The sequence below is a fragment of the Spermophilus citellus genome (assembly GCF_964194105.1).
Source record: "Spermophilus citellus genome assembly, chromosome: 4".
Classification (NCBI taxonomy): domain Eukaryota; kingdom Metazoa; phylum Chordata; class Mammalia; order Rodentia; family Sciuridae; genus Spermophilus; species Spermophilus citellus.
Window position 1 is genome coordinate 221,257,628 of NC_138185.1, and position 1,068,208 is coordinate 222,325,835.

Consider the following 1,068,208-nt stretch of genomic DNA (forward strand, 5'->3'; position numbering starts at 1 on the left):
ACAAAACTGAAATGGAAAATAGATGCGAACACCAAATTTTTACATACTTTCATAATTGATAAAGCAAGTCAGCCAAAAACACTAGCAAGGATATAGGAGTTCTGATTAACATAATTAACCACGTTCACTTCATTGGCATTAATAGAACACTGCACCTAACCACTGCGGAGCATACCTTCTTTTCAAGTACACTTAAACATTTACCAAAATTGACCACATGCTGAGCCGTAAAGCAAGTTTCAACGAGTTTGAAAAGATTCAACCCCACAGAGTATATTCTCTGATCAGAGTGGAACTCAGCTAGGCTGCAATAACAAAGTGAGCAGAATGCTCTTAAAAAGCAAGAATTGGGGGAAGTTGAGAAATAAATACACTTCTGAGAATTAAGCTAATTCTAACAAAAAAAATCACGATGAAAATCAGAAAATATTTAACTAAGAAATGATGAAACTATGATCATTTGTGGAAAGCTCAAAGGCCAAATTTATGGAAAATTGGTATGAATATATATATATATATATATATATATATATATATATATATATATACACATACACCGAGAGAGAGAGAGAGAGAGAGAGAGAGAGAGAGAGAGAGAGATTAGAAAAGAACAGTTCAAAGACAATGCTCCAAACATCCATCTCAAGAACTGGGGGAAAAATGATAGCAAACCCCAACAGAGTGGCAGAAGAAGTAGCTGCTACAGGGTCTGGGATCTGTCTTCTCCTAGGTTTGGCAGAGGAACGCTGTTTTTAGAGGTTGTCATGGGCTACCTGGGGAGCAGGTAGCTCAGCTGGGGAGGTAACCCCCAAATGTCAGCCCCTTGTATCTGTCTCCTGTTCATTATCTTATTCTGCCAGATATTTCTGTGACTCCAGTACGTCGTACGCTGTTGATTTACATTTTCCTGATTGCTAAGATGGGGAATCTCTTCAGGTTTCTGGGAACTCATGTGTCTCCTAGTCCGAGTTTGGATATGGGATGTTCCTCAAAGCCTTGTGTTCAAGGCATAGTTCTGGTGCCCTGAGGCTCAGAGGTGGGACTTCAGGGCAGTCATTGGGTCAGGAGGGATCTAGCTCATCAGTGGAGTGACCCATGGAGGGATCATAGCTGAATGGACTGTTGAGAGGTGGTGGAACCTCAGGAGGTGGGACACAGCTGAAGAGGGTAGGTGCTTAGGCGTTTTGTCCCCAGCCCCTCCTTTCTCTCCTCTCTGTCTGCCTCTGCTTCCTGGCTTCTAGGACCTGGGCAACTTTGCTCTGACGTACCCTTCTGCCACCATGTTCTGCCTCACCACAGGCCCCAAACCAATGGCTCTAGGGGACCACAGAGGGAAATCAGGATCAAAATGAACCTTTTCTGCTTGAAGTTGTTTTCATCAGGCATTTTGCCCCAGCTTTGCAAAACTGACTAACACACTCCTCTTCTGTGAGTTATTCATGCGGATATTTTGCTTTTTAAATTCATCTGCTTTTATTTTCACGTTTTGATTTGTAGAAGTCTTTCTTCATTCTGCGTACACCATTCTTCATTTGTTTTGGGTATTGTAAATATCTTTTTCCAGTTTGCAGCCTGCCTTTGTGTTCCTTATAGAATAGATTTTTGTAAAACAGTTTACAGTAGATGAAATTTAGTTCAGACTGGTGAACACACTTTTCTGGCTGCATGTGGCAAAGCCAAGAGTCAGAGGCTGATCCGTCTGGCCCAAACCATGGGTCTCGCCTTGCACCCTATCTTCCCTCCCAGAAGCCTCCAGTTGGAGCTGCAACCACAAAGATCCACAGGACCAGGCCTTCCATGGAGGAGCTTGAAGTAGGACAGGGTGAGGACAGGTGCTCGGCCAGGGGACTGTAAATTCCTGGAGGCCAGAGTGGGGAAGCAAGCACAGGGCCACTGTGGGGCCGAGGCGGGGCTGGGGACACCCTGCCTGAAGCTAAGAGCACAAGGAAAGTGCTTATTTCCTTGTGTTCTCTACACACACACACACACACACACACACACACACACACGCATGCACACAAATTCTTTGGGGAGTTTTGTATGGTTTTTTGTGTGGTGCTGGGGACTGAGCCCAGGGCCCCACAGGGCAGGTGTGCTCTGCCATTGAGCTACAACTCCAGCTCCTATTTTCTAAAATAGCAAAACGACACTTGGGAATTTGAACTAACCAGCCCAAGATCACACATGGAAAAAAGCAATGAGTGAAATTGAAAGTCAGGCCTGCAAGACACAGGTCTGGTTTCTCCTGCTCCTTCAGCCTCTCTGCACAGACAGAAAGGAAGAGGAAGGTGGCTGGTGGGATGGGCAGCAGCTGCAGGCAGCCTGTCCACCCCAGTTGCCAGAGCCGGCTCCGGCACCTGGCCTCTGAGGCCAGACTTCCTGGTTGCACAGTGCCCACAGCCATGACCATCCTCATGTTTCCCAGGAACACCCAGCCCTGCCAGCTGCGACCAGGTGTTCCCAGCACTAACACACATGCCCACACACACACATGCATCGATGTGCATAGACACACATGTGTGCATGCACGCATAGACACACTTGCAAGCCTGCACACGCATCTACACAGAAACTCGTGTGTCATGACACCTTGGGCAGGGTCCACAGCCCTCTGGCAGGATCTCAGCTCTGGAGTCACAAACCAAGGTCAAATTCCTAAATCATCAGTCATCAGCCCACCTCTCCGTCCTGCTGTCTAAGCTGCACTGTGGCCGGCCCTGGGAGGCCTAACTGAGGGATGGGTCACAAGGCTAGGACTGCAGGGACGTGCACACACAAGTTCAGCACCAGAGGGCTCACCGGAATTTTGCAATCCGAAAGCCCAGCCGAACTCACTGTGAAGCTCACAGTGCACCAAGTCCTGTGTCCATGTAAAAAATAAAATGCAGATTTGAACTTGAACCATGTGGGGCTGTGGCCATCCCTGTCTCACCTCAGCGAAGGCCTTCCGAAGCACTGGCTTCTGCCCTGGGGTGGAAATGTCTTCCAACTTGACTCTGAGTTGCTCTCCTCGTCCTGGGTTTCCTCCCTTCCTGTCTCCTTGGCCCTCTCTCCCCGCACCCCTTCACTGTCCTACCCATAATCATTTCCAACCCTAAAGCACTTCACATTTGGTGAAAAGCACTTCAGTTTCAAAGTGATTAGAGGTTGAAGATCCGTCGTTTAAAATTTAAATTAAACCGATTAAAATTACAGGAGCACTTCACATGTTTTAAGCAAATAATTATTTTTTACAAACAGATGCAGGGCTGGGGCACGCTAGCTCCTGAGTGGGGATGAGAAACAGCCACAGTGTCCAAGTCCCAGGGAGGCCAGGCTGCGGCTTCCCAAATCCCGCGACAGGCCAGGCCTGTTGGAGCAGGCTCCTCTGTCCCCAGATAGGAGTTGTGACCCCGCCTTCCAAGGCTAACCATGAAACCAGACTCCAAGTGCCCACTTGGGCTTCCGGCACACAGGAGGTGGGTCTGCTCATGGGAGGAGGCAGAAGTTCTGTCCGAGTGCCTGTGGTCCCTGCCCAGGAACACACACCGTGTCCCCATAGGCCCAAACCATTCAGATATGGACCTTGTGTGACCATAGGCAAAGAGAACCTCATGCTTGTCCCCGCACGCTTTGTGTCCTGGACCCAGCATCAAACCAGCAATGGAGTGAACATTTAAATGACAGAAGAGACTAAAACAGAACAAAACCAGTACTGGGTACTGAAATAGATGAAATGACCAACTTCTGAGGTCCGGTGGGTTGGCTTCATGGAGGAGGGTCAGTAACGTGGGATTTGCAGGATGAATAGGAGTTTTCAGATGAGCAAAGACGGCAAAGATATTCAAACTACCAGCACTGCAAAGGCCCACGAGTCAGGTTCCTGCAGCAGAGAATAAAGAAATGAGTGGCCAGGTACTCCGGTTACCTTCCCTTGCCGAGTCAGAGACCGAGCCTGGAAGGTCTGAAGCCCCTGTCTGAGGTGACAGCTAGAAGACTGTAGATTCAAATCCAGGCTCCCAAGAGCTTTTCACACCCCTTTGATTGGGGGGCCAGAGATTGGTATTTTAAGTCTTCTTCTCATCTTTGTTTGGCTAAACTGCAGCCTAGGATTAAAACCAACCAACCCACCAGCCCCCAGCCCCTGGCCTCTCCGGCAGCCACCTGCCTCTGCCCAGCTGCCTTCAACCTGAGGGAGGGGACAGTTGTTGAGCCTCGGGGACAGCTGGAACAGACAGCAAAAGAAAATAGCTCATGGTCTGTGTGGCAAAGGAGACGGCAGCCGCGTCCAGGAGAGCCAGGAGGCCAAGCCCAGCTCAGACGTTGCACAAACAAACCTCCGTCCAGGTTTCCAGGTCCTGAGGCGGGCCCCGCCCTCAGGAGGAAGGTAGCTTCACACCACAAGGTTGCTTTATTCTGGAACCTTCTTTCCTGGTTTCCCCTTTTCCTTAATTAGGTTTCTGAGCCTGGGCTCATCCAGGCCACATCCTTGTGCTCAGAGCTTGGACAGTGTTCCCAAAGAGGGAGCCTGCCGGGGGGCTGGAGGGAGGCCTCTTCCAAATGAGGATTGGCCCCTGGGGAGGGGGAGGGTGCTATTACTAATGGGTGCAGTTCTGTCGGGGATGACGAAAGGGTTTGGGTGTAGACGGTGGTTGGAGATGGTTGCACAACCTTGGGAGTGGATTCAGTGCCACTGAGTTGTACACTTCGGAATGACCAAGATGACAAATGTTTTGTCACTGGACATTTTTGCCACCAAAAATAAATAAATAAATAAATAGTAACTGGCCCCTGTGGTGCCCTGTGAAGGGTGAGCAGCTGTCAGGGGTTGTCATTTCTGCAGTGGGACAGAGGGGGAATGTGCTCCCGCCTTCAGCAGATGATTGACTGGGTGGACCCCAGGGCATGGAAGAGGCAGCGCCCCTGGCCACCCGCAGGGCTGTACGCAGGGCTGTACGCAGGGCCCGACCCAGAGTGCCCTCTCTCTCCCGGGAGACGCCTCAGTCCACAGGTCAGTGAAGCCATTTCTTTTCTTTCAAGGAACAAATTAATTCCTGTATCCCCTGGGCCCGTCCTGAGAGCCATGTTCCTGCCCACAGAGGGAGGCGGAAAGCGGAGGAAGGTCTGCCTCATGGGGCACTGCAGGGGTACGGGAAGGGTGAGGGCGCAGCAGGCAGAAGGCCCTCCTCTTCCCAGCACCACCACGGAATGACCTTGCGGGGGTCCCCGGCCTCTGTGAACTGCAGCATCATCTTCAAAGTGGAACTAGGATCCTTGCACAGAATGTGCCAACTCTTCCTTCCGTGCTGAGCACATAGAAGCCAGGCGACAAAGCCTTCTTCTCTCTTGCGGTCACTCCCATGAGTGACACATTTTGTTCTTGAGGACCAAGAGTGAGCATTACCAAGGCCCTGGCTGGCGGGAGTCACAGGCAAGGTCAAAGGCTTGCTGCTCCTCCCAGTGGTCTGCACGATTCTGTCCCCTATGGGTGAGGTAGAGGTAGAGATGGGAGGAGAAGGGGACAGACATCAAGAGCAAAACCACAGCTGACCTGCCCCGTGCTCTGGCAGTGGGGAGCCGGCCCAGGGACAGGGGCCATGGAGGCCTTGGGAAGAGTAGGGGCATCCTCGGGAGGCCCCAGTAGCTCAGCTCCAGGCTCAGGGGGGAGGCTGACCTCCAGAAGTCCTGCTTGCCCCATCCCTCCACCCTTTCTCCCCTGTAGTCAGAAGGCTTCTCCCAGAAGACCCTGGCAGGGCTGTGTCTCCTGCAGGTCAGCGTGGGCTAGCGCGGGGTTTCTCATGGTCAAAAAACGTGCTCCTCCCATCCTAAAACAGCCTAGGTCTTTTTTGCCCAGAGCTACTTCCTATATTCTCAGGTGAGGGCGCAGGGTCTGTTTGGGAAGTGGCCCCAGGAGCCTTTGGGGACATCTTGACACCACTGCCTTCTGCATGGCAGTGTTCCTGGGAGGCTTTGAGGGAGACCCTCAAGGATGACCCCTGCAAAGTGTTCCTCCACCTCCCCCTGGTACTTAACAGGACTCAAGTTTAAAGACACATTTTGGGAAATGCCACCTTTGTGCTTCTTAACCACACCTAACTCCGCTGTGCATTTTCCAACGTTGTCCTGTAGATGTGTGCACCCTTGACAAATGAAGCTCTTGAGCCTTGGCTTTGACCTTGTAACATGGGTGTCATGAATCAGACCCACTGGACAGATGTTGCAGGAATAAAGAAAACCTTTCACCAGGCACCGTGATGTGCATCTGTAATCCCAGGGACTCAGGAAGCCAAGGCAGGAAGATCGCAGGTTCGAGGCCAGCCCAGGCAACGTAGAGAGACCCTGTCTCAAATTTTAAAAAATTAAATTAAAAGGACTGGGGATGTAGCTCAATGGAAGAGTCCATGGGTTCAATCCCCAATACTGAAAATAAATAAATAAATAAAATAAAATACTGGAACTTAAAAAAAGAAAATATTTCCTGCCTGTAGCTCCCTGGGGATGGCCTCATGCCACTTTCAGTCACCCCCTGCATGTGGCTCTGTATATTCAGGTATTATAGGGGCATTTAGTACTTGAGCTTTGGGTCGCTGCTGTTGGGTTCAGGGTGCAGACTCCGAGGAGGAGAGAGAGCTGAATGGCTGGTGTCCTGCTGCTGGTAAACTGCAGCAGCACCTCAGAAGCCTGGTGGGCCTGGGCCTGAACAGAGGCGCTCCCCGCACACAGCTGCAGGTACTGCAAGGGATGAGGCAGGCGAGGCTGGTGGGAGCGTTTCCCAAGTGCCCGGAGTGGGCCAGGCCAGGCGGGCAGTGGCATGGAAGGCCTGTCGTGGAGGAGGGCCGCTTCTAGGAGAGAGCCATTCGTGAAGAGGTCACTGGGAAGGAGGAGTGGCGGCGACAGAGGCTCTAGCTCCACTCATGCTGCTAAGGAACAGGGATGGGGCTTGATGCAGTGGGCACTGCGGACCTTGGTTGGGCTTCTGCTTGGGGATCGTTAGATGCTGTCCCGTGCAGAAGGACTTACCTGAGAGCTGTGTGGAGAACCCCGTGGAGCAGCCACTTGGGAAAACACCCCTCAGACAGTCCAACGGGGCATTTCCATCTGAGCCAGCAACCACCGTGCTCCCAGGAACATCCCGAGAACAAGGAAAAGGCGCTAAAGGCGCGTCTACGAGGGCACGCGCAAGCGTTCAGACCACACAGTTCCTAACAGAGGCGAGAACCACTGAGTGTCCACTGGCGCTGAGTGATAAATCAGCAGAGCTGTGCATGGACATCACGCTGAGTGCAGCAGGCAACATAATCCCCGCAGCATGTCCCCAAGTCACCTGGGAAGCCAGGACAGAGGAGTCCAAGACGAAAAACATAGACCAACAGCTGCCTCAGGCTGGAGGGGACAGGGGCGGTTACAGGGTCTCTTTTGGAGGTGATGAAAATGTTCTCCGTGCTGGTACGTTTGTGTGAATACACTAAAAGCCATGGGATTGTAAACCTGAAAGACTGAATTGCATGGTCCATGGGTTACAGCTCAATAAAGATGTTTTTTAAAACCGAAAGGAGCTTCCATTACTTTATATCCTAACTGAGTTAAACCTGACCTCTTCGTGGCAGGTTTATTGTGTTTCCTATTTTACCAATGGCAGAAAGAGAAGGTTGAGAGAGGGGAAGGGACCCACCCAGGATGAGAGCTAGGAATGTCACTGTGCGGGCACAGCTCTGCTTGGGGAGTCCAGACATTCCCAGGATGGCCATTTCAAAGTCTTTTCAACACCCATGGCTGACTGATCCAGCTCCTTCCCCTCTGTTGAAGGCCAAGGCTGGTGGGTTTCGGCAGCCCTCCACCCACTCAGGCCCCTGGCTGCCCCTCCCCGGCCCCCCAGGTCTGGCCGCCCGGCCCTCCTCCCCATCCCCTCCCAGCTCAGGCTTTGCCACCAGCCAGACCATTTATCTTCAAAGACAATTTCTGATCCAAATATTTATGGCAAAATAGCGCCTTCTTTCACCAGGGCCTGTGTGGGCAGTTTTCCCAGTCAAAGCCCCTGGGGTGCATGGGGAGCTCTTGGCTGGGGGCACTGGGCCCTGGCACCACCCTCCCACCCAAGTCGCTAAACCCCAGCCTCATCCATGATCTCCCAAGATGTCACACCTGGTACACTCTGCCTCTGCCTCTGTCCCCTGGGCCTAGTGGCACCAAGAAGGGTCCTAGGTAAGATGTCCTCTCCTGCAGTGACCACCTGTCATGCAGACTTGACCCTGCCCTCAAAACCCAGCCCTGGCCTCTACTAGCTGTGTGACCTACAGCCAATCACCTCACTCAGCCCATTCCTTTAGCCAGAAAGAAGGGACGATGACAGTCTTCAGAATTCTACAAGGTGTTTGGTGAAGGCTAACTGACAGCAGGTACACAGTGAGAACTCAAAAAAAATGATAGCTGCTATAATGTTCTCTTCTTCCTCCTCCTCTTCCTCCCCCTCTTTTTTTTTCTTCATCAAACACTGACTCTGCAAACAAAAGTAGCCATTCTTCACCCTCACGAGTGACTCCACAGCAACACTCTTCCACCTAAGGGTCTTCAGCCTTAGCCAATCCTGCAGCACGGGCCTTCGTAGAATCCTTGTCAGAGAGGAAGCCAGAGTTCAGAGAGGGACACCTATTGCCCAGAGTCTCACAGCTTCCCATGGCTTGCTGATTCAGAAGGCCAAGATGGGCCACTACAGCCCCTGCCAGCGCTCTCCTCCCCCAGATGCAAGTCAGACTCAGAAGTAGCCATGGCACATGAATCATCAATCTTTCTATCTGAGTCTTGGAACATTTTTAGATTTTGAATTGCCGATGAAGGTTAGGGGGACGCTAAAATCAGAACTGTCAGCACATTCCTGGGTGGGAGAAGTCAGCCCCCGCAGATGACACAGCCAGGCACAGCCCCACCCTGCACCCCACCCCACCTCCCCGAGGTGACCTGGCCAGGTCCAGGGATCCAGGCCACTCTCTCTGAAACCCCTGGCAGGGGCCTCAGACCTGAAGGATCCTGCAAGCAAGGTGGCCCTGCTCCAAGGAATTGACCAAGTGCCCCTCCCTAGCCTCCACTCCTCCAAGACTGCATTTTTGAGGACTGGTCAGGACAAGGTTAGGAGGAACGGTGCCAGTTCCCCCTTGGGCTTGAAGCTTGCAATGGAAAGAAAGTTCTCAGGCCCTGGAGGGCAAGGGTGGGAACCTCCCCTGTGTCGAGAAGATTCCCAGCATGAAGCCTGGCGGTGAGCTCTGCAGGTGTGCTGTGCAGGCAGAGAGCCAGCCCGGCCTTCCACAGGGCCACACCCTGAGGACAAGGGCTCCAAAGGGGACAGCGGAACTTCCCAGCACATAGGAGCAATCACACAACTCGATCAGAGAGACTGGGCTTTGCTCAAGTGACCTCTAAGACCCCTGAGCAGGAAGGGGCTGGTGAAGTCACCCCTGCCGTTGACCCCTCCACTTGTCATGGGGAAAGGAGACCATGGATGCATGTGCCATTTTGCTGCTGAGCTGTGAGCCCGTGGGGCTGGTCCCCTGTTCACTTGACCTTCAGAGCATGTTCGAAGTCCCCCTCCTCCACCCAGCCCACCTCTCCTCTCCTCGAGGTTTGTTCATTCTTTGGTTTCCAAGCCCAGCTTCCACCAGCACTGTGGGTGGCCCCTCCGTCATCCCTCACACATGTGTTCAGTTGGGCGTTTGGTCACAGAGGTTTTAGGCAGACCATCTCTTGGCCTGGATTTCCTAGCATGAATGAATTCTGAGCTAAAAGCAAATTAGGAGTTTTTTCTGTGTGTGTCAGTCGAAGAAACAGAAGGTCGCCAAGGTGGGTGGACAGCGAGCTCAGGTAACCCCAGCTGAGATGCACCTGTGACCATCATGCCCTGTGCACTGGGGACCCTAGATCACCACCCCCAGCCTCTCGTCCCCAGCAGGGACCACATAGGAAATTCTCCCGGGAACTGAACACCCACTGCAGAATCTGCCTTGCTCAGGCTCAGCCTTTCTGAGGGCACACACAGGAGGAGGTCACTCTCATGGAGAAAGAGAAGAGTTCCCTGCACATCTGAGTCGCTGCCATCCGGGGAACAAACAAGACATCGAAAAACAAAAACACAAGGCCATGCGCCACCTGTATCTGAGTCAGTGCCCAACATGAACGTCAGAGGGCCGTGGCCGCAGGCCCTAGCATCCCATCTCTAAATACAGACAAAGGCCAGCAAGCCCCATCCGTCGCCCTGTCTGTGCCGATAAATTATGTACACCCTCTGGATGGAGACGCCCAGGGGCATGGGGTTCTGTCTGAGCAATTCGGATCCGCTCTCACCAGTCACCCTGGGGTCCCCCTCTCCCTGCCATCCACCCACCCCTCCCCACCTGCTGTCTCCCTTGGGCAGACCAGGTGTGCTCATGATGGATTGCCCAACTGGCCCCTCCATCCTAGAGGCGCTGAGCCCCGGTGGCGGGAAGCATTCCCTGGGCCTTTGACAGACAGCAGGCACGTCAAAACTGGAAGCAGGGCAGGCTGTCTCCAGGGGACATGCCTTTTATTTGAGTTGCAGGGGCTCCCTCCTGGCTTCTGTCCTGGGAGGCTGATCCAGTCACGCCCTCCCATTCCTCCTGCCTGCCTTTAGTTCCAAGGGTGAGAACCAAGTTTGAGCCGAAGAGCAGCAGAGAGAAACCAAGTTTGCTCCCATTTGAGAACACTTCTCTCTGTGATCTTGAGATGAAACTAGAAGGCGCCACATCTCCAGCAAGCTCCTTATCATTCCCAGAGACTGCTGGTTGCGGCCATTTAAAAGGAGACACCGCATCTTTATTAAATTTAAGCCACGTCTGATTACAGAGAGGCAGCGCTTTCTCTCTCCCTCTCCCTCTCTTTTTCATCTTATGGGGCTGGAATATTGCAATAACTGTTCCATCTGATTTTTTAAAAACTAAGATTTGCTAAAGGTCAATGTATCTCCTGGCCACATATGCAGCAACATTCAAATTTTCCTAGCCCGGGAATAAAAAGATTCTATCATTAAAAATAAAAGCATCAGGACATCTCTGGGGCCCATGGGGGATTTTAGAAAGGGGAGACATTTCGTTATCAACGCGCAATCATGAGATTTTTGAGCAGAATCTCTAATCTGCTCCCCCCTCCCACACCCCCTTCAACCCATCCACCCCCGACTCCCCTCCCAACTCCCCTCGCGCCCCCCCTCCTTTCACATCAAGGTCTTTTTATCTTCCAATTTTGCATCTAAAGATGAGGTGAATACCATTAGCTCAATTCAACCTCAAGTGTAGTCAGATGGGCCCGTGCTTTCTGAAAAGCACTGTCTAAGGTCACATTAAAATGTATAAGAGCATTTCGATGCCTGAGAAGGGGGCTTATTATCCACCCACGGTGTGAAAGAGGAATGTCAGTGGCCACAGACTTGGGTGAAAACAAAAGAGATACCAGGATTTCAGGCTTTTGTCAGCAAGTGCCTCTGGTCCCTTTCAGGGCTCCGCCAGCCCCTGGATGGCTCTGCGGACTTGGGCCTCTTGCCGGGTGGGGGAAGAGGAAGAGGAGGAGGAAAACAGAGTTCAGAGCAAAAGAGAAAGAAGCAATGTGAACCAGCTTCCCTCACTCTTCCTAACCCTCTTGATGGTGACTTATTTATTTGGGGTTGGTTTAACCCTTCATCTGGCGTCGCTGTAGCACTTTCTAATTATAAATGGACATTTCCTTGAGACAGCCTCGGTTTGTGTGCTGTTCTTACTGCAAGAGTCGGGTTTGCTTTGCTTTTGTCTTGTCTTCTAGTAGATGGCAGGGGGCAGGCAACTAGAAAACCAGGGACTCCAGCACCAAGCCTGCTGGCGTAGGAAGCCCAGTTTTGCTACACGGAGGGATGAGACCCTGGGCACGCACCCTTCACTTGGTCCCCAAGTACGTGAGATCAAGGTCGGGGTCTTAGGAGTGAGCAGATGAACAAGCCGTTCTTGAGCGCCTCTGCCTTGCAGGGGAGAGGCTTGCTGCCGTCAATAGACAGCGAGCAGCAGACAGCTGGAGAGGTAATTATTTCTGGGGGGAGGGACCCAGAGTGCTGCGAAAGAGGGAACTTGAAGAAGGCCGGCTTTAGGTAGGGTAATTGAGAAAGGTCTTTCTGAGGAGATGGCATTTGAAAAGAGACCTGAAAGTTGAGACTAAGCCAGCAATTCAAAGAGCTCCGGAAGAGCAAGGCAGGTGGCACCTGCAGTAAGGGGAAGGGTCTGGTCTCAGGCATCTGCTGGGCTGCCCACCAGCCTTCCACTCCATAGCACAGCTTGGTGGGGCATTCACTCAGGGGGCCTGGCCCCATCCAGCAAAGCAAAGAGCCCCATCAATGACACAAGAGCGTTCAGTCAGACACTCACCTGAGGTCCACATGTCCAATAGGGAAAGAATAAGATGGGACAGTGGAGGAACCAGCTCTTCCCCTTGGTGACGTGCTAATGAAGGGTCTTTGAGTCTGGCCTCTTAGATCCCCCCAAATCTCTCGAGCTTCTTGTTGCTCCCAACTCTGATTCTTTGAATTTCCTTTAGATTCCGCAAGCCACCACTGAGCCTCCAATCAATGTCCTTTTTGCTCCTTAGTCTGAATCTGATATGTGATTTGAAAACAAAGAACCAACAGTGACAGAAATTAATGCAGAGAACGAGTTTTCAGATAAAAGAACCTCAGAAAAACGTGGTGTATATTGAAGTCGCTTCTGACCAAGAGGAAGAAAAGATAATAAGACTCTGATAATGGGGCTCTGATCTGTGCTCAGGGTGAGACTCTAACAACCAGAAGAGAAAGGGCTAATTAACTTGTCACCCGTGATAACCTCGGAGAAGTGCTTCAAGGGTGAAGGTCTGGCATGGAGCAGGCTGAACTGAAGTGGGAAGTGTTGGTGTGAGCTCTTGGGTTTTGATAGAGATAGACAGGTAGAACTATAGGTGTGAGCCTAGGTTTGTGTGTGTGATGTCCATACTTCTGTCTCCTTGCTCTGTCTGCCGAAAGGACTGTCGGCATGACACTCCAGTGACAGTGAGCACACTTAGCTTCAGATCTTGGTTTCAACAGACCATTCTCCACTCAAGGGAACATGGGATCCTCGGGGCAGCGTATGATTCCAGGTTTGGGACCGACAAAGAACAAGATGCACCAGGAACATTTTGTGGCAGAAGCTAAAGAAATGTTCAAGGAAAGATGGTAACCTCTAAAGATAGCCAACCTGAAGAGGCACACATGGGCCAAATTTGGGGATTAAAAAATCTACATTGTAACTGAGTTGATCTGATAAATTGATATACAATTAGAGGCACCTATTTCAATTACAGGTCAATGAATTTTGACAAATTTATATAACTATGTGACTATGGCTCTAATTAAGACACCAAATATTCCCATTATTCCCAAAATTCTGACAGAAAGGGTCCTAATGATTCACCCCTCCCAGAGACCTCCTCATCTCATTTATGTTGCTACAGATTATTTGACCTTTTCTAGGACTTCACATAAATGAAATCTTACCATTCGTGTGCTTTGTTGTCTGCCTTCTTTGGATAGTCGAGTTTTTGAGATTCATCCAGATGGACATACATACCAGTAATTCATTAATTTTTGGTGCTGAATAATTTTTGAATCTGTTAAAGATGCAGTGGGTATATCCATTCACCAATTGATGGAAATTTATGTATATTGTACTAGTTTGTGGATATTGTAAGTAATGCTGGCTTGAATGTTTACCTACAGGTCTGGATATTTGTATTCACTTCTCTAAGGTAATTCATAGAACTTCTGGGTTTTCTAATAAAGTTATTTATACTATAAGAAACTTTTGCTCCTTTTTCCAAAATGATCGTACATTTCGCATTCCCACCATGATGCTTCAGCACTCCAGTGCCCCACCTTCTCAGCAGTGCTTGTCTTGGTTACCTTTTCTAATTTTAGCAATTCTAGTGGATGTATCCTCTCGTCTCGTCTCATCTGAGCTTCCCTGGGGCTGGGGATGTCAAACAGCTTCTCCTGACCTTTCTGGCCATTCATAGGGCTGTTTTGCATGGTGCACATCTGAGCTTTTGCACGCCCTCATTGGGTCATCTCTCTTATTATTAAGTTGTTGGAATCTTTCTAAATATGTTATTTACTGTACTTACATATCAACAATATCTTCTCCAATCACAGCAGTCTTCTATGTTCTTAAAGCTGTCTTTTAAGGAGCAGAAGTTTTTAACTTTGTGGGAGCTCATTTTCTCAAATTTTCCTTTATGGTTAATGCTGGTGGTAGTCCACCCATTGCCTATTCCAAGGTCAGACATAGATTTTCCTACGATTTCTTCAGAAGATTCATAATTCAAGTTTCTATGCTGAAGTAAATGGTCTGGTTAGAGTTCACCTTGGTTGGTGAGGCCAAGAAGAGCCAGGCTTTACTTTCCCACGTGGATATTCAATCATCCCAGAATCATTTACTGAAAAGATCATCCTCCTGCTACGAAATTACCTTTGCTTCCTTGTTGAAATCAGTTGATCACATACGTTGTGTGGTTGTATTCCATTAATTTTCATGTCTAGTCCTATAGTGACTTGAATTTTGCAGTTTTATTATATTGCACTTGTTGAAATTAGGTAGTATAAGTCTCCCAAAAAGGTCTTCCCTTTTAAAAGTTATTTTAACTACACTAGGTCCTTTGCTTTACCATATAAATTTTACAATGTTTATCAATTTCTCCCCAAAATCTATTGGCATAGTCATTGGAGTTGAATTAAATCCACAAATAAATTCAAGTAGAATGATGTTATCATATAATAAGAAATATATTTGGTCTCATTCTGGTCCTGGCACAGAGCTCCTGAAACCCTTGGAATTTTGAGAAATAAGAGTGTTTTTTTGTTGTTGTTGTTCATATCAAGCCCTTCAATCTTACCTGGACTTAAGCTAATGAGGTGATTTAAGGTGGGACCTCTGCACAGCTTCAGGATGGGGCTGGTCAAAAAGAGACCAAGTGATTAGAGTTGGAACCCACAGCCCCACCCACTGACCTCCTGGGACAAGAATGGGGACTAGAGAGTGAGACCCAGGAAAGCTCTAGGACAAGAAGACTCAGAGAGTTTCCAGTGGTGAGAACATCAAGGTGCTGGGCAGGCAGTACTCCTGGGGAGGACCGGGGCTCTCCAGCATGGCTTCCTGTGTCCCTTGTGCTTGGCTTTATAACTGACCAGAAAACATGAGTTAAGGCTTCCTGAACTCTCTGAGCCATTCTAGCATATCATCAAACCTGAGGGGTGGCAAGTGGGAGTAACCTGGGCACCTCATCAGCCTCTGGCATCTCCCATCTCCCATAGCCTTGGAGGACTAAGTCTTGACCCCTGGGGTCTGTGCTGACTCCAGGAGTTGGTGTCAGACCTAAATGGAACTGTCAATATCCCGCTGATGGAGAACTGGTGAACTATATGGAAAACCCACACGTTTGGTGTTAAGAGTGTTCCCAAAAGAGGAAGAAACTTCTTGGATATCACAACAACTTTCAGTCCTGTGATGCATCTCCCCATCCATTTAGTGTACCTCTCCCTATGTATAGGTATTCTTTAACTTCCTTCAAAAGTATTTCATAGTTTCATAGTGTCATTTTATTCAATTTATTTATATATATTTTATGTTTCCAATTATTCTTACTCATATGGATTTCAGCTATGGATTCCACCAACCATGAATTATAATTTTAGGAAAAAAATTGCATCTGTACTGAACATACACACATTTTCCTTGTTTCTATTATTTAAGCAATATTTAATGGCAATTGTTTGTAGCATTTAATAAATGTTTGTAGCTTTTATATAGTATTTGGATTATAAGTGATCTAAAGTTGACTTAAAGTTGACTTAAAGATCCCACATCATGTTACATGAGACTCGAGTAACATAGATTTAGCATTCATAAGAGATCATGGAATCCATCCTCCATGGATATTGAAAGCCAGCTGTATTTAGAAATATAGTAGATTTGGGGGCTGGGGATGTGGCTCAAGCGGTAGCACACTCGCCTGGCATGCATGCGGCCTGGGTTCAATCCTCAGCACCACATGCAAACAAAGATGTTGTGTCCGCTGAAAACTAAAAAATAAATAAATAATTTTTTAAAAAAGAAATATAGTAGATTTTGTATATTGACTTTGTATCAAATAAACTTGCAAAATTATATACCTTGTAGCATTTTCAAAGATTCCTTAAGTTTTAATAACCACATAATTATATCATCTGCAAATAAAGATGATTTTATTTATTTCTTTCCCATCTTTGTGCTGTTTAATTTTTTTTTCTTTTCTTGCTTTATTACACTGGCTAGGATCTCTACCCCATGAAAAGAAGTGGTAAGAGAGATCATCCTTACTGTAACTGATCTTAAAGGAAACAGTATTTACTCTTTTACTATTAAGTATGGTATAGCTATATGTTTTTCATATATACTTTTTGTTGTGTTGAGAAAAGTTTCTTATATTCCCAGTTTTCTGAGTTTTTATAATCTATGAATGTTAAATATTGTCAGATGATTTTTATGCTTGTACCGAAATAATCATGATTTCCTTCTTTTTGCAATATTGCAAATTACATTAATTACTTCTTTTTTTTAATGTCAAATCAGCACTGAATCTTAGCAGTATATCATTAATACCTCTGAATTTGATTTGACAATATGTCACTAAGGATTTTCCTCTGTTTTCATGAAGGAAATGAGTCTGTACTTTTCCCATATTTTCTTCATATTTGTTTTTTTGTCATGCCATCACAACATCATCTGCAAAGTGGTCCCTTTTTCTATTTTCTGAAAAAGTTTACATAATATTGGTATTTTTTTCTTCCTTAGATATTTGATAGAATTTACTAGTTGATCATTTGGGCATGAAATTATAGGATTATTCACTTTTTAATTTTTTCTTGTGTCTGTTCTGGTAAATAGTATTTTTCAAATAATTTGTCCATTTTATCTAAGTTATTTATATTATTGGCACAAAGATCATCAAGATAGTTTCTTAGCATCCTTTTCATGTCTGTGGACTCTGCAGTGATATCCTCTCTTATTCCTCGTTTTGGAAAATAATCACAGATGCCCTTTTTTGATCAATCAATCCAAAGATATGAATTCATAAAGCTTTATGAAGAACAAACTTTTAGTTTCACAGATTCCTTCCTCTATTATTTTTACATTTGCTATTTCTTAACTACTGTTTTGATCCTTTTTCCTTCTTTCTTCTTATTTGGGATTTTATTGTTCTTCTCCTAGATTCTTAAAATGTAATCTTAGATCATTTATTTTAAACCTTTCCTCTTTTCTCACAAAATGATTTAAAAGTATTTCCCTCTAAAAAACATAAATACATTTTGCTTTCATTTTATTTCCATTCAAAACATTATCTAATTTTATTTATGATTCTTCTTTGACCCATGGATAATTTTAAAATATATTAAAAGTATGTTACATAATTTCCAAATAGTGGCAAATTTTCTAGATTTATTTTATAATTTTCTCACTTTATTTAATTATGGTCACTTTTTATTCGTATAAGTGCTACTACTACATCTTCTTGATGAATTGGCTGTTTATAACTTGCAAATATCCTCCTTACCCTTGGTAGTTCCCTTTACTTGAAGCCTGTATATCTGATATTAATACAGCCACTCTGGCCTCCTTGTGACTGGTCTTTGCCCTGTAACTCCTTTCGCATCCAGTGACTTTTTGCCTATCTCTTCATATTTGAAGTGTGTTTCTTGTACACAGCATATAGTTAGATACGACTTGGCTGCTTGTTAACTGATGCGCTTAGTCCATTTAGAATTAATGTAATTAAAGATAAAGGTGAATTTAAGTTCACTCTATTGCTATTCCTTTGATAGTTCTCCTATCTTCTCCTAATTCCCTTCCCCCTCTTCCACGTCTTCTTTTGAGTTAACTAAGTATTTTAAGTATAAGTATTATAGTATACATTGAATACCCTAATAACAAAAATTAAAAATCAAAAATGCTCAAAAGTTTGAAACATTTTTAGCACTGACAACATCTATAAAATCACCTTCAGGCTATGTGTATAAGACATGTATGTATGAAACAATTGAATTTTTATATTTAGGTCCCCTCCCCTAAGACAGACAGATAGACAGATAGTAGGTAGGTAGGTACATACATACATACATACATACATACATACATACATGCATAGTTATTCCAAACTCCAAAACACTCCTGGTCCAAGCTTTTCTGATACAAGACACTCATCTGTATTCAGTTTCATCAAGTGAATAGGCTTACTAGCTATGCTTCAATCCATTTTGTTTCCCTACAAATGTGATTCTTTAAACATCAAGTAATAGCATAAACTTTACATGCAATGTTAGAACCTTACAACAATATGTTTAGATTTTCCTTCTTCCATTTTCTGTGCTGTTGGGTGTCGCCCCAGCTCCAAAGACTAACTTCTCCATCCCCCAAGAAGAGCCATCCAATTGTGAGCCCTGCTGGCTCACATGATCCTTACCCACCAATCAAAAAGCACCCCATGCCAACTGTCAAACCCTTCAACCATTAAACTGTTATAACTGTCAAACCACCCCCCATCTCTATAAATATGCAGAGCTGTTCCTCAATAAATGGGCATTTTCTCTGAAGGCAAGCCTTGATGGTTCTTTCATGTGCTATTTTGCCCTCCATTTCATTCCTATGTGAAATATGGAATAAATTGTTATTTTTATTTACACAATTATTTTCCTAAAAATATTTAATGGGTACAAAGATCTTTTTTTATATCTACATATTTTAAGTTTCTGGTACCTTTCTTCTGTTTTGCACACTTGAGTTTCCACTTAGAATGATTTTCCTTCAGCCTGGAAAACTTGGTTGGACATTTATTGTAGTTAGTTCAGGTCTGCTGGTAACAATTTCCTTGGCTTTTGTCTGTCTAAAAATGTCTTTATTTCACCTTCAATTTTTTAAAGGTTTCTTACTGGATATAAAAAATTCTATGTAGCCAACACTGGGATTTTTTTCCTCTCCACACTTTAAAGATGTCATTATAATATCACCTGCTCATATTGTTTTGGAGAAGCCAGAAGACATTTTCATCTCTGTTGTCCTGTGTGTAATATGTCTTTTTCCTCAAAAGCTTTTAGAATTTTTCTCTTTGTCAATTGTCTTAAGGTTTTATAGTGTTCTTTGGTTTAATTTAATTGTGGCATGACTTGAAGTGGTTTTCTCTTTATTAATTTTGCTTGGGATTCATTAAAATTCAGAATATTTTTCACCACATTTGGGGAAATTTTGGCTATTTCCTCTAATACTCCCCCCAACACACACACCTGATTGTCTCTTCCTCCATCCCTGGGACACCAATCATACATGTTCTAAGTTGTGCACTGCTGTGCCAAGGAGCTCTGTGGCTCTGTTCATTTTTTAGACCTCTTTCTTTCTGTTCTTCAATTTGAATTGTTTTTATCACTATGTTCTCAAGTTCACTCACCTTTTCTTCTGAACTTACTAATATACTAATGAGCAGATCTGGTGTGTTTTTTTTTTTTTTTTTTTTTTTTTTGCTTCATAGATTATGTTTTTCAGCTCTAAAGTAGCCATTTGTTTATTTTTTGTGGTTTCTATTTCTCTTTTCACTATATTTTCCTTTAATATCTTAAACATATTTGTAGAAGCTGTTACGTAGCCTTTCCCTGGCAATTCCATTACCTTTGTCATTTTTTTAAATTTGACTCTATTTATTTTTTTTCCTCCAGGTTATTTGCCACATGTTCTCTGCTTTTTCGAATATCTAGTGATTGTTTATTGTGTGCTAGACATTGTGTGATGCTGTCAAGTGGCCACGTTTTGCTAGCTTTCTTCAAGAAGTAGAGTTCTATTCTGGCAGGCATTTAATTTACTCCCAGATTAGCATCATCCTTTTGGGCTTACTAGAGGAAGTGTAAAAGTTGGTTTTACCCTGTGGGTGGTTCCTTCCTACTCCTAAAAGATGCTGTTAGTCATCCTCCTCCTGAGACATACTCCTAAGACATGAGTCTCCACTGGATGAGTCTCCATTATTGAACAAGAGCTCTCCACTCTGGTTGGTTAGAACCTCAATAATTTACAACTCTGTGTGGGTCATGGTGGTTATTTGGCTTATCACTACACATTGATTCTTTGCCCTCTGTGGTGCTCTTTGTCCAGCCTCATAGAGTCTCCCCCTACCCATGTATAAGCCAATATTCATCCAAATACTCCTGGAAGCCCCTAAAGATTTCTGGAAGCCTTTCTCTTTGCAGCTACCTTATCTCCAGTACTCTGACAGATTTCAAATTCCCCCTTAAACTCTGATTCCTGTTGCCCTGCATCACAAAGCCTACTTTGCTTGCTGGAGTTCCTCCTCCCTACATCAGAGCCACAGAATTCTTCCAGGACAAAACCTGGAGTAATTGTTGTGCTTATTTGTTTGTTTCACTTCTAGTGATCACTACCTGATCTTCCTGTTGTCAAAAGTCTGAAAATATGTTTATATGTTTTATCTGGTGTTCTACTTGTCTATGGTGCAAAAGCTAATCTAATTCCTTTGTGGAAATGCCAAATAAAGGACAACTTAAAACCAATAGAAATATTGTTCCTAGTAAATTATAGCAATTGAATAAAATCTAATATATAGATCTATTCTGCTATAAATAAAAATAAATAAGTAAATAGGGAGAAAAATAAGTTTTCCCTTAAAATTCATACCAATTAATAAATGAAAAGGGAGCGGCGAGGTGCCGGAGCGGGAGTGCAGCGATGCGGATTCTGGGGGCTCCTGCCAGTGGTGCAATGGCCGTGCTTAGTGCTGAGTTCCAGCTTTGAGACAAAGGAGAGAAGCGGTCCACTTCGATTCTCGACACTGGTCGGACCACGGAGGAGGACAGCAGCCGCCATCTTGGAGAGCTGATGTAATCATCCCTGTTTTCTACTGATCTCAGCTCATTCAGCTACGGAACAGGTGATTTCAGGCTGGTATTTGCCTGCATCTCGCAGACAGATCACTCAGGCTCGGGGCTGGAGAACCTGTGGAGAATACTCCTTGGGGCTCGCTCCTGGCAAGGCGTGCGCCGGGCTCTGAGCGGCCGGATTCTGGTTCCCCGGGCTGCTTTGTCCCAGGGCTGGGGAACCCGCAGGGGTCGCTCCTTGGAGCCTGCTCCTAGAGGAGCGTGGCCAGGATCAGAGAGGCCGGGTTCTGGCTCCCGAAGCTGCTTTGGCCCAGGGCTGGGGAACCTGCGGTGTCTGCTTCTCGGTCCAGGTCCTGCTGGGTGCTGTGGGGGCCAGGGGGGCAGAGTGGAGCTGCCGCCTGCGCCCAGAGCAGGCCAAGTGACACGCCGGCGTGGTATCACGACACCCCAACTGCAGCTGGGGCCGAAGAGAGTAGCCGCCCATGCCTGGAACAGGACCAGCGACCCGACGGCGCGGTAGCCAAGTCACCCCATTTGGAGTAGGGGCTGTGCAGAGCCGCCGTCTGAGCCTGCAAGGTAGGCAGACCTGCAACCCACTGGCAGGACAGGCCCGGTAGCCTGCCAGCGTGGTGGACAAGTAGCACCGAGGCAGTCACATCACACTGGTTGGAGTGGGGGTGGAGAAGAGCCGCCGCCCGTGTCCAGAAAAGGCCCAGCGGCCCGTTGAAGAGGCAGTCAGGTACCCCCACTGGGAGTGGGAGCTGAGCAGAACTGCCGCCCAAGCTCGCAAGGTAGGCAGACCTGCAACCCACCGGCGGAACAGGCCTAGAGGCCTGCCAGCGTGGTAGACACGTCACACCAATTGGAGTAGGGGCCGAGCAGAGCCGCTGCCCACATCCGGATCAGAACCAACGACCCGAGGGCGTGGTGGTTACATCACCACAATTGGAGTAGGGGCAGAGCAGAGCCGCCACCCGCGCCCGCAGGGTGGGCAGACCTGCGACCGACCAGCATGGTAGACAGATCACCCTAATTAGAGGAGGAGCACAGCCACTACCCGCCCTGCAAGGGAGATTTCCCAACTATACAAGAGCAATATAAATAAATAGGGGGAAAATTTCAAAAACACAACAGTTTCACCAAGCAGAAAGAAACACGAGCAGTATGAAAAGACAAGGAAAGAAAGGACCACAAGCAATGCAGGTCAACTCAACTTTAGAAGAGGTAATAGCTGCAACAGATGGAATGTCAGATAAAGAGTTCAGGATATACATGCTTCAGATGATCTGGAGTCTCAAGGAAGACATGAGACAGCAAAATCAGACAATGAAAGATCACTTTGACAAGGAACTACATAAACAAATCCAGGAAGTAAAAGATCTATTTCACAGGGAGATAGAGGTAATAAAAAACAAACAAATAGAAATCCTAGAAATGCAGGAAGCAATAAACCAACTTAAAAACTCAATTGAGAATACTACCAGGAGAGTAGATCACTTAGAATATAGAAAATCAGACAATAAAGACAAAGTATTTCAACTTGAAAAGAACATAGACAGCTCAGCAAGTCTGCTAAGAAACCAGGAGCAGAACATCCAAGAAATATGGGATAACATTAAAAGACCAAACTTAAGAGTCATTGGGATACAGGAAGGCACAGAGCTCCAAACCAAAGGAATAAACAATCTATTCAATGAAATAATACGAGAAAACTTCCCAGACTTGAAGAATGAAACAGAATCCCAAATCCTAGAAGCCTACAGGACGCCGAATGTGCAAAATCATAAGAGATCCACACCTAGACACATTATAATGAAGATGTCCAACATACAGAATAAGGAGAGAATTTTAAAAGCTACAAGAGAAAGGAAGCAGATTACATTTAGGGGTAAACCAATCAGGATAACAGCTGATCTCTCAACACAGACTCTGAAAGCTAGAAGATCCTGGAATAACATATTTCAAACACTGAAAGAAAATGGGTTCCAACCAAGAATCGTGTATCCGGCGAAATTAAGCTTCAGGATGGAAGATGAAATTAAAACCTTCCACGATAAACAAAAGTTAAAAGAATTCGCAGCTAGAAAACCATCTCTTCAAAAAATCCTTGGCAAAACATTACAGGAAGAGGAAATGGAAAATAACATTGAAAACCAACAGTGGGAGGTAGGACAGTAAAGGGGGGAAAGCAATCAAAGAGGAAAACAAATCAGGTTTAGTAACATTAATAAACAAATATGGCTGGAGGAACAAACCATATCTCAATAATAAGCCTAAATGTTAATGGCTTAAACTCACCGATTAAGAGACACAGGCTAGTTGAATGGATCACAAAACAAGACCCAACAATATGCTGCCTACAGGAGACGCTTTGATAGGAAAATATATACATAGACTGAAGGTGAAAGGTTGGGAAAAATCATACCACTCATATGGACTGCGGAAACAAGCAGGAGTGTCCATACTCACATCTAATGAAATAGATTTCAAGCCAAAGTTAATCAAAAGGGATAAAGAGGGACACTACATACTGCTCAAGGGAACCATACACCAACAAGACATAACAATCATAAATATATATGCCCCAAACAATGGTGCAGCTATGTTCATCAAGCAAACTCTTCTCAAGTTCAAGAGTCTAATAGACCACCATACAATAATCATGGGAGACTTCAACACACCTCTCTCACCACTAGACAGATCTTCCAAACAAAAGTTAAATAAGGAAACTATAGAACTCAATAACACAATTAACAACCTAGACTTAATTGACATATATAGAATATACCACCCAACATCAAGTAGTTACACTTTTTTCTCAGCAGCACATGGATCCTTCTCAAAAATAGATCATATATTATGTCACAGGGCAACTCTTAGACAATATAAAGGAGTAGAGATAATACCATGCATCTTATCTGATCATAATGGAATGAAACTGAAAATCAACGATAAAAGAAGGAAGGAAAAATCATGCATCGCTTGGAGAATGAACAATAGGTTACTGAATGATCAATGGGTTTTAGAAGACATCAAGGAGGAAATTAAAAACTTCTTAGAGTTAAATGAAAACATAGACACAACATATCGGAATCTATGGGACACATTGAAAGCAGTTCTAAGAGGAAAATTCATTGCATGGAGTTCATTCCTTAAAAAAAGAAAAAACCAACAAATAAATGATCTCATACTTCACCTCAAAATCCTAGAAAAAGAAGAGCAAAACAACAGCAAAAGAAGTAGAAGGCAAGAAATAATTAAAATCAGAGCTGAAATTAATGAAATCGAAACAAAAGAAACAATTGAAAAAATTGACAAAACTAAAAGTTGGTTCTTTGAAAAAATAAATAAAATCGACAGACCCTTAGCCATGCTAACGAAGAGAAGAAGAGAGAGAACTCAAATTACTAGCATACGGGATGAAAAAGGCAATATCACAACAGACACTTCAGAAATACAGAAGATAATCAGAAATTATTTTGAATCCTTATACTCCAATAAAATAGAAGATAGTGAAGGCATAGATAAATTTCTTAAGTCATATGATCTGCCCAGATTGAGTCAGGAGGATATAGACAGCCTAAACAGACCAATAACAATAGAGGAAATAGAAGAAACCATCAAAAGACTACCAACTAAGAAAAGCCCAGGACCGGATGGGTATACAGCAGAGTTTTACAAAACCTTTAAAGAGAAACTAACACCAATACTTTTCAAGCTATTTCAGGAAATAGAAAAAGAGGGAGAACTTCCAAATACATTCTATGAGGCCAACATCACCCTGATGCCTAAACCAGACAAAGACACTTCAAAGAAAGAAAACTACAGACCAATATCTCTAATGAACCTAGATGCAAAAATCCTCAATAAAATTCTGGCGAATCGAATACAAAAACACATCAAAAAAATTGTGCACCATGATCAAGTAGGATTCATCCCTGGGATGCAAGGCTGGTTCAATATACGGAAATCAATAAATGTTATTCACCACATCAATAGACTTAAAAATAAGAACCATATGATCATCTCGATAGATGCAGAAAAAGTATTCGACAAAGTACAGCATCCCTTTATGTTCAAAACTCTAGAAAAATTAGGGATAACAGGATCATACCTCAACATTGTAAAAGCAATCTATGATAAGCCACAGGCCAGCATCATTCTGAATGGAGAAAAATTGAAGGCATTCCCTCTAAGATCTGGTACAAGACAGGGATGCCCTCTCTCACCACTTCTGTTCAACATAGTCCTCAAAACACTGGCCAGAGCAATTAGACAGACGAAAGAAATTAAAGGCATAAAAATAGGAAAAGAAGAACTTAAATTATCACTATTTGCAGATGACATGATTCTATACCTAGCAGACCCAAAAGGGTCTACAAAGAAACTATTAGAGCTAATAAATGAATTCAGCAAAGTGGCAGGATATAAAATCAACACGCATAAATCAAATGCATTCCTGTATATCAGCGACAAATCCTCTGAAACGGAAATGAGGACAACTACTCCATTCACAATATCCCCCCAAAAAATAAAATACTTGGGAATCAACCTAACAAAAGAGGTGAAAGACTTATACAATGAAAACTACAGAACCCTAAAGAGAGATATAGAAGAAGACCTCAGAAGATGGAAAAATATACACTGTTCATGGATAGGCAGAACTAACATCATCAAAATGGCGATATTACCAAAAGTTCTCTATAAGTTCAATGCAATGCCAATCAAAATCCCAACAGCATTTCTTGTAGAAATAGATAAAACAATCATGAAATTCATATGGAATAATAAAAGACCCAGAATAGCAAAAACAATGCTAAGCAGGAAGTGTGAATCAGGCGGTATAGTGATACCAGACTTCAAACTATACTACAGAGCAATAGTAACAAAAACAGCATGGTACTGGTACCAAAACAGGCGGGTGGACCAATGGTACAGAATAGAGGACACAGTAACCAATCCACAAAACTACAGCTATCTTATATTTGATAAAGGGGCTAAAAGCATGCAATGGAGGAAGGATAGCATCTTCAACAAATGGTGCTGGGAAAACTGGAAATCCATTTGCATCAAAATGAAACTGAATCCCTTTCTCTCGCCATGCACAAAAGTCAACTCAAAATGGATCAAGGAGCTTGATATTAAATCAGAGACACGGCGTCTGATAGAAGAAAAAGTTGGCTATGATCTACATACTGTGGGGTCGGGCTCCAAATTCCTCAATAGGACACCCATAGCGCAAGAGTTAACAACTAGAATCAACAAATGGGACTTACTCAAATTAAAAAGTTTTTTCTCAGCAAAAGAAACAATAAGAGAGATAAACAGGGAGCCTACATCCTGGGAACAAATCTTTACTCCACACACTTTAGATAGAGCCCTAATATCCAGAGTATACAAAGAACTCAGAAAATTAGACAATAAGATAACAAATAACCCAATCAACAAATGGGCCAAGGACCTGAACAGACACTTCTCAGAGGAGGACATACAATCAATCAATAAGTACATGAAAAAATGCTCACCATCGCTAGCAGTCAGAGAAATGCAAATCAAAACCACCCTAAGATACCATCTCACTCCAGTAAGATTGGCAGCCATTATGAAGTCCAACAACAACAAGTGCTGGAGAGGATGCGGGGAAAAGGGTACACTTGTTCATTGTTGGTGGGACTGCAAATTGGTGCAGCCAATTTGGAAAGCAGTATGGAGATTTCTTGGAAAGCTGGGAATGGAACCACCATTTGACCCAGCTATTCCCCTTCTCGGTCTATTCCCTAAAGACCTAATAAGAGCATGCTACAGGGACACTGCTACATCAATGTTCATAGCAGCACAATTCACGATAGCAAGATTGTGGAACCAACCTAGATGCCCTTCAATAGATGAATGGATAAAAAAGTGGCATTTATACACAATGGAGTATTACTCTGCATTAAAAAATGACAAAGTCATAGAATTTGGAGGGAAATGGATGGCATTAGAGCAGATTATGCTAAGTGAAGCTAGCCAATCCTTAAAAAACAAATGCCAAACGACTTCTTTAATATAAGGGGAGTAACCAAGGACAGGGTAGGGACGAAGAGCTTGAGAAGAAGATTAACATTAAACAGGGACGAGAGGTGGGAGGGAAAGGGAGTGAGAAGGGAAATCGCATGGAAATGGAAGGTGATCCTCAGGGTTATACAAAATTACATATAAGAGGAAAGGAGGGGTAAGAGAAGAATAATACAAGTGGAAGAAATGATTTACAGTAGAGGGGGTAGAGAGAGAAAAGGGGAGGGGAGGGGAGGGGAGGGGAGGGGGGATAGTAGAGAATAGGATAGACAGCAGAATACATCAGACACTAGAATGGCAATATGTAAATCAATGGAAGTGTAACTGATGTGATACAGCAATCTGTATACGGGGTAAAAATGGGAGTTCATAACCCACTTGAATCAAACTGTGAAATATGATATATTAAGAACTATGCAATGTTTTGAACGACCAACAATAAAAAATAAAATAAAAATAAAAATTAAAAAATTAAAAAAATTAAAAAATTTAAAAAAAATAAATGAAAAGGGATATGTAAATCAATGGAAGTGTAACTGATGTGATTCTACAATCTGTATATGGGGTAAAAATGGGAGTTCATAACCCACTTGAATCAAAGTGTGACATATGATATGTCAAGAACTATGTAATGTTTTGAACAACCAACAATAAAAAAAATAAAAAATTAAAAAATTAAATAAATAAATAAATAAAATGAAAAGGGATGCTAGTATTATAATATCACCATTTGGTATTCAGCATAGTAATAAGTAATTCAAACAAGAAGCATCAAAAATCAATACTTAGGATAAATATTTATGGGAATCATGATATTTACATAGTTTACAAGCATCTACCCACAAAACATAGTTGATTACAAAAGGAGAAAGAGGAACTTCATAGAGAAGAAACTTGACAGATGCCACCTAAGTAAAAACCAGTAATGGGGACAAATGGGTACAAACCAAAATTGTGTACTACCCAATAATGTGCACTAAAGGCTGAATGTCTGTATCCTCCCCAAATTCTCACTTTGAAGCCCTGATCCCTAATGTGGCTGCATTTCAGGTAGGGTCTTTGAGGAGATGGTAAAGGTTAAAATAGGTCATAAGGGTGAGGTCAAAACTCAAGATGGCTGATGTCCTGATAAGAGGAGACCCTGGAGTTCTATTTCCAAGATTGAATGAGAGAGAGAGAGAGAGAGAGAGAGAGAGAGAGAGAGAGAGAGAGAGAGAGAGAATATAACTAAATGTGGATGTAGTAAGAAGGTGACCATCTACAGGCCAAGAAGAGCACCCTTACCAGAAACTGAGTTGACTGGTGCCTTGGTCATCTGTTTTCAGCCTTTAATGTTTTTAATAAATGCATATGAGACTATTAATTTTCCTTTAAGTAAAAATTTACCTGAATATTCCAGGTATAGTGACACAGCCTATAATCTCAGCTACTTGGGAGGCTGTGGGAGGAGGATCACAAATTTAAGGCCAACCTAGGCAACTTAGTGAGACCTCATCTCAAAATAAAAAGGGCTAGGGTCTGGGGATGTGGCTCAAGCGGTAGCGCGCTCGCCTTGCATGCGTGCGGCCCAGGTTCGATCCTCAGCACCACATACCAACAAAGATGTTGTGTCCGCCGAGAACTAAAAAATAAATATTAAAAATTCTCTCTCTCTCTCTCCTTTCACTCTCTCTTAAAAAAAATAAACAAAAAAAAAATAAAAAGGGCTAGAGATTTGCCTCAATGGTAGAGTGGCTGACTGTGCAAACCCACATTTCCATCCCCAATACAAAACAAAAAAAAAAGAAAAGAAAAGAAAAGAAAGACCTTCCCCTCATCTCCCAAGTTTTTAAATGTAATGTATTCATTGTAATTCAGTTTCATGCACTTATCATTTTCCTTGTGATTTTCTCATTAACATAGATTATTTAATATTCCCAGATGCATGGGGAATACCTATCTTTTTATTGTTTATTTTCACTTTAATTCACTGTGGTAAGAAGAGGTGGATGGATCCTGTAAAGTCTATTATTTGGAATGCACTGGACTTCTTTAATGGTTCACTAAACTGACATCTTCTGTAAATATTCAATGTATGTTTGAAAAAAATATATGTTTTGTGAAGTGCAAATGTGTATATATCTTCTGCCAGATCAGACTTGTTTCTTGGATTCTTATTATTCTTCACTTGGGAGATGGATATTAAAATGTATCACTGTTGCATATTGATCAATCACATCCTGTCAGTGTGACAGTTGCTGATTTTTGTGTTTGGGGATTGGATAGTTATTTATATACAATTAATGTTTGTTATGTCAACTCAATGGATTGTGTTTTTTATCAACACCACAATTTACATCATCACCATTATCACATCACATCATCACCAAAATGTGATTCATATTAAGTTCTACTTTGTCCATTATAAAGAACACTACACAGTCAGGTGCAGTAGCACATACCTGTAATCCCAATGGTTCAGGAGGCTGAGGCAGGAGGATTGTGAATTCAAAGCAGCCTCAGCAACTCCGTGAGGCCCTAAGCAACTCAGCAAGACCCTGTATCTCAATAAAATATAAAAAGTTTTGAGGATGTGACACAGTGGTTAAGTGCCCATGGGTTCAATCTCTAATACCAGAAGAAAAAAAAAACTGACTTCCTTTGGTTAGTGAATGCCTAGTTTATCTTTGATCTAAACTTTACTTTTCAAAGGGCATCATATACTCATAAATTTTTGATGTAATATGAAGTTTGTGTCCTTTAATTGTGAGTTTAGCCTATTTACATTTATTGTGTTTAGCAATTCATGTGGTTCTATTTGTACTTCACATTTTCTTTTTGTTTCTCTTGGTTTTCCCATTTTACTCCATTTTTTGGACTGGCCAAGTTTTCTAGGCTCACTGATTTTCATGGCTGGTTCAGAAGTTACTTATTCCATTAGTCTGGTGTTGACTCTTACATTTTAATATCTTTGATCTTGTACCCTGCTCCTCCCTTCTATTGTATTTTTTTCTCGTTTTGGAAGTTAATTACATTAGGGACATCCACATGTGCCTATTCTAAGCTCTGGTTTACCTAAGACACCTTTACATCATCCTCACTCTTAAAGTTTAGTTTGGTGGATACGGAATTACAGATTCACAATTATTTTCTCCCAACTTCAAAGACGTCCTTCCACTTCTTTCTGGCTCATGCTGCTGTTTCTGAGAATTTGGCTGGCCAACATTTTGCTGTCCTGCATAGGGTGAGCTGTTTTATTATCTGGGGGCCTTACAATTTCCTCTTTATCCTCTAGGTTCTTGAGTTTCACTGAGAGTGTCTAGGTGCCGAGGGTAATGGGTCTCTTGCCATTTGGTAAGATTCCCAGCTATCATTACTTTAATATTGACTCTATCTCTTGCTCATCTCTTTCTCTGAAATATGGGAGCCTCATTTTCTGCTTCTGTCTCTCTCTGCCACAGTCTGGCTGGGCACAATTCATGAGCCACTTGTCAAGCAGAAACGAACTTTATTTTTAGAACACACGCCGCACCACATGTGCTCTTCAGGAATTTCCTCAGAGCCCAACTGCCATCACTGGCTTCTGGCGAGCCTCTCAACCCCCACCCCCCGCCACTCCTCCCGCTCTTGAGGCCAACTGGGGGGGTTGCATGGGCAGACCCAAAAGAGTCCCCCAATGAGCAGCTTCGTGGTCTGAAAGGGTGGGGAAACAGCCCAATGAGCATCACCACAGAGGAGCCAATCAGCTGGAAATTTGCTGGGGCCGCTTCGGCTGTGGCTCTCAACATCTCCCCCTCTCTGTTTAATTAAACAACAAGCATGTGGCTTAGGGACTATACTTAGGTTGTCCAATACTACATATGGTTCTTACCCATCATTGGATGATCTGACCTCAAGGTGTCAGCCTCCTGTCTTAAGTTGGTACCATTGCAATTGGATCTTACCTCTCATTGACTACTGGTCCAGCATACAGCCACACCTGTGGATAGGCCTTTGTACAAGTGTGTGGGGGGGTGAGGTTCTTTGCCTCACCTCTGTTGGCCCCCAAATTTTAGCTGAAAGACCATCACAAGCAGAAGGGAGGAGGATACACCAAGCCAATTGATGGCTCCTTTTGGAAAAATTGTACCACCAATGACATCATCACCAAAAATACCCCAACACTACCACAAGTCACTGCACCAACAGATAGTTCACAATGCATACAAGTGAGTTCACAATGCATACAAGTGATACATAGTCGAGGCAAATTCTACAAGCAGTTCAGTGATAGCTATTGCAGAAGCTGTAGTTTGGTTTTATCTTTGTCTTCACCAGCACTGGGATGAAGATAGGAATTCTGGCAATGATGGCTAAAGAAAAAATTATGTAACATTCCAGCAGGCACGAAAAGAAAGCAATTTTCTGAGCAATTTACATTATCCTGAATAGAATTATTAAATATAATGAAAAGGAAAGGTGAAAGTAAACAAACAGATCTGTTAACCTCCTTTTTTGTTCACATATTAAAACAATCCTCAACAGCTGTTTACCTAATTTAAATTAAACCATTTAAATCACGTGAATAAGAAAAAAAATATTTGGATCCATTTTTTCATGAGTGCTCGTCATATATGATATATGGACATATGCACATACAAACATACAACACAAAACACAAGTGTGTACACATAATATAATACATACAACACATAACATAATAGTAAAGGCCTTGTAACATTTTACAGGTGAAATCTCCATTGCAATGTTTAAAAACTCCATAGTCAAAAAATAGAACTGATCAGCAAAACATTAACCTAGGTCTGTATGAGCTCAAAAATCAAAATAGAACTTCATGATGTGGGAAAGGGCAATAATAAATAAATAAATAAATAAATAAATAAATAAATAATAAATAAATAAAGCATCCTAGTTTCATTAGCCTCCAGGTGTGGGAGAACCACTGTCGCAAATGTAAGGATAGCCAAACTGTAGTTCTGGATATCAGCTGTTATGGATTTGAGCCAAATCATCTTTTTTTTTTTTTTTTTTTTGGTCTGTAGAAATTACTTTAGTTAGTCTCTCTGGAATCCAAATTGGTTGCTATTCTCTCTGTGGAAACACACAAACAGACCCTCGACTCCAGACAATCACTGGGTCAGGACCTTAGTTAATCTCTCTGGAACCCAAATTGGCTGCTGTTCTCCCTGTGGAAATACACAAACAGAACCCTGACTCCAGACAATCACTGGGTCAGGACCTTTCCATTGTCCTGATAGAATATCCTTCCAAAGTACCTTGGACTTATGTACATTCTTTGGACACATATGCCTTTCCACAGCACTAAGCCCTGATGAATTCAAATTTTAAAAGTTTACAGTAAAAAGAGTTTTTTAAAGTTTATCTTTGGGGTATATATACCCCTTCCCAATTCCCTCTTTTTGCTTTAATAAGTACATTTTAATAGTTTGATGAGCTCTTTCAACTATGCCTTGTCCCTGTGGATTGTATGGGATTCCTATTATATGAGTAATGCCAAATGATGAGCAAAATTGTTTAAAAGAGGTAGAAGTATAACCAGGGCCATTATCTGTTTTTAACTGTTTTGGAACGCCCACAGTGGCAAAATTTTGTAAGCAATGAGCTAAAATATCTTTAGTTTTTTCTCCGGCATGAAGGGAGCCCATCAAAAATCTGGAAGAAGTATCAACTGTAACATGCAAATATTTTAATTTTCCGAATTCTGGCAAGTGTGTGACGTCCATCTGCCAAATATGGTTAGGTATCAATCCTCTAGGATTGACTCCAAGATTAACTTGTGGTAAAAAGGTCACACAATTTTGACATTGTTTTATTATTTGTCTAGCTTGTTCCTTAGTTATTTTAAAACGCTTTTGTAAAGTATTAGCATTGACATGGAACCTTTTATGAAAATTTGTAGCTTCTTCTAGTGTAGAGAAAATATGTATGTCATGTGTAGTTTCATCTGCTAAATCATTGCCCAAACTAAGGGCTTCAGGCAATCCTGTATGTTTCCTGATATGTCCTATAAAGAATGGATCTTTTCTGTCCCAGATTAGACTTTTTATAGTGGAAAACAAAGAGAAAACAGTAGAGGAAGGGGAAATCCTACCAGCATCTTCAAGGGAATTAATAGCATTAACTATATACTGACTATCGGAAAATAAACTAAATACAGAATCTTTAAACATCACAAAAGCTTGTAATACTGCATTAATCTCTACCTTTTGAGCTGATAGTTTGGGTACTAAAAATGTAAAAGTTTGATCAGGTGTAACTATTGCTGCCGTACCATTATTTGACCCATCAGTGAATATATTTGGAGCATTCATGATAGGTGTTTTTCTTGTCATTTTTGGAAAAACTACAGGATGTGAAGACCAAAAAGACAATAAAGGATTAGATGGTAAGTGGTTATCAAATGAAACATTAGATTTACACATGATTATTGCCCAAGTATTTAGCTCATTAGCTAACTCATCAATTTGATCCATAGTATATGGAGTAATAATTTTATTGGGAGAAATTCCAAACACTCCCTTTGCTGCTTTTATCCCTTTGAGTATTAATTGTCCTACAGCCTCAGGATATCTAGTAAGAATAGTGTTAGGAGAATAAGATAAATGTATCCACAATAATGGACCTTCTTGCCAAAATACTCCTGTAGGAATATTTTTTTGTTGGTAGTACAATAAGTAATAAAGGCAAACTTATATTAATTCTATCCAAATGCATATTTTCTATATATGTTTCAATGATTTTTAATGTCTTTCTTGTTTCAGGCATTAACATGCGGGGTGAATTTGGATCTGATGGGCCTTTTAGGATATCAAATAAAGGTCCCAACTCTCCTGTTGGTATGCCTAGATAAGGCCTTATCCAATTTATGTCTCCTAATAACTTTTGAAAGTCGTTAAGTGATTTGAGTTGATCTACTCGTATTTGAATTTTTGGTGGACGGACCATGGTTGAGGATAATAGAACTCCTAAATAATTAATTGGAAAATTTAATTGTACTTTATCTATTGCTATCTCTAGATTATAATTTTTTAATAAGTTTGTAAGTGTGGCATAACATTCTAGCAATGTGTTTTTAGCTTTGTGTGCTAATAATACATCATCCATATAGTGAAATATTTGTAGTTCAGGATTTTGATTTCTAAGTGGCTGGATTACTTTGTTAACATAAATTTGACACATAGTTGGGCTGTTAGCCATCCCCTGAGGGAGTACTTTCCATTCATACCTCTGATCAGGACCTTCATGATTCAGTGCAGGGATAGTAAATGCAAAACGTGGACTACCCTCAGGATGAATTGGAATTGAAAAAAAAGCAATCTTTAATATCTATAACTAGAACATAACAGGTTTTTGGCAAAGCAGACAATTGGGGAATCCCTGATTGAGCAGGTCCCATAATAATCATCTCATTATTAATGGCTACCCATCCTCTCGCCCTGCCCTCAGGAGCGAGCAGTTTACCTTATCCCTTACCCTCAGTCATTCCCCGTGCAGGCCACCAAATGCCGCAGCCTGGCTGGGCACAATTCACGAGCCACTTGTCAAGCAGAAATGAACTTTATTTTTAGAACACACGCTGCACCACATGAGCTCTTCAGGAATTCCCTCAGAGCCCAACTGCCGCCACCGGCTTCCTGCGAGCCTCTCAACCCCCTCTCCTCCCTTTCTTGAGGCTGACTGGCCGGGTTGCATGGGTGGAGCCAAAAGAGTCCACCAATGAGCAGCTTCGTGGTTTGAAAGGGTGGGGAAACAGCCCAATGAGCATCACCGCAGAGGAGCCAATCAGCTGGAAGTTTGCTGGGGCTGCTTCGGCTGTGGCTCTCAACATCTCTTCTTTCATATTTTCTCTCACCCTGTTCCATAGATGTGGAGGCTTCTCATCCTTCATTCTGAATCCCTCCGTGACTCTCGTAATTGCTGCTCTTTCTTATTTGCCTTGTATTCCCTGGTACCCTGTTATTCACATGCTGAAGCGCCTCTTCTGACTCCAGATTTTCTTAAGTTCTCTTTTATGTTTTCTGTGTCTTCAACAGTTTGTCTCTTCGTCTACTAGGTCTAGAAGACTTATTCTGTGGCATTTGTCTAATTATATGTCCTTTTCTCAACAGCATCTGGATGATCACTGTGTATCTATGAGAGGTTTGGGTTTTAAGCCCCAGTATCTATTTTTAGATACATTAATAATGATCCCCATTTAAAAGATTTTTGCTATCACGTATTTATACAGCATTATTTTTTATTTTGGGGTTTTCTTCCTCTGCATCCTGGGCCTCAACTGCCATTCCCTGTTCACCCTTTGAGAATCATCCCACAACACATAGGACACACACACATTGTGTAATCTGAGTGGGTCTTGACCGGGTGACTCTCATTAGCCTTATTTCTGCCGCCCGATGTTTCATTTCTGACCTTCTTTGCAGCTGGGTCAGGTCTTTTGACCACTTCTGGGCAGTGACCCTGGGGTGGAAGGGATTGTGGGTAACACTGCCCTGGGAGAGGACAAGTGGGGATGTTGGCTAACACGTGAGGATCGTAGGAACATCCACTTTTCTGCACACATGCGTGACTGGCATTGGGTCTCCCTTGCCAGGGTGGTCTCCAGTCCTGACTGACCCTGGTACGCATCGTGATAGGCTGTCAACCACAGCACCTTGCACTATTCTGGCCAAAGCAGAACGAGCATGTGCTTCATGGGGCCAAAAACAAGATGAAAGTGTGGGTCCCTTGTTCAACGTGATTAAGGGTTTTAAAGTGCCAACGGCAGAGCATTAAACCAAGGAGGCTGTGCAGGACTGTCCAGGGGAGACACCCAGGAAAATCACTCACCCGCCCAAAACACTGCGTCTTGTCCACAATGCCACAGGCTTGGGGACATCCCAGGGTGATGCCCCTGGGAGGCCCACTGGTTTCCGCTATGTCCCAAGAGTCCTGGATCCTATCGTGTCCAACCAAATCTGATCCATTTCTTCCCCTCTTCGATGCTGTCAGCCCCTGTTCCATTTCCGTCCAATTAAGCTGTTGACTTAATTTAATGAGAGGAGATTTCTAGTGGACTTACTCATGGTTTCTAGTATTGAGTCCTGTGAATCCCAGTATTTTCTCTGAAAAATAAAGTAGCATACGTCCAAGATCTCTACTTATAAAGAGATGCATGTGAAGTGCACAGCACAACCTCTTGCATATACTAGAAACTCATTAAAAACGAGTTTGTTTCCACCCCCACCCCTCCCACCAGACCAAAAGCAACACAATGCCGGGCTGTTAATCAGGCAGCAGATTTTCCACCTCAGAAATAGGTCTAGAAGTCAAATTGGTCACTCCATTTGGTGTTGTGAGAACTCCCCTGGGTGTACCAAGAGGCAGGCCAGCCAAGACCCCTGCCACAAAAATGGAAAGTGGGAAGAGCCCAGGGTGACTCGGTGCATATTGTGTTGGGAGCTTCCCCCAGTGGCTCCTGGGTTACTGAAGGAGTGTTCTGAGGTGAGATGGTGAGATTCCAGGAGCTGTAGCCTAATCAGTCCATCCTAGTTTGAATGGAATGACTGGGTGGTACCTACAGGCAAGAGGGACCTGGCTGGAGAGGGTAGGACAATGGGGATGTGTCCTGGGGGTGCCAGCCCTCCTGGGTCCTCTTTCCTTTCCTCTCTTGACTTCCTGGCTCCATGAACAGGGCAGTGCCCCCCACCATGTCCTTCCACCAGGAGGCTCCGCCTCATCTTGGGCCCAGAGCAATGGAGGGGGCTGAACCTCTAAAACTGTGAGCCAGAATCAGTGTTTCCTCTCTAAGTTGTTCTGGCCAGGTATTTTGGTCACAACTGAGACCTCCTAACTGACGCGGTGCCCCTTCATTCTCTGTCCCTCTCTGACAGCAGATCATTTAGAGCACTGGTTCCCCCCAAGAGGGTCTCTGACACAGCTTCCAGCACAGGCCTCCTACTTCCAGAGACCAGAGTCTCGGGGGAGGTGGGGACAGTCATCTAAACCCAGCCAGTTGGTGCCTGCCTTGCAAGACTTGGATCTTTTTTTTTTTTTTAAAGAGAGAGTGAGAGAGAGAGAGAGAGAGAGAGAATTTATTTATTTATTTATTTTAGTTCTCAGCGGACACAACATCTTTGTTGGTATGTGGTGCTGAGGATCGAACCCGGGCCGCACGCAGGCCAGGCGAGCACGCTACCACTTGAGCCATATCCCCAGCCCAAGACTTGGATCTTGAGACATCTCCTGCAGCGACAGAGGAGGAATTTCAGTGGGATGCCCAGCTGAGAAGTGGTGCCAGGGGTCTCGGGGCAGGTGCTGCCCCGGCCACCAGCACTCCCTGCTTCCTGAACCACAGCTGCAGTTCTCTCCATGTCTGCCCACCTCCAGTCTGGTCTCAGGGCTTTCCTTCCACTTCAGGGGGCAGCTGATCTCCAACACACAAACACCCCAGGCATCCCTTCCTCAAGCTTCATGTGCTCAGCTTATGTGGATCACACTGGATTTTTGAGCCAGGCAAGCAACCTCACGTTGTTATGAGGTGTGAGGGTCCACGCCCTGCAGAAGAGCCATCATCAGGAGCCAACGCTGGGTGGGTTCCAAAAGGAGAGAAGCCAGGAAGGGGACATGGAGCCTGAGTCAGCTGCTGAGTGGGACCAGATCTGCCCCTAGTACAAGGCACCCATGGCCCAACCAGTGGGCTCCCTGGGTCCTCAGGAATGGATTTGATGAGCTGCAGTTTTCAGAAAAGGAAACAAGACCCCATGGAGTCGTGTGATAGGCCACCAGGTGGGACAGCTGGGACTTGAACCAATACTTCATGAGCTATTATGTCATTTGTACAGCTGAAGGGCCAGTTCCCAGCCAAGAGCAGGTACTGCCCTCAGACTCCTATGTCCCTTGCCCAATCTCATTTAATCCAAGTAATTCAACCTCTGCTTTCTGTCATTCCAATCATTCCGCCATTGTTATTGTGTGGAATGGTCCTATCTACTACTAAGGTACAGGAATGCCCAGTAGCCCGGGCAGCCAGTGTCAGCCTGAGCCATTCCAGACTGTACATGCAGCAATCATTAAGAATGCAGAGCCGCACTGACCCTGTTTCCAGCTGCCAGGGCTTGGGTGTTCGAGCTCCTGTCCCTCAGGGAAGATGCATGAGCCTCTTTGGGTCCGTTACTCCATTCACAGAATGGAACTGGGCTTCGCCAGACTCAGGAAGTCAAGGGTCAAATGTTTTCTGTCCTATGTAGGAGTAGAGGGGTCTCAAGGAAAGGGAAGGGAGAACAGTGGAGGAAGGGGGGAGGAGGGATGGGAAAGGGGAAGCGGCAGTGAGCCAGGCGACAGCAGCTGTGCGCATGTTTGACTCTGTGGTCATGAAGTCCACTTTAATGTGAAACCATGATGCACCAAATTAACAGAAAATACATAAATAACCAGAAAGAAGACCAATAAAGTAGAAGAAGGGGCGGGAGGGAGGGGAGAGGGGAGGAAAGGGGGAAGTACCAGGATTGAAAGGAAGTTGTATTAGATGCATTTATGAAGATACCAAAATGAACCCTGGAATCCTGCATAACTGGAGCACACGAATGAAAGTATGAAAAGACAAAAGGAGATGAACTGAACTTTGGATTCGGCCACGTGGAGTCCCCAGTACTAGTGAGGACAGCACTCCAAGCCATTCTGGCCGTGCTGGTTCCTGGGCGCACTTTCAAGACTTCAGCCACAAGACCTGGCGACTGGCTTGTCCCCAGGTTGCCGCACCTGTTCCCCCACCCGGGGTTCTGCCTGCCGACACAGGGACACAGGACAGGTCTGCGGGGTAGCACCAGGAGCAGGGCCCCGCACCCGGACTTGAAGGACCCTGCCGCCGCTGGCGGGGCGCGCGACCAGGCAGTGCCAAGTGTCTGCGCGTCCTCATTTACACCAGGAGCCGCTATTTAGAAAACAGGGCTGGTCCCGAGCGCGCCATCTGTGGCCGGGCTTTCCAGGCCGCCGCACCAGATTGCGGAGGCGCGGAAGGGAAGGCGCCGCGCAGTGTTTGTTTGGTTTGGGGCTTTTGTTGTTTTTTTGTTATTTGTTTTTTTTAACAAATTCAAATGTAGCTTCCTCACTTCGCAAAACAGGCAGAGTGGCCCACAGAGTCGCTAGAGGGATGGATGCAGCGCGGAATTTGCACGCTGGCTCTGGGCGGGGAGGGGTGGTCCCACCGACTGGCGCTGAGGGTGCGCTCTCAGGCTCCAGGCTCAGCACCTCTGTGTACCATACATCAGATGTGTGAGTCTGCAGCCTGCACGACAATCTTATGTGGCAGATACTATCCTTGTCCTATAAACATGGAAACTGGAGCACAGAGAGGTTGAGCGACTTGCCCATGACCACACAGCAAGCAGTGGTAACCCTGGCAGGGAGCCAGGTGTGGTCTGCAACCTCCCAGGCTGGCTTCCCTGGCCTGCGGTTGATTTCAGATGGTCTGCTGCGTTTTTCTCTGTGTGCACCAACTGCATCTGAAATCATCTTCCTTATTAGTTCATTTGTTGTCTCTGTTCCCATCACCAAAAATGTCATTTCCCTTCAGGCAGGGCTCCTGGCTGCCTTGCTCAGGACTAGTTCCCTGTGGTCTGGCATGGAGCCCAGCAGTCAGTGGGCATTGACAAGGCATCTGTGGGAAGGAGGTGAGACCCACGTCCATCTCAGCCAGTGACACAAGACAGAGCTGAGCCTCACATCTGTGAAATGGAGACCCAAGCACCTGCCCCCACCCCAGGGTTGCGGGCCCTGCCTGTGGGCTCCTGAAACCCTGCCACAGTCCCAGCATTTACCCCTGTGCTCTAGATTGTGCTGTGCCCTTGCCTGAGTCCCACCCAGGGCTTGGGCAGAACCAAGGCTAACTTCTCTGCTGCCTGCACTAAATAGGCACTCGGGAAACCATGGCTGGGTAATTAGAGCTCCACACCCTCTCCCCTCTCCAGCCTCAGTCCCCGTCTGCCACAGGGCCCACTGTTGTCCAGCTCTGACACCCTCTCACTCGACTCCTCCAACAATGACAGAGCCCTGTGCCAACCTTGGTGTCCAGCCAGGGCAAAGGTGGCAAGAAAGCCCAAGGAGTCCAGGCCCCGGGCAGCCACTGGGGGAGGAGGGGCCATTAGGAGCCCCTTCCTCACACCTCCCAGGGCTGCAGGAGGAAGGGGCTCAGAGAGCGGCAGGCAGCCCTGCCTCAGGAGCACTCGGGACGCTCCAGTGCCACCAGTAGGAGGGACGCACATGGTCACCGTGCTGGTCACAGAGCTGCCCGGCTCTGCGTTCCTGTCCTGGGCTGCCTCTTCCTTTACTTTTCTGTAAAGAAGGGGGAAAATGCTCTTTGGGAACTGAAGCAAAATAAAAATGCCAAGAATTAAAAATGCAAATTCATCCAAGATGTTTTCTGCCCAAGACGGCAATGGCCACATGGCTCGATAACATTTTAAATGTTAAAAAAATGGGTAATTTTCAGTAAAAATCAAATTTGCCAGAGCCCGAGTTTAGATGAATCCCATCTAGCGCTCGGGCACCTGGCCAACAGCAATGAACAACAAGTCCCTTCAGAAGGCTCCCTGCTCTTCAAATGGGGAGGAAACACAAACTTCCCATCAGCACCGCTGGTCCTTGGGAGATGGTGACTACCTGTGGGTCCAGCTCGGCCACTACTCTGGGCAGGTCTGTTGCCCTCGCTGCACTTGGTGGCCCCATGTGTACTATGGCTACAAATAGAATCTGCCTTTGGGTTTTACTGAGATCAGCAATCATGTCATAAGACAGGGCCTAAGTCTGCTTCCCACTGCTGTAACAGAACACCCCAAGCTCAAATTAATAAAGAAAACAGGTTTAGGTTGTCTCAAGCTTCTGGAGGTCCAAGAGCAGGGTGCTGGTGCCTGTTCAGCTTCTGGTGAGGGCCTCATGCTGCTCAACTCACGGCAGGAAGTAGAAAAGCAAGTGGGTGCCTGCAGGAGACTGTAGGGGACAAAGTAGCTGACTGCTTTGTAACCACCGTGCTGCAGAGAGCTAGCCTGGCCTTGATCCCGCTAAGACGTTGCCCTCCTATCCCCCACCAGCCACACAGGCAACCATGCATCAACATGCGTCCTGACGGGGACAGACCACATCGAAGCCATCGCAAACAGCAATACGTTTTCTTAGGAAATGTGGAACAGACTTTGCCACCAAAACTAAATGGCTAAATGGAAACTTTCAGTGATAGGGACTAAAATGTCCTTCCCCAGTGATCAGGACCGCTGGGAAAGGCTCTGGCTGTCCCGCAGTGGACTCTCAGGAAGAATTCAGCAGTAACTGGGCTCAAGAGAGCTGGCCAGACTCCCCGAGCACCTTCATGGTTCAAGGATGAGCAGATGCCCCACCACCCCCAGGGACAGGTTCCAAGGACAAAACCAGCACCTCCTCTCATTCCTGCCGCTTGGTTAAGTCTCCTGGGCAGGAGTGCAGAAGCCCCAGTTCTGACCGCAGGCTCACCTGGGCTCAACCCCTCTGCCTTTTATGGGCCACAGGGCCTTGGGGATGGCGTGAAGCCACTCCATGCCTCGGTTTCCCCATCTGGAAGCTGGGAATGTGGGGCTGTGGTGAAGAGGACTCAGGGGACGCTCCGGCACCTGCCCAGCTCACACCAATGTCACTCTGCTGCCGCTCCGTCTCCATGCTGCCCAGACGCTGCTGCCCATGTCCTTGGTCCAGACGCACCCTCCGTCTGACCCAGGTGCCCCCCTGAGGCCGTGTGGCTGTGGGGAAAACAGGAGCCGGGGTGCTGCAGGGTCAGCGCCTGTGCGCTCCCCCTGGTCAGGCTCCGGCCAGAGACCCCACCTCCCACCCACAACCAGACCCGCCCTCTCCTGCACTGGGAGTCCCCCTCCCTCCACGTGACTCCCCCAGACCAAAACCTGCCCTCACATGGCCCCTCAAGGCCCCAGATGCTCTGGACCCCCGGGCTGCTGACCTCCCCTCCCGCAGCCTCCCGCTCTGCACCCTGTTCTCCTGCAGGAGACTCATGGCCGCCCACCTCGGCCTGGGCCAGGCCCCAGTGCCCCACTCTGTCCAGGTGAGAAGCAGGGCTCTCCAGCACCTCCCCAGAAGCCTCCGCGCCACGGTGAGACAGCAGCCACTGCTCACGGGCACGTCCAGCAGCCTGTTATCCTGGGCAGTGCCGCACCTATTTCACTGTGAGCTCTGTGAGGCCAGGACCTTGGGGACCCAGGTTTCTTTGAAGGCCGAGGGTCTTAGGAGGAAGGGAAAGCAGGCGGCTCAGGCACCTGACGTGAGGTGGGCCACGCCTCCGCCGGAGACAAGAGATCTGAGTTCAGGATGGCTGGGGCTTCCCAAGGCCACACGGGATCAGAGGCAGGATCTGTTTGTAGTTGGGGGAGGCTGAACTCATGGGCATATCCACAGGCCCCTTCATTTGGTTTCCCACGGCCCCCTTAAATGTACCCCCTGGGGAGGGCTCTGGGGGCCCAGGCTAGCTCAGGCCACCCCGAGGCCTGACACCTCTCAGCCACCCAGGACCAGAGTGTCATTTCATGTACAGGTGTGGCGGGCTTTTTGCTCTCAGCCTGGGACAGAGCAAAGCCCACTCTGGCCACTTCCTTGTGGAGGACACTCCCTGACATCCCCTCAGTGAGGTCAGTGCGTCCCTCTGACAGCAGGTCACTTCCCGCCCCAGGGACGGTGTTGCACCAGTTTCTCCCTGCCACTGTCTTGGGCAGGGCCCACGGCCCAGCAGTAGCCCCTCACTGTGCAGGGCCAGCCTGGGTCCCTCAGACACACACACGTCCTTGGCCGTGGCTCTGGGAGTGAGCACCAGCCCGGGTCAGCACAGGAGCTCCGCTCTGCCCCTCCAGAAGTCACTAGACGACGCCTACTTCTCTCAGACAGGGGCTGCACAGCAGGTCCCACCTGTCCACTCTGCAAGGGACCAACACAGTTCTTCTCCCTAAACTTGAGGTGGAGCTGGGCGTGGTGGCTCACACCTGTAATCCCAGTGGCTCAGGAGGCTGAGAGGAGGATCAGGAGTTCAAAGCCAGCCTCAGCAAAACCGAGGAACTAAGCAACTCAGTGAGACCCTGTGTCTAAATAAAATCCAGAATAGGGCTGGGATGTGGCTCAGTGGCCGAGTGCCCCTGAGTTCAGTCCCTAGTACCAATAAATAAACAAACCTGAAGTGAGGTCTCCTCAGGCCCCTCAGGCAGTGAGGAAAGGACTGCAGACAGCTCTTCCCAAGGAAGCTTCATCCCAAATCTCCCTTGATCCCCCAAACCCAGGATTTCATCCTTTCATTGTGAGTGACATTTTTAAAAGCCGGATCAATTTGGAAATGTGCATCTTATTCTGGGACTTCGCGGAGGAGAACGAGATCTATCAGACCCTGCATCTTCTGTTGAAGCTTCCGGTGCGACAACCAGTCCTGGGTTTTTTGATTTCTTTGGAAAAAAAGAAAAATAGTGGAAAGTAGCAAATAGGAAGTTTATGTCACCGAAAAGAAATCCTTTTTGCAAATTTTCTGAAGTTAAGTAAAACACGATAATTTGCAGACATGGACCATCAGAGAGCCCCTCAGCCCCCACTTGGAAACGCGTCTTCCCGTGCAAGGGCCAGAGCCTCTCCATCTGCAGAGCCCCGGGAATAGAGCTGCTGCTTCCTGAGGGCCACTGGGTGTGCTGACTTTTGTGGACTCGATCCCTTCCTTTATAAGTGACCACACTGTTCTCTTGTTACAGTCAAGGAATTCAGAATAGTCGGACTAACCCTCTGACGCAGCTCAGGGTGAACTTGAGCCTCAGGGAGGGCCTCCTACCTGTGCTTTCTCCTCTCCTCCTCCGGCACCTGCAATGAGGCTCCAGTTTTCTTGCAGGTGACTCCTCCTTGGGTGCCTCAGGAGAACTGCATTGAGGAGGGGCTGCTGAGTGTCCGCTTCTTCCCTGTGTCCGTCCCCTACACAAACCAACCAACCAACCAACACCTGTAATCCCAGCAGCTCGGGAGGCTGAGACAGGAGGATTGTGAGTTCAACGCCAGCCTCAGCAAAAGAGAGGTGCTAAACAACCCAGTGAGACCCTGGGCCAGGAAGGACCAGGTGGGGATTGCCAGGTGGAGGAGGGGAAGGGCCTCCATGCAAGAGCAGCTCTTCCTGAGCTTGCCCACAAGAGTCCCAGCCAACTGCAGAGGATGGCAGAGCCCCCAGGATCCACGGAGATGCCCAGAGTGGGCCCCCGCCCCCGCAAGGAGCAACTCCACCCTGCGCCTGAGGTTGCTTTGCCGTAGGAATGATGCTTTGAGTTCTGTCCAGTGAGGGCCAGGGGTGGTGTGCACGCCTCTTCACAACTAGTCGGAGGTTCACTGGAGCCCAAGAGTGTGAGGCCAGCCCGGGCAGAGTAGCAAGACCATCTCTAAAGAGAAAAGGAAGCACACCTGGACGGGGCCCCTGTGTCAAGGTCCCAGTGCTGGCTGGGCCCGACAGGGTCTTCCCCCCAGGCCAAGAACACAGAGCAGCCCACAAGGTCTCAGGCAGGAAAAATGTCACATTCTGGCCATTCAACACCATGGAGATGGAAACAAGGAGGTCACAGCAGAGGGCCCGGTGGAACCCCGGGAATGGGCCTGGGGCCCCTGACTTCAGGACTCTGTCCCTGGGCACCTCTTGTCCTCCACCAAGTCTCAGTTGGGTTTCGCCTCCAGAGCCTTCAGGACTCCTGGCCAGGTCAGCCCAGGAGGGGCGCCTATGGCGACACACCTCTCCATGCCCGCACTCACCAGAGGGGACTTTGTCCATTTGTGGTGTGCCTCAGTTTCCCCCAGAAAGGTAGAAAGCCCCACTGCTCGGTGTCTGGTAGGTCAGTTGGCATGTGGGCAGACAGGACGGTTGGTTTGCTGGCTAATTGGCAGGTTGGTTGATCATTGGTCAATGGATTATTGGTTGGATATTTGGTAAGTTGGCTATCATACTGATTAGTGGGTCGATTGGTTCATTGGTAAGTTACCTGATTCGTTGGTCAGTTTGTGAGTGGGGGAGGTTCATTGGGTGGTTATTATGTTGACTGGTTGGTAGGGAGGGACGTAGGCAGGCAGATAGGCAGGTAGGTAGGTAGGTAGGTTTGGTTGGTTGGTTGGTTAGGAGGTCTGTGTCCCTTCCTGAAAATGGAGCTGCAGTTTGTTGGTTGGTACGTTGGTTGGGTGGTTATTAGGCTGATTAGGCAGCAGGTAGCTTGATGGGTTGGTTGGTTGGTTGGTTGGTTGGTGGCCTGGCTGGTTGGCTGTTTGGCTCTGAATCACCGTCATTGAGCAGTGTCACATAATACCCTCTGGGTACTCTCCTCCATATTCTGTCACTTGATTCTTTCCACACTCGGTACCCCAGGCAGGGAGGCCAATGAAGCCTCTGCGGTCCAGATGAGGAGACCCTGGCTCAGAGGGGGCTGGCACCTTGCCCACGGCTCCACAGTCAGGCAGGGGCACAGCCCTCCTGGCCTCGGCCCTCTGAACCAACGGAGAGTTCTGTTACTCCTGTGCATCCAGCCCTGATGTCTCACACGACCCCGTAGCCTGTCCTCCAGAGAGAGGGCAGAGATTCACTGCAGGGACATGTGGCTGATGAGCAGCTCTGAATCCTGGGATCCAAGGTCCAAGCAGGCTGGGCTGCCTGTGAGCCAGTGTTCTGGGGCCAGGGTCCCCAAGACCCCTTTATCAGGGCTGCCTGGCAGCTGCACACACCATCAGCCTCCCCAGGCGGAGACAGCACACGGGACATGGAAAATCCAGGAAGGGCTGCCGGGCCTGCAGCCAAGCAGGCGGCACACATGGTCTGCCCAACACGCACAGCCTGCTGCCAGGGGCCAGGCGCAAGGTGGGCAGGAGGGAGGCAGATCTACCCATGGCCTCCACACAGCAGCTCTGTCCACGCTGACCCCTCACCCACTGAGTGGAAGAGCCCTGGCCCCTCCCAGAGCCCCTCAGCCAGAGCCAGAGCTACAGAGTACAGCCGGGTAGACCTACAGGCTGCGGATTCAGCCAGACCAGCCAGTCCAGACGCAGCCAGTCAGAGACAGAGCCCGCCTGGCACCCAGGAGCCCCCGGCCCTGCCCCTGCCCGCCCAGGCTGCCAGTCCAGAGCCCGAGGATGTCTGGCTGTCACAGAGCTCTTCCTCCTGATGAATGCAAGGAAACCCTTCATGGCAAAGTCAAGGAAAAAAATGAGGGAAAATAGCATGTTTGCTCCCTATTACTAATTGTGCGGCCTCTGGGTTTTCCTAGTCTATACTTTTGGTCCACGGGTTTGACATGAGCACATCACCCTCACACCACTCCACAGTTCAGCCGCCAGGGCCTCGTCCCAGGGCCCAGCCCTCTGCCGGCTGCGCAGCATGAATGATGCTGGGGGGCCACGCACGTGCTGATTGATGACCGCCAGCCCCAGGAGCGTCCTCCCACCACCAGCACCTGGAAGAGTGTCCCGGGCACCCGTCCCCCATTCCTGGGCAGTTGAGCAGGCCTCAAAGGCCAGCAGTCACTGTTGTCCCCTGGGCCCACCAATGCAGAGTTAGGGAACGTTCCCAGCTGAGGCCCCGTGGGAACGGGCGGGTCACCCTCTGTCCCTGTGGGAGAGCTCGCTGGCTTCAGGGAGTTTGCCTCTGCTCCTCCATCGACCAGTGGCAGCCTGGACCACGTCCTTCAGCGTGCACCGTTGTCGTGGAGACCATCACGGGTTGCCCTTTGCAGCTTCTGTGGAGAGAGTGTGTCTGGGAACGACTGGGCACACAACAGGGCAGGTGGCACCACTCACTGGGGCTCGCGGCAGCCAGACGCTCCTCGCTTTCCATTTCTTCTCTTGTGACCACGTCCTTGTGGCCATGTCCTCCTGCGGTTCCCTTGGTGTTACCACCGCTGCTTTGCAGAGAACTAAGGGCTCCACAGCTGGGGACAGAAAGATCGGGGCTGTTAGCCCAGGTGGCCTCGTGGGGAGACTCAGCCCTTGGCCAGAGAGGTGCCCCACGTGGTCGACTCATTACTGCTGCTAAGGCAGCTGGCTACAGGGTGGCTGTGGGTCCCACCTGGACAGTTCCTCTGATTCTGGTGGAGGAGCTCAGGGGGAAAGGAGACTTTCTCTCGGGCACACTGCTGGGCAGCACCATCACGCGTGAAAGGAAGTGAACCCTGAGCTTGCAAACCATCCGAGAGCAGTTGCCAGTGTGGAAACCATCAACAAAGACCTCCAATGGCGGAAGGCTCCTGCTGCCAGCACTGCCAAGCCCAGCCACCCAGCAAGCAGGGCGCACACGGGCACCGCGGCCGCCCTCCCTGCTGCAACTTGCCCTGGGGTTTCATTCCTGGGCACCCCATCAGAGGACAGGAGATTCACGTCTGCCCTGTCTTCCCGGCAGGCAGGCTAGGAATGCAGGGCTTCCCGGGGAGGGGGCAGGCGGACTCCAGCCGGCTCCAGGATAAACACAGCTCCCGCAGCTCTTGGAAACCTGACACATTCTCCCCTTCATACCCAGTGTGTCTTCGCCTGTGTGAGCACACGTGTGTGTGCACTGATGCGTGTGTGCGTGGAGGGCTTGCTGTGCACAAGGGCACATGGGGCGCGTTGGTGAGAGCCTGGGGAGGGAGGCCCTGTACAGGAATGTTCCACGTGGAATGTCTCTGCCAAGGCCTGAGCCCAGATTTAAACCCAGATGCCATGAAAAAGCACTTCCTCGAGGGAATTCCCAAGGAAGGCCTCTCCTCCCCTCCTCCTTCTCCCCATCCGGAGCCCTGAGTCCCTCCCAGATGTTTGTACAGAAGAGCAACATTTTGATGGGAACAGAGGCAGGAGACAAGGTTTTCTGTGTGATGCGGAAGACAGCACCGGCCCAGGGCCAGAATGGTCCCTTGAGCCCGTCGGCGTCCAGCAGATCACTGGACACCAGCACTAGAAGGAGCTGGAGCCTCGTCATGGATGAGGACACCTAGCAAAAGAGGGACAGCAAGCCTGACCTGTGTCCTGACAAGTGCCTTTCTGTGATGCCTCCCCAAACCAGCGACAGTCCTATGCCACCGTTATGGATGCCACCGTTATGGACACCAACATGCACTGGAGCACACACTCTCACACACAGTCCCCTGTGTACACACACCCGCGGGTGAACACACACATGGGTCCACACGAACTCATGTCTGGACTTCACAGGCCGTCAGAGACCAGCCAGCGGGAGCCTGGAACAGGCGGAGTCGGTGATTCTCCCGGGCGGTGGCCGTCCTGTGGCACTGTGAGGAGGGTCCACTGCTCCTCATGGCACCGGCAGCCGGGCAGGTGAAGGGAGGGCCCTGACCCAGGCCCACTCGTCCAGGGAGCCGCTGGGCTCTTGCTTGCTCAGGAGCCTGCGCTGGTTTGGTGGCTTTTGTCGTCTCCCTGTTGAGACTCAACCTGTGCATCAAAGCCTGCCTGAAAGGTGGCACCCTGGCTGGCTCTCCTGGTCGGTGTGAGGCCGGGTGGTCACAGCCCGGAGCCCCGGAGCCTGCTTGGGAGGCGGGTCTCTGTGCACAGCCTGGCGCTCCAGCCCCCTTGGGCTCCTCCAGTTCCTCAGCTCTGACTCCAGGACTCGCCCTCTCCAGCAGCCACCACACTTGGAGCTCAGGGTCCTTCAAGGAGGAGACAGAGACCCCGGGGAGGTCTTCCCAGGGTCTTCCCAGGCCTCCTCGGCCCGCCCCACCATCCTCCCTGGAGTTGCCTCTCCCTCTGGCTCCTCCAGGTGGCCCGCTCTTCCTTGGGTTCCCTCTGCCCCAGTCGCTGCCTCTGGCTTTCTGTCTCTCTCTCCAGCCTCACGACCCTGTGAGGATCTCTCCTTTGCTCTACCCTGGAGCATGTGAGAGTCACGGGTTCAAATCCAGCCCGAGTCCTTCCCAGGCACCTGGCTAAGGTGGACCCTTCCACTCCTCAGAGCCCCCTGGTGAGTAAAATGGGTGACCACCCCGTCTCACGGGATCCTCAGGGGCTTCAAAGAGTGGACATGTGACACATGGAAGGGACAGGATGGGCAACAGCAGCAGAGGGGACTGGGGACAGCCGGCCTGCCCTCAGCCACGCCCACGCTCCCCTCCTGTCCCACTCAGCCTCTGGGCTCCTCCTCGCTACTATCTCCCCAAGAAAGAGCGGTGCTAGAGCCAGGCAGGAAGAGAAGCCCATGGAGAGTTCTAGAAATAACAGCTTTGCCACGTGGAGGGAGAGGCCCCTTCTTGCCTACAAAATTGGCAAAGTTAAAGAAGCTCTTGTAGCACCAGCTTATGAGGGAGCCGGGGTGTGCGAGCTCGCGGGTGGTGGGTGGGAGGAGAGGGGAAGATGATGTCTTCGAGCACTCCATGTGCCCAGCGCCGGCAGACGAGCACGTGGGCAGGACAAGGACAGCAGAGGAGCGCCAGAGAAGCATTTTAACAAGTACCTCAAGAAGATATTTTGAAACGAATTAAAATGAATATTATGAAAAGATTTTTTTCATTTGTTATTAAAATAAATCTTATGTTATATTTCCTCTGTCAAACACTTCCCTAAGCACAGAAAAGTTAAGTCATTTGTCCAGAGACACACAGCTAACAAGGAGCCCAGCAGGGATGCTAGCAGATAAAGTGATTAAAAACATAAAATAGACATTATGTTAATATGTCATGATTATGAAACACATGTAAGAACATGCAACACACATAGCTAGTGTTAATAAGTTTTTATATAATGTATACGTAAATTTACATGTAAGAATATATAATTTATAAAATTGCATAACATCATTTATACATAAAATATTGAGATAAGCCAATGTGCAGATGAGAACATTGTAGCATGTTAACTGTTGCTGTCCTCTTGTGAAGTGGTGAGCTCCCCACCAAGGCCCATGTGCAGGCAGCGGCTACAGGGCTGCCCGTGGGGGATGCTGGGAAGGCAGTGTTCCCAGGAAAGGTTTCTACAGAAAACTGTGTTCTGGAGGGTGGTGGTTCTGGAGGCAGCTCAGGTGGCGGGTCTGGGCCAGGGAGGACAGAAGGCATCGGGCAGCGTCAGGAGCAGCCAGCCCCACCTCCCAGTCTTGAGTCTGGGCTTTTATGCGGCCTGGGAACCCCCGCCAGTGTGGAAGGCTGCGTGCGGCATCCGTGAGCAGTGTCTCTCGCTGCCTGGACATCCCCACCACAAAGTCCCTGCTCGGTGGGGTGGGCAGCAGAGAATGGGTTCATTCCTGGGAACCAGCAGAACATCAGAACAAACGAGGGAGGGACATACGTGATGGCAGAGCATGGGCAGCTCCGCTGGGTGCCAGCGCCAGTCAGGAACGATGCCTAGACTGCTGTTCCCTCCCTCCCTCTCTGCAGTCTGACCCGGGGAGTCGGGTCAGGAAGACAGGTTCTGAGCCCAGCTCCAAGCTTGCGGGCCTGTGTAAGTCACTTGTTCTTCTAGACCTTGCTTTTCTCCTCCAAGCCCTTTCTCACAGCGCTGTGGAGAAAAGCCATCTGTGGAGGACCCAGCTCAGGGCTGACCAGCACAAGGGCTCAGCGGACATGAGGCTCCTTGACCTTTGTCTAGACAAGTCCCTGGCGATGTATGAGATGTGTGAATAGCTATGGCCCTGAAGACGGACCAGAATCAGGCGACAGTCCTAATCCTGGACCCACCTCTGTCTGCCTCAGGGTCCCTCAGATTAAGTCCCTCTCTCTGGGCCTCGCTTCCCCTCTGAGAAATCAAGATGTACATGTCAAAGTCCACCCAGGCCCATCCACGTCTGGTCCAGCCACATCAGCATGATTCTGTGATTAAAAAAAAAAAAAATGTTTAAATGCCCTGGGCTTCAGAATCAGAGCCTTAAAAGCAGCACAGAGAACTCTGACTCTGACGGGGACCAATATTAGAGACCCACCGCCTGAGACAGTGGCTCCTGTTCCGATGTGTTTCTCTTTTATCCGGATAGCAAACCCGTGAGGCCCGGGGGCTCTGGGCGGGTTCCCATTAAAAATGGAGAAACAGAGGCAGGGGAGCATGCGCCCCCGGGGGGTAGGCCACCTCTTTTCCTCCAGTTCAAGGCATTCCCCACCCCTGCTTTTGTCTTTTCCCCAGAAAAATAAGATAAAATGATCATAATAAGGCTCTCTCCCGCCACGGGCAGGCTCCCAGCGCCTCTCCATGTGTCAGCTCTTTAACCTCCTCCCACGGGTCTCGTGGTCACGGCCCTCCCTCCACTCTGGGTGACAGAGGAAGACACAGCCACATCCCCACCCCAGCTTCCAAGTTCTCCTTCCTTGACAGTCAGTGATGACGGTCCTTAGTCACTTTGTAATCAAGAGCCAGAGCACGGGGCCTTGGTCTGGTGGGGTGAGGGACCGGGGACAGGGGCGTGCTTTTCGGGAAAGACCATCAGAGTGAATCCACGATGGGCACTGTGGCTGCCCCCTGTTGCCTCCCAAGGTGGTAACTTATTTGGGAGCATCTGACATGATCAGGGCTCCATTTGCATGAGGAGCTCTGGGGAGGGAGAAGGGACGTGTCACATTGCTGCCACAGAGTGTGTTCACACCAAGAACAAGGGAGATGGCCTTGGCCATCAGCAGAGGTGGCAGCTGAGTTGAATAATTCCTTCCCCTCGGCATATTTTCTCTGTCTCCGATGAACTGACTTCTCTCCAGGGAAAGCGGATCTCCCTGTCACCGGCGCCGCCTCCCGCCCGCCCTCTGCGCTCTGCACTCCAGTTAAAAACATGTCCTGTCTCTGCTGCAGGTTTATGAGGCCCTGTTTCAAGGATGACACTCTCCTCTCCAGGTGAGAACAGGAGAGCCAGGGCCAACTGTTACAAAACAGACTTCTTGGAAGGAAGCCGGCGGGCGTGGGGAGGGAGACCCACAGTCAAACCAGGACATCACTTCCGAGGAGGAGCCGGGCAAGACGCCACATGATCCCGTCAAGGAAGGACACCCGGCTGTCAGCCATACCACCTCCCACCCAGGGCCAGCACATCCACGCGTCTCTGGCATATCTGTCTCCCCAGGTGTCCTGCAGCTTCCCACCCAGAACCTTTACTTGCCCCAGGACACACCTAAGATGCACTCCAACCATGCCGTCTCCAAGACCAGTTATAATTGCTCAAATCACTCACACGTGGGCATAGTTGGCAGAGTATTTGGTAGTTCCCACAGAGTTGGACACAGGGCCGTGAAACAGCATAGGCCCTCAGCTACTCCTGGGGGACATTTTAGGATGTCACACAGCAAGTAGCATGTTTGTACTCACTGGGGGATGCATTTCCAACAGGAAGTCCCAGCAGAAAGTCAAATAGATGCCTATTCCCTTGGTCTAGGGAGGGTTCATATGCCACTGTCATGATCACATCAGAAAGGAGAGCTTCAGGTGAGAGAGGCAGAGAGCTGCAGCCACGCTCAGCACTGTGGCCTCCACCTGCAGTGCCCCTGTGCACAGGGCAGAAGCTGAGGGGACTCAGTGAGGGGCAAAATGCCAATATCCAAGTGCAGACCAGACCAGCAGCTGAAGCCAGAGCCACACAGGTCCACCCTGGTGGGCCTGGGGCCATTTGTGCAGGCTGTGCCAGCTCCCCAGCAGGCACAGACAGGAGTCCCTGCGGGGCATTCTGAGAGTGTAGGTCTGGGCACACTCCGCCCACCTTTGGGCCATTCTTGCTAAATTCCTAGATGAAGAGCCCACCCAATGCTACTGTCCACATGTACGTGGAGTTGGTGGGTCCCACCTGACTCAGTCACCATTCACACCACACTGGGGCAAAGCCAGGTGGGCCCACCCCTTAGAGAGCCCAGCTGAATGACCTCCAGGACACCAGCTCCATTCGAAAGCTGAATGCTCCTGCTCAGAGAACGTCCTCCCAGACACTGTCCACTCTGCACAGGTCCCATCCCATTTGTGGGCCACACTTCTGTGGCTACTCAAAAGCAGTGTGACCATGTGACATCAGAAACTCCACCACTCTGTAGAGACTGGAGACTCTGTCTTCTGAATTCAACCCCACAGAGGGGTCCTCACAAAAACTCAGACCCAGGGCAAATCCCAGGAATAAGCAAAGTCCAGGGTGGCAAGACACAGTCCTTTAGCCCCAGGCAAAGCCATGGCCCAAGTCTTCCTGGAAAGCCTCGGGGTGGCTCTCCCCTCGGCACGCTGAATGCAGCTTCTGTCCTGCGCTCTCTGGCCTCCCCTGCCCACGGCCTCGCCTCCTTGCTCTCACTTCTCGCCTTCTCCTGTCCAGCTGCTCTGCAGGGCGAAGCCGAGTTCCTGGCTGCTCGGAAGCTAACCAGGCCTTAAGGCCAGGAGGCTGTCGACCTGGGCCAAACAGAGCCGGTCATCTGGGACCCGTGGGGGCTTAAGAAGGGGCGAGGGGCCCTGTGTGTGATTATCCCCAGGCCCACTTCCATAGAGGGCCTTAGTCAAAGCCTCAAGAGCTCTGTCCCCAAAAGGCTCAAAACAGAAGCTGGATCTGAGTCCAAGGAAGAGGCCGAGGTGTGTGTGTGCTGGTTTGTCGCCCAGTCATCGTTGCTATTTAAGGCACCATGCCGAGTGCTGGGTATTCAGTGGTGATTAAAACTGTGCAGGCAGTGCTATCAGTCAGGGTGGGTGTCAAATGTTAATGGAAGCATAGAAATCAATGTTAGACCGCAGCTCTGTGAGGAGAGGCTCGGGGAGAAGCCCAGCCGTAGCCAGAGCCTGCTACAATGATGCAGATAGAGGAAAAAGGACCAGTCACCGTCACCTCCAAGAGCCTGGGGTGACAGCTCAGGGCATGAGCTCCAGAGGATGGTGTAAGGAGAGAGTGCAAGGGGAGGCCCTGGCTGGTAACCCGTGGAGCAGGGATGACGGCCTCCACTGACAGGTGAGAGCACATGGGCACATGGGCCTGCTGCGCCTCGGGGCTCCACCTCCAAGATCCCCCCAGCGGGCCTGTGCAGAACTCCTGCAGAAACTGCCTGGAACCTCTCTCCTCCAGCTGAATGTGGCCTGTGAGCTCCTAGGGTGGGGCTCCGTGAGTGGAGTGCCAGCCTGTGATGGATGACGGGTAGTTGCGGGACAAAGAAGCCCAGCATGGGGGTGGAGGCGAGGGCTGTGGCCCCACTGGTGACACCACAGGACCTCTTCTTATCTGGGAGCTGCAGGGTGACAGAGGGGTCAGGAGAGTGGTGAGAGAGTCAGAGAGCTGCAGCCACGCTCAGCCTCGACCTGCAGTGCCCCTGTGCCCAGGGCAGAAGCTGAGGGGACTCAGTGAGGGGCCCCAGTCCACAGGAGGCTCGGTCAACAGGCGCCAGGCAAGTCAACAGGCTGCAAAGCTGCAGACCCGGCTGCACTCAGGCAGCGTGTCCAGTGGGCCGAGGGCAGCAGAGCAGCTTTTTAGTTCAGAAAATACAGTCCCCGTCCGTCACGGGAGAGTAGTGACCATCAGAGCAACAAAACACCAGCGTGCTGCTCCGTCAGGTGAGGCACAGACTTGCATGATTCAGAGGGGAACAGATCGCTTTAAGTATGACAGCTACAGGGCTGCGCTCCACCGGGCACCCAGGAGCCCATCTGAACAAGCACCTGCAGCATATCCCGGTGGTCTCTGCAGAAAGGCCTCCTCCCAGGGGGGAAGCCCGGCGCCAGGGCTGGGTGAGCCCAGGGTGGAGCACAGGCTGAGCCTGGGGGACGCCCTGAGCACCACCCCCAGCACCAAAACTAACTCCGTGAATAAAAGCCAGAGGTCTGTGGGCACCAGGCCTCGCCCCAGGGGCCTTCCCACCCTCCCCCCACAGCAGAGCCGGGGCTCAGGGTGCCCCCTCCACATGCCCTCATCAACATCACCATCTCCCTCCCGTCTCAGCCCTCACTCAGCCTCCGGCTTCCAGAGGGAACTTGGCCACACGCAAGTACCATCACAGCACTCGCCCAGGCTCGACGCCCTCCAAGGCCTCCGCGACCCCTGAGACCGAGTCCACAGCAGTTCCTCTACCACTGTACTGAGACTTGGGCAAACACACCCACCCCCGCGCTCAGGTGTGACTCCTTGCACCCATGGGACAGTCTGAAGCGCCTTAGAGATTCATTGTGGCCAGGACAAAACTTGTCGCCTCAACGCCCAACCGCACTCACCCTGAATGGCCTTTCTCCTGTTTCAGTAGATGACCAGCCAGGAGCCACAACCCAGTGGCCTTGGGCTCACCCTGAACATGGCCCAGGCCACGCCCATCCCTCTCTCCTTCTGCTCGGGCCTGGGTCTCATTGTTCCTCCCTCCCAACAACCTCTTAAATGATTTTCCTGCCCCTGATTTACCTTCTCCTCCCCTGGGCAGTGCCAGCTGCCATTACAGATAAAACCACAGCTTCAGAGGCTGAGAGTGGCAGAACTTCCCCACCGAGGCCCGCACCGCTGCTGCACTTCCCCGCAGGTGCCGATGCCAGGATTCCACTTCCTTGTGGCTTGTGGCAGCGCCAGCCCCTGGGTCTCAGACTCTGCTTCAGAGAGTGGGCAAGAAAGGAGCTGTGGGACGTGGGCTCCGAGGAGCCCGAGCTTCCTCCATCATTGCCACCTCCATCAAGGCTCACACCACTGCACCTGGCTGCACCCTCTAGGAAATGCAGTTCTTCTGCAAATGACCTCCCGCAGTCCATCACCACCCAGTGGGAGAGGAGCATGAGCCCTGGGTGGACGGTCCCCTTCCATGATCAGGGAGGCCAGTCCGGCAACCTGGGGCAGGGCATGTGTGTGGCTCACCTGCCCAGCTTGTCCCCACCACACTCTTGGCATGTGCGCCCCACAGACCTGACAACAAGAAGCCTGAGCCCACCAGGCCTTCTCCCTGCACCTCTGCAGAGCTGCCCAGGACTGCCATCCTTTATCCACCCCAGGGACACCTCCTCGTCCTTCCAGAGATTCAGAGTGATGCCCCTCCAGGGACCTTCTCCTGACCTTCCCAAGACCCCACAGCCTGCTGCTCCAAACACACATCACTGGGACAATTTCCCAGATCTAGGGGCCCCTGGGTGGCAGGGTCTGGACTCAGGCGTCACTTGTATGGGGGTGCTAGTTAAGGTTGGGGTGGGGTGCCCAAGGCCCCAGGTGCTGAATGAGAAAGGCTGGGATGGACATAGCCCTGGGAGCCTTGGGGGAGCACAGAGGAGCCCCAGAAGAAACAGCTCCCGCTGAGGAGAAGAATGTCAAAACAGCCCAAAGCTCCATATCAAATAAAAGTGGCCCTGACGAACCCAGAAGGTCCACATGCAGAGGACAGGCTGACCTCAGGGATCCACTCAGAGCTGGTGGGTGTCCCATCAGTTGGGACCCGGGTCCTCACACCCCAGGCAGTCCTTGCTCCCCTGCCACAGGACCCCAGGCTGGAGAAAGGCCACCTTCATACTCTGACCATGTCCCCTGCCCACTCCCTGACATTCCGTAGACCTGGCCTGCAGCCTGGCCTTGGAGAGCAGAGGATGGATGGGGGAGCCTCAGGGGCAGCGCACAGAGGAGATGGGATGAGCAGGAATAAACCGAGAAGAGGAGGGTGTTCCACACACAGGTCAGGAGGAACGGAACCCAGGAAGGGACAGGACGTGGGGCACAGAGAACTGCTGGGGTCCAGCAAGGGCAGCTGGGGACAGGGAGGCGAGGGCGGGCAGAGTGGAGGCCTCCTCTGCCTCAGATCAGGAAGGGCCCTTCTCCAACCAGTGACAGGGCTCTGGCCAGAGCAGTGGCATGGTCATACCGAGTCTGTGAAAGAAAGCCAGGCAGGGTGAAGCTGGCCACAGGGCTCCCAGCCTGCCTGGCGCCAATCAATCCCCAAGCCCCTCCCCCTCAGGAAGTGAGCCTGGGCTTGCTTGGAACAATCCCAAATCAATAATACATCTTAATCAAATAGTAGCAAATCTTTAATTGAAACCAATCACGAAATTGCATTCTCCTCCCTTCCAAAGAGCTGTGCTTTTGATTAGGCAGAGAGAAAATGGCATAATTTCCCACCCAGGGACTCGGGGTCCTACCCAGGCCCCCTCTCTGCTCTGCAGCTGGGGAAGATAAGCCCTGCAGGGGAGACTGTGGGCTCCCACACTGGCCTGCAGCCCAGGGCTGGGCTGCGGGTGTGGATTCCCTGTGTGGTCCCTAGAGGGTGGGATGTACTTGGGGGCCACCCTCCTGAGAAGCAGGGGGCCTCTGATAAGCCTGGCTGGGTGGCTGCCTGCAGGGAGGGGTTGCCCTCACCTGGCCTCCTGGGGCCAAGGCTGAGCGTTGAGTCTCTGCCCTCTTGGTGGCCACCTTGAAGGATGCATGGAGGAATGGTTAATGCAGGGGCTGGCGGCGCCTGAGAGTGGCTGAGAAGTGAAGTCCAAGGACCTAGGCAGAGTGCCAGCAGTGGGACCCGGCCTCTGGATCTTGGGGCCACTGTCCAACTGCAGCCCTGACAAATCTGACTCCTGCTCAGCCACCGCATTCCAGCCCATGTGTCCAGGGGGGTTCCCCTGACATCTCTCCACCCGAGTGGGCAGGCTGAACCTGAGGCCCTGCTCTTCACCTGAGACCTCAGTGACCAACGTAACATGCCTCTGGCCCTGGCTGTGCCCCTAGAGACCGAAGCCCCTGCCCAGCTTCCCAATGGGCTGCACACAGCACCACACACAACACACCTCCCTGGGAAGCCTTCTGGAGTGTGACTGTGTGCACCCATATGTGCCACTTCATGGCAGAGGTCTCGCCAGGTGAGTGTGCACCCTGCCCAGCATCTCCCTCAGCTGAACGCACACTTGGCACCTCTGAATCTGACCTCCGACCACCGTGGGCTTCACACAAACCCTCCCAGTAAGCAGGGTTGGCTAGGGGCTGTCCACGTCACCCTCTTTCCCTGCCCATCCTTTGGGTGACTTGGAGGACACTCCAACTCCACACAGCACAGGCAGGATGGTCATGGAGCCTGTCCCCCAATCCCTGATGAGGCCAATCAGAATACTACCCCCTGGACATAGCAGCTTGATCAGAGATGGCCTATGAACCAGGTAAGGTCAATCAGAGGCTTCTACAAAGTCGGCTGAGCTTGAAGGACATTTCTGAGAAAGCCGACATCGTCTCACCTGCTAGATGAAGCCTCGAGGAGGCCGCAAGAACCACAAAATGCAACGGGTGGGGCGGCACTTCACAGCATTGCTTAAGCCCCTGGATCCAGCTATATCTCAAGGCGGCTAGAAACGATAAATTCCCCTTTAGTTCAAAACCATTTGAGTGGAGTTATGTCACTGTCATCAAGCAACTCCTAACTAATATGCCACAGAGGGTCTTGATGATGATGTCACAAAGATGTCTGAGCATCCTGGTGCCCAGCTGTTGGGCTAGGAATGGCCCCTCATCACTGCATTCACAGGGAACCTGGGGTCACTGGGTCTCAATCCCGCAGAGGATAAGGACCCCTTTATGATGTCAAAAATCTCACAAAGCCCCACCAAATAATGCCTCTACTTCAGGGATTAAGGAAGTACACAAAGGAGCAGACTTTTAAAATGATTTTGTTTTCTCTAGTCATCAGTTATCTGCATATATCTGGGGAAAGAGTCGTTCAAACACTCATGGCAATGCCCTGACCAGCCCTAGGAAATGCATGGGGACCTGAAAGGGACCTCCTGGCAGCTCCCTGCTGTCTCCAGCTCCTGGGGAGAGGCCACCATCCCCAAGCTTCAGGTCCCAGGAAACTCAAGGACACCCTCAGGCAGGTGGCCAGGTGATCACGGCTCTCTGATCCCACTTAGGCCTCTTTCCTGACCCTCTGTCCTTCGTCCTTGGGTCTGGCTGGCCCACATACCAGCAGTTCAGGGACATGATCTCTAACTATAGGATGGATGTTGGTTTGAGGCCACCTTCAGCTTCCTGACTTCAGTTGGTTTCTGGGGTGGTTTAACTCCCCACCCACCCACCCTGCCCCACAGGCTCCACACCCACTTTAGTATGTGCCAGACCTCCCAGAGAGGTCACTGAAATACAGATTCCTGGACATCAGCACAGACTATGAGGAGGTCAAGAATCTGCATTTCTAATAAGCTTCGAGCTGTGGCCTTGTTCTCAGGATCTGCAGTTTGCCCTCACTAACCTGAAGATTCCTGACACCTAAGTCTTATCTTCCTCTGTGCCCTTGGTGCCTTGCTGACCATAAGGATAGAAGAGACCCATCTAGGCTGTTGAGATAGGGAAATCACTTCCTGGTTGGAGTTCAAACAGGACCTCCATGACACAGCAGCTTCCTGTAGTACTTCCTGTGTAACATCATTAACCTTCCCTGGGGAAGAGTTGGACTGTTTTTCACCCAGTACCATGAAGGAGACCTGCAGGTTCCCCCTGGGTCTCCTCCACCCACCCCCAGCCCTCACCTCTAGTCTTCCGTTCCTACCACTTGTTCAACCAGGCCAAAGCATTCACCTCCTGATAACCAAGTCAGACACTGGCCTCCTCAGCTGGGGACTCACACTACAGTGTGAGGCCAGGGAAGACAGAGATGGCTCTTACCTACCTCCATTACCTACTATGGTGCTTGGCCTGTGGAAGGGAATCTATGACTGTTGATTTAGGGGAAGCTGAGTTCACAAAGTCCTAGGCCAGGCAACTTGACCTTGAAAAGAACAAAACCTAATACCTTCATCTTAAAGATGGAGGCACAGAGATTCAGAAAAGGGAGGGACCTGTTTACAGCTGCCCTCTGAGAAAGTGTCACCGCCGGGATTCGAACTCGATCTGAGTCCCAAGAGCTCAGGCTTTTTCTGAGGTAGCATTTTAGTGATGGGCTCTTGAGCAACATTTCTGAATTTAGATTTGGATCTTGAGGACCCTGGAAATGGGGGATGGGTTGGTTAGAAAACTTCGAGCTGAATTTCTAGAAAGTACAAAAGATCAGGCAGCATACTAACCTCGCCCCTGCCTTCATTCTCTTTCCTTACCTTCCCCTGCTTACCTCACTCACCATTATTCTTATCTTTTGTACTGTTTATTGCACTCCTTTAGATGCAAATTACAGCAAAAATAAAGTGATTGGCACACATGGGGCTGGGGTCAGAGGCTGCTCTCCCAACCCCACTCCCCTGCTTTCTCAGAGCTCCATGCACACCCCACCCTCAAGGTTGTGGCCATCTGGGGTCTCTTGCACCACGCCCTGGAGATCTTTCTAGATGGTCTCACCATGCTCCTTGCATTTTCCCCAAACTTTGGAAATTTCTCTGAAGACCTGATTAAACATTTTCCCAGCATACAAAAAGCAAAACCTCCCGCCCATCCATTTCACCAGTTATTCTTGGGCGGAGGAGAAGAGTTCAGGAAGAACAGAGCAGAAGTAAGCCTCATTACCATAAGAAGACACCAGGAGTGGAAGGAGGCTGCAGAGGTCACCGCGTTCTGACATGCACATTTTGCTAAACAATTACCTGTTTTGTGCATTGTCGTAAACCACGGCACCTTCCATAAAACGTCCAAATGTTACAGGGTAGAATTGGACCTCGGGGCCCTATTTTCTGCCACATTACAAGGCGGTGATTAACTCAGCGCAGAGGTCCTGTTCTTCCCTCCAGCGCTGCCTTGTGCCATCCTGCCTTCTCCAGCTCTCACGAGGTGGCAGACCCAGAGCCCCAGGACCTGCAAAACGCCCCCGCCTTCCCGAACATCACAGCACCCCGTGGAGAAAGGCTTAACAACCTGCGCCCAGTACCTGGCGCTGGAGTCCTTGAAGGGACCGTCTGGGAGCCCCATGGGGATTCCTGAGGAATTCCTGCTCACATGGTGATACAGCAACACAGACCCTGTTCCTGGAGCCTCTGAGCTCCACGCCATGGTGGCTCCCTAACAAGAGCTTTGGCAGGTCTCCCAGGAGGCTGCTGGCTCCTCCTTGATCCCAGGCCATCTCAGGGTCCAAGCTCCACCTCACACAAGTTCCGGAGGGTGTCTGAAGGAGCCAGGTCCTGAACTCTGCAAGCCACCTCCCCCTGCCCCACCTCCCCCTGCCCCACCTCCCCAGCCCATCTTCTCCTGATGTCACCCCACCCATCCTTCAAGAATTCTGCCATCATTAGCTTTGCCAAGAGCCCCACTTGAACATCCTCAGCAAAAAATTAGCCAGGTCCTTCTCATTTCCCCATTAGCTGCAGCCAGCCAAGTCCTTGCCCAAGGTGGCAAGGGCAGCTCCAGCCAGTCTCAAGCCTGCCAAGCAGGTAGTGGACACTGGCAGGGTCCCTTTCGCTCCCACTCACACTCATGCTGCGAGACCAACTTACAAAAGAATGTCTATGAGAAATCACACTTTCATCTATATTAGCTGTTTGGGTTCCATGTTGAATACAATTTTTTAGTGTGCTTTGTGATTTCAAATATAAATATGTGTGTAAATAGATGTATATTTAAATATAAATGTGTATATTTGTGTTTGAGATCACAAAGCGCATTTCAAAATATACATATACATACATATATGCATATGTATAAATAATTCAATGTGGGCTCCCGAGGGTGCAAGGCAGCAGTGTGCTCCTTGTGTGGGAGGGGCCCCCATGGAGGCTGAGGGCCCAGCAGCCTCCAGGGAGAGTGCTAGGTAGGGACTGGCAGAGGCGCAGAGCTGCATTCCAAGCAAAAGAAGAGCACATGTAAGAGCCTCCCCTGGCCCATATGTCCTTTGTGGATGGCCTCAGCTCCAGTCAGGCCCCCCTGCCCATCTGCCAGTCTCCCCCTATCCCAGGAGCCCCCAGCTTGGGATTCAGGCCTGGGAAGAAGACTGCTCAGCATGGATCGGCCCTGAGGCACCGCCCCAGCCCCTGCCCGTTTCATTCAGCTCTGGCCACAACTTCATAATGTCCTTCCCTGAGCTCTCTGCAGTCCCTCCTTTGACAGGTGTCATCTCTTCCTGGCCAGGACCCAGATCTGTAAGCTGCCACCTTGATCCGTCTCCTCAAAAAACAATATTGGGGTCTGCAGAGCGCCTCCCGTGGACCTGGCACTTTACCTGGGTCTCTGGGTGAAGGCCTGTGACATCCATCAAAACTTCTCACTGAGAGGAAACTGAGGGAAGTGGCTCACATGAGATAAGAAAGCTGGTGGAGGGCAGAGCCAGGATTCAGGCCGGGACTGGCTAACACCCAAACTCCGCGCTTTCTTTGCCGCTCTCAGCAAGAACTCCATGACAGGCACTGGGGAGGAGAGAGGCAGGAAGTCAAAGCTGGGGTCCTTCCTTTCCCTGAGCAAGAAGAGAAGCGGGTGCCCCCCGTCGTGCTACTGCAGTGTGAGGCAGGCAGCTCGGCAGTGACGTGCTCCAAGCAGCTAGAATGATGGCCAGACATCTGGGAGGTAGAGTTGGGAGGAAGCTACCAGAAGCCAAGGGAAGTGGCTTTCCAAGGGGGTGTGGCCCTACACCCCAAAGCTGCTGAGAGTTCATGACATATGGTCACAGAAAATGCCATTGGTCTTGGTGAGATGGGGGTCTCAGGGATTCTGAGACCTTCAGGGAAGGAGCAAAGCAGGGCAGGCAGTCAAGAAAGGGAAAAAGGGAGGGACTCCCAGGGATGCACATGGGCCATGAAGAAGGACAGTGTGGGACTGTGCCTCATGGGACGATGTGTTCCTGCAGAGCCGGCCTCCTCAACCAGAACTCCATGTCCCCGTCTCCCGGGCCTGTCTCCTTGCCTGTAACGTGGGAAGCAGGCCTAGAGGAGCCTCCAGGGCCCCCAGAGCCCCACAGGTCTTGCTTCGGCTGCCCCCTCTGTCTCTGATAGGCCCCTGCTTTCAGTTGTTCACCCCAGAGCCGTGTACCTTGACTTGTCCTGGGGTAACTAGTCATTAGACTTTGGTGCCTCGCCCCCACCCTTTGTTCTAAGTGTGTGTGAGTGTGCAAGTATGTGTGTGTGTGTGTGTGTGTGTGTGTGTGTGTGCGTTCGTTTAGTTTTGGTGACCCAGGGAAGGAGCTGGGTGCCCTTGACAGGGAAAGGCTAAAATCCAGAAGAGAGCCAAGGCCACTCACGACAGTCCAAAGTACTCAACAACAGCAACAGGGCCCCTACCCTGCCTCTCAGCTCTGTGTCCACCCATCCATTCCCAGTGGCCAGGAAAGAGCAACACAGCCCTCTATCTTCCCCAGGGATGCAGTCCTCATTTCTGAGCACTGAGCCTGTGCCAGACCCCATTGCTTGTTCTTGGAGATGCGAGTCAGCCCTGGCCTACACCCGACCCTTAAGGGTGGCCTGACTCAGGAGAAGGGGCCAACATGGGAAGCCACGCACACCACTAACTTGAGCTCACCCTTGCATCCCAGACAGCCTGGCATGACTCAGGACCCAGGGGGCAGGCTCTCCAGGGGTCAACTAAGTGTAGAATAGGTAGGATGGACTTCGGAGGAGTTGGAATGGGAGGAGGTACAAGAGGAAAACCTAGGGAAATCTCCTTGGATCTTTGAGGAAGTGAGCCAGGAAGGACCTCTTCCGGCCTCGGAACTCAGGTCTGAAACTCCTGAGAAGGGGGGCTGCTGCAGAACTGGGCCAGGTGGTCTGTGCTCAGCAAGAGCAGAGAAGGGGAGAAAGGAAGTGCTGGGGAGGTGGACAGAGACTATGTTATGCAGTGGACATGGGGCAGGGGGACAGTAAAAATGCTGGGAATTTCTCGTCTGGCTCAAAGTTCTCACATTCAACAACTTAATCAAAATATTTGGTATATTAATTCTAAGATGATTAAAATTTTCTGGAATATTGCAGAGTGACGTATTTCTCCCCAGCTCTCCACCTTTCCTTCTTTCTTGGGAACATAAGAAATCCAGTTTAGGCATTCTATTTTTTTTAATCATTCAACTTTAGAGAAATATCATTTATATGCAGTAAAATTCACCCATTTTAAGCATACAGTGTGGCTAGTTTTGAAAAGTGTGTACAGTCCTGTGACTACCACAAAATTCACGACCTATGGCACTTCCATCACCCCAAGAAGTTCTCTGGTGCCCTGTTGATATCAATCCACTCCTTCAACATCCAGCCCTCCTATCCACTAGTCTGCTTTCTATCACCACATGTTAGGGTCTGTAAACAAGTCAAGATGGCGCCTGGTATTTTGCAAGAGGGAGTGGTTTGTGAAGTAACGCCAGGAGCCATTAAGTGTGGAGATTCCTGATTGGTTGACTGCTGTATCTAGTTTATGTTAATTAAGATAAGCTGTGTGGAATGTATATATACCCCTCCTGTCCTACAATAAACGGCTCCCACTCCTGCTGTATCAATGTACACAAGTTGCTCATCATTTTGCTGCAGCCGGACTGCGGCAACCACAGCTTTGCCTTTTACAGAATTTTGCATAAACAGGATAATAAAGATAAAGTCCTTAGCTTCTTTTTTAGCTCCTTTTATTTAATATAATGCAATTGAGATTCACCCATGTTCCTGTATATGTAAGCCAGTCTGCTTATATATACAGTCTTGATCATTGTAACTTTACAGTGAGTCTAGAAATCACATTGAGTACTCCAATTGTTAAAAATTATTTAGACAATTTGAGGTCTGTAGTATTTCTAGATAAATTTTAGAATCAGATTGTCAAATGATATCATAAAAATCCTGCTGGGTTTCAATTAGTTTGCTTTAAATACATGGTGAAACACAGGGAGACACTATTGAGTATTGTAATCCATGAACATAGTATGTCTCTTTATTCATTCACATCTTTAATCTCTCTCAGCAATATTTTGCAGTATTCAGTATAGAAACTTGTACTTTTTGTTATATTGATCCCTTAAAATGTTTTTATATAATTATAAATGATACTGCTTTTTAAGATTCCATATGAGTTGGCATATGATTAATATTTTTTTTCTTAAATAGAGGATACAATTCACCATTGAAAGCAGATGAGCCAAGAGAATCTTCTGCTTTTGTTTGTGAATAAAGTTTTCTACAAATTCAATTGTTTAAATGCAATTAGAATTATTCTGGCTGTCTATTTCTCCTTGAGAGGGCTTTGTGTATTTCAAGCAACATGTCCTTCTAAGTTGTAGGATTTATTAGCATAAAAGCATTCATATCATTCTCTTATTATTGTTCAAATATCCGAAGAGTATGTGGTGATGTCCCCTCTTTCATTATTGATATTTTTAATTTGTTCTTTCTCTTTTCTCTATCAGTTCAGCTAAAGACCTTGAATTTTATCAATATTTTCAATGTACAAGGTTTTAGTTGTATTAATTTTCTAATAGAGAAAATTGGTTTACAAAATTATTTAGAAAGTAGAAAATAATTGTTTTTCTATTTTAATGCTTTCTGGGTTTGCTTTTTTTGTTCCTCCTATCCAATTATTTTTTGTTTCATTTTCTCTATTTTTTCTAGTTTTTTTGAAATTAAAGATAAGATCATTGACTTGAAAATCTCTTTTCTATATAAGGATTAAATGCTACAAATTTCTCTGTAAGCACTGTTTTATCTATGTCCCACAAATTTTGATATATTTAGTTGATAATCTCATTCACTTCAAATTATTTTTTTAATTTTCCTTATGATTTGGTCTTTGACCTATGAATTATCAAAAAGTATGATATTTACTTTTTAATTTTTTGAGAATATTTCGGATATCTTTTTACTGACTTCTAGTTCAGGTCAACTGTGACCCCCAAATATATATATATATACATACATATACACACACAGATACACACACAAAAAAAAACAAAAAACATATTCATTGATTTCCAGTTACTTAAATTTATTAAGACAATTTATAAACTCAAATATGGCCCATCTTGGTAAATGTTCCTTGTTTTCTTAAAAATAATGTTTATTTTGACTTCGTTGATTGAGTCCTATAAATAGCAATTCAGTCAAATGAATTTGCTAATGTTGGTTGATAATGATGTCTTCTACATCCTTACTTATTTTCTGTATTTGCTTCACCTAGTATCAAGAAAGGAATATTGAAATCTCCAACTGAAAGTGTGACTCTTTTTAATTTTATATGGTTTTTGTTGCATGGGGATTGAAGTTATTTTCAGATGCCTGTGCATTTAGGATTATTACATTCTTTTTGTGAGCGTGTTTTTGTAGGTAAACTACTGTGACTTTTTGTGGTTGCTCCTATAAATGATTCTCAACTCTTTTGTACGAGGTCCACTTAGGTGGAGCAAATGATCTTCATTTTCCAAAGCAAATTACTGAGAGAAAAAAAAAACAAGATTAACAAAATTAAAATCTACAAGCTCTTCTACCAATATATGTTCCAATGTAACATTAGAAACAATTTAATATCACATGCATTCAAGATCACATCGATAATGTAGTAAAAACAAAGTGTGATTACTGAAAATGAAGGACATTTCAATTCTTGGCCTACATACTTGGTGAAGAGTTCTTTTGCCAAGGAGGATCACCAGGAATTTAACAATATCACCAGGAATTCAGACTTCTCAATGGAATGCTAAAATAGGGTCCTTTGGTGTGACTCCACATCATGTACAGCCAACAAAAATGGGATCTTAATTGGAATGGGTTACACTCCACGTATGTATAATATGTCAAAATATACTCTACTGTCATATATAGCTAAAAAACAACAAATAATTTTTTTAAAAAAAATTGAAAATAAAATAAATAGAGTCCTTTACAAATTCTAGAGGTGCATTGGGCTTAATTCCTGAGGACTGGACTAGGTGATCTTTGTAACTGAGTCACTGCAAAGCAGACAGAAGTTATACATAGCAAAGATAAATAGGATTGTGGCCATTTGGTGCAGGAACTGGGCTCTCAGTGGGTACTGTGCCTCAGTCTGTGGCTCCGCAGGAGCTCCCACCAGTGAGCCCTAGACCACATTGAGGAGCACAATGCCAGCTGAGGACCCATCAGACAAACTGCTTTCAGACTCATATGCCAGGAACACGTGACATCTACTGAGGAGTAGATGCTGATGACCAGGATGATCCTGATGACCATCATCCTTTTATCCATTTTTCCATCAACAGCTAGGAAGCTCAGAGCCAAACCTGCCAATCAAGCTTTAGAATCCTATTCCTTGGGTGGTTTCATCTCTCTTCTTGTTTCAAACTGGTGTTTGCCTTAATCTTACTATTTGTATTGTTGTAATGTATTAAATATATTTTTATCAGCCATCTCCCGTGTGTATGCATGCACACACACACATGTGGAACAAATGACTGGCACAAATGAATAAATGTGTGATTTTGTCTGAGAGTCCCACAGATGCTTCTCCAATTCATGGAAGCTAAATCCCTGACCGTGACTTTGCCCTTTGTTAGACCCCTTCTAAGTGGCTGAAGATATCTCTGCATATTCACAAGCCTAACCCTTCCAAGGAAAGTTAGTGGCCACCAGCCTTCCAGACCTTGCAACACCTGGGGATCCCAGAGACAGCCAGGGTCTGGTGGGCATCAAGTGGCTGAGGACAAGAAGCCATCCTGAGCATACACATCAGAGGGACCTGGGATGCCAGGGGGTGTTTTGTGCATTCTGCTAGAGCGGTTACCAGGGTCTGGAGTCCCGGAGAACATGACATTGTAATCTTAGTTATGTTTTATTTATGGGGAGTGGTGCTGCAGCTAGGGTGTGTTAACAAACAAAGATGATTGCTTCTGAGCCACTCTCCCGTCCTGAGGTAATTAACACAAAGTAATGCACCAGTTGGGGGATTCAAAGAGTCGACAGCCTTTTCCGTAGGAAAATGATCTGCGGCACCCAGGCCAAAAGGGTGGGATCGAGGGAAGCAAGGACGCGTTTTATCTTTGGTTAAAGGTGCATCATTAAAAGGCATTGGCATAAATTATTCTTTCTTTTTAAAAAAATCCATACAACATTAAGAAAACTACAGAGTATAAAATGTCAGGGGCAGAGATGTGTGGATTTGCAGCTGTTGGCAAAGTGGGCCGGGGGCTCCCTGTGTATCTCCAACAGCATAAATTAAAAATATTGACTGTAACCAAAATAGCATTTGCAATCAGCTCAATGTTGCAATGTGTTATACAGACCATTTGCTTTTAAAAAAATTAAAATATGAATCAAACTTGGATGACAAAGAAGTTCAACTTCTCAGGAAAAATCAAATACATCATCAAAAGGTCACAATTCATAGACAAATTGCTGTTAAAATTTATTACTTGTTTGCAAAATGTACTGTTGATCATTGGTAACTGCTAAATGCTTGGGCGCCTCTGACAAAATAAATAAATAAAGCACTCTGCATTCATTAGGGAGGGAACGGGAAAGGTACCTGGACACTAAGACCCAGCTGGGGGAGGAGAGGAGAAGCCAGGGCGGCTAGCCAGGAAGCAGAGGAAGAGGGACCAGGGAGCTCAGGATGAAAAAGAAAAGAGAAATAGGCGTGGCAGAGCAGACTCCTTCTCGCTCTTGCGGATGCTGTCTGACATGACGGTAATCTAAAAAACACAAAAGTCTGAGCATATCAACATTAACCGGCAAGGGTCACATGGTTCTGTGCATGGCATGGTGCTGGCAGATTCTGCCCAGTTCAGAAAGCCACCCCAGGGCCTTGTGCTCAGACCTACCTATTTACAGGTAAGGATGCTCTGAAATCCCTGCAGGCAGAGACCACGCTAAGACCAGGCCCTGTCCTCCAGAGCCCTGCAGAGCACCAGGCACCAAGCAGGGCATCGTGCAGGGCTTCATGGTTTGCTCCCATCCTCTCTGACTCCTGCCCACCTCGGGCAGCAGCCATGGCCGGTTGGCACGTGGGGTTCTTCTGGGTAAGAATTAGTTCAGGAATAGTCACTGTTCAGGCCAATGAGATATGAGGGGAAATGAGCGAGAAATTCTGGAAAGTGGGTTTTGTGGTCTTCTGAGAGGACTCCAAGCATCCTCTGGTGCTCTCTCTCTCCTCCAGGACCACGTGGGGTGAGAAAGGGAGGATGGCCGGGGTCACAGATGGAATGGAAGGGACTGGACACATTGAATCCAGTGGTGAAGGACATGAATGTGTTGCTGAAGCACTCCACAGCCTCCTCTGGAGTCAGGACAGGGCTGTGTCACCGTCTCCTGGCCAGGGAGACAAGGACAGAAGTGACATTCACCACTCTCAAGCCTGACCCATGAGGACCCCTGCATGGGACCCTCCTTATCTTCAATCATAAACGGCTCCATTCAGAGGATCAAGCAAAGACCCTCGATCAGCACCATCCAATAGAACTTTCCGGATGACACGAATCTACTCGTCTATGCTGTACAGTATGACAGCCAGTGGCCACGTGTGGCTATGAGGCACTGGAAACTGGCAGGAGCAAGAGAGAGACCCAATTATTAATGTTGTTGAGTTTTAATTGATTTAAACGTAAATTATTGCTGCAGCTACCATGTTGGACCACAGGACTCTGGAAGATGCAACAAAACAAGAAGGAAGGAGCTGGAATCCCTGAGCAGCCACGTAGGAAGCTGCTCGCTCTTCTCCATATGGGACTGTAACATTAGCCAGAAACCAACCTTTATCAGGTCAAGTCATTGGGACCTGGAGATTGTTTGTTACAACAGCGAGTATGAAGTACCCTGACTAACACAGTGATGCTAATTGAGTGCTTGCTATGTGCACTATGCTCAGCACTTGACCTACCATATTGTATTTAATTATCTCAACAGTTAAAGTAGTAGGTACTATTATTATTCACATTTCACAGAAACTAAGACATGGAGTGGTCATGCAGATTTGGAGGATCCTGAATAGGATCCTACCCTGGGTCATCAAGGGTTCCACAAAAGAAGCTCTTGAAGGAACCCAGAATGGAGGAGGGGTTCTAGCATCTAAGGGGTCTCAGAGAGGGTGGGTTCTCAGCAGGAGGGGGCCAAGCCTCCTGCACAGTCCTGGGTCAGCCCTTGGGTGCTATTTCCTGGTGCCAACTCCCTTCCTGCCCTTCTGTGAGGAGAGAGCAGCTGATTCTCCAGGACTCTGCCACCCAGCGGGTAGTGTTCCTTCCACCAGGCACTACAGGACACCTCCTCCTTCATAAGTCCTCCAAGACCTTTGTGCTAAAAGGGGCAGGTGTCCCTGGGGCGAGAAGACCACCCATCCTAGGTGATGGGAAATCCAGGAGATGGGGTGGAGAGGAACAACCTTGAGCCAGGGGCCATGGGGCGTGAATGGAAGGGTCAGACATTCCCAGGGGATGGGGGCCAGCAAGGAAAGGAGCCTATAGGGCTCATTCAGGGGTGCCTCATGCCCCATGAGGTGGACTGGAAATTTCCATCATTTTGGGGTGTCTATTTAATATAGCCATCATTCTCTGATGTGTGTGCAGGAACATAAGCTCTTCACTGCCTCTCCATGTGCTTTAAGTCTCCATCAGTCCTGCTAACCATGCTGTGGAGATGGCTTGTCCACCCACCCAATTTACAGAGAAGAGGACAGAACTTCTCAGGTCCCCAGGGCATGGGCAGAGCTGGGACTCAGGAGGCTGAAGATCTAAGTTTCACTTACTACACCACAGCTGCCCCTCCTGCTGCCTGAGCGGCCAGTTCTTCTCCCCCCTCCGGAGAGCCAGGGCCAGACCAGGAAGATCAGCAGCCATCTCCGGAGCTGGCCGCCTTCCGCAGGCCACCCCTGCCCAGCTGCCAAGCTCTCAGAGCTGTGCCAAGTGGGCACCCCCATGACTGTGCCAGGCAGATCCCCCAGGCACACACGGGGTGGGGCAGGAGGAGTGAGCCCAACACCAGCAACCACTTGTGAAAGGGGAGAGGCGTTGGAGTGGGGTGCTCAGGAACTTTCTAGAAGCAATAGGAATCACAACCTGGAAAGAAAAGGGAGGGTAAATGGACCTTTGCCGGGCACCTTCCACCTGCCCGTTGCCTGCCCTCCAGTTGCTCTGTGGCAGAGATCCCCCTGCCCCAAATGCTGGTAGGAAAACTGAGCCTGAGGTGACAGACCCCAGGCATTCAGCCGGTGAGAGTTAGAGTGAGTGTCCTGCTCAGACTAAGCCTGTCCGGCTCTGAGTTCCATGATCCTCCTGCTCCACAAGAGTTTCTCAGTTCTTGAAAATACCAAGAACAACACACATGATTAAAAAAAAGAAAGAAAGAAAAGAAAACCATCCATTTAGCTATGCCCGAGTTATCACAAGGCAATGGTGAGAGGTCACAGCCAGAGGTTCACACAATACATGCAGCAGCAATCTGGAGGAGAACCGCGTGGGTAGTGCCCTGGGATCACTTTGAGAAATGCAGAGAATCATCACTTTGGTGATAGTTCTCTACACTAGTGTCTTCAGTCTTCAGAAAGTTGTAATAAAATTATGTATATAATAAGATCATCAAAACAGTTATAGCAGGAATCATTTTTAAAATATCTCAAGCCAATATTGCTGCTCTGATTGAACATTAAACTTAACACTGAGCTTCCTGGCAGTTGTGGCAAAAATGGAAATTGCAACAAGTTATATATATATATTTTTTTAAATGGAACATACTGGCTCACTAAGGGAGCTCTTTATTTCCCAATGTTAAGTCCTAGAAATCATTGAGGACATTCAGGTGGATGAAATGCCCCAAACATTTGTCATTTTATTTACATAAACATGTATGTATATGAGATACGAATATATTATATAATTAGATGTGTGTCTCTGTATGCACTCACACAAAAAAACACGTGTGGGTGTGTGCATAACAGTACACCTGTGTGTGCGCACCACACCCAAAAGGAGAAGCCCTGGGAGTGGTAAAAATGACGCCGGAGAGGTAAGAAGTGGCTCCCGCAGCTCACGTTTCAGATCCAGAAATGGAACTAGGAGGAGACTTCAGGGGGCGTCGGTCCATGTCTTCTTGGACACCAGATGGAACCGACCCCCTGCACAGAGCCTGGACTTCGAAGAGCTAGTCCGTCATCAAAACCAGGACAAGAAAATCTCCCAGGAAGCCGTTGGAGGCACCACCTCCCTGTCCCTGAGCAGGAACAAAAGCACAGGGGACCAGGAGCGTGGGGACCCCACAGAGGCTTCTTGCAGTCCAACCACAGGCCCCCGGCGCCCTCAGGCACGGGTGGGAGAGGGTCTGAAGCTCCAAAGGATGTTCCTGTAATCAGGACACGTCAGAGGAACCCGGGAGACACCCACCAAGATGAGCTCACAACCAGAAACCCCACACCAAGGAATCAAGAGTCCTCACAGGCAAAACGCAAGGGACGCGGATGACAGCCCGAGCAGCCTGAAATGACGGCTTCAGCACTATTCTTCTTTGTCCCCTTGTTGGAGACAACTGCTATGTGAGCATGACCCATTTGTAACCAGTGCTAGGAGTGACCGTCACTGGCAGGTGAAATGTGATGTCATAACTAATCTCATCCTGGATGCTCATGTGGGTGGAGCAGAGGTCAGGTGCCCCCCAGTGCAGCCGTCGGGTGTTCTGCCTGGAAATCAGAAGGAAACCTGAAGTTCAGACAGAACCAGATTCCCCAGGCTCTCTTGGCTGATAAACACAAGTCACACTCTGACCAGAGCCCTGACCTTGCTGGGAAAGGGGACAGACTCTAAACCCAGCCATAGATGTTCAGAGCTTTCCAGGTCTCTGCTTCACTGGATACAAAGTGCACTTGCAAGTCACAATTAACAGAATCCTCACCATGTGCCCATGAGGTGGGCACACTACTGGGCCCATTTTGACAGACCAGGAAATGGAGGGACTATCGGGTTGCATAACTGAATTGAGATCCCACAGTTTGTGACAGTCAGCATTCAACTGGTCGGCGGCACCTCTAGCTTCCTGGGCTGGAGAGAACCCTCCATCCCCTCCCCCGCTCTCCTCACCCTGCTCACTCTAGTCTTCCCAAGGTGGGGACCTGGCCGCTCCTCCCGTTGCTCATTGTGGTGGCCCTTGATGCCCTCTCCTTCATGCGATACCCTACGCAGGTCCCCAAGGAGATCCTGAATCACAGCCCTCTCACCACCTCCACCTCTTTATGGTTAAGTGCAGGCTGCTGTCCTCTCCTTGGAGGCCCAGCTTGACCTCCTATGTGGCCATCTGTCCTCCACATGCAGCCAGAGGGGTCCTGCTACAAGGTCATCCGGAGACGGCCACGGCTGCCTCCCTGTGCCTTTCCTCCCAGCTTGCTTCTCAGTTCAGGCATCGTCACCAGATCCCAAGCACAGGACAGACTGCCACGTGCTCCCTTTAACACCTAACACTCCATCAGGAACGTCTCCAATGCCATTTAAATTGTCCCAACAACATCATTTTTAATAACAGCCTAAGGTTCCATTGAATGGACAGCCCATCACCTGCTCATCCAATCCCTAACATGGGGCATTTTCTCTATTTCTCTATTTTGTTGTAAACATCTTTGTGGCTAAATCTTTGGCCAGATTTTAGCCTCCTCAGGATGATTTTCTAGAAGAGAAATTATTTCAAAGATTAAGCAAAAATGACACGCTTGCTTCTCCTGCCATGAGAGCCAGGTGATGGAAAGAGGAAGGCACTTCCACACTGTCTGGGGCGATTCTGCCCAGGGGCCTAAGGAATCCTGCAAAGTCATTTTAGGTGGAGCAATGGTTCTGAGAGATGGCAAAGACAGGCGAGACACGGAGAGCCAATTCACCACCCACTCGACCAGTCTCAGTTGCAAAGGCAGCAGGACTGACTTCCTGCAAATCTAGCATGGTGGGGTAACACCTCTGTGGCAAGTCTTTTCCCTGGCCACCTGCACCTGGTACACATCGGTATCCACACAGTGGCCTGGGTCACTGAGAATCACAGCAGACAACATTTTCTATCTTTCAAAAGGTTCACATTACCCCACATACAGTTTTCCTGTTGCTACCAGAGTCTCCAACCCCTTCCCCTAGACAGATGGAAATATTCCATGATAGACAAGTTCTTCTTCATGCATTCTTCTATGGCTGGACACGAGGCTGCTCCTAATGTACATCACCCATGTCATTCGCTGCCTGAGTAATATGCAGTGTATCTTTGTGTCTGTTTCCTTCTTTCTCTTTGGCTACCAGGAAGCCTAGATTCAGACACATGATTTGAGTCCAGAAACGCACAGCCTTCTTCTCTTGGCTCAGTTTTTACCTGGGTGTACACAGGTTACTTTATCTTTTAATCTTTCTGGTTCTGATGTTTTGCTGCTTATTTATATTTTATCATGCTTCCTCTTGGCCTGCTCAAAGCCTTGTAGAACAAGGAAGGACGCCCATAATTAATAAAGTCTGAAATGAAATGTGGAAGTGACCATCTACAGGTGCCCGGCTTTCCTCTCTCTAGGAATCGCTAATCAGTATCCCTAGTGTGACTTTCAAGAATGACATCACCAGATCAAACACTCAGAATATCATTTGGGCCCTGATACACACTACCCAGAGCTTTCCAAAGGGAAGAGGGAAATGTGGTTGAAACATGATACAGGTAAGAAAACTGATCCCTCAATATGTCTTCAAACCAAGGCAAAAGGGCTGGGGCAGGAGAGAGCTGGAGGTGGCCGGGAGTGTGGCTGTCACCTGCTGGCTCCCTTGACTTCCTCCTCCCACTCACCAAACCATCGGTGCTGCAGAGTTACCTGTGCTGCCCCACGGGAGATGGCAGGCGCTGAGTTCAGTTGGTGGAAAGGAGGAAGAAGGGCCGGGAAAAGAGCAGGGGAGGCACCCTGGCTCCTGCCCCAGTGCTTCTGGCTTTGCTGAGATGCCAGTCCTTGCGAGTGGCTCCTGAAGTGCACTTTAAGCCAAAAGAGGCTTGTATTGTCTGGCCTTTGAGTGAAAGTCAGCATCACTATCATACCTTTGGATCTGGACAGGTAAGTGACCACTCACATTCTCCAGACAGGACCTCTGGGCTCACATCCTGGGGTGTGACTGGACACTTTCTAGTTTTTAAGCATCCTATTATAAAAGATTGCAGAAGTGCAATTTCATTTTCATCATGGTCTTTGAGGAATAAACTATATTAGAGGGAGACAGGGTGGGCTGTGGCAGGGTGCAGAGGGATATTCCCCCCTCTGAAATGAAGGGCAGGGACATTTCCTCCAGCCCTCTGCCGCACCCCATGCTCCCCTGAAACAGACTGAGCCTAGATTGTCTCTCCCCAGCTAAGTGGGAGTTATTCCAGGGCAGGGGCTGCATTGCAGGTCTGGAAATTGGGGGACTCAGGATGAACTCCAGGAGAGTGAAGGAATCAGAGACGATCCCATCCTGCCACCTGAAAGGTCAACTCCTGGAAGGCAGGGTAGGAGGAGTCTTATTTGCCCCTAGCTTCCCATCAGGGTGTGCAACACAGCCTTCAATAAATGTTTATTAATGAATAAACTTGTGTGTGGGTGAAAGGATGAATAGGTGGATGGATGGATGGGTAGATGGATAGATTGATGGGTGGATGGATGGATGGATGGATGGATGGATGGATGGATGGATAGATGGGTGGATGGATAGATGGATGGATGGATGGATAGATGAATAGATGGGTGGGTGGATGGATGGATGGATAGATAGATAGATGGGTGGATGGATGGATAGATGGATGGATGGATGGATAGATGGATAGATGGATAGATGGATAGATGGATGGATGGACAGATGGATGAGTAGATGGATGGATGAGTGGATAGATGGATGGGTAGATGGATAGATGGATGGGTAGATGGAGGAATGAATGGATAGATGGATGGATGGATAAATGGATGAATGGATGGATGGATGGATGGATGGATGGATGGATGGATGGAAGGAAGGATGGAAGGATGGAAGGATGGATGGATGGATAAATAAGTGATCCAGTGGTAAAGTATAGGATATGCTGTACATAGGATTTGGGAGAGGATCCCACATTAGATGGGGTTTTACTAAAGATCCCAGCCAGTCTCCTCCAGGATGCTGCTTTCCTGGGCTTCCCCAACCTCCAAGCATTTTCCAGTGTCAAACACTCTGCAAGCCACACCATTTTCCCCTCATGTGTCTTCCTGGTGAATTCTTACTGGCCTTTCCAGGAACAGCACAATTTCCCTAATCCTTCTTTCTGACTGACTTGTTTCTCCCTCTTCCTAGCAGGTTTCCCTGCCCACCTTACCTTCTCATATAGTCCTGTTTCATAACACATTTCTCTCCTTATGGGCAAGACCAGGTCAGAGTCAGAGACCTCCTTGTGTGCCCAGTTCTGACATCCAGTAGTCTTTGCTTTGGGAATCAATTGACTTCCAAGTTCAGCTTTTTTTGATTTCTTCCAACCATCTTGGATGATCTATAATCAGAATCCTATAAAACTGAAGACTGTGCAGGGTGGGCAATTGGTGTGGGCTTCACCTGCACACAGAAAGAATTTTCATCCTCCCTGGCTGAAAAGTTACATGAGACCCATCACATATCACCATCATATTGACCTAAAGTTCTGCCCAGGGCTGGGGTGTAGCTCAGTGGTGGAGCACTTCCCTAGCTTGTGCAAGGCTCTGGGTTCCATCCCAGTACCAAAGCGAAAAAGAGAGACAGAGAGACAAAGTTCTACTCCCAGTGTTATCTCAAAAGCAGACAAAATCATTGTTTGGTTATAACTACTGGATCTAGAGCTCAATGTGAGCTTCCCAGCTGTCCACAGGGCTGACCCAAACCATGACTGAACAATGCAAAGATGACTGCAGTGTGGTAGAAGTCACAACTAACAACCACATGGAATTTGAGATGCACTCTCCTCTGATGGGTAACCTAGACTAGGAAGCTTCTGCCTTCCTGTTAGAGTCTATAAACAAGTCAGGATGGCGCCTGGCATTTTGCCAGAGGGAGTGGTTTGTGAAGTAACGCCATCGAGCCATTAAGTGTGGAGATTCCTGATTGGTTGACTGCTGTATCTAGGTTATGTTAATTAAGATAAGCTGGGGCTGGGGTTGTGGCTCAGTGGTGGAGCGCTTGCCTTGCACGTGTGAGGCCCTGGGTTCGATCCTCAGCACCACATAAAAATAAATAAATAAAAAGGTCAATTAAAAAAAAAAAAGATAAGCTGTGTGGAATGTATATATACCACTCCTGTCCTACAATAAACGGCTCCCACTCCTGCTGTATCAATGTACACAGGTTGTTCGTCACCCCGCGCCCCCCCCCCCCCCCGTTATTTTGCTGCAGCTGGACTGCGGCACCTTCCCATCAAATCTTGTTATTCTGTGTCAGACAATGTTATCAGGGTCCATCTGCCTGAAGGTAGAATGGCTCCTTCCTGCACCTTCACCCTTCATTTTACAGATGGGGAAACAGAGGCCCAGGCGATTAACCAGAGGTCACGAAGCTAGTTACCAATGAACCAGGTGAGAGCCAGATGGAGCCTTCTCTTTGCCCCAAATTTGGCCAGGCCAATAAGTGTGAATACCAGGTATTCACAAGTGCTCACCTACTCATTGAAGCAATGTCTGGGACTTAGAAAACAAAACCCTGCAGTGAAAAGTCTCCCCCCAAAGAGCAGATGTTACTGTGAATTTCCAATCAGAAATTAACTGAGCTATTTGCACAATTTTGGGGGTAGAAACCTAAAGGCTCAAATACCTGCATTTTTTAACCAACTGGGTAACAGGTGATTATTTCCCTCTGGGAAGTTTTATTCCTGCGTCCCTGGAAAGCAGGGAAGGCCCTATCTGAATCACTGTGAATTCTACTTCCAGGACAGGAATTCAAACCCCATTTCAGTGGCAGAATGAAAACTTGCTTGGGGTGAAGACAGGACAAGACCAGGTCAGAGTCAGAGACTCTTGTTCATATTGTCACCTCCAGAACCCACAAAGCACCTTAGCAAGCACAGCTTGCTGCCTGGTTTGCATCTGGTGCCCACTGAGAGGGAACTTGCAGAAGAGGAGTGAGTGGAAGGTTCTTCATCCCTTTAAGAGAAGGAAACAGGAAGAGAATGCTCCAGAAGTGGTGGGTCCTTAATCCCCTCACACTTGGGGGGCTCTGGCTCTCACTCACACGGGGAATACGGAAGGTCCCTTCCTGCTCACGGGACTGGAACCCTGCAGACCCCTCTTTCTTCCTCCCCATCTTGTTGGCTGCACTGGGAAGGCCAAGTTAAAACCACTCATTCTGCAACACCCACCTGGTTACTCCCAAAAGAGTTGCCACAACGGTATTAACAACCAGAACAGGGAAGGGAAGGGAGTCCTCCGTGTGGTTTTGTTAAAACTCACAGATGCTCAGAGACTTCATTTTATAAACAGGAAAACCAAGTGGCCCTGCCCAAGTGCACACAGCCATTGGTGCCCTTGGGGGCAGGCCTCCTCCTCTGGTTTCTGATTCCTGGGTGGCTCCCTAGGTGTTCAGGAAAGGTTGGCCCAATTAAGCTTGATCTGAATGGCAATTCCCAGCCAGGTTTTAAACCACTTTTTCCTTTAAACCACTTGTTCTCAAACTTGATTGTATCAGAGAGTTACCCAAAACTGTGGGTGCCGGGTCCCACCTCCAGCAATTCTGATGGAACTAGTTCCAGTGCTGCCCCAGCACGGAGATTTTTTTTTTTTTAAAGTTCTAGAAGATTCCTGCGTGCACTCAGGGCACACTGTTCTGAACCACACCGCTTCCCCAGGGCAGAGAATTGTTGGTCCCTCAGGGCCGTTTTTCCCTCCCCTCCAGGATATTGGCATAAGGGTTTGGGTCAGCAGGAAAATGGAGAAGGACCTTCGGTTCACCCTTGGAAATAAGCTGTCCACTCCCCACCTTTAAAAGACACAGAAAAGGACAAGGTTTGGAGATCAAGTTAAATGTCCAATTTATTTTTATAACTTGAAACCAGAACAAACTTGGTTTTGAACAAGCGTACAAATGAAATGGCAGACACATGCTGAACTCAACATTGTGACATTAAGGGAAAAAGAGGCCCAAAATCTTGTACAGAGAATAAAAGGAACAATAAATATTTTACTAAGCCATATTGAAATGACCTCCTGTCATCTCAACATTTTATCCATAATTAAAAAAAAAGAGTGCCCGTTTTTTAAACAGAGCACAAATACCAAGCAATAATAAATAGTTCCAAACTTGTAGTAAAAGACAAAACCTCCAAGTAAACACAAAAGCTCATACAATAAGTAATAGAAAAGGTAATAAAAATATTTCGCCTTGCCGGTACAAATGCAAACGACTGAAATCAATGTAACTTTGCTTTGCAGGGCTGAGGTACAAAGAGCACCAAAATCACGGATTTGCCTGTGTTCAACAAAACCTTCAGCTGACGGACCGGGATGAAGGGCTGATGTCCTTGCTTTTCACATTTTGCTTAGAGTAATTCAGTCTCCTCTCCCCATGAAAGACCCTCCAATGGCAAGTGGCAGGTTCCGATTGGGGGCAACTTTGGGCAAAGTTGTGGCAGTGTGGAACCCGGCCTGAGGTCGGCTGGGTCACCCAGGCTGGAGGCCTCTCACTGGGTCACCTGCTTAACCACCAAAGAGAAGCAAAGCTCTCTTATCTCTGCGTCGGCAGAGACACAACCCTTGTGCTTTAGGATGGCTTAGTCCTGGCATTCTGGTGACTTGGTTGAGCTGGTGAGCGCTGGCTAGCTTTGAGAGCCACAGGAGAACCACGGTGGAGCTCCCGGCAGCTAGGAGGGCGGTGGGAGGGAAGGGCAGCTCTGGGTTTTGGCTCAAGCAGGTAGGAAACTGAAATCTCAGCTTTATGGCCCTCTCCCTCCCCCTCTTTTAACCTTGCAAAGGTAAATGGCAGGTGGGGGTGGGGGGGACAGCGCAAACAGAAAGCTCCCAGAAGAAAGATTTCTGCATTTGGTAAAGATTTGCCCAGAAGGATGCTTGGTTATCTTTTTATAACCTGCAATAATGGTTTCTTACATTTCCTGAAATAAAAAATGGCTTCCTGATATAGGTATTTGTTAAAAATGTTTTATTCCCTCATCCAAAAAACCACCATTTTATTATTATCTTAAAGCTACTTGGCTTTACAAAAGAGAGAAAGAGAGAGAGAGAGAGAGAGAGAGAGAGAGAGAGAGAGAGAGAGAGGAAGAAGAAGAAGAAAAGAAAGAAAAAAGAAAAAGAGGAGTGGAAGGGACAGAGAGGGAGAAAGAAAAGAAATTCCATCAACAGGAAATAAACAGGTAAAGGACCAACAGAGGCTGGAGGGTGAGGAAACGCAGAGGGAGAGATACGAAAGGCACCGAATTCATTCATCCCAGGCCCTCGGCATCCGGAAACGGACAGATGTAGGTTGGAGACAGAAGCAGCGAAGCAGGGGAGAAAAACTGGCCACCACTCGGTGGAACGGAAGGTCCTGGTGCGAGGGTCCCCTTCCTCAGTCCCACCTGCGGGGCCCCTCCAGCGGGACCCCACGGACACAGCTCCTGCTGCTACACGTTCTGTCTGCCTCCTGTTTTCTCAAGGACTAAAGCAGCTCGGTCTGCGATTCTCTCTGCTCTCGAGAGCGGGCCAGGTGGTGGGGAGCGCCATGCAGCGACAGCAGAGAAGGAAGGCCACCCTGCTGCCTCCCCTCTGCAGCTGCCACCTTGCAAAACGGCCTCCTGGAGATGGGAGGACTGTGTGGAACGTCACCCACATCTTGACAAAACTGATTTTTCCACTCAACACAAATAAAGCATTTCCCATCCTGCCTGCCGTGGCCACACCAAGGCGCCTTGATGTCAGGGCGGGCGTCCACATGGAAGCCCGAAGCCAACAGTTCTTTGTGCAGGCCAGTTCTGACAAAAATATATACAACTAAAATGATCTGTGACCCAAAGCATTTAACTACTTCCTTTTGATTCTTTTTCTCAAAGGTTGTCAAACAACCCTTCTTCTCCTGTACAATAGGACTTAACATACAAATTTTTTTTTGCAATATTTTATCCTGCCAAATTAAAAAAATATATTATGGCAGCCTGTTTGTTTTTGTTTTTTTTTTCTTTTTATTTCCAAATTCACTAACAAAAAGGTACATTAAATCCCTTTAAAAGGACAAGCTTACAGTTAAAAAATTACAAGCTCCAGTAAAAATACAGCAAGTGCCTACATCATATGAACCAACCAATATATCCATTCCAGAGGGAGGTGGGGAGAGAAAAATAAGTACAGGTCAGAAATGTGATTTTTTTTTTCTGCAAAGCAATGACAATATTAAGCACTTTTTTTTCTACATACTTTTTCTACATGGTGTAGCAATCCCCTTTTAATCCCCAAATACAAGTTTCTATACATTTTTTTTGAAATAAAAATTCAACACCCAAGGCAGAAAAAAATTTACTAAAACTCCGACTTTACAGTTACTGTGACAAGAACAAATTTATAGACCCACCATTTAAATTTTACTGCAACATTTTCAAGGAAAAGAAAAAAGTTTTTTTTTTCTTGTTTTGTAAAATGCCCAGGCATTCTCGATTATTACAAATACTGGTCCACTTTTACAGTAATCAAGAAATTTTAATATATATAATATATACTAAAACCCCGTCACCAAAAGAAAACAATATACACGTAGCCATTGTGGCATTTTTGTATAGCCTATTAAGCAAACTCTGAAAAAAAATGATCGCTCCAACACACATACACACATTTTTTTTTACCCTTGTATGTATCCAATACTGTAAACGTATTTTTAAGACAGAGTGCACTAAATTTAACTTTAGAAAAAAATTAGCCATTGTTCCTGAATTGTTTTGTCGTTTTTTCATTCAACGATATCAACTTGTGTCACTTGAGTTTTAATTCAGCAGTAAGTCACCTCTACTCCACATCTAAGCAGCGTTGTCCCAAAAACAAAAGGGGCTGAGGATAACCGAGCTAATGGATGGCCAAGGTTGTGCTGGGGTTTTTTTCTCACTTCATTGGGTCTTATGGCATTTTCATGTCCTGTATCTTCAACCAGGATTTTATTTTTAATTTAAAGTAAATGTGGCTTTGTTTCTAAAGAATGTACTTTTCTTGTTTTACTTTTTTAAAAAGTCTTTTCATTTAAAAAAAAAAAAAGTTTTGCATTTGTCTCAAGAGACTCAAATAGGAAGATCAGTTTTCAAGGCACTCACATCAAATTGAATGGCAGTAGAAAAACTGTCCAATAAATTATTATTTTATTTTGTTCTTTATAGTGCCAGTATTGTGAATGCCACGCTTAGCAACACTGACACTCAATCTCAGCTGTCCCTTACAGTTTAACCCACCTCTGGGCCAAAGAAAATATGCTGCAATTTCTTGTTTAGAAGCCATTTAATTTTAAATGCAAACAAAAGCTTTAAAGTGCGGGTCAACAGAATTCAAATGTCTAATATCAACAGTCCAATGTTAGTACCTTCCAACCTAATCCGAGAAAAAAACAACTGGGAAGTAGCGCTGGGCACCTTCGCCGGATGGAGCTCTTCCTCTGCTTCTCCAGGGAGAGGGAACAGAAATCTGTAAGATGTTCCCCTGTCCCTACAATGTCATCAGAGTGCACTGAATAAGAGGGCACTAACTTCCTCAATTCACCATCAAGGCGTCTGTCTGCTTGAGAAATGATCAGTCATCACGGGTAGCAACATGCGCTTGGGATTTATAGAATGGGGAAAAAGAGAAGTCGTCAAGTCAGAAGAAGCCTGAAAGAACTCTGCTGGTTCCTTCCTTTCTGTGTCACTGTAGACCACCACCGTCTACCCCATAAAAAATAGCCTCAGCCCACTTTTTCCAGCCAAAACTACAGCAGAGGGCAGAGATGGCATCCCAGGGCACCCCCACACTCCAAGAAAAGGGTGCTGTCTGCTGGTAATGCACCACCTCAGAATGCTCGGGGCCTCTTCCCAGGGTAGCCCTCGAAATCGGTTTTTCTAGTGGTACTTTGTGGGTGTCTCCCCCACCACCCCACTAAAAGTTTTCCCGATACCAGGTGAAAACTGACATCAACACAGAAAAGGCCTCTGGGACTCAGGACATCATCAGGGCTCCATCTCCATTCCAATTCTGAAACAAAGTGCTACAATTTTAAAGATTGTTATCCGCTGTACATCCCTCCCCCCCCCAAAAAAAAAAATAAAATAAAATAAAAAGCCTAAAAATGCATGCCACTTTTTATTTCAGGACCAAAAAAAAAAAAAAAAAAAGAGGGGGGGGATAAAAAAGTAAACAACTTTAAAAGTCATTTAAGTGTTGGCTTCTTCACAAGAAATTACACATGCTTAGCTTAAATTTCAAAAAAGCAGCGCCCCCCCCAAATTATAATTTAAAAGATATGCTTCCCCTCTACATTGCTGACGAGTCATTGCTCAGACCACTATAGGGTTAAAAAAATGAAGAAGGGATGAATACCCAACAAAATCTTTTAAAGGAATTTAAACAGAAGGAATAATAATAAAAAGTACCTGCACATGCCAAAAAAATTACAAAACCCAATAAATACAGAAATTATTGCACAGTTAAAAGGCTCCACAATTTTTTACTTCCTTAATCAACCCTCGGGTTTCCATAGGACTTCTCAGACACAGGTTAGGTTGGGGTGCCGCCTCCCCGGGGACACACGGGGCACTAAGTGGCGGTGACGCGGAGGCAAGTCAGGTCGGCATTCTCGCGGTTGGCAAGGGTTCCACTGTACAGGTGAGGGGCGCCCGGCCCGAGCGCTTAGCTCCTCTCGGCCTGCTCGATTTTGACGTCGTTAGTCAGCAAGTGCTCGCCGTGCCACTTTTTCATGTGTTTCTCCAGGGTGCTGTAGACGCTGAAGGGCATCTGGCAGATGTCGCAGCGGTACACCTCCTTGCCGATCTGCCCGTGCGTCTTCATGTGGCGCGTGAGCTTGCTGCTCTGCGCGCACGCGTAGTTGCACAGCTCGCACTTGTAAGGCCGCTCGCCGGTGTGGCTCCGCCGGTGCACCGTCAGGTTGCTGCAGTTCTTGAACACCTTGCCGCAGTACTCGCACGTGTCGCTGCGGCGGCCCTCCTTGGAGCTGGGCCGCCCAGGGCCCGGGCCACCCAGATGCGGCGTGCTGCCCCCGCTGGCGGTGCCACTGCGGCCCGACAGGCCGCCGTCCAGCAGGTCCCCGGGGGGCGTGGAGAAGCGCAGGCTGCCGTTCTCGGACGAGTGCTCAGAGGACGTGGCGAAGGGCGACTGGCGCGCGTCCGTGAAGCCCAGGAATGGGTCCTTCATGAAGTGCCGCGACGCCGCATAGCCCACGAGCCACTGCGAGTACACGTTCTCCGACGGGATGAGCGCGGCGGGGGGCAGCTCCAGGTCCTTCTCCACCTTGATGCGCTTGGCCGCGCTGTTGAGCCCGGGGCTGGGCAGCGGTGCCGGCTTGCGGGGAAAGAGGCCGGGGAAAGGCTCAGTGCCGGGCGCGAAGCCACCGCCCCGCCCGTTCACCGCACCGCCCGCACCCGCATCACCGCAGCCTCCCGCATCGTCTTCGTCGCCCGTGTCACCAGCAGCCGTACGCTTCAGGAAGGAGCCACGCTTCTGCTTGTCGGCCAGCAGCTCGCTGTACTGGGGCAGCGCGCCCAGGCCCACGTTCTCCATGACCTTGCCCAGCACCAGCGCCTTCTCGTCGGCCAGAGCCTTGGCCGCGCCGCCCACGCCGCCCCCCGCGCCCGGCACCCCGGCCACACCGCCACCGTTCTCGCGGTTGCGGCTCAGCTCCGAGTCCATGCTGAAGCTCGACTCTGGTCGGCTCTCGTTCTCCAGCAGCAGCTCCTCCTCTTCCTCCTCCTCTTCCTCGTCCTCCTCCTCGGGCTCGTGGCCCAGTGACGGGTCGCTCTCGTGGTGGCGAAAGTCGCCGTCGGACGCCTTGAGGCCCTCGCCGGCCAGCTCGCTGGTGCCAGGCTCCGGGGAGCTGGCGGCCGAGAGTCCGTCGTCAGAGCGACCAGCCAGGGAGCCGGCCTTGTGCATGTGCGTCTTCATGTGGCGCTTGAGCTTGCTCGCCTGCGAGCACGCGTGGTCGCACAGCTGACACTTGTAGGGCTTCTCGCCCGTGTGGCTGCGCCGGTGCACGATGAGATTGCTCTGGAACTTGAAGGTCTTGCCGCAGAATTCGCACGACTTGCTCTTGGCCGGGGGCTGTGGCGGAGGGGTGCTGCCAGGGGGCATGGCGGGCAGCGGCGGCGTGCTCAGGAAAGGGGACTTGGGGCTGGGCTGGAAAGGGTTCAGGAGCCGGTGCATAGGGTTGCCGCGGCCTGGCGACACGGGTGGCGGCGTGGAACTGTTGCCTGCCAGCTCGCGAAGCCGCCGCGAGAAGTCCATGGCAGGTGAGTCGATGGCCATGGGGTTCAGGCGCATGACTCGGTCAAAGGCACTGGGGTGCTGGGCGACGAGCCCCATCTCCTCGGCACTGAGGCGGTGCGGGTCCAGGTGGTGGCGTGGCGGCGGGCTGAAGAGCGGCGGCGTACCGGGCAGGCGGCCCTCACCAAAGCCCGGGTGGTCCCGCAGGATGGGGCCCGTCATGCGCAGCAGGTTGAAGGGGCTGCTGTCGCCCAGGAAATTCATGAGTGGGGACTGTGCCACAGCCTCAGGCCCCAGCGGCGGCGGGATGGTGAGCCGGGGCGTGAGCGAGCTGCTGGCCGGCCCGGGCTCCAGGTAGATCCGGAAGCCATGCGTGTTCTGCGCGTGCTGCAGCAGGAACCACGCGCTGTTGAAGGGCTGCTTGCATGTTGTGCAAATGTAGCTGGAAGGCTCATCTTTACCTGGGGAGACACACGGACAGAAAGGCAGAGAGAGCATGAGAAGTGGCAGGGGGCATGGGCACCAAGGGGCCACTAACCTGGAGGCACTCAGCAGACCAAGAGCCCTGTGCTCCCACCGGAGGCTGCAGGGCCACTTCTGGGCAGGCCTGGCTTTGCTCTTCCCACCTGGCGGGGCACTGAAGAAGTCAGATCTGTGCACAGGGCGCCCTGGTAACTGGATCTCAACAAGTTCCTTCCACTCTGTAGGCCTGGCTTTTGCCTGTCCTCAAGGTGCTTTTCTCCTTATCTCAGAGACCAGATGAGTGTGCCCAGAAGAAAGCCTTATTTTAATGGAATCAGCAAAGAGTGGACTGGGAAAAACAGCCAGGCCAAAGCTCAACCATATAAGGCAATCTAGACTGGGGTTTCTTAACCCAAACCCTATTGACATTAGACCCCAATGATTCTTTGTTGGGGTGGGAGCAGGGCAGTCTTGGTATTGTGGGGTCTCTACCTACTAGATGTCAGGAGCACCCCTCCTTCTGAGTGGAGACCAAAAGTATCTCCAGACACACCATTTGTCCCCTGCAGAGCAAAATCACCTCTCCACCTCGCCATGGGAAACACTGATTCAGACAATATGTGATTCAAGGTAATTCTACAGAAAAAAAATTATTGCCTTGCAAAGAAAAATTTTTTTTTCTTGAGGAGAGATGGTTGTGATACCTTTGCAACGTTTTCCATTTAGCCATAGGAAATCCCTGTGTTTCCCACACCAGTGTCCCTGCAGAAAGCACTGTGCAGTTGAAACAGCCTATATAAACTGCTGCAGAGACCCAACAGCTGTCCCTGCCTAGTGTCCTCACGCACAGGCCAGGCCCCAGATGTGGGGTGGAATTCAGCTTCCATGGGCCCCTTCAGGACACCAGAATACTAAGGAATGAAAGGCCACGCCATGCCCGACAGGCCCTCGGGATGAACCGCAGTAAAGGTTGATTTGTCAGAACTGGTTCCAGTGATATGGGTAGCAAACTGTAAGTGGACTCTGGTGGCACTGAGCCAAAATGTCACTGTCTTTGTCCATCATTGAGGCGGTCACAAAATGGAGGCTGAACCTTTCATCTGGAACCTTCTCACAGCCGGCCTCCTCGACCTCTGCTGAATCTGGCTGCTCTGCCGACCCGAGCCCCTGTTAACGCTTTACACAAGTGAGACAGGTGCGGACGGGCCATCTTCCATCATCAGATGCACCAGCCGGGAAGGAAAAAAGAACAGGAATCCCATCCCAGACCAGGTACAAGACGTCGCCACTGCAGTCTTGAAAAGCTCCTTTTGTTTTATTCAAACTTTCCTGAACCTGGAAAATCTAACGCAGATTTTAAAGTCAGGCACGCTGGTGAGGCCAAACATGCTCGTTGTCATCGCGCCCACATCAGGAAGGCCACACGGGGGGGAGTAGACAAAGCAATCCCCATCTTGGCTGCTCTACCCCTCGACTTAAGGACTCTGAAATCCCGCGCAGAGCGTGTTTTTGTTTTACACCCACTAATTATGTTCCTGGAGGGAGCAGCCTTAGCAGAGCTTGTATCTGCCTTAACTATCCTTCAGAAACCATCTTTAAAAGGCACAAGGCACGTGGCCCTGAATTCCACCAGAGGGATTCGGTCTTGAGTGTGCCTCTCTCACAAATTAGCCTTGCCAGCATCCAAGGGTCGAGGACCTCCCGACACACCCCACATGGGCAGTGTTGCAGAAGCTGCCCAACGGGCTGGGCACAGACTCCCCAGACTGCAGAACCAACCCAATGGGACACCTGGCACTGGAAACTGGGACGTGCTTTTACGTGCCTGCTGTACTCGGGGATTATGCCACAGTGCACTCTCACTTTGTGTCTGTTTGGTGGAGAGAAGACCAGAGGCAGGGAGGGGCAGGACAGAATTCTGAGGCTCAGCCTCGCCTCGCCTTTAAAATAGCTCAGGGAGAACTTCCAAGGCTATTTTCTTCTCCAGGGTGTTGGGGCCTTTTCCCTCTCCCAGAGTGTCTGAGTGACTCTGTCCCTATCACACCCCCTAAGGGAATGTCCCCCACCTGGAAGAGGGCAGAGAGGCCCGAATGGCCATGATGCTCATTGTTGGGCCCCAGACACCCCCACCCTTTCTGCAGGCCACTAGCAGAGGGGGCACCGGCTTCTCTGGAGCACGTCTCCTGTCCTCAATTTCTTGGGAAGGGGAAACCATACCTCAGACAGCTCATGAGACAGAGAGCCAGAAACCATACTTAGGGGACTCTTCTAAGTAAGCAATAAATGAGAAGATAAATGAAAGTCCTTTTCAGACCCAGGAGCTAATAACACAAATGAAGTGCCACGTCCACCGAGGTCACAGATCTTCAAATTAAAAGGTGAGTCAGAACCCTTCCCCAGCTTCGTCCAATCTAACTCAAGGGTTGATGGCCCACGGCCACTGTGGTTCTGCCTGGTTTTCATCTGGACCTCCCTCCCCACATCTCTTCTCCATCATCTCCGCTTCCTTAGGGAGCTCCAAAGCACTTCCTGTTTCTTGATCTGGTGGCTACGCATTTCCTAGAAAGTTCTGTGGCTAGTGGGGAATTTCAGAGGAAAATGCAGAGGTCCTAGGCAGGGCGATGAAGACTGCCTAGAGGCCGAAATGGCCGATTACATATTTTTAAAACTCAAAATGGCAACTGCTGAGAAACATGTAGCTGCATGTTCTAAAAAGCTCAGATGTTTCCACTTCTTGTTTAAAAAAAAAAAATGGACACTTCTAAAACTCCAGCTTCAGGAGGAATTTACCTGTCCATAATTCACCGTGAGGTAGCAAAGAGCTCTGTTTACAAGTGGGATCTCGGGCCATCTGTCATGCCAGGGTAAGTGCTTTCTTACCAGAGCCCCCTGACCCACTCTGGTTGGAAGACCCCCTGTGTGAAGAGCAAGGCTGATCACAGGCAGTGGCCTCCCTGGGATCTGACAGCACCTGACCGTCTGAGGCTCTCCCAGCCCTTGAGGCCCTCCCTAGACAACTCCTTTGACACCCTCATTCTTTTTTTAATAAAATGACTTCCTGGTTATCTCCATCTCTCCGACCTTTCTAGTGCCCTCTGGCAGAAGCCCACACTGGATCTTCTTGGTTCTACTGACTCTAAAGTGATCCCCTTGGCATCTCTCTCAAATGCAAAACCCTCCCCGTGACCTCTTGGTTACCAGAGCCCTGGACAGCAGCGTTCGCTTAATACCTCTGCCCTCTTCCCAGACAGGTGCTGCCAAGCAAGTCCCCTAACCCCTCTGAGCCTTCATTTCTTCATCAGTGGAACACAAATCCCACACCTGCCTCACTAGAGGGCCAGGGCATGAATGAGATGCTGTCCCTGTCAATCACGCGTCTCCACGCGGCAGGAGCGGGGAGGGGTTCACTTGTTGGGGTTTTGTTTTCCATCCTGTGCCTGGTGGCGCGTGGTTCAGGGATGGCTTTCAGTGCGGCTCTGGCAGTAATAAAACCCTGGAGGAATTTTAACGCAGCCTGTCTCACGTAGTAGAGGTTCCCGGGAAGTAGAAACTTGCAAACGCTGAGGAAACATGATTTTTTATGGTGACGTTGGGAACCAACAGGCAACTGGACTCCTGCACTGGAATGCTGCTCTCCCTCGGCTCCCAGGCTCTGTTTTATGTACACTGAAATAATGGTTCCTCCTCATGATGCCAGCTACTCTAGTAAGACCAATAAAGTTATCAGGGTTTTCCATAAAAAGCATACCTTTAATTGAATTATTATTCAATGAATAGGCCATAATTGAGGGCGCTGGCCCTCAAAGTCAACTGATACCAAATGGAAGGGCATTTGCCCTGCGAGAGATTCAGTGGCCCAGGCTGCTGGAGAGGATCGGTTCTGGGCCTTGTGGCCCCTCTACAGGCTACAGAGCATTCTGCACCTGATTGGGCCTTTCCACTGCATTAGCTCATCACTGCTCACCACCATCTCAGAGGGAGGCCAGGCAAGGACCTGGCCCTGCTGGCATGAGGACACGGAAGCTAGCAAAGCAAGTTCATGCAGCCAGAATGCAGCCAGGCCACGGTCCCCTTCAGGGGCCCCCAGCAGGACCCCCTTGCCTCCAGCACACAGGACCTGCCACCGGAAGGATTCCCTGTCCTCTATCACAGTAGAGGTCAGGACAGGGGTCCACCACTGTACTGTGTGAAGGGCACTGATTACCCTTGGATGGACCCCAGTCAAGTCCACCACAGGCCTTGACCCCAGAGGGAAGAAGTGGAGTCACTTCTCAGAGCCAGAAAGCCCACTGGGTGTCACATGCCACTTGGGGGACAGACAGGGGAGAGGGTCATAAGATACTGAGGTGGCTGAGTCTAGGGCCAAGAAGCCAGGCCCCAGAAGGCCCAGAGGCAGCTCCCTTCCCTCTCTGGCTTTCAGGATGACCAGGATACAGGACCAAAGACAAGGCTGGTTTTGCAAGCTGAGTGTTTAATCTAGAATCTACAGCTGCTCATGAAAGGTGTGGCTCGGTGGGAGAGCACAGGCCGATGCAGGAGGCCCAGAGTTCAATCCCTAACTCTGCAAAAAACAAACAAAAAATGAAAACCATCTGTCAGAAAGAAAACATCGACTGAGCGCATTAGAGTCTACGAAGCTTCACATTTGCAGTATTCCTGGGCCTTGTCATCCATAGAATCGACAGGCACCGCTGCTCACCCTGAATGCGTCCCGTCCAATCTCAGCCCTCCTCAGCAGAAAGTGGAGCTGCAGTGCTGAGTACAATAAATCCACTCCCTAGCTGTCCCTGAGCTGAGCACACAGAGGACCTCACCCCAGTGGCCTCTGAAGCTGAGGGCTAGATGAGATGAGGGTCCAACCCAGGCCACACTCCTGGCCAGAGGAGCTTCTGCCGTTACACTGCTGAGATAAAAGGAGGGTCCAGAGTTCTCTCTGTGCAGACTCGGAGCCCCCAGAGCCAAGGGATCGGGGCAAGGGGCTGTATGCCTCGGTGTTTTACCTCTCATTCCGGCTCAGGTGCTAACCAAAGTGTCGTTTGGGAGTTAAAACTACAATAACTCATGAAATCATGCTGACTCATGGGAAAGTAATAGTGGCAGCTATTTTAGAAGAAAAAAAATCTTTCACAAGTGGTCCCAAGAGGGTGCTGGTGCTGTGGTGGCAGCAACTGTGGGACTAGGACTGAGGGTTCCTGCTCCCTGATGAGAGAACAGACCCACTCCTCAAAGCCAGTGCCTGTGGCAGACATCACCAATCCATCCCCGCACTCTCCTTCCAGGCCTGGAATCCTCTGGATCCCCACGCTCCAGACAGCCATCACCAAATCAAGTGCGCCTGAGCCCCTCTACTGTTCGTGGACACCAGCACACCTAATTCCACTGATCACACAGACAAGGCCAGTACACTCAGTAGCACTGTGTCCTGCTGAGTCAGTGACTACACCTGCCTGTCATTCTCTCATGGGACAAGCGGGAGCCGAGTCTGCTGTGTGTGTGAGGTGCCTGGCTGGGGTGCACTTTGTAGTTCAGGGCAGACAGGGAGTACCTAATAACTAGCTCAGTCATTTAATGGACATTTGGGGTGGTACTAGGGGAAGCTCAGTGTGCAGAGAGGAGAGATTCAAGGGCTCGGCTGGATTGGGGGCTTGGAGCCTGTACTACGCTGGGCTTCTGACTACACATACTGTCGCCATTTATAAAAGAAACAAAGGAAACGCAAGAAGACATTATTGGCCTTGGATTATTCATCTAGAATTCATCTTCTGGCTGGATTCCAAGCTCCTTGAGGACAGGACTGAGCTGGTTTTATCGACGGCTAGGACCCTCCCCAGTGTGGTGGGTGACTGAGGCCCAAGTGCTGCATAACTGGCCTATGGTAATGAGAGTCCTGCAGCTTGGTGTGCTCCTCGGATTTGCCTGCGGGACCCCACGTTCCCTCCAGATTCACTCTGAAGCCAGGACACTTTGGCCACATGGCTGGACGGAAGGAGCTCCAGGGTCCCCGTCTATACGGTGAAGGCAACACCGGGGCTTATTTGTTGTGGGATGCAGAATCATCCTGGTGAAGACCTTGAAATGGGGTCCCCAGGCAGTGGACCCTGGGTGTGCAGGAGGCCACACAGGGAGATGCAGGAAACACCTGCACTTTGTGTTCCGTGTGTTTTCCGTGGTCAGTGTCATTGAAGGCATCACCACCAGGACAAGGACACCCGCCCAGGCACAGTGAACCCCGAGTCCACAGTCAGCCCTGCCCTCCACACCAGGCCAGCCCCAGGCACGGCTCAGTTCAACCCTCTCAGCAAACGGCCCCTCTTCCTGGGCACCAAGGCACGGGACTTGCCTAGCACCACACAGCCTCTGGGCAGCTGCATTCCAACCACAGGAGCACACCAAGATCCCAAGTGACACTGACCAGAACAAGAAAAAATGCCCCCACCTCTGCCACTACCCCTGCAGAGGAGCCAGCTAGCTCCCCGAGCCCCAGAGCTGACGCAGCCCCGCTGCCCAGACGCCATCCTGTGGGCCTCCACCCACCACACCCTGGCCACGCCCTCTCCAAGGCCCCTCTCTTTGGGCTGTCCATTTTCATCCCTCCAAGCCCTTGCCAGTTCCTGCTGCCTGAAATACCTGTCTTCTACTCTCTACCTGCAAAACCTCCTTCCAGATCCAGCTCAAGCACACACCCCTGTCTATTCCCAGAGCGCTGTGTCCAGACCCCCTTCAGGCGGATCACAAGGCAGCACTGGGCTTTTTAAATGGCCTGAGCATCGGGTGGCACTCCAGGGAAAAGGAAATGAAGAAAAAGGAAAAGAAAAGGAAATGAAGTCTCATCAGAGACAAGGCGAGGGGCAAAGGGTGTCATGGCTTAAGTGGCAGAACAGCACTCATACCCAGCCAGACGGACCTGGGGCCAGTACTGCATCTGGACACACAGCTGGCTGCCCCCTTGCACAGGGACTGACAACTCTGCTGTCACTGGGCTTGAGAGGAGCCCAGCTCAGCAATGCCCAATCATTCCACCTGCACCCATGGACACCAGAGAGAGCAGGACAGGGAGGCCCAGCCCCAGGACCAAGACAGTGGGACAGGGGCCCAGCTAAGGATCTGGAGAACAGGACAGGGAGGCCCAGCCCCAGAGTCAGGAGAGCAGGACAGGAGGCCCAGCCGCAGGATCAAGGGCCAAGAAGGAAGAGGTCTGATGCACGAGGAACCGCGGTCAGCCCCACAGTGCTTCGCGATGCCCATTTGCCTGGACAGGACCTGCTTGGCAGGGCTGACCTGCGTGGCTTCACCTGCCTGGAGTTAACTGAGGCTGGAAGAAAAGCCCTCAACTAACAGCCTCCACAGCCTCCAACCAAGAGCCTGGCATCGCCAGGTATGCCCAGGTGTGCCTGAAGCAAGTCCTTCTCGCCTCCCCTCCAGGAGGCCACAGGTGGGGGTCAGGCTAAGCAGTGGGCGGGACACAGAACCCCAAGATAGAATCAGAGCTGCAGTAGGACTTCAGGGCACCCAGGGAGGAGGCAGCAGGCAACGGCACAGAGTTGATGTCCAAGCTGTGCACACCGAAGAGGAAGGAGAGGCCCCAAGGTGGAGGCTGCCTGAGCCCACAACTGCAGGACACCCTGCTGCACAAAGGTTGAGACAAAGACGGGGGACACAGCAGCTGCTCCATGCAGTTCTGAAGGGCTTCCCTCCAGTGCTGGCCAGGCCACCACAGGACCTCAGTGCAGGGCTGTCCTCGACCCCCAAGCTCACGGTCCTAATGTAGGCTACATGTGCAGGTGCATCCTGCTCCCGGGGTTCTTCCTTGGGGAGGAGTATGAGGACAGCTCAAGGCCACACTTCCTCTTGCGATCCAGGTACCACTATGGAAATAAATGGTGACAGCAAATTCTCAGCATCTTTTACTCACGTGCAGCTCTTTCCCTCCCTCCCTCTGCAGATGCTGGCACCCTCTGTGCAGCGGGCCCCAGAAACTCAGGGCTGCCCTCATGCAGCCTGAAGCCTAGTACAGAATCTCAGGATTTGGGGCACATGTATCTAGGAAGGGTTGAAGCCACTTGGTCACAAACCAGGGGTGCAATATGCAGTGGACCCAGGGAGGGAGAGACCAACATCCTGGAGGAACAGATGCCCCAAGGGGGGGACTCTAAGCCCAGCTCAGCAGGAAGGAGTCCATCGTGCAGGAAAGGAAGGGAAAGGGCATATGGGGCAGAGAAAAACACCACACTGAGGCCTGGAGGGAGGAGCCTAGATTCAAAGAGAGGCCCTGGAATCAGTCTCAGGGTCTGGAGATGGGTTAAGAAACTTGGCTGGATACGGAAAAAAAAAAAAAAATTCCAATAGCTGTAAATTCCATCCCAGTTTTCTCTCAACAAAAGAAACAATAAGAGAGATAAACAGGGAGCCTACATCCTGGGAACAAATCTTTACCCCACACACTTCAGATAGAGCCCTAATATCCAGAGTATACAAAGAACTCAAAAAATTAGACAATAAGATAACAAATAACCCAATCAACAAATGGGCCAAGGACCTGAACAGACACTTCTCAGAGGAGGATATACAATCAATCAACAAGTACATGAAAAAATGCTCACCATCTCTAGCAGTCAGAGAAATGCAAATCAAAACCACCCTAAGATACCATCTCACTCCAGTAAGATTGGCAGCCACTATGAAGTCAAACAACAACAAGTGCTGGCGAGGATGTGGAGAAAAGGGTACACTTGTACATTGCTGGTGGGACTGCAAACTGGTGCAGCCAATTTGGAAAGCAGTATGGAGATTTCTTGGAAAGCTGGGAATGGAACCACCATTTGACCCAGCTATTCCCCTCCTCGGTCTATTCCCTAAAGACCTAACAAGAGCATGCTACAGGGACACTGCTATATCGATGTTCATAGCAGCACAATTCACGATAGCAAGATTGTGGAACCAACCTAGAAGCCCTTCAATAGATGAATGGATTAAAAAAATGTGGCATTTATACACAATGGAGTATTACTCTGCAATAAGAAATGACAAAATCATAGAATTTGGAGGGAAATGGATAGCATTAGAGCAGATTATGCTAAGTGAAGCTAGCCAATCCTTAAAAAACAAATGTCAAATGTCTTCTTTGATATAAGGGGAGTAACCAAGGACAGGGTAGAGACGAAGAGCTGGAGAAGAAGAATAACATTAAACAGGGATGATAGGCGGGAGGGAAAGTGAGAGTTAAGGGAAATTGCATGGAACTGGAAGGTGAGCCTCAGGGTTATACACAATTACATATAAGAGGAAAGGAGGAGTAGGAGAAAAATTATATAAGTGGAAGAAACGATTTATAGTAGAGGGGATGGAGAGAGAGTAGGGGAGGGGAGGGGAGGGGAGGGGTGAGGGGACAGTGGAGAATGGGATAGACAGCAGAATACATCAGTCACTAGAAAGGCAATTTGTAAATCAATGGAAATGTAACTGATGTGACACAGCAATCTGTATACGGGGTAAAAATGGGAGTTCATAACCCACTTGAATCAATCTGTGAAATATGGTATAATAAGAACTATGTAATGTTTTGAACAACCAACAATAAAATAATTTTAAAAAAAATGAAAAAAAAAATAAAGATGTTCAAGCCCACCTTCAAGACCTCCCTGAGTCTCACAAAATCTCAGAACGACAGAAGAATGCTGGTGAAAACTTCAGAACTCTGCTTCCAACCAGACCCACTGTGCGCAAACAGTGAAGCCAAGCGACATAAACCAATGAAACTTAGAAGACAGTGTGAAGACCATGATCCTAGGCAGTGGCTTTTCTATCATCCTCTCAAACAGGAGTTCAACAATTCCAGCCAGCTTCTCATCTGAATACCAGAGGACTGTGAATCCACCTTCAGGAACAGTGCGGTCCAGGCTCTTCGTGGAACACAGAAGTATTCAAACTGAACCACAGCTGCAGTCCCCGTGCACCCCAGGTTTCCCAAAACAGTCTTTATTTCAACCGCTCAATTCTGTGGTCAGACCAGGTGTGCAGTTTCAGGCTCAGGAAATAGACACCCAACCCCAAAACAAAGCGAAATTGCTGACCGTGGGGCATCTCAGCATGGGGAGAAAAACGGCAGTGTTTGTCAGTGAGATGGAAGAGCAGTGGGCAGGTCCGGGTGCTCAGGGCGGCCTCACATGTGGTTACTCAACTGAAGCACTCAGAGAGAGCTCCAGCCCATCTCTCAAGTCTTCAGAGCACCTCCTCCCCCTGCACAAGGGGCTCAGATTCACCGGAAGAAGTATCCGAAAGAGATGGTATTCCCCTGAAATCTGCTTCCCTGCAAGGGCCGGCACTCTCCCAGGGGCTTGGGGGATTGGCAGATGAACTCATGGGGTGGTTTGGCTCCCCCACCCCACCCCGCCCTACATGGAATGTTCAGAGATGTTTCTAGAACTCTGGGGACAGGAATGGCCCCCAAATGCGACAGAGAAGCATGCAGCAAACCACCCTTATCACTGAATGGACAAAAAGGGAAGAATTAGGAGATTATGAGCAGAGGAGGGGGAGCAGACACCTCGAACGCGCGCACACACGTGTGTCTTGGCCTCACGTGGGAGCTCAGCCTCCTCCCTGGCCACACAGGAAGTCCCCCTTCTCCGTAATCTACCACTTCCTTCGAAGGCCGGCCTGCAGCCCTCCTTTCCTTAAATCCACAAAAATCTCCACTTTCCACCCCAAGAAGTACGGCCGGGGCAGTAAATCTCGTTTTAATGGAGTGTACGTTTAGCTGTGAGGAGATAATTGACGTTATGGAGAGCCTCGACGCCGAGTTATATAGGTTAGCGAATGCAGAGGGGACTCATTACCGACTCACTACAAACAAGTAGTAATATATGTATATTGTTCGGAGTGGTGTTATAGCAAAAGTGTTCCGGTCCGCAGGGATTGATAAAGCACAAGAAAACAGCAGATATGCACTTGTAAATTTGTCTCATTTGTCTCTGAAGTTAAAGGTTATTCCCTTGTTCTGAATTTGTAATAAAAACACGCTAGCCCAGGGTTTGTGCAGGATGTTTGAATATTTAAATTGTGTATAATGATAGGCAATTATAGGGTAAAAACTGGACCTCGAGAACGGGGGGAGCGCTGTTTGCTCCACCAGGTCTTTACACCCCACGGCTCGCTTCTCTAAAGCATCCTGCGAGCGCCTTCCCCCAGAGGGCTTCAGGGAGCATCACCAGGTCCACGGCCACCCTGCAGTGACCAGTCAAGCTTGGCTTTGCCTGGTGGCATCTCTCCCACCTACCTACCTACACACCTCTCTCTCTCTCTCTCTCTCTCTCTCCCCCACGTCTCTTTTTGTTTCCTTGAGCATGCACAGTGCATCTGTCCAGCCAGAGGTTGGGGCAATGGCCCTCTTTCCACAGCTGGCCCATGCTCCTGCCTTGCTGGGAGATGACGAAGCCGGACACGGGGAGGCGCCTGCAGGGTACAGCATGAATTTCCTTGCCCCCAAAGGGGCGCCCGCCCTCCACCCTCAAGTCCCTCCAGGAGAGCAGGGGGCTGGCAGGGAGCCCCAGCTGTGCCTGTGCCGGCCCTGGGAGGGGGCAGGGGGTGGCGCTGCAGCTTCGCCTGGAGCCCAGGTGCCTGCCCGGCCTCGGCAGCCCGTCTGCCCAGGTTAACCAACCGCAGTGTTAGAGTGACTCCGGCCAGCTTGTCACCAAGCACAAAAGTCATCAGCCAGTGAATGTTCTTTTCTGCACCACAATTAAGACGAATCAATACGATGTGCCACAAATGGTATTTTACTCTCAATAAGAACTCGAGCTGAGTTTATTCAGAATATTTTAGCGCTTCCCCGGGGGATTTGGGGCCGACGCAGATGGCAAATAAAGTACTCAGCCTAAGGCTACAGCACATTATGGTAATTCTAATGTCAGATGTACTTTAATATACAGCTCTATTTAATCACCCCATTATTTCACATTTCCATATGAAAAACCTGCGGCACTTCTGCGGCACTTTGCCTCTGCCACGGTGCCAAGCTTCCTCCAGCCCGCTGCCGGCAGCCGGGCCGTGGTCATCCTCGCCAGGCACAGCCTGCTGCTGTGCAAGTTTCCGGGTGCCCGGATGCACAGTTCCAGAATCAGGACTCGGAGATGTGCCAACAGCACCATGGAGGGTGCGGAGGAGGCTGAACACAGGTCCACGCAAAAATGCAGCGTGTGTGTGTGGCACCTCATGGTGGGGGGGGTGACACAGGGCAGCCGGTGATGGCAGCCAGGCCCGCTCACAGCGCCCCTGCAAGCACTACCAGCCGGCTCTGAGGCTGGGCAGTCCAGTGGTTAGACCCCACCATGGCCCCAGCTCTGGCTTGGGACCCACAGCAGCTGAGACAGCGGGTCCTCCAGGCACTGTCCACCACCCCACAGGGCCTCACGGGTGGCACTGGAGGGCAGGAGGGAATGAGCACTGGCCATGGGTGCCCAGCTGCTGACAAAGGAGGCGTGGCGTGGGGTGGGGAACTGCAGCCAGGAGGCTCCAGGCGGGCGCTGTCGGGGCTGCTCCAGAGAACCTGAAGCCCAGCAGCCCAGGGAGGGGGAGCCCCATGAATTCCAAACGTCTGCAGTGCCTGGAGCCTGGCGTGGCTGGCCAGCTGGCGGAGTGTGGCCAGCAGAGGCCTGGGTTTGGGCTGAGCCCGGGAATCACTCACATTCAGTCACGTGGTGTTCCAAGGAAGCAGGACACAACCTGCTGACCACCCTGTCGCAGGTCTCCAAGATGGGTCTACAGATGGGTGCAGTGACCTCTGGCACCCGTCCTTCCTAGGTGCCCCCGGAATGAGTCGACATCGAAACCACACAACTCGATGCCTGTAAATGGTCCCAGCACGTGTCACTGAAGAGGCGCTTGCCGGGGGGGACAGGCTGGGTCCAACACCCGACACTGAGCAATCAATCAATCAATCAGTCAATCAATCAGTCAGTCAGTCAGTCTCCAAGGAAGGAAGGAAGCAGGAGGAAGGAAGGAAAGAGGGGAGGGTGGCTATGACCCAGACAGTCTCCTGGCCAACTCCTCAGAAGTGTCCATCACCATAACCAGCCAAAACCAGCCTGGCAGAGCTGCCCCCGGAGCCCAGCATGGGGGACGTGTTAGAGGAAAAGTACTGGATTATCTGAAGGTACAGTCACCCGCCCCCCAGGGACAGCATGTCACACAGGTCACATGGAGGCCACCCTCACAACAGGGACATCCTGTAATGTCCTCTTAAAACATGCTTTGGAAGTAAAATTTGAGGGTGGACTTCATTCTCAAATCCCAGGTCTTGCTGTTATTGCTCTTTCCTACACATAACGATGGAACATCCCAGACCACAGGGTCTCGGTGGAACCCTCTAAGGGACTCTGATTGATGTCTGGAGACATTTTCGATTGTCACAAGTGGGGGGCTCCTAGCATGTACTGGGTAGAGGCCAGAGAGCTGCTTTACATTGCCCAATGAGCAGGACACCCCCCACAGCCCCAAGTGTCCCCAGCCCAGGGGGTGAGCTGCCCTGGGCTAGGAGTTCCCCTTCAATCCTGGTCTCCTTGTGGACACTGCCCTTGAGCCCGGCAAAAGAGACTGAAAGAGAAAGCAAGACTGGGGAGTGAGGGGAGTGGGAGGAGAGAGGAGGAGGAGAGGGGAGAGGGGGGCGAGCACTGAGGGGGCCAGCTGGGCCCACACCTCCACTTTGGCCAATGGAGGCACTGTGGCACCCAGGCATTCATGGGGCAGAGGTCCTCTGCATTCCAGAGTGGCCCAGGACTCTGGGCTCTGGGGCTCCCAGGGAGGGAGTGTTGCAAAGAAGGGGAGCCGAACAGGCGAAGGGAACAGACCAGTCCATCGGTGGGCACCCCTGCCCCTGCCCACCACCACCCAGATCCTCTGGGTGTGAAGGCCAGAGATGTCAGGGCTGCCCTAGATTCAGCTCGCAACGTGGCTGCAGGACACCAAACCCAAACACACTTCCTGAAGTCAAAGAGATAAACACCCCGTTTCTGCTGCGTGCACCACTCTCAGAGGCCACAGCCACACTGTGAGTGGGGTGGGGTGGGGCGCGGCGGGGATGACCATGCAGACTTAAGCGACTGGAAAAAACACAAAGCACACACCATCCAGGGAGATTACATAAAAAGCACAATTAAGGGTTGCTGAGCGTCCCGAGGCCTCGGAGAACGTGCTGCCTCTGGAATATTTTTAGAACAATCACTGGAGTGAGTCTTCCTAGTTGTAGAAACACTCCAAATCAGAAAGTCAATTTTTCCCCTATTTGCAGAAGGGAGCCGGCTGCTCTGGATGGAGCGCGTGTTTTGCTTGGCGGCTGCTCATGATACCGTCTTGGCAGCGTCTCCTTGGAGTGCGCGCGGTGAACCTGGCTCTCCACACAGTAGCACTTTCATTTTAAGCGCCCCAGCCACGCTTCCCTAATAACAGCCTGGGAACTGCAAAACCCCTGTAAGCCCAGCCCTTTAAATGGGGAACAGAGCAGGGCCCTGGGGCCGCTCACCACAATAGGGTCTGGAAACCAGGGCTGGGGCTCTAAGACAGAAACGTGGCTCTCGTTAAGTGCAGAAAATGAAACAAAGCCGGCATGTTCTGGGGACAGCAGCATGCCACCTTTCACCCACTCTGCTACACACACAGGCCCAGCCGGGCCGGCTCCTTCCCTACTCTTGTGGGCCTGACTGGTACCAGGTGTCTGGGATCCCTGTGAAAGTGAGATGGGAAGGGACACAGTGGCCTCAGAACCCCACTGGGCTGGGACTGGGGCTGGGGTAGATCCATTCAGCTCCCCAAACTTGGCTAAACTTGAATGCGTGAGTTCCACTCTGACCTCGTGTCTTTATCCACAAATGGGATAATACCTATCTGAGCATGGAGGGAAGACTCCAGACCAGGCATGGAGAGACTGGTCAGTGCTCGATAGAGGAAGTTATTTAACTGTCCAAGGACATGAGTGAGTGAGCGAGCGAATGAGTGGGTGGGACTGCAAGGGTCCCGTCTCAGGACCACTGGTGAGCAAACCCAGCTTCATTGCTGATCAGCAGGGCCACTCGGCCCTGCCCCGGGGAGTCATTATTCACCCAGGGGACTTCCAGGTACAGTTTCTGCCCCTCCCTGGAACGGAGCAATGTAGTTATTTCGGCCTCTGAGAGCTGGCTCCTCACCACTGTCTCTGTTTCACACATTCGCCTTTCTTTCCTCTCTCTGTGTTGTTTACAAAGGTTTCATTATGTTTTCAACTAATCAGAAAGGCCCCGCTAATACACAATTAACATGTGATTATAAAAAAAAAATTAAAATAGCTTCCAGAAGAAGGAAATGTAATTAAGTAGAGAATGCTTTTCAATAAGTGCTTGCTTTAACCCATTGTCAGGACGCAGACTCGCTAGTCCACAATGCCTGGAGCAGATGCCAAGGGCAGAATGTTAAAAGCAAGGAAGAAAAGGGACGTGCTTTTCTGGGGAACAATAACCATCGCAGGCGCCACGTGCTGGAGAACTCAGCTTCCGGCGGCAGAGCGCTGACCTCCCCACGCTCACCCCACTCTTTTCTAGAAAAATGTCTCCCTTCTAAAAGCCTAAAATAAACGACCCTAGCCAAGCTAAGATGAAACGTGGGGGGAAGGCACAGCAGTCAGGACCGAGTCCAGGCCACGAGGGGCATTCGACAGCACCACCGCTTCGTGGATGGTCATCATCGTCTTGTTTTAATCCATTTGGGGCCAAATTTCAGAAGAGATCTGCCTCTCCAACCTCCTGGGTCAAAATGGGTGTTTAATCTCCTGACCAAAAGCCAGCTGACACCTGGAGATGGTGTCCACCACTACTGCCTGAGTCGTCCCAAACCCTCCTTCCAGCCCATGAGATCCAGCTGTTTCCTTGGCCTCAATGCTGGTCAACTGGAATTCAGGCGCTGGGGTTTGGACGCTTCCTGCCATTCAACACCCCCCACCTCCACCCACTCCACCCCCCCACACACACCCCCCCCGCAGCAACCTGAAGTGCAGCCACTTCCCAGGGTGCACGTGCCACCAGGGAAGGACGGACCCTCGCCATGGTTCTCCCCGCAACAGGAGGGAGAAGTGGAATCCAGAAGCCCAGGGGTGGCAGGGCACAGTCCGGGACCATCTACCCTCTGCAGGGCTGAGCAGTACAGCAATCCTGACCCCAGACAGATCTGTTAGGACAGTCGGCCAAAGAACTGGGCTCCCAGACAAACATCCACAGGGTTGGCAGTGCCAGAAGGCCTGGTGGGCACGGCAAGCACCCTGCCCCTTCCCAGCTTCTGCCCCCTGGGTCATTCAGAGCCCCGTCCAGTGTTGCCCCATGTGCCCCAAAGGGTGTCTGCAGTTATTAGCTGGGTGACCCCAGGCAAGGTGCTCAGTGTCTCTGAACCCATCCCTCCATGTGAAATTCCTGTCATGCTGGGGAGAAAAGAGATTCCAAGGGTGCAGGTGGCTGGTCCTACAGACAGGGAGGAGCTAGGCCTCGGGCCTGGAGACAGGCTCAAGAGCCGCCTTCCTCACCAGGGCACAGACTGCCTGCCACAATGACAACCCCACCGGAGCTGGCAGCCCTGCAGACGGGCACCTGTCACATCCCCACAGCAAGTCCATCGACTGTGGCTCCCGTGGGCGGAGCCAGGGCCCAGGAGCATCATTGCCCGAAGTCACCCAAATCATGGGAAAAAAGGCCACCAGTAAGTCAGGCCCAGCAGGCCCAGGCTCTCCACCAAGGAGCCCTCGTGATCCAGAGCCCTCTCCCAAGAGCGTACGAAGGGGAAACAGAGGCCACCCAATGCAAGAAAGGTCACACAGGTCAAGGACTCGGGTCTTCAGACTCCAGCTGCACTCAGGTGACGGGAGGACGAAAAATCCCCTGAAGCAAAACCTAGCTGTGCTCCAGGAAAACCAGCTGAGCACCACTGTGGGCCACTCTGACCCCGGGATCCTCTAGAGGAAAGGAAGGACACCAGTGGCACCCCACTACTCCCCAGGCCTCCTCTCTGGGGCTCCCCAGGACTCCTGCCTCACAGAAACTAGACCTCAAGCCAAATGGCACTGCAGTGTCCTGCCCTTACCCTACTCCAACCCACACCCACAACCAGGACCCTTTATGCGTGTCACCCACAAAACAACAGCCCACCCTCAGTGCGCACCTGCCAAGTGTCTCAGTGTATCCCGTAACCCCTAAAAGCTTGTCCACCCTGGATCCAAGATACAGGGTCCAAGACTCAGAGAGGTAGAGCGATCTGCCTGAGGCCACAGAGCTCCCATGCAGCCCAAGGCCTGTATTACAGTAGCCCTCAAATTCACCATTCATCCCTGCATGCCGTCACCTCAAACCACCGTCTGACACTTAGTAGGTGCTCAACCAACGCCTGCCGGAGTCTCCTGAGACAGCCCTCCTGCCTGCTGCCCAGAAGAGCCGTTAAAATTCCGCACTCGGTGCCTGCCCCGCGCGTCTGTGGGGCGCAGCAAGAACTGACAATTCTTCCTAGATAAATATCTGGAAAGAAGTCGCGAAACAATTAAAACTAGAAGCTAATAAATGATGAAGAAGCCCAGGAGCCAAGTCCTGGCCCACTTCCCAGTCTTCATTCATGCATCAAAAAAGCCCCAGCAGTCCGAGGCTTCGAGGGCAGCTGGGCAGTGAGGCTGTCCGGTGCAATATAAATGGGGATTTGATAGGATCGAATGTACTCGCTGCTTTCCCCACAGCAGACACTATCTCCCGGCGCCCCCACCCGCGACTGCATCACCCCGGCCAAACCCCCTTCTCGGGGAACACGTGACGGATCATCTTGTAACCAGGCAACCCGGGAGGAAAGGCTCCAAAGTTCCTCTGCGGGAGCAGGCGAGATCCGTGGCATCCTGCGCCTGGGGGTCGCCGGCTGCCATACCCTCCTCTGCACCCTAAAAACTGGGGGGAGGGGAGGTGGCCTGATCCCCAGCACTGAGGCCTCGATGTCCTGCCTTCTCCCTTCCCACTGCACCAAGCGGGCCAGCCATTCTGCAGGGAGACCACTCCACGCCCTCTCAACAACCACCATGGCCAAGCGTGGCCCCCAATGAGCTTCCAAGGAAGAAGAGGTCCAGGCCCTGGCCTTCCCACAGGGGCTCTTGCCGGGCAGCAGTTCAGCTTCCCTGATGGTGCCCTGTCTGCCCTGTCCCCAGCTGGAAGGACAATTGCTCTCAAGCCCCAGGGAGGTCAGCTGCGCTCCAGGAGACGTGGGCCTGGTCAGAGGGCCTGCCTGCCGTCCAGGACAGGGAAATGAACAGGGGTCTCGCGTTGCCTGCAAATAAACAGGAGCCCCGTGGGGGGTGATGCTCTCTAAGGCCACAGGAGATGCCTCAAGAGCCAGACTTCCATTTGGTCATCTCCCAGCTGTCTCCCCATCCAAGGTTGCTTAGCTCCTCCCTAATGGGGAGGGTCTTACGGCCACCAAGAGAACCTTAGCAGAACCGAGGCTGGCTTGGACAGGGTAGCGGGAGGACTTTTCCTCCTGAGGGTCCAGGGCTTTGCCTGCAGAAGCTCAGGAATTTACAGGTGAATGAACCAAGACCTAAAACCAGAACCAGAAGCCAAAGGCTGGTCCTCCTGCGCCCTAGCCCGTGCCCTTCTCAGGAGTTTTTGCTGTTAAGCACCTGGTTTTAGGGCACAGTCATGGGATACAGCAGGTGGTGGCAGATCGGAAGCAAGGAAGTGGTCAGATGAGAGGTCCCTGGGGCAGAAGGACACCTGGACAGGGGCCCAGCTGCGCCAGGAACCACCCTGGAGCCCAAAGACCCCTGGTCGCCCCTCTCTTGCTCATCCGCTGAACTCACTATGCAAAGCAGGGTCCCACGCTCTGAATTCAGGGCAGAACTGTCGTTTTCTTTCTTTCTCTCCAATATCCACAGTGCACTTAATAAAGAAATGAGTGAAGTTGGAAAATTGAAAATTGGAAAGAGCAATTTTTTTTTCCCAGAAGGCAAGCCTCCAGCCCGTCTGGGTGTCAGAGGGTGGCGAGGGCCTCTCCAGGGAGGAAATGAAGACCTTGCTGGGGGGCAGGGGGGAGAATTATCTGCGTATCTAATGAGGTCCTTCTGACAACAACAAGATACACGCCCCACTCCCGCTCTCCCTAGCTGCATGAGTAGAATATGATTATTCCTAACGTCTCTATCTGAATGGAAATGACCAGAAGCAGAGACGGGCGGACAGTCAGAGTGGAGGAGGCTCAGAGACCAGGGCCGTCGGTTCAACAGTGGGCATGGGGGGCCCATCCTCAGCAAGTGTCCCCACCCCTGGCCATGCACCCCGGGCCCTGGAGAGGAGGCAGACTCCCCATTTGGAGCTCCCAGCAGGGTATGGAAATAATACCAATAAGCAGAAGATACCTCCCAATGCACAGAGGTGCTTAGCAGCGCTGAGAAGCCATCCATCACAGCCCGCTGACACGGGTGTCTTTAGAGCGTATCCCCCTGTTACCTCTAAGGCTGAAGGGTTTTCTGGGAAGAGGAAGAAGGAGCTGATGAAATGCAGGCTTGGCAGAGGCTGACGGTACAGTGCAGCGCACCCCTCTGGAAACCGCCCTCCCACTGGCAAAAGTCACCTCCAAAGGTCAATGTCACTGCACTTTCTGATTTTCAAGGATCACTGTTTCTTGCAGAAACAGATACAGATGAGGATTCAGAGGAAGAAGCAAATGACCAACGTAATGTCTGTTAAAGTGTTGAGGTTCCCTTTTGATCCCTCTCCTCTGGATTCAGACAGGTCCACTCAGATCTCACACACTTTGATTTGTTCTATTCTCTGCTGACACTTCCCCCATCTCTAGAAAAGCTGCTACATCATTCTTTTTCCCTGCTGTGTAATGTTCCCTCCCGTGACCTGCACATGGTCCACTCCACATTCTCTTCCTGCCAGAATCTACTAGCGTCCAGTTTTCCACTCTTAAAGACAATGTGGTGGGTGCATGTTTTACGCATCTCCCTGGTTAGTGTTCCTGGCATCCTGGGAGTAGAATTCCTGGGTCAAAGTATACAAAAGCTCTCGCTTCATGTTCCCAGCCATATCTCCAGCCCTCCCAACACTGCGTTGGTTCACAGTCACCTTGGGGCCAGTTTGGGGCTACCCCTAACATCCTGAGGACACCTCCTTCCCCCACCCATGGCCAGCACATCAGGAAATCTTTCCATGCACCCATCGTTTGGAGAAAACCTTGCCCGGCTGGGGCCGGCGGGTGCTGACTCTCCTCGTTCCTCCCAGGATGGCTGTGATGCCGTCTCCCTGGGCGCGCCCCAAAAGCACGCCGGCCCTGATGACATGCCAGCCTACCTCACTCTGCCCCCCAAGCCACCGAATGATGCTTCGCACGGGGCCACTGTCCACAAACCATCATCTTTTAAAAAACAAACAGAGCATCGCTGATACTTTTGCGATACTTGTCTGCTTCCTGAAAATGTGAGATAATGAATAAAAATGTTCATTACTGAATTATTCACTTTTCCTCCCCGATTCACGTCCTGGTAATTACCGTGACCAGCCTAATAAAAACTGCTACAAACCGAAGGTCAACTGGCAGTTAGAAGTGTTCATTTTCATTTCAATGTATTCATCTCTGACTCCTAATGGCCTCATTTTCTCCCATGCTCCTTAATAAATACCACTGAATTACAGGTTAAATAGCTAAATTAAATTATTGCAATTATAGCGTGCAGAGCCCTGAATCTAGGTTTACCTTTCCCAGTTCAATTAGAGGCGAAGTTTCAACAGCCGCGGAATATCTGATCGCTGTCAATATTCTCAGTGGCTGAGAGTCTTGCCCAGATATTTGGTGAGGGCCTTTCCCCCGTCTGGTCGCTCAGGGGCTGGCGGGAGCGCTCTCCAGTGAAACGAAATCACACCATCAAAAGTGGTTTTTGGAAATCGACCACAAGGCATAATTGATTCTCTTCCACTGGAAAGAGAGAGAGGACTTAAGCAGGGTTCTGGCTGGTGCTGTGTGTGTCTGGGTGTGTGTGTGTGTGTGTGTGTGTGTGTGTGTGTGTACACACAAAAGAAAACCCCATCTTCCGAAGGGGAAAAGTCCATTTCAATAAATACAGACCGTCTCTTTCTCGTGCCACCAGCCCACAATTATTTTACGGGTCCACATTAAAGAACTTCCTCATTATTTAAATATATTCGAACGCTTGTTGCTGCTGCCTTGCCACAGGATTAATTATCCAGCATCCCTTATAAGACAGAGTGTCTTAATAATACGGAGTGCCTGGGAAGGAAGGAAAAAACCCTGCCGGTTCTGTCTCCCCAAACCCCAGCCACTGAGCGCGGATTTCTGGTGGAAGAGCTCCCCCTGACTTCGCCAGCCCTCGGCTGGGAACGGCACCCAATGCCGTCAACGGGCATCTTGCCTTTTTTTTGGAAAAAAGACCAAAATAATAATCATCACAACACTGGTGACGGTGGCACCCTGAGGCCGCCACCCACGAGAGTCTGGAGGTCCAGGCTGCTGCAGGGTCCGCGGTGGGGCAGAGCCCACTGCCCTGCCTAGGTCAGCTCAGCCCTAAGGACAGCAGATGCCACCCGGAAGGCAGCAGGGGGACCCACCTGAAATCCCCTGCCCTGGTCACCTCCACTCACAAGGCCCACAGCTGAGTCACTGCCAGGACCAGGAAGCCAGGGCCAGGGATGTGGGCGGCCCTGACAGCCTTGTGGCAAGGGTCCTGCTGGCTGGGGACCGACATCCGAAGCCCTACATCCAGGACAGGACTTCTTCTCCGGGCCCAGGCATCTGTCCCCCAAAGGGGCAACCTCTGCCAGGCCCAGGGGCACCAAGCCATGAGGCAGGGTGTCTGCATTTGCGTGGCCCACCCTCAGGCCAGGCTCAGAGCCAGCCCTGCAGATGCCTGTCCTAATACCTGGCCCACAGCCCCCCACAGCCCTCCGCAGCCACATGGCCCTGGCCTGGGCGGGAGGTTGTCACGGCGCAGCTGCTGGGGCCAGCCCTGAACAGGTCAGAACCAACAGGTCGTGAACAAGGACTCGAAGAGGGCACAGCCGGCACGTGGCTCCCCTCCAGGACCCGGGGGCCTCCCCCTGGCCGGGCACACAGCAGTCCTCGGTCAATATTTGCTGACCGGAACTGAATGTGAAGCAGCCTTCAGGGGCCACTGGGCCAGAGAAGCCAGGCTCCCGTCCCTTCCTCTGGGACCAAACTCTGCCGCGCAGGGAAGGGAACCCGGCCAGACCAGCCCAGAGGGGAGCAGCCAACACTGGGGCAGGTCACAGTGGACACACACCATCCCAACCTTCCAGGCCTCCAGCACTGAACCAAGAGCGGCTTCGGGCCACGGGGAAGCCAGTTCCCAGGAAGGGGCAGCGGCCCACGCAAACAGTCTCCAGGTGCAAAGCAGCGGCAGCCAGGAGTTCTGCCCAGGGGCAAAGCCAAGGTCAAGAACCCCGGAGGAACACCCCTCTCTGCTCACTAGTGGTCCGTAGCTGATAAGCTGTCACACACAGGGAACAAACGCTGTGTGGAGGCAGGGAGGGACAGCAGCCCCCACATATAGGCATGCTCACATCTAGACTGAGGCCTGGCAGCCACCTGGGGCAGGCCATGGACGCCATCCTCATCCCTGTGGATGAGGAACCCAAGGCTCAGAGAGGTAAAGTGACGGATCCAGGGTCACACAGCTGGAGGCCCCCCTCCTCCAGAGCTCTCACTACCAAGTCGCTCCCTGGGGACAGCAGACCTCCTCTAGCCCCAGTCCTGGCCCTGTGTTCACCTTGATTGACTGCTAGCAGCCACCTCGGCCTCCCCACTCACACCCTCTGCTGGGGTGTCCCCTCTGTCTGTGGCCTCCCGTCCAGGGGCCTGCTGGTGCGTGTCCTGCCTCCCTCCGGGTGTTCCCTCACACCTCCTGTGACCGCCTGGGGTCAGCGCACAGCTCCCTGTCCTACCCTGTGTCCTCCAAGCTGCACCTATGGACTGTGTCCCCTGGGGCTTAGAGCAGCGTGGGCACAGGTCCTCAGACACAAGGTCCTCCAGGCAGGCAGGGGGACAGCCCAGTCCCACGTACTAGCCCCTTCATGGCCCTGTGGCTTGTGGAACTTCTGCATGAGGTGGGAGCTGGCCTCTGCCCAGGCATGTCCACCCAGGAGCAGTGGGCACCATCCCCTCAGCAGGCCGAGCCGCCGGCACCCATCCGAGAAGGTGGCGATGTGGCAACCCACTGACGGCCACAGCGCAGGCCTGGCTGAGCTCACAGGACAACTGTCCTTCTGAAGCCCAGGATGGGCACAGGGAGACGAGACTGGGGGAGAAAGGGACAGTCCCTTCCAGGCCCACACTACTCCAAAGCCCCGGGGAGGGACAGAGGTCACCTCTTGGCCATGAAAGCCCAAGTCCAACGGCACTCGTGGTGTGGACGGCCAGACCCTTGGCCTGGGCTGGTTTCAGGACTGGGATGTCCATCCCAAGGCCCAGCCACCTGGTGCAGCATTGAGGACAGGACCCGCACCGCAGCTGCCCGGGGACCTCGTGACCTTCCAGGGGTCTGGAGTGAAGGTGCCTCACTCCTGGGGTGAGAAGCTGAGGCAAAGGTTAGACAAAGCCAAGCTCCACACTCCCATTCTGTCCCTGGGGCTCTGAAGGCTGCTGGAATGGGCTCCTCTTATTCAGAAATGTTAAAAACCCCAAGAAACCTGCGAACTTGCCTACAAGCAGCCTCATGGACAAAGCAAAACAGCCACTTGGGCCCCGTGTCACCCATCATGAAGGGTTCTTGGACAGGACAGGCAGGTGAGGCCCTGTCACCTACCAGAAAGTCAGGGCGCACCCCCACGAAACTCCTTTTGTACGCAGGGTGAAAGGACAGTACTTAATGGCATGGGGTCTTTGACAGCAGGGTCAGGGTCAGGGTGTTGAAATGAAACAGGGCTTCCGAGGAGCTGTAGGACCCCTCCCAGGCGGGCGAGAGAGAATTTCAGAACTGGCAGCGACAGAACTTCTGTCCTTGGCCATTTCTTCATGATGGGGTGGAGGGTCTCAGACCCTAAAAATGAGCATGTGGGACACTAAGACAGCCCGGCCAGCAGGGCCCGTGGAGAGCTCACTCAGGGGCCCTCCATGTTCCAGGGCCTGGGGGCTCCAGGGCTCTCCCAGCTGCCTCCCACCTCTGACCAGGGAGAGGTGAGAGCAGGTGAGAGCAGGAGCTGGTCCTACAGCCAGGGCCTCGGGCAGTGCACCCAGAGCCCTCCAGGGGGTGCAGCCCCCCACCCCAAGGCACTAGAGGAACCCCAAGCAGACCTGGGCTGGGCTGAGAAGCAGCTGGACTTTGCCAAGGAGCTGCCTGGCACCCTCGCCCCCCACAGCCATCACTGCATGACGTCAGGAAGAAGGAAACACACTGTGAGTGGCAGGAGCAGAATTCCCTGTCCCCACGCGTGGCCTCCATTGTCACAAAGGAAACCCAAGACTGCAGCTCTCAACCACGGCAGAGCCACGTCCCAGCCAGTCCCCATGCCACCCCTAGGTCTCCCGACAAGTCTCTCCAAAGAAACAAGTGTTGACCCTGAAGGGCAGCCCTGCACCAGAGGTCCTGCAGAGGGAGCCAGGGCCCCCTCCATCCTCCAGGAAGGGAACACCTGAGCAGGCACAGCTCACCTGGTCCAGCCAGGGCCAGCAGCCCCCTTGACCCCCAGATCCTTCTCTCCAGGGACAGAGCAGAGTGAGGTCCAAGGAAGCAGAACAAGAGAGCCAGGCCCTGGGTTGACTCGGTTCCATCGGGGTCAGTATGAGAAGGCCTCTCAAGTGCTTGTCTGATAATGAGGTCATCCGTCACGTGCTGGTCACAGTCTCTATTGGGGAGGGTCACGTGTCAGGCTACTGTTCACTTTTCTTTACTGGGGCGGGGGCACAAACACCAGGCCATGGACTAGAGGGTTGTTTTGGCAAATACAGTCATACTGAAGCAGTGGCCAGATCCACTCTTTAACTGCCCATAAGAGGTGGCAAGAGAGAGCATTTAGTCCACACAGCCGGAGTATTTACTCTCTGCTCCTTTGCTTTAGATAATAGCACTTCCTTTTCTTTTAAAAAAGGTGTGTGTGTGTGTGTGTGTGTATGTGTGTGTGTGTGGTCTCCCAGGCTTGAGGTGGATCCAAAACTGAACCTGAACTGTCACTCTTACAAGACCCTCAGAACGCACATTGCTTCTCTTTTTGCCAAGGCTGCCAGGAAGCTCAGAACTAACTGCTATGCCCTGCTGCAGTACGGATCACTGGGACAACCTGTCCCACCCCTGGACTGGTGGCCTCTGTTCCTCCACCATTATTTGAAAGCTTCTCCTACTGTTTGACTTAATGCTTGGGATCCCTTTCATTATGGAGGCAGCTGTGGGACAAATAATCAAGAGACAAAGAGCGAGAGGGAGGGTGACAAGGGGACAGCTCACGGGGACAAGCCTTTGCAGACCCATTCTCAGCGCCTCCCTGGCTAAGGGCCCTCACGGCTTCCTTTCCTGTCTACACCACTCCCGCTGGGTCCCCCAACGGGGACCCCCACACTGGGCTGGGGGAGCTCCGCCCACTCAGGTCACTACTAACCCCTTCCTGCTTCTGGTGGGCAGGAGGGACCCACAGACAGATGAACAGGGGACAGTGTGCCCAGACCGAGATGACCCTCCCACTGGGTGACCTGGAAGCACGGCAGACCTGGCGGCTCTCCTGCAGGACGCGGCAGCCAGGGCTCCAGGCCCGCCCAGAGCAGGCGTTAGTGCGCGGCAGCATCCCCGCAGCCCGCTGGGCCAGCAGGACACCACCGGGCAGCACTGGCCTCTAGAAGGTCCAGAGGCTACGAAGGCCCAGGGAGGAGCTGACTTTCCCAGGACCCCGAGAGCCCCCCTTTGGGAGCAGGAGCAGACTAACCTAGTTCCTTGTCACCCTGTGGTACAGTCGGGACTGAGTCTCCCTTGGGCCTGGCATCCATCCCCCTGTGGAAAGCCTGGTGGTCAGCCAGGGCCACAATCACAGGGCCCCAGACTTCACTGGGCCCTCAATTTCAGAGGCCTGTCCTCAGGAAGCAGCCCTGAGCTGGAGTTTACCAGGCAGTCACGACCCAGGCCCTCAGCAGGCCCTCACATGGACACCCAGCTCTCTCGAAGTCCCCACAGCACCAGGGTAATAAAGAGCCATTTCTTCTTGCCACAGACAGGGACACCAACCCAAGCCAGACCAGAGCAGAGCCGAGTTTTGTTTTGTTTTGTTGGTACTGGGGATCGAACCCAGGGGCACTTTAACACTGAGCCTCATCCCCAGCCCGTTTTATTTTAAGACAGGATCAAAGTTGCTTGGGGCCTCATCAAGTTGCTATAGCTGGCCTCAGACTTTCGATCCTCCTGCCCCGGCCTCCTGAGCTGCCGGGATTACAGGTGTGCCTAGCCAGAGGCATGTTTAGTAAGAGGAGAGGGGTTCTGGGGATTCGTTCGGCTTAGGACTTCATGATTCTGGTTCAGAAGGCTCACCTGGGCGGCGACATCCCCAGCTGCCCCCACCCCATCCAGGGAGGCTGGGGGCAGGGCCTGTGCTTGAAGCATTGCTAGCCCAGGACCCCACAGAGTTCACACTGTGGTCAGCCACTCACCCACCAGCAGGCACTCTCAGGCTTCAGTGACCCAGGAACATGTGGTATCAGAGACACAGAGGTCGAGAGCCACACACCCTGCTCAGCGCATCAGGTCTAGAAGGGACCGTGCAGACAGCCACATCGCCTCCCCCACATGGGGCCAGGGCCACAGGGACATGGGAACCTGGAGCCCCAGGAGTGGGGGCAGCAGCTCCACCAGAGCCCGACATGCATGAGGAGGCAGAGCACGAAGGCAGAGCAGGTTCCAACCCCCACAGAGAAGCACCTGGCTGCAAAGCAGGCCCAGGAGAGGGAGGGCTGCAGTCTGGGAGCCAGTCACAGTCCCACTGTGCAGCCCATGGTCCTCTGGGAGGGCCTGGCCCTTCTCAGGCTCAGTTTCCTGATCAGTGACATGGGGGGCCATCCCACCTCAGAGATCCCAGACCCAGATTCAGGAGGTAAAAGGGGACCCCTCGGTGGCAGCACAGGGGACTCCCACCTGGCCCATGTCTGGCTCCTGCTGGGTCCCCAAACTCTGCTTCTTGTTGATCAAAACACACAGCCTCTGCTGACATCAGCAGGGAATTCTTGGGCGATCGGAGAGCAGGCCACGGCCCTGGGGTGGAAACCCATGGAGACCACGGAGGCCATGTGACAGAACAAGCCACGGCTGGGACCAGGTCAGTGCCAGGGCCAACCCCGCCGAGGGCTATGCATGCAACAGCATTGCAGGTGACACCTGAGGCCCCCAGAAGGGAAGCTGAGCCACTGTCTCAGCATCATGTCCAAAAGGACCAGGTCTTGGTCCCCAGGGAGCCTGGCCTTGGGCAGGGGGACCCTCAGCCTGGGTGGCCAGAGCCTACAACTCCAAGTAGCCAAGAACAACCTGGTGGGAGACAGGACAGAGAGTACCCCAAAGGGTACAGACAGGTGACAGGGAGAGCCCTGGAGGCAGATGGCCAGGTCCACTGTCCTCCCTGTATCTCTGAGACCTCAGACCAAGTCCTCTCCCCTCTGCACCCAGGATGCAGAGCTACAAAACTGCATGGCACCTGGGAGGCAGGCCGAGCCTGGCGCTCCATGCCCTCAACGAGGAAGCCACCATCTCTCCATCTGCAGCACCTAAGCAGAGGCCTCCGGCTACATGGCCAGCAAAGACCCTGGAATGCCCAGGGCTCTCCTTAAGGGCCAAGAAATGAAACCAGGTCGTGTCCCCTCCCATCAGCCCCTCACGGGAAAGTCCTGCCAGGACAGAAATGCAGTTTCAACTCCTGGGCGAGCATGATGCACTGGTAGGGCGCCTGCCTAGCACCCTGAAGCAACCAGGCAGGGCCCAGGAGGAGGAGATGTGTGACCATCAAGTGATGCCACCGCAGGCCGGGGGGAGTTGTGTGTGTGTGTGTGTGTGTGTGTGTGTGTGTGTGTGTGTGCTGTCCTGCCTGATCATACCCTCGCGCAGCCCCAGTCTAATCCTCCAGGAGAAACGAACAGAGTAGGAACAGGGCTGCAGAAGACAGCAAGGCTGGAGAGCTGTCCCAAAAGATGGCCAAACCCCAGGGAAGAGGAGGTGCCCGGTGCCCTGAATCCCTGGGCTCCACCAGCCCCAGCAGACAGGAGGCCGCAGCTTCCCAGCCACCCTGCACGCAGGCTGTTCACCCGCAGGCCCTCCCCAGGGAGAAAGCCCCGTGAGCGCTCTGGCTCCTCCGGGGGCCACCTCTGGCTCCAGCCCTTTGCTCTGGGCCTGAAGAGGCTCCCAAAAGAGCCCAAGCAACTCCAGCCGGTGGACTGAGGAACCAACGCCTGAGGCCTGGCCAAGCCAGGAGTCTCCCTGAGGGTACGGACAGCCACTGCGGAAAGAGAGCCTCACAAAACCAGGAAATCAACTTGGGGCTGGGGCTCCCCACTGGGGGACAGGGATGTCCCCAGGGCTGGTCCAGGCAAACACTGCAGCCCCACAGAGCAGCTGGCACTGTCCTAACGGGGAGGGCTTTGACGCTCCACCCCTCGGGAATCCAGGGCCTCTGTACCTGGGCATCAGACACAGGACACCAGGTGCTGCAGACCTGGGTCATGTGGATAAGACCCTTCCCCACCTGCAGTGGTCATCATCACAATAACAAGGGCCATAACAGCCCACCTTGCCGAGGCCCGCACTCACCTCTAGGAAACATCATATCTCCGTGGAGCAACTGAGGCTGGAAGATGGATGTCAAGTCAGTCTCCCAGCCAAGCAGGGAAGGGCTGGTCAAGCCCAGGCCTCTCCCACACCCCATCAGGCTCTCTGCCCCCAGCTCTGCCTCGGGAGGCTCTGAGGGCAGCAGAGGCCTGCTCCCACCCCAGGAACCGCACCAGCTGCAGCCAGCCCCACTGAGCCCAGGCCAGCCCCACCAGGGAGTTGCTCCTGCCCGGCTCCCTCACATGCCCTTTGCTGTTCTGTCCTCTTCTCAGAGTGTCACAGCAGCTGGTTGGAGTACCTGCCTAGGTGGGTGGGGGGAGCCCTTGATACACACATGTGCACCTACACACCTCACATGGATGGACATACATGTGAGCACAGTTTGCACACTCAGTACATGCAGCAGGCACACTCCTGTGTACACATGCATACTCACAGGCAGGCACAGATAAGTGCCTACATGCATATGCCTGTGACCACATTTCTGCACATGCTTACACACGCATGTGCACTCCACATGCTTGCATACGCATGCCCGCATGGGTGCACATGTATACACACACACCTCTCCTTTGGCCACCTAGGCCACCGACCCCTACTTCCTGGGGCTGTGCCTGTCCTCTCTGATACAAGTGCACAGCCTTGACCCACTGGCCCGATTCCCACCCCGAGGGAAACACCCCACTCTCCTCAGCCCCAACCGTGGGGTCCTTTCTAATTCTTTATTTATTTTATGGGAAATTTAATGAGTAAACAAATGGCTTTTCCAGCCTGTGTTTCTCATCATCTTCACGGGCTTTTTCTTCTTACTCATAAAAAGAGGAAACTTCAACTTAATACAAGTAAACGAACTTGAACTCCTGCCCATCCCCACTCCCCCACATATCCCAAAAGAGAAATGCTAGTTCCAAACTCAGAAACCACACTCGGGATCCCATTCCAAAGCGGAAGACTTCCCCCACCCCAGCAGCTGACTTCCACTCACCCTCATCCTCCCACGATCGTCTGTGTCCCCAGAGATGCCTCCGACCCCAGGACCCACCATCCCACCCAGGTTCACCTGAGCAGCAGGTGGGCTGCAGAGACCTGCTGAATGAAGAGAAGCAAAAGCACAAGGAGCCCCATATCTCCAAAGTCAAATCGGGTACCCAGGGCCAGAGAGATGCAATTCAGGGCTGGTCCAACAGCTGCCCCCTGCACAGCTCAAGACCTGTTTCTAGAATGTGCGAACCTGCAGTTTCCCCTGGGCCTGAGCAAGCAGGCAGCCAGCAGTGCAGGAAACAGGCCCCAGAGTGCATCTGCCCAGGTCTCTGCCACCCTGGGCTTCTGCTTTCACCCAGGCTCAGGCACAGCCTCCTGAGGGTCAGGCCTCATCCTGGACATATGGGAACAGATCAAGACCCAGACTAACCACTGCCTGCTGTCACGATGGAGAAGTGCAGAGACCCATGTGGGAGGGCAGAGGTGGTACTGACCTCAGCCCCAGGATCAGTGAAGACTTCCCAGAGGACATCTCCACCCCTGGGACCTGAATCTGGGGCAGAACGTGGACCAGATTTCCATGGACCAAGCCCTGTGGGGGCGAAGGTCAGAGACAAAGCTGAGGGAGGCAGATCCCAGGCCCATGTGGTTCCCCAACCTCCTCCACCTGCTTTTCCCCAAAGCAGGAAGTCTCTGAGTCCATCCCCAGACCCCAGGGACACCTCCCTGCTGAGGTCCCTTTGATCATTATAATGCCACCAAATCTGCAGACCAGTTCACTGGGGGAGCAGACATGAGCCTGTCTCCACCCCCACCTGCACAGGAAATGCACTAGGAGAGAAGGGACCCCAGATTCTGTAGCAAGGCCAAGCTCAGAGCAGGGGACCCTCATCTATCTGCTTAGAATTCACATGAGCAGCCAGACACCAAAGCTTTTCAACCAGACATTAATCATTTGCAGCAATTAGGTACCCGGGACCATGCAGAGGGAATCGGAGGAACCCCAAGCACAGTGCCTGAAGCACTAAACAGAAAGGCCGCCCGGGTGTGCATCGGCAGAGGAAAGGCAGCCCTAAACTTGCCCCTCATGGGTGCCATGCACAGAGCCCTGACTGCAGTCGATGGCAGAGGGCGGCGATACCGAGCGCCCTGCGGATTATTCAGAAAGGAGGTATAATTGAAAGGATTAACATGAATGTGATGTTTCCCTTCCAAAAATTCGAGGAACGCCAAAACAACTCTCATCTGGGCTGGTATGACTCACGTTTTTAATAGAAGAACTTAATTTTCACTTGTGAGGAATCTGGGCTCAGGGAAACATTGTCTAAGAAATGTTCATTTTACTCCACGGACAGCAGTAAGAGCCACCACCCCAAAAGTAAAAATAAAGGCTCCCCCAACCAGTGCCTGGTCTCCCAAGCTGGGCCATGAGCCACAGGGTGTGTCCACCATCAGCTGGGACAGACTGCAGGATTCCAGAGGGGAAGTATGGGCTCTGAAGTCAGCTGGAGAGGTCCTTGCTCAGCGTGCTGGCCTGACACAAGCCTCATGTCCTCTCTGGGGCACACTTGGGCTGCACCCCACCCATACTTTCTCCTGATCCCGGAAGGCCCCAGATGACGCAGCTCCTGGTGCCAGTTGAAGAGAGACCCTCCAGCGCTCCTCTCCCCAGCAGGGCTGGCTGGAGAGGGAACAGGGCCCAGGAGACTGAGCCCCAGGACGTCAGGTCCTCCCTCTTGCCAAGGCCTGTTCCCCAGACCCAGCAGAGGCAGGTGGAACCTGGGCTCAGGAGTCGCCACTTATCAGCTGCCTAATTGACGGAGATAACTTTACCTGCCTGGGTTACCTGCCGAGGAGATAAAATGTCACAGACCCTCCCCCATGTCCCACCCCACCCCCCGCCTGTTCCTAGCTCACCCTGCAGAGACTCTGCCTCCCAGGGCCTTCAGCCCCCCTCTTCCCACTCAGGGCTCCAATGAATGGGAGTTTCACATAAAAACTAAACCCTGGGACCAGGCTTCCTGCAAGCCCAGGACCTGGCAAGATGCTATTTTTCTGCCTCTTGCTCTTATTGACACAGGCCCCCAGCAGGTCCCAGGTGCTGAGCTTCCAGCCCCCCTAAAGCAGGGAGGGATCATGGGTGCCAAGCATCAAGTGCTGGCTGGAGCCTGCAGGACCCGGGGAACCCCATCACGTGCCTGAAGAGCTCTGTGAGGGAGTTTCCATGGGTCACCCAGGGATAGAGGATGCTCGAGATACCTGTTTCCTGGAGCCACAGAGGGAAATCTCTTCTGAGCACCGGGGACCATTCACCAAGGCCTCCGATCAGACCCTCTGTCCCCAGCACAGCCCCAACCACCCCCCAGCCCCCACCCTGCAATTAAGAACAAATATCCCAATTCCCCCTCCCTCATTCTCCCCCACCCCTGCCCCGGCCAAGGGAGAGGCACTAATTTATAAGTTGCAGATAATGTCACCCACCATTCATCCAAATGTGTCACTAACATCCCATTAGACTGTAATTATTTTTTAATTAAAACTAAGAAAACTGGCATGCCTGAGCCGACTTTATGCATCTGTTATGGGTTAAAATAGCTTTTAAAAAATGTTTCAGAGACCGCAGTCTATTGTGGCCGCGGCCTCTGCCAAAGGAAACGCAAGCTTGCTTATTTTCTCCGTGGGGCGCAACAGAGCCTGTGTGTGTCGGCACAGAATCGGCTGGCCGTGAAAAGAATTCTAAATAAAACACAAACATGGAATTTGGCAACGCCACAGAAGCAAGCTTAAGACTAATTCCAGCAAGCGGACGACTCTCACATAGTAAGTCTGGCTCCGGCGTAAATGAAACCAGGCACTGTAAAATACCAAGGCAAGTCGGAGTTTCAACTTAAAGAGACAGGACGCGGATTCCAGGTATCAAAGCTTATTAAGCCGGCTTGCCCGGCTCCATAAATCCATAGGTTATTAGCTGTTTGCTCTCAGCCAATCCCTTCGTAAAGAAATGTATGGTAAGAGAGAGGAGGCAGACAGGCAGAGAGGAACGACAAATGAAAACCACCACTTTGCACTTGACTTTTAGTGCAGCCGTCCTGGAAAAACTGTGTTCATTATCTCAATTACAGAAGAAAGACCCTCTGAGACCTCAGGATACAAGCCCCAAACAGGAGAGGAGGCGAGGGAGGTGAGAGCAGCACGGGAAGGACAGATAGGGCCCCCAGGAGCCAGGGCTGTCAGAGGCGGCAACAGAGGGCGGGGCCGCGGGCAGGCTGCAGTACCCCCCACCTGACGGCGAGGGCCAGAGGGGGAAGACGGCAACAACAACAAAAGCATAACAGTAAGGCTGCCACCGTCCAGAGACCAGCTGCTTCCCAGGATGGTCCGAGCTAACAGGGAGGGCTCTGGAACTCACCACCCCCATCCCCAGCACTGCCTTCCCCACAGAATGGAGGTGAGGACATCCAGATGAAGCCCACAGCAGAAGCCACGTGTCCCTTGGTCATTGCTAACCATCCCACTCGCTGGCACTGTCCTCACTTTACAGATGAGGAAACTGAGGCTCCTTAGCCCAGGCTACCTGCCTGAGGCCAGAGGGCACATCAGCATCACAGCAGGGAGGGGACCAGCCACCCACATCCATGGTCCTCACACACCCTCCTGGGATGGCCACATGCTGGACTGGCCACAATCTGCAAGACTGGGCTCCCTGAGACTGAGGTGCAGTGGGGGCTCAGTCTCCTCCAGAAGGGGATTCCTCTACAGAGACAGACCTGCCCCCAAAGGCTTCCACAGGCCTCATTGCAAAAATAAGGGCAGGCCACAATCCCAGAAAAGTCACCAGACTGGGGCGGGCTGATCAAAAGTGGACACCCTGCAGCAGGCAGTGATGGGAGGGACCCGCAAGGTGCTGAGGGTTCCCCTCAACACTCTTTGCAGGGTACACACACGAACACACACATACCCCAGCATCAGTACACACACATACACACCAACATAAATACACACACACCAGCATAAATATACACAGACATACACATACACACAAATACGCGTTCACATACATACATGCACAGACCCACACACGCACTCACACCAACATAAATACACACACACATCATAAATACATGTCCATGTACATACATGCACAGACTTGCACACACACCAGCATAAATATGCACATATGCATACACATTCATACCACCAGCATAAATACACACAGACATACACACACACACACACACACACACACACAAGCACCCACCTCCCCCCCACAAATGCACACATGCACAGATGAACACACAGGGCCTTTTATTTTGGGGTCTGTGCCAGGCCTGAGGACTCTGGCAGAGGCAATGGGAAAAGCCAGGGAGAAGATCACAGGAGGCAACGTTTCCCTGGACGAGCCTGGGACCTCCCCCCACCATCCTGGTTATTCCCTGCAGCTCTGCTCAGCCCCAGATCATCCTGAGGTAATCAGGTCAGACTCAGGAAACCCTTCACCCCCTGCCCAGAGATGAGCCTGCTGCCACTCTCCTGACATTACCAGCTACCTGCCCAGGCATGGCCAGGATATCCCAGGCCACCAGCATGCACAAAGGCCACAGTCAGGCCACTCATGAATGGTCTCATCACACAGACACTCAGCAAACTGGGACCAAAGACTGGGCTCCCTAACCTTGGGCCCTGCTACTAGCCACTCCTTCTCTGCAGGCCTCGGGCGAGCTCTGTCACCCAACATGGTGACATCACCACACACCGGTGGGCTCCAGGCTGCTCTTCCTGAGATGAGGCATAACGAACATCTTAGAAGATGCAGGCTATAAATACCCCCGGCTTCTCAGAACTGGTTTACAAAAATAATTGTGTTTTCTTAAAAAAAAATAGATTATAGGCAAGTATGGGTCTAGCTATTTTTAGCTTCTATTCAACTCTGTTAATTTTTCTCATAACAACCATTTTTTTAAACCATCCCCCTCTTGTTTGTAACTGCACTCCCACTTGGCACAGGGACAGGGCTGGGGGGCCAGATGTGACCACACAGCCTTCTGTGACTATGGTGCTTGAGGGCTGGCCAGAAGTGCCAGGTATCTGAGAATCACCACGTTCCTGAGCAAAAAGGCATATGTGGCCGCCTCATCGGAGACCAATTCTGGGTTCCATGCAGGAGACATCTGGGGGGTGCCTGAACCTGTCCCAGTCCTGAACCTGTCCCAGACTGCAGGAGTTCCAGGAGACCAAACTGGGGTTCCTGGCCTGCGGGGCCTATGAGCCAGCAAGGGCACGTACAGGGCTGATTGGTGGCCCCTGAAATGATATGTGTACACCTGATCAGGGGACCTGTGATGTGAGCTTGCTGGAAAAGGGGCCTTTGCAGCTCTAATTAGGCTAAAGATTAAATCCCCCTAGATGATCTAGGGGGATCCTCGTACACTTCTCATCCAGAAGAGAAGACAACCCTGCAGAGGGTGCCAGGTGACCACGGAGGCAGGGATGGGGCATTGTGGACACCAGCCAAGGACACCTGCAGCCACCAGATGCTGGACGCAGCCAGAAGGACCCTCTCAGGAGCTCTGAAGTGGGCCAACACTTTGATCTTGAACCTGTGGTTCCTCTACTGTGAGAGAACAGATTTTGTAGGTAAAAGCCACCTGGTTTGTGTTCATTTGCTACAGGCAGGCCACTGCCTGGGCCCCTCACAGAGGGCGACAGAAATCACAGCCCAAATCATCAGCCTCACAACTACCTTCTCCCATCTACGAAGGACCCAGGGCCACACCCGGGAACCCCACGCTCCAGTCCTCGCGCATAGCCAGGAAATCGAGGCCAGCAGGAGGATTCCACTGAGACAGGGACCCCCTCCCAGGAGGCTCAAAGAGGGGCAGAGCATGCCTTGGGACACCTGGAGAGTCTTCCCAGCCTCCAGGAGCACTGCTTGTAAATACAGGGCTCTCTCTCTGCTAAGCCACTCTGTCAGATCCTTGCCCTGAGGACCAGGCAGAAGGGAACTTGCCCATTTGCAGAATTTTCTTCCCCAAACTCTCAAGTTAGGTAAAGGTTTAGCTGACTGCTAAAACCTTGTCCTGGGAGACAAGGCTGTCCTGGGGAACAGTACGTGAAACTGGGGTGCTACACTCAAAACAGTGAAGGAGGCAGCCCAGGGCAGCAGCTGCAGGCGCCAAGTCCGGGCCAGAGGGGCCCGGGTGCCAGTCCACACTTTCAGGCTTATTACCACGAAGCTTGGTCCAGCTGTTGCCCACAACCTTGAAAGACAGTGTCCTCAGGGCTAAAGTCCAGCAACCAGAACCCTGTGCACCATGGGGTGGGGTGTAAAATGGCACAGCCATGTGGGAACAGTTTGACTAGTCCTCAGAAAGGAAAACCCATCCCCATATGATCCAGCAATCATAATGATGGAGATTAGCCCAAAAGATCCGAAAAGTGGGGCCTCAGAGAGACATTCGGACACCCAGAGGAGCATCAGACACCCAGAGGAGCATCGTCCACTGTACTCAAGATGCAGCGATGGCTCGAGCACTCCCTGATGGGCGAATAGAGGAGAAAACATGGTCCATCCGCCCAGGGACAGGATTCAGCCTTACATAGGAAGGAAATCCTGTCACCTGCTGCCACGCCGCTGACCCTTGAGGACATGATGGTGGGTGCAGTGAGCCATCCACATAAGGACAAAGGCCATGTGATTCCACTTTTGTGAGGTCCCTGGAGCAGTCACTCTCCTAGAAACAGGAAGTAACATGGAAGATGCAAGGGCAGAGCTGGAGCTTAAGGGGGGCAGAGTTCTGTTTGGGACAGACGGTAGTGACAGTTGGGTAACAACTGCAGTGTACCTAAGGCCACTCAACTGCACCCTGGAGATGGTTAGAACTGTAAGTCCTCTGTATATTTTAAAAAGCCCCAATCCCACCATGCCATGCTAGTATCAGACTCAAGGGAGATACCGCCCATCTAGCCTATGGCACATAGTGGGTCCTCCATCACTGGTTTCATTCATGGGTAAATCGAGAGTCAATGAACTGGTTAATGACACAGGAGAAGTTCAGAGCAAAACAACCTGAGTCAGAAAGAACTGCCTAAACACAGCACCCAGAGCAGAGAGGTACCCCGGGAGGTGGGGAGGGGCAGACCTCGCCTGCCAGTCATCATCTCTCACCTCTTATTAACAAAGGCAATAATTTAAAATGTCCAGTTTTATGGAAAGATTCCAACTGCCCTGTTCCTGCAGAGAGCGACTCCGTTTTTGCATTAACCTCTGGAGAAGTCCCGTGTCCTCTGACCCTCTGTTGAAACCATAAAAACGCAGGCGTTCGTACTACCCAGGGTGCGGCCGGCTGGCCCTTGGCAGCTCCATGACTCACTGGCTCAAACCTCTCCCTCGGCCGCCCCGACTCATACCTGCCAGGTGAAGTCCAGCGGGAGGGGCAGCAGGCCCCAGGCCCAAAGTGCCCCAGGCGGCAACCCCAGCTCTGCTGCCTACCAGCCGCACTTCACCAAGCAAGCAGGGACACCTGGGGACATCAGCCTCCTCACCTGTGGAGTACAGAAGAGGCTGCCCCCGAAAAGAGGACACCTAGGTTCAGAGCTCAGAAGGCTGCTGCCCAGGGCCTGACACAGAGTGGGCTTGTAGAAAAGGCCTGGCTACAACCTGGGAGCCCCATTGCCAAGTGCAAGAAGGACCTAGATGGGAAAGAAAATCAAGGCTGATGCTTCACCTGCCTCTGACCACACACTGAGGTCACCGCCACCCATTCTTAGCCATTATTAAATAAAGTAAACATAGGTGGCCACGGTGGGGGTCAGGCTATGATCCTCCTGAGGCCTAATGGGGTCTTCGGAGCCCCCTCACAGAGGGGCCCCTGCCCACCATGGTTTCTTCCTGCTGCTTTGTGGAGGACATTGGCCTACCTTGATTATGTTTGGATAAACCCTATTTCATGGTTAAAACTATCTGGATTGGATTGTGAAATGTGGACAGCACACAGCCCCTCCACCCCCACCCTGCCCTCGGGGTTTGCAAAGTCAAGGACATACTGTTCCCCTCACCAAGAGCACGCAAAGAACACCTCAAGCTTCTTCAGAACATAAACCTGGCTCCTCTCAGGTGCAGAGAAGTCGATTCTACTACGACAGGGAGGTGGGTCCTCTGTAGAGAATGGGGCTGAGGGCCTTTCTTTCTCTCACAGATGCAGACACACCCTTTGCAGGGTCTCCCTGGACACCCATCAGTACAGCACAGGCACCCACAGGCCCCAGTCCCAATGCACCCTGGAGGAAGGGTGCTGAGCCAGCCCATGCAGGCTGGTAGGACCCATGGCCGAGGCCCTGACTCCCACTCCAATCCCAGAAGCCCACTTTGAGGGCACTTTGATGTAGTCCCAGGCTTCACCTCTGAGTCCAAAGTTCCTCCTGGTGGTCTCAGGGTCCGTGACTCTGTTTCCCCATAAGTCCAGCCAGGCAGAGATGGAGGTGACTCGGGCCACAGGGAGCCTTCCAGTAAGACATCCTGGACCAGGACATCTGTCACTGACCACACTGAACCAGAAGACACTCCCCCTGCCCCAGCTCTCCTTCCAGACACAGCTGTCTCCTGGAACCTCCCCACTCCCTCCCATGAACTTGGTCCCTTTGTTTATTCTTTTTAGATAGAGAAAGGCACCAGGGAGCACGTGTCTCACATCACGGCACAACAAGGCTCCAGAGAGGCGCTCTCCCCACTGTGGGCCCCTCCAGGGCAAGGGCCTGGCAAAGACCCCCTCTCACTTCTGCATGCCCCACTGCTAGCCAGGGGTCAGGCACAGGCATGACCAGCGAAATGAAGGAACCTTGGATCCGCCCAGGATGTTCTCGTGTGATCCGGTTTCCCGCTGGCCAGTTCCATCTCTAATGTCCATGTCCAAGTGGCCCATGCAGCCCCCAGGAAGTGGGAAGGGACAGCCAGGAGCACACTGAGGCAAAGCTGACCTGAGTTGGCATCTCGGTTCTACCCTTCATGTGCTCTGTGACCTCAAGTAGGTTGTTTGGCCTCTCTGAGCTCAGTGTCCTCCTGGGCAAAGTAGGGGGCTCTCTCTTCTTAGGGGCAAGATGAGAACAGGATACGGTGTCCAGGGCAATAAGGACACATAGTAGGTTCCTTACGAAACAGCAGCAAGCCCTAGGAATACGGATAATAGTGGCCCTTCCTTCCCCACTAAGAAAGTGCAGGCAAGGGACTCAGTTGGCAGACTTGTCATCAGGGGCAGGTCCCCGAGGTCACAGTATGGCCCTGCTTCTCAACACTGCTTGCCCTCTCCCACTCCTTCACCCTGACAACAGCTGAGGCCACAACCACACGGTTTCTATTCAGGGGACCTCCTAACACAGGAATGACGAGCAGATACTTCGGATGTCCCCATTCTGCAGGTGAGAAAACTGGGGCTTAGAGACAGCAAGTGGCTGGCTCGCATCCCACACTCACCCCCATTCACTCTGAGAACCGAGACCAAGGACGGGCCCACCTCTAGAGCTTCCCACTCCCTGGAGCGCTCCCTCTAACACAGGTGCATGACCACCCTGGCATGACACTCAAGCCACAGAGCCCTGAGGACACGGCAGCCAGCAACCAAGGCACACACACCGGACGCAGAGAGGACCTTCCCACACCACACAGCAAAGCTGAGCCCCAGGGGCCACACATGGGGCTCCTCACTGTCACATGTCCACCTGCCACATCCAGTCGCAGGCTTCACAGGGAGCCTCGTGGTGAGAAGGTAGGAAGCAGTTTTTCCACAGCTTCCCCTAATGACAGATGTCCTTTGTGGTTTTCAATGTGAACTCAAAAGAGGCAGTGTGGCCTGGTGGGTGGCGCCTGAGGGACCTAGGCCTGAGCCAGCCTGACCACCCACATCTTGTGGCATGTGTCCCCCTGTGTGCCTCAGCTTCCCCCATCTATCCAATGACGGGCCTGCATGAGGCCACCTCGCCTGATGTGGGATGGTTGAAGACTGCAGCCTCGGGTCACCCAGGGCAAAGCCACTTCTGGCCAGTCAGCTACACATGGAGAGCAGCGCCCAGGCTCCTCCGCCACTTTCAAATCCCCTGCAAGGGAGCAGCGGCCGCCTTGCTCCGAGGTCTCTCGTGTCGGGCCAGTGCTGCTTCTTCACATCCACTAACTGCTTGAAAGCACTGCATCCAGCGCTGCATTAAAAATTAATTACACATGCTATTTTATTGCCAGTGCATAATGTAATGAGCACCAGCTGTGCTAAACAGCCAAACTCCTTTTTAAGACAGCTATAAAAAAAAAAAAAAAAGGAAGAAAGATAGAAAGAAACTGCACTTCCAAATGCCTCTCCCGTCAGAGCAGAAAAACAGCAACATCTTGTACGGATTTGAACAGAATTCTTTGATTTAGCTCTGCCTGCAGAACGTCGTAAGGGCCGGCGCAGGGACTGAGACCGTCTGTGTCAGGCTGCGACAGTGGGTCTCCTCCGGGCACGGCTAGGACCTTTTATCTAAGGATGGTCACACCTGTAGGAGTCCTTCAGCTGGCCCCACTCCTGGCCCCTTTGGCCCCTGGAGACGTGATTTTCCAGCTACACTGGATGGGGGACTTTTCAGGAGTCCACTAAAGCCCCTTGTCACCCTCGGCCACCTACAAGGCCCCGGAGAAAGGCCTTCCTGCAGCTCTCCGTGGCGCCCCAGGCACTTCCTCCAGTGGCCGAGGGTGGCGCCTGGTTGCCAGGCAGGCGGTGGAGGAAGACCTCTCAGCAGAGCATCCCAAGAGGACACACGCCAGCACGGAATCCAGGAACTGACAGGAAGGACTCTCCGGGGACACGGTGAATGCTGGGTCCTGAGTGCTGGGAGCAGCAGCCCCTTGGGCAACGTAGGCGTGCAGATGACTCTGAATCTGTAATAACTCCCGGAGAGCGCTTTATCTACCAGAAGCCAAGCCCACTGACCATGGGACCTGGACGACCCTAAAGTCGGCTACTGTGCAAGGGAGCCAGTCCCAGGGCACCAACCGGAAGGAGGTCCGTCCACAGCCTCCCTTCTCTTCTTCACCCCGTACTCACCCCTCCCTCCAGAGTCCCAAAGGAGGCCCTAGTGCCCACTGCAGCCCTGCTGAGCATCAGCGGGGGCTCGGGGAGGTGGCCGTCTGTCCGCAACGCTGCTGGGCTGCACATGGATCCTCCGCTGTTAATCAAACCCAGTTCAGAAAGCAACTCCAGCTTGCTTCTTGTTCTGGTATGAAATGTGCAAAGCGCAGACCATATCATTAACATAAAACTTCCAGAAATAAGGCCACTTTCCAGACAGACTGTATTAATTGCATCAGGCCTTTGCAGCGAGGGTGGTCTAATCCACGGCCTCCCATTGGACGGCTCCGGTTATAAAACCGACACAGAAGGAACGCTGGGATATAATTGAAGGAGGAGAAAACGATAGATTCTACTGTTCAACCCTACTATTTACTTACAGGTATTCTTTTATCTTTATTGTCCCTTTAACCCATGCCAAGAAACCCCAGACTAGTTAAATAACACAGCAAGCACAATTTCAGTAGAAAAGTAAATTGAATTTAACTTTACAAGATTGCCCTGTGATTTCAGCATATACTAATGACTGCAACTGACTCCCTCTATTAAATCCAAACACTTCCACTTCCCTGAGCCGGGATCCTGTGTGTTCTTGCATGAGACCTTGAACTTCTCCAAGCGCATGTATTAATCACTGTGGCTGATGACCATTTGCAGCCTTTAAATATGCAATGAAGTGTCTACCTTCCTTTTTCGCCTCCTAAGGCTGGTGCATGATCTGCGGCAGCCAAGGCGCTCAATACCTTTAAGTGTGATGCCAGGCACGCAGCTTGAGAGGACCTCCACACAGTGCCAGGCACCCAGCACAGCCAAGTAGGAAGCCCTTCTGCTCCTGTGGGTCCGCTCAGCACAAGGCACTGTTCTCACACTCAGCACCTGGCCTATGTGACCCCAGGCAATCCTAGGATCAACCCCAGGAGCTAATATTACCCCCAATTCACAGATGGGGAAATGGAGGAAAGGAGAAGGACCCTGGCCCATCTGAGGCCACCCAGTTCACACTGCAACCCCCAGAAATCTGATACGCTCTGATGACCACCTTCCAATCACAGAAACCTCAGAACAAGAAGTGCTGGGGGAAGGGGAAGCCCAGCAATCTTCAGGTGCCTCCTGAGTCCTGGGGAGGGGACTATAGTGGGCAGTCCCCCTGGACCTCTCCAGGAGCCACTTCTGAGGGGCTCGCTCTTACTTCCCACGCTCTGTCCCCATGTCCATCGTAGAACCCCCACCAAGCCCCATGCAGCCCCCAGTGATCTGCTTCAGAGAACAACATGAAAATGTCTATGTGAATGTGTATGTGTGTGTGTGTTGGGAGGGGGGGGGTGTTTTAAAAACCCAAGGCTCAAAGAGGAGCAATGACATCTTCAAGTCCACTGACCAGACAGGACCACAGACACCCCGCAGCCTTCACCTGGAATTTCTCAGGGAAGGTTTTTGAGCCCCAGCAGGGCCTCAGCTCAGAGCCCCACATTACAACAGCAGAGTCCACAGGAAACAGACCCAGAGTCCCTGCTTCCCGCCGTGACCACCGTAGGAGGTCCGGGGTGGGGGACTGAGCTTCTGGGACACTGGGATGGAGGTGAACCACACCTGTACGCTTCCCCCCACAGACTCACACCTTCTATAAATAACCAAGAGTGCATTTACGGCACACAGTTAACCTGTGTATGACACATTTGCACAGGGGCTTGCCCTATGAACTTCAAGAGATGGGTTCAATGCATCCTCATCCAAAAAGGGACAAAACAAAGTGAGAACGGCAGCCCCACTCCATTGGTACAGTGGACTGCTTCCTCCTAACCGTTACTGGGAATTGAATGACTCCATTCCAGCTACTAATTAAACAGGCACTAAAAACACTTAAGCAAACAGCTCAGTCACAGGGACAGAAACCACAAAGGGACAAGAACCACTGGAATGGGATATTTTCAGGTATTGAAATTGATCAGCAAATATGACAGTCCACTCTAGTGTAGGCTAATATGACAGTCCACTCTAGTGCAGGCTAATAAGCAGGGACCAAAGGAAGAACGAGAAAAGCATTGAGTGTGGAGCAGAGGGTGGGAAGCAAGAGCAGGCCCCTCAGGGGTGGCTCCCGAAAGGCCCAGGAGCTGACCACTGTGGTCCCAACCCCAGGAACAGTGCCTCACCCTTGCCCACTCTTCTCCCCAAGCATGGCATTGCTCGCAGGCCAGAGCCCTGGAACTTCTGAAGCCCTAAAATCCAGAGATGCGCCCAGGCCACTGACGAGGCGGGTGCTGCCTGCTCTCCCACCTTCCCACCACTCTTACTTCAGGTTCTCACCCCATACCTTCTTCCCCGCAGCAGAATGCAAGCTGCAGGCGGGCAGAAGCCCACACTCTGTTTGCAGGGTGCCTAAAAGCAGGTGCCCAAGAGATGGCTTTTGGCTGAAGAATGAGCGGGTGCATGTGAGCCATGAGACCACCACATCTCCAAGGCTCATCCATAAAGTGGGGGAGTAAAGTGTGAGCCTGCTGTGAGGACTGCGTTCAAGAACGCACGCAAATGTCTGGTGTCAGGCAGTGCCCACACTAGGCATGGCCCTTATCAGGAGCCCAGTAGAGTACGTGGGGACAGATGATGGCAGAGTTCACAGGGAGTCAGGCAGGGCAAACCTTGCTCATCCTCACTGCATCCTCAGAGGCAGTGTGGCTCCCTGGGAAGAGAGGTGGCCTGCTCAGGAGGCCTCCCAGAGACAAATCCCAGTCCTGCAGCCTTGGCCCAGCCACATGCCCTCCCAGACTTTGCCCCCACCTCCACCCCCATCTGCACAACTGGACTGCAGTGGCTCTTGCCTGGCACTCCACAAAGCTGCCAGGAGAGCCCACCCTGTCAGGGAGATGCCCCGTCCCATGGCTAACTCTCCTCCACTCTGGCAGCTTCTAAGGAGGGCCAGAGCCAACAGAGGGTTAAGCAAACTCGGGTGCGCCTCTAGAGAGGAGATCGTGTTTCTACATGCAGAACTTGACTGAGTCCGGTGGTAAACACTCAGGCTGATCTTTGATAGTGTGGCCCCCCCAGTGGCTGCAGGGCTGCAGGGCTGCTGCGCTAATTACAGGAAGCCATGAGAGTGGGGCAGCCACCCAGACGGAGCAGACAACCCTCGCTGGGCAAAAAGGTCCTCCCCAGCCTCACAGAGCAATCGACAACCAAGCCAGTACAGGAGCCCCAACCACCCTGGGGAGAAGGCAGCCCCAGACAGGCAGCCAGCTTCTTTACAAGTAGTTCCAACTCCTTCCCGGGTGATTCTGATCTTTGAGCATTTAAGGCACAAGCCCAGTAAAAAAAAACAGAACTTCCCCCTGGAAGCTAGATCCTATGATGTCATCACCTGTCATAGCAGGGTGGCACTGAAGGCTGCGGGCCACCCCACCAGCAGGAAGGCCAGGAGTTCCTGCCCTGGAGCAGAGGCTAGCAGGGGCCATTTGCAAAGCTCATGCTCCACCAAGGACTGTCCCTTGGGACAGCATCAATGAAAAGCAAAACCTGCTCAAATCAAAGTCTTCCTTTGACATCTTGAGTCAAGAGAAAGCCTGCAGTGTGCCTGGTGACGGGGCAGGAACAAATTGAATCTGCCCCAGCTCTGCAGCCACCCTCTCCTTTCCTAGCCCCTGCCACGGAAACCAGGCCACAGCCATGGCCACATGAGTCTGTGTCAGCATCCTGGCTCATGAAGCCACCGCGCACTGCACACCAGGCCTGCTAGAGCTGCAGTGAGCGCCCTCCACCCGCGAGCTCCTGGGGAACCCAGGCCACAGGACTTTGGGTTCTCTTTGGGGAGAGAGTGGGGAGGAGGCGGAGGCCGAGCGTCGCCTTGCTGCCCTGCCTGCCCGTCTGCGTTATGGGCAGCCACATGGCTTCCCAGGGGAGCAGGGGGAGCGGGGGCAAGCACAGATGTGAAGGTCTGAGGTCAGCCCAGAGCCAGGCCCCTGTCCCTGCCCCCCCCCCCCCAGAATGTTTCACTCCCTCCCGTGGCCACAGCTTTTTAAAAGGCTCCTTTTGAGCAACTTTTTTTTTTCCCTCTAAGTTAATGGGCAACACATTGTCCCAAAGAGAAACTCAGCATTTCGGATGGCTCCGGCGATGCACACAGACAACCAAGGAATCTCCCAGCCTCCTCGGGCGGCAGGGGGGCGGGGGAGCAGGGGCAGAAGAAAACCTCAGATGTTAAGCGTTATCCAATTAAGCTTTAGCTAAACAGCCCAAAGAGATGAAATTTGGAGGCTGGGCAATGCATTCTGGGAGTGGGGGGGTCAGGGGTGGAGGGACCTCCTGACCCATGGGGACCAGTCAGGGGCTTACAGTTCTGTGGACATCCTTCACCGCTTCCCAGAGCACCCCAAAAATGCCTTTTGGGTGAGGGTTGCTCTTCCTCCCTGGGTCCCACCTTAGGTCCCCTGCTCTGCCCGGGCACATCCCACCATCCCCGGGAGCCCACCCCCCCATCGCGGCGGCCTCGTTACCTGACAACTGACACTGGCATCCAAAGGGAGCCTCCGTCTGACCCTCACCCTGAGTCCCGTCGCCCGAGACCGGGCGTGCGCTGCAGCAGGGCAGCGGGAAGCAGGGCGGGAGAGCGCCCAGGGCGCGCAGAGGTGGAGTGATCACGGATGTGTGAGGGTGGGAGGAGGCAGCTATGGGGGCCATCGCTGGCAGCTGGGCAGGCCTGCACGGCCCTGGAGAAAAAACAATAGAAAAGACTGGTCAGTCGGGCCCTGGACTGCACAAGGGGCTTAGGGCATGGGAGGGGGCCCAGGGTGCAGGGCTGCAGCCAGCCTTCAAGGGCCGGAGGCCCCAGGGGTGCCAGGCCCTGCAGGGAGGGTGACCAGGGCACAGGCAGGGGAGAGGGGGTCAGGGAAGTGGGCAGGGGGCACTGGAGAGAGTCCTATATCCACAGCTGCCAGGTCTAGGGACTGATACCCCACTTCTGGGGGCCTTGTGTAGGGGGCTAAGGCACATAGGGACTGTCAGGGCCCCACTCCCAGGAAAGGCCCTTCCAGGAAGGGTCTTCTGTAGCAAACTGGAGCAGGCTCCAATTGGGGATTTCTTCCCCCAGATCTGGGCTACCCCGGGAAGTACTGGGAAGCTTGGAGCCGACACCGTCTGACACCGCGATGGGCTCTTGGGACAGGCCTGGGCTCCTCAAGTCCACCTCCAAGGGGCTGGGCACTGGGGAGCGAGCTGCCTAGCTAACTACTAGCTGAGGCCCCTCTCCAGTCCCCCGCAAGCAGCACCCAAGCCCGGGTTGCTTTCCCTCCTCCCTCCACCCCCAGGAAAACCTGGCACGGCCCAGACCCCTCTTCATGTCTCAGCCCTGGCTTGGGAGTCCCTGCTTCCCCCACTCGCCACCCCCAGTGTCTGACGGCAACTCGGAGGGCCAGGCCAGGGCCCGCCTCGCCTCCGCCCAGCCCTACAGCTCGCCTGGGCTGCCGGCAAGGCCTGCGTTTGATTTGGCCGTTTATCTTACATGGCTAAGAGACCACCAGGGCAAAACATTTGTGTGAAGCCTTTGCCAAAACCACAAGTGAAGAAGCCCAAATTCCCTGGGTAAATAATTGAGCAGGGAAGCATCAGAGAGACAAAAAGAAAACATCAACGAGATGATGGGCAGCTGAGCCCAGTCGGCTCGCCAGAGAGGCTACAGCACCTCACCTCCCAGCACTCCACAGCCACCATGTGTGACTCCCCCATCCCAGGAAGAGCCACTGGGCTCAGCAAACCCACTGCAAACCAGGAACCTGTCTGTCTTCATGTGACTGAGCTTCCTAATATGCCACGGTGGGCATGGACCTAGGACACCCATTGCACAGACCAGGAAACTGAGGCCATGATCCCAGCAACTGACACCATCAAACCCTGCTGCCTGGCTCTAAAACCAGAGCTCTTTTTTGACATGCTGTTTCTCTAAAATGTGAATCCAGGATAAGGGTCTTCGTGGCATGTGAGAAGAACCCCAGCTTGAAGCTTGGGAACTCTGAATATGTCCTGCCAAGAGGCCACAAACAAAGCTAGTGCCAACACTGCCCAGGCCCATGAAGACTTTGCACTAGGCTAGCCCAAGCACCCGGCTGTCTCAGAACTGGCCACAGCCCCAGAAGGGCGTGCGCAAGGAACCCCTGAGCAGTTCCAACCCCAGAGGCTGACAGGAAGGTCAAGCCCCAGATTTAGTGTAGGCACCGAAACAGGTCTGCATCTGAGGCCAGTGTCACCTGCCTCCTTCCGGAAGTCTGCCCTGGACAGCTCTTGCCTGAACCCCCAGCCTGGAACTGGACATTGTACATCTGACCCTGTCCACTACAGGCCTCAAAGACCTACATGGAACCTCCCTCAGACCATGGTGGGCCCTCTGTGGCCCTGACAGTGGCTTTGTGCTGAGTATACCCTAACCACCTGTTCAGCAAGTGGGAATAAGTGCGGCCTGAGGCTTGGGGAGCTCTGGACCATGAGTCCAGCTATATCTTCTGTTTCCTTCTACGGCTGCAGTTGGGGTGGAGGGACCAGGACACCTGGTATCCTGACAGCAAGGGAAGGGCAGGGAAGCCTAAGAGTCCTTGACCTCAATCCAGCCATCAATAGCTGTAAAGAGCCAAGTCCAGACTCTGGCTCCTGGGCTCTGGGCAAGATGGCAACACAGCCAGCAGCATTGACCCCAGCTGTGCAGCACCTCACAGCCTGGAGTCAGCTGTCCCAGATAACACCCACCTGACTCCATTCCCCTGATGAGCAGAAGAGCCAAGGAGCAGGAAGCAAAGAGCAGCAGTGGGCTAGACCAGAGTCTGTCAGCGCAGGTCATATACCATAACACAATGCTCTGCAAGGGGTTGGGGCTGCACCCCAGGGCCTCCTTAGGAATGCTGACCACACTGAAGTCCCCTGCTTCAGGAGTGGCTCAGAAGAAGCAAAAGAGTGGACTGCAGAGTGAGGGCCTCTGGGACTCTTAAGCTACCCTCTGCCATGCAGGAGGATGTCCCTGGGGGCGGCTTAGACTGCAGCTCTCCCAAAGGTGGGATTCAAGAAGCCCCCTCTGCAGCTACAGCACAAGTTAAGTGATGCAAGAAACCATCCATCATATGATTCCATGGATAGGAAACATCCAGAACAGGCAAATGAATGGAGATGGAAGGTCCAGGTTGCCAGGGGCTGGGAGCTAATGGGTGCAGGGTTTCTGTGTAGGAGTATAAATTAGATTATCTGCAATCAGACAGTGGTAACGGCTGCACACACTGTAAATATAATCAAAACCACTGACAGACGAAATGGTGAATTCTACATTTAGAGAATCTTAAAAAAAAATCAAAGGTGAGGACATTGTCTCTAGGCCTCAATACCTGTCCCAGGCCATCTCCCAGCCCTGCCCTTCCACAGGGAGGAGTGTTTGCCTTTAAAAGTGCAGCCAGGAAATCTGGAGTTGTGGGTAAAGAGCACCTGAGAGCAGTGAGCCAGGAAGCCCAGAGGCAGCGGCCTTGGGGGTGGGCCAGGAGAGAGCCTGGGTTCACATCCTTCCTCTGCCATCCCCTGGCCATGTGACCTAAGATGATCACTTTCTCAGAGCCTCAGCTTCCTCATTTTGAAAGGGTCAGGACAACATGAACCAAAGCTAGACATCTGGTAGACTTAGTCACTGTCTTAGCGACCACTAAATGATCAGATCCCTTTCTAGTTTTCCATTTTGGAACTTTCCCTACTCCCAAGGGTGCTTCTCACAGCACTGGAGCTGCCTGGTGGAGGGAGCCTACAAAGCCTGCAAGTCACTGTTTTAAAAAGAAAGCTTTCAGGGGCTAGAGGTGTGGCTCAGGGATAGTGGGCCTGCCCAGCAACCTAGAAGCCCTGGAGTCCAACCCCAGCATTACGAGAGTAAATAAAAATGTAAAATGATTTCTTTTGCAGTCCATGGGTTCCGTTTGGAATCTGAACAGACCCCCGTGCACCTAGGGATGCCAAGCCACCGTCTCAGTTTTAGGTTGGATCCAGGGGGCTTATAAATAAAATCGTGGCTGGCTTGATTTTTTTTTAATCATGGAAGTTCACTTTAATTAAGGAAAAATAAATAAACGTTTAATACCTGAGTTATCTCAAGCAAGCCCAGAGCCTTCCTATGGGGTAGCATATCCCACTCTCACAAAAGAGGAAACTGAGGCTGGGAAAGACTGAAGAAGGCGCCCAGACGCACTGGGCTTAGGAAGGCCAGAAACTGCCACCGGGCTCTCTGTATCTGGTACAAAAAGATACCCCAAAAAGTCTCCCTAAAATGCTTCCGAAGCTCCAGCATCATCGGGCGCGAGCTCATTTCAATGCCTTCCCGGCCCGAAGCATTCCAAGGGCTCTGCAGCCCTCCTCCCTCCCGGGGCCCTGCAGATGCTCCGCTCCAAGCCTCACACATGCGCACTAGCGGCGACACGCCCACCTTGAGCGTGCAGACACAAAACGCCTGGAAACGCCCCACCCCGGCGAGAGGGGAGCCAGCCCGGCCCAGCGCCGCGTCCCGTGGCAGCAGCCGCTCCAGGATGGCAGGACTGCAGATGCCGCGTCCCCAGCCAGAGAGGTGGCCCGGAATACACTGCGCGGGAGACGTCTATTTTTCTCCCTACTGGTGCCTTTCAACGGATACATTTTTTTAAGGCGAGAACTCCTACTGATAGTGCAGAAATGAGTCATAGATCAGCGAAGGAGACAGACAGGGAGCCAGGCATGTGAGCGAGGGACACTGGCAAGGGAACCTGACAGTCCCCGCGCCCCCTCCCCCCCATGCCAAGACATTAATTCTCACAAGTCGGAGAAAATTACTATGCATGAATGCAAAAAGCATGATCAGGAGTAATTAACATGGCTTCATATGCAAATTTTATTAATGCAGAAGTACAAAGTCATTATGCAAATGAAACTTACGTCAACTCTCTTGACAAATATTCATCTCTGAGGCTCAAGTTTCTCCCTTTTATTTATTTATTTAATTTTCTCTCTCTTCCCTCTCCCTTTTTTCCTAGGTTTTTTTTTTTTTTGGGGGGGGGGGGTAAGAGGGAAGGGTGGAGGCGCTGGTGGCCGATAAGGCGGCAGCAAGCCACAGGACTGTATGACAAGTTTGCAAAGTTGTTTTTCAACCAGAAAAATTTATTCTTGCATTGTTGATTTTTTTTTTTTTTTTTTTTTTTTTTTGGTGTGGTTGTTGGCAGGTACAAGACAGCTCATAGGAGAAGGAGAAAATTTAAAAAAAAAAAAAAAAAAAAAAAAAAGCTCTGGGCAGCAGGCAGCCAATCAAAACGCCAGAGCCTGTAATGAGGGCGATTGATGGCTGTTTGGCTTTTACTGCAGGGTAATGAACTAGAATCCAGTCTGAGGAGGGGGGAAAATATGAATATTCATGAGACTGTGCTCCTGCCTTTGATGATTAAAGAAATTTTTAATATTCAAATAAGCGCTTGCCAAGTGATTAACAAAGAACAAGCACGCAGAAATATGGAAATGGGAGCCGGGAAAGATTTGAGAGGCGAACATACTGTGCTGGAAAGGCAGCCCCAAATTTCATAAACAAGATAGGCAGATAACCCAATTCACACGCGGGCAAATAAAAACATTTCTTCCTGATCACTTAAATATTTTGCCAGCTACTTTGTCTTAAAGATGATAAAAATGCTGTGTATTAAGGGGGGAGGGAGAAATAACATGAAGTCAAATACACTGCTCATATTTAAGACATTATCCCAATCCTAGCCCGCCTCCTCCCACCCCGAAGGGAAATTAGGATTCTTTTTCCGGTTTGCTAGAGAGAAAAGATGGAGGTAAAACCAGCTCTGTTTGTGACCCATGTCGAGATGCAGGTCTGCCTACTTTGGTACTGTGTTCCGGGGACTCAGCCTAGATTGGCACAGCCATGACATAACCTGTGGTCATTTGTTGCCCCTAGCCAGGTCCAGAGGCCCAAAGACTGGGGGGCAGGGGGGAGGGCAGCTAAGTCTACAGAGCTGTGGGTGACCACTGGTGTCCACAATCTGGAATCTCAGGGCCTCCTCAGACTCAGGCCCTGCTCTAAGCACAGAAAGAAAGTGGACATCAGTAAAGCCTGGCTCATCTTGAGAGGTTAAAAGGACTCAGACCTTCAGCACAGGGCCTGACCCAGGCATCTTTAGGTCCAAAAATAGACTGTCACTAGCCATCACCAAGGGGAAGTGCCTCCACAGACCCTGCAGCCTCCATTAGCTGTCTGCTAAGGCCTCGTGCTCATATTGTAACAGCTCCACCATGGGTTCACACTGAAGCACATAATAACAGTATTAGCTGGTAAAATGATCCTGCAGTTAAAATACATCTAATTAGCAGCCGATGACATCCATTTTGGCAATTTCCTATTCGAAAGAAGTGGAGTGCCACCTTAAATGAGACAGGCACAGGGTCTCACCCGACAAGACCCGACCTTCCCATCTTTATGTCTTTCTCCCTTTCTTTGCAGGAGGAGTGGGGGGTGGATAAAGGATGGAAGAGGAGCCCAAACAGCAGGAATAGAGAATAATTCTAAGGAACTTTCTTTGTTGCTCAATTTCAGACCTACAGGAGTCTGGGGGTGGGGGCATACAACCAAGTAAATTTCTCTGCTCCTTAAGTGGGATTACCCCAAAGTGCAGGAACCAGCAAACACTGGAACTTGATTTCATTTCATTGTAAAAAATAATAACAACATCATCATCATCATCAAACATGAAAACCTCAACTCCAGGGCAGGTCTCCAAGACAGGAGCAGAGGGCAAGTGGGCATGTGCATGGCCCACTCACTGACCCACAGCAATTGGGAGACCTAGAAATTCTACCCACGAAGCCAGGGCTCCCCAAGTCCCACCTCTCCCCACTGGATTCTCATTCTAAGTCAAATATGACTGTTTTGCCCGAGTGCCCAGTGGCCAGCCCAGGTCTCCAGTCCCTGGCTGTCAGAGATTATGGTTTCAGGGGTGAATGTGGACGTGTCCTTTGGAAGGACAACAAAAAAGTGAGGTTTCACAAGGGTTTGCACAGCTGTGCTTACAGAGCTCCTCCCTCCAGGGTCATCACACAGGAGACACAAAAATCACAGTTCAAACCCACGATTGGCCTCTACAGGCTGAAGGACAGCAGCCCTTACAGGTGGCTGGGGAGGGTGGGAATTTGGATGCAGGTGAAAGAGCCCTATGAACTTCATCCACAGACAGCCCAGCTGGACTCAGAGAGGGCCACTGCCAGTGCAGGGCAGCAGGTCATGGCCTCCAGGAACACACATCTGTTCAACTCTGGACTTGAGGCCATCTCTCCCACCACTTCTCAAATGACCACTCTGAGACACCACCAACCATCCACAGCCCTGTGTGGACACCTGCCATGAGAAGATCTGGCCACCCAGAAGAGGCAAGAAGCAGGTCTCTTGGACAGGAAGCGAGGCTGCCTCCTCGTAGCTCCTCCCTCCTCCAGCACTGCTGAAATCTGAAGTGGTGAATCACCACTTCAACTATTTCCTCTCCCCAACATGCTGCCCATTTAGTCATCCAAGGAAGGAGACAGGAGAGGCAAAGGACCTATCATGCCCCCCAAAACACTACCAAAACCTGTTTTCTTCCTTCCACCAGGGTTTGGAAAAGGAACCATCAGCCAGGGCAGCTGCTTCTTGCAATTAGAATCAGCCACGCCCCTTTCCCGGGTCCAGAAGCACCTGCTTTAATGGCTGCCAACCCCAATTTCCTCAAGATGCAAGCTGCTGAAATCCTCTGGGGCAGCAGAGACCCTTTCTGCACCCTGAACCTAGAATTGGTAAAGCTGTATCGCCATGGCCCTTCCAAAAGAGCCCCCAAGGGAGAGAACAGAGGAAATTCCAGGGGTTGCTGGGTAGGAAAGGTGCCCCCAGACCATCTACGCAGAACCACCCACTCAGGGTGAGGCAGAGGAGGTGACCAGCTATTTGGGGCTCACCTTCCAACCCCTAAACCGGAATCTGCAGGGAGGAAATTTGCAGCTTGGACTCCTTTCCTTCACGTCTCTCCAGGGGGAAACCCCTGGAGCTCTCTGAGCAGCTGGAATGCAAATAAACTCCAACCATGCTGAGGCCTGTGTAGCACCGCTTTAGGATTCACATGGAAAAAAGAACAGGACCCCTCTGGGGTGACTGTGGCAGGCAGGGTCCACCAACCTGGGCCCAAGATCCTGGAATTGGTAGGCCCGGGGACAACAGAGGGTGAGGCCATGTGTTTGCCAAGTTAGAAAAATGTGTGCATGCGCATCTATAGTATACAGAGAGATTACACATATATGTGCACACAACAAACACATCTATATCAGCAACATGGACATGTGGAAGTGTCTGCAGGCATCACCTGGAGTCTGTAGGGGCCAAGGACAAAACTGGGGTGGATAGGTTCTCTGAATCTACCCAGTATCTAGCAGAGGAATTTCCCCTTCTTCCCCTGATTTAGGCCTTCTGGTCAGAAGCTGAGTAGCTGCTTCATTCGATCTTTAGCAGCTCCTACCCTCAATCCCTCAAATAAAACTCATCCAAAAGCCTTCGTGAATTTTACCTCCACATGTGTCCAGAGCAACCAACGGTGTACTACAAGTATCTGCAAGAAGCACGGCTGGATGAAGATGCAGTCTACACACTGAACTTAAATGCTGGCTGCATCTTTTGCATTCTAAGATGAAGAATTTGGGACTTGAGGTCAGGCCCCCACACCACTTTCTCAAACGGAGCTTAGAGACCAGACTCCAGTGACAAACTTGCCAGGCATCTCTCAGATGTTTCCCTTATTTAGAGCTAGAAGAAAAATCCACAGTGAAGACAGAAGTCACATGTCACACGAGGGAAATAAACCAGGAAATGAATCTTCAGATTTGATGCCAACCGTGAGTTTTCATCTGAGGACACCTTTTGCTTTCCCACCAGCAGCCACTGTGCCTGATGGGAATAATGTGGAAACACAAGCCCGACTCTGTTAAGAATCGGGTCCTTCATGAAACATGCCTTAGAACGGGTGTGCTCCGGAAGTCATTGTGGTTCCAAGGTCCCACAAACTCCAATACTGGCTTTAGCTCAAGCACCGCACGAAGGAGGCAAGAGAATAAATAGAAGGGGGAAGGAAGTCGGGTCTGTGAGAATCCCGGGGAATTAAGAATGAAAATATCACAGTACAGCCAATAAAAAGAACATAAAGGAAACAGAGTGCCCGGCAAGGAGGCTGCCGAGTGACCCGGGCAGCCAGGGCAGAGGGCTGCTGAGGGCGCAGGTGCAGAGCAGCCCTGGGCTTGAGGAATGCAAACGCCACTGGCCCTTTTAAAAAGAAGGGTCATAAAATCCTACCTGGGCAGGAAGAGGCCAGGGGGTTCTTGTTTTTAGACAGCATAGAAAGGAACTTGGTTAATAGAAAGTTGGGGGGAAAAAAGAAAAGAAGCCAAATTGTAAACATAGGGAGCTGCTAGGCTAAATGCACATGTTGTTCTTACTTGTATTTATTAGTCAGAAGCAACTGATCTCCACTACCACTTAAAAAAAAAAAATCTAGCTCTCCCTGGATTTTGTTGACGATTGAGTCTTTTTTTTCCCCCTTTCATTTCCTTTTACCTTTTCCTAATGGACACGTAGAATCCCGAGGCCCTGACGCCCTGCATCACGTAAGCACAAAATCTTTCTATGGTCTCTTTCTGTTTCTAAGCCAAGTCTGAAATGTCACTGACTGAAAAATTGTACAGGCCTGTAATTACTTTCATCCAAGTAGTTCCTTTAACTGAGTTTTCTGTATGTAGATGGCATTTAATATACATATTATGAGCCTTCTTTTCAGTACGGTAGCATTTGACGGCAAAAAAAAAAAAAAAAAATCACAAATTTCCTTCTAAGGGCGCAGCCTGACAGCCGCCCCTTCTTACTTATTTTTTGACGTGAAATCCATTTTCATCTCCTAACACACCAGAGGTGACGTGCGGTGTGTGCACAACAAAATTTGTAAAAATTAACACTTCGCGGGATTAATTTAATAAAGATTGTTAGCACATTAACACTGTAACATTGCTCCTTACGATTCAATCCACCCTCGCTCGCCACGCGGCTGTAACAGGGGTTTACGTTCTGCTGAGGTTTATACCGCTATTTAATGTAATTAAAGAAACCGGCAGCGCAGTCCTCAATGGAAATATCATTTCTATTGCAGAGTATTCCCATTAGAAATTGGGGAAATCATGGCCCGCCGACTTTGATTTTGTTGTATTTTTTTTTCCCTTGGCTGTCTTTGAAACCGAGCTGAGGGCTGGACCTGAGACAGAAGCCTGCACAGCTCACCTCCAGACAGGAGTCCCAGTGTTTATTTTTCACTTACTTGTTTTTGAAATTGTTTTTTTTTTTTTTAAAAATACATTTATTTTAATCTGCAAGTCTATATTTGGCTGTAATTACCCAGGAAGTCCTCTGCCCCGCCAACAGCATCCCATCACAAAAATGATTTCTAGATGCCCCCCTTAAAATGTCGTGGAAGGAGCTCAGAGGAAGGGGGGTCACCGTCATTGCTGATCTCAGGCATAAACAGTGACAGAACAGCCAGGATCTCTCCCCCCCACAAGCTCCCATTCCAGATCAGGGTGAAATTCCCAACTGTAACCTCAGAGGAAGAATGCAGCAAGTACTGCTCAGGGGCCTCAGAAACTAAACAGACACAAAACCAAACAGGAAAAAAAAAAAAAAAAAAGGATCCTTGCATAACATCACCAAAATGGCACAGAAAATGAAGTCTTGGGGCTGAAATAAAGGAACCCTGACTCAGCTCTCTGGGCCCAGAGCAGCCTCTCCGCCTCCAGCAGCCAAGTACACACAGAACGGAGACCTTTCTTCTCTATCCCTGCTCTCTACAAGCCCCTGAGCGGCAGGGGTGACTAGGTAGCTTTCCCCCCTCTTCCCTAAGTGCATTTTAATACCCTTATTCTACATCCTAATTTCTTTGGGGAAAAAAAAAAATCAGTGTCACTAAAAAAACGTCACTCTGTTTTGCAAAATCCAGCAGCTTCCTTGGCAGCAAGAAAGGCTGGCTGGCATTATCCCCTCATTTGACAAAACTACTATTTCTGGGCATGTGCTCAAAAACAGGTAGGAAGCAAATGCTGAGAAATAAGGAAGTAGAAACGGCCAACAGATTTTTCACTACCGAGAACGCCAAGCGTAAACATGATTTATTTAGCTGTGTTTAACGTGCCCGCCCCCCAGTCAGCTACAAGCCCACTTGGGTTTAAGGGAAGGGTGGGTAGGAGGGGACAGGAAGGGGGAGCAGGGAGGACAAGCGGGAGGGAAGAGGCGGCAGCACTGTAGGGAGACTTCCTGAAAGGTTCGGATCAGAGTTTTGGGAGACCAAGAATCTTCTACCCCAAAATATATGCATGTGTCAAAGGAAGGCGGGTGGCACGAGTCTGCTGGTTAATTAACGAGCTGTCACTAACAAAAGATGGAAGAACCCGTTCACACCAACAACGTCTACACGGGCATCCTGGAACTCCTCGGCAACCTCCCTACCTTTCTGCACAACGTGTGGGCCAGATGGAAGGCTGGGAGGCTCCTGGGATTGGGAGGTTATGAGCTGCTTCCACGTCCAGCCACAGGGAGACAGCAGCATCACTGCCTCCCTCGGCCACCCTTGCCTGCCCACGTGGAATTTACTCAAATCTGTATTCAATTAAGAAGCACCAGACACCCTCCTGGCCACAAGCCTGCAACAACAGACTCGGGTATCCACCCCACTCGGGCTCAGATGCCGGAACAAGGGCTCCATCAAGGACCCCACGGGGAAGGGAGAGGGCATGCTCACCCACCCACACCCCAAAACCCAAGCCCAGGGCCTGGGCCCTGTGGCGGGGGGCAAGTGTGCAAAGACAGCATCTGTATTCCTAAAGAGCAAGACTAACCCAGAGGTTTGGGTCCTTGCCAGAGGTTACCCTTGTTAAAAATCCAATTCAGGTCACCCAGGATTGCTGGAAAAAGAAACCAAGCCTCTTGGAAAGGAAAACAACAAAAAGTAAAATGGAACCCCAACAGGCCACTGGAGGCTTCCATTTCCCCAGTGAAGGTACCATTTCGCGACAGCCAGCTGTGTACTCCGTGGATGTAAATGCCAATTTCTGTTAGCTCAGAGAGGCGGCAGCAAAAAGAAAACAGGAATTTCCTCCCCAGTCTGCATGGCGTTCCTTCCTCACCTGCATGGAGCACGACTGTGCACTTAAAGGCTGCCTGCTGTATGCATACCTCCCCCACCCAAGTCTCTACTGCGCCTGTCCTGCTCTCCTCCTTCTGGGGCCCAAAACCCAAATATCAGCAAAAACACCTCTTCTGGGGTAATCTGGTCAAGGACAACAGCAGCACCCCTGTTATTAAGAGTCTGAATCACATGACAGTCCTCTGGAGGAATACGGAGCTGGGGAAAGAGGGAGTGGGAAGGTCCTCTAAAATGAATGGGGACAGAGAAGGAGTGTTTCCTATGCGTATTAGGTTACTAAATTGAACATCTAAGTCCTCCCTCCCAAACCCTTCTCCCAAGCCCCTAATTCTTCTTCCTTGCATTAAAAATGACACCCTGTACAAGCAGCTATGTGATTCTTTTCCCCTTTGCAAATTAGTCACCCCGCCCCCACAGACTGAACAATAACAGCCTCTGCTTTTATGATGTCTTCGAAATCAGCAACTGCTTTGCTCCACAGACTGGTTTGTGTTCATATCTGGACGGTGACAGGAAAGCAAACAACTGCACATCCCCATTTTATGGACAAGGACACTAACACAGGAACTGGTTTGCCTTGGGCTGTTTGAGAAGTAAATACCTGAGAGGCTGTGCAAGGTTCCATGCCAGAGTCTCCACTCTGGGGCTCTCACCTTAAGATGGGCCCTGACGTTCCAGCAAATATTTATCAAACGTCTCACTGGGACTCAGGTGCCACCGTGGGAAACCACAATTCGTAGGAAATCCTCTAAGAAAATCTAGGTTTCTCCAAGCAATAAAATTGAAGGTGCTCAAGAAAGAACGGCTACAAGGGCAGCCTCCTCCCAGCCCTGTGGCTCCCAGTTCCACCAGTGGAATTTCAACTGGATCCAGCTGACAAAATCCCCCATGGCCAAGCAAATCCCCTTGCCACACACTGTTCCTGAACAAAACAAGGCAAATCCACCTGTGCCTGCAGACCCAGCCTAGAGCGCAGAGAGACACACAGCAAGATGTGTGCCCCCAAGGAAGGTGAGCACCCTGGACTGTGAATGACAACCTTCTGCCACTGTGCACAAAGCCTTAACCCAAACCTAAAAAGAGAAATCACACCTAATTTTTTGTGAGTGTTGAGTCGTCAAAATAAGGAAAACAGATGATAAATTGGCCTCCTCCCCGGGTAATAGCCATTAAGTCGACCAACCACAGGATACCTGTCTTTCAAGCAAAACATGAACAATTACCCACACACACGCACCTGGTCTGCAAAAATCCAAAAATGTACATCTCTCTAAATGAACTGCAGAGACCTAGGATGAGGCCCCCTCAAACACACACACAATTAGTGTTTCATCTTTTCTTCTGTAAAGGAATCCGGTAACATAAATATTAATCAAACAGGAGAATCTGCCTTTTCGTCTTGGCCCATTATGAGCCTGGATTGTGATCTTTACCCGTATTTACAGATATTCAAAGGCAGATTCTATCTTGTTGGAACTGTTATAAATGGACGTCTGAGAAATCAACTAGCAAGTTCAGGCAGATATGAAAATCTTCCTGTCCAGGACTGGCAGCAGCTTTGGGTTGCCAAGTGTTGAATTGGTTCCCTTCTCCTCAGGCCTTTCAACAAATAAATTGACAAATACCTCTGACTCCTCCACCAGAGGAGCCTGCTGCTCAAACTTTGGATTAGCTAAATCGGGGATTTGAAGGGGGTTTTTTTGTACTCAAAATGCCAGGAAGACACTATTTACTCAGTACCTGGAGAGCTCAGAGGGTGCAATGAACGCTGTTCATGACCCAAATCCCAAATATTTATGTATATACCTATGCTTAAAACATTCTTGCCTTGTTATAGCAGATGTGTTCTGTCTGGTTCAGACTTATTTCTGAATAATGGAGAATAGAGATGTGGATCCAACCCTGGGCTGGAAAAGCTGTCACAGGGAAGGCAAACTTTCCATCTTCCATAGGCAAACAGCATACATTTTTATTTCCAGCATAACAGCTTTGGGAAAATGTTTGAGCATTTTCTTAAGAGCTTTTCCTAGAGAGATCCACTGGAGGCCCAACCCTTGCTGGTGGTGATCTTTAAGGGTCTGTAGGTGCTTCCAACAATCAGAGGCCAATTTTTAAGAAGCAAAAATAAAGACCTGCTCACCGGCTGCTAGGAAGGTGACCATTTGCATACAGATAAGAGAGTGATAAGAGAGTCAGGGCAGAGAAGGACTAACATTAATTCCCTGTAATTCCAGGAGGCTAATTCCAGGTGTCTCCTTCCAGAGAGGGTTCCATTCCTACACAATTGGGAAAACACTTTCTTCCCTCTGTGTTTTTAAGTCCCAGCCCTAGGATTTCCCTCTATGAAAACTGGCTCCCTCTTTTTCGGGGTAGGGGTGGGGGGAGTTTCCAAAGAAAGTCACTTTGAAAAGGCCTGTTTCCCCAGCGTGATCACAAACCGTGCTAGGGAACTCTGAGGCTCCTTCCTTCTGGGCCTCACCTGCATCAGGACCTGGCGGGCTGAAGGCCGCGCGACCCTTCCGGGCGATGGCGGCGGGCGGAGAGGGGGTCCCCGGGCGTCCCCGGGATCCTGGACAAATGTCACTGTGGAGAGGAAGCCCGCCCCTCGTGCCTGGTGGTTTCGGGGAGGGAGCCACTGGCAGTTTCCAGGGGTCCAGAAATGCAATTCGCCTTGCCCGACAAGGTCACCCTCCGGGGCGCACGCACGGGGGCCAAGCAGAGAGCGACCGGTGGAGGAGGGGCGGCCGGCGCGCACAAAGGGGCCCTGGGCCCCCGGACTCCCCGCCCTTGACCTTGGGTCTCCGCCTCCATCCATCTCCGCCGGCAGCCCGGGAAGGGGGCTGGCCCCGGGCCAGGGGCGTGCTCGCAGGGCTGCGGCTGGACGGGGGCCGCCAGGGGGAAGGGGCACGGAAAACAGACTCCAGGGCTGCAGAGTGCCGCGAGGAAACCTGCATTCCAGCTCCCACGGGAGCCGGCCCCGAGGCGGCTTCGATCGCTGCACACCCCAGCCCCCCAAACAAAAGTTACGCGGAAGCACTAAGGACGCCCCCTCCCTACGGTTAGCCCTTCGACTCGCCCACCCCGCGCCTTCCTCGGACCCGGGCCGAGAGGGGGAGGGGAGCTGTCATGGGAGGAAGAAAGGAGCGCGCCTTCCCGGCAGGGCCAGACGCGGGCAGGGTTCGCTGCGCCTCCGCCCGCCCCTCGCCGCCCCGCTTGGGCAGCTGGCCCATTAAGCCCCCGAATTATGCATGGGCCTGAAGCCCCCCAGCCCTCCCGCCCAGGAAGGCACAATCAACGTGCGCGGAGAGACCCAGGCGGGGAGAGCGGGAAGGGGATGGCCTATGGGCATAGAGCAGCGCGCCCTGGGCGCAGGCTGGAGAGGCCAGGGGCAGGGAGGGGACCGAGAGAGGACCAGGCGCGTCCCGAGGCACGGGAGCCCCCAGGTGAAACGCGGGCCAGGCGCAAGAGAAACACCGCCGCAGGGAAAGCCCCTGGCACAGTCTCGAAGTTGCCCGATTGTCCGCGTGGTGCGGTCCGTGAGGTGCGGGTCAGTCCCGCGCCCCCGCCAGGGCTCACCTATCCGCCTTTTGGAAGGCCATTATGTACTCTGCCTGGGTGTAAAAGGGGCGCGAACGGACCCCAACCTCGCAGCCCCGGGAGGGCGGGGCCTAACTCCCACGCCTGCAGGGCAGGAGCTGCCCGGGCCGCTCTCGCACGTGGCGGGTGTTGGCATGGGCATGGGGAGCGCTAGGGTCCGAGTGTAAGAAGTGGGTGCCGCAGGCGGGGGCGACCAGAGTCTTGCAAGTTGCGATCGTCGGGGAACTTGGGAAATTGCACTGGTGGCGCCTGGTTTCGTGGGAGCGGGAGCAAAGGTTCAGTCGCAGGGTCAGGAGGACTTTGATGCCCCCGCCCCACCGCCACCACTCCCCCACAGGCACCCTAAGGCAGAGCGCTCCGCGCTGACCCGCCTCCCCGCCGCTCGCCGCTTTCCGCGTTCCAGCCCGCCTCGCTGCGGTCCGCATGCCCCGACACCGGAGTGTGGACCTCGTTTGCGGCCTCGGGGCTTGTCTGTTTATGGAAATGACTTCTCTGTCTTTCCTCGTCTCCCCAAAGCAAAGGCCAGGTCAGGAAAATTACATACTTCTGTTTCCCAGCGAATAAAGTCGCCTCGTTTGCAGGGAAAGTTTTACAAGCCAATGATACAGGGCGAAGACCGCACTGTTTAGGTTTCTTAATTGGCTGGCTTTGAACTCGTAGTGGGAGGGGGAAAGAACCCGCTCAGACTCCAAGGGAGAACCCAAGTTGTGAGGGTCTACAACCCCAATGTTTTTAGGTTGCTGGAGGTGGGAAGGGGTCTTGGAAGGTTTGTTCTACTTCCTCCTTCAGGGAGAAGAATCCACACTGGGGTCACACTGAGTCCAAGACAGGCAGTCCCTGGCCCCTACCCCAAGAGAGGATCCCTGGGAGGCTGTACCCTTGGGAAGGCATGGTCTGTCCTGAGCAAGGACTTTCGAGGATGACTTTGGCTTCTGAAGTCATCAGGGGGTTAGGGTTCTTTGGCTGCCATGTGGGATTGGACAGATGTCTATCTGTGCTCCATCACTTGGGGCACAATCCAGGCCCTGGGGCTGTCAGCTTGCAGGTCTCTGTGCCTTTGGGGTCATCTTGGGTGGGTGCTGACCCATGCACCTGAATGCCTGCACCTTTGAGGCTGTGTTGTGGCTGACGGAGACTGACAGCCCAGAAGTCCTGGAAGCTACCTTTCCCCAAGGACAAGAGCTTGGAGGAGAGGGCTGTCCTGAGATGGTGCCTCTGAAGAGCTGCCTTCTCTCTACACCAGGAGTGCTGTTTTTCACCCAAAGGTGCCTAGGACCCAGCTTCCATGTTGCCCTTGTGGTCGGCAAAAGCTTTCCCAGATCTGTGGCTCCCCACGTGGTCCTACTCCCTGTTCCTCAGCCCCTCTCCACATCCTGCCACCCTCAGCATGGACTCCTTTCTGAGCACCCAGGGACCTCAGACCAGAACCAGCAGACCAGCAGGAAACCCACTTGAAAATATAAGAAGCCCCTGGCAGCTGGCCTTCTGCACCTGGCCTCTGCTCTGCCTCCGGAGCTCCGGCTCCCTGCCCTCCTGCAGGTCACCAGCCTCGGCCTAGCAGCGTCTGGGCCAGGGTGGGCCCAGGTTTTGCAGAGCCTGAGGTTTAAATGATTCTGGGGACCCTTTTACCAAAATGAAAACAAAACCAAACCACACAACTGCAGCACGGCCCAGGGGGGCCTTGAGCTAACTCCAACCTCCAGGGAGTACAGAAATCCTCCCAGGTGACCTGACCGCATGGGCAGAGGACGCTGTGGAGTCTTTCTTCTAACAGTTTTCACTGCCAGCCATGCTTCTTCAGAGAAAACGTACTTCCTGCACCCCACATGTGACAGCGGAGTCACGTCAGGGTTGCTGGATGGGAGGGGATTTAGGTGGGAAGCTGTGGTCTCCCACCCCCGCCCCCCAGCCTGGCTCTTGCAGCTGTTGGAAGCCACTGGTGGTTCCTTAGCACATTCTCAGCTCAGGAGCTCAGGCCCAGAAGGGGAGAGGGCCCACTCAAGGCCACACAGCTTGTCAGCCACAGGATGAGGCCTCAGGCCAGAGTCTACCATGCCTGCCCCTCCCCGAACGCAGTGCAGCAGACCACCTGCCGATTGCTACCCAGCTGGTCAGGGGCAGCTCTTCACAAGAGGCACAGTCCACAGTGGCACAGTCCACAGTCGGCGGTCCACACAGAGTCCACAGGCATGTAGAGGACAGGTTCTTTCACACCCTCTAGGGCCCAGCTACCATGATGGAGATCCATCCTTAGAAGACTGGCCGTCATTCCTCATCACCCAGCTAGGAGCAGAGGGGGCCTGCACCAGGAGCATTAAAAGACCACAGGATCCCCCGGGGCCTAGGCTGCTGGGAGACAGTGATGGCCCAGTGAAGACCCAGGGTGACCCTGGGGAGCCAGGAGCCTGGTTCTTGCCACCAGCGACTCCTGGGGTGGCTATGACAGCACTTAGCCACCCTTAGACTCAGCTGCCTCCTTTACAAAATGAAAGCAATTTCTGCTTCACCATCTTTGTAGAGTAGATGGGAACGCAGGACGAAATGTGACCACGGGCAGCCCTGGTTTCTATAGTGAAGAGCTGACTGCTGGAGTTGACACCTTGGGCCCTAACTCACCACTGTGTGACCTTGGGCAAATGACTTAACATCTCTGTGCGTCAGTTTCCTCTTCTGTGAAGTGGGGTTCACATTAGCACCTATGTCATGAGGTTGTAGGGAGGATGAAATCAGTTACTCTTTGCAAAGCCCTTCAAATAGCACATACTAAGCTCCAGAAATCCAAGATCTCTTTGTTTCCCCAGTGAAAAGGTGACCCCAAGGGCACAAAGGTGACAGCCAGGCTGCCTGTTTTTACAGATCACCAACATACAGCCCACTCCTAACAGATTCTAGAGCTAGTGGCCAGGCGTGAACATTAGCAACAAGGACAAAAACAGAACTGTCAAGTGCCTAATAAAAAATTTAAGTCAACTGCTAACTATTTATTGTCAAATAAAAACCCTAACAATAATAATAACTGAGGCTGAGTGTTGGTTAAGTTCTCCCCGAAGGAGCCCAGTTGTCCTTCTCTGCTCTCTTCCCTCTTTCCTGACCCGCTGCTGGGAGTGCGGAACCACCTGTATAAACCCCCAAAGGGGGGAAAGAAACCATCCTTCTAGTGACCCGTATTTTTATCCTTGTTTGTTGAAATAAAAAAAAAATTTTCACTACAACTCAGGGCTAAAGTCAAGGTGGCCCTGCTGATTGTCCTCTGCTCTGGTTTGTAGTTTGTGAGTAGCCTCTGTCCCCTGCCCCCACCTTGCAGGGCCAGCGGGACAGGCATTGCTTGCCGCATCTACAGGTGAAGACCCTGGAACTCCACCCGTCCCCCGTGGATGGCCTGCCTCAAGGCCCTGCACTCAGGGAAGGATGGGAGAGTGGCAGCAAGAAGCTCCCGGCTCAGATCAGGAGGCCAGAACCTTCCTTTGGATCCCACCAATGGCTCTTTATTATTAAAAATAGTTCAAAGCCCACAGGGACCTATTTTATGCCCATGTCATCTAAATCAGACCTTCTAGCAAGCCTGGAGATAAGAAAGAGAGCTCCAGCCTTCTAGGGGCTCCGCTTTGGGGAGGTGAATGAGTAACTGGAAGTCATACAAGCAAGCCTCCTGCAAACCCAAAATTCCACAAAATGAAGCAGTTTGTATTTATGGGGTGGGGGGTGCTGTGTGACAATGAATATAGCCTAAAACACATTTGCATGTATGAAAAAAAAACCCAGCCCAGGCCTGTGTGAATTAATATTTTATTGCTTTTTGTGCTGCCACCTGCCTCTCCAAAACCTTCACCAAACAGGAAAGGAGATGACGGTGCCTCAGACTCAGGCAAGGTTTCCAGGGACCTGCGGACTCTCGGCTGAATCCACCAAGGCCATGTCTGTGATGGGCTGCAAGGGCCACCCCACATGGGGTCCTGGAGTAGTGCCTGTCACCACTGGCTCTGCCAACGAGACAGGCAAAACTCCTCTCCCTAAAAGCCTCCTGTCTCCAGTCACCCAAGGAAGCCAGGCCAGCCCAGGTCTGACTCCCCTTTGCTCTGTGGCCTTGGGCAAGTCCCTTAACCTCTCAAAGCCCAAATTCCACGTAGGGCTAGAAATATCTATTTCAAGGTTAGAAAATTCAGTGAGATAACTCAGGAAACACACGTAGCACAGCGAGGAGTAACCAAGTAGAACTCCTGGCTCCTCCAATCACCCCTGCCTGCCAGCACCTGCACCCAGCCCCCAGCCTGCGCCCAGGGCCATGTCCCTCAACAGACAGCGCACTGTTCCTCGGTGCAGACAGAACTAATAATTAGCTGTCATGATTCAATAATAAAAAGAGATAATCCATGCCACAACGCACATGGATTTAACTAATCTTAATTTGGAAGGAAAATAACAACTCCAAATAGATCAAATGCAAGTTTCTCAAGACAACCTGTGAGGGGGGTTTATCTCCAGTTTCCAGCACAAGCAAGTTATTTAGTTTCTTCCACTGGCCAAGCTAATAATTTTTCGCATTTATTTTATTTATTTTTTTAAAGTCTGAAGCAAATATTCCCAGAGCAGCAATGTAAATCCTGAGACTCATCAGAAGCCCTTCTCTCCAATATGTCTTGGTCACTGGGCCCCAAACTGAAGTCCCTTCTGTACCTTGCCTGCTGTAACAACCCCCCAAGCTCCTCCCTGGCCACTCCCGGGTTCCAGAAGAAAACACACAAAGCTGGCAAGGACATCCCAGCAGGGAGTGCTGCCACCTCCCAGCCCAGGGGGATCTGCTACCTCCTGTCACTTGCTGCCTATCTTAGCACTTCTCCAGAAAACTTACGTTCTGGGTTTGTGGGGACGGAGGGAAAGCAAACTGATGAGTGACGGCCAGTACCCTCCCCGCTGCAGCTTCTTTGGGCTAAGGAAGGGGTGATACCCCGGAAACCTGAATGACCAGTGACCAGGCCCCTCGCTCCAGTGCTATTATTTTTTTTTAAGAGAGAGAGAGAAAGAGAGAGAGAGAGAGAGAATTTTAATATTTATTTTTTTTTAGTTTTCGGTGGACACAACATCTTTGTTTGTATGTGGTGCTGAGGATCGAACCCGGGCTGCATGCATGCCAGGTGAGCATGCTACCGCTTGAGCCACATCCCCAGCCCGCTCCAGTGCTATTAATGGTGATGCTAGGGAAGTGTCTGGAAGAAACCGCTTAGAAATCCCAGGTTGGTACGCAAACGTTTTGCCTGAGAAAAGCAAGCCCCCTGAATGCTGCCAAGCAGGGTCCACACTTTCCTCAGCTCGGCTTTCTAGAAGCAGCTTGGTAGCTGCCTGTGGCTCCCCTGCAGGCTGGTGGGGTGTTTCCCAGCTCCATCTCATCTCGCCCTCAGTTTACCACTGCAAAGTAGGTGTGGATGAGGAGACGGGCCAGAAAAGTGAGGCACCTCACCTGGACGGCCAGCAGGTAAGGACACTAGAGCTCAACCCAGGAGACGCCCAGGCCCCAGCCCCTCCCCAGGGTGAGTCCAGCATAGAGCTGTCACTATGTGACATAACATGACAAAAGACAGAGGGCAGACATGAACTGCAGTCGATTCGCTCTGACAGCGTTTGTGATGGTGAAATCCTCAGACCCAAAGGACTTTTTCCCCAACTCTCAATGGGGAGCCCCATTCCAAAGAGACCTCCGCAGGTTACTCCAACACCCCAAAGTGTGTCAGAGCTGGGAACAGCAAAGCACCAAGAAGCAGCTCATGTGTGCACATGGCTACGTCCACGTGTACCAGGCACAGACACGTCAGACATACCCAACCGTCGCCGGGTGTGGCGGCTCACAACTGTGACCCTAGCAACTTGACAGGCTGAGGCAGGAGAATGACAAATGCAAAGCCTGCCTGGGCAACTTAGGGAGACCCTGCCTCAAAATAATAATTTAAAAAATAGGTCTGGGAGTGTGGCTTATTGGTAGAGCACCCCTGGCTTCAACCCCCAGTAACCCCCAACATACACACCAAAAAAAAAAAAAAAAAAAACACCCAATCATCATTAAGTACCCTCACAGACAAGGAAACTGAGGCTAAGAGGTCGAGTCACATGCCGCAGACTGGCGGGAGCAGGGGAGGCTCCTGCTTGGGCTGCGTTCTTTCCCAAGCTGCACAAGGCCTTCAAACCCCAAATACCAGGTCCCCTCCTCCCCAGTCCTCCTCAGAGCACCTCCCAGATAACTGCTCAGTGATTTCTGCTCTTTGCCACACCTAGAACCTCTCTCGTCTCCCCTCCCAGGGTCCAGGGAGCTCTGCCCTCCACACATGGACCTGTGCTCCAGCAGAACCTCAACAGGGGCAGGGAGAGGCCATAGGAAGGGACCTCAGGACACCCACAACTCATATGTGGCAGCTGTTAGCACACCTCCAGGCCAAAGACAGAGCCACCCGCCCCCAGGTGGGCCTGGAGACACACAGCCAGGAAGCCCCTCTGCCCACAGCAGATGCTGGAGGTCTGGCCTTGGACCAACATCACACGAGTCAAGGACAGGACTGCGACCAGCTCACACTGGGCCACGGTCCCCACAGAGACATCCTCTCCCTCCCCCGGGGGCTCTCCTCTCAGCCTAGACGCCCAGGACAGGAAAGGGTCACAGGTGCTCAGAGAATGAATTGATGCATGTCCTGCGGAAGATGAAGCTCCAGAAAACGCCTCCCCTCACCTTCCTATTTATCACGAGAGAAGGAAGGAAGGAAAGGACAGAAGGTTGACAGGGGGCCCACACCCCCATGCAATGACCGACCCCGTTCCCACAGTAGTCCGCACTCTGGGGACTGAAGAACTTAGGCCAGCCCTCCCATCCATCTCTGGGGTCCCCGCTTCTAGAAGCACCTGCTAAGAGAAAAGCCTGGGTCCTGGCGGGGAAAGCAGAGGCATGAGATCAGCACAGGGGGACCCTCATGGCCACCTCGCCTTGGGCTCAGCCACACCAGCAGCCAAAGCCAGAGGTAGGGTCCCAACGTTTGCCAGTGACTGGCCAGGGCCAACGAGGCCACAGGGACAACAGCAGCCCATGAAGCAGCTGAAGGACCCTTGGAGACGTGGCCTGAAGGCAGGAGTCCAGGGGCCCAGCGAGGCCAGCCGTGCCAAGGGCCTGGGCAGCAGCTGTGCGGGTTTCCGGAAGCCCGGGCAGAGAAGCACCCATGATTCCTAGTTCCCCTCTTAAAATATAAAGACTCAATTATCTTTGAGCAGCTTGCTTTACACATGAATTGACACATTTATTTTACAATAAATAACTGAAAGTTATCTGTGTTTCCTTTACTGTTAATCTACACAGAGAAATAATAAACAGGGCTTGTCTTCAAAAACTGCAACGACTGCAGTCCTCAGAATTCAATTAAGCTAAAATAATTAATGCTCCCACCATATTAAATTACTTTATACATTTGAGCCACTGAAGTTTTATTCTTTAATCTTTCCTTTTTTATTAAATAAAAAAAAAAAGGAACGAAAAGAAAAGTTGGTACCAAAGTAGGGAGGGAAATGGGAAGAACGGGGACTAGAAAGGAGCCCGTGATAGGCTGTTAAAATGGAATGGTCGTCCGCCGCTGACACAGCGTGTAGACTGTGGTGTGTCTTTGATTAAAATAACATTTTAAATGCTTTGAACAAACATATCTCTTTAGACTTCTGAGGGATTATTTTACATATTTCTTCTAAAATGAAGAAATCCATTCGTCGTGTTGCCGAACAGAAAGGCCAAGAATATCTTTCGTCACACATAAAATAAAAATACTGGAGCCTGCTACAGTATTACTACCCAAAAAAGGGGAAAAGGAAAAAAAAAACAGGGTGTAAGAGGGACCGAGGGTAAGGACAAAGCAGCCTTGGAGATCAGCCTTTCCTGGTATAAAATCATGTTGAGTCACTTTCTTAAACTCGCCATGGGGACCCAAAGACTCTCCTTGGAAACACCTTCAATGTGACATGAGAATTCAGGTGTTTGGGGTAAAAGCTGTGGGTCTGTGCATTGAGAAATAAATGGGGACCTCACCAGAGGCCACCCCTGAAAAATCTGTGTACAGTGACAGCGGGTGTTCATCCACTGCTGGAAACTGTCCCTTGAGTGGTAGGCACACAGTCACAGGACCCAGCACCCCTCTCTCCTGATGGCTGGGTCCCAACCATGCAGCATCACCCCTTGCTTCTGGGAAGGAGGATATGATCTCAAGCTGGGCACCCACCAAAAAGCAAGGTGTGAGGGCCAGGCTGGTGCACCGGGTCTCCCACTGCCCAGCACGGGCCGCAGGAGCCTCCAACGACCTCATGAACACCATTGGACACCTCATCCCAGGTGGGCAGAGTGAGGCCCCAAGTCACAAAGCTGCCACGTGCTGGAGATGGGCTTGCTGAATTACCCCTCCTGGGTCACAGGTAGTCCCTGCCACACCCACCTCTATCACCTCCAGTCCCTCCAGTGCCCTGTTCGGCCTCCAGGACCCACACGGTGGGGTCCAGCCACACAGTTTCCCAGCAGGCCACCTACTGGCATGCTGCAGAGCCACAGGGGACCCCTGGGAGAACAGTTGCACTGGTAAAGGACTTGGGGACTCCCCCTGCATTAAACCCTCATCCCAGGCCTGCAGGGGACATGGTGCCTTGTTGACAAATGGGGAAACTTAGGCTCATGAGGTGACCAGCCCCAAGTCAACCAGCAGGATTCCAACTCCTCTCTGCCTGAGCTCTGATTCCTGTCGCACTCCAGGACAGGCTGCAGTTTCAGGGAACACGGCCAGGCCAGGGGCCCCTGTCTCCCACAGACCTCCCGGGCTCAGAAGTATAAACAGTCTGGTTTGCACGCAGAGCAGTGGCTCCCCGGGGGGACCAGCATGCCATGGTGTGGCCAGGAGGAAGGACTCACTGCAAAGGAACCTCGCTGGGGGATGCAGGCAAAGCCCCACACCTGTTCTGAAGGTGGTTAGACACGCTGTGCAGGTTAGCCAGGTGGCATGTCCAACCTCCTGAAGGGACACAGTGCTCCCTTCCCCCAGACCTACCCTTGGGATCAGGCAACGTGAGAAGCAGCCTCAGAGATAGAGGAGACAAGTGCCCCCACTCAGGGAGGTCTACCAGTCAGGGCCATGCTCACCGTCTCCTCAGTCCTCACAAGAGTCCTCAGAGACTAGGGTCCCCTAGCCCACTTCACGGCAAGGCAGACTGATGGATCCCAGTTGTAAAGAAAGAACAGACTCCAACCCCAGACTGTCAGGCTCCAAAGCCAGGGACTGAGCCAAGATCACCAGCAGAGAGTGCACCACGCAGACTTCCAGATCTCCACTCTGTGTTCCTGGCCACCTCTGGATTAGGCCCCACCATTGAGTCCCCTCGCCAAAAGCAAAGCGCCCAACCAGGCCAAAGGGCATCCCTGAGCCTCAGGCCTGTCTCCTCCAGAGGGTCACCCAGATGGTGGGCCCTCAGAAAGGGGGAGCCCCAGAGGCCATGCTAGAAGCCCCTAGACCTCCTGCAGCACCAGCACTCTCAGACCAAGGGCGTGGGACCCGGGAGGTGGCCTCAGCAGCGGCCAGGTGAACGCCACGTTCCATACCTGCAATGTTCTCCTGCTTGGGGCAGATGCCTTTCGTGGGCGAGAGCAAGTGGTCATCTTCATCGGGCGTGACCTGGATCCCGATCTCTACCGGCTCCGACACCTTCCTGAGCTCGGAGCGCGAGGGTGGCGGGCTGCCCTTGTCCAGGCCTTTGTCGTAGCAGGCACCCAGGCTGCCGCCACACTGCTTCTTCTTGTGCTCTATAAAAACCAGGATGTCCCCCAGGGGGAAGTTCATCTGACACTGGCCACAGGTGAGCAGGTCAGGGTCGGGGCCACCCACCATCAGCCCCAGGCCGCTCGGCTCCTCTATCTCCAGACCCTCATCTTCCTCGAGGATGGCGGCCTCCACGTGGTCAGCCTCTGCTGGAGACAGGGGAAGGGCAGAGAAGACAGAGATGGGCTTAGGCGATCACAGGCACCCGGCGCTCCTTCCCCACCTTCCCCTCCAAGAAGCAGACACCTTCTGCTGCTGGCTGCTGGGGCTCACGGTGCCCTCCCCAGGACCAGGGGTTGCCAGCCCCCCACCGGGCACTCTGAGGCCCCGGGAGAGACATCCGAACTCCCAGAGGGTACCACATGGGTGGTGCTGGTTTTACTGCTTCCTGGCGTGTTTTCTGCCAGTTTCTCCCCAACACAGCATCTGAACACACATGTACACACGCACGTCACACCCGTCCTGATGGTGAACAATACCAGCTGGAGACGTCTCTCTCAAGCCTCACTGTATCTGAGCATCACCTGGGGAGCTTCGAAATATCCTGATGCCCAGGCAGCCGCACCCCGGCTCCGTCACAGTGGGACTGAACATGAGCATTGTGCGAGGCTCCCCAGGTGACGGGGTGGGCAGCCAGGGCTGGGAAGCAGGGAGCCAGAGCCCAGCCCCCTGCTTGGGCAGACCTGCCAGCCCTCCCTTCCCTGGGACGCTTCCATTCATGTTCCTGTCCTCCCATTCATACCCATCCTCCTCGCATTCCTCTACCTGAGCCCTGGCCTCACACCAAACTAGGAAACAGAAACCCAGACGGGCATGGAGGGCCGGTCCTGGTGAGAGAAAGAAGCCCACACGCTCAGAAAGCGACAAGTGAGTGTCAGGTTCCAAAAACCACAGAAGGGAGACAGGATTGCTGCAGAAGGGCGCAGGGGCCAGGCGGTCGGCGCAGGGGAACAGGCTGGCCTGCTCCCTAGCACCCCTCAGCGCCCCTCAGCGCCCATCCGCTCCTCTCTGCCCCTTTTTGTTGGTTGGTTTTACTTTCATGCTCAGAAATAGAAAAGAAAAAGAAAAAAAAATTCTTCAGACTCCAAAAGCATTTCTTGGCAAATACCTAAGCACGTGTCCGATGGGCTGTATGTTTTCATATTTCTTTAGCCACCAGTATATTTCCTCTGGTGGTTGTTTTCGCAGAGACGATGCTGGGAAGGAGCACGGGACCTGGATATTCTGAAGCTAATGGATGCCTCAAAACTCAGCACCCTCTCAAGGGGAAACTGCAGAAGTCCACAGCCAAAAGTGTCCTCAATAAGGGGAAGTGGGTGACAGCAGGGTTCAGAGTCCCTGAGGCCTGAGCAGACTCAGCCTGGAATGTTCTGAGAGCAGACGTCAGTGGGGTTGTAGGCAGGGCAAGTGGCAGGACCTTCAGGAGCCCGGGGTCTAAGGCCAAGGAGGCAGGTAGATCTCCAGCTGAGTGGTATTTAGGGAAGGATCATGAGAACCACAGAAGGACGGGGAGAAGGACTGGGAGGGAGGGAAATGCATTCCGTGGCAGTGAAGTTACCAAAAGGACAAAGCCAAAGAACAGATAATTTAAGGAAAAAATTCTGTGGCATCTTCCATCCGACATAGAAATCACTGCTTTGTGCTTTCTGAAGGCAGACTTTTGCTCAGGGCCCCGGAGAGCCCGTGGGGAAAACTCAGCACAGAAACTGGGGCTGGTGACGTAGACCTTCACGTCCGAACTGTGCGTGGACAGGGAGAGGAACAGGTATCGCTGAGAAGGGAAATCTCGACTGGAGATCCTGCCTATGGTTACAGCAGGGCAGACAGGGCCCTTGATGAATTAAACGTAGAAATGCGTCAGAAAAGTGGCAGCACAAAAACACCCCGCAGATGAGGAAATCCTACATCTGCCGTCTGCAGACCTCGAACAAAAAGATCCGACAAGGTAAAGAAACAGTCCTCACAAAGCCGGTCCCACAGACCATTAATTACACTTTAAAAAGAAATCGGAGTTTACTTAAAAAGGAGTTTGGAGACAATGCTACATAATTAATTTACCAATTTATTTTATGAAAAGATGCTTTGCTATGGTTCAAATGTAATCACAAGCTTCCCGCTGAACAGTGGTTGGAGGGAGAGCCTAGAAGCCTGTGAACGGTTTGTCAGGACGTAAAAGGTAATTATTCGGTGCCTCTTTTCCCTTTAATGATCTAACATTGAGCAATACTGTTTATATTGAAAAGCTCGCACCTTTAATTACCAATTACATATACATAATTTCAGAGCCAAAGGAGAGGGCTGTGAAAACAGTTCTTTAGAAATATAAGGATGTATTGTGCGCCATTTCTAGAGAAGGAGCGCTAATAAATGGGAGGAGGATGTCAAAATATTGTTTTGTTAAAAAAAAGAGAGAGAGAGAGAGAAGCACAAAGGAAATGAGCTGAAAAGAGAAAAAAAGAAAAAAAAAAGGACAAAATGAAATTGAGAATTCAAACGGAACAGGGGCAAGGTAGGTACCTGGTTCCCTTCTAAACGCCACCCCTGAGCAGTCTGGCCCGCTGCCTCCCGCACAACACTGGTAAAAACAACGTGGCCTCCACATTCCCGACTTGGTGGCCCTTGCTAAGTGCCAGGAGCTCTTTCTGTCTTCTAATTGACTCTTCAGCTGACTTTTTTTATTGTGTTTTTTTTTTCTGAACATTTACAGCCACGCGCACCCTCCTGGGTAGACATTCTAGCCAGCCGAGAGACCTCCTCTCTGCTAGGAAGTGTTAAGCTACAGATGCGTTTCCTAATTCAAAAGAAACACAGATAGATTTTGAAATTAGCAAAGGTCACACAGGCCTGGCCACCAGCATCCCTCGGTCTCCAGGCCTCCTTGGCCAAGACTCTGTACCAGCCCTTCTCTCTCTCTCTCTCTCTCTCTCTCTGTAACATATGGTGCTCTCTCCGTGTTCTGGTGGTCCCTGTCTTTCACCGTCCTCGTGAAGCAAGCCCTGTGAGCCCCAGTAATTGAGGTTGAAGGTCCCCAGTGCCATTGACGGTGCCACAGACCTGATTTCAGTGTCAAGTCCCTTCACAGCCAACCAGCCTGGAGAGCCAGGCCCTGCCAGCCTCCCTCAGGCAGCCCAAGACTAGCCAGGGCTCCAGGCTCAGCTCTGAACTTGGGTCTCCAGGCCCAGACCTGGACCCAACTCACTGCCTCTGAGGGAGTTGGGAGGAAAAGAAATGAGGCCAAAAAAACAAACAAACAAAAAAAACCTCCCTCCTTCCCCTCCAACTTCCAGCCTTGAAAAATAAAACTCCCAAGAATTCAGCATGTCCACCCTGTCAACTCCACAGACTGGGGATTCCTCTCCCCACCCCCAGGCTGCAGAGCACTGAGCTCTGACCTGCTCCATGTGACACCTGGAGGGAAGGGTGCCCTCAGCGTCAGGCAGCAGAGTCCCCTGAACCCCAAACCACTCTACTTCTGGGTCAAAGCAGGTGGGCCAAGGCAGCTCAGGCCTGAAGCTCAGGGCCTGCAACGACACCCCAAAGACTGTGGTTTCATTTCCGCTGGCAGGCGGATACCGGGCTGGGCCTGTTGGGTGTGTGTCAGTGTGCGTGCATGTGTGTGTGTGTGTGTGTGTGTGTGTGTGTGTGTTTGGTGCAGGGTGCGTGTGTTCCTTCTTAGAACTGTACCAATAATGAAAGAAAGAAAAGGAGAAAGAACCACTCAGCCAAGTCCTGAGAAGAGGCAGGTGAGAAGGTGCCCCGTCCTCGGGAGTCCCCTCCTCTGCCCTGTGGACACCTGATTTATACGTAACCCCAACTCTGCACCGCCTCGGAGGTCCAAACTGCCACCAGAGAGGAGAAAGTCCCAGGAAAGAGAAGAGACGAATAAAAGCTGCCCTTCAAATCCCCAAGCCCCACAAACCAGTCCTCCTACAGCCACATCCAGCAAAGCTGGGCCTTAAATAATAGGGCAAAAGATATGGTGAGAGGTGCTTTTATGAAACTTCCCCAGTGTCAGGCGGCCCTGCAAAATATCTCTGCTCTCTGTATACTATCAGCGAGCGATGGCAACAATGTTTGACTCATTAAGAGGAAAAATGAATGGATACAGCAGGCAACTGGCTCAAATGTCAGAAATCAGAGGGCTGAGGAGGCTTCTGAAATGTTCAGCCCTAAAGTGTATGAACAAATATATATTTCCTCAGGCACATGCATGTGTGTGTGCACACACACACACATAGTTTTTTTTTACAACAAAACCACATTTTATTTACAAGGCTAGGCCTCCTCCCAGCTGGTAAACGCGTTTAGAAGCAATGAAATCAAGCTTCACAAATAATAATGGGCATCGTTGTTAAGTGGAGGGGGAGCACTTGATCCCAAAACAAACTTCCCCATGTCGAAGCTCTGCTGGGAAGGAATTTGGGGCAGAAGGCAGAAACGGAGAGACAAGGTTAACAGGGGCCCTGTGAGGGCTCAGCAAGGCCTCACCTGGCAAGTTCTTTCCCCACATGCTGGGCTCCTGGGGCCCCGCCCGACCGGGTCCATCTCTAACCACCACCCCTGTACCTGCCCTACGGGGAATTCCAGCCAAGAGGTCGGTCACCTGCTGTCCCCAGAGTACAGGGCATGTGCACCGCTCCATACATGTGGGCACACCACACACACACACACACACACACACACACACACAGGTGCCCTGCCACATATACAGCACATAGGCTCCTGTTCCCCTTCACTCTGTGTCAATTCAAATCCAAATCTCTATCTTTAATGGCTAACAGTACAGAAGAAATCCAGGCAGAATTATTGTTTTGGCGATGGGGGGTGGGAGGGAGGGGTGAGGAGAGATGCACCAGGCTCTTAAACCCGTGTGCCGCCAACGTCACAGCCGCCATCGTGATGTGTACGCATGTTTACAAGAGATGTTGAGCATCCGTCGCCCGAGCTCTGCACCGAGGAGACTTTGCACCTGCTTCCTACGAAGTCACAGCCTCTGCTCTCGAGCCCTTGCTTACCAGTAATCTGCAAAGGGATCTTTTTATTCTCTTCGCTGTGAACGTTCAGGGAGGGACTGAGACTCCAGGCGACACTGAAACGCCACCGAGGCACGCATGCGACAGAGCACAACACTTTCTGAGCTGCCATCAATTTTTAATTTATTGGATCCAAGGGAAAATAACAACCATGGGGAGGGGCAAGGAGTGGGTGGATGGGAGACAGCAGGAATCAATTCTTGGTGTAGAATATAATCTATGACCAGACGATGCTCAAGAGGCAGGACAAGAGATTTCATGAAGTTCTCCCAGCTGAGGGGATGCTGAAGCCTGGCAGAGGCTGAGACAGAGGCAGAGCGAGACGTGCTGGGAAGGATGTCCATGCAGGACCGCGCAGGGTTAGGACATGAGGAAGGGAGGAGGGGAGCAGCCAGGGGGCACGGCCAGGCAGGGTCTGAAGCAGGAAGCATTATGTGGAGGAGCCCTCTGCACCCTGACCATGCTCAGTGAACCGCAGAGTCCAACCTGTTCTGGGGGGTCAAAGCCCTGCGCCTTCCCAGACCCTCCAATGACCATATCCATGGAGGGACAGCTGCACACCAAGGCCACCACCCCATCCACTCTAAGCCAACCACAGCACAGGCCTTGAAGTAAAATTTTCACCATTATGACAGCAGGCAGCCAGTGCAAAACATGGTCACCAACTTGGGTCAGGTTCCCCCCTCTGGAAGGATGACCAGGCTCCTGCTCACATGGCCAGCGGGGAAAGGTGTGGGCCAAGCCCCCAGTCCAGGAAACAAGGAACTCCTGATCAGTGAAGAGGTTCTGGCTACAGGGAAAAAGAGCCTCACTCACATTGTCAATAAACTTGAGTGGAACATTGAGTGGTGCAAGGGAGAAGCCCGTGCACACAGATAGTCCTGGGAAACGCCAGCCTAGTTTTGGACAGATGAAGAACAGTTCCTTACAAAATACCCAGGGGTGTTCCACAGGCTTAGTCCAGCCTCCTCCCCTCCCCACTGCACTTACTTGTCCAGAACCCCAAAAACTGAGCTCAGGAATCTGGGTCTCATCAACCCTAAATCAGAAAAAAAGGAACAAACCAATAAGGAAGCCACATCCCGAATATGCACAGATCCTTACCAAAAGGCTACAAATGAAAGATTAAATCCTCAATACCAAAGAATGAAGTGTCCCATGTTTTGAGTAAAACACTTCCTTAAAGGAGGGTAGGAAAAAAAAAAAAAACAATTTCCCACTATAGAACACCTTCTTAACACATTCTTCTACAAAACTGCAAATTCCTTAAATCTCAGACAATGGGGCTCATAATGATGTGACACAAAAGCATTCTTTGTGGCCAAATGAAGAGATTTGTTTTATTTAACATCATGCTTTTTCAAAGGTGCCAGCAGTAAAAAGGACTTCCATAAGGGCCCCTGGACCACGAGGCTTGGACTGGAAGAATTCAGATTCTCAGAGGCCGACAGCAACATCACGAGGGCAAGAGCTGCTTCCAACATCTCGTTTCCAAGGTAGAAATTTCAACATGACCCCATTTCTAAAAAAATTCTAAACAGTGCATCCATTTGCGGCACATGTTAATCACAATAACATTGGCATTGGACTTTCTTGAGTCAGCCTTGCATGTTACAAGACTCATTAGAATGTTTCACAAATGGATTTGTATTTCAGCAGTTCAGTGGAAGGGGGTCATAAAAAAGTTATGGAAAAACAGAGGATTTTTTCCCCCTCTTTTTACTTTGAAGTTACTTAATTTTGTGTGGTCTGGGATTTCATTACAGTAAAATAGCTTGGGCTGGCTAATTCAACACCCAGGCAAATTATCAGCTGCCACAGAGAAAAAAAAAAAAAACAATGAATTTCTTGAATTTCAGCAACTAAACAGAACACTTGCATATGTCAAAATGCCGGGCCCAAGTCCCCATGAATCTAGCACTATTTATCAAACCCCGATCTAGTGTCACTTTTACCAGTAAGAGCGAGGCCACTCTGCTCACCCCCTCCACCAGCTCATGAAGAAGACCGACACAAGAAGTGTGTCCCTGTGCTTTCGCGCGTCTCCAAATAGCCTGCTCTCGGGCTTTGCATACACATCCTGGAAAAACCTACTGCTCAAGGGAGGCAGGCGGTGAACAAACGGTTGTTCCGAGGAGCAGGGAGAAAAAAAATGTGAACGCTATCACCAACGTTTGGCTCCCTGGGGCTGGAAGGCAGATTTGCAGGATCAGGGAGCAGGGAAAAGACAGAACACATAAGACCCCAGGTTGGATCATGTGAGTAAATAAACCGAACTGCAAAGTGACAAAGCCAGTTGGCAGCTGGAAGACACTGATGTTCATCCCTGGGTCAGTACCTCCCCATACATTCTTCCATACCTCTGTCCCATTAAAATCTACATGAGTGTGCCTACAACTAGCTCCGTCTTCAGAGAGGGTCCCTCGGCCAGTATCAGTAACTTGGCTGTGCCGTGCCATGCAGAGCATGGTCCCCTGAGAGCATTTATTTTCCCCTTGTCCTCCCCAGATGTGACACCAGAAGCCAAAGTCTTTAAAGAGTTTCAGCTTAAGGTGAGGCCCAATCAGGCAGCCAGAGGGTCCTCCTTTCAGCCCCTGGAGATGAGTGGAGAGAGTCCTCAAAGGACAAGACCCTGACCCATCCCTCCAGTCCTCCTTATTGTCTTATGTGCACTGTCATGCCTGTGGTCAGGGCTCAGCCACAGCCTGCAAGCTCCCCAGGTTCCAAGGCAAAGGACTGGGGATTTCTAAACTGAATTTTCTTAACAGTCTTCTGCAGGCCAGAGGCCACTGCTGGGCCGGAGCCTTCCGGAGGTGACGGTGGCTCTTCCTCCCTAAGTTGTCCAGAGAGCTTGCTGTCGCTATATGCTTACAACCGGCTCCATTCGAACATTAACTGAAGTAGAGAAATCATCAGATAAATGGCTGGCCCTCTTTCTCCAGCCGATGACAGCACTCGGCTTTTGTCTGACCTAATTTATCTCTCTTTCAGGTTAGAATAAAGCACTCTTTCCTGTCACAGGGCAACCTCTTCTGCTCACGTACTGAATTCGAGCATCAGATTCAGGCTGACTGTGTTGTCTGCAGATTTGTCCAGCTTGGTAAAGAAGACGGCATAGACCTAAAAATCCCGTGACCAAAGCATGCATCTTCCCCAGCACTAAATGACATATTGTAGGGGGGGACGGTCTCATTACATGCCATCCATGAAAGGCACTGCCTGGGGTGAAAGGTCTCCAACAGGGGCCCTGGCAAGCACATGCTCCTTCTAAACAAAGTTTAGCACATTATTTGAGTTGGCATCTGATATCTTTGGGGAATGGTGCTATTTCCTCCAGTACAGGGGGAGCATTACCTAATAAGTAGAATTGAGAACCCAAGTGTTATAAAATCTGAGCTGAAAGGATTTCCATTCATCAAACTGTTTTAGGTACAAAACTCCCCAATGCAGCGATTCTCTGTGTCCCCAGATCTGTAACATGCAACCCAGAAAGAGACGGTGCGCCTTACCCAAAATGATGAACCCTCTTCCCGACCCCCCAGCTGGATCACAAATGCCTTAACAACAGAGTGTCATTTTCAGAATGTCAAGACCACAGATAAATCAGGAAAGCACACTCATCCAAAACTAATAATTTTAATTGTTAAAAAAAAATGCAAGAAAGAAAGAAAAGAAGAAAAAGAAAATACCTCCATCTGCCAAGGAAAGGCTTATAAATCAATGGCGATGGCTTGAAAATAGATTTCTCAAACTTATATTCTCATTTTGTCCTGCACGAATCTCTACAGGAAAATCAATATTACAACTTCACACTTAAGACATTTTGCAGCAACGTAAACTGCCGGCTGCTGATGGAAGCCCATTCCTAGCCATTGTAGCAGGGGTGCCACCAGACATGACACGGGCACCGAGCTCCCCCTAGCTGCCGAGTGGCGCCAGGCGAAGCTCAGTAATTTCAGGCTTGCCATGAACCAAAAGCCAATTCCACTGAAAGTTTATTTTGGAAAGTATTTTATCACAACAAACAACAGAGAATGCAAAGCAATCGGGATAGGAGATGCACAGGGCGAAGGGAAGGCACGGTACAAGCCGTGTGGCCTGTAAGACAGAGCCAGGAGTGCCCTGCTGATAAGGCCCTGAAAACTGGTATGCTCACTCCTCAGTCGGAAACCGGGATCCGCAATCGGACTGTTTACATGCTTCATTTCCCCTGAGACATCATTCTAATTACTGTCAAATGCACCCAAAATTGGCCCCCTGTTCGATCAAGGAAAACCCCCTGGGTCTACACAGTGGTCACCAGTGCATCTCACCCAACCCTCTGATCCCAGCCCCCTTGGATGCTTCTAAGGTCCGCTTCTAGACACAACCGTGTTTGCCCTAGAACTGGAGAAATGGTTTCTTTTCGGGTATAAAATATTCTGAAGGCCAAGCAAAACCACCAACATCAAGGCTGAGGCAGATAACAACACTCCCCCCCCTCAAAAAAAAAAAAAAAGAAATATGCCTAAGTACAAAATCTTCAGGTAGGAAAAAAATACCCTTTAAAAATATTAGGAGTTGTTAAAATATGCTCACGACTGTTTTCTCTCAGGTGTGAATTACAAATGAATAAAACCAGCCTGGCATAACACCTTGCATGAGCACGTTCTTATTCTCCCGTGGAATCGAAGCAGCTGACATATCACACTTCTAATGATATGGGGTTCCCTTCTGTGCAGAAGGGAGACAAACTTCACTGTCCCCACCCAACTACCAAAAAAGAAAAAATAATAATAACAGAAGAAAAGGAGGGCGCATGTCTTATGAAATTTATCAGAGGCCCAGTTTTGAAAGATAAGTGGACCATTGTAGATACACCATCCTCTAGGGAGTTAGGGTAATTGTAAGCACAGCCACCTTCAAAACATACAGTTAGAGCAAAAGCTAATTTAAAAGGCAACCGTGGAATTAAAACAGTTAGCCTAACTTCCCTGTCAAATCTTGGGTCTTGTTTGTTTTGCAAAATCATGAATTCATACCGAAAATTATTGATCTTCCGAGGAAACCTGTTGGTGGGTTGCTGAAAATTCACCTTAATTGAGGTCACATAATTTATCATGGACATCTTGGTTTATTCAGTTTCTTCAGACAGCCTCCAGCCCCTCCAAGGATTTGAGTACATTTCCCTTCACCCTGGCCCTGTCTAGCACGGCTGGCTCTGGGTCCTTCTCGCTGCCTGGTCAGCCGCTCCCCCCTTGCGTCCTCTTTCACTATTGTTACTGTGTTGTTTTGTGTTTGTTTTTATTCATGGCTGTGACTGTCCTCCAGTTTTAAAAGCTATGTTCATCTAGGTCAAACATTTGAAACAAACCAGAAGCCCAGGTTTTCATTTCCAGCTGTCTCCCTCACTCTCTCCTACCTTGCTCTTCTCCCCACCAGCCCTGTCTGTAAATTGAACTAACTCATTATGGAGCCCCTCTCCTGACCCCTGACCAAGAACATGGATGCTATTTGTGTGCTCTTCTGGTTTCCCAGGACATCAGTTAGCCCAAGTTGCATCATCCCTAAAGAACCTAAGGCTGCTGCCCCACAGGCCCGCAGGCTGCCGCCCAACTGATCAGGCTACGTTTTAGGTGGTTTCTTTCATATTTAAAAATCTCAAATGTGAACACCAGGTGGGATTTTCTAGGGCACCTGCTTTGCTAGCCTGAGCTCCAGAGCACCCGAAGTCTAGGGCTCCTCTACAGTCTGGAGAAAGGCAAATCCCCAGGCCAGGCAGCCTCAACTGCCTCTGATTGTCGCCTTCCCCTGCTAGCTCCCACCTCCAGGGTGACACAGGACAGGCAGAAAAGCCAGCTGCTTTTGGATAATAAGTAGCCTTGTCTGAGAACTGGTTGGACCACTCTCCCTGCTTAAACCCCTGCTCAAACCAGGACTCCCTGTGCCCCTGGAAAGCAGGCAGATTGCTTCACGCCCTCATCTCCATCCCCTCTTTCTCCCCACCACCCTTCTTTGCTTCTCTTTCCCTCGCTGCCCCTGCTCCAGTATCATCAGTGGCTTTCCCCAGATGGAAGGATGTTGCACCAGGCACCCCTCGCCCCCATGCCCAGCTGCCACCAGTCCTCCTGCCCAGGGTTTTCTCCTGATGTCCCAGGAATGCCAGGAGAGTGGAGAGCAAAAGCAGGCAAACCTACCTGCCTCTTTCCCCTCACACACAACTGCAAAGGCTCCTGGTTCCTGTCTCGGCTGCCAGCTCGGCAATGCACCCCCAACATCTCCCCCTTCCCCACCCCCCCTACTCCCCCTCCTCAAAAACAACCCTTGCAATTATACAGAGGCTCCGTGGGGCAAATTGCCTCCTGGAGAAATTAGGCGTCTGCAAGTATAGACGTTTTAACAACCACCCCATCTAAAGGGGGGGGGGGAGTGTAGAATAAGCATAAGCAATTGCTGCTGCGGCTTGGTGAAGGAACGAAATGTCAACTGGCGAAAAGGACCTTGATCAAACCACGCTCAAATCTGGTTGCAAAACATTTTGTTTTAAATGCAACCAGCGACTCTTCTTTGATGTTACAATAGCGAAAAATAAAAGAGAAGTCCTCTTCCCTCCCTCCAAAAAGGCATTCCTCTCCCAAGAAGCTCACATTAATATCTATTCCTCCCCCCAAAAATAATAATAATAAATCCACAAATTCTTACTAATGTATCTGCTGTAACAAAGGAGAGATGGCAACAGCAATTGCTCCGAGCAGATGGCTCCTATGCTGGGTTTTCAGGGGAGGGGAGAACCCCTTTATATATTTATTTATTTATTTAAATTTTTTAAAATATAACATAAATATTCGGCTCTCGGCCGCCCGGCAGCCAGTCCTCGGCGGCGGCTGAGCGCGCAGCCCTCTCCAGCTCTGAGCCCGGCCCCAGCCTGGCGAGGTGAGCAGAGGACTGCAGGAATACAACTCGTCTCCGGTCTCGATGACACCCAGAGGATGTTTTATTTCCATTGCAATAAAAAATAAATAAAAAAAGCAACGGCGACCCAGGCACCGCGACAGAAAGGAACGGCGGGGAAATGTTCGCGCGCCGGGAGGAAGAGTCCCCGGCGGGCTGCGGCGGGCTGGGAGCGATGCGAGCGGACCTTCCCCGTGCAACAGAGCGGGAACCCGGGAGGGCTCCCCTTGAAACGACGTACCTGGGCCGCTCGCGCTCGCGATTTTTCTTTTATAAATAAACCCAGCTGGAGCGTTGGAAACTGCTGCGTGTCTGACCCGCTGCCTGACTCTGCACGCCCCGCCACTTGCTTGAAATCCACACGATTTCATTCGGTGGATTTCCGCTGCGACCTGCCTTGTTTATTTAGATAGGGAAGATGAAAGATACTGAGATAGATGGATAAGAGATTGATAGGCCTCTTTTTTTCCTTCTTTCTTTTTAATTTTTTTTTATTTTACTATTTTACAGGCGCATCCCTCTCTTCCCACTCCTGACAACCTTTTTTTTTTTCACCGTGGCGGGGATTTTTCACCAACCCCAATTCCCACCCCCACCACCATTTTTTTCCCCTTTTGGAGTGGGGGAAATCGGGCAAGATCATCCCTGGAGACGGAGGTGGGGAAATGGGGAGGGGGGCGCTGGTGCCAGGCAAACAGCCGCGCAGCTGGATTCTTTTGCAAATAGCCAGCGGATGGGGAGGGAAAGGCGACTACGGAATCCTAGGACCGGCGTGGCCGGCGCCCGGCCGGCCTGGGCTCAGCGACCGAGAACCGGGAGCTGGCGGCCACCCCTCGCTCAGCGGTTCCTCCAGGCCGGAGCGCACCCCAGTCTCCTCCGCCCGCGCCGTCAGCGCGGACCCACGCGCTCGCCAACTTTTCCCCACTTCCCGGCTCCCCCCTCCCCCTCCGCTCCCCCAGCCCCCTCCCCCTCTTCTCCAAACCCCGCCACCAGCGCCGCCGCCGCCACACACGCCGCTCGGAGGGGCTAGCGTCCAGCCGGGCTCGGCGAGCACACACACACCTCCTCCAGCCTGCGCTCCCCCTCCCCGGCCCGGAGCCGGCTCCGCAGGCCCCCGACCCCGAGGCGCGTGTGGCTGCGCAGCGCCCCGGCTTCCCCGGCTGCAAAGAAACTTTCCTTTGGCCCCCCGCCCCCCCACCAGGCTGCGGGAGGATACCACTGGCTCTGCCAGCCAGCGAGCGGCCCCGGCGCCCGGCCGGGCCTGGCTGCGCCGGGCTCGGTGTCCCCCGCTCCGGGCGCCCAGAGCCCCATTCTTCGGCCCCTCTCGCGCACGCCGCAGACACTTACGGGTGATGAGCTCCCTCTGGGACAAGTGCTGCGGGTTGCCCTGTTTGCGGCGGGACATTGCCCCGGCATCTATTCTGGCATCGCCCGGAGAGCTGCACTGATGGGGGCCGGGGAGGGGGTCTGAGCCGCCGCCGCCGCCGCCGCCGCCGCCGCTGCCGCCGCGCCGCCGCGCCTCCTCCTCTGCCCGGGTTGGTGTTTTTTTTCCCCCTTCCTCTCTTGCCCTCTCTTTCTCCTCTTCTTCTTTATTTTGCTCTTTCTTCTATGATGTTTTTTGTTTTGTTTGCAAAAAAAAAAAAAAAAGAAAAGAATAAAACAAGAAAGACCTCTCGATCTAAAATGAGAAAAAGAGGCAAAAAAAAAAAAAAAGAACTGTAGCTTGCCGCGGACCGGCTGGTCTCTGTAAAATATATATTCTTTCGAAGGAAAAAAGATCTGTTACACTTCTTCAAACTGCTTGGCCTCTTGGACTTCTAAATGTCTTCTTGAACTTAAACCGGATTTTGCACCGGCTCCTGACACTTTCTTTCAGGGTCTGGTAGGTGGAACGCGCACTTCCACCAGAAGGGGAGAAAGAAAAAAAAAATGCAAACAAATAAAAAAAAAAGGAAGAAGAAGAAGAAGAAAAAGAAAAAGCAAAGAAAACTTGGGGACTTGTCTCGTACCCCCTTACCCCGCCCCCTCAAAAAACCCAAAGCAATGTAAAACTGCCGCGGTTCGGTTGTTTCTGGGTTTTCTGCGGGCTGCCTGTTTTTTTCTCGGAGATTGACCCTTCCGAGGCTCTGGGGGGACTCCAAGAGCGGCTGCTTCCCAGTTCACCTGGCAGGCTGGCGCCGGCCGGAGGGGCTGCCGAGTCCCCGCGAGCGCTCCCCAGCGCTCCCCCGGCGCCGCGGGCCCAGGGGGAGCGGGGCTGAGGGGCGGCTCGCCCAGTGCGCCTGGGTCGGTGCGGGCGCGGACTGGGAGCTATAGATTGCAACGTGAAGATGGCGGAGTCCGGGTTCTCTGGGAGCTCTCGGTCTCTCTATGGCTGGGGCTGCCTCTGTACAATGGGATAAAATTCAAGTTCAAGTGCGGACGTGACGTTTAATCTGCACTAGAGACAAAAAGACCCAGAGAGTCGGAGCACTGGGGGCGACTAGCGGTGGCTTTTTAACATTGTACCCTGTAAGAGAACAAGAAAGCACACAGAGACACACGCGCGCACACACACATACACATATACACATACACACTCGCCCGTGCGCACACCCGCAGCCCAAGCCGGCCACACGTGCAAACCGCGTTTTTGTGCGCTGGTCTTATCCCGGAGCACCCGCTGCTCCAGAGCTGGGGGAAGGGGAGTTGCGTGGTGGGCAGCATATTTTTATATAAAAGAAAAATCTTCCTCAACCCACTTCCCCTCCCGGGAGCAGGACCCCCTGAGAAGGGGGGGGCGGGGTGCTGTGTGAGTTTAGTAAATTGAATCAATGAGAGTCCCCACCCACCCAAAACCTCTTTCGGACTTGGGGGAGGGGGACTGGGAAAAGGCTGGGGTCCACCTGAGAACTAGGAGATGTAATCAATCGCTTCGCTTCCCTGGAAAAGTAGCTTGGTTGCTTTTACTTTTGTTTTATTGGGGGATCAGGATAAACTTCCAAAAAGTCTCTCCATATAAATCCTGGTGTACAGACTGGCAAAATGAAGTGGTTGAAATAAAGAATACTAAGAGGCCATGGTCAAAAGCACGTGGGGTGTGTGGGTACAGGTATCTGAGACCTTTTTTTGAGTCCCATTGCAGAAGGGGTTTTCACCCAAATCTTTGCCCTCCCTAACCTCATTAACTCCTAGAGGTCAAACCGCCCCACCCCTAATGCCAGGGTCTGCAAGAAGCATGGGGGTAAGGGGGGGGGGGTGCTCCACGTGGGAGAGGTATCTGGACTTGCTGACCCTGGAATGGGTGTGGCCACATATCTGCAGACGGGTGATTCCACGAGGCCCCCCAGCTTCCTCCTTCCCCCCTCTGACAATCACTGCAACCTGGAAGTCATCTCCCCCCTGCTCCTTAGCCCAGGATAGGACTTGAAATTGCCTGTCAGAATGGGAAGGACACAGCTGCCTTGTCAGCCGTTTGATCTCCAGCCGGCGAGGACAAGAGGAGTTGTGGGGGCCTGTCCGTGGCCCTCAGACAAGGCCAGGCCGCAGTCCCCGCGGACACCGGCCCCTCCCTTCGCCCTTCCCCACGTCGCTGCCAACTTATCCTTTTGATGACCTGGCCTGAGGGGCTGGGTGTGCCAAAGGTCTGGACCCCTCTATCTTCTCAGGGTTTCTCTGGTCTCGCCAGTAGGCGGCCTGGGCGGGTTGGGGCCTGGCTCCAGCAGGGCTTCGCGGGTGAGCACCGCGGCACCCACCTCACCCGGTGCCTCAACCCAGCTGCGGCAAGGCCGTGATGCCTCCAGGCTCGCCGCCTCCCTCGGGGCCTTTTCCTCTGGGGGCACCTGGGCTTTTTGTTCTTCATTAAGGCTTTGGGTGGGGCGACCGCAACAACTTAGCGCACAGCACCGAGTGAGTCTGGACAGAAAAAGCTCTCTTCCCGTCCCACCTCCCCAAAAATAATAACAATAAAATGTGTCGTGGCTTGCAGTTCTGCGGACTGTGGGCTGCAGGGTCGGCGGACACGAGGCTGAGGCCGAGCGGGTGGTGACGCAGGGTAGGGGCGGGTTTGCCTCTCCTCCCCGGCCCAGCAGGATGCATGCAGCTGCCCAACTACACCAACAACAACAACCCCCCCCCCCCCCCGCCACCGCACACACCTCCACGTGGTCCAAAGTCTAGAAGTGCATCCCTCTCTTCCCATCCCGCCCCACCAAGAAAATCTTTTCAATGAAGTGGCCACATTTTTTTTAATGCCCACACCCACCTTTAATAAACTTCTTAAGACATTCATAAAGTGGTCATCTCGATTCGCCCAGGCTCTTGGATTTAAGAGATCAATTAGCCCTCTTTTTCTGAGAAGTGGAGATGTGAAGCCCAGAGAGGTTTAGCACTTTGCCCAAGACCCACACTGCAACCGGGACAGGTCTGGACTCCAAATGCCGCGGCGTGCCAGCTGCCCTGCGCCGCCTGCGGCTCCAGGCGCGAAATCCCAACACATGACCCTCACCCTCCGGCGGTTGATTACAAGGAAAGGGGACCCGGCCAGTAGCTGCGGGAAGCGGGAAGGCCCTCTCAGGAAAGAGGGCCCCTCACCCGGCTGCGCAAGGGAGCTCAGGGGTCCCCGCTGCAGCTGCCAACTCGCGCGCGGTCGCGCCACCGGGACTGGGGAGGGGGCACACCTGCCCCACCCCCGGCAGGAAGTGGCGGGCAGGGGGCGGCGCGGGCCGGGACTGACCCAAAGAGCACTTCCTCATTGGCCCCGCTCTGCCCCGACGGCGGGAAGAGGGACGCGCGGGCGGGCAGGCGCAGGGCCGGACACGCCGCCGCCCGCCGGCGCGCTCCACCTCGCGGCAGCCAGGGAGAGCCTGCCCTGCCCAGCCCTGCGCTGGCCCCTTCGCCCTCCGCCTTCACTTTCCCCTCCTCCTCCTCCTGCTCCTCTTCCTCCTGCTCCTCCTCTCCTGGGAGGCGGCCCGGCGCAGGCAGCCAGCGATCCCCGCCGCCACTCCAGTCTCCTCTTTTTCCCTCTGCCCGTCTGGCACGGGCATCATTAGCGCTGAAAGCTGTTAATGTCTGGTCTCACAGCTCCCCCTTTAGTCTTGTGGCGCTCCCTGTCTCGCGTTCCAAGCCGGATCAATAGCCGCCTCTCGGCCGACCTTGACCTCTCCCTCGACCCCGCCCGGCTCCGGCAGCTGGCCCACGCTAATGTTTCCCGCTCTTGATGCCCAGACAGCAGGCGGCGGGCGGGGAGGGAGGGGGTGGCCGCGCTGGGCCCCGCAGCGCAGGCCCCACCCCTTCCTCGAGACCCCAGGCCCGAGAGGGGGCACCCGGTACCCTTCTGAGGTCACTGCAGCCCCCACCCCTAATTTGCAAAGACTTTGTTAGAATAAGCCCCAACTAGACCCCGCAAAAGGGTGCAGGTCACTAACCTTAAAAAATTAAGGAAACAGGGTAAATACTAAGCTGGAGTTGTAGACTGACTCAGTGGAGAGCTGTTCCCTCACCCCAAGCCCAGCTCTGAACTAATAAGAAACTTCGGATTAATTCTACAGCACCTGCTGTAGGCCTACTGTGCTCTGCCCAAAGCTGGGACTTCTCATAGACGGGAATCAGATGGAAATAAATGCCACATTTTCTACACCATCTCTCTCTCTCACACACACACACACACACACACACACACACACACACACACCAGATGTCAGAAAGCTTTTTGAACTCACAAATATTTCCCTGCTTTTTCCCCACCCTAGCTTTCCAGTGCATTCCAGCAGATAATCCTCTGTGGTCTCAGCCCCTTCAAAAGGGATAAGGGAATAGTTTCTTTATAGAGGAATAGTTCAGAAATCGAAAATCATTTCACCAAATTATAGCGCAATTTTATTAACTTGTGTGACTGTTGCCATGCCCTGGGTGTGCTGCCTGTCACAAGTCATACAGCCAGGGCAGATTGAGAGGACCCATGATCCCCAAATCAAGCTTTTTGTTTAAATTCTTTGAATGGTTCTCAACACTTAGCGGCAGGTTGGGCCCTGTTAGAGTTTCTATAATGTTATCTTTGCCTTGGGAGCTGTTATATTTTATCTTATGTCTTTACAAAAATTTGGAAAGAATCAAGATAAGAAGTGTCAGTAGAAATGGAAACTCCTCCTGTCTCTGCAGAAAGAAAACTGACATTTCATTTGTTTTTGTTGTTTTCTTTTTAACAAAGATCCTCCCTCTTAAATGTAGTCAGAAAACTTTGTAGCAACATTAAGACCCAAGAAGGGCACCTCACCAAATTAATTTAGGCTTCATTTTGGTGCTTAAAAAATAAAAAATCTGTGCAAAGAGAAGACAAACCTTTTCATTTTCACAGGAATGTGACAAATTCAGAAGCAAACCATCTCTCCTGGTTTCTCTTCCTCTGGATCTCTAAACTCTTGACTGTGACGATGAGGATAAATGTGATGTGCTGATCTGATCAGTGGATCGACTTATTCTAACTTCCAAGCAAATGACAGTGGAGGTTCTAAGCAAATCAAATTTATCTGAATATCAATAAGGTCCCTAATATGGTCCTTATCTCTCTTCTTATGATTCTAGAATATTTAGGAGCTATCAAATCCAAAAGCATAAAGAGACAAGAGAGGCCTTTTGAGCTTTCTGGCATCTCTTCTAGAATTATTTTATGTCATTTCTGAAAATTACAGCAAATGTCTAGGTGCCACAAGCACTCACTTAAGGTTTTGCTGGATTGGGAGAGGGTTTTTTTATATTGTCACCTGATAGCAGGGGCAGGACCACAAAACTTACCGTTCAACCACTGTTTGGTTGATTCTTTCTATGTGCTGAATTGAAGAGCATCATTTAAGTTAAAACATGAGTGGTTTGCCTCTTATTTTTTTTTTCTACAAGTAATACCAGGTCTTGAAACACTAGCAGATTTCTGACTGTTGTTTAGCTCCCTGAAGGGTGAACAGGCTCTAGGAAACCAAGGAGCACCATTGCCTGCTGTCTCCATCTCTGCAGACTGCAAGGGGTTAAATCAAATTCACTGCTCCTGATTCATGTATTATTTTCCTTAAAAAATACTTACCCAGCTCCTCGTATATGAAAAAGATTCACACCCACATTGAATGTTCCTAGCTCTGTCCCTGTCATCAGAAATGATATTGAATGGCTCAGTACTAGGGGATCTGGAACTATTTCTACAGCTTTCTCACCTCATTTGGAATTTTCTTGCCTTGCTAATTTTAATTCTCTAGTTGAGTCATCAATTCAAATTTGGTAGGGACTGGCATCACCCAGTTGGTCGACTTGGGAGAAATATTGTTCATGTATATGATCAGACTCCACCAAATCCCACCCTTACCCCTCACATATACAGAGATCTGAGTGGCTGTGGTGTGCGTGTGTGGATGTGGCATGTAGTGTACAAAGGGTCTCTTTGCTGCATTCCCTCATGTCATTGTGTCTCCAGATTATCTCACTGAAAGTGCAAAGGGGACCATTTTGATGGATGGGGAAAGCTCTTTTTGGAACACACACACACACACACACACACACACACACACACACGAGTTTGAATTCAGTGGTCCGGTGACCGTCAACCTGCCTTATTTAGAGCATAGATGAGGAAGAGAAAGGGAGTTTAAAAGGTTCATCTGGGGAAAGCACTGGGATTCAGAAGGGAATTTTCAGTTCCAACTCTGGCTGTCAGCTGCTGTCGCTAGGAACTGGAACGACAATGAGGTGTCTGGTGATAGGAAATGGGGAGGGGCAATAATGATCACCTTCCTAACAAGGGTTTTATGAGGCTGCGAGGATTAATTAGTTTGTATCCTTAAGCAGTTTGAGAAAGAGGAAGTTTCAGTAAATGCTAAGCTGGAGTTGTAGACAAGTCTGACTCAGTGGAGAGCTCTTCCCCCACCCCAAGCCCAGCTCTGAAAACTCCTATCTGTGCTGTGATGCACTAGGAAGTGAGGGGGAAGCACTGGCTTCTGGAAGAACAGAGGAGAGAGAAGCATGAGTCAGGCTAGCATCTCTCGGAAAGGCGCAGCTAATGAGGGTGCTGCAAGGGGGCGCTTACCAAAAAATAAAAATAAAAACCAGCCAACACCTTGTTTCAGATATGTCTTCTAGAGCTAGAAAAGCAAAAGGGCTCTGGGAGTGCTCAGCTGTTGTTTTGTAGTTTTAGAAACAGCCACGTATGCTTTCGAGTGAATTCAACAAAGGTAGCTTGTCTCCTAGAAAACATGGAAGTGGCTTCCCTTCTGTTTAATAGAGAAGGGCCAAGGCTGCGAACCGATGACGCTCCACGCCACAGTTTTAACTGAGGACGCATTATTGAAGATGGAATAATATTTCTATAGAACGTGGAAGTTTAAAAGTTGTTCCATTATGTACATATTAAAACATGCATCGGCTTGAAGATGCTCTTTCGGCTCAATTTACAAGGCAGACAATTTGCTACAACAAAAGATAATTAATGCCACCCAGGGAAAACCGAGAGGCTGAATTGCTGTGCATTCTGATATTAGTTTAATCCGGGTCTTTTAAAAAAAAAATGATTTCACTGTGATTTTAAGCCTTTGGGATCTTTGAAACAACAATGGCTTCTAAAATATGGATGTGGCAATAACATTCACCATTTGAACTTGCCACAAAGCCCCTCTGCCTCCCTCTCTCTCGCTCTTTCCCGCAAGCATAATGAAATGGAGCCCTGAACAGGAGCAAAGAGCCTATCTCTGACCTGTGTCCAGACCACCCCAATGATCTGGATTCTAAGTAGGGCAGATTTATGGTCAATTGTTAAAAATCTGTATTTGGACCTCCAGATGCAAACGATGGATTCCTCAGCTGCTGGGATTTAGCACAGGCATCTGCAGTTTCATTATTTGTATCTGCTTAACAGGGACAATTAGAGAACTGAAGAGTGAGGACGCCTGTTTGGGGACCGGTTCGGTATTGTACCCAGACCACACATTCCGGCTGGGAAGGAACACAGTAATGTATAAAGCATTAGTGGATTGAACACTCTGCATTGTGCTTGGGGAATCGAATCGTTGATGTTTCTGGCAAGAACTCATACTCCAATTGAAATCTATCAAACACCTTAATTAGCTCCGGGTACCTAAATGCACCCAACCCAGAGGCAAGTTGGAAAGCAAGAGAAGAAGAAAAAGGCAGGAGCTGGTGCAGAAGCAGCACGGGCCTCCCCTGCGCCCCCAGAGTCCTGTGTCCCCAGTTTCCACATCAGAATGCATGGGCCACGGTGCAAAGGAGGACAAACGTGGCTGTCTCCGTGGCAGCCACGGGCCGTGATGGAAGGTGTTTGGATGGTTCTACCGGTGCTGGCTAAGGGGATGAGAAAAGGCCACAGTGACACACAACACTGTTCCGACAGGAACTGGAGCTTTTTTCTGAGCCAACCGTTCCACCTGGACCTCAGTACAAATTATTGTTTTCAATTACCACCTGTGTATTCCTTCCCATGCAACTTATTGATGTAAAATTACAGCTACACCGGTATAAATAAGTTATGCCGCAGTTGTAAAATGGAAGAAATTTTGTTGTAGCAATTATGTTCAGCAAGATGACAAAATAAATTTCCAGAGCTGTGCCTGTAGTAACCTGGGGAATTTAAACCTCATAATTTCCATTCATTTCAGATAATTTGGAGTAATTTCTATATGTAATAACTTTGTAATGAAAAACACAGCGGTACTGAAGTGATTTCACTCCGTTTTTTTCCTCCTATGGTATACATGGCACAAAATAAATGATAAAAATAATATTTCCTTTTTATATGTGTGTGTGTTGAGTAATTCCTTCAGTAAAAATCATAAACTAATACCCGGACTAAATCTCTGTCCACAAAATGAAAAATAAATTGAGTTAAAGAAAGTGAAAAAGTATGAAAGCCGTCGGATGTTTTATGTGGCTTTATTGAGTTGTCTGATTCTCGGGCTTCTCCTGATCTCTGAGGGTTACGGTTCCCAAGTCAGGGGCAAACACTGGCGAGCCCCTGGACTGCCAGGGGGCTGCAGAAGACCACCGAGCAGGCTGGAGCTCCTCTCCACATGGTGGTCTCACCCCAGAGGCCTCGGGAAGCACATTCTTTCTCCTCCTGAGATGAGGGGACTCTCCTGTGCTGTCGATTCCCATCAAAGCCTTTAACTGCAACTTTCACTGCCACTGTAAATGCTCTGTGGGCTGGACACTGGTCATGTAGCTTCTGACATATTTCCTCCTTTAATTAAGGACTTGGCAAGGCGGCACTGCATTCCCCCGCCGCACCAGGGCCCTGCCCGACCTCTGCCAGTGACACATGCGACTGATGTACACAGCCCCTGAACGCCGCGTGTTATTCATCGGAAGCTCCTACTGAGTGGTTAGAAGGTGACAGGAATTACAGCGGCTGCATTAGCTCCCGGCTCTGTGCAATTAGCCTCCGCCACCGACACTGCGTCCATCAAGTCTTTCCACTAAATGAAAAATGGGAGCCGGGCCTGGATGAGACGTCCACCCCCCAAACCTGTCTGCCAGGAGTGATGGTCAGGCCAGGGGTCAGCCCCCTCCCCACCACCCCTGAGGGCTGCCTGCTGCCTGGAGCTAGAGTTGCTCCCTGCCCTGTAAAACCTGGCCCCCTGCGTGCTTCGGGGGCACAGACCTGCAGGCTCCAGCTCTGGGGAAAGGGCTCAGGTGCCAAGCAGCATGGAGAAAGGACATCACATCTCTGGCCGGGTGGGCTCCCTCTTCCCTGGGGCTCAGCACACCTGCGGGGCTGACTTTGGAAAGCAGGGATAAGGGGGCCTTGGTAAACCACCTGGTCTCCGCCCCACAGTGCTCTCGTCGCTATAGGCATCGCTGTGATTTGTTCCTTGAACACATGTTGATGGGAAGCCTGCTTCATGCCAAGCACACCACAGGGTGCCAGGGCCCAGAGTGGCAATTTTGGGTAGTGGTTAGTATCCAGGTTTCTAGTTCAGACAAACCTGAACTTGACACATCACTCCAGCAAGGCAAAGCAAAAAGCCAGTGACATAGTTGTTTGTAGCAGTTGTAACTCAGCCCCCCAACGGTGCTCACTCATGGATAGACGTGTGTCCCAGATGCCATGGGAGGAAGGAGTGTGGGCAGGGGTCCTGATCACAGAGTTCAGAATTCTTCCAAGACCTCCAAGGCCTGCTAGGTCAATTCCATTGTTAGGGGCTGTTAGAGTGCTTGCTTTGCATGCACAAGGCCCTGGGTTCAATCCCCAGCACCAAAAATAATAACAACAACAATAATAGTTACATTGTTAGGCAGTTTATCTTACCTAATCCTGGGATGAGAAAGGCTTTCATTCCCCATTATTCAGGGAGCCCATGGCCCATGTCTTCGAGGCAGAGCAGAATCACCACCAGGTCTGACTTTGTGAATAACCGGCACACTGTTCACCAGGTCTGATTCCAGCTGTCCTGCCAGCCAGGAGCCAGCAGCTGGAGACTTGATGAGATGCAGAACTAGAAGGGCAAAGCCAAAGGTCAATTCTGTATCAGGACATGGAGGAAGGAAGAGAAAATGACAAAGAACAAGGTCTGGGTTGAGCAGAGAAAGCCAGCTCAGGAGAAGAGTTTTGGGGGGAAGCAGTAAAATGGGAGAAGACATGAACCATGGCTATGAAAGCAAATAACTGTGGCAGAGAGGAAAGGGGTGGAGAAGGACAGATAAAAAGACGTGCGGCAGAAGAAATGGGCTCAAGGTGCAGCAGGAGGGAGTAGGGTCAGACAGAAACTTCTGCTGGTCAAATTTTGAAACAGACACTATCAATAAAAAGTTTCAAAGCATACAAATGCCTTTGTCTCCTTATTTTGAGCTCGCTCTTCCTGCGACCTTGTGAGAGATGTGGGGCTGGGCACCAACAGCCTGATGTGCACCTCCTAGAGGCACTGGGTTCAAGTCCCTCTATGCCTGTGCTGGGCTGGGAGCCCTCAGGCAAACTTTGCCTTCTAGGCATCCTGGGTCCTCCTATCCCAGGTCCCAGGCCTCAGATAGTCCACCAGAAAGCCCCTGGCATAGAGCCTGGCACATGGGGGGCATTTAATAAGTTGTAGATATTATCATGGAGGCCCACACTTGGTTCAAAAGGAAATTCACATTCAGCCCATGACAGACCCTTTTTTCAGAAGGAGAAATTCACCTCCCCCATTCCTTGTGAACATACTCAACTAAAACTGCCCAAAACTAAGTAATTTATAAAGAAAAGAATGTAACTGGGAAGCCCAAGATCAAGGCTAGCAGGTTCAGCGTCTGCTGGCAAGATGGCGCCTTGTTGGTGAGTACTTCAGAGGCCACGGACACTGTCTTCCCATGGTGGAAGAAGGAGGGGCCAAAAGATCTCCAGCTCTTTTATAAGGCACTAATCCGTTCATGAGGATGGAGTCTCCATTATCAATCACCTCCCCAAAGGTGCCCTCTTAGGATCACCATAGTGGGAATTAAGTTTCAAGATGAATTTTGAAGGAGACCCATGCAAGTCAGAGCACAACTATGTGGTGCACGGGACCAGGGTGACCTTTGGGAATACCCAGAGGGCAACATCTTAGTTTGACAGAAGGAGGGGTATTTGTCACTGGGCTCTGAGCTTCTCAAAGCAGACTGCTCGGGCCCTGCCTTGTCTCCTCTGCTCAGGACGGGCACATAGTAGGACTGTGCCCTACTATGCGCTGATGGAGCCAGCTAGGTCTAATGCAAAGACCTGATATATCTGCAAACTAGAAATGCCATGCCCACGAGGGGAGGACTGGGAAGAAGGACCTCGCACACATCAGCAGGTGGGATCTCAGAGATGGGGAATAGGGGGAGTCCTCACTGTTCCTTTTCTTCTCTTGGTCCCCAAATTTCCTGTAGTCCACACATAGGGGTTTTATAATCTGCCCGAAAAATTAAAAATTAAAATTTGTAACAGATGAGCCATCTGGCTAATTACTGGGAGTTGGGGAACAGACTACCTATGAGGGGACAAAGGACTAGAAGGCCATTCAGAGATGAGGGCTGCTGTTGTGTTAGGGTTTTGAGATTAGAGGGTTTTTTTAAAAAGCATTTTATTTCCCAAACCTCCTAATGTGACATTACAGATTTGTCATACATTTTTATAAATAGTTTTGTTAAACTATTCTGTGTAGAGGAATCTGGGGAGCAACGAGCCCACTCTGAAGCCGAGTGTTTGGACTCTCCTCCTTGGGAGAGTCCTAGGAGGGCTGTGTCCTGACTGTAGGGTGGACAGTGGCTGGAGGGGACCCTGTTTAATCAACTGCCTCAGTGTTTCCTTCCTTCTCTATCTTTGGGGGTTTCCATCACCCAAGGCTGAAAAGTCTCCACAACTCTCTGAAAAAGTTCAGACCAGCTGGTTTTAAAAGCCGTCCCTCCTTGCCAGGCTGGGGACGCTAAACAGAACCTGATGGCCCCCAAGCTCTCCACCCTCAGAGAAAGCCGTCTCGGGCTCTCTGCTGGGTACGAGCTAAGTGTGGGGTACTTGCAGACACTCACAATGAAGAATGTCCTCTGGAAGCTGCCTCCTCCTTCCCACCTTCTGTCATCCGGGGAGATAATTCATTTATGCAGCTTTCGCAGAAGACTGACATTTTCGACTTTTTTAGCAGAATAAATTTATAAGGTAAATTAGGGGGTGGGAGCCCTAGTGTCCTAGGCAGATTCAAACTGGTAATTACAGAGGGCTTAATTATGTATTCACCACGGAGCCTTCTGGAACAAGGAAGGCTACAGGATGGCTTGCATTCTTCCTGCAGAGGATGTTCCCCTGGAACCTCCTGGAAACTTCACAGCCAGCCTTGAGACACCTCTGCTTCCACCCTGAGCTGTCGGGAGCACTCGTCTCCCAGAACATGGCCTGATAGTGCAAAGTCCTGCCCTGCTCAGATTCTCCCGGGAGCCATGAGACGAAGTAAGACACGGAGTCCAGACTTGGATAACATAAAAGCCAAAAATTCAAGGCAGGTTTTTAAAATCTGCTCTTTTGAGTTCTAGGTCTACATTCACTGCTCTGGAGTTTCAAAGTATCCCACCCGCAGCCTTCTCCTCTGAGGCCCGCGCTCCCTGGAGGCAGAGACTTCTTTACTTCTCTCTCTGATCCAGGCCTCTGGCCTCCAGGACTGTCAGACAATAAACATCTGTTGTCACCCAGGTGGCAGTAGTTTGTCATTGCAGCTCTGCAAGACTATTGCAGGCTCCCACTGCATGGTGGACATGGGGTGACACACAGCAAAGCTGAGCTGAAGGACAGACACTGCCCCTGCCCCAGGGGCTTAGAGGACACAGGACTTTCCTAGAAAGCCACCAAACACTGTGGAGAGTTTCTCCCACTTTTTGTATTTGCAAAGAGAACCTTGACAGGAACTGCTGGAGCTCTGTGTCAACTGAAAAAGAGCAATAATGGCTGCACTGAAGACTTCCTGGGGCGGGGCGGGGGCTGTGGCAGGTTCATCCTGATGTCCCACTCCTGCATCCCACGACAAGCAGCCTCTTGTCACTGCTCAGCCCTTTGCACCTAGTTCAAGCTCCAGCTATAATGGCAGGATTTGGTTTCAAGTAATACTTACGTGGAGGAAATATTTGGGGGCTGAAGGACATTCTTAGTGGCCTCAAATCACACCCTCTGGTAACCACAGATTCAGCATCTGCAGAAGGGGGCCCTAAAATAAGACTGTAACCTACAGAGAGGTGTTGGCATGTGGTTGGGCTTCATAAACAAAGACAAAAAGCAAGAGGCAGAGAGCAACTAGCTCCTCTTCACAGCAGTGGGAAAGGGCCAGGAGGGGCAAAGGAAAGTGGACTGGGGTAAAAGGTGCCTCTCTTTCGTTTTCACTGAGAAACACTTGGATGTATCAGGGTGAAGACTCCCTGTTCCCTCTCCCCCTCCACTCCAGAAGTCATTCAGGCAAACACGTGACCCCAATCCCACTCCTGCTTGTGGGACACCAGAAAGAAGCCTCTCGTCTCCGCCCCGTGCAAACTCTTCAGGAAGCCCGGGCGCAGGCGGCTGGCCGAGGCGGGCTGCACCTTGCTCCTGTGTGCAGCGAGGGGGAGGCCAGCGCAGGGTTCACACTCTGGAGCAGCTCTGGGTTCACGCCCAGGCCCAGCCTTCTGCAAGTCTGACCAGCACACACATGGCAGGCCTGTGTGACCTCGCCAACAGACTGTGAGCCAGGCCATGGTGCTGGGCTCACAGACAAGAGCTGACATGGACTGTGCCCCTGCGTGTGCTGGGCACAGACTGGACACCAGACATCTGCTCTTCCAGCACACCAGCCCTGTCACTTAGACATTGGCACCTATTAAACAGGAGGGAACCCAAGGCACGCCCCTGCATCTCCAGCAGAGGCAGGGCCTGAACTGGTCAGGTTCCTTCCTTAGGCTTATTGACAGTCCTTCTGCTCTGCTAGCCACCTCTGGTGGCCTCCAGGGCCACCACAGCAGGGGAAGGAGACAGGAGAGTCACACTGGCTCTTCACAGTCTCATCCCAGAAGTGATGCCCAGCTCTAGTACTGACAGTCTATTGGCTAGCACTAGTCACATGGCCCAACCAAACTGCAAGGGAAGCTGGGAAATGTAGCCATTCTCTGAGTGTTGGAGGGCTTGCTTGTCCACTGTCATGTACACGTGGTGTGCTCAGTTAACGGGCATTGATGGGATGGGCAAAGGAGCCTTCAGCTGGGGAGAGGACCATGGCTCAGTGCCAGACAACAGGACCCGATGTGTCACCTTACTCTGAGCTGACTGGGATTTTTTCTTTCCATCCTCCGATGTTTATCAAAGGTGCAACTTCTTTATCCACCAGCACTGCACTTGCCCCTTCCTGTGGAAGAGATCTGAAGCCTTCTGGGCCACAGAGAAGTCTTGACCTAGGAGAACACCGCCCTCTCGGGCCATCTGCTGTCAGGAGCAAATGAACTTGCAGGATTCAGAAGTGACCAGTTAGCCCCTTAGAGAGAGGCTCACAAGTAACACACCCTGCCAAGTCCAGAGCCGGGTCCATTTGACGTGCCTGTCAAAAGAGCCTTGAGAACTCTGGAAGGTGTGAGGTAGGTGTGTGAGAGAAAGTAAAAACACCCAGGTTTCTCTTCAAAGCCCTCAAAATAGTGTTTGATGGACGGATTTAGAACATAGAATTTTTAATCTGGAAAGAACCAAGAAATAATGCAGTCCACCTACCTCAGGAGGGAGCCTGGGCCAGGGGGAGGCTGGAGGGGTGCAGGCCCAGGGCCAGTGCCTGAGCTGTGGGGGACCTCGTGCCCCTGACCTCCAGGACCATGACAGTTGCCCACACCCTTCCCTGACCCCTTTGCTGACCCCTTCTCAACCTCCAATCAGCAAAAGAGAAACACGTGGCTGGGAAGCCACACAACTTAGTCTCCTGTCAGCCTGACGCAGGCTTGGAAAGGCTCATGAATCCCAGTCACCCGAATGCCACAGGGTGAGGGGGAAATGCAGGTAGAGGGCAGTTTGATCATCAGAGAAGGGAAGCAGAGCGTTCGGGGGCTTCCCTCCTTCGGTCTCAGTCCAAGCTGCTAACAGAATACCAAGAACTAGGAGGTTTAAAGGACAGATATCAATCAGCCATTTCTGTCCCAAGATCAAGGTGCGGGCAGATCCAGCAGCAGGTGCTCGCCTGCTTTCTGGCTGTGACCTCCATGGTGGAGGGGGATCATCTCTCTCATCTCTCTTCTTATAAAGGCACTAATCCATTCATGAGGGCTCCACCCCTAGCCTAATCCCGCCCTAATACCGTCATACTGGGGCTTGGGCTTCCGCATAGAATGTGCTGGGGAGGGGACACACACGCCCTCCATGCCCTCCACCCCCAGTCATCCCTCTTCATAGCCACTTAGGTTCCCAAGTGCCTGCTCCACACCTGAGAAGCCAGCCCCCACCCCTAAAGGGAGGCCACACATTCTTCAAGAACACAGAGACTTACCTGGGGAAGTGGGTGTCCAGGAAGTGAAGAGGACGTACAGTCCCACGTGGGCACCCACCGATGGGCGTGGGGATCCCAGTCAGGAGGCCTCTCCTGCCACGGCAAACACAGTGCCACGCTGATGAGTCTCAGCTGCCCTGCTGTGCCCTGTGCACCGCACGTTTCCACCTGATGCTGAGTGGGGGGAGCCCAGAACACTCCACACGGCCAGGGACTTGGGATCTGCTTCTAAAGATGCTCATGGTCAAGTGGGTGAGGACAGATGTTACTCCACAGGGCGCACAGAGTTGGAGGATCCGGGGATTGGCATTTCTTTAGGTTCTGGATGGGGAAAGAAGGCCTCCAGTGACAGGTCTCGAATGCAGCCCACTCTGGGGCCAGGGCAGACCAGCACATCACCCACTGGGTGGTAACTCCCTAGGGGTCCATCGCTGCCACTGAACTTGAGGTTGAGAGATGAAGAGGAACCATAAACATTGCTCATCTGTGAGATGGAAGAAAAAACCTGGGTCACGTTTATGTACACACGCGTCTATGTAAAATTTCATTTGTCTACTGAGAACCTGGTAGCAATGGGCTCATGTATAGAGAAGATCTTGGTTTATAATACCATTGTGCACTCAAAGGAATAAGGAGAAACGTGGCAGATGGCAACCTAACCAAGCAATCAAAGCTAGCATTAACCGGCCCGTGCCTCTGATACAGTACCCTGGTGTGGACACACTTCTGAAGTACTTTGCTAAGAGTGCCCAGCCTGAATATGAGGAGCTAGCAACAAATCCATTCTACACAATAACTGGACAGTGCTCTAAGCGTTGTTGGGGTCACGAGACAGAACCTGAAGAGGCAGGGCCAGTGGGCACAACAGATGACCTGGCCCTTCTTGGAGTACAAAGGACATTATAGGCCCAGTTGGTGAAATCTAAATAAGGATTATATTTTAAACAATAGTTTTGCACCAGTGTTAATTTCCTGATTTTTTCACCACTGTAGTGTGGTTACATAAAATAAATTAAGAAGTTATACACAGTGAAATATTTAAGGATGAAGAGGCATCTTTCTTTTAAATAGTTTGCACAGGAAAGAGAGAGAAGAAGAAAGTAAATGTAGTGCACTATTACTATTTGAGGTGTTCCTGAGAATTATTAACTATACCAAAGTGTCAGGAAAAAAATCAGCAGGTTTTATATACACCAATAATGAATCACCTAAAGAGAAATCAGGAAAACAGTTCCATTCACAATAGCCTAAAAAAAAAAAATTAAATACCTAGAAATAAACTGAACCGAAGAGGGCTTTCATCTCTTTGAAGTTATAATTACATAGTGAAAATTATACAACACTGAAGAAAGAAACTGAAGAAGATACTGGAAGATGGAAAGATCCCCCTCATTCCTGAACAGGCAGGATTAATGTCGTCAAAAGGGCGGTTTTGCCAAAAGCGATCTACAGATTCAATGCAATCTCCATCAAGATACCAATGACATTTTTCACGAACTAGAAAAAAAGTTCAGAATAATCAAAGCAATTTTGATCATTCTTGCAACTTTTCTGTAACTACTCTGAAATTATGTTCAAAAAGGAACCCCTCAAAGAGTAAAATGGCCACCCCTCCCTGGCTGCCCTCCTTTGCTCTATCTTTCTCTGTAGCAGTTACTGCCGTTATCAGTACAGCATATCGTAAGTATTTTGATAATTGTCTGTCTTCACCCATCAGAATGTAAGCTCCAAATTGGCAGAAGGTCATGTCTATGTTGTTCACTGCCATGTCCCCATCAATGGAACAGATATTGCCACAGGATTTTAACAATATTTGTTAAATTAATGATCTGCCCAGCGTTCTGCTCAATATTTATTTTTTGAATAAATGAGTGAATTAGTGGAGGAAAAATTGGACGTTGAGCTGAGGGCCTGATCTTTCAAGCCCTCTCCAGTCAAAGACATCTCCAAGGTGAAGGGCAGTGCCTGGAGCCTCACAGTCAATGTGTAAAGATAAACCTCAGTGAGGAGATCCCGTAGAGCTTCTTGCAGCCTGTCACTGGGAATTGCATGGTTGCGCTATTACCCCAATCCAATTCTGACTCTGATGAGTCTATTCACACCCCTCAAGAGGGGAGAGACTGATGTGAGAATGGCCCCGGGAGAATACCAGAGACACGGTTCTCCCCAATCCCCACCTCCAGGAGGAACCACCAGCAACCACCAGAACCCAGTCTGGTCAAAACCCCAGAACTGTGATCAAGCCTCCCATTATTATCCTACAAGACCTTCAGTGCTTCTCCTCCTAAACAAGACTGCAGGGCAAAGGAAAGTATAAGAATATCTGATTTATAACACAAGTATGGAAAGAACTTGGGAAGAGTCAAAGGGGTCCAAGTGAATTGAAGCATACAGAAAATGTCTGTTCCCCCAAATAGCCAAAGTGACTGACCAACAGCAGTGATGCTGGAGATGTCACAATACCTGACTTCAAAATATGCTATAGAGCCACAGTTAAGAAGACAAGGTGGGGGCTGGGGCTGGGGCTCAGTGGTGGAGCGCTTGCCTGGTACATGTGAGGCCCTGGGTTCAATCCTCAGCACCGCATAGAAATAGATAAAATAAAGGCCCATCTACAACTAAAAAAATATATTTAAAAAAAAGAAAGAAGAAGAAGACGACGATGTGGTATTGGAATAAAAGTGGACACCTGAACCAATGGAGCAGAATAGAAGATCCAGAAGTAAACCCACGCATCCACAGTCATCGAATTCTCAAAAAGATGCCAAAAACATGCACCAGAGACAAGACGGCCTCTTGAACAAACGATGCTGGGAAAACTGGAAAACCACTTGCAGAAGATTGAAACTAGACTGCTATCCCCACCCCACCCAGAAATCAACTCTAAGTGGATCTAAGACCTTCATGTAAGACCTGAAGATTTAAAACGACTAGAGGAAAATCTAGGGGAAGCACTTCAAGATATTGGCACAGGCAACCATTTCCTGAGTGGAACCCCAAGAGCTCAGGAAATAATAGCAAGAATTGACATATGGGATTGTATCATATTTAAAATCTTCTGCACAGCACAGGAAACCACCAACAGCATGAAGAGACAATCTGCAAAAGGGAGAAAATCTTTGTCAGCAATTCATCTGACAGATTAATATCCCAAATATATAAAGAACTCAAAAAAGTTCCAGTAACTCAAGAGAACACATAATTCAATCAATAAATAAGTAAATGGTCTGAACAGATACTTCTCAAAAGAAGTATAAATGGCCCAATAAATATATTTAAAAATGTTCAACATCTATAGTCATCAGGGAAGAAATGCAAATCAAAACTTCATTGAGATTCCATCTCACCTGAGTCAGAATAGTTACTATGAAAACAAACAAAAAAAATTTACAAATGCTGGTAAGGATGTGGAGAAAAAGGAATACAGTGTAAAATAGTGTATCCCTGATGGAAAACAGTAAGGAGATTCCTCAAAAACAACAACAAAAAAAAAAAACTAAAAAAAAAAAATCTACTGAATAATCCAACTATGCCATTCCTAAGTATATAACTGAAGGAAATGAGGTCAGCTTCCAAGAGACACCTACATAACCATGTTTCTTCATAGTCATGACGTGGAGTCAGCCTTAGTGCCTACTGACAGATGAACAGATAAAATAATATATCCATGATTTTATTCAGCCATGAAGAAGAATGAAATCATGTCATTTTCAGGAAAATGGATGGAACTTTAGGTTTTCATGTTACATAAAATTAGCCAAACACAGAAAGATGAGTATCACATTTTTCTCTCGTGTGTGAAAACTAAAAATGTTTTTTAAGAATTGAGATGGACTACTGGGCAAGGGGAAGGGAACAGGGTGGAAGGGAAACAGGAGGGGAAGGGAGAGAGGCAGGGAAGGAGGCCACAGTCAAAGCACAGGATGTCCCTGGATGGAAGAGTCACAGCCAGACCCATCCATCTGTACAATTACTACCGGTGGGATGGTCTAAGTGAACAAATTAATAAACCAAGGAAACAGGAAATGTCTGTTTCTTCCTCTTTCCTTCTCCACTCCCCCCAGAAAATCTGTATGCAGCTGCAAAGCTTTGGCAGCTCTTACCACTCCATCATGCTCACTCTATCCCTGTATGGGGGTGGTAGTCTTCCAACAGGTAGGATCACAGAACTTATCTGAGAAACAAGTTCAATAGACGTGGAAGGAAGTGCGGGTGTCCATATTCTTAGCAAGATAAAGGATCAGAATCTAAAGCCAGGAGTCCACCTGTAGCCCCAGCTACTTGGGAATGAGGCTGGAGGCTCCCCGGAGTCCAGCAGCCTGTGTCCAGCATAGGCAACATGCTCTCAACCATGCTTTTCTGATTCTCTAGCAGAATCATACATAATACTCAACTGCTAGTTACAAAGATGTCCACTGCAGCACTTTTCAATAAGACAAGACTGAAGATGAACTTAATATTTACCAGTAGAAGAATAATTAAATCAGGATGCTATGAAACTTGCTTTTAGCTATGATGGACTACCTTATAGACCAACATGCCTGTTAAGAACAACTAGAAAATCCAGATAAGTTAAAAAATATTTTTTTTAAAGAATCAAGGCTGGACCATAAATTGATTCCTAACAAATTTTGAAAGACTAAAATAATTCAGAGTCTGGTCTGGGACTATGGTGGAATTAAGTCAGAAATCAACAACCAAAAAGAAAACCAAACAAAGTCCCCCAAATGTTTGGAAATGAGCCAAAACACTTCTACATAACCAATTGGTCAGAGAGTAAGCAAAAGTAGAAATTAGAAAATACGTTGGATGACTTGACACCTAACCTACTACACATAAAGATATGATATAAAGCTAAAGTTATGATTAGAGGGAAATTCATAGCCTTAAAAGCAGATATTACAAAAGAAGAAAGACTGAAACTTGATGTCAAGTTGGTGGGGGGCGGGGACAAAGTGGACACAAAGACAAAAATAGGAAATACAGTATAGGACAAAAATAAGTGAAGTGAGCAGAAAACACAGAGTACAGAAAATTGGCACAGGTAAAAACTATTCCTTGGAAAAAAATGATCCAACTGATAAACTTCAGAAAAACCAATCGAGACCAAAAGACAGAGAGAAAAAGAAATGGCTAATGTCAGACATAAAATGTGGACATCACTACAGACCCTACAAGCACATAATGAACAATTATTTTCCAAAATACTCAAACATTTAGAAGCTACATTCAAGGTCCTAGAAATCTGCTTTCTAAAATGGACATAAGATGATATAGAAAATCCAACCAGCATATAATTAAAACAAATTTTTAATTATTTTGTAATTTTAAATCTTATTATAAAGAAATATCCAGGCACAGACAGTATCCCTGGGTGAATTTTTTCAAACACTTTAAAAAAGCAATGCCAATATTAAACAAACTTTGAGAGAATAAAAAAGAGGATGTACTTTTTTATTAATTTTAGAAAGCCAGCACAACCTTGATGGATGTCAAAACTATGATAAAGATATTACAAAAATATAAAATTGCAGGTCAATCTGCCTCACAAATACAGGTGCTAAAATCCTAAGCAAAATATCATCAAACTGAATCTAGTGATTATTAAAAGAAAGCGAGATCTCTGAACACATTTGGTTAATTTCATGAATACAAGTCTCTTTTAATATTTGAAAACAACCAATTTAATTCCCAACATTCTCAGAAAATGCAGAAAAAGCAAATTACTATCTCAACAGATACAGAAAAACATTTGATAAAATTCAACATTCTTCCTAATTAAAAAAAAATTTTTTTGAAGCAAACAGCATAGAAATGACTTTCCATACTCTTGTAAAGAGTATCTATTAAAAACCCTGCCGTGATGATCTCCCTTTTGCTCTGCCTGGGATATGGAAAAGAAGAGAAGCGTTCCCACTGCCACCATTTATATACACACATTGTTCTGGAAATACTAAACAGGGCAATAAAGAAAAATAAATAAATAAAGGGTATCAGGATTGGAAAAGACTGAATCTAGTGATTTCATCTAGCTGTCATGTTCTCAGACAACAGAATGGCAGGTGTAAAAAAAACTACAAAACAATCCTCAAAGTGTTAGAATTAGTAAGTGACGTTAACAAGATTACCAGAGAGTAAATCAATATAAAAATGTCATTTTATATTTTACAACAGAATACTGAAAATGGAGTTTTAGAAATGATGCCATTTCGATGTCTGTGGCTTGTCGTCATGGCAGAGTTGATCACGCAAATGCTCCCAAAGATGGCAATTATAAAATCTGGTCAAAATTTTTGAGAGGGAAAATTATTCAAAGGCATTGTCCAGCCATCAAAAGGAGACAGAAACCAAAGGAGTCTTTTTTCATGAGGTGACCGTTGCGATTAAAGACAATGGCAATTTTATGGTTTTTTTCTTGACAGAAGATGACCTCTCAGCCTCACAAGTTCCATGAAGGAAAACCTCATTCCCACAGACTTGAAGAGATAGCTCTAGGTTGGTAGAGTAGCTGGACATGAGGGAGCGTGTGTTCCTGGAAGCGAGGGGGCAACTCTGGGTAGAACTGAAGAAGTCCCACATGGAAGAAAAAAACCTGAGTGTAAACTCTTCATAAATTCCTGACCAGTTGCTGATTTGCACACACATAGGAAAGAATCCAGGAAGCCTGGTGGAAAAGCAGACAGAAACCAGAGGAAGTTCCACCTTTGAAAGATAGAATGTCATGGGAGGGAACTCTAAGTTTGCGGTATTTTTTTATTACGGGCATTCCCCAACTTGCACACCTCAGGCAGCTGAGAACTGGATCCTACTGGTGCCAGAGGTCAGAGCGTAAGATTGACAGAGCAGCTAGAAATTTAAGACAGAAACTATAGGAACAAAAAAGTCATAGCACATGTGGATTCCAAAAGGTGGGTACCAACTGTCCATATCCCTGCCTGTCCCCCAAACTCTGCAGAGGAGACCCAGAGAATCAAGCTAAAAATATAGCAGCTGGAAGCTGGAGATATTCAGCTTGGGAAAGATGGTATTTAAAGATTAAGACCTGGGAAATTAACTGTCTCCTAGATCTCCTCCCAACCTCCCAGAAAACTTAGGAAAACATAACGGAATCTAGGATCACTACAACACATTGTTCACACTGCCTAGTTTTCAAACAAATACTAGACATGTAAATAAATAGGAAAACTTAATACACAGTCAAGGTAAAGAGCAAAACAGAGCTCCTCACCAAGTGGCACAGATATTGGATTAGCAAAGACCTCAAAGCAGCTGCCATAAATATTGAAAAGAAATAAAAAGAAATGCAGTATTTTAAAAGATTAAATGAAAATGTAGTCCTAATGAGTGAACAAATAGGAAACCCCAACAGAGCAAATGAAATTTTTTCAAAAGCCAAAGGAATACCCGATTGCTGAAAAGTATATAACTTCTCATTTTTCATTTAAAATGGAAACTTTACTAGATGTGTTTAAAAACAATTTGGAGATGGCTGAAGGAAGTTGAAGATAAATAAATCTTCAGTGGCTTTGAAAATAAATGAATAGAAACTCTCCAATCCAAAGCAGAAAGAAAAAAGGCTGCAGGGAATTGAACATCAGAGACGTGTGGGAAAGTATCAAGGAGCCACACAGATGAACTGGAGTTCAAGAACAAGAGCAGACGGAAAAGGGCTGAAGAACATCGGGAGAAAAGTTTCCACCTTGATGAAAAAATTGAAGTTCCAGAGCAAGAAGCTGAAAACATCCAAGTGGGATAAACACAAAGAAAATGAGACACCGGCATCTGGTTGTCGAAAGGCTGAAAGCGAGATGGGGAGAGATCCTTGAAAGTGGAGAACAGAGTGGGACATGGAGTAAAAGGAACCAGCAACTTCTGGGCATAACAGTGAGGACCAGAATGTATTGAGCACATTCAAAAAAACAAACTGCCAACCAAGATTCCCATACCCAGCAAGAACAGTCCTCAACAATGAAAGCAAAATAGTGAGAAAAGAGAGAGAGAGATACTCAGTCCTACAGCGCAGGAAATTCTAAAGAGCTGGCTGAAGGGAATGACACCAGCTAGTAATTTGCATCTATAGGGAAAAAATAAAGTGCCCAAGAATCGGCAAATGTGTGGGTATTGTGGATACGTTTTTCTTAGTGTTTTGCAAAGGCATATGATTATTTAAAGCAAAACTAACCACACTGTACTATGGGCTTATAATCAATATGGAGGTTACATATAAATAAAAACATTGTTGCAAATTTCCTACTTTTTATCTGAAGTGTTTCAGTATAAACTCTAAGTAGACTGTGATGAAGATACATATTGTAATTTCTAGAACAACCATTAAAAACAGGGCTGATAAAGCGGTCAAGCCAATGGAGGAATTTACATAAAACAACAAAATGTGATTAAGAGGAAAACACAAGGGAAATAGAAAAATAATTTTGAAAAAATATTTTTAGTTGTAAATGGACATAATAACTTTATATTTTGTGTGGTGCTGAGGATCGAACCCAGTGCCTCACACGTGCTAGATGAGCGCTCTACCACTGAGCCACAACCCCAGCCCCCAGAAAAATAATTTTAAAAAGAGAAAATGTATAGAGAACAGCAAAAGGGTAGACCTAAATGATAACAAATCAATAATCAGGTTAAATATAGACTACACACTAAAATAAAAAACCAGATTATCAGACAAGATAAAAATGCAAAACCCAGCTAAGTGTTATCTGCAAGAAATACTCTTTGAATACAAAGTCATGGATAGTTTCAAAGCAAAACAAGGAAGAAAGGTGGACCATGTAAACGTGAGCCACGCAGGGGCAGTGTCGATGTTGGGGGGCAACTTGAGTGCATCCAGGGATGCCTACAAAACTGGTAAATGATGCATTCAGGTGCCAGGGAGGGTGTTCCCAGAAACTGCCATGTGGAGTGAGAGGGACCTGCCCTCCATGTGTCTGGGGACCTTGATGGAACAGAATGACCCTCCCCCTTCTTCTTCCTTGAGTCGGGTAAGTTACCTCTTGTCGTTTTACTTGAACACAGCATCCAGGTTCTCTGGCCTTGGGACTCTGGGACTGGTACCAGCAGCCCTCAGAGGTTCTTGGGACTGCAGCCTCCAGCTGAAGGCCATGCCACAGGTGTCCTTAGTGCTGAGCGTCCATCTCCTCTGGCTCTCCAGCTTGCAGAGTGCCATCCTGGTGCTTCTCAACTCCTGTGATCATGTGAGCCAATCTGAAAAGTAGTGCCACACCTGTAAGCCCAGCAACTCAGAGAGCTGGGGCAGGAGGATCGAAAGTTCCAGGCCAGCTTCAGCAACCTGGCGAAGCCCTGTGTCCAAATAAAAAATAAAAAGGGCTAGAATGTGGCTCAGTGTTTAAATATGGTGCAAATAAAAAATAGTAATGATGAATTTCACTGATATATAATAGAAATGTATCAACAAACAGTAAATATAAATATAGTCCATTGGTTCTGTTTCTTGGCAAACTGACTAATTCAAATGACTATATTAATACTAGACAAAGTAGATTCCACAGTAGGAAGTATTATCAGAAAGAACGGGACGTTTCATTTCATAATAATAAAAGAATCAACAGAGCAGAAATATATTCAGTAATAAATAAATGTACACCCCTCAAAAGAGACTCAAAATCCTCAAAACAGAAACTGGTAGAACTCAGGGGAAGAGGAGAAAACCAACACAGTTGGAGAACTGAAGGTGTATTTTAAATTGCTGATGTATAAGAACACCATCGAGCACACTACTGATGTCCGTAGTGTGATCCACCCAACGTCTGCAGGATACAAACACTTTTCAAGTACATGTAGAACGTTCTTCAAGATGGATCAGTGCTGGCCCTTAAAACAAGTTTCAATATACTTCAAAAGACTGACTCATACAGAGCCTATTCTGTGACTTAAGTGGAATTAAATTAGTCATCAATAACAGAGGAGTGGCTCGTAAAGCTCCAAGTCCTGGGAGATTAAACAAGACACTTCTAAATAACCCAGAGGTCTGACACAATCGCAATCAAAACTGCAAATATTCTTAATTGAATGACAGCAAAAATATGACAAAGAGTGAGATACAGATCGTCGTGGAAAAGGGAAAGTGACAGTTTTAAAAGACATAAGAGAAAAGAAGAAAGGCCTAAAATCTGTTATGTGCTATTATATCTTGAACGAAAATATATATTTTTAGCAAAACAAAAGAAAGCAGAAAAAAAGAAACAATAAACAGGAATCAGTGAAATAATACATAATAAAGAGAACGAGTAAAACTAAATGACCCTTTGGAAAAAATAAAATGATAAACCTCTTAGTAGAGTAATCAAGAAAAAAATAATCAATTTCGAGAATAAACAAGGGTCCCAACCAGATGTTGGTGCTGCAGACAGTGAAAGGAGAACAGGCCGTTGCATGCCGGCAGAGCAGGTCTTTGCAGCAAAGGTAGGAAAGGTCTGAGCTGCCCTCTTTGCCAGCAGGCGCTGGGAAGTTTCTTTTTGTTAATATAGATAGTGGCCACACAAGTGGCTGGCTTTTGAGAAGTTCACTAAGTTATATGATGTAAAGTGTGTGCATTTTTATATGTACGTTACGCTGCAATTTTTTAAATTACAGTCCCATGTTGCCTACCAACACTTGGGTCATCAATGGATCACATATAGAAACACAGTCGGAAACGATTATATCACCTAGTGACATTGCAGCTGTCTTACTTTGTGCAAGTTCTGTTTGCAGAATGAAATCGCCTAACCAGGGGTCTTGTAGAATATGTCCTAATTGTTGAGCAAGACTTGACTGGACCTCCAAAATTAATTGCCTCTCCTCTATAAAATGCCATGTTATTGTTGCTTTAACGTATACTCATTTGAAAATCTCTCAATGTCACTTTAAGGGAAAAATAAATGACATAAACATAATACTAAGTTTAAAACTGTATCTATTATAAATTTAAGATAGTATAATGTACATTTTAGATAGATAGAAAAAATGGATATTAAGTTGATAGTTTTAAGTGAAGCACCAAGATATTTTAAAAATTGATGTTCAAACATGAGAACTCTGGTTAGGAAGACAGTGTTCAACAAGGTGTCTAAGCCAGGAGCACCTCATGGTGCATCAGGGTGGGCTTGGGACACTGGACTACACCCTGTGTACAAGCAATCATCTATGGGTAACTTTTTTTTGTTTTTATTTATTTATCTATTTATTTATTTTTAATAGCTAAATATTTTTATTTTTATTTTTTATTTTATTTTTTTATTGGTTGTTCACAACATTACAAAGCTCTTGACAAATCATTTCATACATTAGAATCAAGTGGGTTATGAACTCCCATTTTTACCCCAAATACAGATTGCAGAATCACATCGGTTACACATCACATTTTTACATACTGCCCTATTAGTGACTGTTGTATTCTGCTACCTTTCCTATCCTCTACTATCCCCCCTCCCCTCCCCTCCCATCTTCTCTCTCTACCCCATCTACTGTAATTCATTTCCCTCCATGTTTGTTATCCCATTCCCCTCATAACCTCTTATATGTAATTTTGTATAACAATGAGGGTCTCCCTCCATTTCCATGTGATTTCCCTTTTTTTCTCCCTTTCCCTCCCACCTCATGTCTCTGTTTAATGTTAATCTTTTCTTCCTGCTCTTCCTCCCTGTTCTGTTCTTAGTTGCTCTCATTATATCAAAGAAGACATTTGGTATTTGTTTTTTAGGGATTGGCTAGCTTCACTAAGTATAATCTGCTCTAGTGCCATCCATTTCCCTGCAAATTCCCTGATTTTGTCATTTTTTAGTGCTACGTAATACTCCATGGTGTATAAATGCCACATTTTTTTTATCCATTCATCTATTGAAGGGCATCTGGGTTGATTCCACAGTCTAGCAATTGTGAATTGTGCTGCTATGAACATCGATGTGGCAGTATCCCTGTAGTGTGCTCTTTTAAGGTTTTCAGGAAATAGTCCGAGAAGGGCAATAGCTGGGTCAAATGGTGGTTCCATTCCCAGCTTTCCCAGGAATCTCCATACTGCTTTCCAAATTGGCCGCACCCGTTTACAGTCTATGGGTAACTTTAAAACAATAACCAGACCCACAAAAAGGTGATTTGTTCTTAACACCATGCACTGACAATCCTAAATAATACCAGTGACAAAATGCTTCTCCTGGAGAAACCTTTCATTGATCTCAGCTCTATATACTTGCTGCCATTATTAGTAATACGATTGTTAGCTTAGCAGCAGCACATTTTTATTACTTATTCCTTGTTAAATATTGTATCTGATGTGAAAGTTAATTCAGAGAACTTCCTGTTAAATGGTTTTCTGTCCACCACACTGAACTCTATTACATGGGCTCACTTGGAAAGTAAGCTCACCATGGTTAGAAACCGTTCAAGCTTGCAAACTGAGAGGTAGGGTGTTTGTGTTTAACAAGGGCAAATTTGAGTTTATATATAAAATATTTTACTGAATGTAAATATATTTAACATTAAAATTTCTTTTTGCAATTTACGATTTTAGAGACAACCAAGAAAATAATTATTATTGATTAGTACATAATTCTTCCTGAAAATGATTTTATCATATTGAAGAAGAAAAGTGTTTAAAAATCACCTTTTTGTGGGTCTGTTTATTGTTTAAAAATTACCCATAGATGATTGCTTGCATATTGGTGTAGTCCAGTGTCCCAAGCCCACCCTGATGCACCATGAGGTGCTCCTGGCTTAGACACCTTGTTGAACACTGTCTTCCTAAACCAGAGTTCTCATGTTTGAATGTCAATTTTTAAAATATCTTGGTGCTTCACTTAAAACTATCAACTTAATATCCATTTTTTCTATCTATCTAAAATGTACATTATACTATCTCAAATTTATAATAGATACAATTTTAAATACATGAGGCAAACAACTGCCTAATTCACAGTGATGCTGTAAAGATTAAATAAGAAAATGCATATGAATGTCCTGGTATGATGGCTCCCATATACTAATAGCACGTGATCACTTGTTGAATGTAGCCGTAAGTATGGATAGGTGGATAAACACGGACACTTGTCCCTCTATTTCCAGACCTTGTCTGACAAGTTGAGATTCACATGGAGATTCAAAGTGCCAACTATGCACCAAGCTTAGTGTTTCATGTGCATTATCTAATTTTTTTTCACAAAAACTCCATGAACATCATCTTTATCACCACTTACTCTATTACAAATCTACACTCAGAGTTGAAGCAATTTCCTCAAATTCATTCAGCTAATAACTGTAAGTTTTGTGATTGAGCCTGATTTTGTTTGATATTAATCCTGCACGTTTGGTGTTTAAGACACTATTCCACGGCTTCTGCCTTCTGTTGTTCCTGTGGAAAAGCCAATTCTCTGCCTGTTCCTACTTCCTAGGTCATCTCTCTTTTCCCTTCTGCTTTTTTATAAAAGCTTTTCTTTGTTTCTGTCGTCATGATAATTTCATTGTCTTATGTTTTTCTTTTAATTTAACATACTTGGAATTTATTAGCCTCTTAGGATTGTTCTTTCCCCAGTTCTTGAGTATTCTAACCATTATCTCTTTGGGACATGGGCTTTGCCCCATCACCTCCCCCACCCTTTCTCCCTTCCTTCTACCCCCTCTCTCTTGTTTTCTTTTTTAATTCTTCTTTTTTAATATACCTTTATTTTATCTATTTATTTTCACGCGGTGCTGAGGATCAAAACCAAGGCCCTGCATGTGCGTGGCGAGTGCTTGACTGCTACGCCACAACCCCAGCCCCTAATTCTCCTTTCTTTTTAGAGCTTTAATTTAAAAACATTTCAGCTGGGCATGGTGATCCACACCTGTAATTCCAGGAACTCAGGAGGCTGAGACAAGAGGATCAAAAGTTCAGAGCCAACCTCAGCAAATTAGTCAGGATGTAAGAAACTTAGTGGTACTCTGCCTCAATATTAAAAAATAAAAATTAAAGGGGCTGGGAATGTACTTAGTGGTAAAGTGCCCCTGGGTTCAATCTCTAATATCAAAAATAGATGAAAATAAATAGATAAATAATTTAGAATTTTAAAAATAAAAAAGAACATTTGAACTTCTCACTCTATGTTTTAGGTTTCTTAGACTCTTATTCTTATTGTCCATATCTATCTATTGCTGGGATTATATTTCAATAATTTCCTTATTTTATCTTCAATTTTATTAATTCTCTCTTCAGCTTTGTCTGAATTCTGTCCACTAAATTTTTAACTGCTCTTATCATATTTCTTTAATTTCTAGAGCTTCATTTTATAATCTGTTTGTTTCTTATCCATTTTAAATCTCCTCTTATTTCTTGAATATATTAAACATAATTTCCCATTAGTGGCACAATAATCCTAGTATCTGATGGTATAGTATCTCGTTCTGCTGTCTCCCATCCCCCGTTTCCTTGTGTATCCACTGATTTTTGCATAGGAATTGCTCACTTCCCACTGAATTTAAATAACTGTATAAGTTTTTAAAGGCTGGGATGAAAGTGCGTCCTCCAGAGAGAATTTGGGTTCAATTCTGTCAGTACCTGGGACAGCCACTAGTATGTGGCCACTTTCCTGGCCACTAGTATGTGGTCTTGGCTTGAAACTCCCTGGGCTCACAGGTGGTGTGATTCAGGTTCCAAGCTCCTTCGGTGCCTTTGTCTCCTTGCTGGACCCTGGCAGAAACACTTTGCTGGTCCAGAAGAGGGCCCAGTGGAGTCTGGCGTGGTCTGGTCTGTCCACACTTGGTGCAGATCACCCCACTAGCCTCGGGCTTCCTTAGCTTGGACACGAAGTGGGGCTCTTGGTCTCAGCTCCCCTCAGAGCATCGGCAAGAGCAGTGTCCTGGGCCTCAGCGTCTTGGGCCAGAGCTCCAGGGTCCTCACCCAACAGGTTGTAAGCAGTCAGCCAATGTTTCTGTCCTGAGAGGCAGGGTTGAAATGCTTTCAGGAGTCCACACCTCCACGGTGGGGCCTTAGTGGCGTCCTTGACTCTTGGCCTCTTGCTGTTGTGACGCCCCTCTCCCCCCGAGCAGCAAGCTGCAGGAGAACCCCTTCGGTTGTGTGTGGATGGGGCCTTGGGGGCCCAGTGGGGCTGGGGCAAGACAGGAAAGGAGTGAGCACGCCCGGCAGAGGGGACAGAGTGGACAAAAACAGAAGCCTGCAAAGGCAGGATGAGCTCAGGGAACAAAGGAGGACAGTGATGGCCCAGGAAGGAAGGCAGATGGTGGACGGTGGGGCCCAGATGCCAAGCTGAGAGTTCCCACCCTCCTCCAGCCCTGGGGACCCTGGGGTCTGTGAGCAGGGCAGTGTCACAATCAGGCCAGCCGAGGCGAAGCGATGTCCACGTGACTCGTTGCTTCATGTGCAGCACCCAGCCCACTGGGGACACTCAGCATCCATGTGACCTGGCCTCCTTAAACTGAGGAACCCAGAGATCTTGTCCCAGCCCGTTGACTGGTCCAGAAGAGGGCCCAATGGAGTCTAGATGTGTCCTGGTCTGTCCACACTTGATCCAGATCACTCCACCAGCCTCAGGCTTCCTTAGCTTGGACAGAAGAGTGGGATCCATTGTGCCATGTTGTACGTGCACATCCCATAATCGATCAGATCCTTAAGGGGCCTCCTGAGGTCTCCCATGCCCTCCCTGGACATCCGGCCCCCTCCCTAACAGTCTCACCTGGCTGCACCCAGCCCAGCCCAGCCCAGCTACGCCAACACCACTGTCTTAGAGGAACAAGTCCTACCCCCTGCCCATGGTGGCTAGTCCAGATGTGGCCCGGGGATGCCAGCTGGTTCAGTCCTCCCCGAGTCTTCTAGATGGAACTGGGCGAGTCCTTAGGATGGAAGGTCTGATTCCAGAACTGCCTCTGGCCACGTTTCTTCCCCAGCTTGCCCTACACATGGAGGCAGGCGCAGAGAGGAACAGAGAGAAAAAGAGCAGGGAGGTGGGGCTGGGGAGGGGGTGCAGAGTTGTCCAAGGTTCCATGGAACGGGCCCTGGAGGAACCAACAAACCACACTCTGTCCCCCTCTTCAGCCAATTAAGTCGAGATTCTGTTACTTGCAATCGAAATGATTCCAGTGAACTCAGAAAGCTCGGTTGTGTGTGCGGATCTGCGTTGGCTCCTTGTATGTCTTCAATCAATCGTAGTCTCCTGGGGGCACAGAATCTCTCCAGGTACCTTTCTACCTGGCCCTTCTTCCAGCCACCTGTGACTGCTGGGGCTCCTGGCCAGGTGCTCTCCGTGACACAAGTGACAATGAGAAAGTCAGGAGAATCCATCGGAGTGTGTGCGAGGAGCCGTGCGCTTTTCCAGGGTGCTGTGGCCCTGACATCCCACCCCAGCAGTGGCAGCCTTCCCCAGGAAACCGGGAGTCCACCACAGGTGTGAGGCAGGCCTCTCCCAGTTCACCATCTTTATCAAGTGGGCTCAGCTCTCCTTTGCCTCGTGGAAACCTTCATCTGACAGGTGACAACACCAAGCTCAGAGAGGTTCAGGATGTACCCCAAACCACACAGCTACTGGGTGATAGGACTGAAACTGAGCCGAGGTTTCCTGGTTCAAACCTGGGATGATGATGAGCTCATGGCTGAAGCTGAACAGAAAAGACCCAGATACAGGTGGCACCCACCCTGCTGGGTGACCTCGGGGAATCGGTCAACCTCTTCCCATCTGTTTTTGCCCCTTCACCACACGAGAAAGCACTTGCTCAGGTGTGGAGCATGGTAACTGTTATTATTTGAGGAGAATGGATCAGTGGGACGGGGGAGCTTCCGGAGAGTGAGCAGGCGACATACAGAGGGGCAGCACCAGGCAGCCCCTGGGCACCGAGAGGAGAGTTCTGTCTCTTTTCTATTTGTTGCAGAGCTGGGGATGGAACCCCAGGTGTCCCTAGGCCAGGGCTCTACCCCTGAGCTACACATCCAGCCTGAGCTTTGCGTCTGATTGTGGTGGGAGCTTATGAATCTGTGGCCACACGGCGTAGAGTTGTACGCAGACATACAGTAAGAAGTGCAGGCCAAAAGCGCAAAATCTGAGTCGGGGTCCTTCGTCCGGTTGGTGTGTTCCGCCAGTCAGGGCCCTGGTGTCCGCATTGCACCTGCCCGTGTGCCGTGTGAAAAAAAAAGTGATAACCAAAGAGTCCGACCTCTCTGCAAGTTTTGCAATTTTTTGTGAGTCTATAGTTATTTCAGATAAAAATTGTTTTAAAAAGAAATACAGGCAAAGGGGGAAAAAATAAAACTGAGTGGTAAAAAATAAAAATGAGCGGTCCCCGTGGCCTTGCTGCAGACACCTGCAGTGCTGGGTTCGTTCACTGCTGCTTTGAGATCGTGGGAGTCGATAGCCTTGTGGCTGGGACTTCTCATTTATTGGGTTCATAAAGAAGCACATGTATTATCTCCAATTTGTTTTTAAACACTTTGATAACTGCATTTCAATGTCACTAGTTTCCTTTGTGTCCAGTGGTTCTCTGAGGCACTTGGGAAAGGATTATTCCGAGAGAGCCTCCGGCTTGCTCAGGTCAGAGCTCAGAGAAGGTGAGGTCACCTGCCCTGGGGCCCAGGCGTAAGTGGGCCACCCTGCAGGATGGGGAACTGAGGTCCAGAGGGGGCTCCCCAGGCCACAGGGCCTCCCGTTCCCAGACCTTCTCATGAGAAGTGCGCCCCTTCCAGGAAGAAATGAAGGCCCCCGCCCCCGCCCCCGCCCTGCCCGCAGCCACCTCGGGGTGTGTGCTTGCTCCTCCAGGTAGAGTTTGTCCCCGGTCCACTCTGGGGCTGCACCGTGGCCTTTGAGGTGGAGAACAATGCCACATTGTGGCCCTGGCTGAGATAAAACAGAAACTTGGCCCGGCTGCCCAAGCAGGAGCCACTGTCCTCTTAATATTAATACCAGTGGCCGCGCCCACCCGCGCCCTGCCACTCGGGCCGTTGTGGCGGTTGCGAGCCCGCGATCCCCTGTCTCCGATGGGTGGTCAAAGGCCAGTGCGCCGGGCACTTTTATTGTCAGCTGCCTCAGTAATCTTTAACCTCCGCTGGCCAAAGGCTGAAACCCAGAAAGACAGAGCAAACATGGGCTGGGCCCCGAGGAGAGTGAGTCAGGAGGCGGGCTGGAGGGCCCCGGGCACCCCCAGGCACCCCCAGGCGCCCCCAGGCGCCCGGCCTCCCAGCACCAGGACGCCCACCAGGGGTCGGAACCCAGGAGGGCACCCAGCCCACCCCCTGGGATGCAGGACCATGGCCACAGCTGCTGGCCTGTCACCACAGGTCAGGGATGCCACTCCTGGCCAGTGGTGGGAACAGACACTTCGGTGGGGTCAGTCCAGGACAGAAGGGACGACCCAGCGGAGGACAGACCCGCCCACCATCCCTCTGTCCCTCTGGGTCCCAATGTCCTCACCTGTGACACAGGCACAGGGGCATCTCTCTCAGCATCGTTGCAGACACCGCCTCTTGTCACACATTTGCCACTAGCAAGGACAAGCCGTGCTTGGGTTCTCATCACCTCCTGGAGGGGGCTTCAAGCTCCTGTTTGGCAAACGGGAATTAGAGTGTGCGGAGGTGGACTTGTCCCACGGTGGCACTGAGACCTGGACCCAGGGCTCGGTGATTCCAAAGCTGTCCCCCTCCAGTCCCAGCATAAGAGCCCTCTCGGCAAAGATGCGCCGGCCCCCGTCATTGTAGGACCATGGCTCCCTGGGGCAGATGAGGATGCTTGCCCTCTCCGCCAGGGACCAGGGGTCACGACCCCTGAAGATTCCCGCCTGTCCTGCTTCCTCCCAAACTGAGGAGGGATGTCACATGTCACTGGGGACTACTCCTGTCACCATTAAGAGACACGTTAAACATGGTGCTAGACCCTGAATCTGTGTTAAGGTGCCCTAAGGGTCCCTGGGGACTCTGAAGTGCCTGTCCCCATCAGCTGCCTCAGTCTCTGCTCAGAGAAGGAAAAGATTAGGAGAAATGGGCTGAACCCCACCCCATCCGCTGCCCTGGGCACGGGCTTGTGGAGGAGGAAGACGCTGGAGGTGGACGAGGATGCCCCCAGCCTGGACGGCTCTTCTCCACCCAGCCCTGGTCACTGCCATGTGGCCACCCTGGTCTGGGCTGCTAAGCCTCCCGCCCGCTGATCCAGTTTCCTCCTGCACCGGGGGCAGAAGGTCAGGGAGCCAGCAGCGGTTGGAGAAGGTTATGGTCCTGGGGATCTACGTAGGGTGGGGCGTGGGAGGGAAGGAGATAAGAGTGGACAATAAAAGATAGGCAGAGAGACGAGGGGGGCTGGCATGGAGTGCGGCCCCCGCTGTGCCATCTCTTTATGACCCATAAAGGGCACAGCCAGGCCTTATCTCCCCCTCGGGACCTGTAAATGATCACCCAGAGCCCACCTCTGGCCTCTGAAATGACAGCTGGTGGCCACACATGGGAACAGCCACAGAGCACGGGAAGCCAGGGACAGAGGCAGGCAGTCAGGGTGCCCGGCCAGTTCCACTCAGCTCTCCCCTCAGCTGCAGGGCCCGCAGCCACTGGGCGACAGGGTCCTGGATGTGTCCTGTGAAGGGCACCCCCTGTCCCGAGGGAGGAGGTCACCCTGTAGGGAAGCCCTCAGGCTGCAGGGGAGTCTTTGCAGTGAGACGTCCCTGGACCACGAGCACCTCGCTGGAAAGGGCACTGATGCAGGCGAGGGACAGGTGCCCTGAGGCTCCGCGGCACCAAGGCCCAGCAGCTGTGTGCGGTGACTGTCCCTTGGCATCCTGCTGCAGGCCTGTGGGGCATGTCTCCGTGGGGAGGTGCCTGGAGGGCCTCCCACCTGGGAGACCCTGCAGGCCTCGTCCCGACCCCGGCTCTGAAACTCACACCCTCACTTTGACAGTCAGAGGCTGCTGGTGGCAGGGCCCCCCACCCCAGGTCCTTCTGATTTACGGGGACCTCTGATTTATGGTGTCTCTGGACACCCTGGAATCCACAGCCAGGGCCAGGGCCACCTGCAGTGTCTCCCACCTGCCCCGGGCCACACCCACAGCTCGCCTGCCCTTCCCTGCTGGGCCACCTCAGCTGCTTCACCCTGTGACCTCCTGCAGAGTCCAGCCATGGGGGCCGGAGGTGGACGGTGCAGCAGAGATCCTGTGTCTTCCCCGTTCCCACCTCTCTGCAGGGGCTTCCAGCCCGGGGCCCTCCCCGCCCCCGCTCTCACCCGGCTCTGGTGCTGGGCTGCGCCCCAGGCCGGGGGGATGCAAAGCTTCCTGCTCCTGCAGGCCCTCGGCTCAGGCGACTTTCCAAAGTCGGCTCCTGTAACTCTGTAAAAAGTCCCTGGGAGGACGCCCACACGCTGCTGACCGGAATGTAAATTAGCACAGCCATTATGGAAACAGTATGGGAGTTCCTCAGGAACCACAAATAGCACTGCCATCTGATCCAGCAACCCCACTCCCGGGGCTGTATCCAAGGGAAATGGAATCAGTATGTCAAAGAGACATGTCACACCCACGTTCATTGCAGCATTATCCACAGTGGCCCAGACATAAAATCAAACTAGGGGTCCATGGGTGGATTCATAGATAAAGAAAATGTGGTATGTGTGCACAGCGGAGTATTACTCAGCCATGAAAAAGGACAGGAGCAGGTCATTTGCATGAACTGGAGGACATAGCGTTAAGAGGAATGAGCCAGACACAGAAAGACAAATACCCAATGTTCTAAGTGAAAAATAGAAAGTTGATCTCATTGAATCGGACAGTAGATCACGCTTACCAAAGGCTGGACAGGGGAAGGATGAAGAGAGGGCCGTTAATGGACCCGGGGGACCAATAACTCCTAATATTCTCTAGCACAGTAGGATAACTATAGTGACAATAATTAATCATTCATTTCAAAATAGCTAGGAGAGAGGATTTTGAATGTTCACATCTCAAAGAAAGGACAAATGTTCAAGGTGATAGATATGCCGGTCACTCAGATGGGATCGTTATGCACTGTATACCTATATTGAAGTGTCACACTGTACCCCATAAGTACATAATTATCATGTGTCAATTGAAAATAATCTGTATTTTTGAGGGGCTGGGGATATAGCTCAGTTGGTAGAGTGCTCGCCTCGCATGCACACGGCCCTGGGTTCAATCCCCAGCACTAAAACACCCCAATAACAATTTGTATCTTTGAAAACTCCCTGCACTCCACCCTGGGCTGCTGTTTACTGTAGGTGGGTCCTGACTGATAGAGACGCCCTCCTGTGGACCAGGGCCCTCCCTCGGGGCACCAAGAGGCTGCAGCAGCTGGTGCCCTTGACCGTGTCCCCAGACCCCGGCCTCCCTCCCAGGCAAAGCAGAAGTTGCTGGGCCGTGGTGCTGGGAGAAGAGTGACAGCCCCAGGCCAGCTGGCAGGGTCAGGGGTGAGCTTCTTTCTCCCGGCTGGTCATCTCTTTGGAAAGTGCAGGTCTCTCTGGGGAGGGGGAAAGAGAACACCTGAGGGTACCAGGCAGTGGCAGAGAGGTCACAGGGCAAGGTGGCAGGGTCTGCCTCCCCACCCGAGGTGGCCTCCTGAGAAGAGAGAGGACACTGGTAGCATCCAGCCGGGGAGTGACCTGCTGCCAGGCCTGGGCCACTGGGCTGGGCAAGGCTGAGTGGAGCTGGCCGTCCCAAGCCAGGGAGCCTGCCATTGGTGGCTCTTGCACTCACACACACCCATGACACCTGAGCACCACGGATGGGCCACCGACCACCCAGAGGGACATCAAGTCTCAAGGCCCACACTGGAGGCAGCCGTGATCTGGGTGGAACTGGAGATTGCAGCCTCCTGGGTTTCCCCACGGGGCTGACAGAGCCACATTCAGAGGGAAGGGAGGAGGGAGAGCGTGTGGTGGGCCCGCCCAGCCGGCCAGCACAGCACAGAAGGGCCAGTCCCCAGGGCTGTAGAGCCAAGTTTGCAAAACAAGGAACATGACCAAGCCTTGGAGCTGGGAACAGGGCTGGCCCACAGACAGCCTGCCCGACTGTCCCTTCTGCTGCCCCCTCGGACATGTTTCGCCCACTCTGTCCCCCTTTGTCCCCCTCTGTCCCCCTCTGTCCCCCTCTGTCTTGTGCTAATTAATGCCATGGTTCTAGAATAATATGCTCTATCATCTGTGTGACCCGCAGGGAATCTGGGGGGCACTTCAGTAGAGGCACAGTAAGAGGGGCAGCCCGTCACCTTGAGAGCCTGGAGAGGGGAGAAGAGGAGCGTCCCCTGGCAGCACCTGGCTCACACCCGCCCTGCGCCAGCCCTGCACGTGCGCCAGCCCTGCACGTGCGCCAGCCCTGCACGTGCGCCAGCCCCAGGCCTCACAGTTGACCCGTCCCTATGAAACTCGGTGCCTCTCTGAACCTCAGTTTTCTCGTCTATAAAACCGGGACCATAATACCTCCAGCTGCCTCAGACTAGCACTGGGGAAATGAACACAGAATGCTTCAAAGAGGAGTGTCTGGCCACGGGCCTCTGAGGCCCCCAGCTCCATGGACAAAGCCTGGTGCAGGGGTGGACCCTGGAATGTATCCTCTGGGCAAATGCAGTCACTCCACTCTGTTTTTATAATTCGGAATCTTGTGGTTTTTTTTTTTTTTTTAAAGAAAAGGTCAAGGCCCATCCAGGGGCATCCCATTTTGTGGAATTGCAGATGACAGAGATTCTCTGTAGCAGTCGCAGGACATGAATGGTCCTTGTTGAAGACAATGAAGGCAAAGCTGCCTCCTGACCCACTTTTAAAGGGCATCAAGAACCACTTCATCTCCCTGTGGGTGGGGCAGAGGGCACGGGCAACTGCGCTCTGTGTTCCTGCCACCAGGGGGCGCCACTCTAGCTGGGAAACCCTGGTCTTAACCCGAGGTGCCTCTGCCATGGCTAGTGGGCTGTGCCCCTGGGTCACTCTGGGTCCACTCAGAGTGGACAGGCAGTAGGCGGGCACTAGAGTGGGCACAGAGATCCCCCAGGGAAGGGTCAAGGAGTGCAGGCCAGGTCAGCTGAGTTGAATGGACTAAGGGGGCAGATGGGTCTGGCTGTCCCCCAACCAAGGGCCCCATAAGTGGCTTCTTAGGGATACAGGGAGGCCAGGGAAGAGACCCTGGAACAGCTGTGCCGTGGCCTGTGGAACTGTGCTCACGGGCCCTGGGAAAGGAGCACTGCAGGTCTGAGCCTGGGCCAGCTGGCTGACCACACACCTGGCCAGAGCCAGGACGTTTGTGGAGGAGGTGAGGAAACTCCCCTGCTGAGCTGAGCATGGGCGGGGCTCTCACCTCCTCCCACCCCGTTTCCTCCCTAGACTACGCTTATCTGCCTAGGCCCTGACCAGTGCCCGGGGAAGGGCTCCAGGAGGGAGGACACAGTGGGCCCCTGACACAGCAGATGGCCAATGGGTGATTCTTTCCAGGGAAACACAGCACTTTACGGAGGTGCAACTTCCAGTGGGGCTGTCACATGGGCTCCACCCTGTGAGGCGGCCCAGGAGGCCATGGCCTGATCCCCCCCACGTACAAGGCTCAGAGCCCCAGCCAGCCCACAGTGACCCCTCCCCTGTGGTGGGGCCATGATTCGGAGCACCTGCTCAGGTGCACCTGACCTGCACCCCCCACCCTTCTCGGGCAAGTTGACAGAGGAGCCCCTGGCCAGCTGGTGGAGGAGCTGACCCTCTTAGGTGACATGGATGCTGCCCCCATGTGGCACTGTCACCAACACAATGGTGTTGGTTGCTAGGCTCAGGCCACCATCAAGACCTGGGCACACAGCTGTCTGCCTGGACAGCACCTGCGGACTCAGAGTCCTGCCAAACACAGCCTGGGCACGGCTGAGGTCAGTCTGCCGGACCTTGCCCTTCAGGCACCTTCACCCAGCGGTGGGTTATTGGGGGTGACGCACTGTCCCCTCCTCCCCCAGGCCCACCAAGCAGTTCAGGGAAGAAGAGTCTGCGGCTGCCCAGGTGTGTCTAGAACCCTCTGTGTCCCCCAGCCCTGGTCTCACCTGCCCACTGCCATGTGCTCCACCTCAGGCAGAGCTCAGCTGCCACTGCCCAGCTTCAGCTTCTCACCAGTGAGTGAGGACATACCTCTGTGGCCTCCTCCAGATGACCACAATGGCCCCTGCCCAGAGAGCCCTCCTGCGCCTCCCCGGGCAGTCAGGGTGCCCCGTGTCCACAGGGCGCCTGTCACCTCCCATTTCTACCTCCTCCTCTTCCCTGTGACTCCCTGAGGGCAGAGGCTGACGTGACCCCAGTGCCCATCACCGGAGCCCACCCAGAGCCGGGTGACAGAGTCCCGACGGAGCAGGAAGGAAAGCGGGCAGGGCCGGCTCCTGGGAGCATCTGCGTGGGAGCTCACCTCAGCGCACGGGGAGGGTGGAGGGTGCAGGGACCCATATGCTTGCTTCCCCGCCTCCCCAGCATTCACCTGGGAGCGAACTCGGTGCTTGGCAGCGACCCCAGGACTCGGTGGCTCTCTGTTCCGCCCAAGGCTCCAGGAAGCATCTTCTAGTTTGAAGAGGTTTAGATGCTGACGAGCTTCCTGGGGACACTGAAGGGGCACCCCTGCCCAAGGGGGGGTCTCCTCCCCAGCACCCCAACTCCTGCCTCCAGGCCTCTGGGGAAGGAGACGGCATTAGGAAGAAGTTCTGGGAAGGGCCAGACAGAGACCTGGCCCTGCCCTGGGAGTCAGCCATCTAGTGGCACAGCCACCCCAACTCTGTCCCGTGGGTGTCCCCAGCACACCGCTCTCCCTGACCTACGTCTGGCCAGTGGCTCCTGACCTCCCTCCTCTGCGGCTCCTGCTACGCCTGTGCCCTCAAAGCTCCTGACTGCTGGGGCTCCAAGCCTCAGCCTATTCCAGTCCTCCTCCCCCGGTCCTGTGTGCCTGGTCTCCTGCCTGGCTGTCCTGGCCCCCCACAGGGCAGCTGGACATGCTCCTCCCTGACGAGGTGGAAACATGTCATTAGGAAAACAATTTTGGCCAAGGCTGGTTTCTGGCCTGCTGCACACAGGTTGGGATGGTGAGGCCCGAGCACGGCCTCCCTGCTACATCCCTTGAGCCAGGGTTGGGTGCGCTCATCTGACAGCAGGGTCAGCAGCCCCGGCCCAGGGGGGCTGTGGAGCCTCAGAGAGCTTGTGCACCCATTCCTGTGCCTCCCCACAACACCATACCCTGCCCCGGGAGACGCTGGCCATGAATGGGGGTCCCAATTTGTCCCCCTCCCCAGGATTAACACATTTTCAGCTGTCGTGACTGAGAACACAGGCTTGACCAGAACTTAATTTGAGCCCAAGCTCCCCCCATATTAGCTGTGTGACGCAAGACAAATGACTTAAGTCCTCTGAGGCTCAGCACCATTATCTGTGAAACGGGGATAATAATAAGGGTTAATCAAAGTCACGTGTGTGGTGTGGTATGTCTGTCGGTACAGAGACTAAATGGTAGCTACTATTATTGCTATTACTATCTGTCTGGAAGGACCAAGGACCCAGGGCTGTATTTTTCTGAGGGACAGAGAACTTGCCCTAAGAAGCAGTGAGCAGGCGCGGCTGAGCCTGGGGACCGCAGGTGCTGGGGGGCATCTGGGATCAGGACACCACAGCTGCTCCCAAGAGCAAAGCCCAGCAGGCCTTCCCGACCTCTGTGGGCACCCAGGACAGCAGTGGACCTCTGGGGTCCATGGACGGCCCTGGCTCTGGCAGCCACAGGAAGCAGGGCTCCCTGCTGGGCACCAGATCCAGTTAGGAGGGGACGGGTACCAGGGACCACAGCAGCCCTCCAGGGTCAGGTAGAGCTGACCACAGGAATGTCACTTGTGGCCAGAATTGTCACTCTGTTTATGCCCCTGATTTTGTGGACTAGGAAACGTATTTGTCCCTTATTGAAAGAGAAAGTTAATTAGGAAATTGGACATCAGCCCTGGTGAGGACAGTCTGGTCACCTTGGGTCCTGCCGACGGTCCCTGAAGAGCCCTCTCACAGTAGACACAGGGAAGGAAGTTGGCCTCATGAACAAGCCTGATCACTTCTGTTTTTAATTGACACATGACCATTGTATACACTGACGGGGTGCAAGATGACGTTTTGAGACACGGATACACTGTGGGGTCATCTGACTCAACAGATCTCCCCTGGGTGATTTCCACGCCACAGACCCTGGAGATTCTGTGTTGAACAAGCAAGTCCAACCCTTCTGCTGCCGCTGACCCAGGCCAGCAGCCCAGGCTGAAGGGGCTTGGCCTCGGGCTGGTCCACGCACCACAGCAGCCTCTGCTCACCCGTCCGCAACCCGGAGACGCAACGTCTGACTCCGCACAGCTCAGGGAAGGCAAAGAGAGGTTAAGAAGAAACAATAAAACTAAACAAGATGCTTCTTCCAAAACTTACATGTGAAAATGATGTCATTTTATTTTTTATTCAAATATAAGATTCAGCAGCATGTCACCTGGATGAGGGACAGCAGAGGCCCCTGTTCAGGATCTGTGTCTGTCGGTGGTGGACGGTGGGGTTTATTGTATATTCCAGTAGACCCCCTTATCTGAGGTTTCAGTGTCTGCAGTGTCAGTTACCCGAGGTCAACCCTGGCCTGAAAATATGAAATGGAAATTTCCAGAAATATTCGTCTAATATTTTAAACAAGTATTTAAATATTTTAAATATTTGTCTAATATTTTAATATTAACAAGTCATGTTTTAAATAAATTTTATTACAGCATATTATTATAATCATTCGATTTTATAAGTCATTATTAATCTCTTACTGTGCCTGTTATGAATTAAACTTTAGCTCTTATAGGTCCATCCACACAGGATGTGTATATGTGTGTATGCCCACAGCCTGGGACCAGCTCGGTTTCAGGCACCAGGTACATCCTGTGCATGTCTTCAAGCACAAAGTGGGGCTGCCATGTATTAAGAGGAACACATCAGGCCAGTCAAGAGCATGGCCATCCACCAAGGACCGCTGGGATCAGATCCTGGGTGCCTGAGGTCCTCAAAAGAATTAAGGAATAAATAGGGGACTGGGACTCACACAGGCACTTAAATGCCCCTCCCCACCTCCCTTCCTGGAGTGTGACATTTCGCTTGCTTTTAAAAAAGCAGACTTCCGCCATCCCAGAGAATTTCAGAGGCAAACTCAGTCTGCTTCCTCCTTGACACGGCTCCAAGCCCCTCAGCCACCACACAGACATGCCATCGCTCCTGAGGGTGGACCTGTGCCCAGCACCCTGAGGTGGGGTGCAGGGGAGTGGGCAGGCTGGACACCCAGCAGCAGTCCAGGTCCCCATGCAGGTCTGAAGGCAGCAGGAAGCCAACGTCCAGTCCAAAGGCCACCAGGCAGGAGTAACTCCCGCCTTTTTGCTCTATTCAGGCCCTCGACTGACTGGGAGGCCAAGGGCAATCTGCTTCCCCTAGTCTGTCCAAACAATAACCTTGATCATATACGTGGGCACCCCGTGGCCCAGCCAAGTCGACATAAAATGAACCATCGCAGCCGAGAGCCCAGCCTCAGAGCCCCTGCAAGCCTGCGCCATGAACTGCAGGAAGGCTGTGCCTCCACCCAGGTCCAGGGCCGCGCACAAGGCTCCTGGAGGCCCCTGGTGTATCCGGTGAATCAAGGACGCTGACAGCAAGGCCCTGTCACCTTCAGCAAATGCAAGCATCGGGACACTCAGCTACACGTGAACTTCACTCAACCAACGGACTAGCTTTCAGCCTCTCAATGTTCCACACAAAGCCGCGCGTGATCCTCGCCCTGCACGTGCTCACAGCTCCTTCTTATCTTCCTGCCATGGGTTTTCTTTCTGATTCCCTCACTTTCTTCAGATTTGGAAGGATGGACAGACAGACAGACTGGGAATGCAGCCAGGCTTCCTGCCCAGCCCTCCCCTGGGCATGAGTCACCTCCGTGTCCACTGTGTACCAGGCCCCTGGTGGCTCCTGACCTTAATCTCCCCCAAGGCAGAGCCCTCTCTGTCCCCTCCGCCGACTGCTGTGCTTCCTTCCCTTGGTGTCCTGCACTGTGACCAAGCACCAGGACGCTATGGCCCCTGTTTTCTGACAAGCAGCCTGAGCAGTGCTGGTTGCCCATCCCAGGTGACTCTGTGGCCCCTGGGGCTCCCGAAGGCCAAACGTCCTGACCCTAGGGCACATAGAGCCTCCAGTGGATGTGCCAAAGTGATGGCCACCAAGCAGGCAAGATGCTCCTGACTGGGGTACCCTCGAGCCCCAGAGGATCTGCCTGCCTGGCCTGTAACTGGCCAGCCCTCAGCAGTGAGTGTCCAGGACTGAGAGTGGGATAAGGTGACTGCATGACCTCTGTCGCCCGAGTCCCAGCTGTCCATCTATCGTGTGGTCTCCTCCCAGAATTCAGTGAGCCCGGCGATGCTGCTGTGGACACGGCAGACAACCTGGCGAGTGTGGAGGTGAGCAGAGAGCGCGGCTGGGTGGATCCACCCTGCCCCGAAGAAACCATCCACCATTCCACAAGCAGCCAAGGTTTGCTCACGGAGCAGCGGAGAGCGAAATCACCCACACGCTTGAAATGCTCGCTGGCTTCCCGAGACGCCAGCTCAGGGTGGTGGCACTGGAAAACGTGGCTTGGTCTTCCAAGATTAGATGTCAGCTACGCCACTCTGGCTGATGCCAGAAAGAGCTGATCGAAGTTGACGTTGACTGGAGTCCAAACGTTGCCATTTGATTTGTGTCACGCGCAGAGGACGGGCAGAAACGAGGGGTGAAGATGGGAACCATCCCGCCTGCAGCGAGTAGGACAGATGTTGGAGTGTGACCAGCTGGGAGGCTCAGCATCGTCATCTCAGGCTCAGCTTCCCCCAGATGACACATTCCAACCATGTGTCCCTCGAGAACGGCTCCCAAGTCTTCAGGACCTTCACTTCAATGGGAGATGATTCTAACACGTCCCCTAAGCCCTCTGTCTGTTATGGCTTGGATGTGGGGTGTCCCCCAAAGACAGTGCAAGTAGGCTCAGAGGAGGTGACTGGGTTGTGAGAGTCTTGACCCAATCAGTGAATTAATCCCCTGATAAGGATTCATGGTAACTGAAGGGTGTGGCTGGAGGAGGTGGGCACTGGGCATGGCTATGGCTATACATTTGTATCTGGCCAGTGGAGTCTCTGTCTCTGCTTCCTGGTCACCATGTGAGCCAGTTCCCTCTGCCACTCTCTTCCGCCATCATGTCCTGCCTCACCTCGAGCCCTGAGGAATGGAGCCAGCCACTTATGGACTGAGACCTCTAAAACCTTGAGCCCCTAAGTACACTTGTCCTCCCCTTCAGTTGTTCTGGTCGGTCCTTTAGTCACAGCAGTGAAAAAGCTGATTAAACCCATCTCCATGTTTTAAAGATGGGGAAACTGAGGCCCAGCAAGTGACAATGACTTGTCAGGATGCGTTGATGGGCAGAGCTCCTTCTAGCCACTGAAGCAACTGAAGACAGAACCCCCGCCTGGAACAGACCCCCGCTACCCCGAGCGCCAGGCAGAGCAACTCAGTGGCTGGAAACTGCCAGCCAAGCTACCCCCACCCTGCTCTGGGGACTCCACACACCAGCAGTGAGTGACCCAATTTCAAAGGGGTTGACCTCCAGTTTTGAGACAGCACAGTTGGAGGATGAAGAGATCCTGCGCTGGGGCCCAACGTGCTTCCAGCTGGTTTGGCGGCAAATGGAATCCAGACTGCACTTGGGGCACCGCTGACCCCCTCTGCCAGGCCCTAACCCTTGGCCAGCCGCTCCCCGGGTCTCTGGGTTGGATAAAGGGCCAGCTCAAGTAGTCAGGGAGGTGAAGGGCGGTGATCCCAGGAGCCTGATCTTTCAGCGTGGCAGGGGCTGGAGCCTGGGGTGAGAAACCCCTTCCTGTCTTTTCAAGTGGCTTCAGTGCTTCTGGGCAGGACTCCGCAGACACCCCCATCACCAACAAGGAGGCTCTGAGCACCACTGTGGGTCAGGCCAGTGGCCACCGGAGCCCATAACTGGATGGACACAGCCACGCGGGCCCTCTCTCACGTGCTGGGGACCCTGCGCTCCTTGTCTCCTTGCACACTGGGTCATGCCATCCCAACCAGGTGCTCACAGGCCGTGATGAGCACAGAATGGGGTCCAGATTCAGATGCAGCCCTTAGCGGGGACCTCAGCCTAGCATAACAGTGTCCTTATGAAAGGGGACACTTGGACCCAGCACCAAGGGAGAATGGCACATGGAGAGGAAGGCAGAAATCAGAGTGGCACATCCAGGAGGCACGCCATGCCAGGGGTCACAGCCTCCCAGGAACCAGGAGCCAGGCCTGGGGCAGGTCCTCCCTCGGAGCCTCAGAGGAACCAGCCCTGCCCAAGCCTGACCTGACTCCCAGCCTCCAGGACTGCCACCATTCATGGCTGCTGTCCCAACTGCCCAGAGTGTGGGATCCTGTGGCGGCAGCCTAGCTAATGAAGATGTTCTGGGGGGAATCTGAGGAGCGGGTATTCGCTGGGTGCAGAACAGCAGGGTCAGCGGCACCTGCCTTGGAGGAAGAGGGCTGGGAGTGGACCCCGGTGGCCACAGCTGTGCTCTCTGAGCATGTGGGTGCCTCACACACCTCTGACCCTGTCCAGCTTTACTCCCCTGCCCCTTAGAGGTGGACACTAGCACTGTCCTCTGAGAGGAAGGGAGACAAGCATGGCTGGACCACGGCCCTCTGGGGTGGAGGTGGATGTGACCCTGGGTGTCCAGGCAGCTCTGCTCTGTCGGGCAGGTGGGTTGGCCCCTGCTCTGCCTCTTCCTGGCTGAGCTCTCTGGGCCTCAGGTTTCCCCATCTGCAAAACGGAGCCTCCAGGAACTTCCCCACAAAGTGGTGAGGGCAGGAGTCAGAAGACGAGGTGCCCAGGACTGAGCCTGCAGAGGTGACTTCCTTGGAGGGAGAGAAGGACCACGGCATGGGCGATGATAGTTCTCAGTCAAGGTCCAGGGTGCTCAGGGTCACCTGAGGGGGACAGTGAGGAAGCAGCAGCCACTGGTAGGAGGGACAGACTATCACCCGCACACTGACAGACAGCAGGATCATTCCAGAGCCATAGGAAAGGGCTGCTTACCCCGTGCCACCTTCAGGAGAATTGGGGTCTTCACCTCCACATCTGGTTGCTCCAGGTCCCCCACTTCTCCTTGTCTCACCCCAGGACTTTGCAGGGAGGAGTCCAAGCATCATCTCCAGCTGGTCATCTCTGGCCCTGGTGGCATGTCCAAAGACAGCTTGGGAGGGAGAGCTGAGGGGCAAGGTCACTAAAGGTCCACCAGCGCCCCCTCCCCACACCCTTGCTTGTCACATCAGGGTCTCACTGGCTCCTGCTGACCTGAGTGTCCATAGCCTGAACCCCACTGCGAAAGGGCCACCTGGGGAAATGGGGCTCCTCTGCTCCTTGCCCTGGGATCCCCCTCCCCCCAGGAGGCTGTCCCCCAGTTGCCAGCTGGGCACATGCTCCAGCCTGGACCCCCTGCAGCACCCAAGGCTTCCTCTCTCAGGCCGGCCTGGCTCCTCACAGCCGCCACATTGACAAGAACCCTCCGGTCACCTCGGAACACCCAGCGTCCCCACGCACAGCCGGGCCTCCCCTGGCTGCCCTCTGCCCACAGGCCCTTCCTTCCCCTCTCCTCCCTCCAAAGCCCAATCTCTGCCATGAATTCCTTAACACACCTGTCTGCCAGAAGCCTCCCAGGGGAGGCAGTCCCCAGCCTTTCTCCCGTCCCACCCCAGCCCTCTGCACCACGTGAGGCCAAACTCAGTTCCCTTCAACATGCCAAAGGGCATTTGCCTCTCCTGCTCCAAAACCATCCACAGCTCCCACAGGCCTTCCTGCCCCTGGCCTTCTGCCCTCCCCCCCCCCGGGGTCCGGCTGCCCCCAGCCCTCTGGGCCTCACAACTCCCCTGGATCCTCAGCTTCCTGCCCTTCTGGGGCTGGACACACCTGGATGTAAATTTCTGTGCCCATCTGATTCTGAATGTGTTTCCCCAACTGTTCACAGGAAGGGGAGTTCAGGGAACAGGGTTTGCAAAGGTTCCCTGCAGCTTGATTTTCCAATGCGGAGGAGACGCAGAGTTGGGAGCATCTCATCCCAGGGTCTCCAGACGGCTTCAAGAAGGACGCCCCCCCACCACGAAAAGCAGCCGACAGGAACATCTGTGGAGGGCTCGTGTGTGACCCTGTGGTTTGATCCACACAAATCACTAACCTTTGGAGTCTCGAGAGGATTAAAATAGGAAGCTGTCTCCGCCTCCCACGCAGGGTAGACGGTTCTCACAGTTCACATGCCGCTCTGGCTCCAAGAAGCAGGGCTGCCGCTGCAGCTTCCAGACACCATGATCCATACCTAAGTGGATAAGACAGGAAAGGTGGCTCTGCACCAGCTGGGCGTCTGGCTGGCGAGGCTTCACCTGCCCGCCAGGACAGCTCCTCCTGCCCCAAGCAGGGCCCAGCCGGGCTGTGCACACACACCCATGTGAACTCTACCGGCCAGTGGACTCACTGTGAGGCCAACGGAGCTCCAGCCTTGGGCCCCCCACCTGCGAGGCCCCTTCCAAGGTGTGGAAGAAGCAGAGGGTGGGTGGGCACCAGGGGGAACCAAAGTCAAGGCTGGGAAGTTAGCAGAAATCAACTCCAAGAGACCAGGGGAATTCATACCACGCCACGCCGAGCACAGAGCTGGCCTGAAAGGGTCCCTAGCGGTCATCTGTGCCCACCCTTCTGCAGCTGAGGCCCTGTGAGGCAGCTCAGCAGAGAAGCGTGTGGGAGGACCCCACTTGTCATGCCCCGGGTCCTTGCATCGGACACCTGGACACAGATGGCTGCCAGGACAGATGGGAAGGACATGAAGGCTTGACCCCAGCTCCATGCAGAACACAGAGCTCTGGGAGGTGTCATTGCTCCCTGGACAAGTACCCCCAGCAAGGTCCTGGGGCACAGAAATGCAAGTGACCTCCACACTTCAGGGGCTCGAGGTCTGCAGGAGGCAGGTCAGTGGAGGCAGCCAGGAGGTGCCTGAGGAAGGGCATGCTGGAGGTGGGGGCGAGGGCTCCCGAGAGCCACAAGTGGTTTGGCAGGGCTGGCGCCTGGGGAATGGAGCGAGCCACGTGGCACTTGTTGATGGCTTGCCTAGAGTCAGGGTGGGCTGCTGGCACCAAAACCCTTTCTTCTGGAGCTCCTGGCTCCGAGAACCCAGACGAGGAACCTCCCTCGGCTCCTCTCTCACAGTTTGCTTTCTGGGCAACCTTTACCAGCTCTGAGTTACATGCTCGGAGGAGACTTCAGGGTGTCGCGCTGACATTTCAACTTCTCCAAGCTGCTTGTCACCTCCATGTTTTATTTCTATGCAGCATGTATGAGTGGTATCTGGCCAGCTCGGAGCCCAAAGAACAGGTCTGGCCTTTTCTTGGGGAACATTTGAAAGGTTCTTGGCAGGACCCCAAATGCATACCAGAGGGGGCTGCTGAGCCCACAGGAAATACTCCAGGGGGGACGGGGGAGAGTTCCAGAAAGCAAGGGGACTTTCTGAGTCTCCAATCCAAGGAAAATACCTGCTGGCAGGCTTCACCCACCCCAGATCCAGGGAGCAGGGTCATAGCCCTGCAGAGGTGACCTCCCATCAAAGCAGGGCGCAGAGGAGGGGCTTCCAGTTTCACTCCACCTCATTCCAGCTCTGTGTGAGGCTTGTCTGATGCTGGGCACCTCTGAGTTTCCATCTTGTCCCCTGCAAAAGTGGGGGACACAGCTCACATGTGTCCTGTGCTTTGTAAAATGGAAAAGCACCATCTGGACAGCGGAGATTGTCGTTGTCAAAACAGGAGGAGGAAACTGAGTCCCTTGGTCACCACCCAGAGCAGAACTGCCACTAGCAGGAGGGCACACTCAGAGCAACACCAAGAGATGCAGCTTCCACTTTTGGGCACCCTTGTCAGTGCAGAAGAGGCCTTGAACCCAGACACAGGACACTGCCCACCTCCCAGGAGAGAGCATCAGTCCTGGAGAGTTTCGGTCCCCGTGTGATGCCACTGGTAACTGACAGGTGGCCATGCATCATGCAGATCAGCTGTGACTTCTGGAAGAACGCTTGGAAGGGGGTGAAGTCCAGTTCCAGTGTAAAGGGAGGGGGACTGTGAGGATTCACAGGAAGGCCATGGGGGACAAGGAAGAGGGTTTTTTTTTTTAAGTTTACTTAAATATTGATGGTAAGATTGCAAGTTCAAGGCCAGCCTTTGCCACTGAGCAAAACCCTGTCTCAAAATAAAATAAAGAACTAAGGAGGTAGCTCAGTGGTACAGCGCTTGCCTAGTGTGTGCTGGGCCCTGGGTTCAGTCTCAACAAGGGGAGGAGGGGTCGGCCATGTGGAGAAGACCCATCTCAAGTCATTGGGCTTTAATAACACAAACCCCACCAGGTACGTGGCACAGTGGTCCACACAGGACAAGACCATCTAGCGTCCAATGATAGCACCTAACTGAGGACGGGAATAACCATTTGCCACATCTAATGCTGGTAGGCATCTGGTGGGATAATCACGTGCTTTTTCTAATGGAACCTGTTGATGTGTTTCTTATTCTAATACATTTTCCTTAACATTAAATCGTTCTTACATTTCTCAGAATCTACTGGACTTTAATGAATCATTGAATCTGATTTGTGTTTTTTTAGAATTTTAACATTTGTGTTCATAGATGAGATGGGCCAATTATTTAAGTTTAGGGCTATATTATTTAAGTTTTGGGATACAATAATTTCTGGTGACAAATTATTTTAATTTTGTATGATGATTTGGAGGGATTTTGGTCTTTTCTAAGCCTTGGAAAAGTTGTTTATATATATATATATATATATATATATATATATATATATATAAAATCTGTTCCTTTAATGTTCTTAATAGTTTACCTTTAAGATTACCTGGTCTGCAATCTTTTCAAAATGTTTTTATGAAAATCTCAATGAGTTCTATAATTGTTGAAGTTTTTGAATCCTGTTAGGGATTTTGATAATCTATAATGTTTGGGATAATTGCCCATTTTCATTAAGATCATCAAAGCATTGGCATAAGTAAATACATATAAAATTCTTTTTGTACATCAGCTGTCAGCAATTATGTTCCCTTTGTAGTATTGTTGATAGTTTATAACTTTTTATTTAACTAGACTTACCAGATTATTGAAGTTACTTTATTTTTCAAATCAACTCCCATCCGTCAGCTGTTTGTGGCCACATTAAGTTTTGTTTTATCTTTTCTTATTTTATTAGGGTCATTCTCTCCCCTTTTCTAGTTCACTGACTTGAATGCTTAAATAACATGTTTTAGCTTTGTTTTTTGATAAACGGCATACTTGATACCATGAATCTGCGTTGGAGAATACCTTTATTCTTATAACTTATAGTAGTTTTATTTTCATTATTTTCCAAATTTTCTGTAAATTGCATTTCATTCCTCTGCATTCTAATAGTTACTAAGAATACTTTTTGAAAATTTAATTACTTATGGTTTAATCTTTTTGGTGGATATTGGGAATTGAACTCAAGAGTGCTTAACCACTGAACCACATCCCCAGCTCTTTTTTATATTTTATCTAGACACAGGGTCTTGCTGAGTTGCTTAGGTTCTCACTAAGTTGCTGAGGCTGGCTTTAAACTTGCAATCCTCCTGCCTCAGCCTCCTGAGCTGCTGGGATTACAGGCATGCACCACTGTGCCAGTTTATGGTTTAATTTTTTATCAGAGGTGTACTCTATGAAATTTATATTTTTTGGAGACCAATGGGATTAATATATTCTCAGCTCAGGTCAGTATCCTAAAGATATTTGAAAATAAGGCACATGTTTAACTTTCATGTACAAAGGAAGAAACTTTGTTGATTATAATAGTTGTCAATATATTCTTATAAATGTATTTCTTATTGCTTAAAAATGATGTGTTGAAGCTCTGCTCCTAAGGCATCGCTGTCACCCCAGTATCCCTGACAGTTCTGCCCATGACATGAGGCCACATATCACTCACCTGTGGCGTAGATCATGCTCCCTTTCCACTCAGATCATCCTGCGGCCTTGCCTTGGAGTCTATCTAATGATATTAGATTCTCATTTGCTTTGCTTTTAACTAGCGGATACACATCCAGGTGTGTCCACCAGGCACCCCCCTCAGGCACACCTGAGCCCAGTGCTTGCTCTCCTGCTCCTTTCTCCCAGGACGCTCCTGCCTTCCCCACGCCTCTCCGCCCTGCCCTCCTGTGATCACAAACTCTTTACCTTTAGGCACAGTAAGTGCCTGCACCAACGGTCCCCTCCTCCAGGGAGCCTTTCCCGCTCTCTCCTTCCCCCCCCCCCAGCACTTCCTCCATCCTTCTCTGAACCACTTGACAACTTTGGAAGATAACGATCTTCAAATCTGTTCTCCCAATGACCAATATGTTTTCCAAATTAAAACTCAGCATGAATGTGTGAGACCTGTCCACAGGGAGTGTGCTTTAGGAGGGGAAAAAAGCAACTTCATAAACTCAGAACTTCCCTGGGACATCTTGGGACCTGTGGTTGCTACATTGTTCATCCTCCAAAGTGGAGCTGGGCAGACCCATGACCCGCCTTCTGCCTGGGCAAGCCAAGTGGGTCTGAGCCTCACGTTACCCTCCGTAACCTGCAGGCAACAGTGTCGTTGTTGGGTGTATTCAGTCCGGGCAAGAGGAGCAGAGTGACGTGGTCATACTGAAGGAGAGCGGGCCCTGGAAATCGCAGACCGTCAGTGCTAGATCATAAGCCCCTGATAGGTAGGTTCCACAAGGGTCTTCTCTGCGTCCTCTCAGCCCCCAATGTCCTCCTTGTCTCAGGAGACTCTGGGACAATCTTCTCGATCTGGCCTAGAATTACAGTCACTACCATGTAACTATTTTCCCCTCTTATGGAAACAGATGGGACTAACAGATTGTAACTATTGTCTCTTGTTCTTAAACAAGGTACACAAGGATCTGAGTGTCCCCTTAACGAGACAGGCTCTCTAGCCACCACTGGGAAGGAAATGCATAAAGTCTACAGAGCCCCCAGAGCTCCTCTTTGTTTAGAAATCAACTTGCTTGGTGTTTCAAGAGGGTGTTCAACTGCATGTGACTGAACCCCTGCCCCAAAAATACCAGTGACTCAAACACATAAGAATGCCTTTCTCTTCCATGTCAAAGAAATCTGGAAGCAGGGAACAAAATACTGATGTGAAGGACACAGGGCTCAGGAACCTGGATTCTTTCTGACTTATTAGGCCATTGACAATTGAAGTATGGCACACATGACTGGAAATGGCAGCTAGACTTCCAGTCATCGCAATCTGTGCTCCAGGTAGCAGGAGAGAGGAAGAATGAAGCAGATGCTCCTACCTTTAATAGATGACTTCCTGAAAGTCCTGCAGGGCACTTCTGCTTATACTTTCTTGGCCAGAAATTATTCATTAGTTGATCATTTTGTGAGCTAAAAGTCAAGGTGCTGGGATAGCCCCATCAAAGGTTACCTGGCAGAAGATCCCCAGGACAGTTCAAAGGGTAAATTATGTTGAGAAACAAGAAATCTGGCCAGGTGGCCTTGAGTCTCTTGCTTACCGTGTTTGGCCATCCTGGTACAAAAACCAGAATCTAGACAGCTAAGCTGGGCGTCCCAGCCAATTCTGCTGAGGGACCCTCTTCTCTTAGCTTTATGAAGACCTCCAGCCTCAAGGGGGAGCTCCTGAGCCAGGCATAGCAGGGACGCTGGGGCAGGGGCCCTGCACACCTCAGACTGCAGGAGGAAAGAAGGACCCACCCGTGAGGGTCTTTGTGTCTAAGTGATGTAAATACTCTAAGTGCCGCGTGCCCCTGTGGTATCCTTGGCAGCGTGAGAAAGAGTCCGCTGCAGTTGGAAATGTCCAGCTCTGTCTAAATGTCGGTGGGACCTGAGCTCTTGTCTTGCTGAGGTCCTTGGGCGAAAGGCGAGGTGTGAGCACGTTGTACGTCTCCTGGATACAGAAAAAGGTGGTGCCTAAAGCATGGGACCTGGAGGGCACTCAGAGGTCAAGGTGTGTGATTGCCAAGCACACACAGGCACACCCAGCCTCCCTCCACAGAGGAGGGACGAGGCCAGAGAGAGGGACGTGGCTGAGGTGGCACAAGGATGGCATCCTCTCTGAGGAGCCAAGAGGCACCAGCTGGGAGAAACAGGCTAGAAATGGGGACGAGCTCCTGCTGCTGCTTCCCAAAGCCCGTCAAGCCAGGCCCCAAGGAAGAGCCAGGGAGGGGCTCCCTGGTGACCGTCACACTGTTAGGCTTGGCCAACCCTGGAGCCCACTCAACTCCTTACATCTGTCCAAGGGGGAAACAGGGCCAACCAGTTCCCAGGCACAGGGTCATGATGAAGCCAGCAGGTGTGGCTATGGGCAAATCCATTTGCTCTGGAAATAGTGCCCAGTGTTCCAAGTCCTCCAGATGTGTTCTGGGCACCGGAAAGATGAACCAATGAGAATCTGATGCCAGCACCCAAGGACCTGACCCTGACACCCAAGGAGTCTTGGGCAGGTCAGATAATGTGCCTGAGAGTCTGTGTCCCCATCAGCCTCTGGACCAGCTGATCTTACAGTGCCACCCAGCTGGGTGTCCTGCTGTCTGCAGAGAAGACAACACAGACAGGCCCAAGTCCAATGGGGGCTTCCTCTCCCCTGTGTGCCAGCTTCCTCATCAGCAAAACACAAACGAAGTCCCTGCCCTGACTTCCTCATGGAATTACTATGAGCATCCTCTACTGTCAGACACACATGTACAGGTGGGCATTGCTTAAAATTGAATTTTTAGTTAATTGGATGGAGAAACCGGAAACAGAGACTCCAGCATTGTGGTCTTGGGTGCCACTTCTCTGTGGTCTCAGGTTCTCACTGTTGCAAAGAGAGGTTGATCCATCACATGATCCCAAATGTCTCTTGGCATTTCTATGGGCCAAGTGTGATACCACCTGAGTCTCAAGGCTTAGGAGATAGGTGGTCAGGGCCATGAGCTCCTAAGCCCTCTGATTCCAAGCCTGCCCTGGGCATGCTCACATGCCGATGTCTCCATCCCTCCCTCCCAAACTCCACAGTGGTAGTGGGGGGAGGCAGGAGATGGTCTGTGTGTGCTATTGTATTTAGGATTGCCCCCAAAGTCATTGCGTTTCTGTTTTGATTGACTCTGAGTGCCATGCTGATGAATAAATGTCCCCAGAGGAGGCATCTGTCTTGTTTATCTTGGCTTTAGCTCGCTTAAGCGTCCATCTTGGCTTGAATTGCAAACTGCTTTAGGTAGCTGGACAAAGGTGTATCCGAAGCCATCTGTCCACTTTGCCTCCGTCACCCTGTTTAACCAGTGCAGTATTTTAATGCCAAGGAGTGTCCTCTGGGGACATAATGCAGAACAAGACTCCATAGAATGCTGAGGAGCTGTGCAGGTTTTTATAACATTTGGTGTTGTCACATGGTGTCTGACAGGGCTCTACATGACGTTCTGGGTAATGTCAGTGGGGCTCCCAGGAAGACTGCTGAACTTTTGGAAGGCCAGCCGGGAACTGCCAATGATTCACAAGTCGGGAGAGAGGTCCAGAGAGGTCTCATGTGGGAACTGGATGAGAATCCAGGGAAGACCAGGCTTGGAACACAGCGGGTACAAACACCCTCACACACCAAAGAGGGGGGGGCCTGCAGTGAAGGAGGGGCCCCTGCAGTGAAAGAAAGGGCTCGGACCTGCCAGGGAGGGGTAGAGTATTTATCCCCAAAGGAAATCAGAGTCCACAAAAATGAGTAACATTTAGAAGTGACTCAGATCTAGATATCTGACAGTATGAAGGTGAAGAGGCTTTGGGGTAACCCTGGCACCTCCACCTGCTGTACTCTTCCTTGCGGGTCAGTTTTAGTTGTGGCCTGAGCGCCCCTGGGCTCTGGGGTCAGGACAGCAGGGGCAGCCCTGCCTCCTCACTGCCTCAGGCGAGGACGCAAGCCCAGCAGTGACACTGCAGAAGAGCATATTGGTCTAAAGCGCTGGTCTGTAAAGTTTTTGCATCATCCGTGGAGAGTATTTTCCACCTTGCAGGTCCCATAGTCCCCCTCATAGCCACTCTTATCTCTGCCACTGCAGAGTGACAACAGCCACAGACAATGTGCAGATGCACAGACATATGTTCCAATAAAACCTGATCTATAAAAACAGCAGGGCCAGGCTTGGTCCATGGGCTGGAATGGACTGACCCTTGGTGGAGGGTACCATCAGCTGCTGCTGTAAACACAGCCACAGCCTACAGTGAGAAGTTGAGCTTTCACTTATGAAAATCCCCCAACAGGCATTTCTGGCCAGTGGATGGCTTTCCTCCAAATTTGGATTCAGATCCCCAGAATACTGCTCCTGGGGGGGCTCCAGCATCATGTAAGTCGGCACTGAGCCTATGAGCAGGCCAAAGGGGAGAGGAGATGGCCCCTCGCTCTGCCTGGAGGTGTTGCACATCGCTCCCCTCAGATCCCACTGGGGGAGCTGGTCACAGGCTCCCCTAGATGCAGAGGGGGCTGGAAAGGTCTCCACAAGGAAACCAGGGGATACAACCTCTGGTGAACACCGAGCTCACAGGTAGTAGGGAAATCGGTCTTCCCCACTTTTCTATGGGGGATACATTCTAAGACCACTAGTGAATGCCTGATCCTACAGATATACCAAACCCTATATAAACCAGGCTTATTCCTGCACATACGTCCTATGATAGAGCTAAAAATTATAAATTAGGCACAATAAGAGATTAACAAGAATGACTAATAATCAAATAATTATGACAATACTCCATAATAAAAGTGAATATTCTCTCTCTCTCAAAATGTCTGATTATACTGTGCTCACTACTTCTTCTTCCTTTAATTTTTTTTTTTTTTTGGTACTAGAGATTGAACTCAGGAGCACTCAGCTACTGAGCCACATCCCCAGCCCTGTTTTGGTATTTTATTTAGAGACAGGGTCTCGCTGCATTGCTTAGTGCCTCACCATTGCTGAAGCTGGCTTTGAACTCACAATCCTCCTGTCTCAACCTCTCGAGCTGCTGGGATTACAGGTGTGTGCCACCGTGCCCAGCTGAGCTCACTTCTTCTTGTGATGATGGGAGCTGACACAATACAGTGCCCATGTGATGAGATGAAGTGAGATGGACAGGGCCTGTGAAGTAGCATCAAGCTACTATTGATTTTCTGATGATACATCAGGAGGAGGATCATCTGCTTCAGTTGATCTAGATCCTCAAACCATGATGATGCCGGGTGGATAGCATATACAGTGAGGATACATTGGCCAATGGGATGGTTCACACCCCAGCAGGTTGGGACAGGACAATGTGAGATTTCATCATGCTACTCATAACAGTGCACTATCTAAATTGCTTGTTTCTGCAATTTTCCATTTCATACATTCAGAGCATGCTGGGGTAACAAAAACTTCAAAAAACAGAACTTCAAATTAGGGGGACCACTGTTCCAGATGCATTTATGAGGTATGGAAGAAATACTCAAGTCTGGAAAGGAGGTTCAGAAGGAGTCACTGAAGTGTCTCAGACACAAGAGGGCAGAAAGGGTCTTCCCAAGTGAGAGCTGAAGGGGAGAGCAGCTTGGCGGAGGGTGAGGAACCAAGCGGGAGGGAGGCAGGCAGAGCAGAAGGCTGGTCCAAGCTCGGAGTGCTCTGTGGGCTGCACGGAAGCAGGGCTTCATCTCTAAGATAGGAAAGCCAGAAGGAGAGCAAAATTATTAGGTTGGTGCCTCAGAGAGGACTCTTGTGACCGTCTGGAGAGGAAGGAGATAGGAGGCAGGGGAATCACAGGGTTCTTTCAACAGGAGCAGGGAGGGGGGATGAGAGGGAAGACTCTAGAAGGCTTCAGGAGGTAAGTGCATGCAGCCAATAGGAGTGGAGGTTCCTCAGCTGAGTGACTGGATGGGTGCTGGGGACCTTTGCAGGAAGCCAGGAGGAACAGGGCCCCTGGGGGCGCGGGATGAGTCTTCTGGACATGATGAATCGTAGCCACCTGTGAGGGTAAGTTTCCCAGACACCCGGGTGATGGGAGAATGTGAGTCCAGTGTGCAGCTGGCGGGGCTCCTGGAAATCATCGGGCAGCCCAAGCCAGCGGGTGTGCACCTGAGAGCCAGCCGAGGGTCGCACAGCAGAGCTGTCTGGAGAAAAGCTGGACCATGCGTGGCACCCTAAAGGACCTGTCCTAACTTTCCACTGGAGAATATTGATTTCAAACAGGTGGAAAATATGAGCGGAAGAGGTAGCCAGGAAGACCTCGACCCCATTCATCAGGGGCTGCAGGTCAGCGAGACCAGATGGTGCTGCACAAAAAAATGCAAAGAATTTGATAATTTATCCCGCAGACCAGAAGAGCCGGTGAAGGTCGGGGCAAGCAGGCTGGAGTTTCAGGTTGGACGGGAACTCCCAGGCAGGGGTGCCGAATGCGGCTGCCCGTTTCCAGCTGATGACAGGCAATGTCAGGCAGACGCCCCCCACGCTGCTTGGAGGCAGCCGGTCGGTCGCAGTGGGAAAGCCGGCCTGTGGGAGCGGCCTGGCCCCAGACGTCTCCGCATCCCCCCTGGGTTCCTGTGACCTGAGAACACACAGCTCCAGACAGGCCAGCACAAGTGCAAGAGCCAGCCCTCCAGGTGTCCCAGGGACAACGTGCCTGTCTGGCTTCGTCTGCACCACACCCGGGTTCGGGACAGCTCCTGCCACACCCAGGAAGCGAAGTGAAGAATGTGCCCGGCTCCCACGCTGGACACAGCAGGGCCTGTGTCAACCCAGGCATTGGTGCAGGATCCAGGAGGAACCGTGTCCTTACCTCTAGGAGCCGAAAGAACCAGGGTCTGAGGAAGCACAGCGCTGCTGGGACTCCTGCAGGCTGTTCCCAGGGTCCTCACCACAGATGGTGCGAGGGGCCTGGATGATTGGCACAAGAGCACTGCTCCTTATGTCCTCTGAATTGGGCAGAAACTAGTTTGCATTTGCTGTTGGTCACAGTGAAGTTTTCGGTCCTATAAAAGCCTTTTGCCTTGCTCTGCCTGGATTCAAACTGAGCCTAGGACACCTGAGGAGTGACCAGGGAGGATGGACTGAGAATCCTACTTGGCTCACATTGGTCCCTTGAAAGGACCTTATTCAAAATCACCAGCCCGTCACAGGCTCTCCCTCCCCCACCCCCACCCCCAGGGGACATTGTAACTACGACCTCTGCTCTAGGGCAGGTATCAGCCAATCAAGAGCTCCATGGGAACAGGACACACTGCTCACAACAGATGACCACAGGAGCAGGGTCTGCGTTTGAGTCCCCAAGAACAACAACAAGAAAGCCACAGGCCAGGGAGAGACACAGCTCCTACCATCACCTGCCAGAAACGACATCACTGCCGTGAGTGACAGCCCTGCAGGGAAGGGACTCTGCCACCCTGGGCCTGGCGGGTGGCAGATGTCCAAGAAGCCTCTGTGGAAGGGGATGGAGAAGGTGGGTGTGGGGATGTAAGAGAGGAAGAGGTCCAGGGAACCCTGAGGACCCAGCCCTCGGGGCAGTGAAGGTTTGGGGGTGGCCTGCCTCGATGGTCCTTAGAGAGGAGCCTGGTCCTGCTCCCCTCCCGATCTCCACCTGGGCATCCTCTCCCATAATCCTGACTCCACGTCCCACATTCTGGCAAGAATATGCCAGTTTGGGACCTCTGTGCGTGCAGGTGCTGGGCACCCAGGCTGCTCAGGACCCTTTGTCTAGAAGGAAGGGCCTGGCATTTCAGATCTGCACAGCTGGGTGGTGGGGGACAGGGAGGACAGGCTTCCCCCTCCTCTGCCCCCCACGGGTCCCTGTCCCGAGTGGCTGGGCCCCAGCGAGGGAGCCAGCAGACCAGCAGCGTCCTGCCTGCTGGGAGCAGTGACTCAGCCGCCATCTGTTATTTAATGAGAAGATGACAAGCCAATTGGCGTGTTCCCCCTTCTCTTTAATATGGCAAATCGAAAATGTGACTTTCTTGATCTATATTTTAATGATTCTGCCTTACTCTCTCTTACTTCTTCTAATTCCGCAATAAATGAAGCTGCGATTTGCCCAGGAATCCCTACTGGGGATTCTTTTGGTTTGGTTTTAAGGGTTTGGGTATTTTTTTTTCCATCAGAGAAAAGGGCTGTGCCAAGACCATGCCCCCCTAACTCTGCCATGGGCTTGAGCCTAGGGTTTGTTCCTTGAATCGCAAAGAAAGGGGGTCCCAGGAAAGCCCCCAAACCCCAGCCCCCTTGAGAAAGGACAGGCCACAGTGGAACTGCAGGGACAGGCTGGCCTTGTGGGCACATAAACCCTAAGGCTGCACCATCCAGGTGGCAGGACTGGGCTCCTGGTCCCGAGAAGGGCTGGCCTCTTCTCCAGCCTCTAGTTGTGAGTCTATGGGAGACCTGGCTGATCCCAAGGTCCTGAGGTCAAACATTGCAGATTAGGATTCTTCTGGAAACATTTTCTTGAGGCTTGGAGGAGCTCTGAGCTTCTCCAGGCAGAATGGGCATTGTTTAAGAGTGGACAGGGGCTGGGGATATAGCTCAGTTGGTAGCGTGCTTGCTTCGCATGCACAAGGCCCTGTGTTCAATCCCCAGCATAAAAAAAAAAAAAAAAAAAAGTGGATCTGGCCTCACCTCACATAGTCCTATGACCTGAGCAAATTCCAGGGAGCCTGGAGCAGGTCCACGCAGTGGGAAGGACCCTAGCGCGAGTGACTGGGGAGGTGCTTAGCCACAAGCAACCGCCACACAGTCCTTTGCAGGGGCCAGCAGGCCCAGGGGCAGAGCCGGCCTGGCTCCCCTTGACTGTGAGAGTTCCAGTGCCCAGAGATCCCCAGGCCCAAAGAATATTTTTTGTCGTTTTCTTGCTCGTTTTCAAGCTCAGGGGTCCACACAGCTGGTAAGAATGTGCGCTTGGCAGTGGGACCAACCAGGGCTGGAGACTTGGTTAGCTTCGGGAGGGACTCTCTGGGGCTCAGTTTCCCCATCTTAGTTTCAGAGGTGGAAGCAAGGGATCAAGAAGAGTTGGAGACATACGATGTCAAGGACTAAACGTTTTTCTCCTTAGTGACAAGTTCAGCAGCCGGGTGCCCCATGCTGTGCCCTCTGCTCCTGCACAGAGCCCCCACCCCGGACGCTGGTCACCAGCTCCCCGTTCCCTGCCTGGACAGAGGGCCTGGGGGGGGGGGGTGGCTGAGATCAGCCACGTGCTCTGCCTCAGTCCAAAAGCCACGCTCACGTGACCATCGACAGTGGATTGATGAAATTAAGCACAGATGGCTACTTTGTTGCTGTTCTTTGAACTGACAGATGCTGGTATAAAAATAAATTAAATTAAATTTCACATAAGTCAGACTTTTTTGTATTTTTTTTTTAAATGATCTAAGTTTCTCCGTGTTGTTGTCGTTAAATTGTTTTCTTTCTTTCTAACATACGGAGGCAGAGACAACTCCAGGGCAGTAGAAACAAGAATTATAAGACAACTGCTTGGTGTGACCCCCGGATTCGAAGCCGTCTCCTGACTCCCTCCAACGCCCCAGCGTTCTGAAAGGCCACAGCTGCAGGGCCATGACCCTGGCTGTTTTGTCTTCAGAGCTCAGGGACAGGAGGTCACACAGTCCTGTGTTGGCCACTGATGAGCCACGTGCCTTGGGCAGGTCATTTCGTTTCTCCGTGCCTCCCTCTCTTGGTCTTGGGACGCAGGGGGGTCTTGTGCAGGCTCCTAAGTGCCCTGCGGGTTTGGACTGGTCACTGTTTGCTGTGTGACCTTGAGAGTGGAGCACTTTCACTCACATGGAAGGTCAGCGTGAAGATTAAATGCAGAGTGTGTGGAAGGAGGCCTCCCCCGGCCCCTGCCGTGCTCTCAAAACTGGCTCCCCCATTGCCAGCCTCGCCCACTCACTCAACCCACCTTCCTCCCTTCCTGTCCCCACACCCCGGATGCCTGGTCAGGCTCTGGGCACAGCCATTTGCATACAGAGAAGGAGGAAGCTTGGCAGGTTGTTGGGTGTCCATCTGCCCTCCACCCCTACTCCAGGACCCCCTTCCCCGTGGCTGCTCCGGGAGTATATTGTTCTCAGACAGCCTGCCTCTGGCCACAGCTGCCTGTCCACTGGGAGTATCTAGCCCAGGTGGCCAATCAGAAGTGACCTATCCCCTGCCCTGTGGCAGAAGGTAGTGTGAAGAGAGAATGGGGCTGGCCAAAAAGAGGGGCAGACAGAGAAGGAGGGAAAGGCCCCGGGCCCTGCAGCCCCTATGGTCCTCGGCCTGCAGTCCTGCCACATCCTTCCCTCCCTGCAGCTCAGCTGCCCACCTGGGCCATGCACCTCCCTTTCTGCCTACGTAGGCTCCAGTTTGTGGCTGTCACTACAACCAATTTGCTCCATTAGTCCCTTGTTGGCCAGCAGAGGTGAGAATGTCCACTCCGGCCACCAAGCACACAGGGTGGGAAGGGACACCATGGAGGAGGCTGCAGACCACACTTGCTGGACTCCCCACGAATGGAAAAGCACTCTAACAAGGAGTGTCCAAGCTGTCTGGAGGACACAAAGGAAAGGCAGCTGCGGACATGTGAACAGGAGCAGGGGAGGAGGACGGCGAGTTGGGGAAGCCCTCGGCACGTGTGGGGTGAGCGGGTCAGTGGGGAGGACGGCTTGGGCAGGCAGACCAGAGCTGCAGTGCTGCGGTCAGGGCTGGCAAGACACACACACGTGCTGCTCTTCCTTCTAGAGCCAGGGCACCGCTTCTAACTGGTCCCGCCAGGGTGGGAGTCCCGCGCTTCAGAGTCTGTCTCAGGGATGGACACTCTGGGCTCCCTGCTCCAAGCAGCCAGGCCAACTGGTTGGAGTTGGCACTTGGGTAGAATCTATCTGGCAACCCTGTTGCCCGTGACAGGAAGGTCGTGCTTGGCAGGCACCACACTCCCACTCTCCCCAGGAAAGCCCTTTTGTGTTTTTTATTTAGAGACAGGGTCTCTGCACAGACTGCAGCAGGGGCACGCTGGCTTCTGGGAGGGAGCAGGGGAGGCAGCAGGGAGACCAGACAGGAGGCTCCTGCAGGGAGCCAAAGGGTGACGTAGGAGTGAAGAAGCAAAGACGGGGTGGTGGGGGGCAGTGTGAGGCTCAGAACCTGTGTGGGTGTGAGGAACAGGCAGGAGGTGCTGAGGGTGAGCCCAGGGCCACATGGAGAGCCTCGAGGCAGACTGGGTTTGGGCAGCCAACCTATGCCCCCTCCATGGATTTCCAAGCTGACCCCCGGGACACCTCCCAGGGAGGCAGTGTCTCACCCCTTCCCAGCTGGAAGACCCAGGCAGCTCAGCAGACAGGTGGAATTACAGAAGGCCTTGAGGTTGGGAAGGAAGATGAACTGCCCCCAAAGAGGAGCTCACCGCCCCCCGGGAAACACCTTTCTGAGAACCAAAGACAGGACCAGGGCTTTCACCTGGCCTTAGACAAGCCCCGCCCTTTATGTCCAGATGGCTCTGTCGTCCACTCGGGCTGCTGCAGCAGAATGCCTTAGACTGGTGGCTTATAAACAACAGGGATGTCTTGTCACCATTCTGGAGGTCCAGGAGACGGCAGACTCCGTGTCTAGTGAGGGCTGGTTCCAGAGTCTGGGTGGCCATCTTTCCACACGGCAGAAGGGGTGCTGGAGCTCCTGGGGTCTCTTTCATGAGGACTCTAATTCCACTCTTGGGAGCCCTGCTCTCATGACCCCTCTCCTCCCAAAATCTCTCCTCCCTATTACCATCACCGTGGGGGTGAGGTTTCAACATATAAGTTGGCAGGGGACATATTTGGTCCACAGCTGCATCCACAGAACAAGGCAGATGAAGAAGACCATGGCTGCAGGGGGCTTTTAACCCTCACTGCAATTCCACTGCTCCCCTCTGCTCCAGTGGGAGGGTGAGGCCCATTAGGAGGAGACAGAGTTCCATCTGAGCGTCCCCCAGCCAGCCCTGAGGGTGGGCCCAAGGGGTAAGCCAGGACTGCTGAGTCCAGAGAGTGGGAAACAGAGGGCCATTCAACAGAGGTGTCCCCCAAAGGGCACAGGGCCAGTCCATCCTACATGAGTCCCGGGGATGACTCCTTGAATGACGGCCACCGGGGGACTAAAGTGCTGAAGTCCAAACCTGTGGCCCAGGGCCAGAGGAAGTTGGCAGGCTCAGCCTGGAGAAGAGGGCACAGGCCTCCTCCCTGGGGGCTCTAGGGCCAGTCCAGGGCCTGAGCCACAAAGGCCCCACATCCTCCATCAGATGGACAGAGGTCAGGGAGCTGGGACCACTCCCAGGAGGAGCAGGACACGGGGTCCCCTGGCTTATGGCTGCATCTGAGCAGTATAGTGGCCCAGGAAGACTTCATAGGCAGGGTCTTTCCTGGCTCTGTGACATTAGCCCTCGCCCAGAGTCCCCAGACAGGGAGCTGCTGAGACCCGGCTTGGGGACCCCTCCTGCCGCCCTGCCTGTTTTTGATTTTTGGAACTGGGGATTGAGCCCAGGGGTGCTTAACCACTGGACTGCATCCTCCGTCCTTCGGTAGTTCTTATTTAGAGACAGGGTCTCGCTAAGTTGCTAAGTGCCTCGCTAAATTGCTGAGGCTGGCTTTGAACTCACGATCCTCCTGCCTCAGCCTCCTGAGTTGCTGGGATTACAGGTGTGTGTGCCACCGTGCCCAGCTGCCCTGCCTTTTGGTAACCGTGTGGGCCCCCCTGCTCCTCCTGCCTTGGTGACAGTTTCCAACTCAGCAGGAATTTACCCACGGAGCACCGACAGGCTTTTGTTTTTCCATGGTAGGGATAGGAGGGAGGAAGGTAAAACAGGAAGGTGCCCGAGGCCAGGACTGCCCTCAACTCTGTGAATTCTCCGTAGGTCCCAGGGCGAGCAAGCATCTCCTTCTCTTGACCTTGGTTTCCCAAATTGTAAAAAGCATTGCACCAGGTCAATTTTTGGATCTGGAACAGCTATAGCTTTCTCCAATTCTAAAACATGTGTGTCACAACCAGGACCATGACAAGAACGATGATAAACAGGAGTAGCACTTAGCACTGCCTCCATCACCAGACACTGGGCTCACAGCTCAACCCTACGTTTCAATCCCCATCACCGAAGGGGAGGTCTGACCTTCCTTCCACAGGAGCCGAGGCCGAGGCTCAGAGGGGAATTGCCACATCTACCAGCAACAGGGCCAGTGCGGCCACTACCCACTGCTCTCCTGCCCCGACTCCTGGGGCTGATTCCACCTGTAAGGCCACGTCGGAAGGCCCCATTCCCCTCCTCATGGGAGCTGGGAGCCTGTGGTGCTCTATGACTGGAATCCCAAAAATCAGACCACAGACACCATCTGGTCCATCCCCTCAGTCACATGGTGAGGGAAGGGGTCTATCAGAGGCCCATGGGGTAGTGATCTGTTCTCTGCTGTGTTAACACAATACCATGGGTGGGTCAGTTATAAAGAAAGGGGAGTTTATTTTGAGAGATGGCAGAGCATGTGCGTCTTGTTTCTCCCTCTTCTTAAAAAAGCCACTAGGACTCCATCATGGGGACCCCTCCCTGATGCCCTTATCTAACCTATTCACCTCTAAACATCACTGTCAGATTAGGTTTCTAGGCTCTGAATACCTCACAATAGGGATTAAACTCCACTGTGGATTTCAGGGGGGATAAGCCACAGGAGGTAACCAGTGAACAGAGGTACAGCTGATAGAAACCCCTGCTCAGAAAAGGTTCTGTCACTGGAGACAGGCTCCTCACTAGTCAGGACAGGTTACCGTAAGGAAGGAACCTATGGACAGAACGGACAGACAGGCCGGCTCTGCCCCTGCACCTCTGAGAGCAGCACTGGTCAAGGCACCTCAGTCCTCTGAGTCTGCTTCACCTCCTGAAAACAGGGGTGACAACGGCTCTCTCCCACCATGGGGTCAGCAGAGGCCCAGCTGGCACAGTGGAGCAGACCCAGGCACAGCTCTGGACACAAAATGGTGCCTCATCAGGGATTCCTCCAGTCACCAAGGCCTCAGGACCATGGCTCCTCTCAGCTTGCTGCTCCAAGGTGCCCTCAAGGCTCAGAAATCCTGACCAGGAGAGGGCCACCCTACTACCAAAACGTCAGGCCCTCAGGAAGGGCATGGAGTCATGGACCAGGACCAAGAACATCCCCAACAGGGCCAGTCCTCAGGGATGAGTTTCCCACCACGTGGCCAGAAGAGCCTGGCAGCTGCCCATCCCAAAAGCACCAAGAAAAGAGGATTTCAAGTAAATTAAAAACAAGCATGTGTGTTTCTCTTTTGCCCATCTGTGGCAGTTTCTCGAAGCACCAGCCCTTGGGGGGGTGGGGACAAGGCGGAAGTAGAATGGCTCTTGGAGAAGCTGGAAAAATTAGCAATTAGGAGGGAAAATTGTAATGAGAAAATGAGCCTTAATAAGGCAAACACAATACTGCTGTGGCTTTTTTCTTGCTCTCTTGCCGCAAACAAGTGGTGACTTCATGTCTGGGTTTCTCTGCTTTCCTGTGGCAGAGCCAACTGGGAAAGAGCTAGAGAAAAATGTCTTCATTGTCCCTAGACAGTATCCCTGGCATCTGGGAAAGAGAAGGCCTGTGTAACTGTGATGAGCAAGAGACCCTTACCAGCCACCATTTGTGGACCACCTACTCTGCTCTCAGCCCAGCACAAGCCACCCCCACACTTTATTAGTCAGGATGGGTTAGGTTGTGCTGCAATAACAGCCCAGAACTCTCAGAGGCTGAACACCACAACCAAATGCACTTGTCACTCACACTGTATATTTAGCTGGGGTTGGCAGGGGAGCTTGGCTCATCATAGTCCTTTAGGGACCTACAGAAGCCAGAGACAACATGTTGATTCATGCCTCCCCAGTTGTCATCATGGGGTTGGGGACAGTGACTCGCTCACTGCCTTTTAAAGCTCTTATCCAGAGGAAATACTCCTCACTTGCACATATTTCATTTACCAAAGAAGTCCCTTGGCCACATTTAACTTCGAGATGGCAGCGAACTGCATTCCAAAAGTGCACCCAAAAGGGCAGGTAGAAAATGTGTGACCAACCTTAATGACTTCCTCATGTGTGTCATCTAGCCCTCCCCACAGTAGACAGAATAGCAATGAATGGGACCAGCCTCACCTGAGCGATGGAAACCCTGACTCCAACCAGCTCATCCACTCATTCACATATTTATTCAGTCCCGATCACACACACATTCACTCACCAATTAAGCATGTCTTGACTTCTTGATCTCCTGTCATTCATTCAATGTTCAGCCAACATTCCTTGAGAGCTAGCATTGTGCTAGCCCTGGGGATGCTGAGGTGAATAAACACACTCAGCCCTGCTTCATAGAGCTCCTGTTCCAGAGGGAGACAGATGAATAAGAAAGCAAGTGAGTAAACAAGAAAAGTATGGAGATTATGAAGAAGCCTAAGAAGGAAATTATTAGAACACTGAGATAAGCTTGCTGCAAGGATGAACGGTACACACATGACCGAATGAGACCTTTCCAGCCTGATCCTTCAATAGCCAACTCAAGGGCCCCCCAGGAGCCTAAGAGTGGGCGCAAGGGCACTGGAATCAGAAGCTGACTTGTGGGGTCTGGCTGCTTCATCCCCTAGAGCTGTGGTATTGGGTAAGTTAGTTAATCTCCATCTTCATATAAAAGACGAGGAAGCTTACCATCAAGGGCTTTACCTACTTCAAGATAGTTTATGCAAAAGGAGCAGCATAAGCCAGGAAGCCAGTACACACTCAATAAACAACCCCTCAAGTGCTCTGATTACAACCAGCCACAAAAACATGGTTAGGTGAAAGGAAAATAAAGGGGCCTAGAGTTTACTCCCAAGCAAAGAAAACTGAGCACAAGACTGGATGGAGGCCAGGCTCCGCTTCCCTGGGCTGCCTTTCCAGGGTGGGAAGTTGGGAGTTGGGGTTTTCAGGACCCTCAGCTCCAAATTCCCAGGCCTTTAGGGACCAGCAGATAGACACCTTCAATATAGAAACAGGTGCCTCTTTTCTAAATACAAATGCTGATCAATATCTCTGAGACTTGCAATATATGACTTCAACAGTCTGTCTGGGAAAGCATGGAATTCACTAGGAGTGACATTGCTGAAAGTCTTGTACCTGGACGGCTGTTGCTTCACAGCTTCTAGTCACCTCCAGAGGCCTGATCTTGGTCCTGGTCCAGGGACATCCTGAGTTCTCATGTGGGGGCAGCGGCACGATTTGGAAATTCAGTCCCAGGGTGCTGGCTGGGTACCAGAAGCTGCTGGAGAAGGCAGGGGCTGTACCCTCGCATGGTGAGCGCACAGGGACCGACATCCGGGAGAAGTCTGGATCACCCCTAGAACCTTTCAGAGGGGCTCTGATTTGGCTCGGGTTGCTGCGCTCTGGTATGGGGCATTCCTATTGGCCGATCTCACACCCGCTATTGGCCGTCTTCAACTCCACCCACAAGCTTTGAACCAATCAGCAGGCAGTCCTCCAGTGGGAGTGGCTGCACCGGCCAAGAGTTGGTACAGAACAGTCCAAAGCAGAGGTGGCCCTGCTCCGAGGCCCAAGGGCCAGATACATGTCTGGGTGAGGAGGACTCAGAGTCTTGGCTGCCACCACAGCTAACTTCCCAGTGATCCTGGAAGTGTCGCTTCCTTTCTCATCTGCAAAATGGGACAAATAGTTGGGAAAATTGTTGCTGGCCTGCCAGGATCATCTTCCCACCTGCTCAGGGACTTCCTCCCGGCCAGTTCTGGAACATTCTATTCCTGGGACTTTGAGGAGTCCAGTGGAGGAGAATCAGAGTGGAATGCAAGGAAATCGCGGCGGGGGGCTAAAGCACCCAACCCTACATACACCAAGTGGGCTGGTGGACGTCAGCACCCTGTACCGTCAATTCCAAGCCCGATTCCTCTCCATCTGGATTTTCAAACTTTGGACCAGCTAGCGAGGCCCCAGCACAATACCTGCTGTGGACAGAAGGTTTCTCTGCCAAGGAGTGACAAGCGCTGTGCATTGAGGCCCAGGGAAGAGGAGTGTTTCCGGGCCTCCCACTGCCAAGCCAGTCCCTTCCATCAGGGACAGGCCAGAGCAGGAGAAACAGCTGGGCCGCCCGCGCAGTGCCAGTTAATGGGAGTTATAACTTCTGCAGGCCTCCATGTAGAAATGGGAGTGATGTACATAATTTATGGGGGTCTGGGTCTGCGCAGCCAGGCTGGGCACCCGCTCACTGTTGGACGGATATGAGAGGATGTAACATGCCCCAGGAGGCCTGCCCGGACCTGCATCCCTGTTCTTTGGGAAGCTGAGCATCCAGGAGCTAGAGAAAAATTCTAGAGCTAACATTTCTCTGGAGTCTACATCCCAGGGTGACAGGGTAAATGGAGATCCACTGGTTTTGTTATTTGATAGCTTTGACAGCTTTGATAGCTCTGAGTCACCAGTCCAGCTGAGGAGGGCCATTTGAGCTATGGGGTTCTCTCAGTGTCTTCAAACCCAACTCCTAGCAGAGTATTACACACACACACACACACACACACACACACACACCACTACTGTCCTCAGCCCTGTGAGGACAAAGATCCTTGTGGATTCTATTGACTGCTCCCCTCATTCTCTAGAATAGGGTCAAGTCCATAGTACTCAATAAATTCTGTTTGTTGATTGACTGAGAGGGCTCAGGACCTCAGCAAGAAAGAAGGAGATGGTGTGGTAAAGTTGAAAGAGATAGGACTTTGACTCAGTTCTACCACTGACTTGCAGTGTGGCCTTGAATGATTTAAACTTCTTTTTAACTCTGAACCTTTTTATTCCTTCTGTGAAATGGGAATAATTGGATCATCCTTTACAGATCCTAATGAAGGAAGGGAGGCACAGGAAGTTGGCAGGGTTGGTGGGGGCCAGGGGGCCCACCTCAGGAACCAACATGGGGCTAAGGAATTCAATGCATGCTCCAGTGTTCCCACCCTCAGGACACTCAGCAAGGTCTGGGGACCTTTTTGGTTGTTGCACTGTGTAGTCCAGGGATGCTACTAAACATCTTGCAGTGCACAGGACAGCCCCCCACGACAAAAGACTCCCCACTCAAAATGTGAATAAGGCTGAGGAGGAGAAATCCCAGTCTAGACCATAAAGGGTCTTCTGAGCCCCAGGTTCCCTATCTGTACAATGGGGACAAGATGAGGAAATCACATCTAGTAGAGCTGTACTCAAGCAGAGCCTTATAAGCCCCCAAGTCTCCCAGAGCCACGGGGCAGCTGGAGAAGAGGGTACATGAGCAGGTGTGCCCCCCTTCGAGGTTTTCTCCTGAGCTCTTGAGGGAACAGGTGAGTAAAATAGCTCATGGACTTCTTCCTGGCCAGTTCTGGAACATCCTATGCCTGAGACTTTGAGGAGTCCAGTGGAGGAGAGTCAGAGTGGAATGGAAGGAAACCGCGGAGTGGGGTAGGGGGGCTAAAGCACCCAACCCTACATACACCCGGTGGGCTGGTGGATGCCGGCACCCTGTACCCTCAATTCCAAGTCCAATTTCTGTCTGTCTTCCTTTGTAAAGCAACTCAGGAACAAGGGTGTGGGGGCAGTAGCAGCCCTAATCAGTGCCTGAGCAACTTAGCACAGCAGCCCACAGAGCAGCCCTCGGTCTCTTTAAGGACCAAGTACAGGCACCTACCTTCACTCCTGCCAGGTGCAAGCTCCATAAGCTGGGTTTTCTTAAATGGGCTGTGTCCCCAAAGGGCAAAGTGCAACACTGTCAGTTTCTGGCCTGGAATGGTACTAGGACCACCGACTCTGAGGTTCCAGAGCTACCCATCAAGGATTCTGGAGCCATGACTCTGGGACTCCAGAACTGTGACCCCAGGCATTGTGGCACTCGAGAACCAGACCCAGGGGTTGAAGAGGTCGAAGTTTCCAGGATGACAAGTCCCCTGCTTGTGGAAGCATGGGCTCTAGTGTGTCACACCTTGCTTAGGGGGTCCGTTTATGCAGATCATCAGAAAACCAGGGTCGCCAGCCCCACAGCCTCGAGTACTCGGAATCCCGTGGCTGACCACAGTGCTGAAAACCGACATGTTCCAAATGCCGGGCTTTCCACTGGAAGTCCACTTCCCAAGGATCCTCTTGCAGTCCCAAAGGTCCTCACGGGCCCTGTGTGCTGGGGGTGGAGTCTTTGTTGCTTGGGGCCCCCACCAGTGGGGACACAGCTGAGCCATTTTGTCCAGGAGTCTGCTTGGAAAGAGCCCTTGTGCTCAATAATGCATTCCCCCAAATGAGGACATCCATCAGGTGGCGGAGACAGCCCGCGCCCCCTCCTGGGTCAGGCCAGGACGACACATCTGTCCTAGCACGCCGAGGCACCGGCTGCCTCTCTGAGCCCTGCAGCTTCCCCAGCCCACAGGGGCCTTTTGTGAGAGAACAGCTCAGCCGCCTGACAGGCCCATTCCTCTGCCCAGCAGCTGAATATTCTATGGGCTTGAATAATGCAGGTCTCCCCCACCGAAGGGAACCAACTGGGGCTGCTGGAAAACGGCAGAGAGAAAGGGTGAGGGGTCCCAGTTGTTGTTGCAGTCCACGACTGCTTTGACCGAGAGGAGCAGATTCCAGCTAGACCCGGAAGGAGGCCTGATGGATGGGGCAGCAGGGCAGAGACACCATACCACCCCCACCTCCGTGGCGTTTGAAGTCCCTGTGATTGGAAGGAAAGGGGCTTGGAGGAGGGCTCATCTGGGTCCAGATCCTGGCCCCACAGGTGACCAGCTGTGGGTCCTTGTATGAGTCACTTAACCTGGCTTAGCCTTAGTTTCCAAATTCGTACATTGAGAATATTGTCCTGGAGCCTTAAATGAGGCCGGATGGGAATGATGCCAACTGGAGATCCGAACACGCATCAACCCCACCACTCCTCCTCTCCCTCCTCCTCTCCCTCCTCCTCTCCCTCCTCCTCCATGCCCTCCGTCACCTCCACACCCTCATCAGTCTCCAATCCCCAGGACGGAGGCCAAGGGCACCTCCCTGCCTTGTGACTGCTGCAGAGGACACAGCCAACATATATGAGGACTGGAAAGGATAGCAGAAGAAAGAAGAAAGCAAAAAGGACCCCAAACTGCATCCGGCTCTCTTTTTAAAATCTTTTTGTCTTTAAAGTGTAAGAAAATAGTACCCACTCATGCACTTGGAGCCATGGGGGCCTAACTGTGAAGCTAATGGTCTTCCCACGGTGTCCCTTAAGACCACAGCGTTAACACTGGGAGAAGGGGCTTTCCTCGAGCATGAACACACAGATTAACGTCCTTGTCCTCCGTCACTCAGGGTGTCATATGCTATGGCTGCCATAACAAAGTATCACCTACAGAGCGACTTAAATGATATTAAATCACTGTCTCACCATAGTCTGATGTCAGAAGTCTGAGATAAGGTGTGTGCAGGGCCACGAAGGCTCTGTCCCAGGCCACTCTCTGAGCTTCTGGTAACTCCTTGGCTCGTGGCTCACTCTGTGTGTCTGTCTGCATGTGCACATCTGCCTGTCTGTCTCCTCCAGTTCCAGCCCTCTCTTAACCAATCACATCTGCAACAACCCTATTGCCACGTAAGGTCACATTCTGCGGTACTGGGGTTTAGGCCTAAACATGTGAGTTTGGGGACATAAGATTCAACCCTTTAACACGTCACAACTTTCTTTTACACTTAACCATTTTTCATACAAATCCTTCTGAATCAATATTTTTTGGAAAAAAAATCTAAAAACAGCCTTAATGAGATAGAATTGACTCATTTAAAGGCTACAATTCAATAATTTTTAATAACTCACAGATAACTCAATTTCAGAACACTTACTATGCAGATACAGTTCACTCCCTTACCATTCAACAGCACCACCCTCCACCCCTCGCTAGCTACACATTGTGTCTTTATAGGTTTACCTGTTCTGGAGATTTCATATAACTGAAGTCATACAAAACTTAATCTTTTGTAGCTTCTTTACTCGATTAAGTGACTTATAGGGACCACAGTGGGGATTGAAGCATGTGTCCATATATCATTCCTTTTTAATGGTCAAATAATACTCCATTGTATGCGTAGACCACATTTTGTTTAATCATTCATCAGTTGAATATTTGGGTTGCTCCCACCTTTTGACTATTATGAATAATGTTGCAATAAAAATCCCTGCATTAGTTGTACGGGCATATGTTTTTACTCCATGGGTAGATACCTAGGTATAGAATTGCTGGATCACATAGTAACTCTGGTTTAATCACTAGAGGAAATGACAGTTTTTAAAAGTGGCTGCACCAACTAACCACCCTGCCAGCAATGCCTGGTGGCTCCAATTTCTCCGTACCCTAATTATCACTCGACTTTCCAATCTGTCCACCCTTTGGATGTCGGTAGTTAGTCTCACTAGGGTCTTGATTTGCACCACCCTGAAGAGTCTAAAGATGTTGAGCTTCTTTTCGTGTGTTTTGTTAGGTCATCTGTGTATCTTATATGAAGAAACGTTTACTTGATTCCTTTGCCTATTTTAATTGGGTTATTTGTCTTTTTAGTATGGAGTTCTATGAGTTCTCTATATGTTGTCGATATGAGTTCCTCATCAGAAAATGACTTGCAGATATTCTCTCCCATCTGTGAGTTGCCTTTTCACTTTATTGATAGGGTTCTTTGAACCTGAAATTTCTCAAAAGTCCGCTGAAGTTCAAGTATCTTGGTTTTCTTTTGTTGCTGCAGGTTTTTGATGTCGTGTCTATCAATCCAGAGCTGAACAGAAGTCAAGATTTACCCTCGGGCTTTCTTCTAAGAGTTTTGGAGTTTTCATTTAGTTTAGGTCTTTGATGTATGTTGAGTTGATTCTTGTACATGGTGTGAGGTAGGGGTCTAGCTTTCTCTTCTGCGTATCACCATGTAGTCATCCCGTCACCCTAACTGAGAAGGCTACTCTCCCCTCACTGTGTTACTGCTGTTGACCAGTGATGAGTCCTTGCTTCCCCAATGTTGAAGAATAACACCAGAGAGCAAGCCGAGGCAAGGTCAGAGTAGAAATTAGAAGTTTATTAAAGGACAGCAGAAAAGACTTCTCCCAGAGGAAGAAGGGGACCCAAGAAGTGGAATCCGTGGAAGTGCGGTTGTCTCCCCTTTTTGTAGTTTTGGTGATGGAATGTAGGTTGGAAGGCCCGAGGGGTGGGACACAGGTGGGCCAAACAAGTAATCTGGGCAGGAAGGACTTCATTATCACTTCTTTGGGATGGACTTTGGCCTAGGGCCTTTCCGGGACTTCATTAACATTCCATGAGTTGTCCTGTTCCCGGAATCAATCTGGATTGATAGACTCGACATCAATCAGCATGGCCTCCATTTTAGATCTTACTCGTATTAGACCCGATTTACCTAACTACACTGACTACCTAACTTTAAATCTGGCTTCAACTGCATGAATAGTCTGGGCACCTTTGTTGCACATCCATTGACCATAGACCTGGGTTTATTCCTAGGCTGTCAGTTCTGTTCTGCTGGCCTGCGTATCTGTCTTTATGTCGGTACCACACAGCCTTCGTTGTTGTAGTAAATTTTGATAGTGGGAGACCTGAGTCTTCCTACTTAATTCTCTTCTTAAAGGTTGTTTTGGGCACTCTGGGTTCCTTGAAATTACACATGAATTTCGGAATATTCTTAGCAATTTCTATAAAGAAATCAGTTGGGATTCTGATGGGGATGACATAGAACCTGTAGGTAATGCAGGCATTATTGACATTTTAACAATACCAAGTCCATGAACATGGGGCGTTTATTTAGGTCTTTAGTTTCTTTCAGTAATGTTTATAGTTTTCAGACTATAAGTCTTGTGTATAAGTATTTCCTTCTTTTTAGTACTATTACTTTCTGAATTTCATTTTCAGATTGTTCTGAATCTGTATGGTGTCATCTATTAATTTTATTGGAATTCCTTTAGAACTGATTCAATTTTTCTCTCAACTTTCCACATTTTCTCCTTGCGCGTGGCTCTCGGTAGTCTCACCATGGTGAGCCTGTTTGTGGATCTCTTTATATTTATCCTCATCGAGTTTGTTGAGCTTTCTGAATGCTTAATATTATTCCAAAAGTGGGTGAGTTATCAACGCTTGTTTTTTGAGTTTGCTTCTTGCCACTCCCCTCCCCCTGGACTCCCACGCCCTGAGGTCGGCCCCACATCTCTCCAAGCTCTGTTCCCTTTTCTTCTTCCTCTCTTTTCCTCGGGTTGCATAACCCCTATTATTAATCCATCTTTCTTCAAGTTTGCTGAGTCTTTTTTTCTGGAGCTCAAATCCATTGTTGAGGTTCTCTAGTGGATTTTAAACTTAGTCATGTTAACTTTAACGCTTACCACGACTCAATCCAGAATGGATGTTTGTACCTGGCACAGGGTTTGGTCCTGACTCCTTCCAGGTGACAGCCAGTTGTGTCAAACCACTTGTTAAATAATCTGTTTTCCCTCTGACTGAAGAAATGTTGTCCTAATACCAGCTACCTACATACATTTGCATCTCTTTTTTCCCTTCACTGATTCCTGGGCCAGTTCCCTATTTATTTGATCAGAAGAAATTTATGGGAAGTTTTATTATCTAGAAGGACAATGCTCTCCTAATTGTCCTTTAAAGTTTTGGGGGTTTTTTGTTTTGTTTTGTTTTGTTTTTCTGAGTCTCTGGTAGTACTTATTTGTCCATATAAACCTTGAAATTATTTTGTCTAATTCACTCTCAAAAAAAAAAATCTGTAGGAATTTTCACGGGAACTGCATCAAATGTACCCATTACTTTCAGGAGTGCTGTTTTTTCAGTGATACTTTCCTCTCCAACGGGAGCGCTATTTGGATGGGACCTGGGTGAGGGCTCTGTGTCCACACATCGTCCTGAGTCTTAGGGTACCCGTGGGCCTGTGGCTTGTTTCTCTTTATAGACTCTGCACTTCCACAAATCCTCTATTACATGGACTCAGCATTGACCCCTGCTTTGTATTCTATCACTTAAAATGTGGCTTTCTTCCCATCGTGAATGTGATGAGCTTTCCATTTCCATTGGTGTTTATTTATCTAGTATCCAGCCTCCTTGGCTTTTTGCCATGGTTAAATCCACTTGGATGCTGAGCTACACAATGAGATCATCTGTAAACAAAGACAGTTTCATCACTTTTTCAAATATCTAGAAATATATATATATATATATGCTCGTTTTCTTTTCCATTTGGATTATCTAGAACAGTGTTCAGTGACAGTGGTGGTCACAGGCATTCCCCTCTTGGTCCTAACTTTAATGGCAGTGGCTTTAGAGATTTTTTTTGTTGTTTGTTTCCATAAAAGGGCTTTCCATGTTTAAACAGTTTCCTGCTACTCCAATCTTATTTAAGATCTATAGTTCAAAGTGTGTATTTGGGGGTCAAACAGTATAGATATGGATCATAAGTTACTAGATTTTTAACCTTTAAGAATTTGCTCTAACTTCTCCAATTTCTATCTGTAAAGTGGGGGTGATAATAATATGGACCTTGCAGCATTATTTCAATGGTTACATTACTCCTCTGTCTTCTGACTTCCCGGGCAGCAAATGAGAAGTCTGATTTTAGCCTATAATCTCTTAGTAAGTGGACTTTTCCCCAGAATTTTGAAATATTTTAAAAGTTCCCCTTGGAATTTAGAAATGTCACTAGGGCTAATACTACCTGAGACTTGGTGTCTGTTTTGTTTCTGTAAACGTGGGTGACTCTGCTGAGTGGGAAGAAGCAATAAACCAAGAATCCCGTGCCAGGTCATGACATCATTCAAATAGAGTGCCCATCACATTTTAAAAACATTTTAGACAACCACATTATCAACTATTGATGACAACGTGGAAATATGGGAATTTCACACTGATGGGAGTCTAAATTGCCTAAAAAAGTCGAAATCACTTTTTATACGTAGTAAAACTAAAGAAATGAATCTCCTGGGACCCACGAGTTCCACCCCCAGGTTTGCATCATCAAGATGGTGGCCCAGAGCTTTGGACAAGTAGCACTGTTATGATGGGAAAATCAACCGAAACCATCAGAAGAGCCATCAACTGTGTTGTTTTCATAGGACAGAAATGGCACACCACGGTGAAAAGGAAAGAGTTATTATATACACAAAGGGATAATCCCAGGAACCTCATATGAAGCAAAAAAGAAAAATAAAGGCTGGGGAAAGAATATACACAAAATTATTCAAGTCTATTAGATTCAAAACCATGAAAAACTAAGTAATGTCGTATCGTTCAGGGCCTGTGGTAAGACAATCAAGAACATGGGAGAGAATGGCCGATCAGCAAAAATGGGGTGTATCATTGCCTTTTTTAAGAGGACAGGACTTGGGAGGGTCCTCAGAGGGCTTCAGAGTCAATGTGAAGTCCAGTCTCCCCTGATCACAGTTTCACTTTCTATAGTTCCAGCTACCCACAGTTAATCATGGTCCAAAATATTAAATGGAAGATTCCAGAAATAAATAATCCCAAAGTCTTCAACTGTATATCTCATATTATCCTGCTCTTCAACTGGACCATGGGCGCCTGAGGGTTTGTGGATTGGTGCTCTGTATCTACCTTACGCATTTCCACAAACACTCTCTAGTATAGTCTCACTACTGAAGCAAATATTCCATAAAGAATGGGCAGAGACAGAGTTGGAGGGTTTGCCGCGAAAGGGAGCAGAGAAAAGGCAGGGGTGGTGGGAGCCCAGCACATCAAGGTGCGGGCAGGGGCGTCCACCCAGGTGCGTTGTTTACAGAAAATTTCAGACATGATGAAACCCACCCAGAGTCAGCCTGCATTTCACATCACCACGTGCCCGCCGCGCTTTCCCTTCCCCCATCTCCACACTGCAGCTCTATACAGTGGCCTGCATCCTGTGCCCTGGACCAGACCTGTTGCTCTGCGTTCTGCTGAGTTCCAATCAGAGGATCATCACAGGACGTGCTTGGAGTTAGCGCGCTGTTACTTACCCTTTAATAAACAAGGACGTCCACTGCCCCCCGAAACACAGACTCGGCTACACCCCGGCCTGGTCCACACGTCTCCTCTCTGTGCCCACACTGGGGACACACCAGGCTTTCTGCATCTGGTCCCGAGCCTTCTACCTGACAACTGCCCTCAGACCCCCGCCCCCCCACGTGCGTGGCCTAGGGGCCATAGTCAGACAAGCCTGGAGCAAGACCCACAGGCCCAGCTGAGTTCCCCACGCTCAGGCCATCCCTGCCCCCAGCCTGGTCCTACTGCCCGTCACAGCCTCCTCCTGCCAGGCTGCCTTCCGGGGGAGCCTGGAAAACCTACCCATCCTGCAAAGGCCCGCCAGGCTGTGCCCTCCAGGACCAGGGAGTGGCTTTTTCCTTGGGTCTTTCCACTCTGCTCCTCACGTCCTGTGGAGACCCAGGGGAAGGTCCTACCCCAGGACTGCCACCCAGCTCGTGATGAGGGCAAACGAGGGGAAGGGGTTTTACTAGTGCAGGACTTTGTATCTCATGGAGGCCTCTACGGACACCCTGGAGGACGTCTGTGGCCTTGTAGGACTCAGGTGGGAGATGCAGCCCCATGGAGTACCAAGTACTAGGAACCCAGACTCGCCCAGAGACAGCCTCAGCCACAAGGTGAGCTCAGGAGGCCACCTCCTTGGACAGCCAGTTCATGACTCAGCAAATAATTCCCAGACACCTTCCAGTGCCAGGTCTCAATGCTCAGGGGAATGGTTTACTCCATTTTAATACTCCAATAAATCTATAAATGACACACAACCCCAATCAAAGTCTGATCAAGATTTTAATAGGACTTGACAAGTGGATTCTCATGTTCAAGAGGGAGAGTGAACGTTCAAGAATAGCCGAGACAGCTTGAAAAAAGAAAAAAACAAAGAGGGGAATTTTGCCCGACAAGATGTCAAAGCATATTATAAAGTAATTTTAATAAATATAATGTGATATTAGCACATGAATAGATAAATAGATCTTGGAACAAAATAGAAGATCGAAAAACAGACACATGTATGTACTGGAATTTAGTATATGAATAAAGTTGGCATTTCAAATCAGTGGGGAAAAAAGTGGATGATTCGATAAGTGTTGGAACAATTTACTACCTGGAAAAAAATTAAATTAAAATCCCCCCTCGCACCATTAACAAAAATTAATAGAATAAAGACACAAATATTTTCTTTAACTGCAAGAGCAATAGAAGAAATCAGAAAAATACATTTATGACCTCGAAGAGTTTTAACAAGATTCACTGAAAAGCAAAAAGTTAAATGAAACCACAGAATTTTAAAGCCTGTGGTTAAGAGAGAATTGTCAGATAAGAAGAAAATATTTACAATAAAAAACCTACATTTACATGGGCGTATAGAATGCACATTTACTACATATATAGCAAACGTATATATGCATGTATCCATATATATCCATACACATACACGTGTGATGTAAGGATTAGTATTCAAAATATATAAAGAATTCCTTCAACAAGAAAATAGGAAAAGGATATGAACAGACAAGATACAGAACACGAATTATAAAGGGTTACTACACATACTAAAAGATGCTCAATTTATTAGTAAAAATGGGAAATGCAAATTGATTTGACATTTTTTTCGATCAGATTGGCAAGAATTTAAATGTGCCAACATCAAGTATTGGAGAGCACGTGGGAAAGCTCTCTCCTGCATGGCTGGTAGATTATAAATGGGTGAAGTACTTTGGAGACCAATTTGGCAATGTCTACTAAATTTAATTTAAGATTTAATAAGCAGCCTGCCTGCCTGCCTTTTTTCTTAAATATCAGTCCAAAGGCTGGTGGATAAGACTGAGCAAGGTAGATGCCCTCCCCCCAGAGCAAGGAGGGTGGGGCTGCTGCACACGGGGTGCAGGAGCCAAATAGGATAAGAGGGGTCCACACCAGATGAGATTTCCCAGGTTGAGGACCAATGACAGGGAGCATCCAAGGCCCCAGTTGGGTGAGAGGGGGTGTGTGCTGCCCAAATTGGGCTGTCAGAGATGCAGCAGAGACAGGTGGGTGAGTAAAACCCCCACTCAAGGGGGTGACAATGGTGAGATGGTAGTGGCAATGGCAGACAGACCATGTACAGGGGATTGATGGATGAGGAAATCCGGGGATAATGGGGGATAATGGGAGGCTCAGTTCTCACTGCGGGAGGAGGGCGTTACAAATAAGCAAAAGAGGAACACTAGGTGGATGCTGTGGTGCCTGAATAGAATTGTCGGCCGGACTCAAGGCCACTGTAGGGACCTAAATGGACGTTATGGTTTGGATATGAGTTGGGCCTGCAAAAGCTCATGTGTTAGGCAATGCAGAGATGCTCAGAAGTGAGATGATTAGATCATGAGAGCTATAACCTAGACAGTGGATTCATCCATCCACTTGATGGATTAAGCATTTGAGTAGACTAGGCAGATGGGGTGTGGTTGGAGGAAGCAGGTCACTGAGGTTGTGACCTTGGGGATCATATTTTGTCCCTGGGCCTCACTCTCTTGCTCTGCTTCCCAGCTGCCATGAGCTGAGCAACTCCTCCTCCATGACTTTCTGCCATATGTTCTGCATCATCTCAGGACCAGAGAATGGAGTCGGCAGATCACGGATTGAACCTCTGAAACCATGAGCCCCAAATAAAATTTCCCTCCTCTAAGTTGTTCTTTTCGGGTATTTTGGTCACAGTATAACACAATGTAGAAATAAAAATGTAAATGGGTGTGTGTGGATGTGTGTGTGTTCAGTTCTGTGATTGAGAGGGTGGTGACACTGATGTGCCAATAGTAATAAGTACACCTAGCATCCAGACTTCAGTTACTAATACAGAAGTCTCCTCTTATCACAGTTTCACTTTCTACCATTTCAACTACCCACCGTTAACCATGGTCCAAAAAATTAATTGGAAGATTCCAGAAATAAGGAATTCATAAGTCTTAAATTGCATACTGTTCTAAAAAGCATGATAAAATCTCATATTACCCTGCTCTACCTCTCCCAAGACATAAATCTTTACTTTATCTAGGGTATCCATACTGTATATGCTACCTACCTGTTTGTCATTCAGTAGCTGTCAAAGTACACAGTGCTTATATTCAAATAACTCTTACTTTATTTAATAATGTCCCCAAAGTGCGAGAGTAGTGATGCTGGCAATTCAGATATGCCAAAGAGAAGCTGAAAAGTGCTCTCTCTAAATGAAAAAGTTGAAGTTCTCAACTTAATAAGTAAGGGACAAAAATCTACCAAGGCAAAAAGATATTTTGAAAGAGAGTAAGAGAGAGAACTTTCACTAGGTATATTGTTTGAAGTTTTCTATTTATTATTATTTGCTGTTAATCCCTTTTGGTGCCTAATTTATAAACTGAAATTTATCACAGGTAGGTATATATAGAAAAAGCATAGCATATACAGGGTTCAGGACTATCTGTGGTTTCAGGCATCCACTGGAAGTTCTTGGAACTGGTCCCCTGAGGATGAGGGGGAACCACTGTGCTTCAATAAAAGGACAGAGGCTCATCATGGCATCTGCAGGTAAATGGATGGAGTTGGAGAAGATAATGCTAAATGAAGTTAGCCAATCCCAAAAAACCAAATGCCGAATGTTTTCTTTGATATAAGGAGGTTGATTCATAGTAGGATAGGGAGCGGGAGCATGGGAGGATTAGAGGAACTGTAGATAGGGCAGAGGGGTGGGAGGGGAAGGGAGGGGGCAGGGGGTAATTAATGATGGTGGAATGTGATGATCATTACTCTCCAAAGCACAGGTATGAAGACACGAATTGGTGTGAATATACTATGTAGACAACCAGAGATATGAAAAATTTTGCTCTAGATGTGTAATAAGAATTGTAATGCATTCCGCTGTCATATATAAATTTTAAAAATTTACATAAAACAAAAACAACAGAGGCTCCTCAGAGAAGTGATTGATGCAGGGCAGGGAACAGCGAGCACAAGATAGACCTGGGCCATCTTCACGTGAGAGAGGGGGAGGCAGCTGTGGAGAGAAGAGGAGACAGGGCCAGCTTCGAAGGCTCCATGCCACCAAGCCAATACCCCTGCGAGTACCTAAATAATCAAGGGGAGCCCTAGACCAGGCATGGCTATTTACCTGTCCCCTCGCCACCACTACCGACACACACACACACACACACACACACACACGCAGACACACCCACACTCACTCACTAGAGGAAAAAGAGTAACTCTGCCTTTGGCAAACGTGGCAGTCAGCATCCCTGGCTATGGGACAGATCAAAGCCCTGTCCAGCTGATGGGGTGCAAGGAGCAGAGCTCAGCCTCTCTTCGAGGTGTCCTGACAGAGGCAGACCTGAACTGAACTGTGACACCAGGGCACACCCCTGTGTGTGTGTGTGTAGGGGAGTATTCTGCAAAATAACCGTCCTGCAGTCCTCAGGTGGTCAAGGCCGCCTGGGAGGACTTCGGCAGAGTGAGGCAGGTGAAGCCTGAAGCTCGACAGCCAGATGCCAGCCCTGACCCTGGGCCCCTTGCCTTAGAGGACATCAGGGACAAGTGAGGAAGCCCAGGTGAGGTCTGGTGATGGGATGGCAGTGGAGTGCCAGTCAGTGTTCTGATCCGGATGGTTGGGTGTGACCGAGGAAGTGTCCTCGTTGGCAGAAAGGAAAAAAAAGAGTGTGCTTATGGGGTGGGGTGATGGGCCATTGTATCAGCACCTTCAAATAAGGGGTTCAGGGAAAGGAAGTTCTCTGCTGATCTCCCTGGGCTTGTGGGTGCATCGAGTGGGCAGCCACCAGGAGGGACACCTGGAGTTGCCTTGCTCATCACTGATGGCACCACGGGCACTCATGGAAGGTCCTGACAAGGGGCTGTGGAGTCACAAGGTTACCAACGGCTTATCGGAGAAGGCTTCCTCCTGGAATGTGCGCATCTCCTGACCCCTCAGGGTCAGCTCAGTGACTGGGGCGAATCCCGGCTCCGCCTCCACTTCGCTTTTCATGTTTGAAAATGGAAACAGAAACGAAAGGATGGGGCTCAGTCCCCAGCTGTGGGGAGGGACCTGGAAGCCCAGAGGGGTCCCTGCATCCCGAAGCCCCTCCCTGGACTCCAGACCACGCCCCCCCCCCTGTCCTGCGCCCAGGGCTGGCTCCCGTTTCCCAGAGCCCTGTGGTAGAGGTGGCACGACCACCACCCAATGGGCACCTGCTTTGGGGATCCCAAGAGAAGAGGCGACAGCTGTCCCCAGGTTGAAGCTCGAAGCTACGGGACTGGACGTGGTGGGAGGCACATCTGTCCAGCTCAGCGTGGGTGCCCCTGGGTGCCTAGGGGATCGCGGCACAGGCACAGTGACAGAGCCCTCCACCACAGTCAGCTGAGCCTCTCAAGGAGAATTTGAAGTGACTCATGACACGAGCTGGTGAAGCAGGCGCTACTCCTGCCCCACTTTCTTCATGAAGAGGTTGAGGCAGAGGGAGGTAAGAGCGCTCGCTCTGTGACTTGGACACAGGCGATCCCCGGCTTCCATGCTGGGAAGGAAGCGGGCAGCCAGGGACGAGCTGGCACACAGGCTGGCAGCCCTTGCTCCAGTGTGTCCCGGACCCCTCCGTGCCCACCGCTGGCTGTGGCCAGCATGTCCGCTGCCAAGGCTCCCGCGCAACGGAGAAGACACTGAGGAGTGCCCGCAGCTCACACTCGCCCAGCGGGATTTACATTTTTTGTATTAAAAATGTCACGGGGAAGTCCACCTGAACATGTGAAGCCACTGCCAAGAGCATACACGTTTGATATTAATTAAAGCCAGAGATGACAGCCCCCAGGAAAGAAATAATTTAATAATTTTCTTCTCTTGGATAAATGACCTTTCAGGAGAGCTTGTTCTGCAGTTCTGCTTGGTCATTACCAGAAATTACGGAGGAGTCTCATCAAGCTGGGATCGCAGGCTCCGTTTGCAGCCTTCGGCCTCCGTGGGGACCGGGCCATCAGCAGCACCTAGCCAAATCCAGGATAGTGTCCTTGGTAAATGCAAGGAGTCCCGTTCAAAACGAATCAGACACGTGAAGCTTCGAAACTGCAGGACAAAACAAACAGGAAACACTTCAGGATGCCGTCACAGGCAAGGACTTCCTGGATGGGACTCCTGCAGCACAGGGAATAAAGGCGAGTCCACAGCTGGGAAGGCCTGGAATCCAGAAGCCGCTGCCGCACACCGGAGGGCAGAGGCAGCTACCGAGGCAGAAAGCCTTTGGCAGCTACTTCCACCAGGACTGACATCCAGACACCTAAAGAAATCAAAAACCACCTGAAAGAACAAACTATCAAAAATTCAGAAAACCCAGTCAATAGGTGGCAATGGCACTGGACAGACGAGTCTTAAGAGAAGCAGCACAAATGGCCAAAAATCACAGGAAGAAATGTTCAACCGCTTCAGCCAACAGGGAAACGCGAATCAGAACTACACGGAGATTCCACCTTCCCAGCGAGAATGGCAGTCATGGGGTCACAAATCACAATGAATGGTGGTGAGGATTCAGGGAAGGGGGAACCCTTGCCTCTGAGAATGTAAATTAGTACAGCGACTGTGGAAACCAGTATGGAGGCACCTCAAAAACTAAAAATAGCACTATCAATGATCTGGCTGTGCCCTTCCTCGGAATTTATCCTAAAGAATCAGTCATACCTCAGAGGTATCAGCACATCCGTGTTTATAGCAGCTTGATCACAACAGTCACATTATGGAATGAGCCCAGGTGCCGTCAACGAACACTGAATGGATAAAGATAATGTGGTTTATATGTACAATGGAGTATTATTTGGGCATAAAGAAGGATGACGCCATTTGTAGAAAAATGCATGGAGCTGGAGATCATCGTATTAAGCAGGATAAGACAGGCTCAGAAAGTCAGAGCCAAGTGCTCTCTCTCCCAGTGGAATCTAGAGGCAAAGAAGACAACGTGGAGAGGATCTACAATCAATCCACAAATCTATGAAAAAATGTTCATCCTCTCTAGCAATTAGAGAAATGCAAATCAGAACTACTCTAAGATATCATCTCCCCAGCTATCCCTCTCCTCAGACTATACCGAAAGTACTTATAAACAGCATACTACAGGGACACAGCTACATCAATGTTTATAGCAGCACAATTCACAGTAGCTAAACTGTGGAGCCAATCTAGATGCCCTACAGTGGATTAATGGATAAAAAATGTGGCATATATACACAGTGGAATATTACTCAGCAATAAATGAGAATAAAATCATGACATTTGCAGGTAAATGGACGGTGTTGGATGCTAAGTGAAGTTAGCTAATCCCAAAAAAACAAATGCCAAATGTTTTCTCTGATATAAGGAGGCTGACTCATAGTGGGGTGGGACGGGGATCCTGGGAGGAATAGATGAACTCTAGATAGGACAGAGGGGAGGGAGGGAAAGGGAGGAGGTAGAGGATTAGCAAGGATGGTGGAACGTGATGCACATCATTATCCAAAGTACTTGTATGAAGACACGAATTGGTGTCAATATACTTTATATACAGAGATACGAAAAATTGTGCTGTATATGTGTAATAAGAATTGTAATGTATTCTGCTGTCATTTAATTTTTTAAAAACTCAATTTTAAAAAAAGAAGACGACGTAGAAGTGGAAGGCGGAGGGGTGGAGAGAGCCAGTGACAGGTGGGAGTGTCCAATATGAGACCACACAGAAGCTGTTATTCTGTGTGATTATTGTGCACTAATTTTAAAGATTTAAAAAAAAAAAAACTTTCCAAAACAACTCTGCTAATGTGGCCCTCTTGCCACACCTAGGACAAGCTGTCACCCGCACGTGGCCTCCTCCCTGTGACCTTGCCTCATGGCCACATCCTGACTGTGTCCTTGTCCCTCCAAACAGCAACCAGCCGCCCTCCTTGACCATCTCCTCTGGCCTCTGGCGGTCTCCCAGAGCCGGGGCCTCCTGAAGACTCCGGTCCAGAGACCCTGACTCCCCACCCCCTCTCAAGGCCCCACCTGTCTCCTTTCCAGCCGAGAGCCAACCAGTGTCCCCGGCTCTTGGTGATCCCTTTTCTCTAAACCCCAGCCCAGAGCTGGGTTTGCCAAGTGACCAGATTCACCCTCTGCACCTCACACTCACAGTGGCTAGAGACTGGCAGGCCATCGGGTCCCTCTCAGCCCCTGGCCACACAGCAGCCCCTTCCTGGGTCCCCACTCCTCTTTCCCCAGACCTGGCTCCCGAGCCCACCTGTCCCCCACCTGGTTCCCTAATGAGGACTTGTCCCTGAGGAACTCGGGGCACCAGGAGGAAGCTTGGTCAGCTCCCCGGAGCCTCTGATCTACCAGCTCCCCGCTGCGCCCACGCTCTGCCCTCCCAGGCAGCTGAGCACCGGACCCTGCCGACAGAGAAGCCAGGTCTGGACCACAGCGTCCCTCATCTGCAGGCACACAGAGGCAGAGGCATCTCTGGGGTAGCGAGGGTCACATGGACACAGGAAGCCGGAAGCCCCCCTTCCTGCAAAGCCAGCGGAGGCCGAGCCCTCAGGCACCACAGGACTCAATTCTCCTGGGCTGTCACCTTCAGGGTGTGGGGCCACCCCTTCAAGGACCGGGCTCCTGCAGCCTGGTCCAGGGCCTGCACCAGACCTCATGCTGCAAAATTGGGACAGGGCACCCGCCCGGGGTCTGGGGAGTCCTGCCCTCAGTCCCGGGGGACCTACCCACGCCCTCAGGGCCAGACCTCAGCCCCAGGGAGTTCAGTGGCCTGCTCTGACCTGCCAGCCACATTCTGCTTGGTGACCAGCCTGGCAGGGACCTCGAATGGAACGTGGCCCAAGCCAAGCCCCAGTCTCCCCCTCCCTGCTCCTGTTCTTCAGTCCTCTGTCACCTTTAACCTACTCAGCAGCCGACCCTCCACCTGCCCAGCTCCAGCCAGGGCGAAATCTTGTGCCTCCACCCAGCACCCAGCTTTGCTCACCTGGGGACTTGCCTCAGCTCCTGTGTTCACCATCCCTTCAGAGAGGCCTCCCTGGGCCGCCACCTGCTGTGGTAAGGCCCACCATCCTGCTTCTTCCTCTCCTCTCCTTTCTTTCCTCTTTCCTTCTCTGGACTTTGCACCTCTGGAATCATCTCACACGGTCACTGGATGGGTCACCCCCTGGAACGGGAGCTCCTGTGGCTGGGACTGCAGAGTGCCCCCCAAGCAGGGTCCACTGAACGAGGAGCCAGGAGCACTGAGTTCCAGTCCCACCGCAGACCCTGCATATCTGGGCCAGGCTGCAGGCCAGGGGCTTGCTCCAGGCCTGTGGGTCCCATGGGGGCTGTGAGGTCGCTGTCCTGGAAGCTGAGAAGGGCCTGCTGCCTGTGGGTCTGCAGGTGCCCCCTCCCGGGCCTGTTCAGTTCCCCTGGTGTTTGAGGTTCCTTCTCTGGCCCTGAGCTTTCTGTGCCTCGTCACTTCCACCACATTGGCTCACCCAGACCCATGAGTCCAGAGCTCCTCTCTGTCCTGGAGAATAAGCCTCTTTAGAATGTCAGTTCTCTGTTTCAAGACAGGTCGGTGGTGGCCAAGTGAACTGTGCCTCAGAGCGACGAAGGCAGCGTTCGGACAGCCTGGCGGAGGGGCAGGCGGGGTGGAGGCCAGTGTGTTTTCAAGGAAGAGCAAAGGGGTGAGCAGCTTTGACCTGGGTGGAATTTCTGACGCGCGCACCAAGCGCACCCTGCAAGGAGCTCCCAGGGCACAAGTTCTCCGTGGGGAGTGGTGGGAGAGGGTGGGAAGAGCCACGAGGCTGGGCTAAGCCACAGCTCAAGCTGGTCCCAGCGGCGGACGGAGTGACATGACAGTTGTGCCTCGGTTTCCTCATCCCGGACATGGGCTGACCCTCTGGGTCCGGTCCAGCCCAGGCCTTCCTGGGAGTGCCATCCGGGGGTGGGAGGACCCCTTCAACCTATCAACGCCTGGCACAAAGGAGAGGAAGGAGCTTGGCCTCTGGGAGTCTCAGTCTTCCTCCCCCAGGAAGTGGGGGTGACAAAGTCCATGTTCCCCCTGGGCTTGGAGGTTCAGCATCATGCTTGAAGGGCCTGAGGCCGAGGGATCCTTGCCATCTGGGTGGAGAAGAAAGCCTCCCAGGACGCTGTGAGATGGCGTAGGACCCTGGCGCGTGCCCGGCCCCCGTTGTGCTGTGGTTTTCCTTGGGAGCGTCCCTCGGGGTGGGGACCTGGGCTCTGACTCAGGTTAGAAATACAAGTGTCTCGAAGCTGAACTGGACAAGGGTCTGACCTTGAGGTCGCCCATCAATGGTGGAGGCAGACACAGAGACAAATCGTTAAAGACTGGCCAGGAAGGCCTTGGGAGAGGCAGAGAAGGAGCGGCCATCTGGAGGAGGTGCCATCTGAGCCACACCCCACCAGAAAAGGACTTCAGCTCATGGGAAGATGCTTGATACCTGTAGTGAAAGGGGAAGGATGAGCCTGGTGGGCAGCAGCCACCCAGCGGGGGAAGCATGGCCTCTGGGGCAGTGTGCCCTTGGCAGGTGACAAGCCTTTCTGGGCCCAGTTCCTCCTCTGGAGAAAGGAGACAAGTGCGGCCTACGGAGGCAGCATGGAGCCAGTGGTGCGGGGCCGCGGGCAGCGCTCTGTGCCGACCTGCAGGGTCCCGTTGCTTCCACACGAGTGCACACGGTCTCACACACATTGTCACACCTGCACTCGCACATGTGTCCACACACCTGCACCCAGTCACATGCATGATGCGCTCACACACCTGCACATCCACATGCCAGCCTCCCAGCAGGGGCAGAACAGTGCTCTGAGGCGGCCCCGGTGCCAGCCCACGGGACAGCTCTTGGAAACTTGTCCCTTCGTTTCTGCCTCTGCCTGTGCCAGCCCCCAAGGGCAGCAGTTGTGCAGGACAAGGTTATGGTGGTGTGGGGGCCTGGTTGGCCCCCACGGGGAAGGTCTCCACTGCAGTGTTGGAAGGGTGTGGTGGAGGGGACGGTCACCTGGCAGGTGGCAGCTGCTGGATCAGAAAAAGGGAGGGAGGAGGCCAACTAGGTAGGCAGAGGCGGTGCAGGCATGCTGGCCAGGGGAGCCCAGGAGGGTCTGGAGTGGACAGTGACTCACACAGGACACAGCTGGGCACACGGTTCTCCCCTCCCCCAGGATGCGGCGCCGGCCAGCAGGGCCAGAGGCTGGGTTTGGCCCGCTGCCAGGACAGCGCCATCCTCTTTCTCTGTGTGGCCTGCTGGCCTCTCGGGATTTCATTTTAAAAACAAAAAAGCAACACTTGAACCTTTATGTGGTGCCACAGATTTGTCTGCAGTTCTTGCTGTACTTTTTTTAAAAAGAAATTAAAATACTCCCTGGGTCCCCCCAGGCTAGCATCTCATGTCACCCTGGGACCTTAGCAGCCAGGAGGCCAACGCCCTCCGACACAGTTAACTAACTGGAGACTTATTCCCACGACACCTGGGGACACCTCTTTCTGCCCCGGGGTCCTGTCCAGGATACGCGTTGCTTTGGCTGTAGATCCCTCTTGGTCCCCTCCAATCCACAGCAGCTCCTCAGTCTCCTCCTCCAGACACCGACACTTTGGAAGGTCTCTTCTCGGTTGTTCTGTTGAACGTCCCTCAGTTTGTGTGTCTGACGCTTCCTCAGGGTCTAGGTGAGGCTGTGCCTCTTTGGCCAGAGGTGACCCTGTGTCCCTGGTGTTTCCAGGCAGGGATCATGGTGTTGATGTCTCATCCTGGTGGTGTTAGCCTGGATCACTTGGTGGAGGGGGGTCTGCCAGCTTCTCCACTGTAGAGTGACCATCTTTCCTTTGCAAATAATAAATGTCTCAGGGAGGACACTTGGGACTGTGGGAATCCTGTTTCTTCTCAAACTTTGGCCCGCAAATATTTGCATCCACCCCTGGGTCTGATCTGCAAAGATCATCACTGTGTTGCTTCCCTAGTGGTGGATTTTCAACTTTGTTCTTTCCTTTTCCATTGACAGTAGACATTCCACTAAAGGGAGAACTGTCTCCTTCCCACTTATCAAGCTGATCGTTTACTTCTATCAATACCAATCCACGCATATTTATTTGATCCCAGGCATCTCGATCCCTACTAGAGCCACCTGTTTTGTTGTTGAGTTTATTATAATTTGGCCCTCAGGCATCTTTATTTACTCATCTATTTTTGGTACTGGGGATTGAACCCAGAGGTACTTAACCACAGAGCCACATCCCCAACACTTTTTTTTTTTTGTATTTGATTTTGAGACAGGGTCTCACTGAGTTTCTTAGGGCCTTGCTAAATTGCAGAGGCTGGTTTTGAACTTGCGATCCTCCTGCCTCAGCCTCCCGAGCCACTGGGATTACAGGCGTGGGCCACTGTGCAGGTCTTGGGAGCACCTAGATTCCAGCTCCTGTGTCCCTCCCACTTGTCTGTGCTTTCTGAGCACTTCCTCACTGTCTGACACCACAGGGTGTCACAGCTCCTCCCACAGAGTCACTTCTCCAGTCCTGAGACCACTTCTCCACGGAGCCTCTCTTAGACAGTGCTGCTTAGAAAGTAAGACTGTGTGCCCCTGTGCTCAGGGGCTCTGGGGCCTCCGTGCCTCCAGGCCTGCTCAGAAGATGGTGCTGAGAAGCACAGGGAGGGGACAGACGTGCTGAGGGGACAGACGTGCCACACACACACCTGTGACCCTGTGCACCTTGACCCTGTGTCCGCCTATCTCGTATTAAGAACCCAGAGTGCACACTGACCCTTGTGCTCCCCGTCCAACACCACCACCCCTTTGGCCACTTTTCCCTCCACTCTGCCTTCAATGCAAGGACTTATTTGTTCTGTCTTTGTGGCTGTAAGGTGGGTGTGGAATGACCAGCCCCACCTGCTGAGACGCACACTCCCTGGCCTCAGTAGACAGGCCTGCTCTGCAGCCTGGTGGGGCCTGGGCAGGATGCTGCTTCCCCAGGGTTCTTAGGCTAGCTCTTTCCTTCCCACCCGCTTCGGGGTGATGTATTATTTGCTTATAATACTGTTTGGTTCCATTTAGGGCTCCCCCCATATCCCAGTGTCTTGGTATTTGAGGGTACACGTGAAGGGCTCAGGAAGCAATGCAGCCATTTAGAGAGTCAGAGTTGTTCAAAATTATTTGCAGAGCCCCGGTCTCTCTCCTCCGCCCTCTTTCCACCCCTTTCCCACCTACTCTCTTTAGTGATTTTTATCCTTCCGGTATTTCTTGAGCAGAGATATATTTTCTCATATCTTCTTTCTTACCCAAAGAAAAGCCATTATACAAGTGCTAAATACTTTGATTTTTCCCCCTTTCTTTTCTTCTTTAACTTAACAGTGTCCTGGAAATCACACCCTTTCAGATCATGATGATCTCCCGTGTCCTTTTTCACAGCTGCATGCTACTCCACTGCACAGACGTACTGGAGTTTATTCAACACCCCCTCCCATTTGTGCACATTGGTTTCTTGTATCTTGCAGTTGCAAACGATGTTGAGATGAATAACCTGTGTCTGAATGTTTTTGTTGTGGAGTATTTTCAGTATAGATGCCCACATGTGAGACTGCCGCATTGAAAGCTAAGCGGACATGTTGTTTGGTTTGGAAATGGCCGGTTTCTGCAGTCTTGCAGAAACTGTGTGGTCACAATTTAATTTTTGCTAATCTGATAGGTAAAAACTGGTACCTGAGTGTTGTTTAAATTGCACTTCTCAATGATGGGTGAATTTAAATTTTTTTAAAAAAATTTTTAGTTGTAAATGGACACAAGGCCTTTATTTTATTTATTTATATTTTTTCGATGCTGAGGATCAAACCCAGTGTCTCACACATGCCAGGCAAGCTCTGAGCTACACCCCAGCCCTAGATTCTTTTTTAATGTTTGAGGACTTTGCGGGTAAATTGTCTGCTCATGTCTTCCACATTTGTCTTTCAAGTTTTGGGTCCTTTGTCTTTCAATCTTTAAGAGTTCCTTATGAAATACAGATATTAGTCATTTTCTGGGTTGATGTTATAAATATTTTCTCTTAGTTTATTCAAAAAAAGTCTTTGAACTTGTTTAAACAGAGTATTTGGTCAAGCAGTTTGCAAAGTTTTTATGTCACCAACTTTGTCCTCACATGGGCTCTGAGTGTGGCGGGAGGCTTGGGAAGGCTTTCCCTGCAAATGGGGGCAGCTCTCACACAGGGAGATGCAGGAGCAGACAGGGTGACCTAAAGGACCCTGCTGGGAACATAAGTCAGGGCAGGAGGATTCCGGAAGGACTGCGGCTTCCTGGACACTTAGCTGTGGGGGGATGTATCTCACCCACCAAACACCCTGCCTCCTGTGAGGCCCGGTTGGGCCCGCGTACCCGACGCCCACCGTGTGTGGGGCAGGAGTTGTGTCCCAGCGCTTCTCCCTGTGCCTTCTCTGGGCTCCCATTTCACAAACGGAGAAGCTGAAGTTCAGTGAGATAACCCTGCAAAGACCCAAGAGGCCACAGAAGGAGAGCTCTACTCACCTTCTCCAGGCTCCGAGTTGTCACCGCAGCTTGCTGCTTTGTGAGGTGACAGGGGTGGGGGCGCTCTCTCTTCCCCAGGAAACCTGATCCCTCCCTCAAGCCATTCAGAGTCATGGCATCCCAGTCCCCAGGCTGTGGCCTGGTGGCCCTGGGCCTTGAGGACTGTAGCCACCCCTGTTCAGGCTGCCCCTCCTCCTGGTGCTGGACCCTCCTCAGAGGGCTGAGCCCCCACCCTGGCAGGATTCACAGCTGCAGGGAGCCTAGTCTCCCACTCTAGCTTGGTCCCCCACTGTGTGGGGACCCATAGGGACTTCATGGAAATTCAGAGAGCCCCTCCCTGGAGGAGAAAGCTGCTTCTGTCTGCCGTGGGAGACTATCACCAGCCTCAGTCCCCTGCAAGGGTTCCTCCTGCACAGCAGCCCAGCCCCAGAGCATGTGGGACCCCGCCCGCCCCCCTGCCCACTGGGAAGACTGCAGTCTGCTGGGCCAGCTGCCACGCCTCCTCCTCCTCAGGGTGTCCCCTCGGATGTGCCCAGATGAGCCCCTAATTCTCTCCACTTTGGGGGAGTCTGGCCCCACATAGGGTCAGAGCAAATAGTAGTTGCAATATCATTTCAGAAGTAGTGTACCAAGGAAATGGGAGGCGGGATGGGGGCACTGAAGAGGCATCGGTGCAGAGGGCCAGGAGGAGGCCGGCGGGAGCTGCAGGAGACCGGGTGGGGGAAAGAGATGGGCACCAGGCAGAGGCTGGGAAGGTGGCCTCCCTCAGGCTGGGGTCAGACCCCAGGGGAACTATGGCAGGCAAAAGCACAGCCAGCCCGTTTCAACACCCGGCCTCACCAAAGGGCTCTAAGCAAGGGTGCCAGAGCATGGCCTGCAGCCCGCAGGTGTCTCTGTCCCGCTCTCCTGCTCTTCCTCCCTGAGACCCCCTCATACAGTGGCACTCACCACCCATGGCACATGTCCCCCCACCCCCGGGACTTGCTGCTGAATCACATTTGTGTCACCCAACCACATGTTTTCCACACTTACCTCAGGCACCATGATGGCGGATTGTTAGGAGTAAAGCATTATAAAGTCAACATCCGACGAATTTCTAAACAGCGTGTGTGAAGGCTACTTTGGAGGCTCAGCAGCCTTGAGCCCTCTGGGCTGAGCTTGGGCTCTTCCTGCAGCATGTTCTGGGCATCTGCTCTGCGTAAGGGACAGCAGGGATATAGAGATGTGCTGGACATGTCCTGGAGATAAGCCGGGCCTCAGAGGTCCGCTGCAAGTGAGAGGGGCACAGAGGGTGCAGGGCCCCAGGATGGGAGGATACTGGGGCCCAGGCGCAGGCGGGGCATGTGCTGCCAGGACAGCTTGGTATCTGCTGGGTGGGGAGAGGCCTGCGGACCTCTTCTCTAGGCTTTGGTCGGTCTGCACAAAGGATGTCAACCCTGAGACTTGATCGAACACCACAGCAGCAACAGAGTCTAAATGCCCCAGTGTGAACCAAAAGTCACCTCTTGTCACCGGTCTCCGGTTGGGTCTGGGAAGGTACCTGTTCTCAGGAAGTGCATGACTCTGCTTAGGTCTCCCTGGCTGCACCCTGGCAGGCCTTCCCTCCCAGCTGGCATTGCCACCAGGGGGCACAGTCAGAGCAGGGGAAGTGGGGCTTGCCCAGGTGGTGCTCACGGGGTGGGAGGCCATGTGGGTGGTTTTTGCAGTGCTGGGGCTGAACCCAGAGCCACCCAGGCAAGTGAGTGCTTGACTGCTGAGCCCCACCATAGCCAGCGTAGAGGGGGCTGGTTTGTCTTGCTCAGTGGCAGAGAGGGCTCTGTGGATGTTCTCTGCCATCTCCTGGACTGCCAAGGTCCAGCCCAGGGGCTGCTGCTGGTGGGTGTGTGGAGGAACAGCTGACAGCCAGGCGGGCTCCCTGCTACCCGGCCTTCACCCTCGGCCACTTGACCGCTCTAATCATTCTGCTGGCCTGTCAAGCCATGCATTCATCTGAGGGAGGCAGCCTGCTGGGAGACATTTTGGTTCTTAACCCAAGTTATACTTTGTTGCAAGTCTGCAGAAATTACTTATTTTAAATTGCGTAGATCCCATAGCTGAAGGCTGAAGTCTACATAATTGAATGACTAGAATCCTGAGATGATTTAACAAGAGCACATACTCACGTTATCCCGCTTGCAGCCACATTATTTGGGCTTAATTTTTCTATTTCGTCAGCTTGTAATCTACTTTCCCTCCCATCAGATACACAGCCACCCTATTCTTCCAGTATCAGCTGTTTCACAATCATCCCCCTGACAGCAGAACTACAGCCTTGTACTCATTTAATAACTATTTATCATCCACTATCTTCCCATTTTCAAAAAGGAATAAGTTAAATGCTCCAGAAATTGGAAAAAATTGAAATTTGACCTTTATTAACTGGGTTAATTGTCAAAATCTCTGCTTGTAAAAAAAATTAATGACCAAAAAGTGTAACTTTTAGAGTTTCAAAGATTAGGTTAATGTCCAAGGAAGTATAAACTTTGACCTTTTTGACACACGTCATAAGTAACATCTATCCTAATAAATTGCTACCTGTGAGCAATTATAAAATTTCCCCTCTATCCAATCATGCAATTTAATTGCCGCAGGAAATTCTGGCTTTCTTTGAGAGCCTGGCGATGACTGGATGCCTAAGGGCGTTTTGTATTTGTTTCAGGAGGTGGACTTGTGCGTTTGGGTTTCCAGCCAAGCGATGTTCATGGACAGAGATTCTCGCTGCTGGGGTACAGCAGCGGGGGCAGTAGATAACCACACTTGTCACAGGAACAGAACAAAGAGAGAGGCCAAGGCCTGTGCTTAGGCACAGTCCAGGCTGAGCATGGGCCTCCTAGCCCACCTGCTAGTTGTCCAGCTGAGATGTGTACCCCAGTGGGTAAGGCTGGGGTGGCCGTGACAGTCAACTGGGGCCCCGAATGGGATGAAGAGACGGCATTGGACGTGCCTCATTTGGGCAGTGGGTGTGAGTGGTGTTGGGAAGGGGCTGCTCCTGCACCAGCCTCACAACAGGTTTTGACTTCAGCAAAGGGAACAGGGACTTCACCGTGCTTTCCAGGTCACCCCTAAGCTCTGCTGTCCCGATGCCTCACTGTATTTGTACTACTCTTTAGCAAGATCCCAGACTGCTAGAAAATCTGGAAATGTGGTATCTAGATAATGCTAGCTTCCTGGGGCAGGCCTCTAAAGCAGTTACATTGTGGGGAAAAAAAGACACATGGAGTCTTTGGTAATAGAAATGAACCTCTGTGGAGGGAAAGGCAAAGGACGGAGAGAGAATATTCAGGTAATCTATAATTTTGTGGTCTGTAGAGATGCAAGCCCTGTCCAGCCTGTTTTCCATCAGGAACAGGAAAATGGAGCGTATGTTAAACCTCGGAGAGCAGAACTTCCCCCGCAAGGCCCCGCCAGCCTGCAGGATGGGGTGGGGTCCTCTTCCTCCAGGGTCTCCTGTCCATAAGCAGCCCGTGCCACTCCCTGGTTGTAGCCCCAACGCCACGCAGAGCCCAGCATGCACCAGGTCCTCCAATGACTGCGGGGTGACCCATGGATGTCACCGATACAAAGCATATTCAGGAAGAAAGATCTGGGTGAGACCAGGTAGACACTCGAAAGGTCATCATGGTGACTGCACTGGCACTTATCACCTGCTCTAGCATCTGGGGTGGACAGGTGGCCACAGCTTCCTGATGACCACTTGGATGCCCATGGGAAGAGTGCCTTCAATCTCTGGCACTCTGGCCTCAGAAAAGACTGACCTGGCATCTACCAGGTAGGGTGCGCACCTACCCTGAGGCAGGAGGCACTTCTTCAGTGGCTCCTTGCCACGCCTCCCTCCACCAGCCTGAGGTCAAAGGTGCTGAATACCAGGAGGAGACAGACTAGTCACTGCAAAGAAAACACAGGGGGCGAACGTCACTTGGCTTTTGGCATTTGGAGCACTCAATCTAGTTAACTTATGCAAAGTAGCCAGAATCCTTCAGTGAACATGCTGTTCCAAGTTGTAGCTTTTGCTAAAGCTGGTGGCGCATGAGTCACTGGCTCCCACAGCATCTCAACGTGTGGTGATGTGCGCAGGCCAGGCTGCACATCCAGCTGCAGAGCTCCCTCATGGGCACCAGCTGACGGCTATGGCAGTGCGGGGCTTCTGCTCACCTGCCCTCTAAGAGGAGGGGTGATAGAAAGGATGGAGCAACCAACATGACCATCTGACCCAGGCTGATGCTCAGAACAGAAGAGCAGAACACTCAGTAAAATCCCATTTTCCTTTCTTCCTGATATTTTTTTTTTCTCTCAAAACACCCATTCTAGTCCTTTGAAAATCCAAGGAGTGTTAGGACTGAATTTCCTGACAGTAATTATACTGCAGTCTTAAATGGTGTCAACACCGTTTGATAACATAAGCCCAAAGCTAGTTAGGCTGACAACTGCCAATGACCAAAATAAAACGAACTTTCTCTTACTGATTTCTGTATGAACTAGCAGTAACTGTGGCTCTCAATGTATCTTAGGATTCCCGTGACATGCTCTGGGGCCAGCTAGAGAATTACTTCCAAAATTAGGCTGGCTGGGGTGCCCGGCGCTCACTGCCACCTCTTGCTGCTGTCCTGCTGTCATTTGCATTGACGTGTAGGGGAAGGCTTGCTTTGAACTGCCTGTAAAATTTACCTGAAAACTTATGGCCAGGAAATCCAGGGTGCCTGTTGGATGTTCCTGCTGAAATACATGTGGTACACAGGATAGAATAAACATTTCCTGTTTGAGATACCTGCCAAGTCTGGATCGTGCCTGGTGGATATGACAGCAGCAAACGCGGCCCACACTGGGCCACAGGGCTGACGGTGAAGTGTCCCATCCACAGCACACCTAGCCCACTGCAGCACTGGATCAGTGCCTTTGATTGTCCCCCTGCTTTAGCTCTTTAGCTTCCTACTGTTATTCATTCAACAACCAGGGCAACCAGGTTGAATGAATGCCCACTGCCCACTCTGTTCCTGGTGCTCGCTAGGACACTTCGGGAGCCATCACAGCTGTCAATCTCATATGGCTGTTCCACTTCACAGACAAGAAACAAGGTGCTGTGCATCGAGAGACTAGCTGGGGCCACAGACGGTGGTGTCGGGGTGGGTCAGAGCTCTGCTATTGGTCTGCCTGACTTTGGAGCCCTGGCTTCTTGGTCTCCTCCGGGCCGTGGGCTTGCTTGCAGGCTAAATGCAGACACTTTGGAAGAGTCTGTGTCTCGGCGGTCATGTACACTGGAGAGAGCAGTGTTCATCAGCTCCTCCTTGGAGAGGTGGAGCGGGCACGAGGGCGGGAGAGATGCCAGTACCGCTGCAGAAAAGCAAGTGGGGCAGCAGGAAAGTGGCCACTCTGGACCTTCCAGGTGCTGCCAGGGATTTAAGCAGACCTGTTAGCCTAAACGTTGCTCCTCCAGAACCACAGGTTAAGACGGAAAAAGGTATTTGAGGTCCAGGCCATGAGTTGACCCCTGTCTACTAGAACACTCACAAGGGTGGGGTCCAACAAGGAGAAACAGGAAGCCTAGGAGTGAGATGGGGGAAGCGTGGGACCACGCCTGCGGGCTTTCTGCTGAGAGTCTCAGTTATGATCTGCACACAGGCCTCCACTTCACTGTGACGACTCAGCCAGTTGCAGCCAGTCAGAGCCAGCTGTGCTCCGGCTGCTGGACAGGGCACCAGGAATCCAACAGGAGCCCGACAGGACTGTGCAGTTGCACTGGCACCAGTGTTTACCGGCTCCTTTATTGCCAAGTCTGACCTAACGTCATGCCGAGGGGCTTCTCTGGTGCCTGAAGCAGAAGAATATGAGCTTTGGTAAAGTTTTATACACAAGTGTATGTACGGGTGCGTGTCTGTGCCCACACACATGCACACACACAACGTGTTCATATAACAAATGTGTTAGGGACACACCTGGCAAGTTTGCCTGCCTAAGAACAGTGGCCCCACATCAGTGAGAGGGTGTGAAGGTACTGCTACAGGCCAGGAGCTGGAGCTGGTCAAGCATGTCCCTGGAGCTGTTGCTCTCGACTCCATATGCCAGTGAGAGCATACCCACCAGCACTGGCTTCTCTCATTTTAGCCTGCTTCTAAGGGCCCTGCCAGGGGGCAACCGAGGCGAAGGGAGCTGGCCATCACTGCCTTTCCGCACCCAGAGAAGTTCATTTGCCACAGGACAGGATGATTCTGCATGAGTGCTTCAGAGGGACTGAGCTCGGGCCTGGCAATCGGTGTCCCCAGGCTTCCTCCTGGAGGCCTAAGCCCTTCCTTGGGCCCCTCCAGTGCACAGGGTCCTCCCCACTTTCTCCAGCCCTCTCTGGCGCCCAGCACTGCTGAGTTGTGGGATTTGTTGGAATGTCTGCCTAGCACCTCGAGGACTGGGCACCTCTCCGGAGTCCCTGGGTTGCCAAAGGAAACCAGCAGTGCTCCTGGAGCACATGAGAGTCCACGGGGGAGGACTCTGGCACCCCAAGTCCCACTAGCTCTTGAGTCCCAGGACAGCTCAGGCTGGGCAAACAGTAAGGAGGAACGTTCTCTGAATGCCTCCCAGACACAGGGCAGGAGGGAGCCTATGTGCCCTGCCTCCTTGGCTCTCAAGCACTCTCCAGAACTAGGCCAAGACACTCCAAGAAGGGTGGCCAGCAAAGCTCTGCCCCAGCCCACAGTGGGAACCAGGCCTGTGGGATGCAAGCCTCATGCTCTCCCTCCCGGGTCTTCTGAAGGCAGCCCATCCTGGCCACAGCAGCAGGTGCTCCAGCGCAGTGATCAGTGCCACCCTCCCTCCTTCACAAACAGCCCCTTAGAAATGGGGAGATGGGTCGCATGTCCCTGCTAAGGTCCCCTCCCAACTCAAGCACACCCAGGTCCAGCAGAGCAGCTGCGTTTAAACACAATGGTTACTCAAATTCAGTTTACACACAGAACTTCAGGAATACATTATATAAGGGGCTGGTGATTCAAATAGTAGGGTGATCCTTAACAAGGTCACTGGATTCCATACTTCACCCATCTAGACTAATGTTAAATAAAGCGAGGCAAACCTTCGAGACAGTGAGGCTCCATGACACACCCTGCTGGATCAAAGACAGCAGGAATACAGCACCATACCCACAGAAAGCTGTTCCCCATAGTTCCCATGACAGGCCACTCTGCACACCTGGGCCTTCTGAAACCCACCACCTGCCAGCAATGTCCTTCTTCACAGTTCTGACCTCACGTCACAGGCACTTCTTTTGGATCAGCTTTCTTATTCTCTTACTCTAACACGTACATATTAACCACCAAATAAACAAACAAATAAACAATTTGCAGAAAACCTAATCGCCTCATTTTTAAGTGAAGGTTTAATTTAGCATGACCCTGTACATGGGAACCTGGGAAGATTTAAAATGCATTATCCCACCTCTCAAAAAGAAGAAATTAAATGCATCTTTTAGTGCACCTGTTCTAGACACTACTGGGGAGAACCACCTCACCACTGCCAGTCTGCATGGAAAACCGATTGGTTTTGTAGGCCGATGAAACTTAATGCTATTTACACTGATAGCACGCAGCACCAGGAAACAGGCAGAGGTGGCACTTTCCCAGTGACTGGCCTCAACAGCCTCTTATCCAAAAGCATTAGGAAGAAAGTGAACTTTAGAATGATTTGAGAGAAAGGCCTATTTTCATGACAGATGGCAGCGAGGGTGCTTCAATACCAATTTAACCACTTTCCCTCCATTTCCAATGCTTAAGTGGCAGCCACAGTGTCTGCGAGCAGCACCGCGGCTGGCTGCCGGCCGGGAGGGGAAGGGGCAGAGCAGGCAGCTAGCAGCACTGGGGTTCCTCTGCCTCAGAGTCCTCATAGGGCAATTCGACCAATTCAGGACAGTAGCACTGCTCAATGATGCTCTGTCTCCCAACATCAACCAAGTTCTGTTCAATGAGAGCCAATTTCATGTCACAAATGCAGAGCTGTTCTCAACTGGAAGCATAACTTATACAGACACTTTTGGTCCAATGACTCACAAATAGACTTGCGGATGGAGAATTAACTGACAGGACAAACAGTCCCTGGGTTTTTAAGCAGGGACTTTTGATGACTTAGAGCCATCCTCTCATCTTACAAGGACATGAGGAAACTGAGGCTCCAGGGACAGTCACCATGACCCCAGCAAAGGAAGCAGCAGCACTGGGGCTCAGAATCCTGGCTCTCTTGGCTAAGTTTGAACTTGAACCCTTCCAGGGAATAGCCTGGAACTATCTGGTCTTATGATGCTCCATTGGAACTGTATATATGTTTTTAAAAGGCAGTTTTAAAATCTTGAAAACTTTTAATCCAATGAGAAAACATATTTATAGGCACGTTAGTGCTAAAAGCTCTAGTCTCTGGGGCCTCAATACCTGACTAAGAAAACCCCTCAAGGACCACGGTGCCTTTGCCTTTTGGAGATCAGCGTGCAAGCTTCACATACAACCTAATATCTTGGAGAAGTATCCCAGGTATCGGGCTGATTGAGAGCCGGCCATCACAGACCACAGTAAGTTCAAACTGCAAACACAGACACATGGGGAAACTGCAGGCTCCGACACCAGCGGATGTCCCTGACCCCAAGCAGAGATGAAGCTGCAGTACTGTCCAATGCAGCAGGCGAGCCTAGCTTTCCCAGTGACGGGCCGTGTGTTAGAGTTGCTCATCTAGACCCTCAGGAGAGAAGCCAGCAGTTTGTCTGCAGAGCTGAATCTCTCCAAGGAGGTACGTGGAAGGGTCTATAGGATTACCTACTGCAGCAGCTATTATCAAACTGATGAGTGAATAATTTACCCAGCATCTTTCAAACTAAACAATGTCCTTGATTGCCGCAGTCTTGGCTGGGCACAAGATCACGAGCCACTCACAGCTTTGTCGATTCAAACAGCAATTCTTTATTCCCGAACTCACACCGGCCTCTACACACACGTTCTGGGGAAATCCCAGTTCTGCTGCCGCCCAATTCACCTACTCCACGAGGCTTTTTTTTTTTTCCAATATACTTTCTGAATCTCACGAGAACTCAATGGGAGCTCAGGTAGCAGGAACGCCCTATTTCCAGCAGCCATAATCTTCAACCTCCAACTTCCCTAAAACCCATATTGTCTTAAACCGGGAACGCCCTAAACCCAAGGACGGGATACTTTCTCAAACCTGATCAGCTCTAAACCCGGATCCGCCCTGGTCCTTGAGCAAGGTCACCTTACATGCAATGTCAACAGCAAAATTCCAAGGCAAGTCCATTTAACATGGGGTACGCTGGCAAGGAAATTTCGATGCGTCATTCCTACTTGGCAATGGCCCTCAGCACTTGATAGTTAGGACATCAGAAACAACAGGAACCTTGGTGGTTCAGGAGTCGGCGATCATTGGCCTGAACGCTGGAGGCTTCCTGGGGACAGCTCCATTCAGGCCATGCAGGGCGCTGCCCCAGCCCTGCTTCCCCTAAAACCCGAGTGTTGCTTTCCATGTGGCCCTGCTGCCTGCCTATCTGGAGCCCATGCAACGAGCTGACTGCTGGCCCCACGGCCCTCGCGACACCTAGGACCGCACTCACAGCAGAAGGTTAACTTTCCAGAAATGCTTGGGGAATAAGAAGGTGGTCTGCAGGAAAGCTCTACCCAAATGGCCTGCCCCACTCCAAAGAAAAGGAATAGACAAAAATATTAACCATGTTGTCCTTTTAATAAGGGATTTTACTCAAAAGGGTAGCTTTGAAAATCTCTAGCTTGTGAAACCAGATAAGCCAGGGAGCCGCCTCACCTTGAACACAGCACACAAGGCTGCGGGCCCTGTGATTGCAGACTCTGTCACCAACACTGGGAATCAAGCGCACCACTTTGAGATCAGAGCCAACGTTTAAAATTAGGAGGAGGATGTATGTCCTACTTGGATTCAAGGAGAAGGGACAATTTCTCATTACAGTGAAACAAAACACAAAAAGTAAACAAATCTTTAGAAATCACTAGATATATATGTGTGTGTATATATATTTATATAATTAGGATTATCATCAACATTTAAAACTATTAAAAATAAGGTTGCCACCTTACCTTTGCTTTTGGTACTGGGTTATTATTTTTTAAGAAGAAAAAAAAAAAAGATTTTGCCCAGACTCTAAATTTAGTTTCCTACCCTCACTCTTGCTTTCTGCTGCGCTGTGTCCCCACCTTCCCGCTGAACACCCAGAGTCCCATCGACGCTTGTTGGCAGGAGGCAGAGCAAGCTTTAATTCCGGCCGTCAGGCTGACAGGCCCACAAAAGCACAGCTGAGCAAGGAGCCGAGTTCTTCCCCAGGAAGAAAACACAAGTGCCCATCACAGGCCTGCAGAATCTTCCAAAGGCGCCTCCTCCCTTGCTGCTGCTAACTTATTTGTTTTGCCTAGAAGCAAGATGGCAATCTTAATCAAAAGGGAAGCTAGATCTTTAAAATAACTTAAAAATCATTTTTATATAAAGCAGCAAAAACATATTTTCCTCTCTGCAGAAAGAAAAATGTTAACAGGGAACACGGCGATGTACATGGACTGTCCACACGCTTCCGCTGAACTGGGCTTGCCGGCCACGGTGCTGTGCCTCAGAGCTGCTCTCTTGCTTCCTCGGTGCTACCTGAAGAAGATTCTTTGGCTTCTTCATTTGCTCTTTTACTTCCTTCTGGATTTAGATTTTCGTTTTCGGACCTGGTCCCATTGGGGATAGAGTTTTCACCATTGACGAGCCCGTTTTCTGCAGCCTTGGCTTTGCTGACAGCCTCCTTGAGGCTCAAGGCCTCCTGCACCCCGGCCTCCTCCTCGAGGTTTCTCAAGACCAGGGGGAGACTCGAGTCCCCAACACTGCCCTCCAACAGCCCAAGGTCACTCTCCTCACATCTGGGAAGCGGCGCCCTCTCCTCCATGCGTTTCCGGTAGTATTCTCGGGTGACACCCGCACTCTTCACTGCTTTTTCCAAAATCTCCTTTTCACCTAAGCGCAATTTGATGGCCATTGTTGCACGAACAGAAAGGTCATGGGTTTTCAGTACGGCTTTATCTTCCTGGAAAAAAAAAGAGCAGAGTTAATGACAAGTCATCTAAATCAGCAAAGCTGCAGTGATAGGCAGGACACTGAAGGGGAAGGAGGGGACTTACTAGGGTGCTGGAAGGTTCTAGAACTTCACTGTGCAATGCTTGCATTTCTGGACACTTCCATCAAAACTACACCTCAGGCTTGTGACCCTTACTGTAGTGAGTTAGACCCTAAACTGTTGTAAAACAAAAAGAAAACCTACAGCAATTGCAGCCATCACAGACAGAGCAGCTCACCAACTCGGCCCCAGTGCAGCGCCTGGGTGGAGGCAGGTAGAGGGATGAACCTAAAGGAGACCTTGGAGCCTGTGGCCCAATGATGAGCCTGAAAGCACAAATACAAATGTCGAATCGTGTGAGTTAGAAACTAAAAAAGTAGGCCAGGCAGGCACACAGTGGCACAAGTGGCTTGGGAGGCCGAGGCAGAAGAATCGGGAGTTCAAAGCCAGCCTCAACAATTTAGCGAGGCCCTACTCAATGACAGGTTCTCAGTGAGAACCTGTCTCTAAATAAATAAAAAAGGTCTGGGGATGTGACTCAGTGGTAAAGCACCTCTGGGTTCAATCCCCAGTACCAAGAAAGAAAGAAAAGGAAGGAAGGAAGGAACTTCAAAATAAAGAGTATTAAATAATTTTATCTTCTAGTCAACAATGCCTCAATATAAATTTTTGGTAAGTGCATTAATAGAAAAAATATTAATATTGAATGAAAAATATCCAATACATAATTAATTGCTAAGGAATTTGAGAAATTTACATTTAGGAAGATACAGATTATTAAACATCTCTACACACATGACAAAATCAAATTGCCATTTATCAATCTAATTACCTCAATTGTTGTTTTATATGTTTTTAAAAGAAGTGAGGCTCTGTCTTCCAGAAATGTCCAAAGTTTGACCTCATTGTCCCAGCTCACAGGAAACTCCGAGTTCCCCAAGGTGAAGATTCTATCGATAGCATTATCTCCGAGCAAATGTTCTTTCAGTTCCTCTACAAGAAGTACAAACAGCAATCTGTTAGTGGGGACAGTGGCGCTACCTCTCACTTTTTTAAAGCAACCTGCCTTAGAAAGCGTACTCTCCAACAGTGTCATCTTACAGGAAGGTGGTTAAAAGCTCCCCCAGATTAACTGACCAGGCCAGATTTTCCAAAGTAGAGCTAGAGCCAAGTTTCAGATGAGGAAACCAGGGAGGCCTCTTTGCTGGGAGTCCAGATCCAGCAGTGTCGAAGCACTCCAGGGACCAGTCTTACAAGGGGCACTGAGACTTTAGATGGCTGCATAAGAAGCTGTTCAAGGACAAACAGCCTGTGGCCACACACCCCATGCTTTGATGATACCTTTCTCCTAACCATGGGCTCCATCCCTCCAACTGGGTCAAAAAGACACTTAGTTGAATAACGTAAACAGGGAACACAAGCAACAGCCGCAGCAACCCAGGGATCCCTCTGGATTTACAGCCGATTGGTAGTCATTCTTCTCATAACAAGCCACGGTCACAACAAACCAGAAAATGGACTATAAAAATCTTAGTTAATGAAAAATGGGCCTATATCTCTCACTTGTCAGGAATTTAAAATAGGAAGTATAAATAAACACGAGTGAACATCTCAATATATTTAAGTTAAGAAGAGGGAAGAATCCAGCAACTGCTCTGAGCATTTATCTCCTGGCACATTATCTCCAAAAGACCAAACATGCCCGTGCTATTCATGCTCAAGAAATACACCAGCTTCTTATGTAACTGTGAGACAGTATCTCTTTCAGAGCAAAATGCCCTACAGCTGTCACTATTTACAATTCAAATTGAGGAACTGCTGCTGCCAGCAAACCAAACTTTTATTAGTATTAGTTGGAGTAATTCAAAGAATACATCAATTGTCTTGGCATGACAAATTGTCTTCCCATGACTAAAGGAAACCAAAGAGAGGCAGCGAACCTAAAATGATTCAAATAGCTTTTTAAAAAGAAAATAGATGTTACCTAATGTTCAAAAGAGATTTATCGAATTGTATTTGTTAGCAAAAGAATGTGATAAAATTCAGGATTTTTAGACTCTTGATTCTTCAGTTTCGATTCTTTGCATAAAGCAATGGAGACTTCTTAAAAAATGTGCTTTCTTGGTGGCAGAATCTCTTTTCAGAAGCTCCTTGTACCAAGTTACTACTGTGCTCCCTCCTCAACACCCCCACCCCAGTTGTCTCTTCTTCCAGGGATGAGGGAGAGCCAGAGGATCAGGGTAGAGCTTTCTGTCCCCTTCCACCCAGCAGCAAGATTGACTCCCTTCACACTATGGGAGGGAAAAACCCAGAAGGAATTAAGACTACGATGCAGGGTGGCCTGCCTGGGTGGCTCTGTAGCAGGCTCCCGTCCAAGCTTTCTTCTAGCAAATGACTCCTTGACGGGATTCCCCAGGCTTATGTCAGCCCCCTCCTCAATGGTTCCTGAGCCTCATTCTGCCTGCTGGGCAGCCTGAGGTTGGGAGCTAAGTCAGGATCATCTCTTGCCTGCTCGGTGATCTTGGCCAAGCTTCTGTCTTCTGAATTGGAGTTTCTACATCAGTGAAATGGGAATACCTATCCCACAGGCTGACAGATTGAAAGTAACGTCTGTACCACACTGAGCACCGTGCCCAGCACACAGTGAGCATGCCACAAATTATAGGAATTACTATCACCCTTACCTCCCTTAATTATATATTCCCAGGAATATGAACTGTGACATTCAACTCTGTATCCTCGTGTGTATGCAAGAAAAGCCCACAAGGGTCCCTTAATCACCTTCCCTGAACTAGAAGGTTGAACCAAGTACAAGAGGCACCAAGAGCTCCCACTTGAATGACAGTGAATCTGCAGCAACGTGGCTGCTCTTGAGGAGCACTTTGTCTGGTTCTGTAGTTGGTGTTTACATAGGATCCCTGTATTTTGGGACCAAGTTTCTTCTACCTTCAGCCCACTATCAAAGCCTAGTCTGTGCAGAGCTTCTCTCTGGGCACAGATCTGAGACCCTGGCAGAAGACAGCAGGGTACACCTGTCTCTCGGCCATGACAGGCCACTCTGACCAGGACTGTACTGTCCCTGGTACCCCAGCAGCTCTTTCCAGAACACTTATGTCTGCTCAGCCAGTCATTCACTTACACCCATCCAATCTGTTCTGCACAGAATTTAAGGCAGTTTATAACAACAGCAACACACACACAAACATGATCAAAAGTGAAACATCAGGACAAGGGAATTGGGGGGAAATCATTCTAGGATAAAGAAGTACATTCTAGGATGAATTTAGATTTGACCACATGAGATCAGAACTCAGAATAAAAAAAAAAAGTGACTGTCTTAAGCAAACATAAAGGTGGATGCTTAACAGGTATATTTAACTCTTTCTGGAACTGACATAAGAGGCTGTAGCTGAGGATATTCTGTGTTCTTTGCAGAATGTTTGCATTGTCATTCACTCTAAGATGCCAGACATTGAAGATTTCTGGAATAAAACAAGTCAGTTCCTTCTTTCTCCAATACTGCAGTCTTCCCACTTCCCAAAAGCAGTTTATAGTTTTAAGCCATTTTATCTTCAAACTGAATACTTACATTTTACATTTTCATGAAATCTTTATATATCTTTTTTTTTTTTTTTCATAAAATGATTTACCTTCGGTCATGCAGAACACTCGGAGAAAAGCCAGAAGCTGTGCAGAGATGGGCGGCTCCGTAAAGTGCAGCGCAAAGACACTGGAACTGACAAGAGCGAGAAGCCAAGTCAGCCACCCTGACCTGCTCCAAGGGCATTGGCCGGCAGCACCTGGCCATCCTCAAAAGGGCAAGTGGGGTGCACTGCTCTGGCTGCTCACTGCAACTACCAAAGGGCAATTTTCAGGCCTTGCAGGAGGCAGGGTGCCGAGTTGATAGTCAGGGACAGGTGATATCTGGCACTAGCCACCTCTGCAGCTGCCCAGTGGCTACTGGCCTTCAAGTCAGGCCGTGTGCTCATGTTAAGAGCATTAAACACACCCACGGTTCTTAAAAATGTTAATAATAATTTATGTTGAGTTCACACTTTAATCATTAATCAAATATTGACAAGTTCAATAAGAAAAGGTCTGGATAATCCATTTTCATTAAGAATGGTTCCTCCATTCCCTGGAGGACTAATAAATCATAATTCTTGTCTTCTTTATCATTTCACTCCTCAAATGCAAGAAAATCTTAAGGAATTTAACCAGGAATTCTTGAAATCACTGAGGATCATGACTTCATTACAGAAACTAATGGTGGCAAAGAATTAAATGAAACAAATTGATCCAGGTCATTAACCTTTTCAAGGTGAAAGACATTAATGATACCAAAGTGCTTATTTAACTTAATGAGGATTGCAGGCCTCATCCCCTGGAACTGAGAGCTTTCCCAGCGACACCATTATGTCTACCTAGAACCGTGGTCAATCACTGTGCATCTCCACGGCCCAAATGCGCTGTGTAACAGGGATAAAGGGATTAAGACAAACTACTGGAGAGAAGTTTTATTAACACACCAATTAAACACCATGGAACTGGAAATACTGCAAGTGCCACAGGAAGGGGCCCACGTACGTACGTTGGGATGCCGGCACGCGCCAGCACCTCGGCCTTCATGGCGTACAGCCGGTCACTTTTACTCACTCCAAGCTTGATTTTCACTCTGTCGTGTGAATTATTGTCAAAGAAAAAACCACTGTGGATCACAAACTCTGCATTTGACCGAGTGCCATAAAAAATGTAAATCTGAGATGCAGTAAAGAGAAAATAAAGGGACATAAAACAAACTTAGCAAGCCTTCTTACCACAGAGCACAGGGCTAGCTCTCCCACATTTACTGCTGCTTTACATTAAGGAGACAGAACAGCTCTAAAGTAACCCTCCACCTGTTTGGTGCTGCAAGTGCAGCACGAGCAAAGCTTCCCAAAATCGCCTGCCATTGGTGGGGCCAAGCACCCACATCCACCACCACAGGGAGTGAGGTCCTGACTAGGCACAGAGGACCCTGAATCCCCGGGTCCCTTCTATGACCCCCGTCTCCCTCCAAGGCACAGCCTGACCATTCCCTTAGGACTACATTCTAGAATGCACCATGTCTTCCTCTCCTTTTCATACAGGAGAGTCCCTTCTGGAACATGAGTTTAGAGCAACGCCTGCCAGAAATCCATCTCTACACCCGGTGCAGTTCTGTATCTAGCAGGGGCTCATGCACTTTTCTGAAGAAAGAGCAGATCAGCACTTGGTTAGACTATGTTCTTCATTTTGTCTCAACTGGGATGTCAGTGGCCTACTTCAGTTCTCGTCATGTGTTATGTGCATGGTTGTGAAATTGGGAGGGCGAAGGTAAAATTCATAGATGTGTATTTCCAAACTTAATGAAAAACTTACCCCTACCCCCACCCAAATCATTAGATAAAAAAAAAAAATCACAGATTAAAGTGAAGCACACGATGACAGATGTTTCGGTCTTGATTCCCTTATGTTTTTGCCACTTAAATACCGCTTGTTAACTATTGCCTCTTATAAAGAATCAAGAGAGGAAGAAATAAAAGCAATGTAATTTATGAAATAATTTGTTTTAGTGTCATAAGACAAAGTTTATTTTCAGTTAAAAGTGTTCCAAATATTAGGTCAATTGGGCAAATAACTGCATTTAAATCTTTTTTTTCTTCATGGACCCAAAGCATAATATGTTTACTATAGAATAATCATGCTTATTCCAATATGCTTGTTCCCAAGTTTCCTTTCTGAGTTCAGTACCTTTTTAAATGGCCAACCTAACATTTCCCCAGTGCCCACTGGCTGGCCACATCTGAGACACTGTGGGGAACCTACCTGCTCTCCAGCCCGGAAGTCCTGCAGAGCCACACACTCACAGCGGTCATCCTCCAGGTTGTAACCAGTAGTGATCTAGCCAGGGAGAAGGGACAGAAAAACAGTGAGGCCCTTGCACCTGTTCTTCGCATCATGAAATTCTTGTTCGATAAAGGATAAAAGGTCTCCAGAGGCACTTAAAGGGTGCATCTGAAGGCCTCCCAACTGAGCTCAGGGCCACTTGAGCATTTCAGTCAATTCTACTTACACCAGTGATTCCTGAGATGAAGGAAGTACTCCTGGAAGAGACCCTACAGCTATCACCACTTGATAGTCTGAACCAAACACAATCCCTGAGCACAAAACTATTGCTATGGAGCATCCCCGAGAGCAACAAGCCAGCAGGTGACGTGGGCACACTCCACACAAAGCCTGTGCCTGTGCACTGGTGCTCTGAGGGAAGCAGGGTCTCTGCAGGACCCTTGCCGACTGGCAGTATCACCTTTGTCTAACATTGAGTCATTAGGGGACCAGAAGAGCTGCCTCTAAATCCTGTACATATTAGAGAAATTAAAACTTTAAAACTTTCAGGTATGCAAAAGTCTACAGCCCTGGGGTTCATCCACCTCCTCTTCACCCATGCAGCTGACTCCCTGCTGTAAAAAGTTACTGAGTGCCCATTCCATGCCAGGCCCTGAGCTAGGCCCTAGGAAAACAGAAAAAAAAAAAAAAAAAAAAGCCTCAATCCCCATCCATAGGGACAGTCTAATGGGACAGACACAGGTGGAAAATAAAATATATAAGCACAGGCCCAGGGGAGCCTCAAGTGCCCAATAGAGGGGTAGGGATGCAGTAGGTCAGAGTTGGCTGGTTAATTTTGGAGAAGGTGGCACAAAAAGGCAGGTGGCAGAGCATATCAGGGAGCGGGCAATGGCTGGCTGTGTGACTTGTGCTCTCAGCTGTAGGTGGCTTTAAACTGCACAGTAACCTCAGGAACCAGGCCCAAAGCTGAACTGCAGCTTAAGTTACCTTTTATACTGTGACACAGAGAAAGGGCATGATGATGCCCAGGTCCCCCAGGACCAAAACATAGTGGGGACTACAGACATTTTACTTTTCCTCTCTTCTGTATTTTTCAAATCTTCTCTAAGTATGTATCATATTACTGTCATTATTGTAGGAGAAAGGAATAGGGAAATACAAGCTCATCAAATAAAATTTGGAAAATACAAAAGCAAAACAGAAGGAAGAAAAAGATCATGATCACATTAACATTTTGGATTATTCTTTCCGGTCTTTTTTCCAAGCATGGGTGTATATGTTTTACATGCATTTATTCTCCACTCATGAATTCACTCAAAAAATACCAGGTGTTGGAATATACCAAGACACTGAGAATTGAATAAGACAAAAAAAAAAAAAAATCACCTGGCGTTCATGAACCTTCCATTCTAACGGGAGAATGTGAAACAACCCCGTAGAAATACAATAGATAGAAATACAACATATAGACAATGGTGGGAAGGACATGAAGGGAAGACTGATGGATAGGAGGTGTGGCAGGTTTGCCAAGGGTGTGCAAGAGCAGCACTGCTGGAGGTTCCTGTGAGTAAGTCTCAGAGACATCTGAGGAACAAGTGTCTCAGGTAGCAAATGCAAAGGCCCTGAGGTGGGTGTGTGCTGGCATCTACAGGACAGCTGAGAGCCAGAGGTGGGTCGTAGCTGTGGTATAGTGGTGACAGGTTCAGGGGCCTTGTCCACTACTGTAACAATGTGGGCCTTTAAGACTCAAATCTAAAAGTTTTAGATTTTTCAAAACACAAACAGAAAGACCTTGAAAAAGAGCCTCATTCCTTCTGCTAGGGTCTTCTGCCATGCTTCCACACTGGCTGGCAGGGTCACACACACCTTGCACACTGGAACTAAGTTACCAGCTCACAAACCTCCTAGAGGTGCCCTACTTGTACAAATCAAACAACCCCAAGAAAGGACATCTGGTGCTCCCATCAATTCTGATTCAAGCATGTGAAATGTACAGATCTGTTCTCTCTTGTGGCTCACTACTGTGCTAGATGCCTTTCCTAAACCTGCTTCTCCAGGTGGCTGGAGAATCCACTCCCACTGGCCCGGGTGGTGCTGGCCTCCCACTGTCTTCTGCATTTTCTGGCTGCCACACCTGCTGCTCTGGAATTAATGCCTGTGCTGATGACAGGTTCAGGGCCACTGTGGGAAGCAGAAGGTGACGCTGTGTTCAATCTACCTATCCCTTCATCACGGGCCAGGTTGGACCTACAACCAGAAAGCATCAGCACAGACGCACACAAAAAAGAAACCCTCCTGCCTGAAGAAGCCGGCCAAGTGCTTCTTTTTAAAAACAGATGAACTGTGAATGCAATGACATGCCACGTTACGGTGTTAGATACGGCACCGTGTCTCCCACCAAAACTCACGATGGCCACGGGTCTTGGTACAGCAAAGGTGCAGAGAGAGGCGTGTAGGAAAGGTACTACTTTTCAGACACACACCAGCTTCTTGAGTGACCCTTCAAAAGGCCAGAGATGTGCTGGCCAGGGCTGTGGCAGGCCACAGACCAAAGGAACTGCGTAAGGGAAAATATGGCAAGCGTCATCAGGATAAGCTCATTATTTAAATTTGAGATAAATTCAAAAAAGTGAATAGCTTTCACGGCATTTACATGGAAGCAATAAAAGCTAGTGTCTGATATATTAAAATTCTAAAAAAGAAAAAGAAAAAAAAGAAAGAAAATTAAGCTGGTAGTCTGAGTGCGGAAGGCACCGCACACAGTGACTGTGCGCACGCCGGGTGGGGGCATCCCATGGACAGGGACTGAGGCCGTGGAGGGTGAGAGATTCTCATCTCACTAGATGCTGCCGTGTGCTTTCTTTCTTTTTCACTTATAATAAAATAGGTATTCTCTTTCATTTTAGATATAAAATATATATTCTAATGATCAATGGAGTCTGGGAATCAAGGATCTAGGCCAAAAACAGGAGAAGAAAAATACTAGGGTCAGATAGTAAAAGCTATTGGAAAATTTTTAAAATTTCAAGCTTTTAATCAGTTAAAAACATCCCTTAAGGAAAAAAAGAACAAAGAAATGTAAAGTTACATTCATTAATGAAAACGTAAAGCATGCTACTATTTCTTGGTATTGCTAATTAAATTAAGTATATCAAAACTAAGGCAGAAATGTAATTATAAAAGTGGAACTACTCTTTCTTGCTACAGTTAAATACTTTCAAGGTTCAAGAGAGAGTACCTGTTGCCAGACCTTCTCAAATTAGCACAAGGATTTCTCAAGTGTCTGGCACATGGTACATGTGTTCTGGCCATTTTGTGGAGTTAGATGTGAAATAATTATTTATAGCATTTCTTTAATCTATTTATAATATTGTTAATAATAACAAAGAACGTGGATGCTGAAAAAGATGATCAAAAACCAAAACAAGCAGAATAATATATCTAAAAATTCAAAATTATTAGGAATTTATGTTTCTACATGGTATTACCACAAAATCCTTCTTAGAATATAGAACTTTAACCTAAGCTGTCACTTAGAACCCAAGAGAGCTGAGCACCCCCTTTCCCAGCTGAATTATCAATAATAATTAAATCTCCCTATTCCTTTGTTCCTCCATCGAGTGCAAGTGCATCGATGATGCCAAAGACTCCTGCACTCCAGGGCCCAGGGCATGACCCTCCCCACACCAGGGCAGTTTGTTCGGCACAGGCTGATGGGCAAAGCAGGAGGGTCGAGAAAGCCAAGGGCTGGGGTGGGGAGAAGCAGAGAAGAGAACTCACTGGAAACAGAGTCAGCAAAGAAAGAGAAAAGGATCACAAAAGGAAAACAAGAAAGAATAAAGATCTTCAATAAGTCAGTATTTTTAAAGGAAAAAGGAGAAAGAAACTTTGGTTTAGACTGTGGTAAGAAAGATAAGAAAATGATGCGTAGGCTGAAATGAGGCTTGGCGGATAAATGCACCCGGCTGCGGTTTCTGCAAGAGGCAGGAGACTCCAGCTCCCATTTCCAGTGTGACATTAACAGGTGAGAGAAAGCCAGCATCCGCTCAGCCAGGCTCAGCCGGGCGGGAGGGGAGGGCAGCGGCTGGAGGGAGGTGCAAAGGGGACACAGGATAGCGGGTGGAATGTCTGCTGGAGCTGGGCTCAGCCTCCCGCACCAGACCCCAGGGGGGAGATTGTTACCAGGCCACTGGTGTGATTGCACATGTCCCATAGAGGAATCAGGGCCAGGGTCACCCGGGAACCATCCTCCGTGGGAATTTGGTTTTGTCGTGTCATAACAGAAGAGACTGCCCACCTGTAATGATAAAAAAAAAGTGAATTAGGTTGGGACATTCAGAAGCCAACTCACTAAGAAATAACCAGAAATGCAGGGTCGCCTGACCTCTCACAAATTTCCAAAGCCTTTCCTTAGTACCAAAAGTAATGCCTGGCCTTCTTCAACCTCACTTAAAACTAAGACCAGGGCTGAGGGAAAGCCAGGGGAGTGGCAGGGAAAGGAGAGTCAGAGGGGACAGAGTAAGTGGCTCTGAAGGATGCTCCCGGAGGAAAGAGCCAGGAGTGAGGGCTGGGAACACTGGTCTCGGCCCTTCTAAGGGGTCCTGACAAGCAACGACCACCAGCTTCTACTCTTTCACCCAAATGCTGACTCTGCACCTATTTTCAGCCTTGTGAAAAGTAAACGGCAGGACTCTGATCAGAAACCCTGTGAGGACTGTACGAACTGTGGAATGCAATTTTTTTTTTTATTACATTGTCCCAGTGAGTCAACTATTCCAGTTCAAAAAGCAGTCTCCACTTTATACTAACACACTCTATTTAAAAGGGAAAAAAGCATCCTTTAGCACTGCCCAACACTAATATTAATTTCAAGTATCATTCTGCTACCTCAACCAATCCTCTACCACTATAGGTTAATGGCAATTTCTAGATGGCTATTAAAATGCCAATACTCATCCAAGCTGCTCACTGTAACTTCTGAGACCATCTCTGCTTGGATGCTTTAAATGGTCACAGCGGGTCACTTAGTGAAGCACTGCCCTCTCTTCTAGGACCCCACATTCTCCCCAACCCTCACCAACCTGTAGTCCTCGTAAGTGAAAGAATCCTTCAAGGGCAGTTTGCTGGCATGAGGATGGGTCTGGGAATGAGAAGTTTTAGAAAGCAGAGGTGAAAGAGAAAAAGGGAAAACAGAAATCAGTCAGCAGAATTTCATTATTTAGCTGCCTAACAGATCCTAACAAGAGCCAAATGAAGCAGGAGGCGTCCAGCCGCGCTACTGAGGGATCATCATGCTATCACGCTCTCATACATCACTGTCAACTTAATTTGTTGTGCCCAGCAGACGCCATAAATCTGCTCCTTCATATTTCGGTCCTAGAACTCAGAGACACTGTACGAAATACAATTTAAGGTGGACTGACTTCAGAAAGGCCAGTGCTCCTGAACAGACACAGGGAGCCTGTAAAGTTAGGTGGCTGACCTTAGCCTTTCCTTAGATCCCAGGCTGTGACTTCTGTATGGGCCTTAGGAACAGATTTCAAACCTCTTCTTTTATCAGTAAAAGGAACAATTAAAGGCACTATAATGAATTGAAAGTTCTTTCACTTTTCTCTGACTTAAATAATTTGATGGGGATCAATGTATGTGCAAATGAATCATATCTGTGGCAAACACCAATCAAGTACAGAAAGTCAAGAAAAACACAGTTTTATAAGATTAGAAAATAAATTTTACAAACAAATAAAATAATGATAAAACAGAAATCGGCATATTTTAAAATATACTCCTTTTTTTTTTTCTGGACAAAAGAACATTCGGTAAAAATATCCCAAACTTCACACTAAGAGGAGAAAATTTTCTACATTTTGTATTCTCTGTTCACAACGCCCCCTGCCCCAACTTAGACCTTTCAAGCACTTAAAAACTTTGTCTCAATTAAGAAATTAAAAGCTGTAAGAGTATAATCTTAATCTTCAGTTTCAATTGCAGTCTGATAGACAGATTGCAGCGAGTGATCAAATGAACAAACGGTTATTTCTGAGATGCAGAGGAAGCTCTGGGAGCCGTGTCTGCAGCACTGTCAATGCGGGAGCTCCAAGCGGCGAGTAGTTTTTGCTCTTGACGCATTGGTACTCCGAGTGCACTGTAATTTATCATCTCTCACTGTAATGTACTCGCTGGCACCGTACGCAGGACAGTAGGGGATGAGGTAAAAGTGGCTCAAACCGTAAATCAATTAGAAAACAAAAGCTTGTGCTCAGTGCGCAATTTTAGGCAAATTATATATTACAAAAGACTGCCAATTGGGTGTTAGCTCCCAGGTGCCTGCTTCTCCCCTCTTCCTAGCCTGGCTTTAACCCTTTGGAAGAAGAGTCATAGTGTAAAACTCATTCATCTAATCTTTAAAATGCATATTTGTAATAATAAAGGGAAATTAAAGGAGATACATTTTAAGTCAACATACAAAATAACACATCGCACAGAAGCATGTCCTAGTCAGTTCAGGAAGATCAGGAATCCTGTCTGGGAGGAGAAATCAATAATACCATCAGCTATAGTGAAGATTTGAGAGCCCGGAGGACTGATGCTTCTTGCTCCTTTCCTTTGTAACAAGTGAAGCGCAAGACTGTGCTCTAAGCCTCATGTTTTTCATTTAATTATTAAACTTAACCATGGCAGTGTTTAGGTTTCCATTCAAAAGTACAAGTTAGCAGATAACCAGCCCTATCTATCTATCTATCTATCTATCTATCTATCTATCTATTTATTTAGCAGTACTGGAGACTGAACTCAGGGCCTGTGTCTGCTAGGGAAGAAGAGCTCTACCACTGAGCTACGTACCCAGCCCAGTCTAAACCCAATCTGATCACAAGAAATACCACAGGGAAACTCTAAAACTGTAAAGAAAGGGATTCTATTGCTAAAATTTCCTTTCCCTTATATTAAAATGAAATTTCACATTATCTGAACTACTGAAACTTTGCACACCTGCCTCTTTTCAGTCTGGAAGGTGAGAAAAATGTTGGTTTGGTATTATTAAATATTTAAATTCACTTAAACTATGGAATTTCATGGAATCTTGAAACAGTAAATTTCAATGCTAAATCCCGTAAGTACTAAAAATTTAACACCTCCTCCAAAAGTCTTATTTACTAAATAGAAAACATGGTGACAATTTTCAGAACTGGAATGCAGGATCTCAGAGACACAAGGAAGACTCTCCCAACACTGGCATATCTTTAACAGCTTTGGACCCTACAAAACCACTCAACCTTGGGTGCCCTCCTTGGGGATCCAACAAATGGAAGATTAACTCTCCCAAATGTTTCCTCTCCTACTCTTTAGATACATTTCTTACCCAACTTACAAGTTCATGCTCATAATCCTGATTGGATCATTTTTTAAAAAATCAAGAAAGAAATGTATTTTTCAGATTGATTTTTGAGGATTATTTTGGCTGTTTCGTTATATAATATTTGCAGAATCTGTTAGAAATAGTTGTTCTTCTTTAAAAAAACAGGGTGTGCCTGCTGCATGCAATTCTGGTATAAAAGCTATTCTGCCACCGACACACGCACTTAACAGTTACACTGAAGCAAAATGTGACACAATGAGAAAGCAAGCAGCTTCCATTTCAGCAGGGCTCTCACCACATGACACCAGCGCCATCTACTGGCAGCACAGGGGAGAGGGCTCTATGAGCCAAGGCCTAAGTCATTGCCTAAGTCATTGCCTAGGAGCAGGCCTTCAACAGTGATTTGTGTAAACCAAAGTTGGGTTAAAAAGAATAGCCACGATTTCAACTTCACTTTGGTCAGACTTGGTTTCTAAAAAAATTCTATCCAAGTTGGGCTTGGTGGCACACACCTGTAATCCCAGCAACTTGAGAGGCTGAGGCAGGATTGCAAATTGCAGGCCAGTCTAGGCAACATAGGGAGACCCTGTCTCAACATTTAGAAAAAAGAGCTGGGGATGTAGCTCAGTGATTGAGAGCCCCTGAGCTTAGTCCTCAGTAACAGCAGCAATAGCTACAACAAAATCTCTATCCTATGTATAAAATTTATTATGTAATAATTTTAAGAGGATGTTGAAACATTCCAATATCGCAAATGATCTGTCTATGAAAGATATTTTAGGTTGAAAAATAAATGTCTTGCCTATTCTGAAAAAGAATGAATAAGGATAAGATAAATATCTATTTAAAACAAATTTCATTGAGGCTCTGGAAAGAATGATTAAATTAAAAAAAAAAAAAAAGTCTTTTCTCTGTTTGCAAGTTAAGGTTCAAAAGTCTCTTCCAGAAATTAGGTTAATCTGAAGTCACTGAAAAGCTCCTGGAACGCTCTTGGGCCCTGGAGAGGATGACTGATGTCCTGCTGCAGGAGCAGCTCCCGTGTGACTTCAGGCCACATCACAGCCTCTTCTAACACAAGACATTCCTAATCTGCACTCTAAAAATAAAAATGTGAAATTAAAACAGAAAACATATTCTTTGTGGCCAACTGATTTTAGCTGTGACTAGCTTCCAAGACAGACATACATGAGGAATGTCCCCAGATAGCCTGTCTGGCCACTGTCAGAAAGATGACAGTGCACGGGCCTCTCAGGCACACGGCCCAACAGAAGCATGAGAGGGCCAGTCTGCCAAGCCACCAACTATCCTGCTCCCCCCAATACCATGGAGAAACCAGCCTTGGATTTCTGGTGTATTTTTTAAGTGATTGATGTTTTTACCTTCTTGAACATAATAAATATTTGAAGTTGGGGAAATGAACAACTGCCACAGCTCATATTCAGACCTGAAGCACTAAAGAGCTTGCTTTATTAAAAAAGAGGATTCTGGAATATTCAAGTGAAACCAGGCAGTGGGTAAAGCATTCTTCCTGCTCCCTTTTCCATCACAAGGAGGCCTTCCTGGTGAGACAGTGATATTGGGCCTAGTACAAAATAATCACTGCGTTTGGGAAGATTAATATCTAAAATTGTTTGTTTGGCTTCAATAAAAAGGAGCAATATTGCTAAATATGTAAGTATGACATTTTGAAGAATTTACCATATTGCATGGGTCTGGTAGAGATGCTTAAGGAAATTAAAAACCACTACAGTCAGCATATTTGATCCTTATTAAAGTTCTGTCTTGAACTATCACTCACATAAAACAAAAATAAACCAAGAAGAAATTTAAATAAAACCTATGGATTATAAGTGTTTGAAGATGAAAAAAATGAACGATATTCTGGCTTTAAAAAATTGATTTAGCATGCAGCTTCTCTTTATAGTCCCTTGATAAAAATGAAATCTCCCTAACAAACACTTAATAAAACCTGTCAATATCTCTGGAAAGAAAAATGACACAAATGCATTAAGTATTAAATACCCTTGGAAAAAGTCACATATTCCATGAATTTTTGATGTACTATCTTGACATTAATGTAAAACCTTGATATTTATAATTGACAGATATTTAATAAAGTATAAAAGAAAATGGCTGCTGCGCAGCATGCAAATTTTTCAGGTTGATCAGAGACGAGAGATACAGACGTGCACTCACACTAAATAAACACTTAATATGTGTTACACAAATCAGCTGCAGTCTTATTTTAAGCTCATACAACAAACCTTTGTAGAGAACCAAAATAAGCAGAATTCGTTATTAGGTGAATTCCTAATTCAGAAACATCTAGCATGGGAAGCAGCTTTCAAACAGTAACAGTTCTGCACAGGAACAAAATACTTTTGAGTCAAGGATGGTTTTGTTTTCGACATTTAGCAAAAAGCATTTAAAAAATAAAGACAAGCACTTCCCTGAACACAGGGAGACGCATTCCTAAAACAATGCTCAAAGGCAACAAATTTGACCTAGAGAAAGATTCAAAATGCTCTGAGAAAGGATTAGAAAATGTGAAGGGCCCAGAAACCAAAGACATCTCTCAAAATCGGGTCTTCTCTTCCTAGACTGATTTCTGTAAGAAAATCAAATTGAATACAAGAAGAGTCACCCCCAATGAGGCATTCAAATGTACCAAAGAAAAGTGGCCTGGTTCATAAAAATGGCTCCTAAATACTGTGTTTTAAAGAACTTATATCCTGCTATTGTGCATCATCAGTTATTCATTTCCAAAAATATGCATGGTAATTCAGTGACTCTGCTCTGTCCAATAGCTACAGGAAGGACCAAATGTATTTTAGAAGTTATACCTAGCTTGTTCTGATGAAAAGCCATAACACCACGCAACTGAATTCTTTTGACTAAAATACATCTGGATGCATTTTGCTTTACTTCTTAAGCATATATTAAAAGGGAGTCAGGTTACACAGCAATGGACAGACACACCTAGCCAGTGGTGGCCCCATTTTGCTTCTTTCTACACAGATGAAATTGGTGCAGAACCTCGCATTTGACCCTCTGCGATGGATGCAGCCACATGCATTCAGAACTGTGACCCCTTCTCATGAGGCCAAGTGCCCTCCAGGTCTTTCAGTGCCATCCAAGAACTTCCTGGCAGGATGGCTTGTGGCGCCCTCCCTGAGCCCACTATAGGCCCCAGCAAAAGCTCTGACATTGCAAAGCCAGGAGAAAGAAGAAAAGCCACAGCCAGCCCATGGCAGAGGGAAAGGGACAGAGGGAGCAGAAGAGGCTTTCCTGAAGGAAGCAGAAGGAAGGAGAAATGAGGCGGAAACAACAGGCAGCAAACTGAGCCCTGAAAAGATGGCAGACAGGAGAGGAGTTCACATCAAATGTTTCGAGGTTTCTCCTCTCTCCCCAGATGAAGGCTAACGGAAAGCATCATGCAAGACAGTAAATTTTGGGGTCAATTAACCCTTCCACTTGTATTTTATTTTCTAAGTGGATATAGCACAGTTTAACAGACAAATTATAAAATATCTATTGAATCTAAAATTTAGTTTTGATGACCATAAATCAGAATCAAAGCACGGTTCATATATTCTGCCCTTGAGGGAAAAAATCAATTTTTAAGACTTTTATTTTTAAACATAGATTACATCCAACTCTTTGGGGAATTTTTCATCATACAGTTCTTTGAATTCACTCAATATGATCAAATAAAAATTTAACTGCATCGATACACATTTAGTTAAGACTTTCTGCTTTTCACTTATAAAATTTTTCTATAACAAATGTGTATTACCTTATAATAAAATTTTTAAAAAAATGACATTAGTGGAGAAATAACATTGTTCAATAAATTCATAAAATCACTTTTAAGGTGACTGAATCTATAATCTATAGGCAGTTTAAATCGAATGGTAATTTGATGAAAGGTTGCAAAAAAAAAAGTGATTCTGTTCTGTAACTTTTCTTTATTAGTTACCATTTGTATCCCCTGAAGGACAATCAACTATGAACCAAATTCAGTCATTTTTGTCAATCAATTATTCACTCAACAAGTATTAACTGGCTTAGAAAAAAAAGTTGAAGAGAGGTTAACAGAAGAAAATCATCCATCCACAACACTGTATCACTAACGCCTCTGCCTGGCACAGGAGGAGACATCATTAACACCCTGGGGCAGGGTCACTGTCCAGAGGCACAGTCAGAGCAGGGAAGTAAAAAGAGAAAGAAAAGATGGTGTGAGATGCACAGCTCAATCCCCCTAGGGCTGGTTTCTTCAACCTCCTGGGTGCCACTTCTCCGAGTCCCCACTTGTGATGTATGCCACGGACATCTGATGACACCCTGCCCACCAGGTAAGCTCAGTAAGGCAGGGACTCTGGCCACCAGTGAGTCACCAGCACCCTGCCCAGTGCCTCATTCAAAGACACCCTCTCTCTCCAAATGATGAGGAAAGACTCCTGCCCCTTCCTGGACACTAGAGGAGAGCTGTGACCCTGGACTTGGGAGACCACCCACAGGCCTGCCTGTCTGTAATGACCTGAATGCCAGTGCGAACAAAGGAGGTGACAGCATCTCAAACAAGGCTCCAGGGTGAGGAGAGGTAGCCTCGTCCCTGCTGAGACCCTACATGGGCGCCCTGCCACAAAGCACTTCCCATGGACTTCCAGAAACCCAGCAATCTCTATCTTTCTCTTCCATACTCCATCATGCCCATCTCTTGTGAACAGAAAGTGTTCCTGCCACCTAGGGGTCAGGGAACCTCTGTTGTTTTTTCAAACCTATCTTTAAACATGAAGAGCAAAACAGACCAACTCCCTCAGTCCTCTATGCCACATGGTCACAAATTTCCCTCCCTACCCAACTCACCCCCAAACATGCAGTGTGTGCTTGGAAAAACTAGTCCAGGAACCTGCTAGGCCATCTCAGTGCGTCACTGGTCCCCTTGTGAAAAGGCCGTCAGACAAGCTACTTCCTTTAGGGTCTCAAATCCTTCATTTCTTCACCTTTGGACACCCTCTTGCTCCAGAGAGCTCAACCTGCTGATTGACCAGAGACCTGAAGCCATGATCAAGCCTCATTCTCTGGTCTGCAAAAAGTCAGTTCCACCGAGGGACAGATGCTCATTCAGAAGGGACATACAAGTGCAACTTCTCAACCTTCTCAGTAAAGCAACCAGAAAAACAGAGTGGTAAGCAGGTACTGTTTTACAGGAACACATCTGCTATCGGAAAAGCAGGCTAGGAGGATTTGCTTCCCTTTCATCACACGGCACCCTACTCTTCCCCGCAGTTACTTTAGGTTTTGGTGAGGGATAAATACCCTGCACTCTGTCTAAATGACAGAGGCTGGCATGACCAGCATGGCCACCATCAGTGAGGAGTGCCCTGACGCCACCAGGAAGCCCCCTTCATTACAGGGTGGCTGACATCAGAGCCTGCACTCCAGCCTGTGCTGGAGAAGGAATGGCCACGGCTGTGTGTGGGAAGCCTTCCAACGTCTCCAGGAGACAGGGACACTGACAGTCACAGCTTGCTCATAGCTCAGGGCCAGGTGCTCTGGAGAACTTCATGTGTGTAGGATTCAATCATCAAAGCTGCTCTGAAAGAGGCACTGTCACTAGCCCTGTTCTACTGACAGGAAACTGAGCGGCAGAGAGGCTAATGGCATGCCCAAGGTTAACCAGGTAATAACCCAGAAGACTAGAAAAACAACCCAGAGAGCTGTTTTCTGAAGTTTACTTTAAGGCAAAGGCTACATAGTTGCCCTACTTTCATAAGTAACTCTTTTAACTTCTGACACGGTAAATACATTTTTGTTTGGTGAGATTCTGGAAGGTCTTGGTAAATACTGCTCTCATCTAAAACGCACCACAAGCTCTGTTATAAAAGATATGAAGTCTAGTTTCAGGCAATAAGAAAACTGAGACTACGAATCTTATTATTTTCCAAACCAACAGAAAGGATGCCATATTTAGTTATAAAACGTATCTTCAATCATGAAGTCTCAGACCTGGATGGTAATGCAGACATCACCTCACCCAAGACCCTTCACTGTGCCTATGGAATCCTGGGGCTGAGAGAGTAGCTCAGTGGTAGAGTGTGCTCAGCATGAATGGGACTCCAGGTTCCACTCCCAGCAATGAATAAAAACCCTTCCAGTCCAGAAAGCACATATGTACCAAACACAAGCACATACACCTACACATATACACGAATGCAACATACCTACGTATGCTCATTTCCTTGGTTACACTTTTAAAAAGGAAAATGAACTCTGGTCTCTTACATGTTCAGGCCACAGGCCTAAAGGAAATTGAAGAAGTCTACAAGTAGCCCATGAGAAATTTGGTACACCACAGGATCTGAGAACCTGCAGGCATCAGATTGTTAGGGTTCTGGAAAGGATGGACCATATCCCAATGTAAGAAATTGATCCTGATGACCCAGAAGGCCTGCCACAAGGGAAAGAACCTGAGACTTCACCATCTCAAGACCATGTGAATCCATGTACCACACGTATCACCTTGTCACAGCTGCCATGTATGCACTCAGGTAAATCCCACCGAAAACAAAAGCTAGGGCAAGGCCCCTACTGCACCAGGCCCAGAGGCCAGTCACATGGGTCTGCAGGAGGATGCACACAGCTCAAGCCTCTTCTACCAGAGGCTAGGTGTGCAGTTCCACCAGGCACCCACACACAGAGGCCTGTGCAAGTCGTACTGTCGGACAGGACATTCAGCAACCTGAGGAGCCCAGTTTCTGCTCAGCCACATTCCCTCTCTGTCTCTATTTCCTATGCCTAAAGAGTGTTCAAAAAGTAACAAGGAGGGGCCGGGGTTATCAGCAGCAGAACGCTCGCCTCGCACGTGCAAGGCCCTGGGTTCGATCCTCAGCACCACATGTAAATAAATAAAATAAAGTCAGGGGAAAAAAAAGTACCAAAGAGAAGATCCCAATACTATTCTCAAGATCATGTGGGGAGAGCTAAATGACAAATGTTCTCACTTGGACAGAGAGATGTGTATCTCTAGACAAGATGTCACAAAGTTACTTCTGGAACATCAAGTCATTCATGAGAGAGTCTGGATAATCTCCTTTATTAAGGGACCTTCCAAACACTGTACCCTGAGATTTGATAAATAACACGAAAATTTTAGCATTACTTCTAAAATGTTCCCAGATCAGATTATGACTTACTAAGAGTCAAAACAGAATGTTTTGAGTGAAGATGCTCATCTGAAAACCCGAATGTAATTTAAAATGTCCATGTCATTGGAGAGAGTGGCTGAGAGGGCTGTGTGTTGTTGAGTAAGCAAAATTTTTTTAAATCTGCCTCCAGTTGTGCTGTGTTTCAAGGAAAGTTCTCCACAGACCATGTGCTATAGACTCAGTCCTTGGGGGAACTTCAGGATGAGGGGCCTTGTGGGAGGCCCTTAGGTCACTGGAATGGGACTCTGGGCCCTTGCCCTTCCTCTTTGTCTTTCTTTTCTGGCCATGAGATGAGCAGTTGCTCTGCCACATACCTCCACCATGATGTGCTGCTTTGTTAGAAAACCCTTTAGAGGCCTGAAGCATGGGGCCCCTGACCTTGTCCTGGGACCTCCAAAACTGTGAACAGAATAAACTTTTTCTCCCTGTAAGTGAATTATCTCAGGTGTTCCTTTAGTGATGAAAAGCTAACACGATTTGATTAAAAAAAAAAAAAAAAAAAAAAGCTCCCCCTCTCACTTCAGTAAAGGTCCAAAATAGGCTTCAAAACTATCATGAACATCACTCTACAAAAAAAAGGAAAACATTTTTAAAAGCAGATATTAAGATATCATTAGGACTTGCTGGATATCTCCCTATTAGCATTGAAATTTCTTAGGAAACAAAGTCATAAAGAAAAATTCTCCTGTAAAATACTGTTCAACTCTGCCTTTAAACCAAACAGGGTATAAAGTCCAGAAAAAGAAAGGAGCAAGGCCACATGGTGCAGGGGTCCTGTGGAGCCTGACTTGGTTTCTATCCTGTGAGGACTGCCCAGGGGACAGATGGAGGAGTGCTAGTACAAGTGGGAAAAGACGAATCTGATCACTTCCTTTCCCATAAAAATTATACTTTGCTTTAGTTTCTTGATTAAAGGCTTTACTGATCGATAGCTATGGAATAGATTTCACCATTGTTTTTTCACAGTATTTCCTCTGAAAAAAACAATGGTGAAATTCTAAGAGTAGTACCACTTCATTGGAACAGTCGATCTCTGGAAACAAGTTTTCCATGAAGCAATAGTTTAATCAGTGCATGTCTTTTAAGCACTACCTAGAAAACAGATAATTGTTAATCTGTTCACTTGGAACAGAAAGCCAGAAGTCAATGTATTGACTCAAGCCATCTTTTGATGAAGATGATGTCTGACTATCATCAGATGAGAAAGGATTTTGGAACTGGGTTTTGAAAAGCAGGTCGGCTGGCTTCTAACCCAGAGCCTAGAAACTCTGGGAACAACTGTGTTCAGGGGAGAGCATGGCAGTGCCAGAGAAGCCTGGGAAGAGAGAGTCTGTAGGGAAGGAAGGATGTGCGTTTGAAGGAGGACGACGCTGGACAGTGGTGAGCTGGGGCTCCTGGAGACCCCCGGGTGCTTTGCCTGCAGGGCAGCAGGAAGGGCAGCGGGCAGAGCTCAGCTGCAGGGGCTAGAAGATGAATGTTGTGACTAAAGGCAGCAGATAGGAAAGTATCTCAAAGACACAGGCTCTGACTGTAGGCCAAGGGGACAAAGCCAGGACAGAAGAATGACAATGAAGGGAAGTGAAGGGACAGCGCATGCAGCAGTGCTGTTGAGGGCTGCCTCAGCTGTCAGGGGGATTCTTCCTCAGGGGGAAAGGAGGGGAAAGCACAACGGGCCAACTGGAGACAGGGTTCTCGTCACATGGTCTCAGTGGAACAGGAGTAAGTGGAGGTTGGAGTCACCATGGAGCTTGTGGTCACAGCACCTGGCCACTCTTCCCAATGCTCACAGCCAGGGAGCGGGGGATGGAGACGGGGTGCTGAGGAACTTGTGGGGTGTCGATGCTCACATGTGGGAGTGCTGGGTAACCCACAGAGGCAGGAGGGACAGGCCAGCAGGAGGGCACAGGGACACTGATCGCAATCATGGCAAGACCAACTTTATTTGAAACACTCTCTACTTCTTTCCAATTAAATGGCAACAGACAAAAAGAGACAGGACTGGAAATAATTTCCATGTGGATGGTTAATTGCTGCATTACCACAAGAAATAACACTCCACCAGGTTTGTGGAACTAACGAGTCCTACACTCTGCAAAAGGAAAGGTTAGCAGACTGTCTTCAAGACAACAGCCTCAAGCAGCCGCACACCTTGGGATTTAACTCTCTGGGGCAGGACAGCCAAGAGGGCTGGTGCATGCAAGGACAAGAAAGTCCTGCAAGGGGAAGAAAGGAGCTGCTCTCGGTCCCAGCAAAGCCTGGAACATGGAGTACCGGGCCCACCCCACCCATGTCCAGCCAACTTCAGTGCAAAGTGGGCCCCCTAGAACATCCGTGCTCAGTAATATTCTTAGCAAACACAGGCAGGCAGCAAGCCCCTGCTGTTGCTAGACTTCAGTCTTGGCCATGCTCATGTGGAGCAGGTCAGTGGTACAGGGACTGTCCACCCGTGAACAGGCATGGGGCAGGTGCCGCCTCAACACAGGGATGGGCCTCAGTCTCAGTACAAAGCAATCCAGCACAGACGACGGGCAGTTGAGATGCAGCCTCAAATTACTCAGGCTGTGGAAGATGGTACAGGAGAGAATCTCTTCCTAAACACTTAATGAATCTACTGCAAAAAGAAAAAAATCTGTTTTCCCATCTGCACTTCCAGACGCATGTAATAAAGTGACATTTTCTAACATAGGTTTTCTAGATCATTAGCTTTGTCAATTAAGATTTTCTGCTCAGCAAAATGACCATTATTCTTTCCACTCACCTTCTAGTTTCCAAAAAACAAAGTTGCAAAATCTGGAAGTGATCTTCAATTATTTATCCCTGAAAAAACCTGATGTGGCAAACACTTTCTCCCCATTTTCACAACTTCCCAGATTGGAATAATTTCCCCCTCTCCCACAGATTCACTCAGCCAAACCCTAAGACAAAGTTAAGATTCCTCTTCCTTTCAACTTTCATATGACCTCCAGTGACCTCTGAATTCCTAACCTCGCAGTCTACAGAACCCCTTGGAACTTTGGATTTTTACCATATTAAGTTGCTGTCCAGTTGCTTTGTGGCGTTCACTCGATGGCTCATTCATTCAGCAAACAGTCGTGGAGCGCCCACTCTGAGTGAAGCAGAAAATAAGGGCACAGGACAGATGCATTTCTACCCTCATGAAGCTTCTACCCTCACTGGCCAAAAGTCACACCAAAGATGAGTGTGACAGGGGTAATAGGGCATCCTGGATGTGAAGGACAGGCAGAGGCAGGCCAGTAAGGAAGCTGCAGAGAAGGGCCAGAAGAAGGCCCCACTGAGCCCTGAGCTCTCATAGTGAGAGTCACCAGCGTGTAGATTCCTTTTATTATTCTTTTTAAAGGCTTCATCCTTCCTCACACTTCAGATAGAGCCCTAATATCCAGAGTATACAAAGAACTCAAAAAATTAGACAATAAGATAACAAATAACCCAATCAACAAATGGGCCAAGGACCTGAACAGACACTTCTCAGAGGAGGATATACAATCAATCAACAAGTACATGAAAAAATGCTCACCATCTCTAGCAGTCAGAGAAATGCAAATCAAAACCACCCTAAGATACCATCTCACTCCAGTAAGATTGGCAGCCACTATGAAGTCAAACAACAACAAGTGGTGGCGAGGATGTGGAGAAAAGGGTACACTTGTACATTGCTGGTGGGACTGCAAATTGGTGCGGCCAATTTGGAAAGCAGTTTGGAGATTCCTGGGAAAGATGGGAATGGAACCACCATTTGACCCTGCTATTGCCCTTCTCGGACTATTCCCTGAAGACCTTAAAAGAGCATGCTACAGGGATACTGCCACATCGATGTTCATAGCAGCACAATTCACAATAGCTAGACTGTGGAACCAACCCAGATGCCCTTCAATAGATGAATGGATAAAAAAAAAATGTGGCATCTATACACAATGGAGTACTATGCAGCAATAAAAAATGACAAATCATAGAATTTGCAGGGAAATGGATGGCACTAGAGCAGATTATGCTTAGTGAAGCTAGCCAATCCCTAAAAAACAAATACCAAATGTCTTCTTTGATATAATGAGAGCAACTATGAACAGAGCAGGGAGGAAGAGTAGGAAGAAAAGAGTAACATTAAACAGAGACATGAGATGGGAGGGAAAGGGAGAGAAAAGGGAAAATGCATGGAAATGAAGGGAGACCCTCATTGCTATTCAAAATTACATATAAGAGGTTGTGAGGGGAATGGGAAAATAAACAAGGAGAGAAATGAATTACAGTAGATGGGGTAGAGAGAGAAGATGGGAGGGGAGGGGAGGGGGGATAGTAGGGGATAGGAAAGGTAGCAGAATACAACAATTACTAATAGGGCATTATGTAAAATTGTGGATGTGTAACCGACGTGATTCTGCAATCTGCATTTGGGGTAAAATTGGGAGTTCATAACCCACTTGAATCTAATGTATGAAATATGATATGTCAAGAGCTTTGTAATGTTGTGAACAACCAATAAAAGAAAATTAAAAAAAAAAAAAAAAGGCTTCATCCTTTATTTTTAAAGGTGGGGGCGGGCATCTCCAAGACAGAGCACATTTAAATAAACACCTGGAGAGGAAAGCAGCCCAGGCTCAGATCTCAGGTTCAGGACCACCTGGCCTCCTAGGTGCCCACTCAAAGTGGCTTTGCTGTAATGTCCACAGGCTCTGCCGCCCCCATCCTCACACAGGCTCACCCCAACATGCTGCCTGGCACCCACCAATGACTTACGTGGGTTCAGGCAGTGGAGCAGCTGCAACGTGCAGCTCTGGACTGTGTAGGGCTCTGAGTGATCACCTGGGTGCTACTGGGCGGCGCATGCATGCTTTCCTAGTTGCACTGCTATTATGATCTATGCCATTTCCCCAAGAAGGGTTGTTGGTCATTTGGCCAGTTAACCTTTTAGTTTGAAAAGTAAAGCCAAATGCTTCAAAATTATTCTTAGAAGCTGACAAGGAAAACCAACCTCTTGATTACAAAAAGATGGCTCCTCCATTTTATCTGAAAATGCCCCCAAACTTTTAGTAAATGAGGTACTTACTGGTCACAAGGACAACCAAATCTTTTAACCTCCTACCTGCTTAAGTATATATCCATTTAAAAAAGCAAGGGGTGTGAACCCAATATGATATTTTCTGTGAAACTCCAGTGAGCAGGTGAGTCTGGGACTACAGGATGAACTACACCTGCACAGAAATACAAACAGAGCAGGGGTAAGAAACTTCTAAGAAAGGCTTTGATCATCTCAGGAAAATTACCAAAGTGGCTATTATTTTATAGAAAAGAACAAGGGAAGTGAAGTCAGAGAGATGTGTGACTTAATCCCAAGGATAGAAAAAAGGCATGCTCAGTGCTGCTCCAAGCCCGTGGAAAGCTTTGGAGCAAAGCCTCCTCCATCAACAGTGCAGTGTCTACCATGGGCAAGCTGTGCTGTGTCTACCATGGGCAAGCTGTGCAGAGCGGATGAGTGACATGGACTCCCAGCCCTCACCAAGCCCATGATGTTGGCAAGGGGTCCAGGTGGCAAACACAGTAGGGTACACGGCACGCTCTAGGGTTACAAGGAAGAGGCAGCAGGTATTCTCAGGAAGAGCTGATCTGGCATTGAGTCTCGGAGGAGGTGGCTGAGAGTTGGGCCTCTGAAGGTGGACAGGTAGTCAGGCAGGGAGATGGAACACATCTCAGACAAAGCAACAGACACAGCAATGGCAGAGAAGGAAGAGCTTGTTCAGGGAAGCCAAATAACTAAGGTTTGTGTGCAAGAGAGTGGTAGGTGAGAGGGCACAAAGCCATTAGGGTCCAAGCACAGGAGGACATGCAGCGAGAGTACAGTGCCCACAGTAGGGGTGCTGGGGACAATCCCAGATGTGGAGCCCCAAGCAGCTGCCACCTGTCTGGTCTCAGATTCACTACATGTAAAATGAAGGCAATGCCTATCCATTTACTGTTGCTTACCCTCTCATGTTCATAGCCTCCCAGAAGAAAGGACTTAGAAAACACTGGTAAATCAGAGACAATGATGAAGAGGCTTCTTCAGGGAAAATAATCGACCAGAGGAGGAATCAAAGCAGGGAGAACAAGGGCAATGGGGCCAAGAAGGCTTCAGAATATGGTAAAAAACATAGGCGTCTGATGTTGCAAGGAACTGAGGCCTAGGAGAGATAATTCCTGCAGCTGCCCTGTGTACAAGTTTGGAGGCAGCATTTGTCCCAAGTAGTCTGCAGGGGAGAGCCCGCCTGGACTGTACCTCAAGCCCTGGCACAGGAACACAGTGGGGCCAGGCCTGGATCCCCAGCACAGAGAAACTATGGGATGATAAATGTGTGTCAATTTGTCTCCAAGAAAAAGACAAAATTTTTAAAATTATCAACTTCTCAGTCTCAAAAAAATTCACACAAGCACATCACACTTCATCAGCCAAGATGGCCTCGGCTCTGCCACAGCAGTGCGTTAAAGATCTCAGTGGCTTTACCAGCCGTGAGCCATTCCCCACTCACTGCTCTCAGCTCCACAGCATCCCTCCTCTAGCACTCAGGCACTCGGAGATTGTTGCTGCCTTCTGCCTCTTAGGAAAGAGGAACTAAACATATTTGCAGGGAAAATAAAAGAAGAAAAAGGGAAGAAAATGTGAAGAAGGGAGCATAAGGATAGAAAAAAGGCAGGCAAGCACCAGGAGCGCAGGTGGAGAAGAAAGGCAAGGGGCCCTTAAGTAGGCAGGCGGGCAAGGCGATGCACGCTTGCCATCCCAGCCACTCCAGAGAGTGAGGCAGGAGGATCTCAAGTTCAAGGCCACCCTATCTCAAAATAAGATTTTTTAAAGTATGTGTGTGGGGATGAGGATGTAGCAGGTAGAATACTTCCAGATTCGATCCCCCCCCCACACACACACACAAAAAGTAAATACTCCTATGAAGGAGGCTAAGCAGGGGGAAGATGCATCATAAAACAGACGATCACCTCTGACTTCTCTTCAAATTGAAGGCAGGTAACAAGGAATCCATGTCTAGTTCTTAATGATTAGACTGAAAGAGGAAAAATCTCTAGCTTCCACAAAAAACAGCCCATTTACCTTCATGTTTCAAAAACTGCTTTTTAAATTACCAAGTACCAAAACTTCAGTTTTATGTATTAATATGTCCCATAGAAAGCTCCTAGTAGTGAAGGTACTGAGTTTTGTTTTAAATAAAAGAAAAGAACACAGATGTGGACAAAATAAGAGCTATCCCCAATCCTTCTCATATCCATAAGGATGCAGGCAAGATGGCCCACAGACTGAAGGCAAGCCATGAGTGTCCTAAAGTCAGCGTGAGGACGTGCTCAGGCCTCCTGCGAAGCTACGTTCCCAGCTTAGCCTGTCTACCTCTGGGACCAGATGGTCCCTAGCCATGAGGCTGCCTGAACACTGCAGGATGTTTAGCACATACCTGGCCCAGCTGGGGCAGCCCAAAACATCTCCATCTTCCCAGGACCAACAGCTCAGTTCACAGTTGAGAACCACTGGGCTACACAGAGTTCTTTAAAAAGATACAAAAAGCACTCTCTTTAAAAAATGAAACTGATAAATTAGACTTTATTAAAATTAAGAGCTTCTACTCATCAAATAATAGTATTCAGAAATAGGCCAGGCAAGCCACAAACTAGGAGATGATAGTCACAAAACCAACGTCTTGTGAAGGACGAACAGGAAAGAAGAAAACACTGGAGGAGAGCAGTCAGCAGCGGGGAGGCCTGGAGTTGCTGCCTCCTGCTCACAGACTCTGTTGGGGTGCTGAAGAAGTACTGGGAATAACTAGTGGTGATGGTTACACAAGACAGTGACCATCAAAATTTATAGTTTTTGTTATGGATATTTCATCACCATTTAAAAAATCAATAATACTAAAAATACACACTGGATTTCAAAAATAAGAAAATAATGTAAAAATGTATCACTAGTAATTTTATATTTATTACGTGCTTTAAAATATTCCAGATATATTGAATTAAAGAAAATACAGCATTTTTTAAAAAATTTACTGAGCAAAAGGTTTGATAGCCACATCCCTAAACAGGAAATCTGGGAGGGGCTGAGGCTGTGGCTCAGTGGTAGAGCACTTGCCTAGCACTTGCGGGGCGCTGGGTTCAATCCTCAGCACCATATAAAAATAAATAAATACAATAAAAGGTATTGTGTCCAACTAAAAAATATTTTTAAAAAAGAGGAAATCTGACAATCAATGAGCAACAAAAGCATGCTGGGCACCACCAGGGAGCAAGGAGTGGAGACCAAACCATGAGGAGGGACTTCTCAAGGACCACGACAGGTGAGGAAGGAGCCATCTGAATGCACCGTGGCAGGAGGGCACACTGCTCCAACCACTCCAGATAAAGGTTTACCAGTGGCACGAGAACACCCTGAGGAAACTCAGGGTATATCCATAGAAGGCACAGCAAGATGACTCTGGCAGCTTCGTTTGTAATAGCCAAAACTAGAAATGACCAGAATGCCCACCAGAGGAAGACAGATGAAAAATCACGGCCCATTCGCACACTGAAAAACCATACAGCAGCCAAGAGGAGCTCCACCACTGCTCTACCTAACACAGACGCACCCCAAGATGTGACAGGGAGCAAGAACTCAGATGCAGGAGAGTCCATCCCGACACGTCTACTCAGAGGAGCTTCCCAAGCAAGCAAGGCTGAGCTCAGGGTGACAGAATCAGATATGGTCACCCTTGGGAAAGGGTAGGTGGGCCCAGACTGGGAACCAATGCTGGGGAACTCCCCAGGGTGCTAGAAATGTTATGCTACATCATGATCTCGGCTGGAGCCATCTGAGTATAAAACTAATCTATGTTTAATGCATGTGTACTATATATGGAGTATATATTAAATCTCAATTTTTTAAAACATTAAATAAACAGAAAAATTTCAAAACTATTTTAATCTTTGCTACAGGGTTACTATTCCCCATCTCATCTTAAATTATATATTAATTCAATTAAAATCAGGCATCTTAAGGAATCAGTGAAGTAGTCAAGTCTATCATTATTATTCATCAGTAGGTACATATTTGGGGCTGAGGTTGTAGTTCAGTGGTAGAGTGCGTACCTATCCTTTCGTATCACTTGCCATATATATTGTGTGCACCGACTATAGATGAATCCTTTAACAGTTCATATACTTTAATGTTTCAAAGTTGTTGATCTTTACTGCCTTTAAAGTATATTTTTTGTGTGCCAACCCCTTACATCATGTGACTCTTTCCTGTCTCTAGAATCCTCTTAGCAATTTTAGCATAAAGTTTAGTAACTGATCCTATACCAACTGGTGAGAGCCTCACTGGGAAAAGCTGTTATTATGTTTGTCACTTAGCTTTCCCCATTTGCCTTATTTCTGCAACTAGCCAGTGAGTCGGGCCTGAAGAGAGCAGAGCTGAAGCGCGTACTCTTACACACCACGTACCTTACACATCAAGTTGTGTAGTAACTGGGAGAACAGCCACAGGCCCTCGCCTCAGTCACACCTCACCCCAGAATCCCCGCCTCAGCACCTGCAGGGGCAGCAGCAGGCAGCTTTTGAAAAGGCATGAACTTGTAAAGCACTGGGTACCTAAAAGCATCTTTCCTTACATTTCTCACCTGGTCTCACACTGCTGTAGGGGAAATGGGGCAGTTTTTTTTTTTTTTTTTTTTTTAAAGAGAGAGTGAGAGAGAGGGGAGAGAGAGAGAGAGAGAGAGAGAGAGAGAGAGAGAGAGAGAGAGAATTTTTAATATTTACTTTTTAGTTCTCGGCGGACACAACATCTTTGTTGGTATGTGGTGCTGAGGATCGAACCCGGGCCACACGCATGCCAGGCGAGCGCACTACCACTTGAGCCACATCCTCAGCCCATGGGGCAGTTTTTTCTCCCCTTCTTTAAAAAAATAAGTGTGCAGACTTGAGGCATAAAGTTTGATGACTAGTCCACAGTCACAAACCAATCACTGAGTGTGAGAGAGGAAGGAGCAGGGCTGCCATGCAGAATGAAGTCTGCCCACCACTCCTACCATTCTCCACGCGGTTCTGGTCAAGTTCATCCTGCCAGTACCAAGTAGCTCTCACTATGGACCCTCCTCCTCAAGTTCACACTGCCTGGAAATTTGATATGCATGCCTTCCAGATCTCCATCAGAAAGGTGAGCAGGACAGGGTCTGGGCTACCAGAGGCCTCACACAGCCTCTGCCCATTCACTAACTCTACCCACATTCAAACAGCACTTCTCTATCAGCACTGGAAGCTCTTGCCAAGATTAAGTACCACTTACATCCAAAAGGGAAACGTTAGTGAGGCTGGCTTACAAAGACTTCTCTTTATGCCAATTGCTTCAGTCCATCCATCGTCTGTCATGTTCTTGTGGAGCAGCTCTGCAGGGAGGTGTGCCTGCCATCACCAGAAGGAAGGCCTAGCAGTGTGCTGGGTAAGTACTGAGAGTACTGGCCCAGCCAACCCAGCCACTACCCACCCTTGGCCCCCCATGGGAGCTGTGTTTCTTACTCAGTGTCTACTGAGTTCTTCCTGTATGCCAAACTATTCCAGCCCACAAAGGACCCAGGCAAGCCCTGCCTTTGGATACTTCGAGTCCTGGCGAGTCAACAGTCAGTAGAAACTAAAGTCCTGAAAAGACTAGGAAACAAACAGGCCTCAGGTTCCTCACCTGTCAAATGGGCAACAGTAGTAACTAGATTTCGCAGGACTAGGTGAGGACTCTGTGGAAATACGCTTAATGCAAATCCTAGCACAGAGAAAGGTTAAGTGCTACCTTGGTCACTCTGTTTCCTCCCTTCAGGATGTGCTGCAGCCACCAAGTGGCCAGGCTGTATCCTTTGCCTCCACCTGGAAAACTTCCAGAGCTGCTTCAGGCTCAGTGACCAGCCCCTCCCAACAATGCCTTTCCACTCTCCCCTCTCCCAACCTGTCCTGCTCTTTCCCTTGCCTCCAGGCTGGCTGCCCACTCCCATTACTCTATCACTGCACTGCACCTGACTCACACCAGATTGAAAGTTCCTAGCAACAGAAAGCACCGAGGACCTTTGCAGAGCCCAGCACCTGACAGTCAGTGGCACTCACCAAGAGGCTGGGGTAACAGCGTAAGATAAAGGGCCTGAGACACAGTATGATGTGGGGTGGGGGGTGAAAGAGAGGAGAAGGCAGGGAGAGAAGAGGGAGGGAGGGGAGCAGAGGAGAGACAGAGGGAGGAGACAAGATAGAGAGGGAGGGGTTCTTCCTGATGGGATTTTTTTTGTTTTTGGAACACTATTCCTAAAGACCTCAACATCACACTAACCCAATAAAACCTCAGTTCGTGACTACATTAATTGAAATTCCTTCCTTGTCACTAACCACTCACATCAAGTCAATGGTGTCCACACTTGGATGCCTGCAGCTGCACCCGTGCTACTCTGGTTAGACCACTTGACCTTCAACGGGAAACCAATGTCCTCCTAGTTCCAGAACCCACAGCCTCTAGTTCATTTTAAACCAATGAAAAGACCACATGAGAGCAGGCCTCCAAGGCTGATAGCGGCATTTCTCATGTAAACACTATCAAATAAAAACTGGCTTATTAATTTTAAATGACTTCACAGCATTTAAGGAAAAAACATGGACTGACACAAAGATTTTAGAACTCATTAGTGTCGGTCTTGAAATCACTGACGTATTTAAATTGAAATCTGCTGGCTCTGACAGCTTTGCCTTCTGACATGCCACCGTGTGTCACCATGGTGAAGGCTGGGTGAGCACTCCCATTAAAACCCTCACTTTCACAAAAAGCTTATAATTTAACAATAAAAATCTGCTCCAGGCTTGACTTCTGCATACAAAAGCTTTCTGCTTGAAACACAGATTCTGAAGTACAAAATAAACCTGCCTGGGCTGAAATTCCGGCAAAGCCTTGTAGATGACTTGTGGTGCATCTCAGGTGTAGACAAGCTGGAAATCTGGTACCAAAGATTTCCCTTCTACAGCATGAAGGTTTGGTACAGAGAAAGATCAAAGTCACTTAGAGCAAGAAAGCTGAAACCTGTATATTCCAGAAACCTCAAGATTATCCTTGATGATCTCCCAAGCTTTTCACATCAGTTAGTCAATTCTACCTGTGAATACCTGAATCGAGAATCACCAGGTTAACTGTTCCTCTGGCCTCCTAGCCACCTCTTGCTGACATGGCTATCTTTGAGCAAGCCAGCCAGCTCTGTCTAATGGCTGTGTGGTTCTTCATGGCTCCTGTCCCCTGCGGCTTCTTACACATGCTGAAGTCTCCTCAAGGCCAGAACCCACCCACTTTCCCCTCACTGCTGTCCTGCTCTGGTGGACAGGTTTTCTGTTGCCACCCCTTGTCTTTCACATCTGTACAGGCACCTTCCTGTCCCACATCACAGAAGACACTGTAATCCAGCTTCCAGCAGGTTACACTGATAGGCTGTTTTGTACTTTAGAAGCACATTTCTATTGATTATTACTCAGCTGCATCCCCAAGTCAATAAAGGAAACACACTTGGTAGGTTGTACCTGTGGAAACTGAGGCTCAGGTGTCACATAAACAGAGGTGTTAAAGCAACAGCCACTTGATCCATACTTCAGCCACAAGAGCCACTGGCATCTCGAGCCACCACCTCGGTTTTACCATTTGGCTCTTCAACATTTCCTGCTTGTTGTGTACCTCCCACCTGCACAATCAACTCCTACAGGGCACGGCCCTCAGGTAACTCTTATCTCTCCTTATAACACCTTCTGTTGAACAGGAGGAGAGACATGCAATAAAAGCCCAGGACTACAAGAAAATATTTTAAATAGATAGCTACTAACTTCTTTTCAAAGAATAAGAAATTAATATTATTTTTCCCCAAAGACACTGGACATAAATAAATATAAACATAATAGCCATACTATGTTTTGGAACTGATTTTCTTTCAAGCTGAAAGAATAAAATTAATCTGTGAAAGTACAAAGTAACCTAAATTATTACATGTAACTGAGTTCCAAGGTGAAGAATACAGGTGGGCCCAAAAGTAACAGCTCCCCCAAACTTTAACTCAAGTTTTGAACTGTTAACAACTGCAGGGTGCTGGCCAGAGTCATGTGTGGGGTGGAGACAGCCAGGAATTTCCAGGAGGAAACCACAGGAGAGAGGCCCTGGAGCCATCTACACAACAGCACAGAAGAGGGGCAACTCACTTGAGTAGGGAAATGCCTTGGTGTGGTCAGAAAGCCCAGGCTGCAGAGTCCCCACGGGGGACATGATAGAGGAGGCATGCACATTATTCAAAGACGACCAGGCAGGAGGCCAAGAAAAATAATACAGGGCACATCTGCAGAGAACTCTCGAATCTAAGGGTAAGAGGCCTAGAGAGAACACTGGGTGAGCAGAGAAAGAAAACCGGAGTTGGCAGTGTTACGGTAGTTTATTTCATATCACCTCATCCTGTGGAGAATAGAGAAGGTACTTTTGTAAGAAAGAGGAAAATACAATCACTCAAGAACATAGCCAGTTATTTGGGGAACGGCTAGAATAAATCTGCTGGAAGCCCAGGACCTGACCAATTCTTCCCTCACTGTGAATTGCATATTTTGGAAGACAGGCAAAAACCAGCACCTGTTGTAGGGCCACAGAAGTCTGCAAACAAAGGGACAGATGTTCTGCTGAGCCCCCAAAGGTCCTCAGGTATGCTGCTTCCATCAGGTTGAGCATTTGCCCCAGTGGGGACAAAAGTACCCATCTTGTAAACTAGGAAAGTGCCTGTCTGAGGCTGCTGCTCTGAAGCGGGGTGGCTGGACCGAGCCTGACACGCCTTCCCAACCAGGTGCTGGGATGTGTGTGGAGGCTCACCACCCACAGGCCCAGGCCACATGTGACTTAGATGTGGGGAACCCTAGAGGGCAATTCCTTCTCCCACTGACAAGTACTGCCTGAGCCACCGCATGTGACAGGTGCTATGTCAGGCAGCAGTGATACACTGGTCCAGAGAGGGCCCTGCCAATGACGTTCATGTCAGAGGAAGCAGTTTCAGCTACTGACTGGCTACTTTACTAGAAAGACAAAAGCAATCCCAGACAGCTGTGCATCTTTACGAGAAATGAATAGTACAGTGAAACAGAGGACAGGACATCTCCTCCACAGTTAGGCACAGATGCACTCAGCAAAAGTCACTAAGCTAAAACTAGAAGATGATGGAGTTGCGTTCATCTTGGAGAAGAAAGTGAGCAAGTGGCAATGAATGAGTCCAAAAGGCCTGGCAAGTCCAGGGAGCTGCCTGAGGCCAGCGGGAGGGCTATGGTGAGGGAACAGCGAGCTGGAGGTGCCACGCGAGCCTTGCCTCTGGGGGATACTCCAGGTGTAAGGGGAAGCCATGGCCCATAGTGATTTGTCACTCATATTCCAAAAAGACCCTTTTAGCTCTGCGGGTACAGCTAGACTGAAGGGGGCAAGACCAGCAAGACCCTCTGGAAGAAAGAACAATGGCCTGGATAGAAGAAAATTAATCCAAAGAAACAGAAAGCCCCCAGGCATTTTAAATAGTGTGAATCTCTCCAGACAAAAAAAAAAAAAACTGACCTTGCCCATATCATCAGGGAGTCACTACTGGAGATTTTCTACAAATCCAGAAACTTAGGAAGCAGTCTGAAAATGAGAATAGGCAAAAGTCCCCATGAAATACAGGATCAAGCTGAGGAATACAGACTTGGTCTGCTCCTGACCACTTGTAGGCTCTGGAGAGCCACTAGCAGACGCCTTCAACAGTGGACTTTGTGGCTCTCAAGTGGCCAGGGAGCACACAGCTGACATAGACCACTAGCTTTGGCCTCTCAAAGTGCCACCCAGCCTGACTCCTCCCTGGCTGGAGAAGGGGGTGTAGGGGGGTGGTCCTAAGTAACCAGACCCTCTCATCAGGCTGCTTGAAGAATGAAACCAAAGAATGCACAGTCTGCCCAGAGTTTTATTAAGCTTTACAGTTGGTTGCTGTTTCAGCTACTGACTGGCTACTTTACTTTATTGCAGAGCATGGTCTCTGTGTTAGGCACTGCCTCAGGGGTGCACTTTCAGGTTGGGGAAGACAGACAAATGAGGGAACACATAATGTGCTGTAATCTATTTTAGGAGAAATAACAAGGTAAGAGGGAATTGAACACTAGGGCACCTCTAGGACACTGCCACAGTGGCCCAAATTGCAATGCCCACCAATACTTCTTTCTGTGTGTGTGGTGCTGGGGATTAAACCCAGGACCTCAAGTATGCTAGGAGTGCTCTGTCAATGAGCCATACTCCAGCCCAAATTACAGGTCTTGGCCTCTGATGGTCATGGCATAGCCAAGCCATCCCTGGAATCTTGCTATATGATCTCCTAAAAGGGATGCGAGTGACATATCCATATTACACAGGGCCACTGTGAAGCTGAACGTGAAAACATTTCATAATGAGGCCCTAGGCCAGTGTAGGTTAACACGTCAAAACATGACAATGGTCTTCTGCAAATGCCACTTCTCCCACACAACAAAACTTTAAAAAAATCCTCCTCAAACTTCTCCACTGGGCTGGAGTGTGGCTCAATAGTAAAGCATGAGCATACCCAAGACCCTGGGCACAGAAACAAACAAAAATCTTCAACTGGAAGCGCCCTTCCTTTCTGAGTTGGCTCGTCTTTCACTTTGAATCCATGTCCTAATACACTGCTTTCCACAGGCCCAGAGTGTAAGCTTCTGAAGGCAGAATTTATTCTGGTTAACTTCATGGGTAGTTGACTCTAAGAAGTTGCAGCTGTGTAGGATGAAGACTGTCTGTGACAAAAGATGTCATCAACTCTTATTCTTCAAAAACATCAGATGAAGGTTATAGAGAGGCCTATTTTACATCTATGTAATAAGTGGCTTTCTAACTACTGTCCTCTAACACAGAAAGGGCTGTCCTGCAAACTCTTGACCTTGAGCAGGATTGTGGTCCACCAGAGACAGGCTTTGGTCCTGGAAGGATGTTGGGCCGACACCACCAAGAGTGTATAGCTCCCCACATGGGTGCAGGGGTCGGGGGCTGTGTGCCAGGCACTTCTATATATCCTGTCTTCCTGCACAGCCTTGCCACCAACCCACACAGCCCCTTTCTACAGTCGAGGGAGACTCAAGACTCCAGCTAACCTGACCAGACTTACCTAAGACTCTAAGGTCTTACTTTACCTTCCACAAGACAATGCATGCACAGTGCTCTGTGAGCTGGGTGTGGCATGGATGGCAGAGGAGAGCCAAAAGAATCTGCCATTAATAAGGCTATCTAAAAAACTACGGGGGCTTTTTTAAAAAGGGACAATCTGCCCAGAAACAACTTACCACTAAAATGAATTTCCACAAGAGCAAAAGAAATGACCCTCTTGGAACGAACTGTAAGTCCCCAAGTACTCAAAGCAATAGATATTCAAAACAGAATTTTAAGTCAGTCTCAACACTAGGTAGTGTCAACATAAAATGCAAATGCTGACAGCAATTCATCCTCCTTTGCAAACATTCCATGATGAACACTAATAACCAGGCTCCCCTCCAAAGGCAGCGCCGGTACTTGCACGTGACAAATGGCTCCCTAGGAACTAACGGCAGCAGAGGAAGCCATGCCCTTGCTCACTGTCCCCAAGACGCCGTCATCTCACCATTGCACTGTAACCTCACTCACATCTACTATTCCTCTTGGCACTAAAGTGCAGCGGTGGGAAGTCACAATGTGCTTCTCCACAGAGCTGCTGAGAGTCTCCGGGTCTGAAGAGATGAACAACCACTAGCCAGCAGCGTTTGCTGTGATGGAGGCAAATCTGCCCTCTCTCCTGCCTCCTCGTGCTTTCATCCTGGAGCAGAGGAAGGATGTGAAGGGGGGCCCCAGGATGGTCACAGCCCAAGCCACACAGCTCAGGAGAAGGGAGAGCCACAGTTCTGCAGGGAAGGGTGTGTGGATGATCACACACGACTCCACTCAGAAGCACCTTCTCACAGGACACTTACCCAGCCTCCTCAGAGATGTAGCAGATCCCCTCTTCTGCGGTACATACTGAAATTCAAATGAGCCTACAATTCCTGTTTGAGTGAATAGGAAACTTATTCATCAAATACAGACCTTTGGGGTTAAAAAGAAAGACCAGATTTCAAGAAAGATTTTCCTGAAGCTTCTTCTGTTTTTAAACTTGTGGAGAGTCACTGGCTCTCGTGCAGGCCCAGGACGAGTAAGGCTGGGCTGGGTGCATCCTGACTCCAGCCCCAGATGGGCTGCCCAGGAACCAGGGAGCTCTCCACCCCAGCCTGCTTCCTTGCTGTGAAACTGAGACAAAGCCCTGAGTGTAGTAACAGGCTCAGTGGTCTCGGGCCCACCATTGGCATATGCATGCACTGGCAGGTCTAGGGAGGGATGCCCTCATCTTTCTGACCTCCACTGGGACGTCTCAGACACAAACTAAACTATCAGCGGCCTGGAACTGGTACTAGAGGTTTCTTCCTATTTGGTTGATTCTAAGGCAGATTTTTCCAGGCAGGCAGGCATTTCTGACACCTGCATACCAAGATTAAAAAAAGCCACGAAAGGTCTTACAGTGGTTGGCACAGAGCAGGCATGTCTTTCCTTCTAGATAGGCCACCTTCCCCCAGTCTTAACAACAGGGACTCAGATGTGTCTGGTGATGTCTGCTTGCCACACCCACATGGGTACTATGCTAACCATCTGGACAACATGGAGAAACTGGGGTTGATTTATATCCACTGCTTTTTTGGATGTCAATTCCTAAGCAAACCTGCAAGTTTTTCTACAGGGGCCAAGAACAAGTCAGAAAACTGAGGAAGAGGAGGAAGGCATGGGACAAGGGGGCAGGAGGGCTACTAGTCAACAGGGCAGCTGCAGATTCTGGAATTAGACCTGAGAAATGTCCACAGGACACTGAGCATGGGCTGCTGACCCTCCTGCCTCACATGGACACACTACTCAGTATCCTCCAGCAGTAACCCCCTTCAGCCACCACTGAGAGGACACAAGATAGAACCACAGATACAGAGAGAAAGTGTTTCATTTCTCAAGTGCCTCAAAGACCACTGAAACTAAAATCAGAAAAAAAAAATAGAAAAAACAAAGAACACTAAATTCTCAGAAGGCAAAGACTCTACTTGAATTGTGATAACATACAGAGCACATAAATATAGTTAAAAACACAAATTAAGTTTTTTAAATGACATATCTACAGTCTTTATTTATGAAAATGATGAAAATCAGATACATGCTTAGAATGAATTTACAAAATTGGAAGCCTTACATAGGACACAAGACACTCTGATACATTTAACACAAATTAATAATGACTAAGGTCGGCTCTCAGGAACAAGGGAGGACAGAGGTCAGGGCATCTGAGCAAGACAGCCCATGGTCCAGCCAAGCTAATCAAGGCTCTGGCAACTCTCCAGAGAGTATGCCAGGCTGGGCTCAGTTCCCAGTCTCTAGCTTATTCACATTTTTCATACCACTAAAGGTTGAATCATTAAGTATCACAATAAAAAAACAGTACACCACCAGCTTCCGAGTAGCTTTTGGGAAGTGGGACTTGGTTGGTGCCTTAGGAATGCACGCCCTCTGTCGCTGGTTGGGAGGCCACAGAGCTGCAAGGGAAGTCCAGCAGACTCCCGGAATGGTCCTGAAGAACACCCCTATCCCACAGGCCACACCCAACTATATAAATCATAGCCCAAGAGAGGGATTCTTATATCAGATTTCTCTGTGCTTAAAATCAGAGTACTCTGTCCCAAAATTAAGACCAGGAACAAACCGGAAGACAGAGACAGCAGCCTGGTAAGCCCCACAGCGAGTCTAACACAGCTGCTCTGAATTCCAATACAGAACCAGGCCCGGAAACACCTGGCAGGCTGCTCAACATCTCCAAATCCCCAGGTGCAGAATGGGGACTCAACAGAAAGGATCAAAGTCCTCAGAAGAGAGCTACGGAGAGCTGTTCAGACTGAACTCAAGTTCCTCACTTTAGTGACAACAGTGGCATGAGCATGGTCTGCAGCCCTGAGCAGGCTCAGATCTGTCCCCACAGTGTCTTCTGTTTGCAACCCTATGCTCCCTAGCATGTGCATGGGTGATGCTCCACCTGGCTGTCAGCCCTGCATTTCCTCTTCAGGACAGTCCCTTGGGGATGCTGCAAAGATAGTTACTTACCTAGAGGGAAAAGGACCAACCAAGTCAGGTGAACAATCTAAAAACTGAAAACATTCTTGCCCTCCCAGTACCTGTAACTTCCCCTCTGGTTCCCATCACCAAAGATCCTCCAGTTGTCCTACTGGCTTCTCCCACTCTCACCCTTGCCTCGGCTCCCTCACTTCTATGAAGTAGAATAGTGTCATGTGGAACACCTTCTCCTCCAGAGACCTACATGGGAATGAGGCCAGGACAGCAGTGTCGAGAAAGCCACTTTATACTTCAGATAAAAAGCTGAATAAATAAATAAATGGGAAAGTAGGACAGCTATTCCTTAAAGTAAAAATTCCAATTAATATATACAGGGAAAAAAAAAACAGAAATAGAAAATTAGCACTTGGCACACACCACTGTGATGATTACTACGGACAAGAATCATGATGGATGCCAAATCTAGTGGATGAAAACAATATGAGAAACAGGACATTTGCATAGTCTCAACCCATCTTTCTACAAGGTACTCATTCACTACAAAGAAAAAAAAATAGTAACTTCTGGTGGAAAAACCAGAAATAAAGACATTGACTCACGTCCCCTGAGAAAGACACAATTTCATTTCCATGGTATTCCAGCCAAAAAAGCATAATTTTAGTCTAAATACAAGAAAATATCAGATAAATACAAATGGGAGACTTCTACAAAGTGGCTAGCCAGTAGTATCTTCAAAAATGCCATGGTCAGCGGGAGTGTGGTGGTTCACCCTGCGATCCCAGCCACTTGGGAGGCTAAGGCAGAAAGATTCCAAGTTCAAAACCACCTGTTCACCTTATTGAGGCCTTGTCTCAAAACACTAGAGTGTCCATGGGTTCCATCCAATTCCACCCCCACCCCCAGAAAAAAAAAAAGGCAGGGTCATGGAAGACAAGGAAGGGACACATGACAACTATATGCAATGTGGGATTCTGGAATGGAAAAAAGAGCACTAATGGGTCATCTGCAGACTAGTTAGTACCATACTCAAGTTAAACTTTCTGATCTACACTCTCTGCTATGGTTCTATAAGACATCAACTCTAGGCCAGGCTAGGTGAGGTGAGTGAGCACTCTGTACCCTTTTCCTAAATCTAAAATTCTTTCAAATTTAAAATTTAAACAAAAAGAACTCTGTAAGGGCTGGGGTTATGGCTCAGCAGTACAGCACTCGCCTAGCGCATGCAAAACACTGGGTTCAATCCTCAGCACCACATAAAAATAAATAAAATAAAGGTATTGGGTCCAACTACAACTAAAAAAAAAAAAAAAATTAAAAAAAAGAACTCTGTAGAGCTGGAGTGTGAGAAGCTCAACAATAGAGCACTTCCTAGAACCCATGAGGCCCTAGGTTCCATTCCAAGCATGGGGCAGGAATGATACCACAACTTTGTATCCCCAGAGATACAAGGCCCTATCTCTAAGTGTGACAGCTCATACTTATGAGACATTCAACAAATGCCAGTTGAATTAATTAAATCATTAAGAGGATATGATGGGTTAAAAAGAAAACAAAACAGATGGGGTAGCGACTGTAGGAAGAGCCAAGGCTAGGAGAAGCTGCCTGGGGTACAGGGAGGAGGCTTTGCCTAGGTCTCCAGGTGGAAGGAAGGGAACCAAGAGAGCAGAGAAGCCGAACAAGGAGAGGAGCCTCACATGAAGTGACAATGTGGAACACAACCTGTGCACACTCTGAAGCTCCTGGCAACATGCTCTGCTGCCAGAGGAGGAAAGTTCAATAAATGCAAGCATATTTTCCCTGAGCCCCGCTGAAATATACCTATCTATGCACATACTTATAGACAGCTTTAGACACTGAGTATATTTCTTCATGAGTTTCAGGGACTCTCTAAGGCACAATAAGACCCCTTACCCAAGAGGCCACAGCATAGGGTAGAGGCCACGAAGTTAACTTGAGTACAATGCTTTTCACTAGTTCAGTTACCTGCAGTCAACCAGAGTCCAAAATTATTAAACAGAAAATTCCAGAAGTAACTTAAAAAATTTAAATTGTGTGCTGTTCTGAGCACTGTAATGAAACCCACCCCACTCCATCCTGACAGGGACATGGATCATCCTGTTGTTTGGTGCATATGTTACACACTTGTTAGTCATTCAGCAACAACTAGATTACTAGATCAACTGTCCCAACACTGCAGAGCTCCTGTTCAAGTAACCCAGAATTTACTTAATAACAATCTTAAAGCCCAAGAGTAGTGATGTTGGCAATTTTATTACTATAACTGTTCTATTTTACTATTAGTTATCATTGTTAATCTCTCACTGTGCCTAATTTGTACATTACGCTTTATCATAGGAATGCATGTATAGGAAAAATATATACAGGCTTGGGTACTATCTGCAGTTTCAGGGACCAGTGTTAGACAATGCTCCGCAGGGATAAAGAGGAACTAACATAAGCTGATGCCCAGAGCTTTTTAATCCAACTGATGCACATTCCTAGAGGCCTTGTGTATCATCAGATTTCTGTGTGGAGGAAACAGCTTTATGCAAACGTGAGCTAAGCACATCTCTGGAAACTCACATCTTGTGCTACTCTTGTGTGGCTCTGTCAGGTAGATGGAATGCAATGGGAAATGGAGAAGCAACTATTTGTATTTAGCCACAAATGCCATGGGATGCCAAGAGCCAAAAGTGACACCGTGCTCTGCCTCCTGGCAAGCCCCATGTTCAGAGGCGAGCCACAGCAGTAGCAACAGCAGAATATGGTGTTCATCTCTCTGCCACTATAGTCCTGGTTAGGGGAGAAGCTGCCTATTCAAGGAAGACAGTCAACTCCAGATCGCCTTACTCCACCTTAAAGCATAGGGCAGGACAAGCAGATACTTGCCACAAAGGATGCCTGCCTTGAAATAAAATTCACAACTGTTAATGCATCAGTGAGTTTCTCCACTGCATACCTTATCCTGTGCCTTTCCAACTGTGTGATCAACACAAAGAGGAAATTCAAGCGAGGAGTACAAATCACTTAAATTATGAAACCAATGGAAAAACAGCAATTAATTTTATGGCTATGCCTCTTTTAAACACTATACTTTTGTATTTACATAAAAAGCATCATATTCAATCTCAACAACAAAGAAAAATGTGCATGTGCCTAAGATAATCTCAGGAAAAGCTGGCATGTCATGTCACAGGAGCACATGTTACAAAGGACTGATTATCAATTAAGTAACAGTCAATGCATAAGATATATTAATTTCTTTCTTATGATATGGGTAGAACATATCATTCAGGTATATTTAGTAAAATCTGATAGTATTTGCTTCATTTTTACATGAACTATTTCAAAGCTGGGTTTAAGCCAGTGATTTCTATCACAAAACTGGTCATATGCTACCATGCAACAAGTCCCCACATGGAGTTGCCCTTTGGTATGTTCTGATCTGCTTGGAGTATTTTCACAGGCTGGGGTCTCAGCAACCACTTTAAACACCAGGTTTTCCTTCCGCCATAGGTCCTCTTTTCCTCTCCAACCCCAGTTTTGCAAGTAGAAATTTTTCCCCACTTAGGGCTCTCCCATACAAGCCTCTTCTAGCATTTGGCTTAGCCAATTTCTAAACCGAGCTCCTGGGCTTGGGGTGCTCAGATTCCTCAGCTACTGAGTGCAATTCAGTGTTCCACCAGCAGGTGCTGCAGCTTAACCCAGGTATGCTCAGAATTCCTTGGGTCTGAAGCTCCAGTTACAAACTATCTCTAAAAGGATACAATGTATGCCAAGCATGTCAAGAAAAATACAATGTAAAACCTGGAAGGACCACTGACAATCCTAAAGCCCAAGCACCTGTTTGAAACTCTCAGATCACTAAAGACAGAAGGTAACCTGAACACAAGTGTCCACCTTGAAAGTCCCCCACCAAGGAAGTATGGGAAGAGGAGAGCACACAGGAAATTTGTTTCCCAGTTTTTGACAACAAAGAGAAAATGAGGATTAAAATAAGAATATAATACAGAGAAAACTACCTATGGAACTTATAATCACTAGAAGTCAGTAATTGTGCTGTAGGAATACAAATCCTGAAGATAGAGCACCACATAAGGCTCACGGGATATCAACACTTGTCCAGAGCCTCTCATGGACCAGGGTCACCGCCAGGACGCCCAGAAGGGAGTGGTGCTTGTACTGCCTCAATGAGCACTAACCATGGCAGCAGAATCTCAAATACAGTCAGAGAAGAAGAGTGAGAACAGGCACCAGCTCAGAGGAAGAGCCTGGCATGGCCCCAGGGTGAGACGCTAAGTGGAAACCACAACCGACAACTGCAGTCGGGGTTCTGTCACAACTGACAACTGAGGTGGGGTTCTGGAATTTGGATGGCCTCCACTACCAATGTTTCCTCATATCCTCAGAAAAAGTTAATAGCCACAATGCAAAAAGACACACACACAAATCCCACCTGATGGCAGACTGCTGTAATGAAAATGTTAAATATGAACTAATAATGTCCCCTCTCTCTCTGATAATGCACATGACCAACTAAAAAGGAGAAATCTAACATCCTGGAAAGCACAGGGAAGATAACTAGTTTGCTACTAAGGTGGGCAAACAACAGGTTTACAAGGTCTACATCGTATTCACGTGATTTACCATTGAAAGCTTTCAGAAGTGATGAGAACATTCTAAAACTAGAAAAAGGGTTGGACTGAAAAGACGGCTTTCAACAAGATCACTTTTCCTTTAATCTGTTCCATTTCCTGAATCCTAATGCAAAACCCTCCTTGCCCACAGCTCCCACCCTCACTGCCCAGCAGTAAACTCCATTCTAGGCTGCGTAATCGGAATTGCTGGCTAAGAAGCATCCTACAAAAGCTAGGTATTTCCAGTCTGTGTTGAACCCTTCTGCTGCTTATTTTTGCCAATGCTAGTAATGGTCACATTTTCTTCTGAAAAAGAACCACAGCTGACTGACCTCATTGACAGGTTAATACTGTGCTTCTCACACTACACAGCGACACACCCTAAATTCTTAGAGGTGGGGTTGTTTTCCTACAGTGCTGATCTGGCTTGATAGTCATTTAACACGATTTTAAAATGACAGCAAACGTTAACATCTGTATAAATTTTCAGCATTTAAAAACATGAGTCTAAAAACCAACAACAGCAACATGAGACTTACAGGCAACCCTGGGCTTGTGGTGAGTCATTGTGGGCTTAGTCCCTATTCTTGGTCTCAAAGGTTGAAACACAACCTGGTACCAGCACAGGTGGAGCATTCCTCTGCAGAGCCCTGCCTGCACGCACCATGCTGAGGGTTCCATACAGGTCTTTGCATTCCAGCTCAGCAACCTGAGAGTTGAGGCTGCAATTACCCTCCTTCACAGGAAGAGAAGGGAAGCACAAAGACCTGCCCTAAGTGGAACAGAGTTTACTGCTGGGCAGGCACTGGCAGGCCAGCTACAAAGCCCACCCTTCTCAGGCACTATACTGCCCTAGGGAGAGTGGCTCCATCCACTGAACACTCTGAGATTCTCAGAAAAAACTATTCCCACCACCCCAGGACTGAAGCCTGGTACTGTGCTGCGAGGTACTCTGATAAACAACCTAACTTGGGATGACAATTCAATAGGTCTTAATATTTTTATCTTACAGATCAGGAAACAAACTCAGAGAAGTAAAGCAACTAATATCAAATTGTATCTGAATAGCAACTAAGATGGAGACCAGGATTTCAGCACAAACTTGTCTTAATACAGAGCTTGTGTTCTCACCACACGGCTAACAGTCTCTTCCTGGGACAGGTCACCAACTAACTCTTTCAGCTCCTGGACCACACTCAGATGACACTGCCCCCCTTTGGGGACCACAGTTCTTTTCCTCCATCACTCAAATGCCCCTTCCTGGTGAGATACCAGATAACCTGAAGAAACCACACCATCCCACCACATACATTTCACTTTCACCAGGCAATGCCAAGGCTCATGGCTGGACTCCTTACTCCATCTGCATGGCTCTGTCGAGAGTAACTTAACCCTCACCTTTACTTTTCTCCAGTATTTTATTTCCCTGTGCTTATGTCCTCACTGTGCCAAACAACTCCAAACTCAGACTTATGTTTGTAGGCTTTTAAGAGGAAGGGTTGTTTGCTAAAGGGCAACAAGAAGAAAAAGAAAAAAGAGGGGGGAAAAAAAGAAAAAGCTCTAAAATACATTATTTTAACCACAGCAAGCAGCCAGAGCCAGGGAGGGGCTGTGATTAGCAAACAGGAAGACTCTCACTTAACAAGTAAAGTAACTCTCAATGATGGTTATTTCAGAATTCATATGGGTACAGGGGCACTTTGTCATATAAATACAAAGTGAGGCATCTCAACCATAGTACTGACTGATGACATTTTAGGCTAGAGACTCCCTGTTGAGGAGGTTACCCTTTATGTCACAGGAAGTTCAGCAGTGTTCCCAGAGTAGATGCCAGTAGCACCTCCAACTCCAGTATAATAACCAAAAATGTCTCCAAATATTGTCCAATGCCCAGAGAGCCAATAATGTGGAACAAAAGAACTAATTTATATGACTACAGACACATTTTGCTCTCTCCTTGGTTGGAGACTTTTGTCAGAAAAATATTCAGTCAGATTTCCAAATCATAATATTTTTTCCAAATCTTTATACTGGCTTAATTGTACAAAAAAAAAAAAAAAAAAAAGTCAACATTTGATTATCTGGTATTCTGCATTTGTATATATCTTGTTGCACATTTATTGATTAAATTTTTTAATAAAAAAGAATTACTGCTTTAAAAAGGGAGACTCACTAAGGCTTTAAGAATGTACTCATTTTTTATTTTTATTCTTTTTAAGTTATAAAAATCATTATATTATATTGTATTATATATTCACTACTATATAAGTTCTTACAAGGCATGTGAAAATGTCAACACTTTTGGAAATACTTCTGGAATGAGGTGTTTTTTTTTTAAATTCTCTAACTCCTGAGATGCTAACCATAACACATTTACTCTGTAGAAAGCAGAATGATTCAGTCTCCTTAGCATTACTAAGGAGGCAAGTTTCAAGGAGTTAAAGAGAACTAGCTCTTAAACAGATATGAAAGAGAACCTCTTCGTGACTCACAACTATATATTGAAGCGAAGTTACACTACACAGTTAACAGTGAAACAGACACATGAGTGCAATGAAACATCCAAACAACACCCATGCCCAGGCAGCACTCGGAAGAATTGTCATCGCAAAAGCACATGATCATCTCCAAGGCAGAAAAGACCTTTAACAAAACCCAGCACTGGTTCACGTGAAAAAGTCTGGAGAAAGTTATGATAGAAGGAACTTACTCAACATTGTAAAAGCTGTCTATAACAAACCCAAAGCCAACATCACACTGAGCAGAGAAAGATTAAAAGCATTTCCTCTAAAGATAGGAACAAGACAAGGATGTCTACTCTCACCCTTCCTATTCAGTATAGTACTTGAAACTCTAGCCAGAGCAATCAGGCAAGAAAAGGAAATTAAAGGGATACAAATAGGAAAAGAAATCAAATTATCTCTGTTTGCTGATGACAGATCCTATGTTTATAAGACCCCCCACCCCCCAAAAAAAACACCTCTATCAGAAGACTTCTATAGCTCATAAACAAATCCAGCAAAGTTGAAGGATGCAGATCAGCAAACAAAAATATCAATAGCTTTCCTATATACCAGTAATGAACCTGCTGAGAAAAAAGTACGTGGAATAAATATAAGCAATAAGGTTAAAGAACTCTACAATGAAAATTATGGGACATTAAGATAGAAATTGAAGACCTTAGAAGATCCATGTTCTTAGATTGGCAGAATTAATATTCTCAAAATGGCCATACTACCAAAGGCATCTACAGATTCATTGCAATTCTCATCAAATACTAATAACATTCCTCACAGAACTAGAAAAATGCCCTAAATCTGATAATGGAAAAATAAAAGACTGAGAACAGCCAAAGTAATTCTGAATAATAAAAGCAGGTGTTCGGTCGTCACGGAGCCCGAGGAGCGGGGCTGGACAGAGGGAACGCTATGTCCGCGGAAGTCCCGGAGGCGGCCTCAGTGGAGGAGCAGAAGGAAATGGAAGATAAAGTGACTAGTCCAGAGAAAGCTGAAGAAGCAAAATTAAAAGCAAGGTATCCTCACCTGGGACAGAAGCCTGGAGGTTCAGATTTTTTAAGGAAACGATTGCAGAAAGGGCAAAAATATTTTGATTCTGGGGATTACAACATGGCAAAAGCAAAGATGAAGAACAAGCAACTTCCTACTGCAGCCCCGGATAAGACAGAGGTCACTGGTGACCATATTCCCACTCCACAGGACCTTCCTCAACGGAAACCATCCCTTGTTGCTAGCAAGCTGGCTGGCTGATTAAAAGAGCTGACCTGCATGAATTTTCTAATTCCATTATTTCTCCTCATATGTTACTTATCCACTTTTTATTCCTTTCATTCACTAAGTTATTTAAATGAGACTGACGGCTTTGCAGGTAGCGATAGTGTGTGCTGCTATTGTAAGGGAATATACATGTGTAGAGGTTTTGATTAGTTTTAACAGTGCACTGATGAAAAGGACATGTTAGAGCAACATAAGTAATCTACTTGAAAATATTTGTATATATTACCTAACTCCTAATATAGGTTCCAAAAAGTAATAAGCAAATTTTACAATTTTAATGTTTTGCCTTCCTCGCTTATCTTAATTATAGCTGTGTATGTTACTCTTATTTAATGTAACCTCTGTATTGATTTCTTCTGTATTTTCCTTCTGGATTTTGTCAAACAGAAGTTTAAGCCACAAGTTTGAAGAAAGATCACAAATTCAAATGAAAATAGGAGGGGCTTTGAAAGATTTGTATAACTGTGCTTGAACTTGAATGGCCTTAAACCTGTTTCAGCTTTAACAATAGAATTTTGGGCAATATTTGCCCATTCTGGCGTAACTTACGTGACTTCAGTGCTTAACAGCTGCCATTGAAGCTAGTATTCTTATTTAGTTTTGTAGTGTTAAATACCTTTCATTGTTGAAGATGTGAATGAAGTATGCATGTGCATCAACTGTTGAATTCACTTTTGTGCCATTTTTGTAAATACAGTAGTTTTGCACACACAAAATAATAATAATAATAATAATAATAATAATAATAATAATAATAATAATAATAGCAATGTTGAAGGCATCACAATACTGATGTCAAATTATACTACAGAACTACAGTAACAGAAACAGCATAGTTCTGGCATTAAAACATCCAGACAACCAATGGAGGGGCTGGAGTGTGGCTCAGCGGCAGAGTGCTCGCCTGGCACGTGTGAGGCGCTGGGTTCGATCCTCAGCACCACATAAAAATAAACAAAATAAAGGTATTGTGTCCATCTACAACTAAAAAAAAAAAGACGACGACGACCAATGGAACAGAATGCAGAGACAAATCCACATGGACAAGGTTATCAAATCCTTGACAAATTGAATTTTTTAATTAAAAAAATTGACAAAGTTGACAAAAAAATGCTGGAGAAAAATCAATCTTTTAAACAAATGGTACTGGGAAAACTGGATATTCATATATAGTAGAAGGAAACTAGATCCCTATCTCTTACCTTGCACAAAAATCAACTCAGAGTAGATAAAAGACCTAGAAATTAGACCAGAAATACTGCAATTACTAGAAAAAAAACATAGGGTCCACATTTCAATACATTGACACAGGCACTGACTTCCTTAATAAGACTCTTAAAACTCAAGAAATAAAACCAAGAATTAATAAGTGAGATGGCATCAAATTAAAAAGCTTCTGCCCAGCAAAAGAAATAGGAGTGTGAAGAGCAAGTCTACAGAATGGGAGAAAATCTTTACCAGTTACTTTTCCAACAGGGGATTAATATCCAGATTATATAAAGAACTCAAAAAACTTAACACTAGAAATACAACCCAATCAATTAATGGGCAGATGATCTAAAAAGGCATTTCTCAAAAGAAATACAAATGGCCAACAAATGTATTTTTTAAAATGTTCAATATCCTTAGAATCAGGGAAATAAAAACCAAAACCACACTGAGATTTCATCTGATCCTAGTTAGAATGGCAATCATCAAAAGTACAATAGCTGGGGCTGGGGTTGGGGCTCAGTGGCAGATCACTTGCCTAGCATCTGTGAGGCACTGGGTTTGATCCTTAGCACCGCATACAAAAATAAATAAAATAAAGGCATGCTGTCCATCTACAACCACCAAAAAAAAAAAAAAACAAGTAACTGCCAGGCACAGTGGCGCACCCCTGTAATCCAAGCAGCTTGGGAGGCTAAGGCAGGATGATAATGAGGTCAAAGCAAAATCGAGGCACTAAGCAACTTGGTGAGATCCTTTCTCTAAATAAAATACAAAATAGGGCTGCAGATGTGGCTCAGTGGCCTAGCACCCCTGAGTTCAATCCCCAGTAAACACCCCCCCCACTCCCAGCAAAAAAAAATACAAGAGACTAATTGCTGGTGAAGATGAAGGGGAAAAGGTATATGTATATATTGTTGGTATGAATGCAAATTAGTTCAATCACTTTGGAAATCAGTATGAACATTTCTCAAAAGACTAGGAATGGAATCACCATATGACCTAGTTATCCCACTTGGTATTTATCCAGAAGAACTATACACAGCATACTATAGTAATAAATGCACACCAATGTTTATAGCAGTGCAATTCACAATAGCCAGTTATAGAACCAGTCCAGGTACCCACCAACAGACAAGCAAGTAACGAAAATATGGTACAAATACACAATGTAGTTTTAATCCACCTTAAGAAAGAATGAAATTATGTCATTTGCTTGGAAAAGGCTGGAACTGCAGAATAACATGCTAACTGACATAAATCAGACTCAGAAAGTCATTTTCTTTCATATGTGAAAGCTAGAGAGAGAAGGGGTGGGAGGTTAGAAACACATCTTAAGAAAACAGAAGGGAGACCAACAGAGTAAAAGAAGGGGATTCTAGAGGGAAAGAAGACAGGAGGGCCTGGGGAAGTACTGGGAAGTGAAATCTATCAAATTATGCTGAGTCCACATATGAAAACACCACAAGGAATCATATTATAATGTACATATTATAATGTACTAATTAAAATAATAAGAACAATAATAATAAAAGAGATATGTAGAGTAGAGCAAGTGAATGGGGAAAGAAGGAAAGGAGGGAAAGCGGAGGGAAAGGAGAATGAGATTAATCAAATTATGTCATGTGCACGTACAAACATGGCATAACAAATGCCACTATTATATATAAATAATTCTATTGCACCAGTCAGATAATGATGTCACCATCACTGACAACTTACCATCATTTCTGAATTTCAGCCTGACTACAGAGCCAACGCCTCTTGGGAGGTGAGGATCCCAGCAATTGTCAAGTAATAAAGGCCCAGATTTAAGAAAAATAGTTGTGAAGAGAGTTAATTTGCAAGTCGTCATCCAACAATAGGAAATGACGAAGATTAAAATCTGCTAACATCAGTTTTTCTTTTAGTTCTCAAAACTACAAAATTGAGAAATAAGAATGAAAGTACAACCCTTTCAGATCATAAAGAGCCATACCAAACTTTAGACTGCAGGATTATAGTGCATACTAAATGAAGAGGCCAAGGTTTGTTTGACCCCATCAATAGTTTTTAAATTAAGCACCCTTGGGGCTGGAGCTATAGTTCAGTGGTAGAGAACTTGCCAGCATGTGTGAGGCCCTGGCTTCCATCTCCAGAGCCACAAAAAAAGTGATTTAATTAATTAGTAAAGCAAACCTGAAATAAAAGCTATCTACATACTGTATGACCATTCTTGATACTTCTTAAAGTTTAAAGTTTAGAAAAGCAAAGTGATTTGTACTTGAGGACAAAAATCAACTTTAGACATATGTGAAATATTTGGTGGGAGGATACACAATGTACAGTAAACATGCTGTAAAGTTCAAACAGTGGAATGGAAAACAATACCACTGGAGCAATGAAATGAGAGTACCACTTCATGCACTAAAACACAGCAGGGACAGACCATCTAAAAAACAACCAAATCAGTCTGATGCAGCTTGTCAAACTCCAAGGGAACAGGGGCAAACAGTTCCCAGTCCCATGTGTCCTGGATCAGATACAGAAGCCCAGGAGCTGATCCCTGGGCACTAAGAAGGGGAAAATGGCAGGGACCCCCCTCCCCAAGCTCTGTGGGGGACACTAGGGCACAGGCCTGAACCTTCCTAGTGCCCTGAACCTGGAAATGCAAGATGAGGGTGGACAACCCAGCAAGACACAGAAAGGCATAATCAGATACAGCTCAAGTGTTTGCTGCCTCCTGCAGACCCTTCATGACACCTGAACTTAGAATCTATGATATTGTGATACACAGTACACTTTGAAAAAACAAGAAAATCATGTTATAATTTACTAAATTATCAATATTTTACTACTAACATATAGAGGAGAAACCCAAAAATGGATTCTTGTTTTCTTGGAAACTTTACACACAGAGCACCATTTTGTATCAGATATACTTTACAAGTCTTAAGATTTCATCATAATCTTTTGTTTTCAAAAAAGCTAAGTGATTTAGTAACTACTCAGGAACAACTGCTGCATAACCCTAGACAATGATGAAGTCAGATACATTCAAAACTGTACTGCAGTGACATTTCTATAAAAATGGAAACAGTGAAATATACTTGAATATTTTTTAATTTGAAAAGCAAAGTGTTTTAAGTATCCTTAACAAGATGTCAGTGGGACATACATGCAAGTATCAAGTCCCCTTTTCCAGGCCACCCTGCTCACCTGGATGACTTTATAGAAATAGGCATACTGTCGAGCTGTGTTTTTATACTGGCTGAAGACATCATGGATAGCTTGTGTCGACTGAAGACACCGAACTTCCTCTTCTTCGAAGTAGAGGGGAGTGTCATATTCACTGGGGAGGGTCTGAATGTAGGGCTGCCAGAAAGAGTTGGGGCTGGCTCGCTCACACAGGAGGTGGAAGGCCAGCGCTATGTTTCCCATGGCTTGAAGAATCCGGTCTTGAGAATACAAGGGCCCTGAGTTAATCCAGAAGTGAGCAGTGTAAGTTCCACAGACTCTTTAAAAAGAATCATTCAAAACATACATGGAAATGATAGACAAAACTAAAAGATCTCATTGCATTTAAAGTCATGTACATCACTCTTTGAATGTAGAATGGAAAACATTTCATGCGAATTTAAAAGACTATTTCTCCAGTTGAGAAAACAACCAAACATGGCTCTTCGTGTCAAAATAGAATTTCATATATTTTTGTCACTTGCACTTTGCCTTAAACAAACAGAAATTATTCTCACCCAATACCGAATTTTTAGCAGATTCAACAGTCATTAGTAATTTTCGGGGAACCCATAAAAATAACTCTTCTGCCTAAAAAAAAAAAAAAAGAACAAAAAATAAATAAAAATAGTAGACTCATCAAAACATGTTACAACCTTCAATCCAACTTTGTGATCAGAAATTGAATCACACTTGAACTACAACTTAAGGTTGTGTATCAGCACTTCTTTTCTCAATATCAGATATATTTTACAATGTAAGCATTTATATCACAGTTAAATGAGTGGAGGCACAGTTTAAAATTCTATTTCAAGTAGAAAAACTGAAAACTAAATATACTGTGTGACTATCTATACCAAGAAGGCAAATGATCAAAAAAGGAACTTTCAACTTTAATTTGAAGCAAATATAACATTTGAAGTAGGGCACAAAGAGTGTTTATTTTATTCTCTGTTGCATATATATATTTTAAGTTATAAAAACAAAACCAAACAATTACTGTCGCCAACAAAAACCATGTCTGCCACTATGAACTGCTCCCGCTGTAAAGGCATCCTCCTCTCCAGCTGTTCAGAGCAAAAGCACAAGCCCACCAGAAGACAGACTTTGCTTTACTAATATTTTCCCCAAAGGACTATCTTATTTTCTGGCAAAATGGAATTTTTTTGGCTTCTTTTTGGCATATTCTCTCTCTGTATCTATACTGCTTAAAACACGCACACAGGTCCCTGGGCCAAGCTGGCATCTGATTGTGTACCTTCCAGACTTCAGAACTGTGAGGAATAAGTGTCTGCCATTTAGCTTCCCATACCCCAAAAGGATACAGGTACAACAGACCACAGCTGAGACATTCTGGGCAGCAACTACAGTAATAAGGCTTCCCACCTGACACACAAGAAGAGCGTGTGACATCTGGCCTTAACTAATGTCTACTATCTGAATTATTTTATGTGTCTTGTCCCATACTATAGATGATAAGCACCATGAGGGAAGAAACTCTGGAATTTTTTTGGAAATCTGGTTTAACAACAAAGAAAATACCATTCACATAGGAGATATTAAACTTAGTGAGTACCTAATACATCAGTGTGAGGGTATGAGCATTTCAATGAAAGGTTAACTTCAGCTTGACCAAAACTCTTGCTGGAGGACTGAGAGGCCCAAACACATAACACCCATTTCCTCTAACCAAGTTTGGAACCAAGTGAGAGACAGAGAGAGAGAGACAGACAGACAGACAGACACAAGAATACAAGAGATGGTCACCCAAAGGTATCACCTGCTGAGCCCCAGAAATAGACTGCCCCCATCTAGTCACAAGCAGCACTGTTCCCATAGCCCCTCAGTGTGCCTGCCCCTATGAAGCTGGTGGGGTGGAAAGGGCAGAGCAGAACAATGGGCAAGCAGCTCCCACTGAGGAAAAGGCCGAGCCCTGTTCCATCTCCCAAACAGGTAAACAGGCTGAGTCGGCTTTCTCTTCAGGAAAGGCCTAAGTGGCAGGCAGGGGAGGCCAGAAGTGCCAAGTTACTGCTGCTCCCTTCACATGCAAGGAAGGACCCGGCATGGAGAAGAAGCACTTCCCCTCTACAGAAGCCGAGTTCTCATCTCCTCTCCCTGTTGCCTCCGCTACGGTGTCTGAATAGTGGTACTTTCATCCACGCAGTTACCCAGAACGCCGATCAGCACCCTCGGCACTGCCCATTCCACCAGCCCCACCTCTGATCTGTCACAAGTTCCTGTGTGCTCTTTTTTTCTTCACTTTTCTTCTTCAGTTAAATCTCAAATGCCATGGGGCATGCTCTATGGTCTAACAGAGGCTTGGCCGTGTGAACTAACTTGTGGCTCCGCAGGAGGAAGTACTGGCAGGGCTGAAGCTCTTCTAGGCCTGCCCACAAGAGGGGGCAGGCTGCCTGTCTGGCCACAAGGTCAAGGACAAGACCCAGGCATCTACACCACATCCTGTACCCTCAACACACCATGGTTCAAATGCTTTTGGACCCTCTAAGACCAATAGTTTATAAACTCACCTTGATGTCTCTTGTTGCTCTCAAACCAAAGCCCTCTTCTTTGAAGTTGACCATTTCAAAACCTTCGACAGAAGCCCCATTTTCAGAGGCCCATTTCATTAGATCAGGAAAGTAATCTTCTCTTTTTCCATCAAAAGTAACAGACAGACCTATATTGTCCATGTTTAGAAAACAAGAGATGCTTTTAAGACACAAATCACTCACATGGCTTTCAGAAAGTAGAAGTAGAGCACAATTCACACCAGATTCGGTCCTAACTTCAATCTGGAAACCAAAATGAATAATACCCACACAGTCCTAGAGCACACCTTAACAAGCTCCAGGAAAGGCAAATTAAAATCTCCATAGCCCATCAGTTGTGGAGGGACAAGTCCTGGTACTAGGAACACAAGGTACAATTAGGTAACGTGATGGAGGGGAGAAAAGCTTCGCTGCCACTACCGATGGCTTGGCACAATGCTTTCCCCTCACAAGCCTAGCAGGCCTTCACTCATATTCACACTGGCTATTTAAACAAAAACCAGCAGCTCACATGTGTGCCCTCGAGAAGGATGGGAATGCTCTACAGGCCTGAAGATCTAAGTTAGAGCACTACAGAAAAATCCAGATGAAGCAGACTCCAGGTATCAGTGTAAACAAAACTCAAAACATAATGTGTTTTTTAAAAAATCAAGGAAGTAGACACTATGTAGATAAATATTTTAAATACCAATTACAACCATGTATGGCTATATCTGAAGTTCCATGGGGTTATACGTGAGGAGGGAATATATACAATGGGATGGAATTGAGGGGCTCTAGCTGTAGCTATGTTTTATTACTTATAAAAAATACAAGGGGCTGGGGTTGTGGCTCAGCAGTACAGTGCCCGCCTAGCATGGGCAAGGCCCTGGGTTCGATCCTCAGCACCACATAAAAATAAATAAGTAAAATAAAGATACTGTGTCCAACTACAACTAAAAATAAATATAAAAAAAATTACAAAGGATGGAAGGGAAGTGGACGAGCAGGTGGAAAGAAGGAGGAAAAAAAACGGAGAACTTAGTCAAAGCAACTTTTTTTTAGCATGTGCTCAATCTGGGCAGTAGATTCTTAACGCATCTGCTATTCTCTGGATTTTTCAGCATGCTTGAAATATTCCAAAAGAGGAAAAGTTATGCACAGGAAAAACCACTGTGTCCTGATAAACATAGGGGGAAGAACAGGCACTTTATTAGTACTAGGAGCTGGGCGAAGAACAGGTGCCTGTGGCATCTCACCCCATGTAGGTGAGGTTGCCCAGCACACTGGTGTGCTGTGCCAGATGCACAGAAATACCACTAAGACTAATGACTTGAGGTGGGGATCGTCTAGACAGGATTTTCTCTTCCCTCACTGAGACTAATAAGTGATCTGTCTTTAGTGTCAGCCATAGGAAGCAATATTTTCTCAGAAGAGAAACTCAGGAAATACAAACATTATTTGGGTGCCTATTTGGTGAGAGAGGACTAGCACCATCCACTATTTAGTGCAAGTAAACACATTATAAAGGAACCTGTTCATCACTTCAGACCACTCCAGCTAAAGACTACATGTTTACAGATGTGTACAGCAGATCATTAGAACATCACTTAATACAGCACATATAAACAACCCTCTTCTGACTCCTTTCCGTGACAGTAAGAAATGGAATCTGAGAAGATCTGCCCAAGTCTTTTCCACTGCATGCTTACATTTTCTCTTTCTACTTTCTGCATGGTTCTGCATACCAATCTTCACTTTTTATGCTTTATAGAACAAAAACAATAGGTATAGTGAATAAGCTGACAACCTGACACTTGGCCCCACTACCCGCCTGGCTGAGAGTCAGTAAGATGGTTGCTAAAGCCCAACACAAGTGAAAGTGCAGCTCAACCACTACTTGACTAACTCTCTTTCAGTTAATCAAAATGTGTTGGAGTTGATCGTAAACACATGATAAGACATTAGCCAATCAGCGTATTCTCTGTGTGTTGTTATATACAATATTATGCATAGTCCTGAAATTCAAAAGGAAACAGCATGAAAACAAGATTTAAATACATATTTCATGTGATAAAAATATATAATATTTTTATATATAAAAGTAGAGTCATTTTAGCCCCCAATATAAAACATTACCCCCCAACCCCAAAGTTTCACATTTTCACCCTGTGCTCTCAGAAATGGGAACCATCTACCAGGGCCCTCTCCTTCTGGGTTTCAAGGAGCCTTTCTACAGATGGGCACAGATGTCATGAGACCTATATTACTCTCAAAACCTTCTGACCCATGCCAAGTTTCCACAGGACGTTATTAAAATATGATTATTGGAGCTAGGGTTGTGGCTCAGAGGTAGAGTGCTTGCCTCACATGTGTGAGGCACTGGGTTCAATTCTCAGCACCGCATATAAATAAATGAATAAAATATCCATCATTTAATATATATATATATATATATATACACACACACACACACACACACACACACACACACACATATGATTCTCAATCTAGCAATTTACCTTTCTGCTTTTTCCGTATTTTCTCAACCAGAGATCGGATTTGTACATACTCTTCCCATTCCTTTCCTGGGCCAGGTGTAGGACTGCTACATTCTGTAACACAAGAGTCACAGTGTAAAACATTCCTCTCCTTCAACTTAATCCACTAGACAGCAGAAGAAAAGAAAGAGGATTTGGATTTTGTCATTGTCTCGTGGTTAAAGGACAGAGTTACTACAGCCACAATAATAAATGTGTGCAATACAAAGCGGGAACACTTCTCAAAGCATGTAAACTCTCTGAATCCCCAAAGTGCCCCTCACTAAAATGTGCTCTGGTGCCCCCATGAAGGCCTAGCTCCCATCCAACCAGTTCTTGCTATTCTAATAACTTTCCTCAGAATATACTTGTAAACCAGTAAAATCTAAAAAAACTAAACAAAAATGCAAAATATTTCCCCAGAACCCCTCTAGATGGTAAACAGAAGGTAATATTAAAAGTCAACATGTCTTCTAGTTAAGCCCCATGATGATGGCTCTTTCAGGAAATCAGTCAATTGGACTTAAGGACACTACTAAACAAACACTGCACATGCCTGTGTATAGCACTATATTAAGCACTCTGGGGTAGTTACAAAAGAGGTGGCATAGTCCTTGCTCAACAAGCATCTCAGACTCTACTACAGAACCGAAAAAACAGTCAATCAGGGCTGGTCCTTTTGGAAGGCCACAAGCTGGCTTTTTGTTTCTTTAATATGGCACCAGGTTAGAGAGAACCCTCCCGTGTCCCTACCCGCCCATTTGCCCTGTGTGGACAAGAGCACATCTGGCAAATAATCAACATGAGCTGGTTAGACGCTGGATGCTAACTATTAAGGATGACCAGTCTGACTTCATTCTTCACTAGTCAGCACTGACTGGGGTCTGGAGTAAAGTGGTGAAAATGACAGGAGCCTGTCCAAAAGCAAGGCAGGCACAGCAGGGGGAGACAGATGATGGGTGGTAAGGACAGCTAAGCCCTGCAGCGGCCCACAGGAATCACAGAGCATTTGGGAAGGACCTGACCCCAATTTGGCTGCTGCCTGCTTTCCATCAGGGAGGAAAAGCTGAATTTTCATATGAAGTTTAGCTGTCACATGATCTGAACCTAAGGGGTAAAAATCAATGGAATGATCACAGTTCTGAGACATCTGCAGGACAACTTGAACTCACAATTTTTAAAACTTACCAAATTATAGCAGCTTACTAAAGTAAGCACAGGCACTAAAGATATTTCATTTCTTTGAACAAGGAACTCTCAGATTTCAGCATGTGAAAATCAGGAGCACTATCGTATAATCACTGAAAATAAAACGAGCCATTCTAGAAGGGCTACTCCCTGAGAAGCAGGATGGCTGGCCTGGGCTGTCGGCTGGCATATAGCCTGCATGCCAGATCTCACGAGGTATGCGTCACACTCTCAGAGACACCAACCCGTGTTTACTGAAGATCACTTGAGCCTCAAGGCTTCCGTGGCTGTCCGAGGCTACACTGCTAAAAAGCAGTGGAGCTTGTTTTTTCCATGGGTCCCCAGGGAGGTCCATGGTCTGATGTCTGGGCTGCAGAGGTTCTGCATTTAACAGTGACATGTCCCAACTGGTACAGTACCCCCCATATCTTTACAGAAGGGAAAGGCTGTAACTGCCTGGGTCACGTGGCTAACAAGCTGGGAGTGGAACCCGAGGGACACTCTCATCCTCAGGAGTCTGACACCCACACTGGACATGAGGAACAGAGAAAGGCACTACCATTGTGTCCCCAGGGATAGCCAAGGGGCACTTACTCTGCAACAGTTCACTGGTCAGGTTCAAGATTTCCTTCGGAGACACAGTGGCTGTAGCCCCAGTGCCTGATTTCTGAGTTTTTACTCGACTCTTCTTACCCATTTTCTGACTACAAAACAGAGAAGACAAAAAGAAAAAAGTCACATTACCAAAGAACAAAATCAAGTAATATAGCATGGCAGCGACTTCATCTTGAGATGCTAAAATCTTACCACTCACATGCCAGGTCCTGAGGTTTCCTTCTAGAAAAAGAAATGTGTAAATTAGTATCTGAAGGCTCTCAAATAGGAAAAAAAAATCTTCATGGCAGTCTCTGGAAGAAAAGTTTATTCCTTTTCACTTATAAGAACTAGAGTAGAAGCAAACTGTACTCTAAAATTTTTTAATTGTGCAGAGATTATCATGTAAAGTAAAATGTTCACACTTCAGGAACAACAGTGACAAACATGCACTGCACATGTGTGTACCAGAGACATACACACTACCATAAGGACACAAAGACCTAAATATTCTCTATCCACTTTCCTTTAAAAGCATCTATTCCTAGGAGCAGTAAGTATCATAAGTGACAGATCAGAATTTACACAGCTGAAAACCTTTTATACAGCTAGTCTAATTCCAATATGCCATTCCATGGAGAATCCTAAGTGCCTTGCCCATGGCATTCCAGGAAGTCCACATAGACCCTGGGCTTAGATGAGGTCTAGCAGGTCAACCACTCATGAGTCCTGTATCACTGGACACATGAGCAATGACTAGAATATGAGATAGTGTGACACAGAACTATCTCAGGGTAAACACATCTATGCGATGATGTTTGTCTGAAGACATTTTATAACATTGTCCTGAAGGAAATAAGGAGTTTGGATGTGAAAAGCATCCAAATTGGGCAATCCAAAGATGGGACAGGATTGAGCAAAGCATGAGGCCTCTGCAGGGAAGCCAGAAGCAATCCGGCCAGCTGAGAGGACTGGGGCTACTGCCTGGGAGTCTGAATGTGACTCTCAGGAGAGAAGAATATTAGTTAGGGTGGCGACCCAGGAAGATGAGACAGTCCAGCCAAGAGTCAGTGGAGCAGTGAAGAGCAAACCATCCCAGCAACCTCCTTGGCGCGGCCCCAGCCAGCACACCACATGTGCTCTCAAGGAAGCACCAACAAGTAATCTTTGGACCATTTATTTGTTAAAAAAAAAAAAAAAAAAAAAAACAAGGTAGGTGGGAGTATAGCTCAGTGGTAAAACACATGCTTAGTGTGCCCAGGGTCCTGAGTTCAATTCCCAGCACCAAAGGGGGAAAAAAAAAAAGAAAAAAAGAAATGACTATTACAGTGTGGAAAACTGTGACAACAGGTTTAGAATGCATATTGTCCAGCTAAATAGATCACTGATTCCATTGTAACTGAATCCATGGAAATAAGGCTATGTACTAAAATAACAGGAAAGAGCATTGTTTACTAAGACGTGTACCTTTTATAATGTGTAAAAAAATAACACATGACTCATGGATCTAATAAATCTTCTAAAAAACAGTGCAAAATATCTTGTTAGTCATCCTGCAATAAAGGGCACCAGTAAAGATGCGTAAAACTGTTGCAGAATTAAAAGGAATTGGACAAAAGCAGAAAAAGATGAGTGAGGGGAGGGCAGGAGGAGGAACAGCTTAACACAGTTCCCACACCAAAGGACTGTCTTCCAAAAAGGAAAATGCCCCTTCCCTGTCATTACTCACTCAAGGCCAAGAGCAAGGGCACAGCCTGGATAGAGTACCTCCACCCTGTAAACTTCAGACCCTGCCGTAGCCGTGGAAGGCATCTCTACAGAGGACCACTGAACTCAACCTGAAAACAACCCAAGCCTCCACAGAATCAGGTAACAAGGACTTTACTCACTGCTACATACAGTGGCTCTGCTGGCCTGGCAGGAAGAAATGCTGCTGGTGCTGGCTCAATGGCCTTTCCCTTCTGCCCTGCTGATACCCTTCTGTCGTGTGACAGCCTGTGAACTGCATAAGAAGGGCACTTCCATGAAGAGCTGCAAGATCCTCCCCCTTCCCTGAACAGCAAGGGCCTGTGGCGGCACGCTGCTCTGCCCCAGCCTGCGCAGCACACACCCAGGGCTACACAACAGGCTTTTTCACTGACCCACAGCCCCTCACCTCTCCACCAACCCTCAGCATGCGCCCGAGGCCAGTGGCTTGTAACAGCAGTGGCCACAGCTGCCCTGTATTCGGTGCCTGTCCGCTAGGCACAGGAACAGAAAGAGCTCCTCTTGTGACTTTCCCAGATGCTCTGGGCAGTTGACATCATCACCCTGACATTCTCAGGAAGGTCAATCTTTCCTCTTTCCAAGGTCACACATCAGGTGAGAGGCAGTACTAGAATTTGAACTTAGCAGCACTACTACCTGCCTCTGTCCACGTGCAGGGAGGAAGTGCATGGCATTCCAGAGTTCCAAAGGGCTAAAAGGTCCTGACCAACACTACTGGATTATGTCCCTGGCAGTGGTCACTCAGTGCATCTGAGCGGCTCCAGCCACCTTCTTCTAACCTCCTTCCACACCCTTCTGAGCTCATCCTCCTGCTTAGACCCTGACACTAGTCTCTTATGAATGGCCCTGGCCAAGCCCCCTCCTGCTGCTTGCATCTACCCTCATGCTGCCACCCACCTGCCAGCACCTTATGTTCCAGGAACACCAAGGACTCCCAGTCCCTCACACAGGCTCTGGCACATGCCTTGATGCACCTGTCCTCTTCTTCCCCACCCCCCTCACATGCAACACTTTAGTAACATGTCCACAAATTCTGCATCCCCTGAGAGCCTTGCTGGTCCTCCTGGTCATGACCTTCTCTCCTCTACACCTCTGGGAGTTCTTGAAGATCTTACAGTGGGTTGGAACCCACTGTGTCAAGACTGGCTCAAACACCAGACACCCACTCCAGACAAGAGAATCTCTGAGGGGTCTTCTCTGCTTTACTTACTTCCCTATCCCAACCTCCAACCCACAACTCCACACACAGGCGTTCTTAGGTCAGGTCAAAATCTTCATTTCTGAAGCTTCTACCCAGGTTTCTACTTCCTTGGAACTTACAGAAAATGTTGAATTCCTGCTCCAAGTGACAGACGATTAAACATATGACCACCATGATTTGAAAATAACAGATTCCTTTGACAGCAATTTTCTTACAGTAGAGAACTTACAACTCAAATTGTTCACATTTCTTTATTTTCTTCAGTCAGAAAACTGCTAGCTTCTAGAAATACCAGTAGATGTGGAAATGCAACAGAGGCAAAACTTCAAAACACATTAGTAAACTAGACCCTGAAGACGAGGTATGCTGGTTGCCATCTTCAGAAGTCCTGCGGGCTGTTTACAGTCACCTGCCCAGGCAAGACCCTGCTGGCCAGCTCTTTAAATCCCCACTCACTCCTCTGCCTCTGATCTCCTCCTGCACCACACTGCCCACGGTTAGCCCTAAAAAAAACTGAAGTATAAAACACGGCAGCAAAGTACAGATCCACGGCTCCTGCACTGGCCTGCACAGCTACCACCAGCAGAAAGGCAGGGAGCGCCCAGAGCAGGCCAGCCCTTCTTCCAGCCCCTCCTACTCTAGACCCACAACGAGAAGTAGCCACTGCTTTGGCTTATGTTACCATTGATCCGTCCTCCTGTTCTTGAACGTCATACAAATGGAATTACATACTACGTAGGTTTCTTGTGCTCAATTTAAAGTTTTTCCCCAGCTCAGAGGAAAACACCTGACCTCCCTAGCAAGGCCTTGGAAGAGTGACCTGCCTCAACCCCCTTTTCTGTCGGGCTTTCCTCTGCCCATCCTTTACACAACATGGCTCCAGAAGTTTGCTAGTGTTCATCCCTTTTTCTGGCATGAACTCACCCCTTGTCTATGCCCTTGTCTTCTCCTGACAAAATTTTCCACAAACTTAAGTCTCCATCAAAATGTCCCCAATGGCTTTAGAGGAAATTATAGGCTCTTCCTTGCAGTCCCTACTCCCATGAAAGTTCCTTAACCCAGGAAGAAAGGGTTAATCAAATTTGAGGTCATTAACAGATGCTAAAGGCTGGGCTTATCCTGGAGTTCAGTCTATTAGGCTTTTTGGACTCTTTCCCTCCCACAGGGATATAGCCCCTAAGGGAGAGAAAGCTCTGACCCTAGTTTAGGCAGGAAGAGACTTCATCTTAATTAAGGGGGAGGAGAGTTACCTATCCCTGTCCCCAGAGAATGCTACTCCCTAGGGCACAAGATCCTAGGTTCTGCTATCTCTTAATTTGTTCTACCCAGAGACAGGGTTCCAAGGCTCTGCAGTCCAGAGAGCTCCCAGAGTTCTCAGCACATTGAATCCAGACAGCCACAAACACATGGTCTAGCCTTTACCTTTAAGAACTTAGTCTCTGGAGAACAGGGACTACTAATTCAGGTGCTCCTCTAACCTTAGGGCCACCAATGTCTATAAGATTTATCAGCTTCTGGGTTGGTCTGGCACTGTATTCTAGTTATTTGTGGGACATTCCTAACTCAAAGCACCTGGAAGGCAGGAGCCGCAAATTTACCTGTTTTCACCTCCCAAAGCATGAGGCTCTCTGTTGCACTTTGCCAGCTCCCCACACTTTGCCTTCTCTTGGCCCCTGGTCTGGTTATCATTCCCAGTTCTACACACTTCTTACCCTGTTACTCTGGCCTGGATACCCTTAATCCTTGGCCTCACCACAGGGTCTCCCACCCCACACCTCCAAGCATAGCTCAGAGCCTTTGTCCTCACCCACTGCAATATAAATTACTTATATGCTCAATTAACCTGTTGTCTTGTGGCAGGAAGAAACTAAAGTGTCCAGCTCTATATTATCTGTAGGATCAAGTGCAGCAACATGGATACAGTAGATGGTCAAATGTCTGCTGAAAGAAGAAATCTTTGCATATCATATTTGGATATATTAGTGTTACTAATTATGCCCACCATGATTAGAATAGCAGTCAAATGAAACACTGGACTAAATATTTAACAGTTCCACTAAAGAACCAGCATAACTCTTAAAAGTAAAAATGAAAATGTGTGTATATAGAGATGAATAGATAGGTGGGCCATGCCATGGGGATTAAGGTTAAGGTACAGCTTATACAATATCACACTTAAAAATGGGTTTCTTTTGGAAAACCAAAGCTTAGGATATTAAATTCAACAATGAACTGAAAAAACAAACACAAATTTTGAAAGTGTTTTTGGTTTCTTCGAAGCCATCAAAATTCTTTGTTTGGAGGCAATAAAACAGACAGACAATAAGAACTAGTCAGTTTCTTTCTTTTTTCTTTTTCTTTTTTTGGTACTGGGTATTGAACCCAGGGTGCTTTTTTTTTAACCACTGACCTACATCCCCAGCCCCCTTTTTTATTTTTTATTTTGAGCCAGGGTCTCACCAAGTTGCTCAGGGTCTTATCAAATTACTGAGGTTGGTCTTGAACCTGCAATCCTCCTGCCTCAGCCCTCAAGTCACTGGAATTAGAGGCATGTGCCACTGTGCCCAGCAGCCAGTAACCAGTCCATTTCTGACAGAAAAGAGCGAGCTATGGCCAAGCTCCGCTTAAAGCTTAGAGAGGGCTGTAACTTAGCCAAGAGACCAGAGCCGCCAAACAGCACACCTACCACTTCAAACATGAAATCCTAGATTAGCATAGAGTTGGACTATAAATATAGGTGCGCTAATTAAACAAGTTCTCTGTGTCTTAGTGCCTAGGACAACGCCAGCTACTGCAAAAACAATGAATGATGGAGGCCAGACCTTTGGGCTGGTCACATCCAAAATAAAGCAGCAAAGGTAATTTCTAAAATATGTAAGAACTAAACACAGAAGGGCAAGGAATGAAGCACAGTTTAAGAAGGATGACTAAATTTTGAGTCAGTTTGAGAAGGTGTTAGTATCCCGTATGGGTGGTTTTCTAAATTAAATCCCACTTTACCTTTTTTAGCTAACAAAAAAGCTCTGTGCTACATAATTTTGCCAATCTTATGGATTTGAAATAACTACTGACCCTTTTTGCTTATGATTCAAAAATGTGCTACACAGAATGAATAATTTTCATTGTGATTTCAGCTGAAATCCAACTTTCAACAAATGAAATAGTCAAAGAGATATGATGTAAAATAGACATCCTTAAAATCAAATAGACATCCTTAATTCTCTACAGAGAGAGAGAGAGAGAGAGAGAGAGAGAGAGAGAACAAGCCTATTAGACATTTAGCAAGTTTCTATAAAAACCAATATTTATAGTCAATATTATTGGAAAAATGTAAACATACACTAACACATATTCTTCCCCCTCCCCATTAAATTACAAATATTAGCCAGAGGTACAAGGCTAAATGAAAGATATTTTCTTCCAAAGTTTATATTGAAATCAGGCATAATTTACAAATACTTATTGAATTATCTTTGGGAAACTCTAAGTATAGGGGGGAAAATGATTTAAATAATACTTAAGACCAAAGAAAACGTGAAGAGAAGTACTATAGGACTGACAGAGAACTGCACTGAAAAAACAAAATCAGAATCACAAGAAGGGTCACACCCAAAATAAAGAGGAGCAGCCAAGCTAAGGTTTGATTCATCCCTACTTCTTCACCATTAAGATATTTTTTAAAACCTATAGGATCTTAAAATTCTGGCCCTTTAAAACACTATAAATTATTAAGTCCATCAGCAATTTCCCCTTCTAACAGAACAGAGGAAAGTAAGTGGCACACTCAATCATCACTTACACTGCTGATACGCAGGGCCATCCGTAACCAACCACTTGTAACCAATGATTCTATTTCATATAAAGAGTAAAATAAATAGGTCCAGAAAAGTAAGATAAAGCACATTTGGGAAACATAGCTAATGAGGAGAGGTCACAGGGTGAAGGTGTGCTAAACATTGAGCTCATTTTTACAAAGTATACTTCACACATACTGAAAGGATACAATTCAGTACAGTTTTTTTTTAACTTCTAAATGAAAAGGATACATATTTATATTTTGTTTGAGTTCTTCCTGAAAAAAAAATGCTTTTAAATAAGTATAACAAAACAAACATTTCTGATTGCACTTATTTGGCAATTTATCCAGGAAACTCTAGCTCAAGCACAGCATCTGTTTTGGGGGGCAGCTTGCACTACCCCAACTTTTCAGCTGGACTGAGGAGGGAATGGCTTCCTCCTCCCTCAGGCCCCCAACTGAGAAGTGCCACTTGAGCAGGTAAGAGTGTGCTCAATCTGTGTGTGGAAGAACAGGAAATACGTTTCTCTCCATTTCACTAAAGTACTTTGCAGGTCATGTTATTACATTCCGAATTAAATACACAAATTGCAGGATGACAGATGAGGAAACTGAAAGGCATTTGGACAATGTTTTCTCTCCTGCAGACACTGATAAGGCATGTACATACCATCCTTGCTTCACATGTACCAGTAACTGAAGGTGGTTAGTATCAGAAATGTGTTCTGGCTTTACCCGGGCTCAGTAGCAAAATATACCATACTAACTTATACCAGTTTAAGAGGCTCACAGGCACCCATCATTCCACACTCTAACTAAAGGAGACACTAATGTGCCATGATTCAAAAGTATCAAGAAACCAAAGCAGCAGCTACTTAAGTCCCAGGATGAACATAGATATACAAGATGCATGTAAAATTTCAATTTTTGTACAGAACATTTTGGGTTGTCATATATGCATTACAAGTTGAGACTTTTAAAAAGTTGTCACTCTCCATTAATATACACAATAATATTAAAGATGTTAAAACCACTTCTGATACATAATAGTTTTGTTTTAATCTGTTGAATTGAGTTATAAACACACTTAAATTAACACGAGGCTCTTCAGGTTCCTGCTTCAACAGTGCTTGGATGGACAAGTACCCCACTCCAGACAGCCGAGAAGCCAGCAGCCCTCCCCCACCGACTCACAGTGCCCAGGGTCCACCACCTCCAGATCAGTCCCTCCCCAAGACACTGCAGCACAGCACAGCCACCTGCTGTGACAACCATGTCCTCATTGCAAGCAGGTGTGCAGGACTTAGAGGCCATTAACCACCAGATCAACAGGGAGCTCTATCCTCCTTCCTCTGCCTGTCGGCATCTTCTGACTTTGAAGAGCTTCACCAATCTCAGGAGGAGAGGGAGCATGCAGAGAACCTGATGAAGCTGCAGAACCAACAAGGTGGTCTGGTCTTCCTTTAAGATAGCAAGAAACAGACCCTGACAACTGGAGTCTGTGTTACACTTGGTGAAAAGCCAAAGCAGCCTCCCGAACTATAAAATTTTGCCATGAGCAAAAATGATCCCCATTTGTGTGACCACTAGGATTTGTTACCTGAACGAGCAGACAAAATCCATCAAGAATTGGGTGACTGTTAACTAACTCATCCAAGATGGGGGTCCCCACGTCTAGTATGGTAGGAATCTTTTGGAAAAGCACAGCCTGCAAGACAGTGACCAGAGCCGAGCCTTAGGCTGACTTCCCCACAGCCATAAGTGGCCTCCCCAGTCACAAGGCAGTGTGTGCATGTTGGGGTTCACCTTTACCTTGTCTCTCTGTTGTACCGAAACATCTACTAATGTTCTTTAGTTTGTGCCATCCCTTCAAATCAAGAAATGAGGCATCCTTTCTCCCCGCAAAAACTAAGGTCCCTACTTAAGAGAAATTGGAAAAAAAAAAAAAAAAAAACTTTGAAAAGGAATCAGTTGGTAGAAATAAACATTTCTATTAAATCTTTCTACCATAAAGAAGACACTGGGAGAGATTCCAACATGGCGGCAGGCGCAGAGAGATCAAGTCTCTGACCTCTTCACCTGTGCAGGCATAGGGAGTCATAAACGACCTAAATCTGTTTGCTCAGGATCACTAGGCAATGCTGAGCTGACGTGGATCTGGGGCAAATAGTCTGGGCCTCTCAGAACACACACTGAGCCTGGATCGGCTGAATTCAAGCTCCCGTTCGCCTGCTTCCCGCAGACAAACAGCTGTGACTCAGCACTAATCCATCCGGCTGAAACAACTGGTCAGCCCTTCTGATCCTACGGAGGTAAATGCCTACCGAGCCTTCATAGGTAGTGGCCACAGGTTTGAAACGGGGCTTGGGAGAGACAGTAAGGACCCACCCGTTGCATTGGTCGCCTGGCAAAGGGAAACGAACTGTCACCATTTGCAAGAGATGCCACCATGGCAGAGAACTGACGTCATCAGACTGCGGCGGAGGAGATAACTTCATTGAAACCTGCGGCTACAGGTGTGTAATCCCCTAGCCTTCCCTCTCCACACATCGGGGAAACCTTAAGGGCCCCTCCCAGCTCTCCCGTGAGCACGATAGCCAGACCTAGGGAATCAGAGGTGGCGCAGGACCCACGGCGCGGAACTACCGCTCCCACCAGTGCTGACAGCTGAGGTCTCTTGCACCAGCTACCGGGGGCGTGGCTACCGGAGGGCAAGTAAAATTCGCTGAGGATTCTCAGCCCCAAGCTCTACAAACTTAGGGTCTGAGGGAATGGCAAAGTGGGAGAGTGTGCCCAGTTGTTCATGAAAACAGGGCTCCCGGGAGCAACAGACCTGGCGTGTAGCCAGTATTGTGGTGAGCGGCACCCGTGAGAGGGGCCTGGCTAGAGGAAAAGTGGGAAGTGACTAGACACAAGAGGAGGCCCTAGGCACTCAGGATTGGAGACTCCCCCAGTCTGGGAGGAGCTGCTGCACAGTGATTGGTTCCCATGTATTGACAGGAGAAACTTGGCCTGGTGGGCACAGCGCCACCTACTGGAAGATAAGTTAATCAAACTCTAAGACTGCATTTATTAGTTTTTTTTTTCTTTTTTTCTTTTCTCTCTTTTTTTTTTTTTGATTTGGGTTTTTCTTTCATTTTTATTTTTCTTTCTTGTTGTTTATTTTTTTTACAATTTTTTTAAATTTTTTTTTCTAATTTTAATTTTAATTTTTTTGATTATTTTTTTTAATTTTTTTCTTTTTTTATTTCCTATTTTTTTCTTCTTTTGTCTTTTCATTTCTTTTCAATTATCTTATCCCCCCTTCCTTGAATTCTACCTGCTTACTCTCATTCTCTTTAGTGACTTCTTCCCTTCCCTTCTAATACCTTTCCTCCCAAGCACCTAATAAATTTATAGGAGTAAACAGTAACTCATCAGTCAAACAGAACAAGAAGTAACATGAGCAGCTTCAAAAAGCAAGGAAGAAAAGGAGTACAAACAATGCAGGACAGCCTAAATATTCAGGAGGACCTAGAGTCATCAGAAAAATGGTCATATAAAGAACTCAAGGAACACCTTAGACAGATGGAATGGAACCTTAAAGAGGATACAAGACAGCAAATTCAAGCAGCAAAGGAACACATTGAGAATGAATTACATAAACAGCTAAAAGAAGAAGTTAAGCATCTTTATCAGGAGATAGAGAATATAAAAAATAATCAAACAATAATTCTAGAAATGAAGGAAACGATAAACCAAATTAAAAACTCAATTGAGAGTATCACTAACAGAGTGGAGCAAGTAGAAGCCAGAACGTCAGAGAATGAAGACAAAATATATCATCTTGAAAAGAGTCTAGCCAACTCAGAAAGGCTGGTAAAAAATCACAAGAAAAACATCCAAGAGTTATGGGATAACATAAAAAAACCAAACTTACTAGTCATCGGGATAGAAGAAGGTACAGAGATTCAAACCAAGGGAATGAGTAACCTGCTGAATGAAATAATTACAGAAAACTTTCCAGAAATAAAAAAAGGAAACAGATATACAAATTGAAGATGCATACAGGACACCGAGCACACAAAATCACAGTAGACCAACACCAAGACACATTGTTATGAAGATATCCAATATACAGAACAAAGAGAAAATATTAAAAGCTACAAGAGAAAGGAGACAGATTACATTCAGGGGTAAACCAATAAGGTTAACAACGGATTTTTCATCACAGACACTGAAAGCAAGAAGGTCATGGAACAATGTATTTCAAACACTGAAAGACAATGGATGCCAACCAAGAATTCTGTATCCAGCAAAAATAAGCTTCAGGTATGACAACGAAATAAAAATCTTTCATGATAAACAAAAGTTAAAAGAATTTGCAGCCAGAAAACCAGCATTGCAAAGCATTTTGAGCAAAACACTACACGAGGAAGAAATGAAAAACAATAACCAAAACCATCAGTAGGAAGTGCCTCGGTAAAGACAGAGGGCGAGGGGAAAGATAATCATGGAGAAACAAACTAAATTTTTTTTAAAAAGGATAAATAATCAAACATGGATGGAAGTACAAACCATATATCAATAGTAACTCTGAATGTTAATGACTTAAACTCTCCAATAAAGCGACATAGGCTGGTATCATGGATTAAAAAAACAAATCCAACAATATGCTGCCTCCAGGAGACACATCTGATTGGAAAAGACATACACAGGCTGAAGGTGAAAGGATGGGAAAAAATATACCATGCACATGGTCCTCGTAAGCAAGCAGGGGTGGCCATCCTCATATAGAATAAAATCAACTTCAAGACTAAGTTAATCAAAAGGGATAAAGAAGGACATTATATACTGTTAAAAGGAACCATTCACCAACAAGACATAACAATTATCAATATTTATGCACCAAATAATGGTGCTGCGACATTCATAAAACAAATTCTCCTCAAGTTCAAGAATCAAATAGACCACAACACAATAATTATGGGTGACTTCAACACACCTCTCTCACCATTGGACAGATCCTCCAAACAAAAGTTGAATAAAAAAACTATAGAACTCAATATCACAATCAATAACCTAGACTTAACTGACATATATAGAATATATCAACCATCATCAAATGGATATACTTTTTTCTCAGCAGCACATGGATCCTTCTCAAAAATAGACCATATATTATGCCATAAGGCAACCCTCAGTAAATATAAAGGGGTGGAGATAATACCTTGCATTTTATCTGATCATGAATGAAACTGGAAATCAATGATAAAAGAAGGAAGGAAAAATCCTACATCACATGGAAAATGAACAATATGTTACTGAATGATCAATGGGTTACAGAAGACATAAAGGAGGAAATCAAAAAATTCTTAGAGATAAATGAAAATACAGACACAACATATCGGAATCTATGGGACACAATGAAAGCAGTTTTAAGAGGAAAATTCATCGCCTGGTGGTCATTCCTCAAAAAAAGAAAAAACCAACAAATAAATGAGCTCACACTTCATCTCAAAGCCCTAGAAAAGGAAGAGCAAAACAACAGCAAATGTAGCAGAAGGCAAGAAATAATTAAAATCAGAGCGGAAATCAATGAAATTGAAACAAAAGAAACTATTGAAAAAATTAACAAAACTAAAAGTTGGTTCTTCGAAAAAATAAATAAGAACGACAGACCTTTAGCCATGCTAACGAAGAGAAGAAGAGAGAGAACTCAAATTACTAACATACGGGATGAAAAAGGCAATATCACAACAGATGCTACAGAAATACAGAAGACAATTAGAAATTATTTTGAAAACCTATATGCCAATAAAATAGAAGATAGTGAAGACATCGATAAATTTCTTAAGTCATATGATTTACCCAGACTGAGTCAGGAGGATACACACAATTTGAACAGACCAATATCAATGGATGAAATTGAAGAAGCCATCAAAAGACTACCAACCAAGAAAAGCCCAGGACCGGATGGGTATACAGCGGAGTTTTACAAAACCTTTAAAGAAGAATTAATACCAATACTTTTCAAGTTATTTCAGGAAATAGAAAAAGAGGGAGCTCTTCCAAATTCATTCTATGAGGCCAACATCACCCTGATTCTGAAACCAGACAAAGACACCTCAAAGAAAGAAAACTACAGACCAATATCTCTAATGAACCTAGATGCAAAAATCCTCAATAAAATTCTGGCAAATCGAATACAAAAACACATCAAAAAAATTGTGCACCATGATCAAGTAGGATTCATCCCTGGGATGCAAGGATGGTTCAATATATGGAAATCAATAAATGTTATTCACCACATCAATAGACTTAAAGATAAGAACCATATGATCATCTCGATAGACGCAGAGAAAGCATTCGACAAAGTACAGCATCCCTTTATGTTCAAAACATTAGAAAAACTAGGGATAACAGGAACTTACCTTGACATTGTAAAAGCTATCTATGCTAAGCCTCAGGCTAGCATCATTCTGAATGGACAAAAATTAAAGGCATTCCCTCTAAAATCTGGAACAAGACAGGGATGCCCTCTATCACGACTTCTATTCAATATAGTTCTCGAAACACTGGGCAGAGCAATTAGACAGACGAAAGAAATTAAAGGCATAAAAATAGGAAAAGAAGAACTTAAATTATCACTATTTGCAGATGACACGATTCTATACCTAGAAGACCCAAAAGGGTCTACAAAGAAACTACTAGAACTAATAAATGAATTCAGCAAAGTGGCAGGATATAAAATCAACACGCATAAATCAAAGGCATTTCTGTATATCAGCGACAAAACTTCTGAAACGGAAATGAGGAAAAACACTCCATTCATAATATCCTCAAAAAAAATAAAATACTTGGGAATCAACCTAACAAAAGAGGTGAAAGATTTATACAATGAAAACTACAGAACCCTAAAGAGAGAAGTAGAAGAAGATCTTAGAAGATGGAAAAATGTACCCTGTTCATGGATAGGCAGAACTAACATCATCAAAATGGTGATATTACCAAAAGTTCTCTATAGGTTTAACGCAATGCCAATCAAAATCCCAACGGCATTTCTTGTAGAAATAGATAAAGCAATCATGAAATTCATATGGAAAAATAAAAGACCCAGAATAGCAAAAGCAATTCTAAACAGGAAGTGTGAATCAGGCGGTATAGCGATACCAGATTTCAAACTATATTACAGAGCAATAGTGACAAAAACAGCATGGTACTGGTACCAAAACAGGCGGGTGGACCAATGGTATAGAATAGAGGACACAGAGACTAATCCACAAAGTTACAACTATCTTATATTTGATAAAGGGGCTAAAAGCATGCAATGGAGGAAGGATAGCATCTTCAACAAATGGTGTTGGGAAAACTGGAAATCCATATGCAACAAAATGAAACTGAATCCCTTTCTCTCGCCATGCACAAAAGTTAACTCAAAATGGATCAAGGAGCTTGATATCAAATCAGAGACTCTGCGTCTGATAGAAGAAAAAGTTGGCTCCGATCTACATATTGTGGGGTCGGGCTCCAAATTCCTTAATAGGACACCCATAGCACAAGAGTTAATAACAAGAATCAACAAATGGGACTTACTTAAACTAAAAAGTTTTTTCTCAGCAAGAAAAACAATAAGAGAGGTAAATAGGGAGCCTACATCCTGGGAACAAATTTTTACTCCTCACACTTCAGATAGAGCTCTAATATCCAGAGTATATAAGAACTCAAAAAATTAGACAGTAAGATAACAAATAACCCAATCAACAAATGGGCCAAGGACCTGAACAGACACTTCTCAGAGGAGGATATACAATCAATCAACAAGTACATGAAAAAATGCTCACCATCTCTAGCAGTCAGAGAAATGCAAATCAAAACCACCCTAAGATACCATCTCACTCCAGTAAGATTGGCAGCCACTATGAAGTCAAACAACAACAAGTGGTGGCGAGGATGTGGAGAAAAGGGTACACTTGTACATTGCTGGTGGGACTGCAAATTGGTGCGGCCAATTTGGAAAGCAGTTTGGAGATTCCTGGGAAAGCTGGGAATGGAACCACCATTTGACCCAGCTATTGCCCTTCTCGGACTATTCCCTGAAGACCTTAAAAGAGCATGCTACAGGGATACTGCCACATCGATGTTCATAGCAGCACAATTCACAATAGCTAGACTGTGGAACCAACCCAGATGCCCTTCAATAGATGAATGGATAAAAAAAAAATGTGGCATCTATACACAATGGAGTACTATGCAGCAATAAAAAATGACAAAATCATAGAATTTGCAGGGAAATGGATGGCACTAGAGCAGATTATGCTTAGTGAAGCTAGCCAATCCCTAAAAAACAAATACCAAATGTCTTCTTTGATACAGTGAGAGCAACTATGAACAGAGCAGGGAGGAAGAGCAGGAAGAAAAGATTAACATTAAACAGAGACATGAGATGGGAGGGAAAGGGAGAGAAAAGGGAAATTGCATGGAAATGAAGGGAGACCCTCATTGCTATACAAAATTACATATAAGAGGTTGTGAGGGGAATGGGAAAATAAACAAGGAGAGAAATGAACTACAGTAGATGGGGCAGAGAGAGAAGTTGGGAGGGGAGGGGAGGGGGGATAGTAGGGGATAGGAAAGGTAGCAGAATACAACAATTACTAATAGGGCATTATGTAAAATTGTGGATGAGTAACCAATGTGATTCTGCAATCTGCATTTGGGGTAAAATTGGGGGTTCATAACCCACTTCAATCTAATGTATGAAATATGATATGTCAAGAGCTTTGTAATGTTGTGAACAACCAATAAAAAAATAAAATTAAAAAAAAAGAAGACACTGTAATTTCTGCTAAGAAATTACCTTCAAGGAACTCCTACTCCTACCCTAAGGATCCTAGATTCCAGAACTGTGGAGCATCGAAGAGACCTTTGGAAGACCATTGGAAGAGACCTTCAGGGTTATCTATGTTAACCCTCAAGCCCCCTCATGCTTTACATATGGCATCTAACATTACGCAGCAATTACGGTTGTTACCAACTGCCTGATTTAAGTCTGGAAACCCGTAAGACAGGCAGGACATGGCACATGTCCTCTCCGGCTGACAAGTGCACAGGCTGACTGCTAGGCCAATCCTGGCCACCTATGCTCAGTGAGAAGCAGTGCTGCTGCCCTTCCTGCAGCCTGTTCAATTCCACGGCAGCCTCCTCCAGGATACACTGCTCACAAGTGAGGCCTGCTCATCTTCTTGGACCTGCTCAAATTCTTTGAAGAAGCTTTCATGTCCTCCCCAAAGTCTTCTCTTCTCCAAGTTTAACATGCCCCTCAAGAAATACTTCTCAAGAGTGAACAAAACCACTTAGGTATATTGCACTTGGATGGCCAGTTCTTAAAAGGTCAACAAAACCCTTCAGATGTGCTCGGAGAAGAGTCCAGTTCAGTGGGACTCCTGCCTTCACAGACCTAAATAATATTCCTTAAACAGCTCCAGCTTTTCCCCGAGAATACATTCACTTACTTGGTGCATGTTTCTTGAGTATCCAATGTGAAATACAAAGACAACAGGGACATGGCCCCATAGCCTTCAGGAGAAGATAAACCAACTAAAGCTATTCATCACATAAACTAACTTTAGCAAAACAGATGTGCTATATTAAACAACTGAAATTTTGAAGTTAAGGTGATTATTCATGGTAACTATCATGCTGTTTCTTTCAGGATAACATTCCAGGCTGCCAAAAATGGTGTCATCCCTGTCATTTACAGTAGCAATTCCCCAACATGATCAACCTCTACATAATTGCCTCATTTGGTCATTTACTATGTATTGAAACTGAGGTGAGCATTTTACAAAATTTTTTATCATACCCCTCTATAGGTGAGAAAGCTGATCCTTAAAGAAAGTAGCTGATGTATCAAGATGACACTCAAGTTGGTAGCAGTCTGACAAGCACACTTGATGACAAACTTTACTGATACTCAATAATAGAACATCAAGGATTCAGCTCAAAACCAACATTTATGAAAGCCCAAAAGTTCACTGCTTATCCCTAATGTCAAAATAACAGTATTTTCCTGCAATAATAAAACATATAGGGGTAAAGGTTTTCCCTCTTTGGTCTTTGAAAAGTATAAAACTATTCTTTGCCTTGTCAGGAGTGGCCTGAGGTTTAATTTGAGACAAGAGTGAAACTTGCAAAGGAGCTTCCACCCAATCAGGCGCATTCCGCATTGAGTTCTGCAATTCCACACTTGCTGTTCATCAAAAACCTGCACAAACCAATTAGGTAACCATGACAATGCTAAATTATTACAATCAACAAATGAAAAATTTACTACTAAATTTAATTAAATTACAGGTAAATACTTTATGGCAAAAGCAACTCTTACTTTCTCTTGAATATGCTTAATAGAAAACTATGATATTGAAGAGTCATGTCTATTTTACAAAACTGAAACTTTAAAATTCACTGATCTTGGGCTGGGATTGTAGCTCAGCAGTAGAGCACTCGCCTAGCATGGGCGGGACCGGGGTTCGATCCTCAGCACAACATAAAAATAAAGGCATTGTGTTGTGTCCATCTACACCTAAAAAAATAAATAAATATAAAAAATAAAATTAATAAAATAAAATCCACGGATCTTGTTATATTCTAGTGAAGTATTTTATTAAAAAAGGGCAGTGAAAGTCAGGATCAGATAGTAACAAACCTAAAATACTGCATATTTACTAAGAATTCTATGTATATACAATTGTTACTACCAACCCAAAAAATTTTTAAAGAGTTCTTGTTTATCACATGATTATCTATATAGTCTACACAATTTTCAGTCCTTCTTAAAGAGTGAAAACATTTCTTCCTGCTGCTGCTCTGCTCTCCCCTCTCCCCACCCCATTCCTGAGGCTAGGCTTGTAAAAGATTAAAATTTCACTGTGGCTTGGTAATCAGTGCCACTCAGAGCCTTTACAAAAACTTAACTTGAGAGTGTGCCCTGTCTTCCGTTGTCAGCCAGGAGGGTTTGGACTTATCTTAATCTAGATAGTTCATGTCTTGGAAAATACTTGAAATAAGAAGGGGGAAAAAAAAGAATTTCAAAGTCTTAACTTTGGTATTAGAATTTGATTCATTATCATATGAAGTATTTTTTTGTTCAAGTTTATTTCAGGTTCAAATTGTTAATAACTATGTTGGTACCTCTGATCTGTGATCTGTTTACTACAAAAACCTAGAGGAGGCTCCTAAATGGAAATGGGGTCTATGTAGCTAATTGCCAGCTAGGTGAATTTAACAACAAAAAACTGGACTTATTAATAGGTTAATAAGCTTCTGTGAATTAAGTTTTTTTTTCATAAGACTATATGACAAGAAAAACTAGTAAACTTCTCTACAAGTTTGTTTACAAATTGTCAAACCCCTTGTAATAGAAAAATATAAGAATACTGTCAGAAATATATTTTTAACTTGAAAGTAAAAACTATTGTTTTCATATCAAAATAATGAATATCTTCAATTTTGTGAGTAGGAAAATGAATTAGTAAGAGGAAATCCAATGCATAGCAATCCATTTTGCCAAGTAAGGTGTACCTATAACTGCAACAAAAGAGAAAATCGTACAAACTTTTAAGTGAGGAATCCTTAAATCCTAACTCGTTAACTATGAACCAGAATGATATTTAAGATAAAAATGTTTCTGACTGTAAGAAGAGAAAAAGGATGCACAGAAAATCAAAATATTTTTCACTAATAAATCAACATAACTATAAAGGTGAAAATATAAGCCAATTGAGAAAGCAAATAACTGGCCATTAGCAACTTCCAAAGTAACATTAGAAAGAAGATATATTCAACCGTTCTATTAAAAATATTGAATGTCACATTAATAAATGACTCCTTTTCCTCTCTGAGGCAACATGATCATGGTTCTATTCCCAGGACTTTGGTCCAGGGAGAGGAAACACACTTACTAGAAACTTCCTCCCCACCCCCAACAGAAGCACCATGCACTGTAGCCAGGAGTAGGTGAGGTTTCCAAAGATAAAAAACCTCCCAGTGGAAGACATTCATCAAACCATACACAACAAAGATACATTGTTATTAGTTACATTTCTAACAGCTACTTCAGTTAATGAAAGTAAAAAGGAGACTATGTAATTCAAACATTTAAGAGGCTTTTAAAGTCTTAAACTAAATTGACATCTAGTCAGAAAGCATTCAGAGGAACCCTGACTTGGAGACAGCATATTTACTCATATTTCTACTAAAATTCCATAGGACACAAACTATGTACAATCACACACTCCCAACCCTCATTCTTGGGTTCCATATCCAGATTCAACCAACCATGGATCAAAATATTTGGGGGAAAAAAATCCATACTGAACATGTACAGACTATTTCCCTTATCATTCCCTAAATAACACAGTATAACAACTATTTACAACAACCATTCACATAGTATTGACATTATGTTAGGTATTATAAGTAATTTACAAATGACTAAAAAGTTTATGGGATGATGTAGACAGATTATATGCAAATACTACATAATTTTATCTAATGGAAGAGGCTTGAGCATCCCTGAGTTTGGCTATGGGGGCAGAGGGAGTGTCCTGCAACCAACTCCCTGTGAATACACAGGGTCTGTACCTGGGTTTCACTGGTTGCCAAGATCATCCATTAAATTTTTACTATAAGCAAACCCTTGTTGTGCTGATATTGATACTTTTCCCTAGCATTGTCATCTTTGCCATTCTGGGCATGAAAGCATCAAGTTTTTAGGAGGTTGAATGGCTAAATCAGAGTTCTCAAAAACTTTCCTAGTAACAAAACTTAAGAACAGAAAATATTTGAATTCAGCCTTCACATTTTTCTCATTATCTAAAGAAAGTTTTATTCTTCACTCAACGTGGCCTAAATATCCATGACCTGGAAGAGAAGCTCAACACTACTTTCTTAGTAACAATTTCACTGCACTATATCTTATAGACAGAGAATGAACAGAAACTCTCATTCCTGCAGCACATACAGGCATAAATGTTTTAATCTTCAAGTCCAACATCACTTCTACTCCAAGGAAAACAAAACAAAACAAAAAAAAACACAGATAACACACTGGAAGAACGAAGAAAAGTGACAACCATTTCACTCTGTTTGGACCAGAGATCCACTTCAGATATTAATTTACAATCTTAAATACACAGAGAGAAAGGAGGGCAAGACAGGAAAGTGGGAGTGGAAGGCTCAAAACCCAAGGTTGTTTGGGATCCCAATAAAGAGGTTGTTCTATCGTTAAGCACTGCACTTTGCAAACTACTGTCTTAAGTCAGAGAAAAACTCATTCCCAAGTTGTTGGAATTTTACCAAAATATTAATCACAGCAGACGCTGAGATTAATTTGATAAGGTGTGACTTCAAGCAAAGTAACCCGTATAAGCACTGTATACCGTGGTTCGAGCTAATCTTTGCAAATTTCAAAGGTAGAGAGAAAAGCTGATTGTGTTTTACTATATTCTTGGAGTATATTCACTTAAACAGCTGTCCAAGACTGTTACTGATCAATTCAGCTTTAAAATGTCATCATAGTCCTTTCTGAAAAGGCAAAATTAATCTATCGACACATTCTAAAAGTATTTTTGCTTTTGAAACATCGCCCCTTTTATTTAAAAGAGCAAAAGAGTATGTCCTAAATGATTCTGAACGCGTGCATTTTTCTGAAACACTTAAATGTCTTCCTCCCTACACAACGAGGCGGAGGTGAGGCCCCCGCAGCAAGTGGCGCACGTCACTAATCGCCTCCTTCTCCCCAGTGGAAACGGAGGAATTGGCGGAGTTGCTTCGCTAGGCTGGAGCCACGAGGAGGAAGAGTTTAAAACCGGAATAACAAACTCTAAAGCACTGAATTCTTCTCCCTAGTATGGCACTGCGCGTGTGGACCACGGCCAGGGGCGCGTGGGAAGAAAGATGACCTATTTTCTACGACTGTCTTTTTAACTGGGCAGTGAAGGGAGAGAGCGGGGACTGGTCAGCGGGCGCCCCGGTGGGCGCTGGGGCTTGGGAGACCGAGAAGCATAAAAACCACATCACCTTCCCCCAGGCGGCGGGGAGACCGAAGGGAGGAAGGAAATGAGAGCGCAACCCAGGCGCACGCGGAGCCCAGAGACGTGCGCGCCAGAGGGGCCCGGGCCCCACCCGAGGGCGGCGCCGAGGGGCCGGGGACACCGGGCGGCGCGGGGGACGTCCCCTGCACCTGCCACCACCGGGACCCGGCTGGCGCGGAATCGGGTGTCGGCGCCCCCGCCCCGGCAAGCCAGACAGGACAGAGGCCGGGTGGCCTCGGGCTCGCAGGCCCTCTGTGAACGGCCCCACGCGCACACTCGCCCACCGCGGCCCGGAGCGGCCGGCCGGGGCGAGGGCTGGACTCGGCGCGGACCGGCCGGAGGGTGGCCTCGCGGCGCCCGGGGAAGACAGTGCGACTGTCCCCGCAGCCCGCGGGCCGCGCGCGTGAGGCTGCCGCCGGTGCTCACCTGTCCGCTCCCTTTCGCGCAGCGGCGGCGCCACAGTCCAGTCCGGACCCCACCGTCCGCCTCAACCAACCCCCAGGCCGCGGCGGCGGCGGTGGCGGCCGGACGGGAGGGGCGGGACGGCGGCCTGAGACGGCCCCGCCACCGCGGCCCAACCCGACTTCTCCCGCCCCCGGGCCCGCCCCCGGACCACCGCCGCCGCCGCTCATTGGTCAGCGCCTCGCACGCCTGGGCGCGGCCCCGCCCCGCCGCCCAGCCGCCGTTCCGCTCGGGGTCCTGTGCAGCCATTGGGCGGGAGGCTCTGGGGGCGAGAGCGGCCGACTTGGCCCCCGCCGGCCCCGAAACCACAATTGGCTGAACTTGGTCCATGTCCGAGCTCTGATTGGGTAACGGCAGCCTGGACCCCGCCTCCGGGCCCAAGTTCCGTTAGCAGGTTCGGTTGCTTCCGAATTCCCTTTCGCCAAGGGGGCGTGGCCTACGGAAAGGACCCTTTGGCTGGCTCCTCCTCCTACACGCAGCAGCCACTGATCCGCCGGGCGAGTGGAGAGGGAACTGGCGGTTCGTTCCGCTTTTGGGAGCTGTATTTTCTTCTGATTGGCTGATGAGCGGCCGACGCTCCCCGCCCCTCCAGTCGTTTGTTTTTCGTCGCGAGACGCAGCGTGATGACGTATTCCCCGACATTCCACTTCCAAGATGGCCGCAATCAGCAAGGAGAGACGTCGCTAAGGGGCTTGCCTGAGGCGAGGGGTGAGTGACCCGCGGCCCGCGGGCCGCGCCGCCCTCTTTCCGCGTACTTGGAGTTCGGAGTAGGGTACGGCCAATTGCCGCCGTCCGCTGGGGGACTCTTGCCTCCGAGATTTCGCCCCTTCTGCTAGCCCCCGTGCACGTTGAAGTTAGCTGGTGACGAGGGGCTGGGGAGTGGTTTTCGGGAAAGGGTCTGAGGCGCAAGGGCGGCGCTGGGAGGTTTGGAGCACCCTAGAACTGGTAGCGGCGTTCGATTTGTTGGGGCGCGATTGGGGTTGGAGGATCTTCTAGCGGCGGGAAGAGGGTGGGGGGTCTTACCCTGCCGCAGAGGGCCCATTTCCCTGTTTCTTCGTGGCGGGTCGTGGTTGGGCAGGTGTGAGACCTCGGAGACCGTCCCACACCTGCACTGCTCAGACCTGGGAGTTCGCCGGGCCATGGGGCAAGGGTGGGACTAGGAGGCACTTCCGCGGTGAGCTCGTTCTTGCCCAGATGTCGTCCTCATTCACCCTCTCCTGGGCGGTTGATTTGGTCGTTATTGTAAGACAAGGTATACGTCTAAAAACTTTCTGAACCATTATCTGCATAGGGTATGCTCAGTGATTAGTCCCTAAGTGTGAATTGCCAATTAAACGGAGCTTTCGCTAAGTCATCTGAGGTTAGGAACGTCTTGTAAAGAGTAGTCACTTAAAACTGGCCTTTTTTTTTTTTAAGGCAAAGTTAATAAGGTTTGTGTATCTCGTTATGTATCCTTTTTTACACATCTATAGCATAGTGCCTTGCAGTCGTAAACACACATTAAAAGTGTCTGTGAATGATGTTAGTAGAATGAAAGAGCAGAGCTTTCGATCCCCAGCACCCGGAACACTGACATTTAGTCAGCTATATTGCCAAATGAAAGAAAGAATGGATGATGTTGTTAATGGTACTGATAGATATTTTAGTTAAAATTGTTAGCGTTCCTAAGATGCTTATTTGTTAAATCATCTTGACCATAAATGTAATAATTATCCAGGACTCTTAGGGTTTTTTCCAGTGGCTACCATTGATGTCTAGTTTTAGGGGTTTTCTCTCCTTTTCTCTCGTTTTAATTATATTGTAATGTATTATCCAAGCATATTAGTTGATTCCAGCAAAAATCATAGTTAACTAAATTTGTTCCATTTGAAAGTGTAGTTTGTAACAACAAGCAGTACAGAAACATTTTAATTGTTAATGAGGTTCTTACATTTTAAATGCCATTTCTAAAATTGAATATCATAAAGAAAAAATTGTTCATATTTTGGCTTATAAAATGTGTAAATTCATTTTAGGAATTTATTGCAAAACCGCTGAGTTCACTAAGACTATGAAAAGAAAAAAATGTTTTCTGCTTTTTTTTTTAATCTAAAATTGGGTTAAGGACAAAACAAGAGGAGTTAAATTTGAGGTAATTGAGAAGATTATAAAGAATATCTATGGTGCAGTCAATTTGGAAAGCAATATGGAGATTCCTTGGAAAGCTGGGAATGGAACCACCATTTGACCCAGCTATTCCCCTTCTCGGACTATACCCAAAAGACCTAAAAAGAGCATACTACAGGGACACAACCACATCAATGTTATAGCAGCACAATTCACAATAGCTAGAATGTGGAACCAACCTAGATGCCCTTCAATAGATGAATGGATTTTAAAAAATGTGGCATTTATACACAATGGAATATTACTCGGCACTAAAAAATAACAAGATCATGGTATTTGCAGGCAAATGGATGGCATTAGAGCAGATTATGCTAAGTGAAGTTAGCCAATCCCTAAAAAACAAATGCCAAATGTCTTCTCTGATATAAGGGGGGTGACTCAAAATGGGATAGGGAGGAAGAGCATGAGAAGAAGACTACCACTAAATAGGGAAGAGAGATGGGAGGGAAAAAGAGGGAGAAGGGGAGTTGAACAGAAGACAGAAGGAGAACCTCATTGTTATACAGAATACATATATGATGTTGTGAAAAAGGGAAAAAAAAGTGTCACATTAGATTGGATAGAGAGAAAGGATGGGAGAGGAGGGGAGGAGTAGGGAGGATAGGAAGGGCAGCAGAATAGAATAGACAATATGATTGATGTATGTACATTCCATGTATGTATTATATGTCAAAATACATTCTGCTGTCATGCATGACTAAAAAAGGGTAAAAATAAATCGTATGGTTAAAAATAAAAAAATATAGAATATCTAACTGGATTAAATCTAATTTGTATTTTTAAGGTCAGAGTAATTGCATATAAGATTGTAAAATCATTGTTCATAACCTTTGAGGAATCCTTAATGATAGAAGACTGGAGTCTGGCCTGTCGCTGATTTCACAGAGAGCAATTAGCTGACTTTGGGTACAAGGACTTAGTTTTATGAAATTGTTGGAAGGGCCAAAAAAGGGCTTGATAGTACTTGGGAAAGGAGAGCTGAGTCCTCCAAGCCAGCAAAGCTTCAATAAGGAAAAGCCATGTGACACAAATCATATTTCCTTTTGTTACAAGTTTATTAACTGTTGGTAAATGGGGAGATTGTTAGACATAAATCCATTTAGATTTCCTTAGAACACAAAACATAATCTTGCCTAGTAGACACAAGAAGTAAATGTACACTGGATAAAATATAGTTAGGTAATTTATATCAATTCAGATTACTAAACCTAAAATGTTGATTAATGGGTTGTTAGTAGCCTAGAAGCGGGGGTCTTTAGAGGGAACCTATGGAGCTTTGATTTTGCCCTTTTGAATAAAGGGCACTTTTTAATTACTAGCTAAATATGTAAGATGCATAATTCTCAAGTTAATGAATGCACTCAAACCATTGAATGATAAGTAGCATGTTAGATAACACCCAGAGTTCTTAAAGACCAAAATTGACAAAGTATAAATTTACTGGAAGTAACTACATTTGCAAAAATTCAGCTATATTTCAGATGAGGAAGACCTGTCTTAATAAAAAAATGGTTCCAAGATGTAATGTTCCATTTATAGAAACAAAGTAGTGTCTAGATTGAGGAACAGTATCTTAGTCTGAAGTAAGACAGATTGTGCCTCTGCCATTTGCTAACTGTTGTTACTGCTGTTGGCCGGTGAGAAGTCCTTGTTGAAGAATAACACCAGAAAAGCACACCGAGGCAAGGTCAGAGTAGAAATTAGAAGTTTATTAAAGGGCAGCAGAAAAGACTTCTCCCAGAGGAAGAAGGGGACCCAAGAGGTGGAATCCCTGGAAATGCAGTTGTCTCCCCTTTTTATAGTTTTGGTGATGGAATGTAGGTGGGAAGGCCCGAGGGGTGGGACACAGGTAATCTGGGCAGGAAGGACTTCATTATTACTTCTTGGGATGGGCTATCTCCAAATCTGTTGGGGGCTGTTTCCTGGGTTCCATTAACATTTCTTTGGGGTGGACTTTGGCCTAGGGCCTTTCCGGGACTTCATTACATATAAGAGGAAAGGAGGGGTCAGAGAAGAATAATACAAGTGGAAGAAATTATTTACAGTAGAGGGGGTAGAGAGAGAAAAGAGGAGGGGAGGGGAAGGGGGATAGTAGAGAATAGGATAGACAGCAGAATACATCAGACACTAGAATGGCAATATGTAAATCAATGGAAGTGTAACTGATGTGATACAGCAATCTGTATACAGGGTAAAAATGGGAGTTCATAACCCACTTGAATCAAACTGTGAAATATGATTTATTAAGAACTATGTAATGTTTTGAACGACCAACAATAAAAAAAAAAAAAAAAGGAGAAAAGGTAAAAAAAAAAAAAAAAAAAAACATTTCATGAGTTGTCCTGAGTTTCCCCGGAATCATTGTCAGCATGGCCTCCATTTTAGATCTTACTCGATACCTAACTTTAAATCTGGCTTCACTGTGACAGGTTGTTTCATGTCTCTTTGGCTCCATTGACTCCATTTTCTCAGTGATAAATTGTGAGAATAAGAAAACATAGTTTGCAGGCATGCTGTAATTCAATGGACATAGGATATGTAACTGAATTTACTAGCCTTCCTCCATATGCTCATATGCTGGGCAGATATATAATGTGTATTTTTTCTGTTTTGAAAATACTTAGGGAGAATTGGGCACATTGGCACACGCCTGTAATCCCAGTGGCTCAGGAGACTGAAACAGAAGGATTGGGAGTTCAAAGCCAGCCTCAGCAACTTAGTGAGGCCCTGAGCAATTTAGTGAGACCCTGTCTCTGAATAAAGTACAAAATAAGGTTGGGGATGTGGCTCAGTGGTCAAATACCCCTGAATTCAATCCCCAGCACCACCACCCCCAAAATAATTAGGGGGAACCTAAATTTTAACACTAAACTCTCAAAACCATCTTGAAAATCATTAGGTTTCTTCACCCTGAAGAAAAGAAGGGAATGTAAAATTTTATCTTTACATATTTGAAAGACAATCAGTAGAAAAGGAAAATGTGTTTTCAAGGCTTAGGAAGCTAAGTAGAGAGTTGTTAAAAAGATTTCAATCGTTATTTTGTGCCATTTGGTTAACAGATCTAGGAGATGAACATAACACATAAAAATCAATCTAAGAATAATATGAGTTATGTGAACACCAGTTATTGATATACAGCAATGCCATAGGCTGCTTTCTAAACTAAGGTCTTATTAATAAATATGTCTGAATGAAGGTTAGTAATAATTTAGTACTGTTATTAAAAAAGAGTTTACATACCGGATCAGAGAGTTATGTGGTATTCATTACTATTATGGTCATAATTCTAAATGTTGAAAATGCATTTTATCTTTCATCATGTAAAATGATAATGTCTAAAACACATGATTGAAAGGTGTTGCTAAAACACCTTACATGTTGCTTGAGAAGTTTTCATTTTTGTGGATCTCATAAATCTCAGTGATTTTCACAGTAATCCCTACTAATAATAAAATTTATAACTTCAGGACCTTGTTAAAAAAAATTGAAGAGTTATAGAGAAAGGGGTTAGAGAACAGAGGCAAGCACTTTTTCAGGAAGGTAGAGGCTCTAGAGGACTGTTGCTGTTCTGTTTATGTACATTGATTGCATGTTTTTCTGATTTCATGTATTGTTCATTCTGCCCCGAGTCTAAAGGAAATCTATACTAGTTCTTTTAGCAGGGAGTTTAGCCAATGATAGCAAGTAAAATTGACTTGAATATATTTCATTTACATCCACTTGTGAACTGAGATTCTTCCCATTCCTATGTCCTCCGTAGTGGGTTATTCCTAACCCTTTTTCCCACTCTGCCCCTTTCCTCTCGGTAGAGGTCAGACACTCTACTTCTTGGATAGAATGGAGGTCCTCTGAGGTCCTCTTTTAGGAGTTACTTCCTCCCCCTTTAAACATTTCTTATTGGGGCTGGGATTGTGGCTCAGCGACCAAGTTCGATCCTCAGCACCACAGAAAAATAAAATCATTGTGTTGTGTCCATCTATACCTAAAAAAAAATAAATATTTTTTTTTAAAAACATTTCTTGTTACCTCTTCCTCCATCTTTTTCTTGATTTCGTAGAGAAAGAGCTTCCTTTCTCAAATTTTCTCACTATGTTTTTTAGTATCCTTTGTCAGTTAATCCCCTCCTTAAGACTGTGTAGACTCCTCAGTGATTCTTTTCCTTCAGATTGCACACCCTCTGTTTTCTTCTATGGGGGCAGGGGTTGCGTGGTGGGGGAGCACAAGAAAAACAACGAAAACTTGCCTTATGCTTTTTCACCCACCTTGTCACTTCTTTGAGCAAGAGTTACCTGAGAAGAACACATATGCCATTCATTCCTAAAAACCCCTTATGGATTTCCTTTGGCCCCACTGTACTATGAAAAAAAAATTTGTAATGTATGTCCACTCTATTGAGCTATAATTCACTTTACAGAACCAACTGTTCAAAGTGTTTTCAATGTATTCAAAATTGTGAAGCCACCACAATTGATTTCAGTATCCCTAATAACTAATCACCAATTTGAGTAACCTTTCCTTAATTTCTTGTCCTTTAAGTTTTCTTTAGCATTTCTCACTGCTGACCACCATCTCTGATTTAAAGTTGATATCCTTTGGTTTCTTGTGCAAGCAAGAATCAAATTTTCCTATCTCTTTGACCCTTTCTTATCTGGTGATTCTTCATACAGGGTCATCAAGAGTTGTTCGCAGACCTCTTTTTTCTGCTACATTTACATAGACAAATCCTAAGTAGATATGTTCTTTCTAGATTTTAACAGACTCGTTTGTCTGATAGATGTTTCCACACAATTATCTTTCAAGTTCTTCAAACCTAATATTTATAGAACCATATTCTTCTTCTCTTCCCCTTCAAAACCAGCTCTTCCTTGATTTTCCCTTTTATTTCTGCCTGCCTTTCCCACTGGACCTTGCTTGTATTGTTGCCCGCTGTGCTGTTGAGACCTGACTTAGTAAATGCTCGGCAAATATTTGAATGAATAAGTGCAGAGAGAACTGTTACTATAATGAATCTTAAAGTATATCATAAATAAATTACAAATGTGGGTAGATATTGATTCTTTTAGCCAACTGGCCAGGTGCCTTCTGTTCTACAAGAAGGTACATGACTATTTATTAATATCAAAAAATAGAAACATTTTCAAATGTTCATCCACAGTAGAATGGATGGATAAGATGTGTTATATCCATAGAATAAAATACTATATGGCACTTTTTCAAATTTGGCACTATTGATAGGTTGAGCCAGATAATACCTTGTAGGGAGTTGTTCTGTGAATTGTAGTATGCTCAGCAACATTCTTAGCCTCTACCCCCTAAATGTCAGAAGCCATCCCCCAGTTATATAACAGATGTCTGGAGGCGTTTTTTTAAGTGTCCTTGAGAATCACTGTAAAACAGTGATGAGAGAATGAAACCTGCTTTATGCGATAGCAGAGATGAGTCCCACACACAGTGTCATGCAACAGGAAATGGACATAAAGCAGTGTTACTATGTCACTGGACATGTCCTTCAAAAATAGGTAAAACTGGTTGGGAAGAGAGGTTAGGATGGTTTTCTTTGCAGGGGATAGGATAGTGACTAGGAGAAGAAGGAAGCAAGCTCTGGGAGGTTGGCTGTTGCTAGGAGCCACAAGCAAATAATATGATGCATGGCACTTTCGGTTGTAAGGTGATGCCAGCTAGCCATTGAGATGATATGATTATGTTAAGATTTACATTCATATGGAAATTGGACTCCTGCTGTTCACCTTGGCCTGTTACGGGACTCCTGGAGAGTTCCCATTGGTTGGGGAAGGATAGTAGGAGGGAATTCCGGGGGAGGTGGGGGGGGGCCCCGGTTCCAGTAGACGCGCTCGTGGGTGGACCGGTTTTGGCTTGCCGGCCTGAACGGAGTATTGGCGGCTTTTTCAAAAATAAAGTTTTTTTCCTGCTTGAGTGGCTCATGATTCTGTGCCCAGCCAGACTGAGGCAATTGGTGGCCTGGACGGGGAACGCCTGAAACTTAGAGGTGAGTAAAATTGCTCGCCCCTGAGGGAAGGCGACAGAATGGGTGACCATTTCAAAAAACAATGTGTTCTTGTTTTGATTTATTTTGTTTTTATTTCAAGCTCCGTAGCCCTAGAATTTTCTCAGGCGAACTGGGAAAAATGGTTGGCTCAAGGTTTGAAGTTATTCGGCCCTGAGAAAGAGAAAATTGATATAACCATTCTCTGCTCCGTTTTTGTTTCATTCTGCTTCGGCTTTGTTTTATCCTATCTTATTGGGTTACGTTACCTTTATAGTAGATTAGAATCTAGTAAAAAACAAACCAAAAAACTGTTAAGTAAATTGTTAGAGGTCCAAACTATGGTAGAAAAAATGCTAGGTCAAGCAAAAGAGAAGGTCTCTCAAGCTAGTCAGAGGAAAATTTAAAGAAAGAAAGCTTAGAGGAAAAACAGCCATCAGGTGGAGAATTACAACAGGAGGCTGCTACTAACTCCGTTCTATCACCAGAGGGCGTAATTCAACCAACAGCTCCATCTACAGCTGAGCGGCCCTCAAATCCCGTAGTTGATGGACGGAATTCTGAGGCAGGACCCCAAAGATTATCATGCCCTGTACTTGAGCAGGCAGGAGGGCAACGAATTCACCGTGCTTTAGATTTCAAAACAGTGAAGCAATTAAAGGAGGCTGTAACAACCTATGGGCCGCAAGCTCCCTTCACGGTAAGCATGGTCGAATCTGTTACCAACTTGGACATGACACCAGCAGATTGGGCTAACATGTGTCGATCTGTGCTAAACGGAGGACAATATTTGTTATGGAAGGTTGCCAATGAGGAATTTTGCATGGAGACAGCTAGGCGAAATGCAGAAGCCGGTTACCCTCAAAGAAATCTAGATATGTTATTAGGAAAGGGACCTTATGAGGGTCAAAGACAGCAAATTGAATATGACCCTGGCGTATACGCACAAATTGCTGTAGATGCAGTTAGGGCATGGAAAACTTTACAGGGGCATGGAGATTTACAAGGTCAGTTATCTAAGGTAATACAAGGAACTAATGAACCTTACGCTGAATTTGTAGATAGGCTTATTCAGACAGCCTCTAGAATATTTGGAAATACAGAACAGGCAATGCCATTTATAAAACAACTGGCTTATGACCAAGTAAATTGTTGCTGCAGAGAGGTCATTAGACCATGGAGACATGAAGATTTAAACACATATATTAAATTATGTAGAGACATTAATGAACAAGGGCAAGTCTTAGCAGCAGTACAACAGGCTTTAGATGCCAGGCCAAAAACATGCTATAATTGTAATCAAACAGGACATTTTAAAAGGAGTTGCCCCATAAGAGGAGGGTTTAACAAAACTAGGTATCAAAGGAATAGAATACCGGGTATTTGCCCACGATGCCATAGAGGGAAACATTGGGCTAATGAATGCCGTTCTCAAACCACCATAGAGGGTATTCCATTATCAAAAAACGGACAAGGACCAAGTGTTTACCCACGATATCGTGGAGAAAGGTATCAGGCTCCATTGCCAAAAAACGGACTAGAGGGCCCAATGCCCTGGGGCCCAAAACCACAAATATATGGGGCAATGGAGGAACCCAACAGCACCATCAAGGTAGTGCCCAGGACGCATTATCCATTAAATCCCTCATCAGACAAACTAGAGGGAGCGCAGGGTTGGACATCTGCGCCTCTGCCAGAGCAGTACTAACTCCAGAGATGGGAGTTCAAATCATTCCCACAGGAGTAAAAGGACCTCTTCCCCAGGGAACAGTAGGCTTATTATTGGGACGAAGTTCTTCTACATTAAAAGGACTTATGATAAGTCCTGGGGTAATTGATCCCGATTATGAGGGTGAAATAAAAATTATAGCTAGTTCTCCAAGAGGTATATCAGTAATTTCACCAGGAGATAGAATAGCACAGTTATTAATAATACCCAGCCTGCATGATAAATTTTCCAGTTGTAATGTAGAAAGAGGTTCCAAGGGATTAGGCTCCACAGGTGTAGATTGGGCTATGCTGTCTTTAAATTTAGATTCTCACCCAATGCTAAAATTAAATATTCAAGGACATGACTTTAATGGGCTGCTGGACACAGGAGCTGACCTCAGCATCATATCTCGTCAAGAATGGCCAAAACATTCGCCATTACAACAAGCCACTCAAACGCTTCGAGGCCTAGGAGTGGCAACAAATCCCCATAGAAGTGCTATGGTATTAGATTGGAGGGATCCTGAAGGATGTGAAGGAACTATACAGCCCTATGTATTGGATCATCTTCCCGTAAATTTATGGGGACGAGATGTCCTAGATCAATTAGGATTGACATTAACAAATAACATCAATCCTAACGCGCCCACTACTAGGGCTGAACAAGGCTTTAGGAAAGAAAAAAGATTAAGAGAACAAGAACAAGGTATGACAGCACCTATTCAAATAGATCAAGAAATAAATAGACATGGATTGGGTTTTCAGAAAGGGCCACTGAGACAATCAAAATTACTTGGAAATCAGAAAGACCAGTGTGGGTTCCTCAGTGGCCCCTGACTAAAGAAAAGATACAAGTAGCCCATGACTTGGTCAGACAACAATTAGCGGAAGGACATATACAACCTTCCGTATCCCCCCATAATACTCCCATTTCTGTCATTAAAAAGAAATCTGGTAAATGGAGATTATTACAAGATTTAAGAGCCATTAATAATGAGATGGTTATTATGGGACCTGCTCAATCAGGGATTCCCCAATTGTCTGCTTTACCAAAAACCTGGCATGTTTTAGCTATAGATATTAAAGATTGTTTCTTTTCAATTCCAATTCATCCCGAGGATAGTCCACATTTTGCATTTACTATCCCTGCACTGAATCATGAAGGTCCTGATCAGAGATATGAATGGAAAGTACTCCCTCAAGGGATGGCTAACAGCCCAACTATGTGTCAAATTTATGTTAATAAAGCAATCCAGCCACTTAGAAATCAAAATCCTGAACTACACATATTTCACTATATGGATGATGTGTTATTGGCACATAAAGATAAAAACACATTGCTAGAATGTTATGCCACACTTACAAACTTATTGAAAAATTATAATCTAGAGATAGCAATAGATAAAGTACAATTAAATCTTCCAACTAATTATGTAGGAGTTCTATTATCCTCAAACATGGTCCGTCCACCAAAAATTCAAATACGAGTAGATCAACTCAAATCACTTAATGACTTTCAAAAGTTATTGGGAGACATAAATTGGATAAGGCCTTATCTAGGCATACCAACAGGAGAGTTGGGACCTTTATTTGATATTCTAAAAGGTCCATCAGATCCAAATTCACCCCGCATGTTAACGCCTGAAGCAAGAAAAGCATTAAAAATCATTGAAACATATATGGAAAATATGCATTTGGATAGAATTGATATGTTTGCCTTTATTATTTATTGTACTACCAACAAAAAATATTCCTACAGGAGTATTTTGGCAAGAAGGTCCATTATTGTGGATACATTTATCTTATTCTCCTAACACTATTCTTACTAGATATCCTGAGGCTGTAGGACAATTAATACTCAAAGGAATAAAAGCAGCAAAGGGAGTGTTTGGGATTTCTCCCAATAAAATTATTATTCCATATACTATGGATCAAATTGATGAGTTAGCTAATGAGTTAAATACTTGGGCAATAATCATGTGTAAAACTAGTGTTTCATTTGATAATCACTTACCATCTAATCCTTTGTTGTCTTTTTGGTCTAAGTATCCTGTAGTTTTTCAAAAAATGACAAGAAAAACCCCTATCATAAATGCTCCAAATATATTCACTGATGGGTCAAACAATGGTACAGCAGCAGTAGTTACTCCTGATCAAACTTTTACATTTTTAGTACCCAATCAATCAGCTCAAAAGGTAGAGCTTAATGCAGTATTACAAGCTTTTATGATGTTTAAAGATTCTGTATTTAATTTATTTTCTGATAGTCAGTATGTAGTTAATGCTATAGTATCCCTTGAAGATGCTGGTAGGATTTCACCTTCTTCTACTGTTTCCTCTTTGTTTTCCGCTATACAAAGTCTAATCTGGGACAGAAAAGATCCATTCTTTATAGGACATATCAGGGCGCATACAGGATTGCCTGGAGCCCTTAGTATGGGCAGTGAACTAGCAGATAAATCTACACATGACGTACATATTTTCTCCACAATAGAAGAAGCTATAAATTTTCATAAAAGGTTCCATGTCAATGCTAATACTTTACAAAAGCGTTTTAAAATAACTAAAGAACAAGCCAGACATATAATAAAACAATGTCAAAATTGTGTGACATTTTTACCACAAGTTAATCTTGGAGTCAATCCTAGAGGACTGATACCTAACCATATTTGGCAGATGGATGTCACACACTTGCCAGAATTTGGAAAATTAAAATATTTACATGTTACAGTTGATACTTCTTCCGGATTTTTGATGGGCTCCCTTCATGCCGGAGAAAAAACTAAAGATGTTATAGCTCATTGCTTACAAAATTTTGCCACTGTGGGCGTTCCAAAACAGTTAAAAACGGACAATGGTCCTGGTTATACTTCCACCTCTTTTAAACAATTTTGCTCATCATTTGGCATTACTCACATAACAGGAATTCCATACAATCCACAAGGACAAGGCATAGTTGAAAGAGCTCATCAAACTATTAAAATGTACTTATTAAAACAAAAGGAGGGAATTGGAAAGGGGTATATATCCCCCAAAGATAAACTTAAAATAACCCTTTTTACTCTAAACTTTTTAAATTTGGATTCATCGGGACTTAGTGCTGCGGAAAGACATTTGTATCCAAAAAATGTACATAAGCCTAAGGTACTTTGGAAAGATAGTCTAACAGGACAATGGAAAGGTCCGGATCCAGTGATAGTCTGGAGTCGGGGCTCTGTCTGTGTTTTTCCTCAGGAGGAACAGCAGCCGATTTGAATTCCAGAGAGATTAACTAAAACAATTTCTATAGAAAAAGAAGATGATTTGACTCAAATCCATAACAGCTGATATCCAGAACTCCAGCTTGGCTATTCTTACATCTTCGACAGTGATCAACCAGGATGCTTTTTTCAATATCTATTTTATTATTGCTTTTCCCACATCATAAAGTTCCATTTTAATTTTGAGCTCATACAGACATAAATTAATGTTTTTCTGATCAGTTTTATTTTTTGACTATGGAGTTTTTAAACATTGCAATGGAGATTTCACCTAGGTAATCTACAAGGCCTTTACTATTGTCTTATATGTTGTATGTTACGTGTGCACATTTCTGTTTTGTGTTGTATGTCTGTGTGTGCGTACGTCCATATATCATATATGAGGAGTGCTCATAAAAATATGGATCCCAAATTTTTTTTATTATTCACGTGATTTTAATGGTTTAATTTAATTTGGGTAAACAGCTGTTGAAGACTGTTTTAATATGTGTACAAATAAGCAGGTTAACAGATCTGTTTGTTTACTTTCACCTTTCCTTTTCATTATATTTAATAATTCTGTTCAGGATAATGTAAATTGTTCTAAAAATTGTTTTCTTAATACCTGTTGAAATGTTACATTTTTTTTTTCTCTTTCCTTAACATCATTGTCAATCCCTATTTTCATCCCAGTGCCAGTGAAGACAAAGATGAAACCAAACTACAACTTCTTCAATAATTATCACAACAAACTGTATAAACTGATGCATCAATGAATAATAACTCAACAAGTAATGCTCAATCACTGAGTCGATTTATTTTGGGAGGAAATGGACATATTGATAGATTCCTCCACTTTGAACTGCTTACAAAACTTGCCTGGACTATGTATCACTTGTATGTATTGTGCTCTATCTGTTGATGCAGCGAATTATGGCAGTGCTGGCGTATCTTTGCTGTAGTGTCACCAGTGATGCAATTTTTCCTAAAGAGCCATCTATTGACTTGATATCATGGCATTTCTGTATCCTCCTCCCTTCTACTAGTGATGGTCTAATTTTGGTGGCCAACTGAGGTGAGGCAAAGAACTTCACCCCCCCACTGGTGCATAGGCCTATCCACAGGTATGGCTATATACTGGACCGGTAGTCAGCGACGGGTATGATTCAGTTGCAGTGGTATCAACCTAAGACAGGAGGCTGACCCCTAGAGGTCAGTTTTCCGATGACGGGTAAGAACCATATGTTGAATTGGACATACCTAACAGGCACGGTCCCTAGCCACATTGCCTGTTGCTTAATTAAACAGAAGGGGGCAGATGCTAGGAGCCACAAGCAAATAATATGATGCATGGCACTTTCGGTTGTAAGGTGATGCCAGCTAGCCATTGAGATGATATGATTATGTTAAGATTTACATTCATATGGAAATTGGACTCCTGCTGTTCACCTTGGCCTGTTACGGGACTCCTGGAGAGTTCCCATTGGTTGGGGAAGGATAGTAGGAGGGAATTCCGGGGGAGTGGGGGGGGGGCTGGTTCAGGTAGGCGCGCGCACGTGGGTGGACCGGTTTTGGCTTGCCGGCCTGAACGGAGTATTGGCGGCTTTTTCAAAAATAAAGTTTTATTCCTGCTTGAGTGGCTCGTGATTCTGTGCCCAGCCAGACTGAGGCAGGCTGTATTCTGGTTTTCAGTTGAATGGAGTTGCACAGATGTGTTTACTTTGTAAAAATTAATCAACTACACAATAATGCACTTTTCTTTCTGTTGTAGTTTATAAAACCATACCCACATATGAGCAAACATTCCTCAGCTACTGAGGGATATGGGCTAGTGGCAGTAAGGAAATAAAGAGCCCTTCTGGTCCCCTAAGGAGTCCTATCTGATTTTTACCCCCATCCTATTTTTACATTAAAGAATAGAACTTGTGTACCTATGGCCTAGACTGTACACATGTTAACATTTTGCCACTTTTGCTCTCTGATTTTGTTATAGCCAAACAGTTTGAAAGTAAGTTGCAGACATCATGACACTTAGTGTGAAATGTTGCCCTGTATCTACTAAGAATAAAGTCATTCTCCTATGTGACAATATTATTTTATATTATAACAATATTATTAATCCTAAGAAAATTCACAGAGATTCCCTTATTATCCAGTACATATTTGAATTTTTCTCAATCCTTATTTCTTTTGTAGTTAAAAAGAGGTGAGGAGGCTGGGGATATAGCTCAGTTGGTACTATGCTTGCCTCGCATGCACAAGGCCCTGGGTTCAGTCCCCAGTACCACCAAAAATGGCCGGGGGGGGGGGGTCTAATCAAGGTTCTCATTGCATTTGGTTGTTTGGATCTTTAGCTTTTTTAAATCTAGGGCAGTTCCTCCTTACCATCATTTTATTTTTTCATGACATTGACTTGTGGGGGGTGATTGGAGGAGTTACTGGGGATGAAACCAGGGACACTCATTGAGCAACATCCCGATCCTTTTTATTTTATTTTGTCAGGGTCTAAATTGCTCAGGCAGGCCTCAAATTGTGATCCTCTTTCCTCAGCCTCCCAAGTCACTGAGATTACAGGCCTACACCACCATACTTAGTGACATTAACTTTTTAGTTTCCTTATGCTGTTTAACTTGTTCTACCCCAGTATTACTATAAACTAGAAGTTAAGTCTACAGGCTTGGGTTGGGGAGGTGGCTCAAATGGTAACGCGCTTGCCTAGCATGTGCAGGGCGGTGGGTTCGCACCACATAAAAATAGAATAAAGATGTTGTGTCCACCAAAAACCCCAAAAAAAGTCTACAGGCTTAGTTGAATTTAGGTTATGCTTTTGTCCACACACACCCCACCCGTATTACTGTGGACTCGGTTTTTATTCAGTATTTTACAGTCAAGAACAGGCATTTTTTCTTTTTAATATTCACATTTTGCTGAATGTATCTAGTGTTCACTCTTCCTAATGGCTCCTGTCTTGGTAAACTGCCTGCTTACAACCCAAGAAGGCCTCTACTCCAGACTGGAAAATAGCTTGCTTCCTTTTAGATGGAATGGTTTTGAAAGAACTAAAACTTGGTCACTGGATTGTTCCTGATGATGGGAGTGTCACTACTTCTTTCTAAGTGGAAAGAACTGGCACATATGTGTGTGTGTGTGTGTATATATATATATATATATATATATTGAGTGTGATTTATTTTTATATTTTCAATTAAAGTTTAGCATTGTACGTTTTTTTCTTAACCTTTAACTTTGTGCATGCATATTTATTTTCTTTGCACAGAAAATCTTGGTTCCTAACATTAACATTTACATATTTGTTTCTGTATATCCTATAATATACCAAAAAGGAAGGGGTGAAAATTACAATTTTAATGCTACTACTGACAGTGTAATGAAGTTTAAGATTTCTCTGAGATTCTTTTTATCCTTAGAGTACGTCTCACTGAGGGTATAATGATATCAGCAATTACTTGAAATAATTTTCTGTTGCCCACGAGTTGACTTTGAGATTTACTTTTTTAGTTTTAGTTACTTTTATTAATACTTAAGTATTTACATGACCAAAAAGTCAAAGTTAGAAAGTAACATGGAAGCCAACCTGAAAGATCTTCCAGGGGCTATGGTAAAACAATTTTATCAAGAGAATAATGGTATTATTATTATTTATAACTCAAGGAATAAAATAAATACCCATAAGTAAGACATAAACAAGTAAGTGAGAAAGAAAGAACAAATCTTTCTTAGAAAAGAATTCTAAATAATATACATTGAAGAAGTGAATGAGATGGAAGGTCACCATGAGAACACAACAGCTAGATGTCACCCCAGCTACTCAGGAGGCAGAGGCAGGAGGATGGCTTGAACCCAGAGCTATGGACAACATAGAGAAACCCCAGTCTCAAACACACACACAAACTGTTTTAGGCAGGATTCTTAGATGAATGTTAAAATTAGTTGGTGACTCTCTTAGAAGAAATGTATTTACATACTTGCTTGCATTATGTAGTATTTTCTAATTGCTATGGTGGTTTTAACATATGTCCACAGATTCTTTAATATTGCTCCCTCAAAAAAGGTGGAACTTTGTTCCCTTATCCTCCAGTAAGGACATTGGGCTGAATCTAGTGACTGGTTTCTGAAGTAGAAAATCAAAATGGAAAAATAATAATTTACAATGAGAAACCTAGCAGACCCCCATCTTAACAAGTGGTCATAGTTAGCCTCAGCTATAAAAAGTCTCTTGATGTCACCAGTCCTCTAACATGATGTGATGAGGAGGACACTTAACCTCTGTGGCATTCTCCCCTAAAACTGCATTCCTGGGAAAACAGACAAATCAGAAGACCTGCCTGCTTCTCTTTAAAACTGACCAGGGCATGGAAAACAAGGAAGACTGAAAAACTGAGCGATTTTTGTAAGAAGACAGTGCAAAGGAAATACGACAACTAAATGCAGTGTAGCATCCTAGACCAGATCCTAGAACAGAAAAAGGGATTGTGGGGAAACACAATCCAAGTAAAAGGTGTAGTTTCTTTACTGTTATACCAAAATTAAATCTTGAGCACCATGTTTATGTAAGGTGTTAACTCAGGAAACTGAGTGAAGGGCATTGATAAACTCTGTACTATCTTTATAATTTTTCTGTAAAGCTACATATTTTTAAAATAAAAGGTTTTCTAAAAGTCAGCTATATAAAAAGACTCAATGAAGTCCTGTTCCCATCGCTGTCTTTTCTATCCTGTTCTTCCCCGTTTCCTTTTGCTAATCTTTTTTTTAATTGGAAAAAAAAAATTAGGGACCAAGAAAATAGCAGTTCTTTTCTCTCCTTTCTCACCTAGACGTTAGCATTTTGTGTATACCACCCTGCTTTTTGCCAATTCTGAAAATCTCTCCAATCCTTACAGTACCATTTTTATTCTTTGTAACAGCCTCAGAGTATGCTGCTATAGTCATGTACCATATTCCATTCAGCTAGTTCCTTGTTGCTGAACATTTGGGTTATCTGTGGATTTGCCATTACAAATAACACTGCGGGAATGATCTTATGCATATGTTATTTTATATTTGTGACTGTATTTCTAGAGAAGATTCCTAGCCGTGGGATTGCTTGGTCAAAGAGCAAATGTGTATGTCATTTTGTTAGTTATGGCCAACTCACCCTCTGTGACAGTTGTACCATTTTGTTCTCCCACTGGCAATATTTGAGATACCCGCTGCTTTCTCCTTAGCCTTGCCAACAGTAAATCGCCGAACTTTTGGATTAATAGCTTCTGGGGTTTTAGTTAACTGTTCCCCCAACCAGGCACTGCCCAATTTAATCAATATTGTATACAAAAGTATAAATTTGTAGGACAATCTCAGCTAGCAGGTGGGAAGAGGAGACTACTCAGCTCTGCCATTTCACCTTTCCCATCAGAAATAAGGCAGGTATGCAGAGCAAATTAGGCTTCCAAATGAACTGGTGGGCCAGAGATAGGCCACAGCCATGTTTTCTGCTCAACAGACTAACCTGGCTCCGGCCACCTCCTTTGGAACCCTTCTGCCACATTTGAAAAATGTGTATTGTCCCTGAGTCAATTCACAAGGGACTTACATGTTAGAATGGCCTCCAGATGAGCTCCTTGTTTTTCTTTTCTGTCGATGTGCAGCTTTTAGAGAATCTGTGTGTTCCGAATGAAAGAAAGGGAAAGGATAAGAAAGCAAGCACAGCCTGAAGGCCTCCTTCCTCATAGACTGCCTCCCTCCACCCACCTTCTCAGGCCTCCCCTGGTTCATATTGCTCAGTTCCTGGAGGTGAATTCACCAAATCCTACGGCTTTTATAAGTTAAAGTGCCTAGGTAAAGGCAAGTAAACTACAAAAGGGAAAATGTGATACTAGATGGGAGAGAGGGATAGTTTGGGAGCATAAATCTTTGTAGGGGATTAAGACAGACCTGGGCTTTACTGAAGAATGGAATCTAGACAAACATGAAACAGTTTCTATCAATAAAGACAGAAAGGAAGTGTAAGATATGCTTAGTTTCTTCCAATATTTTACCTAGATTTAAACCTTTATGTTCCAGATGAGGAGAAAATGATCTTCTAAGTAATCATGACATCTGGGATTTATTGATATTAAAGTCACGTAGGTGTATTGAATTGGCTTTGGAGGTTAGCCTTTGGTTCTAACTGGCAATCAGTATGGCACAGTTTCTGTAGGGAGTTTTGATTCAAAATCAAGTGCATTCTGTCATTATAGATTGCCTGTAATGGTTAGGTTTCCTTAGTTTAGCATCCCTTTTCAACTTGCATTTTTATTTTATTTTTCTCTTAGGATTCTAAAGTTTTCAGACAACCTTTTGGAAAGAACAAGTCTACTCCAATAAATGAAGGAAAATAAAGAAAATTCAAGCCCTTCGGTAACGTCAGCAAACCTGGACCACACAAAACCATGTTGGTACTGGGATAAGAAAGACCTGGCTCATACACCCTCGCAACTTGAAGGACTCGATCCAGCCACTGAGGCCCGGTACCGCCGAGAGGGGGCTAGATTCATCTTTGATGTGGGCACACGTTTGGGGCTGTATCCTAATTTTTCTTGGAATCTGTTACAGATAGGTTCCCCACCACCACCAAGAATTAATTAGATATTGTAGATAAAATATCCAGTCATTTCTCTGTTCTAGGACAGTTGTTAAATATCCTTGTTGTTTGACTCTTGTTCTGATTGCCTGGCTCTGCAGGGGTTTTCCTTTTTCTAGTTCACATTTAAATGTGTAGACTTAACCACTGAGCAGTCAGGCCCCAGGAAGAAAACCAACACCCATTAAGATCTCAGGTGAAGTGTGTCGCAAGGCTTGTATCAGAATTCTGGTCCCTCAGATTCCATCTACCTGCTTTGCCACTGGTATTGTTTGCCGCTGACATTGTTGCTTGTCTTTATTTCTTTTCTACGTTTAACTAAGAATATAACCTGTAAAAAATTATTGACTAAAAGTCCTTAACTAGAACAACAGACACTATGACACCCTGGCAACTGGAATAATTTATTTTCATCGCTTTTATATGTTCCATTCCTTCAAGCAATTCCCAAGATATGTAAGTGTTTGAATTTTGTCATTCTCTATTACATGTTATTGTTTCTTACATTTTGGTGGACTAATTATAGTGTCTCATTTTATTTTCCAGAAAGGGTTGATTTTTATCTGGTAGACACTGTGTATTTTTAAAAAATCAAGTTTGAACTTTGTATTTTCCAATTAACCATGTTCAAGTCTTTTTTTACTTAGGTCAGTAGAAACCACAGTCATATTGCACTTTGTATGAAAGTGTACTTTCTTATTACCTTTTCCAAAATAAATCTGAACTTAAGTGAGGCCGTAGGAGAGGTATAGATACAGGGCTGTGGCATTCAAGGGGACATTAATTACATGTTGGAGGGATCGGGGAAGTGCTAGCAGTTTAAATTAAGTCTTGAGGGTAGTGGGTGTAGGTGTGCCAAGATGGGCTAGGGGAGCAGTCCAGTGGAAACAGTTCCAGTGGATGCAGGGAAGGCACTGCACACTAACAGCCCAGTTGGAACTCTGTCAGGAGGGGAATGATGAAACCCTGCATGGGAAAGTAAACCAGGGAGAGTCTCGAATATCAGATTGAGGACATTTGACTTCAGTCAGACGGTGAACTGGTTAAAAGACGACAGAATCAGACCTACGAGGAAGGTTCATTTTGCTAGTTTTTTTGTTTTAAGATTTTGCTTTGATTTGTATGCCTTACTCTTTAGTTTATGATTTCTTGAAGAAGGAGACAGTGTCAAAATGAGCTTTGTTCCCTGGCACAGTGACATCCAGTGTGATCCTGATTATGTGAAGAGCATGGAATATGGAAGGATAGGAGTGGGTCAGGAGACAACAAAGAAAGAGCAGCTCTCACCTCAGTGACACAGGGACTGCAGTCAGCTGGAGGCAACTGAAGGGACAGTGTCTTAATCCTTTTGGGATGTTATAACACAGTCATTTAGGCTGGATCATCTATGAATAACAAACATACTCCTCGCAGTTCTGAAGAGTTCAGGGTCCAAGATCAAGGGACTGGCAGGTTCAGTGTCGAGTAAGGGTCTGTTCCTCATAGAGGGCACCTTTTGTTGTGTCCTCCCCTGATGATGGGAGAACAGTAATCTCATTCATGAGGGGATCACCTTCCAAAAACTCCCCTTCTAGACTGCAAAATTGGTGCAATCACTCTGGAAAGCAATATGGAGATTTCGAAACTAGGAATCAAACCACCATTTGACCCAGTTATACCACTCCTTGGTATATTCCCAAAGGAATTAAGATCAGCATACTACAGTGATGCAGCCACTTCGATGTTTATACCAGCTCAACTCACAATAGCTAAGCTATTGAACCAACCAAAGTGTCCTTCAACAGATGGATAAAGGAAACGTGGTATAGATACGTAATGGAATATTATTCAGCCACAAAAAAGAATGACTTTATGACTTGCTGGTAAATGGCTGGATCTGGAAACTATCATGCTAAGTGAAATAAGCAAATCCCAAAAAACAAAGGTTGAATGTTCTCTCTGATATGCAGATGCTAACACAAAACAAGTGTGGGGGGGATAAAAGTTCATTGGATTAGACAAAGGGGAATGAAGGGAAGGGAGGAGGGATCGGAATAGGAAAGACAGTGGAATGAGTCTAACGTGACTTTCCTATGTTTATGTATGAAAACACCACCAGTGAAACACCACATCATGTACAACCTCAAGAATGGGATCCTAATTAGAATAAGTTACACTCCATGCATTTATAATGTCAAAGTACACTGTACTATCATGTATATCTAAAAAGAACAAATTTTTTCAACTGAAAAAAAAAAAAAAAAAAACACTTGTAGATACTACCACACTGGCATTCAGTTTCAGCATGTGACCTCTGAGGGAACACACACATTCAGACTGCAACAGGAAGGAAAGAAGGTATAGGCAAAAGAAAATTAACCTTTCTCTTTTTAAATAATTTACAAAGCCTAATTTTTTTTCAGGTGTGTTAAATGTCCTTTAGACTTTTTTTAGAATATCAGCATATTGATGAATGACAAGGAGAATAGAGGGATTCCTTTATTGTGAAGGTCAGAAACCCTTGTATCTATTCCTGGATGACCTTTGCTAACAAAATTCAAGAGCTTTTGTCTCTCTCTCAGGTGACAGGAGCTTGTTGTCTCTTTCTGGCTGGGAAAGTAGAAGAAACACCAAAAAAATGTAAAGATATCATCAAAACAGCTCGTAGTTTATTAAACGATGTACAGTTTGGCCAGTTTGGAGATGATCCAAAGGTAAGAACTGTAACTTCCTGCCTTCAAATCTTGATTCCTGTGATACGGTTCTTGAGCTGACAATGGCCCTAGTGCCTGTCTGCCAGGCCCGTGAGTTCCTAAAGGGTCCTTATTTAGAAGACACCCTTTGCTTGGTGAGACAGGAGAGAAGATGAGGTAGTATTTTCCAATGTGCCAAGCAGCATCCTGAGCCCCTTAAGGGCAATGACACACGAGAGCGATGAGCAAAAATTCTCTCCTTATCGTCAGCACTTGGTGGCATAGGGAGAGCAGGGTCACATTTCCAGCTAGCTTCTGAGTCAGTGTTCTTCCACCCTCATTCCTATCAAGGTCCCCCTCTTGTAATCCTTAGAGCCCTTGTTAATTATCCTTAATGATGTATTTATCACAGCTTGTAATTGATAGACTTTTTTTCTTTAAGAATCAATTTTTAAAATCAGTTTTAGGTTCATAGCAAAATGAAAAGGATGGTATGGGGAGTTCCCATGTCCCCTTTGTCCCACAGTGCACGGTGCTTCCACCATTGTTGGCAGCCCTCACCAGAGTGGTGCATTTGTTAAAAATTGATGAACTTATCTCAACACATCATTTTCATGCAGATAATTCCATGGTTTACATTAAGGTTCAGTCTTGGTTTTATACACTCTGGGTCTGGATAAATGTGTAATATGTATCCTCCATCATGGTGCTTTGCCTGCTCATCCCTTCCTCCTCCTCAACCACTAACAACTACTGCTCTTTTTACCATCTCCATAGTTTTGCAGTTGCCAGAAGAATGTCACAGATTGGAATTCTGCAATATGTGACTTTTTAAGCTAGGCTGCTTCTACTTAGTACTACGCACATCAAATAATCACATTTAACTCTCCTTCTCAACTGTAAGATCTGCAAGAGCGAGGCTGTGTCTGGTGGCTAGCACAGCAGCTGGTCTAGCATTCAGTAGATACTTGTTGAAAAAATGACAAAAGAATGTTAAGGGGGAAACACAAAATCAAAGTTAAAACAAAGCCAAGATGATGAGGCTCAGCACATTCATGTAGTTATCTTGCCTATCTAGCTTGTGTTATCTCACATCAGCTATTCTGTTCTCTGTCAAGCAGTGTTTATATGTGTGTGTGTGAAATGTGTAGTCATTTCTCATTCCAGAGTTAACAGAGGCCCAGAACACTTTTGTACCTATTGTGTTTGCAGTTAATATTGACGCTTTGTATGCATTGTCATTGTTGATAATCCTTTCCCTTAGGTTTAATTATTAAGTTCACTAACCTCTTTCTAAAAGTTGAAACCTGTTAGAAATTCTTATTTACAATAATCAGAAATGCAATTTAGAGCCACTTAAAGATTAAGTGTCTTACACATCTGGGACCAGGAAGGGTGCAGATGCATGGCAGCAGCTGGTGTGTTCTATCCTGAGGTGTCCCTTTCCATCTGTACCCACTGTTCCATCAAATCAGGAAACCAAGGCCCTGTCCAGACACAGTGAAGTAGATGTTCTGTAACTAAGGCTTCATAAACTAGGGAAGGGGAGCTAGTCATACTGATAAGACCTGCACGTGTGAGGCGCTCTGCCCCTTCCTGCAGCATGTGCAGTCTCTGACGTGACGGGGGAGGCAGGGGAGACTTTTTTTTGGTAGAAAGGAGGCGGTTATTGAGGGAAGCAGCAAAAGTATTTAAGGAAAATAAAGTCATGATTTGTGTGGAACTTTTTTACTTAACTGTGTAGTTTTCCCCGGTAATATTAATTTCTCATGGATTCAGCAAATATTTGTTTTCAGCCACTTTATTAAGCACCAGACATAAAACACTTGGCAAACAGACATTTTTTTACTATCATGGATTGTGGAGTTGAGTGGCAGGATAGATGTTAATAAAATAATCATACAAATAGCTGTCTGATCATGATCAGTGGTAAATGCTTTAAAAAAAAAAAAAGGACATTTCAAGGTGCATTCCACCTGGGGATGCAGCAGACGACTGCTGTGGATCGTCCCTGAGCAAAGTGTTTGCAGGAGACCTGTAATTACTCAATTATTGAATATTTGAAATACAAAGAGAGGGCAGACCTGGGCTGTCTTGTAATACTCGGTGGGCCACAGCCTGGAAATCATTGGCACATTGGGAAAAAGATTGTGTCTAAATTTGAAAGAAACATTGGAAGTAGCTTTTAACAATAAAAAGTCAGAAAAGGGGGTAGCAACCCGGTGTTGACACACCTGTAATCCCAGTCATTCAGGAGGTTGAGTCAGGACAATCCCAAGTTCCAGGATAGCCTGGGAAACTTAACAAGACCCTGTCTCAAAAAACAGAAAGGACTGGGGAGGTAGCTCAGTGGTAAAGCACCCCTAGGTTCAGTCCCAAGTCCCAAGGGGAAACAAAAAAGGCAGAATTTATATTACCGTATAAAACTTTCAGAGATTTTAGAAAGTGTTCATAAAAGAATGCTTGAGAAACTAGGATAGAAAAACCTTAGTCTTGCCATGCCATTTGAAATAATAAGTCATTATATAGTCATCTCAGTATTCTGTGAGGATATACTGTACTTCAAAATGAAAGCCAGCCACCTGCATGGCTCCTCTTCCCAGAGTTAGTGTGTTTGTATGACTATTAATGATGAGAGTTCTCAGTCCTCTAAAAGGCTCTTTCTCCTCTAATACCAAACAAGTAATTCTCTCTAATCATTCTTCCACACAGAGTGTCTTGACTTTGTTTCACTGCTGGATTGTATAGTGGTCAAGAAGTACCTGTTTAGGAACATTAACTAGGTATAGAGTATGAGAAAAGAAGAGATTCCATTTACAATACCAACAGTAAAATAAAATACCTAGGCCAGGCCATGGTTGTGCACACCTGTGATCCCAGCGACCAGGGAGGCAGAGTCAGGAGGATTTCAAGTTTGAGGCCAGCCTGAACAATTTATCAAAACCCTTTCTCCAAATAAAAAATTAAACAAAGGGCTGAGGGTATAGCTCAGTGGTAGAGTGTCCCTGGGTTAAATCCCCAGTACTACAAACACACACACACACACACACAGGAAATACATATCCATTGTTAACCCTTGTAGAATCCTTGTGAAGGATAGAGAAGAAAGCTTGACTATTACTAAAGGATTGAAAAGATTTAAATAAAATATAAATCTTTATATTTATAATATAATCTTTAAAATTATATGATCATTCAAATAATTTAGAAATCTTCATTTTCCTTAGTCATTCTATATATTTAATGATTTCTCTATCAGAATATCAGTTTGCATTTATTTATTTATTGGTTATTTCTGGGATGATTATTAAGTAAAATCTAGATGGTGAGGAACATGCTAAAATCAAGAAACATTTTAAAAGGAGGATCAATAATAAAACTACCCCTTCCAAATTCTTTTAATCATGTTGCAGGAGAAGATTAAATGTAACAGAAAAATGTGAATAAATGCACGAATTATTCACATTGTGAACAGAAAAATGTGTATAAATGCACATATTATCCACATTGTGGGTGTGGTTTAGACTGCAGTTCAAAGAAAAGAAAAATGATTCCTCATTCAGTAGACAGTGTTGGGACAGCTTGTTTTAGATAAGTGAAAGTTTTAAAAACAAAAATGATGTGCCCCCCCCACACATACACACAAATACAACTTACTGTGAGTTTTTGTAAAACTGGTTGTCACAATCTCTTCCTGCAAGTTTCCTGTAAAAATCCCTTGGTGATTGCATTCTCTCAAGGGAATCTCAAAAGACACCACAGTATATTTAAATTATCAAGTAAAGGTCTCTTTGGTAAAGTGAGACTCTGCATGTTTGGAAGTAGCTAACATTTCTAAGGATCTTTATTTTGTTTCTAATGTTTTTTAAGCTAACCATCTGATATGGTAAGTTCTGGAAGTCTATCACTGTCTGAACCTGAGTGGAGAGAGGAGAGAAGGAATAAAGAGTAAAAGTGTAATTTGAAGAGAAAATAGATGAAAATGTTTACTCTTTTTTAATGCTATTTGAGACCTGTGATTATAAATACTGTCCCAGCATTTGTTATTTTCTTTTTAGGAAGAAGTAATGGTTCTGGAGAGAATCTTACTACAGACCATAAAGTTTGATTTACAGGTAGAACATCCATACCAATTCCTGCTCAAATATGCAAAACAACTTAAAGGTAAGGAGGAAGAAGTTTTGTTTTTGTTTTTATTTTTTTAACTTTATTTTATTTATCTATTGTTTTATGTGGTGCTGAGAATTGAACCCAGAGCCTCCAATGTACTAGACGAACTCTCTACCTCTGTGCTACTACCCCAGCCCAGAAAAAGTTTTTTAAAGACCTTTTCCAGCTGGTTATGGTGGTACAGGCCTCTAATCCCAGTGACTTGGGAGGCTGAGGCAAGGAGGATAGAAAGTTTAAGACCAGCCTCCAAACTTACTGAGACCCTGTCTCCAAATTTAAAAAATGAAAGGGGATAAGGGTATAGCTCAGTAAAGAGCCCCTGGGTTCAATTCCCTGCACTGCAGATGAAGACCATTTGCATTCTGAAATCAAGTCTGTGGTAGTCTGCTTTCTGTTCCCGTGACCAAAATATACAAGAACAACTTAGAAGAGGAAAGGTTTATTTTGGCTCACATTTCATAGGTTTAGTCCGTGGTCAGCTGACTCCATTGCTGTAGGCATGGGGGACTCAGAACATTTTGGCAGAAAGACAGCAGATGGAGAGCTGCTCAGCTCTTGACAGCCAGGAAGCAAAGAGAGAGAGAGGGAAGGAGAAGGAGAAAGCACCTGCACACTGCACGCTCTGCTTGCCAGGGACAAATTATAAACCCCAAAGGCACACCCCCCAATGACCTACTTCCTCTGGCCACTCCCCATCTGCCAACAGTTACTACCCAGCATAGCAGTCCTTTCAAATTATTAATTCATCAACTGGTTTAATCCCCTGGTTAGGTTACTACTGTCATAATCTAATCATTTCACCTATTGCTACATTGTCTCGTGTTTTGGGGGGGACCACTTCATATTTAAACCATAACGAAGTTTTTATATTCCCCTTATGCTTCTCAGAAGAGGAAAATAGGAAGTTTTGATGTATTAATGCATTACCCAGGACATAGCTCGTTCAGACAATTCAGTAGTGTGGCCATTAATGCTGTTTCCTTTTATGCATAAACAGGTTCTGTCATCCAGTTGCCAAGTGATAGCAGACAGGAAAATGAGTCAGAATTTTTTAAATAGACTAATAAAATTAGCTTCAGAGCCAGGTTTCCCATAAATGGTGGTTCATTGTAGGTCATGTGGAAAAAGAACAAGAGGTAGAATGTGGACGCATGTTGTTTGTCCTCATTTCTCAGACAAAAGATCTTTGCTGTGCTGACACACAGTAGGTCTTAAATGCTTTTGCTTCTTTTGAATTCTCCCTCCCCGCCCCATTTCTATTGATTTACCTGTTTTCCTCATTTCTAGGTGATAAAAATAAAATTCAAAAGTTGGTTCAAATGGCGTGGACATTTGTAAATGACAGGTATGCATGTTCATACATTGATGTCATTAAAAGGATTTTCTGGGTCATTTAATACAAATGCTTCCTTTTATAGTAGAAAAAAATTAACTTGCTTTGTATGAAGTGACAGTGGCAGAGCTGGGGGCTGAAGTCCAGGTCATCTGCTTCTCCGCAAATGGGTTTCTTCCTGCCCTGCAGGGCCATGTAGTGTGCAAAGCTGAAATCTTACTGACAACTTGAAATATACGTACAGCGCAACACCCTGGAGTATTGTGACAACTGCATGCTTTGAGCCCACTTGGTTTTTTGTGATGGCATTCGAGTGTGTTCCTCAGAATGCCAATGACTGGGAGCCAGCTGCCCCATGACAGCACAGCAGCTTTTTCCTCTTAGATTTGACTTGTAGGATGTTTGACCTCCCATAAGGTTTTACTTGAAGAGGAGTGCAGGGGCCAGGATTTCAACACCAAAAGAAAGTATGTAAACCATCTTTGGTGTTTCATAATTAGCAGTTTTTGAACATAATAGAATTATTATAATTCTTTAAAGAACATTCAAATAAGTAACAATGGTTGAAGTAGCTTATTTTGGTACCTAAAGACTTGCTTTTTTATTTATAACACTTGTCATGTTTAGATGACTAAGCAAATTGACATGCAAATAGATGGCTTCTGATCTCCGTGCATTGGTGTGACCATAAATATTAGATTATACACAAGAAGTCTCTTTTTTTTTTTTTCCTTGTCGAGCTAGTCTCTGCACCACCTTGTCACTGCAGTGGGAACCAGAGATCATAGCAGTAGCCGTGATGTATCTCGCAGGACGCTTGTGCAAGTTTGAAATACAAGAATGGACCTCCAAACCCATGTATAGGAGATGGTGGGAGCAGTTTGTTCAAGATGTCCCTGTTGATGTTTTGGAAGGTAATCTGAGCAGGCCCAGCTTCCTTGAGAATGTCCCTGTAAATCCTGAGTCCCAAGAGTGAATTTCCCCAAATAGGTATCTGTAAGCCATTTTTCAGAGACATCTGTAATTCTCTAATACAATTTTTGCTTTCTCCAAGCATAAAGTTTTAATGAGCTAAAATTCCAGCCCAGTTTCGCACACAGCAATGATGGGGTGGGTTGCAAATGGGATTCTTGGTTACTGGTCCTTATAGGGGAATCATAGCTAGGATTTCCATAGGTAAAATTTGATTTAAAATGTCTTTTTTTTTTTTGTGGTAAGTGAAATTGTTGGCTGTCATTTAGATATCTGCCACCAGATCCTGGATCTTTACTCACAAGGAAAACAACAGATGCCTCATCACACCCCCCATCAGCTGCAACAGCCCCCATCTCTTCAGCCTACACCACAAGTGCCACAAGTACAACAGTCACAACCGTCTCAAGGCTCCGAACCAGCCCCGCCCCAGCAGAAGGACTCCCAGCAGTCAGCCCAGCAGCCGCAGCAGCCGCCCACACAGCCACCCAAGAAGCCGTCCCCACAGCCCAGTCCTCCCCGACAGGCGAAGCGGGCCGTGGTGAGTAGGCTTTCCAGGTGGCAACAGCGCACTTCAGTGCTGTCCCGTTTCTGAGGAATTGCACTGAGCACTGTGAGCAAGAATTGACTGGCCCAGACTCAGGCTGGGCATCAGCGGGGATGTCCCAGGAGAAGTGGTGTCTCTGAAGAAGGGCCTGACAAGTTTCCAAAGAAAGGGGGAAACTTGACTCAGGGCCAGTGAGGTGTTTGATTTTTATGACAGAAAAGAATTTCAGCACACACCGGTCAGGGGCATTGACAGAGGTTTATTTAGGAACGTGGATATACGTACACATTCAGGGAGAATAGGGGCAAGCTCAAGAGAGAGAGATCTTTGAGAGTAAAGCAAGAAATACACATGCAGGAGAGAATGAGGCCATCTGGAGAGTGAGAGATGCAACTTTGGGGTTCCCCACTCTTCTTTTAAAGGAGTGGTAGGTATGAAATAGTGATATATTAATTTCGTGATCTCAAGATGGCTTCTGGTTGTCCAGTCAAACGTAGGATCTTTAGACTAAGGTCTTCAGTATCTCATCTCCATCAGTAGCTGGAAAGTCCCCTAAATTATAGGTTTCTTAAAAATGTGATTTTTCTCTTAATCTAATTATTAGGGATTAATTAACAGCCAGTAGGTTGAGGTAGAGATAGGCCTGGAAAAGTATATGAAACTTCTGAATTAAAATCATACTTACTTCTTCTTTATGTCTCTTTTCTACCTATTTTTTATTCCTTCCATTCTGCCTTAGGGAGCCCAAAAACTAATGCCCTCTGAGAACCAGGAGGGCTCTCTCCCTCAACTCCAGGCCTCACTATATGTCATCTCTGACTGGGCTCCGAAACTGTCAGGGTGTTTCCCCCTCATAGGGTTGTTGTGGCTGCTGATGATGTGCAGCTGACTGACCCTAAAGTGAGGACCGTTTCCTCCACCCCAGGGAGTCCAGCCACGGTGCACTGACTGATTGAATAGTTGTGCCTTCTATTTCCTTCCTTGGTGTTCTGTTCTGTAAGTGACACAGGATATTTGTAAAAGTTTCTGGCCCTGGAGCTCAAGTCTATTTTCCCTGTGTTGCACAGCCACTGGAAAAAGCCTTGTGGGTAGTGAGCACTCATCAGCAAGCTCTGGGGATCAAGCAGAGCAGAGGCTGGAGCTAGTGCTGCTGAGAACTCACTATGCACAGACATCCTGTCTGACTGGAAAGAGAAAGAGGGAGGGAGCAGGAATTTCCTGTTAGGTGTCCAGCTCTATCCCTGCGAGTACAAAGCACAAATAATTATGGTCTGAGGCCACATTCTATCAACTATGGTTCTCTTAGTGCCCAGGGTTTTTCCTCACCAAAACCTGGATCCCAGTTAACAGTTGTGTATTTTCTTTTGTAACAGGTGGTTTCTCCCAAAGAAGAGAGCAAAGCAGCAGGTAATTTCTTATTTTAATATTTTTTAGTTTTGTGTGTCTCTATGCACAACTTTAGTTTTATGTAGAGCCTTAGCATCATTTCCTTTCAGGTATAGATTAGTCTTAAAACCTAACCTTAGTTCTCTTCAGAAATTCTCCATCCACCAGAAAAAGCACATTTCTTGTCTGCTTATCAACGGACTATAATTTTTAGATTGTATCTTGACAAAGGGATCCATATTTGAAACATTATTGGCAGTAAAAATGTACTAACATGTAAAAATACAGTTGTGGGTGAAGGAGGACGGGTTGCAGCAATGCAGACAGGAGTGCAGGGACACAGGGAGCGCCTGTCCTCAAGGTGGCAGCAGCGGCAAGGGCCAAAGAAAAGGACAGGAGATGCTGGGCTGTATGTTCCTGAAGAGCCACACACTGAGCTCTGCTGCCGGGACAAGCGAGCCCTCTTTGGAAAACACTTTGGGTTTTGTGTTCACATTCGTAGGGCCCACAGTTGCTTAATTTGCTTCTATATGGGAAATGAACAGAATGAGCAAAATCTGAAAGACTCCAAACAGAAAATTAGACAAGTTTGTCTCTGTGCCAGTCCATCCCTTCACACTGCTCTCTCTAAAGGCACAGGCATATATACTCGTTCCTTTGTTGCTTAGTTGTTTGATTCAAGTGAATTATTCATAAAACTTGTAAATCTGCAGCTTTTAATAAAATTCTGTTTTTCTCGGCATCTTTAAGAGAATGAGTTCAGTAAGGTGAAGGTTTTTTTAGCACCAAATTGACAGGCCTTAAGTGTAAGATGCAAGAGTGGGTTGTGATCTATGCTGCACGGAGCGTGCAGTTGAGATGAGCTGACACATCATTCTGTAGAGAGGCAGGAAGGGCCTGTGTGACCTTGGAGAAAGACCTGCCTTTGAGCCGATGGCAGGAGCATCAGGCAGAAGCGGGCAGGCGTGCAGAGGAGCTGAGAGTCAGAGTCTTGCTCTGATGGCGAGGTGAAGGGAACATCATTTGATAAGATGGAAAATGAGGCTTCTCAGGCTTACAGCGTGTCATAGACCTCAGCTGAGGAGCACGGGGTTTGCAAATGCAATGGAGCTGATGGAGGTTTTTGAGCAGGGAAACAGTAGAGTCACATTCATTGGAGATCAGGTCCTGCCAGCAGTGAAGTAGGGCAAATCATGGGAAATGAGGGGAGAAGCTTGTAGGCACCAAGTGGGACCTTGTGGGGACACACAGTGGTGGCAATGGGATCAGAAGGGCCAGGATGTGGTGTTATTTAGGAGCTCTACCATGCCATGCACTGCAGGCCACCAGCAGGCAAGGGCTAGAGATGCTGCTGACTTGGGTTGCCACATCCCACAGTGCACACACCTCAGCTCTCCACAGGTTCACAAGAAAAGAGAATGTAAAAAAATCTTGTGAATTGAATGGAGTTTTGTATTGATTACACATTGAAATTTGATTTTTGATATATCAAGTTAATACTGCTGTCAGGAGGCTCTAATCAAGACTAGTTTTGGGAAGCAAGTGAGACAGAGTGCAACCATTTCCCAGCAGCAGAGGGAAAGGTCAAGTGTGAGTTGGAGGCTCAGGGTTAAAATGTGGTGTTGGAGGAGAGAGGCTGGAAATGTAGATTTACTATAGAGAGCAGGGCTTAGTCAACAAAGAAGAGGGTAAAGAACAAAGAGGTCCCTGAACCTTGAATTAATAACTCATGTTTAAGGCAAAGGAGAGAAAGTAGTCAGCGATGCCAGGGGAGATGGTGATCAGGGTGGTGTCCAAGATAGAATCAGGCAAGTCCAGAGTTTCAGGACAAAAGCTGCAACAGGAAAGTAAGGTGGAGTTTGTCTTCCATTGCGTTGCGTGCTTCCTGCCTTTCTTAAACAGAAGAGTGTGGACTTCCTATAGCCTGTCCTAACGGCCTAGCGTTGTCATTGTGGAGACTGGCAACATGGCGCCAAAACATGGCCCATTTCCTCCACCTGGTGCGCACCACCCACTAGTGCTTTGGGGCACTGTGAATCCTGTCTGCGATTGTGCCGCTGTCTCTGGGTAATGCACTGCTTGCTACCAACTGGAAATTAGTGTTTGAGAGTGAGAAAATAAACTTCAATGTCTGAATACAAATGAAAAGGTGGCGAATTCTCTAGTAAGCACCAGGGGACCTAGTGGCATGGCACTGCTGCTCAGGGCCTTTCTTTGGTTTCTCTGAGATGTGCTATGCTGTTTCTTTGTATTATGAAAGGACTTGTCCTGAGTGGTCATTAAGGACACATAGTTAGATATGGAGAACCAGCTAACTGGAGGAGGTCGGCAGGCCTTGTTTTGGGGTGGGAGAGGGTAATACCTGAATCATTTTGCTCTTGGAGCAGGATTCATGAGCTCACAGCAGTTAGGCTGCAGCCTTCCCCTGGCTCCCTTAAAGCAATAGTCATATCTGTTCATTTTCTCCCAAAGAAATCTCTGATAATACATTTTTCTTTTTCTCCTTATGGCATGTTTATTTACAGGAATGGGTATGAATGGCCTTTTAATTCACTTTTTCTTTGTAGAACCACCACCACCTAAAATCCCGAAAATAGAGACCACTCACCCACCGTTGCCTCCGGCCCACCCACCGCCAGGTGAGTGCCTGCCAAGGCTGCTTAGCTGGCATCCTTGCAGCTCCTGTGGGACAGCAGAACAGTGTGGGGGTGCTGGGGAAGCCTGTAGAAGGGCAGCTTGCAGAGACAGCCACGAGCAAGGAGCTTTCAAAAACTATTTGCATCACAAACCAGATATTCTGCAGTTATAGACCTCAGTATATCTGCTACCCTCTGATCTCATCCAGAAATGCTGAACTACACAGATAAATGGATTTTAGGAAAATAAAATCCTGCTAACAGTGAACATTGATTCAGAGCCAGGCAGGACTGCTATGGGTGTGAGACTCCAGCCTCTCATATCTGCTTCCTTGGCAAGATGTCTTCCTAGTGCAATTAGAAGAGTAAGCTGTAGGCAGAATCACATGGAGAGGAAATGGAAGGGCTTCAGGTTCTCAGAGGCACACTGAGCTGGAAGGCTTCTCAGCACTAGAAATAGCTTTCTTTACCTGTACACCATCTCAGAAGCTGAAACATTGAACCAGAGCAGGCAGGGCTGGCGTGTTTTCTGAAGGGTGTAGATAGTCTGGAGACCTCCCTGGCCTCTTGTAAGTCTGCTGTGCTAACTGGAGTTGTTGGTCAGAGCATATGAAGACGCTGCTCAAGTTGATGCATGCCTGCACAGACATGTAGCTCATTAGCTGACTTTCTGTCATATCCACTCATGGTAACTTTATATGCTTTGAGGAAAAGGAAGCATCATTTTCTACTTGAGCCAAATCCCACAATCTCCAATTTAATACGAACCTTGCTTTAAAAGACACCTGCAAAGGATTGCACTTTCAAGGACAGGCTTATCAACTTAGCAAGACCCTGTCTCAGAATTTAAAAATAAAAAGAGCTAGGGACTTAGCCCAGGGTAGAGCGTCCTGGGTTCCATCCCCAGTACAGGGCAGGTGGGGAGAGATGCTGCAGTTGCTCCTTTAGTGCTTGTAGAGTGGTTGTCGACTCAGCAATTGTAGTTCCCCAATCCAGTACTAGGGGCTGAGCCACCGCTAGGGAGGGATGTGGGATGTGGGCAGTTGGTGAGGTGCCCCTGCCTATGTTCAAGGCCCTGCAGGGGCACTGCCCAGCACAGGCAGCTCTACCACGGACGACTGCAGGTGGACAGGCCTAGCTCTCAGACAGGACCTGGGAGCCAGATGGGCCACTAGGAGGACTGTGGTAGGAGTAAGCAGAACCTGGCAGCCACAGCAGGACCTCCCAAAGGGGAAAGTGGCTACAAAGGAAGCCCAGGTCACAGGGGCTCCTTAGGCAAGGCCCATTCATAGCTGTCTGGTGCGGAAGGTCAGGAGGCAGAGTCACAGCTCCTGTGCAGCACAAGACCATGACAGGAGAGAGGTTGAGCTCAAAGTGAGGTTTAGTGGCAATTTGGGGCCTTGTGTAGCAGCCAGGTGCCAGCAGGGAGGGTGCAGAAAGGGAGCAGTGCCATGGACAGGCCTCTGTAGAGCAGTATCACAAAAGGCAAGTTTGGGTGCTCTGGTGACAGGAGAGACTGCTGAGCTGAGTGTCGCAGGCTGGAAGGTAAAGGGGATGTGTGTGGACCCAGAAGGCCCATAGAGTGACACAGGAAGAATTGGTAATTGGTCTGCTCAGCTTCTGAGACCAAGGGTCAAGGGCCCCTCACCTGGGGGCCTGTCCTACCTCCCTTGGTGAGGGGTGCCGATTAGCACAGGCAGCTCCATTGGCGTGTCTGTTGCCAGCCTGCAGTTCTGCTCAGCTTCATTTTGGTGAGGATAGGGAATGGCAGATGCCACAGTTTCTGTGTTGATGGAGAGCAGTAGTCTGGTGCCTGGGCAGGTCTCTTCTGTGCTTAGTGTCCAAGTCTGCACAATCAGGATGCCATGATATGCTTTGCCCAGCCCAAGAGCGCACAGGCCAGTGCCTAGGGAGCTGGAAACTGCCTGCACAGTTCACATTTTCTATACCCAGAAGCTTTTTTCTGTGACTTGTGCTCTTTTCGGGCTACCTGTGGTATGGGATATTCTGATGTCATTTTCCAAGGGTCTGACCGGGACTTGGGATCCCAGGCCAAACCTACTAGAGGCGGCTTTGGGAAAGGAGTGAGGGCCAAGGGATTTGGAACACTGCAGGGGAGGCCCATGGCCTGGTCTGAGCCCAGGAACTTTTCAGGAATGTTTGACAGTAGGTGCTGCCTGCCACTCGCATGTGGACACACTGATCCTTCAAGGAACAGCGTAAGCCCAGCCTGGCTTCTTTAGTAACAGAACCAGAACCAGCACCTCATTCATTTGACCAGCTCGCAGACTCTTGGCAAAATGCAGGTGCTGCAGGTGGTGCTGCAGCGTGGCCCTGGCTCCCTGGGGGCCTCAGGGACTTGAGAAGCAGGAAGCTGAAGGAGCCCGCACTGGTTTGTGCTAGAGGCGCTGAGCGGAGCCCTTATAGCTGTACACCCAGCACTGAGGAGAGGCCCGGGGTCATTGGGAGATGGTTATGGAGGGCCTAGGAGACAGGTCAGGGCAAGAACTGCTGGCCTTAGGACATTGGTCTGCACATAAGACTACAAATGTGTCAGTTGCTCCTGACACCTTTGTGAAGGTGGCCCTCAGCAACAGCAGTGGCCCTCACAGCCTGCAGTGGGCTGAGAGCTCCTGGCTCAGGGCTCTCACTCAAGGAGTCATGCCTGTGGTTTTGTACCTGGCGGCTCTGGAAACCTAGTCAAGTCACAGGTGGGACACTGACTTGTCTCTCTTCTACAGACCGGAAGCCTCCCCTCACTGCTGCTCTAGGCGAGGCCGAGCCGCCTGGCCCGGTGGATGCCAGTGACCTCCCCAAAGTCCAGATTCCTCCTCCGGCCCACCCGGCCCCTGTGCACCAGCCACCACCTCTACCACACCGGCCCCCACCCCCGCCCCCCTCCAGCTACATGACGGGGATGTCCACCACCAGCTCCTACATGTCTGGAGAGGGTTACCAGAGCCTGCAGTCCATGATGAAGACCGAAGGCCCCTCCTATGGCGCCCTGCCCCCAGCCTATGGCCCGCCAGCTCACCTTCCCTACCACCCCCATGTCTATCCCCCCAACCCACCCCCACCACCTGTGCCTCCTCCCCCAGCCTCCTTCCCCCCACCTGCCATTCCACCCCCTACTCCTGGTTACCCACCACCTCCACCTACCTACAACCCCAACTTTCCACCCCCACCCCCTCGCCTGCCCCCCACCCATGCAGTCCCACCTCACCCTCCTCCAGGCTTGGGCCTGCCGCCGGCTAGCTACCCGCCTCCTGCAGTGCCCCCTGGAGGACAGCCACCTGTGCCCCCGCCCATCCCCCCACCTGGCATGCCTCCTGTTGGGGGACTGGGGAGGGCGGCCTGGATGAGATAACCTGACGCCTTTTTTTTTCCTTGTTTTTTTTTTTTAACAAAAGAGTTTTTCTAATTAACTTGAAGAGTAGTTTAAGTGTAAGCAGCGGGGACCTTGTATAATGCCAGACAGTTGCAGTAAGGAAGGGAGGGGCCAAATAACCTGGGATGAAATTGGGGTGGTCCTCACACCTGGAGGACGGGGACAGCCAGCTTCAGTGTGTCCTAGGCAGCTCCTCTTGCAGTCTGACTGTACAGTTTCAGCTAACGTCGTCTGAGAGTCCTGCACTGGGTTACTTTATACTAGTGAAAATGTTAACCAGCCATATTGGCTCAATAAATAGCTTCAGTAAGGAATGACTTTCCTTCTAGAAATCAGTGCCTATTTTTCCTGGGAACTCAGTTTTAAATAGTCCAGTTCCATCTGAGGTCAAGCTGTTGTCATTATTGTCATTCAGTGGTGTTCTCCCCATGAGACCCAATAGGTCAGATGAACCACTTTTTTGATTTAGAGGTATTTGCAGCCTTTGTATCAAACTATTGTGAAGGGGTGGCCTTGTTGGATGGCTTATTTCTTTTTCCTCCTGGGAGAAGGGGAGAAATGTACTTGGAAAGTAATGTATGTTTACATCTATTTGCAAATTCCTGTACATAGAGATATATTTTTTAAGTGTGAATGTAACAACATACTGTGAATGCCATCCTGGTTACAAACAAGTCTCCTTCAGTCAGTTATCCAAATAAAATCAGTTCTGGAACTTGCCCCTTGTTTGTTTAACAGGGCAGGAGGTGGAGGAGGGATGAGGGGCACTGATGGAAAGCCTGACCCCACCATCTCCCTGATGTCTCTGGAAGCATCCATGCACAGAACATGGGCTCCGGAGACCAGGCTTGGATGGGAAATCCTTTCCACTCCTGACCTGTGGGTAGCAATTAGTGGCCTCCATCCACTTGAGGGGCCAAATGTATGGGGCAAGGGTAGAGTGCCAGTTGATCCCCATCTGAATTGCTTGCTGGGCCATGGCTCTGGGCCACCCCTCAGTCCTCAACAGAGATGAGCAGGGAGCACCAACCAGAAGGCTTGCAAAGAGGCCTTTATTTATCTAGCTCAAAGTATACACGGTCACAATCTTATTTGTTACTCCTTTTACTAAAATAGTTCAAATCAATGTTTTTACCACACTATCAAAAAGTTCTATTCTCTCCACAAATCAAAGTGGTTCAATAGAAGGTAGAAACAGGCGGGAATCCACAGGCTCGGCTCTGTGGGGGTGGCTGCAGGTCCACCTTGGTCACCTACAGAAAATAGCATAGCTGCCAGCCCAGGACAGGAACCAGACGTCCCAGCCTGTTTCCAAAAAGCAGCATGAGTACTTTCCCCACAGTATGAAAAATAGACACCTCTAGCACTCTGCAGCCATGCGTTTAGTTTGTTTCTTTAAAAAAAAAAAAAATCAGTAGTATGTTTTTTTTTTCCTCTCAAGTTTCAAGAAAAAACAAATGAAAGGTCACTTTTTCCTCTTTAAACACTGGTGTGTAGCTAATAACTTTTGGATAAAAATGTGCTCAGCAGATTCTGACTCCAGCCTAGGTGAGGCCACCTGGGCTGGGACCAGAAGGGTGACCTGTCACAGTGGAACTGAAGCCAGTGTTGAGTCTCCTTGGGCTTCAGGATTGAGAATTAGCATGTGAAACAGAAAGGGGCCCCTATGAAAGGCCATCCCCTTGGCCCCTGCCCAGGAGTTTCAGAGCTAAGGCTCCAGAAGGAAGGGCCACCCGGTGTCACCCTGAGCTATGGCCCACAGGCTCCCCACTGTGAGAGGCCGGGGGCTCACTCATGGCTCTGCCACTGCCAAGGGCACCTGGGCTCCTGCTGCTGCTGGCTTTTACTAACTGTTGTGTTGAAGACATGACTGTCACAGTCCCATCCCAGAAAGCTGTCCACTGCTGTGTGGACTCAGGGGCCTCTGGCAGGCAGGAGGTGCTCCACAGACCCCTGGTGCCTCCACAGCACCAGGGATGGGGTCACTTCCCTCAGGACACAGGTGGCTTCCAGGCTGTTCCCTGGGTAGATCTGCAGATACCAGGAGCCCTTATTGCTTATTTCAGTGGTGGCCAAGCCACCCTGATCCAAACACGACACGTGGGCTCCCGGACTGGGCTCCTACACAGCATGGACCCATACCCCTCAGGACACCCCAAAGGGACATGTGTGTCACCAGCCCAGCTTCCCGCTTAGGCAGGCGTGATGCAGTACCATGACCAGTAGATGGGGGCAGACCCCTGAGGACAGGGAGCTCATCACCTGACCAGGCAGCAGCTCCTGGGAAGAGCTTTCTGGTAACGCCCACAGCAAGAGCAGCAGGCCCAGCCCTGAAGCACCTGGCTGGCACTCCCAGGGCACGCCAAGGGCTGCGGGCCTTTCCCCTGAGTGCAGGACACAAGGGCGCAGATGGCAAACGCCAAGGGAACCACTCCCTGTAGAGGGTCCCCAGCTGGGGAAAGCAGCAGGGAAGACATCTGCCCTCCCCTGCCCTGGTCCCCATCCTTGGCTCGGCCTGAAGGAGACCTGCCTGATAGGAAGACGCTCCTTGGGCCCTTCAAGTACCTGCTGCACGGAGCTCAAGTACCATCGGAGGAGGGGAGACACGGCTGACAGCGGGAAGTGAACAGAGGTGAGTCGGGGTTGGGGCTGGCCAGTTACGTGCATGCGTGGATGTCATCAAAATGGCCTGCCCTCTTAGAGATTTTAGGATCTCCCCTATAGCCAGGGCACTATGTGTAGTAGTACAGTATCACCTCCCCTCCTGGGCCTCATTTTCCTCTCACAAACTAAAAACTATTTCCTATCATACTTCATGGTTTATACGGGATCATTTACATTGAAGGTCTCTTGCTTTAAGGAGGGTGGCGTCCATTTTGTAGCTTAGAACACTGAGGCTTGGAGAGAGGAGGTGACCTGCCATGAGACAGCAAGGCAGCAACATGAGCTTGGCCTTGGCTTGTGAGCTGTGAGGACTGAGACCATCTACAGCAGGGGCCCAGAGAAGCTGTGTGATTTCATGAAGGTCACACAGTAAATTAAAGCCAGAACCAAGTCAGGGTCCTTCCTTCCAAAAGAGAACAGAATGCTCATCATGGGAAGCCCCTGTAGCTGTGTCCACAGTGACCCAGGTATAGCCAGCCCTGGAGGCAGCCACCCCACAGCTGACCAGGGACTCCGCATGACCCGGTTCTACCCACCCCTAGATGCAGCTCAGCCCAGAAGCCCTCCAGGATCTTCCCTGTTCCTGTGAGCCCCAGGTAGGATGCTGGGCAGCAGGGACCCTAAAAGATGGGACTAACCCTGGCACGGGGTACAGAGACCACAGAGAATGTATGTTTGGGGGTGTCAGGGAGGGGGAACACTAAAAACAAGCAGCAACTGGCATCAGGGTGGCTGGCACCAACCCCCAACAGCAGGGACTCCAAGCTCCCAGGGCCAAGGTCAGAGGAAGGGCCTGGGAGCCCCGAGCAGCTCCAGCAGCCAGACATGGTGGGTTTCCTTGTCCATGACACAGAGGACCCAGTGCTGAGTGAGCTGGGGTCCCGGCCATGGCAGGGCAGGGAATGGTGCCACTGTGTCAGGATTCAGGATTCAGCCTCTGTCCAGTACAGGGGCACCAGGAGGATGGAAAGCTTGATGAGCGGCCCCCACATCGAGGACAGGACACGGAAGCCTGGACAGTCCCTGAGCCTGGCATCCCAGCAAGGGCCTTCAGCCTTTTGCAAATGGAGCCCGAGGCCAGAGAGGGAGCCAGGTCACTCTGGCCACCAGGGAGCAGTCGAGGCTTCGCGTCTTCGCAGTTTGCTGGTGCGTGAGGCGGGAGCGGAGGCCTGGCCGACAGAGTGTCACGGCACGCAGCCAGGGTGGTCCGTGTCCTATGTACAACTCACCAGAGAAAGACAGTGGCTTGCGAGAGTCCTGCCCTCGTCTAGGGCCTGGGAGCCCTGGGAGGAGCCAGTCCACATCTGTGAAGAATGGCCCTACAAAGGACCCTTGAACTGGTTTCCAGACAGGTGCTGCCGGATGGAGGGCTTGGAGCTGGCAGCGTCTCCCAGCTTCCTCCAGACCACCTGCAGAGAGGGGCAAGACGTGAGTGGAGGGCCCGCCTGAGCCCACCGCTGGCCTGCGCATGCCTCCTGCCTTATCCTTGCAAATCGCCCATGTCCTCAGAGCCCTGGGACCAGGAAGGGAGACTGAGGCCGCAAGAGGCCTGAGGTGCTGAGGCCTGGTCCTGCCCCACCCCAGTCATGGCTGCCCCGGAGCAGGTTTGGCCTCGTGGCTGTTCTGTAGGGCTCGTGGACCGAGGACAGCCCTTCCCCGCAGCTCTTGCAAAGGTCCAACAAGTCAACTGGTGGTCAGAGGGGCCAAGGACGAGGCTCTCCCAGGCAGACAGGGCAGCCCAGGCCTGCAGGTCTGCACCTTCAGCTTTGAGAACTAAGCACAAGGCCAGCCGCCGCCAGGGGGCACAGGTGAGCTGGGAGGCCAGGGTCAGACACCCAGGGCCCAAGGGCTCCAGGGCTGGATGAACCAGAGCAGTGCTGGGGTGGGGAACTCCAAGCCCCAGGCGTGGCACTCCTGGGGAGGGAGAGACCTAGCCATGGTCAGGGGCCCTCTGGCAGGGGGAGTAGAGTGGGTGACAACAGGCCAGGGAGTCCAGAGCCTCCAACACTCTGGAGCTGCCCAGGGCAGCAGCTGAGTGTGTGCAAAACAGCCCTACATAGGGAGCGGTGTGACCCGCCAGGTGAACCTCATTGTGCCCCCGCGCCAGACCCCCACCGCAGCCCGGGGAGTGCCCTACGTTGCACATCTCCCGGACGATGGCTTTCTCCTCCTCGCTCAGGTCCTCCTCACAGCTGTGCTGGAGCTGCCGGTCCAGGTTCTCATGCACCTCCAGGACCTGAAGGATGAAGATCAGTCCCAGAGTGTGGGGCAGAGGCCAGCAGTAGGCCTCCAGCAAGTCACCTGACCCCCGCAGCCTTGGCTTCCCTGGCTACACGGAGAAGCTGAGGTCCCGAGCTGCTGGGGGGCAGGGTGTGGATGTCTCTTCACCCTGCGACACCACGGTCTCCATACAAGGGAAGCAGCATCCCTGACTCAGGGACGGGTCACCCAGGACAAGGGTGGCCAGGTGGCAGGGACAAACTTCAGACAGGTGGACTCGCTCGTGTAACAGCACAGGGCAGCCCACACCCCACACGAGGCTCCTGGCACACGCACAGGGGAAGGAAGGAGGGGCGTGGGGCAGGCGATGTGCTCAGGTGTGGGTGCCCTTGGAGACATGAGGAAGACCTGCCCCCGCACCTGGAGGCCGAGGTTCACCAAAGAAACCTGGGCTTCAATCCCAACCCACTCCTGCCCCAGATCTCTGGCCCTAGGGCAATGCCTGTCCTCCCCCACCAGGCCTCTGTTTCCCCAGCTGCAGTAGCTCAGGGAGGGCTGACAGGTGACACTAGTCCCCACTCCCCACCTCTGAGTCCTTCACTGGACAGCCACGGCCCCAGCCACCGGTTGAGAGGCGAAATCCCCCACCCTGCTGCTCAGATGCCCTGCGCACAGACAGCACAGGTGGCCTTCAAGGCCCCAGGGTGCACCGGGCATCTCGGGCTTGGGCAGTGGGGCCCTTACCTTCATGGCGTGCACCACTGCCTCGGGCTTCTGTCCCGCAGAGCTGTAGCCAGCGGAGGGGGGCGAGGGCAGCTCGGGCACAGGGCAGGCAGGGCCCTGTGGGAGGAATCACACCTTAGCTCCCGGCTGGCTCAAGTCAGAGGTCCCAACTGTGTGGGGCCAGAGCCAGGCAGGCGCAGATGGGGCTGGGGAGGTGGGCAGCAGAGAGGGCGAAGCCTGGAGAGGGCAGCCCCTCTGGTCCCGCCATGCCATGTCCTCTGTAGACAGCATGGTGCCTTGTAGGGTGGGGGAGGGGACGTGTGTAGGACCCGTGGTTTGTTTTACAGAGGAAGCCAGGGTAACGGGGAGGGCAAGAGGCTCTGGCACAGCAGGCTGGGGGGCTGAAGCCACTGCCTGAATCCAAAGCCCCTCCCAGCCGGTCCTGCGTCAACCTCCCAGCTCTCAGCCTGGCCCTGTCTTAAGGGTCGAGTCGGCCACCAGGGGCCAGTTTGCACATGGCATGGAGTGGGCTGGTCAGGGGATGAGGCAAGGTAGGGACCATCCTCTGGGAAGCTTAGTTTTGACCCAGGGCCATAGCCCAGCTCCAACCCCGAGCTCCCCTCACTCCAGGTGGCCATGGGGACCAGGCACTTCTTCCTCTAGCTGCTATAGGGCCCCCCTGGGGCCAGGAAGAAAACGACAAGAAGCACTAGCAGGTTAGTAGACTGAGAAGTCCAGGCCGGGACAAGCTTCCTCTGGCTGTGACTTGAGGCCAGGCCCAGCTGGCTCTGAGCTGCTTCCTCACCTGGCCGTCAGACAGGGGCCTGCATCCGGGGAGTGTGCAGAGCCCTGGGGAATGCTCAAGGGCTGCTCCTCTGAGTCCAGCCCAGGCTGCCAGTCTCTGGGCCCAGACCAGGGCAAACAAGTACCAAGCAGGAGTGTGGGGTAGTCCTCCCGGGGAGGGCACAGGAGACCGGCTGGGACTTGAACAGATGGCTGCACTCCCCCCAGAAGCCAGCAGGGGGTGCCAGCCACACACATACAGGGACCCTGGCCTGGTTCCCTTCTCTGGGGAGCCCATACCCCTCCCTGTCCCAGGGAACACCTTGTGCCAGCTGGCCCTGGCATCCGGCTCCTGAACTGCCTGCTCTGTCGGCACCCCCAGCTCCAGCATCTGATTCCTAGAGCAATGGCAAAAGGAAGGCTGGGGCAGTGGGCCGCTGTGATCCAGCCCATCCTGCCCACCTCACTAGGGACAGTAGGTGTCAGGGAGGCATGGCTGGGCATCCTGCAAACGACACCAGCCACTGTCCAAACACACGTGGTGAGTGAGTGATGCACTGGGGCTGGCCACGGCTGAAAAAGCCAGTGCCACCTCCACTCAGGAGTACGCATGCTGCTGGGCCAGCCCCGGCCACCCCGGCAGGTGCTGCGGTTTCCCGAGCCCGTCCCCAAGTTGGGAGTGAGGCTGCAGGGCCAGGCAGCTGCAAGCAAGGGACCTGGCCTATAACAGGGCTGTGGGCACCAGAGCTGCACCAAAGCGGGAGAGCAGTGGACACGGGAGAGGACTAAGGAAAGTGCGTGTCCACGAAGTACTAGTTCTGGAACCCGCAGGCCACGCGCTCCACCGCAGCCAAAGAGTGGACACGGCCCCATCGTGCCCCAGCAGATGGAAGGTAGCAGAGGCCCAGGGGGCTGCCCCAGGCCACGTGGGCAAGAACCCGAGCACCCTGGGAGACGCTGGGCACAAAGCCACGCTCCAGTGCATCCCCAGTACACAGTGGCAGGGATGGACGGACCCAGAGTGGAAAAGCAGTGGTGGCCCGGCAAAGAGGAGGAGGGGTGAGAAGGCATTTTGGGGTGATGGGGGCATTATACTGTGATGAAGGTACGACTCTGAATTTACCAGAACTCCTGAATTACAGGTTCAGACACAAAGTCATTACCTGCCCCACCAAAAAAGGTGTGGAGACCACTGCCCCAAGGGGCCTGTCGAAGCCTTGACCGTCCGTCAGGAGGCCAAAAAATACAAACCACCTCTGCCTGGGCTCACGCCAACTGCCAGCAGGCAGGAAAGGGGTGCCCACCTTTAGTTACCTGTTGTACTGCAGGACCCTCAGAGTGCCCCAGGACCCACGAGTGGGCTCCAAGGAGACCTGCCCAGGTGTGGAGCACTGGCCTCCCTGGCACCCCTCATACAGAGAGGGTTCAAGTGCCAAAATCAGGCTCTCCAGGCCCCAGCAAGGCCCAAAGCCCTGTGGACACTCCTTATGGCCTGGTCTCTGGTCCTCTGGTCCTCTGCAGTGGCCTCAGCAGCTTCAGTGACTGGCCTCCCCCAAGATAGCCCATCCAACCACTTTCTCTGGACCCCCCACTCTGCCCAGCCTCATGGAGCAGGGAGCTTCTGCAGCCGCCCACTGACCCTTGACCTCCAGGCCCACAGGCCCCAGCACACCCTCACCGGAGGCCCACCCACCCCAGGGCCTCAGTTCCTCTTCTCCAAAGTTGGGTGGAAGTGAGGCCCAAAGCCACACCAGACCTGCAGGATGCCTTCCAGCCAGAGCCGCCTGCCCTCCCTGCCTGGGTGCTGCCTCCCAGAGGCCTGGGTGTGGGGCTGGAGAGCCCAAGGGCAGCCAGCACACCTCAGAGGCTGGCCCAGGAGCCAGCAAGGAACCTCACAGTTTGTAGATCACCAGGCCTCATGTCTGCGGCTGCTGCTCCCTATCCAATCAGAAGGAAGGATGGGTGGAGGGCAGAGGGGATGAGGGATTGAGGAAGGGACCCAGCGGGACCACTGCGAGGGGCAGGGCCTGGGTCCACAGCTGCATTCCTGGGTAGGAGGGGTGGCCTACAGGAGCCCGCCTCTGGGCATCAAGAGCCAGCAAGGCCAGGAGGGCCCAAGGTGGAGGGGAGAGGCCAGGGGTGTGACCGCTCCACACACACTGCCCAGGAGCCTCCACGCCACGCAGCAGACCTGCAGACCCCCACTCAGGGGCACCCGCACACATGTGGAGCAGTGTCCCCATGGAGCAGACAGGAAAGTGAGCTGATCAGACATCTGGTGCAGAGGGAAGGTGGGCTGGCTCCCAGGCTGTCTCTGCAGTCACACATGGTGACGGGCCCCAACGGATGCCCAGACAGGTAGCCAATTCCCATGACCTAACTCCCAGCGATCATTTCTCCCAGAGCAGGGCAGAGCCCAGTAGGAGCTTAGAAGAGGCCCCTGGAGGACTGTCCAGAACAGAGCCACCACCCTGGGCCCCTCCACGCTCAGGTCCAAGGCTGGGCAGCAACCCCACCCTGCACTCCAGGCCAGCCAGACAGCCTCTCCCACTGCGCCCAAGTGACACAGGCTAAAGGGCTGGACTGAAAGAGGGACATGGCTCAGCTGCCAGCTCACATGGCCTCTAAACACTGTCCCAACATGTCCAGCAGAGTCACCACATGTGTTTCACCTCTGGCCTCCACACTGGGCCCTTCTGAGGCTGCGCAGGTGGGAGGGTGGGCCCCTTCCTGGGAGGGTGGGGCACAAAGAAGGGCACAGCGGGCTGGTGGTCCTCCTCAGCTTTCACTGACCTGGACAGTGCTAGGCTAAAAGTGAGTGTGCATGGGGGGAGGAGGAGACGCGGGACTGACCATGTGCCCTGGGCAGGTCACCTGTGGAACTCAGAAGGAGACTAGAGACAGACCAGGAGCACTTGGGTTCTTACATTCTGCAAGGAGTCCTGGTAGGAGGGTGGCAGGGATGCGAGCTGGGACTCGGAGTGGTAGGGAGAAAAGCCCTTCCGCAGCATGCGCAGCTCTCCAGGGCCTGTCTGCTGCCAAGAGAGGGAGAGAGGTTAGGTGTCAGCCACCAAGGGCCCGCGCCACTCGGCTGAGCAGCTCCCCGGGGACAGGGGCTCTCCCCACACCTCCCCAGCGCCCCACCCAGCTGTTCCTGCCCTCGAAGCCACTGCCAAATGGCCTCTGTCTGTCCCCCCAACTCATGCCCACCAAGGAGTAAGAAGATGAATGACCAGCCCTCCCCACCCCAACCCTGTTCCTCCACTGCAACATCCTGCACTGGAGTCCTGCCAGTGTCACAGGCCAGTGTCCCTCAGCAGGGCCTAGGGGATGGCCTCTGCACCCTGGGCCTCCCATGGCTCTGTGGCCCCTGGCCAAGTGAGCCTCCTCAGGGCTCGGCCCACCTCCACCATCAGACAAAGCGCTCCCAAAAGCAGGCCCTGGGTGCTGTCCAACTGAACCTACAAGGACCAGTGTGAACTGGGCCTGCTGCCCTGGCACTGGAGAGGGGGGAGGAAGCCAAAGCAGACAGGCCTTGGGTGGGTCCCCTCAGAAGCCAAGGCTGAGGGTGGTGCTGTGGAAGGGGGCAGGACCAGGAGCTGAGAGCATCCACAGGTCCCAGGGATACCAGTGGGTGGGAGGCTCAGTCCAGCTGGCCTCCCTCCTGCTCCAGCCCCGCAAAGGTACCTTTCCTTCTGCGTCACCAGACCTTGGGGCAGAGTTTCTGACCCAAACACTCTTCTCTACTTCAAAGGAACTGAAAGAAAGCCTGGGCAGATAAGTGCAGCAGAAAGTCCATAAATCGGCAGGCTGCTGAGTCCCCAGGCCGAGGAGGAGAGGGGCCTGGCCAGGGCCGGGCGGGGGGCCAGCTGAGCAGCAGCCCTGTCTTGGAGTCTCCCCACTCACCAGCCCCTCACCTGACTCACACTCTGCTCGTCTCCTGCCAACCAATGGGCCCAGCCCCCATTTCCCACAGGACCCCCTTACCCCCCCCAATTCCCTGGATTCTGTTCTCCCACCCCATGGGATCCAGGGTCAGACCTCCCTTCTTCAGGTCTAGGGCCTTGGTAGGGTCCTGCAGGTGCTGGGGATAGGGTGACACTAGAAGGACTGCCAGGCACCTGACCCACCAGCCTGAAGCAAGGGGTGTCCAGGGGTCAGTTGATCTGTTTTCTCAAAGGCCAGGCAGCACCAGGGCTGGATGCTGTTCCCACCACCTCCTCTCATCTCCTCGGGAGGACCTGGGTGTGATCCAAGATCTCAGAGGTGCAGGAGTGAGAAGGGATGACCTACCCTCATGAGGTAGCCCCCAAAATATGGTGGGCTCCAGAGGGCCCCACCCAGTGGGCATCACCTGCAAAGGCTTGAGCCTACCTGAATCACCCCATGGCACAGTCATGCCCCTGGCTCTGGCCCTGCCTCAATACCCAGAGATATTAAAGGTCCCCAGCCAAGAAGGTTCCCCAAATCTCCCACTTGACTCCGATCAAGTGGAACCCCACTACCACCAGCACCAAGAAAAGGAGAAGGAGGAACACCCAGCCTGGGTCCAGCACTCTCCACCCGGCCATGGGTAACCATCACAGCCCCGAGGTCTTCCCCCAGCTCCACTCAATGGCAAAGCTCTGAGCCAAGTCATCTTCCTGACCAGGACGGTGACAGAAGCGTCCCTCCTGGAAGGTGCGCTGCTTGTCTGCACGGGAACAGCCCGGTGGCAGAAGGCTGTGCGAAGACCTTGTCCTCTGATGCTACTCTTGCTAAGGCTGACATAGACACGGAGAGGCCCCTTGTAGGGCACCCGGCCCACCCACCATGCATAGTGAAGCCCCTTGGCTACTAAGCCAAGAGGAGCCAACTCAGATCGGAGCCACAGTTCTCCCGCCAGTCTAGGGACCTGGACCCTGGGGCCAGTGGTCCTACCCACACACTAGCTGGAGAACTCTGGGCACAGGCCTCCCTTCCCCACGCTTCTCTGGCCCAGGACCAAATGGGCTCCCAAGCCGACTCAGGCAGTTACGGAAAACATGGAACACACCAGGCGGGCGGGGCTGGGGCTTCCTCCCTCCCCAGGCCATCTCCTTGGTGTTATCGGCCTGGATAAGCATCTATAAACACTTGCACTTCCACGGAACTTTATTAGTAAGCTGGGAAGGCAGGCGGGGGACACGCGGGTACTCTCATTAAGGGGCAATGTGACTAATGACCCATCAAATGAGTGACCATTACTGCACTTAAATCGAAATTAAAAATGCTGCTATTGGCCATGTGGATCCCTTGGCAGCACGAAAGCCCTGGGTTTTCATGGGGGGGGGGGGGGACGCGCGGGAGTGGGAAGTGAAATCGCCTTCCAGCCAGCAGGGAGTGTGTGGCCTTGCCGGGGGCACTTCCTCTCCCAGAAAGGCGTGCCTGCCTGCCCTGCAGGTGCCTTCCAGGGATCCCTCACACCCTGAGAAAGACCCTCCCTGGCTGGGGCTGGAACAGGACTTCCAAATCCTTATAACTGCTGCTCCCAGCCCTGCAAACCCTCAGCAGGACCCCTGCCACCCAGGCGTAGGCATGCAAGGCCATCAATCCCCAGGGCAGAGCCTCAGAGACTTGCTGGGGCGAGCCTGTCACAGGGAGGCTGAACAGAAGGTGGGGAGACAAACAGGCTCTAAACATCCCTGGCCTGTCCACTGGGGCTCCCTTGTAGGGGAGTGGCTGGCCAACAGGGGTGGGCAGTGTCCCCTGCCTGGGCTCTGCTCAGGAAGAGCTCCTCTTGTCCCCCTTTCCTACCACAGAGGACTCTCAGCCCTTCAAGCACCCTGTCTGCATCAGCACCTACTGTGTGCCAGGTGTGGCTGGGGGCCAGGGAAGGAGGGCAGACACTGAGACAGTGCATGGTCCCTTCCCGGCAATACCCAGCAGGCCCAGCCCCAGGCTGATTTGGGTGAGTGACCAGGGCTGGATACTCTCATGGAGCCACCAAGTGACTGTGGACTTAGCCTCAGCCTGCAGGCCCTGGTGGTGGGGACAGTGGGCTTCTCTCGGGCTAGGTCACCTGCCGAGCTGCTCCTTCCTTAGAGGCCTCCTGAGCACCCCACAGGGCTCGGGAGGGAAGCCAGGCATGGCCAGGGTCGAGAACCACAGACAGGAGATAGCACCATAACCACACCCTCCTTAGCCCTGAACAGGTCACACCAATGACAGGGTCTGGCATGGAGAATGCTGCAGGCTCAGGAAGAGGCCACATAGGTGCCAGCAGGCCTGTCCCCAGGCTCTCCCTGTCAGGCTCCCTCCTGCCTTGGGCTGCTAGGCGCCTAGGGCCCCCCCTCAAGGTGTGGCAGGGGAGGCTCAGAGGCCACGGTGGCAGACACTGACACTGGCCAAGATGGTATCTAGGCCCACGTGGACATCCTGGGGTTCCTGGACTGGGGCTGCAGTCAGGAGGCTGGAAGGAGCTCAGGCCCCACTTCCTGCCAATCACACTCTTGCCCATGGGCCACCTCTGCCTGGTGTAGGGGGCCAGAGGAAATGTGGGAAAGACCTAGGGATAAGATCAGAGCCCAGGGCCCACCTGCCCCACAGGTCCATCAGCATCCCTCCCCACCCCAGGCCCCAGACATGAAGAGGAGGCCACTGTGGGAGTTCCCAGTGGCTGGTGAAGTATCATTAATGGTTGGTACCAAATACACACCTGAGACCTCAGCAACCTAAGAACATCACTCTATCCAGGACACACTGGGGGATGGCTCCCCATTGGACTGGCTGTGTCCTCCTAGAGCAGGGGCTGGGCTGCAGGACTCCGGGAGACTATGCCCCACCTGCCACCCTGGAAGCTCCAGGGGCAGCCAGGGCCACACCCTGCCTGTGCTCCATGGACCTGATCCAGACCAAAGCTGCTGGAATCCAGGTAGTCACCTGTCTCAGGTGGAGTCCCCATGGAGGAGCTTGCTGAAGAATTATGGGTAAAGAGCTGAACAAAGGGGTGGTCTCCAAAGAGAAATGGCCTCTGCTGACCCTGCAGGACACCCTGAGCAGGATCTGTCCAAGTTGGTCTCACTTGGACCAAGAGAGAGAGGGTCTGTGGATTGTACCCACATGTCAGTCTTCATGGCTGTGAGCAGGGGGTACCTCGGCACTTCACAAGGACTCTGGCTTCTCACTGCCTTGGCTGGGCAGTCCCAAGTCCAGGGCCTGGCACCTAGTCATATTGCTATAGGTCAGTAGTTCTCAACTGGGGGGGATTCTGCCCCTGGGGGCATCTGAGTGCCACAGCTGGGGTGGTGTGTACTGGCATCTAGTGAGTACAAGCCAGGGAGGCTGCTAGACACTTTGCAGTGCCAAGGACAGTCCCATCCCCACATGCCCACAGTACTAAAGGCAGAGCTAGGTGGTGCATGACCCTGGGGGGTCACATGATGGGTAGGCGCTCTGGGTGGGCAATCTCAGGACTGGCAGAAGGGGGCAAAGACAAGGCCATTGGAGGCCTGAGGGCTGGCAGGAGAGTAGCCAGTGCCCAGAGGCCCATCTCCCTGGGGTTCAGAGCTGGGCACGGTGGGAGCCAGGTTGGCCAACCCCTCCCCAGCTGGGGTCAGAAGCAGCCCAGGGAACCTCCTGCTCAGCCACTGGCCCAGGCCCTGGGAGCTGCACAATCTACACGGACCCCCAACCCAGGAGCCCGAGACCTCAGCAGCCTGGGCTGCTGCTACCCCACCCGGGAGCCAGGGGGACCCAAGCCTGGCTGCACCACTCACTCATGCTGCCCTGGCCAGCACTCTCCAGCACGCCAGAGTGGGCAGCGCCCCCAGCCCTGGGGGGAGGAAGGGCGGCTGAGGAGGCCCTCAAGGCAGTCGCTGCAGGACTCTGCCCATTGCTTCTCTAGGCTGGGGATGAATGCCGGCTCCCACAGGGCAGATCCCAAGAAGAACCTACAGGGAGGACCAATGCACCCTGGGAGGCAGTCAGCTCCCAGGAGGGGACAGAGGGTGCTACTACAGAGGAGGGACTCAGAAGACACAGCACACAGACCAGCCCCTGCCCCCAACACCACTGCAAACCCCCCCCACACACACACACACACAGTGGCTCTACCTGGGGCCTCCTTGGGCGGCCGTAGGGGCGGGGCAGCTGGAAGGAAAGAGAACGGCATCATCATGACCAATACCTCTGCCCAGCCCCTTCCTCAGCCCCTGGTAGCCCAAAGCCATGGGACCTCGGCTGAGCCACATGGTTCTCCCACACTAGGGGCTAGGGTGGGGGGTCCCCACGCCACTCCCAGGAGCTCTGTGTTTTCAGAAACCCCAGATTCAACAAGGAGTACTTGGTTACCTACTACTTCCTGAGAAACGGGTCCCTAGGAGCACCTACCCCTTCATGGCCCCTTCCAAAGCTCAAGTCCCAGCCAGGCGTGGTGGTGCACACCTGTAATCCCTGCAGATTGGGAGGCTGAGGCAGGAGGATCACTAGTTCAAAGCCATCCTCAGCTATGGTGAGGCACTAAGCAACTCAGTGAGACCCTGTCTCTCTAAATCAAATACAAAACAGGGCTGGGGGTGAGGCTCAATGGTCGAGTGCCCCTGAGTTCTATCCCTAGTACCAAAAAAAAAAAAAAGCCCAAGTACCCAGATACCCTTCCAGGGTAAGCAGCCCTCCGGGGAGGCCTTGGGGCGGTATGCTGCCTAGAGCCACCCCAAGCCCCCAGCTCGCTCAGGCCAGTAGGGGACAAACCCCATATGGCCTCCACTCTGTCCTCAGGATACAAGTGACCTGCAAGGTCCTTCACAAGAGTTACCCAGTAACACCCACTGGATTTTCTTTCTTGCTGCCCCTTCTGCACAGCCAGGGCTGGGTCCCCCATTCCCCATCTGACCTCATACCCCAGATCCCATTTCAAACACTACGTGAACCACCCAGGGCCACATGGTCTGTGACAGGTGGGGCAGCACGCAGACCAGAGTGGGCCCTCCGGTTCCTCCAAGAGACTCATTACTTGTTCTAGAGAGGCCAGGGGGACTTAGGAGGAGGTCAGGCTGCAAAATCCAAACCCCACTGGGCTGGGCACATCCGATCCGCTTGCCAGCTTCCTGGGCCTCTGCTTGCTTGCCCATACACTGAGGTCAAGCAGGGGCTGGCAAAGGCCACTGGATGGTTCACAACACCCAGGGGAAGCCACACTGGGTACCACAACCCTCACCACCAGCCAGCTCCAAGTCCCAGTGACTTCCCAGTTTAAGGGAAGGATGCACGCGGCAGATGCCACTAGTGGCCATTTTACAGAGGAGAATACTGAGGCACAGAGTTACAGCCAGTTGCCCAACATCACCCATCTGATAGGTGGCACTCATGAGATACAACAGGCCCTCTGGCTTCAGAGGCCTGGCCCTGGCCAACTGCTGCCCAGCATCTGGCTGTAGTGGATACCCCACTAGGACAGAAAGGTGGAATTTCTAGTTGCTCATCCTGCCCACTTGCTAGATTGACCACTTGCTCAGAGCCTGGGGAGAGGGGGTTCCTGGGAGGGACAGGCCAGACTCTAAGGTCTCCTAAGAAGCATTTAAAGTCCTCCAGAGCCCCCAGAGACTACGCTGCCCGGACACAGAGTACAGGGATGAGTTGGCCAGCCCCAGGTACCAGTGGGCAGAACAGGGCACTCTGAGCTGGTTAACAAGGCAGCACATCACAGAAGATGCCAACGAGGCACACTGCCATCACAGGAACGCGAAGAGGTCAGTGTCTCTGGAGGAACCCAAGGATCAGGACCCGCTCTCCTCAGGGACACAGGGAACACCAGGTGTCAGCAATGGGTTCAGACTGGTAGCACATTATTCCCTGTCCTGTAGCCTGTTTAAAACTCTGACAAAGGGCAAAGCACAGCAGTTCATTCTGGGATGGGCCGGGCCCAAGCCACTGGCCAAAGGAGCACAGTTAACCGGGTCCTTCAAAGTCCTAGGCTGGCCCTACACAGGGGCGCTGGGACTCCAGGGGCTTGGGGGCTGAAGATCACAAATCAGCTTAGCAAAATCCAGCCTCAAAGTGGGGGAAATGCGATGAGCCGGGCTGTAGCTCAGTGGTGAGCACTTGCCTGGCACACAGTAGGCCCTGGGATTGACCCACCAGTACCACAAAAAAGGAAAAGAAAAAAAATCCTAGGCCCCCGGGAGCAGGGAAAGGTAACCAGGGCAAGCCCCGCCCGGGACACTTCTCAGGGGCCACCATCCCAGGGCTGGGAGACGGAGCCACCAGAGACAAAGGGTGCCCTAAGGCCACGCAGCAGGCAAGCCCAGGGGCTGGTGGAGCTCAGATTCCTCCAGTGCCCAACCCACCCCCTTCTGCCATCTGGCCACCACCCCCACAGCACAAGTTGACTGTGTGCCCCCCAAAATGTGTGTGCTGTAGTCCTAGCTCCCAGGACGCCACGATGCAACCTATGTGGACATGGAATCTTAGAGGTGACCAGGTGAGAGAGGTCATTAGGGTGGGTCCTAGCTCAATATGACTGGTGTCCTCCTGAGAAAGAAAAGTAAGGACACAGACTCAACGAGAAGACACCCCAAGGAGAGCCGCCTCAGAGGAACCAGTGCTGCCCACCCTTGATCTTGGACTTGATCTTGGACTTGATCTTGGACTTCCAGCCTCCAGAACTGTGAGGTGGTCAGTTTGGGTTGTCTGAGAGCCCCGGTGGGTGGCACTTGGTCCTGCCAGCCCAAGCCAACACACGCTGCTTCCCCGTCCAGGCCTAGGTTTCCCCACCAGGACCACCTGTAAACCCCAGTTCACTTTCAGCAGCCCTGCAGCACCTGACAGCACGGAGCAGAGCTGGGCACGGGAACAAGGAGGAAAGACAGGCTGGGGGCCCTTCACAGTTCCGGGCCTGGGTCACAGCCTCCTCCCTAAGCCAGTCCCCTGGCCTGCTGTGACAGCACCACAAGCGTCGTGGGCTCTTTTGTAAAACTGGCTTCTCGGAGCACATTAAGGCTTCATTTACCAGCCAGCAGGGGGATTAACCAGAGGCCCCAGCGTCAATTATAGCTGCGCCCACCCCAGGCCGGCTGGGCACAGAGAATCCACAGGCAGAGTAATAACGTGTGTGGCGTCTCAAGATGAATCATCCCAGAGGAAGCAGCTGTGTTGATGGAATTTTAAAGCCAACAGGAGAAAGAAAATACGAACTGCGATACAATAATTTAGCCTGTGAACACTCCGGCACATTTTTAATTAAAGCTATTTTGGAGTTAAGTAGAGGCCACGGGGGAGGGGCAGGGCAGTGGGGGACGGGAATCCGGGGAGGCTGCTGGCCTCCTGCCCAAGCCCCAAGGCCACATCACCTGACGATGTTTCAAAGAATAATATTCCTCTCGCCTTCTTTTCACCAGGGTGCAGGTTCCCTGCTTTGCTCAGGGACGGGGTTTTGGTTGGATGTCACTGACAAGAGTTAAACGTCAGAACTGTCAAATCTCACATGCCACAGCCCCTGAGACTGAGGACAGCCTCCCTCTCACAGCCACAGCCTCTTTGTTCAAGATCCCCAGGCGAGGCTATCTGGCCATCTCATGATCACCGCCACAGCAGGAGCCTCGAAGCCCGGTGGGCAGCCCTCCCTTGGTTCTTGTTCTGAGCGAGAACCAGTCTCCCCCGTGGGCCAGAACTGGGTGAGAAGCAGCCACGGGCTCCCAGGGTGCTCCATCCAGTTTGGCCGTGCTGAGAGCTAGAGACAGATGTGACCACAGAGACCCTGCAGCTCATCCTCAAGCACCCCAGCAGGGGTGGGGACCAGGATGCACACAGAGGGTCACAACACTGTCCACAGAGGCAGACAGGACGGCCCAGGGGCCACCAGCAGGCATGAAGGATGTGGCAGGCTTCCTGAGCCAGCCGACCCAGTGGGCCACCTGGCAATGGCACCAGGGTCAGTTCCCAGAGACACTGGGCATCTGGAGCTGGCCACTCATGGGCCAGCAGGTATGGCAGGGCCGGGGAGGCTGAAGTTAGGCCAGGCATGAGCACAAGCAGAAAGGTGGCTAGAGGGCCAGGCAGCTGGACCCAGACACAGGAGGGTGGACCAAGTCTCCCATCACCAGCCCACACCCACCCCACCTGCAGCAGGGAAGACACCTGTGTCCTCCAAGTTCACAGAAGGACCTGCAAGGTCCACGCCCTCACCAGACACCACACCTCCTCCCTCACCTGCCCTGACCAAGGTTCCACCCGTGTCCCCACACACCTACTCTGCCTCCACTGTCTGTGGGTGTGGGGCCAGGCCCTGGGGGAGAAGGGTGGACCCAGCCCAGAGAGGGACACCAGCAGGCGGGGCGTGGCGAGGCAGGAGGAAGGCCCCTGCAGCGCGTGGCCGGCGCCGTCTGACAGAGGGGCAGCGTGGCCTGTTCTCTCCCCACTCTGCAGTCCAGGGCCTGTGGAACCCACACAGCACAGTGGGAGGGGCAACCCTGGAAGGGACCCGGGTTGCGGCAGATCCCTGACGGGGGCTTCCCAGCAGCGGCCCAGGCAGCAGCGGGTAGGTGGGGGTCACAGACTGCTGGGGGAGCCCAAGGAAGGTGGGACGGGGTGGCCTGGGGCAGGGCCTCAGTGAGTGGCCACCACCCCTACAGCCCGCCTACCTGTGGCAGGAGCTTGTCACCCTCCAACAGCTTCACCTTGGTCTCCAGCTGCCGGATGTAGGTGGACGAGGCATCTGTGAGGACGGAGGAAGCAGACAGCATGTTAGCCACCAGCGGACTCTCTCCCTCAGCCGCCACCTGGTCTCCCTGACCTGTACCCTGGTACCCATTCAGGGTGTGCCTGGCTCTCTGACCGGGACTCCCTTGCCCACCTGTCCTGGGGTGACTCGGGGAAGCACCACCTCTCCTACACAGCTCCCATCACTAGGTCAGTCAGGAGCCAGGTGCTGGACACCCTGCAAGACCCTTGAGGGACACTCCCCAGTCATGCAGCCCAGTTTCTGAACTAGACCAGGAGAGGCCAAGCAGACGGCTACAGGAGGGAAATCTGCCTGCCCTCCCCCACTCCCCGCCCCCCACCCCGCTGCGTGATCGCATCAGAAAAGCAGGGGCCATTTCATCCATCAGTCCACCATCCCCACCCTGGGCCACCCTACAGCCCAGGCCCCTTTCCCCACCAGAATGGGAAGTGGCTCAGCCAGCTCAGGCAGCCCAGGCAGGATGAGGGAGCCTGCCTCGGTGGGGAGGGGAGGGGGAGGGACAAGCAGGACACGGTAGTCAAGGGGATGGCTAGACCTGTCCCAAGCACCTCTGAGAGCAGGATGGCAGGGTGGCACCTTACCAGGTAGCCACAGAGCCACCTGATCATGGACAGATTATCACGCCACTCACCAGAGGTCTCAGGGCCCAGGCAGCAGCCAGGACCCATCCATCTCCACAGCTGGAGTCTGCCTCCTGCCGTACCCACCCCTGGCAGGAAGCAGGGTCTTCCTGGTCTGCACCACCAACCCTTGACCTCAGGAGGCACCAGGGAGACCCTCTGACCAAAGGCAGCTGTGGAATCTTGCCTCAGGGGACTCAGGGCTGGGAACAGACACCACAGGTTCCTGCACTCCAGGTGAACAGAGGGGGTTGGATGTCACAGGAACATGAAGCGTCTGTCCAGCCCCAGCACGAGGCCCACAGACCCCAGAGCCCGAGGGGTCTTCATGTGTAATATGAGTGCTGTACCCTGTCCCCAGAGCCCACCAGCTCTAACAAGGGGCTGGTGTGGAGCCCCCTGGTCACTGGCAAGGATGGAAGTCCCTGGGAGGGCTCCCCAAGAAGGCCTGGGCAGCTTCCTGGGTGGCGGTTTGGTCATGACCCCACAAGGTCCTGCCTGGTAAGGTCCTCCAGGAGCCCATGCCCTTGGCCCACACCAACGCTCACTCCCTGTGCCTTTGATCTGCCTGCTGTGGGTCACTTTGTTCCCCAAGCACAGCTGGAGGGCCATGGAGAGCCCCTGCCCCCTCAGCCAAGGTCCACAGGGCCCGGCAGAGCATCTGGTCCTGCCTGAGCAGCATCAGGCCCCCAGGCCCAGCTCCACACACTGTGGCTAGGCCCTCTGTCCCCCTCCACGCCCAGCGGTCACTGCTCAGGAATGTGCAGGCTCCTGGAGAGGAGGGGGCCCCACCCGCCCTGGGGGATGATAAGGCAGCTCTAATGAGGATCTGTGGCTCCAGACTCTCCCACCTGCACCAGAACCCCAGGAGGCAGCCTCTCCACTCAGTCCCGCCCGGGTGGTCTGGCAGGTGGTCTGGCAGGGATCCTGGCTAGCCCGGTGGCCACCACTATAAAACAGCCTCAGTTGGCTTACTGGTCAGTCAATGCTGAGAGCAGCCTCACACTCCCCCAACTGGCACGAGGGCAAAAGGCTGGGGCCCAGGGGCAAGTGGGGGGAGGCGGGCACACCGGGGCTCCCAGACCTCCCTCCCATACCCTGGCAACTGGGGCTCCCAGAACGCCAGCTGGGCACAGTAGGCCAGGTAACTCCAAAGACCACACTGAATAAGACAAGCCCCAAATGACCACCTGTGGTCCCCTCTGGGGGGGGATTAAGGAAGGGGACAGTCACCGCCCCATGTCACATGCAGCCACCCTGCACCCAGAGCTTCCTTAGACCCTCACTAGGGTCAAGCACCCACTGTCCGCCTTTTCCAGATGAGGAGGCCACAAGGAATAAAGTATCCCTGCTCACAAGGGGATGCGCTCTCTGCCCCTCCCAGCACCCAGGCCCACCCACAGGTCAGAGCTGAGAGTCCCCAGCTGGGGGGAGCAGCTGGAGGACCCTGGAGGAGTGGCCATTTCTGGGCAATTCCCGTCAAGCACTCTGCGGAAGCAAGCCCTGGGGCGCAGCCACAAAACCCCTAACCAACCCATAGGTCAGGGCTCCCAGGCACTGAACAGAGGAGAGATCCAGCCACCTGCATGTGACCACTGGCCCTTGTCTGGTGCACTGCCCTTTACAACCACAGGACTATCCAGAAGGTGGGCATGCTCCTCCCGTCCCCCTCTGTGGACCTCGGCGGAGTGAGCAAGGAGCTCCCAGGGTTTCCCTTCTGGGCCAGACCACATTTGGAGTCATGGATTGGGACTGAGTCCCATCCAGCCTCGGCACCTCTGTTGGGTGGCCCTGCCCCTGTCTGAACCAATAGGGGTCTGAGACCAACCTCCTCAGCCAGCAGTAAGGAGGACAGAGCAGGGACAGACTGGCCCTAAGAGAAGGGACACAGGCTGCCCACAATCACCCAACCATGCCCCACCACCCATGGCCAGCACTGAGCCTTGGGACCCATAGGCATGACCCAGCAGGTCACCTGTTGTCACTACCAGGCCCACATGAACATGGACCAGAGCCCAGCCCCAGAAAGCCCTAGAGGCTGCACAGAACAAAATAAAAATCAGACCACAGGGGTTTGTTGGGCTTTTCCTTTTTAATTTCAAAAGAACAACACAATAGTTTTAAAAATACTTCTGACCATCCACTAATTCCAATGGAATCTATCACAAAGAATTAATTCTAATTATCAAGACTGCTGACAGATCTATAGTGGCCAAAACTGGAAATAGCGATTAGCCCAATAATAGCTGAGCGCACCCTCTCCCCATCACGTGCTGAGGGTTAGGAGGAGTTTCTCTCCGAACAATGTGGGAACAACTTAAAATGCCAGTGGAGAGAACTGCACTCAAAATTATCTGCATAATAGCTGCTGCATTTAAAAATATCTATGCACTGGGGGACCAGGCACGGTGGCCACGCCTGTCATTCAGCGACTCAGGAGGCTGAGGCAGGAGGATCACAAGTTCAAGACCAGCCTGGGCAACTAAGAAGACCCTGTCTCCAAATAAGAGGCCTGGGGGCAGGGAGGCAGGCAGCTCAGGGGAAAACGCCCCCAGGTTCAGCCCCTGGCACTGCAAGAAACAAATCCACACACAGGTACAGATTCAGGAAAGAAGTGCATCGATCACTACCAGGAGTGTTGCTGAGATGAGGAACAGTGCTTTTAAAGTTACCTTTGAAATAATTTCTTGTCAATTTTCAAATAATCTACAGCAGGAAGAAATCTTTCTTTTATAAACTAAGAGAATGGGTTGCCTCATGCACCTCCCCATTTCAGGGTCCTCACTGGGCTCACAGAGGCGCAGCTGATCAGGGGTGGGGGACTCCAGCCTGACCCTGGCCCCACCAGCTCCCAGGGGACCTTCCCAGCAGCCCTGACAACGTGTGACATCACCAGGCACCTCCCAGCTCCTTGGAGCTGGCGTGTCATTAGATTAATGCCAGGGCTTGCAGTCACGAGGCCTGGAGCCACGGGGAGGGAAGCAGCATTTCCCAGAGTGGCCACTTCTAGGCAAAATGAGAAGGTGACCACAGGAGGGACCCTGGGCTGAGCTGGCCAAGGCGTCCCCTTAGAAACCCCCCCTGACCCCTCCTGGGGTCACTAGAACCAATCCTGGGGGTTCCATCCAGATCCAGTTCTCAGCTCACCAGCTTCCTGGGACTGGAAGATAGCCCTGCCTGGCCCTCCTGGGGTGCCCCCTCCCCTGGGTGGACAAGCAGGGGACGGGGGCACGGACCTGCAGGGTCTGCCACAGGCTCTGTTCTAGTTCTGTGCAGGGACCGGCCAGTGACCATGAGGCCACCCTGCCTTCCAGGAAACTGTAGGCAGAGAGGCTGGCTCACACAGCCCCTCCTGGCCTGGCTTCCTTCCTGGCACCATGATGTCACCCCCAGCCTCCTCTCCAGGCTTTGCTGTGTCCAGGTGACAGGAATTAAGGGCCAGGAGCCACATCTGACCACCTCCATAACCCCCCACCCCTGATCAGCTGCACATCAGTGGGTTCACAGGAAAAAGCCGGAAACAGGAACACATCCCTGCTTTGCAGGATGTCCCCAGGCGGCCTCCTGGCTCTAGAGGCCATAAGCCCCCATGGCCAGCAGCAGTGGCTGCAACGAGCTCTTCGAGAGCAGTGGACACAGCACACCCCGCGCTAGGAGGGTGTGGGGAGGCCAGGAGCCGCAGGGGCCGCACACAGAAGGCCGAGCTCAGGTCCGCGATCTGACTGCAGCATGTCCCGCTGTGATCTCAGTGACCTCCCAAGGGCTGGGAGCCTCTGAGGTGGCCCATGAAATAAGGAAACCGTGGGTCATCTGGGAGGTGACCACAGGGATCCCAGGTAGGGGGTGGAGACTGGAGGCAGGGAAGGGAGGAAGCCAGCAGGAGGGGCACTGGCCTGCGGTGCTGGGGGCTCGGCACCAGCCTGTCCGCCCAGGGGCTCGAGGACCAGCACAGTCCACCTGGATCCACCTGAACCCTGGACACGAAAGCTCCGGGGCAGGCTTCAGGGATAGGTGAGGTGGAGGTGAGCTCAGATGGTGACGGCCTCAGGGCGTTGGGGACATGCCAGCAGAGTTGCCCTCCTCCAGGAGGAAGCAAAGTTGGACTCCACCAGGCCCCTCCCTGGGTCCCCACAGCTCAGCCTCCCTCCCAGCCACACCTCTCTGAGCAAGGTCCTAGTTACGGCTTCCTTTGTCACTTTCTGGAAGGTCTGGGGATAACTGGCTTTGTAGCAGCTCATTAGCAGGAGGCCCAGCCACACCAGCCTCGGGCCTCCTCCACGGGGCTCTGCACTAGACACAGGGCCGCTGGGCAGCTCGGCTGATTAAACTCTCCTCCTTCCACTTCATTAAGGGGGTCAGCGGCAGCCCCAGGCTGGTGGCTCTGTGGGGGGAAGGCCTCATTAAAGAATACACCAACTCGGATGTGAGGGCGATCTGGCTGCGACATCTGTCACCCCATTGATCGCCAGGGTTGATTCGGCTGATCTGGCTGGCTAGGCGGGTGTCCCCTTCCTCCCTCACCGCTCCATGTGCATCCCTCCCGAAGCTGCGCGCTCGGTGGAAGAGGACGACCTTCCCCGATAGAGGAGGACCGGTCTTCGGTCAAGGGTATACAAGTAGCTGCGCTCCCCTGCTAGAACCTCCAAACAAGCTCTCAAGAATATACCAACTCATCCTTGTCACTCGCAGGCCCCTCCCTCCCTGGGGCTAGGGCTAGGACAAGTGGCTCCTGAGGGTCTCTTCCCTGAGCTGGCGGCCTCTGCTCCCTCCTCCCACCCAGGACCTGCCTGGGCAGGGCCTGGCCTGCTGCAGGTGAGCATGAGGGCCAGAGGGCAGCAGGCCTGCTGGGCAGACTCCACACAGAGCAGGAAACCCAGCAGGGCAGCCCCAGGGAACTCCCCTGCTCTGTCACCATGGAGCCACCTCAGTCTCTACCTGGGCCTCCTGCTTCCTTCCCAAAAGGTGACGGCACTGTCCCCAGTGTGCATGGCTCTCACAGGCAACCTGAGACCTTACCCACCACATGGAGGTCCCGTCACCCCCATTCAAGGCACAGAACAAGGTCACTCAGGCAAGGCCAGGCCAGCAAGAATGGGCACCAGACTTACATCCAGGGCTCTTGGGGCCACCAGCTGCAGGAGGCTCCATATACCAGGGACTTGGAACAAGACATGGTTACTCCAGCAACAGCCACCAGTGACCACACATGCTACCAGAACAGCCATGCGTCTCACACGTCAGCATTTCTCGTGGTGAGGCAGGGAGCAGACCCCCAGTTACAGGCAAGGAAACAGGCTCAGGGAGGTAAAGGGGGGCCACAGGCCCCGAAGTGTTGGACTGGGTCTCCCTGCAGGCTCCAGAGGCAGCTGCCTGAGCCTTTCACCCCCCTCAGCGCCCCTGACCAGGGCTCCACACGGCAGCAGAGGCCACGCTGGCCATCCTTCCTGCAGTGGCCCGTCCTGCTTGGAAGCAGCTGGTCCTTGGATGAGTTCCATCCCTGCCGCCACGGCCCGCCTGGCAGGTTCAACAGGTCTCGGAGCTGGGGTACCTCAGGTCCAGGAGCCCTTCCAGCCCCCCCACTCCAGCAAGGCCAGGTCCCCTGGTGCAGGTCCACAGCAAGCCTCAGGGCTAATGAGGCCAAGAGGGGTAGTGGTGCCTCCTCGGGGACTGCCTAGTCCCGGGACCAGGGCATTCCTAATGATCACCAGAGGACCCAATTCTCACAGAGCATGAGTCCTCAGATCTGGGGCCCAAAAGGAGAGTTACAAAATCTCACAGTTATTCAGGCCACCAGTGAGCTCCCCGTCACGAGGAGAGAGCAAGCCGACAGCGGGCGCATGGCCTCTGCTCGGGCCCCTCTGCTGGCAGAAGCCTCTGAGAGGCTGCAGGCTCCTGATCGGGCTATGAGGAAGCTGCTTCCTCACCTCGTGCCAGATGGCCCGCCCGGCCTCCCCGGATCCTGCAGGGCCAAGCCCTATGGGTGGCAGCACCTGGTCTTCCGGAGGAGATGAGGGACACTCGGCAGTCGTGATCTGCCCAAGGTCCACTGTGTCCTCAAGGTACATGGGGACTTGGGGCTCTCCCAGGGGGCCCAGATACCTGCAGGAGCGGGGGGCGGCCCAGCCCACTCTGGGAGGGCCCCCAGCCTGACAAGGAGCTACAGGAAAAGTCCACACTGCTGCAGAGCACGTGACCAGGCACTGCCCAGGCCGAGGAAACCAGGGATCCTTCCTGAAGGAGGCGGGCCCCGGGCTGAGCACCGAAGAGCGAGCAAGACCAATAGGCAGATGCGGGACAGGGGAGACCAAGGCTGGTCTGCACCCGGCACAGCCTGAGCAAAGTCAGGGAGGTGGGCACAGTCCAGGAGCACCTGTGCCAGTGCCCACTGGCCTCAGGGCCAAGCCAGTCCAGCTGCCTCCTGGCAGACGCGGCAGCCCCAGCAGGCGCAGGCTGAATGGGACATGGACGCTGTTTATAGATGAGGCAAGAGGGCTGGGGGGGCACATCAGGAGTGTCAGGTTGCTGTAGGGATGCCCCTGAGCAGCACAGCACTGAGCTGTGCAGACTGGGCCCCCTCGCCAAGTTGCCCACAGCCCACCAGTGGGGGTGCCCCATGGTCTGCCACCTCTGCAACCTCAGTGCCCTGCGCCTGGGAAGGGCTCTCACATCCACGCAAGGCACTGAGAAGGGAACCCTCTTTCCAGTCACATAAACGGGCTTTAATGAGTATCTACTATGTACTCAGAGACCCATCACCCCTGCGAACCATGCCAAGTTACTGAGTACTTCCTGTAACTGCTAGCCCTGTTTCCTTCATTGAGAAGACACCTAAGATTCAGAGAGGTTAAGCAGCAAGGCCTAGGTCACACAGTGAAAATACTGCAGGGAAAGGGTGGATCTATGGATCTATCCAGAGCGAAAACTCCACTCCACCTTGCTGATCCCCCACCAGCCTTGGGATTCTGAGGCTCTTGGAATGTTGACCATGGTCACTGAGGCTGCTCATTCTGAACTCTGATCCTATCAAGAAGGAAGAACAACTTCCACCAATTCTCCCCATGAAGAAACCAAGGCTTGGAGGGGCAGAAACTACCCAGGCTCAAAGCTCCTGGAAGCAAGATGAGATCTGAAGTGTGTGTGTCCCCAAGCCTGGGGCTCTTCTGGGCCACCCACTGAGGCAGAGGGAAGGGGCTTCGGAGGCCACCTCCTTCCCCTCCGTCTCCTCCCCTCCCATCCCTCCTCTCCCAAAGCTGTATGCTCCTCAAGGTACCTGGGGACTTCGGGGTCCTCCTGCAGGGCCCAAGCTCCAGGCCCTCCACTCTGGACAGCACTCACCTTGTCCATCTCTCCTCCAGGACTCCCCTGGAGGCACTGGGCAAGCCCCAAGCTTAAGGCGAGCCCAGATCTGGAGTGAGGAAGGCTTCTGGGGCTGGCCGGGTCACCCACAGCCCACGGGCTGGCCCTTCCTAGAGATGTGCAGACACAGAACTGCCAGGCCAGGGCCCCCTCTCCATCCCGCCTCCCGCAGCCCCACAGGAATTAGAAACTGAACTTGCAAGGGGAAGCCCTTCCAGCACCTGCAGAGCAAGAAACAGGAATCAGCAAAGAGAACACGTGACCAACCCTACTCATGGGTCTTTGCAGTGCTGCTCAGCCTTTCCTAATGACACGCCTGTCCCCCAGTTGCCATCCGTCCCCTTGGTGCTGAGCACTGCTCCACTCCAGGCTGGGGACTCCCACACATCAGCCTGCCTCTCCCTGGTTTTCGGGACCCCCATGTTTAGTTTCAGGAAAAGCCACGGGGCAGCCAGGAGCTTGCACTGTGATCCGCAGCGAGAGGCCAAAGAGGGAGCCACGCTCCAGCTGGGTGCACCACAGCCGGCCGGGCCTGCCCCGGAGCCTCCGGTGGTCTCAGACCAACACGCAGACGCATCTCCATCAACTGCTTGGGGAGCCTGAGGAGCCAAACTGAAACTGTGTAACTGTCTCAAACTGGAGGACAAGGGGAGAAGAAGAAACCCTTCCCTGTGCCTGCAGGTATGTGCAGGTGGTGATGGCTCAGGTAACGAGCAGAGCAGAGCACGGAGCAGAGATGGAGTGTGATGGACAGAGCAGAGGACACAAGGGGGGACGGAGCAGGGATGGGGGGGGCGGAGCAGGGATTGGGGGGACGGAGCAGGGATGGGGGGGGACGGAGCAAGGATGGAGGGGGTGATGGAGCAGGGATGGAGTGGGGGTGGAGCAGGGATGGAGGGGGGACGGAACAGAGGACAGAGGGGGGACAGAACAGAGGACAGAGGGGGGACAGAGCAGAGGACAAAGGGGAGACGGAGCAGGGATGGGGGGTGATGGAGGAGGGATGGAGGGGGTGATGGAGCAGGGATGGTCTTTTCAGTGGCCAGCAAGGATGGCTGTGATGTCATGACACCCTCCCACCAACCCCAATTTCACTCATAATGACTTTAACATTTTTTTTTTTTTTAGAGAGTGAGAGAGGAGAGAGAGAGAGAGAGAGAATTTTTTTTAATATTTATTTTTCAGTTCTCGGCGGACACAACATCTTTGTTGGTATGTGGTGCTGAGGATCGAACCCGGGCCGCACGCATGCCAGGCGAGCGTGCTACCGCTTGAGCCACATCCCCAGCCCTCATAATGACTTTAAAAAGTCCCTCCAGGTGATTCTAACACACCCCTGGAATCTGGAGCCCCTGATCTACGAGGCATGGGGACTGCGGGGACTGCTCTGGGGACTGCTCCGATCTGGCCTCTCGCCTCCTCCCAGGGAGCCTGCGCCCTCCTGGCCCTGCCTAGTAATCGGTGGAGCTAAGCTGCACAGCACAGCCACAGCACAGCCACAGCACAGCCACAGCACGGTCCACTGTCGTGAGACTCAGCATGCAGGCCCAGGTCTGCAGGGAGGGGAGGGACACTTGCTGAGCCCTGGGATGGAGGGGCCAGTCCCTTCTTACATGAAGGGAAGGCCTGAGAGGGTCCACTGCTGGATGTCAAGCAAGTCCTACCAAGTGCCAGGCACTGTGTGAGGGCCAGAATGACCACACAACCCCGCCTTCTGGAGCCTCTGTCCAAGAGAGGGCAGGACAGTGGGAAGGCACAGGAGAGGGAACCCCAGGGGACCCAGCCATTTATAAGTGGTGCAGGAGGCTCAGCCGACAGAAAACCTAGGTGTGGCTGGAGGTGAGGGGATCAAAGGCCTTCAGAGCAAGAGAAAGAGCTGGGCTCCAGGCAGGTCTGCCAGTCCACACCCTTCCACAGGGGTGTGTGTGTGTGTGTGTGTGTGTGTGTGTGTGTGTGTGTTTTTGTAGGAATGTGAATGCATATATGCAAACACACGTTTCTAGAGCAAGTGAATGCTATCTCAATAAAGCCATTAATTTTTAAAGGCTTTTTTTAAATACAAAATTTCAGGTAGGAAAATTTTTTTGTTTTTCTGTTTTTGTTTGTTTTTTGTAACAGGAATTAAACTCAGGGGTGCCTAACCACTGAGCCAGCCCCTTTTTATTTTTTTATTTTGAGCTAGGGCATTGCTAAGTTGCTGAGGCTGGCCTCAAACTTACAGTCCTCCTGCCTCAGCCTCCCAAGCCACTGGGATTACCTAGCAGAAAAGGATTTCTTAATCAACAGAGATGGGAACAAAGTTAGAAAACAGCAGCCGGCGGGGTGGGGGTGGGGGACGCAGGTGCAAGCCCTGACTACTGCAGAAATGGGCAGAGATTCCTGTGGATCCAGAAGGAGATGTAGGAGGAGGGGCAAAAAAAGGTGAGTCACAAGAGGAAACCAGGTGGCTGAGAAGTAGGTGAGAAGATGCCCAACTGCAGGTGTCACCAAGGAAACGCCACAACAGTGAGATGCCACCCAGTCCTCAGTGTGACAGAGGTGTGACGGGAACACGTGAGCCCAGGTGCCACGGCAGGATGCTGACTACACAGCAGAGGACACACGCCCTGGCCCGTCCTGTAGCCGAAAGACTCACAGCCTCTGGGAACTGCAGCACGGGGACCAAAGGGACAGGCAGACAACACGTGCCCGCCACACGGGCGTATTTTCAAGAAATGGAAAGCTTCTGTCCCTCCTCCCTCCCCGGGAGAGCCAATGAAACACCAGACAGGTGAACACGAACCCACGGAGGGGACATACTGGGGAGTGACAGCCACCAAACTCTATTGCCACAGTGTGTACAGGTACAAAGAGGTAACAACAAATCCCACCCTGATGTGCCAGTTTTAAAAAAAGGAGAAACAAACCAACTAGAGACACTCATCTCAACAGGGACGCGTCCTGGGAACCCAGTGGGGGGGTGGGGAGCAAGTTCCCCGGCGGTATTTATATAAAGCAGACTGTCATCACCAGGCAGGAGCGGGAGGCAACCTGCAGGAGAGGGGTGAGCACCAGGCAGGGTCTGTCTGGGGGACAGCAGGGCATTCCAGGCGCCGCCTGCCCAGAGAGAGTTCTTAAAAGGCCAAGATCTGAAGCGCAGATGCTTTGTTGACCCTGTGATAAGGGGCAGGTGGGGAGTTCTCACTGTCCTCTAAGCTGAACACTTTTAATATATTTCTTAATTTTAAAGAAAAGGGAGAGGTTAAAAAAGACGGTCAGGGCTGGGGATCTAGCTCAGTTGGTGGAGTGCTCACCTCGCATGCACAAGGCCCTGGGTTCTGATCCCACAAAAAAAAAAAAAAAAGAAAAGAAAAAAGACAGTCTGGGCAACCCAAAGACCTTCCAGAAGAAACCCTGGGAACTCCTGATACCCAAACAACCCTATCCCAGGCCCAATCCTCATGCTGCCTACAGAGCAGCCTCCAGACGGCAGGTGGAGACCCACAGGAGGGGGTCCAGCAGCAGGAAGCCAACCCCAGCAGACAAAGGCCAGAGCAGGTCCCCTCTGCCCAGCCTGCTGTGTGACCTTAGCAAGCCCTACCCTACTCCCAAGCCCCAGAGGAAGGAGGGCAGGAGGCCTAGAGAACTCAGAGGGCATCACAGGGACGCGACTCATCTCCTACCAGGCGGCATCCCTGCAATTAGGCGGCGTGGTGGGGACCCACCCAGGGATAAGCCAGACAGACCTGCGTCGGCGCAACTGCCGGACTTCCCACTTCCCGTGAAACCAACAGCAGGGCGATTGCTGACCAAATGGTCACCAGCCAGCCGGTCTGATGTGCCCTCCTCCCAGAGTTCCTGGGGAGGGAACCTTCTTGTGGCCATGGAGAAGAGCCAAGTCCTCTCATCCGGGGGCAGTGGCAAGAGGAGCTCATCGGTGCCCTGCACTCAAACAACAGAGGCTGCAGCACGGGCTGGCCTGGGGTTCCACTCAGAAGGGGCAGCGTGGCATGGAGGAAGGAACGGGGTTGGGAGTCCCAGGTCCAGCAGCACCCTCTACCTGACCTCAGGCCTCAGCTCCCCCAGAGGCAACCTGAGAACCTGACTCTGCTTAGAGTGCTCAGCCCGGGCTGCTCAATGTCAGTCAGCCGAACAATGTCGCCCCAAAGAGTCCACACCCCGACCCCTGGATCGGTGAACGGTCTCTCCCATGGCCAAAGGGACTTTGCAGATGGGATTAAGGGTATGGAACTCAAAATGGGGAGATGAGCCTGGATTATCCAGGCTGGCCTGGCCCCACTGAGCGGCTGTTTAGAAACAGAGAGCTCATCCCAGCTGCCAGTGGGCGCTCCGCTGCTGTGTGGAAGGGCTGCAGGAGGGCTGTGGGGCCACCTGCTGAGAAGGCCACACACCTGCCTCCTCCAGGACTGGGCCACACCTGAGCCTTTATGAGGATTGCTCCGGAAGGCACTGAGGACCCTGGACCAGCCCCTGTGGGGAGGCCTGGGCTGGCTGAGGCCTGGGCTGGCTGCATGTGCCGGGCAGAAGCCTCAGCGCCCATGTGAGGCTCCCGACCTCCCCCGCTGGGGAGGGGCTGGCCAGCTGCAGGTGCCTACACCTTGATGCAGGTGGCTGCCTCCCTAGCTTCCACCCCTGCTTGAGCCTTGTCCTGCCCTGGCTTTGCCTCACAGCCCACCTGGTGACCCTTGGGCCTGACTACTTCACCAGAAGAGCCGCTGGAGCCACTGCTCTTTAGACCCAAGGTTCTCCTCCATAAACAGGGGGGCATGAGCTTCCAGTGCTCAAAGGTCATGGGCAGCCCCTGGGCAGGGCTTGGAAAACCCTCTACTTCCTGCATGGCTCTTGGCCCTCTGCCATCACCGGCTGGCCCAAAACGGGGCTGCCAGGCCAGGTGACCACACCCCCCTGACTAAACATCTCTGAGCCTCTCGGCATCCTCATCTCCAACTAGGAAGGACTGCCCGAGGGGTGCTGGGGTAGCAGGCCAGAGTCTTCACCAGCACAAGTTAGGGGTTCAAACCCAAAGGGGCTGCTCACTCCCCACGGCACCTGAGTAACTGACTTCCCTGAGCCTCGGCGTGGCCTCTGTAAGGGAGGCCTGCTCCTCGGGGCCAGCCTTGAAGGAAAGAGGCAGTCCCAGTCTTGTGCCTCACAAGGGTGGCCTTCATGGCTACCCATGACTGCATGCCAGGCCCGTGGGCATGGGCGAAAAGGTGTAGCCAGGCTGGGCTGGCACCAGTGACCAGACCCCAGTGAGGCCCTGGAGCTGGAGCGGGTGCTGCCTGGGAGCAATTCCCCAGGGCTCTTCAGGAATCTCTGCCTACCCCATCCCAGAGGTTGGCCCAGACATGGGGACCAGGGAGACCTGTCCTGCCTTCTTCCAGTTCTGTGCTCTGCAAGAATACAGCTAACTGGAGGGATGGGGCAGGGCCAGGCCTGCTGCCCACCCCTCCCCCACCACAGCACCTGCTGGTGAGCTCAGCGCCACATCCCAGTCAATCAGTCCTCCACACTGTGTCTAGCCTCCCCAGCCTCACCCCCCAGGCCCTTCCTGCTCTCTCACCTGCCCATCAGCTCTAGGAACCGGAGGTGACTGTGGTCATCCCAACACACAGCTCTTCCACAGTCCTACGCCTCTGGCCAAGGCCTCCACTTGTAGGGAGACCCCTTCCCTGGCCCCTGGGATATTCGGAGAAGACGTCGTGCACACGCCCGGGCAAGCCCCGCAGACTGCCTCCAGCACAGCACAACCATCCCCACGCCAAGTCCCGGCACATTGGCACTCAGGCAGGGGCACTGAGACTGTTGGAGACCCTCACTGTCCTGCACACAGGGCTTCTCTAGCTGCTTGAAACCCTGCACAGGAACAGAACAGGGACCACGACCCAGCTGTCAAATGAGAACCCCTGCCAACAGGAGGCCACCCCCACCTGCCCAGGTTGGACACGGCCCCAGACTCAGGCTCCTCTTCTCAGGGCATTCAGCTCCTTCCACGGGACCAAACATCCACCTCGGGCTCTCAGAGGCAGAGGGCCACCCCTGCAGTCCCACCATGAAACCTGCCACTGTAAGGGGGCAAAGGCTCCTGCAGTGACAGTGAAGCCCATGCACCAGAGGCCTGGGCTCCAGCCCTGGCCCTGCCACCACCTTGCTGTGTGACGCTGGGCAGGTTTCCTCCTCATTCTGGGCCCAGCCTCCAAGGACCTTCCTGCACTGGCAGCCACCTATGGGAAGGTACAGGGGAGCCCGGCTCATCCAGGCAAGATGCCACGGTGCCTGCCACAAAGGTCAGCAGAGAGCAGAGCCAGGATGAGGTCAATGTTTGGTCACCAACAAAAACAACAGGCCTTGAGCCTACAGAAGGCCAGCTGAGGTGAGTAGGAGGGGCAGGGCTTGAGGGAGCCACCCTCTGGTCATCACTCTGCAGGTAACAGGAGACGGCCAACTCCCATCTCAGCAGGGGGGAGGCACCAGGTTCTGGGAGTGGACAGTCAGAGCCAGGCAGGGACTGCAGAGCGGGAGGACAGGAGGAGCGGGCCTCAGTGCTCAGCCTGCCTCAGCCTCTCCTGGACCAGGGAGAGCTGGGGGACCTGAGGTGTCCTCGACACGTCCAGAGCCACAGGGAAACCCAGCAGCAGCACCAGGCCAAGAGCAGGTGCCCTGGCCCCAGAGCAGCCCTATAAGAACATGAGGCCATTGAGTCCCTTCCCCTCCCGGGCACAGAGCCAGCTACTTGTCCCGGGCCAGATGACAATGATAGTGATTAGGAGAGCTGGGATTACAACCTGCCGGATAAAATAAAATTCCCATTTTAAGAGTCCACACTGATATATGTATTTTTTTTAATCCACACACAGGTCAACAAGGAAGCAGGGGCTCACGCCCAGAAGGAAGGAGGATGAAGGTAGAGAACACAGTTACCCCACCCGAATGTCTGCTGGAGACCGAGGTGGCCGCCTGGGCCGGGGTTCGGCTCAGCAGTACAGCGCTTGCCCAGCAGCACGAGGCCCTGGCTCCATCCCAGCATTGCTGGGGGAGTGGGGGGATCTGCACAGTCTCCAAGTGCTCCCAAGAGCCAGTCATTATTGCTGAGTACAGTGGCACATCCATGGACAGTGAGGCAGGGGGACCTCAAGTTCCAGACCAGCCTGGGCAATGAAGCAAGACCCTGCCTCAAAATGAGCATTTTTGAAAAAGGGTTGGAGAAGTAGCTCCGGGGCAGAGTGACGGGGTACCACCCCCCCACACACACGCACACGCACACACAACCACAGAGCTGTCATTTACAAAGACACAGTAAGCGTCCCACCAGGGACTGCCTACCCATGGACCCAGCATGCTCACCAAGACCCCCAGAGCCCCTGGCAGAAGACACCACAGGCCCCGTTACTTCTGCCCCAGTGCACAGCCTCAACATGACGACGAGCAGATGGCGCTGAATGGGTAGAACTTCTGCCCGAGCTCCTCTACATTCTTCAAAATATCAACAAAAAGGGGTGGTGAGGTTTCAGATGACAGAAGGTAAAGAGGGAATTACCACGTGTAATCATGGATTAGGAAAAAAATCGATCTAGAGGCACCCGTCAATGACAAGCCTCCCGGTGGCAATCGTTGTCCTGGCTCTTTGGATGTCAAAGTCTTTGTTCCTGAGAAACGCACACCAAAGTGCTCAGGCAGAGCCAAGTACCAAGGCCAGCTTCATTCAAATGGCTCAGGAAAGAAGTCCCTGGAGAGAAAGACAGCACCAGGAGGCAGAGCAACCGGTGAATCTAAGAGAAGGTTCGCAGGAACTTCTGTCCCAAGAGAAAGAGCCCCGTCCCACTTCCAGAACCCCAGGGCTCCGGGCATGCACTCACCTTGGCCGCCTTGGCTGGTCCTCATGGTAACCCTGAGGGCAATGTAAGTATTTCTGTTTATAAGAGGGGACGCTGAGGCCCAGGGAGACGAGGCGACTCACCTAAGGTCACAAAGAGCCAAGTGGTGTAGCCAGGACCTGAACGCCCAAGGCCCAGGCTCATACTCCCAAGGGTACAGTCTGGGGACCTACCAGCTGCAGTCAGGCTATTCAAGGTCACAAGAGCCACCTGAGGGACACTGGCCCCTTGGCCACTGCCTCGCTTGCTCTGTGACACCAGACAAGTGGGCTGGTGGCTTCCTGACTATGTTTGGTTTCCCTAGCTGTAATATGGGGTCACCAAGGGTACATTTTAAACATCATCAGTCCTGAAGGAAATAAACCAAGCCAGCCCCACGGGAGAAGCTGTCTAGCTCTTCACCATGGCCCCCTGGGCCGGGCTCAGTGGTGAGCCGGGCTGGGACATCCTGGCTCAGACAGGCTGCTGAGGACACGACGGGCTCCCCGCTACCTGCCCCGATGGCTGTCCCTGGGGATGACTCCAAGGGGACCTAAAACAAATCCCAGGCAGCTTTTCTGATCTGCTCCCCAAAGAGGTGCCCGAATCCCCTGTGCTGACAGCAAAGCACGTACTGTCACCACCGAGGCACAGGAAAGAGTGAGTGCATTTTGTCCAGCGTCTTTCAAACAATACCAAGGAGCCAGGAGGAGGAACTCACACAGAAAATGCAGCACCCCACACCCGCCGCAGCGCCCGCTTCAGCAGACATCCGCACAGGCGGGCGGACCTGGGGCTGCGCAGGGTCCCCCGAAACCCGGTTTCCAGTGTTGCCCGACTGCAGAGGACCCGGCTGGGCAGGCGAACCCCACGCTGCCAATGCACCGCACCCTGTGGGGAAGGGGAGCCAGGAAGAAGCCGCTGGCGCCCGTCCAGCAGCAGCGAGCCTGGCGAGAGCCTCCCTGAGAGACGCTGCTCAGCCCCCGCCAAGGCCCACGCAGCTGAGAAAAGCAACCCTGGGGCACGTGGAGGGGACTGACCTGCAGCCAGCACACCACACTCCAGGGAAACCGAGGACGGGGACTCATGGGGAGGGTCATGAGAGCAGGGACTGGGGACGGGGCTGGTGGGTTTGGGTTTTTCTTTTCCACATCTTCCTAAGTTCCTCTGAGGACATCTTGGCAATCTTTTAAAAAGTCAACTCTGCCTGATGCCACTCACCAATAGTGCCTTGCTGTGATTCTCACCCCTTGTGGCAATGACGTGTGCCAACTGCCTGCCAGCGGACAGGCCCTGGGCACCAGCCCCAGGGACTCAGGGACTCTCCGGCCAGAGTAGCCTCTGAGGGGACATCACCAAAGCCTGCACTCTGAGTCCCAGCAAAGAGAGGGGCCTGCAGACCCCCACACACGAAGCCAGGAGGGTCCGGCTGGGAGAACCTAGGACAGCCTGCCAACTTCCCCATCGGGTTTCCTGTCTGGGAAATGGTAATGACCACACTCCTGGTAAGATCACAGCAGGGACCACTGCTGGCAAAGTCACCCTGAGCAAACTACGGGGCAGGAAGAAGGTGACAGGCACCTGGTGCAACTGCCCTGCCCAGGTGCCAGGTGAGGCTCCAGGCTGCAGGTCAGACCCCTGGAAAGAAGGAGCTGAGCCTCAGAGATGCCCCCAGGTGCCCCCAGGTGACACTCAGTGCTGTGGATGAGGGTTTTACAAAGGGAGCCCCAGCTGGAACCTGGCAGGAGCTCAGTGCACTCCAGACATGCCCCTGCCCTGCAGCCCCAGCATGGAGAGAAGTCTCCAGGACAGGGAAAGCGGTGGACACCATCACAAAACACCACCAAGGGGCTGGGATTGTAGCTCAGTGGTAGAACACTTGTCTAGCATGCATGAGGCACTGGGTTCAATTCTCAGCACTGCATGTAAGTCAATAAATAAAAAATAAAGGTCCATCAACAACTAAAATAATATTAAAAAAAAAAAACACCACCAAGCACACGGCTTGTTAGTCAACCGCCGTAGCCCAGCTCTGCCCTGACACCCCAGCACCCCGAGAAGGGACAGCCTCCCCAGGCAACACGGGGAACCCAGAGCTGGGCTGAGAAGCCAGTCCGTACCCTGCGGAGCTGCCCATGGTCTGTCTTGGTGCAGTGGGATCCAGATGTACGGAGTGGGCCCAATGAAATGGACCCCCAGGCCCCAGGGCCAAAGAGCTTAGCAGAGAGAGAGCCAAGCCCCAGCAGCGCCCCTCCTAGCAAGGACAACTCAGCCCAGGGCCCTCCTTCCAGCCCAGAGCTTGCCAAGGGCAACTCCGTCCTGCTGGCTAGCACTGCCTCCGGAGTACCATGTGGGGCAGGAGCAGCCCTGTATCTGAGGCCAGCTGACCCTGGCCTGCTGTCCCTTGCTGAGTGGATCCAGCCCCTACAGCAGGCTAGGCCAATGACCTCTGTCTAACCTGGTCCTTGGTCCCCTACAAAGTCCTCCTATCCCAATACCCAACGTCACCTTGCCAGAGTTAGGCCCGGCCCAGCAGAAGCTTGGGCCAGGTGATGGGACAGCATTTCCTGTCCCCTCCCTGGGTAAGGCTGCATTTATGAGAGTTCCGCTGCTCTCCTCAACAGAATCTAAAAGCCACTGAAGGCCACGTTATCCACTTGCCGTAGGGTTCTGCTCCACACAATGAATGACAGGGTTGACCTCGACGGACACACCAGATGGCAGCTAGAGGCAGGTGGTTAGCAGGACGGTCTGCTGGCACTCACCTCCAGGCCCTCCAACATGCCACACTCCTGGGTCCTCTTAGACTCAAGGCCAAATGGGCCTCTGGAAAGCAGGTGTGAAAAGACCCCGAGTTGGGCAAGGAGACCCAGTCCAGGCCCACAGGCCTCAAGCAGACCAGCTGGGACTTCATCCCTCCAGGCACTGTATCCTGCGAAACTCTCATACGTCACCAAGACTAGGCAGCCCCATGATGGGCCAGTGCCCTGTGTGCCTTGGCCCAAGTCAGGAGGCGGGCACCTTCTCGGCCTTCGTAGAGCAGCAGAGCATTCAGCCCACCTTGGCCTCCTCCAGGGGACACTGGTAGAGCAGTCCCTTTGGTCAACTAGAAAAACAGGGTATCAAGAAGGTTCACTGGCCTTCTCGAGCACTGGGGACAGGGCGCCACAAGGCCATGCCTCACAGACATCACCGGCCAGCGCTTTACTACCAGCCAACAGATCTAAAACTCCCCCATATGCAGAGGAGGAAGACAACCCCCAGAGACCCCCGGGCCGGCCTGGGTCCCCAGGTACAGCTCACCAGCCACCCCTGCTCAACCGAGCATGAGACAACCCCTCCCTCGGGCCCCACCTCCTCAGCTTCAGGGGACTCTGGGGCTCACTGCCCCTCCTCCCATGGCCCTCGATCTGACCTCATTCTGTCTTTCTCAATTGGTCACTCTAAGAGGTGCCCGCTTGCTCTGCACCAAAGCTAGCGGGCAGCATGTGCAGTGTCTTTGGGCACCACAAACCCCGCACTCAGGGGCTGAGGAAGCTCCCAGAAGGGGAAACTGGAAAGAGGCTGCCAAATCACAACCTGAAGCCCTGTGAGCACCCAGCCTCCCCAGTTCAGCAACCAACAGCTCTTAGCCTCATCACCAGGACCACCCAGAGGCTTTGGGGACTCTCAGGACTGTTCCAATCTGCCTCCAAATCCTGGCCAATGACCAGCTCACCCCATAGCCCTGCAGGAGCCTGAGGTCCACAGGAACACAGAGGAGCCGCTGGGGTAGTGCCAGCCCCACTACAGGCGCAGGGGAGCAAGGGGAAGTGGGACAGAGGCTCTCATGTCCCCAGCACTAGGCATCTTCCCCAACTTCAGGACCATCAGTTGTGTAGAGCCCTGGCCACTACCTCCACCCAAACCTGCAAAATTCAGGGACACCACAGGACGGGACAGCTACAGTGGGGGCAGGCCCTGGTGAGGCAGCCCAGGGCTGGGGGGGACTCCCTCCTGGGCCACAGGGGCCTCCCCTTCCGTCCACAGGAGGTGGGGCTAAGGTCAGCCACTCCATGGAGGAGGGATGCTCACAAGGATGCTCACAAACCCCAGGGTCATTCAGAAGCAAGATTGCCTTCAGGCACCCTTCCCAGCCGCTGCAGTGGGGAGCAGAACTCAGCCTGTCTGGGTCTGAGCTTTGGGACCACAGCGAGCTTGGGTGGGTTGCTCGGGCAACCAACCGACTCTGGCAGCACTCCATTTAGGCGGCTGAAAAAGACGCTCAGAGAAGACATGCTGGGGCTTCAGGGTTGGCAAGGAGGGGCTTCAATCCCAGAGTCCAGAGGCCCACACCTGCCCCCGTGGGCAGGCCCAGGCACCCACACTGCCCAGCTGGCCCCACACTGGCCTTGGGATCAGACACCAGGACAAGGTTTTTCCCCCTCGCTGCAGCAAGCCGGAGGAAGCCAGAGGGACGCATCAGGGCCACCTGCAGAGGGGTGGCACTCATCCCCAAGGCCGGGCTAGCTGCCCTAGGACGGGCAGGACAGGCCTCGCCCTAGCCCAGCCATGATGGTGTCTCTGGACTCTCTCTGCCACTTCTCCATGAGTCACGGCATAGCCACAGCTGGGCACAGAAATGGCAGGAAACTGTGTCAGAACCTCCCATTTTTCAGAAAGAGCAACTGAGGCCTGGAATGGGAAGATTCTCAGTTGGTCACCTTGGGACAGTCCTGAGAGTCCCCAAAGCCCCTGGGTGGTCCTGGTGATAAGGGTAGGTCACACAGGCACAGCACAGGAACCAGTACCCTCCGGGCAGCAAGCTCAACAGCGGAGCTGGGCTGGGCTGGGCAGGGGCCATAAGGTAGGTGGAGTCAGCCCAGTTGAAACCCAGCAGGTTCCCACAAGGGGCCAGAGCAGGGGCTTGAACCAGGGCTGACCCACAGGAAACAAGAGCTAAAGCCTGCCTGAGTGCACAGGTACACACACAGAGCCACACAGGTACACAGGCGGGCCTCTACATGCACCCATATGAGTGCACAAATACACGTACACACATACAGGTTATGCACGTGCAGGCATACACATATAAACATACGTGCACACACAGGTGTTCATGAACTCAAACGCTCACTCTGTCTCTCCAGGGTCTTGACACGGGAAAACAACATCGAGCTGGGCAGCCGTCAAGGGGTCATTTATTTCAATTATTAAAACAGCAGCCACTTATTCTCAAGCCGTCCATAATGCCACTTAATTACCTAGTACATAAAACTGCCTTTGCATCTTAGCAGAGCAATAAATCAGCTCAGAACCAAGAGTGGTTTAAGACACGCTAACTGAAGATTCTGGGGGGGGGGGAGTAGAGTCACACCTCACCCCCCACCACCCCAACCCAAGAAGCAATAACAGATCTAAACCTCAACTGTGGCAGGAAAAATGGGTGCCTCCAGGAGCAGGGTGTGTTGGGAGCACAGGCAACACCCTCCCCCAGCCTCTGTCCACTCCTCAGGCCTGGGCCTGGGCCCCTGCCCCTGCCCTGCCGCGCTCCATCCTTTGTGTGGTCAACAATAGCCCCGCCAGATGGCGTGGCTTGGTGAGCAGCCCCGGCAAGCCAATCGCTCATGCTGTCGGTCCCTGCAGGGCTGTGGGCAGGAGACCTGGGAACTGGCCCAAGTGACACACACCCGGCCCCTACCCTGCAGCCTCCTGCTCCCCGAGCTCATGGGCATGAGCAAGCATGGCTGGGCCAACTGGAGCACCTGGGGTAGGTACCTCCCCGCAAGGAAGCAGGCAGGCACCAGCCAGTGACTGCACAGTGGCTGTGCATCTGCAAGATTCCAGGAGGAAACAGGGAGGTGAGAGAGTGGGAAGGAAGACGCCAGGCACCACGCTTCCCACGATGCTGGCAAAAGGCAGTAGAGCCCTGCTTGCCAGCCAGCAGACATAAATCATGCCACCCATGGGCCGCTGGCACATGCGCCAGCGTGCCCAGCCTGGCTCCCTGGGATAAGGGGCCTTTGCAGTAGCACACTCGGGAGCAGGTGGGCTGAGCTGATGCTGGGCTCCCACTAGTCGTGGAGCCCTGGGCCATCTCCGCGCTCACCATTCCAGCACCATTTCACATGACTGGCCTGCACCTGCGCCATTTCCAAGGGTGCCTGCCAGTTTACTTATAGGACAAAGTCCCAGCGGCGGGGTTGCTGGGTTAAAGGGTTCATGCCTTTGCAAGTGTCTAGAAATTACCAAACTGCCCTCAAGAGAGGCTGGCCCCACTCACACTCACGTCAGCCATGTGACACATCAACCATCTTCTGGCCTAAAAGCGTTGTTTAATCCTCTGTGGTGAAGGGTTAGCACCTGGTCCTCTTACGAGGGAAGAACCAGGCTCCCTGCTGCCCACAGGACAAAAGGGGTGGAAAAGCCAGCAGCCTCAGAACTCGGCCAAGCTGAGCACCAGGTTGCATATCCAGGACTGGGCTCCACAGGAAGGCATCTGGGCTTTTTCTGAAGCCTCCCTCTTCTGTTCCCCAACAGAGCCTTCCAGGATTACCCCACAAGTGGCACCAGCAATCTGCCCTCCACCCGCGCCTCCAGTTCTCTTGGACCCGATCTCATCTCGTGACCCTTCCCCACATCAGCCTCCACCATCTGACTTGGGCCGCCGAGGGCAGGGCCCATCTGGCCTGTGATGCATGTCCAGGATCTGAAACGGTCTCAGCGGTGGGAAGTGCCCGGTTAAGGCAGGTGGAAAACCGAGGTGGAGACCTGTGGTGGTTTGCCCTGGGCGCATCCTGCAACACTGTGGGAAACAGCCCAGTCTTTTAAGCCCCCTCCACAGCTGTCCCGATTACATTTCCTTACAAAAAGACAGAAACCTAGCCATCAGGGTCCTTCTGGGCAGACTGGGTTCAATTTAGAGGGACACTGGACAGGGTGAGAAGGTACTTGGGGGCAGATGCAGGAGGGAACCTTCAGTGAGGAATGTGTACTTGTCCATAGAATTCTCCAGAACACAGGAATCTGGCTGGCAGCAGCCACCACCTGAGGCTACCAGCCACCTTCAACAGAGGCAGGGACACAGGCCCTCCCCCAACAGCCGCAGGCCTCAGAGCACGCAGTCAAGCGGCTGCACTGGGGACTTAGTCACGGGCCACTGACCTCACTGTCCCTCAACTGGTTTTGCCAATGAGAACCAGCTGAAACTACAGCACGGGCCCTTGGGGACAATGGGCTCTTGCTCTCTTTCAGAATCCCTGGTCTCCACACCCCACATGAACTGGAGCTGCTCCCTTCCTCCCTTGGTCCCATCCTCACATACCCCTCAGAGCCAGAGAGGGCCCTCTCTTCCTCCACACCCGCTGGACCGTTCTGAGAAAGATTATCCAGGCTTCGGAGCTTGAGCCCTGGAGGGGATGGGAGGCCTGCTACTCCTCGAGGGAGCCATATCTAGCACAATGCTCAGAAAAGAGAGGGGTGCCCATGAGGGGCCTCAGTCCTGCATATAAAAGTTAGCCACCTTAGGACCCTCTGTGAGAGACCATCCAAAACCTGATGGTAGCCCAACCTGGGACCAAACTGAGTTCTAGAATAAATGGAGGCCTAACAATTCTGCTGCTGATACACCCTGAATGCATTAACCCCCGGATGGTACAGCGCTGACAGCAAATGGGCAACCTCACCTACGGGGCACCTCCTGCCCCAAAAAGGCCCATGGGCAAACTTTGGCTCTTGAACAGGTGCCGGCCCCACACTGTCCCATGATGTACGAATGCAGCCAGGAGAGTGGCTAGAAGGTGGGCAGCCTGCCTGGGCAGCCAGGAAGAGCGGTACCAGCAGGATGCCAGCCTAGCCCACCAGCCCTGCAGCTTAATAACCCATGGTCCAGCTGAGCAGCAACAAACACCAATAGACATTCAGCAGCCAGGGCAGGAGGGCAGGGGGACCCCAAAGGAGGCATAATGACAATTGAGGACAGGCTGGTGGTTCCCCAGCCCAAGGCAAGGGAAGGCAGCCGTCACCATGTGGCTGCACCGGCTGCTCCAGCCTGAGCCCAGAGGCTCGGTGCACTGTCCGTGTGCAACCCAGAAATGTTCTGGGTGCTGGCCGTCCACCAGGCAGATTGACAGAGACAGCACTGACAGCAAATGGGCAACCTCACAGTGGTCGCAGGTCAGGCAGAGCAGGAAGGGAGTCTGCGCTCTCCTGGCTGTGACTTGGTAAATCTTACCAAGTGCTGCCTTAAAGGGAAACAGGGTTTTTCTGGGCGCTGGCTTGGTGAAGACCCACCCATCGCCCACACTGCCAGTACCTACTCACACTCACCACAGGCCACACTCTGACCACCTGGGTCATCTCAGATCTACCTGGTAAACACCATCACTGCCTTAATGTAGAGGTGGGGAAACGAGGCTCTGGGCAGTGGTGTAAATAGCCCATGTCACCCAGAATGGTCCGAGGAAGCCTAAGCTGTGAATCCAGGGCTGATCCACCCAGAGAGGAACCTCAAAATCAGGGTGTGGGCAGAAGCCCACCTCCTATGGGACACCTTCTGCCCCAAAAAGGCTCATGGGCAAACCTTGGCTCTTGGACAAGGTGCCCAGCCCCACACCATCCCATCCTGCTGCCTGGCCAGGGTGCCAGTCTTCTGCATGCAGCAGTGACCCTCAGGGGATCACGGCTCTGGTCACTTCACTCATCCTCCATCAAAGGGAAGGGACCCACATGGCTCTGACCATGGAGTGGCAGAGGCAGAAGATGGGTGGGTTAGTTTCAGGGAGATCTATTGCACGCTGGCCTATAAGATCAGAGTGCTGCTGTGACATTCCACACACCCAGGGTGCCAGAAGGCAGAGCTCAGCCCCTCCAAGAGACCCTGAGCACCTCTGCCCTTTTACAGCAAAGCTCAGGGCTGCCCCAAGTCCCCACACCAGTCTCCCTCCAGCTAAACCCATCTCTGGACCTCGATTCAGCTTCCTCAACTACAAAATGTGGAAGGCAGCTCCTGGCCTGGGTGACAGAGGGATGAAATGACAAGCACAAGGCACCATGGCCCAGTCCCAGGATGCTCTCTGGACACAGTAACAAATCAACATGGCAACTTCTGATACAAGGTTGGGGTCTATAATCAGGGCCCAGCCCCCAGCTGGTGAGGCTAGCCAGGTGGGCTCATTTCTGGGAGGCTGGGCCCTGGACCGCACCCCTCCTAACTCCTTCACCTCCTCCGCCAGAAGTATCTCAGGGCATCTCCCAGCTTCTCTCGGAGGTGAGCAAGCCCCAGAGGCTCCTCTGTAAGACTCTTAGGTGCTCAGAAGACAGCACCCTCCTGATGAGCTGGATGGGACCCCAAGCAAGGACATGAGGTCTCGGCTCGAGGGAAGAGGCTGCTGGACCCTGGGCCACGGCCATGGGGCACAGCGGGTCTGGTGGAGGGCAAGGGGGTTCCCTTCGGGAGAAGGGAGCTGAGCCTCCCTCTGCATGGAGCGACAGGGCAGACCAGGCCACACATCCACAAGAGCAAGGATCACTTTGAGTTGCATTATTATTAGTGGTTTGGCCAGAAGCCAGATGCAGACTCTCGGAGAAAAGGGCAAATCCAACGTGACTTCAGTCAGGCTACCAGCCAGGCCGTGGACCGGTAGTCGGGGGTGGGGACGAGTACATCACCCACAGAACTGGAGTGATGTGGGAGGGGCTCCCAAGACACTTCTGCAGGGTCCACACCCTCAACTTCACCTTCCAGGTAAATCCTAGAGGCAAGGAGGGCCTCTCTCTCCTGGAGATGCTAGTGCCCAGCACAGCCCCAGGTTCCCAGAACACCTGAGCCTAAGTTTCCAGGTGCCATAAAAGATGGCCCTGCCCCCAGGCAGCACCCCACCACTGTGGGTGTCTAGGTGATTATGGCCTAGTCCCTGGCACTGTGGGCCAAAACCCACGGCCAACTACCTAGGGTGGCTCCAAGAAGACAAGAGACAGTGCCCCAACTGCCCCAGGCCACAAAGCCAGGATACTCCAGAACCAAGAGCTGGCCAGTCTGGCCCAGTCTCAAATTTGGGATCCCACCCACACCACCCAGGGAGCCCTGTTGCAGCTCAGGACATGTTAGTTCTCTGCAGCTTCGTCTCCAGCTTAAGCATCACACACCTCACACTTAAGCAGCAACACTTCCCAGGCGGTGGACGGAGGGTGCCAAGGTTCAGATGACCATCAGCAAAAAGGCTGCTGTCCCAGGACAGGGAGCTGCACTTTGAAGGGGCTCATCACATCCCCAGCTTTAACCTGTGTCGTTCACACCATGTGTAGTGAAAAGAGCTCCCGAGGGGGATTTTTAATGTGGGACTTGCAATGACCCTTCCTGAGACCAAATCCCCCCTGCGGGGCAGTGATGTCCACCCACAGACTTCAGTCTCTTCTGAGCACCTGACATACCTCATCCCATCTATCCTCACTACGACCCTGCCATTAGGAAGGTTCTAGCATTTCCTCATCTTGCCACTAAGAAAGAGGTGCAGGGGTTGACCAAGCCCAAGAACACCCAGCAGGCAGTGCCCAGTCTGTGAGCCCCAGCAGTGGGGCCCCGATGGCACTCTTCCCACTGTCAGATTCAGAATGGGCAGGAATCTGGGCAGCCCTTGGTTGCAGCTCATCCTTCTGTGCAAGTCTCTTGTCAACACATTTTAGGATAAGGAATCACAGCAGCGGCCAGAAGCAAAGGCCCAGGTGGAGCCCAGGGCAGCAGGGGCTGGTGCCAGGCCTGTGTGCTCCTTTGGATAGGGACAACTTCTATGCCAAGCTGAGGCTTCTGGGGAGGTAACAGGGGAGGGCAGAGTCCAAAGGGGCAGGGCTGTCATCCACAGGGTCAGACAGAAACCAGTTCCAGGGCCTGAGGCATGACCCACAGGCCCTGGGAATGGGGGGCTCCTAGTGGAGACACCAGCACCACCGCACTCAGGCCATGTGGCCTTTACAAGTACATATGGCTTTGGAGGAGGGGCCAAATGGGGAGGTGGCAGAGCCCCCACCAGCAGATCCAGGCAATGGAAAGGGGCTTCCTCCCTCCAGTGGGAGGGCCACCCACCTCCTGTCTAACGGCCCCACCAGAGGCTTCTCCAGCTCCAGGACGGCATAAAGCCAGCCCCTGCAGTCTCCACCCCACCCACAGTGCCCCCACCCTGTCCTGCCTGCCCTGCCTGTGCCATCTGCGAGTGCTCTGCCAACCAGCCCCCCAGATGGGAAGAAGGAATGGTGGCAAGAGTAAAGGAAGACAAAAGAAGCCCTGCCAGGGGCCACTGCCTCCTCTCCCAAACCCAGGGACCAGCCAGGGACCTGTCCTGGGGAGAGCCTAGAGTGGCCAAAGACAGGCAGGCATCTAACCCTGTCGCTAAATCTTCCCCCAGGCCGCCTGGCCCAGGTCTGCTGGAACAATGGCTACCAATTTCTAACCAACACCAACCCCAACTGCTGTGGTGACCAAGTGCCTCTCTACCTGGGCACGCTGAATTCGCACAACAGAGCTGCATCATGGGCTGATGGGCTTCGCTGGGAAGATGAAAAGCAGTCCAAAGAAGTAGCATAGCAGGCCAAGGCATGGTAATGGGCTCCCTGGACAGGAGGCCCAACCCCCCTCTCCTGGGGAGTGGACAGGAGCCTCCATCCTTAAAACATCAAACATGGTCACGGATGTTAAAAATGCCTATTGCCTCCTGGATTCCCGCCTTCCTCCCCTTTTGCAGGAAGATTTATGATGCTAGGAACTCCTGGGAAAAGAGGTGGATGGAAATTGAATCACACACACAGGGTCATTTGTGGCCCGTCGGGGACCTGACAATAGGAATACTTCAAAGATGACCAGCTTGATGCCGCTGTGACTGTCTCCAGGGGCAGCTCCCTGGGCTGGGTCCTGTAACACTAAGCCTAACCCTGACCCCATCCCAGCCTCTGGAAGTCTCTAGAAGTCAGAGGCAGGGTCAGATTCCCCACATACCCTCTCTAGCCTGAGGGCTCATGTTCACAGGGCAGTGGGCCCTAGGCGAACCCCCAGGATGGGCTTTCGTAACCTTGGCCTGGCTACACCAGCCCAGGAGGGACCCCAGAGGAGTTGGTGGATAGTCGAGCTGTGGTCCTCCCTCGGAGTCCCTCTACTCCCTGGGGGTCGCTAAGCCTCCTTCAAAAATGAATTGCTTTTTTCCAGGAAATAATACAAGTCCTAAGACCAGGATGTCAGAGTTGTCCACATCATTGTCACCATCTCCTCTCCTCAACTCTGCACAAGGGCACTGAAGGGCAGGGACCAGTGTCTCAACCTCCAACCTGCACCAGCCCCATGTCAAGCCCACCCTCCTCGGGGAACCAGGAGACGTAAAGCTGTGGTGGTCCCACCTCTGCTAGCTCTGGATACCGTGCTAATCCTATGGCTCCTCCTCCTCTGGGTCTCTCAGGGCACTTCTGGAAAGCTCCACACCTTCCCTGATAGAAAAGCTCCAAGCCCACCTCCCCTGGTCTCTCTTCCAAGAGCCCAGGCCTGCCACCATGCAAAACCATTGTGTCCACTAGCTTGTTTGCTAGTCTGTCTTCCCGGGGAGACCGCCATCCATCCTGCTCACAAAAGGATCGGCGGGGCCCGGTGCTCAACAAATGCCCCAAGCACCCTGGGGGTGGGTGAGGGCAAGGAGATCCAATTCCTCCTGTCCGATACCAGGGTGACTGACCAGGCTGCCTGACCTCTGGGCCTTGCCTCTGCTGCGTACAAGGTGGGACAATATTAACCTCAGAGTTAGGGGCACCATGTGACCATGAGAGACACTGTGAGACAGAGCCTTGGTCTGGAACAAGAAGGGGCAGGTAGAGCCGCTGGGTATCTGGGGGCATCAAGAGGCCAGGCACAACACACCACCGTTTCTCCTGGAGCCAGGGGTTCCCCAGCTGGCCCTGTTGCCACAGCTGTTGGAGACCACTGCACTGCTGGTTGACCCTGGGCAAGCCCCAACACATCTCTGTCTGGGATTTCTGGAAATGGCAGTGCCTGCGCAAGCCTGCCGTGCAACCTCTGGACTCTCCGAGAGTACTGGACGACATTCACATGAGGGGGGCTGTCCAGATCCCGCCTCGCTGGAATCCCCTCCATGTCACCCTGGAATGGGAAAGACAAGCGGAATGGCCACACTCAGGAGCTGCCATTTAGAGCTCACAGCTCCAAACATCCTTTTTGATGGAAGGAGCAGCTCAGCCGCCAGGTGCCTGCAGGACAGAACCTGCAGGACAGGAGCACTGCTGTCCTCCTGTGTCCTCCTGAGCACCTCCTGCATCTACCATCACCCCCCCCACACACACACACACACATACACACACACATACACACACATACACACACACACACATACACACACACACACATACACACACACACATACACACACACACACACACATACACACACACACACACACATACACACACACACATACACACACACACACACACACATATGCACGCTATGCCTCCAAAGTGCCCAGCTGTGCTAACATGCCACCGCTCAGCCAAGGCAGGCAAGCCCTGGTCCCCAGGGCCGCTCCATAAAGAGGTGAGAATGGCTCTAGGGATTTCTGTGCAGGCTCCTCGCCAGAGCAGCGAGATCACAGAGCAACGAGATCTGATCTCGGGGAACCTTTCCAGGATCCGGGACACACTCACAGAGGCTCCCAGTGCCGCACCCACCCCTGGCTCACTCTCACCCCACCTGGGCCCTGACACCCACCCAGCACCCACCCCCACCCCCAAGTTGAGGCACTTTTTCCCTGAAAACTCCAAGCAGGTCCTGGGCAGGGAGGCAGTGAAGACTAAGGAGAGGGGAGGGCTGGCCAGCAAGGGAGGTGGGAGAGAGGGAGGGCAGAGGAATGCAGGGAATGCAGGGAGTGGGGTGGGAAAGGAGGAATAGGATCACAGGTCCTCCTGCCTGCCCTGGCCACACTGGGCTGGCCTGCTGGCCCTGCGGCCCTTGGACCCACAACCCATTGCCACATATGCAAACTGGACCAGCCAAGGACCTGAACAGGGGTACTAGTAGATAAAGGACACCCCGGCCAGGTCCCCACCCAGAGATGGGCCCTGGAAGGCACTCAGTAGGACCTGGGCCACTCCAGGTCATCCTCCTTTTTACATTCAGAGACCCTGAGAAGCAAGTGACTTGGTCACAGAGAAGATGCCTGGGCTTCCTGGAGGGTGGGGACTGCAGCCAGAGGATGGCCTTTCAGACCTCAGTGCGAAGGTGGCTTGTCCTGGCCGGCCTCTTCCTGTTTAACTGCACCACCCCTGAGATTCAGCCTGCTCTGCCCCAGCTCCCTTACTCAGGAGACTTGGGAGGGGGTCGGGCTACTTTCGACCCTTGGCCAGCACACAGGGACTCGGATCCTTCAGTGGGACTGTGCCAGGGGAGTGGCAGAGACTTCAGGAGGCTGGGAGAGGCCCTGTGACTTTCAAGCTTGGGTCCTGCAGCACTTAGTCAGCTGAAGAGTCCCATCGCCTCCTGTGTACCCTCCAGAGCTCAGCCAGCATCAGCCTCGTCCCCTTCAGTGTGCCTCCAGGGTGGACACAAGGACCCCAGAAAGGGAGAAAACTCTCCCCAAAGCTCAAAGCACTACAAAAATACCTGCAGCCAACTCTGGAAGAAATGGCTTGCACATATTTGTGACAGCACACTGTCCTCCCTAAATGACCCATAAAGTGGCAGCCATGGTAACCCTCCCCCCAACCTACTATGGGGCCTTCTCTGAATCCTGCTCCACACATGCGAGCCCTCGTGACCAGGCACTGCAGTCATTAGGCTGCCCCACGCCAGAATTCCAGCCCTGCCCTGAGTCCCCAGGCCATCACAGGCCATCCGACACCAAAGGAGACAAACAGAGCCACTGACAGGGAAGGGGCCTCCCCCCACAGGCTGACGTCACAGATGAGCTGTGTTCTGCAACTGCTGGCTGGAACTGAGGACTCTGAGTTACTAATCAGGAACCTGCAGGCCTAGGTGACCCCCCTTCCAGCACTCAAGCTACCCCAGAAGACCCAGGGAGAACCAGCCACCTCCACCACCAGCTCACAGTCCTCACGGGTCCCCAGGGATGGCTCACACACATCCCCTCCATCCCCAGAGAGCAGCCGAGATCCACACAGGCAGGCCAGTGTGCACCCCAGATATAAACAGGTCACTGTCAAACTGTCCATTTGTGGGGATTCCTAGTCCCCTCAGCAAACAGAGCCAGAGCCAGGCACGCAGGGCCCCCAAAACCCACCCCTAAGCCACCTAGGCCCAGGGCCAGGGGTCCCAGGCACTGAGCATGGTCAGGGAGTCCCGTCCTGCTGAGATTTCTGGACTAGGCTGGCCCAGGAAAAGCCCAGGTCTGGATGAGGGTCACCCCCAGAATACCTGATGAGGCACTGGTCTGCCTGTCCTCACCCCAGAACAGGACAGTGTCATCCCCACATTCCCATAAACCACATCAGCAGACCTGCCTCTCTGGTCTGGCAGCCTCACTTCAAGAACCTGGGAGGTCCAGGTTCTAGAGGCTTCGAGAGTCCAAGCAGACATCGCTGGGACGAGGCTGTGCAGAGGTGGGCCAGTTCCAGACCCCAGACGGCACGCTCCCAGCTCCTCTCTGGTTTCAAGTCTCTCCCACGGGTGGCCCTGTTCCAGGGGCTCAGGAAACTCCTGCTAAGCACTGCCTCGTGACCTCCGAAGAGCCTGCTGCTGCACCATCTGTGCAGCCCCGCAGGAGGCTGGCTGAGCCCACTTCTCAGAGAGGACACTGGGCAGCAGGAGCCCAAGGCACACTGGTCTCCCTGGAGCATGCCAGGGTTGCTCTTCCTCCTCCACTAGCCAAGCAGGTTTCCTGGGGTGTGGGACACGGGACATCACAGGAACACCTTGTAGAAGACACTGCGTCTCATGAAGCAGGGGCAGTCCCTCCACTTCTCCACCGGGCTTGGTGCCATGGCCAGAGGCAGAACTGTGGCCTAGGTCTCCCTAGCCCCATCTCTCAGGGGACACACCAGGGAGCCTAGGGGACTGTGTGTCCAAGGGGAGGTACCTCCAGGCTCAGGGCCACCTGGGTCTGGTGGGTCTCCTGGGCATGACCTACACAGCTTCCTTGGGGCTCCAAGCCTTGGTTTCCTCATCTGCAGGAAGCATCCCATAAGCAATGCAGAGGGGCTATGAGCTCTAAGCACTCACCCTGTGGGACACAGCGTGGCCAAGTGGGCAGTGAGCCCCCTGCTCCACACGCTCAGCAGGGCCGTGGATGGACAGAGGGCTTGGGGAGCATGTGAGCACCAACAGGGTTACACACAGCCACCTGTCCCCTCAAACCCTTCGTGGGCAGTCACATCCCAGCCAGATTTTCAAATGCGCCCTAGGAAAGGGCTTAGAGAAGTCAGTGCTGTTCTTGGGAGGAGTGGGAGGGAGCGACAGCGTTTGCATTGAAGGAAATAGACTTGTCCTCTCTCCCCATGAACCCATGCCCGCCAAGGCCCAGCAGTGTGGGCAGTTAATGAAAGGTCAACAGCAAAACTAGAAGCCATGGGGGGATGAGGTTGAGCCACTGCACACAGCCATGGGGGAGGGACACAGGGTCCAAGGCCAGCACAGGTACAGGCCGCGCAGGTGTAGGACACACGGACACTCACACCTCGCCCTTCCTCCAGCCCACACCTCCCCCAGTCAAGCTCCTCAGCACCCTAAGAATCAAGGGCCCCACTCCTCACTCCTGCCTGTTGCCTGGCACTGGCCCAGGACAGGGCCCAGAGTTTTCTCTGGGCCTGCTCTGGGTAGCTAGTCAGGGGGACACCAGGAAGCCACAGGGTCCCTGCTTGCTGCATCTGTGGGTATAAAGCAGAGAAGCTGGCTGCAGACTCCATGGTCAGGAGAACTAGGGCTGGGGGCAGGGCAGCGGGACCTCCACCCTGGCTCCTGCCCACTCACCCTGAAGGAGCCAGGGCACCCACACAGGTCCCAGGGCGTTCCCGGCTACCGGCTGGCTGACTCACACCCTGCTCTTCACAGCCTCCCCATGAACCCAGCCCCAAACCACCCAGGCAGGAAACCTAGAAGGAAGGAAGGGGCTAGAAGGCAAGGACTGGGACCTGGGATTGTGACCGGCAAGCCTGGGTGCACAGGCTACCCAGGAGGGCATGGGACATGAAGACAACGAAGTCAGCTGTCCTGTGGCCCTTCAGCAAGGCAGGGGCAGGCCTGTGAGTCAGAGTGGCTGGGAGGGGGAAGTGGAATGGCTGGGGAGAGACCCCACCCCAGTCCTGCCTGCCTCACTTCCTGACCCTCTTGGCAATAAGGAAACTGAGGCACAGGGGACAGCTGGGCTGTTGACTTGGTGGGCTGAGGCTAGACCTCCCTGCCCACGCCCATCACCATCTGGCTCAGTCCCTCAGCTCAGCTGGGAGGAGGGGCCAGTGACCCCAGCCATGGCCATGACAAACTACACCCCTCCAAGTGACTCACTGGGGTGGGGCTGGCCCCTGGGTCCCGGCCTCGCCTTCCTGGGGTGTCTGCTAGAGAGCAGAGAGCTTCCAGGAACTTGGTCAGCCAGCAAGGTGGCCAGAGCCCTGGGACAGGAAGCAGCAACCTGGACCCAGGGAACTTCAGGGAAGGAGAGCCAGGCAGCTCAGATATGGCACCTGAAATGGGCAGGTCCAGTATCAGGTCTCAGTGCCAGGCCTCACCTGTCCTTCCTCACCAGCACCTGCAAGTCACACCCACAGCCACACCCCCACGTGGACAGTGGTGACAGAGTCTTGACAGACAGGATCATGCCCCCCTGGGAGTGCAGGGAAGGGGCGGACACATGCCCAGCACTGAGGGAGAGGGAGTTTAGGGACAATGGTGGGAGAGGGTAGCTGGAAAAGTGACAAGAGGAGTCGGCATTTCAGCCTCACCTTTAAAACAAGCAGGAATCCCAAGTGCAGGAGGGGAGGGGACTGAAGGGCGAGAAGGCCGCAGGGCCCAGGCAGGGAGTCAGGGACCGACCCTACTCAGGGACCACTAGCCTGGGGTCACAGAAGCGTCCATGACAGGTGGGAGGTTTTGGAAAAGGAATCAGAACCAGATGGCAGAGCACCTCCAGCTTTGTTCCCAGGACACTGAACTTGATGCTGAGGCTGAGGGGTCCCACAGGATTGGGTGCAGGGGGAGGCTATGCTCAGGAAGGGGAGAGTGAGGGCTGCAGGTGGTGGCCCTGGGGGCAGACAGGCAGCAGGAGGCCAAGAGCAGAGGGGGAACTGGAGAAGGAGTGCAGGTGTGCCCAGAGCCACAAGGTCACAGACCCATGATCAGATTGGCACGGGTTCATCTTGAGCTGCCTGATGCAGAAGGACAAGGCAGGGTGGGCAGGGCCTGGTCAACCTGGAGCTTCGTGAGAGACCACCTCTCCACCAGGGCAAGCTGGTCAGACCCCCTGGGGTCGGAACCCTGCCTCCAAGGGACACAGCCCCTGAGGATAAATGTCCATGTCCTACCTCTTGGAAGGAACTGCCAGCAGGAGGACAGAGTGTGGAGCCTGGGAGCTAGGTCAGCCTCCCCTCCCCTCCTCCCCAGGGCACCACCACGACCATCCCCAGGGCAGAAATCCATGGACTAAGATGGGTCTGCGGCCCTGGCCCTGGACATCCGCTGACCCCCTGCCCGGCAGCCCCAACAATTGTGCCTTTTGTTCCCCTGTCCCCATTGTCTTCGATTCTCTCGCCTGCCTGCGCCAGGGCCAAAGGAGGATTTCCAGGGGGATTTCTCAATGGGCCTGCAGCGAGACATCCTGTCGACAGGACTGTGGCTCCTGGCCTTCCTCGAAAGGCCACAAAGTGCGGAGGAGGCCGGCGACCTTTGGGAAATGGACCCAGATGTGAGCAGCTATTTTAGACAAAACCATCTTTGGGCTGTGTGGTCCAGCCATCACAAAAGGTGAGGCAGGAGTGGGGGTGTGGCTTAGTGGTAAAGCACAGGCCCTGGGTGCCAGCACTCGGGGTGGGGGGGCCTAATCAGTCCTAAAATACTAATCTCTGGGGTCTTCCTCGTTTCAGATATGGGCACGGGTTCAGTACACCATGTGGATCCTTCCTCTTTCCCCCAACAAGCCCACAAAGGACATTTGAGTGTGTCCAACTCCTCCAGAGGGAAGCAGGCTCACGGAGGTGATGAGACTGGTCGAGACTGCAGCCCCTTCCTCCCCGGAGGCCATTGTCTGCCGCCTGGGGTCTTGTCCAGGCAGTTTTCATACATGCACCTCCCATTCACGCAAGCCCAGCCAACTGGGGTGATCACACCCAGAGACGGGGAGAGAGGGACACTAGCAGAGCCCACATGGCTCCAAAGCTGTCACCTTACTCAAAGGGGGCACCAGGCGTGCCTCCTGATCCTTGTCAGGACCCATGACCCCAAAGCCAAGACCAAGCCCCACACTCATCAGTGCACCAAGAATCAGCACTTCTGAACACCCTGAGGTCCCCAGAAGGACCTCTGTCCACATGATGGGACAAGCCAAGGGCCCCTTAAAATGATACATAAAAGAAGAGCCAAAGATGGGATAAAACATTCTCAACAGGTAAAAAGAGCTGGAACTAAAAATTGTAGCAATAGCAGGTTGGGAAATTTGTTTTCTAAAAAGCATGTCTTGCTGGGCACTGCAATCCCAGTGAGTCAGGAGGCTGGGGCAGGAGGATCCCAGCTTCAGCAACTCAGTGAGGCCATAGCAACTTATGGAGGCCCTGTCTCAAAACAAAAAATAAAAAGGGCTGGGGATGTGGCTCAGTAATTAAGCACCCCTGGGTTCAATCACCAGTACCAAAAAAAAAAAAAAAAATTTTACTTTTTAAAAGTGCCAATAACAAATCTATACATGAGATGAAATCTCATGGAACACCAGAGACAAAGAGGGGGTGGGGGGGAAATGAGTGCATGGAAGAAAGACAGAATCTGAGCTTGGGTCTGAAGTGAGTTCTCTGCACTGCCGGTAGTAAGCACGGCGTCTCTGTGAGACATCACAACTGGGAGATCTTGGGTCGGGGGGCACATGGCAGCCCTGGTGAGGGCAAGATTATACATGATTTTAAAATTTCAATCATGAATTTTTCCATGTCTTCCAAGCTTTTCCCCAATGAAAAATGAACTGTGGAGGTACAGGTGACACTCTGTATCTCCACAAGTGACAAATCACGCAAGGAGGTGATAGGGGCTGGGGTGGAACCTGACAGGACCAGGTGAGATGGCAGCTGGTGGCTGTCCCCCCACCCTACCCAGGCAGGATGTCTGTCCAGCGTGATGGCCAGAGGCTGTGAGTCTCCTCACTGCAGTGGCCCTGCCTGTGTGCCCTCCCACAGAGCCAAAGAAAGGGCCACCTTGCTCCCCACTACCACCCCAGAGGTGCTCATGTGGCTTGTCACACCAGCAGAGGTCCTGGCCCCCCGCGCCCTACCAGGGGATCCCAGGGTATATTTAGAAGGCTGCACGTAGCAACATCGGGGAGTATGACCACACAAGGAGACACCTGCCATGCAGAGCAGGCTACATAAAGTCCTGTGCAGCTTTAGGGACAAGAGGGGGCAGTGCGAGGGATTCAGCTCAGGGGTCCTCTACCACCTGAGGCCCCTTTTTTGAGACAGGATCTCACTAAGTTGTAGCCTCAAACTTGTGATCCTCCTGCCTCGGACTCCATGTCCCTGAGGTCACAGGCATGTGCCACCATGACAGGTTCCCATAAGATTTCTCCCATCACCCAACTTTCAAGTCCGTGTAACTGATCCGCAGCCCACAGAGGGGGAAGTCACCCTCCAAGCAAGAACTGCCTCCTTACTATGCCATTCGGCAGCAAGTCCTCCAGGGTAAGTGAGGACATGTGCTAATTGGCAACAACAGTGTCCCCACACGTCACAGTGATACACAGGGCTGTCTGGGCACGGGGGCGGAAGATGGTTATTTTTCTCAATTTTCTGTAATAAGCAGCAGTAGTTGTGGAGTCAGAAAAGTCACAGGGAGAAGAAGCTCCTCGAAGTACAGAGAAGCAAGCAGAAGCAGCGATGTGGCGGCCACCAGTACCCCTGCTCTGCGGCTTCCCACGCTGGGACCCTGGCACCCTGCTGACAGGCCTGCACCCCGATTCCCCTTGAGCCTACGAGAAAACGTAAGAAGCACCTCAGTGCTGCCGAGTTGAATGTGTGAGGATACAGAGTGTGCCCAGGGACTATCAGCTGCCACCCTCTCTACTACGGTGATCGTCAGTGTGTCACCCACACGTCTCGCTTGGCCCTCAACAGCCCATACTATGGAACAAACGAGGTGAGGCGCCCGGGGTTTGGATGGTTCATCTGGGATCAGAGATGGAGCCAGGACCAGAGCTCAGATGCCCCTCTAGACCTTCTCAGGGGCCTGGACGCTCAGGGTGGCAGTCAGGTAACCACGTCACCTCCTCGCTTAGGATCTGCCCAGCAGTCAGCGGGACAGGGCTGCCTCAGTCCCTTGCCAAACGCAGCAGGTAGGTGGGTGAGCCCCTTCTCCCCAGGACCTCAGGCCTGAAACTGGGAAGTGGCCCTGCTTAGGGCCCAGGTCACGGAGCCTGCCAACAGCAGCCCCTCCCCCACCCCACGCACAGCTTCTCGGGGCAGAACATTCGCTCCGGGTCACCCTCCCAGCTCGGAGCGATGCCCAGGCCAATCAGTAACAATGACTCCGTGTGATTTTAAGGCCCTGAAATGGCAGCGCTCAGGGGACCTCAGGGGGCCCTATAGATGAGGCCACAAGGAAGGGGCACCTGGCAGTGACTCCCAGGCCTTGTTGGGCCAGACCAGACCCTTGACTCCCAGGGCTGCCACCAAGAAGTCTGCCCTTCCTCCTCCCCACACTCAAAGCCAGTTAGGAGACAGCCAACCCCATGGGCCTCTCAAGCAGAGGCAAGCAGGACACCGCCCAGGGGCTGGGACCAGAGGCCCAGGTCCATCTGCCACTAATGTCCCTCATGCTGGTGGCACTGGGGCTGAAGACAACAACACAGGATTTTGAAGGTTCAGATGCTGAGCCAGGGAAGTCCCACAGGCAGGAGACAGGCAGAGGGGTGGGGGCACCTGCCAAATGCCAGGCCTGGCACCCACTGGAGGGGCTCTGGTTCCTAATTTGCACATTTGCAAGCAGCCCCCACCCCCAGCCTACTGCTAAGGCCCTTAATGACAAGTACATCCATTTTTAGAAAGAAGACTTTTTTTTTTTTGGTACTGGGGATTGAACCCAGGAGTTCTCAACCACTCAGCCACATCCTCAGCCCTTTTCAATATTTTATTTTGATACAGGGTCTCACTGAGCTGCTTAGGGCCTCACTAAGTTGCTGAGGTTGGCTTTGAACTCGTGATCCTCCCGCCTCAGCCTCCCAAGCCACTGGGATCACAGGGGCACAGCACTGTGGCCGGCTTTAGGAAGAAGGCCCTACCGTCTGTGTGGCTGGGGCCGTAGAGAGCGGGGCTGTCCCTGCAGGGGTGCCAAGAGCCCCCAGCTATCCCACTCAGGCTCCCACCTCCTGCTCCTCCACAGCCCCTACAGCTGCCCCTCAAGCCTCTGTCCCCCTTCCCGGGGCCAGTAGGAAGCTGTTCCTTTGTCACAGCCCCAAATCATGCCAGGCGGCCTCAGGACAACCAAAAGTCCCCTGCCCTTCTGTCCTGCTTGGTCCCATGGTGGGCGTGGGAGGGAGTGGCCCCACAAGACGGTACCACACAGAGGACAGCCAGATCCACTCCCTCTTCCCCACAAACTGCCCCTGGGCCCGCTGCGGAAGGTATTGACAGGATAAAAGGCAAAGGCAGGAGGGGGTGCCCAGGCCCACGGGCCAAGCTGCCCCTGCTGTCGGGCAGCTCCTGGGGTTTGAGCAAGGCACCCTGGGCCCACAGCCCTGCTGCCCTGGTCACTCAGACTCAGGCCCCAGGAACAGATCCCCATCTTCCACCAGGCAGTTAATTCCTGGCGAAGCCTGGTGGCTTGTGACAAGAAAACAGCTCAGGGCCTGATGCTAAGTCTGTCTCCTTCTAGGCCTTCAAGCAAGACCTTATTATTAAATTTATTTATTTTTTAAGAAAAAAGAACCAAGAAATACCACACATGGAGTTGTTCCGTCCCCCTATGCGATGGCCCTTAGAAAGCCCTCAGCCTCAGGCCACTCCACAGGGCGCCCAGGTGGCCCTGCCCTCTCAGCTCCTCAACTAGGTGAGACGGCCACCACCACCCCCCCCCCCCGGCCTGGGACCTGCCTCCTGCATTGTTCCACTCAGTCCCCACTCAGGGACGGCCTGGTGTGGGGGACAGCACAGACCCAGAGGCCCAGGCACCCAGGGACAGCCATGCTTCTCAGGACATGGTCATGGGCAAGCAAGGGCCGTGGGGCCTTTCTGACCCCCACATTGGTGCACAGGAGGCTGACTCTGCCTGTCCTAGCCCACCCCTGGGCACACAGGCAGGACACTGAAGTATAGCCTGGAGCCCCTCACACCACAGTCGGTCTCAGAAGCTTCGGTTGCTGTGAATAAACAAAGCCACATCACTCTCCCCAGAAGACTCCACTTCCTTGGGGAGGCAGGGAGCCCCCGCCCAGCACCCTGCATACTCCCTGGGCCCTCCCAGCTTGCCTCTGCCTCCCAGCCCCCTCCTGGAGCCCCGTATCCTCCTCCCCAGGCTGCAAGGGCCCCCCAAGCAGGATTCTCCACTGGGCTCTTCCAGCTGCCAATCAGCACACCGTGGGAGGAGGGGGGCTGGTGAGAGGGCATCTGGGCTAAGTACTGGAGGCTTCCCCACCCAGCAGGATGCCAAACACTGCAGGCAGGCGGCCCTCCAGTTCTGCAGTCACCCTTGTCATGGTTTCACTTTCCTCAGTCTCAGTTACCCACAGTCAACCAGAGCCCAAATATATTAGATGGAAAGTTCCAGAAATAATTCATAACTTTTAAATTGTTGCCATCCTGAGTAGCGTGATGAGATCTCATGCCATCCTCCTGCCTCTCCTGGAACATGAATCAACCTGGTCCAGCGTATCCACGCTGCATACACTACCCACCATTCCCGTCACCTGTGTAGTATTTATAGGGTTGGGTACTAGCTGCCGTTAGAGGCATCCACTGGGGTCTTGGAAAGCATATGCCCATGGACCAGGAGGGACTTCTATACATTAGCACCTTTTGGAGGCAGATATAGGTCAGGCTGGCCAAGGGTGGCTGGCCTCAGCCTTGGCCCTGAGGGTGCACAAACCACCTCCTCCTCAGCCCAGCTCCCAAGCCTGTGCGTCTCATTGAAGCGAACACGCAGCGCACGTATGTTGAGTCAGAGAAAAGGGAGCCCACAGATATAGTCAGGAGTCATCAGAGAACAGAGGCCTGGTCTGCAGGAGTAAGGAAGGAGAGGCCAAGTCTCCATTCAAAAGAAGGAAATGAGTCGCCTTCTCATTCTGCCCTGCCTTCAATAGCTGAGTCCCAGGGCCACTGTGGGGCCTGGCCGGTGAGGCCTGTGGGTGAGCTGGGGAAAGGAAGCCTCCTGGGGTGGGGACTGGGAGGAAAAGGATCCTTCTGGCTGCTGCCTTGGATTCTGGGTCAGATCAATCATCCCCCCACCCGAGGCACACCTGGAAGGTGAGAGCCTGAAGCCAGAAACAGCCACTGCAGGTTCTTAAACCCTCATGGCAGGACTGTGGAAACAACCCTGGGCAGGGGAAGCTGGGCTGGGAGCAGCCACCGGGCCAGGTGATAACCAGGAGGGGCCCAGCCTTCTAGAACTTTCCCAAGTTCCTCGGGGGTCTCTAAGCACCACAGATCTGATCCACCCACAGGAAACTGGGCAGAGACCAACCAGAAATAAAGCCAGCAAAGAGAGTGGCATGAAAACATGTACCCAACCCGTAAAGCCCTCCCACAAATAAAAACGGCTTCAGGAATGAAGCACACGCAGTGTCACCTGGGTGACCTCTGAGGACGGATGAACAAGGGGAACAGAGTGCTCATAGGACAGCAGAGCTGCAGGGATGTCCAGAGACCCTCGCCCCCCCGAGACCTTAGGTTCCACTCCGCTTTATGCCTTTAGGTTCTGTGTGGCATTTCCTAACTGTGAACATGCATTAAAGTTTATTATTTTTTTAAAGGCCTCAGAAGGAACGTCGCCAAACCTACGACCAGGGTTCTTCATCTTTCCTGAGCCCTGGGACACTTTCAGCCTCAGATGAAAGCAAAGGACAGTGTCCCAAGGAAAGCGCTTGAGTGCACAGTCACCTCAGAGGCTGGGGTTCCCTGAAGCCCACCAGCCCCTTGGCTAAGTGATCCTGAGGACACAGCAGGTGATGGCTGCAGAGGCCACTGACCAGTGGCCAGTGCCAGAAAGGAGAACAAGGCTCACTGGAGATAGTAGGGACTGCCTGGGGCAGCTCCTTCCTGTCCCCAGCCCCAAAACTAAGCAGCAGGCCAGGAAGTTCCTGTGCCACGGGGGTCCTGGGAGTCAAAGAGACAGCTGCAATCAGCAGAAGGGCAGACCCGTGGGATGGCCACTCTCCTGCCTCTCCCTGCTCACACAGTTTGGGCTGCACGGAAAACAAGGGGTCTTTCATGCATGTGCCCACAACCCTCAGCCCCACACAGCTCGGGCGGATCACGTTGCCCACAACCAGGTCAGCACTCCCGCAACAAGCTCTTAATTCAGTGGAAAGGAATTAGCAGCTCTGCAAGTCCAAGAGGCACCCAAGCCAGGGATCACCCTGGAAGGTGGGGAGCATCCCAGGGCCTCCTGATCACCCTCCTGGAGGGATGCCCCCACCTGCCAGCGGGAGGAATTCTGACAGGACACAATGGAGGGGCCCACTGAGCCAGAAATGCCCCCCAGGAGGAGGAGAGGAGAACAGAAGGCCTGGGCAGCAGAGACACTGGGAAACTCCAGGGACACGGACAGGAGGCGTCCCCGCCACAGCTCCCCCTCCACCAACAGTGCCCCTGCACGTCCAGAGTTAGACAAGAGCTTAGAAGGGGCTTTCCCGAGACCCTCCCACCACAAGGTCAGGGATGCTCTAGGTCCCTTTGTGGAGGTGAAGCCACCCCTTGCAGGGCACAGGGCTGGGAGCCAGGTGGACGGCCAAAGTCCACAAGCTCCTAGACCCAGTCTCACTCTGGCCTATGCCACTAGGAATACCCTGATGTCACCCCCCTGATGTCACCCTGATCACCAGTTCCCCTCCCCCGCCACACACACACACAAAGCAAAGGCAGACGAGGCTGTGGAGAGCAGAGGGACCAGGCCCAGGGCCAGAGCCCCAGGTGTGGTGTGTAATGGCCTCACTGCAGACAGCTGGACCCAGGCAGCTCACTTGACCCCTAGAGGCGCCTGCCCGCTTGCCAGTCTCAGCCGTGGCTGCCACAGGGAATCAACGGCACGGAGGCAGGAGGGAAACCATGCTCCAAGCCTATAAGGATGTAGCCGGGGCGGGTCTGCATCCTCCAGAAGGGGAGAGCCGGCAGGGAGTGTGGCGCTGGCCAGTGTCTATTCTCCCAACGCCCCGCTCCACCCCACCAGCTTAAAAGCCATTTTCTTTGTTTTCTGATCCTCATCCTTCTTGGCCTCATTTTGAGAATAGGAAGCTGGCAGTGAGAACGAGCTTGCTGGGCTTCGCAGGTGCCAGGGAGACCCTGGAGCTGGGCGGCCTCCCTGAGTCTGGGTTTTCTGCACAGACATGTGGACCCATCCCCCATGCCCATGGCTCATGGCCACCAGCCATCTCCTGCACGCAGGAGGACCTGGCACCACCACCACAGGGACACCTCCAGGAGCCCAGCTCAGGGCGCCAGGGGATGAGGGCTGCAGGTCACGTGCCCTGTGGCCTGTTCTCCTCAAGGGCCGACCTAAGCCTCAGCAGGATGGTGGGGTTTCAGCAGGTCCAGGGGCAGGAGAGGGCCGTTGACAAGCAGGTCCAGGGTCAGAACTCCACAGCCAGGTGGAGAAGTCAGGAAGGCTGGCACTGGAGTCCCTGACACCATGCTCAGGTGTCAAGACTTCCTTCTGGGGACAAGTGGGAGCCGAACGGCCCAGGGAAGGAGGGTCTAGCCCAGCGCTGCCCTGGAGGACTCCCAGTGACGGAGCACTCATCATCTCACTGCTGACGAGGTCGCGGACACACGCACGGTGCCCAGTGAGGCTGAGAAGCTAGAAGGTCTTGTGCCACTTAATTGTAATTAAACTGAACTGAAGGGCTAGTGGACAGCTCAGGGCCAGAGCCAGGAGACCTTGAAGCAGAGGTGGCCATGGGTACAGCAGAGGCTCAGGAACACAGGTGAGAGAGGCAGGGTCCCAGGCCCAGAAAGGTGAAGTGGAGAGGATGGTGACCAGCAACGGTGCAGCCTAGGACGGGGTTCCCACCAGCCATAGGGGCTGGAAAGGGGAGGATGGAGAAGAAGCCACCCTGCCCAGGGTCTGGGGCTGCCCAGGGCAAGAAGCAACACAAATTTCCTTCCAGGGAGAAGGAGGGGCCCCAGGGACAGGATGGAAGAGGGGAGGGGTTTTCTTTGATTGCTCTGCATCAGGAAACAGGAGCCTGTATCCAGGGGAGAAGCCCAAAAGGAGATAATGGGGGGGGGGGGGGCACAGGAGGGTCTGGGCAAAGACAAGGGGGCCAGGCCTCGGGGAGAAGGGGGGCACTGTAAAAGGGAGAGATCTGCCTCTTAATTCTCTGTCCCAGCATCAAAGTGGTGTGCGTGCACTCTAGAAAATACGGGAAATACAGGAAAAGGAGAAAGCCTGGGGGTTGGGGGCGGGGGCTTCCTATTGTCCCACCAGCCACCAAGGGATATGAAGCAGCCAAGCAGCGGGAAATGGAGTCCTGGCGCGGGCAGCGTGGCCGGAACCTGCCACAAAGGGCCACTCCCAGAGAGGGCTCATTAGGGAGGCCAGCCGGTGCCGCACGTGGTGACAGGCGGGCTCATTCAGGGCGCACACACAATCGGAGCCTTGTGGCGAGCAGGGGAGCAGGACGTTCGCAGGAGCCTCTGATTCCTAGACAAGAGCAGGCCTCCTTCTTGCCTTACCACCTGTGAGCCAGCAGAAAGATAGATTTGGGGAGACAAAGAGATGCATCCCCTGACAGTGGCTGGTCTATTTTTGGAAATGGGTCGACTCTTTACAGCTGCATCTCAGTGCCACCAATCCAGCCTGCATCTGCCCCAGTGAATAAGTCTAAAGAGTCCTGCTTCGGGGCAGCCAGCCACGGGGGTGTGGGAGGCGGAGCCCCACCGTGGCAGTGCAGCCTGGCAGTCCCTGAGGGCTCCCAGGGTAGACAGCTGGGTGCCAGCCAGGCTGCACCACTGCAGAGCCAGCACTGGGGACCCTGCGGGCTTCCCACTGTGGCCTGGAAGCCCCCAGCTGAGCACAACAGAGCCACCTCTCTGAGCGTCCACGCAGAAAAGGTCAATGAGGGAGCAACCCAAGCAGGCCATCTCAGCCTTGCCACCCAAGCAGGCCGTCTCAGCCTTGCCACTAGTATGAACTGATACCACCTCCAGGCCCAGCCCACCAGGCCCCAGGATGCCCCTCCATGGGGCAGTGTCCTCTCCAGCTGACCTGCTGACTGGGTCCATCTCCAGCTCATGTGACCCCTGTAGGCCCTTCAGGTGTTCTCCTGCATCTTCCCAGAAGGGCTCTGGCCAGTGGGCAGGACTCCCGGAGCCCTGGCGATCACAGGTCCATCTCTGAGGCCAGGCCCAGATGCACTATTTCTTAAGCCCACAGAACACCAACATACAGCCATGGTGAGGAACCACCAGTAAAAGCAAAAAAAGGTATCTTTTTTAGAGTGATTAAGGGGAATGGGGAAGGCAGGATTGAGCAAGTCACCACCATGGCAGGCTAGATTAGGGGGATGTAATTAAACACCATCTGGTGCCAAGTACAGCAAGTGGGAAAAGAAAAGGGGTCACAAGTGGCTTGACCAACATCCAGCTTAATAAACAAAGGAGGGGGCACCTTATCCACTCACCCACCCCCAGCTCCAGCACTGACTGCACACCTACTACACACCAGGAAGACTGGGCTCCGCCCTCGGGAACCTACAGCCTGGGAGGGACCCGCTGGCAAACAGAGGAACTTGCTGAGGACAGGCAGCCTTGTCCCCAGGAGTCAGCACCCAGTGTTCTCTGGCCCTCAAGCCAGCACCCAGGCCTTTACCAGAGTTAGCCAGACGGGGAGGCAGGTAATTCCAGCAGGCCACCGGGGGAGGGGCTGACCCAGGCAGGGGTCTCAGTTGAGCCAGCATCTGTTCAGGTCACCATCTCAAAGCCTCAGAGCAGCACCATGCTGTCACAGGCAGCCTCACCACGCCACCCCACCACCCCAGTGGACAGTCCCCCGACTTGCCCCAAGCTGGGGACCAAACCTCAGGGAAGAAACAAAACGCTATCCTTGGGGCCTAGAAAGAGAATTTCCAGAAATATAAAAGGCTGGCTCCAGGCCACCAATGTGATTGCAGCAGGGCAGAGAGGTGGCCCTGTCCCATGACTGAGTCTGTGCAACCTGGTTCTGGACCCTCAGTGCCACCCAGCCCAGCCTCCCATCTTACAGAGGAGAGAATGCTGGCCCAGGGCACCGAATTTCAGTCACCCTTTCCTAAGCTGCCAGCACACCCGAAGAGCCCAAAAGCCACCCAGAGCACAGAGAGGGCAGGGTCTGGTGAAGAAACACACCAGGAGGCAGGGCAAACGGCACAGGCAGGGTCGCAGGACAGGACCTCCCAGTCCATCTCCATTCCCCCCACTGGTCCCATGTGACTTCATGGGGCTCACCTCACCATGCTGAGCCTGTTCCCAACCAATGGAGATCCCCACTGATGGGAGTGGCAAGTGAGATAAAACAAAGCAGGCTGGGTATGGTGGCACACGCCTCTAATTCCAGAGAATTGGGAGGCTGAGGCAGGAGGACCACAAGTTCAAGACCAGCCTCAGCAACTTAATAAGGCCCTGAGCAACTTAGTGGGACCCTGTCTCAAAATAAAATATAAAAAGGACTGGCGATGCAGCTCAGTGGTTAGGCGCCCCTGGATTCAACCCCCAGTAACACACACACACACACACACACACACACACACAGCAGATCTCAGAGCCGGACAGGCAAACATTTGGTTCCAAAAGACATTTTTGGAACCTGCCCCTCAGTGTCAAGCTGGGATTCAAGAGGACCAGGGAGGGACTCAGCCTTGCAAGCTCACAAACACAGTCAGGAATGACAAACAGTGGACCCTGGGTGGGGCGGGGCTGCCAGGGCTCCCCCACTGCACCATGTGGCCAACCTGGGCCATGTCCCCTTCCTTCCCCAATCTCAGTGTCTGAGGGCTCCTGCAGCTGGCTCGGGGTTTCCGGCTCTCCGGAGCCTGGCATTTCCTCCTTCTAAGATACCATCAGTGGTGGATGCACCAACTGCTCCGAGAACATTTCCCAAGGAAGGGGGCAGACGTCTCAGTATATGCTCAAGTGGATTCCCAGACACACCCCACAGCGCAACAGAGGAAACGGCCCATCTTGAACTAAGCAAACAGCAGTCCATCCCAGCCTCTGGGGAACAGGGAAGAAGGATCAGGAAACTGACCTCAGCCTCCAAGGGCCTTCACCTGAGCACTTCATTAGGCACCACACCTTTGTTAAACAGTGGCTAGTGCATCTGCAGGGGGATCAACAACCCCTGACCTTTCTGCTCTGCTCCCCAGGGAGATGGAGATCATCAGAGACTGGGGTAGAGTAGGCATCCATCCCTAGGTGACCCTGCTCCAGGCCTGCCCAGAGCCCTCTGCCTGTGGGGACAGGGGATATCTGACAATGACCAGTTCTGGGTGCTTTCTGATGGAAGGGGAAGCACTCCTGACATTCTGGAACAAAAGGAGAATCCATCCTATCAACGAGACACTTATTCCTCTGTCCCAAGCCTTTTGGGAAGCCACTGGGATCCCTTCTCCGTGATGCACCAGGGAGATGGGAATTAGATACCTGACAGTCTGAGATCCCAGGGAGGTCCCTGTACAGATCCCAGACACCCACCCTGGCTGTAGGAAGGGAAGAGCAGCCGTGGGCCACGACTATTCTGTGAACGGGCAGAGAATGCAGAGACCATGTCAGCCAGGAGGACAGCCCGCATCTCCCACAGGTGCTGACCTGCCTGAGCCCCTCATCGGCTCAGGACCACCTGACCCTACAGGTCAGAGGTCCAAGGAGGAAGACAGGGGCCGGGGGGCAGAGCACGGAACAGATCCGCCAGGTCGGCACACCTACAGAGAAAGTTCTGTCCTGCCGCCACTGTCTCAGCTATGGTCAACCCTAGAGGTCCAAGCTTCCTCCCCCTTACCTCTGAGAGTCCCCAGACTGATGCTCCTGAACTGCCACTCCCCAAGCCAGATGACATGAATCACACGCAGGAGGCGCTGGGAACCGGGTGTAGTCAATGCTCACTAATTATCTGCTAATGTTTCCCTTCCTGTTTGAAGGGCAAGTTCTGTCACCACCTCCAAATCCCACTTCCCAGCTGCCCTGACAACATCGCCCCACCCTCCCACCTGACAATTTTCTGCCAGCACAATCAAAGATTCCGAGAGCTGTGGGAGGGTGTCCACAAGCCCCATCCATGGGGCTCAGGAATGCCCTTCACCAGGTGGGTGCTAGCACACCTCCCCTAAAGGAGAGCTCCCAGCTTTGGAGCCCGCATGGTCCACCTTCACCACATTTTGTGGGTGGGTGCTGAAGTCTGAACCACTGGAACTTTGCTCTCACCCCCAATCCTAGCACCTTAGGGCTACAAACAGCACCCCCACCCCCACCATGACCTGAGTATGCTTTGCAGGCCTTGGGCTCTCAAAACCCTGGTCCAGACCCCATTTCCAGACCTTAGCTGAATGCCATCTTCCTTCTATTCAACTAGACCAGGACCCTGGCTCTGAGACAGCACTGGGTACAAGGGCCCCACTCACGGCCTGTGTCTGGGAATTCCCCACCCACGCCCCAGGGAGGCCAATCCACAAGGGCCAGACCAAAAATGAAAGATCACAAAACCCATCCTTTAGAGTCCATTTCTAGGACCAGGATATTATTATTCTCAGGATACAGATGAAGCCACCAAGGTTGAGAAGGCTTGGTAAGCTCCAAAGTCACAGAGCAGCAGCCAGGCCAGATTCACCCAGAGCTCTCTGACCCTGGAGCCAGAGCCCCAGCCAGCAGCGACACTGCCCCGTTCATGCCCAGAGCTGAGTGCTGTCGCCTGGAGATTAGCTACGCTGCAGTTTTCACAGGTCAGCACACTCCCTCTTCCCTCAACCCAAGGTCTGGTCATGTTTTCCCACTTTGCAGATGAGAAAACAGAGGCCCTGGGCTGGGGACAGAGCTCAGTTGGTAGAGTGCTTGCCTCAAATGCACAAGGCCCTGGGTTCAATCCCCAGCACCACAAAAAAAAAAAAAAAAAAGAGAGAGAGACAGAAAACAGAGGCCCCACACAGGTTCAAGAACTTGCCTAAAGTTAGACATTCGCTGTGCAAATGAGCAGCATAGACGTGGTGCTGAACAGCCCACAGGTAGAAGAGAGAGCCAAGCAACAGTGACTTCCTCCCAGAGCGTGCTGGTCCTGGGACAATATTCAGCTGACTTCCTCCCAGAGCATGCTGGTCCTGGGACAATATTGTGTCCCGGGAGCTCAGGGACCCAGCGTGTGAGGGTTCTGGCACCATGAGCACTGCCGTGAGAAGCCAGTCCAGAGCAGAGGAGTGAGGGGAAGGGCAGGAAAGGGCTCAGGGCCTGCAGAAGAGGAGCCACCCTGCTCTGTACACGGCCTCGCCCCCAGAATTTGCTGGGCAGCAGGAACAGGGCAACAGGCTCCGGTTGCTGACACAGGAGACCCAAGACTCATCCCAGGCCCCAAAGGCCAAGACCTAGAGCCACACACCTAGTCAAGCCTCAGTTTCCCCAGTGCTGAGGCCTCCGTCCTGGGAAGCAGAATGACTAGAAAGCTCTTTGCGGGAAACTGTAAAGCGCTGGGTGGGCCACCTGACTGACAGCTCCTCAGATGGACCCTCTTTTGTGCATGGTCCTGAGGGCCCAGAACTCCAAGGCCATGGACAGATCCCTCAGGGTCAGGTGCAGGGAGGAAGAAGCTTATATAACTCACCCCATTATCTTCAGTGACCTTTGCTCTGGGTAGCTGGGCTTAGGAGTGGCGGCCTTATTAGCCACACACAGGCCCCACAGAAAAGGCCCATTCAGAGCTGGTATACTCTGTCTTTTTTTAAAGGCCCAAACTACCCCTGCCCCACCCTCCCTTTTAAAAACACAAGCCGGAGAACAAACCCAGCTCCTTTTGAGAAGCTCAAAATTTCAACCCAAACTTTAAAAAGTAAATGGCACCCATTCATGGGCTTGCCAGAGATTTCTCTGGGTCAGCCACAAGGGAACAAGTCATGGGGCATGAGGAGGGCAGGACAGGTCTGGGGGTAAGGAGGAGCAATGGGGTTCACCGGGTGGGGGAAGGGCAGGGAAAAGAAATGAAAATGCATTTGTTTGCAGATCACATTAGTTCCAGGGGGGAACCTGAATTTCTGACATTTGAGCTTCTCAAAGTATAACACTGGCATGGAGCAAATAGCATCCTAGCTGGTCCAGACTTCAGACAGCCTAGGCCAGACCTCCAGAAAAAACTGCTCAGGAGAGAGTCCTATTTGCATACGCATTCACAGGCCCGCCAGGCCTGCCTCAGCCAAGGGACTGCCTTGAATACAGATGGCCATGTCCCACCACTGCCACTTGAAGCCTCCCCACAGAGGATTCGGGACCACGATGGTCCAGCAGCAGGTGCAGCTACACATAAAGCTCAGGTGCAAACCTTCAGGCAGGCTACCTAAACTGCAAGCAGAGTCTGGCAGTGAAGCCAAGGGGTGTCTAACAAGCTCCCAGGACGCCAGCAACTATTGAGACCCACAGTGTACAGAAGCCGACCTCACTGACCTCGTGTGAGTAAAGGGGCCCTTTGGGTTCTGCCTCACCCTCCAGAAGAGAAGCAGAGAGAGGCTGGGCAAAGTGGACTAACTTGCCCAAGGCAGGTGAAGAAGCCAAGATTCTAAGCAAGGCAGCCTGATGCTCTGGGAAGGGGGGCTCTCCACCATCTGCTCAGCGGTCACCAAAGGAAGCGACATCTCCCAGCATGGAGAAGGAGGGCAACACTGGGTCAGGAATCAAGAATGGGAACCCACCAGGGTGCCCTGACTGATAGCTAAGGTGAATGACGACAGGCCAGAGCAGATGACCTGATGGAGACCCCACCTAGGACAAGTACTTCCAATGGCAGCTGTCTTCCAAGGCAAGGCCAGAACCTCTCTGAGCCTCCACTTGCATGTCTGCAAAGTGAGGCTAATATTACCTCTGTGAGCACAAACTGAGCCCAGGAACCAAGGCACAAGCCCACTCACTACCTTCTCCACTTTCACCAGCACCTGGACAGAGGCTCCTTTCCTCGTTCAGTTCAGCCATGAACCTCACCAACTTAAAGCTACAGGTCCCAGGATTGAAAAGCCTGGTTTCTAGAGAAGGGCCTTTCCTGGTCCTGGCATTCTGTTCCTATTGGTAGGAGAACATCTCAAGGCCACCCATGGCTTTAAAAGACAAAACAAAACAAGAAATCCCAGCTGTAACTGAAATTTGTGATGATAATAATGCCGAGTTTTCATTTTCCCCCAAAGCAAAGCTTTGCTGCTACAAAATCTTCAGCAGACCTGTTCCAAGTGGACTTGGGACTTGGGGATTCTGCAGGAAACCCAATACCTCCACACCTACCAGGGCCCAGGGGGTGGAAAACCCAGAGTCTAGCCCAGCCTTCCTCTCCTGCATTATTCACTGCTGCAACTGAAACTCTGGGCCAGACCCAGATGTGTCTCCTTGCACAAAACATGCCAGACCTTCCCTGCACATCGGCTAGGACACTCAAGCCCTCCACAGTCCCGCAGAGAATCGCTCTTGCCAAGTGTCATGGATGACACAGCTGAAAACCAGAAACATTTCATTTCCAGACAGAGGGCTGCAGACACTCCCTCCTTAACTGCACTTGGAGAAACTGAGGCCCAGGAAACTGACCCTCCCAAAGGTGAGGTCAAAGGGGCCAAGGAACTCTAAATAACAGGTGCATTCCCCCCAAATTAAACCACTTAACTTTGAGCTACTGGAGCTGGCTTTAAGAAGCCTGGGATTGGAGGCGGGGTGGATGCAGAGTTACAAAAAGAAACCTGAGTTGTAGTGGTAGATGGCTAATCAGTAACAAAATATCCCTCCAAACCCAGACCTACCTTGAACTCAGGCTTAGGGGGGTAAATAAAGGAAAATCTGCTATGCTGTCCCTCATCTCCACAGGTATAACCTCTACTCTTCTTTTTCCCACCCGCAATATGCTTTCAGAGTCACTCAGTCATCAAACCAAATAGAAAGTGTCCCTCCATGGCTCAGGCTGTCACTTTGAGGAAGAGCAGTTACTTAAAGCATATATATATATTTCTCTGAATTGGGAAAAAGCTTTAAGGAGAACCAGAAAGAGCTGCTTGTCCCCCACAACCAGGAAAATAATTCAGGCAGTAGCAACTGCCATCAGAACCAGGAAGAAGCCTCCAAAAACGTGAAAGAACAGGGAGGCCGGTCATCCACCAGGCAGGAGAGGAGGGAAGGGGCAGGGCAGAGTCAGTGAGCAGAGGGCAGGGACAGGGGCAGGCTGCTGGGCTCCCAGACCCCAGAGCGGGACACCCTCTGCAGCAACATGGCTGAAGATAGTGCTGTGCCTTCCTGAAGATCCTCCCATCCACACCCTAGCCACAGATGACTGCTGTACTTCCTGAAAGGCCTGTCAACAGTTTACAAACCCTTTCAGGAGCCTTATCTCCACCACAAATCCAGGAGGCAGGATCATCCTCTCCACTTTACAACTAAGGAAACTGAGGCACACAGAGGCGAAAAGCCAGAATCCATTCCAACTACATCTCTAAATCTCAGAGCCTTGAGAAAGACCCCCGGCCAGAAGTGCAGAACTCTGGTCAGCAGCCTAGGTGTCAAGCCTGCCTTTGGTCTGTCAGCCCCGTGAGAGTCCAGGATGCAGCTGGGGAAAGCAGAGGCGCAATGCAGTCACAGCACCCCCGCGGATGTCCCTTGGGGTTGGGGGACGCCTGTTGCTCCAAGTATGGGGAAATTCTTTTGTGCCCCAAAGCGCCTTTCAGTTTTTTTCATGAAGATCCTTCGGTCCCGGGACAAGGATTTCCAACCTGGGATGAAGCCCCGGGCGCTGCAGCGCCGCAGTGCTGGACTGTAACACCAACAACTCAGCAGGCAAAAAACTTTTCTAGGACAGTGCCGGCCACGGATTCTAACCTGGACAGGAACACGCATCATCACTTGACTAACTACCCCCACCCAAAGCCCCATGCAGGTGAATTTGGGTTCGCCCGGACCGAGTGCGACGCCAGCTGAAGATACCGCGTTCAGGACTGGCGCCTCTCCCCACCCCAGGGCCGCACGAACCCGAGCCGCCAGCGCGGCTGCAGCCCTGCGAACCCGCACAGCGCGGCAGGTGGTTATCCTCACCGTGCAAGCCGTTGGGGATGCTGCGGTGGTGCGGCGGAGCCGACAGGTCGTCCAGGGACCGGCGTGTGGCTCCAGCCTTGCCGTCGGGAGCCTTGTGAGGCCCAGAAGACAGGAGAGCGGGTGGAACGTGGTGGTGGTGGTCGGGGCTGCCGCCGCTGCCAGCGCTCGACGTGCTGCTGCCGTCGCCCACGTCGCGGGCCCCGGCGCCCGCAGCGCCGCCAGCCAGTGGCCCGCTCAGGCTGGCCTGGCTGTCGATGGAGCTGCGGGAGCCCGCACCTCCGGCGCCGCTGCCGCCCGCGCCCCCCGCCGCAGCCAGAGCAGTGCGCTCCTCGTCCAGCAGCAGTACCAGCTCCTTCAGCTCCAGGTTCTCGCGCAGCAGGGCCTCCTGGCGTGCCTCGAGCTCCCGCAGCTTCTGCTGCGAGCGGGCCACCTCGTGCCACACGGCGCCGGCCGCGTGGCGCCCGAAGCGCTGCCACTCACGCGCCAGCTTGCGCCCCTTCTGCCGGTCGTCGTCGAGGAAACAGCACAGCTCTCGGAGCTCCTGGTTGTCGTCCTGCAGCCTCTGGTTCACGTCCTTGAGGCCGCGGATCTCCAGCAGGTGCTGCTGCAGCCTCCGGTTCACGTCGCGCATCAGGCCGCCGTGCTCCAACATGAGGCCCACCTTCTCGCCCTCCGCGCGCCGCAGCCGCCGCGCCAGCTCCTCCTTGCTCCAGCGCAGCAGCTCTTCGTCCGGTACCTGGCTCAGCTCCTCCGACGCCGACGCCGCCCCCGCCGGGGGCTTCGCCATGGCGGGGCCGTCACCGCGGCATCGCCCTCGCCCTCGCCGGGCCGGCGCTCCCCGCGCGGGGGCTTGGCTGGGCCGGTTAGCGAGCGGGCGGGGGACGGACAGGGGCGCCTGCGGCCAGCCCCACGCTGCCTCACGCGCCCTCACGCAGCACCCGCCTGGGCCGCCCGGGAGCCCGCGCGCCTCAGGGCTCTGGAGCGAGGACGACTGCTGCGTCGGCGGCCGCGGTGCCGGGGTTCTCCAGGCTCTGGCGAAGCAGGCGGAGGCCCGCCCCCGGCCCAGCTCCCGGAGCCCCAGCCGCTCCGCCCACCCCGGGCGGGGAGGGGGCGGGGCGCCGCGGGCCGGCCCCGCCTCCGGGGGAGTGCGGGGGGCGGGCGGAGGCGCGGCCGGCCCCCACGTCCCCAGTTGCCGTGCGCCCGCCCGCCCGGCGCCCTGCCAGAGGCGCGTAGGAGCCGCGGTCCCGCCCTCCCGCCCGTCCGATTGGGCCTCTCTGGGGGTGTGTGGGAGAGGAGGGGCACACGCGGGGGAAGCCGTGGAGATGGTACTGTCCGTCCGCTGGGTTTCCATCCTCCCCCCCCCCCCCGCCTCCCCGCGGTTCAAGTTTCTGCGCCGGGAGGACGCGGCCTTGGCCAATCCCAGGGCTACAGGGCGCTTTTAAAATGCAGGTACGGCCGCGGGAGAGGAGGGGGACGGTGGGAAAGGTAGGGCAGGGCTTCCCTTAAAGGCGACGCGCGGAAATGGGACCCGAGCCCCCTCCCGGTCCCGCGTCCCCCGCCCTCCCTTTCTCACCCCTAATAAACAAATGCCTAGAATATAGGCGACAGCTCCCCCCCGCCTCCCGAGGGCACCCGAGTTCGGCACCGTGTGAGACTTGACGAACAATAGGACTCCTACGTGGGGGGTCGGGCGGGCCGCTCTTTGTCCCTTTCCTTGCCCCCGGGCTCCTCCGCCCCCATCTCCACCCGGGTTCTCTCGTAGAGCTCGCAGTGGGACTGCGCTTCCACTGGCCCAGGGGTTAGATTCGGCCAGGGCCTTGCCAGCCGCGTCCCGGAGCAAGATCCGTACCCTGGTCCCAGCCACGATGGGGCGAGGGCTCCGAGACTTGCCCCTCAGTGGGAGCGGCGCTCAGAGCCCTACTTTTTCACCGACTCCACCGCTAAATCCCTGGGATCGGACGGGAATCTGCAATTCGCGCTGTGGAAACCCCTGGGAAAGGTGGAGAAAGTCTTCCACTGGGGCCTTAATGCCGGAGTCCGGGGAAGATCAGCGACTGCAGAATCCCCTTGCCACCAGCAACCGTGCGGGGCACCCCGATCTTCCCACGCTAGAGGCTATTATCCTCTAGTCCCCAAAGCGCGTTTACCGCGCGTCTGCTGAAAGCGGTCGGAGGGAGGTGTCCCTCCCCTGGGACTCGCCAGAAGATAAAAACCCGAGCACGCTACCGTGAGCGGCCCACGGCCTGGAGCGCGCGCCCGCGAAGCAGCTGATGTCCCCATTTAGGTTTGCTCAACCATTCATTGAACAACTGTGTGCCCAGAGCCTGATCTCTGCTAGACCTGTTCTAGCCCCCACTTCCCTCCCCAGCCCCGGGGGTTCTGCATGGGACAGGACAGCAGAAGCCACTGCCCTCTGGGGATTCAGGCATTCTGGGAGAAGGAGGGGGGAGAAGATAATAAACAAGATAACTGGGACTGTCTTAAGTACTGTGCAGGGAATTAAGACAGCTGCTGTCATAAAAAGTGATCATCAGTTGCCTTAGATCTCCCTGGTCAGGGAGAGACTTAGGACGACTATAGAAGCTTAGATCTGGGCGATGAGGAAGAAGGAAGGGGGAAGGGCGTCCTAGGTGGAGGGAATAGCTGGGGCAGAGACCCTAGAATTGCCCTGAGTGAGAGATGCTCTCAGGGGTCAGAGGGCCAGATCATGCAGGGTCTAAAGCAGCTGGCCGAGGGGATACTATTCAGTAGGGAAGTAGAATGACCTGGCTTACCTTTTAAGAGGCTCTGTCTGGCCCCTGTGTGGAAAAGAGATGGGGTCCATACAGAGAGGTCCAGATTCAGTACCAGGACCCCTACCTACCTACCCACCTCCTTTTCCAGGTAGATGGTCAGGAGAGGGTGATGGAGAGAGGCCAGGCTAGGCAAAGTGCTTCCAAGGTTATACCCTGCTGTTGAGGTTCCCCAGACTCAGCACACATGAGTCAGTGCTGAATAGAGGGTGTCCTTCCTGCTGGAGCACTGTGCTCTGCCTGTCCAGCCCAGCCCAGCCCAGTTTGTGTTTAGAGAAGGAGGGGGTTTCATACTGTGCCTGAGGAAGCTGTAGATATGTTTTAACCCCCAGAAAGCCATATTAACCAGCTACCCAGAGCTAAGTCTATGTACAGGCAATTGCTCCCAGGAGGGCTGGACACAGGACACACTACAGGACACCCTAACTTCTCTGTTTTGTGCTATCCTCTCCCATGGCCTGCACCCCTGATCTTCCAAGGCCACAGCTTCAGCTAAGACCAAATGCAGCCTTTACCTAAATGGGGTATCACCTGCAGAGTGCTCAGACAGGAGTGCCCCATCCAAGAGCCTCCAGGGCTTTGCTAACATCCTCCCTATAGAGCCAAGACAAGATGCTAGAGGTGAGGTTCTTGTGTGGCTTGAGGAAGGACATGGTTGGGCAGAAGAGGACAAGATGGCAGGAGTGAGAGGGCCCAAAGCTAAAACCGGGTTCTAAAGCAAGAGGGACTTCCAGGGCAGAGCCCCCTCCCTGAGGGTCCTGGATGCTGGGGTCCAACCAGAGGCATATGCCCCCCATAACACAGTCCAACAGAACCAGCATGGTGAAATGCCAAGAGAGCTTCTTTTAGCTTTTAGTCTCAAGATCTATGCTTTGTCATGCAAAGTAAAATCAAACCCTGCAGCTCCAGCAGCCCTTGAGCTGCTCAGTGAAAGCTGAGAGCCTTTAGAGCAAAGCGGCTCTGCCACCGTCCCTGGCATGTAGGTGTCAGGTCTGAGCCACACGGTGTTTTTAAGAGGTGGCTGGGGTTGAGAACCCCCATGCTAACACATGGTAGATAAAATACTCCAAAATGCAGGGTCAGCGGGAGAAATGGTAATCGGAGGAAGGCGGGTTATACAGCACCTCCAGACAGAGCTCAGTAATGGAGTGTCCTCGTTTCCACGTGTGGGAGGGGAAACGGCAGGAGCTGCGGTGTTGACCCCCTACGGGGCAGCAACTGGAGGTCTGCAGGAGTGAACACTCCTTCACCCCACAGTTGGTTGGAGTCACTGATTTTGTAGGGAGTTAGTGGGGCTGAAGTCCAGAAAGCCTCCTATGCTGGTAAAGTACCTCAGGTCTAACCAGAAGGCCCAGAAGAGAGACCTGGCCAGACTTAGGTTTGCTTAGAGAGTCAGAGCCTGGAGGCATTCGGGGATGTGCAGCTGAGAGGCCGAGAGACATCAAGGAGCCTCTGAGGTCAGATAAGTCAGACTGGAGCAGCCTGGGAGTGGAGATAAAGGAATGGATTGGAGGTGCTGGCCTCTGCACCCCTCCTTGCCCCTCAATTCAAAGCTGGAGCCACCAAAATTCTCTACCACCCTTCTGAGCTCTTCACAGGACTAACTCTCACCTTGATGCACTTATTTTCATAATGGATTAGTTAATAAGCAGGGAGTAGGGAACCCACCACCCAGCTGAAGGAATCCACCCCAGCCCTCCTGCTCCCCCTCCCAGAACAGCCAGGGCTCTGAATGTTGTGCGATGTTGCACTTGCTTCAGGCTTACCGCAGTCCCCCTATGACACAGAGCTGGATGTTTGCATGCTTTTGAAATTTATTTAAGTGACATTACACTTGCAGCCTGCCACTTCCACTCATTATTATGATGGAATATGTAGCTTAGTTTATTTCTTCTCACAGCTGTATACCAAATTGCTCAACCTCAGCTCAGTTGATATTTAAAAAAAAATTTCAAATTAAAAATTCATTTTAGTTGTAGATGGTCACAATACGTTTATTTTATTCATTTTATTTTTTTATGTGGTGCTGAGGATCAAACCCAGTGCCTCACATATGCTAGGCAAGTGCTCCACCACTGAGCTACAACCCCAGCCCCTCAGTTGACATTTTGGACCCAATAGATCTTTAATTAGTGGAGGGGAGTTGGGGCGCAGGTGCTGTCCTAAGCATTGTAGAATGTTTACCAACATTTACCCATTGGATGGAAGTAGCACCCCTTCACCCACTTTTAAAAAACAAAAACTGAGCCATACATGGTGGTGCACACCTGTAATCCCAGCAACTCAGAGGCTGAGGCAGGAGGATCTCAATTCGAAACCAGCCTGGGCAACTTAGTGAGACCCTGTCTCAAAAAATAAAAAGGGCCGAGGATGTACTCAGTGATAGAGCACTTGCCTAGCATGCGGAATGTTGTGGATTCAGTCCCCAGTACCAAAAAAGAAAAAAATATATATCTTCAGATATTACTGAATGGCCTCCAGGGGCAAACTTGCCACTGGTCAAGTAAAGCTGCTATCTAGTATCCGTTGTATGTACCTGTCTTTACAGCCTACTCTCCCGTTGAAGGTCATTCATTTCTAGTGCTGCTGTGGACAGTCTTGTACATGCATCCTGATGCACATGAGCGTGAATTTGACTCAGGCCTGGACCCAGACAGAATGGCTGAGTCAGTCCTGTGGTGCACACACTTCAGCTGGACCAGAGGATGGACTGGTCTGCTTTCCAAACAAGTGCTAACTTACACTCCTGCTCCCAGGGTCCAGGCTGTGCCTTACCTGTCCTTGCTAACTGACCATTTGTCACCACTGGTAGGCTAGACCTCCTCCTTCCTGCTGCACATCCTGCTCTCTCTCTCTCTCTCTCTCTCTCTCTCTCTCTCTCTCTCTCCTCTCAGCTCTCAGCAGAAGAGAAGCCCAATCCAACTTCATACTCAAGGGACCCAGTGTACTAGGGGAAGGGAGAGGAGAAGAAACAGGTTTACCCACTTGTGATTTATTTGAAATGTTTGTATTTATCAAATTGATGTTTTCATGCTTACACTAATATAATGCAATGTGATTATGCTGCTTGTAAGATAATTACAGTGTTTACTTAGGCGATAAGTCCCAGGCCCCAGACACACAGTCTTTGAGCCCAGCTGTCAGCAGCTGCACCTTCTGCATCAGGCACCTCTAGGCCACGCCTAGCCAGCCCCACAGCCTCTGATGTTCCCTGCATGCCAGGCCTCAGGGCTACCCTGGGCCCAGGGTCCGCAGCCAGCAGTGCCACCCCACAGCCCAGCTTGCCCACTGCAGAGATCTGAGACCAATCTCCTCTGGTGCCTGAATATTTCATGCAGTGAGGGTGGAATGAAAGTCGCAAAGACCTTAATTGTTAATGTGGCTTCTGCTGGCGGCAGGCCCAGCCCTACTGGCCCCCTCCTGTTGGACATAACAACAGTGGCAACAGTAATTCCTAATGTCCCCCAGGCCTTATCATGACCTGTGCTGGATGAGGCTGGGCAAAAACAAAGTTGTCCCCTGGCCCCCAGCTGGCTGGAGAGAAGTGATGGCATAAGTAATGGAAGCAGACCATTAGATCCACTGCTTTGCCCACCACTGTCCCCCAGTGCCCATTTGGCACAGAGCCCAGGAAAGTCATTAAATGTTTGTTGAATGAAATAGTGATGGGGAGTGAGCTGGGTGGAGGAGGAAAGGCCTGGACTTAAGGTCTGTGCCTCTGATGTGATAGCAGCAGGTGGCCCCAGGCAGGCAGTCCTACCTTCTCCCCTGGGCGCTAGGTCTGTATCTGAAAATGAAACCACTTCTACCTCCCAAAGAGTGGGAGACAACCACAGGCACAAGGCAGGCTCCAAACCTAGCCATGCAGTGAGGCAGGTGGGTGCTGCTCTCCTGGGGAGGGGGCTGGGAAGCCTGTGGGTGCTCTGGGGCCTGGGCTGCAAATAGTATTCTTAAGCCTCTGAAAGCTTCTGCAGGAGCTGGGCCTTCTCTCAAGAGCAGGCTCCCCCCAGCAGAGCCCCCACACCAGCCTCCCATAATGCCAGCCACATCTCCACCTTAGCACCCTGTGAGCAACCAGGGTCCTCAGGACACAGCTGGCTGGGCTTTCGAAATGGGGTGGTGGGTCAGCCCTGTGGTCTCAGCCCTGGCCGCTCATGAGGTTCACCTGAAAGATTATAAAATGCAGCTGTTCAGACCCCACCCTGACCCATCCCACCAGAATCTCTGGGGATGGGGAGTCCAGCACCCGGGGCCGGGAAGCTCTGGCCAAGTGAGCCTTTCACTGGCATCAGCTGAGCTGGGAGGAGACACCCCATTTTTGTGGGATATACCCTTTCTGAAGTGTCTGGATTTAGAGTGTCCCATTTTGGGATGGTGTTCACTTAACACCCCATATCTAATAGGGCAAAATGGAGAGAGGAAAGTAATAAAGACGTAACACCAAAAACGCTCAGGGACTCATGGTCACAAGCCTCTCAACGGAAAGGAACATCACAGAAGTGCAAAAAGACCATACTGGGCACACGATGGCAACGTTTCAGAATGCCATTGTGAGGAAATTCTAAAACCTCCAGAGAGGGAGAGTCACACACAAAAGATCAGAAACCAGCCCAGTATTGATTCTCCACAGCAGCTCCAGAAGGTGGAAGGTTCCAGACACCCTTTCTCTAAAATTAGAAATTAATCCAAGAGAGGAAATTTAAGAATCCAGGGGCTGGGGATGTGGCTCAAGCGGTAACACGCTCGCCTGGCATGCGTGCAGCCCGGGTTCGATCCTCAGCACCACATACAAACAACGATGTTGAGTCTGCCGAGAACTAAAAAATAAATAAATAAATATTAAAATTCTCTCTCTCTCTCTCTCTCTCTCTCTCTCTCTCTCTCTTAAAAAAAAAAAAAGAATCCAGATCCCAGGATGGGAGGGCCCTGTAGCCAGAAGCAGCCAGGGCAGGTGTGACCCAGGCTCCAGGAGGAGCTGCCTGAGGGAGAACCTAGGGATGGATTCCCTGGGGCTTCTGCTGCTGTCCAGAGAGGAATGTTTCCACTCTATCAGAGAATTTGGTGATAGATCCAAAGAAAACCAAATAAGTCCAAACAAGAAGGTAATTACTAATCTCTAGGGAAACTCAGAAGTCACCCAAGGCCTGAAATCCAGTCATGGCTCAATTGGCCATAAAGTTTATACGGTACATGTAAACCATGATGACTTCACCCAAAACTGATAGTCACACTGAGAGGGTGCGGAGGGGAGGGGATGGTAAGGAAGGAGAAAGAGTGGGCAAAACCCTCCTCTTCCACAATAGAAAGGCTGACGTTGAAGGAGCAATAAGGAGTAGCACAAGTGTATTGTTTTCAAATATGGAGTCAAGGGGCTGGGGATGTGGCTCAAGCGGTAGCGCGCTCGCCTGGCATGCGTGCGGCCCGGGTTCGATCCTCAGCGCCACATACCAACAAAGATGTTGTGTCCGCCGAGAACTAAAAAATAAATATTAAAAATTCTCTCTCTCTCCTCTCTCACTCTCTCTTTAAAAAAAAAAAAAAATATGGAGTCAAGTTCAGAAGAATCCAAAGAAATCACTTCCAGGGATCTGGGGTTGTGGCTCAGCGGTAGAGCACTCGCCTCTTACGTGTGAGAACCTGGGTTCGATCCTCGGCACCACATAAAAATAAATAAACCAAATAAAAATATTGGGCCAATATATAACTAAAAAAAAAAACATTTAAAAAAAAAATCACTTCCAGGAAGCAGACACCAGGCTGGAAGGAGATCAGATGAGGCAAATATTTTTTTTTTTTTTAAGAGAGAGGAGAGAGAGAGAGAGAATTTTTTTTTAATATTTTTTATTTTTTTTTAGTTCTCGGCGGACACAACATCTTTGTTGGTATGTGGTGCTGAGGATCTAACCGGGCCGCACGCATGCCAGGCGAGCGCGCTACCGCTTGAGCCACATCTCCAGCCCTGAGGCAAATATTTTTGTTGTTATGTTAAAAAAAAAAAAGGCTTATAATTTGATTTTGCAACTCTGTGCACATGTTTGGGGTTTTTTTGTTTTGTTTTGGTCATTTTTAAATTTTTAACCCGGGCATTGCCTGTGATTCCAGCTACTCAGAGGCTGAGGCAGGAGGATCGCAAATTTGAGGTCAGCCTGGCAACTTAGAGGGATCCTATCTCAAAATAACAATAAAAAGGACTAGGGGATAATGGACTAGTAACTCAATGGTCGACCACTGCTGGGTTCTATCCCTGGTACTATTAAAAAACAAAACAGGAAACCTGACTTTGGACTTCTCATGTCAACCCTGAAAGCTAGAATATGACAGAGCAATCAATTGCCTTAAAAATGGAAGGGAAAAGAATGTCCTGCCTGGGCTGGGGATGTGGCTCAAGCAGTAGCGCGCTCGCCTGGCATGCGTGCGGCCCGGGTTCGATCCTCAGCACCACATACCAACAAAGATGTTGTGTCCGCCAAAAACTAAAAAATAAATATTAAAAAAAATTCTCTCTCTCTCTCTCTCTCTCTCTCTCTTTAAAAAAAAAAAAATGTCCTGCCTGGATTGTATGCTTATGGAATGGACCAGCCAAGTATGAGACTGGAATACAAACATTTTCAGAAATGTAAGGTCTCAAACAAAACAAAACAAATCACCAGCACCCCTTCCAGGAAGCTTGTGGAGCACACACCTCCTGGGAGTTGAGAACCACCAGGCGGCCGAGGCGTCCATCGCCCAAGAAGGAGGGTCCTTCCCAGCACCACAGAGAAGCGGCCACGGAAGTTGGAGTGCTTTGCCAGGAAGGCCCAGGGTGAAAGGGACTCTGTCAATAGCGCAATGCCAGGACACTTGACAGTAGCACCAGGTTCAGAGTAGATGGAATGAAAAATTAGAGGGATCCTATCTCAAAATACCTTGCAGTTAAAAAAAAAATGCATTAACTCCAGAGCATAAGCAAGTGAATTTGAAGGGGAAACTGTCATCGACCACTTCATGACCTTCATAGAAGAACATTTACCTAATCATCACAAAACCCTTGACCAGCTGTTGCCTAAGACTGGGATAAAGCCCTCTGGTGCTGGTGGGGAGTGAGGCTGGGGAGGTGGGAGTAGTGGGCTTAGGAGGGCTGAAGCCTCTTCTGCAGGACAGGAAGGCCGCAGAAATATCTGGCATCGAAACATCAAGAAATAACCATATAAACATCTTACTTGGAGCCCAAAACCAGAGAGAACAACCAAACGCTGACACCAACCAAACGCTGACAGTAGGAAAAGGCAGGAAGGGACATTTGATTTCCTCATGGACATTCTAGTGCTATTTGATTTTTTTAAAAAACTTAAGCAGGGGCTGGGGATGTGGCTCAAGTGATAGCGGGCTCGCCTGGCATGCGTGCGGCCCGGGGTTCGATCCTCTGCACCACATACAAACAAAGATGTTGTGTCCGCCGATAACTAAAAAATAAATGTTAAAAAAATTCTCTCTCTCTCTCTCTCTCCCTCTCTCACTCTCTCTTTAAAAAAAAAAAAAAAACTTAAGCACATTGGGCTGGGGATGTGGCTCAAGCGGTAGCGCGCTCGCCTGGCATGCGTGCGGCCCAGGTTCGATCCTCAGCACCACATACAAAGATGTTGTGTCTGCCAAAAACTGAAAAATAAAAAAAAAAAAAAAAACTTAAGCACATGCGTTATTTTGTTTACCATAAATATAATTTATTTAAACAATAATAAAACCTAGCTCTGCAGAGTGACATGTGAAACAAGTGAGGAGGACCAGGAATATTCCCTGATACCCCTAGGCCAGGACTCCCTGCTGGAGGGTGACCCCAGCCGGTCAGCCCCTCATTCCTTGGTGAATTCCAGATACCAAAACTTTCTCCTGCACCCATCCCCCCATGGGCCTGTAACCAGTGGGCAAGAATGGTGCCCATTTTACCTTCTGAAGTTGGGGCTCAGGCCTGTACGGTCCCTCTGGTGGCAGGTGCACCATTCTGTGAAGGTGGATAGAGGGTCCACCCATGAGCAAGGCCACAGCTGGCATGTCAGAGCTGGGGTCTGCCTCTCCAGAGGCTCTCAGGTGGCGGGGTGCTGCCAACCCTTCATTTCAGTTTCTTTTCCATAATGTTCAGTCCCATCTTCTACTCTCGGAGTCTACCAGAGGGAGCATTTCTCCAATCAGGTGAGGGTGCCCAGTGGAGGGGGTCCCACTAGCTGTTGAAGAGGGAGGGCGGGCACCTGTGGGGGCTACATGAAGATGTGGCATCCTGGGAACCCCCACGCTTTATCCTGGGAGACGGAGAGAGAAGAGGATGCTCTGCCCGGTGGACACGTGGAAGTTCCATCTAGGGCTGAGAAGGACTCCCTGGTCCAACTCCTCCAGTGAACTCACGGAGGTGCTGAATTAGGAAGGGAGCCACCGGAGGAATGGAAGGCCCAGCTCCTTTCTAGACTCTGTGTTTCCATCTTCTCTGATGGCTGCCAGGGGAAGGCGTGGGCTGGGGCGTTGAAATCCCTCCTGTGGCCTGGTATTTTCCAAGCCCTCACCTCCAGCCTAGCACATACAAGCCCCTATTTTCCTTGGCCTCACCCACTCAGCGAAAACCCCAGGGCTCCAGCCATGTCTTTGCCTAGCCTTTCCTTCTTTCCAGAAGCTTCTCTGGAACTCAGCATAGCTGCTTCCTTCAGGTGCCTCCTCTTCATGGGGCTCCTCCCAATGCCTGGGCCAGCACTGATGCAGAGCAGCCTTCCGGAGCCTCTGGACATTGGGCATCTGGTGTCCTTAAAGCAGCCTTGTAGCCCAAGGGTGGGGGAGGGAGAAGAGAGAAGGCATCCAGTCCATAAGGGCCTCGCCTTGCCAGGCACCAGGCCAAGCCCCCGTCCACCATCCCACCAATGCCCCCAGCACCCCAGGTGCCAGCCCTGGTACTAGGTCCCTTTGACAGATGCCATGACTGACACATTCTTGTGCACCTGCCTGATGATGAGGATCAGACAGGAGCTTGTCAGCCAGGTCCCCATATGGATTGGTCTGTGTACCAGTGTGGGCTGGGGAGGGCAGTGCCAGGCTGGGATGTGGTAACACAGGGTGAGGAGGCCAGGCCCCCACACCCAGCCTGTGCTCCTCATGAGCCTGATTTCTGCTGAGGTCTCGTCTGCTCCCCTGCTGCTGGGCACCAGGGCGGTTTCCAGAGCTGGACTATTATAAACACCTCCCAGGGGATGTGCTTATGCACTGCTTTGTTTTCCTGTTGGATTGTTTCCTCGGACAAGTTCCCAGAAGTGCATTCCTGAGTGGAAGGACTTCTGCTTTCCTGCTCCCAGTCTGAATCCCTAGCAGGGTCTGGCCCCAGGACGAGGATCCGGCCTTTCTCCTAGTTTGAGGAGTGGCAGCCGGCAAATCCCGCCTGGCACTTCCGGAGGAAAATGACAGATCTGGCCCTTCCTGTAGAAGCTAATTACCAGCTCAGTGCATCCCCAGTTGTCAGAGCTCCGAGGCCCAGGTTACTGGGTGCCATCCTTCTGGGGCCCACCCAAACTGCTCAGCCAGCCCTTCGAGGAGGTCACAGGAAGCAAGAAAACCATCCCTGGGCTACCTGGGGGAGGCAGGTCTGTGAGCAGCTTTGGAAAAGGCCAGAAAGAAGGCTTGAAACCCAGGGGCAGATAATCCCTCGTCCTTTCAGACAACAAAGGGCTCCTGGTCCCGCCCCTGACCCAGAACAGGAGTGGCTGGCTGAGGATCAAGGAGGCCCTGGTGGGGCCCAGACCTCTCCCAGGGTATGCCTCCCACCCCACCCAGCACCAGGGCAGGGTCCCTGCCTGGATCCAGGGCTGAGAGACCTAGGGTTGGCCCCTCACAGCTGTCCCTGTCCTTGGGTGATCACCACAGCAGGGAAGAGGTCCCCAAGGGAGCAGTGAGGGAAGGCAGAGTAGGGGGAGCTGTGGAAGTCCCTTTGGCGGGCACCAGCCTCCAGCTCCCAAAGGAGGCCAGGCCTCAGCATCCAGGGCCCTGAGCAGCTGCCTGAGCTCCAGGGTGTCTCCCTCCAACTGCAGAAGGTGGATGGTGGTGGGGGCCACCCCTCCAGGGCCTATCTGTGGGCACTGCCGAACTTCCCCTCTGGGAGCACCCTCTGGTGGAGGGTGACTGAGAGGCCAGACCCCCCGGGCTCAGTGGGTCCCTGGCATGCGTTCCCCAGAAGACAATTTTCTGAGAGAGGGGCCAGTGTCTGCCCTGCTTCAGGCTCAAGGAAATCAGTTCCCTGTCCCTGGAGGTGGACAAGTGGAGGTAGTATGACCACCTCCCGAGGGGCAGGGAGGCCATCTGTGAGAGAAGGTCTGTGGCTCAGCACCCACCTACCCCACCACCTGCAGAACCTGCTCTGCTCTGTGTGCTTCCACCTTGCAGCCAAGGAAACTGAGGCCGGCCCTGAGGTCTGACATTGCTGCCCCCTCAGGAGCCATTGCTGTTATTAAGTGCCTGCTGTGTGCCTGTCTTCCTGAGTCTCCCCTTGACCATTTCTACCAGCCATTGTCTATAGCCCACCCCACAGGAGCACACTAACCCCCATGCCCACCCTGAGTTGGCCCTCTAGTCTCTGGGCAGCTAGAACGACCACTTGTGGGTGAGGCCCAGGGTTTTCAGTGGTGGCAGACCTAGCTGTTGTGGGTGGGCATGGGGACATCCAGGCATTGCTAGGCCCCTTCCTGGTGCAGGGACACTGGCTGCCTTGAGGAATGGCAGCCACTCAGGCCGTGACATCCAATGGTCCAGGGCCCACTGACCGTTGGTATTTTTAGAGCATTTCCTGTGGCCAGCCCAGGCAGGAAACAGGTCTCTCCATCTCAGCCTCAAGAAATTCACTTTTAGGGGCTAGGGATGTGGCTCAAGCGGTGGCGCGCTCGCCTGGCATGCGTGCGGCCCGGGTTCAATCCTCAGCACCACATACCAACAAAGATGTTGTGTCCGCCGAGAACTAAAAAATAAATTAAAAAAAAAAAAAAGAAATTCACTTTTTAAAGACAATCTGGGGGCTGGGGTGGTGGTTCAGTGGGAGAGCACTTGCCTAGAATATGTGAGGAACTGGGTTTAATCCTGAGCACCACATAAACATAAATACATGAAGTAAAGGTCCATTGACAACTAAGAAAAATATTTTTTTAAAAAATACTAATTTGGGGGCTAGGGATGTGGCTCAAGCGGTAGCACGCTCGCCTGGCAAGCGTGTGGCCCGTGTTCGATCCTCAGCACCACATACCAACAAAGATGTTGTGTCCGCCAAGAACTAAAAAATAAATATTAAAAAAAAATTGCTAATTTGGGAGGTGAAAATCCCTTGCCTATAACTTGGTCTGTGCAATTGATCTTTCGCGACTGAAGGCAGGTTACTCTGGCTGTCCCTGCTGAAGTCCATTCTGTTGGCTGCAGTCCCCTGTTCCACCTGCTGAGGACTCTGCGGTGTGCTGTGCTCATGGGGTGTTGACACTGGTACATCTGACAAGCCCCCAGGGCTCCCTGCAGACGCTGGAGAGAAATAGACAGGGCTCTAGGCTGAGACCTGGGCCCATCCCTAGAGGTCTGCACAGGTCTGCAAAGCATTGTTCCTGGGTCCCCCGTCCAGGGTGTTGTGGCCTCTCCTAATTATCCACCTTTTCCATTCTCTCCAAGGACTACGTGGCAAGCTTGTCCCCAGAGGACTACTATCAATCACTCCTCTGGGCCTTTGCCCACAGTGTGCACACCCCGTCCTCCTCCTCACTCCTTTGACCCCGTGCCAGGACACAGGTGTGTGAAGTCCTTCCCCTTCCAACCTCTGGGCTCCCACAGGCCCCAGGTTCCGCCGTCACAGCACGGATGTGCTAGCTAGTCTGGTTTGCTTACATAGCAGGTCACCATTCCACTTTTGGTTCTGGGGGCCCTGAGAGCCCAATCCAGGGTAAGGTCCCTGCAGTGCCAGCACTGTGCTGTTGGAAGAGCTCAGGATTGGGGTCAGCCAGGTTTGGGCAAACAGTTGAGCCCCTGAACCTTAGTTTCCTCATCTGTAAAGTGAGGATCATGGCCACTTTAATGAGGTAGTGGGGGGGTCACTGGCCAGGTTCGCACAGGGCTCTGCGTGCCACGGGCTGAGTGAGGGATGTTAGAGAAAATATATCGAATGACGCCTGTCAAAGCACAGTAGGTAGGCTTCCTTCTGGACCTTGGCAGTAGGTACAGGACACTGTGAGGGATCCTGCAGTGGCGAAGAGAGCCAGCTTCAACTCCAAACACAGCATGGGCAAGTGGGAATTGATAGCCAGGGAGTAGGGTCAGCAGATGGAAAATGACTGGAAGGTAATCAGGGGCCTCTGGCTACCTGACCTGACAGGGTTGTTGCTGAAGGCAGGCCAGGGTGGCCAGACATGGCCTGGCCTGGGGATGGTGGAGGATGAGGAACCCATCAGGCAGGACGATGATGGACTACGAGGATGGGTGGGGCTTCTTGCTAAGCTGATTTAGCAGGATGTTTTGCAAAAGCTGGATTTTAAAGAGGAAGTGCACAGATGGGTCTAGCAAAAGGTTCAGAACCCTGATTAAAATGTGGCCAAGGGGGCTGGGGATATAGCTCAGTCGGTAGAGTGCTTGCCTCACATGTACAAGTTCCTGGGTTCACTCCCCAGCACCACAATAAAATAAAATAAAATGTGGCCAAGCCAGGAGTGGTGAGGTATGCTTGTTATCCCAGCAATCTGGAGGCTGGGGGAGGAGGATTGCAAGTTCAAGGCCAGTCTTAGCAACTTAGTGAGGCACTAAGCGAGTAAGCAAGACCCTGTCTCAAAAAGTTTTAAAAGGCTGGGGTGTGGCTCAATGGTCAAGTGCTCCTGGGTCTAACCCTGGTACCAAAACACAAAAACAAAAACAAAAAGATTGGCCAAGCAAGAATCCTTGTCCATGAGCTGTGGTCCTGTCCTCAGTTTGAAAGTCTAGCTGTGAGTGGAGAAGAAAGCACAGTGCCGTAAACAAGACCTGTGTGCTGTGAGAACTGCGGGGGCAGCATTGGAGGGCTTCACTGTTGGGGAAGGGGTGGGCTGTGAGCTGGGCCAAGGGCATCTGAGGGAGGGCCGTGAGGGAATGTGCTCAGTTACCCACAGCTCTGCCAGCACTGGCTTTTATCATTTTAACGGTGTGTATGATTTAGTAGGGGCATGGTGGCTCCCAGCCTTATTGGGCATTTCTTTGACTACCCGTTGCCCTTTAAGGCTGAAAGAACCTCAGCTCTTCACAGTGTCAGTTCAGGGAACTTGTTGACCTTCAATTTGAGATTATGGAATGAGCTCAGCCGAGAAGAATTTGGGTGATTTGGGAGAAGTGTTGCATCTGAGGTGAAGGTAGCCACCCTTAGAAGTCAGGCGGGGCAACACGGCCACTCCCTGAGGCTGTTCCTCAGGGGATTTGGGCACAGAGAGCTCCTCCCAGCTGCCCCTGGCCCCAGGCACAGCCTAGAATTGCCACACTCCTGGCCTTTCTAGAGACCAGGGCCTCTGTTAAAATGTAAATATTTTGTCTGGGGTGAGGAGGAACACTGTGCTTTATTATTAAGGGAAAGGAAGATGGAAACTGACTTTAAGTGAGGACCTACTGCGTGTCTAGCAGGAGACGGCACCTGTCCATCACCTCCAAATCCACAAGGCAGCTGGCAGGGCAGGGAGGAGAGGGTGGGAACTCAAGAGCTGGGCAGAGCCAGGGCTGGGACGGGAGCTGACTGTCCGCCCTGGCTCTGCCAGGGTGCCGGTGCTGGGCCACTCCTCCTCCTTGGCCTTGGCTCCCTGGAGCCTAATGGGAGAGGATACAAGGGTCTGGGTGCCCCACCTGGATTTGAGAGCAGCTCTTTCGGGGCCTTGGCCTCATCTGTGGATGGAGTGGCATTAACGCCTACCCAGGGCTTGTGGTGGGACAAAGGGCAATTTGCACATCGGTGACCAGCACCTGGCCAAGTCTGAGTGGTGCTGTCAGGTCACCCTGTTTAGGTGTTTGCAGCCCAGAGACACTCATGGCCCCTCTCTGATGGCCCAGCAGGAGGGGAGCTGGCTTCTCCTCTGTCCCCCTCCTGGGATCTCAGGGAAGAAGGCAGTTGGTGGCATAGTTGTTCACAAGGACTGGTGGCCTCTGCCAGTCCCCAGCTCCTTTGTCTTCCTCTTGCCCCAACTCTGGAACTCACCCCATTCCAAGCGAAACTCCGAATCCCTGCTTGACCCTCAGGCCAGAGGCGAACCCCCACCTGCTGCACGTCTCAGTCGCCCCATCTCTAAAGGGGGTGCCCGTCAGGTCCCATGTTGACAGAGAGTAGTAAACCTGGTGAAATTGACCTGCCACGAGGAAGAGGCAGGTCAGCTGCCGGCCAGGTGCCATCGTCACAGGAGACAAAAGCTTGTCTGTCGAGGACGGGCAAGTGGCGTGGCTGTGGGAACATGTGATTGCAGGTCACCTGGGCTGCGGGGTGGCCCACTGCAATAGCACACAGCACTGTGGGGCTGCCTTCCCGGGGCAGCGCCTTGGGCCCGTCCCAGGCTGGACAAGCCAGCACTTGGCTGTGCAGTGGTCCCTGCGTGGCCTGCTGCCTCTCAACAACCGAGACCCACTTTGTGGAGGGGGAAACTGAAGTGCAAGTCACCAGCTTAAGATCCCACAAGCTGGCTGGGACCGGAAGCCAGGTATGCCTGTCCTAGGGTCCAGTCTCTGGCCGGTATTCCAAGCTGCCTCCCCTGGTCATTATCACCATCACAGCAGAATCCCCAGATCAGTCACTGTAGTTATGATTATCACTGTCACTGTCAAGGGCCAGCAGGTCTGTGTGACTGTGTCACTGAGGCCAGGTGCCTGGCCAGTGCCCAATAGGCAGGGGGTCCTGTCCCCATCTGCACCAGGAAGGTGCTGAAGACAGAGGCCCCAGCCTTGGTGGAGACCATGGGAACCTCACTCACCTCCCAGGGATCCTGGGCTCCGGCAGCCTCTCCAGTGCCCATCTGCCCTGGGTGGACTGGCCACGGGTAATTCACAGGGGCAATTCAAGGACATGGACGTTCAGCATCAACTCATTGCTTTTAGAAAACATGACCCCTCCTGTGCAAGCCGAACACCTGACTCCAAAAGGTAGCACCCCTGATGATTGAGAGCACGGGCGCTGGACCCAAGCCTGGAGCTCCTGCCTGATCCTGGAACGACCTTGGGCAAGAGCCTTCCCCTGAGCTCGGTTCCCCCATCTGCACAACAGAGCAAAACTAAGTCAGCCGGGACCCTGTGGACTGGGCTGACAGATGTTGGTGCCCAGCAACTGTCTTCATTACTGTCCCTCCATGTGGGGACAACCAAAGGCACTGTCTGTCCTAATGCTGGAGGAAAAGTGGACTCACTGAGAAGGCACTGCAGATCAACGTCACGTGTGACCTGCCTCCTCGGGAGCTGGGCCTGGGGTGTGTGGGACAGTCTGAGGCCCCAGCAGGATTCTCTCTGGGCTGATGAAGTCAGAGGCCTGTTTTCCATGGAGAATACTGACCTGTGTGTCTGTCGTCCCAGCCCCGCTGGGTCCCAGGACTGAGAGGTGGTGACAGCAGAGCCTACTAAATAGGCTACCTGCTTCCCTGCTCCTGTCAAGATTCCAGTTCTGTCCTGTTCTGGTCAGTCCTGCCCGCTGGGGCCACGGAAAAGAGGTGGAAACCACTCAAGACCACTCTAGGCCTTTGAGACACAGCCTGTCCAGATGGCCCCTCTCTGGGCCTGAAGGTCAAGGCTTCAGCCTCAAGATCAGGGGAACCAAGGTCTGTGGCACCCCAGGGATGGTCGCATGTGGGCTGCCAGAAAGGGATGCTCTGCAGGTACAGGACAGAGAAGGGCCAGGTTCATCTTCTTGCTCTCTGAGGCAGAATTCTGGGTACTAGGAGTCCTTTTCTCTCCCTGATCTCTGTTCTACCTGTTCCTGTGCCAGGTGATGACACTGGAGCTTCTTGCTTGGAAATATCTACTTTGTCCTATCCCCAGGTCTCAGGTACAAATACTGCCCCATTCAGAAATGCCTTCTAGAACCCTGGCCATGGAGGCACACCTATTCTTTCTCCCATTAGCCTGACCCCTCTGTGGAGCCAGATGCAAGGCCTGCCCCTGGGGGAATAGTGGGCCAGTGAAGGAGAGAGTGGTCTGTCACCAGATGTCTCAGGATAGAGACAGCACAAGGATTCGTGTGTGGTACTATTCTGCCTATCTACCCATCCACTCACTCATCCATCCATCCATTCACCCAATCCTCCATCTATCCACTAACCCATTCATCCATCTATTTACCCATCCACCCATCCATCCACCCCCCCACCCCTACCCCCCCACTATGGAGTCACTCAGACATAGTGTGGTGTAATAAGAAAGGCCATGGAATGTGGGGTAGGACCGGGTCAATCCAGGCTCTGCCATTTACAACTGGTCTTGGAAGGCAGCTCTTTTGTCTCGCTGCCTCCCTTCTCCAGCTCTGAGGCAAGGCCCATAACTTCTGTGACTCTGGGTTTTGTGGGGGTTAAATGCTGTTTTGCAAAGTGTGGAGGAGGGCTTAGGAGTATCTGGTGAGGAGCGAGGGCTTGACGAACGGATGGAGTTTGCGTTCCTTCATTCAGTGCCCATCTCACAGCTCTTCCGCCAGATGCCAAGGTGCTGGGGCTGAATGACAGAGGTCCCCGCACTCACGTGGGCTGGGGAGACAGGGCTGGGATGGCATTTCAGCAGGACTTGGGGGGATGTGAGCGTGGAGGTGAAGCCCAGGAATCGGGGGTGACTGCGAGAGATGAGGAGGTGTTGCTGAGGTCACGGTGAGCTGGGCCTGGTCCGAGAACACGCTGAGTGGGAGGGAGCCCAGGTGCCAACTGGGGCAGCAGGTGCTGAGGTCACAGGTGGGCTGGGGAGGTGGGCCATGGCTCTATGGGGGACAGTCTCTTCCCTTCTGTCTTCTCTGAATGAAAATGATAAAATGGGTGGCTAAGGAGGACTTTTCAGGTGAGGTGAGGGTGGCATATGCCACCTGACATCTGTCCCCAGCTCCTGAGCCCTCTCTCTTTCTCACCCTTCCTGCAGCCCTGAGAGTGGGCTGTCCACAGGTCCCATCTCATGCCTGTGTGGCCTCAGCTACGTCATACCCCCTCTCTGGGCCTCAGTTTCCCTGTGGACTCATGGAGTTGGCACAGCAGCCGTGCCCACCATGGAGCATGGCAGAGGCATTCGGGGCGGGCAGTGCTTCAGGACATGTGAGCCCCAGCCGTGCCCTCCCTGCCTCCCAGCCTCCCCCTGAGGAGCCTCCCTGCCTTGGTCACCCCTGGACAGTGCAATGGCCACAAGCAAGACCAGGTGGCACCAAGGGGCCCCCTGGTGGCCTGTGGAGTTACAGCAGCCACACAGCCAGACCTGCTCCCTCTGTGATGTGCAGGGACAGAGGGCCCTTCTTGGGCCCTTTGCTGGGTGCCAAGCCAGGGAAACCTCGTCTGCCAGCAGCCCTGTGAGGTGGTCATCATTACAATTTATTTATTTTGTTATTATGATTTTTTTCTTCTGCACTGGGGACAGAACGCAGGACCTCAGATGGGATGGAAGGGGGCTCTAACGCAGAGCCACCTCCCAAGCCCCAGCATCCCGCTGGCCCACGTCACGGGCTGTGTAACACTCATTGTTCTGTGAAATAAGCAAGAAGCAGAACAGAAATAAAAATAATGTAAATGTGGATTTGTTTTTAAAATAAAGAACAATTATGCTGGGAGCGCATGCATAGACACTCTGCAAGGTGACCAGGAAACGGTGTCGCTCAGGGTTTTCTAGGAGGAGAGCTGGGAAGCTGGGGTGTAGGCTGGGGTGTAGGGTAGGAAGGACTCGCTGTTACTGGATTTAGTTTCGTACTTTTGGATTTTTGAGTTACTTAAAAGTTTTACCTGTACTTAAAATCACATTTAAAATGTCAAAGACTCACAGAATGAGTGGCAGGAAGTTGGAAGTACCCTAATTTCCCCCTTAGTCATGGCAGAGCTGACAGCAACTACTTGCTTGCCTCCAGCAACAGGGCGCTTATCCCATGACTGGCCAAGTCCCCATCTGGAAAGACCCTCCCACCATGGGCTGAAATCCGTCTCCTGGTTTACGCTGCCCTTCCTGGGGTGTGCTTCTAGAAACCTCTAAGAGGTTTAGCATTGGCTGAGCACCCATCGGACTCCGCGTCCTGTTTCTGAGATCTCAACATTCAGCAGGATTTTGAAGCCATCTGATAAGGTCCTTAGACAGGGCAAGACTAGCCCCCATTGAATAACGGGAGGCAGAGGGACCCCAAAAATGAAGCCCTGTTGCCAGAACCCCTTGTGCCCCCATGGTACCCAGAATTCCATCACATGGCCTCTACCAATATGCCGTGGCAACGGGAGCTCACGCCCTTGAGGGGGATACTCTGCGCCCGGTGCCCCTGCCTGAGCGTCGGCAGCCTCAGTCCCAGCCCACGATCCCTCAGCCTCAGTTTGGTCCTCCATATAGTGGGCGTTACTAGTCACACTCACCAAGACAGTTGCTGGGAGATGGAGAGCCACGTGGAGATGGCACTGCAGGGGTGCAAAGGGACCAGGGAGGTCATGGAGAAGAAGGGTCTGCCCAGGCCAAAGCCAGTGAGACCGGACAGAGAACCTGGGAACTGAGCCTGGGGTGGGGACATGGGCTCCCTGGTCACACAGATCCTGTGTCACCTCCCCCAGGCTGCTGTAACAGGTCGGCAGACTCCATGGCGTCTACAGGGTCGTGCCTTCTCTCACACTCCCTGAGGCTGGAGGTCTGGATGGAGCCCCGGGCAGGCCCGCTTCCTCTCCAGGTAGGACCTGCCCAGGCCTCCCCGAGGCTCCGATGGCCGCTGTGGTGGCGGGTGTTCCTTGGCTCGAGCACTCTTGGGCTGGTGTCCACCCTAACGGTGTCATTTTGACTAGTTACATCCATAACGACTCCCCGGGCTTCCAAATAAGGTCACCTTCTGAGCTTCTGGCGTCAGGACTTGTACATAAGAACTGGGGGATGCAGTTCAACCCCCTCAGGCCCCACAGCCTGCCTTCCGCACGATGGCTCGAGGACAGCCGAGTCCCTGCTCACCCAGGCCTGGCTTCCTCGGCGGGAAGTAGCGACCCGGGGGGTGCTCCGAGGGTCTTCCCACTCTGTCAACTCTGACTCAGGTCCATGGGGCCTCCTGGCCCATGGGGTCTATCACCCAGTGGGCTATGATGACCTCTCCCCTGGCTACTCCATGGGGTTCCAAGTCCATCCCCCCAGCACAGCCTGGGATTCGGGGTGGGGTCCATGGCAAGGCCAGCCTGGGGCCTTCTCTCAAGGCAGAGCCTGGGATGGAGCGGGAGGTGGGGCTGGGAGCCAAGGTGAAGCCAGCTGGGGTGCAACCAGCCACACCTGCTGGGCACAGCCTGACCCAGTCTTGGCTCTCTCACTAGAGCATCTATGAGCCACCAAGGACCAGAGACCCTAGATGTGGAACAAGGGGCAGCTTGGCACACGTGTGTGAGTGCGTGTGAGTGCGTGTGCATGTTCAAGGACCCCCAGGGTTGTATTAGGTACACCTCAGGGGTCACCCAGGCCCAGCAGAGATCTTGTCGAGTGCTCTTCAAGGGGCATTTGCACAGCCTATGCTGGCTGAAGTCTGAGGACGGGGAGCTCACTACCTCTGTGGGAACCTGACCCCTGATATTGAAGAGAACTGGAATGCTCTTCTTACTGGCACTAGCTCAGCCCTCTGAGCTCCCCGAGCAGGACTGCTTCCCTCTCTCCCGCACGGAGTCCGGGTTCCCATACCTTGCCCAAATATACCAAGTTTCTCATAAAACCTAAAACCAAATCCTCTTGCCATGCTAGACCCTAACTTTGAATATGCTTCCATTTGACTTTCTATTACAAGGGGTTCTGAGCAGCCAAGCTCTGAGCAGGCTGTCTATCACCTTCCATGTTTGGAGTGTTAGACCATTGTTAAAGTGCCCAGAACCACAGTGGCACTTTGGGTGGCTGTTTGGGAGCTTGGAGGTGCTTATCCAAGATGCTTCTTTCTGTGCTCTTCCTATACAGGCAAGTGTTTAGCTTAAATTTATCCCTTTAAATCTCCATTGTGACGCTGGTCCATCATTCAGCCTGGTGTAGTCCTTTGGGATTCCAGGTCAGGCATGATCTCTCTCTCTTCAGCCTTAATGAGGGTCTTCTAAGCCTACAGTGGGCATATATATAGATGACTTTTCATTTATGGGTGGGGGAGGTGTAGAGAAGTTCTACACCTTCACTGCCCCAGGCTGCCCAGGAGGGTTGTTCGGTAGCCGCCATGACTGTTGCTTTAGAGGCAGCCTGGGGAGCCCCCTGGCAGGCCCTGTGGGGACACCCAGGGAGATCTGTGAGGTCTAGAACCCCCCAAAGTAACCAAATGGTCCTGTAGTAAAACTCTGTGCTCTGGGGACCCCAAATGGCACATCACGGCCCATGGGAGTGGGCACTGCCGCTTGAGACCTGCGGAGTTGGGAGCCAGGTCTGGTCCCAGCCAGGGGCTCCCTGAAGCCCAGATGGGGTGCTAACCCCCCATGGGGGCCACACAGGGCGCTGTGGAGGGCCTGGGGGGCAGTCGAGACCTTGACATGTGATTGTAGGTGAGCTGGACCTGCTTACCAAGCCCGGGGTTGTTAGGTGGGGCAGCTGTGTCCACGGACTCCCTGCCCTGCTTCCAGAGCCACCCTCCTTGCTGGACTCCGGAGAGCAGGATGCTCAGCCTTCCCGTCTGTAAAGTGGCAGCCGTGTCCACTCGGCGTCCACATGCTAGGATTTACCCCAGAATTTGGGTTTGGAAACCGGTCCTCTGGTGTCCTGGTTAGCATTTTCCACGTCCTCCCACATCCAGGACAGGGTCGGAAAGTCCCCGCGTCTGGGAAGAGCCCTGGAGCAGGTCAGCCAGGGAGGCTGGCACAGGACCAAAGCTACCACTGACCCCTCCTGGGGTGGCGTGCGGGTGGGGGTCAGCGTCTGTGTCGGGCCTTCCCTGACCGCAGGTGCTTACACAGTCTGCTCCAGGCCCCGAGAACCGAGCCCAGAGAACACACGTCTCTCCCAGGGCTTTTGGCCACAGGAGCCTTTGTGCCTGTGCACAAGACTCTGCCGGGGCTGGGAGGCGGGCAGGGGCCACGGGAGACGTGACTCCTCCCCACCTCAGCTGGGCCGGCGGGCTGCTCCTGCATCGTGAGGACTTAGGCTTAGCCCAGAACAGCGATCCAGATGTGCTGGGAAAATACATCTTACCCAAGCCTAAGGGAACCAGGCGTCAGCTGCAGGACTTCTCAGGGCCTTTAGCATGCAGAATCATGCCTTGAATCTCTAGATGGACTTGGAGTGACCATGGCACCCTGTGAGGCCCCAGCCTCCATGAAGAGCACCGAGAAACTAGTGTTCTCCAGAACAGCTCAGAGGGAATGTCAGGAGAGACCGCCTGCAGCCTGCATCTCGGGGCGTCTGGGCTGAAGGGTGTGTTCCTGGGAGCCACGGAGCTGCAGGTGGCTGCCGGCTCATGGTCAGCCGATGCCTCACCGTGCCTCAGCCAGAGGCTGGCAGCAAGCTGGAGGAAGAGGAGGCTGAGGTGAGAGGCCGGCCTTCCCCAGTGGGGGTGTATGTCTCTTATTTGTTTCTTTTTATTGATTAATTGACTTTTCAAACAGTCTCTAACAGGAAACTTTAAACATCCACAGGATGGAGGCCAGATAATGCTGCATCCCTATCACGCTCCCTTATCAACTCAAGGCCAACTGTGCATCCTACCTCCCACCCTGGCTTCCCTCCAGGGGTTATTTTGGAAGCAAGTCCCCATTTTGGGGGGTCCTCAGACGGTGACCCAGGTTTTGAAGAGAATGTGCTCAAGGGAGGGAGGCAGGAGGATGAGGGGGAAGCATCCAGAAGCCCAGGAAGGACAGCCCCAGGGAAAACCAGCTGTGGGCCGGGGAGCCACCCAGGGGAGCATCTCCTCTCGGGCCTTGGTTTCCCTGTCTGGGTCACAACCGGAGGGAGCTGGACTGTGGGGGCTCCTGTTGGGACCTCTCCGGTCCTGTGATTGGCAGGAGAGCTGGGCTCTCCCTCCACCTCTCCACCCTCCCTGCCGACTCCTCTCATTCATTCATTCCTTGGTTCATTTCTTCAACTGGAGAAGGGTCCTCAGACGGGAGGCAGCCTAGGAGGGCTCTGGGGGACAGAGCACAAGCTCTCTGCTGGGGGGACCCACAGGCTGACTTCTGGGGGCAGGAGACTGGGCTGTGCTTTGGTGTTTGGCCTTCAGAATAATCGCATATTTATAAATGCATTTTTGGGTGGAATTAAGGATTGAACCCTGGGGTGCATAATTACAGAGCTGTATTGCCAGCCTCCCCCACTTTTTTTTTTTTTTTGGTACCGGTGATTGAACTCAGGAGCACTCAACCACGAAGCAACATCCCCAGCCCTTTTTTATATTTTATTTAGAGACAGGGTCTTGCTGAGTTGCTTAGCACCTCGCCATGGCTGAGACTGGTTTTGAACTCTGGATCCTCCTGCCTCAGCCTCATGAGCCACTAAGATTAGAGGTGTGCGCCACTGCACCCGGCACCAGCCCCTTTAAAAAAAAAGAAAAAAAAATTAAGACCAGGTCTCTGAGCTGCTTAGGGCTTCACTAAGTAGGTGAGGCTGGCCTTGAAATTGCATCCTCCTGCCTCATCCTCCTGAGCCACTGGGATCGTAGTGTGCTCCACTGCTGGCCCAGTTTCTGGATGCACTTTCACACAATTACCTTGTGCTTTGGTAAGACTGTCTTGGAGCCAAGTCCTGCTGTGCATTGGTCTCAGGGTCTGGGCCACAGACTGTCCTGGGAACTGGAAGCCCTGGGTTCCAGCCTTCCCCTGGTGCCAACTATGCTGGGGCCCTCACCCTCAGGGCCCCAGCCCTGGATTCAAATCCTAGTGGTTTCTGACGCCACTATGACTCAGAATCACCATTGCCTCCATGTGTCTCAGTTTCTCCTTCTGCATGTGATGGGCAGAGCACGGGCACCTGACTGTCCAGGAGGTGGAGGAGACGGGGAGGGCCATCATGGGGGCGGCAGAAATCTAGCAAGGCCTCTGGAGAGCCAGGAAGAACCGTGCCCTGGTTCCTGCGGGCACGCAGGGTGAGGCAGCATTGGGGAAAAGGACCTTCTCCCGGTTCTCGTGGGCCCCAGGGCCTGGGCCTGGGCCAGGCTGCTCCTGTGTGCTGTGGTGCCAGTGTGAGGCCTGTGGGGTGCAGGACAAAGCCCTGGGCACAGCACTGGGCTTCCGTCAACCCCTGCCTCTGCCTTCCATTCTTATTTTTTTTTTCCCAAGTTTAAAATTAAAGAATAGATGTTAGCCGGGCTCAGTGGTGCACACCTGTAATCCCAGCTGCTTGGGAGGCTGAGGCAGGAGCATGGCAAGTTCAAAGCCAGCCTCAGCAACAGTGAGGTGCTAAGCAAATCAGTGAGACCCTATCTCAAGATAAAATACAAAATAGGGATGTGGCTCAGTGATCAAGTGCCCCTGAGTTCATCCCTGGTTGTCCACCCCCCAAAAAAGAATAGATGTTTTAAAAGGAGACCAGCGAGATGGTACTCAAGCGGGTCTTCGGGGTGGCCCAGGCTGGTTTCTTTTGGTGATTTGCCAGCTCTGCAGGACAGTGTGGCACTGGGCACTCTGGGCAAGCAGTGGAGCACATCTACAATCCCAGTGGCTCAGGAAGATGAGGCAGGAGGATTGCAATTGACCTGCCCTTATCAGCACAGATGAATCTCAAACACCAGCAGATTGAGGGGACAGAAGCAAGTCACAAAAAGAAAAGTTCAGGGGCTGGGGATGTGGCTCAAGCGGTAGCTTGGCATGCGTGCGGCCCGGGTTCGATCCTCAGCACCACATACCAACAAAGATGTTGTGTCCGCCGAGAACTAAAAAATAAATATTAAAAAAATTCTCTCTCTCTCTCTCTCTCTCTCTCCTCTCTCACTCTCTTTAAAAAAATAAAATAAAATAAAAAATAAATATTAAAAATTCTCTCTCTCTCTCCTCTCTCACTCTCTCTCTAAAAAAAAAAAAAAAAAAAAAAAAAAAAGTTCAGCATGAGAGCTCTTTTTTTCCCTCCAGTGCTGAGGATTGAACCCGGGTACTAGATACATGCTGGCCAAGCACTCTACCATTGAGCTACTCCCTTTTAAATTTTTTATTTTGAGACAGACGGGTGTTACTAAGTTGCTGAGGCTGACCTTGAACTTGATCTTCCTGCCTCAGCCTCCCCAGTCACTGGGATCAGGTGCACCACCACACTGGCTAGGCATATTTCTAACAGCCTCATTTAATGACCCCAGATGAGTAAGTCAAGACACAGAGAGTTAAGTGACCTGTCCACAGCCACAGAATTAGTGACTTGCAGAGCCAGGACCAAAACCCAGTATTCTGAAATACAAAAACCCAGTGCACGCGGCAGAGATCAACTCCTCATGTTTTAGAAATGATTTCGGACATCTGAAGGGAACGTGGTTGAATTTTACCATCAACGAAATCCAGAAAAGAGTCTTGGGAGTTCCTTCCTCTGTTCCTGGTAATTTTCCATGGCTGTGAAATGTTTACGAAAGCCTTGGGCTGTGGTCCAGGGCTTCTGGCCTCTGCTGGCCCCAGGCCTTGCCCAGCCTTGATACACATGGTGCAGGGAGTCCAGCTGCCAGGGTGGCCGGGCAGGACAGTTTACTCTCCAGCACACAGTCCTGGCACATGCTCCCGTTGGGGCCAGGAGTGGCCAGAGGAGGCCTGGCTAGGGAGAAAGGACCAACCAACGCCTGGCTGTTGCCCTGAGGATGGGGCAGCAGCTGCCCAGTGGGTGGACAGACTGTCCCGAGGCCCTCCCTGTCTTTCTGGGAAAGATGCTGACCACCAAGTAATTAGCAGGCATCTGGTCTGCAGAAGCCGTGCACATGTGCCTGTGCCAATGAGTCTGGCTAGAGAGGTGCTGGTGATCGCCTGGCTTCTGTGTCCTGGGTGCCTGCTGGGCTTCTGGAAATATGGGCAATGGTGCTGGACCCTCATGACTTCATGTGGCTCTCGTGACCAGGGGTTGGGACCCAGACTGACCAGCAGTGACTCCATCCCATTCAGGAGATGGGGAAACTGAGGCTGAAGGGGGAAGAGTCCTGCATGGGGTCAGTTGGGAAATCTGACGTAGGGCTGGTGTCCTTCTTATGCCAGTCCAGGCCAGGATGGATGGAGAGCAGGCTTTTTACGGGCCCAAATGACTTTTTGTTTTTTTTTGGTACTGGGGATTGAACCCAGGGATGCTCAGCCGCTGAGCCACCTCCCCAGCCCTTTTTATATTTTATTTAGAGCCAGGGTCTCACTAAGTTGCTTAGGGCCTTGCTAAGTTGCTGAACCTGGCCTCGAACTTGTAATCCTTCCACCTCAGCCTCCAGAGTCTCTGAAATTACAGGTGTGCAGCCCAAATGATTTTGTAAATATTATTTTAAGCTAGTTACAAGTAGCACATGGCTATCTGTAGCAACTCAGGAGGCTGAGGCAGGAGGATCACAAGTGTGAAACTAGCCTGGGCAACTGAACAAGACCCTGTCTCAAAATAAGATAAAAGGCCTGGGGGTGTGGCTCAGTGGTAGAGCACTTGCCTAGCATGCTCAAGAGCTGGAGGATGAACCCTGTATAGCAAAGAGCAACCACAGCCCCCAAAAAACCTTTAAAAATTATTATAGAAGTTGTCTAAGAATGTGCAATATTCAGGTTGTTTGTGTAGTATTTTTTATTAATAGACTTTATTTTATAAAAATTTTAGGGTCTAGGTTGTGGCTCAGTGGTGGAGAACTTGCCTAGCACTCGTGAGATACAGCGTTTGATCCTTAGCACCATATAAAATAAATAAATAAAATAAAGGTATTGTGTCCATCTATAATTTTTTTTAATTTTAGAAATTTTAATATTTTTAAATTTTAATTATTTAAACATGGGGGACAATACAGAGGAAATATACTTCTTTTTTTTTCTACTGGGATTGAACCCAGGGCCTTGTACACGCTAGGCAAGTGCTCAGCCACTGAGTTTGCCCCCCAACTTGGGAATATACATTTTTGACTAATGTAAATCCACTTTCAAATCACACAGTGCCACTTCAGGTGTCCTGCAACTAACTTATCAGATTGTTTCCACCCCACCCCACCCCCACCTGACTGCTTGTTCCTCCATGGTGTCCATCTGACCCACAGCAGTGCTGCTCCACTTGAAGAACTTCTTTTAACCGTTTTTTTTTTTTAAGAGAGAGTGAGAGAGGAGAGAGAGAGAATTTTTAACATTTATTTTTTAGTTTTTGGCGGACACAACATCTTTGTTGGTATGTGGTGCTGAGGATCGAACCTGGGCCGCACGCATGCGAGGCAAGCGCGCTACCGCTTGAGCCACATCCCCAGCCCCTCTTTTTTACTCTTTTTTTTTCTTTTTTTTATTGGTTGTTCACAACATTACAAAGCTCTTGACATATCATATTTCATACATTAGATTGAAGTGGGTTATGAACCCCCAATTTTACCCCAAATGCAGATTGCAGAATCACGTCGGTTACACATCCACAATTTTACATAATGCCCTATTAGTAATTGTTGTATTCTGCTACCTTTCCTATCCCCTACTATCCCCCCTCCCCTCCCCTCCCATCTTCTCTCTCTACCCCATCTACTGTAATTCATTTCTCTCCTTGTTTATTTTCCCATTCCCCTCACAACCTCTTATATGTAATTTTGTATAGCAATGAGGGTCTCCCTTCATTTCCATGCAATTTCCATTTTTCTTTCCCTTTCCCTCCCATCTCATGTCTCTGTTTAATGTTAATCTTTTCTTCCTGCTCTTCCTCCCTGCTCTGTTCATAGTTGCTCTCATTATATCAAAGAAGGCATTTGGTATTTGTTTTTTAGGGATTGGCTAGCTTCACTAAGCATAATCTGCTCTAGTGCCATCCATTTCCCTGCAAATTCTATGATTTGTCATTTTTTATTGCTGCATAGTACTCCATTGTGTATAGATGCCACATTTTTTTTTATCCATTCATCTATTGAAGGGCATCTGGGTTGGTTCCACAGTCTAGCTATTGTGAATTGTGCTGCTATGAACATCGATGTGGCAGTATCCCTGTAGCATGCTCTTTTAAGGTCTTCAGGGAATAGTCCGAGAAGGGCAATAGCAGGGTCAAATGGTGGTTCCATTCCCATCTTTCCCAGGAATCTCCAAACTGCTTTCCAAATTGGCCGCACCAATTTGCAGTCCCACCAGCAATGTACAAGTGTACCCTTTTCTCCACATCCTCGCCACCACTTGTTGTTGTTTGACTTCATAGTGGCTGCCAATCTTACTGGAGTGAGATGGTATCTTAGGGTGGTTTTGATTTGCATTTCTCTGACTGCTAGAGATGGTGAGCATTTTTTCATGTACTTGTTGATTGATTGTATATCCTCCTCTGAGAAGTGTCTGTTCAGGTCCTTGGCCCATTTGTTGATTGGGTTATTTGTTATCTTATTGTCTAATTTTTTGAGTTCTTTGTATACTCTGGATATTAGGGCTCTATCTGAAGTGTGAGGAGTAAAAATTTGTTCCCAGGAAGTAGGCTCCCTATTTACCTCTCTTATTGTTTCTCTTGCTGAGAAAAAACTTTTTAGTTTAAGTAAGTCCCATTTGTTGATTCTTGTTATTAACTCTTGTGCTATGGGTGTCCTATTAAGGAATTTGGAGCCCGACCCCACAATATGTAGATCGGAGCCAACTTTTTCTTCTATCAGACGCAGAGTCTCTGATTTGATATCAAGCTCCTTGATCCATTTTGAGTTAACTTTTGTGCATGGCGAGAGAAAGGGATTCAGTTTCATTTTGTTGCATATGGATTTCCAGTTTTCCCAACACCATTTGTTGAAGATGCTATCCTTCCTCCATTGCATGCTTCTAGCCCCTTTATCAAATATAAGATAGTTGTAACTTTGTGGATTAGTCTCTGTGTCCTCTATTCTATACCATTGGTCCACCCGCCTGTTTTGGTACCAGTACCATGCTGTTTTTGTCACTATTGCTCTGTAATATAGTTTGAAATCTGGTATCGCTATACCGCCTGATTCACACTTCCTGTTTAGAATTGCTTTTGCTATTCTGGGTCTTTTATTTTTCCATATGAATTTCATGATTGCTTTATCTATTTCTACAAGAAATGCCGTTGGGATTTTGATTGGCATTGCATTAAACCTATAGAGAACTTTTGGTAATATCGCCATTTTGATGATGTTAGTTCTGCCTATCCATGAACAGGGTATATTTTTCCATCTTCTAAGATCTTCTTCTACTTCTCTCTTTAGGGTTCTGTAGTTTTCATTGTATAAATCTTTCACCTCTTTTGTTAGGTTGATTCCCAAGTATTTTATTATTTTTTTGAGGATATTGTGAATGGAGTGGTTTTCCTCATTTCCGTTTCAGAAGTTTTGTCGCTGATATACAGAAATGCCTTTGATTTATGCGTGTTGATTTTATATCCTGCCACTTTGCTGAATTCATTTATTAGTTCTAGTAGTTTCTTTGTAGACCCTTTTGGGTCTTCTAGGAATAGAATCATGTCATCTGCAAATAGTGATAATTTAAGTTCTTCTTTTCCTATTTTTATGCCTTTAATTTCTTTCGTCTGTCTAATTGCTCTGGCCAGTGTTTCGAGAACTATATTGAATAGAAGTGGAGATAGAGGGCATCCCTGTCTTGTTCCATCTTTTTTACTCTTGAAGGATAATTTTGCTAGATACAGACTTCTGGGTTCATGCAGGTTTTACTTTCTCTTCTTTCCTTTCATTTTTTTTCTTCTTTTCTGCAACATAGGAGATTGAGCCCAGGGGTGCTTTACCAAGGAGCTACATCCCCAGCTCTTTTTATTTTTTATTTTATTTTTTTTAAAGAGAGAGAGAGAGAATTTTAATATTTATTTTTTAGTTTTTGGTGGACACAACATCTTTGTTTGTATGTGATGCTGAGGATCGAACCCGGGCTGCATGCATGCCAGGCGAGCGCACTACCGCTTGAGCCACATATCCAGCCCTTTATTTTTTATTTTGAGTCAAGGTCTTTCTGAGTTGCCCAGGCTGGCCTCCAACTTGTGACCCTCCTGCCTCCCAAGTCACATGCACCACTGTGCCTGCTGATGGGGTTTTTCTTTTGCTCTGTAATCCCAGGGACTCAAGAGGCTGAGGCAGGAGAATCACAAGTTGGAGGCCAGTCTGAAATTTAGGAGACCCTGTCTCACAATAAAAAATAAAAAGGGTTGGGATGTAATGACAGAGCACCCCTGGCTTTAATCCCCAGTCCTGAAAAAAACTACAAAAGTGTGCCCCCAAGACTATGGTCCCCAGTTGTTGGCTCTCACACTCAGCCTCCAGCAATTTGTCTGCTTAAGCCATCCTGCCAGCCCGTGGCTCCAGCGACCTCTACTGAAAATCAGCTGGTCTCAGCTGCAAGGCTGGACTTGCTTGTCTCTCCAGAGTGTCAGGGACAGTTGGCCTGGGACCTTAGTTCTCTCCTGGGTCTAAGGCAAGTCACTGATTTTAAGGGCAGTGCTGGCAAGTTCCTGCTGTCTGGTCCCTTGTGTGTATATGAACCTCAACACAAGGTCACTGTGTCCCACGCTGCCCAGACCTATAGAAAGTGGGGAGCCCCTGGGGATGGGGATACCATGATGGAAACATCAGGTGGGTGGGTTCTGAGCTCCAAGCCTCCCTGCCCTGACTCGACGTGGCAGGCCTCCTCCAGGGTCAGGCAGCCAGTGCACCTGGCATAGATCTGGAAACTGCCTGGTGGGGACCGTGGGTATCGAGTCTAGTGCCCCACAGTCGCTTATGAACACCTGTCCAATGAATGAGTCGACAAACCTCCAGAAGATTCCCGTAGGCTGGGAACGAGAGCTCAGCAGAACACCAGAGAGCAGTCCTCTAACTGCGCCTTCCCCCAATCTCATGGTTATAGCCCAGGCTGTGTCACTTCCACCTCAACACACGCATCCAGAGCCCTGAGTTGATGTCCCATTACCTTGTTCCGACAGCCAGCTGGGAAGGGGAAACAGTCCTGTGTCCTTCCTGGGTCTTGTGCCCTTGGACCCCACTGGCTCTGCCTTGCCCTGCTCTCCGTGCCCCCACTCAAGGCTGCATTTCCCAGGTTCCCACTCAGCTGTCCCCTGCTTAGTCCAGCAGATGAGAAATACTGGCAGGAGCTGAGGGCTGGAGGAAGCTTTCCCCTGTCTGTCTGTCTGTCTGTCTGTCTCTGATGATCTCCAACAGTGACCTTCTCCAGCTTCCACCAAACAGGCCCGAGGCTTTGGCCAGGTGACCATAGTGCCTTGACTCCAGTGCCAGAACACCGGTGGACTCTTCCGCTGCTGCTGATTCCAGGCTGCCACATTGTTGCCTGTATGGCTTTGGGGCCTCTTTGACATGGATTATCTGTTAAATTTGCTGTTCTAAATACTTGGAGGTGTTTGGTCTTGTGTAGAGACCCTTGACTCACCCCTGACCCTGTTCAGGCCTGAGCCACAGGCCTGAGAGCCCACAGGCCTGCAAAATCTAATCTACCCCCAGCCCCACCAGCAGCACTGGCCCTTCAAACCTGCAGAGGGTGGCTGTGTGACTTGGGGCCATGAAGACTAAGCAGGAGTTTGCCAGATGGAGCCGTTGGGGACGGCATTCCAGGGAGGGCAGGTGCTGAGGTTCACTTGGGGATGCGCTAGGTGTCTTTGGCATTGTGAGATTCTGAGTTGGATGAGGCAGAGTATGTGTGTATTAGGGGCTTCTAGGTACCCATCCCAGGAGGTACACCCCTCAGGGCACCCCATCTGGAGCTGAAGAAGGAGGCTCAGTAGGCCCTGGGCTCTGTGGAAACTTCTGGCCCAGGAGGGGAGAACGGGAAGAATCTTGGGGCAGGGCCAAGGGTGGGACCTGGGGGCTGTCACAACCTCCCGGCCCCCATCCTCAGGTTTCACGTTTTGTGACTCTGGGTTGACACCGCCTGCCTCCTACACCACGCCCTCACTTCAGCTCCATGAAAGTTTCTGATCACTGGCTCCTTTGGCCCAGTAGGCGGTGGGACTGGAATCTAGGAGTCTGGGCTTGGGCCCTGGAGCCCTTCGCCCCTCCGGCTAACCTGCCCCTGGGGGAAGAAGCCGAGCCCAAGAGAAAACGTGAAACACACACGGCCCCCGGGCCCAGCCACTGCCGTGGAATTCAGAAAGGCTCCCGGGCCTGGAGGAAGGGGCTGCGAGCAGAGCGGGAACAGAGGCTGTGCCACGGTCCGCTCGGCGCGCCAGGGTGTCCCTGGCCAGAGGTGACCTCCTGGCGGAGGAGGACCCCAAACTCGAGGTCTGCGGAGCGGATCTTTGCCGCGAGCTGCCCCGGGAGGGTGCAGGAGAGGCGGGAGGCGGCGCTCGGGGGCTGCGCCGGGCCGGGGGTGCCATCCTCCGCCTCTTCCTCCGCGGGCCGGGCCGGGCCGGGCCGCACCGGGCGGTATGGCGGGGCGGTGGGCCGGGGCCGGGGCGCCGCTGGCGCTGCGGGTGCTGCTAGTGTTGCGGGCGCTCCCGGTCGCCGCGCACCCGCAGTGCCTGGACTTCAGGCCGCCCTTCCGGCCGCCGCAGCCGCTGCGCTTCTGCGCGCAGTACTCGGCCTTCGGCTGCTGTGCTCCGGAGCAGGATGCAGCGCTGGCCCACCGCTTCGGCGCCCTGGCGGCCCGCGTGGACGCCCCCGTGTGGGCCGCGTGCGCCGGCTACGCGCTGGACCTGCTGTGCCAGGTGAGTGGGCGCGGCGGCCGGGGCGCGGGCGGCTGGGCGGGCACGCGGTACCCGGGCGCGTGCGCGGGGGCCTTGATCGCCCGGTCGCTGAGCGGAGATCACTGGGGTGAGGATCAGAAGTGGGTCCCTGGCTTTGGAACTCGAGGATCCTAGAGGGAGTCGTCTGGCACCGGTCGGGGAGCCGGGCATCCCCGGACAGCTCTCGGCTTTGCCATTCATAAGCTTCGTAACGTGAGCCTTCCCCGGGCCTCAGTTGCCTCTCCCACCGCAGACGGGACAGGTGATGTCATTACTCTCTCCAAGACTAGGGGCTTTTCTGCCCCGCAGTACCCCACCTGGAGGAACCCCGCCCTGGTGGGTACCGGGATGCGGAGGCGTTAGCCCTGCTCCCTGAGCTGCAGCGCGAGGGGATCAGGGGCTCTGAAGAGGGCGTGGTCAAGGTGCCAGGCGTGGTTGAAAGGTCTAGGGGACACTGTTCCCTACGAGGGCCCCCTCCCTGCCCTGCGGGAGGTCTAAGAGCCCCTGCCTCCTCCCTGACCTGGCCGGTGTGAGTCCTGGACCCTGGGTGTATTCCGGCCCCACCTGGGTGCTCCCGCTGGGACGGCGCCCTCACCTGAGTGACGCCTCCCCGCTGACTTCTGCCCACACCACACTGTCATAGCTGTTTTCCTTCTGTGAGATTGCCCCCCGTGGGCAAAAGCTGTCTGGCTGAATGCGGAAATAGGGTGTCACCAGGAGCCCTAAGGCTGGTGACAGTGAAAGCGCTCAGGGGTGGAGCGATCCCACGGGCGCAGCGCAGTACTTCAGCCTTCGGCCAGCAGGGGGCAGGCGAGGGGGAAGGGGCAGAAGGGCTTAATGGAACCTGATGTCCTGGGGTTTGATCCTGGCTGTGCCACCTTCTGACTTTGTGACCTTGGGAATATCACCACTGCACACTTCCGTTACATTATCTTTAAAATGGGGACAGAAGCTGGGCATGTTGGTACATGCCTGTAACCCCAGAGACTCAGGAGGCTGAGGCAGAGAATGGCAAGTTCCAGTGAAGCCAGCCTGAGCAACTTGGAAAGATCCTGTCTCAAAATATATAAAAAAGGGCCAGGCGCGGTGGCACAAACCTGTAATCACAGCCACTATAGAGGCTGAGGCAGGAGGATCACAAGTTTGATGCCAGCCTCAGCAACTAAGGGAGACTCTAAGCAACTCAGCAAAACCCTGTCTCTAAGTAAAATATTTAAAAAGGTCTGGAGATGTGGCTCAGCAGTTATATGCTCCAGGGTGCAATCTCTACTAATACTACTACTACTGTTAACAACAACAATAATAAATAACATGGGGACAGATTTCTTAACTGTCCCCCAGGGTTGCCATGCAAATTAAGTGGCTCAAACAAGAGATGCAGTTAAATTTCTCTAGTGCTTCCTGGCCCACCACTAGCCCCAGACTCTGCTGAACCCCCATGCTGGGTATCGTAAGAGCTGAAGAGTCTGGCCAAGTATTTCTCTCCCCAGCCTTGTGACTCCTTGGGATCAGGTCCTTGGTCTCCCCACACCCAGGCCACATAGCAGAGTTCACACATTCATTCCACACCTGTTTATTGAACACTTATTATGTACTGGACCAGTCAAGGCAGATGAGGCAGACAGGTCCAAGGAAGAAGAAGGGAAAGTCGGTCCTGTAGTGTCTGTTGGCAGGAGGCCCCTCCTTTTCCTTGGGAACCTCCTGGGACTGCCTGGCCTTGAGCAACCCATGGTGGAGTGTCTGCTAGCACCTCCAGCTGAGGCTGGAGTGACCTCATGTCTGGAGTGAGCTTACAGAGGGCGGCTGTGGCTGGGGCATGGTTTCCCTGACTGGGTTTTGTGGAGATGGCTGGCAGGAGAACTGCTCTCTGCCAGCCAAGATTGTGTCCAGATTCAGCACCTCCAGATTCCCACCAGGAGAGGTGGCCCAGGCATCTTATCTACAGGTTTCAGTCTGCATTCAGGCCTCACATCTGTCCTGGGGAGGCAGAGAGGCTCTTACCTCCCATGGATGCTGTGTGCTCTGGAGGAGAAAGACCAGCTATGGCATGTGCATCCCCTGCATGGCTGGCATGAGCCTTCCACGTGCTAACTTCCCCTGTAACTGAGGTGCCCTCTCCAGTGCCTGAGGTCATCCTCTCATGTTTCTGATGGAAATCTGCAAAGGTCCTCTGCAGACTCATGCCTTCAGAAGATTGTTCCAAGACCTGTAAGGACTTGGCCCTGTGCTGGTGCTGGGCCTAGAGGCAGTTGGCAAATCGCAGGCACAGCCTCAAAGTCCCCTTGTTCAGTTCAGGACAGACAGCAGCTACTTACCAGAACGTGCAAGAGATTCACCAAGGTTACCAAAACCCGTGAGGGCATAGCACAAAGGTGTCAGAGGCAGGGAAGGAAGGCCTCCTGGAGGAGGGAATATTCAGTTACTTGTTACCAGCTCATCTAACTGGAAAATTACATGTATCATCTTGGTTTATTCCTTGTGACAAGCGTGAGGTTGGAATTCCTTACCCTTTTCATGGATGAGAACATGGCCCCAGGAGCATGCCCACGGTCACTTGAGTGTACAGAGAGTGTGTGCTCTGGCTCCAAAGCCCTTCTCCCAATGCTACCTCTGTCCCTGAGCCTGACTTTGTGCTGGGTCCTGGGATGCCCCCCCTAGAGGGTGCCACCATCTGTGGGATGGACAGGTATGCAAAGAGATAATTAAGTCCTAGCCAAGCAGAGCATCCAGGCCACCGCTGGCGGTGGAGAGGTGAGGGCAGAAGTGTAGAGTATCTCCTGCAAGCTGCAGGGTTACAAGGTAGTGGGGGCTGTGTCGGAGCCCTGAACAGATGTTGTGGGAGTGGCCCAGGGCTGGCAGCAGCCCTGGGAGAGAGCCAAAGTAAGAGAGGACTGTGAGTCCGTTCTTGCGTCATGAACAGGAGTTTGGCAGATGTGGAATTGAGTGAGGAGGAGCGTCCTACGGAGAGGACATTGTGTGCGAAGACTCTGTCTTCTCAAGAGTGGGAAGGCATAAGATGCCTTCGGGGGCTGGGGATGTGGCTCAAGCGGTAGCGCGCTCGCCTGGCATGCGTGCAGCCCGGGTTCGATCCTCAGCACCACATACCAACAAAGATGTTGTGTCTGCCGAGAACTAAAAAAAATAAATAAATAAATATGAAAATTCTCTCTCTCTCTCTCTCTCCCCTCTCTCACTCTCTCTTTAAAAAAAAAAAAAAAAAAAAAAAAAGATGCCTTCGGGACTCAGGACCATGAGTCATGAGTGTCAGTGGCTACGCGGGGGCAACCTTGGGATGGGGAGGTGGCAGGCTGTCTGCCCTGCACTTCCTGGCCCAGGCAACCGAGTGGTGGGTTGCTGGCATGGCTTTCCACCCTCTCTGCCACTGACTGTGAGGCCTGGTGCCTCTTCATCTCTCTGCCAGCAGTGGTCACCGGCGCTTCTTGTTATTTCCTGGTTCTTGACTGCTCTGCTCTGAGCACCATGTTTGCCCTGTGTGTAAGTAAAAGTACCCAGGCTGCGAGTGAACAGCCATGGACCCAGGGTTTGCTGGTGACTGCCAAGGTCTCTAGGCCCTCTTGGTCCCTCTGCCTGAGCCTTGGTGAGTGGCATGCCCTCAGATTGGCTTGCAGAAGTTTGTTCTGCCCTCCACTGTGTCTCTGGAGCAGAGGACAGTGCCTGGCACAGTGTGTGTCCAGGAGACACTTGTGGAGTGGAACGTTCCTGGATCATCTGGACAGAGCACCAGGTGGGTGGCGTGAGTTCTGGTGTGAGCCCAGGTTTGGCCACTTCTTGGAACATGTCTACTTTTAGCCTCGGTTCCTCATCTGCAAAATAGGAGTCACAATGACGCTGACCTGCAAAGACTGAATGAGGTGTGCACTACACCGAGCCTCCGGGACACCTGCAGCTGCTGGCGGACCCACAGGAGACTCCAGGGACCATGAGAGACACTACAGTGCACAGACCTTAGCCCTGGCCACCTGGATTCTTGTTGGCAGAGTTAACATGTGAGATGTGGTGTCCCTGCTTGGGCCTGGGACAGCAGCTGACCAGAGGCTCCAAGTGCACAGCAGGGTGCTGCCTGTCCTGTCAGGTGGGACTCAGTCCTACAGCAGTAGAGGGGCCAGAAGGACAGGCCATAAGCTGACCGAAGCCATGGTCATGTGATGGGAGTGAGTGGCCCCTGGACTGGAGCTTGAAAACATAGCTGCGAGGTCAGCCAGTCACCCGCTGCCCCCAGAGGCCTCCTGTTGGAAGCCAGCCTGGTTCCCCTGTGGGTGGGGAGGACGTCTGTGGCTGTTAGGGCCTCCTCCACCGCAGGAAGCCCATCCCCTGAGTCCTCTGGGGGCCCAGAGCTGAGTCAGGCCGTGCCTTGGGCTGGTGAGCTCACGCGGGGAGAGGTGTCAGGCTCAGAAATAAATAATTACAACACGCAGGTCAGGTCCAGGGTTGGACAGAGGGCGGTCCCCACGGAGCCTGGGCTGCTGAGGGCACCGCTGCACGCAGAGGCTGGGAAGGGGCTGTGGTGTGTGTGGCGGGGCTCTGCACCGGGGCTTGCGGGTGGGTAGGTAGGGCCAGTTGGTGGAGTCCAGCACACTTGCTCAAACCCAGTCTGTGCAGCACACTCTGAGGCACGTGACCTTGGGCTGGTGACTTCCTCTGGAGTCCCAGCTTCCTCATCTATCTAAGGACATGCAGAACAAGGACACCCTGCTGCTGCTTTGGGGGGAAGTAGATTCACAAAGAGCACCCTGCACAGGGCTGGCCCACCGTCGGCCCCAGCCCCAGCAGCTGTTGGTATTTGTCCTGATAGTTCATCTGTATTATTTAAGGATATGGAGAATGCGACCTGCCAGAGAGGCGGGGAGGGAAGGGTGCGCGGCCAGGGGCAGCTGTCCTGAGGTGCAGAGCAGACTGCCGTGTGGCAGGGCTGTGGGGAAGAGAAAGGTGGGCAGGAGCAGGAGCCGAGGCAGAGCCAGATCAGGGAGAGCCAGGCTACCTCCCCCCCCCCCCCGTGGCTCTTGGGTTTGGGGCAGGGTGGGCGCTGGAGGTGTGGTGCAGGGAAGAGGCTGCTCAGGTTTGCTGCCTTGGCCAGGGTTCCCAGAGAGCAGAGCCAAGCCACAGCTTCTGCGCCCTTTGTCTTAGTAGGGTTAGGGGACCCAGGAAGCAGGAGATGGCATGGCAGGGTCAGAGACAGGCAAGGACGCAATTGTGAGCAGGATACTGCCAAATGTGATTGGGAGCCACCTCGGAGCAGCCGAACTCTGCACTTTGGGACTGTTCAGGCAGGGAGGTGGGCAGAGCCCTTCTCCCAGTGGCCAGAGGCTTGTCCCGTGGCATTCACTGCCCTGCATTTCAAGTGGTGCCCACGTGGGCCCTGATGAGGTCTGATGCGTCTCGCTGGTGGGGAAGTACTGAGTGGGGGGGCATGAGGCTCTGGATTCTGCTCTGGGCAGAGCTGGGAAGAGGACCTGTGAGGCCAAAGGCCTGAGGAGGGGCCCAAGCGTTTAGGATTCATTCATCACATAGAAAGCTGCTCAGGCCGCTGCTGCGGTGGGGACAGCCCCAGGGCCTCATCAAGGAGCTGAGAATGAGGTGCCTGGGCAGGAGGGAGGGACCAGGTGTGGGGGGGTGGGCACTGGCCTCATCAACACACTTGCTTATTGCCCATGCCAGTCACCACCGGGCTGGAGAGAGCAGGGCCCACCTCAGATCACACCTAATATGGTCTGTGTTGCTAGCCCAAGCATGGTGCTGAATGACAAGTGGCCTTCAGCCTCGGTTTCCCCAGTAGCAGCTCCCTCTTGAGATCTCAGGTGAGCTCACACATGGCCTGTCCTGGTGAATCAAGGTCAACAGAGGGCTGGTGGGTAAGGTATTGCCTATGGGCCCACTATGTGCTGGACTCTATCAAGTTCTGGGGACAATAGTAACCATCCAGAACCCTTGTTCTGAAGAAGAAGACAGGCAATAAACAAGGAACCAATTAATTTTTATTATAATCTCAGGTCATGTTCCTTTTGTTTGAGATGCTGGGGATGGAACCCGGGGGGCTCTACCACTAAGCTATATCACCAGCCCTTTTTGGTTTTGATCTTGAGACAGGGTCTAAGTTGCTCAGGTTGGCCTCTAACTTGCATCCTCTGATTTTTGTTTGATTTAAAGCAAGGTCAAAGGCCAGGAAGTAATGGGATGGGGGTGGACTGGGTGATCAGAGAAGATCTGAGGAGATGGCCCTTGAATAGGGTCACAAAGGGAGGGGGTAGTCGACCAGATCTAGGGGTGGATACAGGATGTGAAGAGTCAGCCCTGAAGTGCTGCAACCCAGCGGTGCCCCCAGCAGCCTCTGTGTGGCAGCAGGTAGTAAGTAGCAGAAGGGACGGTGTCAGGATTTGTTCCAGCAGGCGCACCAAGGCACAGGGACAAGAGCGCAGGGGAAGGGAAATGAGGCCAAAGTTGCTGCTGGAGTTGAGGCTACAGGTGGTAATAGAGGGCCTCGACCGCCCTTTGTGGGTCTGCAGACTGAGGCTGTGCCCCGGGGGCACACAGCTGACTGGTGTCCCCACACAGCACCCCTGAGCCCTGCCTGTCTCTGCAGGAATGCTCGCCCTATGCAGCCCACCTCTATGACGCCGAGGACCCCTCCACACCCCTGAGGACGGTGCCGGGGCTCTGCGAGGACTACTGCCTGGACATGTGGCAGACGTGCCGGGGCCTCTTCCGCCACCTCTCGCCCGACCGCGAGCTCTGGGCCCTGGAAGGGAACCGAGCCAAGTTCTGCCGCTACCTGTCCCTGGATGACACGGACTACTGCTTCCCACGCCTACTGGTCAACGAGAACCTCAACTTGAACCTGGGCCGAGTGGCGGCCGATGCCAAGGGCTGCCTGCAGCTGTGCCTGGAGGAGGTGGCCAATGGGCTGCGCAACCCGGTGGCCATGGTCCATGCCCGGGACGGCACCCACCGCTTCTTTGTGGCCGAGCAGGTGGGGCTGGTGTGGGCCTACCTGGCCGACCGCTCGCGCCTGGAGAAGCCATTCCTCAACATCAGCCGTGCCGTGCTCACCTCGCCCTGGGAGGGCGACGAAAGGGGCTTCCTGGGCATCGCCTTCCACCCCGACTCCTGGCGCAACCGCAAGCTCTACGTCTACTACTCCGTGGGGGTCGACTTCCACGAGTGGATCCGCATCAGCGAGTTCAGGGTCTCCGAGGACGATGAGAACGTCGTGGATCATGGCTCCGAGAGGTATTTCCCTGGGGCCACCGAGGGTGGGAGCTGGGCTGCCATGCGGGGTGTGCGCACATGCCCTGGTGTGAGCGCCTCACCAGGCGGTTACTAAAGACCCACACATTTAAACCCCAGCATGTTTAAATCCCTTGGTGGGGCACTGAAGTACGTGCCCTGGGGCCTGGGGAGGGCCGCTTCTGGAAACCAGACGTTCAATGGAACCGTTTCCTGACCCCTCCATCTGGCCTCCAAGGCCGGTCATCTCTCCCCCAACTCTCCAGACACTCGGGATGGTTGCTTTCATGTGGTTCTCTTAAAACCCAAGTAGTTCGTGTTGTTGGTCCCATTTTTCAGATGAGGAAGTGGAGGTTCAAAGAGGTCAAGTGACCTTTCAGGTCACACTTCTAGGAAGCATTTCAGCAGGAACCCTGCTCTGGCCTCCGTGTCCCCCCCAGGGCATCCTCTGCTCCAGGAAACTTCCTTCCTCCAGCTCCCACCCATTCCCACCCCCAGGTCCTCAAGGCCTACACAGATGGCTCCCTGTGCCTTATATATGCTCCAGCTGGTTGTCAAATTGGGGTTGAGCTGGCCTGCCCCAGGGGCTCACTTGCCAGCCTGGGTACAATGGGGAAATAGCCCCGTATCAGAGACCCAACAGGTAGAATCTGATACTGGAAAATAGTTGCACAGGGGTTAGGACAATGAAAGGGCAACCGCAGGAAGGGAGGCCACTCTGAGCTGCAAGTGGGGGAGCTGCCTCCACCCCTAGAGCTGGACAAAGTGGGAAGGGGGGCTTCCCGGAGCCCAGGAGCCCTGGGGCTGGGGCCACCCAGTGACAGCTGGCACCATGTTGGGCCTGGGCAGATCAACCAGACCCAGAAAGGAGGTGCAGTTACTGCCAGGACCCTACCTGAAACAGAGAGGGGTGTCCTCCCCACTCCAGTCTCCCGAAGTACTGCCCATTGGCTGAACCATTTCAGCCAGCAAAGGAACATGGGAAGTGTAGTTTGCAGACGCAGGGAAGGGGAGGGTCAGCCCTGGGTCAGAGGGCAAACAGGCAAGTAACATCACGTTGTATATTTGATCAAACTGAAACATCTTGACATTAAACATGGAGAAAGGACGAGTGACACCAGACAGGCTGTCTTGGTGAGCTAATGGGGCTCTTGCCGTACAGCACTAATTTTGTTTCTGTGTTTGTTTTTGGTACCAGAGATTGAACCCAGGGCACTTAACCACTGAACCACATCCCCAGCCCTCCTCCCTTTTGTTTAATTTTTTTTTTTTTTTTTTTTTTGAGACAGGGTCTTGCTACATTGCTTAGGGCTTCACTCAGTTACTGAGGCTGGCCTCAAACTTATGATCCTCCTGCTTCAGTCTCTAGAGCAGCTGACGTTATGGATGTGACCGTCATGCCTGGCTCCAGCATTAATTTTGACTATGAGCTTCCTGGCAGCTGGATCAAAAAGAGAAAACATGATTCTCACAATCTTATGTGAACCTATGCAACTACTTCTCCATGAAAGATTATTTATCATATGAACCTGACAAAGGGAAGATGGAAGGGTAGAATGAAAGTACCTTCAACAGTGACTTAAAAAATGGTTCCTGACAAAACTTAAATTGGAACCCAGAATGTACAGAGGAACATATTTAAGAGTGAGGGTTCATTAAGGGTCTTCTGGAGACGTCATTGTTCAAGCCTGAACTCATTTAGAGGGGGATATAGGTGTGGCTGGCTGGCCGAAGGCAGGTCAGGAAAAGCAGTCATCTTTGCCCAAGCTGACTGCAGTCTCTTCATTTATTTATTTTGGGGGATACTGGAGATTGAACTCAGGGGCCCTCGACCACTGAGCCACATCCCCAGCCCTATTTTGTCTTTTATTTTATTTTATTTTATTTTTTTCAATTTTTATTGGTTGTTCACAACATTACAAAGCTTGTCTTTTATTTTAGTTGCTTAGCACCTCATCATGGCTGAGGCTGCCTTTGAATTTACCATCCTCCTGCCTCAGCCCCCAGAACCACTGGGATCACAGGTATGTGCCTCTGTGCCCGGCGGCTGTCAGTCTCCTTATCTGGGGCTGGGACCCGATGGAAGGTGGATCCTGCAGTCTGAGCTGTGCTCCGCAGGAGGCCCTGGTGCTGGGTCCTGTATTGCTCACCTCCTGCTGTGCATTGGTGTCACAGTGCAAAGGCTTCCAGCCCCGGCTCTGAAGGACTCAAATCCAGGGTCCAAGTGACTTCGCCTTTCTGTATCCTGGTTTTTCTTATCTGTATTAATGAGAGTTTAGCGAGTGAGTAGCCAATCCTGGAGAGTTAGAATATCTTAAGTTTATTTCAATTGGAGGAGGAGGAGGAGGAGGAGGATGATGATGATGATGATGATGATGATTTGGATACCAGGGATTGAACTCAGGGGCACTCAACCGCTAAATCATATCCCCAGCCCCTTTTTTTGTATTTTATTTAGAGACAGGGTCTTACTGAGTTGCTCAGAGCCTTGCCATTGCTGAGGCTGGCTTTGAACTCGTGATCCTCCTGACTCAGCCTCCCAAGCCACTGGGATTACAGGCATGCGCCACCACACCCGGCTCAACTGGAGGATAATTTTTTCAGTCCTGGGGATTGAACCCGGGGCCTCATACCTGTTAGATGAGAGCTCTACCAGTGAGTTTCACCTCAGTCCTTTTTATTTTGAGACAGGGTCTCCTGCTAGGAGCCACAAACAAAATATAAATGGCACCTTTGGTTGTAAAGTGACCCAGCTAACCACTGAGGTATTATTATGCTAAGATTTACATTCATATGCAAATTGGGCTCCTGCTGTTCACCTTGGCCTGCTACAGGACTCAAGTTACCGGACTGCTGGAGAGTTCCCATTGGTTGGGGAAAGATAGTAGGAGGAAATTCCGGGGGAGGTCCGGGCTCCTGGTTCCGGGAGGCGCGCGGTTCCGGCGGACGCCCGCGTGGGAGGACCAGGTTTGGCTTGCCGGCGGCGGGCGGCTTTTTCAAAATAAAGTTTTGTTCCTGCTTGAGTGGCTCGTGATTCTGTGCCCAGCCAAGACTGCGGCAGTCTCCCTAAGTTGCCAGGCTGGCCTTCAACTTGTGATCCTCCTGCCTCAGCCTCCTGAGTATCTGGGATTACAGGTGTGCACCACCACACCTGGCAGGAGGGAATTTACACAGAGAATTGGCTACCCAGGCGCTGAGAGGGCTGGAAGAGGACCAGAGGAAGGATCAGTTTCCTGAGATTAGTGGCTATAACAAGCTAATGCCGCTCTGGGACAGGAGGAACAAAGGGGAGAAGGTGTTTGGGCAGGTGTGTCTGCCCTCAGTCAGTGTTAGCCACCACTGTTGCTGGCTCTGCACCTGCTGTTTTTGGAGGTGGAGCCAGAGGTCAGAGACCTGGCTTCTCCCTCCTGCCTTCTGCTCCCCAGCAGCAGACCCTGACCTGAAGCTGGCTGGCTGGGGCATAGTGGGAAGTTCCCTGCATTGGCAGTCAGTGGGTCCCCAAGGCAGGGTGGGGAAGTTAGGACGATGGAGAAACCAGTTGAACCAGTGGTCAGGTGGACAGTTTCACATAATTATAGTAGGGCAGATGCTAGCATAGAGAGCAGTAGAAAACAGAACAAAACACTGAACCAGAACTCAAAGATTTGAGTTCTAGTCCCAGCTCTGCTACCTACGGGCTATGAGACTTTGGGCCAGTCGCTCAACCTCTCCGAGCCTCCAGGTCCTCCTTGACATGTGGAGTAAATTATCCCAGCTCAACCTGTTTACCAGGTCCTTGTGAAAATCACTTGTTACAAAGGATATAAAAGGTCTTTTCCAGCTGGGCATGTGGCACTCACCTGTAATCACAGTGATTTAGGAGACTGAGGTAGAAAGATCGCAAATTGGGGCTGGGAATGTGGCTCAGGCGGTAGCGCGCTCACCTGGCATGTGTGCGGCCCGGGTTCAATCCTCAGCACCACATACCAACAAAGATGTTGTGTCCGCCGAGAACTAAAAAAATAAATAAAATATTAAAAATTCTCTCTCTCTCTCTCTCCTCTCTCACTCTCTTTAAAAAAAAAAAAAGAAAGATCGCAAATTCAGGAACAGTCCCGGCAAGACTCTGTCTCAAAATAAAAATAAAATAAAATAACATAAAAGGGCTGGGATGTGGCTTGGTGATAGAGCACCCCTGAGTTCAATCCCCAGTATCAGAAAACAACAACAACATTCTTTTCTCCATTGTGAAATGACATCCAACAGAGAGGAGGGTTCATTGTTGTGATCTTGTTTTTGTTTGTTTGTTTGTTTATGTGTTGAAGGCTGAGTTTTCCTTGTTGGGGGTTTATCTTCCTTTAGGATAATCCTGGAGATTGAAGAACCAGCTGCCAACCACAATGGGGGTCAGCTGCTCTTTGGGGACGATGGGTACCTGTACATCTTTACCGGAGATGGCGGGATGGCTGGAGACCCCTTCGGAAAGTTTGGAAATGCCCAAAACAAGTATGTTCGGCTTCTAGTTGTCTGGTACCTTGGGGGGCACTCCGGGGCTTCTGGCACTCTTTTGGAGCCAGAAGTGTCTTTCTTAGCCAAGCAGCTTCGATGAGTAGGGAAGGGTCTGGGAACCAGCTCAGCCTGCAGCTAGCTGGGGATCCCAGGCAGTCACTGGTTCCCATCAATTACAGGGGAATGATAATCATCTCCATGGGAGGCTCCTCAGTTTACAATTGCCCAGAGCCTGTTTCTCACAGGTGCCTGATAAGTGACATCAGTGACCCTCTGGGAAGGTCAGCCCAGCCCTGAACAGGGCCCTGCTGGAGGAAGGTGTGGGGTGCTCCCCAGATGGATCAGAGCAGGGTCTTTATGGACAGGTGGGTTTTCTGCCCCAGGGTCACTCACAAAGACCCAAATTCGGAAGTATAATCTCGGCCTCATTTACCCACCTGCTGGCTTGAGCAAATGGCCTATCCTCGTGCCTCTTTATGCATGCACACACGCGGGTGTACACACTTGTGCATGTAAACGAGAATGTTAAGGAGTCTCTGGCCTGCCTCTTCCATTTCCTTAGCCAAAATGACAAAACCTCCCTTAGCCCAGGAAGTCAAAATAAAAAGGGTGATATTGATTACTGTAATTAAAGTGCTCACAATTTGTGACTTACGCTTTCACATGTGACAGTGTAAGAATCATCCGAGCTTTCTCAGTTTGCAATGTGTTCAGAGATGAAGTTGAGAAAATAGAAATTAAGGATTTGTGGATAATTGGATGGGACTTAAAAACATTGTTTTGCTGCTATGCGGTTTTTGCCCACTCGCATCCTGAGGCATGATGCCTGTTGTGGCTCAGGGTGTGAGCAGCCCAGGGCACGTGGAAGGAGCTGCTGGGAAAGCTGGGAGGCCTGTGGTGGGGACCCTGGCATTGCTGGGGGAGTGTTTTGTCACTATTAGCATGACACCTGTGAGGTGTCTCTATTGATGGGGGAACACTTGGGTGCTAATTCTTGTGGGAATGACGGCACACACAGTTGTGTCAACTGGGCAAAGGACGCCAGCCCTGCCTTGAAAGGCAGCCTGGAGGGAGGGAGTCCACCAATACAGAGAGGGCAGATTACAGTAGATGGGGTAGGGAGAGAAGAAGGGAAGGGAGGGAAGGCGAGGGGGGATAGTAGAGGTTAGGAAAGGCAGCAGAATACAACATACACTAGTATGGCGGTAGGTAAAAAAGTGGATGTGTAACCGATGTGAACCTGCATTATGTATATAGGGTAAAAATGGGAGTTCATAATCCGCTTGAATCAAATGTATGAAATATGATATGTCAAGAACTTTGTAATGTTTTGAACAACTAATTTAAAAAAAAGAAAGAAAGAAACCAGGTGAGAGGCCTGCTCCCCTCCACACCATCTCCAAGCACAGCACAGGTTTTTCCATGTGATTTTTGTCATGTGACCAGTGGAACCAAAAGCTACTCCTCCCCCTGCCCCCCAGAGCTGCACAAAGGTTAGAGCTGCTGGCAGCTCCCACCTTCTCCCAGCCCTCCCTACGCTTTCTGCTTGACACATATGACTTTGATCACTGACTCAACACTTGATGTCACCTACTAGGTGGGATCACTGGGCTGGGTCCTGGAAAAAAAAAACTAAATATGAGTCACTTTCTAGTGTAATCCTCACTGGCTAGCACAACCCTGTAAACAGGAGGGCAGAGCAGAACCCTCTGTCACTACTGAGGACACTGGGCTTCCATAGAGGGTCTGGAAAAGGGCTTGGGGTTCTGGGCCAGCCGTCTGGGCTGGATCTCTGCCCTACCATTGATTATCCGGGTGGCAGGGGGGCACTTTATCTGACTTTTTTTGAGCTTAGCTGCCGTCTGTAGAACTAGATCATAAAGTACTTAACCTAAAAGTTTCCTTGTGGTCATGAAGTGGGACAATAGATGACTTTAGGTCCAATGCTCTGGACAGGGCTTGGCACCCAGTTGAAAGGATGCACGAGGTTGTCCAGCTGCCAGTAGCTGAGGAGCACCGCACCGGGGTTTCTGCCACATAGCCGGGGCTCACCCTGCACCGGGCCCCGTTGCTCAGCGTCCTGGGGATGGTGCGCTATGACACCCTGACCTCTCGCCCGTCCGCAGGTCGGCGCTGCTGGGCAAGGTGCTGCGCATCGACGTGAACCGCAACGAGCGCGGCCCGCTCTACCGCATCCCGCCCGACAACCCGTTCGTGGGCGACCCGGCCGCGCGGCCAGAGGTCTACGCCCTGGGCGTGCGCAACATGTGGCGCTGCTCCTTCGACCGCGGCGACCCGGCGATGGGCGCGGGCCGCGGGCGCCTGTTCTGCGGTGACGTGGGCCAGAACAAGTTCGAGGAGGTGGACCTGGTGGAGCGCGGCCGCAACTATGGCTGGCGCGCCCGCGAGGGCTTCGAGTGCTACGACCGCAAGCTGTGCGCCAACGCCTCCCTGGGTGAGCCCGCTCCCGGGACCCCGAATCCCGATTCGCCCAACCCTCCCCTCGGCTGCCCAAGACTGGGGCTCCTGCGGGGCCGCACCCAGGACCCTTCCCAGGCACCTCTTCATTTTGGACCGGTCCCTGCACCCCACCCTCTGCGAATTGTGCAAGGAGACCTCCTGTCCCCACTGGAACCTCCCGTGCCCTCCCTCCAGCCCTCTTTCCTCTTGCTTCCCTCTGGCCCTGGGCCCCTGCAAATCTCCCCGCTCCCAGGCAGTCCCGTGAGCACCTCTCTCCTTCCCACCTGCCATCAGGGGCCCTCTGGCTGACCTCATGACCCCTGTCTCTTGCTGACCTTTGTCCCCAGTCCCCTTTTCACAGGCCTCGGGCTGGGGACAGACCTGGCAGTTGAACAGGCTGCCACATGTTCACCCCGGGCTCTTTCCCCTTCTGCAGATGACATCCTGCCGATCTTTGCCTACCCGCACAAGATGGGCAAGTCGGTCACAGGGGGCTATGTGTACCGGGGCTGTGAGTACCCCAACCTGAATGGCCTCTACATTTTCGGGGATTTCATGAGCGGGTAGGTGGCCCACAGCCCTGAGTACTCGTGGTTAGGGCCTCTGCTCCCTGGACTGTGATGAAGTGTGTGTGTGAGTGTGTGGGTACGTGTGAGTGTGTACACAGATGCACACTCACACTGACAGGAGCCTCCTGTGGGTGTGGGCCAACAGGTCTCTTCCTCAGGGGGGAAGTTGAGAGTCACCCCTTAGGAAATCTGCTCCTGCTCTCCTGACAGGGCCTGGAGCCGGCCAGAAGGCCCAGGTCATGGCTTGGCAGACCATGGGCTTAAGGGCCAGGACCTGGTCTTTCCCTCTCTCCTGAAACTCCTGCGTTTTGAGCTACAAGTGCTTCTGATAGTCAGGGACAGAACACCAGCAAGCCCTCTATCCCCAGGGCCACCTTCCTCCTGGGGAAGACAGGACCCATCCCTGCACAGAATGGGAGCGCCTAGAGCCTTACCCAGCCCACCCCAGCCAGGCCTGCAGAGAGCATTGGTCCCCAAGCCCCTTGCACAGGCTGGGAAACTGAAGCCACAGAGGGCAGTGGCCCATCCAAAGTGACCCTGCTGAGGAGAGGGGGAGCTAAGTCTGCTGTCCAGGCCTGACCATTGTGGCCCATGGAGCCTCCCTCCTCTATTCCCACCACTGAGACTTAATAGGTGTGTGCGTGGGTGCGGGGGACAGGGCATGAGTCACATCCAGGTGCATTTTAGAAGAGGAGAGCACACCTCCTAGGCCTGCTGGGAACCAGACTCTGTCCTCTGTGGAGCTTGGACACTTACGACTTGTTGTCCCATTGTACAGAGGAGAAAACTGAGAGTCAGAGAGGACCAGGATGACATACAGCCTGGCATGCTGAGGCTTAAAAGTGCACCTGAGATGCCTGGTTCGGATCCTTCTGCTCACTGGAGTTGACCTTGAGCCAGTTACTTTACCTCTTTGTGCTTCAGTTTTCTCACCTACAAAAAGCAGTTAACAGTAGTGCCCACCATCTCAGGGGGTCCTCAGGACAGAATCTACTAGGACATACACAGCACTTGGAAGTTAGTTCATACTCACAGACATACGATGCCCCTAATTCCCATTCTGGGGAGAATAGCCGAGTAGGTGCCCGGGGAGGAGATTCAGAGCCCAAGGCTGGCAGGGGACTTCTTGCCTCTAGAAGGTTGCTGACTTAGGCTCAGTCGGGAGCTGAGAAAGTACCCAGCCCTGTGCCTCTGGATACTGGATCATTCTCCCAGTTCTTGGGGACTCCCTTCCTTGGTCACCCAGCTTTCCACCTAGAAAAAGCTTCCTAGATGGAGCTTTTATTTATTTTTTATTTATTTATTTATTTTTTGAGAGAGAGAGAGAGAGAGAGAGAGAGAGAGAGAGAGAATATTTTTTAATATTTTTATTTTTTAGTTCTCGGCAGACACAACATCTTTGTTGGTATGTGGTGCTGAGGATCGAAGCCGGGCCCCATGCATGCCAGGCGAGCGCACTACTGCTTGAGCCACATCCCCAGCCCCTGGAGCTTTTATTTTTGCCACCAGTTCTTTCTCTCCCAAGTCTCCTGGTCTCAGACATTCAATTCATTTTGTCCACATTCCCAAGCCCCCCTGATGGGTCAGGCATTACGCCAGGGTCAAGGCAACTGAGATGAAGAGCATCTTGCATCCAAGCCAGGGACACACCCACACTGCAACCTCAGAGAGCCTGTGCCCAGTGCTGGGAGCGCAGAGCAGGTGCAGTCAGGGAGGGCCTCACAGAGGAGGCAATGTCGGAGCAGGGGCTGGAAGTATGCCTAGGTGCTGGAGAAGCAGAAGAGGGAGTCGGCACAAGATGAGCATGTTCCCAAGATGGCCAACCGCCTGCTGTCTGAAGTACAGGCAGTGCCAAAGGATGCATACACCTTGGGGCAGCTGTGGTGGACGTCAGCTCTCAGAGATACTGTGTCTTCACCTGGCCAGAGACTGCACTGAACTGACAGGCAGGAACCAAGCTGATCTTGTTCATCCGGGGTCCCTCTGGCAGATGCTCAGTGAAGATCACACCTAGCCCACTTCACAGACACACAACCTGTGCGGCTGCAGGGCCCTGCACAGAAGGGCCCACACTTCGCTTACTGCTCTCTCATCACTCTCCTGAAATTTTTAATAATTTTTGAACAAGAGACCCTGCATGCCTTTTGCACTGGATCCTGCCAATGACAATGGTCCTGGTTGCATGGATGAGCAGACAGGCGGACAGATGGGTGGATGGATAGATGATCGGATGGGTGGAGGAGTTGATGAATAGATGGTGTGTTCCTCGTACACCATACCAGCCATGACCTCAGACCTCATCTTCCTCTCTAGGCGTCTGATGTCCCTCCGAGAAAACCCAGGGACCGGCCAGTGGCGGTACAGTGAGATTTGCATGGGCCGAGGCCAGACCTGCGCATTCCCAGGCCTCATTAACAACTACTACCCACACATCATCTCTTTTGCAGAGGATGAGGCGGGTGAGCTTTCGTGGACCTCCCCCTGGTCCAGACTGACTGGGCCTGGGACTGGTTTCCCCCTCCCAGGGCTCCTGGCTGTATTGTGAGGGGTCGGGTCTCGGCCTGAAATGACCTGCGTGCTTGGGAGGGAGGCATTCAGTTCCTAAGGCATATTCACTTTCTCATCTGGAAAAAGGGAGAAATGTCCGTCTTCCCTGTTCCCATCCAGCGCGGGCTGTGGGGAGGCCTGTGCTAACAGGGGTTGGGTCTGCAGGCAGGATCTGGAGTGCGGAGGGAAAGTGTCTCCCCAGAGAACTGCAGGGCCCTTGGTTCTTCATGGCAAATGCACTTGGACCATTCAGTGAAGCCGCACTGGAATTTCACAGTGGGTGGACAGACGGCAGCCCTCCTGCCTGTTAGCTGGTCCCACATTGAGGCACTTGTGTTTTCAAAGCAGGGACAGAGGGGGAGGGGAAGAAGAAGGGCCATGGAGACTGGATCCTGCTCCAGTCTCCTGCCTTTGTCCTTGGACCCCTTGACTATGCCACAACAAAAGGCCAGGGGCCCCCAGCAGGCCCTGGTGGATGCTTTGTAGGGGTTTCTAGGCAACGCAGTTGGGGGGGTGCTTTGGAGGTGTGTCCCTGCAAGGCCCAGTGCCAGAGCCCCCAGGGAGTCTGGGAAACCTTTGTTGAACCAACCTCCCCCATCCCCCCATCACATCTGAATTTCCAAAAGGGCAGCTCCAGCCCCTGAGAGGCCCCTGGGCCCCTGAAAGCCCTTTCTTTTGGTCAGTAGGGGGTTAACGTATTTCAGAAGCAGGGGAGCCTCCCTCCCCACCTCCCTCTCCCCCAAAGATGCAGGGCCTGGAGGAAGGTGCGGTCCCCTGGGGCCCTGCCTCAGCCCTCTGAGTGGCACTGAGATAGAAAACCAGGAGGAGGCACCCGCGAGCCAGGAGCCCAGGGCCAGCTCCAGGTCCAGTGTCAGCCAGTCTCTCCCACTACTAGAGAGTGACCTTAGCAGAGCTCCTGGCTCTGCTCCCCCCTTTCTAGTTTTCCTGACACTTGAAAATTACAAACGAGGACGCCTGCTGGCCCAGTATCTGCCAGGGACAGTCCACACCACAGAGATCAAGAGGGCGGTATGGCCCTCGGAGGGCCTGGCAGCATGAGAAGGGTCCCTGTGTGTGCACGTGGTCCAAGAGCCTGCTCACAGCCCCGGAGTCTGCCTGGTCTAACCCTGTCACTTTACTTACGGGGAATGAGACTGACTCTTCACACCCAGTAACAAGGGCGGGCGGGCACTGTGGGCAGAGCAGGGCCTTGGGTTGGTCAGCCAGACGAAGACACAGGGGAAGGGCATTCAGGCTGGGGATGTGCAGGGAGCCTTGACCTACAAGGAGCTGGAGTGTCAGGGTGAGGGCTGCACAGACAGAGGGACAGGGGCTGCCCCCAGAGTCTCTGTCCAGAGAGAGGCCAGAGGGAGGTGGATGGCCTGAGATGACATTGCAAACCTGTGGCTTCCCTTATGGACTCCTGAAAGGACATCTTGCCAGGGTGACCCTATTCCTGCAGGTGGCATCCTCCCCATGTGGACCTATGCCCCTTATCCCCACTTCCCTGGTGGGCTATTGCTCCTGTCACAGCTGGGTCCACCCCTTACACAAGTTACCCCTCAAGGGTCTCCCCCTTTGCAGAATCCCCAGGGTTTCTTGCCCTTGCTTGCTGACCCTGCCCCCATGCGCCCTCCCTGACTGCCCCTGTCTCCTGTGACATGCTTTTCTCTGTCTCAGCCTCTCCTTGGGGATGCCCCCACCCCACCCCCCAGGCCTGGAGGAGCTCTCTGCTATGCTCTTACAAGAACAGAGGTCTTAGTGCAACTGAATTGTCACATTGGGCCATGGGGGGCTTGTGTCAGGTTTCCTAGTCACCGTGGATCCTACATTGGTATGGGGTTGGGACAGCAGACTTGTTGCGCTCTGGGTCTGGCTTAACCATGTGACTTGGACCTTGCTGAGCCTGTTTCCTCATTTGCAAGATGGCAATAATGAAGCCCATTTCCTGGGCCCCAGTGGGCCTGGCTGCAGGAATTAGGGTAGGATGGTCGGGGAACAGGAGGACTAATGTCACCTGAGAGTGAGCTCCGTGGTGCTCAGAACTCAGATCTGTACATTTTCACTGTACCTGAGAGCTGGAGGGGAGGATGGGGGTGGGCCATCACAGAGTTCCCAGACAGAGGGCTTCCGGGTGACCCTGGGGGCTCACACTAGATTCCTAACCCAGTGCATTCTGCCCTGCCGGGGAGGTGCCTGCTCCCAGGTCTCTCCAGGTGACAACAGTAACAGCCACTACTTGGTTCTCGCTCTCTGCTCTCCGTAGCAGCCCTGTGAGCTTGTCCATTTTAAAGATGGGGAAGCTGAGGCTTGGGGAGCCACATGTGCCCGCAGGTCACCTGGGAGGCCATCGTGTGGGGAGCTGTTCCAGGGCCTTATCCATGCCCAGAGATGTGTGGTGCTGGGCTTCAATCCGGCCAGGGCTGGGGGTGGGGGGACAAGCCACCAGGAAGGAGCAGGAGCAGAGATCTGTGTGGGAAGTGGGGGCAGGCAGGGTGACTGATGGCTCAGGGACAGTGCCCATGGCCACATCTGGACACCTCTCCCAGCCTCAGTTTCCAGTTCTGGGGGCTGGACCAAGAAGCTGCCCTGGAGTGCTCCCCTCGAGGTCTGCTGAGGCTGGGGTCAGTCTCCAACCTGAGGCTGCTGGGGGTGGGTGGGGCTGGCCCACATTACTCTAGCTGTCCGCCCACCTGCCATCTTCTTTCCAAAGGGGAGCTGTACTTCATGTCCACGGGCGTGCCAAGTGCCACGGCTGCACATGGGGTCATCTACAAGGTCATCGACCCCTCCCGGTGAGTCCCTGCAAGGTGCAGACCGAGCACCTACCGTCTCACTCCTCTGACTTTCCCCCACTCCCAACGTGGGGAGAATTCATATCCCCATCTTTCAGATGAAAAGACTGATTCCCAGAGAGACCTGATGAATCAAGCTCCCACCACCGGGAGGTGCAGATCCAGGATTCAAAGTTCTGCCCGCCAGAGTGCGGCTCTCTTCAGGTCGTGGGGAGTGGGGAGATAAGGTTTGGGGCCTGTGAGTGTAGTGACCTTGCCTGACCTCTCCTGTGTCTTTCCTTCTGTCTAGCATGTCCCTCGTTCCTTGTTCCCTAGGTTGCTCCATCTCCCACATCCTCCAAACTCCTGCTTGCCTCTGAGATGCCTCCCCTGACCTCCTGTCCCCATCTGACCCTGGCCTTTCTCCTGGAGCTACTGACTAGAACTTGCTGGGGCTCTCCAAGCACCCTCCCTGACCACCCCATTCCAACTCTCTCTCTCTCTATCGGCTTCAGTTCTAGGTATGATTCTCCACTGCTTCCCCCCACCCGCTGTGACACTGGGGATTGAAACCAGGGATGCTCTACCATTGAGCTTTTTAAAATTTGTTTTAATTTTGAGACAGGGTCTCACTAAATTGTTGGCCTGCTAACTTGCAATCCTCCTGCCTCAGCCTCCCAAGTTGCTGGGATTACAGGCGTGGGCCACCACACCTGGCTTCAGCTGCCCATTTTATGGGGCAGAAATGAGTACAAAGTCATGTGCCAGTGTCCCAGAGGGGCAAGAACTGGAGCTGGGTCCAGGTGACTGGCTTGAGAGTCCTGCCCTAACCTCTAAGCTTCATTGTGCTGGCCACAGGGCCTTGGATCTCACTACCTCCAGGCGTCCTCCCCAACCTACTTGCCCCTCCAGGCCTGCTAGTCTTTCTCCGTTCTTATCACCCAGACTTGGAGTCTCCCAGCTGTAGGACTGTGCCCCACCTGTCTGTCTGGTCCACATCTCCTGGATCCAGTCCACATCTCCTGGACTAGATGTGTCTTTTCACCCCAACAAGTCAGCTCAGGCCCCAGGAATGGCACAGAGCAAAGACTGTGGCATTTTTTTAAAGTTTTATTTTTAGTTGTCGACCTTTGTTTTCTTTTTTATATGTGGTGCTGAGAACTGAAGCCAGTGCCTCACCCATGCTGCTTCTCCCCTGCTCCCTGCTGTCTGTACTTGTATCCAATACCTGGAGTGACACCACGCATGCTCACCCCCTTCCCCACCAGGCCCAAGGCTGCACTCCAAGAATCTGTGGGTGTTTGGCAGACCCTGGGGGAACCCTGATGTGTTTAGTTACCCCAAACTCTGAGACATACTGGTAGGGGAAAGTCCCGAAACACCCGGTGCACCTAAACAATACTTTTTAAAATTTGGAGTCCTTTTAGAGCTACAAGGAGGTGGCAGAGTTTCCTGCATACCCAGGGTGCAGTGCACCCCACTACCTCTTAGGTGGTCTTTGAACGTGAACGTGTACACCATTAGTGAACTGACCTTGGCACATCACCACTAGTTAAACTCTGTCGGCTTTTTAAGGGATTTTTCCAGTTGTTCTCTTGTGTCCCTTTTCTAGTCCAAGATCCCAAATTACATCTAGTCATCTTGTCTCCTTAGCTTCTGGTCTCTGGTCTGTGACAGCATCTCACAAATATATTATTTAATGACATAACTTTTTTTTTTTTTTTTAATCAAGGAAAACATAGCAATCCTCCTCTCATCCCTGTGTTCTCCTCTCCCTGAGGTCACATCCATCTTGTGGTGCCAGGATTTATGTCCCCGCACTTGGATCACATCAAACTTTACATTCTTCTTCGCTCATTTGTTCCCTACTCTGTGTAAGCGTTTCCACGTTGCGACATCAACCTCAAAAGGATGGTTTCTAATGGCTGGTCATTTTCTGCTGAGTCACTGAGCCATAACTGTCTTACCAATTCCTTGGAATTAAGGTTATTTCCATTTTTTTTTTTTTTTTAGGAGAATGCTTCTCTGAGGAAATATCACATATATTGAGTGTCTAATTCCTGCCACATGTCGCCGGTTTTTTGCAACACCCTCTCTCTGTTGGCTCACTGTCCCTGTGGAGGGAGAGGGAAGAGACCCAGCAGCTTCCCCAGCTCCGGGCTTCAGGGTTAGGAAGATCCCAGGTGGTAGATTCCTCCCTTCCTCCCTGACCCCTGGCCCTTCCATTTTTCTCTCTTGGAATCTATGTTTTGTGGCTGTTGTTGTTTGCTTCTGGGGATTGAACCCGGGGTCTCTACCACTTGGCTACATTCCCAGCCTTTTTTTTTTATTTTTGCTAAGTTACCCAGGACGGGGTTGAACTCGGAATCCTCCTGCCCCAGCCTCCCTAGTTTCTGAGATTTCAGGTGTGCACCTCTGTCCGCACTGGGCTGGCTAAATGTATTTCATTGCAGCCACGCGGACTCCAGAGGGGTCCGGCACTGAACATTTGGAAAATGAAGAACCAGTAGTGGAGGGGGTGGGGTCACGTCACCTCACCGTGCCCAGACATAACAACGGTGGCATTTTTTGGGCTTACTCCCATCCTTTTGTGTAACAGATTTTAAAATATAATTTCCTCAAAGAACAAAAGCCCAGCTGGGCCTGACTGAAGTGTGTGGACATGACCTGGAGGGAAGCCCTGCGGCTCCTCCGGCTTCCAGAAGAGAGGCGAAGAGAGCGTGTGTGCCAGTTGCATCTCCTCAGCTCTGGGGGAGAAGCCTGTGTGCCTTCTTCTGCCAAGCCTGTCTGGAGGCCCCTCACGTGGCTGCTTCCCACCCGGTGCTGATGGGACCCTATTGAAGTCCTGGGCCCACGTGGGGCACTCTGGGAATGGGGTCGGTACCCTTCAAAGAATACAGGGCCGGCACCATTCAAAGAATCACAGATCAACAGCCAAAAACTAATTAAAATGGAATTCCGTTCCTTCCTTGTGCCCCTGAAGGATGTAAAAGGAGACCCATTCATACCCTGGCGACCCTGGCACATGGCTCTCTTGCTGTTCTCTGCAGCCCCGGCCCTGGGCTCCCGTTCAGGCTTCTTCCCTCCTCCTCCCTGCTTTACTCCTTAGCCTTGACCTTTCCCAGGTTCCTTGGCCAGGCTGGGCACCACCAGAAATCCAGACTCCAGAGGCCGGAGAGACCATCCTCGAAGTCTGGGGGTTGGAGGGCCAGGGTAGAAGGCAAGGATGGGGCCAGTAACAGGAGTCAGAGTGGCGGGGTGGGGAGAAAAGAGTCTGGCATTCCACCAGTGGGGGATGAGGCGTGGGGGCCACCTCTGACTCCAAAGTGGCTCAGAGAGGGGGAGCCTCTGGCACTACCTAGTGCTCTGCAGGTAGAGACTGAGCAGGCACCAGTGGGCTACCTTGGTGCCTGTGTCCTGAGGCTGGGCCCTTAGAATCCTGGGGGCACAGAGAGTGCCAGGGTCCTGCAGGGCACACAGTAGGTTCTCAATAACTGATCACCATTTACTGCTATTCCTGTCCACACCTGCATAGCCCTTGCCCTCCCTGCCACCACCCACGAGAAGGGCTGGTGTCAGGTGGACACACTTAAGGCGAGTTACCAGGGTACCAGGGTGGGACCTCATGACCTCCTGTGTGTTGTTGGCAGACGAGCGCCACCCGGCAAGTGTCAGATCCATCCCACCCAGGTGAAGGTGAGGAGCCGCCTCATCCCCTTTGTGCCCAAAGAAAGTAAGTGCCCATCGATGGTTCTCTGTGGGGGAGGGAAGCTCCTGCAGCTTGCACCCCGCAGACCCCCAAGTCAGATGCTGGGGGCCCTTAGTGGGACCTAGAGGCCCCTCCTTGGTCCCTCTGCCTAGCAGCTTGCCTGGCATACTTCCACAGGTAAAGTGGAAGGAACTTTAGAGTGGGTCTGTTGGACTGGCCACACTCCTTAGACCAGACCCTAGGCTATGGGCAGGTGGTCCGAGGGGCTGCAGCCTCAGGAAGGGCACAGCAAGGGGAGGAACAGCTGTGCCAGGCAAGATAGGCTCAAAGTCCACTAGGAGGACACAGAGAGGACACCTGTGTGTGAGCAGGGGAGGCTGGGGTGGGGTGTTTGGCTGGGCTTTCCAAGATGGTTCCCTTTGACTGCTTGGTGAGGAGGGACAGTGGGATGAGCAATCCTCTGTGGTTTGAGGGGCCTGGGGCTGTGAGAAAGGCTGTTCTGCTGGAGGGGCTACCACCAGGTCCTAGCTGGGTAGAAACAGAGGCCCCCCATTACCAGACCTTCCGCTTTCCATCCAGCCACGGATGATATGTGCTTTGCCCATGCCGTGGAGGGATACAGAGAGAGGCAGGTGTGGCCTTGCCTTCTCAGATTACACTTTGAAACTGCTGGCAACTAAACGACCAACAATAAAAAAAAAAAAAAAAAAAAAAGAATTGCAAGAACCACTGTGCAGCCCAAGGGACTAGCAGGGGCTGCCAGCAGGGTGCCAGTGCCGGCCAGGCGGGGAGCAGGAAGGCAGAGCAGGGCGCCTGGGCAGAGGCAACTGCAGGAGGGCAGAGCTCAGGGGTCCCAGCAGCAGGTGGCTTTGAGCGTGGCAGGCCTTCAGTCACTTGCTTCAGTCGCCCACTCTGTGCTGGGTGCTGAGACCAGGAGGAAGTCAGACCAGGCCCTGTCCTGGCTAGAACAGAGAAGCCGTTTAATACAGAAGTGTGTTCTGGATCCTGTGGGGACCTGCCCAGGTCAGTGTGGGACTGGGTGGGGGTAGCGGTTCCTGAACTGTAGAGAAAAGGAAGGAGAGCTGAGGGGCAGGGGGCAGAGAGGCTGGGCCTGGGGAGAGTCTGGATGGAGCAGAGGAGTGCGTGGAGCAGAGCTGGTGCTGGGGCGGGGCGGGGCGGGGGGGGGGGCGGCACCTTGCTCATGTCATGGTGCTTGGGCCTGGCCTGCACTTGTCCTGGTTCCAAGAAGTTCTTTCTCAGCACCCCTCCCCCACCCCATGGATTTCACAGTGCAACTGGCCAAGGTGGGGTGGGATCAACGGGATGTGCCCTGGTGGCCCCAGGATTCTCCCTGTAGTAACTGTGTTATTTGGGGTTTCAGCCCTCCTCTGACGGCTGTCACAGGGGACAGTGTCCACTGCCTGGCACTGGCCCTGCAGGGGATAGGGCTAGACAGAGTATAGTGCCTGATGTAGAGTGAAGTTTATTCCCATGGCCATCCTGGGCCCAACATGTCCCATGTCCTTCAGGACAAAGAGAATCACCAACCTCAGTCCCCCAAAGACCTATGGTGTCCAGGCCCTGTGACAGGGTGGCTGTTCCTGCTCTGACCCCTCCATCCCCAGCTGTGATCCGTGTGGGCCCAGCCACACACCCTGAGAGCTCCCACCCAGCCTTCGGTGACAGTGGCAGGCCAGCACCTCAGAACCTGGAGGAGAGAGTCTCCCTGACCTTAGGGTTTGTGTATGGGCCCAGTTCCTGTCCTGCTGGCCACCTACTGCTTTAGACCTCAGAAGTCCATGCCCCTCTGTGGCTTCAGCTTCCCCACCCTAAAACCAGGACTGGAAGCAACAAGGGTCCCTTGCTCCTAGAATCCTACCCCAGCACTGCTTGCATCCGAGGCCCAGAGGTTACAGCATGGGTACCCCCCAGGAGGGCAGGGCTGGGGGTGTGGGAACCCAGCGGCAGACGGTCATAAAACAGCGAGCTCCCGGGATTGGTTGCTGAATGGCTGGAGAAGCATCTAGCACCCCATGGGGCCTGGGTGACCCAGAAAGCACCCCTAGTGTCCTCAGAAGCACCCTATCTTCAGGGTCTGAGTGGGGGACAGACGGAGGACATCTTTCCCTGAGGTCCACCTTCCCATCTGGAGGCAGCCAGGTGGGAGATGAGCCGGGCTGAGGGACCCACTGACCGTGTGCCCTTCTTCTGTTCAGAGTTCATCCGAACTCCAGAGAGCACCCCACGGCCCACCAAGGCGCCCCGCAGGACCCGTCCCACGGCCGCTCCGCGCACTCCCACCCCGCGGCCGGCCAGGCCCACCCGGCGGCCAGGGGGCCGAAGGGGCGGAGGACGGCGACGGGGGCGGCCGAGCACCGCTGACCCTACGCCCTCCAACGGCGCGGTGCGCCTGGTGCGACCCGCAGGACTGAGCTCCGGCCGAGGACGCGTGGAGGTGTTCGTGGGCGGACGCTGGGGCACCGTGTGCGACGATGCCTGGGATACCAAGGCCGCCGAGGTTGTGTGTCGCCAGCTGGGCTTCGCACATGCCGTGCGCGCAGCAAAGCGTGCGGAGTTCGGAGAGGGCCGCACGCTACCCATCCTGCTGGACGACGTGCGCTGCGCGGGCAGCGAGCGCAGCCTCCTCGAGTGCGCGCACGCGGGTGTGGGCACGCACAACTGCGGGCACCAAGAGGACGCGGGCGTCGTGTGCAGCCACGAAGACCCGTACTCATAGCCGAGCCTCGGCTACCCGGCCTGGCCATTCCAGCGGGAGCCCAGTGTGCGCCTGGTTATGCACACGTATCTAACTGGGGAGGGTGGTGTGGGTGTGTCCCAAGAGGTGGCCTTATCTACCTGGCTGTCCTGTTGGACCTGTGTGAGGTGTTGCTGTGCACGTGTACCCTCCTGTGTCCCTGGCCGTGTGCCTTCTGCAGACATAATGCTGGTGTGTTGGGACGGTGTGGTCTGCCAGGGTGTGATCTTGGGGCAAGAAGAGCTCTTTTTTACTTCCTAGTCTCCAGATAGCAGCAGGAACACCTTCCTTTAATGACTGCATGAATGAAGGCACCTCTGGCCGACTGAAGGAGAGGGCCTGTCCAGCAGTGCAGGAGCAGAGGGTGCCAGACCAGCTGGAGCCTGGCTCAGAGATCGTGGTCCAAAGAGCATGGCCTGGTGGCCCAATAGTCCAAGGCACTGGAGAGAACAGGACGCATGCCATGGGGCAAAGAGAAGCTGCTCATGTGGACAGATCCCGGGTGTCCTGTGGCCATGACGGCCCTTTAGAGGGTCAGCCTGCCTAGGAGGAAGTGAGTAGCCATCTCAGGAGACAGCTAGCCAGGGGGCACCGGTGAAGTCCCCTGGTCATCTGGACGTCACTGTCATGCTAAGCACCTGCAGGTGCTCCAAGGATAGTTCCTGGCCTCCTCTAGCCCTGAAGCCTGTCCTCTCCTGCTCCTGGGACAGAAGCACCCCTTGCTGAGCAGAGCTTCCCCTGCAACCTCTCCAAGCACCTGGGCCCCATTGAGTGGGGGGCCCTGCCCTGCTACTTACAGGGTTGTGTTAGGACCATCAGGCCACCTCTGTTATCTCCATCCCCACTCCTGCTTTGAAACCCCAAAGACCCTCTGATTTCTCTAGCCCTACTCAGGGGCCACCAGGCTGGGGGCCAGTGAGACTACTGAGAGCTTGTCCCCAAGACTATGCCAACAATGTGACTGTTTACAGACCCCCTCCTGCCTCTTTTCTGATCCTGACTACCTGGGAGGTTGGTGTGGGGTGAGGGGACAGGGGAAGGGGTGGCCCCCAGCCTTCTTCCTCCACAGGCTCCCTTGCTCACTGGCGGCCTCGGCTCTGGACTGCGCTAGGCCTGTGGAGGGGTTAAGGTCTCTGGGCTCAGCCTCTGATGGGTTTGGGGTGGGTGGATAAAAGCAGATGAGTCATCAGGACAGGGTGTGGCCCATGTTGGGGGCAGTGGTGAGGGGTCTGTGTGAGACACTCCAACCCAGCCTTGTATGAAGCAGGATGGTCTGGGAAGAGGCCCTATCTGCACCCAGTTGAGCAGGCCATGGGGTGGTGTGCCAGGCTGAGGGGCTGGCAGCAGCTGTGGCTGCTCATTGAAGTTTAGGTAGAACCTGGTTGCAGAGGAACCGAAACGTGTGTGTGTGTGTGTGTGTGTGTGTGTGTGTGTGTATGTGTGTGTGTGATGCTGGGGATTGACCCCAGGACCTTGTGCATGCTAGGCAAGTACTCTAGAACCAAGTGACATCCCCAGTCTTTTTTTTTTTTTTTTTTTTTTTTAACTTTTCTGAGACAGGGTCTTGCTAAGTTGGAGTGGCTGGCCTTGAACTTGCAGTCTCCTGCCTCAGCCTCCCAAGTTGCTGGGACTACAGGTGTGAGCCATTGCACCTGTCAAAGATGAAATTCTGAGGTCAGGAGTTCTCTGAAGTGAAAGAGCTTCCTGAGCTGTTAAAGAAATGAAGGACAGAAGACAGGAGGGACCAGGTCCAGGTGCAGAGCTGGGCAGCCACCAGCAGCAAGGCTAGCCTGGTAGAGGCTGTAGTCTCACCCGGGAGGGAGGGTCCTGGTAATGCAGTCCGGGCGGCACAGGTTGTGTACGCTGAGCTTTGGTTAGCTATTGATAAAGCGGGGATAAGCTGAAGGCAGCGGTGGGTGGGCTGGCGTTGGCGAGTGGTCCATTAAGCACAAATGCTTGGTACTTAGGGATTGGTTGAGGCTAATAGTTGAGGAAGGTCTTTTCCTGGCGATTGAAGTGGATTCTGGTGTTTAGAGACCAGGGTCAAAGTCCCGCTCTCCCACATTGTTTACTGATTCACTCCCTGTCTCCTCCCTGGTCCATCTTCCTGCCCTTATTAATTTAATGTAGGACCTCAGAATGTTTCTCTCGTCACCTCTTGGCCTCTTCATACCTCTGTGCTAAGTGGGGCTGGCGAGGACTCAGGACCTTGTGTCTTATCTGACCCTGTTGGGCTGCCTCTGTGTGGGGGCTGCCATTAGCCCTGCTGTGGAGTGGGGCCTGTGAGCCAGGTCTGGTTGTAGAGATGGCACAACATGGCTCAACTCGACCCTCGGGACAGCGCTCTTCTTCTCCCTTTGTCACAGGAGGGGAAACCGGGGCACACGGAGATTAAATATCTTAGTTGAGGGCCCCAGGCAGGGAGGAGAGAATCCAAGGCTCAGCTGAAGCCAGATCTGCTCCAGAGCTGGCTTGTGGCTCTGCTGCTGCTGGGTCTGTGAGAGGGGTATGACAGCCTCAAGTGCCAGGCCCTGCCACTGGGACTGCCAGTCTGGCTGGGAAGCAGTTGATAGCAACCCTGTGTGCCCCTCCTGCCCAGGGCAGAGTGCCACTGTCATGAGAAGGGGCTGGCGGAGTCACTATTCCTTGGGCAGTGGTAAGAGTGGGTGGCTGGCACCCCACATGCCTGGCACTCTTCTCCAAGTGCTGCTTTATCCACTCCTTCAACACTGTAGTAACAGTTGGAGGCAGGTGCTGTGATCACACCTCCCGGCAGGCAGCCTACAGATGTAGAAACTCAATCCAGGGAGGTTATTTCCTGCCAAATGTCACACAGCCATTATTTAAATTCGAATCCAGGCAGTCCACCCTGGAGCCCCAGCTGTGGCCATCCTGCTGTGCCACTTGAGGCATTAAGTCCCACCCCCCCACCCCCAACTGCCCTGTGGTTGTGCAGATAAGAACTCATGTCCAGGGAGGGGAGAGCTGCCTTTCAGCACCTGCGTGGAGTGGAATTCAGGACTCCGGCCTCAGGCATTTCTTCCTTGCCTTGCAGTCCCTCGGGTCCCTTTGCCCTGCCAGTTTCCCTCTTTACCTCCCCAGCCCAGTTTGGCCTCCTGTCAGCAGCCTGTGTTAGGCTCCTGCTGCCAAAGGCACACAGCTTAGTTTTGGACCCTCAGGGCCAATGCTTCTGTGTGGCTCAGCATCCAGGATCAGGTCCAAAGCATATCAGCCTGTCGTAACAGCACTTCAAACCCCTGTCCAAGCATCGATTGTACCTTGTTCGGTTGTGTCCAACTGCCCCCAGGACGCTGAGTGGCCACCCTTTTCTTCTGACAGTAGGAAAAGCCCTCTGTCCATGACTTCAACAGCCACGTCAGTAAAGGGAGTGCACAGCCTCCAGCTCCCCAAGGTACCCTGCCTTTACACCTTGCAGATGTTTGGAGGTTGACTAGAAGGGTAAGGACTCTGGAGACCAGGTTCTAGTCTGGCCTGTGTGACCTTAGGGCAGTCACTTAACCTCTCTGAGTCTCACTGGAAAACAGAGATTATCAGCAGGATTACTGTATTAAAAAAAAAAAAAAAAAAAAAAAGAGGTAACATTGCAAATGTGCCCAGCATGTTTCAGGAGGCTTCCTAGGCAGAAAGCTCTGGATCAAGCTAGTGGTATCTATGCTGGCAGCTTCCAACTGTATAAGACAGAATGGGAATGGGCATACTGGAGACCAGCACTGGAATGATACAGGAAGAAATCCTCAAAGTGGGAGCAAAATGAGCTGCTTTAGAATAATGTGGAGAACCCAGGTCTTCTTGTCGTCGGGCGTCTGTGCTTGCTTCCCCTCCCCTGCTGAGAACTAGCTTTTATTGAGCACTGACTGCATGCCATATGTCTCCAGTGTGTCGGCTCATTTGATCTTAACAGTGGCCCCACAAGCCACCACCAATATCACAGTCCCTCTTTTCCATCCCAGGGTGGTTATGTAACCAGTCTCCAGGGCTTCCCAGGCAGTTTTGAATGGAGGCTGGCTCTCCCAGGGCCTGGTCCTCCTCCTTCCCTGGCTCCTGCCCCTCTGCCTGAGAGGCACCCAAGTAGGGCGGCCACTTCAGAGCCACCGTCCTGGCTGCATCTCCCCAGAGGTTCCTGCTGGGAAACTACTCCCTTTATGGCAGGTCTACACTGGTGGCTTGTTTTAGGCTTGAGGAGAATCCCCTGCAGGGCAGCTTAAGACCCAGGTGTCTGGGTTCCAGCACAGATTTGACTCAGGTTGGGGAGAGGCTGAAGCTTCGCAGTTCCACCAAGTTCCTGGGTTGTGCCTAGGGGCCAGACTTTGAGAATCAGAGTCATGCTAGTGCTGTTCAATCAAGTATGATATGAGCCACATGGGCGATTAAAAATTTTCTAGTAGCCCTATTAAAAAGTAAGAAGACTAGGTGAAATTAGTTATAATAATATATTTTATTTAAGCAACATACAAAATAGTATTTTAATCAATACAAAAATATCAATGACTTTTAAAAAAACCAGTTTTTCTGGGCATTCAATTTATGAAATCTGATGTGTAATTTACCCACACAGCCCATCCCAGTTTGGACTAGCCACTGTTCAAGTGCTCAATAGCCACATTGGACAGAGGCTACCACACTGGATGACATTGGTCTAGACCATCCCTGTGAAGGGGCAGGTGGTGGCCCTTCCAGGTAGTACCCTCTGCTGCAGCTGGCAGTGCTGCCGGCCCAGGAAAAGGACCTTTCAGCCTTGGAGGCTCTGTGCATGCCCATGTCCCACCACCTGATTTTTCAAAGAAGAGGGTGACATGTGGTGCCTTGGGTAGGGGAGACTGTTGTCCAACATAGTGGGAGGAAGGGGGTTCTCTATGGACAAAAGTGCAGGGGTGAGCAATGGTTGGGCTGAACCAGAGGTCACTGATATTGCCTGATGTTCCACAGAATATCAACATCACCCCGTCAGCCCTAGGTGGACGAGCTCAGCTGGCAATTGTGCCTAGATGCTGCTCTATGCCTGCCTCTCATGGGGCCCCAGCCTGTGCCCAGAGCTGTTCAGGATCTGGGCCTGTCCTCAAGAAAACCACTGTGCAGGCTCCAGAGGAACAAAGCATGCAGAGTGGTCGCCATACAGCCTGAACCTTTTTGTAAACTCAGGGCATGGTGCCAGGAACTCTGGTTTTAAAAGTGTCCTGTCACTTTTCTTTTTCTAGCTAACCACACACTCACCTGAGAGCACAAATCTACGTCCCTCCTGATTGCAACCCCACCCTGCTTCCAAATTGCCCCCAAATCTTGGAGCTCTCACAGCCCACAAGGTGGGGATTGGCTGACCTCACTGCCTTTCTCCTGATAGTCCCAAGAGCCTGAGGTCTTCGGTGCATTCCTATGTCTGCTTCTGGCCGCCACGCGGGGGCGCGGTGGCAAGTCACCGTCCCCAGCTTGACGGTCCAAGTCCCTGCAATGGGATGGACTCCTGGCAGCAGGACCAGCCTAGGCGGCGGTGTCCTCGGGAGCGGAAATCTTGTCTCTTCGGTGCAAGGCACGCGTCTGAAAGCTTGGCCTTCTCCATCATCCCGCAGACCATAAGGGTTACTGTCCCTGGCTATACCTGGAAAGGTGGGCACACAGGTCACTGTTTTCCAATCCCCAACCTCTCCAGGACTGGCCCAAGATTAGGGCAAGTGTATGGCCTCTTCCCAGAAGTCCCGCAGCGTCCGAACTCTTCTGGCGCTCCCACTCTAGCCCAGAAGATCTTTAGCTGCGCTAGGAGTAGGCACACCTGGCCCTTGCAGTCCACTGCTGACACTTTGGGTGACCATTGGGATAGGCACAGTGAACTTAAAAGCCCAGGGTTGGCCTCTTTGGACAAACCCGGATGAGTAGAAAGAAGCCTTTGGCCACCTGGGTCACACTCCTCGTTTTCCCCAGGGAGAGGATCAAGGGTACATGATGCCCACTCCAATGCCAGGTGCTCCGGACCCGGGGCCACACGCTCGGGCACCCTGGATCTGGGAGCCTTGGCGGGGCCAGGACTCGGAGAGAGCAGCTTCGAGTCCCGCAGCGTGCTTCATCCGCAGACTCAGGCCTCCCTGTGTCCCGCGGGGTCCTCGTCACCCGCTGGAGACTGCTGGCGGACCGCGGGCGCTGGGCACCTACAGGTCGGCGAGGGGAGGCGCCCGCGGGGCATTTGGGTAGACCAACTTTGGGAGACTGGGTTGGAGGAAGAGGCTTGGGAACCGTCGGCGTAACGCCGGAATCTGATGGCTTCGATGGGGTTTCCAGAAGGTTTGAGCAAGAAAGGAAGGGACCTAGGACCGCGCGTGGAGAGACGCCGCTATTTGGAGGCGCCAAGGGGGCGGAGCCAACCCGTTAGACTTCACTCGGCCGCCGTGGTAGCACGCGCTGAGAAATCAGGGTTGCCAAGGACAACGCGTTTGGGGCGGGGCTGCTGCCGGGGCGGAGCTTGAGCCTGAGAGGGCGGGGAAGGGCGGGGTCTGGGGGTGCGAGCCAGAAGCGAAGTTATGATTGGTGGAGACCTCCTGTTCTGGGCAGGGTCTGGGCCGGGGCTGTGTGAAGATCGGGGAGGAGCTTAAGCGGGGGCGTGGCGTAGAGGGGGCGGGCCCCAAGCGCTGGAGTCGAACTTGGAGACGTGGTTGGCGGGAACCGCGCGCCCGGGGCGGGGCCGAGCCGGAGGGGGCGGAGCCGAGCGGCCGGGGGCGGTGCTGGGGAGCACCGGGCCTGGGGCCGAGGCGGCGCGCGGCTCTGACAGCCGAGTAGCTCTCGGCCTCCCGCCCCCTCGGCACGGGCGCCCACCGGCCTGGCCTGGCCTGGCCCGGAGCCATGAGCCCCGGGCTGCTGCTACTCGGCAGTGCCGTCCTGCTCGCCTTCGGCCTCTGCTGCACCTTCGTGCATCGCGCTCGCAGCCGCTATGAGCACATCCCCGGGCCGCCGCGGCCCAGGTGAGCGGGGGGTGGGGGCGGGGGCCTGGATGGGGCGCTCGACTGGGGGGCCGGGGGCCGCGCCCCTGCCAGCATCGGGTCTGGGGGTCCAGCCTGGTCTTTGCACGCGACCGCTTGGAGACCGAGGCCGTGAGAGGGGCGCTAACTATTCTTAGTAACAAATTACTCACAGCCGCAGCAGCTGCTGGGCGCCCGCCGCTCGGCTGGGCCCCACAAACGTGATAGCAGCGACAACCCTGTCAGGTAGGCTCTATTGTTAACCCATCGTTCAGACCAGGAGGCTGAGGCGCGCAGAAGCGAAGTCACCTGCCCAAGGTCACACAGTTGATAAGCCTAGATTTAAGCCCACGTCAGCCTGACTCGAAAGTGGGTGCTCTTAACTTTGGGGTTCCGACAGGATTAACCTAACAAAGTGCACTCTTTGGTTACATTCCCTCGTGTTTGTTGTGTTTCTGTCCTGGGAAATACCCTTTATCATTTCAGTACTTTCGTCCCATTCTTGGTCCCCACCCAACTTACCAACCCCCTCACCAGAACTTTGGAGTTGCTGAATTTTGGAGTTGCTATGTCATTTCCCTGCTCCTAGGGCTTTCCATCACTTTAGAACCAAAAAACCCAGTTCCAAATTAAGTCCACTGCATGGCCAGCAAGGCCCCTGATGAGTTCTGCCGGCCAGCTCTGCACTCTTCTGTCTTGCTGCTCACTGCTGCCCTCCCTCTATCCCAAGCTGGCTCTCACCCCACCAGATCTTCCTGTTCCCTTCTGGAGCCTAGGCATGGTGGGCTTCTTCCTCTGTCACCTCTGATAGGCTTTCCCCAACCACTCTGTGTCAAACCACTCTGCCCCAAACTCTTTATGAGGCCATCTCTCCTGAAGGCACCTTTCCACCTGTTGACTATCTGTTCACCTGTTGATTGTCTGTCTCCCCGTTTAGACTGTGAGCCCCAAGAGGGTAGGGATGCTCTGTGTTCACTTGTGTGTACCCAGCACCTGGCATGTTGCAGTTGCTCAATAAATATCTGTTGAATGAATGAATAAACAATGGTATTAGACACACTTTTTAAAATCTCAGGGCATGAACATTCTGGAAGGTATCTATCTCCAGCCCAAGCCAGAAGTGCTGGCTCTAGAGCCTGAATTTCTGTTTGGTGGTTTCAGGAATGATCTCTGGCTGGTGACATGGGGAGGCAACTGTTCTCCCCTTGGCTCTCTGTTGTCTCTGCCCTTTCCAACTTTTGGGTCTTCCTGCTACCTCCTTTCCCTTGATGAGCAGTTCTGCTTTCTACTTCACCTAGGTGGATCTTTCCCCAGCCCTCCATGCTTGGATTAGAAGCTAACTCTTCAGAGAGATCCCTCCTGCCTGATCTTGGATTTATTGCATTTGTTTCATAAACCCTTAAGCCATCATGTAGTTTTTAACAGCATAATTGGTAACTGGCAAATTATTTGTGCAACCTCATGTTAAGTGTCTGTCTCTCCCCTGGGGCCTGTGTCTGTCTCATTCACTGCTGTGTCCTGACATCCCAGCACAGCAGCACCTGGCAATAAATAGTGATTCAAGGTTGAATGGTGGAAATCTACAGTTCCGTTAGGCACACTAGCACTCTCCAACTCAGTAACCAAAGCTGGGAATGCGTGTTTTTGCGCTTGTTCTGATGGGTCTCAGTCTCCTTATAACCCCAAGAGCTTCAAACATTACATACCTGGTTGGATCTCTGTATGTGAAGAAGGAAGAAATTAAGTCAACTCCCTATCTCTACATATTTTTTTAAAATCAAGATATAACTTGCATACTGTAAAATTTACCCTTTTAAAGTATATTATTCAGTGATTTTTTTGGGGGGGGGTTACCGGGTATTGAACTCCAGGGAACTGGACCACTGGACCAATGCCACTGGACCACTGGACCACTGAGCTACATCCCCAGCCCTATTTTGTATTTTATTTAGGTCAGGGTCTCACTGAGTTGCTTAGTGTCTCACCATTGCTGAGGCTGGCTTTGAACTCGTGATCCTCCTATCTCTGCCTCCCGAGTTGCTGGGATTTCAGACATGCACCACTGCATGGCTTCTAATTCAGTGATTTTAATATAGTAACAGAGTCATAAAACCACCACCACTACTTTCAGGACATTTTTGTCCCTTTAAGAAGAAACCCTTTACCTATTAACTATTACTCCTCATATCCCACCTCATACAGCCCCAGCACTAATCTGCTTTCTGTCTCTACAGATTCACCTACTTTGGATATTTCATATGAATGGAATCATAAATATGTGGCCTTTTAGTGTGGCTTCTTAATGTATTTGAGGTTTATCCATATAGTGGAATGTGTGCATATTTCTTCTCTTTTTACGGCTGAATGATCCCCATCTCTTGCACCAAGAGTTTACCTGTGACCTACAGGTGTGTGGGGGAGGGGCAGAAAAGTAGAAGAAGGCTGAATATAATCACTCTCGGGCTCTTTATTAAGGAGGTGAACTGAACAATGCATATATAAAGATTTTGGATTACAACTTGATTGGTGGTCAAATATAAAACTGCTTGATGAAAGTTCTGAAAACTTTCCTAGCACAAATTAGATATTCTGGCATTCAAAGCCTCCATCCTGGAATCGTGATTGGCAGTGCCGTGATTGACAGGAGGTCTGTGTAGTAGGGTTCCAGTAGTGGCATTTGTCCCTTGTTATTTCAAGGCTTTGCCAGCTTGTAGCAAGGAAACTCTATAGCTGCTGTGGCCTGGCCCACCCTCTGTCCTTCTGTAGGAGGCCCTCTTCTCCAGGATGTCCTCCCAGTGACCTTCTCTGTGCTCTTATTACCATGTCCCTCTGCACTGATTCATTTAACAGACAAAAACTTAGAGCCCCCTGCCTGTCTCACACCCATGTGGGTTGCTTCTTTATTTCTCTCTCGCGGCTCTCTAACGTTCTCAGCAGCCCAGACGGTCTGGTGGCGTGCAGTGGTGTCAGCTTGACACTGCACGGCCTCTCCTGGTTTTTATTTATTTTGGAAGACATTTTTTTTACTTTGACTCTGGACAGAGCTGGTTCTCTCCTCCCGTCTGACTTGCCCAGCTGCCCAGGGTGCTTCCCAGCCTTGGCGAGGCCCCTCCTCAGGCTCTGTCTGTGGTGCAGCCAGTAGATTTTGGATGCCCAGCTCAACACTCGCCGTCCCGTCCCACCATGTGAGGCACTGGCCCAGCTCTCACCCCTGGTGGGGTCCCCACTGCTCAACCAGGGTGTAGGCTCCCTTCATCCCCAAGTGGTCTCACCGTGGGCCCCTCCTCTCGTTCCTGTCCAGGGCTTTCTGTCACCATAGCAAACCCTGGATTCACACCTGGCCCATCATAGTGTTATAGGAAATGGACGTGCTGGGCAGTGCCAGACAGGGGGACTCTTTGTCCGCCCCCTCTCTCTGGGCTGCCCTACCATATCCAATCTATCACCAGGGGTATGGCAAGTGGGCTTCTGTCCGTTGGGGGTGAGCTGAAAGCCCCAGTGTGGCTCGATCCCCTCAGCCATACCTGCCTATTTCCAACACCCGGCCTCCTGCTGTCTTCTCCTGGCGTCTCCTGCAGGAACCAGAAGGAACAGCTCTTAGTTTCCTTTCTTGACTGGCCATGGGAATCCTACCCAACTCCCTGCCCTCTGTCACCTTTTGGTGACATTTGCCTTTCTTCCCAGGTGGTGGTAACCCCCAGCAGCTGGGGATCCCACTGGAGTCACACAGGCCTACAAGAATGAGACCATTCCCCCAACACAGATAGATTTTGGGATTGATAGTCAGAATGTTAGATTACTCTGAAAATACAGCCTGTCTGTTCATCCTTCTGTAAGCCGAGTGGTGTCGGTGCAGGGCTACTCACCTGGAATGGGCCTCCTTTGCCAGGGTCACCGTGTACTTCCTGCCCCAGAGCATTTTTCCGCCTACTCTCCAGTTTGCTCTCTTGCCTTCTCCTGACTTCTGTCACTTCCCCCTCCACCCACACACTCGGCTTTTATTCTTGCCTCCTACTTCCCTGAGCCAACGGAATGAGTGCAGAGAACTTCTTTCCAGGGGGCCTGCGCCTCGCTGCCCACCCTGTGTCTTCCATCTGTTCTTGCAGATGGATGTCGGTGTCCTGGCCCAGGCCAGCCTGTCCCCCTGCTCAGCCACCCTGCCCCAGCCATCCTCTGCCCCCCACCCTGGCCATCAGTTGGTCTTCTCTTCTGCACCACACCATTTGATATAACCTGCTGTCCAATCCTGGCTTGGAAGACCCTGCCCCTCACCCTCTTGCTCCCTGCAGCTCCTACCCCATGGCCAACTCTGCCTCTGAACTTGGAACTTTGGCTCCTGCCTCTCCACTGAATGAGCTTTGCTCCAGAACCCCATGGGTGCCCAGTTGTCAGCTCCCCGTCCTCATCCTGCCTGGTCCTTCAGTGTCCTGGACAGAGAACATGCCAGAGCCACCCGGCAGAGGTGGAGGGAGCCGGGGCTGGTGGTGGGGGCTTCTCCACGGTGCGTTTACCTCCTGGAACTTGTGGCCCATTCCTCTCTGGAGCAGAGCCAGAGGGGTCCTGGTGGCAGAATCATGTGGTGGGCAGGAGGCCATCTGCCAGCCCGGCAAGCTCTGCTCGGTCCTTCTCATCTTAGTGAACAGCAGCTCCACCCATTCTCCTAGCTTCCAAGGCCACAGCCCAGGGCACCCTTGGCCCCTCCCATGCCTTACCACCACATCCGTGTGGTCAGTGTGCGCTGTTGGCTGTGCCTTTGAGGACAGTCAGAAATCTGACTTCCCCTCACTGGTGCCCCTGCTTTCACTCCAGTCCCCTGTCCCACTCCAGGTACTCTCAGCACAGCAGCAGAAAGAATCTACCTAAGTCCAAATCAGATCCCCCCACTGCTTGAACCCTACAGTGGTCCCACGTGACTGATTTCAAAGCAAAGTTTGGTCAATGGCCTATGGCACCCTATGTCCACTGAACAACTTTGGTGACCCCACCTTGTATCAGCTGCCTCTTAAGTACTCTGCTCTGGCTACAGGGGGTTTCTCACTATCTAAGCACATGCGTACCCCAGGGCCTTTGCACCAGCTCCTGTTGCCTGGACTGCTATTTCCCTAAATACCTGTGTGGCCAAATCCTTTACTACTTGCAGGTGTCAGATCACAGGCCACTTTCTTGGAGAGATGTTCCTGCCTGTATAAATGGCCATTCCTGCCCCTCTCCCCAGCACTCTCGTCCCAATATGTATCCTGTTTTTCTCCCATCACTATCTGGCATCATGTTTATTTACTTCCTCTTTTTAATCTTCTCTCCATCTCACCCTGGGAGAATCTGAGCTCCATGACCCAGAAAACTCCAACTGCAGTCTCATCGTCACCCATTTGGGATGCTGCAGTGAGCATGATTGGAATAAAATCATGTAAGAGGCAAGAAGTCACGGGCATCCTGAAATGTGCTTCAAGGTCACACCCAACAGGCTTGCTATGCTCCAGTGCCTCCCCTGCAGACTTAGATAAACTGGCCCTTGGTGAGGCATTTGAAGTACCCTGGGACCAGCAGTGCAGTTGTGGGCAGGTCCCTACCTCTCTGTCCTGCAAATGACACGGTTCGTGATACCTAGATTACCCAGGAGACAGAGTGCCCAGGTGGGGTGAGGCTTAGCATGGTGCTCGCCACAGGAAGTATGCCACGGATGTCAGAAGGTGAGACACATCATGCTCCTGAACCCTTGCTATGTGCCAGCCCTGGAGCTCTGGCCAGGGACAATGCCTCCTCTCCAAGGAAGCCTTTAGCGCTGGTGGGATCTGGGTTGTGTCCTTTCTGTGTCACTGCCTGGTGGTCCTGAGCCAGCCCACGGCCTCCTCGCGCTCAGGCCTCCCTGTGTCCTGTGGGGGAGGGGCAGCCTTCAGTGGTGCTGCTTCTGAGCCTAATGCTTCCTTTTCTTCCAGTTTCCTTCTAGGACACCTCCCCTACTTTTGGAAAAAGGACGAGGTTTGTGGCCGTGTGCTCCAAGATGTGTTTTTGGATTGGTGGGTTCAAACTTGTCACTTGTTGCCTTACTCCAGATCCTCAGGGGGAAGTCATCCCATTTAGTCACACAACTCCCAGCCCCACCGTCCCCTGGCCCAGGCCACACCTGAATGAGGCTGGGTGGAGGTCACCTTGTGCCATTCATCAAAGGGGGGACCTTAGACCAGCCTTCAGAAGCTCTTTGAGCCTGAGTTTCCTTGTCTATAAACTGGGTGTGTGGGAGGGGACAAGACTTAACACTCTTCAAAGGACTTCCAAAGAAAAGTTGTCATGAAGATATGGTTCCCAGAAAGACCTTCCCAGGCAATTGAATGAGGGTCTTGCAATCCTATCTCATGGGCATGGAAATTGAGGCCCAGAGAGGGATGTGACTCAGCCATGGTTGGGCAAGAGCAGAGCCTCACCCCCAGGCCTCCGGACCCCCAGCACGGGGTTCTTCTCCTGCCCTGTGCTGAGCACCTTCTGGGACGGGGCGCTTCTGTTTTCCCTGGCAGTAGGTACCCCCTGGGCTGAGGCTGGGCTGAGGCGCACATCTCTGATGGCTGACAGCCTCTTTCTGGTCACTCTGATTTCCAGGGCTAAGAAGTACGGACCTGTTGTGCGTGTCAACGTCTTCCACAAAACCTCGGTCATCGTCACAAGCCCTGAGTCAGTCAAGGTAGGGAGGGTGTGGTTTCCACGGCAGCTCCCTCCCTTTCCCTGGATTGGGGGAGTGAAACCTGGTCCCAGGGACGAGGAGGACCGCTCCAGAGCCAGATGCATTCGGGCTGTTCTCCCAAGGATCCAAAAGGGGGGGCCTCTTAGAAAGAGGCCACCACTGGGGCCACCTCCAAGCACTGCCATGGGCACACGGAGCGGGAGGGGACTCTGCTCTTCCTGTTTGGGCTGGGAATTTGATCCATCTGGTTAAAATGTAGTGAATTTGCCTTTCTTGGCCTCAGTTCTTCATCTAAAGAGGCAGCAATTTTAACCCTACCTTGAAGCTCTCTGATGAGAATCAAATATGGGTGGATTTGCCTAACACGAAGCTTCTAAGATACCCAAGCAGTGCTTACTGTGTGCCAGGTACTTTGCTAGGTACTCCATCACTGTTGACCCATTTCATCTTCACAGGATGGGGGTTCTTATTAGTCCCCATTTTAGAGATGAGGAAACCGAGACAGATGGCATTAGTCTGTACCATGTAGGAATAAAGAATAAATACCCATCATCTGCTTTGGAGTTGGCCAAACCAGGCTCAAATCTGGGCTCTATGGCTGGCTGGCTGTGGGACCTAGGACAAGTGACTTCATTCTGGGCCTGATTCCTCATCTATAAAACAGGGATGTTGCCTCTCTTGAACAGTGGGCTGGAACCATGGGGCCCATGCCAGGCACATGCCATTTGCTCAGTTAGTGTTGGCTCTGTTATTTTTCAGAGTGGACTTTCAAATATACTGCTGTGACACAGCGTGGCCGCGGTGAGGGGCGAAATACAACATGTGGTGTTAGTGGGGTTTTGCTTTGTTTTGTTTTTGTGGTGCTGGGGATGGAAGCCAAGGCCTCAAATGTGTTGGGTAAATGCTCTACCCCTGAGCAATACCCCAACCCTAACTTTGGGCACACTTCAGGAGACAGGCTGAACAACCATGGTGCTACTAACTGAAGGTCAAAGATTATTTTCAAAAAAGCTCAATTTCACAGACATAGTTTAAGAGTTTTTAAAGTATGCGACCAAGAACATGCATAGAGACTTTCACGATACTTGCAGGTGTATATTAGTATGGTGCATTATGTGAGTGTGGCAACTGATACTCAAGTATTAACAAACCTTGCATTCCTGGTCATGATATGTTAAGGCTTATTTTTCTAGATTCAGGTTTTTTTTGTTCTTGTATTTACTTTCTTGTAGGGCCTTTGTCAGGTATTGGTATCAGGTTAATACCAGACTCAAGGCGGTCAGGAGTGGTAATCCCTTCTCTGTTTTTTTTTTTTTTAAGAATTTGCATAAGAATGGTATTACTATTTTCTTTAATGTTCTATAGAATTCACCAGTGGGGCCATGGATCTAGACTTGGCTTTAAGGGAAGTTTTGTTTGTATTTTGAGAAATTAAACATTTCGCTAGGCATGGTGGTGAACACCTGTAATCCCAGGGGCTCCAGAGAGTGAGGCAGGAGATTACTAGTTTAAAGCCAGCCTCACGGGCTGGGGATGTGGCTCAAGCGGTACTGCGCTCCCCTGGCATGCGTGCGGCCCGGGTTCGATCCTTAGCACCACATACAAACAAAGATGTTGTGTCCGCCGAACACTAAAAAATAAATATTAAAAAAATTCTCTCTCTCTCTCTCTCTCTCTCTCTCTTAAAAAAAAATTAAAAAAAACAAACAAAAAACAAAGCCAGCCTCAGCAATTTATTGAGGCCCTAAGTAACTCAGTGAGACCCGGTCTCTAAGTTAAATACAAAAATGGTCTGGGGATGCGGCTCAGTGATTAAATACCTATGTGTTCAATCCCTGGTACATAAAATAAATAAATAAATATTTCATGTGTTTTAAAAGTCATGTACTTAAAAATATTTTAAATTTTAAAGTATTATAAAATAAAATAGGGGCTGGGGATGTGGCTCAAATGGTAGCGCGCTCACCTGGCACGCGTGCGGTCCGGGTTCGATCCTCAGCACCACATACAAAGATATTGTGTCCGCCGAGAACTGAAAAATAGATATTAAAAAATTCTCTCTCTCTCTCTTTAAAAAAAAAAGAATTAAAAAAATAAAATAAAATATAACATAAAATGCATAATTTATTTTAGTATTGGTAGCCAGGGTCTTGCCCTTGTTAGGCAAACATGTCCAACCACTAAACCACATCCCCAGGCCTTTTTAAATTTTTATTTTGAAACAGGGTCTCCCTCGGTTGCCCAGACTGACCTTGACTTTGCAATCCTTCTGCCTCAGCCTCCCCGGTAGCTGGGGTTGCAATTGCACACCACCATACCTTGCTAAATTTACAGTTTTAATTAAGTGTACAGCTCAGGGACATTAAGTACCTTCACATTGTTGTGCATTCTTTACCATCACCCAACTCCAGAACTTCCTCATCTTCCCAAACTGAGGCTCTGTACTCATTAAACAATAAATCTCCATTTTCCTTTACCCCAGCTCCTGGCAATCAGCACCACACTTACTGCCTCTATCAATTTGACTAACTGCAGCACCTCATCTAGGTGGACTCATAGAATTTTGGTTCTTTTGAGATTGGTTTATTTTGCTTTCATAACATCCCCTAGGTCTACCCATATTATAGCAGGTGTCAGGATTTCCTTCTCAGTTTATTTAATTGACATTTGGTCATTCTGATTTTTTGTTTGTTTGTTTTTTCTTGAGTTTGGTAATTCATGTCTTTCAGGGAATTGTCCATTTCATTTAAGTTGTCAGAATAATTGGTACAAAGGCATTCATGACATTTACTCATCTTACTAATGTCTGTAGGATCTGCAGTGATGTCCCCTCCTTCATTCCTGAGAATAGTCATTTGGGTTTTCTTTTACTTCTTGATCAGTCTACAAGGCAAATGAATGAGTGGCTCAAAGAACCATTTTGGCTTTATCAACTTCTCTATTGTTTTTCCATTTTCTTATTTACTGATTTCAGATTTTATCATTTTCTTCCTCTACTAATTTTGGTTTAATTTGTTCTTGTTCTAATTTTTAAGGTGAGAGTTTATATCATTGATTTAAATCATTTGTTTGTTTTTCAAAAGAAACACTTAAGGGCTGGGGTTGTGGCTCATTGGTAGAGTGTGAGGCATTGGGTTTGATCCCAAGTACCACATTAAAAAAAAAAAAAAAACCTAAATTAACAAAATAAAAGTATTAGGGAAAAAAAGCCTATAAAATAAATACTTAAAGGGAACTGTCTTAATACAAATTTAGTAGGTCATATTTTCATTTTAATTCAATTCAAAATATTTTCTAACCTTCTCTTGTGCTTTCTTCTTTGAACCATGGATTATTTAGATGTGTGTTATTCCATTTCTAAATATTACTGGATATTCAAGATATTTTTCTGTTATTGGTTTCTAATTTAGTTTTTTAAGATCAGAGAAAATACTCATTGTGATTTCAATTCTTTTAAATTCATTGAAATTTGTTTTAGGGCCTGGCATATGGTCCATTTTGATAAACATTTACAAATACTTAAAAAGAATGCATATTTCATAATTGCTGAATAGTGTCTTAGCAACGTTAATTACATCAACTTGGTGTGTAGTGGTATTTAAATCCTCCAAGTTCTTTCTAACTGTTCTGACAATTACTGGGTGTGGGGTCTTGGACCCTCCAATCAAAGTCATGAGTTTGTCTCAACTTTCAGTCCTACCTGTTTTACTTCATGTATTTTGGTGTTCTATTATCCAGTACATATGCATTTAGTAGGATGAAGTCTCCATGAAGGACTGACCTCTTTGAATATATTTATAATATTGCAACTGGTGTTTAAGTTCTGCTGGACCATTCTATCACATTTACTGTGTCTAGGCCTGGGTATAGGCTAGACTTTCCTCTTTTTTGACTTTACTAATTTTTTTTAATTGACCCCTTTATTCTTGGAAATGTCTGTTTTTACCCTTGGGAGTGCTCTTTGCCTGGAGTGCCTCTTCTCTGCTTCAGTACAGCCACTTCAGCTTTCTTCTGCTTGTTGTCACCTGGCGTCTCTTTACTATTAACCCTTGGGGTTCTGGATTTAAAGTGGGTGTCTCATAGGTAGCTCGTAGTTGAGTTCTTACGGTTGTATATGGTATGACAGTCTCTACCTTTAAATGGAGCGCTTGAGGGCATTTATGTTTAATGTAATTATTTTTACAGTTAGACTTAAGTCCCTCTTGTTCCTGTTTGTTTTCTGTGTGTTCGTCTGTTGTTTGTCTCCCCTTCCTCCTTTTCTGCCTTCTTTGGATCAGGTACAGTTTAGTATTCTGTTTTATCTCTGCTATTGGCTTTTTCTCGTTCTCTCTCAGTGGTCATCCTAGGATTGATAATATCATCTTTAACTTATATCAATCTATCTTCAAGTTGCCACTTCATCTCTGCCTATCTGTTTTTATGACTTTCTCTTTATCACTTTAGCAATTGAATTATGATCTGCCTGTAGGTCTTTTTCTTTGTGTTTATTTATTTGTGGTACTAAGAATTGAACCCAGGGCTTCATGCATGCTAGGCAAGCACACCAAAGAGGTACACTCAGATGCCGAGCTTTGCCCTGTGGGCACCAGGAGGCAGTCAGGCTGATTCTCTACTGTAAATCAACACAGGGCTGCTACCTTTCAAGCCCTTACTTGATTTGATTTGATTTGATTTGAGACATGATCTTGCTAAGTTGCCTAGGCTGGCCTTGAACTCATGATCCTCCTGCTTCAGGGCTCCAGAGTTTACTGGGATTACAGGTGTGTGCCCCTGTGCCCAGCTCCTTTGTATCAATTCTACTTGGGATTCTTTGAACTTCTTGGATATGTGGATTCTTTGAATATGTTGGTGTGTAGTGGTATTTAAATCCTCCAAGTTTTTTTTTCTAATTTTTTAGGCAATTAGAATATATTTATAATATTTCAACTGGTGTTTAAAGTTCTGCTGGACCATTCTATCAAATTTATTATGTCTAGGCCTGGGTATAGGCCAGACTTCCCTCTTTTTTGACTTTTCTTTTTTTTTTTTTTTTTTTTTAAATTGATGACGGGCCAATGTTGTTACAAAGTTCCATTTGGAGACCAGAGTTGGTTGGAAGGGAAAGACAAAGAACAACTTCACCCTGTGGCAAAGTAAAGCTAATATTGGATAAGGTGGTGTAAAACGCAGTGGGGTAGTCATCACACTTGTTACACTATGGATTTTTCATTGTTGAGCATTAAATTTTGTTTCAAGAGCCAAGCATGGTGGATTTACCTGTAGTTCCACCTACTCAAGAGGCAGGAGAATCACTTGAACCCAGGAGTTCAAGACCCACCTGGGCAACAGAAGAAGACTCTGTTTTTAAAAAAATCTATGTTTTTGCTTTCTTCCTTTAAAAATTGTTGGACTTCATTCAGACAGATGGTAAAGTAACTTGCAGATCAATTTGATCCTTTCTCAGCTTGCATTAAGGTATTGATTGATGGCTACAGAGTTGACTTTTACTCCAGGGCCAGGTTACTCCTATTGCTAAACGGTGACTCTCCCAGGGCCTTTAATGAAGTCTTCCTGTTGGAAACGTGTCTACTCTGGCCGGTGGGTACTTGAGTGATTCTTGGCTCTGTTTAAGCTCTGGGAATTGCCCAGCCTGTAGTTGTGTGATAATCCTCCTCTTCTCAGAATCTGCTTTGGCCCAGCCTCATGGTGTCCCCCAACAGATGTACTGGTGGTCATCAAACACTCTGGTGACCCCACGCATGGAGCTCGTTTGGGCATTGCTCCTCTCGGTTCTGTGTCTTATAAATTCCAGCTTCCCTTGGCCTTCCTGGACTCTTAGTTCTGTGTGCAACTTGGCAAGGCTGATGGACTGTATTTAGGTCTCTTCTTTTAGTGTCATTGTCCTGGAATTGCCTCCAGGTGAAATCTGGGTAAACACCAGGTCATAAGGCCTACATCTTTTTTTCCTCCCTCCTTTGGTTCACAGTCCTGTCCTGCTTGTCTCAAAATGGTGTCGGAAAACAGACGTGTCACACATTTCTGCCCTGTTTTCTGATCTGGCAGGAGGCAGGTCTGGAACCCTTACTGCCTCCTGGGCTGGTGTGCATCAGAGAAGAGGCAAAAAGAGCTCGTGCCTTCCTGAGCATGCCCCGGCCCAGAGCTCTGCTCAGCGGGCAACCACAGGGTCCCTAGCCCAAGGACAGCAGGCCCTGGGAGACGCCAGGCAGTGGGGACGTTGATTTGAGCCCATGCTGAAGCTGTCCTGCCTTGGCAGCAGGGACTGGTTCAGATTCGGATGGGCTGGGGACCTCAGGAGCTCAGGGACCTCTGAGCAGGGACAGGAGGTGGGCTTTTATTGGTGTCTTCCTCCTGGTGACAGAGGGGTTGATGACAGAGCTCAGCTTATAAATGACAGTGTTTGGGGTGGGCTCAGGGTTCCTGGGATATGGCTCTTTATGTGAAGTCAGTCATCTTTGGGGTTTTCTTTCAGCTAAAAAATCAACATTCCACCCCAGGAGCTAGAATTACAGAAGGTGGCAGCCCTGGGTTGATTTCCAGTAGAGAAGCAGCCTGACTGCCTCCTGGTGCCACAGGGCAAAGCTCGGCATCGGAGAGGGCAGCTCTCGGGGTCCAGGCTCTGTGGCGTCCACACCCCTCCCCACTCCACACCCCTCTGTGGAATGTGCCTGGCCCCCACTGCCCTCAGCCACATGCCAGCCTTTCTCACCTGCCCTGCAGCAACTTGCCTGAGTTCAAGTCCCGTGTCCTCCATGAGTGTGACCGTGGCCAGTTCTAACCCTCAGCTCCGCGACCTGGGTCTGAGGGTGAGCCACAGGGTGCTGGTTCACACCTGGTGCGTGCTGAGCACCCCGCCTGCACACCCAGTTCCCTGCGCAGCAGCCCCAGCGGGCAGGCACTCTTAGCCCATCTTATAAGACAGGGACACTGAGGGGCAGGGGACGGAGTAACCCAGCCAGGGTCATGGAGTCCACAGCATTCATGCAGGGATGTGGGCCCAGATCCCAGTTCAGACTGGCAGATCCGGGCCCACGCTGCTCACCACTGGCCTGTGCTGCCACCCAGCTGCTGGCTGATGTTGCCATGGCTACCAGCCAGCTCCTGGGGACAGCTGGCTGTGCCTCCAGGAGGTTTTCCTCGGCCTCTGGGGCTGCTTGGGGCTGCAAGTCTGAATCTGTGCCAGTGTCTCTCCTGTGACCTGAAGCCCCCCAGGCTCTCCCCTTCCTACCCTGGGGTCAGAGCAGCCTGCGCCTTCTGTTGGGCTGCTTGGGAAGGGGGGGTGGCATGGGGTCCTGAGTGTGGCATTGGAGTGAGGAACCCCACAGCTGGGATGGAAGATGGCTCAGCCCCTCTGGACCCCCTTTCCCTCATCCCCCATCCCCAGGCGTTGCTGTGGCCTCAAGACTGCCCTCCTCAGTGAATGGATGAGGGCTTGCGAAAGACGCTGTGTGTGGAGCTTCCCACCAGGGCTGGCGCTCAGCCGATGCCAAGGCTCTGGGGCATGTTGCAGGAGGGCCCTTTGCAGCCTCTCATGGGTACCTCAGCTTATGTTGTTTTTTTGGGGATGTTTAGAAGTTCCTGATGTCAACCAAGTACAACAAGGACTCCAAGATGTACCGCGCCATCCAGACTGTGTTTGGTGAGAGGTAAGGAGCTGAGGGGCGGGAGGGCCTCCGCTGGGAGCACAGGGACTCCCCAGGGCTGAGGTGGCACTGGCAGGCAGGCACAGGGGATGTCTGTGCATGGTGTCCTTGCTCTTGTCATTGGCTCTTTCCTGGGAGTGTGGGGTTGTGAAGGTTGGGACACACAATCCCCTGTGTCTTATTTCTAATAGATGTGTGATATTGTGGCACTTGTGGGGTGCCAGGCCATGCCTAGTACCTGAGCGCTACACATTTTTATTGTGGCACAGTTGGTGCACTCACGGTGTGTCCCAGGACCTTCTCACGGCCCCATAGGTGACCCATGCACACCACACAGTTACTGCCCACACACCCTGGTCTTGCATCAAGTTTCTGTCTCCCACAGACTATTTGGCCAGGGCTTGGTGTCCGAATGTGACTATGAGCGTTGGCACAAGCAGCGGAGAGTCATGGACCTGGCCTTCAGCCGGAGGTGAGTGCAGCTGGCGATGGCAACCGGCTCGGGGCGGTCACAGCACAGCAGTCCTGGGGAAGGGAGTCTCCACCCACAGGCCTCACCCTGCTGAAGGGAGAGAGGACTGGGAGGGTGCTCACGGTTGAAAGAGAGCCAGACTGGTGACTGGGTGTGGGGCAGAGAAAGGTGCCCGAGGGGCTTGGGAAGGTCAAGGGCAGAATGACCATGCAGCCAGAGGCAGGTCCCCCTTCTCCAGGAACTCCCCCAGACCTCTTCACTCCTCGTTTGGGCTGCTCCTTTCATTCATTTTAGCTTTTATTCACTTATTTTTGGGTGATGTTTTCTGTTTTCAAGAACTGGTTCATATTCCGTTCCACTCGCCTACTTCGCATGTCTAACTGCGGTTTCACCACACTCATAGACTCGGGCAGCCGTCGCCACTGCAGTTAGAAAGGTTCCATCACCCCAAACAGTCACTCCCCATTTCTCCCCAGTACCTCACCCACTGCTTCCTTTTTGACTTCGTGGGTCTTCACATTCCAGACATTGCATCCAAAAGGAGTGCCACACACGCGCTTCTTCCTGCCCTGCTTCTGTCACTGTTTCCACAGCTCACTCCCTGGTGCCTGTTGATATCAGTGCTTCGTTCCTTCTTGTTGCTGACTGATATTCCTTTGCATATGTATCTGTGCTGCTTATTCGTTCTTCAGGTGGGGATGTTGGGTTATTTCTGCCTTTTGCTGTTGTGAATAACAGTGCTGTGGACCTTTCTGTAGTCACTGTGTCGATACATATTTCATACCCAGTGGAATCTCTGGGTAATCCGGGAACTCTATGTTTAACATTTTGAGGAAAACAATCTTTTGCTTGACATAATTTCAAATTTATAGAAAAATTACCCTAATAGTATATGGGACTTCTGGATTTTTTTTTAACCAAGATTCACTTGTCTATTGTTAAAAAATCATTATTTGCCTTACAGTTTCTTCTCTATCTACGTATGTCTGTATAAAATGTATAGATCACTCCTCCTTGGATGTGTATATATGTTTCTGTATTTTTATGCAATGCACACATCACACTATTTGAGGGTAAGTCAGAGACATGCACTGAATGCCATTAAATAGTTGTGAGGACCTTTCTAAGGACAATGACTGTGTCTACACTTAGATTATTAAAACGAGGAAAATCTGTATTAATCTACATGCATCCTCTCACACCCCAACCATGCTCAGATTCCGTCGTCCATGCCAACCCGGCTGTTTGGCCTCGACTGAGGCCCAGTTCAGGTGCATTCCTTGTATTTCCTAGCCTTGACCCTTAGCCTCTGCATTCTGGGGCCCTTCTGGGTCTCGTCTTGACCTCCTGCCTTTCCACACTGCAGGCCAGTTTTGCAGATAGCCCTCCAGCTTGGGTCTGTCGCTGATCTGTGTGGTTAGCTCGGGTGCATGCTGTGTCCTTCTCCAGGCTGGCATCAGGAGGCTGATGGTGATCATCTTGGTGCTGATCACCATGTGAACCTGGCTCTGTGGTGAAGGCGAAGTCCTCCAGTTCCCCTCTGTGAATTCACTCTGGGATTCGTAACCTTGGGGCCTGGAAGCGGCCTCTCCTAGACCCCACTGTGGCCTCCCCGATGCCCTCCCTTCTCCTCTCTTCCTTCTCTCTTTTTAAAATATAATTTTTAGTTATAGTTGGACATGATACCTTTATTTTATTTACTTATTTTTATGTGTTGCTGAGGATTGAACCCAGGGCGTCACATGTGCTAGGCGCGCGCTCTGCTGCCGAGCCACACCCCAGCTCTTCCTTCTCTGATGAACTTCCTCACTGCCCTGGAGATTTTTTTTTTTAAATGCCAGCTAAAGATTTTATTATTGTAAGATGGAAGTATTTTAAAATGAAAAGAAAGATATGATCACAGAAAAGTTTAGCTGTTTTATGCCTTCATAATTTGTTTTTTAAAATGTTGGACAAATAGGACAGCAGGAGAGTTGACAATATTTAGTCACTGATCTGTGTGGTTAGCCAATATTTAGTGAGCATCTTCTTCATGCAAAGTTTTGTTTTTTTGAGGGGGGGGGGGGAGAGAGAGAGAGAGAGAGAGAGAGAGAGAGAGAGAGAGAGAGAGAGAGAGAGAGAATTTTTTAATATTTATTTTTTAGTTTTCGGTGGACACAACATCTTTATTTTATTTGTTTGTGGTGCTGAGGATTGAACCCAGCGCCCCGCCCATGCCAGATGAGTGCGCTACCGCTTGAGCCACATCTCCAGCCCCATGCAAAGTTTTTTACAGCAAGATATATCTGTGCTTCTCTCCAAGGAGGAGAGGTTGTGCCAGGACTCAGGTGTGCCATGCCGCTCCCCAACTCTGAGACTTTCAGTGGCTCCCTATCACCAGAAGACCAAGGGCAGACCCCACCCACCCTCAGTCTGCCCCTGAACCCCTGGGGCCTTGGCCTCTGCTTGCCCCAGCTTCCTAGATACACTGACCTTGCTGGCATCTCTGCCCTTGCTCCTGTTCTTCCCTCTGTCTCAGTGTGCCCCTCAGGGGAATGCCTGCCCCTCTTTGATGCCCAGCTGGGAGGCTCCCTCTGAGGCTGGTTCATGCCCCCCTCATGCTCAGTGAGTGCTTCTATCCTAGGAACGAGGAGCAGAGGGCGCCCCATTCCTGATTCCTGTGCCCTCCAGGTGGGCCGGTGGGTGCAAGAGTGTGTCGGGGGGTCAGCTGGCGGCTTCGCTTCCCCAGAAGCGAGAATGGTGGCACAGGCTGGGAGGCTTCCACTCCACAAAGGTCACTGTACCAAGAGCCAGGGTGGTGTGGTCCCTGCCCTCGTGAGGACAGGAGGTGGACGTGGATCTGAGCAGACGATGCCCACATGGTCATGATGTAGAAACCAGTGCGTGTTTGTACTGAGGGTGTGAGGGTATGTTGCCAGTTTCTGCTTTTCTAGATTTTACTTTGGCCGGGAGATCCTGGTCCTAATCCTTTCTATGAAAGTCAAGGGGGTGAGGACAACCAGCCCTCCAGGGGAACCTTCTCTCTCTACAGTAGCTGCAAGGGATTCAGCATTGGTACAATAGCTCAAAAGTCAGCTGAAATGGACTTTTTTTTTTTTTTTTCCAAAAGAGGAGTACAAATTATCTTGCAAATGAATGTGTACTTGCAAACAGTGTAAGCATTATGAAGAGAAGCTCCAGGGTGCTGTTGATGCAGGTCTGGAAAATCAGGATCGGGTCCTCATTCCCCCGATGTTGACGATTCAACACCAGAGAAAAGCTGGACTTCCTTGGAGACAGAGCTGGACTTCCCTGGAAAGAAGGCAGGACCAGAGCTGGTGTCTCTGGGAGGGGCGTGTGCCTTGCCCCTTTATAGATCTCAGGTTTCCTTTCCTCCCCTACTTCCTATCTTGCCTATGTGACCAAAAGGCAGGAAAAGAGCCCCCTGGGGATGCTCACTGGCCACTCCTCCTGTTGGGAGGAGCTATTCCTGGAGGGGTGAGTAACAGTTGAGAGCAGAGATGTGCTCTGAGGTGTTAGCCTTCCATTTCCTTTTTGTTGGTGATCAGCCCCCATCTTTCCAACCCAGTCATCCATTCTCCATGCTGACTGCCTGTCTTCTGCCCTTGTCTCATCCCCCCTCCGATCAAGGGAACCCTTACTGCTGTAAGGAGAAATGGGTGATGACCACTCTGGCTTCTCCAGGCCAGGAGGGAGCAACATGGAGCAAGCAGTTTGGGTTTCCCTTTTAGGACTATTTGGGGTCAGTTGAAAGGTCCATGGTAAAAGTCTGGTTCAAAAAGAACAGCTTGTAAAGTCATCTGGGAGGTGGGCGCTCATATGAGAGGAACAAGAAGACATGGGTTCTGGATGAGATTAATGTAAAATAAGTGAATATGATGATTGGGTAAGAGAGACCAGCACCTTTTCTTCACCAGGAGGTTTAAGAGCTAAGAAGTTGTTCCCATGGCAAGACTAGTGAGGACTTGGCCTCTACTTGGGAGTGCAAATCTTCAGGATATTAGTTATCTGTCAGAGTTATCAGGAATACAAACACACACTTAGTTTTTATAATGTCATAGATGCCCCCATAAGATGTAGCTAAGATACCTAAAGTCATCTAAATTTTGTAAAGTACCTTTCTATTGACATAACCTGTGTTTAGTAGAGATCCCTTTATTTATGTCACTTAGGGCTAGATAATCATACTAGCAGACACAGATAAAGCCTGCCTATGTGGGAGGCTAGGAAGATTTTGGGTTTTTTTTAAAACTTTTTTTACTTGTCAATGGACCTTTGTTTATTTATATGAGGTGCTGAGAATCAAACCCAGTGCCTCACACATGCTAAGCAAGTGCTCTACCACTGCACTATGGCCCCAATCCTATAATTTGTGGGTTTTAAATTGACTTTAAAAAGCTTCTGACTCTGATAGTCTCTTCTCAGGCACTCTTGTCTAAGAATCCTTCTTTCCTACTCTCCTAGCCTCCAGCCTTACATACTCTTGGTGGGGCTGTAACAGTGTACAACTTAGGTTGCATTCAGAGAACTATTTCTTTTCTCTTAAATGCCCAGGTATGGCTCATTTGGTGATAACTTATTTTTCTATATGTTTAAGACCAAGCTGGTCAATTTTGCCTTGCTCCTATCTATTGTTAAGGGTCAGCTGAGTTTCCTCAGGGGGTCACTATTGGGAATTTGAGAGCAGCCTCTTAGCAACTCTAATGCCATCTGCCAGGATGAGTCAGGGTCTTGTTGACCACATGTAGCTTCCCTTGGAAGTCCCCTCAGTCCTTAGGTTCAAGCTGATCAGGGATGTTTTCCTCTCCAATGACCTTCCTCTCTGCAGCATGCACCCTAGTTGGCTTTCTGGTCTCCAGGGTCTCATGAATCTCCTTGATTGGGAGGTCATGTGACCCAGAGTTGCAAAGCCCTTAGAGAAAGAAGTCCCCTCAGTCCTTAGGTTCAAGCTGACTCCAGAGAGCAAGAGCCAAATATTGGTTGTTTTCTTTCTTGGCATTTTATTTCCTTAACTTTAATCTCCAAGTTTTGGTTTTCAAAATATAATTTTTATAATATAATTTTCCAATATCTAGCAGGCCAGTTTGATCACACTTAAAGTATGAGAACTGGGTTTTGAATTTAATGACTATAACTTTACAGTTATTTACTCCTTCCATTTAACTGGGTCAGTATTAGTACTGGAAGTTAGCCCTACATCTTGTCAGTCCTATAGATGATGGCCTATTATCTCAAATTAACAGGTTATTATATTAGAAGTTGTGCCTGTGTAAGGCATTAACAGACAATAGTTATAAAGTTTACAGGGAAAATACAAAATGAAATTGAAAAGAATAAGAACATATTTAGTTTGTATAATAGTTATGAACCAAGAAACTTTTTTTTGTACCAGGAATTGAATTTAGGAGCACTCAACCACTGAGCTACATCCCCAGCCCTATTTTGAATTTTATTTAGAGACAGGGTCTCACTGAGTTGCTTAGTATCTTGCCATTGCTGAGGCTGGTTTTGAACTCATGATCCTCTGGTCTCAGCCTCCTGAGCTGCTGGGATTACAGGTGTGTGCCACTATGCCTGGCAAGAAATATAATTTTTATAATCCCCAAACTAAAGTTCAAGGTACACCAGCTTGACAAAATATTCTTCTAAACCATATATTTTAAAGGTTTGTATACTTGGAAGACATGATACATCTAGTATACAAAGAAGCCAATAATAACACCACAACTACACTGATGTTTTTATATTAACCAAGTGTAGTTTTTAAAGAAAAATTTAGAATCTGTAGTATAGTGTAATATTCTAAAATAATAGTAGTTGTTTAACTAGAGTTGTACAAACCCAAATTCCTTTAAGACTATTTTCTCTAAATAACAAAACTTATCAGACACAAGAAGTTATCTTGTAGTGTAAAAGCAGATTAATGTGTTAAGAAATCCTTGTTACTTCACCACTTAGAAGATTAAACTTTGGTTTATATCAGCACATTAATATTTGATCTTAGGAAATAATCTTGAAAACTTTAACTGATTGTGCTAATTATAGCCAACTTAGCTACACAAACTTTTTGAGATTTACCCTCCACAAATTTTGTGCAACTTACTTAGACATTCTGCAACTTTTAATTTTACCACATAAAGAATTTCTCATTCAAAAACATTTATTTTTCTTTTACTTTTAATATTAAAATATATTTCCATACCTAGAATTTTCTTATATTTCTTTCTTAATTATTGACCCTTTTAAAAATTTACATTCTGAAACAATCCTTATAAAATTTCTGAATTTAGACAAATTACTCCATTTTAATAAGATGAAATTCTGTTTTTATAATACTTTAAATGAAACCTAACTGAATCCTGTGTATATAAAATTATACCTGATTCAATCTCTTTTTTTGGGGGGTATCATGGATTGAACTCAGGGGTACTTGACCACTGATCCACACCCCAGCCCTATTTTGTATTTTATTTAGAAACAGGGTCTCACTGAGTTGCTTAGCACCTTGCTATTGCTGAGGCTGGCTTTCAATTTGTGATCCTCATCTCTCAACTCCAAGCCACTACCCCTATGCCTGGCTGATAGAATCTTAACTCTCTCTCTCTCTCTTTTTTTTTTTAGTTGTAGATGGACATGATATCTTTGTTTTTATTTCTTTATTTTTATGTGGTGCTGAGGATTGAACCCAGGGCCTCATGCATGCAAGGCAAGCACTCTACCACTGAGCTACAACTCGGCCCGAATCTTAACTCTTAATAACCTTGTTTTTAGTGAAGACACAGAAATGATTGATGTTTAAATATATAAATATAATGTTTAAATATATTACGGAATTTAAGAAGTCAAGAATATTTGATTTTATATTTAGCAGTTGATGTTTTAGCATTTAAAAAAAAAATTAATTGTAGATGAACACAATACCATTCTTTATTTATTTTATGTGGTGCTGAGACTTGAACCCAGTGCCTCACACATGCCAGGCAAGCACTCTGTCACTGAGCCATGACTCCAGCCCAATGTTTTAGCATTTTAACTTTGCAAATTAATCCAATGTCTCCTCTAGTATATATGAGATCATTTATGAAGATTAATCCCATTGATGTTAAATCTAATTTACTCATTTTTAGCTGTAAAACCAAGATATCAGACAAGTGTAGTTAACAGTATTAGCCATCTCTTCCCTGTTGAAGAAAAATCCTAGAAACAATGGATATTACATTCTAGATATTTTATAGAAACCAACACCATATTAATTGTCTGATCACCTAGAAAAACTTGTGAGCCAGTAATTTTAAAGACATTTTTACTCTCATGGGTTCATGAATTTAAATTGAACTTCTTTTTTTTTAGTCACATGAACTAAAATGTATTTGAATCTATTTGTCATTTAAATTTTAATTTATGAGTGCTCATTTATTTATATGCCAATTTCAATAACATGCACTTGATATATGGACAAAAGCACATAAGTAGACACAACAATACAATACACAGGTGTGCACACACAGACAGAAAACAAAGATCTTGTAGCCTTTTGTAGGTATATCTCCACAGGTAGGAGACAATGCTACAGATGTCTATTAAAGCCTCTATTAGATGTAACCTACTAGAAATTAAAATAGAGCTTATCAGATCTTTGCATTATGACTTAAATATAGGGCAGTCTTATACAGTTGGAAATGATAGGTGCAAAGTCTGACAGACATGGTGGACACTGAAATAAAAGGTTTAAGTGGCCACTTGTCCTCAGTGGCTATTGGATTTATTCGCAATGTCACCATGTCTATGTTCTTCTTAGGATTTTGTGAAAGGAAAAATTTCCCCTCTATTTAAAAGCTAACTCTTGAAAAATTGGCCTCTGAATAAAGAGTGTAAAAATCTCTATAGCTAGATAAAATAATACTGATCAGAAAAATATATCAATTTAGACATGCAGGATCAAATATGAATTCACAATAAAATCATGAGCTCAAAAATATAGAAATTTGCAGGAGTTCTAAAAAAATGATGCAGCCAAAATTATTCTAGTAAAGGAGCATGCAGAACATCTTTATCAGATCAGAGTGCACTTTTGGGTCAGATTAGAATTGGTCCAGATATTAAGAGAATGAGAGTGCTGAAATCCTCAAGTAAAGATTTTTAAGGTAAATAAGACTTGTATGTATGAGATCATTCCATTTTTCTCCCTGTGCTATAGTGTTTAGGGAGGAACTTGTTAAGAAAGCAGGTGGAAGAGTACAAGAGCAGATAAGACAGCCATTTAGGTACTACAGTGCCTTGAATTTAAAAGTGACACCTTTTCCCCCTTTGGTCTCAAACTGGTTTTGGATATGACCTCTGCAAGCCTTGGAGAGATAAAGATAGTTGGAAAGCTAAGGAGAAGAGAGGAAAAACCTCATGCATAGGGTACTTTAATATTTTTTTTCCTTTTGTAAAATTAGTCTCTGAAGGTGTGGTGCTATAGTTTATGTGTCCTTTGGAGACTCTTTTCCATTTCCCCAATTGGTAGTCAGGCCAGGTTTGGATGCAGAAAATTAAAAGACATCTCCATTTTCCCACTGTGATTAGGTCATCTCCCAGGCCTTAGTGGCAGAAGAAAATGAGGCACTTTTTCTTGCATGTCTGCAGGCCAAACTTATCCCAGGTTTTCAGTGTGCAGTCTAGTGGTGAACCTGACAGAATTGTTGAGAATGAAGCTCCATCTAAGTGTGAGAAAACAGAACTCAGTCTCCTGCGCCAGAGAAAATTGTCCATTTCATTAGGGACATCTCCCTAAATGAGTTTCTGACAGTCAGCAAACCCGCCTCTCTCTCCCTGGTTCTGTTGGATTTATTGGTGCCTCGATGGTGAGGATGTGAGGGTCTCTGTTTTATTGCACACCAGAGACCCTGGAGGACTCACACTTAGCAGCCATGAATGATCTCCTCCTGCCACTATTAAACTTCCAAATGTGATGACCCAAGGATAAAAAAATGACCTACAGTGGGGTATAGTCCTCTGCTCTGCAGGCTAAAGGAATCTCCAGAGGGTAAGGAGAACAGTGTTTGTTAGAAGGTTAACACCCTTTTCTCTGAGGAGTTTATGGAAGAAGTGAATTGAAAAACGCCTCCCGGGCTGGGGATGTGGCTCAAGCGGTAGCGCGCTCACCTGGCATGCGTGCGGCCCGGGTTCGATCCTCAGCACCACATACCAACAAAGATGTTGTGTCCGCCGAGAACTAAAAAATAAATATTAAAAATTCTCTCTCTCTCTCTCTCTCTCTCTCTCTCCTAACTCTCTCCTCTCTCACTCTCTCTTTAAAAAAAAATAAGTAAATAAATAAAATAAAAAAAAAAGGTTGGGGAGATAATTTAGTGGTAAAGTGCCCTGGGTTCAATCCTCACTATCAAAAAATAAAAATAAAAAATTAATTAAAAAAAAAAAAAAAAAAAAAACGAAAAACGCCTCCCTTTTTGCAGCCAAAGAAACTAGCAGAGCACAGAGACATCACTGGGGAGAAGTCCTACAGGCTTGTAAGGGCTTAATAGGTGAACAAGGGGGACCCAGGCACTTCCTTACGAGCCACTCCACATACAGTGTCCCTTTCTCAACCGCTAGAGTCGGGTCAGTGAGGGGAAGCGTGCTCGGGAGGAGCCCGTGGGGAGTGCAGCTCCCAATCTGGAGGTGTATGTCACTGAGGTTCTCACTCTGCACCATCTAATCAACCAGTCACGTAGGATACCCACTGGGAGTCACTGGGGAGTGGCCCCAGCCAGAATCTCATAGTTGTCTCACCCCTTTGTTGGTCTCCAAAAGCAAACCAGGATTAAGGGACGATGTCTACTGACACTAGACTCACTCCGAGGCTGGATGGGACAGTAAGAAACAGCTTTGGCAGAACTCAACATTCCTGACCCACAGGACAGGTGATTAGGAGCCACCAAGACTGTGAACCCTCACATCCGAGTCTTGTAGAAGGGTGAATTGCAGTTACCATGTTTAATTAGCCAACAAGTGCCTATTATTGCCCCCCAGAAAGGAGAGAGACAGAAAGTGCACCTCAGAAAGCTGTGAGGTGAGAGGAGCTTACCTTGGTGATGACCCCTGCCAACCCCCCATCTGATATCAGACTTGAAAGTCAGGATCAGTCCTCATTCCCCCATGTTGAGGATTCAACACCCCAGAAATGCCAAGGCAAGCACAGAAGGCAATGGCACCAGAGGGCCATTGTAACGGAGGGCCCTGTGTATTTAGGAGACAGAGCTGGACTTCCTGGAGAGAAGCCGGGACCCAGAGCTGGTGTGTGTCGGGGGGCAGGTGTCTTGCCCTTGTATACATCTCAGGTTTCCCTCCCTCCCCCACCTTCCTGTCCTGCCTACGTGACCAAAAGGCAGGAAAGGAGCCACACGGGGCTGCTCACTATCAACTCCCAGTGTCCTAGAGCTGGCCACTGCTTAAGAGGGGGACGTGCTCTGGAGGTGTCAGCCTTCCATCTCCTTCTCTTGGATGATCAGCCCCATCTTTCCGACCCGGTCATCCATTACCCATGCTGACTGCCTGTCTCTCGCCCTTGACTCACGTGATCTTTCCGCCGGGCTGGCTGGGGCTCAGGAGACCCTGTCCATCTAGAGCCAGGTGGACTTGAGATGGTGAAGGTCATGAGGAGAGGAATGGGAGAAGATTCCAGGCCGAGGAGATTCCTGCATACAGCCCCGAGGCGGCCGAGGCACTAGAAGCCATTGTAACAGGAGGGCAGGGTGGGGGTGGAAGCCAGCCTCAGGCAGACCCTGCCTCCTGAGCTGGGGAGTTAGGCTCCCCTGGGACAGCAGAGGCTTCAGAGTCCCACTTTACTGGGACCAGATCCAGTGGCTGCTTCCAGGAGCAGCCTGGCAGGTGCCGTGCAGGGCAGGGGCGGGGCCGGGCAGCAGAGGCCTGTCCTGAGCAGGAGCCAAGTCTGAGAACGAGCCCATTCTCTTTCCTCAGTAAAAGCCACTCTGTTTTGTTTCCCTCCTCTCATTTTCTCCTTTTAGTGTTTTAGAACTTTTATTTGGAATGATTCAAGATTAAGAATAGGACAAAGAATACCTATACCTATCAGATTAATATTAAACCGATTATAAAATCTCACTCTTGGTAAAACTGTCAGCGGGGAGCACTGGGGCTGGGAGCTCTGAGCTGCAGATGGCATCTAGGGACTCATTTCCACTTAGGCTTGGGCACTGAGATTGCTCAAGGACAGGAGTGAGATGGGACAACAAAGACTGAGGATGGTGGCCTGGGGACAAGCCAGGTAAGGAGAGAGGACACTGTAGAGGGGGGGTAGGAGGGGACCAGGTGGCTGTGACATAGACTCAAGGAGGTCCCAAAGGTTCAATGCTGCTATGTCCCTTTGAAGTCAGAGTTGAGGGCCACAGTGGCAGACAGAGACCCCAGGAAACCGCTAAGGCAAGGGCAAAGCGACAGTGTCCATCCTAAGGGGTGGGTGGGGGGTGTGAAACCCCAAGGCTCAGCTCCCTGACCGTGACCCCACCCTGTGATCCAGGCCTTGAGGAGAGGCCAGAGGGTGGGAGGCCACTCACGGCATCTGCAGTGTCCTCCCTGCAGAGAGGGGCACAGGGCAGTTCCTGGGTGGGGCTGGTGGCCGTTGATTCTCATGTGTTTCCTCAGCTCCTTGGTCAGCTTGATGGAGACATTCAACGAGAAGGCCGAGCAGCTGGTGGAGATTCTAGAAGCCAAGGCAGATGGACAGACCCCAGTGTCCATGCAGGACATGCTGACCTATGCTACCATGGACATCTTAGCCAAGGTAACGAGTGATGCCAGGCCAGGGGGCTGGGGGGGACATGGGTGAGGTCTCTTTCTCTCCCTCTTCCTGCTGCTGCCCGCCCCCATGGCTGGGTCACCCCTTCTCATGGAGTTTCATATTTGTGACTCCTTGGATGTCCAGAGCAGCCTACTGTGAGGCTGGGACTGCTCTCGCGATCTCCAGACGGGACCCAAGAGGTGTGGGGCCGCCCGGCTGAGCTGGGCCGGTTGGTGGCAGAGGCTGCCTGGCTCCTGACCCACCTCTCTGCACCCCCAGGGCCTGTGGCCGGCTGGTAGCCACACAGACTCAGCAGTGACCCAGCCCAGCCCTTTGACAGGAGGTCAGGCGACTGGTCATGCGAGGCAGCAAGTGGAATCAACACCAGTGTTAGCTCCAGCAATTCACTGAGGCTGGGCAGGACACACAGGGAAGGCCTCACCCGGGGCCAACACGTCCCATGAAGGAGGGAGCCAAGTCCATCAAGTAGTTACCCTGTGCTCTCAACCCCACAACTGCCCGTGGAATTGTCACCTGTCACCTCTCACCATGAGGAGTGGATGACATGGTACACAGAACCCCTCAGCCCAGGGCCGCCCCTCCAGCTCAGTGGTGCCAGTTCTGCCTGAATCTGCTGTCCTCCTGCTCCCCAGGCGTGACCTTGCCCTTCTCTCTCCCAGGCAGCTTTTGGGATGGAAACCAGCATGCTGTTAGGTGCCCAGAAGCCCCTGTCCCAGGCCGTGAAGGTGATGTTGGAGGGGATCAGCGCGTCCCGCAACACTCTGGCCAAGGTAATGTCTGGGCCCCGTTCCCTGATGACCAGCTGCCGTAGCTGTGCTGTTTGCCTCTGCTGAAGCACCTCCTCCAGTACTTTTTTTTTTTAAGAGAGAGAGAGAGAGAGAGAGAGAGAGAGAGAGAGAGAGAATTTTAATATTTATTTTTATTTTTTAGCTTTTGGCAGACACAATATCTTTGTTTGTATGTGGTGCTGAGGATCGAACCTGGGCCGCACGCATGCCAGGCGAGCGCGCTACCGCTTGAGCCAATCCCCAGCCCTCCTCCAGTACTTTTTCCAGAATGGGTTTTGAATTCTAGTGTGGCTGAAGTGACTTCTGAACCAGGATTTACATGCAAAACCTCAAGTGGGAGCACAAGGCTTAATTACATTAATGTAATTAGGAGTTTCTCTCCTGTTAAGTGATCCTGCAGCAGACTTTCTGGGTGGTTATGATGGCTCCACTATGTCCCATGTTCCTGGACCTTCCCACTCAATGTTCTACTGTCCTCTGCACATCACCTTACTGTTATAAGATGACTGCAGAAGCTCCAGTCATCCCTTCCTTATTCCAGATATGAAGAAGGAAGAAATGGGAGAGGTGTTCCTGAGGTTATCTCCAGGTTCCTCTTCTGTTCCCTGGGACTTCAGTCTCTGAGTTTGCATTCCTCATGCCACCTCATCTTTACAGCCATCGATTCTATTCCTTTGTGATATAGTCTGTACTGGCTCCATTCTTCAGGGATCCCTTCTCTTTAATTTTTAATTTAATTTAGTGGTGCTGGGGATCATCCTCCGGGTCTCATGCAGGCAAAACAAGTGCTCTACCACTGAGTTATGCTCCCAGACCCTTTTAAAATTTCATTTTGAGACAGGGTCCCACTAAATTATCCAGGCTGGCCTCAAATTTTCCCATCCTCCTGCCTCAACCTCCAGAGCAGCTGGGATTACGGGCGAGTACCACTGTGCCTGGTCAGGGGTCCCTTCCTCCCAGTGCTATGCAGATGTTCAAAGCCTCTTCCCATCATTTCTAAGGATTTGGTGTGGGTGGGGCCTGCCGCTTGGGTTTCACCTGCATCTTGCTCTGGTTCCTGGCGTGGTGGCCTTGTGCTGCAGAGAAACCAGATGGTGGTACAGCTGCACACTCTTTATTCTTTGTGTGTGTGTGTGTGTGTGTGTGTGTGAGAGAGAGAGAGAGAGAGAGAGAGAGAGAGAGAGAATTTTTTAATATTTATTTTTCAGTTTTTGGTGGACACAACATCTTTATTTTATTTATTTATCATCTTTATGTGGTGCTGAGGATCGAACCCAGCGCCCCGCGCATGCCAGGAGAGCGCATTACCACTTGAGCCACATCCCCAGCCCCCCACTCTTTATTCTTATGCACAAGGCAGGAGCCAGGAGGGCACAGAGATCCCAGAGGTGAACAAAGGACAAAGGCCCAGCTTCATGGCATCTTCAGGAGCCAGGGCTCGCCTGGAGGCCATGGCGGGTGGGGGTAGAGGTCCATCGCGCCTGCTGGGCTCCTGCTCTTGATGCCCCTTCCTGCGCCCTAGGTCTCAGGGCTGTCTGACACGTCTGCTGAGGGTGCCCGCTGTGCTGTGCCAAGGAGGCACAGGCTCTGGGCCACCACAGTGACTACTCTGCAGCTCACCCGCCCCTCGGCCCCTGGAATTGGCTCGTTAACGCCTGGGAAAGTTCCTAACGGGGCTTCAGAGCAGGGCAGCTTACCGCTCACCTCAGTGAGCTGGATTTTGATGCCATCTGCCTTGGCCCTGGCTTCTTGGTCTCTCCGCTGGCCTTGTGGTCTTGAAGGCTGAGCTGACCTTGCAACCTCCAGACTCGGGGTGCGTTACCTTCATTTATGGCCTCGAGAGCTGGTCCACTTTTTAACTCCTGACTTTCAGACATGGCTGTTAACCCCATAAGACTGGGCGCTGCTTACCTTCTCACCTGGCCCTTGGACAGGTGGGACTTCCCCTCTGAAGGGTCCTGTTTCTGTTGCCACCTCCCTGACTGATCTTCCTTTCTCCCAGCCAGTGCTGCTGTGGGCTCCTGAAGTCCTCTGGGGGTGTAGGGCGGGGAAGGGAAGCGCGTGTTGGGGACGTCCTGAGTGGGGCTCTCGTTCAGTTCATGCCAGGGAGGAGGAAGAAACTCCAGGAGATCCGGCAGAGCGTCCGCCTGCTCCGCCAGGTTGGCAAGGACTGGGTTCAGCGCCGCAGGGAGGCCCTGACACGGGGGGAGAAGGTCCCCGCGGACATCCTCACCCAGCTCCTCAAAGGTGCGAGGCTCCTGGGGAGGGCCGGCGGGCGGGCGGGTGGGCACTGGCTCTTCGCCTTCCCATCACCCTTGACCCTTCGTCCCCAGTGGCTTCAAAGGAGACAGGCAGCCCGGGTGACCCGGGACTGACAGGTTTCCTTGTCCTGCAGCTGAAGAGGGAGCCCAGGACGATGAGGTTCTGCTGGACAACTTTGTCACCTTCTTCATTGCTGGTTTGTACCTCCCGGGTGGCCCAGGCTCAGAGTTCTGCAGGAATGGTGGGCACTGCTGGTCACTTAACCCTGGCCTGAGAGATTTCTCAGGATCTCTGAGCACAGTCCCGCCGCGGGTCTGAGGGGGCTGTCTTGGTGACCTCGATTCTGACTTGCTCATGGAGCTGGCAGCTGTGGGCGGGCTTGGTGTGAGGGTTCAGGGTTTCCCCTTCCTCAGAATTGGTGAGGCGTCCTTCGCGTAGATGGCACAAACAGACATGCTGACGACGTTGTTTATTTGCTCATCCAATGTACCTTGAGTGTCACTGCCCACTGGAGAAGTCCTCCTCCCTCCAGGAGCCCTCAGCTGCCTCTTCCTCAGGGAAGCCCTCAGTGATTGCCCAGGCTGCACCTGCCCCCGGAGCTGCCCATGACGCCCAGAGCCTCTCTCTGCCTGTCCCAGTGTTAAGCTGCATTTTTACCTGCAGTAATTCCACAAGGTCTGTCTCCCCAGGGGACAGCACATTCCTCTTCGTCTCCAGGTCCAGGGTAGTGGTGCCCACACAGCCTGGATGAAATGAATGATCAAATGAATGAACGCTGGGCACTGGGGACCAGCCGAGGCCAGCTGGAAGTCCAGTGCAGAGACGGGCCGAGGCCTCCTGTTGGATGAGGAGCTGTGCCGCAGGGACAGGGTGGAGAGGCTCCTGGGGGTGGGGGGAGCACCCCAGAGGCTGCGGGAGGGAAGCACCTGCTGAGTGAGTGGCTTCTTTCTTTCTTTTCTTTTCTCTCTCTCTTTTTTTTTTTTTTTTTTTTGTGGTACTGGGGATTGAACTCGGGAGCACTCGACCACTGAGCCTCATTCCAGCCCTGTTTTGTATTTATTTAGAGACAGGGTCTCACTGAGTTGCTTATGCTCAGGCTGGCTTTGAACTCGTGATCTTCCTATCTCAGCCTCCCGAGCCTCTGGGATTACAGACGTGCACCACCACGTCTGGCACGAATGGCTTCATTTTTTCGCACCAGGAACCCAGGCCCTGATGGAGCTTCTGGAGTTGACTGGGCTTCAGTTTCCACATCTGTAGATGGGGGCTGGAGGTGCTCTCCAAGCTTGGGCACAGCCTTCCAGTGAGGACCGGATAACCCCCTCCTGTCCTCAGCCCACCCTGAGCCCTGTGTCTGCTCCAGGGCACTGAGAGAGGGCAGGCAGGTGTATTTCTCCTTCCATGTGCCTGAGAGGAAACAGGCCCAAGAGGGAAGCACCCCTGGAGGGACAGTGGTCAGTGCAGAGGCACGCCCAGGGCAAGACCTGGCTGTGGGGCTGGCCCCCTTCCTACCCAGGACCCGCAGCCTCACTTCCCAGGGCTTGCTTGCTGTGTTGTGGCTGGGCTGGATAGTAGTGGCCCCTGGGAAGCCCCCCACCTCTAAGCATCTGCAACTCCCACGTTCCTTCCAGTGGCAGCTGGGAGGGTCCAGACCCCCTCAATTGCGCCAGGGCTGCTAGAGCTCAAAATCAGTCCCCAGGAAGCCTACCCTCTGGCTAGGGTTGTCCCTGTCATTCCTGGCGACTAGAGGCTCCTCCCTTGCTGGACCTCAGGGGCACATTCTTCTCAGCTCCAGCTTGCCTTTCTGCAATATGGGGGTGAGCACCCTCCACCCCTCCAGGCCCTGAAGCTCCAAGATGGCTGGAGGGAGGAGCTTTTCGAACCCATAGCTGGACTCTGGTCCTTGCCGATGCTGACTGGCACAGGAATGTCTCCTGCATATTCCATCCCTGGAGACAGATGGGCTTCTAGGAGCCTGGGGTCTTGGAAGCCAGGTGGCCAGCAACCCCACGGTCCCGTGTGGCCCAGCTGCCCTTCTTCCTTCCTGCAGGTCACGAGACTTCTGCCAACCACTTGGCCTTCACGGTGATGGAGCTGTCTCGCCAGCCTGAGATCGTGGCAAGGTAGGAGAGCTGCACTTGGGGCTGGAAAAGGTTTTTTCCTGATGTCTTGTTTCTGAAGGCCATCTTCCCCCAATTCCAGTGGCAGAAACCCTCCAGTGTACCCTTCTTCTCTCTGCCCCAGAGCCTTTGCACTTGCAGTTTCCTCTTCTGGAAGGTCTGTTTCTGCTTTTCTACCAGAAACCACCCCCACCTCCCTCCAGCAAACCCTTCTCAGAGCCCAAAGCAGCCCTGTGCTCCCCTCCTGGCCTCCCCCTAGCAGCTCACAAATATGCTTCCTCCTGGGACTATTGGCTTCGGGTCTGTTTCCACCAGGAGACCAGAAGCTGCAAGAACTGTGGTTCTATCGGTCCCTACGCGTACCAGGCTCCACTGGCACTGAGGACACGGCAGCATTCTATCTGAAGTGCTTCAGTTGGCAAGGACAGGAGGGTGTCCCTGGGGAGAGGGGACTGGAGCTGGGTCAAATTTCCCTTGGTTTCCTTGCCATCAGATGGACAGACAGGTGCATGAAAGCATCTGATTGTACCTGGCTGGGGGCTGGCAGAGCCCCAGTGACAAGTGTGGCCCCTCACTAGCGTGACAGGTAGGAAGGAACCGAGACTATGACAGAGACTATGTGGCTTTACAATGTATAATAGTAATGAGAACTTCACAGGACAAGTTCAGGGCGTGGGCTGTGGCTCAGTGGTGGAGCCCTTGCCGGGCACTCGCAGGCCCTGGGTCTGATCCCAGCACTGAAGAAACCACGGAAAAGACATCAAAGTTAAAATAATACTGGTGGTAAGGTGCCGGGGTGTCCCCTCCGAGGCAGTTCCCGCGGTGGCTGGGTTCCCTTCTGCACCTCCCACTCCGCACGCAAAGCTCCATGCCCTCCCTGGGTCCCAGGGCCTGGCTGCTGCCTGCAGGGTCTTGCCATCTTACGGGCACATTATGGAGCAGAGTTCACTTGTGATGTTGGTCCATCCCCAGGACCTTGTCACCTTCCCAACCCGAACTGTCCCCTTGAGCAGCGCCCTCGGAACCTCCCCAGCCTCCACCACCCTCATCCTTCCCTGGGCCTGATGCAGCCCTCTGGGGGCTGCTGCCGCCTTGGTCTGTCTGTGGCCGGCTTCTCAGCGGTGGCCTCCTCCGCGCAGCCGCAGGGTCGTTTCCTCCCCTTGGAAGTGAACCACGGGCCTAGATGGACGCCGGGCTCTCCCTCATCTGTCCCGTGCTTCCACCTTTGGTTCACTGCAAGTTAATGCCAGGTCCTCATAGTCCAGGGGCTCGGTGGCCTCTGTAGTTGCTGCCTTGGGACGCACCCCAGAGCGCCATCGCCCGGTTACACGGCGACTCCATTTGTAACCTTTTGAGGCCTGGCCGTGCTGCCTTCCCTGGCAGTCACCCTGTTGTCTGTCCCCACCCACAGTGCACAACGCTCCGTGTCTCTCGGCCTCAGGAACAGGAACCTCGCGGGCAGCCGTCCCAGTGCTGGGCTGGAGCCCAGGGCCTTGGGCTCATTGGGCAGGGGCTCCCACCTCAGCGCGCCCCATGTTACCCCAACCGCATGCACCCAGACTTGCCCGCAGGCCCTCGCACCACTGTGTTGGCTGCCATCACCAGGCCCTGCTGGACCTGGGGCCGACTCCAGCATGGGAATTGTTGTCTAGGCCCCTGGGACGCAGCTCCCGGTGCTCAATGGCGGCTGGCACATGGGCACTGTGGGCAGGGAGTCTCTCTGGGGACAAACTTGCCTCTTTCTTACCTACAGGCTGCAGGCTGAGGTGGACGAGGTGGTCGGTTCCAAGAGGCACCTGGACTATGAGGACCTGGGGAGACTGCAGTACCTGTCTCAGGTGTGGGGTGTGCCAAAGAAGCTTTCGGGCAAATGTGGGCCATTTGTCAAGTCAGACTGCTGCCTCTGGGGACCCTTTAGTACAGTAGTTCCCAAATCTGGCTGCCCCTGAGAACCCTCTAGGAGATTTCATGCCTCTCTCGGGCCTCAGCTGCCCCCACACTAATGACAGCAGAGGGGAGGGACTCCCAGGCAGTCCCACCATGCAGCTCAGGCTGGACACTGGCCCTTGGTGGGGGGGCGCCACTTCTCCACGCCTGGGCCCATAGGCCTGGGCTTCCCTCCTGGAGCCAGGCTCAGCAGACTCCAGGCCACTCCGACGGGCACCCCAGGAGGCCCAGCCAGGCCTGTTGGCTGCACAGTAGCCTCAGGCCCTGGTTCTCGGCAGGCAGGAGCCCTGGCTTCTGGTCCTGGCTGTGCCGCTGTGGCCTTGTACAACTCCCCCTTCTCTGGGCCTCCATGTCTCATCAGTCACATGAGGAGCTGGTTGACCGTCCTGGGCTCAGGGACTCAGGGCTGGGCTGTGGGTGCACTTTAGCCCCGTGGGCAGGACTGAGTTGGAGGCAGGGCTTGTGCTGCACATTCCCTGGGACTTTCTGACCTCTCTATTGGTGTGTCCTGTGCTTCTGAAGGTCCTCAAGGAGTCACTGAGGCTGTACCCACCAGCGTGGGGCACCTTTCGCTTGCTGGAGGAGGAGACCTTGATTGATGGGGTCAGAGTCCCTGGCAACACTCCACTCTTGGTGCGTAGGGACTCTGGGGGGGCTGGCCTGCTGGCTCCCGTGGTGGCCAGTTTGGAGCTCTGTACTGCAGCAGGGACATCCTTGCACTCGGCTCTCCTGGCTGCCCTGAGCTTTTTACTTTGAGTCTCATTGTGACCCTGTGAGGTCTTTTTTACCCAGTCCAGTTTAAGATCATGGTGGATAATTCCGGAAGGGAGGTCCTATATATACAGCTGAAGACACTGAGGTTCAGAGAGATTAGGTCACTTTCCTGGGGTCACTCAGCTGGTGGACAGGAGATGTGGGATGTGCCTGGATTCCCATCTGACCCAAACTTGCCTTAATCTCCTCCCCCTGTTTCATAAGCCCTCTCCTGCCAGTCAGCGTCCGCCTGCCACCCTCTGTGTGTTCCTGGGATGTTGCCAGGATGTTTCTCTATGTGTCTGTCCTTGGTGTAGCCACTCAGGCATCCGTTTATGTAATGACTTCCTAATCCACTCCCACCACCCATCTGTGTGTGCACCATTCTCCGCACCCCAGGAATGGTCACTTGTCCTGAGTTTTGTGTTTGCCATACCATGTGTGTGTGCATGTGTCCCCACGTGGTGGCGCGTTGGAGGACAGCTGAGCTCAGTGTGGGCTTCTCCCTGAGGCTGTGGATCGTCCACTTTTGCTGCTGTGTGAGGTCTGCTGAATGCACAGGCCACCCTGCTCCTCAGTACTGGGCCAGGGGTGCAGGAGGGGCTTCATGGGGTCACTCAGCTGGTCACTACCTTGAACACCACGTGGCTATGTTTCTGCCTCCCATGTCCCTCACCACGTGGAAACGTGTTCTGGGCTATGTCCAGGAGGGGCAGGGGCATGGGACACGTGGGAGTTCAGCTGAACAGGTGACCCAAAGTGCTTGCCCGCCTGGTCCTGCTGACCAGGATGTGCCTAGGACACAGCTCGTCCTCCCTCAGCCTCCCTGGCACTTACATGGTGTCCTATGTTTTATTTTTTGCAATCAAATAAGCATAAAAGTATTTCCCAACGGTCTTGATTTGCACTTCCCTGATCCTGGGGAGGTGGTACGTCCCTACACTGCTTTGTCTCTTCTGTGAGATGCTGACTCGGTTTCCCCTTCTGGGTTGGTTGACTTTAAGAAAGCCCACAGTCATCTGTTGTCTGTAACATGCATGGCAGTTGTCGCCCCCCAGACTCGCGGTTTGTCCTCACAAATGTGTTTTTGATGATCTGAAGTTTTTACATTTTCAGTGATTCGTTTTTTCACTTTGTGCTGTTGAAGGAAAGCTTCCCTATCCTGGCTTCCAAAGGCTGCTCCCTTCCTCCTGTTCACTTCACCATTCTCCATGTTTATTTTGAGGGTTAAGCTCTTGGCCGTGTGGAGTGCTTGTGTGTGTGGCTGTGAGGTAGGGATCTGCACTCTGTGTCGCGGCTGCCATGGTGAGGTGGACGGGGGCCACTGAGTCCACAGAGCGAGCAGCCTCACAGCAGTCCTGAAAGCTGAAGCCCAACATCAGGTGTGCGCAGGGCTGGCTTCTATCAAGGCCTGTCCCCGTGGCTCATTGACGTCATCTCCTGGCTGTCCTCACATGGTCCTCCCTCTGTGTGTCTATGTCCTGGTCTCCTTTTCTCGTAAGAACACCAGTTGCATTGGACGAGGCCTACCCTAATTCCCTAGGTTTAACTTAATGACCTTTTAAAAGCCCCTTCTCCAAATACAGTCACATTCTGAGGTTGGGACTTCAACCTGTAGATTTGGAGGGGGCACAATTCACCCATAATAAGACCCATTTTTGTTTGTGTGGAGGACGATGCGCTCTGGTCCCCTGGGCTGCCCAGCCTCCTCTAGTGTATGTCAAAGCCTCGTTCCCCATTCTTCATTCTGTTTGGCCGGTCATTTCTTCCATGCCTCTGGACCAAACCACTCCAGCTGAGGGCCTTCTCAATAGCTGGCCCGTCCCTCAGGCAGAGCACACCTGCAGCTGCTGCTCCCCCTGGCAGCCCAAGGCCCGTGGGCTTGCACAGGCAGACCCAACTCCCACTGGCACCTGGCTCCCTGGCCATCTCCGTCACCTCGGCCTGGTCCATCCTTGCAGGTTGGGGACAGTGGTGCCTGCATCCCAGGCAATTGAGAAGATCCAGTAGGATAAGGTACATCCCAGGTGGGGCACAAACCCCTGGACTGGGGGTGCCCTTGACCCCAGCCCCAACTCCCCAAAGCTGCCCCCCCTTTCTGGAGTTCAGCACCAGCCTCCCTCCATCGCCCTAGGCTCTTGGCACAGAGAAGCAGGGGTGGGCCAGCTTAGGGAGACACTGTCCAAGGGGGAGACAGGCAGAGGCCAGTTCCTGAGGCCCAAATTTTGGGAGCACATTGCTTTTCCAGGGCCAGAGGCACTGCCCCCAAAGGCCAAGGAACAGGGGAAGCGTCAGCTCCCAGCAGGAGATGCCACCAGTACAGGTTCAAGGCTGGAGGTGGCTGCAGCCCCCACCTCACACTAGAGGGGAAGCAAGAAAGAACCCGAGGAGCGGCAGCTCCCAGGAGCCAGAGGGACAGCCTCGCAGGCCGGACTGCGAATCTCAGGGGCTGTTTATCTTCTGGGAGACTCCAGAGAGGCATTGAGCTGCTCTCTGAGCCTCAGTTTCCTCATCAGGAAAACAGGGGTACCTGTAGCTCCCACAGGGCTGCACCTGGTCCAGCTGGCAGTGCAGACTGTCCCCTTTCTTCCCCTCAGAGGCTCTCTGGGGTCCCGTGGAACCCCATTCCTGCCTAATGGGTGGGGAGGGAGGTGCTGCTCTTCCCACAGTCACCCCGTGGGCGCCGCGGTGGGGGAGGGTGCGAGCCGTGAAGCAGACCAGCTCCTCTCCGGCAGTTCAGCACCTACGTCATGGGGCGGATGGACACCTACTTTGAGGATCCACTGACTTTCAACCCCGATCGCTTCAGCCCTGGAGCCCCCAAGTAAGTCCCCCATCCAGTGCCCTGAGTGGGAGAGGGGCCATCATAGCAGCCTCTGGTCCAGGCCATGAGCCACCTGTACCCACAGAGCCCTCACAGCTCCCAAATCCCTGTGAGGTAGCAGGGAGGAAGTCACAGCTCAGAGAGGCCAGGCAGGCCACGGGCGGAGCTGGTGCTTGGCCCCAGTCAGCCTGACTCTCACACCGCTTGGAACCAGCACCCTGGACTGGGATGCCACGTGACCTGGCCAGCACCTCCCTTACCTGCCTCACAGCTCCTCCCGGGAGGTGGGAGCCATGAGGTCTGGAGACAAGGGGACAGTGCATTGATGTGTCAGAGCAGCTGTGAAGAGCTGAGCTCCAGGGACAGGCCCTGAGGTCAGACCCAGAACCAGAAGAATGACCTTGGGCCAGCTGCTCTGCCTCTCTGAGCCTCAGTTTCTCCCTGTGTGAATCAGCACCATGGCAGCCCCTTCTGGGAGGGTCAGGAGCGGGGCTGTGGGGAAAAGCAGGTCCAGAGTCCGGCAGGACTCCCAGCTGAGGTCTTGTGCCCCTGGCAACGGACAGCCACCACGGCTGTGCGCCCCGACCACCACAGGCCTCTCCTCCCTGCAGGCCGCGCTTCACCTACTTCCCCTTCTCTCTGGGCCACCGCTCCTGCATCGGGCAGCAGTTTGCTCAGGTAGGAGGGCAGGGCTGGGCTCCCACCCAGCAGTGACTGCAGCTGGGCCTCTCCCACCCCTCTCTGGGCCCTGGAGGGCAGGAGGTTAGCTGGGGGCAGTCGCCCTGGCTGGCTGCTGTCTGGCTCACTGTCTTTCCTCTTCCCCCCTCCCTCCCTCATTCCCTCGGCTTGGCTCTCCCTGCACCCACCCCCAACCCAGATGGAGGTCAAGGTGGTCATGGCCAAGCTGCTGCAGAGGCTCGAGTTCCGGCTGGTGCCCGGGCAGCGCTTCGGGCTGCAGGAGCAGGCCACGCTCAAGCCACTGGACCCTGTGCTCTGCACGCTGCGGCCTCGGGGCTGGCAGCCCGCGCCCCCACCCCCGCCCTGCTGACGGGGCTCTGGGCAGGATGGGACTTCTCGGGCCAGGCCACTTGCCTCCTCTGATGCCCACGGCCGCCCACCTATGCCCCTGCCCTGTCCCCTGGCACCCTCCATGCTGGTTCCCAGGGGACCCTCTGCCATGCCTGCTTCTCACCCCTCACCCCACTGCTGTCCACAGCTCTTGGCCGGACTTGGGCCCTGCGTCCCCCCAGCTGCTGCCAGTGTTGCCCCTGCCTCCCAACCTCTGCACTGGCCACTCCCTCAGACGACACACCCTAACTCTTGCTCACTCCCTAAGATCCTCTTCAAGTGTCACCTACCCTGAGAAGCCCTCTCTGCCACCCCCGGCCGGGCCAGGGGCCCCTCTTCTGTGCTCCCTCAGTCACCTGTGCTACCTCTAACACCACACTGACCACACTGTATCGTGAGTGCCCGCTGATGTGACCCACTGCCCTGCCAGGCTGCGAGCGCCTCCGGGGCAGGTTCTGTTGTGCTTCGCTCTGAGCCCCTGTGGCCATCCAGGGCCTGCACAGAGTTGATGCCAATAAACATGTGTTGACTGCATGAATGAGCTGCCCCCTCGGCCAGGGACCCGCCTCAGTGGGCTCACCTGCATGAGGGGGGATGTTGAGCTGCTCTCGCTCAGGACTGGCACCACTCTGGAAGCTGCTGGTCAGATGCCCCTAGAGAAGCCCGCCCAGGTGACCCAAGGGCCCTGCGTTAGTGGAAGCCAGTTCACTGCGTTGTGTAGAAGACCGAGGCCCGGGTGCTGCGTGAGGTTGGGATCACAGGCTTGAGAGCTGGATTCGAAGGGGTCAGGGCCAGGCCTTTCTGGAAGGGTCTTGGTGAAGCCGGACAAATATACCTGTGTGCACCTGAGGGCACTGCTGCGTCTGCTGGCCTGGCCAGGGGAGGTGACTGCAGCAGCCCCAGGTTGGGGACTGTTACCTCCAGGGTGTTGGGGTGGAAGAAGCCATCCCTTCCTCCCCAGCCTAGGGTGGCCAAGGGGCAGTAAATCCTGGGCAGGACATGTCCTCTGGGTCTGTCCAGGGAAAAGGACCTGCCCCAAGTTCCTCCTTCAGCTTTTGGAGCTTATCTATGAACAAAGACAAAATACTCCCTTAGCCCCTGCCTGGTGTCTGTCCCCAGGAAGGCCCTTCTGCGCCCCAGGGCAGGCATGGGCTGGTGCCATGCTGTCTCCTTTGGTCCTTATCAGTCTTTTTTTTTTTTTTTTTTTTTTAAAGAGAGAGTGAGAGAGGAAAGAGAGAGAGAGAATTTTTTAATATTTATTTTTTAGTTCTCGGCGGACACAACATCTTTGTTGGTATGTGGTGCTGAGGATCAAACCCGGGCCGCATGCATGCCAGGCTAGTGCGCTACCGCTTGAGCCACATCCCCAGCCCCCTTGTCAGTCTTGAATGACAGCTCTGAGGGATCTTCCCACTGAGCAGATAAGGTAACAGGCTTGGGGGCAGAAGCGACATGTTCAGGTGGGCTTAGGGTGGGGTTGGGTTCCATGTTTGTTTCTCTCCTCAGCCCAGGGGCATCATGGGCACCCACACAAGTAGTTCTGCTGCAGCCTCTGGGCAGCGGCTCACTCCTGGCCAGGTGTGGCCCTCCTGCTCCTCAGTGCCATGCCAGACCACCTGAGCACCTGGCCATCTGAGCTGCCCTCCCCAACCCCTCTGTTCCCTCCCTGGGCCCCTTGCACCCCCTGCCCACTCTGGGAATGGCCTGCCTAGGTTTGGCCTATGTGCTTGGCCAAAGCCACTCGTGCTTGTCATCTCTCTGCCCAGAAGCAGCCCCTTCCCATGGCCACTCTACATGGGCCCCTCAGCCCTGCACTGCTTCCCCACCTCCCCTGCTGTGACCTCCCCTCACTGTCCTTGGCAGTGCCATGCCAGCCCCTTGACCAAGTCCACGCCCTCTGCTTCCTGCCATGGCTGAGCCTGGCCCCACAGAATAGTACCTCTCTTGCCATCTACCTGAAAGGGTCACAGTCACCAAGGCGCAGCATTGCAGGGCACAACTGGCATCCTCTTGAGGAGCCAGCTCCTGCTGGGAACATCAGGTCGCCAACTTTGCCATCTCCTGGTTTAGCAGGTGTCCAGCCAGTGCTGATCCAAGTCCTCACACTGTTTCTCACATGCCCAGAGGCCGGGGGTGTAAGTATGTACCATTTCACAGGCAGAGAAGTAAGGCCACGGCCAGGCAGGACGCCCTTTGCACCCCGAGGTGGTCCATAGGCCCAGCAGGCAGCAGCACTGCTGGCCTGGGCTTGCCCTCAGCATTGGAACCCCAGGGCTGGAGGGGGCAGATGACAGGGATAGCCTGTCACCCCACCCTGGCTCTCCTCTGCCTGTGTTGGGGCCAGCATGTCCTGGCCATCCAGTGCCATTCTTATGCCACAGAATGGGCCATTTGTGAGGGCGGGGGGCTCTCAGTCCCAGTTTCATGGAACGGTTGCACATGCTGGGAGCCTTGGCATCTGGGGTGGGGCCCAGAAACTTTTCTTTTTAGGCTTGCCCGGGCTCCTCCCCATGTGCGCTGGCTGGTGCCACTCGCCCAGGTGGAGCTTGTGGCTAGGGCCCAGGTAGGGTGGATGGGATTGAACCCCAAGCTCGGAAGCCAGACAGCCTGGAATCCGGCCTCGCCTGTCTGTCACTGCCATGCCGTTTGGACCCCAGTTTGCCATCTGTAAGGGAGGACAAGTAATAGGACTCATTTCTGAGGGTTGGCGGGGGACTTAAAAGAGTTCACACGTGGACGGCGCTTGGCACTGAGTGAGCCCGCTGGGCTCAAGACCGGCTGTGATTGGTCTTCGCTGCCTGGTAGCGGCAGGGAAGGGAGTGCTCTCTGTCGTTCCTCGTGGGGCCGCACGGGGGCGCCCCGGCGCAGCGCTCGGAGGCAGAGTGGGCGGTGCCTTCTGCGCCCCGCGGGTCCGGGCTGGGACTGGCGGGCCCCGGGGGACCAGCCCCGCGGACGCCTGCGTAGCCTTCTGCAGTAGGGGCGGGGGCGAAGAGGCACAAGCCAGAAACCCGCGCCGGCCGGCCGTCTCGGGCATCCCCTGACCACTGGGTTGGGGTGGGCCTGCGTCTCCGTGTCACAGGGGGGCGGCCACCGAGGCGCGGCGAGATTGCCAGGCGAGCAATACCTGGGCGCGCAGAGGCATGGCCACCGAGCTGGTGGTCTCCCATCGCTGCGTGTGGGCACCGTCCGGGTCTGGCGGTGTGACGCTTCCAAGCGGGCAGAGGGGCGAGCCGCCGTGGGAGCGGACCGGGGCCACGGGAGCAGAGAGCTTTGGGTAGACACGCTCAAAGGGGAGGTCGGAGTGCCCCCCCCCCCACCCCAGGCAGCTCTGGAGAGTCCCGTACCCACCCGGCCTTCTCCTCCCTCCCTCACGTGTGACTTGGGCAGTGGGCCTTTTCTGCAGGTTCCCTCGCGTGGAAACCTGAGCGCAGGATGTGGGGAGGCGCAGGACTTTGGATCTGCACCCCTGACTGTGCCTCCTCAGCACCCAGCTGCTGCAACTCCTAGGGGACCCCTGAAGAGGGACTCTGAGGGATGGGTGAGTCTTGATCTAGCCTGAAAAGGTGGGATTTTCTTCCTTTCTGCTCTAGGTCCTGGGTTGGTGGCCCTCCTCCGCCAACGTGGGTGGACTGAGGCCGTGCCCCCTGGTCCCAGCAAATAGCTGCCTACCTAGAAGGTTCTGGATGGGGCCTTGTTAGGGGGCCTGAGCTGGCTTCTCCTGGCAGTCATGGTCAAGAAGGCACTGAGTCAGGAGGGTCACAAGGGTTGGGTGCCTCATAGATCCACATCCACCCAGGCCTCTGCTGGGCTTGGGGCAACCTCCCATCTCTGCCTGGATGTCCATAAGTAACTCCAACTGGATGTTGGACAGACACAGGGCTACCTGGGGCTTGGGTGTGGGGACACTTGCTACTGAGGGAGGGGCATGTCTCTGAAGCAGGGTCATGGAGGGGAGAGTCATGCCCACTTTTACTGGGAGTATTAAAAACATTGATTTCTTCTAGAGTAAGCCCCTTACCTGTAAGTCCTTCTAGCTTATGGAAACCATAGTCATACCCTTGGCACTGTCCTCTGTGGGCAGCCCCTACTGGCCAGTCAGACCCTGGGCAGCCAGGTATGCCCACCCCAGCCAGAGGCCCAGCCTGGGAGTTCTCCCTGCCAAGGAGAGTGACAGGTGGAAAGGGCAGCTTGACAAGGGGTGGGGTCCTGGAGGAGGCCCAGGCCCACTGGAGCTGCCTCACTGGGCAGCACCCACCCTGGAGGGGCCTGGGCAGGGGAGGGGGCAGCTGCAGCAGGAGACCTGCCCTTCCAGAGGGCTAGGGAGAGTTCCAGGTCCATGCTGGCAGGACAGGGGCACAGGGCCATCTCCATCCTGCTCCTCTCCTCGGGCTCAACTCTGGTGGTTTGGCTTTGGTGGGCCCCAGTGGGTGACAGCAGCTGTGTGGCCCCCTCAATCCCTATCCCAAGGGCAGGGCCTATGTGGCTTGGGTGGCCCTGGTACCAGGGAAAGAGCTAGCCCCTCCCTGGGTAAGGAGGAGCATTGATACTGATGGAGGGGCACTTACCTCTGTTGAATACCTGCCACGAGGCCAGCCTGACTGGCTGCTCTGTAACCCAGGGGCCCTGTGATACAGACAAGGGGTCGTGCCCTCTCCCTGTGCCAGAGGGCAGAGGCACAGCCCCCAGAGCCTCATCCTGCTATGGAGCCTGAGAGTTTGAGCCTGGGAGGCCTTCCTACCAGCTCCTGTCCCCCTTCACTAATGACAATGTCTTCTTTGCTTCCACCCCAGATATGAGGAGTTATCCCCAAGGGACCCAGGAGAGTCCCACTTTTCACACCCCAGGGACACTCAGTGCAGCTGGAGGGGCCTCTCAGGCTTCTTTCCTGACCGGGAGCCTGGAGTCTAAGAGGGTTGTCCAAGGCCACCCAGGTGGCGGTCAGCTTAGGGGTATCTGGGCTGGGGAGGGAATTAATTCCCACGCTTTGCTGGAGTGTGTGTGTGTGTGTGTGTGTGTATGCACATGCACACATGTGTGCTCCTTTTGTGTCCATATTTGTGTGCAATCCGTGGGGGGGTGTGAGGCCCACATGTATGGACCCCTGTGTGTGAGCATTACATGGGCAGCGGCTCTTGTCTCCCCGTGTCTCACTGTGTTCCCATGGTCCCTGTCTCTGGGTGGCGATGTGTATGCGGGGCTGCATGCCTGAGTCACGTGTGTCCGAGTCACGTGTGTGTGCAGATGCGTGCATGTGTCTCAGGCTCAGGGCTCTCCCTGGGCTGCAGGGGGCGTCTGTTCTGGCCTGAGGCCGTGGAAGTCGTGCCAGTGTCACCGGCCAGGCCCTCAAGGAGCTTCAGGCATCCCATCCTCCCGCCATGTCCGGTGGCAGGCGGCCTGCCCAAGGCCACACCTAGCAGGCGTGGTCTCACTCAATATGGCCTGTCCTTCCAGTCATGGCCACCAAGGCCCCACCTGAGGTTCCATGTTCACCCACCGTCCTGCCCTATTTACAGAGGAACCAAAGGCCCAGGGAGAGGGGGTGCCACCAGGGAGGAGGCGTGGGACTCCTGAGTGGGGACGGCCTGTGCGTTGGCAGGGATGGGAAGCGGGGCCCTCTCCAACCGGCCTCATTTGGACGCCCAGCTTGGGCCGGCCCCACTGAGGTCCAGTAGACAGACGGGTGTCCTCTCCCATTGCCCTGTTCCACTTCAAATGGCCCCAATTCCTGCATGACCAGTTCTCTCACTATTCCTGGGCTGTTCCAAGCCCCTTCCCCCTACAAGCCCTCTCCTCCTGCCTGCTCCCCCACCCGTTCCCCACCTCCAGGTCTCTGCCCAAGGACCCTCTACCGAGGTCTGACCACCTGTCCTTCCTTCTTGACCTCGGTTCCTCCACTGGTGCCCCCACCAGGCCCCTGTGAGCTGTGAGCCTCAAGAGGCTGCCCCCAGGTCTCTTTCAAGCACTAGGAGCAGCCACCATGTTGTGGTGCCCACTAAGTAGTGGTTGAAATTGGCATCAAACACTTGCAGCCCCCCAGGGGCTGGTGGGCACACAGACCACCTGGGAGAAGTGGGATTTCTGATGAGCCGGTAGCAGCCGAGGGCGTCTGCACATCTCCTGCCCGCTCCTACGCCGGCACCCACCTGTGCTCACAGGTCCCCCACATTGCCATGCTCGCCTCCTCACATGCACGCTGCCAGGCCCACACTCACACCCGAGCACACCCCCACATCCACTTGCTGCCACGTTGGGGGGGGCATGCGACTGCGATGACCTTAGGAGTGGCGAGTTGAGCTGTTGTTTTCTCGCTGCGACACATGTTCCCACAATAAAGAGAACAGGAAGGGACTCCGGCCAGGGACAGGAAGGGGAAGCAGACTGCATGCAGGAGCCGGCACTGAGCTGTGGGGGGGGGCGACATAGGGACAGACGGACAGACGGCTGTCCGGTGGGGAGGTGGGACGCCCCTTGGGGGCATCTCTGCCCTGGTGGTCCTTTCCATTGCAGCCCCTCACAGGCAGGAAACCAAGGCCAGGGACTGGTTTGTTCTCCTCACCAGGGAGGGCTGGCAGAGCTGGCATCTGACCCAGGTCCCTCTGCTACCAGGCTCCCTCCAGCCCCGTTCCTGCAGCCCACCTGGCAGTGACCAAGAAGAGGCCCTCCCTGGGATCTCTGCGGCAGCCCCCTCCAGGGCATGTGGCACCCCCAGGGCGCCTGGCCTGGACCGTGGCAGTCTCCTGGGACCCCCGGAGGTAAGTCACTGTTCCATGAAATCTGCCCTTACCAGGGGCTCAGAGCAGGTGTTCTGCATTGTCACATGGGACTGTGCGTGCCTGATGGCAGGGACAGGGTTCTTCCTGCTCCCAAGCCTGGCCTAGGAACTGGACACAGGAGGTGCTCATTAGCGCTCCACAGTTGGGGTGACACAGGGACCAAGCGTGGAGGGGCGGCAAGGTGCCCACAGCCATAAGTAACGCGGGGCCCGGAGGCAGGCCTGACCCCAGCCCCTGCTCCTCTCTGGTATCTACAACTGGCCTCAGTTCCAGAGGCCACCAGCCCCCTTCCCTGCCATGCCCCTGCGCTGGGATACAGTGCCAGCTATGCTGACCTGGGGGATATCTGAAACCTGTGACCCTTCCCACTGGTTAGTCTGCGGGGACCCATCCCCAGGCGAGGATCTTGAGGGGGAAATTGGCTTCTGTCCTTGAGACCCACATCTGCCTTTTCCCCTGATGCCCGTGCTCAGTGCCCCACGCCCTGCCACAGAGCAGCTGGGCTTCCAGCTGGGACTTAGTAGTCCTGGGCTGGCATCCAGATGCGGAAGGGGGAGGAGGGAACGTTCGGTGGAGTGAGGCCGAGGACCCCTGCCCTGCGACTCCACACCCTCTCAGTTTTCTAAGGCTGGTTGATCCTCAGCACCAGCATCTGCCCCTCTTTCAGGAAGCCTCCCTGGCTTTCCCCAACCTTGAATGCCTCCCTTTCACAAACACCATCTTTCTTTCCTGGGGATCACCACCGCCTTTAGCCCCAGCTGGGGATCCCCGACAGGCTTATTGGCTTAGGCTCCTCTGACCTTTGCACCTGCCCTGAGAAACCTGTCTTGTCCCATAACAAGGAACTAAATGCCAGCTCTTCCTGGAAGCCCCCAGCCCTGCAGGGTCATAACCGGCTCTTCTCAGTGAGCCACCGGCAACCTCTGCGTGCTGCGGCGAAACAAGTGCGTGGTGAGCTTGAGGTGCTCATGTTCTCTGAGCACCACGGAACCGCTTGGCTGCCTGGAGGCCTTCCCTCCCTGCTGTCCCCAACACATATGGAGCAGTCTGCACCCGTAGGTGCTCCAAAGCATTGGCTGCTCTCAGCCAAACAATCCAAGGCCAGGTCAGACCTTTCTGTGGCTTTGGAGACAGACAGCCTGGCTCCAGGTCCCGGTCACACCCCTAGTGGGCCGGGTTGCCTTGGGTGGGCCACTTAACTCCATCTGTGTCACAGACATGGTGTGGCCATCCAGAGGGCACGCAGGGACCAGGACAAGTGCGGTAATGTGGTTCCTGGTATCAGCGCTACTCGATGGCAGCATCACCTCTCGTCCTCTGTCCCTAAAGGCCCACACATGTCCCTGGCTGGGTGGGCAGGATCAGTCTCAGGTGGAGAATGAACGGGCGTTCTTGAGATCCCAGGCACGGGGGTCCTGGGGGTCCTCCGTGCACCCGGGGTGCAGCAGCTTCTCAGCAACATTCCGGGGCTGCCTGGGAGAGGCCCCAGGCAGGGGAGGGCAGTGCCCAGAATTATCCACCAATCGCACGGGCTCCTGGCAATGAAGCACGCTCTTATCTGCCCAGCCCAGCATGGGGGGGTGGCCGGGCTGGCCGAGGCGGGACACTGCCTAGGGGCTGGACACGGAACAGCCCCAATCCCTACTGGGTGGGTGACAGCCACTGAGGAGTCTTGAGTGTCCCTGCAGGCTGGTGGCCAGTGGCTGCCCCATCTTCTGCACCATGTCGGACGGCGAGGGCCCCTCGGCCGGTGAGTGGCAGCGCTATATTTACTCGCCAGGGCTCCGGTTGCAGAGCGGAGGCCGCCGGTCGCTGAGGGCACTGGGCCCCTGCAGGCTGCAGGCAGCTGTGGGGCTGGACCCCCGTCCTCCTCTTGTGACGCCAGGGCTTCGAGCCTGGGGAAGCTTCGCTTTCAAAGTCAAGTTCTTCCGCACCCCTGCTCCCCGAGGCTAGGGCAGGAAGTCCCAGGCTGCCAGCCCAGGGAGGGGAGTTGCTGGCCCACAGGGAGGCAGGGACTTAGACCCGGGCCAGACCCTGAGGTGGGCTCAGGGTGGCACAGGCCCTTGACACCACATGCAAATCAGTGTGTGTGAACGTTTAACTGGGGGACAGTCCATAGGTTCCTTGGGAGTCTGAGATGGCTGGGAATTCCTGAGTCCCCTGCCCACAGGCAAGAGGCAAGGGCCCCATGAGCCCCAGAACCCTCTAGGCTAGAAATTGCTAAGGCCACAGGTGAGCGGAGAGGTGGTCGGTACTGGGGCCTGCCCACATGCCCTCCACTCTCTCTGGGGCCAGAGGCTATGGTGGCGATTGGCTGCCCCTGGCTACCCTCAGTTAAAGGAGCAGCTCTGCAGTGGTGCGAGGGGCTGGGGACAGCCTAATCCAGGGGTTGCTCAGGGACTCTGAAGTTGGGCTCTTTGGATTCAACTCCAGTTCTTTCCTCTCCAGGTTGGGTGACCTTGGGCAAGTGGCTTAACTTCTCTGAGTTTCAGTGTCCCCAGGTGAAAATGGAGACAGTGGCAATTCAGTGCAATGATGAGTGACAGGGTTTGCCTGTGCCCGCCCGGAGTGTATGAGCACCTCCTGGCCCCCGTGGAGAAGTGTGGCCCCAGGGCAGGAGCCCAGAGAGACGGAGCCCTGGGCATCTCTTCCGGCAGGGCTTCCTTAGGAAGCCACAGATTGCTTCTGGCCCACGGAGGCCTTATCCTAAAACCCTTCCTGGGCCTGCCGAGCCATCCTGAGAGCTGCTGGGGTAGGTTGTGGGCAGCACAGGGCGTGGTTTGACCGACAGTCCTGGTGCCTGGGTCTGGCTCTGTGTGTGCTGGGGAGGGGGACATGGACAACAGCAGCCTGACCTCGCCCTCTTCATCAGGCGCCAGCTGTGCGGCTGCCAGGAATTGCTCGTGGGCTGCTCAGACTTCCAGAGCTGGGGGAGCCGGCAGACAGCCCCTCCTGGCTGGCGGTGCCCCACACCTGACGCGAACCCGGAATAGCACTCTCCCTTCACCAGGGACGTGGCCCTGCTTTCAGCAGCTTGTAAAGCCAGCCGCAAGGAGATGAGTATTTCAGGAAGGCAGGGACAATATTTAGCCATCGGGGTGATGGAATGGGTGCTGAGTGCCTGTGTGTCGCCCGGGACGGGAGGACTTGTGGGCCTCCCTGTCCCTCACTGCTCAGGACAGGGATGTTTGGGCTTGGAGGCAGGGCAGTGCTCCATCCTGACCCTGTCTGTTCTGGCTGGAACGGTGGCCCTGGGCAGACTCTGGGCTTGGTTTCCCTGGTAACAAAATCCTGTGTGGTGGTCTTTGTCTGTGAAGCATGGGGCCCAACACTGAGCCAGGTCTGCAGGAATCCAGGCAGGCTGGCAAAGGGAGCATGTTACTTATGGGGCCTGAGGTCCAGGCCTGTCTAGGATCCCTGCCCCACAGCGACAGGGACACAAGATGCCCTGAGATGCTTCTACCTGGTTTTTTGTCAGCAATCCCTGGACCTGTTCCAACAACAGGAACATCTCAGTTCTCCACTCACAACCTGTGTGACCTTGGGCAAATGACACAAGAGCACAGGGTCTTCGTTTTTCTCATCTGTTAAACGGGGACAATAATAGAACATCAGCTCCTTATGGTGCAGTAGGAATTAAATGACCCAAATTTAAGCCTGGCTTCTTGTTAGCTGTTGTTATTATTATTCAACCATTAGTTAAGCTGCCACCCAGAGAAAGAAACAAAGGAACCAAATTATCTGCTGGTCCTGGACACTGTGGACATGCCAACCCCACTGCAAAGTGCTCTGAAGCAAACATCTCAGAGAAGCAAGCACTGGCCCAAGGTCATCTGGTGGAGCAGAGATTTGAATGCAAGTCCACAACTGGTTTGCTTGGAGCCCCAACCACATCTCTCTCCAGGGGGCCCCACCCTGCACACAGAAGGTGGCTGGGCTGGCCTTGGAGGGCTTTGTTGTCTGCTGCACCCCCCCCCCTGCCCTTATTTCAGAGACAATTAGCTCAACATTGCCCGCAATAATTTGGAGCCTGTAGGAAAAAAAATGTGGTACCTTGTTAGGGCATCAGGAAAATTCCGCAGAGCAGGAGCGCAGCAGGAGGTGGCGGGCTCCACTCTGGGATTTATGGCCAGGCGCCTGGGCAGGCAGCACCAGGCTAGAGTTACCAGGGAGTCAGCACCATATTTATAGCAGGGACCGCCAGGCCCCACTTCAGGCCAGTGGAGGCGTGTCCCTTACAGTTGCCTGCATTCCAGGCCTGGCTCTGCCTCCGAGGTGCAGGCAAGGTACCTACTGAGCCTCAGTGTCCTCATCTGTAAAATAGGGGACTGGCAGTGACCCTCGCTGGTCTGGAGTCAGGGTCTTAAAGTGCTGAGCACCTGCCGGCCATTCTGGGTGGGTGCATGGAACAGGGAGGCACAAGGGACTGGCTTTACACATCCTGGGTGTGTGGATTGTCTCTTCCGGCCTTTGACCTTTGACCTTGAGATATACCCTTTCCCCTCTCTGCAGGAAGCAAATCCGGTCTTCCTGCTGTCGCCCCACCACACCCCACCTTCCTCGGTATTGGGAAGGTTTCCAGCTCAACCTCACTTTTCTGAGCACCACAGAGCAGGCTGCAGAGTCTCAGAGAGCAAGGAATGTAGGCGGATCCAAGCCCAGGGTTTGAATTCCTGCTCTGCTGCTCCCTGGCTCTGTGTGGCCCGGGCAAGTCACTTAGCCTCTCTAAGACTCAGTTGTGGGTGGGCATTCACCCTACTGTGGAGGATAGGATAAGTACATGCCCAGCCAGTCCAGTGACCCTCCATCTCCTGTGTAAGCTCAGGCTTCCTCTCTTGTGCAATAGGGAGCCAGCGATGGCTCTGGAGTAAGGGGGTGCCTGGATTGTTTCAGTGCTGTGGATGGAGGGACTGAAGACAGAATCGGGAGGACGAGAGGTCGGATGGTCCTGGGGGGAGGGGGTGAGGCCAACTCGGGATATGGGGGACGGTGGCTAAGTGGAGATCTGGCCGTTGCTGTATAGAGGGCTGGTGAAAGCAGGGGGGTGCCGAGGGTGACCTGGAGAGACCCAGCAGTGGCTCAGATTCCATCTGAGAAAGCAAGTCCGCGTGGAGGGAAAGCCAGCTCAGAGAAGATCCCCATGCCTACCATGCACACGTTCCCCTCTGATCCTCAGTCTTGTTCTTTGTGAGGGGTGGTGACAAAAAGCCTCCACTGTCTCTCTTCTAATTTCATGAGATCCCCTTTTTTCTACCCCTCCCTTTTTTCCCTCTATCTTCTATATATGAGAGAAAACCTTCAACACTTGTCTCCGAGTCTGGCTGATTTCAATTAGCATAATTTCAATTTTCACTTACCAGCAAATGACAGAATCTCATTCTTTACGGTTGAGCAGAAGAACCCCATGGTGTATGTACACCACATTTTCTTTACCCATTGACCTGTTGGCGGAGGCCTAGGCTGGTTCTATAACTTGGCTATCGTGAGTCACACAGCTATAAACATTGGTGTGCATGCGTTGCTATAGCATGCTGATTTTAGTTCTTATAGATAAAGAGTGAGGAGTGGAATAGCTGGGTGACCCATCATATATTATACCATGTTCCTAACCTTTTGAGGAATCCACACTGATTTCCACCGTGCTTGCCTTTATTTGCAATCCCACCGCCAATGCACTAGTGTTCCTTTCTCCCGGCATCCTCGCCAGCATTGATTGTTATTGTATTCCTGATGACTGCCATTGTAACTGGGGCGTCCCCGGTTACATTGTCCCCAGTTACAGTGTTGCATTCCCTGATGGTTGAGGACATTGAACATTGTTTCATAGGTTTGTTGGTCATTTGCAGTCCTTCTTCTGAGAAATGTCTGTTAGCTCATTTGCCCATTTGATGGAATCTCTTTTTGGTGTTGGGTTTTTCGAGTTCTGGCAAAGATCTCCCATTCTGCAGGCTCTCTCCACACTCTGGATTCATTTTCTGTTCAGAAGGCTTTTTAATTGGATGCCGTCCCACTTGATTTTATTTCTTGAGCTTTAGAGGTCTTGTTAAGGAAATCTGTGCCTGGGCCTTTTATATTTTCTTGGAGCAGCCGCAGTGTTTCTGGTCTAGTTCTGAGGTCTTTGATCCACTTTGAGTTGACTTTTGCGTTGGGTGAGAGATAGGGATCAAGTTTCATTCTTCTAAATGTGGATATTTAGTGTCCCCCAATACACCATCTGTTAAAAAGGCTGTCTTTATTCCAGTGTATGTTTTTGGTTCCTTTGTCAAGGATCGCATAACTGTATCCGTGTGGGGTTTTCTGTGTGTCTTCTACACGGTTCCATTGGCCTGCCCGTCTGTTTTATGTCAATACTAGACTGTTTTTGATACTATCGATCTCTAGTATAATTAGAAATAAGTGATCGTGATGATTGGGCATGCATCTTTAAACTGTCACTGGAGAGGCACTGGGCACCTGTGATGTAGGGCCTCTCGAGGAGGCCTAGAGAGGAGGCCAGGCAGAAGCAGAAGAACCCAGCCCTGGCCCTGTGGTCCTGCCCATAGGACCCTCATGGTCTCCAGGAGGAAACCGAGGCCCAAGAGAAGGACAGACTGGCTCCAAGTCACCTGGCAAGGATGAGACAGGCTGGTTCTCAGGCTGCATTCCCTCACAGCCACCTGGGGCACACTGTGCTGAGGTATCCTTTTCTCCTGCCCAAAGTCAGCTTATTATTGAGGCTTGGGGCAACCAGCCTTCTCTAGGGACGCTTCCCTGAGTTCTGAGGCTCCCAGGGGACACTGCACCTGTCTTCCTCTCCTGCCCATCCTGCTGGCTAATGACATGGAACGATGCCAGCCTGGGCTCCTGAGCAGCGTGCAGGAATGTCCACTGTTGCATGTCCAGGTGAGGCTGTAGCCTGGTGACCATGGACAGGCCTCCCTCCCTTCCTGGACTTAGGGAGGCTATCCTTTTGTGATTATTGGCCTCGAATCCCATGGGCTAGCAGCACGTAGACATGCACATGTGGCCTGAGTTCAGATGCCAGGTGGGTGGGTACACCTGCTCACCCCTGTCCTCCCATAGGCCGGGGACCTCTGAGCAGCGAAGGCATCAGTTTTCCTGCTAGAGCCCCGCCCCAGCAAAAATACCCTGAAATACCCTGGGGGCTTCTTCATATATGACAATAAATACAGGTCACAGACTGTTAAGGATTCAACTTAGACTTTAAACTGACCTACTCTGTTGTTGTTGGTTTTTTTTTTTTTTTTTTTTTTGAAGTATTGGGTCAATCTGAATTCAGCATTCTTGAGGCAATAAGTTAGATGATGATGATGATAATGATGATGATGATGATGATGATTACTGTTGTATTTTTAAAAAGAAACAAAGCTGCCTCTGCAGCCACCTGACTGGCACTTTCCTTGGCCCTCTACGGTCCAGGTAAACTCAAGCTGGGCATTGAAACAGGTGGAACATCTGCGGTCACACAGGTCCAATTTCAGGTTTTTGACTTTGTGTTTATTTCAATGTTGAAACGTATGAAACCAGCCTGTTTCTTATGAACTGCCTGTAAGTCAGGACAGGCGTGGTCTGCATGGAAAAATCTAATCGCAGCGTTCAAAGCAGCGAAGGTGCTTGTTCATTTCGGGTCTGGTGATTCCCCAGGCCCCTCACGGTGGCTCAGTGACCTCCTCCAGCAGCGACCCGTGTTTCTCGAGTCCCTGCTACCTGAGAAGACACCAAGCACAAGCAACTAAATGCTCCCACCAGGAAGGGACATGCTGCCTTGCCACTGGCATCTCACTGGAGGCAAGAGGGTGGAGACAGGCCTCCATGATAGAACAGTCGTCATATCTGCCCACCCTGGACTGTCTCCCTATTGACATTTTGTTTTGTTGGTGCTGGAGATTGAACCCAGGGGCACTTTGTCACTGAGCCACATCCCCAGTCCTTTTTATTTTTTATTTTGAGGTAGGGTTTCACTGAGTTGCTTAGGGCTTCACCAAATTGCTGTGGCTGGCCTCAAACTTGCAATCCTCCAATTTTTTTTTCTTCCTTCAAAAAAAGTGATCCATTTTAGTTGTGAACCCTTCATAATACATATCTTGTGTGAGCTGCGGTCACCCAGCATCTAAAATGTTGATCATGAGACTTCCAACATGCAAATCACAAAGCATGGGGCAAGGTCTTTCAAACCATCCTCCTCTCATGTGACTTCAATTTGCACTTCAAGGCACAGACAGTGAGGTTGACGCCATGTCGTGGTCACGTTGAGTGGTGCTGCGGTGGCCTTGGGCGTACAGGTATCTCTTCTGCAGGCTGATTTCACTGCCTTTGGTGATAGACCGGAAGTGGGCAAGCGGGGTCCTATGATAGCTCTTAGTTTTTGAGGCCCCTCCACACTGCCTTCCATGATGACTGTCGTCATTTACACCAACAGTGTGCGGGCTCCTGTTTCTTCCCATCTGGCCAGCGCTCGGCTGTGCTCTGTTGGATAACTGCCGCAGGATCGAGGTGCTTTCTTGTGGTTTCAGTTTGCATTGCCGTGATGATTAGCGATGTGGGCCCATTTTTATACACCTGTTGGCCATCTGTGTGTCTTTTTGAGAACTGTTCAAATCGTTTGCCCCTTTTAATCGGATTACTTGGTATCTTGCTATTGAGCTGTTTGAGTTCCTTATGTATACTCTGCATATGAAGCCCATGACAGATGCATATGGTCCTGCCTCAGTATCCTCAGGGGGCCCCTCCAGCACCCCCTGAAGATGCCAGAATCCCCGTTGCTCAAGTCCCTTATAGAAAATGGTGTGGGGTGTGCATATAACCCCCACAATCTTCCCCTGGGCCTTCAATCACCTCTAGATTATTCACAACGTCTAACGTGACCTAAGCTGTGTAAATAGTTTTTACACTGTGTTATTTAAGGAAAGATGACAAGAAAAATATGTCTCTACCTGTTCAGCACAGACAGAACCATTGTAGGCCTCGCCACATGGTGCAGGACAGCAACAATGTAACATCTTTCTCAAACTTTTGATCCTGGTTTGGCGACTCCACAGAGGCAGAGCCCAAGGACTGGGGCCACAGTGTGGGCAGGTGTCCCCTCCTGTCCTGTAGGTCGTGTCTCCACCTATCGACAGTGATCCCCCTCACCTCATTGGTCTTATTTATTCTTCTGGTGCCTGTGAGGGGTTTTTTGTGTCTGTTTTACGGTACGGGGGACTGAACCCTGGGTCTTGCTCATGCTAGGCAAGCGCTCGACCACAGAGCCACGCCCCAGCCCCTCGCCTGGGCTTCTGAGGTCTTATGAAAGGAATCCTTGCCAGGTGGAGTGTTCGCCAATGGATGAATGGGTTTAAAAAAAAATTCAGTCTATTATGCTATGGAAGACTGTTCAGCCACAAAAAGATGAAATCCTGCATTTGTGACAGCATGGATGACCCAGCACAGGGTGAACCTGTGTTGGTGATGTAAGGCAGACAGAAAGACAAACCCTGCCTGATGCCAGTCACACGCAAAGTCAGAAAAAGGTTGATCCCCTGAAATAGAAGGGTGTCACCAGGGACCTGGGACAATGGGTGGGGGAATAAAAAATTTCAGGACATCTAGTATACAGCCAGGTGACTAGTGAATGGGGACATACTGCATTCTTGAGGAGTGTACTGTGGGAGTTCTTCTGTTCTTAGCACAAAACCATGATAAGTAAATGAGCTGTCCCACTTGTTAATCAGCTAGCCTTAACCGTTCCACAAGGTGCACACACTTCGGAACATGACGTTGTACATAATAAGATCACACAATGCCACCTTTCAGTTAAAAAACTTTTTTATTCCCCAATTTTAAAGACTTTGGGACAGAAACAAAAAGGGGACAGATATGGGACACAGTCATTTGTAGGCCAAGGAGAGAGGCTGCAGAAGAAACCACGTCTGCCCACCCTAATCTCAGACCTGCGTCCTCCACAGTTGTGAAGAATGGATTCATGTTGTCTAGGGGAAGCGCAAAAATAGATTTCTGAAGGATTTGGTCCTAATATCAGCAAGGAAAAAGCTTCACAAGAGAAACTTATTGGCTGTTAATGGCCAAAAAATTTCATTTGACAATTTATTTGCTAAGGCACAAAAGAGGGAGTTGGGGTGGGTAGGCCGTGGGGCCGGATTGTTGGGTGCAGATCCAAAACATGGGACCTGAGTTCAGCAGGAAGTGACCACAGAAGTATATGGGAGACTCTGTATAAACCGCAAGGAGACTCCATTTCTCTGATGTGGACACTGTTCCCCTGGTTCTGTGTCACCAGCAATAGAAGCTTAATCACAGGCCGCCCCACTGACTTACAGCATGTGTGTGCAGAGCTGGACAAATTACATAAAAATGTACAGCCTCGGGGGCAACGTGTGTAACGGGATGAGACCACAGAGCCTGGGGATGTCCCCAAGCCCTTCCCCAAGAGCCAGTGAAGTCTGCTGGAATGGCGAATGGGATCGCTGAGCTCCACGGGAGGGAGAGGGTGCGTCACAGCCCAGCCCCTGACCCCCTGCTCTCTATTAGATCTAAATACACCTTCTAGGAAGCGCATCCCCAGGACTTTGTTTTTTGCCTTTTTGTTTGTTTGTTTGTGGAATCAGTGCCTCATGCATGCTAGGCAAGCCCTCTACCCTGGGCCACGACCTCGGCCCTTGTTTTTTGCCGGCTGAAGAGACCTGCTCACAGTCTGAGCTGACACTCTGACGCATGGTGGCTTATTAACCATGTGCTGTGTGCGGGGTGTCCTGCTGGGCCCTGCGATGTGAGGCCAGAGCAGGGGCTTCAACCCCGAGTCTCCTGTCGTGGGATTCGCCTTCACCAACTGCTGAGAACCCGTACAGGAGGCCCCTCACAAGGGGTTCCCTTCACACACACATGCCGCCAGACTCCTAGAACCTTATTTGGTAGACGTGATCGCTCCATTTTACAGGTGAGCAAACTCGGGTCCACACGAACTCAGGGACTCGCCCCACATTACCCCGCGCAGGCGCAGGCCAGGCCATCTCTCAGCCGCACTCCTTCCCAGACGGGGGCTGGGTCACAGCAGGCTCAAGAAGGAGCTGAGAGAATCCAGCCAGCCTCCCCGTCTTTCTTGGAGAGCAGGTCCTGTGGCGGGGAGCCGGAGGCATGGCCCTGGGCCAGTGGTCACTACAGCGCTGGCCTCCAAATCCATTGTCTCTGGAGAGGTTTCTACAGTCCTGGGCAGGTGTGTGACCCAGAGGAACTCACCTCTTCCTTGGAGCCCAGCCCAGAGCCCGCGGCTCCTTGGCAACGCCAGCCTCCTGTCTGGAGTAGCTGCTGTCTCTAAAGTGAATACTGTCAAGCTGGGTCCCCTGGCTCTGCCCCATGACCAGCGTGGGCTCAGCCACACCTGTAGCCACTCTCTCCCAACCCAGCACCGTCCCAGTCCTGCGGCAGGAGGGCACTTCTGGCTACCTGGTGTCCCAGAAGTGTGGACACCTTGTGCTGGCCCCTCCCCCGGGCAGGCCCCTCCCCCAGGGTCCTCCAGGTGAGAGGTCTGTTCACTGGGCCTGTGCTGCTGCCCTGCCCTGGGCCGCCCACCCCCCCCCCATCTGTTTTCTTATCTGTGCTTGTCACAGCCTTGGGAGTCACCGTGCCACCTCACAGGCCCTACGCCTGAGGTGAGCACAATTAGACAGACAGAAAAACAGCCCCCACATCCAGGAAAACCAAGCCTCGGACTCCCAGCTCCCCTGGAAACTGGGAGGGGGAGGGCCCCAAGCTCTGTCCCCCTTGGCCCCAGGGTGGAGCCCAGGGGCAGGGAAGGCCTCTGTGCCTAGCCCAGGCGCATGTGGGGGATAGGCTGCCTGGCTGAGGGAAGCTGGGGGTCTGCAGGGAGGACGGAGGGCCACGTCCTGCACTGGGGGTGGGCTTGGCCCGGGTCGGAGAAGACTGTGGGCAAGGCCAGGGCTCTTGGACGAGGGCCTCAGGGCACCCCAGTCTGGGTCCTCAAGACATACCCACCAACCCAGGCCCATTCTGGGTCAGGGTTATAAAGGGAAGCCGGGTGCCTCTTCTAATTCGGGGTCTCAGCAAGGGGACCAGCCAGGGTCAGGGAGGCCCAAGTGAAGCCCTAGGACCCACCAACTCCACCCTCACAGCCAGAAGGCACCAAGCCCCTGCTCTGTGGCAGGCCGACAGTGAGACGGTGGCCATTCAGGCCCAGGGTTGCCCGGGGGCCTGTGAGGTCTCCCTGCAGGACAGAGATGCTCAGAGGGGGCGCCCCATCTTACCTGGGTCTCATGGCTGAGTCAGGAGTGTCAGACCTAAAAAATAAGTAATAAATAAACCCAAAGAAAAAAACCAACACACACACAAAAACACCCCCTTCTGATTTTTCCTCCATCTTGAAACCCGTTGAGATTAAGCCAGGAGGCGGGGTTTCCTAAATAGGGCCACCGGGAGACCCTGCATGTCCACTGCTCCAGAGGAGGCCCTCGCGTTGCCAGCTGAGTCTGCGGGGCCACCCCCACACTGGGTTTCCTGCCCCTGTGGGGTCTTCCTGGTGACCTGGACCTCAGGGCAGCAACGGGGACCCTGTGAATGGAACTGGGGGTGGGGCAGCCGGCCAGGGGAGCTGTCCTCAGGCCCCTCTGAGGGGCCCGGAGAGGCCCAGGGGAGGGCCAGGATGCTCCTGGCTGCCGGCTGGAGGGGAGAGTCCTGGGTTCTAGTTCTGACTCCATTATTATGATTATTATTATCATTATCATTATTATTGGTAATAATCGATTTTAGAACTTTTCATCACCCAAGGAAACCCCGTTCCTGCTAGTGTCACGCACACCCGCTGGCCCCTGGCAGCCACCGCCCAGTTCCCGTTCTACAGACTCACGTCTCTCGAGTGGACTCAGCTGGCTCAGGGCTTCTGTGCCTTTGGCTTATTTGACTCAGGTCCCCCCACGCTGCAGCCCTGTCCCTGCTTCTTTCTGAATGGGGTCTCACCACAGGGACGGCCGCAGCCCGTGGATGCAGTCATCAGCGGACGACCCTGGCCATTCTCCTTCCCTGGCCCTCATGGCACCCTGTGGACACCGGGTGCAGTTTCTGGGCGACCTTGGTCCTCCCCTTGGGTACCCCCCTGGCAGTGGCGCTGTGGGGCGGTAGAGGGGAGCTAGGCCGAGCTCTGAGGACCTGCCAGGCTGCTCTCCACCGTGGCTCCCGCTCCTGCCCTGCGCCTGCGGGTTCTGCTTTCACCACCTGCTCCCAGACACCTGCCACTGTGCTTTGGTCACAGCCAGTGGCCTCTCCTGCGGGTGTGAAGTGGCATCTCCCTGCGGTTTCCTGTCACATTTCCCCAGTGACTAAGGCTGCTGAGCGCCTCCCATGTGCTCACTGGCCACCACCCCGTGGCTCTGGGACCTGCAGACCAGGGGCAAAGCCTCTGCCTTGTCTGCTGCGGGGAGGGAGGGAGCTGGGTTCAGGTCTGGCGCCAACGGCTGCCCACGGGCTCCACCTGCCTCAAGTCGCGACCAGAGGCAGGGCCCCTCCTCTGAAGGCTGGTGCGAGATGGCCGTGGGAGGAGCAGTGAGGTTTCTGTGGGTCCCAAACCCCGGCAGAAAGGTACGGTGGCATCAGAGAAGGTGCTCAGGGCACTGGCCCTGCCCTGGGTGGTCCTTCCCCCAGCTTTGACGCCCTGTAGCCCAGCAGGTGAGGGACACACCCCCGGGCTGCTCACGGCCATGCACACAACGTGGCCCCTCACTGGGCACCTGGCGCTGGCCTCTGTGGGTTCTTATGGGTCGTTGGCCTCCGCCCTGGGGCTTCCTCTCCCGGGGGCCACCTCGGCTTCGTGGTCTTGCTGCGGCCAGCTTGCTGAGCTGAGCCCGTCAGCGGAGAGCTCTGGAGCCAGGAGCACCCCTGTCCCGGAGCCTGCAGCCCAGCAGAGGTGCCAAGGGTCAGGCTGATGGTGTGGCCGTAATGTGAGCCGGCAGGAGAGGGAGACCACAGTCAGCTGGGCACAGTGGAACCCAGTCTGCCGCTGAGAGTGAGCTCATTAGGCCGCCGGAGGGACGGCTTCTGTTCTGTTCCTGAATCCTGTGGGACAAGTGAGAAGAGGGTCACTGAGGGTCCTGGGTGTTCAGTGGAGGCTACAATGTGGAAAGCCCACCATGTATCTGATGGAGGTATGGACGCTGCAGCAGGCTGGAGTGCCAGGCCCTTGTCTGGTCCACTACTATGTCCCTGACCACTTGAGTGATAGGTGGAAAAAATAGAGGAGGGGAGGGGCTAAGGAATCAGAGACTGACATGACTTTGACATTGCAGTTTTGCCCACTGGTGCTGGGTGATTTTTACAAGACATACAACCTCTCTGGACCTTTGTCTCCTGGTGCATAAGATAGGACTGATGCTCTCTTCCTCGGCATTCCTTACAAATGACTGAAAGAGTGGATGTTCGAGGATGGAATGGGGGCACTAGGGTGTTTTCAGAGGGCTTATTTTTTTATCTCGGTCCATAAAGCAGAGCTTCTTTCCTGGGCATGTGGCCTATTGGGACAGGCTCTCAGGAGAAATGGTAGAGGGAGGAGGGACATGAATAGGGTTCCAGTTTTGTGCCGTGTCTGTGAGAACCTTCCCTGGTCTGAGGGTCAGCCCCCGAGGGTGGGAACCCGGAGTCTGGAGTCTTTGTCTGCACTTGTCAGCAGATGTTTGTTGAATGACTGACTGATTAACTGTGGGCTGCTGCTGCCTGGCTTCTGTCTGGGGTCACCTGGGACCCTCTGTTTCCACGGGGAGCGCTGGGGTTTGGATGCTGCAGACCTCGCCGAGCCAGGACAGGAGGTCAGGCTTTGTGGAGGCCCAGGGAGCCGACGCTGTGATCCCCAGAGCTGGCCTGCCTCCTCCCCTCTTGCTTGACGCAGATTGACACTGGCACTGTATTTGTTTCTGGGGCTGGTGATAGACAGACACAGACAGACAGCCACAACCGTGGTCACGTAAGACAACAGCAATGAATGTTCTCGTAGTTCTGGAGCCTGAAGTCCGACCTTACAGCCCTGGGTCAGAGGCGAGGTGGGGGAGGCTGTGTCCCCTCCAGAAGGAAACCCGCCGCGCCTCCTCCGGCCACTCTGCCGCCGTGGCCACCTGCCCCTCTCTAATCTCTGTCTGCCCCTGTCTTATGAGGTCACTGGTGGCGGCGTCAGGGCCTCCCTGGATGATCCAGGATGACCTTCCCGCTCAGGAGCCCTAACTGGGTGACACCTGCAGCCCCTCCCCCCACAGGCGTCGTGACAAGGGCCAGGGATCAGGACCTGCTGTTCCCGGGGGCCCAATCCAGCCCAGTGCAGGCACCGGCTTGGGATCCCACGAGGCTGGCAGCCTTGGGGCTGGAGTGGGGAGCCAGGGAAATGATGCTCTCTGACCCCTCCGGGGTGGCTTTGTCCCCAGCGAGAGCCCACCCTCCTGGCCCAGGACACCTGCGCCACCTGCCACCTGCGCCTGCGCCTCTCCCCCCTCCAGGTGCCACCACACCCTGTGCTCCCCCCTGTGGCTGGAAGGACACCGTCTGGCTGAGCCCCTCTTCCTGTCCCATGTCCCCTGTCCTCCTCACTGTGCCTCCAGGCCCCCCACGGTCTTTCTTGGGTGCACGGGGGACGCTCTGGATTCAGAACCGCATTCAATCCTCCTGTGAAACCTGCGTCCCAAGGTGACGTCCATCCCTTGATGCCCAGCGTCCAGCCCCAGCACCCCTGGGGTCAAGGCTGTGACCTCTGCCTCTGAGAGGTCCCAGGAAGGCTGGGGTGGCCGAGGAAGCAGTCCCCAGACGTCAGCACGTGGCTCAGCATGCCAGGAGCCCCCAGGGTGGGCGGGGAGGCTTCCTGGAGGGGCGGCCCGGGGCAGCAGGCGGGTGCAGGGTGCATCGTGCAGCCCAGGGGGGGCAGAGCCGCGGGGCTCACCACCCTGCAGACAGGTGCTCCCATCCTCAGGGAGCTGGTCTCGGGGCCAGGACGGTGTCTGAACACAACAAATGACCATGCGTGGTGGTGACCAGGTGAGAAGGATGGAGGCAGAGGAATCGGGAGGGAGAATCGGAGCAGTGCCACCGAGAGAGGCCATCGTCTCCCTGAGCATGTCACCTGAGAAGGACCAGGGGTGGAAGGACCAGGGATCTCTGAGGGAAGGGTGTTCCTGGCGGAACAAACAGCAGGTGTAAAGGCCCTGGGGTGGGAACACCAGGTCTTTAAACAAACACAGGCAAGACCGGTTTGGGCAGAGAATGGGGGCGTGCCAGAGATGAGCTCAGAGAGAGGGGACAGAAGACTGTCGGGGACCTCTGACAGGGGGCTCCTGGAACCTGTTCCTGCGGATTCAGAGGGATGACTGTGGATTCCAAATATTGGTCTTTGTTGGAAGCTTCAGGCTCCCCTTCCTGTCCCTGCCCGGCACCTCCCCACAAGGTCATGCCCTGGAGGCAGGAAGAGTCAGGGCCCAGAGGTGCCCGGCAGGGGGCAGGGACCAAGGGGGGAAGCAAGGCCCAGCTGCCTGGCCCTGGGAAGGAGGGGGAAGCTCCCGCAGAGGAGGTGCAGCCTAAGCCTTTGGGCTCGGGGGACCTCGGGCCTCCAGTGCCTGGGCCTCATTGGCTGGTGACGCACAGCTTGCCAAGGACAATCATCGGTCCCCTGGGCCTCCAGGCCCCTTTAAGGAGGTGATTTATGGTCCTGAGAAAATGGGGTCAGTGGGAGAGGAGGCCCAGGAGCGACTCCGGGAGAGCAGCAGCTGCTGCCTTCCAAAGCCACACCGAAGACCAGCAGACTGAGCGCTGGGAACCAGGAGACCGAGTGTGTGGGCGTGGCAGGACGCGAGGACAGGCTCGGTCAAGGCTGCCCTGGCTTTGACGCCCTGCTCTGTCATTTAGAGCCAGTGACTTCCCTTAGCCACGCCTCAGGCTGCTGTGAGAGGGAGGCAGGGAAGCTGGCAGAGTGGGACCGAAAGACACCTGGTGTCAATACCTGGGCCTTGAGAAGCGCCTTGATCCCTCCACACCTGCTCTCCTCCTCAGCCTGGTGGCCCTTCTGAGGTGGGACCCTCCAGGGAGGATTCCCATGGGAGTGAAGTCTGAGCCTTCAGCCTGGCACACAGCAGCCCCACTCACCCCGGGGATCTCTCAGCACCTCTCCCCTCCCGCCCCTGGGGCAGCCAAGGCAGATGGAGCGCCTCCTTGCCGTCCCTCTTCCTGGAACACCTGGTTGTCCCCAGAACAGTCCTTCTGTGCCCCCCTTCCCTGTGTGTGGTGACTGTCCCTGCACAGCCCCACCCTTCCATGTGGGTCCCATCCATGTGTCCCTCTAGAAGTGAGCATCTGAGGGCAGGGTCTGGGTCTGGGTCGCCCCTGTCTCCAGCGCATGGTAGGTGCTCAACGGCAGTCTCGCCCTTCTTTGTTGCTGCCGTTCCTCGGGCGACCTTCAGGAACCACTTAGCTGGACAGCTGTCGGCCAGACCTTGGCAAACACCCTCCTGCGTCCTCTCCCACGCCGCCATTGGCTCGGGCTACCATGGGCCCGCTGCATGGACCAGGCCCCTGGCTCCAGGCATGTGGACCGTCACAGGGCCAGTCCAGCAAGGACGTGGGTCACTGCCAGGCTGCCACGTGGCAAGGCCAGAGGGCTTTGCCACAGCATCGCCAGGCCTCCTGGGAGTCCCTTCCCTTCTCTGAGCCTCAGTCTCCTGAGTAAAACAGGAGGGGGAGGCGCACTGCCGGTCACACAAGTACTGCGCACCGGGCGGAAGACGCGAGCTGGCTGTCTCTGATGGTGACCGGTGACCGTGCATCCCTGGCGTGCCAGCCTCAGGACAGGCTGATTGGTGTCCTCACTAAGCTGCTTCCTGTGACATGATCCTACAGCAGCAGGGGGCGAGGAGGGGACCCCATCTCCCAGTCTGGTCCGCCTCCCGGCCTGCTCCCCTAGGTGGCACGCATGGCTGGCAGCTGTGGGGTCCTTGGGACTCTGGGAGTCCCCGGGTGGGCCTCCCTGGCTCCCCACACTGCAGGAGGAGGGGCAGGGGCTGCAGCCTGACCCCCAGGGGTCCCTTTGGGGGCCTCGCATTTTCTTCCCGGTCTGTTAGTCTAGGATGTCAAGTCAGAGGCAGGCGCGGGCGGGCAGGGTGGGCGGCGTGACCTCACTCCTTCCCAGTCCTGTTGGAGGACAGATGAGTCAGCCTGGCATCCTGGTGGGGGCAGAGCCTGCTGGCAGCACCGCCCGCCAGCTGCGGCCCTGAGCGGGTTGCTCAGCTTGGCTGAGCCTCGGTTTCCTCGCCTGTCACTCGGGACACATGACACCGACGTCTCCAGGCTGTGCGTGTGAAGGCCCGCGACCCCAGACGGCAGGCATCTGCCGCGCGGGTCTGCCGTGCAGCGCTTTACAGGGACAGGTGGCGGGAGCAGGGCTGTAACCCCAGCCGGCCCTGATCCTGCTAAGGGTTTATCTCCTTTCACAAGGAGGAGGCCTGCTCCCCCCTGGGAACAACAGGCCTTTGTGTTCATTCTTCGGGAAAAGGAGGGGCACTGAAGGCAAGCCGGGCGGGTGCTGCGGCCTTATCTTTCCTGGCCAGGCCAGGCCTCTGGGCCAGGGCCCTGCTGGCACCCGAAGGGAGGCCTGAAGAATGGAGAGGCTGGCACGGGGTTCCCAGCACCCGCCTGGGGCCGAGGCAGCGAGGACAAGCAATGTGATGTGAGGTGGACAGCCCAGGGGTCTCGAGGCCCACAGCAGCTCGGGGCTGGGGGTGCTTGGAGAAGGGCTGGGCATCATGTCTCTGCTCCAGTGTCACTGCGAAGGCCCCAGGTTTACATCTCAGGTCCCACAAACTGTGTGTCCTGGGGCAAGTCACCTAACCCCTCTGAGGCCCCATCTTCTCCTCCGTGACATGCTCATCTGCCTTTTGTGGTGATTGAGGATCCAGGAGAGAGCCTGCCAGGTGCCTGGCAGTGGGACAGCCAGTGCGTGGCGGTGACCGTGTGGAGGAGGGCCTCGGGGTCAGCGCTCAGAAGATTGGGTTCTGGTCCTGACTCTGCGGCACCAGGCGGGTGCAGCTTCCCCTTCTGGGAGGCAGGGGGCCTCCCCTGAAGCCCCCGAGGCTTGTAGGACTCCTAATTCACATGCTGGTGGGCGGCTTTGTCGCTGGCCTCCCAAGGGGCACGGTCAGGGAAACAACTGTGCATCTGGACAGGCTCCGAGGGCCAGGCAGAACTCGGGGGCGAGTCACATGAGGGCGTGGCCGGAAGGAGGCAGGGGCTTTCACCCGTGAGGAACCCAGGCTCAGGGCGTGCCAGTCGCCTGCCCAGCTTACCTGATCGCCCAGGGCAGAGCCTGGGGTCCACACCGTGTCTGCTGCCCCCGGCCCCCCACCCAGCCAGGGTGGGCTCCACGGGGACGTCTTGTGGCTCTCAGTGAAATGGGCCCAGAGCAGGTGGAGCTGGGTGAGCCTCCAGGGTGCCGAGGACTCCGTCAGCCTGTGCTGGGCTGCAGGGGCCCAGGGAAGACCCTTGCTGTGCTGCCAGGAGCCGCACCAGGGCTGGGGACACGGACCAGGGCCACGCACTCCTGATTGGGGGGTCTAGGCGGGGAGGAGGGCAGCTATGGCCTACACTGATGGAGAAGTCGCGGGTAGCAGACTGGCCCTGCCCTGCTGATGGGGGACAGGGGACGCAGGACATGGAGGGCTGACCGTCCAGGCCTCTCCGTCCAGCTGCACTGTGAGTCATGGCTGGCTCAAGGCCCAGGCAAAGCTCCCAGAGGCTTCTGGCTCGTCATTGCCCCCGTGTTCCTGGTGGGTTTGTTCCTTTGGGAACCTGGGCAGCAGATCGTGGAGTGGTGGTCAGATGGTGCTGGGCTGGATGAAGTTACAAGTCCGCCCTCAAAGAATTCCTGGTTCATCGGCTTCGATTCCCTCTACCTCAATACTCTGGCCGGCTGTCCTCTCCCTGTGTGGGCGTTGGAGTCACCCAGTCCAGGCGAGCTTGTTAAAGTGACATATTGTGAGTGAGGGGTCTGGGAGGCTGAAGCAGGAGAATCCTCGAGCCCACAAGTTCAAGTCCAACCTGGGCAGCAGAGTGAGACCCCCTCCCCCAAAAAGACACATCCTGGAGCCCCACCCAGACTTGAAGAGTCTGAATGTTGGGCCTCCCTGTGCCGGTCGCTTGCTGCTAATGTTTGAGGCCCGCCGTCTCAGGTACTCTTGGACATGAAGATTCTCCATTCCCCTCTCACACCCACTTCTCATGTCCTCACCCACCTGCAGCCGCAGAGGGACTTGCTCACTCACCAGACACATGGACGAACACACATCCACAGACTCAGCCCAGGTCCGAGGGACACATGTGTTCTTGTGCCCACAGGGACATGCAGACAGACTCACATACATCCAGGACCTGCTCCTTGGTTCTCGGGGTCCACACACCTGGGACCCACCGCACAGGTGCCCACAAACACGTACTCGCGCACACACTAAGCATTCTCTCACACGCACGCTCAGCAAGGTGCTAAATGATTTCTTCCTGGGTTGGGGAATCCGTTGGTTACAGCTTAAAAGCAGAATCCAAGCTGAGTCAGATGGGTCGCTTGAAGCAAAAAGGGCCAGATGGAGTTGTACGTGACTCATTGTCTTGGGTTTCATGAGTAACATTTTAATTGGGTTGTGACTAGTTTGGGAAAACTCTAAAGCTCCCCCACCCCAAATCCAAATTAAATGGGGACTTACTGAATGTTTCCAAGGCCACAAAGCTCCCCGATTAAAATGTGGACCTAGGGGGTTTGTGGATAGACTTCTGGACTAGGCACAGCGCAAAGCCTAGAGCAGCTCTTTGGACCTAGGATGGAGAAGGAGGGAAACCTGGGTTTATTGAGCTCATACTATATGCCAGCCCTCTGTCCACAGATGTGCATGGAATCCATGCAACGTTCACAGGCGCCAGACCTGGTGCGTGCTGTGCAGCAGAGCCTAGTAACTGGCAGCTTAATGCTGGATTTCACCGGATCTTAGGATTCCCGTCAGTAAGAAGCGCATTATCTTCTGAACACTAAGAAAGAAAAATCCACTAAAATCCTGACATCAGCTAGGACACGAGGACAGGAGGGCACACGGCGGGCTCGAGGGCCTGTGGAAATGGTGTGCTAAAGTCATGGAGGCCAAGACTCAAGAGAGGTTCCCTTCCCGGTCCACAGCGGGGAAGGACAGCCGAGAGGCCACGCCCCAGCCGAGGCCGAGGGGGGCTCGTTCCACCAACACGGGAACAAGGAGTCCCACGGCTGTACAGGGCGATGCTTTGGGGGAGGAGACCTGACTCAGTTTCCCCCGAAACGCTGCTCATGGCCCCGATGTGTGCTGCCTGGGGGTGAAGGGCCCCCCACGTTGGAGGCCTCCTTCTCTGCATCTGCCCACATTTGAGCAAAGGCCGGCAGGGCCAGGAATCTTTTTCTTCAAAGCAGGTTTTGGAGATCAGTAGTAATCTGGAGGACTGGAGGCTGCCCCGGGCCAGGTCACACCCGCACGCAGTGATTCATTATCCCAGGATCCTTCACAGACGGCAACTGGCCTTGGAAGGCAATGAGCTCATGAATATGCACAGGCTGGTCCTCATAAATTATGCATCCCATAGTGGAGGCCGGGAGGAGGGCTGAGTGGTTTTCTGCCCGAGGCGACAGAAGGCTGCTCACAAGGACTTCTTGTGCGGCTCCCACCCGGGATCCACCCCACCCCCATCACAATGAACTTGCAGCCCCCCCCCCCCCCTGTTGAAACGGCGACTCTCTGGTTTGCAAAGCGACCAGCATTGCCTGGGCTGTATCTTTGCTGATGCTGATGCTGCAGGTCTACGGGGGCTTGAGGCCCCGAGCAGCCCGCCCTCCGTCAGGCCCAGGGCTGTCCAAAGCTCAGACCTCACAACTGAAAAGCGGTCGCCCAGACGTGGGCCTCATGCTCTCCACACCAGAGCAGGCTCAGGTGGTGCCGCAAAACGCACAGGGCTGGCGAGGGCCGGGTCCCAGCAGGAACAGGAAGGCAGGCTCCCTCTCCCTCCTGCAGGAGTCTGGGGCAAGCAGAGGGGCGACTCTGGGTCCTCCCCTTCCCTCCCCTCCGCACAGCCGGGCTCTGCCCCCCAGCGGTGCCGGAGCTGGGCACACAGAGGGCACGCTGCCAGAGAGCCAGGGTTCGTGGGGGCTCTCCCTCCCTGCAGGGCCTTCCCCCTCCTGCCACAGCAAGCAGGGAGAGAGGGAAACCAAGACTCACAGACAAATGCTGAGGCCCTAGCAGACCCTTAAAGCCACCCGGGGCGTGCAGAGCACTTTTCCACACCAGACACTGACCAGAGAGCTTACAAACGTCAATCACTTAATCCTCTCTACACCCTCAGAGGCGCTATCCTGGTCCCCAGCTTACAGATGAGGAAACTGAGGCTCAGAGAAGTTGAGTGACTTGAGCACAGTCACGCAGCCCCAGAGTGGAGGAGTCAGGATTTGAACTCAGGCTGCCTGGGTCCAGAGTCTGTAAACACCACAACCATCTGGCTGCTGTCAGCTCCATGTTCCACCCCTGAGGTCGCTACAGGATGTTCCTGGGGTGGGTGCTGCTCGTTAATCAATACCTGTGAAATGGATGGCAGGTGCTGACAGGTCCCAGGCAGGCTGGCGAGCAGTGTGGCGGGCAGGCCACACAGACCTGAGGCGGCTCTGGGGGTCCTGAGACCTGATGCTCCTCCTGGGATGAGCACCGTGGCCCAAGCTTGTCTGAGGAGCTGGATGGGCCCACGGAGGATGCTGACCGTGCTCCTGTGTGGCCTGTCACAGGGTGCGTGTCAGCAATGAGTCAGCCGGGCCAGAACTCAGGGCAAAATAGCCCGACCCCGAGGACAGCAAAGCCCAGCACCCTGACCTGCCTGGGGCGCAACGTGGCAGGAACCAGCTAGAGAAATACACAGAGGAAGAGCCAGGGACTCTGGCCCGGCAGAGGTGGGTCACAGAGGGAGGGGCTGTATGTAATTTAACTCCAACAGGGAGCCCCAAACCAGACAGTGTCCTTGGCTTTCTGCATCTTTGTCACAGGGACAATAATAGCACCTGCTCCATTGGGTTGTTTTCAAATCTATGTTTTTTCATAAACCTTCAAAATTTGTAGTGTGGGATCCGGGTGCCGTGGTGCACGCCTGTCATCCAAGCCCATCAGGAGGCTGAGGCAGGAGAACCAAGTTCAAGGCCAGCCTCAGCAACTTAGACCCTGTCTCAAAAAATAAAACGGCTGGGGACGTAGCCCAGTGATAGAGCACCCCTGTTTTCAATCCACAGTACCCCTCCAAAAAATGGTGGTATCACACGTGTACAGAAAAGTACACAGATCAAAAGCACACAGCTCCACGCACAACTGTGTCACCAGCTCCTTGAGCAAGAAGAAGAACATCACGGCCCCAGAAGCCCCCTCCAGCTCCACCAGTCACTGAGCCCAAAGGCAGACACTATTTGGATTAGCTCACACTGGACTAGCTTTGCTTGTTTGTAGACTTCATGAAAACTCAACACCAAGTGAAGAGCTCCCAAAAACACGGAGCAACTGGAACTTACCCACATTGCTGTAGAAAGTTAGGGCCATTTTGGGAAACCGACATCACCTCTGTCGGTCCATTTTTTTTTTTTTTTTGTTACTGCAACAAAATACCTGAGGCTGAGTGACTTAATAAAGAAAAGAGGTGCATTTAGCTCCTAGTTCTGGAGGTCCAAGAGTGTGGTGCCAGCTTCTGCTTATCTTTGGTGACATGGCCTCACAATGGCAGGAACAACCATGTGTGTATGAGAAAGAAAGAGAGGGGGAGAGAGAGAGAGGGAGGAAGGGAGGGAGAATACATGGCTGGAGAGGAAACCGAAGAGGCATTCTCCCTTAGTCCCAGTGACCAGGCTCCACATCTCAAAGACCCCCGCCCCTCTAGCGCCACCCTGAGGACCAACACAGAAGCCACCGGGAGACTCTCAAGCCACATCTAAATCACAGCACGTGCTGCAGCTCAGAAGGACTCCTGGGCACATGGCCTGGGGTGTGTCTGTGAATGTCCATAGGTGTGTGTGTGTGTGTGTGTGTGTGTCCACACACTCCACTCCCACACACCTAGGAGCATGCGCGGTGGGCGTGACACAGGTACACCCTCATGTTCCCTGAAGGCCAGCAGCGTTCACAGCAGCGAGCTGTGGTAGCCTCAAGGTGGACGCTGGCACGGGCTCTGGGAGGCCACTGAGGCCTAGCGCAGAGGCAGGTGCGGACGCCAGGGCCAGGCTCTGCTTCTTGCTGACCCTGGCTCAGCAGAGGGCCGAATCCTTCTGGGGAGGAGACAGCTTAGCGGGTCAAGGAACCCTGGAAAAGGACAGCAGAGGCCACTGATCCTCCGCTGGCTGCTGTTTTGCTGTGACGTGCCTTTCTCCCCACCTCTCTGTGACTCCCCTTCCTGTGGGACACCGTGAGCTGCCCGGGGCCTCCTCCTCCTCTGCCGCTGCTCGCCGCCTCCTGACCCTCGGTCTGGAACAGCAGCTCCTCACCTGAGCTTCCCTTCCCCCTCGCAGTGGCCCTACAGGTGACACAGGGCAGCTCAGAGAGGGACCACGATTCAGCCCGATTGTTCTGCCTCCGCCGAGGGTCCTCTCCCCGGCCACCAGGCGGGACAAGGCCCAGCCCTCGACAGTCCCCTCTCCAACGGAGGGGACACAGCCCCGGGTCTGGCTCATCCGCCGTTGGGCCTTTGCTCCGAGAACCTCCGCCAGCCGCCACTGCCCGTGCCCTGTCCCTTTGCTCCTCCCTCCCCCGGCACCACACCTGGGCTGTCCCTGCTGTGTCCACCCTCCGTGGTGGACAATAAAAAGGGCAACTGCTCTGCCCTGGGGACCAGGTCTTGGGTGGCACCTCACATTCATCGCCCCCCTGGGCCCAGGGCCAATCCCGTGGTGGCCGTCCCCACACTGCCTGTGAGGCAGCCAGGCTCTGAGGCCAGAGGGACACAGGAGAAGAAGAGAGAGATGCTCTGATAAAGGCTACTGACCAGTCCGACCCAGTGACCGCAGGAACACCACACGGCTCAGTCCCGGGCTTCAGAGATGAACCAGGCCCCCGGGGCCAGCTCCCAGGGGAAGGTCCAGGAGCCGGGCGAGCAGGGCAGGGCAGGAGGCCCAGCAAGGTGGGCTTCGAACCAGGCCCAGTCCAAGGCTGGGGCTCACCAGTCATTATTGGCCAAGAGCCATGGAGAGGATGGGGAAGTTGGGGACAAGTTCCCAGCACTTTGTCCCCTGCCAGAGGAGCAAAGTGGTCCAGCCGCCCAGAGCAGAGCTCCAGGGAGAATCAATCCCCGGAGGGCTGTTGGGGCAAAGGAGCCTGAGGCTGTGGCCGCCCGCCCAGGGTCGGTGGAAACTCGGGCGCCTCCGAATCTCCTGGACGGTGCCGGCTCCTCGCATCTAACCTGCGCTCGCACAAGCCCCCAGAGCCTTCATGGTGCTCCAGGGCTGGGAGCAGATGAGGCCAAGCGGGTCAGGGCAGGCTTCCTCAGGGGACAGCCGAGGGTGCCGCAGCAGAGTGAGGAGGAGCCGCCCCAACCCGCCTCCCAGTGCAGGCGGGCTCTGGGTGGCCCTGGGAGTGGCATGCTTGTGAGGTTCAGGTGCAGTCCCCGGGGACCCTTGGCGTGGCCAGCAGCAGGGCCTCGCAGCCTGTGGGGACCCCAGACGGCTGTTCTGCAGCCCCTCTCTCAGGATGGTTTTTAATGTGTAAAACACACGAGGAAAGCTTCCTCTCACCCAGTCTTCAGGGCGGCTAAGAAAATGCAGTTGTCACCACGGCCCCTCCCCAGAACTCATCTCATCTTGCAGAATGGAAACGCTGTCCCATATTGGGCTTCCGGTGTCCCCGGCCCAGTCCTGCTTACCCCTCACTTCTGCTTCCTGTTTCGAGGATCTGGCTCCTCCAGGCGGGACATGGGATGGGAACGATAGGCGTCTGCCCTCTCATGTCTGTCTTGTTCCACCCCACACACGTTCTCAGGGGCCTTCATGTTGTCACGTGTGTCAGAATTTTCTTCCCTTTTAAAGCAGAATGATGTTCCACTGTAGGTACACACTAGGTGTGGTGACTCCATTCATCCACCCATGGAACTTTTGGCTCCTGCGCACGGGGCCACCAAAGAACATGGGTGTGCTCCTCCCCGTTCATTCCCCTGCCTTCAGTCCTCTTGGTTATATACCTAAAAGCCAAACTGCTGGGTCGCAGGGTAATTCTGTTTTTAATTTTGTTGGAGGAACTGAACGGGTAATTTTCATCCTGCATTGTGAGGACCAACCTCCCATTTTAGGCGGGCGGCCGACAGCAACCCGGGCTGCTCTCGCCCTGCTCGCATTATTTAATAGCAAAGGAACAGCGCTACGACTCTAGACCTAAAAAGCAGGTTTGAACTCTTCATCCTGGAAATTCTATTGGACAGTGTTAAACGTCTGCCCAAATCAACATCAATAATTTGTTTCGCTTGGCAAGGGGAAATGTTTAAAGTTTGATGAAGCCGGCAGATTTCCACAGCCCCAGGTTGCCAGGCAGCAATCACACTAATAAATGGCCAAAGCTTTTCTTGTAAGAGGAATGTCTGCCCAGAGAGAAAGGGCCGTCCTCTAATGGAGCAAGCATGGCCGTGGGGTTTCTACAGGAAGCAAAGTGCAATCCATCATCCTGGGGAGTTTACTTTGAAAAAGCAGCGTGTCCACTGGGAGTCACAGCTTTCCAAAGGTCCTCTTTGCTGCTGCTGCTGATTCATATTCCCATAATTCCTCCAGTGCATAATATTTTCCCATCTCCATGGCGACTGTGGGAGAAGGCCTGGTGAGGAACTTCAGGGTTTACTTCTTATTTCACAGAACCAGGCTCTGACTTGGGCTGAGAGTGGGTGACAAGTTCGTATTTTAAAGAGGAGAGCTGGGGTTCCCTAAGCAGGCCTTGCTAGAGCTGAGAGGGAGTGTGGGTTGGGGAATAGTGGCCGGCAGCTGGCCCTGGTTCCAGCACTTTCCAGTCCCTCATGGGGAGCAAGACTTCCTCCTGCAGCCTCAGCATCTTTCTCTGTAAAGTGGTGCAGAGGATGGGAACTGGGATTCTCTGGGAAGCCAATGGAGAACATGCACGCTGTAAGACCTTATGTGACGCCAACACCCACCACAACAGAAAACCCAAATGCAAAGCCCTGTTCCAGCCAAGGTGTTGCTGGCGGTTTCCCCAGTCCCCTCACGCACACCAACGTCTGTGACCTAGGGGACAGGAACTTGGCTGATTGCTTATTCTGAATCCTCCACTTCTCCAAGCTCATGACTCTACTCAGCACAGGCCTGGAGAAGTGGTTGAATTCAAATCGGATCCAGCAAATGCTGGGCAAGTCCACTCTGTTCTGGGTTGAGGGGCCCGGGTACATGGGAGGACTAAGTCACCCTGATTTGGAGATTGCCTTTGATTTCCCAGCAGCTCTGTGCAGGTGGGGACGAGGGAAGACTAGATGTGCATCAGGTGCTAGATACACCTTCCTGCCTTTGAAGGCAGAAGCATGGTCATCGCCATTGCCCCCTGTGGAGTGGAACCGTCAGTAGGGGGTGTGGTTCTCAGATGTGACCCGAGGACGGAAGAATTTACTCTGCGTGCTGGGGTGGCACTCAGAGTGTTGGGCAGAGTGGCTTTCTGAGCTGGGCTGGGGACACGTAGGGAGGGAGGATGAAGGACTGCGGAGGTGACAGAGCTGCCTTGGGAGAAGAGACTCCAAGCTGGCCAGAGGCACAGGCAGAGATCAGAACAGCTTGGTGTGGTCCATCCAGACCCGCTCACTGGGATGCTCAGCCCTCCTCCTGATGTTAAACTGGGGACTCCCAAATTCATAAGTGTGTGGGAGATTCCCCTGAGGCTGCACCTCCCGGGCGGGCGAGCCACAGGACGTGAGCAGTGCCCCAGGCCCTTTTTACCTTGCCTTTGCCTGGGAGCAGGAGTGGCCCTGTCACTCCTCCAGCTGTTTCCCACCAGTCCCTTCTGGGTCCTCCAAGAGCAGGCCTCTGGATGGCCCATGTCACATGGACTTGGCCACTTCTCCTTGGTTCCTTTTGCCCTTCTCTCCTTGCGCACCCAGTTCCAATGACACCTGAGCTTGATTGTGCACCCTCCCTCCTAGGAAAGGGGATTTCCTTCCTCTGTTTCCTATGATTGTTTTCTAGGAGTCGGAGCTGCGCTTCCCGACTGTCTTCTTCAGGGTGGACTGCCATAATACAACGCTGTAGACTGGGGTTTCAACACTGTTATTTATCACAGTTCTGGGGGCTGGAAGTAGTCCTCTTTGTCTTGAAGTCTGTTGAACCTTAATAAAGCCACTCATCCCTGTCATATGTACTGTTCGCATAATACATAACTTTCTGTCCATTTACTTTCAACCTCTGTGTACCTTTAAAGTGGATCTCTTACAGACAGAGATAGTTGGGTCTCACGGTTATTCCATTCTGGTAATCTCTGCCTTCTCAGTAGAGTATTTAGTCCATTAACGTTTAATGTGATTATTGGTTTGATTGGGAATAGTTGTATCATTTTATTATTTACTTTGCATTCACTCCTGCTGTGATTTAGGTAAGTGCCCCAGTAGCCCATGTGTTAGAATCTTGTTTTCCAGCCTATGATGCTACCGAGAGGTGGTGGACCTTTGGGAGGGGGCCTCGTTGGAGGAAGGGGATATTGAGATCCCAGTCCCTCCCTCTTTCTTTCCTTCCTTGCCCTGCTCCCAAGAGGTGAACAGATCTCTTCCACCACGAGTTTCCAGCCACAGGCCCAAAACAACAGGGCCAAGCAACCCTGAGCCCAAACCTGAAATTATAGTCAAAATAAACATTTTTCCCTTATTAAGTTGTTTATTTCAGGTGTGTTTTTTATAGCAATGGAAAGCTAACTAACAGTATCTCCTTGCTTTTAATTTCTTTGTTCACCTTTCCAGTTTTTTACTTGTTTTAACATTTTTAGTATCTGAACATATTGTCTTTTTGCCTGTGCCTCTTTACACGACTATTTTTAGAGATCATCATATGCATCTCAACTTTTCACTGTCCACTTAAGTTAAAATTGCATCACTTTATATAAAATGAAAGGAATTTGCAAACACATAGGACCTTTTATCCAAACTCCCACCATCCTTTGTGTGTGTGGGTGGGTTGCTAGGATTGAAACCAGGAGCACACTGTCACTGAGCTGTGTCCCCAGCCCTTTTCATTTTGAGACAGTGTTCTGCTAGGTTGCCAAGGCTAGCCCCTAACTGGCCATCCTCCTGCCACAGCCTCCCGAGTCACTGGGATCACAGGTGTGTGACACTGCACCCGGCTGCCACCACCCTTATGACCACAGCTGTCATATGTATGAATTCTCAGTTGACAGTGCCCTTTCTTCCAAAACCTTAAAAATGTCCTTACGCTCTCGCCTCCATTCCACAGCCACTCCCATCGTAGCTCCCGGTAGGTGATCCATCTTGCTGTCTTTTTTTTTTTTTTGGTAACACTGGGAATTGAACCCAGGGCCTTGTGTGTGCAAGGCAATCACTCTACCAACTGAGCTATCTCCCCAGCCTTGCTGTCTACTTTCAAGGTTTTATTTTTTACTTTTCTTCATCAACTTGACTATCATGTGCCTTATATTTCATCTATTCAGATTTTCCTGAGCTTCTGGAAACTGTGATTTGTTTTTCTCTAAACGTGGGAAGTTTTCAATGATTATTTCTTCAAATATTCCTCACACCCAGTTTTCTCTCCTCTCCTTGCACTTCAGGACTTTTGACATTGTTTCACATGTCCCCGATCATTTTATTTGGGTTTTTTCCCCCTCTCTCTCTTTTTCAGGTTAGAAAGTTTCTGTTCCTCTCTCAAGGTAATGATTTTTTTCCCTCTGTCATTTCTATTCTGAGTGCCCCCCAGTGATTTTTCTTGTCTCAGATACTCTTCAGTTCTGAAAGTTCCATGATTCATTTTTATTTTTTAAGTGTATAATAAGTGATTTTTAGTATATTCACAGAGATGTGCAACAAAACCTTCCATCACCCCCAACAGAAACCCCATCCCATCAGCAACCATTCACCAGCCCTGGAAACCACTAATCTACTCCCCAGCTCCTAGTCTTACTATAGCCTTACCTATGCTGGGCATCTTCTGTGAACAGAAGCATACCACATGGGGGCTCCGTGTCTGCCTTCTTTCTTCAACATAATGCTTCCAGGTTCACCCAGATTGCAGCCTCTATTAGTACTTCATTCCTTTTTATGACTGAATAATATTCTATTGCTATGGACAGCCACATTTTTTTTTCCCCAGGCAGCAGTTGGTAGACTGATGTACTACTTCTGCTTTTGAGTTAGTCAGAATAATGCTGACAACTGGTTCATTTATGCTTGATGCTTCTTGACTGAGATGTCTTATCTTTATTAGATCATATTTTCTTCATTTCATTGAATATTGTTATAACAGCTGCTTTAAAGTTCTTGTCTAATAATTACAATGTGTGGATCACCGTAGGGTTGGTATATGTTGACTTTTTTCTTGAGAATGAGTTGCATCTTCCTGACCTTGACATTTAAACACACACATATGTATAAATATATGTGTGTATATGTGTATATATGTACCCATATATATATATGTATACATGCATGCATATATATATATATATATACACACACACACACACACACACACACAACATATAGGTACACACATATGTATATATTTTGGGGATTCTATATGGGTTTGTGAATGTTCTGTTGTGGAGACTGGATTTTGTGACATTGTTTTGAAGAATGCTGCTGTTTTTGTTTCATTGGGCAATTGGGCAATTAGCTTCGTCAGACTCAAACAGCAAACTCAGTCATGCTCATGGATTGGGGCTTTGGTCTTGGTTCAGACAGCTTTTTAAAAAATATTTTCATTAGTTATTGATGGACCTTTATTTATTTTTATATGGCGCTGAGACTCGAACCCAGTGTCTCGCACATGCTAGGCAAGCGCTTTACCACTGAGTCCCAGCCCCAACCCCAGACTGCTTTCAATATCCCCAGAACATGTGTGGCTTGGGGTTCAGACAGAGCTGGACCATTTACACCCTCCCCACTCTCTCTCTCCTTTCTTTAGCTGCCCCGCTTGTGCCAGCCTCCTTCTCCTGGTTCCTCTGCATGGAGGGACGACAGGCCTTCTGCAAGAACTTGGTCACGTTGTGTCACCACTACAAATGTGGCCACCCTCAGGGCCATAAAAAAGGAGAGATTCACCCTGTGTGTAATGATGCTTCTAGGTTTAAATGCTGCTGCAAAACCTCCTCTTGTCCAAGCCGCAGGGCCCTCAGGATGGTTTTGTTGAATGGAGCTTGTGTTTTTGCAGGGGCTTTAGGACTTCACTCCTCCATACCAAAGTGGAACCAAACCTTCTGAGTCTGTGCTTACCCCACTTTGTCTCTTCCGATGGTGTCTTGCATATTGTTTGCTATCTTCCACCACATTTCGAGATGCTGGCCTCAGTCTCTGAGACGTTGATTTTTGGCCTATTAGAGGGTCAGAGCCCACAGTTTGGCCCGAGGTGCTCAGGTGCCCCGTAGGCCAGGGTCAGCTGCTCCAGGACCGTGCTCATCACACGGCTCACAGGCAGGAGGCCTCCTTGCCCTGCCCAAGGGTCAGAGGCTTTGTGTGCCGAACACACTGGGTGCGGGGTGCTCACAAGTGGTCCCTACAGATGGGTGTGCTTCAGTGTCCTCTCCTCCCCCTCCTCTGGGGCCCAACATGACCAGGGCCTGAGGTCCTTCAGGCTCAGTCCTCAAGCCACCCACAACTCAGTCCTTCGTACTTCCCAGATCCCCGGAACAGCAACATAAGGCGGCCAACTTTAATTTTGCTAAATAAAGATATTTAATAAGGATGACCACCTACTGTGGCTGCCACTTCATATGAGGAAGGCTGTTTTATCACCCCAACTGTCGTACGAACTATCTCAGAATAGATCAAAGTCCCAAAGTGAAATACATTTCCTCTCGTGACAAGTTCAGTGCACAGTCTCCCCACTGTTCCTTGGGCAGGCATTTGGGGGGTCTCCCATCCAGCAGGGCCACAGGAGCTCTTCGTTTCATTGAGTCAGGCCCAGAGAGGGGTGGTCATTACCCGGGACCCAGCATTTGGAAGAAAAAGGGGTTTCCTGTTTTCCCTGGTAAATCCTCAGCCAAAAATCCACCCAACTTCAGAGATGCAGCCTCGCTCCCAGAACCCCTCTCTGCTCAGTGGAACTCCCAGGGCACTGAGCGCACTGCAGTAACTGCAGCCGCCCCCTCCCCCAGGCAGCCCCGGCTGCCCTACTTGCCATCGCCCAGATATGCAGGGTCTTGTGGAGGGAGCAGGAGCCTGGACGGGAAGCAGAGGCAGCCTGGCCGGGGGGTGCTTCTCCCCCTTGCAGACCGCACCCTGCTCCCCGAGCAGCTCTGGAGTCCCAGAGGCCCTTTAGTGCCTACATAATGGATGCCTCCTCACTTCTGGGAAACCACCAGCCCATCTTGCTTAATGGCCCCAGAAGAAGCGGGCTGCAGGCATTCTGCTCCTAAAGCCCCCTCTGGCTTCCCCGCACCCCTAGAAGGAGGCACAACGGCGGCTCACACGGGAGAACCTGGCTTGGTGTTTTTCTTCTGCTTCTGAAAGTCTGGGTGAGCATCTTCCCTCATACCAACCACCCTCTGTCCCACCTGCTGGGAGGCTGGGGTACCAGCCATCGGGGAGCCCCACAGCCACACTTGGGGTGGGCAGAAAGAGCCTGGGCCCAAGAAGAGCCCCTCTCGGGGCTCCTGGGGAGACAGGGCAGTTGGGAGGCAGCCCAGTGGTCCTGGCCAAGCACAGGGGGCTTGGAGTTGGAGCTGAGAAAGTAGGGTTCCACCAGGGGTGCTCCCTCTGGTTTCCAGAATGCCTGGTTGCACAGATGGGCAGCCTGCAACCTGAGCACTAACACCTGTCCACACTCTTCCCCACGATCCCCACGATGTTCTCAGGCACCTCTGGGCCTAGGCAGGGCCCAGACTCAGCTGGCACATACCGATTGCTCAAGGCAATTGTGTAACGCTCTGGGTTTCTGTGATATTGTCCACCTCATCTCTCCAGGTGCACCCTTCTTTCTTGCACCCAGACTCCTCTTCTGGGATCCTTCAGACCTTCCCATATGCCGCAGCTAAAGGATGCATGCCTGGCACACCAGGGGACTTCCAGCCCAGCCTGGCCATGCAGATTGTGCACATTTTAAATAACTCCTGGGGGCCTGGTGTAGGATGGTTGCCCAACTATATGACCGACGGGTGGCTTGCAGCCATGGGCACATGCCCTGCTTGCCTTTGAGGGCAACAAGGGATGTCAGCCATGCTCACATTCCCTGCAGCCCCAAGGGTACCGAGCATGCACTTGAAGCCCCAGGTAGGGGAGAGGCTTAAGAGATGAAAGGAAGGAGGAGGGGTTCCTTGGCAGCATGCTCTGGAATAAGAAAGTTAAGATTTTAATTGCAAATCTTGCAAATCCCACTGACAGCTTGACTTTAAGGGAAAAGATGAGCTAAATTTACCCCAGCTAGTTAAAGAGCCCAAAATTCAATTTACTAATTAGCTTAAAATGGAAACTAGTCCAGTTATCATAAAGAGCTTTTCTGTTTAAAAAAAAAATACAAAAAGAAAAGGAGTTTGCTTCTCTCTTCATTCCACCATGCACTTGAGGACCGCCATGTTACCAGGAGTGCAGCTTGCGGGTGCGCTTGCCACGCCATGGAGGCAGAACGTCACAGCCTTCATGGACAGTGACCGGAGCCCCGCCCTAGCACAGTACTGTGGCTGGGCATCAGGTCAATGTACTGCTCATTACCAAGCATCTGGGAATGGTCCAGGCTCTGTTCTTAGGGAGTGCAGCACCCAGTGGGTGAGCCAGGCAAGGTCAGGAGAACCATCACATACCAAGACAGGTCCCGGGAGGCAGAAGGCACATCTGGGAGGAAGGCTCCCAGGGTAGGTGGCATTTGAGATAAACCTTGAGAGACAGTGACTAGGGAAAACATGGAACAATGGGAAGGGAGAGCCCAAGTCCAGGTGTGAGATGGGTGACGGGGTGGTCCATTTCTCAGGCAGGGAGACTGAGGCACAGTGGACAAGGTAGATCCCATGCCAGCAAGGTTGGCCTGGCCCTGTTAGTGTGGGCTCACAGGCTGGGTTTCCTCATCATGTGGTGGGCTGTGGGATTGAGTGAGCCCCTGAGGACTTGGGCTGGGGAGCGATTGGATTATGGCTTCCCTTTGACAGCCCGGCATGGCCACGGTGGGGGATCTGCTGTTAATGCTGGGCTATGTATTCACTTAATGTAACTGTGATATGGTATTAGGGAAGGCGTGCCAGAAGTGGGCATGTCGTTATTAACCTCCTTCGTTTCCCATGGAATGGCAGGTTGGGGAGAGAAACAAAGACTGAATAAAACATTTTGTAGATCCGTCCAGGACATTATAGGAGTGTTAACAGCTACGGCTCAGAAAGTAACATTTGGGAGAAAGAGCATTTGTACAGCACATTTTCATGATACGGTGTGTGTTTATACTCTTCCAAGTAAAGCAGATGGTTTTTCTAAACTTCAGCTATCTTTGAGATTATTTTCCGTCTGCTCTAAAATGGTGCCATAAAATGTCCTATGAGCAAACGTGAAGTCGTAGCAGGTAGCACAGCTCCTCGTACAGGAGAGCGGGCCCTCTGTATCTGTGGTTCCACACCCACAGATCCTGACAACTGCAGATTGAAAATATTTGGAAAAAAACGTGTCTGTACTGAAACTATGCAGATGTTTTCTTCTTGTCATGATTCCCTAAACAATACATACAACAACTACTTACATAGGATTCGCATTTTATGTGGTATTATAAGTAATGTAAAATATAGGATCGGTGGTGCAGCTCAGGGAAGAGCCCTTGGGGAGGATGTGTGAGGCCAGGGGGTCCACGTCTAGTAACCGCCCCCCCAAACACACACACACACACACACACACACACACCCTACAAGGAGGATGTGCACAGGCAAATACCTCTTCATTCTATTCAAGGAACCTGAGCACACATGGATTTTGGTATTAGCAAGATCCTGGAGCCAATTCCCTGTGGAAAACCAGGGATGACTCTACAGAAGAGCTTCCCTGTCCATTGCCAGTGCTCTTAGAGATGACGCAGGGAGGAAGCAATTTTATCTGTTATAAATGGAGGAAAAGAGAAAGCCTGTGAAATCGTGGTTGAGCCCCCAGGATGTAGAGACACTCGTTTTGCTACTAAGTTCACTGGATGGAGTTGAGTTTCAAACCACTGAATGACGTCACTAAGAGGGCATATGGTAATGTAACTAATGGCCTCATCTCAGTATATGGTATGAAAATGAATTCTAATTTGTTGTCATTAGTAAGAGGGTCCTAAGGGAACCCCCCTGTCCTCACAGGGTGAGAGGCTGCCTGGGAACATGTTCTCCAGTTACCTTTTGACTTCCACCTCCATGTCTCAGCAAGTGGACAGTATATGAAAACAGAACTTGACGCGTTATAATCTCATGCAGGAATATACTTTTTCCTGGAAAATTTATCCCAGGACACCTTAAAATCGCGAGCCTTAGCCACACATTTTCCTGACTTTGATTGATTTACATAGTATTTGGAGTTTTTTGGGAACCCAGCTCCAATGCAAAGCAAAATAAAAAGGCATGTAGATCTTTCACCATCCAAGATTTCCTTACTCAAAGGAAAGGTCCCTTTGGGACTGGAATTGAGACTTGGCGGGCACAGTCGCCAGCCTCAGAAGATGGCTCCGCAGGTGTCTGTAATGTCGACGAGGACGGAACTCACAATCAGGAGCAAATACACAATGGCAGCTTGAGGACTTAGATTAAAACATACAAGGGACTTTCAGAGTGAGTTTGAAATCTGCCTTGTCGCACACTGTGCTTATTTTAAAAAATCAAATAGTTCTACAAGGCTTCAGACTAAAAGGGGGCCGTTCCCTTCCCTGGTTTCCCACGCCAGCCCTCACTCTTCTTCCTCCACAAAGCCACTGCCACTTCCAAACGTCATCTTTCCTTTTGGTACACATTTGCCTTTCTTGAAATAGCACCGCAGGCAGCCTTCTGTGGACATGATTATCCCTCACCCGCTCCATTTTCCTGGGGACTCCTTCCACCCCTCTCTGACTCTGAGCCCACCTCCTGCTCATTCTTGGCAGCTCCCACGTAGGATGAGCACCAGGTGCCATGTGGTGAGCAGGCCCCAGGCAAACCTCAGAAGTGGGCCTTTTTCCCCTTGACTTCTCTGATAAAAATCTAGATGACTGGCAACTTTATTTCTTGCCATTTTGATGCTGTGAGGCAGCTTCTGATGGCGTTTTTAATGTGCCTGCTGGAATCTAAAATAATTTGTTGTGGTGCACAGTGTGGACGGATCCTAAGCCTTCCCACATCAGCTAGGATGACCATATAATTTATCATCCCTACCAGAATACTTGAGCGAGTCAAAGGGAGATGTGAGCCATCAGCCAGGACACAGGCTGGAGCCCGGCTGTCCCAGGCACCCTGCAATGAGTGGTTGCTCTAATATTAGCTTATTTACTCTGTGGTTAGCCTGTGGTATGCCAAGAACGGCCGTGAAACTTCACAGCCGGCACAATGGAGCAAATGACCAAACGCCCCCAAAATGACATGATTTGGTGGAGAGGCCACAGCCAAAGATTCACAATGTTCTGTGGCACTTACTGTTGAGACAAGGACGACAACGCGTTTTCTGAATGGGATGATGTTCCTAAGCAGAGAAAACCAACCAACTGTTGCTTTTGATCTTCCGCTTCATTTCAGATACTTTGAAACATGTAAATTCTTTAGATGAATGTAAATCATTAAGGACATGTTGGATTGAATAGCCTATTAGGGTAAAAAGGCCATGAGCTTCTTAGATAATAAAGAGATGTCACATCTCCTTGGATAATAAACAAATTATCTAAGAGGCTCCAATGTTCATGGCTCTGCAATGTCAACATTTTTGTAGTAGAATAATGGAGTTGGAGTGGCCTTTGATGAGGCTGTCTGAGCAGAAAGTACTGCTTCTCAGCCGTACCTCTCCTCCACTGTGGCCCGTCCCAGTGACATTAGTGGTCCAGGAGCTTGGCTTTGTTAGCTGAGCTATGGAGCTGCTACCATGCCTGATGCTCCCAGCCAGGGGCAAGGCCAGGGAGCCCACAGATCCAGTGGAAAGACATTTCCACCAGCAGGAATCTCATGAGCAAAAGCCCCTGGGGCAGGCAGTTAAGGGGTTTGGGGGAAATGAAAAGCAGAGAGAACTGTTGAGGGCAAAGAGCATCTGAACTAGAATCTCACGGATGGGACCATGAAGGATCCTGAAAGCCAGTGTGCAGAGCTGGGACTTGGTTTCATGGGCTTCTTTTTCTCCAAGGATGACAGTAATCTTAAAACGGAGGGTTAGGAGAAGCATCCCTTGGGAGGCGTCGGCAGGAGTCCAAGGCTAGCGAGGGCCGGGGACTGCAGTTGCCTTCTCCAGGCCTCTGGAAGCCACCTTTCATTTTGCCAGATGGGAGTCACAGAAAACCGGGAAGGGAGAAAAGCTCGTCATTCCCCAAAGAGCAGGAGAAGCTGGGTTCTGGAACACACAGATGATACGTTGGATTTTAATATTGGTTCTGAGCAAAGATTTCAGCAGATCTTTGAAGAGCTAGCGTGTCGACACTTGGCAGGAAAGGTAGTTCCTCAGAGCCAAGCCGACCAAGTTCCTCTCTTCATGGTGTTACCAGATTGGGTTTCCAGAGCCGTGGCGGAAATTCTTCTCCAATCTCCTCAACGAAATGGAGGAAGGTGGGCAGGGTGGGCAAACAGCTTGGCAAGAGCCCAGATATAAGCAAATGGATGATTAGAGGTGCAGGCAGGTGTCCCCAGTGCTGCCCGAGGGCTCTGTCCCCATCCTACCCTGATGATGTGCTCATCAATGACAAGGGTGAGGAGACCTTAATGGGTCTATTATGGCACATTCTCTGCTGTCACAGAGCTGATGTGTTACATGTCAGACTTAAGAGTTTAAGAGATTTTGGTTGTAAAAGGATGGATGGAAACCAATAAGATGACATTTAACAGGGATAAAGATAAATCCTGTCTTTGGATAGAAAAAAAATTAATTAGCTCAGTATAGGATGGAGAAGACCCAAGAGCGGTTCATCTCAAACAGACTGATGGGTCTATAATTGACCGGAAGTTCAATGTGAAACAATAGCCCACATCCTGGCTGCTCAAAAAAAAAATCAATATAAACTTTGGGTGCATCAATAGACTCATAATATTGAAGGTAATAAAGGGAAGTGCTTCTAGGTCAGAGCGTTCTGGGGTTGTCGTGTGTAGTTCTGGGTAGCAGGTTCAGGGGAGAGGACTTGGGGAGGAGGGGCACATGCATCTAGGCAGATGAGGGTCTAGAAGCTGTCACATGATGGACAGGGAGGAAATGGGGACATTACTCTGAGACACGAGGGCTCTCTTCCAAGCATTTGAAAGTCTGTCGAGTGTAACAGGCGGCCAATTTTGTCTGGAGGGTTCATTCATTCATTCAGTAGCTTTTTTCTCCCTGCCAACTACATTCCACGTTGTGTCAAGCATGATGGGTGTTCGAGGCATGTGATCTCCCAGGAGAGTGGACACAGGGTCCCACGGGCTGAGGTGGATTGACATTAGGGATACATAAGGGAAGCACAAGGGGTAGACTTGCTTGTGCCTACAGAGGCCCATTCATGCCTACCTGACCAGGCAGTCAGGGTGCTGGTGGGCCAGGAAGGTGGGCACTTGGGACTGGGGAACGGTGCTGACTGAGGTCCAGAGTATTCAAACACATGGCCGTGAGAGCCGTGAGCTAGAGTTTGCGGATGGCATGGTGTGACAGGGGTGTTGGATGCCAAAGATGGCCTTTGAAGCAGGACAAAGTCTATGCCAAGATGCTTGCACTTAATAGTAGGCAACAGAGAATGAAATGAGATCAAGTACCTTGTCTCTTTGGGCAAATTAACCCTCGAGTAATGAAGCTGAGCTGGGGGCTTAAGCCCCCGACTACCATTGCAACATTTCAGAATAGATGAAAACTTGAACCAGGGCAGAGGGAGATCGAATTGACCAGACAAAAGCAGGACCTACAAAGGATGCTTTGGCAAGGGCGATTTGGGCTAAAAATAAGCAACAGTCTATTTAATCATTGAGGTTCTTCAACTTGTGAAAGGAGCTGAGTGACCACTTGTCAGGGATGCCGTAGAAACGACAGCTGCATTGGCAGGCAAGTGGGACCTCACAGGGCTTAATGTCCCTTATCAGTGCTAAGAATTGGTGATTATCTCTCACGGTGTGGAGTGATGATTTCATCATGAGAAAGCATGTTTCATATTTTAATATCAGTAATGAAAGGTGGCATTGCTTGTTCTTGGTTTTGAGATTCTATGCTAACGGTACGGTCTTGCTAGAACTCCTGGAGCAAGAGATCACAGACTAGGCAGTTGAACAACAGGCACTTGCTGTCTTTCTGGAAGCTGGAAGTACAAGATCAAGGTGTGGGCAAGGTTAGTTTCCCAGAGGTGCAACGGAAGGACCAGGTCCAGGCCCCCGCTCCTTGTCTGTAGACACAGTGTTCTCCCTGGCCACCATCTTTCTTCCGTGAGAAATTGTCTGTGTCCACATTTCCCCTTCTTATGACACTTGTCACATTGGATTATGCCCCAGTATAATGACCTCATTTTTACCTGATTGCCTCTGTAAAGACCCTATCTCTGAATAGGTCACATTCTGAGGTCCTGGGGGTTAGGACTTCAGCACAGGAATTTGGAGGGGACATAATTCAGCCTATGACACTAACTGAAGGTCAACTTTTCTTTGGTCTTAGAGAGAAACCACAGCCTCTAACGGGATCTCTGAGCCCTCCTGTGAGCAGGCCCCTTCTGCCACAGTGAAGTCCTAGGCTCCTCGGCGCCCTCATCTGCCAGAAGTGGACTCCCCAGCTCAGTGCTCCCCTCTGGTCCTTCAATTTCCTCCTCAGGCCAATTCAGAACCTCCAGAACTACCGGAATCCTTCCATTTTTGTTTCATGGCACTTACTATTTGTAATTATGTATCCATTTTACCATCAGCATACCTCTGCATATTCCTGGGGGAACATGCTTTAAATTTCAACTAGGCCCAGGTAGCTGCATTTAAAGGAAAGACTCACAATCCAAGTAAAAATATGTGTTCTTACTATGTCCAGTACCCGTGGCAACTCTCTAGTCCATTTCATGATTTTATTTGTGGTAACAGAGAACATAAAATTGACCATTACATTCATTTTAAGGGGAGAGCTCTGAGGCATTGGCAGAGTCTCATCATTGGGCCACCATTGCTACCATCCCTCTCCAGAACTTCTTCATCATCCCAAACTGAAACTCTGTCCCCATTCCATCTCCCCAACGCCCCCGGCACCCACCATACTATTTTCCATCTCTATGAATTTGCCTACTCTTAGAGCTTGATATAAGTGGAGTCCTGTAGCATTTGTCCTTTGGGGACCAACTTATTTCACTCTGCACTATGTCCTCAAGGTTCATCTGTGCCATAGCATGTGTCTGAATGCCCTCTCTTTTAAAAATGTAATGTTCCGTGGTCCGGCTCTCCCGCCTTGTGCTTCTCCCATCGTCCATTGGAGTGTACTTGGTTTACTCCTACTTTGGGCTACTGTGCACGATCGTGTCGTGAACACGGGTGTACAAATACCTATGAAGTCTCTGCTTTCAGTTCTTGTGAGAACATACCCAGAAGTGGAATTTTCTATTTCATTTTTAAGGTGCTGATTACAACCCTATAACCTGAGTCCATGGCCACCTGCAGTTGGAAAGTCTCCATGTTTTCTGTGCTGCACCTTCGGCCCCAAGCCTGGTGTCTGGCACTGTGTAAATGTTCTTGGAAGCCTGTTTCATTAAACAATAGATGTGCAAGGCTTCATGTTTCTAAGTAATTTTTTTATTGCTCTATGAATAAAGGCTACAGAGCTCCTACTTTCTTTTCTCTTTTTTCACACATTATACAAATGCTGTTATTAATTTCACTGAACACTATGGTTACATTGTCCTACAGAGTGTACATCATTTATTACAATGACAACATTTTCTGGGCTTAGGCCACAAATTACCTCAAAATGATGTGGAATCACAGTCTGTTAAAATAATTGGGAAAAATATCACACATTATTAATTAAATCTTCAGAGATTTTTCTTGAACTTTCTCCATGAATTCTTTTTTTAGTGTCATGTAGATTAAACCTAATTGACTTAATGTTAATATGCTTGAAATGATTCTAAATTTTTTTTAAGCCTAAGGTTTTATCATTGTGGGAAAAACACAGCTGTTGGATACCCTAGGTTGAGTGTAATGATGATCTTTATTGACTCAAAAGCAAGTGGACTGAGTTCTTCCTTGTAATTCCACTCTAGTGGAATTAATATCTTCTAAGAAAATCTCCAGCTCAAATTTGCAGCTGAACTTTTAAACAGAGTTTTCCTTTCCCACTTCTGAATTTTCTTTACTTCCAAACATCAGCTGTAGTGACCAGATAGTATTCTTTTACCATTCAAAGTCAGGAATACAAAATAAATATTTTTTAAAAACTCGCTAAAGAGAAGCAACTTCTTAAAAAATATTTATTTTGTAGTTATAGGTGGACACAATTCTTTATTTTTTAGGTGGTGCTGAGGATCAAACCCAGCACCTCACACATGCCAGGCGAGCACTGTACCTCTGAGCCCCAGCCCCAACCCAAGAGAAGCAACTTTTAATCATGTATTCATAGTTAACATTTCCCTTCCTAGTTCAGAAATGCCATGCCCGGATTATGCCAACCCTCCCCTGGATCCTGAAGCTCGAGATTGGGAGGTTGAACAGAGAGTGTGAAGATGGGCACCGAAGAGGGGAAGGGTGGCAAATGAGAAAACAGGAGGGCAAACTCAGAATGTTCATCGTGTTCCGTGTCATCCTTTGGAAGCTCTCTCTGCACAGCACCTGCCTCTTAGAAATGCAGGGGACAGGGAGACCTTTACTTGGCCCTTTTGCCAAGTGTCTTGGGCTCTCATTTCCCTTCCCTGATGAAGTCCTCAAACATGTGTCCTCCTCTTGGCATCCAGGAACCTGGTTTCCATTCCCACTGCCTCCCTGAGATGCTCCAGGTCACCTGGGAGCCTTTTGCCACCAGATGAAGGGTCTTTCCCCATTTGCATCCTCCCTGGCCCTCTGCAGAGGACCCTGCCAAGCACTCACCCCCGGAAGCTGTCTGTGCTCTCAGCTTCCTGCACCACATCCTCCGCGGAACTTCTGGCCTCTCCAACTGCTCCTTTGGAATTTCCTTCTCCCCCCCCTTGCCAAGCTCTGCCCCAGCTCCCCTCTGACTTTCCACTCTCTCCTTTAGAGAATTCACTTACAACTCTTTGCCAAGGACTCCTAGAGCCCAACCCTCTCACTCCAGCTGCCACAGGGCACTCCTCACTGGAGGTTTCGCTGTCCCTGCCTATCCCCCAGGTCCACCTTGGTTCCTCTGTCCAGGACCTCAGTGCTCATTTCTGGAACACTCAAGACACCCTGGGCTGCTCCAGCAGCAGTCCCTGACCCCTGGTGTCCAGGTCACACACAGACTCAGCTCCCAGCCCCATTCTCATCAGCATGTGCACCCATGAAAACCTCCACATAGCCCTCCATCTCCTGCAGGGTCTTGTTTAGTCCCCTCTGGCTCTTGGAACTCTCTTCCCTGGCTCCTGGCCCTCAGTCCCAATCTCATTCTGCGAATGTCTGCTACATGAGCCATCCATTTCCACCAGGCAGGGCAGGCTTCTTGGCCCCTCTGCAGGTCCTGCTGGCCTTCTTTCCTGCAACATCCTTAGGACGTCCTGCCCACTGTCCTTCACCCACCTAGGTCTTTCAGCCTTTATCCTCGATATATCGTCCCTTGTCAACAATCCTTGTTTTCCTTAAAGAACAGGCCTTAAATGTCCCCCTTTGCCTGCAGCACCTAACAGCAGCCTGGTTTCCCCATAAACTAAATGGGCCACACACAGAGTGACAGACCCCGTCCCCCACCCTGCCATTTACTGATATCTACTCTAGTAGTTTCCAGAAAGACAGGCCTCCAGACCTAGGGAGGCCCAAAAGTTTCCTAACAATAGCTCATACATCCCCCGCTATGTTCAACCTACACAGGTTCACACCTAAAACTTCAGATTTGCCCATATAACTCAACGACGAGTGGTTGTGCATCAGAGGTGTAAACGTCACCCTGTCGCTTCTGGACCAAGTCCATGGGGTTAGAGCCCCCTCACCGCTAGTACCCGCACTGTCATCACTTCTGGTGGGTTGACCTAGCATTAATAGGGGCAGGAAAAGTTGCAAACTCGCGGATGGGCGCGCTTCTCCCGCTACGGTACTTTGTCCTGACCCTCGGCCTCGCCCTGACTGAATGAAGGCAGATGCGAGGCTGTGACTGTGACGGGCCGGGCTGCCCTGGGTGGGAAGCCGCGGAGGGTGGCAGCTGCGCGCTGTCCTGGCCGAGGCAGGGCCCGCCGCGGGGGGAAACGGGCGGCGAGGGCGCGCTCGGAGGAGGCGGCCCCGGGGAAGCGCCCGGCCAGTTGTCCGCTCTGGGTCCCGGAGCTGCGCACGGCGCGAGGACAGCGCGTCCGCCGAGCGTGGGCAGGGTCCCGCGCCCCTGCTCGCGGCCTCGCCCTTTGTCCCCGCGAGGCCGCCCGCCGCTGCAGGGCCGGGCCGGGAGGCAGCCGCCGCGCCCGCCCGCCACGTCCCCGCGCCGCCGAGGCGCCCCCTGGCGGGCGGCGCGGGCAGCGCGGGCGGCGGCGGCGGGCCGGTTGCCATGGTGACCGGCGGCAGCCGCCGCCACAGCAGGGCCGGCCCCAGCGCCAGCGCCGCCGCGGCGCGGCTCGGCTCAGTGTGTGGGTGAGCGGCGGCCGGCCGGGAGCGGGCGCGGCCCGCGGCCTCAGCATGGAGGACGGCTTCTCGAGCTACAGCAGCCTGTACGACACGTCCTCGCTGCTCCAGTTCTGCAACGGTGAGGGCCCGCGGCGGGCGGCGCGCGGGGGCCAGGCCCGGCGGCCGCGGAGGCCGCGCGGGGGCCCCGCTCCCGCCGCCGCCGGCGCATTGTGCTGGGGCCGCGGGGCCGCGCTCGCCTCGGGCCCCGCGCACGCGGCCGGCGTGCAGACCCCGGCGGGAAGCGCGGGAGGCGGCGGGGAGGCCGGCGGCCCGGCCCGGCCCGGGGAGGAGCGGCGGCGCGGCCGCCCCGTTCCCCGGCGAGCAGCGCCCTGGACGCTGCGCCCGGCGGTCAGCCCCAGGCACCGGCCGACTCCCGGGATGCGCGGGTGTGCTGCAGAGGGACCCCGGGACCCGCCCGGGCCGCCCCACAGCCCCGCCGTTTCGCGCAGCCCGTAGCTTTCCAGCGCAAAGACGGCGAGGACTGGCTCCAGGGTGCTGCGTCTTATTTGGCGTGCGGGATAATAGTTTTTTGTTGCATTTTTTTACAGGAAGGAAACATTCCTACCTGTGCATAGGGCATCGTGTAAACAAATATGAAATCCTGCATGCTTGGAAGAGTTCTTGTCTCACTAGCAGGGCTGAAACAGATTTTCACAGCACGCTGCATGTATTATCAGAACATGAGGTGTGATAATTCATGCACAAAAGTTTACCGCCTATTTTTTTACATGTTGGGGTTATTGCTTCATCAGAGGACCCCCAAAGTTTGTTAAAGGAAAAAAAATGTGTATTTTGTAGAATATGCTTACATTGCAGTCGGGATAATTTTGAATTCTAGAGTCTTGAGCAACTGGAGAGATTTTTCATTGTAATTGTAGTCTAGGGAGACCTAACACCTGTTTGCAAACAAGAGGTATCACTGTAGCAGTAAAGAGTAGCGAGTGTGTTGATCCATCCTGTATACTGAGTTTCTTCTTCTTTTTTTTTTTTTTTTCTCTCTCTCTCTGGTGAAATTTATCATCTTTTTCATGACAGTGTGTACTCAGACAGGTTTTGCAGCTTGTGATTTTCATATGGCTGGGTAGAATGGATTTGGTACTGTTGCCACTGGGGTACTTCATAGTCCAGTGGTGGGATGCCAGCAGGTTGATTCCCTTCTTCAATTAATATATTGAGTAATTTCCTTAATTGACTTATGATTGATCATATCCAAATTACTATTTTTGATCTCCAAGATCCATGTTTATGGTAGAATTCTCTTTGCCTTAATTGTAAAGGGCATGCGGCTGAAAATTACATGAAATGACTTCCAGCCATAAAGCCTTTCAAAAATTAGTATGTGGGCAGCAGTATCATTGACAGTTTGACTTGGATATGAAAGTGACTGTAGATATTTTTATTTGAGCAGTTGTTCGGGAGTCTGGTTATATGGTTCTTAAATAGAAATTCAGTCATGAAGTTGGCTTACACAAAGACTCATGAATGTTTTGGTTTTCTGCCTTTTCCTGTTAATTGCCAGCCTGGAGATATTGGTATGATATTTTACTGGTAATATGTCTAGAAGAAAGTAAAAACCAGCTCTTAAGCTTGGTTTTCTTTTATTGGGTGAGGTACTGGGGATTGAACTCAGGGAAACTCCACCACTGAGCCCTATTTTGTATTTTATTTAGAGACAGGGTCTCGCTGAGTTGCTTAGTGCTTTGCTTTTGCTGAGGCTGGCTTTGAACTCACGATCCTCAGCCTGCTGAGAGCTGCTGGGATTATAGGCGTGCCCTACCGCATCCAGTTTAAGTTTATTTTTAAACATGATGTGTTTTTAAACCAGCTTAAGAAAAATCACCTTACAATCAAACAATAAGATCAAACAAGATCAAACATTGTTGGGTGACTTTTTAAAGTTCTTATTAGCTCTGTATTGTGCAGGGTGAGGTTTGCCTTATGAATAAAGTTGAAGCAAGAGTAACCTTTGGAGCCTGGCACAGTGACGCACACCTGTGATCCCAGTGGCTCAGGAGGCTGAGGCAGGAGGATCATGAATTCAAAGTCAGCCTCAGCAACAGCAGGCACTTAGCAACTCAGTGAGACCCTGCCTCTAAATAAAATACAAAATAGGGCTGGAGATATGGCTCAGGGTTGAGTGCCCCTGAGTTCAATCCTCAGTACCAAAAGAAAAAAAAAAAAAGAATAGCCTTTGGGGCAAAATGTATGTTTAACTGATGACAACTTAGGAAATAGATGTTTTGATGTGAAATCATTCATTTTAAGAGGCTCTCATTAAGTGAAAATACAAATGAATACAATTCAGTTAATTACTATGTTGATTCAATTAAAACAGTGCACCACAGAAACACCATTTACCAAGAACTAAATTAAACATTTGGATATTTCATTAGCTACTTTGGAAAAAAAATTTCTTTTTAAAGTAGATTTACATTACAATGGCAGGACCGCGTGGGATAATATGTGAACTCATACATTTTCATATGTTGAATGTGCTTCGTGGTTTTAATAGTGGCGGGAACTCAGGACTCAGAAGTCATCATTATACTGTATTAGCTTCAGAGAATGCAATCCACCCTTATTATCTGCAAGACTTTATCAAGAGAGATAAAGACAAAAGAATGCAAAGTGAGAAGGGAGAAAGAAGAAAATGTGTTCTAATGAATGAAATTTCCCTCTTCCCTGTTCGCTCTTTTTCTTGTTCTCTCTCCTACTTAATTGTTCTGGCTGCTAAACATAAACTTGTACAATCTCTGGCCTACCAACGAGGCTGCCCAGTCTTATTTTTCAGGAATCATCTCTCTTATTAAAGTAGAAAATGTGTGTATTGCTTTTTTTTTCAAAGTATTTAAAATCTGTAGTGTGAGCTAGAAATCACAGACTTCTTTTTAATGCTATAAAAAAAAAAAACCCTGCAGTAGTTTGAAAAGTGGACAATAGTTGTGCCTTACAAGCCGATTTGTGGTTTAGAAAACACCATCTTTCACTGTAGGTGTTCTTCAGAGTCCCCTGTGAGGCAATAACATTACCATCCTCCCTGTACATTTGGGGAAACTGAGGCACAGAGAGACCTTGGGAACTTGAAAAGAACCCACAGTTGGGGCTTGGGAAACGGTCTGGGGCTCTGTGCTTGCTTTGCTGATGGTAGTTCTGTGGAGCTACTCACATACCCTGAACTAGCTCACCCTTTCAGGAACACCGTTGCTCTCAGAGTTGTGGGACTTGGAAGATCCTTCTCACCCCAGGAGAAGCCCTGGCACCCGGTGGCGTCACGCCCCACCGCGCCCCACTCAGCCCCTGCAGCCGCCCATCTGCTTTCCGGCTCTGTGCATCCTGGCATTTCTCGTACGTGGAATCCTACGACGTTCCGTCTCCACTGCTGGCTTCTTCTCCCAGCGCGTCCATGCAGGCTGGGTGCCCTTCCTTTTTATGGCCATTGAGGTCTTGTCCTGTGGGTAACATGCTATTCCTTCACTGGCTGGTGCACGTTGGGTTTTTTCCCCTCACTTTTTCACTATTGTGAATGATGCACCATGAAATTCACATACATATTTTTTATTAATGTGTTATAATCATACATAATAGTGAGATTTCTTATGCTGTATTCTTACTTGCACACAATTTGGTCCATCTCATTTCCCTTTCCTTTCCCCTTCCCCTGACAGGCTTGCTCTGATTTACTGAGCTCCTATTATTATTATTATTATTATTTTAATCAGTGCATTATAATTGTAATTAAAAGCGGATCCATTGTGGTATATATGCACGTGGACATTGTGGGGTGTGGTGGATTTGGGTCCCCAGGGCTTCCTGTGCCACCCTCCTCCTCCCTCTCTATACCAGCCACAGACACACATCTTTTTTTTTTTGTTTTTTTTTTTTTTGGTACAGGGGCTTGAACCCAGAGCACTTAACCACTGAGCCACATCTCCAGCCCTTTTCTATGACCTATAGAAACAGCATCTCACTAAATTGCTCAGGGCCTTGCTAAGTTGCTGAGGCTGGCTTTGAACTTGCAATCCTCCTGCCTCAGCCTCCTAAGCTGCTGGGATTACACACAGACACATCTTGAGTGGATGTACGTGTTTGTCTTGAGCTGATACCTAGGAGTGCAATTGCTGGGTCACGTGGTCACTGTTTTTTTTTTTTTAACATTTTGAGGAATTGATCTGAAGTTTTGAAATCTAAATATCCAGCTCTTTCTATGACCCTTGCTGATAAAAGAATGGGAATTAAGAAAATGGATGACAGAGGGGAAGAAGTGAGGGCAAAGAACAAATGTTGCTGCTGTGTTTCTGTGTCCTTTGGATATCTCGGCTGTCACAGCCAAATGTGCCAGCGCACATCCCTGCCCATCCTTGCTACAGGTTTCTCAGGACTGAGCATGTCCTCTCATTGCGTGCTTCACAGTCTTAGGTCTTTGAGTGGTTTCTTCAGAGTTGATGACTTGGGGACGAGGCTGGCCAGCAAAGGGAGGGAAGCTGCTCTGGCCAGGGGGGAGCCTCGGTTCCCGCGCCCGCCCCACGACTCGGGAGCTCACTACCTGCCTGCCTAGTCCATTCCTTCTTAGAACATTTAGACTGTCATTTCCGATATGGAGTCAAAATTTGGCCCCCAGCTTTCCCTGAGGGTCTGGACGGAAGAGTTTTCAGCTCCTTCTGTGTTACTGGGTTATCACTGTTGGAAGACAGTCCCGATGGCTCCTTCTCAGTCTTCTTTTGACTAAACATCACCATTAAAAAACAAGGAATTTTAGACCCTTAATCATCTTGGTTTGCCTCCTCTATGCCTGTTTCATTTTGTTTGTGTCCATTTTCAAATTTGATACAGTGAACGTGGTATTCCACAGCAGAGCACCGTCCTCGCCTCTGAGGTCCTCCTTCTGATAATGCAGCCTAAGGTCATGTTCGCTCCTTTGCTGGCCACATTCCCATTATTACCTCTTGCTGATACTCACCTAAGTTCTTATCTGTTTTACAGGTACTATGGCCAAGTCCTTTCTTTTCTTAGTTTCAATAACTCTGTGTGTGTGTGTGTGTGTGTGTGTGTGTGTGTGTGTGTGTGAGAGAGAGAGAGGGGGGGGTGGAGTTTCCTCCAGCAGGCAGAGCTCTCTCAGATTAAACCCAGTATCATCTGTGTTTAAAGATGGTGATCGTCTAAATAATCCCAGGACTCAGGAAATATATCTAGTGTTACAACAACGGGGAAGTCGATCATCGTCGTAAGCGTCTGGTCCTGGCTTGCTGCCTTTTCTCCATCCCTCCAGAGCCTGGAGGGGGTGTCCTCTATTCCCCGCTGGAGAGCGGGGTGCTGCTTAGGAGCCACTCAGACCAACTCACTCTACCTGCCTGGCACATTTTGAAGGGGCTCTAATAATCGTTGAACTACTGCAGTTAGTTTCTCTAGTTTGGAAATGGAAGAGTGTTTTAATTTTCATCTTTCTGTTATGGGAAATAAGATCCCCTTTTCCAGTCATCCTAAACTCCTCTGACATCTATAGTATTGGTGACGGTCTCTTAATTGACAATGGTAGACTTTTCAAGTTGGCAAATACTTGGATTTCACCCAGGACCCAGTGCTCCTGGGAGGGCAGCATGTGGACTCCACAACACGAAGTGTTCTCAGCCCTCTTTTGCATGCTCACGGGTGACAGAGTACTGACTTTAGCATTCTGTGATAGCTCAGTCAAAGGGAAACGCCTCCACAGAAAAGTGCAAAGCAAGCGCTGTGCTAAGCGAGAATCGCTAATTGGTGCGCTCGGCCCCCCACCCCCTGCCCAGCAAGGAATTTATTTTATAGCCAAACCACAAGCATTTATGACATTACAAACAAACTCATATTTCTTGGTGGAAAATGCACAAAACTCTGCTTTAAAAGTAGTCATTAATTGGTCATTGTTAATATCTGGGAAAGTGGAAGTGATTTCATACATTCTCTTAAAAAATAAGAGTGGAGGACGGAGGAGAGAAGAGAAGTGACTCTTGGTTTCTAGTTCTGGGGTCCTTGTGCCATAAAGCTCTCTCGCAGCGTGGAAGTGGCATTCACGGGCAGGCCCCGGAGAGTGGGAAGCGTGCGGTAGGCTGAGCACTCAGGCCAGGCGGCTGTTCCAGGCTCTGAAATCACTGGTATTTTGTGCTGCTTCCTTTGGGAAAAATTATTATTCATCTTTAAAGCCCTGGCTTATTCACAGAGGGGTTCTAGTATTAGCAAAACGTTTTAAATGCCTTTGGAAACATTGCTAATAAAAACGAAAAGCGGCTGTGAAGTCCCCTGCTGTGTGGTCGCCATCCATCCATCCATCGCCCAGCCCTCCTGCTCCCTGGGTGTCGGACAGTTCTGCTTATTTTCATGGGGCCCAGGTTGGGGGGAGACTTTAGTCTTGAGCAGGAGCAAGTGCCATCCATCCTCTGTGGCTTACTTTTAACAAACAGCTGTTTGAAAGAGTTTTTCTGTGAAGTGCTGGACTCACCGTGGAATTGAGCGTTAGACAGACACTTCCAGTTACGGTCCACGGGCTCCTTTACTGGCCAACGCTGGAGGTGTGGGAACCCACGTGTCTGCTGAGTAGCCATGTGTGAAAGTGCAGCTTTCTGGAAAATATTTAAACTCTGTCTTAGTGACACCCCAACCCCCAATGATGAGGCACACCTGACCTGCAGAGCGCATGGCACCTGAGGGCAGGACGCCTTGCACGGAGCTGCCCACAGTGGGAATGACAGGAGGCCTCCTGGCAGGAACGCTGTCGGAGGGAGGGGAACCAGAGGCCAGGTCCAGTGACGCTCACCCTCAGGGTCGATTCTTCCTTGAGGTGTGGCCCTTCACTCTGCATACTCCGCAGGGTGGGACCACCTCCTGAACTCAGTCATTCCCACCAATAGTCTCCCAGGGAGGGTGGGCAGCACAGGTCAAGACAGCGAGGCTGGAGGTACGTGGGCAGGTGTGCAACAGGGACCCCAGGTCATTTTGACACATTCTGCCCATTTTTGGTGAATACCCACAATAGGCTGAGGCAATTACAAGTGTTAAAAATGTGGTCTGTGTTAGAAACAGTGGGCTCTTCTTCCCCACTCACATTTCAGTTGGTCCAGTGGATTGTGCCTCCCAAATACCTGACCATCCATCCCACCTGCTTTAGCTTGGACCCCAGCAGTTCTCTTCCAGAGTTTGATTTGGTTGTAGTAGTGGCCCCAATCTGGCCTTTCTGCCTCCAGTTTTCACAGTTATTTATGCCAAGAGGGATAGGCTGTGCTGGACAGCCCAGGGGGCCATGGTGGCTGTCATAGGCCTTGGACTGGGGCTCTGTCAGGGCTACTTCCTAAGGGAGGTGAAGGGGCCATCCTCCAGCCCTCTTGCTGCAGGCAGGTGGGCGAGGCTAAGGATGTTCCAGACCCAGGGAACCTTGCAGGAAGCCCTCCCTTGGTGGAAGAACCTGTTGGGAACTGAAGGATAGTCGTATGTGGTAAAGGAAAGCAAAGCCAGGTGGCCAGGAGGATGGTGTGGGACTTTGAGACTATGCTAAGGAGCTTGGTCTTGTTGCTAGGAGCAGGGAGAGTGTCGGGGACAATGCTGAGGCATGGGTGACTTGATCAGAGTTTCAGGATTTTTTTGTGTGTATAGGGGAGGGTCAGGGTCTTGCTACATTGCCTAGGCTGGCCTTGAACTCCTGGGTTCAAACAGTCCTTCCAGCCCATCCTCCCGAGTAGCTGGGACTACAGGTTCCTGCCTCTGCACCTGGTTAGGTTTTCAGACTTAAAATCACTGTCCCTGCAGCAGGGAGGGTGGACTGGAAGAGCAGACCAGGGTGGAGGAGGACATTAGGTTGTCACCCAGGAGAGCCTTGGTAATTACATGGGAGGGGTGAGAGCAAGGCTCAGGAGATACTTGCAGGCAATGTTACCTGGACTTGCCTTAGGGGATGGAGGGGGAGGAACCAAGGACAATCCTAGGCCCCGCCTCCTCTAGCCAGGGCAGAGCCCAGGCCCGTGAGAGATAGGGGATAGGTGGTGGGTGGGTGGTGGGTTCAGTGTGGGGCATGAGGGCCCCGCTGAGGTGCTGTGCAGCTGTGGGTACAGGGCCTGGAGCCTGGGAGGCATCTGGGCTGAAACTGACAGGTATTTGTCAGCCGTCAGCACAGAGACAGAACTTGAACCCGTGGGCACGGCTGACTTGCCCAAGGAGAGATTGACGCTGATCTGCTCCTCCGGGCAGATCTGGTCCAGTGCCTTCCACTCACCTCTCTCCATCTTTGGCACCCAAGGCCCTTCAGGGTATGGCCTATGGCTCCTGGTGCTTTTGGGCTCTCTCACCTGCCAGGGCCCAGCCAGTGGGGTCAGGTGCCCTGCCTGAGACTATATGCTCCTTCCAGGCTGTTTCCTGGGATCATCTTTGGGCCTTTGCCCCTTGGCAGTGCCAGGCCCATGGTGTGTTTCCTGATGAATGTCCATGGAGTCAACTCAGAGATCAGCTAATTGATCTTCCAGGGCCTCCTCAAATACACACACCAGCCCCCGGCCTCCCATATGACACGTGTACAAGAGGAAAAGCTCTTGCCTTGACTTCCTTGACATAGTGTGTATGTTTGTGCGTGGCCTGTCACACGTGTTACGTCTGCATGTCTGCATGCACGTATGTGCACCTGTACACATGAGGCATGTGACACCTAGCTCTCTCCTCCTCCAAGAACCACTATACTTGGGTGCTCAGAGAGAAGGCATCCCAGACCTGCGATCTCCAAGGCTAACCCCCACCTGAGTGCAGGCTGATGAGGGCTGAGCCTGACGCCTCAGGACTGTCCTGTGCCATCAGTACACAGTGCCTCTAGCTGGACACTGTCACTTGAATCACTAAGTAGAAACATTTGGGGAAAGCATTTGGTGGTTTGACAGTCTTAGCACACATTATTTTAAGCCAAAGTAATTGACACAATGAAGTAGTTCTTGGCAAACCCAGCACTTTATTTTTTTTTTTTTAAAGAGAGAGGGAGAGAGAGAAAGAGAGAGAGAGAATTTCAATATTTATTTTTTAGTTATCGGCAGACACAACATCTTTGTATGTGGTGCTGAGAATCGAACCCGGGCCGCACGCATGCCAGGCGAGCACGCCACCGCTTGAGCCACATCCCCAGTCCCAAACCCAGCACTTTAGACAGTAAAAAGGATTTGACTTAAATCGCCCCCAAAAAGTTACGTAACAAGAGTCTTACATTCTTAGAAAAATATGCTCCAGTTAAGAAATGACTGAATGGAATTAGGGCTTTCTTGTGCCTCAGTGTTATTAAATATTTTAGCTCCAATTGTAGACGCAAACATGGTGAAAAACCTTAGAGTGGGAAGCATCCTGGAAACCTTGGGAGGGGACCTCCTGAGAGCTTTCTGCTCCAGAGTCACTTGTGTTGCTGACCCATCCTGTGCTTGAAGCCTGGTGGCCACTCCCCAGAGATCATTGTAGCCATAATAACAATGATCTGTTAGCAGCTCCCCCAGATCAGCCCTTAGAAAGTAATTAAGCAGGGCTGCCCACACCTCTCTGCTCTCAAAGACTAAAATTTGATTTGGTGTGTGATTTCTTTGTCTTTCTTGAGAGTGATCTTTTATCTAGTTGATATAATTTAATTATGTAAAAGTATGTGTTCCCATTGCATCTTTTACTTAATCATATCTCACACCACAGAGTTATTTCCCAGCCTGCCAGCGCTTGTGCTTTTTGAAAGTAGGCACCACGTCACATTCAGCTTAATCTCCCCATTGCCAGGCATCGTGAGTAAGTGTGTGAGTGTGTGTGTTACAAGAGACGAAAACTCTGCTGACGTGCCCTCCTGGGCGTTCGCCAGACACTGCAGTGTGTCTCACCTGGTCCTCGCTACACCCACCCCTGCACAGTGGGCACTATCCTTGCCTCTGTTGTGGGTGATGAGGAAACAGAGGCTCAGCATTCTCAGTACCAAGCTCCAGGCGGCTGGTGCATTGAAGAGCAGGGATGTGAGCCGTGCATTGCAGCCTGAGTCCGGGGCATGCTAAGGAATCCCCAGGTGGGAATGCTGGTGGGCATGAGAAGGGTGAAGGGGCTGGCTCAAGTCTGCCCTTGGTCTCTGGGAGAGGCTGCTGCGCGTCACCTGGGTTTGATTGCCTGTCCCCCTCTGGAGGGTCTGGAGCAAGCTTCTCTGTTGCTATGCTTTGGATGTGGTTCAGTGTGTATCCCAAGGGTCCTGTGTTGACAAGTAATTCCAGGATGTTTAGGGGAGGTGACTGGGTTGGGTAAATAGGGGAGTTCCCTGATTGACCCTCCTGGTTGTGTAAGAAGAGGACTGTGTGATGCCCTGCACAGGAAGGCCACCACCAGCTGTGGCCCTTCACCTCAGACCTCCTGTCACCATGGGCCTGGTCTGTGGTGTTCTTCTTGCAACAGGAAATGCACCAAGGCAGTGTGTTCACAGTCTCTTTCAGATCACACTTTGGCAACTCTTCACTATGGAACCCTCATTTGTCTCTGAACTGCCCCAGTCCCACAGAGTGCAGCCCCTAGGACACGACCCCAGGATGTGGGTGGACCTGGGTGCCACTGCCACCTGCGTTGCTAACCTAGTGCCCTGGGATCCAGCCCCCAGGGAACATGCTTTTGAATGAGTGTGAGCCATTTCCCAGTGGAATGTTAAATGGGAATTTCCATCTGGTCACCGCCTGCCTAGGAAGCTTTCAGATTCTGGCCAGGTGTGGCTTGCTCGAGGTCCCCTACGGCCAGCCCCAGCACTGCAGTGCGAAGGGAAGGAGCCCACCTGCAGACCCACAGTTGATGAAAGCACTCTGTCACTGTTGGCAGTTTGTACCTTCAGTTTTTCTTTAACCTTGTTCTATTTACTTACTTTCTTGCTTTCTCTGTAAGAGAGAAAAGATCGACTTGTGGTAAAGCACAGCATGCAGTTAGCACCCTGCCCATGTTCAAGTGCACAGCTCAGTGGTGTTGAGTTCGTTCTTAACATGACTGACCACAGAACTCCCTCTATCATCCCAGCCCAAGCCCTGTTCTCACGTTGTCCTCGGAGTTTGGCCACTCAAGGGTCTCCTGTAAGTGCCACTTATAGTGTTCCTCTTTTTGCAAGTGGCTTACTTCACTCTCAGAAGTAAAACAATAATATCATGAAGTTATAGAATCCCAAATTGAACAACGTCTAGCTACAAGCATAGGCCGGGTGCCCAGAGAGGGCCAGTTATCTGAGCATTCAGGCCATCGGAACTGTGGGTGCCCTGTCCCTACCTGGCGCTGGGTGCACCACCACAGTCCCGCTCGGCCTATGCAGGGTGAGCATCTCACCTCTGGAATCAGAGCAGTGAAAAGCTTGCTCTTCCCCTGAGCCAGGGCCAGTGCAAGGCCACACTCCAGAAGGGCAGTGTGGAGCCCTGGGACTTGGGCCCCAAGCCCAACACGCCGTCCCACTGTCTAACAGCCAGGAAAGCTGCTCTGACAGGCAGAGTGGTGGCGCGCGTCTGAGCTCCCAGGGTGGGGGAGCTGGAACGAGATCTCAGAGCAGTGTAGAGAAATGATGAGGGGCATATGTTTGCTGAAGAAATTCCATGACATATGCCTGCTCATCACCAGTAACATGCATTCTCTCTCCACGAGCTAAGAATCTAAGAAAGGAAACAGCAGATGTAGGACCCAGGATCTAGGGAGGATCTGGACTGGAGTCCTGGAATATTTCTGAGTTTTTTTTTTTTTTTTTTTTTGAGATTGTTTTTGCACATTGAGCATAATTCACTGACATGAGCGTCTGATTGGAGCTTCTCATTTGCAGGACCATTTAAAAAGCAGGCAGAAGCTGCACATGTCCAAAATGAATAAGTAATTCTTGAGAATTAGCAAAAAAGATGATGTTTGTTCCTTTCAGGATTCTTTGAATCTACCACAAATTACTCCCCAGAGGTTGGGAGCATGGGCGTTGGAGAGAGGCGATCTGGGTTCCCGTCCTGGTTTTGCATTTGCAGTAATGACTGGACCCGAATCAACTGCATATTATTTCCTGGCCTCAGGTTCCTCAGGTGGACTAAGGGGAGGTGGTCCTGAGCCCTGAACAAGGTGGCTGCATAGTCCAGGCAGAAGCAGTTGTACCTCACATTGGGCAATTTGAGGGGCATTTAATAAAGAGGCTGTTAGGGAGGCTCAAGTGGGTGTGTACTGAGCCACGGAGCTGGAGTAGTGCCTGTGACTGGTGCAGAAGGTAGAGTTCTAGCGAGGGGAGCAGTTACCAGTTACCAGACCGGATTCAGCCAGGGCTGCAAGGACAGGACCTCCAAACAGGAGCTGTGACCAGCCAACCCACAGTGGCCCCACATGGAGAAGCTGGGGAATCTGGACCTGACCTTGGTCTCTTCTTTCCTCCCATCTGCTGGACAGTGCCCCATTGAGCACACCCCTGGTGTTATGGTTTAGATGTGAGGTGTCCCTAAAAGCTCATGTGTGGGACAATGCAAGACAGTTCAGAGGAGAAATGATTGGGTTGTGAGAGTCTTTAACCCAATCAATGAATTAATCCCAACTGAGTGGTAGCTGAAGTGGTAGGGTGTGGCTGGAGGAGGAGGGCATGGGGATATGGCTTTGGGGTATATATTGTATCTGGCAAGTGGAGACCTCTCCCTGCTTCCTGATCACCATGTAAGCTGCTTCCCTCTGCCACACTCTTCCGCCATGCTGTTCCAGCCCTGAGGAATGGAGCCGGCTATCTGTGAACCAAGATTTCTGAAACTGTGAGCCCTCAAATAAACTATCCTCCCTTAAAATTGTTCTGGTTAGGTCCTTTAGCAGCAAAAAAGGTAACTAAAATGGAAATTGGTACCAAGAGGGGGGGTCATTGCTGTTTCTAACCTGACCATGGGGTTCAGAAGCTTTTTGCGCTTTTTGGAATTGGTGGGAGGAATTTTGAGATGCTTGGCAGTGCAAGCTGGAAATGCTTTAGGTTGTTGTATGGAGATTAGTGGCTGATTCTGGTGGGAACTCAGGAGACCAGAACGCCAATAGAATTCTGAACAGTGAGGACAGCACTTAAGAGTGTTCAGAGGAAAAGGAGGACACTATTGGTAACTGGACTAGAGGCCACTTGCGTTATGTTCCGACTGAGAAATTATCTGCATTTTGCCTGTGTCCTGAGACTTTCTATGAGGCTGATTTTAAAAGTGATGAACTTCTTAATCTTAATCTGGTGGAAGAAATTTCTAGGCAGTATAGCATTCGGCCGGTGCCATGGATATTGCTGGTGGCTTTTAGTCAAATTTATTGTAATATTCAGGAGCAGAAAGCAGAGCAGAAATATTTAGAAAACTATGGACTTGAAAGGCCAGAATAAAACTAGGGCCGAGGAAGCTGTAGTTGTTAAAGACATTACTGCCACTAAAGAAATGCCAAAGACTTTGCCCAGAGACAGTAGGAAAGATGGCTTGAGGGAATCTCAGGAGCTGGCAACAAGGCCACACCCATCTAAAGCTCCAGGGAGTAAAGGTGAAAATTCTCTTGACAGTGGGGCACCTTCTTGCACAGGGGGCCTAGGAAGTTTTTTCAACATGCTCAGAGGCCGCTGCAGTCATGATCCCTCGAGGCTGGGCTATGGCTCGAGATGGCGACAGACCTTGGGGTCAACCACGTGGTGCTGGTTCTGCAGTCATGCAGGATGCTGGAGTTAGGGGTTCATGGAGGCTTCCACCAAGATTCTAAAGGAAGGCCTAGGAGGCTAGGCAGAGGGCAGCAGGGTCGGAGTCCCTGCGGGGACCCCCTGAGAAAGCTAAATGTGGAGATGTGAGGAGGAAGCTGAAGCTGCAGTGGAGACCCTTGAGATTAAGAAATGCCAATAATGTGGGACATTGTTCTAGGAAAGCTATAGGAATTGAGCAGAGACAAGTGAACAGACAGGCCACTTGGACTGCAACCAACAAGGCCACAGGGTGGAGCTACACAGGTCCGTTGGAGCTACAGGACTTGTTTGCACAGCTGGATTTCAGTCTTGCTTTGGTCCAATCCCTTTTTTCTATGCCCCTAATTTTGTGAATGGAAATGTTTACTTTGCATCATTATATATTGGATGCTTGTAAATTGCTTTTAATTTTACAGAGCTCGCAATGCAAGATTGCCTTGAACCTCAGAGAAGACTTTGGACTTGAACTTTGAGCATTTTGCATTGTGAGATGGTTGTGAGCTTTTGGGGGCCAAGGGCAGAATGTTATGGTTTGGATGTGAGGTGTCCCCCAAAAGCTCCTGTGTGAGACAATGCAAGAAGGTATAGAGGAGAAATGATTGGGTTGTGAGAGTCTTAACCCAGTCAGTGAACTAATCCGTTGATGGGGATTAACTGAGTGGTAGCTGAAGTGGTGGGTGTGGCTGGAGGAGGTGGAAATTGGGGGCGTGGCTGGAGGAGGTGGGAATTGGGGGCGTGGCTTTGGGATGTATTTTTGTATCTGGCAAAGTAGAGTCTCTCTCTGCTTCCTGATCCCCATGTTAGCTGCTTCCTTCTTCCACATACTCCCCCATGATGTTCATCCTCACCTCGAGCCTCGAGGAATGGAGCCTGCTGTCTATGGGTGGAAACTCTGAAACTGTGAGCCCCTGAATGAATCTTTTCTCTGTACAATTGCGCTGGTTGTGTCATTTGGTCACAGCAGCGAAAAAGCTGGCTGAAACACCTGGGGAGGCCTTTTGGCACAGCCCAGGATGCAGCTTCCCAGCACGGAGCACAGGAGAGAGGGGTCAGGCAGGGTCTGCAGGGGAAGCTCGGAGACGCAGCATATTGTCATCTATGGAGATGTTGATATTTAGCAGCAAGTGTCTACATGTTGTCTAAGTGTCCTCTTAGTGCCATCCTGGTGGTTGCAGCTGGGTGTCTTGTTCTTGTTCCTGACACTTAGTAGGTTGTCATCCATGTTGGATCTTCTGTGTATGGTGTGCCAAGACTATTCTGGCTCTGTGGTTGTGCCTTGTCCTCCCGACCCCTCCCATCTCCTGTTGAAATGTGTCCATCCCTTGGGACTCAGCTTCAGCCTGCCTCCTGGGTGAACTCTTCTCTGATCCTGAGGGTTGCTTGTCTCTCCTGTTTCCATGCACCTCCAACAATGCTGGCTTCATCCTGTCCTGTTCTGTCCTATCCTGTCCCATCTTGCACTGTGGTTGGCCCCGAGTGCCTTCATTTCCGCCATCAGCTGGATGCTCCTTGAGGGCTGGTGGCTGAGCTGCTTTTTTGTTTGACGCTCTGCACAGTGCCTGGCATGCGGCGTGGGTGCCTCCAGTGCTGTAGTTATGCAGAGACCTTCGGTCTGTATCATGGTGACTGTAGAGAGAGAACCTCTGGTCCTGAAAGCTTTTCAATTTTACCAAAACATTTTTCGTGTTACACAGTAACGAGCGGCCTGCATTCACAGCCAGCCTGCCTCTGGTTATGGCAGGTGGAGCCAGAGCATGGGGCTTGCAGGGTCATGGGCCAGGGGCATCTGTGCCAGACTCGGCAGGACACCCCTGTATGCGTTCATTTGTTCACTGTGGCCTCTAAAGGCAGGCGGGACTCTGCAGGTTCAGCTGACGGAACTGCCGTCTGTCCACTCTTGGAGGCATTTCCTGAGAGATGGTGCAGTCCACGCAGAACCCTGTGCACTCCACCTGCGGACCACTGTAGGAGCTTTTCAAGGCACACCCTGTTTCTGTCCCATCCACTGACCTTACGAAGTGACCCCAATGTGAACAGTCTCCCCTCTAGTGTTTTGCAGGTTTTTGTTTTGTTTTGTTTCTTGAGATGCATCTTGTGTTGCTGGGCTGGTCTTGACCTCCTGGGCTCAGGCCATCCTCTTGCCCCTGCCTCCCTGGGAACGGGGCCTGTCCTCCCTTGTCTCAGGAACTCTCAGGTGGGTGAGGCAGCGTGTAGGCGCACACCCCCCCTCGTGTGGACAGTGGGCAGGCGGGTGGGCCATGACCTAGCAGGGCAGCGGGCAGCGGTGGCAGGGCTCCCAACTGTCCTGGCGCCTCCGCTTGGTGGTCTCCAGGCTGCGTCCACAGCCATCTGTTGGCTCACCTTTTAAAGCACTTGATTTAAAAAGAGGTTAAGATACGGGCAGTTTTGTCTTTTATTCTGCAAGTTTTGTTTCTTCCCCCTGGACCTTGAATATTGTTCATAGCTGCTGTGCCTTGCTTTGAGAAAACCTGACTTTCAGATTTCTGAATATAGAAAACATAGACCATTACAAGGTTTTCTACAGAACCCATGGTATTGTCTTAAAACTGCAGATTCCCTGTCTGCTCAAATGTCCTATTTAACGAGCTTTGTGTTCCACAGCCATGTGTGGAATAAGTTGGCTTGCACTTTGTTTTCAATTCCTCTTCTCCCTCAAGCCTCAGTGTGACGTGTCTAAAGGGACCGTTGGTCACTGTGGCTGAGCAGGAGTGCAGCCTTGCTCCTGTGGTCTCCTCCTGGGATGAACAGATGCCCGGAAGCGTGTCCAGTGCTTGAACAGAGCCCTGGTAGGCATCCTAGGGACCTGGTTGGTGCTCTGCCTGTTTGCTGGGTCCCTCCCCAGCTCAGGGTGTCCCTCAGATACCTCATATCTGGGCGAAGCACCTGAGTCAGGCCCGTAATCCCTCATCTGTGATTTCAAATTCAGAAAGCTCTGGACACCAAATGCTCTAGGTAACTAGTTTGTTGGTGGACTGACCTGACCTGAAATCACTTTTGGTGAAACAGAAACTCCCAAGTTGAACCATCTGGCCCCTCGAGGTTTCTGCTGACTCTAGAGCTCTGCCTTCTGTAGAGGTGTTTTTGAGTGATTACAGGTGCTGCCTTAGACTGGGTATTGGCAATATCTAGAATTTGCTCCACATATCCATTCTAAAGTCTGAATCCAAATTCAGAAATATTCTGGGTCCCGGAGGCTTGAGTGACTCTGAAGGCCATTGTGTCCTGATGACCCAGCTGGACCTGTACCCACATTAGTTCCTAGGGCCACACGCTGTCACATCCTTATCTGTGGACACTGGCCCAGCACTTGTGACATTCCTGTGGACACCTGGCCTGTGGGTGAATGTGTCCCTGGGGATTATTAAGGCCATTATACCACAGTCACCTGTCACAGCATCCTCTGGAAGGAGCAGGTGTCTGGGGAGCCAGGCAGCCAGACTTGGTAGAATCTTGTCCCGAGAAAGCCAAGTTCAGGAGGGTTCAGTGACTTTGACAACTGACTTGTTCCTTCCATCCTTCTTGCCCTGCGCAGCAGGAACCTGCGTTTCTGTTATAAACAAAGCCTGGCGGTGGCTTGTGAGTAGAGTGACTCTCCACATCTGCTCAGCATCTGCACTACGGTTTCCCGGAAGTGTCTCCTCTCGCGCTGGACAGGCCGCCATCAGCCTTTTCCACTGATGAGGAAGCTGAGGCTAAGCAGCTTTTCCAAGCCTGTGGACGCCAGGGACCATCCTTTCCTGTTCCGCTGCCCTCTAGGCCCTCACATTATTTGTGGATTCCCGCCTGTCCCCCCCCCCCCCCCTCTAGGACTCAGCTCACCGTCAACGCCCCGTCCAGGAGTGATGGCTCTTTTCAGATGCCTAGGAAAGCTGCTTGACCTTGTGCCCCAGATCCCTGTTCCTCATCTGTGCCAGTCTGACGTGGTGCTTGTTTTGGGGACTGGGGAGTGTCCTCGGGACTCTCGTTGGTGTCTGCTGTCGATGCCCAGGTAGTAGTCATTACATCTCTCAGTTGCTACATGGTAGATCTCAAGAGTTCTCAGCATGAAGATGATAAGCAGGTGGTGAAATGGTGGGCTCCTTAAGTGGCCCAATTTAGCCATCCCCATGTGTACATCTATCAGAACAATACATTCTACCCCCAAATACATGTAATTATTATTTGCCAACTAAAAGAATCCTAGCCAATCACATGGAGAAGCCTTTCCCAACTTTCCTTTCTTTGCCGCACACCCAGACTCATCTGTCTGGGACCCTCTTGCGTGCTCCCCGTCTCTTATGGGGCTCACTTCACACGCAGTCCTGTGTCATGTTCTGGTAAGCGTGTCGTTGGGCTATTTCTTTTTTTTTTTTTTTTTAATATTTATTTATTTTTTTTTAGTTCTCGGCAGACACAACATCTTTGTTTGTATGTGGTGTTGAGGATCGAACCCTGGCCGCACGCATGCCAGACGAGCGCTACCGCTTGAGCCACATCCCCAGCCCCTGGGCTATTTCTTTGTTGTGCACACATTGTAAATGTGCTTACGCAAACTGAGCCAGCTATGGAGTCGCTCAACAGTGTGGTTCATGGCCCCATCGTAGCGTGGTTGGTGCAGCATGTGACTAGGCTCCCGTCTGGCCAGCTTGGGGACTGTGCACTGCCTGCTGGACAAGAGAGTGAGAGTCGCGTGATGGCATCGATGCCGTCCAGAGGGCACTGCATGCTACTTTGGCAGTTCAGGCTTGCTGGGATTACTGGGTGCCTGGGCAGCTGCAGGGTCCCTGGTTATGTCACCAACTTGGCATTTGGGTACCTGATTGAGGGTGTGCGCTCAGGTGTGCCTATGTGACAACAAAAGAGTTGGATATAGACTGAGAGAGCAAGTTAGCCAGTGAATGTTTTCTATCCTAAATCTAAAAATGTAGCTGATGATTCTTTTCTGAATCACGTCCCCGGGGTGACTCCTTTCTGGTTGCTGGACTAGGGTTGTCCTGGCTCACAAGCCATCTGGCCTTTTGGACAAGCAAAAAGGTGTCTGTCAGCGTTTCTCCTCTGCTCCACGCCTGTCTGCCACCCTTTCGCCATTGCCTGGGGTCCTTCTGCAGCCCATTGTCCCTTCACTCAGGTGCATTGGCCCTAGCATTGTGAGGGACTCAGGGTGTCAGGATTTAGTGGCATGAAGGATAGGCAGACAGGGCTGCTGACAATGTCAGGGGTCAGGACAACCTATGAGCAGAGGCTGCAGGTAGTTCGGGGCCCTCTGTCTGGGCCTCAGTTGCCAACCGCTTTGTCACTTGGTTTTGCAAGCAAGTGAGCGTGTAGAATTGAGTGCGGCCCTTCTCTGTCAGTATGTGGAGAGTGGGAGTGGCAGGGGGGCTGCTAACGAGCTTGCCAAGCGTCTGTTCCCACTCTGTCGGCTCCGGGTTGTCCTCCTCAAGGCCACGCACGTAGGGTGCTGCCCTTTGAAGTGAAGGGCCTGCTACCCCAGACTCTTTGTTAGCACCCCTTCTTGAGGAAAGATGATTAATCTTGTTATCGAGCAGAAGGATTATGGGTAGGGCTGAACCAGTTTTGTGTGCTCTGAAACGCCAACCCTGTTGGTCTTGGGTTTCCAGTGAGGGAGAACAAAGGACGGCCTCATGCAAGAGAAGGGCCGGCTTTGGATTTAAGGGAAAATATAAAGCTGTGGCTTAGCTTTTATTTTTTTTTAATCATTGTCTTCAAGGCAAAATTCAGATGCCCTAGCAAACACATTTACATAGGAAGTGCATAAAAGTGTAGTTGTGGAAGAAGATAAACAGGTGGAGTAGCCAAAACAACCAGCCTGTTAAAAACTGTGGCGTTGCGAGAGGACTGTCGACTTGCAGGTCATTAGACTGATCCTAATGAACAATTAGTGGTCAGATTCCACCAATACGATGGAATGCAGGCTGGAGTTCAGACAAATTGGATGTTTATTTTTATGCTCTGGAAAACCTGACCTGAGAGTCCCTTTTGCGCCTGCGGTGAGGTTGCTGGCACCCAGGTTGGTGGCCAGAGCGCACCTCGCCTGCCGGGAGACCCCTTCTTGGCTGGCCGGGGCCACTGGCTTCAAGACTGCAGTGCCCGCCCAGATCTGGAGCCGGTGACACAGATCTGTGCGTTTGCCTTCCATGGCGGCTGTGAGGTCATGACTTCTAAGAGTTGGGGACACGGAAGGCAAGGTAGATTTGTCCTCATTTTCATGTAAAGGACCTAACAAGATCAGGACGAAACTCATTTCAGAAGAGACTGGAGAATAACAAACCTTCCAAAAGGAAGGCCAGTGGGACAGGGTTGAGGTTGTGCACTCTCACTCCAGTGGGTCAGTGACTGTAAGACAGGCGTGATCAGACCAGCCACTGTCACGGCTCATCCAGGCTGTGGCGCCCGTGTCCTGACTCCCACCCAGTGGTGGTAGCATGTAGGTCCTTTCCCAAGCCGCGGATCGTACTCCCCAACAGGAGTACCATCCTGGGTGGGACTCTGAGGGCCTTATTCTTGCAAAGACAAACGGCCCGTACCTGCTAGTATATGTGCTTGTCATCCCTCCCTGCAGTCCTGGGGAAGGATGGGCCCCCTCAGGTTTACAGCTAGAACAGCTGAGGCTCAGAGAGGCAAAGTAAACTGCTCAAGGTCACACAGCTAGGGAGGGGCAGAATCTGTATTCAAACCGACTTGATTCCAGAATGTTCTTGTGGAACCCATAGCTCATGGCTGAGCACTGCCTGGTCGTTTTGGTGTCTGTGAGCTTGAATTTTCCCCCATGCTAAAACCAAGATCTGTGAGGTTTTGTTTGAGAACTGTGGATGTTAGCACAGCAGTGGTACTGCCTCTTGTGTCGTGATTAACAGTGATTAGTTTTAGAGAAATTAACAATTGTTCTATTTTTCTTGTAAAAACAATGGTTTCCCTTTGTGTTTCTTTGTTGAACGGGATAAATGAGCCCTGTCTTAGATAGCCAGCTCCATCAGCTCTGTGCAACACCCCTGCGTTCTGGAAGAACAGCCTCCATTGTGTGGTGGGCTTGGTTCAGGAGGAGAGCTCCTCGGGGACCGGTGAGGACCATGCACATCGCTCTGTGTTGGGCGTGAGAGCGAAGGGGAGTTTTAGGTGTTTGAGATATTCTTCTTTATGGTTTGAAGATAATGACTTGGGCCACTCCAGCACGGGTTCCGTGTAGAGGAGGGGCCGCCCCAGGAGACAGAGGCCCATGGAGCCAGGCCCAGGAGAGCCTGGTGGGCAGGGCTCCCAGTGACACTGCTGGCTGCAGACAGTCCTCCTGGCTCTGGCCTCCGGCTGGGGTCCTGTGCTGTGTTTGTCCCTCTGCCTCAGGCTGTGCTCCCACCCTTTGAGGTGCAGCCTGGGTATGTATGCCCGAGGGCAGGGGCACCACCTGGAGGACCTGTTCATTTGATTTGCATCCCAGGACACTCTGTCCACAGGCAGTGGACACTCTGTATGCTATAGGTGACAGCGCCGGGGACTTAGAGGCTGGAGGGAGGTCTCACTCTGCCCAAGTGACCAGGGGCCACTGACCTGTGGAGCGCAGCTTCCTGGTCCCCAGGCTTTCTCCTAAGTTTGGCCAACTTGAGAGGTGTATGTTTGGTTTGAAGTGGGGAAAGGGGGGTGGGGCAGAAAGGCTGTCAGGTGCACCCTACCTGCTGGGGTTAGGGTTAGGGTTAGGCTGTCAGGTGCGCCCTACCTACTGGGGCTCACTGCTGGCTGATGCTAAGAGAAGAAGGGTGCATTTTGAAGGCACCGTGACTGCCTGATGTCTTTCTGCTGCACACCCTTCAGTTTGGCCCTGTAGGTCAGTGGCTCTCAAGCCTGTGGTCTGTCTTGCATTTAAACGGCTCTTTTCTGATACAAGCTTTTGTAACATTGTGGAGCCAGGTGCCGTAGCCTATGCCTGAAATCCCGGTGACTTAGGAGGCTGAAGTGGGAGAATTGGAAGTTTGAGGCCAGCCTCAGCCATTTAGTGTCTCAAAATAACAAAAAGGACTGGGGGGGGGGCGGGTAGCTCAGTGGTAGAGTGTCCCTGGGTTCAATCCTCAATACAAAAAGAAAGAAAAAAAGAAACAGATTCAGATTATGCAGATGATCCAGAAAATCACGGGGGTTGACATCACCACTGGTGTCGTCAAGAAAACTTGAGGCCGGGGAAGCTGTCACGTCCACAGAGACTGACGCAAGTTCCCCGAAGTTCTCCTGTTTTTTTCTGGAAAGCTCAGGTAAGTTCATGGGCAGCAAACACCATTGTCTTTCTGAGCCGTCTGTCTGTCGGCTGTTCTCCCGAGTGGACAGGGGCTCCTGGGAGGCTCCAGCTGCAGTGCACAGCACTCTGCCGGGTGCAGCGGGCACAAAGGAAATAACATCTTGGTATTAGTACAAAAGTGGTTTGACCTCAAGGGTTTTGGGGACTCTCGGGGCCTGCCCCTACCAATAAGGGTAAGAAACAGTGACTCACTGGGCATATCCTGGAGGCCGCTTTGTGCCAGGTGGCATGCTAGGTGGGGAGGACCCCGGAAACCGACAGCACAGGCCCCGCGCTCTTGGCGCCCAGGTCTGGTAGAGAAGGGGCTGTGACCATGCATGGTGAGCAGGGCCCTGTCCTGGGGAGAGGGAGCCCCGCTTGCTGTTCCTGTGGTGGTGACTAGGGGAGTGTCTGGGCTGGGAAGGGTAGAAGGAAGCCAGGTAAAGAAGAGAGGGCCATGCCCACGAGGCAGAAAGATGAGAGCAGGAGAGCGCACAGCCCAAGAACCACGGGAGCGCACTAAGGCCGGCCCAGGAGCTGGGCAGAGGGTGGGGCCGACGAGGTTCGTGGGGCTCAGGTCAAGTGCTGAGTGCCTCGCCCCATGGACAAAGGAGACCCACTACAGAAGTCAAGCAGGGCCATGAGCCGATCCTGTCTGTTTTAGAAAGATCACCGTGACATCACAAAGAGGGATGGGAAGGGACTGGTGGGACTGTGGGCAAGTAAACCAGTTGAGGCCGTGGCAGGAGTCCAGAAGCAAATGACCAGGATCAAACCAATGAAGGGACATTGGAGGTGGAATCTATAGATATTTGGAAGGTCTTAAATTTTCTAAATATGCAGATGTCTAGAATTAGCAGGATTTGGTGTTTGATATATGGAACCAGTCAAGGACACTCCAAGGTTGATTAATGACTGACTGAACAGTGTTCGTTTGCAAAGCCAGCAGAGTCTGGGAAGAGAGAGGCAGGAGTCACTCCATGTCTCAAGTTCACACATTCATATGCACATACACTCCTGTCCCTGCCCACCTACCTACCTACTCACCTACCTACCCACTTGCTCACCTACCTGCCCACCTACCTACCTACTCACCTACCTACCCACTTGCTCACCTACCTGCCCACCTACCTACCTATCCACCTACCTATCCACCTACCTACCCTCCTGCTCATCTACCTGCCTATCTATCTACCCATCTGCTCATCTATTTGCCCACCTACCTACCCACCTACCCATCTACCCACCTGCCCACCTACCTACCTATTCACCTACCTACCCACCAGCTCACCTACCTGCCCACCCACCTACCTACCTACCTACCCATCTACCTACCTACCCATCTACCCATCTACCTACCTACATACCTGCCCACCTACCCATCTATCTACCTACCCACCTACCTACTCACCTGTTTACCTACCTACCTGCCTACCTGCCCACCTATATACCTGCCCACCTACCTACCTCCCACCCACCCACTTATCCACCTAGCTACCCACCCACCTGCCCACCGACCTATCCACCCACTTTACCCACCCACCTAACTACCCATCTATCCACCCACCTACCCATCCACCTACCTACCCACCTACCTACTCACCCACCTACCCCCTACCCACCCACCCACCTACCTACTCCCTACCTACCCATCCACCTACCTACTCACCTATTCACCCACCCACCTACCTACCCACCTACCCGCCTACCTACTCCCTACCTACCCACCTGCCTACCTACTCACCTATCCACCTACCCACCTACTTACCCACCCACCTGCCTACCTACCTATCCACTCACTTTACCCACCCACCTACCTATTCATCTATCTATCCACCCACCTACCCACCTGCCACCTACCTACCCACCTACCTACCTGTACTCCAGGTGCAGGTGCCTGGCATGGGCAAGACCTGGAGCTCAAGGTGCTCTGGCTGTAGATTTCAGCTGAGGTTGAATTGAGGGTTTGCCCAGGGGGAATGTGCACCTGCCCAACGTGGACAAAAAGCTCTCATCAAGAGAGGTGTCAGGCTCAGGGGGAAGGCCCCGGGCCTTCCTGGTCCTTTAGACCCGCAAAGAGCAGAGAAAAGCACAGAATCTTAATTCTTCAACTAATTGTTTGGATATGGTTCAAACATGCTTTTAAGTGTAGCACCCTAAGCATGGCTTTGTGAGCAGCACAGCCTGTGTACTATGTGGTTTGGTTCTTGAGCTCACCCACACTTACGTCTGTAAAGGGTGGTACAAATACCAATGACCGTCTATATTTCCTTTTCCCAGACAAATGTTTTCTTTTAAAAGGGGGGTGGATCTTTTCCCATCTGTGGTTTCACGATTCTTGGAAATTTTACCCTCCTTTCTTTATACTAAGAGGGTGTGTTAACATGGGAATATGTAACAAGTCCCACCACTGTGTACAATATAATGTACCAATAAACAATGGGAAAATAGGGTTACTGGTGGCTTTGGAAGTGACGGTTTCTGTTAGGTGGGATGGCCGAGGTGGGATTGATAATGTCAGAAGCGCCCCTGTCTTCTCTGTGGGTTTAGATAAGAACCGGGGCCTGGCACTGTGGTGGCGGGAACAGGGTAGTTGGAGGTCTCCCTCTTAGGACTGAAGCAGTGTGGCTCAGGTGGCGGTGTCTGCTGGTTTTCCCCTATGGTGTGGGTGTGCGGCAGACCTGGGAGTGGGGGCGAGGCTGGCGGGCGTTCCCCCTGCCCACTCTGCACCCCAGGGTGAGCCCAGCCCATCCTGAGCTGTGGCCCAGCGCCAGGCCTCCCCTGGGGTGGGAAGGCTCATTATTCTGCTTTCCTTTACCTTTTTTTTTTTTTTTAAATATTTATTTATTTATTAGTTATTGGCGGACACAACATCTTTGTTTGTATGTGGTGCTGGAGGATCGAACCCGGGCCGCACGCATTCCAGGCGGGCGCGCTACCGCTTGAGCCACATCCCCAGCCCCTTTCCTTTACCTTTGAAGATCTTTCTTGATGCGCATTTGTCTAGGATCACGAGGCACATGCACAGGATTTTGGGTTCCATCCCCAATACTGCAAAAGATTAGCAAAATAAAAATGAAAATCAAGACAAATAAAAAGAATAACCAGTTAGAGGGACTCTTAGCCCCCTGCCTGTGACCTGTAGGTGGCTCGCCTGCCACCCAGACTGCTGTGGTGCACACTGCCCTGTGCCCGTCCAGGGGGATGAAGAGCTGGGCACAGACTGAGCGTGAGGCGGCCAGATGCTGTCACGTGCTGGGGACATCAGCCTGCTGGGTGTTGTAGGTTCACCTGTCTTCAACTCCGTTGCTTGAAACTTTCAGCCCTGCCTGCACGCTGCGTCCTTCAGTCTGTTTTCAGAAGGGTGGGGTGGACACAGCATTTCATCTTAGCTAAGCACTGGACGCCCGGTCCTGGAGAGCAAGCTGTGTGCATGCTGCTCCTGCTCTGGGTGGTGGCTGTGTGGCCTCCAGAAGAAGGAGCCTGCATCTTTGGGTCCTGCTCTTGGTTGTCAGCAGCTCACAGGGAGAGGACTTGAGGGCGATGAGCGAGAGCTGGGACACTGGGACACCTCAGCACCTGTCATCTGTCTTGCTGTCTTCCTGTTGGGATGGATCCTTTGAAAGCAGTTCTGGGTGCTCAGATAGAAGTGCAGGCGAGAGCAGGCCAGAGACGTGGTGTAGGTCTTTCCCGGGAGCCTGGTGGGCTTTCTGAACCAGCCCACTCCCAAGCACAACTCATGCCTCTCACAGCAGGTGGGGACACAGGCAGTGAGTGGCACTGTGCCTCGCCAACACACAAGTTCCAGTGCGTATGGAAGTAGCTGTGTGTCATGTGCAGGAGGCGGGGGCAGCGGAGGAGGCGCCTGTGTGGCAGATCTTGGCCACTCTGTCCGCAAGCTCGCCCTCTTCCAGTGACTCACCACCTGCCTTGGGAAGTGCCCTCCCCCAGCCTCACTGGGAGGTCGAGATGGGCTAGGTGATTACCGACGTGGCCATCCTCGCAGGGACTCCTGAATCAACCTTTAAATTTTTCCTGCTTTTTACATTTGAGCCTCTCCGAGTCCGGGGAACAGGGTCATGGTCTCTTGTGCACAGAAGAAGAGTGTCTGGTGTTGACGGACTTGCCAGGGTGCTAGGACACCAGGTCCTTTGACCCCAAAGCCCTTTCTCTTTATTGGACCCGTGGCATCGGGCTCTGGGAGGAAGGGTACACTGTCTCTTCCTGCTCTGGAGATTCTACACCGTCAACACACAGGGACTGGAGCAGGGGCAGGTCTAAGAGCCTGCAGAGCAGGGTCTGTATGGCTCCTCTCATTTAGCCCGTGGGCTCTGCAGCGTGCTCCTGCGGCTAACCACAGGCTGTTGACAGGGAGGACGTTTGTGGTTAGGCTGGAGTGCACCCCCAGGGGGGCGGTGAGTCAAGAAGCAGTTCTGGGCACAGCGGAGACGGGAGACGCTGCGAGCCCTGAGCAATCAGCCTGCGGACAGCTCAGGGTGCGGGAGAGACCTGGCTGCTCTTTTTTGAACAAAGGCATTTGCTCCTGTGCGCCGTTGCAAATGATGGTAGTAGACGCAGGCTAGCATGTCCTCCCTGTGGTCAGGACTCCCTGGGACTCGAGAGACCTCTGTGTTTAAATTCCATCTGTTGAGGCTTTGCTCCATCATCAGTGGTGTTTTTGGATATCAAATGCAGGAGTGTGTGTGAGAACACAAGTGCACACGTGTGGCAGGGACCTGGCAATGACGCGTGGTCACTTGACAGCATTCAGTGATTGGAACTGTAGTAATCATCCTCTCCAGCTTACCTTGCAGGCTGAGGTCAGCAGCGGAGGACGACTCCACACAGGCCTGCCTTTTTTCTCCCTCCGCCGAGTCTCTTATTTCTTTTTCTCAGCCCACTGCAGGCTGCAGCCTCTCTCCAGCCTCTCCTCCACGCTCCTCCTCTCTGGCCCGCCTTGCCCATCAGCCAGGCTGCTTGTCACCAGTCCAGTCCATCTGTGTTTTCTGGATCCACACTGGGCGCCAGGCCTCGGCAGGCCCGGTTGCCACTCTGCAGCACCATCTCCTCTGGGCAGCGACTCACCCCTCTGCTCTCTGGTCTGAGCCCCGGGCCCTGCGGCCCTTAAGTTCCAGGATGCGGTGGGGAGGCTGGTTGAAGATGTCCACTGGCTGCAGCCAGCCGGTTTCTTCTTTATGACGTTGCCACTGCGAGGCTCTGCTGCCAGCAGAGCAGCTTCTCTCCTTATGCCAGTGTGAGTTCCACCCCGTGTGGGTGGTGGCAACCTTGCCGTCGTCACACTGCAGCCAAGACGGCTTGGGCACCAGAGCCAGGTGCTTGAGCTGGAGCAGGAGGGCCGGGGTCTTGGCTTCACGTAGCTTGGTTCAGATTGGATGGGCTCTGGGGCTGGCGCGCCCTCTCTGGGCCTGAATTTCTGTGATCTGTAGCGTTGTATTCACGATCAGTGATGCCCATCCCAGCCGTTGTGTTCGGTGTAGAAACAAAGGAAGCGACGGGCGTGCCAGGACCATGACTCTGAGCGCCTGGAGGGGCTGGTTCTCTCTCGCTGAGTGCCGCGTGCCAAGCCCGCTGCCAGGCTCGGGGCAACGGGTGCAGAGACATCCAAGGTCCCTGCCGTCCAGTGGGGGAAGAGCAGGAACTTCCCTGGAGCATGTGCTGGGAGACTGGGGGTGCTGTGGGGACTTTGCCTGGTGGTTTGGGCATCATACTCTACCCCTCTTACACAAACTGGGCACCATTTCTTCCAGGAATTGTCACCTGACTGTCCCAGGCTGAGGTGACAGAGGCTGCGGGTGCCGAGGACTTCCCTGGGCTCCGCTCCATGCTCCTCCCTGGCATTGCTTTGTGCAGCTGGGGTGGAACCCAGGGCTTCTAGCAGGGTTAGGGATCCACACTGAGTGCCGCCCCAGCCTCTTCTGCTTTCTATGGGGAGACCCAGGTCCTGGAGGCCAAGCTATTGCTCCTGCCACCTACAGGCCAGGTGGGACAGCATCCTGACTGCAGAGACCCCACACCTCACCCTCATCCCCAGGACCCTCTGCTCTGGCCCTGCCTCGCTGTTGTCTGTGACAATTAATGCTGCTGTGTTGTCCCTGGTAGCCCCAGAGCTCCTGAGGCACGGGACTGCCTTGCTTGGCACAGGAGCCATGCCGAGCACTTTCTAGAAGCCTATTCCAAGTCCCTGAGTTCATGACCAGCCAGCCCTGGTCGACGCCGCAGACTTCGGTACCCTTCTGAGAAACCTGCTCGGTAGGCTGCGGTGGGAGCAGTGCTACCGTATGCACCTGGAGAGAAAACAGAGATTCTTTCATAGAAAGAATAACTTTAGATAAAAGATGTCTGTTTACAAACACAGACTTTTTGAGAAGTCTTTCCTCTCAAATGTACAGCGATCATGCTGAGCCCCTGCTTACCACTTCAGGGAAACCCGGGGCAGTTGTGGGGGAGAGGGCAGCTGGCCACTCTCTATGTGATAGGTCTTCAGCCTGGGGCATCTGCCTCCGTGCCCTGGCTCTGAGCAGGAGGGGACAGGCCTGATTGCATGGCTCCCTGTCGTCCCTCGGGGAGGGCTGGATTGAGTCCTGACTCTCAGTGCTGCAGAGCACTGAATCTGGCCCCTGGAGGGTCCTCACTCTACCATGCGCCCTGTTGCTTGTGGAGTGGAGTCCTGCTGCTCCTGTCCCAGCATTGTGGACGCTGCCCTTTGTCCAGGGACTTGAGTGACACCAAGGCCATACACCAGTATGATACTAGTCCAATTTTGTGTCATCCTGTTTCTTAAAAACAACACACTTAGGGCAAAAAGAATTCCATCCCAGAGGTCATTTGAGAGAAGCAAGCTGAAGTCCACCCTGGTGCCAAGGGGAGGACAGCTGTGTGCCTGGGAACGTGGTGCACACCAGAACTTGGTGGTAGCCAGAGCCCAGAAGCAAGGCCAGGGCTAGGACAGTGGGGAGGACTCTCAGGCAGGTCCCGGTGCAGGCTCCTCTGGCCCGTTCTCCCACGTCCTCGCCGACACTTACTGTTGTCTGTTGATAGCCGCCATTCTGACCGGTGTGAGAAACAGCATGGAGCGCTTCAGAATCTGCAGACCATCCTTGTGCAGGGGCCATGCTCATCTTCTCTGTATTGTACGTGCTGCTACAGCGAGCACAGGAAGTCACATTGCTGATGTGGAAGCCACCGGCTCCGTGTGACTTTGTTGTGGCAGCCCTGGCAAGCCAGCCACCTGGTCCCGCGACTGGACCCAGCAGGTGGACCCAGCAGGTGGACCCAGCAGGTGGACCCGGGGAAGTCGGGTGTTGGGGCCTGCAGGGCATATGTAGCCTCTGAATGGGGGTGTCACCTGCAGGATGTTTGCCTGAGAAGTACGTGGAGGGCATCGAAGCTGCTGGTACTGCGGCCGTCTGGGTGTCCGTCTCAGGGCAGTTGGCAGGTTATGGGGTTATGGCTCTCGCTCATCATTGCTCTGGCCCTGTGCTCATTTGTGCTGTCCTGTGTCTTCCAAGGTTGCGCCCCTGTGCCTCCGGTGGTCTCTGTGCACAAGGGCCTTTCCCCCTCTGGTCGAGTGGACAGTGAGTGAATACATCGTTTTCCTGAGAGCCAGTTATTTAGAATGCTTGTATTATTTGGCTGTTTTTGAATTGAGATAAAATGTATAACGAGACTTGAGATATTAAGCATTTCCAGTGTACAGCCCATGATGTAGATCACATTCCAGTGCTAAGCGGCATCACCTCTATTTCTAATTCTTCCCTCACCCCCAAACAACTCTGCTTATGAAGCAGTAACCCCCTCTTCCCTCTCCCACTCCTGGTAACTTCCAGTCCACATTCTTTCTCTATGAATCTGCCTGCTCTGGACATTTCATGTAGGTGGAATCCCGTAGTTGTCTTTTTGTGACTGGCTTATTTCTCTTAGTGGTTGTTTTCAAGGTCTTTCCCGCTATACCAAGAATCAGGACGTTATCCCTTTTTATGGCAGCATAGCATTCCCTGTGTGGCTGCAGCCCGTGCTGGCCATCCACCATCTATTCAAGGTCATGGTCTGTTTCCACCTTTGCGTTGCTGTGAGCTTTTCTGCAGTGGCTGTGGGAGTGTGCACACCTTTACGTCCACTCTCAGCCCTGCAGGGTGGGCTCTGAGGACTGGAACCACAGGAACCATGTATTTTCGTGAAACCATGTAGTGCCTCCCAAGGGGGCTGCCCCCGAGATCCTGTAGCCAGGCTGCAGGGCCATTTTCCTGAGTGCTGCCCATGCCCCCTGGCTTCAGTTCTCCTGGTCACAGCAGGTCTGGTCTGGGAAGGGGCAGCTCATGGTGATTTTAGTTTGCATCCCACTGACTCTTGACAAGGAGCATCTTGTCCTGGGCTCAGTGGCCATTGGTCCATCTTCCTGGGAACTTCATTTAAGGCTTGTGCCCATTTTTAGGTTGCGTAAACAACCCAACCCTTTTTGTCATCCAACAAAATGGTTGAAAGTGAAAAGACAAGCATGTGCTATTGTCCAGGGCAGAGGTTCCTGCACTCGGCTTCCTAGGGGCCTCTGACGGCTCTGGATGTTCAAGGCTAGGGTGATGGTCCGTCCCGCCTGCTTTCTCCACTTTTGCCTGTTGCTCACATTTCAGGTGGAGCCTCAAATGGCACTCCAAGAAAGGATCAAACTGCACAGTTTCACTTGGAATCTCCGATGGCTCAAGCATTTAAAGTGCACTTTAAGGAGTCAGAGAGCTGGAGTGTCCGTGTGTCCGTGGATGCTCTTCAGCAGTGGCACTGCTCCTGAAGACCCCTGGGCCCAGCTTTCCAGCCTGTCTTGGCCTGGCAGTGTGAGGCTGGGCTTTGAAGGCGAAGAGGCAAATGGCCCTGGGTAGATCTGAACGTCAGCCGAGGACTCGGGTTGACCGTCCATTGACAGCAGAGAACCAGTGGAGCCGTGGGGCATGGGGACGGGTGCCATGCCAGCTCCCTGCACATGCTGGGCGCTGTGTCCTCAGCTGGGCCCAGGCTTCCCGTCGTGTGCAGCTTGGAGCGCGCAGCTGCAGGGGGCGTTGGAGCTGGGCTGAGTGTGGAGGCACTGGGGAGCGCGCCCTGCTCTGCCTTCTGGGATGGGCAGCTCCGGCCCTCGCGCTTCTCCTTAGGACGATTAAGAAAAAAATCTGGTAACCTTCAGGCCCAGAAACAGTTTGATTCACCACCCCCCTTGCCCAAATTGGATGTGTTCTTATTTTTAATACTCTGCCTTGTTCCACGAAGGGTTTTTTATCCTTCTAGCCCCCGGGGAAGCTTCTTGGGTCACGCACAACATGCTTTCCCCTCCCCGTTCCTGCCCTGCCCCTCCCCGGCTGTCCCCTTCCCTGAAAGAGGCCACTTTCTCGCTGCTCCTTCCCCTGAGGTGCATTGGTGTACAGCGTGAACTTACTGAACAGAGCAGTTCGATAAGTTCTGACATGTCCCCGACTGTGGAACCATGACCGTAGCCAGAGCAAGGACACCCTCCCCTCCCCCGGGGTTTCTTTGTGCCCCTTGTGGGCCTGGCCCCTCCACTCCCCGTTACTGTCCATGAGTGCCCTTCCTGCAGTGCTCCTTGGACGCAGTGGTGGGCTGTGCACCCTGTGCTCGGGTTCTTCCACCTGCCTGGTAATGGTGAGCTCTGTCCGTTGTTGGGGTGTCGTATTGGCGTTGCTGGGCACCGTGGTGTGCACATGCCACAGTGTCTGCATTTACTTGTTGATGACATCTGGACGGTTTCCAGCTTTGGGCTGTTGGAGATGAGGCTGCCCTGAACATTGGTGTCCAAGCCCTGGTGGGGGTCAAAGCCCTCGCTGGTCGTGGGTGAGTACCTAGGGACGGAGCCCTTGGATCATGCAGCTGTGCATTTAGCTGTCTGCAAAAGTGACTGTACCAGGTCACAGCTCTTCCTGGGCCAGAGTTCCGGGTGTCCACCCTCTCACCAGCACTCGTGTGCTCAGTCTTCATTTTCAGACCTTCTGGTGGGTATGAGACGATAACACATTTTGGTTTTAGTTTGGGTTCCCTGCGACATGGTGTTGAGCTTTTTTGCCATCAGTAACCCCAGCTACTTGGGAGGCTGAACCATGAGGTCTGAAGGTTTGAGGGTACCCAGGCTTGAGACCCTGTCTTAATTTTTTTTTTTTAATAAAAAGATAGGAATGTCATGCAGTGATAGAGCACTGCCTACCACTCGAGGGGCCCTGGGCTCACTCCCAGAACCACACAAAAATGAATAAAGAAAGACCTAAAAATTTTTAAATAAAACAAATTGTTTGCTCTCCTCCTGCATTCTGGGTCCTGCGTTCTGGGTCCAGTCTGGCTGAGGAGCGTGACCTGCAGACGTCCCCTGTTCTGCGGCCTGCCTTCCACCCTCCTCACTGTACCTCTTCAAGGGCAGCACTTGAGTCTGATGAAGGTCCACTTGCTGTCTCGTTTCTCTTGTGGAGTGGGGTCCTGTCATCCCATCTAGAGACGGTTGCCTAATGGGCCACAACGGTCATCACCTTTCCTTCTGGAAGCCTTCCTGTTTCCTGTCCTGCATGAGGTCTGTGATCCATTTTGAGTTAATTTGCTTACATGGTGACAGGGGGTTGGCATTTGTTCTGAGTGTGGCTCTATCATTGTCCCAGCCTAATTTAATGGAAAGACTCCTTTCTCCACTGAATTCCCTTTACCGTGGTCCATGTACACCAGGGTGCATTTCTTCACTCCCTGTCCCCATGCGTTGATCTGCTCCCCCAGACCCCACAGCCCCATCACTGTGGCTCTGCAGCGACTGAGTCGGGTGCTCATCTGTCAGCCTCGTCCTCCAAAATTGCTTGGGCTCTTCCAGGTCCTCAGCATTTCCATGCACGTTTCAGGATCTGCTTTTCAATTCTACAAAAATGCTGCTGGAATTTTGATTGAGACTGCAATGAAGTGATGGATTTAATTTTTCTGCAAGGAAAACTGCTGTCTTAACAAATCTTCCTTCTATTTAAGACTTTGATTTCTCTCAGTGGTGTTTTCTGAGAGTAAAAGTAATGTTTCTCTTCTGTGTACAGATCCTAAACACCTTTTATCATATGGATCCCTAACCATTTCTTATTTTATAATAAATATTTCAATTATTTGATGCAAGGATATGGAAATGCAATTTATTTTTCTGTGTTGATCTTTCTTCCTGTAAACTGGATAAACTCAAAAGTTCCAGAAGATTTCTAGTAGATTCCAGCAGATTTTCTAGTTGTACAACCGTGTCACCTATGGAAAAAAATCTTTTTTTTTTCTTTTTCCTTTTCTAACCTAGTTGGAATACCCGATTTCCCCTCTTACCTGTTGGCTGGCAGGAGCCTCTGGGACAATACTGCCTGTGCTCTTCCTCAGTGTTGCATGGTATGACATTTGTGGAGGGTCTTCCATCTGTGTCCTTTTTCCCATGGAGGAATCCATTTCCTTTTCCAGCCGCGGGGCCATCTGCTTGTCTCTTTGCCTAGGCCCTGGACGGCGCTTTCTTTAAAAGAGCTTGTCTGTTTCAGCTAAGATTCTTAACATCGTCTTATCCTTTCAGTGTCCATTGGTGTGGGGATGTCATCTCTCTTGTTGCTGATCAGGTATTTCATGTCTTTTCTCTCTTTGTTTCCTCATCGCTTTGGCTACAGGTTTGTGGATTTTATTTATTTTCTCCAAGAGTCAGGTTAGTTTTGTAAGTTCCCTGTTGTTTTCCTCCTGTTCCGCTGAGTCCTGCTGGTCCAGTGCTCCTTCCTTCTGCCTACTTTGGGTCTCACAGGGTGGCCTGCGGGTGCTTCCCTCGTCCCCGTCTCCTTTCTCTCTGAGGTCAGTGTCTCCGATATTAATTCCTAGGCACTGTTTTGGTTCCCTCCCTCCCGTGTGTGACACACTGCGTGTTTGTGTTCTTCAAACTCAAACTCCTTCCTAATTTCCCTCTCTTCCTTCTTTCTTTGTGGTGCTGGTGGTGAACGCGGGCTGCACTGTGCTGTACCACCGAGCCACACCCAGCCTGAGTCGGGGCTTGTGACATTGGGTCTGGCTTGTTTCCTTTTTGCACGTGGGCATCCAGTACCGTCTGCTGAAGGGTTGGTTTCGCCTCTACCCACTAGATGGCCTTCGCTCCTTGTGGAAGGCTGGCGGGCACACTGGTGGGGTCTGTCCTGGACTCTTCCGTCCCATCCATCTCTGTGTCTGTTCTCTCTCTAGCGTCATGGGGTCTTGAAGCCACATGGTCCTGTTCTCTGTGCCCTTTCTCAGTATTGCATCACTGCTCCATAAACTTTAGAATTACCTTGTCGATATTCACAAAATGGCTTTTTTAGCATTTTGATTGGGGTTTTGTTATATGCCGATCAAATTGGGAAAATTTAGCATCCTAACAGATTTGGGTCTCTAATCCATGAACATGGAACATCTCTCCATTTCTTTGGAATTTCTGTCATCATAATTCTGTGGTTTCCTGCACATCTGTCCTTTATGTACATTTTGTTAGATTTCCATGTAGTCATTTCAACTTGGTGCTGTTGTAAGTGCGATTACATTTTTTTTTTTTTTGCGATTACATTTTAAATTTCAGTCTCCAGTCGCTCAGTGTTGGCCTCCAGGAGAGTGGTTGACTTTGATATCTTAGTCTCATATCAGGACCGTGTTACTAGTTCCAGGAGGCTTTTCCTTGGTTCTTTGGGAGCGTGGACGTGGACACGCAGGACATCTGCAAGGAAGACAGCTGTATGTCTTTCCTCCTAACCGCGTGCCTTTTGCTTTCTTTTCTTGTCCTGCCACACCAAGGGGGACTTGTGTCAAGTCAACTAGGTGTGGCAGAGGGGACCCCCTGCTTTGCTCCTGATCCTAGGGGAGAGGGTGTGGCATCTCACCATGAAACACGGGGTTACCTGCAGGTTTTCTGTGCGTGTTCTTTTCCCGTCGAAGCTCCCCTCTGTCCCTCATTTACCCAATTTCTCTTGACCGCTTGTCTTAAGCAGTCTGGTTTTGGTTTGTCTTAAGCAGTCTGGTTTTGGTTTGTCTTGGTGTCATTTTCTTCATGTGTCTCGTTCTTGGGATTCACAGAGCCTCTTGATCTGTAGGTTTATTATGTTCATCAAACTGGGAATTTCCCGCCATTCTTTCTTTTTTTTTTTTTAAGAATTTCAAGATTTATTTTTCAGTTTTTGGCGGACACAACATCTTTGTTGGTATGTGGTGCTGAGGATCGAACCCGGGCTGCACGCAGGCCAGGCGAGCGTGCTACCGCTTGAGCCACATCCCCAGCCCCCGCCATTATTTCTTGATAGCTTTTTGTTGTTGATGACACAGCCTTGCAACCCCACCTGCTTGTCTGCTCTACGTCCCTCCGCCTGCCTCCCGGCTGTCCCTGTTTTGTTCGGGTCGTTTCTGTTGCTGTTTCTTCACCTTACTGCGTCCTGGAGGCTCACAACTAGAGAGCTGACTTATTCTTTGACGTGTGTCCCCCACGTCTCTACTCCGTATCTCCCCTTCCTCCAGCATCGTGAACACATGCGTGTCCTCCCGGTTGCTGTTGAATTCTCCTCTCAATTCCCCCACCTGCTCTTTCTGGGTGGGTTTGTAGGTCCATCTGTGCCTTGCTGGGTCATGTTTCCAAGCCTCTTTGCCTGCCTGGTAGTTTCTACAGAAAGCCAGGACCATGCATTCTGCCTGCCTGGCTGGGTGGGTGTCTTCATGTTCCTGTAAATATTTTCCACCTTTGTTCTGGGAGGTGGTTAAGTTACTTGGAAGCATTTGGTCACATTGGGTCTCGTGCTTCAGCCCGTGGGGACCACAGTAGCATTTAGTGTAGTGCAGTGCATGTGAGTCCTCTGCTCATTGCCCTCGGGTGACGGGGTTCACAGTCCGCCTGGTGGTGACACGCACTGTTCTTGGCCCTGAGTCCTGGTGGCTGTTCTCTGTAGCTCTTGTAGGTGGCAGACCCTGTGTCTGCACATCTCTGGAGCTCTCCCTCTCCAGCATCCTGCCTTATGGACTCCAGTCACCGTGGCTGACCTGGCCTCTTAGCTCTGTCACCTCAACTTAGGGATACCACTAGCCTCCCCTCCCCCCGCAACTAGCAGCACCTCCAGCTCCAGCTGCATGCTGAGGTCATCACAGGCTACTCCTTCTGTCCATCTCTCAGCCATCACCGTCCCTCACAGTCTAAAGCCCAGTGTCTTGAACACCATTGCTGGATGTAGTTTTTCTTGATTTGTTTTCTTTTAACCACTCAAGGTAAGAATGGTAAATGCAGTCCTTGTTTTTCCATCTTGGCTGAAAGCAGAAGTTATGGTACTTTTAGAAAGTAGCTCCACAATATTACTAAAAAGAGGGCAAAAACATTTACAACACCAGTCACAAAAAAGGAGCGTGGGCAGAAAGCTCCATCTCAACTTCCTCTAGATTCTGGGAATTCCTAGATTCTCTAGATTCCTCTAGGTGTCCGGTTGTTGTGGCTCCACTTTCTGGTAGTGAGCGAGAGGGAAGTTCTACCGGAACCTACATACTTGTTTTCATTCTTAAGTGTCTTTGGCCAGCTGAACTTACCCACGGTGACCTCCTGACAAGGGACTACTAGCTGCAGTATTTTCCAGAAAGTTCTCATCTCTGGCAGACAGTTTGTGGCTTCGGTCCCTTTGGTGCATTTTGACTATTTAAACTGTGCATTTCTGATTTTCATCTCAGCTGTTCAGGACAGGTCCTCAAGGGCAAGGGAACATTATCTGAATCTCAGCAAAACCTGTAAGTTCAGAAGTCAGTGAGTAACGGGTCTTGTGAATAACAGGTAATACTTTAAATAGGAAATAAATAATATGCAAGTTAATGGAAAAAAATAAGCTTGTTTTTGAGACAGCATCTTGCAGTGTTGCCTAGTTGACCTTGAACTTGGCACAAGTGGTCCTCCTGCCTTAACTTCCTGAGTAGCTGGGACCAGGTGTACACCACTGTGCCCAGCTTCAAAGAGCTTTTCTTTTATTCTATTTACTGAAAGGTTTGAAACCTTGTTATTATTTTTAAAAAATTAAAGCTGCCTTTTAGATGCTTTTTGTTAAGTCAGCTTATGACCCAGCATCTTTCAGGGTACAGCCGGTTCTCAGGGAAGGCTGGCAGTGGTCTCCATGTGAAATGATCATTGAGGCTGCGCAGCCGGCCTCTCCCAGGTCCTGTCCTCAGGCTCATCGTCTGGTCGCTCACCTCCGAAGCTTTAATCTTTCCTTGTACGGTTGGGATTTGGTGATCTTGTGTGACTTGCTAGGACCATTATTAAAAGACCTGGGTCCCCCACCCCCATCCCAGCTGTCCCAGAGACAGGATGTGCCTCTGCTGCCATCACGGTGTCTGGCACTGGACCCTCCTGGCACAAGCCAGGTTCTAAAACACGTTGCTCCTCGGTCCCCAGGAGTACGGTTATGCCCAGCGGTACGATCCCTCGTTTGCCTCAAGGCTGGAAAGTGTGCGTGTGGGAAGGGATTGTCGAGCTCAAGGCGCAGGGCCCGTCGCTCCTGATGGAAACAACTGCTTCTGCCAAGGCGGAGGACAGTGTGTGTGTGTGTGTGTGTGTGTGTGTAGCATTGTCAACATTCCAGAGACGGCAAGGAATCAAGGCCTTTCTGGGAAGTCGTTGTTGACTGAGGACCGTGGTCAGGCAAGGTGAAAGGAGAGCTGGAGAAAGTAGTTAGTGAATTTCCTCAACACTCAGCTTATCACCCACAGATGATGGTTCTTCCTCCTCTGACTGTCAATGATTGTTCACTGATGAAATGGAAGCGGCTGGTCAGAGGCCTGCTCATCCCTCCCCGGTGTTGGAGCTCGTGTGCCCAGTCCTTGGGTCACTTTGTGGCCTGGTGATTGGCCTGGGAGCACTGGGGCAGGGCTGGGTGAGGCTCATGCAGAGAGCTCACCCAGCTGTCAAGGCCCTGGGTTCATGCCCAGAACTGGAAGGAGAGTCGGGGGAGCGGGGCCTGCTCTGCCCTCTCCTCTCTTCTGTGTCTCCACGGTGGTTGCTTGTTGGCCAGTCTCTCTTGCAACACCCAGCACCAAAGACTGGGGAACTGGCAGGGTTAGCTGTGTTGCCCAGGGTAGCACTGGTCCAGAGGGATCCCAACAGTGTTCTCCTTATTGAGCTGAAATTTTGTTGGCTTTAAACTCCATGTCGCCTAAACGGTCATATGTGGCTTCTTAGGGTGATGTCATGTTTTTTTGTTTGTTTGTTTGTTTGTTTTTGGTCTCCCCTTTCTACCATTATATAGTCTAAAATTAAAAAAAAAATCTGTTAACTTTTTCATCATTGGGATGAAATACCTAGGAAAATCAACTTAAGGAAAGAGTTTTTGGCTCATAGTTTCAGAGGTTAAGCCCAAGGTTGGCCAGGTCCGTTGCTCTGGCAGAATACAATGGTGGAAGGCATGGTAGCCAGGAAGCTGGGGAGGGGACTGCTGGGGACAAGCTGCTCCTTTCCAGAGCACGCCCCCACTGATCCGCTACTTCTTCCAGTTGGGCCCCACCTCCCACAGTTCCACCAGCTGCCAATGAAGCCATTAACTTGTGAGTCCCTCCATGGACCAAGCCTTCAGCACACGAGCCTTGGGGGACACTCCAAACCTATTGAGTTCTTTACACCACCCCTCCCCAGATTCAAGGGTTCTGCTGCAGTTCTCTTAATCGGTAGGCAATGGCAACCTTGCTGTGTCCATCCAGGGCTATTGCTGAGCCTTTCACAGTCAGTAGTGCCAACACTAGTTCATGAGCTTCAAGGAGACGAGTTTATTTTAAGATATGGCAGAGTCCTGTAATTTTCTATGAAGTGGTGGGTTTGGAGCCAGAGCTCTGGTGGAGGTCCAGCCCAGGGAGGAGCAGGACTCAGGCTTCTGACTGTCCAGATGATCCAAGGAAAACCAGCAGTCTTATTTTAGAAGTAAAGCTGGAATCCTTCAGCCAAGGTGGCACTCAGGGCTGCAAATCTGACGGGAGGCCCGAGTTCCAGGCCTAAAAATGACACTGATTGTTTTCATGTTCCCTTTGCTATTGGATGCACATAGGGTGGCACAGAGGATGACAATATAATTTCTCTGCATATGATGCATAACATGGAAAGCCAACTTTTATATTAGATTTTTTTTTGCAAATGATTGGAAAAAGTTATCATTCCTTATTGACTCTAAAATACTAAAACCCAGTGAGATTTTTTTTAATCCAATAGCATTTATCTGCTATTTTGCAAAAGCTAAGAGGATGCAGAAACTCTGTGTGTGTTCTGTTAGCAGCATGGAGTCCCACAGGGACGGTGCTTTCATCTGAGTGGGCGGCGCTTACTTCTGCTGAGAAGAGCCTGTGCCTCACAGCTGGCCTCAGCCTGCCGCCCTGCAGCTGTGTGACCTCAGATGAGGCAGAGAGACATGGAGCTTCTCCGTCCTCATCTGTGAAGTGGGATAGCAGCTAAGCCAAAGGAATTAGGCATGGGGCACAGGCTCTGACACCCCTCATGTGGAGAGGAGGGCGGCTGTGGCTTTGGCATCATCTAATTTTAAATAATTAAGGAAAAGGTAGTAAGGACATCTCAACATAGAAGAGGCAGATTCTAGGTTGACCTTTTTTTTTTTTAAGATTTTGTTTAGTTGTCAATCGACCTTTATTTATATGCCATGCTGAGAATTTAACCCAGTGCCTCACACATGCTAGGCATAGTGCTCTACCACGGAGCACAACCAGAGCTCTAGGTTGACCTTTCAAAATTAATAGCCCCCTCTGACCTCCAGGAAGGGCCCTAACAACAGCAAGGTCTTAGTATCAGCAGAACATCGGTGGAGCAGGGAGGCTGCGCTTACCTCTAGACGGTGACACAACTGTAGGAATGGGGAAAACCTCCTCCTCCCGCCTTCTAAGTGGAATGGAGCAGACATGCTTCCTGAAGATCCTTTCGCATTGTCACCTTTTACAGCTACAAAAGTAGTCAAAGGTTGACGCCACGAGTTTCCCATGAGCCCAGGGTAGGGCTAGGCTGCAAGCCCACCAAGGCTGGGCTGGGTCCCCTGAGAGGCAAGGGGAGAGGGCTCTGTCCACCCATCTGTGCTGTATCCCCACCTGGCTAGAGGTGCGAGAGGCAGCAGTGACAGTTTTACTTTCGTCTGGGCCTCACTCCTGGACTGAGCATGGCACAGTGGTATTTGCAGACTTTCCAGTAACCATTTTAATCATGATCTCACCGAAGGTCAGTATTTCCTTTACCAACAGTGAACTACAGGTTAAGCATGTCTAATCTGAAAATCCCAAATCCAAAATGCTCTGAAATCCAAAACTTTCTGAATGTCAACATGATGCTCCAAAAGTTTTGGATTTCAGAGCTAAAATGCTTGGCTTTTCAGATTTGGAAAAGTCACTTGCCGGGTGTCTATACTAGTGTTCTGAAATCTGAAGCATTTCTGGTCCCAAGTCTCAGATGAGGGACACCAGACCTGTGCAGTCCCACACTGTCATTTGGGCTGAGCATCTGTGTGTCCTCCTCATGCTGTATGCTTCAGGGGGGCAGTGCCTGAGTGGTCAAGTCCCTTGCCAGGGACACACGGCCAGCAAGTAGCACATCCAGGAGTCAACCCTGCCCCATTTGAATCCCTCTCAGTGCTCAGGTCGGTACAGGTGACCCTCAGTAGGCTTTGTGAGGACTAGTTTTCTCACCTGTGCTTGGCCCTTGACAAAATATTAGTGGATTGGATTTGTAGCCCCAAGAAGGTCTGCTGTTGGCCAAAGAGGCTGAGTAGCCTGTGGAGAAGTGGCCAGCAGAGACCTCTGCACCTCACACCACGTACCACTCACTGTGAGCTGAGCCTGGCTAGGAGTAAATCATGTCCACTCTGTGCCCTTGGAGTCGTTGCCGCCATTGTTGCCACTATCTGGGAGATGGCCACCTGCTGCCCGGTGAAGAGACCCCCACACCCTGTGCTGGATGAACAGTTCCCTGGCTTCCCCAAAGAGTGAGCAGGTGCCCCAGGGCTTCCAGTTCAGAGAGTAGTCCTTAAAACCTCTTTAAAATACCCCAGGAAGACAGCAAATGCCTGTAATGCCTATAATCCCAGCTACTCCAGAGGCTGAGGCAGGGGGGTCTCAAGTTCAAGGCCAGCCTCAGCAACTCAGTGAGACCCTCTTTTTTATACCTCCTTCTCATGCTACAAAGCAAAGCGATTATTGACAAGAACATGAAAATTTTGGAAGCATTAAGATAAAAGGCTCTAACGCCAACACTGTTTTAATGACTTCCTTAGGTAAATCGTAGGAGCACAGGAACTCGCCTTACTTCAGAATAACTTAAGATTTTATTTGTGCTATAGTCCTAATCTAGTGAGGTCTTTGACAATTCAGATGTAGCCTTCCCCCTGGAGCTGTGAAGTCCTGTGGAATGTGGGGAGTTGGAAAGGGTCTGTGGGGCTAGCCCAGGCTCTGGGGTTCATTTTCATTATGCTAATCAGGTCCCCAGCTGAGCTGAAGTGTGAGTCATTTGAGCAGCAAGGCTGACCTTTCCTGAAAGCAAGAGGGTGAGAGCCCCAGACTCACCTGCTGCCAAGTCTCCTCTGTGCTCTTAACATTAATCCTCAGAAGTAAGTAGAAGGAAGAAAATCCATTACAGCTTAGAGCAGGATTCTGGCAGGATTTGAAAAGCACTGGGATCATATCATGGGGGAAACTTTAGCAATCTCACAAATAGAGGTTCTTGTGAACAGATCAGTTTATATTTGAAGGCAAGTGCTGAGATGCTTGGGAATTTTTGTTTTGTAAAATATGAAAATCAAGCTTTTTCCTGTACAAATTTGACAATGTGATTAAAAGGGTGACTTTTGCATTTTTTGTAAATTTTTTTAAATACCTTTTTTTATTTATAAATAAATGTGCTGCGGATCGAACCCAGTGCCTCCCACGTGCTAGGTGACTGCTGTTCCACTGAGCCCCAGCCCAGCGCCTGACTTACGCATTTTATTACATTCTATCCATCCAACCACCCACCCATCCCTTCTATCCACCCTTCTATTAGCTGCAGTGATGTTGAGTTAAACTGGATTTTTAGGAGGTGGCAGCCAGGCTGGTCTTACTCTGTGTGGTGAAATCCCAGCTTGGACTACAAATGCTCATTTCCTTTCTAGTACTGTGTTGGCCTGGGCCCCACTGAGCATGTGTGCCTTCTCTAAAAGCTGCTGTCAGCATGAACAACCCCGGAGATGATAGAAATCCATGATTCTGTACACTGCAGCTTCTGTTAGTCATCTTTCCATCACTGTGCCAAAGTAACTGGGATAATTAACTTATTTTAAAAAAGGTTTATTTTTGGCTCATAGTTTTGAAGTTTCCAGTTCATGATCAATTGGCCCAATAGGCCAGGTGACTTTGGGCCTATGGTGAGGCTTTGTGCCTCTCGTACATGGTAAAGCAAAACTACTCACCTTGTGGCCAGGAAGCACAAAAAAAAAAAAAAAGAGGAGGAGACTGGGGTTCCACAGTCCCCTTCAAAGCACCTCCCACAGTGACCTAAGGGCCTCCCAGTGGGCCCTACCTCTCACAGGTGGCATTTCTTTTTTTTTTTTTTTTTTGGCATTTCTTAATAGTGCCACCCAGGGGATCAAGTCTTTGACACATGGACTTTTGGGCAACATTTACCATCCAAACTATAGCATTCTCATAACTTAAAAAATATTATATATATTAAAATACCAGTTTCTAATTACTTATTCAATGCCAATTTGCATATTAGCACATAGAAATTTCAAAGGAAATGTTAAATTTGAATTTACTTTGGAAATTGGTAATAATAAAAAATAGATTACATTTATATATTCACCCTATATATAAAAAATGGGGGTTGGGGTTGTAGCTCAGTGGTTGAGCACTTGTCTTGCATGCATGAGGCACTGGGTTTGATTCTCAGTACCATATAAAAAATAAATACAAAAATAAAACAAAGATACTGTATCCATCCATAACATATATATATATATATATATATATATATATATGTATGTATATATATTCCAAGTGCTCTACATTTATTAACTCACTTGACATTACCATAACCCTTCAAAGTAGATACTGCTGTTGTCCCTATTTTACTGCAGGAGAAATCGAGGTACCTAGAGATTAACCCTTATGCTCTTGGTCACTTAAAAGCAGCCATGTTGGCATTTGCATCCAGGGTGTGCCTCTTTCACCCACTTAGCCCCCCGAATGGTTTCCCACCTGAGACCTCCCTGCCTCTTCCCGGGCCAGAGACCCCCGACGAAGCTGGCTTGGCCAGACTCCCCTGCCACAGTTGTGCTCAGACCTGCCCGCCCTTTCTTTTGATCACACCTGAGCAGATTACCTTAGGCTGCTCGATTGCTGCTCCTCTGAGGGAAAACATATAAAACACCTTTTATCTTCCCATTTCTCTCTCCAAGTTTGTTTCACATCTGAAGTGGGGCTTCCTACTCTACTCTGCAGGTCAAAGGACAGCGGAGGAATTCCACAGACCTGCTGCCCTCACAGGAGTCAGGCAATGCTGAGGGGTGTCTCTTCCCCTGGGCAGCACGCATTGTTTCAGAGAAGCATTTCTCAGCTAGGATATCAGAGTCTAATGGCAACCAGTCCCAACAAGCAGACGTATGACCTCCCAAACTGGCAAAGCCAGTGCATGAATCTTACTGCACTTGGACTCTCACAAAGCTATTTTGTAGGTTAACATTAAGGAAAGTGGTTTCGAGGTAATTCAGTCATTGGAATACCATATGGATTTGAGCAGCTGCATGCTTCGGGGATACAGAGCACTGTAATCATCCACCCCCAATTCCCCTGCGCCACGCCCCTCTCAACCCCTGGTGACCCCATCTGTTCTCCTCTATGGTTGTCTTTTGGAGAGTGTCATTGCATGAATTCCTATCCACTCACCTTTTGCTACTGGCAACCTTCACTCAGGTAACACCTTTGAGACCCACCCATGTTGTTCTGGGTGACCTCGTTCACTTTCTGTTGCTCAGCTGTGCTCGGCTGTGCGGATGCCACACTCTGTCCGTTCACCAGTAGAGCCACGGAGACAGACCTGTATCTGGATGTGTTCATTTCTCTAGAGTAAGGACCCGGGAAGAGCTAGGTCCTGAGGAAAGTGCTTGTTGACTCTGTGGGAGTGCCAACCTGCCTTCCAAGGGGTCAGACCGCCCTGTGTGCTGGCTGCCCGGAGGAGGGTTTCCTTTGCTGGATGTTGTTGTATTTGGTAGTGTCAGCATTCTTTAACCACTGCAATGCTTGCCATATCTCCAGTCTTTCTTTTGAGACATGTCTCACCACTTTGCTGGGACTGGTCTCGAATTCATGGGCTCAAGCAATCCACCTGCCACCCCTGCACTCGGAGTGCAGGGGTGGCAGGTGTGCACCTTCATGCACCTGCTTGCTCAGTGTGCTTTCCATGGTGACTAATGACCTTGAGCATCTTATCATGTTCAAGTCTTTTGCCTGTTTTCTCTCACGATTTTTTAAATTGGATTTTTGGTTTTCTCACTGTTGAGTCTAAATGCACTGTGTGTGTGCCTTAATCTACAGGGAGGGACAGAGGAAAAGCAGGCCCAGAGACCCACCAGTACTCCTGACATGCAATGGGATTCTGTAGGAGTACGGAAATGACACCTAGAGTTCTAGGAGAGGAGGAGAGTGAGAGAGGATGTTTCAAGTTTTTCAGGCTTCATAGTTTGATTCTTTAAAGAGATATGGCTAGGATATACTTTTTAAAAGGCTTTGATGAGACAGGGGATGTAGTTCAATGAAAAAATGCTTGCCTAGCTTGAGTGTGCCCTAGGTTTGATTCCCTGCACTGCAAAAAATAAAAAGTAATAAAATAAAGTTAGAAAAAGGACTGACACAATGTTTTTTTTTTTTCAGAGCTTAGCAGTTTTATGATAATAATTATTATTATTTTGTAGTACTGTGGATTGAACCCAGGGGTTCTACCACTGAACTACACCCTGCAGCCCTCCCCTTTGTCACTGGGAATTGGGCCCAAGGGTCTCTCTACCACTGAACTACATCCCTAGCCTTTTTATTTTTTATCTTGAGATAGGGTCTCACCAAATTACTGAGGCTGGCCTTGAATTTGTAATCCTCCTGCCTCAGGTATGCACCACCATGTCCAGGTGAGTTTAGAAGTTTTAAATGTACTTAGATAGTTAATAAGTTCTGTTAATTTACAGATATTTAATGTGTTATTCTTTCTCAGAGGTATCACAGACACACTTAAAAAATATTTCTGTGTATGAAACAATTATCTATTATTTATAGAGTTGACAGAGCTTGCATACAGGAACCAACCCCTACATGATCCTATTTTTCCAGATATAGTTAATGTTCCCATCTGTGTATTTGCCTATCACTTTGTGTATTTCTGAATTATACAATTTATCAATTGTATAATTTTATCAATTGTATTATCAATGTATCAATTAAAACTTGTGGGCATGTCTCTTCTCCATTAGACAGGGAACTTCTTAAGGATATGGGTCAGTGAATCAGTCATCTATATATCCCCATCATCTAATTTAATGCATGCTTTAAAAATGATTGTTTACCCATTTATCAATTATTTACCAAATATTTATTGAGTTCCTATTTTGTGTTAGGGACCAAGTCATAGAGAAGTGAAGCAGCAAAAAAGACCCCTGTTTTGTGATACTTACATTTAATCAATCTTTCCTAATACAGGGATTTGAAGCTATTGATTTCCCTCAAAGCCTGATTTAGCTGCCTCTCATACATTTTGATACATTGTATTTTCATTACCTTTCAATGAGACAATTTTCTAATTTCTCCTGTAATTTCTTCTTTGACTTAAGAAGTATTTAACTTACAAATATTTGTTGTCTTATTGTTTAAAATTTCTATTTTAATACCATTGTAGTCAGAGAATGTACTTTTTTAATCTGTAAGCTTGTTCGAATCTGTTTTATGGCTCAGATTTGATGTATCCTGGCAAATGTACCATATATACTGTCATATAGGTGTGGTTTTCTGTCTGTAGCAAATAAGTGTTGTTTATACTACTAGATTATTTGTGACTTCACTGATTTTTTTTATTAGTTGTTCATCAGTCACTAAAAGATGGGGTGTAAAATTTCAGGAAAAGTTGTAGAATCATCTATTTTACATTTCAACTCAGTCAAATTTTGCTTCCTGTATTTTGAAGCTCTATATTGGGCACACACATGTTTAGGTTGTTGAATCTTCCTGGTTTTTATCCCTTTTTTCATTGTGGAATGACTGTCTAATATACACTTTATCAGACACCTAGTTTATTTGACATTAACAGTAGTCCAGCCTTCTTTGCTTACTGTTTGCATGGTATATTTTTTCTATTCATTTACTTCCATTCTATCTGTATCTTCATATTGAAGTGCATTTCTTGTTAACAGCCTATAGTTGGGTCTAGCTTTTTTAAAATGTCATAAACAGTACCCATATAATTTTTTGTCAGAGAAATTAATCATGGCCGACTATTTCTTGGTATTTGATTAGCATTTTGCAATTGTATATTCCTGCACATCAGATTTGGCATATTTGGACCATTGCTTTTTAGATTTTGTTTTTGCCCTATTCTCTTGCTTTTCCTTGTGTGCCAATTAAGTGTGTGTTGGAATGCTAAGAGTGCCTAGTAGTTCCCACGGCTCTCTTAATTTTTGGTCAGGCTTTTTTCTGTGTCCTTCATCTTCATTGCTTCTGATATGCCTGCCTTCAGGTTTTCTTGATCTTTCCTCTGTGTGTCCTTTCAGTTGTTGTCCATGCAGTGAACTTTTATTTCAGAAATTGTGTGTGTGTATATATATGTATAAGTTCTGGAATGTGTATTTGGTTCTCTTTTTAATTGTTTCTATTCTGCTGGGATTTCCCATTTCTCTACTGAATTTTTATTCACTGAAAGAATGTTATTTTCCTTTTTAGAATAGTTATAATATCTATTTAAAATTCCTCATCTGGTAGTTTCAATATTTTGTTCCTCTTGAGATTGGACTCAATTCTATTTTCTCTTCTCTTGAGAATGTGCTCCATTTCTTTATTCTTGGTGTGTTTGGTTATTTTGAATTATGTGCTGGGCATTGTGAATGTTAAGCTACATGATATCTTTTTTCTTTGGTGGTGTTTCCTTTGTGTTAATAGGTGCTGTTCTTGTCTGGACTTCAGCTGCAGACCCTATCTCTGGGCCAACAGCTCCACTCTCAGTTCTGATGTTTTGCAGTTCGCTGGAGTACTTCTCTGTTCCGTGTATGCAGTTCACAGATCAGTCAGAGATTTGAGCAGATGGGATTTGGGGACCCTTCTCTTGCTTTTTTCCTTGTAGGATTTCCCCACCTTTTTCAGTAGTGTTTCCTAACTTGATTTTTTTTTTAATTTCTTAGGGCAAAAATATTTCAAAGTTTACCACTTGGGCCCTTACCACTGAGTGTACTGCTTAGCCCCAGGGTAAAAGCAATGAGACAGGCTTCTTGTATAGTTTCCTACATTACTTCTTCTAAGTGAATGTGAAGTCTTCAGTGTTGAGTGTGAGCATCCCTCTGGAGATGAAATGTGAGTGCCCACCAGAGTCCAAGTGTGAGCTCCCCACCATAGTCTTAAGTTTGAGCTTCCCACCATAGTCTAAGTGTGAGCACAAGGGCCCATAGTGCCCGCCAGAGTCTCAGTGTGAGCTCTTCACTATAGTCTTAAGTGTGCTGTCCACTAGAGTCTCAGTGTGAGCTCCCCATCAGAATCTATGAGCTCTCATTAGGGTGAGTGAGCTTCCCACTAGGGCAAGTATGAGTACCCACCAGAGTGCATGTTTCTGTTCTCTTCCCTGTACCTTCACGTAGTTTTTTTTTTTTTTTTTATGCTACTTCAGGCTTTTGGTTTCTGCATGGGGTGGAGGGTGCTTCCAGGAGGGTCTTTTAGTCTGACATACCCCAAAGTAGAAATCCCTCCATGATGCTCACATTCCAGGTGGAAGGGTAGCAGTGAACATGCCAGCAAGACCATTTTATAGTTTTTAGAACATGCTGTGCAACAAATAAGGTCAATGAAATAGACAGTAACAGCTTTAGATAAAGTTTTTGGGAAGGTTCTCCCAAAAGCTCCTATTTGAGTTGAGTCTCAAGCATAAGAATTTGGTCATGCAAAAAGTTGGCTGAGAAACGGCACAAGCAAAGGCAATGCAGAAACAAAAATCCCGAGGGGAGGAGAGGCCAGCCCCTTGGAGCAGGGTAGGCAAAGGGGAGGACAGGAAAGGCAGGAGGATGCCGGAGCGCCTGCCTGGGGGGCATGGCGGGGTGCGATGCTGTGTACCGAGCACACTCGGCGCTTTGTTCTTCAAACTCAACTGACATAGCCCTGTGTGGCCTACCGTCAGCATGGCTGAACACAAGCCAGCAGACCAGGCAGAGCAGACTTCTGTGCAGGTGAAGTGGACAGATGCCCGCATCTCTTCTACTTCCGAATTCTTAATGTCATAGAAAAGACAGTAAGTTGGCCAACCTGCAGAAAAGAACAACAGCAGTTAAAACCACAGTTGAAACTTGAGAGGCACAGACAGAATGAAAGGAGCACAGGAGGAGGGAGAGCTGGAGGACGGGAGGAGGGAGAGCTGGAGGACGGGAGGAGGGAGGGCTGGAGCACGGGAGGAGGGAGAGCTGGAGCACGAGAGGAAGGAGAGCTGGAGCACGGGAGGAGGGAGGGCTGGAGCACGGGAGGAGGGAGGGCTGGAGCACGGGAGGATGGAGAGCTGGAGCACGGGAGGATGGAGAGCTGGAGTATGGGAGGAGGGAGGGCTGGAGCACGGGAGGAGGGAGAGTTGGAGCACGGGAGGAGGGAGGGCTGGAGCACGGGAGGATGGAGAGCTGGAGTATGGGAGGAGGGAGGGCTGGAGCACGGGAGGAGGGCTGGAGCACAGGAAGGAGGGAGGGCTGGAGCACGGGAGGAGGGAGAGCTAGAGCACTGGAGAAGAGAGAGCTGGAGCACAAGAAGAGGGAGGGCTGGAGCACGTGGCAATGCTGGGACAGATCTGCCTTCTCTTGCGCTCTTTTCATTCTGTCTGTGTCTCTCAAGTTTCGAGTTTATAAATTACAATTTTCATTTTCAGTTTATAAATTACAAGTAACAATGTACAATTTACAGTCTAATTGGAGCCTTGTGCCAGCCTGTGGTTGGAGATGTGATTGCTCTGGGAGTGTCTAAAATTCTCCCCATCTTCCCTTTGGCTTAGATGACAGCGCGTCTGCCGCGAGTAGCATGGAGGTGTCAGACCGCATCGCCTCCTTGGAGCAGCGGGTCCAGATGCAGGAAGACGACATCCAGCTGCTCAAGTCAGCGCTGGCCGACGTGGTTCGGCGGCTGAACATCACTGAGGAGCAGCAGGCTGTGCTCAACAGGAAAGGACCTACCAAAGGTGGGCATTATTCAGGAACAAGGGCGGCATGGGTCTCATTGAGATTGCTGACAGCAGCAAAACTCAGAATCACAGTACAACAATTCGCTCTGTCAAAACAACCACGCGAAGTGTGGCAGTGTTTTTGGCACAATGTTGGTGAATCACACTGCCTAGGGGGTGTGCATTTGTGTGGTCATTCAGTGCTCTTTGGGTCGGAGAAGGGACTGTCCACATGCCCTGCTGAGAGCCGTGTTCATCAAGGCTGTGGGGCTAGAGCCTGCAGAGGAACCGTTCCTTCCAGCCCCTCGGAGGGCCCCGCAGGGATTGGTTGCTGCCAGCTCCCATCTCTGTCTGTGCCCTCAGCTCCCACAGCACACGCTTCACTGATGTACGCCACCAGGGAGGCCCCCAGCCAGGGCACAGAGGTGGGGTCCCTCCTTGAGGAGCTCTAAGTCCTGATGGTGTCCCTGACTTCCCTGCCTGGCTGGGGCACTCCTCCCGGCCTCCCCTTCTGTCTCGAATCTTCTCTGCCAGGGGGTGGGGCGGGGGCACCTGTGCAGAGGTCTGAGCCAGTGGATTTCTGGCAAATTTAAGTCACTGTTTCATGTCCTGTGGCTCCTGGGAATGAGGCATTAAAAAGTATTTGTGGTAAGTACTGCTTAAAAATTGGGGAATAAATACCTCGGAAACGTCTCCCTGACTGGGTGGGCCCCGAGGCCTGCACTGGATGGGTGCCATTGCTCTTCTGCCACAACGTGTTCACGGTGGCTGCCGTTATGGCTGAAAGGTTCCTTTGGTAAGAACATGTTGAGATCCCTTGAAAAATGCCTTTCTTTTTTGTTTGGATTCAGCAGATCATTCACAGTTAATGTGTTTTTCTTGGCATGGAGATGACTGTCCAGCGTATCTCTTAATTTTTTTTCTCAAGTACTTGGCTGCGTTTTCACACATCTGGGAAAGGAAATCTCTCTCTTTGTCCTTCAGGGGAGTCCTGCCCCACTGTGTGTCAGATACACATGCTTAGCGGATGTCTATATTTTGAATAATTGTTTTAAGTAATCTTTTTTTCCTTCTGAGTTGCAAAGTGATCAGGGTATTTTAAATAGAAACCAGGTTATTTTAGGTATTCTTGACCTACTCGGCTTTCCAAAAATAAATGTGATGACGACTGTATCCCAGAGGGTACATTTGAAGCAGTTGCCTTATGAAGATTCAAACTTCTAAAACTTTATTTTTAGAAAAGTTGGGAAAAAACAATATAAAGGGCTTGCCCAGGAGTTTTATTTTCTTGATTATGAGGAAGCTTGGTTTTTGTAAAACTTCTTCTAAGAGAAATGATTTGTTTTCATAGTTACCTGACTTTTTTTTATACCTTGCTCTTCATAAGTGAAAATGAATCTAATCATGAAAGCCAGCAGGTCACTGAGAGATGGAGTCCACAGAAAGTGGACGAGCGGGAGGTCTCCCGGGAGCAGGCGTGGTTTCTGCACACTGTGCAGCTAAGGAGGGGAGGGCAGGGGAGGACAGGGGAGGGGAGCATATGCATCAGAAGCTGTGGGTGCCCCTCTGTAAAGAGCTGCCCCTTGGCCATGGCCTTGCACCGTGGCCTGACCCTGCACTCTTTAGCCACAGTTTGGTGTAGGATTTCCTCTGTGAGATATGTTAGGGTTTTGGGAGGCTGTGTTATTACAGGTCAAGCACGTCTTACCTGAAACACTCGGATCAGAAGTATTTCTGACTTTTTCAGATTTTGAAATAGTTACATATACTTCATGAAATATCTTGGGGATGAATCCTAACAAAATTCATGTATGTTTCTTTTTTTTTTTTTTAATGTATGTTTCTTATACACCTTATGTACCAGAAGGTCATCTTGTTAATCAGTTCTCCATTAGCTGTACAGATGCCTGAGACAGTCAACTCATAAAAAGGAAAGTTTTATTTTGGCTTATAGTTTTGGTCCATGATTGACTAGTGTTATGGCTCTGGGCCTGTGGGAAGGCAGCACATCATGGTGACATTGCATGACGAATCCATGTACCTCATGGCCTCAGAGTGGATAAAAAATGTGCCCTTCCAGGGCACGCCCCCACTTACCAGAAGACCTCCCACTCGGCCCACGTCTTCCAGTAGCCCCAAGCTGAGAACAGTCCATGAAAACAGGGCCTTTGGGAGCCACTCCGGATCCAGGTGGTAGCAGCAGTTTTCTACAGTGATTCTGCATGCCTGCATTTTTACTGCAACCTGTCATGTGTGGAATTTTCTACTTGTGGTGTCATGTCAGTGTTCAAAAAGTTTCAGATTTCGGGGGCATTTTGGATTTTTGGATCAGGGATGCTTGACCTCTGTTATTGTTATCATTTTGCAATATTTTGGCTCTTGTTCCTGTTACAGCTTTGAGATAGGCTGGACACAGGCATTCTGAGCTTTAAATATTAAGGGACTCCCCCAACCCCAAGATTAACTGACAGAAACTCTAGGCTCAATGTTTGGAGCTGCAGGTGTGTATCCTTGTTCTTTGCCTAGGTGACAGCGTGGGCGGTTGCACCACAAAGGGAGAGGCTGCCTTAGAAGCCAGGGAACATTCAGAGTGCTCAGGTGGTTCAGCTGGAAGCCAGTGCCTGATGTGTCCTTCTTTGCGGTGGTATCCTTGACTGTTAGCCTGCAGTTAATACTCGCTAGGCTCAGTGCTGCCTGGGGGCTCATGGACCATAGGAACAATTTGTTCCACTCGGCGTGTCCCCATTTTGCTGACCTTGGATTACCATATAGTGAAGAAGAGATAACCCAGTAGTTTGAAGTTTATGGAGGCCTATCTTCTTCTTTTTTTAAAATTTTATACACACACATATACACACACACACATACATACATACACATACATATGAGTTGTAGTTGGACACAATACCTTTATTTTATTTACTTATTTTTATGTGGTGCTGAGGATCGAACCCAGTGCCTCGCACATGCCCGGCGAGCGCTCTACTGCTGAGCCACAACACCAGCCCCGAGGCCTATCTTCTTAATGTTCCTGCTCGTATTATTGTTTTTCAGAGACGTGACTGGAGTGGGGGTCTCGCTGCTGGCCAAGCACAGTGAGCAGACCCTGTAGATGCTGCTATTGCGATGTGGAGAGAGCAGACGCTTGAGGGATGCAGGGATCCCTGCAGAGCTGGGCACAGTGGAGACCCCGAATGGGAAGCAATAGGGCCAGCCAGCTGGCAACAGGGCAGGCACCAAATCGGTTACTTCCATATGGCTAAGTCCTGTTCAGTCTTAGAAAATGCTGAGAATTGGTAATAAAAGGGAAAGCGCTTGTACGGTATTTTAAGTCAAAAGCAGGATATAGAATTGAATACACTATCACTTCAAGTAGAGATGAAAGTCATGCAGAGAAGACTGGAATGAAGTCGACCAAAAGTTGGTAATGTGTTTGTTTTTTTTCTGAGTGTGGGATTAAATTTTTTTACTTTTTATATAATTTTAGTTTGTTTCTAAGTGTTCTGTGGTACCTAGTCCTTAATAAGCAGGAAAAAAAATGTTTTAAAAATCACTTCTTTTTCACTGCAGACTCTGAGGTGGACAGCAGGGCTCTTGGCAACGTCAGGAGGTGGGTTGGCTCCCACGTGTTCTCAAGGATCAGGGTGTGGGGTTCACTTAATAAAAGATCCATTGTGTGCAGGCATGGCTGATTTCCATGTTAGTGCTGGAATTTTAAATGTAAAATGTAGATTAAAATTTGCTATTCTTCCATGTATCTGGGGTTATCTCTTGTTACTCAGGAACCAGCAAGTAGTTTATATTTCTTATTTTAAATTATGCTCATTCGTTCAGACTATAGTTAGGCAGCTTATCTTTTAAAATACTTTAATGTGCCTTTGGAAACTATTTTATTGGCTATATCAGCTAGTGGATCCACTCATTAAGAGATTGGAGAATTACATTAATTAATAGCTTCATTAATTAATAGATCAGATAATTACTAAAGAACCAAAAGGCTTCAGTTGGCACAGTCAGCCAGCAAGTGAGTCCTGCTGTTCCAAGACCCTGAAACCCTCCAGCCCCAGACCTTAACCTCGGCCACCCTGGCCACGAAGACCAAGATCTTCTGCCAGCCCCTGTGCCAACCTAACTTAACACTGAGCTTCAGAACAACTCTCATAACTACTGCTGTTGACTGGACTTTGCAATAGCAATTTTGGACGTGTTGGCGCATTTCACCTCGCCACACGTCCACGTGGCAGGTGTTATTGTGCTCTTTCTATACAAGAAAAAGCGGCCTCCAGGAGGCTGGATAATTTGTCCCAGTTGCTCAGCTGGCTGGGGACAACCCTAGGCAGCACCTCCGGGAATTCTTTTTGCCAGGGGGCTGCTTCCTTATGCAGGTGTCTTAGCAATAGAACTCAAAATTAGCATGATTCAAATCAAACCAAATAGTTAAGAAATGAATAGCTGCATGGCTGGAAATAAGACTTTTATCCACCAAGATTTAATTTGATTTGCAAAGTATTTCCAATATAATAGACCACATTCAGCACGCCCTTGTGTAGAAATATTATGCTGTGGTCTCTCCCCAGGCTTTATTAGGTAGGTACAACTAACAAATTCAATATTTGGGGCCATTCGCCCTCATGGAATCAATGAATAATTAACTTAGTTCTTTATCCTGGTTAACCAATTTCAGGGAGCAAATGGCACGTTCTCCATATCTTTCTCCTCACAAAATGGTGAATTACAGGGGGAGAATTTCTCTCCTTTAGCTAGAAGACCCTGTTTCTTTCACTTTCTCATTAGTTGCCCTGCCAGGCTTAGTAGGTTTTTTGCACTGTTTATAGAAAACATTGAGTATGTTCTTAACTCTTCAGAGGTCAAGATTGTTCTTAAACTCTGTAACACGAAAATGCTCAAATGTACACAGAAGCGGGACAGCACCTCTGCCCGCCTCCTCAGGGACTCACTCCACCGCTCTCCGTGGTGGGTCACCTAAAAGCAAACCCAAGACCAGTGTCACTTGATTCACAGCACGTCAGTGTGTCTCTCCAGGCTACAAGGACTCTTCCCTAAGTCTGTAAATTACTGATCCTAGTAACCATTAATCACTGACAGTTCCTTTACACCCTCTAATATCAAGTCAGCCTTCATGTTCCCTAATTGCCTGATCCATTCCTTTAACAGCAGATTTTTAAATTGTGTTTAATATGAGATGCATTTCACTTATCGTATTGGTTTTTAATATTCACAGAAATCTTGATATCACCCAGGTAGGAACCCGCCCTCCTCCACAGTCATTTCCAGTGGCTCCTCTCGCAGCTTGCAGCCACACCATTGTCCCTGTGGGTCCTCCCATTCTCCAGGGGTCTTCTGTAACAGGCTCCTACAGTGCGAGGGCTGTCACCTCTGTCTTCCCTCACTTAACATAACCCTTCCAAGGTGCATCCATGTTGTAACATGTCTATTGTGTATTTATTCACTTTTATTTTTTTCAGTGCTTACTAGGCTAGCACTCTACCACTGAGCTATATCCCCAGCCCCCATCGTTCCTTTTTATTGCTGAATAATATTTCTACTAAATGCAACATTTTGTTTATCTTTGCATCAGTTGATGGACATTTAGGTTGTTAACAAATGACATGAATTCAATTCATTAGTGTCTATTTTCCACATATTTTTATTATATTGAATTTTTAATGTTACAGCATTCTTGCACAACTATACCCACCCCTCTGAATTCAGATTAAAAAATGGTACAATGGAGAGCCTCATCCACCTGTTGATCAATATATTAAAACTCAACTTATGCATTTAGATCATTTAAATTTGGGGGGAAGGAGGTACCAGGAATTGAACCTAGGGGCCTTCAATCACTGAGCCACATCCCCAGATCTTTTTAGTATTTTACTTTAGTATTTTACGGGGTCTCACAGAATTGCTTAGGGCTTCACTAAGTTGCTGAGTCTGGCTTTGAACTTGCAATTCTCCTTCCTCAGCCTCCTGAGCTGTTGGGACCACCATGCAAAGCTCATTTAAAAATATATATTTTTTAATGATGTAAGAAGCCAGGCATGGTGGCACATAACTGTAATTCCAGCAGCTCAGGAAGCTGAGGCAGGACAATCACCAGATTGAGGCTCTAAGCAACTTATGGAGACCCTGACTCAAAATAAAAAATAATTAGGGCTGGGCTATGACTGAGTGGTAAAGTGCCTCTGGGTTCAATCCCTGGTACCAATAAATAAATAAGAGTTAGGGGTTCAAGCCTGCTTTACATCTTCAGGTTTGTGGGGCAGTGAGCACCAGGTACCGTTCTCTGTGCTTTGCCCTGTTCACAAGGGCGTGTCCAGAGGCCTGCAGGGCAGTGCTGGGAGTTTCTAGAGCTGCCTAGAGCTCCACATGGGGTTGGGACATGGCTTACTCAGCCAGTGTCGAGCGGTCTTACTTACAAATAGCTCTGCCGTGCTTGGCCTCGTGCAGAGGGTGTTTTATATTTTGGCCAGGACGGCTTTAGGACAGATTCCTAGAAGTGGGGTTGTTGGGCGGGAGGACAAACGCTTCTGTGATTTTGCTAGGTCCTGGTGGAGGTGACGACAGGAATCTTCCCTAGCACTCAGCAATCATCTATTTTGTTGTGCAGTTTAGCAAAGCCAGGTTGCCTTCTCCTATTCCAAACATGGATATCTTTTAGATTTTGAAATAGATATTTAGGAATTCTTCCTTTCTTTTCTTTTCTTTTTTGGCAGTACTGGTGATGGAACCCAGGGCCTTATGCGTGCTAGGCAAGTGCTCTACCATTGAACTTCCTTCCCAGCTCTTTTTATTTTATTTATATCCTCTGCCTCAGCCTCCCAAGTACTGGGGATTACAGATGTGGCCCACCTGGCCTAGTGATAATTAGGGATTCCTGATGCATAATGGTCAAATGTACTAAATTAAACTTCAGATTTCCACATATAATCATAGACAAAATAATATTTTGTATAATTACATTTATTTCTCAAAATAATGGGAAGTTGTAGGTACCAGATATTATACACTGAGTTATGAATATCATGTAAGGTAAAGGGATTGGTTGATCTTTAGATTGATACTTAATCCCATAATAATATGCTTTAGTAGGTTTGACTAGCTTATACTGGAAATTCTGTATTTACAGCAACTGCGATTTTGAAAATATATCATCATGATTAGTACCTCTTGAAATCTAGGTATCCCAAAACTCCCATTAAGAAAGATGAGAGGAGAAATGTCACTCCCGGCTCGGGGAGTGTTTCCGTTGCTGCCATCCTGGACATGCTTTAGTTAGAGCCAGAGATCTTTCCGTCTCCTAACTGGAGCGCGACTGCAGGGAATTTGACCCAGGGTGGTTGGTGACACTGTCGGTCAGCGTGGGGCGCATCAGGAAACCACCGGCCACACATGCTCTGCCTCTTGCTCTGGCTGCTGTCCCTCAGGCCTCTCAGACCTGGAAGTCTGCCCACGGGAAGGGACGCAGCATGGTCAACTGCAAGCCTCAGGTGTCACTTGACAGAGGCTCTTCTCACCTGTGAAGGGGCATGGACTGCAGAGCAGGAAATTCCCTCAGCAACATTTAGATGGAAGCCTTTCCCCTGTAGGCAAGGAAAGCAGGGCCCAAGGGGCCTCACCTGTGGTCACACTGCCAGTGGGGGACATAGCAGGCACCAGCGCCCTGGTTCCTGACCTTACACCTGAGTCCCTTCCCTGCTCTGCCACCTGCCTCCCTTTGCCTGGCATCAGTGCAGAAGTGATGCTGGGCGAGAGCGTGACTGGGGTCTCCCTCCAGCTCTCCTGGTGTGCGCAGGAGCACCCTGGGCCGCCTCAGGTCCCTCCACCATGACTCATGCTACTCAGGATGCACCCTGGTGTCCAAAATGGAGCATTCCTCCATGCTGATGTGGCTACGGGACATCAGCTGCCACTTCATCAGCTGCCGCTTCCGCGTGCCCGCTCTCAGCTCCGTCCCTCACTCCCAGGCTGCAGGATGGGCACCATCACTCTTTCTGCACTGATGCCAAGGCCTGGGTGAGGCAGTGAGCCTCGGGGCACTAGGGCAGGAAGTCGGGCTCGCCGCCCCTGGCGTGTTTCTAAGGAGCACTTCTCTGAAAGTGATTGGCCACGGCTGCTCCACTTCCCTGCTGTCCTCGTGGTCCAGGCGGAACCTGTTCAGTGGAAGCTCCATCAGCCAGCTTTGCACTGCTGTGACAAATGCTACTGGTGACCCGCTTACGGGAGGAAAGGTTTACTTTGCTCCTGGTTTCAGAGGTTTCAGTCTACGGTCACTTGGCCCGTAGCCTTGGGCTGTGGCGAGGCAGAACATCACAGAGTGAGCACGTGCTGCAGGGAGCTGCTCACCTCAAGGTGGCCCAAGGTGGTCGGCAGGCAAAGAGAGAGCAAAAAGAGGCCAGGTCACACTGTCCTTGTAAGGGGATGCCCCCAGTGACCTGCTTCCTTCTGCTGCTGGACCCCACCTCCCAAAGGTCCCACCTCCCTCAGCGCCACAGGCCGTGACCAGGCCCTCAGCAGTGGGCCCCTCTGAGGTTTCAAGTCCCTGCTGCCTGGAGGGCAGCTGCCCTTCCTTCCCCTAAGGGAGAATGTGAAGGGCTTCAGAGCCTGAGGCTTTTGTGATTTGGTGACAGGAAAGGAGCCTGGAGAGACATCACGTGCAGAATCGGGGTTCAGTGCACTGTTGGAGCTGGGGTGATGCTGGTGTGGGAGAGGCCAGTGGTGTCACACATGGGGGGTGTGGCTGGAAGTGATCTTGCCAGTGGGGGAGCTTCCCAGCCTCATCTCAAGGGTGCTCCCTGGCCCTCCCTCCCTTCTCCCTCTATCCTTCCCTGATTTCTCAGCCCAGCTCCAGTAGTTCTGTCTACTTCTGATGCTACTCTGGTAGATTTTAAGGTAAAATTTCTTATACGCCGTACAGTGTGCACTTAGTTTTCATTACACAGGCTTTTAAAATCCTATTTCTGCTTTAGGGAGAAGGTCAATGCTAGGTTATTATGAGGCTGAATTTGAACTATAATTCAAGAAGGAACGAGCAGCCAGGTATGGTGGAGCACGCCTGCAAGCCCAGCCCTCGGGGGGCAGGCCAGCCTCCCTTCTCCTGAGACCTGGTTGTAAAGTGGGAGTCAGGCCAGGCCTCAGTGCTGGTCAGGAGACGCCGTGTGCTCCACGCTGCTGACCCTGCCCAGCTCCAGGCGCTCGGGGACTGCTGTTGTTCCAGCGGTTGCATTTTGCCTGGACTGACCACCTGCAGCAGGTGCTGCAGCAGGCTCCCCAGGGCCCAGGAGTGTGGGAGGCCATCCTCGCAGGTGATTTGAGTTACCTCCCTGGCTGGGTGAGAGGCGCTTAGACACAGCCGTGTCAGAGCCTTCCCCACCCTGTCCCAGGTACGAGGGCTTGTCCGTGCAGAGGCGTGCCTGGCCACTGCCCCGAAGACCCAATAGCTGGCCCTGACCTTGGGATGCTGCCCCCCTTAACCTTCATTGGATGGGATTTTCCCTTGAATTTTTTGTTCCCCAATAAAAGCTCACTCCCTGGCGTGCACTCCCTCTCTCGCTAGTCTCTTCTGTAAACCTCTCCACCGCATTAGGTGGCTGGAGGTGGGAGCTAGGAGAAGCTGTCCTGGAGCTGGGAATAAAAGTAAACGAGAGTCTGCCTCTTTAATTTAAAACTCACTAGCAATTTTTTATGCATCGAACCTTCTTTCATGAAGCTTGCGCTGGTTGCCTGGCAGACAGGAGTGTTGCTGGGGTGTTCTGACCAGAGCTGTAAGGAGACTGGATTGGACAGAAGCAGATGGCGGGAGATGTGCTGGTGCTGGAAGGCCGAGAGGGGAGACTCAGAGAGAGCAACAGTGGGGACAAAAAGGACAGTGCCACCAAAGCCCACTCATTCTCTGGGCCCAAATCAAGGTATCAGCAGGTAGTTCCTTCTGTACTCCAAGGGAGCGCTGTTCCACGGCTCCACTAGCTTCTGGTGGCTCCTGAAGTCTTCGGCGCTCCTCAGCTGGAGACACATCACGCTGGTCCCTGCCTCTTCACACAGCCTTCCCCTGGGCGTCCACACATGGCCTTCTTGCGAGGGAACTCTCACTGTGTTTAGGAACCACTCAATCCAATGGTTTCATCTGGCTCCCTACCTTGATAACACCTGCAAAGACCCAGTTTCCAAATACAGCCATATTCTGAGGTTCCCAGTGGATGCAAATTTGGTGCATCCAAATTAGGAGCTCAATATATATATATATATATATATATAATTTTTAGTTGTAGATGGACACAATACCTTTATTTGTTTTTATGTGGTGCTGAGGATCGAACCCAGGGCCTCACATGTGCTAGGCAAGCGCTCTACTGCTGAGCTATAACTCCGGCCACTGTGTATTCTTAAAGAATGGATGAGACTGAAAGGTGGGTAGGGCCGAGAGAGGGGGCTGAGATGAGGCGGACAGCAGGAAGGAGAGCAGATGTGAGAGAGAGGCTGAAGTCTTGGATGGGAGCCGCGACGTGTCTACTGAGGAGGGCCAGGCCCATGGCGGGCAGGCTGTTCAGGAGCGAAGGGGGGCCGCTCCCTGGTGCTGGCTTCCTGGCTTTCCACTTTATTTGCATTAAAATAACAAGGGAGTAGGTCCCTCTACCTCAGCACTAGAAGGTATTTTAAAATTGGCATTTTGTGTGGAATTGTCATGGGTAGTTTGAAGACCCTGAACTTAAGGCAGATTTAATTTTGTGATTAACAAGTAAATCATGCTAGTGTTTTGAAATGAACTTTTATTTCAGAATAGCTTATATTTACCGAAGGGTTGCAGGGGCAGGCAGTCCCCTGGACCCGGTGCCAGTGACCTTCTTGCTCACGATTCTCTGGGGCCGCTGTTGGTACCGTGTTAACGATTCCTCACTGCCCCTGCCCTTGCTGTGTCCCAGGAAGCCATCCATCCAGGACACCATGTTGCTTAGTCATCTGTCTCCCAAGGCCCCCTGTTTTGATGTCTGGGCAGTTTGGGGGAATTCTGGTCGGGGGTTCCTTGGCCTTCAGTGTAGGGGGTCGCCTTCTGCACTCCTGGTGAGCCTCGGGTTGTGGTTTCAGGCAGGAAGACCATGGCGAGTGTCACTCTCTTCCCATCTCCTGCCGGGGTACAGGGGGGTACAGGTCGTGGGCGTGACTCTCCTCTGCCCTGTTGACCACCTTGTGAGGGGTCAGGCTTTCCCTGCTCCACCTTGTGTCCTGTTTGGAAGGAAGTCACTGGGCCACCCACACTGAAGGAGTGGGAGTTGAGCCCTGCCTTCTGGAGGGAGTACCTATAAAAGTCAAGAACATGGACACTGTCATTCTGCCTGGGGGTGTCCCTGTTTAGTCGTGCAACCATTTATTTAATTTCATTTTGGGGGGTGGGGTGAGTGCAGTCATTTATTTTTCAGTCTGTGCTTATGAATACCTACACTGCCCTTTGGTTACAATCCAGTGCTCTGTTCCAGCTTTGGCCACTGGGAACTTTCAGTTGGCTCCTATGTCCCTTTGGCCTGCCCCCTCAATCCCAGGTTTGGGAGTTCTCTGTCGCTGAGTGTTTCTCTCCTTATCTCGCCCTTGCCTATCTGTCACTCATCTCCACCAGTGAGAGACCCTGCTCCTACCATCACCACTGCCTCCCAGGGCTGGTCACCACCAGCACACCGTGCTCTGCGCAATTCCTCTGTCTTTGTCTTCCAGTCTCTTCTGACCTCCAGAGTTTCCAGGTGGTCACTTCCCCTCACCCTGCTCAGCGGGGTTGTGGCATGCATTTGCAGTAGGGTTGGGCTGGAGGTGTGGCTGGAGGTGTGACAGAGCACTTGCCTAGCCTCCAGGAGGTCCTGGGCTCAATCCTCAGTGCTGGAAAAAAAAAAAAAAAGTTTTTGTAATGGAGGTAGATTCTTGTTTGCAATCTGCATTCCGTCACGGATCCCCATCTTCACGTTGGATTTTACTTGGTTACATCCAGTTCCACTCTTGGTGGGTCTCTGGGTTTTCACAAGGCGTGGTACATATATCCACCACCACAGCATCACAGAATAACCTAGAACGTCTCCTGCTCGACCCCACACCAGCCTCAGCCAATGTGCCCTTCCAGAATGTCATGTGAATGGAATGACACAAACTCCCAGCGTGGCTCACTCAACCACGCTATTGGTACCTTGGTTTGTCCCTTTTAAATCCCAAGTCATGTCCACTCTGTGACGAGAGCACTTTGTTTCTCTGTTTACCTGTCCAGGGGAATCTTGATTGTTTCCAGTTTATGACAGTCACAAATGAAGCTGCTCTAAATATTTACATGCAGGTTTGTGTAGACATAAGTTTTCAGATGGAATGGGTAAATACCTAGTGTCAGCACAATCGCTGGATCATATGGTAAGCCTATGTTTAGCTTTATAAACTGCCAGACTGTCTTCCGAAATGGCTGTGTTGACTGCTTTCCCTCCAGCAAGGAAGGAGGGTCCCGGGACCCAGCGTCCTGGCCAGCAAGGGTGTCTGACCTGTTCTGGATTTCAGCCCTTCTACTAGGTGTGTAGAGGTATCTCATTATTGTTTTAATTTGCATTTCCCTAATGACAGGTGATGGGGAGTGTCTTTTCATATGCTTATTTGCCATCTGTACATCTTTGGTGAGAAGTCTTCAGATCTTTTGCCTGTTTTTTTACACTGGGCTGTTTATTTTCTTGTTGTTGAATTTTGAGAGTTCCTTTTATTTTCTTTATGCAAGCCCTTTATCAGGTATGTAGTTCACAACTATTTTCTCCCAGTCAATGACTTGTACTTTCATCCTCTTAAGTGTCTTTCAGGAATTTAAGAGAATTTCAATGAGGCTCGTGCTGTCCATTTTTTTCTTTCATGAATCGTGCTTTGGGTGATGTATCTATAATCCCATCACCAGACCCTAGGTGCTTGCTTCTAGAAAGTCAGAGTTTTGCACTTTTTTTAATATTTATTTTTTAGTTGTAGTTGGACAAAATACCTTCATTTTACTTATTTTTATGTGGTGCTGAGGATTGACCCAGGGCTAGGCGAACGATCTACTGCTGAGCCCCAGCCCCAGCCCCGTTTGCACGTTTCACTGAGCTCCTTTCTGTGTGGGGTGTGAGCTGGCCTCCGGGTTGAGGAGCACCGCGTGGTGGAGGACTTGCCTTCCTCCCTGCGTCAGCTCTCTGGCTGTTTTCATTTTCCAGGACTGGGGTTGAACCCAGGGCACTCTCCCACTGAGCCACCTCCAGCCCTTCACTGTGTATTTTAAGACAGGGTCTCCTTAAGTTGCCCAGGCTGGCCTGGAGCTTGCCATTCTCCCACCTGGACCCCTAGTCCCCGGGGGTCGTAGCGGGCACACCACACCCAGCTCTGCAAGGATTCCAGACATGGGCGTCCTCTTCCTTTCTACATGAGCTTAAGTTCTGTACAGCACCACTTACAGGGGACGCTCTGATTCCTCTTCTGCTTGTCTTACAGCAAGACCACTGGTGCAGACCCTGCCTTTAAGAACCACCATCAACAATGGCACCGTGTTACCAAAGAAACCCAGCGGCTCCCTGCCGTCCCCCTCCGGGGCCAGGAAGGAAACCCCTGTGCCCGCAACCAAAAGGTAGGCCACGCGAGTGCCTTAGCTCAATTCTAAAGCAGTCCCTTCTTAGATTTTGAAGGGATGTGACCTTTTATGTGACAGTCCCTAGTTTTTCGTGTGAGTTGGAACTTGAAGTCCAGCCGTTCCGGGAGCTGTATAGTGTAGTGTTCTTGTTTTAGATGTAATTGTCTGTGAATCACTGGCTACAACCACAGGGTGCCATTCTGTGTTTTCATTTTGGGGTCTCTTTATAAAAGCAAATGGGACTACAGTGTAGGTAAAAGTGACTGTGTTGTTCCTGAATCCGCAGTATTCCCAAATACGCAGTATTCAGATTGCCATAGCGACTTCTATATTCCTATCTGTAAAGTTCGGATAGGCTCCTGCTAACTAGTGTCTAACAGCAGAGTTCTAGATATTGGTGTCATTTGCCAGATCGCAGTTTCTCTTAACTTTTCTGTTGTTTCATAATTGTCATATTAAAATGTTAATGTTTATAGCCAGTCTAACTCGCAGGCTGTGGGAATTGAGTACTGAGTGCTCACACGTTATGGAAACCTTGAAGAAGCTCTTGTGCAGCTCTGGCTCCCGGGCTTGTCACACTGGGCGCGTCCCTTAGCACACCCATGGCCTTGGCGCTGGGGGTTGGTGGCCTGCCCTGCAGTGCCTGTGGGCTCGGAAGGATGACTCTCAGGGTCTTTCTAGAAAGTGGCCCTGAGCTCTCCTGCCCGGCCCTGGGGGTTTGGCTGTGGATGTTCGCAGGGAGCCTTTCACGCGAGACTTCTTTGTCTTGGCAGAGGCCTGAGGCCTGTGTCCAACTGTGTCCCTCTCACAGGAAACTTGTTTGTACTGGAAAACGCCTCTGTGGCTCTTGTCTGACCCATGTCCAGTTTATACTGACCAAGATAGCCACTCTTGGGGGAGCCCTGCCCTGGGAAGAAGTTGGGTTCATGTCGTTGGCTGGGACACATCAGGTGACTCAACCTGCCCAGAGCACTTTATTATTCACAGGCCCCTGAAGGAAGAAGGTGTCCTGTGGTGACACCCAGTGCTCAGCCAGGCTGTGGGTCATGCCTGCAGCAGGGGCCACAGAGCGTCCCCAGGCTTTCCAGGAGTGCCGTGGACAGTGCTTTAATTACCTGTACCAAGTGGAGACCCGGCTTGTGGGTTCCAGTGTCGACCATGTGTTGGGTTTTGGGTATCTGAGACGAAGAGTGAGTGGGTCACATCACCGATACGGAGAGGATGTTTTACCGGGCCAAAGGTGACAAGGTACAACTGGGTTTTGAATAATTATGTCAAGCTTCAGAATGGGTGCTGAGCCGATGCCACGTTAAACAAATGTCTGGCATCTTTGAAGACACAGAGTTTATAGTAAAGGCCGTCCTTTGCCTCGCAGGTTCTGCTGGGTTTCATCACATTGAGTTTCACGAATTTAGTTTCCATGAATTTTTAAGAAAATTGTTTGTGCAGTGATCTTCAGACCTTTAAAAGGCAACTGTTGGCCTCGTCTTACATCTATTTAGTACTCGTTTAAATAACTTCTATTTGTAACCAACACAAAATGACCTGGATTCTAAATGGCAGCATGGGTAGGACTGACTCATCTGGATGTGAGATTAACAAGATTGACTTGCTTGTTTAAGATGCAGGTTTCCATCTGGTAGGCTTTTTCACTATGGTAAGAAACACGTGGCATTGAATTTGCCTCTCGACTTCAGAGTGCAGTTTGGCAGCGGCTGCGCATATTCCTACTGAGCGCAAGACATCTCTAGAGCGCTTCCATATTGTAAGACTGACACTCTGCGTTCCTTAACAGCTGTCCCTGCTCCCCTCCGCACAGCCCTTGGTGGCTACCCCCTGCTTTGTCCCAAGTGAGTGGAGTCGATGGTCCTTTTGTGACTAGCCTATTTATTTTGCGTGGCATAATGTCCTTAAGATTCGTCCATGTCATAGCAGGTGAGTAGTTTCATTTTTAAGGCTGGGTAATATTCCATTGGATGTGTGTCGTGCGCTTTTTTATCCATTCTGTTGATGGATGCTGGGTTGCTTCCACACTTTGCCTATAATGCTCTGTGACCATGGGTGTGCATGTGTGCCTTTGAGACCCTGCATTCAGTTCTCTTGGGAGTGCGTGCAGGGGTGGATGTCTGGATCACACAGTCATTCTACCTTTAGGTTTTTAGTGTCCTCCACACTATTTTCCATAATTAGAACAGCATTTTACATTCCCACAAGGACTCCCCAGTTCCCTGATCCTCATCTGTGCTTTTTATTTTCTGTTCTGATCGTGCCATCCACATGGATGTGGCTGGTAGTTCCTGGTAGTTTGGATCTTCCTTCTGTGGTTGGTGATGCAAAGCACATTTTCCTATGCATGTGGGCCATCTGAGGTCTTCCTTGGAGGAGTGTCTATCCAAGACCATGGCCCACATTTAGGTCAGGTCATTTTGCTGTTGTTATCTTTGAGTTGTAGACATCCTTATGTTTTCTGGTTATTAGCCACTTACTGGATATGTGATTTCCAAGTTTTTTTTTTCTCATTCCCTGAATGGCTTCTTCATTCTGTTGATCATTTTCTTCAACATGCAGAAATTTTTAGGTACATGCACATCATAACCTGCCATGCAGGTTATTTTTGCTTCTGTTGCCTGTACTTTTTGGTGCCATATCCAAGAAATCCCCACCCAATCCAGTGACCTGAAGCCTCTCCCCTACATGTGGATAATCCTTCACAACAGGAAGCTCTGCAGCTTTCCAGGTTATGTTTAGGTCTTTAATCCATGTTGAGTGAGCTTTCGCTTGTTTGTTTGGGTGTAAGTCGGGATTGAGCTCCACGCCATTGCTTGTGTGTCTGCAGCTCCCCCAGCACCGTCTGTGGGAGAGATACCTCTTCACTCACCGTGTAGTCTTGACATCCTTGATGAGAACCACTTGGCTGTGGATGCCAGGGTTCTTTCTGGGTTCTCTGTTCTGGGCCATCAGTCTCTATAGCTGACTGTATTGCTGGTACTGTATTTCTTAGATTACCATTGCCTTTTAGTATGTTTTAAAATCAGAAAATGTGAGACCTCCAACTTTATTATCTTTTTCCCCAAGATCGTTTGGTTATTTGAACTCCCTTGAGAATTCTTATGAATGTTAGGGTAGTTTTTCTATTTGTGCAAAAAATTCCATTGAGGGGCTGTGGTTGTAGCTCAGTGGTAGAGCGCCTGCCTGGCGTGTGTGAGAGGCCCTGGGTCCGATCCTCGGCACCACATAAAAATGAATAAATAAAATAAAGGTATAAAAAATGTTGTATCTGTTTAAAATTTTTTTAAAAAAGTCCATTGAGACTTTCATAGGGATTGCACTGAGTCTGTGGTTTGGATTGAAGAATGTGGACATTTGAACAGTATGGAGTCTTTCAATCCATGAGCATGGGATTTCTTTCCATTTATAATTTCCTTTTCCAGTTGGGCATTGTTATTGCATAGACATAAATCTGATTTTTGTGTGTCAGTTTTGTATGCTGCAATGTTCTGAAGTCATTTATTAGTTTTAGCAGTTTTTTGTGGGATCTTCAGGGGTCTCTCTCTATATGTAAGATCTTGTCATCTGTGCGCACTTTCCTTTCCTGTTTGGGTGCCTTTTATTTCTTGTCTGATTCTAGTGCTATATTGAATAATCACGATGGCAAGCGTGAGCTTTCTTGCCTTCTTCCTAATATTAGAGGAAAAGCTTTCTGTCTTTCACCATTGAGTGATATCAGCTGTACCTTCTTCTTTTTAAAATATTTATTTAGTTGTAGATGGAAACAATATCTTTATTTATTCATTTCTACGTGGTGCTTAGGACTGAACCCAGGCCCTGACATATGCAAAGCAGGTGCTCTCCCACTGAGCAACAGCCCCAGCCCATAGCTGTAGACTCCCTATACATGACTTTTATTATGTTGAAGTAATGTGCTTCTGATTCGTGGACAGTTTTTATCATGACAGGGTATTAAATTTGTCAAATGCTTCTTCTGCATCAATCAAGATGATCATCCAGTTTTTACCTTTTATTCTGTTAATGTGGTATACTCACCCCTTGATGTTTACACATTGAACCATTCTTCATTCCAGACACACATCTGAGTTGTCATGCTATGCAGTCCTTTCAACGTACTGTGGGTTTGCTGATGTATTGTTGAGGAGTCTTTCATCAATATTCATCAAAGGTGTTAGTCTTTAGTTTTCTTGTCAAGTCTTTGGTTCTGATATTAGAGTAAGGCTGGTCTCATAAGATGAAATTTGCAGCAGTTTCCTCTTCTTCAGCTCTTTGAAAGAGTTTAAGGAGGATTGGTATCAATTTTTCTTTAAATGTCTGATAGATTCTGTAGTGAAACCATCTAGCTCCATGGCTTTTCACTGGTGGAGACTTTTGGTCACTGCTTCATTTTCCTCGCTGATTACAGGCCCATTCATATTGTTTATTTCTTTTGATTCAGTCTTGTTAGGTTTTATGCATCTGGGAATTTATCCACTTCCTTTACTTATCCAATTTGTTGGCATGTGATTATTCATAGTGGTCTCTTGTAATTCTTTTTATTTCTGTGACATTGATTTTAATGTTCCCTCTTTTATTTCTGATTTTAAATATTTAAATCTTCTTTTTAAAAAACTCTTTTTTAGTAAGTATTTTTTACTTGTAGTTGATACAATACCTTTATTTATTTATCTATTTTTATGTGGTGCTGAGGATTGAACCCAGTGCCTCATGTGTGCGAGGCAAGTGTTCTACCTCTGAGCTACAGCCCCAGCCCCTAAATCTTCTTTTTCTTTTTTAGTTTACTTAAGGGTTTTTCATTGGTATTGATTTAAAAGAGGAGAGGGGGGAGGGGGAGGAGGGAGGAGGAGAGGGGGGAGGGAGGAGGAGGGAGGAGGAGAAGGAGGAGACTCTTGCTTTGTTTTTTCCAATTTTCTCCTCTCTGATTCATCTGTCTTTACTGTGATCTTTATTAGTTTCTTCCTTATGCTGATTTTTGGCTTTATTCTCCCTTGTTTTCCAGCTCCCTGTGGTAGACTTGGGGCCTTGTTTCTGTTCTGTAGCAATCGCCACTTCTCTGGGGACTGCAGTCACTATGTCCTGGGAGGGCTGCTGTGTCCAGCTCTTGTTTCTGGTTGCCTCTAGATATTTCCTAAACATCCTGGTGAGTTCTTTGACCAGTGGTCATTTAAGAACAACTTGCTTAGTTTCAAGACTGACCTTTTGTAGTAGTAAATGGTTAATGAAGAAATGAGATTCTTCCCCTTTATTCTTGAAGAAAAGAAAGGTTTATAATTCATAGCTTCATATATTTAGAATGCAAATAAATTTTTTTCAGAGAAAATCAATAGAGGTAATAATTGCCACGTAGATACCATTTCTGGCCTTCATCCCCTTTCGTCCTTCCTTCCTGGTGAGCATTCTTGCTCTCTGATTTTGTAAGTCTTCATGTTTGCTACAGAGTAACTTGAACGTGCAATAATGCTGATGTTTGTGAGATTTTTTTTATAGCCTTCCTAGGATTAATTGGCATGATTGTTAGAATTCCTGGAAGATTGAATTTTGGGTTCTAATGATTTGAAGCATTTATTCAGGGAAAGATGAGGCTGGGGGTGAGATTTCTGAAGTTGACTGAAGAAGTAAATGGATTCCAATTGACACTTGCCTACAGGATGGGAAAGCAATAGGGAGGCGTTAGTGGGCACTCTACCCCCTCTTTAAACTATTGATGATGGTAGAAGTGATTTTTGATAGTAACAAAAGCGAGTGACCAGCTGTTTAGTACCATCATCTCTGACACTCAAGACATCCCAGCAAGGTAGATATCATTACTATCTTGCAATGAGAAAACTAAGGCTCAGGAAAGTGAGGTGACTTGTCCAGGGGTCTTGTGATGAGAGAGTGGGAAGGAACATGAGCCCTTCCTGGCCACCTGGGTCTCTGTCCCCAGAGCCCATGTCCCTTGCATTATGCCATACTGCTTCCTGCAAAGATTTCCAGGCCAACCTGTGGCTTCTCCTCAGTAAAAATGCATGATGTGGCCAGAATGTGGAGGGTGTCCACTTTATCCCCTGCTTATGTGTGGGCTACCTGTAGAAGCAGGAGCATGGTCAGGGGTGAGGGTGATTCTGAGCAGAGATCTGTGGCAGGCTGTAAGTCCAGGAGGCAGAACTGCCCACTAGTAAGGGGTCCAGGGCCAACTCCAGCCAAAGTGACAGGCCTATGCCACAAGCAGCCCCATCTCCCCTGCTGGGTTCCAGGCAGGAAGACAAGGGCTCTTAGGTGGCTGTTCCTCAGCAGTGTTTTGTAAGGAGAAATCAGGATTTGTAAGCATCACATATGTGTGTCCTAGCATCAGAACAGTTACCCTCTTTCCAGAAACATCTGAAGGCCTCCTTAGACTTTTCATTTTGATTTACAAAAGAATCCATCGAGTCCGCGTGCTAGGCTGCGGTCAGTGTAAAGCTGCCAGCTGGACCTGTGGTGCAGACTGAGTGACTCCTGCTTCCGTGGCTTTCCTGGGTGAGAGTCCCCATCCCCTGAGAGCTGGAAATGGGAGGAGCAGCAGCTATTGGCCTCCCTGGTGTCTCTCCCTGGATCTCTGCTCGGGAGAGGAATCCCAGCAGAGAAAGCCGCTCGCGGGGCGTTCTGAATATCAGGACTGAAGCAGCTTCTGGGTCATTTCAAACATGCCACAGTCTCCAGGACGTGTTTTCTGTCATTGGGGTCCCGTCCGGATGAACCAAGCCCAGGCATCTGCGGGTGTGCATGGGTATGTGTCTGTTTTCTTTTCTCCGGGGGTTTTCAGCCTAGGGCTTAAGAACAAAATCCTCCTTGGAAGTCGTCCAGTGCCCAGCGGGGGTGCTTTGTGCTGCCAATTAAGACTTCTCTGGGATTGGAGTCTTGGTATAGAATGCCTGGGGAAGTTTTCACTTGCACTAGTCCAAGGAAAAGGGGCTGTAGGTCCTACCTTGCAGTGTGGAATGTGGGGCAGACATGGAGTGCTGCTTCCCTGGGATCAGGAAAAAGACACCCCTTTTCTCTCAGTGCAGGAGTAGAGCATTGCAGCAGGACAGAGCGAGAAGGGAGACCAAGAGAACAAAACTGGAGCAGGAAGCCTTAGTTTAGAAGTGCTCTGTGCCCAGCGAGAGGCCGGCGGCCTTGCTTCCAGATGGCCAGCGTCCTGTGGAAAGGGTGTCCCTTGTTAGAAGAGCAGAGCTTGCAAGTGGGCAGAAACCAGTGCCAGGTCACACACACGACTTGAAGGGTAGGAAGCCAGACCTGGCTGCAGTGGGTTTCGTATTTTACTGACTGACCTGTTGATCCATTGAGAGGCTGGGGGTGGAACTCAGGGCCACATGTGTGCTAAGCAAGCACTCTACTGCCAGGCCACGTGCTCAGCCCTTATTTGGGTTTTTAAAAATTTATTTATAAAGTTTCTTTGTCATTCAGATCCACTGAAATGTAGGTGTTAAATAGAAGCTGTGTTTTAAGTCTTAACCAGGAAAAATCTCTTGAGATTCTGGAAGACCACCAGCCTTCCTAAAAATGACTTGTGTTTTGCCACAAAGATGTGGTTTTAGATAGTGATATAGATAGGAGCATTTCTTCACTTTCTTGTTGAAACGCATTATCGGACTTCATCAAAATTTGGTATCCCCAGGGCTGGGGAGGCTGAAGCAGCAGGACAGCAAGTTCACAGCCAGCCTCAGCAACTTAATGAGGCCCTGAGCAACTTAGTGAGACCCTGTCTCCAACTGAAAGATAAAAAGGATGTGGGGATGTGTTCAGTGGTTAAGGGCCCCTGAGTTCAATCTTTGGTGTCAAATTAAAGAATTAGGTATTTCATTCTTTGTGGACAAGAGCCAGGTGGGACTTGGCTGCCTATGGCGCCTGCAGGGCTCCACTCAGCACCCAGTTCCCAGTTGATGCCCGGTAAGTGTTTGTTGAGAGGATAATTGTTTAATCTAGCATGAGTCACCCTGACTGTCATGACAGACGAAGTCATCAGAAAAATCTCTGGTCATGCATAAGAGCTCCCTGCCAAATCTCTGTTCTGATTGCTAAAGTTTGGGATCTCTTTGCAAAATTTTGGGAAACCATCTCTGGACTCCAAATCGCCTGATGAAAGACAGAATTGTACCTTCTTCTGTTTAGAGTCATTCTCTGACCATAAGAAGATTGTCATCTTTCCTGGTCACCAGTCTCCACTGCCCATTTAAATTTTGTCCAAAATTTAAATGGGCAAGGATTCTTGAATGCACATATAATGGAACTGAAGAGCAATTTTATTTTCACAACTGTGGAGGTTTGGGGTTTGGGCATGGGGGTAGCAAACTGAAGAAAAGGAGGAAGGAGTAACTTTTATCCATTTATACACCAAAGGCACTTGACCTGCCTGAAGCGCTAAAAAATGTACAGTGTTACTGTGCCATCTCCCACAGGGCTGCTCTCTCTGCCCTTCTTGCTGCAAATTTCTTCTTTCTGTCCTTCGTTAAGTTCCAGTAAATCCTACTTAATTCATAAGAGCTCTTGGCTCTCAAAAGGAAATGTCTCATTTTATTTTTGTAAGTATAGGACAATAGTAAGTTGTTTCTTTTCTTTTTTTTTTTTTTAAGTGTAACGTTTTGATGCAAACGTGGGAATGATGACATCTTAAAAGGGCTGGGGTGGATCACACTGAGTCTCCGCAAAACAAACGTCTTTCCATTTGAGATGTGCAATTGACTGACGCTTATCAAATGCTTTCCCACTTTCACAAGGCGCTCATGTGCATTCTGCTTTGTCTCTGTGCTTTGTGCACAGATTGAACACAGTGCAGGCGGACTGAACAGGTCAGCACCCAGGCGAGGGGAGCGCAGCCTCGAAGCCCTTTCTCTCCTTTCACCTCCCTTTTCACACGGTGGGTCTCACCAGGGCCTGACCTGCAGCCGGCTTCTTTCTTGTAACTGCATTGATATGCGCTGGACACATAGGGGCCCAGCAGTTCTCCAGCTAGTGTCCTTTGGCCTTGAAACTTGCACAGGGTCCTGCTTAGGTGCCAGGAGAGTCAGCCCGGCCACCTGCTGCATGTCAGCTTCCTTCATGTCCCTGAATCCCTGAATGTGTTTCTTCCTGGGCAGAATTGGGGAAATGATCTTTTTTTTTTTTTTTTTTTTTAAAGAGGACATGAGGTTTAAGTGGAAAAATCTCTATAAAGTGCAAATTGTTCCCCACATGTTAACTATTTCAGCCATGGCTGTTCCCGACATCCTCTGTTGCTTCTTCCAGGCAACAGATTGAGCGTTAATCATTAGGAAATTGGCCAGTGTTTGCTCTAATTCACTATTAGTCATAGCTTTTCAGCTCCATAAGGGTGTTTTTATGTAATTCTTTAAATTGCAATGAACTTGCCGTGAACTCCCAAAAGGACACCACGGAGGTGACACTCTGCGCTGCATTCTGCTGCTGCAGAGCCTCCTGGGGCCCCGTCAGCTGGGCACACATAAGAGCTTTGGAGTGTGGACTAGGTCCTTGGAGAGAACACTCCCATGGAGCCGTGTAAGCGTGTGGCTTTTGTCATTGGAAGAGCTCAAGCTTTAGGTACAAAGGTTTCTGTACCTTTTGGACTGTAATCCCAAGCTTCAGAGCTTCAGTGCTCTCCTAGAATCTATTTCTTTGCCCCCAAATCAAGCATTAAAAACTCATCCTTTGGGCTAGGGATGTGGCTCAAGCGGTAGTGCGCTCACCTGGCATGCTTGCGGCCCGGGTTCGATCCTCAGCACCACATACAAAGATGTTGTGTCCGCCGAAAACTAAAAAATAAATATTAAAAAAACTCTCTCTCTCTCTCTCTTTGGAAAAAAAAACAACAAAAAATTCATCCTTTGACCTTAGGACGTTCTCATGCAGATTCCAGTTGTGAGGCTCTGGCTATATAGATCAAAAGCTTCCTTTGTCACCAAAAAGGCGGAGTGAACAGCATATTAAAATAAATGATCAGGTTGTGGCTCAGTGGTAGAGCGCTCACCTGGCATGTGCAAGGCACTGGGTTCGATCCTCAGCACCTCATAAAAATAAATAAATAAAATAAAGATATTTAAAAATAAATAAATAAAATAAGTGATCATCAAAATTAATAAATTATATTACTGTGTTGTGTAGTGTACGAATATGTAACAAGAAATCCCACTATTGCGTATGATTAGAATGCACCAATAAAAATTTTTTAAGTAATAAAATTTCTCCTATAATGGGGAAAACAAATCATAATAATGATCATTTTACTTGTGTTTGCTCACTCAGAGAGTGAGGTGAGTTTTCAAAAGCCACCACCCAGGCCGTTTTTAAAAACACACCAAAAGTTTACGAACCGGACGTTTGGAAGCCACAGAGAAGAGAGAACAGAGGCCGGGCCCCAGAAGCAGACGGAGGAAGGGGAGAGAAGCCAGGAGGGCAGGGGGATCTGCAGCTGGGGAGGACAGTGGCAGGAGACACTGGTGGCCGTGCAGGAGCTCAAGTGATTTAATCCCAGGTTCCGCTGTCACGGGCTCCAGCTCAGTGGCCGTGGTCCTGCGGCTCCTGCACGTGAGATTTGGTTCCCCTGCAGCTCCTGAGATGGGCTGCTTTGGGCCCCCCTCCTCTGCGTGGTGTGTGGGCTCCTGCTGTCTGCCTGCTCTCCTGGCGTCTGCCACCTGTGACAGACACAGGGGCAGCTCTCAGTCTGTTCCCCGGGAGCCCTTCTCATTCTCCTGTCCCCTTCCTTGCCGCCTCAGTGGGTGATTTCCTCCATGTCCATGGCTCAGCGGCCCCCTTCAGTGGCCTTCTCAGGAGTCACAGACCTGTGTGTGCACCCCCCACACCTCCACTCCACGTGAGCCGGAGCAGCCAGGTGGGCAGGTGTGCACCTCTTCACCACCTCTTCTCCTCCTCTCTTCAGAGCAGGTGGGACGTCAGGGCAACTCAAGTCTCTTTCTGCGACAGGGTCAGAGTAAGACACGTGCATGCACTTATCCATTTATTTATCCTTTCCTGTAACAAATCTGTATTGAGCCTCTTTATGAGGCTCCGCAAAATATACAAAAATAGATGAGGTGAGCTCTCAAGAATGGCTTATGTTGAAGGTAAAAAGTTTCTAGGGACACCTGCAAGGCAGTTATACGCTCTTGGTGAGTTCCGGGTACTATAACAAAGTACCACAGACCAAGTGGCTTATAAACAACAGTGGTTTATAAACAGGTTCAGGACACAAAGTCCCAGACCAGGTGCCAGCATGGTGAGGTCCTGGTGAAGGGCCTCTTCTGGGATGCACACTGTGTCCTCATGCAGTGGAAAGAGTGAGAGAGCTCTCTGTGGTCCCTTTTATGGGGCACTAATTACAATCATGAGGTCTCCACCCTCATGGCCTAATTATCTTCCAAAGTCCCCATATCCAAGTGCCATATCTCTGGCATCAGGGTTCCAACACAGGAGACTCGGAGGACACAAACCCTCACTCTGTCGCATGTTCTATCAGTCCTCCCTGCGCCCAGCTGTGCTGCCTGCCTGTGGGTCTCCTGGGAACAGGGTTTCCTTTTCTACAGCAGGCCCTTCTGCCTGGGTAATCACAACACATTCAAGTTCTTCCTTTGATCTTTCCCAGAAATTTCAATCTTTACAAAAGTTCCTTCCCCAGTGCCCCTTCCCAGATTCCAACCACGCTCATCCTCTGGTTATAAGGAATGAGCGTGAGGGCTCACATGGGCAGTGACTCTAGATGGTGGCGTTTTGCACGTGGCAAAGCATTTTCTGTCATTACCTGTGGCGTCCTATTTGTGTTTGTCCCAGGTGTACCTTTAGGCCAGCGCCCTCCAGTATCCGCACTGTTGGCCTTTGGGCTGGCTAATTTTCTGTGTGGGGCTGTCCCGGGCATGGTAGGTTATTTAGCAGCATTTCTGGTCTCCACCCCCTGGATTCCAGTAGTGATCCCCTTCCCAGGGGGTGACCACCATAAATGCATCTAAACATTGCCCATGTCTCGTGGGCGTTATCACCTCTGGCTGCCTGGCACTGCCAGGCAAGGGAGGCACCCTCAAGGTCGGGTCCACGCCTGTGAGCCCCAGGGTTTGTTGGAGATCTTATGGCTCTGATTCCTCTGTGACTCGAACTGACCACCCCAGTTATAAGGCACTGTGCAGGACGATGATTCCAAGTGGCATCAAGTGTCACTCTGAAAGCCTTTGATCTCTGCAGGTAGGATTCTAGCACAGCTCTGTCTCCACCCACCTGGAAGTGGACGGCCTCTGTATGTGTTTTTATACCCAGCAATGAAGTAGGATCGCAGTAGGGAGATGTCATTGTCCTCCACTTCCCCCTCTCAGCAGCATCAAGCGGACCAGCTCTTCTGAGCGTGTATCTCCTGGGGGCCGGCGGGAGAGCTCTGGGGACTCCAAAGGCAGCCGGAACCGCACAGGCTCCACCAGCAGTTCCTCTAGTGGCAAGAAGAACAGCGAAAGGTAAGGATTCCCGCGCACCCCTGCCGCTGCCAGGCCATCTGACAACCCTGGCCCCAGGGACAAATCAAAGATCCCTGTGTGCAGACAAGCTGGGGACTCTCAGGCGCAAGGTCAGAGTGCTGGTCACACCATTTGAGGGCAGCTGTAGTCAGAGTTCACATAAGTCCTCATCCAGGGAGCTCACCTGCGCCTCCCGACTCCCAGTGCAGGTCTGGGCAGTTTGCAGAGCGACCAGGGAGCCCAGGAGGCGGTTCTGAGTTCCCAGATGAAGTGCCTTGTTCCTCTAGAACACCTGCTGCCATCTTGAAACTGACCTTAATGGGATGTTTTAAGCTTGTCAGCAACGTTTTCTAACATAGAATGGGTCAAAAGTTAACGATTTGATAATTGGCCAGAGACTGCTTTCAGTATTGAGTTGACACCAGGAATATGGACCACTTTCCTTCCTGGTTTCCACCTCCCTTTATTCCTAACTTTGGTTTTTTATGAGGTTGGTATTTAATGGATCATAACCAACACCTGTGACGTTCTACTCATACATGCTACTTTTTGGCGTTTTAACAGCTTGTTTTGTATGTAAGGATGTATTATGTAGATGAGGTCAGTTTTTCTGTGTGTATCTGCCCCACGTGTGTTGTTCTAAGTTTTCAAACATTGTGCTTTGATTTTATCCCTTCTGTTTAGCAAAGCTCAGGAAGGAATTTCAGTTTCAGAGGCTAAACATGTTTCTTTTCAAATGTTCACGTAAGAAGGCTTAGTCATAATGCAGCCGACTCCAACCACGGGTTGTACAGGTTCCAAGTCTGTAAATCCGCTGTGCTTCATTCCTGTTCAGGACACAAAACTCTTTTTCAGTTTCATTCCTAAAAGGTATTTTTTTCAGAAAAAAACATAGACACTTATCAATCTACAGCAGGTCAGTTAACAATTTCAGAAACCATTGACATAGGTTCTGACTTCTAATTTAGACAGTACTTTTTAAAATTTTTTCCCCTAGTAACTGGGGATTGAATCCAGGGGCACTTACCAACAAGCCACATCCCCAGCCTTTTTATATTTTAAGACAGGGTCTTGATAATTTGCTAAGACTGGCCTGGAATTTGCAATCCTCCTGCCTCGGCCCCCAGAGTTGCTGGGATTATAGGCCTGCACCACCACTTTGGGCTCTGTTAGTACTTGTTATCAGAAGATTATGCTAATTGGGTGATAATACTTTGGAAATAAGGCCAGGTGGTCACAATGGCAGCAGAGTGAGCCAGGGGGAGGTGCAGTGGCTCTGAAGGCTTGAGTTCCGGGTTAGCCTAGAAGATGACCTGAAATGTCTAGATCTTGGCCGTTCATATAAACTTGGCTACTTTTCAGCCCATCTGATTTTTATTAAGAATTTCCAAAAAGAATCTGCATTGTGTAAACTCCAGATCTGTTTTATCTTTTAAATCCTATGGCTTTGGTAAATGTGCTGGGTAAATATTTCCACAGAAGATATTTACAAAGGGATTTTTGAGAAATGCCACAGTAGGAAATTTTGATTTGGAAGTGAGGGACTGGAAAAGTTTACTAATCATTTCCTAAAATAGTTCAGGCAACTCAAAGTGGCCATTTAAAAATAAATCCTTTTCCTCTCTAGAACTTAGGGATGGTGGAGGCCAGCACAATGTGAGCTGTCCAGTTTCCGACAACCGCAGGGTTTCCAGAGAGTGTCGCATCTTCCCCGGGGTGACTGCTGGTACTGACAGGGCCTGGGGCCCAAGGAAGTCACAGCAAAAAAGCAGTTAGGGAGCAGCAGGAGCAAAAGGTCAAGGTGGACGTCCAGGCACTGCCTGACCCCTTTCCTTCATTCTTGTCTCCATTCCCCAGGGGCAGCCCCAAGCCTGGCTGCTCTGACCTCACTGAGGAAGCCTGCCTGGGGGTATTAGACAGGTGCAGAGGACGAGTAGCCCGCGGGATTCCTTCTCAAACATAGCTACTCACAGGTGGCCTCAAGAGTCTGGCCTCCACTCTCACTAGCTCGCCTGTGTCCACTCTTCCAGTGGCCACCTCCTGTTTCAGAAGACTAGCTGTTGGTTACTGTCGGCAGCAAGACAGAAGGCGAAGGCCTGGAGGGCTGCTTTGTGAGCCAGGCTCGGCCTTCACTGCTGCAGCTGGGTTTCGTCCTCTGGGAATTCTACACTGATGCCCTTGAGTCTTACAAATGAGTGAGCCCCTGGGAAGCACCCGGCACAGGGGGTGGTGCTCAATAGATGCCCCCATTGCTGTGGCGGAGTCACAAAGAGAAACTCATGCAGAGCACAGGACAGTGATTGAGAGGCTGTCGGCGATTCTCCACTTGACTTTCCTCGTGTAAGTGACACCTCAGGTCGGCGGTCTCATTTGCCTAAGCAGCACAGTCCTGTGGTATAGCCCAGATTTTGACACCATCCAGCCATGGTTGGGGGGACGTGAAGTGTGATGTGTCCCTATAATTCCCCCAGCTGCTGACAAAGTGGCACAGCATGGGAATCCACAGGCCAGGGTGGCTCCCGGCCTGCCATGGCTGGAGGTCCTGCCCCTTCCTCTCCTATAAGCTCTTTGGGAAGCACGTGAGTATATGCTGATATCACAGGCGAGCTCGGATTTGGTCTAGCCGAGAAGGAGTGCGTCACCCACACAGCAGTGCTGTGATGTGGGACAGCTGCAGATTGCTACCTGAGAAGTCCGGTGTTCCTTCCTGTGAGCAAGGCTGTCTATGGCACATAGGCACGTCTGTACAAATCAGAAGACATTCCCTTCACTCAAAATATAATTCCACATCAGCATGTGTATTTCTCCTCAATAATAATAACAGCAAAAGCTGTTCTGTATATTGTTATCACTTGAACTGTGGAACAGAAAATAAGTGGTTTTGAAGTTCTAAACATTCACTTTTTCCAAAACACAATAATTTATTTTAAAGTAATTAATGTATTTGTTTTCATAGAAACTCTTTATGATAGTTTTTGTGTTCTTGTTGCTATATCCCTCATCTTTAGGACTGGTCACTGGATTTGACAGTTTTTCTTGTGACATAGTAGATTCCTAACCTTCATTTTAGAATGCTTGCCATTTTAAAATATTTTGCTTATAGCAAGCTGCAAAATTTTAAGAACATTTAATCATTGCACTGACAAAGTTTTCATTAAAAACAAAAGCAATGTAGGGCAATGTGATCTATTACTTTATGTATTATTGATAGTAGATGAATATTAATAATTATGCAGTGGTTCATGTCATCATGAAGTACTTAGTAAATTTAAAGAGATAATCAGCAATAACATTCCAATGGCAGACTTGTAGTTAATGTCCTAATCCAATGAGGGACTTTTAAAAAATTTTAAAATAAGCATTTTCCATCAAATAGAAAAATAGCTACTTATTTAGAAGCACAGTTTATGCTACCTGTTGCTAGATCAGTCAAGTGTTTCAATTAGCACTCTGGTTCCCCCTTTGCAATTTCTGAGGAAGGAGATAAGTCACCTTCATTAGCAAGACACCATCTAACGCCTGTAAGGGGCTGATTCCTAGAACAAGAGATGTTTCCCCCTCTGCTGGAAACTTGGTCGTAACACACACATTGTCCATCTTTAGAACGAACATATCAAATACAGCATCCAGCAAGCAGTGTTGCCCCAGGTGCAGCGCCCCTCTGTGCCCAGCGCCCTCCCGCCTTACGAGACTGTGAGGTCAGGAGCCACTGCCCAGAGCCCCTCCCTCCTAAAGCCCCAGCATGCGTGACACGTCTCTGGCAGCTCCCTTGAGCTCCTGAGGGCTCAGAGTTGTTTTTCTTTAACTGTGGCGCCACTGAGCTATAATCTAAATCCTAATCCTCAGCCCAGGGTTCATGGCCTCCATATTCTGTCTCCTCACTGCCCTTGGGCTCTGACATCCGCGCCTCTCCACGGCTCTCACTTGCTTCCAGCAAGATTTTTTTCTCTCTTTGAGTTACTTTATTTATTACACAAGTAACCTGCTTTAGAACATCCAGATGTACAAAAAGCAATGAAAGTTACCTATGATCTGGCTGCTCAAGGAGCTCAGAGCTGTGACTTGTCACAGTTCCACCCAGCCTGTGTTGCTGGGGTGCTGTACGGGCGGTGGGCACTTCCGACATAAACATTCTTCTGCATGTCTTTTGCAATGCTGTTTTGTTGCTCTGTGAACATGCCTCTTTCAGCAGACATACTTTCACACAGTGTGATTTGTTATTTTTGTTTAAAAACGTTTTAAAAAAATATTTTTAGTTGTAGATGGACACAATTCCTTTATTTTTATGTGGTGCTGAGGATCAAACGCAGCACCTCACACAAGTGAGACGAGTGCTCTATCACCAAGCCACAGCCACAGCCCTAAAAACTTTAATATGAAAATAATTTCACACAAAAATAAAAATAGCACAAGGAGCACCTTACAGCATTGGTTTAGTTGGACGTCGTACATGCAGCCGAGTGCACCTTAATGGGACAGCCAAGTGCCAGAAAGGTTTTCCTAATCCAGTCAGACCAGTCCAATGTCTGGAAATGTGCAGCTCAGAGTAGTTACTCAATAAATGTCACTGAATGGTTTATCCCAATTAATATAGCCAAAGAAGGTCAGAGTCGTGCTGCTTCATAGCCACCACCAAGTTTGATTCCAGTTCTGCCACTTTTTGTTGTATGATGGTAAATTACTTGATTTCTTCTGGGAATTTCTCAGTGTCAGTAAAAAACAGTGCCTACCTCCCAAGTGTTGTGAGGATTTAAAAGACCAGATATAGGGCTGGGGATGTGGCTCAAGCGGTAGCGCGCTCGCCTGGCATGCGTGCGGCCTGGGTTCGATCCTCAGCACCACATACCAACAAAGATGTTGTGTCCGCCGAGAACTAAAAAAAAATAAATAAATATTAAAAAAAAAAAAAAAACCAGATATGCAGAACCCAGCACGCCTTGCCTGCAATTGGCAGTTAGGCGGCCTCCATGGCTGCCATCCCCACCCCAGAACACTGAATTGCTATTTGTATTGTCGTGACACACAGCTGAAGTGTCTCTTCCTGGGGACATTTTGTAATTCCCCAACTCCTGGGTCTGTCCTTAACCAACCTGAAAAAAAGAGCAATGAGAAACTGGAAATTTGTGTCATCTTATTTATTCAGCTCCCCAGCACTGCTTAACTTAGCACGGGCTGTGTGCACAGCATGGTGCGAGACAGGGCCAGCAGTAGAAAGGGGCAGCATGAAGGGACTCATCCTCTCTGCAAAATTAATGACACAGTGACAGATAAGGGCCAATTTCCTTTAATTTTCCCAAGACCCGGGCTGGGGATGTGGCTCAAGCGGTAGCGCGCTCGCCTGGCATGCGTGCGGCCCGGGTTCGATTCTCAGCACCACATACAAACAAAGATGTTGTGTCTGCCAATAACTAAAAAATAAATATTAAAATATTCTCTTTAAAAAAAATTTTCCGAAGACCCAACACAAACCAGTAAGAAAAAGATAACATAATAGAAAACTGGGTAAAGGGTTTGAACTCATAGTTCCCTGAGAAAGAAATTCAGATGGCTAGCTAGCTAACACCATTGAATGGTCCTAATTAAAGAAATGCTACCCAAGCAAGCTGAAAGCATCCTGAGAGCTTGGACAGGGCGTTATTCTCAGACAGATGCCTTCCAGCTCTCAGTAGGTGCCAGGGCATAACCTCTGCCAAGTGACATGTGTGCCTGGGACCTGGGGGGGGGGGTTGAATGTGCTGGGTGCCCCTGTCCAGGAAGCCTTCCTTCACATGGTCCCTCTTCTGCCGCTAACTTGTCTCTGACCCTGACTCCCACACAACTCCTGGGCTCCCTCAGGCTGGGAGGGCAGGAGACATGTGGCTCCTTAGCCTTGTGCCTCCGGCACCTTGCACAGTACCTGCACCCAGTGTGTGGTGGGTGGATGAGGCTGCTGAGTGCTCAAGACCAGAGCCATTCAAGACCAGGTCAGCAGCGCCACCTATGGGTAGGCAATTTAACACCACCTTGCAGAAACATTCCCTCTGGGTGGAAATCAGGTGACATAAAGTAAGCATCTTTTTCCTGAAAAGATGGCTTCACCCTTCAGGCTGTGAGGTCATTTACCTTTGGGTATATTCTTAAGTGATCAGAGCTAATAGTCTTTAAGTTGTTTCAGTTCTGTGACTATCAGGTGAGGAGCCCAGAAAGTCAGTTAGGTTGTTGTCAGTGATATTGGAGGAAGAGGGAAGTAGTATAATTTATAAGGAAGTGCGAGGCACTGTGTTACACTTCTCATTTAATCCTGCCAGTCCTTGCACCACACAGTGGTCCAGTTTCTATTTTGTAGATGAAGGAGACGAGGCTTATGGAGGGAAAGCACCTTGTCCCAGCACCCCCCACCCATCAAAATCTGTGCTCCCCTGCTGAGTGAGGCTCAAGCTATTGGTTCTCATAGGCAGTGTCTGTGAGGCAGTAGTTGGGTCCCCATCAGAGTTTCCAGTGGCTTCTGAACATTTTTAATAGGTGCTGCCTGATAGACCCTGGCCCAGTAAAAGCCGTGTGGAGCCATTATTCACATGGTAGAGTACTGTGACTCCCCGTGATGATTTTATCTCCTCACAGGGAACCCTTTCCAAGGAGAGCCAGTGGTGTGGATGAGTGGCAGGGCGGTGGCATGCTGAACTTGGTAGTGGCTCCTCCTGACCACACTGTATTAATCATCTCAGAAGTGAGGTTCTCTGCTCAGACAGCTTCTGGCGCCTGCCAGCCTGCCAGGGCCCATGCCAGGTGCTGTGAGGTCCTTCCTGGGTCATGGTCTGTCTGAGGCCTGACACGGGCTCAGCCTCCAAGCCCTGTCAGGACATAGAGTGAGTTGGTCCCCTGGATGTTGGTGTGAGCGCAGCTCCCCATGGGGACATGATGTCTGTCACATCAGGTCCTAGCAAGCTGTCCCCTGCTCTTTCCTCCCTGGGACACTGCAGAAGAAAAGGAAACAGCCACCCAGAGTCCAGGTGGGCACTCGGCCCTCACGGGAGGCAGCAGCAGCCACTTCCTGGCACCCAGGATGCAGCCTCTGTTGGTGGCAGCTGCGGAGTCCTGTCTTCACCCCCCACCACTCATATCCAGCTGCAGGGACATCCAGCTGCGGGGACCTCTGAGAGTCCCAGGGGCTGCTTCTGTCTTGGACACGCCCTTCCTGCCGAAGCAGGATGCCTACTCCAGAGGTGCCGCCGAGCCAGGGCAGCCAGGAGGCCAGGCTGGCCACTGGGGGCCCTACTGCCCTCCCTGTGGGCAGTGCCGATGCACTCTGTGCTGGCCGGGCAGGAGGAGGACACTGTTCCCTCTAGGATAGGGCAGGGAGCCCCACCCCAGCTGAGCTGCCATGTCACCCACGTCACTTTTCCACCTAGTACACGTTGAGGAATAGGGTCATCAGACAAATGACACCACGCCTAGAGAGGCCATCGCCCCATTCTCAGCAAGTCCACACCTGTGCTTGCCCCCCGGGCTCAGGGAGGCGCTCAGGGCACAGCTCTGGCTGACGGGCTCTGATGGGGCCACAGCACCTTCAGCTGTGGGCCATCGTCACCACCTATCATGGTGCCTGGCCGAGGAGGTGCTCAGAAGAGCCTGTGTCATTTCTCGGGTGGCTCTTAGGACCTTCACCCGTGGGCGCAGGTGAACTGGCCTCCCCTCAGCCCTCCTCCCACCTGTTAGGGAAGGTGCCGGTGCGTTGGCAGGGAAAGGGGTTGAAGTGAGTACAGGGTTTCTTTTTCTTTCTTGATCTTTCGCTTTTTTTTTTTAAAGAGAGATAAAGAGAGAATTTAAAAAATATTTATTTTTTTCAGTTTCCGGTGGACACAACATCTTTATTTTATTTTTATGTGCTGCTGAGGATCTAACAGCGCCCTGCGCATGCCAGGCGAGCACACTACCGCTTGATCCACATCCCAGCCCCAAGAGTCCACGTTTTCTAAGAAAAAGTAATTTTCTAAAATAATGAAGCAGAGCAGTAGCACATTTTCTAAATTCCGCACCAAGAAGTGATCAGTTTAGATGTGAGGAAGCAACTCTTTGGTGCCACCTCAGTCCCCCGGCTCTCACTGATCTTCATTGTTTACATTCACCTTACCTTTTTATGACTTTTAATAGAAGAATTTCTCAAGGCCAGGCACAGTGACTCACGCCTGTCATCCCAGCTACTTGGGAGGCTGAGGCAGAAGGGTCACAAGTTCAAGGCCAGACCAGGAAACTCAGCTAGACCCTATCTCAAAATAAAGGACTGGGGGTGCGGCTCAGTGTTGGAGTACCCCTGGGTTCCATCCCAGTACTGCAAGAAAGAGAATGAGCGAGAAGATGGGGAGAGCAGTCTTCCGCCTGTTCTTGGAGCATAGAACCAGGGGTCTGCAGGTTCCCTGTTTGGGGGGTCAAGTTCCCCCATGGGTCTTCTCTTTCTCAGATGAGCATGGTCCATGGTTGAGTTTTTGCATTTTAGAAAATGTCCCAGCTGTTTATGTCTCTGCTCGTGGCTTCTGCCTCTTTCTACCTTTGGGATCATCATGAGGAAAGGAATAGTTGCCTTCCCTGAGCATCTGCATCTGCCTCAGTTTGGGGTTTCCATAAGCACCAGAGGCCGAGTACTCTATAAAGAAAAGAGGTTTATTTTGGCTCATGGTTGTGAAAAGTTCAGGATGGGGCAGTCACATCTGGCAGGGTCCTAACACAGCTGCCACATCCATGGTGGGAGCATGCACAGAAGAGGCCCAGACCCTGGGTGACCTTGCTTCGTAATAGCCCTCTTTTGAGGTAACTGGCCCAGTCCTGAGAGCCCTGGCTCACTTTGGGACACCTAATCCAGGCTCTCGAAAGACAAGAATCCATTCATGAGGGTGGTGCCCTCATGATCTCACTGTCCCTTAAAGAGTCCCAACACCATCACCATGGAGACCACAGCAGCACCCCGACCTTGTCTGGAGTGGAGGTAGTACTGTCCCTGCCAGTGGCTGACCTGTCGGGGCCTGAGCAGTGGCCCCACTGCTGTGGTGTCTGAGGGTCTGTAGTGGAAGTTTTCTGGTGGAACTCTAGCCCTGCAAGTGACGTTGGTCCTTCAGAGGCCCGCCCCTCCAGCCCCTGAGAGACTTGGTCCGCAGGTGCAGACACAGGTGGGTTCAGCCTGCTGGGTGGGGTCAGCTGGGCGGCCGGGGTCAGTTCCCCCACGTCTCACATGACGTGCTTCTGGCCTCCCTCCTGTCTTCCTCAGAAGGATCATCTGCCCAGGAGAAGAGCACACCCACAGGTCTCTCATCAGGAAGTTGTACTTTAAATAAGGTCTTTAGGTCCGTCGGAAGAGCGTGGAGAAGAGAAGCCATTTCACACATTCAATAGAGCTGTCCTTGAATGTTCCCCTCCTTTCAGGAGTAGCACAGCTTGGTGACAGACGGTTCCAACGTCTTGTACCTAGTTTTGGACATTTTGTTACCTGTGTTCCGTTTGTGACCACGCTGTTTTGCTGTTCTTATTAACGCACGTCATTGCATGGCTTTCCCGAGGTCCACCCCTGCAGCGTGGGCTGAGGGTGGGTCAGGGAATAAGACCAAACACCCAGGCTCCTTTTAAAAGATGTTTTTGGTTTATTTCCACAGCAAACCCAGGGAGCCCGTGTTCAGTGCAGGTAAGTCTGATTTAATTTTTGTATGGGTGTCCCTCCCTCCCTTGGACGGCCTTAATAAGTGGCTGTAATGTGGATCTTGACCAAGGGGCAGATAAGCAGTAGCTGTCTCGGGGTCAGGCGGTCCTGGTATTTGGGGACGAGTGGTAACGGGCAGCCTGGTGTAGGGTCACGCGGCTCAGAGAACAGCAGGATCATCATCCAGCAGTCACAGGGCCTGACCCTCACCTGCCCGCTCTAAAACCCATCTAAGACACACCAGGAAAGAGCTCGGAGTGGTGTGCCACCGCGTATGTGCATTAGAACCTCTAGGGCAAAGACTTCTGGCCTTTCATTTTCCCTTACTAACTGGGCTTCTGTCCACATGCGCATTCTCTCCCAGAGAAGGTTTCTGGTGCGTTGAGTTCTGTAACTTTGTCTAAAAGTAGCCTTACTTTTTCTGCCTATGGTTTCCTAAACTGCAAACTAATAGTTCATGTGTACCTTTCCATGTGTCTTTTTAAAGCACACTTTGTAATAAGGTAAATGCTGGGGCTTTTAGCATTTTATTCTTATTTTAAAGTGTATTTAAAATGCAAGACAAATTTTTCAGGTGTGTAACTGGTTAAGTTCATGTAATGTTAATGTTTCCAGTTTTTCCCCCTCAAATTCTCAATTAAAACCCAGAAGGCAGCTTTGTGTCCCTCAGCACGAGCTCTAGTCTCATTCCATTCTCAGGAAGCAGGAGGGTACTCACTGAGAAGGTGACTGCCCAAACTCTCAGGCCCACACCTCAAGCGCCTTGTCAGAGCCCCCGAAATGTCCCGATGGCCCGCGGGAGGCAGGGCAGCTCCTGCAAGCTAGTTAGCCAGCGCCCCTGCAGGCAGGCCGGCCACACTTGCAGCACCCACGTCTCTTTATCTAGCCCTTCAGTCTCTGTCTCCGAAATCACAAGGGAAGCGCCGGGTGACGCACTGCAAAGGTAGGCAGCATTCCGAGCCCATAGCTCTCTGAGCAAGGCTGCTACCCCGGCTCCAGAGACCGCTTTCATACAGGCAGACCCTCCTTGTATGAAAACGCTTCTGCGACGCAAACACCCCGTTCATTTCTCGTGAAAGCATCCCTGAGCATTTCCTCAGGTGGCCTTTAATAAGCAGCTATGATTTGGATCTTGCCTGATTATTGGCTGATTATAGGAATTCTTAAAGTCTCCATCAACCTGAAGAGAGCTATAGGGCAGCCCTGGATGTCCTACTGTTTGGCACGGACCCCGCACTGCTGCTGGCCTCTGCCCACTCGTGCCTGCCAGGTTGTGATTGCACGTGGTCATCCTAACAAGCCTGAGAAAAGCATTGCTTTCCCTTGCTGCATTTTGGGTTTAGACGTAGGACATCTGGGCCACTGTACAAATAGCCACACCTGGGCCACCAGTGCTGGGCCAGCATGTGACGACAGCTCACACTGTAGGCTTCACATAGGTGGACCGCGTGCTCTCATGGCCCTGTGTCAGCCGTGTCCTGTGAGTGCACAGGCAGAACATTCACAGCCTAGAGAGCCAGCGGAGTCACTTTTTGCTTGACTTTAATGCCATCACCCCTGCTTCCCTTCCCACTAGCGTTGGCTGCTGGGCATTGAGAGCCCCCACCCGTGGTCACCACTCAGTGTGGGGAGCTGAGGTTTGGGTGGGACTCGGGCTCGAGAGGAGCTCAGCAGCGGATGGGGCATAAGGCAGCAGATTTGTGGCCAGACAGGGAAGTGTGGCCAGGACCTTGGGTAAGGTGGCACCCAGTAGGGCTGTTAGACCTGCCTGGTCCGGCAAGTCAGAGGGCAGGCAGAGGGCTGAGATGTGGCTCAGTGGCAGAGCACTGGCCTGGCCTGCGGCAGGCCTGGGCTCCATGCCCAGCACCGCACACACAAGATGGCAGGCACAGGACTGCATGGAGGAAGTGCCAGGTGACATCCAGGTTGGCCCAGGATGGGTTTGGTGGCAATATAGATGACAACCCCGGGGGCCATGAGAGAGCCTTGAATGGCATGACCTCAGATGGGCAGCTCCCTGCACAGGGAGGGCAGCAGCAGCCACGTGGGGAGCATTCTTTTTTTTTTTAATTTTTAGTTGTAGATGGACACAATACCTTTATTTTATTTATTTAATTTTCTTACGTGGTGCTGGGGATTGAACCCAGTGCCTTATGCATGCCAGGCAAGTGCTCTACCACTGAGCCACAGCCCAGCCGGTGTGAGGAGCATTCTAACAGGAGGATTGGTGGAGCGCAGGCTCAGCCTGTGCAGGGTGGGCACGTTTGAAGCTCTTACTTAGAAGCTGAGCACACAGAGTGGAGATCATCACATGCATGCCTTTAGACTCTAGAGCACATGCACACAATAACATAGATCAGGGCCTCTTCGTTTTTGAATAATATTGCATGTGGCATTGTTTGAAAATCCTGAGGAATAAGACTTACGAAACTAATTGTGGCACTCACAGTACTGTAATTACTCCATGATGTTCCTTACCAGTTTCCTCTCTGCGAATGGTTTTCTGTTGGGTTATGGACAGACAGTGCTGGTTCCAATGGCCTGGTTTAAATGTCATTAAGCCTGGGTCCCTTGTGTGCAGTGGAGCCTCGCTGACTCTGAGCTGAATTCATCAAAAGCTCAGGGAACACCTCCACTGCTCCTGCTGTGTCCTGGAAATCTAGACAGAACACCCCATGCTGGCTTGTTTATGGACCAGAGGTTGCCCCAGGTTTTCACTTTACCCCTATAAATTTTTAAAATATCAAGTTATTTTAATAGAAATATTCACTCTAGAAAGTTCTGCCTCCTGGTCTCCCTCTCGTGGATCTTCTGTTTTCCAGCATCTCCTGGAGCATTTCCCTTGTCAAGTCACCTTGCATGCGCTCCTCCTGCTGATTCTGTGTGCGTCACACTTGAAAGAATCTGTCCATGTGAAAGATAGATGAAGGCTTGTTTTTATACTTTATATAGCAAACCAACTTAAATATTGATACATTGGGACTGATACACATTGAACTCAGTAGGAAATTAGGTGGGTCCTTGTGTTGCCGTGTTGGTGTGGCTCCTTTCCCCTCCTGGAGAGAGAGAGGTGTGAACCCTGAAGTTGCCCCAATAGCTGTCAGCATCTAGTCCTTTCTGCCTCTTAGGATTTCGTGCATATTAGATACATGACGCACACGTACCTAAGTAAGCAGAATATTAAAAAAAAATTATTTCCAGCCATTTAATTTTCTATGTCAGCTATTTTTCCCTGGGATAGTGGTTAGAAATGATATAGGGTGAAGTTTTCACTTCTGCAGTGACATGCTAGAGAGAATATGACATTTGTTTTCAGGTGCGCTGGGCGCTGGGGGTTCTTACTGACATCTTTGTTCTTTTTGTAGAGGAAGGATATGTGAAAATGTTTCTTCGCGGACGCCCTGTTACCATGTACATGCCCAAAGATCAAGTGGACGCTTACAATTTGGAAGCAAAAGCTGAACTCCCCACCAAGAGGCTGAAACTGGAATGGGTGTATCCTTTACTCGTTGACTAGGTCTCACACCAGGTGAGCAGCCATGAGTGCTTGAAGTCTAGTTGCAAAATTTCATGGAATATAAGTCCTCTTGAGTTTTTGAAAAAATATTTTACTCTCACTTTTTAAAAGATCAATTTTACAAACGTGGCCTTATGTCACTACCCAGGACAGCACCCTAACATCCTCTAGAGGAGCTGTTAATGTGGGGGTGAACTGACTCGTGGTTTGTGGTTCTTGCTCCCATACATCGACATTGTTTTCTTGAAAATATTAAAAGGTTACATGAGGGTATGAATGTATTTGGGGGAGGCAGGAAGATGGATCATTAGTTTATGGCCCGAATTTCAGTCTTTCCAAAAAAAGCTAACTTTGGTTAGTTAAAAACACATCAAGAAACAAGCTTAGTGAAAATGCTTAAAAACAGAGAGAATCTGGATTCTGGTGAGAATGAAGGAGCTGGTCACTCTTCACAGCAGCTGTCACGTCTTTGGTAAACCCTGCGAGGACTGTGGAAAGGCCAGGAGCTCTGAGAATTCATCAGGAAACAGCCACAAAAATGCCAGAAAAAACGGAGCTCATGAATGAGAAAGTGGGGCTATGCAAAATGACCAGACCACGCTGGCAACACGGTTTAGGCCCAAACCAAGGGGATCCCCCGGGAGAAGGACCTGCACTCTCCCCTCAGCCAAGTGGGAACGTGGCCAGTGTGAGGAGCCCAAGTTCAAGGCCAATACTGAGGGTTGAGGAGATGTGGAAGACTAAGCACACCTGCACACTGAATGGAGTGAACCCCGAGGCTTCTTAGAGCCGGGCGCAGCAGGAATGCAAACAGCTTTCTTAAAAAAGGGTGGTCTCCCACCAAGGTCTAGGGTGCCACTGTCTGACCCTGCCCTGTAACTCACGTTCTTGGAATGGAACTTTGTGAAGTTTGGAAAAGTGTGCTTCCAGGGACGCAGCCAGGGAAGAGGAGCGCACCTGGGAAGGTGGGATGGCCGCTGGCTTTCTTCTCTCCGCTGATTCAGCCACTCATCTCTCACTCTAGAGGAAGGCTGCCGTGCTCCTCTCAGGCTGCAGAGAGGAAGAGCCCTCCGCCACCTCAAGCAAACGCTTATCTCTCACCTGTTCACTGCCAAGCCCTGGGACAAATCGTAAGCCACTGGCTGAAACTGAAGGTGTGGTGACTTCATTTAGAACAATGGCTGTTTCAGATTAGGAAATCATACTTTATCATCTGTACCCAGATTTCTCCTGAAAAGAAATTTTGTTGTTGTTGTTGTTGTTGTTTTAGATTCACAGTTATAAGCGTTTGGCTGCCCCCATTTGGAATCTGTCTTGTCCCATGTCATTGAAGAGATCCATCTCTTCTCTAAGTCAATAGTGGTGTATTAAGTGGTTAATTCAAAACACCTTTATCCAGTCCACTTCTTAGTCATATTTCAGAAGATGTAAAACAGTAAAATTTGCTTCAAATAAATGGTATTTTTTTTGCCAGGCTATTTTTACAGCCAAGTTCAAGTGAGGTTTTACACTCAAAATAGTTTTCAAGGTTATTTTTTTAAATATTTTTTTAGTTGTTGGTAGACCTTTATTTTATTTATGTATTTATATGTGGTGCCAAGAATCGAACCCAGTGCCTCACACATGCCAGGCAAATACACTAATGCTGAGCCCCAGCCCCAGCCCCAGTTTTCAAGGTTTAAAAGTACATGTGTCAAAATTTTAACAAGGATAATTATCCCTAAAGAGCTGGGGCCAGGAAGACCTAAACATTTTGTGTATGCATGGGTGTATGTATGTGTGTGTGTGTGTGTGTGTGTATGATTTGTACCTTTTTATGAATACATTTATCATGTTTTTAAGGTCTTTTTTTTAGTAAAAGATTCAGTTCCTAGCCTCATAATCGACTCGATAAAACAGAACTAATTTTTGTATTATTAAAAATTTGCATTCACATTGCATCAGTGACCATGCCCAACTTGATGCAGCCACATACTGGACAGTGAGGGTTTGCAGGTTACCCTGTTTGGATCATAAAGCTGCTGATGTGCCTGCTCTCAAAGGAAAGCCATGTTTACCTTGACGCACACCCAGCTACGGGTACCGGGGGCGAGACTGTCGGAACAACCTGTACCTGCTCCCGACAGGGGAGACGGTGTATTTCATCGCCTCGGTGGTGGTGCTGTACAACGTGGAGGAGCAGCTGCAGAGGCACTACTCGGGCCATAATGACGACGTGAAGTGGTGAGTCCTCAAAAGCTGGAGGTGGCATTAGCAGGAAGGTCAGTGTTGGGATGTGAGCCCCAGGGAAGGAAGGGAGCCACAGCAGGCTCCAGCCGAGCTCTACTCTGGGCATGTTCACTGCTAGCACCTGGCCTGCCGCCCCTCCAGGTCTAGCTGTCCATCCTCGGGCACAGAGTCTAACCAGCCAGTGACTTCAGCCAATGGCCCTGCAGGCCTGCCCACACGGCTTCTTAACACGTTGTACATAATGGCTATTTGCCTCGTGTTTATGGCTAGTCTACCCTTTCCCAATTTGTCTACAGCTTTTGGTAAGAATATCATTCCTGGAAGTTTGGATGAATGAATACATGTAGCATATATGTGTGTTTGTCCTGGTCAATGAAAAAAAAATCCCATTGTCAAAGATGAGGTGCCTTTCCTATTTAACATCTCCAGTGACTTCTTAACAAAGGGTGGAGGCTAATTAAGTGGTTTGCAGGTTAAAATGGTTATTTTCCCAGCAAAGAATGCTTTTGCCTTGAGTTTGAAAGTTCTCCAGGAGAAATTCGAGACTGAAGATGAAATGAAGTGGGCACTCACTATGCACGGAGGTTGGGGTTGGGGGGCTCATTGTGCCTTCTAAGAAGTCAGGCCTTTTGTTTCCTATGTTTAAATGTTTGACTAGGTTGCACTTGGCCAAGGAAGAGCAAGGCCCGCCTTTAAGGGCAGGTGTCTTATAAATATCCTTTTTTCAGCCTAGCAGTTCACCCCGATAGGATCACTATAGCAACAGGACAAGTTGCAGGCACGTCTAAGGATGGAAAGGTAAGTTGTACTATCTGTTCTTACTATTATTTCCAGAAAACACTGCCGATGGTGCCCCCCGCTTGGGTGCAGGTGTGGCATCTGAACACCTGACTCCCTCACCAAGATTGCTTACTGCCACTCACGGTCTCGCCGTGGACTTAAAATGCAGTGTGTTCTTGTCTAAGACTTTACAATTCTGAACATACCTACTTGCACACACGATAAGCTTTGAAATTGCAGGTGCCTGTTTGATGTGTAAGGTTAAAGCCATAATGAACAGTCACTTGGGTGTGGGACGTCCTGCGGTCAGGCAGGTCAGTGAGAGAAAGCCAGCGCGAGTTAATAGAGAATGACAGTGTTTCCATCTGGTGACTGTCATGTCTTACTAAAAACTCCTGTGGCCTGTGATACCTTGTTCACAAAGGTATCACCAATGAGGCTCATATTTGTGTGACTTGTTACTAAAATAACCACATTCAGTACTTTTGTTCTTATCAATGAGTTTTCTCTCAGAAAGAATGAATGTGACTGTATTCTAGGAAACATTTTAATAACATTGAATTTTAAACATTAACTGTGTGCTGTTTTCCATTAAAACTCTACACTTGAAAATAATTAATAGGGATAGTGGAAATCAGACTCCGGTTATGCAAATTCACATAAACGGAACAGGCGCTCATCTTTTTTTTTTTTTTTTTTTAATTTTTTATTGATTATTTAAAGCATTACATAGCTCATGATATATCATCTTTCATACATTAGACTCAAATTGTGTTTTGAACTCCCATTTTCACCCCAAATATAGATTGCAGAATCACATCTATTACATATTCACATTTTACATAATGCCATATTAGTGTCTGTTGTATTCTGCTACCTTTCCTAACCCCTACTATCCCCCCTCCCCTCCCCTCCCCTCCCATCTTCCCTCTCTTTCTCCCCTGCTGTTGTTCAATTCTCTCCCTTTTTTTTTCCTTCCCCCTTGCCCCTCATAGCCTCTTGTAATTTTATGTATCCTTGAAGGTCTCCTACCATTTCCATATGCTTTCCCTTCTCTCTCCGTTTCTCTCCCCCCATTCGTCTTTGTTTACTGTAGTCTTTTCCACATGCTCTTCCTTCCTGTTCTGTTCTTAGTTGTTCTCTTTATATCAAAGCAGACATTTGGCATTTGTTTTTTAGGGCTTGGCTAGCTTCACTTAGCATAATCTGCTCTAATGCCATCCATTTCCCTGCAAATTCTATGATTTTGTCATTTCTTAGTGCTGCATAAGAATAGAAGACACAGAGACTAATCCACAAAGTTACAACTATCTTATATTTGATAAAGGGGCTAAAAGCATGCAATGGAGGAAGGATAGCATCTTCAACAAATGGTGCTGGGAAAATTGGAAATCCATATGCAACAAAATGAAATTGAATCCCTTTCTCTCGCCATCCACAAAAATTAACTCAAAATGGATCAGGGAGCTAGATATCAAATCAGAGACACTGCGTCTGATAGAAGAAAAAGTTGGCTACGATCTACAAATTGTGGGGTCGGGCTCCAAATTCCTTAATAGGACACCCATAGCCCAAGAGTTAACAACCAGAATAAACAAATGGGACTTACTTAAACTAAAAAGTTTTTTCTCAGCAAGAGAAACAATAAAAGAGGTAAATAGAGAGCCTACATCCTGGGAACAAATCTTTACCCCCCACACCTCTGATAGAGCCCTAATATCCAGAATGTACAAAGAACTCAAAAAATTAAATAATAAGATAACAAATAACCCAATTAACAAATGGGCCAAGGACCTCAACAGACACTTCTCAGAGGAGGACATACAATCAATCAACAAGTTCATGAAAAAATGCTCACCATCTCTAGCAATCAGAGAAATGCAAATCAAAACCACCCTAAGATACCATCTCACTCCAGTAAGATTGGCAGCCATTATGAAGTCAAACAACAACAAGTGTTGGCGGGGATGTGGGGAAAAAGGTACACTTGTACACTGCTGGTGGGGCTGCAAAATGGTGAGGCCAATTTGGAAAGCAGTATGGAGATTCCTGGGAAAGCTGGGAATGGAACCACCATTTGACCCAGCTATTGCACTTCTCGGACTATTCCCTGAGGACCTTAAAAGAGCGCACTATAGGGATACGGCTGCATCAATGATTATAGCGGCACAATTCACAATAGCTAGACTGTGGAACCAACCTAGATGCCCTTCAATAGATGAATGGATAAAGAAAATGTGGCATCTATACACAATGGAATATTATGCAGCACTAAGAAATGACAAAATCAGGCGCTCATCTTTTCTTGTGTTTACACAGCCTGGAAAATTTCTTTGAAATGAGTAGTGACCCTTTGTTCTGCCCTCTGGTGGCTTGATGTTGTATTTTAGTTCTGGCATTGAAATTGAGTCAGAACTTTTAGAACCTGAGAAAATGCTGTAGTTCCCTGAGCTCATCCAGTTTACCCTGGAGGACCGTGCAGACACCCAACTCCTCAGAGATAAGGCCAGACCAGAACCCGGTTCACCTAATGCCTCTGACCACCAGAGACAGTGCCCTGTCTTGGTAACAAATCAGCAGGTTGCTCTACAATGCTTTCTTCTATATGGAAGAGAGAAGTTAGGATAAATAACCCCGGTCACAGTTGAGAGGGTTTTGAGCGAGTTATGACAACCCTAAGTTTTATTTATGCATAATCAATAGCCTGATTTGCCCCTGTTGAGCCCAGGCATGTCAAACTCTATCACTATTTGGCGGTGACCATTTGGATGAACTTAGATTAGACATACTTGTGCCTTAGCAACCGAATGGACTTTAAAAGGAGAACCCTGAGCCAGGGGAAAGTGGGGGCCTGCAGCCCCAGCTACTTTGGAGGCTGAAGCAGGAGGAGTTTGAGCCTAGTCAACATGGTGAGACCCTATTAAAAATAAAAATAACCCTCATATGCGATGCCCTTTCCTTATCCTTTTTCATTTCTAAAGTTACGACATATCCAGATAGGCACATTGTACAGTCAGGTCCTTGGTATGGTTGTCAAGAGCTGCCAAGTCAAGTTTTAAAACTCGGTGGACTTCTAGTGTTGAGCTGGCCACGGAGCCCAGGCCCCCCTGTGGCCACTGGGATGTCTTGTCTCATTCAGAGGCAGCTCCTCAAGTGCAGGGAAAAAAATCTTTGGTTTTTGACAAAATCGCAGTTGCTTCCTGGGTGATCGTGTAGCTTCAAGGTGAGGAGGGACAGGTCAGTCGACGGGACTGATGGCATCATTTGTTCATAACAGCAACTGCCCCCACATGTGCGCATCTGGGATTCTGTGACATTGAACACACTGCACGTCATCGGGATAGGCTTCTTTGACCGAGCTGTCACCTGTATTGCATTCTCAAAATCTGTAAGTATGAAGCCCGTGGTGTTGTGGCCTCGGGGGAGCCCCCAGGCTGGAGTGGGGGGCTTACTGCCTGTGCAGGTGCAGATTCGCACTCTGGGACCTTTTGGCTTCCCAGGTCCCCTCATCAGGGACACTCTTCCAGTCGTACACTTCATCCACGTGGGCGTGGTAAAGGAAACAGCCACCACCCCCACATTTGTCCTCATGTTCTTCAAGGCAGCCTTCCTGCTCTGGCCTTGAACGTCACCTGCTGCCTTGGCAGGTGGCTTCCACGGGCCCCGTGGCCTGTGCTGGCCCGGCCGATCCACACTTCTTCATCCAGCTCACACACATGCACACACGTACCCACACACGTGTTCACAGCCACACCTGTGACAGACCCGGGCCCTGCCGCCGAGGGCACTGTCTCCTCCGGGAGCTGCCCTGAGCCCTCTGGGCAGACTTTCCTAGAGCCTGGGATGGGGAGCTGCCTCTGACCGCGGCCCTCCCACTCTGCCCCTCGGGAGCCCAGGCTCACTGCGCGCCCCGTCTGCCAGGGATACGGGTCCCAGAAGCAGCGCGTGAATAACCGCTGACTAGAGTAGCAGTTTTTATGAAATGCAAATTGTGTGCATCCCAGTTACTCTCAATGAAGTCTTGCTATGAACAGCTTTCTCTTCCAGAATGGAGGAAGCAACCTCTGTGCTGTGGACGACTCCAATGACCACGTACTGTCCCTGTGGGACTGGCAGAAAGAAGAGCGGCTGGCCGACGCGAAGGTCTCACTCAAGCCCCAGCACGACTCCCCACACGGGCCCTGGCGCAACCTCAGCCCCTCAGCAGCTCCCAGCTGCCCCTGCCCCACCCTGCCCCAGTGTGGCTCCTTTCCCTTGAGGTCTTGTGGCCCCACCCCGTCCCCTGGCAGGACCTGATCCTGAGTGCTGTCACAGTGATTTCTTTGTTCATTTTTTGTTTCACTCCCTAGTGAGGGAGCTGCGGCAGCCTCTGCTGCCAGGTGAGGCAGCCAGCACCCGAGCTCCGGGCACTGCCCCAGCCCCGGCGCCTCCCGAGCTGAGCAGACTCTGGGTGGACTTGCGGACAATCAGATCCCTCCTGGGGTTCTCCCTGCAGTGGTCCACTTTGGCCTTCTTTCACTGCCTTGAATCCATTTTACCCAAAATGTCAAATTAATGTTCCTGAAGCTCCTTATGTTTTCATCCTGTTGAGATCATCATTGGATTTCTATTTTTATAGAACTGACTTTGGATTTCTCATCTTGGCATCTGTTAACCTTAGATGACCGAACTTACCTAACATTAGAGACACCATCAGACAGCGTTACTTGTCTCACACCAGGATAACCACTGGATACCTTACTCTCCTGACACTGGGGTCACTCCAGCTGACCTTTCACACCCAGCCATCTCTTGTGTGTCTGGGAGGCAGATCCTGTGCTCTGGTCAGGCGTGCTTCCTGTCACCATGGAGCCCTGCCGTCCAATGTCTCGTCAGGAATTCTGGGTGTCCTTGCCATGTTGCTAGGTGGGAAGTGATCAGCAGCAAGTTTTCATCCAGGTTCAAGGACATATAACTGAATTCCCAGCAAGGCCAGGTTTAGCAGACCGAGTGCAGTCCTAGAGGCCAGGAGAGCAGTTGAGAGGTGATGAAGTAATCGCCAAAGACCCAGACCCAGCACAGTGGACCCCAGACTGAGCCTCAGGCAGAGGCCCAGGAACAGGACCCAGAGCCTCCCTGACGGGGAAGGGGTCAGGGCAGCCAGGACAGTGGGGCTGTGGGAATCTAGATTCCCACCCTTCTCTGGAGTTCCCCCCGCGGGTGGGGATGAGGCCTAGAGCTCAGCACCTTGCCACACGCCCGGCCTGGGAGATCAGCATGGGCACTGCAGCCCCTCCTGCCCTGTGTGGTTCGCTGCCCTGAGCTCCCCATCCTCAGGGCTCACAGCCAGCGGGGTCAGGCGAGGGGGTGGGCAAGGCGCGTGGCCAGTACCACTTCATACAGGGTGAATTCAGTGGGAAACTCAAAAGGCATCGTGCTTGCCTGGAATGAGTTGTTTATTGGTAGTTCAGATTTATTTTCTTAAGAGAAAATTGTCTTAGGAGATTCCAGGCGTCTGATTGCCCTGTTTCCCCTCAAGTGTTCTAATGAAGCTGTGTTTGCTGCGGATTTCCACCCCACGGACACCAATGTCATAGTCACATGTGGAAAATCACATCTCTACTTTTGGACACTTGAAGGAAACTCCCTTAATAAGAAGCAAGGATTATTTGAGGTAAAGTTACATCTTTTGTTTAGTTTTCCCCTGGGAGGTGCATGTGATCAACTGGGCTTTAGGGGGGCGCTGAGGTGTCTCAGTCTGGACTGCACCTGGGGGTGTGGTGGCACATCATGCACTAGGACCCCTCATCTAGACAGGAGCCCCCTGTGCCTGTGGGCCTCACTGGTAACGCAGTGACCAGGGCGGGGAGCAGGCCCCGGAGAGGAGCTGGGACGGCGCAGGCCAGAGGGTGCGTGGGGGCGGCTGTCTCGTGAAGGGTGCCGGAGGTGTGTGTGTCTTCTGTGGGCCGGGAGAGGAGAGCACGCAGGGACCTTCTCCGGGGCTGTTTGGAGGGTCCTTTGCTCTGGCGTGGGGTTCTGCTTCTCATTCTGTGGTCAAGACAACACACCCGCCCCTAGTCCCCGCCAGCACCCCTGAGCAACCTCAGGATTCCCCCGCCACTGGAGCCCCAGAGTCTCTCCTCCTCTTGGAGCAGCATAGTTCTGTGAGGGTGGTTGAAAATGGAAGCCACAGGGTGCTGGAGAGGCCGACGCCGCCCAGAGGGGATTGCTGTGGCTCCAGCTCTCGAGACCACAGGAAAGACTGTCCTGATTCAATATACTTATGTACGTATTTACTACATTTTGCAGAAACAGGAAAAGCCAAAGTTTGTCCTCTGCGTGACATTTTCTGAAAACGGTGACACCATTACTGGAGATTCCAGTGGCAACATCTTAGTATGGGGAAAAGGTAACAGTTCAAGGATGACTTTTATAAGAACTGTCTGTTGATATGGTCCACGGGTGTGTGTGTGTGTGTGTGTGTGTGTGTGTGTGTGTGTGTGTGTGTCCTGAAACCATAAAACTGGAACGGAAGAAAGCTGGAGAGTGGTAAGTTAAGTGTACCACCCTAAAGGGTCTTCAGGACCGAGGTGCTGTGAAGGATTAATACGTTATTAGGAGATCTGTTAACAAGCCATAGCGATGAAGTTATAATGGCCGCATAGCTAGAAAATAGTTAGGTAACTTTCCTGGTTCACATAGCCTTGGGCAGACATCTCTTAATTGCTACAACCAGCAGCGTGTGAGCTGCTCTCGGGGAGCCAGAGCCAGATCCCTGCTGCTGCCCCTGCTACTGCAAGCCACTGGGGACAAGAGATTCACTCTGGAAAGATGTGCTCAGTTCAGGGCAGGCAACTTGGGGACACTTACCATGGCCAGGAAAATATGTGACCCCAGTTCAGGGATCAGAGAGTTGAGGTCGGGGTGAGGTGGAGAGGGACCCCCAGTGGGCCTTCGGAACGAGGTGACTTGTAGACACCCCGCTCCTGGTGCTTGAGGCACTGCTTGCTTAATCCTTGGAACAGTCCTGTGGGGGAGCAGTGGCCTGTTCCCCAAGGTCGACCTGAGGAAGGAGCAGGCTCCTGGCCCAGCACGCAGCTCACTCGGGGGAAGGCGTGGGCACCAACACGGGCCACGCTCCCGGCCACAGCGTGCACCTTTCCCCGACCACAGAGGAGTCCGCTGAGGCTCGCTGGAGACTGTGAGCTTCTAGAAATTGAATCCTTCGTAGAGTTGAACTCACCACCTCACCTTCTCAGCCCAAGTGAAGTGAGATTGGAGGATGGACTAGGCAAGCCTGTGAACACGCTAACGGGGCTTCCTGCATGTCTAGGTACCAACCGCATAAGCCACGCCATCCCAGGGGCCCACGAGGGCGGCATTTTTGCGCTTTGCATGCTGAGAGACGGCACGCTGGTGTCCGGAGGAGGGAAAGACCGCAAGCTCGTTTCTTGGAATGGAAACTATCAAAAACTTCATAAAACTGAGGTGAGTTGGCAGGCTGCTACAGACTCGTTTTAACCTTAAACTGTTTTTCTGACTCATTTCCTTGTTAGTTTAGAATCCTTAACTTACAGCTTTAAAAATTGTTTAGACGGAATTATATGGAAACAAGGTGTTTTGTTACAATTGTGGAGGCAATTTAAGTACAACTAAAATAAACTTAAATTGATAAAAGTTTGAGGCTAATGGACACAGTGTTTTTCTAATAGGGCCAATTTAATTTTCCAGGGGACTATAACCCACATTTTGATTTATCATTCAAGTCTTTCCTGCCTTTTACTAATTTCCAGCCTGTTACTTTGCCAATATTATCATTCTGCACTTAGGTTTATTGAGTATCTACTTTGTGCATGGCTCTCAGCTCAGGGCCAACAGGCTCTGTAGCACTCCGGCTGCTTTGGAGACCTACTTCACCTCCCGGTTACCTAGGAGCCACCCTGCCTTCCTGTAAGCCAGAGGCAGGAAATTCAATATTCCTCTACACACAAGAGTTTTCCCCCCAGGGTTCCAGGAAATTATGAGCAGACAGAAGGGAAAATTGCCATCAATCTAACGGGTGACGCTCTGCGTCTCTAGTGTAGAGGGACATGCTGCAGCACTGTTCCAGCTTCTAAGTCAGAGCGCAGTTTTAGTCTGAGAACTTTTTATGCTAAGGTTTCATCAGCACTTGAGTGAACATGCGCTGGATTACTAGTTGTAGATGTTCCTGTGTTAAATCATAACAGCAAAGGACACACCGAGGCCTCATTGGAGGCAACTCGCCATTGTTGGTATCTGTGACTCCTCTTTGTGTGGGTTGCCATCACCTTTTCCCAAGCCCAGGCCAATGGCCTGCCTGGAAGATAGAGAAAGGGTATGCGGGTGGCCCACTCTCCCTGAGCTAGGCCACTCTCCCTGAGCCGGGCCACTCTCCCTGAGCCGGGCCAGTCTCCCTGAGTCGGGCCACTCTCCCTGAGCCGGGCCACTCTCCCTGAGCCGGGCCAGTCTCCCTGAGCCGGGCCAGTCTCCCTGAGCCGGGCCACTCTCCCTGAGCCGGGCCACTCTCCCTGAGCCGGGCCAATCTCCCTGAGCCGGGACACTCTCCCTGAGCCGGGCCAGGCTCCCTGAGCCGGGCCAGGCTCCCTGAGCCGGGACACTCTCCCTGAGCCGGGCCACTCTCCCTGAGCCGGGCCAGTCTCCCTGAGCCGGGCCACTCTCCCTGAGCCGGGCCACTCTCCCTGAGCTGGGCCACTCTCCCTGAGCTAGGCCTGCCGGGCCCGAAGACCCTGTCTTCCTGGAGGGCGAGAACTTCATTCAACTCGTCATAGCAAATCACCTCAGTGAGTGCGTTTTGAATCCTTTTCTTAATATTTGGATAATTTCTGGTGTCCATCAGTATGAACAGTGGATTTCAAAACTAAACAGAGCAATATTGCCATTTCAAAGTTACAGCAACTCTTACTGGTCCTTATTTTCCAGACCTTATCAACTCTTGCCACAGAAGTCATAACAAGTGAAGAGCAGACTAACCAATTATATCCCTTTATTATTTTGGGGGTCAAACAACTTGACTTTTGCTGATTCTTTGAAGATATGTAAACTGTTTATAGTTTTAGCAGTAAGGTTTGTGTTCAGGGATGGAGCACAGTGGTAGCATGCCTGCCTAGCATGTGCAAGGCCCTGGGTTCAATCCCAGCACTGCAGAAAAAATTAATAAAAATAAATAATAAAAAAGTAAGATTTGGGTTTCAGTCGTTCACTCCACAGCTGGCTTTGGTGGCTAACCTCTCTCCGTGTGTGCACATGTATATGAAACTGCTGAGTCCTTCCCATGTGATGGATAAACAAGGACTTTGGATGCTGGAGCTGACAATTTCATAAAATCTGAGATCTTTTCACACCACGCTTTCCAATGCAGATTCCTGAACAGTTTGGCCCAATCCGGACGGTGGCCGAGGGGAAGGGCGAGGTCATCCTCATAGGCACGACTAGGAACTTCGTCCTGCAGGGCACCCTGTCAGGGGACTTCACACCCATCACTCAGGTATGGTCAGCTGAGCGCTCAAGCAAGCTCCAGAAGGAGGCAGTCACTCCTGTGTCCCCCTGAAATGGCCTTGGCAGAGAGACAAATGAGGGATGCACTGAAGGGGCCCCCGCTGTAGACTGCAGGGCCTCGAAGCTCCTTTGCTTCTTTGCAGGGTCACACTGATGAGCTCTGGGGGCTCGCCGTCCATGCTTCCAAACCTCAGTTCTTGACCTGTGGGCATGACAAGCACGCCACTCTCTGGGATGCTGTCGGCCACCGGCCCGTCTGGGACAAAATCATAGAGGTAAGCATGCGTGCTACACTTCCACCTTTCTGGTAGAAATTTACCTGGAACTTGCTCATTTTCTCTTGCAAGCCAGCCTCCCCCGCTGAGCTCTTCAGAGTCGCGCTGCTCTTCACGTGCCCCGACGGCTCTTGCCCTGCAGTGCTGATGTTCCCCTGAACTCTTAGCAGGTCGAGTTGCTCACGGGTTCTTGGGCACAGTGTTCTCATTGCCTCAAGTGCTGGAGATGCATGTCATAGGCCGTATTCTGTCTGTGACGTGACTCTTGTATAGGCGCTCACAGGTGTACTGAGAACAGTTCAATTCGTCTCTACGTTCTCAGTGTGATGGTAAAGATAAAGCATTAGTTTTAAAGTCAGCATCTCTGTGAACTTTGCAAAAGGAGCACAGATTGCATACCTTTCCCTACACATAAAACAGGCCTGCATTTCTTGAGCACTGGCTGTTTGCCTGCCAGACACTGGATGTATGTTGTCTTAATCCTTGCGGCCACCCTGCAGGTTGAAAATTTTTTTTCTCTCTGATTTCATCAACTAGGAAACTGAAGTTTAGAGAAGTTAAATAACTTGCCAAGGTCACTGATTAGTCGCAGGCCAGTACTTACCCCCACTGGCCAACCCCAGGCTCTGTCCTCAGCACCACACTGTGGAGAGTCGAAGGGACCTCCTGTGTTCTTGCACCCTTGACGATATACACAGCCCCAGCATATTCTTTAATGCCCTGCCGAGTGGCTGGCATCCCCCAGGTGCTGGGTCTGGCTCTCCTCTCTCGACTTTCAGAGAAAGGTTCGATGGGTTGCTGACCACTGTAGCCAGCTGAGCATGGGAAGGATGAGCTGGAGGGGCTCAGCGGTGCTCAGAGAGGGCAGCCTTCCCCGCTGTCTCATCAGCATGACTGCCTCAGGAAGCAGTGACAGTCCCTGCACTTCCCTGCCCCTTCACCACTCAGCTTGACTCGTAAAGGTAGGGGCCGGAGCTGGAAGCCAGCCTGCAGCAAGTCAGCTCCTAGGCCACTGGCCCTGTGACTTTGGACAGGAAGTCGTCACTTCTCTGTACTGCAGTGTCTTCATCTCACAATTGTCATGAGGCTCAGATTAACGGCCTGCACCAAAGTGCTTTTGTAAATGGTAAAGTGCCAAGGGAAACCTGAGGTCCACGTGTGGGTCGTGGCGGCCTGAGCTCCCACTTAGGAAGAGGCATCTAGAGGATAAAGCCAGAAGCTGCTGCTTCTTTCCAGTCTCTGGAATCAGTAGTTAATCCACGAGCATCTCTGTGCCCTCCACGTCCACTCCTGGCCCCTTTGCAGGGGTCAGCTGGTTGTATCTCCAGACAGCTCACTATTTGACCAAGTGACCACTGAGCATAGGGGTCAGCCACGGGGGCCGGCATCTAAACTACAGCTCAGAAAAAAGAGCATTTCCCTGTTAGTCTCTCATCTGATGACTGTAGATATGAAAGGGGATAAGGCAAAAGGAAAAATTCTGAAAGGATAAAACTTTAGTATTATTGAAATGTGCCAATTGTAATGCATTCCTCTGTCATATATAAATAAAAAATTAATTAAAAAATTTCAAAAGATTTATGGTACTTAGAAACTTACAAAAAAAAAAAAAAAGAAGAAGAAATGTGCCACATATCCAGGGGGAAGCCATCCTCCTCTGTGGAGAGAAAGGACTTTTCAGATAGAGCCAGTGGGCTTGTGGGGGTGGCAGGGCACGGGGGTGTCATGCTGTGGTGCTGTATCTGCCATCAATTTACACTTCCTTTAAAATATTTTAGGATCCAGCTCAGTCTTCTGGTTTTCATCCTTCAGGGTCTGTGGTCGCGGTCGGAACACTGACAGGGAGGTAAGCCCACCCCAGGCGGCCTGTGCTCGTGCCCTGTGTGCCCCCAGGCCCCACGCAGCCAGCTCCCGACAGCGGCTTCTCAGCTCCCAGTGACTCACCAAGAATCAGTCCAAACCCTTAAGGCAGTGGTCCTTCCTGTTTTGAAACTGGGGGACATTTTGTAAAGCTATAGGTCCTCAATCCTATAAAAATGCCCGGTCCTCAGGCCCCCCCAGAGTCTCCCCCCAATCTGCCTCCAGGTTCAGAGGTCTGTGGAGCTCCCCAGGCCTGCCCGAGAGCCCAGGAGGAGGAATCAGCGAGAAAGCAATCCAAAGCACCCAGAACTTAAAACTGCTTCTTTTTTTTTAACTGGACTTTCAGAATTTTGAGAGTGCCCATTCTGAGCCTCCTGTGCAGGTTTGCTAGTGTTTATCTACCGAGCACCTCCGACGTCTGTGTTGGAACCCTGCTTTGCCACTTGGTAGTGTGTGTCTTTGAGCTGGTCACATGAACTCTCTGAACTTGTTTCCTCTGTCAATCATGGTGGTACTGTCTGTCTGGCTCTGTCGCACAGGGCTGAAGGGGGCCGTGGTGAAGCATCCTGCCCTGCGTCCTAACCCGTGACAGCACCTCTAAGTTAGGCACAGGAAGAGCCTCACCACAACAGTAAAACAGAGCAATTATAACAAACACGAATTAGGTGGGTGCATCTCTGCAGAAACAGCTGATTGCACCGTGTCCCCCTCTGCTGCGATGACGTGAGGTGACACAGTGCCTGCCTGATGAGAAGGGAGGCAGGTGACGCGCACAGAATGGCACATGCTTTAAAACTGCTTATTTCTGGAATTTTCCATTTAATATTTTCAGACCAAGGTTGACCGTGGGTAACTGAAACAGGAAGGAAGACCCAGGGCCGGGCGGGGGGGGGGGGCTGCCCACATGCACTTACTGTGGTTTCACTCAGTACTTGGTGGTTTCCTCCCAGTCTTTGCACCACTTAGATGCCGTTGTTGTCTGGAGGGTAGAAAGAGAGTGACCGTCTCACAGCATTCACAGGTCATCAGAGTGCGGTTGCACGGCCGCCCTTGTTCGGCCCCCTTTCCGTTTCACTCTCCCAGGCAGCTGGGGCTGGAGCTCAGCAGGCCCCCCTCTGAGCTCCCACCAAGTGCCATCATCTCCCCGTGCACCACAGGGAGAGCACTCTCAGAACAGGCGGCCGTGTGGGCTTGAGGACGTGGCCCCTCCGTCTGCCCCTCCCTGTTGCTGGTCCCAGGCCAGATGCTCTGATGCTGTCCTTTAGATAGGACATTTCAAAGGCACGTTCCAATCAGCCCAGCCTTGCTATTTGTTACATTCTGGACTCTGTTAAGGTTAAATAACTTATTAAAGATACATGGTTGTTCAAGATGCCAAAAATCAAAGCTGAGAAGCAGCATCCAAACTTCAGGCAGCCCTGACGGGCAGTGGTCAGTGCTGAATGGAAGGCAAGCACACAGCAGCTCCATGCCAGTGGTGTCCAGGGTTGAAACTGCAGCCTCGGGTAGACCACAGCCTTTCAGCCCCGCAGCCCGGTGCCCCACCCACTGCCACCCCTCACTGTTCAGTCTTCCTGAAGTCCAGCAACCCTGAAGTGGGTGCAGGGTCCCTACCGGAGGTGGGAACCACTCCCAGGTCCATCGCAACTCAACACGGAGCCTGCAGAGGAGACCCCAACTCTAATTCCATGTTTCCATTGGAAACTGGCCGGAGGAGTCCAAGTCAAGGCCTGTCCTTTTGGCTATCTTCCAGGCTTATTGTCCTTCCGTCCACTCTGGCTTCTCCCTAGCACACAGAAGAGCTAGACTTGACCCAGCTGGCCCAGCCCCTCCTCCTGCACCCGGCTGGCTCAAGTGGGGCTCTGGGTGAGCTCAGCAGGCGGTCCTTGGCCATCCTCTGACCACAGGCTGCAGCACTAGGTGTTGGCCATCTTCCTATGCAGGGCTCTCTCTCATTTCGTGTGTAAATGACAAAACACAATACTGAGAGACCACGTCATAGCGCTGAGAACTGAATCTTTCCAGGCCGCTGTGTGCTCTTCCTTTTCAGAGAAGGCTCGTGGGTATCCAGAGGACACTCCTCTGAATGAAAACTGGGAATAAGTTTCTTACTGAGCCGCCCGGAGTGTCCAGCCCTTCTGATGGACACTTGTTAACGGTCTTGCCCTACCATCGTGCCCTTATTGACTTTCCCCCTAAACTGCCTCTCTGTTTCTCTTGTTTTAACAGGTGGTTTGTGTTTGACACAGAAACAAAAGACCTGGTCACTGTCCACACGGATGGCAACGAGCAGCTGTCTGTGATGCGCTACTCCCCAGGTGAGAGCTGCCCCTGAGGAAAGCACCTCGGCCTCCCCAGAGCCACCTGCACCACACAGGAGGGCGGTGTCTCTGGCCTCCTGCGCTGACGAGTGTTACCTCACCATCATGGAGAATTCTGAGCATAGTCAACATTAAACAGGACAGCCTAGTGACCCCTGTGCCCACCATGCAGTCCACGATGGCCAGGGCTTAGCAGGGCCCAGCCTCCGCAGCTCCCACCCTTCCTCCCATGACATTGTTTCATCCGATAACTGTCGCGTACATCCCTAGAAGGTGGGGGCTGTGTCTGCAGCTTTCTCAAGGTGTAATTTACAGACTGTTATTTACCCACCACAGTGTACAGCTCAGTGATTCTTAGTGCATTTAGGGTTTTGCAACCATCACTACAATTCAGTTTTGAAACCTTTTCATCCCCCTGAGAAGTTCCCTCTGTACCTATGAGCCATTCATCTTTGCCTGCTGCCCCATTCAAGACAACTACTGATCTTCTCTTTGTCCATATAAATTGTTCTCCATAGTTAATTCCTTTTTAATTGCTGCATAGCATTCCATTTTGAGGATATGCCACGTTTTGTTTAACTTTTCCCCAATAACGGACGTTTGGATTATTTCTCACTTTCTATTATTGTGAATAATGCTTCTGTGAATATTCAGGTATATATGGCTTTTTGAAGGCATATTTTCATTTCTCTTGGGGAAGTTCCTAGGAGTTGCATCAGTGGGTTGTATGGAGAACTTGTGTTCAGCACACTAGGGCACCGTCCAGCTGTTTTTCACAGTGGCTGTTATAATCTCCGTTCCTCCAACAGTGTCCAAAGGCTCTGGGGTCTCCACCTCCTCCCCCACCCCTGTACTGCCTGTCTCTCATGGTGGCCATTCTGAGGGGAGTGATGTGCCTGCTGTGGTTTTAATTGGCCTTTCCCTAGTGACTGTGGACATTGGGCAATTTTTTATGTGCCCATTCGAGATTCCTAGATTTTCTTTGGTGAAATAACTATTCATGTCTTTTACCCATTTAAAATTAGGTTGTCTGTCTTACCATTGAGTTGCAGGAGTTCTTTCTTTTACATGTAAATTCTTTACCTGATAAAGGCTTCATAAATATTTTCCCCAGCATTGGGCTAGTCCTGCCATTTTCTTGGTGGAGTCTTTTGAAGCACAAATGTTTTTTTGTTGTTGTTGTTTTGTGTTATTTTTTGTTGTTGTTGTTGCTGTTTTGATGAAGTCCAGTGGATCAGTTTTTTCTCGTAGGGATCGTGCCCAGGGCCGGGAAGCCTTCTCCTGTGCTTTCTCTCAGAGGTGTTGAGTTGGCCCATGCATTCAGGTGGGGCCCTTTTTGGGTTGCTTCTCGTGGACTGTGATAGCTAAGAGTCAGAGCGTGTCATTCTACACACAGTGTCCCTCGTCCCTACACTGCCTGTTGACAGCAATATCTGTCTCTATTGCATTGTCTTGGCCTTTATGTCACAGATCAGTTGACTATAATATGAAGATTTGTCTTTGAGACCCTTGGTTCTGTCCCTCCCCTGTGTGGACCCTGTCCCATCCACGTGGTCAGGACTGTGACTTTGGGTAAGCTTTGGAGCTGACTAGTGTGACTCCTCCAGCTGTTTGGTTACTTGCCAAAGTTCTACTGGTATTTGGGTTCCTTGACATTATACAATATTACACACATTTTAGAATCAGCTGGCCACTTTGTGATTTTAAAAAGCCTGTTAGGGGGGCTGGGGCTGGCTCAGTGGTAGAGCACCTGCCTCACACGTGTGAGGCCCTGGGTTCAATCCTCAGCACCACATAAAAATAAATAAATAAATTATTATATTTTTAAAAATATAAAGTTAGTAGGGTCTTAATAGAAGTTATGTTGAATAGATCATATGGGGAGAATTCTCACCTTGATTGATAAATTGAGTCTTCTAATCCATGAGTATCTCTCCATTTATTTAGATTTTCTTTCTTTCTTTCTTTTTTCTATTTTTTTTTTTTTTTTTTTTTTTTGGCTAGTGGGTGTTAAACCTGGGGCCTCATATACGCTAGCAATTATTCTGCCACTGAGCTACATACTCAGCCCTTTTAAATTTTCTTATTTTGAGACAGGGGCTTGCTAAGTTGCCAAAGCTGGCCTCCAACTTGTGATCCTCCTGCCTCAACCTCCTGAGTAACTGGGATTATGGGTGTGAGACACCGTGCCCTACACACATCTTCTTTGATTGTTCTCAGGAATATTTTATAGTTTTTCATGTACAATTCAAGTCTTGAACTCTCTTTGTTAAATGTATTCCTAACTTATTTTTATGTTGTGGTGAATGGAATTTTTTTCAGGTTGTTGGTTAGTAGTATATAGAAATAAAATTAAGGGCTGGGGATGTGGCTCAAGTGGTAGCGCGCTCGCCTGGCATGCATGCGGCCCGGGTTCGATCCTCAGCACCACATACCAACAAAGATGTTGTGTCCGCCGAGAACTAAAAAATAAAATATTAAAAATTCAAAAAAAAAAAATTAAAATTCTCTCTCTCTCTCTCTCTCTCTCTCTCTCTCTCTCTCCTCTCTCACTCTCTCTTTTAAAAAAAAAAGAAATAAAATTAAATTTTGCACAAGGATCTTAAATCCTTTCACCTTTCCAACTTTTTATTAGTTTTAGAGGGGTGGGGGTGGTGACCATTGGGAGTTCTTCATGCCAGGATCACATCATCTGAAAATGACAATTTTTCTTCTTCCTTTCCACTCTGGATGCCTGCAGTTATTTCTCCTTTTCTGTGTTAGGTAGTACCTCCAGTAAAATGTGAAGAGAAGAAGGTCCCTTACTTTGCTGCCCATCTTAGATAAAGCCTCTGTCTCTCATCTTTAGGGATAAGGGTGCCCTTCACCTTGATGAGAAAGTCCCCCTCCATTCCCGAGTTGCTCAGGGTCTTGAAGCACAAATGTTTTTGTTGTTGTTGTTGTTTTGTGTTATTTTTTGTTGTTGTTTTTGTTGTGAAGTCCAGTGAGTCAGTTTAGAACGGTGTTAGTTTGTCATGTGCTCTGTCTGCATTTATTAAGCTGACCACGTGGTTTTGTGTTTCTTTTTCAATGTGGTGAATTACATGGATTTTCCAGTGTTAAGCCAACTTCAGTTCCTCTGTGAATCCCGCTGGGTCCCGGGGTACAGTCCCTGTTTCATCTTACTGGACCCAATTTGTTAATAGTCTGTGAAGGACTTTTGCAGCCGTGTCCCAGGGGATGTTGCTCTGAGTTCCTTCCTGGTGCCTTGGCCTGATGTGGCTGAGGGTCCTGCAAGCCTTGAGGGTGTGTTGGGACCCTCCTTTCCTCTGTTTTCTGGGCTTGTGAAGGTTGCTGTTGTTTCTTGACTGCATAGTTGATGGAACTCACGTGAATTCAGTGGAACCTTCTGGGCTTTTTCTTTGGGGAAGGTTTGTAATTGCTATTCCATGTCTTTATTTATTATAGGTCTATTGGGATTTCCTATTTCTTCCTGAGTCAGTTTGGTGGTTTGGGTTTTTCTAGGAATTTTTGTTTAACTTGTCTCATTTGTTGGTATAAATCTGTTGGTAGTACTTGCCTGTGTGATCCTTTCCGTGGTCCTAGGTTGGGTCTCAGTAACTCATCTTCATCCTTTTTTTTTTTTTTTTTTTTTAAAGAGAGGAGAAAGAGAGAGAGAGAGAGAGAATTTTAATATTTGTTTTTTAGTTATTGGCGGACACAGCATCTTTGTTGGTATGTGGTGCTGAGGATGGAACCCAGGCCACACGCACGCCAGGTGAGCGCACTACCACTTGAGCCACATCCCCAGCCCTCATCTTCATCCTTGATTCTGGTAACTTGTGCCCTTGCTCTTTTCCCTTGATCGGGCTAGCCAAAGGTTTGCCAATTTTGCTGATCTTTCCAGAAAACCAACTTTTGGCTTCATTGAGTTTTCCTCTGTTATTTTCTGGTTTTTTCTCTTTTCTGTTCTGATCTTTTTTGTTTTCTTCTGTTCCTTTTTCTTTCTTTCTTTAAGTTTCTGAGGATGGAGGCTTGGTTTATTTGTTGGAGAACGTTCTTTTCTGGTATAGATATTTAAAGCTATAAATCTTAACTATTGCTTGAGCCACATCTCATGAACTTTGACATGTGTTCTCATTTTTATTCAGTTCAAAAGTATTTGCTAATTTCCCCAGTGGTTACTTTTGGGCTTATGAGTTATTTAGAAATGTATTGTCTAATTTCCAAATATCTGTGGATTCCCCATATTTCTTTAAGCTACTGGTTTCTGTTTTCATGTTATCACAGTCATTGAGCAGACTTTGTGTGGCTGGTCACTCTAAATACATTGAGGAGTGTCTTGTGGCCTCCTCGTGGCCTGTCCTGGGATAGGTTCCCTGGACACTTAAGACGAGTGAGTACCCTGCAGTCCTGGGCGGAGTGTTCTAGGTAAATCAGCTCGGACAAGCAGTTGGTAGTGTTGTTCATGGCCCCATCCTGCTGATTCAAGGCCCCTGTCCTGCTGATTCAAGGCCCCTGTCCTGCTGATTCAAGGCCCCTGTCCTGCTGATTTAAGGCCCCTGTCCTGCTGATTTGCTAGTTGTCCTGCAGTGGTTGGGAGTGATGGATTATGGTCTCGTTGTGTTGTTGCTGTCACTTCTCAGGTCTTTCTGGTTTGCTTCGTGTAGTTGGAAGAGCCCCTAGACAGCAGTGCATTTAAACACCTGTAGCCAGCCAGGCCTCCATCCGTTGCCAGTGGGCCTCTGTGCAGGCGGGAGAGGAAATTCAAAGTTCAGGCCCTACAAACCCAGCATGTGTGCTTCCACCTGCTCTGTGCATCTGTGCAGCCTCCATGTGGCCAGGAGGCCCCGTATAGCCAGGGACCTCTCCAGCCTCCACTGTGCACACTACAGTGTCCCCCACCCACCCCAGACCATGTTTACCCCAAGCACAGCCACCATCTCAGGCTAGTAAAGCTGCCGGCCCTCCCCGCTGAGCCACCTGGAGACCGTCCCTTCCATCCGCAGTGCTGCTGGGCCTCCGTGTCACCCAGGGCTTCACAGTGAGAGAACTGCTTTGGTCACAGCTGTGAAGCTGCTGTCCCCAGAGGCTGCTCCTCCCTGCCGTAACTTTGGTGCCAGCTGAGCTGCTGGGATTGGATGAGGACAGCCCAGGAAGCGCTCCACAGGCTCACCCTGTCCTTCCCTGCTGTGCAGCACACACACCCTCAGGCCGTTCTGGCTTTGGTCGATTTCCAGATTGCTGAACGGGTTCTGGTGAGCTTTGCCCAGGGTTGTCGAGGCCTTGAAGGAAAGGGTTCCCAGCCTCCCACCTGGCCGCAGCACCAAGCCCGCCCTCTAGAGTGCCAAGTCACCACGCCATGGTCTCCTCCTCACTCCAGATTAACACAACTCCCTCAGCTTCACCGGAGGTCCAGGTGGTGCTCAGTCCAACGCTCGCTCTTTTCCACAGTTGTTTAAATCAGGACCCAGAACAAGGCCATCGTGGTCCTTGGCCAATGGGTCTCCGAAGTCCCTGCTGATCCAGAGGTGCCCCCCCACACGGCAGCTGAAGAGCTGCCCCTCCCCTGGGGTTTTCCACTCTGCGTTTGCTGACCGCATCCCTGAGGGAGGCTTGACATGTCCCTCTGTGCCCCCATTTCCTCAGAGTGACTTGGGATCCTGAGGTGTGAGACACTCGGGAGTCTCTCCTGCAGGCCGTGTGGTTGGCGTGGCTCCCTCGGTGTCACTGGCAGCTGCTGATGCCCATCGCCTTCTCCCGTCAGGGGTTGCCAGCCGTCCACATGCCACCTGGGCTTTTCTTCTTCACTGATTAGATGTATTAGTTCTGTTTTTCTTCTAGTTTCCAAGACAGTGAGTGTTCCCTCAGTGGCCGGTCAGTGGTGGCATTTATGTTACTTGCTGTTTACGGATTTAAGCCACTTGCTGTTTCAGACTATTGTAGTTACAACAGGTGGGACAGTGGTGTGTCACTGGCCAGGGGAAGGCACTTCAGTTGGTTCCTGAGCCTTTTGATTGACCTTGGAAGCCTCGGACACTTGTTCCCTGGCATGGCACATTGTTCCAGGGTCATCTTAGACTTTCTTGCCTCAGACCCCTCTGAACCATTTCTCCAAGTTGCCTTTAGCTCTTTTTATGTCTGAAGTGAGGCTTGGGGGTCACAGTGTGGGTGTCACGGGTGCTCATGGCTCCCAGGGGGTGACTGCTTCTGAGCCTTCCCATTGTCCTGGTTACACCTTAGGATAGTCTTTTTCTGTGAGACACAGGATGCTCGCCTATGGTATCAGTCTTGGAAATAGCAGTTTGGGGTCCTGGAAATGCTGGCCTAATTCAGCTGCTGCTGCCTGGAGGAATCTTATTTCCAGCTGATTGACAGTGTCACCTCTACCTCGCGGCGAGTGCCTCCTTCTCTTGTGAGACCCCGATAGAGTACATCTTTTGGATGCTCTTTCCTTGGGCCAGAAGAAAGTTCTAACCTCTCACCTCCACAGACAGCTACCCGGCGCCTGGGAACCTCTGCTCCTCCCTGGTGAGGAGCCTGCTGGAGCTAGAATGCCCTTCATCTGTGCCTTCTGAGGTGTCGCCTTCCTGTCTGTCGATTGTGGCCGATGTTCTGCCTGCTCACATGGGTGCCTCATTGTTTTCAGAGTTACTCTGGACCTCTGCTGAGCACAGGAGGACCTCGGCACAGCTTGCCTTCCCAGAAGGCCCTGCTGTCCATTCAATCCCATGTAGCTTTCGGGGCCTTTGGAGACCTCCATTTTCCCTCAGTTACACCAGTGACCATCCCAGGAGACCAGAGTGCTCTTTCTGCTGGAAGCCCTGCATCCTGGACTTCCGGTTGTGGACTGCAGGCTGTGTGGGGCAAAGGTGAGAGCTCTGGGCCAGGCCCAGGCTCCTGAGGGGAGCAGTGCCTCCTCGTTAGCAAGCATCCTTCCCAAAACAGATGGCAAGCGACTGTTAGGCTCCCACGGAGGAGGAGTGAATGTGCCCTCTGGAGAGTGGAGCATTGAGCAGACGCTCGGGAGACGTGATGTCATTGGCAGCCTGGGCAGCCGTGAAGGCCCCTGGAACAGCCCAAGCAGTGAACTCAGACTCGGGGAGTGGCCCAGGGTCCCTTACTGGTAGGGACCCCACTGCACACAGCACTGACTGCACCACAGAGCAGGCACTCAGTAAATACCAGTTGCATGCCCGAGAGCAGATTCCAGCATGTGCACCTGCTGCCTGGAGGTGCATATACCCTTTAGACCCAGAAGGAAGGCGGCACCAGGTGTCCAAGCACAACGGCCACTGCCTGAGAACCCAGCAGCCTGCTGTTGAGATCTCAGCCTAGACCCTCAACCCATCCCTGGGCCTGCTAAGAAAAGAAGCTGTCCTTCAATCAGGGGGGCCTCTCCTCCTTCCCTCAGTCTCAAGAAGGTTCTGGATCTTGTGCTGGCAGCTGAGGGAAGAGCTGGACGCCCTGGAGCTTCGTCAGTGGAGCTGTGGCGGGATGGCAGCCGGGGGGTGGTCTGCTGCCTCATAGGTCCTCTTCAAGGCTGACGTTGGGTGTGTGGGTCCTGGTGACTGAGACGTTACCTCATTCACAAAGTCAAGCCAGATGGTCGCCACTTGAGCAGTGGGATTAACCGTGTGCACAGCAGAGAAGACCCTTGTCACCTGCCTCAGCTGTGGGTGAAGAAGGAGTTCAGAAGCCAGTCCTGGAACTGCAGGAGCAGGCTGGGGCTGAGCAGGCGGGTCCTGGGGCATGAGAACCACCAGAGGGTCTGGCATCCTGCATAGCCCAAGAGCACAAACCACAAGGGTGTCTGTGGGCCATCTGCCGTCTCCGCCACATGTCATCAGCTGGTTTTCACTTCTGAAGCATTTTACCTACGGTGGTCTTGGGCTATTAGATGAATTATTTTTGCGTCCATAGTTGACTAAATCGTTGGCAAGATGCCAGCCCCCTAGGGGTCATTGAAGACAGAAGCAGAGTCGGGGGATTCTCGTGTGAGACACGCACCAGCCTCTTTATGAGTAGACAAAACGCATTTTGATTGAATTAAAGTTTTATACTTTTTTAAAGAACAGACATAGGAAGACAATAACGTCCAGGGCCGTCAGTCAGCTGCACACACCTGGCGGACTCTCCTGGTCTCAGCCCGTGGCAGGAGGTTGGCTCTCTGCGAGTGAGGACAAGCGTGGTCACAGGGCACCACGGCCATTTGCTCTGTTCTTAGTCTCATCCCCCAGCCTTTGAGCTGTGGGTCCTTCTGCTTCTGCTAGGACGAGTCAGGACCCGGCACTCACCACGTCACTTCCAGCCTCAAATTCACCTCTCACGCCTGGCCTGAGACCTGCTAGGATGTGGGCCCTGCCTGCCAGCCAGCCTCTCTCCAATGCCACATGGTGTCCCACACTCCCATGCCAGAGTGCCTGGAGGGAGGGCGCCCTGCCCTGGAGACCTGTGCCATCCTGTCTCTGAACGGTGTCCCCCACCCCAGCACTCCCCTGTCCATGCCATGGTGAGGCACATGTTCAGCTTCCAGGCCAGCAGGTCAGCGTCTTTGCCACCTGGGTCACTTTGCCTCTCAGAGACCGCTGAGGGACAGAGCCTGTTTTCTCGCCTGCAGCCCAGACTAACTACACCCTCTGTGAGGCACTGTCAGGTGCCCAGGCTCTGTGCCATCAGCCCCGGCGGGACAGGCTGGTCCACCAGGAAAACGGCCGCCCCGCCTCTTCTGGGTGAGGGCCCTGGCTCTGTCTCCTTGAGTTCTCCAGCTGATTCTCATCTTGACCAAAGAGCAGCTTAGTGGGATAAGCTTAGGAACTAGATAGTCCCTGGGCAAGCTGGGTGAGGCCCAGAGCCTGTGGGGAGAGGAAGGCTGGTGACAGGAGAAGCCGATGGTGCCTAGGCACATCCAGCCTCTGTTAGCCTGTTGACTGACCCTGGCTGGTTTAGTTATTAGCCAGACACTTGGTTTTATTTCAGATCTCCCAACTCCCGACGGGGTATGTCCTGACAGACCCACCATTGCATGAAAACACCATAAGCTGGGACACCTTGGCTTAACGGCACGGCATGCTAGAGTGCCGTTGTCACAGCTGCCCCACATCCCAAGAGAGCCTCAAGCCACGTAGCATCAGCCCCAGCAAAGATCAAAATTCCAAGTGTGGTCTCTACTGGACACTTAGCACTTTCTCACCATCTGTGATAGTGGTGGCTTCAGTATTCCCTAGAAGCCCCGGGGTTGAAGGCTGGTCCCAGCTGATGGTGCTGCTGGGAGCTGGGGAGTCTTCAGGAGGTGGGCCTGGTGGGCAGAGGTTGGGTTGTTGGAGGCAGGCCCCTGAGGGGATGTTGGGACCTGCTTGCTCCTCTTCCTCTTTGCTTCCTGGCTGCCAAGAGGTGAGCAGCTTTGCTTCACAACACACTCCACCATGATGCTATGTCTCACCACAGGTCCAAAGCAGCAGCCAAGAGACCATGGACTAAAACCCCTGAAACCATGAGCCAAGATAAATCCTTCCTCCTTTTAGTCATCTCAGGTGTCTGAAAGCCATCAGAAAGCCAACTAACGTGACATTAGAACTTAGAAAAGCCACAGAGTGCGTCCATCATAAGTGGAGACCATCTGAATTATGAGTCTCCTGCAGCTGCCGTGGGAGTGGAGAGACCCCACTGCCCTCCATTCCATTCGGGGCATCTGTGTGGCTCCAAGTCACCACCACTGACATTGCACTGCCTTGTGTCCTTCCCTTGGCCCCTGCTGAGGACCCGTCTCCTGGCCTAGTGCTGTCCCTGTGAGAGAGAGAGAGAGAGAGAGGAGAGAGAGGGGGAGAGAGAGAATTTTTCAGTATTTATTTTTCAGTTTTTGGTGGACACAACATCTTTATTTTTTTTTATGTGGTGCTGAGGATTGAACCCAGCGCCCCACGCATGCCAGGTGTGGGTCTTCCTCCCCCTGCATAGCGCTCAGCGTGCTCATTTGCCGGCCAGGAGGCCAAGTCACGGTGAGCTCCTTCCCTGTCACCTGGCACAGCAGCTAGCCTGATGGGCAAGGCTTTCCACGGCAGGAACCACGGCAAAGAAGGCGCCAAGGATGGCCCCTGGGAAGAGAGGCGGGATGGGCTGGGAAGAGCCTTTTCGGTCACCAAGGAGGCCATGGACAGAGCAGCCCTAGAAGGAGTCAGTCTCCATCCTGCGTGGCTGGGAAGGGGTGACAGGGAAGGGTTCTGTGAGACTGCACACACTTATATTTTAAAAGTGTACAAGAGGGCTGGGGATGTGGCTCAAGTGGTAAAGCACTCGCCTGGCATATGCGGGGCGCTGGGTTCAATCCTCAGCACCACATAAAAAAAATAAAATAAAGATGCTGTGTCCACCAAAAACTGAAAAATAAATACTAAAAAATTCTCTCTCTCTCTCTCTCTCTCTCTCTCCCCTCTCTCTCTCTTTAAAAAAAAAAAAAGTGTACAAGAAGATTTTATAAGTTGTTACCAAGCTCTATAATTTGGTCAGGTGTGGATTTTTCCAAGGGTGACTTCAGAATTGGTTCAGGACTCGATCAAAAACAATCCTTCTCTTTGAAATAATCCATGGGGCTGTTTGGCCTCGGTCTCTGCTGGCGCTGGCATTGTTCCTTCTGGTGAACTGAGTGCTTGCTGTGACAATGGCCCTCTCCTCTGTCCTGCTCCTGCAGATGGGAACTTCTTAGCCATCGGCTCTCATGACAACTGCATCTACATCTATGGAGTCGGGGACAACGGGAGGAAGTACGCGCGGGTTGGCAAGTGCTCGGTAGGTACCCGCGTCTCGCCGACAGGAGCACGGCATTCCCATGCCACATGCTGCCAGGCAGGGTGTGTGCCAGCGTGCCACTCATGAGCTGTCCTCCCCAGGGTCACTCCAGCTTCATCACCCACCTGGACTGGTCTGCAGACTCTCAGTACCTCGTGTCCAACTCCGGGGACTACGAAATCCTTTACTGTGAGTAACAACCCAGGATCTACATCTAGATCACATGGGACGGTCGCAGTGAGACCAAATGGGCCCACAGGGCTCAAGCCTATGGTGTCCTCCCCAGGCCTCGCTTTCCTCCTCTGTAAGATGGAGGAGTTGCACAACCTCCCTGACCTTCCCGGTGCTGAGACACAGGGTTCAGGCTGGCGTGGGCCCCGCTGGAGAGGCTGAGTTGGGCAGTTGTGGGATGAGAATGGGGTCTGCAGCTGTCACAGCAACAGTGGCCCTGGTAAAGGTGTCACCCAAAGCAGGTGGGTGCCACAAAGTCCCCAGGACCTCCTCCTCCTTTCCCAGCCTCCCACTGGCCAGTCCATGGCTGAAGGAGACCTAGGGATGGGTGATAAAGGGTGGCACTTACTGAGCACCTAGGACCTGCCGTGCACTAGCTTCTCAGACACTACCTGGCCCCTGCTCTGGGCTAAGCAGAGGGGATCATGAAGTGTGAGGAAGGCCTGGCCTCCACCCCATTGGAAGCAGCTGGAAAGTTCAGTGTTATTACCTACATTTCCTCCTGATCCACAGCACTTTCTGGCTCATCCCTTTTACAGAGAGGAGATTGGGGCTCAGGTACAGGCCGTGGGCCCAGAGCTGGTGGGTGAGGAGGAGGTCAGCCACCCGGGCATGTTGGCCTCGTGTTGAGCCAGGACAGGCAGGCACTGGGCAAGCAGCACTACAGGCCTGAGCCTCCCCACCTGGTCCCCCAGCTCCTTCCCCAGGTCCTGCCCAACACAGGCACAGGGACAGGTGCTGGTTTGGGAGGACGGTCTCTGAGTCTAGAACCTTCTCAGACACTCTCATTCCCCAGTGGTCAGAGCTCATCTGAGGGACAGTTACGTCACCTGGGAGTCTCTGGGCTCTTGGGGAGACTGGTTTCCATTTGTGTCCAGTTCCAACTTGGAGCCCCAGGTGCTGAGGCTGTTGGAGGGTGTTAGGGAGGTCTAGGCAGCCCGACTCCAGAGGCAGGGTGGGGTTCAGGTCTCCAGAGGGGTCCTGGGCAGCAGAGGCCTGAGGACCAGAAAAGCCAGACTGTGGGAATAGACTTGGGGGAGGAGATGGGAAGAAAACAAAGAAGAAGCCTACACTGAGCCTGGAACTTGGTCTCTATTCCCAGACAGTCCCCATGGGGTGAACGTGGGGGTGTCCCCTGCTGGGGCGCAGTCCTGAGGACTCAGGCTTACCCAGGGAGAGCTGGGGGCTTGCATTAAGTGTCACCAGACCATTGGCCTTTTCCAGGGGTCCCCTCTGCTTGCAAGCAAGTCGTAAGTGTGGAGACTACGAGAGACATTGAGTGGGCTACCTATACCTGCACTTTGGGATTCCATGTCTTTGGTAAGTTCTGCAGGTGTTTGAACACAAGACGTGTCTACTTTTAGGATATTTTTCTAATAGTTATGAAGCCTCGTAGTCTCCAGTCTTGTCAAATTGCTCGGCTTCAGTGTGTGCCCCACCAGACACCCCTTCAGCTCCCTGGAAAGGGCCAGAGAGTGACCTGGCCATGTCCAGCTGGGCAGAGCTAGAGAAATGGGCTTTTACCCCTTTTCCATGATACAGAACAGGTGCTGAGATAGTTCTCTAGAATCTTCCACATCAGGTTGTGCCAGACACACCTAAATGAACCACGTGGCACTCCTTGTTATTTGTTAGGGTCTGACATTTTTCGGTCCTTAAACTACATACTGCACTTTTGTTTTAAGTTCAGTTTAGGAATATATTCATGAATATCCTAAAATAAATTGCCACAATTGAGTAGAAAAAAAGGAAAAGTAGTATTGTCATCTTTTCTGAGAGACCACGAGTCTATAGATTGGTAAGAATTTACAGTCTCCTTGGTTCTGTTGTTTTACCATTTTCTGGTGTTTAACACTAAGAGCCCCTCTGTCTTCTCTAGAATGCCAGCTGAGAAGCTGACATGCACCCAGCTCTCTTATGCCCAAAGTTTCTGGAACCGAAAGGGTTTCCCAGAGCAACAGTCAGACAATGGTGTCTGCCCACCACCTGGACACAGGGCTCTGGAGCCCTAGTCAGTGAGTGGCACCCACAGGCACACCTACCAGGCAGCCAGCAGACAAATGGCAGCCCTCAAAACCAGCACCAAGGGACATCTGGAAGGCACACAGGCCTAGGGCTAACCAGTTCTGGAAACTTTCACATGTAAAGAGTAACCCCCCAAAAAAGGAAACTGTAACCTTGGGGACTAGTCAGCCTCCATCAGATGATTTGGGGAAAGGTGTTGTGTCCAGAGGGGCCTTAGAGAGGTGGGCGCCAGAAAGCCTGCCATTGACCCCCACTCAGCACGGCAGGGTTGTGTGGAAGGGCTTCCTGAGACCAGCCCGAGTGGGTGAACCTGAAACCCGAGGAAAGGCCCCGCTCAGGCTGAGCCCCTGCCTCTGAAGCAGCGCCTCGAGGCAGCTCTGCAGTGGTGACACCCGGGGCCTGCTCCTGTGCCCCCTGCCTCTCTGGTGTCTCAGTGCTGTCTGTGGTCTGTTTCAGGAGTGTGGCCAGAAGGCTCGGATGGAACCGACATCAACGCCGTCTGTCGGGCCCATGAGAAAAAACTGCTGTCAACGGGCGACGACTTTGGCAAAGTGCACCTCTTCTCCTACCCCTGCTCTCAGTTTAGGGTGAGGAGGTGTCCTCGCTAGTCTCCTCCCTCGCGGCCACCATGTAGATGTGACACTGCTCACGTCAGTTCTGAGCACCTGCGCAGCTCCCCACTGGAAAAACCGCAGGGCTGCAGAGCCCTGCAGGTCCACGGGTCACCTGTGCAGCTTCTGCACCTCCTCCCTCTCCCACCCATGCTCCCTCTGTCCCAGCCCGCTGAGCCCACCCCATGCCGGGAGCCCCCCCCCTTCTCCTGCAGCAAGGAGACCCTCCCTGCTGCCCCAGCAGCCAGTCAATCCTGCTTCTGGGTGGACCCCTGCCTGGCACCACCTTCTGATATTTGAGGTACCTCGGCCTAGGGCATCACTTGGCTCGTCCCCACCAGACCACAAGGACTCCATGGAGTTTGTGTCTGTGTCCCTCCTGTGTCCGGCACCCCCAGCAGGTGCACGGATGAGAGCTTCTGCTTGAGGAAGAGCATGATGGGGTCCAGGACTGAACCTAGAATTCTGGTACTTTCTGATTCCACTCCTGCTTTACAGTAAGCTTTTTTCTCTGTGTCATCGTTTCCAGGCTCCAAGCCACATATACGGCGGACATAGCAGCCACGTCACCAACGTCAACTTCCTCTGTGAAGACAGCCACCTCATCTCCACAGGCGGGAAGGACACAAGCATCATGCAGTGGCGAGTCGTGTAGGCCCTGCGGGAGCCGCGGGAGCAGATCGCGCCCAGGAGACACAGATTTGCGTTCCACTTGGTCACTGTGATTTCTGTTTTGTCTAAAAATTCTTACAACCTCAGGAAAACTATCCCTCTACCGGTTACCTTAGCTTAGGGAGTCCGCGAGCGCCCTGCCAGAGAGCGGTCCCCTTTCCGCTTTTCTTGTATAATATATAAAACTGTGCACATGGCATATAGAAAAGGTCCCAAGGTCTACGTGACCGTGGCATCAATAGAAGAAACTGGTGTCACTTTTCTATGAACTTTTCAAAAATGGTCACAGAATGCCTTTTAAAGTATTGTACATAGTCTTCACTGTCCCACCATCTAGCTTGCTAAGTCCAGTGTCAGTGACGACGAGGTACTGAGTTTGACCGCCATTCAGCAAACGGTCCTTGAGAAGAGTGAACACTGATTTTGCACAGATGGATTGGGAAATGCAGATATGAGACTTTCTTTGGTTACGTTTTCTAAGATGTCGTTCTGGTCCCCCGTTGGGAGGCTGGTGATAGGGGCTCGTTTCCTCTATGGGCGCCTGTGCTTCAGACCAACTGTCGCAGCAGGGCACACGGGCGCAAGAGTGTGCGACTTAGACTGTCGTCCTGGCCACTCGCAGTCGGCCTCTGAGCACCTCTGTGAACCACAGCCCCTCTGCTCCCGCTCCCGCTCCCGCTCACGTACCCTGATCAGCAGCAAGACGCTTGGCCGCCTTCCCCTGTGTGTTAACTGGCATGATATGGTGTTGTGCTTGTAGGATGCTAGCAGCTCATGACAGACCCTCACGGCTAGTTCCACTGCTTTACGCTTACGGACATTGTACATGTGTATTTTACGACCAAGTAGACCAAGCCGAGGAGGAATCTCCTCTGTGTCCCATCAACCTGAGGGGAGACGTCTCAGAAGGCTCCAGGCACGAAGGCAGCTTCTTCTGTCTTTTGTGCGTGGCTGGCTCCCTACAGTATGGAGTAAGACCGTGTCCTGATGAGTAAGACGCAGGTGGTGTCAATCTGTCAAGAAGGCCTTTTCCATTGTGGGACAGATTGAAATTCATTGTTTACATTGGGGAATATATCTTGGATTTTTAAATAGAAGAGTAATAAACCAACTTAAGAACAAATATTAAGATTTTTACTCATTCTAGGCAAGTGAGTGAATGGCGTCATCTGAATGCCACGGCACTGGATGTTTTCAGTGGCTGATTAGGTGTGACGTTTGGAAATAGTCTTCGTGACATCTCCAGCCTGCCATGGCAGTGCAGGCACCTGTAAGCAACATGTATTAAAGATGACTGTTTGTATTATCCTTATCAAATATATTCTATAATGAAATAAAACTTGAAAAGTGGATTTCTTATTGACCTATATTCGTGAAAGTATATACATTAAAATATTTAAAATTAGATGCGATTCATACTATATTCTGTTTCACATACAGATTGTTGTCTTCACCTGGGTCGTTTGCAGACAGAACTGTTTTTTCCTATGGAGGGGAAGCATTCATCAGATGAGATGGCTCTGGAGATGTGGCTTGATCACAAGCCCATTGTTAGTTCCCTTTGTTATGCAAACACTGGTGAAAAGCAATTAGTCCTAAATGGATAATTGAAGGAATAATGAGCTATAAGGATGGGAAAGAGATCCATTATGGACTTGAAACTCAAAATGTGGCATATATACACACACTAGGATTTTGTGTATAGATTTATATGCTGTTTTATTAATTATGAAGATAGCTATAGTAGTTTTACATCTAGTAATATAGGCAATTATGAAATAGCACTGTGGCTGGATGATGCGCTAGGAACCTTGCAGATGGTGGTTGCTCTCCGGCTCATGGTGACCCATGACTGCTTCCCACCACTTAACCACCCCTCAGGCAAGCAAGGCCTAGAGCCTTTGGGATTCTTCTGGAGCAAGAGGCTCCAGGAAAGGGGCAGCTGCTGGCCTGTGTGGCCAAGTCGTCTTGCTCTCAGGAGCCTGTGGCCCTATTAGCTCTTAGCCTGGCTTCCCTGCCACATGTGAGACAGGAAAGTAAAGAGTGCTGTTTAATTGTAGATACAATAAGTAAGTTCGTTAGCCTAAGAACATTCCCAAGTGAAAAAAGACCCTAAGGGATTCTTTCTCCCAGCACTGGGGGTTGAACCCAGGGCCTCATGCACATTAGGCAAGTGCTCTCCCACTGAGCTACACCCCCAACCCTTTTGGTTTTGAGACAGGGCTCTCACTAAGGTGTCCAGAATGACTTTGAACTTGAGATCCTCCCGCTGCAGCCTCCCAAGTAGCCGAGGTTGCAGGCGTGAGCCACCGCCTTGGCTGCATTTACAGATTTTAACATCTGTGATTTCCACTGTGTGGTGCACCCCAGCAGTGGGGTAGGAGGAGGCTGCCTTGGGCAGGGGCTGTCTGGTTTCACTGAAAGGTCAGATTCCATCCTTCAGCTCGTCCTTCTGTGATTGGGAGCGGGCTGCTGTCACTCCAGCTCACAGGCGGAACTCACAGAAGTGCCATGTGACCTTCTGGCCTCTGTCTGGGAGGCATTTGCCAGGCAAAGCCAGCTGAGAAGCCTGTACTTTGACGAGGCCCAGCCTTCCAGCAGGTTCTCTCCCTCCATTCTTTTAACTCTATAGAGAATTTCAAACACCCCAAAAGGGGAGAGAGAGTTACCCAACTTCAGAGATCCTGGACACTTAGAAATTCTCATCACCTGCTGGAGCATTTTAAAAGAAAATTCCAGCCCTGTGTCATTTCATCTGTGAATACTCGTCTGCCGCTCTGATGAGGACCTTCGTGGACCTCCATGACGTCATCACGGCTGACAGAAGTCTCGTGGCGTCAGTGCCTAGGTTTGTTAAACCCGCCCACATCTCAATGCCAGGCACCACGTGGACACGAGCCACACACAGTGAGATACACCACATGGCCTGCCTGCCGGGGAAGTTCAGCACAGGGGCTCAAGCCTGCAGGTGCAGCTCACATCTGAACCTTCTCCAGAGCCTGCTTCTCCAACCCTGACCCCAGTCCTCCTGCTGGCTGCCCACAGCACCCCTGCCCTGCCATCCCAGAGCTGGATGCCCAAGCTGTCCTCCTGAAACCCAGACTTCCTCCAGTCTCTCCTGCCCAGGGTCCCTGTGCTGCCTTAGGCGACCTAGGGACCTCCCCTCGCTGGGTCCCCAGCCTGGATCCTCCCTCCCTCAGCCGGCAGACTCACAGGAGTGTCTCAGAAATTGTACCCTTTTGAAGGAGGGAGACTTCCCTTCAGGAATCCCAGTGCCCTCTGGGGCAACCTCAGTGGTCCAGCATCTCTCTTCCACATGTTTTAGCAAAAACAGGCACAAAGCCGGGCGCCGTGGCACACGCCTGTAAATCCCAGCAACTCAGGAGGCTGAGGCAAGAGGATTGTGAGTTCAAAGCCAGCCTCAGCAAAAGCTAGGTACTAAGCAACTCAGTGAAACCCTGACTCTAAAATAAAATACAAAATAGGGCTGGGGATATGGTCGCGTGTCCCTGAGTTTAATCCCCAGTACCAAAAAAAAAAAAAAAAAGCTCAAGCTCACACCAAGGAATTGGCAGTAGGCGGTAGGATGCATCTTCATCTTCTGCTGACTGTCCTTGGTCCTGTGTGCAGCTCTGCATCCAATAAGCCTGAGGAGGGTGCAGATGGAGGGGCTCCTGAACACAGATTTTTGTCCAAGCTTCCAATATGGACCAGTGAAGAACAAATTTGGCTATTTAGGCTTAAAACAAAATTAGGTGTCTTAGCATCCCTAAGATGAACAATGTATAGGTAATTATTAAAATTTTAAACTTGGGTTTGACTTAAGACTTGCCACTTGCCTTCCCTAAGTGACAAGTCCGGCTGCTGGCTACTTGTGCACCACCTGGTGGCAGAAAAGCAGAGCACGGCCCTTCCCTACCTGCAACTGGCCCAACCTGGTTCTGCCCTCTGTGGGGCTGGGGTGTGGAGGGGGAGGAAGGGAGACTCTTATCTGACTACGATGGTCTCCCTTCTGAGGGGCATGTGTTCCCCCTGACTCTTCTCAGAAGAGCTTCAGAGGTTTCTAGAGGACAGAGCAGTGCTGATGGTCCCTCACCTGTCGTCCCCTGGACCCAGGTAAAGATGTTCTGCTCAAGTAGCTATTTTCTCCTTCCATGGCCCCCAAGCACAAGGAAGCCGGTCTCCATGCATCCTCCTCTTATGGGGGTCCCATCGCCCCTCCAGGTGGTCCTGTTGGGCAGAATCCTAGGTGATGCACTTGGTCCTCTTGGTGGGGCTCACATCTTGGGTGGGGGAACATTTGTGCCTCCCACAGCCCAACACCAGTTGGAGGCCATTCCTTTTATCTTTCTGGGTGTCTGGCTGAAAGCCACCCTCTGGCCTTTGAACTTTTCAGCCACTGATCCAAAAATCCCAGAGGGCCCACATCAATCACTCCAGGTGGCCTGGGAGGAGAGGGAAACCCCCCTCCGCCACTCCTCCCTCCTAAGAGGAAAGGATGGAATCAACAATCGATTCCCCCCCCAAAAAAAAAATCCTTAAAATACTTTTAAAATTTCTAATTCCTGACCCTTTATGGCCTTCGCATGGATGAAGGCGTCTAAGAGGCTCCTTGGGCACCTCTCTCGTGTCCTCTGCCCTGGTTGGCAGTGCCTTCGTGGTCCCACAGCTACTGGGCCTTGGATCCTCAGCTAAACATCAGTTCAACATCCAGCTACACAAATGGTGCTGCTGTGGGAACTCTTTACAGTTTCCTTGTGCATCTGTGCCAGAGATCCTCTGCCTCACAGTGGGACCACCGCTCTTCTAGGCCTGCACCAGGGCTGCCAGCTTCCTCCTGCCAGGGACCAGTGTGGGCAAGGCCATCGCCCCACCTACCACCCTTGGAATCATCACTGCATATCATCTACGACAAGATCAGTCCCTTTTTTGACAATGAAGAGGCAGAGGGTTAGTGAGACGAAGGCCCTGGCCCAGGTCACTCCACTGATCCACAGCAGAGTGAAAGATAAGTCCCAGATGTCACAAGCCACCTCCTCGCCAGCATTCTCAGGCAGGTGTCTAGAGAGCACCCTTGAGGAGTTAATTATGGGGTTCCAAATAAGGTTAGGAAGTGTCCCGCACCCTGTGTACACAAATGGAGCAGGACACACAGAGACTAGAGGGCCCGTGTCCCGGCAGAGCCTGGGCAGCTGCTGTAATGAAAAGGCACGTCCCCAATAAGAGCTTGGACACTTTGGCTCCCCAGGCACTGAGTACTGGCCAGGTATGGCTGTCCCCATCCACCATCTTGGTAAATGGTATGGGAGAAGGCTGACCCGAAGCCTCATGGGAAACGGCACCCAGGAACCCAGGGTCTTCGGCTCCCGCAGGGTCTGCTGGGAGTGCTGAGGCTGGCGCCTAATGGCTCCGTCATTCCAGGGACCCGGCCATGCTCACAGTGCCGTGGGTTCCTCTGCAGCCGTCTTCCCCACCGATGTGTAAAACTGGGTACCTGGAGCCCCTTGGGGTACCATGACAGTGTCTCCGCCCCTGGACGAGAAGGACCCAAACCTCTCTTCTTACTCCTTTATGGGGGTTGCTGTGACAATTGGAGGCACAGGATGGGTGACACTGGGTGAGAACGTGGTTAAACACTGTGGTTTGTAGAGCTGGATTGTGGCTCAGTGGTGGAGCGCTTGCCTAGCACGCAGGAGGCCCTGGGTTCGATCCTCAGCACCACATAAAAATAAATAAATAAAGGTATTGAAGTGGGCACCCCCTTTCTTCACAGAAAAGCCCTCTTCACCATGGCTGATTTTGGGACTGTCAACAAAAGAGTCCAATGTAGAGAGACTTCCTATTTTCGTGTCACCCTGTTTACTTGGCCACTGGCTGAGAAGATACCAGCACCCCAGGTGCTGGACACCCCCTTACTAGTTTTTCACAAACGTATCCAATATAGTAGTTTGAAGAAATGTACAAACAAGGCCTCTGGCCTTGAGCTGGGCTTCACAGAGATGTCTACATTTTTTAGAGAAGTTACCAACTGGGCTCCATGGTAACAGCTGGCAGGGGAGGAGACAAAGGGGAGAAGAAGCTCCCCCCTTCTCAGGTGTGGTCCTTGCAGGGTTAACTTGCCCAGAACAGTGAGATAAAAAGCTGCTTTTATGTGAACTTCTGCAGACTGTGAACTTCTGAGCCCCTCCCCTTACGAGCTGGGTATAAAACTCCGAAACTCCCTGAACTCGGGGTTCACGGGATTAATTGATTACAGCAAAAGCTGTGCCCCCTGAACCTGGCTGCAGCCAAACAAAACTGTTTCCTGCTGTCTTCGGTGCCTTGCCTCGTTTGTCCCTACAACAGTATGTGTCCATCCACAACTAAAAAAATTTTTTTTAATTGCAATTTGTAACATTCGGGGCCCACTCCCCTCCTTACCACACCTTCACTAGGAAACTGCCAGTCTCCCTGTCACGGTGAGGCTGATGTCACATACTCTGTGACACCTTTGGGATTCTTTTGACCACATGGGCTTCTCTGCCTTTTTGGTTCCCGCTCAGAGCCTGGCTCCTGAAAGGAGGGTGGGCTGAGATTGCCAAAGCCCAGCAGCTGCCCAGCCACCCCACGACTGGTGGCCCCACGGTGTTCCTCTGCCTGGTGTGGTTTATCTCGCCCGGACGCACACACAACAACAGTCACACAGACAGCATCTGGTCATTGTCTGCATTGACAGGCGCCATGCCTCCTACCTGAGGCAGCCCTGCACTCACTGAGCTGTTGCCAGGCCCGACACGTCATCCGCTGACCAGAAAGTGCTGTCAGATAAGTGGACGCTAATCCATAAGGGGGGGATGGGATGAGTGGCGGAACTTTGGATGGGGCAAAGGGAAGAAGGGAGGGGACATGGGGGCAGGAAAGATAGTGGAAGGAGACAGACATCATCAGACACATGTGTGACAGCCCAAATGGTGTGACTCTACTTCATGTACAAACAGGGAAGTGGAAACTTCCGCTCCATTTGTGTACGAAGAATCAAAGAGCTTTCTGCTGTCATGTATAACAGATGAGAAGAAGGAGAGAGAGAGAGAGAGAAAGGGAGGAAGGAAGAGCCATCAGAAACTCTGACCACAGGAAAGGCCTTTCTCTGATTCTAGCGAGGTCAGTCCTGCTCCCATTCCTTGCCAGGCTGAGGTGGCTCCAGGGCTCAGACGTCATCTGAAAGCAGGGCTCTCAGGACAGCCCGAGGACAGCCAGCGTCATCTCCACCTCCCTGGAAGTATCCCAGCCCGCCCCCCCAGCAGGGCTGCTTGTTTGGGTAACTTGTAGAATGGCGGAGCGGCCCTGAAACTGAGGGGTGGTCTTGGGGGAGTATGCCCCGAAGTCTGTCCTGTGGAGCACCAGTCGGCAGTGTCCAAGGACCCTGGTTGGAGGCACTGATTAAACATGTTAATGGGCATCCTGAGTCCAGAGCAGCTGCCTGTCCATCCACCATCCACCTCCATCCCTGCCTTTGGGCGGGGCACATCCTTCCACAAGTTCGTGCTGTCCTGGCTCTGTGAGGCGAATGGCGACGAAGAGGCCAAGCAGAGTGTGCCAGCCGGAGGCAGGGGCCGGCACTGACAGGCCACGGAGGCCCAGGCACTCGGGGAAGGCAGCCTTGAGCAGACAGTGCCGTGGAGGAGCTGAGGCCAGCGTCGCAGCTCTCGGGGAGTGCCCCCGGGCGTGGAGGCCCTGGCCTGGCTGTCTTCACAGCATCTCTCTCCTGCCCACCACTGCCAGCCGGGGCTGAGGGCAGCCAGGGAGGTGTGGCCTTGCTGAGCTCTGAGGCCCAGAAACAATAAGGATTTGCCCAAGGTCGATGTGGCCTTTCCAGGGGTAGCCCCAGCTGCCCCAGTTTGTTTCTTTTTTATAAAATAAAGTGTATTGGCCTGGGGTTGTGGCTCCGAAATAAAGCGCTTGCTTCACACGTGTGAGGCCCTGGGTTGGATCCTCAGCACCACATAATAATAAGTCAATAAAACTAAGCTATCATGTTCATCTACAACTAAAAATAATTTTTTAAAATAAATAAAGCTTATTGTATTTTTTCATGACAAAACTAATACATACTCTCTGTAGCAAATTAAAAAACAATCTCAGGTGTATTTCTTTCTTCCTTTTTTTTAAATTTTTTTTTTGTTTTTTTTTTAGGTGGACACGATATCTTTATTTTATTTTTATGTGGTGCTGAGGATCGAACCCAGTAACTCGAGCATGCCAGGTGAGCGCACTACCACTTGAGCCACATCCCCAGCCCCCCCCCAGGTGTATTTCTACCATTCTGAAATAGCACTATTACTCCTCACTGCATTCCCTTTCTGTATTTTTTATTTATGAGTTGATTTTGTGTTGTGTTTCTGTGGTTGATCTATTGCATGTATCATGTTCTATAACATAGGCATTTTCCCATGTCAGTATAATTTTGTTGTAAGTAACTTGTACCCACTACATAATGTGATACCATGATTGATGTTGTACCTTGATGGTGATGGTGGTGATGATAGAAATGGTGGTGATGATGATTGTGATGATGGTGGTGATGGTCATTGTGATGGTGGTGATGATGGTGATGGTGATGGTGATTGTGGTGATGATGGTGATGGTGATGGTGATGGTGGTGATGATGGTGGTAATGATGGTGATGGTGATGGTATGGTGGTGATGGTGGTGATGGTGGTGATGATGGTGATGGTGATGATGGTGATGGTGGTGATGATGGTGATGGTGATGGTGATGGTGGTGATGATGGTGGTGATGATGGTGATGGTGGTGATGATGGTGATGGTATTGTGGTGATGGTGGTGATGGTGGTGATGATGGTGATGGTGATGGTGGTGATGGTGGTGATGATGGTGATGGTGATGGTGGTGATGGTGGTGATGATGGTGATGGTGATGATGATGGTGGTGATGAAGGTGATGGTGATGATGATGGTGGTGATGATGGTGATGATGGTGATGGTGGTGATGGTGGTGATAGTGATGATGGTGATGGTGGTGATGGTGGTGATAGTGATGAAGGTGATGGTGATGATGATGGTGGTGATGATGGTGATGATGATGGTGGTGATGATGGTGATGATGGTGATGATGGTGATGGTGGTGATGGTGGTGATAGTGATGAAGGTGATGGTGATGATGATGGTGGTGATGATGGTGATGATGATGGTGGTGATGAAGGTGATGGTGATGATGATGGTGGTGATGATGGTGATGGTGGTGATGGTGGTGATAGTGATGATGGTGATGGTGGTGATGGTGGTGATAGTGATGAAGGTGATGGTGATGATGATGGTGATGATGATGGTGATGATGATGGTGGTGATGAAGGTGATGGTGATGATGATGGTGGTGATGATGGTGATGGTGGTGATGGTGGTGATAGTGATGATGGTGATGGTGGTGATGGTGGTGATAGTGATGAAGGTGATGGTGATGATGATGGTGGTGATGATGGTGATGATGGTGATGAAGGTGATGGTGATGATGATGGTGGTGATGATGGTGATGATGGTGATGGTGGTGATAGTGATGATGGTGATGGTGGTGATGATGGTGATGGTGGTGATGATGATGGTGGTGATGATGGTGATGATGGTGATGGTGGTGATGGTGATGATGATGGTGGTGGTGATGGTGGTGATGATGGTGATGATGGTGATGAAGGTGATGGTGATGATGATGGTGGTGATGATGGTGATGATGGTGATGGTGGTGATAGTGATGATGGTGATGGTGGTGATGATGGTGATGGTGGCAATGGTGCTGTCTAAAGACTTCTTCCATTAACATTTAAACAGGCTCAAATCTTACCCATTAAAAAGAAAACCTTCCAGGTTCATCCCCTACCTGCAGGGCTCTGTTCTGGGCTGCCATTTTTTTCTCCCTCCTTCTCCCAGGGCTACCCCATCACCTCCTAGGGTCTCAGTCACTTCTTCAACCCTGACAAAGCACAGGTCAACATTTTTGGCTCATCCTGTCTCTTGGCTTCAAACCTGTGTGCTCAGCAGTCCCCAGCACACATCCACCAGCTCACTCCATCAGTGCTTCAGTCTCTAGCCCAAAATGAATTAATCCACTTCTCCCCAGGTCCCTGTTCTCCATTCCCCCAAATGACCAAGCCAGGAATGTAGATGTCCCTCCCAGCCTTCTTTTTGTCCCACTGCCCATATCAGCAAGCCGCCAATAATAGTGACCACTCTGAAGGCATCATTTAGAGAGCGCTTCCCCTGTGCCAGCCACTGTTGGAAGGATGTAGACACAGACTCCTCCGATGTGCTCATTCTTGTTATCATCTGCTTTTTACACAAATTTTAGTGAATTTGCTATGAGTCACACAGCAAAGAAGTTGGGATTCTAAGCCGACCACTGCCCGGCTCTGCCTCTCCAAGACGGGAGGGTCTGCCCCACAGGAGCCATGGCACGTGTCCATGCACCTCTCCATTCCCCATGGGTGCTCCTCTGCCTCTGTCTTGGCTGGCCACCATTGTGCTGGCCTGTCCCCCTCCAGGGGTCCTGGGGGAGCTGTCCAAACTACCAATCCAACCACATCACAGTCCTGCTTAAACTCATGCTTAAATGCCTTAGTGGCTCATAGGAAAAAGCTCTTTCACCTCGTACTCAGGCCTGTTCAGTCGGCTCTGGGTCCTTCTCTAGCTGTGTCTCTTTCTGTTTCCTCCTCAGAGCTCCCTGTCCCTCCGCAGGGCATCCTCTCTTGGCCACCCAGGTGGTATCCACTCTCTGCCTACCACTCTTCCTCTTGTTCCTGCTCATCCACCATAACCTTTATAACAGCTCGAAAGCCATTTCCTCCAGGAAGTCTTCCTGAGTGTCAAGTCTGGGTTCAGGTCTCTCCTCTGTCCCCACTGCTGCTGTTACTCCCACTGTCACATCAAAGTGTTGGTGCAGCTGCCTGGAGCCCATGTCTGCAAGTTCTGCACCGTGCTCCCTCCTCCTGCTCCAGCTCCTGGCCCGGAATGACAGGTATGTCCGTAAGTGATTGCCAAATACACCAACAAACACACCTGTGAGTGGCAGGGGGCCTGGAAGTCGTGCCATTCATTGCCCCAACCCCAAGGATCCTCTCCTGCTTCCAGAGTCTCACCATGGCCACCAAGGAGGCTGCAGCGGACAGCGCTGTCCACTGAGCCTTGCCTTTGGTTCAGTTTGTGCCTCAGGCCAGAGGCCCAGAGGCGGAAAGACTGACTGAGAGGACAAGAACATCTCAGGGTCTCCTGATGGGTTTTGCAAAAATGAATTCCAAAATCATGGCAGCAACGTGCTAGGCTTTTTTTCTTTTTTAGCAGATGACTCCTCTCTTCCCTTTTAAGAGCCTTCCTGGCGGAAGCTGCACCAAGTTATTTTTACTTAAAGGCTGTAAACCTCATCGTTCTTAAAGAGAAAGCCGGGCGCTGGCGTCTGCCAGCCTCCCAGGCTCCGCCAGCCCCCGAGCCACAGGGTGGTTCTGGGTCATGCAGGAAAAACAAGTTTAAATTAAGTTCCAAATTAAGTAGCGGTGTTTAAAAGAAGGACAACACAAGCGCGCGCACACACACACACACACACACACACACACACACACACATCTCCATTCGAGGACTAAATTACAAACATCCTCTCTAAGAAACCAGAAAGTCATGAAGGCAGCAGAGTTACATAAAGGCCAGAGCCAGAGGCGGCTGGGGATCATCAGGCTTTGGGACTTGGTTTACTCTGTGACGGCTAGCTCTGGGTGTCCGCTAGACTGGCTAAGGGACGCCCAGATAGTTGGTGAAACAGGGTGTTTCCAGAAGAGATTAGCAACTGGACAGGTGGGCCTCCCCAGCAGGCCTCCCACCATGGGCCTCCCCAGCAGGCACAGTGTCGGAACAGGGTGACAGGGAGAGGAAGGGTGGATCTTCTCTCTGCCGAGCTGGGGCATGTCTTCTCCTGCCCTTGGACATGGAGGCTCCTGGTCCTCTGGCCTCTGGACTCAGGTTGGGCCTTCTGCCTTCAGCTCCCCTGGTTCCCAGGCCCCCGGGGTCTGCACTGGGATGTCACCAGCCGCTGCCGACAGGCTTCTCAGCCTCCACAGTCACATGTGCTAATCCCTTACGACAAGTTTCTTCCTATCTGTCTATATATATCACGCTTCTCTGAAGAGCCCTGGTTCATATAAGCAGCAAAACCTTCTCCAGAGAAAATTACAGGAAAATTCACTCATGATGTGACCAAGAATGTGAGCACTCTGGCCAAAGCAGTCAGAGGGGACAGATACCAGAAAGTCACCCCATGCTCAACTTCTCCCTGATCCTGGCCACCTCTAGCTGCCCCTGAATCCACCTCCGGAGGAAAGCTAGACCCAGTGGAAGGCAAGAGCCCACCCAAGGACACACAGGCCTCTCTCCCCGTGTCAGGTTGATTCTCACCTGCTGTCCCTCCAGGAGCTGGGTCTTCATGGTCATGCTGGACAACCTTCTCCACGGAGGTCCGGACGTGGCTGGTATTCCCTCAATGCTTTACCATCCAGGTGCCCCACCACCAGTTTAGTTTTAGGGATTCTGTCCAATTTAACATTTCTATTCGATTTTTAGTAAAAATCATTCATCTTGTGTAGCCACTCAAATTTATTGAAATGAAAACTGAAATAATATCCTTTTACATTATTTCACTATTGATCCCTGTGACTACTTTAAGCAAAAATTATCTAAAAGAGTATTTTCACACTTTAAAGTGAATTCGTATCACATTTTGTACCATCATTTAGGATTTCATTACACTCTAGTAAAATTTCTGAACTTCAAGGATAACAAGAAACTCTTTACAGCATGTAGGCAGGAAAATCATATTACTTATATGCAAAATATCCCCCTCACCCATCACAAAATGCCCAGCCTCATGATGTAGGTTGTATGGCAAAGGGGAATTAAGATTGCTAATCAGATGACCTATATTAATCTGTTCTCTGTTGCTGTAACAAAATACTTGAGGTTGGGTAATATTTAAAGAAAAGAGGATTATTTAGAAGTTTTGGAGGCTAAAAGTCCAAACAGCATGGCCTTGTGAGGGCATTATAGTTAGAGAGTATGCAAGAGGGAGAGCTCTCATGGTGAGTCAGGAAGCCAGAGGGCAGGGAGGGGTCAGGGTTGCTCCTTTATAACAACCTTCTCTCAAGGACTAACCAGGGTCCCAAAGGAACCACCGCGGCACCTTCTGAGGACAACCACCTCCACATCCTCCTTACAAACAGTGACACTAAGAAGTTGCCCTCTACAGGCGGGTACCTAAGGCTCCCTCCCACCCCAACCTGGCCATGCTTCCCCTCAATGGATGCCCCCTTTTGAGCCACCCCAGCAGGAAGTTGAAGTCATCCCCAGTATGACTGCAGGGTCCCCTTCAAGATGGTGGAACTGTATCTTCTGGAGAGTCTTTTGGAGCTGAGGAGCTCGGGAGAGATGGAGTCAAAAGCAGAACCACAGGCCACCCTCAAGGCGTGGAAGGGGAAATGGGCCAGAACTAACCTGCCTTTCCTGCCGCGGGGAACCAGGACACAGCAGGAACTCTAGTTTCTGGAGATGTCTGCACACACAAACGGGGCTTCCCCGGCCCTCCCAAGCTCTGCCTGGGCCGGGTGACACGTATGCAGGGTTTCTTCAGTTCCATGCTGGAACACACGCGGCGGATGTTGTTTCTGGCCTCGAGAAGTCCACACGCTGACGAGCTTCCAGCAAGACAACCCCGATGGGGACAGGTGTGTGGGAGCTCCGAAGCAGACAGAGAATGGAGCCTTGGGGCACAGGGAAGGAGGTGCTGAGTGCCGGGGCAGAGGGACTGATCTGCCTTTGGTTGGGCCGTGGGCTGGGCGTGAGAGGAGGAGCTCCCAGCCATTGAAGGAAAGGAAACAGGGCATCTAAGGAAACAAGTGTTGGTGACAACCGAATCAGGCAACAGGATCAGTGTCGAGAATAAAAAAGAGGTACAGCAACACAGGTGGTCCACGAGTCCCCTGACACATCTGTGCGGCCTAAGCGTGCTTTGCTTCAGACTCTGGTGCAAATTAGAAATTCACTGGTGCTAGTTAATAGGAACCAGACACGGTGTCACTGGCGAATGATCAACAGCACAGTTTCTTTTGATTATTTGTAGTTTTGATCTGGCAAATGCTAAGCAATGGGTACATGGGTGTCTTAGTCTGTTTTCTGCTCCTCTAACAAAATGCCTCAGATTGGGTAATTTATCAAGAAAAGGTATTTCTCATGGTTCCAGAGGCTGGGAAGTGCAAGAGCATGTGCTGGCATCCAGTGAGGGCCTGTTTGTGCCATGACATAATATGGGGAAGAACGCAGAGCAAGGAAGCCCAAGAGACAGAAAAGCCGGCCAAACTCATCCGTTTATCAGGATCCCACTCCCCAGAAAACTAACCCACTCCCAGATAACTACCCACTCTTCTGTTACCAGGCTAAATGCATTCAGGAGGGCAGAGTCCTTATGACCTAGTCACCTTCTTAAAGTCCCACCTCTTAACAAGTTACAAGCAGTTGAATTTTCACATGTGCTTTGGAGGGTACCCCGAGACCATAGCAGTGCGGCTGGCTCCTCAGCAGTGGTCCCAGGCTGGAAAATACACAGGGAGGTTGTCCAGGGACTGCAAGTCCACAAGCTACATGTTCATCTGAGTGACCTCTTGGGGCTTCAGTTTCACCCTCTGGACAAGGAGGTTAGATGGGACACCCTTGAAGGACTTTTAGCCCTACTAACTCTCTGTGACTCTGAGACTGATCTGAGCCTGGCAGATGGCAGGCACCATCTCGCCTGCCTCCCCACGTGGAAGAAATCTAGTCCACGTGGGAACCACGAGTAGCCAGCCTGGCCAGGTGTCTGGCACCCAGGCACATCAGACTCTACCCAGGAATCTTTTCCAAATCCAGGGCCTGGTGGCCTCCAGAAGTTAATCATTTGGAAACCACATGCTTCAAAAATGTTAACGTTTCATAAGTGTTTTCTTTTTATCAGAAGAACGGGAAACATGAATTCATCTTCTCTCGGGGAATAAAGACTTTATTCAGCAAATGTGGAACACGGGAAGTAGACTGGTTTTAAACAATGTATTGTTAAGGAAAAGGCGAAAGAGAAGCAAGAGCCCGGTACTGCAGAAGGGTGGGAAAACCATTCTCAGATGTCCTCTGACGTTGGTCCCTCAACTGATCCTCAGCAATACCTGCAAGATGGGTGTTAGGAGTCCTGCCTGCCAGAGGAGAAATGAAGGCTCAGAGGGTTTGAGCCACAGAATTACAGTGTGGAGCCCCTGCCTCTCCAAGCATCCTGGGGCAATGCTCAACATGGATTCATGGGGAAGCAAGGCATAGGATGGGCTGTGTGTGGCCCCATCGGCTCCCCCAGCCCTGTCCACAGTTCATGAAGCCCTTTTGTTGCACAAACATTTCAGGAAAAGACTTGTCTTGGAGCCAGACGCAACTAATTTCATGCATTTGCTGAGTGATGTTGGTCCACGCTTCCCTTTTCATGGGTCCCTCCCCTTTTCAGTAGTCTGCAGGGAAGGTTGACAGAGGATGTGTGACCCTCACTTTGGTGCCAGTGTTTCATGGCAAATCTGCCATTGACATTTCCCCACAAATGCTCTTCGAAGCCACAGATTCCAGGACAGCATGGAAAATGCATGATCTGGAGATCAGAGGGGGCCTCATGTTGAAAGAACATCAGTAAGACAAACTGGAAACAAAGAGGTCTGTACCCGGGGTCTTTACACAGGACTTTGAGATGCACCAACCAGAGGTAACCCTGCTCCTCCAGACCACGCCTGGGATGTCTCCAGATGACCCAATGCTTGTCTATTTTAACAACCTTTAGGGTGCTACAAGATTATTCTGTAACAAAGAGATCAATCCTGACCCTGGAAAGAGAGGAACAAATGAGGTCAGCAGGGCTACAACCTCAGGGTATGCTAACAGGACTGTAGAAGATCAAGGCCCCTTTCAAGTTTGATGACTCTGGGTTCAAACAAATATGGGAAGGGAAGTGGAGATGGGACAAACCATTGCTAAGGAAATACCATGACCTGTGCACAGGAGGAAGGAGCCTAACTGGAGCCTGTGAGATGATGTTCAATTCCAGCCAACTAGAATGGACTGGGCACTGGGACTTTGGGTCAGAAAAATACTGGTGTGAGAAGGGCTTCACCATTCCCTGTATCTTGAGCAAAATCCATAAGTCATACAGCTTCTTCTCTATCTGGACCAGGAATAAAACAGTGACCCTTCACTGTCCTAGTATATGCCACCCACTACCAGACACTATATATGCTCTTCTTGTGTAGAAAACACACATGCATATGCACACTCACATATGTACATAGCCATGTTCAAAAAGCACAGCCAGCTGTGTCTACTTACTTGAAGGTGGTGAGTGAGACCCAAAAGGGTTTGAGGTTTTGAGCCAGTAATGAAGAAGGATCACTACCCTTTAGGAAGGATGGGGATTTAAAACCCAGAGAAAAACCTGGACGACCCAAGTGATGCTGTGTGTTGTGAAATGTGATTTTTTTCACAGGTTGTGGTTTTGGGGTGCTAGGTGGGGACTCTTGTTGAGCGGGGTGAAGTCCTTCAGATGTTCATATGTCCCAAAGGTGAATCGGCCAGGTCCTGCCTGGGATCCATTTTACGAGTGAGTCAAATGTTGGTGACCTTGGCGCCCCTGGGATCTGGGGTGCCCCGAGTGCTAGCAGGCGAGGTGCATGACAGGGCAGGAATAGTCCCACTCATGCACTGTACTCTGGGAATGCGCTCCACGTGCTGCTGGCGCCCCGCCCTCCATGGCCCCGCCCCGGCCCCGCCCCTCGCTACTCTTGGAAGCCCCGCCCTCCGCGGCCCCGTCCACTGGCTTTGCGGCCACGCCCCTGGCGGCCCGAGGCTCCGCCCTCTCAGAGGCGCGGACGGTGGAACCCCGCGCCTTTTGTGTGGAGCTCCGGTGCTGCGCGCGCTCATCCACCTCAGCGGACGCACGCGTGCGCACCCCCCTCAGCGGGCGGAGGGCGTACATTCCCGCGCGCGCCCCCCGTCTGGGCTCGAGGCTGACTCGCTCGCGCGCTCCCCGGGGGCCGCCGCCCCGAGTTGCGATCGAGCACGCGCGCTCCCGCCGGTCGGACCCCGCTGCTCGCCCCCTCCCCACCCCGGCGGCGGCGGCACGCGCACGCGCACGCGCCGGCCGGGCACGCGCGCCCGCCAAGATGGCAGGGGCCGGGGCCCAGCTGTCAGTCGCCGCCGCCGCCGCAGCCCTTCTCCGCAGCTAGCGGACCGGACGCCCGCCCGAGAAGATGCGCCCCCGCCGCCCGCCGCAGCCCAGCCACTCGCGGAGCCGCCGCGCCCGGGGCCGGCTCCCCTGCTAGCCCCGCGCCCCGCGCCCGTCGCCGCGCCGGGTCGCCCGGCCCGGCGCCCGCCCGGCAGCGACAATGAGGTGAGTCGGCGCCCGGGTCCCCAGGCGGGCGCGGCGGGCCGGGAGGACCGGGGCGGCGGGGCGGCCTGCGTCCCGGACGAGCTCCTGCCTCCGCGTGCCGGCCCCTCGGCCGCGCCTCCCCGGCTCCTTGCTCCCCGCACGCCCCGCGGCGCAGCGGCCCCTGCGCAGGTCGCCCCCGCCGGCGCCGGAGGGTGTCCGGCCCCGAGGTGCCCCCGCCGGCGTCCGGCGCTGCGCCCTCGCCCCTCCGAGGCCAGCGCCTCCCTGCTCTGTGGGGGGATCCCATCTTGTCTTTTCTGTGCAGTTTTAGCGTCTCAACGTAGATTGCATAAAAGCTGTGGTGCCTGTACTTCCATCTTGGCTGTTCTGTGAACTTTATATAAATGAAGTGATACAATGTGGATTCTTTTGTGTCTGGCTGATTTCATTCACGGGTTTTTTGAGATTCATCCGTTCTGTGTAGCCGTGTTTGTCCCTCTTCTTCTCCACAGTATTCCAGGGTATGAACGTACCGCAATTCATCCGCCTGTTAGTAGACATTCTGTTTGTTGCTAGCTTTTGGCTATTAGTAATGCTGTCACGAACACGCCTGTGTGCCTCCTGCTGCATTCGTTTCTGTCGAGTAGAATCTTTAGGTCAAGAGAGGCACCTATCTTCAGCCTTAATGGATAACATCAAGTTTCCAAAGCAATTAGACCAGTTTATACTCCCACCAGCAAGGACTGGAGAGTTCTTCTTGCTCCTTATCTTTGTCAACACTTGATATTGTCAGCCTTAATTTTAGCCATTCTGCTGACTGTGAAGTGGTCTGTGGTGCTTTTCATAGCAGCTTCCTGATGACCAATCAGACTGATCATCTTTTCATGTTTTTTGGTATCTTAGGTAAGCACGTACTTGCCCAGTTTCCTTTGGGATGTATAGTCTTTTTCTTCCTAATTTGTAGGGTTTCTATTCCAAAATCAACAAGACATTTCCTATAACATCTTCTAGAAACCTTACTGTTTGGCCTTTCACATTATGATGTGTCGTCCACCTGGAATTGATTTTTGTGTAACATATGCAAAGGTTAATTTCATTTTTACTCCCGTTTATTCAGCACGGTTTATTAAAAAAACATCATCTTTTTTCCCATCATTCTGGGTGTCACCTTTGTCATCTTCAGTCTTCCCTTTGAGGACTTTTTATTTCTGTCTGAAGAATATTGTTATGGTTTGGATGTGAGGTGTCCCCCCAAACTCATGTGTGAAACAATGCAAGGAGGAGAAATGGTTGGGTTGTGAGTCTTCACCCAGTCAGTGATTTACCCCTGATAGGCGTTAACTGAGTGGTAGCTGAAGTGGTGGGCGTGGCTGGAGGAGCTGGGCATGGGGTCCTGTGTTTTGGCTTTGGGTATATTTGTATCTGGTGAGTGCAGTCTCTCTCTGTTTCCTGACCATCGTGTGAGCTGCTTCCCTCAGCCACACTCTTCCACCAAGCTGTTCTGCCTCACCTGGAGCCCCGAGGAGTGGAGCCAGTTTCTGTGACTAAGACCTCCGAAACTGTGAACTCTCAAACCCTTCCTCCTTTACAGTTGTTCTCTTTTAGTCGCAGTAGCAAAAAAGCTGACTAAAACAAATATTATTTACTATGCTGTTTATTGCTGGTGACAAATTCTTAGGGTTTGAAAATATCTTAGCCTTTTTTCTTTTTTGTAAATACTGTTATTGAGATAAAATTCATGTACCATAAATGTATCCATTTTAAGTCTGCAGTTCATTGGTTTTTAGCGTATTCACAGACCTATCTAAGGAGATTACCACAGTCTAATTTTAGAACATTTTCCTTCATTTTGCAGAGTCATTTCATTAGTTACAGAATTCATGGTTGGCTGTTGTAGCTTTTTAAAACCATTTCCTTATCTCTGACATGGAATGATGGACTGTTTCTGTCGAGAAGTCTTTTGTCAGTCTGATGTTCCTCTGAAAGTAGTTCTCTTTTTCTCTAGATGTTTTTAAAATGTTCTCCTTGTCTTTGTGTTTCAAATTTTTTCCTATGCTATCTCATCTATGGGTGTTTTTGAATTTATAAATTAGGTCTGCTTGAATCTGTGGCTTCATGTCTTTCATTAGTTTCGGAAGTCATCAGCCATTAGTACTATGTTTTCTTCTTCCCCATTTTATCTTTTCTTCTGGAGCTAAAATTATATGTGTTAGACTATTTCATATATCTTCTTTGTCTCTTAATCATTCTGTATTTTCTGTGTTTGTCTCTTGTTCTTCATTCTGAATATTTCCTCACTTCCCTTCTGCTATATATAATCTATTATTAGACCTATCCATTGAATTTTTAATTTCAGTTATTATGAATTTTTAATTTCAGTTATTTTGTATTTTCATTTTAAGATTTCCATTTGTTTTATTTTTATAGTTCCTAGTGTTCTGCCCAGATTATCTTGTCTTTTGTCACTTTGAGCATAATATGCAGAATCATCTTAACTCTATGGTGATTATGGCAGTTTCTGTGAGTCATTTCCAGGGTCTGTTTCTATTGATTTTCATCCACACTGTCTTATGTGCATAGTGTTTATTCTTAAATTAGTGCTGGCTCTTGTATTTGCAAAATTATTTGTAGAAATAATTTGAAGCATAAAATGTTCTTCTCTCCCAGAGGTCATTCACACTTGCTTTTGTCAGGCATCTGAGGGCATTTATGATGTGCCTACTTCAGTGCAGCTTCAGGGTCTGGGATGATCCCCAGATGAGCTTCATTCCCTGTGAGGACAAATGTGTTCTGTTCACTTTCCCCCCTAGCTTCCCCTCTTCATGAGCTGCACCAAAGGGTAGCCTTCCCTTCAGAATTCACCGATACCTGGATGGTACCCTCTGGCCCCATCTGCGTCCCCCCAGGCCTCCCAACAGGTATTTGTCATCTTTTGACCCCAGTTGTTCCCAGTTCACTTCAGCTAGAGGATTTTTCTGATTTACTTAGTCCACAGTTGCTGAACATAAAAGTCCCCGATTTTTTCACTTTGGGGGGCAGTGTGACTCCACATTCAGAGATTTATGCTGCTAGGTTGTGGAAGCTGTGGAGAAAAACAAGACCTACTTTCTTGTGGGAGGTCTTCTAAGTAGATGTGGAGAGGCACCCAGCATATTCCTGTAAATCTTCCTAACTACATTGTCTTTGTCAGCTTGTGAAATGCTCTTGGAATCAGAATGGTTTTAAGAATAAATCTTTGGCTTCTCTTGATATATAATTAAATGGAAAAAAGAGCAGCTTGGCTCAGGTAACTGTAAAGCCAAGGATTTGTGTCTGGGGGTGGACAGGTGCTCTCTTCTTTACATGCTCATTTTTCCTGTTTTGATTTTCTTGTTTATTTGATAAGAATCACCCTTTATCTGGTCCTCTTGAATAGAACAGTTGATATTCTTGGCTAACAATAGCATACTAGTGTTCCCAGATCTCTTCTTTTTTGATCAGATAAAAAGCATGCATGTAGAAATGAAAGTTCTTAAATGATTTTTCCAGAATGAGTCATCTAGTTAATCATTTTCCTTATTTTTTTAAGTCATTCATCTTTTACACAGGTATTCAAAAACACTAAGTTGGTTCTTTGTTGAGACTGCTAATAGACAAACATCCGTCCATGTATATTTACTTATACCTTAAGTACTTGGCTCTTGCAAATGGCAGAGTCCAGGAGATTTGTTATCTGTGATATCAGCCGATTTGATCTAGTCTAAAAGTGTAATCAACACAGCGGAGACAGGGCAGGAACACCCACCAGTAGTAGCAACTTGAGCCCGGAATTTTGAGGCCATCCTGGGTAACACAGTGAGACCCTGTCTCAAAACAAAACAAAACAGAAAACCACTTCATCTGAAAAGATTTGTGAGGCTTCAGAAGGTGTGAGGATTTCTCCCAAACACCAGCTGAGTGTTCTCTATGCTGTCCACATCAGAGCCCATAGGTTCAGGGCTCAGTCCCCAAGACTGCCTTTTACAAACAGTCCCCATACCTCTAAGATTTACAGGAAGGCACCTGCTCAGAAGATCTCCCACCCATACGCAACACGGCATATTCCTGCTCTGTACGTTGGTCACTTATCTGTTGGGAACATTTTCTCAATGTGCCTTTTATCTTTTAAAGATTTAGTATGTAGAAGATTAAAAGTTTCATGCCATCAAGTTGTTTTCTTTGTGGGTTTTTCATCACTTCTTAAATTGAGGATGACATTCTTCTAGATGTTTGCTCATTAAATTTTTAGAATGTTTTATATATAAATTTTTAAAAAATCATTCTTCACATTGCCTGGGATATGAGGTGAAAACTGAAACTACATTTTTCTTCAGAACTGCTGGTCATATTATTGATTACCTCAGTATTATATGGCAGACACAATAGCAGTGCTTTCTAGGTTGGCTGGCCGTGTAGAACACCTGCCCGAATCCGAAGGTGCATGATCCCAGCTGGTGATAACTGGATAAGTGAGGATCCCTTTGATCCTCAGAAAGCTCACTTGTCCCCCACCAGGGCCAGCCACATTTGAGGCATGGCCAGTGGCTATTGGCAGGTCTGGTTCTGTGCCAGGAACTCGCTCATCTGGGCCAAGGGCACTTTATCAGCCTTGAAGGTGCTCAGAAGGCAGTGTGATTGCAGAGTGTGTGTGTGTGTGTGTGTGTGTGTGTGTGTGTGTGTGTGTGTGTGTCTTTGTGCTCTTCTTTTTGCCTACTTGTAGGTCAGTGGCATTTATATTACTTTGTGGACAATGATTTTAATCTGAGCAACATCATTTCTTTATAAAAGTCATGCCACTGGGACTGTGACTTGATGGTAGAGCACTTGCCTAGCATGTGCAAACCCCTGCGTTCCATCCCTAGCACTGGGAGAAAAAGTCAGAGCCTTAAAGAATAATGGTACTTTGAATTTTGTTGGTGGTTTTGTTTGGATTTCATTTATAAATTTGTTTTGCTTAAGGCATTTAAACTTAATTTTATAATTATTACAGATAAGCTGCATGAGTACAAATTAAATCACTTATTTCATTAAGGATTTTTTTCCCCTTAAAGGGAATCTATACACTCTCCAAGTTGAAGAAACCTTGCAGCCAACTCTAGTGTGATGAAGACTTAGTTGTTAGCCATGTGGAAAGTGCTGTGAAGAGTGATGGTGACCCAGCAGAGTGCTTCCAGCTGAACACGGGGTGCCGGGGTGCCCTTCTCAAACACCTGGCAGTTTTCCTCCTCATAGCCTAAGAGGAGAAAGTCTCCATGGGAGTAATTTTCTGGTGGTAATTTTGTCTTACCTTTTTAAAAGCAAGCAACCCCCCACCCGAAAATGTAATGTACGTTGTGTGGAGACTTTGAAATAAGAAAGGCATAAAGAAGACAATAAGGGGCTGGGGCTGGGTCTCAGTGGTGGAGTGCTTGCCCAGCATGTATGAGGCATTGAGATCGATCTTCAGCAGCACATAAAAATAAATAAATAAAATAAAGGTATTATGTCCATCTAAAACTAAAACAAATATTTTTTTTTTTAAAAAAGAAGACAATAAAAACCAGCTCTGACTCTGCTGTTTACAGAGAACCACATCAAACGTGGGGTAACTAGTTTACCTTTTTCATGTGTAAGCATAACAGTTTTACAAAATTGATAGTCTGTTGTATTATTTGTGTCAGTCACTTTGCATTCAACCTACATGCATTTCCCCTTTTAAAATACTCTTAGGGAGCATTTTAAATAACTGTCACCTATCAGATGGAATTTATTTACCAGTATCCCAGTTTTAAGGCAGGATGCTTTTAGTGTTTCATGATTGTAAGTATCACTGTGGTAAGCATCGGTGTGCAGCTCTGATTATTTCTTAAGAAAAATTAGCAAATTATATTACTGGAACAAAGGATGTAAACCTTCTGAAGACTGTACATATAACCAGAATATTAATTTTAAAGAAAGAGAAAGAGACAAAGTTAATGAAAGGAAGTTTAATCCTGGAGGTTTAACTTGGAGGTTCTCCCGCAAAAAAAAAAAAAAAAAAAAAGGAAAGGGGTCAGAAGGGAGAAGTAAGGAGCAGGAGGGGTGGGAAAGGACTCCATACTTAGGATGGAACGTGGTGTAGTTCCTCGTGTGTGCCAGTGGAGGGAGCCCTCTCCCTGCTCCTCGTCTGCTGTCATTGGTGAGGATGGACCATCTTTAGGACTGGGAGACATCTGCTCTGCTGTTTGCAGTTGATGTAGGCAGGCAAGTGAACTTTATTTTTTTTATTTTACATTTTGGAGTTTCCCCCCTGTATTCTAAGCAGCCTGGGTTTTAGAGTCAGACACCTGGATTCTTTAAGCTACTTGTCCCAGCTGACTGGTGATTTTGAAAAAACTACTTAACCATTGTGATCCTGCATTTTTCTGAAGTATAAATGAGGACAATCCCACTTCCTTTCCAAGATCTTGTAAGATGAAATGAGAATCTATGAGAAGTTCAATTAAGGTCACTTACCACACTGCCACCTCAATTTGTTCTGTCTGTAAGATAAACCTCAGAAAATCTAGGGAAATTCTGATTTCAAAGATTCTGCCCTTTTATCAGATCCCTGCATAACTTATCTCTGTAAGTGATAATTTTTGGTTTAGAAGCCACACTTGATATTGGTGCTTCAATTTCTAAAAAAGATTAGGGGGCTGGGAGTGTGGTTCAGTGGCAGAGTGTTTGCCTAGCGCATGTGAGGCTCTGAGTTCAGTCTTCAGCCCTGGAAAGGAAAGAAGGAAACGAGGGAGAGGGAACAGGAGAGGGAGGAAGGAAAGACCTTCGGGGACATTCTCTATAATAGTCACAAAATAGAACTATTCTATCTTTTTTCAAGAACCATTCTATCTTTGAAATAACGATAAAACAGGAGGCATGTTATTTTGGGTTAGAGAAGATAGTTGTACCAGAAAGCTTAGATAAAGAAATAGTTACTGCAGTTGAGTTCATTTAGCTGTGAAATTCATGGAAGCCGTGGCCAAAAGAGAAACACGAGCCAGCGTGTGCCTCTCATTATGGAGTAAGGGAGGGACATGCTTTCTTGCGACTATAAACACGGGTTTTCTGAGGATCTTGGAAGACAGTGGTCACGGTGTTCAGCCTCCTGCATGCCCTGGGCCTCTTCTTCAAGAGGTTCTGGCACCCTCAACTATTCTGGGTCCTGCCTTTATTCTGCAGCCGCTGGTGAGCTGTGTTCTTGCTTTCCTCTTCTTCCCTCACAGAATGGTCACAAGCAATGATCTGATGACCTGAATCACACAGCTGGTCGTCCGGCCGCTCCCTTTCCTTCTTCACCTTGCTGACTTCTAAGCCTTCAAATTTTAGTTTAAACATCTCTTCCTCAGGGAAGCAGTCCTTGGCCAGGGTTCCTCTAGGTTTTATTTACTGGTTTTAACAATATAATTTGGTCAGTGTTGTCCCCAGTCCTCTGGGTTTTCAGTCCCCATCCATCTAAAGGCTCAGATGCTGGCTGGAAAGCCACGCCCTCGGGGCTCTCATTCCCACCTGTGCCTAGACCCGCTGCTGCACTCTGAATATTGCCCCCCCCCCTTCCTCGTCATGGCAACATTGAAAGGGGGGCTACTTTTTTAAATTGGGCCTAAACAAGAGCATGTGCAGTGCTGGGCAGAGGCTGGCAGGAAGTAGGAGAGCCCCCACCTTCCACACACAGTTCCCTCATCACATCTTCTATTATACATCATTATGAATAGAAGTCCATAGTTTAGTCAAGTGTCCTTAGTTTTTACCTGATGTCCTTCTGTCACTGGGAGCACCAAACATCTGTGATTGTCTATCTCTTCAAGCTCCTCCTGACAGTTTCCCTGTTTTTGGCGACTGTTTGGGAGGAGCTGTGTTGTAATGTAGGATGTCCCTTTGTGGAACTTTGGTGTTTTCCCGTGATTAGACTGGGGTGCTAAGTTTGGGGGTGGAAGACCACAGGAGTCAAGTACCCTTGGCATCCATTGCCCTGAGGGTTCCTGCTGTCCACTTGATGAGACAGATCTCCGTCGCCTGTTTCTTCGCTGTTCAGCTCTTCTCCCCTTCACTGTACTCCCTCACACTGTACTCCACACTGTACTCCCCCAAGGACGTCACTATACCCAGCTCAGTGGGTAAGGAGCAGGCAGTTAGATCATCCCTGTGAATGTGTGTGAAATGCTAATATCGGGTAGTTAATGTATATTGGAAAAAGTCACCACATCAAGTCCAGGTGCTTGTGTTAGTCCGCTGTTCATTGCTGTGACCGCATACCTAACGTACACATAGGAAACTAGGAAAGATTTATTTTGGCTCATGGTTTCAGAGGTTTCAGCCCATGAGGTTTCATGGTTTCGGCCAACTCCACTGCTCTGGGCCTGAAGCAAGGCAGAGCATCATGGCAAAAGGGCATGGCAGGGGGAAGCTGCTCACCTGTAGGATGCAGAGAGGACAGCGTGCAGTCAAGGAAGGGGCCAGGGACAAGATACACCTTTGAGGGAATGTCCCAAGTGACCTGCTTCCTCCAGCTAGGTCCCATCACCTCCCCAAAATGTCATTCAGGTATGAATCCCTCATGGATTAACCACTGATGAGGCCACAGCCTCATGATCCAGTTGTTTCCAAAGCCCCACTTCTGAGCCCTGCTGCGTGGAGGACAGGCCTTCTGTACATGTTCCTGTGGGGGACATTCTAATGCAAACCGTAACAGACTGTACCTGCGTCCCAGAAAGCTGTGCCTAGATCAAGGCTCATAGGAGAGGAATTTTGGGGGGAAGTGTTAACTACAAGAGGCACTGGATTCGATTCTCAGCACCACATATAAATAAATGAACAAAATAAAGGCCCATTTAAAAAAAATTAAGGAATCTCTTTTAAAAAAGAAGAAGAAGAAGCAGCAGGAATAAGGGACTGTGGTTGTGGCTCAGTGGCAGAGCACTTGCCTAGCACATATGAGGAACCAGGTTCAATCCTTGGCAACACAAAAAATAAATTAATTGAATGAAGGTATAAAAAATACAATAAAATTTGGAAGAAAAAGCAGGAATAAGGGAAAGGGAGAGGAGTGGAGACAAGAGGCCAGTTCTGTAAGCCTATAGGTCCTTACATTCAGGGAGAAAGGAAAAGCAAATGTACATTAATTCCTGTCCCCATGTCAAGGGTGACCCTCTGGGCGTTAGCTATACCAAGAAGGCTCCCATGGTGACTCACTGGAGTGGCAGCAGAGAACCCAGGAGTGGGTTTTTATATGTGCTTGCTTATTATTGTTAATAAAGGAAAAGTAAATTTATCTATGTATTTCTTTCATTCATTTCTTCTCAATCTTCAATTATAGCCAGAAAGTTTTCCACTCCTGAGTTGAAGTCAGCCATGTTTTTTTTAGTGCTTTTATTATTATGTTTTCCAACATTAAAATCTCTGATCTGTTTGGAATATGACATGGTTTGACAGATATATTGAATCTTCATGTTATTTTGGGTATTTCGATACCACTGGTTTAAAAAGTCCATTTTTCCCAGGGTTTCAAAATGGCTTTCTTTTTTTTTTTTTTTTTTTTTTTTAAAGAGAGAGTGATAGAGGGAGAGAGAGAGAGAGAATTTTTTTAATATTTTTAGTTCTCGGCGGACACAACATCTTTGTTGGTATGTGGTGCTGAGGATCGAACCCGGGCCGCACGCATGCCAGGCGAGCGCGCTACCGCTTGAGCCACATCCCCAGCCCAAAATGGCTTTCTTTTGTCATATATGATTGATTAAATCTGTTTCTGGATTTCCTATACTGTTGCATTGATCTGTATTTATTCATGTGCTAATGCCTCACTTAATTAAAGACACTTTCTGATTTGTTTTATTATTTGGTGGGGTTAGAATTCTTTCATTGCTCTAGCAAATTGATTTTAAAGAAAAAGATTAAATAAATCATAGCTCTCATGTTAAACAGACCTGACAAAAATCGTGAATGAACCAGAGTCCAGGAAATGGTGCTTTAACTCAGGGGAACAGGGTGGAATGGTATGTGATTCAGGCATCTGTGCCCCAGGGAAGAATTCTCATCTATGAAATGAAACATGCACCTTTCGAATGTGAATCTACAAGGAGGCTTGAGTGAGGCCAGACATCACTCCCAGGCAGTGTGGCTTTTCAGGATGAGATTGGTGACAGAGTCAAGGCCACCCCACCCTCAGTCCCTGTGTGTGCACAAACACAAGCATTAATGAAACCACAACTTACTTTGGAGATTTTTAACCTGTTAAAAAGTACGTATTAAGGAAGCCATGGAGAGACAGATTTGGAAATGGAAGAGCCCCAGATTGTTCAGCCCACGTGGGCATCAGAAACACTTGAAAAGCACCCCGCCTCCGGGCAGAAACCCTGTCTCAGGTGTTTACTTAACTTGGACTCCTGTACTGGTTTAAATCTTCAGATACTTAGATGTGCAGCCAGAGTGGAGAACTATTGACCTGTTCCTGAGGTCAGACCACAGCTGGTTTATTCAGCCCCAGAGTCCCAGTACCTATTGGTGTACCTGTAATGTAGTAGGTACTAATAAATACATATTGAATAATGCAAGCGCCCCCTTGGTTTTCAACTGCAGAGGTCAGCTGTATGGGGCTCACAAGCAAATAGGGTGATGGGGAGATGATGTATGGACTTCTTGCCTCTCAGTTCTGGTTCATTCCTCCTGTCCTTTACTCCTAATTTCTTCTGTAGTTGTAGGCAGAAGGGGACAGGAACACTTGCATCCTCAACTTATGTGTTGATATACACATAGGAAACTAGGAAAGATTTATTTTGGCTCATGGTTTCAGAGGTTTCAGCTCATGGTCGGGCTTTTCCAATTTTATGACCAGTACCCAAGCTCCTACTCAGTACTGAGTACATCTGGAAATGAGTACTCAGTACTGAGTACATCTTAGATGTTTAGAGAAATGATTGGACTGTGTTCAATTTCAGCCTGTGTTCTGTGTCAGCCCACCTCTATGTGAGGGATGGAGTGGAACAGGACAGAAGGAAACAAAAGAACAGGAAGCTAAAATTTATATGTTACCTGCTCTTTTCCTGGTTCTGAGCCTAGGAGATCACATATTTAAAAAAAAAAAATATATATATATATATATATATATATATATTTTAGTTGTTGATAGACCTTTTATTTATTTACATGTGGTGCTGAGAATTGAACCCAGTACCTCACTCATTCCAGGCAAGTGTGCTGAGCCCCAGCCCCAGCCCCAGCCCCAAGTTCACACATTTTATATGTCTTTTCCTTTTTAACGTACAGCGCCCCCTCCCGGTTCCAGCAGTAAAGTGTGATACATTCTAGAATACTTGATGACATTTACATTAATGCTTTATTTTAAATAGGATTTTTATGGATTTCTGTGGTCGACAGTGACAGTGATTCTGAATCTCTATTTCCGCGAACCCCTATTGCTTCATAGCCTTGTTTTGGGGTAGTTCCCTGGAAAAACTGCCAAAGTGTGGACCAGATAGGAAAAGCTTGGGTGAGATTAGGAATGATTTATGTAAGAATGTGCCCTCTAGTTGGTTTTAAACAAGATCATGCTAAGCTGTGTGGTTTGGGGATCTTCTTCTGGCAGTGGTTTATCAGGTGTTGGAACCAGTTCTACTAACAGCAAGAAATGGTGAAAATTTAGAAAATAAAATCAGCTTGTGTAGGACCAAGTGGAGAGGATGGGAGTGCTACAGGTCAAGGAGGCACTTGGCACCATTTTCCCCTTGAAGCAGTTTTGTCATTGCTGAAATTGTCCCTGAGAGGAGGGTTAGAGCTCTAGGCAGATTCACAGGACTGGGCACTCAGCCTGCCAGGAGGAGGGGCCTAATACGTGCCCCCAGGTTTCTCCTAAGGGCTCCACTCAGAGATAAGGCTGAACCAGAAGTAGACTCCCTTGCAGGGACTCGGTGCTGCCTTGAATCATCTAAATTTCGGGCTACATTAAGGTGAACCATGGTTGTTGGGGTTCCTAACTCTCAAAAGCAGAAGTCAACCCTCAAGTTATTTACGGTGTTCATATACTGTGATTGGTACCTAATAAAAACTATCAGATACGTGAGAAAAAGCAGGAGAAAAAATGGACAATAGGAGCAGACATCACGAAGCCCCAGACTTGGACTTTGGAAGAGTGACGAGTTGTGTGTCCAGGGAGATGAATTGATTACTCCCTCAGCTTAGGCCTCAGGGGAGAGTATGTGGCTTGTCTCTGTGGCCTTGTGAGCAGATTGCCTGCCTCTAAGGTTGCCTGCCTCTCGCAGTGTGTTTCCAGGGTGAAGTGCTGAGAGCCATAGCATTTTTGCCAGAACGGAATGGTTGAGATGCCAGCAAGCCATTGAGATGATAATGGTTATGTTAAGCTGTGTATTCAATTGTATATTAGACCCCTGCTGTCCGCCTCAGGCACCAGCTACTTTGGAGTTCTCCCACTACTTTTGGGGATTCCTGGGGAGTTTGCATTGGTTGGGGAAGTGCCGGAGGAGTGATTTTCCGGTTGGTGTGTGGTGTGTCCCAGGAGAAGGCCCTGTGCCTGGTGTTCACGGGAGTTCGGAAATAAAGTTTGTTCCTGCTTGAGTGGCTCGTGATTTGTGCCCAGCCAGACTGCAGCATTTGGTGGCCCGTGCGGGGAATGCCTGAAGCTCGGAGGGAGAACAGCAGCCGATTTGGATTCCAGAGAGACTAACCAAAGTGATTTCTACAGACCAAAAAGAAGATGATTTGACTCAAATCCATAACAGCTGATATCCTTACATCTGCAACAGTGGTTCTCCCACACCTGGAGGCTAATGAATAATGAACACCATCAAAGCCTATTTCAAATGTAAAAAAACCTTGGGGCTTGCTTGTGGGAAATACCTTCAGACCCATATGCAAGTTACAGGAAAAAGGATGGGATATCCAAATAAGAGTCAAACCCAGGTGGTAACCAGGATGCTTTTTTCAGTATCTATTTTATTATTGCCTTTTCCCACATCATGAAGTTCTATTTTATTTTATGAGCTCATAAAGACCTAGGTTAATGTTTTTCTGATTAGTTTTATTTTTTGACTGTGGAGTTTTTAAACATTGCAATGGATATTTCACCTGTGTAAAGCTACAAGGCCTTTACTATTGTCTTACTATTGTATGTTATGTGTGCACACTTGTGCTTTGTGTCGTATGTCTGTATGTGCATATGTCCATATATCATATATGAGGAGCGCTCATGAAAAAATGGATCCAAATATTTTTATTATTCACGTGATTTAAATGGTTTAATTTAAATTGGATAAACAGCTGTTGAGAATTGTTTTAATATGTGAACAAATAAGGAGGTTAATAGATCTGTTTGTTTACTTTCACCTTTCCTTTTCATTATATCTAATTCTAGGAGGTTAACAGATCTGTTTGTTTACTTTCACCTTTCCTTTTCATTATATCTAATTCTATTCAGGATACTAAATTGTTTAGAAAATTGCTTTCTTTTAGTACCTGCTGGAATGTTACATAATTTTTTTTTTTAGCCATCATTGCCAGAATTCCTATCTTCATCCCAGTGCCGGTAAAGACAAAGATAAAACCAAACTAGAGCTTCTGCGATAGCTATCACAACAAACTGTATAAACTGATGCATCAATGAGTAATGTAACTCAATAAGTGATGCTCAGTCAAGGAGTCGATTTACTTTGGGAGGAAATGAACATATTAATAGACTCCTCTGCTTTGAACTGCTTGCAGAACTTGCCTGGACTATGTATCACTTGTATGTATTGTGAACTATCTGTTGGTGCAGCGAATTGTGGTAGTGCTGGCGTATCTTTGCAGATGGTGTCATCGGTGGTACAATTTTTCCAAAAAGAGCCATCATTTGGCTTGGTGTGGTGGCATTTTGCATCCTCCTCCCTTCTGCTAGTGATGGTCTAAAATTTGGGGGCCAACAGAGGTGAGGCAAAGAACCTCACCCCCCCACTGGTGCAAAGGCCTATCCACAAGTATGGCTATATGCTGGACCGGTAGTCAGTGACGGGTATGATCCAATTGCAATGGTACCAACCTAAGACAGGAGGCTGACGCCTTGAGGTCAGCTCATCTGATGACGGGTAAGGACCATATGTAGAATTGGACAACCTAAGACAGGCACGGTCCCTTAACCACATGCTTGGTGTTTAATTAAACAGAAGGGGGGAGATGCTGAGAGCCATAGCCGAGTCTGAATGAGGCATGGCATTTTTGCCAGAAGGGAGTGGTTGAGAGGTGATTCCAGCAAGCCATTGAGATGATGATGGTTATGTTAAGCTGTGTATTCAATTGTATATCAGACCCTTGCTGTCCGCCTCAGGCGCCAGCTACTTTGGAGTTCTCACACTACTTTGGAGTTCTCGAGGGGATTCCTGGGGAGTTCGCATTGGTTGGGGAAGTGCCGGAGGAGGGATTTTCCGGTTGGTGTGTGGTGTGTCCCCGGAGAAGGCCTCGTGCTTGGCGTTTGCGGGAGTTTGGAAATAAAGTTTGTTCCTGCTTGAGTGGCTCGTGATTTGTGCCCAGCCAGACTGCGGCAGTGAAGTGTTGTTACCGCTGTTGACCCGTGACGAGTCCTTGCTTCCCCGATGTTGAAGAATAACACCAAAGAAGCACACCGAGGCAAGGTCAGAGGAGAAATTAGAAGTTTATTAAAGGACAGCAGAAAAGACTTCTCCCAGAGGAAGAAGGGGACCCAAGAGGTGGAATCCAGTTGGCGGACAAATGTGTTCCCCTTTTTATAGGTTTGGTGATGGAATGTAGGTTGGAGGGCCCGAGGGGTGGGACACAGGTGGACCAAAAGGGCAGGGAGGACTTTTGGGATGGGCTTATCACTCCTCTGGGATGGGCTATCTCCAAATCTGTTGGGGGCTGTTCATTAATACTTCTTTGAGGTGGACTTTGGCCTAGGGCCTTTTTGGGACTTCGTCAACATTCCATGAATTGTCCTGTGTTTTCCCTGAGTCTTTCCCAGCATGGCCTCCATTTTAGATTTCACTCGGTATTAGACCCGATTTACCTAACTACACTGACTACCTAACTTTAAATCTGGCTTCATTTCCCCCTCTAATTTGGGGAACTCCTTACTGCTGTAAGGATGGGGGCGAAGACCGTTCTGGCTTCTTCAGGCTGACAAAAGGGGCGATGTTGGGGCAAGCAGTTTGGAGTCCCCTTTTAAAAATCGGGTCTATCGAGTGGTCCATGATAGAAGTCCAATTGAGAAGTAATAGGCTGGAGGGCCATCTGAGTGATGGGTGGTCTATAAGAGAAACAAGAATTCATTAATATTGGAACCATATTGATGTAGCAATAAATACCACAGCACAGGAATATGCCAACAAGTATGATACCAAAGACAGAGACTAACAATGTTTTCCACCAGGAAGTACCGGAGAACCAGGAGCTAAGATATTGTTCCCATGACAAAGTTGGTGAGGACATGGCTTTTATCTGAGTATGTAAATCTTTAAGGATATTTGTCACATTGCCAGAATTGTCAGGGATGTAAACACAACATTCAGTTTTAATAACAGCACAAGTACCACCTTGGGCTGCAGTGAGGACATCTAAAGCCATTTGATTTTGTAAGATGGCCTTCCTCATATGTGTTATTTCAGTATTAAGGAGAGAGATACTTTCCTCAACATCATGGAGGGCAGTTTGAGTATAATTGTTTAAAGTCTCCACATGCCACATTACATCTTCTAAACCAATTTGTGGGATAAACAAAGAAGCTAGATGATCATACCAACAAAACACAGATCGTCCCCATTTGTGTTTGAGATTGGGGAGGTTTGCTGGCTGTGTTATATTTGGGGTCCATCTCCCCTGCATCCAGGAGTACCCAATTGTACACCTTCCTATCCAGCCTGGGGGAAGCCAGGGCCATAGGTTAGTTCCACATATCCATTGAGTCCCATTGGGTGCTGGCCAAATAGTTTTAGGTCTAGAAAGCCAATTTGTTCCAAACCAATCATTGGCTTGTAAAACTATAATTTTTTGACATTGTGACTCTGGGGTCCATCCTAATTCTCGAGTAGCATTAGGCCACGTGTCATAGGTATGGTTTCGCTGTTCCCAACAGAGTGGGGCCTTTTGGTTTAAATGCCCAATAGTGGGAGTGAGCCATAAATCTCCGTCCCAAATTTGATAATAACCATCTTTGTACCTGTGACATATTGATGGTGCAGGTAGTGGAAGGAGAGAATTAGATGGGCCTATATGGGATTTAACAGTAGTGGACGTCTGAAGGTTGGTCTGGTTTAAAGTGAAAATCTTTCCATGACCAAGTTGTGATAAAGTTTCATTTATAGGCCATAAATTAACATCTGCACGAGAGGCGTTTTGTAAATAGGGTCTTTCTTTCTTTTGTTGTAACATTAAGGATTGTAAATTTATCCAGTCCTTTCCTTGTAATGGGGATACCCACCAAGGTAGTCCAGAAGTGCTGGAAAGGGGTAATAGTCCACATATCCAGCAATTATCTTTCTGTAACCTAATGGCATACTGTTGAGCCCACATTAGAAAAGAGTTAGCTTCAGTTGGTCTGTTTATGGTAACAAGGAGAAAGAGAAGGAAAAGTTTACATATCACCATTTTCTCTGCGGAAGAGATATTTTAGGTCCTCTACTGGAGTGCAGGAGTATCGTTCCTCAGTTTCTTGGGAAGAAGAAGTCTCTTTGGGTATCGGCTCAGGATGGCAGGCCTTAATCCGAGAGTGGTGGATCCAATTCTCCTGTCCCAGCACCTTTACTGCAGAAGGGGTGGATAAGATTACAGAAAAAGGTCCTTTCCAAATAGGGTCTGAGTTTGGAGAGTTTGAAGGGATGGTCTTAATCATAACTAGATCTCCAGGCTCATATAGAGGTGGAGAAGTAACTGGCTCAGACATAGGATATTTGCAAATTTCAGCTTGAAATTTGGCCAATTTTGTGATATGAGTTACTAGATCTGCAGTTTCTTGGTCTTTAAGAATATCATTTCTTAGGAATGGTCTCCCGTATAGGAGCTCAAATGGGCTGAGCCCTAATGTCTTTGGGGTGTTCCTAATTCTGAGCAGTGCTAAAGGAAGCACCTTAGGCCATGGGTAGTGGGTTTCTTGAGTGAGTTTTCTTAGATGTCTTTTTAAAATATCATTAGTTTTTTCTACCTTTCCTGAGGATTGAGGTCTCCAAGCACAATGGAGATGGTATTTAATGCCTAAGGCTTTTGATATCCCCTGAGTGACAGCTGCCTTAAAGGCTGCTCCATTGTCGCTCTATAGACTTCGAGGCAACCCAAATTGTGGGATTATTTCCTGTAATAATGCCTTGACTACCTCTCCTGCTTGTTCAGTTCGGGAGGGGTAGGCTTCAGTCCACCCAGTAAAAGTATCTACCATAACTAATAAATATTGGAATCCATTACTCTTAGGCATATGAGTAAAATCAAGTTGCTAGTCTTCCCCAGGGAATTGTCCCGTTCTTTGTAATCCTGGGGGCTTTTGAGTAGAATTATGTGGATTATTTCTTTGGCATGTGCCACAGGCTTTGACTATTTGGTGAATAGTTTTTGAAAGATCCTTTCCTTCAAATATCTCTCGGGTTAATTTGAGAGTATTTTCTTCTCCTAAGTGGAAAGATTGATGTAAGGTATGTAAAATCTTCCACTGGGAATTAGCAGGTAAATAAAGTTTGTCATCTTCCATTTGAATCCACCCAGAGGGTCAAAGAATACCTCCCTTAGATAGTGCCTTGTTAGTTTCCTCCTGGGTGTATTGAGGTCTTATCTCTGGGGGAGGACCTGTCCATATCAAAGGGGCTAAGGTAGTTATCTGTGAATTACCCTTAGCAGCCTCCTTGGCTTGTTGGTCTGCTAGTCTGTTCCCTTCTGCTATCTCATCTATTCCTTTTTGATGCCCTTGGCAATGAATTACTGCTACCTCTTTGGGTAAATGGACAGCCTCTAGCAGTCTTAAGATTTGCTCATAGTTCTTTATAGACGTTCCCCCAGTAGTTTGAAATCCTCTTTCCTTCCAAATTGCTGCATGTGCATGCAGGATTAGGTAGGCGTATTTGGAGTCAGTATAAATATTAATTCTCTGTTGTTTCCCTATTTCTAATGCTCTTGTTAGGGCTATCAATTCGGCTAGTTGAGAGCTTGTGCCTGGGGGCAAAGATTGTGCCTCTATGGTGTCATGTAAAGTCACCACAGCATATCCAGCTTTGCGTTCTCCTTGTTCCATGAAGGAACTCCCATCTGTGAACATGGTGAGGTCAGGATTGGATAGGGGAAGGTTTTGAAGGTCCTTTCTAGCTGAGTAGTTTATAGACAGGACTTGTTGGCAGTCATGTTCAGGATTTCCCTCTAATTTCTCTGGGAGGAAGGTAGCTGGGTTTAAATTAGAACAAGTCCTTATTTGAGTTACAGGTCCTTCTAAAAGTAGGGTTTGATATTTTAGAAGGCGATTGTCTGAGAGCCATAGTTCACCTTTTGTATTTAAAATTCCTGAGAGATCATGGGAGGTATAGACAATAAGGTCTCTTCCCAGGGTGATTTTAATTGTCTCAGGAACTAGCAAGGCCACAGCTGCTACTACCCTCAAACAATGAGGCCATCCTCGAGACACAAGATCAGCTACTGGCTGTTGAGCTGGTCCCTTCTTTTGTGTGACCACTCCTAGGGCTATCCTTCCTCTCTCAGTAACAAATAGGTTGAATTTTTGTTCAGTGGGTAAGCTGAGGGCAGGGGCTTGGAGTAAGGCCCCTTTTAATGCCTTGAAGGCTTTAATCTGTTCTGGTTCCCATATGAGGGAAGTCGTTCCTTGGCGTAGTGTTTCTTTGAGGAGGCTATAGAGAGGTTTAGCTATTTCCCATATCCAGGGATCCAAAGCCTACAGTATCCAGTTATCCCTAGAAAGCCTCTAAGTTGTCTTATGGTCTGAGGTAGAGGATATTGTCCTATGGGGGTTATTCTTTCTGGTCCTAGCTTGCGAGTTCCTTGAGACAGCTGTAATCCTAAATATTGAACTTGTTTTTGGCACAATTGAGCTTTTTTCTTTGAGACTTTATAACCTTTATCAGCTAAGAAGTTTAAAGTTCTTTAGTAGCCTCTTGACATTCCCTTTTAGTGGAGGCACACGAAAGTATATCATCTACATATTGCAGGACAGTCAGAGATGTCTTATCTCTAAACTCTGTTAAATCCTTAGCTAGGGTTTGGCCAAACAGATGGGGACTGTCTCTAAACCCTTGGGGTAATACAGTCCAAGTTAGTTGAGATCCACTATCTGGCTCTTCAAAGGCAAACAGATATTGTGATTGGGAGTCTAAGGGTATACAAAAAAAGGCATCTTTTAAATCTAACACTGTGAACCAGGCAGCAGTTGCTGGAATCTCGGATAACAGAGTGTATGGATTAGGAACCACAGGGTGGAGAGGAACAACTGCTTCATTTAATTATTCTCAGGTCCTGAATTAGTCTCCATTCCCCATTGGGTTTCTGAATTCCTAAAATGGGTGTGTTACCTGGGCTATTGCAGGGCACTAAAAGTTCCAGTCTTTTGAGGTTCTGAATGATCTTCAATAAACCCTTTTTTGCCTCTGGGCATAGGGGATATTGTCTGTGATATGGAAAGACAGAAGGGTCCTTTAAGACTATTTTGATTGGAACTGCACTTTTCACCCTTCCAATTTTGCCTTCAGTAGCCCACACTTCAGGGTTTATATCACATTCTAATAAAGGCAGACATAATGGTCCTCTTGGTCTTAAATTCATTGTAACTGACGCTTGAAGTTTTGAAAGTATGTCTCTTCCCAATAAAGGGGTAGGACATTCTGGGACTATCAGAAATGCATGAGAAAACATCACCCGTCCCACTCACAACTCAGTGGGGGAGTAAGCCTTCTGGTAATAGGCCATCCAGACACCCCTTGTATGGTTACAGTATTAGAGGAAAGAGGTCCAGGATAAGAGGTGAGTACAGAATAACTGGCGCCAGTATCTAAAAGGAAGTTGACCTTTTGGCTCCCTACGAAGAAGCATACCCGGGGCTCACATGCAGTGATAGGAGTCAGGGGAGCCAAGGTTGAGCCCGGGGCCCCGTCAGGCCTGTGTAGAGGGGTCTGACTTCAAGGATTTACGCCCCTGAGGACAGTCACTCTTCCAGTGATTGCCTTGACATTTAGGGCAGGGCCCTGGGGGTGGTCGCTTGGCCTTTGGGCAATCCCGTTTGAAATGTCCTTCTTCTCCACATTGGAAACAAGTCCCTTTTGTGGATTGAGGAGCATTTCGTCCTCCTGCACCCTGGGAGCTTACTCCTCTGAGAGCAAATACCAGCGTTTCAGTTCTTTTTCTGTCTCTAAGCTCTTTCTCCTTTTTTTCCTCTATATCTCTATTATAGAAAACCGAAGTAGCAATTCGGAGGATGTTATCTAAAGATTGATCAGGGCCCTATGCCAATTTTTGTAACTTCCTCCGGATGTCTGGGGCTGACTGGGTGATAAATTTGTCTTTTAAAAGTAGTTGGCCCTCTGTGGATTCAGGATCCACGGTGGTGTGTTTTCTCATTGCCTCTCTGAGTTTCTCCATGAAAACAGCAGGGCTTTCCTGGGGGCCCTGAATAATTTCTGAAATCTTAGAATAGTTAATGGGCTTTTGCTTGATTCTCCTAAGGGCCTCAAGGATCAATACTTGAAAATGGCTAATTTTCCAAGCGTCTTGCTCATCATTTGGGTCCCACTCAGGATCATTTCTGGGAACTGCCTGTGCTCCAGTTGGGTAATTAGGTTTGCTCCTAGTCTGTTCTGCTGGGGAAGGAGCAAGGTGTAGTTCATCCCCAAATTCCTCAGCTGCTCTTAGAGTTGCTTCTTTCTCATTGAAAGTCAAGGTCTGGTTGAGTAATAGCATAATATCTTTCCAGGCAAGGTCAAATACCTGGCATAAGTTTCAAAATACCTCAATATATCTATCTGGGTCCTCTGAAAATCTCCCCAAATCAGTTTTTATCTGCCTTAAGTCTTGAAGGGAGAAGGGGGTATGTACTTTGATTGGCCCAAATTCTCCTGGCATCTCCTGGAGAGGTAATACATTTGGTTTGTCTGTTGGGGCAGACGCATGAGGGCCAGGATATGGAGGACAGGAAGGCTGTTGTTGCGCACCAACAGCCGATGGGGATTTTGTGGGTTCTCCTGATTCTTTTTCCTCAGTAGGTGAGTCCCAAGACTTTCTCTCTTCATGGCAGATACCATGGCTAAGTCTACTTTACACTGTTGACATAATTTGCATAATTTAGGATTTTCCCTTAGAGCAAAGAAAACCTGAACATATGGCACCTCACACCATTTCCCTTCCTTTTTGCAAAATTTATCAAGTTGTAAAATAGTATTAAAATTGATACTTCCCTCTGGTGGCCAGGTTTCTCCATCAGGGAGTTTGTATTGAGGCCAGGCCTGGCGGCAGAAGAAAATGAGGCGCTTTTTCTTGAGCGTTTGAGGGTCAAATTTATCCCAATTTTTCAATACGCAGGTAAGTGGCGTACCTGACGTATTAGAGAGTGAGGCTCCCATCTGAGTGAAGAGAGAAAAAAACAGAACTCAGGCGCCCGCGCCGGAGAAAACTGTTGATCTCCCTAAGCTTGAGCCTCCTAAACGGTCCAGAAAACCAGTTTCTCACCTTGCTTTGCCAAGGGGTTTCTGGTCCCTTTTAGCAAACTGCTAGGGTCTCAGTTTGCCCTGTGCCAGAGACCCTGGGAGGATTCAGACTTAAGGGCCTTACTGCTTATCCTCCCGGCCACTAAAACCCATTGAAAAAGAAAATAGTGCACTTTTTGTCTCCTTTGCTCTGTAGACTAGCAGATTACCGGAGGAGTTGATTCTAAAAATGCTTCTCTTAGCAGCTTAAGGAACACAGCACATTTTAAACATTGGGCGGTAAAACAGACTATTGAAAGTTACCTATGCACCTTAGGGAACCTGGGCAGATCTTACTAATTATCCCATGCCTTTTTCTCAGTCCTATAGCCTGAATTGCTGCTAACGTTTCTGACCGGCGAAGGAAGGGGAACATCCAGGAGGGATTGGATGCGGGGTTGGGAGTGTTGCATGGCCCATACAGAGGCAAATGTGATTGGGGCTTTCCCTCAGTGCCATTCATCTACCGATCACCCTAGATACCACTGAGGGCTGTCGGGAGGGGGCTCAAGAGAAAGGAACCTTTGGAAACGTCTGAGAGTAGCCCAGACCGGAATTCCGCAGTTGTTCCAAACTCCTTCCTCCACCTCCACGCATCCGAGGCAGATCGGGATTCGGGACACTGTGTACTCACGCCAATTGCTCTCCGGGCCCAGACAGAAAAGTTGGAAGCGGCTTTGGCAGAACCCAACATGCCTGCTCTGTACCAAACAGGTGATTGAGAGCTGCTTAGGCCGAGAAACCTCTCACCCAAGTCTTGAAGAGTGGCAGCTGCACTAATTGCGCTTAAGTAGCCGTCGGGTGCCCACCTTACCCTCCAGAAAGAAAGAGAAAGATGCACCTCAAACAGACATGGGGTGCATACACTTACCTCGGTGTAGAGTCTCGGTGGGACCTCCAATATGTTACCGCTGTTGACCCGTGATGAGTCCTTGCTTCCCCGATGTTGAAGAATAACACCAAAGAAGCATGCCGAGGCAAGGTCAGAGGAGAAATTAGAAGTTTATTAAAGGACAGCAGAAAAGACTTCTCCCAGAGGAAGAAGGGGACCCAAGAGGTGGAATCCAGTTGGCGGGCAAATGTGTTCCCCTTTTTATAGGTTTGGTGATGGAATGTAGGTTGGAGGGCCCGAGGGGTGGGACACAGGTGGACCAAAAGGGCAGGGAGGACTTTTGGGATGGGCTTATCACTCCTCTGGGATGGGCTATCTCCAAATCTGTTGGGGGCTGTTCATTAATACTTCTTTGAGGTGGACTTTGGCCTAGGGCCTTTTCGGGACTTCGTCAACATTCCATGAATTGTCCTGTGTTTTCCCTGAGTCATTCCCAGCATGGCCTCCATTTTAGATTTCACTCGGTATTAGACCCGATTTACCTAACTACACTGACTACCTAACTTTAAATCTGGCTTCAGTGTCTTTGCTTAATCCTGTATTGTATAGTTCCCAGCTTAGGACGGGAACTTGGGGTGGTGATCACAGTTCTTTGCAACTTAGAGCCAAGGGAGCCTCGGATGCCAGTATTTTGACCTTGTGCTTCTCATGTTGAAGAGAAGTGTATGTAGTGATTAGTTTTGGCAGTCTAAACGTGTATCTCATTTTTAATTTTTTTTTCAAAAATATATATTTTTATAACTTTATTTATTTATTTTATGTGGTGCTGAGGATTGAACCCAGTGCCTCACCCATGCTAGGCAAGTGCTGTACTACTGAGCCAATCCCCAGCCTCATGTGTATCTTATTTTTTTTTAAAGAGAGAGTGAGAGAGTAAGAGAAGAGAGAGAGAGAGAGAGAGAGAGAGAGAGAGAGAGAATTTTTAATATTTATTTTTTAGTTCTCGGCGGACACAACATCTTTGTTGGTATGTGGTGCTGAGGATCGAACCCGGGCCGCACGCATGCCAGGCGAGCGCACTACTGCTTGAGCCACACCTCCAGCCCCCCCCATGTGTATCTTATTTTACACAATAAAAGTGATGTTAAATATTTAGCATAAGCATAATTTCAGTAAATGCAACTAGTTTTTAAATGACTAAAAAATTTAAATTTACTACAGGAAATGAGAGTAATTTCTTAAGTATAGAGTATTTTATATCATAAACACATGGCTCTTCCTTGCTTATCTGCTCTCAGGCATCATGTTTGGTTAGATTTTTGCTTGACAGGTACATGTTGAGCATCTGCTCTGTGCAAGATGTGGGTGTGGGACAGGCTGCGGAGACCCATAAAGACTTATGGAGTGCAGCTGGCCCTTGGTATCTGGGGTTCCTCATCAGCAGATTCAACTAACCATGGATCAGAAATATTTTTGGGAAAAAGGTTATATTGTAGCTGACATGTATCATGTAGCTAGGCCTTTGATGATTGGTGAACCCACGTCATTGCAACCATTTTTCCTACATGTACAGACTTTTTTCTTGTCATTAGTCCTTAAACAATACAGTGTAACAACCGTGTACACAGCATTGACATTGTGTTAGGTGTTGTAAGTCATCTAGAGGAGATTTAAAGTATGCAGGGCAGTATGTATAGGTTATATGCAAATATATATGCCATTTTATACTAGGGACTTCAGCATTCTTGGATTTTCATATCCTTTGGTGGGGTGGGGATTCCAGAACCAGTCTCCCTCAGATACCAAGAGATGACTATAGAGCTGAGAAGGGGAACACAGGGTGTATGAGACGAAAATGCCAGAAAGAGATTGTAAACGGTGCGATTTTCATTGTTTTATTTTATCTTTCACATTTGAGATGAGCCAGGGAATTGTCAGGATTTGGGCAGACCTGGGGTCTAGTCTTCTGTTCTTGTTCTTCCCTTTTGTACCTCTTTGAACTGACTTGTTCTTTCTTTCAATTGGCTTTTCAGATATTTGAAGGTGTTTTCAGAAGTCTTGCCTTTCTTTGGGTAAACATCCTTGGGTCTTCTAGCCACTCAGGACCTATCTCAAATTAGTGGCCCTTCTGAGGGCCTTCCTTTCTCTGATCTCCGGCCTGCTGAGGTCCATCAGCAGTTTAGATTCTGTTTGTCTTGAACACATGAAATTGTTGGGACTGGCACACAGATGAAACCTTGTGTACAAAATGGGAACACCTCTCACGTTGGGGCTTACATGCCCATAGATCAAAATCAAATGTGTCAGTTGGGCACAGTAGTACATGCTATGAATCCCAGAGACTCAGGAGGCTATGGCAGGAGGATCACAAGTTCCAGGCCAGCCTTGGCTAATTAGACCTCATCTAAAAAGGGCTGGGGATGTAGCTCAAGGGTAACACAGTGTAACAACTGTGGGTAGAAGCCCCTGGGTTTAATCCCCAGTGCCAGAAAAAAAAAAAAAATTATCAAATGTCTCCACTGGCTCAGCTCCCTTGTACCAGCTGAGATTTCTAACTGAGCAGCTTCAAGGTCCTGTTTATAAACATTTTCTTTCCTGGGAAGAAGAAAATTGCTCCCCTCAATTTGTGTCACTAAGCAAAATAGACTGTAAGCAACAGACTGATCAGATAAAGAGACCCAAATAGAGGAACAGCATTGGAAAGGGACCAGCTGGTCCTTCCATAGGAGCAGAGTAATGTGCTTCAGAGTGTCAAGCCTTTGTGGGTGACGAGGCAACATGACTGTTAATCACACAGATGGGTAATGATTCATCAGCTATTTATTGAGTTCACTGGACTGACTCCTCGGCTGTGAATAGAAGAAATGGTCCTCTGTACACATAGCTTAGTCCCAAGGAGACATAGCACAGGGACAGCAAATTCCACATGTCCAAAATGACACTACCCCTACATTTATGAGCAATTGGTTTCCAACAGGATGCCAAGGTAATTCAATGGGGAAAAATAGCCTTTCTGACAAATGCTGGAGCAATTGAATATATACATGAACAGAGTTGGAACCCTTACCTCACACCATACATAAGAACTAACTTAAAGTGGATCATAAACCTAAGTATAAGAACTGAAAGCTGTAAAACTCATAGGAAAAAAAATTAACAGTAAATCCTTGTGACTGTGATAGGAATGGCATCAAAAGCACAATTGACCAAAGAAGAAAGAAGACAGATAGGGCTTCAGTGGTAGAGTGCTTGCCTAACAGAGTGTAGCTCAGTGGTAGAGTGCTTGCCTAACACACACAGGTCTTGGGTTTGATCCCTAATGCTGCAAAAAAAAGCAGGGGACAGGGGGAAATGATACAAAATAAATTGTATTTCAGCAATATTAAGAAGTTTGTGCTCTAAATATATTATCAAAAATATGACATAATGGGAGAAGATATTTGCGTGTCACTTATCTGACAATGGATTTATGTCTAAGATACATATAGAACACTTATTGCTTGCTATGACCTGAAAGTTTGTGCCTTCCCAAAGTTCGTATGTTTTAATCCTAACCCCCAAAGTAATGTGATTAAGGGGTGGGATCTTTGGGTGTGGTTAGGTCAGGAAGGCAGAACCTTCACCTACAGGATTAGTGCCCCTGTCAGAGACCCTGAGGGAGCTTGCTTGCCCTTACCACGTGAGGTTGCAGTAAGGGTCACTGTGAGGAAGCCCTCACCAGACTCTGCGTCTGCCGCACGCAGCCTTGATCTTGGACTGCCCGGCCTCTAGAACTGCAGGAAATAAATGTTGTTTGGGAGTTGTCAGTTTATGGTACTTGTTATAGCAGCACAGCTGGGCTACGACGTAATACAATAATAAAGAAAAATAACCCAACTTTAAAACAGGCAAATAATTTGAATTGATACTTCTCCAAATAAGTTGTACAGATGGCCAGTAAGCACTTGAGAAGGTGCTCAGCATCATTAGAGAAGAGGAAATGTATACCTAACCACAGTAGGACACCATTTCATACCCACCAGAGGGTAGGGATAAAAAGAACAGGTAAGGGCTGGGGCTGTACTCAATGGTAGAGCACTTGCCTAGCATGTGTGAGGCACTGGGTTTGAACCTCAGCACTACATATGAAAATTAAAAAGAAAGGTATTGTGTCCATCTACACCTAAAAATATTTTAAAAGAAAAAGGACAGGTAGTAACCATTGTTGATGAGAACATGGATGACCCCCGTGCGTTAGCCATTAGTACATGACTGTGAATAAACTTCACTGATTTTTTTTGGGGGGGGGTGAGATATTGGGGATGAACCTACGGTACTTAATCACTCAGACCTTTTTATTTTTTATTTTATTTAGGCCTCACTAAGTTGCTAAGGCTGGGCACAAACTTGTGATTCTCCTTCCTCAGCCTCCCAAGTTGCTGGGATTACAAGCATGCACGACCATGCCCAGCTAAACTTCACAGATTGAAACCCTCAGACGTTGCTAGGAGAATATAAATGGTGCTGCAGCTTTGGAAATCACTCTGAAAATTCCTCAGAATGTTAGACATAGTTTTACCATGACTTAGCAGTTCCACTGCCAGGCATATGCTCAAGACAAATTAAAACATATGTCCACATAAAAGATGGACATCAGTGTTCATAGCATCATTCACAATAGCCAAAAAGTGGAAATGACCCAATGGCCGTGAACTTGGATGAATGGATGAATGGATTGTAGTGTGTTCACAGAGCGGACCCTTAAGGAGTGAGGCCCAGGGCTAATACCCCAAGAGTGAACCTCATGAACAGAATGCTGAATGAGAGGCGAGGCACCAGTCGGGAGAGGCCACACATTGTGTGATGCGTTGACAGCAGGCCAGGCCTTAGAGATGGGAAGCAGGTCAGTGTTGCTTCCAGCTGGGAACCAGGGTGTCCGAGAATGGGGAGTGGCTGCTAAAGAGCAAGTGCTTCTCTTGGGGATGAAGAACACACGTATTCTGAGACTAGTTTGTGGTAATGGTGGCACAGCTGTGCATATACCAAACCCTTGTATGTTTTATGGAGTAAAAATGTGTTTCAATGAGCTAACTTTATGAAGGAAGAATGTTTCTCAAGAAAGCTATTTTGAAAAAACTGAACTCGCTGCTCTCCTTCCCAGGCCCTTCCTCATCCAGAATCCCATTCTGGGTGAGGTGCAGTTCATGATCCAAGATGGAAGCCTAGAGATATCACAAAGGCCTTCAGCTCCCTCCCACCATATCTGGATGAACATGCCTTTAATTCTCTTTCATCTCTCCCTGTTTTTCTAGAGCTGTGAGCTTATTTCAGGCAGGTCTTAACCATTATCAAAGACCATAATTACATTCCACTTTTATTTTACTTCTTAGTGTCCACTTTGTCTTTGTTAAATTGTTAATCCTCCAATCTGAGCTCACATGCTTTCCTGAGCTTCTTGGGATAGTTCTGTCTCTCTGGGTAGTTGTGACTCCTTAGCATACATGCACTGGCCTCTCTCAGCCTTTGCAGATTAATCTCTTTACTTTGTATATGATATTCCTCCTAATCATAGTGCCAACAGTGATTGACAGTCACACATGGCTGGTGGCTGCCGTACAGGACAGTGTAGGTTATAGAATTTTTCCACCGTTGTAGAAGGTTCTGTTGTACTGTGCTGATCTAGAGCAACACTTAGCATGGTGAGCATTCAGGAAATATTGTTGAATGATGGAGTGAAATCATAGCTATTATCTCTGGCAGGCATCCACCCAGCTTCTGCTTTTGTGCGTCCAGGGTAAAGCGTGTTGAATTACTGCAGCAGCCCGAGGTCTCTCTTCCTTCTTATATTTGGCTGGTATCTGCTTCTCTGAAATTTCTGCTGATTGATCCGAGTTTTACATAATCCAGAACAGCACCTCCAAATTAGAACATGGCAGTCATTTCCTCCAAGTCTGTCCTGCTCTGGCTTAAGCACTACACATTCGAGCCTCGTGTAGCACCGTTAGCAGGCTTCAATTTGTCAGTGGTTCTGACAAATTGTTGAATTCAGGTATGGTGTGACCAGTGCAGAGTGCAGAGCTGTCACCTCTCTGATGCCTGCATTTCAACTTGTGCAGCCCCAGTTGTCACCAGTTTCAGCAGCCAACACAAAGGTCAGCAGCCCGCACACAACCTGGCCAAAGTCAGTTCCCTGCCAGTATGCGGGGAAGCTGGGGGCTCTTGAGGCTGCTGGAAGGGACCATCTCTGCCCGGGAGTGATCCAGTGAACCCATTGTTCTGCACTGGACTGGCTCCTGCCTCATTGCTGGGTAGCACCTCTTTTTTCTGCTTGCATCATGAAAATAATGATCACTTTGGAAAGCTGAAGATGGATAAGCAAGGGTAAGAGAGGAAGTGCCTATCCTCTCACCATCCAAGGTACTCACTACTAACTTTCTGCTCTGTGTCTTTTTCCAAAAGGGTATATTATGGGTTTAGAAAATGCAATCATCTTTGTATCCTTTTATATTTACCAGTACATTATGTTTAATGGCATGTTTGTGTCATTTGTGTTTTTACATTTTTATTGTAAAAATTTTCAAATTCAGATTCAGTGAATTATATACCCACTGCCATTTTGGCATATTAGCTTTGTCACTTCTTTATTCATGTATCTATCCTCTATTGACCCACCAGCTCGTGTAGTTCTTGTACAAGGGTTTGGTTTTGAATGACTGTGTAGTGCTTCCTGGACCACATGTATCTAGATTACTCAGCTCGTCTTCATTGATGGCACTTAGGTTATTTTCCATCTATATCATGGTTGTTTTCTTAGTGTTGAGTTTTGAAGTTTCATTTCATGTTCTAGGTAGAAGTCCTCTCTCAGATATACAGTATGTAATATTTTTTCTTAGTGGATCACTTTCCCTTTTATTTTCTTCATAAATAAAGAAGAATTTCTTTATTTCTTGAAGAATGTACATTTTTTAGTTTTGACCAAGTCCCACTTATTTCGTGCTTTGTATAACCTGAGATGAGGAAGATTTTCTCATGTTTCCTTCTGAAACGTTTATAGTGTTAACTCTTTCACTTAGTCTGTGATTCATTTCGAGTAAATTCTTATGTACAGTGTAAGGTAAAGGTCTAAATGCATTTTACGCAATGTATTTTCAAGTATTTCAGCACCATTTGTCAAAAGGACCATCCTTTCCCCTTTGGATTATTTCAGTTATTTCACTTCAATTGAAAATCATTTGATCGGGCTGGCTCAAGCGGTAGCGCGCTCGCCTCGCATGCATGCGGCCCGGGTTCGATCCTCAGCACCACATACCAACAAAGATGTTGTGTCTACCGAGAACTAAAAATAAATATTAAAAATTCTCTCTCTCTCTCTCTCTCTCTCTCCCTCTCTCTCCTCTCACTCTCTCTTTAAAAAAAATAAAATTAAAAAAATTAAAAAATAAAAAAATAGAAAATCATTTGATCATCTACTTGTTCATTTTTAACTTGCTACAACATAGACTAAATCTTTCATTTTATTCTGTTCTGCTTTGCCTCTGTTCCTGTTGACATCACTCATACCAAGCATTTTAAAGCAAGTCTGCTGCCCGCGGTGGACCGAGTCTTGATTGTTGGTGAAGGGTGGTGGAGTCTAAGGGAGCTTCAGGGGACCAGGAAAATGCCAGGCACTGAGCACACCTGCAGTCCCAGCTGCTTTGCAGACCAAGGCAGGGGACTGCACATTGAGGACCAGCATGGGCAGCTTATTGATACCCTGCCTCAAAATTAAAAAGGACTGGGGGTGGGAGCTGGAGCTGGGGCTGGGGCTGGGGCTCAGTGGTAGAGCACCTGCCTCATATGTGTGAGGCACCGGGTTCCATCCTCAGTATCACATAAAAAATAAGTAAATAAAGATATTGTGGCCATCTACAACTAAAAATATATTAAAATAAAAAGGACTGGGGGTGGAGCTCAGTGGTAGAGCACTTGTTTAACATGCACAGAACCCTGGATTCCATCCCCAGTCCAGGAAAAAAAAATCAGGAAAGGACACCCTGTTTCTCCCCGCTTCTTTTTTCCAACAGGGGTTAGTTATGTGCCTGGGAAAATAAGTGATAACTATATGTGTGTTAAATCCGTGAAGCCTGCACAAAACCAAATGCTTTAACTGCGAGAAAACATCTCTGACATGTACTAGGATATTAACAAATTTCAGAAAACACTTGAAGCTTTTATTTTTTTAGTATTTTTGTTTTCTTTTTTTTAAATATTTAGTTTTTAGTTTTAGGTGGACACAATATATTTATTTTATTTTTATGTGGTGTTGAGGATCAAACCCAGTGCCCTGCACATGCCAGGCGAGTGCGCTACCGCTTGAGCCACATCCCCAGCCCTGTTTTCTCTTTTAAACTTTAATTTTTACTGTAAAAAACTGTAACTTTTAATTCACTACCTTAACCATTTTTCAGTGTGGAGTTCATAGTGTTAAGTATATATTTGTGTGTGGGGGGGTACCAGGGATTGAACTCAGAGATACTCGCCCACTGAACCACATCCTCAACTCTATTTTGTATTTTATTTAGAGACAGGGTCTCATTGAGTTACTTAGCACCTCACTTTTGCTGAGGCTGTTTTTGAACTCGCCATCCTCCTGCCTCAGCCTCCTGAGCCACTGGGATTACAGGCATGAGCCACCACACCCGGCTAAGTATATGCGTATTTTTATACAATAGATCCCTACAACTCTTTCATCATGCAAAGTGGACATTCTGCATCCACTAAACACTGATGCCCTCTCATCCCCAGCAGGCCTGGTCACTAGCTTCTATTTTCTGTTTCTCTTTTGACCACTGTAGATACTTTGTGTACATGGAGTCTTATTATATTTGTCCTTTTGGTAACTGATTTATTTTATTTAGCATAATGTTCTTGAGATTCATTTGTTTTGTATTATGTGGCCACATTTAATTTTTTTTTAAGGCTGTATAACATTATACTCTCTACACACCACATGTATTTCCCCATTCATCCTTCAGGGGACAATTGGGGTGTTGTCACTCATAGCTCTTATGAATAATATTGCAGTGAATGTGGGTATGCACATATCTCTTCCATATCCTGCTTTGCCTTCTTTGAATATGTGCTCAGATGGGGGATTGCTAGGTCACCTGGGGATTCTATTTAAAAATTTTGAACAGCCTCCACGCTGTTTTCCTTACCAGCTGTTCATTTCACATCACACCATCAGAGAGAGCACAGTGGTCCCAGTTACTCTGCATGCTTGTGGACACTTGTTCTCTGTGCTTTCCATCTCTGTGGATGTGAGATGAGATCTCATTGTGGTTTTGATTGCCATTCTCTTATGATGAGTTATGTCGAACACTTTTCATATGCTTATAGGCCATTTGTTTATCTTCTTTGGAGAATTGTTCATTCAAGTCCTTTACCCATTTGGTGTTTGTTTGTTTGTTTTTGGTTGTTTCTGTTTTGTTGTTGTTGAACTGTGGGAGTTCCTGATATAATCTGGATTTTAAACACCAGTTAGATGATTTGCAAATATTTTCTCCCATTTTGTAGGTTGTCTTTCCAATTTGTTGGTTATTTCCTTTGCATGCAGAGGTTTAAAATTTGATATAATCTCATATTTTCGCCTTTTTTTTTTTTTTTTTTTTTTGGTACTGGGGTTGAACTCAGGGGTACTCAACCACTGAGCCACATCCCCAGCCCTGTTTTGTATTTACAGACAAGGTCTCACTGAGTTGCTTAATGCCTCACTATGCTAAGGCTGGCTTTGAACTTGGAATCCTCCTGTCTCAGCCTCCCAGCCACTGGGATTACAGGTGTGTGCCACCACATATGGCTTATCTTTGCTTTTGATGTCATATCCAAGATGTTGCTAAGTCTAATGTCCTGAAAATTTTCCCCTGTTTTCTTCTAGCAAATATAAAAAAAGGTGTTTTATATTTTAGATCTTGTGTTTAATCTTTAATCTATTATGAGTTCATTATTGTTTATGTTGTAAGATAAGGATTCAACTTTATTGTTTTGCATCTGGTTATCCAGTTTTCCTAACACCATTTTTTTAATATTTATGTTTTAGTTGTAGTTGGACACAATACCTTTATTTATTTATTTATTTATATGTGATGCTGAGCATTGAACCCAGGGCCCCGCACGTGCTAGGTGAGCACTCTTATCACTGAGCCACAACCCCAGCCCCTTAACACCATTTGTTGAAAAGATAGTCATTGTGTATTCTTGGTGACCTGTTGAAGATCATTTGACTTTCTTTCTGGTTGTTCTGTGTATAACTAAATGTGGGATAGTGAAGTCTTCTGTTATAATTGCTGTTTTTCCAATCAGTTCTGTCAATGTTTGGGAACTCTAATGTTAGGTGCTTTTATATTTATATCAGTTGTATCTTCCTGGTGAATTGATCCCCATGTCATTATATAATGCCCTTCTTTGTCTCTTAGGACAGTGTTTTGTCCAGTGTAATTATGGCCACCCTGCTCTTTTTAGGTTCCTGTTTGCAAGGAATGTTTTTTTTTTTTTTTCTACCCCTTCACTTTCAGCCTAATTGTGTCCTTAGATCTAAAAGGAGTGTCTTAGAGATAGTAGATAGCTGGATCCTAATTTTGTTAAATCCATTCAGCCATGTTTTTTAAAAAAAATTTTTTTGTAGTTGTAGATAGAAAACATGCCTTTATTTTGTTTTATTTTTTAATGTGATGCTAAGGATCGAACCCAGAGCTTCACACATGCTAGGTAAGTGCTTTGCCACTGAGCTACAGCCCCAGACCCTCAGCCATGTCTTTTTTTTAAACCTTTTTTTTTTTAAGAGAGAGAGACAGAATTTTAATATTTATTTTTTAGTTTTCGGCGGACACAACATCTTTGTTGTATGCGGTGCTGAGGATCGAACCGGGCCACACGCAAGCGCGCTACCGCTTGAGCCAATCCCCAGCCCCAACTATGTCTTGTAATTGGGGAGTTTAATTCACTTACATATTATATCAGTTGGTTCTCCTTCATACCTTCTCTTGGTTAATATTCTCATTCAGCTCATGCATCATTTTCCTGATATCTTTTAACTATTTTTTTTCTGGACTCTAGTTCATTGAGCATCCTTATTTTTAATTCTTTGATAATTTATAATCTGTGGTTCTGTTGTTTTTTTTGTAGAAATTTAATTTACTTCTTTGATTAGGCTATGTTTCCCTCTTCCTTTGTATATATTATTATTATTTTTGTTTTTTCAGGATTTGGCTTTTGAAAAATGGCCACTTCCCAGTCTATATAATCTGGGTTTGTACAGAGGGAAACCTTTAGTAGTCATCTCAGGATCCCCCATCCCCTACCCCCATGCCTGTTTGCAGAACCGCTGCCGCTGGTGCTGTGGCAAGTGTTCATATAGGAGTTCCCCCTAGTGTCTCTCTGTGGTACTGCATTCTCTGCTACTAGAGCTGTGATCTCCTTTGTTCTCAGAGGGTGCATGCCAATGCCTGTCAGAGTTTAGATTCTGGTGAGGCAGGTTTTATATGCAGTCCATTAGGCAGCATTCTCCTCCTGTCTCAAAATGAAGTCATTGAATTAATGTTCTACTTTTCTTTTCCTCCTCAAGGAAAAGCTGAGATTTGGGAGTAATCTCCCCATAACTGAGCTAGACCAGAGACCTGGAGGGTAAATGTCATGAATTATTCTGCCAGTCTGCGATGAGGCTCTCCGTGGCTTTTCGGGGAGCATGGACCCCTTCACTGGTTTCTGAATTTCTCTCATAGCGATTGGTCTATCTGTTGTTATGTGGTCTCCATGCAGAGGGAGAGTCTGGGGCTTTCTATTCCATTGACCATAAACCCTGCAGTGCTCTCCCTGGTGAAGTAAGCTTTTTCTGGGGGATAATTTAATCTCTGTAGTTTGTGAAAAAGTGATAAACTCTGAGCACAAAAGTGCAGCTTCATAAGAAGAACTGAGTTTTATTTCTCAAATAATAACTCATATTCAATGAGTATACCAGGCTCTGTTCTAACCACTGAATTATCTCGATTAATCATTGCAGTAAGCCCAGGAGGTAAATGATATTACTTTTTTCTTTTTATGGGGGAGGAACCTGAGGCACAGAGAGATGAAGTCACTTGCCCATTTGACTGGACATGTGGACTCTGCAGAGCCCAAGTTTGAGAGTGGACTGCTCAAAATGTCACAGCCCAGGAGTTGCAGATTCTGTTTTTAATATGCAAGCTACACCTTCTGGACATTTCACACCTTCTTATCACATTCTTTTGTTGTTGTTGTTTGTTCGGTACTGGGGATTGAACTCAGGGACACTCAACCATTAAGCCACACCCCAGCCCTATTTTGTATTTTATTTAGAGTCAAGGGTCTCACTGAGGTGCTTAGCACTTCACTGTTGCTGAGGCTAGCTTTGAACTCCCTGTCCTCCAGCCTCAGCCTCCTGAGCTTCTGGGATTACAGGCATGCGCCACTGCGCCTGGTTCACATTCATTTTTTAAAATCACTTCCAAACATAACTGCCCAAATGTGACTCCTTTGGCATGTCTGCTGTGGCTGATGTAGACACCTGGCCTCTCACTGAGAAGTTTAAGCTCTGAGGATGCGAAGAGAAAGGGTGATGTAGATGTTTGTCCTTGCAGTTCAGTTCTTGTTCAGTTCCTTGGATGGGCTTCCTGTGCGCCTCAGTCCCTGCAGGCTCATCCTCATCTTCCGTGGAGATAGGATCAGGAGAGCAAGTGGTGTGCACTCGGTGTCTATTGAATGGGATGAATCACCTTGACTCTGGAAGAGGAGGGCCAGGGAGGAGGGCTGCACGCAGAGTGGTCAAGTGGAGATAGGTTTGAAGGCAGTGTTTTGAGCAGCAGGTGAAGAGAGTGTAGGGTGGAGTTCAGGGGACCCCTGCGTAGCCCTGCCTCCATTTGTCCTCACTGCCAGTGCTGGAGAGTCATCTCCTCTGGACCTCGTGGTTTCCATCCATTCATGAAAGGAGAGGATCGAACTCAATGCCTAGGGGCCTATCTAGTGTGGTCATTTGCTGTTCCATGGATCTTTCCAGCTCAGGACAGACCTGTACAGGGTGCTGGATAGAATTCATCAAGTGTGACAGTAAGCAGAAACACTGCTCCCCTTGGTGTGTGCATTCAAGAGAAGTGACCTGATGTGAGCAAGTCCGAATTTTCTTCTCTGGTGTCAGCTCTGACCCTACTCTTGATTCAGTAGGATGGAAGGTACAATGTTATTTTTCTTCCCCTACCTCACCTTACCTAAAGAGAAGGACTGTACACAGGTGCTGACTTTCTGTTATCAAGCATGGTTGGAAATGCAAGGTTGACTTAGGTCAAGTTACTTAACCTCTTGGAGATGGCCATCTCTGCCTTGTCTATTTTGATTCTTTGGTCATAGGAGACACGGATAAAGAATATTTTCCAAGGATGCTATAAATGTTAGTTACTATACAGGTGTTCCATGGGTGTGCCAGTTAAATTTAAGGATTTCATCTGGTGCCTGGAAAGTTAATACTTGTTTTAAAGAGTGGAAAGAAGGGAGAATCCTATCTCAATCCTTTGGAGAACAAAACTGAAGTCATCGCCATGCAGAGCATGTGCCAGCTGCTTTCTTCTGTGCTGGGAGTAGAGCAATGGCCTGAGCTAAAGCAGGGTTTCTTGGGAAGCAGATGATGCCAATCAAATCAAGACAGGTTTCGTTTCCAGGTATATAGGATCAGGCTATTCTGGGAAAGCTCATAAAGTTCAGCAAGTTATTACTAATTAATAAAATCCCATCTTCATTAGATTTTAAAGGCTACTCGAGTTTAGTTCATTAGAGAGGCTGTAAAATAATCTGATTAAAAACCCCACAATAGGAGGTGGGGTTGTGGCTCAGTAGTGGAGCGCTTGCCTGGCATGCATGAGGCACTGGGTTCCATCCCTGGCACCACATAAAAATAAACAAATAAAACAAAGATATTGTGTCCATCTACAACTAAAAAAATATTAAAACAAAAACTTAGGGCTGGGGTTGTGGTTCAGCAGTAGAGTGCTCGCCTAACACTTGCAAGGGCCTGGGTTCAATCCTCAGCACCACATAAAAATAAATAAATAAAATAAAGGTATTAAAAAAAACTTTAAAAAAATCCCACAATAATCATAGTAAAATATCCCTATTGTATAGTACCTTACAGTATACAAAAAACTTTCACATAGGTATCACAGTATTCAAGGGGTTAACATTCTCATTTTCTAGATGGGAAAACTGGGGCTCAGAAAAACAACTTGTCCAGTGTCACATTTTGTCACTGGCAAACCTGGTACTGGTGTGTATGTCAGGGGAGAACTAGTTTTTATTGAACTTTCACTAATGTCAACTACTTTTATGTTTATCTTCTCCTTCAACTCACATACTAGTTTTATGAATTTTTATTATCCATCTTGTATCAGGAAACTAAGGATCAGAGGGTTCAAGGTAAACAGTCAAGATCAACAGTGAGACATGACGGAGCTGATGCCTGAGTCCTGCTGTGCTTGGCTCCGGAGCTCAGCGCTGCTGTGCTGTGGGTCCTCAGTGCACTTTCCCTTCACTTATTATAGCATGGGTGATGCGCTTGGCAGGATTCCGGGTCTAGGCTCTCCCCTCCCTGGCTTTCTCCCGCTTCTTCTGGATCTCTGATTTGAGACTGCCCATCATGTGGCTTCAGTGCTGTGGAACAGAGGAGTGTATTTAGTCGAGGATGTTCTCATCTGTTTGCTGGGAGAAGATGTGCACACGTGTACCTATATTTTTCTATTAAAAAGTCACTGCTTATGTAAAAACACACTTGTTCATAGTACAAATTCAGCAACACATAAGAGTACAAAACATAAAGAACAACTCGCCTGGCATCTCTTGGAGATAAGCCACTGTTTTCTTTTTGTTGAATAACATGCTTCCAAACCTCTCTTTCTCTAGTGAACATATATATTCACATAAAAGCATACTCCTAAGGGGGCAGCTGTTTTTCCTAGCTGTGACATGCCACTTCTGAGATGAGCTACTTTACGTGCACTGTATTACTTGATTCTCACCAGAAAACCATGTGGGATGCACAATGTCCCCCTGTTTTGCTCAGAGGACACCGACATTCAGAGCAGTGAAGTAAATGTGCCCAAGATCGGCTGCAGCGTGGTGTCTCAGAGTCCGTGCTTACAGCTGTTAGGCTTGCTGGGTGCAGGGTATTATTGCATAAGTGAGAGGGTGCTGTATATGCTTTTCTATAACTTGTTTTTCGTTTGATTTGTGGAGGTGTTTGGTTGCAAGTCATAATGTATTTATTGCCCTCTGTAGTGTTTTTACTCCATGATGGTAAGGTCTGTACAGTTAATGAAGACCTACATTTGTAACAGCTGCTTGGGACTCTGTTGTATGTACCATATTTGATCAATCCTTTGTTGATGGATAGCTTTTTGTTACTTGAAATCATACCTATAAGCATTTTCTTACCCTTTGGTTTTAACTTATTCTGCAGATATTAAAAGTACAGACCCTGGAGCTGAAGTCTGAGTGTGATCACCTCTGCCACTGTTCAGCTGTGTAATGTTAGGCAAATCTTTTCACCTCTCTGTACCTCAGGTTCTTAGTTGGGTCTGGTAGATGCATGGAATCCTCACAGGGTTCTGTTATTGGGTCTCCACTTCTAATTGTCCCTTCTGGAATAGTCCTGCCAAATCCCCTTCCTTCCTCGTGTCTTGAGAGACACTCAACAGGCAAGGCTTTGGAACCCATTCATCCTTTCAGTTCTTAGTCCATTCAGCTTACTGATTCGCTTGCTTGTTCATTCATTCCGATTCCCTCCTCTCCACTAGCTGCTGTGGAGGATACGGAAACACACAAGACCTTCTTTGATTAATCAGATCTCCTCTTTCACTTCATATGGTTCTTCCAGTTAGTGACGGTTGGGTTTACTTGTACCTCTGAAGTGGGTTTGGTTTGTGACTTCTGAGTACCATTACGTTGGAAAGAAGGGGTGAGGGGATGGGATTGTGAAGACCAGGAGATTAGGGTTAATGTGGTGCTGCTGCCTCAGATCAGCCGAGCCTCTAGGAAGTGGAGGAAGCCTGTGAGCCAGATGCTGCGTTGTCCATCTGTAGGATTCCCATAGTGACAGCCCTGGCTCATTCAGAGAAGCACTCAGGGCTGCAAGTTCTTGAAAGTACTCCCCCTCCCCGATTTCAAGGTGATCTGATCTAAGAAGACTAAGCAATTTATAATTGTTGTTAATCATTTGAAGTTTTTTTATATATATATAAGCAAAGAAGATGTGAAGGACACAGAGGCAAAAACAGTCCTGCTAGGAAGGAGCTCTTGGCAACCAGCTCACTGGGTGGATAATGAACTGTAGTTAGCTCTTTTTTAAAAAAAACTTTTTAAATTTTGTCTATTTTTTATGTGGTGCTGAGCATCAAATCCACGGCCTCACATGTGCTAAGCAAGCTCTCTACCACTGAGCTACAACCCCAGCCTGTAGTTAGCACTTTTAAAGATATTTTAGAAAAGTTGCTGAAAGTTGGAGAAAGGCAGTAGAGGAGTATGTGTCTGGCAAGCCCACAGGAGACACACGACTTCCTCAGAGAAGGTAATTGTTATGGTATGGATGTGAGGTGTCCCCAGATGCCAATGTCTTGGCTGGGCACAAGATCACGAGCCACCACACAGCTTTGTAGATTCAAACGGCAATTCTTTATTCCCGAACTCACACCGGCCTCCACACACGTTCTGGGGCAATCCCGTTCTCCTCCACCCAATTCACCTACTCCACGAGGCTTTTTTCCAATATCCCCTTTGAATCTCATGAGAACTCATCGGGGAACAAGCAGCAGGAACACCCTAATCCCAGCAGCAATAATCTTCAACCTCCAACTTCCCTAAAACCCCTATTGTCTTAAACCGGAACGCCCTAAACCCAAGGACCGGGATACTTCCTCAAACCTGATCAGCTCTAAACCCGGATCCGCCTTGGTCCTTGAGCAAGGTCACCTTACATGCAATGTCAACAGCGAATTTCCAAGGCAAGTCCATTTAACATGGGGTACGCTGGCAAGGAAATATCGATGCGTCATTCCTACTTGGCAATGGCCCTCAGCACCCAGAGTCTTACATGTGAGACAGTGCAAGGGGGTTCAGAGGGAAATTGATTGGGTTATGAGGGCCTTAAACCAACCAGTGGATCAGTCGCCTGATGGGATTAATTGAGTGGTGATTGGAGGCCGGTGGGGGTGGCTGGAGGAGCTGGGACTGGGGATGTGGCTATGGGTGTATATTTGTATCTGGTGAGTGGAGTTTCTCTCTTTACGCTTGATCATCATGTGAGCCGCTTCCCTTTGCCACACTCTTCCACCATGATGTTCTGCCTTACCTTAAGTGCCGAGGAATGGAGCCAGCCTTCTGTGGACTAAGCCCTCTGAAACCATGCACACCTAAATAAACTTTTCCTCCTCTATAATTGCTCTGCTTGGGTCTTTTAGTCACAGCAGCAAAAAAAGGCTGACTGAAACAGTAAGTGCTACCTCCCAACAGCACCAGACTCAGTAAAGTTGAGTATTAATTTCTAGAAAATTGATTAGTTACAAATAAATTTTAGTTACAGGTAATAAGTTACAAGTAATTTTGTCTAGGAGAGGTGCTAGCATTCTCCTATGCTCAGTTATTCCTGTTTAGTAGAAAAGAAAGACCCAAAGGTAAAGGTTTCTGTAGCACATTTAACCAGTGTTATATCAGACTCTGAAAGATGATCACAGCACTCTTTTCTCCATGACTCTATATGTATTTCTTTGTTTCCCTTGAACTGGCCTTGCTGGCTTGCTGATTCTGTCATTAGTGGGTTGAGTGTCTTTGCCACATACTTGTTAGACTCTGTGAGTTACTCAACTCTGACAACCACGAGTACATGCCGGCCCTGTAAGCATCTTAGATGGCTTAGGCTGTTGCCGGGCGTGGGGTGTGGCCAAACTGACTTCAAGGTCCTTTCATCCCCGCCTCTGTAGTTACAGGATGGTGAGTGGACAGGATGGTGATGGACTGTCCAATGACACATGGCTTGATGAAGACATAAAGTCCCTCCCTGCCTGACCCAGACCCGTATTGCCTAAGTGGGAAGGGACCATTTCTTTTGTTGTTGTTAGTAATACTGTCACTGACTTGTGTGGCACTTAAAATTTGTAAGAATCGGCCAACCCATTATTGTGTTAACTTTCTGTGAACTCTGTGTGAGGGCACAGGAATACACTGCAAGACTGACAGGTGAGCTCTTGCCAGAAGGCATTTGGCTGGTGAGGAGTGGAGCAGGGACCACAGCCCTGCTCTTCATGCTCTTGCCGATCAGCAGCCGCATGCTGGGACCAGGAGTCACAAGGACATTGAATTGAAGCAGGAAAAACATAAAAAAGCAAAAAACAAAGCAAAGAAACCCTGACACCAATGGGGCACTAGAAAATCCTGTGTCACAGCTGTGAGCAGCTGCCATGCTGATTTTCCATTGCTGACTACCATTTTAATTATTTGAGTATATAGCATATGTTAGTTAGCTTACCATCCTGCGAGAAAATATCTGAGAGTATCAACTTAAAAGGAGGAAATATTTTTTTGGCTCATGGTTCCAGAGGTCTCAGTCCTCGGTTGCTTGGCCCTGTTGCCTCTGGGCCTGTGGTGAGGCAGAGCATCATGTACAGAGACCCTCGTAGAGGAGGCTGCTCACCTCCTGGTGACCAGGCAGCAAGAAAGAGAGAAAGGGACTGGGGTCCCAATACGCTTTTCAAGGGCACACCCCCGTGACCTAGCTGCCTCCCACTAGGCCCCACTGTTTCAAGTTCTGCTACCTTCCAACAGCACCACAGACCGTGACCACGCCTTCAACACATGGCCTTTGGGAAATTTAAGATCCAGACCATAACATCCTGCCCCTGGACCCCAGCAGCTCATGTCCATTTTGTAACACAGATGCATTTAGTCCATATCCAGGAGTCCCCAGAGTCTTAGCACTTCCAGCCTTGCTTAAAAGTACAAGTCTCCTCCAAGACTCAAGTCAAACTCTTAAGCTGTGAACCCCTGAAAAATGAAAAGAACAAGTTATATACTTAAAAATACAACAGCACAGGATAAATGTTCCCATTTCAAAAGAGAAAGATGGAGTGTAGAAAGGAAGGATTGGATCAAAGCAAGACTGAAATTCAGCAGGGCCAACATTAAATCCTGTGGCTCCACATCCACCATCCAGAGGGCATGGTAGTGGGGTGTGAGCCCCCAAGGGCTTGGGCAGCCCCACCCCATGTCCTCGCGTGCTGCAGCCCACGTGGCCTCTGTCTTCTGGGGTGTCTCTGCTCACCGTCTGCCCCTTCCCTCAGCAGGCATTCCATGTTCCTGGCATCGTTCAACCCCTGGGGTCTCCACTGCCTCTTTGGCTTTACTCTCACAGCCTCATGAATCACTCTGTCGAGGGCTGTTTGTGGGGACTCTGGCCCTGCCACACCCTGCCTGTCATTCCAGACAGCTTCTGCGAACCTATAACTCTCGCATTCTGCTCACCTACCCCCCAGGATCACATGGACAGAGCCAGGGTGTGATGCTGGGCCCACTTGACCCATGGTTGCAGTGGCCTCTGAGGGCCTGGATGGCTGAACAGGGACTGGAATCCTGGGGAGACATTTCCCTCTACAGCATAGTGCAGCAGGGTGCCCCAACTCTTTTCTCAAACCAAAGTCTTGAGCCTGCAGTGGTAGGGTCGTGGTGATTCCTAGTGCCCCCCAGGCATCTGTCCTGTTGTCCCAAGCAGAGTGCTTGGCTTTTTAAAAATATTTATTTATCTATTTATCTGTCTATCTATTTATTTATTTATTTTTAGTTGTAGTTGGACATGATACATTTGTTTTATTTATTTATTTATTTATTGTGGTGCCGAGGATTGAACTTAGGGCCTCGCATATGCTAGGCAAGCGCTCTACCACTGAGCCACAACTCCAGCCCTTGGTTTCTTTTCTTTATTTTTTAAAAATATTTATTTATTTATTTAGTTGTACCTTTATTTTTACTTATTTATTTTTATGCCGTGCTGAGGATCGGACCCAGGGCCTCGCATGTGCTAGTCGAGTGCTGTACCACTGAGCCCCAGCCCCAGCCCCGGGTTTCTTTTCAATAGTGCTAATATCCTTAGCAGCCTCACCCTTCTTGGCTGCAGCGCTAAATATGCTCCTTTGCTAGCCAAACTGCAACTTTTCCCAATCTTTCCACTCTGCTTTTTTTTTTCCCCCAATTCTCACTATAAATCTGTAAAAGCAGCCAGCAGTACCCAGGCTGCTACCTGAATTTGCTGCTGCCTTGTAATTGTCTCCTCCAGATGAGTTACTTTGTCACCTTTAAACTCAGCCTCCCATAAAACCTCTGTACATGAACAAAATGTAGACAAGTTCTTTGCCAGAATTAAGAATGGCCTCTAGACCAGTTCCCAGGAGTCTTCACTTCCATCTGAAACTTCACCAGCCCTTCACCAGCCATGCTCCTACAGCACCCTGGTCTCGGAGCCACCGCCAGAAGCACCTGTTGAGCTCTGCTTGTGGCAGGCATTGTCCAGCCTGCTTCTTAAAGCTTCTCCAAACTCCTCCTCAGGCCAGTCCCAAATCATCAGGTATAGTCACAGCAGTGACCCCACTTCCACTATCAGTTTTCAGTGCCATTTTACATCATTGACAGAAATACCTTGACAGCAGTACTTATAATCAACTTATAAGGAGGAAAGATTCACCTTGGCTTGCAGCTTCAAAGGGTCCAGTCCACACTTGCTTGGCTACATGGATTTGGTCCTGTGGTAGGACAGTGCATCATGGTGGAAGTGCCTGGTGGGAGAAGCTGCTCACCTGTGTTCTACAGGAAGCAAAAGGAGAAAAAGGGAGGGGCCAGGGACTCAGTGTCACTGGCACAGCCTCAGTGACCCAACTTCCTTCCACTAGGCTCCACCTCGTTAACATGCCACCCCTACCCAATACCACCACACTGGTGACCCTGCCTTTAGCATATGAGCCTTTGGGGGACCCTTAAGATGCAAACCATAATGTAGGTTCTGTTCCTAGCTGTTAGAAAGGCCTGAAGCCGCCCTCAGTTCTCTAGTCCCCCTACCATCAGGGATGGAGCAGTACTGGTTCAGAGCAGGGGTCCAGTCCACGCTTCTCGATTGATTTTATGTGTTTGCTTTACATGTTTTATCTTCTTGATTCTCTATTCCTGGCAAGACTTTGAGGGCAAACTTCACTACATCAGGATGACACTAGGACAGCTGTATTTATTCATTCAAAAGGATAATCTGCCCTCTTATTCAACACTTGTACCAGAAAGAGGGCTGCTGGTTTAATCCAGTTTCATCTTCTTATGAAATCTCTAAGTCCACAGACCTCTGATTGATCAATTCAACAGATAAGTAATTCTGTGTGCCAGTCCTGGCACAGAGTGGTAGGGACAAGGCAGGGCCCTTCCTCTCATGAGCTTATACCTCCTTTGGCTTGTGGTACTGGCAGTATTCTTAGTTTTTCTACTGAAATATTTTCAGTCTTTGCTTCATCAGTAATCTGAGAACCACATGAACAGCGGAGTGTGAGAAAGACCGTCTCCATCCCAGCCTCTGTCTAGACTTCTGCCGCCACCTGAGTCCAGGCTCCCTCACCTCCTGCCTGGGCTTCTGCAGTAGCTCCTAGCTGGTCTCCCTACTCCTATTTTCCTTTTAAAAATGAAAATCAGACCACATTACTCCCCTGCCCGAACCCCCAGGGGCTTCCCTGCCTAGCAGAGCCCTCCTGCCTTCCTGTCTTCCTCCTTTGCGCCTCCTCCCTCCTCTGTAACATCCCATCTCATGAGAGCAAGGGATGCCAAGCCACGTTCCTCCCACCTTGGGCCTTTGTAGGACCTATTTCCTCTGCCTCTGATGATCTTTTTCTGATATTTAATTTCTGACATTCATATTCAGTTTAACTCTCATGACCTTAGGGGGGACTTTTTATCCCCTTTTGTAAATTTGCCATCCCCCACCCGTGTTCTGTCTCATGATCTTTTCTTGTTCATCATCTGACTTCTTTTTTTTTTTGTACTGGGAATTGAACTCAGGGGCACTTGACCACTGAGCCATATCCCAGCCCTATTTTGTATTTTATTTAGAGACAGGGTCTCATTGAGTTGCTTAGCGCCTCACCATTGCTGAGGTTGGCTTTGAACTCACAATCCTCCTGCCTCAGCCTCCCAAGCCGCTGGGAATACAGGTGTGCGCCACTGGCGCCTGGCTGTGACTTAGTTCTTGAGATCCTAACCGCTCCCTCTTGAGCACCTTCACCAGTCTCTGCAGCACCTACAAGTGTCCAGCACAGAGGAGCTCATCAAGCATTGCTGATGAGTAAAGGATGGCTTTCGACAAACCTGGAGGGGGTTCTGAGAGTGCTTATTGGACAGGAGAGAGTGAGGTAGATGAAATGCAGAAGTAATTACCAATAAACTACTTTTGAGCGGTGGTAAGCTACAAGATACATGGTCATTGTGTTTGTGTTATTCTAGAATACTCTTTGGTAGCTTAGTTTAAATAGGATTCTCAAAATAAAGGTAAGGGATGGCTTTATTTTACACTTTTAAGCATCACTGTAGAAGTTCGGTTGAACTATGTAATTTGGGGAAAGACTGATCTCAAGAGTGTATAACTTCCACATTTCCTGTCAAGGCTTATTTGGGTTTTTTTGTTTTGTTTTATTTTTGTTTTGTTTTTTAAGTTTTAGAAAGATTAATTCAACTGGAACTCAAAGACAGTGAAGTCAAAACATTTTAACCAGAGACCTTCTGTGTATGCCTTGCAATGTTCTGTCTTCTGAGAGCTTAGATAGGACACCAGGCGCACTGTCAGTGGGCTCCCACACTGCAAAATAGGAGGGTTTGAGAGGGTGGCCCAAAATTGTAATGGATTTCTCTTGTTGAAGTTGCCTTTACATAGAAAGCATGCTGTTGTCCCTCAGATCGTGTGTCTGTCCTTGGGAGGAGGACCAGGGTCCAGTGGAGGCTAAACTCAGGCCTCTAGCCCCTCCAGTCCTCTACCCAGTGGCCTAAGGCAGGGCTGGGGCTCAGTCGTAGAACGCCTGCCTGCCTGCCCAGCGTGTGCGAGGCCCTGGGTTCCAGCCTCGGCACCAAAGAAAGGAAGGGGAAGGAGAAAGGAAGCCAGGGCTTAAGCCATGCACTGGACCACATTACTCAGCACAAGGCCGAGCTTTGGTCAAGAGGGAGACACTTGAATGGAGTTTTGAAGCATATGCCGCAATTTCAACTACTATTGATTGTGGTTCCTGTGGGCCAGGCATTTCACCTCCACAGCATCCCCACAAAATAGGTGCTTTCTTCCATGTTTTAGGATGAGGTGATGGAGGCTCGAGACTTTGCCCAGGGCTTCCCAGGGGGACAGCAGCAGACCTGAGTTCAGAACGCTTCCTGTCCCTAAATACTGTGGGTGGAAAGCAGGAAGCCTTGCATCTGGGGAGGCCATGGGAAGCAGAGGTAGCATGAATTAGGGGGTGAGGTTGATGAGAAGACCACCTGGCCATACCAGAAGGTCTGGGTTGGCAGGGGTGTGGGAGATGGATAGGAGCACAGGGCAGTTGGGTTGGGAGGAGCCAGATGCCAGGCTGGGGAGCTGAGACTTGGTGGAAGAGCATCAAAGAAACTATGGTTTTAAACTGGAAAGTGCTCAGTTGGTAACTGTGCAGCAAGGGAGGAGGGTGGGGCATCGGGAAGTCAGGGGGTTCTTAATTAGGGTGTCAGAGGTGGGTCTAGAAAGAAGCAGGCCTCTGAGAACACTACCAAGTGCTGCTTGTTACCACTAAGCACCCTGCTTGCTGGAAAAATCCTTGGTTGGGCCATGAGAAGAGAACAGTATTTTTAGCCATGATCATAACTGATTTCCATTTGTGTCTCCTTCTATCTCATCCCTATGCAGCACAGTAGTGAATGTGTGCATATCCATAAATGTCTGCATATCCATAAATGTCAGAAGAGTGTTCTCATTTTACTTGACTGCCACATCAGGCTCTGTTCTTAGACTCAGTTCTTATTTTGCAGCACGTACATCATGGCTGTGTGCCTACAGGTTTAAAGAATGGATCAGGAAATATTGGTTGCCAAGTCCAACCCACAGGACATCAAAGGTCTCTAACTCTCTACTTGTCCACCTCCAAAGAAACTATAAGGAGATTTAGTCCCAACAGATCCTAAGCTCACTTTCTTGAAAAATTGACCATTTTACATGGGAAAACACGTTGCTCTGCAAAACTAAAGTGTGTGTTAAGCTGAGGCCGCTTGTTTAAGGTATTCTCATTTAGCTCCCCCAAATCAGGGATCTAGGGACATTTCCCATCAGAGCTCGTGTTTGTACCAGTGTATCATGTTTGCTTCTTTAAGAAGCCTTGGGCTTGGGCAGTTTATATGTCTAGGACTGTGGAAGAGAGCTCAGTTATGACAGCAGGGACCAGCCAGGAGGCATTTACTCTTAAAAATGAGAGTAGAGAGAGGAAGGGGGATCTGGATTCACCAGGGTGAATGTGATGATCTATAGTGCGGACAGCCCCTGGGACGCGGTGCTGACAGGGACTTCCAGAATCACGCTGGCTGTGTCTTCAAGGTTGGGTCTGGGCCCGTCCCTGGTGGACAGGGGGATCCTTACTGTAGGACCCCTCCTCCTTTTTCACTTAGGACCTTTCTACTTTTATCAGTTTTTTTTATATTAGGGTTCCATGGAAGTGTTATTTTAAAAAATAAAAGGCTAAAAAGGATAACGTCTGGCCATTACTTCATGATACAAAGGAAAATTAAGTCCCAGTGTAGGAATGTGCATGTCTGAGCCTTGAGTCTTTGGTAGATGACCTGATATGACTTCTCCTCCTTTTTTTAAAACAATATTGTGTGATCACAGAAGTACCTTTTGGGGCACTATTCTGGAGGAGACATGGACCGTTAGGAGTCATGGACCTTCTCTTAGGTTTCTGCTCCTGACACTTTGATGTCACCAGATCAAGTGGTCACAGATTTGGCAGTCTTTTGAAGCAGGCTCCTCTTCTCATGGGGTCCAGTGCATGTCAACCTGAGTTTCTACCCTACTTCTGGGCGCTTCAGATAGCTTTTCAGCCGTTAGAGGTCTCTCAGCTGACCATGAAATCTGGGAATTAACCAGGCCAACTGGATGAAATAGCCTGAAAAGACCAGTGACCCAGCTCCACGTTGGGACCGCTGGCTGCCTGACAGCCTGTTGAGTAAGTTTCTTTCTGGAGGCAGCCTGAGCCAGTTGGACCATTGGTAGAGTTAGACTGACCAGGTCTAAGTCATTGCTCTGCCACTTAGAGCTGTCTGATGTTGGACAGCTGCTTAGCCACACTGTTTCCTTATTAGTGATTTAGGGGATCTCTCTTAGAAAATTATGTCTAAAATACACTTGGTGCTGGGATTTGTCCTTTTTTGCCTTTGTGCCAGTTTTGCCCCCTATCAGGACCTTATGAATAGCTCTGCAAGGTATAACTAGCCTTCCAAGAGGAGAATCTTGCGTTCGGGGTCTAGAGGTCCTCCATCCCACTGGACCTCTGCTACCCTAACCTGACCTCACGTACCTGATGCCCACCATACCGGATGTCTAGGGGTCAAGACCACTGCTGCTGCTTCCAGGACTTGCAGAGGGGAAGGCTTTCGTGTTACAGCAATCGACAAGCCCATCAGTCAGAGTAACTGTGGAGTGTCTGCCATTTGCTAGCCCTGGCCAGAGGCTGTGGAAAACAGTTAAGGGGATGCGGTGGTGCCTCCTTCCCCACCAGAAATGTGTGTAGTTGATTTCTAGCCAGTCTTTCCCTGTCCCTTGGCTATTGCCAAGTAGTTTAATAAATGAGAACATCATATAATTATATTTGGTCTGGGAGAATTGCTCTTCTTTAGACATGGGTGGTCTGTACTGCTTTTTTAACCTAGGACTTAGAACAGTGACTGCATATGTACATGCATGCAAATATGTAAAAGCACACACACAGTGTGCCTTCCACACCTACAGATTCAACCGCCGTGGATGGAAGATACTGAAGCACTGGGGGGAAATGCACCCGCGCTTTGGTCAGTATTCCTTAGACAATACTATTTGGCCGCTCTTTACGTTGTGATTACACAGCATTAGGAATCGTAAGTAATCTGGAGATGATTTAAAGTATACGGGAGAATGTGTGGAGATAAATGCAAACACTCTACATGAGCAACTTGAGTAGCTGTGGATTCTGATATCTGTGGGGGGACCAATTTCTCAGATACCAAGGGATCAGGGGATTAATATATAGATATGATAAAGGTATTTTCCCTTAACCCGACAATCACAAGTCAGAAATACCTCCCTCCCCTCCCCCATTAAAACGAGCTACCAGTGACCAGACCCTTCCTAGGAGAGGAGGCCTCACCATGAAGATGAGCCCTCCAGTCATCAGAGCTGTCCAGCGAGAGACCGTGTTATGATAAAGATGGTGAAGAATGTTTACCTAACTGTGCTTGATAAGAGCCTCACACTCTTGGGGCTGGGGTCATGGCTCTGAGGTAGCATGTCCTCCTAGCGCGCGTGAGGCATTGGGTTCAATCCTCAGCACCACATAAAAATGAAATAAAGATATTATGTCCACCTACAACTGAAAAATAGTATTAAAAAAAAAAAAAAGAACTTCACACTCCTGCCTTTGGGTTGTGGAAGCCGCCCTGGAGAGAGGCATGGGCGGTGCCTATGCTACTGCTGTTCCACCTCTGGGGAACCTGAGGCTCGGGGAACTTTAGCAGCTCACTAGTCGTCACAGAGTTAGTGGCAGGTCTGGGACTTAAAACTGGGTTATTTAATGACTCAGGATCCCCCTTGTTCTCTGGTAGAGCGTGGTTCGGCCAGGAAGCTGCCCTCTAGCAGAGGGTCTCAGGCAGAGGCTTGTCAGGAATTTTGCGGAAGGTATTTGGGTCGGTTAGTTGATGGGTCCTGCTCATCATCCCCCCATTGGCCCTCCTCCCTGCCTTTCTCCCAGTGCAGCTCTGGGCCTCCAGTCCTTTTGGAGACGGGAGTAATGACAGGAAGAGTGCTCTCATGAGCACGTGGACTCGATGGCTCTCCTCCCGGATGGCCAGCGGAGTTGGTTCCACAAACGCTTTCTGAAGTATTCCTTTTTGTCTCGCATGGTGCCAGGGACACGAAAGCAAAAGGGGGCCTCGGTGAGCACCCTGACCTCAGGGAGCCCCTCTCTGGGTGCAAGAGGCAGGCAGTATGCTGCAAGGCTGCAGTCCCGGCAGAGGAGAGATCCACCGACTGTGCTGGGAGAGGTCAGGCTCCTGGAGAGGTGGCAACCATGGTGGCCATGTGGCAGCTCGCCACCAGGACTGAACAAGGCATAACCTGGGACAGTCCAAGGGAGGAACACAACCAGTGACTAATTGTACTTGTGAAATAGTTGAGTGACACACAAAGTTTTATTCGAGATCGGTCTCCCTTATTAAATAAAGACTTGCATCCAAATGCCCAAGGCTGTCCTTCCCACCGGACCTGCCAGCCTGGCCTTCACAGGCTGGCGAACACGTTCTCTCTTTTTGGCTGACATCTTGTTTCCTTTTCCTTAACTTCTGTTCTGCAATTCTGTTCAGCAATTTTTGTACTTCAAGGAATTGATGAGAGCCTGGTACATATGCAGTCAATAAATATTTAAGAAAATGAGATGCTAATCACAGTGGACCTCCAAGTTCATTGGTAGCCATGGTAAAGTGGTGGGCATGGACTGTGACTTTGGTGATTCTAAAGCAGCTCTTATGTCTGTGCTAAAATAGTGTTTTGTAGTGGAATGGTGAAATACAGGATCTGGGCGACGTTCAGTATGCTGGCTTTCTGTGAACCGTAGCTGGGCTACCCCCATACTGGGCTCAGATAGGATGCAGGTCATGCCTGGACACTGTAGCAGCAACAGCCACAGGAAGATGGGTGGGGGGGGGTTAGGAGATGACAGTGGAACAGGCTGCGTTCTCCTCCCCTTACACCTTCTCCCCCCATACAACTCAAGCAAGGGTGGGAAGTGTCAGGTGACTTACCCAGATCCAGGCATGCCCTGGGTTCGACTTATTTCTCTAGACTAACGCAGCTCCCAGCCTGGAGCCTAAGCACACGCTGCATTAATCAGCCTTGCTGGAATGATCACATGGTTTCTAGCTGCCGCTTGTCAGCAGCTGGCGGAGCTGGAGGCTGCAGGCCCCTGTCTGCAGAAAGCCTTTCACTTCGGAATATCAGGGGGGTGTGGAAGCCCCGCCTCTGTATTCTGCACTTCTCACCATCTGACTGACTAAATGGTTGTCCTCCGCACCAGAAAGGCCACCATACAATCTGAGGAAACTGTCTCTGGCTAGGTCATGTTTGCATTTGAGGAATTCAGGTATGTTCTCGGTTTTCTACATCAGTCTGCTGCTGGGTTTTTGTTCTCGCTGGGTTTTTGCTGTGTAATGACAGCTTAGGCTCTGGCTGGTTCTCACAATAAGAAGGGTTCTTGTCTGCATTTGGAGGGGTTATCCCCATGTGGGGGTGGGAGGTGCAGCGGTGATGCAGGTCTGTGTGTTTACTGCATGCAGAAAGCAGCATGGATAATCGGTTTGATCATGTGTAAATTTGTGGAGGACCCCACCTTGTGCCTCGTTTGAGCTGCTCTTGCTGGCATAGAGTTAGGAATACAGAACAGCAACTGTTTATCCAGAACAAGAGACTCTTGCTATCTTTTGTTTTTCTTCCTTTGTCAAACTCCTGCAGTCTGCTTCTCTTTAAAAAAAAAAAAAAAAAGCCTTGTAGCAGTGAAGGTGAGGATTCTGCAAGTCGACCGCAGAGTTAGATTTGATGTGGATGGGTCTGTCATTGTTGTTAATGGCCAGCTTGTGGCTGGGCTGCTCTCTGGGAAGTGCCCTGATGGTGTTTTGTTAACGGGGTCCTTCCTGGCTTTCCTAAGCTTTTAGCTGCTCTAGTCATTAATGTTCCCAATTAGGCCTTTTGTGAATCTCATTCCTTCTGTTTTCCTCCATCTCTTCTCTGGGAATCTATCCCTGGGCATGAGTGTGGGAAGGGACCTTCTAGGAGAGATAGTTTCTAAGAAATGAAAATTAAGGAGGTGGAACAGGAGGGCAATCAGATGGCTCTTGTGTCTATTTCTACCTCTTGGAGCATATGGACAAGAAAATGTGTGTGTGTGTTTCTGACCTCTGGCTGCTTTGCATGTTTGAAATAACCTTTCTGTGCATCTGAGAACTGAGTAAAAACACCTTATTGATAGGCAAAGAGTGTGTGGGACCTAGGTGCCACTTTGATGGGCCTTTATGTCCCCTCCAAATGTTACTCTAATAGTCGTTGAAAGAGGAAGACAAGAACCACCTTCCTTATTTGTAAGAGCCAACCTGGAGTAGATGAGAGGGTCCACAGTTTCCGCCAAGGATAGTTGAGCTCTGGAGCTTGTCCCCACTCTCTTCTGCAAACTTGATACTTTGGGTCCAGAAAGTTAGCCTTTGCTTCAGAGCATGTCCTGTGTTATTTCTAGAAGGCTGGGCTATGAAAAGAAAATTCTTTCCATGTGGCAACATGCCCTGGTGGCATGGGGCCCACACCCTTGCAGGGTGACCATACTTACTGTGTAGGAGCGCTCCATCAGATACCTGACAGGAATTTATTTAATCCCTGGCATGTTGTGATAGGTCAGACCTTAGGAGTGAATCAGGAGCCCTGGTTTCTGGCCTTGGTTTCAGCACCGGCCTCCATATCCTTGTGCAGGTCACAGAAAGGTTCTGTAAATGGTAGTGAGAAGTCGGGTGGTGGAGTTCATCTCTTCTGGTTGGCATCCACTTCAGATGGATGCCTGAGCCATCCCGAGCCCTTTTGTTACATCTCACAGGCAGGGAAGAGGGACATGTGTGAACAAATCCACTCCCACTGTGGTGGCTCCTGGCCCCAGAACCAAGAGCTTGGTCTGATGAGGTGGAAGCAGGCTGGGCTAAAGCTACTGAGCAAGTGGGAGCTTCGTTATGGAAAGTAGATCAGAGATGGGAAGTCTCTTGTCCCCTGGTCAGCATCTGCCCAGCTGGCTCTGAAGAAGTTTGCGACTGAGATTACATTTTGTAGCTTCTGCATGGTTACTGGGCAAAGGGTGTTCGTTAGTCACAGGGTTTGCATGCCTTGGGGCCAGGTAATCGTGGTGGGACAGCACAGTGTCTGTAGAGGAGCATAGCTTTTTAACTTTGTTCAAGCCCTAGCATGCAGCAGAATCCCTGGAGAGTTGTTAAAACTCAGAGTGCTGGGCTCTTCTCTCAGAATTTCTGATGCTATAGGTCTGAGGTGGAGGTCGAGAATCTATTTCAACAAGTTCCCAGGTGACTCTGATGATGCAGGTCTGGGATCAGACTTGGAGCGCCACTGACCTAGGAAAGGCAGGCAAATTGACTGTCATGGAGATGAGAGGTTTGAGGCAAAGGCCAGGTGGAGGAAGAGGTGTGGAAGGAATCAGAGCAGGAAGAGGCAGGTGGAGTACAGAGGTCTCCTGGCATCCACAGGCATTGGCTCCAGCACTCTGCAGGTGCCAAACTCTGCACATGCTCAAGTCCCCGTACAGAATGATGTGGTGTGTGCACCTGACCTCTCACATCTCCTGCATACTTTAAGTCATCTTTAGATGACTTGTAACACCTAATGCAATGCAAATTCTCCCTAAGTGGTTATAATGCCGCATTGTTTAGGGAAGAAAAAGTCTATGCATGTTCAGTACAGGGGTAGTTTGTTTGATTCTTTCTTTTTTTCTGAAATCTTTTTGATCTGAGGTTGGTTGAATCTGAGTGGCATCCCTTCTGGCAGTGAATCAGAGCCAGGCATGCTCATAAGAGCTAAACTATGGCCAAGTCAGATGGACAGCCCCTCATTCTCCTGGGGACATATTGCAGAACAAGAGAAAGAAATATTGAGACCACAATCAGAGAACTTGGTGTATGATCCTGGTGCCCTGCCTTTGTGGGCTTGGCAAGTCTCTTGATCTTTCTTGGTGTCAGTTTTCTCAATTGAAAAATGGGATAGGGCTGGGGATATGGCCCAAGCGGTAGTGCGCTCACCTGGCATGTGTGCGGCCTGGGTTCGATCCTCAGCACCACAAACAAACAAAGATGTTGTGTCCTCTGAAAACTAAAAAATAAATATTAAAATTCTCTCTCTCTCTCTCTCTCTCTCTCTCTCTCTCTCAAAAAAAAAAAAAAAAAAAAAGAAAGAAAGAAAAGAAAAAGAAAAAAGAAAAATGGATAGTGATTCTTGCCCAGAAAATCTGTAATGTGTTAGAATCCAGTGGGGTCATGTAAGCTTTCTAAATTCTAGCTGTCTTTTCTACTCGAATCTAACAGGATGAGAAGACCCTGGGGGCAACTCAGTCAGGTGTTTTCAGGCCTCCTGTATGGACACACTCCACAGGTACCCTAGCTCTAAGCAGGGTCAGGTTCATTTTTAAAGGATGCCTCCTTTAGATGCGCCACGTTTTCATGCCATCCTGGTGCACTGTGAATTCCTCGAGAGCTTTGGTGAATCCTGTTTTTAACTTTGTTTCCGGGGTGTTTAAACTGCTTGACACATAGTGGGTCTGAATCAGCAGTTCTCTCTAACCAGGCCTCCGGGACTGAAAAGTGGGCAGCTCTCTGCCTCTCAGGGTGGACGTAAGCGGGTGCGGAGGCTGCCCAGTCCAGCAGGGCCTGTGGGAGACTGCTCAGCCCTGGCCCCCATTCTCCTAAGGAGGCTATGCCAGGGAGCACGTTCTAGAGGTGGTCTTCTGCTGCCTGGGTCCCCAGCCATAGAGCTGCAGTTCCTGGAGAGCCAGAGAAAGTGGCCAGCACCTCCCAGCTAGCTAGGGGACTCTGGCCTGCCACTGACACAACAGCGTTGTTACAGTGTCAGGCGAGCTATTGAGCTGGCCGTCACGATAGATAGTGGTCACTTCTGTTTTCAGCTTTTTATTTTTTACTTTTATGTGTTTGTGGTATTAAGGTGTTTTTGCCTTTGTAAAAATCAGTCTTAAACAAGCCATGCACTGAATGGGCGATTGTAAGTTAGCATTTGCCCATTACCACACACTGCAGAGACTATCTCTGAGGCTTTGTGAAAGAAACACCATGTCACTTTCCTTCTACCCCTACACCCAGACCAGTGACAGCTTTCCCTTACAAGGACAAAATTGAGGTTTAAAAAAAATTTTTTTTAGTTGCAGATGGACACAATACCTTTATTTTATTTATTTATTTATTTTTATGTGGGGCTGAGGATCAACCCTGGTGCCTCTCATGTGCTAGGCAAGCACTCAACCCCAGCCCCTCAAAATTGAGTTTTAAACACTTTTTTTTTTTTGCCATAATCCCTCATGGGAGTATGGAACTCAAATCACAGAACCTTTTCAGAATTCCAGTACTTGATTTATTCTAATATATTTCCAGAAGAATGCGGCACAACAGCTCCAAGATCTAAAATCTACAGTTGGGATGTGTCAGTCACACGAAAATGGGAAGTAACTATTTTGAGTATGTTTTGTTTTATTTTAATTTTAAGCAAAAATGTTATTAGGGAATGGTTGCAGTTCAAACTCCAACTAACTCTCATTCTTTATTAATTCATAGTTATATCTGGTCTACAGACTGTTAGAATTTTTCTCGCCCTTTCACTGGAATATTGAAGACTTGGAGTGAGTGGCATGGGAGGACCCAGGTCTTCAAGTCCTGTGCACCCCACCTGGGCCAGTGCCAAGAGCCCAGGCCAGCTCAGTCCCTCCTGTCTTCCAGGGACCCCTTTTCCTGTCACCCCTTGAGTAAGCTGATATTAGATAAGTTTTGATATTAGGTACATTGACCTTCATACTGGGTGGAGAAATGTAGCCCAGGCCAACAGGAGAGGCACTGGGGCTGGGTGGGGAACAGACACTGGCTGTGGCCTTAACCCCTTCCAGGCCTCATGAATGCGAGCAGAGTCCACCCAGCCCTTGTCCCAGCTCTGGTCCCACATGTCACTCTACTCACTTGAGTTCAAGGTAAGGTCACTGCCTGGGGCCCAATGGCATCTCCTGGCTCAGCGACCATTTCCTACCCCTGACCCTCCCAGTCTCCCCAGCCATTGGGGACAACTCCTGCCCTCTAGCTCTGCCATCCTGCCCTGCTCCATTCTCTTACTCTCCTGAAGGCCCACTCTGTCCTCCTGGAGCCTCCGCTACTCCGTGGGGCTTCCTGCCTCCCTGCTAGGCCTTGGCTCAGATGTGCCCTGACCTCTTTTAACACGCCTCTCTCCACAGTGGGTACCCCTTCCCCTCACTTGGCCTTATTTTTTGTCAGATCACATATCACCATCTACACACTGTAGATTTTAACCTCGTTTGTGCTTGGTGGCAGTAGGAGCACCTGTGGGAGAGGTAGGCCAGAATGGAGAAGGAGAGAGCAGGACCAGGGAGGGCTGGCAGGCTCCGGTGACGTGAGTTCTGCTAGAGCCCAACAAGCACAAGCAAAACATTATTGTGGGAAATCAGTTGGCTGCTGGGGTGGCGAAGCAGAGGGTGCCCCTCTGTCCCCCTTTACTGAACATGTCTTATAGTTTTTCTCAAAGAAAGGCAGTATTGTCGATCTGGAGTTGGAAGAATGGGCTTCTGTGCTTACAGTGGAGATGTAAAAGCTGTGACCAGGAGTAAGTCACAGTTCCTCTTGGCCGTGGCCACCTCTGTAGAAGAAGAAAGGGTGGCAGCGCTGCAGTGTCTGCTTCGTGTCTGGGGTTCTTGCGTGTTTGGCTGGTTGAGAAGCCACTTGCTGTGACACCCCCACTCCTTGCTAGTGTGCTAGCAGTCTCCTGGGCTAGAAACCAAACCAAACCAGAGGAGGGGACATCCCTGGGCACATTGCCCAGAGGAACGTCCCAGAGCCTCCAAGAGTATCGCCTTGGTCCATGAGTCTCCCAGCCACCTAGGATAGGTGTAGAATCTCTCCATCCCTGCCAGTTCCGAAAGCTCAGAGTCCGGCTCTTTGAACTCTTCTGCCATTAGGATAACCATTCATTCAACAGATGTTTCCGGAACAGCTACTGCAAATAAGCCACCGTCGAAATGTACCAGGAGTCCACCCCCAGGACTCGCTGTCCTCTGGAGGCCAAAAGCCTGGGGCCGGGGAGCCAAAGTGAAGCCAGCAGCAGAGCAGGGGAGAGAGTCCACGTACTGGGCCAGAGGAGAGCTATGGAGACTTCAGGAGGCGCTGTGGGGTGGGCCTTGGAGAGGCCATGGATGGGAGGGCAGGAGTGGAGGCCGGAGCCCAGGTGCCGTGTGTGTTCTCCGCACCTCAACTGGTCAAACCCCCAGCGGCCTTGTCACAGCCTGTGAAGGGCGCAGGCTTAGTTCGTCTTCCTTTCTCCAGCCTAGTGACAGGCTCTGCCCTGAAGTTTACTCCATTACTGGTGAAAGCGTTTGGCCCTCAGGAGTCCACTGTCTAGGAGCCTGCTCACTGCCGTGCAGTGCTGAGGCTGAAGGCTCTGCGTCCACTCGCCCTGTCCCGGGAAGCTGCGGAAGTTCTTTGTGGTCTACTTTCCCGCCGTTATTCATCTCAGGAGTTTCTGTGCTTTGGTGAGATTACTCTACACAGCAAGTGGCAAGGTCCTGGCTTTAATACCAACCCAGTAAGTCCACCACCAATAGCAGAACGCCCCATAGGCCCTGTCCTGGACTAGAAGTACACAGGAGCCAGGAAGAAGGTCAGACGCCCTAAGGACAGGGCCCGCCTGCTCTCCCCCTGCCTCTTGGTGTTCAGAAAGAGTGCCAGAGTCAGCCCTGGGAAGAAGCGTGCGACACAGTATACCCATGGTGTGGCCAGCCAGCAGAGTCAGGATGGTGGCTGGGTTGGCACACAGAGTTGCTCATCTGAGACACGAAGCAAGTTCCTTGCAGTTGACAAATGGACTGTAGCCCTCTGGCTGTGATAATACTGCCAGAGCCCACCACCAAGTGTTGACACGTCCCCTGGGGTCCCAGTGGGTCTGGGTCTACGCTGCCTACACTCTGGGTCCACAGCAGTCCTCCGTGTCATCTCTCATCTTTCCCCGAGTCTGGCTTAATAGGTGAGTGTCCACTGAGCCGGTCTGGGCTCCGCTGGATGGGTGCCACATGTGAGGGAAAGCAGCTAGATATTTGCCGAGAGCCCTTCCGACAGCTGTTATGGTGCCTTCATGGGGTTCTCTTAGACAGCAGGAAAAGCCACTGAAGAGCTGTCAGGAGTGACCTTATCTTCAAAATTCTGTGTACTGAATCTCACCTGGGAGGGCACATTGCCCGCGCATCCCTCAGAGCTCTTGAGTGCAGACACTGAGGAGGTGAGGCCCTGGAGGGTGCATTTTTAAGGCTCTACTGATGACTCTGCACCCCTTAATTAGGCGTTATAGGAAGAACCCAAGCCTGGAAAGCAAGCAGCTCTAGGTTCTGGTGATGCTGTGCTGCTTTAGACACGTCACTTTACTTCACTGAGACTTGGTTGCTGTGGTTTGGATCTGAAATGTTCCCTAAAATTGCATGTGTTGAAGTCTTGATCCTCAAGACAGCAGTGTCCAGAGAAGAGACCCTTGGAAGGCGACTGGATCAGGAGGACTCTGACCTCTCTTTGGATTAATGCATTGATGGATTCATAATTTAGTGGAATTTTGGGAGGTGGTGGATATTTTGGAAGGTGGGGGCTCATCAGAGGAATGAGGTCACCAGAGGTGTGCCTTTGAGGGCATGTCTTGTCCCAGCTCCTTTCTCTTCTCCCCAGCATGCAGCTCTGCCCCTCTGTGTGCTCCCCTGCCAGGACAGAGGCCTGAAAGCAATGGAGCTGTGTGCCCGTGGACTGAAACTCTGAAGCTGTGGGCGAACAGAACTCTCCCCCTTTAAGTTGTTTTTCCTCAGGTATTTTGGCACAGCATGGAAAACTGACTAAAATTTGTTTTTCCACCGAAAATAGAAGTATTTAGTTTGGAGAGATGTGGTTCAGAAAGTTAGAGGGGCCGTGTTCAACTTTGGAAAGTCTAGTGCACTGGAAAGAGAAAGGTGCTACCCCGTGTGCTTTTGAATTCAGCTGGCGCCTCCTGAAGCACTGAACCACATGTTGCACGTGTGGCTGAAGCAGACCTCAGCGTCGGGTCCAGAGTGCGGGCTCGTTCTCAGCTTGGATCTGGTACCTCTGTGGCTGGCCATTTGGATCTCAGGAGTTCACTTTGTAGTCGTGTACAAGCAAGAGGGATTGCTCTCACTTCAGTCTGCCTGTTCAGAGCCTGCTGGATGCAGGCGGTGGTCTCACGTGCATTCTTTGAGACTAACCCGCTTCCATCTTCGGCGGCCCAACCCCTGGAAGAGAGAAAAGACACTGCTTTCACTGTTATGAGACCCTGGAGAAAACGTGAGAACCTGGAGCTCTGCCACCCTTGCTGACCGCTCTCAGCCACAGAAGCACAGGGCTCCAGGAGGGAGGTCCAGGGGCAGGGAAATGGCTGCCTCTTGGAGGACCCCCAGCCTGATTCTTCAGAAGTCCCCCTGTCATTCATTTTCACATTTGGTAGGTCAGACAGCTGTGTAGTAAGTCAAAATAGAGCCTTCTCGAGAAGAGGGAGGAGGTGGGTCGAAGCTGGGATAAGAGTTATCTCCCGAGTAGGACAAGCAAACGATGACTTAAAGGCGTGCCCGTCCCCAGTGGTGGGGTTCCTCTCCTTGGAAAGCCATGCTTTCAGAGTCAGTGGCACCTGGAGTGCTTCCAGAGCCGCAGCGGGAAGCCTGCGCTTTTGTTACCCACAACTCGGAGAAGATCCTCCTCAGCAAGGTGGAGGCAGACACTGTAGCTTGGCTACAGCTGATGAACTTCTCCTTGGTTACCTGGAATGCTCTCTTGGGACATTGTGGCTGTCACATCCTTGGTATGAACCAAGTGAGAACTGCTCGTTTTACCTGCAGTTTGCTTCAAAGAATCTGAGAGGGAGAGGCATGGGTCCTCCCCTGATGCTCCAAAGCACACGGTCCTTGGGGACCGTCCTTTCCCAACCTGTGAAGTAGAACTCTGTCCATTGCCAGGGCAGCCCTGTGTGTCCGACCTGAAGCCCTCCTGGCCTGCCCGCCCTTTCTCTTACAGCTGAGCTTCCAGGATGCACAGCTCTTTCTGCCCTGGATCTGCTGTGTCAGGAATCTGCACGAGCACTTTGCTCCCCATCCTAAACCTTTGTTTTTTCCAGCTAAAATCCTCCAAAACCTAGCTCTGTGCACACCATCTTCTTCAGGGAACATCTCCTGACCTCTAGAGCCATATGTTTCTTTCTTCCTACACTCCATGCAACACTTAAGTGTAGAAGATGTAATCTAATATTTTTTTTCAGTCCTATTTTCTTAACCAGATTGAGGGTCACTTGAGGTAGGAAAAATCCTGGCATATTTTCATAACAGTGGGAATTGTTGTTATATATTTGTACATGCACACAATATAATGATTAATTAAGCCAGTTGCATTCCCTGGTACCCTCCCCTTCCTTCTTACACACGTTACCCTCTTGCCACACACCAGTCCTTATTGTAGGTCCTAGAAGAAGAAATGGCAAAAGGGGACCATTGCCACCTTCTTAAGCATGAAGGCCTTTGGGGACTTTTTAAATTTTTTTTATACTTTTTTAGTTGTAGTTGGACACAATACCTTTATTTTATTTACTTATTTATTTATTTATATGTGGTGCTGAGGATTGAACCCAGCACCTCCCATGTGCTAGGCAAGTGCTCTACCGCTGAGCCACAACCCCAGCCCCCCTTTGGGATTTTGATAGAGATACTAAATCTAGTGAGCGAGACCTATGCGTGGACAGTAGATCCATGGGAAGGCCCAAACAGGCTGTGTGTAGGTTTTCAAAGCTATAGATATTTACAGAAAGTGTTGTGTTAGTAGAAATGCATATGGCGTTTTAAATCTATCAATGTGGTTTCTGATTCTTAGTAGGAAACCATGTGCAGGAGCACCCGCTGTGTTCCAGGCACTTTGGTTCTCACATCTGATGCCCACAGAAGCCCATGAGCAGTGCTCAGAGCACAGATTCCAGACCTGTGGTTACGTTATTGTCACCATTTAACCTAAGAGGCACCCGAGGTTCAGAGAGGCTAAATCACTTTCTGAAAGTCACACTGCTTGCAGCTGGATCTAAGTATCTTAACTGAAAGAAAAGGGGGAAAAAATAAATAAACACAGCCATCGCCCACCCTAATTTTGTGAAACTAAGAAAACCTGTCAGGTCCCACAGTCTTTGTTTTGGATAATGTTCTATTGAATTGTTGACCAGCTCACGCTTACTGAACCTGGCTGTGCTCATTGAACCTGCCGGCCCGTATGTGCTAAGCCCTGTGAGAGGCAGCTACTGTCAGACCTGTTTCACAGGTGAAGGACCTGAGACAGCCAGGTGTGTGAGCATGGTCCATGTCACAGAGCCACAGTTGGACCCCAGGCCAGCTGCCTCTGGAACCTGTGCTTCTGATTGCTGTCTTAGCCCCTTCCAGATGCCAGGGGTGGGGGCATCCTGTGGTCAGTTAGAGGACCCCCCCAAAGGATGATGGTGGTAGCCGAGGCTCCCAGAAGCCTCGCAGGTGGAATCTTCCTCCTGTCTCCCCACATGTGACGAGGGACCCTCTGAGTTTGCGCTCTGGAGAACACTGCTGCAGCAGAGGGGGAGTCTGGGCCTGGGCTTGGAGAAGCTGGGGAGTCCTCAGGTCGCCTGTGAATGGCAGGCAGCAGACGAGCGCAGGGTCCAAGTCTCCTCTCCCAGTGTGTGCAGTGGGGTGGATCGTTTCTTCCATCCTTGCCTTTTCTGCAAAATGGGGCTGTTGTCAGGGAAGTATGATTGTTGTGCAGAAATGCTTTCTAAAGTGAAAACCTGAAGTTGTTTTTTAAAATTGTTATTCACCAAGGTCATTTCCATCCTAGTATCTAGCACAGCACACCAGTTTATTAGGAGTTAACAGTGGGATGAGTGACTGCATGTTGCCTTCCGGGTCTCTGGGTTCTATAACTGGTGTGTTAAAACTAAAAAAAAAAAAAAAAAAAGTTTGCAGTGCTGGAACCCAGGGCAGGGCCCTGCGCCGGCCAGGCAGGCTCTGAGACTGGAAAAGTTCATGAGATTTTTGTGTGTGCCTTGAATGTTCTTTCTAGATTGTGTATTGTTGGTTTTTTGTTTTTTTATTTTTGGAATTTAGTGAAGTCACTCATCTAGAAAATCAGAAATCATGTTCATTCCATTTACGGTATCGCACCCCACTCTGGATTGGTAAGGCAGTTTATTTTGATTTTCTGACACATCCCTGGCAGGAAGAAATTTTTTAAGGAATTCCAGAACTGCAGGTTTCATTCAGCAGTGCACGCATTGGTTTTCCCTCTTCCTGCTGCTCATTCCCTCGGATGTGGCCATCTGGTTTCTGCTTTTGCTTTCCTTTTTTTTAAAAAAAGGAGTTTCTAATGTGTCACCCTACTGATGTAGCTACTCTAGGTGGCACTGGTGTGGCACACTGACTGACAGGGAGAGGGCTGAGCTGAGCTCCCGCATCCTGACCTCCTTCCTTGAGGCATTTGCCCTCAGCAGGGGCCACAGGCACAGAGAGGGTGGAATTGCTCTGGCAGCAAGGTATTCACAAATAAGGGTTAGAAAGGCCTCCATGTCAGTTTCCCACGCCCGTTTGTGTGCTAGACCAGCAGTGTCATTTCTAGAAGACAGTTTTGCCCACCGTGGGGGTAGAGAGGAGTGGATAGAGGGGACTAGCATTCCATTCCATAGCAAGCCCCCTCGTCATGTGGCCCACGTGGCCCTCACCGCTCCCAACACCCCCGGGTGGCCCATGACACAGGCCTGGCCAGGCCAAGACTCGATCCCCTGGCTGTGATGACTGGTGTGGAGGCAGGTTTGTCATCTGGGACTGTCTAGGACTTGGACCAGAGCTGTGAGGAAAGATGCCATTGTTTTCTGAGCACAGGAGCTGTCAGGATCATGACAGCCTCGGGTCATTGGTGGCCTTCTTTCCACCTCAAGGGGAAGCACTGTGACATGAGCCAGCAGAGAGGGGGGAGGGAGCAGAGACGCTGCTGGAGAGGGCGCATTCTCCTGGCAGCCAGGCAGTCAGCCGCTTAGGAGCCCCAGGCTTCAGTCCTGCCCACATTTCAGCGAACTGGACCCAGGTGCATTAAAATAGGTTGGAAATCACAGTGTAGAGCTTTCAGATGTTATATTAATTAATACTATTATTAAATAACAATTACATAATCATATATTAGATACCATAAGTTTTTATAGGCACTCCAAGTCCGGGATGGTAGGACAAAATGGTTAAGCCAGGCTTCTCCTTGGACTACTTTTTTTTTGATGTATGAACTAAAAATTTCCATTTTTTCCTTGTTAGAATCTGTCACTTACAGCACATAGAGTCCTGAATAATACAAAACTTCGAGAGAAATAAAAAGAAAACTAAAATTTGTATCATTTTTACTTCCAGTGGAGGTGACCATAGCAGTAATCTTCAAAATTTTTGGTGTTGCTGAGCATGGTGGTACTTGCCTATAATCCTGGCGGCTTGGGAGGCTGAGGTAGGAGGATCACAAGTTCAAAACCAGCCTCCACAATTTAGTGAGGCCCTAAGCTCTTAGGGAGACCCTGCCACTAAATATAATATAAAAAAGGGCTAGGGATGTGGCTCAGTGGGTAAGGGCCCCTGAGTTCAATCCCCAGTACCCCCCCCCAAAAAATGTTGGTGTTTTCTATTCTGTTTAGGTGTTTTAACAGAGGACTGTGGTACCCTAGGACACCAGTGTGGACTGACTTGTCTCCCCACAAAGTTCTAGTTGAAGCCCTAACCTCCAAGGTGACCATACCTAGAGATGGGTCTTTAGATAATTAAATGCAAACAAGGTCATAAGGATGGGCCTCGTGTCCTCATGAGAAGAGGAAAAGACACCAGGAGGTTTGTACACATAGTAAGGGCTACATGAGGCCACAGAGATGGCAGCTGTGAGCACGGTAGGGAAGGCTCCAGAAGACGCCATCGCTGCCCTCTGCCAAGCCTGCAAGGTGCAGTGAGGACACAGAAAACTGTAGGACGCCGACCCCCTCCAGCTCAAGGGAGACCAACAGTGGCCTTCGGCGTGGAGTTCAGGGCCTACCTCCTCCCATTCCCACTCCCGAGCTAGAGTCGGTCTCTCCTGTGCTCTAGAAAGACCCTGCACCCACCCGGCCTCTGCTTCTTCATCGGCCCCAGTTTCTAGTTGATGAACGGCCAAAAGCAACCGTTTCATTTGCTCCAGGCTTGGCTGGCACCCAGCACACGTGCCAAGTCCTCAGCTACATTTTCAAAAGTAAATGCACAAACAAGACACAGAGCATGAGGACACCAACAAAGAACCTTTTTAGGTATCCCAGCCTCAGACGGCTGTGCGTCACCCTTGGAGGCAGCATTCACTCTTGGCTTCCCTAAAACAGACTGAAGGACCCAGAGGCGCTTCCGATGGGTCAGGGAGGGGAACGGTGCTTGCTGTGACCTGGGCAGGCAGTGCGTGCAGACCCTGCCTTCACCCGAGCGCCATCAGGGGTGTGCGAGGAGTGGCTTCTGCTTATTCATAAGTGCCAAGATCTGTGTACAGAGTACTGTTTAATTAACACCCTCAGCAAGTTAGAAATTAATTACGACTGAGGAGACACACCTAAAAATCATCAGAATTTGGTCTTGGCCCGCAGGCTAACGGCAGACCTGATGACGCCCCACCCTGGCCTGCCCTGGAGAACTGACAGGACAGGAGTGAAAATGTGTCGGTGCTGGAAGGAGCGGGGAGAGCTAGGTGTGGGCTGTCCTGCGGCCCTGTCTGGCCGGACTTCCTCCCTGCTGGGCTGCCAATGCCCTGACCTACGTGTCAGGGTCAGGAGCCATGGCCAAGCTGGCAGGCGAGATGGAGCCCCCCTCTGTTCCTATGGAGTCCGGGCCCCTAGGGCCCTCAGCCCTGAACCAGGCTGCCGTCATCCTGGGGACCAGGCCCAGGCTTCACGCAGATCACACTTGTCCCTGTGCTCCCACAAGCTTTTTTCTTTTTAATAAACTAGTCTCATTAATTGGGAAATTTATGCTCATAATAAAAAGCCCAAATAGAATAATGCTAGAACTTCCCTGAAGGCCTTAAACTCTGAGCAGAGGCCACCGCTTGGGTGGCTAGCTGTCTGGGATGGTCTCTGGTACTGTTTAGGACCCTGTGTGCCCTGGTTTGTTCCACTGTGTGTGTCACAGCATTGGTTACTCACAAGGACTAGAAAGTGGGTGGCAAGTGTGGGTTCCTGGCTACTCTGTGACTTCCTTTGGGTTCTCCTGAGCACACTAACCTCTCTGAAGCAGGTGCTTTCCTCAAGAGCCGGGACTGTTGGGCAGGGTTGTGGCTCAGGGGCAGAGCGCTTGCCTTGCATGCATGAGGCCCCTGGGTTCCATCTTCAGCACGATAGATAGATAGATAGATAGATAGATAGATAGATAGATAGATAGAGTTCATCTACAACTAAATAAAAATACTAAAAAAAAAAAAAAAAAAAAGAGTTGGGACTGTCTGTTCGTCCAGTCGGGCCCAGAGGACACCAGATAAACATGCGACTAGACGGGAGGAAGGCTGTCAGGAAGAACACTAAAGCCCCTCAAAGTGAGTTGCGGGGACAGAGCCCCTGCAGGCGATAAACATTTTTAAACACAGTTACTCATATACTTACCTCATAATTTCAGTTTCCTAGCTTTTCCAGTTCAGGTAGGATGAAGATTTGACCATTAAAGCAACCCTCATTAGGTTTCTTAAAGCAAAATCTGAAATCAAATTAATAACTTGAAGGTTCACTATGGATACAAGAAGCAGGTCTGCTGAGGTGCTGAGTGAACCCAGGCGAGAACCCTAGGCTCTGGGGGGCTGGCGGGGACTGGGCGGCCTCTTCGCCTGCAGTCTGCGCCCGTGCCCGCTCTCCCCCCTGCTGTGTCCCAGGCAATGGTTTCTGCCTCTTTGTTTCTTGGCACTGGAGCGACCTTGGCCAGTGGCTCAGTGCGTGGGGACTGTTTCGGGCGCTCTGCTGCCTGACTGCGAATGTTTACCAGCTCCTTTTATGTGCTTTTTCCCTCTCCACTTTTAATGCACTTTTTTTTCCTCACTAAGTTGTCCAGACTGCCTTGAACTTGCCATTCTCCTCCCTCAGCCTCTCTGGAAGCTGGGACTCCAGGCTTGCGCTGTTTTAATGCACTTTTAACGAGATTATGCTCTCTTCTGAATCTGCCGTGCTTCTCGCTCATAATTCACGCCCTGCCTTCTCCTCTGGACTTAGATCAGCCTGCTCTGCTCCACACGCAAGCTACACCTTTTCCTCTGTGTGTGGGTTAGTTCTCTGTCACTGTTTCCCCCTTAATTAGAGAGGAAAGTGTGGCTGCTAATGTGCTCCCCAGAAAACTGTCACCTTGACTGAACAGAACAGAACCTGGACATTCCCCCCGGAGCAGTCAGTTCCTGGCTCTTCCTGCTCTTTGCATGTATGTCCGCCCAGTCTGCACCAACAGCCCCCCCCCCCCCCCCCCCCCCCCGCTTCCCTGCCCGAGCGCGGGAGGAAAGGCCTGTGCGCCTCTCTGCATCCCTCCTGACGGCCACCTGCGTTCCCAGCTAGTTGGGTCTGTGTGAGGTAAGTATATGAGCTCGGCGAAGGCCATTCCACTGCCCTGCGCCTTGGGTCCTTCCTCTTTCAATTGAGAATGATAGGTAGGCAAATGAGACAGTGGGTGTGACAGTGCCCAAGGCGGAACTCTGTAGGTCCAGGCATTGTCACGTGATCACACATTCCTCCTGGCGTGCAGAAATAGGAGCTTGGAAGCAGCTGCGCTCCTGTGGGTGTGAAGAGAAGAGCATGCTAACAGCAAGGCCCTGCTCCCCAGGCTCCAGGAACTCCCCGCCTGCGAAGGCCATCACTTTCAAAGGGAGAGAGTTCTGTTTGGCCGACTGGAGAGGATACATTTGAAAGGATATCCTTACACATTTTTGTTTATTTTTAGAATGCCTAGGTATAAGATAGTGCTATACTTAAGTATTAAAAAAAAAAGTGCTATCCATTTTCAGCCTTGAGATATCCTTCACCCAGGGTTGAACACCCACTTTCTGTGTGTGTGTGTGTGTGTGTGTGTGCGTGCGCGCGCATGTATATGTGTGTGTGTGTGCGTGTGTGTGAATTTTCTAGTTGTAGATGAACATAACTTTATTTTATTTATTTATTTTTATGTGGTGCCGAGTATGGAACCCAGTGCCTCACCCATGCTAGGCAAGTGCTCTACCACTAAGCCACGACCCCATGCCTGAACACCCACTTTTAATATTGAACATCCCTGTTTATTTCACAGGGTGACTTGGAGAATTCATGACCTATGTGTTTGAAGGACTTGTCAGCTACGGTGTGGTACACACAGAAACATGCAAGATGGGGGCAGATCTCCCACAGCAGACACCAGCTCTAGTCCACTTGCTGCTTACTATCTCAGTGGCCTTGAAGTACTTGCTTAGCTACAGTTTTTCTCAGACTTAAAATGGAGATAATGGTAATAAATGTAAAGAGCCCAACACATAGTAGGTACTCAGTGAACATCATGCAAAAGAGATGATTAGACTTATATCCTGGATGTCACAATTTTAGACTTATATTCTGAGTGTTGCCAAATGAATTCTCCATACACTTAGACCCTATAAATACATTTATATTTCCCATGTGTTTTTGTTTTTTATTTGTGTGCCAAACTTAGAATCTCCTGTTTGAAAGTTTTGCCTTTGTTTTGCAGAATAAAACATTTCTGAGGTTGAAATTAATCAATTAAGCATTAGTGGAGAGCAGGAAATAGGAACCAGTGCTGTTCTCTAGAGCACACCCTCCAGTAGAAATCCAGTACAAAATTTTTTATGTTATATTTAAAGGCAGGGTCTCACTGAGTTGCTTAGGGCCTCACTAAGTTGCTGAAGCTGGACTTGAGCTTGAGATCCTCCTGCCTCAGCCTCCTGAGTCGCTAGGATTATAGACATGCACCACCATGCCCAGCCATTACATTACTTTCTCATAAGAAGTATTTGGTGTCCAGTACATATTTTTACACCAATATCGCTTCTCAATCCAAATTGTCCACATGCCAAGTGCTCAGAGTCACATGTCATTCGAGGTTATTGGACTAGACATCTAGCCCTGATGCACCGAGACAGCCCATCTGAGCACCTAGAGTTAGGAAGCCCTTGTCACATAAGGGGGAAGACAGTGTGTGTGCGCGCCCATTTGTGAGGGGAAGAGGGCTCACGGCACGTATAAATGTGCGTTGAATAGTGAGAGAATATACAGGAAGCTAGTGACAGTAGCTGCCTTGAGAAGCTAGGGTAGAAAGGTGTTTTGCTCTCTCCTTTTTAAAATATTTTAATTTTTCATGACATGTAACATTTGCTAAATAGAAATTTTGGCTCCAACACACCCTGCCATTACCAACAAACCCTTGCTCCAGAAGTACATATTAAAACTGTCCAGAAAGCTTCAGCCAACGGCTCCAGGAAAACCAACATGCATGGCCTGCCGCCTGCCCGTACCGGGAGGAGTAGGGTGTGGAGCCTGCCCGCTCAGCCCATGGCCTAAAGACAGGCCAGATTTAGAGTGATCCGAACAGGGCCACAGACCAGCCTGGGGGCCTGTGGATACCCAGGCCTCAGCATGGCTTCCTGGAGAAGACCAAACCAAATCGTGTCCTCAGGGCATCAGGAGCTGCCGAGGCCAGGATCAGCCTTGCTGCAGGGAGTGGCTGAGCACCCAGGGGTCTGCAGGGCAGGGAGACAGCAGGGTGTCCTTATTACCGCTTTCCCGCTGGGGGTGGGTCTTCAGAGTTGTGTTTGAGCAAATGCAATTGTCAGCTTGCAAATGACCCGGATCACTCCTGGAACTGTGGGAAGGAGAGTGTGAGGAGATGGAGGGAGACCAGGAAGCCGGGAGTCAGCCCAGTGAGCACTGCTCAGATTTGACCTGATCCAGTGAAGGAAGGGCGTTCCAGAGCGGCTGCCAAGGAAGATGGGGCAGTATTAATTAAGACAAACACGGAAGGAAAAGCTCCGGACAGAGATGGGCGGGGGCAGCTAATTACGGCCAGTGTGTTGAGTACCGTCTTGGGCTGGTGATGGTGATGTGGTCCAAGCCACCGTGAACCCTGCGTAGTGACAGGCACAGCTAGCCAACAGCAGGGAAGGGAGCCAAAGAGGGAGAGCACTGCAGTGGTCCTCGGCTGGTCAGCCTGGAGGAAGGAGCCGGCAGGAGGAGGGTTTCTCTTCAATCTTCAGAGGGTCATGGGCCCCCGTGGACTCATGGGAAAGGCTGCAGCATCCATGCCAGTCTCATGACTCCAAGGCTGGGGCCCTGTCCTTTAGGCCACAAAACAAGCCTTCTTAAGCTTGAGATCTTGTGGAAGATGCTAGTGCGTGGGATAGTCCTGGCGTGCTTCATGCTGGTGAGGTGAGACGCACCCAGTTTTAATTGACAGTCACCATCCCAAATGCCAGGCCACAGAAGCCTTCTTTTTAAGTAACAATTGCCCTTTGTCCTGGGTGTGGAGGCACACACTGGTAATCCCAGTGACTCGGGAGGCTGAGTCAGGAGGGTGGCGGGTTCCAGGCTAGTCTGGGTAACTTAGTGAGACCCTGTCTCAAAATGAAAATAAAAAGTGCTGGGCATATAGCTCAGTGGTAGGGCGCCTCTGGGTCCAATCTCCAACACACACACAAAAAAATTCTTGAATATCCCTTCATCTTTGCACTTGTTTTATAGTACACCCCTGCATCCGGGTCTGTGTCCATAGCAGTCCTATGGCAGAATAAGGGCAGGTGGTGAAATGGGCCCAGGAGAGCAAGGTGGAGAAACTTGCCTGAGTTCCTCGAAGCATGCACCACACCCAGGTCCTCCCCCGTCAGGCTAGCTCACCAGAGCTTGGCACCTCCCGAGTTAGCCTTCCTCTACTCGCAACCCTCTGCTCCTGTGGCAGAGCATCTTGGTCCTGATTTGGGGCTGCTCAGTACGCTGGCCAAACCGCTCCCTAACAAACAACTGAAGCACATGGCATTAGGCCCTATCCCCAGAAACCTATGTCTAGGTGCCGCAGGAGCCAGAGGAGGGAAGCGTCCCCGCAGGCATGGCCAGGGCCTGTTGCAGAGGGCCTGAGAGCTGCATGAAGCAGATGGGGGAGCACGCGTCTGTCCCTGCGCAGCCCCCTGCCAGGGTTCACAGGCATGCGTCTTCTGAATCAGTTGGGCAGGAGCATGACTGGCCAGGAACTCAAGGTTGAAAAAGAGACCCCGATGAAAGGCCAGGGGACCTCACGTGTATTGCTATGTGAAAGGCCAATCTGGAAAGGCCACGTTCTGTCTGATTGCATCTCTGTGACGTTCTGGAAAAGGCAAAATATAAAGTCAGTGGTTGCCAGAGGCTGGGAAGAGTGAGGAATGAATACGAAGCAGAGGCTTTTTTTTTTTTAATGAACTTTATTTATTTATTTTTAGAGAAATTCTAGGTTCATAGCAAAACCGAGAGGAAGGTAGAGATTTCCCATATGCTCTCCAGCCCCATTCACTCACAAATTCCCTTTACCAACAACCCCACCACACCTCCTGCCCAGTGGTATTTGTTACAGCTGATGAACCTACAAGGGCACTTTCTGATTGCCTGGATTCTGTAGCTCACTCTAAGTGGCCATGGGTTTGGACAAATGTATGACACGTGCCCACCATTATAACATCACCTAGGCTGCGCTCATGTGGGGTGGGGACATGTGGGAAACCTCTGCATTCCTCTCCATTTTTGCTATGACTCTAAAACTGCTCTAAAAAACACTCTTTAAAAAGAGGGAGACGAAGGTTGGGTGAGAAGGAAGTTGGCAAATGCTCGCTGGAGTTTCTAGTGAGAGCTAAGTGCTGTTGAAGAGCTGGAAAGGATGAACTCGAGGACCTGGCAAGGAGGGGCTGGGGCTAGTCACTGTCTAGTAGGTGACTTCAAGGCTTTGAGGCATTTTTACTCTATTGCTGGATGAGTGGCCTCCCAGAGGAAGCTCAAAGCTCAGTGGATTTATGTGCCTTTGGAAGTATAAAAAGTTTTGAGTACTCTGTGTCAAAAACAGATGTACAGATTCATAGATTCCAGGCCAGGATGATGGGATTAAAATAAAAACAAGTAAAAACCAACTTTTTTAAAACCATGCATTTGTTTTTGTTGTTGTTCTTTTTATTTGTACATGACAGTAGGATATATTTGGCATATTATACATATATGGAATACAACCTATTCCCAATAGGCTCTTATTCTTGTGGTTGTACATGATGCAGAGTAACCCTGATCATGTATGCAAATACAAGGCTAGGAAAGTTATGTCCAATTAATTCTACTGTCCTTCCCACTCCCACCTCCTCCCTTCCCATCATCTAACCCGATGGACTTCTATTCTTCTCCTCCCCTCCCTCCCTTGTTGTGGGTTAGCATCCACATACCAGAGAGAACATTTGGCCTTTGGGTTTTTTTGAGATTGGCTTATTCACTTAGCATGAGAGTTTCCAATTCCATCCATTAACCAGCAAGTGCCATAATTTCACTCTTCTTTAGGGCTGTGTAATAATCCATTGTGTATATGTACCACATTTTCTTTATCCATTCGTCTATTGAAGGACACCTAAAACCATGCATTCTTTTACCTAGATCCAACTGAGTAAACTGAAGTGAAATTCAATGGAAGTTGGAGTCCCTAAAATGAAAAGACTATCAGGTGGTGGCAGGCACTGGTAGGACACCCACCTAGGGTTGTATGGGATGTAATGCCACCTCTCCACTAAAAAGATCACATTGCAATGTGAGTTATGGAGAGTGAGGTTAACTCTGTCCTTGAGCTGGAGAGACACCTCCTTGTAACTGAGCACTGCCGTGTTCTGTGCAGTCGCTCCCACACCACTGGGTTCTTGGGCTACTAAAAATCCCCATATGTGAATGAGTCGGCATCCGGACAAGTGGCCATCAGCATTGTCGGTAGAGAAGCGCTGACCAACCCCACTCCTCCCTGACCAGCAGGTGGAATGTTCTGTTTCTTGAGAGCTTTCCCACTCATTGTTGTCTTCAGCCTCTGGAGCCAGGTAAGGAACAAAGAAAGGCGAGGAGCGAGGCCATGCTGGGAGTGCACAGGTGGCCGGCTGGGCCAGGAGGGCTCCCAGGGCCAGCAGTTTGCCTGAGGTCCCAGGACAGGTTAAGTTGTGCTCTTTGAACTGCCACGTCCCTCTGGGAGGCCACCTCTGCCCATATCAGTGCAGAGTTCACAAAAGCGAATTAAAGAAGCTATTAGCAAATTTGCCTCAACAACAAATTTGGACAAAAATTCTTTAAGGGCCCAGTTTTTTTGTTTTCTGGGTTTTTGTGGTGGGCGGTGGGATTAACCCATTAGCACAGTGAGTCTGTTTCTTCTCAGCCCAGACTAGGAAACAGCCATGTGGGCCGCCTCCCTAGGAACAGCTTCCCTTGGCCACACTTAGGCAGTGCCACTGGCGGCAGGGAGAGTATTGTAAAATACGCCAGTTCCCCCTCTAGAGCAGGGAGCTCTCCTGACAGTGATCCTGGGCTCCTCTCCCCATCAGGAGGGCAGGTGACCAGCCTGAAGTCACACCTGCTCCAGGAAACACGGACACTGAGCCCAGGTGGTCCACAGCCCCCTGCCCAGCCCCACCTCTGCTCCTCCGGGCCAGCTCAGCTCACCAGCCGATCCGAGTGTGGCTTCTAGTTACCTGGCACCTCCCTCCTGTGTCCACAGGAAAGGGCTCAGAGACGATGCGGCCGTGAGCCAGGGCCAGTTCAGGCAGGGCAGCTGGCACCAGGCAGGGAGGATTCGCCCTGGGCCCTGTCCCCTCAGCACAGCGCAGACCTGGGCTGTCACATTCCCTTTTCAAGGCTCCGGAGAGACAGAGCATTGCTCTTGGCCGTCCCACCTGCTGGCAGTTGCAGTGACCACGGAGTCAGAGCCGGGGCAGCTCCTTTAGATGCAGGTCGCTGTCGCAGTGTCCAGGTCTCCTCAGCGTCAGATGTCTGCTGCCAGCGCCTGCTCTCTCACCCCGTGGCCTGTCCTCCCCCGCTGTCCATCACCCCCGGGGTTTGAGGGTGTCCCGCGTCTTGTCAAGCCCCGCCCAGCTGCGCATCCTCCCTGCTCTTCCTGTCGCCCAGGCGGAGCCCCACAGCCTGCAAGTCCAGCTGAGGTGCCACCCACGGCCAGTGTGTGCTCTGGCTGTGCCTCCTGGAGCCTGTCTCCTTGCCAGCTGGTTGGCCTTGGAGGAGCCGAGGTTCTTGGTGAGGACTGTTCCTTGGCATCCCTGGCCTTGCCCACCAGATGCTAGGAGCAGCCCTAGCCCCAGTTGAGAGCCACTTCCTCACAGACTACAAAGGGTAATAGTAGAAACAGTGCTCACTGGGGTGGCTTTAAGTACGAAATAAGGAGTGTGTGGCATCGTCCAGCAGCTGGTCTGTGACCACACACCACCTCAAGCCTGGGCCCCTTTGGCCCTTCACAGCGTGTTCCTCACCACCTGGACAGACCACCAGAGGCCCGTGCTTTCCCACATCCCACACCTGCCATGCTGTCCTCTGATCGTTTCTCGAGGGATGGGCTGTGTCTGATTGAACGTCACACCCAGGTGTGACGTTGATTTTGGCTCACACTTTACCTTGGAAGATGCCGTTTGATAAGCATGCACCTGTTAGCTGAGGAAATCCCCACTGCCTCTTAGTTCGCCAAGCTCTTTTCATGCCATTGTCTCATTTAATCCTTCCCAGAAGTCAGTGGAAAGGCCTGGCTTACCGCTCCTCTGATGGGCGAGCGTGCATCCAGTCAGGGAGAGCTGGGACTGCAGAGCCCGTCTGCTGGCTTGCCACTGGGCCACGCTGCCGTGGGAGGACTGTGCCAATGTTCTTCTGATCCCTTTACTGCCCTGGATAGGTTAGTTCATCTCAACCAACCAGTGCTGTCTGTTCTCCCAGGACCTCTGTGTGTGTGGCTGATAGAAGGAATGAATCCTGGAGTGAGCCGACCGAGTTCTTGGAATGCTCTGAGGCTGGTTCGGGCATCCATGATCTTACGGGGTCTTGACAACTTTTTCCTTGAGCCATATCCAAATCTCACAAAAGCCAGGTTTACTTCCAGCCTAATTAGACTAGTAGGTCACCCAGAACAGCTCAGAGCAGAAATAAAATCCTCAGAAGAGACCTGTTTGATTTGATTTTTTTTCTGTTTTGTCATTTAAAAAGTTTTGAAATTTCATACAGTAGGATTCTTTTCTGTGTTAAGGCCTCAGAGATAGTCATCCTGAAAGACCGAAAACACAAAGCATGTTAGTCAGCTCTGCATCACTGTAACCAAAATATTTGACAAGAACACTTAGAGGAAAAGTTTATTTGGGCTCACTCTGTCAGAGGTTTAGTCCACAGATGACCTAAGGTGAGGCAGGACACCCTGGCAGAAGGGCGTGGAGGAGGAACGCTGCTCAGCTCCCAGCAGCTGAGAAGCACAGAGGGAGAAGGAGGAGTGGGAACAAGATACGATCCCGGAGGGCACACCCCCATCCACCCACTTCCCAGCCATGCTCCACCCACCTACAGTTGCCACCTAGTACTGTAGTCCTTTCAAATTATTAATCCATCAAGTGGATTAGCCCACTGATTAGGTTACAGCTCTCGGGATCTAATCTAGTCACGTTACCTCTGAACATTCCTGAATTAACACAGGAGCTGGCGGGGGGGGGGGGGGGACCTCATATCCAACCGTAACAGTAAGAAACCCCAGGAAACAGTATACCTAAGGAGGAGGCTGCCTTCGCCGTCAGCAAACACGGCACTAAGAAATCACCCAATCAACAAATGGGCCAAGGACCTAAACAGACACTTCTCAGAGGAGGACATACAATCAATCAACAAGTACATGAAAAAATGCTCACCATCTCTAGCAGTCAGAGAAATGCAAATCAAAACCACACTAAGATACCATCTCACTCCAGCAAGATTGGCAGCCATTATGAAGTCAAACAACAACAAATGCTGGAGAGGATGTGGGGAAAAGGGTACTCTTGTACATTGCTGGTGGGACTGCAAATTGGTTAGGCCACTTTGGAAAGCAGTATGGAGATTCCTGGGAAAGCTGGGAATGGAACCACCATTTGACCCTGCTATTGCCCTTCTCGGACTATTCCCTGAAGACCTTAAAAGAGCATGCTACAGGGACACTGCCACATCGATGTTCATAGCAGCACAATTCACAATAGCTAGACTGTGGAACCAACCCAGATGCCCTTCAATAGATGAATGGATTAAAAAAATGTGGCATCTATACACAATGGAGTACTATGCAGCAATAAAAAATGACAAAATCATAGAATTTTCAGGGAAATGGATGGCACTAGAGCAGATTATGCTTAGTGAAGCTAGCCAATCCTTAAAAAACAAATACAAAATGACTTCCTTGATATAATGAGAGCAATTAAGATTAGAGAAGGGAGGAAGAGCAGGAAGAAAAGACTAGCAATAAACAGAGACATGAAGGGGGAGGGAAAGGGAAAGAAAATGGGAATTACATGGAAATGGAGGGAGAGCCGCATTGTTATACAAAAATACATATAAGAGGCTGTGAGGGGAATGGGAAAATTAATAAGGAGAGAAATAAACTACAGTGGATGGGGTAGATAGAGAGGATGGGAGGGGAGGGGAGGGGAGGGGGGATAGTATAGGACAGGAAAGGTAGCAGAATACAACAGTTACTAATATGGCATTTTGTAAAAATGGGGATATTTAAATGATATGATTTTGAAATCTGCGTTGGGGGTAAATATGGGAGTTCATAACTCACTCAAAGCTTATGTAAGAAATATGCTATGTCAAGAGCTGTGTAATGTTTTGAACAACCAATAAAAAAAAAAAAAAAAAAAAAAAAAAAAAAAAAAAAAAGAATTTTGACTAGTAGAAAGGAATCCTGGGCATCAGGACTGAGCTCCAGGAGGCCTGGATTCTGAACTCTGCTTTGCAACCACAATTTCAAGACCTTGAGCAGATCACTTTCTTTCACATGACTTAAGTGTCTTCATGGGGCTGTTAAACCCAAGACAGAAGCAATCATTTGTTCAAAATAGTCAGTTGTTGGGCCGTCTTTGGCAACTGTGCAAAATCAGAATTAGAGCAAATCATTCAGTCCAATCTTAGCTAAAGCGGAAGTGCGCTGTGTTACCATCAGCTGGATGGCTACCATCAAACCAAAATTGCTTCCCCTGCGGCTTCCCCCTCTGACAGCAGGAGGCGTACCTGCCCCTTCTCTGGACTCCCAGGGCCTGATGTGGTGCCTAGTGCTAGCCATCGGTCCTGGCCCTCTCCCTCGGGGTCACAGACTTTCTTTCTGATGAACTCCGTTTTACAGGTCCACAGCTAGCACCATGGCCACCTCCTGTCATCACTCCAGGCTGGATAGCCCCTGACCTCAGCCAGGCTCCTTCCGTTTCCATTTCCATTTGCCTTATCATCTTAGTCACTCTCTAAGAATGTTTCCAGGTTGCCACTGCAACTCTTCAATTGCGATAGTGAAAGCTGATCCCAGTGTTGCACGTGTGGTCTAGCCTGGACAGAGTGGGCTACATATTTCACAGTGTAGATATCAGATAAGTGAATCAAGAACTCGGTTACTATTCCTGATTAGGTTCTGCATTAGCTCCTGAGGTGACATGTATATGACAGCAACAAGCTTGCCTTGTTTTCACAAGATAACTGTGGAGAGCTTGGACACTGGGCAGAAAGTCCAGAGACAGGTCCAGACAGATGTCAAGTGATGTTTCACAAAGGTGCAAAGGCAGGTCAGCGGAGGAATAGTGCCAGATGGACTGGACATCTATGCAGAAAGTAAGAACTTTGCCCTAATTGCCACATGTCATGCAAGTCTCGTGGACCATAAATCCAAATGCAAAATATAAAATCACAAAACTTCTGGAAGAAAACTTGAGATGGTCTTTATAGCCTGGAACTTAGACAAAGGATTCTTAATCATAACAGCAAAAGTATCATTCACATAAGATAAACTGGACTTTATCACTAAAGCAATTTTAACTTCATCAAAATTAAAAATTTATTTTGTGAAAACATTTTCATGAGGATGAAAAACAAGAGACAGACTTAGAGAAAATGTTTGCAAATCATAAAGGGCTCAACTTCAGAATGTATAAAGAACTCTCAACATTTAACAATAAGGAAACAACCCAGACTTTTAAACTATAAAGGATATGGACACTTTAATAAAGATGAGATACACAGAATCATAAATCATCAGGGAAATGCAAATTAAAATTACAGTGACAGACACTGTGCACTTATTAGAATAGCTGAAATAAATTACATAGTGACAGTCCCAAACGCAGGTTGGTGTGCAGGGTAACAGCAGCTTTCCTCCATGACTAGAAGGAAGCCAGAATAGTGCAACTATTCTGCAGGAGAGTCCAACAGTTTCTTTTCAGTTAAACATACAGTTAACTGCTGATGATCCTCCACATTCCCCCTATAGAAATGTAAAACCTGTATGTGACTGTTCATAGCAACCCCGTTGATAACCACCCAGAAGACTAGATAGCCCAGATGCCCTCAAGTAACTGCGCAATTTGTGCTACATTTATACACTAGAATACCACTCAGAAAAAAAGAAAAAACGGGCTGGGGATGTGGCTCAAGCGGTAGCGCGCTCGCCTGGCATGCATGCGGCCCAGGTTTGATCCTCAGCACCACAAACAAACAAAGATGTTGTGTCTGCTGAGAACTAAAAAATAAATATTAAAAAATTCTCTCTCTCTCTCTCTCTCTCTCTCTCTCTCTCTCTCTCTCTCTCTCTCTCTCTCTCTCTCTCTTTAAAAAAAGAAAAAACTGCCGTAATTAGTAATAAACACAACTCGATGAATCTCAAAGGCTTTATGTGGAGTGAAGAAAGCTGTGAGTCCACAGCTTGGCACTCTCCAATACAGTGCTGTTGGGTGGAGAGCGGAGACGGCTGCTGGAAGTAAGGGGAGGGGGCCTCTGCGGGGGCCTCACGGGAGAGCCCCAGCAGTGATGGGGTGCCAAAGCTGCTCTGCCTTCTGTTTGAGGCATCCCACCCGTCACATTCATAGAAAGGAACCAAAAGCAAAACCAAACCTGAAAGTTCAGAAACAAACAGCTCCTTAATGTGTATGATGAAAAAAGGCTTCTCATCATTACATCCCCTGGATCTGTCGGATCTGTAATTAACTAAATCCATCTAAAGTGTTGTTTTTCTTTAATGCTCTTTACATTCACTAGAGACCATAAAAAGGAAGGCAGATGGTTTGGAAACATTAAAAGCCATCAAGCAGCTTGAGAAATAGATCGTTCTCAGGTCAAGTTCACAGGCTCGCCTTGAAGCCTGGCTGGAGGTCCCAGGAATTGCCTTGAACCAAGAGCGTGCGCTGCACTCTGGGGCACCTTCTGCATCAGAAGTGCCCTGGCTGCATTTATTTTCTCTTCACTCTCTAGAGCTGAGAGAGCCTGAGAACTGTCACCCTGGACAAAACCCTTCCTATTAAGGATTGGGTCTGATGTGAGCCAGAGTGGGGGGTTGGAGGGGCAGTGTTCTGCAACAGTCACCAAGTCCCACTGCTTCTTCATACCCACTTGAAATCGTGTATGTTTTCAGCCTGCATACAGGGCATTTTTAAACAGCTTTGTTGAGATACAGTTCACATGCCCTGGAAGTCATGTGATTGGAAGCACAACTCGGTGGGTTCTGGTGTATTCACAGTTTTGCGGCCATCACCACAGTCCTTAGAACATTTCATCACCCCAAAAGGAAATGACTCACTAGCTCTCAGCCTCAGTCCTCCCAGCCTCTTCCCACCAGCCATAGTGTCATAGCAGCCCCCAGTCTGCTCCTGTCTCTGGATTTGCCTGTTCTGGGCATCATATAAGTGGAATTGGGCAGTCCGTGGCTCTCTGGGACCAGCTTCTTCTCCTAGCCTAGTGTTTTTAAGGTCCGCATTCCAGTGTGTGTGCATTGCCCTTTGAGCTATTAACTGGCACAGGATTTCTATCCTCCCTTCAAAGCAGGACTTTGCTTTAATCGGTCCCCCCTTAAGGGGACACAGAGAAGTGTGATGCAGGCAGTACTGGACTGGTAAGGATTTTGAGTCCCCTGCTCTCACCCCAGAAAAGCATTTGCCTTGATGTCAATAGTGGTTATCTTTGGGGAGGGAGGAGAGGATTTTTAACTCACCCTCTAAATCTTTCTGTAATTTGAGTTTTCTAACTTTAAACATATATAACTTAACAGAAATGTTAACAGAGGAGACATTGAGTGAGGAACCTCCCACTTCAAAAACAATTGTCTATTTTTAAAATAGCTACATTTGATACATGTATATACTTATACACATTGCCTGGCTACATTATGTCTTTTTAATCTTCACTAGGATTGTTGTTGACTGTTTCCATAATTTTTTGGTAATTGCTTTACATGGTTGAGGCTATATTATTTGCACACATGCTCATGGTTATGTTCCCTGGTTTCTAATGCTCCTCTGCTTCCTTAATCATGTTTTTCTCTTTAACTTCTATTTGTTGATTAAAATTGCTAACTAGCTTTTTTTTTTTTTTAACTTAAAATCTCCTTATAGCCAGGCATGGTGGTGCACACCTATAATCCCAGTGACTTGGGAGGCTGAAGCAGGAGGATTATGTTCAAAGCCAGCCTCAGCAGCGGCGAGGTGCTAAGCAACTCAGTGAGACTCTGTGTCTAAATAAAATACAAAATAGGGCTGGGGATGTGGCCAGTGGTTGAGTGGTGCTGTGTTCAATCCCTAATACAAAAAAAAAAAAAAAAAAAACCACCACATTATAACTTTTGCATGTCTTCATTTTCACTCTCAGACTGTCCTTTGCTTTGAGGTATCTGTGTAGGCCGGGCCGCTCTGGCCCTTCCTTTCTATTTGGTTCAGCCCTTCCTACCCCTCCACCAGTGGTCTCAACCCATTGGCAGTATGGCCATTTCTGTGACAGAATGAGAGGTTCAGACTGGGACACGTTTATGCCTTGGGATACAGAGGCCCTAGTCTCCCACTTGCGTTCCTGCCCCCACGAGTCCTGTCTGGAGGCTGCCTCTGTAGCTCCCCTTTCTCCACTTCTGATTCTCTTGGTGTGTAGATGAAGGCCCTCCACCCCCTTTCCAGCTCTCCCGTGATTCATTGCCTTGCACGGGATCACCTCCATGGACCAGAGGACTCAACGTCAGAAGGCCTCGGCCCTGCAGGACAGACTGGAGAGCCAGCCCCCCAGGCGGACTCAGGAATGTGAAGAGAGCAGGCCTGGGTCATCCAGGGTTGGGCCTTATCTGCTCAGCATCGGTTCTGGAATTAAGAATTCAGAAGTGACGTGCTTTCCTGGGGTGGGCATAAGTATGTTGGGGTTGAAAAGTTAGGTCAAACTTTTTTTTTTCCCTCACAGAGAGCAAATCTGACTTGCCTGACTGGTTTGACATTGCCAATTAAGTTTTATGGCAGACCTTTTTTAAAATTGAAAGAAGCTGAAACTTACATAATAAATTACATTTGTAATTTTAATATTTATTCATTTATGTTCTGAAGATTGAACCCAGGGACACTTTGCCACTGAGCAACATCCCAACCCTTTTTTTTCTTTTGGAGGTAGTGCTGGGGATTGAACTTAGGGCCTTGTGCATGCGAGGCAAGCACTCTATCAACTGAGCTATATCCTCAGCCCTTTATTTTTCATTTTGAGACATGGTCTCACTAAGTCACCGAGGCTGGCCTGGAACTTGCCTCAGACTCCCAGAGTTGCTGAGACTACAGGCATAAGTCACCACTCCTGGCTAAATTTAACTTTTAATGCAATGCATTATATTATAATGCATACAGTGTATACTCTTTCTAAATATTCCATCCTTTGCAACCATTTAAACTTACCATGAAAATTTGTAGATAGATTTATCGTGAAGAAAACAGAAGGTACAGTTTTTCTAAATGTTTTAGAAGGCACATATTTTAGAAGTCTAATACATATTAGACTTCATGGGCTACCATAACAAAATACTGGGTGATTAAAACAATGAACTTTTTTTTTTTTTTTTTTTTTTTTTTACAGTCTGGAAGAGGGGAAGTCCCTGTACCTCCAAACCTGCCAAAATTATCAAATTAGCCCATCAGAAGCCGTTTTCCCTGCCCTGCCTTGCCCTCCCCATGGAAAAATGAGGGTACCAGTTGCTTTGGTTTCTGTGGGGTCCTGGCTCAGGGACGGCCACCTTCTTGTGTGTTTGCCTGGGGTGCAGGGGGGCGCTCACACATGCAGAGAGCAAGCTCTCCGGTGTCTTCACAGGGCCACACTAACCCCGCCGCACTCTTACAACAGTGTTCACCTGAATCACCTCCTGGGCAGCCACGTCTCCAAGTGCCACACGCTGTGAGTTAGGGCTTCAACTTTCTACTAACCTTTGGGGACACTGTTTGGTGCATAGTAGTACACAAGCAGCGACTGGAGTGACAACCCTTATTCTCTGTCTTGTTTCATATTTTTTCTCTTTCATCCTGTTTCTCCTTGTAGGTTTTCTTCTTTGCTGCCTCTAGTGTGTGCGTTCAACTTTCTTCAATTGAATTAAAGTTACAGGTCCTGTTTCCCTCTCCTCGTGGCTTCTCCTGCCCCACTGTGGCCTAGCTGGCTTCCTTTTCCTTATTGTTTTAAGGACCTTAGGCGTCCAGCTTCCCTGGGTCTTACCTCCTGTTACTCGTAAATGATGCCCCCCCTTGTATGTACTCAAGTCGCTGCATCTGGAACTTTTGCTCCAAAGTCATAGGTTACACTTTTCTTTAAAAAATGGTCATTGGTGATCATTGCCTGTTCCAACATAATCAGACCTTAGGCAATAAGAAATTCCACTAGATTTTGACCCTCACTTTTCCTTAAGCCATTTAAATATTCTGCAGTGTGTGGCTCATGGTATTCAGCACTTTCACAATGCTATACAACCGCCACTGCTGTCTAGTTTTAAAACATTTCCATGCTCAGTAAGCATTTTCTTGACATATCTCCCTGCCCTATTTAACCAGGTTTTTTGTATTTTTTAAATTTTTTGACATCTTTGCGTCCTTGTTGGTTGGGAAGCGTTCACCCATTCCAGAAATAGCTGATCCTAGCAACAGTAAGCAGCTTTTCTTGGAGAACCACTTTCATATACAAAACAAACAAACTGTCCCAGGTACAACCCCAGCCACTTCCTCAGTCTCTCACTCACCAAGCCTGTACTTCCTCTCTAAATCAACCCAGGGTCGGGTACCAGCCAACAGTCCCCACGCCTCCAAGCCTGCCAGGCTTCAGCTGCCCTGCCCTGCCCTGCCCTGCCTTTCCCATGGAAACTCAAGAAAGCCTGGGCCTGGGCCTTCCCCTCACTCCCCTGCCTCCTGACTGATGCCAGTGCTTCCCCCTGTGACCCTGCCTGTCACCCAGCACCTGAACTGTGGTAACATTCAGCGTTCCTTTCAGTGAGCCAGTTTTCAAGGTGTGAGCCTGTAGTTCTAGCTACTCAGAAGGCTGAGGCAGGAGGATCACTTGAGCCCAAGAGTTTGAGGTCAGCCTGGGCAACAGTAAGGAGAAAAAAAATCAATGTCATGGACCTCTCCATTTCATTACACAGTCATCTTTATAAATTAAGACCTGAGTACAGATCACCCTCACCACCAGCCTGTGACAACCACTAATCTGTTTTCTTTCTATAAATGTGCCTATTCTAGATATTTCATACAAATGGGATCACAGAGTAGATGGCCTTTTACGCCTGAGTTCTGTCACTCAGTATTGTGTTTCCAAAGGTTCCCCCGTGTTGTATCACATACCAGTACCTCTTCCTTTCTCATGATTGACTAATACCCAAGTATATGCTACCACTTTTTTTGTGTGGGGGAGTTGGGGGGTGGTTCTGGGGATTGAACTCAGGGGCACTCAACCACTGAGCCACATCCCCAAGGCTATTTTGTATGCTTTTATTTAGAGACAGGGTCTCACTGAGTTGCTTAGCACCTTGCTTTTGCTGAGGCTGGCTTTGAACTTGTGATACGCCTACCTCAGCCTCCTGAGCAGCTGGGATTACAAGCGTGTGCCACCGCGCTTGACTCCTACCACTTTTTTTTTCTTATAAAAGTATTTTTTAATAAATTGATGTATTTCGGTCCCGGATGTGGCTCAAGCGGTAGCGCGCTCGCCTGGCATGCGTGCGGCCCAGGTTTGATCCTCAGCACCACATACAAACAACGATGTTGTGTCCGCCAATAACTAAAAAAAAAATAAATGTTAAAAAAAAATTCTCTAAAAAAAAAATAAATAAAAAAAAATAAATTGATGTATTTCAATGTTGTAACATGATAGCCCAATGCTATATCAAGGTAGCAAAAGTGAAGATTCCTGGTATTTTATATAAACACTATGAATGACAGTACGTTTGCATTCAACTTCACAAGAAATTATCTTCAGGTCTATGAAGATTCTTTGACAGCTGTAACACCTTTTGATAGTAAAGATGTATGTGTATGGACCGAGTAGACAATTAAAATCTAACAATTGAGCTGCATTCTTAAAACATACTGAAGAAAAGAGGATACAATGGCAGATGGCCAACTTGTTGAATAAATCTGAAATCTTTTAAACTTAGTCATTTAATGAAAATATAGCATGTATCAAAATTAAAGGGTATTTTACAGAAATGGAGCCATAAGACATACAGATTAGAACCCTGAAGCAGCGAATGTGTTTCTACCCGTTTCGTGATGGAAGAAGCCATGGAAATAGTCCTGCAGCTGTCTGTGGTGCTGAATCTCCCCATACACACAATGCTATCAATTGACTAAAACCAGAATTCCCTGCTCTGTACAAATGCTGGTGATGGGTAACTTATGCTATTGCTGTGGGTCAGAGCAATAGTTGGCTGGAGTTCAGGCGTCAAGTGGAGGCGCTCTAGGATTGTACACCGCCTTCTACACTTCCACAAGTCACACTTTCCAAAGCTGATGCTCCCTTCTTAGGGTTAAAGAACCCCTAGGGTATTTAAAACAAACAGCAGAAACCAGAAACTTTTGACCTAATACTATTATTACCATCTAACCTACCAGGAGAGATATGTTTCACTTGGTTACAACAAAAAGTATATTCCACTAAACTGATTGCATGTATATTAATAACTAGATTTTTGACATGAGATTTCTTCTTAGAGATCAGATTGAGAACAAGATTTGTTTCCTCTAAGGGAGAGGAAAAGTGGGTTAAATTAATTAAATTCATTCTCAATTTGAACTGTAGAGAAGGACCTTGAGAGATTTTCTGAAGTAACATATATTTCTAAACTGAACACCACCCCCGAGGACCTAACTGACATTCACTGATCACTTCACCCACAACAGCAGAACACACACTCCTTTTGAGTGCCCAGGCACATTTCCAATGTGCTCTTGTTCTAGATGATGAAAAAACAAACAAACAAACCCTTACAAATTAAAAACCTGGAAATCATCCAATATATACTTTCTCACAAAAAGAGGATTAAACTAGAACTCAATAACAGAAGAATACAAGAATAATCTCCACTACTTGCAGTTGGACAACATGCTTCTAAATAACCCAAGTATCAAATAGGAAGTGTCCATGGACACTAAAACATATTTTAAATGACCCCAAATCACAATGCAGAAGATCAACATTTTCGAGTTATAGCTAATGCAGGACGGAGAAGGAACTTTATAGAACTAAATGCATATTTTAGCAAAGAAGAAAACTGAAAGTCAGGATACTGAGTTTCCATCTGAAGAAGTTAGAAAAGAGTAAATAAGTGCAAAACAGGTCAGAAGGAAGGAAAATGAAAATAAGAGCAGCAATCCGTACAATGAGCAACAGAAAAGGAGAAAATCATAGCTCCAAAAGCTGGTTCTTCTAAAAGAGCAAAAGTTAAACCTCTAGTGAGAGCTACAGAGGCATAAAGGAAAATGACACAGAATGCCCATGTTAAGAGTGAAGGAGGGGCCTTCAGACAAGGTCTGGCAGATATTAAATGAGAAAAAAATAATATCACAATTAAAATTGAGCAACTTGGATTAAATGAACTGATTTCTTAAAAATCACCAACAAACAAAATGCATCTAGATGAAATAGATACTCTGAATAGCTCTACAAATATTGACTGGGTTGCATTTTTGTTTATAATCACTGAAAAAGAAAGGTCCAGGTTTAGAAGGCTGGCCTGGCAAAATGAGGAGGGAACAGTCCCATTCCATGAAGCTATTTCAGGAAACAGAGAAGGGAACCTTCATCTCATCCATTTACAGTAACATCCCAATCTGACAGTTGAGTATTAATAAATAAACCCAGAGATCAACATCTCTCATGAACACAGAGGTAAAAATCCTCAAAAAACATCAGAGGATCAAACTGAGCTCTTTTCAAAAGGAACACTCCCACATGACCCCATGGACTTGATCCCAGGAACCCAAGTGTGGCTGGATCTTTGAAAATCAAATAAATAAAATAAAATAAAATGGAGGAAATGAGGAGGGAAGGATAGGCTATCATAGAGATATGGGGGAAATCATTAGTTTAAAAGAAGGAGATTAAGAGGGGGAGTGGGGGGATGGCAAAGGCGAGGCAATGCTCAATGCGTTCTTCAAAAATCATGTGCACATATAAATGCACCACAGGGAATTTCACCTTTATGCATAAGTAAATGAAGGAATCAAATACAAAAAAAAATTATAGAAACAAAAAGAAATCTAGCCGAGGAGAGAAAGTAGAATGTGGGAGGTGAGGGAAGCCAGGAGGGAAAAGGGAGGGGAAAGGGGGATCATGAACTGAAATTGAATTCTATGCATGTATGGGTTTGTCTGGATGAACCCAATTACTATGGATAACTCTATTGTTAAAATTTAAAAGTCGATTAAAAAAAAGAAAACAACTAAAAAAAAAAAACATATATTTCTTTCTCTCAAACTCAAGTACAATTAGATTGCAAGGAACCTCAGGTCCAGAATTTTATCTGCTGATAGTGTGGCCCAAGGCCACTAATTATTTCTACAATGACCCTTTATACTATTTTTAAACTCCAAATGCTGCAGATGCAGATGAAAGTAAATACAACAAAATAACAATAAATTCATTTGTGTGCTGTGTTGCTGAAATATGGATAAACACAGATGGGATGTTTCTGTCTGTTCACCAAGAGGTATCCAACTAATGCCTAGTCCTGTGGGTCAGTACCCAGGTTTAAAACATGTACATTTGAATAGATTAGAAAACTGTAATCCACATTGTTATAAAAATCCCAAGCCAACTGCATCAAACATTTCCTACTAACATGGGTTTTGGTACTTTCAGTGAACAACTTCCTGTTAGAGCTTTAATGTTTTTTCAAGTCAACACTTCATAAAGATCATATACTTCTTCTTTCTATCACATCTTTGAAAGAGGTGCTTAAATTACTGAGAGTAATTTGTAAAGACTTTCCTCTCTGGAAACAGAACAGTCAAAAAGTAGAGTGGCTTCATTTTCCTCAGGCCAATGCTTATAACCCAAGGTTTATTTTCCCTATTAAGAGGGTGTGCTTAAGTTGATAAAAATCAATCAAAATTAGCTTATTTAAAAGTTAAAAATCTAGGGATTCCACCTCTTGGGTCCCCTTCTTCCTCCGGGAGAAGTCTTTTCTGCTGTCCTTCAATAAACTTCTAATTTCTCCTCTGAAAAAAAAAAGTTAAAAATCTAGTTTACTGAAAGCTATGTTTCGTCACATAGAGCAATAGTAAATAATCGAATATGAAAGTTTAAATAAATGTAAATAACTTCAAAACTAACAATATATATAAAGCTGAAGTCACTGCCTTGGATCATTTATATACTACATCCAATATTTTACCTAGGATATTCATTCTTAAGGCAGAAAAATTGAATTTGACATGTAATGACTTGCTTCTTACATCCAAGGGTCAAAGTGGGAGTAGACTCGAGCAGACAGCTCTTCCTTGCTATGAGGATTTGTCTGTGGCAACAGTTTCATTCTTAGAGTATGTTAGGTAAGAGACAGACATTTGAAAGAACATAGATAAATTTGAGACATACAAATATGGTTTTAGAAAGAGGTCAATGAGAACAGGCATTCTATTATGAGGTGAAACTACTCCCAAGACAAACTAACAAACTCTGACATACCCTTTCTGATATAGTACATAAAAAAGTATGAAATATCAAAGAATTACCTTTTTGGGGGGTGTGTTTCTTTAGACTCTAGTTTTCAAGGTCTAGTATAAAAGGCAGCCTGAATAGTTAAGAGCAGTTGAATGTCAACTCAAACTGCTACTCGATGGCTACCACTTAGGATATTCCTACCCCATCAACAAAAACCTGTGTGGGGAGGAAATTATAATGTATTAAAATGAAAGTGAAGCCCCTCCCCCAACACATGTGCAAAAACACTTGTCAGTTACAAGAAGACTATCTTCAACAAAAACATCTTAATTATAGAATCAGAGGCATCAAAGCCAGACAGACACAAGAACTCCACCCTGCCCAGGTGGATGGATATTTGGGATGAAACCAATGGTTTCATGGGCACCTTGGGAGCTGTGCTACTCGGAGTGGGAGGAGTGTAAAAAGGAACTGACCCAGGGTCCCGAGCCCTCTGGGCTGTATGTGCTCCTTCATATCAGGCCAGTTTGGTTCTCTGCATCCTGGTGCCAAAAATGTTAATAACACAAAAACAAGTCTAAAAGACAATTCTTAAGCAGGTGATGGTAACTATAATTGTGTAAGTACCTTTTTGTGTGCCTAAAATTTATGCTGTAGCTCTGGTATTTATCAGGAAGTGTACAAAGATTACCTGCCTAATTTTTGAAGACGAAGATTTTCTTCTTTCACGGTGGCAGAAGTCCATGCAAGATTTGTAAACAGCAATACAAAATACTGTAAACATAACTTAACAGAGCTTGTATAAAACAAGAAGTAACTCCAAATTTACAAGTGGGCAGCTTCATACAAAGTTCTCCCTCCTGCGCCAAGTGATTTGTTTTTGATTACAAATATAATCCTGAGCTGAAAAACTGGGATTTGGGGGAGAGCCATCTTTGCATACTTTTCTCTAGTGATATTCAACTGCCAGTGACAGTTCTGAAGGTGTGACTTTGGAGACATTTATAGTTTAGTGTGGCCCCCGGGTCTGGAGCCTGCTGTAGCACTTGCCATGGCAGCAGATGCTGCAGCATCTTCTGCTTCTTCCAGTTCATCCTGGAGCTCTTGGCTGACACTAGACTGCAGGGCTGCAGGAGTGAGCCACTCCTTTGGGAGGCAACTCTGTAGAAAGGGTATACAGGAGCTGAAGTAGGCAAGTCGATTGATCCAGCGCGGAATCTCTTTCCCACAAAGAATCTCTGATAAAGCTGAAGAAAAGTGATTACAGTTTTTATGCATCAAATGATATGCATTGCCTTTATATTCTTTTCCCAGTTCTTCTACAATTTTTTCTATATCATCTTCTAGGAAGTCAGTGCTCCCTAAAACAACAGCTTCTTTAAATTTAAATGTTTCTCCTAGTTCAGAAGCATTTCCTGGGGAAATTTCAAATATTCCAGAAAAAGGATATGGATGGCCACCATAAGCAAATTCTCTTCCATATACTTCAATTCCTGAATGAAAAACTCCAATTCCAATAGATGAGGCGTATTCATTCATCCAGTATATGTCGTACACGTTGAGCACCACTAACTGGTCGGCCCCCATCCTCCCCGCGGCCGCAGCCTCGTCCTCGAGCCGCTCAGTCTCCGCGGGGCAGAGGCCGCTCCCACCCCCGCGGGAGCTTCAAGGGGCCTGAGCCGGGCGCTAAACGTACAGCCCGGCCCACCGCAGCCAGGGCTGAAGCATCGGGCAGCCGGGCCGCTCCGGGCGCCGCCGACTCTTGTGCGAGGACCGGGCCTGGCCGCTCCTACCACTTTTTATACCTTCTCATTTATACCTAAGTAAAATTTCCTTCTTGGGGGCTGTGGTGGCACATGCCTATAATCCCAGCAGCTCAGGAGGCTGAGACAGGAGGATCACAAGGTCAAATCCAGCCTCAGCAATTTAGTGAGGCCCTGAGCAACTTAACAAGAACCTGATTAAAAATAAAAGATAAAAAGAGCTGGGGATTTGGCTCCATTGTTAAGCACCCTGGGTTCAATCCCTGGTACAAAAAAAAAAAAAAGTTTCTTCTTGCCAGTATATTTAGTGGACATTCATCCAGAGAAGGTCTATGGCTGGAAAACTTTCTGAGATCTCATGTGTCTGAAAATGTATTTATCTCCCCTACACATTTAAATGGTAATTTAGCAAGCTATGAAATGAAATGTAAGGTTCCTAGTTCTTTGTCTCCAACAGTCTAAAGATCCATTCCTTTGTTTACGGAAGATATAGATGTCTGATGTGATTTTTGTTATTTTGTAGATGATTTGCCTTCATTTGAAAATCTTTTGAAAGTTTCTCTGTCTTCATTGTTTTTAAATATTATTATAATCTGGCTTGTTTGTGCATGCTCACACTTAGGTTTTTCTCTCTCTTTTTTAAAAATATTTTCTTAGTTTTCAATGGACTTTATTTTTTTATTTATTTATATGTGGTGCTGAGAATTGAACCCAGTGCCTCACACGTGGTAGGCAAGTGCTCTACCACTGAGCCACAACCCCGGCCCCCAGGTTTTTCTCTTATCAATCTTCTTTAGTACCTTTAGTTTGAATTCTTGACAACATTCTGGAATTCTACAAAATTCTCTCATTATTTCCCCAAATATTTGATCTCTGTTTTTCCTTCTTTCTGAGATGCCTTTTACACAAAAATGGATACATCTGCTTCTTTTCTCCCTTTGTCTTTTTCCCTTCCTGATGGTATCTGGATCAGTTCTTTGATTTTGTCCTTTTAATCTCTGCCTATTCTTCTGCTGAGCCTATCTGTTGAGTTCTTGATTTCAACAATTATATTTTTATACTTTAAAAAATTCACTTGGTTCTTTCCTCGTTGCTTATTTCCACTTAATCTTTAAGTATCTTCCCTTATCTCTTGAAAAGGCATTTATTGAGGGTTTGAAACTCTGTTTCCCATGGTAGAGGTTGCTTCATTTGTTGTGTGTCTGTTAAGTCCTTCTTTGGGGTGCTGTCATTCCTCAGAGATGTTGCAGTTTCCCCTGGGAGTTCAACTCTGCTTCCTTAGAACATTCGGTTGCCTTGGCTGATGTTGCCTACTGATGCTGTAGATAAGTTTGGAACTTGGTTGGGAGGGAAGTACCAGAGGCAGGGTTTCTGGTGTTTATTGCAGGCTGGGTTCAAGTACTCTTTCCAAACACTGAGACGTGAGTGGGTAGGAGGGAATTAGGCCATGTCCACCGCCTTTCTGTACTGGTAATAATTTATGTTCTTTTTTTTTAGTTGTAGATGGACACGATGCCTTTATTTTGTTTACTTATTTTTATGTGGTGCCAAGTATGGGACCCAGTGCCTCACACATGCTAGGCAAGTGCTCCACCACTGAGCCTCAGCCCCAGCCCCTGTGTTCTTCTTGAGGTCCTTTCAGAAGAATAGTTTACCAAAGATTCTGAACACACTTTATATACCAAGAATTGTGTTGGGAGTGATTGGTTACAAAAGATGAATAAAAAAATGGTAGCCCCTACCAAAGGACAGTGCTCTTTGACAACTAAATTGATAATATTACAAATTACCAGAGTAGCACATAACAGGAACCATTTCCTGTGTCTCGCTCAGTTTCCACTGCACTGAGTGGGAGATGTTTGAGTTGGGTCCTGAAGGCAACTGAGTTGGAGTGCAGGTGGGTGACAAGTGATTTCCAGTGAGGACAGCAGTGGCATCCAGGCACAGAAGGCTGGACCACCAGAGCGTGTGAGAAACCAGAGTCCAGTGACCCGGCTTAACTTTTGCTTGCCCTTCCTTCTCCTCCCTTTCCGTGATGACAAAAGGTACATATGAAGAAAGATCACAGCTTAATATCCTCAGGGACATTGAGTCCCTGGTAATACAGTGAAGAGCAGGTTGTGTTTCCCTTAAGATTGCTCAAGGGACAGCAGAGGATTTTCATTTTGGTCACTACCCTTTCTTCCCAGGCCCCACAACTCAGGGTTGAGTCCTAGATTACAAATAGATGATTGGAATTTGGTTCCTTTGCCTGAGTTTGTGGTTTTTCATGTCTGGCCTCTGGTGTGAGTGACAAAATTGACGTCACAGCAAGTGGAATAGGCAGGCCCTAGCCGCAAGGCAGAGACTGGGCTGTGCGTGGGAGCAGAGGGGTAGGTGGCCTCCCAGGGCTGGCTGCACTGCTCTAGTGCTGACCTTGTAGGTATGGCCAGTCAGGCAAGGTCTCAGAAGACATGAGGACCTCCAGCAGATGCAATTTGCATTTTGAGTTTTGAAGCTATATTTGAGGATTTAAGACTCAAATAATGAGCAATCACAGTAATACCATTTCCTAATGCATCAGCTAGGTGGCTAGTTCTAGATGCCCATCTCTCTGCTCTCAGGACTCAGGGACCTTCTTTTCAACACCGATTCCTGTGGAATGGTGGGTTGTGCCGGGGTAGTTCATTTGTGAAAGCAACCTCTGTGCTTGCTGTGGTTTGAATAGAGTGTCTCCCGAAGGCCTCGTGTTAACAGCTTGGTCCCCAGAGTGGTCCAATGGGACATGATGGAACCTTTGAGTGGGGACTAGTGGGGGGCCCTTAGGTCACTGGAGACCTCTGGGACCCCAGTCTGTCAGGGGTTTGCTCCTGCACACTTCTGCCATGAGGTGCGGCCCTCACCAGAGCCTGGAAGCGAGGCTGCCAATCCTAGACTAGCCCCTGCAGAGCCCCGAGCTGACTCCGTGGGCTGCCTTTCTTCATAAGCAGCCTGTGTCAGGCACTTCGTTAATGGTCACCTCCACCCCAAGAGAGGCGAGAAGAAAGGTCAGTCTGTTCTCAGAAAAGGGAATCAGGATCCTTGGCAGCAGGGGGCCTTTCAGGATCAGCTCCCAGCATGGCTTCTTTGTCCACCCTGCTTCCTGTGGGGTCAGAGCACAGTGGAAAGTCCCTCTTCAATCTGAGTCGGTGCTGTGGTGCAGGTCCAGAGCTGCAAGCTTGAGTAGCTCACACCCCGTGTGGCCTTGGTGTCTTCCCCACTCACACCCTGTGTGGTCTTTGTGTCCCCCCTTTGTGCATCGCTCCTCTCTGCATGCACGTTGGCTCCTGGAGTCACCATTTGCCCTGTGTGTGCTGCACTCAGCAGGCACTGGGTGCTGAGCTCATTCCTAGGTGCCAGAAGTTTTAAAAGACCCCAGAAGCTTCACTCTTACTGTCTACTTAGTGAAACCAATAACAGGCAGTAGTGACGTGTGAGGGACAGAAGAGGGCGGGGGTTGAAACTGAAAGACACTTTCTCACGGTGAAGATGTTCACACTGGGCTGGTGTCTTCAGGAAACAAGAAAGAACACCCTCTGGTACTTCAGTAACTGTAATTGACCTTGCTTCTGACCATGACAGAGTAATGGCAGTGACTTGCGGTCTTCATAAAAACTGTGCAAATGAACAAAATACAGAAGGATACTGAAACTCACAAAATATGAAATCCTTGCATTTTTAGGCACTGAACAGGCAGCACAAGACTCAGCCACTGGAGAGGAGAAACACCATGGTGAGCCCCATGATGGCCCAGGCCTCTGCTGCGTCCACCTCCCAGTCTCAGCAGAGGGGTGGAGTCTTAGCTGAAGGTGAGCTTAGAGAGCTCAGGAGCAGTGCTAGAATTGCAGGCTACTGAAATAGCTGGATGGTGCAAGTGTTAAGGTTTGGATGTGAAGTGTCGCCCAAATGCCCCTGTGATGCAGGAACATTCAGAGGCTAAATGATTGGGTTGCAAGGGCTGTATGTAATCTAATCTGTCCATCCCAGTTTGGAAAGACTGGCGGTGGTAACTGAGGCAGCTGGGCAGTGGCTGGAGGAGGAGCGTCACTGGGGATGTGCTCAGGAAGGGGCATCTCCCTTGCTGCCCTTCCCGTGGCTCTCTCCACTTCCTGGCCACCATGAACAGTGAAGCAGGCTCCTCCACCTTGCTCTTGTGGCCTGCTGCTCTGCCTTACTGTGGGCCCAGAGCAATGGTCAGCCTGCCTTGGGCTGACACTGAGCCAAAGGAAACTTTCCCTCCTCTCAGTTGTTCTTGTCAGGTATTCTGGCCACAATGACAAAAAGCTGACTCCCACCGAAGGAACTAGGGAAGAGGGAGCCCTGTGGCAGGGGCAAGGACAGCCAGTTTTTTTGAGGATTCACCTTGGGTTGTTGGCTAAGGCAGGCTGTGTGTGCGCAGGGGAGACTCTCACGAGGCCTGGCAGAGCTGACTGGTGACTGACAGCAGAGGTCAAGGGTGCCGGGGGACACCAGAGGTCCAGCTCCACCTGAGAGAAGAGTCCTCACTGAGTACCTCAGGACAGTGCTGGAGACCCCAGAACAGCCACTCCTGATGAAGAGGATGGTGCCCGTGGGTGAGGGCACCCTGCCCTAGGGCTAAGTTCAAAATGGAAACAGAACTTTTAAAAGATTTGAACCAAGCTTAATAGCACCAGTCATCTGCCTTCCTGCCAGGACAAACCTTTAAAGGAAGACAGCAGGATCCAGGCTCTCTGCAGTGTGTCATAACAGTGTCCAGCATGCGGTCATGAGTTGGTGCACTGGACAAAGTCAGAAAGCATGGCCTGTGCTTAGGGGAAAACCCGGATGTCCTGACCTTGGTATGAGCAGATAAGTGCTTCAGGTTGCTAAAATAAATACGGTTGAATGAGCAAACAGATAGGAAATCTCAACAGAGCGATGGAAATAATTAAAAATTTACTAAGTGAATATTCTAGCATTAGAAATGAAATGAAAGGGGCTTGGGGTTGTGGCTCAACGGTAGAGCACTCGCCTAGCACGTGCAAGGCGCTGAGTTTGATCCCCAGTACCACGTAACAATAAATGAATAAAATAAAGGTATTGTGCCCAACTACAACTAAATATATATATATATATATATATATATATATATATATATATATATATATATATATATATATAAAATAAATGAATAAATTTTTAAAAAAAGAAGTGAAAAATTTCTTGGATCAGATTAAAAGTGGAACAGAAACTATAGTAAGAGGGTAAAAGATTTGGAAACAGATCAATAGAAATCCTCTAATCTGAGAAACAAGAAATATTTTCAGAAAGAAAATTGAGAGAACCTCTATGCCTTGTGAGACAGTTTCAGGAGGGCTACGTATTTGTAAAGAGTACCAGAGGGAGAGGAGGGAAAGAACAAGGCAGAAGAGAAATATCTGAAGACATAATGACAAAATATTTTCCAGATTTGGTGAAAATCTTTTTTTTTTTTTTTTTTTTTTGGTAGCAGAGATTGAACCCAAGGGCGCTTAAGCACTGAGTCACATCCCCAGGTTTTTGCTTTTTTCTTTTTTTTTCTAAAGAGAGAGAGAGAGAGAGAGAATTTTTTATTTATCGTTTTAGTTTTTGGTGGACACAACATCTTTGTTGGTATGTGGTGCTGAGGATTGAACCCGGGCCGCACGCATGCCAGGTGAGCATGCTACCGCTTGAGCCACATCCTCAGCTCCCCAGGTTTTTTCTTTTGTTTATTTTTGAGACAGAGTCTCACTAAGTTGCTTAGGGCCTCGCTAAGTTGCTGAGGTTGGCTTTGAACTTGCAATCCTCCTGTCTGCCTCCTGAGCTGCTGAGATTATAGGCATGCACCACTGTGCCCGGCCAGATGTGGTGAAAATTTTAATTTATATATCCGAGAGTCTCTGTGAATCTCAAGGAGGATCACACCTAAGGGCATTATAGTCACACTGCTTAAAACCAGAGGAAAAAGAAAATATTAAATAACCAGAGGAAAAAAGGTGCCTAACCTGCATTATCTAGAATGGTGGCTGGCTTCTTGGAAAACAGGGAGGCCAGCAGGGGTTGGGTGGCATCTCTAAAGTACAACAAGAAATTGTAGAATGAATGCTCGGTGTGGAAGTGTCTTCAAGCATGAAAACAAAACAAAGATATTTTTTTCAGATAAAAGAAAACTATGAAAGAGTTTATCACCAGCATAACCGCTGTACAAGAAATGCTAAAGGAAGTTCCTCAGGCTAAAGGAAAATGATACCAGAAGAAGGAATGAAGAGTAACAGAAAAGAGAAATATGTAGGTCAATGTAAAGGACTTTTTCTTAATTTATATTAAAATAATAAATATCTGTATATACACATATATATGGAGAGACGGGGAGAGACAGTTATAAAACTATCTAAAATGTGTACTTTGACTATCTGGTAGCAATGATGGCTGCACAGGAGTGGGGGTGAGATGACGCAGTGGCAAGGTTCTTGCACTTTACATGAAGCAGCACAATATTCACTCCAGGTACACTGCATAAAATCAAGGCTGTGTATTATAACACCCCCAGAACAATCTCCAAAAAGAAAGAGGTATAATTGAAAAGTCAATAGAGAAGTTCAAATGGAATTCTAAAAAGTGTCTCGCTTACCCAAAAGAATGCAGGAAAAGAGGAACCCCAAAACAGATGAGGTCTTTGAGAAAGAGCAAAATGGAGGACCCATATCAGTAAATTAAATTAATGCTCCAGTTAAGAGATTGTCAGATTGTCAGACGGGACAATGCTGTCTACCAGATACTCTCTTTAAATACAAGGATACAGATAGGTTCAAAGTAAAAGGATGTATAGTAGGCAGAATAATGCCAATCCCCCCTCTAGTTCCCGGACCATGTGAATTTGTTACAGTTTGACCTTACACGGTCAAAGGGACCTTGAGATGGAACAGTTGTCCTGGATTATCCTATGGGTCTGTTCTAATCTCATGAGTCCTTATAAAGCAGAAAACCTGACCTGGCTTTGTTCAGAAAGAGATGTCTGTGTGGAAGAAGCTGTGGACCCAGGAACAGGGCCGGTGGTGTGTGAAAGCTGGGAATGACCAGGAAGAGATTCTTCTCTAGAGCCTCTGGAAGGTACTACAGCAATTCCAACATCTTAATTTTAGCCCAGTGAGAACTATGTTGAACTTCTCATCTATTGTTTTCTTACAAAGCTGTAAGATAATAAATATATGTTGTTATAAGTGCTAACTTTGTGGTGATTTGTTACAGTAGCAGCAAAAATAAATAAATAAGTCCAGGATGGGAAGTATGCTTAAGAAGGGCTTCAAAATGTATGAAATAAAAATTAAGAGAATTAAAGAGGGAAATAGACCCAGAATCTCAGCTGGAGATGTTAAGACCTTCTCTCAGCAGCTGATAGAACAATGGACTAAGGCAAACAGCAAAACAGTGAGAATACAGACGTTCATTGCACTGCTGACCTGATTGACATTTATGGAACACATATCCAACTTCAGGAGTGCGCATTTTTTTCTTATGATCATGTTAATTCACCAAAATAGACTGCATGCTGGACCATAAGATAAGACTCCACAATGCAGAAGGATTTCAACCATACCAGGAAATACAAATGAAATCATCCTGATCCCGTCCTCGGACCACAGCAGAATTAAGCTAGAAATAAACAGCAACAGAGTAGGAAACACCAGCTATTTCAAAATCAAACAAACCATGGATAATCCATGGATAGAAGAAGAAATCACAAGGGAAAATCGCAAATGCTTTGAGCAGTAAAAATGAAAACCACAATATGTCAGAATTCTGGGTTGCAGCTAACACAGAACTTAACAGGAAATGCATGACTTTAAAACCTATAAAGCACGTTTCAACATGAGGAATACATTCATCTCTCCAGTTAGAATAGAACAGACCTTTCTCTTGCACTGAACATTGCATGGCCATTTCCTGTGGTCTCCCCTTTTTGAATGCCAAGGCCCTCCTAGGACAAGTGCTGCCACCCCTCCCGGTTAGGTTTCTGGCTTCTCGCTCGGTGCATGACTCTTGGTAGGTGTTCAGTAAACTGTGAAAGCCAGCTTAAGAATGGGTCTCCTTTCCATGAGAACATGGGGGGATAGGCAAAGTCAGGATTACTAACCCTGTTAAACAGCTGGGGACACAGGCCACGGGGTCGCTTATTGACGAGGTGGCAATGCTAAGTCCCCAGGGTTCTGCCAGTTTCCTTTCAAACTGTAAGTTGCTGGCTGAACCTCAAAGTGTGTCCTCAGCAGAAAACAGATTTTACTCCAGAGTCAAACATTAAGGCTTTGCCACCTATTAAAACATCACCCTGTGGTCTGTTCTCTGGAAGATCAGCTAAAACTCTCCTGAGTTCTTGCCTCCTCCTCATAGAGGCCCGCAGAAAGTCATCTGCGCTGACCCTGCACTGTATACGCAGACAAAACCCAGGCCCAGACCCCAAATGGCTTTGACTTAGTGGAGACCAGAGCTGCTGGTCGCTGGTAGCGCTGCACCACAGCTCGGTCTCTCCTGGCTCTGCCTCGGCCACCCCAGCCCTTACAGGAAGTTCCCAGAAGCCTGAGGTTTCGGTCTCAGGCTTCACTGTCGCACCACCAGCCGCCCACATGGTGGGCCCTACCCTGCCAGCTTCTTGTTTCTCTATTTTCTCCCTGGGTTTCAGTTTTTAACTTGGGTTTATTTCCCCTTTATCTCTGGTTCAACTTCCTTTTCCTGTTTGGTTTTAAGTAGAGTCTGAAAATCAAGTCCCTGCCTTCAGAGGGTCTGTGGTCCTCTGACCCACGCAGCCTGGTGGAGCACAGGACGCCCCTGGGCTGCAGCCTTTCAGCCATGGCCGCGGTGTGAGTACTGGGACCCACAGGGGACAGAGGGATGTCAAGAGGAAACCCAGAATCCTAATGATGAGGGCCGGAGGCGTCTCCCAGGTCTCTGTTATTTCAGTCAGAGACTGGGGAATCCGGGGCCAGAGGCAAGGGACTCACCCAAGGTCACACAGCAAGCTGGTGGCCTCACTGTCCATCTGCTGGTCTTTCCATTCCCAGACCTGTGTTTCTTCATGCCTGTGACCTTGAAAGGCTTCTAAGCCACAGCCTTATTAGAAGTTGGCCATCTGCCTCACTAGGGAGAGGGGCTGCTCTCGGCTCAGTAGTGTGGTGGAGCGTCCTGGTCCTTCTTTCCTGGATGGCCTGGGGCAGTTGTTTGGTTTCTTTTTCAATAGAAACTTGATGAACTGCAATAGCAGGAACACTGACTTGCCAGAGAATCAAGGCCTTAGACCACTGGTCCCATAGACTATGGCTGCGGAAGGTGCCAGAGCATCTGTGGGTCTGCAAACCTGTGCATTGTGAATGCTCTTCCCAAAGGCAACACTGTGGTTTGGACTGAGTGTCCTCTACCCTGTGACCTCATAGAAGATGATAGGTGACAGAGCAGTTTCATCTCTGGGATTTGGGGCTTTTTTGATTGACTCTTCATTACAGCTTTGTGTCTTAGCATAAAATAATGATCCCTCACTGTAAAAACTCTGAGTTACCCTGGCCTCCAGGGGCCCCAGAGAGCTTCCTATCACAGTTTCCAAAGTGCTGGTCGGCAGTTGTCCTCTGTGAGTCCTTTGCCCCCTTGGGTGGACAAGGAAGGTGTCACAGCTCTTGCCCGTGGCAGGGAGGCTTAGCCTCTACCAAGCAGTGGGGCTTGCCCAAGGTGCACAGCTGCTTGCCTACAACTGGAGCAAAGAAAGGTGGGTCCTGTCCAGCGTTCCTGCTGGGCAGCGAGGGGACCATGGCTCTCACCTTCTGGCCATCTCTGCCATGGCTGGACCCATTATCTCCAGGCCCAGTCCAATCACATGGGAAACAAAGGTTTCGTTGTTTTGGGTTTTGATGGCTTTATTCCTGCTCCTTTGCAGCCACTTCTCTATCACTTTAGTAAATCTCCTTTAGCTTTGAAGGACTTGTGGGTGGCACTGCGGAATGCTTTCCATTCAAAGGCACATTCACTTCCAAAGCCATTTTCAGTTGTAAATTCAGTGGTGAAAAGTTTAGGCAGCTCACTCCACCCTGTCAATCACTGATGGCAGAAAACAGTCTGGAGTAAATGGGGAGGGTGCACAGCAAGATTTTTGAAAGGTCTGTTAAAATTTAGAAATCTGAGAAGCTGCCAGGCTCAGTGGTGCGTGCCTGAAGTCCCAGCAACAGGGGAGGCTGAGGCAGGAGGATCATAAGGTTCAAGGCCTGCCTGGGCAACTTAGCAAGACGTATCTCGAAATAAAAAATAAAAAGGCTGAGGATGTTGCTCAGTGGTAGAACACCCTGGGTTCAATTCGCAGTACCAAAAGAAAAAAAAAGAAAGAAATCTGAGGACTCTCCATGTGGAAGGCCTTGGGGATCAGCTGTGCAGAGCTGTGTACATCAGTGCTCCCTGCTTACCTTCCGCCTCAGCCCGTGGTACCCTGCTCTCTTCATGTGTGCGTTCCCCCACATTCCACTGAGGGGTAAAAGTGTGGTATGGTGGTGGGGATGCTGATTTTGAAGTCTGAAGACTGCTGACCCAGTTCAGCTCTCAAGGCCCAGCGACCAGTGGGACTTCTCTGTGCTGAGTGTGCAGAACCAGATAGATCCCAGGTTCCCTGGTGCCTCGACCCCCATCAGGGCTGTTTGTGCTTATCCACAGGCAGACCATGACCCACCCAAGGTGACTGTGCAAACAGCAGCATTGGCCAAGCTGTAGCACAGCAGCCTTGGGAGCAGGCCCTTGCAGAGTGGGGACCCCATGGGAGCCAGACTCTGAGTTACCCTGGCCTCCAGGGGCCACAGAGAGCTTCCTACCACAGAGATGCACCTTGTGGGCCCCAGCTCTGGCACCCCTCCCTCAGGAAACACTCCCGAGCACTCCAGCAAGTGTTGGGAGCTAGAACTCTCGCGAGCACATGGCAGCACACAGAATGCTGTGATGATTCTCACAAGAGTCCTGAAGGGAGCAAGCGTGGGGAGGAGTACCCTTCCCTCCCCAGGCTTTGTAGCTGGACCTCCGAAGTAAACTGACATTGACAGACCAGCAGAAGAACATGGTCTAAAGATCCCTTGTCATGCACAGGGACATGTGAAGCCAGGAGTGAACACCAGATCCCAGCAGAGCCAAAGAGGTGGTGTGTCCTCTTCATAGGGAGAGGAGAGAGCACACATAGGCAACTTGGGGAGAGTGGAAGATTCTAGAAAGAAGCCTGGGCCTGCAGATGAACAGGTAGCAGCCTGCCTGGGCCAGGTCTGAGATTCCAGGGCCATCCTCCTGAAGGCAGCCAGGGGCTTGTCATGGCAGTGGATTGTACCTGGGAAAGGCCGTGTGCAGCTGTTGTTCCCACAGACACAGCCATCTGCTGCCCAGTGTGGCCTCATGGCGGTCGGCAGTGCCTGACTTCTTCACAAATACTGCCCACAGTGCATTTCTAGACAAAGAGGGAGAGAGGAACTGGACCAGAAGCAGCCAGTGAGTGAGGGGCACAGGCCTGGCTCACGCCTCCCGCTCCAATGCCACGCTCCCTGCTCTACACAGGAGCCAGCGCTGGCCTCTACCCTGGGGAGAGGGGGATGCACTCACAGAGGAGAGGAGGGCCTGGTGGAGGACCAAGCAGCATGGCAGGAAGAGTAGAGCGTGCAGGAGCTGGTGGCCAGGAGAGACTCCCGGGAGAGTGGGCTCCCAGGCGAACTTCAAAGGACAGGGAACATGTTTTTAAAAAGGGGACCGAGCAGGTGTCTGGTCAGCCAGGGCTGCTCTAGGTGCTGGGCTCTAGGTGATGAGCCAAGTGGATAATCTCGTCCTCAAAGTTGCTGGGGTGGGCTGGGGTGGGGGCCCATTAAGGAAGATAGGAGCTCAAGCAGAGCCAGTGGCACAGGAAGACTGGCCTGCCCCTTGACTGTCCCTCAGTGAGGACACAGGCAGCCTCGAGAAGTGCCGCAGCTGAAAACATGGGCAGGGGTGGGGCCAGGCAGCAAGTGGCCTGAGATGAGAACAACCTGATGGTCTCAAGGGTCAGAAGAGGAATAGGAAGCTGGTGCCATGGGTCAAGGGGAGAGTGGGAGGAGAAGGGCAGAGAGTCGGCAGCCTGATGGTGCAGCCGCAGTGCGAGGCCTTGGATCAAGTCACGTGGGGAAGACAGAGGAGGGTCTTGGCACAGGGAAAGACTCCAGGAGCAGCCTGAGGACCATCTCTCTGGCCATTGTATGAATGACAGTCCCAGTGTGACAAGAACAGAGGCAGGAAGCCCTCCTGGGAGGCTGCCCAGCCATCCAGAAAGAGGTGATGGTGGCGAGGGGGAGAGAGGGAGCCAGATACAGGACTTGGGGGGTGCCTGCAGGACTTCCTGATGGAGCCCATATAGGTGAGAGGGGAGCCTACGTCTAACATAGGTGGAGACAGGAAGCCGGATGTAGACTTGGGAGGGATGGCTGCAGGACTTCCTGATGGATCTGAAGTGGGCGAGGGAAACCCCAAGTCTACCGCAACTCAGGGGGGGGCAGCTCCTTTACCACAATGAGGAGCTCGACTCTGCCGTTGGAGAGTCGGCCAGCTGGAGCAGGGGCCTGGAGCGCTCTAAGAACAGACCCCAGTGCACACTGGTTGGACAAGGCTGACCTAAGCAGGAACCTGCTGATAGCAGGGTATGGCGCAGGAGACACAGCAAAAGTGACCGTTGCCCGTGGGGGCAACAGGAGGTCCCACCCGCCCGGCCCCTGTTGTCTGTTATGCTTTGGGTTTTCCCAAGGTACACATCACCTTCAGTCACGTCACTTACTCACTGAGGAAGGACTTGTGTCCGATTCCACTCGTGTCACAGGGGGGAGGAGTAGCTGCATGTGTGCCCAGGACATGGCCCTGGGGAGAAGAGGCAAACGTGTGGATTGATTGCCCATGGTGGGTGGTCCTTTCCTCCCTCCATGTGGCTGGAAGAGGGGATGAATGGGCCAGACTCGGGACGCAGGCACAGTTACCCAAAGCCTCTCTCAATGTCTCACATTCACCAAAACAAGGCTCAGGCACGCAGTCTCCGTGGTGATGCATGCAGATCTAATCCACTGTGTTCGGTGCTGTCTGTAGCCGTTCTCTAAATTCAGTCAGGAAACTGACCTTTTTGGCTTCTGAGTCAAAACCATATAGTGATACTGAGACTACTTTTGCCTTCTTCGCTCTTACCCCGTTAACACTCAGTGGAACTTTCCCGATACAATGACGCGTTTTGATGTTGTCAGCTAGCAAAATGTACACTGATATGTTCTCATTTTACTCTCAAACATGGTTGTATTCGCCAACCTCACGACTGTAACAAATATTTGATGCGATCAACTCATAAAGAGAAAATGGTTGTTTAGCTCTCAGTTGTGAAGGTTCCCATCCCAGGTGGGCAGCCCCATTACTCTGGGCCCTGGCAAGGGCAGCACGTCACGGTGGCATTGTGGGGTGGAGCAAACCACCATGAGCCAGGCAGCAGAAAAAGACTGAGAGGAAGAGACCCTGGTCCCAGCGTATCTTTCAAATGCACACCCCCAGTGACCCTAGGCCCACCTCTTAGGTCCCACCACCTGGGGAACTTTGAAGGACACTCATCCAAATCACAGCAATGGTTAGTGCAGGTGGCATTAACATATATAAAGAGATGCTATCTGGTGGCCTCAGGAATGCCAGTAAAGTGTCCCTGTCCCCAAAATAAAAAGGCCTGGGGTATAGCTCAGTGGTAAAGCACCTTTGGATTCAATCCCCAGTACCTTCCCCCCCCCCAAATAACCCTAATCCTATCTTTAAAAAGAGTTAACAGATAGCACAACTGTGGGCTGTGCAGGGGTGGGGCCTGGTCCAAGTCATCAGAAACATTCTCAGGAATGTAAATGACCTCTGTATTAGATTTGTTAAGAAATTATTGATTCCCTTTGGTGTGATAAGGATATTGTATTCGCCAACCTCACATGACTAAAAATAAAAAAATAAGGATATTTTTCAGCGCTGGGGATAGAGCCCAGGGCCTCTCCCACTGAGGCACACCCCTAGCCAGAACCTTGTTATTTTAAACAACATTGTCAAGAACCCAGGACTGAACCATCATATCTGCAGCTTACTTTCAGATAATCCAGGGGGCAAAAAAAAAAAAAAAAAAAAAAAGGAAATATCTAAGTCACATATGGCAAAATGTTGGGACAAGAGTGTACATTTCTGTACGTTTAAAATTCTTCAACTAGAAAGCTGAAGGGAAAACCGCTTCAAAATAATTTTTTTGAAAAGTGGGACTTGGTTTTCTGCTTTGCCTAGTGGAGTGAGAAAGCCCCTGTGCAGGAGGCAGCCCTGAGGTGTGTGGCCGAGCACAGGCGTGTCTGCGTGTCGGCCTCTCAGCTGCTGACGCTGGGCAGGCGCCCTCCCAGCCTATCTCCACCATCTGAAACAATCCCCACGGGCTGCTTGTCATCTGGGTACCTCTGGGACTCCAGGTGTCTGTTTCTCAATCACTGCATTGGGACATCCTGGCATGGAGCGGGTTTCCTCCTTCCCCTGGAGTAGGTGTGGGAAAGAACATTGCTACCAATGGTGACCTGGGAGGTGGCACTCACCCACAAACCCCCAGCCTTGTGCCTTTGCTGACACCTCCCTTTTCCTCCAAAGGTCACTCCCTCCTTGAAAAGTCTCTGTCCTCCTGGCAGCCTCCCTGGAGCCCCGGGTGGAATGAATGGGCCTTTCTTGCCCCTGTGGTTCGCCTTGTGAGCACCTCAGAGGACTCGTAGCAGAGTGACTCTGAATGAGTGCCCTCCACCTGGGGACAGACCACATCTTGTATTCAACAGATAGTTGAGTTTCTTTTAAGCCTTGAGCCTGGGAATGCATTCGGTATACAGTAAGTGCGTGTTTGCTTGGTTTGTTTGGTTTGTTTTTCAATGAATGTAGAAATAGACCAAGAGAAAGCAGAGGTGGCCAGAGCCCAAGTGAGTCATGGTCCCCTATACCCCACCAGAAATCCTTGATTGCCAACAAATAACACTCAGCAGAGTTCAGCATATGTGCTAGCCAGTGTTATTCAGATTTTTACTGAGCCATCCTGGGGTCCCAGTAATTGGGGCCGCAGTGATAAACAGTACTTCAAAAAGCAAACAGAAGTCAGCCTGCCTCGGCTCTCCTGCTGAGTCCGAGGGGGAGGGATAAACAGGATGTGCATGTTGGGCAGAGTGAAGGGGAGGGGTCAGCAGGGAGCTTTCCTGGGGTCCAGGAGTTGCTCTCCCTGGAGGTGACAGGTGAGGAGAGCTGCAGGAGGGTACAGGTGCAAGGGTGTGGAGACTGCCCACAGCGAGGCCTGGGGGTGGTCCACTGTCCCTCCTTTGGATCTTGGCAATACTCCTAGTGGTCCTGGGACACTCCCCAAAGACGGGCCCCCAGAGGGAGAGTGCTTCTCCGGGCCCAGGAGGGACCTGCCACCTTGTTTTTCTCCTGAGGGGCTAAAAGAATCTGAGGTAGCCATGGCTGCATGGCGCTCACAGGGCGGCTCCAGGCGAACTCCACTGAGGGCTCACTGTGTGCAGCTTTGGCGTTTCGTTTTCCTTGTTCAACATGTGTCAGCCGGGCACCAATCATGTCAGGTCCACTGCTCTCCCACTTATTTCCTCAGTCTTATTGGATCTCCAGCAGATTCAGGAGCTAGTCCAGAGGCTCAGCACCTTCCTCCTGCAGAGCCTCACCTTCCTCCCCCGAGGGCACAGCCAGCCTCACTTCCCGGTCTCTGTGGTCTCTGTGCGATGGCCTCTGTAGGCTATGCCAGGCCTCCCTCTGCCCCACCAGCCAAGCAGACTTCCTCCAGTGCTGTCTCTCTGCTGCTCTCCTTGGGAAAGACAGTGGTCAGAAAAGGAGCGTTCTAGAGAGGAGCCAAGCTGGCACTGTGTCACAAGAGACCAGGGAAGAGTTTGAGAAAGGGCAAGTCCAAGACAGTGGAGGAGTGTGACTTCAGACAAGTCCCCTAGTGTGAAGTGGGCTAAGTGGAGCAGGGACCTCGGAGTGGCTGTCTTGAGCTCTCACGAAATCACACAGGCTGTCCCAGGAGAGGGCTACCAAACTATCACAAGAGGTGCTTTGGAGAGGGAGGCTGGCATTCGCAAAGAGAGGCTCCTGCCTCCTGATCCAGGTCCTTGTCCTGGCTCAACCGCAGCCAGCTGCCAGCCCCGCCTTGCTCTAGCCCAGAGGCTCCCTCCCTCCTCCTCGCTCCTGAGAAGGCAGTGAACAAATCCGGACTCCACAGGGGGCCCACAGCCTGCTCTGGTGCACTTGTCTCCAGGGCCCCCATTCACCACTTCTGAGTTCCTCTGCCACCTACCAGGCCCTGGCCTGTCAAGTCAGGCAGTAGCCCACACTCAGGAGGACATGGGCTCTGGTGGCTCCGATGGCTCAGATGCAGCCAGGAGCTTATGGTCTCTGGAGGCAGATGGGCTCTAAAGAGCTTTCCTGAAATCTTGAAACTGGTGAGAAGCGCACGGGACCTCGGAGCAGGCCAGGGGCAGAGAACTCCTGAGCACACGGACTGCTCCGAGCACTGCCTTGTGTGTGAATCGCTGATGTTGCGTTAGCCCTAAAGATGGGCACTCCTCCCCCAGGCCCAGCACGCTCCCTCCTCTAGCACTCGGTTCCCATTTTGCGATTGTCTTTTCCCTGTAAGGTTGCAGTTCCCAGGGCAGGCACGTCTAGGTCCAAAGCAGCATGGCCACTCGTAGTAGTAGCTGTTAAGTGAATGGCAGTGAACAGACCTGTCACTAAAGGTGGTGATGCTTGACCTGAGCCATGAGCAAAGTTCAGGGTCAAACTGGGGATTGGGAGGACAGCGTGTCTTAGGAAATCTCTTCCTTCTAATTACTTGAGTGATGACAGCAAAGTCATTTTAATCAGACCAAATGTCAGGGACATGCTTTGGCTGCTGGACCCAGCTCTCCCACAGTGACTGTGCACACATCCACTTTCCTGTCTGAGACTTCCCAGGAAGGACTCGGGCAGCAGGTCCAGGAGAGCAAGGAGGGAAGCTTGTGGGGACTAGACCAAGAGTCAGCCCTGTTGTCTTGGACCTTTGACGCTGGTGGCTTTCAATAGACCATATTTCATAGACCACTTTAGAACATGTGTTGAAATCTTTCACGTAAGAAGAACAAAAGCAAAACATCCCACTTTTTCCACATATAACTCTGGAGCCACATCTGAGGACCTTTGGAGGTCCAAGACAACAGGCAGGAAGGCACCCAGGCGGAAGGGAGCTGTGGCCTAAGCCCTTTGTCCAGCAGCCAGGAGCCTGTCTTGAGGGAAGAGCCTGGCCTGGAGGCGGGCATCGTCCTCAGAGTGGCCCCAAAGTAGACCCTTTTTGCAGTACACGTTGGGAAGGGCTGCTGTGGTGATCAGCAAGGGATGTGAGATGAGGGCTCATGGAAGGCTGTCTAACTCGGTCTGGGGCCTCAAGGAAGGCTTTCTAAAAGAGGTAGCATTTCTGCGGCTCTGGGGTTTGGAGCTACCCATCAGCGAGGCTGGAGGAAGTGTCTGGGCAGAAGGAACAGCATGATCTGGGGCAGAGAGGCCATGGGGGACCGAGTCTGTTAAGGCCCTGAGTATTTCCACAAGACTAGGCTCTTTGGGGTAAGGTGGGGAGCCCGAGGGCTGCAGGAGCAGGGAGCTGACCACACTCCCCGTGCTGAGCTCCACCTGGCAAGCCTTTGAGTCCTCCACACACCTCCCAGGAAAATGAGGAAAGAGGAAGGAGAGATTGGGTAGCTAAGGTGAGATGCAGACGGAGACAGCAGAGGCATTGAGGAGCTTGTATGAGTCAAAGCCTGGGAGGGGCAGAGCTCCCAGTGAGGGCAGAGACACATCTGGTGTGCCTTTGATGAACACCTCTGGGGACACTGCAAAAGGAGGTCAGGAGACTTGGAATTGGAGGCAGGAGGGTCAGCAGGAACCCATCATGACATCAATGAGAGACAGCCAGGATTGAGGCAGTGACCACAGACGGGCAGAGAGGAGAGAGATTAAGAAGTCCTTTGGGGCTGGGCACGGCTCCATGGTGGAGTATTTGCCTAGGGTACAGGTGGCCCAGGTTGCATCCCCAGCACTGTAGAAAAGAAAGAGTCCAGTGGATGGCCTGTTTGTCACAGAGAGCAAGGCACAAGACAGTGATTGAGTGACTTTCAGGTTTCAGATGGGACCTTGGGACGGGGGTTGGGGGTCCATTTTCTGAACCAGGGAATGGTGGGAAGAATGCTTCCTGCTTGCATAAGTTGGGTTTGGAGTTCTCCGAGGCAGGTCTAGAAGCTGGAGATGTGGTTCCTAGTTTAGAAAGAGGGCTGGGATCAGATGGGTCAGCAGAGGGACGCCAGCACACTGGCGATCAGGTAAACTCTGCCGGGGGTGAAAGAGCGCGGTCTGAAGGCGAGGTTCTGGTCCCGGACTGCTTGCTGCGGAATCCGCCAGAGCGTGTGTTAACAGGGAGACCCGGGCCCTGGCGTCAGGCTCTGCTGCAGTGGAGTGAGAGCGCCCCAGGAGCGGCTCTCTGAGCCTTGCAGCACGTGGTTCTGAGAACCACGGGAAGAGGAAGGAGCTAAGCAGGGCGCGTGTGGGAAAGCCGAGCCTTGAGAGTGACTCTGGAGCAGCCCCTTGGAGCGGGCTGCTGTGGCTAGTGCCAGCGCGTGCACAGCCGCGTTCTCAAGCCACTCCGCAGGACTCTTAGTCTAGCGAGGCCTTTCCTGGGCCCAGCTTCAGGACCCTCGATGTCGAGGTGAGTGGGGAGAAGGCTCTGAGCAGGCTGGGAGGAGTCTGAGAGGTCAATGGAGGCGCCAGGGAGTGGACAACTGAGTTGGTCAGGAGAGGTTTTCCAAAATGAGGATGAGGTGTCACCAGCGGTGACCGATTCCAGAGCAGGGTCGGGGCAACCTTTGGAGCTGTTTCAGTGTGACCTCAGGACAGAAGCCAGGTCCAGTGGGGGCTTGGGAGTGAAGGAGGATGTAGAGCAGGAGCTTGGGGCAAAGCAGAGGGCCCGAGGGGCTGCTGGGAGCTCGGTGGGCACTAGCTCATGTCAGCTCGCAGGGCTTGGCAGGTGCTCCCCCGAGGCACTGGCTGGGACTGTCTGTCTTCGGCGCTGAATGCCCTTCCTCCAGAACGCCCCTCGGTTATGGGCAGATGCTAGTGCTGGTGGGGAGACAAGTTGAGTCCCCAGCACAGGGGGTGAGCTGTGTGAAGGAGCAGCCAAGTCGGGGCATCGGCTGACAGGACCATTGTGCTCTTCTGGGGGAACCAGTAAGAGACCTGAGACCCTCCCGGGGAGCAGAGGAGGGAGCCTGCACTCCCTGAGGCCTCAGAGAGAGGTTACACTGTGGCCAGCCTCCCCACAGCTCTCTGTCCCTGGGCCTGGCCCGGCCGAGCTGAGAGGCACCTGTAGCCGCAGCCCCAGCAGCCCTGCTTTGCACAGTGGGCCACCGTCGGTGTTGTGGCTTCTGACTTCCGTCCCAGGCGGTGGTGAAGCCAAGTGCTGATGGTATCTGTGACACCTGCTGGTAGCTGGCAGCTGCTCACTGTGAGAATGGACTGTGTAGCATTGCAAGAGGGACGTCCCCTGGGCACATGATCGCAAATGCACTGCTTTTTCCACTCCTGGAGTCCCTTGTCCAACAGCTACTCGTGTCTGCACCCCGTAAGGACTGAGTTTACCAAGGGAATATGGCAGCGCCTCCGCCTTCGAAGAGCTCTCAGTCCAGTGGGACAGACACCAAGAAACAGGACAAACTGAGAAGTGTGTGGCCCAGGCAAAAGCCAGCTCTCTCCAGTGGGCAAGTCCCGTGGCCTCTCAGGCTCAGCCCTGACCTCGTGTTTTCCAGCAGGTCTCTCCACTCTTGAGTGTCTGTTGCCCTTGCTCTTGTAGCAGGTGCTTTGAAAGGCCTAAAGAGGTTCACAGAGCAGAGGGCCCCGGGTCAGCTGTGCTTGGATAGAGCGGGCTAAGATGGAGTGCCTAGGCTAGCCTCGAGGACTTCAGAAACCTTGTTCCTGGCCACCAGAGAGGTAGGGCCAGTGTCCCGTAGGTGGCAGGGCATGGAACCTGAACTTTTCTAGGCTCTGACAGAGCAAGAGACAGGCCGACTGCACGTGGCTGTCACCTGGGTGTGTGCCGTGAGCTTTTCTGTCCGTTAGTCTTACCTCCAACTGCTTCAGTGATTTCTTATGTTGAGATAGGAAATCTCCTGTTGGTCCACAGTTAGGCTTCAGAGTTGTGTGCAGAACACACAGGATGTGTCGCTTTTGTTCCTTGTAAGTGGAATATTTCAACTTATTCCAAAGAGTTCTGTGGCCTAAAAAAGAAAGCCAGCCCAACTCTAGGACAGAGACCAAGCCTGCTCCCCTCTGGCCCAGTGTGGACTCCTTGGCAGAGCTCAGGGCGTGCTCACTTGTCTGGGGACCTCCAAGGTCAGCAAGGTCCTCAGTACAGATGAGGAAGCCAGGCCCACAGTCACACAGCATTTCTCCTCCGAGTGGACAGAGTGCAGCTGACTGCTGGATCTGTCTCCCGCTGCTGCAGGGAAGCAGCAGGCCCACAGACACCTGTGCCAAAGCCCGTTGTGGGGAGGGAGTCGGGCTGCTATTCTAGAGTCTTCTCCTGAGAGGAGAATCAGTTAGGCCTGCCACTCTGAGCAGCCCGTGAGCTTCTGAGGGAATCCATCCACCTTCTGCCCCACTGACAACACCCTGGAGAGGTGCTGGAGAGGTCCCAGCACCTGACCACTTGTTGTTTGCTTACGTAGGAGCGTCCTGTGGGAGATCTAGGCCTGGGAGCAGCAGCCTTGCTCTCCTTTGCAGAGCCGAGGAAGGCGGGCACCGTGGCCAGGGCCACAAAGTCCTAGGGACATGGTCCCATTGGGAAGGACAAGGAAATAGCCTTTTATTTAGTAAAGAGAACTTTGTACATATGTGCTTTCAAAAAGCAGCTCATTCTTTTCGCATGTACCACAATGCTGCAGAACACGTGCACTGCAGTTTGGGTTTCACTAGGGGAGGTACTTGGAGCCACAGAGCCCAGGCAGCCACGGGCTGGATAGCCACCACGAGTCACCAAACCAAAACAAAAACTAGAGGGGTAACAAGCCCAAGCTAGCAAGACAGACGCGAGTGGAATAAATGTGCCTTCCCTTGTGTTCAGATGTGTTAGTGGCCATGAAATAAGCAGAAACAGACAACACTCATCAGATGGGGGCACCCGGGGCTTTTGGTTAACCACAAGTTTAATTTGAACCTAAAGCGTTAAAAACAACAGGAAAAAAAAAGGAACCTGTGGCTATAATTGCAATAACTAAAACAGTCACTGCTATTTGAGCACCTAGTAGGTGGCAGCCCAGTACAACACTCCATTTCCATCGTCTCTGCTCCTAACACCCTGAAAGGTATGGGAGGACCCCGGGAACGCTTCGCCCCCACAGGGGCCTGCGGCTCTGCGTGCCACGTGGTACCCTGCCCAGGCTGCCTGTCTCCTCCGCCTAGAGTCCCACATCTGCTTCCTGGATTGTCTCCCTCGTGAAGCCCACACAGCGCTTTCTGCAGGAAGATGCCTTGGCTCCCTGCCCTGCCGGCTGGGAGCTCCCGGGGGCAGGGCTGGCCTTCCCCTCTCATTCTTCACTCACCAGCCTCTGTGCTTGTCAGACCAAGGCCCAAATGCCACACCAGCTTTAGGACCCAGACCCTAGAGGAGAACATGCTACGTGAGGCACTTGACAGAGAAGAGTCACAGGGATGGCGAAGGGACCGGCTGCGTCATGGGGATGGTCACGGAGGAGCCAAGGCATTCCTTCAGTTGTGCAGCAGAACACCCTCTGCAACTCTGCAGAGCAGCGAGCCGAGTGTCACTCAGGCCAGGAAGATGCTCTAAACCAAGGCCATGTGACAGCAGGGGCTGCTGGGGAAAGCAGTCTGCCCCCATTGCTCACAGGCTTGGTGTCACCGGTCATCAACAGGCTTAGATCATCTAGGGTCCTTCTCAGCACTGAGTCTTCAGTGAGCATTTATTAAGCACCGGCTATGCACAACAGAGAACGAGGCAGACATGCGCCTGGCCTCACGGGGCCTGCACCGTCACAGTGTGTGCAAGAAGCAGTGCCAAGGCTGTGCAGATAGTTGGCATGTAGAGGATTTTCTGGGAAAGCCTGGTGGAGGGTGAAGGGAGCAGGAGTAGGCAGCAGAGCGTCAAGGGGGATCCGGGGTGAGGTCTGTGAAGGAAGAGGGCAGGAGGGAGAGCAGAGCCCTCTCAGACCACAGCACAGCCCTGAGAAAATCCAGGCTCATGGGCTGCCCCCACACCATGTTGGGCAAGCACGGGCCAACATGGTCCCCCTGCCATGTTGGTCAGTAGCTGGAGGGGCCTGGGGAACACATGGCCTTGATGTACACACCAGGGACCATAGGTCGGCTCTGCTCCCATGACAGGTTCTCCTGAAGGAGGTCAAAGCCACTTCCACGGCAGCCCACAGGGACTCTCAGAGGCATCATCCTATCACACGGTTCCCCCGCCCCCAGTCATCACCGGGCTTTGGTTCACATCAGAAGCAGTGCAGCTGGGATCCAGCTCAGATCACCACGACGATGCAGGCATGCTTTGTTGGCTGATACCTTGCTGCATCTAAGGGTGGCTCCAGTCCCTGAGAAGCATCTGGAAAATGTCCCCTCTTCCCCCAATCCCCGTGAGCACCAGGGTGTATCAATGGCAGTAAGTGACAGAGCTGATCCCATAACTCGGCTCACAGGTAGTTTGTGTTGAGAGACTCATCCAGGTCTGAGTGACAGTGTGCATGATGGTTTGCTCTGATTTCTACTAGACCTCATGCCCAGAGACTTAACTACCAGGTGGCAGCTCCTCCTAACCAAGCTCTCTCGGAGGGTACAGGGTTCCAAGCGCGAGGCACAGAAACGTAGGTGCTGTCCCTTTAGTGTTGGCGGGATGAAGGATGAGTCATGGAAAAGGATGTGCCTCACCACAGACCAAAACCCTGGCTGCTCTGTCCCAGCATAGCTACCAGCCACACCAAGCCCCAGCACAGGCCTGCCCAGGGGATGGACAGCCGCCCCAGACCCCAGTGAGGAGCCAGCAGGGTGGAGCCCATCAAGCGCACACAGAGTTCAGTTGGATGCCCAGAGGTGATGTTAAGATCGTAAAAATCCGTACTCCCCATCATCCGCAATCTGAGCAACGGAGCAGGTCCCAGGAAGCCCAGTCCTCTGGGACACTTAGGATCCGACCCAACAGGTTCCAAGTCGCTGAAGACCAATCTATTTTTTAAAACTTTACTTTTGTTACCCAGTAGCTACAGGGTTAGAGGGAGAGATCTTTCCCAAATGTTTTGGTTTCCTGCCTTCTTAAATATGATTAGGAAGGGGACGGGATGTGGCTTATTTCTTTTTTTTTTTTTTATTGGTTGTTCAAAACATTACAAAGCTCTTGACATATCATGTTTCATACGTTAGATTCAAGTTGGTTATGAACTCCCAATTTTACCCCATATACAGATTGCAGAATCATGTCGGTTACACATCCACAATTTTACATAATGCCCTATTAGTAACTGTTGTATTCTGCTACCTTTCCTATCCCCTACTATCCCCCCTCCCCTCCCATCTTCTCTCTCTACCCCATCTACTGTAATTCATTTATCTCCTTGTTTATTTTCCCATTCCCCTCACAACCTCTTATGTGCAATTTTGTATAACAATGAGGGTCTCCCTCCATTACCATGCAAATTTCACTTTTCTCTCCCTTTCCCTCCCACCTAATGTCTCTGTTTAATGTTGATCTTTTCTTCCTGCTCTTCCTCCCTGCTCTTATTTCTTGACCACCATCTCACCGCCATTATCATTGTCCTGCTTTCCTCCCGTTACTGCTCCCGAGTCCTGGGGCTCCAGGTTTCCTTACAGGCCTCATTGTCTTTATGTGGCATTTCTGACAATTGCTACTTCCTGCTGTCCTTTCACACATCTTGAATTTGGGGATCCTGCTGTGCGCGAGGCTGGAACTGCATTCAAGATCTTGGGCTGTTGGGGCTGGGGATGTGGCTCAAGCGGTAGCGCGCTCGTCTGGCATGCGTACGGCCCGGGTTCGATCCTCAGCACCACATACCAACAAAGATGTTGTGTCCGCCGAGAACTAAAAAATAAATACTAAAAAAAAAAAAAATTTCTTAAAAAAAAAAAAAGGGCTGGAATGTGGCTCAAGCGGTAGTGCGCTCGCCTGGCATGTGTGCGGCCCGGGTTCGATCCTCAGCACCACATACCAACAAAGATGTTGTGTCCGCCGATAACCAAAAAATAAATATTAAAAAAAATTCTCTCGCACTCTCTCTAAAAAAAAAAACAAAGATCTTGGGCTGTTGGTGATGAGGGGCCGGGGGCTCTGAAGGGAAGAGCATTTTTGTGTCCTGATTTTAGTGTTAGCATGTACCCTGCAGGGGCTGCTTCTGCTTCTTCCCTGGATTTCCAGATCACTCTGGACAGAAGAGGTGGCCTTGTAGGTAATGCCTTCAGCAAAGGGAAGCACAGCCACCTGCCTGTTTTGATTTGTCACCCACTCTTTAGATTACCCAACCCCTTCATTGTCTTCATGGTGTCTCTAATGCTATCCCATCACATTGGATGTTGCAAAGAATTCTCCGCGTTCTGTGCTCTAGGGTCAGACAGAACTGGTTGGAAATCCCAAATTCATCACTGAACACCTGTGTGGACTTACACATCTCCCTCGGCCTCTGAGCCACTCTTTTCTTTGAATAACAGGGGTAATAGGTCGCTACTGTTGAAGTTGTCAAGTGTAGGTGCTTCAGTGCGTTGCCTTGTTTAGTGCAGTACCTAGAATACTGTAGGTGACTGGCAAGTTGTAATAGTGATTCCTCTCAAGAGGTTCTAGCGCCTTTTCCCCAAAAGCAAAGCTGGGCATCTTTTCCCATCTATTCATAGTTTAGGCTCAGAACCTGCTGTTCACTCCGTGTGGCCTTTAAAGAATGGGACTTATCACCTCCAGGGCAGCCCTTCCACACACAGCTACAAGTTTGGCAGTTAGAAGGCCTATGGCAAGTAGCCTCAGTTCCAAAAAAAAGGCAGAGCCAGCGCCCATCCACTAGAGTGAGGCTGACCCGTTGGGTCTTTCTTGTTCTGCAGTGAACAGAGCATCTGCCAAGCCCGGGCCTCCGTGATGGTCTACGACGACACCAGTAAGAAGTGGGTGCCCATCAAGCCTGGCCAGCAGGGATTCAGCCGCATCAACATCTACCACAACACTGCCAGCAACAGCTTCAGGGTCGTCGGAGTCAAGCTACAGGACCAGCAGGTGAGTGGCCCCAGCCTGAGCGCCAACTCCTCACCCCCGGGGAAGAGACCAGAAAGCAAAAGGTCAATATTTGGAACCAGAGGCTCTGGGTTCACATTCTGCCTCTGCAGCCTTTCACTCCAGCCAATGAGGCCTTAGGTAGACTCCCCTGACTTTCATGAGCAGATAGTGATTTCACCCTGCCTTCTTCACCGTGTCATTGTGTGATTAGAATAGAATAGTAGATCGAAAAAGCTTTGAAAAATACAGAGCACGGTTACCCTGCGCTTCATAAATATATGGAAGGCAGCTGTTCCAATTGTGGGTTTAGCAGTCTTACACCTTACTTTGGAAAGAGTATCGAGACGCGTGGAGAATGAGACTATTTCTCTCCCTGATAGTACATCATGGGCCAATCAGATGAGTCTTTTGTGAGTGCACCTGGTAAATACTGTGTGAATGCAAGGTGATTCCCGTGTCCCATGCCCCGTGTGACACGATGCAGACTGAAGTTGAGACCTGCAGATGTGGGCTATTGGCTTAACCACGCGACTTGACGTGTGCCCTACCCTCTCTCCTGTCTCCTCGGAGGCCGACTGCGCGTCCCCAGCTGTAAGCTGGGAGCTCACAGATGCGGGCTTTCAGCAGCCATGAGAAACTCTGCTAAAGCAGGGACTCGGGCAGCCTCTGCAGGGCAAACTCTGGCCAGTGGAGCAAAGGGCTGCCAACTGTGGCCCAAAGAAGCACAGCGTTAGCAGTTAAGAAGGAGAACAGGAACTTTTGGGTTCTGCTTTTAATGTGCTGCCTGTTGAATGGGTCTCCATGACAAAACAGCCCTGTTGGGTTTCTGTGGCTACAAGGGGCATCCCCACCTCGAGGCCCGACATGAGGTGGTCCGGGCAGCCCTCTCCTTTGTTGTGAACCTTTATGGCATGAAGGTTTTCCCACAAACACTCTAGAAGCTGCTTGCCTGTTCTTCCTACTCACTGGTTCTGGATCTGCCTTATAAAGACACTGGGTCACAGGTTACAGGGTATATAGCACTCTTGGCCCCAATTATGGTGACAACCATAACATGGCACAGATTTCCACGACACCCCATGGGAGCTGGACAATGAGGTGGAATCCCCTGGCTGAGAGGCCCGTTATGTAAGGAGGTAATGGAGGCTGAGAGGCCCACTGACGTAAGGGCCATTACCCGGTACAGCTCCTGGACTCTAGGGTCTGCTCCAGACACGGTGGCTTCTACTGTGACAAGTTTGATGCCCTCATGCCTCTGGGTTGCTCCCAAGGCACACTGTGAAGACAGCATGGTGTGCTGGGAAGGGACCAGCCTGGAGAGCTGGGTTCCCTGAATCCCAGATGCACTTGTCCTGGGATCCTCCGTACCTCTCTGCCTCCTCACAGGAGAGTGGAAACCTAGGGGACCGTTAGTTAGCACTGAGTGGGGCCACAAACATGTCCTGAGTTCTCGGGCTGAGTTATAGGGCAGTGTGAAGGAAGTTAGAGTGGCCTGGTTGAGGCGGAGTCCAGAGAAGAGAGGCGCAGGCCTGCTCTACTCAGAGTTGCCCAGACCCCACCCTGAATGTTGGGGCGACCCGAGTGCCACCGACTTTAGGCCCCAAGGAAGGGCATCTGCCTGTAACAGGTCTGGAAGCTGGGTGAAGTGTGCAGCAACCAAGGAGCAGCAGCGCCTCCACCTGGAGAGGCCTGACGAGGAGGCTGTGCACCTTCCCACACCTCGAGGGTGCGCGTGGAGGGGAATCTCGCCTTTCCTACCTGCCCAGAGCCAGAGCCAGCATGGACACTCTCACAGACAGGATCTGACTCAGGCAGAGGAAGAGCCTGCTTATGAGCTGCATGTTTGTAGGTTTGGGTGTCCCCCAGGGGTTCCCAGGTTGGAATTTAATTCTCATCCTTAGGAAGGAGATATTAATTAATCCAACAGTGGTGTTTAGAGATGGGGCCTTGGTGAGGTGACTAGGATTGGATAAGGTCACCAGGGAGAGTCCCCATGACTCAAAGGCTCCCTGTCTCTTGCCATGGGATGCCCTACACCATCGTGGGACTTTGCTGGCAAGAAGGCTGTCACCAGCTATGGCCCTCTGAGCCTCCAAGACTATGTTATGAATAAACCTCTTTTCTTTATAAAGTTAGACTCCCTCAGGTATTTCACTATAGTAATGAAAAACAGACTAATACACAAACACACTGTTGGGAGATGTGAAGTGTTGCACTGCCAGCCCCTGAGGCCAGCCAGCTGCCTTACAATAAGATTCTGAGAAGAACATTCTATCCATGGATAGAACGCAAGTAAATACATAGGGTCAAGAAGATAGTTCTCCACCAACAGCTTGTTTTGTAAAGAGCTCTTGACTAATTTTACTCAGAGGCTTCAGAAACGTATTTAGAGTTGCAGGGCTTCCTTGAAAAGACTAGGAGAGGCAGTCCCCCTTACTCCTACACACCCCCAAAATAAAACCCAAGCAAGCACTCTGATTATGGGCTCCTATTCAGGAAGTGCAACATTCTAAAAGAAGCTGATCTTCAACAAGGATCCAGATGAGTCTTTTTTTTTTTTTTTGCAGGTTGAACCCAGGGCCTTGAGCTCGCTAGGCGAGTGCTCTACCAATGAGCCAAACCCCAGCTCCATCCAGATAAGTCTTGCCAAGTCTTAGAAAATGAATTTTAAAATAAAGCTGATAGAGGAGGAAAGGTAAAAGAGTAGAAAAAATAACCTTTATAAACATTTAACCAAAATAAGCTGGTGTAAAAGTTGATTAACCTAGCATAAAATAGATCCCAAGCCAACAGGAATTACTAAAGAGAAAGACTGACCTTTTTCATCATAAAAGGGTCAATTGAAAAGAGAGTTAGAGCAAACCAAAATTTCTATGCATCTGGTACGATATGTTCGAAATATAGAAAACAAGAATGGGCTGATCTACAGGTTCCGAGAAACAGACCAATTCAGGAACATATGGAAAGAATCTAATCATACCTCCAAGTAGTGAGCTGTACAGTAGTGGGCAGTAGAAATTAGCAAAAGCATAGAAAACTTGACCTAATTTATATTCGTAGAAACTACAGCCAACAGCTCGACAATATATGGTCTTCTCAAGTGCACACAAAACATTGACCAAAACAGGCCACATGCTGGCCCGTGACACAATTCTCCAATTAAAAAGGATTAACAGCAAGCTGGCACAGGCTGACTCTGCGGTTCCTGTCACTCGGGGCAAGGCGGGAGCTGCCAGAGCCCAGGAGTAGGAGACTAGCCTGGCAACATGGCGAGACCACATCACAAAAGGGTGACAAGTCAATCAGTAAAGATTTACATTTTAGATTTGCATGAATGACAGATTTGCACTAAAGATTTGCATTTTAGAACAAAATGCAGGGAAACTGCATGACGTTGCAGAAGGCAAACTTCTCCAATATGACACCAGAAACATTGACTGTAGAAGAAAAATTGTTGGACTTCATTAAAATTGAGACATTCTCTTCATTTAAAAAAACTGTACTAAGAGGTAAACGACAGGCGGGGAGAAGACACTCACAATGTGTATGTTTAAATGAGACAGAGAGGACATGTTGAACTCCTGTGAATTAGTGAGACAGATATTTCTTTCAAAATTGAGCAAAAAAAAAAAAAAACTGAAGGAGGATTTCTTGAGAGCAGTAGGACAGAAGAAACGCGGGTGCGTGTGAAGGTCGCCTCTGGCCGCTCAGCAGGGGCGTCCAGGTGGAAACTCCACTGAGGGAGCATCGCTCAGCGGTAGAGGGGGCGCCCCGCACGTGCGAGGCCCTGAGTTCCATCCCAGCAAAGGGACAGAGGGAGGAAACTGTAGTGACAGCATCACACACACCAAGAAGCTAGGACCAAGGAGACAGGCAGTGCCAAGGGCCGAGCACCTGGCCCTGTAGAGCTGCTGGGAGGGGAGCAGCTGCTTTGAAAATTATTTGATTGAACCTACTTAAATTAAGTAAATACACACCTGCCATAGAACCCCTCCCCCTGGTACAAACGCAAGAGAAATGAGTGCCTGTGTCCACCACAAGACAGGTTGGAAATATTCATAGCAGTCTTCTTCATGACATTAAGAGCTGGAAACTATCCAAGAGCCCACCTACAGGAAAATGGAAAAGTTATTTGTGGTTCAAAATGGAATGTATGTAGCAATCAAAAAGAATTAAATGCCACAGGAGGCTGAGACAAAAGGTCGCAAGTTCAAGGTCAGCCTCAGAAACTTAGCAAGATCTAGTCTCAAAATAAAATAAAAACTCTGGGGACAAAGCTCAGTGGTTCCATCCCTGTGTTCAGTCCTTGGTACTTAAAAAAAAAAATTCAAATGCTGATATAGGTGATAACATGGATGGACCTCAGACATTGTGTGGAGTGAAAGAAGTCAAAAACAAAAGAACATGCACCATACAAATCCATTTCTATGAAGTTCAAGAACAGGCAAAAGTTACTGAAGGAGACAGAAGTCAGAAATGTGGTTATCTCTGCAGGGCAGTGCCTGGAGAGGGACATTCAATGAAACTGCAATAACCAAACGTGGACCTGCCCCAGTGCAGTGTCCAGCAAGGTCCCACGACATTCCAAGCAGAGTCAGCAGAGCAGTGGGAGCACCAGGCGGGTACTGAGATGGAGGAGCCAGCAATCAGGTCTGTCTGGCCCTTGGACACACAGGACCTTTCCTCCTTACAGACGGTCAAGTGACATGGGTGTGTGTGACCGACATGTGTATCCAAAACACACTGCATTGGACTATCCTTCTTTAGAGGTGTTTAGAATTGTATTTTCAAAAAGTCAAAATAAGTTTTAAAATGGCCATTCCCTTCTAGGGGTTCTGCTCCTAGGGATGTCCCCTAACCTTAACTGTAGAAATGCATGTTCTCGAGGGTACCCAGGGAGCGTTGTTTATGAGAGCACTTCATTGATACATGAGGAGACTGACACACCGTGTCCAGAGTTACTGAATTGAAAAGCAGTAAAACCAGGATCTTAACCCAAACCCTTTGAAAACCCTTTGCTTTCCTCGTCCCCAGTACATTAACTGTCTCCAAAGACTTGAGGATTTGGGATGTGGGTCTTTGGCAGCTGGATGCACTGGTAGGGAGCCTATAGTCTCCATGTACAGATCCAATGACAATGGCTGGCCTGAGAGCTTGGAGTCAGAGGCCAGCATGTGTCACCCAGGACCCTGAGAACTACAGAGCAGGGATGTGTCCCCGAGGAAGGCACCATGGCCCCTCCCAATCTAGTCCCCTGAACATCCGTCCTGCAGCCAGATCCAGCCTGCAAGTCTCCTGAGGTCAGGGTAAGACCAGAGGGGATTATTGGAAGAAGTGTCTATCCATCCTACTGGTGCTGGAGGCCGCTCCCTGTCCCAGGCTGCAGGCCCACCTTCCAGTCCAGTCCTCCCGATCGCTTACCTACAACCAGGCACAGTCACTCATTCTGCCCAGCCTCAACCTCCCAGGTACAAAAAGAGAGGTTTGAATTCATAATCCTAGTGAACTCCTTTCAGTGATTCCTCCGTATTCTGGGGGGGGCACCAACCTCCTCCCAGTTCTCCCCACTAAGAAGGTAGCCAGCCAGAGAAGTCACACCCTAGGAGGCTAGGCCTCACTTCCCACAGCCTCCCTTCCACTAGCTGGAGGCAGCCATCACAATGCCAGGAAGACTCTTCTTTAGACTTCCTTTGTTATCGCTCAACGTTCTTCCCATACTGTAGTTTCTAGAACTTCTCCCACAGTTTCCTGTGGCCAGCTCCCTTTGCTAATGTCCACTGAAGAGATATAAAAACAGAAAGCTGAGCTTGGAGTTCAACCCAGACTCAGGGAGCCAGCTCTCCCACCCACACCCTGGCCACTGCTCCGTCAAGGTGTCCCTGACCTTAAGAGATCTCGCAGCTACCTTCACTTTGCAGTTCTTTGATGCATGTACTGCAGGGGGCCTCCCGCTGACCCAGAACTGCACTGTCACCCGGCTCCATCCTGTTGGCTCAGCAGTGTAGACACGTGAATCTGTACTCCTGGTGCAAAGAGCACCACTAGAGAGCCAGGCAGGAGCCCGGCACAGACATTGCTGGAAACATCTGTCATCAGTATGTAACGAGTGTGACAACTGCATTCCTGGGCTGGCTTAGTGTATGTGCTCTCCCACCCGCCCACTGCTTGCTCAGGAAGACCAAGCCCACCTCCCACCTGGCCAAGACGGAGGAGCACCCATCCAGACGTTGCCCGCGCTGGCTGTCCTCAACGTCTCCCTTCCCAGCAGTGCAGTGAGGGAGCAGTAAGGAGAGCGACATGCCAGGGTTCTCATGGTGCCCAAGGCTCCTTAGCTATGTCCCTTTGGCCCCTCAGACCTCTTCCTGAGCTCACCGTCCTGCAGGGGCTCGGTGCAGAGAGCAGTTGACAAGCTCAGTCACAGGACCTGGAGCTCAGAGCCTCACCAGATCCGAGAAGCATCTCACACCACTCCTAAAGCAAAACCCGGCTGTCAGGTGCCCGATGGTGGCTGTCCTGACTCATCTAGACTCTGCCTGCATTCTTGATTTATAGGGACCTTGATTATAACAGCCCACTGTGTGTCCTCACCTGTGCAAGACTTCACATATGTAATTGTGTGTGTGTGTGTGTGTGTGTGTGTGTCTGTGTGTGTGTGTGGTACTAGGGATCAAACCAGGGGTGCTGTACCACAGAGCCACATCCCTAGCCCTTTTTATTTTGAGATGGGTCTCACTGAGCTGCCCAGGCTGGCCTGGAACTGCGATCCTCCTGCATTGGGAGAGTAGCTGAGATGCAAGTTCCATGGTGTTAGTGATACCGCTGTTGACCGGTATCTTTTTATCTGTTAACCTCCTTCTCGTCACATTTTTGAACAATACTTGTAAACTTTTGAATTTAAGCAGATTTAACATTTTATTAAGGCCTTTTTGAACACCTAGAAAAACTTATAAGCTTAATTTTAAAGACATCTTTACTTTCATCTGTTTACCCAACTTAAATTGAGCCATTTGAATCACGTGAATCAAAGATATTTGGATCCATTTTTAATTTTTCATGAGCGCTCCTCATCTGTCAATTGTCATATCACTGCATGACATATGGACACACAGACATACCGACATACAACACGTAACACAAGTGTAACACATAACACAAAAGGCCTCGCAGCCTTCTCAGGTGAAATCTCATTGCAATGTTTAAAAAAAACTCCAGTTGATCAAAAATAGAACTTATCAGAAAAACATTAACTTGTCTGTAGAATAAAAATCATGAGCTCAAAAAAAACATAGAATCTAAGAAAAGGCAAAAGTCCTAGAATAAATTGACCGGCCAGTAATTAGTAAATGCCATACAATTTACTCTTTGGTTTAATCTAGTTTGAGTTCAGGTAAGACACCTTTTTTTTTTTCTTGGGCCTCAGATCTGTCTCCTACTGAGTGCTCCAGGCTTCTTCTATTTGCATATCAATGTAAGTCCTGGCTGAGGTCTAGAAGGAACTGGGAAAACTGGAATTTTGAGCAGAAACTTCACGTCTAAGGCATTTTAACCATAAGTCACAATTTTCAGGTTTGGAAGTTGAAAATATGGTACAATTTACAAAATTTCATCTTTATATCTTCCTACACTAGAAAAACTTGCTCACACAAAACTGAAAATAGGATCTTTCTTGATAGTATAAAAGCCACCATCAGAAGAAGTTCCTTCAGGATCATTAAGCTACTTTCTTTGTTCTGAAGTTCCTAAAGTAGTATTAAGTTACATTAGATCACCTGGAAAAAATCCACACACTACCATGTGTATCTAAAATTAAACTTTGAAAATTCCCAAGACTGTTGCTAATTAATGTCATTTCAATAAGCCAGACCAACGTTTTAATTCAACACTTTTTCCTAAATCTTACACACTGAGAGAAACAGATACCAAATCATAATTTACTATCCTTGTCCAAATCAATGTACTGTATACCTAGTGAAATCTCCTTAGGCTACCCAGTTCAAAAATTGATGAAAAAATAAAACTGAATGATTGGGAGTTACTTGCCAACTTGGAAGTATTTAATTTCTCCTGCATGAATTATCTGAAATCAAACTAATCAATTACCTAACCCTAACTTTTAACTGCAAGATTACGCAATGCTTCAAACTCATTTAGATACCAGATGTTACAATGAAACATCTTTTAGACACACATTTAGCCTAGATTATCTCCAAGAAACAATCTATAATAACCTTTAAAACAGACCAGATAAGAAAAACTCTCTCCAGGTTTTGAACTTCCATTTAATTATGACTCCTATCAGTGGCACCTTAGATTTCCCCATGAGTGGACCAGATGTTCTCGCATAAGGGCAACTATAGGTGTAAAATTAAGGGTCTCAGTGTGACTGACTTTACTGCATTTATGTGGAGTAATCCTTACAGTGAAGGAAATTATGAGGAAATTTCCCCAAAGCGAAAATGGCTCTGGCAGCTGCTGGGAATTCCTCAGTTTCCCTTTCACTTGCAAGATTAGCTCCTTTGGATAGATCCAATCCTAGGCAATCTGGCATATCTCCTAACTTTCCAGTAGAGTCAGTTTTTATCTGCCTTAGGTCTTGGAAGGGGGAAGGGGGTATGTACTTTGATCGGCCCAAATTTTTCTCTTGATTCTTTTTCCTCAGTGAGTCCAGGATTTTTTCCTTCACATGGCAGATATCATAGTTAAGTCTACTTCACATTGTTGACATAATTTAGGATTTTCCCTTAGAGCAAAGAAAATCTGAACATACGGCACCTCACACCATTTCCTTTTTTTTGTAAATTTTATCAAACTGTAAAATTGTATTAAAATTGATATTTCCCTCTGGTGGCCAGGTTTCTCGTATTTGAGGCCAGGCCAAGAAAATGAGGCGCTTTTCTTGAGTGTCTGAGGTTCAAATTTATCCCAATTTTTCAATACGCAGGCTAGTGGTGCACCTGGCGTATTGGAGAGAGAGAAGCTCCCGACTGAGTGAGAAGAAAACAGGATTCAGGCGCCCAGGCTGCGCCAGAGAAAACTGTTCTCATTAGGGACGTCTCCCTAAGTTTGAGCTTCCTAAACGGTCCAGAAAACCCGTCTCTCACCTTGCTTTGCCAAGGGGTTTCTGGTCCCCTTTAGCAAATTGCTAGGGTCTCAGTTTGCCCTGTGCCAGAGACCCTGGGAGGATTCAGACTTAAGGGCCTTACTGCTTTCCTCCCGACCACTAAAAACACATTGCAAAAGAATCCTGTGCTCTTTTGTTGTTGTCTTTGCTCTGTAGACTAAAGGAGCCGCCTAAGTGTTAAGGGATATCTACTGGTTGTAAGGTAGCAGATTACCAGAGGAGTTGATTCTAAAAATGCCTCTCTAGTAGCTTAAAGAACGCAGCTCATTTTAAACATTGGGCGGTAAAACAGACTATTGAAAGTTACCTATGCATCTTAGGGAACCTGGGCAGATTTTACTAATTATCTTATGCCTTTCTCAGTCCTGCAACCTGAATTGCTAACATTTCTGACCTGCGAAGGAAGGGAAGCATCCAGGAGGAATGGATGCGGGGTTGGGAGTGTTGCGCGTAGCCCATACGGAGGCAAATGTGATTGGGGCTTTCCCTCAGTGCCATTCATCTACCGATCACCCTAGATACCCCTGAGGGCTGTTGGAAGGGGGCTCAAGAGAAAGGAACCTTTGGAAACGTCTGAGAGTAGCCCAGACCGGAATTCCGCAGTTGTTCCAAACTCCTTCCTCCACCTCCACGCATCCGAGGCAGATCGGGATTAGGGACACTGTGTACTCACACCAATTGCTCTCCGGGCCCAGACAGAAAAGTTGGAATCGGCTTTGGCAGAACCCAACATGCCTGCTCTGTATTGAACAGGTGATTGAGAGCTGCTTAGGCCGGGAAACCTCTCACCCGAGTCTTGTAGAGTGGCGGCTGCACTAATTGCGTTTAAGTAGCCGTCGGGTGCCCACCTTACCCTCCAGAAAGAAAGAGAGAAAAAGATGCACCTCAAACAGACATGGGGTGCATGCACTTACCCCGGTGTAGATCTCGGTATGGGACCTCCAATATGATACCGCTGTTGACCGGTGACGAGTCCTTGCTTCCCCAATGTTGAAGAATAACACCAAAGAAGCACGCCGAGGCAAGGTCAGAGTAGAAAGTAGAAGTTTATTAAAGGACAGCAGAAAAGACTTCTCCCAGAGGAAGAAGGGGACCCAAAAGGTGGAATCCGCGGAAGTGCAGTTGTTTCCCCTTCTTATAGTTTTGGTGATGGAATGTAGGTGGGAGGGGTTGGGACACAGGTGGGCCAAAGAAGTAATCTGGGCAGGAAGGACTTCATTATCACTTCTTTGGGATGGGGTATCTTTAAGTTTGCTGGGGGCTGTTTATTAACACTTCTTTGTGATGGGCTATCTTCAAATCTGTTGGGGGCTGTTTCCTGGGCTCCATTAACATTCCATTGTCCTGTGTTTTTCTTGAGTCATTCCCAGCATGGCCTCCATTTTAGATTTCACTCGGTATTAGACCCGATTTACCTAACTACACTGACTACCTAACTTTAAATCTGGCTTCATTAGGCCACGGGACTCAGAGCTACAGGGTCAGGAGACAGATGGCAGCTCCAGCCTGCAGTGCCTTTCCACCCCCCATGGCCTTCACTGAGTGCATCTTACTAAACAGAGTCCTGAAGTACTTGAGATACTTCTCTTCCAAATGTCTAAGGAGCAGAAGCTCAGGGACCAGGCAGTTCACCGTTGAGTCCCTGCTGCTAGCCCCGCAGGTCTGGCTTCTGTCTGTCTCCTTTGCGTTTCTCCCTGCTGGTCCTGCCATTGCTCCTGGAAGTCAAGTGATGCTTGTCGATTGATTAATAAGAAACATAGGCTGGTTGCAGTGGTACACACCTATAATCCCAGGGGCTTGGGAGGCTGAGGCAGGAGGATCGCAAGTTCAAAGCCAGCCTCAGCAAAAGGAAGGTGCTAAGCAACTCAGGGAGACCATGTCTATAAATGAAAAATACAAAATAGGGCTGGGGATGTGGCTCAGTGTTTGAGTGCCCCTGAGTTCAACCTCAATACCAATAATAATAATAAATTCATTAGCAATGCTGTGTATCTTTGTAACATTTCAAAATTCTCCTTTAAACTAATTACTCATTAATGCTTTCTAAGTACCCGACAGTAGGCAGAGGGCTGTGGGAGGAGAAATAAGAATTATAGAAGACAGTGCCCGTAAGGCACTCCATGTCTAGAAGACACAAATTAGGCATAGATAATATACCCAGTGCAGGGTGATCCTCAGGCCAACCCCACAGGGACAGCAAAGCTAAGGTCATGATCCCCGCTTTGTAACTGGAGAAACAGCCCCAGAGAGGTGCAGTGCCCACCTTGCTTGGCACCGTGAAGGGCAGGGCCTGAGGACCCAGGCCTGCCTCTGGGGCTGGCAGCACAGCTTAAGTGTTTCTTGGAACAGAGCTGCTCAGCCCTCCCCGTGCTACAGACCTGGCCTGACGTGTGCTGTCACGCTCCTCCACTCAGCTCCTCTCCTGTGCCTGGGTTTGGGGACACGGTCTCCTAGCACCCTACAGCTCCTTCCAGTCACCCGCGTGTCATCGACAACACGTCTCCTTCTCCCCAGGTTGTAATCAACTACTCCATCGTGAAAGGGCTGAAGTACAACCAGGCAACGCCAACCTTCCACCAGTGGCGCGACGCCCGCCAGGTCTACGGCTTGAACTTTGCAAGTAAGGAAGAGGCGACCACGTTCTCCAACGCCATGCTGTTTGCCCTGAACATCATGAATTCCCAGGAGGGAGGTAAGTGGGCTCGGCCTCAGCCTGGTGCTGAGACCCCTCTTGTCCTTCCTGTACCTGGCGCTGCTGCTGCATGGAGTGACGTCACGTGAGTCCTCAGAGAAACTTGCGGTCTGACTCTAGGTGTAGAGATATCAACTATGTAAAGGAGGGAAGAATGAGAGGGTATTTTGGGGGGTGCTGGGGGTTAAACCCACTGAGCCATCTCCCCAGCCCTTTTTATATTTTATTTTGAAACAGAGTCTCACTAAGTTGCTTAGGCCCCAGTAAGTTGCTGAGGCTGGCCTCGAACTTGCCATCCTCCTGCCTCAGCTTCCCGAGCCTGGGATTACAGATGTGCATGTATCTTTTTGCCATCTGTGAGATACATGCTTGTACTTCCATGCTCTCAAAGCTGCATGTCCAGATCTGTCTTATGTTGGCCATCCTACTTCCATATTCTAGAGCACATCTTTGGCAGGAACAGGAGAGAACAATCAACAATTTATTCGTGAATTCAATTATCCATATGTTTAACAAACAATTGCTAAATACTTACTGAGTGCAAGAAACTGGTGGGGCAGAAGAGAAAAGAACTCCTCCCTCAAGGTACCTCTCCGGGTGTTGATAAACCTGAAATTGCAGTATGTACTCTAATAAGGCTACATGCAGGACACTTGGGGAACAGACAAACAGCAGTGCGTGACTTTTCCCATGTGGGTCACCGAGGGAGGCTTCAACAGCAGTGGTGACATCTAGGCTGGAGTGGTGAGGGTCAGGACTTCTCCACACAGGTGTGCGTGGGTGTCCCAGGCAGAGGAGCTGCAGCACAGGGGCTGAGGAAGGCCTGGGCCTGGGGCAGGTAGGGAAGAGGCTGCAAGGAAACTGGGAGGGCGGGACCTGTACCGAGAACAGCCCTGCGCCCCTGCAGGACAGCACAGGTGAGGGCCTGCATGGACGGCAGAGCAGAGCTGGAAGGTAAAGCAAGGATGCGAGACCGTGTGTGGCTTTCCCTGGCCACATGACAATAGCTTCAGAGGGAGGGCTGAGGCCTCACCAGACGTTGGGATAGCCTCAACAGGGCCTGCAGTCAGCTAGGGTCCTCCCTCTCGAGCTTGGTGGTTAGGAACCTGAGTCTGGTTCTGCCACATGCTCTCTGAGGAATCCCAGGGCAACTTACTTGGTATTCTGTAAAACCGGGACAGACAGGGTTGTTTTTACCTGTAAACTAGCTAGTTCGTAAACTCTTAGCAGGCCGCTTGGCACATTTTATCACTCAGAATCAGTACTGTTGGCATTAGTGTCCTTCGTTACTGCTGCTGCTGCTACCGGGCCTGAGGAGGGAAGTGGGAGATGCGGTGCTTCTGGTGCTTGGCATCACCTGGGCTGATGTGGTGGGGCTCTGCGCCCAGTTGAACCCTTGTCGAGTTTTATAGCTTAATGAAGGCCGAGTCAGGCATGCCTCCTGGGGTAGCTCTCGAAGCAGGTGCTTACAGAGTGCGCCCCCTGCCGAGGCAGGCCCAGAGGTGTGCAGGTTTTCTGCCTAGAACTTGGGGTGTGTCGGAAGGAGCTTCCCAGATGCAGCAGTGTTGAGTGGTGGGCGCAGGCCTGAAGCATTGTAGGCACCAAAAAAAAAATGTTTATGAGACTGTCTTGTTTTCACCCAAGAGCCTTGAGCTTTGTGGTGGAGTGAGCCGAGTTTCATGTTCCTGATCTGAACTTACCTCCCTGCCCCGGGATGTGGAAGCTGTTTTCTCTACATTTGCATATCAAAAAGGGGGGGTTAAATTAGTCACATTCTTCTTCTTTAAAAGCAAGTGCTTAAATTAAATAAACTACCAGTTGTTTTATTAAATTGAGTGCATCATAAGTAAATCAGGCAATCCCACCCTTGTTTCCAGATAAGGGTCATGACCCACCAGGAAGGAGGACGTCACTTAGCCTTGTCAGGTAGTGAGTCAGAAGCAAAACCCAGGCTTCCTGTGCTGCTGTGGGTTGAATGAACCTCTGCTGGGGCAGTTCAGAGCCGAGTTAGGCGTTGGATGTGGTTGGTTGACCGTGGCCTGACTGGAAATCTCCTTGAGGAGTCGTGGTACCATTCTCTTTCGGCTGGTTGTGGCCTCCTTAGAACAGTTGGGATGCACACAGCTTGATGGACTTTTTCAAGTGTGTACCCCAGGACCCGCTGCCTGACCTGGTGGAAAGTGTCCTGAGCACCTTTGCCCGGCTGAGGCAGTACAAAGTCCACCTCCACTTGGCAGAGCTTTGTGGTGTTTGGGGCTTCATATGGTCATACAGTGTGCAGATGTGTGGGATCATACAGTTGTTTATAACATGAGGTCTTGAGTCCCACTTTCCAGAGTCATGGAGAGGGTGCAGGGCCAGGTGGTGCCTGCCCGCCCCCACTCCATGCCTCTGCCTACACCATGGAATCTCACTCAGGCAGGCGCTGGCTCCCGGGCCTTCCAAGGCTACTCCTCAGACGCCTCTGGACCAAGGTCTTGAATTTGGTGCTCTCTGCCTGCTGCAGGTGACACCCAGATAACACCGTGTTGTTCTCCAAACTAGGAATCTGAGGTGCAGAGAGGGCAGGAACATCCTGTAGCCACAGCCACAGCATGAGCTGGAACTCCAACCCACAACTCTCTGGCCCATGTGGTTTACCACCTATGTGCTGCCGGGGCCCTGGCCACACTTCCGTGGGCTCTCCTTTCTTCCATTCTGCCTCTCCACAGTGAACCCACTGCTGGCCAGGAGGCCTAACATTATTCTGGAATAGGAATGGTACAATGAAGTAATTTTTCTGCTGCTTAACTTCTTACATGGAAGAGACACTCAGACATTTGACCCTAGAAAGATCTGGTTTTCTGACATTTTTACTTGGTGACCACAAAATCTATCTTCCTATGGCAATGAGTTCTTCAACTTCAGGCCCAACCTGGGGAACCTAATTTATCCGGTAAAAATGAAACAGACCAGAGAGATGGCCGTCGAGGACCCTGGTGGTTCAGTTCCCCGTAGAAGGCAGCAGTACGGGAGAAGCCTCAGGGCTCCACGGGTCCCAGGCAGCTGGGCACTCAGGAACGTCTCAGTGGCTCAGTCTCTGGCTTCCTGGGCCTTTGCTACAAAGATGGGCATCGGAGATCGTCTGGGACAAGGGAGCTCTCTCCTGAGCTCCTCGTGGGTGTTGGCTCCGGGCCTGTAGCTATGGGGGCAGCCACCTGGGCCCCACAGCGGGTCCACTCTACAGAGCATGACAACAGACCACGCGACCCAGCTTTCCTGGGTGCTGGGTGACAAGGCAAGGTGTGGCAGGCATGGCTAGGACATAGGCTGGGGTGGAACTCGGGGCCTGTTGGCCTCGTGGAATGCCAGGTGGTGATGATGGCAGCGGTGACAGTGAGGCCTTCGCGCGCAGCCTGGATTTTGTTTCTGCCATCACACTTCTCCACACGCCCCTTCCCCACCCTTCTTGAGGACAGGCTCCCACCAACCAAGCAGCCTGGGGAGGCCAGCCCAGCAGCCGCAGGCCTTCTTGGGATAAGGACAAACTTCCTTAGACTCTGAAGCACTTACTGCTTGGCTTGCATTTCCAGTGGGTGGGCGGGCCAGCTGCTGTGACCACTTATTCAGATGGGGTCCTAGGATCCAAAACGGCTGTGCCTGCCAGAATCTTCAGCGGGACAGAAGGTTAGGGCTTTGTTTGAAATCCCCTGCTTCCCTGTACCTGTGCCGCCCCGTGGTCAGGGGAAGGCCGCCCAGCTCCTCCTCCTGCTGCTGCTCCTGGGCCATGCCCACGGCCCCTGGCAGTCCTCACCTCGAGGACCAGGGCTTCTGTGGGACAGTGAGCCTGGCTCCTGGCAGCGTTCCACCCCTCGCTGGCCTTGGGGCGAGTGGCCTGCCTAGTTGTCAGTTGTTGAAGTGCGGAATCCACTCCAGAAAGCTCCTCCCTCTGCTGTTGGGAGCACACCTTCCAGGCCCAGCGCCCAGGTCAGGTCCCTCCCACCTGCAGTCCCTTCTCTTCTCAGCGTCAGCTCATGGTCCGGGAGCCTCGGGAGACTGCTCCTCTGCGTGCTGTTGAATGACGGCACCGACTCACCCTGCGACACATCACTTCTCTGTGGGCCTTAGACGGGCACATCTTTGAAAGGGAGATTTGGACTCTTCAGGTCCTTCCTGCCTGATGGATCGTGGGTTAGTGCACATGAATCTAGGCTGGACAGAGGCTAGTTCCCCTGCAGACACTGCCAACGCCACCCCTGCCAGGGTGGCCACAGCGCTGCCAGGAGCCTGACGAGAGGCTCTTCCTCACTTCCTGAGGGACAAAGCACCTCCCAGGAGCAGGGTCCCTCTTCAGCCATAGGCCCCGAGGGAGCCGGTCTTTGTTCTGAGCACGCAGCCCACACGGTGTGTCTCCCAGGCCTTCTGTCCACTGGGATGTTTACTCATTGTATGATCCTCTTTGACTGTTACTTTGACAAATTATGGGTAAAATTTACATGGATATTTGAAGATCCAGATCACTAAGTAAAATATTCAGCTTAGTTCATGGGCTAATAATTCACAATCAAAAATGTTTTAAAAAATATTATATGAATTTGGATCCAGGATTGAAATTGGAGAGCACAGTTTCCCCACGGTCTACCCACACTGTCCTGCAACCTGCTGAAACCTGGTGGGATGCAGTTCGAGCCCCTGCCCACCTCCTGGCACAGAAAGCCACCTAAGTTCCTGGGCAGCAGGAGTGACGGAAGCACCCTGTGTTACGATGTTTGGTCTTAGCCCCCTCTTCCTGACACAGGAGCTTCTAAGACCCTTGGATTTCTGGAGCCAAAGGGTATTGTCTTGTCAGTTAGTGAGGCGCTGGTGGCTAGAAGCCTAGATTGCTTCAGGAAGCCAACCGTGACAGTTAGAACGTCCCACCCTACCCCACGGCCTCAAGGAAGGAAGAAAGGCTGGGGATGAGCCAAACACCCAGTGCCAGGATGTCATCAGTCACACCTACCTGAGGGACCTCCTTAGAAACCCCAAGCAGAGGGGCCAGAAAGCTTCTGAGGTGATGAGCACCTCTGCAGGCCGGGAGGATGAGGCACCCACACTCTAGGGTCAGAAGCCCTGTTCTCGGGGTCTTCTGGACCTCACTCTCTGGACCTCCTCATCTGGCCGTTCATCTGCACCCTTTTAGTAACTAGAGGTCTCCTTGAGTTATGTGAGTTGTTATAGCAAACTGTCAAACCTGAGGAGGTGTCAGAGCCCACCTGCCAGAGCAGCCTGGGGACCTACTACTTGGAATCAGTGTCTCCTGGGGGCCAGTCCTATGGGACCAAGCCCGTGACCCTGGGGTCTGCACAGACCCTGGTAGTTGGTGTCAGAAATGACTTAAATTGGAGGACACACTCTCAGTGTCCACAGAAGCCCATGTGTAGGGTGGCAGAGTGCGGTGCTGTAGAGGAACAGGGCCTGTCTTTCTGTGCCCAGGAATGGGGACCCCACCCTCCGTGCAGCCAGGGGCTTCATGGAATGCCACGCAGAGATGCACCTGACATTAGCAGCCTTGGCTTTCTTCTTGTTTTTTTTTTCCTTCTTGAGAGTACCTTGGCTTTCTTCTTGTTTTTTTTTTTCCTTCTTGAGAGTTTGAGGGCTGGCATCAAGCTCTGCCCTCAAACCCAAGCCCAAGCAATCCTCCTGCCTTAGCCTCCCAAGGAGCAGGAACTACACCTGTGCACCGCGGCCCCTGACTGGACTTTCTGCTTTCAAACACGTTGGCTGTCCCTGTGTATTGCGATGGCATTCCTATGCAGAGGGCATTCCTGTAGTTGTTTGTCTCTGCACACTTGTCCTCTTCAGGTCCACTATGTCCTAGGGCATGTTTCCGAGTCAGACAACATATACACTTTCAATGTTCTATCAAGTGCCTTCCAGAATGAATGACATAGTTTAAGTTCTGTGCAGCACAGGGGACGCTTGCCTGCAGCCTTTGCATGAGGCATCCTACTCCCATCAATCTTGGCACACATGAGACAACGGAAAGCTTTGGTTTGCTTTCTTCTTCTTCTTTTTAAGTTGTAGATGGACACATATCTTTTTTTTTTTTTTAATGAGGAGCTGAGGAGTGGACCCAGTGCCTCACATGTGCTAGGCAAGCGCTCTGCCACTGAGCCCCAGCCCCAGCTATTCAGTTTGCTCTTGTGTGTACTGGTGAGGTGGGTGCTTCCCCAGATCTCAGTGGCAGCCTTGACTGGGCGCTGCAAGGAGAGCCACCTCCTGCACCTGCACTCTCCTCAGCACCGTGGCCCACTCCGGAGCCTGCACAGCCTCCAGTGAGTAACAGATCTTGTATTTCCTTTGACAATGAATGGAGCAGAGCAGAATCCTGTGGCATGTCCCAGCTCAGGGCAGGGGATGAATGTGCCTGTGTCACCACGCTGCGGCGAAGTCCTCTGTCTGATGTACTTGGAGGCGGCTTTATTGCTACCTGTGCTTGTCCACGTGGCCACAGAGGAAAGACACTAGTGTCACGCCCTGCTCTCCTTCCACTAGAGGAGCTTCTTGATCCTTCAGTGTCCAGCACCTGGACGCATATTGGCAGGCCAGAGAGGGGTGTCTTGCTGCCCTGGCTCTGGCTTCTGAGAGGGATAGCCTGCAGCACAGCACGGAGGCCGGTGCCCAGGAGCTGAAAGATCTGGAACCACCTGAAGCTCAGAGGGGTCTGGGAGCCCCGCCACGCCTCTCCTCTCCTCGGAGGGCAGTGCAAGCCAGAGTCTCTGCGCCCACCAATCCCGGCACCATGGCCCTCCTGTGAAAAATGACAGGGGCCAAAGAGGCAGGATTCTAAGGAGCTTGAGATTCCCAGAGTTTGTTTTTTTTTTTTAGAGAGGAAGCTTGCCAACAGTGCCTAGAAGGTGCACAGGAGCCTTCAGATGACACACGCTTGTGTGTGCGCATGTGCATGCCTACTTACGTGTGCACAGTGAACACCACGCAGGCGGTGAGGTGAGGCCACACAGCCAGCCGACTCTAGGAGGGGCCGGGGCCAGGCTTCCTGAGGTCCCTCCTGGCATGCTTTCTTTCCTCCTCTGCTCCTCAGCATCCCCAGCCCTGGGCCCCAGCGTGGCACCCCTCGCCCTGACACGTCCCTGGGCTCCTGCACTTCCCTTGACTGGCTGTCCACTTCTTTGTCCTTCTTGCTTGAGCGCTTACTTTTCTCTCACTGGGTATCTGGCCCAGAAGACTTCTGTGGCCCTGGCCTCGGCCCAGGGCCTCCCTGCCTCTCCTGCCACCTGGTAATGTCAGGGCCTGGCTGACCTGTGCAGTGTCAGACCCCAGCACCCATCACAGCGCTGCACACCCACAGCACCAGCCTGAGTTGCGGAGTGTCAAGGGCATGAGTATATGCTCCGAAGGACACGAGTCATGTGCACGCCATCCCCGTGTTCCTCCAAGCCTGGAGCTGGGTGCCCTGCGTACAGCCACTGCGTGTGCATGTGTGTGCATGCACGTACTCCTGAACGTGGCTGTGTGTGTATGTGTGTGCGCTTGTGCTGAGGAAGTTCCTCGACGTCTGTGTGCCCGTCCCCGGCCCTGTAGCAACAGCACCGCGTCAGTAGGGTGAACACTCAGGCAGTGCTCAGCCCCTTCCTGACATGATGGCTACTCAATAAGCATAGCTTCCAAGACCCACCATGACCATTCCAGGAGGCGCTGGGCTGGGAGAAGGGCCTGGCTGCCTGAGCGTCCGGCAGCACAGAGGACGTTGCTGTGCGTGATGGCTGCCGTTCAGGTCTCCCTCTCCCTGCCACACCCTCAGCCATCCCTTTGCTTTGCCACTCAGATGCCTGCCTCTGGCTGCTCCTTTCCCCATGTTTGACAGATTGGTTTATTGATGTGGAAAACACGGTCCTGAAGCTTGAGTTAGCTCAGGGGCCCCGCTTCCTGATTGGTGAGCTGGCCTCAGGTTCATTAGTGGACATCCTGGAGAATCTGCTGCTCTCCACACTCTCCCCAGGAAGACGTCCCCTGCTCCCAGCAAGCCCTCGAAGCCTGCCCCTTCCATCCTCACCCACATGTTTTCCTGGGCGTCTGTGAGACTTGCAAAGCCTCCATCGTGATGAGGATTAGCTGCTTATGACTTGAAAAATACTAATAATAACAGCAACACCGCCGGTCTTCGTTCAGCAGGAGTCTGGTCACCTGCTAGAGAAAGGGTTCCTGGACTGAGTTGCTACAGTGACGTGAAAAAGGAACATGGTCCTTCCGCACGCAGTCCAGCCCCTGCTGAGCTATGCTGACAGGCAGATGTGAGGGTGGGCAGGATCTCGGGGTGTTGACTCTGGAGCCGCCTCCCTGGTGGCAGGAGGTGAAGCGAGGGCTGCTGGCCTCACCGAGGGCTTTGGAGGGCCATGTGCTGCAAAGAGCCCAGCTACACTCAGTCCACATTGCTGCCCTCTGTGGGGCAGCATGGCCAGCACCCGCAGCTCTGCACATTCATTGCTCCATGTTTAGTGGGCTTCCTTCGGGCACCTCTTTGGTGTTAGTGTCCCCCGCTGCTGGTCCTGTAGGTTTGTGCAGTCTCATCCCCTCTGCCTCTCAGCACAGAGAGACAGCCGACCAGGAGGTCTGCCCTGAGCTGCCCTGGCCTTCCCACCTTCTGGAACTCAGCAGCCCCTGGCAGAGACTCCAGGTTCTATTCTCCTGGACTGGGCCCTTGTCCTGGCCCCTCCATTCCTTGGCTGTGTGACCTCTGTCAGCCACCTCAGTGTCCTTACTAGGACATGGAATGCTGATTGTCCTCCAGTCTTGACGAAGCTAGCGGCCCTTCTCTGTGGTGCCCACTGAGGAGACCTGGGGCTAGGCCTGGTTGTGCTGCTTAGGTACGCGGTAGGGACTCTGGATCCTTTCCTGGGCCTCGGTTTCCTCATCTGTGAAGTGGGAGAGGCAGAGAGATGATGTGTACAGAAGGTTCTGGGGCACACAGCGCAACACAGATGTGAAGGGATGTGGTGTGGCCAGTGGTACAACTAGCAGTAGCAGCAGCTTGGCCAAGACCTCTGGGTAAGGAAGACGCCTGCCCTGGGAAAGTCCAGGGAAAGTCCCTCCACGAGCTCACCGAGTCAGTGGGAAGAAGCTGGCCTGTGAGTCGGAGTCTGGTCTTAGTCTTCTGCTTGCCTTGGGGCAGCAGTGCTCCACCTGCCCTGGCAGGTCCCTGACCTGTGTCCTGGTGGCCTCTGCTCATCCTTAGCATTGCTATGTGGACCCTTCTCAGCTGTGAGCACACCGCTGGCTTCCCACGTCAGTGTCCCGTGTCCTAGGAAGAGAACCAGGTCCAGCAGGGATGGAGTGTGAGGGAGTGGACCCGCCTGTCCCTCTCATATCCTGTGCACCTTGCAGACCCAAGGCCACCTGCCCACACCCTGCTCTGCAGACCAAGAGGAAGTTCCTGACCGGCAGCAGCACCGCCTGTGAAACTGGGCTCAAGGTGAGGGGTGCTATCTGTGATTGAGGGACATGGCCAATGGAATTGTCTCACACAGACATCGCACCCGTCACCTTGGCCTGCTAAGCAACGCCCTAGACCGAGGGCCACCTTCCCGCCAGCTGCCTGGAGGAATGCGCGTCCTGAGGTGCGTGCTGCAGGAGCATCCCGCGCGGCCTTGGACTGTCTGGGTTCCGGCACCAGCATGCTGAGGATGTGACCTGGGGCAGGCGTTTCTCCATCTTAGAATGGGTCACAGGGGTGTCCTGTAAAAGTTCTTTGTCACTGAAAGTTACTTTAACCATCTGAAGTCCCTCTTTAAAACTCCTGCATAGGTTACCTCAGCCCCTGCAAAGAGCAGCTGGGAGAGCTCTGAGGGCAGCGGCCTGGCCTGGGGGGCTGGGGCCCTCAGTGAGGTCTGACCAGCAGCGTGGCCGAATACGCAGATACGGGCAGTCTGTGTTCAAATCAAGGTCTGTGGAGCATCTACGCCTTGGGGCAGTGGTGCTCCTACCTGCCCTGGTTGTGCCGCTTGTGTAAGGTTCCCTCTGCACTTGACAGTGTGACATGTCCCTTGTGGGGCCTGAATTCTGAGCATTCCACCACAGCCACTATCACCCTTTAGGAGGCTGTCCACTCGACTGCAGTTGACGTCCTTCTCCTTCTGCCAGCCCCAGGGTTATCTCCCGACCCCAATGGCAAGATTGCCTCCAGGCTTCGCAAAACGACTTCCATAGGTACGGCCTGGACTCCCACGCCCAGTCAGGGCCATTGCAGAGCATGGCCACACCAGCGGGAGGGTCGGTGAGAGACAGCTAGGGCCCACCACCAGTGGCCAGCACAAGTGATTGCAAGACAGAGCACAGACTGTAGGCAGGTGACCATGCCATTCCTGGCTGTCACGTGGAGCGGCTGTAAAGGCTGGAAGAGCCTTGGTTTCTTCATCTTTCATGTGGTCATCTCAACCTCCTTGAAGCTGCCATGAAAAGATGGCTGGGGTGTGGCCTGTACTCTGGGAAGCACATGAGAAAGCAGGCCGTATTGTTCCTGGAGACCCTGGTCCCAAGACATCGTCCTGCGCTCCCACCCCCAGTGCATCTTTGGAGTGACACCTCGGGGCTGAGTCGCGACTCTCTGTGCCCTTTGTGAGGCCCAGGCTCCTTGGGTTTTCACAGCATCCCCGAGATTGTCAGGGGACTTTAGGAGGCTCACAGCAGCTAAGCGACTTGCCGGAGGTCACTCTAATAAGAGCCCCCAGGTGGCCTAGAGCCCAGGTCTCCTGGTTCCCATTCCAGGACCAGGCTGCCAGCCTGCACATCCAAGCCATAGCCCTCCTTGACTGTTGCCCATATTTAGAATCAAATGCCCATGTCTTAAAGTCAGTGAAGAATCTGCTAATGGTCGTTTTCTGTTTTCTCACATAGTATATAGTCTCTTTCATAAGAATGATAATTTCCTGAGTGGTGCTCACCTGTAATCCCAGCTACTCAGGAAACTGAGGCAGGAAGATTGCAAGTTCAAAGCCAGCCTGGGTAATTTTTGATGCCCTGAATTGAAAGAAAGAAAGAAGAGAAGGAAGGAGGGAGGGAGGAAGGGTAAAAGAAAAAAATTCACGGGTAGCCTTCTGTCAACGTTAGCTCATGTAGCAGGAGAGCAGCTCAAATACGTCAGTAAGTAACTGTCCCCAGGCCCAGAAACCAAGTGCTGCCGATGGGATGCAGCTTTCAGTTTCTAAAGTGAACAGGTGTGGGCAGGAGGCCTGCCTGCCTCCACAGACCAGTGGGTGCTTGCAGCCGCCGTGCGCTCCACCTGCTGCCCAGAGCCTGCCCCTGCCGCCAGTCCTTGCTTGGAGCTCCCACAGCTCCAGTCTCACTCAGAATGAATCCACATCCATAAGCCCACGGGGCCCCACCTGTGCTGGCCAGCTTGCTTCCATTTTGTGTGTATGTATGGTCCTGGGATTGAAGGCAGGACCCCGCACATGCTAGGCGAGTGCTCTGCCACCGAGCTATATCCCAACCAGGTATTTATTTACTTATTTGTTTAACTTATTTCATTTTTTGAGCCAGGGTCTCCCTAAGTTGCCCAGGCTTGTCCCAAACTTGCAATCCTCCTTGAGTTCAAAGCCAGCTTCAGCTACTCAGCAAGGCACTGAGCAACTCAGTGAGATCCTGTCTCTAAATAAAACACAAAATAGGCTGGGGATGTGGCTCAGTGGTTCAGCGCCCCTGGAGTTCAATTCCTGGTACAAAAAAAATTAAAAATGGGAATCCTTTCAAAAACAAAAAAACAACTTGCGATCCCTCTGCCTCAGCCTCCAAGTAGCTGGGATGACAGGCGTGGCACCCTGTCTGGCCCCTGGCTGTCCTTCTATGCTGGCTTCCTCCCCACTCTACCTCACCCACCCCACTGCAGTCCCCCGGGCTCCTCACCTTCCCCAAACGTGCCAAGCAAGCTCCTGACTCAGGGACCATACACTTAGTGTCCCTTCTGCCTAGCAGGGCCTTTCCTCCAAATACCTCACTTGCCCTCCCTCCCCCACTGGGTCTCTGCTTAAATACCACCTCCCTGAGAGCCGGCCCCTGAGGCCTCACATGCCTCTCCAGTTCTTTCCCTCTGTGGCTATGTCTTCTCCTGCTGCCGTCTCTCTTCTCTGGGGAGAGCAGCTCACACCCACCCTGGTCCCCAGGGCCTAGCATGGTGGCAGTGGATGATTACTGAGCAGCTCTTCTGGGCTTTACAGCAGCTCACAAGGGTGAATAGGATATGGGCCCTGTGTTCATGGAGCGCACAGCCAGGTGGAGAAGAGGGACTTGTCCATCGAGGGTGTCATATGCCAGACAAGGAAAGGACAAGGCCTGGGGGAGCCTAGAGCAGAGACACAGAGGCAGGCCAAGGTGAGGACCCCTGGAGAGCCCCGCGCCGGGCACACCTGATCCGGGTCCTAAAGGGTAGATCCAGGTGTGCCAGTTGGAGAGGAGAAAGAGTGGTACAAAGAGAGGAAGCAAACTACACAATGGCACAGGGACCTGGTGCCACTTGCAGAGGCGCATGAGGGAGGAGGTAGGTGAGGTTTGAGTGTGGGCTCAGGCCTGGGCGTGGGCTTTCAGCTGGCGCTGCGAGGAAGGGCGAGGAGTGCCTGAGAGACCAGCACTCGGCTCAGTCCTCTAGTCCCCGTGCTGAGAGCAGAGGAGGCCAGCAGGGCTTTTAGGAGACTAGGCCAGGCGGTAGGCATTTAGGAGGCCTCAGTCCCAAAGTATGGATTTCCCAGGCAACCAGGGGGCACCACACACTCCTGGTCCAGGAGGAGCGGGGAGAGCCGCGCCTCTTCCTCTCTAACCCGTGCGCACAGGCTCGGGGGACCAGCCGCAGCAGAGACCAGCTCTGCCAGGACCAGGACTTGGCCAGTCAGGGGCATGTGGACCAGCCTGCCATGCAGAAGATACAGGCATGACCGCACTGAGGCCTGTGGCCTGGCTGGGCATAGGGTTGTGCTGCCCAGTGGTGGGCCCAGGGGAGTAGGGCAGGATGGCCCCAGGTATGTAGGAGGGGTGATCTTGTGCAGGCAGCTGGTTGGGCTGAAAAGGAAAGTGGGAGTGACTGAAATGGGTTAGGAAAGGGCAGATGCGACGGTGAGCAAAGGAAGCCCAGGGCCAGGAGGCCTGCGGAGGGCAGGAGAGCAGGCTCGAAGCCACCTGGTGCCTAGCAGCTCACTTCCTGGTCACTTGTCCCATCCCATCAGCCACAGGCATGAGGAGAGCCACGGTGGGAGGCCTGTGGTGAGCCTACAGGCCCAGAAAGCCCTCGGGGCCTTGGAGCTTGCTGGAATCAGGTGGACAGGAGGGTGCTGATAGGTTAGCTGGGAGCTTCATTAAAGATTGACATGGTGAAGCCCGTGGGTGGCTGGACAACATATCAGTTACCACTGCACCAGCCAGGCGCTGAGGAAGGACAGGTAAGTGGCCAGGGTGCGAGAGGCGCCTCGCGGATTGTGCCGCAGAGCCCTGCTCGTAATGGTCAGCAGGGAGTGGACCCTCCACTGTTTCTGCTTCTGCCACTGTGACTGCACCGTGCTTTGCAGAGTGACCTGTAGGTGACGAGAGCTCCTCCCTCTCCTCCCTGCTGCCCGGGGCCTCTCCTTTCACTTCCACCTGCTCCTGGGGTGGGGGACGGGGCAGGAGCGGTGGGCCTTGGCATGAGTATCTGTCACTGCCAGCTGGAGGGCTTACAGTGATGTCCTTGCAGGAGTGGCGGGGTAGAAGCAGCGCCGTGGCTGGGCATCGGGAGGCCGGGGTCCTGCTGGCTGCTCTGCTGGCTGAAGACATGAGCCACTTTGGGGGAGCTGCTCACCTGTTCCAAGCTCTGTTTCCCTACCTAGAAAGAAGGGTAGTAAGCCCCACACTGGACGACTGGGGCAGGTTCCTGGCCAGCAGTGCTAAAGATGCTGTATAGACCATAAGGGGTGAAAGACTGTTAATGTGGTTGATTCTGTTTCAGGTTCATTTCCAGACTTGTTCCACGTTCTGAAACATGCTTATTAGGAAAGGGAGGCACCCCCTCTGAGTGGGACTACGCCTGAGTGGTCCCCTGAGGGGCAGCCCAAGTGGGTCTCCGCCTGTGGGCTGCTCCAGCCCGGCTGCCAGAGGCTGGGTCCCAGCCCTGTGTTGCCCTGGTGTGGGCGTGACCTTGGCAAGCCCCTGCCCTGTCCTGGCATCAGGATCCCTCCTTGCAAGGAGTCGGGGGAAGGGGTCAGGGAAGGGGTGCTTCTCACTGGTACCCAAGGGGCACCAGGCTTCACGCCACCACTTGTTAGAGTTGGAAGAAGGCCTTTCCTCTGTCCCATGCCACTTTGAAGCACAATTACAAGGACAGGCGGGTATTGCTCTTAGGGATGTCTTCTGCCCCTCAAGGTGTTCTACAGTCTGAGCCCTGGGGCCTAGTGTCACCCCTCAGGTGCCAAGGAGCTGGGCTGTCACTGCCTAGCCCAGGGCTGGGGCTCAGGTATGAGGATCTGTGGCTGGAGTTCCAGGGATGGCATATCAGCTGGCACTGGTGACCTGTGTGGGGCTTATCGGCCACTGTGAGCCTGGGCTCATGTGGGAGGATGAGGCGAGAGAGACTGGAACGCTCAATTCCTTAAGCAAGCTGGGGAAGGGTCTGTCGGGGACCCCAGGTGAGGACAGTAGCCACCTCGGTTTCCTAGACAGGCAGGCTGTGTGTTTAGCAGCTGGAGCATAGTGTGCTCCGTGTGGGGGGCAGAGCCCTGCTGGGTTCGATCCTCCTGGGCACCCGTCCCAGCTCTGCCACCATTTCCTGTGTGGCCTTGGCCAGGCAACTCTAAGGGTAGTGGCCATGCCGGGGCTCAGACCTGGGTCACGACTCCATCCCCCGTGGACACCAGCCTTCTTGCCCGAGGAATGGCACTCATGAGGGAGGCCGCAGCCAGGCTCCATCCAGAACGGAGGGAAAGGAGCCAGCCAGAGGGACGGAGAGAGCCCAGAGGAGGGCACCAGGGAGAGCCTGGGCCTCGGCCAGCTCAGACCAGGTGGCTGCCGTTCCCCAGCCAGAAATTCCATCAAGCGCCAGGAGCAGGTGCTGGATCCTTTGTCTCTGACACTCCTGGGATCTCAGGTTCCCTCCTCTCGGGAGGCCAAGGGATGCCTTTCCTGCAGAGATGAACTGGAAACTAAACCTGTCCCTCTGTCCCAGAGGAGCTGGGGGCTGGCATCCAGAGCTGGATGTGTGTGGGGGCGGCAGGAGGACTTCTCAGGAGGTGTCAGCAGCACCTCCCCTGATCTGCCCGCCCAGGCTGCGCAAACCAAACTCAGGGCCCCCAAGGAGCCTGTGGTTCCTGCCTCCTGCATGCACACCCTTCAGGGGGTGGGTCCCAGAGGAGTGTCTCCAAAGGGACTCTGGCCACCTGTTCATCCAAAGGCAGTGGGTGCTGCTCACACACAAGTCCAAACAAGGGAGAATCCCACGATTCCACGGAGCCACTGCAACCAGTTTGGCAAATTTCCTCTCCGTCCTTCTTTATTGTAGAAACAGGAGCTTCTTGATCCTTGGTTCCCTCCTTCTCCTTTATGAGAAAGGGGTCTAGAGGGGCAGCACCTGCCTACTGAGTGGCAGAGCTCCACAGAGATCACCCTGAGGCCATCCAGGGCTGAGCAGGGGCTGGAAGGCAAGAAGGAGGAACAGGGGGACAGAGTGCAGATCCCACCAGGCCAGCCTGCGCAGCCACCCCTGTGGTCCTGATAGGCCTCTGCGGGCAGCCCTGGCCAGATAGGTGTCAGCAGAGCTGTCCATGAGAACAGCTGGGCCCAGCAACACCTTCTGCTGGCCCGTCTCTCCCAGGCACTACGAGGCCGGAGCACAGAGGCAGGGAGGCCACGGTAGGCCCCACGCATGTCCAGGAAAGGACTTGGCCGGGATGCTCCAGGTGGAGCTCTCCTGCGCCTTCCACGGCTGTAGCTCCCTCCTCTCCTGTGCCTTCTCCCCGTCTTCTTGCCCCTTTCCATCTCCTCCTCCTATTTGCTCTGTCCCTGCAGTCAGGTGGCTCAGCGGGGCATGAGCTTCACAGTCCTCTGTTCCTGGGGTTAAACCCGGCTCTACTCTTGACCCACCAGGGGCCTCGCTTCAGCCCCCAGGTCTCCAGGGAGACCCTGGAGTTCACAGCACAACTCAGGGAGGGGGTCAGGGTGCCCAGGTGTCCTGGGAGGGGCGTGAGGGTGCCCAGGTGTCCTGGGAGGGGCATGAGGGTGCCCAGGTGTCCTGGGAGGAGTGTCAGGGTGCACAGGTGTCCTGGGAGGGGTCTCAGGGTGCACAGGTGTCCTGGGAGGAGTATCAGGGTGCCCAGGTGTCCTGGGAGGAGTGTCAGGGTGCCCAGGTGTCCTGGGAGGAGTGTCAGGGTGCACAGGTGTCCTGGGAGGAGTGTCAGGGTGCACAGGTGTCCTGGGAGGAGTGTCAGGGTGCACAGGTGTCCTGGGAGGAGTGTCAGGGTGCACAGGTGTCCTGGGAGGAGTGTCAGGGTGCACAGGTGTCCTGGGAGGGGTGTCAGGGTGCACAGGTGTCCTGGGAGGGGTGTCAGGGTGCCCAGGTGTCCTGGGAGGGGTGTCAGGGTACACAGGTGTCCTGGGAGGAGTGTCAGGGTACACAGGTGTCCTGGGAGGAGTGTCAGGGTGCCCAGGTGTCCTGGGAGGAGTATCAGGGTGCCCAGGTGTCCTGGGAGGGGTGTCAGGGTGCACAGGTGTCCTGGGAGGGGTGTCAGGGTGCACAGGTGTCCTGGGAGGGGTGTCAGGGTGCACAGGTGTCCTGGGAGGGGTGTCAGGGTGCACAGGTGTCCTGGGAGGAGTGTCAGGGTGCACAGGTGTCCTGGGAGGAGTGTCAGGGTGCACAGGTGTCCTGGGAGGGGTGTCAGGGTGCACAGGTGTCCTGGGAGGAGTATCAGGGTGCACAGGTGTCCTGGGAGGGGTGTCAGGGTGCACAGGTGTCCTGGGAGGAGTATCAGGGTGCACAGGTGTCCTGGGAGGGGTGTCAGGGTGCACAGGTGTCCTGGGAGGAGTATCAGGGTGCACAGGTGTCCTGGGAGGGGTGTCAGGGTGCACAGGTGTCCTGGGAGGGGTGTCAGGGTACACAGGTGTCCTGGGAGGAGTGTCAGGGTACACAGGTGTCCTGGGAGGAGTGTCAGGGTGCCCAGGTGTCCTGGGAGGGGTGTCAGGGTGCACAGGTGTCCTGGGAGGAGTGTCAGGGTACACAGGTGTCCTGGGAGGGGTGTCAGGGTACACAGGTGTCCTGGGAGGGGTGTCAGGGTACACAGGTGTCCTGGGAGGAGTGTCAGGGTGCACAGGTGTCCTGGGAGGAGTGTCAGGGTACACAGGTGTCCTGGGAGGGGTGTCAGGGTACACAGGTGTCCTGGGAGGAGTATCAGGGTGCCCAGGTGTCCTGGGAGGGGTGTCAGGGTACACAGGTGTCCTGGGAGGAGTGTCAGGGTGCACAGGTGTCCTGGGAGGAGTGTCAGGGTACACAGGTGTCCTGGGAGGGGTGTCAGGGTACACAGGTGTCCTGGGAGGAGTGTCAGGGTGCACAGGTGTCCTGGGAGGGGTGTCAGGGTGCACAGGTGTCCTGGGAGGGGTGTCAGGGTACACAGGTGTCCTGGGAGGGGTGTCAGGGTACACAGGTGTCCTGGGAGGGGTGTCAGGGTACACAGGTGTCCTGGGAGGAGTGTCAGGGTACACAGGTGTCCTGGGAGGAGTGTCAGGGTACACAGGTGTCCTGGGAGGAGTGTCAGGGTGCACAGGTGTCCTGGGAGGGGTGTCAGGGTGCACAGGTGTCCTGGGAGGAGTGTCAGGGTGCACAGGTGTCCTGGGAGGGGTCTCAGGGTGCACAGGTGTCCTGGGAGGGGTGTCAGGGTACACAGGTGTCCTGGGAGGAGTGTCAGGGTACACAGGTGTCCTGGGAGGAGTGTCAGGGTGCACAGGTGTCCTGGGAGGAGTGTCAGGGTACACAGGTGTCCTGGGAGGGGTGTCAGGGTACACAGGTGTCCTGGGAGGAGTGTCAGGGTGCCCAGGTGTCCTGGGAGGGGTGTCAGGGTGCACAGGTGTCCTGGGAGGAGTGTCAGGGTGCACAGGTGTCCTGGGAGGAGTATCAGGGTGCACAGGTGTCCTGGGAGGGGTGTCAGGGTGCACAGGTGTCCTGGGAGGAGTGTCAGGGTGCACAGGTGTCCTGGGAGGGGTGTCAGGGTGCACAGGTGTCCTGGGAGGAGTATCAGGGTGCCCAGGTGTCCTGGGAGGGGTGTCAGGGTGCACAGGTGTCCTGGGAGGGGTGTCAGGGTGCCCAGGTGTCCTGGGAGGGGTGTCAGGGTACACAGGTGTCCTGGGAGGAGTGTCAGGGTACACAGGTGTCCTGGGAGGAGTGTCAGGGTACACAGGTGTCCTGGGAGGGGTGTCAGGGTGCACAGGTGTCCTGGGAGGGGTGTCAGGGTGCACAGGTGTCCTGGGAGGGGTGTCAGGGTGCACAGGTGTCCTGGGAGGGGTGTCAGGGTGCACAGGTGTCCTGGGAGGAGTGTCAGGGTGCACAGGTGTCCTGGGAGGGGTCTCAGGGTGCACAGGTGTCCTGGGAGGAGTATCAGGGTGCACAGGTGTCCTGGGAGGAGTGTCAGGGTGCACAGGTGTCCTGGGAGGGGTCTCAGGGTGCACAGGTGTCCTGGGAGGGGTCTCAGGGTGCACAGGTGTCCTGGGAGGGGTCTCAGGGTGCACAGGTGTCCTGGGAGGAGTATCAGGGTGCACAGGTGTCCTGGGAGGGGTCTCAGGGTGCACAGGTGTCCTGGGAGGGGCATGAGTGTCACAGGTGTCCTGAGAGGGACATCAGGGTGCCTAGGAGTCCTGGGAGGGACGTGAGGGTGCCCAGGTGTCCTTTGGAAGCCTCTGCTCAGGGCCTGGTACTTCGTCTGGCCGAAACCTGAGGAACGTGAGTCCCCTTGCCCGCCGTCCCACTGCTTTCTCCTGCCACCCCTGCTGGCTGCCTGCAGCCCCTCACCCTCTGTGTGCTCCAAGGCTGCAAGGCTCAGTCCCCTGCTCAGCCCCTACTGCTCTGGCTCTGAGAGCCCTCTGGGGTCACGGGACTCCTGTTGTTGTCTCTCAGAACTTGTCGCCTGCTCTATTGTCAGCCATTGGTCGGAGACCCTGAGGCCTGAGGTTTCCCTGAGGCCCTCCTTTCCTTCCATCAGTGACTGTGCCCCAGGAGCTGGTGAGCGCAGGGAGCGTGGAGGTGTCCTGGAGAGTTGGCCAGGCTGGGGGTGGCCCGAACCCCTTCCTGTCTGCAGGGTTACAGGCCTCTGCACCTGATGACTCACGTCCAGCCCAGGTGCCTCTGCCTGGCTGTGAGGGCGAGGGGTGGGCAGGAGTGTTGCCTGCATCCGCTCACTCTCCCTGAGCAGCGGCTGACAGTGGGCCCAGCCTCCTGCCCCCTGTCTCCCCACCCCTCCTGGGACACGGGCAGGTGATGACCTCTTGTTGGAATCCGTGATCAGATCTTCCTGTCAGAGGCCGGTGCCGTGACAGCCTCTGAGAAGGTGCAGTGTGAGCACCAAGTGTGTCGCAGACCAGGCCCACATGGTTCTGGGCAGCAGGCCAGTCACAGAAACTGAACTCTGCCAAAGAGAAAGCGTTCTCTTCACAAGGTGGAGAGATGGAGAGCAAGTCTCGAATCCGTCTCCAGAGGGTAGGAATTGGGGTGTTTATGGGAAAAGAAGCAGGGGGCTTACAGCATGGGGAGAAGGGGGCTGAGGTGGAGTGACCATTGGCCTGCACACGTGCGTCCCACCTGCCCTTCGTGGGACACGTGGCGTTGTCGGACGTGGTGGTGCACGCCTGTGAGCCCTGAGACGCAGGAGGCTGAGGCAGGATGGCAAGGTCGAGGCCAGCCTCAGCAACTGAGACCTATCTCAAGATAAAAACGAAAAGGGCTGGGTGTAGGAGAGCCCCTGGGTCCAATCCCAGGGCCAAAAGCAAAGCAGAGGGGAAAATGAAATGAGGTGTTGGCATGATCTGGGGAGAAGCTTCTGTCCTCCGACTTCAAAAGTCACCGTAGGGCTCTGCGCAGGCCCACTGAAAGGTCAGCGGTTACAACACAGTGGCAACCCCGGGTCCCTGGAGAGGGCCCAGGCACCTGTTAGCGTGACCCACATTCGGCAAACTAGCGGGAGCAGAGTCGTTGGTCGCTCTGGGTGACCCTGAATGAGCAGGCGAGGCGGGAGAGCTTGTCCAGCCTGTCTGGCCTTCAGGCTGGAGCTGCTGCTGCCCAGAGCAGCCTGAGGAGGTGACGTGGAAGCTATTGCTGACGTCCCTCTTGTGGAGCTGCCTAGTGCCTCTCCCTGCCTCGCTCTCCCCTCTTGGTTATGTTCCCCGCGTGCCCCACCTCGTGGCCCTCCCGGATGAAAGGCGCCCCTCAATCGCTACTGTTTAGGAGGCACGGGTGCTGACGGAAGTCCCCCTGAAGCTGGGCAGTGGGCCTCCAGGACAGCAGCGGCTCCCCAGGAAGGCTGGTGGTCCACGAGGGCATGGGGCAACAGAGCCTAGGCGTGTCACCGTGACTTGGCCTCTGTCCCCACACAGCTCTTTGTGTGCAGCTCTGCCTGCTGCAGGCTGGAGCTGGGTGACACCAGGGAGGCACAGCCACCTGCTCTGGCCAGTGCTTGTTGCTCCACCTGAAATCCCCCTCTCTCTTCATTTGTCAGTGGTGCAAACAAGCTCTTTGTTTTGACTTTGTTGAAACTTGCCGGAGGGAGAGGGGGTAAGCTTGTCTTGTCACCAGGGGCTGGCCAGGCCCCTGCCGTGTGGCAAGTTCAGCTTCCACATTTGACAAGCTTGGGACACTGAGGCCAGTATCTTGAGTCCCAGGAGCTTTTGGGGGACATTTCATATCCAAATCACAATAGTGTGTACCCCACCTTGTAGGTGAGGACACAGGAGATCGTGTAGGGCACGTAGTGCATGGTGGGGGCAGAGCTCAGGCCAGGTGCCCTCCCTCCCACCACCAGCCCCGCCTGGTGCCTTCTGGGAACAAGGCCATTAGGAGGTGGCCCTCAGATGAGTGTCCACCACGTGCCTGCTGTACAGAAGAGCGGCACCACAAGTGCTGAGCACAGGGGTGACCCCAGGTCCACACGGCTGTGTGCAAGGCCAGAGATGCGTCTGGCAGACACTGGAGCACAGCACGTGACAGAGCTGGTCGGCAGCCCCACAGCCCAGCTCAGCACTGGGACCCTTGTCCTGGTAGGGAACGGTTAGACCTGCAGCTGCCCCGGGTCAGCCTCCTCTGAACAAGCATGAATGTGGGGCCCTGTGTCTTCGTCCATTTGTGTTGCTGTACCAGAACACCCGAGGCTGGGCAACCCATCATGAATAGGGATTTACTGGCCCACTGTCTGGAGGCCAGGAAGTCCAGAATCAGGGGCCTGGCACTTGGCAGGGGCCTTTTTGCTGCACCGTCCGTGATGGAAGCAGAAGGGCATGAGCGCGAGCCCCACAGGCTGGACTCACCCGATGACACTCGAGTTCCTTGAGAGGGAGCCAGAGGCCACTTGCCTCTTGAAGGTCCCACCCCCTCCTCCCCTCTTGGCCTGTAGTTTTGAGGAGCCTCTTAGGCTGTCTGTTTTCACTCAGGCCAGTCCTGCCCAGCCCCGCACCTGGCTTTGTCCCCCAGGGTTGGTGGCCATGCCTTCCCATTCACCTTCGCAGCTCGGCACAGTAGAACACACAGCGTGGGTGTGTTCTGAGCTGAGTGCCCTGTGTCCTCGAGGAGCCCGAGGTCTGGGGCTGGAAAGAGGACAGCCCCTGTCACTGACATATGAGCCAGAAAGTTGTGAGCTCTGTGGGAGAAGCACACGGGTGAGGTGAAGCAAGGAGACTGGGACTGGGGGGCCTCCAGCAGAGGTGACTGTCGGGCCTGGAAGCCTCAGCAGAGGGATCGAGTAGTCCACAGAACACTCGGGTGGGGAGCACTGCGGGGTCGACTAGTGGGAGGACGCAGGTCAGCCTTGTCCAGAAGCAGTCATGGGAGGGACCAAGCCTGAGGAGCCCTGACTCGTTCAGAGACCTAGCCAGGGTTGGGTCTGTGTGCTCCAGTGGTGGCTGAGGCTGCAGCGCCAATGTAGAAAGCAAGTAGAGAGAGGGTGGGGAGTAGAGGCAGAGCCCGGTAGATCCATTGGGCGCAAGTCCAGGAGGGAGAGGCTGGGACAGCTGGGGGTGGACGGAGAGGCCGTGACTCAAGCAGCACCAATGAGATGCTGACTTCTGAGCTGTGGGAGGCCAGGAAGGAGCATCAGGGTACCTTCTCCCCCAGAATTCTGCAGGATCCCAGCTCAGCTCAGGAGATAAGAGGTGACTCCATGTGTCCTCCACCCTGGCCTCTGGCCACATCCTGCAGGGAGGTTAGCTTAGCACCAGGACATCTGGGCATCTAATACCTGGCACTGTCCCACAGGCACCTGCTCCTGCCCAGGACGCAGCTCCTTCTCTGCAGTGGGCTGTTGCCTGAAGCTTCCCAAGTGCCAGCAGCTGCCCTGAAGGAGTCACTCTTCTCCCTGTCCCTCTACCCTGACCTACCATGGGGCCACTGGGCCAGTGGGAGGACCAGGAGACAGTGGGGATCGGGGATCTCACGTTTGAAGTGTGTCTTAAGCACAGGGTCATGGTGCCCTGGGGGACTGGGCTCCTGTCTGCCTTCCCCTGTCCTCCAGAGAGACATTTGCTGAAGCAATACGGGGCAGCTCAGGCCAGCAGGCCTCATGAGGAATCCAAAGTGCATGACCACAACAGACCACTGTGCACACTGTCTGCCATTCAGGGTCCTGACAGAGGAGGGGAACCGGTCATAGTGACCCGGCCAGCAGACACAGAGGACCTTGCAGCAGTGAGGGGAGCCCAGGCATCCAGGCCTGGGTCCAAGGAGGGAACCAGGCCTGACTAGGGCTGCACAGGTTGCCAGGACAGGAGCTCAGCCCCAGGAGAAGGACAGAGTCCGACTCAGGGGCAGGCCCAGCTGCCGAGACCAGGTCCCAGAACAAGACAGAGATCCACTGTCCCAGCAGAGCCCTGGGCCTGGGCCAGGCTAACAGCAGAGTCCTAGCATGTGAGGCTGGGGCATCTCAAAACCTTCTGCCTTGGCCAGGATGAGGGAAGGGGCACCAGTCCACTGTGGACACCAGCCAAGAGCAGCTCCTGGCTCTCCTGGGGCCTGTGAGCCCTGCACCTCTGTCTTCACACTGGTCTCCACTGACACACAGTGAGACTGAACCTATGACACAGGGTGGCATTTGCGGGTACCTTTGCCTTGCTCTGCCACTTGCTGTACCTAAGACTGCTAGTAAATGACCTGACCATGCTGGGCCTGGTTCTTCAGCTGACCCAGGTCTGTGAGGAGCAGTCTTCATGGTTGTGAGAACTAGGATTCAACCTGGACATTGCTCTAGAGCTGTTCACCTATTCATTGCTCATGTTCCTGAGAACAAGGTGGGAAGGACCACACGGACCCTGGCCTCTGTGACCCGGAAGGCTGAGGTGTCCCCACATCACTGTTGATATTGGGGCCCTCTTATTGTGCCATCTCATTCAAGGGTGGAAACAAAGCCACTTGCCCAGAGTCCCTCCCCAGTCATTGTCTCAGCTGGCAGAGAACTTAGTCTTGACTATGGCACAGGGTCCTGAGTGCACTCCCAGCAGCAGTCCTCTTCTGACCACGAGGTTCCCCCACAGGCCTCGCCTGGTCCTGGCTCCTGTCTTTGGGGCCCAGGTCGGATGCGGCCCTGGAGGCTTCAAGTCAGCCCTGAGCACAAGAGTGATAGCAGAACCCTGCTCCCCCCAGCTGCTCCAGACTCCTGCTGCTGGCAGCAGGGTGGCCCTGGGCACAGAGGACCTAGGCTCTGCCCCCAGTTCCAGCTGGGGTTCTGACACCCACCCTCTCTGTGTCAGTCCTTTACCCAAAAATGCTGGTGTGATGGCGCACACCTATAATCCCAGCAACTCAGGAGGCTGAGACAGGAGGATCACAAGTTTGAGGTCAGTTTGGGTAACTTAGCAAGAACCTGTCTCAAAATAAGATTCAAAAAGGGTTGAGGATGAAGCTCAGTGGTAGAGCAGCCCTGGGTTCCATCCCTACTGTCACAAAGGAAAAAACAATTAAGTGGAATAAAACAGGCATATTGGGTCTGACCCTTCCAAGTCTGCTGGCGATTTTAGGCTGGAGGCAGTGCCAAGGGGATCAGGAGGGACGTGGCAGTTAAGGAAGCAGAAGCAGCAAGTGTCATCTGAAGGCAAAAGGGGGGTCAGCAGCTAAAAGGGACCGTTTTTAACCAGATGGAAGTCTGGATCTGTTGCTGTCCACACTGTGGCTGGCGAAGGATACAGGCAACAAACTCCTTACTGCTCACAAATTAATCTAGAGTCCAATTGGCAGAAAATAACAGGTTTTATTCAAAGCCAGCTTTAATGGAAATTGGGAGAAACTTTTTGCTTCAAAAATTCCATTTTTGGGTTGGGGATGTGGCTCAAGTGGTAGCGCGCTCACCTGGCATGCGTGAGGTCCTGGGTTCGATCCTCAGCACCACATAAAAAAACATGGGGATGTTGTGTCCACCTAAAAAAAATAAATAGAAATAAATAAATAAATATTTTTTAACAAAATCCATCTTTGGAGGGTGAGGCAACCTTTTAAAAGAGAAGAGGCATGAGGCAGGACAATAGGTAGGACCTACCCACGTGCAATGGAGCCTGTGCTGGGCAGGCCGGGCTCCGCCCTCAGGCCCCCGGTCCGGTTTGGCCTTGGGCTTCACTCAGCTTGAGGTCATTGCCTTCAGTGTCAGGGGCCCCACCTTCCATCTGTGTCAGATCCTGTATATGGCTGAGAGGGAGGAGCCCCGAGAAGGGAGAGAGGGGGTGACAGCAGTGTCAGAGTGTGGCGCAGGTGCAAGAGCTACGCTCTGTCCGGAGCCCAGGGCCATCCCTCTGTGGCAGGAGGAGCAGAGGGGCGCGGTCGGGCTGTTGGTGGGTCTCTTGCCTCCACTGACCACTCTGCTCTGTGCTTCTCTGCCCCACAGGCCCCTCCACCCAGCGTCAGGTGCAGAATGGCCCCTCTCCTGAGGAGATGGACATCCAGAGAAGGTAACCCACACCCAGCAGTGGCCAGCCTCCCAGCCTCCCAGGTAGTGCTAGGGGCATCCTTTAGTGAGCGAGGACACCATGCAGAAGGATGCGGGAGCCCGGCTGTTTTACAGGGAGGCCGCTGGCCTTCATTACGCAGCCCTGCTAATAGCTGGCAGGCCCCACCCGCTGCCCATCTGTCACTTACTTCCACCTTCCCAAGGGCACCAGGAGGTAGTTTTGACCTGGGGGACTTGCCTGTGAAGAGGTAGCTCCCAAGGGTCATGGAGTGAGAGTGATCAGCCCCCACCAGGGGGACGAAGGGCAGTGCTCTGTCCTGAGATCAGAGAAGAGGTCTTAGTGGCCCTCTGTGGGGTGGCTTCCCAGGGTCACATGGCCAGGAACTGCTCTCATACCAAGGCCTTCCTCTTCCCTGACCTCTCCCAATGCCTAGGTGTGGGAGCCTTAGGGTGAACCATCCTGAGCCTCCATCTCCAACGTGGTGATCACGACCCTGGGCAGGCAGCGTTACCCTTGCTCAGCCCACCTCCAGCGCCTGAGGAACCAAATGGGCAGACGCTTCCCAGAGTGGGTGTGACAGGCTCATTTTTGTCAAGCCACACCCACAGACCCACAGGCCTGCCTTCCAAAGAGCCTCAGGAGTCCAGAGCCTCAGGAGTCCAGCTCTTGGTGGTCCTGGAAGGTCTCAGTCCTCACACCTCCCAGGGGGTTTGTTTCTGCGTTGCTGTTTCCCAGATAGGCAGTGAATCCCGGAGGGGGGTGGCTCAGGTCAGCAGAGGCTCTAGAGAACAGGGCAGGCAGGCAGGTCTGACTGCAACACAGCCCCCAGAGGAGGGCCGGCAGGGTGCCCCAGCAGGACAGGCGGGAGGGAGAGTGCACAGGGGCAGGTGGCTGCTGCCCAGATCCCCCAGCTGACCCCCAGCACTGTTCAGATACCAGCAACACTGCCCCCTCTGACCCAAGGCCCAAGCCAAAGGCAGGCTTGGCCGTGCGCTGCAAGAGGCCATCCTCAGACCAGGGCCAGCCTGAGTCTGAACTGCAGAAGCCAAACACCAGAGGCAGAGACCTTCCGCCCACTGGGGGGTCATTCCAGACCTTGGTGGCCCAGGGAGAGATGACTTCCTGGGGCCCACCCAGTGAGGCAGTGACTCCAAGCACAAGAAACTCATTTTCATGCAAATACTATCATAACTTCAGACCCAATTTTTAAATATTTTTTTGGATATCTTTATTTTGCTCTGGTTTCTGAGCATGTGGGTCTGCGGAGGTGGCAGGGGTTTGGGTGATGCTCTGGCAGTGGGTGGAGAGGCCGGGAGGTGCCACTGGGGCTCCTCACACACCTTCGATGCCCGGGGGGCTTTTCCTTCTTTTTGTTGGCATCAGGCATGCCCCTTACAAGGGCCCAGGGCAGGTGGCCGCGTGCTCACTTAACAGACAAGCACTTGGGGTCCAGGAAAGGGAAACAACTTGCCCGTGATCACGAAGCCGTATGAGTCCCGGACGGAGCCAGAAAGCTCCCTGCCCGGAGGAGGCGCCTGTCTTCATCTTCCACACAGCGCTCCCTCAGCCTCCACAGTCAGAGCCCCACGAGCTCGCCACACACCAAGAATACTGGCCATGGTCCCCAGACCCACACTGCCCTCCTTCCTCATGTGACAGAGACCAGTCTGGAGCTGGCCCCAGAGCACCCGACCTTGTGCCTGTGTTTGGAGTTCTCTCCATGCAGGTGCAGCATTGCTGCTGTCCCTAAATGATTCCAGAAGGCCCTTCCTGTACCACCATCTCAGTCCCTGGATTCTGTGCATGTATTTGTGGGTCACTGTCCTCACTCAGCCAGCCTTTGAGAGCACCCTGAGGCCACTCTGCCACGAGATGTCAGTTCCCACGGAGGTCCATGTAGCGTGGTCTGCAGCTGGCCCTGGGTAGGACGGGGCCTGCAGCCTTTGTGTCTGTTTCTCCGACAACCAACAGTGCCTGGGAATTGCCTCAGGGAGCTCAGCCAAGTGCGCTAGGAACAGGTGTTCCTGTGGCAGACCAGTCAAGGCCACGGACCCCCAAAGCCATGGGCGCCTGTCAGCCCCAGGGGAAAAGCTTGATCAGGCCAGTGGGTCAACCCACACCAGCCGGAGGTTCACCTGGGCTTAGGAGGCCACCACCCACCCCATCTGTGGCCACCACCCACCCGCTGACCGTGCCCCTGTTCAGTGGAGGCAGCTGGTGCAGTGGTTCTCGAGTGCTGGGGGCCAGCTCAAGGCTCTCGGAGCCCGAGCCCGTTGTGGCATCTGGCTCAGCACCTGCCTGGTTGCCTTGCAGACAAGTGATGGAGCCGCAGCAGCACCGTCAGGAGTCTCTGGAGAGAAGAGCCTCATCCACAGGTGAGAGCCACCCTCTAGCGCCCACACAGAGCTGGTGGTAGCCCCTCCGCCCAGACAGGGCTGGGCACAGCAGGCCTCCAAGGAGCTGCTGCTAACACCACCTTAGAGCACAGCGGTCGTTTCAGATGGGTGGGGAACAAGAGACCAGAGCAGAATTAGGGGCCACTGAGCTTGGTCCAGCCTGTCCACTGGCTTTCTGGCCCTCCTGACACTCGTTCCTCAGTGGACATTCAGGAAGACCCTGATGTGTGTCAGGTGCTGGGCCAGGGCCGGGGACACCAGTGACAGGGCAGAGAGCCCCTATCCAGCAAACGCTCAGGGAAGTACAGGGCTGGGGGAGGAGGCCCAGAGGCGGCTGGGTCCAAGGGGACTATCCTGAGGAGAGGCCACCAGGCTGTCCTCAGCCCTGACTGCAGCTTGGCACATCAAAAGAGGAGGCTGTCGTATTGGCTACAGGCACAGGACGTGTGTCCTTTGCCTTATTTCATTTGCTCGAGTGTCCTCTGAAGTGAGCAGGTGGACACTGTCCTGATTTCCTGGGAAGGAAGCCAAGCCCCTGGGCACCCTGTTCTTGGAGGCCAGCTGTGCCTCCCCCACTGCCCTGCTGTGTTCCTAGTGTGGGCCAGGCCCGTCATCGAGGGCCTCCCATGGCTCCGGCCTTGCCAGCCCAGCGCTCGCCCCTCCAGCACCTGGATGCTCTTTCTGCTCCTCCCCACAGCCTCTTCCCTCCTCTCCCTCAGGCCCCCTCACCTAACTCTGCTCTCCTGCCCCATCTGGCTCCATCCCACAGTCCTCCGAGAACTCCCGCTGCACGGGCTCCTGGGCTCTGGGTGCCTGCTCTGAGCTGGGGAGGTCTGTCTGCTTCAAGACTGCTTCCCACGAGGCTGGTCACTGGGCAAGGAGCCTGTGGCTCTTCAGCAGCACCCATCACAGTGCCTGGTGCACGGTGCGGCTCAGGCAGCCTCGGGGGGCGGGGGCTGGCCGGATGCCCAGTGGAGCCTGGGCACTCGGCACTGCTCCCTCACCATGTCCCCAGTCAGCCGTGGAACCCCGCTACCTGCCACAGTCCCCAAGGCCAAGGGTTGGTCCCAGTTACATCTGGGAGACCGACGGCACCTGGGAAGCACCTGGGAAGGTGCTAAGTGAGGAGAAGGGACAGAGGCAAAGCCCCAGCTTGTGCTGCCAGAGCCTCCTCTCCCACGGGCAAAGCAGACAAGAGGAGGCCCAGGGGCGCTCCGCACAGTGTGACCCTGTGGGTCCCACCAGGCTCCCCATCCAAGGAGCCCGGAACAGGCGTCATTGTAACAGGCCCCAGTGCATCCCCTTGATCTGTTCCTATGCCTCTCAGGAGCAGGCTGCCCTCTGTCCTTCCTCCCAGGGACCTGAGCTGGGGCCCAGGGACCAACTGAGCCCCTGTTCCATTCCAGGGCCGGTCCTCCCACCGGGGCATCCCTCATCTGCAGCCAGCGGTCCCCTCTCATGTAGTGGACCTCCGCCCCCACCCCCACCCCCCGTCCCACCCCCACCCACGGGGGCCGCCCCCCCGCCGCCACCACCCCTGCCGGCTGGAGGCGCCCAGGGGGCCAGCCATGACGACAGCTCCGTGTCAGGACTGGCCGCCGCCCTGGCTGGGGCCAAGCTGAGAAGAGTGCAGCGGGTAAGATCTGGCCTGGGGAGCAGGTCGGGGTGGCACATCTCCCACCCACTGTCGCCTCCCCTATGGAGTCTGAAACAGTGCCCTCCTGTGCCCTCAGCCAGAAGATGCGTCTGGAGGCTCCAGTCCCAGCGGGTCGGCAAAGTCCGATGCCAACCGGGCGAGCAGCGGGGGTGGTGGAGGAGGCCTCATGGAGGAGATGAACAAACTGCTGGCCAAGAGGTGGGTCTTCTGCCTCCCGACCCAGGGCTGCGGGAAGCTGCTGTCCTGGCTGGGCCCCACGTCCTTTATCACCCAGGGCTGGCCAAGCAGACACAACTATGGCTCACATATCCGCCCATCCGAGGTGTGAGCCAGGAGTCCTCTGAACTCTAACTCCCTCTCATCAGTGCGACAAAGTGTTGAAGCATCTGCTGCGTCCAGCCGTGTCCTGAGCAGGAGGGCCTTTGGGGGAGTTTCAGAGATGTCCCAGAGGGAAAAGAGGACAGTCCCTGCACTTGGGACGTCAATGGGGAAACATGCAATCCCAGGCTACGAGTGCTCTGGTGGCTGTGGAGGGGAAGTGCCCCTTCCTCTGGGACTCAAGGCCCAAACACACCCCGGCTGGCTCCTGACCAGACAGGCGCCTGGACAAGTCGCCTCCTGCACACCCTGATCCCCACACAGTCTGCCTGGGGGCCAGACGGGTCCAGCAGGGAGGCAGCTCCTAGGTTCTGGGTCAACGTGAAAACCTCAGGCATCTTTTCCTCCCCTGTGTCTAGGAGAAAAGCAGCCTCCCAGACAGACAAGCCCACAGACAGAAAGGAAGACGAAAGCCAGACGGTAGGCCCGCCCGCTCGCTTGGCCTGCTCCGCGCAACTACCCGGCAGGCCTTGGGCTCGGGGGTGTCCCGGCTGGGACATCCACATGATGGATGCCTCACTGGGTGACTCGTGGGAGTGGCAGGAGGGCCTCCCTGGTGCAGGTCCAGGCAGGTCTGCACCCCAGGCACTCCCAGCCAGGCAACGCTCCCTGGAGCTGCCACCCAGCAGTGGACAGAGGCTGGCAGAAAAGCCAGGCTGCCTGGGAGTGCAAGGATCCCAGAGCCCTGGAGGGCCCCGCAGCCCCTCGCCCTTCCCTGGCCCAGGGAGCTCAGGCACAGTAGCCCTCCGGAGGTGGGACCAGACTGCGCCTGTATGGGGAGGGCCTGGTGAAGTCCAGGGTGGTTTCTATTTTCAAATTATTCCTGATCCCATACAAGTCCAACAGGAGTGGCCGGGGAGCCATGGCAGAGGGACCTAGAAGCCCGGGCACCCGTTCTTGGCCACATCCTGGGCATGGTCTGGCCCCTCAGAGCCCAGAGCCCCCTCTTGCCCTTGTACGGCCAGTTCCCTCCCTAGGTTAAGACAGACTCCTGCTGATACCCCGGAGCTTAGGGGTGAAGTACAAGGGGCAGGATGAAGAGGGATTAGAGGTGCCACGGTGGGGACCAGGGCACATGACCCTCACCTTCCCCTCCCAGTCACCAAACAAACAGCTTGTGTCTGGTGGGCTCCAGCCTCCTGCCACCTGCTCCTCAAGCTGCAGAGGGTGCCTTGCTCGGGCCTGGGCACATGCAGTTCCCTCTGCCCACCAGCCTGCCCCTCTCGCCTGCCCTTGTCTACATAATCCTTCCTCTCTAGAATGTGACCTCCTGGACCCCAGGCTGGGAGGCTCCGTCTGGTCCCCCTGCCCCTACTTCTCCCCAGCCCTGTGCTGTTCCGATGGCTATGCTGACGCACTTGCTCCAGCCAGGTCACAGGCCGGGGACCAGGCAGGCTCCTCGCTCACCCGCTGTCCCCTGCTGCACACACGGTGGGGTCAGCCAACCTCCCCGCCACAAGTTTCTACAAGTGCAGAGGCCTGCGTGGCCAGGAGCCACAGGTGGGTTCAGGGTCACTACCAAGTGTCTCATTCTGGCCACAGCAGAGGGCCTTAGGTCTGCACAGGCTCTTCTTACCGCGACGCTTCACAAAAAAGAGGAGTGGCTCTCACACCCAGGATCCAGAAGAGAACCCCAGTCTTGAAATCTTCAGCCCCATCTTCCCCTACCCCACCCCTACTGGGGATTGGACTAGGGCTGCCCTACCACTGGGTCACCCCATCTCCTGGTCCTTTTATTGTCATTTTGAGACAGAGTCTCACTGAGTTGCCCAGGTGGCCTAAGATTCGAGATCCTCCTGCCTCAGGCTCCTGAGTCCCTGGAGTGACAGGCGAATGCCACTTCACAGGTTTCCTCCTCTTTTATAATAGGCCTGGCCACTGCTATTTCTTGCTCCCCTGGGCCCTTCTCATACCAGAACTAGCCTCCAGGGTGCAGGGTTGCAAAAGTCCCGCACACAGGCACGCACACACTGACTCTTACAGCAGCTGGTATGTTCTTTTTCGTGCCTTTCAATATTTTCCAAATTCTCTTCAGTGAACATGTACTAGTTTTATAGTTAATAGAGAACAAATGATTATTATTTAAAAGAAGAAAATAGCTCCCAAATCAGAGTCAAGTGACATAGGCTGACACTCTGCCACTTGAAATCCTTGTGATTATGTTACTGCTCTGTGCACCAGTTCCACCCTGAGCAAAGCTGCCCCTCGGCTTGCTCTAGGCTGCATCGCTGACAGGAGGGTGTGGGCAGCCTCTTACCCAGCCCAATCGAGGCACCAGGTCCCTTTTATGCAGGGAAGACTTTTTAAAATTATAATATAAAGACACTGAAGGAAAAACATTCTAATTTCTTAATGACTCTTATTGTACCCATATTACATTTATTCTTGTTGGCTTCTTTGGGCCCTGGGTTCCAGACACACGTGTTGATTGACATAATCCATTACTCAGCTCTTTTTTTAATGCATAGCTTTATTTTATTTATTTTTATGTGGTCCTGGGGTTGAACCCAGTGCCTCGCTCGTGCTAAGCAAGCGCTCGACCCTGAGCCCAGCCCAGCCCCACTCAGCTCTGGTGGTAGTTCTCTTCCTCAGGACCAGAGACTCCCAGAATTCATTTGCTCACCCCACAGGTATTTGGGGGTTCCTGCAGATGCCAGTCTGTTCCTGGTGTGGGGACAAGTGGTGTGTGAACACAGGCTGGCCCCTCACGGGTCCCTGTTTGGACAGGGGGTGGGGTATTTGGCTTTGCACCTGGAGTCCCCTCCCCAGCCTCACATAGACCAGATAAGAAGAAGCAGAGTGCAGACCAAGCATGACAAGGGCAGTGACAGATGCAGACATGGGCTCTGGATCAGGAGGACACTAATGCAGTCTAGGGTGGCAGGCATTCCTGGTCAACGTCCTGCATAGCAACTGCATGTGTGTGGTTTAATAAAAGCAGAAGTCATGTTTACTTAATAAATGTCATTTTCTTGATAGTGAAAAATCTTTCCAAAACACGTGCCCCCATCATGTTAGCTTCATGACTGCCAAATTGCTCACATCTGTTGAGCATCTCTGCAGATTCCTGGCACAGACGTGGCCGACACACACTTGCCCACTTGGTAGACCTGCCGTGAGCTCTGTGTTGCAAGGGAGGGACCAAGAGACACTCTGCTCCTATAGAACTCACTTGCAGCCTCCTGGGAGGGGCAGAGATAAGCACTAGAGGAGCCCAGAGGTGGCCCAGAGCCCCGTTAGAAGCCGGGTTTGTGCGGGCTGTTGGGGGATGAGCTGGAGAAGGCTGGGTGGGGCTAGAATACAGTGCATCTGCAAGGAACACAGGGAATGAAGCCTGGGGCTACAGGTGGCATGGGGAGGGCTGGCAAAGGCCACACGGACACCAGGCAGGCACCAGGCCTGGGCCTGACCCAGCAAGCCTCCTGCAGAGCCAGGAGGTCAGACCTCAGTTCAGCTCAGCCCGGCAGCAATGGGGATGAACTGCAGGCTGCTGGGGGAGGGCAGAAAGCTCCGCGCAAATTCTTGCACATTGTGCTGACTCAGTGAAAGGGAAACAGGTGCTCCTGGGGTGGTCCACAGGCGGGAGTGTGGCTGCAGCAGGTCTGTGTCACCCCCGCAGCCAGTGCACCCGCGTGGCCCTTGGTAGGACACCTCGTCCACACAGGGGCCATGTAGTGCCAACTTGACTGGCGTTACAGAGACCCCCAAACCATCTCACTCTTCCAGAAATGCAGCCCCGGCCCTGCCAGCTCCTTCACTGGCCGTAGCAGAGAGGGCGTAGTTAGGAGGGTGATGAGCTCAACAGAGGAAGGGCCTGGCCTACAAGGAAGGGCTGGGACCCTGAGCTGGTTCTGCTGGCCACAGGTTCCTCAGGAGGGGGAAGTGGTTGAAGTGGGTGGTGGGCAGAAGCCTGTGAGCCCCTCCACAGGGCACTGGCGAGGAGAATGTAAGAGCCCTGAGGTCAGGGCTGGGCAGGGTTTGGGGACCAGAAGGAAGCAGAGCCTGACCTCTGCAGCTCTTCTTTCCCGACTGTCAGGACCCTGCTGGCATCTGGGTTCTCCTTCTTCAGTGCTGTGTCTTCTTCTGCTGGTCATACAATGGTCACGCTTTCACCGAGACATTTGGAAACAGGCTCTATCGGTGACCCTGGACAAAGGCGTCCTGCCCTAGCCCAGGCGGCCTCCCTGAGGAGACTGACGGGAGCAACTTTCTCTCCCGTTTTTAGGAAGATCCCAGCACCTCCCCCTCCCCAGGGACCCGAGCCGCCAGCCAGCCCCCTAACTCCTCAGGTAAGAGGGTTCCACCTGACCTAGGAGCCTCCAGTCTTCGAGCAGGAGGGAGGGACTCTCGGGAGCAGAGCCCAGGCCTGTGGAAGCCCAGCTCGTGAGCTCCCACGTTTCCCCGGGAGGCTGAGCAGAAGCACAAGGGGCACTAGAGCAGGCCCCCGAGAGGACCCTGTGTCCCACTCAAGGGAAGGCACTTGCCAGCAGCGCCCACCCCAGGATGGAGACAGCGCCTAGAGCTTGGGGCACACTCTGGGGCCAGCACTCGTATGAGTATTTTTTTTTGTCATTATAGTTTTGGGTTTTGTTTTTGTGGTTCTGGGGATGCTACCAGGGCCCCCCGTGCTAGACACACGCTGCACCACTGAGCCACACAGCCAGTCCAGGAGGAAGTTTAAACATTAGAGTCTGGGTCTCCTGGTAATGCCAACTCGATCTGCAGACACCGCCCAGCCATCTCACTCCCCCAGAAGTGCAGCCCCACCCTGTCAGCTTCCTCCAGGCAGCTGTGGCAGAGGGGACGTAATTAGGACAGCCGGATGGGTCAGTGGGAAGAAGATGCAGGGGCGGCTGCTCAGACATTCGGCAGACCTTGCTCTGCACCTGCTCCACGCCAGCATGCGGGGACCCCGCGGGTCAGGCTGCCCCAGCCCAGGCCGATGCAGCTCTTGCCGGCTCTTGGTGCGTCTCACAGGGTTGTGGTGCCCCCCACACCTTAGCACAGGTAGCTGGCTATGGTGGGATCGCCAGTCCTCCCTCTGGCTCTCCCTATGTTGACTCACCAAGAGCCACAGAGTCTCTGCTGGTACATAAGCTGTTGAGCCGTTAAGTGGTTTCCCCAGCTAGGAGTTGAGGCCGCTTATGGCTATGTGTTTTGCTTAAGGCCATAGCCCTTATGATCTCAGCTCTTGTGCCTGCAAGCCTGAGAGGTGGCTTTGAGGAGACCTGGCCAAGACCCGAGGTTGGTCTGCAGGTCTGAGCTCAAGCAGAGCAGCCTCCTCACTACCCCTGGGATTTTGCCTTCTGGCCCTGCGCATCCTTTAAAGCCACTGAATTCCCTCTAGGCCAACACATGTCTTTAGTACAATGAATTATAAACTCGTCCAGGTTGAGTATCCCGAATCCAAAATTCAAGTGCTGTGAAATCCAAAATTTTCTGATAAAGTATGCAAATATTCCAGAATCTGAAGCCCTTCTGGTCCTGATCATTTGGATCAGGGACACTCAGCCTGTAGTTCTTACTTAAAAGACAAAACAGCCTCCGACCAGGCAGGAGAGCGCTGGTGGGACGCAGGGGAGGCTGCAGCAGGAGTAAATGGGATTCCAGGCACCCGGCCACCCCACGGCCAGTGGGGCAGTCCTGCTTACTCACCCTGTCTGGGAGTCCCTGCTCCTTAGAGATGGGGCCGTGGTGAGCGGAGGTGAAACCAGGTCACACATCAAAGAACAGGAGCCTGAGTTCTGAAGCGGGGGAGATGGGGTGACAGGGGGTGACCTGGGCACCAGGTACAGCTCCACTTGAAGCAGATCTTCCTGCCAAGGGCTCTGCACCCTTCCTGCAGGGGGCCCTGCTAGAGTGTGTAGGTCGGGGTGGCCCGGGTCCTCTCAGATGCGTGGCTCTTCATCTATGAAATGCATTGACAGAGGCTGGCCGGAAGCCCTGGGAGCGGAGCAACTCGGTGGAGAAGCCTGTGTCTTCATTACTGTCCAGGTGAGCTGCCCTGGGAAGGCCTGAGCCGCGACCTGGTGGGCAGAGGCGGGTGCTGGCGCCGATTCACGTGCCTGTCTCATTCCATTGCCGTAGAACCCCGTCTGTGGCTAAGAGCCCTGAAGCCAAGAGCCCCCTTCAGTCACAGCCTCACTCTAGGTACCGAACAACCCTCCTGCGTCCCAGGCTCTGGGGCTTCCTCTGTCCCCTTTTCCACAACTAACACCCCCAGCCCTGTCTCGCGTGGTGGCACTTAACAGCTTGCTCTGGAAAGGGTGGTGTGTCCCCTCAGACCTGGGGAAAGGTGGAGCTGGAGGGACTTCAGGGTCACACAGGCCAGCCCCTTCCTCTCCTGCCTAAGGTGAGGCCAGGCCTGGAGGAGAGAGGCTGCCAAGAGGCAGGAAGTGAGCTAAGCGTGAAGGGGGGCAGCCGTGTGGACAGAGCCAGACAGAGCAGCTCGCCTGCTGAAGCTGGGCCCTGGGCTCAATAGTCCAGGGCCGCCCCACAGCCGCCCCTGCAGTGTGGCACCCTTCCCCGCCTGTAGCACACGGAGCCAGCCTCTCGCTGCTAACTACACTTGCCAAACCCAACCTAGTGTGACCGCAGGACAGAACATTGGGAACTGAGCTTGCCCCAAAGGTCAGAGACAGACAGCCCCAGTGTGCCTGCATTTGAAGGCCTCTAGAGCCCGCCCCAAGAAACATCTCCACTGTCCACTGCTCACTGAAGGAAGAGCCTCCTGTCACAGGGCAGGTAGCAGTGGAGATCGGTCTTGAGAATGAGCAAGGTAAGGAGCAGGGCCCTGGCCTAGCCCGGCAGTCCTGGCCATCAGCAAAGCAGAGGGACAGAGAGGGGACCCACAGCCAGCCAGGCTGTGTGCCGGGAACAGCCTCTGTCTGCCCAGAGGAGCTCCGTACAAACAGGACAGCCGTGGGTCCTCCAAGGCACAGGCTGTGTCGTGGCCAGGGACAGGCTGTCGGGAGCAGGCTGGGCAGGCCTCTGGATAAGACATCGTGGGGACAGCTGCAACCGCCCCCGTAAATTCAAAGACCCTAACACAGGACCCCGTGGCTGGAGAGCAGAGGAGGACGGGAGGGCTGGAGGAAGGCAGCTGAGAGGCTGGCTGGAACTAGTGCCTGGGAGGTCACTCTGGCTGTGAGGAAGGTGACCAGAACAGGGGAGGCTGGAGCTTGCAGCCCCCCAGCACAGCTGGCCTTGCCTCTGGTGGACTTGGGTCGGCAGCCATGTTCTGCGGGCAGTTGTCCCTCACTGGGCAGGAACGTGGAGTGGGGTCTCTTTCCAGCTTGGAGACAAACCTGTCCTCGATTTTCATAGATGGCTCCAAAAAGGGCAGGCTTACCCCTCCCCAGGCTCGGGCTTGCTGTGGGTACACTTGCTTCTCCCAGAGGGGCTGTCAGGCTGAGGTGGGAGAGCTGAGGCCTGGAGAGATGAAGCAGCTGTCCCAGGTCCCAGCACCTCCTGCTGCAGTGGGACCTGCAACCCACAGAACGGGGCTGACGTGCCAGGGCCCTCTGGCCGGGTGCACTTGCCTGCTGGGACCACACTGGGCCTTTCTAAGTCCATCGAGGAGGGCACAGGGCACCTCCCTCTCCTCCCGCATCCTCCTTCCCCACAGAGCACATGGTCCTGGGTTCACCAGCCCGTTGAAGTCTGAGGCTGACCCTCAGCAGCCGAGCTTGAAGGATGTGTGCATGTCAGCTGTCACGCCCACGAGCCTCTACCTGACTCGGGCCACATTCATTTCCTTGGAACAGGCTCCAACCGCCATTCTGTTCACAGGGGGAGGAAAATTGGTCCAGACCACATGTCTGCCCTGCAGCACCAAGATTCCTTTCCAAAAGACCCTGTAGTTAGATTGGTGCTGTGCGAGGAGATGGGGGGATGCCCAGGGAGAGGCATTCAAATTCAGATCAGTTACCCTTAGTCCAAACCTCTTCAAATAAGTACAGACCATGGAAGCCAAAGCAGCAACGCCACGTCCACGAGGTCGCTTGAAGGAGAGAGGCAGCACCAGTTACCAACACCAGGTGCTGGTGTGGGTGGGAGGCAGTGTCCTCAGGGCATGGCTACCTGGGACTTCACGTTGAACTCAATGCCACACTGCTGGGTTTCCCCAAGCCTCGGCTTAGCCAGGAACACGGTCCCCACGCTGAGGAGCAGGACATTGGTGCTTCTTCCACAGGGGGCAGTGGGTGGGTGGAAGACAACTTCCATCAGACCTTCTTGGAGGAGGAATGTGGTCATGGCGCGCACAGGCGCCCACAGGCCCCCTCGGCGGTGGACACTGGGCATTACTGACTTTTTTGAGCAGCCTAACAGTGACATGGGTGAAAAGCACCAGGACTACCAAGGGAATAGCCTGACCCTTGCAGGGGACCTCTGGCACCCCAGACTTCCCCAGTGCGGGGCGCCTGCAGGCTCTGCCGCCCACTGGTCTGCACCTGCCGTTCCTCTCCCAGGGTGAAGCCTGCTGGGAGCGCTAACGACGTGGCCCTGGATGCCTTAGATCTGGACCGGATGAAACAGGTGAGTGTCTCCTTTCCTCAGGGCTGGGGCAGCCATCAGGCACGCCCAAGGGGGCCACAAAGGCAGGCAGGGAGCAGCCACAGGAGGAAAGGGGGTGCCCATGTTCATAGTTTGTCCCCAGCCCCTGCTGTCACCAGAACAAAGTGATCCTCCACCTTCTGGTCCCCCCAGCCTATCTCAGGGGACCTCTCCCGTGGGGCAGTCCTGGGTTTCACCAGTGTGCACCTGAAGAGTGGTGGAGCATCTGCCCCCACACCCCATACTGTCCTTCCCCAGCTGGGGACGCACCAAGGGCTGCGAGGGGCAGGGTGAGGGCGAGACCCCCAGCCCTTCACCTGGAGGCTCTGCCCACAGGAGATCCTGGAGGAGGTGGTCCGAGAGCTCCACAAGGTGAAGGAGGAGATCATCGACGGTGAGTGGGCTGCGCGGGCAGCACTGTCACTGGGGCCCCATGGTGGAGTGTCCTGAGAACGGGCAGGGTTGTGCGAGGAGCAGGGGAGGCAGTGCTCCTGCCAGCGGAGGTGGGGCCAGGACCCCTTGTCCCCCCAGGCTCTGGTTGTGGGGACCCAGCCTCAGGAGAATTGAGTGGTTTGCCTAAGAACCCCACCTCCCTGGTGGTGTGCCCCTGCTGAGGCCACCACCTCCCCGGGCTGCTGGAAGATGGGCCCTGGTCCGTGGGGGAAGCCCAGCGGATATTCCAGACTTCTCGTTCTTTATTTCATTATCTGTCATTGACATTGCTCTCTGGCCTGCCACCTCCAGTCACTGGTTTTGGAGTTCTGAGGGCTGCTGCCTTCCTGGGAGGGGGAGCTGGGAGCCAGGAGCTGAGCTCCACCATAGCCTGCCTGGCCCCAGCAGCCTCTAGCCCCAGAGCAGGGCGGGTCCCGTGACATCCGCCCGGGCCTTTGAGGAGCTGTCTCAGATCTGCAGCCAGAGGAAAGGGGAAGCTTGGGCAGGGCTGGCTGGCCCAGGACAGAGCGGCAAAGTGCAGCCTGCGCCACCCCCACCTGCTGTCCCCTCCAGGAAGGTGAAGTCTCAGGCTGGGTGGCTGGCTGTGGGCCCCAAGGCATCAGCAGTGACCTGGACGAGAGAGTCCTGTGAACTCAAAAGTGGCAAAGGCTGATGGCAGACTCCAGAGGGCAGAGGGTCCGTGGGGGGCCGCAGACCCAGGCCCCTCCCGCTGCCTGGTCCTGGATGTTGGCTCCTGGGCCCAGGAGATCTGTCCGGGGAGAGGCCAGAGTTGACACGGAGGACACCAGAGGCCCTGGGAGGATGTGGGGAGGGCTTGTGGGGGCGCAGGAGAGGAAAGACAAGCTGGGGGCAGCTGGAGGAGGCATGCACAGAGTCAGGACCCGGCAGTCAGCAAGGTCTCCTGCTGCCACTGGGGAGCCCAGCACATGGCGTCCACTTTGTCAGGGAGGGTCCCAGGTCCTCTGAGCAGACCCAGATGCCACCCATCCAGACCCTATGAAGACGCCTGAACCTCAGCACACAGGGCAGTCCCCCCATCCCGCCCCGGAGAGCCCTGCCCCACTCTGGAGCTGAGGCATCAGAGAGGCCTGGCCATTCCAGACCCCAGCCAGCAACTTCTGTGCCAGAGCAGGTGGTGGCAGCAGGGACTGTGGCAGGAGTGGCCTGTGAGACCAGAGACCTGTACCAAAGCTGCCAGTAGGCCGCGCCCTGTGTGGCCTCTGGCAACCCATGGGGGCTTCCAGCAGCCCGGGCAGGTCCACGGGGTGTGGCAGGCTCCCCACGGCTGCTCCTGAGCCTCCCTCTCTGTCCTGTCCCTCAGCCATCAGGCAGGAGCTGAGTGGGATCAGCACCACGTAAGGCGACCACCACCCGGAGGACAGCAAGGAGCCCCCGCCTGCCTCCAGCGCACATGGAGCGTGGGGGCCAGGATGCGCTCCACCTAAATCTCAGCCTGTGATCAAATTCAAAACGAGGAAACAAAGTTCAACTCCTGGATTTTTTTAGATTCTATCTGACACAGAATACCAGGTCTATTCTCTTTTTTTGTATTTTATATTTGCTTATTTAAGTGTACATTTCTTTGGTTTATAGAGGACACCCCCAAATCAACTGCTTCATTAGATGGTTTCCAGGTTTCCTCCAGGTGACGCTGTGAGCCCCTGAGCTGACAGTGAGGGGCCGGCTGGGCTCAGCATCCCGCACAGCACGGCCGCCCGGCCAAGCTCCGCCCCAGCACCTCGGTGTTGTCTGTCCACGCACCGTGTGTTATGTCCACACAGTAATAAACCACTTACTGTCCACACCATGGGCTTTGGCTTTCACTGTCTCCGGCTCCAGGTTGCCCTGGTTGGGGACGCCCCTTTTCAGGGAAGGGCCCAGGGCCAGGGTACACAGCAGTGAGAGCAGCAAGACAGGCCTCCCGTGGGAGCTAGGCTCAGTCAGAACATCCCGGGACCCGCGGGGTGGGCCGGGACGTCTTGGGCACCACTCCCGGATGTTCTGGGGCCTCTGGTCCTCCTGAAAGGAGCCACACGCCCCGGGCCCCCAGCTGACAGGCCCTCAGCCCAGCCACTGCCTGGACCACCACAGGGACGTGTGCTCTGCCCTGCAGGGTCCAGAGGATGTACCTGCTCAGGTGGGGAAGTGGGCGCCAGGGCTGAGGGCGGCGGTAGGGAAAGCCACCCCCACCTGCCACACAGGCTCCCCTGCGCCTCACAGAGGACCCTGGCCTGGGGTGGCAGCGGGGACAACCCACAGGCCACCTGGGGTGCATCCCCAGCACTAGCTCTCCATTGCAGCCAGGGCAGGGTCTGAGCCTTGGCCTGGGGGACCACCATCCATGAGGCCAGGAGCCCAGGCAGTGATAGGCCTTGATGTCCTGGCCATCGTCCCTCAGGCCACCCCATGTGACTCCCCGCCCCACCCCAGATCCCATCTCAGGCCCAGCTACTCTCGGGGCCCAGCCTGGCTGATGACGAGAGGCCTGGTCCTTGAGGTACTGTACCTCACTGGGGATTCCCGGACCCTAAAAGTCAGGCACGTGGTTGTTCTCCAATCAGGAGTAAGAAGCCCGGCTCTGGGAGGTGGGGGCTCCCACCCTCTCCCTGCGCCCCCTTGACATTGCATACTCAGGGCCGTCTCCAGAGGCACCCCCAGGCTCAGGATGGGCCAGGCTACTGATAGGCACTGCCTGGGGGACATGTGCTTGTGGAGGGGGCAGAGGTCAAAGGACTGCTGTGGGTGGGGTGGGGGCTGGACTTCCCCCAGGGTCCCCTTGGCCCTCGGGCAGGCTTGTGTGCACAGGGAGGGGCTGCCTGCCCAGGCTCAAAGTCCTCCTGTCTCAGAAAGAGCCTTTGGCCCAGGCCTTGTCCCTGCAGTATCTCAGCAGTCAGACCACTTGGGGACACCTGTGCCAGGCACCAATGAGGCCACTCCCAGGCAGAGGGCAAAGGACTACAGCAAGCCCTGCTTCCGCCTCCATCCCAGGTCAACAGCAGCCCTGCCGCCTGTCGGGTGGTCCCTGGCTCAGCCGGCCCCACAGCCTCACCCCAGCGCTTAGGGGGTGCTCCATGGCCGAGCCCATACCCAGCTCTTTGTGGAGGGAGGGCCTCACCCAGCACCCGCTGCTGCCTGCCTGCTGTAGACACCATGCCACACTAGCCCAGCCCCAGGGCCAGGGAGCTGACCAGAGGGCTACCTCCCTAGTCGCAGCTGTGCCATTGGTTGCTCCACAGAAAGGACAGAGGTACATGTCCCCACTTCACACAGACACCAAGGACAGTGCCCAGCTTGCTGCCCTCGGGCTGTGGTTCACTATGTGTGCGTGTCTGTCCAGCCACCCATCTGTCCTTCTGGCCGGGGCCTGCTCTGCAGAGCTGTCTCAGCTGATGGGCCTGAACCTCTGTGGACTTGGGAAGCTTCCACAGCGCTAAGGGCCTGAGATGGAGCAGAAGCTGGATAGGTCCGGGGGGCCAGGCCGAGAGCTCAGCCAGGGTGGGAGGAGCCACGGGTCCCCAGTCTGCTGCTGTGATTTCAACATGTGCAGGGCCTTCTGCCGTCCATGCACCTGGAGGTCACTATCCACAGTGGCATGGCCATCAGGAACACTGCCTGAGGCCACCACCCAACCAACTCAGTAAAGGGGTTGCAAGTTGGAGCTGGCCAGGAGGGGGCGCCACTGAGGCACAGGCACCGCCTGCCTGGGTCCGGGGTCTTCTGGGAGCCAGGCTGGGGACAGGACCACCCCCTCGGAAGCACAATGCACAGACTGTGAAAACAAGCACTGGGTTTAATTTAGGGCACAAGAATCCAGAGAAGTCAGCTCCGTGAGGATCATAGGCCCAGGGCATTGAGCCCTTGCCCATTGAGCCCAAAAAGGTCCACTGAGAGTCCCTGTGCAGACCAGGACGCAGCCTGGGCCCACTATTGACAGGCATGGCTGCTGATGGCAACTCCCAGGGCTCTGGGGACAAAAGCCAGAATCAATGCAGCCAAACCCGTCTGGGGCACTGCCCATGGGCACGGGGGAAGCAGCCAAACCCGTCTGGGGCACTGCCCATGGGCACGGGGGAAGCAGCAGCCAGCCAGGCAGTGTGGGCGGGGTCAGGTCGCAGGCTCCCTGGCAGGGCTCACAGGCGGTCCTCTGCCAGCTTGCACACCCGCTTCACCCTGGCATAGGGCCCCAGGGAGTCCTCGAACACAAAATCCCAGAGCACCTTCACCCACGAGTGGTGCTGCGGCAGGTGGTCGTAGTACTCGGGCGCAATCTTCCGCACCTGTAGAGAGGGCAGGGGTCAGGGGCCGGCCCCGGCCACCCACGCAAGCACACGTGCACACGTACACCAGCGTCTCCCAGGGTGCTGGAGTCCGACTGGCCTCCAAGCTCAGCCCACGTGGCACAGGAGCCCTGCCTGGCCCACAGCAGGCACCCCTCCATGGCTGCTCTGTGACTCTTGGGTCCTGATTCTGGCTCTGCCCAGGCAGGCACTGCCCTCTGGGAGCCTGTGCCTTCCCCTCTGTAAAATGGGGACAGTGAACAAAGGCACCTGCTCAGGGGCTGTGGAGGTGGTAAGTGAGCCAGGTCCATGCACAGCCCAGGCACCGCCTCCCGGCTGCACTCGCACGAGCCTTCTCACGCACAGAGGCCCCGGGTACACACACAGCCTCACGCTCAGGCCCCACCTGCTGCCCGCGCTGGGTCACCTCAGTTCTTTCTGACCAGCCAGAGCCGGCTGAGCTGGGGAACAACGGGGGCTCCTCCCCCACTTCTGCCCTTCCTCCTTTCTCACAAAATTCTCCAACTCCGGGCCCAGGGCTCCAGGGAGAAGCCACCAAAGGTTTCCCCTCCCTGCAGCCGAGCCACACCCCTTAGGTTGCAAAGCACAAGGCCCACCCTGTCCTGACTGGCCAGCTCTGGGCCAGGAGGGCCCCTGTCAAAGCCATGACAAGTCATGAGCAGGGACAGGGAGTCAGGAGACAGGAAGAGCCTCCTGTGGAGAATCGCTAATGCAGCTGCCTCGTGCAGAAGAGAAAGATGAAGCACAGAGAGGGTGAGTGACTTGCCCAGAGACACAGTGCATGAATGTCACAATAGGGTGCAAGCCCCCTCTCATTGAACCAAGCCCCTAACTGTAGCACTCCTGAGACTCCCCCCTCCCTGGATTTGCCGCCTTACTCTCCAGCCTGGCACTTGCATGTGTCTTGTGACCTTTCCATTGCCCTGGAGACCACAAAAGAGAGTGACCATCACCTGAGCAGCATAGAAAGGATAAAGCATCTGGGTTTGGCCCAGGGCCTCTCGGGGGCCCCCTCCTCACATGTCTGTCCGGCCCTTGCCCCCCAGCCCCGCCTGGGCCCAGCACGTACCAGGGGCAGGTTGCAGCCCGGGATGCTGGGGAAGTCGTGGTGCTCCATGTGGTAGCCCACGTTGAAGGTGATCCAGTTGAGGGGCCCGTAGTAGGAGTAGGTCTCGTGGCCCTTGAGGAACATGTAGTGCTCGGCCACGAAGTGGCCTGAGATGGGGTGCAGGCCCAGGCCCAGCAGGGAGCTGGCCAGAAGGTAGGCCACAGGCTTGATGCCCCAAAGGGCAAAGATGGCGGCGTCGACCAGCAGCTGCACCAGGGTGTTGAGCACCTCCATGCGGGTCACAGCCTTGGGGTTGACACAGAGCGGCCGCAGCGAGTAGAAGAAGGGCTGCAGCACGAGCCACAGCAGCTTGCGGGCCGGCGTGCAGAAGAGCCAGCCCTCCAGGCGCGTGGGGATGTCCACGTCCAACCCATCGCCGCCCAGGTAGCGGTGATGGTCCACGTGGTACTTCTTGAAGGAGGCCGCGTAGGGCACGCCCACGGGCAGGTTGGCAAAGATGGCGAACCAGCGGTTGTGGGCAGGGTGGCCGGTGCCGAAGGCAGTGTTGTGGGAGATGTCGTGGATGGCCAGCGTCAGGGAGTGGTTCACGCAGCCGCCAAAGGCGTAGGCCCAGAAGAAGAGCCAGCGCCAGGCCAGCCCCTGCACCAGCCAGCAGGCCAGCAGCTGCGACAGCACCAGCCCTGTCACCGTCCACTTGATATGTGGGTCTGGCCGCATCAGGTCCTTGATGGCCGGGTACTTGGCTGCAGTGAGACAGGGGGAGCAGGCGGCTCGGTGAGAGAGCTCGGCCGGCTCCACCCTCCCTGTGCTCTTCCAGCATCTTCCATCTGGCCATGCCCTTCCCTCTCTCCTTCCACCCTCCAGCAGCCCACGCCCTCAAGGATGACTAGGAGGGACGGGCCACCCTCGCACCCAGGAGTACCCAGCCTGAGGGGACGCAGAAGCAGGGGACCTGCCACCCCTCCCCTGGGGGCCTGGGGAGATTTCCCAGAGTGGGGGAATTTGCCACCAGCCTAAATACAGGGCAGGGGTCACCACGGGTCCCAGAAATGCCAGAAATCAGAGCCACGGCAGAGCCAGGAGCCACCTGCCCCGAGAGCCCCTGCTAAACACGCACCCCCGTGCTGTGGCTGCGGGGTCAAGACACAGCACAGCAGAAGGACAGCATGGACTGGTCATCCCCAAACTCATCAGGCCCCTGGGGGTGGCCACGGGAGGGGAACTGCAGGACTCCTGCTTGGCCTTGAAACAGACAGGATTTGGACACCCTCTGAATTAAGAGGAACTTCCGCTGTGACCCCTGCCCCCAAACCCTGACAGGGGCCGAGCTGGGAGGGAAGACGGCAGATGGCCCGCCCGACCTAGCCGGCCCACCGAATCTACGCATGTCCGCTTCCTGCCTTCCTCTCGCCGGCCTGCCGCTGCCTCCGAGGCTTTGAAAGTCCTGCTGCCCTTAGGGGTTTCAGAGACGGAGCTTTTGAAACCATCAAGTTTCTTCCGTCTTCTTCAAAGCTGGCTTTGATTAAAACCTATTTTTCTATCAATTTGACTCCAAATATTTCTGGAGCCGGGAGCAGAGCAGCTAGCCCCTTCCCTGGGCGGGCGGATCCACCCGACAACAGCCCCGAGATCTTAAAACAAACAAGAACTGCAGGAAATATGATAAAGGGTTGAAGGCATGTGTTTGGGGCCTTAGGTGCTTATTAGAGATCTTTTGTACTTTTCTGTATTCTGTTTTACAGAAAAGAAACAATGTGAGTGGGAGGAGGCCACCCAGGCCAGGAGCAGCAGCCCTGCAGGACCGGGAGGGTGGGTGCCCGGTCCCTGGGGCAGGACAGCTCTGCCTCCTGGAGACCTCTGCGGCTGCTCAGCTGGAGGAGCCAAGGTTCAAGGCAGACTGCAGGAGCTGGGTGCAGGGCTGGGGTTCATCACGTACTCAGGGGGACAGGCATCCAGGCCTGCTCTGTCCTCTGTCCCCTGGGCAGGAGCAGACAGGCCCTCAGAGATGGAGCCCGTCCTGTCATGCAGGTGGGGAAGCCAAGCGCAGCAGGGCCTCGGGTCAGTTAGTACTGGTCCTCAGGGTCCCCAGAGTCTCCCACATCGACCCCCAACCCAATGAGCAGCCAGCAGCCTGGGCTCACCCTCCTCAGCGCTGGCCTGTGGAGAGGGTCTCCCAGGGCCGCCCCAGGGGCTGGGGACCCAGAAGTGGAACCCCCCAGGCCAAGGAGGGCTCCTGCCTCAGCTCCTTCTGTATCCCAGAGTGTCACTCCCCTTTGGCACCCAGAATGGGGAGGATGTGACGCAGAGCAGAGCCCCCTCAGGGCCCCCTAGCCAAGGCCCTCCTTCCCTCAGCCTAAGAGACAGGGACGTGGCCCAGTTACACGTGAGGACGATGCCAGGACGATGCCAGGACTCTGCCTGCACCTGGGGCCTGACCCTGGCCTCCAGACCCCAAGAAGATGCGCGGGGCGCTCTGACTCCAGTTGCTAGCCATTCACGCCTCTCCAGCAAGTCAGAGTCACAGAGCGGTCACGTTGGCCCAGCCAGGGATGACCCGGGCGGGGAACCCCTGCCCGAGCTGCTGGGCCCAGAAGGCTGCTGGCCTTGACCTTCTGGGAGGTGCGTGTGTTCCCGCTCCTCCCGGTTCAGGTGCGGGCTAGCCCAGGCGCCAACCCCAGCTCCACCTGAGGGTTTAACATTCAGAACATAAAAGACAGGAATGCGACTCGACGACAAGACTAACAACCCGCTCTAAGGTGGACGAGGGATAGGGCAGATATTTCTTCTCCAAAGAAGATACACAACTGACCGCCCAGCACACGGGAAGGGGCCTGTGAGCACAGCAGTCATGGGAAGTGCAGCTTCTCGGGGAGTGACCACCTCCGGCCACCAAGGGTGGCTAGAGCCAAAGAAGGGAAGCAAGTGAAGACGCGAGGAGCCGCAGCCCCTGGCAGCCCTGCGGGTGGGCATGGTGAGGAGAGGGGCCTGGCCGGTCCCTGAGATGGCAGATGGGCCATGACCACCTGGTCCCACCCCCGCCCCTTAAGCATGTGCCCGGAACTGGAGATGAGGGTCCAACCAGGTGCCATCGCCTGCTCACAGGAACCTGCCGGGGAAGACCACGCAGAAAATGTGTTGGTCGTGCACAGAACGGCGCTTGCCCTTTTTTTCTTTTTTTCTTTTAAGGGAAGGAATGTCATAGCAGTCACTGGCCCCAGCACGGGTGGACCTCGGGGACCAGACACCAGAAGAATGTTGTCTGACGTCACTAGGAGGAAATACCCAAGGGACACATCGAGGGTGGGACAGTGCAGCAGACGTCACCCGGGGTGCCCACTGGGGCTGGGTTTCTGTTTGGGGTGACAACAAAGTTTCAGAAATAATAGTGATGGCTGCACAACACTGTGGATGTCACTGAGGCCACCAAGCCTCACACTTAAACATAGTTGAAGTGGCACCTCGTGTGGGTCATATATTTTACCATGGTAACAAAAAGTTTTTAAAAGTCCCAGCTTCCTTGGGGCTGGGGAAGTGGCTCAAGCGGTAACGCACTCACCTGGCATGCGCGGGGCGCTGGGTTCAATCCTCAGCACCACATAAAATAAAATAAAGATGCTGTGTGTTAAAAAATTCTCTCTCTCTCTCTCTCTCTCTCTCTCTCTCTCTCTCTCTTAAAAAAAAATTTAAAAGTCTCTGCTTCCCGCACGTGACCTTTGTCTGAGCTCCCTGGGAGGATCCCAAAACACTGTCCCTAGAGCCTTGCCAGCTCACAGGGTGGACATGGGGACAAAGCTCTGGGCAGCTGACAGAACACCACCTGAGAGGCTCACACAGCGTGTTTCTGGGACAGGAAGGTGTTGGGGACATGGTCATGGACTCCCAGGGGTGACCGTGTACCCGCTCGGCCCTTGGCGTCACCCTGGCAGTTGGTGTGTGGGAGGAGGGGAGAGCTGCCCGGCTCTGTGCTGCCCCCGAGGAAGCCCCCGAGGAAGCCCGCAGGGCAAGGCCAAGGCCTCTGTCCTCCACAGGGAGGGGGAGAATAACAGACCCCAAAGATGCCACATCCTAAGCCCGACATCTGTGACTGCATTCGGTTACACAGCAAGGGCGGGTGGGCACACGGGCTTCTAATCAGGGAACCCGAAATGGGGACTCCTGGGTCAAGCTGGGGCCATGGCCGTCACGAGGGCCCCCAGGAGTACAGGAGGGAGGCAGGGGTGGAGGTCTCTGTGCTGCGACACAGGACAGACTGGTCCTGCCACAGCTGCTTTGGTACACCAAGGAAGGAAGGGACGTGCAGAGGAACGTGGGCGACTCCAGAAGCTGGGAGACAGGAAATGGATTCCCCAGCCTTCCAAAGGGACGCAGCCCTGCTGACACCGGTTCCCGCCCAGCAAGGACCCGTGAGACTTGCTAGATGGCCACTGACGGGTTTTAAGCCCCAAGTCGTGGGACTTTGTTCCCGCAGCTGCAGGAAACTGACGCGGGGCAGCCCAGCCCCCGTGAAGCCTTGGGATGGAGTGGACTGGCTTGGCCAGCCCTGCCAGAGCCTCGCTGCCCACCGCCCGGCCAGGGACAGGCCTCCAGGGCACCTCCCAGCTTTGACCCGCCCGTCCTGCAAGGGCAGAGCTCAGATGTGAAAGCTGGAAGGACACAGGCCTAGGGGACAGGTGGGCCACACACTAGCCTTCCACTTGGAGGTAGGGACAGGGCCTGCTGCTCCACAGGGCGGCAGGTGGGACAGGGGCAGGGGCAGCTCATCCCACCTTCTTCTGACCCAACAGGGCCAGGGTCAGCAGCGACACTCCGGGCCGGGCTGTGCTGCAGTGTGGTTGGGAAAAGATGTGCTTCTACGGGCAACCAAGGGGCTGGGGGTCCACCAGCCACAGCCAGGCAAGAGGAGGTCTTTGTGACAGGCAGGGAAGAAGGATGTACCATCCTCTCTTCAGGAAGGGCCTGCCCCGCCCAGGACCTGGAAGGCATCGCAGAGCCCTGAGCCTGTGCACCCCAGGAGTCAGGCTGGGCTCCACCCGCCTGCCTCTCACCAGGGTCCTCTGGGCACCAGCCTCTCTCTACAGGGTCCTCAGAATAGCAGCAGGTCCCCCACCTGCCCAGACCCTGCAGGGGATCCACCAGCTCAAGGCCCTCGGCTTCCACAGAGCAGGTGGCCCCTACTTCCCCTTGGAAGGACGCCAAGTCTTAGAGCGAGAGGGTGGGGCCTGCCACACCTGCACCAGGTGAGCCACAGGCAGGTGAGCTGTGGGGCCGCAGGGCCTGGGTCACCTGGTTCTTGGATCCAGGCCAGACCAACAATACTCTGCTCCTCAGAGGCAAGAGCAACAACGGAGCCCAGAAGCCAGGACCTGGGCCAGTGGGCCCCGGTTTACCTGTCTGCTGAACAGGGATCACATGCTCTCCTGTGGGATGGGTTGGAAGCAAGTGAGAACACACGTGGGGTCCCCCAACCAGGCCAGCTTCAGGGAGCCTGGTGCCCCATCCTCCTCTTCCCAGCGGTTCCAAAGGACCCAAGCCCTCTCTCCTCAGGGACCCAGAGCAACTGAAGACGACAGCAGAACCCGGGCCTGCCTGCCGCCCTGAGGCTGCCCCTTACGCCCCCAGGGTCCGTAGGAGCGCAGTGCCAGGACTGGGAGGAGCGCACCCCTGAAACCCCCTCTCAGTGGACGCTGGGCAGTCCCCAGCCTGGCCAGGCACAGGCACGTCCAGCAGGAGTCCTCACTCAGGCAAGACCCCGACAGGGCCTGGGGAGCCTCCCAGTGCCCAGTTCCTGAGCGGGGTCTTGGAGCAGTGTTGGCCCCTGCTCCCCAGGCCTGCTCCAGCAAGAGCAGACCCCAGCCTCCGGGCCACAGGTGCCACAGGGTGCCACCGTGCCACAGGACCGACCATCCTGCTGGAGGCAACTAAAGACTGAGGGTCTGGACCCTGGCCGTCATGAGGGTGTGAGCCCTGAGGAGGGCACAGACACCGTGAGCCCCAGGGACCTCAAACGCCTGGGGGCACTTTCTGGACCCCAGTGCTGGGGGGAAGTACTGGCCGGCCCAGAAACTCCAAGGAGCTCTCAGGAAGGCCTGCAGCGGGCCGGGACCACCCACTGTGCGTCTCCTAGGGCTTCCAGAACCAGGAGGCCTCAGAGGACAGTGCCCAGAAGCTGCCAAGCCACCAGGTTCTGGAGGTGGCAAAAGCAGGGGTCTCACCAGGCAGAAAGACCTCACCGAGCCTCCAAGAGGACCCCAGGAAGGGCCCACCTAAGGAGCAAGGCTACACCCTGGGCCTTCCCCAATTCCTGGAGACACGGTCAAGGCCCTGAGAAATTCTGCCCTGGCTCACAGAAACCTGCCAATGCCCACCGCTGCCAATTCTAGAGGTTCTGGACCTGGGGGAGGGGAGGCCTGAGGGTCACCCCACCCTGGGGAACGTGCAGGCTGGGAGTGCAGAGGAGGCCATGCTGAGGTCAGTTTGGGGGCCGGCAGGATTTGATAGTAAATGAATCCATGGAGATGTCCAGTCTCAGGGGTCAGAGAGGACAAGAAGCTAGGACAGGCGCCCACCAGACTGGGAAGGATCACTGGGGTCTCTGCAGGAGCCTGAGGCCAGAGGTAGGGAACTGAGGCCGTGAGGGCTGAACACAGGGGAGTGGGCAGGGGACAGGGAGGGCTGGCCACAGGCACCAGGACACACCTGGCTGGTGTCGTGGAGGTGAGCAGGATGCTGGAGATGCCTCTTCTGCGTATTCCAGGGAGGGGACCCAGGGAGAGTGGGGGGCCTGGGAGGGCCCCCAGGCCTCAGGCTCCATCTCATCCCAGCCACAGTAAGGTGGGTCGCCCGAGGAGGGGAGGGACGCCCTCGCCACAGCCCCTCAGGAATTGCGGGCCAGTGGGCAGTGCCCTCTGTGGTGGTGCTCCCCGGACCTCAGGGGGACCCTGCCCACGCAGGCCTCCTCCCCAGCCTAGATGCAGCTAATAAGTGCCCCGAGGCACTGGGCAGCCTACAGCCCAGTGTGGACGGCCACCTGGAACCAAAGACAAAGAGACCCACACAAGTGGCTTCCCCACTGAGGGGCCCAACAGCAGCTGATCATGACTACAGCAATTTCTAGAAGTCTCCCTGTCTAAGCAAGACACAGAGGGGAGGGCTCTGAAGTCCAGGGAGGCTCAAGGAAGGGCCCGAGAGGGCACAGTAAGGCTTGCGGAGCCAGGACCTGAGCTCAGGACCGGCACTCCAGGCCTGTATTGTGCCGAGCCAGGCCTGCGCCGGCTGGGACTCCGTCAGCACATCCCTGGTGTCTGACGTCCCATTCAGGCTTCACCACCCTGCCCAGGACATGACCACCGCCCCCATCTTAGAGATGGCACAGAGGCCCCACCAGAAGGGGCAGCAACCTGCCCGAATTCCACAGGCCCTTCCAGAGGGGTGGGAGTGTGCTGCTCTGCCTCAGGTCCCAAGCGGGCACCCAGGGACTGCTGTGTGACCCGCAAGCCCCAGCCCTCTCTGGGCCTGCCTCATCACTCTCCGTCTCCAGGGCTGTGACGCATGGGGGAGCAGGTCCACGAGGGCACATGGACCCTGGGGTGAGACGAGGGAGGACAGAGCCGATGCTGGGGTGCTGGGAGCCGGGCTCCCTCACAGCCACCTACTTGCTCAGGTCAGCAGACCCCTCATGGGACAGCAGCAGAGCATCCGGTGGGCCTGCTGGCTCGGAGGGAGGAAGGCCTGATGCCAAGAGCCCACCCCACAGGACCGTCCATCACCCTCTAGCTCTGATGGAACCTTGGTCTTGTCCAGAAACTCTCCTAACAATTCTGCTTTGCATCCAGGTGGGGGATATGGCTGGGTCAGCCGCTGGGCAAGGAAAGTGCCCTGCTGTGCGCTGCACTGGTGGCAGAGAGGGGGCCCCAGGCCCTGCCCTAGACTCCTCTGCAGCCACAGGCCGTTCCACCCTCTCCCTGCTGACTTCTCGCTCGTGTCCAGCAGGGCTCCCAGGAGTGGGGGGGGTTCTCATCACTTCCACTCCTCGACCCCTCCACGTCCCCAGGCCCTGGCACGGGCACCATCTGGGACTGGACTCTCCTACCACTTTCCCAAGGAAGCCAGATATCATCACAGACAGTCACTCACTGGCTGCAGTGTCCTTGTCTCTGCCTGTCATCCTGCTGCTGCCCCACCAGCAGCTGGCACCACCGAGCTGCTCGGTGTTGACTGTGCCACCTGGTGGCCACAGCAGGAGGTGCTGAGACAACCTCCTGGCCATGCCTGGCCCTCTCCCTCCTGCAGTTGAGTAAGTTGACCTCTGAGCAGCCTCTTCTCACAAAGGTGCCTCTTAATTCCCTCCTTCCTAAACAACTTCCCTGGGTCTGGCCTAATGCTCTGAGACCATCCTCCCACAGTGTCAACCTCTCCCGCCTGCCTTTGAGCCAAAAGACAAGCCCAGCCCTGTCAGTGCAGGAGGCTCTCTGGGGACCCAGAGCCACAGAGAAAATGAGGAAAGTGGTCCAAAGTACCTTCAGGAGCACCTTACCCTACCTCCTCACGGGCCACTTGCTAAACCTGCTTTTCATCCCAGTGACAAATATGTGACAAAGGTCTGAGCATCCAGCTGTTGACAGACATGGGAGGGATATGACAAGGAGATGAGGGCTCAGCTCGTGAGGGGCACCTAGTGTGTCCCAGCCAGGAGCACCGACACAGGGACACGCGGTGTGCTGGGTGCTGCAGCTGAAGCCTCCCCCTGGAGAATTCGGGCAGCAGGGGTGGGATTGGCCTGAGGTCACAGAAGGTCCTGATGGTGGTGAAACGTCACAGTAGGGTACGTAACTTTCTCAAAACCACCGACCGTGCCTTTAAATGAGTGGATTGTGAGGCATGTTCATTATCCCTCAATAAAGCTGTTAAAAATTAAAGAAGGAACTTGGGGCCGAGATAAGCCAGGCGGAAACAGAGCACATGCAGGGACAGAGGCCAGAAGGAAGGAGACAAAGAGGCCCATGGCTGGCAGCTGCAGGGAGGCAGGCACAGCAGCCAGAGGAGGGCCATGGCCTCCTGTCACACAGAGGCTCAGGCCGGCCCGGCCACAGCAGCCAGGCCCTGCTGCAGGTGCCAGGTGAGAGTCCTGACCCCGTGCCTAACCGTGGGACAACCTCAGGCAAGTGACTTCCCTTTCCGGGCTCCTGAGATACACAAACATTCCAAGTGTGCATGAGACAAAGAAGAAGAAAACCACCCCACGTTAAAAGGCAAAGGGCAGACAAGCCCTGGTGGGAATGGTCCAGCCACAGACACACAAATCCACGTGGGAACTCTCACCGCGGTGTGAGGGGACTTGGAGGTGGGGCTGCGGAGGCCATGAGGTCACAGGGTGGAGCCTCATGCATGGGATTGATCCCCTGATGAAAGAGATCCCACGAACTTCTGCAGCCCTCCCTCACCTAGAACAAGGACAGGGTCCTTCAGCAGACACCAACCCGCCACCACTGGTGGCAGGGAAACCCAGGCGGCGATTTTGGGTGGCATGGGGCTGGAGATAGCAAAAGCTGTGTGAAGTGGCCTCTTATCTCATGGTGTCACTCAAGCCCTGAGGAGCCCTGTGTGCCAGGCACCTTGGAGGAAGCCTCAGAATTGAGTGAGGAAGTAAGGTCCCCAAGGCAACTGCCCCATGGCCTAGCGGAGAACTGGGACAAAGGGAAAGGGCCAGGCATGCTGGGGGAGGAGCGGGGAGAAGAAGCTTAAAGGGAGGGGCGGCAGGTGTGTGCGTGTGTGCGTGTGTGTGTGCGCGCGTGTGTGTGTGCGTGTGTGCGTGTGTGCGTGTGTGTGTGCGCGCGTGTGTGTGCGTGTGTGCGTGTGTGTGCGTGTGTGTGTGCGCACACGCGTGTTTGTGCGTGTGTGTATGTGTGTGTGTGTGTGTGTGCGCGTGTGTGTGTGCATGTGTGCGTGTGTGTGTGTGTGTGTGTTGTTAAAGTGTGTTTCTTTGCAAAGAACATTCAGGTTGAGACCTAAGTTGGCACAGGAATTCCCTAGAGGAAGAATAACGAACAGGAATTCTAGAGGGGCGGGGCCGGGAGTGGCTCAGGAGCAGAACTCTCGGGAAGCCCGATGACCAAGATGACCAAGAACCTCAGCAGAGAGCAGTGGCACAGAAGCTGGGATTGGAAAGAGGGTGGGGACTCCCCCTGAGCGGCAGAAGGGCAGGGGCCAGAGACTGGGGCGCTGAGTAGGCCAGAGGCTTTCACAGGGAGGGGCATCACGGCCACACAGGGCCCACAGTAGCCCTTGGGGACCTTCCACTTGGGCTGCTGGGGATCTGTGCCCTGGGGCCTCCCAGCCCAGGCAGGCTCATGGCCCCTCTCCCAGGACAGGGGCTTCTCTGCTCTCTTGTGCTGCTGGGAGCCACTACCCCGAGGAACTCAGGGCCTCAGAGTTGAGACCAGAGGAGGCCCTGTCACTGAAGCTGAGCCTCAGAGCCCCTCACAGGGCGACTCCTCCCTTCCTTCTGCCATCTCGGAGCCTCCAGGCAGAGGGGGGTGAGACTCAGCAGCCCACACCCCACCCCGGGAGGCCAGCCTCTCTGTGGCTGGGCAACCAGAGCCAAGGGCTCCCCTCATGGCTTAGGCCAGCTCTGCTCCTGACTTCCCACCTGTGGCTGAGAGAACCCAGCCAGACCTTTCCCACAAGAATCCAACAATTGCCAAGAGTTCTACTTCCTGGTTTCCCTCTTCTGTTTGTCTTGGATTATTTGAATATTTTTAACTGTGTACAGTCTGCTTTGACAACCTTTTTTAAAAAAAAAAATTACAAAGCTATTTGTTTAGGGGGAAAAAAAAAGCCTCCTTTTTATTCCACCAGCCACGCCTGGCTTGGTTTCTAATGAGACCAGTCTTGCTGACTCTGTTCTGCCCGGGGCCTGGGAGATGTGATTCTTGGGTTTCCACGGAGGCCTATTTTCTAGGATGCTGTGCCTTAGGGAAGATGTCCCTATTCCAGGCAGGAGCTGGGCATGGACTTTGGCCCCATTCACAGAGCACCTGGAGCACACTCTTTATGATTTCCTAGGACCTGACTCTGAGATTAGGATCTTAATTGAATATCTATTGACCTCTAAGAGCTTGGCACAGCCTGCATCAGCCAGATGGACAGGACAAAACTCGGCCCGAGCAACCACCCAGCTTCTGTGGTCTCCGGGCTGTGTGGCCTGCACAGGTCACCATCCTCCCTGATCCCCACTCTGCAGCCTCTTCTCAAAAGAGATGCTGCAGTTACACACAGGGTTCCTCCCAGGGCAGGAGCAGCACGGTGCAGGGAAGGCAGGCCCAGAAGGAAACCCGCAGGCCTGTGTGCATGATGTCAGTAACTCCATTGCCACAGAAGTCCCTAGCCAAGCACATCTGGGATTACCTCACAGCACCTGCACAGCTCCAGGAGGAAGGTACCCCTGACCCTGCCCAAGTCTCAGCTTCCTCCTCTGTCCACTGACTCACCCGTGGCTGGTGAATGGGTCCTGGGATCCTTGCCAGGAGGTCACCTTCACCGCCAACTCTGGACTTCTCCCCAGCTCCCCAGAGACCAGAGCTTATGGGCGGCTGCCGTGAAAGGGAAACCTGAGGTCAGCCCTTGCCAGCCTGGGCCAGGGCCTAGGAGGCTGGCCAGGTGCTTCCTGAGGGACGCAGAACTGAACCCAGCAGAACAAGGCCCAGCAAGAGAGCCAGGCAGAGCAGGGACAGGACACTCAAGCAGGGAAAGGCTGGGGCAGAAGCCTGGGAGGGAGAGAGACAGCTCATTCCAAGTTCGCTAGCTCAGAACTGGACTGGCAAGAGGGCAGGCACCATGACTCCTGAAAGGAGACATGAGCAAATCTTCCTGGAGGGACAGCACAGCCTGGGCCTGCCTTGTGAAGCCTCCCAAGCCTCCCAGAACTCTTTGGCCATCCTCTGTAGAAAGCCTGGACTCCTTCTAGGGCCCATGGTTTATCTCTTTTGAAAGAGACCCTTCTGCACGTCCTACGGTCTCAGACACATCACTGGGCACCTTGCTCTCTGGGATCCCATTTCATCCTCACACCCACTCCACCAGGCAGGAAGACTGTGCCCACTTGGCAGCCTGGGAGAGTGAGGTTACAGCCGAGGGGGTGGGCGCTTCAGGCCCTGGCTCCTCCCTTATAACCCTGAGCACCCATGGCCAGGACTCTGGCTGTCCAGAGCCTCCCGGCTTCTCCCTCTGGGCCAGGGGCCCAATAAGCCCTGTGAGAGGAAGCAGCAGGGGAAGGCATGGAACCAAGATGCCAGCCCTCGGCGGTAGATGGGGAGCCCTCCCAGCCGCCCAGGAAGTTGGAGCTTCAGGGGAGTCGCCTGTTGGTCTCACAGAAGTTCCCAGCCCTGAGAACCCAGCGGCAGGGCTGCCAGCGCGTGCATCCTGTGTTTGAAGATTGAAGTCGTAGGATGAACATCTGCGGTCTTGAAGTGGGTCAGGAAGGCACCAAAGTGAGGACTGGCAAGAAAACGGCCAATCGACCTAACTGAATTTACACTAAACAGAAGCTCTGTGCTAACCAAGACGATGAGCAGGAGGACACACCCGCCACATCTCAGACCCAGGGTTCCAGGGCCCTAGGAGAAAGGGCTCTACCCACACGCAAAAGACAAGCCCCAGGTTAAAATGGCCAATTCAAATCTGAAAACAATCATCAAATACATACAAACTGTCCATGAAGAAACAATCTTGTACCACCATCTGGTGAAATATCAGAAAATTAAAAGGTGAGCCAAGTGTCGGCAAAGGTGTGGGGATCGATCAGTGAGAAGGAGCCCAGCTTGGGAGCACCTGGGTGGCAGGCAGGGTCATTTGCTTGCGGTTCAAAGGTGTTATGGGCATGAATGAGCCACACAATGGTGTCCACACAGGTAAAATGACCCCACAGGCTGGGCCCCGGTGGTGCACGCCTGTAATCCCAGCGGCTTAAGAGGCTGAGGCAGGAGGATTGCAAGTTCAAAACCAGCCTCAGCAATTTAGCGGAGCCTTAAGCAATTCAGTGAGACCCTTTCTCTAGATAAAATATTTAAAAGGGCTGGAGATATGGCTCAGTGGTGGAGTGACCCTGGGTTCAATCCCCCCCCCCTCCAAAAAAAGACCTCACAGAACCCTGGGCGGCCACCAGGTATTAAGCTACCTGATGGAACAGACGGGATACTTTGGTAAAATCTTTGGGGTCCCCCACCGCGCCCACCAAAGAGACCGCATCTCTCGCTGCGCAGCTGCTTCCTTGCCCGCCCTCCGAAGTCCACGGTGGGCCTTCTCGCCAGCCGCAGGACCCTAGGCAACCGCACCCAGCGGGTGGCCACCGGTTGCCGGCGAAAGACCAAGGCAGACTGCGCCGCTGGCCGTCCCCACGCTGCCCGCCCGAGGCTGAGCCGCGCTCCGCCGGAGAATCGAGTTCCCAGGACGGAGTCGCAGGCCGAGACCCCGCGGAGCCCGGTGGGGATGCACCTCCCCCGGGCGAGGATGCGGCAGTGCGGCTGGCCCCCGGCTCGCACGGGATCCCAGGCAGGCTCCCGGGGCTGTCCCCACCCGCAGGCTCCCGCAACGCGCTCACCCAGCATCTCCTTGCGCCGCTGCGTGTGCGGCTGGTCGGTGTAGACCCACTCGAAGTCGCTGCGGCCCGCGCAGTTGCCCATCGTGCGCCCGGGAGCTCAGCGCGCGGCTCCGATCTGCTCCACCTGCCGCGGCGCCCGCGCGGCGCCGGCTACTTCGGGCGGGGCCGCCGGAGGGGCGGGGCTCGCGGTGGCGGACCGGGAGAGCAGCCCGGGTTCCTGCGGTGCCCGAGTGGCTCCGCACCTGGGCGGGCCGCGGTGGCTCTCGGAGCCTCAGTTTCTTTGGCCGGAAAATGGGGCTGTGCGTCCACCCTGGAGGCTGCGGAGCGCACACGACCCACCAGCGTCCCTGGATCACTCCTGGTGGGTGACGCCGGCTGCCGCCCGCGGGCCGCGTCGCCTCGGAGCACACTCATTCTCCCCGCCTCGCTTGCCCCAACTAGTAGCCGGGCTTTAAGGCCGAGCGCTGGTTCTGTCCTTGGCTCACACCTATTTGCGTTTGGGTCTCTGACTCCTGCTACCCGTGTCCACACAGAGGATCCTGTAATCGTGCCCGCGTGGCAGGGAAGAGGGGACTTGGGAGGAAAGAGCTCAAAAGCCTGCAACAGTGTCCACAAGCAGCTCAGGAAAGGTGGGCTTCGAGTGTCCTCCCTACCCACCCCCTCACCCAATAACCTCCTGGAGGTGAATCAGACCACCCCAGCCTCAGGGAACTTGAAATCTCAATGGGGACACAGATAGGGAAGTGATTCCAAGTGATGTGTACCATGTCACAAGATAGGCCATGGAGTAGCTAGGATCCAGTAGAAGGAGCTTTTGCATTGGGCCTTGTGGGATGAGTAGGAGTTCAACAGTTAGAAAAGCAGAAATTGATAGAGGGAACAGCAGATGCACAGGCTCACAAGCAAAGAAGAGCCAGACATTCTCCAGGTGAAGAGTCAGTTTGGGGGATGGGGAGACAGAGACCCTCATTTTTACTTTCTCAGGGATTCCCCTCCTCTCCTTCTGCTCCTTTGGAGCTTGGAGGGTGTACATGGCATACCTGAAGACTCAAGTCTGGCCTCTGCCAGGTTCTGCGCTCACAAGCAGCTAGAGCTACCACAAGGCAGTGATGGCCAGCTTCCCTGCTCCTCAGAAGTCCAACCCAGGAGTGCCGTCAGCTTGACAGGCCTCCCTCTGCCCAGAGCCAAAGGCAGTCCCAGCCTGAGCTAGGAAGGAGGACACAGGCATCCACCACAGCCCACGTCAGCTAGGGAAGAGGGTGGGCACAGAGGCTGGATGCCTCAAACAGCGGGTGGACCCTCAGCGCCCCTGGTCAGCCCCCCATACTACATATACGACAGGGGCACTGGTCCAGCTCGCACACCTCCAGAGACAGAAAGCTCCTTGTTCTGCGGGAAGTCTGCCCTACTCCCAGCCAGGAGGGCCTCAGAAGCTGTTCTACAGCTGCCACTTTACAGGTGGGGACAAAGGCCCAGAGATGAGAAAGGCCTTGCCTAAAGTGGGGGACTATGCTGCAAAGCTGGGCAGGACTCTGCTTCCGACTCCCAACATCAAGAACTTCCCAAGCCAGAGCCTCCAGCCCACCCTGAACTTGAAGGTCTGCCCTGAGATGCCCCCAAGCCTGCCAGCTCTTGATCCCAGGATGGGAATCCAACAGCCACCCTGCTCTTACCCTGGGACAACACCTGTCCTGGGGATGCTGACCCAATGCTCTCATTTTACAGAGGAGGGAATTGAAGCCCAAGAGGGGACAAGAGGGACACAGAAGTGAGACAAGGGGGTGGGATAAAAGTTCAAGGTAAGGAACCTGCGATTCAGTGCCCTTGCCAAGGGATCCTCAGGTCCCCCAGGTCAGCAGGAACCATCACCATCAAGACTTGCCCCAGCCTGTCCCTGGTCTTAGGAATGAAAGAAAAGACATTCATTTGTAAGGCGCCGTCCTGAATAGGATCCTGGAAGGAAGAAAGACACTGGGTAAAAACTTAGACAATCTGAATAAAGGATGGACTTTCTTTCATTATAATGTCTCAGTATTGGTTCATTAATTGTAACAAATGCAACATGCTATTCTAAGATCTTAAAATAAAGGAAATTGGATGTGGAGTATATGTGAATTGTCTACACGATCTTCACAGTTACTCTGTAAATCCAGAGTATATAGTGGCAGTCATGCACAACTTGCATCCTGGAAGAGCCTCCTGCCGTGGGAGTACCCCATGCTCAGGTGCCGGTGGTGATGCAGACGTAAACAGACCTGCAGTTTACAGGTTTACTAAGTACAGCAGGTACAATTAGGCACAGTGTGTCATGCTGGATGAGGACCATAAACCCTGGCTGCTAGTTTATGTATTTACTCTGCCGTACTTTTTATTGTTGTTTTAGTGTGGGAGGGGGAGCCCTTGCTGGCCAGTCCTGGCTCGTAAACAGCACACAGAGCCTCTTGATGGTGCCATCTTCTTGGGCTCACCATGGCCCCGGGAGCAAGAGGCTTCACTAAATACCACGCAGCTCTGCGTGCTGGAGGCGAAACTCTAGGGGTTTGTGTTGGTGAGTCTGTCACATTCACACATGATGAAATCACCCCGTGACACATTTCTCAGTACATGTCCTATGGTTAAGGACATGTGACTATGTGGACATGGTCACTGTACCTGATAAGCGCCAGACGAGTTGACCAACAGGGACTGTCGTGGTTGGAAGCAGAGGAGCCCGGGAGGCCAGCCACTGTGGCTCCCCGCACTCCTCCACCCGTCTCCTCTGGCAGCACAGAGGATTTTTTGCTGGCTCTCAGAGGGGCCCCATGTGGCTGTCGGTCAGAGCATTTTGGTATCGGCAGCTGCACAAGGAGCAGGAGCACCCACACCCGGAAATCTCAGCACACGCAGTGTGTGTTGCCACAGCAGAAGGTTGTCCTTACCCCTCTTTCATAGAAACAGGCCAGAATGCATTCCAGACAGCCCCTCCCACGCTCCCAAGCCAGCAGAGTCAAGCAACCGTGTCCCAGAGCTGGTTGACATCCCAGCTATGTCACCCCATGAAAGAAGAGCAGCCAGCCCAGACAGGGGGAGGACCTGCCTGTTTTCCTGGAAGACAGCTACGAGAGGGCAGAACTGCACGGAGGGTGGGGGACCTCCTGGAGACACCAAAGGCAAGGCATCCATTACAGAGACTGGGCCAGGCGTGGTGGCCCGCACCAGTGATCCAGGAACTTGGGAGACTGAGGCAGGAGAGAAAAATTCAAAGCCAGTCTCAGAAATTTAGCAAGGCTTTGTCTCAAAATAAAAAATAAGAAGGGGGCTGGGGATGTGGCTCAAGCGGTAGCGCGCTCGCCTCGCATGCGTGCGGCCCGGGTTTGATCCTCAGCACCACATACCAACAAAGATGTTGTGTCCGCCGATAACTAAAAAATAAATATTAAAATTCTCTCTCTCTCTCTCTCTCTCTCTCTCTCACTCTCTCTCCTCTCTCACTCTCTCTTTAAAAAAAAAAAAAAAAAAAGAAGGGCTGGGGGTGTGGCCCAAAGACAGAAGCCCTGGTTTCAATTCCCAGTACTGCAAAATAATAGTTGTAGTAGTAGTAATAATAATAGGATTGGGGCTGTAGGGTGCTTGCCTAGCTATGTGTGGGGCCCTGGGTTGAGCCCAGAATCACAGAGAATAAAAAAATAATAAATAAAAATAAAAAGTAATAATAACAAGCACCAACCAAAAACCGTTTAGAAAAAACAACCCTCTGAGGACAGGCTGGAGCTCCATGGTAGGGTTTGTGCTTAGCATGGGGAGGCCTTGGGTTCCATTCTGAGCATCAAAGTTTTAAGGAACAAACTTGTCTGCTGAAAAGGATCAGGGTTTCTGGGAGCAGAGGCACCGTGGGTGTCCTGAGCTGCCCGGGCTCTTCCTGGACGTCCTGTCTCTGCAACCCTGATAACAATTAACAATCAGTGACACCTAATTATGGCTATCTTACCTGAAATGAATTAGCATAGCTGCATTTGCTTACAATGATGCATTGCTTCATCACAGGGCCATGTTCTGAGAATTCCTCCATTAGACAATTTCCTCATTGTGTGAACTCGGCCCAGTGTGTCCCACGAGCCGGGATGGTGCAATCATGCTCTGGAGACATTACATGCCCAACTGTTCAACAGCCAACCTTTCCTTCTGTAAGTAGAAGAGGTACCTTCTAAAATAAAGATAAGAAGCATGCCTCGGCGCTGCATGCCCAGTCACAGGGGCTCACGGTTAAGCCTCATGCCCTGGACAGAGTGGCATCACTACACTCTTCTTTTCCTTTGTACTAGGAATTGAACTCAGAGGCACTTAACCACTGAGCCACATCCCAGCCCTTTTTTATATTTTATTTAGAGACAGGGTCTTACTGAGGTTTTAGGGACTCACTAACTTGCTGAGGCTGGCCTTGAACGCATGATCCTCTTGCCTCAGCCTATGGAGCCGGGGGGGATTACAGGTGTGGGCCACCATGCCCTGCCATTGATATGCTTTTATACAACTGGCAGCACAGTAGGTTTCCTCACTCCAGCGTCACCACACACACGTGAGGCATGCTTCTGCTACATCATTAGGTGACAGGAGTTTTTCAGCTCCATCACCATTTTACGGGACCACAGTCCCGTATGCATCTTCATCTAAAATCTTATGTGGCGTGTGACTGTGGATGGCATGTTCCCTCGGCTAGTGAGTCTTGTTCTCTGGGGACCACCCTTGGTATCCCCAAGTGCCTAGAATGATTTCTGGTAGAGAAGATGCTCTTAACAACAATTTGCTAAAAGAATGAGTGATTCACACTGAAGGAGTGATGAGGGACTCCTCGGAGCGGAAGAGGCAAGAGTGTTCAGACCGAGTGGCTCAGGGTGTCACAGCATTGAAACCTGCCCCCATCACTTTGGAAAACCCTTCAGCAATATCCCCTAAAACTGCGCACACATCTAACTGGAGCCCAGGAATTTCACTCCAGGTCTATAATCAAGAGAAATGACCACACAAGTTCCAGCAGAAGACCTGAGTAGTGAGAGTCCGCGCAGTGCCCCTGGGAAGAGCCAGAAATGGAGAGAACGTCTGAGAGCAGAGTGGGCGCGTAGCTGGTGGCGGATCTGTGCACAGGACGGGGTGCAGCAGCAAAACTTTCCGCATCTGCAGAGTTACTGGCATGGAGAGCACCTGTGGTCCTAGCTACTCAGGAGGCTGAGTCAGGGATTTGGGGCCCAGGATTCCAGCCCAGGAATTCAGGGCCGACCTGGCCATAGACACCATAGTGAGGCCTAGACTCTGGGGAAAAAGAAATCACTACTAGGCCCCAGCATGGTGCATTGATCACATGTTCTTGTTTTTGGTGTTTGGCATCTTGGAGGCCTTCCTGGGGCTACCCAAATCCTTTCATACTCAAATTAACCAAGCCAAGCTCAAACCGCAGCACCTGCTCCATCAGGCACTCATATTTAGCACCAATGTTCCCCGGATGCCTCAGGACGGCCCCCATGTTCCAGAGCATTGAAATTATTCACACTAACAAATCCCAAATTGGTTTACCCTCCCTGAACTGTTCTAGAAACTCCAAGAGAGCCTCCTGCTTGCATTTCCCCATCAGCTTTGGCCTCCCTCTGCTCCCCCCGTGGACCTCAGGGAGGCAGGCCCTGTCCCTGAGAACAAGTAAAACCATCTTTATAACAGCCATGGTTCCTGGATCCGGGGCTTCACTGTGCCTGAATATTTTAACACAATTTGCACATCGAGCAGGTGGTTCGACCTCAGACTGGAATGGCAAGCCACTCAGCACCCTTGACTTACAACCTGGATCCGGAAGGTGCCACATCTGGCTGCCCTGCACCAGTCCCCGGTGGGGACAGCACAGTATCTGGCTGCTGAGCCCAGATGCAGGTCCTCCTGACTGTACAGGCCTGGGATCTCTGCCAGTGTAAACAGGCTGTGTTTCTTGACTGCCTCATGCAGTGTAGGAGACAGCTCTGCACCCCTGGACCTCAGAGCCAGGGCCTCCCTACACCCCACCCACACCCAACAGTAAAAAAAATATATATATATATATATAATTATAATATATATATATATAATATAAATATATATATAATATATATATATAATTTTCTTTTCCGCCCATGGCCCCAGACCCAATGGGGTGGGAGGCACCTGAGAGGAATGGTATGGCATGGAGGAGAAAGGGAGAACTGTGCAGCCCGCCCACTGCCCACCCACCTGCCCACCTGCCTGGCCCCTGGAGGCCAAGCCTGACTCAGCAGCATCCCTGCCTAGCACCTGAGGGCCTGGGCCGGGGCAGCCCCAGGGCTCCTGAGAAGTGTTGGGGTAGAGTGCCCTGGGCTCAGTCCCCAGCACTGCAGAACTAAGTCAGCTCACTAGTTGATTTTTTAAAGAGAGAGATGCCTGGCTTTAACTGCAGCCTTGCCTACACCCCCACCGACCTGTACTCACTGCCTTGAAGGATCACACGCTGGCCATAGACACTCTTCGTGCACTGAACTAAAAATTTAAATTAAAGGCTTTGACACGATTGGCTTGATTAAGTGGGACTCCATGGGCCCTGGTTCAAGGAGTTAGGGTCCAACGTGAATTAGCTCAGGGTGACCAGGCTGGGGTGCAGCAGGGCTCTGGCCTCATGGGCACGGGGCCCTGCTTCCCTTCCCAGAATTAAAAACAAAATAACAACAACAACAACAAAAAAAAACACACAAGGATTTCAAACAATAAAACTTATTATCTGAGACCCAATAAAGGTGTGATCATCCCTTTGCTCCTCCAGTTTTCGGTCCAATTTACCTGTGGATGCTCCGCTCTGTGGGTTTGGCTGGTCTGGGCTCCCAGGGCCTCTCTCACTGGCCTCAGCCCCAGTGCTCCTTCACCCCCATGGACACCTGTCCACGGGCCTGTCAGGAGAAGCTCCCCGGGTATCCTCCCTCCTCCAGGGGCACCAGGATGGGCCAGGTCCTCCTCCTCCTCCCAGAGCCCTCGGCGGCCCCTTATCACATCAAGCCCATCCTCTCTCAGTCCCTGGGGGGGCTGGGCAGCCCACCCTTCATTGACAATTGCACTTCATCCTCCCGATGCTCGGGTTCATCAGCTGCCCCACCTCCAACAGGGCTGTCTCCTGCAAAAGGCTCTAATGTCTGCAAATCACACCCAACGGGCACTCCCCGTGTGGCCCCCGCGCCTCCAGCACCTCAGGGACTTGGCCACCTTGTCATAGCCCCTGCTGTCTCTGGACTAGCTGGGGGCCAGTAGCTGCCCAAGGGCTTCTGATGCAAGAAGCTGCTCTGCTGGCCTCCCAAGGCACAGGGCGACCGAGCGGCCTACCAGGCCTCCAGAAATAGAGGCTCGCCCAGCCCCGAGGCTGCAGCCCTCCACACTCCGCTGTCCACTGTGCTCTGGAGAACAGCAACACTCTGCACAGCTCCTAAGGCCCCCGTGGGACGGAACCTGGGCCCTGTGGCATACTCCAGCAGCAGGAGTGGTGGCATCCCCTGTCCTGACCCCCTGCAGAGGCCAGGCACTTTGTTGCTGGGACACGCTGTCTGGGCTGAGGCACAGGAGGACAGTGACAGCTGCATCTGAGCTCCGGGTGCAGCCCGGGAGCTGGCTTAATGGAGGGACAGAATTATCTCCTTAAACCGTTCTGTTTTGAATTCCAGTCCTGCAGATGACACTAAAGGGGCCTCCATCTCACCCCAGCCTCAACTGCTCTGAATTCAAGGCCCCTTGGCCAAGATACATCCCACATCAATTTTTTAAAACTTTCCCATGACCCTTCCTTATTATTTATTTAGTACAAACCTGGGGCGCTTAACCACTGAGCCACACCTCCAGCCCTTGTTTATATTTTATTTAGAGATAGGGTCTTGCTGAGTTCCTTAGGCCCTTGCTAAGTTTCTGAGGCTGGCTAGGAACTCCTGACTCAGCCTCCTCAGCGGCTAGGATTACAGGCCTGTGCCACCACACCCAGCAAACCCTTCCCTATGTTTATGTCTCACCTTCAACTGTATAAAGGCTCATTCATTATATGTGAGGCCCTTAATAATCCCCAGGGTTTATACATTTATAAATCCCAGAAGGACTAGAGGCCAGAAGCCCACAGCCCGACAGCTCCTCTGATATGGAAGCCACTTGAGCCTCACCTGGGCGCAGGTGCGCACACCCACAGACCAGGAACCCTCAAGCGCAGCCACACACTGTTCTGTTGCCTGGCTGCTCACTGGGACCGTGGGTCTCACTGCTGCTCATCGGGTATTTTCACTGGTCTGTAGTCCAGAGGCCCAATCCTCCGAGGACGTCAGTGTTTCAAGCAGGTGTGACAAGTGCTGAGACCACAGGCCTTGGAGCTTGGCCTACCCCCCAAAGACTTTGCCAGCCTGCCCGACAGCCGTCAAAGCCACACCTGGGAAAGGGCTGACAGCAGGTGGCAGATAGGAGGGCTGCCCCCGGATGGCACAGAGCCAGAAAAGCAAGGCTTGTGGTGACTGGACACACGTCGAGAGGACAGCCCGCTGGAGATGGCACTGCCTCACAAGACTCTCCTAAGGCAGAGTAGACCTTAACCCTCTTGCTGTTCTTCTGCTTCTTCTTTGATATTGGGGATTCTCTTAGTTTCCCGAGTTCACCGCCTGCTCAGCCCGGGAGGCTGGAACACCCCTGCTCTCGGCCAAGCATCACCCCCAACTCCCACACTCAAAGAGCAATCTGGCAGAGGCACTCCTCTCCAAGCCAGTCCAAAAAGTCACGGCGATCAGTGCCCCCCGCCCAGAGGCGTGTCAGACTGCATCCACCAGGGGACAGGCACACCCACTGCCCAGTGCCCTTCCCCTCCTGCTCCAGCTTCCCACCATGACTCCCCATCATCATTTCCACCAGCGGCCCCCGGAAAGCCCCTTTCCCCGCGTCGCACTAAAGGCCCTCTAGGGCTGGGGCTGGAGCTCAGGGGCAGAGCACTTGCCTAGCACGCGTGAGGCACTGGGTTCAAACCTCAGCACCATGCAAAAAAAATTTTTTGAGTTTTTAAAAAGGCGCTCCAACTTGCACACACTTGACCAAACTATGAGTACCCCAACAATGTAGCTGCTGCACCTGCCACCTGAGCTCTGAGGGAAAACACACCAAGGTAGTGTGATGGGGGGTATTATTTATAAGGTGTACTTTCTTGCAAAAACCAAGGTATTCTACCTCTGAGCTACATCTCTAGCCTTTCCTTTCCTTTTTCTTTTCTTTTTCTTTTTTTCTCTCTCTTTTTTTTTTTTTTTAGACAGAGTCTCACTAAATTGCCCAGGCCTCAAACTTGTTATTCTCCTGCCTCAGCCTCCCCAGCAGCTGGGATTACAGGCGTGCACCACCACACCCGGCTCATAATGTATATCCTCCTTCCCCCCGCAGTACAGGAGAACCCAGGGTGCTCTAGCATTGAGCCACACCCCTGGCCCTTTTAATTTTTTATTTTCAGACAGGGTCTCCCTAAGTTGTTGAGGCTGACCTTGAACTTGCCATCCTCATGCCTGAGCCTCCCAAGTCAGGGATTACAGGTGTGCACCATGACCCCCACTCTCATAATTATACTTCTAACACACTTCACAGTTCCACCACGTTACTGTTAGAGACCCTGAACTTTTCAGATCTCTTCTCTTGAGTAATGCCACACACCCCGGGGACTCATGCATGGCCAGCTTGTTAATTCCTAGTACTTCTCCCACGCAGCTCCTTTTTGCTCTCTTGTTTGAAGAAAACCCAAACCAGGGCTCTGAGATGCTCTTGGATTCTGGGGCCGGATCCCCAGTCCACCCCTGAGTATGCCTGGATTGAACATGGGATGATCACAGTGCAGACCCAGCCCGGTGAGGTGACCCTCCCCACCGGCCCCCGTCCAGTCAGGAGTCAACCTCAGAAGGCGCTCCTGGGCCCAGAGGACACAAAGCCGCATTCTGCAGGCAGATCTCTGTGAGGGGACCCAGTGGACAGCCCGGCCAAGCTGGGGCTGGTCCAGGACAGAGGATGCTGGCGGAGGTTGAAATGCAACAGGGGACCCAGGGCATTGCCAGCGCCCGGGCTTAGGGGTGCTCCCTGGCTCTATTTTTCAGTGGAACTTGACTAAGTTTTCGGGGATGATCAGTGTCTGTGACCACACAAATCTGGAGTGCCCAAAGCCCTCCGACAAGTCCTTCCTCAATGTCAGAGGTTGGTTCCTGCCCGGCTGCTCTCCTCCGCCTCCTCCATACGCCCAGGCATCTTCCTGAGTCCCCGTGGTGTGCCACACCCCATGCCCACAACCTCAGGGCACCACGTCACCACTACCCAAGGCCCTGGCACATGTCCTCAAGCACGAAGATCTAGACACACACACTGTGCCCTAGAAACTTCGTGGGGTCACACAGGGCACAAGAAGGAGGGAACAGCGAAATGCCCCCAGGTGGCATGGGAGGGATCGGGAGCTGGGATTTAGGGCGACAGCTGCTCTTACCTGGGCCAGAGCTGCATGGTACACCCCCCACACAGGCCTTCCGACCAGCCTCTCGGTCACCAGCCTGTCCCAGTGGTGGGTGGGGCTCTGTGTGTGTGTCCAGCGTACCTGGTGCTTGGGTCTGTTCCGCAGGGGACCTCAGTGGAGGCTCCCAAACTGGAGGCAGGAACGACTTGGGGGTGCAGCTCTGGGCCAGGATTTTTTCGAAAGCATCAACAACATCTAGTTGTTTTTTTAATTAGTGACTCCTCCCCAGCAGCACCCCTAAGCCTCGCCATCCCTACCACCTCTCACCCTGTGGCTCTTGCCCTGCTGCTAAGCCGTGTGGCTGGGGGGCTTGAGTGGGCCCAGCCCCTGGGGGGGGGTGGACGGCCCAAGGAAAACACCAGACCCTCCCTCAGAGGGCAGGCATCGCAGTGAGGCCCCTGCAGTGGGGGAGAAAGCCTGAGAAATTCTCATTTTAACCCTTTTCTACTGGCCCATCTGACCCACATCTGGGACGAACTGGCCCATGCTGCCATGCTCAGTGCCCACCAGTGGGCAAATGCTCAGGGGTCACTTGGGCTCATGTCCTGGAGCCCAGGTAGTGCAGAGGAAATGCAGAGAGAAGACCAGGCAATCACAGAGTGTGGCTGCAGGGTCCCAAAGGACAAGGACTAGAGAGTTCCCCACCAGACAGAAGAGAGGAAAGACACAGGCCAGGCAGCTGGACTTGTTAACTCCTTGGACATCTCCTGGGCCAGGGTAAATTGGGCAGGGGCTGAGACAGGACACCTTGGCAAGGAGCTGAGGCAGGTCAGGGACTGCAACCAGTACCTTAAAAGAAAAGAGGGAATCGAGCAAATGGATCATCGGTGGAGCCAGGGGAGGTGGAGGCCCTACCAGAGAAACACAGGTTGAGTCCTCAGAGGGTGGAGTGCAGGAATGGCCTGCCCCAGGAGGTGAGGACAGGGAACACAATTAATAGAGCTGAGACTAACTCCTTCACTGACTTAATCACCCTGCCACCTCCAGGACTGGCCATTCAGCCCAGCCTCACCCCTCATCGCTGACTCACTCCATCCCACCCTCACTCACCTACCTGTGACAAAGAGGGTGGAGGGCAGCACCTAGAGTCGGAGCCCTACACCTGTTGGGACAGGAAGGAGGGACTCAGTGCATCACCCCTGGCGGATCTTCACCCACCTAGACAGGCCTCTGCTGCACACCCCCAGCAGCCGCCATGGCCCATCTCTCCCCCAGGGCCTCCACCTTCACTCCAGCAGGGCTCCCTCCATGGGGGACGCTTTGCTCAGGCCTGGCAAGTCCCAACCTTCCACGGCCACACTCCAGTGCCCCCAAGAAGAGCCTTCCCACGTTACGGCTAAATGATACCTTGACCAAACTCCATTCTACCCTGAGGCTCCATTTCACCCCACCTCGGCCACCCCCTGCTAAGCACACCCTGTTTGGCAATGCACTGCGGTTGAAAAATGTTTCAGTTATTCTTTTTTTTTTTTTTAATATTACTTTGCTTATTTTTTTTCCTTTGGTGCTGGGGATGGAACCCAGTGCCTCACATGCTCTGCCACTGAGCCACAACCACATCCCTTCTGTTATTCTTATACAATGTGTTATTAAGAAATGCACTTGTAAGATGCTCTCTGTTAGTTCCCATTTTTCCTGGGCAGTGTATTGCGCCCCGAACTCGGTCATCATGACCCACTTCCTTCGTTGCTATGGTCTTGAGCATATTGGTAGCTTGAAGTTTTGAGCTATAAAAGAGATACTCTACCTTCTGCAAGGAGTCAAGATGTGCAGAGGCGACCTGTTCACTGGCCCTTGGCCCACTGGCAAATAAAGTTCCATGCCCCGCTTAAAGACTGAGTTGGTGATTTATTTCAAATACGCCCAACACCCAGACCCTCCGCGAGCCTGGCTCCTCCCTGCCTCCTCTCCTCTCCGTTGGCTTGTCCTGGTCCTACAGGCCATGACACGGCAGGGCACGGGGTGGGCCTTGTCCCCCATCAACACTCACTCTTGCTCCGGGAGCCTCACCCCGTCTTCTGTGAAATGGGTGTTGGGGGAGAGAAGTCACGGCCTGTCTCTTCTGGGAGTGAGTGATACAGCACACACAAGGGACTCCTGGGGACCTGCCCCCACACAGCCTTGGGGTAAAGAGGTGGGCCTGGAGATTTCCACCTGGGAGCTTTGGAGCAGGACAAGGTCTTGTCCCTGGAAGACCAAGCCAAGGGCCATCTTCCAAGTCTCCCCTCCAGGGCTTCCGGTCCTCAGGCACAGGTGGGGAGTCCAGCTGACAGGTGGAGACGTTGGCCCAGCAGGGAGCAGCAATGGTCCTGGTTTCCAGGGAGCATAGGCAGGGACCAGTGGAAGGACTCAGGCTGCTGTTGGGTGTTTACCAAGAGCCAAGGCCATGCCAAATGACAGACACCAAGTGACACCACCATCAGTCAAGCACCTTCACGTGCCTGTTTCAGCCACACAGGAGACTAGGGTCTCACTCAGGAACTCGACCTGACAGGCCAGGTTCCTACGGCCAAGACTCATTATTAATTAATCACGCGTCATGTGTCAGGCTGGGGGAGGGGATTTGAGTGTTATTATTAATACAAACTAAGAGCATAATGATGGGGACTGAAAGAAGCCAGAAGACCACATACGACATGATTCCATTCACATAAAGCACAAAAAACAGGCTCAACTAATCTATGGTGGTAAAAATCCCCAGAGCAGTTGCCCTGGTGGGACCTGGGGGTCTGCAGACTCCTGGAACCCAGTCTGGGTGGAGCCGCAGGGCAGGCCCAGGGAGAAATTCATTTGGCTGCTCACTTATAATGTGGCACGGTAACTGAGATACAGCAGTAAGCTGACATAATAATAACACGCCACTCGTGTAACAGGTCCCCTGGGTGAGCCCCTCCCATGCAGGTAACTCACTGCTTCTCCACTGCAGTGTCCCCAGCGCCAAGCTCAGGGCACCTGACCATCCTCACAGTGGTGAACAGTCAGTGTCCCCATTTCCCAACCACAGAAACCGCCATTCCAAGGAACCTGGGTCTTAGCTCTCCCCAGAAAGTTCTGGGGCTGTCCTAGCTCTGGCCCCAGAAAACAATAAGGAGGCAGAGACAAGAGTCCAGATGGGGGACACCTGAGCTGCTAGCAGTGGCTCCAAGGCCAGTTGCTGCCACAGTCTGGCTGGGCACAAATCACGAGCCACTCAAGCAGGAACAAACTTTATTTCCAAACTCCCGCAAACACCACCCACGCAGTCCTTCCTTGGAACACCACACACCAACCGGAACTCCCTCCACTGGAACTTCACCAACCAACAGGAACTCCCCAGGAATCCCCGTGAGAGCTCAACTGGAACTCAAGGGGAACCTCGAGAGAACTCAAAAGTAGTCGCTGCCCAAAGCAGCAGGAGCCACCCTATTGCTGGACGGCAGGGGTCTATATACAACTGAATACACAGCCTGTTTCAATCCAGCATCATCCAGTCACAGCAATTATACACAGCTTAACTTCTTAATGGCTCCCTGGCAGTCACCACTTCTGGCAAAATGCCAGGGGCCATTGGCTGTGGCTCTCAACAAGTTGCCATGGTCAGGCTGGGATGGAGCCACAGGAGAGGGACCACTGCTCTCCAGAAGGAGGTGACGCTGGGCTGAGTCTCGGAGAATGCACAAGGTCCAGACCAGCCAACGTGGAGAGGGGACGAAGGCCCAGCAGCAGGCTGGGAGGGAGGAGGGAACGGATGGTCCCCATACGGCTTCCTGGTAGGCTGGAGCCCAGGTCCCTAAGGAGGCTCCTCAGGGTGGACGTCATTACCCCAGCCATGGCACTGGTGGAGTGCCCCTAGCACTGGGGTTTTCTAGGATCACTGGGATCCTGTGACTAAAGGTGGCCAAGAAACTTCTGGCATGCGTTAACAGATTATATTGAGCACGGCTGGCTTTGAGATAGACCAACCAGGTCCAGGTTCACAAAGAGGAACTTGACGCACAGATCTGAAGCCATCCACCTACGTATGGAGCTCTATCATGCCCAGAATCCAGGTGACACAGCCCAAGCTCCCCCACCCTGCTGGCTCCCAGAGGACAGCTAAGCCGCACTCACTGGCAGACACCAGACACCTCCTCCCGGCAACCTGAGGCAGAACGAGGACTCTGCCGTGTGGCTGGAGCAGCCCAGGCAGGGACACAGAGGGGACCAGCACATCCTGGAACTCCATCTCAATGATGACCACTGCTAGATCCCCGCAGGGACCCTGGAGTGTGACCATTTCATTCTCATTCAAAAAGCTCTTTCTTCATCCGAGAAGCCTTAAAATCAATACGTCAGACACAAGGACACATGACAGACATCTACACCTGTATGTTATGTATGTGACATAAAGTTGGTCTTTTGCCTGAACATTTCCGTTTGCCATTATGTTGTGGCAAGGACGGTGGAGGCAAGGGGAGGGAGGCGGAAAAATGCAAATACGAATGTCCGGTGACTCAGCTGGAAGTCAGCAGTTCTCCAGAGAAGCACAGGTCTAAGTGTGCAATGTAAAATTATAAAGGTGACCACAGTACACAAATATTTCCAAAATATCAGAAGAAATACACGCACCCAAGGTTAGTAAATGTAACTACAAAAACAGAAAAGGTGACCTCACTGAGACTAGCAGACTGGTCACGTTGGATCCATGCAAATTGGTTAAACTTGGTTCATCTTTCAAGGGAAATGCCTGCCAGATGGTTCCCGTTCAACCAGAAGCTGGAGGCAAAATCCTTTCCCCCAAGAAGATGCAGAAAGAAAGAAAATCAAAGGCTACAGGAGAGGTAAGAGGTAAAGAGAACAACAGAAGGCAGGAGGCAAATCAGGGCAAAGCACCAGGTGAGGCCAATACAGGAGCACTTTATGATGATTATGATTCAAGTCACAATGGAGAGCAAACCATCCGCCACGGACAAACAGCACACATCAATGCCCATGCATTGACCAGCACAGAATCTCATTCACACAGCAAAAGAAATGCGAGGAGGAAGAACAGAAAGCACAAGCAACAGTAGGGAATTTTTATTCTCCTCTCAAAGACTATGAACATGAAAAATTAAGTAAGGTTAAAGACCTAATAACATAACTTTGAGATAGATTTAATTTTGTGTATATCAAAATCTCTACCCTAAAAACAAACTATGCAGGCTGGGATTGTGACTCAGGGGCAGAGCGCTTGCCTAGCACTTGTGAGGCCCTGGGTTGGACCTCAGCACCACATATAAATAAATAAATTAAATTAAGGTATTAAAAAAAACTATGCCTTTACAGACAGACAACTGAATATTCACAAAGATAAACACCTATGAAATAATTTCTTAAAAATTCAAATGTTTAAAAAATAGAAATTCTGCTGGGCGTGGTGATGCATGCCTGTAATCCCAGCTATTTGGAGGCTGAGACAGGAGGATTACAAGTTCAAAGCCAGCCTCAGCAAAGAGAAGTGTTAAGCAATTCAGTGAGTGAGACCCTGTCTCTAAATAAAAATACAAAATAGGGCTGGGGATGTGGCTCAGTGGTCAAGAGCCCCTGAGTTCAATCCCCAGTATCCGCCCCCACAAAAAAAGAAATTCTAAAAACTAGAAATATGGTAAACTATATTCTCCAATCACAACGCAAATTAAACCAGAAATTAATAACAAAATCAGAAAAAAAAATCTTACTATTTCTAAATGTTAAAACTCTTAAATCGTTCTTGGGTCAGACAGGAAATTAAGTTGAAATTTGAAAGTATAGAGAAGATAAAAGTGAAACATTGCATACCAGAACAGTAGTACTCAGAGACAAATTCATAAAGATACAAGTGTATATAAACAATGCTTTAGTAAAGAGGTAAAGAGTATCATAAATTAATTCAAATAATGAAAAATGAATAAAGCAATTGGTGACCTTGTCAAAAAAAAAAAAAAAAAAAAAGAACTAAGGGCTGGGGTTGTGGCTGAGTGGTAGAGCGCTTGCCTAACGGAGCGCGAGGCGCTGGATTCCATCCCCAGCACCACACACACAAAAACCAAATAACCAAAATAACGGTATTGTGTCCATCTACAACTAAAAATATTTAAAAAAAAAACCTAAAATACAAATACACTACATAAAATGACAGGGGCGGGGTGGGGTAGGAGAGGCCTTTCGGGCTCTTAGGGTTGCCATTTTGGAGGGAAAGAAGTCACAACCAAGATGAGCTAGTAAGGTTCAGTTACTGTCCGAGACCCCGGAGCCCAGCCGGGTGCGCGCGACACTCTGGGAGGGGCTGCTTTCCAAAGCTGTCACGGTGCGTTTCCTTGGCTGGGCGCCCGTCTCCCGCGCCCCTTCGGGACAGAGCGCTGGAAGCAAAGGACCCGCCGCAGCCCGCTTTCTCAGGAGCCCAGGCAGACCCCTCCCAGTCCGCGCAGGAAGGTGCGGGTGGGGGGCGGCTCCAAAAGCTCGTGGCCTCAGCTTGACCAAAGGTGGCCTTTATCAGTCCTTGATGGCACCCAACCAGCTGGGACCCTGCAGGGCGGGAGAAGCGTCTCCAAATGTCACATTTCGAGGCCAGGACCGGCCTCCTGGAGGAGGCAGTGTGCGCGCGGGGTGCAGGGGTCAAACCACGCCCGCTGGGGGGAAGGAGGCAGAGGGGACGTTTTGCTACTCCAACGGCCCCGAGGGACCCCTGATCTCGGAGACCAGAACGGAAGCTTGGCAAAGCGGGTTGGGCAGTAACAGGGTCTACCAACAGTGGTCACCGCCCAGCGGACGCCGGCGTCCTGGACACTACGTCCTGGCCAGTTTTCGGAAAGGGTCCCCGCCCACGTACGCACGCGAGGGTGTCTCTGTCATCTGCTCGCTGAGTCTGCGTGAGCGCGTCCCCGCGGCGCTCCTGGCCCTGTGCCGCCCCCTGCCGGTCAATCTCAGCGCGGCCGGACGACTTGGAGGGCGGGGCTCCGGAACCAGCGGCGCAGGGATTGGCTGTCTACGGCGTCACGTGCCCACGCTCTAGCCAACCATCGGTGGAGGCAGGGCCTTGTTGCGGTGTAGGCGGGGTAACGGAGGCAGGACAGCGTGCTGAGCCGGACGAGACGCCGGCGGTGAGGCAGTAGCACTTCGGTCTTGGCCAGGATTCGTGTCACTGTCGCCTGTCGCTATTACCCAGCTGCTCCTTTGCTTGTAATGGCCTTTCCTCACTTCCCTCGCTTGCGTCAGACTCAGCCGTGGCTGGGTTAAGACCCTCTGGGGCTTCTTGAGACCCTGTGCGTCTCTTTTCTGCCTGCACCAAACTCCCTGCCCTGGGCTGTAACTACTGGTCTACACCCTCTGAGTTTCCATCTCTACCTCCCCATCAAGCAAAGGGACTAGTACACAGTAGGCACTTTACACTTGTGCGTTGATGTGAATCCAGGGGAGGGATGATGGTTTAGGAAACAACCATCCCAGGTCAGGTCTGAGTACCAGGTACTTTGGATGTGAGAGGGAGGCATTGTCCCCCTCTTTTCTTGGGTAGTCAGTGGAGGTTCCTAGAAACTGACTGGCTTGAGTCCCTAGGTGAGCTGAGGGGCTGGAGGTGCCCTCACACTAGGGATAGGGCCTGAGGCTCTGCTGGGGAAAATTGTAGGGCAGGCCCTGGAAGGGAGATTCAGGGCCCCAAGGCAGGGTGGGAAAAGGGAGGAGAGAGGGAAGTGTAGGTATGCACCTCCATAGCCACACCCTTTCCTGTGGTCCTGATCTAAGGGCCACAGAATCAGATGGCTACTTTCAAGGCTCTGCAAAGCCCTACTTGCACCTCAACCCCCATCTCCCAGGCTGTAACTCTCACATCCTCTCACCCCAAGCTCTCTTCTCTGTCACTGACCCATCTCACCTTCCAGACCTGGGGCATAGCACGGGCATTCCCACTTGGGTCCACCCAGTCCCAGCCAACAATATTGTCAAAACCAGTCTTTCCCTTCCAGATTTCAGGTCCCACTCAAACCTGACCACTGCCTTGAGGACCACCAGGTACTGAGCACTGCAAACTCATCTCCCCTGCCTGACACTTGTGACTGCCCTTGGAGAACAACTCAGTTATGGCTTGGAAAACAATGGTCTCTACTGATCTGCTGGGGCTTGGGTGGGCATTGAATCCCCCACCCAGCTTGCAAGGTCAGATTGTGCAAAGGGCCTTTTGGTTTCACAAGGCTTGCTGAAGTTGACATCTGCAACAGACTCCTCTTTTAGCAATCTCATAGCAGATTGTCTGTATTCAAGACCAAGATCAGGGCTGGTCCCTCTGTCTGAGCAGTGCTTCTCAGTAGGGGTCAGGGCTAAGCAGGGCTGCAAGATTGTCACCAGTTCAAATCTGAGCTCACACAGGCTGAGCTCTGAATCCTGTGTGACCTTGGGCAAGTAACTTTGCCCCTTTGGTCCTCTATTTTCTTCTCTCTTCATTTTCACTTTAATTTTTCTTTTCAATAAAATTAACAACAGTGCATGATTTCTCTTTCTTTTTTGGGGGGAGGGGGTTGTTTTTGGTTCTGAGGATTGAACCCAAAGTCTCACATTTTAGCATTATACTAGAGCTACACCCTAGCCACAGGTACGCTTGGGTTTTATTTTTTAAATGATTTTTTTTTTTACTTATAGTTGGACACAATACCTTTATTTTATTTATTTATTTTTATGTGGTGCTGAGGATTGAACCCAGGACCTTAAATGTGCTAGGCAAGCATTCCACCGCTGAGCCACACCCCAGTCCTTGTATTGTTTCTTAGAGACAGGGTATCACTATATTGCCCAGGCTGGCCTTGAACTGCTGGATTTTTGTACTGGGGATTGAATCCAGGGTGCTTAACCCCTGGGCAATATCCCCAGCCCTTTTCATTTGTTATTTTGAGACAGGGTCTCACTAAGATACTTAGGGGCTCACAGAGTTGCTGAGGCTGGCCTCAAACTTGCTATCTTCCTGCCTCAGCCTCCTGAATCACTGGGATTACAGGCGTGCACCACTGTTCCCAGTTTAGGTACACATTCCCCCTCCCCTTTTCTTTTTTTTAAACCAGGAATTGAACCCAGAGCAAACGCTTTACCACTGAACTATATCCCAGCCCTTAGGTACACATTTTTAATGGACAAATTGAACTATAAAATGTATAATGAAAAAGTAAGTCAGCTGTTCCACTCTGCTCAACCAGGGTCTCCCCCTTGTTGGCAGTTATTTTGCATTCTGGAAGTTTCTTCCAGTTCTCTTCTCCATATGTATAACAGACGTATACTAACATTTACCAATGATTCCTGTTTATATTATCCAGGTGAAAGATGAGGATTTAGCTTTTCACCCTTTACTCTCACATACCCGTCCTCGTTTCCCTGCCTTGTCCTCCCAGGGTGATAGAAACCTCTGGGCCCTTCTCATCTGTAACATGCACTGTCTCCTCAGGCATCCTGGAGGACCTTCTGGATACTAGGAGCACTTGGTGCAGGGTGGGGCACACAGCAGGTGATCAATGAATACAGCCACAGTGACATAATATCCACTGTATTCTTGGTGCGTTCAGTGGATGGTTTTGAACATACACTGAAGTAGAAGAGGTAGTGTTAGCAACCCCCAGGGATCCACCGTCACCACAGCCATTGACTCATTATTTATAAACTCCTCATTTATAACCACCTTCACCCATTCTTCCTCTCTTTCTAGTAAAAATGTTTCCCTACATTTTATGAGACAAATGAGGATGTAATGTTTACAAGAATAAAGTGTTTACGTAAAATTGATAAAGACACTGACCACAAATGCAGCACATTTATTGCAGAAAGTCTGGAAAGCACACGCAGGGCGCACACACACAAGCTCACCATCCAGCGCTGCACAGGGCCATACTGCAGGAACATGTGGAAATTGGCAGAGATGTAGGTATTTTCCTGCATGCTCTTCTTTTCTGGGTGGTGCTGGGGAGGGAACCCAGGGCCTGGCACATGGTAGGCAAGTGCTCTGCACCCAGCCCCAACATGTTTTTCAAGAACATGACTATTGAGATATAATTCTCAAATCCGAATATGCACCTTTTTAGAGTGTGCATGTCTGGGCTGGGGCTGCAGCTCCGTGGTATAACACTTACTTAGCATGTGCCAGGCAGGCCCTGGGTTTGACACCCAGCATGGAAAAACAAAACCAAGCAAAATGAGTGTGCTGTCAGAAGCTGAGCATGTTCAGCCACCCCACCTCTGTCACTCTCTCGTGTTAGAACACTTTCAAACCATCCACCACCCGTGTGACCCTGGGCAGTGGCACCCCATGCTCCCCTCCAGCCCCAATGCCTCCCTGTGGGGCACTGAGGTGCTTTCCATTTTGGAGCAGCTATAAACAACCTGGGGGGACCACCCAAGGCCCCCACGGCCCTGGGCAAGGCCTTGCAGCAAAACTACTGGTTCAAAGGGCAGCTTCAAATGAACTTCACTTTATTCCACATATTGTGTGCAACCTGGGTGTCCTGTCCATCAATTCCCAGCCAGGATCCCCCATTTAGAACCAGGCTGTTTGGTTCATGAGGGTTTTTTGGTTTCTGCTTTGAGTCAGGGGTCTCACTGTTTCACCCAGGCTAGTCTAGAACTCCTGGGCTCAAGCCATCCTCCTGCCTCAGCCTCCGAGTAGCTGGGACAATGCCCATGAGTTTTCACATGGGAAACTGAAAGGCTGAATTGCTGCCTTCAGCACCCGGGATTGCAGAGTGAATTGAACTCATAAACCCACCACAACACTCAGAAGCTGATACCTAAACTTTGCGCCAAAGAATCTTGTGAGTGGATGGAGACATGGATGGAGACATTTCAAGAGCATAGCTGGGTGGCATGGTGAAGAACACCTTCTTGCCCTCTCAGAGATCTTCTGACATCTGAAGGGCAGGTTGCTCACTCCTGCCAGCACAGCTGGGTGTGCTATAGACACTGTACCTGCAGGCCAGCCCCAGCCCCAGCCCCATAAGACTGCCCCATTGCAAACCCAGGTCCCAGCATTTCCCACTGACTAGCTATTAATTGGGGTGCCCACGACCTCCTCCTAAGAATTTGCTAGAAAGGCTTCCAGAACTCTATTGTGGGATATCCAGCACCCTGCCATGGTAGATATCTGATCAGAAGGTGTGAGCTGCCTAAAAAATAGAAAGTCTGAAATAATTAGTAAAGATTAAGAGCCAGGTGTAGTGGCACATGCCTGTAATACCAGTGGCTCGGGAGGCTGAGGCAAGAGGATCGCAAGTTCAAAGCCAGCCTCAACAACAGTGAGGTGCCAAGCAACTCAGTGAGACCCTGTCTCTAAATAAATAAAATACACAATAGGGCTGGGGATGTGGCCCAGTGGTCAAGTGCCCCTGACTTTAATCCCTGGTCCCCCCCACCCCCCCTAAAAATAAGAGAGCAAGAAATTAAATAAAAAGGAAGGAGCGCCTGATAGGTTTCCCAGTCCAGGTAGGAGCTGGAACTCAACTAAAAAATGGCTCCGGTTCTTTATTTAAGGAGGAGTATACCAAAGGCAGGGATGAGGTCTCAGCAGGAGAAGTCCTGATGCTGGGGGTGATGGGGGTCTTGCAGTAAACAGGTTGATTGGCATCGTAGCAAGCTACACCCATCTCCAAGAAGCTGTGTGGCTCCAGGGGGTCACCCCCTCCCTGATGCTGTGCTGAACTTGTGGTTGGAGCTAAGTAAGAAGACACACGTATTGGGCAGTCTCTGACCAGCAGGGTGGCCGCTGGGAGTTCCCCATACCAGTCTTCCCTTCCCAGTGGCTTCCACATGGATTTGGTTCACGCACAGTTCACCCATGGCTACCGCATCCCGGCAGGACTCCAGGAAATACTGCACACCTGCCCACTCATCATAAAGGCAGTTACAGAGGACACAGACGGGCACCAGAGGAGGCACAGAGGGCAGCCTTTAAGGTTCCCAAGCACAGGTGCGTCTGTCCTCTAGTGGGAGCACCAACCTCTCAGGGCCCCAGGGTTCACCCACCAGGAGACTTCCCAACTCACCCAAGACTTGAGGAATCTACTGTGCTTGGGCTCCTGCCCCTCGCTGGCCTGGAAGGAAGTTCCAACCCTCTAATTACAGTGTCTTTCAGATGACAGGCACCTCCTGGGGCTACTCATTAGCATAAGCCCAGGTGTGATTGTGTGATTGATAGGGATCATTATAAACAATGAGAGACTCTCCTCTTACTCAGAAATTCCTAGGACTTTAGAGAACTAACTGGGACAAAGAACCAACACAGTCATGGGGGAGTGGTTTCAGGACCCCCTGAGAATGCCAAAATCTCAGATGTAGTATCTGCATGTAACCTACAAGCATCCTTTGCTGTACTTTAAACCATCTCTAGATGACTTATAAGAAGGAATACAGCGTACCTGTTATGTAAGTAGTTGTCATACTGCATTGTTTGGGGAATAATGAGAAGAAAACAGTCTGTGCATGTTGAGCATAGACACAATTTTCTTTTCAAATATTTTCTATCCAGGGTTGAATCCACAGTAGGGTACAGAGGGCCACAGTACTTACACCTCGCACCTTGCTCCAGGAACATGGGTTCTGCCAGAATCCTCTGTAGGATGAGTCTTCAGATACAGTTATAAAAAATGACCTACGGAGGAGGATATTTGATCATTCCAGCCTTGTTTGCAACAGTGAAATCAAAACCACCTGGATGCCTAGCCAACACTCATAGAATAATACACACATTAGAATACTACTCAGCCAGGAAAAGATCAAGGAAGTCTGTGTTTGTCAGGATGGCAAAAGGAAGAGAATGAAGAAATAAAGAATGTCCATGTGCTTCTGCCTTTGTCAATGCTTTATTCACTCAAATCACTCAATACAAGTTCACTCTGTGGGCTCCTAATCAAGGAAATGACAATCCTTAATGCTGGGCACTGCAATGGACATAATCAATCCACAGCAAACATTTCTAGATTAATTCTAAGCACTGCAAACACACTCAATCACGACAGACTCATGACAGACAGTCCCTCTGCATGCTAAGCTCCAGAGTCAGATCAGAAGTCTCTAAGTCCAGCAGATGCCCACTCACTCAGACCGCCACCATCAGGTCAGGACCCAAGGCAGGCTTCTCCCGGGGTGGAGCTGACGGCCGGCTGAGGAGAGGGTCCCAGGGAGAAGTTGTGGCTCTCACCAGGGTCAAGATGTGGCTGTAGAGTTTGAGAGTGGTGAGGAGGATGCAGAGGTCATCAAACGATGACAAGAGTTGGATGCCAGTCCAGGTCCTCGTCAGGCCCTCAGCGTGAGGGCATCGGTGTCGGCTGGCTGAATGTCCACTTGCTCCCTCATTTATACTGAATTTGGGGCTTCCCTATCAGTTCCTCAGTGACGTCATTTGCCCTGGGGTTAAAGCAGCTGGTCTGGGGTCCCCACCCTGACCTTTTCACCTCTCTCTTATGGGGCAAGGACAGCTGCTGGAGACTTCACTCTGAGTTTGTCAGGGTGGGGAGAAGTGACTGCTTGTGCCTGAGGGCCACACTGGAGGGCTCCGTAGGCGTGCCTGGTGACACTGCAGGCTTCAAACTGGAGTTTTAAAACGGAGCTCCGTAGGCTCAGGCCTGAGGCCACCTCACAGTGCTCCAATATGGAAAGTCTCCATCCAGGTTCCTGCCAGGGTACGTGAAAAGAGTGATGCACTGAACTTCCTGTATCTAATTTCTTCTTGTGTGAACTGTCTCTGGAGGGGACCCCCAGGAACCTGGAAAGGTAAGCTGGTGTCTGGGGACAGAGGAGGGGGCAGACTGGCTTTGCAATGAGGACTCTTGGGTACCTTTACACTTCTGTACCTGGTGAATGCAGTGTCTGCACCTTGTTCATACTTTTGTTGTTGTGGTAGTGCTGGGGATGGAATCCCGGGGTGCTCTACTATTATGAGCTGACCATAGGGGCACACTCAGTGATCCCAGCAATCTGGAAGGCTGAGGCACGAGGATGGCAAGTTCAAAGCCAGCCTCAGCAACTTAGCAAGGCCCTGTCTCAAAACAGAAGATCAAAAGAACTGGGGATGTGGCTCAGTGGTCAAGAACCCCTGGGTTCAATCCCCGGAGCTGTGCAAGAAAAATAAAAGTTTAGGGTGGGGCTGTACCTTAGTGGTAGAGTGCATCCCTAGCATGTATGAGGCCCTGGGTTCCATCCTCAGCACCACATAAAAATAAAGAAAATAAAGGCATTATGTTCACCTATAACTACAAAAGGTTTAAAAATAAAAATGTAAAAATTAATGAATGAACAGATACTGAGAAATTCCTGGCCACCAGGAGAGGTGCCACATTTGTACATGGCCTGAATGGGGAATGAGGTTCTCAGCAGAAAATAAGGCACAGGGGCTGGGGTTGTGGCTCAGCGGTAGAGCACTCACCTAGCACAAGGCCCTGGGTTCGATCCTCAGCATCCACACAAAAATAAATAAAATTAAATAAAATAAAGGTATTGTGTCCATCTGCAACTGAAAAATAAATATTAAAAAAAATGGACACCAGTGCTGGGTGCAGTGGTGCACACCTGTAATCCAAGAGGCTCGGGAGGCTGAGACAGGAGGATCAAGTGCAAAGCCAGCCTCAGCAACAGCGAGGTGGTAAGCAAGTCAGAGAGACCCTGTCTCTAAATAAAATACAAAATAGGGCTGGGGATGTGGCTCAGTGGTTGAGTGCCCCTGAGTTCAATCCCTGGTACCCTACCACCACCAAAAAAATCGCAGACCAGAATGTCTTACAGGAATGCCAAATGGGGAAGAAAGGTATTTGACATTTGATGTGGAGCTTCCTTGTGGCCAGTAAAAAATGGGAAACAGGATGAAAGGGCAAGACTGGATCCAAAAGTTAGGAATCTTATCAGTTCCTAAGACCTTGAGGCCTTAGGGAAACTTTATCTGTGGGTCTCATGAAAGGGCCTATCGGTCGGAAGGAGACGTGCACTGTGATGTTTGGGAAATAAAGCTAATGCCACGTACTCCTTGCCTGTAGTGCTGGAAGTGGAACTCAGGGACTCACACATCCTCAGCAAGTGCTCCACCACCAGGCTACATCCCAAATGGTGATTTATTTATTTATTTATTTATTTTTTTGCCTTTTCTGATTACAGGAATTAATTCACACAATTATTTTTAAAAATCCAACAGTCCAGAAATACATAATATAGAATGTGAAATGCTGTCATTCCAGCTCAGATGTAATGATGGATTGTCTTTTTTGAATGAATGAATAGATGTTCTGCCAACTTCACAGGGTTTCTTAGGAGAACCAAGAAGATAAAATGGCTACACCCATTGGGTGTGTGTGTGTGTGGTCATTACCAAGTATCTTCCTGGCTGGGCTCCTGGGTCTTCTAGGAGCTTTGGTGTGAGTGGCACCAGTACCACAGTTCCCAAGGCCACCTGGTTCCCAGTGCCCAATCTCTGCCCCAGATGCCTCAGTCTGGAGCCCCAGACCTTCCTGCTCCTGCCCTAATCCAGCTGCCCAGGTTCTGTCGTCTTCCTCCAGCTTCAAGCACCAGGCAGCCTCTCTCTTCTACCCAGGACAGGCTGCGGCCTTTGCCCTGCTCTGGGCTCTGCCTGGCAGGCACTGCCGTCACTACTCCCATCACTACTTTCAGATCCAGCTGGGCTGGAAGCCCATGCGAGTGTACCTTCCCCGGACCCCTGACAGGAAGCCAGCTCCTGCCCCTCAAGCTCCCCTGCCTGAATAAGGATGCTTTACACCCAGTTCCTGGCTCTGCGGCTGCAGAGTTTTTAGCTGTGCTAGAGTCTCCTGAGCGCCCAACCGTCCTGAGTCAGCTGTTCAAAGGGACAGGCAGGTTCACCCCTAGGCCTTTGCTGTGTACTCCCACCCCCACTTCCTAAGAATAGGTAATTCCTGCGGAGCGTGCAGCCGCCAGAGCAGCGCCTTCCCAGTGCGCGCCAGCGCAGAGTGCCGTGGGGCACCACCCGACACCTCCTTCTTGGGGCGCCCCTGGTTCACAGGCTGGATGAAACCTCTATTCTTTAATACCGACTTAACCACCTAAACCGTGTTCTTGGTCAAAGGAGGCCCTCCAGAGGGCCCAGGCTTGTTGTCACGTGTGGCCACCAACCCTCCTCTCACCGCGGCTTCGTGGGAGGCCCCTTCAGGGAGGCTCCCTGTAACTGTTCCCTGGAGAGAGGGCACCACTTTTCAGCCGGCCGGGAGCCCGCCGCGCCCTCTCCACGCACCAGCGTCCCATCTGTGAAACGGGCTCCGTCTGAGGGCCCGAGCTACGGAAGGGGGTGGGTAGGGGTGAGCCGCTCTCCACCTGCGCCCTGTCTGTGCCTCCTGGGGCGCGGTGGCCGGGTGCGCACGGAGGCAGTGTGGCCAGGGGTCGTCCTCGTGCCTCTCGTGCTGCTGTAACTGCACCTGAGACCGGGTGCTTACGCGGGGCACAGACTGACTTCTCGGTTCTGCGGCTGCACAGGTACGGGCTCCAGCGAAACCCCGCGGCGCAGGTGCCGGGCGGGCGCGCTGGGAGCGGCGGACCCCGCCCAGCGGACCCTGCTCAGCGGACTCAGCCGGGCGCGGGGCGGGGCCGCTGCGCGCAGGCGCCTTGGGACAGCAGCCCGCAGCGAGGTGGCGAGTTCCGCTGGGCGGCTTTACGCGGCAGCCAAGGGTCCTGGCTCTGCACCCCGGCGGGGAGGAGCGCGCGGCCCGCAGTGGCCCGAGCCTCAGGGTAGGCGCCGCGCCATCCCCGGACAGAGCCCCAGCTCTTCTCAAGTGGACACCGAGACCCAGAGAGGCCGGGCGGCTAGCCTGAGGCCATACAGCGAGTTCGTTGGTGACAGGCCCGGGAGAAGCCAGGCCTCCGAGCTCCGCAGCCTGAGCCGCGCCACCAGGGCTCCAAGTTCCCAAAGCAAGAAGTGTATAGTAGACAGGCAGACGCGTGAAAACTCCAGCCCCCAGATGCACGGCTTGATCCATTTTATTAAAAACAAACAAACAAACAAAACCCCGCAAAAAGTAAAAACGAGGAAAGTAAAAGAAAATAGGGAGCTCTGGGTCAGACTGCCGAATTTAAATTCGGACACTGATTCCTTAGCCATGTCAGCTTTGGTTTAAAGTGCTTTGTGCCTCCGTTTCCTCGTTTGTAAAACAGGATAGTGTATACCTATTCAGATACGTTTTTCTGTGCAATTTTGGCGGGGGTGGTGGTACTGGGCTTTGAACCCAGACACACTTACCATGAGCTATATCCCTAGTCTTTTTTTTTTTTTTTTTTTTAATTTTTAAATTTTGAGACAGGGTTCCGCCATGTTGCACAGGCTGACTTGGAACTTGGAATCCTCCTGCCTCAGCCTCCCAATTTGCTGGGATTACAGGCATATGCCATGGCCAGCTTCCCTCTCTTCCCCCTCACTATCCTGCCCTTTGTGTGCATCTTTAAGCTGGAAAGAAAAGGTACATACTTTAACAGTTGGATTCTGGATGGTAAACTTTTTAAAAACGTTCATCTGTACAGCCAAAGCTTTTAAATCTCCTGCTCGGTGGAAAGCTCTGGTGACTGGAACCAGTAAATTGATTATTGTTGTTGTTGTTGTTGTTATTCTGGCAGTACTGAGAATTGAACCCAGGAGTGCTCTACCACTGAGCCACATCCCCAGGCCTTTTTATTTTTTATCTGAGACAAGGTCTTGCTAAGTTGCTGAGACTAGCCTTGAACTTTTGATCCTCCTGCCTCAGTCTCCTGAGTTGCTGGGATTGCAAGGGTTTGCCACTCTCTTTTTCAGTGCTGGGAATGGAACTCAGAGTGTGCTAGGCAAGCCTCTACCCCAGCCCCCTGCATCTGTTCCTGAGTCTTCTGGCACTGAGCATGGTGCAGGCTGGTGCTGGATACATCTGTTGACTGAATAATTGTGTGATGACAAACCTGTGCCCATTCTCTGAAACACTCAGTTGAGTAGGAAGTAATTTAAATTCTACCCAGAAGGGCTGGGGATGTGGCTCAAACAGTAGCATGCTGGGGCGCTGGGTTTGATCCTCAGCACCACATAAAAATAAATAAATAAATAAAGATGTTGTGTCCACAGAAAACTAAAACAAATAAATAAGTAAATAAACATTAAAAAAATAAAAAAATAAATTCTACCCAGAGTAATTTTGGTAATATGCAGAAATAGAGAACTACAGGAGAAGGGCAGCTAGAGGGAAGGGGCAGGCTTCATGGAAGAGGTGGCCTTGAGTAGCAGGAGGGATTGGGTGGGACAGCCTTTATTGCAGTCCACAGGGACAGAGCTCTGAGGAAGCACAGGTGCACCTCCGGTTCATGAAACCCTGGAACAGCATCATAAGGAGTGGCAGCCCCTGGAGAGCTGCCCGTGAGAGTGGGAATGTGGCAGATACGCATAGACACCACTTCCAGTCCAGTCCAAATTGTACTGAGGGCCTGGCAGGACAGGAAGGCAAGAAGAAAGTTGGCGCTGGGTGTAAAGACTCAAGAACAAGAAAAGCTGTCAAGCCGGCACAGTGTCAAACACCTGTACCTAGCAACTCAGCTGACGCAGGAGGCTCACAAGTTCAAGGTCAGCCTGGGGAACTTAGCAAGACTGGCCTTAAAACAAACAAAAATAAATAAATAAAAAGGGCTGAAGATGTAGCTCAGAAGTAGAATGCTTGTGTGCAAAGCTGTGGGTTTAATCTCCAGTACCCATAAAAGGGGGAAAGAAATAAGAATAAGAACTCCGTAGAGTTGATGAGTTGATGGATCATAAAGATCTTCACTCTCCCTATATGATGAACAAGTTCAGTGCGATATCATTAAAACCCCAGGATGGTAGCATTGTATCAAACAAACACAAGGCTATGAGTGTCACAAAACTCTGGCCTGGGCTCTACCACAGGGAGAAGAGGTTGTGGTCAAGGGAAGGTATGGACTCCAGGTACCCGCAGGGTTTCCCTCCTGGCCTGGGTGGTACCCTGCCGGAGCTCACTGCAAGGCTGTGCTGCACTCCCACGGATGCAGTTAGTCGGCTTCCCTCATAAAGGAAAAAATGTTACTTTGGCTTACAGTTTTAGAGGTTTCAGTCCAGGGTCAGTGGGTCCTGCTGCCTTGGGCCTGAGGCATCCCCATCCCAGCAGGAGTGCGAGGTGCAGTAAGTGAAAGAGGAGGAGGGAGGACTGGGCCCCCACTGTTCCCTTCAAGGCCATGCCTCCAGTGACCTGAAGACCTCTCACTAGGCTCCACCTCCTTACGGTTCTGCCAGCTCTCAAGAGAGCCATGGGCAGTGGTGGCTCAGGCCTGTAATCCCAGCAGCTTGGGAGGCTGAGGCAGGAGGATCACGAGTTCAAGTAACTGAATGAGCCCTAGGCAACTTAGCAAGACCCTGTCTCAAAATAAAAAATAAAAAGGGGCCTGTGGATATAGCGCAGTTGCTAGAGTGCTTGCTTTGCATGCACAAGGCCCTGGGTCCAATGCACAGCACCACTAAATAAATAAATAAATAAATAAATAAATAAATAAATAAATAAAGAGGGCTGAGGATATGGCTCAGTGATAAAGTGCCCCTGGGTTCAATCCCTGTACCTCACCCCCCAAAAAATAGTGCCATGGGCTGGGGATCAAGTCTCCAACCCATGGGCCTTTGGGGGGACACTTATCCAAACCACAACATTTTGCTTTTGGCACCCCAAAGCTCATGTCCATCTCACAGTGCAAAATGCATGCAGTTCATCTCCAAGAGTCCACCAGAGAATTAACTAGCCCAGCACTGCTCAAAAGTCCAAGTCCAAAGTCTCTGAGAAGCAAGGCAAGCTCAGCTGTGAGCTCTTGTAAAAGTAAAAGAAAAAAGAAGTTACATAGTTCTAATATAAAAATCAAACAGGATAAACATTCCTATTCCAGAGGAAGGTACAGGAAAACAGCAAGGAGGTATAGGACCAAAGCAAGACTGAAACCCATCGGGGTAAATGTTAAATCCTACAGTCCATGCCCAGAATCTGGGGTGAATGGTGGCTAAGGTGGGCTTCCAGGGGCTTGGTCACCCCACCCCCATGGCTCTGCTGCTTTGCAGCACACACACCCTTTTTCTTGGGCAGGATTTACATGCTGTCTACAACTTCCATTGGTAGTTGTTCATGCTGGCCCCTCTAACTTTCTGGGGTCTCCAATTCACTGTCACAGCATTGCCCTATCTGGGGCTGTTTGCAAGGACTCTGATGGTGTCACATACTGCCTGGCCTCCCAGGTTTTACTCTGAAATCTGGACAGAAGCCTCCACAAATTCCTAACTCATGTGGCTGCCATTCAGGGAGTCCTGGAACCTGAGTTTGACAACACAATTTTTTTTCTTGGTACTGGGAATGGATCCCAGGGGTGCTTAACCATTGAGTCACATCCCCAGCCTTTATTTATTTATTTACTTTGAGACAGGGTCTCACTAAATTGCTTAGAGCTTCACTAAGTTGCTGAGGCTGGCTTTGAACTTGTGATCCTTGATCCTCCTGCCTCAGCTTCCTGAACCACTGGAATTATAGGTGTGTGCCACAGTGCCCGGCTTGTCAACACAATTTTTAACAGACCTTCATTTCCATCCGAAACCTCAGCAGCGCAGCCTTTACTGTTCACAGTCCTGTCAGCATTCAGCCTTCTGGGTCACCACCAGAATTGTGCATTAAGCTCTGCTTACGGAGCTGTGGGCTCTTCCTAGCCCTTCTTGAAGCTTTTCCAAATTCCTTTTCTCCACATCATCAGGTATTGTCACAACAACAGCCCTGCTCTGGGAACCAATTCTCAGTGAGTCACCCTTGCCTTACTGTGACCAATACCTGAGATAAATCAACTTACAATACAAAGGGAAAAAGTTTTTTTTTTTTTTTTTTTTTTTTTTGCTACCAGGGATTGAACCCAGGGCGCTTAACCACTGAGCCACATCCCAGCTCTTTTCCACACCCCTTTTCTTTTCTTTTTTCTTTCTTTATTTTTGGGGGTACCAGGAGTTGAACTCAGGGGCACTCAATCACTGAGCCATACTCCCAGCACTATTTTGTATTTTATTTAGAGACAGGTCTCACTGAGCTGCTTGGTGCCTCACTGTTGCTGAGGCTGGCTTTGAACTCGCGGTCCTCCTGCCTCAGTCTCCTGAGCGGCTGGGATTATAGATGAGCACCACCGTGCCCAGCAAAGGGGCTCCCTGTTCACCTCACAATGGCAGCTCATGGCAAAACCAACTGCTTCCTTCATTTCAGGGAGGAGACAGGGAAGAAGAGGAAGGGGTTGAGGCCCCAGGATCCCTTCAAGGGCACACCCAGAACAGCCTGAAGACCCCCACTGGGCCACAGTTCTAAGTGTTCCTCCACCTCCCAGTGGAAGCATATCAGGGTCCAGCTTGACCATATGGACCCTGGGGGAGAGAGTCCAGATTCTAACTACCACATCTGCCTTCTCTCCAAATTAAAAGCAAAAGAATGAAATGTAGAGAAAATCAGAAAAGAGACTGCATGTGGGACTCAATATTAAAGTCAAGGAGTCAAAGACATAGGTAGGTGGTGGTGCACGCCTGTGATCCCACGGAGGCTGAGGCAGGAGGATCACAAGTATGAAGCCAGCCTCAGCAACCTAGCAAGGGCCTGACAAAAAAATAAAAATTAAACAATACAAGGGGCTGGGGATGTAGCTCAGTGGTAGAGTGCTCGCCTAGCAGGTAGGAGACCCTGGGTTTGACCCCAGAACTGGAAAAAAAAAATGGCCGTATGAAAGCCTACTTTGTGCAGATAGTTCTGCCGACATGGGGCTGGTCATTTTCGGCCCACTCTTGCATGGTGCATGGCTGTGTGTGCTGATACACCTCTCTGGGGGCAAGACTTGATAATCAGGAATCAGTAGTTGTGCAAATGCTCCATGCTTCCATCCAGGAACAGCTCCCTGGCAAGTGACCCAGCAGAGGACGAGCCATTCACCACCACGCTCTTCCTACCACTGAAATGCCACACCGAACCAAAGCCCCTCTGCTGTCCAGCGACGGTTCTTCCTCACCAGCCGCATGACATGGGGTGAGCCCCCTACTTCGCTACCTTCCCCTTTCTTCATGAGCAACATGAAGGGAGTGGTATCCAGGCCCTTTGCTGTCATGCAGCCAGTAGTTCCAGAATTTTCCTGGAAGGAAAGGAGGCTGAGTCCCCCTCTTCTGGCCTATACGTCCAGGAGAGAGCTCTCCTGAGGTGGCTGCAGCCAGTGGTCGCCCACCCTGGTGCTTTGGAAGCAAGGCACCTTAATCCCACTGTCCCGCTCCTCCCAGGGCTTCACCCCTGCTTCCTGCCTCCTGCACCTCACTGTGTTCCACCAGCCTACCTCTGCCCTTTATGCTTGTTAAGCACCCACCTCCAAGCCTTATCTTGAGAGGGACCCTACCAGGGTGGACTGTCACTGCCCAGGAAAGCCCTCTGTCAGCTGTGACAGCTCACCAGAGCAGGCAGTGGGACCTGTCAACACACAGCACTGCTTCCACAACCTGCTGAGCCTGGGCTAGCGAGAGCCTGCCTTCCACCATCAGCACGCACATCTGTCAGACCGACTACCCTCTCCAGAGCTCTGGCTGACTCTGGCAGGACACGGGGTGGGGGAGCTGTCCCTGTCCCTTGGCACTTAGAAGCTTCCAGGCATGTGTTAGTCATCTTTTGTCACTGTGACCAAAATACCTGACAAAAACAACTTAGAGGAGGAAAAATTTATTTTGGCTCATGGTTTCAGAGGTCTCAGTCCATGGCCAGTCCACTCCTTGGCTCTGGCCTTCGGTGAGTCAGAACACCATGGCAGAAGGGCATGGTGGGAGAAAGAAGATCTGTTCATGGCAGCCAGGAAGCAGAGAGTGCAAGGTACCTGGGACGAGGTACCCCAAAGGCAAGCCCCCCACTGATCTGCTTCCTCCAGCTATACCCTACCTACCTACAGTTACCACCCTGTTAGGTCATTTGAATAATTAATCCATCGATGGATTAGTCCACTGATGAGGCTAAAGCTCCCATAATCTAATCATTTCACCCCCGAGCGTTCTTGTATTAACACAGGAGCTTTTAGGGGATGCCTTATATCTAAACCACAAAGGGCAAGATGGTTTCTTTCACAAGGAGAGCTGGGCACTGACCCATGACAGCCAGGTGATCCCCATCCTAGGCAGAAGCAGGTAAGTGAACCCACCCTGGTCCTACTCTGTGCTCCTTGGGCTGCAGTCTCCCCACCCTGGTCCTGAGCACACCTAGTGAGCTCCTGGGTACTCCTGAAAGGCACAGATGAAAGCCCATATGAAGCTAGCAGGAATGTGCCAAGCTCCAGCTTTCTGGGAACTTCTCACAGATAACATAAAATAAATCTATTTCAACCCAGAGGAGACTTACCCAAGGTCAGTAGAGTGAGCATCAGAGATAAGCAGAATTCAGGTTTTGTGATTGTTGGCCAGGGCCTGCCCTCCCTCCCTCCTTCCCTCCCTGGAGCTCTTCATGGAAACACTCAGGAAGTGCCAGGAACATGTGCCACGCTAAGGGGCTTTACATCCACCATCCAACCTCCTTCTCACATTCCCCTTGAAAGCCAGGCCTGCCTTCCTATCGGGGATCAGAGAAATGAGGTCACTTGCCCAAGGTCACACAACTGGTATGACTTGGCTGGAATAAGGAACACCTAGAAACCTGGTGAAACAATCAGGTGTGCCTATGAGGATGCTTCCCCAGATTAGCATGGGTCTGAGTGGCCCAGGTAGGGAAGATCCACCCTCCGTGGACTGCCAGAAGACCACAGGACAGAGGTGAGTGGGCGCAGCTGTGAATGCAGGTGGAAGCCAGCTCTGGCCCTGGCTCAGCTGTTGTGTGAGCAGGTGCTTTTCTTCCAATGCTGGAGTGACCCCTTTTTTGCTGCCTTAGACACCAGGACTTCCGGCTCACTGGCTTATGGATTCCAGGATTCCTGGTTCTCAGCTCTCTGGACTTGGGCTGAGTCATGTTACCACCATCTCGGAGACTCTCTGGCCACCATAAACACATGGGCAATTCCCTAAGCAATCCCTCTCCTGTGTTTATCCACATTTCCTGCTAGTCCTGTCTTGGAGAACTCTAACACTGCTACCCAGGGCAAGCAGGAGCACTTCCTTGTTCCTTCTCTCCAGTGCTAGCTTGGACAGCATTTCAGATGCAGCAATGGGAGCCAAGAATTTCAGAGCTGGAATGGCAGGCTCTGGGGAAGTCGGAAAGGCTGTAGCCCTGGCCAGGGCCTTAGCATGGTCAAAGCCCCAGAAGCCCCAAGGCTCAGATGCTTCTGGGGTTGAGGATTGAGCCCAGGGGTTCCCGACCACTGAGATTCCCATTATTTTTTTATTTTATTGTGGATGGACACAATACCTTTATTTAATTAATTTATTTTTTATGTGGTGCTGAGGATTGAACCCAGTGCCTCACACGTGCTAGGTGAGCGCTCTACCACTGAGCTGTAGCCCCAGCCTGAGCTGTTTATTTTTTATTTTGAGTCAGGGTTTGGGCTAAGTGCTAAGGCTGGCCTTGAGCCTGCCTCAACCTCCCGAGTCGCTGGGTAACAGGTGTAAGTCACCATGCCCGGCTTTCTGCTGCACTTCTGTCACAGGCAATGGTAAAGCCATGCGAGTCAGGAGCCAGTACAGGATCAGGCCGCGGGGCCCCTTCTCTTTGATTTGTGTGTCCGTTTCTTTTTCTCCATTTGGTTTTCCTCCCGGCTAACTCCTTGCATCTTTATCACACGCTTTAAGGTTACATTAAAGGCAGATCCTGGGAACACTGCATGGGGTCGCCCCCAGGAAGTAGCCTATGACATCTGCCCTCCAGGCAGAGCAGAGCTGCTGGCCAGCCAGCTGCGTCCTCACTACAAGCTCCCTGACAGACAGACAGGCAGGACAGTGGACAGTTGGACCCCTTCAGAAACAGCACTTACTGCCCTTACAACCTGTAAGCTGCTGACATTCCAGCCTCCCTGGAGGCCAGCTGCTTCTTTGTCCCTCAGGAAGGCCTACAAATCCGCCCACCAGGACAGAGTGAGTCCCTGGCCCAGGCCCCGCCCGCTAGGGAGTTTCCCTCCTGGTCTTAGTGGGATCAGAAGCTGTAAAGCAATAAACCATAGAGAACTTTGGGTAATATGGCCATTTTGATGATGTTAGTTCTGCCTATCCATGAACAGGGTATATTTTTCCATCGTCTAAGATCTTCTATTTCTCTCTTTAGGGTTCTGTAGTTTTCATTGTATAAATCTTTCACCTCTTTTGTTAGGTTGATTCCCAAGTATTTTATTTTATTTTTTTGAGGATATTGTGAATGGGGTGGTTTTCCTCATTTCCATTTCAGAAGTTTTGTCACTGATATACAGGAATGCCTTTGATTTATGCGTCTTGATTTTAAATCCTGCCACTTTGCTGAATTCATTTATTAGCTCTAGTAGTTTCTTTGTAGAACCTTTTGGGTCTTCTAGGAATAGGATCATGTCATCCGCAAATAGTGATAATTTAAGTTCTTCTTTTCCTATCTTTATGCCTTTAATTTCTTTCGTCTGTCTAATTGCTCTGGCCAGTATTTTGAGAACTATATTGAATAGAAGTGGTGAGAGAGGGCATCCCTGTCTTGTTCCAGATTTTAGAGGGAATGCCTTCAGTCTTTCTCCATTCAGAATGATGCTAGCCTGAGGCTTAGCATAGATAGCTTTTACAATGTTGAGGTAAGTTCCTGTTATTCCTAGTTTTTCTAGTGTTTTGAACATAAAGGGATACTGTACTTTGTTGAATGCTTTTTCTGCGTCTATCGAGATGATCATATGGTTCTTTAAACCTATTGATGTGGTGAATAACATTTATTGATTTCCGTATATTGAACCAGCCTTGCATCCCAGCATTTCTTGTAGAAATAGATAAAGCAATCATGAAATTCATCTGGAAAAATAAAAGACCCAGAATAGCAAAAGCAATTCTAAGCAGAAAGTGTGAAACAGGCGGTATAGTGATACCAGACTTCAAACTATACTACAGAGCAATAGTGACAAAAACAGCATGGTACTGGTACCAAAACAGGCGGGTGGACCAATGGTATAGAATAGAGGACACAGAGACTAATCCACAAAACTACAACTATCTTATATTTGATAAAGGGGCTAAAAGCATGCAATGGAGAAAGGATAGCATCTTCAACAAATGGTGCTGGGAAAACTGGAAATCCATATGCAACAAAATGAATCTGAATCCCTTTCTCTCGCCATGCACAAAAGTTAACTCAAAATGGATCAAGGAGCTTGATATCAAAACAGAGACTCTGCGTCTGATAGAAGAAAAAGTTGGCTCTAATCTACAGAGTGTGGGGTTGGGCTCCAAATTCCTTAATAGGACACCCATAGCACAAGAGTTAAAAACAAGAATCAACAAGTGGGACTTACTCAAACTAAAAACTTTTTTCTCAGCAAGAGAAACAATAAGAGAGGTAAATAGGGAGCCTACATCCTGGGAACAAATTTTTACTCCTCACACTTCAGATAGAGCCCTAATATCCAGAGTATACAAAGAACTCAAAAAATTAAACAATAAGAAAACAAATAACCCAATCAACAAATGGGCCAAGGACCTGAACAGACACTTTACAGAGGAGGACAAACAATCAATCAACAAGTACTCGAAAAAATGCTCACCATCTCTAGCAGTCAGAGAAATGCAAATTAAAACCACCCTAAGATACCATCTCACTCCAGTAAGAATGGCAGCCATTATGAAGTCAAACAACAACAAGTGCTGGCGAGGATATGGGGAAAAGGGTACACTTGTACATTGCTGGTGTGACTGCAAATTGGTGCTGCCAATATGGAAAGCAGTATGGAGATTCCTCGGAAAGCTGGGAATGGAACCACCATTTGACCCATTTTCCCTTTCTCGGACTATTCCCCAAAGACCTTAAAAGAGCGTATTATAGGGATACAGCTACATCGATGCTCATAGCAGCATAATTCACAATAGCTAGACTGTGGAACCAACCTAGATGCCCTTCAATAGATGAATGGATTAAAAATGTGGCATTTATATACAATGGAGTATTACTCAGCACTAAAAAATGACAAATCATGGCATTTGCAGGGAAATGGATGGCATTAGAGTAGATTATGCTAAGTGAAGCTAGCCAATCCCTAAAAAACAAATGCCAAATGTCTTCTTTGATATAAGGAGGGCAACTAAGAACAGAGCAGGGAGGACGAGCTTGAGAAGAAGATTACCATTGAACAGGGACGAGAGGTGGGAGGGAAAGGGAGAGAGAAGGGAAATTGCAGGGAAATGGAAGGAGACCCTCATTGTTATACAAAATTACATAAGAGGAAGTGAGGGGAAAGGGAAAAAAAACAAGAGAGAGAAATGAGTTATGACAGATGGGGTAGAGAGAGGGGAGGGGAGGGGGATAGTAGAGGATAGGAAGGGCAGCAGAATACAACAGACACTAGTATGGCAATATGTAAAAACGTGGATGTGTAACCGATGTGATTCTGCAATCTGTATACGGAGTTCATAACCCACTTGAATCAAATGTATGAAATATGATATGTCAAGAGCTTTGTAATGTTTTGAATAACTAACAATAAAAAAAAAAAAAGAAACTGTAAAGCAAACTGGCGACTTGGTTGAACACCAGGGGCCGCCAGCTTCAACCCACCCAGGCACTTGCAGTGTGTAAAGTAGGGGTGAACAGAGAACAGGAAGTGGCAGTGCAGCTCAGCGCCACGCCTGTCCTGGGGCAGGGCCACTGAGCACTGGTTGGAAGGACAGAGGCTCCTGGAGTAATTAACTGTCCTAGAGATGCCGAGCACCTCTGTGCAAGGCTGGGGAACTAGCTGCTGGCACCAGCTGCAGTCACAGTGCTGCTGACAACTGGGCGTGGCCTGAGCCCACTTCTCAGGCTTTCACTTTGGAGGCTGGGACCAAGCAAGGACCCACACAATTGAACAGGGAGGGACAAACACATTAACTGCAAAGAGTGAGCCTGGGAGGAAACAGCTGGGCTGGCAGGAGAGGTGACAGCGGGTGCGGCGGCACAGCCCGTCATAGGAGGGCTTTTGCACAGTGAGTGATATTTAAGCTGCAGTGAGAGAAGGAACTGGCAGAACAGAGAACAGAGTCGGGGAGGAGGTTAAGGCAGTGAGGACGGAGGAGCTGTGGGCTGGGAGGGGAGGGGCTGTGCAGGCCCCTGGCCCAGGTCAGAGGTTGGCATTTTCTTCTTAGTAAAATACACCTTTTGAAGAGTTTTAAGCAGAGAAATTGCAGGACTGGATTTGCCTCCAAGATATCTCAGGTCATAGGGCATGTGAGGAGCGGAAGTAGGAGAACACCGGCCTGACCAGGGCTAATGCAGGGCACCAGGAGCTCACAGACTCACAGGATGGACTGGAGATAGGATGGGGATCCAGGAAGAAGCCGAAAGTCAGGGAGGTGGGCACACATGGTGACCTGGCCTCAGAAAACCACCTGAGCATCGCAGCAACTGCCTCCTGGCACCAGAAAACCATGGCAGTTGAGCACTTGCTGGCCAGATGACAGAGTACCAGGAAGATCACACAAGCCCCGTGCCACCTGCCATCTGCTCGAAGAATGAATCCACACCCAGCATCCCAGGAGCAGCGGAGACTGGGAAGCAGTTACTACGCTTCCAGTCGCCATCCCAGATGAAACGCAGGAAAGCAGCGGCCCAGCCTCCAGGCCAGAGGGGACAGGGGCTGAGGAGACTTCCATGCAGCAGAAGGACAAAGGCCACTCCTAGCTTTCCAGGTAGCACAGTGGGCAGAGGGGAGGAAGGAAGGAGAAAGACAACTCTGGAACACAGGTGAGGGGCCAGGACTCGGGTGTCACATGCAGACTCCAGACGCACAGGATCCCCCAGTCCTGGCTCACGGGAGCTTTGCTACAGAGGACCATTGATCCATGGGGAGAAAATCAATTAAAGCCCATGAACCAAAAAATAACTGGGGCTGGAATTTTTCTAGGGGGAAAAAAAACGCCCCAAGCAGCACAACTCATCTACCAGCTCTATTAATAACACTTACAGCCAATAAATAGAACAAGTGTGAAATGTATACAGTAACTCTGTGCTGGGGAGAGCAGAGGGAAGTCGGGTGGGGTAGGGAGGATGAGACCTATATGGGGACAAGAAAGCCAGCAAGCTTGGAGAGGAAAGCACAGGAGACTGGGAAAAGGAGGAGAACCGAGGAGGAGGGGAAAGAGGGCCCAGGAAGGAGGAAGAGCAAGAAGGGAGGGAACTGGTGGTGACTCAGAGGCATCAAGCTGAGAGAGACTAGTGGGGAGCAGAGACGGGCCTTCTCCCTAAGAATGCTGCTCAGCCCCTGCCGCCCGCCATGCTTCGGGAAGTGCCCTCTGATCCCTGGGCCTGGGCCTGGAGCAGCTGGAAGAGCCAAGATGCAAGGGCTTCCTGGGACCTAGTTGTGGGCTGCTGGGCTCCTTCGAGCTCTGGGTATCAAGCTCTGAAGGCACTGAGTGCTACATGTTCCATAGTTATTTCCTCTTTATTTTTTATTTTTATTTATTTATATTTTGTGGTGCTGGGGATTGAACCCAGGGCCTTGTGCTAGCTGCTGGCACTATCCCTAACCCTATTTTTATTTATTTTTTTATTTAGGTAGCAGGAATTAAAATTAAACACAAGTGCGCTTAACCACTGAACCACATCCTCAGCCCTTTTTGTGTTTTATTTAGAGACAGGGTCTAGCCAAGTTGCTGAAGGCCTAAGTAGTTGAGGCTGACTTTGAACTTGCAATCCTCCTGGCTCAGCCTCTGGAGCTGCTGGGATTACAGTGTACTCCACCATGCCCACTGATCATCTTTCACTCTCCATTCTCTCCTCTGCCTTCCCTAAGGTAGCCATGGACTCATGGTCTGCACACTCCTGAACCTTTCTTCATGTTCCCTGTTACAATCAGGCAGGAGGGAAGAAGAGAGGAGAGGGGAGCAGAGAGGAGGAGAGGAGCAGAAAGGAGGAGAGGGGAGGAGAGGGGAGCAGAGGGGAGGAGAAAGGAACACAGGGGAGGACAGGGGAGGAGAGAGGAACAGAGGGGAGGAGAGAGGAACAAGGGGAGCAGAGGGGAGCAGAGGGGAGGAGAGGGGAGGAGAGAGGAACACGGGAGGAGAGGGGAGGAGAGGGGAACAGAGGGGAGGAGAGGGGAGGAGAGAGGAACAGAGGGGAGCAGAGGGGAGGAGAGAGGAACAGAGGGGAGCAGAGGGGAGGAAAGGGGTGGAGAGAGGAACAGAGGGGAGGAGAGGGGAGGGGAGTGGAGGAGAGGGGAGGAGAGGAGAGGGGAGGAGAGGGGAACAGAGGGGAGGAGAGGGGAGGAGAGAGGAACAGAGGGGAGGAGAGGGGAGGAAAGGGGTGGAGAGAGGAACAGAGGGGAGGACAGGGGAGGAGAGAGGAACAGAGGGGAGGAGAGAGGAACAGAGGGGAGGACAGGGGAGGAGAGAGGAACAGAGGGGAGGAGAGAGGAACAAGGGGAGCAGAGGGGAGCAGAGGGGAGGAGAGAGGAACACGGGAGGAGAGGGGAGGAGAGGGGAACAGAGGGGAGGAGAGGGGAGGAGAGAGGAACAGAGGGGAGCAGAGGGGAGGAGAGAGGAACAGAGGGGAGCAGAGGGGAGGAAAGGGGTGGAGAGAGGAACAGAGGGGAGGAGAGGGGAGGGGAGTGGAGGAGAGGAGAGGAGAGGAGAGGGGAGGAGAGGGGAACAGAGGGGAGGAGAGGGGAGGAGAGAGGAACAGAGGGGAGGAGAGGGGAGGAAAGGGGTGGAGAGAGGAACAGAGGGGAGGACAGGGGAGGAGAGAGGAACAGAGGGGAGGACAGGGGAGGAGAGAGGAACAGAGGGGAGGAGAGAGGAACAGAGGGGAGGACAGGGGAGGAGAGAGGAACAGAGGGGAGGAGAGAGGAACAAGGGGAGCAGAGGGAAGCAGAGGGGAGGAGAGGGGAGGAGAGAGGAACACGGGAGGAGAGGGGAGGAGAGGGGAACAGAGGGGAGGAGAGGGGAGGAGAGAGGAACAGAGGGGAGGAGAGGGGAGGAGAGAGGAACAGAGGGGAGCAGAGGGGAGGAAAGGGGTGGAGAGAGGAACAGAGGGGAGGAGAGGGGAGGGGAGTGGAGGAGAGGGGAGGAGAGGAGAGGGGAGGAGAGGGGAACAGAGGGGAGGAGAGGGGAGGAGAGAGGAACAGAGGGGAGGAGAGGGGAGGAGAGGGGAGCAGAGGGGAGCAGAGGGGAGGAGAGGGGAGGAGAGGGGAGGTGAGAGGAATAGAGGGGAGGAGAGAGGAACAGAGGGGAGGAGAGGGGAGGAGAGGGGAGGAGAGGGGAACAGAGGGGAGGAGAGAGGAACAGAGGGGAGGAGAGGGGAGGAGAGGGGAGGAGAGGGGAACAGAGGGGAGGAGAGGGGAACAGAGGGGAGGAGAGGGGAACAGAGGGGAGGAGAGAGGAACAGAAGGGAGGAGAGGGGAGGGGAGTGGAGGAGAGGGGAGGAGAGAGGAGGAGAGGGGAGGAGAGGGGAGGAGTGGTGAGCAGAGGGGAGGATAGGGGAGGAGAGGGAACAGAGGGGAGGAGAGGGGAGGAGAGAGGAACAGAGGGGAGGAGAATGGAGGAGAGGGGAGGAGAGAGGAACAGAGGGGAGGAGAGGGGAGGAGAGGGGAGGAGAGGGGAACAGAGGGGAGGAGAGAGGAACAGAAGGGAGGAGAGGGGAGGGGAGTGGAGGAGAGGGGAGGAGAGAGGAACAGAGGGGAGGAGAGGGGAAGAGAGGGGAGGAGAGAGAAACAGAGGGGAGGAGAGGGGAACAGAGGGGAGGAGAGGGGAGGAGAGGGGAGGAGAGGGGAACAGAGGGGAGGAGAGGGGAACAGAGGGGAGGAGAGGGGAGGAGAGAGGAACAGAGGGGAGGAGAATGGAGGAGAGGGGAGGAGAGAGGAACAGAGGGGAGGAGAGGGGAGAAGAGAGGAACAGAGGGGAGGAGAGGGGAGGAGAGGGGAGGATAGGGGAACAGAGGGGAGGAGAGAGGAACAGAGGGGAGGAGAGGGGAGGATAGGGGAGGAGAGAGGAACAGAGGGGAGGAGAGGGGAGGAGAGGGGAGGATAGGGGAACAGAGGGGAGGAGAGGGGAGGAGAGAGAAACAGAGGGGAGGAGAGGGGAGCAGAGGGCAGGAGAGGGGAGGAGAGGGGAACAGAGGGGAGGAGAGAGGAACAGAAGGGAGGAGAGGGGAGGGGAGTGGAGGAGAGGGGAGGAGAGAGGAGGAGTGGTGAGCAGAGGGGAGGATAGGGGAGGAGAGGGGAACAGAGGGGAGGAGAGGGGAGGAGAGAGGAACAGAGGGGAGGAGAATGGAGGAGAGGGGAGGAGAGAGGAACAGAGGGGAGGAGAGGGGAGAAGAGAGGAACAGAGGGGAGGAGAGGGGAGGAGAGGGGAGGATAGGGGAACAGAGGGGAGGAGGGGAGGAGAGAGAAACAGAGGGGAGGAGAGGGGAGCAGAGGGGAGCAGAGGGCAGGAGAGGGGAGGAGAGAGGAACAGAGGGGAGGAGAGGGGAGGAGAGAGGAACAGAGGGGAGGAGAGGGGAGGAGAGAGGAACAGAGGGGAGGAGAGGGGAACAGAGGGGAGGAGAGAGGAATAGAGGGGAGGAGAGAGGAACAGAGGGGAGGAGAGGGGAACAGAGGGGAGGTGAGGGGAGGAGAGAGGAACAGAAGGGAGGAGAGAGGAACAGAGGGGAGGAGAGGGGAGAAGAGGGGAGGAGAGGGGAGCAGAGTGGAGGAGAGGGGAGCAGAGGAAAACAGAGGGGAGGAGAGGGGAGGAGAGGAGAGGAGAGAGGAACAGAGGGGAGGAGAGGGGAGGAGAGAGAAGGAGTGAGGAACAGAGGGGAGGAGAGGGGAGCAGCTGGGAGAAGAGGTGAGGAGAGGGGAGGATAGAGGAACACAGGGGAGGAGAGGGGAGCAGAGGGGAGGAGAGAGGAACAGAGGGGAGGAAAAGGGAGCAGAGGGGAGGAGAGGGGAGGAGAGAGGATCAGAGGGGACGAGAGGGGTGCAGAGGGGAGGAGAGGGGAGCAGCGGGGAGGAGAGGGGAGGAGAGAGGAACAGAGGGGAGGAAAAGGGAGCAGAGGGGAGGATAGGGGAGGAGAGAGGATCAGAGGGGAGGAGAGAGGAACAGAGGGGAGGAAAAGGGAGCAGAGGGGAGGAGAGGGGAGGAGAGAGGATCAGAGGGGACGAGAGGGGTGCAGAGGGGAGGAGAGGGGAGCAGCGGGGAGGAGAGGGGAGGAGAGGGGAACAGAGGGGAGGAGAGAGGAACAGAGGGGAGGAGAGAGGAACAAAGGGGAAGAGAGGGGAGGAGAGGGGAGGAGAGAGGAACAGAGGGGAGGAGAGGGGAGCAGAGGGGAGGAGAGGGGAGGAGAGAGGAACAGAGGGGAGGAGAGGGGAGGAGAGAGGAACAGAGGGGAGGAGAGGGGAGCAGAGGGGAGGAGAGGGGAGGAGAGAGGAACAGAGGGGAGGAGGGGGGAGGAGAGGGGAGGAGAGAGGAACAGACGGGAGAAGAGGGGAGGAGAGGGGAGGAGAGAGGAACAGAGGGGAGGAGAGGGGAGGAGAGAGGAACAGAGGGGAGGAGAGAGGAACAGAGGGGAGGAGAGGGGAAGAGAGGAGAGGAGAGAGGAACAGAGGGGAGGAGAGGGGAACAGAGGGGAGGAGAGGGGAGCAGAGGGGAGGAGAGGGGAGGAGAGAGGAACAGAGGGGAGGAGAGGGGAGCAGAGGGGAGGAGAGAGGAACAGAGGGGAGGAGAGAGGAACAGAGGGGAGGAGAGGGGAGGAGAGAGGAACAGAGGGGAGGATAGAGGAACAGAGGGGAGGAGAGGGGAAGAGAGGAGAGGAGAGAGGAACAGAGGGGAGGAGAGGGGAGCAGAGGGGAGGAGAGGGGAGGAGAGAGGAACAGAGGGGAGGAGAGGGGAGCAGAGGGGAGGAGAGGGGAGGAGAGAGGAACAGAGGGGAGGAGAGGGGAGGAGAGAGGAACAGAGGGGAGGAGAGGGGAGCAGAGGGGAGGAGAGGGGAGGAGAGAGGAACAGAGGGGAGGAGGGGGGAGGAGAGGGGAGGAGAGAGGAACAGACGGGAGAAGAGGGGAGGGAGAGGGGAGGAGAGAGGAACAGAGGGGAGGAGAGGGGAGGAGAGAGGAACAGAGGGGAGGAGAGAGGAACAGAGGGGAGGAGAGGGGAAGAGAGGAGAGGAGAGAGGAACAGAGGGGAGGAGAGGGGAAAGAGGGGAGGAGAGGGGAGCAGAGGGGAGGAGAGGGGAGGAGAGAGGAACAGAGGGGAGGAGAGGGGAGCAGAGGGGAGGAGAGAGGAACAGAGGGGAGGAGAGAGGAACAGAGGGGAGGAGAGGGGAGGAGAGAGGAACAGAGGGGAGGAGAGGGGAGCAGAGGGGAGGAGAGGGGAGGAGAGAGGAACAGAGGGGAGGAGAGGGGAACAGAGGGGAGAAGAGAGGAACAGAGGGGAGGAGAGAGGAACAAAGGGAGAGAGGGGAGGAGAGGGGAGGAGAGAGGAACAGAGGGGAGGAGAGGGGAGCAGAGGGGAGCAGAGGGGAGGAGAGAGGAAAAGAGGGGAGGAGAGGGGAGGAGAGAGGAACAGAGGGGAGGAGAGGGGAGCAGAGGGGAGGAGAGGGGAGGAGAGAGGAACAGAGGGGAGGAGGGGGGAGGAGAGGGGAGGAGAGAGGAACAGACGGGAGAAGAGGGGAGGAGAGGGGAGGAGAGAGGAACAGAGGGGAGGAGAGGGGAGGAGAGAGGAACAGAGGGGAGGAGAGAGGAACAGAGGGGAGGAGAGGGGAAGAGAGGAGAGGAGAGAGGAACAGAGGGGAGGAGAGGGGAACAGAGGGGAGGAGAGGGGAGCAGAGGGAGGAGAGGGGAGGAGAGAGGAACAGAGGGGAGGAGAGGGGAGCAGAGGGGAGGAGAGAGGAACAGAGGGGAGGAGAGAGGAACAGAGGGGAGGAGAGGGGAGGAGAGAGGAACAGAGGGGAGGAGAGAGGAACAGAGGGGAGGAGAGGGGAAGAGAGGAGAGGAGAGAGGAACAGAGGGGAGGAGAGGGGAACAGAGGGGAACAGAGGGGAGCAGAGGGGAGGAGAGGGGAGGAGAGAGGAACAGAGGGGAGGAGAGGGGAGCAGAGGGGAGGAGAGAGGAACAGAGGGGAGGAGAGAGGAACAGAGGGGAGGAGAGGGGAGGAGAGAGGAACAGAGGGGAGGAGAGGGGAGCAGAGGGGAGGAGAGGGGAGGAGAGAGGAACAGAGGGGAGGAGGGGGGAGGAGAGGGGAGGAGAGAGGAACAGAGGGGAGGAGAGAGGAACAGAGGGGAGGAGAGGGGAGGAGAGGGGAGAAGAGAGGAACAGAGGGGAGGAGAGAGGAACAAAGGGGAAGAGAGGGGAGGAGAGGGGAGGAGAGAGGAACAGAGGGGAGGAGAGGGGAGCAGAGGGGAGGAGAGGGGAGGAGAGAGGAACAGAGGGGAGGAGAGGGGAGGAGAGAGGAACAGAGGGGAGGAGAGGGGAGCAGAGGGGAGGAGAGGGGAGGAGAGAGGAACAGAGGGGAGGAGGGGGGAGGAGAGGGGAGGAGAGAGGAACAGACGGGAGAAGAGGGGAGGAGAGGGGAGGAGAGAGGAACAGAGGGGAGGAGAGGGGAGGAGAGAGGAACAGAGGGGAGGAGAGAGGAACAGAGGGGAGGAGAGGGGAAGAGAGGAGAGGAGAGAGGAACAGAGGGGAGGAGAGGGGAACAGAGGGGAGGAGAGGGGAGCAGAGGGGAGGAGAGGGGAGGAGAGAGGAACAGAGGGGAGGAGAGGGGAGCAGAGGGGAGGAGAGAGGAACAGAGGGGAGGAGAGAGGAACAGAGGGGAGGAGAGGGGAGGAGAGAGGAACAGACGGGAGGATAGAGGAACAGAGGGGAGGAGAGGGGAAGAGAGGAGAGGAGAGAGGAACAGAGGGGAGGAGAGGGGAACAGAGGGGAGGAGAGGGGAGCAGAGGGGAGGAGAGGGGAGGAGAGAGGAACAGAGGGGAGGAGAGGGGAGCAGAGGGGAGGAGAGAGGAACAGAGGGGAGGAGAGAGGAACAGAGGGGAGGAGAGGGGAGGAGAGAGGAACAGAGGGGAGGAGAGGGGAGCAGAGGGGAGGAGAGGGGAGGAGAGAGGAACAGAGGGGAGGAGGGGGGAGGAGAGGGGAGGAGAGAGGAACAGACGGGAGAAGAGGGGAGGAGAGGGGAGGAGAGAGGAACAGAGGGGAGGAGAGGGGAGGAGAGAGGAACAGAGGGGAGGAGAGGGAAAGAGAGGAGAGGAGAGAGGAACAGAGGGGAGGAGAGGGGAACAGAGGGGAGGAGAGGGGAACAGAGGGGAGGAGAGGGGAGGAGAGAGGAACAGAAGGGAGGAGAGAGGAACAGAGGGGAGGAGAGGGGAGAAGAGGGGAGGAGAGGGGAGCAGAGTGGAGGAGAGGGGAGCAGAGGAAAACAGAGGGGAGGAGAGGGGAGGAGAGGGGAGGATAGGGGAGGAGAGAGGAACAGAGGGGAGGAGAGAGAAGGAGTGAGGAACAGAGGGGAGGAGAGGAGAGCAGCTGGGAGAAGAGGTGAGTAGAGGGGAGGATAGAGGAACACAGGGGAGGAGAGAGGAACAGAGGGGAGGAGAGAGGAACAGAGGGGAGTATAGGGGAGGAGAGGGGAGTAGAGGGGAGCAGAGGGCAGGAGAGGGGAAGACAGAGGAACAGAGGGGAGAGAGGGGAGGAGAGAGGAACAGAGGGGAGGAAAAGGGAGCAGAGGGGAAGATAGGGGAGGAGAGAGGATCAGAGGGGAGGAGAGAGGAACAGAGGGGAGGAAAAGGGAGCAGAGGGGAGGATAGGGGAGGAGAGAGGATCAGAGGGGAGGAGAGGGGTGCAGAGAGGAGGAGAGGGGAGCAACGGGGAGGAGAGGGGAGGAGAGGGGAACAGAGGGGAGGAGAGAGGAACAGAGGGGAGGAGAGGGGAGGAGAGGGGAGAAGAGAGGAACAGAGGGGAGCAGAGGGGAGCAGAGGGGAGGAGAGGGGAACAGAGGGGAGGAGAGGGGAGGATAGAGGAACACAGGGGAGGAGAGGGGAGCAGAGGGGAGGAGAGAGGAACAGAGGGGAGGAGAGAGGAACAGAGGGAAGGAGAGGAGAGGAGAGGGGAGGAGAGAGGAACAGAGGGGAGGAGAGGGGAGGAGAGAGAAACAGAGGGGAGGAGAGGGGAGGAGAGAGGAACAGAGGGGAGGAAAAGGGAGCAGAGGGGAGGATAGGGGAGGAGAGAGGATCAGAGGGGAGGAGAGAGGAACAGAGGGGAGGAAAAGGGAGCAGAGGGGAGGATAGGGGAGGAGAGAGGATCAGAGGGGAGGAGAGGGGTGCAGAGGGGAGGAGAGGGGAGCAGCGGGGAGGAGAGGGGAGGAGAGGGGAGAAGAGAGGAACAGAGGGGAGGAGAGAGGAACAGAGGGGAGTAGAGGGGAGGAGAGGGGAGAAGAGAGGAACAGAGGGGAGGAGAGAGGAACAGAGGGGAGTAGAGGGGAGGAGAGGGGAGGAGAGAGGAACAGACGGGAGTAGAGGGGAGCAGAGGGGAGGATAGGGGAGGAGAGAGGAACAGAGGGGAGCAGAGGGGAGCAGAGGGGAGGAGAGGGGTACAGAGGGGAGGAGAGGGGAGGATAGAGGAACACAGGGGAAGAGAGGGGAGCAGAGGGGAGGAGAGAGGAACAGAGGGGAGGAGAGAGGAACAGAGGGAAGGAGAGGAGAGGAGAGGGGAGGAGAGAGGAACAGAGGGGAGGAGAGGGGAGCAGAGGGGAGGAGAGAGGAACAGAGGGGAGGAGAGGGGAGGATAGAGGAACACAGGGGAGGAGAGGGGAGCAGAGGGGAGGAGAGAGGAACAGAGGGGAGCAGAGGGGAGCAGAGGGGAGGAGAGGGGAGCAGAGGGGAGGAGAGTGGAGGAGATGGGAGCAGAGGGGAGGAGAGTGGAGGAATGGGGAACAGAGGGGAGGAGAGGGGAGCAGAGAGGAACAGAGAGGAGCAGAGGGGAGGAGAGGGGAGGAGAGGGGAGGAGAGAGGAACAGAGGGGAGCAGAGGGGAGCAGAGGGGAGGAGAGAGGAAGAGAGGGGAGGAGAGGGGAGCAGAGGGGAGGAGAGGGGAGCAGAGGGAAGGAGAGGGGAGGAGAGGGGAGGAGAAGGGAGGAGAGAGGAACAGAGGGGAGGGGAGGGGAGGAGAGAGGAACAGAAGGAACAGAGGGGAGGAGAGAGGAACAAAGGGGAAGAGAGGGGAGGAGAGAGGAACAGAGGGGAGGAGAGGGGAGGAGAGAGGAACAGAGGGGAGCAGAGGGGAGGAGAGAGGAACAGAAGGAACAGAGGGGAGGAGAGAGGAACAAAGGGGAAGAGAGGGGAGGAGAGGGGAGGAGAGAGGAACAGAGGGGAGGAGAGGGGAGCAGAGGGGAGGAGAGGGGAGGAGAGAGGAACAGAGGGGAGGAGGGGGGAGGAGAGGGGAGGAGAGAGGAACAGAGGGGAGGAGAGAGGAACAGAGGGGAGGAGAGGGGAGGAGAGAGGAACAGAAGGGAGGAGAGAGGAACAGAGGGGAGGAGAGGGGAGGAGAGAGGAACAGAGGGGAGGAGAGGGGAGGAGAGAGGAACAGAGGGGAGGAGAGAGGAACAGAGGGGAGGAGAGGGGAGGAGAGAGGAACAGAGGGGAGGAGAGGGGAGGAGAGAGGAACAGAGGGGAGGAGAGAGGAACAGAGGGGAGGAGAGGGGAGGGGAGTGGAGGAGAGGGGAGGAGAGAGGAGGAGAGGGGAGGAGAGGGGAGGAGTGGTGAGCAGAGGGGAGGATAGGGGAGGAGAGGGGAACAGAGGGGAGGAGAGAGGAACAGAGGGGAGGAGAGGGGAGGAGAGGGGAGGAGAGAGAAACAGATGGGAGGAGAGGGGAGGTTAGGGGAGCAGAGGGGAGGAGAGAGGAACAGAGGGGAGCAGAGGGGAGCAGAGAGAAACAGAAGGGAGGAGAGGGGAGGTTAGGGGAGCAGAGGGGAGGAGAGAGGAACAGAGGGGAGCAGAGGGGAGCAGAGAGAAACAGAAGGGAGGAGAGGGGAGGTTAGGGGAGCAGAGGGGAGGAGAGAGGAACAGAGGGGAGCAGAGGGGAGCAGAGAGAAACAGAAGGGAGGAGAGGGGAGGTTAGGGGAGCAGAGGGGAGGAGAGAGGAACAGAGGGGAGCGGAGGGGAGGAGAGAGGAACAGAGTGGAGGAGAGGGGAACAGAGGGGAGTAGAGATGAACAGAGGGGAGGAGAGGGGAGGAGAGAGGAACAGAGGGGAGCAGAGGGGACATGAGGGGAGGAGAGAGGAACAGAGGGGAGGAGAGAAGAGCAGAGGCGAGGACAGGGGAGCAGAGGAGAGGAGAGGGGAGAAGAGGGGAGAAGAGGGGAGCAGAGGGGAGCAGAAGGGAACAGAGGTTTCAGAACATACACACACACACACACACACACACACACACACACACACACACAGAGCCCTGTGACAGGCTCCATGCTGGGTAGGAGAGTGTCTGCTCAAGGAGGGAAGACTTCGTGGCACAGAGGCCCAGAGGCTGGATGAGTGTGCAGAGCAGAGTGTAGGCCAGGGAAGGCCTCCCAGGGAGAAGGCAAGGTGGGAGGAACCTGGGCCTTGGAGGATGACAGTTCGAATGCAAGAGAGATGTGGGGCAGAGGAGCTGTGGCTAATGGAAGGCTTCTGAGAAGCAGGAGATTGGGGCCAGGGAGCTGACTTCAGAGGCCCAGAGCTCGTCACAACAGAGCCCGGCCAGGACAACAGCAGGAGCCCCAGCAGTTCAACTGACAGCCCCAGCCAGTGTGCAGGACAAGTGGCTGAACCCCATCCGTTCCAGGTCTCTTGAAATAACATGCCCTTCCACCTCAAGAAAGAGGGGATGCAGAAGTGGGGCATGCCCAGGGACTTGCTCCACAGTGTGGGAGGCCAACCTTACGGGTGACTGAGTTACACTCCCCAGCTGGGTGCTGAGGCACTCAGTCACAGAAATGGGTGTGTCTTGCCGCTGCCTGGGAGTGCTGGGTGTTTGAGAGCCCAGCAGGATGCTTTGTTGGTCTCCTGTACAGTCCACTGGGGAAACAGATGGGCAGTTCCCTTCATGCCGCATAGGCAAGCGCAGTACCACGGAGCTGGATTCCCAGACCTTCATTTATTTTTTTATTTGAGAATAAATTGTGGAAACTGGTTTCAAACATGCAATCCTCCTCCCTCAGCCTGCCGAGTAGATGCGTGCCACTGTGGTGGGCTTCCAGAACTCTTCTGGAAAAACAAACTTTATGCTCATTAAACAATGCCAGGCCAGACACAAATTCCCTTACGACATGGCGAGCTCCACACGGCAAGGCCCTGGCTACAGGAGCACAGAGACCGCAGGGAACGGGGTCCCAGGTAGAGAGGGCCAACTGTTTTAGAGGAGAGAATACAGGTGAGGAGTTCAGAACTTACTCTTTAGCTAGGAGGGAGGCAAGGAAGTGGGAAGCAGCTAAGCACACAGCGGTCGGCAGCTGCAGGATGCAGTTGGGTGAGCTGGGAGCCCAGTTCCAGGAATCACTTCCTTCACAGAGGAATCAAGTAGCCAAAAGGCCGGACGTGATGAGAAACGATGGAAAACCCCACAAATCCAAAATAGATGGCTTGGGCTCCACAGCTTCTCTTTGTCTTCTTCTCCTTATAAAACATGTGGATTTGTGCATGCACATTCATGGTGATATTACTCACAACAGCTAAAACATGAAGCTACCCTAGTGTCACTGATGGCAAAGATGAGTACTCGGGCAAAGCGGGATACGTACAGAAGCAGAACGGTGTTCAGCCACGTGGCTTTTTACTTTGATGCTGGGGATGGAACTCAGGGTGTTCTACCACTGAGCTACACCCAGCCCTTTTTATTTTCTATTCTGAGCAGGGTCTCACTAAGTAGCCCAGGTTGGGCCTGGATCTCACAACCCTCCTGCTCTGGGATAACACGCACGAGCCACCCACCATGCCCGTCCTTATTCAGCTTTATAAAGAAAGGAAATTCTGACACATGCTACAGCAGGGGTGAATTTGAGAACATTATGCTGATTAAAAAAGCCAGTCACAAAAAGACAAATCTTATACCCATTTATTTATGGACATGGTACAGGAGTCAAATCAGAGAGAGAGCAGGATAGCGGTGGTCAGGGGCTGAGGAAGGAGAGCAAGTGGGTATACAGTTTCAGTTTTCCAGGGCCAGTTCTGGAAGCTGGGTATAGTCCGAGCCACTTAGAAAACTGAGGCAGGGGGATCACAAGTTTGAAGCAATTTAGTGAGACACAGTCTCAAGATAAAAATAAATGAAGGGCTGGGAATACAGCTCTGTGGTAGAGGACTTGCCTAAGACATAAAGCCCTGATGTGGTGGTTCATGCCTGTAATCCCAATGTCTGAGGAGGATGAGGCAGGAGGATCGCAAGTTCAAAGCCAGCCTTACCAACTTATTCAGGTCCTAAGCAACTTAACAAGACCCTGTCTCAAAGAATAAAAAGGGGCTGGAGATGTGGCTCAGTGGTTAAGCCCCCCTGTGTTCAATCCCTGGTACCAAAAGAAAAAAAGACATGAAGCCCTGGGTTCCATCCCCAGTCCAGGGTGGGGATGGGGTGAAGAGTTCACTGGGGTGGACAGTGATCATGGCTGTACAACTTGGATGTACTTAGTGCCACTGAAACTCGGAAATGGTTATGATGGCAAATTTTGTTCTGTGTATTTTAATACAACAAAAAATTTTAGGGGCTGGGGATGTGGCTCAAGTGGTAGCACGCTCGCCTGGCATGCGTGCGGCCCGGGTTCGATCCTCAGCACCACATACCAACAAAGATGTTGTGTCCGCCAATAACTAAAAAAAAATAAATAAATATTAAAAAAAAATAAATGTTACTGAATATAAAGTAAAACAAACAAAAAAACCTATTACCCAAATCCTAATTCTCAGAAGCAAACTACATTGTTTTGACATTTTTTCCTATGTCCTTTCAAAGAACAGGTTGAAATTATACTATAAATACAAGTGTCCTCCATTTTTGCTCACTTTGTCATACTTCTTTCTCATGTTACTAAACCATGTATAGGGGCCAGGGATACAGCTCAGTGATACAGCACTTTCTAAGAACCTGGGTTCTATCCCCAGCACCACAAAAACAAAACAACACTTATAAAAAACACTTATAAAATTTATGGTCTTAGGGGCTGGGGTTGTGGCTCAGTGATGGAGTGCTTGCCTTGTACACGTGAGGCACTGGTTTCGATCTTCAGCACCACATAAAAATAAACAAAATGAAGATACTGTATTCATCTGCAGCGAAAAAATATTCTTTAAAAAATATTCTTTAAAAAATTTATGGTCTCATAATATTCCTTGCATTCCACATGGATAACCCATAAGATGCCTCCGGGAAAACACTTCGGACACCCTGAACACACCAGCTTCCCAGGAGGAGCGACTGGACAGTCCATTGCCAGTCACTGCCCCAGTACAACGGCTCACACAGGAAGCCCGGCAGGAGAATTCAGGCTTGAAGCGCCTGCCAGGGACCTGCAATTCTCTTAGCCTTTTCCTCACTGTCTCAGGGTGACTGCCACGGTTTTCAGCAGGAAGGGAGGCTGTGCCCCTTTTTGGTTTTGGTGCTAGAGACGGAGCCGAGGGCCCCAGCACAGAGCTGCTCCTCCAGCAATTTGTCCACTAGGGAAGCGAGTTCTCCTCAATACACATCTCCTCGGCACTGCTCTGTTTGGAAAGCGTCACGCTCTCCGCCACTCCTCAGATCCACCATGGGCTGCAGGGACTAAGAAGCCTTGCCCACACACCTGCCAAGGCAGGCTCCCACCCTCTGGCTGAGGTGGAGCTCGGCAGAGAGCACTGCCTCATACACAAGGCAGGGAGGTCCAGCCCCACACCACCCAGAGAGGATCCCCACCCACTTCCTGAGAAGGAAAGAATGGGGGCCTACAAGGAGGAACCTAGCTGTGGGGTTAGCACCCTGACACTACAGCAACCTGTGCCTTCTGCCAAGCCAGTGCGTACACATTCACACATGTGACACTATGCGGTAGTTTTAGAAGGTATTTACGATGTATGACTCTATAGTTTGGACCAGAAATGTCCCCAAAGACCCATGTGTTACAGATTTGGTCCCCAGTTAGACTCTTTTGGGAGAGGTGGTGTTAGACCAGGACGCAAGAAAAGACCACTGACTCCAATTAAAATCAAGCTTATTATTTCGACAGGCCAGGCTGCCTCTCCCACCCAAAACCAGGGGAACAAGACAGCAGCCGCAGCTTTCCTGCAGCCCAGCTTTATAGCCCAGGAAGTTACACAAAGGGGGGTTACAGATAACAAAACTCCGACGAGCATGACACTAATGGTAGTTTACATTTTTGCAGGCTCCGACATCAGAATTTTTGAAGGTCACTAGAGCCTCAGAGAGGGTCGGTATCTGGCCAGGGAAGGCCAAGATTTGTGAGGCGTCACTAAAGTTTCAGAGAGGGCTGCTATCTGATCAGAGAGCCAGGCATGGGTGAGTTCAAGGCACAGGCAGGCATTCCAAGCAGGTTCAGAATTTGCAGTAATTTATAGTAAAGCCGAAATTATCTTTTCATGGCTTTATGGTGAGATGGCTTCCAATTTTAAGAAAAGATCAGGTTGGGTCTATCAGTGGGGCTTAGCAGGAGGTCTTCCTTTCACTAGAGGGGGTCTCCTTGATGGGACAGTGGGACCCACGAACTTTCTTCCTCTGAGTCCCGGGCACCCTGAGGTGAACAGTGTGCTCCCACCTGTGCCTGCCATGTTGCGCTGCCTTGCCACTGGCCCAGCCTCCAGGCTCTGAGCCAAGATACATCCTCTATGAGCTGATTGTCTCAAGTGTTCCTTGTTGTAATGGAAAACTAATACAATAACCCAAGCTTACATACGGTTTAAAGCAAAAAGCTCCCCATAAAATATATATTGGTCACATATCTAAATATTTCTAAACCACACAAGGGAATTGGCAGGACCCCTCCACCTCAAGCTGTGCCACTTTAATACGTTACATTGTTGTGCTTAGAACAACCGTGGCCAGCACACAGTAAGGGCACTACTGGTATTAAGCTGCTCCTACTGGTATTAGGTGGCTGGATTACAGTCATCTCCCCATGCCTGGGTAGGTTCCCAGGATGTATAGCTAACAAGATGAAGATTTACATATTGTATTTATTATAGAATATGTAAGTTTCAAAATTTAGATCCACAAAACAACAGTTCAAATATAAGGTGGAGAGATGTGACTGAACAGCCGAGCAGGTGTGCACAGGCAGTGGTGAGCCTGCAGCTCTGATTTCATTTGTTCTCTGGGGCTGGGGATCGGCTCCAGGGCCTCCCCCCGATGCTAAGCATGTGCTCAATCCTGGAGACCCCAGCCCTAGTTTGCAACTATGAATGCTGAAAGGGACACTGATGCCTGATAGCATGACCTCACTCCTGGACACACCACCTGCTGCAAGGGGAAGCTAAGTCTGGAATAGCTCTGTCCTCTCACCTAGTAAACTTTGCATCTGGAATTCAGTGATTTGAGGAAACAAGGGGTGAGCAGGGTCTGAGGGAAATTGCTACATAATGGCTAGAAGAGGGCATGAGTGGATCCATAAAACATCACTCTTCTGTAACAAATGGCAGCCAACTGCTAACTATTTGATTAATATAGCAATCGATAAGGCATTTTTGGATTGGGGATGTAGCTCAGAGGTGGAGTGCTTGCCTAGCAGACCTGAGGTCCTGGGTTCAATTCTCACCACCACCCAAACCCCAAAAATCAATAAGCATTTATTTCAACAGGAAATGGCCTTCCTGCATGGACTTTCCGCTGTTATGGTGGCTGCTGTAGGAAGATTTTACTTGTAAGACCATTTGCTTTGGGAGGGCTGGATGAGGCTGCCAGCTTCAGCTGAAAACAAAATAAGCTCATCTTCCCAAAGCACAGTCCACTTGAAGCTCCTTTTAGAATCCGTGTTCAAGAAATAAGTAGTATACACCAGCTGTATATAATTTAGGGCAAAGAATATTCTTTATATTTTATAAAGGAATTCTAAGACAAATGATCTCTCAGTATTCAAAATGAAATTTCTAGAAGTACATCTAATTTCTTGACATTTTGTGAGACTCCGTTCCCAGAGGTCTGGCTCCTTTCAGACTCTGGCAGAAGCCTGTCCAGCGGAGGAGCACTTTCCCTGCTTCGAGAGTCAGCAGGTACTCGGGGCCCTCAGTGCTCAGAACCATGGAGAGCTACAGATACATCTGGCAACCTTTCTGTTCTGACAGGGCCCACCAGAGTCCAGAATTGGGCTGGCTCTTTTCCCTCTGGGAGTAAAAAGCCACTGTCCCTGCCCTCGATGACTCATAGACAAGATTTAGTGTAGGTACAAGTGCAATGGCAGCAGTCTGAGCTTCCCAGGAAAGCTGTCCCACAGAGCAGGAGGAGTCGGCTCTGTCTCAGAGGAAAGGAGAAAGGACATTTAGGCAAAGGTGCACGCTGCTTGCAGGTAGGCTTGGCCATGTTTTGCTGAGAGATGTCCATCTTGAGGCCTCAGAAGTCCCAGAAAGTCTCAACAGGGGAGCAGTGGGGTCAGAACCCTTGAGGAGTGCCCTGAGGAAGGAGGGCTGGAGGCCAGTGGAGCTGCTGTTTGGCAAAGGTGTAGGTGAGAGTGTGGGGGCCTGCCAAGGGCAGGAGCAGTGGACATGCGCACGAGGGGCAATAGAGAAATGGCGAGAACAGCTTAGGGTTTGGTGACTGCCTGTGGGGGATCAGGGGAAGAGAGAGAGTGGGAGAGGGTGTCCAAGGTTCAGTCACGGGCAACTGGGTAGTGTATGACCGGTGAGAGGGCTGCTGGGAGGAAGCAGGCAGGGAGCAGAGAGGGAAGCAAGATGGAGGTGCCAGTTGGACCAGAGAAAGGCGACTTAGATCAGTGGGACAGGGATATGGACCCAATCCATGCCAGAGAGAGGCTTGAGAATGGTCAGATGCAGGTGGCAGTGGAAGGCAGTGTGGACAGCCAACTAGCAGAACACACACAGAGCAAGGACAGTGGCAAGGAGGAAGAGCCAGAAGGATGGAGAGGACAAAAGGGCCCTTAGGATAGCCAAGAGGACTCCAGGGGCGGAGCCACACCAGGTGTCAAGCTCAGGGAGGGCAGGTGAGCAAGGTTCTAGAAGTCTTCGCCTGTCCAGGTACAATACGAGGTTGCTGACAGAGTGTCTGGACCACCAATAGGAGACCCTAGAGACAGGGGCTTGAGAGGCTTAGCTGGGAACAAAATAAGACAATGGCTCACTAGTAGTGGGGCATGTACTGTGGGAGACCAACCTTGCACGTGACTGAGTCACACTCCCTGGCTGGGTGCTAAGGTGCTCAGTCGCAGAAATATGGCAGAGCTTTCCCCACCCTTCTTGGGTTTGAGGGTCGGTGTCTCGTGCATGGGTGTGTCTTGCTACTGTTATATTACAGTTCCTTTGTAATATAACCCCTTGCCCTGTTTAGGATAGAATCTTCCATGGAAGTGCCTTGCGTGTGGCCTACCCAGGTGTCAGTCAACCTGCTGACATCATGAAGACAGACTCAGCCCCCTGAAACCTGACCCCTTGCCTCATTTAAACAGCTTCTCCTCAATAAAAAGGGTCAGCTCATGCTCTCGTGCTCTCTCTCTTCCTGCAGACCTTTAAGGTCAGAGGAGCCGTCACAGCAACCCCAAAGAAAAAGGTATTGTGTCTCTTGTGTGGTTATTTTGCACAGCCCAGTTGGCCCAGTTTAACTGGAGTGACTCCTGAGCCCTTTAGTCGTGAGAACAGAAACCTGGCAATGTACCTCTAAATCCCAGCATCGGAGGCTGGAGGACTGCAAGTTCCAGGACAGCCTCAACAACTCAGTGGGACCCCAAATCAAAATAAAAAATAAAAAGGGCTGGAAGTATAGCTCAGTGGTAAAGGGTCCCTGGGTTGGATCTCTAGCAACAGGGGAAAAAAAAATTAGCTCAAGGGAGACCCAGGTCCTGTTTTTCAAAGGCCAGGAAGAGTGTTAATGTGAAGGAACAGCACCCATAGTGAGGGAGGCGTTATAGGCCCTGCAGAGCGCGTGATGGTGGGGCACCCACAGGGATAGACAGAGGGAGGGTGGGCTTGGCCAGAGGGCAGTGCAGCTGAGATGAGCAGCTTTCTGTTGGTAAATCCATGGGGGAATGGTGCAGCTGGCATTTGGGAAAATGAACTCTGATCTCTCCAATTTTCCTGAAGAAAGAGGCCCTGGAATTGGGTTACCAAAGGGAGCTGGGGAGATGGGGACACAGTAGATTTGTATGGACTCTTGGGAAAGTAATTTGGAGAACCTGCTGAGCAAAATGGTAGAGGGGGGGTGAAGTTAACTCAAGTCAAAACAATTCACTTCTTTTTTTAGGGGACTGAACTCAGGGCCTTATACATGTGTTATGGTTTAGATATGTAGTGTCCCCCAAAAGCTCGTGTGTGACAACGCAAGGTTTAGAGGTGAAATGACTGGGCTACAAGAGCCTTAACCAATCAGGGTATTAATCCCCTGTCCGGGATAACTGGGTGGTGACTGAAGGCAGGGAGGGTGTGGCTGGAGGAGGTGGGTTCGGGAGCACAGCCTCTGGGGTTTGTATTTTGTCCTGGTGAGGAGAGCTCTCTGCTGCCAGATCACCATGTGAACCACTTCCCTTCGCCACCCTCTTCCACCGTGATGTTCTGCCTCACCTCAAGCCCTAGGAATGCAGCCCACAGTCTATGGACTGAGTCCTCTGAAACTGTGAGCCCCCAAATAGATTTTTCTTACTCTAAAATTGTTCTTGTCAGGTCTTTTGGTGGCAGCAGTGAAAAAGCTGGCTAAAACAACACACTATGCAGGCGCTCTACCTCTAAGCTACTCTGCCAACTTGAGAAAAACAACTTGCAAGTGACACCACTCAGCTGATGCTGGATCCACATATAAGTCACGAGGTGCCTCTTCCCTATAGGACTTAAGTAGTACCAGCTGCGTGGATCCACCGTGAAGTTTTTTTTTTTTTTTTTTTTTTAAAGAGAGAGTGAGAGAGGAGAGAGAGAGAGAGAGAGAGAGAGAGAGAGAGAGAGAGAGAGAGAGAGAGAATTTTTTTTTTAATATTTATTTTTTAGTTCTCGGCGGACACAACATCTTTGTTTGTATGTGGTGCTGAGGATCGAACCCGGGCAGTACGCATGCCAGGCGAGCGCGCTACCGCTTGAGCCACATCCCCAGCCCTCCACTGTGAAGTTTTATCAGAGCAGCACGAGAAGCTGAGGGTGCTGGGACCACCAGGGAGTCCTCTCCTGGTTAGAAAACTGAAGGTCTCAGCCAAAATCAAGGGACAGTGGAAGAGAAGGTATGAGAAACAGGCAGGACAGGATACTGGAGTTGAAGATTCCGGTGAGGTGCTGTTCTCAGAAGTGGTAAAGTGGGCTGGGGATGTGGCTCAAGCGGTAGCGCGCTTGCCTGGCATGCGTGCGGCCTGGGTTCGACCCTCAGCACCACATACAAACAAAGATGTTGTGTCCGCCGAAAAACTAATAAATAAAGAAAATTCTCTTAAAAAAAAAAAAAAAGAAGTGGTAAAGCCAGGGTGTGGCAGCTGAAGAGGTGGGAAGACGGGTAAGCGGAGCTGTGAAGGCCCTTGGAGGAAGAGGCCGAGGTGACGGGAGCCCACTGAGGGCCTGGCGTGGCTCCACTGAGGGAGGAAGGGAGCAGATCCAGCGCCAGGCCCTCGCTGGCATGGAAAAGGGCTGTTTGGTGTGATCTGATGAAAAGTCACTAGGGAGAGATTTGGGTACTCTGTAATTATATTCAGGCCACCATGACAGTGACATTTAAGTGAAACAGTGGAGGAACATCGCTAATCTATTTCTCCGGTAGTAAACAGGACATTGTGACAGTGTTTTTTAGACAAAGTCTGGCTATGTTGCCCAGGCTGGCCCCGAACTTGAGGGCTCAAGTGATCCTGCTCAGTCTCTGTAGCACCGGCCACAGAGACTATGATTTTGACTATAATAAAGTCCTTACTCTCTAATCCTAGTCTAATCCGAGTTTAAAACCACACACGAGGGCTAGGGCTGTGGCTCCGTAGTACAGCGCTTGCGTAGCATGTGTGAGACACCGGGTTCCATCCTCAGCACCACATATAAGTAAATAAATAAATTAATTAAATAAAGGTCCATCAACAATTAAAACAAATATTAAAAAAAAAAAAAAAAAACTGTACCTAACACAAGAGAGGAAAGAACTGTGGGTCAGACGGTAACTCCACGCTGCAACACGGTTCACAGAACACAGGGAAACTGGTGTGTCTCCCCCTAGCAGACTCACCACTCTGCACTGTTTTTCTGAGTGGAAGCTGCCAGAGCCCACCAGGACACCTTTGTGAGGTGTTCTGGGGCTCATTTGTGGTACAAGGGAATAAGACACCAGTAGCTGGATCAAAAAAAGTCCAATGAGAGACTAAAGCAGATGGCTTTTCCCACCTGCCCAACCCTGGTACTGGGCATGGACCTGGGCCTCGTGCACACTAGCTAAGCTCTCTACCACTCAGCTCTATCTCAGTCCTGTTTATTCCACTTTTAATAGACAGCAACCCAACAGGCTCAGAGGCATAAAAAACTTATAACTGATACAGGAAATATCTTAAAAAGACATTCTGGCTAGCAGTGACTTCTCATCCACCCGAGAATTAAATGAGCAGTGGGTCCTGGGCGCATGTTCCACCATTGATCTACAATCTCAGTCAAGTGAGGATGCTGAACAAGGAATGGCTCATAAAAAATGAATAAAAATTAAATAGTGGGACCTAATAGTAGTAACCAAGTGCTAAGAGAAACTAATCCACCCCCTCTGAAGTTGCTTCAGTAGACTCATTTGGTAATTTTCAGGTTGGGAGTGAAGCCCTGAGCTCCAGTACCACAAAAAAAAAAAAAAAAAAAAAAAAAAAAGAGAGAGAGAGAGAGAGAGAGAGATTGATTTTGTTAATTTTATAAATTTTCGAAGCTACAGGCCTGTCTCAAATACTTACAAACTTACCAACTGATATATTGCCCAGGGAGGCCTTGACCTTGTGACCCTGGGGGCTGGCCTCAGCTTCCCTAAAGGCTTTCAGCACCCTCCCAGGTAGAAATTAACATTTTAAAAGGCTGCTGTGGGGACAAGCACTAGGTAGGCATTTAAAGTGCAACCGGTCACAGAGGAACTGTCAACTGTCACTGCTTCCTCAGTGAGATCTTTATCTGACTAGGTTAGGATTGATCCGGTCCCCAAACTCTCTACTTCTTCCCAGAACTTCCACAATGAAAACTTAGGGAAGCATATGCAGACCCCGTTAAGACAAGCAGACCCCTCTCCTTCAAAGACACCTATCCTCTGGGCCTTGCACAGCGGGTGCTCCACTCAGCTAATTAATCCTTCTGAGGAGTCACTCCTATTTAACAGATAGGAAGCTCTATGGGGGATGTTACTGCTCACTCTCAGAGAGGACACGTCTACCAACAGGGGCTCACACACAATATGCGAAAAAGTCACCTTCTAATTCTACACTGCAGTAACTATGTAGTAAAACTGTTTAGGAAAGCTACCACAAATTAAAGAATTTTCTATTCATTTTGTTCAACTGCACATTCCATGTTCACAGCATGAGCAGGTATAAACAGGCCAATTTAGATTTTTTGGAGGGGCAACGGGCTAACAAGTAGAGAAAAATGATGACTAACTTTTTACCACGGATTTCAACTTTTCTTATATTTATGGGCAATAATCAGATTCAATCATCACAATAAACCACTTAGCCTAAGATTAAGAATTTGATCCTCAGTGGTAGAGCACTTACCTAGCATGTTCAAGGCCCAGAGTTCGATCCTCAGCACCACATGAAAAAATAAATAAGTAAAATAAAGGTATTGTGTCCAACTACAACAAAAAAATAAACTAAAAAAAAAGAATTTGATCAAGGCCTTATAAAAACACATATGATGTTGTATAAACAACGTTAGTTTTTAAACAATATGGGACCTCACCTGTTCACATATACAGTTAGGTTCATTCACCATAATCTAAAATTCCACTGATTTTAGAAGCTCAGGTTTCAAAAACTCTATAACCCTTCCCCCAAAATCACCTATGGTTTAGACAATTAATACAATACACCTATGGTTTCTCATTTAACTTTTAAGAATCAAAACTAGGAGGAACCAATTTAGAAGCAAACAGGAATTTTCCTCTTGATTTTTCACAGATCTGAATTGGAACAGGGTTCTACCACCCAAACTGTCTTTGAAACCAGAAAAGGTAGAAGAGTTGAGCTCTCATCAGCCCCAGTGCTGCCTTCCCACCTTGCCAAGACTGGTGTGCATATCTGCCCTCAGTTGGTCTCCTTGTCTACAAAATGGATAGGATAAGATGACACCCTGCCTAGTTCCAACAGTTTCAGTCCTACACCTGATGCAAAGCACCGACTTTCTATCTGAAGTTACCATAAAAGAACTGGATATCAGAACTAATCTGAAAGCAACTTCATAGCTGGGCACGGTGGCACATGCCTATAATCCCAGCTATTAGGGAGGCTGAGGCAGGAGGATCACAAGTTTGAGGCCATCATGGGCAACTTAGCAAGATCCACCTCAAAATAAAAAATAAAAAGGGCTGGGGATGTAGCTCACTGGTAGAGCATTCCTGGGTTGTTCAATTCCTAGTACTGAAAACAAAACAACAACAAAAAAGAATCATAATTTCATGAGGCAGCCAAATTACTCTAAGGGAAAATTATTTAGCACTTAGCATGAATTCATTGCTTGAACTAATCTCAAACTGTCAGAAATAGAAGTGCCGTCAAATTAGATTTAATTGTCTGTTTGCCTACAATCACTAAGGAGACAGGCTTGGGATATAGCTCGGTGGTACAGCATTTGCCTAGCATATGGGATGCCCTGGGTTTAATTCCCAGCATCTCAAAAAAAAATAAACGAGGCCGGGTGAGGTGGTGCATGCCTGTAATCCCAGTGGCTCGGGAGGCTGAGGTAGGAGGATCATCAGTTCAAAGCTAGCCTCAGCAATGGTTAGGCGCTAAGCAACTCAGTGAGACCCTGTCTCCTAATAAAACACAAAATAGGGCTGGGGATGTGGCTCAGTGGCCCTGAGTTCAATCTCTAGTATCCCAAAAATTAAAAATTAAATTAAATTAAAAATGAGAAACAAAACTTAACTCTGAACAAAGCAAGGAGTGAGAGCTATTAGGCATCTTTTTTTTTTTTTAAAGAGAGAGAGAGAAATTTTTTTTTAATATTTATTTTTTAGTTTTCAGCGGACACAACATCTTTGTTTGTATGTGGTGCTGAGGATCGAACCCGGGCTGCACGCATGCCAGGCGAGCGCGCTACCGCTTGAGCCACATCCCCAGCCCAGGCATCTTTTGATGAACACCTTTATTCCTCTGCCCACTCCCACCCTCCACCCTTCTCCACTCACACCTTCCTAAACTTCAGGCTCTTAACCAAGTTTAAATATTGAACTTATTATGTCCCATCATCTCATTTAAGCAACACCTAAAAACTTAAAATTCAGCAACAAATATATTACTTATGGCAACTTTGAAATAGTCCTCATCTTCCTCCTGCTTCTGTCCTGGTCAGGGAGCCAAAAGACACATTTTTTTTTTGTCTTCCCATCTCAGTCATTTGCAAGCTCTGATTTCTTGGTGACCCTAGTAAGTTTCTCATAACTGTTATGAAGTTTCCTACATTCTCCTCTCTTCTACTGTCACTGATGCTCACTTTCCCAATAGCAATAGAAAATTGGAGCTTTGGAAACTCTTAATAAGAAATGGTCAAACACAATCACTCTGAGCTCCCCTCTGCCATGGTGCTTTCAATCTTGTTTTGCTGAATGAATTAAAAGTAAGTAACAACTCCAAAGGCTTGAGCCGTGGAAAAACCAACCTTTGCCTCTGCCCAGATAGGAGGAAGGAAAATAGTGGGTAAATGCTGGTGTAAGAGAAATGCCAGTTAGTTTTAATGTCAATAATTATTGTCTCATGGCCAAACCCAAGGACTCCAGAGGAAGTACTCATTGGCCCAGTGCATTCTGCCCAGAGAGAAAAACAGAATAAAAGTGGTGAAATTATCCCCATCTTTGGAGTCTCATGGTCGATGTTGCAGTTTAACTTACAGCCAACAATGCAGTATCTTTTGCATGTCTAATGATGGATTCTTCCTAGCTGAATTGGAAGCTGAATATCTCCCACCACAGAAAACTTCAAGCCTGCTGAACAGGTTAGCTGTGCTGGAGTAAGCTTCAAAAGCTATTCCTGGAGCAAGTGCTAGGGCAGCTCAGGAGCATCATACTGCTCTTACTTATCATCCTGCCTGGCCATTTTACCTCCTTTGGCTTTCTCCACTTGACTGTGAACATCCACAGATCTGACGCAGAAGCCGGGTTGCCTAATGGGCACTTCCAGTTTCTCTTGCTCTTTTGGGATATCTATAGAGAAATATCAACTACTTGCAAAGACACTTCCCCATCAACTACTACAGAGCAGGGAAAGTGAAATTAAAAAGCATTAAGCCACATAAAAATCCTCCAACTGGTTTTCATTTATGAAATATTTATGCAGAGTTTATAAGCTATGAAGCCACAAATGACTGAACGCAACAGATTTGATTTGCCAAACTGTGTGGGTGCAGCACTCCAAAGGGAATTAATTACTCAGGTTTTAAAACCCAAGATTCAGGAGGGCTGAAGATACAGCTCAGTGGTAGACTGGTTGTTGAGCATATATGAGATCCTGGGTTCAATCCCCAGTAATACAAATAAAAACAAAAGTAAAACTCAAAGAAGATATAATTCTTCTTACATGAATATTTCCCAAACACAAGTCCAGTACCATTTAGAAATAAGACAAAAATCTGTAAAATTGCATTTTAATTGAATGCATTAGCGGGTCTCTGGTACATTCCCAATAATAGGATTCCTGCTTGTTTTAACAAGTGGGATCTAACGTGTGTACACGTGTTCAGAACAACCATGGGCCTCAGCTGGATGAACATTATTCCAACAGTCAAGAGTAAAGGATGACCCCCTTCAACAATGCACAATGGTGTTACATACGCCAAAAGAGCACACAAAGACACGCTTTCCCAAGAAAATTTTTTTTTTTGGTTTTCCTAAAAATCAGATAATCTGCTGGGCATGGTGGCGCATGCCAGTAATCCCAGCGACTGGGAAGCCTGAGGTTTGAGGATCCCAAGTTCAAGGTCTGCCTTAGCAATTTAAAGAGATTCTATACCAAAATTAAAAATGGGTTGGGATGTTGCTCAGTGGTTAAGCACCCCTGGGTTGTCACCAGTAGTGCCCCACCACCACCAAAAAAATCGGATAATCTTTATTGCTTTAATAAGCCAACTGTAAGGCCGACCAGTATTAATTAGAACAAAAACAGTTCGCAGCAATACATCTCATTTAGGAATGTTTAACTTTCTGCTAATCCGCGCCAAAATAAAAAAGATAAAAAACCGAAAAACTAGGCTCTGGTGAAGTTATAATGGAGCATAACGCCAAAAATAAAATTTAAATTTTCAATGAGATAAATGCAAAGCCCGGTGAGCACACGAGAAGCATTGAAGAAGGTGAGAAATAGGTGAAGACAGTTGTATGGGAAACGACGAGTGGGTGGACAGCTAAGAAAGCAAAGCTCGGAAGAAAATGTTAGGAAGCTATGAACAGCCGAGCCCCAGGGCCCGAGCGGTCAGGACGCTGTAGTTCTAAGGTCCACGGGGAGACAGGCACTCAACGGCTCCGTCTCAGGTTTCCGCGGGTCACAAAAGAATAACGGACAGTCGGCCAACGGTGGACCCCAGCCCCGCGCGCCGCTTCCGCCAGCCCGCCCCGCCCACCAGCGGCCGCCCGGGACCCCGCAGCGCGCGGAACCAGGACTCCCGCGGCGAGGTGAGGACCGTGCTGGGGACTTTGTCCTCCCAGCCCGACTCCGTTCGCTCCGCGCTCCACTCACCCGACATCGCTCGCCCGAAGCGAGAGGCCCAGGGCAATCGCTGAACACGAAAAAGGAAGCACAGGCGTTTCTAGTCAAAGCAGACTTTATTAGGACGACCGGTCCACACAACGTGCGGCGGCGGCTCCCGCACCGCAACCGGGACGTCCCCGGCCCGAAGCCCCCTCTGGCAGGCCGCCCCTCCCTTCTCCCCAGTCTCCAGCGCCCGTGCGCCGAGGCCGCGCGGACCGCTCACCGGCTCCCGAGTCGGCGGCTGCAGCGGCGTCGCCTTGCTCTCAAGTGCGACCCGCCCGGGCCCCAGGCGGCGGTTTTGTCGCTGTTGCACCGCGGAGGGCGGGCGCCGCGCGACGCCGAGCGGCAGGAGGCGCGGCGGCGGCGCCGCGTTGACGTCACGCGCCTCGGGCCAGCCAGCGCGCGTGGGGGCCGCCCCGCCCCCTGTCCCAGCGGCCCCAATCCGGGAGGAGCCCGGGTGGAGGGGCGGGGCCGCTGCGCTAGCGGGGCCGCCCGATTGGCAGAGGAGGAGGAGCGAGAGCGCTAGGGAGCGAGTGAGAGCGAGGCGGGGCGGGCCGGGCCAGCGCGTAAGTCTCGCGAGGCCCAGCCCGAGCGGAGTGTGGCGGCGGCGGCGGCGGCGAGATCTGGGCTCGGGTTGAGGAGTTGGTATTTGTGTGGAAGGAGGCGGAGGCGCAGGAGGAAGGGGGAAGCGGAGCGCCGGCCCGGAGGGCGGGAGGAGGTGCGGCCAGGGCGGGCGGCCGAGGCGCGGCGCGGCGAGGCGGGGAGCGGGACGAGCAGCGGCCGAGGGAGCGCGGGGCGCACCGAGCGAGGGAGGCGGGGAAGCCCCGCCGCCGCGGCCGCCGCGCCCGCCCCTTCCCCCGCCGCCCGCCCCCTCTCCCCCCGCCCGCTCGCCCGCCGCCTTCCTCCCTCTGCCTTCCTTCCCCACGGCCGGCCGCCTCCTCGCCCGCCCGCCCGCAGCCCAGGAGCCGAGGCCGCCGCGGCGGCGGCGGCGCCCTCAGCCATGGCCTCGGGCGACACCCTCTACATCGCCACGGACGGCTCGGAGATGCCGGCCGAGATCGTGGAGCTGCACGAGATCGAGGTGGAGACCATCCCGGTGGAGACGATCGAGACCACGGTGGTGGGCGAGGAGGAGGAGGACGACGACGATGACGAGGACGGCGGCGGCGGTGACCACGGCGGCGGGGGCGGCCACGGGCACGCCGGCCACCACCACCACCACCATCACCACCACCACCCGCCCATGATCGCGCTGCAGCCGCTGGTCACCGACGACCCGACCCAGGTGCACCACCACCAGGAGGTGATCCTGGTGCAGACGCGCGAGGAGGTGGTGGGCGGCGACGACTCGGACGGGCTGCGCGCCGAGGACGGCTTCGAGGACCAGATCCTCATCCCGGTGCCCGCGCCGGCCGGCGGCGACGACGACTACATCGAGCAGACGCTGGTCACCGTGGCGGCGGCCGGCAAGAGCGGCGGCGGCGGCTCGTCGTCGTCGGGCGGCGGCCGTGTCAAGAAGGGCGGCGGCAAGAAGAGCGGCAAGAAGAGTTACCTGGGCGGCGGGGCCGGCGCGGCGGGCGGCGGCGGCGCCGACCCGGGCAACAAGAAGTGGGAGCAGAAGCAGGTGCAGATCAAGACCCTGGAGGGCGAGTTCTCGGTCACCATGTGGTCCTCAGGTGAGCGCCGGCCGCGCGCCGCGGCCCGGGATGTTTTTGTTTTGAAGGGAAGCCATGTTTTATGTGTGTGATGGGCGCCGCCATCTTCTCCGCCCGGGCAAGTATGGCGGCCCCAAAAGATGGCGGCGGCGGGGGCGGTGGGCCGCGAAGATGGCGGCGCGGGGGAGGGGCGGCGCCGCCCGGCTAGGCCGCAATGGCGTAGTTTGCGCGAGGGCTGGCGCGGCGGGCGGGCGGGCGGCGGGGGAGGGGACGGCGCGCCGCCCGCCGTGCCAACGGACGCGCGCCGGCCGGTGGTGGGCACCGTCCCGCGCTCGGCGGCAGGCGTACGGGCCGCTGCGGGCGTTGGCGGGTCGCGTCTCGGGCCTCGCCGGGCAGCGCGGTGCCGTTCCGGCGCTGTCCTCGGGGGGGCGCTGCGCCCCGCCCCGTCTTCCCTCTCGCGGCCTTCCGGGAGGGGGCGGCACGCGGAACCGGGCCGGCTTCCTCCCTCCCGGCGTCCCGGACCCTGCCCCGCGGTCACGCTGCCCCGGCCGGCGGCGCTGCGGGGCGGGACTTGGTGCCTCACGTAGGGCCCGCATGTGCCGGCTCGGGCTTCGGTTGGAGCCTGTCACCGCGCTGCGGTCGCGTTCCTCGCTGGAGCCGGGCGGGAGCTGGCGGAAGGGCCTTCGCGCGTGGGGCAAGCGCCCCTGGGTTTCGCTGGGGTTTAGCGTTCAGCTCTCTGCAAATAGATTGGGTTGGTTTGCGCAGCAATGGATGTTGCCACCAAACTAAGTCGGACAGTTAGTTTTAAGTCTTTGTGGCTTTACTTTATAGAACGTTGTTTTTTTTCTCCGTGGAAAGGATTCCAACAAACGAGAGGTTACTGTTATTATACGACTTGTAACGAAGGCCAGAAAACACATGTACGGCGGAAGAATCTGACCTGACATGACAATCTATGAGTTTCAGTTTATAACTATGAAAAGGTTGCGTAGACTCTGGGCTGGTTTGTCACGTTGGTGTTCTTATGCTGCCTAGCTGATTGCAGGGATATCCCTCGAGTAGGAATCCTACCGTATCCGGGGAATCCAGCAACTATGATAATTGTTTGTTACTGAGTTTGAGGTAGAACCCCTTTCCCCATAACTTAAACCTATATCCTAGATTCTTGGAATTGGGTGGAGCCTCAAAATATCCATGACCTTTGAGTATTAAAAGATCGTTAAAATTCACAGGCAAGAATGAATAGAGGATGAAAGGTCCTGGCTGTGTCTGGATAACTAAACTAGTTGGATCTGTGATTCAAAGAGGGCTGAGTAAAACGAAGAGTATGTAAGTGGCTAATAGTGATTGCAAGATACCTTCTGCATATTTTGGCTGCTCACGATGGTTGTGCACTGATCATGTTGGAGCTAAAAGCTATGACTTCTCACTAATAGAAGTAGAATAATGGAGGGAGGTATATGTTACTGGTGAATTGGCTGGATTGGTATGCCATTTGAATTTAGATATGTAGGTAAAGGTACATTAACCACGTAAATTTACTTCATTTCATGGTATGGTCATGTTGCTTTTACAGTAAATTAGAGAACAGGTATTTGCTAACTTTCTGCACATGGTCTTACCAAATTGTAAACCCACTTTTCCAGACCCAGAAGGCCTCACAGTGTGTGAAGTTGCTTCATAAAGTGTGTGGATCAAGGCAGCTGGCTGGGAAAGAAAACCTGAGGGGCCTAATGTGGGTTAATTTACCATCAGGTCAGCTTTTCAAGTCATCACTTTCCCTGTGGAAGTGGCTGCTTACGAGGATTCACAATTTGGGGTTATTTTAATGTGTATTTCTTGAAAGCATTAGTTGTCTGGTGTAATACGGAGTACTCTGCCTAACGTTAGTTATGCATGTCCAATGGTAGCAATGTAGGATGATGGCCTGTTTTCTCAGACATGCTTTGTGGTAAACTGTCCTCCTTCCTTGTCCTTGTGATTTGGAATTAGTACCAAAGAGAAGCTAACTAGTTTGTGTTCAACTCTGCATATCCCAAGTTCAAATTCTGAAAATAATTTCACCTTCAGAACTGAAATAGGACGATACAATGGTAAGTGAAGAAATTAGATCAAAGTAGATTGTTAAGCTAAGATTGTGTGTGTTGACCTGTTAACAGTTTTTCTATATGCAAATTCTATCCTAGCATGAAAATTGTATTCTAACTATAGTGCAGTTTACTCAACTAATCATGTAGATTGGAGTGAGCTGTGCAACCAATTTTACAGTTTTATGCCAACCTTAGTTATCTGAAGCCCTTACAAAAATAATGTACATGTGGGGTGTTCTCTGGGTACTAGTTATTTGTTTGTTAGCACTTTTTGTTTAAAAAAAAAAAAACATTTTAGCGGGAGTCAGCATGTTTGTGGAAACCAAATATTTGGATTTTGTAGGTCTCTGCTTGTATGCCAACTTCCTTGAGGTCTGCTTTTTTTAAATGCCTTTTTAAAAAAATGATAAAATTCTCACAGTTCAGTAGTTTCTTCTGTATCACCGGACTGTGCAAGTCACTACTGTCTTATTCCAAAACATTTTCATCACTTCAAAGAGAAACTTGTGATTAGTTACTCCCAGCCCCTGGCAACCAGGAATCTACAATTCTGTCTATGGACCTGCCTGTTTCAGACATTTGATACAGACAGAAGCAGACAGCTTGTGGCCTTTTGTGCCTGGGTTAGCACTGTGCTCTCAAGGTCCATCCATGTGGTGGCATGCACTTTTTTTTTTTTTAACTGAACAGTACAGTTGTGAAGATAATTTGGCAGGACCTGCTTATTTTTTACAGAAGAGAAAATTAAGGCCTCCTTAATCTGATTATGTTTTAATATTTAATCACAGTTCGGTTGTTTTGAATATTCCTATCAGTTACTTTTGGGCCAGTGTTTACTTTGGTCTTCTTCCTTGCCTATATGATTGATGACAGATTTAGAGCACAGTGTTATGTGTTTTTTTCCTTAGATATTCATCACTATTATATAGGAGTGACTTTGTGTTTTATAGAGCCAATTATAAACTAAAGCACTTAACCATTGAGTTGAGTAGGGAAAATTGAGATAAAAGCTGAGCATTTAAAACAATTAGTTTGAGAGAATCCAGTGGGTCTTTAAAATCTTGTTTTCCTGTGGCTGGAAATTGTGACCTTTGGTGGGGGGTGTGCTGGGGTTGGAACGCAGGGCCTTGGGCACACTGTGCAAGCATTCTGCCACTGAGCTATGCCCCTGCCTTGTGACCTTCTTGAAGCTGTTGATACTCTATCTCCATTAGACTGAATATAGGAGTGCTTTGTGCGTGAGTAGAGAACATCTTAAGATGAGAAAACTACTGGTTCTAAAATCAGAAAGTTGAAAGAAAGTCAAAATGTATCAAATTTTTATGTTTTATACAGAAAACTCAGGTTTTGCCAGGAATTATAAGTCATGACCATTCGCCAGTCCTTTGGGATTCATTTAATCTCATTTATTGTGCTATTTATCACTACATAGAAGGGTCATAATTGTAAATTTCCATGGAGCCATGTCAAAAAGCCATCCAAAGTAATCATGTCAACTGCATGACCTACATAGGGCAGCTCAGTCATAGATCCTGAGTCCTGATCCGGTAGCTTGGGAGCCTCAGCTTATTGAGAAAGCATCTTGTGCCTTAGACTTACTACTGGGTTACTAACCTTCCCTTTCCCCTCCCCCTGCCAACAGCTGTCTTCATTAGTGGGAAAAATCATCTCCGGAAAAGTTAAGGGATCCTGTCCTTACCTATAACTAGCACTTAGGCTTTCAAAAAAGAGTAAATTAAAAAACAAAACACCTATGCTGCGTGGTTATTTACAAAAGGGATTCTTGTTCGTTTTCTGAAGTCTGCTTAGCAGGTTCAGTCTTTTTTAAAGCTGGGAAACTTTGGGCTCATAACAGGTTATGAGCAAAACAGCTATTATAATGAATGTTTCTTAATAACTGCATTCTTCTGAATAACTCCTGATCTGCCCAGGTGACTCTTTTTTGTGTTCTTACTATGTCCAGTGGGAAGAGTAAGCAAAAGAGGGAGTTTGATGATTTCAAAACTGAATGTTTACCAGTGAGTCTTTATTTATTTAGGTACCAGGGATTGAACCCAGGATGCTTAACCACTGAGCCACATTTCCAGCTCTTTTAAAATTTTGAGACCGGCTTCAGCCTTCTGAGCCTTGGGGATTAGGCATACACCACCACTTCATGCCCGACCAGTGAGGTGTTCTTTGTTTGGTACCAGGGATTGAACTCGGCCATTGAGCCACATCCCCAGCCCTATTTTTGTATTTTATTTAGAAACAGGGTCTCACTGAGTTGCATAGCGCCAAGCTTTTTGCTGAGGCTGGCTTTGAACTCGCCATCATCCTGTCTTAGCCTCCTGAGGCGCTGGGATTACAGGCTTGGCCACCATATCTTATAATAAGTGTTCTTGTGTGTGTGTGTGTGTGTGTGTGGTGTTGGGGTTGAACCCAAGGTCCCCACATTGTAGGTAAGTGCTCCACCCTGAGCTTCATGGCCAGTCCTGTGATTAATTTCAGCAAGAGTCCAGTGTTTCCCAGGAATCACACCATTCACAGCATCGTATTTCCTTTCTAGAGGGCACCAAGCAAGGATATGACCTTGGCAAGTCTTCTGTCCTTGGAATGTTTGTAAAATAAGTTGTTGAAATAGGATATTCTTAAAGTCATTTTCAATTTTTTTTTTTTTTTTTTTTTTTTTTTATGAGAGATTGATCTTTGGGCCTCTCCCACACTAAACAGGCAGCTTTACCACTGAGCTACACCCTCGGCCACTATTTTCAGTCTTTTGTTGTTGTTGTTGTTTGGTGTTTTAAATTTTGAGAGAGGATCTCACTAAGTTGTTTAGGCTGTCCTGGAACTTGTACTCCTGTCTCAGCCTCCCCAGTAGCTGGGATTATAGGGGTACACCACTACACCAATTCATAAATTCTCCTTTACAAATTGCTGGGTGACTATAGGAAGCAATATACTCAATTTCTTTGCTGGGGATGGAACTCAGGATCTCTCATAGGCTAGGAAATCACTTTACCACTGGGGCACACCCCCAGCCCTCAAGTAGAATTCTTAATAATCATCTAATTAAGCTTTACACAATGATTTTTGATATAATCATTAAAATGATGTAATAGTTAAAACACTATAATAGTTAGACAAGCACAGTGGCACACACCTGTAATCCTAGCAACTCTGGAGGCTGAGGCAGGATGATTGCAAGTTCAAGGTCAGCATGAACAACTTAGCAAGACCCTGTCTCAAAATAAAATAGGATGAGAATGTGACTCAGTGGTTAAGTGCCCCGGCTTCAATCCCAGGGGATTCTTTGCACACACCTATCAAAAGAGTGTGTGTGTCTGTGTATAATGGTTATTTCTTGTGTAAGTTTAAGTCCCCTCAAATAGAGGAATTGGGGAGTAGACAAAGGGGCTGCACTACTGTCCAGGAACCTGTTCTGTTGTAGTCTAGCCTTTCTCCACTAGGAGAACATCAAACTTTGAATTGAGTTCTTGGAAACAATTGCGTGGATGAAAGTGTGCTATAAGGCAGAATCATGGTATGTAGATCAAAATACCTTTTTGTATTCCTAAATGCAAAGCACCATTACTACTCAAATAGGTCAGAAGGAAGGTGTTGAAGGCCACAGCCAGTGGGGATGACACCTGGCATTTTGCCAGAAGTAATGGTTGAGAGGCCTTTAAGATGATGCTGGATTGATTCAATGTATATAGACCCCTGCTGTCCACCTGGGGCGCCTGCTACTTTGGAGCTCTCCAGGGATTCCTGGGGAGTTCGCTGTTGGTTGGTGAAGTTCAGGTTGGTGTGGTGTGGTGTGCCTGAGAGGGGCTGCGTGGGTGGTGTTCCGGAGAGTTCCTGGGGAGTGTTTGTGGAGTGCTGTTGGAGTTCAGGCAATAAAGTTTCCTGTTTGAACATACAAGTGCTTTTAGATGATTTGTGCCCAGCCAGACTGCGGCAGGAAGGGTTCTGTTAGAAGGATTTAGATTCAAATCCCAGATCTGCCACTTAATGTGCTGCTTCAGATACTTTATTTGACCTGACTTTTCCCTTTCTTTTCTTCTCTGTGGACACGTTACCACAAAGCCACATCCCCAGCCCTTTTTATTCCTTTTTTTTAATACATTTTTTTAGATGTTAATAAACCTTTATTTTATTCATTTATTTATATGCGGTGCTGAGAAACAAACCCAGAGCCTCACACAAGCTAGGGAAGCGCTTTGCCACTGAGCCACAACCCCAGTCTCCCTCTTTTTATTACTTTTGAGACAGGGTCTCAAAAGTGAGGCCAGCTTGGAATTTTCCATCCTCCTGCCTTTGGCCTGCAGAGTGTCTGGGTGGGATCATAGGCATGTACCAATACACCTGGCATTATTGGACATTTCTGAGACTGACATTCTTATGCCCAAACCATAAGACTTGATAATGAAAAAGATTTTGCTTGGATTGAGAAATGTGCCAGTTGCTAGCATACAACAGGTACTTAGAAAATGATGGTATCTTTTTACAAGGTCTGAGAAATAGCCTGTGTCAGATTTTGCCATCTGCTTATCAGTGATTCCCAAATCACTGAACCCGCTCCCATTTTAGTGAAGGGCTAGGTGATGGCAATGATGAGTAGATGATGTCTTTTGCCAGAAGCAACCCAGGAAACCAGAGCAAAGTAAATGGCCTAAGATGGATGGTATGGAAAAACAATTCAGCCAACACGCACATAAATAGGTAAATATGCACACTGAAAATAGAGAATCAAGATCACAGAAAATATGGGAAATACTAAGCTCTCCCCTAATGAGCTTCCTGGCAAGCAGGATAAAAAGGGAAATTACATTGCCTATACTGACACCAAGATGTGAAAAACTTGAGAAAATTGAACTTTTTTTGGTCAGTACTGGGAATTGAACCTAGAACCTCAAACATGCTAGCCAAGTGCTCTGGCACTGACCTACATCACCCCCAATTTTTTTTCCTCCCTTTGGAGACAGGTTTCCCTAAGTTGTTCAGGCTGGTCTCCAACTTGTGACCCTCCTGCCCCAGCCTCCTGAGTAGCTGGGATTATAGACATGAGCCACTGTAACTGAAAAACGAGCTTTTCATAATACTGAATATTAAACTGTACTACTTTGGGACTGGGGTATACCTCAGTGGTTAGGCCACTGATGTTCAATCCCTAGCACTGCCGAAAAATATAAAAAATAAAAATAAAAACAACAAAAAACCTGTTTTATATGAAGGGGAGTCCTGAGAGGTAGGAATGCACAAGAGTTGTGTAAAAAGGGGGGGGGTGTGTTTTTCTTTTTCAATTAACATAGTGTCAAATTTCACAATGCTGTCAAAGATGACAGGTTACATTTCAGGTTTTTCTTTTTTTTTTTTAAAGCTAATTGAAGAATTTATAATTTTCTATATTCTTTTCATACTTGTTGTAGTTTTGTTTTTAAAATCATTATGCCTAATGGAGGATAATTTGATTTTTTTCAAATTGTGGAAATCCCAGTTTTCCATGTAAAGCCTTGGATTTATGTGATTAACATTGTAGCGGGCTGGATAATAGCTCCAAAGATATCCGGTTTCTAATTCCTGGGACCTGTGGGTGTCACCTTATTTGCCAAGGTATGATTAAACCGAGGCCCTTGAGATGGGGAGAGCAGCCTGGATTTTTAAGACAGCCTAAGTTTAATGGCACAATGTCCCCTTAACTTCACAAGAGAGACTGACTGCAGGTGAGGAGGGGTGGTGAGCCCAGGGCTGGTTCTCCTGCAGGGGCTCCTGGAAGAGCCCACACAGCCACTGGAGCTCTTTCTGATCTCCAGAGCTCTTAAGAGGATAAATTTGTGTTGTTTTAAGCCACAAATTGGAGGTAATTTTTTGTAGAGACAACAGAAAACCAGTCTGTATGCTAACATGCCCTGAGCACTTCAGAATACATGTAGTTAGCAAGTCCCCGCCACGTGTGGGACTGGTCATTACCCAACAGCAGTAAACCTGCTGTTCTCCTTCACCTAGGAGCAGGGAGTAGAACAAAGGTTTGTTTGCACTTGACTCAGCTTCCCAGAGACAGGGGTTGCCATGTAACGTGCCAATCATGTCGTGGGTGGTATTCTTTAAAAGTTGAGAAGACAGAGCAAGGTTGAGAGTGGAGGTTGAAAATGGAAAGGCAGGCACCAAAGGCGTCTGGCAGAAGGCTCTCAGGGTAGGTGTTGGAGGGGGTCTGGATGATGAGAGGAGAGCAAGAAGAGAAAGTTGTGTTTATTAGGTGCCTTGTGTCTGGCACTGAGAAAATCTGGTTGGCGTGCAGAGGGCAGAGAAGACTCCTTTTTGTGTGTCTGACATTGAAGATTGAACCCAGGGCTGTGTGCATACTAGGTCAGTGCTGTTCTGCAAGCTATATCACACCTCCATTCCAGAGACTCCATTTTTTTAATGACTTCTGCACCTCTAAAGTGCTCCTGGCCTATCTGTAGTTCTTTAATTATATCTTACTGATATGCTTAGCTTTGAGCTAGATTGGTAGTGATCATTGCTTTGGTCACAAAAGGAGATAGAACAACTGGGAGACAGTTGGGCTAGGGATAGTCGTAACCTTTTTTTTTTTCTTCAATATTTTCTTAGTTGTCAGTGGTCTTTATTTATATGCTGTACTTATAATTGAATCCAGTGCCAAGTGTTCTGCCACTGAGCCACAACCCCAGCCCTTGTATACTTTTTTTTTTTTTTACCTTTTTCACATGCAGAACCAGTGTTTTTTATATGAATGAATTGTCCTGTTCCATCTATAGGTGGTGTTGGCTAGGTCTTATTTCTCTACTCCCCCTGTCTTAGGGTATTGATTTAGCTTTGTTCTGGTTGTTCTAGATCATTTGGTCCTACTTAGAATGTTAGCACTGGGATCATCTAATGGGTGTTTTTGACTTGGCATTCTTTTGGAGTGCTGCTATTTGTTTGTTTGTTGTCCACACTTTTTAACTGGTGTATTATAGTTGTTGTAAATAAGGGTGGGATTTGTTGTTACATGTTTGTGTATGCACACAGTGTGATTTGGTTAATATCATTCCCCAGGATTTTCCCTTTCCCTTCCCTTTTCCCTCCTTCTGGTCCCTTTCTTCTCTTCTCCTAATCTCCCTTGGATTTTCATGAAATCCTTCTCCTTTTCCTTTTCCTCTCTAACTTCCATATGTGAGAAAAAACATGACCCTTGACCTTCTGAATTCTGTTTATTCCATCCATTTTCCTACAAGTGACACAATTCTATTTTTCTTTATAGTTGAATTAAACTCCATTGTGTGTACATTACCACCTTTTTAAAATTATTTGTTGATGGACACTGAGGTTGATCCCATAGTTTGACTGTCATGAGTTGTGCTGCTATAAACATGGATATGCATATCTTACTATAGTTTGATGACTTTATTCGGAGGAGTGGCATAGCTGGTTCATTTGTGGTTCCATGTCTAGTCTTTTTTTTTTTTTTTTTTTTTTTTTTGGCGGTGGCAGGTGGGCAGGGATGGGACACAGACAGACCAGGGATTGAACTCAACTACTGAGCCACATTCCCCCAGCCATTTTCTTGTATTTTATTTAGAGACAGGGTTTCACTGATTTGCTTAGCACCTCACTATTGCTGAGGCTGGTTTTGAACTCATGATGCTCCTGCATTAGCCTCCGAAGCCACTGGGATTACAGGTGTGAGCTACTGGGTCTGGCCCATGCCTAGTCTTTGAGGAACCTCCATACTGATTTCCATAATGGTTATACTAACTCCATCAACAGTGTAATTTCTTCACATCTTCTACTGCACCCCTTTGAATTGGTGACTTACATTCTCGGTGTTTTTTGAATAGGAATTCTGAGATTTGTGCTTAATTTGTATTGCACAGTTGTGTTTTGGTAAGAACACTCAAATTTAAGTTGCATTGGTTCTACAAACCCATTGCAATGAAACTTCTGATAAAAGTTGGCCCTGTCTACAGCAGGTTGAAATATTTTGCCTCCTGAGAATTCATTATTACCCCATTATGAGTTGGTAGAATCAATAGTTTGACATTTAGAGTGAATCAGCCAACACTTTGTACAAATCTTTCAGTAGTAATTATGAAATGAAAAGAATGTGATAAGAGCAAGGACTGAGAGTGAAAATCTTTATTGAATTTTTTTAAATCCATGTTATATGAGTAAATTTTATTTATTTATTTATTTATTTATTTATTTATTTATTTATTTATGCATGCTGCTGGGGACCAGCCCAGGCCCTTGAGTATGCTAAGGAAGTAACTGCTTTACCCTAGCCCAATCTTAATGACCAGTTTTTTCATTAATTCCTTTTAGTTTTATATATATAGCATTAGGATATATTTTAATAGTTTTTGAAGATAGAGAAAATTATGTATTTATGTTCTATAATTAATAAAAATATTAGTTTCTCTAATATGAGTGCATCATAGATATTTAGTGAAAACTTCTTGAAGATTTTCTCTTGCAAAAATTGTTTAGAGTGGCCATATGACAGCAAACATTGACATTATTAATTTGATGTACTCGTTTAATGTACATACAGTTATTGGAAATTGTTCATTGTACCTCCCTACGCCCTACAATAGAAGGTAGCATCTTGTCTGTTTGGTTTTGTACCAGCAGTTGGAAGCAGGGATGCCTAACTACTGACCCACATTCCTGGCCTTTTTTATTTTTTGAGACAGAGTCTCACTAAGTTACCAGGGCTAGCTTTGAACTTGGACTCTTCTTGTCTTAGCCTCCCTGGAGCCACTGGGATTACAGGTGCCTACTACCGTGCTTAGCGCATCTTGTCACTTCTATCCATCTTCTTTGCAATTTAATTATTTTCCTGTATAAATGTTAATTTTCTTATATTTTGTTGTTGAGTAGTTAATGGCCTCTTCTGTGTACCGGTCTTCAGGGAGTTTTCCAAATTAACTCCTGTGTAGAATTCACTGTTAAGGAATAAGTCAAATGTGACAGTAGTATGAAACTTAAATATGTGTTGGAATGACTAAACACAGTAATTACAGCATTAATTTCAAACTTATATCAACAAAAAAATTTAGTAGGCAAGAATACTGTCTCATCAGTGTTATTTAGAAGTTTAGTTGTGTTGGGACGGGGTTGTGGCTCAGTGGTAGAGCACTTGCCTAGCATGAGTGAGGCACTGGGTTCGATCCCCCACAACCACATAAAAATAAAATAAAATAAAGGTATTGTGTCCATCTATACCTAAAAAAAAAGAAGTTGTGGTGATGATCAAAAGCAAAGTAAACCATGAAGCCAGGTATAGTGTAATCCCAGTGATTCAGGAGGATCACAAGGTCAAAGCCTCGTCAATTTAGTGAGGCCCTAAGCAACTAGGCGGGACCCTGTCTCAAAATAAAAAGGGCTGGGGATGTGGCTCAGGGTTTAAGTACCCTTGGATTCAACCCCCGGTACCAAAAAAAAAAGCAAAACTATGCGGTCCTTCTTGGTGTGCCTGGAAAACCTCCAATTGGCATATCACTGCGTGATAGTTTCAGTTGTCTCCCCCTCTCTGAGGATATCCTTCAGTATTTACAAAGTCTTCCTTATTCTTTCAGTATTGGAATTGCCCAGGTTGTTGTTCTGAGCCCTGGCTCTAAATTCTCTTTCATTGGATGTTCTGTATTTTGGGGGCTTTAAATGCATTCTGATATGCCAGTGGTTCCCGTATTATTCTCTCCAATCTGGATTTACCCCCATCCCAAATTGCAGATCCAGTGCCTCCTGTAGGGCTGTTCATGGGAAGTTGCACAGGTACCCGGAACCAGAGAGGAACTTAAGTTCAACTCTTCCCCACTGTTCTCCATCTCAGCATATGATACAACCATTCTCGAGAATCAAGCAAGATACTATTGTCCCGCCCATCTGATTTATTACCTAGCTATGTTTAGTCCTCCAAAGTAAGTCTTTAACTTGTTTTAAAGGCATGCTGAACATGTGTAAGATCCCATTGTTCAGTAATTTCACTGTCAGAAATTGTGCCTGATTTCAAACAGAAAAATTACCACTATAACTTAATCCCATTTACTTAATCTAAAGTAAAATTAAGTATCAGCAAACTTTTTCCTGAAGGGCCAGATCGTAATATTTTAGATTTTGTGGGTTATATGTTCTTGATTGCAGCTAATCAGATCTGTGGGCCCTGTGTCAAGAAAGCAGACAAAGACAATCTATAAACAAATGAGCAGGGTTGTTCCAATAAAAATAGATAACAGGGCTGGGGATATAGCCCAGTGATAGAGTGCTTACTTGCCTGCATGCATGAGACCCTAGGTTCTATCCCTGGCAGTGACCAAAAAGGGGAAAAAAAAGAGAGGTGGATGGCAAATTTGCACATCCAGGCTCATATAACAGCATTTTCCACAATGCCTAGCTGGTAGAAACAGCCCAAATGTACCTGAACAGATTAATGGGTAAACAAAATATGGTAAGTACACTCAGTAATATTATTCAGCCATGGAAAAGAATGTAATTTTGATACTTGCTACAACAGGATAGACCTTGAAAACATGGACTTAGTGAAATAGGGCATGGTACACACCTATAATCCCAGCAAGTATACACACTGAGGCAGGATTATAAAAAATTTGAGGCTAGCCTGGGCAATTTAGTAAGATCCTGTCTCAAATCCAAAGAGCAGGGTGTGTGCCCTGGGTTTGATTCTCAGGTTCCCCTAAGTAAGTAAGTAAGTAAATAAACTAGATAAGTAGAATCATACATTATCTTCCTATTTAAGGTGTCTAGAATAAGCAAATCTATACAGACAAAAAGTAGACTAGAGGTTGGGGGCAGGCTGGAGGGAAAGGGGAGTTACTGCTTAATAGGTTCAGTTTTGTTTGATGAAGAAAAGATTTTAGGATGTGTGTATATAGAAGGTATGAGAATGCAGCATTGTGAATGTGCGTAATGCCCCCAAATTATGTACTTAAAAGTGGTTAGAATGATAAGTGTTATATTCATGTGCCTCTTACCACACTTCTTTTCTTTTGCTGCCTTCCCCCCTTTCTTGTACCAAGGATCAAACCCAGGGATGCTTTATTTCTGAGCTAAATTGCTGAAGTTCTCAAAGCTAAATCTCTGGGGCTGGCCTCAAATGTACAAACCTCCTGCCTTAGCCTCTCCCTCTAAATCGCTGGGATTAGAGGTGTGCATCACTGCACCTGACCCACTTTTTTTTTTCTTTTCTTTTTTTTTTTAGTTTTCAGTGGATACATATCTTTGTTTGTATGTGGTGCTGAGGATTGAACCCGGGCCCCACGCATGCTACCGCTTGAGCCACATCCCCAGCCCCTGGCCCACTTTTAAGAGAATAGGGAACTATAGGAAATGGAGGGGAGGCGACTGGCTGGCAGGAGTTGGCCTATTTATTGTACTTGTCAGCCTCTGTGCTTTAGGCATATTTCATTAAATTTTTGTGTTCTAATTTTTATCTTGCTGTATTGCAGTTCAGGGGATTGAACCCTGATTTTTCTTATGCCAGGCAACTAAACTGCTCTGCCACTGAGCCAGCATTTGTGTCTGGTGTATGTGTGTACGTGCGTGCGAACATGCTGGGAATTAAACCCCCGGTACTTTACCACTGAGCTACACCCTCAGCCCTTTTTACTCACTGTTAGTGATCCTCCTGCCTCAGTCTTCCGAGTTGCTGGGATTACAGGTGTGCACCAGGCTTTTGCCCTAAATCTTATTTATCTTGGTGATTGTTCTCTAGGGTTTTGATACTTTTTTTTAATACTCTTTGTTTGTTTGTTTGTTTGTTTGTTTGTTTATTTAATGTGGTGCTGAGGATCAAACTCCATGCCTCACACATGCTAGACAAGTCCTCTACAGTGAGCTACAACCCCAGCTTCTGCGGTTATGGTATGAACTGAGCCTCTCAAGAAGTGTTTCTTTGTTTGACTTCGCTTGCCAGAACGTAAACGTAAACTACATAAGGGCAGAGACTTTGTCTTGTTTCTGACCTCTGTTCCCAGGGCTTAGAATAATACTATTTTGATAATACTGTGCACCAAGGAAGCAGCCTTCAGTTAATGTGTTGAACTGATGGTAGTATTAATCAAGCACTTTGTTTCTATTTTAGCACACTTGAGTCATGCTCTCTGCAGTGCCCCCTCCCCCAAATTTCGTAATTTGAAATCTTAATCTTTTATGTGATGGGTTAGGAAGTGAGGCCTTGGAGGTGATTTGGTCTGGGAGCAGAGCCCTAGGGAATGGATTTAGTGCCCTTATTAAAAAACAACAACAACAACAAAAACTACAGAGAGCTTGCAGACCTTCTCTCTGCTTGGTGAGGATGCAGTGTGAAGAGTGAAGCCATGTTGGCACCCTGGTCTTAATCCAGCCTCCATTCTGTGGGAAGCAAATGTCATAGAAGCCACCCAGTCTGTTGTGGGTTTTTTGTTTTGTTCTCTTTTCTTTTTGGTATTGAAGATTGAAACCAAGGGTGCTTTACCACTGAGCCATATCCCCTGCCCTTTTTATGCTTCTGATGCTGGCTTTGAACTCATGATCCTCCTGCGTGGTTGAGATTACAGACGTGTGCCACTATGTCCAGTTGTTGTTTTTGTTGGTGGTGGAGGTGCTTGTGTGTGTGGGGGGGTGGCAGCTAGAATGGGCTCAAACATCTCGTTCAGGCTAGCTGCTGAGACTCAAATCTTTTTTTGGTAGTTGTGGTACTAGGTAGGGATTGAACCCAGGCGTGCTCTACCACTGAGCTACATCCCTATCCCCTTTTAAAATTTTGACACAGGATTTCACTTGCTGTAACTGGCCTCCAACATGCAATTCTTCTGCCTCAGTCTCTTTAGCCGCTGGGGTTACAGGTGTGTGCCATCACACGTTAGGTCTTATAGCAGAAATGTAAAATATGAATAAAGTAGATTCCCTGCCCATGACTGTGTTTCTGTATCACTTGAAAGTTTGGATGTGCCTAAGTTAGAGATATTAGGGTAAAAGGGTATATAAGTAAGGCCAGGCAGGCTTGAGAACGAGGATGAAATGGTTGAATCTGGTTACAGAGTTTTTGCTTTGTTACTGATGATCACTAACCACATTTCCTGTTCCCTGACACCTACCACCATCACTGCCAGGGATTGAGCCCAGGGCCTTGTGCACGCTAGGCAAGCTAGCTTTCCCACTAAGCTATGCTGAGCCCTGTTTATTTTGACACAGCTAATTTGCCCAGGTTGGCCTCAAATTCTTAATCTTCCTTTTTCAGCCTCCTCTCAGTATCTGGGATTACAGGTGTGCATCCACACCCCACTTCCTCCCCCCCCCCCATACTGGCCAGGTACTGGGGATTGAACCCAAAGCGTTTCACCACTGAGCTACATGCACTTTGTAGGGTTTGAATGACCCTCCTCCCCAGTTTCATGATTTGAAATCCTAACCCTTTATGTGGTGGGTTAGCGGGTGGGGCCTTGGGGAGGTTATTTGGCCCTAGGGAATGGGATTAGTGCCCTTATAAAGACTCTGGAGGGGCTGGGGTTGTCGTGGCTTAGTGGTAGAGCACTTGCCTGGCATGTGTGAGACACAGGGTTTTATTCTCAGCAGAGAGCTGACAAGCCTTTCCTGTCCTTTCAATACATTCGGCTATTCTTTCCTTAGGCCCCTTCATCCATCCACTGATCAGTACTCTTTATCTGTACATCGAGGATAACCTTGAAGGATGTTATTCCTAGTGTTCTTTCTAGTTCGTAACAGGAAGTAGCATGATCTTCAATTTAGACCTGGTGAGTTCACACCTGCTATGAGGCAATTGATCCTGAACGTGTTGCTCACCCTCCTCGTTCCTCAGTTCTCTGTAAAATGAAGTTTGCCAATCTTTTATTCACCCACTTCATAGGGGGATGTGTAAGTGATTAAAATAGTCCTACATAAACATTCAAGAAAATGTAAACTGCTATTCTGTGATTTAAAGTTTAAATTTTTTGTATTCTGTACTTTTTGTTGCTGGGTATTGAAGTTGATAGTGACCACTTGAATCAAACGAACCTCATTCTGTATTTGTGTTTTCTTTTATTCATTGCCTGTGCGCTAACGTTAGTGAGCTGATATGGTTTTGGTAGTGACATCAATCTTAAGGGTTGTGTTTGTTTTCTTGTTTGAGGGGTATTGTTTTTTAACACTGGTGGTATGGTAATGTGAGGTAAGAGTTCACACTTTTGGAAGATCTTATATTCCTGATCTTTGTGAACGCATTTTAATAGAAAAGCCGAAAATTTCAGCATTGATTATGGAGCCCCTACTTTCTGCTTTAAGCATGAAAGGTCCAACCTCACATGCTTTACCCATGCAATTTCTGCTTTAAGCATGAAAGTAGAAGAGGGGAGAAGAAGGTAATAGAAAACTGTGTTTGGACTTTGGGCTCTTCTGCTCTAATTTAAGAGGCAGGACCAATCCAAAAAAAAAAAAAAATCAAAGCAGGATGGTATATGATGTGTCAGTATTATGAGGAAGTGATCTCGGATTTGGAAAAAAGAAGTGGGAATGTGAGGCTGGAGTGATAGAAATCAGTAAGCCTTAGAGATTTTGGGTGAGGCTCTTAAAGGAGACTGGATTTTGAGAAGGGAAATGAGAGAGGTGTGGGGGCCTTGGATTTATTGAATTCTCCCCCAGGTACTTGCAAATTAACCTGTGAGAAAAATGGGTGGAAAATAGAGGGCATGTGCAAGGGAGAAGTAGAAAACATGTTAAAATGGAACCAGCCAGTGCGGCACCCAGATAGCAAACAGAAGGGTTTGCCTCAAAGGCAAAAGTAAGATCAATTATGGGGTCAGCATTGCTTTTTTAGCCTCGTGGATTTGAAATGATACAAGTAGAGCTGTCCTTTATTCTGTGAACACAATTTATTGAGGGCCAGCCTTTAAGTAAGGTTCTGGGGCCCTTGGTCAAAATGGACTAATTTCCCTGTCCTCCTCCAACTCACAGTTTAGTGGGAGAGACTGAGGAAAATCACATGGTTGTAATTACACTTAAACTCTAGAAATTGCATGGGTAAAGGCTGTGAGGTTGGATCCTTGGAGGAAGGATGAGGAGGCCGGAAGGGTAGACCAGAGGCTTGCTAACAGGTGAGAGGTTGGAAATGAGATTTTATTTGCATCACCACGTTGGTAGTCAGCAGTGGATAAAAACAGATGTTTGAGAAGTGGGGTCACCCAGGCCAGTGCAGCAACAAAGATGCTGAAAGCAAGTCCTTCCGAGAGGCTAAACAGAGCTGGTGATCTTCAAGGAGAAACAGGAGTTCAAAAAATTGAGAACAAGGAATGAGCTGTAAAGAAATTGAGGTGATAGCTGTAATCTAAGAAGGTGAAGGTGCTAGTGAAAGCAATTTTTATACCTTTTAAATACTTTAAAAAATGTCTTTACTCAATCAATTTCATGATGTGTTTCAGATGAAAAAAAAGATATTGACCATGAGACAGTGGTTGAAGAACAGATCATTGGAGAGAACTCGCCTCCTGATTATTCAGAGTATATGACAGGAAAGAAACTCCCTCCTGGAGGAATCCCTGGCATTGACCTCTCAGATCCAAAACAGCTGGCAGAATTTGCTAGGTAAGTTAGAGAACTTTACTTTCCTTTTCATTATAGAAAGTGCTTTCTTGACATCTGTGGTTTTCTATGCCCAAGTCACAGTGGTGATTTATATTCTTTCTCTAGGGAAACTTATGAAAATAAAAGCAGTCAGTTTTATTTTTAATAGTAATTGAGTAGTAGTAAGTAGTAGTAGTAGTAGTAGTAGTAGTAGTAGTAAGATGAGGCAAATGCTCTTTAATTCCGTAACTGGCCTTGCTTGGATGTAGATATAATTGCATGTAGTTTGTTTTGAGGGGCCTGTTCAGACTCAGCCTCCTGACCTCTTTGTATGCATTTTAAGTTTGAGTGTGTTGCAGAAGAATCATTGCAGAAGACCTGGGTCTTTACTAGATCTGTTCAGTGGACCCTGGGAATGGCTTTCATCAGTTCCTGTTGCAGCACGTGGCATCAGTTAAGCTTTCCCTGTTTTGCTAATTGGAGCTGGCATGGCTGAAAGAGATGTCAGATATTTGTGGCCAGAACCCTGTGACTATTCAAGGTGAACAGTCAGGATCTGAAACCACTAGATGTGGCCTTGTTTTACTGTTTGGTAGGTTTTATAAGGATATGGAAAAACCCACAAAAAAATGTAAAATTTTAAGTAAAGCCAGGTACAGTGTGCACACCTGTAAACCCAGTCATTCAGGCAGGAGGATACCAAGTACCAGGCCAGCCTTGGCAAATAAAAAATAAAAAGGGCTGGGGGTGTAGCTCAGTGGTAGAGTGCCCCTGGGTTCAGTTCCAGTAATGGGGGCGGGGGGATTAAATAGAATGAAATTAATAAACTGGCACAGAAGGCCTGATCCCTTTCCCTGAGCTTGAATGGAGACTGGAACAACCCCAGAAATATACACAAGGGTTGGGATCAGGAAGGAAGACACATCTCTGGTCCTGTACCCTCTGTGACCAGAGAACTTGTCTCTTGAGAGCAGAGCAGCAAGGGGAGACCAGGGCAACCCAGTTTCCCCTCCTCACCTCCCTTACTCTTCTGACCCTTCTGAGAACTGGTTGGGCAACTCAACTCAGACCACCTGAACCTGTTTTCCTGCTTGTCAAATCTTTTTGTTTTCATAAAGGGGTTCTTGTCCCTTTCTCTCCAGTTAAACTGTAGCTATAGGAAATGTGCACATTTAGTTTATTTCTCATTTATCATGGCTTACCCCAGTTAAGGCTCTATGCTTTTGTTAATGACATTGAATCACAACTTTTATTGCCATTCATATTTCAGATAGTTATGAATCAGATATTAACTGCTCTTCCCTCAGAAAAATTACAGATAAAAATTGAATCTGAAAAGTGAGCTTTTATGTGCTCAGAATCTGTGAGGATACTTGAACAGAGGAATCAGTGAAGTGTTGTGGATGGGGCAGCATTTGATTTGAGCTTTGAACAGTCTTAATGGTGGAGCCTGCATGCTAGAACAGTGTGACACAGTAGAAAGGTACACAGAAAAGGGTGTAGTCTTGCCTGAGAATTAGGACACTTGAGGGAAATGACTAGAAAAACCCACCAAAATGTAAAATTGAAATCAGGTCATTAAGGTCCATGAATACTGGGCCAATATCTGTGGATTTTTTTTAGTGTACATTGGGCAGCTGTTAAAGGTTTTGAAAGTAGTGATCTGGGTGATGGAGCTAATGAGAGCATCACTTTGTAGCTGTGTCTAGGCTGAATTGGTGCTGGTGTCCCCAGGACATGGGGGATGGTGCTTGAGCAGGAGCAAATGAAGGCCTGAGCTAGAATGTGGTCAACAGTGAAAGCAGTCACAGAATTAGGGCCAGATCATCTGTATACGGGATAGACAGGAGGGACAAAAAAGAAAAAAATCAAAATTGATGTTATTGGGGCTGGGGATGTGGCTCAAGCAGTAGCGCGCTCGTGCAGGGCGCTGGGTTTGATCCTCAGCACCATGTAAAAATAAAATAAAGATGTTGTGCCCACCGAAAACTAAAAAATAAATATTTTTAAAAATTGATGTTAAATGTTCACTTCTTGAATAATGGGGGAGATTGGGGAAAGTTTCTGATTTGGAGTTCAGATGCAGGCATTGTTTGGTTTTAGATGCTAATAAAACATCCTGGGTTGTTTTAACATTTTTAAAAAATTACTGTTGTTCTTGTTTGGCTGTGTGCAGTGCAGTACTAGGGAAGAACCCAGGGCTCCCTGCATTCTAAACAGGTGCTCTGCCACCAAGCTACACCTCAGCCCTTGGGAGGAGTTGGGAAGGAAGTAAGGACTGGGGTCCTTTATGAGGGATGGCTAGAAATGTGAAAGTGGTTAAATAGCTTTGGGGGAAAAAAGACCCAGCTGCAAAGTCTCAGTGAAAGAAGCTGTGAGAGTAGAAGGATCAGTTGGTCAAGTGCAGTGAGGAAGGAACATAAACCTTTCCATGAAACAGGAAAGGATTTTGGTGGTGTGCTGAAAGCTTTCGACAGCTAGGGAACAAAATGTGGGGTGGTGAGCACCACAAGTATTTAGGGTTTAGTGACCCATATCATTGTTCACCTGTCCCAGGAGGATTGGGGCAGCCGAGAGGATGGCTTGCCAGCCGTGTTCCCACAGTCCTCCGAACAGAAAAGCCAGGACACATGCTGCTGTTCGAAGGCAGCCTGGTCTTTCTGCCCCAGGGCTATCTTCAAACATCCTCTGTAGAAAGGGAACTGGGAAGTAGTACCAAGTAGCCATCCACTCGTGAAATTTCAAAACACTTAAAAAACCTGAAAACTTCCAGGGAAAAAAGACCATCTACAAAAGACCAGTAGACTGAAGGATGAATAGAAGACAGGAAAGCCGTGTTTGAGAGGAACAATGACTATAAACATGAAAGGGTGTTTGGTTTGGTGCTGGTGATCACACTGAGGGCCTCATGTGTACTGCAGAAGTGCTCTGCCCTGACTGCACTCCCAGCCTATAAACAGGGTTTTTTTGCTTTTTTTTTTTTGTTTGTTTGTCGGTTGGTTTTTTAATGTGATGGTGAGGATTGAACCCAGTGCCCCACACATGCTAGGCCAGCGCTCTACCGATAAGCCATAATCCCAGCCCTGTCTCTTTGAGATAGGATCTTACTCTAGTTCCCTGATGGGCCTCAGACTTGCTGTATGCTACTTGGTCCCAGTCCCCGTGGAGGAGTGTGGGTCTGCTTCCTGCCTCAGCTTCTCAAAAATAGTTGGAATTACAGACGTGCGCCACTATGCCCAGCTAACCAGAATTCTCAATCCAGCAAAGCTACTAGTCAAATACAAAGACAGTGTTAGTGACCTAAGGAATCACTTTATATTGCATACAGTCCTGTGGAGGTCACTGAGGGTGCAGCGGAGCCAATGAGTATGTGCATGAGAAGGAAGATGGGGTGAGAGATCTTCAAGGACAGCAGTGCAGAGGCTGGGAAACATGGTCCCTTAAAGTGGAGTAGGAAGTTTTCTGCCAGAAAGTTTCCTGGGGGGTTGGGATAACTCTGTGGTAGAGCTCTTGTCTAGCATGCATACCCAAGCATCTTCTCAGTGATCTGAAAGTCACTTTTGGTGTGGGAAAGAATCTTCTAAAAAAGGAAACAGCAATCAGAAATTCCCTGGAAAGGGGTGAAGGAATACCAGCCTAAACCTAGGAATAATTTTGACATTATACTTAGAACTTCTTGGGCCTGACTGAAGGAAATTTTGTGTTTGTAGCTACTGTGTTGGACTTGTTGAGCCCAAAGTGTGATCTGACACACCATAGGCAGCACTTGCACAATCATAAAGTGAAGGTAAATGATGTTGATCTTCTTTTATAATCAGTCAGTGAAAGATTCGTTTGTGTCTAGAGTATGATGACACTCTGCTGGTCCTGAGCATGTAAGAAGTAAAGGTGTAGGGTTTGGGTGCCAGGATGCATGAGGGGTGGCTGGTTCATCCCAGTTATATGTGGCATCTCCTGAAGGTCATCTTAACACATCTGCCTGATTAGACAGTGGTGATAAAGAAAATAGAGCCTGGGTGCTCTATTTTGCCAAGTTTTTGCACTTTGAGAATCTGTGTGAGTTTAATAGGGTTTTCTGGAGGCCCCATAATTGGTGATTGGCACTCAGAAAGTTAAAGATACAGAGGTCCCAAATTTGTCATGAACAGGGGGCCAGACTACATCTTCACTGATCCACATAATTGGTTCTTCTGGCCGCCTTTCCTCATCCCCTCTGCTCATTAATCCAAGCCATGTTGAAGGGCTATAGTGTTAGTTTATAGCAGAGTATTGGATGCTTTCCCCTCTATTCTGTGACTTGGGGTGGTGGGATACTGCACTGGACTTGAAACTGACCAAAGAATGTTTCAGGCTCCCGCCGTGCTCCACCCAGATTACCTATCTGTTAATGCTGTGAGAGGACAGATGGAAGGAATGATGACTTTCATTTGAAAGTCCTGGCCTTGGTGAGGTGGGACCATGGGGAACTTTATTCTGCCCTGAAATTTCCCTTAAAAAAAATACTTGAAAAGTAGTCAGTGAGTTGGGCCTGGTAAGTTCTGTTTCCTGATTAAATCCAGTCTCTGTATTTTATTAACTAAAGTTAGCCTTTACAAACCCCTGTTCTTGTCAGGCATGGTGGAGCACATTTGTAATCCCAGCTGCTTGGGAAATGAGGCAGGAGGATCACAAGTTTGAGACCAGTCTGGGCAACTTAGTGAGACCCTGAATCAGAGTTTTAAAGACTGGGTGTATAGCTTCAGTGTGGTAGAATGTAGGTAAAGCCCTGGGTTCAACCCCCAGTCCTGAGCCGGGTGGGGGGGTGAGGGGACGACTCCAGTTTAGAAAGATGAGCATAAAGGCAGTCCCAAGGTAGTGATGTTTTTATCACTGTCTACCCTGAGACTTTCACAGGGCTAGGTAAAGTGTGATACTAGAGATGGAAATGACTTTAAAAGTCCTCGCTGTTACATGACTATATAATGTCTGCTGAAGAAACGACTCATTGCACAAAGAAAGGAGGTGAATCGCACTTGCAGAGCTTAGCTGTGTTACCCAGGAACATGTCCTCCCAGCATGGGTCTGAATAGATGATGCTGGTCTAGCAATTAACTAAGCTTGTTTTGCAGGCTGATTTTCATTAGAGAATCTCTGCTTCTGGGATATTCATGGATTTGAGTTACTCAAGAGTTTTGGTTTACACAATTCTCTGCTGACATTGTGTCAGGACGTTCCTGCAAGCTTGAGTTTGGAGCCCATTCTTCACAATGTTCCTTCCACAAATGTCAGAATGAGATGTTTATATGTCCAGCAGTTGGGTCACAGGGAGAGTATTCTCCATTTTTATTGGAACAAAAGAATCTCTACGGAGGGGTGCTTTTCTGCTGTGCTATTCTTTCTTCAGTCCCCTTCGTCCTTTAGTTGAAAAGGTGGTTTGGAACACCAGAACCTTCTGTATTGTTTAGCACAAGTGCTATAATATTTTTAAGAATGGGCTTGTTATTAATCTGAGCATGGTGGTGCACATTTGTAATCCCAGCTACTTGGGAGGCTGAGGCAGAAGGATTGCAAAGTTGGAGGCGAGCCTCCTTAATTTAAAGGAGACCCTATCTCAAAAAAGGGTTGGGGATGTAGCTCAGTGGTAGAGCTCTGGGATCAATCCCCAGAATGCCAGCAGGGGAACAGGGGTAATGAACTCATTTTTAAAATAGTCCTGTATAACACTTAGCCATTGGTAATAATGACTGTCATTTCCAAGTGTTTAACATGTGTCATCTTTTAATCTTGCAGCCCTATAAAGTAGGGAGCATTGTGCCTGTTTACAGAATAAGAAACCGAGGTGGAGAAGTTGTGTAGTTTTTGCTCAAGGTCATGCAGCTAGTAGGAGTCAGCTCCAAGTCACACATCCCATCCCGTCTTGTTTGAAACGCCTGTGCTGTTGTCCTCATTGTTTCTGGGTTCTTCAAGCCTCACAGTCAGTGAATGAACATTGAAGTCTAGTCGCTTGTGAATATTTTGGGAGGGCCAAATAGAATTCTGAGTGGTAGTGTATATGATTTTAGTCTTACAAAACATTTTCAATCCAAGTGTACTTTGCGTGGGGGGGGGGGGGATGACCACTCTGTAGAGAGTGAAGGGTGATGTGTCAAGGAACTTCAGAGTGGCTGCTAATCTTCCATTGACCTCTTGAGTTCATGGATGTTTGTCAAAATTTTAAATTCTCATCCTAAAAATAGACTTCTGAATACTAGAACACATTTTTTAAAATGATTTTTTACACTTACCAAGAAAACCAAGAGTTGGGCACATGGAACTATTCTCTCTTGTGCAGATTTGAAATTTTCTATAATATAATGTCTTGAAAATTAAGTTTATAGCGATGAATCTCAGAAAATATATGAAGAGGACCTTCCTTATGCCAGGTTTATTTAGATATAATTTACTTACAGAAAAATCCAACATCTTGGGTATGTACCATTCTGGGAATTTGGACAATTGTAGTTGAGTCACAGTTTACACACAGAGCATTTTGGTAGAGTCATCAAAGAATAAGCATTCTTAATTAGATTGGAACTTGAGTCTTAGTGTACTTAGAAGAGTTACTAGTACTTAAGGAAAGTAGAAACCTTGCATGAATCAATGTTGTTTTTCACACTGATCTAGCCTCCAGGTGGCGCCCTGATACCAAAGCTCTTGCCCTCCCTGGTATGTAAATTCAGACAAAACACCCAGGATATACTGGTATTTAAGACAACAAAGACTAGTTCAGAGTTCAATAGGCAACTGGCACTTAAGAAATGCCTACTAGCTGATGTGATAATCCATTTACAAGAAATAAAAGAGTGTCTGCAGGTTTTGGATGGGAAGAATACCACTCAGAAAATGTTCTCAGTTTAAAGTAGAAATACATGTACAGTCTTGAACAGACTACACGGACATAAGTGAAAGCTACCAGACACATAGTTCCTCTTAGACTTCTAGGATATGGGATTTTAGTCAAAGACATAAGTTCAGATTTTATGACATAATAAGGACACTTTTCCCAAATCCAGGGTGAACAAGAACAATATTGTTAGGACCTTTGTTAACTGAAAGATAACAGAAATAATCCTTTATAACAAAAGGGTGGTGATAAATTAACTTTTAGTTTTAAGGAACCATTGGCTTAGTCGTTTGTTTATTAAGCATGAGCCCTTATGGAGAGGTATGTGATGGCAGAAATGAGAACAAAAAGAAAATCTGTTTCAGAGATTGAAATCTTTTTTTTTTTTTTTTAATATTTTTTAGTTGTAGATGGACACAATATCTATTTTTATGTGGTGCTGAGGATTGAACCTAGAGCCTCACACATACTAGGCAAGTGCTCTACCTCTGAGCTACAACCCCAGCCCCTCTTTTTTTAGTTTTTCTAGGAATTCTTAATTTCTTACCCCAATCACACTCAGATATGTAGGGAGTATTCGGAGAGAAAGTTCTGGTGGCAGACCAAAGGTCAGTTCAGTGCAAGTAGCAGGTGGGTACGTTAAAATTGGAGCAAGCTGTCAGGATTTGCATGGGGTTCTGCCAGGCTGCCCACCTCACCAGGTATCTTGTCACAGATGGGAACTTCGAAGCCCCCAAACAAAAGCAGGGCCACAAGTCTCCATAGTTTAAAATAAAATTATCTCACCATTTTTAAAAACTGTAACTGCCCTTTTACTCTCACCACCAAAAGTTGATGGTAGAAAGGAAACCATGTGAGAGTCTGTGGTTCTCACTAGACCTGGCCCACTAGTCCCTCAGATAACAGTGCTGATGGTTTTCTGTGTTTCCTTTGAAAGCTATTTGATACTTCAGTATGTCAAAAGAATTTTGTTTAAAAGGACTATTTCATACACTTTGTAAAAATGATATATTTTTTTCCCACCATTTTTTTGTACCAGGGATTGAACCCAGGGGCACTTAACTGCTGAGCTACCTCCCCAGCACTTTTTTATATTTTAGAGACAGGGTCTTGCTGAGTTTCTTAGGGCCTCAGCCTCCCCAGCCGCTGCAATTATAGGCGTGCACCATCACGCCCAGCCCGAATTTTTAATTCGTGGGTTATAGTTATACACATTGATGGGATTTGTTGTTACATATTCACGTGCACACAACTTAGCAGTATATTTTGGCCAGTATCACTCCCCAGCACATCCCCTCAAAAATTGGTATGTCATAAAGCTCGGTTATATCAGTGTAAAGTGGACCCATTTGTCTGTGTTTTTAAGCAGCTGTATAGAGACACATATTTTTGAGACATTTCATGCCTGTTATTCCTTTTTCATAAGGTACCTTTGTCATCGCAGCAGCTGCTTTGAGTGCCTTGCCCAGCTCCCACTAGGAGATTGAGCTGTGGTCTTTGTATTTTTCTAGAGGGGCAGGAGAAAAGAGCAGGTATTTGAGTCACACAGATCACTGTGCTATGCTTAGCCAGCTTCTCAGCTCCGAGGCCACAGTGGCAGTGTGCAGCCTTCTGGGTGTCACCCCTTATTGAAGTCTTCAGCACTCATTGAAGCAGTCTTGTCCTCCTTCATGGGAACATGTTATAAGCTTAGCTTTGTTAGCTATAAGGAGACCATTTTAGGCACTATATGATTTATGCCAGTTGAGTGTACCCACTCCTACAAATCTGTCTCTCTCTCTTTCTCTCTCTCTCTCTTTTTTTTTTTTTGGATAAGAATGAAGCCAAGAAAAATTAAAGAAGATGATGCTCCAAGAACAATAGCTTGCCCTCATAAAGTAAGTAATGCTAGGGGGAGGTTCACGGAACCGTTACTGAAGTCTTAGAGAGTTTGTAAGAAATTTGCACATTTATTTCCACTTTCATAATTGAGATAAAGGGAGGAACTATAATCTTTGGTTTTTAAATTCAAGAGACAAGAATTTTGTTGTTTAGTAAAAGCCACCTAATTTGTGATTTATTGTATTTTATTAAGTGGGCCACTGTAGGGAGCTGCGTTGATTGCTGTCTGTTAACTATACTGTGCCAGGGCTCCATTCCTTTGGGGTCATTAACAAGTCTTAAGGCATTGGGCTGTACCTCGCCCACCGCCCTTTATGAAATGTAGGCTCATGAATGAAATATGGAAATATTTGCTAAAAAACAAAGCCAAAGACTTCATAATTTCTTTCAGTTTTCTTATTTACCCTGTTAATCATGTTTCTAGAAGGGTACTTAATTGTTTTCAAATGTAGCCAGTCTTGCACATAAAGAGGATAACCCAGAAGGTACTTTGAGGTGTTAGATGGGGGCTATTTTTCAAACTTGATTGGAAGTAAAACTTAACAGAAAAATGATACCACATAAGTGCAGAAAAACAAAGGGGGAGAAATTATAAATGGAGTAAAGAATTTTAAAAAATCAATTGGAGAAGGATAAATTTAGTTTCATGGAATCGCCCTTATGAAAACTGCACACTCCCAAATTTTCATATTTTTAATTCTCTTATTAATGTAGTGATTTTGAAATATAAAATGAGTTCCATTGGGGCAAAAAATAAGCATTTGAAAACAGTTATGACTGAAGTGCCTGTCATCTCTAGCTTCTCTGTATACTTCTTTTCAATTAAATTTTTTAAAATTCCATTTTGTAAATGGAAACTGAACCTAGAGGTCAAGGTGAAAAGTCTGGCTTTCCCTCCCTTTTGCCTGTGAAGCTGTCTGGTGGTGCCCTGTGCTGTCCTTCTGTCATGCTGTCTCACCATTTCCCCATTCACTCCATCATGGGCAACAACTGCAGAAGAAATTGTTGAGGACATGCTTCTCGGGCGCCGCACATCCATCTGCCTCCCCCGCACTGGTATCGCTTTGCCTGCCTCTTCCTTTTCCCGGTGTCTCACAAAATAAATTTCTTCTGTAGTTGCCATTCCTTGGAGACCCTCTTGCTTCTTTCTCTGTCAAGAAGGGGAAAGAGGCAAAGAGAGAAGAGGGAACAGTAGGCGATGGAGAATGACAGCCCATTGTTGCAGCACAGAATATGGGGCCCACCAAAGGTAGTGGTGGACTACCGTCATTTTAACTCCGTTTATTTCTCAGTGCTTCTGTTACTGCATCGGGGGGCGTGGCGGGGTGAGGCGGCTGTGGCATAGCTGGAAGCCGGGGCGCTGGGTTCTATTCCCAGCTTGGCTACTACTAGTAGTGTGACCTTGGGCAAGTCTACTTCAAGACATCTCTAAGCCTCAGTTTCCTCATCTGTAAAACAGGGGTTTGCATTAAAAGTTAGGGCCTTTCTCAGTTGTCTGTTTTTTGTCTTAAATAATTTAATGTTTTACTGTAATGCTAAGTAAAGTTAAAATGGGGAGTGGGGAGGTTGCTTCATTCTAATAGATCAGTAAAGGTTGCTAAGTGGTTGAATCCTTCTCAGAGTTTGCAGTGTGAACCACTAAGCTTCTTTCTCTGTTTCAAGGGCTGCACAAAGATGTTCAGGGATAATTCTGCTATGAGAAAACATCTGCACACCCACGGCCCCAGAGTCCACGTCTGTGCAGAATGTGGCAAAGCTTTCGTTGAGAGCTCAAAACTAAAACGACACCAACTGGTTCATACTGGAGAGAAGCCCTTCCAGGTAGAGCCAGCTCCCTCTCCCCTCTCTACTGCCTTGCTGTCTTGGGCGCCACAAGCTAGCCGGTGTGGCTGGCACAGGAGGTGCCAGCACAGAGTGAGGGTCTTCCTATCATTCCTCCTGAGTTGCATGTAAGGCTCACTTCACTTCACCTCACCTTCTGGCCTCCCTGTGGGATCTAGATGAGGCTGGATACAGGCGTGTTCCTGTCTGTGGAGCACTTTTTTTTTTTTTTTTTTTTGGTAGGAGAATACAGAATTAAGAGCTAAATTCTAGTGTGTTCATGATGGGGTGGAAATCATTAATTTTGGTAGGTAATAGCATATTGAAATACAAATTGGCCAAGAATGTCTTACATTTTATTGTATGATACTAAGTAGAGGTGATAGTGTATCTTGTTTTTAGAGGCTTTCAAGTAAGTTAACAAACTAGTAACAAGGTGAATCTGACATGATTCTTTTTTGACAGTTGACACCAGAAGACTTCTTACTCATTAATATTTTACTTGTAAGAATATTTATAGACGTATTAGGGTCCTAGCCTGAGATCTGGACAGCTTGCCGCTTGACAGTGTTTCTGTCCGGTTGTACGCACTCAGTCCATGAGGGCAGCCCAAGTCTTCAGAGGGTGGCAACGTACATAGTTAGAAATCCCTTCTGCTGATTCCAGACTGCATCTCCCAGGCAGGGAAGAGAGTGTTTGGTAAAACAGATGGGCTGAGGTCCATCCGAGCAGTGAGCGCTGGCTCCCGGGGTCTGGTCATGCGTGCCGAGTAGGCTGATGTCTGGTCTTTCCTCGACAGTGCACATTCGAAGGCTGTGGGAAACGCTTTTCACTGGACTTCAATTTGCGCACACATGTGCGAATCCATACCGGAGACAGGCCCTATGTGTGCCCCTTCGATGGTTGTAATAAGAAGTTTGCTCAGTCAACTAACCTGAAATCTCACATCTTAACACATGCTAAGGCCAAAAACAACCAGTGAAAAGAAGAAAAAGAAGACCCTTCTCGACTGCAGGAAGCATCTTCCAGGAGTGTGAATGGGAATAAATATGCCTCTCCTTTGTATATTATTTCTAGGAAGAATTTTAAAAATGAATCCTACACACCTAAGGGACATGTTTTGATAAAGTAGTAAAAATTAAAAAAAAAACTTTAATAAGATGACATTGCTAAGATGCTCTATCTTGCTCTGTAATCTCGTTTCAAAAACACGGTGTTTTTGTAAAGTGTGGTCCCAGCAGGAGGACAATTCATGAACTTCGCATCAAAAGACAATTCTTTATACAACAGTGCTAAAAATGGGACTTCTTTTCACATTCTTATAAATATGAAGCTCACCTGTTGCTTACAATTTTTTTAATTTTGTATTTTCCAAGTGTGCATATTGTACACTTTTTGGGGATATGCTTAGTAATGCTATGTGTGATTTTTCTGGAGGTTGATAACTTTGCTTGCAGTAGATTTTCTTTAAAAGAATGGGCAGTTACATGCATACTTCAAAAGTATTTTCCTGTACAAAAAAAAAAGTTATATAGGTTTGTTTGCTATCTTAATTTTGGTTGTATTCTTTGATGTTAACACATTTTGTATAATTGTATCGTATAGCTGTATTGAATCATGTAGTATCAAATATTAGATGTGATTTAATAGTGTTAATCAATTTAAACCCATTTTAGTCACTTTTTTTTTTTCCAAAAAAAAAACAAAACTGCCAGATGCTGATGTTCAGTGTAATTTCTTTGCCTGTTCAGTTACAGAAAGTGGTGCTCAGTTGTAGAATGTATTGTACCTTTTAACACCTGATGTGTACATCCCGTGTAACAGAAAGGGCAACAATAAAATAGCAATCCTAAAGAAAGAATATGGCAGAAAAAAGATCTGTAAGCACAGTCTTATTTTCTTCTGTTGTCCAGAATACTTATAATTCTTGAGCCTCCCAGAAATTGGAAGCTAAATAAAGCAACTCAAGTTTCCTTTAATTTTGCACTCCATTACAGTGACTTGTGATGAAAGTGATGCATGGATATTTTAATACTCCCCTACACATCCTGAGTTCTGAAAGAGTAGGCAACAGGCACCCCAAGTTAAGGAACTACCTCAGAGCACCTTAGACCAGGCCCATGGGGCTAGGATCGGATTTTGGCACTCCTGCGGTGAGGGTGGGAGTGAAACAGGTGTGCGCGGCCTGGCGCCTTCTGGAGGAAAGGCACCAGTTGGCAATAGGGCACATGGGGAAGACCAGGCTTTTCTTTCCACTGCTCAGCTTCAGAGGCAGCTCCAGTGGGCCCTCGGCTCATCCAACAGAAAACACGGTTGTTGGGTATCTGGTTTGAGAGCCTTTGCTCCTCCGTCTTAGTGGAGGCCTTACAAAGTGCCAGCAATTGTGGCAAGAGAGTGCCGGTAGCTTGATTTCATGCTTCTAAGTGGACACTGAGTGCAGATTGGCAAGGTGATTCGATTATTAGAAAATTGTACTCAATGAGTACTTGACCTCATGTTGTGACCTCTTTAAATGTATGGTTATAATTTTTTAATTTTGCTTAGGGTCAGATATAGGACTCATTGAAAATATTTTATAAACTGCCACAATACAGCAAAATCCCATTTATTCAAATTGCAGTCATTCTGAGTCTTTCTGCTGAGTGCTTGACTCTGCAAGGTCACTGACAGACAAGCTAGTATGCTTACATAGAAAACGGCCAGGACACCTTCTGGTCAGAGGTATAGTCCATTTTCTTACAGCTTCTTCACCAGGGGGATTGGTGACCTAATGACAGTGACCCCCAAGGCTCTGTGGAATTTTGAAGTGCCTTCTGAAACCATAAGTGAAAAATTTAACTTCAGACACTTGTTTTTATTTGTCCAGAATCTGTTCTCCATTGAATATTTTGGTGGAACTGTGTTAATCAGAAGACCCCAGGCTTTGCTGTATCTGGCAGTCAGGAGAGACGGAAGCCCATGGTAGAGTCCCCTTCGCAGCTGAGCACCCCCTGTGAGCAAGTAATTCTTTCCAAGGCTGGACAGAGCCTTCTACTGGTGCCCATCCTTCCTGCAAGCGCCACACCTTCCTTCCCACCATCAGGTCCAGCAGTCCTGATGTGGCTGTACTGAGATGCTGCCCTAGTCAGTGGCCATCAGAGGAGTCTGGAGCCACATTGCCCTCACCCAGCATTATGCTGCACTTGAGCCTGGTCCTGGCACCATCCTCGGGATGCTTGCCCGAGGCCCCACAGCAGAATAGCCCTGTACCCTGGGAAAGCCTGAGCAGCAGCCCTGAGCCACGCTGTGGCCTGCGGGAGCCAGGCTCTTGTGTGCAAGGAGGTCCCTCTTCCTCTGTGCCTTCATCCCTTGGGGGATGCCCTTGATCGTCTCTTTTGTCCCGTTTTGTCTCCAAGTGAAACCGCCTTCACTCCCTGCCCCTTTCTCTGTTCTCGTGTCTTTTTCTCAGTCTGCAGAGTTAACTTCTATGAGGAGTGCAATTTGGAGTTCAAGACAATAACAAGCGGGTTCCTTGTTGACGTAGCACTGGATTAACAGCAGTAGTGTAGGTGACTGATGAGCGAGCAGCGGTGTGGAATCGTTCTCACTGGCTCTAACCTAAGCCTGCTTTGCTTGTTCGAATTTATAATTTTGTTAAAGATGTAATTTACTAAAATTTGAAATGGTGTTCTAACAGTGATTCCATTGTCTCGAGAATTACTCTGATTTATAGTAATACTGATAGACATATTTTCTTACATCTGAGCAGAAATGAATGCATGTTTCTAGCACATGTAATATAAAAACTCCAGAGGATAAGTTTACACTTAACAAGATGTTGTTTTCTATTTTTGAATTTCTTATAATTTCCCTCTCTGGGAGTGGGGTTGCAGGGGGCATAATATTTGTATAAAGAACTGTCACCCCAGAGTGACATTTATTTTCCAAGGTGACGCCAAGCTCATGCTGTTGGCTTCGTGTGGTGTCGTGTGTGCTCTGCCTGGACTGAAGGCCTGAGGAGTTGAGGAAGATCAGGGTTTTTTTTCCTATTTGTTTTCATGTGCAAGTTCTCCTAAATGTCAGTTATTTCACTAGATTGGAGAAGGACCCTTTAAGAGGACCCTATACCATGCCTGCCCCTGTTCCTGAGCAAGAGCTCAAGAAATGCAGAGTGAGGGAGGTGCCTGGGTGGTGGCAAGTCCTCAGTTCCTGCACAGGAGAGCTTGGCCCACTGTGAATTGGAAACCTGCTAATTCCACCCACCAATTGATCACTTCCTTGCCTGGCTCTTTCACTTTTCTCAACACCTGACCAACAGCAAGGGCGGGGACCCTAAAGGTCAAAACAGTGGTTAGAACTAAAGTCGCTGGCCGGAGCCCTCCCTGGTACTGGGTTACCTTGGGCCTCTGGCCTTCAGGGTCACTGGTCTGACTTTCAGCCCTTTGTTGTGGGTCCACCCACCCCCCCCCCCCCCATGGCATTAGTGCTGCTGCAGCGTCTCTTCAGAGTTCATCCCAGCAGGACTGGCAGGGGCATTCCACCCAAACTTTCTTAACCCAAGAGGAGGGAGAGGAAGCCATAAGTCCAAGATGTGCTTGCTCATGGTGCTGGCCCTGAGTTTCACAGCCTGCTCTTTTGACTTCATAGGACAGAAGGGCCTCTGTGCCTCCAGCACACTGTAGCCTCGTAGCAGCATCCAACTGAGTGACTGGCTAGGTCTCAAGACACCCTAATTACTGACCTTGGCCCTTCTCACTGCTCAGGTTATATTCAGATGCCCTGGCTGCTTCAAGATGGTTCACTGCAGGCCCTTCAGACAAGTGGCATCAGGTTAGAGGGCAGATACATGTCTAAGAGGCTTCTTGGCATCTACCCTGGGCCTGGGTGGTCCACATAGTCCTGGGAAAAACTTAAAGCAAGACTGGATTGATGGGAGGGGTGGGTGGCAGACGTGTGAACGGGTGCCACCCAAACCCCTTATAAAAACAAAGGAAACCTGAAACTGAACATTGGCATTAGGCCACAAGCAAACCAACCCTCCCAGAAACTACTAAAAGGCATGAGCTGCCACATGGAGGGCTCAAGACACTCAGGCCCTTAGCATTGTTGAAAAGGAGCAGTTGGCTGTGTGCTGTGTTGTCTGCAGCCTTTCTTGTCTGGGGCTGCTTGGTGTCTGCATATATCATGGAGGCAAGAAGGGCACCAGAACCAATCGGAGCAACCTCCTTCTCCACACGTCCGCAGCATTAGGCTTTGTTATCTGCAGATGGCAAGAAAAATTCTGTTGTATTCACTTTCTGCTAACTTCTGTAGGCCCTGGCTCAAGGACTTAGCATTGTGTCTCATGTTCATCTTTTTCCTTGTGTTCTTTGCCATTTCTGGAATTGTCCTTGGTTTTTCCTTAGCTCATAGGTCATAGACGCAGAAATATTATAGTATTTAAGGCATCCGCATCAAGCATCAGATGGCTTTGCATCCAGAAAATCATTAACTCAGTTTGAAGCACCAAGCATGTGTGACATGGCTCTATAAAATATAATAAACGCATACTGTTAAGCTTTCCAATGCCTGTGGTTCTCATTTGTTCTTCACTTTTCTGAGTTTCGTTACACATTGAATTTGGAGATAAGTTCCATCTGGCCTGAGAATTGCCAGGATTCCCTGAGATCCTTGTGGTGAGAATGGAAACACCTGTGACTCGGTCACACCAGCAACAGATGTTCCCACTGGTTCACTGTTCCACTTCTAGAAGCGTAGCCAAAGGAACTTGGGTGCAGTTGGGCCTGAGATCTCCAGTATCCACCGGGAAGTCCAGGGCCAGTAAGAAGAGCTTACGAACTAGGATGGACTCGTAAAAATGATAGGATAGGCTGAAAGCTGCTTAGGATTTGCCTTCTGGAACTCTAAGACAGATGGCGGCATTCCACTGCCCATCGTCCCTGTGACCTTCCCCTTGCTTGTGATAGACGGGCTGCCTTGCCTAAGCTGCTGAGGTTGGCAAGTGCCCAGCCTCTGAGCCCAGAACTGCTGAGTGAGGCCCAGGGGAGGGCTCCGTGGGGAGTGATCCTGGGGAACGTCAGTGTGTGCATCTGCAGATCTTAGATGGGAGGGACCCAAGGGCTTTGGGGTTGCTCTCTGTGAGCCCCCCTCACCCCGCAAAAACAACAACAACAAAAATACATCATACACAAGGCTCTGGCTTCTGATGGCTTTCTGCCCAGGGCCAGACTGGGCACCTGCCTGTGCAGAACACTCTTGTCTCCTGGCCTTGGAAGCCAGCCCTCAGGACTCCCCCACCGCCAGACATCTCAACTCCTTCCTGGAGCTGTTGACATCAGCTATGGCCATCTACAGCTTGGGACTTGGCACCCTATCAAAGCCTGCTCCCCGTGTCCTACTAAAAAAATCACTTTTCCATTCAGCCTTCGCACGACCTGCTTTCCAGCCCCTACAGGGCAGTTGCTGGATGCCACCCCTCACCTCTCAGGATTTCATGGCCAAAGCTTCCCTTCTGGAGTTTCCAGGTTCACTCGTTTATTACACACACACACGGCACATTGCATGTCTGGCTGTTTCAGGTACTAATGGGACAGTCGTCCTGGCACATGTGTTGCACCTAGTAGAAGAGAATAAGTGTGGTTGGGTGTAGCACACACCTGTAATCCCACCATTCTGGGAGGCTGAAGTAGGAGCATCGCAAGCTGGAGGCCAGCCTGGCTAACTCAGCAAGACCCTGTCTCAAAAAACAAAAGGGCTGGGATTGTAGCTCAATGGCAGAGCATCCATGGCTTCAATCCCTGGTACACAGAATAAATAGGACCAGGGGTGTAACTCACTGGTGGAGCACGTGCCTGGCCGGTGGAGACCCGGGGATCCACCCCCCACACCGTGCTGCAAAAGAAAGGGGGGTGAATGCTGTGGATTAAGGGGCTGGGGGCTGTGACACTGGCTTTCCTCTCCTGGACCTGGATATGCTTCTCTGCCAAGCCTCTGCCCTCGGTCGCGTGTGGGCACTGTGTGCCACTTGGGTGCAGGGCTGGGATGATGCAGGGAGAGGCCAGAGGCAGGTACAAATGATGAGGGCATGTGGGGAGCTTGTCTCCTCACCCCAGGATGGGGCAGGCATTCTGGGCCCAGGTAAAGGAAACACCGAGGTTGCCTAGTGGGTGGATCACCATCTGTGATGCCCAACTAGAGGAGGGATGTGTTGCAGGAGAGCCCCACTGGAAAGGCCTGGACTTGGGGCCCTGTGGTCCCCAGTGAGAGATACACTGTCCCCCCAGAGGCTGGGGAGGGGAGAGCCAGCCACCCCCCAGGGAAGTGAAGACCTGATGTTGGGAGGGGCCCTGGAGGAAGGGTTCTCAGGAAGAAGCGGGCCAGGGCCTTGGATGCGTCCATGTGCTTTTTTTCCTGCTCCCTCTGCTGTGGCTTGAGTATGACCCAAGGGAACATGGGATTGGTCCCCAGGGTAGTGTGTGGGAGATGGTGGGAGCTGGAAGGGGTGGGCTAGTTTGGGAATGCTGCCCTTAGTGGGGGGGAATTGGTGTAGCTGGTGGCCCCTGTTAGCTTTCCTGAGTGGGCTGTTACAATGCAAGGATACCCACACACTTGGCCTCTTCTGTAGGAGGCCTCTTCCCTTCTCTTAACCATGTCGCCACCAAACCAAGGGGGCCCTCACCAGAGGCCAAACAGATGGGGCCACCTGAGTGACTTTCAAACTCTAAACCTGTGAGCTACAGAAACCCCCTTATTCTGTCATGTACCAGCCACAGGTACTGTTTTATTTTTGTGCTAGTAGGGATTGAACCCATGGGCATCTATCTACCATGCAGCTAGCTACATCCTCAGCCTTTTTTATTTTGGTACCAGGGATTGAACCCAGGGGCACTCGACCACTGAGCCACATCCCCAGCCCTGTTTTGTATTTTATTTAGAGATGGGGGTCCCACTGGGTTAAAAGCAAGCTCCTCACCTTTTGCTGAGGCTGGCTTTGAACTTGCGATCCTCCTGTTTTAGCCTTCCAAACCGCTGGGATTACAAGCGTGTTCCACCATGCCTGGCTGCCCTTTTTATTTTTTTATTTTGAGACAGGGTCTCACTAAGTTGCCCAGGCTGGTCTCAAACTTGCAATCCTCCTGCCTCAGTCTTCCGGGTGGCTGGGATTACAGATGCGCACCACCATGCCTGGCAGGTGTGTGACAGTAATGAAAAATGGACTGGGACACCTTCATAGTACAGGGAGGTGGAGGGGTCCCCCCTTGCTGCCATAATGCTGGGTACATACCGACATCCACTCTCAGGGCCACCCTGGCCCCTCCAGGTGCAGTGAAGGCCTGTGATCCCCTCTTCACGCCCCCCGAGCGTGTCCTGATTTCAGTTGTCACTCCTGCCTTCTCATGCCCCACTCTACTGCCTGGCCCTGTATTCAGCAGCCTCTCCCCTCATCCTTCCATTCATTCAGTAACAAAAGGAAGCAAACAGAACTCTCAGCACCAGAGATCATCATGTTCCCTGTGTCCACTTCCCATCCTCTCTACCACAGAAACGTCCCTGTCACCCCTGTGCACAGATCAGAACTCCTGAGTGTGTGTGTCCATCCAAACTCCACTGCTACAGCCTGAGTGGTGTCAGTGGCCTGGCAGGGCAGGGCCAGCACCCACTCCAAGGGACCCTGCTGGCCACAGAGCTTAGCCCAATGGATGTGGGAAGTGGAGCTAGAGAAGGACCCACAGCCATTGCCCTCCCTGGTGAGCCTCTGGTGGGTACCTGGGTGAGAGCGAGGAAGTGGTCCAGGCAGCATGTGGCCTGGGTCCTGGCTGTGACCAGGGCCTCCCAAGTTCCCTCCCTCTGGTGCCTGAACTGGCACTCCAGCCAAGTCTGTCACTTGCAGTCAGGGCCTGGCTGCTCGAATCTCCTGCCACAGCATGAAGGAGAGCACGGGACATGAGGGCTGTGGCCTGAAGGGTCGCAGTTCTGGCCCCAGCACCAGCTGGTGGCGTGAGCTGGGATGGGGCCTCTCCTTCACTGCTGACCCCGCTGCCATGCAGGATGTGGGCACCATCCCTGGAGGCTGCTGCAAGGCAAAGGCCTGCTGTCGTGGCCCAGCTGCTGTCTCGTCACCAGCACCCCCAGTGCAGGCAAAGCCGGGATGGCATGGCTTATGTGGGATGAGGGGTCACAGTTTCCCTCATATCCTGAGAAATGACTCACTGAAGGCCAGGCCAGCGTGGGCTTCACACAGGGATTCTGCTCCTTCATTCTGAAGGCTGAAGGGATCGGAGGGAAAAGGCAGAGAGGTCAGCATGTGCCAGGCTAGAGTGGTGCGGGAGCAGGGCCTGGCCCCCAGCCCTGGAGAGACAGGCACCGTCCAGGCTTCAGACTCCGAGTTCCCCCGAAACCCATGGGGTGGGGGTGACCTCTTTGCCTGAACCCTGGGCGGGGCCTGTCCTTTGCTCTCTGCCCCTGCAGGCTCTAAGCCCCACCCCAACCCCTGGTCCCAGAGACAGCTGCCCAGCAATGCCCTTTCTTAAGGGCCTCTGTCCACACCCACCTGCTCCTTTGTCCCCATGGCCCATTGTTTCTCGATTTCCCATGGGGTCTTCAAAGCACAAATCAGGTCCTGTCACTTCTCTGGGTGAAATCTGCCATGCTGTTGGATGCCACACAGCTGTGTACCACTGCCTGTGACATGTGTGATGGAGAAACCCAGGACAGTGCATTGAACATAGGGCCCTGGCTGGCCTTCCACACTCCCAGGGCCAGTCTCCCCTGCACCCCCAGGTACCCTGTCCCCACTTGAGTAGGAAGAGAGCAGGGTCAGGAGTCAGGGGTCACAGGATGGGCTGCAGGCACAAGGACCACAAGCAGCTTTCTCAGAAGCCCCAGGCACCAACTGGAAGTTCCCCTCACTGGCTGGTCAGGGACATGCAGCCACCCAAGCTTCACGAGAGGTGGGGAGATTTTCATCTGGACACTGAAGCCCCAAACATTGGGCAAGCTCCACAGGCTGGTGGTGGGCACTAGGTATCTTTAGGGCACAGGAGAGCAGGGCTCTCCCCTATGGTGTTGGGGGCTCAGCTTGTTGGTTCAGCCTTGGAAGGAAGGGCCTCCAGGGCTGGCGGGGTCACAGCAGGCAGAGGCTAACTTTAGCCGACCTTCCAGGAAGCCCTCCAGGCGCTTGGGCTGGGCTAGGTCCCACCATGCACTAGTTGCCAGGGTTAATGTGAGCAATGGCTCCACTGAGACATCCCTCTTCTAGGCACGCCCCTGCCCTTCCCTGCTGGCAGTGTCCCCACCACAGGCCTCCCTTAGCTAGGAAAACATCCCAGGGCACTAACTCGAGCTTCACACTTTGCAGGGGAGGAAACAGGTGCTCATTTGAAGCCTTAACCTGCCCCAGGTCACGTTGCCAGGGCTGCTGGGGGGGGGGGGAGGCAGCACCCAGACCACTGAGCCCCACCGGCAGGGAGATCCAGAGGACAAAGCCCCTCCCACAGTCCACAAAAGTCCCTCACTTACAAAACCATCAGCACTTTATTCCCTTGGTTTCTATACAATAACACGAGGCTGTACTGAGCTGGGGTCCTCACCGAGCAGTCTGCCTCCTTTGGGGAGTTAACATTCCTCAGAGTGAAAGGACCCGCACTGGCCTTGCCTGTGCCCACTAACAAGCCCTTCTGTCCCTCACAGGGACACCAAGCACTGAGGAGACTGGCTGGCGGGTACCATTTGCTGGGAGCAGACATGGAACTTCCACTCCACGAGCCAAGCTGCCCAGCCTCTGGAAGGGATCCCATGCCACTCTCTGGCCAAGCCTCTACAAACTCTGGGGAATCCTTGATGGTGGTAGTGACCCATAAACCCAGATATCAACTGACCTCTGCCCCCATTTGCAGACAGGAACCCTGAGGTCTCGGTGAAAGGACGTCTCCTGATTACAGCTACGTCATTTTTTGTTTGTTTTGAGACAGGGCCTTACTAAATTGCTGAGGGTGGGCTCACACTTGAGATCCTCCTGCCTCAGCTTCCTGAGGCACTGGGATTAAAGTTGTGTGCCACATGCCGAGCTGCTGTACCAATTTAACTGTTGAGACTTCTCACTGCCTGTCTCTTTCCCCAACCGGTTCTTCCGCTGACAAGGAGACTCCAGCAGACTTCCTGCCAAGGCCCCAGGTCACCCTACAGTAGGAAGGGCAGCTGCTAGGGTACTCTGAGCTGTCATATGGAAAGGCTGGCACAATGGTAGAGCACCTGGTTGTGCCATGCCAGAAGCTCCAAGCCACCACCTGTCCCAATACAGAGGAGGTCAAATCTTCCCTGGGCAGCCTGTCAATCACAGATCCCACAGGTAACCTGCAGGGCAAGAGCAGGAAGAGCGGATCTGGGAGCAGGGCTGGAGTGTTGGTGGGGTTTTGGAGTAAGTTCCAGGTCCAGACACCAACTCGGGCAGTCCTGGTGCTAGACGGCTCGGGCACCATCTCTGACCTTCCTGGCTGACACATGTAGACAAGAGGGTCCCATCTCAGGTGAGAAGACCGAGGCCGGAGGAGTGATTCACGGTTCAGGTCAAGCTGATGAGGGAACTGAACCCGGGTCTGATGGAGTGCTGGCCCAGGCTTGAGACTGGCCCTTAGTCTTCATGCCCTTAGTCACCCTGACAACATTGTTTTCTGGCACTCTGGTCTGGGGTGATGGCTTCTCAACCTGACATTGCAAGGGGCGGCCTGATGTCTGTGGGGTCTCTGCAGAGTGGCCTGGCCCCAGGGCGGGAGGGGCATCACAGGCTGGAGGGCTGGGCCAGGGCGGGCCCTGTGGGGGCAGCTGGCGCGGCCTCGCCCTCAGGCCGGGCCTCCTCTCCTCTGGCGTAGCTGAGAACCACGGTGACGGTGGCAAAGGTGGCAGCGTTGACGGGGAAGGCGCGCAGCAGCGTGGAGGCCAGCCCTCGCGTGAAGACGCGCCAGCCCTCAGCCTGGTAGCTCTGGCGCACGCAGTCAAGGATCCCGCTGTAGCGCGGGGCGCCCCGCAGCCCATCGGCCTGCAGCCGCGACTTGACCACGTCCACCGGGTAGGTGGACAGCCAGGACATGATGCCCGACACGCCGCCGGCCAGCAGCAGCTTGGGCACGAGCAGGCGGTCGCCAGGCTCGCAGCCTAGCATGCGCGTGAGCACGTCGTAGGTGAGGAAGTACACGCCGAAGCTGGGCGTCTCCCGCAGCAGCGTGGACGCCATGCCCCGGTTGACGCCGCGCACGCCCTCGCGCTGGTAGATCTGCGCCAGGCAGTCCAGCGAGCCCTTGTAGGTACGGGCTGGACCGGCGTCCTGCAGCTGCAGCCGAGTCTTAGCCAGCTCCATGGGGCAGCAGATGACGCACTGGATGGCGCCCGCAGCCGCGCCAGCCAGGAACTGGTTCAGCGGTGAGTCCTGGCCCAGGGCCCGGAGAGTATTGCCTTGCACCCCGAACACGAGCGCGTTGATGAAGGTGAGCCCCATGAGCGGCGAGCCCAGGCCCTTGTAAAGGCCCAGCACCTGTGGAGACAGAGATACATGCCATCAGGGCGGGCAGTGCTGTTGTGCCTGCCTGGGGACCACGTGCTGCCCAGCCTACCTGCACAGACTCTCCACACGGCCAGTGGCAGTCTAGCCCACCCCAGGTTCATGAGGACCAGCAGAATTGTTATTGTTACTGTTTTTTTGTGGGTACTGGGGATTGACACTCAACCACTGAGCCACATCCCCAGCCCTTTTTATTTTGAGACAGGGCTAAGTTGCTTTGAACTTGAGATGACCCTGCTCCAGGCTCCAGAGCTGCTGGGACCACATGACCACTGTAGTGTTTTTTTCCTTTTCTCGAGACAGGGTACCACGATGTTGCCCAGGCTGGTCTCAACGGATCCTGCCTCAGCCTCCAGGGTAGCTGAACATGGCTGGGACTGTAGGTGTGCACCACCACACCCGGCTCCAAGCAGAATTTTATTTGAAGCAAAGTCCTCAGCATAACATGATTTTATATTTCCAAAGTCTTCATGCCCCTTAGTCACCCTGGTGTTGTTTTCTGGCACTCTGGTCTGGGGTGGTGGCTTCTCAACCCTACATTACAACTGCCCTGGCCACTCACACTCTCCTGCTTGATGATGGTCTGGAAACAGTGTAGGGTCCCTCGGTACTGGGGCTTCTCCACACTCTGCACCTGAAGTCGTACCTGAAAGGACAGAGTCTGGTAAGAGGCAGGCAAGCAGGGGACCAGAGCACCCAGTCCCCTGGCTCAGTGCTCACAACTGCCCAGGGAGGCCTCCCAAGGCGGCCCAACACAGGGCGCAGGAACTAGTAGCCTTCTGTGGCTTTGGGGATTCTAAGGCAGGGCAGAGCCAGGTGTTCACGCCTCTTCAAGGGAGGATACTGCTACAGGGACAGCTAGCTGTAGGTGGGACAGAGGTCCCCAAGACCTCCAACTGAGACAAGCCCCTTGTTTTTGCCACTATTGCACAGTATGCTAGAGTGGGACATGAACTGTCTCCTGGGACCAACCTATTGTCCAGGTGACACCTGTCATCCCAAACTATGGCCAGGGCCAAAGGAGTTCCCAACCTCATGACCCGTAGCTGGCTCTCCTCCCTGGCGGGCCTCAGGGCAATGGGCATGGGCTGCACTATTGCTTGGGTCCTTGTGAGAACTGTGGTCACAAGTTAATAGTAGTGACAGGAAAACAGCTGAGAGCCTCCTTGGGGACCCATGGCAGCAATTCTGGGGCTTGCCTCCTCCAGTCAAAGCAGTCTTTGTCAAGAGCTTATCTCTGCTCATTCACAGGCTCTACCCGGCACAGGGGGAGGGGCGTTTCCTGAACTTGGAATCCGCCTCACGGGGCTGGGAAAACTAGGTCACATCATACTCTCAGGAGTGGGTTCCCTAGATCTGACTCGGAAATAGTCTTTATCATAGCCAGGGCTTGGGGAGCAGGTGCGTCACACCCATTATCTCTGGGCACTGCCGGGGGTCCCAATTCCAAAACGGGAAGACGGATGCTCAGCAATGTTCTGAAGCATGGTCACGGCTGTCCTCTCTAAGGACGCAAGCAGTGCTGGGGAGGGTGAGGGCAGGTCAGGGGTGTAGCAGGGGAGCACCCTCCCAGGGAAAGCCAGGCTTCCTCGAAGCCTTTCCAGCTCTCCACCACAACAGGTGGGTCTCCCCACTGGTCAGTGCACCACAGAGAGTCCTGTTAGGAAAAACTGTACCACCTCTGCACACAGGCCCCCAGTGGCCGGAGCAGCTGGCAGTGGCATGCCCCTGGCGCCGACTCGCCCCAGCACCCTTCCTACCCTGATGCCCAGCTCTCTGCCAGGACTTGGCAGGGAGGGGAGCAATTTTCAGAGCAGAAAAGCAAAACCCCTCCTTGAATTCTAACCCATACTAACACCAGGCACTGCAGCTCGGCTGGTGCCCTGCGAGGCGAGTGTCTTTCCCTTCAGTGTTCTGGGTCTCCAGGGCACCTCTGCTTCTCCTGAAGCCCTCGACACTGGCACTGCGGGCTCTCAGCAGAACTGATGTGAAGCAGCACCGTCCCTTCCTTGGGTCAGCCTCACTGACATCTGGGCTGTCTTTAAGTATCTGCAGGACACAGGCACCATTGAGTGCCCAGGCCCAGCAGCTGGGATGTCAAGCTTAGGTCAGCCCAGCTCTTGGTGTTGACCTGGGTCTGGAAGAAGCCCTCACTGTCTGGGAGTGAAATCTGGTCCAAGTCCTAGAACACCTAGAGCTGAGGCTCTTCACGTCTTGGGGTGACAGGAGCTCCTCTGAGGATTGAAGGAAGTGGCAGACGAAAGTGGGCATTTGCACACAAGTCCAAGAGGCTCCCAGCTCCCCCAGGCCTGGGAGACCCCCCGCACACACAAGAGCCCCCGATTCAGAGGGGGCTGATTTTTCTCCACCAGCCCCACCCGAGCCCCCAGCCCAGGACCTGTGCTGGGCCCAACTTGCCTCATGCCCTTCCTGCCCCTGCCAGGCCTGGGGAACTCTGGGGGTGGGGTGCGGGCACAGGCCTGGGTGAGCGACGAGGAGGACCGCCTGGTCTGTACTCACTAGCGCTCCGGGTGAAGCTTCCACTCATCTGCAACAAAGTTACTTTGCTACTTTCAGATGGCCCCTAGCTCAGACAGCAAAGGCATTAAAGAACACAAAATGTCAACATCACATCCAGGTGCGGAGCCCCTCAGCCAGCCTCCCACCACCCCTCCCCTGCCCTGGGGTGGCCATCACTACTTTGGGGACAGTGTCATGTCCGATGCAGTAGGGCAGAAAACTACCTTTGCACAAAACTATGTGGGAAGGGTCATGCCTGAGGACTGGCTGTGGTTCTGGGTGTGACAGAGAATAACTGAACCTGGAGGAATGAAGTATGAATGTCCCAGGCATGGGACAGTGTGGGCCAACAGGGAGCTCAGTAGTCTCCCTCACGTGTTCCCAAGCAAGGCTCCAGCTATATGAAAGGGGCCTGTGACATCGGGAGTTAGAGTAGTGGATCCTGTAGGTGACGGATATAGGAGCAGAGGTCCAGGGGCCTCCAGGGACTGGCCATGTGCTATTGCTGGGTGGTGGCCACTCAGGCCAGTTAAAAAGGCACCCGGAGCAGCAGTGAGCAGGAGCCTGCTGCCAAGGGACTGCCGGGGGCTGCCGAGGGGCTGCACCACTGCTGCTTTTCAGAGCAGCCACGGGGCAGTGGGGAGGGCAGTGCAGGATGTAGGGTTAGGGTTAAAGTTGTTTTTGCAGAGTATGTTACTTTTGTAATAGAAAGCTAAACTGAGTGTATGCACCTGATGATTAAAACACATTTTAAAAATATCACATGCCCTCAGAGCCAGGCCCTGCCGACAGTGTGTGTAAAACCAGCCTGGCTGGTTTCCCAATTTTCTTTTAATGAAGAGTGCTTAACTTCCACACTGGAAAGCTGCAAAAGCCCACTACAGGGAGCCAAGGATGCGGTCCCTGGATAGGCCCAGCACAGCAGCAAGTGGTCATGGTGGGACTAGAGGGCACAGGATGATCCCTGAGGACAGGCTGGCTCCCCAACATAATAAAAAGCTTAGCTTTTAAAGGTAGTTTGGCCCAAATGTGATGCCATGGGCCACAGTGGCAAAAAGAAAAAGAAAAAAAGGTGCAAATGATTTTCTCATTGGCCATCCTCTGTTCCAGGGAGGGGTGGTGACAGCACAGAGGCTCCTGCGTGTGAGAGGTACAGGGTCTCCCTGGGCTCAGCAACTCAGAATACCTAGGAGGCTCCCAAGCCTGACAGGGACCACCTGGGATGAGTGGGAGCCTGCAGATTCTCTGGCCAGGCCCAGACGAGTCAGCGCTTCCAGGCCTGGCCTCTGTGACACAGGCTGAGGAGAGGCCAAGGTACTGGTTGGCTGGACACAGCAAGAGGCACTGGAGACACATGACCGTAAGATACAAACACAGTGTAACATGGACACTGCCAGGCTGTCCTGGGCTGCTCTGGCCTATGGGCAGCTCCGTGGCATGGGCTGGCCAGGGCTGGCCAGTAGAGCGTGGGCAGGCAGTGGCCTCACTCACAGCAGGCCCATGCAGGAGACTCGGGGCCCCTGCTTACCAAGAAAGCCTGGCCCTCTAGCCTTCTCCCCAGATTTGCCTACAACAGGTGGAGGACTGGGCTTTTCAGAGCTTGCATTTAATCCCACACAAATCATCCTGACAAGCACTGGGCAGCATGAGTCTGGCCCCTAATGATCTCATCCAACCCCTCGTTTTGCATAGGGGGACATCTGGGTCTCGCTCGGGGAAGTGACTACCCCGAGGTCAGGGGGCAAATGGGCTGGCAGGGGAGGCCTGGACCAGGGACAGAACTTTTTAAGGTCAAAGCCAGTACATAAAGCCAGGCCCTCCTGCCGGCACTGGAAGAAATGCCAGCCTGAAATTAACAAGTTATTTCCTTTGCCAACAAACACCTGGTTCACTGAAAAAATGGAACCAGGAAGTCCACCCATCCCAGCTCAGGATGACGTGTCTTGCCTCCAACTCTGCCTTCCTGTTGGGAAAGACCAAGTTCAGTGTTTGCAGCAAGTGTAGAAGGTGCAGAACACCATCCTGCCGCTGCAGCCTGCCTGGGCCCCTGGGAAGACGGCAGGGGAGGGTGCTGACTCGGGTCAGCATGAGAACACAAATCCCCACCCGCAGGGCAAAAGCTGGTGAAGTTCCGGGAGGACATGGGTTTGCTTGGTTTCTGTCCTGGTGTCTGAGAACCGGAACTCCAGTTGATCCAGGCATGGGGCCCAGCTCAAGGGAGTGCCTGCCCCAGACCCGTTCCCAGAGCAAGCCGCACATGGGATGTACCTTAGGTTTTTGGCCACAGACACTGCACAGGTGAACACCAGCGCTGGAAACAGTCCCTTAGTTCTGATTCAGTTTCTCAAGTATGAACATCACTGCTCTGTGAAGACCATGTTCACTGGAAAGCTGACAGGTTTGACTTCTCAGTATTTCTACATGTTCTCCCTCGACTCTTCTTTTGCAGTACTGGGGACTGAACCCAGGGCCATGTGCATGTTCTGGAAGCACTCTGTCACTGAGCTACAAACCGACTTCTTTTTTGGGGGGATGGGGGGATAGGGTCTTTCGATGTTGCCGAGGCTGTCCTGGAACTCAAGATCCTCCTGCCTCAGCCTCCCAGGTCATTAGGATCATAGGCTGGCTCCACCGCACCTCCTTCAACTTTTCTTTCAGGAAAATATCTGAATTCATTCTGAGTGAGAAGAAACCTGCCCTTCAGCAATCTCAGCTGGCCAAGCCCAAGAATGAACTTGGCCATGAACTCAACTTGTGGTTCAGCCCCAGCTGGGAAATGGAAGAAGAGCCCAGAAGGAAGTCGGCTAGGTGGGTGGGAAGCAGCTGCCCTCCCAGGTGTCTGGAGAACTTGCCTGCTATCTTCTTCTAAAGCCCCTGGGATGCCCTCAGATTCGTTCCTGAGGTTGTAACGCTGCAGCCTCTTTCCAACATCTGTGCCTCCATGAGGGCCTGAGAACCAAGAGTGACAGAGACTCACCTTGACGGTGTCAAATGGGTGTCCCACAAGCACGCCTGCCACACCTGGAAGAAGAAACGTGTACTTGTGAGCAAATGCCCCAGAACCTTGGGGATGGGGATCTGACAAGGAGAACTGGGCAGTAGCTGCTGGGAGGAAGGGGACACTGACTGTGTGCCCGTGGGGCTCCAGGCACACCCTGTGAGCTCCTGCCATCCTGTCTGGTGGCGTGTGTGGGGTGGGGTTCCCAAGGCCAAACCTGCATCTTCCAGCTGGAGGCTAGAGTCCCTTTCCTTGCCCCACACTGCAGTTGAGGGGTCTGGGCAGCGGACCAAGCTGCCCTGATGCTACCCACAGTGTTTCTAGGATGTCCACTGCCCTATACACCTCTGGCTTGGGCAGCTCACTCCAGGGATGCTGGAATTTGGGGTCAGCCTGTGACCCAGACTTGAACTTTCCCTCTGCTACTTAGCATGCACATTCACCAAGGACTCAGTGTCTGAGCCTCACTCTCCTCACCTGAGCAGGTGATGAGCATCTGTCTCCCTGAGGGCCATCACAGAGATTAAACGATCAAACAGGGGGACAGGCCACGGAACTGTCTGCAGTGAAGTAGGTGTAACTGACACCTCTGCTCTTTCCCTGAGTCGGAGCCACCTCAAGCCTAGGGAGGCATCTTGTGACTTTGTGGTCATGCTTGGTTACATATTAGTTCAGGGCCTGCCAAAAATTCAGCCCCGCTATAAGGATAAAGTTCACCCCTCCAACACGGCTCAGAAACACTGCTCCAGTCCAAATCTCAACATCACTCCTGAATCTCAACATGACTACCACAACAGCTTGGTTACCCCATTTCACAGGAGAAACTGAGGCTCCTCAAGGTCAAACAACTGATGCCAACTCTCACACTTCCCTAGAACCTTGTGTGTAAACCTGTTAAGATTCTCCATTTGTGGGGCTGGGGATGTGGCTCAGCGGTAGAGCGCTCGCCTAGCATGTGTAAGGCCCTGGGTTCAATCCTCAGCACCACATAAAAATAAATAAATAGAAGTATTGTGTCTGACTAAACTTAAAAAAAAAAACCCTGCAAGAAGCCCTGAGTTCCATCTCAGCACAACAAGGTGGGGTGGGGGAAGCATGTGCTTTGTTGCTAATACTGTATTTGTATCATTAAGAGTCAACACCAGGGGCTGGGGTTGTGGCTCAGCTGCACAGCACTCACCTAGCACTTGCGAGGCCCTGGGTTCGATCCTCGGCACCACATATAAATAAAGTTATTGTGTGCAACTACAATTAAAAAAAATAAACAGGGGCTGGAGCTGTGGCTCAGTGGCAGAGCGCTTGCCTAGCATGTGTGAGGCACTGGGTTCGATCCTCAGCACCACATATAAATAATTAATAAAAGGATCTATATCAACAACTAAAAAAATTAAAAAAAAAATAAACAAACATCTTTAAATAAATAAATAAGAGAGTTGACACTGGCCCAGCATGATGTCACATGCCTGTAATCCCAGCAACTCAGGCAGGAGGCAGGAAGACTGCAACTTAGTGAGACCCTGTCTCAAAATAATAAATAAAAAGGGCTGAGGATGTAGCTCAGTGGTAGAGCACCCCTGGGTTCAGTACTGCCAAAAAAGGAGCTAACATTTGCTAAGTAACAAACAGTAACATTCGATCTCCTAGTTACACTTCTTAATATGTTCATATTCTAATTTTTCCACTCCCATTCCTGATAAAGGACAATTAAGCCATTTTATAGATGAAGAATATGAGGCACAGAGAATGTTCCTGGCACAGAGCGAGTGAGTGATGAACCAGAATTCAAACCTGAACCCTCTGGCCCTGGGGCCTCCTCCCCACTGCTGTCCTGCTGTCTCCAGAGAGATGGCCATATATTGTTTTTTTTTTTTTTTTTTTTTTTTTTGGTACAGGGCATTGGAGCCAGAGGCTCTTAACCACTGAACCATGTACCCAGCCCTATTTTGTATTTTAGAGACATGGTCTCACTGAGTTGTTTAAGGCCTTGCTAAGTTGCTGAGACTGGCTTTGAACTTGCAATCCTCCTGCCTCAGCCTCCTGAGCTGCTGGGATTATGGGTGTGCACCACCATGCCCAGCAGGAGAGCTGGCCATTTTGCCAGCTGATGCCCGAAGGTTAATGGAGCCACTACATATCTACTTCTCAAACTGTGCTTTATCTTGACATGATGTCCTCTTCTCCCGTTCCATGCTGTGGTCCTCAGGGTGCTTCTGGTACTACCCTGCCAGGCCTGCTTCCTATTTGGCCTGGTAGAGTTTTGTCCACCTCTTAACTCTGAACCTCTTCTTGCTGCTGTTTTAGATGTTTCTTATAAACAACCTGTAACTGGACCACTTCCCAACCCAATCTGAAGCCGTCTCAGATTTCATCAAAACAACTGAAAGATCCACATTATGCCATCCTATTTTATGCAAATGGTTTATTTTACTTCTTTTCCTTTTCTGAACCATTTTTGCAGGTTTGGGAAATTACTATTTATTCTTCTGGTTTTTAAATTTTTTTTTAAGAGAGAGAGAAAATTTTTATTATTTTATTTTTTAGTTTTCGGTGGACACATCTTAATTTTATTTTTATGTGGTGCTGAGGATTGAAACTAGTGCCATGCGCATGCCAGGCAAGTGTGCTACCGCTTGAGCCACATCCCCAGCCCTTTAATTTTTATAGTAGATGGACACAATACCTTTTTATTTTTATTTTTATGTGGTGCTGAGGATCAAACCCTGTGCCTCACATGTGCTAGGCAAGCGCTCTACCACTGAGCTCCAGCTCTAGCCCCTGTTCTATTTTTAATGTTCTGCACGACTGGGGATGGAACCCAGAGCCTCGCACGGCTGAACTAGTGTACTTGCACTACCACAGAGCTACATCTCCAGTCCTGTCCTGTTTATCCTCTTCCTTTTTTAATTTCTAAGTCCAACAGAGGGTTTATTTTTATGTCTAACACTTCTAATCATTACAGAGAACAAGGCAAGCACCCATCACCCCAAGGCTCTCTGTGCCCCTTTCAGCCCCACCCTGCCACCTTCTACTGATGTGAGCCTGTAAACCAGGGAACCTCACAGTTCCCGGCATTCTCTCTCCTCCTGTTTTGGTTTCTGCTCCAATCAACTGCCGTTCTGCTGGAGCCTTTCTTGGTTACTTCTCTCAGATAAAATACACAGGGCAAATGCCCTCTGAACTCTTCTTTGTGGCCCTGGGGATGGAACCGGGGCCTTGCCAGGCTAGGCAAGTGCTCTACCACTGAGCTCCAGCTCCTCTGAATTCTTGCTCATTTGCAAGATACATTTCTTGACACTATGCTCTGGTGAAGACTTCTGGGTGCAGGCAGTAAGGGTTCCCTCCACCTTCAGGCCTTCAGTGCTGTAGGTGAGAGATCTGTTGTCAGTGTGGTTTTTTTTTGTTTTTTTTTTTTTAAAGAGAGAAGAGAGGGGGGAGAGAGAGAGAGAGAATTTTAATATTTATTTTTTAGTTCTCGGTGGACACAACATCTTTGTTTTGCATGTGGTGCTGAGGATCGAACCCGGGCCGCACGCATGCCACACGCATGCCAGGCAAGCGCGCTACCGCTTGAGCCACATCCCCAGCCCCGCCAGTGTGTTTCTTTGTCACAAACTATTTACCTCTGCAATCATTTTTTAAAATGTTTTTTTAGTTATCAATGGATTTTTATTTATTTATTTGTGGTGCTGAGAATCAAACCCAAGGCCTCACGTGCTAGCCAAGTACTCTACCACTGAGTCCACCTCTGCAATCTTCTCTGCATATTAGGAGAATGTCAGCAGGGGATACCCAGGCTGAGTCTCCTTTAACAACCTGTCTGGAACTCCACCCACCCTTTCACTATAGATTTTCCCCACGCAGGGAAAATCTCCACTATTATTTATCTATCATGTCCATCATTTCCAGACCTGCTCCTTTCCTCCTTCTGGAGCCCCCAACATTCCACCAAACTCTTCCCTCCTGACTTTCATCTGTTTCTGGTCCTTCGGGCATCCTTTTTTCTTCTGTGAGATCTGCCCCCCCCCCTCTGCCCCCAGTACTGAGGATGGAATCCAGGCCCTCATCCGGGTTAGGCAAAGGCTCTAGCGCTGGGCCACATCCCCAGCCCCCTGCTTTATTTTTTCTTTCATTTTTTATTTTAAGATAGGATCGTGCTAAGTTGCCCAGGCTGGCCTTGAACTTGCAATCCTTCTGCCTCTGCCTCCCAAATAGTTGAGATGACGGTGAGCAACCCCCCCCCCCCCAGCTAGAGCCACTCTCTTTTTCACTTCATGCTCTGAATCTCTGTTTTGGGGGGATTGCTTTTTTACTGTATTTACTTATTTATTTTTTGGATGCTGATGTATCCCAGGTCTGCACACATGCTAAGCAAGTTCTCTATCACTGAGCTACAATCCCAGCCCCTGCTGTGAATTTTCAGAATTTATAAATCCTAGTACTAGAAGCTGTTCACGTGGGCTGTACCTGGAAACCTAGTCTCCTGTAGGTGCCACTTGACCTTCCTGTCCCTCTAGCTGGACCCAGCAGTGGGGTTCCTTTCCTGTGGGTAGCTGGTCATGCCTCTGACCCCAGACTTACCCAGATGCTAGCAACAGCCTTAGTCACCTCTGGGATGGGGTGAAGAGGGCAGGTTGCTACCTCTGATGAGAGGCCCTAGCTCTAAGCACTGGCACCCCATTCCTACTTTCTCCACTTACCTGCCTGCATGTCCTTAGTTGTGAGGGCTGGACCTCTCACCAGAACCTCCCCCAATGGGAAGAGCGTGGAAGGTGGGGTCTGTCTCCATCAGGGTCTCCGGTCTTACCCTTTTCACCTCACAGTCCCCTTGAGAGCCAGGAAGCCCTGCCTCACCACTTCCCTTGATAGCCCCCCAGAAAAAGTGAACCCAGTCTCCCAATTCCGAAAAGCTGTTTTAGCTGGGGGCGGGGGTGGTCCACGCCTGTAATCCCAGCATCTTGGAGGCTGAGGCAGGAGGATTACAAGTTCAAAGCCGGCCTCAGCAACTCAGTGAGGCCCCCCCAAGCAATTTAGAGAAACCCTGTCTCAAAAGTTTAAAAGAAGGGTTGGGATTGTGGCTCACTGGTAGAGCACCTGCCCAGCAGATGTGAGAGGCAATGGGTTCCATTCTCAGCACCATATGTAAGTAAATGAATGAAATAAAGGTCCATCAACAACTAAAAAATATATTTTTAAAAAAGTTTAAAATAAATAATACAAAAAACGGTGGGGTGGCTGAGAATGCAGTTCAGTGTTAAAGCGGCCCTGGGTTTAATCCCATGTATCCCACCAACGGCAAAAAAAAAAAAAAAAAAAAAGCTGACTCTCAGGAACAACCCCCACTCCATGTTCCTCCAGGGGAGGAGAGAGACCCCTGTCGCTCTGGCACCTGGTGGTGGGATGAGGCATCAGAATGACAGATCAGTGCTCCTCGTGTAATTGAGTACTTCTCTGTGCCTCCTCCTGCCCATGCCCCATCCCTACTGCCCATCTGGGGCAGATCCCCTCTCTGGGGAAGGGAGACAGTCTCACCCTTGCACTATGCAGGGTCCTAGGAACCTGCCCATCAAAGTGCCTACTCTGCCTCCCCTGGCCCATCCCTAGGCCAATCAGCTCACACATTCATCTCAAGTGGGCCTGTTGAAGGGGACACACCATCCTCCTTCAGGAGTATGTGCATCAGGACCCACAGAGGGAAGCACTGCCATCTCCTACTCTTGACCTCCATGATGGGAGGGACTCAAACTAGAAAGGACCAGCCAGGGACCTTGGGGACCAGATCCCAAGGTGTTTGTGCTGCCTGATCCCTGTTCCTATGCAGCCTAGGGTGCCAGAAGCCCAAAAGGCAAGCCTGAGGACGGGTCCCTTTCCAGTGGGTCATCCCCCAGTGGCCCAGCCCCTCTGGAGAAGCACTGTGATTTTCACTAGTCTCTCCACCTTTCTGGGCCTAGATTTCTCCTCTGCTGGATGAGATCAAGAGAGAGGTTCTCTACCAACTTCCATCCTCAGTCACCTGAAAAGTTCAGGCCTATGCCTGCACAGTTGCCATGTAAGTGAGCACAATGCACCCAGGGCTTGCACGGCAGACCAGGGCCTGGGGGGTGGCCTACACCACAGCCAGGGTGCTGCACCCTAACCTTGCCCCCAACCCTAGGACAGGATCTGCTGGTGCCCTGAGGCAGAGCACATGTACACAACCTCCCCCTGGTAGGTTCAGTGAGAATGGGCAGAAGTGCATTCCAGGCAGGGTGCCTGCCTGAGAAGAGTCCAAGGGATGACCCAACACATGTGTCGGGTTGGCTAGGGTCTCTAAGCAGGCTTGGCCTTAGGAGTGTTCTTTTCCCAAACTTAGGGACTCCCAGGACACCTCTATTGAAGGACTGCAACTACAGAAGGAACCCCACCCCGAAGGGAAAGAATCCACCCTCCCCAGGAGAAGGGAGTGGGTCCTGGCCAGCAGAAGTGTATCTCTGCCTCCTCCCACTTCGCAGCATCTGTTGAAAGTGGGTAGAGGGTGCAGAGGAGGGTCTTGGGAGCTGATGGGACAGGATTGGGTATCTGGAAGCAGGATCCCTAGAGGCCACTTCCCCTACCCTTCTACCCACACCCAGGACTTGGAAGAAATCTCCCACCAAATTGCAGGAAACTCTGGGCTGCTTCTTCCTCCAGCAGCTTCCAGAAGTCTAATTGGAAACAGACTGGGAAGTTCTTCAACCCCTTCGGCACACATCACTGCCCTGGACATGCACCTGTCCAACTAGCCTCCTCTGCCTAGGAGGAAGCTCCCTGAGCTAAATGCCCAAGGCACTGCCCAACAGCTGCTCCTCTTCCTAAGGGGCTGTCTGCGGGCTGGTAGCTGAGGGCTGTATTAAAGTCAAATGCAAGCAGATGAGCAGCGAGGAACAAGGGCAGGTGATTGAGGAGAAAAGCAGCCGCCTTCAGATGCAAATGGACTGGGCAGGCCATGAGATAACCAGCCAGATACTCTGCCTGACACGCTGGGCCCGCCACCTCCTGAGGGCTAAACCAGGCTCTCCGCTAATACCTGTTGAATAAACTGACCTTTAAGGGGAAAGCAGAGAAACTAAAGGTCAGACAGGTAAGTGCAGTGCCCAACGCCCACGGTCGGAGGGTCCGGTCGCAGGCTGGGGAAGAAACCCTAGCGCCCACCCCCGCGTCACTGAGGGTGCCCGCACCAGCTTGCTCGCGCGGCGTGTCAAGCCCACCGCGTTGGCCGCCGCCTCTAGCTCACGGAACCGCGTAGGTAGGGGCAGGCGAGCCAAAGCGTGCACCCAGGGCTTGCACTGCAGACCTCGCTCCGGCCTCGCTCGGCGCCGGCGTTCAGGCGGGTCCACTAAGGAGGGCCCCGCCCGGACAGCTGCGGGAAACCGGGTCGGGTCCGCTCCCAACCGGACCGCCTGGGAAAGGACCCTGCACCGAGTGGGCGCGGGATAGAGCTGGGGGATGCTCCAGGGACCTACGGGAGGGCGCAGGGGGCCGCGGCGCATCCTCCAGAGCCCCAGACCTCCACAGCATGCCTCCACGGACTGAAAAGACACCTGCCCCTGCGCGCCGCGCGCCAGGCGCCCTCGGGGCCCCAAGTCGACTAACGCCCACGAGACCGCAGAGGGCATTGTTATTCCGCGTTCCCGGCGGGAGACCTCAGCCGGAGGCAGGCGCCGGTCCGAGGGCTCACAGCTGGGCTGGCCCGCATCCCCGACGCCTCGCTCCGGCCCCTGAGCCCTACGCCTCCTTACCTCCAGCGCATCCAGCCAGGAAGTCGAGCGCCATGGCTGGGTACCGGCGAAGCCGTGCTTTCTCTTCTTCCTTCTCCTTCCCGGACCCCTCACCCGGCCGGCCGCCGTCGAGGGTCCCTGCGTGCTGTACTGGGCTCGGCCTGGCCTCCGGCTCGGCGCCGGGATTCCGAGATCGGGGCGGAGGGGCAGCTCCAAATGCGGCTCCCGCGCTGCGCTGCCGCTGGCCCGCTGGCTAGCCCTCACCGCCGTGCACCCGCCTGCCACCGGCGGCCGCTCACCTCGGACCGCGCCCCTCCCTCGGCCCTCCCGCTCCGCGGGGCACACAGCGCAGCCAATGGGCGCGTGAGGTGCGGACAACGCCCCGGGCGCCGCGCGCTGCCGCCGATCCCCATTGGCTGGGCGCGGCCGGAGGGCGGGGCGGGGGAACGTGGCGGGCGTGGGGGTGGGACGCCGTAGTGCCGCAGACAAAGAGTGTGCTTCACGCGCCCGCCCGCGCCGCTTGGAGGGAGGAAGCGCGGTGAGTGCCGTGGCGACTGCCGGGGCCGATAACCTTCTGGGAGCCGGCGGCCAGCGGGATGCAAGGACCTCAGCTAGTGTGCCACGCGGGCCAGCTGTGCAGGGGACAGGGCCCGGGAAACTTCGACCTGGGTTCGTTTCCGAGTCTGCCGCGGGACCTCAGCGTCCTCGCCTGTTTAATGGGACACTGCCGTGAAAACGGACATGCAACGCCGGGACCTTCCGAGGCCTGAAGGCCCGAGCACAACTAGTCGAGAAACTCCTTGGGCGGCGAAAGGGCGCCCTCGTAGCGCTCTCGCCTGTCCTGCCTGCGCGCCCACCTGGAGGTGGCCTCTGGGGCTTCCGGTCTCCGGAGAACACGCGGGAATGAGAGGGTCTGAGCGCGCCGCGCGCTTCCGGCAGGGCGGGGTGCTGTGCTGGGTGAGAGGAGACCGAACTTCCAAACAGGCGGGCCGAGGGGCTCCGCCAAGCCCCGGGGCCCTCACCTTCCGGCGGGCCGAGGGAGGGCTCGCCGGAGCAGCGCCAGGCTGCGAGGGAGGTGCCGGGACCCGCTGAGAACTTCCGGGCCCTGCGGGCCTGGTGGCGGGGACTCCAGCCACAGGGCAGAGGTGCGCACGTCGGGCCCGGGCGACTCTGGGGAGGGGACCCCGAGCTGGACCGTGGGCCTCGGAGCAGAGAGCGGGGCTGAGGGCAGGGAGTGTGCGGATGCCCCGGAGTTCGAGCCCGTGGTCGTCGCGGGTAGCTGTGGGGTTGGGTGGTGGGGAGAGCTGAGCGGACGTGGCCCACCGGTCTCCTGACGTTCGCAGTGGGCGGGGCCCCTTGGTCCTGGCAGCGTCCTGTTGGCAACTTCTCCCTGCCCTTCCCCAGGGCCTCGGGGTGGTTTAGACTGTCCTACTGGATCCGGCCAGGCCTGAGACTTCTTCACTGTGGGGCCGACTTCCTCCTTTAGGGCCTCTGGCAAGACCCTGTGCCACGTTTCGCCGCCCTTTTCCTCCTGTGTTGCCAGGTTCTGCAGTACAGCCACTGATTGCTGTGAATGCATGTCCGTGGAGGGACCTTACCTGGGGAGGATGCCAGCGTCTGTCACTGGTGAAACTTGGTGATACAGAAGCCAGGGGATTCCACTGCTCCTGTGTGTTTCAGTTTATCCTTACAATCTAAATTTAACCATCATTAAGCAGAGACCCAAACCCCAGGGCTGCTGACTCCTAGTCCAGTGCTCGTGATGGCTGGTGGGCCCTGAACTAGGGGTCTGGAGGCCTAGGTTTGAATATCACCAGCCTTCGACCCAGGTGGCTCATGGGATGCGTTGGGGAGACTGTGAAAGGTCGGAGCACAACAAGACACTGAGTCAGGAAAAAATATTACATAAAAACTGATAAGACAAGGACAGTCTGTTTTGCTTTATTTTTTAAGAGAACATGTGTGCCTTTAAGTGGGTACTGTGCCTGGGGTGGTAGCACTGAGCTCTGCCTCCCTGGGGGTCTTGGGGGCCAAGCAGCATCCTGGTACACAGTAGACAAATCACGGCCGAGCTCAGAAACCCTGCAGGGAGGCCTCATGGGAGCCCCCTGCAAGGATCCAGGTGAGGCCTGCAGGCCTCTAGCTGTGGCCCTGCCAGGACAGCAGGACAGTGTGGTGGTGGGGAACAGCATTCTGCCTAGGGCCAGTCAGCAGGGGAGAGGTGGGGGTGGGAGGCACTTAAGGTGGGACCAGGATCTGACCTGCTTACTTCAGGTGCCCCAGGGCCTCTTGGTGGGCACTGGGTGGGGGACTGGGGGTAGGTACTGAGATGGGCTTTGTGAATCACCTCCCTAAAGAGTCCCTGTTGCCCGAGAATTCTTCATCCTGGCGTGGCTGTGCCTGGTGCTGGGGACACAACAGACGGCAATCCTTGACCTCCTTGGCCTCCTTGTGGTTAAAGAGAGACAGAGAGCAAGCAGAAGGCAACACCGAGTAACCCGATGGACATGTGCTGCCACACAGAGCCTGCCTTTCACTCCCAGGACCAGAGGGAGGCTAGAAGCGGAACTGTCTCAGGGGATGAGTCAGGTCACTGATAAGGGTGGATTTTTATTTGGTAATTTATTTTATCATTTCTTACACAAGACAGTGGGGAAACAGCCATCAGCAGGCAGAAAGGAAAAGCAAGTCCTCTGCTCTCCCGGCTCTGGAATCTATTGAATTAAATGAGAAGTGGGGCTGTCAGTTGGCTCCCATCTCAGTGCCATGAGCCTCTGAGGCCCAGGGTGACCTGGCTACAGCCTCACCGCTTGTCTTTCATCCCCTAATTGCTCCACTCAGGTTTGCACTCCCACCTCAGGGCCTTTGTACTGGCTGCTCCCATACCCCCTCCTGGGAAGCTCATTCCCCATCCCTCAACCTTGCATAGATCTATCTCCAGAACTTCCTTTGTCCCCTCAGAAGGGGCTTGGCTAACCCTCTGCTGTGATCTTGGTGTTCATGTGTTGAAATCCTACCCTCCAACATGATGGCATTAGGAAGAGAGCCTCTGCAGGCTTGATAGCTGACCCTTCTCCAGGCACATGTGGCTTGTGAGAGAAACACAAGGGATGGTTCCAGTTTTTCTAAGATGTATTTTAAGAATTAAAAACATCAGGAACAGAGTGCCCCCCTGCTGAACTGCGTTCCACCATGGTGGGGAGGGTACTGAGCAGGACGCCTGGGGGAGGCTTGTCCTGTGGCTTTGACGATGGGCGTCTGTCCTCCCTCATTTGACTTCTGCTGTGGAATCAGCTACCCCTTGGTTCCTGCAGGGCTGAGTCATGTCTTAGGGAAACAGCTAAGAGGCACAGCCCCTGGCCCCACCCCAAAACTAAGGAGACAGCCCCCAGGAGCAGGTAGGATGAAACTGCATTTAAGCCAACATTTTCCATAAGGGGCTTTAGCACTCAGGTTCAGTGTCTCCAAAGATCTCAGCTCAGACCCTTCCTGCATGTCTTTGCTTTAGATTGTGTGGGACGTGGTCTGGGAGGATTCTGGGGCCCAGCAGTACCCTGCCCTGGTTCTGTGCTTCCATGGCAAAATGGTTCTGGCTTTGTGGGAAATGAAGATAGGAGTTTATTTGATAAACTCGCTAAATTACTAAGGGTTTTTTTTTTTTTTTCCCTTAGCTCCAAAGTTGCCACCAGCCTGTGGGATAATAGCATTTCTGTCAGTTTCCCCTTAGGTGAGCTGCAGGCCCCTGGCATGCTCCAGTGCCTTTCAGAACTCCACTTGGCTTTAGGGGGCCAGGAGGCCAGAGCAAGATGACCAGAAACTCCATGTTTTGATTGATGGTGTGGGGACTGAACTCAGGGGTGCTTTAGCACTGAGCTACATCCCCAGGCCTTTTTATTCTTTGAGACAGGGTCTGTTCACCTTGCTGAGGCTGGCTTTGAACTTGCAGTCCTGCCTCAGCCCCCAGGCTTGTGCCACTCCACCTGCCCAGAAACTCAAGATGGTAATTGATACGAATAGATGTGCCAAATGCTTCTCAAATAAAAATAGAGCTGCAGGGGTCTGCAGGCCAACCAGTCAGGGTGTGGGCTGGACTGGACACAGTGGCAAATGTTGGAAGCTCAGGCTGTCCCAGGGCAACAGGCCTCTGAGGGCAGGGGCCACAGGAGGGCACTGTGTTCCTGCCTGGCCTAGGTTGGTGCTTGGTAGGGCAAGTGGAGTTGGCATCCTGGGAAGGAGGGAGAGGGAGGGGCAGCTGGCAGGGAGACACTGTGTGCCAGGCACAGAGCCCATCAGGGCCAGGCATGGTCACAGCAGGCATGCCCTGCAGCTGGAGACAGGCAGCCCCTGAGACTGGCAGAGGAAAGGCTCCAGAGAAGTGCCCTCAACGTCCTGCAACCTAGCAACTCTGAATGTTCCAGAATCCTGGAGTGGATTTCAGGTTCCAGTCTGTGGCCTGTGCCGCCTTCCCCAGCTGCACCTTGCCAGGCGTTAATCCACTCAGTGAGACTCTCTAAATAAATACAAATAGGGCTGGAGTGTGGCTCAGTTGTCGAGGGTCCGAGTTCAACCCCTGGTACCAAAAAATAAAAGGCCAGGCCCATCGACGTCCTCCTGGGGTGGTGGACAGGGAGGAAGTCTTCTCTCCTGCAGCCAGTCTCCTGTGCCACCCCCTTCCTGTGTGGGGCTCTGTCCTGTCCTTGGTCTCCTAAGTGCCTGACCTCCAGCTTCTGTGTCACAGCAGGGGGCACCCACATTGGGCTTGTCCTGGTGCAGGGCACAGGCAGCTCCTCCTTTCCCTGCAGTGCTGAGTGCCTGCTCACCAGCCGGCTGGGTGGCCCTGGGGTTCCTATCAGGGCTGCTTCCCTACCCACCTGGTTCAGGATGTCCTGCCTCCCTGGCATTGGCCCTCCTTCACCTGCCACTGCCCAGCAGCCTCCTCCTGCACTACAGGGTGTGTCCACACATTCCACTCCAGTGTCCCAAGCCTTCCCAGTCCCAGCTGGCCTTGGCTCACCAGGCCACTCTGCCAGTCAGGCCACACTGGGGCGCTCTCCTGATGCCTGCCAGGAAGGCCTGCCCCTTCAGAAGGAGCTCAGTGGTCTCCTTCCTGAAGCCTCGGGGGCAGCTGCAGACCGACAGGCTTCTGGGCCCTCACAGGGACTGCCACAGCCTTTCCTGGCTCTTTATGGCAGCTTGATTCCTGTGTTCCCGCTTCACAAGGTGGAGTCTTCCCCTCCCCCCACTGGGCCTGGGCCTGGTGACCCCCTAGTGAACACAGAGGGCTGCACAGCGGAGTCCTGAGGGCCAGCTGGGTGCCCCCTGCCTGCTCTAGGGGAAGCCAGGTGCCTGCTGGGAGGCTACTCCAGCCCTGTGCAGGGGGGTTAGGGTGTGGCTTCAGGTCACTGAATGAGTCACCCTAGTCAAGCCTTCAGTGACTGCAGCCTCACAGAGACCACACAGAGCCACCCAGCCGAGCTTCCCCAGGGACCTGACCCTCAGACATTGTCAGACAATGAATGTATGATGTTTTTAAGAAAAGCATTTTATTGAGTATATTTAAGGTATATAACATATACATAGATAGTAAAAGCAAATTAACATTCTCATTTTATAGAGCTTTTTGCTTTTGTAGCAAGAGCATTTAAACTTATTTGGCTCAGTCTGGTGGCCATGCCTGTAATCCCAGCTACTTGGAGGCTGAGGCAGGAGGATGGATTGTGAGTTCAAAGGCAGCCTCAGCAACTTAGTGAGGCACTAAGCAACTCATGAGACTGTCTCTAAATAAATACAAAATAGGGCTGGGGATGTGGCTCAGTGGTTGAGTGCCCCTGAGTTCAACCCCTGGTGCCAAAAAATAAAATGTACTTACGTGGCATGAATCCCATGCACAGTATGGTTGTGTTGCCTGTGGTCCTCATGTCCTACACTAGCTCTCTAAACTGGTTCACTCTACATATCTGCCCCTTTGCATAAACTTTTTTTGGTGATGTCTTGAGTTCATCTTGTCCAAGTGAGAACTCCAAGGCCCAGGAGAAGGGCCTTCTCAGCCCAGTCTGCAATGGACACAGTGTTGGGGATGCCCTGGGGCAAAGCCTGAGGGTCTGGAAGTGTGGCCAGCAGAAGGTGCTGCAATAAGTACCTGAAAAGGGTTTCCATGCCTGGAAAACATCAAGAGACAAGACCAGGGCCAGGGAGGGGACCCTAGGAACAAGGCAACAGTGGCTCCAAGATTCATTTCTGTCTCCCCAATGAAGTGACCATTGCCAGGAACCTTTGAAGTCATCCAACTGACCCTGCTGCAGAAAGCTGTGGCTATTCCTGGTGGCAGCCATATAGCACACCTGCTGGCACAGCTCCGAGGCTGCATGGCCATTACTCTTTGGGTTCTCCAACTGTCTGGCGCTACATGATAAAATTTCCATGTTAGCCAGGTGGAGTGACTCGGGAGGCCAAAGCAGGAGATCACAAGTCTGAGGCCAGCCTTAGCAAATTAGCAAGGCCCTAAGCAACTTCGTGAGACACCCCCCCAAACAAAAAAAGCCAGAAATGGTGACACACCTGTCATCCCAGCAGCTTGGGAGACTGAGGTAGGAGGATTGCGAGTTCAAAGCCAGCCTCAGAAACTTAGTGAGGCCCTAAGCAACTCAATGAGACCCTGTCTCTAAATAAAATACAAAATAGGCTGGGGATGTGGCTCAAGCGGTAGCGTACCTCAGTACCACATGAAAATAAATAAAGATGTTGTGTCCACTGAAAACTAAAAAATAAGTATTAATAAATAAAATAAAATACAAAATAGGGCTGGGGATGTGGCTCAGTGGTTGAGTGCCCCTGAGTTCAATCCCCAGAACCAAAAAAATCCCTGGTACAAACAAAAATGCTGAGAATGCTTAGTGGTAAAGTGCCTGAGTATTCAATTCCCAGTACCAGTTTTTTTTTCCCATTTTACAGATGAGGAAACAGTCCTAGGATAGTAAAGAGATTCTTCCAGATCATGCAGCTAGGAGCAGCAGGTGAGGGCTGAGCCCAGGCTGCCTGGCACAGAGCCCCGGCCACCCCTATCTGCTTGGCCACCCATATCTCCAGTGCTGTGGATGGTCACAAGAAGGGGGTCCCCCAGTACTCAGCTGGCAGGGCCACTGAGACGCGGTGATAGGGAAGGAAGCAAACTGCAAAGCAGTATTTGAAAAAAGAACATGGACATTTCCCTAGTGCCACTGGAAGGCAGGACACCAGGCCCGGGCTGGGGACTTTCCTTCTTTCTTATAGTTTTTCCTTTTGCTATGAAAAGTAAAAGTGCATTTTTTAATTGTCCAGCTTTCCCATGGCCTCAGCCAGAAACTGCCCTGCTTGGTAGGGCTGTGCCCTCCCTTCAGAGCTGTCACCGCAGCTCCAGGCATGGTTGGGGTGTTGTCACCCGCTAGGAGTCAGCCTGGGCCAGCTATACACAATGGGCTCTGGGAGTGATACAGGAGGCCTCCAGCAGGCCTGGCTCCCCAGAGGGGAAGCTCCTTCAGGCACCCCTGGGCTCTGCCTCCACCATGTACAATCTGAGGTCCCTTG

General features: G+C 50.5%; 13 protein-coding genes across 44 annotated transcripts; 7 read left to right on the top strand and 6 right to left on the bottom strand.

Annotated features, from left to right (window-relative positions):
• Positions 1-82,986: 82,986 nt before the first annotated feature.
• BCL11B (BCL11 transcription factor B) lies at positions 82,987-169,489 on the bottom strand. Of its 5 annotated transcripts, none has more exons than XM_081291986.1 (4): positions 169,293-169,489; positions 155,766-156,128; positions 130,838-131,050; positions 82,987-85,483 (listed from the first exon to the last, which is right to left on the bottom strand). In XM_081291986.1, exons 1-4 carry the CDS (start codon positions 169,348-169,350, stop codon positions 83,436-83,438), a joined length of 2,682 nt encoding a protein of 893 aa, XP_081148112.1. In that variant the 5' UTR covers positions 169,351-169,489; the 3' UTR covers positions 82,987-83,435. The 5 variants fall into 5 exon arrangements, with proteins under 5 accessions (XP_081148112.1, XP_081148111.1, XP_081148114.1 ...); XM_081291985.1 differs by having other exon boundaries at positions 155,766-156,131; XM_081291988.1 differs by lacking the exon at positions 130,838-131,050.
• A 101,938-nt stretch (positions 169,490-271,427) lies between these two features.
• On the bottom strand, positions 271,428-353,241 carry SETD3 (SET domain containing 3, actin N3(tau)-histidine methyltransferase). The gene is made up of 13 exons (XM_081292003.1): positions 353,109-353,241; positions 331,844-331,953; positions 330,044-330,136; positions 327,522-327,670; positions 325,512-325,584; positions 324,976-325,232; positions 283,468-283,526; positions 282,569-282,683; positions 278,366-278,440; positions 277,110-277,276; positions 276,169-276,254; positions 273,351-273,511; positions 271,428-272,488 (listed from the first exon to the last, which is right to left on the bottom strand). Exons 2-13 carry the CDS (start codon positions 331,944-331,946, stop codon positions 272,033-272,035), a joined length of 1,794 nt encoding a protein of 597 aa, XP_081148129.1. The 5' UTR covers positions 331,947-331,953; positions 353,109-353,241; the 3' UTR covers positions 271,428-272,032.
• LOC308647695 (cAMP-regulated phosphoprotein 19-like) lies at positions 320,162-320,564 on the top strand. The gene has a single exon (XM_081292041.1). The coding sequence runs from the start codon at positions 320,203-320,205 to the stop codon at positions 320,539-320,541; it is 339 nt and encodes a 112-aa protein (XP_081148167.1). The 5' UTR covers positions 320,162-320,202; the 3' UTR covers positions 320,542-320,564.
• Positions 353,242-353,661: 420 nt separating the features above from the next.
• CCNK (cyclin K) lies at positions 353,662-390,712 on the top strand. The gene is made up of 11 exons (XM_081292004.1): positions 353,662-353,852; positions 372,575-372,823; positions 373,257-373,338; positions 375,444-375,575; positions 379,613-379,718; positions 381,012-381,069; positions 381,802-381,971; positions 382,299-382,570; positions 383,950-383,983; positions 386,530-386,601; positions 389,340-390,712. The coding sequence occupies exons 2-11, from the start codon at positions 372,627-372,629 to the stop codon at positions 389,963-389,965; spliced, it is 1,749 nt and encodes a 582-aa protein (XP_081148130.1). The 5' UTR covers positions 353,662-353,852; positions 372,575-372,626; the 3' UTR covers positions 389,966-390,712.
• Positions 390,713-391,385: 673 nt separating this feature from the next.
• On the bottom strand, positions 391,386-462,656 carry CCDC85C (coiled-coil domain containing 85C). Of its 3 annotated transcripts, XM_081292023.1 has the most exons (7): positions 461,500-462,656; positions 408,973-409,046; positions 404,450-404,485; positions 399,304-399,411; positions 395,615-395,710; positions 394,788-394,886; positions 391,386-394,059 (listed from the first exon to the last, which is right to left on the bottom strand). In XM_081292023.1, the coding sequence occupies exons 1-7, from the start codon at positions 462,284-462,286 to the stop codon at positions 393,970-393,972; spliced, it is 1,290 nt and encodes a 429-aa protein (XP_081148149.1). In that variant the 5' UTR covers positions 462,287-462,656; the 3' UTR covers positions 391,386-393,969. The 3 variants fall into 3 exon arrangements, with proteins under 3 accessions (XP_081148149.1, XP_081148150.1, XP_081148151.1); XM_081292024.1 differs by lacking the exon at positions 404,450-404,485 and having other exon boundaries at positions 461,500-462,650; XM_081292025.1 differs by lacking the exon at positions 404,450-404,485 and having other exon boundaries at positions 399,304-399,408; positions 461,500-462,649.
• Positions 462,657-495,450: 32,794 nt separating this feature from the next.
• Positions 495,451-523,165, top strand: HHIPL1 (HHIP like 1). The gene is made up of 9 exons (XM_081291997.1): positions 495,451-496,139; positions 502,756-503,402; positions 507,741-507,884; positions 510,014-510,342; positions 510,784-510,910; positions 513,230-513,375; positions 516,177-516,258; positions 519,888-519,970; positions 522,163-523,165. Exons 1-9 carry the CDS (start codon positions 495,861-495,863, stop codon positions 522,681-522,683), a joined length of 2,358 nt encoding a protein of 785 aa, XP_081148123.1. The 5' UTR covers positions 495,451-495,860; the 3' UTR covers positions 522,684-523,165.
• A 6,138-nt stretch (positions 523,166-529,303) lies between these two features.
• Positions 529,304-568,476, top strand: CYP46A1 (cytochrome P450 family 46 subfamily A member 1). Of its 7 annotated transcripts, none has more exons than XR_014021683.1 (15): positions 529,304-529,666; positions 535,600-535,680; positions 536,258-536,339; positions 543,909-543,982; positions 544,365-544,451; positions 556,098-556,236; positions 556,914-557,024; positions 559,139-559,289; positions 559,438-559,500; positions 561,355-561,427; positions 563,178-563,262; positions 563,894-564,004; positions 565,955-566,140; positions 566,860-566,948; positions 567,560-567,575. XR_014021683.1 is itself a non-coding variant. In XM_081291998.1 (15 exons), exons 1-15 carry the CDS (start codon positions 529,548-529,550, stop codon positions 568,385-568,387), a joined length of 1,911 nt encoding a protein of 636 aa, XP_081148124.1. In that variant the 5' UTR covers positions 529,344-529,547; the 3' UTR covers positions 568,388-568,476. The 7 variants fall into 7 exon arrangements, 5 of the variants coding, with proteins under 5 accessions (XP_081148126.1, XP_081148128.1, XP_081148127.1 ...); XR_014021684.1 differs by lacking the exon at positions 565,955-566,140 and adding an exon at positions 567,826-567,897 and having other exon boundaries at positions 529,312-529,666; positions 566,865-566,948; positions 567,560-567,626; XM_081291998.1 differs by lacking the exon at positions 565,955-566,140 and adding an exon at positions 567,826-568,476 and having other exon boundaries at positions 529,344-529,666; positions 567,543-567,626.
• Positions 568,477-574,408: 5,932 nt separating this feature from the next.
• On the top strand, positions 574,409-740,124 carry EML1 (EMAP like 1). 6 transcript variants are annotated; one of them, XM_081291993.1, is made up of 23 exons: positions 574,409-574,768; positions 668,050-668,232; positions 681,703-681,835; positions 694,162-694,296; positions 703,917-703,945; positions 704,847-704,903; positions 707,326-707,455; positions 709,551-709,700; positions 710,435-710,504; positions 713,764-713,874; positions 714,534-714,629; positions 716,005-716,139; positions 716,775-716,874; positions 717,799-717,953; positions 719,866-719,991; positions 720,146-720,277; positions 722,056-722,123; positions 724,367-724,455; positions 735,125-735,222; positions 735,324-735,411; positions 736,678-736,773; positions 737,935-738,065; positions 738,619-740,124. In XM_081291993.1, the coding sequence occupies exons 1-23, from the start codon at positions 574,711-574,713 to the stop codon at positions 738,742-738,744; spliced, it is 2,496 nt and encodes an 831-aa protein (XP_081148119.1). In that variant the 5' UTR covers positions 574,409-574,710; the 3' UTR covers positions 738,745-740,124. The 6 variants fall into 6 exon arrangements, with proteins under 6 accessions (XP_081148119.1, XP_081148120.1, XP_081148118.1 ...); XM_081291994.1 differs by lacking the exon at positions 574,409-574,768 and adding an exon at positions 576,340-576,539; XM_081291992.1 differs by lacking the exon at positions 574,409-574,768 and adding an exon at positions 618,755-618,922 and having other exon boundaries at positions 694,165-694,296.
• A 15,686-nt stretch (positions 740,125-755,810) lies between these two features.
• Positions 755,811-922,284, top strand: EVL (Enah/Vasp-like). Of its 7 annotated transcripts, none has more exons than XM_081292020.1 (14): positions 755,811-756,229; positions 869,957-870,125; positions 881,761-881,938; positions 906,979-907,042; positions 909,356-909,417; positions 910,845-911,074; positions 911,172-911,293; positions 911,833-911,893; positions 915,699-915,762; positions 917,401-917,467; positions 917,561-917,623; positions 919,945-920,011; positions 920,366-920,423; positions 922,076-922,284. In XM_081292020.1, exons 1-14 carry the CDS (start codon positions 756,225-756,227, stop codon positions 922,129-922,131), a joined length of 1,266 nt encoding a protein of 421 aa, XP_081148146.1. In that variant the 5' UTR covers positions 755,811-756,224; the 3' UTR covers positions 922,132-922,284. The 7 variants fall into 7 exon arrangements, with proteins under 7 accessions (XP_081148146.1, XP_081148141.1, XP_081148140.1 ...); XM_081292015.1 differs by lacking the exon at positions 755,811-756,229 and adding an exon at positions 853,520-853,629 and having other exon boundaries at positions 921,804-922,284; XM_081292014.1 differs by lacking the exon at positions 755,811-756,229 and adding an exon at positions 853,520-853,629.
• LOC308647694 (deubiquitinase DESI2-like) lies at positions 843,958-844,770 on the bottom strand. Its single transcript, XM_081292040.1, has one exon. It carries the CDS (start codon positions 844,596-844,598, stop codon positions 844,014-844,016), a length of 585 nt encoding a protein of 194 aa, XP_081148166.1. The 5' UTR covers positions 844,599-844,770; the 3' UTR covers positions 843,958-844,013.
• A 1,729-nt stretch (positions 922,285-924,013) lies between the features above and the next one.
• On the bottom strand, positions 924,014-939,576 carry DEGS2 (delta 4-desaturase, sphingolipid 2). Of its 3 annotated transcripts, XM_081292029.1 has the most exons (4): positions 939,444-939,563; positions 926,967-927,091; positions 925,850-926,592; positions 924,014-924,759 (listed from the first exon to the last, which is right to left on the bottom strand). In XM_081292029.1, the coding sequence occupies exons 3-4, from the start codon at positions 926,564-926,566 to the stop codon at positions 924,613-924,615; spliced, it is 864 nt and encodes a 287-aa protein (XP_081148155.1). In that variant the 5' UTR covers positions 926,567-926,592; positions 926,967-927,091; positions 939,444-939,563; the 3' UTR covers positions 924,014-924,612. The 3 variants fall into 3 exon arrangements, with proteins under 3 accessions (XP_081148155.1, XP_081148154.1, XP_081148156.1); XM_081292028.1 differs by lacking the exon at positions 926,967-927,091 and having other exon boundaries at positions 939,444-939,576; XM_081292030.1 differs by lacking the exons at positions 926,967-927,091; positions 939,444-939,563 and adding an exon at positions 937,336-937,386.
• Positions 939,577-1,005,538: 65,962 nt separating this feature from the next.
• On the top strand, positions 1,005,539-1,036,550 carry YY1 (YY1 transcription factor). Of its 2 annotated transcripts, none has more exons than XM_081292026.1 (5): positions 1,005,539-1,006,689; positions 1,024,157-1,024,319; positions 1,032,977-1,033,037; positions 1,034,704-1,034,862; positions 1,035,662-1,036,550. In XM_081292026.1, exons 1-5 carry the CDS (start codon positions 1,006,014-1,006,016, stop codon positions 1,035,842-1,035,844), a joined length of 1,242 nt encoding a protein of 413 aa, XP_081148152.1. In that variant the 5' UTR covers positions 1,005,539-1,006,013; the 3' UTR covers positions 1,035,845-1,036,550. The 2 variants fall into 2 exon arrangements, with proteins under 2 accessions (XP_081148152.1, XP_081148153.1); XM_081292027.1 differs by lacking the exon at positions 1,005,539-1,006,689 and adding an exon at positions 1,006,716-1,007,419.
• An 8,995-nt stretch (positions 1,036,551-1,045,545) lies between these two features.
• On the bottom strand, positions 1,045,546-1,060,932 carry SLC25A29 (solute carrier family 25 member 29). 6 transcript variants are annotated; one of them, XM_081292035.1, is made up of 8 exons: positions 1,060,667-1,060,930; positions 1,052,892-1,052,935; positions 1,052,183-1,052,305; positions 1,049,813-1,049,942; positions 1,049,526-1,049,628; positions 1,049,251-1,049,443; positions 1,047,957-1,048,040; positions 1,045,546-1,047,367 (listed from the first exon to the last, which is right to left on the bottom strand). In XM_081292035.1, exon 8 carries the CDS (start codon positions 1,047,329-1,047,331, stop codon positions 1,046,618-1,046,620), a length of 714 nt encoding a protein of 237 aa, XP_081148161.1. In that variant the 5' UTR covers positions 1,047,332-1,047,367; positions 1,047,957-1,048,040; positions 1,049,251-1,049,443; positions 1,049,526-1,049,628; positions 1,049,813-1,049,942; positions 1,052,183-1,052,305; positions 1,052,892-1,052,935; positions 1,060,667-1,060,930; the 3' UTR covers positions 1,045,546-1,046,617. The 6 variants fall into 6 exon arrangements, with proteins under 6 accessions (XP_081148161.1, XP_081148158.1, XP_081148160.1 ...); XM_081292032.1 differs by lacking the exon at positions 1,052,183-1,052,305; XM_081292034.1 differs by lacking the exons at positions 1,049,526-1,049,628; positions 1,052,183-1,052,305.
• Between the last annotated feature and the right edge of the window lie 7,276 nt (positions 1,060,933-1,068,208).

Coding starts and splice junctions, on each gene's coding strand:
- BCL11B (XM_081291985.1), bottom strand. CDS start 169,350: ATGTCCCGCCGCAAACAGGGCAACCCGCAGCACTTGTCCCAGAGGGAG. Junction 156,132..169,292: donor CCAGAGGGAGCTCATCACCC/GTAAGTGTCTGC, acceptor CCCTGTCTCCAG/CAGAGGCTGACCACGTGGAG. Junction 131,051..155,765: donor CAAGCAGGAGAACATTGCAG/GTATGGAACGTG, acceptor TTTTTTCTCCAG/GGCCGTGCAGGCCTGCCCAG.
- LOC308647695 (XM_081292041.1), top strand. CDS start 320,203: ATGTCCGCGGAAGTCCCGGAGGCGGCCTCAGTGGAGGAGCAGAAGGAA.
- SETD3 (XM_081292003.1), bottom strand. CDS start 331,946: ATGGGTAAGAAGAGTCGAGTAAAAACTCAGAAATCAGGCACTGGGGCT. Junction 330,137..331,843: donor GACCAGTGAACTGTTGCAGA/GTAAGTGCCCCT, acceptor CTTGTGTTACAG/AATGTAGCAGTCCTACACCT. Junction 327,671..330,043: donor AATACGGAAAAAGCAGAAAG/GTAAATTGCTAG, acceptor TGGACAATATAG/GTCTGTCTGTTACTTTTGAT.
- CCNK (XM_081292004.1), top strand. CDS start 372,627: ATGAAGGAAAATAAAGAAAATTCAAGCCCTTCGGTAACGTCAGCAAAC. Junction 381,070..381,801: donor TGGACATTTGTAAATGACAG/GTATGCATGTTC, acceptor TTGTCGAGCTAG/TCTCTGCACCACCTTGTCAC. Junction 382,571..383,949: donor GACAGGCGAAGCGGGCCGTG/GTGAGTAGGCTT, acceptor CTTTTGTAACAG/GTGGTTTCTCCCAAAGAAGA.
- CCDC85C (XM_081292023.1), bottom strand. CDS start 462,286: ATGGCGAAGCCCCCGGCGGGGGCGGCGTCGGCGTCGGAGGAGCTGAGC. Junction 395,711..399,303: donor ACCAGGACTCCTTGCAGAAT/GTAAGAACCCAA, acceptor TTCCTCCCACAG/GGCCCTGCCTGCCCTGTGCC. Junction 394,060..394,787: donor TCGTCCGGGAGATGTGCAAC/GTAGGGCACTCC, acceptor CCCTCTCTGCAG/GTGGTCTGGAGGAAGCTGGG.
- HHIPL1 (XM_081291997.1), top strand. CDS start 495,861: ATGGCGGGGCGGTGGGCCGGGGCCGGGGCGCCGCTGGCGCTGCGGGTG. Junction 507,885..510,013: donor TTTGGAAATGCCCAAAACAA/GTATGTTCGGCT, acceptor GCCCGTCCGCAG/GTCGGCGCTGCTGGGCAAGG. Junction 513,376..516,176: donor TTTTGCAGAGGATGAGGCGG/GTGAGCTTTCGT, acceptor TTCTTTCCAAAG/GGGAGCTGTACTTCATGTCC.
- CYP46A1 (XM_081291998.1), top strand. CDS start 529,548: ATGAGCCCCGGGCTGCTGCTACTCGGCAGTGCCGTCCTGCTCGCCTTC. Junction 556,237..556,913: donor CCATGGACATCTTAGCCAAG/GTAACGAGTGAT, acceptor TCTCTCTCCCAG/GCAGCTTTTGGGATGGAAAC. Junction 559,501..561,354: donor TGTCACCTTCTTCATTGCTG/GTTTGTACCTCC, acceptor TCCTTCCTGCAG/GTCACGAGACTTCTGCCAAC.
- EML1 (XM_081291991.1), top strand. CDS start 618,856: ATGGAGGACGGCTTCTCGAGCTACAGCAGCCTGTACGACACGTCCTCG. Junction 710,505..713,763: donor GCACGTCTAAGGATGGAAAG/GTAAGTTGTACT, acceptor TGTTCATAACAG/CAACTGCCCCCACATGTGCG. Junction 720,278..722,055: donor TCTGGGACAAAATCATAGAG/GTAAGCATGCGT, acceptor AAAATATTTTAG/GATCCAGCTCAGTCTTCTGG.
- LOC308647694 (XM_081292040.1), bottom strand. CDS start 844,598: ATGGGGGCCGACCAGTTAGTGGTGCTCAACGTGTACGACATATACTGG.
- EVL (XM_081292014.1), top strand. Junction 907,043..909,355: donor GAGATGGACATCCAGAGAAG/GTAACCCACACC, acceptor GTTGCCTTGCAG/ACAAGTGATGGAGCCGCAGC. Junction 917,468..917,560: donor GTGTCTTCATTACTGTCCAG/GTGAGCTGCCCT, acceptor CCATTGCCGTAG/AACCCCGTCTGTGGCTAAGA.
- DEGS2 (XM_081292028.1), bottom strand. CDS start 939,525: ATGGGCAACTGCGCGGGCCGCAGCGACTTCGAGTGGGTCTACACCGAC. Junction 926,593..939,443: donor GCGGCGCAAGGAGATGCTGG/GTGAGCGCGTTG, acceptor GTCTCACTGCAG/CCAAGTACCCGGCCATCAAG. Junction 924,760..925,849: donor CGGGCTGCAACCTGCCCCTG/GTACGTGCTGGG, acceptor CCCTCTCTACAG/GTGCGGAAGATTGCGCCCGA.
- YY1 (XM_081292026.1), top strand. CDS start 1,006,014: ATGGCCTCGGGCGACACCCTCTACATCGCCACGGACGGCTCGGAGATG. Junction 1,033,038..1,034,703: donor CAATAGCTTGCCCTCATAAA/GTAAGTAATGCT, acceptor CTCTGTTTCAAG/GGCTGCACAAAGATGTTCAG. Junction 1,034,863..1,035,661: donor CTGGAGAGAAGCCCTTCCAG/GTAGAGCCAGCT, acceptor TTTCCTCGACAG/TGCACATTCGAAGGCTGTGG.
- SLC25A29 (XM_081292031.1), bottom strand. CDS start 1,060,700: ATGGCGCTCGACTTCCTGGCTGGATGCGCTGGAG. Junction 1,052,936..1,060,666: donor CCTGGCTGGATGCGCTGGAG/GTAAGGAGGCGT, acceptor TTCTTCTTCCAG/GTGTGGCAGGCGTGCTTGTG. Junction 1,048,041..1,052,891: donor ACCCATTTGACACCGTCAAG/GTGAGTCTCTGT, acceptor CTGTCCTTTCAG/GTACGACTTCAGGTGCAGAG.